Source organism: Tursiops truncatus, chromosome 16 (genome assembly GCF_011762595.2).
Source record: "Tursiops truncatus isolate mTurTru1 chromosome 16, mTurTru1.mat.Y, whole genome shotgun sequence".
In the NCBI taxonomy this organism is placed as follows: domain Eukaryota; kingdom Metazoa; phylum Chordata; class Mammalia; order Artiodactyla; family Delphinidae; genus Tursiops; species Tursiops truncatus.
Window position 1 is genome coordinate 60,104,461 of NC_047049.1, and position 1,005,662 is coordinate 61,110,122.

The window sequence follows — 1,005,662 nt, forward strand, 5'->3', positions numbered from 1 at the left end:
AGGCTCTCCATTGCCTTTAGCCAAAAGAATCCACATGCCAAAGTACAACATCTCAGAGACCTGTTCTGAAACCCTACATATCTAACATTGAAAAACCTGTCTGTGAGTCATGGGGAGAAGGGATTGTGGATATGAAATGCTAAGAGGGAAAGTCAGGACCCAGAATGAAGTTACACGCTGGCCCAGCCACGAAAATACTATGAACGTCATTTAAGAGACAGTGTGGGTCAAGTGGTGAGTTTGAGTTTTGACTGTGAGAGCTTAGAAAAAGTAGATAACCTTTTTGAGTACGGATTCTCAACTGAAAAATGGTACTAATAATAGAAAATGGTACTTCATAGAAAAAAGGTGCGGTTGACTTCTTCATTTAGGTATTCTTTGATGACCTCTCCATTCCCTTCCGTCTCCTTTTCCTCCTCCCATGCTCCTTCAATCCTTTCGTCCTCCACACTCCTCCCACCTCCCAGCCTTCCTTTTGCGCAGGCGCCCTGTGCGGCGCTGAGTCAGGCTGCGGGGAGAATTCGGGCCGCCCGGCCGGGCCAGAGCTTGCGCCTGCGCGGTGGGCGGCTTTGGGGCGGGGCACGTTTATATTCGCTGAGGATCAGCTGACGCTCTGCATTGCAGACTGCGGAGTCAGGAGGCGTCATGTACTCCTTCTTGGTTCTGGCCAGCCTCCTGGGCGCGGGTAAGCCCTGGGACCCCCAACCTGGGGAAGGGGACCCCGCAGGACGCAGCCCGCTAGTCCCGGAGCGGGTTGTACCGGGCCTCGCCCCTTTGCTCCCCATAAAGATTAGTGAGGGGCGCGCACTGCGCAGGCGCCTGCGCAGAGCCGGGTACCTGCTGGGCGGCGGAGGGGCTGCTGGAGGCGGGAGGCGGTTGGGAGCCTGGCTGCCTAGGGGCTGGGGTCGGGCTTGTGTGCGAGGCGGGCGGGGCCGGGGAAGTAGCGTCTCCTTCACGGCCTGAGTTGGCGGACTGGGGCTCCCTTAAGCTGCCGGTCCAGCTCTCGGGGTGGGCCTGTAGGGTGACCCCTCCTGCAGCTGTGTCGTGCTTGTGCTGGACGCACGTCATGGAGATGGACTGGAGCCCCAACTTCTGGATAGACTTTGGCCCTTGGCCTCACTTGCCCCAGTTTTTAAGAGTATTGAAGTTGCAGAAAGCACCTAAGTATATCTTCCGTATTAATGTTTATCTTTGCATATATATTTACTCTTGATGCTACATCTTGAAGATGATACGGGGTTTTTGTGGTCCTGGTGAGTTTGCAATGGAGCCCTCATTTCATCTTGCATGGCCATTGGCAGGTTTTGGCAGTGGCCTTTATTTTGGGGAAAATCTAAGTACCTGAGAAGTTGTGGTCCTGAAATAATACTGACGGTTGTTAAAATCATCGCAGGTTATGTAGCCAATGCTTGGGAACCAGCTGTACTGCCTTCCTGGAATTAGGAGGGGTCCCGTGCCCTTCCCATGTTATCGAGACCAGCCCTCCTTCATTAACCTTCATTAACCTCATCTAAATCATCATGGTAAAGGGAAAGGAGTGAGGTTGATTGACTTGGAGCCAGATTTTAATTTAAATACACAGAGGATCCCAAATCTGGATGTTTTCAGATAATAGCCCACTGAGGGCAATAAACCTGATCTTCAGGCCCGTCCTCAGTTTCTGTTTCTAGTTAACTGTAATCTAAGGGCTAGCTTCCATTCTAACTCATGCAGCAATCCAAATTTTAATAGACAGTAATGTAATGGATGACAGAGTTGATGGGAATCAAATAAGATATTTATAGGTGAGATAGATTTAAGGTGTTTTTCTCATGTTAGCTTTCAGCAACTTCCACGAATGTGTCTTAACCTTAAACCAAGCTCCTAAACTTGCTTTACTTGTGGATTATGAAAGGCAGTCAGCTTGTAAAGAAAGATTTTTGGTTTTATAGTCACCAAAGAAACTTTCTTGCTGGGGTTGATACTGCTTTTATTCCATAGTCAGTATGATAAACTAATGCTAGTCTCTAAATTTTCTATACTGATTGAAAACGAGTTTTTTGTTTTTTAGTATCAAACTGTTCTTACTGGTAGTGAATCACTCCTCACGAGACCCTTAAGGGTTCTGAATCACTCAACCCACACAAAAAGGACTAAATTGTTTGTTTGGAAATGTAAAATCTTCCTCTGGTATATATGGGAGTATGGCTAACCAGACTGTTAAGTTAAACTAGATACCCTTTTCCCTGAACACTTGGGTAAATAGGAGTGTGTAATAATGGCCTTGTTCTAATCTTGCTGCCCAGCCTTTAGGATTATGCCAAGGTCATGCTCTGAACACAATGTATGAATGCCTGCTTGCCTTGACAGCTCTGGCCCCAGTGTAGCTTTTTGGAAATGTATTCCTAAAATTTTTAATATTGATAGTGAGCTTGTTAATGAAGGTGTCTGGTGACAGCAGCCGTCATCTGCTCCCTGAGAGCTTAGAACTTGCTGTTCCAGTGGAGGCAGAGAGTGTCATCCTGAATCTGGAGAGGCTCTATGCTTTGTGTTTTAATGATGTCCTGGTGGTAGAGACTTTTGCTCTTGAGTTATTTTCCTACTCATCCAGTTGCCCCTCCTTTTTCTCCACCTGGAAAAGAAATGGCAGTGATGGTGTACTGAGCGAATTGGAGAGTATCTCCTCTAACCTTTTAGGAGTGAAGACACTGAGGCCCCCCCAGAAATGGCTCCCCCAAATCGTAGGCCATTTACGGGGGAAGTCAGAATCAGAACCCAGGACTTCTGACAGTGCTTGCTCTTTATCCTTCCATCAACACCAAGTGCTTAACTTTACAAACTTATGGGGCTGTAATTTACATACAGAAAACATGCACCTGTTAAGTGTACAGATTGAGGTATTCCTGCAGAGTGAACGAGCCCACTGTAAGCAGCCCCCAAGGTAAAGGAGGAGCATCCAGAAGCCCCTGTGCCTCCCCATCCACTCACCCTCTCTCACTTGCCCCAAAGGAAACCGCTTTGTTAGCTTCTAGCTCTGTAAATGTAAGAACCTAATTACTGTTTTTGAGCTTTTTATAAATGGGATCGTATAGTAAGGACATACTGTTGGGTGATTCCTCTAGTGGAAAAAGGCAGGCCCAGTGTTAATGAGGTGGTCAGTATAAAACAAGTGGCTTGGTGCCTGGGATATGGTACCTCTTCCCTGAAACTTAGCTGCCCCTGTTACTGCCACCTGTGTAGAGGCTAACCAGCTGAATAGTGTTTACCCGCCACTGAGGCAGGTAGCTCTCTAGGGATGCTAGAATGTGTTATGTACAAATATATATACTCATTTGATAGCTTATTTTTATTAAGATGCAAGACATGAACGTATAGCACAGCCTGCTGAATGTCAACAACTCCAGTTCTCACCTGCCAGGAATTTGGATAATTCCCCTGTTTATCAATTTTTAGTCAATAATCAACTTTACTCTGAAAATAACAAGGATTTGGTAAGTGGTTTAATTGCATTTAACAAGGTGTATCCAATACCTCCTACGACAGTTGAAGCGTATTAGATCAGGTGGTCAGGATTTTTCTAGATGGGGAAGGAGAACTTGCTCCTCCATTTTCTTGGGCTCTGAAGCTGGAATGGCTGGGCTGTGGCTTAACTGAATGGGGATGAGGAAGGGCGACAGGGTGTTGCTGGCTGGAGAAAGTACCTAATAAGGCACGGGAAGCTCTCAGGGCCAAGACCATGCCACTTGGGCAAGTGTGCACTGCAGCTTCTGGAAGCAGTCTTCTAGCATGGGCCTTCTAGGTCCTCTAAGCCTTGCTTCCGCCACCAGTTATTTGCTTCTGCCTCCTGGAAGGAGGGTCTGGATTTTCCTGCCCTGCCTGTTTTGTTTTTTTTTTTTTTAAATCATTTTAAAACTGATGGTAAATACAGTGATTGGGATGAACAGTTTGACTGTTGGCGAAAGCACTCATTGCTTTACTTTTGTTCCGTGAAGTTCCAGAAAATAACCTGAATTATGGCCTTGGGTAATGGTCTATGCACTGAAAAATAACCTGTCAAAATTCCATGTTTTCTTGCGGAATTTGTAATTCTTTATGATGGGAGTGAGATGATACTGTAGAATAGAAGTTTAACTTTATCACATCATTGACTGACCTTGGGCAATTTTCTTCAACTGTGCTTCCTCATCTGTACAATGGGATTAATAATGTGATGCTTTAATAACTTACTGTACGACAAGGCATAGGTAAATAAGTACTATAGGGTTTGTTGTTAAACCACAAAAAAACAATACTATGTTTGTTAATGTCCTTGTCCCACCAGCACAAGGACAAAATCAGTCTCTGCTCTTGATTTTGTGATGTCTCCTGCCTTCTTTCATTTCATGGGATGTTGTAAATTTAACAACAAACAAAATTAAATTGACTTGTAAATATGTTATGTTGGACGTAATTACCAGATCAGAAAACAAACTAGGGTAGGTAGTCAGCCATTAGGAGGGAGGTGGGAAAGAATTTGGCTAGGCAGCCAAACTCTTGGTTTATACATCAGTTTTTAACAGAACAGCCCAGCACATCAGGGCTGGTTCCTGGTAACCTGACTACTCAGATTCTAGGCTGGTTGTCCCTAACCATGGTACCTGGGGTAAGTCTGTTCTCCACTCCCCGCCCCAGTCTGGTTTCCCCATCCCTCAATGGCGGTGAACTGTTCAGATAATAACTGCACACAGTAAACAAGTTCCATCGGTGTAATAGTGCGTAGAGTAAAAAGTATGTTTCCCTCCCACCACTGTCCCCTGGGCCTTTCCCAGAGGCAGCCTGGTACCAGCTCCTTTAGGAGCCTTCCGGAGCTACCTATAGGTGGCTCTGTGTATGATTTCCCCTTCTGTTTTTCTTTTTAACACAAACACATATTACACTGTTTCGCTCCTTGCTCTTTTTTAAAATTGTGGAACATTCTAGACATCCGGAAAAGTGGAAGAGTAATGATAATGAACACCTATGTATATAACACTCTAGTTAAGATGTAGAACAACCCGCTGCCTTCCACAGATAACCACCTTCCTGGCCTTGGTGTTTATCATCCCCCTGCAGGTCTCTCTTTATACTTTCATACATATATGTGTGATCTTCAGCGGTATGTGTAGTATTGTTCTGGATTTTTTTTTTTTAACCTTTTTGGCCGCACTGCGCGGCATGCGGAACTTCCCCGACCAGGGGTTGAACCCCGGCCCCCTGCGGTGGAAGCGACAGTCTTAACCACTAGACCACCAGGGAAGTCCTGTTTTGGATATTTTAAACATTTTATGAATAATATATATTCTTGGGTTAGTAATTTTTTTTTTTATTTTGCTAGTGAGGTTCATTCATTTTGAAAATGTTTAGATCTGTTTCATTCATTTTCTCTGCAGTACAGTATTACATTTATATCATAGTTATTCTCCATTCTGTTGATAGACATTTAGATTATTTCCAGTTGTTTTATTGTTGTTACAAACTGCTTCTATAAATACTCTGGTGCACATGAACAGACATTTCCTTAGAGGATATACCTAGGAACAGAATTGCTGAGTTGTGGAGTATATCTGTTTTCACCTTAATTAGAAATCGCTGAATTACTCTCTAAAATGATTTTAGGAATTTCTGTTCCCACAGAATATGCGGTTTTTAGTTGCAGTGTTAACATGTGATGTCAAACTTGAAATTTTGCCATGATAAAAGGGTGAGGTGGTTTTCATTTGCATTTCTCCTTTTATTTGTATCTTTAGAGGTTATTTCATGCTAATACAGATAGATCTATACTACTGCCTTTCTAAAAAAACATAAATTTTGGAATAATCTTAGATTTACAGGCAAGTTGCAAAGCTAGTACAGCGAGTTTCTATATACCCTGCACCCAAACTTCCCTTACCGTTAACATCTTATATAACCGCTGTACATTTGTCAAAAGTAAGAAATTAACCTTACTGTTCACTAGACTGCACACTATATTTGGATTTTACCAATTTTCCTAGTAATCTCTTGTTTCTGTTCCAGGAGTGGATCCAGAGTACCACATTGCACTTAAGTTGTCCTATCTTCTTAATCACCTTCTACCTCCCAGCTGTTAAAAAAAAATAGCTGCAGAGTATTTTATTGTATGGATGTGTCAATTTAGTTAAACCTGTTGATGGACATCTGTGTCACAGAAAAAGTGAGATGGATTCTAATGACACTTCCAAATTTTAAAATTAAATTCTGGCCACATTTGGATAGATACTGCTTTTGAAAAGAAATTCCTTACATGACAGGAAACTACGTAAATAAGATTGAAGGAGATGTTATAGAAAGTTCTTTTGGCCAGTCTTAGTGGCGTCACTTATTATAGTAAAAAAAAAAAAAACAGAACTCCTTTAACAGCTGTGCTGGAATGCTGTCTCCATGTGCAGGCACTGATGCCAGAGGGTCATGTGGCTCTTCCTGTCTCACTAGGAGTAAAACCTAAAGTTTATTCTGCAAGGTCATGTCATCTGGCCCTCGGCTGCTGTTCAGAGTTCTTCCTCTCCCATCAGGTCAGGGCTGCTTACTTACTGTTGCCCATTTGGTGTTCTACCTATTTGGGTCATCTACCTTTCCAGGTAATCATGTAGTTTACTCTCTGCCCAGGTGTTGCCTTACCAGAGTTGCGCCCTGCTCTGTCTGAAATGTCCATGTCTTGCTCTTCCTTGGCTTCATTTTTCTTCGTAGCACTTGGCACTGCCGGGCATCATATGATTTTTTTTTTTTGCGGTACGCGGGCGTCTCACTGTTGCGGCCTCTCCCTCTCCCGTTGCGGAACACAGGCTCCAGACGCGCAGGCTCAGCGGTCATGGCTCACGGGCCCAGCCGCTCCGTGACATGTGGGATCTTCCCGGACCGGGGCACGAACCCGCGTCCCCTGCGTCGGCAGGTGGACTCTCAACCACCGTGCCACCAGGGAAGCCCCATATGATGTGTTTTTATTTGTTGTCGTGGTCACTGACTGGATCTGCAGCACGTACAACAGTGTTTGGCCTGTAATAGGTGCTCAGTCCTGCTGAACCGTGGTGTGAGCTGTAGCAAGAGGACTTAAGCTCAGTAACTGCTGGTGGGTCGGTGTGCATGAAACTTAAATGCTGGTAGTGCCAGATCTTTATCACGATTAAACAAAGCATTTTCTTTTATTAACTGAAACGAATTTTACGAAATTGTGTTTAGGAGTTTGCAAATCAAGAGTGACTTTGGACTCAAGCGAAGTGTTGGCTTTTAATAATAGTTCGTGTCCAGGTTAGAGCCAATCCCCCCACCCCGAGCCTTTTGGAGAGGATTTTATGTAGGGGTTAGGGACACAGGACCCTAACATAACTAAGATACCCCTGGTGGCCCTGATTTGAGGTAAATCTGAAAAGGGAACCAGCTATAATCTGAGGAGTTGTTTCCCCTCTTTTTAGTTCCAGAACTTAGTTGTTCTTAAATGTTTAACCCAGTGGTTCTCAAACTTTTTGGTCTCAGGATCCCTGTATACTCCTGAGTCATTGAGAGACCCCGAAGAGCTTTTGTTAATCTGGGTTATATCTGTGATATTTACCATCTTATAAATGAAGCTGACAAAATTTTAAAAATAATCCTTAAAAAAAATAAATCCGTTACATGTTAACGTATTGTGATTATAATGAAAAATAGCTGTTTTCCTAAACATAAACCTATTTAGTGAGAAGAACAACTTATTTTACATTTTTGCAATCTTTTTAACACCTGGCTGGATTTTCAGCTGCCTCTGCATTCAGTCTTTTGCACTGTCACGTGTCATATGCTTCCAGAAAAATTCCACTGCTCACTTTTGAGTGAATGAGTGAAAAGGGCAGCTAACATCTTCATATTACTATTATGAGACTTTTGACTTCATGGATCCCCTAAAAGAATCTCTGAGACCCTCAGTGTTCTGTGGGCCACGCTTTGAGTGTGAACTACCAGTGTAGCTGATTTGCAGGAACTGCAGACATCATAGTAGGTGACACTTCCTGAGAGTTCATTGTGTGCCCAGCACTGTTCTAAGTGCTTTTTGCTTAACATTTTATCCTCATAGCAGCCCTCTCAGGTGAGAGCAACTAAATCAGAATGCTGGGGACATTCTAATATCCTGCCCTAATCCATGCTGTGGTCTGAATTTTAGATTTCAGCATTTCCAATGAAGGTGGTATTCCTTTTAAGTATTAAGTACTCAAAAGTGACATTTATAGTAGACACACTTGCATGTATCTGAAACTTTTTACTTAATAAACAGTCATGTGCGATGAGCCCAGAACACTGAATTTCCTTATTAGTGGGTTTGCATGAAATCTTTTTTTTTTTTTTTATGCATATTATTGTCTTCTTCAAGGGTGCAGAGACCACCCAGCCGGTTAGCAGGGATGGGATAGAGCCTGGGCCGGCTTCTGGCTGGCTGAATTGATTTCTGGGCTGTACCCTGGGCCGAGTGTAGAACCATACAGATGTGCCTTTGCCCTCTGCCTGTACCCAGTCACCTGGCTGGACCTTGGGCATTTCTGTCAGGGGCTTCTTCATGGTCCAGTTGTCAAGTAATATTATCTAAGGTGATTTAAGTTTATGTCTGATCATCACCTGATAGGTTGACACTTTGGAAGAAGAGCTTTGCTGACAGGAGTTTATATTGGACTGGAGTGCTCCTTTTTGCTTTTTTTAATTAATATTTTTTATTGGAGTATAGTTGATTTACAGTGTTGTGTTAGGACTAGAATGCTCTTTCTTTAAATATATATTTATTTTATTTTTGGGTCTTCGTGGCTGCGTGCAGACTTTCTCTAGTTGCGGCAAGTGGGGGCTACTCTTCGTTGCAGTGCGCGGGCTTCTCATTGCAGTGGCTTCTCTTGTTGCAGAGCACGGTCTCTAGGCACACGGGCTTGCGTAGTTGTGGCATGCGGGCTCAGTAGCTGTGGCACGCGGGCTCTAGAGCACAGGCTCAGTAGTTGTGGCACACGGGCTTAGTTGCTCCACGGCATGTGGGATCTTCCCGGACCACGGATCAGACCTGTGTCCCCTGCATTGGCAGGCGGATTCTTTTTTTTTTTTTTTTGCAGTACGCGGGCCTCTCCCTGTTGTGGCCTCTACCGTTGCGGAGCACAGGCTCCCGGACGTGTAGGCTCAGCAGCCATGGCTCACAGGCCCAGCCGCTCCGCGGCATGTGGGATCTTCCCGGACTGGGGTACGAACCGGTGTCCCCTGTATCGGCAGGTGGACTCTCAACCACTGCGCCACCACGGAAGCCCTGAAAATTCTATCTTAACTGGTGTTGGTACCTGAGGGTCAGGGTCTCAGCCCTGTACTGCAGGGCTCCACTGTGGCCTTTGCTCATGGCCTGAGGCCAGGAACCAAGGAGGAAGGGAGTTTTGATTGTCACTCATTTTCTGAAAGTGATGACATTTGGTTTGGAGACTTTGGTCCCATATCTGTGGCTAAGCATATGACCCCAGGCCGCCTCAGCCACCCAGGTGGTTCTATGGAGGGATGAGCCTGTGGTTGGGCTTCCTACCAGAGCATGTGACCAGGCAGCTGAGGGCTCTGGCTGGCAGTGAACTTCCTCAAGGCTGTGACTCCAGGTAGGGGTGGAAGAGGGCCCATGAGGGTGGGTGCTGGTCACAGCTCCTTCTGGGCCCCTCTGAGTATGACTTTTCCTTCCGTCTTCGTGCTTTCCTGAATTTTCTTAATTGTAGGCAGTGAACATACGTGGTTTGGTAATCAGGAAAAAAAAGCCTGTTATTATTTTTAAATTTTTTAAAATTATTTTTTAAAATTAATTTTTTTTTTTTTTTTGCGATACACGGGCCTCTCACTGTTGTGGCCTCTCCCGTTGCGGAGCACAGGCTCCGGACGCGCAGGCTCAGCGGCCATGGCCCACGGGCCCAGCTGCTCCGCGGCATGTGGGATCTTCCCGGACCGGGGCATGAACCCGCGTCCCCTGCATCGGCAGGCGGACTCTCAACCACTGCGCCACCAGGGAAGCCCTAAAATTAATTTTTATTGGATTACAGTTGCCTTACAAGCCTGTTATTATTATAATATGTGTATATATATATATATATATATATATATATATATATATATATATATAATTTTGCTGTACGCGGGCCTCTCACTGTTGTGGCCTCTCCCGTTGCAGAGCACAGGCTCCGGACGCGCAGGCTCAGTGTCCATGGCACACGGGCCCAGCCGCTCCGCGGCATGTGGGATCTTCCCGGACTGGGGCATGAACCCGTGTCCCCTGCATCGGCAGGTGCACTCTCAACCCCTACGCCACCAGGGAAGCCCAGGAGTGCTCTTGAATGAACTAGATAGGAATTTCTCTTCCCAAAATCAATTATGCCAAATTGAATCGTTCTTTTACAATCTAAGAAGATCACACAGCCTTGCCCCTCAGTGTGTGTTATCACACAAGGCAGTGTACCTGAGGATTCTGTTGCTTTCTTCATGTGGATTGATTTCTTGTCCTAGAATGATCTGGCTTGTGAGGAAAATTAAAAAGCAAGGGGGCAGTGCGAGAGGAGAAGCAGGGAAGAAAGAACCTTTGTCTTAAGTAACAGAAATAATAGCTTATCTGAGCCAGAGGTGATGGGATGTCAGCCTAGCAGCTTGAAAGCTTTATTGCCACAGATTCCTTCTGTGATAAGAGGACTATTTGGACCTTACTTCCTCCAGATCAAGGCAGGCTGCCTCTAAGCGAATGCCATGCAGAATGATTAAATGGGCAGTATTTTTATTCTGCTCTGCAGAATGTTTTCCAAAAGCAAGATCCTCTAAAGAAGGGACAAGTGCTCTTTGTCATCGAAGGTATTTGTGACACCAGCTGTTTCATCGAGTAGTCAGTGTTGAGTGCATTGTGTTATCTCCTGCTCTTAGGGAATCTAAGTGCACAAATTCTCCTGAGAAATGTCTGAATGCGGGGGACCTGAGGTAGATACTGCCTCTCCTGGGGTTCCTCTCTCTTGGTTTCCTAGCAACCGGCTTGTTGCCATGGCAATGCATTACCCAGGCAGCAGATCCACTGCCCTGTGGAATGTGTACTCTGATTGTTGAGATTGGGAGGCTGCTTGCATTTTCTGTTACCCCCTTTTTTTTTTGATAATTAGACTCGAACGGTATTTAGCATATGTTAACTGAAATATTTAAAATGAATAAAAAAGATTTTATATGGCTAAAATAATAAGACTGATTGTTTTAACAAATAGGGCATAAAACACACATTCTAGGAATGATTATCCCTTTCATTCTGAGGTGGTTTTTGAAAATCTTTGTTAATTATATGGTGTACATGGACTTTTAAATATCGCAGTGGAGGTAGGCCTTAGTAAAGACTTGTCATTTGGAGACGATTTTGGTGAGTGAGGTAGATGATTAAGCTGGTATTATAGTTAGGCTTAGGTTTGACTGCAGACAACAGAGACCTAGAATAATGGTGCCTTAATTATGATTGAACTGTTCCCATCTATCATAGCGAGTTCAGGAGCCAGGCAGTCTAGGGCTAGCATAGTGGTTCTACTTCCAAAAGAATTTGGAGACCCAGGCTCTTCTAGCTCAGTGCTCTGCATCATTGAGGTCTAGGCCCTTTCTTCATGGCCCATGATGGCTGCCAAAGTTCCAGCCATCACTTGTCTTTAAAAGTGCAATAATGTCTACTAACATCCCATCAGCCAGAATGTGGTTTCATGGCCAGACCCTGCTACAAGGGGGACTGGGAAATGTGGTTTTAAATTTTGGCAGCCATGTGTGTAGCTAAGAATTTGTGGTTCTGTTCCTTTGAAAGGAGTGGAGAATAGATATAGGGAGCAACTTGTGGTCTGTGCCACACTGGGTGATAATTGTTCACTAAAGCAGGTTGTAAGGTTTAACTATTTTTTCTGATTTTAAAAGTAACATGAGAAAAAATTAATTTATGCTAGTATACAAAAATTAGAATGTGAACACCTCCCTTTGTCATCCTTTCCCTCGAGTCCACCATTAACAAGCCAGTGTACAATTAACTGAGTTTCATAAGTACCAGGCACTCTCAGTGCTTTCTGTGCCTTCTTATTAATCTTCACAGAATTCCTGAGAAGAGGGCACTCTTTTTTTTAAAGGAAGTTAATTAATTAATTAATTAATTTATGGCTGGGTTGGGTCTTCGTTGCTGCGTGGGCTTTCTCTAGTGTTGAGCGGGAGCTACTCTTCGTTGCGGCGCGCGGGCTTCTCATTGCAGCGGCTTCTCTTGTTGCGGACCGTGGGCTCTAGGTGCGTGGGCTTCAGTAGCTGTGGCTCACGAGCTCTAGAGTGCAGGCTCAGTAGCCATGGCCCATGGGCTTAGTTGCTCCGCGGCATGTGGGATCTTCCCAGACCAGGGCTCGAACCCGTGTCCCCTGCGTTGGCAGGCGGATTCTTAACCACTGAGCCACCAGGGAAGCCCCAAGGGCACTCTTATTTTCCATATTTTGCAGATAATTGTGGCGTTAGTGAGTTGTCTGAGGCTTGGCTTTAGTAGACAGCAGAGCAGGAATTTCGTCAGGTCTGTCTACCCCCAACACTCAGGGCAGTGATCATGTTGCCATACTGCCTCTGTGCCCTTCCAGAGAAGGAGAGGTTTTTGAGGGGGCTTTTCTAAAAAGTGGGTTCCAAAAATATTTTCAACAGTGGCAACTTTCTTGGGATTGGAGGGCCAGTCAGCCTGTAGCTCCAATGACGTGAATTACTGAAAGCTTTTCACTGGTGGTGGTACTGGTGCTTCGCTGGGCACCTCTCATTTTTGCCCACGCAGGGCTTCTTGTTTAGCTCCTAGCTGTACAGGATCGACTCCTGGGCTCATTACAGTGGGGCCTGTGCTTCACTCTCCTGGTGATTTCTGGGTCTTGAATTTAGCAACCAACAACTTCTGAGGTTGCTGGGAAACAGCTCTCTAGGTCTTTGAGCTGCCAGTTAATGACCTGATTAAATGTAGAGAAAGCAAATAGAACATCCTTGATTCAGCTATTTGTGGAACACCTGTTCTGGGCAAGATAGTAGATGTGAAAAAGGTCTTCCAATTGCTACTGTGGATAATAATAGTAATAGTGCTCACTGGACTTCTGTAGCATGCCAGCACTGCACTGTGTTTTAGTCGGTTAATTTTTACAAATCCCTTGGAGTAGGTACTAGTAATAGGCCCATTTTGCAGATTGGAAGACCAAAGTCTGAAGGTCACATGACTAGAAGTGGTAGAGCCATGATCTGAACCTTCACTGTCTGATTTCAGAGGCAGTCTGGTAGGGGAGTCATGATAATGTGGGTAAATTAAGATACCAGAGAGATAGATGATGGTTGAGAGACTAATACTCTGGCCGTTGAAAGTGCATAGTTACGTCGTCTCTTTTCTCAAAACAATCCAGTGATCAATGGCTTCATCCTCATTTTACAGATGGAAAACAAGCTGAGATGGATGGTGATTTGTTTAGGGTCATTTGGACAGGACTTGCAGGCAGATCTTATTTTCTTTTCAGTATACCGTGTTTGAAAAACATTTAACTTGTTAGATGGTAGGTAAGTTGCCTTGGAAGCCTCACTCTAAACTTGGGGTTTAGCTCCTTGTCACTTAAGAAGTCATCGTAAGAGCAGCTAAAACGCACACGGCTGTGGTGAGCTCTCCCTCCTTCCCTCCCTCCCAGGCTCACTGAGGATTTTGGGTCAGAGTCTAGAGCGGCCACCAAGCCCATGACGGATCCAGCTCATGGCAGCTGTTCTCAAGACAGTAAAATTCCACTACAGCCTGTCTTTGATAAGTGACCTACATGTGGAGTGGTTTAGAGCACATCTGCTTATTTTCTTCTAAGCCTAGGAGTAAGAAGGGAACAGAGCCCCCACCCCTTTCCTAAGGAAATAACCACTGAAGTCTTAAAAAAACAAAAAACAAACCTGAAACCCTGTCCTCATAAAATGAAACTTGGTTGTGGGGTTTTAGTGTCTCTGAAGTGATCATTTCTCTGACTCCAGCCCGCCAGCATTTGTCACTGAGGGCTCAAATGCCAGGCCCTTGAACTAAGAAGTGTAGTGCTCGCCTTACCCTGAGCAGTGATCCTTCTTAATAGGACAAATTTAATCAGAAATCTCCAGGGTGTCAGGCAGACATTCTAAGAACTGTCTTAGAGTTCAGCCTGTTGCCTCAGGGAAGGAAGTTGGTTTTTGGGGGCAGTGTGGGAAGATGAAAATAGAGATGAAAGCTTTGCTGGGAAGATGTTTTGAGAAATAACTCATAAGAACGTAGGTTAGGGTAATTTTAATATTGGTTATGTGTGAATACTGAAAATGTCATTTGCCTCATTATTCTAACAGTGAAGACTTTTGTAGCCCCTAGAGGTCTTCTAGCCCCGCTCACCACTCAGGATCCCTCTGACACAGAATCCGTCTAGGTTGGGCATTGCGTTTCTGCTTGGTTGCTCCCACTCTTGTAGAGGTCATCACATAACAAGCCAACTCATTCCCTTTTTTTTTTGTTTTTTTGTTTTTAAGCATCAGTTTAATAGTTAGAGGACAGTTCAGGCTTCAGAGTGAGAACTCTGACTTCAAGTTGAGACTCTGCACTTATTAGTTAGAACCTGCTTAATCTCTCACAGGTTTCCTTAATTTTTTTCTTTCTTCTGGCTGTGCCGTGTGGCATGTGGGACCCTAATTCCCTATCAGGGATCAAACCCCGCGTCCCCTGCAGTGGGAACGTGGGGTCTTAACCCCTGGACCACCAGGGAAGTCTGCGATTCCCCTTTTATAGCCTGTGGGTGTTAAGTGTGTTCCTTACCTTGAGCTGTGGTCTGCTTCCCTTCACCTCTACCCAACTGCTCTGAGGTCTGGGATCGGAAGCCACCACCCAGAGCAGATCCACCCCCATGTCAGAGGTGGAAGGTGTCCTTCACCTGTGAAGATAACTGTGCTTATCCCGGAAGCCTTCTGTCTCCCAGCTAAACACCTGCAGTCTCCTAAGGGCCTCGCCTTCCGACCTGCGCTTGTCACTGTCCCACGGGAAGCAGGGTGCGCAGGTGTGCTCTGCCTGCCTGTGTCCACTCACGCCGCAGCGTCTGAGCCCCACCTCTGTCCTTGTGCTGTTGGCTTTTGCTGCCCTGCTTTTTCTTTCAGCCCAACAGACTTCACATTTAAATTTAACCCGGAGAGTTTCATTTTCCCAGCTGTCGTCTTCAGCCCTTGCTGTCCCTGCTCCCTGCTCAGCCTTTTTGGGATGAGCCTTCCACTCCATTTAGGTGCCCGTCATCTGGATCTCCCCACCTCCCTCCCCCTCGTTTCTGCCACATCACAACTGGGTGACACTAACACGAGCTGTCGCCCACAGCATGGACCATGGGCGACACTCATCACAAGGGATGAGTGCCTGGTGGGGCCTTTCCCAGTGGGCCTGAGGTCTGCTGGAGCCCCGCTCCTGAAAAGACAAGTGTTCTTTCCCTTCAGCAAAGATCACTGCTCTCCCTCAGAATGTTCAGGAATCCCCCTCCCCCCCGCCCCGCCCCACCAGTCTTTCAGCTGCCTTCTTTCAGGTGCCAGTTCAATTTTCATTTTGAAGAAGCCACCTCCGGCTCCCCGGAACAGTTGGGCATTCTCCTTGCAGCTCCGTGTTTCTGCTAACGCAGCACCATTATTCCTGTGTCTGTCCTTCCCACCTGAAAGCACTGCTTGTCGCGGTCAATGGAGTTGATAATTGCGTCTTCATCTTAGTTGTTTTCCCACTTCTGTGGAGAAAAACCATGCTTACCCCGAGAGCTTTCAGTCCCCAGCTGGAGTCCCTGGACAGGTGTTGAGAACCCCCTGAAGTGGTGTGAGGGTGTTGTGTATTAGTAAATTTTCTGAGGAAGGGATCTATGTTCCAAACGTGTTCTGACCCACTGTTTGATTCCCTCTCAGGAGACCGGCTCCCGAAATAAGCCCCTGAACCTCTCAGCAGGTCACGCACTTGGCATCACCAGGCTTGTTTCAGCCTCATTACCAACCCTGAGGACACGCAGTTGTTTCGGGTCATCTTAGGAAATCGCACCACAGACCATTTTAATAACGTGCACCTTTATAAATTTGGCTTTAGTTTGGAGGTAAATGGGGAGGTCTTGGTGAGAACTGAGTTTCTGGGAGCTGGGACTTCAGTTTTCATTTCTTAGTGTCCCTGAAGTCCGTTTTAGGCTTGGATTGGGTGACCTCTCAGGTCTGCCAGATTGGCCACCAGGCATACATTTTACCTCTAGTTCTGAGGTGGGGGCTTGTTACCATTCAGTGACTGTTAGGACTGGGAAATGACCTTGGGTTCTGCAGTAGCTGGACCAATCTCAGATAGAAGGGGCTACTTTTTTAGTCCAGAATAGCCTGGCCAAAACAAGTAACAAGTCTTTATAGCAGGTGATTACTATTTCAAGTTCCTAGGGGGAGTAAACAAGTTACAAAGTATTCTTGCAGCTTGGGCCTGTGATAGTGCATTGTGTTCGGGGAAACCTGATAGATTTTGGTCAGTTAAAGCCGGTTCCTGGCTGGAAGTTTGGAGAAAATCCCTAGACTGAGTATTTGTAAGGATGGAGAGTGGTGGTCAGGCCTTGTGCAGGGAGCCCTGCTTTTATCTGCCGCGGTCCATCCTTCCAGCGTCACTGTGTATCTCTGTATGTTCCTTTGCCTAGAGACTCATTTTGTAGCCTCCTGTTCATAATTCGAGCTCCTAATTCAGATGTAGAAGCAGGCGATGTACTTAGTGGGTACTGTTCAGGGGAACTGGGAGGCCAGTGCCTGAGAGGAGCGTGGGAAGCGCTGGTGGGAGCTGCCAGGTCTGGGGCTGGCTCTGTGACCCCCTCACTCCTCAGAGCCCTTACCCTCGTGACGGGACTCCTGCTCCCCTCTGACCTCCCGGGACCTACGGCTGAAGGCCGCAGCCTAGCTTGGCTGTGTTATGGTTAACCATCTGGGGAGTGTGGTACTGTTTTGAATCGGGCACATGTTTACCCACAGAGACCAGATCAAACCAACAGCTTTTGGAATGTGGCCAGTTCTGTTGAGTTCATGAACTGGTTGTGGGTTGTGATTTTTTTTGCTCCCCAAAGGGCAGAGAAGGCTGTAATCTGGGCAGATTAAGAATTCGTTTGGTGGTGTCTGAAGGGGCGCAGATCATCTGGCTTGAGCTTTCTGGGGACCTGTGACTCCGTGTCTGCATGAACAGTTTGTCGAACTATAGCTAGTCTTGAATAGCTAGTAAAGTAATAACAGTATTTCCTTTCCTTCCTTCTAGTTTTTTTTTTTTTTTTTTTTTTTTGCGGTACGCGGGCCTCTCACTGTTGTGGCCTCTCCCGTTGCGGAGCACAGGCTCCGGACGCGCAGGCCCAGCAGCCATGGCTCACGGGCCCAGCCGCTCCGTGGCATGTGGGATCTTCCCAGACCAGGGTACGAACCCGTGTCCCCTGCATCGGCAGGCGGACTCTCAACCACTGCGCCGCCCTCCATGTGTTGTAGCCTATGATATGTGTGTGTGTGTGTGTGAGTGAGAGTGAGAGAGCGAGAGAGGGAGAGGGAGAGGGAGAGGGAGAGGGGGAGAGAGAGAGAGAGAGAGAGAGAGAGAGATGTCTATAGAATTACTGTGTCCTCTCTTGGTTTACAAGGTGAAGCAACATGCAGCATGACTCCTGCGGTTCTAAATCTGTTTCTACGTGGCTGTGGGGTTTTCTTCTCAGACCCAAGCCAAATGTTTTCTGTTTACAGTAGAAGTTACTTCAACCCTCCTGTGATAGCTGCTGTGCAGTCATACGTCTGCATGTGGCCCGGTGTAATCTGTTGCTTCCTAGTGAGATGTGAATGTGAGAGTTTTCTTCCCAGTTTTTAGTTCCAGAATCAAGGAATACCATAGTTCTCTCAGGGCAGTTTATAAAATATTCTTTAAAATTACACACAAGCAACATGACATGGGGAATTTAAAAAAGTAATTTAGCCAACCATCTTGTTTTATTTTCTGATTTTTGTACAACCCCAATTTCATATTCTTGAATATTTTTCTGTTTGATGTACATCATTTTTATAAGTATATTTAGCAACTGCATAATATTTTTTTTTATAAATTTATTTATTTTTGGCTGTGTTGGGTCTTCGTTGCTGCGCATGGGCTTTCCTCTAGTTGCGGTGAGCGGGGGCTACCCTTCATTGCAGTGCACGCGCTTCTCACTGCGGTGGCTTCTCTTGCTGCAGAGCATGGGCTCTAGGGGCATGGGTTTCAGTAGTTGCAGCACACAGGCTCAGTAGTTGTGGCTTGTGGGCTCTAGAGTACGGGCTCAGTAGTTGTGGCGCACGGGCTTAAATGCTCCGTGGCATGTGGGATCTTCCCAGACTAGGGATCGAACCCGTGTCCCCTGCATTGACAGGCGGATTCTTAATCACTGAGCCACCAGGGAAGCCCCTGCATAATATTTTGGTAAGAATATCACTAGTTTTTTCCCTCTAGTTTTGACCATTCAGGTTACATCTGCCTTTTTTTTAATGTCGTGAATTTGACTTTATATATATGTGTGTATATATATATATATATACACACATATATATATACACTTAGGCATATTGTATTTTACCTCTTGAATTACTGGATTTCCCTAAAATGTTTTATTAGAAGTGGATTTTTGAAGAAGGATTTTTTCCCCTCAGTTCTTGAAATATATTAATATATTTTGAGAAGTACTTACTAGTCACACTGCTGTCAGCCTTATAAGAATGCATCTTTTTCCACAAATTTATCACTATTTGGTGGTAAGGTTTTTTGTTTTTGTTTTCTGTTGGCTACTATTTTAACTTTAAAAATATGGTACCTTCTTGCTTTAACCTGCATTTCTTTGGTTCCAGGTGACTTGAACCTTTCTTCTGTTTTTTTTTTTTCCCTAATCCCATTTCTGTGGTTGTGACTTCCGTCTGAGTCCTTTCCTTGTTACACCATAGATGAAACTGTGTGTGCAATTGGTTTCGAATGGACATACCTACACTTTGTGATATCCAGGCTATGTAGTTTTGTTTTTTTGCTAGCAAACTTGTTTATGTGCAGAAACTCACCCAGTTGATTATAAAAGGTCTCTTCTACTAGAACAACATTAAAAGCCATTGTTTTATGTAATGAGGATATGACTCTTTGTGTTCTCATTACAATTTTTTTTTTTTCTGTACGCGGGCTTCTCACTGTTGCGGCCCCGCCCACTGTGGAGCACAGGCTCCGGACGCTCAGGCTTAGCGGCCATGGCTCATGGGCCCAGTCGCTCCGCTGCATGTGGGATCTTCCCGGACCGGGGCACGAACCCGTGTCCCCTGCATCGGCAGGCGGACTCTCTACCACTGCGCCACCAGGGAAGCCCTCATTACAATTTTTTTAACTTTGGCCATTTTTCATTTCTACAGAAGTTAAAATCTCTATTTTTAAACCTGCCAGTCTTTCCTCTTGTGATTTCTTTCATTACTTCATGGAAATTTAAGATGGTAAAGATTAAAAGGACTGATCTGATACTGTTTAAAAATAGTGTGAGAGGAAAACGGTGAATCAGGTAGATTAGTCCCTCTCAGCCCTGTGACATATGATGTGACAACGCAGCTCCTTGGCTCTGTGGCTCGTGTCTCATACAGCTGGTGAGGGGCCAGCCTAGTGTCCCGCAAAATGCCAAGGCCCTTGATGCTGGGGAAGCAAGTGAGGTGGGCCTGGTAAGTGGGAATGGGCCGCATCCTCACACTGATTCTGCTTGCAGCTCTCGCCAGCCCCGTCCTGGGCCTGAGAGAATGTACCCGAGGCTCGGCCGTGTGGTGCCAGAACGTGAAGACGGCGTCTGACTGCGGGGCCGTGCAGCACTGCCTGCAGACCGTCTGGAACAAGCCGGCCGTGGTGAGTGCCTCCGACGGCTGGGCCTCTGTGTCCTCTGTAACTGCTGCCCTTTACGGAGCGCTCTCTCCTGCTTCCTTTTGTTTGTTCTTCCTGGTGAACCTGAGACCTGTTCGTGGGTGGGGGTACCCATGCGGAGGAGTGGCGGGCTGGAGCGGGGAGGCTCCATTCCCCCAAGGCCGCCCAGTGTCCTGGTGGCACAGATAGGGGGAGGTCCTGCCTGTCCTCCACCGCGTGCCCCATGCTGCCCTCCAGATGCAGCTCCCACCTCTCTACCCCACATAAAGGACCGGCAGGTGCAGCTCCCATTCCCAGGACAGGGCACACGGGTACAGCTCTGTCCTTGGTCACTCACTCGAAGTAGATGCTAAGCTTTTGAAATGCTTTCTCCCCTTTTTTGGTATTTTTTGTCTTTTAAACAGGCAGATCACTGATTCAGACCCTAGAGCTTGGTAGCTATCTAAAATTTTATTTCCAACTATAGCCAGACTGGAAAAGATGCCACTGATTTTTCATCTAAACAGTGATAAATATAGCACATTAATATGGGGAATACTCTTAAGATGACAGACCTCAAGTGCACACTCCACGCAACCTGAGTCCTCAGGAGACGCCCGAGCTCTGCTGGCTGGGCCAGGGGACTACAGGAAGTGCTGTTTGTTTGCTCTGGGATGTGCTTCAGCCTGTGGTACAAGGCAGGTTTGATTGTGTGGAGCTTGAGGTCTAAAACTTGTCGCTGGCCACTAGTACTCCTTCAGTAAGAGAAGAAGAATTAATTCAGTAACACTGCTCTTTTAGTTTTCTGAATTCACTGTCTTAAACCACTCTCTGTGGCCAAAATTACTTTCAGATTTGGTTTCTAATTTGCTTCTGATCTTGTTTTTAATACTGCTTCCTCTTTTGAAATTTAATATATCACGGGGGCAGTTTAGATCTTTCTCTCTTGACAGGACACTCTCGTGGATACCGGAACCTCTCGGGCATCATGCACAAATTCACGATATCATAAGTTCACGATACTGAAAAAAAGGCACATGTAACCTGAGTGGCCGCATGCACCGTATTAGCCTGATTAGGTCCGAAGGTTCAAGGCGGTTTCTCTAAATGCAGCTAAATTCACAGGTGTTCCTTAATCTCACCCAGATGTGTTAGTTCCTTCTTCATGGGTTGAAAATTGGTTGACATAAAGAAGGGAGCGCCCCAAGAGCTTTGAGGACTGGCTAGAATTTCCGTGGTCCTGGGCCATGTAGGGATGCCAGTCTTGTCTAGAAGACTCGCGTCATGTCTCTGAGCTCTGCAATGGTGACGTGCGGCCTTCACTGGCACACAGCACTGCCCAGGAGGTGGAAGGCAGACAGAGCGCCGGCAGCAGTGCTGGTGGGAGTGCGCAGAGGTCTGACTGGGCCTTGTTTCACTGCCCGCACCCTCTTACTCTGTGATGTTCCGTCACGTTACCGATTTTCTCTGATTTCTGCTGCCCTGAGTTCCAGCTGACTTTTGAGCCTCAGTTTCTTCCCAGAGCTGTTGTGAGCATGAATGCGAAATGTAGCCTGTGCCGTGTGCACTGAGCAAGGCGCTGAGGGGTGTAGAGGGTACAGGAGAAGGGTTTCTATCCTGCAGAAGCACAGCGTAGCGTGATCAGCCACATCTAAGCCTCCCTGGCGGTGTCCAGTGCTTCTCACCTAGGTTGGGGGACCAGGATGTGCCCGTGTGTCAGAGATGGCCATGGTTAGATGAAACAGGAAAACGGCCGTGGCAGTTTTCAGCTGTGTGCGGTGTGAGTTATGTCCTACGAATACAGATCTCTCTCCCTCGTGTTCCTTCCTCTTAGAAATCCCTTCCCTGCGACATATGCAAAGACGTCATCACTGCAGCCGGTGACATGTTGAAAGACAACGCCACTGAGGTGAGCCGCCACCAGGGTGTGTGACCGCGTGTGAGCGGTGGCCGTGTGGCCACATGCATCGGTTCCGTACAGAGCCGTGACTGAGGGCGTCCAGCGAGGAATGGTCTAGGCTCAGGTCGGAAATAACTGTCCTGTGGGCCACAGACTGCTTCTGTCATGTAACGTCCCCCACCCCCATCCTTTAAAAATGTAAGAACCATTCTTACCCACAGGCTGTACAAAAATGGGCCGCGGGCCCTAGTTTGCTGACTCCTGGGCTAGGCGTCAAATGCCCGAGGTTGATCGGGACTTTGTATCATATGCCGTTAACCTTTAGGTCCATTTTTGGTGACTTCTGCTCAGAATTCCCTGTGCCAGTGAGACCGCAGGTCAGAGGATCTTCGTTCTGAATACTGCTCGCACCTGCTTTTTGCCTCCCTGACCTGGCAGGGCCACGGCTCCACACTAGCCCTCTCCCAGGTCCTCTTCCCCGAGGGCCACTGTTTCTAGCCTTCACGTTTCTGGAGTTGTGGAGGGCCTCTTGCTTTCAGCCCGTTTGTGGAGAAGGAGTCCATCCTGGTCCGACCCTTGCCTCTGTCCTCTCTAGCAAGAGATCCTCGTGTACTTGGAGAGGACCTGCGACTGGCTGCCCAAGCCGAACATGTCTGCCTCCTGCAAGGAGATCGTCGACTCCTACCTCCCGGTCATCCTGGACATGATTAAAGGACAAATGGTACGTGATGGAGAGTAGATAGACTCTTCCTTCAAGGCACCTCTGGGGCCCGGGGGAGGTTCCAGACCAGATTACAGTGACTAAAACGGAAAGTCCGTTCATAGACTGAGATTTCGTCACCAGATCTTTTGTACAGTTTTCGTCCAGAATGGCTTTGGCAATGCAGACCACTCTGCTTGTAACGTTCAAGGGTTGGGGAGGGTATGGGAAATGGGAACTCATAGAATTAATGAAGGAATGTAAACTGGTATAACAGTTATAGGTGCTGACTTGATAACTCATGTCAGCTACAAGGATGCTGGACTTTCATTCAGTAAGTATCTGTTATGCATAAACCATGTGCCAGAGGTTGGGTTTTCAGCAAGGAACAAGGAGCCAGGTTTGTGGAATTTGGAAGGACCCTAAAAACCTCCAGTGGGGCAGGAGTGTCCTGAGATGGGACCAAGGTTTTGGTGAGGAAAGCAGGGGTCACATCACGCAAGACCTTTCAGGCTGTTTCAGGATTGTCGGTGCAGTGGGGAGGTCTTGGAGGGTTTCACGGGGAGAGGTGAGATGACCCCTTTTCAAAGGGGTTGGTCTGGTCTGGGTCCCACCAATTGGGAGTTGCAAGAGCTGGCAGGACGGTCAGGTGTGAGATCTGATGGGGACAGTGGAGGCGGACAGCTGCACGTGGTCTTAGTGGATAAACGGACTGGACTTGCTGGTGGAGGGGAGGAGTTAGGCATGTCTTCCATGTTGGTGGCTGGCACCCCCGGGAGTGGAACCATTTGTCATAATGGAGCCGTGGGGCTGGCCAAGCAGGTCGGGCGGTTTGGTTTGAGATGCGCCTGTTAGCTGGGCGTGCGCACGTGAGTCATGCCAGGAGATGAGGAAAGGGAGAATTCGAAGGCGCCAGGTGGCCTGTTTCCTTCTGGGGAGAGGATTTCCACTTGTGCCTCTTTCCCCCCAGAGCCATCCCGGGGAGGTGTGCTCCGCTCTCAACCTCTGTGAGTCTCTTCAGAAGCACCTGGCAGAGCTGAATCACCAGAACCAGCTCAAGTCCAATCAGATCCCGGACCTGGATATGGCTGAGGTGGTGGCTCCCTTCATGGCCAACGTGCCCCTCCTCCTCTACCCTCAGGACGGGCCCCACAGCAAGCCCCAGCACAAGGTGAGGCAGTGGACCTGGCTGCCCAGGGCCCCGTGCCCTGTCTTTGGTTGGGTTTGAGCTGTGACACGAAAGGGGGCGGCGTGTGCGTACAGCTCTCAGACTGGGGCCTTATTCCTTTACTTGATTCTGCAGTTCCACAACCCACCGTTCAGATGGTTGTGCATGGAGGTTCTGAAGAACCGGGATATCTAACAGACGCAGAGATGGTTCCCCCTTCCTGTTAAGCTTTACTATAATCAATGCCCACTTGATTTTAAACCTGTCAGTCCCTTTAGAGCCTGTAAAAACACATTAGGAACAGTTCAGGGACTCACCCCTGGTGCTGCAGTTACGAGCATGTCGGAATCTGAACACGCTTAGCTGTTTTTAGGAATATGCAGTGTTTACAGACCAACTGCCCCTGTGTCTCTAGGCTGATGGGGACGTTTGCCAGGACTGCATTCAGATGGTGACTGACGTGCAGACTGCTGTGAGGACCAACTCCAGCTTTGTCGAGGCCTTGGTGGACCACGCCAAGGAGGAGTGCGACCGCCTGGGGCCTGGCATGGCCGACATGGTGAGCCTTACCTCAGGCATCGGAGGACGTTCTGGGCCAGGGAGCTGGGCTGTGGAGACAGCAGTGGGGGAGGCAAGAAAAGTTCACTTCCTGGGGCGCCATTTCAAGTTCCAGCCTGAGGGCTTTGAAGAAGAGATGTTCAGACAATTCCCAGTTCCCAGAAAGCAGCCAGATATGTGGTGGGTACTTAAATACCTGGTTGGTTAATTGAGTTTGGATATGCAACAGAACTCGTGGGACAAAATAGTGGAAGGAGAAGGAGACCACTTTTGTGAAGATTTTTTTTTTTTTTCTCGCAGTCACCACAACTTTAAGAAACAACAGTAGAACCACTTAGAACCCTGTCCTGGTTCTAAGGCCTGACTGTTGTCTATTCGTAATTCTAGGTGTGCTGTCCCCGCCGCCAGCAGGGTGGTTGCCCAGGGGAAGCCACGCGCCTGGCTTGTAAGAGGCTCACCCGGGATGCCTTCCTTACTTTGGTGAATGTTGGTCCTCCAGGCTCAGAAACTCTTCGTTAGCCCCGTGGGGGGTTTATGTCTTGGACCGTGTTCCCATTACCCACACTCATGAGATTGATGTCTAAAACCAAAATGCCATTTAGTACCCGACCACTAATGAACCTCTGCAAGGCTGGACGTGGGGAGGCCAGCTGTAAGAAGTCCGCTCTGGGAGCTAAGGGTTCCTTTCTGTTAACTTTCTTTAAAACCTGTGAATCTTTTAGCCTCGTTGAAGTATCTTGGTATATTCGCTGTGTCAGTTGGCTTCCCCAGGTTAACCTCTCTGAGAGCTGTCATATCACCCTGTTTTCTCACGTATAGAGGCTCCCCAGTCATGACCAGATAGGGTCTGCAGGAAATACCTAGATTTTTATGAAAATCATTATAACTTAACTGGATTATACTGGATTTAAACTTTATAATCCTGTCCAAGAATGTGTGAACGGATTTGAAAAGTAATCTCGGATCCATCATAGTGTATCTTGTAGCCACACTCACTCTAAATTGCCCCTGAGTAGTTGCCGTGTGACCTCGGGGAAAGTATGGGCCATAAAAGGAGATTGGAGGACCTCATCTCTAAGGGCCTTTGGAAAACATTTTCAAAACACTTTTGCACACGTGTTTTCCTGTAAGGTATGGAGTAACCAGATTGCCATTTTTTATCTTATTGAGACTTGCCCAGAGCAGGCATTGATGATTCCACTCTTGGAAACTTGCCTGATACTCACCTGTTGACACTGTTGGAAAGGGTGGGGTTTTGGTGTGTTGTTGTAGCAGTGAGTTTCGCTAACAGTCTGTTTCTCTCTCCCCAGTGCAAGAACTATATCAGCCAGTATTCGGAAATTGCTATCCAAATGGTGATGCATATGGTAGGTGGCAGGGGAAGCTCCTTGTTAGCATTTTTCCTTGTCTCAAACTGTGATTTCTAGGATTTTGAAAATTATATGGTTTAGTTTCCCTTTTACCTTTAAGTACTGAATTGGGCCAGAATGAGCCCTCTTTGACCAGCAGACTGTCCACCTGCAACTCAGTACCTCCCCCTTGCCTTCCCCAGGTAGGGGAAAGGCTGAAGTAGCCTGACCCCCGGGACTGCCCTGCTGGCTTCCTGGTGGTTGGTTTGCCGGTGCGTATGTGAGCTGGCCATCAGATTTCTAGCATCTGCCTTTCATTCTGGGACCCTTGGGAATAGTCTGCTCTGTAGCTAGGCCAGGCCTGAGGATTGCTGTCTTCCAGCCTGAGTTCTGAGGCGGGAGCATCCGCCTCCCAGAGCTGGTCCTGCACTCTGCAGCAGTGTTAGCTGTAGCTGCTGCTGGAGCCCGTAACTCCTGCACTTGCTTCTCATGCATCCAGGGGGTAGGGGCATTCCTTCATTATTAGAGGTAGAAAATATCCAGAAAGCACAGTGAAGCCAGCTCGATCCACGCAGCAAACTGTACAGGGCAGGGAGGTCTGAAGGCGTCCTTACATGGGGAAGATGCACTGGCCTCCTGAGATCTGATCTGCAGTGGGTGAGGGGCGAGTTGTCCTTTTTTTCTCTGTCATGCTGACTTCCCAACTATGTTGAGACTGGCCTACAGTCCTTGAGTTTGTTCTCCTCAGGGACAAGTAGATACACATGCGCATTCCTGGTTTTTCCCTTAAGATAGGTAACTAAGACTGGAATTGCTGAGTCAAAGGGCAGGGCTTTTAATAACACAGGCTTACCTCAAAGATACTGCAGGTTTGGTTTCAGACCACTGCAGTACAGTGAATATCACAATAAAGTGAGTCAAACGAATTTTTTGGCTTCCCAGTCATATAAAGGTTACGTGTATACCACACTGTGGTCTGTTACGTGTGCAGTAGCATTAGGTCTAAAGAAACAACGTACATACCTTAATTAAAAAATACTCCATTGCTAAAAACCATTAACCATCATCTAAGCCTTCAGTGAGTCATAGCAGTAAAAAGTTGAACTATTGTGAGAATTACCAAAATGTGACGCAGAAACATGCAGTGAGGAAATGCTATTTATTGGAACAATGGGGGCCAGTAGACTTGCTTGAAGCAGGGTTGCGACAGACCTTCAATTTGTAAAATCTGTGAAGCTCAGTAAAGTGAGGTATGCCTGCATTGTCAAACCAGCCTTCCAGGCTGGCATTCGGCCACCTGGGGGCAGATTGCCCTGAGACCTGGGCTGGGGATTCCTGACCCCTCCGGGTGTATTAGATATTCGGACACACGCCCCTGTTTTGAGCAGCCCTGTGTCTTGTTCCCGGCCGCTCATCCCCAGTCTGAGGTGAGGGCCTTGCAGGCGTGGTGGGCTTGGCTTCTGAGCAAGGAAAGCCCCTCCTAACGTGTTTTCTGGGGACCTGCTGCTCAGTGTTTTGCCGTGGCGTGTTAGGGGCATGGGGATGGTGCACCAACAGGCTTCTGGGGGCAGTGTGGTCTGACCCTTGAAGGAGAGACTAGCTTTCAGGGTCCCCATGTGCATGCAATAGTAGGAACAAGGTAGGTTGCTGACAGGTGACCGGAAGGGCATTTCACCTAAACTTCTGGTGACAGACATCCTTATACCTGGTTAACTGCTTGATTATTGTTGTTTTAATTTTTTCTTAACTGTTGTGTCCTTTCCTTTCTCTTATTTTTTTCATCTCCGATTTCCTGTTTTTTTGTTCAGCAGCAGGATCAGGTATGTGCTGGGAATTTGCTTGTAGTAGTGGGTCTGCTGCTGCTTGTTGTTAATTTTGCTCATCTTTTTCTGTACGGCATCGTCAGCTCTGACAGATAACAAGGAAAGATTGGGAAAGGCAGGCTCCCTCTCCGTGTTAATAACTTGGCTGGCAAGGGAGCTTCCGCATCTCTCCCGTGTGGTTCAGCCCTGGGAGGGGCCAGGGGCCTCACTTCCCCTTAGGGGGGCCCAGCAGATGAGGCCCGCAGAGCCTTGCACTCTGGTTGCAGTCAGCGCCCAGCCAGCCACGTGCAGGCCACCAGTGTGGCGGGGAACCATCGGTGGCCTCAGCTTCCTTCAGTGCAGGCCCAGCTTCAGTGGGACACCTTGTTTCTGTCATGATTCAGGAGAGCGTTGCATGTCATTGGTCGTGTTTTTCCTCGCCCCAGAAATGCTTCTGCTGCATGAGCAAGTCCTTTGCAGATAGCCAGCAGACTGTCCCCCTGTCTGTTGGCTCCAGAGAACTGGAAACAGTCTCTCGATGGCTTCTGCCCCTCTGGGTGACGGGGTCCTTTGGGTTCTGGAGCCACACGAGACAACTCAGGAGCCAGGCCACTGGGGGCAACACGTGGGGACCGAGCCCCCAGACTAGACTTACCGAGCCAGTGCCCTTTCGGGGTTGTACTGAGCACTGCCCTCCTTTGAGTACTGGCATCCGTTTTTAGAATTAAAGATTTTCAAAGGTATTATGAAGTCTAAGAGGAGAGGACTTTGGTTGAAATATCTGAATTTTCACCTAGGCCTCCTCAGGGAGTTAGTGCGGCAAAGCTGATCTGAGACAAAGCAGCCACACCTCCTCATCTTTGTCCTTTTTCTAAAAAGCTTTTGCTATATCTTCAACCACTTTCTGATTTTTGCCCGTTCTTAAAGCCTGCCAGAGATAGGATACTTCTAGGATATACTTTTCAGAATTCTCCAGCCTTGTTTAATTTTAGAGCCTTCCGCATGTTAAAACAAGATGAACCATAGCCATGAGCTACTCTTTCCCCCTAACAGAGCCCGTTTGAGCAATCCTGTTCCCGCTGCTTTATGATTTGCCAGTGGGAGCAAATGCCATCAGGCCAGAGCTAGTTGCATTTGTTTACAAAGTATACCAAGTGTGTATACTTCACTTGCTCTTGGCCATTGTCGTAGTGAAATGGTCAAGATGTTGTCCAAACTATCTAGTTCTTCTGTGGTTTGGTATCTGGAGGGGAAAGGGGATCTGGAGACCTTGTGACTTGAAAAGATTCATGACATGGGGAGACTGGGTTTTCGTTTGTAGTGTGTGTGTGTGTGTGTGTGTGTGTGCGCGCGTGCAATTGTGAACGTAGAATGTGGCTTTTTAACAAGCCAGTATTTCCCCTTAATGTATGATTTTAAGGGTCCTGCTACTGAAAGATCCGGTACGGTTTTATTTCTAACACATTTGGCTTTCTGTTAGTTTATGGGCATCGTAGTTCTTCCTCTAGAAAGAACATGTAGCTTATTACTTCCTCCTCCTGAGGGCGAGCCAGCTGAGCTGAAAAACAGACCAGGTGTCCTTGGAGTTGATTCGATTGCCCTTGAAAGGTGCCAGGAGTTTTGCTTCCCTGGGTGCTCCGCGGCTGGAGCGGATAGTAGTTCTGTCTGATCACTCTTCAGAGCTTTGCATGACCTCCTTCCCCACGTGGAACTGGTGCATCTGCGTTTGCACAAGCCCCTTTAGATTTAATGTGGGCTCTTTGGGGGGCAGTCAGCTTTGACACTGGGTCTAGGATGTTCCTCCAGCACCCCGACTTTGTGTGTAGAGCGTGGGACAGGGGGTGGTGGTTTGGGCCTGCCTCTCACTGCTGCTTCTGTGCTCTTTTTAGCAGCCCAAGGAGATTTGTGGGCTGGTTGGGTTCTGTGACGAGGTGAAGGAGATGCCCATGAAGACTCTGGTGCCCGCCAAGGTGGTCTCGGAGAACGTCATCCCTGCCCTGGAGCTGGTGGAGCCCATAAAGGTACCTGGTGCCGTTGGTTTTGTGATGCCCCGCCACTCCACATTGTCACACCCTACAAGGCACACACTCTTTTGGCTCCCTGCTTGGCTTTTTTTTTTTGGCCGTATGCTGGCCTCTCACTGTTGTGGCCTCTCCCGTTGTGGAGCACAGGCTCCGGACGCGCAGGCTCGGCGGCCATGGCTCACGGGCCCAGCCGCTCCGCGGCATGTGGGACCTTCCCGGACCGGGGCACGAACCCGTGTCCCCTGCATCGGCAGGCGGACTCTCAACCACTGTGCCACCAGGGAAGCCCTCCCTGCTTGGCTTTTAAAGGTATTTGAGTTTGAGACCATTAGTTTACCATTAGTTTACAGTATCCCCTAAATTGATGCAGCGCCCCCTACCCTCGTACATTTATCTCCTTGGTTATAAACCCTGGTGCTCATGGGATCAAGTCTACGTTTTTAGCACACCATTCGAAATCATTTTTCAGTGCCCGGCTCCGACCGAACCTTTCCGATGTGCTTTCTGTGGCCTCGCCCACCTCCTTCCCCATGCTGTGGCTGTGGTACAAACTTGATGTTTCCAGAACAGGCGCCCAGCCACGTGATGTCTTATCACATGGCACGTGTGTGCACTTCTTGTTCCAGAACTTTCCATGTCAGTGTCACTTGACCTTTAGCTGTCTCGTCTCCTCCTGTTGTCTTCTCTCGGCACGTGTACTGTGTGGACCACACAAGGGTTGTGTCTGGCAGAGTCGGAAGCGCTGCTGCCGCCCCTCCTGTCCAGTCGAGACGCTCAGAGGCTCTGGCCCACCTTGCTGACTGAGTTAGTGGCTGGAGAAGATGGAGAGTTATAGCTTGTACTCTAGCCGCATGTGATACTTACATTTAAAAAAAAAAAAGAAAAATTCAGTTCCTTGGTTACACTAGCCACATTTCAGGTGCTTAGTAGTAGACTCATGTGGCTAGCGGCTGCTGTATTGCGTGGTACGGCCAGAGAATGTGGCCACTGTCACAGAAAATTGTGTTCAACAGTATTGTTTTATCAACGGTAGGCTCTGGAAAAGCAATCTCAGGCGCTGAGACTTGAAACGCAAGAGCAGACCTGAAACATGTTTAAAACGCTGTCTTCTAAACAGTAGACTCATAGTGAATCCTCTCTCTGTTCCTGCTCCCCCATTCGCCTCCCCAGAATGAATGCCGAATGATGAGGTGATTGCAAGCAAACGGACATTGAATGGACAGCTCTTTGGGGTTGGGGGACAGTTTCACTGCTTCTGTTCCTGGTTTTGGGGGGGTGGTAGAGGACTGGGGAAAGGGACAGGTTTCCCACCATCTAGGAGCAGCAGGGACTGGGGCTTGGACACTGGGAGGAAGCCACACCCCATTCTGAATGCAGCAGGAAGTGGCCTTTGTGTGACGCTAGCCCGTCCTGGCCTCTGCCCCACTCCTTTAGAGGAGCAGGACTGAGGAGTGAGGCGAGGCCCTCAGTGTTAGTATTCTTCTGCCCTTTCAACAGAAGGATCCGGTCCCGGCGAAGGCTGATATTTACTGTGAGGTGTGCGAGTACGTGGTGAAGGAGGTGGTCAAGCTGATTGACAACAACAGGACCGAGGTACGGGGATTTCGGGAAATGCTGCCATCGCAAGCGCTCCCGGCCCTGGAGCCAGAATGGCGTGGTGGGAGGACCCAGCCCGAGAGCTGGGTTTGGCCCTTGTGGGTATGGGACACCAGCCCGGGAGTCGGAACCACCACTTCCCAGCAGCGGATCCCTCTGGGCTGGGGCCGGAGGCAGCCTCTTTGCCCTGCTCTGTAGGTCTAGCCTTTGAGGGAGAAAACAGCACCTTGCTGTTGGCTCCCTGGTCACATCAGCATTTTCAGAGTCTCTCCCACCCCACGCAGCCTCCCATCTTCTCACATGAGCCTCTCTTCTTGTGTTTCAGGAAGAAATAATTCATGCTTTGGACAGCGTGTGCTCGAAGCTGCCCTCGTCCTTATCCGAGGAGTGCCAGGAGGTGGTGGACACTTACGGCAGCTCCATCCTGTCGATCCTCCTGCAGGAGGCGAGCCCTGAGCTGGTGTGCAGTATGCTTCATCTCTGCTCCAGCCGGGGGCTGCCTGCGCTGACCGGTGAGCCCAGTGCGCGCGAGGCCGGCCGGCCCCTCTCGGGTTGGGGAGGGCCTTGCCAGCACTGAGCCTGTGCTCTCTTGCATAGCACACGTGATGCCGCGGAAGGACGGTGGCTTCTGTGAGGTGTGCAAGAAGCTGGTGACCTATTTGGAGCGCAGCCTGGAGAAGAACAGCACGAAGGAGCAGATCCTTGCTGCCCTCGAGAAAGGCTGCAGCCTCTTGCCTGACCCGTACCAGAAGCAGGTACGCTGTGGGCTGCTTTCGGCCAGAATGTCAGACCCTGCTTGGGACATGCAGGAGCTGGGTAGCTCGCTGAGTGTGCTGCTGGTTGAAGTTTTGAGGGAGAAGCAGCCATTTCTGCCTCTGGCGTGGAGTCCGCTGAGATTTTCTTAAAGGTGCTCTGTTGGCTTAAGTGGAGCCACTAGGGGGAAAAGAACATGAGCAGGTGGGGGTAGGTGTGTCACCCGGGCAGGCAGGGAGGCCCTGGGCCCACTGGGCTGGCAAGGCCAGGAATTCTGGTAGAAGAGCACGGCCAGCGCCCCACACTCTGCCTGGGCCCACCTAGACCCACATTGCTGTTTCCCTAACAGTGTGATCAGTTTGTGACGGAGTACGAGCCCGTGCTCATAGAGATCCTGGTGGACGTGCTGGACCCTTCCTTTGTGTGCCTGGTAAGCGGCGTTGGGCCGGTATGGGTTCCTGGGCAGCGTGACCTGGGAGGTGCTGCGTGGACCCTGGAAGGGTTCCTCTGAGGTTTGGGGCCGGGGCCAGAGTCTGGGGATGGTGTGTGGGAGAACCAGGCATCCAGGCCCCACCACTTGCCTCGGCAACCCCGCCTTTTCTGGAAAGTGCTTATTAGAGCTCTGATTCTAGCTGCTTCTAGAAGCTGATAATCATCTCAGTTTTGAAAAAGGATTAGCTGGGCAGACCTAATTCTTCCCCCTTCCTTTGACCTTACAGAAAATTGGAGTCTGTCCCCCAGCCCGTAAGCCTCTTTTGGGAACTGAGAAGTGTGTCTGGGGCCCGAGCTACTGGTGCCAGAACATGGAGTCGGCAGCCCTGTGCAACGTGAGTAGCTCAGCAACTGCACCCCAGGACCCCCGCCAGGCAGGCAGCTCGAGGGAGAACCTGCTCTAACAGACTCCTTTGGTGGGGAGCTGGGTAGGGGAGGGGGACTGAGGCCCAGGGGGGCAGTTAGGCTTACTTATGGGCACCAGCAAAAGCCGGGCTCACTGCATTGTCGTCTTTGAGGAGGGAGCGGTGGCAGTGGATGTTCTGCAGTGTTCTTTGCTTCCACCTTCAGCCCCCTGGTGACAGTGTCAGATATGCACGAGGTCACCCGAGGGATTGCACAAAGCCCATCGGATTCTTGCAGGAGGCCTCGCCTCTTAGGTCACTCTTGCCCTGGCTGGCGTCCGGCCTGAATCTTCACCCAGGGCCCAGCGGAGCTCTTCTTGAGCAGCCTGGGAGTTGGCTCCTGGCTGGGCAGCCACTACGGGGTGACCCATGCTGCTTTCCTGGGTGGGGACGTTTCGGCTCAGCCTCTGTTACTTAATGTTCCTTTTTGCGTAACTTCCTCGTGGGGGGGGGTCTTCATGACCGGTAAGCCGGCGTCAGGGCCGCTGCAGGGAGGAGGGTGAGGCCCACCGGTGGAGTGCATTTCTGTCGCTCTCCTGGGTGCCCGGGCCCGTTTCTGAGCTGGCCTGAGCTGATGTATACCTCTGACTCTTGGGTGAGGAGTTCTGCCTTGGGGGCCTCGAGGCAGGGGCTCAGGTGTGTAACCAGAGGAAGGGGGTCCTACCTGCAGGGGTGCTGTTCATCCACTGCTCTGGACTCTTGCCTTACGAGTCCCCAAAACTCATAGCCACCTACTATCCCGAGTTTAAATGAGATGCTGTCCCGGGCCTTTATTAGCATCTTGTGCCATCCCGGCTGATCTGGGACAGGATAGCGGGTCCCAGTTTTGGGTGCCGGCTGATGCACTAATGGGCCAGGGATAGCGTTTGTCACCTGCAGACTAAACTGTTTCCTCTCTCCTGTCAGGCTGTCGAGCATTGCAAGCGTCACGTGTGGAACTAGAAGGCGCGGTCTGTCTTAGAGAAACTGCAGCATCTTTTCCTGCTTGTGTCTGGGGGAACGAACACACAGATCTGTTGGCTTTGTTGTTATAAAAATGATTGATAGGATCCCTCTCCCTCAGTCCCTTTCTTCTCGCCCTCATCTTAGCGTTGCTGTCAGCAGGCCGCTGGCGTAGCTGCTTCAGTGTCCCTTTCCTCCCTGCTACATGGATGCCGACATACCGTACACTGGAGGTCTCTTGAGTCTGTCCCTGCATGGTGGTTACCCGGAGGAGACGGGGCTCTCGCTGTGGGCATGAGCCAGAGCCTCTTGACTGAGGTTGTCCGTCCTCCTGGATGGGCCTTGGGTGCTGAGGGCTCCGGAGGCCTGCTCTAAGGAGGGACCTTCCCTCCTCGTGGGCCTGCTGACTGCCAGACAGAGGCAGTTTTATATGAAAGATGAGAGGCTCAGAATAATTATTAGGCTTTTTAAACAAACAAACAATGTGGTCCTCACTGTAATAGAGCTGCTGGAAGCAGCCGCTCAGGAGACCTGGTGGGGCCGGGCTTGCTACCGTTGGGTCAGCCTTTGATTCGTCTTTCCCGGTTGATGCTGTGTTTGGAGTTCTGTGGTTTGGGGTGGGAGGGGAAAAAACCTGCATGAATGTAACCTGCTAGCTCTTTGTGGAGGTCCTGGGGGCCTGCTTTTGTGCGTGTGGACAGTGGTGACTGCGTCATGCCTGCTCTTGTGTCCACCCTGCTGCTCAGCACCGCCGTTGCTCTGGGCGGTACAGCCCCCTCCCCTCTGACCGCCCCCCCTCCCCGTAGATGGTCTTTCCCTCTGACCTCCCCCTCCCCCGTAGATGGTCTTTCTGACCTGCGAATAAATGTGGATGACAAGCTCCTAAGCGTCTGGCTTCCAGGTAGGGGGGCTGCTGGCCTGGGGCCTCAGCCGTCGCCCTGCCTTCTCTCCAGTTGGCTGCATCCTCTCCTCCACTTGCAGTTGCCAGGAGACGGCAAGATGCGCAGTTGCTACTAAATGAACTTACCGATTTTGTTTGTTTGTTTTGCACTAAAATTTCTGTGATTTAACAATAAAGTCTGTCAACCAGAGGCCGAGTGTTTCTGTGACACCTCAGCCAGAAGAGTGGCTGCTGATACGCTCCGAGGCCGTGAACCTGTAAGTGCCCAGCAGTCCTGTGGCCCCGTTTGGCCAGAGAAAGAAAATGCCATCTGGTCCTCCCTGACACACCTGGGGCCAGCAGTGGGCAGGGGAGTGCCCCCAAAGGTGGGTCCAGAGCTGCCCTGTCCTTTACCCCTGCAACCCGCCGGCCCACCCCCACGGGTGGTTTACCAGAGCCAGAGTGAATTGCCGGTTCCTTGTGACTTTTTTTTTTTTAAATTCAGACCATTCCAGAAACGTTCAGTGCGTATCAGTTGAACAAAACCAAGGGGAGAATATGGAGGGAATAACTTAATTTAAAAAAGGAATACACACGAACACTATATTCAAAACCCAAGGGAACATCAGTCGTTTTATGAGCCCGGCACGTTTGGAAAGCCAGTGAAATGGGAGAATGCCGTTGGCTGACAATGACCATGTCTGTGTGGGGAAGCAGGGATTACTCACTGCCCCCACCTGGATGTCCGGCCAGGGATGTGGCAGAAATGCACTGGGACTTGAACTGGGGTCAGAGAGTCAAGGCCAGGCAGGGTATGCCTGCTCTGGGCTCCCTCCCCGGTGCTGGACGCCTGTGCCGTGAGGCGGGGTGGGAGGGGAAGAGGGCCAGCTTGGCCTCTTGGTGACCCTCCTTACCTCGTTCTCAGATACTCACCATTTCTGTTTGGTTTTCTTAAAAAAATAACATTTTATGAAGGTAGAGATCAGATGCCGAATGAGCGTCTGGCAAAAGTGGAATCTGAGCGGCTGACGTGGGCCCTGCTTCTGGGCCGACCCAAGGCTGCGCGCCCAGAGCTGCCTAGGGAGGGCCCTCCCCCGCCCGGAGGTCCTGCCCCTGCTCTCGCCCCGGGAGGGGTGGGGTTGGGCTGCTCATACCCGTGGGGCTCCCCCCATCTAGTCATAGCTCTGTGATCTCCAGGGGGCTCTCCACGATCACGTCGCGAAGCTTGTGCCGGGGCGTGGATTTGGCGGACTCGGTGCGGGCGTTGCGCTCGAAGGCGCTGGCTTCGGCGGCGGTCAGCGTCTCCAGCGAGCGGCCCAGGCCCTTCTGGTCGTCCTCGGGCAGGCTGTTGAGGTCGGTAGCCAGCAGCGTGCCCGTGCTGCCGTGCGTCACGTGGATCCCGCCTGGCCCTCTGAGCTCCGTAGGTGGCTTGTGGCAGAAGCGCAGGCTGCCCTGGCCGGGGCTGCGCTCCCCTGGCTCCTCTTCCAGCTCAGTCTGGATCAGCTGCAAGAGGCCGGGACCCGCACATGTTCAGGGCAGGCCCAGGCCCTGAGCAGGTGGATGGCCCCGAGTCCCACCTGCTATGGGCCTGTTGCCTCCCTGCTGCACACGAGGACCCCTGGGCTCGTGCCGCAGCAGGCCTGTGCGGCCTGTGGCAGTGTTTCTCAAACTGGGTACAGAGGGGAGCCGTGGATACTTCTGGTGCTACAGATGTGTTGTCCGGAGCGTGGGCTTCCTATGAGAATCTTTCAGATCTCCTGTATTCACTTTGATCTATAAAGACCCTGTGACTGCGGTTGTGGCATCTGGATTGGTTACCACGTTGGCCTTAAGCAGGATCAGCTCCTAACTGTGGCCAGCTGGAAAGTGTCCACAGTTGAAGCTGGAGGGGATTAATAAGGTAGAGCAGAGGCTCACAAATGGCACTTTTGTCCTGTGTGGAGCTGTTCAGTTTTAGCTACTCCAGTTGAGAATATTGGCCCAGCTGGAAATCTGGGTTTTTAGATAAAGTCTGACTTTCTAAAGTGTTGACATATCACTGCAGGCAAATAAATATGTATATCTATTTGACCCTACAGCCAATTTCTTAAAATGATATCACCTCTCAAAGGTATCTTCTTGGGGCTCCTGAAGTCTAAGAAACACTGCCTCAACACCCACCCACCCACCCCTGGGGAAGCCCACTGTGGAGCCCAGATAGCAGAAGCAGAGCCCGCCGTCTGACTCTCTGAGCCCCCACCCAGTGCAGTCTTGGGCCCTAGCTGCTGATCTCCAGAGACTCCGAGGAGGATGAACGAGAGAGAGAGAGAGAGAGAGAGAGAGAGAGCGAGCGCACCCCCAGGGCTGGGGCACAGCACACAGCTCCCGGCCCACCCGCTACCTCGGAGATGGAGGAGTGGCAGGAGGAGGCTTTTTGCACCATCCGCTGTGCAAAGAGCTTTTTGAGCCGCAGGTAATCCTCCAGGACCACCTTCAGCAGCGAGCCCTGGGGGAGGGAAAGTGTTAACCCCCAACCAAGGCCCTCCCCTGCCTGCGCCGCCCATCACTCACTCCCATAACTAACTCGGGTGGGGGTGACGGAAGGCACTCTGGGAGTGTAGGATGTACAGGCGTCTGATCCTAGGGTAGAGGACTGAGAGCAGAGCCTGGTGACGGCGGCCAGACAGAGCCCACGTGGGCTTGTATCTCAGAGTCCCGGCCTCCAGGACACTGCAGGCTGAAGCAGCTCCTTATCAGCCCGCGGCCCTGGCCCCTCTCTGCCTCGGTGTTCTTGCCCCCGTGGAGGGCAGGTCTAGCTGAGTCCCTAGAGGTGGAGAAAGCTGTTTCCCAGGATCCTCCCCACTCCCTGCATCCTCTGGAGCAAGTCCGAGCTCAGCCAGGGGTCTGGGTGCAGGAGCTGCGAGGAGGGCTCACCTTGATGGGCCCCTCCCGAATGATCTGGCCCAGCTTGGCAATGTTGTCATACTCCTGGATGGCCGCCCGCAGGTACCGGTCATCATCAGGCTTGACTGCTGCTGGTTCACGCCCAAAAGTTCCCTGGGGAGAGAGGGGGCGCGTTAGCTGGAGCTGAGGTAGACCGCGCACGCACACGTGCAGGGCAGTGGACCGGTTCCCCCGCAGCCAGCCAGCTCCTTGGCCAGCGATGGCAAAGAGTGTACGCTACCTCCACCTGTCCCTCCTGACTGTCCACCCCATCCCTGCCTGGCCCGGGCCTGGGCTCACGTGGGTGCGGGTGGGGCTGCTCCACAGGTCGGCGATCTCACTCAGGTTCTCCGGCAGGTCATCCTCGTGCTCTGCCTGGGCAGCCAGCTCCAGGTTCCGGCAGAAAGGATCCAGCCACACGGGGTTGGCCCTGCAGGTGGGGAGTGGGGTTGACTCCAGGCTCGAGTGGACAGATGCCCTTGAAGCCTCGCCCCTAACCCCCCCACCGTTTCCCAGGCCGTAGTTGTGCTTTTCACAGGACTGGGCCTTCAGGGCCGTGAGAGGCAGGGCCCTTGCCTGTGGTACCCGTGGGTGCGTCCTCCCGCCTCAGGATCCTGCTAGAACCAGGACAACGTGTCCATCTGGATCAGCTTTGGTGCAGAGTCCTCACCCTGTATCCGATGCCCAAAGCCTACGCCCCCTGGCACTTGGGACCCAGTCAGGGTGGGGAGCCCAACTCGGTGGAGAGAGAGGGGTACCCGGCCCAGCAGGGGGCGCCCACACCCCAGGTTTCAGCCAGTCCATGATGCCCTCAGTGCTTGAGAGGCAGCGGGGGCTTCACCGCAGCTGGGTCCTGGGTGGGTCTCCCCAAAGTGCACCCGGCCGGGTTCAGGGACACCACTTCTCACTCACCCGTCAAAGGAAAACTTGTTGGTGTTGGGCATGTCCATGATGTCAACGAAGCCGCGATTCCCTGCAGGAGAAGGGTTGGGGTGTGGGGGGAGGGGTAGACCCGGCTGGGGAGCTGGGCCTGAGCCAGCCCTATGGGGCCCGGGCTGTCACCCTAGGCCCTCAGGGGCCCCTCCTGCCCTCCCACCTCCCCACCCATCACAGCCCTCTGACCTGCCGAGCCAGCCACGATGGCTTTGAGCTTCCTCTTGTGTCTGGAAAGAAGCAGAGGGGCCGGTGAAGGAGGCTGCGGCTGGGCTGGCGTCTCAGGGCCTCATGGCCCTGCCTGCCTCCCTGACTGTCCCAGCAGCGGGGCTGGTCAGCCTGTCTCAAAAGGCAGGGCACGTAGGGGTCACTCACACGGTCCTGTAGTACCAGTTCATGAGGATGAAGAGCATGGCAGCCAGGAAGAGGAGAAGGGCCAGGACGATGGTCGCCATCTAGGGCAGCAGGGCCAAGCATGAGTGGCTGAGAGCACCCGGGGCAACAAGGGGATGGTGGGGGCGGTGTCACCAGGGGTACCTGCAGGGCGGACATGTCTTCGGGCAGCTGGATAGAGATGGCGGGCTGCACGTCTAGGACGTTGTAGTTCCGGAATAGATTCCTCAGCTGCTCCTTGTTTTCATCGATCATCTGGATCACCCTGGGCGAGGGGCAGGGGCCTCAGCTCCCATCCTCGGCCGTTCCCCGAGAGCCCGTCCCACTCAGGCCGGCCTGCCCCCACATTCACCCCCGACCAAGCCTTGCAAGATTAAGGCGCACCCAGCTCGGATAGCTCTGTATCTTACAGGGTTCACCATCCCTTCACACAAGCTCCTGCCTGCTGCTCACAGTTGCTGTAATACTCCCATTTCACACATGGGGAGGGTAAGGCTCCGGCGGGTGGAGCTCTGCTCATACACCCAGACCGTGTTCTCTCCACCCGCCCTGCCCACGTCTGGGGTAGAGCCCCCATACAGCAGGCCTGATGGCGTCATCCGTGCCTCCTTAGTGGGTCCCCTCTCCGACTTCTAGGGCAGGGAGGCAGACCGAAAGACAGGCTGTGCACAGACGCCCACCCACCGGTCCACGTCCAGGATACGGTTGGTTTCGCGGTTCACCACGTGGATAAGCAGCTCTGTCTGTGCGAAGTTCACCCGACCCTTCGTGTCCACGTGGAACTAGGCGAGAAGGGGCATCATGGGGTGTGTGGCAGGAGCGAGGGATGGGATGGGCGCCTCTTCTAACAGCCTCTCCTGCCCTACCCTGCCAGTAAACCCATCCCTACTGGATGCTCACCAGGGGCCAAGCTTGATGCCAGTCACTGAACCAGGCACTACTATTAGCTCCCATTTTACAGATGAGGAAACTGAGACCCAGAGACCCGGAAGGACTTTCCCAAGGCCATGCATCTAGGAAATGACTGATCCCCTTCATACCCCTGACCTCTCTGCAATGCCCTGTCCCTGCGGCCTGGTCCCCCTTCTCCCTCCACTGCCCCACACCCCAACCCTTCTCCTGCAGGGTACCTGCACGTCATCGGTGTTGACAATGGCACCAGTGATGTTGGAGAGCAGGCGGATGAACTCCTCCTCGAAGCCACGCACACGGTCGGGGATCTCATTAATGACGATCTTGACCCGCTGGTCATCCCTCAGGATGTAGATGCCAATGATGGCTGTGTCATTGTGACCTGCCAGGTCTCGGGCCACAATGTCCACTACAAAGTAGCCAGGGCTGTAGGCCATGAAGAGATCGAAGGTGCGCAGGATGCCATCCACACTCCCTGTAGGGAAAGCCCGGGGGTGGTGCACTTTTTCTGGAGAATTCTAAGTTTTTATCTAAACGTGCTGCATATTAAAACACAACTTGGACAAGTTTGGGACTCTGCTGTCCCATGCTGGGATGCTACAGAACGCTTCTGAGTTCCCTCAGTATCACCTCTCTGTCTCTTACACATACACGTGTGCTTCGTAATTCCACAGCCACAGCTGAGAGATGACCAGCAGTGGTACAGCATAGTCTGCTCTTAAAAGGCAGTAGACCTGGGTTCAAAATCTGCCACTTTCTAGCTTTGTGACCTTTAGCAAGCCTCTCTATGCTTATTAAGGTTAAGAGCAGTGCGAACTCAGAGGACAAAGGGATGGTGTCTAGTTGTGTGACCGGGGGTGGCAGCTCATGAACTAGACTACAAAGGGTGGCTAGCGGGAGCATATCTGAAGGCAGAGTTGGAGGTCAGAGTGGTATTCCAGGAGGTGAAGGCCACGGGAGGACGGCGTGGAGCAGGCTGAAGCCATGGTGAGCAGGTCAGCCTGGGTGGGCGCAGTGCACTCAAGGGTAGTGAGGGGCTGTGAAACCAGAAAGAGGGATTAGGAGGAAGACCTGGGGAGCTTTGAAAGCCAGGCCAAGGAGGCTGGATTGATTGCTGTGGGCAGAGAAGAGCAGGGAAGGGGCTGGAGCTGGAGGTATGGTAATGTGACACCCACTGGGACACCTTCTAGAACACCTTCTAGAACCTAACAAAGAGACGCTCAGCTGTCCACACAGGCAGATTCACAAGCAAACATGCATACTTCTACGTACAAGTGTGCTTTGTACACCTGGGGAGAATTCTGGCTCCCCAGTGCCTACCTAGCGCAATGCCTGATGCAGGCGAGGGTGAGGTGCACAAATGGAAAGATGGGTGGATCTATGGAAAGGAGAATGGGAGGATGGATGGACGGACGGACGGACAAATGGGTAGATGGGTGGGCAGATGGATGAATGAGAGGATGGATGGATGGGTGGACTGATGGATTGTTCAGTGGGATGGGTGGGTGGATGGATGAGGAGATGGGAAGAAGAAGAGAAGAAAGTGGGTGGGTAGATGTAGAGATGGATAGGTGGATTAGAGAATAGATCGAAAGATAGGTGGACGAATAAAAGGATTAACAGATAATGGCTGGCTGGCTGTCTGGCTGAAGGATGGATGAATGGATGGATGGGTGGGCGAATGGAAGGACTGACATAGCTGGTTGGCTGGCCGGCCACCTATACCCTGGGGTAACCCTACAGACCATATCTCCTCCAGACGATAGTCCATGAAGTGGCTGGAGCCCCTACCCATCGTGAAGACCTGGCCCACATCCTCAGAGTCATTGGCAAAGGCCCGGAAGTAGTGGATGGCCAGGATGCTGTAGAAGACGAGGCTGTTGTTGCCAATATCTGCATCCAGGGCCAGCACTTGGATCAACTCTGAGCCCATTTTAGCGTCGGTGGCCACTCCTGCAGGAACGGGCAAGCGGGTGTAAGCGGCAGAGCAGAGGCCATCCCACACCCCAGGCCCAGGCTCTGGTCCCTGCACCTGCAGTGTACTCAGCCTTGGTGAAGCGTGGTGGCTGGTCGTTGATGTCCTCCAGCACGACACGCACTTCCTGCAGGGTGAGGTCAGTGACCAGGTCCAGGGCTAGGGAGTGCCCCCGGGGAGGTGTCCAGCTGCGATTGCTTGAGGCCTTGACGATGAAGGAGAAGACAGCTTCGCGCTCCCTGTCCAGGTCCCGCAGCACCAGCAGACGCCCGTCGGGCTGCAGCTGGAAGTTCTTCTCTTCGTCGCCGGCTGAGGGGGGGACCATGGCACAGCGTGAGGGGCAGGGCGGGGGCATATTTGGGTCATCTCCAGCCCCAGGGTAGGTAGGCACTAGCCCCGTCAGGCCTCACCTGCGATGAAGTAGTACACGATGGCGTTGGGGCCCTCGTCTGCGTCCACAGCGCCTGTCACGTTGCCCACGAGGGTGCCACGTGGTGAGTGCTCGGGAACTGTCATCAACTGGTACTGGGGGCTGCCTTTCTGCAGGGGGAGAGGGAGGTCGTGGGAGGCCAAGGGAAGGCCTGAGCTCCTGGCTCCTGCCAGAGGGCCCTAGGCAGTGTTTTTGTGGGTGCTGAGGGAATTTTTTGCCCAGGCCTTGTGGGGCGAGAGAAATTGCTGTAACCTCAAGGGAGCAAGGGCTGGGCTGGAGACACTCCAGCTCTGCCCTCAGGGAGTGTCACCCGTGACATCCGCCATGAGGGCAGGGCTGAGCTTGGCACGTTCTCTGAAGTCTCCCAGCACTTAGATGGATGTTTGAATGAGGAGGGCATGAACTTGAGCGTGCTCTCTCTCTGTCTCTCTCACACACACGCACGCACGCACGCACACGGTCTCCAGGGAACATTACATCCTAGGTGCACGCAAGAAGAAAAAACCACCAAGTTAGAGAGTCTGAGTCCACATGAAGAGGTTCAGCCCCAGCTCGCTAAAGCAGAACTGATTTTCAGGCTTCTTGTGTGAGCGCGTATACAAACATGGGAACACCAGCTCCACGAGTCAGGCATTTTTGTCAGCTTTTTTGGCTTTTTTTTTTTTTTTTTTGGTCTGCTTTTTTGACTGCTGGATAATGCCTTGACCTAGTAGCTGCTCAATAAATATTCTGTGAAGTGCTGTGCAGTTTCCACGTGTAACCACGTGTGTCTACGGCACAGTGTGCACAGGAAAGTGTGTGCTTGCAGGCAGGTGAGTCCCTGTGTGGGTGACCAGTGCAGGGGATGGGTGAGCTCACCGGAGGCCTCACGAAGAGGGGTTCGTTGTCATCGATGTCCTCCAGGGCCACCAGCAGTGGCTGCATAGTCTCATAAGGCACCGGCTGGCCCAAGTCGCTGGCCACCAGGATGAGCTGGGGGGCGGAGAAGTGCAGTCAGAGGAAGAGACGAAGGGCCCCAGGCAGGCATCCCCAGAGGACAGGTCACTACCCTCGCAGACATTCTAGGTGGGGACATTGTGGTCCTGTGCCCAGAGCAGTCTCTTCTTTGGCCCCGCCCCTCATGCCATGCCCCACCCCCTTACACTGTACACTGCCTGCTTCTCTCTGTCCAGGCGCTGCGCGGTCTGGATGAGCCCACTGACTGGGTCGATGGTGAAGTACTCCCAGTCCCGGTTGCCTGTTGTCTTCAGGAAGCTGTAGCGCACGGCCCCATTGAGGCCCTCGTCCTCGTCTGTGGCATAGACCTCGTACACGTTGGAGCGCAGTGGGATCTCCTGCAGGGGGCACAGGAGGGAGGCTCCTGGGGCATCTTGAGAGAATCCCAGCTCCCAGACCCGATGGAGCTCTTGTTCTTTCTCCTCCCCTAGCAGAATGTCCTCGCCACCTTTCAGCATCCTTAGGAAACGCCTGTCTGCTTGGCTGGACTCTCCTGGAGTCTGAGCATCTGCTAGAACATCCCTTCACCCCACCCCCAGCTAAGGCCACTGCCCACTGAAAGTCCAGCCTGGGATCCACCATGCTGCAGACTCTCTCAGGGCGACGCCCTTCCGGGGGCTATCCCATCCCTCCGATCCCACTGCATGCTGAGGTTTAGAAGACAGAAGGGGAATCCCAAAGCTGAGGCCACAGCCACCCTCTGTTCCCAGGTCTGTCTTGCTCTCTTCTACCCCAATCACAGAAGTTCTAGGTATCCCCAAACAACACCATCCACCCAACGGGGTACCTGAAAATGGGGGGCATGCAGGTAGGGTGACATGGTATGACATGGTGGCTAGAGACTGGACACGTGCATGCTAATCTGTTACTAAATCACCACGTGACCTAGACATGTCGCTTCACCTCTCTCTGCCTCAGCCTCCCGAGTTCGAGTTAAGTCTGAGATATCAAAAAACCCAATTTACGTCAGACATTGACCCATGAAAAGGCTGCCAAGGGCACAAGAAAAAAACAAGTTTCTTTGCTTTTAGTTCAAAAATGATCAGCTCAGCATGGTTTCACTGTTTACCTCATTGATCACGACAATCAGAAACTCCAAATGGCAGTCACATCTAATTGACAGAAAGTGGGATGACAGACATAATTCCTTAACAAATGCTGGTTGTTTGGAAGACATGAACCTTTCAAAATAGGGACCCCTTGAAGGGAAAAAACTTAGTAAAAGGGGGGGCTTTGGTGTGCAAAAGAACTAGATTATTATTAATTGATACCCTGCCTCACGCTACAAAAAAAGATTTGAGGCAGCTTACGAGAATGCATACACAACAATAAGAGTAAATAAGTTAAAAAAAAATCAGGGTAAAGAAAAACCATGGTTGGCAGGAAGATGGAAACTGAGGGATGGGAGATAAGGCGTGTGTGCTAAGTCCCTGCAACATCATTCACGGTGGGCTGACCACTATGAGCTCCCTAGTGGGCAAAGCAAAGAGGGCCACTGCATCATTGCAGTAGACACAGGAAAGGGCAAATCACAAGGTAAAAGCATAGAGTTTCCTAGAGCTCAGCCCTGGGAGAAATTTCTCTTGTGGGACCTCAAAGAGGAGATAGAGTGACAGCAAGGACTTAACACTGACATTCTGAGATGTGGAGACATGCTGAAGTTTGGGGAGCAAAGAACAAGTGGGAGACACCCCAAGTATTCTACCAAGGAGCATTTTGGGCTTGGGTGCTGAGAGGAAGGAGGGGAAGGGCAGGAGTCAAAGGAGTACTTCCCCATCTTTACAAGACAACTGAGAGCAAGGCATGAAAGAAGAATTGGAGGTAGTCAGAAGCTCAGCCACTTCCCCTTGTTTCTTATTTTGATGCACATCCTCAAGTCCCAGGCTGTCTCCACACTGGTATCAGCAGGAACAACAGACGGACGGAAGGGGCTATGTGTTTATTTTGAGACAAGTGTAGGGGAAGTGACTTGCGGGGAGACTGTCCTTCTTGCAGACGTTTAGGAGCAAGAGATGGGGCATCTACTATTATAAGTCCCACTTTGCAGATGAAAAAACAGACTCAGAGAAGTCACTTGCTCAAGGTCATTTGGCTGGTAAGCGATAGAGTCTGATGTGAATCCAAGAGCCTTTGCTGGCCCAGCCCTTCTTACTAACGACTGTTCAATACTGCCCTGTGTGGCACTGAGCTGGCCCGTTCCCTACTCTGGCCTCAGTTTCCCTGCTTTTGCAGTGGGGGCCCCTTTACCCTCTCAGGCTGCAGGATGACTGCAGGATGGAGAAGCGGGCTGAATACTGGAAGGGGGTGTAGGTAGCAGGAGGCCCCGGGGGTCAGCAGTACCTCTTTGATGTGGAGGATGGTGCCATTGGGTGGGCGCACGAAGACGGGGCGGTTGTCGTTGACGTCGATGACCTCCACCAGGAGCATGGCGGTGCCCCAGAGTGGGGGCTGTCCGCCATCCGTGGCCACCACGGTCAGGTTGAACCTCTCGTAGGACTTCAGTGGCCGCTTTGTGGTCACCAGGCCTGAGTCCATGTCCACGTGGAAGGCCTCTGGCAGGTGGGGGCAGGAGAGCAGGGCATGGCTCCAACTGAGACCTCCTTCCCATCCTTCCTCCTATTACGCCTGGCCTGGGGCTGCAGGAAGGCAGCCTGCCCCTCCCACCCCCTAAGGCATCCTTGGTGGGGAGCAGGCTACGTACCCACGCCCGGGCCCTCGAGGGAGTACGCCAGCTCCGCATTGGAGCCCTCATCCTGGTCGGTGGCCATCATGGTGATGACGGAGGTGCCCGCTGGCTCATTCTCATACACGCTCGTGCTGAACTGGGGCTTGGAGAACTGTGGCCGGCAGTCATTGATGTCCAACACCTGGATTACCACCTGGAGGGGAGGGTGAGCTCAAAGGTCAGGAGCACATTGGGGGCTGCTTCCGGTGACCCGGTCACACAGGATTAAGCCGAGGTGGACAGTGCCCACTGTTTAGTCTGACCCCAAACTATTGATTTAACCCCCTGACCCTCAGTTTCCTTAGGTGTACGTTGGGGACAATAGGATTTTCTCTCTCAGGGGCTTGTGAGGCTTGTCCGTGATGGTCTATGCGCAGTCCCTGGCCTGAGTAAATGCTCAGCAACTCGTACCGTGGTTAACAGGTCATCTGTGTCTGGGTCCTGAAGCGGGGACTCCTCCCCACATAGCTCCTACTCTGTCCTCTGTTCCTTCCCACAGTGGCCCCATATATCTGACTCTACTTTCTGGACGCCCCTCTTGACTGGGATTTGTGTCTGGCCTGGGACTGGGCTCTGTCTGCTGACCCCAGAGCCCAGGGCAGGTCCTGTGGATACACCAGGAGGCCCTTTCTCCCTGGCTGCTGTGGCCCTGCCTGGCTGCATCCGTAACAGAGCCCTTCACAGCCATGAACCCCTTTCAGGGCACAAAGCGCTTTCCCACCTTGCATCTCCTGGACTCACCGCCAGGCTGGGAGGGAGGCATCATCGTCACTGCCCCTGCCCTCCACTCCCTGCAGCTTTCACAACCGAGGCTCGGAGAGGTTACATGACAAATGCAGTGTACTCAGCTAGTGGAACCTTAGGCTTCTGACTACAAATACTGTGCTCTTCCCAATACAGCACGTGCCTCTGTGACAGGACAGAATGCAGGTATGTGCGAGCGCTCCCAGCTCGGTTGCCTACCTGCCAAAGAGAATTCTTCTTTGCCCACCCAGCTTCTCACCTCCCCACCCTTCAGGAGACTTGTCTTTGGATGGTTAGGTTATTGCTGAGAATTGGAAGAACTGAATACAGAAAGACAGGACTGGAAAGGGCAGAAAGAAGGGGGAGAAAGAAAGAGAAAGCAAAGTCTTGAGGTGTGGGACTCTGGATGGAAATGGGGACAGAGCCTAAAGGTGGGATGCTGGCCTCCCCAGAGCAACTGTGTGGACAGTAGACCTGGAATGGAAATGGGGTTGTGAATTTGATCCCTCATTAATGTTCTTTTTTTTTTTTTGGCCTAAAATAAGGAATTTATTCTCTCACTGTTCTGAAGACCAAAGTTCCTCATTAATGTTAAGAGACATAAAGATAAATGCTTTATAATTATGTTTGGTTGCTGGACCGTGTTTCTTTCAATGGGACAGCATGGAGACACTGGGCCATGTGGAGCCCCAGCCTTTATTTGGGTTACACCCAGGTATGTTTAGCTGCCTTAGCAGGGGTTTGACACAAGAAGTTTCTCCTACAGAGTCCCCGTCTCCCTGAGCCACAGCCATCGTGAACCCCCAGCTAAGCTCTTGCCTCTCCTTCCTGCCACTGCACCTCTTGAGGGGCCAGGGTGGTTCTGTTCCTGCCCTGCAGCAGCCATGCTCTAAAGGCTTTGCCTACTGCCTCCACAATGGCAGTCCTTAGTGTCTCTGCTCCACGCAAGGGTCCCTCACCTGCACCGAATTTTCTCGACGGTTGCTGGCTACATCTCCAGGGTTATCTTTGGCCAAGGCAGTCAGGATGTAGTGAGCCTTCTCCTCCCGGTCCAGAGAGGACAGAACATAGATGTCACCCTAGTAGGGGGAGGGTGGAGTCAGGTCCTTCATCAATTCAACAGGTATTTATTGAGCATCTGCTATGTGCAGTCACCGTTCTGGGCTCTGGAGATATAGCACTGAAGAGACCACAGCCCCTGTGCCCCGTGCAGCTCTCATTCTAGTGGTTCTTCTTGTCCTTACTACCCCAGTTCACCTGGAGATGCGATGAATGGCCCAGGCTGGAGCTCACTACCTGGCCAGGTACAAAGTAGTACTCCATGAGTATTCACTGTTCATGGTGCCAGGCCAGGAGTGTGTTTTATTGTTCACACCAAGAGGAAGGAGAGAAACCCTGCTGAAGGGGCAGAGTGCAGGGGGATGTGGGCAGGCGGTGGGAGGGAGAGTCCAGCTCCAGCCCCACAGCTGGGGAAGGCCCTGCCTGGCCAGCCACCCCCGGGCCACAGGGCTCTCTCGCTGTACTGCAAGAGCAACTTTGAACCAATTTGCCGACATTTAAAATCATCACCCATTTTTCTCTTGAACTTCTGCATTCCTACAAGTCTGAGACCCATGGGAGCATGGGGGCTATGTCCATGGGTGCTTCTTCCCTCTCCCAGCACTGAGGATGGGGCCATGTATACAGTAGGTGCTCAAATACTGCTCCCACTTTCCGCAGAGCTTCCTATTTTTGACAGTTTCAAAAAGCAGTCGCATGGACTTGAATCAAGTCTTCCGGTCTGGTGGAGACACATCTCAGTTTTTGTCCCACAAGGGGCTAGTTCCAAAAGACTCTGGCCACTTCCTCCCATGTCTCCTGGGACAGAAAGGCCGCAGTCTACAGGATGTCTGGGACTCTGAGACCAGGGCTTGCCAACTTGGCTGAAAGACCTCTGAGGCTATAGATGTCCAGGTGGCAGGACCCAGAAACAGGGGGATGACTGTAATACTTTTGGTGGCTTCTCAGCCTGTGACCCTGGGCCCTTCCCACTTCCCACTCCCCAAACCCAGGCCCTCCGTTGCCCACTCACTGTGTCGGGGTTGATAGCAAACTTGCCCTCGCCGTCCACAAGGCTGTACTCAATGAGGGCGAAGTTGCCTGAGTCGGCATCAGTAGCAGTGACTCTCAGGATGACTGTGCCCACAGGAGCATCCTCAAAGATGGCTCCCTGGAGCCCAGTGGGCAGGGAGAAAGCATGGGCCATGGTCAGTCCTAGAGTCTCAGCCCTTGCCCGAGAAACTCACTGATGCAGACAACCCAGGGCATCAAGCTACTCATGGGTGGTCATTCCCACGGGACTTAAAGGCTGGCAGGGTGGGAGTGGGAGATGCCCAAAGGTGCCAAGGAACGGATGCAGGTCCCAGACCCAATTTGTTGGCCTGGCCACCCACCTGGTAGGAGAGTTGGTCAAAGATGGGGTTGTTGTCATTGATGTCTACAATCTCCAGGTAGACAGGAATCTCAGCTGCCCGGGGTGGGGACCCATTGTCTGAGGCCCTCACGGTAAAGTTGAGCCAGTGCACTTCCTCATAGTCCACCGTCCGATTGGCAATGACCTTGCCTAAGACACAGAGACACCCTCTGCCCTTTTGGCCACCCCTCACTCGTGGAAGCTCTCTGAAGTATGAAGAGAGGGATCTGGGGCTCTGAGGGACGAGTGTGGTCCCTTGAAGGAGGAGGGTAGCCAGGCAGCACTGCCCAGGCCAGGGGGCCGAGAATCACTGGCATCCAGCTGTTCTCCTATTCACAAGTCAAAGGCATGTACGCTAACACGCTGAGGACCTCCTCTGGGACAATTCCCTCTTGGGCTTCTTGCCCCCTGAGTGATACTAACTGTGGAGCTTGGATGGTAGGGAGGGTGATGGAGTATTCCAGGTTTCCAGCAGACACCGAAAGGGGCTTCCATCCCGACCCAGAGCTAGGCACTCTGTTCTTGCCTGTAGTTCGGGCGTCTGGGAGTGACTAGAATGTTAGCCATACTGGCTCTGGCCTAGCCCGCTGAGGGGCCCCAACTGGAGGGTGAGAAGCGAGCCACGGTCCCTCTCGGAGGCTAAGCAGGCACAGACACATGTTCCCCAACCCTCCTCTGGCGGATTTCCCACCTACCTGCTGAGGAGTCTTCCAGCTGGACATAGCCCGGGGGTATCAGGTCCAGCAGGCTGTAGGTGATCAGCCCATTGAGGCCCTTGTCGGGGTCCACGGCTGCCACGGCGATGAGCGTGGTGCCTGGGGTGGCCCCCTCCAGGACCCTCTCCGTGTAGTAGGTGATCCCGAAGGGCTTGAATTGGGGCGTGTTATCGTTGACGTCCAGGATGTTGACCGTCAGCTTGGCTGGGGTGGAGGCAGGGGGTGAGGGTGGCATGAATGGGCCCCAGTGTGGCTGGGCCAGGCCTTCCTAAGTCTGAGCCAAACCCAGAGGGGGTGGCAGCATCTCACAGTCCCCCTGGGGCTCCCTAGAGCTTGCCCCAAGCCTCAGGTGGTGGCATGGCACGTGACCCTCGCCTCCGGTGTGGTCACTCACTCTTCCATTGGGAAAGGGGCTCGGGTTCTGCCAACTGGCTGGGTAACCCTGGTGGAACCCCTGGCCTTCGCTGTGCCTCAGTTTCCTAACCTGTCCCATGAGACGGGACTAAGATGATCTTTAAGACCCTTTTCATGATTCAGCCTTTTGTTTCCTCTCTGAGTTGTTCCCTCTATATAACCAGCCTGGGCCCTTTGCCTCTCTGAGCCTGGGACAAGGATTGGGTTGGCCAAAAAGTTCGTTCGGGTTTTTCTGTAAGCTGCCACGGACAAGCCTGAATGAACTTTTTGGCCAACCCACAGGAGAAGACCAGGTCTGCCCTTCCTTCCTGAAAACTTGGGCCTCTGGGCTGTAAAGATAAGCCAGTATCTGCCAGGCCTATCTCCCCACCCCAGCAGCTGTCCTTGTCTCATGGCAGAGTCCACGTGAGGCCACCCCATCCCTATACCCTCCTCCCCACTCCCTGCTTGGCCCACACAAAATCCAGTGCCTCTGAGCAGCCCGTCCGGGCTCAGGCTGCAGGCGGGGTGGCCTGTGCCCAGCTGCAGAAGGCAGCATGCGTGCCCCTCTCTTCTCTGCCGTGGTGCCAGGGTGGTGTCTGTGGCCTCAATTCACCTTTCCTTGCTCTTTGCTTCCTCTGGCCTGACCAGGTGGCTTCTTTTCAGACCTGAAGTTCCTATCTCACATCCAACCACAACCTGCTTCCCAGTTCTGACAATGGGATTCCAACCTAAGTCTCTGTCAACCCATCCTTTTCTCAGTCCCCTTCCAGCCTCTACCAAGCCTTCTCCCTACTCTGAGCCTTTGGAGTTCAAGATCACACACAATTCTGGGCTTCTGGATCCCCCACTGCTGAGCTCTGCCTGACAGCTGGGACCCAGGGCCCCCCTCAGCCTCACTGTAGCTGCCACCTCCCCTCCACCCCTGCGGCCTGACGACTGGCAGCCCCGTAGCTGGGTCCCGCTGCTCCCCCCCGGGGCCAGGCCTGTGCCGGTTCTGGGCCTGTCTCTCTACGGGCTCATGTGGGAGATGCCTGTGGGGAGCCTTACCATTTGGCACACTGACGGAGAGCTCTGGTAGGTCGCTGGCATTGTCAATCACTGAGAGAGTGACCTCATAGGTGGCAACCAGTTCCCGGTTCAGGGGGGATTTCACCATTACAGACCCTGTAGACCAGACCAGGTCAGGTTCAGCCCAAGGGGAACCCCCTAAAATCTGGGCCTCCCAGGGGTGCTCCTGGCCAACCCTCCCAATCCCCACCAAGGGCAATGATCCCCAAAGGACCCAGGACTTGCCGGTCTCATCTTTGGCTGGGATGACACCACAGCCGTCTGCAAGCTGGGGGCACGTCACTCTGCCCCTCACTCACCGCTTACTAGCCGGGCAATTATTTAACCTCTCTACACCTCTGTTTCCTCATTTGTAAGATGAGGATAATTACAGTACCTACCACAGAGGGCTATTTGGAGGATTATAACAATTAACTGAATTTACATTTGTAAAGGGCTTAGAACAGTGCTTGGCACTTAGAAAAAGTGCTATGTAATTGCTTGTTTAAAAAATGCCTGTTGGGGGCTTCCCTGGTGGCGCAGTGGTTGAGAGTCCGCCTGCCGATGCAGGGGACACGGGTTCGGGCCCCGGCCCGGGAAGATCCCACATGCCGCGGAGCGGCTGGGCCCATGAGCCATGGCCACTGAGCCTGCGCGGGTCTGGAGTCTGTGCTCCGAAATGGGAGAGGCCACGACAGTGAGAGGCCCGCATACCACAAACAAACAAACAAACAAACAAACAAACAAACCCCCGCTTGTTGGAATTCCCTGGCTGTCCAGTGGTTAGGACTCCACGCTTCGTGGCCAAAAAAAAAAAGATGCTTGTATTCCACAACCATTGAACTTATGGTTAAAAATGGTTATGATGGTAAATTTTATATGTATTTTATCAAGATTAAAAAATGCTTGTATTCTAGGGAGATCAAGCATAAAGGAAGGTCAAGGCAGCTAAGAAGCCCTGAGGGGGTTCCCTGGAGGGGACAGTGGTGGCACAGCCTAGACAGTAAGGCCCACCCCTTTGTCTTGATTACGTGGGACATGATGCGGCTGGGCTGCCTGGGGCACCGTGAAAGGAGCACCGCCCTACAGCAGTACTAGCAAGGAGCTGTTTCCTTCTCTCCTACCCAACGCCTCCCCAAGCCCCTGCCTTCTCTCCAGAGGCTTGGGCTTGAACTGGACAGAACGAGTTTTGCCCATCTCAGCCTGGCTCTGTTGGGACCTCTCTTCTTCCTGCCAGTTTGAGGGCCTGGTGGCTCTTCTTCCCATTGGCCTCATCCTAGGGTGAAACCTCCTCTCTCTTTTCCTAGCTCCCTCTCAGGCGTTGGGGTGTCTGGGATTCCTGTCCCCCTGGCAGATCCCTCTGCTGAGCTCCTGTCCTCCTCGGGGCCCCAGCCAGGGGGCAGTCACTTACCCTGGGCCGCCGCCTCCTCCTCCTCCTCCTCCTCTTCCTACTCTCGCTCCCCGTCCCCCGAGGCTGGGGAGCGAGGATGGGGAGAGGGTGGCTGCATTCAGTCTGCAAAGGCTGAGCCACGGCCTTGGCCCAGGCCCCACGGGGTGGGAAGGGTGGTAGGGGTGCGGTGAGTATGGAGGAAGGCGATGGGGTGAAGCAGAGAAGAGATGAGGTGGGAGGTGACAGAGAATCAGAGCTCAAACCTGTGGGCCTGCCAGCCGTGAGGAAGAGAGAAGAGGGTCAACGTCAGTTAGTTCAGGGTGCAGAGGGGAGGGAGCAGAGTAGGGCGTGGGGGATGGAAGGGCTCAGAGCTGACCAGGGCTGGAGGTTTGGGAGGGATGGGGTGGACGGGAAGAGGCAGAGGGGCAGGAAGCCAGCGGAGCAAGTGGGAACCCAGTTGGAGAGGCACACTCAGAGGGCTGAGGCTCTGGCAGGAAGAAAGGAGAGAGAGGTGAGCAAGGGAGGGGGAGAGCATGAGGAAGAGGGGCAGAGAAGACACTGGAAAGGAAAACAGAAGAGAACAGAGTCAGTCGGAGGGAGGGAGGACAGAAAAAAATGGGCAACAGTACAGCATAAAGTTGGGCTGGGTCGTGGAGTAGCTCTCCATGGTCCTGAGAAACCACTGCAGCAGGAATTTTGCTAACCTGACACATGACTAAGCTACCTAATTCCTCCTAGTGGCTCATGGTTTTCCTGTCTTCCTTTTTCCTTTTTCCTCAGAGGCCTACTGAGTTAATCATACTCTCTGGTTCACTGCACACTATGGTCACGGGCACTGTTCTTGTTTTATGTATGTATCTATTCCCTTTTATTCTCCTACTCCTCTCCCCTTGGGCAACGTATTAAAGTGTATTTTTTATTTGAAGGTGTTCCCGAAAATCATGTATTGTTTTTGTGTATGTATTTTACATTTATGCGATGGGATTCTGGTATATATAACCCATTCTATTTCTTATTCTTTTCCGTAAGCACTTGTTTTTAAGGTCTACCCATGTTTCTCTGTGTGCGTCTCATCTGTTGCTCCTAACAGCTTCCTGGTATCCCATGATGTGCACCCACCACATTTTACTGTCCAACATCCCAGTGATGGATGCCTTGGTTGCCTCCAAGTTCCTGTCACCAGTAACACTGCAGTGAACATCCTCAGATAGTCCCATTATCGACCTGAGTGTTTCCTTGTCACGTATACCCAGGAACAGGATTGCTGGGTCACGGGGTATGAGTGTACTTTGTGTTGGATTGCCGTCTAGATGTGAAATTAGTCAAAATTCCTACAGCAGCATAGGATGTCCCCACATTGTCACCAATACTCAATACTGTCCCGCATCCTAATGTCTGCTAATCACATACGGAAAACCAATATCTCACTGATGTTTCACTATGCATTTCTCTGAATAACAATGATTTTTAGCCTTTTTTCATAACCATGTTAGTTTTTCTGTCACTCCTCTGGGCCTTCCAAGAAGACACCTGTAAGTTTGTCCCATGTCCCCTCCTTAACTCCCCAAAGGAGCAAAAACACTGAGCTTTTGGAAAAATGGTAAAACCATCAAAATTATAATAAGCTGCGTAAGTCATGAAAGATAAGCCACAGTTCGCTTTGTTTTGTGATAGTGTAAGAAAATCATTAAGGGTATACACACACATATGTAATATAGAAACATGTATGTGTGTATATATATCATATATATTTTTCTGTATTATATACATATATAGGAAACTTAGAGACAACTTAAATGGCCCGGATATATATGAAGAAAGTGTTCAACCACCCGGTTATTAAAGAAATGCATATTAAAACAAGATGCCGTGGCTTCCCTGGTGGCGCAGCGGTTGAGAGTCCGCCTGCCGATGCAGGGGACATGGGTTCGTGCCCCGGTCCGGGAATATCCCACATGCCACGGAGCGGCTGGGCCCGTGAGCCATGGCCACTGAGCCTGCGCGTCCGGAGCCTGTGTTCCGCAACGGGAGAGGCCACAGCAGTGAGAGGCCCGCGTACCGCAAAAAAAAAAAAAACAAGATGCCATTTACCTATGAAATTACAAACACGAAAACTGTGTAATATGTAATGCCGTCAGGAGTGCGGTGACATGGGCACTCTCATATAATACTAGTAGAGGAAGAGAAGCAGACAGAGAGGGAGCTGGTCAAGGGAGAAGGAAGAAGAGAAGGCAGAGAGGGAAGGAGCCAGGGGAGAGACGGCAGAGAGAGGGAAGGATGTGCTGTCAATAGTGGGGAAACGAGAGGAGGAAGGAGCAGCTGAGGGAAAGGGAGGAACAGAGCAAGAGAACCGATAGAAGGAGGGTAAGGGAGAAAGCAGAGAGCCAGGAGGCTGGGGCAGGGAGTCAGGAGGAAGGCTGGAGGGGAGCAGGCCCTTGTACCTGTGTTGATATTCACGGCAAAGGCGTCCTCCTGGTCGGGCACCAGGCGGTCAGTGTCATCCTTGGCCACGATGCTGATGATGTGGTACGTCAGCTTAGGGTTGAGGTCACGGTCGATGGCGGTGACGTTGGCAATGACCGTGCCTGGCTCAGCTGACTCCAGCACGCTCACCGTCTGGATGGGGTTGAGGAACTCAGGGCGGGAGTCATTGATGTCATCGATAAGGATAGTGATGATGGCTGTGCCCGAGAGAGGGATGGTGCCCCGGTCGGTGGCCACCACTGTCAGCCTATAGGATTCCTGCTCCTCCCTGTCAATGGTGACATTGCCGACACGTATGACACCAGTCGCTGGGTGGATGGTGAAGCGGTCCTGAGCCCCAGCTTCTATTCGGTAGACGAGCTCCGCATTGAGGCCACTGTCCTCATCTGTGGCTGTGACCTGAAGGACTGAGAATCCTGTGGGGGTGGGAATGGGGAGCAGCTGAGCACAGTGCCTTCTTCTAAAAACACCACACCGAGATACTCTTCTTGGTGGTTCACAAGGGCCTCTTCCCACCGTAGCCTTGCCAGCATCTACCTTTGTTTTTATTGTTATATATAAAGCCTACTTTATTTTTAAATTTATTTATTTTTAATTGAAGTATAGTTGATTTACAATGTTGTGTTAGTTTCAGGTGTACAGCAAAGTGACTCAGATATATATTTCGAGATACGTATACGTATATATATTCTTTTTCAGATTCTTTTACATCATAGGTTATTACAGGATATTGAATATAGGTCCTTGTTGTTTGTCTGTTTTACATAGTGGTGTGCATCTGTTAATCCCAAACTCCTAATTTATCCCTCCCCACCCCCGCTTTCCCCTTTGGTAACCACAAATTTGATTTCAAAATCTGTGAGTCTATTTTGATTTTGTAAATAAGTATCTATCTTTTATGCCTTTTGCATGTTTGCAATTTTCTAGGAAAATGGTATCCTATTTTATTTTGCATTCTTTGATTATTTGTGAGACCGAACAGTTTTTAATAATTTAATGATTAGTTGCATCTTCTCTTCTGCAAAGTGTTGGCCTTTGTCCTTTGCCCATTTTTGTCCATTTATATAAATTGTATAATTATGATAACTTGTGACAAATACCTTTTTTTTTTTCAGTTTGTTGTTTGCCTTTCGATACTGGTTATAATTAAATGATGTAAAGAAGTTTAAAATTCATATGCACCAAAATTTAGTATTTTTCCTTTTTGACGTTCTTCTGTTTCTTATATGTTTAGAACCTTCTTATCCCGAAATCAGATAAATATTCACCCAAAGTGTCTTCTTTTATTTTTTAACGTTTTATACTCTTTTACAGCTCCTTTAGGATGTCTTTGGGTTTCTTTTTGGTGTCTGATATGGGGTGAGAATCTAGACTAAATAAGAAGAGATGTTTTTCACACAAAATAGTTTTCACTATTAGTTTCATTGTTTCCTTTATCGCATATTACATTCCTTATAATTTACCGGTATCTGTTGCTGGCCTACTTTGCCCGAGTCTTGTGTTCATACCACGTGGTTTTAAATACTGTAGTTTGGTAATATGTTATAAATATCTGGTAAGACAAATCTGGCTTTATTATACTTATTTTTCAAAATGTCCTTTTTCTTCCAGATGACCATTAGAATCAAATTTATCTCCCCAATCATGTTTGATTTTGATAGGAATCATGTTAATCCTATTTTGATTTTAAAACAGTCAGTTCTTCCATCCAGTAACACGGACGGAACATACCTTAATAATCTCATTTTGCAGACAAGACGCTGTGGGTCCGAGAAGGGAGGTGAGGGGCACTTGGGTCTCCTGACTCCCTCTCCACCCACCCTGCTGCCCATCCTTCTCCCCGCTGGACGTGACTTCTGCCTCCAATCCCCACAGACCACCAGCCAGCTCCTGCCTGGGGGCTGGGGCCTGGGGCCTGCCCCTGCGTACCTGGTGGGCAGTTCTCCAGCAGGTGGACGGTGAGGGCGGCAGGGCTAAAGGTGGGCCAGTTGTCATTGTCATCCAGGATGGTGACGATCAGGTCGGCTGTGCCGTTGAGCAGCCCGATGTCCTCAGCCAGCAGCAGTAGCTCCAGGACGGGAGGTGAGAAGGCCTCCCGGTCAATGGTGACACCTGACCTCACCGTCACCACGCCTGGCACCCAGCGCCACCAGCCGGGGAGATACAAAGGAAAAGAGATGCAGTGGGAGACCGGGTGAGAACCACCAGGGAGGGGACAGAGAAAGATAAGGCTTGATGGGGACCGATGTGAAAGAGGAGCAGAAAAGGCAACCCAATGACTTTCTTCCCCAAAGGCTCAACAACCATTGTTTAGGGAGGTCCCGTAGGTGCCAGTGTTCCGTGCCTGTCCCTTCCGCAGGTGCCCTCTGCAATTCTCCCGAATCCCGCCTGGGATGAAGGACCCAGGCTGGAGGATTGACCCGCTCTGTTGAGAGAGGTGCTAGTATACCCCTCCTTGTCACCTGTCACTCAGTCGGCCAGGACCAGACTGATGTAACACAGTCTCTGTCTGGGGAGCTTTGGGTCTGGTTTGAGGACAGACCGTTGGCTTCCTCTGGCAGACGAGGAGCCCCATTCTCCGGGCTGGGGAAGGGGAGATGGGGGAGTGGGTTTGGGGATGCTCTCTGCCGAGCCTGAGAGCTTATGCACCAGCAGGTCCCTTCTGTTGACCCCAAGTGTCTTCCTGGTTCCTCCTACCCGGCCCCCGGGTGGCCTAACCCAGCTTCAAGATGGGGATTGTGAGGAATGGGGTCTCTATGGAGACCCTAGATCTAGCAGTGGGGTCACCCTAGCAGGAGCACCCAGAGCCAGGACGGGAGAGCTGGGGTGGCGCAGAGGCCTCACCGGTGCTGTTGTCAATATCAAAGAGCCCGCTCTGGGCACCCAGCAGCTGGTAGGTCACCACGGCGTAGACATCCAGGTCTGCGTCCAGGGCCAGGATGGGCCCATTGAGCACCGTCAGCGGGGTCCCTGGGCCGGGGGAGATGGGTCACTGCAGGGCCGACCCGGCCCCCTGCCCGCCTCTCCCCCTCCCCCCCCAGTCCCGGTGAGCCATGGCTGACGATGGATGAGAGGGAGGGAGGGAGGTGAAGTGGACGGGGTGGGAGACCCTGGGCCGGGCTGCGGCAGCCTTGGCAGACTGACGCAGACGCCTGGGGAGCGGCCTCAAAGCCCTGCTGGGGAGAAAACACAACAGTGGTGAACAAGCCCCTCCGGCCCGCCCGGAGCACGCCTGCCTTCCCAGCAGCCTTTGAGGCTGGCCACTCCGAGGGAGGGTCTGGGGGCTCCCTGATGTCCCCTCACTACGTGGGGGCCCTGGCTAGGTATGCACCCTCAGCCCAGCCTGTCCACGCATGTGTGTCCACAATGCTCTAACAGCTGTCCGACTATACATGGCTAGGAACCCATGTGTGTGTGCAGGACTCCGTGTTCACACGGCCACGAGCACTCACGCTGTAGCACTTGCAGGCCTGGGAGTCCCCAGGTTGTGCACTTGTCTGCCTCTGCAGGTGGGCATATTTGCACACGGAGTGCACTGTGCGGGCACCCATGTGCCTGTGTGTGTATGCCTTACGTGGACGTGCACTGCACACATGTGAGCACATGCACAGGCAGTTTCAAATTCCTTCAGCGGAGACACCCAGCCAGAGACAAGGAGTATCTCAGCTCATCCCTTTCCGACTTAGAATCCAAGCTGCGGGGGAGGCTGGAGGAGGAGTGAGGGGCTCCCCCGGGAGACAGCGAAGGGGAGATTCTGTCCCTTGGAAGGGAGGTGAGGCTGGTCAGCGCATGCGTGTGGGGAAAGGGCCACACTGACCTATGAGGGGCCCCGGCCCCCCACCCGTGATTACAGATGCTCCCTGAGCTTTCAGAAGCCTCTAGGGGGCCCTATGCTCCTGGAGTGGAGGGAGCAGGGAGGAGTAGGCTTATTCCCCTCCTGGGTAGTCCTTACACCTTAACTCCCCTCGAGGAGGGGCAGTGGGGCTGTTCTCAGACAGCCTTGGAGACCAATGACCACATCCAACCTGACCTGTGGCCTCTTTGGTGGCCCCTAAGAGGCCTGGCAGCCCTGGCCCACCAGCCCTTCGGAGCTGTGCCTCTTTCTCCCCTCCACACCCTTCTGCACTTGCCAGGTCTGTGTTCAGCCAGGCCTCAGCTGGGCCTCCACCAGGCACAAGGGAGGTCCTCAGGCATCTGGGGCCCAGGGGGTGCCTGGAAGCAGCAGGAGTCCCCAGGTGGGCCCAGCACCTACCAGCAGGAGAATTCTCCATCACCTCCGCCAGGTAGGTGCTCTCAGTAAAGATGGGGTGGTTGTCGTTCTCATCCGCAAGGAAGATCAGCAGAAAGTCAAAATCCTGTGGGAGGCATGACGGCGGGGGGACAGCTTGTGGGCCACGTTCTAGCAAAGCGCTCCAGTGGGAGAAGGACTTGGAAGGAGGGCGGGGGTCAAAGCAGAGAGGTAGATGATAGAAAAGCCCCCGCCACGGGTCCGGAGACCTGTGGTTCAAGCCTCTGCTCTGCTAGCAGCTCACAGGGTGGTCTTGGGCAAATCTTTCCCTCTATCTGAGCCCCAGTTTTCCAATCTGACAAACGGGAATGTTAAGTCCCTCGCAGAGATGTTGTGAAGTTCACAGGGGAAGGGAGGTGGACGGTACTCAATCATGCTCCATCTCGTGGTAAGGAAGGACTGTAGCCAGGAAGATGAGTCTTAGCTTCCAGACCCTCCTGGCTCGCCTGGTGCCCTGGTCAGAGTTCATCCAAACTTCCACTCAGTGCTGCACTTCATCCCTTTCAAAAACCACAGTTATCCTATCTCTTAGAACCTCCCAGTGCCCCGGATGCTTCTCCACTGCAGAGGTGGGGGACCCAAGGCCCAGAGAGGGGCTGGCTATTCACAGCCGCGTGGTAAGTTGGCAGCAGAGTGGCAACCAGCCTCCAAGCTTCCGGGTTCCCACCACCCAATGCTGCTGCTTTCCAGGATGACCCAGGCCCTCCTAAAGGACAGGCAGAGGCGGGGGAGTGACAGAGGGAGAGAAAAGAAGGAGGGAGGACGTGAGAGAAGGAAGGAAGGCGAGGAGCACGGGATGAGAGACGCCAGCGGCCTGCACCTCCAGCCCGAAGTCTCCTCGGCCTGTACAGATGCAGAAACTGAGGCCCGGAAAGGGCTGAGCCATACAACTGGTCAGAAGCAGAGCTGAGATGAGCCAGACCTAGGCTCATCTCATGGGCTGGGAAGAGGGCTGATTCCTACCCCCAAATGGACTGTTTGCTTTGCAATACCCACTTCCTCTTAGTAAAGAGAGCCAACCTTTTGGCTTTTGAGGGAAAAGCCACCTGGAAAACGCAACCCTTTCAGAACCCCAGAGTACGTGCTTGTGTACGTGTGTCCCCCCGACTGCCACCCCTGACACTGCTGTCGTGTGTGCCCAAGTATCTGTGGTTTGGGGAGAAGAGACGATAGCTGGTATTTACTGAGCGTTTGCCATATGCCAGGCACTGTGCCGAGGACTTGACAGACATTGGCTCCTTCAAGTCCTCTCCACGATCCTGGGGTAGGTATGTCTCCATTTGGCAGAAGAGAAAGCGGAGGCTGGGAGACAACAACTTGCGAAAGCCACACACCCACTGACAGGCAGAAGTGGGATTTGAACCCAGCCCTCGCTTACGCCAAAACCTGTGCCTCTCACCCGCGGGCCGTGCCGCCTGGGTACAGCCAGCACCGGCCCTGCTCCCCACGGCGCCCTCCAGCCTTACCCTCCTGGCTATGCGCGGATTCTCTGGGTTGTCCTTCACGGAAATGGTCAGCTTGTATTCTGGGATCCGCTCGCGGTCCAGGGGCCGGTTCACAGTGACGATCCCTGTCTGGGATGCAGAGGCTGGTGAGCTGAGCAATGACCTGTCCCCTACTTTGGGCTCTGGCCCACGGAGGCCCAACTGCTCCGCCTGTAGGAATGGCCATGAACGATCTCCCTCAATCACCAAAGATACGGTCTAGAAGGACCACAATGGACCAGCAGGGCCTTGCCAGAGCAAGAGCGACCCACCAATGCCCAGGTCGTGCTGCCTGAAAGGGACGGTCCCTCTGAGGACCCCACGGCGACAGCAGCCGGTAACACTCCAAGAGGTCGAGCGAGGACTTCTTGTGCATCTTGGTACAAACCAAGTGGTACCGAAGCTCTGGTCCCATCCCTGCACACGACAAGCCTTGGGGTGACAGGGACCCCAGAAGTGGCTCCCCTAGGAATCCTAGATTCCATGCTTCCCACAGAGACCCCACATCCCAGTGGAGGGTAGAGACTTGAGGAGGAAGTGGAACCAACAGAAGCCCAGACAGCAGAGTAGAAAAGCCCCTGGGGCAGGGTCCTGTTTTTTAGGAAAAATCCTGGGGGCTTCCCTGGGGTCAGAGCCAGCCCTACCGTGGCGTTGATGGAGAAGGCCCGCTCTCGGTTGCCCGCGGTGATGTTGAAGGTGAGGAGGGCGTTGCACCCGCTGTCAGCGTCGCTGGCCAGGATACGGGTGACGAAGCTGGAGACGGGGATGTTCTCGCTGATGGTGATGTTCATGGGTAGGTTCAGCAGCACGGGGTCGTTGTCGTTGATGTCCAGCACCCGGATCCCCACCAGCATCTGGGGCACGTCAGGGAAGAGGAGGAAGTGAAGGAGAAGGACCAGGAGAAAAGGGGGCGCGGGGGAGATGGAGGAGAGAGGGGAGGCAGAGAACGGGATGGTGGACATGGCGGCCGAGGAAGAGGCAAGGAGGCAGGTGGAGCGGGACAGCAAAGCGGTGGTAACGGAGGAAGGAAAGGTGCAGCTCGTCGTGGGCAAGAAAGAGGAAGCCCAAGAAAATGATAACAAAAAAGGCAAGAGGATGAAAACGAGGGTAAGAGGGAAGGAGGAAAAATAGAGGCAGAGGCGGGCTGGAAATGGCAGTGACAGGTGCAGAGGCCTGGCTGACAGCACAGCCTCCCCAGGGAGGCTGCCAGGCGCCAGGTCCAGCCTCCACGGGTGAGCCTCACGAGGCACTTGCAGGTCTGGTAGGGGCCCTGAGGCCTGCACTGGCTTTAGAGCAGCCTGAGGTTGCTATGGGCACGAAGGCGGCAGCGTTTATAGGAGTCTCTATGGAGAGTTCAGGGGGCAGGGAGGTGAAGCCGGTGGAATGGGGCCCCCAGACTCACCGTGGAGCTGAGCGGGGGAACCCCCCTGTCTCGAGCACAGATGGTCAGGTTGTAGAAGGCAATGGTCTCCCGGTCCAGCTCCACATCCTTCCGGACCCGCAGCACCCCTTCCACGGGAGAGATCAGAAACTCCCCTGGTGTCACCCAGGAGAAGCCAGGGTCAGCTGAGGATGGCCAAGAGTAGTGGAGAGCCCAGGCCTTCCCCTGCTTCCTCTACTGAGCCTTACTCACCAGGGTCAGGGGCAGCTGGGGCGTGGGCCTTCCAGCACCCCTGGCTTCAGACCCTCGTGGGACCTGCCGAGGGCTGGGAAGTGCAGGAGGCAGGAGAACAGATAACTCCTAGGGGTACAAGCGGGCAGGGGCCCACTCATGCCCTGCTGGGCCTGAGATGCCAGGCCAGGGACCCACCTTGGGTAGGACGGTTATGTCGAAAAAGTGAGGGCTCCCTTTCTACACAAGCACTCTCTTTGTCACCACTATTGATCTGAAATCAATTAACGAAGGTGTCGGAAGCTTTGTCAGGTGCGATCCTTTCCAGATACCACATCTTGTAAAACAGCATATTGGGGAAGGGCAAAACTAACCCCAAAGGGACTCCTTGCTAGTGGTGAGGCACCGGGGCAGGACGGAGCGGGAGGGATTAGGGACAGGGAAGCCCCCAACTGCCCTCCATTCAGCCCTGAATGGAGCCACATGGAGCGCAGCCAGGGCTCTCCCAGGCCTATGGCCATCCCTTGGCACCTAGGTGGACCTGATTTCCTTTCTTTGAGGTTGCTGAGGACCCTCAGCTGGCCCTTTGGCTTCAATCCTTGTCTTGGCCTGGCTGAGGGGCCAGACGTCTGAGGATGTCTAGAGCAAGAACCTCAGATTCTCAGGCTCTGAACTGGAGGAGACCTCAGAGACCATCCCGTGTCCTTTGGAAAACGAAACGGGAGAGAAGGGTGATGACTTGTTAGAACCCCCATAGCAAGTAAACAGTAGAACCCAGACTCGAACCTAGGGCTCTGCATCTCAGCTCACTACATCCATGGGACTTACCACTCAGAGCTGACCAGGGTGGGAGGGGTAAGAACAGGTAGGGGTGGAGGAGAAGAGCAGAGGGGCAGGATGACAGGGGCGCCAGTGGGGTCCCAGTTGGACAGGAGTGCTCAGGGGGCTGAGGAAAGTGAGGGAGGATGAACGAGGGAGGAGGGGAGAGTGTGAGGAAGAGGGGGTCACCTCTCTGCGCTCCCCCAGGAACTGGGAACAGTGAGAAAGTTACTTCCTTCACTTTCCCTTTCGGCATCTGGGGGAAAAGGCTTAGAGTGGGGCAATGACTCGCTCAGAGACACACAGCACGCAAGGGTGCAGCAAGGACAGAGGCCCGAGCTCCCCAACAATTTTCTCTGCCTGCTTCTACCTACCTCACAACTCCCTGCCTCCAGCTCCTACGGCTCTGATTTACCGAAACAGCCCCTCCGCGGCCCACCTGCAGCTGGGATTCCCCACCAGCCCTTCCGCTCCCAGCAGTCCTATGGGCTACACCCTGCTTAGAGGGGCGGAAGCCACTTGAAGCAGGATTTCCTGAAGCTGATCATCCAAGGTCTCCAAAGAACAGGGGATTCCCTTTCTAGGGGTTTCCCAGCCCTGTCTCAGCCCCTGGCCACGTGCGAGCAGATGGCCAGCTGCCTTCTCTCCAAAGCGAACCACCCCATTGATGGAAGGGAAGAGGTTCCGAAGGCAGCCTGCCTGAGCAGGCCTGAGGTGCTGGGGGCTGGGCCCAGGCTAGACCCCCACAAGGTCAGCTCAGTGGGGGAGGTAGGCAGGTCAAAGGCCCCCAGACAGCAAAATGCCCTCCTCAGCAGCTTGCCCCGGGGCCTGAACCCCCCAACACTCCACTCCTTCTGGAGATAGAGGGTCAAAAGCAGAGGCTTCCCATCAGTCATATCCCGGTCTGCAATGCTGACTTCGCTCTATGTGCCCTTGGGCATGTGATTAAATCTCGCCTTGATGTTCTCATTTGAAAAATGGGCTAATAAAGAGGTACCACAGCAGGGTTGTGCTGCTACTGGACAAGCCCCAGTTCACCTCGTGTACGCTGGACCCACGGCAGCTCTTTGTATCATTAGGGGCATCCTGAAAGGGAGCCCAGGCAGCCCTGTGAAGGAGCTGGGGGCTTACATGGAAGATGAGGATGTAAGAAAGGGGTCCAATGAGTGGACCTGACCAGAAAGGGCCGCTGGAGGTTCTGAGAAGGCCAGGATAGAGGGGGGAGAGGCGCAAGTGACATGGCCTGTTTCGCAACCGTTCTTTTTTTTTTTTTTTTTTGGCCGCGTTGGGTCTTCACTGCTGTGCGCGGGCTTTCTCTAGTTGTGTTGAGCGGGAGCTACTCTTCGTTGCGGTGCGCGGGCTTCTCATTGCAGTGGCCTCTCTTGTTGTGCAGCACGGGCTCTAGGCATGCAGGCTTCAGTAGTTGTGGCATGTGAGCTCTAGAGCACAGGCTCAGTAGTTGTGGCTCACGGGCCTAGCCACTCTGCAGCGTGTGGGATCTTCCCGGACCGGGGCTCGAACCCGTGTCCCCTGCATTGGCAGGCGGATTCCTAACCACTGCGCCACCAGGGAAGTCCTCCCAACTGCTCTTCGACCACGTGCCTCCTCGCAGCTTAGTGGGCCTTATAAGAGCCCAGGCAGCCCTGATGTCTTCCCACCAGCAGGAGCCCCCTCCAGGCTCAGGCTGCAGTGGGAAGGTGGGAAGGTGACCTTGAAGCCGGGTGGCTTGGAGTACATCCTTTCACCCGTGGTGTTGCTCAACTGGCTTTCCAGGAAAACAGCCCTGATTTATAGTGTTTGTCAGTTTTTCAAATTACCAACATGGTGTCAGACAACCCGGAGGTGAGGAGAGAGGTGGGGAGTGGATGTCGCGACCTGTGCGAGCCGCCGCAGCACAGCACTAGGTCACCCACCTCACCCCGCCCAGCCTCTGCTTATCTCCTCTGGAGCGGGGGCAGTTCTTGGTGATCCCCAAGTTACCTTTGGGCTGTGAATGTCTACTCTTCCTTTCCAGCGGGAGGGAGCCCCAGGCCGGGTCAGCCTGGGGAAACTCCTGACCCCTCTCACTGCCCCAGGGGCCTGCCTCTCTGCCTGCCCCTGTGAGGCCGCAAGTCCCTAGGCTGGCCCCGATCCTGTGTGCACTTAACCTGGCAGGTTCTGCTCAGGACAGCAAAGGCCCGTGGCAGGGAGCAGTCTGCAGTCTGCTGGGCATGAGTGTGAGCCCCGCACCCTGGAGGCGGGTGCAGAGAGGGTCCCTTCCTGGGAGGGGCTCAGCTGCCCACCCAGCAGCCACCTGTCAAGCAGACTTTGGCATCCTACCGAACAGGAGCAGGGCTCCCGTGACATGAGACAACCGCTGGGCGTGTGTGTGACAAGAGCACAGGAGAAAGGCAGAGCAGGAAGGCACAGTGCTTGGCCAGGGAAAGGACTTTTGGGACATGAGAGGGTGACATGTCAGAACAGAGTGGCCCACCGCAAGCTCTGGACAGCAGGGGCTCCACGTCGGGCCCTACAGAAGTGGGTTTGTGTTTGTAGCCTCTTAATTGAAAATTCATCCCAGGTTCTATAGCCTCTCCTCTGCCTGCTGTGTCAGTGCACTCCTCTCACCTCATGCCTTTAAATATCTCTGGGGTGGCTACTCCCAAATACATCTCTCCACTGCAGACCTCTCTCCTGAACTCCTGGCTTGTATATCCAAGGCCTATCTGACATCTCAAACCTAACCTCACCCTCCTCCCCATCGCCCCACCTTTCCTGCTCCTGCTGCAGTCTTCCCATCTGCTAACAGCATGGCTGCTCAGGCCAAAACCTTGGTGTCATCCTTGACTTTAGGTTACATCTCACATCCAATCAGTCAGCATGTCCTATTGGCCGTCTATGAAATATACCAGAACTCTCACGATCTCCAGCGCCGCTTCCCTGGTCCCAGCTACACCATCTCTAGCCCCAGTGACTGCAACAGGCTCCTACCAGCCATTCCCTAACCTCTATGGTCTGGTCTGAGCTCAGGAAATGGAGTGCTCCTGTTGAAATCTAAGTCAAATCACATCCCTCCTGTGCTCAAAGCTCTCCTATGGTTCCCATGTTACTCGGAGAAAAAGCCAAGTCCTCATAATGGCCTACAAGACCCAACATCTGTCTCTATTACCTCTCTGATCTCATCTCTTCTTACTCTTCCCCTTGCCTGGCTTCATGCCAGCCACTGGGCCGCTTTGCTCCTCTGTGAACAAGCCAGGCACACTCCAACCTCAGGGCCTTTGCACTTGCTGCTCCCTCTATCTGTCATGCTCTTCCGTGGATGTCCACATGACCCATTCCTCACCTCCTTCAGGTCTTTGCTCAAATGTCACCTCCTTGCACAGGTCTTCCTTGAGCAGTCTTTCTAAAACTGCAGGCTTCACCCTGGCATTCCCCATCTCCTGGCTTTATATTTCTCCGTAGCGCTTAGCACCTCCCAATAGACTAAGTCGTCTGCTTAACCAGTTATGTTCATGGCCTGTATCTTCCAACTGGAACATATGTTCTATAAGGGCAGGGATTTGTATCTGTTTTTTACCATTCTGTATCCTCAGCGCCTGGAATGTGGTCAGCAAATGCTCAATACATACTTATTGAGTGCTCAATTAAAATCAGGATGTTTCACAAAGATTTGGATTTCCAGCATTTCTTTTAAAAATGGGAAGGGCTCCCCCGCCCCAACCCCGGGGCCTGCATTTCAACCTGACCACAATCGGCAAGAGCGGAGCTGTGGCTGCTGCAGCCCCCGCCACTCCCTCTTCTCTTGCCCAGACCTTTTCTCCCATGTGTGCTCCCTGCATGGCCCCAGCAGGCCTTGAGTTTGGGATTCCTACTCTACAAAAGTGAGTAAATACTGTCCTGAGAAATTGCTCTGGCCAGGCAAGCCCTGCTCTTCAACTGAGGAGAACAGTCGGGCTAGTTGTGAAGGCTATTAAGGGATGATGAGATGTGCAGAAGAATCTGGGTGCTCCCTGCATGTGTGCATTTGGGGGGTCCTGAAGGTCTGGGGCAAGGATGCTCGTCTTTCCTCTTGCCTGGAGCCTTTTCTCTGGGTATGACACAGGGGTGTTTTCTATCTCAAAGGAGTCTGTGACCTTCCAAGGCTACCAGCCTCTGCTCCCAGATTTCAGAGTGTTCTCACCATATTCCTGGGAGAAGATTACTTTCATCATCTTATGGGTGGGGAAACTGAGGCCCCATCGCACAATGGTGGGGCTAATTGCCTTGAGACCTCCTTTTTCATCCTGCTCCTGAGTGGGGTCGGGGAGAGGCCCGCTGGGTCATGCCACCCCCATCACCCAGCTCAGGCCCCACTCACCCAGAGGGTCTCCGTCCACGATGCTGTACTCCACCTGCCCATTGGGGCCCGAGTCCCGGTCATGGGCCAGGAAGGTCCACACTCTGGGTCCTGGTTGGCCCTCGGTGACATCAAATGGTCCCTCGTAGTCTCTGGGGAAGGTGGGCACATTGTCGTTGATGTCATTCACGTTCACAAGCACCTGAGATGATGAGCGAACTTAGTCAGGACCGCACCCCAGCCAGCCCTGTTCATCTGTAAACTGGATCTGATAATCCTGCCTCATAGGATGATGGAAGAATCATACTGGTTAACGGATGTGGGAGGGCTTTTTAAGCTATTCATGTGGATAAGCTATTGTTATTGTCAAAGTCTCTCTATGGGCATAATAATAATTATTAATAATAATGCTATGAACTTCTGTTTATTGCTGTACTATGGTCATCGTTTTTCTGGTTTCGTTTGCTCCTCCCACACCCTGAAACAGTTTTTTATTATCCCCCCTTTACAGAGGAGGAAAGTGAAGCTCAGGGAGGTTAAGTGACTTGCCCAGAGTCACACAGTTAGGAAGTAGAACATCAGGGACATGAACCCCTGTCGGTCTGACTGGAGTTTGTGCCCTTCCCGTGAAGGGGAGGAAGGCAGGTGTCATCATCTATCTGATAGCTGCAGCCACGCAGAGAGGTTCAGTAACCTCCTCAAAGTCACACTGCAAGTTTGGGTGAGTTGCTGAGACCAGGACAGGGCTCGTGGATTTAGGCGTTTCTCCTGGAAACCCCGCTTCCCCACAGGACCTTTCTGTGACCTGTCCTACCCCACCCCCAAGTTGGGGCTCTGTCCCATCTACCCACCCACCCACCGTGGTGGTAGAGGTGAGGCGATGGGACAAGATGGGACACTGGTCCGTGGCGGTGACGATCAGGGTGTAGCGGCCATGGCTGATCTCGTAGTCCAGCTCCTTGGCAGCATAGATGACTCCCTGCAGGATAAGTAGAGGGGACGAGGGTGGATCAATAGATGGTGGGTCTGGGGCATCCTCTGACCACCCCAGGAGGGAGGTTGGCCCTAACATCCTGGCCATGACAGGGAGTCCCTGTTGTCCTCTAAACCAGGCCCCACCCGACCTTTTCATCCTCCCGTACTGGCTGCCCCCCCAGTTTCCTCCCGGACTCCATCTTTGCTCTGCTCCCACCCCCATGATGTCACTGAGCTCCCCTCCAATCCCTTTGGCCAGCTGACCCTCTTCCTGGACCCCGCCACCAGCCACTGACCGTGTGCCTGTCGATGTGAAAGGTGTCGATGATGTTGCCGGCAACGATGGCATAGGTAACTGTGCCGTTGGGCCCCTCATCCGGGTCTAGTGCCTGGACGGTGACGAGGCTGGCATTGATTGTGTCCGGGCCCTCATCCAGTAAGATCTCGTAGTGGGGCTGCTGGAACGTGGGCGCGTTATCGTTCTCGTCCACGATGGTCACATACACGTGGGTGGTGGCCTATGGAGAAGAGCACGATCGGGTTCCTTGGTCAGCTGGCTAGAGGGTTTGAGGTGGAGCCAGCTGGATGCATTCCTAGGCTGCACTTACTCAGCGTGATCCAACATGGTGAGGGAAAGGGGGACGGATGAGAGCGAGGGAAGTCCCAGGCTGACAGAGGAAGTCCCAGAGGCTCTGTCAAAAGCCAAGCTAGGCAACTGCTTAGGTCCAGGATGGCACTCGCACCACCACTCTTACCGTCCGTGACATCACTAACCGATCACGGCACTGCTGAGGCCGGACGCAACCTCAGGATCCTGGTTAGCACGTTGCTCTAGTGATTACAATTGGCATATGAGATGAACTCCAGTAACTGCCTCCAGCCCATAGCTTTTTAAAAAATTTTATTTATTTTTTATACAGCAGGTTCTTATTAGTCATCCATTTTATACATATTAGTATATATATGTCAATCCCAATCTCCCAATTCATCACACCACCACCCTCCGCGACTTTCCCCCCTTGGTGTCCATACGTTTGTTCTCTACATCTGTGTCTCTATTTCTGTCCTGCATCTGTACCATTTTTCTAGGTTCCACATATATGCGTTAATATACGATATATTTTTTTCTCCTTCTGACTTACTTCATTCTGTACGACAGTCTCTAGATCCATCCACGTCTCTACAAATGGCCCAATTTCGTTCTCCAGCCCATAGCTTTGACTGGACCAGGGCCTTACTGACCCTGGGCCTCCTTCCAGATCACAAAAGGCAAGAATGTGATGTACTCAGCCCACCCGTTTAAACTTCACCCATTGTCCATGTAACTGGAAGCAATGCCTATTTTCAGCATTTTTGAGAGGAAGGACATGGGGTTTGGGGCTACTACACGTGCAGAATTTGTTGAGCTGTGAAAAATAAAGCTCATAGCGCATGACTTCACTGCAAGGACAATTTCACTCCATATTCTCCTGTGATTGGCCATTTTTGGCTGATGCTTGGTCCAATCAGACCACAGGTAATATTCAGCCAATCGAAACTCAGCAAGCAGCACTCAAGAACCATTGAGAAATGGTTGATGTGGCACTTCCCAGGCAGAGGAGATAAGTGGAAGGAAGAAATTAGCCATGTGCTGGTATTCTGTGTCCCTCGGCTGCCCTCCTCTCTTCTCTGCTTCTCCACCTGGGAGGATGTCCTCTGTGGACGGCCTCACCTGGGCTCCCTTGCCATCTGGCTTCCAGATGGTTTGGCCAATGCGAGGTCCCGGCAGAAGACAGGAGGAGAGGTGGGGGGGGGCATTTCTCCCTCACTCCCTCCTTTCCTCACTGCAGTTCTGCCAGAGGCTGTGTTTCTCCTGCTGGGTGGCCCCTCTTTCACGCCTCTGGCCCTCACTGGGCTCCAGTCACGCCCTCTTCTTGTCCTTCTGCACCCGTGGGTGGTAATGGCTTCCTGCAGTTTTTAGTCTACGGGTGCTTCACCAGCCCTCTGTAAACAGTCCCTCCATTAAACTTTCTTCAGTTGAGCCCTTTCTGAGTGTGCCTCTGTTTCCTGCCAGGACCCTGACTGATACAAACTGTAATTAGTGACTAATATAAAATAATCAGGTTATAACAACTTCAAAAACATCTGGGTAGAAAGAATGTGACCAGGCCATTGCCAAGGGCAGGGAACAGAAAGCAGGTGGTGCAAAAAGCTGGATGTAGACAACTTGTGTGCACCTTTTCTGGGGTCTGGCTGGCTCTGGAACCACCTGTGGAAGGATGGACAGATGGACAGAAGACTGTCACTGCCCCTGCGGAGGGTATGAGTGCCCTGAGCTGCAGCTCTAGATCTTGGCAGGGGGAGGGTGGGGGGCGGGGCATGCTAGGTGGTTGCTGGAACTGCTTCCAAAGCAGGTAGGCCTGACAGCCTTGAGATGGGGCTCTGTAACCTTGGACATGTCACAGAGGTCCTTTCTGGACCTTTTCTGTCTGTTAGTAAGGGACTTGACTTTTCTTTAACATCCCTTCTGGCTCAGACATTCCGAGGATCTGGTCTGCCATCATCAGTCTGAATCCCTCCTCCATCAGGGAGGTATTCCTCTGGGTCTTAGAGTCTCAATGAATCTTCATAAAAATAACAATCACACAGAGAGGGAAAATGCATTCGCTTTACGTTGCCCAAACTTCCCCACCGGGGTGGAGAGGGAACCTGCACTGAGTTGGGGAAGAACCTGAAGCTTTTGTCTCAAGAATGAAATACCTGTGAAATCCCTCCTGTTATCTCTGAAAGCTCATATAGATTTTGCAATCTTTTCCATAACGTGTTTGCATTAGTTTCCATTAAAAATGGTGGTAGAGGGCTTCCCTGGTGGCACAGTTGTTGAGAGTCCGCCTGCCGATGCAGGGGACGCGGGTTCGTGCCCCGGTCCGGGAAGATCCCACATGCCGCGGAGCGGCTGGGCCCGTAAACCATGGCCACTGAGCCTGCGTGTCCGGAGCCTGTGTTCCGCAACGGGAGAGGCCACAGCAGTAAGAGGCCCGCGTACAGTAAAAAAAAAAAAAAAAAAAAAAAAATGGTGGTAGAGGCCCCAAATATTTGAGTAAAGATGACTGTCAAGGAAGGCCACCGCGTTCATCTTGTGGCTCTGCACACAGCTCTGATCTCCAGTAGGTCTGTGTCTTTATTCCTGTCTTACCCCTAGGTTCTTCATGACATTTTCTTTTCTTAAATTCCATATGTATGTGTTAGCATCCAGTATTTGTCTTTCTCTTTCTGACTTACTTCACTCTGTATGACAGACTAGATCTACTGGAGAACGGACTTGAGGATATGGGGAGGGGGAAGGGTGAGCTGTGACAAAGCGAGAGAGAGGCATGGACGTATATACACTACCAAACGTAAGGTAGATAGCTAGTGGGAAGCAGCCGCATGGCACAGGGACATCGGCTCGGTGCTTTGTGACCGCCTGGAGGGGTGGGAGGGAGATGCAAGAGGGAAGAGCTATGGGAACATATGTATATGTATAACTGATTCACTTTGTTATAAAGCAGAAACTAACACACCATTGTAAAGCAATTATACCCCAATAAAGATGTTAAAAATATATATATACAGCTCTGAGCACTTACCACTGGCGAGGAGCCCAGCATTGCATCCTGCTGAGCCCCTTCGGCCAGCAAGAGCACACGAGTGCCGCCCTACAGGAGAGGGCTGGATCCCAGCCTCACCAATGGGGGTGGTGGTACTGACATTTCCTACTTTCCCAGACTCCTGGAAGTGGGTTTAACCATCGTCCAGGCTGCAGGGGCTGAGAGTGGGGGGCTCTAATAGTGCTGCCCCACGGAGCCCCTTCTCTCTGAGACCAGGACTTGAAAGAGGAGAGAGATATTGCCAGCAGTGTCAGTGCTGGGTGGGGTGCAAGAGCAGAGGACTAGAGGGTGTGTGTGTGTGTGAGAGCATCCTGCAGACATCTAGGGTGCAGGGAGTAAGAGAGGCTGGGGCCTGGGTGAGAGGAGTACCGATGATTTCCTGTGGGACACACTACCTGGTGTTACACACACACACACGTGTGTGTGTCCTAGTGTAGGGGTGTGCCAAGCCTGCTGGGTACTCCTGCACCTGCCACACATGTGTGTGCATGTGCACAAGGGTGTTGCAGGCTCTGGAATCTACAGTCAAGCCTGCCCCAACTCACTCACCTAGCTCTTTACAAAAGTTACATGTCATCCATCCGTCCATCTATTCATTCATTCAGTCAGTCAGTCATTCCACTACTGGGAGTGCCAGGACCTGGGCCGGGCTGGAGGACGTCAGGTACAAGCCTCTGCTGGTGGGTGAGGGCTGATACAATCTATGATGATGATGATATATCGCGCTAAGTTAGACGCAGATGTACTTCTCAGGCTTTACAACAATACTAATCCTCTGCAAAGAGTAATGGGGGAGAGAAGAAAAGGCTTCAAACGGGCGATCAAGTGGCGCTGACTCTTGGCATACTGACTGGCTCCCCCACCTACAAGGCCAGCCGGGTGCGAGTCAGCGGGAAGCCCCTCCCGCGGGGGCCCTTGGAGAGGCAGCGCTTCAGCCTTGGCCGCCCGGGGGCGCTGTGGGCCCCTGGGAGCGGGCGGCTCTCGGGCTGCCGGCCGCGCTCACTTGCTCTGCGCTCACTCGCGCGGAGGTTTCCCCGCCGGCCGCGTCCCGTCCGCTCCCTGCGAACCAGGAGTGCCCCCTGCACGCCCCCGGGCTCCGCTCCGGCCCGGCTGCGCCAGACGCAGCTCTGCCCGACGGCGACATGGGCGTCCCCCCAGTCCCGGAGGCTGGCAGCTGGCGCCGGGGGCCTGTGCTCCTCGCCTTCTTCCTGGCTGCCTCCCGAGGTAAGGTCGGCGGAGCCCGGGTGCTAGGGAGGAGCAACGGGAGAGCACAGCGGGGCAGGGTGGGGGGTCCCAGGTCAGATGGGGACGCCCTGGGAGCCCCCTTCAGCCTGCCGTGACCCCAGCCCGCGGCAGGGAGGCCGCTAGGACGGCTTGGCAGGGGCGGCGGCTCTCTGCCAAGTGCCCTGGCTGGGTGGTGGGCACGCGTGTATGCTGACAGCTGCCCAAGCAGCTGCCTGTCCAGCCCTTCCCGACCCAGAGAGCCCAGGCACGAGTACCTTCTGCAGCACAGGAGATAAACACGGTGGAGACAGCCCAGTGTGTTCTAGTGGATGCCACTGGCTTTTGACACCTGTGGCATCTCCCTGCACCACCCCAGGACCCCAGGGTCTCACGGGGCGCCGAAGTTGTATACTCTCAGCCAGTGTCCCGTACCCTGGTGACACTCTTGGTTGAGCCTTGGTGGGCACTCGTCAGTGCAGGCACTGGTCCACAGCTGGACATGGGCGCCCTCTGGTCCTTATCCTGAGGGTCTGATGGCTGAGAGCTGAGTGGTCAGCTGATTCCCAGCATCGTAGCAAATCTGCAGCCCAGGGACTGGTGTAGGGCCTGCACTGGGGAGAATGTGGGACATTGCCCAGCTTGGCTGTGAGCCCCTTCTAGGTCCCTGGGTAACTTATAGCATCTTTCGGGCCTCAGTTTCCTCAGCTCAAACACAGAAGCCATACACAGGGAGGTGTCACTTTCCCCTTCCAAAGTCTAGGTGGTATCCTGGTCAGGACACAGGGGCTCCTTGAGTGGGGGGCAAAGGGCCCGGGACCCACAGCCTGGCCCCTGCTTCTTGCCTGTCCAGGACTGAAGCAGCTGGATCTTGAGGGAAGAGGGGGCCGGCAGGCAGCCTATGGAACTAAACTTTAAACTTTTTCCCTGGGAAGGCTCAGGGAAAGTGTGAGTCAGCAGGGAGTCAGAGGGAGGCAGGAGGGAGGTGGGGAGCTTGGCAAGGGACCCAGTGGGTGAGTCAGAAGAGGAGGAAGGGGAAGACAGGGTAAGAGCAAGAGGAGGGTTCTGAGAGAACCTGGAAAACGCCTCAGAAACTGGGGAGCCTGCAGGCAGCATGGTATCTCAGCGCTGGGAGGCTGGCCTGGGCCTCCTATAAAGCGGAGGGAGCCCACACCCCACGGACAGAGATGCCTAAGCCCTGAACTGGATGCTCCCCAGGAAGAGCCAAAGCAGGTGGGGGAGCAGTCTCGGCACCAAGGCCATGGCTCATGGCAGACAGGGCTTCCCAAAGGAGCAGTGGATGGTGGCAGGCAGGACCGGCCAGCACCCCACCCACTACAGACCGCCTGCCCTGCCCCCTCCTTTCCAAGTGACCCCAAGAGGCCCTTCCGTTTTCTTACCCCTACCCTGTCCTCCTCTGGCTGAGCTGATCTCTGTTCAGCAGCCCCAGTTTGGGAAACTGAGTTCCAGAGAACTAGGGCATAGAGAGCCAGCTTTCACAGAGCCAGTAGCAGAGAGGCTCAGAGCCCCTCACTCCATATTGTCTCTTCAGCCAGGAGGCTCCACCCCCAGAGGCCTTGGCTACTTCAGCAGCTTGGTGCTCCATCTCTCCCTGGGCCCAGCTCAAGGAGATGGTTAGGGTTTGAGTCAGGAGAATTCTCTTAGTTTTGAACTACTCTGGGACTCAGTATTCCTAACTGTAATATGGGCGTGCTAATGAATATTCATGCTGCTACCCAGTACAGTGTGCAAGAAGGGGGATAAGAGACGGGGAGGCCTGGTTGCAGGCATGGTCCGGAGGGTGTCTGAGTTGGAAAGACCTGCTCACCGGCCTGCTGAGGTGCCGGGTGGCCCTGGGCAGGATTGCTCACTGTCAAAGCCTTGATGCTGTGGGAAGGTGAGATGGAGGCGGCTAGTGCAGACCTGTTTGTTCTCTAGCTCTTGGGGCTGGGCCAGCACCATGGAGAAAGATGGTGGTGATAATGGCGCACAGGAGCCTAGGAAAAGTTGCAGACACCCCTTTCCTGGGCCTGACCCAGGTTGAAATGGGTGGAGGGAGGCACCTAGGGAGCCAGGACCCAGCAGACCCCAAGGGTGGCAGAGCCTCTTCTTCCCCTATTGGCCTTCCCAGGACCTGTGGAAGTTATTGTCCCTGCCATGTCCTCACAGGCTAACCCAAGAGTCCCAAACTCTGGGACTAGCCCATGGAGTGCACTGGGGCTGGGGAGGTGAGAGCCCTTCTTCCCCTGTATGGTAAGCAGGGTTGCAGGGCCTTGTTGAGTAACCCAATGGTGCAAGCCTCTGACACAGCAATGATCGGCTCTTAGGAAATCCACAGTCTGCTGCCCAGAGGCCCTGAGGTGGAGAGAAGCAGGCTTGAGGCCAGCCCACGGGCATAAGGTAGCCTCTACCCAATGTCAGGGGTACGCAGCGATACTGGGGAGCCCCTTGCTGAGCTGGGCTGGTTGCTCTCTCTTTCCCCCAAGTAGGGCAAAGGTTCCCTCTGGGGCCTGACCTCCGTAGGAGAGGGTGGCCCAGGTGGGTGGTACACCGCTGGAAGGCCACCTCCCTATATGCACACACATATGGGTCTTAGGCCCAAGCAGACAGAGGGAAAGAAGAGAGGAAGAAAGGGGTCCTTCGTGCCCATCGGGTATACTGGCCGTGACCCCTCACCAGCACTGACCAAGCCCCAAAGACTGAGTTTGAGGTGCCAGGTTTTAAGCCAACCGTTCATCCAGGAGCAGTCTGGCCTCACCAGGGAGCTGCTGTGAAGCTTCTGATGGACCCTTGGATCCCCTTAGCAGCAGCGCAGGCATGACCAAGGCCTTCCTGATGCCACCCTGTGTGAGAATGGAAGGGACCTGGAGTTGTGTGCCCTGCATGCCAGGGCTTCCCGTTCCACCCTGTCACTTAACAGTCTGGCTTGGGGAGTCAATCAGAGCTCCGTTCAAATCCCAAGATGGTCCTTTACTGCTCTGTCACTTTGCACAAGTTACTCAGCATCCGTGAGCGAGTTCTATCATCTCTCCCATAGGGATGACGACAGCACCTCCCCCAGAGGGCTGCTGTGAATATTCGGTGCACACGTGACACAGAGCCTGGCATAACATAGCGCCTGGGGAGCTCTGGCTGTGTGGTATTATTCTGCCTCTTGGCTTTTGGAGGCCACACGCCATTGGTTTACCATCGTAGCTCCTTGCTTCCTGCAGGGTCCGGTAGAGCGCCCAGAGCATGGGAAGGCATTGACCGGTCTCACTGGGACAGGACTCTCTAGCACCCTGGAGGTCTGAAGTGCTGGGCCCAGCCCTCCGTAGCACCTCTATGCACTTACAGTCTGTAATGCCCATGGAGGTGCCCGTACATTCTCCTCTTAAAGTGCTCCAGAGGTGGGGACTTTGCCACTTCAAGGCAAGCCGGGCTCAGGGTTTCCTTGTCTTATTGGGGTCTTTCTTGCCACTGAGCTTAACATTCATCCTGTTGACTTTGGCTGACCATCCCCAGAGAGAAAGACAACGGCCACCACTGTGTCCATCAGTAACTCAGTAATGAAGTTGCTCTGCTCCTGACCGAGCCAGCCTAGTCCCTCAGCCTTTCTACATAGGATCTTACTTCCCATGGGGACCGGGGGTCAAGCCCTGTCTCTGCTGTTCACTTGCTGTGGGACCACAAACACACACGCCGCCTTTATCTGAGCCCTGGGAAGGCTAGGTAACTGGGTCTCGGCAACGCTGACCACTCACTTCGGAAGGGTAATCCCATGATGGTGCTTCCTGACCTTCAGTCCGTTTGTTCACCGCTTTGGGGATTTCTCCAGTGTCTGCCCATCATCATATGTGCCCTCTTTAAATCTACTCATTCTTTGACTTAAGTAAATAGATTTTAAAAGGAAACTTTGTATCACTGCCATAAATGGAAAGCCAGTGTCACTTGCCATAAATAGAACAAAATCATAAAAGTACATAATAGGAAAACCAAATAAGGTAAATTCTAGTTGGAAACTATAGCCTGGGGAAGGCTCCAAGCCTGCTGTACCTTTCAGGAAAAAGAAAAAAAAAAAAGAAGAGCTTAGCACATAATAGAGATGTTTTGAAGACACACTGGCATCAAACTGGGACTTTCTCTTTGATGTAATCAGGACTGAAAGAGAATCGAAAAGGGAATAACCTTCTCTCTGTGTGATTCAGTGTTATTTAACGCCATAAAACTGAAAGTAAAACTACCTGTGCTGTAGATGCCGTCAGCTCCTCTCCATTGAAAAAGAAAACTCACCGCTGTGAGGAGTGGCGGCTGGGGGCAGGGGACAGTTCAGCTCTCCTGGAAGAAGGGAGAGATGACAGTGCTCATCCTAAGAGGTCAGGACAGGGTCAGAAGGCCTTTCTGGGCTTCTTCCAGGCCCAAATTCTCCCAGCCCCCGTTGCCTTCCCCAAATAAATACGGTGGCTCTAGCTGGGTCCTCTCCTCATGCTGGGGCCAACAGGCTGTCCCAACAACTACAGAGACAGTGGGAGAGGGAGCCTGCAGCCTCATTGGCCAGGGCAGCCTGTCCATCTGCAAGAAGGAGGTGGGGCCTCTGGTCAATCCCTGGCTACTTCTATACCCCAGACCTCTGGAGCGAGACGACCTGGGTTCAAATCCTGGCACCACCACTTGCTATTCATGAGACTCTGTACAAGTTACTTAACCTCTCTGTGCTTCAGTTTCCTGATCTGTAAAGTGGAGACGATAACAGTACCTACCTTATAGGGAGGGAGGATTCAATAAGCAACTCCATATAAAAGTGATTAGAATGAGGCCTGGCACAGAGTTAAGAGCCTGCTACTATACCATTACCACCGCGCCTCCTGCACTGAGGGTGGGGCACAAAGAGATTTGAATCTGAACCTTAGGAAGTCTTCACAGCACAGGATCTTGAGGGGAGCTGGCTGGAGCTGGTAGTCTGGGCTACATACAATGTCCTCAGGGAGGGCCTGGGAGAGCTGAGGAACGAGCCATCCAGAGACACATCCACTGGTGCGGCTCTGGCCAACCGCCCAGGCCCTCCCTGGGGAGGTGTGCTGGCCAACAGCCTCCAGCCCCAGATGCACTGATGCTTTCCCAATGTGCTGGAAGTGCCGCTTCCTCCGATAGAGCCTGGCTTCCCCTTCCCAGACTCCTTGGTCCAATGTGAATGGACACTTCCTGCAGGAGCAGGTATCAATAAACACATCTGAGATGCCCTTTGTCCTCACTGGCCACGGAGCCCCATGGACGGACCTGCCGGCTCCGGGCCCTCAGCCCTTTGTCCCGGAGGTACTTCCTGGAGCTTAGCACTGGAATCAGGACCAGTCCTGATTGGTCCTTGCCTCTTGCCCTCTGTGCTCTCCATCTTGATAAAGACAGAGCCTAGCCTTTCCTTATACCCTCCATGGACTGTCCTGGAGGACAGGGTCTGGCAGGGAGCTGGAGACGAGGTCCATGTGAGTCTGGGGCCCCCTCTGAGGGCGAGGGCCTGGCCTTCTGCATCTAGCACAGGGCCAGCAATAGCAGGCCATCAGTAACTGTTTGCTTACAGCCCCTAGCAGCTGGACAGAGTCCAGCTCTTTGGGTGGGGCCTCCTAGGCCTGACCAATCAAGCCAGGGACCCACCTCCAAAGGCTGGGGCGTTGCCTTGGCGACTGTGGAGTAAGCTCATGCCGGGTCAGGGTAAATACACAGGCCTGTCTACACCCACACACACCCATCCCATGCACACCCACAGGGTTTCACGAGGTGAGAGCTTATGGGCGGAAAGAGGTCACAAAAAACTAGCATCCTGAGATGAAGCTGAACAAGGACTCCTTTCCCCTACACGGGAGCTTTCACAAGAGGCTGAGCCCCTCTGCGGCTGAGGGTCCCACTGCTAGAAAGTGGCAGCAGCAGGGCTAAATTCTGAGCGGAAGCCCCTTAGGGAACTCTGCACCCCCACGGCCTCTCTGCCTTGGGCCTGGCTCATGTTGGGACCTTAGTAAATATTTGTGGAATGAAAGAATGATGTTTTCGGTTTGGGTCTGAGGCAGAGCAAGGCTGGCTGCGTGGAGAGCACAGACGTCAACTGGAGGTCAGTTTACTCGCTAAGTAGCTGGAGGATGAGGTTTCAGCCCCGCCCGCTGGAGGGGTGGAGGGCTCTTGCTGCCTGTAGTGCTGGCTTGTCCAAGGTGTGGGTCTCAGTGCAGCCACGTAGGGCTGTGTGGCCTTGGGCAAATCGCTTGACTTCTGATTTGATTTCCTCATCTTTAAAATGGGGACAATGAGACCTACATCAGGGGCGTCATGAGACTTAAACGAGTATAAAGTGCTCAGCAAGTCCTAACATGTAAGAGGGGCTCATAAATGCCCGTGATCACCTTTGTAGCCCATTCTTGCCTCCTTCCTCTGCCCTAAGACAGACTTTCTCACCTGCCACAGGGTTTCAGAGCTGGAAGGGGCTTAGGAATGTGGGGAGTCTCTCCAGATAGGAGGAAGAAAGGGAGGCCCAGAGAAGGATGGAACCTGCCCAAAGGCACACAGTAAGGGCAGGGCTAAGTGGGGTTTGGGGCCCAGGGATCTGCCTGCCCAGGCCAGAGTTTGAATCCTGAGACCTCACATTTCCCAGGATCACAGCATTCTTCCTCCAGGTGTTTCTGCCATCTTACCCAGCAGCAGGTGGGGGCTGGGTGGGGGGGATGCAGGGCCCCAAGAGCAGCACAATGATGGATGGTTCCCACATGGGCACAGGCTCAGCCCAGGGCTGGGGGCCTTTTCCTGTCCCACATGCTCTCGGCCACCCTGGAGCCAGGGGCCTTCCTCCCCAGTCTCCGACAATGCCCCAGGTGTCCAGAAGGATCTGCCCCTGACAATAAGCAACATCCTCCCGCCAAATAATTATACTTCCAGCTGGGCTATTTCTAGCCCCCGATAACACGTGCGCATGCGCAGTCACGGCAGGCATGGGGCATGTGCGCTGTTTTCCCTAACGCCGTGCCTCCTAAGGACAGGCTGCCCGTGGGCCTTGTCCTGGCTGCAGTCTCAGACACCACAAACAAGATGTTTTCTCTCCCCCCAGGACAAAACCTGTAGATGCCCGGCCCACTCCCGTCTGGCCCTTTTGCTCAAACTGAATCCTCTCACCCACGCCCAAACCTGAAGCCCAGGGTAGCCTCTCCTTTTTCTAAAAGGGGAAGAGGTCCCTCTGGGGCGTGCGGGGTGTAAGGGATTGAGCAATGCCCCCTCCCCAACTCTGTCTCTGAACCCCAGTTCTGTGTGTCCCCCCTGTGGGTCTTCAACGAAATCGCTCCTCGGGCTGAAAATCCCCTCTCCACTGCTTCCTGGGCAATTCTGCAGTCATTAACACCACTGCTTGGACTCAGGGGGCTCTGGGCCTGACGTCCTGCTGGAGGCCCTGGGCTGGTGCCCCACTGGAGGCCCTGCTGCTTGCTCCCGTCCTGCCCACACCTACCCTGCCCACAAGCTAACCTCAGTCTTGCCACATCTTGGCCCCAACGCATCCACACCTCTGTCCACTCAGCATTCCCCGCCCTGCTCAGCTCTGTGCTCCACTTCTTGCGTCTGCCTCTGCCCACCCCAGACCTGCGGCCCTGGCCTCTACTGAGCCAGCTTCCCCGTGGCCCCCAAGGTGTGTGTGCTCCTGCAAATGCTGCTGGATGTGGATTCGGCTCTCACCCTTGGCGATAGTTCTGGGGCTGAAGATAATGTTGGGAAAAGGGGAAACCAGTTACCAGCTGGGAGAGATGCTGCTGGGAGCTGCCCTGTGGCCTGCTGGGGAAAGGGGGAGTAGAGGGCAGAAATAATCCAGGGTCCACTCTCTGGGTGGGTTTTTATTCTCCCTTAGAGGATCCTTTCTGTAGCTACTCCCCACTTCCATTTACTGGCACAACCAAAATCTGGCAGTCAGGCTTCCACCGGGGACCTTGGGCGGATCATTTCCTCTCTGAGCCTGAGGGTTTCAACTGTAGAACAGTGGGCTTGGGGAGCAGAATCCCTCCCTGGTTACACCAAGAAGCCACACTCATGCATCAGAAACTCAGATGCCCACGGGACATTTATAGTGAGGGAATGAGGCAGGCCAGGTGGGAAGTTAGGGAGTAAGTAGGAGGGACCGCAGCAGCTAGAACACCAGTGTCCCATCTAAACGGAGGCTGCTGCTCAGATCCAGCGGGTGGCTGCCTCGTAGGAGAGCTGCTTTAGTGTTAATTTACTGACTCTCAAAGAGAAGCTACAAGTCGGAATTTTCATATCAAATTCCCGGTCTTTAAATTTTGGCGATCTCAAAAAAAAAAAAAAAAGAGTAAAATACTTTAAGGTTCAAATAGCATATGTTTGAAGGCTGAGTATGGCCGGTGGGCTGCCAGTTTCTGCAATTTTTTCTTTCAGTACAGAGTCTAAGTGCCTAAGTTTAATTTTGACTCTAGTACTTATTTGCTACGTGAACTTCGGTGAGTTACTTAACATCTCTGTGCCTCTGTCTCCTTATTGGTGAAACAGGAAGGAAAAGAACACCTGCCTTACTGGGTTGTTAGACATGTCCATGCTATTCCTTCTTCTAGTTCTAACTAGATCCTGCTTTACCTGAAGCCTCCATGCTCTAGGTTCTGAGTTTATACCCTCTGGAACGTCAGGCAAACCACTTTCCCTTTCTGGGCTTCTGTATTTCTGCTGGAAAGGAGATCAGCATCTCGCTAAAGAAGTTCTGAAATCCCTGCTTACCTTGGCAATGACTTTCCAAAAATCTGGGGCTCCCAGACACGGCTCCCTCTCACATGTGGGTGCTGTAAGTGGGAGGCTCTGGTGTGTGTCTGTCCTGTTTACCTTCTGGGGCTTAAAACTCCACCCTTGCAGACATATTCTTTGGGGCCGTGGCTTTGCTGCCTCCTCACACTGTGCTTTAAATATGCAGGCAGGCCAAGGTTGGACCACAGCTGTTACCAGTCAGTCACACCTTAGTGGGAGAGAATCTCAATCTGGCTTCTCCATTCTATCGTGCAGAATGTTTTTCACTCTTAATGTCCTAACATCTCTTGAATTGCAGAAATGAGTTAGAGACCTATCTTTCCCAGGTATCAAGCACCAACCTTCAGAGCATCTCATGTAAATTATCTGTAATTCTGCCTCAACTCCGGCAGTAGCTGTTTCACTTCTATGTTCTACAGTGAGGGGTCTGAGGCTCAGGGTCTATGTAACTCTCAGCTGTTGGACTCCAATGCAGGGTGGGCTAATTCCAAAGCTACACCAGGCTGCCTTTCTCCCGACTGGGCCAGGCTTTCAGCTCTGCCAGGTGAGGGGAGAGGGGGATGGGCTGTAAAATAGGGAAGGGGCATCTGGAGGAAGAAGTCGTGTTGTTATCCTGGGTTCAGGCAACGGCCATGGAAAAGACATAGCCATTTTGATCCTGTACACATTTACAGGGTCCTCCTTCCCTGTCTGCCCACAACAGCCCCTGATTTTAGCCAATTAAAATCAAAATATCACTAATGTCTAATAACTATAGCTATCCCTCCTATGTCTGCAGGGGGCATGAGAGCTCACCTCTCGCGTTCTCCTCTTTTCGTCATCCTGTCCTCTCACAAGCCTCTTGTAGCTAATATTTTCCTCACTGCACACATGAGGGAACTCATAGCTCATAGCTAGACAGAATTTTCTGTTTTGAAGGGCCAGCGCTTTGGGGGGTGAACCTGGTTAAATGCTGGGAGGCTGGGGTAGGGTAAACAGGACCGGGGCATGGCTTCATTTGCTTATTGAAAACAAAATGAACTAGAAAATATTTCTAAGAAGACTGGGTGGCAGGCGGGTGCCTGGATGAGACGAGCTTTTCTGTGTTGCCTGTCCTTGACCCTTGGACACCTTGGGTTTTCCTGCTTCCCTACCACCTTCCACTTGCTGGAATCCTCTCTGTCCGTCTACCCCAAAGACCCTCCTTCCTTTAAGAAGTCTCCTGACCACCCCCAGGAAGGTCGTGTCCTCTTTTCTCCAAGTTCCCTGAAGGCTGGTACGGGTTTGCCCTTTAGCCTATGGGGTTATTTTGTCAAGAGGCAGGACTTGTCTACCCAGCTAGGCCATAAGCCCCTCCAGGTGAGCTGTAGCACCTGGCACAGGCCTCACGCAGGTAGACGCTCTGTTAGGGCTCACGGAGGAGGAAACGCGAAGGCAAGGCCAGCCCCGGGAGCCGCTGGCCCCCAGAGGGGCAGTCAAGGGCCAAGCGCTGCTTTTCCCAGACAGCCTTCCTCTCCTCACCCTGCTTCCCACCCGACGGCACTGGGCACGGAAGCTGGAAGTGCCAGGGGCCAGGTGTGGGCAGAGCCGTGGTGCCTGCAGTAGGGGGATGGGAGCCGGGGCTGGAGCACATGTGCCCCCCGGGAGAGGGACACGCGCTGGCCGGGTCCAGTCTGCTGCCTGCCTGGAGTCTCTCCTGTGCCTCACCCAGCTACACCTGGAGAAGCTCCTGTGGCTCCTGCCGCACAGCCTGGGGCGGAGCCGGGTTCGTGAACTAAAGAAGAAGCTGAGGCTTGGGGAGGTCAGCTGACTTGCCTGGAGCTTGTGGCTGGGGAACGCGCATCTTTGAAGCCCCAGACCAAGGTTCTTCCCTACTCTGGGGGCGCTGGGAGTGGCGCCGGCTCAGGCGGGTGACAGGCTCTCGTCTCTCTGAGCAGGTCTGGTGGCAGCATTCAAGGTCGCCACGCCGTATTCCCTGTATGTGTGTCCCGAGGGACAGAACGTCACTCTCACCTGCAGACTCTTGGGCCCCCTGGCCAAAGGGCACGACGTGACCTTCTACAAGACCTGGTACCGCAGCTCACGAGGTGAGGTGCAGGCCTGCTCGGAGCGCCGGCCCATCCGCAACCTCACGTTCCAGGACCTTCACCTGCACCACGGCGGCCACCAGGCCAACTCCAGCCAGGATCTGGCCCAGCGCCATGGGCTGGAGTCAGCCTCTGACCACCACGGCAACTTCACCATCACCATGCGCAACCTGACCCTGCTGGACGGCGGCCTCTACTGCTGCCTGGTGGTGGAGATCAGGCACCGCCACTCGGAGCAGCGGCTCTACGGAGCCATGGAGCTGCAGGTGCAGAGAGGTGAGGGCTGCCTCTGCGGGACAGCTGGGGACGGTGCCTGTGCTTGTCTGGGAGGGGGAGCAGAGAGGAGGACGGCGTGGCTGCGGGGTGGCGCTGTGCATCTGATGGTGCGACACTGTGCCGGAGGCTGTGTGATTCTGTATGGGCGGTGCTGGCACTCCAGGGGTGGCACGGTGTGTGGAGCTGTGTGCGTGTCTCTCTGGGTAGCTGGGTGTGATGGACGGAAGGGCGTACGTGGCTCTGTTTATGACAGTGGGACTTTTTAACGGGAGGGGGTGTATGAACTTGGGCTGGGAGTGTGACTGCTCACCACGGTTCCACGGCTCACACCTGGGGTGTCAGGAGAGAGTGTACGTGTACGTGTACGTGTACGTGTGTGTGTGTGTGTGTGTGTGTGTGTGTGTGTGTGTGTGTGTGTGTGTCTAGGTGAGAAGGCAAGGGGTGGTAGAGTAGATAGACGTGTGGGTATGGGCAGGTATCGACATGCCCCTGAGGGTGTCATGTGTCATGACAATGGGCAGGGCATGCCTGGCTGTGCAGTGAAAATATGCTTCCGTGTGCGTGTGTGTGTGTGTGTGCGTGTGTGTGTGCATGCGCGCGCGCGTGTGTGTGTGCGTGCGTGTGTGTGTATGCGTGTGTGTGCGCACAGCTGGGCCAATGTTGCCAAGGGGACACTAGCCTGAGTACCTGTGACGGGGGGTGGGGCATGCCAGCCTGGACAAGTCTTCCTGGTCTCCTGGGTCTGATACCCACGTAATGACCTTTTCTCTGCTCCCACAGGAGAAGAAGCACCATCCAAGTGCACTGTGTACCCGCCCTCCTCCAAGGAGAGTGAAAGTAAGGAACCAGCTTCTTGGCTCTTCTGGGTTCTCTGTTCTCCTCTGTCCTCATCCTGGACCCAGACCTCATTCTGAACTCTGACCTCATCACCCCAAGCCCACGGAACCCCCATTCCTCCTCCTTTGCTGCTGCCTCTCCCTTTTGTTTCCTCCTTCACCTGAGCCACTGGGCTGCAGCCCCCAGAAGCCCATGTCCCTTCCAAGGCCCAAAGCCTGAGGAAGGTGGCTCCTGGAGTCCCAGCTCCTGACTCTCTGAGTGGGGCTGTGCCCTGGCAGTGACCTTTGGCCAAGTGACCTCGCGACAGGTACTGGGTGCCACAGGCTGCCGAGCTTGCTTTCAGTGGGCACGGCTCCTGCACAGTAGCCCTCTGCCACAGGCGAAGGTTGGAGCGCTGTGGTGGGGGTCCTCCTGGCTTGGACTCAACTATTTAAAATCTCCTTGTTCTCTGTGGGGAGGTAGGAAGGAGAGGCTCAGGAAGGGGAACAGAACTACCTTTTCTAGAGCTCCTACTATGTGCCAGGACTGTGCTAAGTCCTTCCAAGTACTGGTATCTCAGTGGCTTCTTATAAGAACCCTGTGAAATAGGTGTCACCAACTTCACTTTACCTGCATGGAAATGGAGGCCCGGAGAGGTGACATAACTGCTCAGTTCACACAGATGACAAGGGAAGTGCAGCTAGGACTGTGCTCACGTCACCTTTTTCCCACGTCGGGGTAGGAGACTGGACACACAGTGTGGTGGGTGTCAGTCAGCCCCCTGGTATTTGCCCAGAGGTGCCCTACAGGGGACGGGGGCACGGCTTCAAGAGGTGCCCGGGTCTTCCCTGGTGGCGCGGTGGTTGAGAATCCGCCTGCCGATGCAGGGGACACGGGTTCAAGCCCTGGTCCAGGAAGATCCCACGTGCCGCGGAGCAACTAAACCCGTGCACCACAACTACTGAGCCTGAGCTCTAGAGCCCGCGAGCCACAACTACTGAGCCCGTGAGCCACAACTACTGAAGCCTGCATGCCTAGGGCCCATGCTCTCCAACAAGAGAAACCACCGCAATAAGCCCACGCACCGCAACGAAGAGTAGCCCCCGCTCACCACAAGTAGAGAAAGCCCGCACGCAGCAACGAAGACCCAATGCAGCCAAAAATAAATAAATTAAATTAAAAAAAAAAAAAAAAAGAGGTGCCTGGGCACTAGGAGGCCAGGCGAGAATGCCCAGCAGCTTGGAGACAGCAGGAGGCAAAGGGAGGACATCTTAGGGACACCCCCCTCTTCTGAGAGGAGGGGTCTTGGCTTCCTCAGCCTTCTCTCTGTTAGTATTTATCAGGCAACCAGTGTGGACCAGCCCCGGCCTAGGCCCTGGAGACACAAAAGTGCAGGCCTCCTCCCTGCCCTCCAGGAGGACATACACCAAAACTGAAGCCAGGAATGGGAACAGCTCAGCTACGGCCCTGGCCAAGGCCCCACTCAAAGGCTGTGGTGACTTTCTATTCGAACTACTCATTTTTTTTGAAGCAACAAATGGACCAGCCAGGAACAAAATTAGAACGCACAGTTGGGTCTGAGTTAGACCCACACGGAACCAAGAACAAGCCCCTCTTCCTGCACACCGCAGAGCTCGTGTGTGGCCTCGGTACCAAGCCGCTGCCCCTCCTCACTTCCTCCACTGGCAGCTCCCTGGGGAGGGTGGAAAGGCGGCCCCCCACCCCGAGCAGCCCCTCCCTTCCCATGCAGCAGCCTCATGACTGTGTGCGCACACGTGTGCTGTGCACAGGACAGGGTGAGCCTCACGTGGTGGGGTTCCTGAGTGTTTACTTCCCCATCGCCCCTTCCACTCTGAGCAACCCCCTAGTCCCACTTCTGCTCCCGCAGAAACACCTCCGCCACAGCCGCCATTTCACAGATGGAGAAACGAGGGTTCACACGGGTGAAGGGACTTGTTCCCAGTCTCCCAGAGCCAAGAGGAGAAGCCAGAGTGCCTGATTCTCAGTGTGCAAACCCTGCCTGAGCACTGGGGCCTTCCCCTCTGTCAACACTCGTTTCCTGAAAATTAGCTGTATGAGTTAAGTCTTGGAGACAGAGACAAGAGATGCCAGAGGGGACGGTGCTAGAGAAGGCAGGCATGAAATGGAGAGGGAGTGCAGATCTGGGTCGTTTATCTTGATCTAGACTCGAGAAGCAGCTGCTGGAATTAAGGGAACAGGAGTCACCCGGGAAATCCCAGGAGTCTGGCTGAGGAGCGCCCAAGAGTGAGGCAGAACCTTGAACTTGACTGTTAAGGGTCAGGCTTCCTTTGCCGGGCACCTCTGCTCTCAGGGTTTGACATTTTCCTCCTCTCCAGTTTGCGGGATGTGCAGCTCACTCTGCTCCCTGCTTCCCTGAACTACTGTCTACAGGGAATTGGCTAAAGGCCAAAGGGACATGTTTGCTTCTGTCTCGGCATCAAGGGCAGGGGGATAGCGTCAATGATCTCTGGAGTCCCCTTTCGATCCCCTTCCAGGCCCTTGGTTCTGGAGGTCTGCAGACTACAGCTGTGGTGGAGTTTTGGCGCTAAGGCGGAAGTGGTCTCAGATGAAGAGAAACCCGGCTATGCTTTTGGGTGGGGTGTGCGGGCTTCGGACAGTACTTCAGTTCTCCGGGTATCGTGTGTCCACTGAACAACATGAGCAACTGTGTCCCTTTCCAACTAACAGGGAGGCCCCCTGTGTTATCTAAGGTGCTGAGTCAGGGCTCAAAAACTAAATGCCCGCAGGGCCCGGGAGCTGGTGGGTAGGGCAGTAGGGAGGGGTAGAGACTGTGGTGAGCACCCAGCTGCCAGTCTGTACTTGCAGTTCCAACCACCACATGCCAGGAAGGGGGCCCAGGGTTGCCAGAGCCACTGAATTTTCAAGCAAAGTCAGAAGTCCAGAATTTACATGAACTCCCTGAATTTTAAAATGTTGGCAACTAATTAAATAAAAATTAAGTACTGTGTCGGCCATAGTTGCAACCTGAGTCCATTCTAGTGAAAGGCAGTGTGGTAAAGTGGGTAAGAGCACAGATCCTGAAATCAGCCCAGTTGCTTAACCTCCCTGTGCCTTAGTTTTCTCATCTGTAAAATGGAGATGACGGTTACAATCATACTTTCCAGGTTGTTATGAGGCTAAAATGAGGTCCTCTGTGTAAAGAAAGCGCTAAGAACCGTGCCTGGCACAGAGTAAGTGCTGTGTATGTGTTGGCTACTATTACTTCTAGGCCTGGCTTCCCGTCATCTCATCCATTCCCCTGTGCCAAGGCAGGATGGCGAGTAGATGGCAGCAGCAGTGGACACATATCCTGTTTTCCAACAGTTCGAAACATTTGCCTGGTGACCCATGTGCCTAGTAGGCCGCAGGGCTGACTGCTGGGCACTGCCCTCCACTGCCACTTGCCTTTGGAAAGATCCCAGTCCCTGCTGTAAGACAGGTGCCCCCCAGCCGGTCTTGGTACCTGATCAGTTAATGATGCTTCAGCCAAGCAGCTCTCTGAGTTTCCCTGCTCTGACTGCAGCCCCAGCCTCCTAGCGTTATCTCTGGGGAGGAGGAGGGTAGTTGGTCTATGAAATCTTCTGAATGCTCACAGCAGCTTCAGGTGGCAGGGGAGGTGATGAGAGGAGTGGGGCTGAGGAAGGTGGTACCCAAGGAGCCCAGGAGCCCCGAGTTGCTGGGGGCTGTGGTTTTTCACTGAACCTTCGGAAGGGGGCTGGGCAGCCCATCTCCCTAAGAAGCAACCTCCCCCCCTCAACACAGCAGGAGGTATGGTTTGCTTTCATCCAGCCCGGTCCCTGGAACCGGGCAGCTCTACTGAACTCCCCCTTCCTCCATAAACACCCTCGGGGTACTACTGGCAGGCCCTGGACAAAGACTCGCTGGGCCCCTCCCATCCCACCCCGCTGTGTAAGGGCCTGGCACACTGCTTGCTGCTCGCCAGGCAGGTGCCTCTGCCGGTGCCTGATCACCTTCTAAGCATGAGTCTGGCTCTGGATGGCTACAGAGCAGGAGCCCCCAACCTCACCCCCAGGTACTGACCACACGTAGCGGGAGGGCTGGGGAGCTGTGGAGAGGCTGTGCTCTGCAGAGGAGCCCACGGTGTCGGAGGGCAACTGGCCCACAGAACTCTCCCCAAACCCTGCCCCCTGGCCCTAGCCTCAACTCCCAGGCCAGGCTGTAAGTAAACCAAGCCCTGATCCCCTAGAGGGGCCGAAGAGAGGGAGTCTTTGCTTGGGGACAGGAGTCAGGTAGAGGCTGGGCCAAGCCACCCACAGCCAACAGGGAGCTGGACTCAGTGATCACTGACTGACTACACCAAATGCTGCCTAGTACCAGTCTGGAGGAGACCTGCTTTGACGACCAGAAAAGAGCGCTGTGTAGCCGGTTTCTCAGTGCCCACAATAAGGTCCTGTGATGGGGTTTAGAGATACTCAAATGTCTGAATTATAGAACATTTAACTTTCAATACTCTCAAAGTGCAGCCTCGCTAAGATCTGTGGGGAACCTGCTTTAATGTGGAGTCGAACTTGCTTTGTAACAGCACAGCGACTGTTCTTGTACCAGCGGGTACTTCTAAAGCGCCTGAAAACAGCTTGTTCTCTTCTGAGGTCTGAACAAACTCCCTGAAAGCTTGTTTACACCGTCAGGTTGTTCAGCAATACAATGAGATGAAAACAGCCTTTATTCCCAAATAAGTAGTGCAAAGGCAACATTGAGCCCGTTCACCTCCCCAAAGCTCCCTGAAGCCAAGCTGACGCTGTGACGAGGTATCCCAGCCCGTGGCTTTTCTGTCAGAGGGAAGGGCTGAAATTGGGAAGGAAATGCATTTACACTGGTTGTGGTTCTGAGGGCATGTCTTTTCCCAGCCAAACTCCTGGAGTCAGCAGAGGGACTGAAATAAACCAAACCTCCCATGCTGTTGATGGGGTCGTGAAGCAGTACGAGTTTGTTTTAGAGGGCAATTTAGCAATAGCCTCAAAGAAAATACACTTACTCTTTGGCTCAGCACTTTCACTACTAGGGTTTTATGTACGGATGTACTTGCCCAAGTGAGCAAAGATGTCTACACAAGAAGTTCATTGCTACTTTATTAGTTATGTTGAAAATGGAAGAAACTTACCTACGCACCAGTAGGGGACTGTTTCGATAAATTTTGGGTGAGCCACGTGGTAAAGCCCTAGGCAGAATGAGGTAGATCTCTGCGCCAATACAGAGAGGTGTCTAAGCTGTGCTAAGTGGGCAAAGCAACTGTCCTGTGATCCCATGTATGCTCTGCATGTGGGGGATGTATCTAGACTAAACACAAAAAAACTGCTGACAGGGATTATGTCTTTGGAGGGGACCTGGGTAGAGGGGGAGGAAGAAACTTTTGAATTTTTTTTAACTTGTAAATTTTTTTCTGTGTAATTTCAAAAGTTTAAAAAAAATTTAAATGTTGGACAAGGATTCCCATTTCCCTAGTTCCTGCCCCAAGAGTTTTCCCCGTGAATTGTACATGTGAGATCAGTTCAGAATCCCCATCCTGGAGCCAAGGAGTCTCTCTGGGGATAAATAGGGCTTTTTATTCATTTATTTTTCATTGAGATAAAACATATATAAAATTTGCCATTTTAACCTTTTTTTTTTTTTTTTTTTTTTTGCGGTACGCGGGCCTCTCACTGTTGTGGCCTCTCCCGTTGCGGAGCACAGGCTCCAGACGCGCAGGCTCAGCGGCCATGGCTCACGGGCCCAGCCGCTCCGCGGCATGTGGGATCTTCCCGGACCGGGGCACGAACCCGCGTCCCCTGCATCGGCAGGCGGACTCTCAACCACTGAGCCACCAGGGAAGCCCCATTTTAACCACTTTTAAGTGTTTGATTCAGTGACATTAATTATGCTCTCAGTGTTGTGCAATTATCACCACTAACTATTTCCAAAAGTTTTTCATGTCTCGGGCTCCTTCTGACCTTGAACTCTGTGGCGTGAGGTCTGTGAAGGGCCTGCTCTCCCTTTTCAGGGAACAGCCTGTCACCCGTGGTCGAGCTGTTCCCCGTGGGCTGGGATGAGGACCCTTCTCTTTCCCCGCTTGAGCTGCCTCAGCTGTAAGCGCCTGGCCTGCTTTCTGGTGCTCTGGCCCCCCCGGGGTCCCCAGACCTTCCGTGCCTCTGCAAGTCAGTGAGGGTCTGGCTGTGGGGCGTGGGTAAAGGTGGGTCCCCCTGTTGCCAGGCCTTCCCTCTCTGGGCCTCAGTTTCCCCTCAGGAGGTGCAGTGGGAACGGGGCCTCACCTTGGCCCCCTCTGTCCTTTCAGGCATCACGGCTGCTGCCCTGGCTACGAGCGCCTGCATCGTGGGCATCCTCTGCCTCCCCCTCATCCTGCTCCTGGTCTACAAGCAAAGGCAGGTGGCCTCCAACCGCCGTGAGTATCCCTGCCCGCCTGGGCTAGGTGGGTGTGTGAGTGACCTGCCCCAGCCCCCCCCCCCCCCCCCCCCAGCCACGGGGATTAGCAAAGGCTAAAGGCAGGCACAATTCTGCTCTTCAAGAGACAGGAGCTGCTACAGGTCTTGCAAGGAGTTGGGCTCAATGGTGGAGAGAGGAGGGGATCCACTAGCCCCTTGGCGCTCAATGAATAACTGTTGAATGAATGAATAATCATACGGAGTAGCTGAAATTGGCTTATAAAAGTGCTACCGCCTGGAGACTGTTTGGGGCCCTGCTTTAATGTATGGGTAGGCTTGTCTTGGTAGCAACTGTTGGGACAAAATGACCTTTGGATTATCAGAACTGCGAGGGAGCTTAGAGATAACTTGATTCAGCTCTTTCGTTTTACAGGTGAGAAACCTAAGATCAGCAGGGTTAAATAACTAACCCAATGTTATATAACTTAGTAAGCAGAAGAGCTAAGACTCAGACTCAGAGCTTTTCACCTCACGCTTTTCAGGGAATATAGTCCCACCACATAATAAAAACACTCGTCAGCATGCGTGTCATAGCAGACGACCCCTAACCAATAGGACTGCTGTGCCAGGTACCACGCCAAGCTTGCTATATACGTTCTCTCACATATTCCTCATAACCCCTCTAAGAGTTTGCTCCTACCATTGGCCCCATGTTACAGCTGAGCAAACTGAGACACAGAGCCGTTCAGTAACTCCCTTAAGGAACCACACAGCGAGTACGTGGTGGAGCCAGGTTTCAAGTTGTGACCACAAATACCTTTTCACCCGTCTCTTTGGGTGACAGTGCACCTTGCCCTTCCTCTGACTCCACCCATGAGCCTCGTCCTGTCTCAGTCTTCCAAGAGCAGGAGGGTGTGGGCCCTCGCTTCGCCTCCCCCACCTCTTCCCCTCTTGTCCTCTGCAGGAAGGCTCTGGCTTACACCTGATTGCCTTCGGCTGGACTGTAACGACTTGACACCCCTCTGTCCCTCTGTCACTGGGTCACTCAGAGGCTGTGGCCACCTCTCCCTTCCTCTCAGGACGCCCTTATTCCTCTCATGAAATCCACCACAGTCTATCTACACAGATACCCTGGGGTTGGCGCCGGGGTGGGGGAGGGTAAAGGGGTTGGAGTAGAAAGAGGAACCCCGGGGGTCAACCAGGGAGAGAAATCATTGCAGAGCTGCCCTCAGCTCCTGCTCGTCTGTGGAGCACTTCCACGGAGGTGGGAAGGGGACGAGGAGGGGGCCACGCTCAGCTAGGCTTGGCTCCCAGCAAAAGAGGTGCTTTCTGTCCCCCTTACTCCAGACCACAGGGCTGTCTCCGTCAGGGAACGGGAACTGGGAAACAAATTCCTGGCAGAGGACGGCGTTGGGTGGAGGAGGTGCACTGCTGACCCTGTTCTGGCGCCTCACAGCCTTCCTTACAGGGCCCCAGGGGGTTGGCCAAGGCTCTGCCCCTGTCCCGGGCTGGAGGAAGGAAAAACAGAGAGGGGACATCCCCAGGCCAGAACACTGTGGGGTGTCCTGAGGACACGGGGAGCCGGGGTCAGCCCCCAGTATCTCCTATTCCACGCACTGGGACACTTGCAGACTGAGGGCTTCGCAGAGGAAGGGACAGATGAGCTGGGTGCTGAAGAATTGCACTGAAAGAAGGCTCAAGGGGGTGCGGTGGGCCGGCTAGGGCTGTTGAGCACATCTTCTGAAACTCTAAACGAGCCCCACTTCTGTGATGGGAAGCCACTTCATAGCACCATTCCCCAGGTTTAATATATGCAGTAACAGGAAGGTATCAATCATCTATCTCCTAATAAAAGTATTTTTGAGGGCTTCCCTGGTGACGCAGTTGTTGAGAGTCTGCCTGCTGATGCAGGGCACACGGGTTCGTGCCCCGGTCCGGGAAGATCCCACATGCCACGGAGCGGCTGTGCCCGTGAGCCACGGCCGCTGAGCCTGTGCGTCCGGAGCCTGTGCTCCGCAACGAGAGAGGCCACAACAGTGAGAGGCCCGCGTACCGCAAAAAAAAAAAAAAAAAAGTATTTTTGAGGCCAGTCCTCTGTCCTCTCCACAAAGAAAAAAAAATGACTTGCATGGTCGAAGGCTTAGAGACAGACACAAGAGATGCCAGAGGGGACGATGCTAGAGAAACCAGGTGCGAAATGGAGAGGGAGTGCAGATTCAGGTCATTCTTCTTGATCTAGACTCTAGAGAAGCAGCTGTCGGAATTATGGCAACAGAAGTCACCTGGGACATGCCAGGAGTGTGGCCACAGGGCAGAGGCCGAGTGGCCCAGAGCGGGGCAGCGGGGAGGCAGGTCGGAGACAGAGTGGACGGGAGCGTGTGTGGTGCACTTTGGGCAGGATGATGGCACGGAGCCTGGCACAGAGCCTGGAACAGAAAGTATGCTTGGGAATGAGCCAAACTCAGGAAAAAAGAAAGAGAAAGGGTTGGGAGCACTGAGGAAGGCAGCGTGCTGCGGAGGCCAATGGGTGTTGCAACCTCTCTAGTATCAGGGCCTCGGTGTCCCCAGGGCAGAAGAGAGGATGAGCTGAGGGAACGCAGAAACCCGCACGAAGCCCCACGCAGTCACTCGGTAAACAAGGAGCCATGATTCTGATACCTCAGAGATTTCAGGAACTTGTGTGCAACTTCCCGTGGGTGGTGTTGTTGTGCCCCTCCCCTACCGCTTGTTTCCCCATCGTAATCAGCAGCAAAGCCCGTAAAAGACGAGAAAGATCTGTGGGAGTACGTGGGGAGCTGCAAGAAAGAGGGAAGTTGGGGTCACTGCATCTGGTTGGTGGCCAGTTTGGGGGGTGGGGAACCCGCACAGCGGGGCAGGGTGGCAGCAGCTTGGCTGCAGAGCAGAAAGTAGTAGCATGGCTGAGAAGTGAGAGGGTCTCAGGCCCCCTGAGTTTCCTCTAAGAGATGTTGCCTTGAAAGCCACCCTATGAGGCAATGCAGAGGGCGGGACAGAGAGGACCAGGAACTCTAATTAGGAGCTGACCTTCCGACACTCCTGCCCAGTAAATCATGGCTGACGACCAGAACGTGACAAATGGCCAAACAGGAAACGGCAAGTTCAGGAGCCAGGCCTTGGGTTGCTCATGAATGTCTAACATCACCAAGTGAAGACATGGGAGAAATCACTGGCTGCCTTTCGTTTCCTGGCAACAAATGTTGTCCTAGACACTTGTAAAATGCAGCCCAAATTTCATTTATCACTGGTCAAACGGGGCCGCTCACTGGGGCCTCACCTGCTGGGTAGACACGCAGAGCACTGCCTGCCATATGGGCTTCCTGAGTGAACAGAAGTGGGATCCAGGGCTGAGCACGGCCCTGTCCAGGATTGCTCCTGTTCCCCGAGGGACATCTGCCAGTGAGGGCAGGGATGCTGTCTAGGGAAGCCTTCCCTTTGTGACTAGCTTCTCTGTCTGTTTGTCCCTAGGTGCCCAGGAGCTGGTGCGGATGGACAGGTAAGGCCCGCGGAGACCTTCCTGAGAACACTGCTAGCAGCTGTGCCACCCCGATTCAGAGTTTGGCAGGCCGTGTCTCTTCCCTGGGCTGTCATCTCTGAAGGGCAGCATCTACACCCAAACTCCTTCTGCAGCAGTTAAGGGGGAGGGGGATCTTTTAGCCAGGACAGACTGATTCTGCCACCCTCACCAGGATCTCTTCCCCTCTCCTCTCTGGTCACTGCTTATACCACGACAGGGCTGAGAACACAGGTGTGGCCTCCCTGGTCCTCTCTGTGCTCTGGGCCAGCTGTCAGGAAGGAGATATTTCTGGGCAGCAGGGCCCCTGTTTAGCTGCCTGGCACAGCTGGTTAGAAGAGCATTTGCCACCTGCCACCGAGGCCTACACATCTGTGCTGATTGGCTGTTTTCCCTGCCACCCCTCACCCAGCAGTCTGAGCTCCAGGATGCTTGGATGAACTACGCACCCACCTTCGGGCCTCAGTGGTCAGCCAGGCCAGGGTGGGGGAGGGGAGGAAGCAGCTGAGCCCAGGCAGACACTGAAACATGCAAAGGAGGCCAGCACATATGGAGTTGCGGCCCCTCCCTGCAGGGCACTCCAAGGAGAAGGCTGTCAGGCTACAAGGGCAGAGGCTGACCGGGCTCAGATGGAGGCGGCAGGTTGGGGATAGAGTAGAAAGGGAATGTGTGTTGGTGCACTCTGGGCAGGAAGCTGGCATGGAGCCTGGCACGGAGGGCGTGCTTGGGAATGAGCCACATTTAGAAATTTGGCCCCAGTACATGCAACACTAAATTCAGAGCTCCTCCCTGATGTTTGAAAGGGATGATATTCAAGACGGGTCACAGGAAGTCCTGCTAGAATCTCAGAGTTGGAGGGGTCCTCAGAGGTTGTCCCACTCCCAAGCAGGAAGAACGCCTCCCTTCAGCTCAAGACAAGCTGTGGGGACATTCAGCGCTAATGCCATTAACTCTACTGACCAAAGAGAGGCTTGTCCCCAGATTCCGGAGGCGCCTCTGACCCTGGGCTTCCCTCCTGGGCCTGGGGCAGATGGTCAGACCACAGGGTGGAGCTGGGGTCAGATGCCCTCAGCTCAGGGCAGGTGGTGAGGGCAGCCCATGGCCTTTTCTCTCTGGCCCTGGATCCTCCCTTCCTGCTAGGAGAGGCTGCTGACGCCTGGGGTGGGAAGGCAGGTGAGGGGAAGGGAGCAGAGAAGGCAGGCAGGTGGGAGGGCAGAGGCCTAGCCCCAGGCAGCACGGATGACCTTCAATTCTGATTCTCTAGCAACAACACTCAAGGAATCGAAAACCCCGGCTTTGAGACCTCTCCACCTTCCCATGGGATGCCAGAGACCAAGCCCAGGCAACCCCTGACGTACATGGCCCGGAGGCAGCCTTCTGAGTCTGGGCGGCATCTGCTCTCTGAGCCCAACACTCCTCTGTCTCCACCAGGCCCCGGGGATGTCTTCTTCCCCTCCCTAGGTAAGTGCTTCTCTTCCCTCACGGCTCTAGCCCGCAAGGTCATGACCTCTCCATGGCGTGCAGGCCATCAGCCTCACTCCCCGCCCTCCCTGGGGAGTCCTCACAGCCTCAGGGTGTGCGGTTGGGGGGATGAAGGACAGAGGAACCCCCACTTCACTCTGCTTCTCCTTTCCTTTGCAGACCCTGTCCCTGACTCTCCAAACTCTGAGGCCATCTAGACCAGCTGGGGGCCGTGGGCAGTTGTGTCTGGGCCTGGGGCAGGTGCATCTGAGCTAGGGCTGGCCCTCTAAGTGGTCCCTCGGCCTTGGCCCTGGTTTCTTTCCTCCTGCTCTAAGCTCAGACTCTTTGAAATACCCCTGATGGCCAGACCCTCAGCCTCCCTGGATGCTACGTGGCAGAAGGGAGAAGATGTTGGATCGCTCAGCCCCTGTCTCAAGGATGGTGGGGTGCTGGGATCCCGCCGCAGAGACCTGAAATTCACCAGCTACTGATGCCACCTGACCTCCATCTTAGAAGCCCCAGAACTGCCAGCTGTGTGGCAGCCTCTCTCCCGGGACCTGACAGCAGAGATGGGCACTGGGCAGACTCCCCAGTGCCACCCTCCAGGCATGAGGGACAAGATAGGACAAGATGTGGAGAGACTCCTCCGCACTGTGGTAGACCCAGCTCCCCCATCTCTCCTGAGACTGCTCGTCTGTCAAACCTCTTTGTAACCATGAGGCTCTGGGGCTGGGCCTGCATGACCCTGGGCCATGGGAGCCTTCCCCAGCTGCCTTCTAGCAGCCAACTCTGAGGAGCCGTCAGCAGGTTACACAAATCTGGGGCTCCCACTGCCTGCACTCTGGTCCCCAGGATTCATTGGCCAGAAGCCCCAAAACAGGAAGTATATGCTGCGGCACGGTGGCCACTGTGAGCCAGCTGGCATCTTGGGCAATGGGAACCAGGCCAGAGGTTGCACCACCCACCACAGATGGGAGTGGAGGGGAGAGCCAGGGGCCTGCTGGGAAGGTGAGAGGAGAGGGCTCCACCGCCTGCCCCCTGCGGTCGAGAGAGATGGTGACCACATAATGTACTGCTCAACCTCTGACACTCTTGGGGTGCTATTCAAAACTACTTGGGCAACAGTGCAAAACCTGTGGGTGGATCGTAAGAGCTGGGTTGAAATCCCTACCCTGCTTCCGAGGTGCCTGAGGCCCAGGGAGCCCTCTTCCCCCACCGCCCAGTCTTTGGTCCTCTGTTCCAGTCAATCTGTGCTGAGCCTTCACTGCAGTGTGATCCTGCCGGGTGGCAGGAGCAGGCGTGTCCCTAGAAAGTCTTATGCCCGCTCTGCTCTGGACCCTCTGCTCCATCTCCTGCTTCAGGGCATAACCCAAGTTTGTTTTTACACACGTATATGAGGGGAATCCTTTGTGGAATTTCGATTAAAGAGTTTTAGAGCATGGAGAGGCGTGGGGAGGGGTCTCTGTACACTGTGGGGTGAAAACGGGTGGGGGGGCCTGAGAAGGGGAGGAGGAAGTTTGAGCTGGACAGGAGCCCCGGGCACTGCACTGTGGAGGGCGTCATTTCAACTGGGCATTCATCTGCCAGCAGCCTACGCTGGCTCTGCTGAGCCAGGCCTGGGTGCTGAGAGCCAGGGCTTCAGGCCAGGGTTAAGGGCCCAGCAGGCAGGGAGAAGCCCGCCTGGCCTGGTTGGGGATGGGAGTTGGGGTGGGAGAAGGGAACAGCTCGAGGCTCTCCAGCAGCAGTGAGCCCCGGGCCTGCAGTTGAAGCCAGGGAGCCCCTTGGTTGCCTCCTAAATCTCCCTTCTCAGGCCCAAGACCGTAGGTCAACGTGGGCCTCTAGCTGTGCCCAGGGGCCTTGAGGAGAAGGTGGGCGCGGGCCTCGGGCCTCGAGACTCTGCACTGACTCCTCCAGTGGCCGGAATGCCAAACCCTGGCTCCTGCTTTGTCCCTGGGGATCTACCCCTCGGTTTCATCTGCTGCTGTGGACTCTTAGTGCCAGCTGCCGCAGAAAGAGGGCGCTATTCTCACAGCTTGTGGGGGCCCAGGGAGCAGGGATGGGTAGGCTGATACCTGCTAGAGGCAGGGCCAGGCTACCCCTAGGGTTGAAGGACAAGCCCATGGACCAGATTCCTCACGCCCCAGCGCAGAAAGAATGCTCCTGCCCAGCGGGGAGGCTGGCCTGGCCCAAACCTCAGCTTCTAACCTCAAGGCAGAGACAACTTCTAAGAAACTGGCTGCCAGACCCTAGGGCCAGCTGCTCTGTGTGGAGGAGGGCGGAGGCCCCGCAGCAGAAAGACACCACACTTCCTCCCCAGCTTCCTCCTGCATGGCCTCGAGTTCTCCTTCTCTGGACCCTTTACTAGTGAACGTATCGCTTCGTGGTTTCCTGTTTTCAGTGAAATTTACTCTGAGCTCCAGGCTCCATCTTCATCCATGACAACACGCCCTGCCCCTAGCAACCCTAAAGGCACCCTCCCTGATGCTGTGGGGAGGGGCAGGGCACTAGGGTATCCCTCTGTGCTCGCCCTAGGGTGGTGGCGCCTCTGGAGATGCCAGCTCTGGTGGCCGGTTCCTACAGGCTCAGTGCCTGTGGGCTGGGGTGCATGGCACGTAATAGGGGAGCGAGAACACGGTGCCCGCCTCCAAGGGGGCTGGGAGGAGCCCTGGGCCTTCTGGGCAGGGTGCAACTGAGGCAGGAAGCTCACGGATCACGGCACTGCCTGAGGCCGTGGGAGGGAAATTTGTGCTTTTAGGCACTAAGTCACTGTTAGGCACTAAGTCATTGTTAAGAGATGTATCAGGAATTCTGGGACCTGTAACCTATCTCCTGATCACATTTAATAAAGATCTCCAGCCTTTATTTCCGTCAAGTGATAAGCTAAGGGGATGGAATTGACCCTCTCTGAAAACATACTGCAGAGGCCACTGGATATGCTGCTGTTGGATCAGGCTGGCCCTGCCTGGGGGTCTGTGGTGATGGACTGGGGTAGGTGTGCAGGAACCCCCGGGCCACTTGTCGTAAAGACCAGCCCTGGGGATACCCTGGCTCCTGCCTGGCCAGAGCTCCCTCCTACACGCGGCAGCCTGGGATAGAGGGGCTAATGCGTCGCCTTCTTCACGGAGTGCTCTGTGGTGAGGGAACTGGGAAGACGAGGTGGGGCTGGGGGTTGCAGAGGTCTTATCACTCTCCACCCCAGCTGGGGCTCTGCGGCCCTGCCTCCTTGAAGAGGCCTTCCTGGGTGACAGCTAGAGCTCTCCAGGGCTGGCCTAACTGTGCTGGGGGCCGGGCTAAGATTTGCTCAGGGAACTCAGAGGGAATAACAATGGCAGAAAGAGGAACTGGGCCTGGCAGTCAGGAGGCTAGGTGCAAAGTCCCCTCGAGAACCTGACACTCACAGCCCTGATCACCACCTGTCCAGCCCACTGAGAGCACTGACCATCTAGCCCCTTCACTGGGCATTCACTGTACCCGCTTTGCATGCTCACCTCTCCTGCACGGACGCTGTGGCTCCCTAACTATTCTGTGAGTTCTATGGTAGGGATCCAATAACAGCCTGCTCTTTGGACCTGGTTGTAGAGCTGAGGACTGAAACACAGCCACTGGGTGAGGGGCTGAACCAGGATGCCAGGGTTCTGTCCTCTGGACCACGCATGATCGGCAGGGTCACCTCTGCCTTTCGGCTAGCTCGAGTTCCCAGCAGCTTCGTCTGGGCTCTCTCCTCAACAGCAATGATGCCCTGAGCTTTTGCAGGCCAACGGGCATGGGTTTCATTTTGTTTTGCAATTCTGATCTCTTGGTATGGCTTCCTGGAATATATGTTAAGAGGGATTCTGAAGTATCAATATAGTTTAATGGGAAAGTGCTGACATCCGCTAGCAATGCATGCCTTGGGCACAGGATAGGCAAGGGCAGTACATGTTCCATATCTTTGCCTCTTCTGTGATAATACTGTGCTTTCCAAAATGCTTTACCAGGTGTTATTACTTCTTTGGTTCCTACTCCTCCCCACCCCTCCCCTGGAAAACCCTGGAAGGTTTTATTGTCCCATTTAATGCATAGGGAAACTGAGGTTCCAAAAGGTTTGCGTCTTGTCACAGTTGAATGCGGAACTGGGACTGAAGCCTGGGTCTCCTGCTTCCCAGGTCTGTGCTCCTTCCTCTGCACTGAAGCGAGTGGCATCACAGGCCAGGACTTGGACTTGCTCACAGTACATACCGGGCCCTGGGGGATGAACCTGTGCCCACAAGCCCGTGGTTCTACTCCTTCCACATCAGTCTTTTCACTCCCCTTCCTGCCTGGCAGCCCTGAAACCACAGGACTCCTGGTGGGCATGGCGGCCCGTGCACCCCACTTGCTTGCGGGAGGGGAATGGGGAAGGGAGAAACTCATCTATCTGCAGAGCCCCAGGGTCTCTTGGAGGAACTGAACCAGTTGCATGTGTAGCATTTGAGCAGCTGCAGAACACTCTCAAGAAGCAGGGCTACAGGAAGGGTCTGAATTTAGTCATTGCTGGGCCAGAGAAGGCCGGCTTACTTGGTGTGCAGCGCAGGGAAGGGGCCGGGCTGGGGTTTCCTGAGCTTGAGCCAGGGGAAGCGGGCTTCACAAACAGCAGCAGGGTCCAAGTTTAATCAACAGAGGAGCCTCGGCTCTAAAAATATGACGTGAGCTGCCAAGAGCAGCACCCCCTGCGCACAGACTTTCGTGGGGCTGTTGCTGGCGGCTCTTGTACCAGAAGCGGCTGGTGGGAGATTTTCTGTCTTTCTGCCTGGACAGGTGTCTTCTGCAGGTCCCCACCAGCCTGAGAAACCAGGGCTGGTTATCTGGGATTGCTAACCTCTGGCTGTGATTCGCACGGCAGGGAGGCCCCCCTCGAGAACCTCCGTCTCCCCATCCCCCTGCCAAGGTACCTCTGTGCCTGGGGCTCAGCTCCTGACCTCCCAGTTGCCTTCCGTCCTTCCTCCCTGGGCCCAGCCCTTCCTCTTGCAGGGGTCTCCTGACGGCCACTTGGACCCCTCCCCCAAGCCTGCCCTCCCTGTCTGTGGCCTGGAGCGAGGCAGAGGGCCGAGGCTGTACTACGACTTCCCCTGCTGGGCGCACACCATTGTGTGACAGGCCTAGGCGGGCCCGGATGCCCCTTGCAGCACAGCTGTTCTGAGCTCTGGGTGATACGGGGCTGAGAGCTGGGTGGGGTGGCCTGGGCTACTTGCAGGAATGTTCTGCTCTCAGGAAACTGTGGGGGAGGGGACCCTAGGGAGAAAAGAAGAGATGGGAGGCCTCGGATATAGGATTTCTCTTGGTTTTAGGGAGACTTTGTAGCCGAATCCCACCCCCCTGCTTAGAAAGCCTCAGCCTTTAAGACATGGATGCAAATGCCTTGTCCAGAACCCTCCCTAGCTCCTGGCTCTGACCTCCTAGCATTCTATCACATCCTAGAGTGTCAACTCTCTGTTATGTGTCCACTTCCCCCACTAACTGTAGGCTCCTTGAGGGCAGATCTGTGTCCAACTCATTTCTGACTTCCTGGCCTCTAGCACAGGCCTGGCACTTACTTGGTGTTGAATGAATGAATGAATAACTCCTACTTGCCCTTGTCCAACAGGAAGGCTGGTCCTGTGCCAGCGAGGGCTTGCTTGAACCAGGCAGGTACTTGTAGGTGGGAACAAGAGGACGGCGTGTGGGTCTGCCGGGCGTCTCTGGACAGACGTATGCACCCCTATTAAACCACGGTGAACTTTCTTGGAACCTCGAGATGGCTGGTCTGAGGCTTCTCAGGGCTCTGGCTGGTCTAGAAGACGCTGGAGCGATCCTACTTCCTCAACACTCAGCCACTGAAATCTGCCCAGTAGCAGACAAGGTCCCTCCTCTGGTCCCCTCTGGCTTGGGGGCACTCATGACCCCAGAGTGTTCACTGCCCAGAAGTAACAGCCTGGCCAGTGGCAGCAAACCTTCAAGGGTCCAGCACTCCTCGGAGACAAACGCCAATCATGGAGGGGCACTGGCTGTAGGGCCCTGGCCTAGCGGGGCCAGGAGGGAGTGGAGGGGGCACTTGGGAAAGTATTGGGACCGGCCCCTGGGGCCTGCCCCAGACAGAATGTGGGGAGGATATGTAGATACAGAGCCCTGCTCTGGGCGCTGGATGCTGCCACGGGTCTAGACCACCTGCAGCTCCCTGGACCCACCCCGGATTACCACTTGCTCTTAGGCCTTTGCTCAGGTCGATGCCCAGTTCCAGGATATGATTTCCCCCTTTGCTGTGCTAACTGTGACTGACTGACAAGACAGCCCAGGTATCACCTGCCCCGGGAAGTCTTCCCCGAGGCCTTCTCAGTGCCCCATCTGCACCTTGGCCCTGCACAGGGATGTCCTCATGGCCTCCCTTACTCAGCTGCACTTCATCATGGCAGGACCCGCACTGCCTTCACCTCTGTATCTCTGGGGCCTGGCACATAGAGGGTATTCAGGGAACACTGGCTGAATGAATAAATGAATACATGAACAAATATGGTCCAGTGCTAAGTTCTCAACAATGCCCCTGTGGTCCCTGTAATTCTTCACTGTGGTGTCACCAACAAAAATCAAATAAAAGTGATCTTTTCCAAGAAGCAGGAAAAAAATGGAAAGGATGGATACTTTTTTTTTTTTTTTTTGCGGTACGCGGGCCTCTCACTGTTGTGGCCTCTCCCGTTGCAGAGCACAGGCTCCGGACGCGCAGGCTCGGCGGCCATGGCTCACGGGCCCAGCCGCTCCGCGGCACGTGGGATCCTCCCGGACCGGGGCACGAACCCGCATCCCCTGCATCGGCAGGCGGACTCTCAACCACTGCGCCACCAGGGAAGCCCAAGGATGGATACTTTTTGACTTAAAAGTTTTCTCCTTTAAATGTTTTTCCAGCTGGTACCTGATGCTGTTTGTCTGTGTTATTATAGTACAGCCCAGGAACCATATCCACACATATACATATACCCAATTCCTGATCTTGGTCATCCTGAAGTTGTTTTCTTGGAGCAGAGCTGGTGATGACCAAGATGAGGAAGGTAGACAAAGGGAGACTGCATTTCTCACCACCCAACTTCCCACACTCTTACCAGGGAGCTGGAACAGGCCAAGACCTGCTTCAAGGAGGGCCAGAATGTCAGCGGCCCGCGTGTGAGAAGGCAGTGTTCACAGGTCTCCACCAGGCTAGGGTGGATCTCTAAGGAGAGTTTGGTCAACAGATGAAACTTCTGGCCATGGGGACTAGTCCCAAGTTCTGCAGGGACTGCTTGGGGAGTGGCCCACCATTCGGGGTGGCTAAATGTGGCTAGGGTGATTTCACATTTCTCTAATTCTCATTTCTTCTGGGGACCAAAAGGAAACCAGATGTTGCCTCCTGAACTCAGGGTCTTAGAATATTGTGGGTCTCACCATCTGCCTCCCTGGAAAACTCTAGGACTATGTGTTATAGAGGAGGGTGGGGAGTGGGGGTAAGAGTGGTGTGTTCACTGGCCTAGGTCAGGATGAAAAAGAGCAGCATGGCGGATGCCATGAGTTGCCCACCTCTTCTTCACTAACAGAGCCCTGCTTTTATTTGAGGCAGTGTTATATGTGGCCCCCAAGTAATTAGCCAAAGGGCAGAGGTGGCTTGCATAGCTCTTTATTATTTTTTGTCATTTCCTGCCTTGAACTCTGACATGATGGCTGGAGCTATAGCAGCCATCTTGCAACCATGAAGGAAAGGCCAAGATACATTAGCTCTGACATCACTGAGCATGAAATCAACGTTTGTAATTCTCTCTGGGATTGTTGTTATGTGAGAAAAATGCATTCTCATTTATTTACAAATCCATAGTTAAGTTTCTGTTACTTGTAGTCAAACACATCTGTAAATGCTATTGGAGAGATGACCAAGAAGATGATTCACTCTGAAGCTAGGTGCAGGCAGGGAGGGGTTATGTCAAAACTGAGTCCCTCCATGTCGCCACAATAAACGATACCCCTACCTGTCCTCCTCTCAGTTAGTTACATGTGCCCTGTAATTGTGTCTCCGTTTGGCCCACTGGGTGTGACTGGCTGAAGTGATTAGTATTATCCTGGGCTTTTCAGAATGTGGTTTTCTGGGATTGACCTAATTCCACCATCCTCCCCAGAGTCACTCCAGATAAAAAGCCCCGCCCAGGCCTGCTCTGATCCCACAGTCCACAGTGCCACTGCCAAAGGAGAGGACCGGATCCAAGAGAGTCACCTTTTGGGGGCAGAAGGATAGAGCTGAGGCCTCATTTACAATCAGGGTCCCTAGGGTAGACAGATTATACAAATGTCCCCAATCCTTACACCTCCCTGTATCTATACTCTTTGCAACATGACTTTGCAGTTCATTCCTTCAAAAGAGAGAGTTTATCTCCCCATATTTTGAACCTGGACTGGCCTTGTGACTTGCTTTGGCAAACAGAATGTGGCAGAAATAACCCTGTTCCAGTTCCAAGCCTGGGCCTTGAGAGGCCTTGCATGCTCTGCTCTTTCCCCCGGACCTTTTCTGGCTCCATGAGAACCAGCACTGACCAGCCTTCTGAAAGGGGACAGACAGGTGCCCTGTTATCCCAGGGCACCTGTTGCCCTGTTATCCCAACTGTTATACCAGTTGCCCTGTTATCCCAACTGATGGGCAGCCAACCCCCAAAAGAACAGCCATCCAACCGACACACAGCTGCCCATGCACACATGTGGGAGCCCAGCTGACAGCAGAAGAACCACCCCGCTAGGTCTCAATTGCCAGCCTGCAGAATTGGAGCTAAGTCAATGGTTGTTTTATGCCTCTCTGTTTGGTTTATAATGCAGGGTCATTGTGGCGATAGGTAGCTGATACACTCCTCTTCCTCGAGGTTTACCAAGCGCTTCCACAGACAAGAGCTAACTCAATTCCCCAACCACCACCTATGCAGGAGATATTATCTCTCTTTCACAGATGACAAAACCAGTATTCAGAGAGGTTCTGACTTGCTCACAATCACGAAGCCAGCTTACAGTAGACATCGTCATCCCCCAGCCCATCACCCCACACAGCGGCGTCACCATCCAGCCCTGCAGGCCCCGCCTCCTTCTGCAACTCTGTGGACCCTGCACATTGCCTTGGGCAGTGGCCCTACCCATTCACGCATCAGACTGGACCACGGACGCCAGCGCTTTCCGACCCTGATGTGTTGCCACAGCGTGTCACACCAACGTGATGCAGGGGAAGAGGCCAGAGGGCACCTTTTCCCATTTGGCACAGAGGCCCCACAGGTACACGGCACAGCTTGGCAGGCGGAGTGGGGGCTGGCCAGGCCCTGAGGTTCAGGCTCAATCTGTACCATCCCATAGAGCTGCACTGGGCAAGCAAACACGGCTAAATAGAGGCTGAGTGGCTGCAGAGGTGGGTGAACCGACACCCTAGCTTGGCACACACTGGCCCTCCATAAATACTTGTAGACTGATGGACTCAAGACGCGATAAAGGAGTTGTGGAGGACTCATCGGCGCGTGGCATTCCACTCCCACCCATCTCGTCCCTGTCACACAGAAGGCGGAGCTGCCCCTCCCCCACCCTTCTCTCCCCGAGGCCACGCCCCATCACTCACCGACAGGGTAGGGGTGCCCTCGTCCTCCACGGTGACCACCAGGTGGTAGAAGCTCTGGCGCTCACGGTCGGGTGGTGCAGGCCGCGTGGCAATCTCGCCACTGATGCGGTCCATGCGGAAGGTCATGTCCTCATTGCCCCCAGTGATGTAGTAGGACAGGACGCTGTTGATCCCGATGTCACGGTCAGTGGCTCTCACCTGGACCACAGCGGTACCCCCACCCACATTCTGTGGGGAGAGCAGGAAAGCGGTCATTCCAGATTCAAGGCCTTTGGGGCAAAGTCTAGCTCCTGTTCCTGAGAGCCCAAGGGCTGCACCTGGACCTCTAGAAAGTTCTGCCCTGACTACCCTGGGGCAACGAGGAGGAAGATAAAGATGACGGTGCCGAACACTCGGTGGGTATCTGCTGCATGCCGGGGGCCTGAGTGAACGCATCAAATCCTCTCCATAATGCGACAGATTAGGCCAACTCCATTCACAGATGAGAAAACTGAGGCGCCAGGACGGAATGCGTGCAAATCACACAGCCAGTCAGTGGGACAGCCAGGGTCTGAATTGAGGGAGGCCTTCATGAATGTCCAACCGGGCATGACACCCAGCAGTGCCTGGGCAAAAATTCTCCTGACATGACTCAATCCTACTATGAGTAAAAAATGAGCTGTTTTTACAGATACTGGAAACAAACTTATGGCTGCCAAAGGGGAAATGTGGGGTAACGGATAAATCAGGAACTTGGGATTAACATGTACACACTACTCTATATAAGCTAGATAATCAACGAGGACCTACTGTAGAGCACAGGGTCTCAATATTCTGTGATAACCTATATAAGAAACTGAAAAAGAATGAATACATGTATAACTGAATCACTTTGCTGTACACCTGAAACTAACACAACATTGCAAATCAACTATATTCCAATACCATTTTTAAAAAATGAGCTGTTTTATTTAAAAGCAGCTCTCCCAGGGTAAACCTCAGTTTCCTGTTGATGGTGAAGGGCCACCTTCTTCCCCTCTCCTTTCCATCCAAACCACAAAAAGTTACCACATTCCAGGACCTGGCCTAGGTGTTAGGGATAGAATCATGAATGAGTAAGCCACGACCCCATCTCTGTGATCTGACAAACTGTGGATCAGGCAGATAAGTATGCGTTTTTTTCTTTTTTTTCTTTTGGCCACACCACGTGGGATCTTAGTTGCCCAACCAGGGATTGAACCTGCGCCCCCTGCAGTGGAAGCATGGCGTCTTAACCACTGGACCGCCAGGGAAGTCCCCAGGCAGATATTTAAACAGGTGCTTCACGGTCGGCTCACACCCACTGTCCACTCCAGACGTCCAGCTATATGGGCACCAGAGTCACCCTCACCTCGTTGACGCTGACATTGTATCCAAAGGGGCTCTCGATCACCGGGGGGTTGTCATTGACATCCAGGATGGTCACCTGCAGGATGTGGTCCTTCTTCCGTGGAGGGGTGCCACGGTCGGATGCCACAACCTGCGAGGAGGGGGATGACTGGAGTCAGGGCTAAAAGGATCAGCAATATGGAGTCCAAATGGGCTGCCTGTTCAGTGGGCGTGGGGGGGACTGAGAGGCCAGAGAGACTTGCTGGCTCATCCCTGCCCCCTGCCCCCTGGGGTCTCCCCAAGGCTTTCACCTTCTGCTCCATGCTGCAAACAACCGTTGCCCAATACTTGTCTGTTTGGTAACCGTCCTTTGCAATCTGACTCTGATGTGCACGGTCTTTACCTCCCCATCCTGCTGCTGACTGTGACCCTGGGCCTGCAACCAGACCCAGGGCTCCTGCCTTTGGCTTCAAGGCCTCTGTTCCATGCACTCAGACCTGGTCTCTGGCCAATAGAGGAACAGTCTCAAATAATCTTTTGGGCAATGAGCTGGAGTCCTAACCATAGACTGAGCCTGTCCCTAGGAGCCCTGATGTTTCCTGGAGGCCTGTAGAAAGTGTTCTAGAGCTCAGACGCCTGCAGAAGCATGGCCCTGGGGTCCCCAGAGACCCCTCAGGAAACACGGTAGCCTCAGCAATTCAGCAACAGTGGTGGTCTTCGTTATTCCTCACCTCAGCAGAGGAAGCCAGGTTTTTCTGCCCATTACACAAGAGGGGAAACTGAGGCCCAGACAGAGTAAACAACCTGCCCAAGGTCACACTGTGTCTGTGGAGGAGTCGCTCTATCAGCTGCCAGGCTTTCTCTCCCGGCTCTGGCAGCAGGCACAGACACCTCTGCTGTTTCCTGCTCTGGGTCCAGAAACCCCTTCCAGGATGCCCTTTCCAGGTCAGCCTCACTCACGCTCTTGGTCCTAAGGGGTTCTGCCTGCCCACGGCACTTGGTGACAGCAGGAAGCTGAAAGCCAGGGCGTGCTGATGGGCTGAGCTCTCTTGGGATGGAAGGCAGTTGGCGCTCACCTTGAGGATGTAGTGGTCCAGCTCTTCTCTGTCCAGGGGTCTGGCCACAAACACTTCGCCAATGGAGTCGTTGGTGGTGATGATCTCAAAGGCCCCGGCAATGTTGCCAGAGGCCAGGGAGAAGACCACCTGTAAGGGAAGAGAGAGGATGAGGGGCGAGGGGTGACGAAGCGGGGAGGACCAGCAGCTGGCCAGGCCAGGGAGCACCCTCCCGCCCACCTGAGCCCTCTGCTCAGCCTGGGAGAGTGAGAAGAATGTGTTTTATTCAGAAGTGCTTACATCCTTCAAAATGAGGGTGGCAGGTCCACAGAGCGGGCGCAGGGCCTATGACAGGCTAGGGGTGGGGGGGATGCAAGCATACTGGCCTGGGGCCAGGTGCGAGTCCCACATGAGATTTCCCAGGGCGGGGAAGCACTGAGCCCCCCTGCGGGGAGCAGGCGCGGCCCTGGTGTCACACGGGCTCTCTTCGGCTCTCACAGCGACCCTGTCAAAGGGAGCTGTTCTCTTCAGCTCAGAGAGGAGGCTCAGGAACAAGAAGTCACTGGCAAGGTCACACAGCTTGCAAGGGCCCAAGAGAACAAGGATTTGAACCCATAGGCTTCCATCTCCAGAGCCAGCATCTCTTGGTCCCCTAGAGGTGTGCAAGCATTTAAAAACCAGTGGAGGGCTTCCCTGGTGGTGCAGTGGTTGAGAGGCCGCCTGCCGAGGCGGGGGATGGGGGTTCGTGCCCCAGTCTGGGAGAGTCCCACGTGCCGCGGAGCGGCTGGGCCCGTGAGCCATGGCCGCTGAGCCTGCGCGTCCGGAGCCTGTGCTCCGCAACGGGAGAGGCCACAGCAGTGAGAGGCCCGCGTACCGCAAATAAATAAATAAAAACCAGTGGAAACCTCCTGAAATACACCTCAATTTGTAGGACAGATCAAAGTGGTGTGAAGACTGGTGTGCTCTGTCACCCCTCTTCCTTGTGCTCAGGGGGTGCCCAAACCTGCCGTGGTGGGGAGCACTTCTTGCCAGGGGACAGGGAGGGGGCCCTGAGAAGCAGGGGGAGGAGTGTGATCTCTTGGGGCCCTGGGTCCTCGTGGGGAGGGCCGGCCCAGGGCTGGCACACAGGGGTGAGATGCTGTGTGGTTCATGGATGAGGTGACCAAGGAGTCACTGGGGAAATTAAACCCCCTCTGTGCTCAGCTTGCCACGGGGACTGAGCCGAGGCCAGCCTTGGGCCTCGTGTTCCCTGGACACAGGCAGGGCTGACAGCTTGCACAGCTCTGTCTCCTTCCCTGGACCATGGACTGCGGTGAGGGCAGGGCGGACCTGCTCAGGGCCCGGCAGAGCCTGGATGACTCTGCTTCCTGCTCAGGGAGGGGATGGCTTTGGAGGTCCCCTCCGGCTGCGGGGCTGTGGGAGCCCCTACTGACAGGGCAGATCTGGACTATCTCACTTGGTGCCCACCTGCCCGTTGCTGCCGGCGTCGGGGTCCCGGGCCTTGACAATGGCCACGCGCTGGCCCACGGGGCAGTCCTCGGGCACACTGACGGCCGAGTCGGACGTGACGTCGAACCGGGGGCTGTTGTCATTCTCGTCCAGCACAGTGATGTAGACCTGCGTGTGAACATGGCCAGAGACCTCCCACCTTCTTCCCCTCCCTGACCCCAAACACAGGGTCCCGCTGTGGGCCCAGTGGGGACCGGACCTCCAATCAGTTCCAGAAGGTCAGCAAGCTTTCAGAGCCTGCCTAGGCCAACCCTGACTTTACACGGAGGCCCTGAGCGCATTTCTTCTGGAAGTCTGGTGGGGGAGGGCTGCACACACTCAAGTGCTGGGGCCTGGCGGGGGGACTCAGAGGTGGTGGGGCCTTGGAGAACCGGAAGGCACGGGCCCTGGCTAAAGGAAACGGAGGCTACTCGGCTCCAGATCCGTGAGGGTGTGTCAGCCTGGCACGGGCAGAGCTTCCTGTTTTTCAAAAGGAACTAGGAATCCAGATTTTTATGTGGAATTAGGTGGTGATAGTAAAAACAAATTTTTTTTGTGGGCCAGCTAAAACACATCTGGCAACCAGATATTGCCCAAAGGCCTCTTCACTTTCACCTTTAGATTAGAGGAAAGGAAACAGGGCTCAGGAGCAGGAGAGGGGTCACAAGGTGGCTTGGTGGTCCCAGTGGGGAGAGGGCAGATGGGGAAGAGAGGGGAATTTCCAACTACCAGATAAAAACAGGGAACATGCAAGTTGCACGCAAAGAACACATTGTTTTGTGTCTGCAGCCCAGGCTTCTCCTGCAGGGTTTGAATAGCAAGCCTGGAGAGAAGGCCTGGCTGGGGGTGCAGCTTCCAGCCCATGGATGGCCATGGGCCACACAGCCAGAGTCGTAGGTACCCCTCGGGTTCACTGATGAGGGGATTGCAGTGTGGCGGGAGGGGAGGAGGCTCAGGTTCTAGCAATCCCAAGCCAGGCCTTCTCCCACCACCCTGCTCCAGGCCAGATCCCATCCTCTCCTTCCCCAGGCCTGGGGCTCCGGGGCTCCCAGGCCTACCTGCCTCCTGGTGTGCACAGGACTCCATGGGGAGCCTGTGGAACCTCACCACGACTCAGAGAAGATTCCACTTCATCCCCCCTCCTTCCTAATCAGGACTATCCCCTTCTCAGTTCTAGCCACGCTTCCATATTTCAGGCAGCTGTCAGAACTGTAGGCAACAAACCCAGGCTTCACAGCAGGACCAGCTTTACCACTTACTAGCTGTGTGATTTGGCAAAAGTTATTCAACCTCTCTGATTTTCCATTTCCTCAGATGAAAGTAGGAACGAGAACACCTACAGAATCAGGAGGCTGGAAGGAATAAATGAGCCAACAAATGTGGTCCTTGTCCTGCTTCTGGCCTGGCAGACAGGCAGGATCTCACCTGCCAAGACGCTGCCCACCCATCATAAATTTTGGTCAGGGAGTTCTGTGGAGTCCCGGAGCCCCAGTCTGCTCACCCGTGAAATGGGCATAATAATGTCTACCACCCTGTTCTCAGGAAGAAAACAAACAAGCCCCCTGCAATCTGATCCCTCCCAAACTCTCTCACTCTGGTCAAGGCCTTGTTGGGACTCCGCATGCTTCCTCCCACCACAGGGCCTCTGCACCTGCTGTTCCCTCTGCCTGAAATGCTCTTCCTTCTCTACTGTGTAAACTCCTATGCTTTCTGAGGAGCTCAGCTTGAGTCACTTCCTCCGGGAAGCCCTCCTTGATTTCCCCGACGCCTTGTTATCTGCTCTCTCGTGGCATATATTTATTGGTGTGGTAGTTTGATTAGTGTCTTTCCCCTACTCTATCTTATGCCTGTGAAAGCAGAAGCCACGTCTGATTTTGGTTTCCCATTGTATGTACCCTGAGCCCAACCCAGAGCCTGGCACGCAGTAGGTGCTCCCTCCACATTTGCTGCTCTGATGAGGTATTCCCAACAGTGGGGAGTCTGCATCAGTGAGTGCGTTAGGAAGGCAGGTACCAAGATCTACGGGAATGAGCTATGGGCCTTTGTCCCCACCCAGGGTCTCAGGGCCCAAATCTCCCTCCCTGATCCCTCAAAAGCCCGGGGGTGGTACTCAGAGCTCCTATGGCTCTGAGTAACCCCCCAGCCACCCCCGCCCAGCCTGCCCCTTCTGCTGCCTCCCCACCCCTCTCAGGGCCATGGGGGCTGCTGGCGCTGAGGAGGAATCAGGTGTAGGTGAGCTGTGGTTTGGGGGTTCCGGCCTCGCAGAGGAAATGGTGGTGCCTTTAAAAGGCCCCTCAGCTTGCCTCCACCCTGGCACCTCCAACAAGTTTGGGACTGACAGGGCTGGTGTATCTGGGGCAGTGGCCCCTGGGAGCCTCTGAGAGGAAGCCAGGGCAGAACAAAGGGGGGTGGGTCCTGCTTCCTGGAAGAGGGTGAAGGGACTGGGGCAATACAGGGGCCCACGGAGGAGTGTGTGTTCTGAAACGCCCTCGCCAGCCCCAGCACAGGAAGTGGCTGCCTGGTCCACGGGGGGCTTCGGCAGCCTGGGGAGGGACGGCCCTACTGCTCACCAGGCTCTACCTGGCCTCAAGCCCCCGACTCCGCACGACAGGGGCGAGGGGAGACTGGGCCCATTTTATGGACGAGGCTGTCGAGGCTTGCGAGAGGGCTCCACTTAACCCCCTGAGCCTTAGACCCTCTGGTGGGGAAGACCAGGAGCCTCGCCACGAGCTGTGGGACACAGGGCACGTGCCCACCATCTACCACCGGAGGGCCCTGCTCACTGGCTGCCCTCAGGGACCCGGGGGGGTCGAGGGGAGCTGTGGGGGCTCACTGCTGCTCGCTCACCCCCGGCTCGCCCCGTGGATGGAGGGGCCTTTTGGGTACGGCCAAGCCACAACCAGGGCCACTGGAGCCGGCACCTTGAGGGAGCCATGGGGCACAGGATGCCAAGCAGCTGCATTTGGCTCTTAGCCTGGACACCGGGTTGGTCTATCCCTTCCGGCTAAGGTGAAAAGGACTCAGCAGGGGTGAAAACGTGGCTGTAACCAAGGCTGATGATGAGCTGGACACCCATGTGGTCTACAGATGGCCTCAGACCTGCCTGGCTGGGGCCCAAGCCGAAACGATGGTTAAATGTTCTCATTATCGCTGCAGGATTCCACCCCATGACCCGCCCCTGGGGCCCACCTTCATATCCACCCCCAGCCTGAGGTCACCACTTCTCTACCCTTCTAGGAGTCTTGTCTGCACCTCTGACCTCAGCAGTCAACCTCCCCGAAGTTCACAAGGTCTCTGTGCCTTTACTTAGAGCCCTCAAGGGCAGTGACTCACACCATATGCCCACTGCTGCCCTTGCCCACACTCCCCTGGCCCTGGCGCCCCACTTCACACGACTACTGTAACATACTCCTAACGCTGACCCCGAGAGAGGGAAGGGGGCCCCCTTACAGACCCCGCTCCCATCACCCCTCCTAGTTTACAAAGGCTTCCTATCGGCCAGCTCTGTCACATCCTCTGAGGAAAGCGGGGCAGTTGGTATGATACCCACTTTAGACCCGAGGAAAGGAAGCACAGAGAGGTTGAGCAATTAGCCTTGTCACACAGCCGTTGAGGAGTAGAGCTGGGATGAGGCCTCAGTGTTCCCTCCATTGTGTGTTCCGCACACTCCTTGTTAGTGCAGTGCCCACCCCAGGACCCACTGGGGGGGGTGCTAGACAGGACAAGGAGGGCAGAGGGGACAGAGCTGGACGTGGAGTTCGTGCTCGGGAGGGGCCTGGGCTCAGGTATGAGAGTGGATGGGTGGGGGAGTTTGGGAGGGGTCTGAGCAGGGACCAGCTGCAGTCCTGTCCATGTGCCCTCTCCCCCAGGAGAGGCAGGAAGGCCCAGTGCCACACAGTGCCCAAGCCAGCACTGGCCACAGACAACCCACAGGGGAGGGCACCAAGCCATGGGCTACTCACCTTCTGTAGGCAGAGGCGGCAGGAGGTGGCCAAGGGAGAGAAAAGGCAAAGATGCAGACGGTTAGCAGTCCCAGCTCTTCCAGCCCCACTCCAAGCAGTGGCCTGTGGAGGATGCCACCCCTCCCCCCACCTGAGGTCTCAGCCCTGCCCAGGCTGCCCGGGAAGGTGTGGCATGGCCGGCTGCAGTGCCGTTCCTGGGCTACCTAAACCCTCACCCACTGCCTGCCTGCATGCTGGGTGAAGATGTCAGTTTGGGGGAACTTGGAGCGGTGACAGGCTGTACCCGTGGGGCTCTCGGCCGGGGATCCACTCACCACGGTGGAGTCCACCTTGGGGCCGCCGTCGTCTGCCACCACCGTCAAGGTGTAGAAGTCGCTTTTCTCCCGGTCCACCAGGCCCTTGACGGTGATCACACCCTGCAGGGAGGGGGTCAGATGGGCAGTGACATCGTATCCCAAGCAGTCCTGTGCCCTGGCCAAACTAGACTCCTTGCCAACCTGGGACATCCTGTCCACTTTCCCACCTTCACATTACTCCCTCTGCTGGCATAACTTCTCCGTGAAGCTCTGTCCGCTGAAATCCTACTTCTCTCTCAATCCCACTCGGATATTACCTCTTCCATGCAGGCTTCCCGCTTCCCCAGCCAGGTACGATCACTCTCTTTATTTGGGCCCCGAAGGCGCTCCATTACACCTCTATTGTAGATCTTTTCATCTCTTCCCTTGTGATGCTCTGACCTGCATCCTTGATTATTCCCACTTCTACTCCTAGCCTGAGAGCTCTCTGAGGGCTGCAAAGGGTCTTGTTCATCTCTGTGTCCCCAGCATGCCCCAGAACAAGGTGTGGCACATTGTAGCAATTATTACTGTGCTTATTTTCAAAGAAGAGATTCTGAGAGAAAACACACTAACGCAAAGATGGAGGAGTAAGATCCAGGCAGTAGATAAGACATCGCTGCACCAGACACCTAACGAAGACTACTAGCTACTGCAGTGAGGCATGAAATTTATATCTGAGCCACGGTACAAAGGGAAACACCATGACTCGCACAGCTTTCGTTATCTAGTAACAAGAAGACAGCAGGTTGCCTGCGTATAAACTTTACCTTATCCCTGCATATTAAAGGGATGTATTACGGGGATGTTTATGACAAAGAAGAGTGCTGGGCATAGAGAAGCAGCTCAATGAATGCTGGTTAGCTTTACAGGAATTGAGCTTCCTGCCCTCAGAGAGAACCCTTGCTGTGCCATCCCTCACCGTGATGGAATCTATCTTGAAGAGGGCTTTGGCCTGGGCGCTGGTGTAGGCATCAAAGCGGTAGGTGATCTGGTTGATGTTGTCAATGGAGTAGGCCTGGACCCGCACGATCTCGGTGCCCAGTGCCAGGTTCTCCAAGATGGCAACCTCGTAGGAGGCGTTGGCGAATTGCACGGCTTCGTCCAGCTCGTTGAGCAGAGTGATGTAGACAGTGCAGAAGCCCTGGTTGAAGGGCGGTGCCTGGTCGGTGGCGGACACGTTCATCAGGTAGCTGGTCTTGGTCTCGTAGTCCAGGTAATCCACGGTGATGATAAGCCCCGTGCTCTCATCAATCTCGAACTTGCCCTCCGCGCCGGACAGGATGCGGTACTTCACCAGGCCACCATCCCCTACAGGAGGGCACAAGAGGCTATGCAGTCCCGGGTGGGGGTGGGCTGCCTTGTGGCTTTACAAGCTACCCCAGCACACCCACTGCTGTCCCAGAGGGACAGGGCGAGAGGCCTTGGCTCCCCTACCCAGCGTGCACCACCCCCCGCCTCTGGGTCCGACTGTCCCAAGAGAAACTGTCAAGGACGGGGTCAAGGTTAAGGACGGCAAGGCCCAGCACACACTGGTGACGCCCTCTGGGGCCTGGCCTTGAGATGAGAGATATGCCAGAGCGGGTTGGTTCTGCTCCTGGAGCCGTAAAATTCAAGCTCAAGTACCTCCCTTGGGTATCTGCACAAGGAGAGGGTGGGGAAATTAGGGATCCCTTGTAGTGGAGGCTTTGATTTAGAAAGCGTTCAACCGGGGCAGCATCCTCAGAAGTGGCTAAGCCTTCATCTGGTCCCTCCAGCCAAAGGGTTCCAGTGCCAGGGTCACCTTTCTCTGTTCTCCCCACTCCCTGCACCCCCAATTCCTGTGCCTTGGAATACACGCTTCAACCAGGAGCTACAGTTGGGATTCCTTAGCTGAAGTCCACATACTTCAAAGAGAATGATTATAAAATCACTCAGGAAATCCCAGACTTCCTTGAAATTATTTGCAGAACTCTGGGCATGCATTCTTGCTGGGAAGGGACCCATAGCTTTCACTAGTTTCTCAGACAGATTCCTGACCCAGAAAATGTCTTGAACCATTAGCCTCCAGCCATGTACGTGATCTGAACTGTATAAAGGTGCCATTTATTAAGGGAGCACAGTCGCTCGGGAGTTTTCAGGCCTATTTCTCCCTCTACTCCATCCCGTGCTCCAGGTGAGCTGGGGGTGCTGACAGGGGCTGGGGTGGGAGCCACCAGAGCAGCTGACATGAAAGAAGGGCAGGAGCTGGGAAATGAGAAGCACAGGAAGGAGGTTTTCTCTGGCTGTATCCCTGGCCTGCGGCACAGGCCCAGATAGCCAGGCCCTGTGAAGAGGCCCACAGTGACCTGGTCATCTTTCTCCTTCATTTTGTGCTGCTAACGGTAGCCACCTCTAGGGCTCGGGGCCTTCGGCGAGGTCCGGGCTGCCTTCAGGGATGGCCACAGCCCTGTAGAACAGGACGCTGCCTCTTGTGAAATGTGTGTGTGCCAGGCCCTGGGCTGCGCTGGCTGGAGGAGCAGGCCTCAGCCAGCTTTTGGACAAGTCCTTTATCCCCCCCAGCCCTGCCTAGCCCTTAGCCAAAGGTTAGCCAGGAGCTGCCAGATTCTGGGACGACAAATCCGGACTTCCCAAGCTTGTGACCTCCCCTCTCTCTGCCCAGAAATCAGAGCAACTCCCCATGACTCCCATCCTCCTGGGACTGGGAATCTGGTGGGGATGCCACCAAGACTGTCCCATGAGCCCCTCCCCACCTGGGAGCCACTCAGTGGGGGAGCCGAGGCATCCTGAGGATGACAGGCCCCGCGGGAGAGGGAGGCATGAGCTGGGGCGGGTCACTCTGGGGAATGCACTCCCCGGCTTCCTCCTGCCAGCCTCACCAGTGTCTCGGTCCGTGGCTCGGACGACGATGACCGACGTGCCGATGCCCGCCGTCTCGCGAAGCTCCAGGCGGCTGTACTGCTGCTGCGTGAACACTGGGGCCTCGTCGTTGACATCCTCCACGTACACTATCACCTGCACGAGCGGGGCCAGGGATGAAAGGTCGGGGGGGTGGGGGTGGGGTTGGGCAAGACCAGGGCTGCACCCACCCGAGCCTGCGTGTCTGGTCACTGCTCTCCTGGGCCAGCTGTGAGCTCCCTACGGAGGGCCTAGGGCTGTCCGGTTGGTCACCATGTTCCCCCACCCTGCACAGTACCTGGCGCATGGCAGGTGCTTAAATGTCATGTTAGAGAACAAACTTTGTCTTGCTCTTGGCTCTGCTGCAAATCCTGTGGGAACCTGTGGCTAACTAGTGAAACTTGGGCCGTCCAATTTCTCAGCTATGAAACGGGTAACATCAATTTAACAGTTCACGCCCTGTCCTACTCCTAGGATGGTTATGAAGACAAAATGAGCCAGGGTCTTGCAAAAGCGCCTGAAAAGTTTAAAGGGACCCCATTCAACTATCAAGATACATCTGGGAGAACAGAAATGAAAACGTTAAGTACGGCGGTAGCAGAGGACGTTGGTGCTCAGACTACTCTAGATTCTCCTGTGCTTTCTCTGGTGCTCTCACTGCCAGCGGCCAGAACTGTGGTTCTTTGTTGGGGACTAACCCCAGCCCCCGCTGCTGCCGGAGCCAGAGACACCCAGAGAGCCGGAGGTGCCTGGGAATTACGTCCCACACTGGCTAAGGCAGCCCTTAGCCACTGACTGACGGGGCAGCTGAGATGACTCTCTCCAGGGCTCCCTGTGGGACTGAGTCACAGTTTCCTGTGTTCCACTTTGCCGGCTGCCTCTCCTTCCTGGGTCCCAAGCCCCTTCCGGCTTTTCCTGGGAACACTTCCTATACTTCCCAATCATCACTTTCACACCAATCCTTGTCTCAGGATTTGCTTCTGCAGACCCTGCCCAAGACAGTGGCTATGTCTGAATTGTGGAATTATGCATAATTTTCATCACTGCTTATTTACATTTTCTAATTTCTCTTTAATGAACATGTATGTCTTACACAACAACAAAAAACAGTTCAAAAGATGTTTATGGAGAGAGATGTTATAGCTAGAGATCAGCACCCCACCCTTCTTTCTGTGCACCTCCATCCGCCCCCCCCCCCAACACAGGAGCATGGGAGGGTCTGGTCCAGGTATGAGCAGGACCAGGGCTATGTCTAGAAGGATCAGTGTGGTGGGGAGGGGAGTTATAGGCAGAGACCAGAGAGTGGTGGCACTCAAGGAGGCCCAGGGCTCCTGCCTCTTTTCCCAGATGAGGGAACAGAGGCCCAAAGATGGGGGGACTTGCCCGAGGCCTCATGGTCACCGAGAGCTGGAAAGAGAGTGGGGCTTCTCCTGCTTCCGGGTCTAGCAACCTTACCACTCTTCACTATATCCTGGGGATGAGCTGGCCCCGAAACAGGAGAGATACCCTACTTCCAGTCTAGAAGAGCCAGGGCCAGCAGGAACTGGTCAGCAGAGCGGGTGGGGAGTCAGTGGGGTAGGGGCAATGGCATGTGGTGTGAATTTCACAGGTGTGGTCACCAGCACTGATGGTGGCGCGAGGCCTCGTCTGAGAGCACACATATTTGGTTTCTGATCTGATCACTCCTCTCAGATCAGCCCCAGCTTCTCTTCCAGGGTTAGCTGGGAATTAGCTGGACAGAAGGGAAGGGGCTTCTGTTGGTATAAGTAGAAATGGTGCCCTGACCAGTGGAGAACTGTGAGGTGAGTGGGGTGGCAGAGCCAGTGGGGAGGAGAAGTTTATGGGGGTTAAGGTTTCTCTACTTCCCTGCTCTTGGGGCCCGTGTAGCCCTGCTATGTCATCGAATTTTCATGTCCAGACACCCAGAACCCACTATGCAAACTAGCGTGCCTACTTCAGAGCACAGCTGCTCACAAGCCAGAACCTTCTAAGTCTGGCTTCACCAAGAACTTGGCTGGGGAGATCCTGGGTGGGGCGGGTGGGTGTTGGGGGGATTTGCATGGATGAACTTCAGGAACTCTCCTGCCGTAAACAGAAGCTGCCCATCCATCTTTTGAAACTGTGAACCTTCCCCTTCCCAAGTCTGCTTGTCCAAATGGCCTTGACTCCAAGGGTGGCGGGGAAAACACAGAGCTAGTCTGACAGCGCAATAAACAGAGGGAGGTGGCATGGAGCCTGGGCGTGGCCCTCCATGAGACTGGCTGCATGCCACCGTCCTCTAACCGGTCTCAGCCTTGTTTTTAGCAGCAGAGACAGGAGGTAAAATGCTGTGTGGTTTGCAAACCTGAGAGACACAGATGTACAGGAAACAGCCAGGTCTGCCAAGTTCTTGCTGAGCAGCAAGGCTCAGCGACTGAGCTGCCGGGCTCCCTGGGTTCCCAGCCCCACTCTCCGTCCAACGCTGTGCCACGCAAAGGGGACGAGGCAGGAGATGTGTGTGCGTGTGCCCCTGCGCGGTGTGCGCGTGAGGCCCCGGTCTCTACGAGGACCGTTTCACTTCACACTCCCTGGCCCCTCATCTGTGCTGTCCTGGTCTCTGAAGCAGGAACAGGAGAATATGGATTGTCCCTACAAGCCAGGTCTGCTGCTGCTGGGAAAATGAGTCCAGGGAGTCCCTATACTGTCTTCAGGAAGGTCCCCAGCTTTCCCAGGGCTCAGGGGTGTGGGAGCTGGCTACCGTAAGGGCCATCAAGTCCTGGCCCTAGGGCCAGCGACCAAATTCCCACCTTAAAAATGACTCTTTGGGGATAAGGCAGCAGTGGCCTCTGTGCTCTGGGACCTTCCGTGAGGCAGCATAGTACTGTGGTTAAGAGAACAGCCCTGAGCTGACTGCCTGGGTGTGAAGGCTGGCTCTGTCTACCCTTACTGCCATGGGACTCTAAACACATTGGCGAAGCCCTCCTTGCCTCAGTCTCCTCATCTATAAAATGGGTATAATAACAGTGCCTACCTCATGGGGTTTTTATGAGGCTTAAATGAGTTCAATAAGTAATTCACGTGCTGATTTAATATCTCGCAGTCATGCAGGTGAACGTGGCTGTGTGGAGCTGCCCTGGTGCACATTCGGGTAACTGTCTCACCCTCAGTCACCAGGGCCCTGGAATCAAGCAGTCCCAAGGTATAAATACCCGAGGGATCTGACCCCCTCAGCCATCTCCATCTGGGAAGACCTCACTTAGAGGGGCAGCCTAAAAGGACCCAGGTTTCCCTTCCCGTCTCCTGGGGCAGAGCTGCGGGGGCAACATCAGAAGACGGGCCAACGCTGAGTCACCCGCTCCCCAGCACCTCCTTCGTGATGGTGACCCAAGGCAGGCTTCTGTTCACTGTTTCCAGCCTGAGGGAAACAGTGGGGCAGAGATGGGGCGATAAGAGGAGCTGATTCAGCCCCACTCAGCTCTGGGTGAAAGTCCCTGCTCGCTCCCCACCCCGTCTTTTCCCATCTTCCTCCTACTCTTCACCTCTAGGGTCTGACTCACTTTCCATCTGGTTAAGGGGAAGGGGCTGTGAGCTGCTGAGTGTGCAGTGGGGGCAGGATGGGGGTGACTTGAAGGCATCTCATTCATCTCAGTCATCCCCTTGTTACAGGGCAGGAGAGTACATCAACCAGCCCAGCCGGCGGAATATCTGGGTGCGTACTTTTGACCATTCGGGAAGATTAAGGTCGATTTGATTTTAGCTCCATAGTGGAGAGGCCCGAGGTGAGTGAGGGTGGGCAGAAACGAATATATCTGATGGGGCAGTTGGGAGCGCTGACTGGAATATCTGGGGGACACTTCCAATGGAAAGAACACCGAACTTGGACCCAAAGACCTGGGCTCAAGTCCTGGTTCTATCACGAGTGACTTTTCTGTGCCTCAGTCTCCTCATTTGGAAAATGAAGTTGGCAACAGCTACAGCTCCAAGATCACGTACGTGAGATTTCCTTGGCCCACCCTAAGGAGCCGTGTGGATGCAGAGGGTTAGCAGAGTAAGGACACCTCATCCCTTAGGATGGACACCAGTATCACTGATCCCTTTCTACATCTGAAGAAACTGAGGCTTAGAGCAAAAGGACACGTCCAGGATCCCAGGCTCCCCCACCGTACCTGAGCTCCAGGTGCCATTTGGCACCTAAACTAGGGGTGGCCCTGCCCCCACCGGGTTCCACCTGGTGGCCAACTCTGGCTCACCTGAGTCCTTGGCCCAGCCCTGAGGTCGGCGCTGAACAGGGTGCAGGGCTTCACCGAGAGCTGTCCCCGTGTGCATCCCCACCACCCACCCGCCCAGCCCGAGCACCCCCGCCTCACCCTGACGGAGCTCCGCATGGGGCCCAGGTCATGGTTGTAGGCCTCCACTATAAGAACGTGGGACGAGTTCCGCTCCCGGTCTAGGGGCCGGGGCCCTCGCATGAGAAGCCCACTGCTGACGTGGATCCAGAAGTTGTTGCCATGGTTACCTGCGTGGAGGGATAGATGATAAGCATGGGCTCTGCCCCGGAGTAGGATGCTTGTGGGATCGTGGTGGTGGTGGGAGGGAAGCTGGGGAGCCCAGACCCACAGAATGCAGACCCTGCCCCGAGGTCTTAGGAGCTTGGCTGAAGCCTGAAGTGGCAAAGAAGCCTCTGCCTGATGCTGCCCTGGCCTAGCAGGATTTGAGGGACGGGGCAGAAGCTCACTCTGTGACCCCCATGGAAGGCGTGCATGTCCCCTGAGACTCCCATACCCAGCGGTGTCAGTACATTCAATATTTCAGAGGACTCTGAGGCATTACAAAGAAAGGAACCCAAATCCAATTCTCTGTTGGGGGTTTAGTGGGGAAGCTCCCATTTCCTCATCTTGTGGACGCTGCTATTCCTTTGGGATCCACCCACCTCCACTCTCAGTCCGTGTGCTTTGCATAGGGGTGATTTCACCCGACGGCAGAAGTGAGCAGATCAGCACATTTTAGTCTCTGGCCATAGGGATTGGTTCAGGCATGGTCCCATGATTCCAGCTGGTCTAGTGAGACTCATTCTGGGGAGCTCACTGGGGGGCTGTCCTAGTGTCCCAGGCCATAGTGATTGGTTCAGGGATGGGCATAGGATACATGTTGGGCCAATGAGGCTTAGTCTCTTGGGAGCTCACTGCCAGGGGCTGCCTTGTTCCCCAAGGCCCCCTCTGTCAGGGTGATATCCCACCATGGGACATGAGGAACTTGGGAAGCATAGCAATCGAATGCATCCTCACTTAGAATACAACAAACTTGGCGCAGATGACTGGAGAACATCCCTGGTTCCTCCCTCTGACCTGCCCGCCCTGTGTGTATAGCGCTTGGGGCCTCTCTGGCTGCACCTCCCAAACCCTTGGCAGCCTAGAGAAGCTCTGCTACCCGCCAGGCAGGAGGGCCTGCCCCCCTCCCCGCCATCCTAGGTCAGCCCACTCACCGTGAAGGATGCGGTACCATACACGCCCAAACTCGCCCTCGTCCGCATCCGTGGCTGTTAGCTGAGGGAGAATGAGACACGTGGTTACTCCTTGAATTCCACTCACAGGCAGAGAAGGTGTTTCTGGAGTCCCTCCCCTTCCCTCACACCACTCCCAGCCCATCCTGCCTAAACCCATGGTTTCCCACGAGGCTGGGGGTGTGGGAGAGGAGAGAGACACATCTTTCTCATCCCCCACTAGGAAACCTGTCTGTTGATGGCCCCATGCTGCCCTGTCCATGGCGAGGCACCTGCCAGCTCTGTTCCCTGACCCTCCTCTAGGTTCTCAGGGAGCACGGAGGAGAAGGTGGGTGACAGCACTGCAGCTCTCTGGATCCAGGCTTGACTAGCTCAGCCCTCCACAGTTCCCTCCTTCAGCCTTTTGAGATTCCAGGAGCCTCACCTGGGGTAGGTGGATTGCATGACTGCTCCTTGCCCACACTTCCTTGGTCTGAAGCTATCCTAGTCACACTGGCTCCCAGTGTGACTAGGCCACACTGGGGAGACCCAGAAATCCCACCTCCCAAAGGTTCCATGTCCGTTCACACCAGGATCATTCCAGTGTATTCCAGTCCACCCAGCTTGCTCGGCTGTACCTCAGGCTTATGGACTATCTCCAGGGGGACTTGGGGTATGCTGTTCTCACTCTGAGAATGCCCGGCGCTTAGCCCTTTTGACAAGGAGTCTGGCCTTGAGGCTGTTGGCAGTCACAGCTGGCCCTGAGGTGTGTCCTGTCAAACTGCGAGCTGAACACCTCCTCTACCTGCCACATACCGGAAAGGAGCAGAGAACTCCCCTGCAAAGTGATACAGAGAGAGGCCCGAGCCTGCCTGGCTGGGCAGGCTCCCATGGGGCCACAGTACGTGTGACTTGCTTTGTAATGCCTGGGACCCTCCCACTTCTTCTGGATCTGCCCTCTTGTCTCTGCCAATCACTTCAACCCTGTGCTGTGCGTCTAAGGATTTTGAAAAGTGTGTTGATGGTGGGCAGAAGGGGAAGTCTGTTGGTGTGAAAGGAACAGAGGGTCTGGGTCAGGGAGACCCAAGCGTGAATCCTGACTTTGTCACTTACTGGCTATGTGGCCATAGACACGTAACCCCACTGAGCCTCAGTAGGTACAATGATAACCAACCTTGCGGGGTTGGTTAGAAATAATCTCTGCAAAGCATCTGGTCTGATGCCTGGTGCAGAGATAGATGTTGAAGGCTGGACATTGTGAGATAGGCCACCTTTTCCTGGGAGGCCCTCTTGATTTATACTGGAGGTGGTATGGCTGGGTTGCCCCTTGCTGTGGAGTTCTTCTTCTCTCCCATGAGAAGTCTTAAGAGCTAATAGGTGGAGGGATGTAGTGGGGCACTTCAACAGTCCGGATCTGGAAGGGCTCAGGACAGGGGAGAGGGCCAAGCTGTCCAGTGGATGTCCTTGGGTGTCTTCCATCCGTGCTGGGACTTCCCCTGGCAGCCTGCACCACCCTGGGAGTGTTGCCTCCTACCATCTAAGAAGAATGAAGGCCATAGATGAGGTGTGCAGTCAGCTTGGGAAGAGAAGGTGAAGGAAAATGAGATTCACTGAAGGGCGAGGTGTAAGATGCAGCAATCCCAGTGGGAGCTCTGGGCAGTGGGAACATCCTTAGGCTGATGCAGCTCACAGCACCAGATGCCTGGTGCCCACGCCTGCCCACGCTTTTCAGGGAAAGCACCAAATCCTACCACTAACTTGCTGGGTGACCCTGGCCAGGCCACACCTCTTTATATCTCAGTTTCATTATCCGAGAGACAGGGGGATGGATGAGATGACCCCTCAGTCGTCTAATGGACTTGGCAATACTATCCATTTGGGGCTATGCAGAGGATACTTCTTCTGTTGTCAAGGGCTAAGGGCAGGAGGGAAGAGCTAAATGCCAAAAACTGAGGCTCCAAACAAGCAGGTGGAGCCCAGGCTCAGGCCTTGGGCAGAGCCACAACTCCCCACCTCCGTGTTATATCTCTGGGAGCTTGGGGGTCCTTGATGGGAAAGCTGCTTAAGACTTAGGCTCCTAAGCAGGCAGCTGGTTGCCAGGGAAGTGCTGGCCTCCAGGAAGAAAGGAGGCTGGGGGAGGGGGAGGGGGAGGGGAGGGGGAGGTGTGTGTGTGTGTGTGTGTGTGTGTGTGTGTGTGCGCGCGTGCGTGCGGCCACCACCTGGAGGGTCTCCAAGGGCCCACCCAAGCTACAAGCAGCACAGCCCTGGCTGTGTCTCAGTCCTGTGCTTTCTGCCCTGTTATCTCTCTGACCTTTGAAAATGCCTCTCTCCCTCACTTCTGCAGCCAGACGCCCTCAAAGGGAGGTGCTTTGCTGGGAAGCTGAGGGGAGGGGGGCCTGGGGATTATCAGGGCCCATCTCTCTGCCTGTTCCCCTCCCGCTGTGTGGCTTGTAGCCCCTCTCCCTGGTAACCTGAAGGCTGGCAGGCACTGAATAGCAAGCCGCTGGCTGCCCCTGACCATACTATTCAAACATCCAACGGGAAGGTGAGAGCTGTGGGTGCAGAGGCAGGGAAACCCTCCCCCTGCATCTCCCCAGTGCCTCCGCCCCTCCAGAGGGCTCCAAGGAGACAGGCTGGAGTGAGGCCGTGGGAAGGCTCGGGAGCTCCCAACTCCTCTGCAACGCTCCCCTCTCCCAGCCCAGTTGCCATCCCTACCCTCCTGGCTGTCCCCTCCCTCAAGGCAGGGCCCAGGCTCTCCCAGACAAAGCCAGGTCTAACTGGAGAGTGAGGGGCGAAGGCCACTCTGCCTGGCTGGCTGAGGGGCACAGGGCAAGGCAGAGCCTAGGGCAGGTTGGGTCACAGTGGTGCCCGGTGCTCCTGGGGCCTCCCTTGGACAGCTGAGAAGAACTCTTCGCCCGGCTGGGGACTGCTGAGGGCTGGCTCAGAGGTCAGTGCTGGGGGACTGCAGGAAAGTGGGGCTGCACCCTTCCTGGGGTACTTTAGGGAGAATGTGAGGGCGTGCTCAGACCTGGGGAATCCCTCCACTCTTCTGGAGAGCGGAAAGGCCCAGTAGGAGCAGTGGTTAGTCCGAGGCTATATAGAAAGTCGTGCTGACATCAGTCCCCTCTGCTCACAGCGTGCCCTGCTCTATGGAGCTCTGAATGAAGAAAGAAGGTTCTAGACTAAGCTTGCAGAGATATGTCCAGAGCAAGGCCTGCCGGCATGCCTTGGACTCCAACAGGCAGGGGGAGGCTTCAGCTGCTCTCAAAATCATTCCAAGCCTTGGTCTGATGGAGGTCTCCTTTCCCCAGAACGACGGGTCCCTGCTGGCTGCTCAGAGAGGGTATCAAGGGGGCCTGCAGCTGGCTTTGCTGTGCGTCCCGGGGGGATGGCTTGATGTTTTCAAGCACTTTGGAACCTCTTGCTTTGAAGGAAAATACTCGAATGCTAATTATAGCCTCACTTATCTTTTTTTAAAGCGCTGCCCCAAGGACTGAAGCCTGGACCTGCTTTGCTGGCCTGATAGGGTCTCCAGATCCATGGGAAGGCCTTGAAATAACATTAGGACTAGTAGCATTGAGACTTTTCCCACTTCCGAATGCCCTTTTCTTACTCCCAGCCAAGCACTGCCCTGGGTAGGACAGACGGACGGGCAGTTTTCTCCTCATGGGACACGGTGGTGGGCATACCCCATCCTCCTTCCCTGCTCAGATTCAAGGAAGGGCCAACCCACGTATGGCCCGGCCAGAGCACTCTCTAGGCCTGATGCCCGAGAGGCAGAGGCCCTGGGCAGCTAGCTGGGCATGAGAGTTTCCATCTGGGAGCTGGGAGGGGTCATGTCCTGTCTGGAAATGCTGGAAGGAGTGTGGTGGGAACTGGGTGGGGGGTGGGGGTGCACTGGATGCCCTCAGTCGCTGCCAGGCACAGGGGAGGCTGCAGGCGGGAGGAGGCTGTGTACAGGCAGCCGGGAGTTAGGTCCTGTGGCTGCTGGTGAGTGCCTGGGCAGCGTGGGGCTGGGCCGCCCCTCTCCACTCCCCTCTGCCTGCTGATTTGGACTCTGCAGCGCACATGCAGAGCCTCGGCAGGGCACGACCTAAAGCCCTTCCTTCTGTCTAGTGTTGGCGCTAGACCTTGACTGAGTTAGCATAAGCTGCAAGTTGGGAAAAGGAGGGAAATCTGTTACCCATCAGGCTCATGAAAGTCTCCAAGGTCAAAGAGAAATAGATGATTATTTCTTATTAGACCCCCCTTTTGGATTTCCTGTCCTGTGTTTGTAGAAATCACAGATCACAAACGCTGGCCTGGAAGCTAGATGTAGCCTCCTTATGCATTTTGTTTGGCCTGTTGTAGTATTTTAAATATTTGAAAATTCATTTCGATTTTTTAAAAAATCAAGTTTGTTTGTCCTTTGCAGTGTCTTTTTCCCGCCCCCCCCCCTCAACCAGATTTGAATTAGTTGCCAATATTTAAACATCAGGAACGTTTGCCTAAAAAGTCCAGATTTCTGGTTTCTCTCGGGAACCTGGAAGGGGACCACAGGGGCTTGCCTTCCGGCATTCCATCAGCCTGGCCGAGGCCCCTCGGCCTCTGCTCTCCGGGTAGGCCTGCCCACCTGTCCCGCTGGTCACACGTTATCTACCATCTGCGCTCTGTAAGCATTTTAATTTGCAGCCAGAAGCTCAGCTTGACTTTCCAGCTATAAGGACCACCTGCCGTCCTCCCTCTAGTGGGATGATCCTAAGTGATAACAGGTGACTATGTCAGGGTTTCGAGCCCCATCTTGTCAACTCAGTTGCTCTCTGTGGGTTCTTCCCCACCTGTTCTCAGAGCTGCTCAGGGAGTCCTGGGAGAGAGTTGGGAGCCAACGGGGTGGCAAGGCCACTGGGCCAGGAGTCAGGAAACCTGGTCCTGGTCTTGCTTGCCCACTGGCTCACAGTGTGACCTTGGCAGTCCCTTATTTGGGCCTCAGTTTCCTCACTTGTCAAGGGAGCAGGTTGGTCTTCCTCAGGAAGCACCAATAGAAATTCCCCCAGGGCCAGGCAGGTGACACAGGTGTGCAGGGGGCCTGAGGGCAGGGAGTGCGATGGGCTGGGGGCCAGCACCCTGTCTAAACGGGGCAGCTACGGCTCAGCCGCGGCCACTGGGTGCCTGGCCCCATGTTGCCAGTGTTGAAATTCTGAAATTTCAAGAGAAGCCAGACGTTCAGATATTTATGTGAAATATCTTGGTTTCCTTTTGTTTTTTAAAAATATTCACAATTCATTTAAATTTATAAAAACACTGCAAGAACCCAACAAAACACACTGGTGCGTCCCCAGTTTGCAGTCTTGGCATTAGATAACTGCTAGGGTCCTTGCCTGCTGCAACCTCCTATGATTGATGAATCGTTCCTGGTCACAGAGCACCTTAGTGATGGAGTTGGTCTTAGATCCCAAGTTTTCAGTCTAAGACTATTGTAATTCATGAAAATTGACTTTAAAATGCCGGAAGGCACTACCCTCGTGCCTCCTCCATGAGTTCACGTCCAGCTCCATCACTTTCCCAGTGTGTGACCTTAGACCTGTTACCTCTCCCAGCCTCATTGCTCTAACTTGTAAAATGACCGTAATGCTATCTGCAGCTAGGTTAGCTGTGTCTAGAGTCCATCGAAGTTCCCCTCCCTCTCCAGTCCCAAGTCCACCTGATTTGTTCCTGTCCCATTCTTGTTGCAGGAGCCATGAGCACAGAGGGCCCCAGCCCCCTCGCCTTCCTCACAGCTCCTGCCACTCCGGGGAGGCTCTCAGTGGCAGTTGACCCCATCCCCGTGCTCATTGCCCTGGCCTGCATCTTCCTCCTGCTGGCCACCTGTCTGCTGTTCATGACCCTCTGCAAGCCCGCTGCGCTGGAGCCGAGGCGCCGCTGGGCCTGCAAGTGCATGCCGCACCACCCGGGGAGCCCCAGTGAGCCCCAGCTCCGGCTCTGGAAGCGCCTGGGCTCGCTGCGCCGCTCCCTGCACAGCTTCCGCCGTGGCTGGCCTGCCCCAAGGCGCCCCCTGCCGGGCAGAGAGGACCACGACGACTGTGACTGCACAGAATCTACAAAGATGTGACGAGAGTGTCCCCCTACTCCAGGGTCCATCTGCGGGCCCTCCTGCCTCAGACGGAAACCGGCACCACAGGCTGCAAGAGGACAGTGGCCCAAACAACATGGGCCACGCGCTCACCCCCACGGGTTCCCTGTGTGCCCAGGCCCGTGGCCTTTCCCAGAGACGGCCCCTGCAAGAACACCTTCCTTCCTGCAGACACTCTAGCTGCTGCCTGCTGGAAGACTCCTGGACCAAGCTGAGCGCCTGCAGCCATGGGGACCCTTGGCCCAAGGCTCTGAACGGTACAAACCTGGGGCCCCCAGGGCCCCTCTCTGACCACCAGGCACCAACCGTCTCCAGGAAGCGGCGCCCCTGCTTCCCAGCAGAAGCCCTGCCCGCCCTCCAGGTGCCAAAACCCAGCTCAGATTCCAGTGCGAGTTGCTGAATGGCCAAAGGTTCCCTCCAGCCAAGTGAAATACTCAGCCCCTGCTGGGGATAAGGGAGTGTCCTGCCCTCTGTGCCAACTCAGTGCCCAAGGCAAAGGGGAACCCAGGGAGTCTTCTCCTCGGACTTCCTGGGCCTGCCAGCATTTGCCTGTGATACACGGGAGCAGCCAGCACCCTTGGGTGGATCAGATGCTGTGTCCCTGCTGGGAGGAGGGGCAAGCAGGAGGAGCTCAACACCACCCAGCCAATCACAATCTCGGCTGTCATCTTGGCGTGCCCCCCCGCACCCGGCCCCCATGCGCCTCTGCTAAGATGGATGAGGAACGCGCTGAGAATGAGTTAAGAAGCTCCCTGCACAGGCCAGGACTGGTCCTGTGTCAGAGTGGGAGGAGGCACTGCCAGCAGCTGGAGGTGTTGCTATCTGGGCTCTGAGGACACAACATAGCGGCTCCATGCGTCACCCAGGGAAGGAGGCGGCCTTCCTTCGAGGGGAAGGGCCCAGCTCTCTCCAGGACGGCTGTGGGCCCTCCGGCTCGGACCACATAACGTGTGCTATCTGTATTTTTGGCCACTGCTTCACTGACTGGCTACTGTCAAAGTAATCCCACACCAAGGTGGGCTTCTCAGAATCCCAAACCTTCAGCCTCTCGTCACGATGCTGGGGTTAAACACTTTGGTTGGGTGCCAAATTTGGAGGGTGGGCAGAGGGGTCTGAACTGCCCAGCTTCTGCCCCAGAGAGCCATCTGGCCAGGGCCACCTGGCCCACCACGGACTGCTCCACCGCGCCGTGCTACGCCTCATAGCACAGCCAGCCGAGTCTCCTCACAGGGTGAGCTCCGATTTTGTCATCCCCGGCTCCAAAACCTTCACTGGCTCCCTACTGCCAGATCAAGCCAGAGCTCCTTCGTCTGGTGTTTGGTGCCCACTGGGAGCTGGCTGTGAACGATCCTTCTAGCCTCTGCTTGACCCAAGACTCCAGGTAAACTGAAATACCTGTCCTCCCCTGGCTGCGGCTCACCTGGCGCGCCCTCTGGGAAGCCCTCTTTGCTCTACACCTGAAACCACCTCCTACCTGAAACCAAGGGAGGGCAGGGACACTTGCTCTCGGCAGTGTGGGTCATCCCTGTGTCTCCGCCTTCCCACAAGCCTGGGAGCTCCCAGAGAGCGAGACCGCATCCAACCCCTCACTCTGCCTCACCAGCTCTGGGCTCAGAAGTATGGGGCCTCTGTTGACTGAGTGAAGGGTGGCCCCGTCTAGTCCCGGGGGGCATCCCCTTCTCCCTTCTGATGCTTCTACGGAGAAGCTCTCTGTCCAAGCAGGCCCTCTTGGACAGGCCCAGTGTACCTTCCTTTTGGGTCAGCCTGACATCACATCAAAGAGCGAGCCCGCCTTGGCCAGAAACTTACTTCCAGGGGGGCCTTGGAGAAATCACCAGTGCCTGAATTTCTCCCTGAGAAACGGGAAGAATCAGGCCTGCCTTATATTACTCACAGAGCTCTAGGATTTCAGTCTGAGTAGTTTGTATAAATAGAAACCAATTCTTGGGGTTTAGAAAGTGCGCAGGCCCCCTCCTGCAGTGCTGTGTCCCCCTCCCTTCCAGATTAGTGACGCCTCCCTGCTTTGCCTCCCGCCAGCTCTCCCTGAGGCATCCCAGGCTGAACTCTGCCTGCAGCCGGTCCCCCGACCCCCGCTCGCCAGCGTGCTCTGCCTAGCACGTGGTGTCACCGGGGTGGGCAGTAAGGCTACCCCCGGCCTGAAGGACGAAAAGCTGGGGAGGAGGAGGGGCTCTCAAAGGCTGCCAGACCCCCAGCTGTGTCCCCAGGTTGGTCCTGGGAGACGGGTGTTAGGTTTTGGGCTAGGGGAGAGGCGGGGCCCCACAGCTTGGTGCATGTGGGGTGTCTCTAAACCCCTAGGAGCTGAGGCTCAGAGGGACAGACCCCTTTTCTAGAACCAGCCCCCAGAGTCCAGCAACCCCCCGTGGCTTCCTGGACTCTCTCTCGGCACCTCTGGAAGTCAGCGCCCTGCCCCCGGCTCCCCTCCTGCCCCACGCCCGGCCCTGATGCAGGGAGGGGGCACACTCCCAGCTTCCTGCTCTCCTGCCCCTCCCAAGCCCCGGAGCCCGGCCCAGCGGGCAGGCCCAGATTCGCTCTTGGGCTCAGCCTCCAATGGGAAACCCTGCGCTCAGCTGGTGAAGAGGGTGATTCATGCCCGGCCTCCCTCCCCACGCAGCAACTGAGGCCTCCAGCGAGGGCTGGGGAGGGCACCCAGCCTCCTTTCCAGGTCCCCCCCTTCCTCCCTCGAGGCCCAAGGCTGTCGCTCCTGCTCCCCGGGCAAAGGAGCCCTTTCTTTCTGTGCCGGTTTATTTCCCAAGAGGGGAGCTTCAGCCAAAAGCCCTGTGAAAGCAGCTCTGTTCCGGGCCTCACTGGGCCCTGGCTTTCGCTCCTCACTCCTTTCTGGGAAAACGTGACACCTCTAGCTCCCCCTGCTCTGAAAGGCCTTTCTGGGTGCAGTGGGGGATGGGAGAGGACTGTGGGGGAGGGAGGGAGGAGAGGAGGGCCGAGGCCCTCCTTCTGTGTTGCGGGGAGCAAGGGCCCATCTTGGGCTACATAACCTCGGGGCCTACTCTCCCGAGGAGGGAGAAGGGAGCCTGGGCCCCCCCTTGGCCACAGCGTCGGCTACTTTTGGAGCAGCAGCTGGACCCTCTCCTATTTCCAGCCCGCTCTGCTGCGAGGCCACTGAGCGCGTGCGCTCTGAGCTGAGCGTGGCCCTGCCTGTGCCCCGGCCGCCACCTGCCTGCACGATGCTGTGGCCCTCAGGGATGTCCTCGGGGACGCTGGCTTCATAGCTGCTCTGCAGAAAGATGGGCCGGTTGTCATTCACATCCAGGACGGTGACAAACACGGTCGCCGTGCCTGTGCGCCGCTTGCCCACAGGGCCATTGTCTGTAGGAGGTGAAAGAGGATGGGTGTTAGCAGCTGCCTGAGGGGCACGTTCCCGGGCACCAGCCGCAGGTATGCCCTGTTCCCCCACCTGCTCTGGCCTTTGCAAGGGGGGGCTCTTTTTCTCTTTAGATTAGGAACAACACTGACCGTATCTAATACGTTCCAGACGCCATTCTAACTCATTCAATCCTCACAGCAAGCCTGCCAAGCGGGCGCTCTTATCATCACCCCCATTTTACAAAGGAGGTAACTGAGGCATAAGGTGGGTTGAATGGTGGCCCCCAAAAGATACAGCCATGGCAAATCCCTGGGAACCTGTACGTGTAACCTTATTGGGAAGGAGGGTCTTTGAAGATGTAATTAAGTTAAGGATCTTGAGATGAGGTATCCGGTATCCTGGATTTTCTGGGTGGGCCATAAACCCCATGCCAAGGGTCCTTATGAGGGAAAGGCGGGTGGGATTTGACACAGAGAGGAGAAGGCCACGTGACGTTGGAGGCAGAGACTGGAGTTCTGCAGCCACGCGCAAGGAACCCTTAGAGCCACCAGAAACGGGAGGAGGCAAGGAAGGATTCTCTCCTGGAGCCCTGGAGGGAATGCAACCCTGTGGACAACTACTTTTGAACTTCTGGCCTCCAGAGCCATGAGGGAATAAATTTGTTCTTTAAGCCACCGAGGCTGTGGTACTTTGTTACAGCAGCCCTAAGAACCAGATACAGGTCCTGAGATGCCAAACTTGACTGCTGTCAGGGCCAGGAAGGTAAGACCCCCACACCTGGGCATGCCTGCCTCAAGGGGCAGCTGTCCTCTGCTCCGGTCCACACTGGACAGGCAGGAGGGGGCCCAGTGACACTAGATCTTCTGATTTCTCAGGAGAAATCAAACGTCTGAGCTTTTAAATAAAATCTCCTGATTTTTAAACATTCACGATGAATTGTCATTTCTTATGAAACATGAGTTGAGTCAAACCCACCTACAGGATGGATTGGATCCCTGCATTCAGGGATGGCGGCTCTGCTTGATTTCTAAGCCTAAGGTATCCAGGGGTTCTGCCCCTTCGGTTCCTTGCAGGACCCTCCCAGGGCTCAGCCCCAGGGGCAGCTGTTGGATCATCTTCCCTGGGAGAGGGAGCTTGTGCCCAGTTGCTGCATGACCAGGCAAGGACGGTCACCCTAGGGAGGAATGCTGCTGCTGCACTTGAACCCAGATTAAGGCTGGGGCTGCAGCAAGGATTTGTCACCACGTGAGCCAGAGGATGGAGCCAACACGCAGGGGGCAGAGCCAGCCAGTGCAGAGAGACTGAGGCCTGGTGGCATCACCTGAGCCCCAAAGCCAGTCATAGTTGAAGCTCCATCTCCCCGTGGACTGGTTTTGTGAGCCTACACGGTTGAAGTCAGTTTATTTTAAAATTTGCCGCCAAGAGTCCTAATTAATTGAAAGGCACTTGTAGAGGCCACTTCCTCCGAGAAGCCTGCTTTGATCACCCCCCTCCCCATGTTTCCACCACCCTCTGTGCTTGCTACCCTTGGGCCACACCTTCTTCCCTTTCTGCTTTGTCCTCCTGGTTGTGCAGTGATTTGTCTACGTGCTGCTCTCCCGTATGGCTCCCACACAGCCCCTGCCACACCACCTTGGCAGGTAGCGCCATGTGCCGAGCCTCACGGCCCGCGAGTGCACAGTAGTATACTGAGGGTCTGGTTGCCCTTTCTCCAGTGGCATCAGGGCAGAGCCTTTGGCTCAAGGCCTGGCTCCTGGAAGGCCACCCCACGTGAACCCACTGGTGCCTACCGATGGCCTCCAGGACGAGCGTGTATGAGGCTGTGGTCTCCCGGTCCAGGTTCACCACCGTTCTCACGACGGCGTCGCGGTAGCCAACGCTGAACTTCCCATCCACGTTTCCACCTGTGGGCAAGAGAGAATGAAGCTCTGGTCAGGAAACAGAGCTCCCGGCCAGGGAAAGGGCAGTGGCATCCAGCTCTGCTTCTGAGCCAGGACACTCCAGGGGTGGTCCGGGGGTGAAAGGCTGTGCTTTCCACTCGGCTTTGCCAGGGAAGGGGGTCCTGGGGGACTCTGATGAGGGCGTGGCCTGTGTGGGCTTAGGTGAACTGTCAAATGCCTGAAAATCATAAGGGTCTAACATTCATTGAGCACCTACTGTGTACCAGCCACTTCGTGGAGCATTTCCTCTCATTTGCACGATCACTACTTTGCAGAGAAGGAAAACAGTCCTTTAGTGAGGTTACAGGGTACAGTCACCTATTCGGGGTGTAGGACTCCCAACTCAGCAGTCTGATTCCCGAGTCTGAGTCCTTCTCCACTCTGCCACCTGCCTGTCGGGTAGAAGTGTCTGAGCAGTTAACCTGGGCTGGGGCTTTTATATGTGGCCAAGGACTTTGGAGTCAGCCGAGCGTTCTTGGGCCCTCTGAGTGGGGACTCCTGGAGGCTCCACAGAGTAAAGAGTAGAAGCAGGTGGACAGGAGACATGCCTCAGACAGTCCTCCTGAGTTCTGGGACAGGTGGGAAGGGTGAGGGCCTCCTCCCTGAGGCAGACACAAGCCAGGAAAGGACTCCATCAGAACAGTGTGGAGACCCTTCCCCTGCCAGCTGGGAGGCAGTGTGGCATTCTGGGCAGCAGAGGGCGCCACTGCATCGGGCTTGGGCTAGCTTGGCTCAGGACACAGCACAGCGTTGGGCGGAATGTGCAGAATTAAAATCCGAGAAACCTAGGGCTGCGAGGGCTCTCAGGTCAGCAGAAACTGGCCACTTTGAGGCACTGGGAAGTCATCCTAGGGGCTGCCGCCAGGTGTTCCCTTGTCCTCACATGGTTTGCTCCCGTTCCCCGAGCCTCCAGTATCTGCTCCCCAGTGCCTGAAGCATCATCTACAAGGGACACAACCTGACTCCAAGGGGCAGGGAAGGAACTAGGACACAAGTAGCGCTGGTGGCCAAACCGTGGCTCGTGCCATGTGGGGGTCCTGATAACAGCCTTTTCCAGAGCAGTCTTGAGGACCGGCCTGTAAGGAGCTGGCCTGAGGGTGTAGGGCTCCTTTAGCGGGGGGAAGGAGGGAAAGGATCTGGAAAGGGAGGCAGAGGCCTGGCAGTTCACCTGGGCTGCAACGGTGGACGGGCCGTAGTCTGGGATTCCTTGCTCCGGGGGAGAGGCATCAGGGAGGCTGGTGTGTGCACGGCATGTGTGTATATGAGTGTGCATGTAATGTGGCTGCAGGTAGGCCATGGACAGAGGGAAGATTGAGCCAGTAAAATGGCCGAGGGAGGGCTGAGGAATGTGAAAGAACTGCCCTGCTCCCTGCCATGCATTCCAGCACCTCTCATGTGTGTCCTGGACTGAAGAATGCTGGTAGACTGTTCTAATCCAGGAATGACTAATACGTGGCATGTTTGCCACCACCTACCAAGCCTGCTGTCGTGGCAGACATCACTAATCGATCATGGCTCCCCTTCTACTGTTGAGCCAGACATGGCCTCATAGTATTTCTCCACAGGTCTCTAAGTGGTAGCCACTTGACACTTTTAAGCGAAAACCATTTCACTCAGGGATGTCTAAGCCATCTGCCTCTAAACAGATGCAAATTCTCCTCATGGGTGAAAGGTCCCCAAGGAAGGAAAAGGCCACATTCCTCTAGTCACTGCTTTGTCACCCTGATATGGGGTGGAGTGGGGGGCAGGGCTCCTCCCCAGGAGTCACTGGCTCCACCACCCTCTAGAATAAACTTCAGGAAGTCCACCCCCCCACCCCCGTCCCCCTGCAGGTTCAGGAGGCCCCCAGAGAGCCAGACCACAGGGACCCAGGAGCAAAACCCTGAGGAGAAGTCAAGGGCAAATCCTCAGGGAGACCCCAGCAGCAGCAAAACCCTGATGGCTGACTCAGGCCCCTTCCCCTCTCCCGGCTGGCTGCTCATCCGGGAGGGGGTGGAGGCAGGGCCGGACCTGTGATGAAGTAGCTGAGCTCAGCGTTGAGGCCCACGTCGTTGTCGGTGCAGTTGAGCCAGACCACCCGGAAGTCCCGCGGCACGTCCTCGGACACGGAGACGTTGTATGTGGCAGGGTGGAAGGTGGGTGTCTCGTCATTCACATCCAGCACTGTGGGCAGAGTCGGTGGTCAGGGCTAGGCCTGGCTTCTGCTCTAAACAACCAGCTCCAAAGGCAGTGGCTCGTGCCACAGACCAATGGAAGCACATTTCCTAGGAGTCGACACCTGCGGGTCATGAGCTGAGGGCCCCCATGGCCGCTGGGGCCGGGACAGAGCTGACCAGAGATCCACACCCTCCCACAGCTCCCCACAGCCTCTTTCCAATACATGCCTAACAACGACGACGATAAGTTATGATGACGATGATCACCATTTCTCAGCTCTCCTCAGGTGCCAAGCGATGCTAAGCGCTGCCTCTACAGGACCACACGGGCCCCTCACATCATCCTCACAAGGCAGCCGTCATTAGACACACTATATAGGCGAGGAGGCTCAGAGCAACTGAATGACTTGTCCAAAGTCACACGGTGAGGGAGCGGTGGGGTGGGGGTCTGGGGAAGCCCGTCCCCAGTTTGTCCCAGGGAAAGTAGCTGGCTTTGAAAGCTACCCTTCCTTCCGCACCCCACACAGCCCAGCCAAGAAAGTCTCATTTCCCTTATAGATCTGTGTTTTCAGCTCTGCATGCCAGGCCCCCATTCCTCTGGTAGATGGGGCTTGGGATGACCTTCAGTGAAATGAGCCCCGCGCCACTCCGGCTCCTCTCTGTGATAACGTCAGGAGAAACGATAGGCTCATTTGATGACACGGCTTCTGCTGAGCCTTGGAAAGAAAAGCTGGGGTCCCCTCTGAGAGGACTGGACACCTGCCCTGCCAATCACGGGCACAGATGTGGGTCCTCACACTGGCACCAGGAGCCCACAAGCCTTGGACCAGCAGGAGAGAGAACACTCGGCTCTCTAGTCTTCATCATCTTGGGTCGCGCTTAAGGAGGGTGAATGTTTGTGCCGAGCCGACCACCACCCAACCCCCATCCCACAGAGGCTGGCAGGACCCAGGATGGGACCAGGCCTGTCCTAGAGAACAGGCCACATCCTGCCCATTACACTCTGAACTTACTTCCCTGGGGTTACTCCTGGCCCTCTGTCAACAGCTCATGTCCACGTCCCAGTTTTGTCTTAAGAATTAAAGATACAGCCAGAGTAGATGAGCAACAGTCACCCTCCCTGGCCTGGCCCCGCCCTGATAGAGGGTGGAGACGGTGGGAATTACCGAGAGGGCCCCAGGAAGATGAGGAATCCTAGGGAGCCTGGGAATCCCAGCTGCCCTCTTCCGGGGGTGATGCCCTTCCACCGCGATTCCAGCCATTCCCCACACACGGGAGGGGAGGCTTCCCTTTACATCTCCAAATAGAAAGTCTGTCCCTCCAAAGACGAGGACAAAGGGTTTTGAACCTCCCCTGCCTGCTCGTGAATCCGAGGACGCCACCCCCTGAGCAAGCCCTCTCTGCTGCTGCCAGGATCAAAAAGGGAGACCTTAGCAGTGGGTCCAGGCCACTGCCCCTGGGCTCTGGGACCCTGAAGGCAGTGACCAGGTGGGAAGTGACCTGCTGGCATTTTTGACTTAGTGGAGACAGAGAGGGCTCTGCTGTGTCGAATGGCTCCAGCTGAAGAGGGCGCCCATCGGCAAGGTAGCCTGTGCCGCCTGGACAGGGGACAGCAGTGGTGAGCGTGGGCTCCCAGCCGCCTGCCACTGCCCCAGGGCCCGTGCCATGTGCTCAGTGCAGCAGGAGGCACCCCTGCCCCCTCACCTCGGATGGTTAGCGTGCTGGTGGAGGTCTTGGGGGGTGCGCCCGCGTCGCTGGCCACCACGCGCAGCTGGTACTCGGCGATGCGCTCGCGGTCCAGCTCGGCGGTGGTGACCACCACGCCGCTGCTGCTGTTGATGAGGAAGTCCATGCGGGGCATGCCCACAGGCATGCGGTAGGACACCAGCCCGTTCAGGCCCTCGTCCAGGTCGATGGCCACCACCTGAGGGAGAGGAGGGGCCGCGTGAGGGGTGAGGACACCAGCACTGACGCTCATCCCCTGAGAAGTACTCCCTCCTTCCCGCTGACCCACGTCTGGCTCCAGCAGACACACCTGCCCCCACCACAACCCAGAGCCTCAGGCCAGGCCACTGTCCCCAGCGCAGCCTCCCAGATGCTCTTTAAGGGGGCAGCACGTCAGAGCTGAAAGGTATCCAGATGTAACAAGTGCGGCCGGGAGTGGGGTGGCGCGGGAAAGGGGCTTTTCAGAACAAGAGTCCAGGTCCACAGCCAACCCCCCTTCAAAACCCTGCTCTCTTCGTTAGGAAGCCCTCCCAGCTGGCTCGGGACCCTCCAAACTCGGCCGTCTCCCTCACCCCCGGCCCTCGTGCTGCTGGCTAGGAGCAGCTGTTAACAGCTCAGACCCCTTCAACTACATGGAGCTCAACTACACAGAACGTTTGACCAAAAGGACTCCCTTCCCTGCTTTGTTTTCATTTGTAAGACAACAAAAATAAGATGATATCAAGAACTTGTTTTTAAAAGTCACTTGAGGATTTGATTATTATTTTAAACAGGCCATTCGAGGCCATGTGTAGGCAAACCTCCTTCCAATCCCTACACTGTTCCCATTTGCACCTCTAGTCCTGATGAGCGCTCCTGACTCAAGACCCTGATATGTTGAAAGTTTTACAGAAGACGATTCAAGACATTTGAGAAAAAATGTACAATAATAGTTAAAATAAGAGCTTTGGATCAAGCCAAGACTCTCAGGATTGAAAGACAATGTCAAAGTCATCTGGTCTAATTTACATCCAACAAGTTGGATAAGAGGGTATCCAGACTCAGCATGAATGCTTTCCATGACGGGGGGCTCACTACTTCCAATTTGTCTGCACACAGCTCTAATCCCTGGGGAAAGTTCTTCTGCACATTCAGCAGAGATCATTATTGGTTGAGGTTGTAGAGGGCACCTGGGGAACCGCTGAGCTTGGGTCAGAGCCCTCTTTCTGTATCTGAAGACAGTTTCCCAGTTAAATGCTCCCAGCTCCTCCCACCATCTTCTCATGACTCTGAGACAGTTCCTCTGTGAACTCAGAAGCTGCGCTGGTGGGCATTTCCTTCCTCTGCTGTCTCTGAGCCCTGGAGAACCAGGTCTCGGGGCTCATCGGCTCTCTCGCCAACCTCCCTCCTATTTGGGGGACTTCTCAGGGACTGGCTGCTGTTCCCTGGATCACAGCTCCCCCTGCTGGGCGTTTGGGGAGAATGTTCTGTTGGAGAGAGTGAATGCTCCCTGGATCCTTAATCTCCTTTTACAGACGAAGAAACTGAAGCACAGTGGGCCTGCAGGGCATGGCCAAGGTTAACCATCCCGGCATCCTTAGCAAATGGGATCAGGCTACCCCTGTGCCACGGGCTCCCGCTGTCTCTAGGGTATAAACCCTCACGATAGACACATAAATCACGAGCACATCGGCTACTGTGTATCTCCTGCAATCCAAGCGCCAGGTGGCTTACACAGGTGTCTGATCGAATCCCCACAGCACAGCCAGCCAGGTACTCTTCTGATCCCCATTTCACAGGTGAGAAAATTGAGGCCCAGAGAGGTTAAATAGTGTGCTCCAAGTCACCCAGCACACAGGTGGTGGAGTTGGGACCCACACCCATCTCGATCGTACTCCAAAGCCCATCTCAACTTTGAGGGCTTTCCAGTGTTTCTAAATAGCCCCTGTGAGGGCATCACCTCCCCTCAACCTGGACCTTCAGGGCCTCCCTGACCAGAAGGGTGATGAAGCAGGAGGCAGAGGACCCAGGTTCAAGTTCAGGCCCTACCCCTTCTCGGCTACAGGGACTTGGGAAAGTCTCTGTAAGTCTCCTGAAAAGTGGGGGAATCCACCCGCTGTGTGGCACTGCCTTGGGGTTTACAGGAGAGCACAGGAGAGAGGGGGTTGCCCATGGAGCCGGGATGCCTGGCCTACACTCGTCTGACCTTCTTCGTGTTCTAGAACCACCTATAGGCATGAAGTGCTGAGGGTCTTGGGCCAGCCCTCCACAATCGGGCCCTGAGAAACTGATTTGGCTTCCTAGAATTCTAGTCTTTGTCCCCCTCCCTCCCTCTGCCTTTAACCATCTCCCGTGGTGCTCTCCTTTCCAGACCCAGCTCAAGCCCCTCCTCCTCCAGGAAGCCTTCCACTTCCATCCCTCAGAGCACTGGCTCTCCAAGTCTGGTGTGGAGTGTGTCCCGTCTGATGGTCTCGGGCTGGCCTCCCCTGTCCCGCCCCTGCCAAGTGTCCGTCACAAGGCTGGGCACACAGCACCCACTGCTCCCTTGCTGGCTGGCTGGTGAGGGAGATGACAGACAGCAGGCTCCCGGGCCAGGAAAGGGAAACTCACCTGGTAGACGGAGACCCCCGCAGGGGTGCCTTCAATCACCTCGGCCACAAAAGGCAGGTTCTGAAAGGTGGGGTCATTGTCATTGAGGTCCAAGAGGTTCACAAACACCGTGGCACTGCTGGTGGCGCTCAGAGGGGGTGTGCCACCTAGGGGGGGCCGGGGACAGGAGAGGGAAAGAGGGGTGTGGGAGAAGAAGGGGGGTGGAGAAAGGCGATTCAGTGGCCCTCGATCCCAGGGGCCCCTTCACGAAGCAGCCTGGGCCTTGCACCCCCAGCTCCCTCTGCCCTCTGCGAGGGCTGGGTCACAACTGGGAAGTGGGTGTCACTCCACTCTTAGTCATCAAGACACAGCCCTCCTGGGTAGGTCCCAGGACGCCCAGAGGACATGCCACGGGGGGAGGTCCCCAGCCCAGGCGTGAGGGGCACGTACAGTCTGTGACAGAGACGATGATCTTGCGCATCAGCTCCGCCTCGTGGGGGTCGGGGTTCTCCCGGTCCAGCATGATGTGCGTGGTGCGGATCTTGCCTGTGCTGCTGCTGATGTGGTAGAACTTGTTGGGTGGCTGGATGCTGTACACCAGAGTGCCGTTCTCCCCCAGGTCTGGGTCAATGGCCACCACCTGCCCGGGAGGAACCGACCCCTCCACTGAGCCCAGGCCAGGGAGGGGGTCTCTGTGGCCCGGGCTGCCCGCCCGGGTTGTCTGAGCTCACGCACCGGGCCTGGGCACCCCACTGTCTGGGAGCAGGAGGTATCCTCGCTCAAACTTGGGAGGTGGGTCTCCCTCCTGGCTTCAGCAGGGGGATCTCTGGGGGTGGGGAGGAAGGAGGTTCAGAAGATGAACAAGCACTGGAAGTCCTGGGCTTCCTGGCTTCTCCATCCGCCGTTCTGACTTTAGGTAAGTCCCTTTCCCCACTCAAGCCTCGGCTTCTGATCTGTAAAAGCCACACTTAGCACCCGACAGCATATAGGAGGCTCCCCGAACCTCATAGACACCAGGCCTTCTCCACCTGCTGTGTCAACAGCCTTACGAGGAGGACACCTATAATTAAGCCCATTTCACAGATGAGGCACGGTGAGTCTCCCAAAGTCTCCCAGCCAGGAAGCGGCTCTAGGTCCCTCCGGCAGGAAACACCGCCAGCATCCTTCCTTTTCAGACACGTGGGGTAACGTGTTCATGGAGCTTTTGGGGGAGGAGTCCGTGTAGCTCACGACCACGGACCTCTTCAGGGTGGGGGCTGGGAAGGGCTGGGGAGCCCAAAGCCTTGGCTGATCTTTTGAAAGGATTTGAAACCACAGATTTTGGGAACTGGGTTCCTCCTTATCAAACCCTCTCTTCTTTCCTCTGGAGCTGTAGATTGTGAGGCAATTTGAAAAGAACTGGGCCTCTTGGGACACCAGGGATGACAGGGCATGGGAAGGGAGCCATGGGTAAGTCCCCTGGTCTGGAGGGTGGGCCAGTCATGGGGCTGGGGATAGGGGAGGCTGGAGGAGGGAGAGGCCTGAGTTTCCCTGAAGGGGCACGCCATCCTCGAGAAGGGGGAGGGTCTCAGGACAGGGGGCCCAGACACTCTGGCCCCTGTAACTTTCCAGCCCCTCCCCATGAAGGGATCAGCCTCACTGCTGACCTAACCCAGAGCAACCCACCCTGCAGCGCATTCTCTCCCACGTCCTCACGCCCACCAACCCCTGCTCTGTAGGACCTTCTCTGCCATCCACCTCCCACAAGGGGAAAGCAGAGCTCAGAGAGGCCTGGGCCAGCCTCAGTGTCAGACAACACCAGCCTCGGAGCTGACTCAGTTCCCACCCCGGACAGCAGTGGCACCCACCCCTCCGCTCACCCCCAACCCTGGCTGCAGGGGCCACTGCGGCACCACAGGTGGACAAGATCAATGGCGGGTGGTGACCGCAGTCCCAGGGGCCGCATCAGGACGGTGTCATTCTTAACTCCAGAACACGTGGCGATGACAGCCTGGCCGTGTCAGCTCCTTCATCTTACTTGATGTGGGGTCTTTTGTGCTTTGGCGGCAGAATCTGTCCCTCCTCTGGCTTAATCCTCAGCCCGTGGTGTCTCAGGGGCCATTAGACCAGAACAGACAGATGGTTCGCCTGCTCAGGGTGCCCATCTGCCCCTGGGCCCCAGGGAGGTCAGGGAGAGAGGCCAATGTTGGCGCTGAACTCCGAGCCACTCTGGGCCCCTCTTCTGCTTCAGAGTGGGACATGGCTCTAGTCCCACCCCAGCTGCTCAGCCCATCTCCTCCCTTCCCAGCCTTGCTGTGCCAATGGGGATGGGGGAGGCCCCAGCCTTCCAGGCCTGAGCAGCCCTCACTGTGCTGCGGGCATGGTGCTCAGTTTCCCTGCCTCTATAATGGGGACCCAATCACCCCTGTATCGACAGCAGGGGACAAGGCTCTCCTGGTATCATTTCAGCCAGGCAAAGTCATCCCACTGATGGACAGAGGAGACCAGCAAGCCCTGTGTTTCTACAATGCTCCTCTCAAGTTAGAGGAGGGAGATAGTTTTTATTCCCATTTTTCTGGATAGGGAAACTGAGGTACAGAGCAGTTAAACCACCCGTTCCAGGGCAGCAGCCTGTTGCTGAATGTGCTGAGATACCTTCCACTACCCCTGAGTGCTGGGGTGGGGGTACCTTGGGCAGCTGCTTCAAGTGACCATGGTTGGGGGTGGGCACTGACTCTTGGCCCCTTGGCCCACTCGCTGGTCATGGCATGGAGGCACAGGAGAAGGCAGTGGGCTGGGACCCCTCCTGCAAGCTCCCTGCTGGGCGATCGTATAGAATCTCACCACTTTCCCCTCATTATTTCCCATTTCATGCTCGTCATTTTTCTCCTGGCCTGACGGGGAATAATTCTCTCCCTCTCCCCTCTCCTCTATTTTGCTGGAGGGCTCTGAAAGGCTCTAAATCAATGCCTATCAGCCAGGTCCTGGAAGGAGGCTGCAGGAGCGGGGAGGGAGAGTTGGGCCAAAATCTCACTTGCAAACAGAGAACGGCCACTCTGCAAGCTCGCGCCCGTGCGGGTTGGACGCCCGCGGTGCACACGTGCACACAGACACCTCCCTGGTCAGCTCCCGGTGCACACGATCGTCTGCACACAGCTCTGAAAAAAATCACTGGACTCACCCTGCACTTCAGACACCAGGGGCAGTGGCCAGGGCTCCCTCTAGAGGGGCCCTCGGTCACACACCCTAGTCTCCCTCTGACAGGGAAGACTCGACCCCACCTGGTGGAGTGGAGAGCCAGGTAGGGTGGGGATGAAAGGCGAACAAGTTCATCAACAGCTCTCATTCACAAATACTGAGCGCTTACAATGTGCCTGGCACTGTACTAGGCACTGTGGCTCAACAGTGAACAAGTCAGATGTGATTCCAGCAGCGGGGGCAGCTGATGGCGACAACAGCTGTCATTTGCTGACCACTCGCCGTGTGTCGGGGTACTTTGTGTATTTTGGCTCATTAAGTATGACTACAACTCTACCAAGTGAAGACTTTATCCCCGTTTTCTACTTGAGAAGGTGGGAGCACAGAGAGGTTAAGTAGCTTGCCCAAGGTCACACAGCTGGTAAGTAGTATGGCTGGAATTAGAGCCCAGACATTTTAGTACCAGAGGCGCCCACTTAATCACTGAGCTATACTGCCTCTTAATAAGCAAGCAACCTAACTAACAGATAAACACGGATTGTGTGGCCATCTCTGAAAGAAACGGAGTGTAGAGAGGTGGCATTTTGAGCTGGGGCAGATGGAGGAGAATGAGCCAGCCATGGGAAGAGCAGGGGTGGGGAGTAGAGGAAGAAGGGCACCCTGCGGGGGCAGGAAGAGCTTGCGCAGAGGCTCCAAGGTGGGAAAGAGTTCAGCAGGTTTAGGAAACTGAAAGGTGTGTGTGTGTGTGTGCGCGCGTGCACGCGCGGTGGCTCTGAGAAGGGGGGTGGGAGATGAGTCAGCAGGTAGGCCAGTTTCTGTTCAAATATCACCTCCCCCTTGATGTCACCTCTGGGTTAGCTGTTCCCTGCCTGAAGCCCACTTTTCTCACACCTCAGCCACAACGCCTACGTCACCCAGGGCCGTCGTGAGGCCTTAGAAGGCCCCAGGGGGCCCCCTCAGAGGTATTACAATGGACCCATGTATATATGCGTACATACATTTCACGGCTCTAAAATCTGAAAGAATTTTTATGACTATTCCTTTTGAAATTATTTTGCTATGACAAGCTCAGTTAATGTGGGCTTCATTTCTGCCATCCTAGCAATCATCACACATAACTGGGAATTCCAGAAAATCAAACCCACAATTTGTCCTCACATGCAATGAAATTTTTACGCACATTAAATCGCGTCATTTCTAAGGTTGTCACAACATGTTTGGCAGATGTTTAATATAACAAGCTTTAATTGTGATTCTGCGCTTTTCTTTTTGAAATTCTGAGTCATTAACATTTTTTTTTTTTTTCAGGGCTCAAACACCACCGTGAGTCACTGAAAAGCTGAAGTCCCCCATCCCTGTGGCTGCCCCAAGCTGGGGGAGGAACGGCCATGTCCACTCTACCCTGAGGGGTGGACACACATGTCCATCTCCCCAGAGTTAAGGTGGGGCAGATCCCGTGGGCCGGGTGGGTCCAGTAAGGACTCTGGCTTTTACACAGGGTTAAGGTGGGAACCAGTGGTGGGTTTGAGCCTAGGAGTGACACCAAGCTCCCTGAAGGCAGAGAGGAAACTTGCTGCTTCCCGTGCCCCTGCCAAGCACAGGGTCTGGCCCATAGTAGGTGCTCACTGAAGGTTTGTGGAGGTTTCCTGGAGAGTGAGGGGGCACTGGGCAGCAGGCCCCTGGCCCACTGTCTTTACCTGCTCATGGCTCGGAGGATGTGAGGAAAGGCTGGCGATCCGGAGAAGGCTACCGGGGACCTGATCTGGGAACTGCCCAAGGCCAAGTGCAGTCCCAGCCGGGCCGAACTACTTTTTGCCTGGCAGGTGGACTCTCTAATAATGGCACCCCTGGTTGCTGTTCCACGCAGCCACATTCTCTCCTCAGTTCCCTCTGGGAGGAATTTCTCAGTCACGTAAAGCAAAGGTAAGAGTTGACCAGACAGATGTTCACAGGTGAATATTCTGCCCCAGTTCTTGGGGTCTCTGGCTGGGGTTGTCCTAGTCTAGACCCCTAGTGTACATGAGGTGGCAGCAGAGAGCGCCCATCGGATCTGTAGCCTAGAGAGCACAGAGGAAAGGGCCTAGGGGAGCTGTTGCCAAATCTGGCTCTGAGCTGGAAGGACGCTCCCAGTCTGGGGCTTTGAGAAAACACAGATTCCAGATCCCTACCCCGGCCCCCCCCGCCCCCGACAGGAATCCTTGCAAGGGGGACCCGCCCACGAGTCGAGAGTCATTCGGATTTTGAACTTGTACAAAGGAAGACAGGACAGATGTGATGGCCATCTCTCTCTCTCTCTCTCTCTCTCTGTCCTTCCTTCCAGGCTGACATCCTCTCCCATCTAGACCAGGTGGACCTTGTCACTACCGGCTGTGGTTGATGTGGTGTGGGGCAGGGAGGCTAGGCATCACCACGCCAAGGTTGCTTGCACTCAGTGTGGGGCAGCCTTCCTGGAGAGCTGGATATGAAAGTTACTATCTCTTCTCTCATCCCACCTGAGTTCTCCAGTTTTCCGGGACCTGGGCCACCTGTCAGAGCACCACTGAGCCAACAGAGGGATAAAGGCCAGGTGGGACCTGGGTTTCAGTCCTGACACTATCTCTTACTATCTTACTAGCTCTGCGACCTTGGGCAAACCCCTCAAACGCTAACTCTCCATTTTCTCCATCATACAGCGGAAGCAAGGAATCCATCTGCCACGTGGGACCACACATGCACAGCATCTGGCATGTCCCAGCAGGGCTGCCGTAATCTGTCAGGTTCATGTCTATCACAGGGCTGGCTGGCGTCCGTGGGGCCGGACATCTGGGGAGAAGCCTCCCTGAATGAGGCCAAACGGGGCACAATATGAGGGCGAAAAGAAAGCCTCACAAATGTGAATCCCAGAGCAGAGCGGATCGAGTGGGGTCTTTGCTCAGCTTCCTCAGGACTCTGCTCTCCCTTCTGGACGCCCTGAGGTTTTTGGCTGTGTCTCCCCTCCCCTACCCTGAGTCAATTCCCTGCACGCAGCACACACAGGAGCCTGTGAAAACCTGGAACATCCCGTGCCAGAAAGTCCCTGAACTCTGAACCCCTTGCTGGGGCAGCCCTGGGCCAGCTGACCCAGGCCGATGGCTGCAGTGATGGAAGTGGTGAAGGAAGGCTCTGAGGGCAGAGCTGAAGCTTGCGCGATCTGAGAGGGGGACGGGAGGTTGGGGGCTCTCCTGAGGGGGTGGCCGGAGTCCTAGGGTCTCAGTCCTAAGGGTGGCTATGAGCTGAACCAGCCCTAGCTCCTCTGGCACTGTCCTTGGGCTGCCTGTGCTCCTTTTGACAAAGCCTGGAGTCCGCTGTCACTGAGGACTGTGTGAGGGCTTTCCCCCAACCTCTGACTGCCTTTCACCATGCAAGAGAGTTTCTGGAACTCTGCTCCTAGAGCTGGCTCCGAGGGAAACATTAAGTCCATCAGCACCACACCGGCAGGTCCTTAGGGCTCACGTGGGAATGGCAGACACCCCGCGAAGGGCCGCCTAGCCGCTCTGCCTCCCACCGCCACTTACTGTGGTCACGTCAGAGTCTGGAGGGGTCATCTCCACCAGGTTGATGTAGTAGGGAGCGTCCTTCCATCTGGGGGGGTTGTCGTTGATGTCCAGGAGGGTGATGTTCACCTGCAAAGCCACAAGGGGCGCTGTGGGACGCGCCTAGCTGAGTTGTGCGAGGACAGTGCCCACGCTGGGGGACACACTCAGATGCCTATGGGGCACCTTGGCATTAACTCCACCAGGTCCACCCGCTTTGGGGGCCTCGGAGCAGGGCCTGGGCTTTCAAGGACAGGAGGGAGCCACGACCCTTCAGAGGGTTTAGGTGCTGTCCCATTAGGAGGCAGAGGAATGGATGAGATGACCCCTGAAATCGTTCCTGTGACTTGGGGCTTGTTCTGTCCACCCCTAGTCTTGGCTGAAGGTGACCGACAGCATGCGGGAGGTTTGGGGTGGGGAACCTGATAGAATCCCTAGAGCTTCTCCCGTCAGTCTCAGCTACAAGCCAAGCAATTTCCCTGCTCACCTGCCACCCAGGTAAATTATTTATAGAGCTCGGAGTCTTATTAGCAGGGGCCTCCCATGACGGAATAGGGCCCTGGGGATTTTTCAGCCAAGTGCCTGGCCGAGTGATAGCAACCCCAGCTCCTCTGGCTGGGTCAGGATGCGGGTAGCTGCTGTGGGGGGGATGAGGACTAAAGGAGAGGTCAGGAGAGGGCTCCAGGTGGAGAGCAAATGAGGATAAGGAAGGGACCTGTCAGCTACTCTTCCTGTTTGCTCTCCCACAGAGGGAGTGTCTCACTCCCCCACCCTCTTCTGCAGCTAAGAGCTCAGTCAGGATCCTCAAATGGCTTTCCTCTAGCTTCCTACTCTCAGAGGCACCAAGGCCTTGGATGGGGCTCTGGGCCTTCCTGGGTCCTACTTGCTCATGGCAGGGAAACCTAGGCATCATTTCTCATCATCTCTTGCAAACCTAGGCTGCAAATGTAGGGATGGGGTGGTAACAGGCTCCCGGAAACCCTCCAGGGCCCTGCTTCCTGCTCTGAGCCACTCTTCTGAGAGGAACACCTGTTCCAGCTTCTTGGCAGGTGCCAAGGCAGGGAGGGAACTATGGGGCTCATGCCTTCTTCCCGGCTGGTCTTTGGAGGCAGGAGAGGGAGTATTTGCTCCTCCGGAATGCCCCCATGTCCCAGGTGGGAATGCCTCTTTTTTTTGGCCGCACTGTGTGGCTTGCAGGATCTTTCCTCACCAGGGATCAAACCCGTGCCCCCTGCAGTGGAAGCATGGCATCCTAACTACTGGACTGCCAGGGAATTCCTGGGAATGTCTTTCTTTCCATAGCTGTGGAGGCCCCAGGGCTGACCTTGGCTGACAATGAATTGGTACCTGCTACCCTCCCTCCACTTCCACAAGGCCTCACACTGCCTTAGGACACAAGCAACCAGGGGCCTAAGTGGTGCAAGCTGAAGATGAGCTGGGGGCAGCAGCCTGGCTGGCGAGTGGGGAGCTGGGGGCAGGGGAGGGCCAGGCACTCACAGTGGCGATGCCGGTTTTCTGGTTGTGGCCCACGCCCCCGTCCACTGCCCGTACGATAAGGATGTACTCAGACTTGGTTTCACGGTCCAGCAGGGTGGTGGTGGTAATTTCACCTGCAGGAGAGAGGGGTGCGTGAGAGAGGGTTTGGGTGGGCCAGGGAGGGATTGGGGAAGGAGAGAAAGAGCAAGTGTGCAAAAGAGAGACGCTTGCAAGATCCAGTGACCTTGCTGCACATGTGTGAATGTACAGGTGTGCATGGGGGGTGGTGAGATGGTGCTCACAGGAGAGAGGGCATAGCACCCACGCCTTGGGAACCCGAATCCCAGAGCTGGGCAGTATAACCCCGTGGGGAGGAGGTATTTTCAGATGTGGGAAAACCTAGGTTGATTATGGAGTTAGGGGCTGGAGAACAGGGCAGGAGGGACATTTGGCCTCAAGCTCACTCACAAAGGACCTCTCACTTAGACTGCTGACATTACCTCACTGGCTTTATCAACTGGAACTAATTACTTAAATTCCCTGTGCTTCAGTTTCCTCATCTGGTTAAAAAGGAACAATAATAGGGCCTACCTCATAGGGCTGTTATGGGATTAATTCACCTAATTTAGTTCTAAAGCTTAGAGCGGCACCTGGCACTATTTATTCAAATGGTCACAGAAATACAGCAACAGGACTGAAACACACCAAGTGCTTCACGCATGTTCCAACTTGTGGCTCATTCTAGATAGCTCAACCTACAGCGCACTGAGATTTAAGTTATAAAATAATTGCCTTAATTACCTTGTACGTGACATAATTATAATGCCTTGAATTTTCTTTAGCGTATAAACAAGTTATTCTATTAAATATAAACATTTAAAATAGACCTTAATCTCTGTCAGCCTGTTTTGGGCTTTTCTTTGTATTTTGGTGTAATTAAAGTGTGGAAGTCATCTGGCAGTGGTGTGACAGTAAATGTTTGACAACTGGCTCCCTAAAGGAAAAAAAATGGTATTTGCTGATTTCCATAGTTATAAATATTCCCACCAGGGCCTTTTTTTTTTTTTTTTTTTTTGCTTGCGGTACGCGGGCCTTTCACTGTTGTGGTCTCTCCCGTTGCGGAGCACAGGCTCCGGACGCGCAGGCTCAGCGGCCGCGGCTCACGGGCCCAGCCGCTCCGCGGCATGTGGGATCTTCCCGGACCGGGGCACGAACCCGTGTCCCCTGCATCGGCAGGCGGACTCTCAACCACTGCGCCACCAAGGAAGCCCCCAGGGCCCATTTTAAGCTGCCCACTTGATGGCATTGAACCTGGAGTTGGGAAGAGATGTATACAGTTGGCTCTCGTGAGCAGGTGTGAGCCAGCACAAGCCAGCTTCAGTACAGTACAGTAGCCAGGTCATCTACCATCGCACGTGGGCCACGGGAAAGAGCTGATGCTTTGAGGACAGCGAAGCCCAGATCTGAATTCTGATTATGGCCCTTTCCAGATGCTTGGCCTTGGAAAAGTCACTTAATTTCTTTGAGCCTCAGTTTTCTCATGTGTAAAAGAGAGATTAGTATGCTTTCAAGTAAGAGCTTTGGAAGGATTAAATAACTCTAGGTGAAGTTCCCAACACTCAGAAAATGCTCATTTCCTTCCAAAGGACAGTGAGGGCTCTCCAAGGGCAGGGACTGTGTGCTATCCCCCTTGCCTGAGCTGTGTGACCTGGGGCAGGTTACTTAAATTCTTCGTGCTTGATTTATTCTACCATAAAATAAGGGAGTGGGGCCAGTGGTCCCTAGGACTCTTTCACTCTCAAATTTCCCTTCCTGCCATGCTGGCCCGTCTCTGGCCTGTGCAGGGTTGAGAAGGGAGCTGGGGGTGGTGCTAAAGCCAGGAACAAAAGCCTGACAAAGGTCTGCCCGCAGAGCCACGCTCCTTGCTGGGGTGGTGCCAGTTAATTGGCAGCATGAGGAAGAAATTAAGCTCTAAGGGCTTCCCTGGTGGCGCAGTAGTTGAGAGTCCGCCTGCCGATGCAGGGGACACGGGTTCGTGCCCCGGTCCGGGAGGATCCCACATGCTGCGGAGCGGCTGGGCCCGTGAGCCATGGCCGCTGAGCCTGCGCGTCCGGAGTCTGTGCCCCGCAACGGGAGAGGCCACAACAGTGAGAGGCCCGCGTACCGCAAAAAAAAAAAAAAAAAAAAAGAAATTAAGCTCTAAAAAGTTTTAAACATGAACTTGTTGGCATGATAGATGGCTCCTCCTGTCTGGGAAATTAGATCCAATTAAGGCCACCTTTGTGGAGCAGGCCTGGCTAATTTGACCAAGGTGCTCAGAGGAAAACGCTTACACCTTTGGAGCTGAAGGAGCCGTGTTAAGGCAGCAAGAAAATGTCCATGTCATTATTAAAGGCCCCGGGTGGAGATGGCGTCCCTGACTGGGAAGGCTGGGTAGGTGCTGAAAGGTCAGTGTGCCCGCCACTGTATCTGGGGGTGGCACGCGGCTCTCCACGGCTTTATAGAATGGAGCGTTGAAAGTGTGGGCTCTGGAGTTGGAAGTTCAGGCTCTGCGAGTCCTCAGTCAAGTGACTTTAACCTCTCCTATGCTTCAGTTTCCTTGTATGGAAAATGGGGATGCTGTGAGGCTAGTACCTGCCTCAGAGTGGCGGTGATGCTGGTCAGAGCACTTAGAACAGTGCTGAGCACGCAGTTAATATTCGTTAACGATATTCCTCTGAGCTCCCTAGAAACGTTGGTTCGCTGAGGGTGGAGGCTCCTGAGAGCAGGGAGGGAGGCACCTGTTTTGTCAGAGGTGGAAAGGGAGGCTCAGGATAGCCCTGGGTGTGTTCAGTCTTTGTACACGTCAGCCACCTGCTCCCCAAGCTTCCAGGAAAGGGGGATGAGAGAGAGATTGCAGGCAGACTTTGAGCAGGGAGGCATGAATAACAGGAAGACTCGATGCCCTGCTGGGCCACCGATCACCTGTGGCAGGGATGGCCAGTGTTCGTCAAAGATTCCTGCTCCCCTCCCAGGCCAGAATGATTGCTGGGGAGGGACTGCCAGGCCAGGGACTATGATGTTCCCCAAGCCTTCCTTGCATCTAGGTGGGGCCATTGCTTGGTTCTGGCCAACAGGATGTGGGCACAAGTGATGTATGTTACCTCCGGGCCTGACCCATAAACATCTCCTTGCACAAGACCCCATATTCCCTTTTCCTTTCTGCAGTGACCTTGGAGCCACACATGGAAGGGGCCTGGGTCCCAGAATCATCATGTGGAAGACTGTCCCCTGAACACAGCACTGGACTGCTGTGTAAGTTAGAATTTCTATTGTGCTAAGCCACTGAGGTTTCAGGGTTTGCCTATTGGGCATCTACAAGTTCCCTTACCCAATACACAAGTGGGTACTTGGAAGTGGGGAGCCTTGCATGCCCACTAAGCTGACTTGGAACCCCGTGAGGGTGACACCATGTCTTATTCCATCCTGTTCCCCAGCGTAGCACCTGGAGGGGAACAGGCCCCCACTGATATCTGAATGAAGGTATGAATGAATATCGGGGGCCTCCCATTCCTTCCCAGCTTCTTTTAGAAGGCTGGGTTCTCTTATTGCTTTCTTCTGCGCCTCTTCCCTCCCTGCCTCAAGGAGGAGAGAAAGCTAGAGGGAGGCATATGGAGAAATGAGAAAGAAAGGAGAGTTACATGAGCTGAGCAGGGAGCTGGGGATGGGGTGCCCAGGGTGAAAAGACCAAAGAAAATAATGATAATAACCTAACTTTGTTAGCACTTACTACGTGCCAGAGTCTACCCTGAGTTCTCTCTAATGACTCACTGAATTCACACAACAGCCCCGATCTGCGCATCCTCTGTAGGTGGGGAACTGAGGCACACGCCATGTTAGGAAGAGGAGCCAGGATTCAAGAATGAGGTCTGCAGGTGAGGAGGGAGACACTTAGGCTTGCAGAAGGGTGTCCCTGAAGAGCAGTGGGTTAGCCAGATACGGGTAAAAGGGAACACATTTTAAACATGACAGGGCTCTTCGTCACTGAAAGACATTCTCTGGTGAATGGATGAATGTTGCTGTGTAGGGGCTAAGCTCAGTAATCTCACACAAATGCATATCTCAGGGATAAAACCAGGTGCTCAAAGCCGACTTGCTCAGAAACACGGGCCTCCTGTGAAAGGGAGGAGACGCTGGCCCAGAGGCCGGTCCCCAGGCTGAGGACGGAGCGTCAGCCTGAGGTGCAGAGGACGAGGGCCACAGGGCGCTCACCTGAGCGGGCGCTGATCCGAAACTGGAAGGAGCCCTCCAAGGAGTAGATGATGGACTCCTGCCCGTACTCCCGGGAGCGGTCCAGGTCCGTGGCGTTCAGGAACAGCACCGTGGCTCCTTCCGGGAGACAAAAGCAGTGGGGTGCTGCTCACCGTGGGCTCACAGCCCCGGGCTCCGGGGGCAGGACGGGAGCACAGGCCCCAGGGGAAGGAGCCCTCAGGAGGTAGGAAGCCTGCCGCTGGGGAGACCCAGGGATGACAGTGGGCTCAACCGCCTGTTCCCATGGCCCAGGTTCCTGGGCTGTGCGGGGACGAGGCTCCATGGGAGTGGGTGGAGCCTGGGATGGATCCAGTCCTCCGCCTCCGTCCCCGACTCAGTCCTGGCCCGGCCTCAGAGAGTGCGCCACTGCCCCACCCCATCCCTCCCTGCCTGGTCACCATATTAAACATGCTCAGAGGGACCAGCTTTGACTCTGACTCAAAAAGAAATGGAGCTCCATATTAAATTACTCTACATTTATTGTATTCAGTTTTGGTCTTATTTTATCTTGATCACAAGGAGAATTTATCAGGGTTTTTATTTTCTCCTTCATGTCCGGTTAAGGCCCTCACCTTCATTTCCATCTCTGTGAAATCCTGGGTCGGGGGCCAGCCTTGCCAGCTGCCTGGCCAGACTCTGAGGGCAGCGTGTCTTGTAGCTGTGCCTGCCAGGGCACTCAGCCCCCGCCTGCCGCCCAGCTGCCAGCTCTGGCAGGGTGGCGAGGAGGCTCAGTGTGTGGCCTTCTAGAGTCACCACAGCCAGGCTGGAATCTGGTAGCACCTCTGGCAACTGCCTTGTCTGAGCCTTAGCTTCTTCCTCTGTTAAATGGGTCTAACTATAAAGCCCAACTTGTGGGGTTGGCAAGGATCCCAAAGGATGAAACACGCGGGGCACAGGCCTGGCCCGCGGTAGCTCCCACTGAACTGCAGACCGTGGTTACTATTATGCTGATGAATCGATAGTCCCAGGGGGCGTGAGGGGCCAGGCAGGGGGCTGTGGACAGTCAGGTCATTCTGGGCCTCTCCAGGTAGCCCTGGGGCCTCTGATCTGACTCTCAGTCCTGTCCTGAGCAGGACAGGCACCTTTGCCCTGACACACTCCTGTATCCCAGCATACTCAGCTTGGAAGAGGATTAAATGCCATGATGAAGGTCTCTCCTTGTCAGAGGCTCTGGGGGTGATGGGGAGTGCAGGGGGCTGCTTCAGAGTGATATTCTCCAGGGGATGCCTGAGACTGGGATGGGTAAAGGTGGGCTGGGCACAGTCTGGCACCTGCCCAGCAAATCATCAGATACCAGGAAGGTACCTGAAGGTTCTCTTTAGAAGGTCCTGTGATGCCAAGGAAGGTTACCTCTGATTTCACTGTCCCTAATTCCTCCAGCTGCTGCAGCAATTCCTGATATGAGAGTTTACCCCACGGAACGTCCACTCTGGGTGTAAGGGTGAAGCTTCCGGCCTGCCCTGAGGACACAGCAGGTCCCCTGGAACCTGAGTGTGGAGCTGGTGGCCCTGGGTCTGCAAGCTGGGCCCTGGCACTTGAGACAGCCCAGGGAGGAGCCTCCCATTCTCATCCTCACCTAGGAACACATGCCATCCTCCAAGGTGACCCCTTCGGCCACTATGGGCCCTGGGACCGGCCTTATAACCCCGTAAACTCAGAACTCTCTGCATACAAGGTTGCTGAATTAATCATTGGTCATTATTCTCTTCCCTGCAGGAAAACTAGCTGCAGGGGAGCAGGGACCAAGTGCCTAGCCGAGCAACTGCACACAGTAGGTGCTCTGTAAAGAACTGTGGGCTGGCAGACAACTGGACATCTCCAGAGGTTCCACCTGTCATTGCGAAACACAGGGAGGGCACGGGCCTCTGGCGATCGTGTGCAAGGTCAGGTTTTCATGCCGTCGGCGCCATGCCCGCTGGCCTCCCGCCTTCGTGCCTCCCCAGCCCAGGCCGTACCTGCCATGATGTTCTCCACCACGGACACAAAGTAGGCAGGCTTGCTGAAGGTGGGAGGGTTGTCGTTCTCATCCTGGAACAGAAGAGAGACACGTTGCAGGAGCCAGGGAGGCATTCGGGCCTGGTCGGCACCGCAGGCTGGCACGGAGGAGCTCTGGCCTCAATGTATAACCAGAGCCAGGTGGGGTGTCACAGGGTGGCCAGGTGGACCCCCAGCTGGGCTACAGTTCAGGGTGGAAGGATAGGCTTTGGGGAAACATGTGGGGTCAGAAGGGACAGTGATGGCCGGAGAGATGGAGAATGAAGACAGCAGCTGGGACTCCCAGCTCCCCCGGTTCTCCCTGCCGGTCTCTCGGCTGAACTCCGAGCTCCCTCCATTTCTTGCACCCACACTCGGACCTTCCCATCCAGCTCCGCCAAGGTGACAGTGGAAGGTTCTAGGAACCCTCCTGTCTTCTGCCTTCTAGAAACGAAGGGAGAAAGAAGTACCTCAGTCCTGAAGTATGCAGTGGCAGGCAGGGGCAGGTGGCTCCCAGAGCCTGAATTCTAGACCCTGCTGCACACACACAAGAACAACAGCTCCTCCACCCGCCTGGGCAAACCCAGCCCACCACAACCAGCTGCGGTTCTAGAGCAATCCCTCCTCCGGCCCAGCCCTCACAAGTGGCCAGGGGATGCCGCTGGGTCTATGGGCTGAGCCAGCAGGGTGGGCCCGGGACACGGCCTCCGCCTGCACCTGCAGCTGCTCCACAGTCAGGAGACTTTCCTACCCTTTAAGACTCTCGTCCTCACCAACTGTTTTTGCCGTCACTCCACAAGAGTTCCTCCCTGCTCCCCTCTTGGAGGAAGCCTCGCTGGCCCACCTGACTCAGCACCTCCTCCCCTTTCCCCAAAAGCCCAGCACGGAGCTCAGAGGTCAGACTGGGTCGCAGGTCCCGGGGGAGCCTGTAGGCTTCAGTTCTCAGCCATGCAGGCTCCCAGGGCCTCCCTCCCCCAAGCACTGGGAGCCCCCTGAGAGGAAGGTTCCTGTAGCGAGTCACTCACTTCTGTCTGAGCACATATGAAGAAGGAGGCGGCCTGACCGCAACCTTGTAAATCAACTATACTTCAGTAAAACGAATTTAAACAAAATTTAAAGAAGAAGGAGGTGGCCTGGTGTCTGGTTGCCCACCCCGTGGGACTTTAGAGAATCCCATCGTGCCGGGACTGTGGGTGGAGGAACGCTCTTCTTCTCTCATCTGGCCCCTGGCTCTGGACCAAACACTGGTCCCCGCTGACCTGTCCCTCTCTCCAGCCTCAGAGAACTGGCAGTGTGAGGCCCCAGCCCATGTCTGATGCCCCAGCAGCACGCCTGGGCATCCCTGGTGTGGGCACAAGTGCCTTAAATATATACACGTATGTACCTATTTAAGCCTTCTGCTCGGCTGCACGGAACGGCACGGAGAATGTCAGTGACAGAGCATGAGGCAGAAACTTATCAGCGGTGATATTTCCCTGGACCCTGGCGCTGCATTCACTATTAGTTCTAATTCAGTGGCTCCCTCTACAGAAGCTTATTGTCCCCTAATGGGAAATCTACAAACCGAGTTTGACTTCTTTATTAAAAACCAACAAGCAGTGGATGAAAAGGAATCACCTGGCTCCGCTGGCCTTTTCAAGTGTGGTCCTTAGACACAAGCGACTACACCATCCCAAAGCGCTGCTCGAGAGACGATGCTCACTCACAGTCAAGGGGGCACTTTGTTGCCAGATCCACCCTGCTGCCACGGGCAAGGGCAGACCTGCAAGGGCAGCGCGGGGCTCCTGCTGACCCGCATGACAGCCTTGAGGAAATCTGAAAACGGCGCCCCTTCCGTGGGGCTGAGGTGGCTCCAGGCCAGGGCACCTGCTGGCTTTTGCTGAGAGGGGAGCGAGGTGGACTCCTGCCCCCACCTGCCTCTGCACGTGGAGCCCCCGCCCCCTGGTATCAGCGGGGGAGGCGGAGGCTGCTCATCACTCTTTTATTCCCAGCGGATAAAAGGTTAGTTCTGTCCCTGGGCCATCCACCTCCTGCTCTGGCTACATGTGACGGGTTGAGGCAAAAAGAGAAAGAGGCCCTCCCCAGGCCCCTTCCTTAAGTGACCACAGGTTGGGACGTGGGCTGGGGTTCGGGGCAGTCCCTGGGTTTCACGATACCATGAGGCCGGATCTTTGAAGGCCTTGCTACTCTAAGTGTGGTCCCCTGACCAGAAGTATCAGCGTCTCCTGGGAGCGCGTTAGAAACGCAGAGCTTCAGCTCTTTCCCCAGACGCACCAAATAAGAATTTGCATTTTAAGAAGATGCCCAGGGAATCCATGTGAACTTTGACGCACACTGGCCTCAGTCACATGAAGACTGGGATATCCAAGCCTCCAAGCCTTCGGCTGTGGTGGAAAGAACGTGAACCTAGGAGTCACACAGGTCAGGATTCAAATCCTAGCTTACTAGGATTGGAAGTAAATTCAAATGCCACTTACTAGCCAGAAAGTGAGGAAGGCACTGGTGACCTTGTACCACCTTATGTTCCCTCCCTGAGCCTCATCTGCTGAGTGGGATTGAGAGAGACTGTGTAACATGAAAGCAGTTGGCACAGTATGGAGCTAGAGACGTTTCAACTTCCGTTTGGTCCATTCTGCCTGCCCATCTCTGGGTGGCGTGGAACACCTCAACTCATTTCCCCAAACCTCCCCTACTCTCATCCTCTTTCACTTCCATTTCCCTAAAGCCTAGAGAGGGTCCTTCTCTGCCCAGCTGAGTTGTCTGGAATTCCCCTTGCACCAGAGAGCCTGGCGCACGCGTGCTGCCGCTTGTACGCACATCTGTCCTATCAGCTGTGACGACGGCCCACCTTACCGGAGCCAGGTACCACCTGCAGGATCTCAGTTAATCTTCCCAATATCATGAGGCAGTACCATGAGTGTCCCCATTCTGTAGATCAGGACACTGAGGCGCAGAGAGGACAAGAACCACAGGTCACATGGCTACAGGGTGGCAGAGCTGGGTTTCAAAGCCATACGCCTCCCAAGCTGTGCTCCTCCCTCTATTCACAGTGTCCCTTTGTGGGGGGAGCAGGATTCACAGTCGCCTTCATATCCCCCCAGGACCTTCTACTGCACCGCGCACACAGGAGGAATTCACTGCTTGCTTGAGTAGAGCAAGATTCTGGTTGAAAGTGATGGGGGATGGGGGTGGGCGTCGGTCAGGGTTGTAAGTGTGGCCAGGGTTAGGGGGGGTCTGGGGGCTGTGGTCAGGGTTGGGGCCATGTGGGGACGAATACCAGGACCTGTCCAGGATTAGCAGGGAGCGTACTCTGCTTCTCTGCTATCACCCTTGGCATTTCAAGGTGGGACGTTGAGGTTAAAGGCAGGCATGCGTTTGGGCTTCTGTGGATCTTCTCCTGGCCACTCCCTGGAGCCTGAAGTGCCAGATCTAGGGTCCCAGACTCTGACTTTCCATTACTGGACCTGGTTCTGCAGAGACTCTCCGTCCTCTCCTACCCCGAAATGCTGCTCCCACATGCCCAAGCTACAGGGCTCCCCGCAGGAATCACCCTCGACTTTTCCATCACTGCCCTGTCCTATTCCATAAGCAAGTGGGGTCCCCGTCCAGAGCTGGCCCTGGAGCCTTGGACTTGGGTTGCAAGGATGAGACTCATTAAAGCCAGAAGTAAGGCAGCACCAGAGGCTGTTACCACAGCCAGCTGGGACAGGAAGGTCATCCATCAACCTGCTCTGGGCAAGATTTCGCTGAGTGTTTGTCAAACCGCAGAGTATCTCCTACCCTGGCAATCTGATCGAATCCTTCTGGAGCCAGTAATGCACTAACTCTTCCGGCAACACGTGTTCACCCTCTCCGCAGGCAGCAGCCTTTATGAGATGGGGGCGGGTGTCTTGCGGGGCGGCAGGGCTACCGTCAGACCGTGATCTGCATCCCCGGGATTGCTGGGGGAGCTGCATGGGGTCAGTGAACCAGTGTGGAGCTGGATTCAGCGACATAATTTCAGACACGGAAAGCACTAAGGTGTGCTTGCTATTCATGTCAGACAAGCTGTGGTTTGGTTTCAGGCTCTTTTAGATCTTCACAGGAATGGAAAAAGGAAGTGAAGAAGAAAGAGGGGACCAGAGAGAGAGACAGAGAAGATGACCTTCCAGCAATTCCCTTGAACTTCACCGAATATGGCTATAAATGAAGGAATCAATGACATTTCCTCCCTGCTTGAGCCCCAGCTCCTGTTCCCCCTCAGAGGGTGTCCTGAGGTCCCTGAATGAAGTTAGAGCAGGACCACTGGGCTCTTCTTGGGTCCCAGGGCCCTGTGCCTTCCATGGCTGAGCTGCGAGGCGGTTTGCTAGCAGACAGCCTTGGGGACAGTCTGCTGAGTAACTCTCTGAGCTGTGGGGACAGCGGGTTCTGACAGGGCCCCAATACTCTGGGAAGCACTCACCACCCCATATCCTGGAAGGGCAAGGCCAGTGCACCCCTGGGTACTTACAAACACCTCGATGGTGACAGGGACAGTGCTGTTCAGAGGCGGGTTGCCAGCATCCTTGGCCATGACCGTCAGATAAATCAGCCCGTTGGGTATCTGTTCATAATCCAGGGGGCGGTTCACGCTGATCACTGAAATGACAGGGTAGGGCCCCAGGCCCTCTGTGAGCAGACTTTAGATGTCCATCCAGCCACGGCTCCCCTTTGGGCAGAGAGGGTGTGGCTGGCTCAGCCCGAGCCAGCTCTGCCTTGTTTTCCCCTCCTGCCTCTGAACTCCCGGAGCCCCGTGGTCCTGACTTAGGTTTACTGACTGCCTGATCTGTGCCAGGCATAGTGTGTAGTCCAGCAGGTGGTAACTATTTGGGTGGTAACGTAAGCCCCACTTTACAGATGAGGAAACCAGGCTCAGAGAGGTTCAGTGTCTTCCCCAAAGGCACACTGCACATGCCTGGACTCTCACCATGAGTATCTTTCATGCTCGGCCATTGATTCTCAATTTGGGAGGGAAGATGTATTGGCTTGGGAGTGGGGGGCACGGGTCGTCTGCAAAGGCATTACCACAATATTAAATCACCACTTTCTATTTGGAAAACAGAAACAAAATTGTTGCTTTAGTAATAGAAAACCCAAGGAGGGTTCCTCTAGCTGAGAAGGTGGTGAGGTGTGAGGGTGGGCAGAGGCATGGGACTGTTACGTTTTTAAAAGGGGGGACACAGATTTTACAGAGACCATCGGGCTGTAGCACCCAGACCCAGGACCGCAGCTTCTCCAAGAGCATTTCTCTGACACAGATGTGGGGTGGGAGGAGGCGTGAGCACTGCACTCAGAGTCACCCAGTGCACATCTGCTCTGCCTTGGGGACACCTAGACCATCTCCAAGCATTAGGGAAGCTTCGCAGAGGAGAGGATGTCCAAATGAGCCCTAAAGCAAGCCAGAGGTTAAAGGGAAGCAGGGCAAAGGGACAGGGAGGAAGGGCTTTCCAAGCAGAAGGAAAAGACTCTTCAAAGACATGGAAGTGACCCCTGTAAGGGGTGAGAGTGTCAAGAAGTTCAAGGAGGTTGGATTCTGGTGGGGAGGCAGGTGCTGAAAAGCCAGCAAGAGCCAGATCCCAGGGCCTCCCTGGACAGCTTTGCTGTGTGACTTTGGGCAAGCCACCCCGTCTCTGGGCCCTAGTTGCTTCAACAAAAAGACCAGGTGGTCTCTTGGGATCTTGAAGCTTGAGGTTGTTGCTGCTACGCCCTTCCTGGACTCACAGTGCTGCAGGCAGGGCAAGGTCCAGAGTACGGAACTGTGCCTGGCCAAGCAGGGAAAGGCCATAGCCTGAAAGATCTGGGAAGTGGCCACAGCATGCCCAAAGGATGGGGAAACTTGGCTAAGAAGCCTCTACCCGGCTCCCCTCCCCCTCATCCCCCGCCACAGATCTGGCCAGGCAGCCCTTCTGAATAGGAACCCCACACACTGTGGTAACTTCAGATGCCTGACTGGCCACAGGCCTAAGACTCAAAGAAAGATCTGGCTGAACTGAGACACAGATCTTGAGCCTATGAAATGGTGACCCCATACCACGTGCTGCTCCAGACGACGGGAGCTGTGGGGCAGCTTCCCAAGTGGTCCAGGGTGTCTGGGAGACAGAAGGGCTCCCTCCTGAGACAGGTGTGATGTGCAACCCCGCCCCCACCTGCCAACCCTCCTCCCAGGCTGGGCCCTCAGCGCTGCCCCACGCGTACCGGCATAGCCCTCATACACGCGGATGTCGAAGTAGCTGCCGAAGGCGGAGGCATTGACTATGCTGTAGGTGATCTGGTTGTTGGGAGGAGAGTCTTCATCCGTTGCCTGGAAGGAAGAGGGCGGACAGGGCCCTTGAGCTTTCAGTGACCCTGGGGCCAGAAGAGGGCAGGTGGGAGGGGAGGGCTGGCCCCTCTCTGAGCCCCCTTTTCTGGGTGATCCAGGCCCCCCTTGTCCCTCAGCTGGAGGCTACTCTCTGGCTCCCAGCAGGCACGCCTCATGTTGGGGTGTGGAGGTATCCTGGGGAATCTAGAGGGCAGGCTGAAGGCCTGGGGGAACAGAGGAAGGCCAAGCCTTACCCAGAGGATGAAAAGGGTCGCCACCATACCTGGCACGGCCATCTCCTACACCCTCAGTACCAGCTGGAACACTCATGCACAGAGGCCTTCCCTGACCTCTGGACTGGGTTAGGGCCCTGTGCTGGGCACCCCATTCGTCCCCCCTCCCGATTGGAACTTTGTGTTTAATTTCTGTCTTCCTCGTTCTGCCTGCCTGTCAGCTCCATGGAAGCGGGAACTTTGCTTCCTGACTGAAGCTGATACCTGGAATCCAGCAGTGTTTGGAACACAGTAGGTCATCTAAGAAATGCACGTTGTATGAATGCAAGAAGGGAAGGTGGCACTTGGAATTGGGTCAGGGATCCTCCTTTCTCTTGACTGTCTCTGGGGTGGCTGCATTAGTTAGCTCTTTCCAGATGTCTTTGACCCTAGAGAGCCGCCAGGGGCCTCCCTCCACTCTGCATGTAAAAGGACACGGGCGGTGAGGGAGGGCAGGGTCCACCAGGGAGCCAGGGCTACGTTCGGAGGGCACGTGGTCCTGTCTTCTGTGTATCCCCTGTGCCCACCTCCACCTCGCCTTCATCCCTGCCTCCTTCAGAAATAAGTTCTAAATGGAGGCTCTGGGTCCTGTCATTCTGTGTCGGCAGAGTGGGGAAGGGGCACGAGGACATTAAGAAGTTTCTGGTCAGAGGTCACCAACACGCGGTGGGGACTCATTGCAGGAGGATGCTTGGAGCGTAGAGTCCCAAGTTCTAGTCCTGGCTCTCTCCTCTACTAATTCATGGCGCCTGCCGCTCCCCTCCTGTTTCCCCTTCCATGAACTGGGTTGTGCCCATGGTTTTTGATATCTTCCAGCTGCAGCAGTACCTGATTCTAAGCAGTCATTAAAGGGCTTGGATGCGGGGCCTTACACAAGGACCTGCTCAGAACTCACCAAGGGAGATGGGGGGTGAATGGAGACACACACTAGCCTCACTCAGTAACCAGGGACCTGAAGTACTACTCAGAGGTGGCCTGACACAGACCGTGACCCCCGATCTGAGCAGAATTCTTTGTGGACGGGCACTTAGTACTTCTTGCAGTGGCTTCCTGAGCAGGCGGTCAAGGGGAAACCAGAGAGAGGAGGACAAGGTAAACAGACAGATCAAAGGGCAGCCCGGCATCTTACCCGGAGCCGCACCAGCTGTGTGACGGAAGGCTCATTCTCTCTCAGGGCACCCACATAGCTGTCCTTCTGGAAGGTGGGCACATTGTCGTTGACGTCCAACACGTTGATCCTGACCCGGCCTGTGGTTTCCTCGCCACCCCCGTCCCGGGCGATGACTGTCAAGGTGAAGCGCTGGATGAGTTCATAGTCCAGCCTGGCAATCAGCATGATGAGTCCCGTGTCCTTGTCCAGAGAGAACCTATGCCAGGCAGGAAGGAGGAAGGGAAAGGACACCTTGGTTTCAAGCAGCTTGCAGAAAAGGGCCTGCATTTACCAGCCTGTCCTTGTCCAAGGTGCTAAACAGAGAGAAATTAATGAAGTCTGAAATCTGCCTTCTCTTTCATTTTCCCTAAAGAAGAACAGCTAAGTTTAACAGGAGGTGGGGCAGGATGTGGTGGGCAGGGATCAGTGCCACATGAGGGGTGGCGTGGTGGTCAGGTACTAAAAAGGCAGGAGTATGTTGATTTAATCAAAGAGGAGACAGGCAGAATGACCCTCTTCTTGCTGTGAACAAGAGTTTCTGCCTACTGGAGACATTTAGATGTTGAAGAACTGTGATGGCCAGAAATTCTTAAAACTGATACCACAGACATACAAAGGATCATTAGTGACTATTAAGAAAAATTATATGCCAACAAACTGAACAATCTAGATAAAACGAATAAATTCCTGGAAACATACAACCTGCCAAGACTGAATCATGAAGAAATATAAAATCTGAACACACTGATTACTAGTAAGGGGATTGAACCAGTAATCAAAAATCTCCCCCAGGAGGAGCTTCAAGATGGCAGAAGAGTAAGACGCGGAGATCACCTTCCTCCCCACAGATACACCAGAAATACATCTACAACTCCTACAGAGCACCTGCTGAACGCTGGCAGAAGACCTCAGACCTCCCAAAAGGCAAGAAACTCCCCACGTACCTGGGTAGGGCAAAAGAAAAAAGAATAAACAGAGACAAAAGGATAGGGACGGGATCTGCACCAGTGGGAGGGAGCTGTGAAGGAGGAAACGTTTCCACACACTAAGAAGCCCCTATGCGGGCGCAGACTGCGGGTAGCGGAGGGGGAAGCATCGGAGCCACGGAGGAGAGTGCAGCCACAGGGGTGCGGAGGGCAAAGCGGAGAGATTCCCGCACAGAGGATCAGGGCCGGCACTCACCAGCCCGAGAGGCTTGTCTGCTCACCCGCCGGGGCGGGCGGGGCTGCGAGCTGAGGCTCGGGCTTCGGAGGTCGGACCCCAGGGCGAGGTCTGGCGTTGGCAGCGTGAACACAGCCTGAAGGGGGTTAGTGCACCACAGCTAGCCGGGAGGGAGTCCGGGAAAAGGTCTGGAGCTGCCGAAGAGGCAAGAGACTTTTTCTTGCCTCTTTGTTTCCTGGTGCGCGAGGAGAGTGCTGCTTAAAGGAGCTCCAGAGACGGGCGCGAGCCGCGGCTAAAAGCGCGGACTCCAGAGACGGGCATGAGACACTAGGCTGCTGCTGCCGCCACCAAGAAGCCTGTGTGCGAGCACAGGTCACGATCCACACCTCCCCTCCCAGGAGCCTGTGCAGCCCACCACTGTCAGGGTCCCGCGATCCAGGGACAACTTCCCCGGGAGAACGCACGGCGCGCCTCAGGCTGGTGCAACGTCACGCCGGCGTCTGCCGCCGCAGGCCCGCCCCGCACTCCGTGCCCCTCCCTCCCCCCGGCCTGAGTGAGCCAGAGCCCCCCCCCCCCCGTCAGCGGCTCCTTTAACCCCGTCCTGTCTGGGCGGGAACAGACGCCCTCAGGCGGCCTACACGCAGAGGCGGGTCCAAATCCAAAGCTGAACCCCAGGAGCTGTGCGAACAAAGAAGAGAAAGGGAAATCCCTCCCAGCAGCCTCGGGAGCAGCGGATTAAATCCCCACAATCAACTTTATGTACACTGCATCTGTGGAATACCTGAATAGACAACGAATCATCCCAAATTGAGGAGGTGGACTTTGGGAGCAACGATGTATATATATATTTTTTCCCCTTTTTCTCAGTTTGTGAGTGTGTATTTTGTCTGTATAGCTTTGCTTTTACCATTTGTCCTAGGGTTCAGTCTGTCCGTTTTTTTTTTTTGTTTGTTTGTTTGTTTTAGTATAGTTTTTAGCACTTGTTATTTATCATTGGTGGATTTGTTTTCTGGTTTGGTTGCTCTCTTTTTTATTACTTAAAATTTTTTTTAATAATTACTTTTTAATTTTAATAACTTTTTAATTTTATTTTATCTTCTTTCTTTCTTTTCTCCTTTTTATTCTGAGCCGTGTGGATGACAGGCTCTTGGTGCTCCAGCCAGGCATCAGGGCTGCACCTCTAAGGTGGGAGAGCCAAGTTCAGGACATTGGTCCACAAGAGACCTCCCAGCTCCACGTAATATCAAATGGCGAAAACCCCCCAGAGACCTCCATCTTAACGCCAAGACCCAGCTCCACTCAATGACCAGCAAGCTCCAGTGTTGGACACCCCATGCCAAACAACTAGCAAGACAGGAACACAACCCCACCCATTAGCAGAGAGGCTGCCTAAAACCATAATAAGGCCACAGACACCCTAAAACACACCACCAGACGTGGACCTGCCCACCAGAAAGACAAGATCCAACCTCATCCACCAGAACACAGGCACTAGTCCCCTCCACCAGGAAGCCTACACCACCCACTGAACCAACCTTAGCCACTGGGCGCAGATATCAAAAACAATGGGAACTACAAACTTGCAGTCTGTGAAAAGGAGACCCCTAACACAATAAGTTAAGCAAAATGAGAAGACAGAGAAACACACAGCAGATGAAGGAGCAAGGTAAAAACCCACCAGACCAAACAAATGAAGAGGAAATAGGCAGTCTACCTGAAAAATAATTCAGAATAATGATAGTAAAGATGATCCCAAATCTTGGAAATAGAATGGAGAAAATACAAGAAACGTTTAACAAGGACCTAGAAGAACTAAAAAGCAAACAAACAATGATGAACAACACAAAAAATGAAATTAAATATTCGCCAAAAGGGATCAATAGCAGAATAACTGAAGCAGAAGAACAGATAAGTGACCTGGAAGATAAAATAGTGGAAATAACTACTGCAGAGCAGAATAAAGAAAAAAGAATGAAAAGAATTGAGGACAGTCTCAGAGAACTCTGGGACACCATTAAATGCATCAACATTTGAATTATAGCTGTCCCAGAAGAAGAAAAGAAAAAAAAGGGACTGAGAAAATATTGGAAGAGATTATAGTGGAAAACTTCCCTAATATGGGAAAGGAAATACTTAATCAAGTCCAGGAAGCACAGAGAGTTCCATACAGGATAAATCCAAGGAGAAATGCACCAAGACACATATTAATCAAATTATCAAAAATTAAATACAGAGAAAAAGTATTAAAAGCAGCAAGGGAAAAACAACAAATAACATACAAGGGAATCCCCATAAGGTTAACAGCTGATCTTTCAGCAGAAACTCTGCAAACCAGAAGAGAGTGGCAGGACATATTTAAAGTGATGAAGGGGAAAAACCTACAACCAAGATTATTCTACCCAGCAAGGATCTCATTCACATTTGATGGAGCAAAAGCTAAGAGAATTCAGCACCACCAAACCAGTTTTACAACAAATGCTAAAGGAACTTCTCTAGGCAGGAAACACAAGAGAAGGAAAAGACCTACAATAACAAACGCAAAACAATTAAGAAAATGGTAATAGGAACATACATATCAATAATTACCTTAAACGTAAATGGATTAAATGCTCCAACCAAAAGACATAGACTGGCTGAATGGATACAAAAACAAGACCCGTATATATGCTGGCTACAAGAGACCCACTTCAGACCTAGGGACACATACAGACTGAAAGTGAGGTGATGGAAAAAGATATTCCATGCAAATGGAAATCAAAAGAAAGCTGGAGTAGTAATTCTCATATCAGACAAAATAGACTTTAAAACAAAGACTATTACAAGAGACAAAAAAGGACACTACATAATGATCAAGGGATCAATCAAACAAGAAGATATAATAACTGTAAATATTTATGCACCCAACATAGGAGGCACCTCAATACATAAGGCAAATACTAAGAGCCACAAAAGGGGAAATCGACAGTAACACAGTCATAGTAGGGGACTTTAACACCCCACTTTCACCAATGGACAGATCATCCAAAATGAAAATAAATAAGGAAACACAAGCTTTAAATGATACATTAAACAAGATGGACTTAATTGATATTTATAGGACATTCCATTCAAAAACAACAGAATACACTTTCTTCTCAAGTGCTCATGGAACATTCTCCAGGATAGATCATATCTTGGGTCACAAATCGAGCCTTGGTAAATTTAAGAAAACTGAAATCATATCAAGTATCTTTTCTGACAACAATGCTGTGAGACTCGATATCAATTACAGGAAAAATTCTGTAAAAAATACAAACACAGGGACGCTAAACAATACACTACTTAATAACCAAGAGGTTACTGAAGAAATCAAACAGGAAATCAAAAAAACCAGAGAAACAAATGACAATGAAAACACAATGACCCAAAACCTACAGGATGAAGCAAAAGCAGTTCTAAGAGGGAAGTTTATAGCAATACAATCCTACCTTAAGAAACAAGAAAAATCTCAAATAAACAACCTAACCTTACACCTAAAGCAATTAGAGAAAGAAGAACAACAAAACTGCAAAGTTAGCAAAAGGAAAGAAATCATAAATATCAGATCAGAAATAAATGAAAAAGAAATGAAGTAAATGATAGCAAAGATCAATAAAACTAAAAGCTGGTTCTTTGAGAAGATAAACAAACTTGATAAACCACTTAGCCAGACTCATTAAGAAAAAAAGGGAGAAGACTCAAATCAATAGAATTAGAAATGAAAAAGGAGAGGTAACAACTGACACTGCAGAAATACAAAAGATCATGAGAGATTACTACAAACAACTCTATGACAATAAAATGGACAACATGGAAGAAATGGACAAATGCTTAGAAATGCACAACCTTATGAGACTGAACCAGGAAGAAATAGAAAATAAGAACAGACCAATCACAAGCACTGAAATTGAAACTGTGATTTAAAATCTTCCAACAAACAAAAGCCCAGGACCAGAGGGCTTCACAGGCGAATTCCATCAAACATTTAGAGAAGAGCTAACACCTATCCTTCTCAAACTCTTCCAAAATATAGCAGAGGGAGGAACACCCCCAAACTCATTCTATGAGGCCACCATCACCCTGATACCAAAACCAGAGAAAGATGCCACAAAGAAAGAACACTGTAGGCCAATATCACCGATGAACAATGATGCAAAAATCCTCAACAAAATACTAGCAAACAGAACCCAACAGCACATTAAAGGATCATACACCATGATCAAGTGGAGTTTATCCCAGGAATGCAAGGATTCTTCAATAAACACAAATCAATCAATGTGATACACCATATTAACAAACTGAAGAAGAAAAACCATATGATCATCTCTATAGATGCAGAGAAAGCTTTTGACAAAATTCAACACCCATTTATGATAAAAACCCTCCAGAAAGTAGGCATAGAGGGGACTTACATCAACATAATAAAGGCCATATATGACAAACCCACAGCCAACATCATTCTCAATGGTGAAAAACTGAAACCATTTCCACTAAAATCAGGAACAAGACAAGGTTGCACACTCTCACCACTATTATTCAACATAGTTTTGGAAGTTTTAGCCACAGCAGTCAGAGAAGAAAAAGAAATAAAAGGAATCCAAATTGGAAAAGAAGAAGTAAAGCTGTCACTGTTTGCAGATGACATTATACTATACATAGAGAATCCTAAAGATGCTACCAGAAAACTACTAGAACTAATCAATGAATTTGGTAAAGTAGCAGGATACAAAATTAATGCACAGAAATCTCTTGCATTCCTATACACTAATGATGAAAAATATGAAAGTGAAAGTAAGTAACCACTCCCATTTACCACTGCAACAAAAAGAATAAAATACCTAAGAATAAACCTACCTAAGGAGACAAAAGACTTGTATGCAGAAAACTATAAGACACTGATGAAAGAAATTAAAGATGATACAAATAGATGGAGAGATATACCATGTTCTTGGACTGGAACAATCAACATTGTGAAAATGACTATGCTACCCAAAGCAATCTACAGATACAATGCAATACCTACCAAATTACCAATGGCATTTTTCACAGAACTAGAACTAAAAATTTCACAATTTGTATGGAAATACAAAAGACCCAAATAGCCAAAGCAATCTTGACAAAGAGAAACGGAGCTGGAGGAATCAGGCTCCCAGACTTCAGACTATACTACAAAGCTACAGTAATCAAGACAGTATGGTACTGGCACAAAACCAGAAAGATAGATCAATGGAAAAGGTTAGAAAGCCCAGAGATAAACCCACGCACATACGGTCACCTTATCTTTGATAAAGGAGGCAAGAATATACAGTGGAGAAAAGACAGCCTCTTCAAAAAGTGGTGCTGGGAAAACTGGACAGCTACATGTAAAAGAATGAAATTAGAACACTCCCTAACACCATACACAAAAGTAAAGTCAAAATGGATTAAAGACCTAAATATAAGACTGGACACTACAAAACTCTTAGAGAAAAACATAGGAAGAACACTCCATGACATAAATCACAGCAAGACCCTTTTTGACACACCTCCTAGAGAAATGGAAATAAAAACAAAAATAAACAAATGGGACCTAATGAAACTTAAAAGCTTTTGCACAGCAAAGGAAACCATAAACAAGACCAAAAGACAGCCCTCAGAATGGGAGAAAATATTTGCAAATGAAGCAACTGACAAAAGATTAATCTCCAAAATTTTTACATGCAGCTCAATATCAAAAAAACAAACAATCCAATCCACAAATGGGCAGAAGACCTAAACAGACATTTCTCCAAAGAAGATATACAGATTGCCAACAAACACATGAAAGGATGCTCAACATCATTAATCATTAGAGAAATGCAAATCAAAACTACAATGAGATATCATCTCACACCGGTCAGAATGGCCATCATCAAAAAATCTACAAGCAATAAATGCTGGAGAGGGTGTGGAGAAAAGGGAACCCTCCTGCAGTGTTAGTGGGAATGTAAATTGATAGAGCCACTATGGAGAACAGTATGAAGGTTCCCTAAAAAACTAAAGATAGAAATATCATATGACCCAGCAATCCCACTACTGGGCATATACCCTGAGAAAACCATAATTCAAAAAGAGTCATGTGCCACAATATTCACTGCAGCTCTGTTTACAATAGCCAGGACATGTAAGCAACCTAGTGTCAATCGACAGATGAATGGATAAAGAAGATGTGGCACATATATACAATGAAATATTACTCAGCCATAAAAAGAAATGAAATTGAGTTATTTGTAGTGAGGTGGATGGACCTAGAGTCTGTCATACACAGTGAAGTAAGTCAGAAAGAGAAAAACAAATACCATATTCTAACACATATATATGGAATCTAAAAATCAAAAAATAAATGGTCATGAAGAACCTAGGTGCAAGACGGGAATAAAGACACAGACCTACTAGAGAATGGACTTGAGGATATGGGGAGGGGGAAGGGTAAGCTGGGACAAAGTGAGAGAGTGGCATGGACATATATACACTACCAAATGTAAAATAGATAGCTAGTGGGAAGCAGCCGCATAGCACAGGGATATCAGCTTGGTGCTTTGTGACCACCGAGAGGGGTGGGATAGGGAGGGTGGGAGGGAGGGAGACGCAAGGGGGAAGAGATACAGGGATATATGTATATGTCTAACTGATTCACTTTGTTATAAAGCAGAAACTAACACACCATTGTAAAGCAATTATACTCCAATAAATATGTTAAAAAAAAATCTCCCCCAAACAAAAGTCCAAGACCAGGTGGCTTCACTGGTGAATTCTATCAAAAATTTAAAGAACAATCAATTCCAATCCTTCTCAAACTCTTCCCAAAAACCGAAGAGTAAGGAGTACTTCCAAACTCATTTTATGATTCCAGCATTACCCTGATACCAAAACCAGACAAGGACAACACAAGAAAAGAAAATTACAGGCCAATATCCCTGATGGACAAAGATGTAAAAACTTCACAAAATATTAGCAAACCAAACTCAACAGAACATTAAGAGGATCATACATCATGATGAAGTGGGATTTATTCCAGGGATGCAAAGATGGTTCAACATCTGCAAATCAGTGTGACACACTACATTAACACAGTGATAGATAATATCATATGATCATTTCAATAAATACAGAATAAGCATGTGACAAATTTCAATATCCATTTATGATAACAATTCTCAACAAACTGGGTATATGGGAAAGTACCTCAGGATAATAAAAGCCATATGTGACAAGCCCAAAGCTAGCATTATACTCAATGCTGAAAATTTGAAAGCTTTATCTCTAAGATCAGAACAAGATAATGATGCCCACTCTCACCACTTTTATTCAACGTAGTACTGGAAGTCCTAGCTAGAACAATTAAGCAAGAAAAAAAAAGCCATTCAAATCTGAAAAGAAGTAAAATTGTCACTACTTGCAGATGACATGATATTATATGAAGAAACCCCAAGACTCCACCAAAAAAACTGTTAGAATAAAAGGAATTTGGTAAAGTTGCAGTATACAAAATCAATATACAAAAATCTGTTTCATTTCTACACACTAAGAATGAACTATCAGAAAGAAAAATTAGAAAAAAATCCCATTTACAGTTGCATCAAAAAACAATAAAATACTACCTAGGAATAAATTTAACCAAGGAGGTGAAAGACCTGCACACTGAAGAATATGACATTGATAAAAGAAATTGAAAAAGACCAATAAATGGAAAGATATTCCATGTTCATGGATTGGAAGAATTAATATTCCTAAAATTTCCATACTACCTAAAGCAATCTGCAGACTCAGTGCAGTCTCTATCAAAATTCCAACGGCATTTTTCACAGAAATAGAACAAACAATCCTAAAATTTGTCTGGAGCCATAATAGACCCCCAGTAGCCAAACTAATCTTGAGAAAGAAGAATAAAGCATCATGCTCCCTGATTTCAAACTATATCACAAAGTTATAGGAATCAAAACAGTATGGTAGTGGCATAAAAGCAAACACATAGATCAGAGGAATTCTGGCCTGAAGTGCTGGGTGGAGGCCTCTGTCTGTGGTACCCTATGAGCAAGTGAAACTAGATGAAGCACAAAGGAAAGGAAAAAAAATGTTCTTGTTGGGAGACAAGATGGCAGAGTAGAAGGATGTGACCTGACCTCTTCTTATGAAAAGACCAAAATCACAACTAACTACTGAATACCCATCAACAAAAAAAATGCTGGAACCTACCAAAAAAGATATCCTACATCCAGAAACAAAGAAGAAACCAAAACGAGATGATATGAGGGGTGCAATCATGAAAAAATCAAATCCCATACCCACTGGGTGGGCAGCCCATAAACTGGAAAATAATTATATCACAGAAATTCTCCCACAGGAGTGAAAGTTCTGAGCCCCACATCAGGGTTCCCAGCCTGGGGGTCTGGCAATGGGAGGGGGAGCCCCCAGAGAATCTGGCTTTGAAGACCAGCAGGGTTTGATCACAGAAATTCCAAAGGACTGGGGGAAACAGAAACTCCACTCGTGGAGTGCGCACACAAGGTCTTGTGCACACCAGGACCCAGGAAAAAAGCAGTGACCTCATAAGAGCCTGGACCACACCTACCTGCTGGTATTGGCACATCTACTGCAAATGTGGGGCAGTTGTGGCTTACTGCATGGACAAAGACATGGGAAGCCACAGTTCTGGTGAGTATTTATTGGCATAAGCCCTCCTGGAGGTGGCCATTTTCTCACAAAGACCTGGCCCCAACCAACAGCCTGTAGGCTCCAGTGCTGGGATGACTCAGACCAAAAAACAAACAAGGAGGGAAAACAGCCTTACCCATCAACAGACAGGCTCCTGAAAGTCTTCCTGACCACAAAACTGCCTGCTAAACACAACCGCTGACAAAGCTCTGCCCATCAGAGGGACAAGATCCAGCTCCACCTGCCAGTGGGCAGGAACCAGTAGCTCCCCAGGAAACCTGCACAAGCCTCTCAGAATGCCTCATCCACCAGGGTGCAGAAAGCAGAAGCAAGAAGAACTACAGCACCGCAGCCTGCGGAACGGAAACCGTAATCATAGCAAGTTAGACAAAATAAGACAGCAGAGGAATATGTTTCCAGAAGGAAAAACACAAAACCCCAGAAGAACAACTAAGTGAAGAGGAGATAGGCAATCTACTCAAAAAAGAATTCACAGAAATGATAGTAAAGATGTTCCAAGATCTCAGAAAAAGAATGGCGGCACAGATCAAAAAGACACAAGAAATATTTAACAAAGACCTAGAAGAACTACAAAACAAACAAACAGAGATGAATACAATAAATGAAGTGAAAAATACACTAGAAGGAATCAATAGCAGAGTAACGGAGGCAGAAAACTGATAAGTGACCTGGAAGACAGAATGGTGGAAATCACTGCCACAGAACAGAATAAAGAAAAAAGAATGAAAAGAAATGAAGACAGTCTAAGAGACCTCTGGGACAACATTAAATGCACCAACGTTTGCATTATAGGGGTCCCAGAGAAGAAGAAGAGAGAGAAAGGACCTGAGAAAATATGTGAATAGATAATAGCTGCAAACTTCTCTAACATGGGGAAGGAAATAGGCACCTGAGTCCAGGAAGCATGGAGAGTCCCTGGCAGGATAAACCCAAGGAGGAACATGCCAAGACACAGAGTAATCAAAATGACAAAAACTAAAGACAAAGAAAAAATATTAAAAGTAACAAGAGAAAAGCAACAAATAACACACAAGGGAACTCCCATAAGTTTATCAGCTGATTGCTCAGCAGCAACTCTGCAGGCCAGAAAGGAGTGGCATGATATATTTAAAGTGATGAAAGGGAAGAACCTACAACCAAGAATACCCTACACAGCAAGGCTCTCATTAAGATTAGATGGGGAGGGACTTCCCTGGTGGTCCAGTGGTTAAGACTTTGCCTTCCAGTGCAGGGGTTGCAGGTTCAATCTCTGGTTGGGGAGCTAAGATCCCACATGCCTCAGGGCCAAAGAACCAAAACAAACAGCAGAAGCAATTTTGTAACAAATCCAATAAAGACTTTAAAAATGGTCCATATAGAAAAAAATCTTAAAAAAAATAGATTTGATGGATAAATCAAAACCTTTACAGATAAGTAAAAACTAAAAGGGCTTCCCTGGTGGCGCAGTGGTTGAGAGTCCGCCTGCCGATGCAGGGGACACGGGTTCATGCCCTGGTCCGGGAAGATCCCACATGCCGTGGAGCGGCTGGGCCCGTGAGCCATGGCCGCTGAGCCTGCGCACCGCAACGGGAGAGGCCACAACAGTGAGAGGCCCGTGTACCACAAAAAAAATAAAACTAAGAGAATTCAGCACCACCAGACCAGCTTTACAACAAATACTAGGGGAACTTCTTTAGGCAGAAAAGAAAAGGCCACAACTAGAAACAAGAAAATTATGAATGTGAAAGCTCACTGGTAAAGGCAAGCATACAGTAAAGGTAAGAAATCATCCACACACAAATATGTATCAAAACCAGCATTCGTGAGAAGAGGAGACTACAGATGCAGGATGCTGGAAATGTATTTGAAATTAAGAGACCAGCAACTCGTTTATATATAGACTGCTATATCAAAACCTCATGGGAATTGCAAACCAAAAGTCTACAATAGATACACACACACACACACACACACACACACACACACACACACACACACACACAAGAAAGCAAACGAAACATGAAACTAAAGATAATCATCAAATCACAAGAGAAGAGAACAAATGAGGAAAGGAACAAAAAGAAATCCACAGAAACAAATCCAAAAGAGTTAACAAAATGGCAATAAGAATATACGTATTGATAATTACCTTAAATGTAAATAGATTAAATGCTCCAACCAAAAGACACAGACTGGCTGAATGGATACAAAAACAAGACCCAGATATATGCTGTGTATAAGAGATCCACTTCAGATCTAGGGACACATACAGACTGACAGTGAGGGGATGGTAAAAGGTATTCCATGCAAATAGAAATCAAAAGAAAGCTGGAGTAGCAATACTCATATCAGACAAAATAGACTTTAAAATAAAGACTTAAAAGAGACAAAAAAGGACACTACATAATGATCAAGGGATAAGACTGAGAAGAAGACATAACAATTGTAAATATATATGCACCCAACATAGGAGGACCTCAATATATAAGGTAAATGCTAACAGCCACAAGTGGAGAAAGTGACAGTAACATAACAATAGTAGGGGACTTTAACACCCCACTTACATCAATGGACAGATAATCCAGACAGAACATCAATAAGGAACCACAGGCCTTAAATGACACATTAGACCAGATAGACTTATTTGATATTTATAGAACATTCCATCCAAAAGCAGTAGAATACAGTCTTCTCAAGTGCACATGGAACATTCTCAGGATACGTCACATGCTGGTCCATGAAACAAGGCTTGGTAAATTTAAGGAAATTGAAATCATATCAAGCCTCTTTTCAGACCACAATGTTATGACATTAGAAATCAATTACAAGAAAAAAAAACTGTAAAAAACATAAACACGTGGAGGCCAAACAATATATTACCAAACAACCAATGGATCACTGAAGAAATCGAAGAGGAAATAAAGAAATACCTACAGACAAATGACAAAAGAACACAATGATCCAAAACCTATGGGACACAGCAAAAGCAGTTCTAAGTGGGAAGTTTGTAGCAATAAAATCTTACCTCAGGAAACAAGAAAAATCTCAAATAAACAACCTAACCCTACAGCTAAAGCAACTAGAGAAAGAAGAACAAATAAAAGCCAAAGTTAGTAGAAGAAAAGAAATCATAAAGATGAGAGCAGAAATAAGTGAAATAGAGACAAAGAAAACAATAGAAAAGATCAATGAAACTAAAAGCCGGTTCTTTGAAAAGATAAACAAAATTGATAAACCTTTAGCCAGACTCGTCAAGATAAAAAGAGAGAGGCTCAAATCAATAAAATTAGTAATAAAAAAGAAGTTACAACAGACTTCAGAAATACAAAGGATAATAAGAGACTACTATAAGCAACTATATGTCAATAAAATGGACAACCTAGAAGAAGTGGACAAATGCTTAGAAAGGTACAATCTCCCAAGGCTGAACCAGGAAGAAATAGAAAATATGAACAGACCAGTCACAAGTACTGAATTGAACCTGTGATTTAAAAACTTCTAACAAACAAAAGTCCAGGGCCACATGGCTTCACAGGCAAATTCTATCAAACATTTAGAGAAGAGCTAACACCTATCCTTCTCAAACTCTTCCAAAATATAGCAGAGGGAGGAACATTCCCAAACTCTTTCTACAAGGCCACCATCACCCTGATACCAAGACCAGACAAAGATACCACAAAAAAAAAAAAAAAGAAAATTACAGGCCAATATCACCAATGAACATAAACGCAAAAATTCTCAGCAAAATACTAGCAAAACAAAGCTGACAATACATTAAAAGGATCATTCACCATAATCAAGTGGGATTTATCTCATGGATGAAAGGACTTTTCAATAACTGCAAATCATTTAGTGTGATACACCACATCAACAAACTGAAGAATAAAAACCTTATGATCATCTCAATAGATGCAGAAAAAGCTTTTGACCAAATTCAATACCCATTTATTATAGAAATTCTCCAGATAGTGGGAATAGAGGGAACATAATAAAGGCCATATATGACAAGCCACAGTTAACATCATTCTCAACGGTGAAAAGCTGAAAGCATTTCCTCTAAGATCAGGAACAAGACAAGATGTCCACTCTCACCAGTTTTATTCAACATAGTTTTGGAACTCCTGGCCACAGCAGAGAACAAAAAGAAATAAAGGAATCCAAATTGGGAAAGGAGAAGTAAAACCATCACTGTTTGCAGATGACATTATACATAGAAAATCCTAAAAATGCTACCAGAAAACTACTAGAGCTCATCAATGAATTTGGTAAAGTTGCAGGATACAAAATTAATACACAGAAATCTCTTACATTCCTATACACTAACAATGAAAGATCAGAAGAGAAATTAAAGAAACAATCCCATTTACCATCACATCAAAATGAATAAAATACTTAGGAAAAAACCCACCTAAGGAGGCAAAGACCTGTACTCTGAAAACTATAAGACACTGATGAAAGAAATCAAAGATGACACAAACAGATGGAAAGGTATACCATATTCTTGGTTTGGAAGAATCAATATTTTCAAAATGACTATGATATCCAAGGCAATCTACAGATTCAGTGCAATCCCTAACAAATTACCAATGGCATTTTTTCACAGGTCTAGAACAAAAAAATTTTTAATTTGCATGGAAACACAGAAGACCCTTAATAGCCAAAACAATGCTGAGAAAGAAAAATGGAGCTGGAAGAATCAGGCTCCCTGACTTTGGACTATACTACAAAGCTGAAGTCATCTAAACAGTATGTTACTGGCACAAAAACAGAAATATAGATCAATGAAACAAGATATAAAGCCCAGAAATAAACCCACACACCTAAGGTCAATTAATCTATGACAAAGGACGCAAGAATATACAATGGAGAAAAGACAGTCTCTTCAACAAATGGTGCTGGGAAAACTGGAAAACTATGTGCAAAAGAATGAAATTAAAACATCCTTTAACACCATACACAAAAATAAATTCAAAATGGATTAAAGACCCAAGTGTAAGGACAGATACTATAAACCTCTTGAAAACACAGGCAGAACATTCTTTGACATAAATCGCAGCAATTTCTTTTTCAATCCATCTCCTAGAGTAATGGAAATAAACAAATGCGACATAATTAAACTCAAAACTTTGGCACAGCAAAAGAAACCATAAACAAAATGAAAAGACAACCCACTGAATGGGAGAAACTATTTGCAAATGATGCAACTGACAAGGGATTAATCTCCAAAATCTACAAACAGCTCATGCAGCTCAATATCCAAAAACAAACAAGCAAACAACCAGACAACTCAATCAAAAAATGAGCAGATTAAACAGACATTTCTCCAAAGAAGACATACAGATGGCCAAAAGGCACATGAAAAGATGCTCAACACTGCTAATTATTAGAGAAATGGAAATCAAAACTACAATGAGGTAAAACCTCACCCCCATCAGAATGGCCATCATCAAAAAGTCTAAAAACAATAAATGCTGGAGAGGGCATGGAGAAAAGGGAATGCTCCTACACTGCTGGTGGGAATGCAAATTTGTACAACCACTATGGAGAACTACATGGAGGTTCTTTGAAAAAATAAAAATAGAGCTACCATATGATCCAGCAATCCTACTCCTGGGTATATATGTGGAGAAACCCATAATTCGAAAAGATACATGCACCCCAATGTTCACTGCAGCACTATTTATGATAGCCAAGAAAGGGAAGAAACCTAAATGTCCTCTGACAGCTGAATGGGTAAAGAAGATGTGGTACATATATACAGTGGAATATTACTCAGCCATAAGAAAGAACGAAATTATGCCATTTGCAGAAACATGAATGGACCTAGAGATTATCATCCTAAATGCAGTAAGTCAAACAGAGGAAGACAGATACCATATAATATCACTTATATGCAGAATCTAAAAAAGAATGACACAAATGAACTTATTTCCAAAACAGAAAGAGGCTCAGAGACATAGAAAACAAACTTTCCTCTTTCCAAAGGGGAAAGGCTGTGGGACAGGAGGGATAATTTGGGAGTGTGGGACTGACATATACACACTACTACATATAAAACAGATAATCAACAAGGACCTACTCTATAGCACAGGGAACTCTACTAAATATTCTGTAATAACCTATATGGGAAAAGAATCTGACAAAGAATGGATATATGTATTTGTATAACTAAATCACTGTGCTGTACACCTGAAACTAATAGAACATTGTAAATCAACTACACTCCAGTATAAAATAAAAATTAAATTAAAAAAAGAAAAAAAACACCAAAAGAATTAAACTGGGCCACTATTTTATATCATATACAAAAATCAATTGCAAATGGATTAAAAACTTTAATGTAAGACCTGAAACCACAAAACTAGAAGGAGAGCTAGGCAGTAATCTTCTTGCCATCACTCTTAATGATGACTTCTTGGACTTGACACCAAAAGCAAAGGCAACAAAATAAAAAACAAAGAAGTGGGACTACATTAAACTAAAAAGCTTGTGAACAGCAAAGGAAGCCATCAACAAAATCAAAAGGCAGCCTACGGAATAGGAAAATATTTTTGCAAATCATGTATCAGATAAGGGGTTCATATCCAAAATATGCATGTAAAGATCTCATATAACTCAATAGCCAAAAAAAAAAAAGAAACAAAAAAACCCAAAAAACAAAAGACAAAATAAAACAAAAAACAATTTTAAAAATAGGCTGAGGCTCTGAATAGTCATTTTTCTAAAGGGGACATACAAATGGCCAACAGGCATACAAAAAGATGCTGAACATCACTAATCACCAGGGAACTGCAAATCAAAACAAAGTGAGATGTCACCTCACACCTGTCAGAATGGTTATCATCAAAAACCAAGAAGTAACAAGTGTTGGCAAGAATGTGAAAAAAGGAAATGCTTGCGCACTGTTGGTGGGAATGTATCAATAAATTGGAGCAGCCACTGTGGTAAAGAAAATGGAGGTTCCTCAAAAAACTAAAAATAGAGTTACCATATCATCCCGCAACTCCACCTCTGGGCATTTATCTGAAGAAAACAAAAACACTAACTTGAAAAGGTATCTGTACCCCCATGTTCGCTGCAGCATTATATATAATAGTCAAGGTGTGGAAACAATGTAAACGTCCATCAAAGAATAATGGATAAAGAAAATGTGGGGTGTGTCTGTGTACACATCACACACACACAATGGAATATTATTCAGCCATAAAAAGAAGGAAATCCTGCCATTTGTGACAATATGAATGGATCTCCTGAGGGCATTATGCTAAGTGAAATAAATCAGACAGAAAGAAAAATACAATCTGATCTTACTTATATGTGGAATCTAAAACAAACAAACAAACAAAAACAGAGTTCATAAATACAGAGAACATTGGTGGTTGCTAGAGGCAGGGTGTGGAAGGTGGATGGGAAATATGGGTGAAAGGGGTCAAAAAGGACAAACTCTACAAGCAACTATATGCCAATAAAATGGACAACCTGGAAGAAATGGACAATTTCTTAGAAAAGCATAACCTTCCGAGACCAAAATAGGAAGAAATAGAAAATATAACCAGACCGATCACAAGAACTGAAATTGAAACTGTGATTAAAAATCTTCCCACAAACAAAAGCCCAGGACCAGATGGCTTCACAGGCGAATTCTATCAAACATTTAGAGAAGAGCTGACACCTATCCTTCTCAAACTCTTCCAAAATATAACAGAGGGAGGAACACTCCCAAACTTACTCTATGAGGCCACCATCACCCTGATATCAAAACCAGACAAAGATGTCACAAAGAAAGAAAACCATAGGCCAATATCCCCGATGAACATAGGTGCAAAAATCCTCAGCAAAATACTAGCAAACAGAATTCAACAGCACATTAAAAGGATCATACACCATGATCAAATGGGTTTTATCCCAGGAATGCAAGGATTCTTCAATATACACAAATCAATCAATGTGATAAACTATATTAAAAAACTGAAGGAGAAAAACCATATGATCATCTCTATAGATGCAGAAAAAGCTTTTGACGAAATTCAACACCCGTTTATGATAAAAACCCTCCAGAAAGTAGGCATAGAGGGAACTTACCTCAACATAATAAAGGCCATATATGACAAACTCACAGCCAACATCATTCTCAATGGTGAAAAACTGAAACCATTTCCACTAAGATCAGGAACAAGACAAGGTTGCCCACTCTCACCACTATTATTCAATATAGTTTTGGAAGTTTTAGCCACAGCAATCAGAGAAGAAAAAGCAATAAAAGGAATCCAGATCAGAAAAGAAGAAGTAAAACTGTCATTATTCACAGATGACATGATACTATACATAGAGAATCCTAAAGATGCTACCAGAAAACTACTAGAACTAATCAATGAATTTGGTAAAGTAGCAGGATAGAAAATCAGTGCACATAAATCTCTTGCATTCCTAGACACTAACGATGAAAAATCTGAAAGAGAAATTAAGGAAACACTCCCATATACCATTGCAACAAAAAGATTAAAATACCTAGGAATAAACCTACATAAGGAGACAAAAGACTTGTATGCAGAAAACTATAAGACACTGATGAAAGAAATTAATGATGATACAAACAGAGGAGAGATAGATCATGTTCTTGGGTTGGAAGAATCAACATTGTGAAAATGACTATTCTACCCAAAGCAATCTACAGATTCAATGTAATCGCTATCAAACTACCAATGGCATTTTTCACAGAACTAGAACAAAAAATTTCACAATTTGTATGGAAACACAAAGGACCCCGAATAGCCAAAGCCATCTTGAGAAAGGAAAACGGAGCTGGAGGAATCAGGCTCCCTGACTTCAGACTATACTACAAAGCTACAGTAATCAAGACAGTATGGTACTGGCACAAAAACAGAAATATAGATCAATGGAACAGGATAGAAAGCCCAGAGATAAACCCACGCACATATGGTCACCTTATTTTTGATAAAGGAGGCAAGAATATACAACGGAAAAAGACAGCCTCTTCAAAAAGTGGTGCTGGGAAAACTGGACAGCTACATGTAAAAGAATGAAATGAGAACACTCTCTAACACCATACACAAAAGTAAACTAAAAATGGATTAAAGACCTTAATGTAAGGGCAGACACTATAAAACTCTTAGAGGAAAACATAGGCAGAACACTCTGACATAAATCACAGCAAGATCCTTTTTGACACACCTCCTAGAGAAATGGAAATAAAAACAAAAACAAATGGGACCTAATGAAACTTAAAACCTTTTGCACAGTAAAGGAAACCATAAACAAGATGAAAAGACAGCCCTAAGAATGGGAGAAAATATTTGCCAATGAAGCAACTGACAAAAGATTAATCTCCAAAATTTACAAGCAGCTCATGCAGCTCAGTATCAAAAAAACAACCCAATCCAAAAATGGGCAGAAGACCTAAATAGACATTTCTCCAAAGAAGATATGCAGATTGCCAACAAACACATGAAAGGATGCTGAACATCACTAATCATTAGAGAAATGCAAATCAAAACTACAATGGGGTATCACCTCACACCAGTCAGAATGGCCATCAACAAAAAATCTACAAACAATAAATGCTGGAGAGGGTGTGGAGAAAAGGGAACTCTCTTGCACTGTTGGTGGGAATGTACATTTATACAGCCACAATGGAGAACAGTATGGAGGTTCCTTAAAAAACTAAAAATAGAAATATCATATGACCCAGCAATCCCACTACTGGGCATATACCCTGAGAAAACCATAATTCAAAACGAGTCATGTACCACAATGTTCATTGCAGCTCTATTTACAATAGCCAGGACGTGGAAGCAACCTAAATGTCCATCGACAGATGAATGGATAAAGAAGATATGGCACATATATACAATGAAATATTACTCAGCCATAAAAAGAAACGAAATTGAGTTATTTGTAGTGAGGTGGATGGACCTAGAGTCTGTCATACACAGTGAAGTAAGTCAGAAAGAGAAAAATAAATACCATATGCTAACACACATATATGGAATCTAAAAAAAAAAAGGTTCTGAAGAACCTAGGGGCAGGACAGGAATAAAGATGCAGATGTAGAGAATGGACTTGAGGACATGGGGAGGGGGAAGAGTAAGCTGGGACGAAGTGAGAGAGTGGCATGGACATATATACACTACCAAATGTAAAATAGATAGCTAGTAGGAAGCAGCCGCATAGCACAGGGATATCAGCTTGGTGCTTTGTGGTCACCTTGAGGGGTGGGATAGGGAGGGTGGGAGGGATATGCAAGAGGGAGGAGATATGGGAGATATATATATATATATATATATATATATATATGTATAGTTATAGCTGATTCACTTTGTTATAAAGCAGAAACATGCTACTGTAAAGAAATTATACTCCAATAAAGACATTAAAAAAAAAAAGGACAAACTTACAGCTCTAAAATAAGTGTCATGTGGGTGTAAAATACAGCATGGTGACTATCTTTAATAGTACATTACTGCATATTTGAAAGTTCCTAAAGGAGTAGATTTTAAAAGTTCTTATCACAGGAAAAAAATTTTTGTAACTATGAATGGTGATGGATGTTAACTAGACTTATTGTGGTGATCGTTTTGCCACATATATTGATACAAATATTGAATCACTATGTTGTACACCTGAAACTAATATAATGTTACATGTAATTATATCTCAATAAAAAGTAAAGCGTATTGGGGCAATTTAAAAAAAAGAAATTCTTCCATCCAGATGGTTTTGCATCAAAAGCTTTAAATGGGCAGCCAGCAATGGGAGGGGTGACTCGTCCTTTCTTGGGAGCGTGTTTTCCACTCAAGGGGCTGAGCCTTGAGTAAGAGGCTGGCAAATGTCTCTGGGGGAGGAGTAAGGTCCAGTGAGACCATCCCTCCATGAACATCTTTCTTGGGAACCTCCTCTGAGCTGTCAGTTGACGTTTGTGTGCTCTGAGCTGTTCCACAGCTGCCAGCCACTGAGCCTGGAAGGTTCTGGCTCTGAGACCAGGAAAGTCCCCACCCCAGTAGATGGGAAGGGATGAGAAAAATCCAAGATGATCAGTACAAGGCCACACGAACACGGGTGTCCCGAGGGACAGGGGTGTTCTGTGAATTGGTCCTGTTGTTGTCCTGTTCCTCCCAACTGGACAGTGGCTGAGAATTGCTAGGTACACCTAACAGTCTCTGTCTCTTCCTGGTCATTTACACAGATTTGGGACCGGTAATCCAAGCTGACAGACACCGTCTTACTCATCCTGTTGGGCTTCCAGATGCATCAGATACTTTGTTTTCAGGAACAGACATGAATTCAACCTGGCTTTGATCACGTTGAAAATGAGAGGGCTTCCACTTGGCTCAGTTTAACTGAAGACAAGGGAAAGAGATGGCCTAGAACCTTGGTGGGTGACATGGCAAAGCTGGCACAGGTCAGGCAGTGAGCACACCAACCCACCTAATGGCTATGGCAGGTTGAGAGCCCCTTCCTGCTGGAGGCTGTGTATCCAGGTGGTGAAGACCACATGCTGAGGCCTGGCCTTGGCGTTTACCAGTTGTGTGACTTTGGGCAAGTAACAGAGACTCTAAGTGGGGATGATAAGTGTACTTAGCACTGAGTTCTGCAGCATTTAGTTGTGAGGATTACATCAGATAACATGGGTAAAGCAGTTGACAAAGAGCTTGATACAAAGTGAGGGCTTCATAAATACAGCCACTGCTGCTGCTGCTGGTGTGCTGTCCTTAGCGTTTCAAAGTTTCCTCATTCCTGAAGATAGCAGAGTGGAAGGACTCAAGCTCACCCTGTCTCATGAAAGTACCAAACTGCTGAACAACCATCAACAAAAGACCCAAACCTACCAAAAAAGGCATTCTACATCCAAAGTAGAACTCACAACAAAATGGTAGGAGGGGTGCTTTCATGATATAATCAAATCCCATACCCGTCGGTGGGTGACCCACAAATGGGAAAATAATTATATCACACAGATTCTCCCACAGGAGTGAGAGTTCTGAGCCCTGCTTTCAGGCTCCTCAGCCTGGAGGTCTGGCATCCAGAGGAGGAGCCCCCGGAGCATTTGGCTTTGAAGGCCAGTGGGGCTTGAGTGCAGGATTTCCACAGGACTGGGGGAAACAGAGACTCCATTCTTGGAGGGCACACACAAGGTTTCACATGTACTGGGAACCACGGCAAAGCAGTGACTCCACAGGAGCCTGAGGCAGACGTACTTGAGGGTCTTGTAGGGCCTCTTGGGGAGGTGGAGGTTGTCTGTGGCTCACTGTGTGGGAAAGGACACTGCGGGTAGAAACCTCAGTGAATATTCACTGGTGTGAGCTCTGCCGGAAATCACCATTTTGGCATCAAGACCTGGGCCCACCCAACACCCTGTAGGCTCCAGTGCTGGGACACCTCAGGCCAAACAACCAACAGGGTGGGAACACAGCCACACCCATCAGCAGACAGGCTGCCTAAAGTCATCCTGATCCTACAGCTGCCTGCTAAACACACCCCTTGACATGGCCCTGCCCACCAGAGGGACAAGATCCAGCTCCACCAGCTAGTGGGCAGGCACCAGCCACTTCCACTAGGAAGCCTGCACAAGCCCCTGGACCAACCTTACCTATCAGAGGGCAGACACCAGCAGCTAGAGGAGCTACGATCTTACAACCTGAGGAATGGAGGCCACAAACACAGAAAGTTAAACAAAATGAGATGGCAGAGGAACATATTCCAGATGGAGGAACAAGATAAAACTTTGGAAGACCAACTAAGTGAAGTGGAGATAGGCAATCTTCTTGAAAAAAAATTCAGAGTAATGATAGTAAAGATATCAAAGATCTTGGAAGAAGAATGGAGGCACAGACTCAGAAGATACAAGAAATGTTTAACAAAGAGCTAGAACATTTAAAGAACAAGCAGAGGGCTTCCCTGGTGGCGCAGTGGTTGAGAATCTGCCTGCCAATGCAGGGGACATGGGTTCGAGCCCTGGTCTGGGAAGATCTCACATGCTGCGGAGCAACTGGGCCCGTGAGCCACAACTACTGAGCCTGCGCATCTGGAGCCTGTGCTCCGCAACAAGAGAGGCCACGATAGTGAGAGGCCCGAGCACCGCAATGAAGAGTGGCCCCTGCTTGCCGCAACTAGAGAAAGCCCTCGCACAGAAACGAAGACCCAATACAGTTAAAAATAAATTTAAAAAAAGAACAAGCAGATATGTACAATAGAATAACTGAAGTGAAAAATACACTAGGAAGAATCAATAGCAGAACAAATGAGGCAGAAGAGCAATAAATGAGCTGGAAGACAGAGGGGTGGAAATCACCACTATGCAACAGAATAAAAGAAAAAGAATGAAAAGAAATAAGCAGTCTCAGAGACCTCTGGTACAACATTAAATGCACCAACATTCACATTATAGGGATCCCAGAAGGAGACGAGAGAGAAAAGGGCCTGAGAAAATATTTGAAGAGACAATACCTGAAAACTTCCCTAACATGGGAAAGGAAATATTCACTCAGGTCCAGGATATGCAGAGTCCCATACAGGATAAATCCAAGGAGGAACACACCGAGACACATAGTAATCAAACTGACAAAAATTAAAGACAAAGAAAACATATTAAAAGCAACAAGAGAAAAGCAACAAATAACATGCAAGGAAACTCCCATAAGGTTATTGTGATTTTTCAGCATAAACTCTGCAGGCCAGAAGCGAGCGGCATGATATATTTAATGTGATGAAAGGGAAAAACTACAACCAAGAATACTCTACTCAGCAAGGTTCTCATTCAGATTCAGTGGAGAGATCAAAACCTTTACAAACAAGCAAAGGCTAAGAGAATTCAGCATCACCAAACCAGCTTTACAAGAAATACTAAAGGAACTTCTCTAGACAGAAAAGAAAAGGCCACAACTAGAAAAAAGAAAATTAGGAATGGGGAAGCTCTCCGGTAAAAGCAAACATACAGGAAAGGTAGGAAATCAACCACACACAAATATGATATCAAAACCAGCATTCATGAGAAGAGGAGAGTACAGAGGCAGCATATTGGAAATGCACTGAAAATTAAGTGAGCAGTAACTTGAAATAATCTTGTATATATGTAGACTGCTATATCAAAACCTCATGGGAACTGCAAACCAAAAATCTACAATAGATACACACACACAAAAGAAAACAATCTAAACACAACAATAAAGACTGTCATGAAATCACAAGAGAACAAAAGAGGAAGGGAAGAAAAAAGACCTACAGAAGCAAATCTAGAACAGTTAACAAAATGGCAATAAGAACATACTTATAAATAATTACCTTAAATATAAATGGATTAAATGCTCCAACCAAAAGACACAGACTGGCTGAATGGATACAAAAACAAGACCCGGATATATGCTGTGTACAAGAGATCCACTTCAGACCTAGGGACACATACAGACTGACAGTGAGGGGATGGAAAAAGGTATTCCATGCAAATGGAAATCAGAAGAAAGCTGGAGGAACAATATTCACATCAGACAAAATAGACTTTAAAATAAAGACTGTTACAACAAGAGACAAAGAAGGATACTACATAATGTTCAAGGGATCAATCCAAGAAGAATATATAACAATTGTAAGTATATATGCACCCAACATAGGAGCACCAAATATATATGGCAAACACTAACAGCCATAAAAGGAGAAATCTATGGTAACACAGTAATAGTGGGAGACTATAACACCCCACTTTCATCAATGGACAGATCATCCAGACAGAAGATCAATAAGGAAACAGGCCTTAAATGACACATTAGACCAGATAGACTTATTTGATATTTATAGAACATTCCATCCCAAAGCACCAGAATACACATTCTTCTCAAGTGCATATGGAACATTCTCCAGGATAGATCACATCTTGGGCCACAAATCAAGCCTTGGTAAATTTAAGAAAACTGAAATCACATCAAGCATCTTTTCTGACCACAATGGTATGAGATTAGAAATCAGCTACAAGAAAAAAATCTGTAAAAAGAACACAAACACATGGAGGCTAAACAATATGTTACCAATCAACCAGTGGATCACTGAAGAAATCAAAGAGGGAATAAAAAAATACCTACAGACTAATGACAACAAAAACACAATGATCCAAAACCTATGGGATGCAGCAAAAGCAGTTCTAAGAGGGAAGTTTGGAGCAATACAATCTCACCTCAGGAAAAAAGAAAAATCTCAAATGAATAACCTAGCCTTATAACTAAAGCAACTAGAGAAAGAAGAACAAACAAAACCCAAAGTTAATAGAAATCATAAAGATCAGAGCAGAAATAAATGAAATAGCCATGAAGAAAACAATAGAAAAGATCGATGAAACTAAAAGCTGGTTCTTTGAAAAGATAAACAAAATTGATAAACCTTTAGCCAGACTCATCAAGAAAAAAAAGAGAGGGCCGAAAAAAATAAAATTTGAAATGAAGAAGGGCAGTTACAAGGGACACCACAGAAATACAAAGGATCATAAGAGACTACTACAGGCAACTATATGGCAATAAGATGGACAAGCTAGAAGAAATGGACAAATTCTTAGAAAGGTATAATCTCTCAAGACTGAACTAGGAAGAAACAGAAAATATGAACAAACCAATCACAAGTATTGGAATTGAAACTGTGATTTAAAACATCCAACAAGGGACTTCCCTGGTGGTCCAGTGGTAAAGAATCCGCCTTCCAATGCAGGGGACATAGGTTTGATCCCTGGTCGGGGAACTAAGGTCCCACATGCCACGGGGCAACTAAACCCACATGCCACAAACACTGAGCTTGTGCAACTCAGTGAGAGAGCCTGCGTGCTGCAAACTACAGAGCCCATGCGCTCTGGAGCCTGCATGCCACAGCTACAGAGCCCACATACCCTGGAGCCCACATGCCACAACTAGAGAGAGAAAACCTGCACATCACAACTAGAGAGAAGCCTGCGTGCCACAACTAGAGAGAAGCCCATGCACCACAACTAGAGAGAAGCCTGCATACTGCAATGAAAACCCCGTGCCTCAATGAAAGATCCCACGTGCCACAATTAAGGCCTAACACAGCCAAAAACATTAAGAAAATAAATAAATTAAAAAGAAATCCAACAAAGAAAAGTCCAGGATCAGGCTTCACAGGAGAATTCTATCAAACATTTAGAGAAGAGTTAACACCTATCCTTCTGAAACTCTTCCAAAAACTGCAGAGGAAGGAGCACTCCTAAGCTCATTGTATAAGCCTACCATCAGCCTGATACCGAAACCAGACAAAGATACCACAGAAAAAGAAAATTATAGGCCATCATCACTGATGAACATAGACACAGAAATCCTCAACAGAATACTAGTGAACCAAATCCAACAATACATTAAAAGGATCATATACCATGATCAAGTGGGAGTTATCCCAGGGATGCAAGGATTTTTCAATATCCACAAATCAATCAGTGTGATACACCACATTAAGAAATTGAAGAATAAAAACCATCTGATCATCTCAATAGATGCAGAAAAAGCTTTTGATAAAAGTCAACACCCATTTATGATAAAAACTCTCCAGGGACTTCCCTGGTGGTCCAGTGGGTAAGACACTGTGCTCCCAATGTAGGGGACTGGTGTTCAATCCCTGGTCAGGGAACTAGATCTCACACTCATGCCTCAATTAAGAGTTTGCATGCTGCAGCTAAGAGTCTGCATGCTGCAACTATGAAGTCTGCATTCCACAACTAAGAAGGTCCCACTGCTGCAACTAAAAAGATCCCACATGCTGCAACAAAGATCCCACATGCTGCAATGAAGATCCCATGTGCCACAACTAAGACCCAGTGCAGCCAAAATAAATAAATAAATAATAAAATAAATACGAAAAAAACCTCTCCAGAGGGCTTCCCTGGTGGCACAGTGGTTGAGAGTCCGCCTGTCGATGCAGGGGACATGGGTGTGTGCCCTGGTCCGAGAAGCTCCCACGTGCCGTGGAGTGGCTGGGCCTGTGAGCCATGGCCGCTGAGCCTGTGCACCCGGAGCCTGTACTCCACAACGGAAGAGGCCACAGCAGTGAGAGGCCCGCGTACCGCAAAAAAACCTCTCCAGAAAGTGGGCATAGAGGGAACTTACCTCAACATAATGAAGACCATATATGACAAACCCACAGCTAACAACATTCTCTCAGTGAAAAGCTGAAAGCGTTTCCTCTAAGATCAGGAACAAGACAAGGACGCCCACTCTCACCACTTTTACTCAACATAGTTTTGGAAGTCTTAGCCATGGTAATCAGAGAAGAAAAAGAAATAAATGGAATCCAAATTGGAAAAGGAGAAGTAAAACTGTCACTGTTTGCAGATGACATGATACTCTACATAGAAAATCCTAAAGATGCTACCAGAAAACTACTAGAGCTCATCAGTGAATTTGGTAAAGTTGCAGGATACAAAATTAATGCACAGAAATCTGTTGTATTCCTATACACTAAAGTTCCTATACAACAGAAGTTCAGATAGAGAAATTAAAGAAAAAATACCACTTACCATTGCATCAAAAAGAAGAAAATACCTAGGAATAAACCTTCCTAAGGAGAAAAAAGACCTGTACTCTGAAAACTATACAGACACTGATGAAAGAAATCGAAGATGACAGAAACTGATGGAAAGATCCACCATGTTCTTGGATTAGAAGAATCAATATTATCAAAATGCCTATACTACCCACGGCAATCTATAGATTCAATGCAATCCCTATCAAACTACCAAAGACATTTGTCACAGAACAATAACAAAAATTTAAAAATTTGTATGGAAACACAAAAGACCCCGAATAGCCAAGGCAATCCTGAGAAAGAAAACTGAAGCTGGAGGAATCAGGCTCCCTGACTTCAGACTATACTACAAAGTTACAGTCATCAAAATAGTATGGTTCTGGCACAAGAACAGAAATATAGATCGATGGAACAGGATATAAAACCCAGAAATAAACCCACACACCTAAGGTCAATTAATCTATGACAAAGGATGCAAGAATATACAATGGAGAAAAGACAGTCTCTTCAACAAATGGTGCTGGGAAAACTGGACAGCTACATGTAAAAGAATGAAATTAGAACACTCCCTAACACCATACACAAAGATAAATTCAACATGGGTCATGTTGAATGACCCATGTAATGTAAGGTCAGACACTATAAAACTCTTAGAGGAAAACATAGGGAGAACACTCTTTGACATAAATTACAGCAATATCCTTTTTGATCCACCTCCTAGAGCAATGAAAATAAAAACAAAAATAAGCAAATGCGACCTAATTAAACTAAAGAACTTTTACACAGCAAAGGAAACCATAAACAAAATAAAAACGCAACCCACAGAATGGGAGAAAATATTTGTAAATGAAGCCACTGGGAAGGGATTAACCTTCCAAATATACAGACAGCTTATGCAGCTCTATATTAAAAAAACAAAACAAAAAAAACCTCCCCAAACAACCCAATCAAAAATGGGCAGAATATCAGACAGACATTTCTCCAAAGAAGAAATACAGATGGCCAAAAAGCACTTGAAAAGGTGCTCAACATCTCAAATTATTAGAGAAATGCAAATCAAAACTACAATCAGGGAGCTTCCCTGGTGGTGCAGAGGTTAAGAATTTGCCTGCCAATGCAGGGGACACATGTTCGAGCCCTGGTCTGGGAAGATCCCACATGCTGCGGAGCAGCTAGGCCTGTGAGCCACAACTACTGAGCCTGCAAGCCACAACTACTGGGCCCATATGTCACAACTACTGAAGCCCACGTGCCTAGAGCCTATGCTCCCCAACAAGAGAGGCCACCGCAATGAGAAGCCCACATACTGCAGCGAAGAGTAACCCCCACTCGCCGCAACTAGAAAAAGCCCACATGCAGCAACGAAGACCCAATGCAGCCAAAAATAAAATAAATAAATAAATTTAAAAAACGAAGAAACAAAACTACAATCAGGTATCACCTCACACCAGTTAGAATGGCCATCAAAACGCCTACAAACAATAAATGCTGGGGAGGGTGTGGAGAAAAGGGAACCCTACTACAGTGCTGGTGGGAATGTAAATTGATGCAGCCACTATGGAGAACAGAATGGGGGATCCTTAAAAAACTAAAAATAGAGCTACCATATGATCCAGCAATCCTACTCCTGGCCATCTATCCGAAGAAAACTGTAATTCAAAAAGATACACGCACCCCTGTGTTCATTGCAGAATTATTTGCAATGGCCAAGACATGGAAGCAACCTAAATAGCCATCAACAGAAGAATGGATAAAGACGATATGGTACATATATACAGTGGAATACTCCTCAGCCATAAACAAGAATGCAGTAATGCCATTTGTGGCAACATGGATGGACCTAGAGATTATCATACCAAGTGAAGTAAGTCAGACAGAAAGACAAATATCATATGATATCACTTATATGTGGAATCTAAAAAATGATACAAATGAACTTATTTACAAAATAGAAACAGACTCACAGACTTCATAAACATACTCATGGTTACCAAAGGGGAAAGGTGATGGGGGAGGGATAAATTAGGAGTTTGGGATTAACAGATATATACCAGTATATATAAAATAGATAATCAACAAGGACCTACTGCATAGCACAGGGAACTCTACTCAATATTCTGTAATAACCTATATGGGAAAAGAATCTGACAAAGAATGATACATATATTTGTATAACTAAATCACTTTGCTATATATCTGAAACTAACACAACATTGTAAGTCAACTATACTCCAATATAAAATAAAAATTAAATTAAAACAAAGTATTGAAGAGCTAAAAAAAAAAGAACTATGTGTGGACAATTTCACTCTGATATTTTTAGAAACTAAAGCAAAAGGGAAAATCTACTGTCCTTTGATTTTCATTTTTCAACAACAGAACAAAAGGACACGGAAAAGTTTGTAAAAATGGTTATTTTCCTCCCTTGGCTTAAATGTCCCCTCTGTAAAATAAAGACATTAGGCAAGGTTAAAAAAAAAAAAAAAAAAAAAGCTTCTTCATTCCCCAAACTAAAAGCTATCTTTTGAGGGTCAGAGACACTATGCCCCAGAGTTTAGGGGACTTGAGCAATACTGTACCACAATCAGGGCCAAACGAGCAGCAGTGCCCGTGAGTTCTGACTCACAGTCCAGTTCCCTAGCCACAGGGGCACAGCACTTTTCCTGGGCACCAAGAAGCGTCCTGGGCCTGCTGAGTGGCAGAGGGCCACCTCGGAAGGCCAGGGGCAGGGGCTCACCGATCAGCGTTATCGCTGAAGAAGTAGTTGACTTCCCCGAAGGTGCCCACGTCATCGTCTGTTGCCTGCAAAGGTAAGAAAAAGAAGTCATGACTGCCAGAACCAGCCGAGGCTCCCGATCTCAGCAGGAAATGTCCACAGCGAACCCATGCTTCCCCCCACAGCTCCTCAGGCCCAGGCCGAATTATCTAGAGCCACGCTGTGCAATAAGGTTTTCACCAGTCACAAACGGCGATTTAAATTAATCCTGGAGCACACAGTTCCGGAGGATCAGTCTTCTACCTAAATCTCCAACTTTGCGAAATCACCCTTCCTGGACTCATGTCAGACATTCTCTGTAGATGCTCAGAGGGCTTGGGGAAGAGACCCTAGACCTGTGGCTTGGGGTCACAACTTGTAGGTTTACAAAATATCTCAAACAAAAGTGGGGGTGGGTTCAACCACCTGGTGGCCTCCTCTGGCGACTCTCCTCCAGTCCCCAAAGCCTCCAAGTCAGATGTGGTACCCGGTAGGGGAGGCCTCTTGGGTGGATTTCTAGTGTTCCCCCTTCTTTAACCCGGGGAATAATCCACTGCATGTATCAAGCGGACTATCATCTGGTTGGCAACCTCTTCTGCTGGAAACAGTCTGCTGCCCACCCCCACCCATCCTTTGGCATCCCTCTCTGCTTGAACAAGAGGTCCAAGTGGGACCTAGTCCCGTGACCTCAGGGACTAGGCTGGGAGTGGTCCCTGACCTCAGCAGGGGCCTATTAGAATCCTTTCCTGGGATTCTTCTTATTGTTGCTGGGGATAAAAGCTTTCCTCTGGGGCAGTGAAGCTGGGACGATGTGAAGTGGGAGTTGCTGGATGTGTAGGGACGATGAAGACAGGGGCTGATCTTGGTAGTTCTAGTCCTGAATCTGACATCCCTTCCCACCTCAGTTTGGTTTGTGAGTTCAACAAGATCTCTATTATCCAGGCTGGTCCAAGTTGGCTTTCTATCACCTACAGTAAGAAGAGACTGGAGCGAGAGTGGCCTGCCTCATGCCTGATGATGATGGCAACAATGGTGACCACTGCCAGCCTGCACTCGATCATATATTTTACACTGTCAAAGGGCATCCAGGTTTATTAAGACCTCATTTTATCCTCACAACTGTCACAACATGATGAGGAAGGCACACATTTCTACCCATCACACAGATCACAAAACTGAGGCCCAGACCACAGTGAGGTCTGGTGTAACCCTGTCGCCACTCTAGGTCACGAGCAGGTTCAAGCAGAGTGGGGCAGAACCTGCGATCCCTACTGCCATCCCAGGGTTCCTTCCTTTAGGCCACCTACATGGGGCCCCTCTCCAACCCCTCCCTTGTCCAGGACATTAGTAGTTATAGTAGAGGCTTGGCTTTTGCCGCTGGAACCTCTGGGCTTCTGCATTGTCGCTGGCATGGTTACAGTCCACAGTGCAGACTAAGTGACACCATTCATGCATTCATTCAATAGTTACTCAGTAAGCATGTACTCTGTGCCAGGCACTGTGACCTCTGCTCCCTCCCAGGCCATGCCCTAGAGCTGGGCAAACTGCTACCTGCCACCAGAGCCTGGAGGGAAAGGCCTTGGGCTGACCTTGGGGTGTTTGACACTCAGGGCTTCTCTAAGATCACAACTGGATAAAGGTTCTGCTGCTAAAAATATGTTTCAATACCTACTTTTGTTTATTTTTTAGCTTTGAGGTATAATTGACAAATTATAACTTTATTATACAATAAAATTATTATGATAATATATCATATTGAGGTATACTTGACAATGGAAAGGATTCCCACTATTGAGTTAATTAACCACCCATCACCTCACAGATTTACTCTTTTGTTACTTGTCTGGTGAGAACACTTAAGTTCTGCTCTCTCAGCAAATTTCAATGGTACGGTACAGTGTTATCAACTATAGTCACCATGTTATACATTAGATCCTCAGACCTTATTCATCTTATAACAAAGTTTGTACCCGTTTATCAGCCTCTCCCTATTTCCCCCTGCTCAATACCTTGGTACTAGGTATTTTTTGAGGTTCCTTTTAAAGTTCTTGGATTCTGTGAAATCTATTCCATTCTGTGTTCTTTACGATAAACCCGAATTTCAAGAAAACGCCAATTTAAGTCCAGTATTTTGAATTCAGGAAGGCAGAGAAGTAAATGATATATTCCAAATGATTTAAATGAAAAAAAGTGTTTATACCCAAAGGGTTAAGATCTGTTATCCAGAAAACTTGGTTATCCAGAAGGAAGCCAATTCCAGGGGCTGTGGCAGCCTGCTTTTAAGGACGGGCTCTTGTACACACTGTTCCATTCAGTCCCCACTGTGTTCAGCAGACTGTGTGTGGACCTCTGTCTTCTCACTGCCCTGGCCAGGCTCCAAGAGCATCACAGGTTGTCGGGGGACGCGTGTATAATAAATGGAAAGGTAAACGCCGAGCTACGTAACCCACCCTCTAACCCAGGACCGATTCCAGGGCAGACCGTCCCCCGTGCCCTGAGCCACTCCTCCCGACACCTGCATTTATCGACTCCTCACACTTATCACGTATTGTATCTTCATAATGACCCTATGACGTAGGTGCTATTATTACTACCACCCCCAATTTACAGATGGGGAAACTGAGGCACAGAGAGTGAACAGCTCACCCAAGGCTTCACAGCTGAAAGAGCGGCAAAGTTAGGATTTGAACCCAGTGCCGGCTAGTCACATCCTTCGCCTCAACGTGTTCTTGCTTCTAAACCAAGAAGAGAACTTGTTCTCAGAAGGAATGGTTATTCCAGGGCAGAGGAGACCAAAACTTCTCATAATAAGCCCACCTCTCTCCTCCCCTTTCAGGGACCAGAGAAGGCGGGGAGGCACCCATAAGTCCCCTTTCATTCCACCAAGAAATGATCACCACCACACATGGTATTACTAGACTATAATAACTGCAGCTCAGTCTGGGGAGCAGCTGACCAGATGTCATCAAGCCCCTTGGTGAGGGGTGAGTGTAATGTAAAGACCCTAGCTCCAGGTCAGAGTCAGCAGCCCAGGTCACCGTGTGACCAGACAGCAACCTCCTGGGGCCTCGGCATCCTCATTTGTCAAAGGAAAGGGTTTGGGGAAGCAAAGAGGGTAGGGCCGCATCTGCCAGGCTCACCTCCCAGCCTGGACAGTGCCTGACACGTGGCAGGTGCTTCACAAATGCTTGGAAAATGAAGGAACCAATTCTAGTAAGAAGGGGGTGGTGGAGAGATGGGGGCAAAAGCGAGGAGAGCGGATTCTAAGGGAAAGGGAGGGGCGAAAAGAAGGAGTGAGGGAAAAGGAGGGGAGAGGCTAGGAGGGGCAGAGGGGTCAGCAGAGTGGGCTGCGCCAAGCCACAAGGGGGGTTCCCTGCCCCTGAAGGTCGCATCGGGACCCTGGGGACAAGCCCTCCACGTCTATGTGCCCTATGGAATTGCACTCGGACTGTTAGGGTGGGAAGGACCCCCGAGGTCCCCCTGTCCAGTCCTCTTCACCCTGAGGCTCAGGGGAAGTTAGGTGACGAGCCCCTGGGAACAAGACAGAACTGTCTTCTCTCTCCAGGCAGATGCTGGCCTCTACCACCCCCGCTGAGTCCCCACTCCCTCCCCGAGTGGACTTAGCACAGCCATGGTTCCCACGGTGACCCCTCTCCCCGGGAGCCTCTTGCTGCCCGCCCAGGCCGCCGATGCTAACCGGGGAAGATTTGTGAGTCCTTTAGTGCCACCGTCTAATGACCGTATGAAATATGTATGCCTGGTGAAGAGGAGAGGGAGAACTTTCATTTTTCACGTGCTCGAAGCAGAATAATATGGCAGGCTGTGCGCCTGCCAGGGTGGGAGCGGCACCAACACAAAGGGCCTGCTCAGGGTGCTCCGGCCAGCGCCAGGCTGCTGCGGGGCCTCATAGGGCCCTGCGCCCAGAGAAGGCAGCAAATCTGCCCACTAGGCGGCCCTGCTGAAGTCCCTCCTCCTTTACATGCATTCTCAGCCCTGTACTTGGGCCTCTGCTGCCAGCGCCGGCCTCATCTCCGACCACGTGCAGGCTGGACCATGTGCGGCTCCCGGGCCTGACCGGCTCTGCTCACGCTGCGCCCTCTGCTGGATCGCCTCCTTCCTCTCCCACCTGGCTCACCCACTCCTGTCCTCCTGGCTCCCCAAGGTTGGGTTAGGGCTCCACCCTGCTGGAGGTATTCCCAGCTGTGACCGCTCTGTGGAGCTGGAGCTGTGGGCTGATGTGTTTCTCACCCCAGGAGGCTGCGGATCCCCGAGGCCAGGGTGGGACACGGGGCCTGGACATCAGGGTGGCTCAGGAAAGCTCCTATATCCGTCATCTACAGGTACACCTGCGTCCACATCCACACCACACAGGTACGTATACTGTTTCATTTTGACCACACGCATACGTGGCAAGTACTGTTAGAACCCTCTCCTCCCTGTCTGTAACAAACAAGGAATCAGAGGCAGGATGATAAGGAACTCTCCCAAGATTTCACAGCTGGTAAGAGCCAGAGCTGGCCTCCAGATCCCTGTGTTGAAAACCGTTTAGCAGCTGTGACACACGCCCTCGGAGCAGCGTCCTGTGGAGGCCTAGGAGCCGCTTGGCCGTGCTGGCCAGCCCAGTAGGGGGCGCTGCCGGGGCCTGCTCCACTACCCACCCTGCAACCTGTCCCACCCAGGCAGGTCTCTGTTCCAGCCCCACTCTGCTTGTTACAGCACTTTTCACAACAACCTCCTTCCCAGGACCTGCTTTGCTCCTAAGCAACTGAAAAATCAACAGATGAATCACGTGCCAAACAGACAGTGACCCTCGGGCCCACTTTAGGAAGGAGGGTTTGAGAAGTGACCTGTGCAGAGAGAACAAATGTCCTCCTCAGGCCATGAACACCCTTCCTCCTGCCACGTTCTGGGACGTTCTGTCTCCGTGCAGGGTCACTTCCGGGATCTCGCTGCTGCTGGCCCCCTCTCTGATGCCTCTGTGTCCCCGTTACTACTCCACCTGGGCTAGAATTTCACCCACAGGTACACACTAGCACATTTTGCCACTTGCCATGACTCTCATAAGATGCCCAGGTGTAAGAAGTCAAAACCAATGGCTACAACGATCTTCCTCTGCTCAAAGACCTTCAATGGCTCCCCACTGCTGCTGAATTAACTTCAGACCGGCGCCTGTCGTCAAGGCTCTGCAGAGCCTGGCTGGGCTTGGCGATTTTGTACCCATCTCTCCCTGATGCACCCAAACTGTCCCCTCATTGCCTGGTTGCATCATCCCTTCATTCCGTAACTGCTGCCCACCCCTCCAAATGCCCCCTCCCTTAGGGAGCTCCCTGGCTGCTTCCTGTTCTTGACCTGAGAGCCCCTGGCTGGACCTGTTTTAGAATACTCAGCAGTCTGCTGTCCCTGAAACCTGCTTGCGTATGCCCCGTTGCCTCCCCTTGACGGACAAGTCTGTACCTAACTTATTTTTGTATACTGTGTTGTGCTTGGCACAGGGCTCAAAATCTTCGCCAAATTTAGTAAAATCTGGGATTTCCATTGCCAGACACTGAGGGCCAGCATGACCTTCCTTCTGGGGGGCTAGTGCTCCCATCAGCAAACACCTTGGTGGGCCGTGAGCAGCCAGAGTGGGGCTCCTTAGGTTGCCCAGGAGGCAGGGCTGGGGTTTATAAAGGATCTCCAGTAAGTCTCCCAAGCTCAGGTAGAGGCAGGTGGGATGGGGGGCGGGGGGAACACTCACTGAACAGCCCTCACGGTCAGCCTGCAGGCAGGTGCAGAGCAGGTGAGAAGGGCAGCGTGGGCGTGGAGGGGCAGATGGGGGGCGCCTGGCACACCACAGAAAGAACCTTCACCAAGATGATGATCAGACTCGCACTCAGTCACGTGCTCAGTAAATACTTTCTGAGCTTTTCCAATGTGCCAGCTACTGTGCCTGGCTCTGAAGCCACAGCCATCAGCATGACAATGCCCTTGCTGGAATGTGATTTATAATCAGAAGGGGAGACAGACAATAATGGAGGAGAGAAATAGCTAAATAACAATTTCAGACAGTGGTAAGAACTGTGGGGAAACACAGCAGAAAAATGGGCTAGCAGGTGACTGGGTTGCTATCTTAGGTTGACTAGCCCTGGAGAAGATCTTTGGCACAGTGTATCTGGGTCTACAGGACAGTCACTGGCTGGACACCGAGAAGCCTGGGAGGTCCTGGTGAGAACCGCTCTCCCTGAGGCCCGGAGGCGGCTCAGAACGTCTCTGTCTCCCCCAGTGGAAGCGTCTGCAGCCCAGGAAGACCAGCCGGCGGGTCAGCATCTGTCCCCGCGGTCAGCTCATGGGAGAGGGTGCCGCCGGGACTGGCTGCTGCCCAGCGCCTGATTTATAAGGCGTCTCCTCCAATTCTCAACACTGGCATTACCAGCAAAACTAATTCCCTCATTTGGGCCTTTATAATTGCATCCGCGAGTGCTTATTTCTGTGATGGACAATGCCGGCAAAAGTGTAATTTTCTTCTGCTGACAAAAAAGAAAAAAATAAATACACATGGCGGGGGGGAAAATTCCAAAGGTTAAGACAAGGTGAGCCTGCAGTGGAGGAATAGCCACATCCCCAGACCAGCCAGGCTCATGTCAGAAACGTCCGACTTTCCCCTGGTTATACAGGGTGGGAGGGGCTCAAATGACCCCCTGCCATTTCCCTTTGAGCACTTACTCACAGTGTCAGGCACTGTGCCCAGCATTTCTCATGCTTTAGTTCACTCTATCTTCCCAAAAGTCCTATGGGAAGGACTTTCGGGAAGTCCTTCCCTTTGGGAAGCACCAGTATTATTTCTATTTTACAGATGGAGGGAACGGAGGCTCAGAAAGGTCAATCAACTTGCCCAAGGTCAAACAGCCACGGTACCAGGACATGAACCCAATACAGCCAACTGCAAGGCAGGTGCTCTCAAACACTCCCCTCCCCCATTGGTGGGGCTGGAGGAGGGGCGTCCTCCTGCAGTTTGAGAGCTCAGCCATGGGATCCAGGGTGCTCCTACCGGGTCACTGTACTCACCCCGTAGATGAGGCCCCAACAGGCAGTCTTTTCCTTCTTGTCACAGGCTCTGCCCCCAGCCTCTGCCTTGAGCGGGTGGGCTCCAGCAGTTCTGCTTGTGCCCGTAAGCAGAGGATGCAGGGGTCGCTGGATGTCATTTCCCAGGACGCAGGCCCTTAGCCAAGATCCTTCATCCTCAAAGGTTCCCCTCAATCCCATCCCACCCAAGCTTGGTCATGGTGTGTGCAGGTGGCTCAGGGCCTAGACTGGGGGAGGCTGTCACCTGCTAAAGGCCGGCCGGCTGGCTGGCTGTGGGCACCCTTCTGACCCTTGCAGGGCTCTTCACCCAGCACCCTGTGGATATAGCTCTTCCTTCAACTTGGATGTCGGTGCTCTATGCTCAGCCCAGCTCCCTGCCCTCTGATGCTCATCACAACATCTCATGCCCACTCCCAGGAACCCACCATTTCAACAGCGATCAGGTCCTCTTGTCTCTTTGCTCCTCCCAAGAGCCCCCTTCTGACCCAGCCTGTTCTGACAATGAACAGTGGCCATCTCTCACTGTCTTCCATTCATTTGCCCTGAACCAGGGGCCTCCCTTACAGGCTATCTGCCTTGCCGACACACCATCCCCATGGATCCCTGCACCTCCCTGTTGTCCCTCGTCATGGCCTTGCAGACGCCCATCTGCTGACGTTGGGCCTTATGCCCTGACCTGACCCCCACCTGCTCTGGCCTCCTGCTGGGTCTGCCTCCAACTGCTGCTCGTCGGATGCCGCTGCTGCACTCTGGCTCCCTGATCCCCTCCCTGGGCCAGATGCCCTCCTCTCTCAGGTTTCTAAACACCCTGTACCCTTCTTTATAGCTAGAAAGTCCTGCCCTGTGTCTTCTTTTGTCTACCTGTGCCCTCTCGCTTCCCTACCTACTTCTCTCTCTCTTCTCTCTCTCACACACACACACACACACACACACACACACACACACACACACACCCTCTCTCTCACTCTCTCTCTCTTCCTCTCTGTGTCTCAGGCAGCCCCCAATACCTCCCTGTCCCACCCCCACCCTCACATACTCTCACAAAAACCTTCTCTCTTTTCCTCTGTCTCAGGTGGACCCCAACCTGCTACGTACTCACACGCAGAAACTCATGCACATCTGCACCCACCCTCAGTCTCAAGCAGCCCCCACGCCCACCCGAGCCTCAGCCCTGGGGGCCCCTCCACGCCCCTTCCCCAGCCACCTGTGCACCTCTCCCTGCAGGCCGGCAGCTGGCAGGCACGCACTCAGTCACTCCCCACCGGCGTCCACACCCCCGTCACGCACGCTCGCCCGGATGCCCCACACGGGGCTTCTGCTCTGAAGCAAGGCGGACCCAGCTGCCTTCCCAGCAGCCCTGGGTCCCAAGCAAACGTGGCAGACAGCGGGCACTGGTGAGCAGTTCTGCTCCCGTGCACAAATCTGCAGAGAAGGGCACACGGTACAATTTGTTCAGGAAACAATAGCAATGTTTGACATGTCATAAGGATTGATGGAGCAGAAATTTACATGGGAGAATGCATTTTTAAACAGCTCCACGGAGCCCCAGTGCTTCACTGGTAGTGATTTCCACATTCATCATTCGCTGAGCTCCTCTGAATAACTCCTTAAACTACGTGAGATTAACTGCCCTCTTGCAAGCTCTGGGGAGGCTGGTGGGAGGCAGGAGGTACTCCTCTGGAGGAACCTGGTAGCCCAGAGACTGGGGTGACCTCCACTTGGCCTGATTAGGCCCATGGGGCCCGGTCTTCTCCCCTGTTCCCGCACTCCCTCCCATGCTGTGGACGAGTATTTCAGCTTCTCTCTAGGATGTGAGGTAGAAGCCAATGGCCAGGAAGTATCATCTGGACTGCCCCACACTTCCTGGCAAATGCTCGGTGTGTCAGTTTCCCTCGTCGTCTCAGAAGGAAGCTATCTAATCTGAGTAGGAAGCCAGGGCTGATGGGTGAGGGCATGGCGAGTGCTGGGTGGGTAAAACAAGGTTTGGTTGGAAGCTGCTGCTCTGAGCACCTTCCTGGGAATCCCTGGTCAGGGGGGTTGTCACACTCCTGGGAGAAGAAATGATAGCATCTGTAAGGAAATGTCTCCCATTGGACTTCGTGTAGGGATAAGAAGAGGAGTGCTCCAGGTGGGCAGTGGGACCAGGGAGTGAAGCAGAGCGTACAGGAGAGGTCCCGGGGAGGCTGTGGGTCATAGGAAGAAAGATGCATTCTGGAAAGCCCTTGGTCCTGCTCTCGGCCTTCTGAGTGTGCAGAAGGCCTTAGGACAAAAGGGTGCTACTGGGGAGGCTGGGGACAGAGACTCAGAGCACACGGTCAGGTGAGTCGCTGAGTGGGAGGGCAGTTAGGAAAGGGTGGGGACTCGGTGGGTGGTGGGGCTCCCTCACGTTCCATCGTGGACCCGGGGTAGATGGCCACCACGCCATCACACATGCCCATGCCGCATCACTCATCTGTCATAGTACTGAGTGCAGAGAAGGCCTCAGGATCTCTCTCAGCCCCACCTTCCCTACGGGAGTCAGCAAACAGTGGGATGTGAGTAAAGTCTCTCTGCTATGTCTGTTGGGCTCTCTGCCCCTGGAGGGTCAGAAACCTGCTTCTCCCTGGGAGGCACAGTACAAGACCAGGCACCAAGGGCCTCAGAAGGATGTGTGGCTCTGTGTAGGGTCATGAAAATCCCTTCAAAATGGGAGCGTGACATCTGGGTGCTGGTCCAGCTTCTGCCCAACCATCCAGCTGTGGGACTTTGAGGAAGACACTGGGCTTCACGGCCTATGTGCTCAGCCTCCTGACCCATCTGCCCGCTCCTCCTCTGGTGCTAGCAGCCCACCCTCCACCAGGGCCAGAGGGGATGTCTGACCACACGGGACACCATTCTCCAGCTTAGAAGCCTCCCGGGCATTGAAGACAAAGCCCAAACTGCTTGCCATGCCCCTGAGGCCTGATGTGGGCCAGCCTCTTTGGCCCCTGACCTCCTCTCCTGGCCCATCTGCCAACAACTACAGTAACATCCACTCCAACCCTCAGTTTCCTCATCTGTAAAATGGGGCTAATAATAGTACCTGTCTCATGGAGTTGGAGTGGGGATTTTAGAAGGTACTGAAGCAACGTGCCTTAGACCAGTGCCTGGCACATAGGAGCCGCTGTCTAAGTGGAGCCAGTACTTGTCTTTCCACCCCTGATTCTAGCCACTCACTGTTTCCAGTCCTCTGCAGACATGCTCCTGCTGAGCCCTCTCTCAGCCTGGCCCTCCCGCCTGGGCTGTGCCAGCAGCTGGCCGGGTGGAGGGGGAGGAGAAGTGGCCCTGAGCCCTACCGGAGAGGGTGCTCCAATGGGGGCCAGACCTGAGCCCCGCCTATTAACGTGTCCTTCTGTGGCTGGGGAGGGATGAGAATTGGGCTGACAGGTGCACTCAAGGTGTGGGGTCCCCGGCTTGCTTGTTATTGCAGATACAGTGTTGTTCTTGGGCTCCCCTACCACCTTCTTTATTTCTATCTTATTTTAAAACCTGGAAATAAAAATTGATGGGGAGCAAATTGCTCTGGCCAGCGGCTCTGTGCTTAAAGGAGTTGTCACGGGAAAGCAATTACGGGATGTCAAGGGCTGTCGAGGTGGCCGCAGCTGCCTGCGTCCCATAGCTGGCACTGCCTGGTGGTCCCCAGGCCGGCTTGCAGGACGAGCATGGGGTCCCCCGGAGGCAGGGGGATAAGTGCAACCACTGCCTTGCTGAGTGTCAAGCTATGGGCCTGGCCTGGCACTGTGTGAGAAACGTGACACGATTTGTCCCTAATCCTGCAAGCAACCAGCAAGATGGGGTCACAGCCCCATTTTACAGATAAGCAACTCCAGCTGATATGACTGCAAAACGAGTAACACAGCTCACTCTTGTTTAGTCCTTACTGGGTCCCAGGATTATTCCAAGAAATCTACATGTATTAGCACGTTTCATTTCCACTCCCACTCCATGAGGTAAGTACTAATATGTCTTATGAGCCTGCAAAGTTCCCAGCTGGGGCAGAAGCTACTGGTGCCACACACGCCCCCGTGCCCACCTCCACACACCAGGGGCTGCTTTAGTGGAAGCGTCCATGCCTCCCTTGGCCTGTGAGCTTTCTTCTCAAAGGAGCAGTTGGAATGATGGGGTGTCCACAACCCCAGAAGCTGTCCCCACTCAATGGGGGCTAGGAGTCGATGGACCAATACCCCAGCCTCCTCGCCCTGAGCTTGGATAGCTCAGACACAGCCCTCCCGTTGATTTCCCAGCGGACGGAGCTCCAGAAGCCCCCGTGGTAACCGGCTTCGCGGCGCCCCCTTGAGTGACCTCGTCTCAGCTCCCGCCCCCACCTGAGTTTCCTGGGGTCACCTCCCAAGTAAACTGCCGGTCCTTGAGTCCTTGTCTCAGGGTCTGCTTCTGGAGAGCCAGGCCTTAGACACAAGCCTCAGGCTGGACACTGGACACGCAACGGTGAGCCTGGCAGTATGTTCCCAGCCCTCAAGGCACTCAGAGTGGCCAGTGGCTCAGGGATGGCTGTTAGCGGGCTCAGGGTCCTGCAGTTGGTCACCGGCAGAGCTGGGACTCGAACCCTCGTCTGTCTGGCACTCGCACACACAAATCAAAGAGGAAAAAAATCCCGCTCCTAGCCCTTCTACAACGCTGCCCCTTCTTTTATGCCATTGGATTTGAGGAAGACTCAACTGAGTGCCTTTAAAAAAAGAAAAATCACATCTGACCATCAAACAAAGAAGAGCGGGATGCAGAAAGTCATTTTCCCGGGGATGCAGGAGGGTGGCCGGGGGTGAACGAGATGTTCACAGTCAGAAGGGTCTTGAGGCCTCTCTGGGGCCAGTTATCAGGCTGGGATTATGTGGTAGAGGATGAGAAGGGGAGGGTGCCAGAGAGATGTGGGGACAGACACTGCGGCCGAGCCTCAGTTAAGTGGGGCCTTGTGTGCAGAGGAGATGGAAGGAGGAAGAAAAGACAGTCCAATCAGCCCCCTGGGGATGTAGCCAAACCACGGCTGGGAACACCTCCCCCCACTGCTGGACCTCACCACTGTATCCTTGCCTGGAGTCTGACCCCCTCCCTCTTCTTCCCTGCCCCCATGGGGTGCAACAGGCAGCTCCAGGCCTAGTGGAAAGGTGAGGAGAGGTACCTGGGTGGGGACTGGTCCCCACCCATGTGCCAGGACACATCCTCACTCAAGGTGACTTGGAGCCGGGTGACACGGCCCCCGTGCCTGCTGCCATTGGAGGACTCCGATTGGGCCATCACGCGCAGCTCACTAATGAACCATATTGATTCCACATCCTCCTGTTGTCTCCCTAAATGGCAAGCCACACATCTGATAGATTAAACACCCACACAGTTGCCCACCTGACATCTCCATCACTCCGCCTGCAGGTCCCTAAAGAATTTTACAGCCCCACAACGACAGAAGAAATTAAGGTCAAAGTCAGACAAAGGAACTATAAATCACCCGTGATCCTGAGACCAGCAGAGGGCTACAGCCCCAGGCCCTCACTCACATGGGCCAGTCCAGCCCAGGGCTTGACGGTGAGACAATCAGATTTTGTGTATCAGCGCAGGCTGGCGAGGGCGTGCTGGGAGCATTCACGCCCGAGAAGCAGCCTCTGTCCACAGACATTTGGATTCACTCACTCCTCTGCCCATCCCGCCTCTGGTATTTAGAATGTTCTAACTCAGACTGAGAAATGCCCTGACAGGAGAGCAGCATATCTCATTTATAAAGACTTGCTTCCCAAGGAGTTCAAAACATTCTAGCCACGTTGTTCTAAAAATGTCCCAGAATGGGGAGAGGGTCCAGCAGCCTTCTCTCCATAGAGAAACTGAGGTTCATGGAGGAAAGGGGTTTGCCCAGGGTCCTTCAGCAACTTGAAGTCCCTGACCTTCTGACCTGAAGGTTGCAGGTCTTGTTACAATGGGAGCCTAAAGGGCTTTTTGTGTGTGTGTGTGTGTGTGTGTGTGTGTGTGTGTGTCCTGGTCCTGTTTCTCCTTTGGGCAGGGGGTACCCCCTACAGGTGGCTGGGCAGACAGAGGGGGGTCTGGGCCTTGGGTTCAGCTTGGACGTCAGTCAGTCAAGTTCAGTTTCCAACCTGTCATACCTCTTGGTCCCATAGTTTCACCAGGGGAGTCTCAGGGAGGGTTTCAGTCTTCATGAGGAGGCTGTGTTGCCTCATGGTGAAGGGGAAGGACGTTGGTATCCTAGAGACAAGGGTTCACGCCTCCGCTCTGCCCCCTCCACAGGTGTGACCTTTGGCAAGCAGCTAAGTACTCTGAATCTCAGGGCTCTCACCTATAAGATAAGGACACTAATTTCTACCTCACCGGGCTGTCATGGGGATTCGATGAGATAACACACAGAAGGGGGTCAGTTTGGCACCAGGCACTCAATACTAGTGCCTGTTATTTGTTTAGCACCTACTCCACATTAGGTGCTTTGCCAAGTCCTTTACATTATCCCCTTGAATCCCCACAACAAATCCATATGGAGCTATCATGATCACCGTTTTCCAAGAGAGGAAACTGAGGCACACACAGGTTATTTGGCAGAGACTTAAACATCTATACTCCCTTTCTCAGCTGAACAGAAACCATGCTTTTTAGGGGGTAGAACACTACCTGGCTAAAATACTACATTTCCCACCTTCCTTTGCAGCTAAGCACAGCCACACAACTAAGTTCTGGCCAACGAGATGAATGCAGAAGTTTGCAAGGCATTTCCTTTGGAAGTCTCCTTAAAAGGAAATGAGAGTGCTTGGCCTCATTTTCTCCATGCTGCAGCTTGGAATCTGGATGTGAAGGCTGGAGCTCTAGCAACCATTTTGGATCATGGAGATGAGGGCCATACTCTAGGAATGGTGAAGGAGAGAACCTGAAAGAAGCAACCAAGGCTGCTTACCTCTAAACAGCTTTTAAATGTGAGAGAAATGCACTTTGATTTTGTTTAAGAAAAGATTTGGGGGGTTTGTGTTAGTGGTAGCTGTATTGAGTCATTGCCAATACAAGTAACCTACTCAAAGTCATAGGGTTCAGAAATGGGTGAATCAGAATAAACCTGGATCATGTAAGTCTGGAGGCTGGGGTCTTTACCACTCTGCCCCCTGTAGTGAGCACTTGAGAAACATGAGATATCATTATCATCATCATTACATTAGGGGAGAAGTTTCCTTCTTAGGTTACCATACGTTAATTGGTCATAAAATCAATTTAGTGGGTCATGACTATCATTAAAAAAATAAAAAAGAAATCTAGTAGAATGAAACAGAAAATACTAGGGTGAAAACTGTAAGACATTGATGAAAGAAACTGAAAATGACACAAATAAATGGAAAGATATTCCATGGTCATGCACTGAAAAATTAATATTGTTAAAATTTCCATACTGCCCAAAGCAATCTACAGATTCAATGCAATCCCTATCAAAATTCCAAAGGAGGGTTTCCCTGGTGGCGCAGTGGTTGAGAGACCGCCTGCCGATGCAGGGGACACGGGTTCGTGCCCCGGTCTGGGAAGATCCCATATGCCGCGGAGTGGCTGGGCCTGTGAGCCATGGCCGCTGAGCCCGCGCATCCGGAGCCTGTGCTCCGCAAAGGGAGAGGCCACAATAGTGAGAGGCCCGCGTACCACACACACACAAAAAATTCCAATGGAATTTTTCACAGAAACACAGCAGACAATCCTAATATTTGTGTGGAACCACAACAAACCCCCAATAGCCAAAGCAACCTTGAGAAAGAAGAACAAAGCTGGAGGCATCATGTTCCCCGATTTCAAACTACAAAACTATAGGAATCAAAACAGTACGGTACTGGCATAAAAACAGACACAGATCGATGGAACAAAATAAAGAGCCCAGAAATAAACCCACGTATATATGGTCAATTAATTCACGACAAGGAGCTAAGACTATACAAATGGGAAAGCACAATCTCTTCAGTAAATTGTGCTGGGAAAACTGGACAGCCATGTGAAAAAGAATGAAACTGGACCACTATCTTATACCATACACAAAATTAACTCAAAATGGGGATAGGGATCAAGATGGTGGAGGAGTAGGATGGGGAGCTCACCTTCTCCCGCAGAAACATTAAAAACACATCTACATGACATTTTTTTTTCTTAAATCCCATATATATGTGTTAGCATACGGTATTTGTCTTTCTCTTTCTGACTTACTTCACTCTGTATGACAGACTCTAGGTCTATCCACCTCATTACAAATAGCTCAATTTCATTTCTTTTTATGGCTGAGTAATATTCCATTGTATATATGTGCCACATCTTCTTTATCCATTCATCCGATGATGGACACTTAGGTTGTTTCCATCTCCGGGCTATTGTAAATAGAGCTGCAATGAACATTTTGGTACATGACTCTTTTTGAATTATGGTTTTCTCAGGGTGACAAAGCAAGAGAGAGGCATAGACATATATACACTACCAAACATAGCTTCCCACTAGCTATCTACCTTACGTTTGGTGCATAGCACAGGGAGATCAGCTCGGTGCTTTGTGACCGCCTGGAGGGGTGGGATAGGGAGGGTGGGAGAGAGGGAGACGCAAGAGGGAAGAGATATGGGAACATATGTATAACTGATTCACTTTGTTATAAAGCAGAAACTAACACACCATTGTAAAGCAATTATACTCCAATAAAGATGTAAAAAAAAAAAAAAACAAACACATCTACAAGTGGAACGATTCACACAGAACATCTACTGAATGACAGCAGAAGACCTCAGACTTCTGAAAGGGTAAGAAAACCTCCATGTAACCAAGTAGGACAAGAGGAAAAAGAAAAAGAAAGGAATCGGTGACAGGGCTTGTGCCCCAGGCAGAGAGCTGTGAAGGAGGAAAGGTTCCTGCACCCTAGAGAGTCCCTGCATCAGCAGGTAGATCAGCCTGGATAGAGGGGAACTTTGGAGCCTAGGAGGAGAGCACAGCGACCAGTTTGCAGAAGGCAAAACAGAGAGTAACCTGCACTGTAACTTGCCACCCTGCACTCCCCAGCCTCAGACGCTCATCTGTTGGTGTAGGTGGGGGCTGGGTGCTGAAGTGCAGGCTTCAGAGGTCAGACCCAGGGAGAGGACTGGGGTTGGCTTCACCAAGACAGCCTTAAGAGGCTGGACTGTGGCAACTAAGGGGGTACTTGGAAGAAGCCAGGGCCCACCAGAGAGGTGCCATTATTGGGAGGGTGCATGAGGAGAGGGGCAGGATGACTGTAAGAGTTTCTTTCCCTGTGAGTATTCGCAGGCAACAGGACACCACCTACAGGAGCTCTGGGGGGTGTGCGTGAGTTGTTGCTTCTATTCTGGGCTCTAGAAGTGGGCACGGGCCACCGGTATGAGACCTGCAAGCAGGCACCAAGCGCTGCACTGCTATCCTGGGAGTGCGCAGAGAGCAGCCACTCCTAGGAGACCCATGAGCAGGTGCCAAGGGCTGCCCCACTGTCCCAGGAGTGTTCAGGGACCACTGCACCTGCACACCCCATATCAAAGGGATAACGGCCAACACACGCTGAGGAAAGAGAGAGCGAGCATCAAAACTAAAAGCAGCCCCTCAATTCTGAAAAAGATGGCAGAGTAGAAGGACTTGAGCTCACCTCCTGTCATGAAAACATCAAAATCACAACTAACTGCTGAACAACCATCAACAAAAAAGACTCGAACCTAACAAAAAAGATATTTTACATTCAAAAACAAAGTCACAATGAGATGGCAGGAGGGGCACATTTGTGACAATCAAATCCCATACTGCCCAGGTGGGCAACCCACAAACTGGAGAATAATTATATCACAGAAGTTCTCCCACAAGAGTTAAAGTCCTGCCTGAGGGTCTGGCATCAGGAGGAGGAATCCCCAGAGCATTTGGCTTTTTTTTTGGTGGGGCGGGGGGGGGGGGGGGGCTGTGCTGTATGGTTTGCAGGATCTTAATTCCATGACCAGGGATCAAACCCAGGGCCCTGGCAGTGAGAGTGCCGAGTCCTAACGACTGGACTGCCAGGGAATTCCTCAGAGCATTTGGCTTTGAAGGCCAGCTGGGCTTGAGTGCAGGAGCTCCACAGGACTGGGGTAAAAAGACACTCCACTCTTGGAGGGCTCACACAAGTTTTCACATACACTGGGACCCAGCACAAAGCAGTGACTCTGTAGGAGCCTGGGCTAGTTCTACCTATGAACCTTGGAGAGTCTCTTGGGGAAGTGAGGGTCAGCTCTGATTCACTGAGGGGACAAGGACACTGTCCCCTCAGTGTTAAAGGAACTTTTCTAGGTGCAAAAGAAAAGGCCACAACTAGAATCAAGAAAATTATGAATGGGAAATCTCACTGGTAAAGGCAAGTATAACGCAAAGGTAAGAAATCACACACACACAAATATGATATCAAAACCAGCAACTGTGAGAAAAGGAGAGTACAAATACAGGATATTGGAAATGCACTGTAAATTAAGAGACCAGCACCTTGAAACAATCTTGTACATATATAGACTGTTATATCAAAACCTCATGGGAACCACAAACCAAAAATCTACAATCCCCCCCAAAAATCTACACACACACAAAAGAAAAACCAATCCAAACAACACTAAAGATACACATCAAATCACAAAAGAACAAAAGAGGAAGGGAAAAAAAAGACCTTCAAAAACAAATCCAGGGGGCTTCCCTGGTGGCGCGGTGGTTGAGAGTCCGCCTGCCAATGCAGGGGACGTGGGTTTGTGCCCTGGTCTGGGAGGATCCCACATGCCACGGAATGGCTGGGCCCGTGAGCCCTGGCCGCTGAGCCTGCGCACCCAGAGCCTGTGCTCTGCAACGGGAGAGACCACAACAGTGAGAGGCCCGCGTACCGCACCAAAGAAAAAAAAAATCCCAAACAGTTAACAAAATGGCAATAAGAACATATATATCAATAATTACCTTAAATAAAATGTTCCAACCAGAAGACATAGACTGGCTGAATGGATACAAAAACAAGACCCGGATATATGCTGTCTACCAGAGACCCACTTTAGATCTAGGGACACATACAGACTGAAAGTGAGGGAATGGAAAAAGGTATACCATGCAAATGGAAATCAAAAGAAAGCTGGAGGAGCAATATTCACATCAGACAAAATAGACTTTAAAATAAAGACTATTACAAGAGACAAAGAAGGGCACTACATAATGATTGAGGGATCAATCCAAGAAGAAGACATAACAATTGGAAATATATATGTACCCAACATAGGAGCACCTCAATATATAAGGCAAATGCTAACAGCCATAAAAGGAGAAATCAGTAGTAACACAATAAAAATGGGGGACTTTAACACCCCACTTTCATCAATGGACAGATCATCCAGACAGAAAATCAATAAGGAAACACAGGCCTTAAATGACACATTAGACCAGATGGCCTTAACTGATATTTATAGAAGATTCTATCCCAAAGCAGCAGAATACACTTTCTTCTCAAGTGCACATGGAACATTCTCCAGGATAGATCACATCTTGGGCCACAAATCAAGCCTTGGTAAATTTAAGAAAACTGAAATCATATCAAGCATCCTTTCAGACCACAATGCTATGAGATTAGAAATAAACTACAAAAAAAAAAACTATAAAAAACACCAACACATGGAGGCTAAACAATAATTTACTAAACAACCAATGGATCACTGAAGGACTCAAAGAGGAAATCAAAAAATACCTAGAGACAACTGACAACGAAAACACGATGATCCAAAACCTTGGGACACAGCAAAAGCAGTTCTAAGAGGGAAGTTTGTAGCAAGACAATCTTACCTCAGGAAACAAGACAGATCTCAAATAAACAACCTAACCTTACAGCTAAAGCAACTGGAGAAAGAAGAACAATGAAAACCCAAAGTTAGTAGAAGGAAAGAAATCATAAAGATCAGAGCAGAAATAAATGAAATAGAGATAAAGAAAACAGTAGAAAAGATCAATGAAACTAAAAGCTATTCAAAAGTTTCTTTGAATAGATAAACAAAATTGATAAACATTTAGCCAGACTCATCAAGAAAAAAAAGAGAGGGCTCAAATCAATAAAATTTGAAATGAAAAAGGAGAAGTTACAATGGACACCACAGAAGTACAAAGGATCATAAAAGACTACTGCAGGCCACTATATGCCAATGAAATGGAAAACCTAGAAGAAATGGGCAAATTCTTAGAAAGCTACAACCTTCCAAGACTGAACCAGGAAGAAATAGAAAATATGAACAGACCAATCACAAGGAATGAAATTGAAACTGTGATTTAAAAACTTCCAACAAACAAAAATCCAGGACCAGATGACTTCACAGGCGAATTCTATCAAACATAGAGTTAACACCTGGCCTTCTTAAACTCTTCCAAAAAACTGCAGAGGAAGGAACACTCCCAAGCTCATTCTATGAGGCCACCATCACCCTGATACCAAAACCAGACAAAGATATCATGAAAAAAGAAAATTACAGGCCAATATCACTGATGAACATAGACACAGAAAAAACTCAACGAAATACTAGCAAACCTAATCCAACAGTACACTAAAAGGATCATACACCATGATCAACTGGGATTTATCCCAGGCATACAAGGATTCTTCAGTATACTCAAATCAATCAGTATGATACACCACATTAACAAACTGAAGAATAAAAACCACACGATCATCTCAGTAGATGCAGAAAAAGCTTTTGATAAAATTTAACACCCATTTATGATAAAAAAAAAAAAACTCTCCAGAAAGTGGGCATAGAGGGAACTTACCTTAATACAATAAAGGCCATACTTATATCCAGACAAAACTGTACTTCAAAAAGATACATGCACCCCTATGTTCATAGCAGCACTGTTCACAATAGCCAAGACATGGAAACAACCTAAATGCCCACCGACAGATGAATGGATAAAGAAGATGTGGTACATATATACAATGGAATATTACTCAGCCATAAAAAATGAAATAATGCCATTTGCAGCAACACGGATGCAACTAGAGAGTATCATACTAAGCGAAGCAAGTCAGAAAGAGAAAGACAAATACATAAGATATCATTTTTATGTGGAATCTGAAAGATGAAACAAATGAACCTATCTATGAAACAGAAACAGAATAGAGAATAGACTGGTGGTTGCCGAGGGGGAGGGGGATGGGAGACGGTTGGATTGGGAGCTTGGGATTAGCAGATGCATACTGGTATATACAGAATGGATAAACAACAAGGTCCTATTGTATAACACAGGGAACTGTATTCAATATCCTGTGATAAACCATAATAGAAAAGAATATGAAAAATGAATATATCTATATGTATAACTGAGTCACTTTGTACAGCAGTAATTAACACAATATTGTAATTCAACTATACTTCAATAAAGAATAAAATGAAAAAATTTTAAACTAAATGACAAAGAATGTACTGAATATCAATTTTTCTTGATACAACTTATGAATGCTTAGATGAAAATCCAGCACTTTAAATACTTATATTAGAAGAAAAATCTAAAATCAATGACCTAAGATTCCATCTTAAGAAACTAAAAAAAACAAAGTAAAAAAGAAATAAATTATAATAAGAGGAAAGTCAATAAAATAGAAAATAAATAATAGAGAAAATTAACAAAGACAAAAGTTGATTCTTTGAACTTATAAACAAAAATGACAAACTTCTATCTAATCAAGGAAAAAGAGAAAACCCCAAAAGGAGGAATGAAAAAGAGATTATCAACACAGACCCCACAGACATTAGAGGATAATAAAAAGAATGCTATGAACAACTTTATGCTAAAAATTTCAACAACTGAGATGAAAGGACAAATCCCCCCCCGAAAGTTACCAAAATTCACATGAAAAATAACAAAAAAATCTGAATACACCTATATCTATTAAGGAAAATGAATCTAAAGCTTCCCCCAAAGAAAATTCCAGGCCCAGATGGTAACCCCAGTGAATCCCATCAAAATATCCAAGAAGAAATAAGACCCATCTCATGCAAACTTTTTAAAACATACCGAAGGGATTACTAATAAACTCGTTTTATGAGACAAGGATAAATGTAATACCAAAACCTGAGAAAGACATTACCATAAAAAAGATTATAGACCAATATCCTTCATGAATATAAACTCCAAAATTCTTTTTTTTTTTTTTTTTTTTTTTTTTGTGGTACGCAGGCCTCTCACTGCTGTGGCCTCTCCCGTTGCGGAGCACAGGCTCCGGACGCGCAGGCTCAGCGGCCATGGCTCACGGGCCCAGCCGCTCCGCGGCATGTGGGATCTTCCCGGACCGGGGCACGAACCCGTGTCCCCTGCATCGGCAGGCGGACTCTCAACCACTGCGCCACCAGGGAAGCCCCAAAATTCTTAATAAAATAATAGCAAATCAAATTCAACAATACATCACATACTAGGTTTTATCCCAGGTATGCAGGTTTGACTTAACATTAAAAAATTAACTAAGTTAATTTTTCCTTTTATTCTCTTAATACATGATCATATCAATAAACGCAGAAAAAGCAAAAAAAAAAAAAAAAAAAAACCCAAAACCCCCAACATAATAAAGGCCATATATGACAAACCCACAGCTAACATTCTCAACAGTGAAAAGCTGAAAGCATTCCCTCTAAGATCAGGAAGAAGACAAGGTTGTCCACTGTTGCCACTTTTATTCAACATAGTTTTGGAAGTCCATGGCAATCAGAGAAGAAACAAAAAGAATCTAAATTGGAAAAGAAGGGCCACTGTTTGCAGATGACATGATACTATACATAGAAAATCCTAAAGATGTTACCAGAAAACCACTAGAACTCATCAATGAATTCAGTAAATTTCCAGGATACAAAATTAATACACGGAAATCTCCTGCATTCCTATACACTACCAATGAAAGATCAGAAAGAGAAATTAAGGAAACAATCCCTTTTCCCATGGCATCAAAAAGAATAAAATACCTAGGAATAAACCTACCTAAGAAGACAAAAGACCTATACTCTGAAAAACTATAGAATGCTGATGAAAGAAACTGAAGATGACACAAACGGATAGAAAGATATACCACATTCTTGGATTGGAAGAATCAATATTTTCAAAATGATTATACTACCCAAGGCAATCTACAGACTCAGTGCAATCCGTATCAAATTACCAATGGCATTTTTTTTTCACAGAACTATATCAAACATTTTAAAATTCTGTATGGAGACACAAAAGACCCCGAATAACCAAAGCAATCCTGAGAAAGAAAAAACGGAGCTAGAGGAATCAGGCTCCCTGACTTCAGACTATACTACAAAGCTACAGTCATCAAAACAGTATGGTACTGGCGCAACGACAGAAATATAGATAAACAGAAAAGGATACAAAGCCCAGAAATAAACCCACGCACCTATGGTCAATTAATCTATGACAAAGGAGGCTAGACAACACAATGGAGAAAAGACAGTATCTTCAGTAAGCAGTGCTGGGAAAACTGGAAAGCTACATGTAAAAGAATGAAATTAAAACATTCCCTAATACCATATACAAAAATAAACTCAAAATGGATCAAAGACCTAAATGTAAGGCTGGACACTATAAAACCCTTAGAGGAAAACATAGGCAGAACATTCTTTGACATAAATTGCAGCGATATCTTCTTTGATCCACCTCTTAGAGTAATAAAAATAAAAACAAAAATAAACAAATGGGACCTAGTTAAACTTAAAAGCTTCTGCACAGCACATGAAACCATAAACAAAATGAAAAGACAATCCAGAGTGGGAGAAAATAATTGCAAATGAAGCGACTGACAAAGGATTAATCTCCAAAATATACAAACAGCTCACACAGCTCTATATCAAAAAAACAAACAACCCAATCAAAAAACGGGCAGAAGATCTATATAGACATTTCTCCAAAGAAGACATACAGATGGCCAAAAAGCACATGAAAAGGTGCTCAACATCACTAATTATCAGAGAACTGTAAATCAAAACTACAGGGACATATCACCTCACAACAGTGAGAATGGCCATCATCAAAAAGTCTACAAACAAATGCTGGAGTGGGTGTGGAGAAAAGGGCACCCTCCTACACTATTGGTGGGAATGTAAATTGGTACAACCACTATGGAGAACAGTATGGGGATTCCTTTAAAAACTAAAAATAGAACTATCATATGATCCATCAATCCCATTCTTGGGCATACATCTGGAGAAAACCATAGTTCAAAAGCATACATGTACACCAATGTTCATTGCAGCACTATTTACAATAGCCAAGACATGGAAGCAACCTAAATATCCATCAACAGAGGAATGGTTAAAGAAGATGTGGTACATATATACAATGGAATATTACTCAGCCATAAAAAAGAACAAAATAATGCCATATGTGGAAACATGGATGGACCTAGAGATTATCATACTAAGTGAAGTAAGTCAGACACAGAAAGGAAATATCACATGATAACGCTTATATGTGGAATCTCATTTTAAAAATGATGCAAATGAACTTATTCACAAAACTGAAACAGACTTTCAGATATCGAAAACAAACTTATGGTTACCAAAGGGGAAATGTGGCAGGGAGGGATAAATCAGGAGTTTAGGATTAACATATACACACTACTATATATAAGGTAGATAACCAACAAGGACCTACTGTATAGCACAGGGAACTCTACTCAATATTCTGTGATAACCTATATGAGAATGGAATCTGAAAAAGAATGAATATATGTATAACAATCACTTTGCTGTACACCTGAAACTAACACAACATTGTAAATCAACTATAATAAAATTTAAAAAAATGAACTCAAAATGGATGAGAGACTTATAAGACCTCAAGCCATAAGAAAACATAGGTGGGAAGCTCTTTTTTAATTAATTAATTATTTATTTTTTGCAGTACGCAGGCCTCTCACTGTTGTGGCCTCTCCCATTGAGGAGCACAGGCTCCGGACGCGAAGGCTCAGGGCCATGGCTCACAGGCCCAGCCGCTCTGCGGCATGTGGGATCTTCCCAGACCGGGGCACGAACCCGCCATCAGCGGTGGACTCTCAACCACTGCGCCACCAGGGAAGCCCTCAGGCGGGAAGCTCTTTGACATCAGTCTTGGTGATGATTTTTTTGGATTTGACATTTAAAGGGAAAGCAACAAATTAAAAAATAAACAGATGGAGTACATCAAACTAAAAAGCTTCCAAACTTCAAAGAAACAAACAAGACGAAAAGATAACCTACTGAAGGGGGGGAACATATTTGCAAATCACATATCTGATAAGTGGTTCATATCCATGTCTATAGAACACATACAACTCACTAGCAAAAACCCAATCTGATTAAAAAATGGGCAGAGGGGGACTTCCCTGGTGGCACAGTGGTTAAGATTCCACGCTCCCAATGCAGGGGGCCTGGGTTCGATCCCTGGTCAGGGAACTAGATCCCACACGCATGCCACAACTAAGGAGCTCACCTGCCCGCAACTAAGGAGCAGGTGAGCCACAACTAAGATCTGGTACAACCAAATAAATAAATATTTTAAAAAAGAGCAGAGGATCTGAATAGGAATTTTTCCAATGATGATGTACAGATGGCCAACCGGTACTTGAAAAGGTGTTCAACGTTACTAATCATGAGGGAAATGAAAATCAAAACCACAATGAGATATCACCTCATACCTATTAGAATGGCTATTATCAGAAAGATAACAAATAACAAGTGTTGATGAGAATGTGGATAGAGAACCCTCGTGCACTGTTGGTGGGTATGTAAATTGGTGCAGCCACTGTGGAAGACAGTATAGAGATTCCTCAAAAATTAAAAATAGAGCTACCATATGATCCAGCAATTCCATTTCTGGATATTTATCTGAAGAAAATGAAAACACTAACTTGAAAAGACATCTGAACTCCCATGTTGATGGCAACACTTTTTTTTTTTTTTATATACAATAGCCCAGATATGGAAACAATCTAAGTGTTCATTGATGGAGAATGCATAAAGAAGATGCAGTACACATACATACAATGGAATATTACTCAGCCATAAAAAAGGAAACCTTGCCATTTGTGACAACATGGATGGACATCCTTGAGGACATTATGCTGAGTGGAATAAGTCAGACAGAGAAAGACAAATATCATATGCTCTTACTTATATATAGAATTTAAACAAATACCACCACCAAAACTGAGCTCATAGCTACAGAGAACAAATTGTTGGTTGCCAAAGGCAGGGGTGGTGGTGGGCGAAATAAGTGAAGGAGATCAAATGGTACAAACTTATTATAAAATAAGTCCTGGGAATGTAACGTACAGCATGGTGACTGTAGTTAATGATAATTTATTGTATATTTGAAAGTTGCTAAGATAGTAGATCTTCAAGGTTCTCATAAAAAAAATGCAACCTAGCAGAATAAAATACAACTAGGGTGTATTATCACACTTAGTAGGGAAGTACTGTTTTGTTCTACACGTGGATGTGTGTGTTTGAGTGTGTATTCTGGGTCATGAAGTTAAATGTGGTTTTTATTATGGACCATGGTAAGAAAAAGTTTGAAAAATACTAACCAAACCAATGGGCATACGGGACTTTGAGCCAGTAGGGAAACAAGGTGACAGGAACCACAGGTGTCATCCCCTCTGACAAGAATTATGCAGCAAGATTAAGCCACCCCAAACCCACAGGCCCTGCTCAACTTCTCCCTAAACCTCTGCGGGTCCCTCTCCCTGCTCCCTCAGCCTTTCTCCCACCTGCTCCCAGGACAAGCTCTCAGGCCTGGGCCCCACCCCTGTCGGCTGATCCCAGGGCTCCTGACCCTCCTGGCACAAGGCACAGGTGGACTTTGTACAGCCATTGGCTTTACTGCACTGATGAACTCATTCTGGCCCTGGCCACGCTTACAGCTACCCACTGTCCCCTCACCCGGGGGTATATTTTCTTCCCTCTCATGTCCTCTGAGCGACTGCCTGAGAGGAGCAATCAGCAGCAGCCCTACTGAAGGGGGACTCCGACAGGCGCAGAGGGCAGGGAGTCACAGCTCTCAGGGCAGGAGGGGCTGTCGGGGGCTGGTGGTCACACGTTGTTGGCACAGGGGGCCTTAGAGGGCAGCCAGCACAATCCCTTCATTTTACAGATGAGGACACCAGGGCCTGGGAGCCGGGCACCTGCTCAAGGTCACCCAGTGACGGGGTGACTCCGGCCTCTGAGGCCAGCGCTGGGCCCATCTCCCTGGACCCTGGAAACAGCTGATTCCAACAATAGGCTGGAGCCCAGCGTGGGAATGGGCGCCTGGTGGTGAACGGCAAACGGGAGGGGGACCCAGGGGCTTTGGAATCAGGCAGACCCAGGTTGGAATCCTGGCTTGGTCACTCGCTGTTGGCTGGCCCCAGACAGGTTACTTACCACTCTGGGCCTCTGTTTCTTTCTTCTGCACAATGGGTACAGAAGAGGTAAGTAACATTCTGTAAAGTACCTGCCATTTACTAAGCTCACATCACCCGCTCACCAGGCCTATGATGATAAACAACAGCATCCTTCCGGTCTTTTTTTGCAAAGGGGCAAAGGTCAGTAGCAGACAGATCCGCTCCTGTCAAGGATGGGGGATTCTGGAGGCGCCAATGAGGGAGGCATCAAAGGCTTGACAGGAAACGAGGGTTTAGATCAATTTGCCAAAAATCCAGTAGTCGAGCGCCTAAATGGCGGGAAACTGTTGGACCGTGAACAAAGTCTGGGACAATCCACTTCAGGGGCAGAGCTGGGGGAGCCCCGCTCTCCATTCTGACCCAGGCTGTAGCCAGTCTCAGGCGGCCCCCTGCGGCCTCCGACCCACAGGCCCCGCCGAGGTCCTTCCAGAAGCCCAGGGTGGCAGTGGGCAGCTCTGTTCTCCCTCTCTCTCCTTAGCACCTGTCCTGCCTCTAATTCCATCTCATTTTGGTTTTACGGATTGATATTTAGATTAAAGAGATAAACACATCCGAGGAGCACTGAGGCCTGACAGACAGAGGAACTTGACCGGTCAATCACCATCAACCAGCTCAGCTTCCTCCCGGTGCCTGGCCCCTCTGACGAGATGAACCAGAGAGCAGATTCAAGGGGCCCCAAATGGGGGACGGTGTGTCCACAAAGGCCTTCCAGGCCAGCTTGGGAGCAGGGCTAGGGTGACTACTATTTACGTGTGCTGTGTGTGCGCGCGCACGTGCGCGCGGGTGTGTGTCTCTAGCCTCTCTCTTCCCTTCCCCAGGCTGCAGATAAAGAATTCAATTTTCTTTTAAAAGGTGGGGAAATTGGAAGAGATTTTGTTCTGTTTAAGCACAGCTGGAGTCTCAGGTCTCTAGGGATTGGAGAACAATGAGATCAATTAAGATGCCTGTGGTGAGGGGTGTCAGGAGGGGGTGGGGAAAGACAGCAGAGGTAGGGAGGCAGGAGGAAGGGGAAGAACAGCTGAGGGGACCCAGTTGCCAGGAGCCCTGCTTCCACTCTTTCCTGTGTTGACCTGCCCACCTCTGTTGGGTTTTGCTAAAGTGTCTGGATGGGGCCTGCCCATTGGGTGCTATTATCTCCTAAACTTGCTAATAATTCACGTTGGCAATTTCTGTCACCAGCTTTACACAGTGACAGAATCGAGCTGAAGCAATACTATCAGAAACAGGGAGAGGACACTGTTGCAGAGCAGCACGGATAACACTGGACACTTGGCCTGCAGCAGGGGCTGGGACCGCAACCAGAGCATCTGCTGTGCGCAGGCTCCAGACGACTATCTTTCCACACGTCACCCTACAACGTTGCTGAGATGGAATCACTCTGCCCATTTTATACAGGAGGAAACCGAAACTCAGGGACAGTGAATAACCTGCCCAAAGCCAACCTGCTGGTGAGAAGCTGAGGCAGAACTCCAACCCGGGGCTGTCCACCCACCTCAGTGTTTGTGAAGGTACAGGGCACACCTGGCAGTCAGGTGGGGAGGAAGATGGGTGTGCCTTGCTGGGTCTGGGGAGGAGAATGGTGGAGCCGCTGTTCAGACCTGAGCACAGGCTAGGAGAGCTCTCCCCACCTCCACTGTCACCTGGGTGGTTGGGGCCATCGTCTCTCACCTAGTCGCCCCGCTTCCACCTGGGCGTCCTCGGCCCCTCCCGCTGGCCTACTCTCCACACAGCATCCTCCGTGATCCATCTGGTTCTCCTTCAGCACAGTCACGTCCTGACCTCCTCTGGTCCTCCCCCTTCCTCTCTGCATATCCACCCACCACCAGGCTCTTGTCTGAAGCCTCTCACCTGCAGCTCCCTCAGCCTGGGGCAGCTCTTTGCAGAATCCCCAACTCAGACTCCCCTGCCTTCCTTCAGGGCTCTGTCTAAGGTCACCTTCTGTGAGAGGCCCGCCTTCCTTGACCACCTAGTAGAAGACAGTAACAATGCCACCCCCAGCACTCCTCCCTTACTGCCCCCAGCTATACTTTCCCCCAAGGCATGCATCCCCCTCTGACATGCTCTGTATTTCCTTATTCCTTATATCTGTCTCCACCCCTGGTACATACACGGATGTTTGTCTGTCTTGTTCACTGCCATCATTCCAAGCCCTCGATAAACAGTCACGGAATGAAGGAGTATGGTGGTTGCATCTGGGAGACCCCTTTCCCCCAGAGAGTGCAGAGTCCTGTTCTGGGAGGGGCAGAGGGGAGGCTTCTGTAGGGGAGACACAGGGGCTCACGGGGCACCCGGCCCTGCCAGCAGCAGCCAAGGAAGCAAGGTCAGCTCCTGCACACCTGTCTGCAGAGGCAGGCTGAAGCCTGGGCACATCTCAGCCTTGGCCTTGTAATCACATGCCCTGACCAGGGCTAGGAGGCCGCAGGGATCCTGGAATCTGGTGGCCACTGCACCTTCCGGACGCTTGCCTTTGTTCCTGGCCTGGGGTCTGCATCCCCAGACCTCCCCTGACCTAGGAAGGATAATCAGAGGGCATCCAGCTTACCCTCTCCTTGGACTGAGCAGGAAGCCAAGGTCCAGAGATGGAATGAGACTGGCACAGGGTCACAGAGCGAGTCAGTGATCTAGAGCCCAGGCCTCGGGGCTCCCTGCCCAGCAGCCTTCCCCCTGTGCCCATGGCCAGAGCGGGTGCTGGGGAGCCTGGCTCACACAGTGAAACATGGGGGTACGAGGCTTTGGATCCAGACAAACATCTCTGCCCTTGACTCTCTGGGTGAACTTGGGTGTATAATTCACCCTTTCCATGCCTCAGTTTCCCCATGAGACCTCTGCCTCTATCCCTCCTTCAAGGAAGATGCCCTAGACACTTCAGACCACAGGAGTGAAACCTCCTCTGTGCCACACAGCCCAGGGATGGGGGCACCCAGACAGAGAGAACCTGCCTTCAGGAGGTTCTCTGTGGAGTGGGGAGAAGAGGACATGAGCCCTGCTGCCCCAACAGGAGTGGTGAGAGCAGCCAGGGAAAGCGAAGTGCAGGCACGCAGGGGCGCTGGAGAGGAGGGGGAGGGCCTCGGGGGAGGTGGGCACGTGCCCGTTACCAGAGGGAGATGGCTTCTTATGGGGAGGCTGCCAACTGGGCTGGCTCTGAGGGTCAGCAGGCTTTTGATGGTCTCAGACGGGAGGGAGGGAGAGCTAGGTGGGGGAGGAGTGTGAGGAAGTGCAGAGGGTGTGCAGGGAAGCCGGGGACTCTGGTCAGGCAGGAGAGAAGGGGTGTGAGAGGCGTAGCGGGCAGACGGCTGGAAGGCGGCTCAGGGCCAGGGTGTGGGGACCTTGACTGCCAACCCAGGCCCAGGGCGCTGGAGCTTACCGGCCAGGGAGCGCCTGGGATTACTCTTTTCTCTCCCCTCTTCCCACTACTGGCAGAGAACACTTCCAGGCTGATAACGGGGTCTGAAGGGTTCCCCCCTTCTGTTCTTCTGCTTATGTTTGCACAACACCCAGGAGGAGCGGGAATCCGCTGTCTCCCGGCGCCACGCTCATGTGCGGCATCTCAGGAAAGGAGCATTGAGAGCTGGGGAGGGTCTACAGCCCCTCTTCTTAAACGTGAACCTGCCTCGGTGACTCACTGTAACCGACAGCACTCAGTGGAAATGCAGCGTGACCTCTAGGCTAGATCACAAAAGGCCACGCAGCTTCTGCCTGGTTCTCTTGGGACACCCGTTTCCCAGAGGCTTCCTCTGAGGAGCTCTCTCTACAAGCCATGCCTGAGATGCCTGTACCACGTGGAGAGGCCACAAGCAGGGGCTCAGAACAGTGTCGGGCTGAGCCAGTCCTTCAGCCAGAGCAGCCCAGGCGCCAGAGGGAGGAGCCACCAGTGGCTAGAGTCACCCCCAGACTTGGAGCAGAGAAGGGCTCCCCCGCTGGGCCCTTTTCCATACTCCTGACCCACCCGATCCACGAATATAACAAAATGGTTGTTGCTTTATGCCGCTAAGTGTGGGATGGTTTCTCACGCAGCGTTTGGAACCGAAACAAGCTCGGTGGGCCCTTGCTTGGAGCGTGGCACAAGGCAAGCGATTACTGAGCCAGTGCCGATGGAATGTGGGAATAGACGAAAACAACGGACAACCACAGAGCTCCTTTGGGCACAGAATTACGGAGCTCCTATAGGCAGGATAGGCTACATAATGTGCATAATTTTCCAGTGCAAAATGAACATGCAGCGCCCCTTGTTCAAAAATTAAGAATCTCAAGACGGCGACAGTAGAGCATCAAACCCAGGGTGAGGCCCTCCTACTTCCAGCGTCCCACGCAAATGCCCAGGCCGCACATGCATGAAGCCAGTCCTCCTGTCGCACCTGCTGCCTGCCTCCTCTGAGTCTTAGCCCTCCGGCCGCATCCTCATTTAACCTCTCTCTTCTGCTTCTTGACGCTGGGGCCTGAGTACCCAGAGACCTAGGTTTAAGAGCCAGTGTTCTCTGCAGCTCCACTGACCCCCAGATATGATGGTGGAGAAGAAAAACAACAACAGCACTAGCGAGCACAGCTGTCGGTCACCCAGCGCTTTCTGGGTGTGAGCGGTCTAAAATACATCACTTTTAATCATGGGATAGATATAATTACTATCATCCCCACAGCAAACTTTGGGGACTTAGGATCAGACACAGCCAGGCATCTGTCCAGGGTCACAGAGACAGCAAGGGTAGGGGCAGAATTTCAACCTGAGTCTCCCTGGTTTCAAAGCTTTGCTCCTAAAGTTTCCTCCTGCAGGTGCTGAAGCAGCTGGGAGGTGTCCACCCACTTGTAGAGCAGCAAGTCCTTCTGCAAGGGGCCAGAGGGACCAGGGAGCACCACCTGAGGCCGAGGCAGGGGACTGGCCTTCCCAGACCACCTGGCTGGGCCATCGAGTTCCCAGCACCGGGGTGAGGCCCATGTTAAATTCCTTGGATTCAGCAACACGGCAGGCGGGGGGGACGGGGGGCGGGGGGGGGGAAGGGGGGCCGTGCCCTGAGCCTGCAGGCTCGGCCCCGCAGCCTGACAGCTGATGGAAGAGGCACGCTGCATTTCGGTTCTTCCAGGACTGAGGCTGGCCTTCACCAGGGTCAGCCTGGGGCAGTGACATCACACACACCTTTGCCTTTGGTGTCAGCGGGCAGGGGAGGAGGGGGTGAAGGGGGCCAGCAGGAGCACGGCTGCCTCTGTTGATGCCCCTGGGGAGGGAGGCCAGGCTGGACGACCAGGAACAGCTAGTGAGCTCCAGGAGCAGGGAAGTGACCACCTTGGAACCTTCACCAAACTTCCAGACAGGGGCTGGGAGAGGGCGGGCAGGGCAGGCAAGGGAACTCTAGACCCTCAAAGGACAGGAAGCATGTTTGTGTTGCCAGGAGTGAAACTAAACAGCAAAAATCAACTTTTCCTCTTGGGCAGAGTGCACTGGAATTAAGCCGCATGGAGCCAGAAGGCGCTGAAGCAGCATCGGCCCAACCATCTAGCTTTATAATGAGGACGATGGGGCCCCAGAGGCTCAGGGATATGCTCAGCTTACACGACTCCGAGCGAGTCCTGGCTACGTCAAAGCTCAGGCTGGAGGCTGGCATGACTTGCTGACATTTTCTGAGTGTTCCCGGCCAGGCTCGGCACCGAGTATCTTCAACCAACCATTCCACTGAACTCTCACGTCAACCCTCTCAGGTAGGATCCCGTCAGGGTACCTCCCCAGGTAACAGAGGAGGAAAGAGGCCCACCTCGCAGAGCTGGGCTTACACACAGGCTGAAGGGCGGCCAGATGGGGCCCTTTAAGGCCGAAGATAATAAGGACCACAGCTTAAATCTGTAATCCCCGTAACCTATTTACACCCACATCACCGCACTGGAGGCTCCCAATAGCCCAGCCAATGCAGGCTGGGCAGGCACTATTTTCCTCACGTGATGGGAAGAAAACCAAGTCCCGGAGAAGGAGTGACCAGTCCACAACAGAACAGGATTCAGGGCCCTGCCCAAGATGGTACCAGCCTCTCAAGGACTGGCTGGGAAGAGGGGCACAGAGGGGAGGGAGGAGCCATGCCTTTCAGCCTCCACAGGCCACTCTGTCTGCCTGGAGTTGAGGCAGCCCATCCCTGGGCTGAGCAAACTGAGCTGGTCCTGGACCCTGCACCTGCCCCATCAGGGCTCTTGTGTACCTCTCCTGCTTCCTTTGATTCCTGCCTGGGGAAGAATCCTGTCTTGGCCGGCACTCCATCTTCTGCCCATCCTTGCTGTGCCCCACGCCCCTGGAGCAGGGAGGGAAGGCCTCTTGGAGTGCGGGAAGACCTGCCCTCCTGGCTGCTACTCCTGTGTCCCTCTCTCACTGCCCAGGGGACATGGAGCTAATAAATCTGGGGACACGAGCTCCATACTGCAGGAGGCCAGGCTGCCTCCTTGCACATCCCAGGAACAGCTTCTGCCCGCTGTTGCCCAAATGCTGGCCATGGGCCACCAGGATGGAATAGGTAAGAGAATGTGGACAGGCTGATACAAGACTTCTCCACTATAAGAACAGCAGCCCAGTGGTTATGTTTGGGGTGGGCGCAATTCAGGAGAGACAGTTGAACCCACCCCCAACCCCCGTCGCCTCAGAGCAGCACTCCACTTCCTTGCACATCACACCCCCACCACTGCATTCCAGTCACAGGGCCTTTGCACATGCTATTCCCTCTTTCTCCAAGGTGCTTCTCTCCATTCGCTTACCTGTTAATGCCTACTCAATCGCCACTTCCTCAGGGAAGGCTTCCCTGACCCCAGTCAAGGTCAGATGCCCTGTTACCGGTTTTCATAGCTCCCTGACCTCTCCATCACAGCACGTAATGCTTAATGTCAAGATTCACTTCTTAGTACTAACATCAGGCTTTCCCAAGAGACTATAAACTTCATGAGGGCAAGACTCACATCACCATTGTATCCTCAGGGCCATGTGCCTGCCACAGTGGTGGGTATTCAAAAAAACATTTGTTGAACGTTCAGATTGCTCTCCTACTGTCCAGCAGCACCCACAAACCCCACCAGGCCCCAGGTAGCCATCGGCCAGGCTACAGGGCTGCCCGAAGCCCAGCAGAATCCTAGGAAGTTACCCCACAGCCTTCCCACCAAAACCCTATTCTCAGGTCAGGAGGCAGGATTGGAAGGAGAATCAGAGCAGCCTGGGGATATGAGAGGGAAAGAAACCATACAACCTAGAGGATGGAGAGCCACCAGCATCATACAGGAAGCTGCACACGCACACACACGCGCACGTGTTATATACGCGTATCTGAGTGAATGTAGTTGCACATACACATAAAGGCACAGACACAAGGACATGCCTGTGTGCGTGCACGCACACAAACACACACACACACACACCACAAGCAAACATACGCGGGTACATGTGCCCCTACGCACCCCTCCCCTATGCGGTCACCCTTCAGAGTGGGGGCTCAAGGTCAAGTCTTTGACCGCTACATCCCCGCTCTTTCCCCTCCACCAGTGGAAACTCATTTGTCTATAACTGGGGGCTGTAAGGGCCGCAAAACCCGGGCTGAGGAAGGTCTGGGGAGCAGGGAGGTGAGAAGGGATGCCATCCCAGCTGGGATGCCCAGGTTGCAGGCGACGGCCCCCTCCTGTTCCGGCTTTCCCAGCTCCCTGGTGAACTGCTGCCTTCCCCCAGGACAGGTGATGAGGCAGAGAAATGGGGCCCTGCCATGGCATGGGGTGGGGAGGCCCCTTGCAGCAGCCTCTGCCCTGGCCTTCGGTGCAAACTGAAACATTTTCCTTTTCTTCATAATTATTTTTTCTGACACAACTGCCCATGAAACGTTTTAATAACATCCCACAAAAGGTCAGGGAGAAGGAATTTCACAGTCCCTGAGCAGATAGCTATAATTTCAGCCCCTCCTGGAGCAAAGGAGGTAGAGAGACTAGGCTAACCCTGGGTCTGAGTGGAGAAGGGCAGCGTGGGAGAGGCCAGGGCAGTGGGTGTGGCAGGTGTGGCTGTGAAACTTGCCCCCTGCTAGGAGCTCTGGAAGTACCCTGGGGAGACTGGGAGATGACGGTGAGTGGGGGTCACCAGGGGATGCTTTCACATCTGTCATTCACACCTAGCAGCCTTGGTGGCGGCGGGAGTGGTGGGGGGAACTCATGCCCATTCCGCGGATGGGAAATGAAGATTCTTAGAGGTAATACAGTTAGACCAGCACACAGAGAAGGCAGAGATGCAGGGCCCACTGTTTCACTTCAGGACCTGAGCTCCTTCAGACACACAGCCCTGCTGCTAGAGCTTATCATTGGGTCAAACAGCCCCTTCAGAGCTGCACAATTCCACAACTGTGCAGACACAATTGAGGAACTAGACACACTGAGTGGACAGACACACTGAGGAACTAGAGGCTGCCCAGATGAGCCAGCCCTGGACAGAGACCCTCAGGTAGCCACAGAGGAGGCTGAACACATCTGCTAAACATTGGGAGAGGGACTGGAAAAGGGGTCATAGGCAGCGGGCCGGGGTCCATGCAGGCCCAGGAACTGCTCCAGTGCTTGAGGAAACCCAGCTCGAGAAGCTACTCTTCAGCGCCAACCCCAGATGGGACTGGGCTTCACACATCATCCTTGGCACCTGCAGCCGGCCATCAACCAAGAGGTGTGACATTCCACACTTCACCCCCACACACACCCTACACCCTAGGCTCCCCTCAACCCTTGCCAGGGCCACAGGAACTGGGGACTGCAAAGTGAGACCCTCCATCCCCAGCAAGAACGACACGAAGGAATCGCCAGCCACCCGCCAAGCCTGGGCTTAACATCCGAATTCTTTGCCACGTGGCTCCGGGCCCTGTGGGGGACAGGCTGCTTGGGTGTCCTCCATCCTGACAGTGGAAGGTGGCTGGGGGGCCGAAGAGGTTCTCTTTGGGTCCAGAGGCCAGAACCTCCGGCACTTGCTCTCTGGCTGGGCCCCTAGAGGCTGCAGGAGGGCCCAAGGGGCCTCAGGCACCAGGTGACTGATTGCAATGAGCAACTTGGTGAAAGCTGGCAGAGCCACGGGCTGGGGAAGCAGGTGGGAGGAAAACAGCCGCAGCAGACTTACTGTTTACATCTGACGGCTTGCCTACCCAAACATCTGTTTGAAATATTAATAACTGTCAGATGCGAAGGGCCTGGGGGCTCAAAACAGTTTCATACCATCTTTCTGTAGAGTAAACGCACTGCGGAGTAGGGGCCTGAGATCGGCGGGCAATCTCTGTGCTTCGAGTGAGAATGGAGCAAGAAGTGGAAGGACTCTGGGGGCCTCAGTGGGCAGGGAGGGGCAGCAGTGAGGTAAACTCCATAACGTTTATTGAGCACCTACTATGGGCAAGCCCCTGAGCTTGTGTAGCACACATCTACCACTTTGGTCTGCTCAGCAACCCTCTTTGTTCTGATACTAGAAGCTGCTATAGAATATCCTGTCCCATTTTCAGCCCATATAATTTGAATGGAGTTGACCCAGCGCCCCGTTCCACTAGGGGAGTATGACCCATCTCTGGCATATCAGAATTATGATGATTGGTTCCAGGGTGACCCAAAAAGCTGGGTCAATGAGAATCAGCTCTGGGACTTTTGCTGGAACTATTGAAAAAATAGTTTTCCCCCACTGGGGCTGATAAATTGGTGAGAAGTGAGCCTAAGGGTGCTGGTGTCCCTCTCTGCCAATACAAAAAAGCAGAGCCCAGTGCTGAAGTCAGACTCCTGCTCAGCTGAGTGCCTGGATACAGCCATGCCTGAAATCACTTACACTTTTGAGTTACATGAGCCAATCCTTTTTTGCTTGAGCCACTTAAGGGTTTCTGTCTCTTGTGACCACGAGTACTAACGGATACAAATGGACACTGGCAGGAGTCCCCTGTCAAAGTCCCAGCCAAAGACAGCTGGGGATGTCCATGTATCTTCAAGGAGCCCCTTCTTCCCCGGCGTCTGTGCTCAGAGAGAGAGGATCACCTTCCTGAGAGATGGCTGGCACTTGTCCCCATTAGAGGGCAGGTCCAGGGCTCCTGGCCCATCCAGGCTCAGTATCTCTCAGGGACAAGGCAGAAAACCAAAGTATCCTGGGCCCAACCTCATTCTTCCCCAGGTTGGTCCCTTCTCCACAGTGCTGCCCTGGCCAAGGAAGCCCATCATGAAGAGTCCAGATGCCCCAGTATACTAACATCGCATCCTCTGAGGGCTTGGGGCACCCCGTTCCCTGACTGCTCAGACTCCCTGGATCCCTCTGGAAGCCTCCTGATGGTCCACCCCAGAGCTCAGCTGCCCTGCAGGAGAGCGGGGACTCACCAGGACTGTCAGCACAGAGGTCCCCACGGTGACATTCTCGTATAGGCTGACGTTGTACAGTGGCTGGCTGAAGATGGGCCGGTTGTCATTCTCGTTGATGAGGGTGATCTTCACCTTGGCATAGCCCACGTGGTCAGGCACACTCTCATTGGCAAAGAGCTGGACGCGTAGAGCAGGGACCAGGTGAGCTCTCACACGCTGCTGGAGCCCTCGTTCCCGTAAGCCCCCCCGGGGCCTCTGCCCATTCCAACCCAGAGCACCAGTCTGAGTCATTGCCCATCCCAGATGTACGCTACTGTGAATCCCTCCATCAGTACTCATAGGGTTAGGCTGGCCACAGAATCTGCTGGGGAGGAAGGGGCTAACGGGGGCCGTGCTGGCTGATGCTGGGCAGTAGAGGCTCCTGATGGGCTTCTGAGGCTCTGATGGTACCTAATGAAATTCCACTCAATTCTTGGACATTTCCTCGTCCTCCTGGAAAAGAGGAGGCCCAGCCTAGCCCCTGCCATAGCTCAGTGGGCTTCTCTGGGTCAGATCCACGAGGGAAGAATGGGAAGAGGTGGAAGGGGGGATTTAAGGGGACGGTGCCACCCCCCTCCCTCCCCTGAAATCTTGCACCTGGCCAAGGAGAGGGTGAGCGGGCCTTACGTCGAAGTCGTAACGGTCCACAGTCTCATAGTCCAGGGGGATGGCCACCCGGATGCGAACGTCCGCCTTCCCTTGGACGGAGGTCGGGGAGATGATGAAGTGGTGAGAGTTGTTCCCCACCAGGTACACCTCGAACATGCTGTTCAGGCCCTGGATCAAAATGGAGAAGAAACCAGTCAGAGCGGGCGCCGGGGCTGAAGCAGGGCTCGTCTACCCCCCACTCCAAAGTGGCCTGGCCTCCCCTGGGGGATCCTGGCCTGGCTCCCTGACCCTTCTGCCCATGTCTAGGCCTTCTGGAAGTCTCCTCCAGTTCTTTCTGCCTGCATCACCCCTTCAGATGCCCACAATGTCCCTTGCAGAGGGTTTGGTTCATTTTCCATCTCCTGCTCCCTTCCTCTGCCCCAGTGGCCCCAACTGGAGAGGCGTTTGCCAGCTGCAAGCCCCGGCAGGGAGACGCAGGAAAGAGGAGGAAAGAGGGTCAGCAGGGAGGGGAGACAAGCAAATAAGATCCACGGTTGGCTTGGACAGGGTAGGGCATGAGGGCCAGAGCAGGACGCTGCTTCTCCTCCGTCACCCCTCTGGACCACGTCAGTCAGGGGGACACTGCCTTGCCTACGTGGGGCGTGGGAACTATGCAGACGGCTGAGTAGCAAAGTGAGCCCCCATGTGCCCCTCGCTGTGGCCAGCCGTGGTGGCTGGGAGGACACGGAATCCCAGATACTGCAGAGACACCAGGACCTTCACTGGTTCTCCTACAGCCCAGCAGCCCGAGGCCATGGTTTCAGGTGGGGAGGCCTCACTCTAGGTCAGGTGTTTCTGATCATTCCAATCAGGGCCACAGCTCACGGGGCCCTCAGATGCCACCTGGCTTGTCCTCACACAAAACGTGTGATCTCTCTCTGCATGCTACCCAAGTCTCCAGACGAGGAGGAGCTGCTGCTGAAGGTGGGAGCTACCTGGAGACTGGTCTGCCCTGAAAGTGATTCGACCTCCTGCATGGGGGGAAATTACCCCCAGACTAGCCCCCCTCCAACCTAGGTGGGCGGCCTGTGATTTGGAACTAACCAGTCGAGAGCCTCTCCCGAGCCTTGCTGAGATGCTCAGTGGGTTACAGACCTGGGCTCTCAGCGCCAGGAGGACACGTCCTCCTGCTTGGCCCGCATGACCCTCCCTCAGCCCAGACCCTGGTACAGCCCCTCTGGGCACGTGTTCCTGTGGAACCAGGGGCTGGCAGGGAGGCACGCCTCTCTTCGTGGTTGCCCAGGGATGTTGAGGGGCTTCCTCCCAGAGCCCATTCCTGCTGAGAGAGGGGCAGCCAGGCAACCTGGAAGCCTTTACACCATCAGAGAGGGGTGGTCCCGGCAAGGCTCAAAGGACACCCTCAGCGAAGCCTGAGATTCACAAGATTCTGATGCCCTTGCAGCTGCCCCTTAGGTGCTCAGATACATTTGTGAAATAAATGCATCTCACCCTCGGTCTCTGGAGGTTTTTCTACTTACAACTACAAATTGGCAAAATAAGGGCACTGCCAATTTTGGGATACAGGCAAGCAGCGGGTCCTCCAGGGCCCCCAGCCCAGAGGGGACCCCGCAAATGGTGCAGGCAAGGCTCTTCCGGCCCTGTTGGGCTGTGGAGTTTCCAAGTCTCCCTGGCGTGGGATCCATCCATCAGACCGAGAGGACCAATTAAATGCCCGAAGGGGCAGTAATAGCCAAAGCCGGCAGCCTGTGACGGCCCTGAGCCGCTGACACCGACACCTCTCCCTCCCCTGGACCTTGGCCCCTCCACCGTCTGAGGTTGGCCGTCTGAGCTGTGCCCACAGCAGGTGGAGCATGCCCCCCCACCGAAGCTCCCTCCCCACAGTGCCCCCCTGCCTCCCAGCCCCAGCCCTTCCCAGGCTCACTTACCAGGTTCTATCAGGGGAAGTCGGTCAGTCAAAGGGTATGGAGACAGAGAAGGAGCCGGGAAGGAGGAAGAAGGAACCAGAGAGAAAATGGTGAGAACCAAGGTCAGAGTAACAGAAAGGGGCCGAGCTGGACCCCAGGAGCACACCCAGCTCCAGAGGAACAGTCCCCTCTACATCTGCTGGGCCATATCCTCTGGGGTGCCGAGGAGGGGTGGGTGTGTGTGGGGTGTGCACACACACGTGCTGGGATGTGGGGAGGTCTGTGCAGCCCCACATCCCGAGGAGGGTGAGGGACACAGAAGAGGTACAGGGGCACAAAGTGAGGCGGGCAGGGGTTCCTGTATCCCTGAGCTCCCTCTGTCCTCACCCAGAGGGAGGTGGGGACGGTCAAAGGCTGGGAGAGGAGGGGCCACGTCCCTCTGTCCTACTCCCAGGAGCCTGGACAGAACCCCTGCAGGAAACGACCCCAAGCATTGCTATGTTTTAATTTTCTTAACATAGAAAATGTTAACGACGTGATAAACAGACTCGGAAAGTCTTCACATAGTTCATTCAAAAGTGTAAAGGGCACACAACCGACTCCCTTTCCCTGTTGCCCCTCCCTACCCTTTGAGAGCCTTCCCCGGAGACAACCATACCCCAGTCCCCGGATCTCTTTCCCCAGAAAATCCATGCACGTGAGAGCATTGCGTATCTACGCCTCCCCGCTTCGACACAAACAGTAGCACGCGCTACACACTGCTGTGTTGGATTTTTTCCACTTAGAACTATGTCCCGAAACTTGTTTCACAATTGTTCAGATAGCTGACGATACGAACAACAATCACAGCGAACATTCACTGGATGCCAACTCTTTGCCAGACACAGGTCAGAATAACCAGAGAATAACCTTCTGTAGCTGCTGTTGGGAGCCCCTGAGGTAGTGCAAAGCCACATCAGAGCAGGCACACAGGAGGTGCTCAGATGCGAAGGGGCTTCAGCCGCTTTTCCTCACCCGTTACTCCGTTCCATCCTCTTCCCATGGGCCACACGGTGCAGATGAAGGAATACTGGAGCTTGGAAACCCCTCCAGAGGAAATGGAATTCACAGAGGTTGGCGGCAGAGTGAGGATAAGAGCCCAGGCCCAGCTCCCAGGCCGGGGTGCCCTCCACACTGAGGGAAACAGAGTCAGGGCCTGATGTGGGCGTCCCCCAACTGCAGCTCCAGGGCACGGGGGGAATGTACTGAAGTTCCACCCAGCAATATGAGTGAGCTGAGCAAACCAAGACGGCATCACTGAGCACTCCAAGGCCGAATCTAAGAGGACGCCAGCAGAGGAGGCTGCCCCAACAGGAGTTGCTTTAGAAATGAAGGGAAAATGCACTCCAGGTGGAGGAAGTGGCTTTAAACACGAAGTTCTCGGGCCTTAGCGTGTATCAGAATCACCTGGAGGCTTGGTCAACTACCAATGGCCGTCCTCCCCCAGGAGTATCTGATTCAGTAGATCGGGGCAGACCTGTGAATTTGCATTTCTAACAAGTTCCAGGTGATGCGGATACCGCTGCTGGTCTGAGACCACCATTTGAGAACCACTGGCCTAAGCAAGGCACGCAGTGGAGAAGAAGAATTGACGATGAGGCAGACAAGTGAGCTGATTACAAAGGGTCCATGTACAGAAGCCGGGGAGGTTGTTGGGGTATTGGGAGGCTTTGCAGCTCTCCTGGAGTTCCTCTGCAGGCGCCATCTGGAGGGCTCCAGCATGACATTGCTTCCGTGAGCAGTAGGGAGCCACTCTAGGCTCTGGAGCACGGGAACACTGGGGTTAAAAAAGTAAGGTGGGGCTTCCCTGGTGGCGCAGTGGTTGAGAGTCCGCCTGCCAATGCAGGGGACATGGGTTCGAGCCCTAGGGGCCACATGTCGCAGAGCAACCAAGCCCACGCGCCTAGAGCCTGTGCTCCCCAACAAAATAAGCCACAGCAATGAGAAGCCTGTGCATCACAACGAAAAATAGCCCCTGCTCGCCACAACTAGAGAAAGCCCGCGTGCAGCAACGAAGACCCAATGCATCCAAGAATAAATAAACTAATTAATTAAAAAAACAACCCACCTGGGGCGCTTTAAAATCCCCCCATGCCTAGGCTGCACCCCAGACCAAGGAAATTAGACTTGGGGTGGAGGAGACGAGACATCAGGATTTTGTAACGCTCTTCAGGTTACTCGTTCTAACGTGCACCCGAGGATGAGAACTACTCGGGGACAGCAGTGGCTCTCTGAGTGTTCTACAGGAACGGGTGGCATCACAATCACCCAGGAACTTGTTAGAAATGCAGAGTTGGCGGTCACACTCAGGTTTACCATATCAGAAACCCTGGGGGTGGGGCTCAGCACTGCTTTAACAAGCCCTCCAGGTGTTCTGATGCACGCTGAGGTTGGAGAATCACCGGGACCGAGCAAGGCTGGGGGTGAGGGAGTCCGCAGGCAGAGGGACTGAGGGGACGCCTGGGAAGGTGGTGCTAGCTCAGCGCAGATGCAGGATGAGCGCCTGGCCAAGCCCGAGCACTGGGCTTCCGACCTCCTCTCCACCCCAGGGCCTCCTGGCCCCTGCATATGAGATCTCTGGGTCTCAACGAGTGAGGTCAGCTCCCTTCTCGCTGATCTGCCGCCAGGGACTGGAAGTTCACTAGGCTCGACACTGCAGCTGTCAGGACCCCGCCTATGGCTGTCCTGAGACCCCAGAGCCACCTCCGGCTAAATTCCCTCAAATGCTCAGCCTGCCCCTTTCAGAACCTGCCCAGAGGGCTAATTCCCGCTGGGACTTGGTTTGTGACTGTTAATCCCTCGGGATGTGTGTGTGGGATTATTACCCAGTTCATTAAGTTGGTGCAAAACCCCTATTAACTGCAGCCCTCAGCGCAGAGCCTTCTAAAACAGCAGCTTCCATTTACCAAGCCTCTACCGTGTGCTTCATACCTTAACCAAAATGTTCGCATCCCAGTGACGTCAGCATCAGTCCACCCTTTTTACAGAGAAGGAAACTGAGGCCAGAGAGGGTAACTTGTTCACGATGCATAGCTGCCAGTGAAGGATTCAAACTCAGGTCAGTACTGACTCCTACAGAGTCCAAGCTCTTCATCACCTCTCTCTCCCGGCCTCCTGCGTGTCGCCCCCTCTACAGAACGCTGCTCCTCATGTGTGCAAAGAACTGCAAAGAACTGGCAACAGATGACACTGGAAGACCCTTCCTACCTTCGCTAAATGCCAGGAGCGAGGCCCAAGGGGCAAAGCGCGCCTCTGCCAAGATCAGGGAGCCAGGTGGAGGGGAGGGGAGCCCGGGCTGTAGGAGGGTGCGGCCCTGCTCCTCTGGGTCCTGTGTCCTCCACGACTTTGCCCCTTGCAGCCCGTTCGGGGGTGGGGAGCGGAGTGCGCGCTGCTTAGTGGGGCGGGGAGGGAGGGGGGAGGGGGGAGAGGCAAGAGGCCCTCTTGGAGCTGTCGAGGGGCAATTTTGTTGGGAAAGGAGATAAAGAGGAACATCAAAAGGATCCCAGTGTGTGTGGAGAGGAGCCCAGTGGATTAAATTCTCTTCCAGCCAGGAGAGGCGATGAGAATGTTGATAGCCGGCAGCCGCGGGTCCCAGAGCAGAGCTGCAGCGCCGGCCCCTCCCCGCACCGGGCTGGGTGCCGGCTGGCTGCCCTTGGGGCTGCGACAGTTTGGCTTTCTTTATTTATTGGAGGGGAGGGACGCATGAAATCACTCCTCACTCTTCCCGCCCCATGCAGCGAGCTACGCTTTGCTCCTGGTGACTGAAGTCTTGGCACCACCGTCCCCTACCCCGTGGAGGGCAGCACACCAGCCCCCAGCCCAAGGTATAGGCCGCTGCCAGCAGGGGCTGCCTCCCCAGCCTCGACTCCCCAAAGCTCCCCTCCCACTCCTGGAAGTGGAGGGGTGGCCTTGAGGGCGGTCAGAGCAGAGCTTGCCCGGCAAGGACGTTCCTGCCTAGCATCTTTGCAGCTCCCACAGCCAATATTGGCTCCGTGATTGACCCAGTGTTGTTTTTCAACTATGTATTGAGAGGTTATTATGTGCTGGGTCCTCTACAACTGTTAGCTCACTGAGCGCTCACGACAACCCTGGCGGGGTCCCGGGTGGCGTTCACACTGGTTAACAGCTGCCATGTGCAGGGCCCTTCCCTCCTCTTGGGGAGCAGATTCCACCCAGTCAGGCCATTAGGCTTGGAGGTGTCCTGGGTGCTCTCAGAGCCTGCACCTGACTTCTCGCTGGATGTGGCTTCCCCCAGTCATCCCCTGTGGCCTTGGGCCACTGTCACTTCCCTCTGCAGGTGACCTGGTCCCCAAAGGGAGGAAGGCCTGACGCAGCCCCCAGACTCCTTCCCTGGATGTGAGACCTGCAAGTGCGTTCCTCATCCTGCTGACTCCTGCCTGGTTCTCCCCACCCTGAGGCACCTCCCTGCTGAGGTGGCACCAGTTTGCCCCTTAGAGACGCTCATCTCCCTCCACTGTAGGTCAGGGTAGCGGGCGGGTTGGTGACCCAGTGCTGTAATGCAGCGGAGAGGATGGGGTTCAGGGCTGGGAAGCAGGCTCTGCTGCTTCCTAGCTGTGTGACCTTGGGCAACGCACCTCCACTGCTGGAGCCTCAATGTCTTCCTCTGTGAAGTGGGGAGAATAAAGCACACCCCACAGGACTAAGCAGCAGTGTTGTCTCTGCTTCACCAGGTTTTGGTGCATGACTTGTGGGTTATGTTTTCTTGCCTAAGACAGGAGGCTCCCTGATGGCAGGAGCCTTGTGCGTGTTTTTCCTTTGTACCCAAATGCTAGGGGACCCTCACCCCACCCTATGAACCATGATGTGCCCTGGAGGGAACCTTAATTCCTTTCAATAGAAGAGGAAGGACCAGGGTCACGTGCATGTAGAGGGGACTAGGGACTCTGCAGTGTTGTGAACCAAGACGAAGAAGGCCCAGGGACCCCCAGAGGTACCCAGAGAGCTCTGTGGGCTGGTGCGACACCCTTAGCTCAAGGTGGGAATGGGGCTGGGGACCTGGAATGCGGAGATGGGCCCACAGAGTCAGTGCCACCCTCGCAGAAGCCCTGTCCAAAATTCAGGCCAGCCAGGGAACAGCCCTCTGACCAGTGATTCCAAGGTGTGAGGCCCTAAGCTTCAGTGGCGGCTAAAAGCACAGGCTTTGGAGTTAGCCCTGAGTCCAGATGCGGGTACTACCCTTTCCAGCTGTGTGATTTTTGCACAATCTTATCTCCTTGAACCTCAACTTCCTCACCTGCAAAATGGGAAGAATGAAGCCTACCTGATAGGGCTATTGTGGGAGAGCAGCGAAATATTAGTAAAGTGCTTGGGATGGAGTAGATGCTCAATAAAGGAGAGTGGTTACTGTTCTGCAAGGGAAGGGAGGGAGAGAGGCACCCCTGGGGAGGGGCTGATTTCTAGACCTTGGCTTGGCCAGGAATGAGAGGGGCAGGCAGAGAAGGACAAAGGCTTGGATGTGTGCAGGGGTGAGGGGGCCCCCATCCTGGGCAGGGGGCCCTAGGCCTCCCTCCCTCTTCCACTGTGCCCTGTTGGTCTAATCCACGCTACTGAATGGCAGAAAATCAAAAGTCCACGGACGACGTATTCTTCATCACTCCTTTGTCCATCCTTTCACTTAACTAACTCCAGTCAGACGTGCCCAAGTGAACCTGGCAGGGGGCCGGCCTCTCCTCACCCCTTCACTTCAAAACTTGCTGCTTCTTTCCCCAGCCCCACACTTAAGGGGGGCACCAAGTTGCTCTGGCCCCGCCTGCCTGCCCAGGGCAGCTGTCCCACATCCACTGCGCAGGCTGCCCACTGTGAAGTCGGAGTCCAGGGGACAATGGGGAGAAGCCCTGCACTGTCATTGCCTCCATCCCCTGACTCCACCTCAGTCCCCAGGGACCCGCCAAGCTTCAGAGTCTGGGAGAGCTGATGCCGGCACGTCCCCAATAATTTCTGGGTGAACGGCCACCTTCTGTCTCCTTGTGTTCCTCCCACCCCCTCCAGTTACTGGGCATGGCGTCCCAACTCCAGAGACCCAGCAAAGCCCATGTCACATGGTGGTAGCTCAGCTCTGCTGTGTCTTCTTCTGCATCCCAGGCTTGCCTGGCTCAGAGCCTCAGCTTCTCCACCCTGGGAGTGGGCCAACTCTCAGGCCTGAATCAGAGATGGTGGGCACTGCCCCTGGTTGACCGACTGTCCCAGTTGGCCTGGGCCTGGGAGGGTTCCCAGGATGCAGCAGGTGAAGGACAGCCCTCATTTCAGGCTCTCCGTCCACCTACACCCCCTTCCCAAGCTCCTCTGTGGTTTAGACCCTTGAACAGTGTGAGCCTGAGGTCAGGAACCAGGGATCTGAGGTTTTCTCTGGATCTGCCATTCCTCTCTGGGGCAGGACCTTTTATCTCTCTGGGCCTCAGTTCCCTGATCTGCAAAATGGGAAGCTCGGACTGGGTGATTCTCTAAGGGCCCGTTAACACCTGCTGTGCTCTTTCAAACTGCTTTTCGCACTTGCTCTGTCCACTCCTCTCTCCAAGCCTTCTCGGATCCTTCTCTCTCTCCCCTTCCCTCCCTCTCCATCTTTTCTCTCTTCTCCTTTTGCTTTTATCCCTCTTCTCCCTGTTTTCTTCCCCCTCCCCTCTCCCCTTTCCCTTTTCATTTTCTCCCTCCTTTACCTTCGACCTCCAACTCTTCCTCTCTCCCTCCTCCTCCTCCCCCCATCGCCCTTCCTCTGCTTCCCCCTCCTCCAACCCTCTCTCCGGCAGACCTGGCCCTCCTCTCCCCAGGTTATCTGTTGAATTCCACACACTTCCACACACGCCTGCACAGACAGGATCAATCCGAGGCTGCCTTGCCTTCAGCTTATCTCTGCTCCAAATAATTGATTTTCCCTCTTTAAGAGTAATTTGTTGGTGAATTCCATGTATTGCAAAAACCCCTGTGAAATCTAATTCAATCCTATTGGCACCTGGCACTTTAGAGAAAGAATACTAGAGAGCTGTCAGTTCCATCACTAGCAGACGTGTGTATTATTCATCTACAGAAGAGATCCAGAGGTGGGCAGGTGCTCCTCACCTGCACGTGCACACCTCCCTCCCTCCCTCTCTCCCTCTCTCCCTCTCTCCCTCCCTTCCTCTCTCCCTCCAGAGGGATCCGGTCTGTCAGCCCTGCAGCCAACCCCAGCTCTTCTGGGAAATGAATTACAATGTGCATTGGGTACATGCATTAAGGTAAATGAGGGACAGGTGCTTTCAAATTGTTTTCCTAATTTGCAGCCCATTACCCTAGTGCACTATGGGGATCTCACCCAGCTACACCTGTCAGCTTGTTTCTTTCCTTGCCCCTCTCCCCACCCCTTCTGTCCCTGGGTGCTGAGTCCCAACTCCAGGGACCCAGCAAAGCCCATGTCAAGCGGGGGTAGCTCAGCTCTGCTGTCTCTTTCTCTTCTGTGTTCCAGGCCTGTCTGGTTCAGAGCCTTGGAGTGGGCCCCCTCTCAAGCCGGCATCGTTGATGATGGGCACTGCCCCTGGTTGACCAGCTGTCCCAGTTTGCCTGAGACTGAGAGGGTTCCTGAGATGTGGGCTTAAAGTGCTACAACCTTGGCAATCTCAGGCATATTAGGATAATAGGTCCCCAACTCTACGATGAGAGTCGGAGAGCCCAGCAGGGGCCGGCTGGCACCACTGTCCAGGTGTGGAGGTCATGCGCTGGGGGTGGAAAACAAGGAGTCTAAGCATCTAGTTCCAACCACACCAGCCCCTGTGTCCCATAGGTGCTCCCCAAAGTCTGAGCTGACTTCGGAGGCTCCAACCCCCAAGCAGCTCACACACAGGAGCTGGTCCTTACCAATGAGGAGGGTGCACAGCGGACTAGCAGCTTTTGCTCAGCCTTGGTGACCGTGGCTCTGGGTGGGTTCCGTCTGGGGGTCACAGGTGCCACCTATGTCCACTAGATACAGCAAAGCTAATGGTACCCACCCCTAGAGATGGAGCCAGTCGCTCTGGCCTCATTTCTATGTCCCAAGCGAATAGCCATTTCCTCCAAATCTTTAGGCTACCCTGGACTCCTAGGGACCTGAGCAATCAGCCCAGTGGGTACTTACTGAAACAAAGTGGCTTCAGGGGGTACCTGTCAGGAGGGCTAGGCTCCCCTTAATAGTGCCCGTGGGTGTGGCTGAAGGGCAAGCTTTATGTGGAAAGCCCAGGGCTCAAAGGGACCTTTCCAGGCCCACACATGCAGAGACTGCTGCCCAGGCCAGAGGTACTGGACTGGTACCTCCGCGAGCAAAGGGCAGAGGGACCATGTGAGATTCATGAGGCCCGAGCTCTTAATTCCGGAACAATATGCTCCACCCCACAAGATCCCACGGGAGCCAGGCCACGGCCGCCTCATCCTTTCCTCCCTCTCTCCTGCATGGGGCCCTGTTAGAAGGCACCTGTCGTAAGTGGAAAGCTTAAGGATTTCTTCCTTGTGGCCCGGCCTCCAGCACGGGCGGCCACTTTTCTAACATTAAAGTCTGCCATTCTGGTCAGAATCCGCCAACTTGGACGTCACCCTCACACCTGGCTTCAATCCCCTTTCTCACTCCACTGGCAAACTCTGCACCCGAGTTTTGGCTGGGGTTGGGGCAGCGGGCAAAGTGTAAGTGTACTCAGAGCTGCAGGGAGGAGAGGCCAAAATGCAGGAAGAAAGGGTGTGCATCCCAGTCTGCCCCAAGGCCAGAATCTTCCTGCCCCTCCCTCCGGGGGTCCCTTCTGCAGAGGATCACAAGCCCTGAGGGGCAGGGCCACAGCAGGAGGACAGGGAGGTCCTCCTGGCTGGGCTGGTGGAAGGGGTGTCCAGCCTCTGCTTCCTGGCTGGGCCCTCTAGGGGCCTCGGCCTCGGGGCAGGGGGGGCAGGGTGCAGAGCTGGGAGTGGGCCTTGCACTGAGCAGCCGCCTGGCTCTGTCCGTTTACCATGCTAAAACTATCTCCCTGTTCCCACAGAGAGAGAAATGTGGCAAGGCAAAGAAATCTACACGCCTTATGGAAATCAGGAGGGGGACTCTGCCTGCCTGCGCTAATCACACCACTTTATATTCCTCTGCCTCTCCAAGAGCGAGTCCACCTTCCCCATGCCTCTGGGTGGCAGGGACGGGTGGAGAGGGATCCCATTGCCTCAAGAGGCTTGGCGGAGGGGGGCCAGGTAGAACTCAAGATAATTTAGAGGCCATGACCCTGGGTGTCCTGGGAGCCAGAGGGCAGTGGGTGATTTCATCTCCTTCCTGCTCCTAGCCCTCTGCTGGGTGCAGCTGCCCAGACTTGGGGCCCCTTCCCTGAGAACAAAGGCACCACAAATGCCCTAAGGAAAGGGTCCTAGGCTGGGACAGGGCACTGGGCTCCAGGCAGATGGGTGACCATGCCTGATGACAGTGTCACTCAGCTGCCCTTGGGCATCCTGAAGTCAAACCCGGGCACAGCTGCCCAGGTTTGCAAAGAGCCCTGCCTACATGACCCATGCCATGCCTTCCCAGGCACACGGGTACTGGCCACATAGTAACTGTGGTTAAACAGACAAAGCAATACAGGCATGAGTGAATGAGCTGCAGGTATGTATCTGTGAATGTGTGGGTGTGAGAAAAAATCAGAAGACAGAGACAGTGGGAAGGGGGGCAAGAGACGGATGATCTGATTCAAAGAAAAGCTGACAAAGATAAACAGAGAGAGACTCGGAGACAGAACAGGCAAGGGTGGTGGAGGGCATTCAGATGAAGAACTAAGTTGAGAGAATGATGAAACCAGGAGCCTGGCCACGCCCAGCAGAGTGGTGCCAGCTGCCGTCTTTTCCTCCATCTAGCTGCTTCCCACGCCTGCCCTTTTTTTTTTTTTGCGGTACGCGGGCCTCTCACTGTCGTGGTCTCTCCCATTGCGGAGCACAGGCTCCGGACGCGCAGGCTCAGCGGCCGTGGCTCACGGGCCCAGCCGCTCCGCGGCATGTGGGATCTTCCCGGACCGGGGCACGAACCCGTGTCCCCTGCAACGGCAGGCGGATCTCAACCACTGCGCCACCAGGGAAGCCCTCGCCTGCCCTTTTGAGCTTCTGCCACTTCCACCTCTGGGATTCCAAACCCTAGCCTCACTCCAACCCTCATCTTTTTCACGGAGCCCACATCCAGCCCTTGCCCATTTGCGCTCTCTGCCATCACCCTGTCCTCTTTCTCCTTCTGTCCGGATTAATGAACCTAAAGCACTTCTCTGAGGGTATCACTCATACTCAAGAACTGTCGATGATGGCTCCTGACCGCCTGCTGAATTAGGTTCAAACTCATGGTGGCATTCATGGCCCTGGAGCCTACCCTTCTCCCTTACAGGGGGGTGGTATTACATATTTGTTGAATTAAATGACAGTGGAGAGAAGGATGCTGCTATCTGAGCATAAAAGTCCATCAGTGGTGCTATTTATGCTGGTACCTTTCACGTCATCTTTTTTGGGGGGGATGTGGGTGGAAAGGTCTTCAATAATATAAATTTTTAGAAATTTTATAATTAACATGCAGTGAAATTGACATTTTGGGGTATACAGTTCTACGCATCTTAGAATATATAGCTTTGCATTCCCCCATCACAAACAGGATGCAGAACAGGTCCACCCCCACCCCAAACTCCCTTGTGCTATCCCTTTCCGGTCACCCCTCTCTTACCCCTAACCCCTAGTAACCACTGATGGGTTCTTTGTCACTAGACTTTTGTCTTTTGAGAATGTCATAGAATCACACAGGCCGTCTGTCGCCTTTGAGACTGGCTGCTCTCACTCAGCAGAATGCCTTTCAGATCCATTCGATTCTCACTTCACCTGTGGCCTGCTTATTTAAGCACAGTCCAGTTCCTATAGGATGAGTTAGCATATCTGCGTGGACTGCAGAGCTAGGGAAGGAAAGTCCTGTATCCCTCTAAGGGCAGGGCCAAGCCGGTGTACTAGGGAGGGCTTTGAAGGTGGGCGGGAGAAGAGGGTTAAGTGGATTTAAAAAAACAAACAGAAAAAAGCCTGGTGGACCTGCTCAGTAAATGTCAGTGGATTTGGACCTTCCCTAATGAGGGTAATTAAGAGTCCTTATGCGGAGAACAGAAAAGTAAATACAGATATGTATGCTAATTGGGGACTACTGATAGATGTTCAGGCGGCTGCCTCCTGTCTCCCCACCACTGTCTCAATCGTTCTCCTGGCCTTCAGTGCTGCCTCTTGGCCTTCCTCCTCCCTCAGGGGTCGCTCCTTCTCAGTGTCTTCGCTGGTTCGTCCTCATCTTCCCTAACATGAACGCTGAGGTGCCCTCAGCCCCCAGCCCTGCTCTCTGCTCTTACCCACACCCCTTTCCTTGGGTGAGCCTGGTTAGACCCACGGCTTTAACTACAACCCAGACGCTGGCAACGCTCCCATTTTCCCCTCCAGCCTGGACCCACACAGTGTGGCTCGAGAGGCTCCTGTCGGATTTCTAGGATCTCGGAGAGCCAGCTGACGTCATGCTGGTAGCTCGAGATAGGCCATGGTAGGAGTATGTACACCAGAGAGATCACCAAGTGCTACACGTTAGGGTCCTCCAACCCCAGAGCCGCTTGCTGGGCGTTTACCAGCACACCCCCTCTGTCTTCCCGGCATTTCCACTTGAATGTCTAACGAGCACGTCAAACCTAACATGTTGAAAGCTAAGCCACGGATTCCACCTTCCCCTCACCAAAGCTACTGCTTCACTATCTCAGGAAGTACGAACTCCAGTTTCCTAACTGCTCAAGTCAAACAGCTCGTGCAGTCATTCTCAAGGACCCCCATCACCCCAGCAAATCCTCTCCCTTCAAAACACGCCCAGGAGGTGACCACTCCCCACCCCTGCACACACCCCTCTGCCCACTTACTGCCCTCGCCTCCTAGGAATGGTCCTGCCCTGCATTGTCTATGGACCCAGGCAGCCAGTGCATCCTTAAAGTTTTCTAATTGAGATAAAATTCATCATTTTAGCCATCTTTTTTTTTTTTTTTTTGCAGTACGCGGGCCTCTCCCGTTGTGGAGCACAGGCTCCAGACGCGCAGGCTCAGCGGCCATGGCTCACGGGCCCAGCCACTCCGCGGCATGTGGGATCTTCCCGGACCGGGGCACGAACCCGTGTCCCCTGCAACGGCAGGCGGACTCTCAACCACTGGGCCACCAGGGAAGCCCATGTTAGCCATCTTAATGCGTACGATTCAGTGGTTTTGAGCGTATTCCCCACATTGTACAACCGCCACCTGTATCTAGTTCTAAAACAGTTTTATCATCCCCAAAGGAAATCCTGTACCACGAGCAGCCCCTCCTCATTGCCGTCCCCTCCAGCCCCTGCGACCACCAGTGCGCCTTCTGTCTCTGTGCATCGCCTGCTCGGGACACTTCATGTGAATGGAATCCCCCACTGTGTGGCTGTTTGTGTCTGGCTTCTTTCGCCTGCGTCCTGCTTTCTAGGTTCACCTGTGTCGCGCATGGATCAGAACTTCATTACCGCAACAGCTGAATAAGATTCCACTGTACGGAGACAGCACGTCTGTTTATCTACTCATCAGGTGCTGGGCGTTTGGGTTGTTTGCAGAGACGGTCCTTTTGAAACTTTGGTCCGATCAAGTGCCTTGTTCCCTGCTCACGATCATCTTCCTGCCTCCGAAAGCAGAGCCTCAGAAACAGCCAGGCCTGTCTGCCCTCCCCCAGCCCACGGGCCTCCTCGTGGCTTCCTCGACGTGCAGGCACACTCCTGCCTCAGAGCCACCAGGCCGGCTGCTCCCCCTGCCTGGAATGCTCTTCCTCCAAGTAGCCACACAGCTCACCCGCCACTTCACTGAGGTCTCTCCTCATACGTCATCTTATTGGAGAGACTTCCTCTAACCCCTTCCCCTCCCAAGCACTCCCTTAGGCCCCTCACTCTGCTTTATATTTTCTCCATGGCTCTCATCACCACTGGACATAATATACATCGATTTGTTTCTTTAGCCTTCCACTGCTGGCACATACACTGCCCGAGGGCTGGACTTCGCCTGTGTGTTCACTTACGAACAGTGCCTAGAAGAGCATGTGGCACACAGTAGGTGCTCAACAAATACCTGCTGAATAAATGAACGAACGACTGATTCCCGCCTCCCACTCAATGCAAGAGTCCCTCTAGGGCATCTCTTTCCTCTGGCCCCCGGCCTGCTCCCCTGCGTGCTTCACTAGCTGCTCGCTGTGTATCGCTGGCCCTGCTCTGTGACCTCACGTGGAAGGTTCCTGTCTAAATTCGTTGTGCTCAAGTGAGAAGAGCAGAGGTACCTTCTGCCTGTTGACACTAGGCTCAGGGCCCTTGTCAGGACAAAGGAGAGGGAAATACACTCTTCTCTGCACCGAAACATCCTTCCAACTTGGGATGTAAACATATGACAACACTGATCTCGAAAACTTCTCTCACTCCCAATTCCTTTTTCAAATTCAATGGAGAAGGTCTGGAGAGGAAGGAGGAAACATCTGCCCTAGGCCTTCATGGACAGAATGACAACACAGCCATGAAACCTTGCCTTGCATCGAAAGCCTCCTACCCGCCTCCCGGCCCATCCCTGCACCATTCTCCCCGCTCAGGGGACAGAGGCAGCAGGAGCCCAGGAAAGCAGGGGAGGATGCTCCCCGGCCTCCTCGGTGGCCGGCCCTCCCCAAGGCTGCTCCACAGGGCTCTGCACTCCCTGTGCCTTGCTGATGAGGATGTCTCACAGCCCATGGTCACGGTGACGGGGTGGGATACACAGGCACAGCTCCTAGCTGAGCTCTGCTTATCCCTACCCTTCAAGACGGGGATGAACAAGGCACACCACCAGTTGCTGTTGGGGCCGTGACAGCGGGTGGCAAATGGGGCAGGTGGGGGAGTGTGGGAGTTAGAAACCACGTTCTAGGGTGAGGCTGGGCTCACCAGGGCCCGTGGTGAAGGGGCACCAGAGTGGGCATGACCCAACCAAGAGGCGACGGAGAGAGCATGAAGTTTGTTAGTTCTGTTTATGATCCGGGTGGGGGTCTCCAGGAAGACCAGACGCTTTTAGGGGGATAAAATGATTGTCAGTACTTCCCATCCATGCCAATGGGAGGTGGTGGGTGTGGGGAAGGGAGCTGGGTAAAAGGGGAGCAATCCCCCAGATCCAACATGGAAGATGACCTCCAGCCGCCGGAGGGGACTCTAGAGCCGTGGGTACTTGGGTGGGGAGGGGTGAGGTATGGGTGCTGGCACTACAGCTGCCAAACAGGCCCTGCCTGCTTCACACCCCCGCCAGGGCTGCGGGGCCTGGCGTAAGAAGCATGCTAAGTAGATTTACGGTGAGACTGAATTGGGAGGGGTCTGAATCATGTCGAGGACACCCTCTGCTCCTCAGGGAGGCTGGAGCTTAGCATGCTGGGAGGAATCACACCGCGGGATGCAGCCACGCACGGAAAACTCCTTAGCCAAGGCAACTGGGGAGAAATTAATGGGAAAAAGCACCGATGGGGCTGCCCTGCTCCCCCTGGCTTTCCTTCCAGAGCGGCTTTGCTTTGAAGTCAAAAGATATTTTCCTGGTGAGCCTAAATCTTGAGGGAGGAACCCTAAAATATGTATTGAAGCCGTGACACGGCAGAGGTCTCGCAGACAGACCCCTGCCCGCAGCCAGGGCAGAGGCGGGGAGCAGATGCCCAGAGCGGTGCTCACCCAGGCACCACGGATCGCAGGTCCCGGCTATGCTGACTGTGCTCTGGGTGGACGCTTAACCCCTGCTTTGCAACAGAACCACCAGAAAACCTTTCAGAAATAGGAGTAGCCAGGATGGGCACCTGGCCGGGGGGAGAGGGCTTAGGCAATGTGCCGTGCCTTGGTAGTTCCCTGGGCCAGACCCCTCGTCCTCTACCTCCTCTCTGCTTTACTTCAGTGATGAAATCACAAGCTGGGCGAGAGGTACAGGATGCTGGAGGCATTCCATCTACTTCCCTCATAGCCCGCGGGGGATTCAGTGGGAGGTGGGTCATTTCCAGCCAGATCCCAGTTATCTCCCTAATGGAGGGGAAAGAAGGGCCTGGATGATTGGATAATCTTACATCCACAGGGAGCAGAAACCTACATCTGCCTCCACCGATGCTGGCAGCCTGCCCTCCCCTCTCTCCCTCATCTCTCGTCACTGCTTCTAGACTTTGGTTTCTAGTTCAAATTGCTTTGGAAAATAGGAAAGCAGAGGTCCATGTGTTGGGTCACATCAGCAGGTAGGGAGAGTTTAGGGCAGCTGGGATCACTCCCTAGGGTGCCAGGGATGTATATTTCCTGTGCCTCTACTGCAAAGTAGATGTTGGTAGGTGGATTTGTGGGGCCCAGTTGAACAGTGGCCTGGAGGGTCCAGGGCCGGAAAATGGACCCTCAGCTGAATGTCTGACATGGAGAAAGTGGCCTCTCTGTTCTCACCCCACCTCACCCCAAATGGATGTGCAGCTCAGGATGGCAACTCTGAGAACCACTGGAAGGTCAGCCTTACAGCAAAAGCCCAAGGAGGGAGTCCGGCTGAAGGGGGGCAGTTAGTGAGGACAGGGATTAAGGAGGCGTCTTCCCTCTTTTTCGTGCCATGGACCCTAGTTACAGTCTAGTAACCCCCCCAGACCCCCTTAAGAGAATAACATTTTAATTGCATAAAATAAAACACACGGGACCACAATGTCAATTAATTATCTTGAAATACAGTTATCAAAGCATTTAAAAAGGGTGTTAGAGTAGAATTACGTGCTTCTTAATGCATAAAACAATGAGATTCGGCAGCAGGTCTAATATACACCGTAATTTCAAAGTAGTGAAGAGTGTAAATGATATTTTGAGATCCCTGTGACACCTGTAATGCGATATGAAAATATCTGAGATTTCTCTTGGGCTCAGAGTCACAGGTACTACTAAGGCCGCTGTGGTTTCTATTTCATAATTAAAGGGAGTATGAAGTTTCAGGTAGAGGTTAGCAAAAATAAAGACGCAGAGTTTTCTCCATTCAGGGTCAAGGATGCCTTGGCGAGTCAGTGGGCTCCCGTCCTGGATTAAGAACCCCTGGACTAAAGGGGCGCCTGGGAGGGGCCCATGGGGCCCGCCCCACAACCTTGCAGGGCTGTGTGGGGAGGAGGGCCAGAGGAACCGCAGGCTGGACAGACTGACTAACAGGAACAAATGCGAAAATGCATTTAAATAAATACAAGGTTGCGGGCTGGGCTCCCTGACAGGCCTGGAACACATGTGGAATGGAAAATGAGGGTGATGGATAAAAATAAAGCCAAGATTAACAGGAGAACGAGAGCAACCTCCCCTTCTCACTGCCCCCTCATGCCTACAAATAAAACCAATATTCTGGAATATGGCCTTTTCTCCCTGTCATTTGCTTTCTTTCACTTATCTGTTTGGTGATGTTTTCTCCTTGGGGAGGTGGGTAACTCCGTTTGTTTGGTTTTTTTCCCAATGCCCCTCAAACAAATGAATAGTGTCATCTCCTGCCTGAAATAGGAATTAGCTCCTGCCAGATGTGTTCCCACTCACCTCTGTGCTGCAGCCGCCCCCAATGCCTCACCTCCCCCTCGCCTTCCCACCAGCCATGCTGGAGGTGGGAGACCCACCTGCTTGGTGGGACCAGACCTCTGAGAATGGGGAGTCATGGCTGTAAGTAGGGAGATGAGCAAGAGGCACAGGAGTGTTTAAAGCCAAGCTTTGAGACCCACCGGCTGTGTGACCTTGGGGAAGTCCCTTAACCTCTCTGAACCTCAACTTCGTTTTCCCTAGAAAGGACACAATAATACACATATCTTCCAGGGCTGGGAATAAGAATTGTTAGGATTTAAAGAGTGCTTCTTATGGGCCAGGCACTGTTCTAAACACACATATTGACCCATTTAATCCTCATAATAGCTCTATGAGCTAAACATTATTACTGCCTCCATTTTGCAGATAATAAAACTGGATCAGAGAGGATAAATGAGTCCCCTAAGGTTACACAGAACAAAAGTGGCAGCGCCAGGATTTGAACCCAGGCAGTCTGGCTTCAAAGCCCTTATCTGTAACCACTCTAGCTGGCTCTTTCTTCCTAACCCATGAAGGGCCAGGCTGCCCCAGGTGGTATCCAATAAAAAAGCAGGGAGAGGCTGGGGGCAGGGCATGAGGCCCACAGCAGTGCCAGGCCCCTCTGCCCAAAGAGGGGAGCAGAAGTGGCTGAAGCAAGTTCGGGGTGGGGGGAGGATGGGCCAATGTCGGGGGTTGGTTAGCGTTAGGGTTAGGGAAGCTTCAGGCGGTGCCCTCCCCCTTCCCACCCAGGTCCTTTTGGACAAAAAGAGTGTTAGGATTTATAGGCTTCAGGCTGACTGCTCCAACCCATGGTTTCCCAGCGGTGGCCACTGAGGCACAGAGTGGGGACATGACTTGCCTGGAATCCCTCTGTGAGTGAGGGGTGGGACTGGGCTTCCCTGCTCACTCCAGCACCATCTTCTCCGGGAGCTCCGGACAGGTCTGGTAGCAGAGTGCTATAGTCAGAGTTCAAAACCCTGGGTCGATTTGAACACGGGAGAGCCTCAGTCACAAAGGCTGAAGACAGCCACTCAGGGTCCTGAGAAGCGTTCTGAAGGCGGTTTCTAGCGGACTTTTTGGTCTCATTGTAAGGGGCCTGGCGTTCTCTGGCTTCTTGCAAACACCTTAAGAGGAAATTGGCTATAGGGCAGGAGAGCCTCAAGTCAGATGCTAGGAAGCACCTGCCGGCTGGAACAGGTGGTCAAGGGAGGTGGGAGGGTTTTCTGTACAGGAGACGTTGCTGCGTTTCCCTGCTTCCACCCATGGCCCCCGACAGCCCATTTTTAACACAGCCATCAGGGGGCTCCTAAAGAAAGATGACTCAGAACACATCAGCTGGCTCCCGCTGGGGCTCACAGTCACAGAAGAACACCTCCCCGTGACTGGCAGGCCTGGCACCATAACGTTTGTTGAGTGAATGAATGCATCACCCCCCACCTGTGTACATTTCAATATCGTCCCTCACAAAGGCCAGGGGGCAGCGGGCAGCCCGCAAATTAATGACATCTGAAGGCCATTCTGTAATGACTGCAATTCCCAGAATAGGGCAGAACCGGGCAGCAGAGGCCTCTCTGGGGGGATACTGGCACCCCACTCTCCACTCCGACCCTTCTCCTCTGCAAACATATTCTCAAGGACAGCAGCCAATCTGTTCTGAGAAGCTGTGGGTCAGAAGTAAAGTGGATCAAATGCTCCCAACTCCTGAGAATAAAGGTAGGATATAACACGGATGGCATTTCCCCTGATGAGCATGTGAGAGGAACTGTCCGTTTTTAGCCCAGTCAGCTGGGCGGGGTCGCGCATTGTACAGAAACAGCATTTAACAACAATCCCCTTTGCTGGAATTTGGAAAGCAGCCAGAGGCGCGGATGGGCTTCCACACTCCCCGCCTCTGGCCCCCAGCCCTTCGGAGGCAGGAGGCAGGACTCGCAACTAAGTAGAAGAGTGGCTTTTTAGGACAACTGAACAGAGACTGCCAACCCTCCCGATCAGTGCAGACGGGAAAACACGGCAGTCTGTGGCTGGCGCAGCCGTAGGTAGGACGGAGGAGGGCTGCAGGCAAGATCAGGAGAGGAAAAGTTGACCAAACTGGGGAAAATGCAAAGATCATGTTGAGGGCAAGGGAGTGGGTAAGGATATGGTAGGGATCCAAGTGGGTGAGTGCGTAGCTACTCCCTGTGGCTTCCGAGAACAGCAGCGAGGAGGAGACAAGAGAACGCCCAGCAGGCGAGCTGGGGGAATGATGCTGCCGAGGCCTTTCATTTGAAACTCAGAGATGAGCTCCCATACCAAGGCTGACTCCTGGGGCCTTTGCCTTGAGATTCTTTTGGTGTGGTTTGCATTACAACCATCTATTTGCATCTCAACTGTCACACGGTACAAATGGGTGGTTGCTGGTTTCAGCCCACCCTGTCCCTTTCTCCTCTGGCTTCTGTAAGTTTTCTGTAGCCCGGCAAAGGGGAAGAGATTACTTAGCGAGACTTGACAATAGGGATGCCGTCCTTGGGATGGAGAAAGAGCCTCTTTCAAGCACCTTTGTTGTCTTGAAGGATCTGGCAGACCCTGAGGTTCAGTGAGAGGCTGAGTAGAATCTTGGATGTGGAAGGGATGGCAGGCATTACCTAGGCTTTGTGAATTAGATTAGCATCTTATTAGGAAAGGCTGCCACAAAGGGCTGACTGAGAGGTTAAACTGCTTCCTCCTTCCCTTCCTGTTTTCCATCAGCACCCTCTACTGCCCCACAGTGGACCTTTGAGGTCACCTTCCTACACAAACTCAGACGGATTTAGGCTTCAACATAAGGGTACTGACTGATGATCCAGTTTGGCTAAAGCCCTGGGCCACCTCATTGCTTCTTTTATCATTTAATCATGTTTTTAACTCAACCAAAATAAACTTCTGCGTGCCCCCCAAGTGCCAGGCAGAGTATGAGGCACTGGGTTACACGGGTGAGCAAAAGCTGATCTGCTCCTACTGGGTCATTCAGCCTAATGGGAAGACGGATACTCTTGAGACCTCCACACTAATAACCGCAAAATCACACTCAGGATGAGTGCAAGGGAGAATCACATGTTCTAGAGAATCTACAGCAAAGGGATCTGACCTCTCCTCACGCGCCCTTCCCCCCCTCCAAATCCGCTCCATAAACATTTTCCTGCCACGCCTAGCAAATCCAGAGACACAAATCCCGACAGATGGAGTCTCCCCTCAGAAAGAGAAGTCGGAAAAATGACAATTAAAAAAAGTCTTTTCCAACAGCTCTTGATTCCCCTTTGAGGTTCTCTGATTCTTCCCAGACATTGGACACTTGGGCAGCGCTGCAAGTGCCTGTGGCTGCTGTCTTTTGTTCCTGTCGGTGATGTGGCTGAACACTCCACCTTGGGAACCTGGGGCCTGGCCATTAGCACCCAAGGCTAGGCTTTGGGAGCATTTCCCTGGCCAGATCTGAAGCCCTCCAGAGTTTTGGAGAGTGGAGAAGAGATGGGAGATGCAAAAGAACAGGGCAACTGAGAAAGCAATTTCTCTCTCTCTCTCTCTTATTTAGGAACCAGCCCAGGACCACATCTGGGGTGGTTTGGGTGCTGCCCTATGAGACAGGAAGATGGTCCAGGTGACCTTAGGGTGGGATAGTCTGGGCTGCCTCTCCTCCTCTCTCTGCACCTCACTGTGCCCTGGAGAAGTGGGACCCTGTGGGAAGGAGGCCAGTCCTCTACCGTCAGAGACACTGGCCAAATCCCAGGGGAAAGCAACAGAGTGGTCCCTGGTGGTGTTGGGCCTCCTGTTCACAGTGGGCGCGCTGATGGCTGTGTCTGAGGGGGGAGGGGTCACTAGGGCGGGCTGGATCCAGACGCCCCTCAGCATTCCTGCAGATGCTTCCGACAGGCTTCCCGCAAAAGGGAGCCTGAGGTAAGACCCAAGAGGTCAGAGTCACCTTGAGATCCCTCAACAAGAGGCAGGGCCCCGGGAGCTCTGGCCCTGCCGGCGGCGACGTCCCTGGACCCACCTGGTTAGCCTCTGTGTGTGGCAGGCACCGTGCTAAGTCCTCTACGCGTATCATCGGCTCTCCTCCTCTCCACACACCTTGTCGATACCCTTTGGGGCAGAGACAACTATTTAACTGCTTCCCCACATTCCCCAGCCTTCAGGCAGTGAGGTGGGCGCACCTAACTAGTTCTGGCTGATGGGCCCTGAGTAGACGTCACACTTCTGGGATGAAGCGTAGAAGAGCTGGTGCTTAAGCCTTTAGCTGCCCCCTGCTTCCTGCAGCAACCACGATCCTGCAGAGTGTGCACCTGCGTGACCACACAGAGGAGGGTCTCCCTGCCCACCCTTGCCGGACAAGTAGTCCCAGTGAGAGATAAACTGCTCTTTCAGGGTTAACTTGCTCCTGCGATAGAAACTGACTTATACATTGTCTTTTTATTTCTGTTTTACACAGATGAGCAAAGTGAGGCTTAGAAAGGGCCGGTGACTCACCCAAGGTCACAGAGCTAATAAATGGCAAGGCTGGCCTTGAACACAGGCCTCAGCTGATCCCTTGGCTCGGCATTCAAGGCCCCCCGAGGCCTATGTCCCAGCCCACCTTGCCAGCAGCCCACTGCACAATCCCTGATCAGTTGCACGGGTTACTGCCTGTTCCCTCCATGTACTTACAGGTTTCTCCCTCCGGTCCTCCCTGTGGGCCACAGCCTGGCCCCCACCACCCCTCCTGAGGACCCTTTCACCATCTGATTTATACCCCAAGGCTCAGCCCTAGTCCCCCTCTCACCATAGAGTCTTTCCCGATCCTCCCAGCCCCTACTTCCCCCTTCCTCAGCTGAGCTCTGGAGCCCCACTGCCTATAGTCACCGGACCCCGGACCCACGCTGCTTCTAGTGTCTCTCTTCCCTTGGGCATTATTATCAGCCTGAAACCTAGAATGGGATTTTCTTCTGAGGTTCTCATTCACACAGCGGTCTCCAAAGGGGGACCTGCACTCCCAGGGGATACAAGATGATCCACTGGAGTGTGAGAAAATGTTAGAATCTGTTTTTATATTTGTTTGTCTCCACCTTTTAAACTTTCTACCTTATTGTATATGTTTTAAAATTACATATTACATTTGCATAAACACATTTGGCCCCATGGGGCAGGGACCATGGATTCCACTTCCTGGACTCCCTGAAGTGGCCAGATATAGCTGCTTGTAAACAGCAGATGCGGACTTCCCTGGTGGCACAGTGGTTAAGAATCCACCTGCCAATGCAGGGGACACGGGTTCGATCCCTGGTCCGGGAAGATCCCACATGCCGCGGAGCAACTAAGCCCGTGCGCCACAACTACTGAGGCTGCGCTCTAGAGTCCGCAAGCCACAACTACCGAGCCCACGTGCCATGACTACTGAAGCCCGCGCGCCTAGAGCCCGTGCTCCGCAACAAGAGAAGCCACCGCAATGAGAAGCCCACGCACCACAACGAAGAGTAGCCCCCGCTCGCCACAACTAGAGAAAGCCCTCACGCAGCAACAAAGACCCAACGCAGCCAAAAAAATAAATAAATAAAAAATAAATTAAAAAAAACCAGTAGATGCTCAGTACATACTTCAATTATCTCAGACAGGTAGGTATGGAAAGACTTAGCAGGAGATGGAGGCATGTGTGCACACACATATGTGTACACACATGAACAGAAATGTGACTGTGCACGCACGCACACACACACGCACACGCACACGCACGCACACACACACACGCACGCACACACGCACGCACGCACACACGCACACACGCGCACACACACACGCACGCACACACACACACGCACACGCACGCACACACACACACGCGCGCGCGCACACACACACACACGCACGCACGCACACACACACACACACACACACACGCCAACTTGCCCTTGTGGACCTGAGTCCTTGGGGGGACTGTGACCAGTTGAGAGAAGCTGACAGGAGACAGGAGAGGGGCCAGGAAGTGAAGAGGAACCGGGCCTGGAGCAAGGCCAGTACAGCCACGTGTGAGGAGTAATTGCAGAGAACACCCCGGGCGGGAAAACCTAATGGAATTCCTGAGCAGAGTGGGCCAGGGAAGCAGCGGTAATAAATAGAAATCCTATTAAGGCTGTGACTGCTGACGGGCAAGGGAGGTAGGGCGAGGGGAGGGGCGGGTTGGAGGCAGGCTGAGAGGGTCCTGAAGGGATGGAAGCTGCCCCATCCAGGCCCGGTCCTTGGCCTAGTGACACAGGGCATAGCTAGGCTCACGGGAGCTGCAGCCCTGCCGGAGCCTCCTCCCTCCTGTCCCTCTTGAGCTCTCTCCCACTCGTGGCCCATGTCCATCCCTCTTAAGATTGGCTGGCCCTTGGGCAAGGGGATGCAGGTGTCCTGGACCCTCTGGAGTCTCTTTATGGCCTGGGATCCTCTGGAAGGCACTTACACTCCTTGCAAGGAAAAGGCAGGGTCAGTATTACCTTAAAAGCAGCAATAAGACTTTTCCAAAGTCACCATTGATACAAGAGCCTCTACCTTTTAAATTTTCTATTTTTTGTGTGTATGTTTTAAAATGTACACACTAGGCTAGTATGATGATCATGTATATACATTTCTAAACATAGAACTATACATTGGAGGTGTGTGCGCAAACATTTTTTACAGGCTGTAGGGGGGTTGGTCCACAAGTTTAGAGACTACTAATTTTTGCAGCCTTATTTATCCTCAGAACGTAGCAGGGGGGGCTGCAGCAATGTTTGTTTCTAATTTATAGATGGGGACCTGGGAGCCCAGTGACCCCTGGCATCCCTTCCAGGGTTGCACAGCCCAGGCCGGGTGCTGGGCTGGATGGCCATGCGTTCTGGGACTCACCTCGTCCTTGTCCACCACCTGGATAAAGAGGGGGAGGGCAAAGCCGACCTGTGCCAGCTCAGTGATGGCCACGCTGTACTCGGAGCTGTTGAACTCTGGGGCATTGTCATTGATGTCAATCACCAGGATGTTGAAGGTTGTGGTCACTGTGGCATCAGATGGGGTGCGGTCATCATTCAGCTCTGTGCCCTGCAGATAGAGGAATAAACACCCCAGGGATGAAGGTGGCCATAGTCACAATAAAAGTCATCATTTACCAGGGCTTTCTCAATGCTGGGCACTGCGCTTTATATGAACTATCCCATCTGATCCTCACCATAATCCCAGGTGGAAGATTCTATCATTAGCATCCCCGTTTTACTGATCTCCATTGCCAATGGGGAAACTGAAGCTCAGAGAGGTTAAGTAACTTGTACAAGGACACACAGACAAAGTACCAAACTCAGGCAGTGGGATTCTAGAACCAAGGGGATGAGGTGGGGTGGGGAAGACGAGATAGATTTAGGGGTTCATCTAGGGGCAAAGGGAGAGTCTTCATTCATTTGGCAAATGATGAAACTGAGGCCAAGAACATCTGTGCTAGCAGATAATCAAGAATTAATTCAGCATCTGCTATGGACTGAACACTGTGCTAGGCACCGTGACGGTCTGGGCTGGACTCAGAAATAGATGGACTCAGACACCTGGGCACCCAGTCTCTGGGCCAGAGTCCTTGGGCCGCAAAATACCCATTCGCAGTCCCACCCCAACCTTTTGAACCAGGATCTCTGGGCAAGAGGCCCAGGACTAGGTATCTTTTACCAGTTCCCCAGGGGATTTGCATTCACAGCCAGGTGTGGGAACTCATCCTTATATTTTATATAAAGATGGAAAAGCTGAACTCAGGGTTGCACAGTGAGTTGGTGCTGGGACTAGGGAGCAGCTCTCTCCATTGGAGCTGCCTGCCTCCGTAGGAAGGGAGCAGAGACAGAAGGGGAGGCTGGGAGGGGGCCTCGGGCTTGGCTCCGGATGGGGGAAAGGCCGTGTTAGCTTGCCCTCCCCCGCTGGCCCACATGTGCACATCTGGGTAGAGAGGACAGAGGCAGTGGGCGAGTCAGGACTAATCAATCCATCGCTGTCACAGGCCTTCTCAAGGTCAAGGAGAGCAACGAAGGGCCAGGCTGCACCATCCTTCCCATACCAAGGGAAGGGCCTCCTTCCCAGAGGCCCTCTCCTCAGTCTTTGCACCACCCCCTCCTCTCAATCGAAGGCTGGGGCTGGGGAGGACCCCTGTGGCCCAGGCAGCATCTGTACCCTAAACGGGTTTCCCAGGGAATGCCTCAGCAAGTTATTGATTTTAATTAAAACCAATCATGAGTGGTAAGGGGCTGCAGGGGGCAGGGGTCCATGGCTCCATCACACTTTCCGGGGTGGGGACCACCACAGCTCTGCCCCCTGCCCGCCACATTGCTGTTTCTTAACCAGGTAATAGCCCCAGGGAAGCCACAAGAATTAGAAATGGGAGAAAAACCCCAGAAATGAGGTAAACCTAAGAATCTGAGTTGGCTATATTAGAACTTGAAGTCATGGGATAACAGAGAGGACCGCTTGTGCCTCCTCACCCCTGAAATGGGGATGAAAGTTGCAATCCTCTGCAGTTGTTGATAAGGGCTGAGAAATGCCCAGCAGAGGGGCCCTGACAAGGCCCACATGTGAAAAGCGTTGGCCCTTCCTGACGGGGGCCCTGGGCACAAGCCCCGGGAATCAGTGCAGGGTAAGGGAACAGAAGTGACCCGCCTCCTGGACCCTCCTCCTGGGCACCGCTGGAGGCTGGCCCCACAGCGTGGGCATCCCCTCCACCCATGATGGAGGTGCCCAGCGCCCACTCTCACCTTCACAGTCAGGATGAAGCCATGGCTGTACAGGGGGTTCTCCCGGTCCAGCACGCCGTTCAAGGTCAGCGCCCCGCTGATGTAATCCAGGGCAAAGATGCTGTTGGTATTTCCTGCAAGAGGGAGAACTCAGGGTGTGACTGGGGCCCCGGGCAGGTGGACAGGGGGCTGGGGCCAGGGCTCCTCTCTGGACATTAGGACTAATCAGTAACTTAAAATGAGTGCTGGTTCCAGGAGTAGTGCAGAGAACTCTGGGGTACAAAGGAGCACATAGCCCAGGCAGCAGATGGCCCCGAATCACAGGATGAGAACATTATGCCCGTTCAGTCTTCCTCAAGGCTCTCTGACTGAGGCAAGGAGAAAGTCTTGGTTTGGTGCTTATATGTCGTTAACAGCCTGTCTAACACTTGCTTCTTTTCCTTCTTAACAGAGAGAGAGCAGGCTTCGGGCTCAGAGCCTTTCAAAGGGAGCAGTGCCCCGTGAGGACTCAGTGACTGCTGTGTCTGAATATTTGTGCCGCCCCAGAATTCGTATGGTGAAATCCTAACCTCCAAAGGTGATGGCATTAGCAGGTGGGGCTTTTGGGCTTAGGTCATGAGGGCGAACCCGTCCTGAACGGGATTCTTCTCTTATAAAAGAGACCCCGCAGAGCTCCCTTGCCCCTTCCACCATATGAGGATTCAGCAAAAAGGCACCACCTGAACCAGGAGGAGGGCCGTCACCCGACCGTGCTGACACCCCGATCTCGGACTTCCAGCCTCCAGAACTGCGAGAAATAGATTTCTACTGTGTATAACCCACCTGGCCTGTGGTATTTTGTTATGGCAGCCTCAGTGGACTACGGCAGTAGCCTTGTTTTGTTCCCCTTGTGCTTATTTTTACGGTCATTTCCTATTCTATTCTGTTCTTTCTAGTCTATTCTACTTTACTCTACTTTTCTGTATGGTGGTGATATAAAGTTTCCTTTTATGATAAATATAAGTTAAAAACAAAATTCAGTTTTAGAAGCATTTAAGTATTTATTAAAATTTAAAATATGTATTTAAAGTACTGGCAAAAATCACACACACACGGCACTGGCTCAAAGGCACCCCACCCCTCTCTCACCCACCAGCTTATGCTGCCCCACAGGTACCTGGCCCTCACAGTGGCTTCCGCAGGTTCCCCAGATCCATTCCTGCCTCCTGTCTTCCTCCCACCCAGGGCCAGCCCCTCCTCCTCCTGCTCCGGGAAGATGGTCCTATGCTCTCTCACTTACCCCTCCGGCCCTACAGGCAGTAGTTCCTGCTCTGTTTGCTCCCCAGTTGCTTCCTCTGTGTTAATGTGCTCATTTCACCCAGCCTAAAAGATGGGGGGCTTTCACGACCGTTCCTCAAGGTACCTGGACAATGCTGGGGACACAGTGGCAAGCATGTTCCTGAAGGATGGCTGGTTCCGGCCCACCTGGGCCCCCATACTCGCCCTTGTGCCCTTCTCATCAGGCTGTGAGTTCACTGGGAAACCCTCAATTCCACTCCCCTCTCCTCCCCATTAACCAGTGTGTTGGTCCATTCAAACACTCGCTCGCTCACTGCCATTCATTCACATATTCAGCGGTCCCCTGGACGGGTTGTCCTATGGTCAGGCCCTGTGCTTGGCGTTGTGGGGGACGCAGAGGTCACCCTGCCAGGATTTCTGATGCTGAAGCACTTACAGCCTTGTAAGGGAGCTCTGACACCCACAAGAATCAGCATCTCAGTGCACAGCAGGGAGAGGCTGTTCACACACAGGAAGGCTCAAAGAAGTAAAGCTTCATGGAGGAGGTGACACTAATTCCTTACACCACTGTCTAGCTGTGTGACCTTGGGCAACTTATCTAACCACTTTGCATCCTGGTCTCTTCATTTGTGAAATGAGGATAATAATGGATCTATCTCATAGGGTTATGAGAATTAAATGAATGAGAAAAAATATATACACATGTACAGGCTTCGAACAGTTCCCGGCACAAAATAAGTACTTGATAAATGTTGTTTGAGCTGGACCCTGGAAGACAGGCGGGATTGGGGAAGGGGGTGATGGGCACGGATTCCATAGGCGGTAACTAATATCCAAGCCTCCAACACACAAGGTGGACACCAGGATCGCCCATGGAAGCTGCTGTATCTCCCTGCTCCGCCCCTTCCCCGGCTCTAAAGGGATCCGCACACAGGCTCATGTCCTCTCTTGGATTAACTAGGGCAAAAGTAGAGGGGAGACAACGTCCTTCTCTAACTTTAGACTCTGAGGCAGGGGCTGCTCTCAGCCCCTCTGTGCTGGCCGAGAAGGTGGCCCACTCCCAGCCCACTGCAGAGGTTGTCTGAGGCAGGGGAGACACGGCTGCTGACAGCAGAGCCCGGCCGGGTCTCACGTCACTCTCAGAGTGTGGGCTTTGGAGACTCTGACCTGGGCCAGGCCAGGGAGGGGACGTCACTCCAGCCTCCACCTTGCCTAAGCCTGTGTCCTGCGGCCTGGGTACCCTCCTGCGGGCTTTTGTACAGCTGCCCTTGTGAATGGGGAGGAAAGAGTCGCAAGGAGGCATATACATGCATGAATATAAAGGAGTTTTTTTAGCTAGGAATTCTGCTGCTGGGGAAACAAGAGGACATGTGCTTTCATCCGCTCATCATTAGCTAATCCACGCAGCAAACAATTATTGAGCTCCTACAGTGTACCTGGGACACCTTCCGGTGGAGGATGTCGCCCTCAACCAGGTATTCCCGTGACAGGGTGATCAGTGCTGAGATGGCTGAAGCATGGACAGCGCAGGGTGTTTTAGGGGCTGGGCCCTCGGGGCCCCTAAACGCTGAGCTGCAGGGCTGCCCTGAGGCAAGACCTCCAGCCGCTTGCCTCTCACACCCTCTTCCCCACCACACACACAGGCATGGGCCCCGCCTCCTCAGCGCCCCTGTCCGGCATCCCATCATTCCAGAGTTTCAGATAAATTTATTCTTCCCAATAAAGGAAGCTATCAGTGTTTACATGTGATTCAACTTTTATCTTTGCCAGTTTTTTCCTATAAATCATTCGCAAACGAGAAGCCTCTTGTCGAACGATGTGCTGTGGTTTTCAGTTGGGAAAATAAGGTTATCACCCCTGGCAAACTCAGTTGGGTCCCGCACTCAGCACCTTTGCCCTATTCATGGCCACACTGCCCATCCCCAACTCCGAGTCTGTCCCCAATACATAAAATACCCCTCTCCCAGCCTAGGTACCTTCTCCAACCAACCTGCAGGCAAATACCCCTCAACTGGTACAAATTCAAACTCAAGGATCCTCCCCCCAACACACACACACACACACACACACAAACACATTCTTTTTCACACATCTGTGTGGAGAGTTCACCTCTCAGCCTCCTGCAAAGTACGAGTGACTAACTGCCAAGACCAACAGTCAGAAAGGGTTACACCCAGGGAGCTGACAAGGCCAACTAAGTGAGTCACTGCCTCTGATATTCCTGCTGTCACCATGGCAACACGAGCACTCACTGGGATGCTGGCTTGGGCAGGGACAGGAGGTGAGCCCTGTGCCCCAAGCAGGGCAGGTCTCATTCAAAGACCGATTGACTGATCAGATCACTCATTCATTCCAGTTCATATCAAGCACCTACTTTGTGCAAAATGCTAGAGAATCAGCAGAGAAAAGCAGGCAAGGTTCATGTCTTCAGCCTCACAAGAAAGATCTTCATTCAGAATAAAATCACACTATTGAGTGTATAAGAACTTGCTAAGCTAAGGCCCCTGAAGGAAAGCAACGTGGAACAGAGAAGCAGTTATGCCCTGAGTTCCAATCATGGCTCGGCTACTAGCTAGCTGGGTCACCTTGGTCAAGTTACATATCTGGGCCTCAGTTTCCTTGTCGATAATATGGGAGTGATAATAGTACCCACCCCAGAGTGTTGCTGTGAGGATTAAATGAGTTAATACAGTGTCTGGCACATAGGAACCTCTCAATAAATGTTGGCCGCCTGTCCTGCACCAAGACAGCACCATGGACCGTCTCCTCCACCCACCCCCACCCCAGGAGCCTGTGCCTAGAGCTTTCGCCCAGCGGGAGCACTAAGCCAGCCCATCCTCTTGCCAGGAGAGCCTCACAACCAAGGGCCCAGATGTACAAGGTGGCAGCCCTGAGGCCAAGGCTGAGAACAAAACCCTCAGGTCCACAGGGCATCGCACCCAGGGTTCCGGCCTCGGGGTGGGTCACCACTTCCTTGCTTCCCTCCTTTATCACCCCTCTCCCACCATCCGCCCTCCCCCGGGGGGCCGTGGGCTTGGAAACCATACACATAAGTTTCTCTGCTATCCTGGAAACTGATACCACCCTGTCAGCCCTCTGGTCTCCCAGACACTCTTTATCCAAGTCCCATGGGGACCAGGGGACTGGGGGTGCCTCACTGGGGGATGCCTTTCACCTGTTCAGCCCCCGCTGCTGAGCAGAAGGGCAGCTGCTTTCCCTGAGTCGACAGGTGCTGTCCTAGGGGATGTACCTGGCAGGGGAGGGGTCCTTGCAGGGAGTGAGGCTGCACCTTGAGCACCCTAAGACTTCTGGGAACTGGTGACTTAAAGCGTTCACACAAGGGAAGAAGCAGGTCATTCTTAGCTCTGCTGGTTCTCTTATGGGACAGCCACATCCGCCAGGAGCTTCAGGCATCAAGACCTCTTCATATTTGCAAGAGGGAGGTTGAGAAGATGTGAATGAAGTCTGCAATAGCACAAAAGGCTGCTGAACGGAAGTCACAGCCCTCTTCCCCTGTTTATTAAAAAAATAGTAGCTACAGTTTGTTGAACACTTTTCCCTGTGCCAGGCACTGAGCTAAGATGTTTGCACAATTATATTACTCAGTCTTCACAATAACTTTAGAAGAAGACACCCTGTGTTACATGTGAGGAAGCAGGCTCAGAGAAGTTAAATAACTTGTTCAAGGTCACAGGGCTGGTGAGTGGCTGGCCTGGAGTGAGATGTACGCCTCTCTTTTTCTCCCTGCAGGTGTTTGCCCTACACACAGGTTTGCACCCACTCTGTACCTGGCCTGGTGCTAAGGGACAAGGAATAGGGCGAGACAGATAAGAGACTGTCATCCTTCATAGAATGAGGTGGCAAATAATTTGCTTTTTTCTCAAGAGGGAGTCCCAGTTAAAAACTCTCTACGTTCTGAAAAGTTCTAGGTAAATTCCTCATAAAATGATAGAGTTTTATGTAGCAGCAGAATGTCCACATGGCGATGTCCTCCAAGAGCTGGAGGGGAGGGGTGGATGGGGACTCGAGTGGGAAGACAGGGGCTGTCAGCACAAAGGTGGTGACATAGATAAGGCACTGGCAAGCCGGCCTTTAGGGCAGACCTATGGCTCCAGTGAGGATGCACAGGAAAATGTAGATAGAAAAGCAGTGGCTGGGCTTCCCTGGTGGCGCAGTGGTTGAGAGTCCGCCTGCCGATGCAGGCGACACGGGTTCGTGCCCCGGTCCGGGAAGATCCCACATGCTACGGAGCGGCTGGGCCCGTGAGCCGTGGCCGCTAAGCCTGCGCGTCCGGAGCCTGTGCTCCGCAACAGGAGAGGCCACAACAGTGAGAGGCCCGCGTGCCGCAAAAAAAAAAGAAAAGAAAGAAAGGCAGTGGTCAGAGAGGCAGATGGGAAACCAGTATAGAGCCAGGTGCCCAGAGGCGGGCGAAGGGGAAGTTCTGAGAAAGAGATGGTTGACAGGGTCAAACCGTGCCGAGAGAGGCTCAGGATAAGGAAGATGTGGCTAAGGTCCCCCATTTGGATCTTCAGATGCCCCTGGAGGTCAGACTGTGAGATACAGTGGCTGAGGGGGGCCCTGGGGACTGTTAGTACAGGCGCTGCTGCCGGGAGTTTGGTGTAATAAACAGGGAGAGAGGCCGAGTGGCGGCTAGAGGGCGCAGCAGAGTCAAGCAAAGGGCTTCTGTTTCATAGATGGTCAAAGGCAGAGGGAGAGGGAAACTAGATTGGAGGGTGTGAAGGTGAGGGTAGAGGGTCAGACTCGGAGACAAGGCGGTGGCTCTCTTTGGGCCTTGAGGGCTCACCCTCCCACCTCCTCCTTCCTTCAAGGCTAGCAGGCTCTCTCCTTCCCCAGGCGCCCCTCCTCCTGGCCCCTGCCAAATCTCATCACTCCCACACCTTGTCCCCTTGTTATCTCGCCCGGCAGCATCTTGACCCATGGCAGAGCTGCGTCTGGGCGAAAAGCAGTTTAGTGAGTGGCTGATGGTGCGTGTGGGAACACAGCCTGATGACTTTCAATTGCTTTGTCTGCTCTGCTGGGCTGACAGCAACCCACTCTTGCTGCCCCCAAGTTAAAGGAAAACCAATGGCTCCCACCTTGGTCCTGTCTGTTCTTAAGGTCCATTACCAATGTCACCAGCCTCAGGAAGCCAGTCCTGGAGGTTGCGGCCTCTCTCACTCCACTGAGCCCCAGAGCTGGGCTGGCACCCTCAGAATAGCCCTGTGCTGTGGGACCTCCCTGGTTCTCATATCCAGAGACCCAGCGTCGCCTCGAGGGTAAGGGCTAGGGTGTCATGCTTCCGTCCCCATGCTACCCAGAACAATGCTCATTCCCTATCTGTTGGATGGCCTGAAGGTTCTTGGCCCCCCGTAGGGGTTAGGAAGGGTCAATGAGCACACACTAGGTGCGGGCATACTCTGGGTCTGGCCATGCTGGGCCATGGGGTTGAGAAAAGAAGAAAAAAAAGCCATGCTTATGAGGAGCTCATGATCTAGTTGGTCTTCTGGGCCCAAGTAACATTCCACTCAAATGCTAGTTGCTGAATGGATGAGAGGACTAGTGGGACCCTGATCCCTCACCTGGCCTCTGACTCGCTTGCCCGGCCCTCCCCAGGGCCAGGGCCAGGGATCCTTCCCAGGGAAGTGAGCAGAACTGGGATATGTATCCCCTTCCCCCTGGTGCTCCCTCTTTCAGCCGTAGTCTCTGCCTGGAGTCTGTTACATCAGCACCCTAGTGAAGACTGCCTACTGTGCGTGAACTCGAAGGATGCAAAAAAGACCTAAGAACCAACAACAGATCTGCCAGTTACCAGCTGTGAGACCTCCTGCAAACTGTGAATTCCTTTGAGCCAAACCCCTCATCTGTAAAGTGTGGATAACAGCTCCCACCTCACGGGACTGTGTGAGGATCAGGCGTGATCATGTATGTGAAGCACCTGCAGTGGTGCCTGTCTTGGTTCCCACCCCTTCTTTCCCTGCTATGCCTGTTTTCTGAATACAAGAATTGGACCAGGTTAGCCCCAACTATGGCCCATCTTATCCAGAATGAGTCAGGAGGGGCCCTCCCCACAATATCCAACATGCATTGTGCCTGGCGCTGTGCAAAGGTGTTTTTTTTGTATATTTATATAGGATGTTACAAAAAACGTGAGTGAACTTTTTGGCCAGCCCAATACATTTCAATTTTCACAAAGCTCCCATGAGATAGGTACAATTATCCCCATTTTCCAGATGAAAAAACTAAGGCACAGAGAATAACTGGTCCTAGGGCAGAGCAAGGGGTGTAACAAGGAGTTAAACTCAGCTCTCACTAAGCTAAAGAGCTCCTGTCCTACCCAGAGGCCCCTGGATTCCCCCTGCCCCCTCCCAGGGGTAGTTGTTAAACAGCAACGTGTGTGCCGTGTATGCCGCCCGGGCCAGTGGGACAAGCTGGGCTGCAGTCCCATCACTGTCCAGTGGAGCCACATAATTCTGACTGGTACAGACTGTATCACTGCATAATGAAAATTGGGAGTCAGCCTGAGATATGGGCTTTGGGCAAGATATCTTATGAATTAAAAATTGTTACTTAGCTGCCTGCTGACAAAGGGGGCCAAGTCCCGGGTGGCACCTGGGCTGGGCTGCATTGAACAGCTCTGAGACCAACATATGGCAACCAGCGGTGTGGGTTACTTTGGCTTTCTATCAGAGAAGGAGATGCAGGCTGAGAGCTTGCCGCCCCTCCTAAGGACCATCAGGGAGGGGGCAGATTAGGCCTAGCCCCTCTCCAAAGCTTTCCCTGAAGCTGCCTGGAATGCTCACCCTGCAGATGTCTGTGGTTGCCTTGTCTGCATTCAGGTCTCAGCTCAAAGGTGGTGGCGACCTTTGAGGGGGCCTCAAAGGAGCCCTCTCTAGTCACCCCACCATCCTACTCTCACCCTCATCACTCTCTTCTCCCTTATCCTGTTTTATTTCCTTCAAACCACTTCTACTTTCTGAACATCTCTTTTCATCTGTTAATGTGTTTGCTTATTGTCTGTCCCCCCACACTGGAATATAAGCCCTGGGAGTGCAGGGACCGGTTTCCCCAAGTGCCCCTGGCGATACACAGTAGGTGCTCCACGAAGGCTTTGGACCGATGCACGGGCTGCAGCACGGGTGTCAGGGCACCATTCTGAGGCTAGCGTACAAGGTTACAGGACAGAATGGCACCAGGGTGACTTATAATGTCACACATCACAGAGACCATAACTGCACCAGGGCTATGAGGAGGACTCAGCCAATTAGCAATTCCAACTGGGACTATCACACCCACCCTACCACAGTGACACGTTTGTTTGAGCTGAGTGCATCTTGTTAATTACAGTTATTACCGACCAGTCTTGGAAAGACGATCTTTGAGCCCCCGGCAAGCAGGTGGGAATTGCAGTCTGCTTGTCTTATAGGCGTTTCACCAGAACGACAGTTTTCATTAAGCTCAAGTACACCAATAAATGATCACCTCTCGTAATAAGACCAAAGACTGGACGCTGACTAATCTGGGTCCAAGTTATGAAACATTAACCTGAGTAGCCAAGGATAGTAAAGCGTATTATGCTAGGGTTGCTAAGGGTCAAGCCAGGCCCCCTCACCTACAGCAGCATCCAGCGCCCCACCTATAGGGAGAGGCGGCCCCTGGTCCTCTGACGACACTTCAATGGGGATCAGCAAGACATTGCTGGGGGCCAGGGCTGCTATCAGAATCTCCTGATTTCCCGAAAAACCTTTACTCTGTAACCAGGCAAATTTCTCCAAAGGGAATAATCATGGATGTGCCCACAGGTGCAGCTCCCAGGATTTTCACCGTGGTGCTGTTTACTGAGGAAAACTGGGAACAACCTCAATGTCCAACAATAGGGATTAATTACGTTATGATATGAAATTCGGTCATCCACTAAAAATAATGCTGCAAAGAGAAGTTTGTGACTTGAAAGATACATGTTTGACATTTTCCCCCCAAAGGAGTCATAAAATAGCATAGTTCCATAAGACACATTTTTTGTTGTTGCTTAAAAAATATATATATATAGAAAAAGGAATGAAATGTTGACAAAATGTTAACAAAAATGACCTCTGGGGCTTCCCTGGTGGCGCAGTGGTTGAGAGTCCGCCTGCCAATGCAGGGGACACGGGTTCGGGCCCCGGTCCGGGAAGACCCCACATGCCGCGGAGCGGCTGGGCCCGTGAGCCATGACTACTGAGCCTGCGCGTCCAGAGCCTGTGCTCTGCAACGGGAGAGGCCACAACAGTGAGAGGACCGCGTACCGCAAAAAAAAAAAAAAAAGATCTCTGAGTAGTGATGTGAGAGCAGTGTTTCTCAACCTCAGCTTCCCATGACATTTGGGCTGGATAATTCTTTCCCGTGGGAGACTGCTCCATGCATTGTGCGGTGGTTAGCAGCATCCTTACCCTCTAGCCACTAGAAACCAGTAGCACCCCTTCTCCCAGATGTGACAACCAATAAGTCTTCAGACCATTGCCAAATGTTCCCTGCAGTGAGGGTTGAGGGGGCCAAAATCATTCCTGGTTGAGAACCATTGTTCTAGAGCCATTTCAATGTTTCCTTTTTTTTTTTTTTTGCGGTACGTGGGCCTCTCACTGTTGTGGCCTCTCCCATTGCGGAGCACAGGCTCTGGACGTGCAGGCTCAGCGGCCATGGCTCACGGGCCCAGCCGCTCCGCGGCATGTGGGATCTTCCCGGACTGGGGCACGAACCCGCGTCCCCTGCATCGGCAGGCGGACTCTCAACCACTGCACCACCAGGGAAGCCCCAATGTTTCCTTTTTGATTTATGTGAATTATACTTGTAAAAAGAATTAATATAAGTACCTTAAAGAGTAATCCCCAAAGTTCTAGAACTCGATAGTGGAGATGGGTGCACGACATTGTGAGTATATGTGATGCCACTTTAAAGTGGTAAATTTTATGTTATGTATGTTTACCACCAAAAACCCCCCAACATTTGATGACGTGTGCCTATGTGTTCCCCCAACATTTGATGATGTGTGCCTATGTGTTCCCCCAACATTTGATGATGTTGCCTATGTGTTCCCCCAACATTTGATGACGTGTGCCTATGTGTTCTAAGTTGGTGCTAGATGTGGGCTGAGTCGGAAACGGATTCACTTTAATGAGTAATTCTTTCTCTACCTGGGTTACCACCATGACTGACAATAATTTGCTGAATTTAATCTCCCTGAGGACGGGGACCTTTCCCACCATGGTCACTGCTACCTCAGCCGGATGAAGGAAGGGATTTACTCAAAGAGGAGTTTGCAAGGTACTGGAGAGTCTGAATAGCAAAAGATAAGGTCTCTGCACCCGGGTGGCATCGATCTAGGTGAGGAAGCTCACGGCGCCTGGGGCAGGGGATCCTCCGCCAGGCCTTAGAGGGCTGGATTTGGGTCAGTATGGAGAGGGGGAGGGCATTCTGAGCAAAGGGCTGGAGGGGACAATCAATTCCAAAGTGGGGAGCCATGGGACAAGCGGAGTTCACATGAAGTGGTGTCAGGAGTGGCTGATGCCAGGAGGTAGGACCCTTGAGTGCTGGGGAAGTAGTTTGGATTTTTGTCCACAGCCGTGGGGAGGCCCTGGAGGCAGGAAGCCCTGTTGGTGATGAGAGCGTGGACTGGGTGATGGCAGTGAGTAAAGGAGCAATAACCAGGGCCACTTACTGTGGGTTCTGAGCACTTCCCGTGTATTGGTCAATTACTCGTCATGGCAACTCCACATGCCAGGTGGCATCAACATCATCATCACTGTTATTCCCATTTTACAGGTGAGAAAATCAAGGCACAGAGAAATTAAGTGATTTGCCTAAAGTCACACTACCAGTAAGTGGCAGAACCAGGATTCAAGTCTGCCTAACTCCAGAGCCTGGAAGCTTAGTTCACACACCAGGCTGCCCCCAAGAGACAGGGAAGATGCATGCTTCTGCCCGTTGGCAGAGCAATTCTGAGCTCACTGAATTCTCAAGACACCCTGCAAGGCCAGCACTGCCATCAGATGAGTTAACTGAGGCTCCGTCAGGGAAGTGACATGTCCAAGAACACCTGGGTACTTAGTGACCAGGCTGGCATTAGAACCTGGGTCTTTTGGGTCTCAAATGGTCCTCCTAGCCGACTTGCTCACTTGACTGGAGGCTGGTTACCTCCAGGACCCCGGGCAGGTGGGCCCAGAACACCCACGCCCAGCCTCAGCAGGAGCCCCTCCTTGGGCCAAGAGTGGGCGCTGAGGTGCACTGGGTCCCCGGACTGGCCCACATGATTCACCTGAGGCTTGGCGTTCACGAGAGCGTCAGGGCTCCGGGAGATTTACAGGCTCTGATAAAGCCATCTCAGCCTGCGCATAAGAAGCGTTTGATATTTGATGATCTGAAAGGCCTTGTCCCAAAGCGGGAGTGCGAGGGGGGAAGGAGGAGGGTTTTCTTAAGAAAACAAAGAGGACAGTGATCAGATGCCCAAGGAGAAGGAAGCACGAAGGCGGGTACGTGCTGTCATCCTGCTGAGGCCATCACCCCCACCTCCAGCACCCCCGCACGGATCCAGCACTGAGACATGGGAAAGGCAGGCCCAGGGGACGGGACTTCTTGGGGAGTGGGGCACCAGAGACCACCTACCACACTATAAGGCCTCTCTAATGAGGCACGGGGTGGGGGCGGCTGATGGGTAATGCCCCCAGGGAACCCACCATCTAAGGGGGAAGACTGGCCACCCCTGGGGGAAGGACAAAGCATATATATAAAGAAGCTGACAGAAGAACTCATAAAGGACCTGACTAGATGCACGCTTGCGGGCTTGTGGTCCTCTCTGAGCCTCAGTTTCCTCCTTGGGGGGTGAGAATACCTGTCTTATTCACTTGGCTGTTTGGAGGTTCAGTGGGATAAGGGACCAGAAAATGCTTTACAAACTGGAAAGTGCTGAGCCTATGCTGGGTATGTGTCAAGGATAGTGAACCTGGTGGCTGGGGCAGGTGGAACTAAGCAGTGCCTGGAATTGAGTGATGTTAGACAAGAAAGACTGGCGAAGAGGGGCAGGGTGGGGTGCAACGCCAGCTGTCGCTGCACACTGAACTTGGTGGAAGAGGAGGTTCGGCACTCCTGAACCTTCCCTTCCAATCCTATTTCCCAGGGTCTAACCTCTTCCTCTAAATGCTGCTTGTTCAGTTCCTTGTCTTGCCATCATTGTGACTGGGAAAAATGTCGGCATCGGAGAGCGCTGAGTTCGAATCCTAGCTCTGCTACCTCCAGCCATGTGACTTTGGGCAAGTGACCTCACCTCTATGAGCCTCAGTTTCCTCACCTGCCAAATAGGGATGATAATAATAGGAGGTGCCTCCTGTGGTGGCTGGGAGGATTCAATGAGACGACAAGCACGGAGCTGGCACAGAGCAATGCTCCCTGAATCCCCACGTCCCCTCAGCTCCCCTGCCACTTTCCTTCCCTGAATGCTGATCCCACAGCTGCCCCTCCTTCAGCCCCAAGTGCCGCAAGTTCCGGAGTGAATGACTTTCAAATCTGGGAAGGAGAGCCCATCACACACACCTTGAGCTGGGTAATTTATGAATCAAATTGTGCTCCGTCAGGGCTCCGCGGCCCAGAAATAGATGTGGTCGGACGAGGTTCAGGGAGCCAGCCTCAGACACAGTTATCTTCATAGAAACTGGCTACCAACTGGCAGAAGCGGCCCAGACAACTGACCTTGAGGGGCTCCCTGAGGGCCGAGAAGCCCCCCTCAATCTGGTCCCTGAGTCCTGAAGAGAGGAGGGAGGTCTGCCTGGGTTCAGGAGGATAGCTGGTGATCTCGGGCAAGTTACTTTACCTCTCTGGGCCTCAGGGTCCTCTCCTGTTTAAAAAACAGGGGGCTTTTCTATGGCAGCGGTTTTCAAATTTCTTTGTTTTAGTAGCAATCCTTTAATCAGACAAAATCTTCCCCAGAATCCCAGTATATAAAACAACCCAAACCAGAGCTAGCTGCCCTGGCTGAAGCAGATGGGGGCGCTATGCTGGAGGCCAGCACACTCGGCACCTCCATGACCCCCAAAAGGGGCCCTGAGGGATGGGGTTGGGGGCTTGGGGATTCAGGGAACCTGGAAGTCCCCACGGACTCTTTCAGTTTTAGGAGTCCATGGTTGTCTATGAGCGCTTAACCAAGGATGCACGGCCTGACATACCATCTGGGTTACCCGAAGACCAATAAGCGCTGACCAGGCAGGTGAGGTAAGGTGTTCAGAGGATCAATATTTTTTCATCTGGGTCAGATCTTTTTGAAAAGGGCAGATGTTGTAGTGCCTAGGACCAGGGCTAAAATCTCAGCATCATTCCTCATAAGCTGTGTGACTGTGGGCAAGTTACCTACCCTCTCTGGGTTTTAGTTTCCTTGGCTGTTAAAGGGGAGGGGTAGTAGTTGTCTCATGGAGCTGATGGGAAGACGAAAGCAGGTAATGCATCTATTTAGTTCAGCACACGGTAAGTGCTCAGTAAATGTTAGTTGTTACAAATTCTTTTGGAGAAAGAAGGAAACTCAGCCCTCGACACATCCTTTGCAGCCTAATCCTCATCGATTACTAAACTGAGGTGAGAGGTAAAAAAAATTTGTCCCAAGTCACATGGCTGGTAAGTGGTTGAGCTGAAATTTGAACCTACAGCATTTGATGGCAAAGCCTGTGTTTTCTCTCCTACTCCTCCCTAGAATCACTGCTTCTAGAAGGCCCCACCAGGGAAGCTCCAGATGGTGCCAGGCCCAGTTTCCTGATGTCGGAGGGTTTTCCAGCATCTGGTCAGTGACTCAGAATGTGACATCAAAGCAGATGTTTCTGATCAGGGAATGACGAGGGGGGCGGGGGGAAAACTACAGATTTACTTAAGTACAAAACCCACTTGACAATGTGGAAAACAAATATTGTGTTCTGCTGAATATAAGTCAAAATCATCATGAAAAAATGGCAAATTCATCCTTCAGGGCAGGAGCCCCCATTGTGAAAACTGGAAGGTTGGGGTTTCCCAGAGGGTGTCCCCGGGAACTCTGATGCCTGGGGTATAGGAAAGGCCAACTTTTTAAAAGTTCTGTGGTCAAATACATTTGGGAAATGCTGAACAGGCATCTTCGCTGCAGGACTTGTTAGAGCCTTTAACGGGCTAACGTGGCTTGTAACGTGCCAGGACAAGGATGTTGTGATGCGGCGTCTTTCCAACTTATTTGGCTACGGAATCCTTTTCGCAAAGGCTCTCTTGAGGAGTGGTATGGGAAACCCACTGCCCTCCAGTGGGCTCTCTGAGCATGAAAGGTAGATGTGTCCAGTGTCAGAGATGGAAGATGCTTAGAGCCCACCAGGTTCAAACTTCTTCTCCCCCTGTGGAACTGAGGGTCAGAGATGGTGAGTAACTCGGCTAACATCACACAGCAAGTTAGAGGCAGAGCTGGCACCAGATGGGTCAACCTCAAGTCTGGCTCAAGTCTGGGCACCCGTCCAGGACACAGATGTGGATCCCAGACCAGGGGTGGGTTCCTTAGCAGTTTTGGGACCATACTTAAAAAAATTTAAAAAGCTTTCTACTATGGAAAATTTCAAAGACAAACAATGCAGAGAGAAGAGCACAACGAAGCCCTGTGTACCCATCACCCAGAGTCAACAATTATCAACATTTTGCCAATTTTCCTTCTTTTAAACTCACCCCTCCCCCCGGCACTGGAGTTATTCGAGCCAATTCCAGTTCATTCTTAAATACTGTGTATGTCTCTGATGAGGACTTCAATGTGGACAGACATGCCACTATCACATGAAACAAAGCTGATGATTCCTTAATGTCACCCAAGACAGGCCATATGCAAGTTGGGGGCCATTTCTGAGGTTGATGTTAGGGTTAGAGGTGTTAACCCTTGCTCCCCAGAGACCCAGCCTCCGAGATCACTGAAAATGAAAGAAAAGGTCCTTTTAACAATACCTGTCATGTTCCATTTCTTAAGAACGAAAAGAAGAAAAAAAGATCAGAAGTAAATACAGTAAAATGTCAACAAATGTCATCTGGGTGGTGAATGTATGGAGGCATGTTATGTCCGTTTCCGTACTTTTCCAAATATTTAATATTTCGCATTTGCCAGTGATCCTGGCCCTGCTTCTCTGATGAAGGCCAGGGGTCCTGGACTGGGGCGTGTGTGTGCGTGTGTGGTGCGTGGGGGGAGTGGGGTGGGTGACCATTTCATCCTCCTGGCAGCCTGGATTCCAGAGTGCCCTCATCCTCCCAGCGTGAGCATCGGCCCCAGATGTCTCGTTATGTCTCCAGGCCCTGGTCCCTTGCGCCACACCGAGTGGATGTTCAGAATGCTTGATGAGTGAGCCCAGCCAGACAGGGAGGGGCGTCCCGAGACATTTCCGTTCCCTTGGCTCAGACAGGCAGGAACTTCTGCTGAGCAAGCAAGAAACAGGAAGAAGAGCGATTTCCTTGCCTTTCTGGCCAGGGAGGACGATCAGCCCCCAAAATCTGTGTGAGGCCTTTGATCACTTTTTTGAAACAGAAAGGCCACAGGTCAGAGTTCAGGGTACTTCCCACTGGGCCACCCTCAGGATGCATGGCCTGGGGTCCTTCTTGATTAGAGGGGCTAGCCTGGGCTACAGACTCCTGCTTCCTTGGCAGGAGGGCAGTTTCTCTGGGATGCTCCCAGCGCAGCTGAAGGGATGGGTACCCTATGGTACCCCCACTCCAAGCTCTGTGAATGGATACTTCTGCGGGGTGGGGAGGGGAAGCAAAGGATCCAGCTGAAGACAGATGGCATCTTTGGGGATGTTTTGCAAGCTTGAGACTCTCAGGGCCCATGGAAAAGAGGAAGTAAACACTTGTTTGTGAAGGAAGCTCCTGGCACTGCCCCTGGCACCAAGCAGAGCCTCAGAGCCCAAACACCCTTCATCCCAGGCCAGACGGAGGGCAGTCTTTGACCTTCGGCCCCCTCCAACCTCTGCCCAGATGCGCCCACTCTCCCTCCCGGCAATGCCAGCTGTGGCAGCCCCAGCCTGCAGCTCCCCTATCCGAAGATAACTTATGGCTTTAATTACCGAGAGCTGGGTGTGAGTGTCTGGAAGGAGCCAGCCCCACCAGGCTTGGTTCCTGTCGACAAGGGGCTGCCAAGTTGGCGAGGCCAGTCCTGCATGCTGCCACACTGTCCCCCCCTCTCTGGGCGGTGACAAGGTCCTCCCTTCCCTTCTGGGGTGCCTGCAGCCTGCCCACCTGCTCTGAGGGTGGGGTGGGGGAGCATGGATGCAGTGGGGGGTGTGGGCAGAGCGGCTCTGAGGCCGGCCCCTGAGAGAGCTTTGTCTAGAGAGTTGTGGGAAGATGCAGGAGGGATGAGCTGGCGTAGGGAAGAGCAGGCGAGGCCCGGGGGGCTCAGAACAATGACCAGGCCCTCCCGAGGGAGAAGGGCTCCCAAAGAAGCTGGGGTGGTATGGAAGAGTTGCGAGCGGCTGGACAGACAGACGGACGCAGCCAAGATGGTTCGCATGACGAACCCTCCAGATTATCTTTCACCTGGCCACCCCAGTGGGCTTCCAGCTGGTCTCCCTGCTTCTCCTCTTGCCCCTTCTCCAGCCCATTCTCCAGCCAGCACATCTTTCAAAAGCCTGATGCAGATCAACTTACTCCACTGCAGTGTCTTCCCAGTGCAAATGGAATAACCCCAACTCCTCGGCCTGGTCTGCAAGGCCCTGAATGATCAGTCCCTGTCCAGCTCTCTGACCGCACTTGCTTCTCCTAATCCTCTGCTCTCCACTACACTGACACCTCATCCAACCTCTTTTTCCAGTTTCCTGTTTCTTAAATATATACACAGCTTATGGCTGTCTCGGGGCCTTTGCACATGCTGTTTCCTCTGCCTGGAGCTCACTTCCGGCATAGCTCCACGTGGCTGTCTCCTCCACTGTTGCTCAGGCCCCTCTCAACTGTCACCGTAGCAAAAAGGGCACCACCCCAGCTAAGTGGCCGCAGCTCATTCTCCATCATACCTCCATCCCCTGTTTTATTTTCTTGTAAGCCCTTGTCACTCTCTAAACTGATCTTGTGCATTCATCTGTTTATTTTCTGTCTTTCTCACTAAACTATAAGATTTGTGAGGGCAACAGCTTCATCTCTCTTGCTCATGGCTGTGTTCCCAGAGCTGACACATGAGAGGGGTTGGATAAATATTTCTGAATAATCAAATGAGCCCCAACTCTTTGTGTTACAAAAAGGGACACGGACCTTCAAAATGTCCAGCAAGCTAGAGGCAGAGCCGATAGACCAGAAGCGACTACCCTGACCTCCAGGACCAGGTCCCTTGCTCTACTGATCCTTCTTTGTGTGGGGGGTGAGCTGCCAGGACTGCCAACCTCTGCTCCCTTCCTCAATAAAAGCGCCCTAGGGAGGCAGGCTCCAAGGTCCATCGTGGGGGTTTTGAGGAGCTCCCCCCGGTGATGGAGTGACATTTTCCTGCACCTGGGGCAGCTTAGGGCAGGGCATGTGGGGAGAGCTAGGGCAGAGTAGCTGAAAGAGCGAGCCTGGGAATCAGGTCCCTCCCTCACTGCTCTGGGCCTTGGTTTTCTCATCTGTGACTTGGGAGGGTTGGACTGGATGGTATCTGGGTCCCTGTGACAGGTGAGCCCCATGAAACTGGGCCCCTGATGTTGGGAGAAAGATAGAGACTGGCAAGGGGACAGGTGAAGGCACAATAGTGCCTGTTCTGCTCCCCTCCCTCCCTGACCCCAGCACCGCCACAGGCTCTTGCCCCCGGCCCGCGTTATCAATCTCCCTCCACCTGGAGAGCACCCCTAAATGAAATTCCTATTGGCATGAATCCTGTGATATAACAAGTCACTCGCTTTGCCTGGGAAATGAAAGATGATAAGGCAGAGTTCCTGGGACAGAGGCGATCTCCATAAATCTGCCAGGGTGTTCTGGGATTACTTTGTGGGATTAATTACCTGTCCTTCAAACAAAGACCTGATCTCAGAGGCCGAATGTCCCCAACCTGTGAGGGAGGGAGCTTTGGGCAGTGGCAGGTGGGGCGGGGGTGGGGGGCCCTGGGCTGAGGGGCAGGCCACGGCGGGGGGCTGCACAAGTGGGGCACTTTAAGATACCAGGTCAGCACTTCACTCCTTCTGGAAGACCCTACACCGCTCCCTCCTGCCCAACACACCAAGTCAACCTGCTTCCAAGACTTTCTGCAGCTTGGGCCTTCTTGACCTCCAACAACCCAGCTTCCCCTCCCACCTGTTTCTCATGTCAGCCCAGGGCAACACTATCTCCTCTCCTCTCCTAGTTACACTCCTACTGCCCAGAATTGGGGGGCTTCCCAGCATGGATGGGAAAGTTCTATGTACAGTAGACAGAATAAGGACTGGACCAGGAGCCAGTTCAGTGTCTACCACTTCTCCAACCATATGACCTTGAGTTTCTTGAACTCTCTTGGTCTCAGTTTACCCACCCATAAAATGGGAACAGCATAGGCAAGGTCTGTACATGACAGGGTTCTCATGAAGACCCAGTGGGGCACGGTGGCCCGTGGAAAGCACGTGGACTTCAGACTCACACAGACCTGCCATTTCTTGGTCTAGCATGACCTTAAATGTTACATAACCTTTCTGAGTCTGTTTCCTCCTCTGTGAAATGGGGACACTGATAGAGCTTGTTGTCAGCATAAGATACAACCTCTGTAGAGGGCCTGGCATGACATCCTTGGGAGGGATTCCACTGACATCCTCATTACGCTGCAAGAGGAGTGCGGTCACAACGGCTTTCTGTCTTCTGCTGTCCCCCCAGGCCGGTCCCTTCTCCCTGCTGAGCCCACACTGTGTGCGAACCTCCCTCCTCTCCCAAGTGGACCCAAGCGGAAGGCATCACTCCTGGGGCCAAGGAACACCAGTGCTAATCACAGGGTGGCTGCCCAGGGCCAGGCTGGACACCAGCCAAGCCCCAATTAGCTGTCTGAGTCACAAGGGCCACGGAGGAAAGGCGGTTGGTATAGCCTTTGGCTCCCTGGAAAAATAAGGAAGGGGATGGATTTCATGGTAGAAACATGGATGTTAGATGGTCACCTCTGGGTGGAGGTGGCTGGGGTGGGACAGAAAGGTCCTGGATGTGAGATAAGGGTGGCCATGCCACATGTGACTTGGGCAATCCCAGGCAGGCCACACCCGGTCGGCTTCCATGGTCTCATGGGGTGAAGTGGGAAGGCCATCCCTCCCTTGCAGTGTCATCCTGAGGATGGATTGCTTAGGTGAAGGCCCCTGGCAGCTGCTCAGGCACACATGAGCCCCTTAGGAAAGGATGGCTGCTTCCTAGGTTCCCAGGGAAATGTGGATGGGGCCCAAGCAGGCCTCCAGGGTTCAGAGGCTCATGTCCTAGGGGCCTGGTGGACATGTGGATTCCAGGGGATTCCATGATCACCACGATGGGGAGGAAGAGAATGGAGATAAGAAGGCAGATGCTTGTGGACCCCGAGCCAACCAGGCAGCCACAGGCCAGAGGGGACACGGTCCTGGGCACAGGGTGGGGGACAGCGGATCAGAGAGCAAATGGAAGCTGAGCTGGTTGGTGAGCATGAACCTCCCATGAGAAAAGGAAAGGGAGTGACCAACCTGCTCCCATCAGCTCAGCAGACGGGGCAAGTTGGGTGGTCAGGGAAGGATTCCAGAGGCGGTGAGTGGGAAGATAAGGTTTGAGGGAGGGGCGGAGTACAGAAAGATGGATAACAGTGGAACAGGCAGACTAATCAGGTAAATGGGATGACACAGGCACCTCTCTGCTCTTCCCAAGCACCCTTCTTTCAAGAAGGTGCAGTGAAAAGCAGTCACTTCTCCTAGGTGATGTGAATGAACTTGTGAACAGTAGTAATTTACTGAGCATTTACTATGTGCCAGTCATTGTGCTAAGTAAGCACTGCCTTCTCTTTTAGGCAGGGGTTTGAACGTCAATCTACAGAAGTGATTTGTTGTGGTCCCACAGGCAGTTGAACTTGGAGTTAGAATTTGAACTCAGATCTATCAGATCCAAAGCTCTTAGCTGCTACCTCAGCATACAAATGCCGAAGCCACTTCTCAGGGAGCAGCCAGTCGGTCATTTTGTCCTGTGGGTGGCCCATCCCATCACTGCAGGTTGAGTCAGTTTAGGGACAGGGTCCGTACCTCCTAACTCCTTGGCCACTGTGCCTTTAGGATGGCCAGTGTGTGAGGTAGGTGCTTTGAGTCCCAGAGAAGCAAGATGAGAAAGAAACAGCAGAGATTTCCTGGGCATGGAATGGGTGTAGGGTTTAGGTAAAAGGGGCGTTTGCTTCTTCAGATCTGTTGGGTCCATCCACATCCCTCTGAACTATATCCATCTTATTGGACTCCAGATTTGATCTCCAAAACTGGAGTCCAAACTGCTTGGGTCCAAATCCTGGCTCTGATGTTTACAAGCTCAGTGGCCTTGGGCAAGTTACTTAACCTCTCTGAGCTTAGTTTCCCCATCAGTAAAGTGGCAACAATGATAGTACCTTTATCATCGGGGTGCTGTGAGGAGTAAATGAGTTCATATACGAGCTGCTTAAAGCAGTGCCAGGCACGTGGTGATTACCAAATAAATGTTAGTAAATGTTATTATTAGTTGGGTGGGTTTTCCCCTTTACCTCCCATCCTACTCCTTCTCTTCTCCCAAAGAAGTACCAATCCAGTGCTTTGCCAAATGTCTCTGTATGTGCTTGTATTATTGTTAAATATCTACTGTGGCTATCGTTTTTTTTTTTTAACTTACAGACATGGTATTATGCTATTCCATTCTATTTCTTTTATCACTCAATACTAGGTTTTAAAGATTTATCTACAATAGTTTGCTGTCTGTACATCTATTAAGTTGAACCCTATGAAACTGATGACATTCGACCATTTTTGACCTACAAAAATGGTGATTTAGTCTAATAGTATCTGGCTTCTAACTGATACAGAGTTTTTGTTTTTTTTTAACATCTTCATTGGAGTATAATTGCTTTACAATGGTGTGTTAGTTTCTTCTGTATAACAAAGTGAATCAGCTATATGTATATATATAACCCCATATCCCCTCCCTCTTGTGTCTCCCTCCCACCCTCCCTATCCCACCCCTCTAGGTGGTCACAAAGTACCGAGCTGATCCCCCTGTGCTATGCGGCTGCTTCCCACTAGCTATCTATTTTACGTTTGGTAGTGTATATATGTCCATGCCACTCTCTCACTTTGTCCCAGCTTTCCCTTCCCCTTCCCCATGTCCTCAAGTCCATTCTCTAGTAGGTCTCTGTCTTTATTCCCGTCTTGCTCCTAGGCTCTTCATGACCTTTTTTTTTTTTCTTAGATTCCATATATATGTGTTAGCATATGGTATTTGTCTTTCTCTTTCTGACTTACTTCACTCTGTATGACAGACTCTAGGTCCATCCACCTCACTACAAATAATTCAATTTCACTTCTTTTTATGGCTGAGTGATATTCCATTGTATATATGTGCCACATCTTCTTTATCTATTCACCCGATGATGGACACTTAGGTTGCTTCCATGTCCTGGCTATTGTAAATAGAGCTGCAATGAACATTTTGGTACATGACTCTTTTTGAATTATGGTTTTCTCAGGGTATATGCCCAGTAGTGGGATTGCTGGGTCATATGGTAGTTTTATTTTTAGTTTTTTAAGGACCCTCCATACTGATACAGAGTATTCTTTAGTGTAGGGGTTGGCAAACCTTTTCTGTGAAAGGCCATAGTAAATATTTTAGACCTTGCAGGTCAAGAGGAAAAATTGAGGACATTATGTTGGTACTTATCAAGAGAGAAAACAAATTTCCACAAAATTTTTGATGAAATTTGAAGTATAACAATAATTGAGCACAATTTTTTGTAACACTGGTCTACTAGTAAGAAGAGTGGAATTTTGGGGCAAAGGATAATACTTTACTTAAATGGAGTTCAAAGATAGTGCAACTACCATCAAATCAACTGCAAAAATACTCATCTTTAAAATCCATTCTTAGCTTGTAGATCATACAAAAACAGGCAGAGGGAGGACCTGGCCCGTGTGCCCATGTGAGTATGAAGAAGTTGGTCATTGTAACTGCCATCTGCATTTCTCTGATTTCTAGACAGTTTTGGTACCTATCCGTATATCCACTAATCTTCGGGGTGTCCCATTCTGTGAATATACTTTGCTTATTTTTCTATTGACTTTACCAACTTTTTCCTATTGACTTGCAGGAATTCCTTATATATTCTAAATATGAGTCCCTTGTTGGTTTTAATTGTTGCAAGAATCTGTTCCACACATGTCATCTGTTGTTAACTTTGTCTATATATTTCAGTGGAACTGGAAATCCTTTGATGATCAATTTTTCATTTATGGCATGTGCTCCTGGGTGTTAAGAAGTCCTTTCCAACTACAAGGTCACAAAGACATACCCCCACGTTTCCTTTTATGAGCTTTATATTTCACCTGTCACATTGAAGCCTTTAATCCATCTGGAGTCTACCTTGGTATACAGTGCATGGTAGGGATCTCGCTTTATTTTTCTCCATAGGGTGAGCGAGTTTTCCCAACACCAGCGACTATACAAGTCATCTTTTCTTCATTGATTTGTGATGCCACCTTCATCATATATAAAGTTCCCATGTGTATATGTGGGTCTGGTTCTAAGAGCTCTATTCTGTCCCACTGGGCTATCGTCTATCTTTTAAAATGTACTAGATGGATTTGGGGCTCATCCCACTCATTGCCCTGCTGCCCGCTTCTGTACCAGCTTCCCGGATGACACCATCTCAGGCTGCCAGGTCTCTATGGCTTGTGGACGCTGCTTGCGATGATGAGCTGGCCAATCTGACCCCCTCTAGGAAATTTGGAACTGGAAAACTAGAATATGGAGATGGTTGACAGCTGAGGCAGAAGCCAAAAGGACACTTCAAGAGTAGCCATGATGCAGAGAGGTCAATAGAGCCATCATGGACTAGGTAGATGCATGGACCCATCCTGGAAGGTCACGAGGGAGCCATTGGAGAAGAAGGACATGAGTGGGGCAAATTTTCAGAGAGGGGAAAGATGCTGTGGTAGGCTAAATAATGGCCATCAGACAGCCAGGTCCTAATCCCTGGAACCTCTGAATGTTACCTGGTGTAACGAAAGGGAAGTTAACAAACGTGATTCAGTTAAGCATCTTGATACGGGGAGATGATCGGCTGGACCCTACAAATAATCACACATGTCCTTAAAGAGGGAAGCAGAGGGAGATCTGACTGCAGAAGAGGAGAAGGCAATGTGGCCAGGGAAAAAGAGGTTGGAGTGTTCCAGCCACGAGCCAATGAATGCTGGCAGCCACCAGCCGCTGGAGGAGGCAAGGGGTGGATTCTCCCCTGGAACCTCCAGAAGGAACCAGCCTGGCTGACACCTTGACTTTAGCCGTGTGGAACTAAATCACTTTGGACTCTGGCCTCCAGAACCATAAGAGAAAACATCTCTGTTGTTTTAAGCCCTCAAGTTTGTGCTAGTTTGTTACTGAAGCCATAGGAAACAAACATAAATGCTGTAAGAAAGGAGAGAGGGCTCAAGCTCTGTCCCAGATCCTCATCCTGGAAGGCCTGACTCCAAGGAGGGTCTGCCCCGGATTCCTATAGGAACCCCACAGCCTCACAGAAGGCCCCTTTCTCTGAGCTTCCTAAGCATACTTGAATTCTTGGAACCACAGGTGCCCTGAAAGGAACAGCCAATACTCCATAGCTTGACCCGTAAGACCATTTAAATCACCTTCTGCCTTCCTCCTCTACAGCCCAGTGGGCTGGTCTGCTGCCCTTCAGACATCTCATGAATAGCCAGTCCTTCCTCAAAGGCTTTGCTCCAGTTGGTCCCACCTGCTTGGGATGCCCTCCTCCCCACCTAACCCACCCATCCTTCAGTCTCAATAATACTGCCTTGTGGGCTCTAGTCCTCCCCCATTTCCAAGGTGCTATCATTTACACGATTCTATCCAATAGAGGGCTGGTGTTTCCTGAGTTCTTGCCTGGCGTTGGGTGCTGTTCTGAGCACTTTACATGTACTGATACAACTCTCAGAACCCCCAGGAGCTCCATCGTCCTTCCCATTGTACAGATAAGGAAAGGTTCACGTCAAGTTACTCCGATGTCAGGACTGCCCAATCTTCAGTCATTTGGATGCCACCCTCCCAACTTTTTCCATATGTGTATGCAACTCCTATTATTATTATTTTCTATTTTTCTTTCATTTGATTCCTTTTCTCCCTTAAAGAATCATTCTAAAAGAATCTATCTAAGCATCTCACAAATGGAGAACCAGTTCATTGGCCATAAATAGTCATTGTAAATTAGAGAAAATGAGCGTATGTGGTGAGATTTCAGCTGCATCGGCTTGGCATCTGAAGGCTCCAGCCTGCTCTCCTTTTGTTAAATAGGGAGACAAGCCAAGGGGTAGAGAGGTGTTAAAGATGTGAGTACCCAACTGGACTTCCTGCTGGACAACGCTGACAGCAATAGAAATTCTAGAAGAGGATTGAGAAGGGAATAGCCCTCTCACTGTGTGATGCGATGCTATTTCACGCCCCACCCGTGTGTCACTTAAAATCATCTCTCTGGGGAATCAGCGGTCAGTTGGGGTGAAGCTGCTGCCCTCGCCCCAGCCCCAGCCCCCGCCCCCAACGCTCTCAGCCTTCTCTGATCTCCCAGAGGACTTGCTGACAAGCATGAGGTCCTCAGCAAATGCTGTTAGGATGGACAAGCAACTTTTCATACGTTTACCTCCCCAGCAAATCCTTAAGCTTCTCACAGAATGGTTTTCCATTTCCAATTTCCATTCTAGATCCTGTCTCCTCAAGACCACCAAGAAGGGAGGCTGGCTCGCCAAGACCTCCTCACTAAGCATCTGCTGAGTCATGAAGGGGTAACTCTTCTGTCCCTACAAACTTCTAAAGGATCGACAGCATCCCAGGACCTCTAGTCGTCCTTTCCAAACTGCTCCCTAAGTCCCAACTAAATGGCTCTCCGGACATTTAAGACTCCGACCATGATTAAGAAGAAAAATCAGTCACTGGCTCCTTTAAAATAACCCTTGCTATGCTGGACATTGTTGTGAAGTGCCCTTCAGCTTCTGCTTTCACTGATGTGGTCCTTCAGAGTGGGGCATCTTCATGCACTGGCAGCAGGAGGGGGCGGGAGGGGCAGTGAGCTAGTAAACAGAGGCAGCCTGACTCCACCCCACTGCCCCCCACAAGAGAGATGTCTTCTGAAGGCGCTGGAATGGAGCACAGCCCAGCAGAAGGAAAATGTGAGCAATAAATTCCTTCTGTGTCAGAATGTTTGTTCACTTCAATCAATGTCTGAAAATATCTGCCCTGAAATCTCTGTTTCCAGGATATTGGTCAAATATTTGAATGGGGCAGCCAGTTAATTGACTCAGGAGGAGCACCTGACAGAGAGGCAGAGGGAGGGCTGCAGGGGCCCAGGAAGACAGCCAAACCCACAGGTAGATCCAGTGACTCCCAGAGCCCGGCAGTCCCATCAGGTGCTCAGGGCAGGGGGAAGGGGAGGGGAGGCCAGGGGCACTGGAGGAGTGTGGGCTCTGGAGCCAACCTGCTCTTCCTCCCACCAGCCATGTGACTTTGGGCAGCTGGGCCTCAGTTTCTTCATCTGCAAAATGGGCTGACAATAGTACCTACCTCATGGGGTTAGTAGGAGAATTTAAACAGTTGATGCAGGAGAAGCATTTAGATCTAGTCCTAGGCATCCACAAAGTGTTTGCTACTATTATTGTTATTGTGACCCCTTACTCTGGCATTCAAAGCTCTCCCAATGTGAGTCTCATGTTGGAAGAGGGTGTTAGAGCTGGATAGGAGGTCCCCTGAATGTGTGTTCACACCCTGCCCTGTGACTGGTGATGCCCCCTTCCTTATGGTCTCTCTAAATCATCCCTCAAGGATGGCCTTTCCCAAAGACAAACCCTTTCCTGACCTCCTGGAGCATTTGTTATACATGCCATGCTTCAGGCCTGTACGATGAATTACTTGTGCAGCTGGGTTCTCCCTGGGGCCAATACTGGACCTGTCTGGTGAACTCGTGGGTGGGCCTGCACAGTGTCTGATATGTGGGCTAAAAGAAAGGTCCCTTCCCTTTCCTTTCATATTTTAATTGCTTTAAAACATGGGTTCTGTAGGAGAGATGGGGGTGCGGAAGCTGTCACGGTATCCTCATGGCTCTGTCTGGGTCCCACCAAGACAAGAACTGAAGGCTGGAGTGGGAGGAGCTGTTTATATGGTGGGGAGTCATGGAGTACAGAGGGGCCCAGCAGGGATGCTGTGGGGCCCGACTGCAGCTGCAGGTAGGGGAGAGGAGCAGCCCCTGTCTCTGCCCACGATCCACTTTGGCTCCAGGGTCATGGAGTGTCCGGGGCATGCGGGGCCATTCCAGCGGCTACGGAGGGTGTTCACAGCAGCGGCCCAGGTGAGTTACCCTCTTGGCTTTGTGTAAGGGACACCCACAAGGGATCAGGGGCAAAAGACCAGGTCAGTTAGACAGCACGTGGGAACCGCCTCCCTCCCTGCCCATAGGGGCCCCTGCAATGCTTGGGGATCTTACCAAGAGCTGTAGTCTTAGGTTTTCGCAGGCAGAGAGGAGAGGCAAGAGCCAGTGACATTTGCCTTTCTAGGGACTCCATTACCACCTGCGTGCTGAGGAACCCTAGTATCTTTTGCATGCGCTTGTCATCAACCAGCCGATAATGTTTTGGATAAACCCTATTAACATTCCCATTGTACAGATGAGGAGACTGAGGTGCAGACAGTAGAAGTAACCTGCTCCAGGTCAGCTGAGACCTGAGTCAGGCTGGCTGTGAGAAGGGCCTGTTACTAAGAGTTCTCCCACTCTCTCTGCAGGGTGCCTGGCCCACAGCAGGCACACAATAAATGCTGATGACATGGAGATGCCGAGGGGAATGTAGGTGCAGATGTCAACATTTTTGTTCCGCCAGGAAGTCATGAATCAGAGCCGCGTAGGGGCGGGAGGTGGCTGATGGGCTGAGCCACTAGAACTCCATCTGCTTCACTCACCCTCTCTGCAGGGCACCCCAGGGTGTCTCCCTCCTGTGGCCCCCGCCCCATTCTCTTCTCCTCCTTCCTGTTTTGGCTGCGCAGAGCCCAGAGAGGCGAGGGAACAGCAGTGTGAGGCTGTGTCTGACTTCAGGCTTAATATCTTTGTAACCATATTGCAAAAGGGCATGCCTAAGACGGCGCCTTACACTTAATCTTTCTCTTTTATTGCTTTTTCTCTTGTATGATTTAACCTTGCACCAGGTATCAAGCTAGATAAATAAAAACTTTTATTTCAGATTAGCCCCGGCTGGGGGCTGCCTTGAAAGCTGAGCAGTCATCCGGGGAGTCAGATGAAAAAGGGAGCTGGGAATCTGAGCTGCTTAGAGGGGCTCACTGCAGGTTCAAAGCTCCTCAGAGATATTTGAGAGCTTTTCTGAGGTGGGAGGACGAGATCCCCTCCCAAGCCCACAGCCTGGGGAGGCTGAGGTAGGCGGCTGACGTCCCCCTTGTCCAGCCTTCCTGACCCGTGCTTCCTAAGTGGCCCCTCGCCCCAGTTACCTGCTCCTCATGCTGGTATTTCCTTCCCAATACTTAACATGGCCAGGAGACACTGCCTTTGATGATATTTAGTTATCTCTTCCTCACTAGAATGTGAGCTCTGTGGGCACAGTGACAGCGACTTTCCCTTCACAGTTGGTCCCCGGGGTCTGGCATGGAGCCTGGCACACAGTAGGCACTCAATTAATATCCACTGGTTAACTGAATGAATGAATGAATCCTAGGATTCCGGTCCGGCACGCAGACCAGCGGGTTGACGTGAATCACTTGGTTTCCCAGGCAGAATAGTAAAAGATAGCAAAAAGAATGTGGGTTTTGGAAGCATGAAGGTCTGGGTTTGAATCCTGTGTCCCCCACTTATGTGCTGTGGGACCCTAAGCACGTCTCGTGAGCTCTGTGGGTCTAGTTTCCTTATCTGTAAAATGGCTCTGGCCAGCCGCCTTCTGGGGTTAGGGTGAGGGTGAGAGAGGATGTATGTAGCCCAAGGCAAACTCTCCCACAAGTTCAGAGAGAGAGAGATACAAGATGTTAGAGCAGCATGGCTTGTAACAGCAAAAATCAGTGTATACACCATTCGACAAGAAAATGGATGACCTGTGATAGTTTCCCATGATGAAGTAATACAGAGTAATGAAAATGAACAAATAATATCTACATCAAAAAAAAATACGGATGGATCTTGGATATATCATATTGAAAAGAAAACACAAGTCCCAGGAGACTGTGTGTGATACTTTTTAAATAAAGTTCAAAGACAACTAAAGGCAAGCAATATGCAATGTGACAAAATAATTTTTAAAAGCAGAGGAATGAAAAAATGCAAGATTGAAAGAGACAGCTATGGGACGGGGAGGCAGGGGATGGACTAGAGGAGGAACACAGGTATGTGTGGTATGCACGATGGTTTAGCTCTTGGGTTGGTTGGTGGGTTCAGGGGTGTCCACAATATTATTAAAAATTAATAATGAAACCAAAGTGGACCAGTGCTGACCGTAGGCCAAGGACGATGTCTAAAGCAGTTGTGTGTGCCTGAAGTGGGCCAAGATAAAGAAAGAGAATGCAAGACAAACGCCGGCTAATTTCACAACCCTCCAAGGATCTCAGGCCCCTAGCAGTTCAATAAAAAGCAGTTATTTAGAGATGAGGAAAAACTAGAAATGAGCCAAATTTTTAAAAAGACAAATACCTGTTGACCTGGGGAAACCAGACTAGAACCTCCCACCAAAGCAACCACTAGGCGTGAAGTAGAATGAGCCCCAGCCCCCGAAAGCAGCCTCCAGCCACGACTGGTCTGCCAGACTCCAGGTCTGGAGAGAAGTGGGTTCTGAGCTGAGTTGAGGGCCATCCCCTGCCCAGCTGTGGAGGCGGAATCGAGGTGCTGCTTGGGCCTAAGTGGGAGGTCCTGGGCGTGCTCGCACAGTACATGGGGCCCACAGGAGGCTCTACAGTGTCCCGAGCAAGGGTCAGAGACTCCTGCCCATGAGGAGGGTGTGGGAAAGAGGAGAAGCAGAAAGGGAGGGTCTCAGACCATGGCGGTGAAACCTCTTCAAAGTCCACTGACCAATTTGATTCATGGGAAAGAAGCAAGGGGCAAGGCACAGCTACTGACAAAGAGCGTGCAGGGCCTCAGTAAAGGAGAGAAGAACAAAGACTCAGGTTTATCACAAAGGTGGGGCACAGAAGAGTGTGGGTAGCAGGAGCGAAGAAGAAGTGTACCCCTGAAGAGAGGAGGGAGAAGGATCAGGGAGAATGAAGTGCGGGCTCTCCTGTGGTTCATCAGGAGGAGTTTAGTGTTAGTGTGACCTATTGTTGTTGTTTTGGTATGTGGTGGGAGAGAACTGGAAATAATATATGTTTAACCAAATTTTTAAAAAGTCAGAGGCACTGTCCCTAAATATTGTTGAAAGAAGAGAGCCATGGGATGAAAACTGGATAAACCTTGGATGGCAAATTCATTCCAGCTCTCAAGAGAACGCCTGTCAACTACCAGTGGCTGATGGAGGCTTGGAGGCCCATTCAGGCTCAGTGAGAAAGTGTGCCGTGATCAATTAGTGATGTCTGCCTTGGTATGGGATGGGGGAGATCTGGTACACGTGCTGACATGGGTCTAGTGTGGCAGTCATAGGTGTAAGCAGATCAGCTTTCCTTATGAATGTGTTCCTTTCTGCCTAGGCTACCACCAGGAACCCCTTAGAGGTTAGAAGATTCTTTGTCTCCCCCTTTTCCTGCACCATATTTTCACTATATCACCTTGCTGACTTCCCTCCTGTACATCTTCACAACAACCCCCAGTCCTCCCCTAGACTGATGCAGTAACCTGTTAGCAGATCACCCTCATTCCAGTGCTTCCTGTTCCGATCATCCAGAACTCCTATGAGGTAAGTCTTCTGATGACCCTCCCAGCCCCAGCCATGCTCAAGCACCCATATCTTTTGCCTTGTATGCCCTCCACCAACTGGCCCCACCACTTGTCTTATCTGCCCTGACTCCTCCCTGGCTCCCTCTTGGCTCCATCCGTTCCCCACTGTGCCTGGCCAGATGCCCTGAGGTTTCTGGGGCTTCCAGGCACCCACTGTGTACTCTAAGCCAGGGGCTTTGGTGTGCAATTCAGACTTCCAAAGCAGATCTGCTTTTCCTGAGTTTTTACTTCTTGGGGGGAGAAACACGCCAAGCAGCTTAATCACAAGGGCTTTGAAGTGATTCAAATGATGGTCTCCTGTGATAGCTGTCCCCCACTAGGCCCTGGCCAGGGGCCCGATTTAGTTATTGGCATATGTGGGGGTGTGGGCTTGGGCAAGTCTGACTGCTTATTCTTCCTCTCTCTCTCTCTCTCTACACACACACACACACACACAGCTTTCATTTCAAAGCGCTCAATGTGTTTTCAAGGAACTGCCTCACTTGGTAGCATTGAAAGGGAAATCCAGCGAGGGGCAAGTGAGAGCTTTGTCCTTCACTAACCAACCTGGGCAAGTCCGCCAGTGTGACCCAGTGGTGAGGCCACTGCCTTTCAAGCTGGGACTGAGGGCTTTCAGCCCTGATACTGCGCACCTATTCTTCATTCTAGGCCAGCATTTCTCAACCTGTGTTTCATTATCGCATGTCCCTCCAACCTCCCTAGCCATTTGAAACATTTTTCCGAACTGCTCCCCCAAGCTGTGGTATTTTAATACCACAGATATAACATATGTATATCTGTGCCTTATACATAAAAGAAGTAAGATTTTTTTTACCTCTCAGAATACATTTTTGCCCCCTTGGGGGTGATATTATCTTGTTGATGACACGTGCTCTTCTAGACCAGAGCTTCTCAAAGGGTGGTCCCCAGACCAACCACATCAGCATCACCTGGGCCCCACCTCTGGAGTTTCTAATTCACGTTTAGGGTGGGGTCAAAACTTTCATTACTAATATAGTTCCCCGGCGAAGCTGATCTGGAGCCAACACTTGGAGAACCAGTGTCGTCATGCAAACTGGCTATATTCTGGAACCCAAGAGACTTGGGTTCAAATCCCTGCTCTTCTGCTTTGTAGCTGTGACCCTTGGTCAGTCTATAAAAGTCCCTGAGCCTTGCTCTACGTGCCTATAAAGTGGAGTAATGATGTCTCCCTCATACACTACTGTGAGGGATAAACGGGTCCAGCCAGTGCCTGGCTCACAGCAGGTACCCAACAAAATGAGGTTCCCCTCGCCTCACCCTGGGGGATATTGCAGAACTGCGGGAGGCCTGGGGAAGCAGGGCTCAGATAGGGAAAGGGATGATGAGAGAGGTTAAGCCTCTTCAGCCTGGAAAGTGGTGTCTGGGCTGAGATGGCGCTGTAATGCAGAAAGTGGTGGAAAGTGCTAGCTTGGGCTCCTTCACCAAATCCTTACACCCCAGGGTGGTGAGGGCCTTCGGGTACCGGAGAAGGGTTTGTTTAGTGTCAATTACAGGAAGGAGAGAGTGAAATGACAGAATTCATCAGTCCGGTGTTTATGGAAAATGAAAATGCCTCCCCATTGACCTGCTTGCTTCCACCTGCCCTCCTCCAACCCACTGTGAGCTTCTCACAAGGCAACCCCGACCACGTCCCTCCCCTGCTGACCTGGCTCCCCACTGCCCTCAGGACCAGGGCCTGGCTTTCTCCCGGGCTGGGCATTCCACACCCTGCGTGGCTGGCCCTGCCTCCCCCTGTGGCCTCCTCCCCCACGGCCTCCCTCACGTGCTGAGCTCAGCCACGTTCAATTACTGCAGCGCCAAGATCGGGCTGCACGCTCTCCTGCTCTGGGATCTTGGTACTCGCTGTTCCTCTGCCTGCAACAGACCCTCCCTCCACACTTCCCGGCTGGTTCCTGCTCATCAGTCGGGGCTGGCTTAGATGATCTCTCCTCATTGAGCCTCCCCTCCCAGTGACGGCTGGGGAGGCTCCCCCCTCCCACGGATTCTTTCTCACTTTTCCTGACGGATATTTTTGAATATACACAAAAGGAGAAAGAAGGGACTAGTGGACCCCCCAAGGAGCCACTGTTCCATGTTAACAATTATCAGCACAGCCCCTGCTGGTCTCCACAGTGTTCCACCAAGGCATTGCAGCCTGTCCCCCTGACTGCCTGCAGGTTCCTGAGGCTGAGACAGTGATTTGGGCCCCACCAGCTCTCAGGACATTCGCACAGAGAAGGCCCTCAAGCCACTGTGGGTGGATATTAAGAGTCCCCATTTGTTGAGCACTTGCTACAGATTCAGGTGCTCTGCTAAGTGCTTCCGCGTCTGAGCTCACTGAGTCCTCATAGCGTCCCTGTGAGACGTGGGTTATTATTACCTCCACTTTACAGACTGGAAAACTGACGCTCGGAAGGTTACATAGCTGGTCGGTGGTAGAAGGCAACCCAAGGCGGTCTACTCTGCAATAGAGCTGCTCATTGAAAGAGAATGTGAGCCACATGTGCTATTTGACATTTTCTAGTAGCCACATTAAATGAAAAAATAAATAGGTAAAGTTAATTTTAACAGTATGGTATCTTTAACCCAGTACATTGAATATACCATTTCAACATGTCATCAATGTAAGACATTACTGAGATATTTTACAATCTGGTTTTCATTCTAAGTCTTCAAAATCCTGTGTGTTATCTTTACAGCACAGCTGAAATCAGACTGGCCACATTTCAAGTGCTCCAGGGCCACACGGGCAATCGTATTGGCCAGCACAGCTAGCAATCACCACCCTGGACACGGCCCTAAAGCCTGCACTCTCAACCACGTACTTCTCTATACTTAAATGAATTAAGGAGAAAGTGAGTGACTAGGAGTCCCAAGGACCCCTGGTCCTGATCTTTCTTTGACAATAATGCTTAATATTTTATGGCCCTTTAGAGTCTCTCTGGCATCATCTCATCTGCCACGGGAGTTATTATCTCCATTCCATGAATGAGGATTATGGGGTTAAGAGGGCCAAACGCCTTGCTGGACACCCTGCGGCAGGTGGGGGTGCTGGGCCTCACACTGACAATTCTGGACTCCAAGTCCAGCGCTCTGCGGGGCAGCTGCCCCTTGAAGCAGGACTACCTCCCTCTGGTAGAGGAGGGTGTCTGCTCAGACCACAGGCTGGGCTGGCCACTGGGGACAGGAGCCCGCAGAGCTCCAGAGGTCAGGCCCTGGAGGAAGTGATGCCCTTGGTGAGCGGCAGGGCAGGCACGGGCTGAGGGAGCGACGGGGCCCGTGCCAGGTCCTCTCTGGGCAAAATCCTTGTCCTTCTTTGGTCACAGTTTGGCCACAAGAGGCTGAGAAAAAATTGATGGCAGTGGAGCCATAACTTACGTCTGAAGGCCTCTTTGTTCTTGGCAAAACAGAGGGGTCATTAGTAATGGGGAAAGCACTGGTGTGCGGACATAAACCCCCCCGGCTGCAGGGACGGTAAACAGCCCGGAGGGGACAGGGCCTCAGGGAGCTGGGCAGGTTAACCTTGTGCCATGGATCCCTGCGGGCTCAGGCCTGTGTGCGAGGCAGACCACCTGCCCAGGCTCTGGAGGTGCCTGGACACTCGGTCACCCACGGTGCCCTCAGGACTCGCACCCAGCTCCAGGAGACCCTGAGGCCCTCAGTTCTTTCTTTCTAATGAAAATGGTTCCAGAGCACCTGGGCTGGAGCAGGCTCCCACACTGGGCACTCAGGGCCAGCGTGGGGCAGTCAGCATGAAGGGGCCCGGGAGGGCATCCCTTCTTCTTGCTTCAAGCCAAACAGGCACCGGCCAAGCCACCTGGGAGAGGGCTGCGACTTAACACCCTTGGAGAGGCAGGTGTGTGAGGCCAGGCCCTCGGCAGACAATGTTCTTTGCAGCAGTGCCTATGCTGGCCGGCTGGGGTAAGTAGAGAAGAGCCCAAATCCTAGCCTCTGTCCACCTGTCCCCCTGGGGACTGTGCCCTCCTGCCTGCCTGCCTGCCTGCTTGGGTTTGGGCTGAGGCTGGCTCACAGGGAGTCCACACCGGCCCAGGCCTGGGGAGAAGGGCAGGCAGGGGAGCCAGGTGCCCAGGATGGCAAGGGAAGAAAGAGGACTGCCCTTTCCTCATGCTGTCTGAAAAGGATTTGGGTGCGCTCGGGTGGCGACAAATACCCATGACAATGAAGACCATCGTGGCCACCCTGCCAAGTGCTACCTCACCGAGGATGGCAGACATTTGCCGCAGTGCTGCCCCCTCCATTTCCACACCCATGGCAGACTCTACCAACTGATTACGGCACTGAGCCTGCTTGGCTTCCTGGTCCTCTTCGGGCAGCCATTACCAATCAATCAAAGTTGGCAGGTAAGAGAAAACCCATCTGTCATCCTTTCTAAAAGCCCTGAAGGCACATCTGTGCTGGCAACGGGAATCCTATAAAACTATGCTAAGTGTTCCAGGTCTTCCAGAACTTTCTGCCTCCTGCCCCCACCTTCACACACATCCCCTACCTGTCGTTTCACATCCTGGGTCTCCCTCCTCGTTCTGTTGTTTGCACTTGGGAACCTGGTCCAGGAGAGCGTGCCTCTGGAAATCTCACAGGATGCTGCCTCAGGCAATTGCCCCCAGACTCTAAGCTTCAGAGCCCAGCCCAGATACCAAAGCAGCTCTGCCCTGCAGCCTCCTGCTCCAGAAGAAAGGGGTGACCGGGGCCATCTCTGAAGGTTAGAGAGGACCTGAGGGTCTGGGGCTGGTGGCCTGGCACCCAGCACGGACCTGAAATGGACCAATGCCCTGGAGGATGGCCTCCCAGTGTCACTGCAGGCATTATTTCCAGTCTGTCCATGACCTCAGGCCAGGCCCTGGCTCCCTGCTCCCCACCCGCACCTAGGAGTATGTCTGGAAGCAGCCCAGAGCCAATGAGATGAGGAGACAATCCCTTACCCAGCCAGGTATCCTGCCCATGCTGCCACCTCATACTAGGCCCCCAACTCCATCACCCTTGGGGCTCACCGGTGTTCCCTCAGAGCTCCAGCACAAGCCTCCTGTCACTGGGAGGCACTTGCTTTGCTTCCCAATTTGACAAACTCATGAAGGATACCAGTATCAGCGTGGGCCTCCCATCTCCTCTGCTCACCAGGAGAGGGCCCCTAATTCCCAGGAGGACTCTGCCTTCCTACAGAATGGCTTCCTTCCTAGGACCTCCTTTTCCATATCCTGGCCTAAGGACCACCTACCTCTGGAGCACTGGGAGAAAGGACCTTTCCTGGGTTGCACCGCAGTGCTACAGAACAAGAATCTTCACGCATGCCAAGGACTCTGCATTTTTGGTAGGAGCCCCAGCTGATTCTTGGGCATACTGGAATTTGAATACCCGTTACCCTAGAGTGATGCTCATTCATTCATTCTACAAGTACATATTGGGCTTTATTCTTGTTGAGTCCTGTCCTGGGCATCAGAATGGGGAGGAAATGGGGTGCGGGGAGCAGAGGCCCAAACCCCCACTGCTGTTACTGACCACATGAGCTGGTCTGACATTCGCTCTGGGTCCTGGGGTCCCCTGGGCTTAGAAGCACAATAACAGTTATGCTAGAAGCTGCAGGTCACAGGAAGCCCATAATGCCCTGATTTCGTGCATTCCAAGGATGTGAGGGGTCTCCCTCACACCAGCTAACCCTCAACATCCGGAAGGTATTATTAGTTGCTGGCAGAAATAATAATAACAGCTAACACTTATAAAGTACTTTACATACATTAATTAAGCTCTTGACATACAGTGAGTCTTCTGACTTTTGAACCACCTAAGGTAGATACTCTAATTGCTCCCACTTTATGGATGAGAAACTGAGGTATGGAGAGCCACCCTAGGCGGGATGCTCAGGAGACTCCATCCACGTTCTTGATCACTACACACATCGGTGCCTTTTGAGCTTCAGGGAGAAAATGCTCCCAAAATGCCACTCTCTATTCTTGGCAGTGTGGTAGGGAGGGGCAATGGGGTGGACACTGGCCTGGTGGCCTGCCATCCTCCTGGCCATCAGTCTGGCCTGCCCAGATGCACCAGGCTGACCGTTCACTCACCAGCGGGTTGGGCAGGGAGGCCACGTGTGGGGTGTGGGTGTGGGTGGGAGAACAGGGACAGGTCTGGAGTGTGTGAGTGAGTGAGCAGTTTCTCCTGGACCTCACCAGCCGCCTTGCTCCAAAGCCACTCAGTCCCAAGACAGCCGAGGAGCTGCTGCTTTGTTAGTCTTTGGGTGGGGACGTGGGGTGAGGGGTCCCATCAACCAGAACCCTCTTTGCATTCAGTCACTGTTCTGCTCAACCAAGAGATTGGGTGGGGAAGGAGGGCTTACGTGCCTCCCTGCAACATTCCAGACGAGACATGACTTTCTAACGGTCAGAAATGTAAAAGGAGCGTGAAATCAGCCGAAGTTGCAGCTGTATTAGTTCTAAAGTGATGTAACAGCTGCCATCTTTTCATCAAGTGAGTAAAGAAAAACAAAGAAAATCCCAGAGCACTGGTAAGAGTCACCAACGACCTGGGCTCAGAGCCCCAAAGTGCCCAGAAGCCTGAGACCTCGGACAGCGGCGCACACTCCTGCCTTCCACCACCACCCAGCAGCCCCAGGCACCTAAGCCTCTGTTCCAAGCTCCTTTTCCCCTCCCCTGCGCCTCCCTCCTTTAGCCGGTCAGTTCCCTGCCTGGGTCCATTGGCCAAGGTTGTCCCTGGGGGCAGGTCCCTTCATGCCACTGTCCCACATGGCCATAGATCTCTCCACTGTCCTGCAGAGCCTGACACTCCTAATGCAGTTCTTCTTGAGTCGGGGTGGGGGACCAGGGCAGCCCAGGCCTTACCTGAGATGATGGTGTAGCCAATCCCCCGGGGACGTCCTTTATCCTGGTCGATGGCGGTGATAACACGCACCGTCGTGCCCTGGGTGGGAAAGAGAAAGGACTTGAGTTTGGCCGCCCAGCCCCCAGGCTGCTGTTCTTCTTTGTAGCTGTCCCGGCACCCACAGCTTCCCTCCCCATGGGGACTTCCTGGCCAGCCTAGGAAGTAGGTACCGAGTACACAGGCCATCATCCCTGGGACATACGCTGAGGCCCCCGGGCAAACACCTCCATGTCCACTGGAGAGGCCCAATCTTGCTGATTCTCTTGCTTCCCCTTCCCCTCCCCAACTCGCCTCATTCGGATAAACCACCCAGGGAAGAAGAGCTGATGGAGGAGCATCCAGCAGGAGGACAAGAGGTCTGGTCTCTATCTCGAACACACATCAATGCTGTGTGACCTCAGGAAGTTTGCTGCACCCCTCTGGTCTGTTTTTCCCCACCTTAATATGAATAACAACAACTCAGTTTTCAGTAAGGACTGAGTAAAGGAGAAGATAATGAATCAACTACTCTGTGAATGAAAGCATCATAAACCCTGAAAATGAGTATCTCCAGGGATGACCGTGACAACCATGGAGGCCACCATGGTCCTCTGAACCATGCCCCATCCAGCACTACAACCAGCAGCTCCTGCCTCACATGGCTCTGCCCCACACCCCATTCATTCTCCCTGCAGTGCTGGGGGAGAAGGGGCTAGGGGCTGGGACTCCCACATGGGGATTCGGGGACCCCTGCTTTTGGGGAGCACACAATATGCACAGACACTGCTATACAGATATGAGGTTGCTTAGATGCATAAATGTACCCCAGAGTGTACAAGTCCACCTGGAGGAAAGGGTTGTACAGATGGTGACATTTAGGATGGGTCATGAAGAGTGAGTAGGAGTTTGCCAGAGAGAGAAAACAAAAAGGAAGGTGCTCCAGGCAAAAGACACAACACCAGGGGGCTTCCCTAGTGGCGCAGTGGTTAATAATCCGCCTGCCAATGCAGGGGACACGGGTTTGAGCCCTGGTCCGGGAAGATCCCACATGCTGCAGGGCAACTAAGCTTGTGCGCCACAACTACTGAAGCCCGCGCGCCTAGAGCCCATGCTCTGCAACAAGAAAAGCCACTGCAATGAGAAGCCCATGCACCACAAAGAAGAGTAGCCTCCGCTCGCCACAACTAGAGAAAGACCGTGCACAGCAACGAAGACCCAACGCAGCCAAAAATTAATTAATTAATTAATTTAAAAAAAGACACAACACCAGCAGGGGTTTGGAGGCCTACGACTCACTAGGAAGAGATGCTGGCATATAATGGGCACACTCAAGTATCAATTGATTGGCCAAGTGATTGAATAAATGAACGTACAAACGATTGGATCCTAACTTCGCCACCACCACCACTTGCTGAGTCGCCCCTCACCCAGGGCAATGTTCACTTTGCTCTCCAGGCCCTATCACACCAGCCATGCCTGCCTGAGATTCCGGCCCAGGCTGCAGTTCCCCTGACTGACGGAGAGCAGGACAGCCTTGTCCCCAGCCCCTAGGGAGATATCAACCCTGGCATTTGCATGTCTAATGAACGTCTCTTGTGGCATTGGTGCCTCTCACATATTCACTGGTCATCAGCTGGAGACTGAAGCCTGCAGGCTGCACCCTCCACCCCCACCTGAGCACCTTCTCCTGTGGAAAGAGGCTAGTTCCTGACATGCAGGCCTCTGACCTGGAGGGAGTGCCCTGGGGACAAGGTGCCTCCGACTCCTCCTGGTCTCCCTGCCAGGACACAGGAGGGGCATCTGCCACCTCACCCTCCTGGGCAGTGCTTCCCCTGCACAGCTGTCACTCCAGCCTCTCCTGAGCCCAGGTGTGCGGCAATCCTGAACGCCCCCAGGTTTGGCTGAGGGAAGGTGAGAATGTTGCAGGGGAAACGTCTCCAGCAGAGAAATGGACACAGCGCAGAGGCGGAGGCCACACAGCAAGCAGGTCTGGCTCCTTCCTTTGCACTCCCCGCTCTTCCCCCCCGCCCAGGAGCTCTAGCTAGATCCCATGGAGGAAACAGACTGTTACAAAGTCAGAGAAAGATGCTATTAAAGACGCATCTCTCGAAGTGGGTTCTGAGGACCTGAGCTGTCGAGAGAGTGTGAAGCACCTGCGGCGGCAGGGGCCCTGCTCCAGCGCTCACTATGTGCCTGGCGCTGCTGCGAACGCCTTTTGTGTATTAACTCATTTCACCCTCTCAACTACCCCGGGAGACGGCCCCATTTTACAGATGAGGAAACTGAGCACCACGAGTTAAGCGGCCTTTCCAAGGTCCCACCGCGAAGAGGGAATGGTGAAGCCAGGATTCAAGGTCAGGTACTTTGGCTCCAAAATGCTCTTGCCTGCCAGGAGATGCTGCTTCTGTAACAGGTCGTTATAGTAATGATAACTGTCACTTATGAAAGTTGTGGCTATGTACCACGCACTAGTGTAAGCACTTTACATGTATTAATTCATGCCAAATATGGGAAAACATACATTCCCTGTCCCTCCCTTGGAGATGCACGATGGGCTTTAATGTGGTAAAGGCTCCCAGAAGTAGTAAAGCGGTAAAGAAATCTGTTACCCTTTGTTCTCCCCCGTTTTCTGAGCTGAAGACAGATTCTTTTTGTGTAACATCTTAACAGCCTCAGACCCAGGGGTACGTGGGAGGTCATCTGGGAAGCACTGCATTAGATCTGAAGGGTCTACACAGACGGCTCCCCCCATCACTCCAGGGGGCGTCTTTTGGGGGTATGCCTTTCCTGGTGTCACTCCTTACACAAGAGAGGCCTGGATTTGTCCCCAGGCCTGAGAGTCCAGGACTCTGGTCTGAGGCTCCAGCTGCCAGGAAGGGCTTTCTCAACACAGGGTCAGCTCCCTCTTTTACAGCCCCATCCAATCTGTGCCTCACGTGTGTTCCAGCATGAGGGTCCCCTGGCTGCCCCTGGCCTGCTGAGGGCAGGGGCTGGCCTGCCAGGTCAGCTGGGCCCAGCGCCTACCAAAGCACCATTCCAGACAGTCGCTAAACAATAAACCTCAAGGGGCAGCTGCATGCTTGCAGACGTACAACCAGGGCCTGGAGTGGTCAGTGAGCCTCGGGAGGACGGGAAGGGGGCCAGCGCTGGCCTGTGCAAAGAGGGGAGGTGGTGGTCAAGGAACCCTCAGCCCTCAGAGCCCTGTGAGAATCTCCCCACGGGTAGCCCTGCCCTTGGCAGCCTGGAGTCCTCCTGGGGGGCCAGGGCTCAGATGGCCCAGTGGGAGAGCCAGGACCAGACGGCAAGGAGGCTGGCTCTCCCCCGGAAGAGCCACACCTGAGCTTCCACGAAGAGAGCTCTAAGAGGCTCCTGACAAAGTTTGGGTTCTCATCTTTTTGGATAAATAAATCCATTTTTAATAAAACCCTGAGCTTTTAATACAAGTGCAGCCACAAAGACTGGAAATGTTATGAGAAGGAATTAACAGGGAGGACTAGGGGCTCCTGGGAACCCACCGCTCTTGTTTCAGTCTCAGTGATTATATTTTCAATATACTGAAACTATTTCCAAAGATGAGAGGATGGAGAAGTGCCTGTCGCGGGCCTGGGCCCCTCTACAGGGGTGCACTCTGCTTGGCTGGCTCTCCAGAGAGGTACCCCAGCTTGGGGTGCATCAGGGTATGGCCAGGAGAGCAGGTAGGTGGGCGCAGAAGGGCTAGAGTTGGGGCCCACCTGGCCACAGGGCTTCTTCCCTTCATAGGAACCCACACTGCAAGCAGGAGGCTTCCTGGGAAATGAGGCCCCCACCTCCGCCCCCAACCCCTCCCCCGAGAGGCTAAAGGTGCACAGGCATGCAGGGTCCCAACTCCTTATTGGGGGAAGATCAGTACAGCAAGGGGGTTAAGGGTGTGACTCCGGTCAGCCTGTCTGGATCTGAATCCTTTGCGTGAGTTACTTAACTTCTCACCGTTTGGGTTTTCCCCATCTATAAAGTGGGTATTACAACAGTCCCACACCTCAGCAAGGGATACATGGAAAGCACTTGAAACAGCACTGGGTGCACAGAAAATGCTACAAAAGTGACTGTCACTATTCACTGGAGCCTGGAACCGCCGTGCGCATCTGATGAAAGCTAAGAGGCCTCTTCCCAGACTATGCATGCATGTGACGTTCCAAACAATTCCAGCAAAATGCAGGCCCCGCAGGACCCCAGGTTAATGATCCCCACCCTGGAGGGAAGACATTTTCTGGGAATTCTATAGAGAGAAGAGCTAGGAGCTCACAGGGAGAGCTAGCATTAGTTGAGCACCTACTGTGTGCCAAGCACTGTGCTGGGCTCCCGCATAGGTTCCTTCACTTTTTTCTCACAACCTCTCACAGTAAGGGTACATGTGGGGAGATTGCAGCTCAAGGTGTGGTGAGGGGGTGAGTTAGGGTGCCAGGCAGCCCCAGCCTCTGAGGCTTGGGTACCAGTAGGGAAGTCGGGGCAGAGCTGAGACGAGCTGGGACCGCTCTAGAAGGAACATGACTCTCCCTTCTGTGGCTGCCTCCTTCCAAAGAAGCTGGCCAGGAGAGTGGCTGAAGCTGGAGCCTCAGGGGGCCTGTCTACCTCTTTCTCTGCCGGCCCAGCACCATGCCCCTCCCCCATTTCCATGACAGGATTAAGGACTTGAAAGGATGACATGCAGTTTGCTTCGGGAGTGGGAGGCGCCCTTGGGGGGAGGCAGCCCATGGGTCCGGAAGAGACTTCCGACAGGAGCTGCCACAGCAGATTCTGAGGCAGAAAATCCTATTTCTCAGTCCTTAATTCCAGTCAATTCCAGTCAAAGGGCTGATAGGCATCAGCTGGCAGTAATTTGTGCAGTTTATCCGCTCTTTTCACCTTCTATCGGTCCTTCACTGACGGGCAGGCCGACATGCTGTTGCTCGAGTGAGGAAATTAAAATTTGATGCAATAATCCCAAATAAGAAGGATTTTATTAGGTAATATATACACTTTAGATGAGGCATGCTGACCTGATACACTGATAGAGGGAGGCGTAACATGCTGGGAGCTGCAGATAAAAAGGGGGAGTGAGGGAGAGTGGGCGAGGGTCCGGATGGAGGCGCTGGGCCAGCAGAGGCAGGGCCGGGGATGGGGGACTCCTGGGTCCTCCGGCCTGGGGGACTGATCAGGCCATGGAGCTCCTCTACCCTGGCCTGGCCGGGAAAGTGCTGCGTTAAATCAGGGCTCCACACTGTAAAGGGACATGGAGGGCCCAGATCAAGGCACGGAAACGGATTAGAAGCCTGGAAAAATCAGGCTTAGGGTGTATGGGAAGCTGTGCAAGGGACGCGGTGAACTTTCAAGACTGGAGGCAGGGAGGCCAGAGGTGTGTGGACACGGAGGCGATTCTGTGGGCGCTGGGAGAGTCCGAATCTCCCAACTTACTTCCTTGTCTGGCTTGCCCACGCCTGGTCATGACCCAAGAGGCAGGACTCAGACCTGCTCCCTGGGAGCCCCCCAGACATTGGCTTTAGTGGCCTTGCGGAGCCAAAGGGACAACCCTGGCAAGGCAAAGAGATATCAAGGTCCCTCATCCTGAGGAAGAACCATGTCAGATGTCAAGAAACCGAGCATAAGGAGCGCGGGAGACAAGGGGAGAAAGGGCCCCGTTTGCCTGTTCTGAGGAGTCATCCTAGCAGGGGCCCGTGGAATCATCGGGAAAGCGTGGCTTAGCACAGGGCCCTGCACACAGCAGGGGCTTAATGAACATCTAGAGGATGAGTAAAAGAATGAAAAATGGAACGGATGGCTGGACGAACTCAGAAATCTGCAGATCCGAAAGGAACACCTGTAGTAATAGCTACATTTAGTATTACTCTGCTACGATACAGGGATGCCAGGAGAGACAAGACAAACTGAAGGTCTCGGACGCTACTCACACCAACACCCCTCTTGCTGAGCACCGAGACACTGAAATGAGGTTGAAGCTGGGACCCCCAGCCCAATCCCAACACATAACCGCGGCGTTCTAACGTCTGTTAATGCCGGCACTGCTGGGTGCTTCGATCTCTAAAACCCCCAGGCTAGGGAGGCACAATTGAGACAGCTGTAGCCCCGGTTCCCCGAAGAGGAAGAGGTCTGGAAGTCGTGTGATTTGGCCAAGCAAGTACCTGGCAGTACAGCGACCTGCTCCGAGACCCCTGGCTGCCCAGCCACCATCACGTCCTCACTTCAATCGACAAGCTGGCTTTGCCCATATTGCCTGCATTCAGCCCTGAGCACGATGCCCTGGGAGGCCTGTGGGAGGTTCCCACAGGTCCCAAAGACTCAGCCACCTTGGTGACCAGGAGCCCCAAAGTAACCCACTTACACGTCGGTGAACGTTACAGGTGTGGCTACAATTCAGTGGGAAGTCATGCAGCGTAAGGAGGGTGAACTCCAGCAGAGCTGAGGGGAGAGGGATGTCTATGCCTGGGCCAGTGAGGAGGAAGCCAGGAAAAAATTCCAAGAAAGGTCGTCAGTGAGCTGGGAACCAACAGATGGGTGGACTTGGGGTTGGTGACCAGAGCAGGCACAAAGGGTGATGAGGATGACAGGATAGCGAGAGGGCTGGTCTGACCAGGGCATTTGTTTGTTTGTTTGTTCGTTCGTTCGTTCATTCATTCACTCATTCCAAAAACACTTCCTGAGCACCCACGGTGCGCTATGCTCACAGCAGACCCCATTCTTGCCGCGCTACTCTCGCGGTCCAGCAAAGCAGCCGAGGGTGAGTGAGCCGTGCAGGAGCATTGAGCACTAAGAAGGGACGGCCAGGGGCTGGGGGCAGATGCAAGCGCCCACCTCGTCTGAAAGGTCAGGGAGGAGAATATGAGTGCTTATTAGCAAAGAGGTTTTGGGGGAGGCAGCCTACAGTCTTGAAAGCCCAAGCTCCTGCTGTCCATGGACCACCAAGAAAGAGACGGCTGGGGTGGGGACATTCAGATGTCTCTCTCTGCCCTCGAAGCAGCTTCAGACACCTGCAACAGGAGGCCAACTTGTTCGTCAGACCCTCCAGCCCACAAGCGGCCCCAAGAAGTGGATACCCCCTCATACCTGGAGCCTGCAGTATGGTGCTTGGAGGAGGCCGACGGTCGGGACAGACCATGGTCCCAAACTTGGGGGGCAGGCTTCCTGGTCTGTGGTGGTCCAGGAGCATGGCCTGCACTCCGGTCGGGGGAGCCTGCCTCCCACTTGTACCCAACTCTGAGAGCCTGTGCAGACACGCACGTGGGGCGCTGAACAGCCACACGTTCAGGTGTGTGCCCCCCTTGGCTCTCAAAGCTGCGTCTTTCCTCTAAGCACGTTTAGTTCCCTCAGAAGGAGGGGCACAGTTTTCTTTCCACAGAGCTGTTCCCCGAGCTGCATGTCCAGGGGTTGTGTTTGCCCGAGGAGCCACCTTTTTCCAATTCATCAGCCCACAGCGGGTGTTCTGTTCTAGTCTGTACGAAAGCAGGGATGGCTACCGGACAAGGGATGCCTAGTACTGCCTGCCTGGCCCACAGTTGACCCCGGGGGCAGCGGCATGCTTTGTCTCTAAGACCCCCAGTCACAGCTGACAACCATGGTGGAAACATGGCCCACGGGCAGCCAATCTACAGGCTGGCTGGCGACCTCTGACCTTGTGACATGGCACAAAATCACACCATGGCCAGGCTTCCCTGGTGGCGCAGTGGTTAAGAATCCCCCTGCCAATGCAGGGGACACGGGTTCGAGCCCTGGTCCGGGAAGATCCCACATGCCACGGAGCAACTAAGCCCGTGCACCACAACTACTGAGTCTGCGCGTCACAACTACTGAAGCCCGCGCGCTTAGAGCCCGTGCTCCACAACAAGAGAAACCACTGCAATGAGAAGCCCACACACCACAACGAAGAGTAGCCCCTGCTTGCTGCAACTAGAGAAAGCTCGCGTGCAGCAACGAAGATCCAACGCAGACAAAAAAAAAAAAAATCAGACCACGGCCAATCAGGTGCCTCTCCTGCACACGTGGCCCTGGGAGACCCAAAGTCTGGGCAGTCAGAAGGGGCAGCCGGAGCTGTGAGTTCTCAGGGAAGAGCCAAGCCTAGGAAGACCTGTGGGGCGGATGGCAGGTAGCCGCCACCTTGGGCAGTGATGGCTGGCCGAGAGAGGCAGATTGACTGACTGACACGTGGGGGGCATGGCTGAGCCCCACTGATGTTTTGGGGAGCCTGGCTGAGTCCGCATTTGCTCTCCAGCCCAGGCTGGATTTTCCACGGGCATCCCCATCATCTCATGTAAATCCTTCTGAACTGCTGCCCTTCGCTTGCACTAGCCAGTCTTTGCTCTTTGCCACTCAGAGCCCTCCAGGGATGAAGTGAGAGAACGAGGAGGTGGGGTGTGGTATAAGAGGGGATTGGGTTTTCACTGTGCTGGGCCACCCATCACTGCCATGCATAGGGGTTTGGGGGAGTAGGAAACGCCAAGGAGCCCATCCCACCAAATAGGGCCCCCATCCCTACCAGAGGTGCAGAGGGAAGTCTCACAAGGGCCGGGGAGGGTCTTACCAGAGGAGAATGCTCATAGACGTTGGTGCTGTAAGGCAGGTTGATGAAGATGGGGTCCATGTCCTGGACGTCTGTGATGATGATGGCCAAGTTGGCCAGGGTGGACAGAGGCCTGGTCTTGTCTTGATCCTTAGAGAACAAAGAATACACAGCCTTAGGTTAAGTGATGTTGTGGGCATGCACACACATGGACACACACACATGACACCCACGTGCACAAACACGTGTGCACATGCGTACACATGTATTCCCACACTCCCCCAGGGAAGGGCATTAGCACACGGAGCTCAGGAACTCTAAGAACCTTCAGTGATCTCAGACCTGTGCAGGAAAACACAAACAGGGTCCCCAAGGCCTAGTGGAAGGCGGCTTATCCACTGTCACAAAGCAGCCCTGGGGTAGAGCCGCATCTCTGGCCCCGCCCAGCCTAGGCCTGACTGCCCTTGGGGTAAAGCGATGGTGCTGCCCTTAGCTCCTTCTCTGGATTCAGTCAGGGGCCACTGCCCCCTCCATGCCCACTTCCTGCCCCCTCTCATCCAAGGGCAGCAAGGGAATTGACTAGGGTGGGGGTTCCTCAGAAGAAAGGCCCTTTGACCACAGAGGGGGCTACTCCGGAACCTGTATCCCTGCTCCACACGCTGGGTTTACCGGTCAAGCAACTTTTCCTTTAGAACCAGTAGGGGGCGCTCCAGGGCCTGTGACATTTGTGGGACTCTGGGAAGGAATCCTGAGAGGTCATGCAGGCCATGTGGCCAGGCAGGCAATGTTTAAACCCTCCTAGCTGGAAATGTGGTCCTGTGAAAGCTCACCAAGAAAGGAAACCCCAAACCCATCTTCTATTCCCCTAAACGTGATAAACTGCTTAAATAGCTGCTGCTACTGAATCACGATAGCCAGCAAGAACAGAAACTACATGCTGAAGAGATTATATACCAGGCTCTGTACTATACACTTCACTTGCTTTTGTAGGTATTATGTGCCCATTACGCAGATTTAACAGAGACTCAGAGAGGTTAAGTAACTTGCCCCGAGTCACACATCTGGTAAGTGTATAGCCAGGACTCAAACTCAGGTCCTTTTGACATAAAAACTTGCTCTGTCTGGATCTGGGGCCCTAATATCAGCCCAGGTGCTAACTTGCTGGGTCACCTCGAATAAGTTCTCTCCCCTTTTGGAGTCTCAACGTCCTCTTCTGTGAGATGAAGGGACACCCGGAACGACCTCTCTGGACTCTAGGCCTTGTAAATTCTCTGGTTTGGGGTTTGAGGAGGGACTGTCCTTGGGTTAGATCTCCCTTGGTCTGTCTGGGGTGAAGTGAATGATGCAAGGCGTTCCCCATGTTACAGCAAGCCTAGTGCCTGCTCCGGCCCTCCAGAGACACAGCTGCTGAGCCTTCGAGGAGAAGGAAGGGCTGGCTGGCCTACGAGTCCTCAGGGGCAGCCGGGGAGAGGATGGAGGGGCTTTGGGGATGGGTCGTGGGTGCAGCAAGGGAGGGGAGAGTCTGGAGGCAGGGGGAGCTGGGCCCCTCGGACCACAGGGGAGACAGCCTCCCAGCCTCCAAGATGATGGGGCTCACAGTCCAGGCTTGGGGACCACCATGGTGAGAGCTCTCAGCTAGGCCCTGGAATGACCACTAGGCAGATAGGACCAGAGGGTGAAGCCTGGCAGGAAGTCGTTTGAACTCTGGGGCCGGGACGCCAGTGGTTCTGATTTGCCATTACCAGGCTTCTGTGGGCTGCTGGCTTTGTCCAGCGTGGCACCTGCCCTTCCTGTCCCACACCTGTGGCTGCAGCCCTGCTCCTGCCACGGATGCGCCCGTCCAGCCCACCCTGGACTCCACGGCTGGGGAAAGGGGATGGCAGTGGGCACAGGTGGCCGAGCAGGCACCTGGCCAGGCTTCCAGCTGTCACTCTGGCACCTACAGCTCTCAGCAGCGTGTTCCCAGGGGAGTCCCACATTTCCCCACCCGCTACCCACCCAGTAGTGGCTGGGGACCCGCACTGCTCCCTGCAGTGCCACACAGGAGAATCTCCTTGAGGAAATGCCCAGAGGCCAAGGGCACAGCGTCAGCCCTGAGAGGGGCTTGTGCATCAGGTGGGGGAGCCATCAAGACCCAAGGGAGCTCTAGGGCCCCCCCTCTCCCGCTGCTTCAAGGCCTGATCTCTGGAAGATTAATGGCAATTTAACTGCTTCACCATCCCAGCTTGAGGCTAGGCCTCTTCACAGGCCTGGCCACCCAGATTCGTGCCTGTGGCCAGCTCTGCTCTCTTCCCCACTGGCCCAAAGCCATTTTTATGGTAGATGGAAAATATCCCACAAGGACGAGTTCATAGTGAGAAAGATAGCAAGCATCTGTGCATTTCTGGGCCCAGGTGTGTGCAAATGGAGAGTGGCGGGAGGATCACCACCCCAAGCGGGTGTGCAAGGCACTGCGGGAGGGCACAGGCGTGTCCAAAAAGTGGATTCTGGTCTTGCAAGCGCCCTTGGTCCCAGAAGTCAGTTTTCCGAATAGCAGCACACACGTCCTCCCGGGCAACTACCACTTAAGCAGGGGAGAAGGAAGGAATGTGGGTGCCATCAGCAGTGGCCTCCCCAGGGGCCGCTGGACCAGGTACAAAGGAAAAGTTTGCATTTCCTGGTTTGGGGGGCCTCTCTGGATCTTGTCCAATCCTGGGGGAACGCCATCTTTCAAACTGGACCCTGGACCCAATCCAGTGTGTCTTCCCCTGGGCTCTGGCCCCATGTCATTGCAAGTGGAGCCCCAGCGCTACTGGAAGCCCCCTCGCAGTGACATGGGGCCAGGTGGTGGACGCTGTGTGCCAGGCTGATGGGTCCTGGAGGGTCAAGAGGGACTCCTGTGATTTGTTTCACTGTTGACCTGAGCTTTGTAAGCAGAAATCTAAGGGACAGCAGGCCGGCTCGCCCTGCTGCCGGCTGAAGGCTCCAGGAGCAGGGAAGAGGGGCGTGCAGGGGAGGAACCCTACTGAGGGTGTGGCCTGCCTGGCCCCCAGGCCCTTGAGAACAGCTGGCAACAGTGTCCAAGCAGCAGTGATGTTCTGGAAACTCAGAGACTCCTGACCATGGGGGTAGTGGACTAGAGGGTCAGACCACCCGGGTTTGGGTTCCTGCTGCCCACTACTTATCAGCTTGTGAGTCTCAACAGTGTCAGCTATAAAATGGGACAGTTATTGCTCTCCCACCGCCCTCTCTTGACTAACTCATCCTGGAATTCCCAGGACTCAGCACGGTGCTTGGTGCAGACGGGTGCTCTCTTCTGTGTAAGAATCGCCACTCTAGAGCAGTGGCTAGTTTGCTTGGACCCTCTGGCCCCTGCATGTTGGGTGGTGTCAGGACACAGCTGGGTTGACACCTCTGTCCTGTGTCCCACAGAGTGAGAGGACACCCTGCACTAGGAATGCCCCACGGGGTTACCAGTGCAGGCACTGGAGTCCAGCTGCTGGGTGACTGTGGGCAAGTCACGGAATTGCTCCTGTGCCTCGATTTCCTCATCTGTAAAATGGGTCCTTTAACTTTTATGACATAGGGCTGTTGTGAGGTTTAATGGAGACAATCCATTTGAGTGCTCTGCACAGCACCAGGGACATAGCACGGACCCTCAGCAACATCAGCTGTTGTTGATCACCAGCATCACCATTATGAGCCTTGACTAGCAGGGAACGAGGTTGACGTTCTGTGCTCCCTTTGAGGGTGGGAAGAGGCTGACATCTGGTTGTCTGGGCCCCCGGTGCCGGGACTCACCGTGGCGTTGACGGTGAGCTGGTAGGCCTGCGTGGTCTCGTAGTCCAGCTCCTGGATCACTGTGACAATGCCACGTGCACTGTCGATGGCAAAGAACGGGGAGGGGGGCTGAAAGGAGAAGAGGACGCTGCCGCCTGCACCCAGGTCGGGGTCTGTGGCATTCACGATGAAGATGGGCGTCCCCACTGGCGTGTCCTGGGGGTGAAAAAAAGCAAATAAAAGGGTGAGCTGGAGCTTGGAGCAGCTGCCTCCGTCAGTGACTATTCCCCCAAAGCCCATTAACCATGGCCCTCCAGCCAGCCAGACCTGCGGCTTTATCATTTTTATTCTAAGAGGGTTCAGAGGAATTTAAAATGCACCATCTATTTCTTTTTCCTTTTTTTGATGGCCTCCTGGTGGCTGTAACAGCACCAGTTCCAAAGATGATCTGCTCGTCCTGGAGTTCCGCATGAGGGTCTTTTGGTCCCCAACCCCCTGTTTCTTGGCGGTTTTGCTTTCACTGTCAGGTGCCCCTTGGCTGCCCAAGCCTCAGGCACGGGCTGCTCTGGAGGGCAGCCAGGAGTCTGCGTATTGGAGGTTTCAAGGGCAGGGAGCTGGGAGATAAGTGATATGGGGATGTGGCAGAGAGTCTGGGGACTTTGCCTGGCTCACAGAGATTACCTGGTTTGCCCATGGTTGGGGCATCCACCTGCCATGCCTGGGCCATGGCAGCCTGTAACCAGAGAGGCCCACAAAGCCTGCTCAAACATCACCACCTCCTGGGAGCCTTCCATGATTCCCTCTGCTATACACTGTGTATAGACAGACCCCTGCCCCTTTCTGACTTGGGGTTTCTGGTTAAATGTAACTTCTTCATGGAGGCCTTCCAGACCCTTAAGCCAGGTCAGCCCCTACCACGCCCCCAACCCCTGCCACTGTGTATACTCAGAGTCCCACAGCACCCTGGAATGGTTCATCACCCAGAATTCTTCTGTAATTCCCCGGCCAGTGCCTGTCTCCATCATAGCACATGTGCTCCATGGAAGCCTTAGGGTTCTATCTGCCTTGCCCAGCACGGTGCCTGGCGCATGGCAGGTGTCCAGTAAATACCCTTTATGAAGACATGAACGAGTCCCTATGACAGCATTTAGCACATTGTATTCTAAGTATCTGCGTATTCGCACCTCTGCCCAACTGTCAGCTCTCATCACCGCCGCGCCCACCACAATGCCTGGCATGTAAGTCATGACTGCAAAATTCTGCGTGAGTAAATTTATTCCTAACTTAGTAAGCTCTGGACACATCTGAAGACAGGCAACTTAACGAGGCTCTGCCCAGAGACAGAAAGGAAGAAACAATCCTTGCTCCCGGTGACTGACTGACTGACTGTTATGTGCCATGTCTGTGCAGTAGGCTGTACCTGTCAGCTCTGTAACAAGCAGATTTCTAGGTGGTTGCTATTATCCCACTTTTGAAAAGGAAGTTGAGGCTCAGAGAGGTTAGGTAACTCACCCAAGTCACACAGCTAGGCAGTGGCAGAGAAGGCCTTGAATTCAGGTGCAGTTAATGCTAAGCCTATGCTCTTAAGCTCTATTCTAAACACGTCTCTAAACCTCGATGGCGGTTCTTTCCCTAACTCTTCTGCACGGTGCTGAGGTCACCTGCCAGTATGGGTGGTACCCCCCAGCCAGGAGTGAGGGATCGGACTGAAAGTTCCCTGAGGGCAGAGACAACATTCCTAGTCCTCTGGGATCTTTTTACACTGGGACAAACGACTGGGTCCCTTCTGACACCTGCAGGGCTCCTTCCAAGGAGGGCATTCATATTACTGCCCCCTCTCCCTGCTGCTGGCCATGACCTGGGCCCTGGGTCACTACCTTGAGAAGCTTCTCTCTTTGGGGACCACTCTCGGGTACACTGTCAGCCCTTCCCCAGGACTGGCTGCTGGAAGCAAGGGTGTTCTCTGTAAGGCCCCTAGTCAGTCTGGAAAGGGCCTCCAGAGGACAATGTCATGAAGTTGCCATTGTTTCTCTCTGAGTGTGCTGCCCCTCCCCCGTCAGGCAAGTGTCAGCCTGAACGGACAGGCTCAGATCCTGTCCTTCTCCAACCAGCAGTAAGGACCGGGGCAGATGGGCAAGGACCCTCTCCTCCATACCATCCACGATGCCCCAGTGCCCTTCTGCACGGGACACGGGCCCCCGCGGTCCTGCGCTTTCTCCCCCTCCACACTTCAGTTCCTGGCAGGCGCCGCATCCTGGCCTTTTGGCTAAGATCACGTGTAGTTTCTTTTCTCATCAGCTTACTATTTCCTGGCAGGTAGAGCTATTTGTACTTCTCCAACCCAGCAGGCTCCCTTACACTTCTGAGTTCCTGAACCTGCTCTGCCTTTGCTAGGTCTGCCCTACCCATCTCAGTGGCTTGGAAAACAGATGCTCTCTCTCCCTCCAAAAGAGCATCAAGTATACAAGGAGGTAGACTGGACAAGTGCTAGGATTTCAGGGATAGAAAGACCTCTGTTGAAACCCGAGCCTCACTGTGTGTCTTTGGGCTAGTTACTTAATCTCTCTGATCCTTAGTCCCCTCTCTGTAAACCGAAGTTAATAATATCTCATAGGGTTAATGTGAAGAGCACTCGAGCTCATGAGTGTAAACTTCCCGGCACATAATAAGTGCTTAGAAGACGGCAGTTGTGATTTCATTGCCTGAATGCCTTCTAGAGGATGGCAGACAAGAACACCTTCAAGGGTAGGGCAGGGAGGCATAAAGAAACACGATGACTATTAATGCTACTGCACTGGGCATTCCCTGTCTGCAATCCCCAGATCTACCGAGTACCCTGCTCTGCCATGACACCACCCCGCCCCGCCTCCCCCACCTGGGGCGGCCTCAGTGGACTGCATTCCTAGACTCCCTTGCAGGCTGGCTTCTGCCAACGGGAGGGGCTGGTAGGAGCTCAGAGTTTGGGGAGGAGACAGGAGGAGAAAGAGTTTGGGGCATCACTTCCCCAATCCCTCTAGCTCCAACCCAGCAGCCTCTCCTCCCTGGCCCCAGTTTTCAGTGCGCTCCAGCCCCTCCCCTTGCCCCTCCAGCCCTAGGAGTAGAAAGAGCTTCCCATCGCTGCTAGTCTCTGGTGCCTTAACGTCCCTTCATGTCCCCCTAGGTCTGCGCCCCCTCTGGAAGTTGTCTCTTCACCGAAATGCCTTTATCAAAACTATCCGAGATGAACTGTTTCCTGGGGGACCCTGATGGACCCAGGTACTCTGCAAGGACCTACCCCGAGCCACCACATGCAAAAACTGTACTCCTCGGGTGCTGGGCTCAGCGAAGCCAGCCTCCACCCCAACATGCCACCACGGCGGCACTGGTCTCGAGGAGGTCTTTATGAGGTTCTCAGCTAACCTACAGCTCTCTCTCTTCCCCCCGCCCCCATCTCTAGGTCCAACATGCACATCGCAGGAGTGCCGACATCAGCCCCCAGCTCCAGAACAAAGCACGCCGTCGAAGCCTGTAGTTCCTGCCACGAGAGGGATGGACATGTTCCGATTTCAGAGTGACCAGCCCCCTGTGAGGCAGCGAGACAGCACTTCACGTGGAGCTAGTGCCCAGAGGAGAGGGACGGCTCCTGCGAGAACATCAGCTCTCCAGCCCCCTGCCTCAGGGAGGAGAGGGTATTTCACCCATCCATACCGACTGGTCCAGGGTGAAGGCTGTGATCAGAGGATTTAAGAGCAAGGTCCAAGAAGACAGGAAAACGGGGAAAATAAGGGATGGTCCTGTGTCCGACCTTCTTGGATTATGTTTCATGCCCTGCAGTGAAAACCTATTCAATTTCTGCCTAACTTAGAAATGGTTTTAAATAGGCCTGGCAAAGAGCTGGGAGGGGTGGGATCTGAGGCAGGGGTGGGAGGGGTGCTTGGAGGCCAAGGAAGTTCCTGAGCACGAAGGCCAGGCCTGACCACACACCCCTCAGGGACGGCTTGAATGCAGAAGCTGGAAGGAACCTTGGAGATTAGCCAGCCTAGTCTCCCATTTCATAGATGGGAAAAGTGAGGGGATGCGCTTCCATGCTCTCCATCTCACAGGTGGTTAACGGCAGAGCTGTGACTGGAAACTGGGTGCTCTGACTCATATATAAGTGCTTTTCTCACCTCACCCGGAGACACCAACCACTGCCTCCCTGCCCACCCGCCTTCCGAGTAGAGATGCTCTTTATACCCGCAGCTCTGCTCAAAGGGATGGACCTAGGTGTTCATGTTTGTACCAAGTGGCTTCAGGCCCAGGCCACATGCGATTGGTCCAGGGGTAACCACCTGACTCAAGCGGGCCAATCAGATGGGGCCTTGGAAACTCAATCAGTTTTCTGTGGGGAACTGAAAAAAAGATTCTTGCTACCTGGTTGGGGTAGAGTGGGCACCATGACAGGCCGGAAGTCACACAGAAGCCACAGTTACAGGGTGTCAGAGGAAGCCCATCTGCAGTGAGAACGGAGCACGGTGAAGAAGAAAAGCAGAGACAAGGGTCTCTGAGGGCCTCCCTGGCCCCAGCCTTCACAGCCCCTGTCTGGCCCTCCCTTCCTGTCCCTGGCTGTGGTGCTGAGACACAGTCCACGCTGTCCTTCCTGTTGGTACCACTTGCTCACTCTGCCCTGCGTGGGTCTTGGCTCCTTGCCCCACTGGCACCCCCAGAACACATCCAGCCACGGGCAATTCCTCCTCACCCCACAGCTCTGCCGCAGGCTAACCCTGCCCCTCGCCTGCTGGGATTTGGTCCCTTTAAGGCCCACAGCTGGGCCACAGAGAGCAAAGCTCATGGCCAGTACTGCTGACTGTTGAGGGCACAGGAAGTAATATGGGGAGAAAAAAGTGGCCTGGGTGAAGGAATGCCGGCTCCCTCTTCTTTCTAAGTGTCCCCAGACACTCCTTTTAACATGCAAATCCATCCAGGCCATTGAAATGATCAGCATGCATATGGGGTGGCAGGAGTGTGGGCTTGACACAATTAGCCAGGACAGGCCTGGAGGAGGATGCCCCAGAGAGCCAGTTTCTGCCTGCCTGGAGACAGGAGACCAGGGGGAAGGCGCCCCCTACCCCCTACGGTGTCTGGCCTTGGAGTTCAGGGTCTACAGAACCATAGCCAGGTGGGCCTGGGCTGTGCAGGCAGGGCCAAAAGGCCCATTTTGGCTGGGGGGGGGGCGCGTGCAGCCCCATTCTAGGGCAACTCTGGTTCCACCTTTTTGCTGGAAAGGAGCAGCTGGTCTTGGGAGGAAAGGCCCCACGGGGCGTGATTACTCCTGTTCCTAAAACAGGCCTCTTAGCGCACTTCTCTGTCCCAACTCTGCTTCCAGAGCCCCTTCTTCCACTGCATCCCCTGTCCAACCCCATCCTCTCCCTCACAGCTTCTGAGTCATTTCAAGGGAAATCTCCCCAGATGCACCGCCCACGCTGCCTGGGGTCCGGGGAGTGTGTTTAGGCATCATCCCCTGCAAATCCCTTGCCCCTGCTGGGCTGTCCCTCTCAGCGAGGGGCCCACTCCACGCAGGTCGCATATAGGGCAGGCCCCTGCCTCTTCCAGCTCACATTTAAGCTCCACATCACTTCTGATGGACCTGCTGTAAATGGGCCACCCTGCGCAATTCAGAGACAAATAAATCTTTTTGCTGCTCTTGGGGTGACAAGGGAATAGACTCTGGCAAAGTTCTACCGTGCAAGAGATCTTGTTCGTTAATAACAATGAAAAATAGCTCACTTCTCAAACGCAGTGTGAGTCACGTTACACTCCGGGCTTCTACAGAGGTGGCTCAGGGTGCTCACTGGAACAGGTGGGGGGCGCACGGGCAGCGAGGCAGGAAGAGGGCCAGACAGAGAGGCAGAGCGCAGGACAGGGGAAACAGAGATGGAGAGAGTGTAAAGCAAGGGGAAAGGAGACCAGGCGAAAGGCGGCAGGAAGACCACAGGGGGTCAAAGAAAAATAGGATGGGGTGATGAAAGGGGCTGAACTGGGGGCCAAAGGGAAATGGGCATGGGAGGGAGAGAGTTTGTCAGAGAAGAAAGAGGGAAGAAATTTGGGGAGAAAGGAGAGGAAAACTTAAGGGAGCAAAAGACACATTGTGGAGGAAAAGTTGTGAACAAAGGAAAAGAAGTGTTATAAAAATTCAAAGCAGCAAGAGAAAGGAAGATGGGAAAAAGAAAACAGCACGCCATACTCTCTCATCTTCGCAGTGCACCCTCCTTCCCCGCCCGTTAGATTTATTCTCAACCCTGGAACAAACCTCGGAACAAGCCCAACCGTTTCCACCATAGGTGCCACTTCTAAAGGTGTTATTAATATTTATGGAATGCTTGCTAGATGCTGCCACAGTCTTTAATATCTTATTATAAAGCCTGTTATAAAATGCATTAGTAATAAATTCCTGACAGATGGAGTTCCGACAAGGTGAGGGCGCCTCGGTGGCTCCGAACTGGGAACAGACCCTCCAGGGCCAAGCTTGTGGCTCAGAGGCTGGGCTGCTGGTCTCTGAGGCAGGGCAGGGCAGGGATTCAACCCTTTATCCGTCAGCATGTTTACAAATTGTATCTCATTACCTCCTTTTCCCTGATGGGGGAAATGGAAGCTCAGAGAAATGAAGCAACTTGTCCAAAGTCACACAGCTTGTAAGTGGTGGGAGAAGGATTCAAAATCAGGTCACCTCTGTGTCTCCAGACCTTGGGGACCCTGCAGATGAGGGTGGAAAGTGAGCTCAGGGCCCCTGCTCAAGCGGAACTGGTTCATTTCCTCTGTGGAAGGGCTGGGGATGACAAGGGACCCAAAGATGGGAGATTCAGGTTGGCGGGATTAGAGAAGAGAGGGTTGGTGGGGAGCTTTAGCCCAAAGAGAATTTCAGAAGGAAGAAGGTATCTCAAAATTTGCACGCTTTCACTGGGGATAAGGAAATGGGCTCCCACTGTGACAAGAAGAATTAAAGTCATAAGTAGAGACCTTTCTGACGGGGGGTGGGGTGGGGGGGTGGGGGGGTGGGTGGGAGGGGTGGGGTGGTACCAGGGCAAAGTGGAGGCGCCTGTGCCTTGGTTTCCCCTGAATGCCAAAGAGGTGCTTTTTCACTTGTGACTTTGGAGTCAGGGGCCTCCTGGGGTGCTTGGGGAGGGTATGAAGTTTGGGAGGCTTTGTGGCATTCCAGCTTATGGGGGAGGGGAAGTGGGGTCTATGAGAGACGTGGGCTGTATTTCTTTCTCAAACGGGCAAGAAGGCACGTGTGGGCACCAGCTGAGAGCAGGGTCCAAGGAGAGAAGTGGTGTAGGGAAGAGAACCACAAGAGGCCTCCGTGGATGCCTCAGGTGACCCCATTCTGGTCGGGAGAGGGCACACGGTGTGTGCACACACCCACACATGTACACAGTGCTCCAGCACCTCTCCCTGCAGAGGAGTCTAGAAGACATCATTTTACAACATCTCTTCTGTGGACCAGTGTCCGTTCTCTCTTGGGTGATGTGCACTGGACTCTAAAAGGTGTTGGGTCTGCTCTGAGTTCCAGGCAGACTGGCAGGTGGAGGTGCCAGCTCTGTGGGCAGGAGGGTCCCTAAAGGGCTGGGCCCCAAGTCCCACACACCCTCACATGGCTCAAGCACTTTCCCTAGGCTGGGCTGGCCTTCTCAGCTGTTCTGCATCTCCATGGAAGCAGTTCAGTGCTCTCCTGTCTCTGAGGCCCTGCTCCTTCTCAGCCTCTGGCTGTGGACCGCCTGTTCTGAATCCCAGGAAGACCTCCATCAAAGTGCTTACCTAACACCCATCCTGACTTCCCAAGTTCCGCCAGTCTCTTCGCCTGCTGGAGTGATCCTGGACGTGCCCTTCTCTCCTGACTTTGACTCCTCATCAATCACCAGGGCCTGGCAGTTCTTCCTTCAACATTCCTCAAATCCTTCCCCTTCTCTTTGTGATTTACCTTGGCCACCTCCGAAGTCCTAGCACTGTCACTTGCACATAGAAGGCATTCAATAAATGTTTTAACAGAATCGGGACTTCCTGTTAAACATGGCAGATTAAACACCTCCATTGAGTTCTGGTTTTGTCCCAATCCTCTCACCAAAATGACAATATGGAAATTAAAAATGCATAAATCCATAAGGGCAAAAAGAATAGGAGAGGAAGTGAAAACAGATGAGAGGTGCCAACAGAATCCTGGAAACAGATGGAACTGGAACCTGCCTTAGGAGAGATGGGAAAGCCGAAACTTAGGCCAGCACCTCAGAATCTTGGAAAAGCTCAGGAACTGGACACTTAAGGTGATGCTCAAAACAGGAAGACTGGCTACAAATCTTTAAGAAGAGTGGCAAGACTCCCAGATGCCTTCCCCAACTCTTGCAGAAGATAGGAGGTTTGCTTTCTGGAGGGGCTGAGTTAGTTGGGCTCTGGACTCAGACTGGGAGCTGGACGAGGCAGCTGAAAACAGGAAGGTTAAGTGAAAAGCTGCATCTCCCCTCCACTCCCATCTCCAATCAGGCCTCTTTAGCCATTTAGCCTCCTGGAGACTGACAGCCAGGCAGGAGATAGGGAAAGTTGACCCAAGAGAAAACACAAGTATTAACATGTTGGAATTCCTACAAAAAAAATCCAGGTCCTCACCTAATCATCCCATAGTGAAGCCCACTGGTTAATAAGCAGTGCCCCTCCCTACCCTGTCCTAATACACACAGCAAGCTTCCAGGCAGGTAAATGTGAACTCACTCTTAAATATAAACAGACAACTAAAGGTCAAGTATACATTTGAGAAGAGCCTCTAATGTGAAAAACAGAGAGGAAAACAGTAAAAAGGAGTAACAACAATAAGTATCTTTAGCAAGCTTAGACAGACAACACAAGACAGCATCTTTGAAATAATCTTTCAAGAGGAAGAAAGAGCTAGTTGAAAGTAAAAAGTCAACAGAAGAGTTGGAAGATAAAGAAATTTCTCTAAAAGTAGGACAAAACTCAAAGAGATGGAAAATGGGGGAGAAGAAAATTAGTGTAGTTCAGAAGATTCAACACCTAATTAATAGGGGTTCCAGAGAGAGGAAACAGAGCAAAAGAAGGGGAGGAAATTATCCAAGAAGTAACATAAGAAAACTCCCAGATCTGAAGGACATGCTTCCAAATGGAAGGAGACCACACTATGTGTTCAGAAGACAGCTCCACACTGAAGCATAAAATGATGAAGTTTCAAAACACTGAGTATTAAAAAAAATCCTAGAAACTTTCAGAGACAAAACAAAAGGCCACACTCAAAGTATCAAGAATCAAAATGGCATCAAAGTTCTTAACAGCCAGAACACAAAGGAAAAATGACTTCACATTATGAAGAAGACTATTTTCATTCTAGTGTTCTATACCCAGCCAAACTATCAACAAATATGACTGTAGAATAAACACATTTTTCAAAGTAAAAAAAAAAATCCCATGAATTCTTTTTCAGGAAATTACTGAAGGGTGTACTCCACCAAAATGAGGGCATAAACCAAGATAGAGGATAATTGGGAACCCATGTACCTGGACCTAATATATTAGATATTCTTAGGGTGAATGCCCTCTCCTCCCCCAGGCCTAACCTACATCAGGCCTCTTTAGCCATTCAGCTTCCAGAATAGCAAGCAAGCCAGAGCACAGTCAGTCCAGATTGAAGCAGGAGGATGAATGCTCCAGGGAGAGTGTTGCCAAGAAAAATACAAACTGAATTTAAAAATCAATATTCTTTTAATACATTGAGAAGAGGTATTCAATTATGTCAGAATATTTAGGGATGAAAAAAATGATAGGTTCATAGAACACTAAGCAAGCAAACGAAAAAGAGGTAGTTATTAATTCTAGAGAAAACAAAAGAGGAAATATAATTACAGAGGAAATATAATGACAGTACTGTACACTATGTGGCTCTGCTGTGAATAATATTTACGTAATTATAATGCTGTATACACTAAATGCTGTTTGAGCTAAGGGGAAGGATACAATTATGTTGGGAGGATGGGTGGAGCATATTAAGAGTGGTGTGTGTGTATGTGTGCGTGCAGCAAAGGTGAGGTAGAGGGTGGTGCAAAAGTGCAATTCTCATTCTTCACAGCTGAAAGGCGATAGATAGTATCTAAAACTGAAAAATTTATAAGCATGCAATTTGGAAATAAGAAGGTAACTAACAGAAATTGAACGAGGTTATCTCAGGATGGGAATCAGGAATGGGAAAGGATGAGGCAGGGCACTGCTATTTTTATTATAAGACTAGCTTCACTATTTGACTTTTAAGCTCATGCATATATGGCTGATAAAATTAATATAAAAATTGAAAAAAATCTCCCTATGGCTGAACCACTGCAGTGGCCTCCCCTCTTTCGTCCCTGCTCCCATAACTAATCCTGGAAAGTCACTGCCCTAAAGCACTGATCCACACCCCTGATCTCATTTTCCTCCTCAAACACTATCACCAGCTCCTCTTTTCTGTCCAAGGCAAAAGCTCCTCCTGGGCATTGAACGTCACCACAGTCTGATCAAAGCTTCCCTTTCCAAACTCATCTTTCATTTTTGCCCCATTGAGAACCTCTGCTTTAGTCAGACTGGTCTACACAGCAGCCCCCCAGAGCGCTGGTCTACCTTTGCTCGAGGAACCTGTGCCCTCTCCACAGGCATTCCTGCTGATAGCTCCCCTAGACAGCAGATGTCACCACCCAGCACAGGGAACTGATGCTCCCTCCCTTCCGGAAGAGGCCTGGCTGCCTGGGCTTTCTAGGCACACGTGCCCAGACTCAGGTTGAGACACCCTCTCCTGCCCACACTCCCAGGCTCTGCTTTGCAAAGGCGCTGGGTGTGCAAGACTAGGAGAAGCCTCAGCAGAGGGACATCTGGGACCTCCTTCCTTCTTCTCAGAAGTTTGGTTTTCAAAGCCAGGTAGGATATCCAAGTGTGAAATGGCCCCAGCTACCTTCTAATTCAGAGATTCAGGAGATCCAGGTAATTTTTCTCAACCCCCCGACACACACAGCAGCACCCCTACCCCAGCCCAGCGACCTTCCTGCAGAATGAGTAACAGAAGGGTTTCGAGATCCACCCCCGCCCCACGTGCCACTTCCCTTGAGCTCCCACACTCCAGGGCTGTCCCTGCACCTGCCCCCCTGCAGCCAACCTCTACCCCTCTCGCCTGTGACCTGCAGGAGCTGAGGGAGGGACGTGCTGCAGCACCAGGCATGGTGCCTCCTGGACGGTGCACAGCTGGCAGAGCAGCCCAGCAGCTGGCTGAAGCAGGGGACAGGAAGGGCCGCGCTGGCGAGGCGGCCCCCGGGCCCACGCCAGCTCCAGTCCCCATGGCATGCTGCTTTCAACGGCGGCGGTACCACCCCCTTCCTCAGGGCTGGGCTCCCACCTCCCTCTCTATGGCATGGGAGGAGTAACGGCAGTGGAGGCCAGAATCCAGACCTCAGCTGTTCACTTTTACCCTCCCACCCTTCCCCAAACTGAGAAGGTAGTTGGACAGACTCCTGGGAGCCTCCCCTGCTCCCTCTCCCACAAGGGACTTGGAAACCAGCTTCTGGAGGCAGGAAAGGATCCATTCAGCGACGATTACCCCCCATGCACATTGGCCTGATTGGGGAAAAAAAAAACAGAAACAACTGTCCTCAAACTCTGGGTCACGTTCTGGCTTTCCAACAACGATCCGTGTGACTTCCTTCTCTGTTGCTACAGGACATCAATGCAAACATTTGACGCCTCAGTCTTCCCATCCAGGAAATGGGTACAGCAGTCCCTGCACTACCTTCCACACAGAGCTGCGAGGGAGATAAAATAAGTCATTCTGAAAAATCAAAGCCCAAAACAAAATCTTTACAACCTTCTGCAGAAGCAGAAAATTCTAAGATAAAAAACTAGGGAAAGCTATGATGTAACCTATAGAAGAGTCCTCTCTAAAAAGCTACCCTGGAGTCCAGAACCAGGGTCATCTGGGTTCCAGGACTCTGTCCCTGAGCCTCGGGGGCTGAGTCCAAGACAGAAACAGGGTTTGGCGGAGGCATGACGTGGCTGGTCTTGAGACTTAGTAGATTCTGGAAAGTGGCAACTGAGAGATGCATGGAGTTCCTTAGGATATTTTTTTTAAAAAGAAAAGGCGCTCCAGGGGTCTAGGGGACTGAGGACTTCCTGTGTGTCAGGCCCTGTTTCCAGCACTTTCCATGCATTATCTATCTTGTATAATCCTCCTGGCAGCTTGTGAAGCAGACAGAATTACTATCCCCATTCTCTGGATGTCCAAGGCCATGTGTACTAAGCAGGAACCCTGGGATTTGCACTCAGGCAGGCTGCACCAGGGCCCAAGCTCTTAACCACCGCACTATGCTGTGCTCAGTGCTCAGTGAGCAAAGGATACCAGGTCCAGAAAGCAGGGGGATGGCCAAGATGACCTTGAGAAATTGGGATCCTCTCATTCTGGCTAAGTGCCAGGGCCTACTAATGATGTTTAAAGGGGTTGCTACAGAATGACTTAGGCCATCTAGAGGTTCCAGGCTCAGGACTTTACAGGAGCCAGGCGTCACCAGGAGGGTGCTGGAAGGGGAGGCGTCAGTTATCAGGAGCTGCCACGTTCTTTCATTCATCGATCCCAGACACGTTTATGGAGCAACACAGTACAAGACTGCGTTGCCCACACTCACACTCTTTATCTTTCCAACAAAAAAAAACGGTTATGAGCAAGTGGTTATTTGTGGGGAAGAAAAGAGACGCAATAAAGGGAGGCTTTGAGGAAGCAAGAGCGAAAGGGAACGTTCTATATGAGTCCCAGCTCCACCCTTTATTTGCTGTGTGACTTTAGGGAAGTTAGGCAACCTCTCTGAGCCTCAGTTTCCTTATAGTTATAGATGGGCATAATAAGAAAACCTGTCCCATGGGACTCTTATAAGGCTTATGGGAGATAACACACAATAAGTGCTTAGTGCATAACACATGCTCAACAAACCTTAGGCTCTATCATAATGTTATTATCTCGTGGGGCAGGTGTAAGCGTCTATAAACTGTAAAGTGCTTTGTAAACGTTACTTCTGGTGGGAAGGCCTGGAAGGGGAGGGGATGCCTCTGAAGGCTGAGGTCCTTGCTCTGCTCTCAGCAGAGATAAAAGCCTCAGATGAGAGGCAGGGTTGGGGGGCTCTCTCTGTGGCACGCACCCCCATCTCTGTCCTAATGGAGTCCACTCAGTGTGCGGGGCCTCCAGTGCTGCCCTGAGCTCTCTGTGCACAGCTCCATGGCTCACAAATGAGGGTCCATCTCCATCTCCCAGCCCCAAATTCGTTCCCCCGCATAATGATGAATCATGGTAAACAAAATGAATATGCAAATCTCCTTAGGGTGGCCTTACATCTACGGAAGCTGAGGCTAACAAATGGATTCTGAATAAGAAGACAGCTCAAGTAATGCAACTTCTCCTGCTCATCTCTCCCCGTCCCCTGCCCCTTGGGCTCCACCCATCGGTGTGCCCCTTCGTCCCCAGATGGGTGTGCATTCTGAAGGGCCAGGTGAAGAGGGCAGCAAAGGCCGGGGCAGGCAGGAGTAGTGGTCAAGTCCTGGTGTGGGTTTTGCCTCTCTGATACCCATGGCTACTGCTGCCGGCCCTTCAGCAGTAGGTGGTGTGATGTGATAAGTGGAACCTGTCACTTGGTGCCTGGGGGCTTAAAGGCAGACAGGCTGGGGGAGGCTGCAAACCAGGCTGCAGGGGAGCTGAGGGATGGTGAAGGCTGGAGAGAGGGGGCTTGGTGGGACCAGGACCCAGGCAGGGAGAGCACAGCTGCAGGAACTCACTGGGGCCGTGGGGTCTTGGGAAATGGTTTAATCTTCAATAAGTGGAGAGAGACTGGGAATATCATGGCGACGAAGGACTTTAGAAATCACCTCGTCCAGTGGTTCGCTCCTTGGCTGTGTATTAGAAAACCTGGGGAGCTTTTAAACAATATCAACGGCAGGGCTCACCCCAGCCTCTGTGCTTTTAAGTTCCCAGAGGAATTCTCACGTACAGCCTGGGGGGAGAAGCCCCGCCTTACCCAGTCGCCCTATTCTAGAGATGAGAAAGCTGAGACCCAAAGAGTGGAGGGGACCTGACTGAGGTCACATAGGTAGTCAGTGGTGGCAGACACCCACCTCAGTGCTTACTCCCTGACCTCCCCCTCCCTTGTCCTGGCAAGGATGGGAGGTGATTCCCTGAATATCCATCTTTCTTATCCTTCAGGTACAAGGAGCTCTGGGCCGGGGGACAGAAGACCTGGAATCAATGTGGTCTCCGTGGGACCCTGGACAAGTTACAAGTCTCTTTGGCCTTCAAGTCCTCATCTGTCAAATGAGGGAGTTGAAGCACATTATCTCCACATTCCCTTCCTGCTCTACAAGGGTATGACTGTTAAGTCCTTCCTGAAATCTAATCCAAGGCTCCCTTGCTACAAAGCCAGCCCCTTTGCTTCAGACTGTCTTCAGAAGATATAAAGGCAGCATGTACTGAATCAAAGATTGATAAAGGCATTTCTCTCTCCCTTTCCTTCTTTTCAGGGCGTTGCCCTCTATTGAGACACATAACACTCTCATGTGGACAGAACACAGGTTAAAATGCCCCACCGCTGGTGGTAAGTGTTTGCCCTGTGCTAGGACTGCAGAGCACAGCCCCTGAGAGTGGGTGACAAGCTGAGGAAGGACATTCTGGGAAGAACAAAGGGCACCAGGGGTCAGGAAGCCAGGGGCCTTGCACCCCTGCGGCTCTGTCTCATTAGCTCTCAAATGGTCCCGAAAGGGCGGGAAGATACTAAGACATCAGTGCAACCATCCCAGATGCCTGTCCTGCCCCCTCTTTCACTTCCATGTGACCTTGGGCAAGTAGTGAAACTCCTGGAGCCTCAGCTTCCTCATCTAGAAAATGGGTATGAAGTAATGATTATGAAACACTTAGCCCAGTGCCTGGCGCACAGTAATGGTGGCAGCAGCTCCCAGCAGTGTGACAAACCTCGTTATTACCAGGTAATGGCAGCCTCCCATTCTCTGCTTTGGTGGGGGTGACCCAGGGAGATCCACTCATCCAAGGAACATGCCTGGGGAGGGGGACAGTTCCCTGCTATGTTGTCCTTGAGAACGTTCCCATGACAGGGGTCCTGAGGTTTCTAAAGGCTGGGGTGGGGTGGAGCATCTGTTGCTACTGCTCTGGGGAGAGGGCTCCTCCGAGGGTATTGTCGGAGCAACAGGGGGGAAAGTCCAACTCTTTGGTCTACTGTGCATGGTAGACCAAGGGCCATGGACTCTGTCACTGGCCTTGGGGACAGCCAAAATCTTGGCACACAAAGACCACCAGACTGACCCCGAGACAAGATGGAGACCCAGAATCCCAGATGCATCCTGCTCGAAGGCAGTCCTAGGACAGCATGGCCTCATCTGTTAAGACCAGACTTGATCAAAAAGCAAACCAGCCTCCCTTTCCCTAACAGAACCCAGAGACGGCGCCTCCACACATGTCCTGGCTGGTTCAAGTCAATGACCAACCCGGTCAGGAAGTTCCAAGGGTCTCCCCAAGCCCCACCTGGAATTAAGAACGTGGAGTCCAATTTCTACCAAGAAACAGACTCCTCCCCAGCCGTCCTCCTCCTGGCCCCAGGGTGCCCAGTGCAGGTGGCTCTGAGGGTGCATTGGCCTTCCCCTAGGAAGTAGGAGAGACCATGGGTAGGAATTGCAGATGACTTTCATTAAGCGGGGTGCTAATACCATGAATTACAAATGAAACCCAGATGATGAGGACCCTGGCAGCCTTACCTCCGTTTGATATTAATTGGGCGACACTTTGTTTTAATGGTACATTAATTAATGCAGAATTTCGACGGAAGTCCGCGTGACACTCACATTAATACAAATGAATTCATTACCATCGGTGTTATTACAAGAAATGACAAATAAATCTGTAACAGTGGGACCCTTCAAATAATGATCACGAATCATTAGGTTTGCCGCTCGTTTGTACTGCAAATACGTGTGTATGTTTGCTGCCGCGAATGTGCCTTTGCCTTTTGGTGGGGGAGGCAGCCGGGGGGGTGGCTGGCTCTGTGGTAGTGGAAGGGGAAACCTCTTCTAGGCTTTGCTGCATCTGCTTTTCCTCCCTTTCCGCCCCACCTCAACCCCCAGAGAATTCCACTTTCTCTCCCCAGAGCCCTCCCCCAGGCTCAGGACCCCCATGTCAGGAGTGTGATTGCAGTGGGCCCCCAAATCCAGCGCACCCCGTGTGCGCTCCCTGGCCCTGAGGATGGGTTGGTGGGGGAAGGAGCAACAGCAAGAGGGGGATCTTGGCTTAACGAGGTTGAAGGGGTGCAGCTATGGCCACTATTTGCTCTCCAGAGGTTTGCCTGGTCCGACTGGTATTAATGTTTCAGGCAGAGAGTTCAGGTGTTCATGGACCAGCACTGTGCTGGGGATTTCATCCACTTTCTCCTCTTCAGTGCTCACCATGGTCTTGGAGGCTTTAGCCCATTGTAAAGGGCAGGAAATAGGTTTAGAGAGTTTGAGCGAGGAGGGGCCAAGCTCGGGACTCAGCTCTGCCTTACTGCAAAGCTCCCAGCACACCAGCTCTTTCCAGGGAAAGAGGGCAGCTGCCACCTGCCTAGGATGGGTTAGCATCCAGATGGAGGCAAGGTATAGCCTGGATGAACCCAGCAGGTTGGTCCCAACTCTCCACCCCTCTGCTCAGTGCTTCATGTTGTTATCTCCCAGATCTTCCAGGAGTGAGAAAGAGGCCCCCAACAAGCTGGGTCTACATCTGTCACCCTGGTTGTCTCTCACAGCCTCTCAGCTCCCTGAAGTTGAGAGGAAGACCACTTTTGCTTCTAAAAGGCAATAAGTGAGGCCCCAGGAAACCACACTGGAAGAACGTGTCAGACCAGCCTGGGTGAATCTGGCAGGTTTTGCTCTGCCAATCGCTGGCACTCAGGCTGCCTCTCCTCCCCTCTGCACTCAGGGCAGACAGTGCCAAACGATCACAGAGCTCTTCCCCAGACTTGGCCGCAGGATTCCCAACCCAGTGCTCTAAGCAGAGTCTATCAATGGATTGGAGTTGGCACATGATTTGAAGGTTGTGTGCCATCCGTCTTTTAGAACAGCTTTCCCTGGAGAATTTTAAAATACGATCCAGTCTCCTCTGACAGGGATGCCCAAGAGCAGTTCAGCTCAGTGGCCAAGAGACTGGTTACATGGCCTCCCGGGATCCCTCTAAGCCAGGGAGTCTGGAGCTCCGTGAAGCAGCTGCTTCCTCCCCACCTATACGAACCAATAGGCCAGCCTTATCTCCACGTACAACAGCTTTCTGACCTTCGGCTAACGTGAAACAACATGGAAGTCAAATCCAATTCTTTCCTCCCTTGAGTCTTTGCTAATGTGGCCAAACTCTGCGGGCCCCTGCTCTATGACCTGCCCTCTGCCCTGGCCCCTGGAGTCCTAGTCCTCAGAGGTTAATGTCACTTGACTATCGGATGCTGTTTCAGAGGCCAGATCCTGGCTGACGAGCAGTGGGCTGTAGCCCATGGCTGGGTGTTTGGGGGGCTCCAGCCCCCTCTCCCGCCCATATTCTCCCCCATTCACACTGGTACTGAAAGAACCAATTAATCACATAAGATTGTTAACTGTACTAATTATGCCAGCTCTTGAAACTTGTGGAACAATTATTTACTGTCTCTGCCTCACAAGCTATCAATTATGGTGATTGCAGGCAGGCTGTCACTTCCCTCCAGCCAGCGAAGAGGCGGCCTAGCCAGGCTCAGAGCTGGTTTCTCAAGGAGAACTCTCACAGGACTTTGTCTGAGCTGAGGCTACATCCAACAGATGTGGCAAAGGCAGCGGCCTCTTCAGGCCTTGCAATCTAATAAGGGGCAGTTCAACACTGATCTTAAATGAAGTCTTGGGCTTCCCTGGTGGTGCAGTAGTTGAGAATCCGCCTGCCAATGAAGGGGACACGGGTTCGAGACCTGGTCTGGGAAGATCCCACGTGCCACGGGGCAACTGGGCCTGTGAGCCACAACTACTGAGCCTGAGCGTCTGGAGCCTGTGGTCAAGAGAGGCCGTGACAGTGAGAGGCCCGCGCACCGCAATGAAGAGTGGCCCCCGCTTGCCGCAACTAGAGAAAGCCCTCGCACAGAAACGAAGACCCAACACAGCCAAAAATAAATAAATAAAAAAATTTATTTAAAAAATTTCTTTAGATTAAAAGCTATATTAAAAAAAATGAAGTCTTCATTTTATAAAAGTAGTTCCCTTGTTCCCCCTAAAAGATGAAATGACAACCACTAAGTACTATCCTGGGGTTCGCACTACTTCCTTCTTCCTTGTGTCTCTGTGAGCAAATACATAGTGTATGCTCCTTGGCCAGACTTGACACACCCCCAGAAATCTGCAAGGAGGTTGCACATACTTATTATATTTTCCTCTGGTTCCCTAAGTCAGGGGCTCTATATTGCCTCTTCCCAGCCCACCTCAATGCCTGTCCCAGATTCTGCTTCCCCTGTTTTCCAGTACTCCCATTTGGAGAAGAGTTGGTACTTCTGACCAAGATCTTTGCTAAATGAAGGAAGAAATAGAAGGGAGATGTCTTCAGGCTTTGTCCATCCCACCTGGACTTTGAAATATTCCTGTCCTCCGAGGCCTCTGGACTTGAGCGCACAAACCCACAGGCCGTCACCACCCCACACACAGACACACTCTCCTCTTCCTGCCCCGTAACACCCCCACCCGCGCCAGGATGACAGTGTGTGATGTGAGGCACGTGTGTAGTTGTTGGGTAAACATGTATTTATTCAGGCAAGCAGCAGGCCCCAGCGGGCTGTGCCTCCCGTCTCCTGGGCTCCCTCTGCCACCCCAGCCCTCCTGCTGCCCACACTGCTCGTCCCCAAGCGTCAGGGCAAAAAGCACTTAGAGCCAATGGCTGAGCCCAGATCTACTGTGGTGCCAAGAAGAACACTCCGTCACCATGCAGTTGACAGGCTGCAGGCAGGCTGGAGCGCGTGGCCAGCCTCCGACCGCCCCCGCCCCACTGGGCCTCTCTTCTGCCTCCTGTTACTGGCAGGGTTCAAACAGGCCGAGCTGCTCCTTAACCCTGGCTTCAGCAGCCAAGGGACCCCCAGCTTCCATGGAAGCCCCTCTGCGTTCTCAACAAGCCACTGCTCACTTGACACCTCCACACGATGTCACCAAGACACTTTCAGATGCCACGCGTTCAAGAGCAAACTCTCAGTCTCCCCTGGAAACTGCATCCCTGGCTCTGTGACGGCTATACGTTCCCACTGCAACCAGGTGCTAAGCCAGAAACCAGAGTCCTCCTCGCAATTTCTTCTCTCAAACATCAGCCTGCTGCTCTCCCTCCCTGACTACCGCCAGCTCTCACCTGGACCACCGCCGTGGCCTCCTAACTGGGCCCCTGCAATGCGGACTCGCCTAGAAACACACATCTGATTGCGTGCCACAACCCTGTGCTCCAATAACTCCCCAATGGCCTCCTGCTGACCTTAAGATAAATATCAGAGAATCCCTTCCATGGCCCTGGAAGGCCTGGCCCTGCCCAGCTCTCCAGCTCTGCTTCCCTCTGCTGACCTCCTTCTGTCCACGCTCCAGCCACTCTAGCCCTTTTTCACCTCCTCAAATAAACTAGGTGCCTCGTGCCTCTGAGCCTTAGCCCGTGGTGTCCATCCACCATCTATTCTCATCTTCACCCCCAGGGAATGCCTACTCAGTCTTCATATCTCAACCAAGTCCCATTCCCTCCAGAACATTCTCTGACCCCCTCACCCCCCAGTCTGGGTCAGTTCTTTGGCTCTATTTGCTCAGAGCCCCCTGGGCTTTTCCTGGGGACTCCAGTCTCACTTGGTAATTATGTGACCCGTCGATTACCATCTGTCCCCCGACTAGATGGTAAGCCCTTTGAGGGCAGGGGCCACATCTGGTTCCGCTCACTGTTGTGCCCCCAGGGCCCAGTGTGTAGCTGGTACTGAATAAATATTTGTGGAATGAATGCCATCTTGGGCACGCCTCTCTGGGCACTCTCCCCATTCTCCTATCTAGTGAGATGGCTGGGAAACACCAGCTCCAAACTTTCTCCCTTCCACGCATTCAACGAATAAGGACCAAGGGGCTCCTATGTTCAGACTCTGCTGGGTGGTGAAGTGACACTGCAAGTACCCTCGTGCGGCACGCTGTCTAGGAAGTCTGAGGGCATCAGCCGCAGATGGGCAGATGCTGAGCTTGAGTTCTGGCTCCCAGCTCCACCGCCACCGCCTGGATCTGGTACCTGCTGGACTTTGCTCATGCTGCTCTCCTGCCTGGAACATTCTTCTTCCTCATTCACTCATTCATTCAACAAATAATTACTGAGCACCTAACATGTATCAAGCAGTGTTCGAGGTGCAGGGGACACACTGGCAAACTCCTATGCATTTTCAGTCTCAACTTGGTTATCACCTCCTCCAGGAAGCCCTCCCTAACTCCTGAACTTGGGTTGGGTGCCCATCCTACGGGCTCCTAGAGCCCCGTCCCTGTACTGCTACCATCACAGCATTTATTGCACTGCATTAAAAGTGCTTGAATAACATTGAAACCCCATGACTGCCTTGCTTACCACAGTACCCCCAGTACCTCTGTACCCCTTTGCCTGGTACGTGGCAGCCATTCAAAATGTATTTTCCGCATGAACAAATCCTTCCATTTCTTCCATTTGTGTCTCCCCAAGCTCTAAAGATAGAGGGGGAGACACTTTGGACTGAGACAGGTGGCTGACATAAACATGGAGAAGAGGCATTTGTGAGAAGGCCGTGGGCAGTGATGAAAAAGAGGTGGGGATGCATTTGAGACAAGACACCGAGACGGGATATAAGTTGAAGTACTGGGACTTCCCTGCCTGGAGCCTGAGGCCAGCAGGTCAGAGGGGAAACGTAAGACAGGCCAGCTCGGACACTCTTGTTATACATGACTCCAAACCCCTCCACTTTTGACCTCACCCAGCGTTGGCCCTGTTGCTTTCTTCGGTGTCCGTACCTCCCGGATGCCCTCCTGGCATTGCCCTCACTGTGGGGTGGGAGGTGGCCTCTGCAATCACTTTGCCCTCTGTCTGGAGAGTTACCATCCCCAAGAGAGCATGTGCTTCACTCCCTCAAGGTCTCTGCCCCAATGTCCTTGGAGACGCCTTCCCTGGCCATGAATCCTGCTCTAGCCCCTTGCCTGCTTTGTTTTTCTTCAGGGACTTTATCACCAACAGACATAGACTTATGTGCTGTTCGTTTGTCTCCCCCACTAGATGAAACCGACAACAGCAGGGACTTTGTCAATTTTGTTCAGCTGAGTCCCCAGCTCTGCGAACAGGGCCTGACACACAATAGGCCCTCACGAACTATTTCTTGAACAAATGAATGAACGAATAGGAAGATGGTACGTGGTATCTAACTCTTACTGGGCTAAAAGTGTAACGATTCTTAGAGAATAAGAGCCAGGGCCCCCTGCGGCGCGAACAGAAATCGCCCGCCTGCAGCCCGCAGCCTGGAGATGCGGCCTGCGCACTGAGAGCGGAAGATGGGAACCGCCTCGAGGTGCGTCTATTGAAACACCAGGTAGATGAGAGCAGCCTAGTGGGCTCCTCTCCAGCCCTGACCTCTCAGTCAGGGACAGCCGCCCCATCCTCCCCGCCCAGTCACTCCTCCTTCCCCCTCCGGCAGCTGTTTCCTCTCGGGATATGAGAATACAGCCCGGGAGCACCCAGGCCTCTTCCATGCCACCTCGCTGTGCAGCCCTCATCCCTCCTTCTGGCAGGAACTAGAGAGATTAAATGATCAGTTGCCAGGAAAGGCTGGGCTACAAGTGCTGTCTCTCAAACTACTGCATCTGGTGCTTTGGGGCTAAAGCACCATTGTTCAGTGGCCGCGAGCGTCCTCCGTGACAGTAACTTACAGGGCAGATGTGGCTCGTTCTCTTCCACTGCTATGGCGAGAGGAAGTAGCCTTGACCCAGGCCCCAGGCTGACCTCAGGCCCCACAGTGTACCAGTCACAAATGGGTACCGGACCCCAGCCGCGGGCCCCCCACTAAGCTCTCAATCTAGCCTTAAAATGACTCCCAAACTATGAAGAAATTGGAACATCATTGACAGGCTGGCTGAGAAGTCAGCTTAAAATGTTATGACTCCCTGTGTAGGTGGAGACAGTAAGAAAAAGAAGCACCACCTTCTTCCCCCAGGCAGCTGTGCCCAACGTCCTCTGCCTTGTGGGCTTGTCTGAGGCACTGGTGACCCCGACTTCAGGCCAGAAGGTGGGAGGGGGGTTCGGGGTTGGGGCAGTGCTCCCCAGGGCGGTGTGCCCACGCCCCTGGGCCTGGAGTGGGTGTGCCGCTCCTCTCCCTCATCTGGTCACTAACCGGTTAACCCCCCTGCCAGGGACATGGGGCGGGCTCTGCTCCCAGGGCCCTGATTGCCCACTGGCCAGCCCCCAGCCTGCCCCATCCCCCAGCCTCTCCACTCTGCCCTCGCCTTGGTGGAGCGGGGTGGGGGTGGGGGGGGATTGGAACTCCTTCTGTTTGGGCTGATTGGGCCTGATTTCACCAGCCTGCTCCCACCTCTGGAACCTTCCCCTGATATTAAAGTGGTTTTCCTTCTACTGGCTTGGTCTGCTGGATGAAGTGAGTTTATTCGATTTGACTTATCCCCCCACCTCCCTTTTTTCCTCTGTGCTCATCCATCCTGCCGGGGCCTCTGGCAGCCATGCAGACCAGAGTTCAGTAAAAACAAGGAAAATTAACTTCTAACCTTAGAGTAAAAATAGCTATAATAAAGCCAGGTGAATAATAAAGGCTTAATCTAATGCAACTTTGATTAAAAGCTGAGACCTGCCTCCTCACCCCACCCCCACCCCATAAGGATAAACCTTGCCCTTTAAAGCAGGACAGGGTTATAGGAACAGAAGAGGCAGCCTGCTCTTGCCTCCAATTTGCTTCTTCTCGCCGTTTTCGCCTTCTCAGCCCTCTAAGAAGCCCGAGGATCGCATCCACCAGTCTTCTCTCTGCCCTCGGTACTCAGCAACTTTGGAAGGACTGAGTCACCTGGAAGCAGCAGCTCCCAGCAGCCCTGGACCGTCCTTCCCCACAGCACGGGTGGGCGGGGGGTGGTGGCTGGGAATAGGATGCTGGGAGGTCCAGTTCCACCTCGGCCCCTAAACTGCTGTAGGGTCTGAGGGTAATCAGAGTATCCCTCTGGGCCCCCAATTTTCCATCTGTCAAATGAGATGAGAGAAGCTTTTCCCCTGCTAGAGTGGTCCAGAAAAGCGCAAGGATTTGGTAAGATTCAGGTTACTATCGGAAAAAAGATGGTGGTTTTCCCCGCTGTTTGCTCGCACCGTTATAACCTGAATCATCCGAGAGGAACTGGGTGTTTCTACAGGAAATCACCTGGCATGTAATCACCTGGCAGGGACGGCATGCAGAAGCCCAGTCCCCCTGGGGCTGGACCCGGGAGAGATCAGTGCCAACATCTGTGCTACCCTGTCGGCACTCTGACAGCAAGAAGAAGGAATAAGGAGCTGGCCCCTGGCCCCGACCTCAAGTCTGCCATAGCTACATTTCTTCCAGGGCTCTTTGGATGAGAGTTCTGCTAGGGAGGAGGCCCCGAGGGTGACAAGTTCTGGCCTGAAGAGGTGAGAGCCCTGTCCCAGGAGTCAGGGCCTGGGCCTCCGCCTGACTCCCTGGGCACCCAGTGCCAGGTGCTTAGCTCTCTGGGCCTCAGTGCCCTGACCTGTTGAATGGGACTGCGGGAGGAACATTCTAGGAGTCTGTGCATTAGGCTGTCCTGAGAGGTTCTGGATGGGCGTAATTCCACAGGGCAAAGTCTACACGCTCCCCCAAACCCCCTTCCCAAGACTCCCCCTTTCCCTCCAAAACCAAGAGTTCACAAGGCCCACTAAAACCCCTCCAAGGCCCCTACCCCGAAAAGGGGCTCTCTGCTCAGAGCCACCAGCATCCTCAAAGAAGCCGGAAGTACAAGAACCTGCTCTTCCTGCACTTTTGCTTGGAGGAGGGGTGAGGAACTTAAGTGTGGCAGCTTGAAGCCCAGCCCAGCGGGCAGGCCGGGGAGGTTCAGTTTCATTCACCATCCCAGCCCTCTCTCAATCAGGCACTGAGCTGTGGAGGCAGGAGTCTGGCGCTTTTCAATTTCACGCCAGGTGTCCGTGGCCAGGCCTTGGCGGGCCTTATCTCCTTGGCCTCCTGCCCAGGGGGGCGCCTGCTGAGCTCAGCCTCCCTGCAAAGCCCAGAGCAAAGCTGCTCGAGGGACAAGACTTGGTGGGCAGAGGGGGCCCCAGAGAGCTGACACCCACTGGGCAGGTAGGGAGGCCCGGCTGAGTCCTGCTGTAGGAAGTGGGGCCTCCTGATCCCAAAGACAGAGCAAAATCACAGCCACAAATGGATCATTATCAGAGCTGGAAGATCCCTGAGACTATTTCATCCCCTCTCCCACGCTTCCTCATTTTCCATATGGGGAAACTGAGGCTCTGCAGAAATGAAATAACTTGCCCAAGGTCGCATGGAGTTGATGGAGCTGAGGCCCAACCCCAGGCCGTGGTGCCCAGATTACCCCCTGTGAATCACTGAGCCCACCTCTCTATCCCCAAGAAAACTACACGGAAGCTCCCAAGAGGGTCTTCGTACACTGAGAGATCCCTCAAGGGGGCCCTCCTCCTTCACGTGGCCAACATCCTTCTCAGAGCCTTGGTTTCCTCATCGGAAAATGGGGAGAGGAGGAGTAGTGAGTGAAAAATCGTTACAGCCCTTTTTAGATCTAAATCAGGGGTCAGTAAACGGTGACCTATGGACCAAATCTGGCTTGCTGCCTGTTTTTGTACAGCTCACCAACTAAGAATGGTTTTTACGTTTTTAAGTATTTGGTATATACGATGGAATATTACTCCACCACAAAAAAGAATGAAATAATGCCATTTGCAGCAACATGGATGGATGGACCTAGAGCTTATCATACTAAGTGAAGTAAGTCAGACAGAGAAAGCGAAGTATCATATGATATCGCTTCTATGTGGAATCTAAAAAAAAAAGTAAAAATGAACTTATTTACAAAACAGAAATAGATTCACAGATGTAGAAAACAAACTTATGGATACCAGGGGGGAAAGTGGGGAGAGGGATAAATTGGGAGGTTGGGATTTACATATACATACTACTATATACAGAATAGATAACTAATAAGGACCTACTGTAGAGCACAGGGAACTCTTCTCAATACTCTGTAATGGCCTGTACGGAAAAAGAATCTAAAAAAGAGTGGCTATATGTACACGTAAAACTGATTCACTTTGCTGTACAGCAGAAAGTAACACAACATTGTAAATCGCCTATACGCCAATAAAATTTTTTTAAAAATTAAAAAAAATAAGTACTTGGGAAAAAATCAAAAAAGAACAGTAGTTCATGACGTGTGAAAACGACCTGAAACTCACATTTCGGCATCCACAGCCGCGCTCATTCATTTATATGTTGTCTGTGGCTGCTTTTGTGCTACACCAAAGTTGAGACCGTGTGGTCTACAAAGCCTGAGATATTTACCAACAGGTCCTTTACAAGAACATGTGTCCTGAGTCCTGATGTATTCGGGTTTTCGCTAAGATGTTATGGAAAAACCCGAATGAACTTTTTGGCCAACCCAATAAAAGGCTGAGCTGGGTCTGGGCTCCAAAGCCCCCAAGTAACCAGGGCTGGAAAAGCTCAGGAAGGAAGCTGGGCGAAGCAACTCTTGCTGGGGGCAATGTGTTCACAGGTACATGAGAGTCTCCTGAAATGCTGGGCCACACCACGTGCACATTCCCAGAGGTGCACATTCCCAGGGGTACACCCTCCTCCGTGTCTGGGGTGCAGAGGTTTGCTCCCAGGAGCTGCAGCTCTGGGGACCTGCCTCCCACCTGTCCTCCAGCCCAGAGCCGGGCCCCAGGCCTGCCTTCCTAAAGTTTCCTCTCCTGCTGACTCTCTGTGGCTCACAGGTCCACGGACTCCCTGCTTGGCTGGCCTGGCCTTGAGTGTATTGTCAATAAGCGGGTGGCCATGTGGCTGGTGCGGGGGGCCCGGGAGGAGAGGAATCAGAGCAGGTAATTGCTGCGTGAAAATGACAGCACAGCGATTTATCCACCCCAAACCGGGCCTCGGCATACCAAGAGGCTGCCGGCAGCTAGCAATCAATACCGCCCCAGAGAAGGGTTTATTAGGGAGAAAAGGGGGTTTGAAAGATCCATGAGAGCCTGATGACTGTCTGTTTCCAAGGGGACCATCAGCTGCATGAGAATTGTATGCAGGAGCAACAGAGCTCTGGCTGGACTTGGCCGAGGAGGGGCCCTGTCCTTCTCCTCCTGCGGACCACCAGGGGGACGGCGTTGGGCTGGGCAGCCCTGGGAGGAATCTGAGGCCCCAAGCGCCAGGTGTTGAGGTGGAAACAGCGGGGTACATGAGGGAGACCACCCATCCCAGGTGTGCACTGGCCTGATCTGCTGTGTCGTCCTGGGCAGGCCCTCCCTGTCGGGCCCTGTGACCCCCACCCCCAGTGAGGCCCAAGCAGTTAGAAGGCACCTGGGAACTTGAGGTGAGCACCGAGCCGGGCTGCTGGGAATCCCTGAGCTGGAACCCCAGTAGGCACAGCTTGCAGAAGGTAGGAGGCGGCATGCCTTCCTGAAAGGGTCTTCTCTGGCCCATCTCAGGTCCTTCCTCTCCTTTCTCTGTTCAAAGTGGGCAGGGAAGGGTGAACTGAAGTCATCCCTGCTGCCTGATCTCTTGGGAGAATACTCGGGGGCTCCTCTTAGGGTAGGGAGACCCTATCAAGTCATCCCAACAGCATGTGTGTGGTTGTGCAGGGGAATCAGAGCAGTGCCCAGTCCTCTGTCAGTCCCCGGGGGTCTGTAGCCCTGGGCCTGGGAGGCCGGGGTGGGCAGGACATTCTGGACCGCCGTCAAGTCACTGGCCCACACAGGCACTGCCCGCAGCGTCCCCGGCTGCTCAGCACATGCACGGACCAGGCACGCTGAACTTGCCAAGTGAGGTGTAGGGAAGGAGCTGCTTCCTGTTCCAGGGTCTGGGCTGATTCAGGGCTGGTTAAGGGGTCCCCAGTGCAGACCCAGGAGAGCCGTGAACTGCTGGGTGGTGAGGGAGCCTCAGCCCCCTGCACCCACGACTTTGGAGGTGAGAAGCCAGGGGGAAGCTCAACCCATCTGATCACTTAACATCCAAGAGGGTGGGATGGGTGCTCCACAGCGCTAAGGACCAGAAAGTCCTGGTCTGCTTTGGGGGAGGGATGGGCCCCCTTTCCAGAACCCCAGGGGTTCCACTTAAAAGAGAGGCCCTGACTCCCCAGCCAGGACCAGGCAGCAGACAAAGGGTTGAAGCCAACCTGCTCCCTGCCAGCCGCGCCCCCAGCAAGCACAGCCCTGCTTTTCTGCTGCTTAACAGGATGAAGGGAAACACAGGCAGCCTGTCCCCGACGAGACAGAAAAGGGAAGAGGGGTGGGGGGCGAGCTGCAGAGGGAGAAAGAGAGAAAGAAACAGAGACAGGGAGACAGAGGGACAGAGACCAAAGAGTCAGAGCAAGGGACAAAAGGGGGAAAGAGACAGAAAGAGAGAGAGAGAGAGACCAAGAGAGACACGGGGACGGGGAGAGTGAGGAGAAAGGAGAGGGGAAAGAAGGGAAGGAGAGAGCTGGCTTAGCAGAGGGGCCTTGAATATGCAAGTTCTTGAGGGAGAGAGGCTGGGTTTATAGTGCAGCCCTCAGGAGACAGCAGGAACAAATTGGGTTTTGAAATGACAGATAAAAGGAGCTGTTATATCTCCAGCCTTGCATCATTTAGTTCATCAGGCTTGACATAGGTCTAACAAACAAAGCCACCAGCAGGGAACGAAAGACATCGGAGAAAGAGAAAGGCAAAGGAAGGGAGAGAGCTGGGGAGAGCGGCCCTCCCCCGGCTCTGAGCTCTGAGCCGGGGTTTCTGAAATTTATTCTGAGGAGTTGATGCCCTGCCCGAAGGAGCCGGGAGCCGTGAAGCGCCTGGCTGCAGGTGGGAGAGGCACGAGGGGAGTCGGTCCCAGCCTGGGGAGCACCACCCGTCAAGGTGCTCACTCTGGGTTCCTGGCTGGGGTGCCCATGGGAGGGGACCAGGGGGTGTGGGGAGGATGGGTCCAGGCTGCTGCCCTCCGGAGGGAGCGGTCACCAGCTGGGAAGACAGAAACAGGGGGACACGGGGTGAGGAGAGCCTCCCCACCGCTCTTCTGGGGCTCATGTCTGGACTTGGTGGTGGGGGGTACCGGAAACTGTCTAGGTGCCCAGGAGACAGGCAGAAACAGTCTCCTAGGGTGGAAATCAAGTGAGGACAGCGGTGACAGAGCCCGGGGCTCTCGCTCTCTGACTCCTACATTGTCTCCCAATTTCGGATCCTTTTCCTTTACCATGTGAACTCAGCAAATCACCGCCTCCAGCCTCAGTTTCCTCGTCTGTACTACAGAGATAAGAACTCCTGCCCGGGCAACCTCACAAGGTTTTGGTGAGGACTTACTAGAATGAGGCACCTGGTACACTTTCACAACCCAAGTGTGCTCGTTTGAAGAAGAGAAAATACAAACAGTCCTGATGAATTGCTAACCCCTGGGAGTGTATCACGTGCCACATGCCCCGAGAAGGCAGTTCTCATAGCCGCCTGTCATTTGCCCGGATATATTCACCTCAGCATCAGACGGTCCTGATGCACTTGCCTCTCTTCTGTTTTGCTAAATCAGATTAATCTGAGGAACAGGAAAGAACTATGCTGGACATGACGGCAGATCAGGAAGAGAAATGGTTTTGGTGCGGGGGAGGCAATGGCTCTGCCAGTCATGTGCCCAAGAACAAGCGTCTTCTCTTTTCTGGAGCTCAGTTTCCCCAAATGTCAAGTGAGGGGTAGGCCAGATAGGCCCCAGAATTCTGGGAGGCGCCAGGACAACTAGGCATCAGACCGACATGTTCCCTCATTGCCACGCTCCGTGGGGGACCTGGTGGCAGGTTACTGATATATGCTGAGGCTGTGGGAAGCTCCTGGCTTCGGGGTAACCCTTAGTGTGTTTGAAAATTCACTCACTACTTTCTCAGCTGCTCCTCCCTGAGCAGTGGGACCACTGGAGACCTTGTGGGACGGTGCTGGCAGGGGGAAGACAGGCTTGTCTCTCTCTTCCCCTGCCTGCTTTCGAATAAGTCAGCCCTGCCTGTCAGTCTCAGTTACTCCTATCTGTAAGAAGCACACAGCAATATGGACAAGGCTGGGGGCTGCTGGATTACACCCAAGAGAGCGGCAGGAGAAATGAACCAACCCACTTATTGGGCACAGCTGACCCTTGAACAACATGGGTTTGGCCTGCTTGGGTCCACTTGAATGGGGATTTTTTTCACTAGTAAATACTACAAAACTATACGATCGGAGGTTGGATGAACCCACGAGCATGCGTGGATATGGAGGGCTGACTCTAAGTTATATTCAGAATTTTGACCGCGGGGAGGGCCGGCGCCCCTAATCCCTGCGTTGTTTTAGGGTCAACGGTACTTTTCCAAGATGGAGGTGGGAAAATTCCAGTTCTGCTTTACACCAGCCGAGTGAATCTTAGTAGCTGATTTGTTCTCCTTGGTTTCAGTCTCTTCGTTTGTGAAATAAGGTAATAACACCGTCATCTCAAAAGAGTCAAGAGGAGGAAATGATGTTTGAAACCAATCAACACGACGCTGGCCCACGATAAGGACTCCTTATGTGGCCATGGACACCGTCAGTTTGGGGCCCTGGGATGAAACTGGATCAATGGCTGAGACCCTGGATCTTTTGGGGGGGGTGGGCTGGGGGAGACTGAAAGCCAGACTGATGGGATGGGCAAGAAGCAGAGACAAGCCAGGAGAGACACACACACACAGAGGTCATCCATTATCAGGCTCCTCGGGGTATGCAAAGGAAGAAGGGATGGGATGTGAAAATTACCTTGATAACACTCAGTTCTTAAGGAAATATAAAGAGACACTTGGAAGAGGCAAAGTTATTACTGGCTGCATTGTCCTTGGCATCACGACACTGGAGAAAAATCCTTCAGATTAATGTGCTTTTGTGAATCTCGACTTCTTTTGGGGGGAGGAAAGGGGGGTGTTGGTGACATTCTGCTAGCTAACAAAAATGCAAATGGGATGACTCCCCCTCTCCCTGCGTCCTCTATCAGGCCCCTGACAGATCCTCTGGGTTGTGTTTATTATTACTAACGGCTTTCTCATTATGATTTTGCTCTGAAACATAACCGATGGTTCTGGGGAAATTCCATTATTTCCCCACCTTATTCAATTAGAGATCTGAGCTGCTTTTCTGCTTGGGGAGTCCGGGTTGACCGCTCCAAAGGGTGGCCACTTGCTTCTTGCTCCCATGCCCAGGCCCTCAGCTGTGGACCCATGGAAGCTGGGAGGCTGGGGCTGGAGGGCGGGAGCTATTGGGTGGTCCATACTGGCTCCTGCAGTGGTTCTGTCAAATACAGCTGTCAGAGGAACATGCAACCTTCAAGAGCAGCCTTGCAAATAAATATCCAAATTGTCCTGACTCTTGTCTCACTGTATAGGCCAGACTGTCCTCCTTCGAGGACACCAGGGGCCTCCTGTGCTATGAGGAGTGTGGCTGAGATGCTCACCCTTTGAGTTTGATGGTCTCCCCACTCCCCAATCACACCACTGATCTCTGATGTGATGGGTCCCTTCCACCACCTCAGACACAGGGGCTCCCAGCCTCTTTGCCTCATGGTGACATTCTCTCCTGGAGACCTTTCCTCCTGTCACATCACTTGCCCCAGCTGACCCCACTGACCCCTTTCGGGTCTGGATGGAACAGAAGGGGTACAGATTGATTATGGGTGATGGATTTCCATGACCCACTGTCTGCAACTCTGCCCCGTCCACAAGTGAGTCTCCAGTCCCACCGCAGACTCAAGCTCCAAATCCACAGCCCTGCCCGCTCATCTCCTGTTTCACGACAGTCTTCCTCCCGCTCTCATAGAGTCATGCCATCACTCCAAAACCTTTAGAGGCTCACTATTTCCACTGCATGGAAAGCAAACGCTCTCCACGCCTTTCAAAGCCCTTGGGGTCTGTTCCTTCCCATCTGTTCCAGCCCATCCCTTCCTCTTCCCTTAATGTCTTCTGTGATTCAAGCCCGCCAGCCCCATCCTCACCAGCCCCAATTACACCACGCTCTCCCCACCTCTGCTCCCCCGCCCTCTTCCTGGAATGTGCCCCCTTCGTCACTCCATGTCCAAGGGGCCTTAAGTCCTCCTTCCACAGAAGCCCTTCTGTCCCCACGGGCCCTCAAAGGTCTCCCCACTCTGTCTCCCCATCGGCACCCACAGCCTGCACCCCAGAGAGTAACCCTTCCGCCCAGTCTCCCTGTCCCCATGAACTCCTTTCGTTTTAGGTTCTCCATCCTGTGATGGGAATGTGGGCTGCCTGAGGGCAGGGGTCACACCAAGGCCGAAGGGACCTGCCCTCCTGCTTGCCCTCTGACACCCAGCCAGGGTGCAGCCCAGGGCAGCTAATCCCTCGACGCTCAGACTCAGAACTTCAGCCGAGAGAACGCGGCCTTTCCTCGGCAGTTTCCCTGAGCGTCTTGGGTTGACAATGTCCGTGTCAATTTCAGGCACTTTCCTTGGTGTCCAAACTCATGCCACATGCAGAGACCTGCCTGGTCGGCACTTCTGGATGATAACAAAGTGGAGATGTGACGTCACTTGCCTGGCATAAATCATTACATTTCCAGCGCACAAGGGTGGAAGTGGGCCCCAGCTATGCGCCGGCCTGATTAACCAAGTCCCTGCCTCTGTGGAGGTGGTGGGTGGGTGTCACCTCAGGGCTCAGTCTCCTCCAGCTAGCCAGCCCCAGGGCAAATGCCACTGGGCATGGGGAACACTCGAAACCCTGCTACTGGGCAGACGCAGGTCAAATCCTTCCCCACACAGCTCCGCTCAGTAAAGGCCCATTATGATGGGCATCTTCCCATCAGTGAAGCTTTCTTCCTGCTCCTTAAGACCCACTGAATGGCCTCAACTCGTTGCAGTTTTCTAGGGCTAACGGAACGTGGAGCAGAGCCTTCTCTGATGCCATGAAGTCCAACACGTTTGTGAGTCAGGATCAACTTGAAAAATGAGCAGACTCTTGGCGCCTGTGGCTGTGAAGACTCCTTGCTCCCTGGAACAAGACCCAGGAGGCCGGAGGGGCCTGGGTCCCGTGGGGGGGTGGGGGTGGGGGCGGATCAGCCCTCAGCCCTTTCCCAGCAGAAAGCGATGATCTGATCAAGAATGCAAAATGGGGATGAAGGAAAACACGGGCCATAATTTACACAATGTCTTTGGGCTTAACCAGAGGTTATGAGCCCCATCCACCCCGCCCCCAGCCAGCCTGCCCTTCCTTCGGTTCCACTGCTGTCTTTCTCCTGCTCCATAAACCACCATCTCCAAGCCATAAATAGTGCAACGAGCAGCCTGGATGGAAAGATTGGGCATGGAGCGGGCGGGCAGCCATGCTTCCCTGAAGAGCCTCAGAGGACGCAGGCCGGCAGCAGAGTGAGTCTAGCCCTGAGGGGCCGTCTCCTGGCCGCCCGCGCAGGGAGCGGACGATGGGGGCTCTTCAGGCACCAGGCCAGGAATTACTGGCTTTCTCGGCTGAAAGGACCTCTTCCCTCTGCCAGTCCAAGCTGGCGGGGAGCCTCCAGGATCCTGGAGTTTAGAGCAAAAGGAATCCTATAGATCCCCAAGCCTCACTCCTTGGTCCCAAGCCAAGTAGCCCATGACAGTGTCTAGACCTGCCCTACCCTTGGCGTCCAGTATAGGTAGTGATCACCACCCTCAGAACAGAGCCAATGGACCTGGAAGCAGGGCAGGGGAAAGACCCTTAAAAGACCACCGAGTCTAACGTTTCAGGTAACCTGGTCTGACCATCCTATGAGTTTAACTGTTGGCTCTGATGTGCATGGCGGTGGTGGCAACATTTGGGGGGCAATGGAGATGGGCATGCTTGTCAGGCTGGCGAGATTCTTCTGAACGCTAGGAATAGGAGACAATTCAAGAAAGCCCCCAGCTCAGACAGGTTTAAATAAACTTATTTCTATATCAGCAACACAAGACTGAATTGGGGTAGAGCAGCTGGTGAGCGGGACTGGGGGATCCCAGGACAATGGGGAGTTGTGCTAGGCAGACTGATGGTAATTTAGTGGTTGGTAGGGGCAGTCAGCCCTTCCAGATGCGGAAAAAAGGTAAAAAATCGGGACAGATGTCCTTAGGTTGAGTTGAGAGGGCCTGTTCCATGGGCTAGTTTATGAGCCAGCGTGACCCAGATTCAGCCTGAGATGATGGACACTCGCCCCCATATCTTACAGATCTGGGTGGGGGGGGCTGGAGATGTGCCGGCCACTTGGAAGGAACCAGTGGGATGCGGGGACAATCACATATCCAGGTGGGGATGAGATTGGGCACCTCGGAGTGAAGGGACGCATCAGTGCCTCGAGGGACGGCCTGACACACTTAGGAAAGGCATCGGAAAACATTGGGCTGTTTATCATAAAATCGGTAAAGAAAATAGAATGGTTAAAATCCAGAGCCTGGCCAGGAATAGGGGTGGGGGACGGTGGGAGCCTCAAAGGAGATGCTTTCTGAAACCTCAGGAAAAAATAATGCAGGGAAATGAGAAGTGGGACAAGATGCCTTTTCTAGAACGGGGAGTTACAGATTTAGACAGTCTGTGGTGGGAATTAGGGGGCAGAGAATATTTGCACACCTCACTCTGCCACCACCATCCATCCTTTCTGCAGTCGCCAGAGACCCTTTCCAAAAGCTCAGCCATGACTGCATCCTTCCCTGGCCCCAAAGCCCTCTACCCCTCTCCACTGCCTAAGAGGAAAAAATCCAAACTACTGACTGGGGTATCTGGGGTCCTTTATATCCAAGCTCTAATCAACCTAAGTTTTTACCTTATGTCCACGGGCCTGTTCCAGGACTTCTTCTTACTGCTTCCCAAGCATAACTGGCCCTTGGACGACTCCACACCTTTCCTCGTGCTGACACCCGCCTGGGCTGCCCTTCCCTCCTTCTCAGCCCATTCAGCAGGGGCAAAGGCTGCCTCCCCCACCAAGTGCCATTCAACCTCCACCTCCAGCAGCTGTTTGCATGTGTCCTGTCCAGCCAACCTCAGCTCACAGTTATGTGGGTTTCTGTGTGTCTCCCTCGCTAGAAGTTCCCAGAGTCCAGGGCTGTGGGGCGTTTGTGTGTCTTCCATCTCCTAGGAGCCAATAAGTATCTGTTGAATTTATTACACATAAAATGGAAGGCTCAGTACAGCATGGCAGGGCTAACCCTGTGAGGTGGGCAGGGAGGTAGTCACATCCTTATTGTGCCAGTGAGGAAGCCGAAGTTCAATAGGAAACGACACTCCAGGTCTCCTGACCAGTGGCAGAGACAGGGCTAGAATGAGGGGGGCTTGCGTTTCTGGAGCCTGTCATGCTGCGTCTCGGCCCACTCATTCATTTGCACGCTCCCCGAGTGCCGTCTGAGTCAGGCAGTACCAGAGACCATGCTCCACTGGGAGGTGGAGCCCAGCCAGGAGATGCCGGAACAGCAGGGGGCTGCCATGCCCCACGGCGCTAGCTCTAGTGCTGGGCGCACACTGACAACTAAAAACAGTTGCCAGGGGTCAAGCTGAATACTGTTCATCTGAAAGCTCCAGGGCTTAGCGTCAGGCAAGCTCAAGGGTGGGGATCCGAAAGGCCAGGCTGTCTGAGCCTCAGTCTAGCTCAGAGTCATCCAGGTGGACTTCAGGGAGGGCCCCCTGGGGGGTGCAAGGAGGTGCTGGCTGTGGCCCCAGCCTCCGGATTCAGAAGGCTAAGGGTTAACCTGCCTCCTAGAGTTCCACTTCCTCCACCAGCCCTGTCCCAACACTCAGTTGCCCTGAAGAAGGACCTGCCATTACCCTGATTGGCCTCTCCAAGCCCCAGCTGCTCTTGTGTGTGCTTTCTCCCCCAGCTACAGCCGGGAGGCTGGCAGAGCAGCCTCAGTGAGAGGCAGATGGGGTCGTAATGAACTGAAGACGGGTGACAGCTACAGAGGGACTAGTTCATCAATCAGAGCCTTCCTGCCTGAGGACTTCTGGGGAGGGCTGGGGTGGGGGAGGGAGGGGGCCAACTGGCTTCCCGCCAGAAGGTCCTGATGCCTCAAGCTACCCAGGCTCCCGGAGAGGTCTCAACTCCAGCTCCCAAGCAGCTGTTTCTGCCTTTTGCTGTGGATATCAGGGGCCTCGGAGGGACTCCCCCTTTTCGGGAGGGCTGACGAGCAGTTTCCCTGAGGACTAAATGTCTTCTGAACAAGAGGGAAAAATATTCAGTCCAGTCCCAAACTCTTCAACTTCTTATAAAACTCAGCTTGGGAGCAGAATGTAAAAATTAATACTGCTATTCCCATCTTTGGTTCTGACCTGAACACTCAGAGGAACATCTTGGTCCAAAGGGGCCAGTGCTGAGGGACCACACTAACGCTGAAGTGGACCAAGTATAGGAGCTTACAAATGTCGGCACTTCCGGCCTGCACAGGAACTGCCAAGTGTGGGTGTTGTCTATGGCTAGAAGGGTCAGGGCACTGATGGCCTTTGGAGGCTCCCTGGTCCTCAGGTCCCTAACCCAGCTCAAAGTGGCTTGCCCCTAGGGACGGGAGGGGTGATCCATGCCCACATTCCCAAGGACAGGGCCCTGAGCTATTTCCTATGGAGCAGGGCTGAGGAGCTGCGAGCAGTCACCTCTGGCGAGGTGAGTGTGGTCACCATTTGTGCAGGCGAAGACTGTAGATGACTAACTCAGATGAATTTCAACTTCATATATTTCAAAACACGGGGCCAATGGGCATCTTCGAATGGAAGAAACAGAGTAATTCTGGAAGTATGTGAGTGCCAATGGAGTCTGGGAACCCCCAACCAAGGGGGTTCAGAATCCTGAATGGGTTCACTGGACTTATTACCTCCAGGGGTTTGGGAGTACTATTTGCCCCAGCCCAAAGCTAGAGGAGATGAAGCCCTGGGGTCCACAGCTGGGGGAGTCCTGGGAAGAAGAGATTACTCTGAGCCCCCCCTTGTTCCTTACAAGTCCTTACATGCTGGTGCTAATGGGGCCGAGGTGGTGGGTTCAACCCCATGGCAGCCTCCCATGGCTACACCATCACAGACTCACCCTAATCCCAGCCAGCCAACCTGGATAGATGCAGCGCAAGTGGCAGGCCAGCACATTCCAGCTCAACATAGGAAGAATCTTCTAACAATTTAGACATGCCTGAACTTGTCCTGGATGACCCCAAGGAGCTGGGAGCTCCATGTCACAGGACAGTGTCCAAATAGACGTACTCTATTTGTGCCTGTTGTGGTGTCTGCTAGCAAGCTGTGTGACCTTGGGTAGTCACTTAACACCTCTGGGCCTCTGCTTCCTCATCTGCATAATGGGGAGAGTGAACACACCTTTCTCCAAAGTGGTCTAAGAATGCAACGATGCCTAGAAAGTGCTGAACACAGTTTCTGGCACACAGGACGTGTTTGATAAGCATTAGCTGTCCGGTAAGCATTAACTGTGTATTTTACTCTATTTATTGGCGGGACAGAGAGGTGGAAAAAATAAGCATTCAGACTCTTTCCTCTTGTGATGGTCACAGGGGCTGTGGATGCAAAGTCGGGGGCGGGGGGTGTGAGATGACAGGCTGTCAGGATGGTAGGTGCTTGGGAAAGAGGGAGAAAGAGAAGAGGTGACCCAACTGCAAGAACACCAGGGACCCTGCGTTGCACACCTGCCCACTGATAAGACGCCAAGCAGGCAAGAAGAATGACGAGGCCATCCAATGCAGTCCTTGGCACCGCAGTGCTGAGGCGTGAGGGGAGTGAGGTCTGAAGCAGAAAGGGGAGGGGCTTCAGGCCCAGGGGGCACGGCAGTCTGCCGCAGAGGCCTGTGCTGTGGCTGTGGCTCCCCTCCACCCCGGCTGCGGGCATCAGCAGGGTAAGAGGAAAGCCTGAACTCAGCTGGGAGCTAGCAGGGCGGAGCCAGGAAGGGCTGGGCCTGTCTGCCCTCACCGGGCCTGGCACACAGGAGGGCTCGTTAGATGCCAGTGGCGTCCTGTGCAGGGAAAGCCTGGCTGAGAGAGATAAGCTGCAGGGCCCCAGCACAAGCCCCGGCTCCTTGGCGCTGCCAGAGCTCATATTTATGGGACCCGTTCTGCTCAGCCTTCATGGCAATTAATAACGGGCCAGGCAGAGACCACGCTTGGGGTGTGTGTGTGTGTGTGTGTGTGTGTGTGCTGGGGTGGGGTGTGTAGGCCGGGTTTGGTGGGGGGTACTGAGTATCTTTCCTCAGGGATAAGCCCTCTCTGCAGCAGATCTGGTCCCTCTCCCCACTTGGGAGAGAGGGGCTGTCCTAGCCTAACCCTTCCAGCTGAACTCTGTGGGCAGGGAAGGGGGCAAGAGGCAGGAAAGGGCCTGTTTCCTAGGCTTCTGGGGCTCAGCAAGCCCCAAGCCCACTCTCTGCACCCAGGTGGGGCTGGAGTGACTGAAGGGAGAATCTGGGCCTTGACGTATAAGCATGATACACTCTAGTTCCCTTCTCCCCGGACTACCATACTCTGCAGGAGAAGCTGTGAGATTGGGCAGTGTGAGGGAGGAGGAACAAGGGGATGCAGAAGCAGGCACAGAGTGACAGCCTGGAGTTTGGGGGCAAGCCTGTTTGATGCCTGTGTGCAAAATTAGAAAAAGATGGCCCTTCAGAGTGGACCTGCCCTGCGAGAACACAGCCTGTACTGGCCTCCTGTACCAAGGAAAACGGGCTTCCTTCCCCAGGCAACGCCAGCAGCTCCAGGTACGCGGCTTCATGAGCAGCCCTGGGCTGCCTTTACCAGCACTCTCCGGCTTGCTCAGTGCACCGCCTGCACAACCACAGAGGGCAGCCCTGCAGCCCCCCGGGAGTCTCCTTACATCTGAACCCTACATCGAGAAGCTGGGTCACTCTTGCTTGGCCCTGGCTGCTTCCTAGAACTTTTCTCCTCAAAGTGAGGTCGGGGACCAGCAGCATTGGCATCCCATGGGAGCTCGGTGGAAACACAACCTCAGGCCCCATCCCAGACCTCCTGAATCAGGATCTGCATTTCAACAAGATCCTCAGGTGATTCAACTGTGCAGTAAAATGGCTTAGAAAACAGTGGGGTTGTCCAAACACTGGCAGAGATAGGAGGCACAGAGAGAGAGAGAGAGAGAGAGAGAGAGAGCGAGAGAGAGGGGGAGAGGGAGGGAGAGGGAGAGGGAGAGTGGGAGAGAGAGGGGGGAGGGGGAGGAGGAGGGAGAGGGAGAGGGAGAGGGAGAGGGAGAGGGAGAGGGAGAGGGAGAGAGAGATGCAGAAAGCAGAGAAAGAGACCCTCTGCAGAGTAGGGGCAGGAGAAGACAAAGCAGGGAGGAGGGGGCAGAGGACGCAGGCACCAACCTGTTCTGCTTGTTTCAGTCCAGTGCCCAGCCCCCTCCTCAAGACCTGTCACCAGGGCCCCTCCACATAGTACCAGCACACCGGGGACCTCGGATATCTGTTCCAGGTAGGTGGAGGCCCAGCCTGGCAGCTCAGAGTCCCAGGGGGGCACATTTCAGGGCAGGCCTGGACCCCTGGGGTTGGGAACCAGGGTTCTGGGGGGCCTGGCTCCACTCCATGCATCTCCCCCCCGATCTCTGCACAGGCCTTTCACCAGGATCTCAAGGCTGGTGTGCAGGCCCGCGTGCCTCAATCACTCCTGACGCGCCGGTTGCAGGAGCAGAATAGCTTTCAGCTCAATTACCCTTCACATTCCAATATCATAACGCTCCGACGAGGTTTTTTAACCAAAAACAAAAAAGCCGTGTCTGCCACAGGCCGGATGCAAGGCCAGCCATGCAGAAGGGACGGGCCTGCCAACCTAACAGCCCCCCAGGGGAGACTATGGGAAGGGACCCATCCCAAGGCACCGGCCGCACAGAGAGGTCCGGGGCCTCAGTTTACTGACAACACAGGCCCTGCCACTCCTCATCAACTACTAGGCCTGAACAACGCTCGGCCCTGGGGAGAGAACACCGAGACCCACGTCCAGGGAGGCAGCAGGGAGTGACGTGCCCCAGACCAGTGCCCCAGGTCTCCGCTGTCACAACACTCATTCTACTTTCTCCTTCTAGGGGCAGGAATGTCACCCAGACCCCTCTGAGTGCCACAGCACGATGGCATAATTCAGCTGGGCCACAACCTGGGGAGCTGGGGTCTAGTCTTCATGTCATTTCATACCCATTGGCTCATCTGTGTCTTAACAACAACGCTGACTAGTTAGGAAGTTAGCTAGAGCTAAGGGTATTAACCCCACTGCAATAGATGGGTAAACTGAGGCCCGAGGAGATGGAAGGAGAGGCCCAAAGACATGAGGAAGAATCTCAGTCTGGTGTCCCTTTAAGATACACTGCTGCCATGGGAGGCGAGGGCTGTGGAGTGGGGTGAGGTCTGCTCCAGTCCAATGAATCTAGGCAGGAAGGAACTTATCTCCACTCCCTTAGTATGATGTGACTGCCCCCATCTGAAGACCGTTTTCACAGGGGAGGCATAACCAAGGGTCTATACCGTGAATCCTGCACACTCATGAACTCCTGAGCACACATGTTCCATGCTCGTGCCCCACCCCATGTCACACGTTGGAGGGCTCCAGAGCAGTGCCCAGAGGAAGAGGCCTGGCCCACCCTCTCCCACCCAGCTGTGCTTTCGTCTGCCTGGCCAGCTCGGTGCTAATGGCTTTGATGGCAGCATCCCCTCCCTGTGTCCTCCTGGCCTCCCGCTGGCTGTGGCCAATTGGCTCCTGATTTACCGCTCCGGGGCGCTGACCCGTGAGGGAGACACACGGGACAGAAGGAGGCGGGGCGGACGTCATGCCTGAGGTGTGTGCACGCATGCGTGTCCTGGTGCAGGGGTGGGAAGGTATCTCTCCAGGAACACGCTGCCCAGCTGGGCTCTCTAGGACTGGGAGCGGCATCCCACCCTCTTGCTAGCCCATGCTGGCCACGGCACTGGGCACCGTCTGGACAGAGGAGGACGGGGGGAGACCTCGAGAGGGCTGCCAGGAGCCTCAGCCCGGAGGGCATGCCCAGGAGACTAGCACCCCTCTCACAGTGGTCCGCCGCCTGCTGGGTCCTCTGAGAATCTGGGCACGCATGCCACGAACACCTCCACGGCCCCACCTCCCGACCCACTGTCAACAGAGGCAGCACAGCATGGGGTGGGGGACCTGGAGGTGAACCAGCTGTGTTCACATCCCAGATCAGCAACTGACTTAACCTCTCTGAGCCTCAGATTCCCCACCTTAAAAGTAGGGATAGGGTTTCCCTGGTGGCACAGTGGTTGAGAGTCCGCCTGCCGATGCAGGGGACACGGGTTCGTGCCCCGGTCCGGGAAGATCCCACATGCTGCGGAGTGGCTGGGCCCGTGAGCCATGGCCACTGAGCCTGCGCGTCCAGAGCCTGTGCTCCGCAACAGGAGAGGCCACAACAGTGAGAGGCCCGCGTACCGCAAAAAAAAAAAAAAGTGGGGATAATCCCAATACCTACAGCACAGATGGGTGACACAAAGTACCAAGTGAATGCATGTACAGTCCCCATTATTGTTATTACTGTTGTTATTCAGTGCCTTCCTCATGCCCAGTACCCCTGGCCCTTATGGGTTCAAGGAATTATAAGATACAGACCCCATCTTTAATCAGTTCATGAATCCTGGGACTTGGGACCAGGAGAACCCACACATCAGACAAGTGTTATAAACAGAAGCTGGAACAGGAGGTGGGAGGAAGGCAAGGTCACTGAGCCCATGCCAGGCCTGTCCAGTGCCCCATCTCTTCCTCAGTAATGCCCCTGAAGCCAGAAAGGCCTTTTCTATCTTGTGGGGTTTACACTCACCTCAGATATAAGGAAGAAGATGGGGTGCCCAGATGCAGGGGAAGCCTCTCCTGGCCTCAGACCCAAGCCAGTCCCTGCTCCCTCCCTCCCCAGCCCAGACTGAGAACTCCCACAGGTGACCCAGGCTTCTGCAGGGCTGGGCGGTGGAGGGGAAGGACAGAGCTGAGAGAACCAATTTGCCAAGCTCATTTAGAGTTCGTGTGTCCAATTCTGCTGCCTGGAGGGAGACATGCTTGATCTCCATTCATGCCACATGCCACAAGGGACTTGGGAGTTAGGAGGGGGGCAGCGGGGGCAGGGGGTGGGCAGTGGGGCCCAGCTTTCCCGTAGCACTAAAGCTGGGACAGGTGACTGCCCTATTCCACCCATCAGCCATCCAGAGGGGGCCAAGCTTTGGGTGGTGGCTGCCTGGGTCCTCAAGCACTGGCCTCCAACCCTGCTTTAAAGGTGCCACTGTGGGTGAGCAGGACCCAGCCGGGATCTCCTGGAGGCCAGGGACAATATCTCACTCCTCTTGTGTCCCCAGGGCCCAGCATGGACTTGGCATCCAGCAAGTTTGATGAATGAGTGAATAAATGAATGAGGGTGGGGTCAGGGGCATGGGACCAACACTTCCGCATCCCAATACTCCTCTGGTAGTGAGCCAAGAAGAAACTCCTCTCTCTCTGTCTCTGGGCTCATTGATGCCAAGAGGTCAAGCTTTCCAGGAGGGTCTCCAGCACGCAAGCACCTGCTAAGCCCTCCTCTGGGCAATGGGGAGGTCTTCCTGGGGTCCCAGGAGCATGACAGCCAGTTCTTGGACGCAGCACTTCTCAACACAGCGCTCCACACCCGCATCTGCGAGCTCTCCCTTTCTCTATCCCCACAGAATGGGCTCTTAGGCTCTCCCACCTCACCTCACCTGGTTTCTACAAGGCTTCTTCCCAGCCAGGGGCCCTCCCCAGCTCTGGGTGCCCCTGCCCCATGGCTGGCCCTCATGGATCATCCCTAATGACCACCAGCCTCACACCTACGTCCAGACAACCCACCTCTGGGTACACATGTCCTCCTGCCTGAAGGGCCCCAAAGGAGCAAGTGAAGTAGAGTTTGGGGGTTTGGAGGGGTGTGCTGCAGAATGCGTGCCCTGCTACTCTGCCTTCAGAGCACCCGTATCTGTCTCCTACCTCTGCTGAAACAAAGTCCCACTTAGTGGCTTAAAACAATACAAGTTTATCATCTTACAGTTCTGGGGGCCCGAAGTCCAAAATGGGTCTTACTGGACTAAAATCAAGTGGTTAACAGGCCTGTGTTTCTTCTGGAGGCTCCAGGGGAGAATCTGTTTCCATGCCCTTTCCCGCTTCTAGAGGCCACACTCATTCCTTGGCTAATGGCCTCTTCTTCCTTGGTCAGACCAGCAGCATAACAACTTCAGACCTCTCTCTCTGACCTCTGATTCCATGGTCACATCTCCTCTGATTCTTCTACCTCCGTCTTATAAGGACCCTCGTGATTACAGTGGGACCACACAGATCAGCCAGCTATCTCCCCATGGAGGCCCATAACTTCATCACACCTGCAAAATCCCTTTTGCCACGTGAGGTAACATAGTCCCAGGTTCCTGTGATTAGGATGTGGACATCTTTGGGGCTACTCTTCTACCTACCATACCCCAGTCCCATTAAATGACGCCCTTTCCTCCAACATCCCTGACTGAGGTGCCCTCATTTCCCATTGCTGCCTGCAACCCTGGTGAGACCAGGCTCAACCCTTCTCCGAAGGCCTTGGTGGGGGACTCGCCAGCACTTCTGAGCTGCCTTCAGCATCAGGCCTTGGGAACAGAGCGCACCAGGAATGGTTCATGAAAAGCGGGGAGGGAACAGCCGTGCAAAGGCCCTGTGGCACAATGCCCTCGGGCACCAGAAAGAAGGTAAAGGCACAAGAAGGCACAGAGCCAAGGGGAGGTGAAGAAAGGGCTGGGGTCAGACCCTGCCAGCCTGGTGGGATTCTGGTCACCATCCTCAGAACACCACGGAAAGGTTTTAGTGACATTCCTTGCACATCACAGGGACTCAGTACAATTGAATGAATGGACGGATGGGAGAATGAATGCATGAGCCTGTCTACCTTCCTTCCTTTCTCACCAGTGACCTGCCCCAAACCTCCCTCCTGCACAGCAACAGTTAATGGGATCTCCCAGGCTTGCTCACTTATTTATTTATTTCCCCACGGCTGCTGTCACCGACCCGTGCAGCTCGAGCGTGGCTCCGTGGAAATGTCTGTAATCGCCAGCACACTTTAGGCATTACTTCCACACCATTTACGGCTTTCCGCCCCAATAGCTGCTGTTGCATTTCCCTCCATGTCCATCTTTTGGGCTGTGTTGGGTGGGCTTTTTGTTGTTTTTTTAAAAGGTCTCGTGGCCCCTGCGTTTGGGGAATCTGATGGTTTGGGGAGGTGGCAAGAAAGACAATGCTTTGGGAGATTTATTATTCCTCTCCCGTTGCCCTGGCCCTGCCCCAGCCCTGAATAGAGAAGGGAAAAATACAACAGCAATCACTGCAAGCTGCTAAGAAGCCTTTAAAGATTTTTGCGTTTTCTCAATCAGGCCTGAGACGGGGTTGCTGGTAGGAGCTGCAGCTTTGTGGAAGCCTGAAGGTGCCGGAACTCAATAAAGGTCACTTCAACCAAACACCTCCCCCCGTCCACCTTCTCCAGACCCAAGGCTGCCCTCTCAGAAGCCGGCAGGCTTACAATAAACCCCAAACCCCAAGTGGATACGTTGGGGGTAAAATGCATTTGGACTCACTCTGGGGGGCAGTTACAGAGAAGACAGCATCTGGGACTAGCTGTGTAGCCTTGGGCAAGTCACTTAACCTCTCCGGGCCCATTTCTCCAGCTATAATATGAGGACAAGCACACCCTTCTTACCAGGTGAAAGACTTCTAAGAGGATCGAAGGAGACTGTATGAGGGAAGGGGCCCACATCCTTTTTTCCCTTCCCCTTCCTCTCAACCCAAGTTTCAACCACTCCATTTAGTTTCCCGTGCAGCCTCCTGTCCCAGCACTCAGGCAGCTCCATATCCACCTGCAGAGATGACCCCTGACTAGGGAGGGGCTGCCCAAAGGTGATGGCCACAGGTGATAGTCCTTCCAGCCTTGCCGTGTGCGGGCTGTAGGCTGAGCCCTGCACATGCATCATCTCATGTCACCTGCACAGTGGCAACCCTGCATCAGCACCACACCCATTCAATCAGAGACAGGAAGTTTCCTAGGGACTCACAGATATAAGTTGTGAGACCAAGATTCAAACTATTAACCTAACAACTGTGGGAAGTGACCTCCGAGATGAAGCTGGCTGCCTCTACCCCGGGTCTTAGGTGATGATAAAAACCTAATAGAATGTATACTATAAAATGAAAATGCACGAAGGTAATCCATGGGGTTAGAAGTCAGGACAGTGCTTACTTTCTGGAGGGAGGAGGAAGGACTGGAAAAGTCGCAAGGGGGCTTCTAGGAGCTGGAGAGGTTCTGTTTCTTGATCCAGATGTGGTAACACAAATATGTTCACTTCGCAATTAACTCAAACTTATGAACACTTACGATTGTTCGTGTCTCTATATGTATGCTTAGGTAATACGTAGACTCAAAAAAAAGGAAGAAAAGAAAGGAAGGGAGGAAGGGAGGGAAGAAAAGAGAAGAGAAGAGAAGAAGAGAAAAGAAAAGAAAAGAAAAGAAAACTCATGAAGCCTGCAGGGCCATTGGAGAAAATACCCCAGGGGTTAATCTGTCCTACTTGCATGAGGCTTTAAGTTCAGGGCCTTCCTGCCCGTCCTGACCTTGACCCCCACTATGGAGTGGACAGGCTCAGGACTAACAGTCCCATTTAACAGAGGGGAAAATTGAGCCCTGGAAGGGGGAAGTGACTCACCCAGCCACAGGTGGTGGGGTTCCTGTCCCCTCCAGGCTACAGCTCTCCCCACTTTAACTTGCTGTGCTGCACGGACAGGTGACAAGACAGGAGGGGCTGCCTACTGGCTGAGCCCGCCCGAGGAAGACTCAGCACCCAGACCTGGGACTGGTTGGCCTCTCTTGCCCATGAGGGGGCCTGGGGCCACCCCAGGAAGGAAAGGCCGGGCCAAGGTTAGGAGGCAGAAGGTTGGCCCAAGAGTGGGGTTTAGAAGCCAGGATGGACGGAATGGATGTAGGAGCAATTCCAAGGGCAGGGACTAAGAGAGGCCTGTGCCTTCAAGTCCAGTGGAGAAGACCAAGTGAAGGGCCTAAGTATGATCCCCATGGCCACCTCCAAACGGAATAACCCGGGCAAGTCTTCCAACTCCTCTAACACTTGGCTTGCTTATCTGTAGATGGTGACAGAGAGGACCAACCTCCCCCGCCCTCCCCCACCGGCTTGCTCTGAGGAAGGAAGATTAGGGTCTGGCTAAATGGTAGGAAGGAAGACGGTGCAGTGGGTTTGGGTGAGAGCGTCTCGGGGGAGGGCACAACATGAACGAAGGCAGGGCGGCAGGAAAGCGACTACCCTGTAGTGAGGACCCAGGACGGAGAGGACAAGAAAGCTGGGAGAGTAAAGCCTCATGCAAATGGAATGGATTTCAACGCAGGGCTTGTGCTAGGAATGGTGGGAGGCACAGCTGGGCTCACACTGGGAGATACCGAGAGGGGAAGGGTCAGTGGAAAAGGCCTCCAAGCCCCTTCCCTCTCTCCGGGGCAGGACTGCAAGAGGGGAGAGCCTGAGCCTGTGACCCTCCTGGACAAGGACGTGGCCAGGCATTCGGCTCTTTGTGGCTGGCAGTACCCCACGCTGGGGAGGTGGGCTGGCCCGTGGATGGTGAAGACAGCGAGCGGGGACGATTGCATTGCACCTAGCGATCACGCCCGGGTGAAATCGCTCAGGCGCATTGTCACATCTGGAGAGAAGAGCGGGCTTTTTAATAGACAGACAGGAGGCTTCTACTTAAGGTTATTATAAAGAGGGAGAACTCAGCCCCTTCCAGCTTCCAACCAGCACCACAAAGTTGCAAAGTAATTAAAGGCTGCTAAGGAATCAGAGAAATTATAATAATTCCATCACCCAAGACCTCTCTCCCTCTTTCTCTCATTTTCTGGTAGAAAACAAGGTGGGTCGGGCAGCCTGAGAACACATCGCAACAAGCTTACTGTGTGGGCCCTCCGTGTTATGGGGGGCTGCCAGGCCTGTCCGCAAGCCATTTTGACAATATCCGAACTTGTTACGGTAAGTAGAGGGGCTGAGACAAAAATCACAGAGCAATTTCCAAGAAGAGGAAAGGCAGGACCACGTGTGGTTGGTCCACACCCTCAAGAGAAGGCAGACTGCCAGGCCACGGCTCCTGGGGTGTGGGGTGCTATGGGAGTCTGGGAGGCAGCACCCGCTGGGCCCCCAGCCCAGCTCTGGACATCCACCTCTGAGAACAGCGCTACGCCTCCAGCCAGGGGTGCACTCAGTCTCACCACGGGTCTGGAAACCGTCTCCCTGAGCATCTTCGCTGGTTACGTTAGGTCTTCGGTGGTTTGCCACTGATTTACCAGGTGACCTTGGGCAAATCTTTGACCCTCTCTGGCTTTGTTGATCTCTACAGAATGTGCGGTGGGATGGGGTCACCTCGACGGTCCTTCTGGTGCTGGTTTCAAGGAGTCTATGTGAAATGCTCTCTGCCTATTACTAGTTATTTCTAGGTGACTCTGTTTCCAGTTTTTCCTTGTCACATCTTAGTTTCATGTTTTCCTCATGTTTCCTGTCTCTCACTGGACTGTAAGTTCCTTGTCCACTAACACCCCCAATATCAACCAATCAGTACACAGCAATGGAGCCCACCTGCCGAGCTCCTTGGCCTTCCAAGCAACTTTCCTGCAGTTCTCTGGGAACTCTTCAGAACAACAGGAATGCCGGTCGGCTACCCTGTGGATGTGCTGCCTCGTATACATGCTCTCACTGAACTCTCACAACAACCTCAACGTATCCCTATTTTATAGATGAAGAAACAGAGGCTCCGGGAGGCTAAACCCCTTGTTCACGGCCTCCCAGTGTGGAGCGAGAGCCCATGTGTGCCTGCCTCCATCACAGCGTTGCAGTAGGGACCAGGGTCCCTGTGCCACAGATGGGGCTCAGGTTCTCACGATGCAGTGAAGCCACGGCTGCTCCTGGATGCACAAGGGACCTTCTTCAACCCTCTGTTTCCTAAACCTGTTCTCCCACCCAAGGTCTAAGGAAACCTCACTGCCTAGAGGAAAAGGGGTGCAGGCAGGAGTTTTACACCCTTCCTCCAACAGGGCCCCACCACGCGGGAGAGGAGAACAGTAAAGAGAAAGGGAGATGAAAGACGCCAGATGGACTCCGGCACACGAGGCTGACAGCCCAGCAATGCTGCAGGAACATCTCCAGCAGGCAGCTATCATCTCCTTCCATTTAGGGGTTCTTTATTGAAAGGGCGAGGGGCACAATAAAAGGTATCCCGGCACGTGCCAGAGAATCCCTAACGCACACGAGCTGGGCTCCACACACGGTCCCCTGCTTCGTATTCATGGCAGAGGGTCCTGCAGTCATTGCAATGGAATTATATGGGCCCCCAAAGACTCCCAGTGAGAATCGGTGAGGAAACCGATGTAATTAAAAACATTATTACCATTCAGACAAAATAATTTCAATCACATCTGGGCTCCTTCCATCTCCTGTTGCCACACTGTCCTCTTTCCTCGTGCTGGCGGGGGTGGTGCCCACAGCCCTGGCCACGCCCCATGGGCATGGAAGGAGCTGCCACAGGGATCTCGGGGGATGGGGGGCCCTGGGTTTCACTCCACAGGGTGGAGGAGGGAGCAAGGAGCTTCGGACTGTGTGGCTAGGCTGAGCTCTCTGGGCCTGGGTTTTGTGGGACTCCATTTACTCCCTCCCGGGCACCCAAGACCAAGGAGGAGGTGGCAGAAAGATGTTGACTCTTCCCTGCAGGCAGGCTGAGCAGCCTGGCATTTACCCATGTGTGGGTCTCTGACTTCTCACGGAAATGTGTTGCACGCGTATTTGAGGACTGAAGTCTTGGAGGCTACCTCTGGGCACACGCTAACCCTGCAGGTCACACGGAAGGGGCATCGCTATGACCATGGCTGGGTCCTGACCACTGAGGATGGTCCTCACTGCAGACAGTGGGCAGTGGGCTCTGAGTGAAGCTTCTCCACTGAACCCCCATAGCCTGTGCACGGGGCTGTGTGACAGCATCCAGCCTTGGATGGGAGGAAGCCTGTGCTCGGAGCCCAGAGTCCCCAGCTCGTCTCCCTGGGCAACATTTGGCAAACCACAGCAGGTCATGGCAAAGTTGCAAAAAGACCCACGCAAAGATGCTGAAAAATGAGACAGGGAAAGACTTGGCTCTAGTTGCAAGCATATCTGATGCCAGGGGACTTAGGGAAAGCAGTCACCTTGTATTGGCCTCAATTTCTCTCGTCTTGAAAATGGGAAGAATAACTTTCCCTTGACTTACAGAGTTGTCATGAGGACAAATGAAAGACAGTGAAAACACTAGGACATAGAGAAGACATTACTTAAATAAGTGCGCGCGCACACACACACACACACACACACACACACACACACACCCCACAACCTCAAGAATGTAGAAATAGGCAGCCCTATTGCTTTGCGCATATGCATATCTTCATTGCTACAAGCCCAACGCTCGCTGTCCTTGCTGCTGCAGGCTGAGACACCCGCCTGCTGGGAGAAAGGAGGGGTTCCAGGTATCCGTCACTGTGCTGCTAGCAGGGGGAGACCACAAAAGGCACAGGCACCGGCTGCTCACCGAGGGACACAGAGGCATGGCCCAGTGTTGCCACCTGGCTAGAACAAACTACTCTGACTCTAGCCAGCAGGATCCAGAGCCCCTGAAATGATTTATTGGCCTCCCTCTCCCAGATCAATAGGCGGGTGGATAGATGCAGAGGGGGCCCCCAGGCACCGTGGCCCCGAGGTAAAAATTAATATGGCCCGTCAAGGGTCTGCCTCTCCTGGCGTGGGAGATGACACTCTCATGAGCAGAGCTGACACCTCAGGGGGGATGGCAGGCACAAGCCAGTGGAAGTCCCCCTCACCCCCCATCTCTCTCTGCAAACCGGAGATGCAGTTTATAAATCATTCAGCATCTGATGCGCACTCCTTGAGGAGGGCAGCTGGGGGCACCGCTGTAGGGCCCAGTGGGTGCTAATAAGTTTGGCAAGTCCACCTCCTCAGACTCTGGGCCACTCCGGGCTCCCCACATGCCCACGGCACATGGGATGGCATGGCTGAGATTCAGGAATTGGCAGGCAACAGAGGGCGTCAGTGAGCACCAGCAACGGGCTCCGCATAAATGCTCCTGCTGTCCTCCCAGCCACCCAAGAGGCACAGGAAGCAGCAGGGCTCTGCCCACTCGTGAAGTTCACGTCCAGGGGACAGGTTCCTAGACTGGGTGCTGGGGACGCACAGGTGACCAAGCTCTGTTCCTGTTCTGTCTGACGGGAGACACGGACATACAAACAACAGCTACAACCGTGAGCATTTACTGGGCATTTACACTGGGCACCATGCTAAGTACTTCTCTTACATGGTCCCACACACTTTAATCCTCACGACAATTTTGCAAGACAATATAATTATTTCCATTTTGCAGGTAGAATTGAAGCTATCTGCCAAAGAACCCGTCACCAGACTTGTCTCTGAATCCTGGCTCCATCCTTGCCTAGCTTTGGGCAACTTACATATCCTCTCTACTTCCCCATCCACATCTGTAGAATGCGAACATGAGTGGCTACCCCGTGAGGCGAGGACTCAGTGAGCTCCCACACTGGAAGTATGGCATTGGGCACATAGGAAGCTCTGAATTACAACAAAACATCAAATTATTATTATCATTATAGAAATGAATTATTTACTTTGTTTCATTGACAAAAGATTGACAGGAATACTCTTCTCCCTGTTTTCCCATCTCTAGTAAGGAGTAACTTTCATTTGTCTTTATTAAGTGACATGGAGAGATGGTGTGGCCTAGTGGGACCCAGCGCCAGGAGCCCTGGGTTCTGGCTCCGACCCTGTCCCCAGCCAGCTTTGAGGCTCAGGCAAGGACTCTCAGTCTCTCAGGCCCCTGTCAACTCGTCCCAGCACCACCCGTCCCCACTTCTAGCCTCATCCCACCTTACAGCTGGTCACCCAAAGCCAGGGGTGACAAAGATCTATGCAGGACCTGTCCATCACAGAAACTGGGGAGGGACCCCGAGGGCCCAGGCCCACTTCCAGCCTGGCTTTGTTTCTACAAGGTAACAGTGGGCACCTGCAAGGGACGCACACACCTATACAGTCACTGTCCCGCCTCAGCAGGATCTCTGGTCAGGAGTTAAAGTTCATATTCCTCTTCGGGAAATTCCAATATATGAAAAGAAGCTAAAGGATCACAGAAAGTACTGATATTCAGAGACAACATCATCTGCTTCTCTGACTAACAAACTCCTACTTATCCTCTAAGGTCCCAAACAAATAGCCCCCATATATAGACCAGGTCACGCCTTCCACAGTCCCCTCCATAGGTCTACGCCTTCCACCCTACTTTGCACATTCTAAGCTACCATAGCATTTAATACATTTAGACATAGTTAGACATCTACTTACTTGTTTTTCTCTCTGTAAAATTACCTTCCCTGAGCACAAAGACCCTGGCCTCAATCACCAGTAGTTTATGGTGACTGAGTGTGGCTCAATTCTGTAGTTTATGGTGTGGCTAAAATGTATTATGAGCCACAAACTGGGCTAAGGGCTTTTCCTACCTGCCTTATTAGAGCTCTCACAATAACCCCACATGGCAAATATTGTCGCCCATCTTATAGATAAGAAAACTGAGCTCCATAAAGGTTAGATTCCTTCCAAAGTTGTACAGCTGGCAAACAGCAGAGTCTGTGTTTTCTACCCTGCATATCCAAGCCAGCTGAAAATCCCTGGGCCCTGCTCCATAGCTGTTCAACAAATGTTTGTGTTCATTTCAAACGACTTGAGTGGATCAAAGCACAGCGGATCAGATTTGGGCTTTGAAGGACAGGCAGAATAGAGTTAGGCCGAGAGAAGAAAGGAAACACTCCAGTACTAGTTAGAACAGTACAAAGTGTGTTTTACAAAGAAAAGAGAGAGACACAGACACACGCTCAGAGGCGCTGGATCAGCCCCTCGGCTGACAGGAGGATTCGTGAGGAATACCAGGAGATAAGCTGAGAAACGTAGGTTGAGGCCAGATGGATAAAAGCCTCCACTGCCCAGCTAAGGAGGCTGAACTTCTCAGAACTTCAATGACGTGGCCATCCCTGACACTTCAGAGGCCCTCCTTGACCCGAGGAGCCACCTGGCACCATCTGACTTCTAACCTCACGCCATCCTCCTGCCCAAACACCCAGGCCCGAGGGTCACCTCCCCAGGGCACAGCTGGAGGGACGCTGAAGGTCAGCGAGGTGGGCACGCACCCCTAACAGAGGTGCTGGAGCAGCGTCGCTGGGCACAGACACAGGCAAACACGTCTGAGCAAATTGGAACGCCGTAAAAGTCTATTACAGCAAATCAAACAGCAGTCAGCATGACAGCCATTAGCCTGAAATGAATACACAGGGGCTTAATGAGGTCTGTCAAGGCTGGCTCGGTGAATTAAGTTGCCAGTTCTAGCAGGATTTCCCTTTTCTTTACGGACTTGAAAGCATCCACGCTGCCTCTGCCTCGTTAGGGCTTCGACAAGTGAATTGCAGGGCCTTTCACCCTGATAAAATGGATAATTACATGTAGAACAGCTTAGTGAGGGGAGAGGGGTGGGCAGGAGGGGCACCAAGAACAAACAAACCCAAACACACCTGTCCGGCTTAGGCAGGGGCTTTCAGAGGGAGAGGGGGCAGGGCTGGGTGGGCAGGGTGCGGGTGAGCTTCTCCCAGGAAAGGGGCAGTGCCTGGTCTTGACCCGCCTCCCATCTGCTCCTATTCCAGGCCTGAGGACGTGGGTCCCCATGGGTGATGTCTCTAGGCAGGTGTTGACAGGCTGAAAGTTCCCCTCAGAGATGGGCTACCCCAGCACCTCTCAGAAACCCTCTGATGGGGAGGGCCACAGATATTATCCTCCAGGGCTTGCTGTCGTCATGGAGTTAAAAATGCAGCTTCCTGGGCCACCTGTTCCCCAACTACTGATTCAGAATTGCAGGGGCGGACTTCCCTGGTGGCGCAGTGGTTAAGAATCCGCCTGCCAATGCAGGGGACACGGGTTTGAGTCCTGCTCCAGGAAGATCCTACATGCCGCGGAGCAACTAAGCCGTGAACCACAACTACTGAGCCTGCGCTCTAGAGCCCGTGAGCCACAACTACTGAGCCCGTGTGCCTAGAGCCCGTGCTCCGCAACAAGAGAAGCCACCACAATGAGAAGCCCGGGCACCGCAACTAAGAGTAGCCCCCACTCGCCGCATCTAGAGAAAGCCTGCACGCAGCAACGAAGACCCAACGCAGCCAAATAAATAAATTAATTAATTAAAAGAATTGCAGGGGCCCGGGAATATGCCTCCCAACAGTCCCCCAGGAAATTCTGATGGGGTATGTTTGGGATCCTCTGATTCATCACCTCCCCGGCACTCAGTACTAGATGGCTTCTGAGACACGGGGTTCTCCTGCTTCTGCTTGTATACCTTCAGGGATGGCGAGCTCAGTACATCCTCAGCAGGACAGGGGAGTAGATTGTGGGGTGGGTCTCATTAGAAAGTTCTTCCATATGAGGACCTAGATTTACCTCCCTGTAACTTGTTCCCCACGCCTATCCCTGGGTTTTGGACACAACAGACCCAAACATTATCAGGGCCCCTAGGGCTGGGGGGAGTGGAAGTTGGGAAGGTTAGGGATGGTGTGCAGGTGGCTAGGATGACCAAAAGAGGAGCTGAGTGCATGGAGGCAGCCACTGGAGGTCTTTGTCAGCCCTCAAGGAATAATGAAGCACTGGAGGATAAGAAAGGAGCCACTCCTGCTGGGATGCCTCCTCAGATCACGGCATGTCAGTCCTGGAAGGGGCCTGGCCCAACTCCCCAGTTTAACAGCTGTTGGAGTTGAAGGCAGCAGAGGGGCAGTGACAGGTCTGAAGTCTCACCCAGCCAGTTGCTGGCACAATCAGGACTAGAACCCAGATGTCGTGACCTCCAGTCTCCCTCTTCCCACCATACAACACAGGAGCTCTGCTGCTCACCTTGGCAAGCTTCTCCTGGAAACCCACCTCCTCCTGGAAGCCTGTTGAGATTTCTCTGATCACTCTGGCACCCCCTCAAGACTGATGCCTCACAGGGTCTGCAGTGACCCCTGTCTCTCTGGTTTGCATTCTCATCCTATTCACATCCATAGGGCCTCTTTCACTGAATCGGGCTTCTCAAGGGCAAGGGCCTGGGGTTTCCAGGGTGACTTCAATGTAAGCAGGAGACCCCTGCCTGAATTCTGGGCCAGGACCAGCAGACTCTTCCCTGGTACTCCAGCTGGGGCTTGAGCCAGGCAGCTAAGCTCTAGCTCAGGTGTCCACCCCAGGCCAGGGCTGGTCAGTGCCAAGCCACCTCGGGTCAGGAGGGGCCAGGCCTCCATCCAGCTGACACCACATCCCCGCTGGCCACACGGAGCAGCCCTGAGCAGGGCATCGAGTATCAGGCCACCTAAGTGACCTGATAGGGAGGTTTACATGCAAGCGAGTAAACCACACAGGCCTTCTTCCAAGGACTGTGTGTCCTTCCAGCCGGCCCCTCTTGGCCTACCCTCTCCGCATCAGATGGGCAGGAGGCAGGCCATTTTATCCCACCTGTCCTCTGCTTTTATTAGATAAGGAGGACCATGGCCCAGAGAGGTTAAGTGACATGCCCAAATGGACCCAGCAATCTGGGAGCAGAGCAGGGGCTAGGCCTGGGGTCTCTGGCCTCTGGTTCTGGCTCCCCTCATTATATATTCCTCTGGCCTCCCAGGTCTCTGTGCAGTGAGAGCCTGGCACAGCACCAAGCCCACAGCAGACGCTCAATAAATATTTGTTAAATGAATGAATGACTGAAGAGGCTCTCTCCTTGGAGGCAGAGGCCTTTGGAGAATCCTGCGGGATTCCAACAGGGTGGTATTGGAGGTCACATCTTCTCCTGGCAAGGGAGAGAGGAAAAGGCTGGCCCTGGCCCAAGGGCTGGGAAGCAGGGATGTGACCCCTCATCCCCTTGCTATTGCTGCTGTCTGCTGCCCCCCGTGAGGGAAGGCAGAGGGCAGCCATGCCTGCCAGGATGGCAGCTGAGCAATGGGTGCAAGGCTCATTAACTCCGAGCTGTGCCCTTGGTTTCTGAGCCCGGGACTAGAGTGCAGGCTGGCACGTAGAGACCATTAAATTAGAGAGACTTCCAAATGAGCGGGGGCCCGGAGCCAAGCTGCAGTCCTGGGCACACCGGCCACAGCTCAGGGCACCGTGTCCCCATGCTTGGGACTGCAGGCTCTCTCTCCCTATGTCCCACCCCATCAGGGGAAGGGCATGAGTACCTCTGGTGTGTCCCACCTGCACATCTGTCCTACTTCACTCTGTCTGGCACAAGCACAGGACCCTTGGCTCACAGCTGAGTAAGGAGGGCCAGCAACCGGAACTTAGAGGCATGAGATCAGGTTTCTTCATCCCTGAGGAATCTGAAGCTGCCCTGGGAGTCAGGAGGCTCAAAGTCAAAGCTGTGTGACCTTGGGCAAGTCACTCTCCCACACTGAGTCTCACTTTTCTCATCTATAAACTGAACAGATATTTTCTAAACCTCTTTCAGTTTCCTGATCCAATGACCTATAACATAAAGGGGCTAGCACTCCAATGCCATGGTGCCAGGCTGCCTCTCCCCAGTGGATTCCATCTCCCATCATTCCCATCCCAAACCTTTACTGCTGCCACCCAACCCAGAGCCCCGAGGGCAGGCCTGAGGGACACCCAGTTAGAAGCTCTTTACCCTCCACCTTCAAGGTCTTTGAATTGCTGTCAGGCCAGAAGACTGCCATCGGCCACCGGGGAGAGGGACAGTAAGCAATGAGAACGCTGGGGCCATCGGGAGCCAGCAGCCAGCTTATTAACGAACTGTTTGTAATGCAATGATGTGCACTTCTCAGCTACGAGCAATGGCATGGTTTCACCCACACGCACTCGTGCAAATACACTGAGTTACACAGACAACCCAAAGCAGCCGAAGGCCAGCAAGACAGCGCAGGGTTCAAGAAAGAAAGCCCCTTCCAGGCACTGCATGCACTTTGCATCCTGGGGGACCTGCTCTAGCCAAAGCTGGGGGGCCTGGGGTTAGCCTGCCAACGTACCTGCCCAAGGCAAGCACTGGCTGTAAACGGAAAAAACGTGCAACCTGCCCCTCCCAACCTCTGTCCTGTCCCTGATTCCGGCTGGAGTTGGGAGCGCTCATCCAAGGCAGGCCCTCTCTCAGGCACAAGGCTCCCGCAGCCAGCAGACAGGCCCCCTCAGAGGCGCTGGCTCAGTCTCCAACCCGACCAGAGCTCGTGCTGGGCTGAGGTGTGGGCAGGAGAGGAGCTGGAAATGCCCTTTTTCCAGCATCAGCCTCCTCGCCGGTGGCCCCAGAGCAGCAGGCCCCCAACGTCCCTCAAGTGTGACCCTGGGGGCCCCTACCTCAGGGATGCGGACACTGTAGGGCTGATTATGAAATGTGGGTGCGTTGTCATTCACGTCCCCGACCTGGATGTTCACCTTCCGCGTGATCACCTGGCAAGACAAGAGTGGGGAGCTAGCATCAGCCTCCAGCCGCCTTCTACACAAGGGCTCAGGAACCCCGCCTCCCGGGGAAGCAGGGGCCTTAGGGGACACTCACCCCCTGGTGGTCGCTGACAGAGAACTCCACCGTGAACTCCGACTTGGTCTGAAAGAAAACGGAGGGAGGGAGGAGGTCAGAGTTAGAGAGGGGAGCTGAGGCCCTGCGTCCGGAGCCCTACTTGGTGCTGGAGACCCGCCAGCATTGCCCCAGGAGCTGGTCTGGGACTGGATAACTGAAGGCTTCCCTAAAGAATAAGCAGTGCCTTCTGGGCTGGGGAAGTAGGTTCAGAACATGGACCCTTCCCATAAAAGAGCAGTAGATTAGGAGTCAGGAATCTCGCTCTAATCTGGGCTCTGTCTCTAAATGGCTGTGTGATCTTGAGCAAGTCACCTCTGGGGCCACTTCAAAGTGAGGAGAAAGCAGGGGTTGGGGTTTTGTTCAAACTCTTCCCTTAACGTGCTAAGGGCTACCTGTGTCTCGGGAAAACGTCCTTTGGGGGAACATCTGTTGGGGGGTGTAGATGTGCACACTCCGTGGAGCCGCTGTTCTACAGGGGATGAACCCGAGGTCACTGTCCCTTTTGCCTATCCAGTGTCGCCCCTTACTTGGAGACACCCCAAACCACCCTATTCTAACCCCAAGTCCAGACATCAGCACTGGCCTTGGAAGAGGGACACCATTCAGGCAGGAAGATGCTGCTTCAGGGTCAGAAGACGACGAGCCATCCCCCCCCAATGTGTGCTTCTGCCTCCCTAGGGAAGGCCAGGGGCAGAGGTCACGGCAGGTCATACCTCTCTGTCCAGCGGCTGCCGGAGCCACACCACGCCCGTGTCAGGCTCCACGGCAAAGATGCGGGAGGCCTCCTCCCCAACCACGCCGAACACCAGGGGGTCGTTGTCCATGTCTCGGGCCAGCAACTGGGTCACAGAGGAACCTGAAGTACCCGCAGGAGAGAGCAGAGGGCAAAGACGGGAGGTTAATCCATTCTTCAGCACCTGACTCAGGTGGCTGAGTCCCTGTGGGCAGCAGCCGCCCAACAGACCACCAGCAGGTCACTGACTACCGCAGACCCCTGTGCATCTCTGGCTCTGTTCCGGGCTCCCTGCCTCCATCCTGGTCACTTGTCACAGTGTGTAATAGGGAACTGTCATTCACCACGTTCTGTGACTTCTGACTGTCCTCTTTTCTTAATTTAGAGGAGTCCTCCAAGTGGCTCAGATGAGTGCAAGCTCCCAACCCTTCAGTTCTTACATTCCAAGATGGGCACAGTACTTAGCCCTAGCCACTCAGAGCACTCCATCTCCCTGGTCACAGTGATTGGTTCAGGGATGAGCATGTGACCCAAACTAGCCAATCAAAGCCAACCCCGGGACTTCTGCTGGAAGTCTGCTGGAACTGGGAAAGAGTTGCTCTCCTTCTACTGGGGCTGCTAAATTGGTCCTTCTGGCAGCCATCTTTGGCACCAGAGGAAGAGCCTGCCTGAGGTTGAGGCCAACAAGGAGGAAAACAGAGCCAGATGGTACATGGAGAGAGATTCCTGATGGTTTGAGGGTCTGCAGCCAACGATACCTGAAATTAGCAATTAGCTCCATCCTCTGGACTGCTCAGCTGTATGAGCTAATAAATCACCCCCCCCCCCTTTTTTTTCTTTTTTTTTTTTTGGTTTTGCCTAAGTAAGTTGAGTTGGATTTCTGTCTTTTGCAAATGGAATCAATATTTTCTTTTTTTTTTTTCCTGGTACAATAATGTTCATGGAAGCTTTATTCATAATAGCCTAAAACTGGAAACCAAAAAAAAAAAAAAAAAAGTGTCCATGAACAGTCAGATAGATTTTTTTTTTTTAGGCAGATAGATTTAAAAACAAACAAACCTGTGGTACATTCAATGTATTTAAATCTCACAATAGAAAAGGAAAAGTACGAAGCAATATTTTCTAATTCAGAAAATTTTACAAAACCTGGCATTCATTCAACAGTGATTAGGTGCTGGCCTTATGGTAACCACTAGGGTACACAGAGGTTAGGAAGATTTGGAGCACCTTCAGGGAACTCCAGGCTAGAGCTGGGTGACAAAGTCTAGCTCCTGTCCTCCATCAGAGGACTATGGTATTGCCTTCACCAAGAAACAAAGCCCTGGCCAGAGACCACCCTGGGCATCAGGATGCCTGGCCTACAGCCCTGCCTACGAAGTCCTAGAGTAGGTCATCTTCTCCTGGGCTTCACAGCATCCCTCACAAGGTAGGCTTCAGGTCGGGCGATCAACCATCCTGGCTTGTCTAGGACTGAGGCATTTCCCAGGATATGTGCCAAAAGCAGGACATCACAGACAACCGGCTCAGCCGGTCACCTTAGCTTCAAGAGTCCTTAAACTGCCAGGAACTGTGCAAAATGTTCCGAGTGTACAGTGTGTCATTTTCTGCAGAGAGGGTCTACGGTCTCCATCTGATTCTCAAGGAGTAGTTACGTTAGAACCATGGCCTTTGGCAAATCACTTCTTTTAAAGCCTCCATTTACCCTATAAAATGAGACAGACACTCTTTCTTTCCCACATACTGACTCTCATATTTACTGAATAGCTCTGATGGTCTATTAATAGCTAAGGAAGGAAGGATTCTAAACTCTGGGAATTTTATCTAGAAGAGAATGTCGATGAGCTTTTCTTTTATTTATTTATTTATTTTTTTGCAGTACGCGGGCCTCTCACTGTTGTGGCCTCTCCCGTTGCAGAGCACAGGCTCCGGACGCGCAGGCCTAGCGGCCATGGCTCAGGAGCCCAGCCGCTCCGCAGCATGTGGGATCTTCCTGGACTGGGGCACGAACCCGTGTCCCCTGTATCAGCAGGCGGACTCTCAACCACTGCGCCACCAGGGAAGCCCTCAATTCATTTTTAAAGACACAACCTAAAACTGTGAAAGAATTTCCAGCCTCCCCCTGACTGTCGGGGACACACAGTTCCTTTCTGATACCCTCAGGGGTCCTTTAGTGGCAAAGTCTGAGGAACACTGAGCTACTTCCCAAGGCTTGGGAGATTGCACATGAGGAAACTGAGGCCCGTGGGGGCCCTGCTTGTCCCCAGTAGAGCAATGAGTCCACGGCGGCCCCTTGGACTGGAAACCTCACCTGCCAACCTCCTTCAGGGCCCAGCCCAGGTGGAGAATACGGGGCCAAGCTCCCAGCTGGCCGATGGGATTCCGGAAGGGCCACACCGACCCTCCAGCCAAGGTCATACAACTTGGTCCAGTATCCCAAACGGCTCTCTCAGGCTCGATGTTCAGGCTCTCCCAAGAAGGGGAGCGCTGGGCAGGACAGGGATGGGGCCATCAGCTGCTGTCACCCACCCTGTAATTTCCTGGACTTTTATCCATTTTCCCCTCAATTATGTGCTGCTCAAAATGGTCCTTTTCAGCTTCCTCACGGGCTCTTGCCTGCTCATGCCTTCTTTGTGTCCCAGGTAATTGCTAGTGACCTTTTCTAAGTGTACTAATTAAAGGTGCCAATTTGATCTTATATTTAAGACAAGACGCCCTGCAATTTTCCCACTGGGCACATACCCCCTCCCCCCCCGCCCCGCCCAACTGTCCGCTGTAGAAGCCGGGCCTGGCTTTGGCTTCTCCAGGACAAGCAGCTCATTTCCCCATCAGGGAGGCTTCAAGCAACCTCTGTGTGCACCATTCAGACAGGAATGAAGCCAAGCTGTGGGGCCCAACCTCTGCCCAGTGTCCCCAGAAGCAGCCCCTCAGGAGAACCAACCGGCTGTGGGATCCTGGGGTACACACACCACACTCTGGGTTTGTTTCCCACCTGGGAAACAGTATACCCTGCAACTCAGGCTGTGCAATACCTAGAGCTCTTTTTAATTTTTTTTAATTGTGGGAAAATATATATAACGTAAAAGGTATCATTTTCATCAATTCAGTGGCATGTGGTACATTCACAGTGTGTTGTAAGCGTCACCACTATCTGTTTCCAGAACACTTTCATCACCCCAGAAGGAAACCCACACCCATGAGCATTCCTCCCCATTCCCTCTTTCCTCAGCCCCTGGCAGCTGCTAATCCACTGTCTATCTCTACAAATTTGCCTGTTCTGGACATTTCATATAAATAGAATCATACGATAAGTGCTAGCTTTTTGTTTTTACTCAGCATAATGTTTTCAAGGATCATCCACTTGTAACATGTATTAGTATTTAATTCCTTTTTATGACTGAGTAGTATTCCATTGGACGGGTGTGCTATATTTTATTTACCCACATCATCAGCTGATGGACATTTGGGTTGTTTCCCCCTTTTGGCTATTGTGAATAATGATGCTATGAATACCTGTGGACAAGTTTTTGTTTGAACACCTGTTTTCAATTTGGGGGAGGGGGCGTATATACCTAGGAGTGGAATTGCTGGGTCATACAGAAACTCTATGTTTGTTAAACTTTATGAGGAACCACCGAATTGTTTTTCATAGTAATCACACCATTTAAATTTCTGCCAACAATGAATGAGGCCTGGAGTTCTTTTCAGTGGTAAGAAGGATAATCAATGTTTCACAGGGCTGAGCGCTCCCTGTATGGTAGAGAGATGGGAGCTCGGCAGCCCTCCGTAGCCGATGCTATTGGTACCCTGCCCGCTACGCCTTAGCACATACCATTGTCACACACACCAGCCCGACCTCCAGCTGCCAGGCCTGAAGGGTTCTGGCCATCAGAGACTGCTCTACCCATACACAGGACACGCCAATAGTGCCAGGGAACTAATGCCCCTGGTAGCAGCACTCAATGAATGAGAGATGGAAGATGGCAGATAAAGAGTTGGTAGATAAACGCCCCAGCTCCCTCACCTCTCAGGGGGGTAACTCACAGGCTGTGTTCCACACTGGCTCTTGGAGGTCCCCTATGGGACTCATCTCCACTTGCCCACTGAGGTGACTTGGTTAATGAAGCATCTTTATGGCTTCCTTTCTTTCCCAGTCTCATGTCCTCAGTCTCCGACCTGTGTTTCCTGGAATCTCCTCCCCATAAACAATTTGCACTTGAATCTTCATCACAAGGCCTGCTTCTGCTTCGTAAGACCTCCTAAGACTATGGTATCAGAATCACCCAGTGTGCTTGTGATAATACAGATTCCCAAGCCCTGCTGCCTCGATCGGCTGGGGGGCACCCCAGAGTTTAAACGTTTAAACAGCAGCTCCCATTCTCCCCGCAAGAGACTCTGACACACAGCCTGAGACTGGTTTATAGCAGGGTGATATTCAAATAGTTAACAGTGGCCACAGTACAGGCACCAACCAATCAGAAAGGATGCTGGCCATAAACAAACTGGACCAGTGGGTACTGCCTGTAAGTCAGTCTGGCTTACGGCTCACATTTTAGATGCAGAGAAAAGCTCCTCTGGACCCAGGATGATTTAAAGGCTCGGTCGTAGGGCTCTCAGCTCAGTTAGTGCTGCCGGAGGACTCTCTGCTCTTGGCCTCCCCTACCCACAGCGGACGGGTAACCCAGAGAGGCTGGCCCCTCCACCCTGTGCCAACCCAACCCAGCTCAGGGCCCAGCCTGACCTCATGGGTGGAAAGTGGAACTTTAAAGAACTTAAATCACTGTACACCTATGTTCATAGCAGCATTAGTCACAATGGCCAAAAGGTGGAAGCAACTCAAGTGTCCATCGATGGAAAAATGAATAAACAAGAATGTGGCATCTACAGCCAATGGAAATTATTTAGCCTTAAAAAGGAAGGAAATTCTGACACATGCTACAACATGGATGAAACCTGAGGACACTGTGCTAAGCGTATGCTGATAAGCCAGTTACAGAAAGACAAACACTGGTATTATTTCACTTACGTGATGTCCCTAGAGGGGTCAAATTCATAGAGACAGAATGTAGAAGGGAGGCTGCCAGGGGCTGTGGAGAGGGAGGGTTGGGAGTTGTTGTTTAATGGGTTCAGTATTAGTTCTACAGGATGAAAAGAATTCCGGGTATTGGCTGCACAAGAGTGTGAATGTACTTAACACTCTCTGTACTTAAAAATGGTTAAGATGGTAAATTTTAGGTTATGTGTACTTTACCACAATTTAAAGATTTAAAAAACAAAACTTAAACCAGATCACATCTAAGGCCCCAGTGACCTGACCTGAGATAATCCTCCCGCTGCGTCTCACAGAGGGGTCCCCGGGCTTACCCCCCTCTGCCATGGTCTTCTTTCTGATCCTGAACACTCTGTGGCTGCCTCAGGGCCTTTGCCCTGGTTGTGTCTTCTGCCAGGAATATTCCAACCCTAGGTCACTACATGCTACTCATTATTCACCTCTCAGGCCATGAGCTACCTTCTCGGAGAGAGTTTCCTCAAATGCTCCATCATACAGGTAGAGTCTGTCTAAAGAGATGTCTCGTCACTGTGTCCTCACACCCCAAGTCACTGCCTTCCCAGCCCCTCCCTCCTCTGAAATGATCTCGTTTACTCACTTGAATTGCTGACTGCCTGCCCCAACCCCCCATCTGCCACACAAACACACTCGTGTTAGCTCCACGGGGGCAGCGGCCTGGCCTGTCGTGTTCCCTGACGTATCCCTAAGCCTAACATGGGCTGGCATCCTGGAGGCACTCAGTAAATAGTCGTTGGGTAAATAAATGAATGCTGCCAACCGCCTAGGGGTGTCGGGAGAAGATAGCCCCCCCCGAAGTCATGAAGATCTCTGAGCCACGACAAGAGGAGAGAGTACAGCAAGTTAACTCTTAATTATGCACACTATGGACAGGAAAAAGCACAGATAATCAAAACCTACCAATGTTCAGACCAGAAGCACCTGGGTTTGGATGCAGGTGGAATCATACTGGGGCACTGGCTCGTGGTCCTTTCTCTCAGGAACAGCCCTGTACCCCATCCCAAGGCCATGACCTCTACCCTGGGGGTCATCGGGGCAATGCACATTATTCTTGGGGCCAAGTACTCTTTCCTGGCAGCTAGGTACCCCATCCTGGGGCCATGTACTCCACCATGGGGTCGAGTACCCCATTCTGGGCAGTGTACCCTATCCTAGGGCCCAAGTACCCCATCCTCGGGCAGTGAACCCTGTCCTGGAGGCCAGGGGCCCCGGTGGGAGTGGGGATCTGCTCAGCAGGTTTCGAATGCCCCTCCCTGGGAGGCACAGGGCTGGTGACACATCCACCACAATGGCCTCAGCTTCTCAGCAGCAGGCCGCATCGTCTGCCAGGCAAGGGGCGGACAATCCTAGCTTCCTGTGCAGCCTTGCTGGGCCCATGCTGATTGCTGAGATGGCTGTTACCGTTATTATTGTTATTTGCCCTGATGGGTGAGGCCTGGGATTGGCATGTCATGCACTCCTGGGGAGCTGAGAGTCTTTACCTCCTAGAGCAGCGGTGGCCGGAAGCTCAGGAAAGGCAGCGGCAGGCTGCGCGGCCTTTTATCCCATTTTTATGTTTTGGATCGGGGAAGGATGGAAGCTATGTTCCCCAAACCCAGGGAGGGTGCTACAGAATGAATCAAGGGTAAGGAGCGTAGACCGTGCTTCCTCCTTACAGTATCATCTTCTTAAGGCAAACCTTTGATCGTGCCACACCCTACTTAGACACCTCCCACAGCTCACACAGAATTAAAACAAAATCCCTCACTGAATGGCCAATGCTCCTCCCAACCTGTCCTTAACCCCCTGGCCCGTCGCGGTCACGTTTCCACCACACCCTCTGGGCTCAGCCCAAAGCCCTGCTGTCATCCCTCAATCGTACTGGGGCCTCGCCTGTTCCTATACCTGTGCTGCTGCTGCTCCTGCAGCCTGCAAGTCCCTTCCTCCTCTCACTGCCTCTCAAATCCTGGTCACCCTTACATGCATGCCTCAAATGCTACCTCTGTCATAAATATCTCCCTGATTTGTTGTCTGTACCTCTGCACAGCAGGGAGCGGGCATCACCCCTTGAAGGTAGAGGCTGACGTTCTGGACACGCTTGGCAAATCTTCCCACCCCTCCGTGATTAACTATCACTCATCTCTTGGGACCGAGGAGCTGGTCCATTCGTTCCCTTACTCAAGCAAACATTACTAATCAATCACAGCTCCCTTTCCTGTTGAGTCTATATTCAACTTCAGAATCCTTCACAACACTGGGTTCCATACAGCCACTACTAATCAATCCTCAAAGGCATGTGAGAGCAAACCTTTTGCAATCTGTGACCTAAAAGGACTTCACATCAGCCGTGATCTACTGTCCCTTCCCAACCAGGGGCCAAGGATCTAGCAGTCTGCTCTTATCAGGCTCAGGGCAGTTAGGAGGGAGAGAATCAGACTTAGAGTCTACAGGTGAGCTCAGAAACAAGGACTAATTACAGCGGAATGAGAACCAAAAAACAGCCGAGGAGCAGGGGTCCTGGCTGGGAGACAGCTGCTTGAGACAGAGCTGTGTATGGCTGAGTGGCTGAGCAAGGAGTAGCAGACGGTAGGCCCCCAACCCCAGATTACAGGCCGTGGGTTGTTCCCAGATCTTTCTGAGAATAACCACTCGCCCCGCCCCATGGCCCTGGGCCTCCTGCACAAGCCCCACCCCCTTCAGGGAGGAAACCCCCTCACCCCCAACCCGTGGTCCGGAGGGACCTAGCTGCTCCGGCCTTGGTCTCTGCTGGAGCCAGGGGCTGCTGCCTTCCCCCTCTCCCCTGAGATGAGCCCCGTAGAGCCTGGGCTGGCCGTGGAGCCTGCAATCTCATTTGTTTCCCCTCTGGGATCAGACAGGCCAGTTAAGTGCCTTGATTCCTGGGGATAATCTCATTTGTCTTAGGTTTCCCCTCCCCGCTCTCCTGCCTTCAGTCAGGCTCCTTTCCTCTCGTGCCCTGGGGTCCTGAGCTTGGTCTGACCTCAGGGCAGCCAACTTTGTTTGGGGGTTATTTTGTGGTCCTGGGCCCCACGTACACCACAGTGAGATGTGCGGCGGCCCCCTCTCTCCAAGCCTGCCCTGCACTGGCCGACGCCCTCACGTTCATCAGAACACCCTTGTCCGGATAAAGGAACTGTCTCTGTCTCCAGAGCCCGCAGGCCCTCTTCATATCCTCTCTCTCCTACAGCTCCGTCCACTCAGCGTAGATGGCATGAAGTGCTTGGGGGAAAGAAACTAGCATTCAATTAGAACTCAATGGTTTTCATTCATTCTCTGTCATCGATTTCTCACTATGGCCCCAGAGAGGTTAGCATGCCCACTATACAGATGAGAAAACTGAGGCTCAAAGGGGTAAAATAACCTACCCAAGATCACATAGCTGGGAGGCAGCAGAACAAGGATTTGAACCCAAGTCTGTCTGACTCAGAATTCACGTTCCCTCCACCGCCATCACAGTTTTATCAAAAAGCCTTTTACTAAGCCCCAATCTGAGGCTTCCGTCTCCTTGCTCCAGGGAGACCCCCAGGGAGACTGACCGCCAGGGAGACCCCCAGGCCCCCTCCATGTTTTAGGCTGCTCTGGACTCCTGGGTTACTTGGCTGGCCTGAAAGTGAGCACCCTTGAGGCACAGACTATGGGCCCGCCCCTCCATTACCCTGGCTTTCCACAGCCCACTTATCACCAGCCAGGAAGATGGCGAGGTCTTCCTGAGAGTCGGAGAAGGGGCAGCTGGCTCATCTGGGCACACAGGTGTCTGATGGCTAAGGGGACAGGCTAATTCAGCAGAACAGAGAGAGACATTAAACAGTGCAGAGTGATATAAGCTCAGAGGCTTTGGTGGCGGGGAAGGACAGGAGCTACGCGTTGCTGTTATTTTAAAGTAATAAAGCACAAGAGCAAAGACCAGACATTAAATATTTGAGGGAACCTGGGCCTGCGTCTCAGAATCCCAGAGCTGTTCTGCTTCTGGCGCAACGGCGATAGAGCCATCGACGCCAAGGGCTGCCTCGCCCGGCAGCAGACACCAACGTGCTCTAAGCCCCTATAAGCTTATGAGTCACAGAGAGGTTGCTACTTGCCTAAAGTCACACAGCTCACACAAGGCAGAGCTAGGATTGTTCGGTGACCCTTCTAATCCCCATGCAGCAATTATAGTCCTTCATTCATTCACTCGGCAAGCATTGCCTGAGCACCTGCTCTGTCCTGGGCACTGCTCTAGGCAGGTGATACAGCAGTGAACAAAACAGACCTACGTACATATCTCTTATGCCACGTGCTTTTCCTGGCCTTTCACAGGCACATTTGGGAAGCGTGAGCATGGGTTTGGAGTCTAGTCACAGCCTGCATGGAGGAAGAACTGTGTTCCTACCCTTCCCCCTGGTTCATGGGCTGTGACCCCGAGGATGAGCACTTGGCAAGTGGGGGCACTTGGGGCATAGGATCAAAGGACACAGAAGAAGTGTCAAGAGGAAGGCAGCTTCAGTGTGAAGTCCCTTTATTAAGACAGAAGCAGTGGGGCTTAGAACAAGGCTGGCACCGGATGGCGTTCAGCCACGACTTCGTGTGTGACTGTGGGGAAGTCATTCACCTCTCTGAGCCTCCCCTTCCCCACTGACACTATGAGGGGGCTGACATCAATGGCCAAAGCACAGAGGTCCTTGGGGAAAATCGAATCCAACTTGGCAAGTGGGTCTCAGCTCAGGTGCCAGGCTGGTCCCCAGGGCATGGTTTCGTGGGCAGTGTGGTGAAGGATTTCGAGGCTGAACCTCCGTTCAGGAGCAAAGGATGCTGTGACCCATTAGAGACACGTGACGTGAGTAGGGGAAGGGGTAGCCGTACACGTGCCACAAGTTCACATTCTTGATGAGGCCAACAAGCCAAAGAGAGCGGGGCTGCGCAGCTCAGTGACGCATCCGTGGTCACCCAGCTGATAGCTACAGGTGGCAGAGCTGAGACTCAGGTGGGTCCTGGGCTCCCCAGTATTCTTTCCACTGCACCACATTAAGGTCCTGTCCAGCTAAAATATCTACAATTTTGTGATTCTGTTTGCCACACTGTGTCCTAGGCACTGTGGAGGACAGAAGGGCATAGATGACCCAGCCCCAGCTAGCAAGGCTTTCCAATCTGGTTGAAACACGCTGCGAAGAGCCTGACTCGTCAGGGCTGACAGCCGGGTCCAGGGTAGACCGGATATTCTTTTCTGCTCAAGAACAGCAGCCTGAGCATGAAACAGCCATGAATAAAGGGGCTCCAGAATATTCCGTTTGACCTTCCTGAGTCCTTGCTGCAGCTCCCTGGCCTACGGGGCCGGGAAGCCCAAGTGGTAGTTACCAGATTTAATCACAGTGATAATAGTGGGGTGGGTATTTTTTGCCCTTCTCCTGAAACTTTTCAATTCATTGAACTGTTCAATTAACTTTACAAAAGGAAATGTGGAAAAATAATGGCAAATTGAACTTGACATTATCATTAAAATAAACAGAGCACTGCCAGCCCTTGAAGGCTTAGAAGAGATTATCCAAACACTCGCAGGCACGTGCTGGTTCCTTCCTGCTCAGGGGGACCCGGTGCTTCCCTCCTGCCTCTCACGCACCCTGTCAACACTCACATTTCCCTAGCTCGGAGTGAGCCATGCCACTGTCACCCATCAGCACAGCCCCCCGGTGAGAGCCGCCACAGCGAGGCCAGGCTCTGCTAACAGGCTGCATCTCCAGGGTGTCCCTTCCCTCTCCTGCAAACGATGGGGTATCTCAGTCCAGCGGGTCTCAGGCCAGGCTGCACGTCACAATCACCTGTGGCATCTTTGCAACTCCAGATGCTAAGCTGTACCCCCTAGACTAAGTGCATCCGAGTTTTGGGGGAAGGGACTCAAGCATCAGAATTCTCAACAAACAAAAAACCCCAGATGATTCCAAAGGGCAGCCAAGGTTGATAACGAAGGTCTAGACGATCCCTGAGATTCCTTCAATCTCCAGGACTAATTCAAGAAACTACGATGTAGGAAAACCTCTAGGTCAGTGGTTGTCAGCACCCCGGAGTCACCTGGAGCTTTCAAACAATCCCTGTGCCTCTGTCCCACATCCCAAGGCTCTGATTAATCGGGCTGGGGTACAGCCAGGCTTTGGAAAGTTCTAAATCCCCAGGCGGTTCTAACGTGCCAGCAAGATTGGGAATGACTGATCTGGGTGGTGTTTCCACTTGGCGAAGTTGGAGCCACTCCTGATGACTTTCCTCCACGGGACTCTACAGCCTCAGACGTGTGGGTCCCCAGCTACAGCAGTGCCCCCAGACACGTTCCGCTCAGGCCAATTGCACAGGTGGGGCAGGAAAAGAAAAAAATTATTTGCTCGGTTGCCCCTTCCCATGTTCAAATTTTTCCAAGTCCCAATATTAAAAAAAAAAGAAGTAAATACATGGTTTTAAAGCAGGGAACCCCAACCTTATTTCATATTAGCATCACCTAGGGAGCTTCTCAAAATAAGGATGCCCCAGCCCTACTCCCTAAGGGTTCTGTTTTAATTAATTGGTCTAGTCCAGGGCCCAGACATCAGTATTCTGCTCTAATTCCCCCAAGTGATTCCAGTGTGCAGCCAACAGATAATCACCGCGTTAGAGTACAGGTTCCCTCCCACCTCATCAGCACCGTCAGGAGGACTTGTTTAAAATGCAGATTCACAGGCCCCTGCCAGAGTTCCTGGTTCAGAATCTTCATTTCTAACAAGTTCCTAGGAGATGCTAAGGCTGCTGGTCTGGAACCACAACTTTGAGAACCACAGGGTTAGAACTTCCATGGGCTTGGGTCCTAGTCAATTAAAATTCTTTTCAAAGGGAATTTGGACCTTAGGGCCTGGCTTCAGAATCTCATACCTTCCTGGGCCCCCAAACCCAAGGGGCTGCTTCTTTTCACCGCCAAATAGCAGGAAAGGAGACTAAGGAACTAAGGTGCAAGTAGAAGAGCAGGTGAGAAAGACACCTTTCCCCTCCCCCCTGCTCCCCCTCCCACCTCCCACTGAGAAGGAGGCCAGACAAGTCCCTCCAGAAATCACTTCCTCTTTGAGGAGACTCATAATTACCCACAATGATCACAGCACCATTCATTTTGCCCTAAAATTAATACATCACTTTGAGAATGATAACGCACTAATTTATCACAAGATTTATGAAACTTGCACTTTTTCTAATGAGATTTATGCAAATGCTGCTCTTGCCACTGTTTGTGTTTTTCAAAGTTTTGCCAGGGAGGTGGGGTCCAGCCCAGCTGGCAGAGGCCCTGCCCCTACTCAGGGGCTGCTGGGGGGCGCACCGTGGTGGTTCCCGACCTTGGAGGGTCCAGGTGAGCAAGCTTGCCCACTCGTCTTATCCCCCGTCCCATCTCTCCACAGGTATGCCTTTATTCATCTGGGGCCAGTCCTTTTAGCAGGCTCACCTGCCGCCTAAGGTGGGGGAAGCCATTACAGGTGGTGGGCTCGTTCTCTAGGTGAGCATGGGTCGATTCATCTAACTGGAGGCCTCCCAGGTCCTCGGTCTCTGAGAACAACTGTGGGGTGACAGCATCCCACTTAGCAAGGGCATGAGACAAGAGAGGCACGCGGGATGCAAAATTTAAGGTGGCACTCCCTCTCAGTGCTGACCCTGTACTTGCACAAGTCTCAGAGCAACCCCCCAGTTTTTGTGCCCTGGGCACCTGGCTTGTCTCACCCTAGTCCCGGCCTTGCCACTAGATACCATTCATTGAGCACCTACTGTCTGATGGGCACTCTGTTAAGCACTTCACAGGCTCAATCTCTTTTAATACCTACCAGAAACCTGTGAGAAAGGTATTCCCACACTCAAATGAGGAGACTGGGTCTCAGAGAGGTTTAGCAACTTGCCCAAGATCACACAGCTAAAAAGAGGTGGAGTCAGAATTCAAATCCGGGACCAGCTGACCTTGAAAACAGTGCTCTTATTCAGTACTGGCCCCAAATGATTCACAGGGGCCTGTCCTCTACTGGGGATTTAGTAACACTCCATACATCCAAGAGTCACATCCACGTATTCACTTATCCAGAACATAGACGAAAAGCAGGAAATTAGCCCCAAAGGTCTTTGAGCAGCTAAAAGTCATGGTACGAAATCCATGCACCAAATTTCAAGCGCATTATGAAAAAGAGAGTTATGGTCAGGTCCTCACTCAGAGCCTGTTTACCCTTACTTTCCATACAATTATAATCAGCCTGGTTCTTTGCTTTTTCAATTTATAGACATCTCAAGCAGGTACGTGAACAATAATAAGAAGCAATTATCAACAGCTTCTGCTGCTCACAAAAGGGAAAGATCAAAACTCTCTGAAAAGTGAAAACTTAAAATACTCTAAGTCCCTTCTCTAGCTCGGGTCAGTGACGATGCATCATCACAGAGCGCTGTTCGCGGCGATGCGCGCGATGATGTGCCGAGGAAGTGCTGAATGATGAGTCATCCCTATGTAAGGAGGCAGGTGCATATAAAATAGGTCTTATGCATATTCCATGCAAGCCATTCTAATTAAAAAAAGATTTTGTGCTTAAAGGGATGCTTCCCAAAGTGTATTTCACGAATCATTAATTCCCGAGGAGGGACACTAATGGATACTCCATGAAAAAGCATTCCTTGGACGCGAAGGTCTAGGGAACACTGCATTAAAAAAATTTAAATAGGTTTCTTTCCTGCAGGACCTCTCAGAGCCTTTATTACATTAACGTGCACTGTGAAACTCCACAAGGTGGTAGAGAAGATACAGCTTTCCCCAAATTTATTTGGCCAAGAAAACCTTTCTTCCAAGAGCATCTCAGAGGACATCAGTGGTTCAGGAAATAATGATTGGAGAGATACATTGGGCCAGGAAGTTTTCTGGCTGACTTTACTTCAGGCATATCTTTTCTCGGGTGGGTGGGTGGGTGGACGGATGGATAAGCAAATGAACAAATGAGTAAAGGAACAAATAAACAAGTAAGCTGTTCTCATCCAAAGAGCCTATCAGAATCTCCGTCACGGAGGGGAACACATGAGTGCAGAACCTGAGACAGCTCCTCCAGACTGCCCATCTCCCTGCCTGGTTATAAATCACTGCTTCATGAATAGGCAACCTGGGCCTCCTTAGCTGGGTGGCAGGTGAGATGCTTTTCACTCAGGCCAATTTCTGATCGCCTGACACCTGAGATAATAATCATAATAAGTCTAGATATGTGCACAATACCCAACACTTAGAAAGCGCTTTCCTGGCCGTTCATTCCAGGCCCTCACCACCACACCCCCAGGCACGGGGCTGTCCAGGGGCCACACGTTCTCTTAACAGAGGTGTACAGTGCGGGCTCCTGGAACTAGAGTCAGAGGCCCACTCCCAGCCCCATCTGTGTAATCTAAGCAAACCTTGCCACCTCGCTGGCCTTGCTCCTGCCTTAGAAAGCTGTGGCAAGGCCCAAGCCAGACAACAGAAGAGGAAGCACTTCATAAATGCCAGACATCCCATAGAGGCTTTGAGTCTCCCACAGCAGGCCCCAACCAAAGCACTTTGCACTCTGCATCCTAACGAGTGGCTAATCTTCCAGCCTGACTCTCCCACCTGACAGTGAGCAGGCCTGAGGGCGGGGACTGTGACCCTGTTCCCTGCCGGATCCCCAGATCCTTGTCCAGTGCCTGGCGCAGGACAGGGCCTTGGTTAGTGTCTACTGAGCAACTGAATGAGTGAATGAATCAATCAATGAATGAAGGGGTGCATCGCTGTATAAACATTAGGCAATCTGGTTCTAGAGTTTGTAGGAGCGTGGTTCTTGTAATGCTAAAAGCCGTGCCAAGGACTCCATCCCCAATTTCTACTAGGCACATCCCAAGGAGTGTCTTGCTGCGTTTGTTTGAGGAGCAGAGAAAAGAGAGAATGAGCCAGACAGCTTTCCCAGGGGCCACCTGCCTGGTGACTGCCTGGGTGGGAGGATATTATTAATTGGGTATGTTTATCCTTTAGTTGGGCCAAGGGCAAACTCCTGGAGTCCTCGGAGGTCCTCTTCCCATTGGAATCAAGATTCTTCCTCCCCGCCCCCTGTGGACAGAGCTGGAAGCTCTCAGGTCCCACGTGGTGGAAATGGTGATCACTGGTGGACAAGAGGTGGGAACAAGTAAGTGAAGAGATGAGGGTGGGTTGCAGAGGGGTCCCCTTGCCACTTAGCCAAGGTACTGCACGGAGACTGGCCCCCACACTTCTTCCCCCATGGCTTTCAGTGCCCCCATTCTCTGAACATCGGGGTGTAATTCACTTCTGGAAACTTGTGGGCAAGACCCTGGCCTCTTTCACTCTCTCTGGCAGAGTCTCCCCTCTCAAACTGATTTCTGAAAACTGCCGGTGCTTCAAGAAGCCTAGAAAGGGAGGCAGAGGACATGCATTTCAGCTCCTCTAGGTACCTCTGTCCTTCACTGCGACAGGGCCTGGGGCTGCGCAGCCAGGGGGCAGAGGACCACTTCCCCACCAGAGCAGGTCAGAGGGCGTGGCAGGATGCCAGCGACAGTCTCCCACCACCCACCAGGCAGATGCAGGAGGCACTGGCTGTCTTCCCACCCCTCTCCCCGAGGCCGACGTGGCATTGTGGGGAGCTGTGCACAGTGCGGCCAAGAGCCCCTGAGTGTGACCCCCCTGGACCTGCCGTGCTCCCGTGGAGAAAGGGGTCCTTTGACTCTAGTGGGAATCACAGAATACCAGAGCTGCCCAGAGTCTCAGACACCATGCAGTGCCCTCAGGCTGCTTACAGGGACCCTGAGACCTACAGCCGGGAGGGGGCTAGTCGAGGTCCCCTATACAGTGACAGAGTTAGGACTAACACCCTGCTCTCTTCTGTCACGATTAAGCGCTCTTTTGCCTCAACTTTGCCGTACCCCCTTCCTCCCACAAATTGTACAGAATATAGCAAGACAACCTCAGAGAACAAAGTGTGATGTTTCTAGCTGCATCACAAATGAAGGACATAGATTGTGACCCTAGTTTAGGTTGTTAAAAAAAAAAAACCTGATTCCTTCAAAGGTAACTCAGTCAAATTAACCACCATCACTATGGTTCAAAGCCCTTACGTGGTAAACAGGTGCCGAGGCTCAGGTCAAGTTTAGGGGGTGGTATTTTGTTGGACTTCAACTATGTGCCCCAAACCATGCAAGCCTGTTTACTGGACTGGGGACCTCAAGGTGACTGTGTTTCCTGGGGGGTGCATGGGCAGGCAGCTGGTGAGCGAGGGGTGTCGGATGGAAGACAGCACTGGGGGTGAAGTCTAAAGGTGCCCGAGTGAGCCGCAGCCAGGCCACATCGCACGCAGCAGTGCCCTCTCAGAGGCTCAGCCTGGACCAGAAATACCAAGTGAAGGAAGAAACCCAGAGGGGCTACCTGATGCCTCGGGGCCGTTTATTGAACCAGGTAAATCTGAGTTTTCATTGTCAGAGCCCCCAGGGCTCAAAGAAGAGGAGAAAAAAGCCCAGGGTCTGCCATACCCTATTCAGGGTAGGAAGTCTAATAGAAAACCATCCCCACCAAAGCAGGGACCCCAAGAATCACACCCTTAGTGCAAGGGTGGACTAGAAATAAATCTGTACCCCACACAAACTAGGAGTCTTTAAAAGAAACCAAAATGCCTCTCTGAAATCATGGTGATGAATAGAAAGGGGTGTACAGCCCTCAAGGATTCATAACCACGAGATCGCCCTCAGATGCATTTGCAGTCCAATTTCACCTTGTCTGGGTGTCCAAAAATCCCTAAGCAAAAAATTTTAATTTAGAGTGGCCCCAGACAAGTAGTGAGCCTCAGTGCTTACTAAAAACGAATATAAATCGTCTCTGGAGTGACCCACCTGAAGGTCTCAGGTCTCAAACAATCCCTCCCCTCACCTTGCCAACCAAATGAGGGTCTTGCAGTCAAAATGAACACACACACACTAAACACCATGACCGCAAACCTGAAGAAAAAACAGCATAATCAGACCTCAAACACTTCAGATACTGGAATTATCAGGCAGAGAATATAAAATGTTTACTATGCTTCAAGAACCAAAAGAGAGGATGCCAATAGGAACAGAGCAAGCAAATTTAAAGAAGGGATCAAATAGAGCTCCCAGAAATCAAAATATGATCATTAGAATTTCAAAAGCATTAGTTTTACTGAAGATTAGACATGGCTGAAATGAAGTGGTGGATTGAAAGATAAAATTGATGAAATTATCCGGAAGGTAGCACAGAGAGTCAGAGATGGAAAATATAGCCAAGAGGGTAAGAAGCAAGAGGCTAAAATTAAAAGGTCTAACCTATATTTAACTGGGATTCCGGAAGCAAAGAATGGGCAGAAGCAATATCTGAAGAGATTATGTTCCAGAATTGACCAAAGACTCCAATGTATAGATGCAAGATGCCCAGCGAAACCCAAGCAGGATAAATATTTACATAGCAATTCACACCAGGCAGGTCATAGCAAAACTGCAAAACACCAAAGAAAAACGGAATATCTTAAATGCAGCCAGAGAAGAAATACAGACTACCAACAAGGGACCAACATTTTAAACTGGAACTAATTCCTCAAATATGACAATGGACGCCTAAGTCAATAGATTGATATCTTCAGTGCGCTGAGAGGAAGAAAATGCCAACCTGGAATTCGCTATGAAGCAAAAATACCTTTCAGTAACAAGTGTGAAACAAAAACACGTTCGGGCTATTTAATTAGTCTCTTTAGGAATCAATGAAGTCATAGCTCAATGTCACCCGGGGTCAGGTTGGAAACAGAGATGAACGAAGAGGTTCAGGTGGGGATTGTGCTGAACTGCAGGGCGTATGTGTCCCATCTAAAGGGGGCAGCCATCTGATTGTGGCCAGATCCAATCAACGAAAACTGGAAATCCATGTTTTGATAAAAAATTTCCCAGCGTTTAGGTGTTGGCAACCAAACAGAGGTTTAAAGGATCCCTGAGTGGGCCAGGTAAAGCCAGTGTGGAAACAAAATGCAGACAGGAGATCACTGGTGTACACTGTTAGCTGGTGGAAACAAGTGATTAACCAAGAACAGGGTAAGGGATGTCAGAGGAGCCTGGGCAGCATGAGAAAAAAAGACTCTGTGGACAAATGCAGCAGCCCTGGAGGCCCAGGACTGGCAGGTAGCCCTCATTCCTGGGTGGTAGGGTTCCCATCTTTTTCTCTGAGCACTGTACCCAAACTCACAGCATCCTGTACTCAGGAGAAGGTGCAAGGCCAAAGTTCCTCTGTCTGGAAGGCCCTTCACTTCCTTTCTCCCAGTATGCGCCTTCTCCTCCATATTTCGGTCCAGATACCTCCTTGCGGGGGGGGGGGGGGGCGGGGGAGGGAGGAGCCGTCCCTGACCCACCCCTGAAGATGCTTGTGCTGGCTGCTATCAGAGCATGCATTTAGCCACATGAAGTAACATGTCCATGGCCCATCTCCCCACTCCCTCAAGAGCTTGACCCTGGCTCCCTTGCAGGGAATGGGGTAAGCACCCAGAGGACAGTAGCTGAGATTCTCAGAAAGGTACAGGCAAGGGCAGGGACCATGGCCCAGGGAATGCAGATGCCTGCACGTTATGTATGCAATGACTCTCCGCCCCGTGCACAGGATGGATGTATTATGTAAAGGGCCTCTAGGCTGGCCTCTGGCATGAGTGATCATAAAGAGCATTAATAAGCAAAAAATGGAAAGAAAGTGGGCTGCTTTTATGCGTGGGGTGGGGGAAGGAGACAGGTGAAGGAGAAGCAGCAGCCGGCCTGGGGACGTAAGACTGGATCTCCTCAATTGCTCGTTAGGTGTGCTGCACACAGGGTGACTGTGGTGGACGAGATGGCCTTCACCAAGCTTATGATCTGGGGGTGGAGACGGACTCGAAATAAATGATTATACCATCAATTATTTAATTACAGTGGTGATAGGCCATATTAGAGAAAAGTAAGCAGCTAGGCCCTACCCCCCCAAATGATTTAACCATTCTTTCTTTGTGTTTTTAATAATTATTTGATTTATTTTACTTTTATTAAATAATTGATCTAATTTATATCACTCAGAATTCATAAGGCACAAAAAGCCCCCACCCACTCACTCGGTCCTTAACCTTGCAAGCAACTACTGTTTGCAGTTTCTTATGTATCTTTCCAGAGATCTGTTTATATTATAAATTCACAAGCAAATATGTGTGTATACATATATACAGATATATACATATATATACTTTATTTCTCTTTTTTTTACAAGTGGGAGTCTACTGTTCTTTACTTTGCTATATACCTCGACCAGATATTAGAGCTAAAGGAAATGGCATGTGAACTTGGACCTGGAGGATGAGCTGGAGTTCTGTAGGTGAGAGGGAGGAGAGGACCATTCCAGGCAGAGGGAACAATGTGTTATAGCTATATCCTGGAGAGGTGAGGGAGGGCGGCAGCTTCTACCAACAGGGGGAGGGCAGGAAGCATGTGGCTTGCCCAAGGTTACAGTCTGTGCCCTGTGAGTGACTGATGGAGGCTACAAAGGCCTGGCCCCCTGCCTCAGTCTGGATCATCCCAGCTCCAGAGCTCCCCTGAGGACCACTGAGGCCGCCGTTGCAACTGCAGCACAGCCCAGCTTCTCCCTCTGCCCAATCCTGCTCCCTTCACTCCCGCACACCCGGGTTAGCCTCCAGCATACAGATCTCCACCTCAGAGTCTGTCTCTAGGGAACGTGGCCTAAGGCAATGAGAAATGGTCGAAGAGCAAGAAAGCTGGAGTTTGCCATGCCAAGTTCAAGTCCAGCCTCCCCTGTACTGACTTTGTAACTGTGGCTATGTCCTGAGCCTCCGTTTCTTATCTATAAAATGAGGACTGTGATACTTGGCCTCCTCTGTTGGAGGCCTGGTGTGAGACGATACGTGGGGAAACCTTGGTAGACAGTGTTACCACCTTAAGCCATGTTACTGCAGTTAGGCCCTGCCCATTTATCCCATCTCAGCCCTCCCCTCCTACCCTCTGCTCTAGGCTGGTCCCTGGCTACAAAAGCACACTGCTCCTCCCCTCCTCCCATCCCATCTTTTCCAGCTCAAGGCCCACCTCCTCCAGGAAGCCTTCTGTGATATTCCTGCACTCTCTGCCTCCCTCTCCCCTGTGTCCCACAGTGCCTGGAGTCTCCAACAAATAATATGTTAATTCAGTGCTTCACACCAAAATATCCCTAGATGCAGAGAAGAAGGGAACTTGTACCTCAGGAGATCCTGAAGATGTACAGCCTAAAGAAGCAGACCCCAAAGATGAAACTTATTCAAAATCTGTTTGATATTTTATTTGTTTACATCTTAGTTCACTCATTTATTCCCTCAATAAAGCTGTACTGAGAGCCTACATAACACTGAACAGGACAGACATGGCTCCTGTCTTCAAGGAGCTTAGAGTCCAGCGGGTCCGTCTTAAAAATCTATAAATTCTGCATTCTACTCTGTAATATATTCATGTTTATTTTAATACAAAATTTTTCTTTCTCCATTCCACTGTCAAATAAAATCAGTACTCCAGGAAGATAAGTCCGATTTATCTGTGGCTTTTTGTGTGTCAGTTGGGTCCACGTATCCCAGCATGAAAAGTCCAGACCATGCCTCCTGCTTACTCCTGGCTTTGTCATAGAATCCAAGCATGCTGGGCAAGCAGGACGCAGGGTCACCTGGAGATCAGCCTAGAGCAATGGGTTCCAAACCAGTCCTCACCACCCAAGGGAAAACAGGCCGGTGTGCCTGCCCAGAAACCGTGGCCACTCCATACACACAACCTTCTCTGTCCACACAGGCTTCTCTGCCCACACAACTTCAATTTTTTCACGCAGCCAGTGGAGTACCCTTGACTCCAGAGAGGTAGAGCCATTCCTGGCCTCAGAATCAGGACTGAGCTAAAGCCATCAAACAGCCTCACTGTCCCTGGCTGATTCTGGCCAGTGAGATCTAAGGGGAGGTCTGCCTGGGAGCAGGTGGGAAGGTCTTGGCAAAGACATGTCAAAGGAAAAGGCTCTGGCTCCTTCCCTGCTCCTTCCTGGAATGTAGAGGCAGAGGTGATGCCTGTAGATGTGGCAGCCTGAGGACAAAAGGTCACCACAGGAAGGGTGGTGAAAGACAGAAAGAGCCTGCGTTTCTGATGGTGTCATTCATCCACTAGCCGACCAACTGCAGCAGCTGCCGACGTTTAGGTCTCCTTATAAGGAAAACACAAGCCCTATTAGTTTATACCCCTGTCAGCCAATTTTCTGTAACTTGCAGCCAGATACACTCCTAAGTAATATAGCTCTTTAGAGTGCACAAGAATTTTTGTGTAAATTATTCATTCAATCCCCACGATGGCTACAAGGTATCCATTTTACAGAGGGAGAGTCTATCAATGCATATGATTAAAATCAACACCTATTTGTAATAAAACCCCAGCAAACTAGGAATAGAAGGGAACTTCCTCAACTCTATAGACTCTGCATACCAAAACCTACAGCAGGCATTGTACTTAATGGAAAAACCTTTAGCCATAGGCCCTTTAAGACCAGAAACAAGACAAGGATGCCTATCATCACTGCTAAGGTTTACAGATGACACCCTGGGCAGTCAAACGGCACCCCCAAGGTCACTGCCTGGAGGTGGCACAGCAGGGCCCAGCTGTGACCCCCTGACTCGCAGTCCTTCTCTCAGCTGATGGGGCTGTCAGACAGATAGACATGTGCCTCTAGGACAGAGGATCCCCTGTGAGCGCCATTCAAGCTCTGGGGCCCAGAGAGGACAGGGTGTGGCCAGTAGCCACGCCTGCCCCGCGCTGGCCAAGTTCTCTGTGTTTGGAAAAAGAGGTGAGCCTGAGAACCTCTCTCCAGGCCGGAATAGTCCTTTCACTGAGTTTCCTGCCCACTGCCGTGGAGATGGAGGAGGAGAGAGGAAGATACTTGGCAGGTGTCTTGCCAGCACCCCGGCCCCGTCTGCTTATCTGCGTCCCTGCCACCTCGCCACAGCAAATTGCTTGCTGATAAATGAGGCTATTTAAGAGCGAGTGATGCTGGCATTACAGTTATTAATGAGGACGATGTGGAGAGACGTTTAAGAGCGGCCCGACTGTCTCACATCCTCCCACCTGTGAGTAATGGGACCGCTATGCCACCGGCCCTCGGCCCCCACTTGCAGGCACAGGCCCCAGGGAAACCACAGCCGCACCCCGCGGTTGTGGGAGGCGTGGGGAACCAGAGGGTCCCAGAACCGGGACTTCGACAGGAGCAAGACAGTTGGAGGACAAGAGCCAGCACCTCCTCTGGGAGCTCAGGCAGCGAAGATGTAAAAATGTGCGTTTGAGAGGGCGTGTGCATGCATGTGTGCGTGGGTGTGTGCAAGAGCATGAACGTGGAGATACAGGCGATATGTGTAAGTGAGCAGATACACCAACAGGGGCCTTTTTGCTTCACTCAGTCCCACGACTGCAACTTAAACTCTCTAAGCCTCAGTGTCCTCACCTGTCGAATGGGCGTGACAACCACTGCACCACACAGCCTGCTGGGAGGATTAAATCAGCTAATTCCTATAAAGCGCTAAGCCCTGAGGACAGAGAAGGCCAGGAAAGGATGGGGTGTTCTCCTTCCCATGACTGCAATTATTGCAGCAGGCTTGCACATGAGTGGGGGCCAGGAGAAAGGTGACAGAATGAAGGAGAGAGTTGATGGGTACCCGAGTCTGTGAAGGATGGTTGGGGATAGAGCACAGAAAGGAACAAAAGGAGAGGCAGGGCTGAGCCCCAGCTGGGATGCTCCCGGACAGCCACACTGGTTGTTAAAACATTGAAACCCCACATGCCAATTAAGAAAGTGAGGCTGCCCCAGACCCTCGCCACCCCGTTGCCTTGGCCTCTCCCCCAAAAGCTCAATCGCCCCCACTGGAGGGTCTGTGGGACCTGTTCCAGCCCCACGGCAGGTCAGTGTCTGCTCTGCTTGGCGTGTCCCATGCTGAAAAAGTTAGGAAGCATCTTGAAGGTCACCCGTGGCAGGTGTGATTTCAGAGCCTGAGCAGTGCACGGTTATACCAGATGGGTGGCCGAGTCGCAAGGACTAGCCCTTATCAAGGGAGCTTCACAGAGAGCAAGGCCCGGCCCAGCCCCACGTGGAATCTGAGCCTCCGCTGTGCTGTGATTTATCGTTAGGCCCCCGCCTTCCTCCACAGTCAACGCCGGGACAGGTGAGCAGCGCTTCAGATCTTCTGCAAAACCTCTGCGGAAGACACCATGGACTGACTGTACCCATCAACGTCATTTGTACTAAGACCCACACGATCAATTCCTGTTTGAGATTTGCTTCCAGGGAGAAGAACTGCCTCTATAGATTAATGGGCGCATACTCTGTTGCCTGGAAACACTTCAGCACGGCTCCCTTTTGGATTTAACTGTCAGGACACTTAGGGCCAAATGCCAACGCCCCAGATGTTGTAATCTGCTCAACTCGGGCACCTGAAACCACCTAATCCCTTGGCTTCCCCCAGATCCACTGTGATATTTTATCCCCGCGAGTCTCCAGTCACACTGGGCTTTTCCTGTTAAGCTCCCAGTTCCTTCTGGAAGAAATCTGAAATAAACAACCAGCTTACACAGGCGATATGTGTAAGTGAGCAGATACACCAACAGAGGGCTTTTTGCTTCACTCAGTCCCACGACTGCAACTTAAACTCTCTAAGCCTCAGTGTCCTCACCTGTTGAATGGGCGTGATAACCACTGCACCACACAGCCTGCTGGGAGAATTAAATCAGCTAATTCCTATAAAGGGCTAAGCCCTCACTCACGCGCAGGTATTGATGATACCTGGACCTTCCGCCTGCCCAGCAGTGTGGCCCGGCCGGTGTGGTCCTAAGCAATGGAGCCCCCTCCCACAGGTGTCCTCCTGTAGTGGAGGGGGCAGCCTCTCCCTTCCCTGTGGGGTCTGTTCACCTCCCCAGCCTCAGTTGTCTGCCCTGGCATAGGGGAGAGAAGCTTTCCAAGGGGCCAGAAACTTCAGGCATCAATTTGAAAGCAGTCCTGTGATTGAGAGAAGAGAGAGAGGTTTCTCTCCTGGGGTAGGGGTAGGGGTGGGTGGGGAGGAAGTAGACCTACAAGGGATTCTCGATCTGAGGTTCTTGAAGTCAGGGAACTGTACTTTGGAGGTTCAATACTAGAGGAGATAAAGAAATGCACGGGGAGGGGGGAGGGGAGGGAGAGAGCGAGGGAAGGGCCCCTCCCACCTGGAAGCTGCTGGAGATGAGGGCTTGTGGGTGGGGAATGCACAGAACTGGGACAGTCAAGACTTGGCTGCCCCCATCGCAAAAGGCTTCCATCAAGCTCCCAATCCTCTGGGGAGGGTGGGTAGTGGGGTGGGGACTCAAGCCAGCCCCTGACTCCCCTGTCCCTTGCAGGGAAGGGCAGTCCAGGCTCTCCTGGCACCACTTAGGAACTAAGCTGTCCTGAAATGGTTGAGATGCAGGCCAGGCCCGCAGCATCCAACTCCTCCCCATCTGGGAGAGCATCCTTACCCTGCTGTGGACTGATGGGAACTCGTTCACCCCATGCAGGCAAGAGGACCCCCACGCAGAGCCAGACCCAGGGCTGCCCCAGAAGTCCCTGCCACAGCCACCTCCCAAGACTCGGCTCGGAGAAGGCGAGGAAAGCCTTGGTCTCTGGAGCTCGGCTCAGGATGGCATCGCAAACCCAGGAAGTCCTTCCCTCCTACTGGCCCTCTCCAGGGATTCCCCAGGTTCCAGTTTCATACAGCTTTCCTCCCGAGCCCTAACTGTCCATTTTTAGACAGAGGCCGGTACTGACTGAACTCTTTGCTAACTTACACCCAAGCAGATGGACGTGGCAGGTCAGAGCCTGGCCTAGGGCCCTCAGGCACCCAGCGATCCTGGTTTATCTATTGTGGTTCTGAGAAGCGGCACCATTCAGATACTCTCACAATCCCTGCTCCCTTCCTGGGGCTGTGGGGCCTTCTGACCACCAAACACACACCCCTTCCTTCCCTGTTTCCTGACTCCCAAGGGTGGCCGTCAGTGGGCAGCTGCCTGCCACAGTCCTGTTTCACGTAAGCCCCCAGTTTTTCACGAAGCCATCTTGACGTGCCCACTTGAATACCCAAAGGCTGAAACTGAACCTCGATCTTCCTTTGGAGGGAGGGTCCCTGGAAAGCATCATTAACTCTCTAGCTCCAAAAGCCAGAACTGGAAGGCCAGCCCTGATAGCACGACCTCCCTCACAGCTCATCCCACAACCAGCCCATCAGCAAGTGCTGCTGAGCCTAACGCCCAAATGTCCCCCCATCCACGTGCTTCTCCCTGTGCGAGCAGGGACCACGACTGCCTTCTACCTGCTCTTCCTGCACTCATCCCGGTTCCTCCAACCTCGTCTCCACTCAGCACCCCAACCCCAACCTTTCCCTCATCAAACGCAACAGTGGCTTCCTGCTAGCATGCCTGGGCTTCCTGCTAGCATGCCTGGGCTTCCTGCTAGCATGCCTGGTGCGGGCGAAAGCTCCCTCCGGCCCCCGTACCTTTGCTCCTGCTGCTCTCCCCACTGGGACCACCCTCCTCCCTCCTGCTCTTGGTCTGGTTACATCCAGGCTGATCCTCAAGCCTCAGCTGAGACTCCCCTCGCCGGGGCGCTGTCCCTAACTGCCCGCCCAGATAGGCCTGCAGAGACTGTCACAGTCTCACCTCATCTGTGAGGGGGTCTGGCTAACATGTCAGACCCAGGAGGGCAGCATCATGTCTTACTCATCACTGTCAACCCGGCACACAGTCTGGCACACGGTAGGATTTTGTAAATGCCAGTTAAACACACTACCGCAGAAATGACATGGCAGGACTAGAGAACAATGACAATACACAGACGCGGGCAAACACACTGCCAAATGAACCCCCGTGTCCTCCTGGCCACCTGCGGCAGGCACGTATTTACTACTCCCCGTCATTCTCGTGCATCCCCTCGTTTCCCAGCCCCCTGGGTGGGGCCACATGTCAGGTCTGTCCAACGGGATAAAGAGGCAGTGTTTTGTGTCACCTCCTGGCCGAGGCATGGAGGAGCAGGGCGAGTCCTCACCCTTCCTTCCTTGCCGTAGAGAACCATAGAGGCCACATGCAGAGACAGCAGCATGGCCACAAGATCGAAGCGGGCTGCATCACTGAATCACCGTGTAGGGGCCAGGTACCCCATCATCCACTTTGCATATTGTGTGAATGAGAAGGAAACTTGTTGTGTTAATAAGCCCCTAAGATGATACCGATAAGCACGTGATCTCAGCTGTGTGCGTCCAGTGTCTCTCCAGCCCTCACGGATACACACTCACACACTCATGCACAAGTATACTCTGGCTGTATACTCTCCACAAAGTGGGTGTAGAGAGAACATACCTCAACATAATAAAGGCCATATATGGTAACCCCACAGCTAACATCATATTCAATGGTGAAAAGCTCAAAGCATCTCCTCTAAGATCAGGAACAAGATAAGGATGCCCACTTTCACCACTTTCATTCAACATAGTATTGGCAGTCCTAGCCACAGCAATTAGACAAGAAAAAGAAATAAAAAAGAATCCAAATTGGAAAGGAAGAAGTAAAATTGTCACTGTTTGCAGATGACATGATACAATACGTAGAAAATTCTAACAATGCCACCCAAAAACTACTAGAGATTATCAATGAATTTGGTAAAGTTGCAGCATACAAAATTAATATACAGAAAGCTGTTGCATTACTATATACTAACAATGAACTATCAGAAAGAAAAATTAAGAAAATAATCTCATTTACCATTGCATCAGAAAGAATAAAATACCTAGGAATAAATCTAACTATGGAGTTAAAAGACCTGTACTTGAAAAACTGTAAGACACTGAAGAAAGAAATTGAAGACAACACACACAGATAGAAAGATATGCTGTGTTCATGGATTGGAAGAATTAATATTATTAAAATGAACATATTACCCAAGGCAATCTACAGAGTTGATTCAATCCCTATCAAAATTCCAATGGCATTTTCCACAGAACTAGAACAAATAACTCGAGAATGTGTATGGAAACACAAAAGACCCTGAATAGCCAAAGCAACCTTGAAAAAGAAGAACAGAGCTGGAGGTATCACACTCTCTGATTTCAACTATGCTACAATAATCAAAACAGTATGGTACTGGCACCAAAAGAGACACATAGATCAATGGTACAGAATAGAGAACCCAGAAATAAACTCACACACTTATGGTCAATTAATCTACAGCAAAGGAGGCAAGAATATACAATGCGGGAAAGACAGTCTCTTCAATAAGTGGTGCTGAACAGCTACATGTAAAAGAATGAAATTAGAACATTTTCTCACACCATATACAAAAATAAACTCAAAATGGATTAAAGACCTAAATGTAAGACACAACACAATAAAGCTCCTAGAAGAAAATATAGGCAGAACACTCTATGACATAAATCATAGCAATAGTTTTTTGGATCTGTCTCCTAAGGCAAAAGAAACTAAAGCAAAAATAAACAAATGGGACCTATTTAAACTTAAAAGCTTTTGCACAGCAAGGGAAACCATCACCGAAATGAAAAGACAACTACTGAATGAGAGAAAATATTTTCAAACGATATGACTGATAAGGGGTTAATATCCAAAATATATAAATGGCTCATACAACTCAATATCAAAAAAAACAAACAAATTAAAAATGGGCAGGGCTTCCCTGGTGGCACAGTAGTCGAGAGTCCGCCTGCCGATGCAGGGGACACAGGGTCGTGCCCCGGTCTGGGAAGATCCCACATGCCGCGGAGTGGCTGGGCCCGTAAGCCATGGCCGCTGAGCCTGCGCGTCCGGAGCCTGTGCTCTGCAATGGGAGAGGCCACAACAGTGAGAGGCCCGCGTACCGCAAAAAAAAAAAAAAGACCTGAATAGGCACTTTAAGAATACATACAGATGGCAACAGGAACATGAAATCATGCTCAACATCACTAATCATCAGAGAAATGCAAATCAAAACCACAATGAGCTCAGATCACCTCACACCTGTCAGATGGCTATTATCCAAAATACCATACATAACAAATGTTGGCGAGGATGTGGAGAAAAGGGGACTTTTGTACACTGTTGGTGGAGATGTAAATTGGTGCAGCCACTATAGAAAACAGTATGGTGGTTCCTCAAAAAACTAAAAATAGAACAACCATATGATCCAGCAATTCCACTTCTGGGTATATATCTGAAGAAAATGAAAACACTAATTCAAAAAGACACGTGCACCCCAATGTTCACAGCAGCCTGATTTACAATAGCCAAGATATGGAAGCAACCTAAATGCCCATCAACAGATGAACGGATAAAGAAGATGTGGTATATATATACAATGGACTACTAGTCAGTCACAAAAAAAGAAGGAAATTTTGCCATTTGCAAAAACATGGATGGACCTGGAGGGTATATTATGCTTAGTGAAGTAAGTCAGACAGAGAAAGACGAATACTATATCTTAATACTTACAAGTGGATTCTAAAAAACAAAACAAATGAATGAATATAACAAAACAGAAAAAGACTCACAGATACTGAGGACAAACTAGTGGTTACCAGTGGGGAGAGGGAAGGGGTAAGGGGCAACATAAGGGTAGGGGATTAAGAGGTAAAAACTACTATGTACAAAATAAATAAACTACAAGTGTATGTTGTACAGCACAGGGAATATAACCAATATTTTATAATAACTTTAAAAACTTTGAATTGCTATGTTGTATATTTGAAACTAATATAATATTGTAAGTGAACTATACCTCAATAAAAATAATAAAAAGGTTTTGTGGCAGTAGTTTAGAAGATAGATTTGTGTGGGGAGACACTGAAAGCAAGGAGACCAGTTGGGAAATTATTATGAAACCCAGGCCATGGATAGCAAATCAATTTCATCTCATGCACCAATTCTTACAGATTGCTAGTGGCTGCTGGGGTACTGTGTTGAGAAGGGGAAAAGTCCAACGATTGACTAATGATGTCTGGCATGGGCACAGGGTAAGAGAAATGTGGTCGGAGTGCTAGGAATTTACCAATCCTGCACTAAGCAGATATGACAAGAGCCCAGCATAGAAAGAAAAGGACAGGCAGTGTGAGAGAGATTTCAGAAGTAAAAACAGCAAGACCTAGTGACTTACTTAGTAAATCAGCTTAGGGACAGGAAGGTTGACTTATAGATTTCTGGCTCGGGCAACTGGTCCCACTAACTGAATTTTGGAAGATAGGCAGGAGACAAATTCTGGTTTAGACCTGCCTTCCAGGTGCCTGAGGAATACCTCAGGTAAGGTCCAGGAGACAGGTGGACATACCTGTTTAGCACTCTGGAGGTGGTTTGTAAAGCTGGACCCTACACGTGGCAGCTGAAGCCATGGGAGAGGTGAGGACCAGGGAAAGGGCTATAGTGGGTGTGAGGAAACGGGCTGAAGGCAGAGGCCTGAGGAATGCCAACATTCAAAGAGGAACAGGGAGGAAGGGAAGAAGGGATGGTCAGAGAGGTAGGAGGGGGGCCTTGGGAGAGTGGAGGGAAAAGTGGGAGAGGCTGGCCAAATGGGATGCTGCATGGAGGCTGTCACTCAAGGTCAAGAGTAAAGCAGCCCCGACATTCCCAGGGCCCCTCTCTGTCAAAGCTCTTCCCCGGCTCTTTTAGAGAGTGTTCTCACTCTGAAGCATCCCTGAAGAAGGGGTGTCCCCACTCCTGAGGAAGAGGGAACAGGCCAAGCAGGCGCAGGAAGGGGGTGCTATAAAGGCCCAGGCTCGGGGTGACATCACACAGGTATTTGCTTTATAATATTTCTTTAACGTGTATGTTCAGGTTCTGTTCACTCTTCTGTCTATGTGTTATATTTTCATGAAAGTGAAAATATGTATTTTAAAACAGGCACAAAGGGGACGAAGCCTAGCAGACAAACCTTCTCTAAGCTGCCCCGTGTTCCCTCCCAACACCACCTCTGTCCCCTCAGCCAGGTCAGTAGTTTTCCATCTGGCCATGAAGTGTCTGTTCCCGCCCCGAATCTCTGCAGAGAACCCAGAAGAGCAAATTGGAGCTGGGGACACATCTTGCCCCCTTCCTAGCCTCTCACACAGTTACCTGCCACGTGCGCTGCTGTCTGTATACAGCTATACTCAGCTCCCATCAAACGAACCACCATAGGTCTGTAAGCCCGGAAATCAACTCAACCACCTGAGATGCTAAACCAGGCTCCAAACACATTCCTCCCGCTCTCCTCCAGGCTTCTGGAACCCAGACATGGAATCACCCTGAGCTTCCAGCCTCTACCCCTCAGGTCCTGCACTCCAGGCTGCTGGCTCATCCCCCACCGCCAGGCACTGGCCAGATGGTCCCCACCTTCCCCCTCCCCTTCGTACCCCTACCCCCAGCCACCACCCTCCCCAGGCAAAGCCAGAAGGAGCTGGGGACCCCTCAGGTGACAGATGGGCCACGCACTGTTTTCGCTTGTCTTGCGGGCATAGAGAATGACAGACCTTGGGAACCAGGCATTAATACCAAGATTTATAGTCAAATTGGTCACAGCTGAAGGCACTTCCCCCAAAGTTGGCTCAGCCTGAAGGTCGCTTTTCCGAGGTGATAAGTGCAAAAAAGATGTCCTCACCCGCCATCCTGGGCCCTCCCCCTCCCAAGCAAGGGTTCAGGCTGCACAGAAGGAATCTGAGGGAAGGAAGCAGGAAGGGAATTTCTCCAAACGAGGGTCTGAGCCCATTGCCCCCACACTCCCTTCCTTCCCACCCTCCCTCCCCCGCCATGATCCTCAAATGTGTTCACACATAGTGGCTGTGACGCGCCACGGAGGCCAGGGGAGGACGGAGGGGCAGAGGATGCTCCCGGGCAGCTCCTGGGGCCTGCACTGCGTATGCACGACAGCCAAGCCAGGTAAAGTCCCTCTCTGGCTCCCTGGAAGTGACGGCTTGGGGGTGGTGAGGGGAAGATAGAGTTATGCCTGGCCCAGGCACAGTGGCCCTGCTCCAAGGCTGCACAGCTCAGACCAGCCCCTGATCTCGAGCCCCATCTGAGAAATGGGAGCTGGCCTGAGGGGCCTGGAAGGGAAATAAATCACCGCTCCAGTCTTCCTCGTGAGGGCCAGAGGTCAACATCTATCCATTCACCAAATATTCACCCAGAGCCTCCAAGGATCACAGAACAGAAGAGCTGAGAGGGCCCTTAGAGACTGACCAGGCTGATGGCCCCATTTTATAGATGGGGAAACTAAGGCTCAGACAGGAGATGTACGTATCCAAGTCCATTCATTCATTCAACAACTACTGGCACTGCACTGGGGGCTTAGCCTGTCAGCCAGGGCTCTTGCCCCACTGCTTGCTCCGAGGAAAGCCCGGTACTGGGCACAGAGAGCGGCAAAAGGATGCATAAAGAAGAGGCAAGATTTAAGCATGTGGATCCTTGAACTACACTGGGAAAGTTAAGAGCAATGATCGCAGCTAATGCAACGGTTCATCTCACCCCCACAGTGACCCTAGGAGTAATGTTATTCTTCCCATAATAATATAATATTGTAGAGGAAATATAATATTGAATAATATAATATTATAATAATATAATATATAATATAATATTGAAGAGGAAACTGAGGCACAGGTCTCATGGCTGCTAGTTGTCAGAATCTGGGGCCCACGCTCTGACCACCAGGCTCTACTGTCTCCCAGGAAAAGGCAATCTGGCAAACACTGTCATTGACAAGCCTTAATTCACTGCCAGTGTTTCTCCAGTGAGGGCAAGGCTCTCCAAGAGGAGAAAGGACTCAACGGGTTGAGGTAGTCTCTGAAGGCTTTCTGGAGGAGGTGGCAGAAGCATTAGAATGGAGGCAGAGCCTTCCTAATAGGAAGCCTCCCAGACTGGGGGGTGGTGGGCACACACTCTGATCTACCCCTGAGGGCCTTGTCTATTGGCCCCACCGGGGGATTCCCTGGAGATGGGGACCACTGGGCCCTTATCAGCAGAATGAACTGGCTGGGTCGGCTTGGCAGTGCAGGCTGTACTGGCAGCTGGCGCCCCAGCACTGTGGCGAGGGGCTGGAGGAGGCAGCGGGTGCCAGCATCCTGAACTCCGGAGCCTGGCACATGAGTGGCGCCGTTCCCGGGTTATGGATGAGCTAAATTAGCTGTGACGCTCATTAGCGGCAGTTCCTAATTAGTGAAAATTAATATTGGCTTTGATAAAGACATTGGTGCCAGCTCTTCAAGGCGGAAGCATTATCGACCTTGTCAGCAGGGCTAACGAGTGGGTAAGTGGAGGCGACAGGGTGTCTGGGAGTGGGCAACGGGTCACTGGGGAGGCAGCACAAGGCTCTCTGGGGCACTGTCCCTCAGCAGCTCTCAGCCCTGGGGGCAGGGCCATGAGCCTTCCCTCCTAGGGTTCATGTGACCCTCCAGCAGTCCTTCTGCAGGGACCTAACCCCACACCACAGATACTGTGGGATCCCTGGGCAGACCAGTCCCAGTGGCGGCTAGCACCTATAATACCCATAACTACCTTTAATATTGTTTGGCTATTACGTGCTCCAGGCTGTGTATTAAATGTTTTCACACGTATTTAATGCTCCCCAAATCCCAGGAAGTAAATACTTTCATTAGCTCCATTTTACAGAAGAGGAAGACTGAGGCTCAGGGAAGTTGAGTAACTTGCCCTGGGATAAATGGGTAGCAGGATTTGGACCCAGGCAGTCTGACTCCAGAGCCATGCTCATGGCCTCTGTTATATCCTACCCCTCCCCTCGACCCCATCCCCCAAAGAGGGAACCTGGAGGCCACTACAGCATAGCTCACCCAGCATTTAACACTATATCTGGCACATAGCAGGTGATCAACACTTACTTACAAATGAACAAATGAATAAGCAGAGGGAGCTCTTAGTTCTTCCGGAGTGTTTACATTAATTTACCTTTTACTTCTTTCTCGATCTATTTGGTACTACAGAGAACCTGAATTTCAATTTGGGTCTATTTCTCTTGAAACTGCCCAGGACAGAATCCACACGCTATATCCCAGAATGCTGCCCGTCTGGCAAGGGGGGGCACCCAGAAGCACCCCTTCTTCTCAGGCAGTGACTGGAACTCTGGAGGCCTCGGCTCACACAGGCCCTGGCTACGTTGTTGCCAAGTGACCAGCTCTGGGCCTCGTCCCTCACGCCCCTTGGGAGGTGACTAGGCAGATGTGGCTTCCCTTCACCCCAGTACCTGCTCCCCAGCTGGGGACCCTGAGTCCCGCCTGGGGTAATGAGGGGAAGTAACAGGTACATCTAGTTTTAATCCAAATAAAGGGAAAGTGTTTGCCACCATGGAGTTTATAAAAATAACAATGCATTATTCGGGCATTAATTACAATAAAGATGTCAAACTGTCAGATAAGAAGTTAATCTCATTTGAACACAATTAAAGGTTCTATTACCCCACCACCTGGGGCCACTTCCGCTTTTACCACTCAGCAGGCTTAATCGATGAAGGGGCCAGGCCAAGAGCACGGGAGGGGTTGGAGCTGCCCGCCTGCTCAACCCACCGCTCAGCCGCTCCCTCGGTGACGCCAGTGCAAGGACGCAGGCCCCATTAGTTGTGGAGTACCTGGCAGGACTTTCAGGGCCAAAGGCTGAGGGCAGAGTAAGCTGGGGCCTGGGCCTGCATGCCTGCCATTTACCGTAATTTCCTGGGACCAATGATCCCAGGCTGGTCCTCGGTACCAGTAGAGGGGCCCCTGCCCTCACATTCCTGACAGTCTGAGAGGGTCCAACCAAGAAGAGAGAAGCGCTGTCAGTGTGGAGCAGAGAGGGGATCCAGTGCAGGGAATCAGTCACACAGGTGATGGACGGAGGAGTTGAGAGGCCAAGCGGGGATGGCCCAGTGACCAGCAGCACCAGGAAGCCACCACTGCCAGCTCTGCACGGCAGGGACAAGGGGGGAAGAGCTGTTTCCAAAGCCAAGGGGCCATGGTCACCTGGTGGGAGCTGGAGCCAGCACCCAAGCAGTGGACACCCTTCCTCCCGCTGTCCAGTCTACTGCCGGGGCTAAGCCCAGATGGAAGCCCGCGGACCCAGGAAATGCAGCCTACAGTGTCAGCTCCCTCTGATTGAGGGCAGAGCTGAAGAGGCCAAGAATGGATCTGAGGATAAATAAGCTCAGGACTGACCCAGGGTCTAGTCCTGAAATTTAATTACCCACCATTTCCTGAGCACCAAATCCATTCCAGGCACACCTGCAGGTGTAGGGCATATGAACACGGATTGGAAGTCATATTGGCCCTCAAAGCAATTACCACCCAGTGAAGGAAATAAACACATAAACAGATCATTTCCACGTAATGTGATAGGTGCAAGGCCGTATCACAGGCCATGAGAGGCCAGAGGACAGACCCCTGAGGAAGGAATTCCAGGAAGGCTTTCTGGAATAGAGATGGTGTGAGATGGCTGAAGGAAAGGAAAGAGGAAAGGAAACTGAAGAAGGGCATCTGAGGCAGCAGGAAGTGTACAAACCAGGCACTAAGGCAGGAAACAGCAAGGCATGGGGCGCATGACAGCACAGGTGCCTCTGGCCCTCCTGGTGCACCTGCCAGGGCACAGCTGGGGCCGTGTGTCCTGAGCTAGGGAGGGGGCTGGGCGGGGGACAGTGACCTGGGCATAACTGGCTTGGAGTGGTCAGGGGACGAATGGAGGGGGAGAGCCCATCATGGGGAGCATGTAAAGCGGGCAGAGGGCATTTCCTGGGAAGCACTGCTCAGTGGGAGAAGGAGACCAAGGAGCAGTCACAGAGGCAGGAAAGGAGTAGGAGGGCACCTAGGGGACAGTGAGTCAGGTCACAGGAGCTGCAAGGTCAAATACAGCAGGGAGTCTGGGAGGTGAGGTCCGAAAACTGCCCCACCAGCCGGCCTTAGTGTGACGTGTGTCAGTGCAATGTCGGGGCCGGAGCCAGGCAAGAGGGTCAGGAGTAAACAGGAGACCGAGGTCAAGAGAGAGCCAGTGAGTGAGTGTAGACCACCCGTCAAGAAGCCTGGTTGCATATATTTAAAACTTTTGTTCTTCAAAAGACACTGCTTAAAAAGAGTGAACAGACAAGCCACAGACTGAGAGAAAGTACTGGCAAATCATCCAACTAATAAAGGACTCCTATCCAGAATATATAAAGAGCTCTCAAAATTCAATAACAAGAAAACAACTTGCTTTTCAAAAATGGTCAAATGATTTGACTAGCCACTTCACCAGAGTAGATATAAGGATGGCAAATGGGCACATGAAAAGATGCTCAACATCATTAGTCATTAGGGAAATGCAAATTAAAACCACAATGAGACACCACACACACCTACCAGAATGACTAAAATTAAAAATACCTCTCATTATCGAGTTACCGGAGTTCGGAGGAGGGAAGAATGGAGTTATTGTTTAATGGGTACAGAATTTCTGTGTGGGACAATGAAAATGTTCTGGAAAGAATGGTGATGGTTGCACAACATTGGGAATATAATTAATGCCACCGAACTGTACACTTAAAAATAGCTGAAATGGTAAATTTTATGCCATATATATATATAATTTCCATAATTAAAAAAAAATAGACCCCCCCGTGCCAAGCGCTGGCGAGTGTGGCGAGTGGAGCGGCTGAGTAGGAATGTGAAATGGTACAACCACTTTGTAAAACAGTCCAGCAGTTTGTTAGGAGGTTAAACATACACATAGGACTCAGCAATCCCACTCCTAGATATTTTCCCAAGACAAATAAAAGTGTGTGTCCATACAAAGTACGTGAGTTTCATGGCAGTCTTATTTGGAATGGCCGAACACTGGAAACAAGCCAAACATCCATCAATAGGTGAATGAATAAAGAATTGTGGCCTGTCTTTGGAATACAACCCAACAACAAAGAGGGATGGACTGTTACACAGCAACAATATGAAGTGGATCTCAAAATAATTATGCTGAGTGAAGGCAGACAAAAGGAATTCGTACAGTATTATTCCATTTACATAAAGTTCTGGAAAAAACAGAGATAGAAAGTAGATCAGTGGTTATCTGGGGAGGGAAGGTGGGAAGGGTAGGAGGAAGGATTACAAAGGGGCACAAGAAAACTTTCGGGGGGTGATGGATAAGTTCAGTATCCTGACTGTGGTAATGGTTTCAAGGGTACAGTATACACATATCTCAAAATGAATCCATTACACACTTTTTTTTTCAATTATACACTTTAAATGTTGCCGTTTTTCATATGTCAATTATACCTCAATACTGCTGTAGACAAGTTTGTTTTTTAAAAGAAACTTGAATGGAAAAGAAAGGCAAGTTGGTGGAGGGAGCTTCAGGGTCCAAAAGGACTGTGGTTTAGGATGGAAGGGACGTGAGCCCTGCTTTGGGGCTGCTGGGGGGGCCAGGGGTCTGCTGAGCCGTCCGCGGGCCCACAGAGAAGGAGCCTAGGAGAAAGACAAGTCCTGAGCACCTGAGTGAGGGGCGACAGCGTCCTAAAGGCAGAGGGGGACGCCGGTGAAGGCTGTGTGTGGGAGGAGTTCTGGGAGAGGTGGGGAGTGGAGGGTGTGAGCATGTTATCTGCCCCACCCCACCCTCCCTCCAGCTCCTACAGAAGTGTGGGGTGACTGTATGGGAGGCTTGTGTGCTACAGAACCAGTGTTCCAGGTAAGAGGGGCCCAAATCATCTTAAACAGGGACGGGGTGGGAATCATACAAATGGAGAGTTCCCGGAAGCCAGAGGTGACAGAAACTATGGCCAGCTGTGGAGCAGAGAGGATTTCGCAGAGGGGGACATGGCAGGGATGACAGAGCTGGGCAGAAGGCAGAGCTGAAAAGTTCAGGGCAATGCCATCCAGCCAAGTGCACAAACGACGTCCCTGGAGTTGTGCAACACAGCAGTCCAGAGAACGTGTGGGGAATGCAGCACAGATCTTTCCAGGGAAGCCAAGTATCCACACTGGCTGGAAGGGTAGTGAAGCTAACCACAGATGGCCTGGTCTGGTAGACCAAGGAGCCTGGGATGGATGTGTGGGCAGTGGGAGCCACTGAAGGTTTTTGAACTGAGGAGTGACCCCATGAGAGCAATGCTTCAAAGACCCTGCTTCTACCATGCTCGAGACTGGCTACGGCTCACCATCACCTAGGCTCAAGGCCAGGTCATGAGGATTCGGCCTCAGGGCCCCCACCCTGGGATCCTGTCTTTTCTTTCTTTTTTTTTTAATTAATTAATTTTATTTTATTTATTTTTGGCTGCATTGGGTCTTCGTTGCTGCATGCGGGCGTTCTCTAGTTGCAGCAAGTGGGGGCTACCCTTGGTTGTGGTTCACGTGCTTCTCACTGTGGTGGCTTCTCTTGTTGCCGAGCACGGGCTCCAGGCGTGCAGGCTTCAGTAGCTGTGGCTCACAGGCTTCAGTAGTTGTGGCTCGCGGGCTTCAGTAGTTGAGGCTCGTGGGCTCTAGAGCACAGGCTCAGTAGTCATGGTGCATGGGCTTAGTTGCTCCGCGGCATGTGGGATATTACCCGACCAGGGCTTGAACCCATGTCCCCTGCCTTGGCAGGCGGATTCTTAACCACTGCGCCACCAGGGAAGCCTGGGATCCTGTCTTTTCATACCATGTTTTCTGCCATGACTCCCTTCCTCAAGCCCTCCCCTAAAGCCAGACCACCTGACCCACTCTCCCCTGGGCACACAAAACCACTCTCTGACTCTGCTTATAGTATCCGTCCACTCAAATGCTGTCCTTTCTTCTCCAACCTAAAGATGTATCTACTCTGACATTCATTTATTCATTCACTCATTCATTCATTCCATACCTACTGAAGGTTCATTGTGTGCCAAGCCCTCAGCTAGGCACCAGACACAGCACTGAAAGACAAAGTCGCCACTCTCAGGGAACCAGATGTGTAGGTGGGGAGGGTAGGAGATAGACAATAAACACAGAAGCAATGGAGACTTTCAGATGTGAAGTGTTAAGAAGTAAACAAAGCCGGGTGATGGGAGAATGAGGGGCTGGAGAAAGGGCTGGGCTACCTTAGAGAGGGTGGTCAGGAAAGGCTTCCCAGAGAAATGAGTGATGAGGAGGTCCCAGTTTTGCAAACTATCTGCAAAGACTCAGGGAAGAGTGTCTCAGGCAGAGGGAACAGTAAGTGCAAAGGCCCTGAGTTGGGAACATGCTTGGCTTATTCAAAGACCAAAGGCAAGTCATGTGGCTGCAACAGAGTGAGCCAGGAGGAGGGTGATAGGAAAGGAAGTCGGAAGAAGGCAGGGGCCAGGCCATAGAGCTCTGCAGGCCAAGGAAGCAGTCTCGGTTTAGTCCAACTAGAGGGAAAACCCAGGGAGGGTGGTAAACGGAGAAGGGTCATGCTGATCTATGCTTTAAAATGATAGCTCTAGCTGCAGGGTGGACTGGGTGGCCCTGGAGGGAGAGGGGCAGCAAGGCTGACCTTCCACCTCCCCCTGGAGAAACCTGTCCTAAATACCTCCCTGTTCGTTCATTAGGACAACACTCAGTGAATGCTAACCATGTGCCAGCCCGACCTCCCGCCTAGGCAACCGTGGACAGGGGCGTATGTCACTGCGCTTCAGTCTCCTGGCTTGTACACTGGGAGTTGTGAGAATGAACAGGTTAACAGACATAATGTCTCAGAAGAGTGCCATCCTTAGGGACGGTGGGAGGGAGGGAGACGCAAGAGGGAAGAGATATGGGGATATACGTATATGTATAGCTGATTCACTTTGTTATAAAGCAGAAACTAACACACCATTGTAAAGCAATTATATTCCAATAAAAAAAAAAAAGAAGAGTGCCATCCCATAGTAGGTACTCAAGAACTGTTTTCTTATCATGATCGTTATTTTTACTGTGTGTCAGTGATGAGCCCTCTCTCTGGATGTCTTCATTGTAGCTGCCATTTATTTTGGACCTCATCGTAGACTCTCCTGACAGACCCTCTTGGTCACTGAGCTCTGGGGCTATTTAAATCTTTGCATGGAGGCGGTTGGCAGTGGCTCCCACCAGATTGAAAACTCCTTTTACTATTAACTATAAACTTAAAACTCCCTTAGTGCCAAGGACAGAGCTCTGCTCATGACATTTGTTGGATAAAGGAGGGAGGAGGGAGGAGGGAGGAGGGAGGAGGGAGGAGGGAGGAGGGAGGAGGGAGGAGGGAGGAGGGAGGAGGAAGTGAGACCTCTGCCTTGGGCCTGGCCTGTCTGCGGGGCAGGATGAATGCCTCTGGATGTGGAGGACATTGTTCTTACAGCACAGCACCTGTCTGGACCACAACAGACCCCCTTTCCCCTGGTGCCACTGAAAGGTCCTGGGGGCCAGGGAGACAAGGTCCAGGGGAAGGCAAGGACATCTGGAGAAGAAAGGGGAGCAGTGGCAGAGGAGAAGGAGGAGACAAAAAAAAGGTAAAGAATAAGTGACACATGTGAGGATACAGCAGAGAGCTTAATAATTGGGTCCAACTCTGAGCTGGGAGCAGGGGGACAAGGATGATGGACTCACGGTCCATCCGTCCAGGGCAGCCCTTCTGGGGAGGTGGAAGGATGAATACAGAACTAATGGCTGAACCCAAGGTGCTTCATGAGAAACAGGTGACGTGGAAACAAGTCCAGAGGCCCCAAGGAGGAGTGGCCACTGCTGCCTGACGGTCGACTGACAGCCCGGGTGGAGCTTGTCTGCAACGGGGCAGTGAGAGGTCACTGGGCCCTGCAACAGGCCCCAAGCAGCCCCTGCCTCTGAGTCTTTGCCTTTCCTCTGCATTTCTGCCTGGTGAGGCTCTGCCCAGCATCCACCAAGACCCCTGTCATCCCCCCTCCTGCCGGAGACCTGACACAACAGTGCTCATCCAAGTGCCTGTGCTGCGCACTGAGCCCCTGACACGCATTCGCTCCTTGAATCCTTAGGAAAGGCCAGCGAGGACCCTGGTTCCAGTGCACCAGGGGCATTCACAGACATGTCCCGCAGAGATCTGGGGGTCTGTCTGACTGCAATGTCAGGACATTTCCCTAGGGAGTGACTCTCTCCCGTGCTCACCCCATCCCTCTCAGCTTGCCCCTCATTACTACCCATGTCCAGCCTGGGTGGTCATAGTCAGCTGAGAAGTGTCTGACCCTCCCACCCCAATGGAAGCCATAGGAGGCCAGGGCCACCGGACCTGCTGAGCCGCTCCAGCACCCGGTGGGTGCTCGGGAGACATTGTGGGGCAGGGTACCGGGGATTCATGAAAGGACTCTGTTGAAGGCGTGCATCAATGGTCCTCCAAGTGTGCTCCCCAGACCAGCAGCGTCAACGTCACCTGGAAGCAGGTGAGAAATACAAATGCTCGGCCCTACCCCAGACCTGCTGAATCAGAAACCCTGGGACCAGGGCCCAGGAGTTTGTTTTATCAAGGCTTCCAGAGGATTCTGAGGCACGCTGAAGTCTAAGAGCCACTGGGGTACGTTATCCGCCCACAAAGTGTTCTCAGTCGACTTCACACTTAGGCTTGTGAGCTTAACTCTCTGGAATTAGATGGCTGCTCCCAGCAACCCCGACCCCGGGGATCCGCTCTCGGGTCTCCCAAGGGGCTCGCTCAGCCATTCTGCCTTGTGCCAGCCCCTCCTCACCCCTCCTCCTACCATCCCCCCACAAAGGAAAAAGAGTCAACGTCCTTTAAGTAATAACAACGTCAGAGTGCGTGCAGCCCCACAAGGGGCCCCCCGGCTGCCCTTCTGCTCTTCCCCAGATTCGGACTTCATAATAGAGAGCAGCCTCCAAGGTGGAGTGTGAGCCCATGGGGGTGTGTGTGTGTGTGTGCGTGCGCGTGCACACACACACACACACAGCCCCCGTACTCTGTCTCGTCAGTGGGCAAAGGCCGGGAGGCCGAGCAGGCTCTTCTGAGACGTTACAAGCTGAACATCCTATTCCCCCCCCGCCCTCGGGAGGAAAATCATGACGTTCTCAGTGAGGAGTTTTTTGTTTTTTTTTTTCTGTGTTTTTCCCTCTCCCCTCGTTCAGCACGGAGCACTAATTTATGACTATTTCCCCGAGTCCACTGAAGTAAGAGGGTAATGGCTTTCACCATTTGCTTTCTCTCACCCTGTCATTCACTGCCGGCTACCTGACAGGACTGCAGACAGTGTTCCAATCACAGGGGCTGCTTTTTTTCCCAGGGAAGCCAAGAATTCATAGCGGCCGTGGGGAGAGTTATTTCATTCCTGGATGGAACAATGTCAGGTAAACAGCTGTAAAAATTCATAACCAGCAGGGCTGCCTCTGGCCCCCAGGGCCCCAGCTCTGAGCTGGCCCGGCTGGGGTCCGGGGAGCTGGGTGGCACTCGATGATTTAGAGCCCCCGGTTTCTATTAGTCCATCGACTCCAGCCTCTTGACCTCGAGTAGGTCACGCTGCCTCTTTGTCCCTGAAGCGTTCTAGCTGCCACCTGGAGAGCAGGTTCTTTGTCCTCAGGGCCAGGCACGGAGAACACTGGTGAAGAGCCCAGGTGTTTTCTCGGGGAGCCACCTGTCCCCAGCTGAGCGGCTATGGGCAGGGTGCTGAGGTTCAGGTGCGCATTTGAAGAACAAAGATACTCTGTACCAGCGTCGTCCAACCCAATGTGCAGGGAAAATGGAAACATTATCTGTGCTGTCCCAGACAGCAGCCACTCCACAGGGCAACTACTGAACACTTGAAACATGGCCAGGGTGAAAGAGAAACTGAGTTCTATATTTTTATTTCATTGTAATTAATGTACCTTTAAATAGCCACATGTGGCAAGTGGCTGCTACGTTTCGGACAATGCAGCGTTATACTTTTCCATGGGCTTCAAGTATTTCATACTGACAGGAATGGAGATATGAGTATACCATCCTCATCCTAGGTTGTTGTGAGGATTGAATGAGATATTGCATATAAAGTCTCGGCCCCTAGTTGGCCCTCCATAAATGACAGCTTTTATTAACTCTATGGGACTTGGTCAGAAGGACAGGAGAGAAGGAGGTCTGAACTCGGGAGTGTTCAACTTTACTTTCCTATCGTTAGTTTTCAGTTTAACCAGTCAGGACATCTAGCTGCTGCCAGGGAGGGGCACATGCGACACATGACCAGGGTCAGCAATCAGTGGTCCACGAGAGGTCCTGCTGTCCTGCACTATCATCCCCCTCTGCTCCCTCCATCCCTGACCCCTAGTTCTCATTTAACATCACCCAGAAGGGTGAAGGTGAACCGTTTGCCCAGGCTCTGGCACAGTGGGGCCGGGTGGAATTGCTTCTAGGTGAGACAAGTCCTCATCACAGATCACTGGTGGGTCTTGGAAGATTCTCTTCTCTGGAGCCAGAGCATACAGGAGATGCGGCAGGACGGACTGGGAGAATGACCATTTGACAATCTTCTAAAACCCTGCAGTCAGAGATTCACAAAGAGGCTGCCCCGGATTTCAGTCCTGACTCCACTGTTTACTAATTCTGGGAGCACGGCGCTTTAACTGCTTTCTCCAAGCTTCAGTTTCCTTATCTGCCACAGAGAGACATAAATACCCACCTGACAGGTCTTCATAAAGATTTGATGCGATAATGTGTACAAAGTGTCTCGTAGGTACTCAATAAATAACAGCTGTTACTACTACTGTCATTACTATTCTTCGGAGGTAGCAGAACACACTGGTTAAGAGGTCAGTTGCTAGGGCGGGACCACCCAAGTTCAAATCCCAGCTCCACCCCTGACCTACCAGCTATATGATCTTGGGCAAGTCACTGCAACTGTCTGCCTCAGTTTCCCCATCTATAAAATAGAAATGATAGTAACTCTCCCTCACAGGGTTGCTATAGGATTTAAAGGACCTTACAGCAGTTACTGACACAGAATAAGTACTACATGTGTTGGTGAAATTAAATATTCTAACAAGTCCTCCAAAGATAGGGTAGTGGGTGGACGACATCTACACTTTCCTCATAAGAAAGCGGTCAATGTAAGAAACCCCAGCAGGCTTGGGGTTTGACCTGTTGACGGCAGGACACTGCCCTGGCCGAAACGAAGGGGCAGAAAATGAGGAACTCCAGCAGAAAAACTTCAACAAAACGGAACAGTTCTAGCACGAAGATGCCTTGACCTCAAGGAGCCTGGCTCTCAGACACCCTGGGAACTTTACAACCACTGAAGCTTTGTCACGAGAGAGTCAACATCCTGATTTATGGACGAGAAAACTCTGGCAAAAGAGCCCGCCAGTAAGAGAACACTAACCTCCTCCACTGTCCATCCTGCCTTCCCCACTACTCACCCATCTCTCCCAGAGCCCAGAAGAGAGGCTGAGGAGTGGGGAAGGGAGGGAAGGAGGGAGGGTGACCCTGTCCTCAGCCCTCATTATTCTTTTAATGGCATCAAGAGCACAGAAAATAACTGGGAAGGAAAAGACAACACTTCTTGCCTGCGGGTGCGCGCAGGCTGGGATTAAGCAGCTTGATGGCGTGCCAAGCTTGGTGCTGGGCATAGGTCATATGTCCTATGTCACAGCCCATATGTCATCTCACCAAATGAGGGCAACAGGCTGGAGCAGGGACAATCAGCCGGCCTCCCAGGAAGCCTGTCTTCTCAGTGCAGCCCGCGGTCTAAGTTCAGAATGCAGCCTCATTATTGCCACTTCTCAAATAGACTCAGATATATTTATATTTTGGGAGCCAAAAAGCAGTACCACTTTTCACATTGACATGTTTCTAGTCAATAAAGTAGCTATTCTAAGTTGTAAAAATATTCATTCTCCTCCCCCACCTTCACCCATGGCCCTCGATGAAGCTATTTTTATTTTAGATGGAGTGAAATGCAGCCGGTAAACATTTGAATTTTCCTAAGTTGGTCTTTAGGCAAAAGAAGAAGTGTCCCCCCTTGGATCCGAGGCTTTCTAAGTTCAGGGGTCTCCCCCAGAAGGGCAGGTGCCACAGGTCCACGCCCCACCTGTGTCTTCTGGTTTCCTGTGTCCAGAGAGTGACGACAGGAACTGAGCCAGGCTCAGGGCCACCTCAGACTGTCAACATCTGAACAGCCTTTTGCTTTTTGAAAGCACCTGTGCAAGCAGGGGCAGGTCCCCCAGTGGGACAGGAATGACCATCCCTGCCACTGTGCTCCTGGTGGGGGCCAGGCCCTGTGCTCACCACGTTATTTCATTCAACAATCACAATAGCTCTGCAAAGTGCATGGGACCAGCCCCATTTTATAGATGAGAAAACTGAGGTTCCCAGGGCTGAAGGATCTGCCTGAGGCCTCAGCATGTGTGGAGGCAGAGCCAAGCCTCGGAGTTCCCTCCTCCACAGCTCATGGCCTCTCACACTATGCTGGGAGCGCTCAGCCAGGAGCTGGTGATGGATGGCTAGACTGTAGGACAGCAGGTTCACTGGCTTCAGAAGCCACCCCCCTCCTCCTCCCTGCACAGACCCTGAAACACACCCTGCCCCTGAACCAGATCCACGTCTCCTTGGGCAGGACTCCTACCCAAGCAGGTGGTAGTGGGGGGCACCTAAGGAGGAAGCAGTTCCTTTCTCCTTAATTGACTGTAAATTGCTCCAGAGCTTTTAATGAAGGCCTTCAGGAGTAATTATGTCACTGCTGTGCGGCCACTCTGTGTAAACACAAAAGGCGGGGGCTGAGGGCATCTCAGCATTGTGGGCATCTCGGCTCTGCTGTGCCTCCCCTCCCCTGCAGACCCCCTCCTAATTCACACATCTGTTATCCGTTGATGAGCCACAGCTGAGGCGTAGAGAACACTGGCGGTGTCTCAGGCAGGGGACCTGCAAGACGGTCAGGCAGGCAAGAGGCGGGTCCAGAGAGCCCCACATGAGGCTCACAGGGCAGCCGCCACCAGGGCTGCGGGCCTGAGCTGGCCTGGATGACGGAGGACTCACAATAGACTCCAGAGCCAATTCCAGAGGCTGGGAAGCAACACAGCGAGGGGAGCGGTCGCAAAGTGTGGTCCCCAGACCTGCTGCAGCATCACCTAAGAACCTGTTGGAAATGCAAATTGTTGGGCCCCAAGCCAGACCTACTGAATCAGAAACTCAGAGTGTGTGGCTAGCAACTTGTGTTGTAACAAGTCCCTCAGGGGGGTTTGAACTACTAGTGGGAGGGAAAGAATGCAAATGGGAGGAGCCTGATAGCCTCAGCTTACAAAATGGGGAAGCTGAGGTCTGAAGAGCTGCGATTTACTCAAGGGCAAAGAGTGGGGATGGAGCCAGGCACTGCAGCCATAAGCCCCAGCTGGGGGCCAGACCATCCAGTTCAAAGCTTGGTGCTAACGTTTAATGGGCCCTTCCACTTTGGACAAGTCACAGACTCTTCCTCATCTATAAAGCAGGGGCAGAAGTGGCCCTATGGGCTGTCTTGAGGGTCAGATGCATGGGACCCCGACACAGGGACTGTAAATCGTTTCTGTCCCAAGACGCTGCCATCACACTGCGAGTCCCATCTTGTGACTGGGCACAGAGAAGAGGGAGGACTGAGGAAGAGATAGGGACTGCGTTAAAAGAGACAGAATGCTGTTGCCAGAATAGCCCCATCCCCAGAGCAAGAACTGTTAATTATCCCTCTGGACCCCTGCCGCGGGGAAGCGCCCACCACCTGTCCCCCAGCTGCTCCTCGTGTGTTCAGCGAGTCCTCCTGTCACTTCCTCTCCTGGACGCCTCTTCCTCAGAAAAGGCTTTCCCAACCTAAGGGTGTCACAGCCCAGGGATGAATGTGCTCTTGGGCTGGGATAGACACTTAAGTCATTACACACAGAACGAGTGCCACCCACGTGCCATCATTCCCTGTGTCAGGCTCCACAGGGGACACTGAGGAAGGAGACCATCGGTGCTCATTGCCAGCCTCCTGCACATTCCAGTGACCCCACTAACAAGCTTTAAGACACGGTCCCTGCCCTCAAAGAGCTCACAGCCCAGTCCATACCCTGGCTTCACCCTAGCCGGTCCCCTAGAACACCGAGGGGCTGCCAGGGTGGCTGATCCGGACAAACTCCCTGGGGCCCCACAGGGAGCTTTGCTCCCCAAACCTCATGCCCTTGTGTGTTAACCCCAAGCACGTCCCCAGTAGTTCACTGAGTCCCCAACTACGGATCCGTGTTGATCTGCCAGGGCATCTGCCAGCCTGCAGAGACAGTGTCCCTGGCAATGGGACTGGGCTGCCCCCAGGGGTAACAGTCTGCCAGAAATCAATGAGATTTGTCCACAGGCTCTGGTCCACTCACCTCCACTCTACCTGCACTGTCCCAGGCAGCCTGGAGCCAGAGGCTGCAGCGGAACCAGCAGGCGGGTGCCACTGTCCTCACCCCACATCCTGGGGCAGCACAGGATGAACAAAGGGGGAGGGACAATGACCTGCATTGCAGTGAAGCTGGAAGCCGCTTCTTGGCACCCAGGTGGGGCCAGTGAGGTGCCCGGGCCCCACCGGCACTGCTCACCAAAACGCTGCCTCCCTGCCCGTCAGGGCTGAGTTATCCCTGGCACAGGGCTCTCTGGAGAGCTCATAAAGCAGCTGATGCAGCGAAGCAGCTTCAACACTCAATAATCCCTCCGTCTCACTCCGCTTGGACGCCAGCATATTCATCTTGAATTATCCTTTCGAAGGCCAAATCAATCCTAGGAAGCGCTAGGGCTGCCGCCGCACACACTCCTGCTGCCACGAGAGCCCAGGAGAGGAGGGTCCATGGGCAGCGCCGTGATATCAGGATGTGGGGACAGAGAGGTGGCCAAGGAAGACCCCCTCCCTCACTCAAGGGAAGGGGCCAGAGGGGACCAGAGTTTGAGGCTCTCATCCCCTCCATCCACTGTAGTATGAGGGCAGAGTGAGGAAGCTGAAGAGAGACCACAGATGGTGGGAGAGGCCTCTGTTCTAGCCCAGGGCTAGAAGGTTCTCCTCTTCGCTTACCCTGATCCACTCACCTGCAAAGAGGGTAGAGTTCTGGTTGTGGAGGGGGAAAGACCTGGGCTTGGATCCGGCTCGCTTAATGACCTGGGCAGGTGGCAATCCCCCTAAGCCTCAGTCTCCTCATCTGTAAAATGCGCTGAATATCCACCCCCTTCACAGGGAGCAAGGCGTGCAAAACCCTTGGACACAGCACGTGGCACACAGGAGGGTGAGTGGGAGGGAGCAGGTGGGAAAGTCTGTCCTGAGTCTGAGGGCTGACTACAGGAGCCGGGACCTCCAGAGTAAAACAGAGCACATTCAGGGGCAGGCTTCTGTCTTCAGACCCTGGACAGCATCATGTGAAGAGGGACAGGCTGACTGCAGGGAACTCTGGGCACAGGGGGACCGATGGAGCATCGGGAGGAGGCAGACAGCCCATGAGCAGGAAGGTGCGCTCACTAGCCGATGAGACGGGGAGCGCCCACCGCCGCAAGGGCCCACCCCATGCCTGCACTACCTGTTGGCAGACAGCTGTGCCGAGTGCATGTCCGGTCAGGCTGGGAGGTGGGACCCGGGACCTCTGGGCCTCTCCCACCTGCAACGCGAAAATGCCCTTGGAGGAGTAACACGTAAACCACACCAAATATTTATGTGTTGGGCATAGTGGGCTTTGGCCACTTAAGGGTATCGTCCTTGTCCCTAAGCTACTTCTCTCCTAGTTGGGAAAAGCACTAGTCCATGGCAACAAAAATGGTTAGCATATATTAGTGCCAACCACATTTCTTAATGTCCAAAGTTAATTAACTTATTTAAGCCCATGAGTATACACTGTGTGACCATCACCCCCATTTTCCAACCAAGGAAACTGAGGCATAGAGAGATTTAAATAGCCGGTGATAACAGTCCACACTTGTTCAAGATGCAATGCAGGGCTTCTTGGAAGAGGAGGCCCTTCAAGACAAATACCTCAATAGACACAAAGTCTGCCACTTACATGGCAATTTAGTTTTCAGAGCTCTTTCGTAAAGCTCCCTGTGAAGTCAGCTGGGCAAGTGTGATCAGCCCCATTTTCAGAGGAGGAAAAAAGAGGCTCAGAGAGGCTAAGGGACTTGCCTGTGGTTACAGAGTTAACAAGAGGTACGGCTGGGATTAGAACCCAGGCCTCGTGCCTCCCCTGCCAGTGCTTGGTGCCCTGTGCCCAGATGGGGGAGAGGAGGAAGGGAATGGCACCCTTCCTTACACCAAAGGACAACTTTCCTGTGTCCAAACCCAAGTCCAGGGCTGACACAGAGACTAGATCTCCTATTCCGGACTAAGCTGTAGTTGGACAGTCAGGCGTCAGGTCCCCTGAGCCGTGTAAACAGTCAGGGTGAGGGGAGTGATGACAAGTTCAAAGTCGGCTCTGCCTGCCACCGTCTCCCCAGCCAGCTGGAGGATTTTCAGCTCTTGTAAATCACACCTTCGGCTGGTTCCCAGAGAGCCCAAGTGTTCCTGGCTGGCTGCAAGCTCAGCACATCCTCGCCCAATGACACAGCTGAGCCAGGCTCATCTGCCAGCCCCCCAGCCCCACGAAAGGGGGTGCCTGCCGCCTGGCCACAGCACAGCTGGCTGAAGCCCCCAGCTCCTTAACTGCTGATCACTGGAAAAGGCCGTGGGCCCAGGAGCAAGCAACCTGGTTAATCTCACACTCTCATCTATTTCCCCAGTCATTTCTCAGCAATATTTCCAACTCTGCACAGTACGTCCAGCAAGCACCAGCATATTCGGAATAACTGGGGAAGCAAGGCCCAAACAGGGAAATCGGCTTGCCCGAGCTCACACAGCTGCATGGGAGCAGAGTCAGTCCTGGGACCTAGGCTCCTGCCTGAGTCCAGGGCCTGTGCTCCCAGACCAAGCTGTGCTGGCCACTCTCCCCTCCATCCAGCTCCTCGCTGGTGTGCACCCTTGGCCACTGAGACCCTTTCCTGGGTGACAGATTGAGGAAAGGCCCTCAAAAATCCCGAGGGGTGGTGGAGTGGGGTAGTAAGGGTGTGGATGTTGAAGACTGAATTCCTGGGATTCAAATCCCGTGGGAGCTTGGGCAGCTTGACTGATCTCTCTGAGCCTGTAACGTGGGGACCGTGATGGAGCAGACTTCCCATCATCGCTGTAAGGATTCAATGAGATCACTCAGGTAACCTAACTAGTAAACCACAACTACTAAATGATTACTACTATTATTTTTACTTTTAACTCCAACAACCTATTTCTGCCATCCAAGACACAACACAAGCTGCTTACCCCACTGCTGGTGGGCCTGGTCCACGGCCTTCTGAAATGCTGTTCCCGTGGCTTCTGCGTGTAAACCCAGTCACTCAACGACGCCTCTGCTAGGAACCTGCCCCTCGCCAGGCCCAGAACGAAGTCCTTCCTTGCCTGAACATTAGCAGCGCCCTGGAGCTCACCCCTCCCACTTGCCTGGGGGTGGTCTGGGCATTTACCATACATCCTCTTCTCCACTCCAAGCCGGGGCTCCTTAAAAGCAATGACCCACACAAAGAATCCCAAAGTCGTGGTTAAGTTGCACAGGCTTTGGGGTCAGGCAGCACTGGGCTCGGGCCCATTTCTATCCTATAGAAGCTGTGTGACCCTGTGCAAATTACTCACGCTCTCTGAGCCTCTGCCTTCTCATCTGTAAAGTGAGGATTATAAAGCCCCCTTTCTCGGTCTGCTACAAGGATTCAGTGAAGCCAGGTGTATGAAGAGCTTACCTAGACACAGAGTAAGTGTGTAAATATAGCTGCCATTTTCCAGTTGTCTTTAATGTGTGTGTCCCTGCACTGCCTCCAGGCGCAGCCTGGCACAGGTGTGCAGTGCAGCCCATTAATGCCGGCCTGCACGACATGTGGCACGTCATCGTTATCATTAGTGATATTACGGCTGCATCCAAAACGCCCGTCCCACCCCCACCCATGTATCGAGTGGTCCACGGCTGGGGCTGCCACAGGCCCCAAGTGTGCCAGGCAGGGGCCTCTTGGAGAGGCTACAGCCCAGCATCCCCCCAAAGGGTACTAATCTGTCCTATAACCCCCTTTGAGGGCCGATGCTGACCTGGAGAAAGGCAGAAAGGAAGGAGGGCACAGAGGCATCCAGGCCCTTCCAGAAGTCCTGTGTTATCCCCCACCTCCCAGAAGGAAGAGTAAAATCCCTGCTCTGTGAGGTCACCAGGAAGCCGGGGTCCCAGACCGGCTGCTCCCAGCATCTGATCACCTGGACAGATACTAGATCACCTCCTACCTCCAAAACCTCACCCAGTACTGACAGCTTTAGGAAGCCTCTGGGCTACCCTCACTTCCCCTCCCTCAGCACTCCAACCCCAGATTGTGGCAGCTCTGAGGCACCTGGAGCCCTTTCCGTAAACATCAAGTCCCAAGCTCACAGCCAACCAATCCAGGAGGACGCCCCTCCTTCCCTAGGCCCAGAGGAACCCCACACCTGCATGGGCAGAGCCCTCTTGAATATCTTTTGCAGATGGTGTGAGAAGTTAGGGCAGGAATCCAACAGTAACTCTCTGAGGCCCTTGTGCAAGCTCCCCACTTGGGCCTCAGTTTCCCCATCTGTAAAGTGGGAGTGTTTGACTAGCGATCATCAAATTGTCCTATAGGAGGCCCTAGCTGTTCATTGCAGGCCCACTGAGGATCCTTGGGTGGGGGGTAAAAGTGAAGGTGAGGAATACAGGCTGTTACCACTGTGTACCTCTGACTTTAACTTCAACCACAGACGGTTATTTCTCCTTAGCACTTGTTATTGTCTCAGGCACTCTAATTTTGTCTGTGTTGTTATCAGTTACTGAGCTACACTGCCTCTGTACAGGCGGCAGGCGGAAAAGCCCAAACCATGCTCAGAGCACACACCCAGATGATGTATGGGAACCACCCCCACTGGACTCCTCATATCCACGTCCCTCTAACCCTTCAATTCCTGTAGTTTTGCCACCGGCCCTTGCCAGGGAGCTGCTTTGTGGGACAATGACCCCCTCTTCCCTGTGGCGGTCCTAAGGAACACTCCGGTTAAGGAAAAACTCATTCTCATCCTGTGGTTCTCCATCCTCTCCCGAGAGATGATTTCTTCCCCTTATTCAGACAAGGGAAGAGGGATACACGGTAGGATAAATAGCCCCTCCCGGGGGACACCAGGTACAGAGAATGGTCCAGGAAAGACCCAACTCCCTTCCAGATTCCCCTCTAACCTGCCCCTCTTCATATCTGCTCCACAGCCTCATGCCTGGACGTCATGCCATCCCTGAGCGTGTGCTGCCCACGCCCCCGCCATTCACGTCAGCATCCCCGCATCGCCCACGCTGCGCCCAGTGGGGCCTGCCCCTGCGGCGAGTTGTCTGCATGCTTGCGGGCACACAGCTCCTCCGTCTACCGAGACCGCCGATGCGGGTCAGCCCACCTGAAAATTGCTCTCGCTGGGTCCAGACGAAACAGCTGGGCATTGATGGAGTTTGCAGAGAAATTAATCAGCGCCGTCTGGCAGTGGTGCCAGGCGCTGCCTGGGCCTGATGCATCCTAATGAGTCCCGAGCTCCTGCCTTAATGGCTCCTGACAAGGCTAATTTAGCCATGTAGGTGATTAGTGCGGGCATTATCACCTGAACTGAGGCTCAAGACGCTTTGGAGGTCTGGGAGGGTCTGCCTGGGGAAGTCGGCTCCATGAGCAACCACCCTGGTGACACACAGAGGGACCAGGACCAAGGGGAGGGGAATCGGCAAGACATTGAACATCCACTCAGCCTTTCATTCTTCCTTCATCCCTCTACTCATCCGACCAGCGATTGTTGAGGCCCACTTTGTACCACGCACTGTGCTTGGCGCAGAGGACATGTGCCAGGAGGCTCAGCTTGCTGGGCTGCACAGTGGACATGACGCCACTTCTCTGGGATTCACTGTGAGGCTCTGGTCGGAGGCTGGCCGTCAATAAACGCTAGCTAATAGTATCGTTCTACAATCTTATATTACACATAAATACCAAAATGATAATTAATTGTAACATTGTTATTAATTAAGATAGTAAGTAAAAATGAACAGCCGATGGGGAGTTACACACAAATAACCATGATAGGACTTGCTAAGAGCTTTCATAGAGGTGAATTCAAAGCAAACAGAGGGTGCGGGATGGCGGAGGCTACGGCACCTCCCAGGACAGGTGACATCTGAGCTACACCTCGAAAGATGAGCAGGGATTCACCAGGTAGGGAAGGGGAAAGGGCACTCCCTGCCGAAGGGACAGCGCGGGTGAGGGTGTGGCGGCGAGACAGAGCTGAGGTGTCGGGGTGCTGAGCGGTCCCCGTGATGGTGAGCAGGTGAGGAGCGGTAGGTGACAGGCCACGACAAAGAGCTCTCACTCCTTTCTCTAGGCGCTTGGGAGGATTTGGACTGGCGGTATTCAGAATTGGGATAGGAGGAGTGACCTTGGGGCCCAGCCCCAAGGGACACTGTCCCCCTCCAGGACCTGATGAGTGAGGACTGGGGTGGCAGCCAAGGTAGACGGACTAGATGCCCTCCACCCCCTCAGAACTCCTAGGTCAGCTCGGTGCCTCCAAGCCAGGTCTCATGCTGCTGCTTGTGTCCCTCCCTGGAGGCCAGCCAGGGCTCGGTGCCCCGAGGGTCCGCAGCAAATATGCCACATACAGCCTGGGGTGGGCAGGCAGCTGGGGTGACGGGAGACATGCTCTCCTGGGCGCTCTCCCTGGGCAGCCATCCCTGTCATCACCAACACCTCGCTCCTGATACCCTGGGGAGGGGGGCGCCTGGCCTGAGACTCCAGAAGGATGGCGAGCAGGCATGGAGCCAGCCCCAGCCCCTGCCCTGGAAGGTTCCCCCCGCACTCACGAACTCCAGACTTCACTCCTCCCCCAAGGCACCTCAAGCCCCAGGCATGAGCCAGGCACGGGGTGGGGGGGTGGGCAGGGGACATAGAGATGGCCCAGGCACCTGGAAGCATTCACAGGGCAACAGGGGAGACAGATGAGCAGCTGAGTAATAACAGCACTGCGACTGGGACTAATAGAGAAGGACAAAGCAAAGGAAGCAGCCCTTGAACTCCGCCTGGAGAAAGCCAGGAAGGCCACACAGAGGCGGCAGCATGTGAACTGACTTGACTGACCAACGGAGGTTCATCACGTTCCAGGAAAAAGGAGCAAGAGGTAGGAACTCGCCTTTCCTGCTCGAGGAACTGCAGGGTGACCGGTGTGGCTGGAGTGGAGCGAGCTGGGGGTGTGGGGAAGGAGGTGAAGTCTGAGTGGTAGCAGGGCCTGGACTGCAAACAGCCTCGATGCCATTTAAGAGCACGGTTTTCATTCCAGGTGGGTGAAGGGACTTGAGCTGACCTTGTGACAGGCTCTGTCTCAGGTTGAAAAGGACCACTTGGCTGGGAGGGTGAGAGAGGCTGCAGCAGGGCAGAGGGAGCAGGGGGACCGCAGAGACCATCGGGAAGCTGTTGGGATAATGCAGACTTGGCCTGTGGTGGTAGGAGGTGAAGCGGTGAGAAGTGAGAAGATTCTGGAAATAGATTCTGCCTTTTAGACATCCACGTGGAAACAGATGCAGAGGTGGTGTATGAGCCTAGAATCTCTGGTGCGAGGAGGCCCAGGCAGAAGGTAGAAGCCTCAGGGCTGTCAGCACACAGGTAGTACCCAGAGCTGCCAGACTAGGCATGGCACGGGAGTGAGAGCATAGAGGAGAGACAGAGGAGCCGGGCCCCGGGGCCCTCTGTGCCAAGAGGCCCTGGAGAAGTAGAGGAACAGGCAAAGGAGACTGAGAAAGCACAGCCAGAGGTGATGTCCCGGAGGAAATAAAGATAACTGCTGAAAGGCCACAAGGCCTGAGGATTAACGGTCAGCTTTAGCCACAGGGAGGTGGTCGGTGGTCCCGACACGAGCAATATTGGTGGAGTGTTTGGAGTGGATTGGGGAGGGCGATCGGAGACAGCATCCTTGCCCCCTGTCCCTCATCCTAAAGGTGCCATGAGGCCATTCACTGCCGACAGCCAGGGCCGAGGTGTGGGCTATGCCAACCAGTCTGACCAGGCATCACGTCTCCACTGTGCTCCTGCTCTGCCCCGCCCAGGCCGGGCTCTGCTGCCAGTCCACGTCTGCAGAAGACAAACAGGGACAAGGGGGGCCTGGAAGGGGAAGGCAGAGCTACTTAATGACTTCATTTGGCTGCTGTCTTTTCCAGCTGGGAGGTGGTCTACAAAAAGAACATCAGGCAGAGGGAACTGGAAGCCGAGATAGGAGGAGACAGAGATGGAACATGCAGCCTCCGCACGGGATTTCAGATGGCTGGGCCGTACCCTCCCATTGCGCTCCCCAGCACGTGGCCGCTGGCCCGCGGTCGGAAACTGAGGCAAGAGCATGAAAAATGGGAAGGCTCAGAAGGTTTGGGGTGAATGAAAGTCCCAATCTCTAACCCAGGAGAGCACACTCACAGAAACTACATTCTGATAGAGCCTGTAATCAAACTCTACCTTCCATTCTTAAAAGGAACTTAAAAACGAATTAAAATGCTTAGGACACTGCCTCAAGCACTCAGTAAATATTGTTAGTATAATAATATATATTATATATATATAGTATATCATATGTTATGTTATCATTATTATTCTGTAAGGCTCCAGTGGTCAAAATTAGGTGCAGTGGGTAGTAGTTGCAGGGACAGATTTCATAGTAACATTAGGAAGACGTTTTCATTCCCAGAACTGTCCCCACAGCACAGAAGTGAGCAGCCTGGTAAGATCATGAGTTCCCCTTCATTGGGGGTCCAAGCAGAAGCCGGATAATCTGTCCCAGAGCTGGAAGTTTGGTCTGCCTGCAGCTCTGACCTACTCCTCTGGTAAGCTGACATTTTCAGACTAGTTTGGTCTCTGGCTCTAGCCACTGGTACCAACCACCCCACTGGACCCAGCTCACCTATGTGTTTGTCTGTCCCCCTTGCAAGCCCGTGGCTAGCAGGACAGTCCAACCAGCCATCCCTGGGACACACATAAGTCCTCTTTTGTGTAACAACAAAGCATTCTAGGTGTGGAAGCTTTGGAGTTAACTATAGTGTATGTATACAGCCCAAGAATCCAGAAAGGAGACTATTCCATCCCATTTCACAGTTTGGAGCACTGAGATTCAGAGAGCAAAGGGTTAGTGAGAGGCAAGCCTCAAAGTCAAGTCTCTAGGCCACCCCATTCCACATGGCAGGCAAAGGGCCAGTCTCCTTGCCAAGCTGTTTCCACCCTTACCCTCACCCTGGCCACTGCTGGTCAGAGGTCTGCACCCTGCTTTGTCCACGTCAGTCCATATGCATCCTCTGAATGGCCCAGGGCAAGTAGGTGACAGCACTCAGTGGAGGTTTCCAGGGCTGTGTTATCTGAGGGCCCAGAGATGTGACACCCTGGGCTAGCAGGACTGCCCCAGCTCAAGGCCACTGGGCCCATCTTTCCAATGCCCTCTCATTGGTGAGATGGGGAGATAGAGGCCCAGAGAGGGGAGGCACTGTGCCCAACGCCACACAGCAAGGAACAGAAACTGGGCTCATGATTTTCAGGGCAGAGCTGTGCTGCCCCACCCTGATGCAAAAGGAAGGGAGGAGGGCAGGAGGGTGTGGTCCAGCTCAGCACTGGCCCCTGCCCAGACAGATGAGCAGAGCTGTCTTCCAGCTCACTGAACCCTCTCTCATTCCTGCGGCCTCCCAGAGCCAGGGATCAATCCCCACCGCATCAGATGCACCTCCCCGTCCTCCCCGCTCTGTGACTGCCAAACACAGCCATAATGGGGCTGAGTCCTGGGAGTTACTCCTGGAGGCCAGTTGATGCCTGCGTGTGCAAAAGACAATCAAGAACCAGAGCCAAAGGTACCTGGAGCAAGGCCTGCTGGAGGGCTCGCTGGGGGCGTCCAGCCCAGGGTGTATCACCGCCAGCACTGGCCGAGCAATAGCCGCCCCTCCCAACCCCGTCACCCTCCCTGCAGCACAGGCACTCAGGGCGGAGCAGGGCAACACAGGGCCACAGATGGGGTGACGGGGCTGGCGCCGCTCACCTGAGGGGGCCTTCGCCTCTCCCCACCAGCAGCCCCGCTCAGTGAGTGGCTGGCCACACCTCTGCCTCAGGGGCCTGCCTGTCCCAGATATACTGCCTCCACCACAAAGGAATCTCCAGGAGGATGAGGTTCACACAGACGCTTATAAAAATCAGCCACAGGAAATAGTGTGTGAAGCAATGGGAAGGACCCGTTCAGGACTCCGCTCAAGAGCCACCACCACCTCCCCCTAAGCTCTCCTGCTTCCTCCTGCTCTGCCCTGCCCCCAGAGGCACGACTCGGCCCCCTTCAGTCCCCACTGGGGCTTAACCAGACAGCCAACCTAGCCTCTATCGCCCGCGACGCTGACTTCTTTATTCCTCGGTCGCATTCCTCTCTGAATCCACGGCACCCAGGCCTGGCACAGGGGGCACCCCATCTGTAGCTGATAAACTGCTGAATGAACTGGAAAGAGCAGAACCCCTAGTGGTGATAAACGCTGCTAACATTCATCTTTTATGGATCCACAGGCACTGGGCACCTCTCTGCTGCCTCCGCGCCAGCCGCACACCAGGTCTGGGCCTGCGGAGGAGCCAGCCACAAACACCACCCCCTGACCCAACTCAGAAGGGAGGAACCAGCTCAGCAGGGTCCCCAAGGGACTGCCGGCCATCCTCTCCACCCCTCAGAAGGTGAGCTAAGCCTCTGGAAGGACATTCCAGAGAGGCAATCTGCCTCCTTCCTGGACACTTCAAACACCCAGATGCCCAAACACCAATCCCCAAATCCAGCCTCACGATGCTGATGCATGGGGCTGCTAATCATCAAAAGAGTGGCCACTTTCTACACAGTGGGTCCCCACAGCCCTAGACAGTGTCACTGGGCCATGGGGCCAATCCCCACAATAGTCAGAATACCTGCTGTGCCCAGCACCTACCCACACAAGAAGGAAGAGTGGAAGGAAAGACCTCTGCAGGGAGCTTCTCATGCGCCCCTGCAAACAGTAGGGGAGAGTCTGGGGCCCACTAAGGCTCCCCTCTTCAAGCAGAGATTTTCTTTGAAGAATTTTGCATCTATGTTTGGTCTTACACTATGAAAGAGTACTTGAAATGACCTACTAGTTAAGTATCTTCACAGCCCTCCCCTCTCCAAGCCATCCTGCTTCATTTTCAGGTGTAAGTGATGCTCCAGAAAGATGCACCGTGCCGGCTGCCGGTGCTCGCTGCTTCTGGCCCACAGCCCCACCCTGATACCCATGAAGCAGGCAGACCTGAGTGTAAGAAGCCCCAGATTACAAGCACTTTCTCTAAAATGACACGGACGAGAATGAGAGGACACAAGAGGGAGTGCTGGTGGAGGTGAGAGGCACCTCCTGGCGCTGTTTTCCTCCATGCTCACAAGAACTAGTGCCTTCCCGTCAGCACAGCTGCAAGATGGGTTTGTTCAATTCAACCCCATTTCCTGAGAAGCTTCAGGGTCCCTAGAGCTGAGCTAAGGCCATGGGGCTATGCGTGCCGACCTCCAGCTGCAGATGTAGGAGCCAGGCCCTCGGGAGGGGCTCGTGAGGATAGACCTGGGTGATGAGGTGACTCAAGCTGGGGGCGGGTGGTGAGAAGCGGGTACCAGGATGCTCGTGATCACTTCCTAGATAATTTTTTTTTCTAATGACAAAAAAACAGGCATACTCAGTGCAGAAAACTCAGTAATCACAGAAAAGTACAAAAGGCTACAAAACAAACTCTACAAGAGCTTTCATCTTCAAATTTTCACAAGGAAGAAGAACAAGGCATTTTGTAGGACAAAATTAGTGCGGAAGTGAAAGTCAAGCAACTTGGGCTCAATGTGATAAACTCTTTGACACTGAGAACTCCTCTCTTTTGGAATAGGCCAGCACAGGAAGTAATGAGTGTCCCATCCCTGGAGGCAACCAAGCAGAGGCCACACGAACACCCATCTGGGACCCCATGGAAGAGTTTCCAATAACAGGGGGAAGATCAGCTCAATCGCTAAGATCCCTTTCACTTGTGGGAAAGGAGCCCACCTCACGCCACCCAGCCTGCCCACCAGCCCTTGCGCCAACTCACCCACAGGCGTATCCTCGCTGATCAGCAGGTATGTTTCAAAGAAGTGGTTGATGAAGAAGGGCAGTCGGTTCACCTGGCCTGGAAGTTAGAGGACAAGAGCATCAGTCAAGTACCCTCGTGCCAGCTCCATGCGTTCTGCAAGGGGCACAGAGTAGGGGCTCCAGTGGGCACTGAACCTGCATCCAGTGCTGAAGACACCTTTCCAGGACCTTGGCAGCTCGCCGTTCTGCCTCGAGGCCTATGGGGAGTAACGCCAGTAGGCAGGCAGAAGGCTGTCAGGTCGTTCGCTCAGCGAGGCCACGAGCCACGTGTGGCTATTGAGACCTGGTCCACGCTAGGATGTGCTGACGTGTAAAATACACACAGGATTTTGAAGATGTTGTACGAAAAAGTGGGTGTGAAATATCTCATTCGTCTTTTATACTGATGACGTGGAAATGATAAGATTGTAGCTATAGTGGATTAAGTCAAATACATTATTAAAATGAGTTTCACCTGTTTCTGTTCTAATGCGCCTCTTAGAAAATTTAAGACCACACATGTGGCTCACATTGTATGTCTACTGGGCCTCCCAGCTGTAGATAGACTGGGAGCTTGGCAAGGACAAGGGCTGTCTGCTGTGTTAAGTGCTGCAACCCTGGTGCCCAGAACAGCACTTGGCACTTAGAAGGCCCTCAGCAGCTATTTGTTGTGTGAAGGAGTGGCCAGCTGATGCCACGTGATTAATAACAACAATAATAACAACAACAATGATAATAGCTGCCATCTATGGAAGCCTCCTCCGTACCAGCCGTTTACACCATCTCCACCAATCCTCATGGTCCAACATGTGCTGTCACGTCTGCATGTTACTACTGAGAAAAATGAGGCTTTGAGGGGGTAACTAGGATCTTGCCCAGGGTCACACGGCTGGTAAGTGTGGCATGGGCCGCACTGGAACCCAGACCTGGAAGCCTGTGCAGGTAACCCTGTACCACTCTGTGACAGCCTCAGGTTGGGGGCTGGCTCTGGAAGGGGACAGCGTGATACCGTCATGGGCTGAGGAATTTCATATCTATGAAGAGTCCCCCATATCACAAGTCCCTCCCACAAAGCCTCCCCAAGGCTGGCTTCCTCTGTCCCCTGAGCAACCCCCCAGAGGCCTTCAGTAGTATGGTATAATATGAAATACATTTGGTCTGTGCCCCCAGTTCCTGGCACAGAGCTTCAAAACTCCGTGCAATTTCCAGAGTGATAGGAGTGTCTTTTGTTATCTCCGTAAGGAGCCCCCTGACCACACCCACGTTTATGCCAATGAGGTGATTTATTTTTATCTTTCAATTTTTAAAAAAATTGTTATTGAAGTATAGTTAATTTATAATGTTGTGTTAATTTCTGGTGTACAGCAAAGTGACTCAGTTATACATACATATAAATATATTATTTTTCATATTCTTTTCTACTATATATAGTTTATTAAAAGAGAGTAAACATAGCTCCCTGTGCTCTACAGTAGGACCTTGTTTATTTTATATAGAGTAGTTTGTATCTGCTAATCCCAAACTCCTAATTCCCCAGCCCCTCCTTTCCCCTTTGGTAACCATAAGTTTGTTTTCTATGTCCATGAGTCTGTTTCCGTTTTGTAAATAAGTTCATTTGTGTCATATTTTAGATTCCACATATAAGCAACACCATTGGTATCTGTCTTTCTCTGTTTGACTGACTTCACTTAGTATGATAGTCTCTAGGTCCATCCATGTAGCTGCAAATGGCATTATTTCATTCTTTTTTATGGCTGAGTAGTATCCCATTGCGTATACATGCCACATCTTCTTTACGCCTTCATATGTTGATAGACATTTACGTTGCTTCCATGTCTTGGTTATTGTAAATAGTGCTGCTATGAACACTGGGGTGCATGTATCTTTTCAAATTAGAGTTTTCTCTGGATATATGGCCAGGAGTGGGATTGCTGGATCATATGGTAACTCTATATTTAGTTTTCTAAGGAACCTCCATACTGTTCTTTGTAGTAGCTGCACCAATTCACATTCCCACCGACAGGGTAGGAGGGTTCCCTTTTCCCAGTGAGGAGACTTAGAGTGGGGCCTCTACAGAGAGCCTCAGGAAGGGGCTGATCCCCGGAAAGACCAAGTGATAAGACGGGGAACTTTCAGCCCACCTCCAACCTCTAGGGAGGGGAGGGGAGCGGGAGATTTCCAATATTGGATGAGCTCCCAAGTTGGTGAACACATCCGTGTGCTGGGAGGAGGGCACACCTGGAGAGGCATGGAAGCTCCACCCGACCCCACCCCCCCATAGCTTGCCCTGTGCATCTCTTCCATCTGGCTGTTCCTGAGTTGTATCCTTTATATTCAACCAGTAAATGTAAGTAAAGTATTTCCCTGAGTTCTGTGAGTCATTCTAGCTAACTGAACCTAAGAAAGGGTAGAAGGAAGCCCTGATTTATAGCCAGTTGGTCAGAAGTACAGGTGGTCTGGGACTCACCACTGGCGTCTAGAGCAGAGCTGAACCCTTAAATCTGTGGAATCTGGCACTAACTCTGGGTAGACAGCATCAGAATTGAACTGAATTGTTGGACACACAGTCGGTGTCTGGAGAGTTGGGGAACTGGTTGTTGGTATTGGAAAACACCCCAGAAGGAGGCAAACGAGGGCACTTCCCCCTCTGCCCCTACCAACCAGGGATGGGGGGGTTGGTCAGTCTCACATGGGGCCGACATCGTGCAGCACACACGTAAGCAGCTCCCGCTGGGTCTTCCAGGGGCCCTGAACATGGGTGGGCTGCAGCCCTCCCCTCCCTCATTTCTGCTGACCTGGCTCCCTCAGAGCTTGGGCCAGGCTCAAGAACACAGAGGCTAGTACTTCCCTCATTGCTGGAGACCTCCTCGTGGGGAGCAGGCAGAACTAATGGAATCTCCACCCCCACCCCCTCTGCTCAGGCACCCAAGCTGATGCCATTTCTGGTTCTGCAAGCACTGTAGCCTCTCCCCTCCTGGCCAGGACTGCTGGCCCTTTTGCCTTCACTTGCCAATTCCTATTTATCCTTCAAGTTTTGCCTTAGATGTCCCTTCTTCCAGGAAGCCCTCCCTGACCACCACAACTACACATATGCACTCGCCCACACACTTCCACCCTCTCATATGAGGAACCTGGGGCTCCTCACACACTCAAGAGCCTCAGAAAGGCTCAGAGGCCAGTGGTCAAGGGCTTCGCCTTTGTTTGTAGTCTCCCTGTGCCTCTTTCTAGTCATATCACCTCCCCATGCCTCAGTTTACTCAGGTGTAAAATAACGATAACAACAGGACTTACTTCTTGGCTGTGTTGAGTATTAAATGAGATTACATACATAAAGCACTTAGCGCCATGCTCCCGCACACAGCAAGCACTCGATAAATGGTAGCTATTATTAATATTGGTATTAATGACAGTGCTGCCTGCTCAGCCAGAGGGGGAGGCTTTGGATCCCTGCTGGGGGCTTTGGGCTCCCTTACAGAAAGCAGCTGAGCCAGGGTAGAAGGCTCAGGGGCGACCAGGGAATTCGGCATGGGCTCAGGCTGGGGCAATGGGAGGGAAACCAGCCAGAAAAAACGTCACCTGCAGCAGCATCGTCCGTTTTCATCGTCCGTTTTGTTTTACAGGACCTGCCGATAACCAGCCACTGAGAGCTCCGCACGGGTGGCTGGGCAGAGCCTCGGGGACGTATGTCGCCTGCCACATACCAAGCAGGACCGTGATCTGGGAACAGGCTCCCACCCTAGGAAGCCCAGTGGCCTTGGGCTGCCAGTGGGGACTGTGAGGGTGGTGGGAGGGTGGGAAAGGGGGGTGCCCACAGGTCGCCTGTTCCCTTAAAAGACACTTTTAAGGCATGAAGGCTGTGGCCTCCAGAGGCAAACTGCTGCCTCAGGAGCTTTGAGGCCTCTGGCCAAGTGGGAACGTGAGTGCCCGTGCGAGGGGAGGGGACAACGAGCGACTTCTGTGAAGGAACGGGAGTCCAGCTGCCCGCGCCCACGATGCGCCCCTCTGTCCCCGCCCCACGCATGCTCATTCCCTGCTTTGGCACCTACTGTATGTTCTGCCCTGGATGCCTTCTCCCTGCATCCCTGGCCCACTCACACTTATCCTTCCCTACAAAGTAGATGCGGGTCCACCAGCTTTAAGTATTTATTTCAACACTGCTGTGGCCTCTCCCGTTGCGGAGCACAGGCTGCGGACGCGCAGGCTCAGCGGCCACGGCTCACGGGCCCAGCCGCTCCGCGGCATGTAGGATCTTCCCGGACTGGGGCACTAACCCACGTCCCCTGCATCGGCAGGCGGACTCTCAACCACTGCGCCACCAGGGAAGCCCAAGAATCAAGCTTTTAACCACCACAGGCCTGAGGGGAGAAGGGAGAGGGGGAGGCTCACACAGAAGGCAGATTCGAGCTGCGGTGCTGGATGACAGGCCTTCCACACGCGGCGGGGAAGGGAAAGATCCCGGAAGGAAGCAAAGCTGGGCAGATGTGGAGGAGCGGAGCCGTCCAGGCACGTGATGTGGGAAGGACAAGGCATCCACCAGACCAGGAAGCACAGCCTTCACTCAGAACCGTGGGATGGGGCAGGGGATTCCTCTTAGGGCTTGAAGGACACTGGCAAGTGGCAGAGCCTGGACTGGAACCAGGAGAGCCCAACCCCAGCCCAGGCCCACCTGCCCAGGCCTCTGAAGGCACAATGGTTCTCACTGAGGTCCATGTTGGGCACAGCCCTAGACCCCGCCCTCAACTCATGACAGGGAAGGTGCACAGGACAGGGAGCACAGCGCGGCGACCAGGTGAGGCCTTGTACGCCCTGCCACTCGCTGCTGTGCGGCCTGGGCAAATCGCTCTACCTCTCTGGCCACCGTTTCCCAGCCTCAAGATGAAGACAAAGAGCCCTCGCTGCCCTCTCACCCTGCCTCCCTGCCAGAGGTGTCCTGTGCACGGCGTCACTGCTATGATAGCTGCTGCAATTTGGATGCGTGAGCCGCCTGGATCTAGAGAGCTCAAGGGGAGACTGCGCCTCTTCTACGAAGGCAGCCAAGCTGTTAGCACCTGTTATATTTCTTTTTAATGGGGAGGGCGGGGGAGGGCATGAGTGTCCAAGGTCACAGAGTCCCTGAGGAGTCTGAGGACACCAACAAGCAAACCCAGAGGGTCAGAGCTGAGGGTCTCGGGTGCCCCTCACTGAGCCCTCCCCGAATGGGGCTTTACAAAGGAGAAACTTGACACCTGGAGCAGCAGCTGGCCCAGGGGTGGAAAGAGGGTCTGAGACCCCTTGTGACTCTGCCCCTGAGAGTCTTTGAGGCTGCGCCGCTTGGATGGGAGTGAGCTTCCCGTCACAGGGGCATCCCAGCAGAGATCCCTCCCAGCAGGGAAGCCAGGGGACTCTCGGGCAGCAGGATGCCAGCAGCAGTCCACCAAGCATGAAGCTCTGGTTTCCTCCAGAGGCTCCCGGCTCCCTGGAGTGAGAGAAGGAGCTGACGCCCCTCAGGAATACGTTTGCCTGTGTCGCCAGGCATGCCCTGCCCATAGCTCTTCCCTGAGGGCACCCTGGTCCCGCGGGACACCGATCCAGCTGTGCCTGTTGTCCTGGCCTTCCTTCGTGCACACCAGAGCTGCTTTGCTCCCGGTGTCCAGGAGAGGCAAATGCCCAGGCCTTTCCTGGCCTCCTCCGTGGGCACTAAAGCTGGCACTGACCTGGCTGCTGCAAGGCCGGGGGAAGGAGGGCTGCCCGCTCTGCAGAGAAGGAAGACTCCTGGCAGCCGCACCCTCGATCAAACTATTCCCTCCTCCGGGATTCCCTTCTTCCCTCTCCCCCCTTTAAAACGACTTCTCAGTCTTCAGAGCCCAGATGAAACATCTCCCTTCTGGCTGGGTCTCTCCTGTGCCTGCAAGTTCAATTAGTCTTTTCTTCTGATGGGCTTCTCTGGAGCTCTGTACATCCTTTATTACCACTTTATCCACCCTGCTTAGAGCAATCCTATCTGTGTCTTTCTCCCTGGTGAGCCCCTGAGCGCCCGAGAATGTCATTTCTTCCATACCCCCAGAATTGGACACAGTAGGGCACACAGTGTCACACAGTAGGTGCTCAAAAGACAACTGTGAAACGGACTAGAACTGGGGCCAGTCCCCACATCCCAGAAGAAGGACAGTTCACGGCCATAGATGCCTCCCCTTAGAGCTCAAGTATTTCTCAAGTCTCCTCCCCTTCCCTCATGTGTCCCAGGCCCTGGAGATGGCTGGTATTTTCAGCCCTGTGAGGGCTGCAGAAGCAACTGAGGCCCAGAAAGGGAAGTGAGTGCCCAGTCACACACACGGCAAGGCAGGGTCTTGAGAGTCCCAGAGCACAAACGCCAACCACACCCCGTCCAGCCCGGCCTCCCATGCTCGCTGTGGGGAGAGAAGGCAGAGGACTGAACTTACCACAGCATCCAGAGATCAGCACAGACAGCCAGACCACGAGGCAGCTGGAAGCGACGTGGCACCTCATGGCTCCTGGGGACAAAAGGAGGGGAGGGTGAGAAACGTCCCATTGGAGCGTCTGCTCTTGCAGGCTGTGCAGCGCTGCCTCAGCCCTGCAGCTCGGGGAGAATTGGGCCTGAGAAGGGAGGAGAGAGAATCGGTGCAGACGCGGGGGGGGGGGGGGGGGGGGGGGGGCGGGGCGGGGCACATGGGGAAGAAGAGAGGGTCTGTACCCTGGGGTTCTGTCATCGTCCAGTGCTGAGAGTGGTGTGGCACGACTGGGCTGAGGGCATGGGCAACGGTCCCCTCTGTGCCCTCGTGGAGGCCGACTGCAAGGCTTGTAGGCAGGGCTCAGGGGGCACAGGGACAGGTTTGTGACACATGCGGGGCTCAGTGGGCAGAGGGAGGGGCTGCTGCCTCTGTCCTCCAGGACAGCATACCCCGAGGGCGGTGGAACCTGGTTTAGTGGGGACAGAGTTAGGAGGTGGGTGCTGACACCCCCCCAGCCAAAGTGCCCAATGAACATGTCTTTTCCTGTTTTTATATCTGCAGTATCATCTCATAACCTGGGATATGAAAGCAGCCCCCAGGCCATGGCGTCCAAAGAGGCACAGAGAAGGGAGGTAACCTGACCAGGGCCCCCCAGCAAGTCTGTGGAAAGCTGGAGCCGGACTTTTGTCTCTAGCTAAGCTCTAGAGAGAGCTGGGGTCCAGCTGCCAGAGGCTTAGCAAAGCAAGCTCTCATCTCTAAGTGTAGTGGGGCGGGGGTAGCGGGTGGGCGGCGGGAGGGCTGCTCCCTCCCATCGCGGCCGTGGCCTGCCTGGTCCCATTACAGCAGGGTCATGGCCCTCTGGTTCCTTCTTACGCCCGCAGCGGCTCCGGAGCAGGCCTCCCTGGAGACCAGCAGTGACACCAGGAAGGGCCCACGCTCCTCAGCTGGGGATCCCTGCCTTCCGCTAACGCTGTCTCACCTCCGTGTCTCAGCTCATGGCCCCCTCACCTCTGCATCCCCACGGCCTAGCCAAGGGCCCACACATCCCCCTTCAGGGAGCACCTACTGTGCACCTCGCCTGGGAGGCGTTATCCTCCCCGGTTCACAAGGTGAGGTCTGAAGGCCAAGAGCCGTTAAACAATTTGCTCAGAGACCCCCAACTAGTGAGTGGTGGGGTCAGCATCTGGACCCAAGTTGACATGCCACCTCCCTCATCGTTAAATGATCAGGAAAGCCTTGGGGAGGAGAAGGGAGTTGAAGAAAAGGGTTTTGTGGAGAGACTTCATATCTCTGCAAGACCTCGGGGCAAGGGCTTCAGAAAGGGCCCAGGGCTCAGATCTCTCGGTTCCGGACCTGGAGCCAACTCCCCCTCCCAGCTGGGTGCCAAGTGGAGGATGGATCCTGTCCCACACCGCACACAATGGTCCGCGGTGCCCTCGTGTTTTCCTTGAATACTGTACTTAAAATGTTCTAATTACCAAGTATGAAACAGTGACGTGGGAAATAAAAGATTCTAAGATAAAAGACAAATGCCCATCATATCCCTGTATTTCCACCCCTTTGCGTTTCCAGAGGTCAGCAGCCTATCACAGGGGCAGGCAGGGCATACAAATGAGGAGACCCCAGTGGTGGGAATGATGGCCATTTGGAGGCCAACACTCTGTCCAAAGGCAGCAGCTGCTGATGTATTTCAGCCAAGAGGGAATGTGGGTGCAGTGTGCCCAGAGCTTCTGATTTTTCTCAATGAAAAGCTGGAAGTTTGGTTTTTACTATGAATTCAATTTTTAAATGTTGGCAAATAATTCCATTTTCATGAGCCAAACATGACCTCTCTGATGGCCAGAGTGGGCAGCTTGGGCCTGGCGTGCACCCTACGAGGCCCTTCTCCACACCCAAGCAGATATGTTCACGTTACAAAGGCATACGAGTGGTGTGGTTGCTGTTTCTCCTTAGGATGATGAAGTTACCCTCTACACAAAGGAAACTCACTTTTCTCGTCATAATAATTCACAGACAGCCCTCCAGGTCAACACTGCCACATCCACCTCCTCCATTTTCAGAGCTAGATAACAGTTCATGGTATGGACGTTTCATCATGGAGACAAACATCCCCTATTGTTGGGTATGTGAGTGTTTACAGGTTCTTGCCACACAGGCAATGTCACCGTGGACATCTCTCTGCATGTAACTGTGTTGGGACTTTGCTCTCAATCTTGGTTCTCCAACAGCGGCATTAATGGGCCAATTAAATACAACACAGAGCGCGTATGTAAACTTTTCTTCGCCACTGTCATATTACCTTCTGTAAAGACTGTGGCAATTCCCACTCCATCCAGAAGTGTATGAGAGGGCCTCTGTGCCCACCTGGAAGTGATCCCTCTTTTAAATGGCTTCCAATTGGAAGCATGAAAAATGGAATGGCCTTGTTTTAATTTGCATTTCCCTAACTACCAGTGAGGTTGAGCATGACGCCTTTTTCTAACTGTTCAAACCACTTTCCATCTGTTATCTTGCATTAGCCTACCGTATGCTGCAGTGAAGCTAGCCAGCATCACAAGCATTACCCCTGATTTACAAGAGGAGAAACCGAGGCACAGAGCAATTAAGTGACACTCTGACATCTCATAGTGAGTGAGTGTCTTTTATAAAAAATCTCCAGCCCTCTGCCTTTGGAAACCAGCTGTTACGAGAATTAAACAACATCTGCTAAGAAGATCGTCCACAAATAGCTGGGAGTGCACACCATTCTGCTGGGTGTTGCAGGAAGTCTGCAGCGGAAGAAAGGAAGGAAGAAAATGAACACTTACTAGGCAACTCCCACAAGCCTGGGATTTTCACAGGTATGACTTTATTCAAGCTTCCCAAATATCTCTAAAATGTAGTTATTATTGTCCCCATTTTACAGATGAGGAAATTAAGGCTCAGAGAGGTCACCTAGGATTGGACCTGAGTCCCATGCTATTTCCATCACACCATGCTGCTGTCCACCCCCACCCTGCCCACCCCCTTTCCTAATCTATGAAAGGGGAAGGCATGGCCCCTCCCTCAAGGACGACAGTACACAACACAATAGACACAGGATGAATGTGACACAAAGAAGTGAGCATGTGTGCACAACACACACGAGTGCACGATGCATCTCACTCTCCACGAGCGGGCTCAGGCTCGACGCTGCTGGGCACACTGTCCCCATCCTCTCTCCTTAAATGTCTGTTTCCCCTTCAGAGGCACTCACACTGCCTCAGTGCCCGTCTTCTGTCAGTCAAGGGCAGCCAAACACAGCCCTCACTTGGCGGGATTGGCAGAGGCCACCTCTGGAGCATCCAACAGCAGGGACGATCTTTGTTCCATCCTGACTCTCCATCCTTGCCCTGGGGCAAGGTGGCACAGACGCTAGGTCGAGGGGACACAGGCTCCAAAGGGTGAAGCAGAGTGGGCAGGACCAAGTGGGTCCATCCTACTACTGGGTTTTCCCGGAGATCCCAGATCTTATTCTTCCTCTGGTCCCTCTGGCCAAGAGGAGGAAAGCAAGGTCCAGAGAGAACAGAGGCTAGTGGCAATGGGAAGAGGCCCGTGGGCCCCAACCTCCACGCCAGGTCTTGCGATACATGCTGCCTTTGCCTGCCGGCATTTCCTAGGTGCCGGGGCTGCAGCGAGTGGCACGGGTCCCCCGGCATTGCCTGACCTCGCTCCGCCCTGTGAAACAGCTGTTCCCCCAGCCTCCAGGCCTTCCCATCTCCTGGCCAGCAGAGCTCCATGGCCTTCTCTACCATGCAAGGCTGTGCCACCCTCAGGATTCAGCCTGAGCTCCCACTGACCCTCACCTGTCCCCACTGGACCAGGAAACATAGACACACATCCTTCTGTGCTGGGCTTCCTGTCCGGCCTGGGATAAGTCCCAGAGGTACAAGCAGGGTTAGAGCCGGCTGTCCCCAAACCCATTCTCACAGGAAGCTTTCCAGAAATCTCTCAAACATACCCAAAGCCAGGACCCAAAGCCCTCAGGCTGCCAATTTCCACATCCGTTTTCATGCCAAGCCCTGAACCAGGCACCGTGGGTGGGATACAGGGTCATGAGAAAGGCTGGCAATGCACGTGAGATATCAAAAAGCAACTGTGCCTGTCACTGCCCAGGGCCATGCAAAGAGAGAACTCCTGAGCCTTCTAGGGGAGCTGAGATGTGAGCTGCACAGAGTTCAGGGATGCATACTGCTAACACTTACTGAGCACACAGTACACGCCAGACACCGTGGCGTGTAGTGTGTCCTACATGCTGGGGCTTGGAGAGGTTAAACAACTTGCCCAGGGTCACACAGCCAGTAAGTGCTCAAGCCCAAGGTCTCCCAGCCTCAGCCCCAACACTTGCTGAGCTCAGACATGTGCCCCAGGGCAGGCCCACACTGAGGGCCTGGTGGGAAGGCCCTGGGCAGGACCCTGCATCTACTCAGAGGCTGTTAAGCCAGACCTGGGTGAGAATACGACATGCTCCACAGCCACGGTATACAGGAGCCAGCAGCAGGGCCAAGTGCGTGCGCCAGGAGAAGAGGCACAACCAGGGCTGCCGAGCTGCCTCCTGTTCAGTCTGCCTTTCCACGCTGACGTCTGACAGGCACTGCCCCTGGAACCAGTACCAATAAGACAGTGCACGCACCGTCAGGGCTGACCAAGTCCTCCCTCCGCACCCCCCACACCTCCTCCAGCACCATCCCCTAGAGGTTCACACCTTTGTCCCTGGAGGGAGCAGACTACAGAATTTCCCAGATTCAAGGCAGCAACCCTGCCCACACTGGCCTTCACCTTGTCCTGTCATCAGCCCAGAACGACCTGCTGCTCATGGAGGCCTGGGCTGAGGGCCAGCAGGGGAGGCTCTGGCCGGTGGTGCACTTACAGCATCCCGGGACTCACCCCCACGTAGGAATCACCTCCTCCCCAAATAAAATCAAAGCCGCCACCTACACCTGAGAGAGCTTATGAGCTACACGGAGAGGTGTGGCCCCATTGCCCATGTCTGCCCCGACATCACCGGCTGTGGGCCAGGCAGTGCGCTAGACAGCGGCCTAGAGAAGAGAACAGGCTGATGACCTGGCGGGGGTGGGGAGCTGGCACGCCTAGGTGAGCCCAACACAGAGAGTCGGTGAACAAGTTCTACAGTGTGTTCGGGGTGGTAAGTGCTAAGGAAGGAAGGAAGGAGCGCGGCAAGAGGTCTGAGTACCACTGAAGGTGATGTATGAACCAACACGTGAGGAGGCAAGAGAATGAGCTGTGTGGTTATCTGGGAGAAAGGCCTTCTGGACAGAGGCAACAGCCTTTGCAAAGGCCCTGGGGCAAGACGTGCTAGCATGCCTGAGGAACGGCGAGGATGCCAGTGTGGCTGAAGCGGCGTGCACAGTGGGGAGAGTTGTAAGAGATGAGGGCAGAGAACAATGGGACCACCATGGGCACCTTGTAAACCACGGACATGAGTAAACTGGGAGTCGTGGTCTTCAGACAGCCAAGAGGGATGAGAGTGACTCAAGGTTTAAAGGAGAACTCTGGCTGTGGAGTTGAGGACTCACAGTAGGAGGCAAGGGCAGATACAGGCAGACAGTTGTGGAGGCTACCACAGTGATGCGAGCCACAGACGCCGGGGGCTCCAGCAGGGTAGGGGTAGCGGGTGTGAGATCTGGCAGACTCCGGGCATTTTCAGAGCACAGCTGAGAGGGTTTCTTGCTGGAGAGGATATAGCTGTGCTAGAAAGAACTGAGCACAGGGTTTTGGCCCAAGCACCTGGAAGGATGGAGATGCGATTAACCAGGACAGGGGAAGGCTGCGGGTGGGACCAGCTGAGGGGCAAGATCTGAAGCTCAGGTTGGGGCACGGTGAGTTTGGAATGGCTGCTGACAGCCAAGTAGCAATGCTGGATGGGGCAGGAGGATACCCTCAGCTAGAGTTCAGGCCTGAGGTGGGGCTAGAGATGTGAATGCGGGCGTCATCGGCACCTGAAGCCACCAGAGGGACATGATCACCAGGGCTCCCGCACCCTCAAGCTGAGGCAACTTGGCTGAGAATCAGTCAATATTTGAAATCTGTATGAAGAGCCTGAAGGTGTGTACACCCTCGTGGCCCAGCGATTCCACTCCCAGAACTTCAGCTGAGGAAATCATCACGGCCGAGCATGGACACAGCCACAGAACATTCGCTGCTGTGTTATTTATGACAACAGAACAGCCCAGACAGCCAAGGGGGACTGGTTCAGTTGTGGGATGTCCACAGGAAGCGCTCAGAGGACTGTGTACGGCTGTGTACATGTGTGTGTGGGGGGGCACACGTACAGGACTGTTACGTGAAACAGTGGTTTCATCTGGTGAGTTTATGGCTGACTTTATATTCTTCTACATACGATTTTCATTTTCCTCATTTTCTATAATAAACACTCAATGTTTTAACAGTCAGAGACCTAGCTTGTGTCCACCCTACCAAAACGTTGCCAGCAGCCTGTGAACAGACAGACAACTCTGATTAGAAAGTTCCTTCCTATGCTCTGCTGAACTTCCCTGAGGCCCGCGGTCCTAGGTCTGAAGGCCACAGGAGACCCTCGGAGCTGGGCAGATCCTCAGGCTAACCGTACCCCTCTGAAGCTGTTCAGACCCTTCTAGGGACAGGAGTTCACTCCCTCTCGGGAAGTGGGTCCCAGTTCTGAGGCCCTGCCTCTCCGCCCTGCCAGCCCAGCCAGGCTACCTTCCCACACCGCGGGGAGGAGGTCTGATGAGGCCCATCACGGGACGGGACGACATCCCCCTGCTCCGCCCACGGAGACGCATTAGCAACTGAGTGGCTAAAGCCCAGGCCTTGGAGACCAGGCCCAGGTCTGAAGCTTGGCCCTCTCCTGAGGGCGCTTGTCTCCCCAGGTGGGGGGTCAGGGGGAGGTCCTGAAATTTAAAAGTAAAACGAGTGCCCTAATGTACTCATCCGCTCTCTCACATCTGCAAACTGGGCTCTGTGAACTGCTGCAGGGGGGCCCCTGGCCCAACCTTGGAGGGCCCCTCCTTCCTGTCCCCCCTTTCCCCAGGCTGGAGGGAGCCAGGTTCCTCTCAAACCCCTGCCGATCCGCAGGGGTTTCATCAAATGCCTTTGCACCAAACTCGAGATGCAGCCCATCACAGCCTGGCTTCCTGGACAGGCTAGAAAGCATGCTCGTGGGAGCAAAGCACTCTCTCCTCTTCCAGGAAACCAGCCCACTCTGGGCTCAGATCCTGCGCAGGCCCTCCTGTCACCGTCGCCCACCTCTCCCCGCAGCCCAGTCAGGAGACGCAGGGGCAGAGGGTGCACTCAGCATGCCATCAGGCAGTGCTTTCCATCCCAGCAGGCAAAGGGACAGGAAGGGGGACAGAGCAGAGGGGGAGGGAAAGGGCAGGAGGGGACACCTGAGCATTTCAGCTTCTCAGGATTGAGAGATTTTCACAGCAGGGTGCCACGATTTCGTTTGAACTGTTATGAATTCCCATAAAATCAGACGCACTCAACTTTGAATAGAAATACAGAAATACACTGCAGAAATCAAAGACAATTTGGGGATTATTCACCACCACTACACACAGAGATGTTTGTGCGTGCAAGGAGACGTCTGCAGGCACACCGTTAGGGCCACGGATGGCCACACTTCAAAGCCCACACCATCCAGGCCACTGTCTGGGGAGGCTGCTAGGATGGAAGGTCACTGCTAGGATGGAAGGGACCCTACTTGGAAGGAGGGAGAAGACCACCCTGTGGCCATTATATTCTTGTGCCCTTCCCTGGGTCCCTCCCCAAAGCTCCCACTGAGTGAACCAGGGGTGGGGGTGGGGGGAGGTGAGCCAAGCAGGGCTGCGAGGGGCACAGCCTGAGACCCCCATGGTGGCGTGTCAGGTGGTTCAGCACCCTCCACAGGAGGCTAGGTATCTTGAGTCCCCTCAACCTATACTTTTTAAAAAATCATTCCGTAGGAACTATATTTTATTCTGTCCTTTTTGGAGGTCATACACAGACAGGGTAAATAATTGTACAGGAGGATGGAGCGCAGGAAGTGAGTCTCCTTTCTACCCCAGCCCACGCGTGCCCAGAGGCAATCAGGAATTCCTGAAGTACCGTAGGTACACGTAAGGATATAGCATATAGGTGTCTCCTCGTTTTAAAAAAAAAATCAAGTGGTATTCATGCTATGCTACTCCTAGGTGTTTCTCAGGGCAGTGTATCCTGAAGATGGCTCTATCTCAGTACACACAGAGCTGCCTTGCTCTTTTCAGTAGCTGTGGAGTGTTCTATACAGGCAGACCATAATTAACCTCTGCTGATGGACATTTAGTTTGTTTTAAACGTTTCGCATTAACGAATGAAGCCACAATGAATATCCTTGTTCCCATGTCTATACACTGTGTGAAGTGGGAGATTTTCATATTTTTATAGCTGTTGACAAACTGCTCTCCAAAGAGGGTGCCCGAAGTTGCACTTCCTCCAACAATTAGGAAAGGGCCAGTTTCCCGATACCGTCACCAGCACTGGGCACTCCCTCTACTTCTGAGTTCCAGAAAAGGCAGCTGAGGCTCCTGATCCTCAGATCCCCAGTCCCATCAGGGTGGGGAGGAAGAAGAGAGTTGATCAAGCTCACCTTTCTCCTATCTCCCGACTCACCAGCATGGTAACAGCCAACAGACCCTGGCCCAGCTCTGGTACGTTGCTGAAATTTGCACCCTCTCCCTCAAGGGGTCACTGCCAGTCACCACACTCTGTGTTCTCCCTCTGTGCCTCGGCCAGGCTATTCTCTCCATCTGGAAGACCACCTGGCCCCACCTTGCATGTCCAGCCCCCGCTTCAGGGCACAGCTCTAATGCCACTTCTTCCATGAGGCCTTCCTGGATCTCTGCCGGCAGTGGGATCCTCAGCTCCCCTTGTCCTTCATACATTTTTGGAGACAGCTATCCCAGCTGCAAGGGTTAGTTAGACTTTCACACATCCTCCTTCTGCAAGAAGACCCTCAGCTCCTTGCAAGCAGAGTCTACTTTACCCCATACAGCCAACTGCCAACTTAACATCTCCTCTTGGTGTGTCTCTAACATTTAACTTATCCAACAGCGATCCAATTTCTTCTCTGAATAGGTTCCCATCCTTGCTTTTCCCATCTCAGGAAATTCACTTCCATTGACACATTCTTTTGATTAATTCAGTTAACAAAGATCTTTCATGCATCCGTAAGTGGTACTTTCCTCCTTACCCCTTCCGTCACCGTATTTCAGGCACACTAGCCATTTCTCAGCCTCAAACCTGCCAAGTTCATTCCCACCCCCGGTCATCACTGTGGGTGATCGAATTATTAGTCCCAACCCTTCACTCTGCATAGGATTGAGCATCTACACCCATGCTGGGGTCTCATGGTAGGCAGAGGGTGCTGTCCCACCCTTGATGCTGGGCTTGACCATGGGACTTGCTCTGACCAACGGATGCTCTGGCCAAGCTCCACACCAGCAGAAGCATGATCCTTGTGCAGAGGGGCTTTTGCCCCTTGAGCTCCTGCCTTTCAGCTGAGAGGAACATGCCCCAGATAGAGTGAGAAGACTGAACCCACACAGGGCCCAGAATCAAGCTCAGTCACGCCTCGCCTAGATTTGCGGACCCTCCCCCGTCGGCCCACAGACACATGAGTGAGAGCAAATGATTGTTGTAGTGGTTTGTTATGCAGCTTTACTGAGGCAATGAGTGACTGATACCAGCACTATGAAATATATATAACCAGAGACAAAAACAGAGAGGGAAATCTTCATGCCATTGGATTTAGCTATAACACCAAAAGCACAGGCAAGAGAAGAGAGATATATTGAACTTCATCAAAATGAAAAACTTTTGTACATCAAAGGACACTATCTACAGAGTAAAAGGCAAACCTGCAGAAGATACTTGCAAATCACATATCTGAGAAAGGATTAATATTTAAAGTACATAAACAACTCCTAAACAGCTTTTGAGTCAGACTGTATTCCACGTGGCAGTTTTTGTGAAAATCTCCTCTAGTGGGAATGGTACAGAGTTCTGGGAGGCCATTTGGCACAATAAAACTCCAGGTTTTTTTCCAGTTCCACCCACCAGAATTTCCCTAAGGACATCGTCAGAATCATGGCACAGAGGGTTTTTTTTGAGGATGTTTTCAGTAGCACTGTTTCTACTGGTAAAAACAGGCCAGACAATAATCAATGACAGAAGTTTACATGAGTAAATTAGGGCACTTTCATGTAGCCGACTACGAGGCAGCCACGGAAAATCATGTTTTCAGAGAACGTTTATTGACAAGGAAAAATGTTCATGGCAAACTGTTAAACTGAAAACGTAAGCTACAAGACTATTCATAGTGTGTTACTATGTTGGAAAAAAATAAATTATATATTATATATATATATCTGTATGGAAAACATCTAGCAATACATTTGCATCTTTATTTTATCTTCCTCAGTGAGATAACAGGTGATTTTTTTTTATCCTTAATGTTTTTCTGTATTTTCTAAGCTATCTGCATTGGGGTACTAACAGTATCTAAACAAAGTAGCAAATATCCCATTTAAAAACTAGTAGTCAGGACAGCATGGTTCTGGCATACAGAGAGATGTACAGATCGATGGAATAGAATTAACAGTCCAGAAATAAAACCATGTGTCTACGGTCAGCTGATTTTCAACAAGGATGCCAAGTCCATTTAACTGGGAAAAAGCAGTCTTTCCAACAAACGGTACTGGGACAACTAGATAGTCCCATGCAAAAGAATGACATTGGACCCTACCTCACTCCATCTACCAAAATTAACTCAAAATCAAAAACCTATATGAAAGAGCTAAAACTCTTAGAAGAAAAATAGGTATAAATCTTCATGACCTTGGATTAGGCAATGATTTCTTAGATATGAGACCAAAAGCATAAGCAACAAAAGAAAAAACAGACAAGTTGGCTTTCATCAAAATTAAAAATATGTATACTTCAAAGGACACTACCAAGAGAACGAAAAGACAACCCACAGAATGGGAGAAAATATTTGCAAATCATACATCTAACAAGGGACTTATCTAGAATATATAAAGAACTCTTACGACTCAACAGTAGAAAGATGAATAACTCAATTTAAAAATGGGCAAAGGATCTGAATAGACATTTCTCCAGAGAAGATGTAGACATGGCCAATAAGGCAACGAAAAGATGCTCGATGTCACTGGTCATCAGGGAAATGCAAATCAAAACCATAATGAGATATCCCTTCGTACTCACTAGTTTAGCTATAATCAAAAAGATAATAGCAGCGTTCGAGAGGATGTGGAGAAACTGAACCCTCCTTCATTGCTGATGGGAAGGTAAAATGGTACAGCCACTTTAAAATAGTCTGGCTGCTCCTCAAACTGTTAAACAGTTAGCATAAGACCCAGCAATACCATTCTAGGTACACAGCTAAGAGACATGAAGACCTATGTCCACACAGAAACTTGCATATGAACGTTCGAGCGTTATTATTTTTAATAGTCAAAAGGTCAAACCAAAAAAAAAAAAAAAGGTCAAACCAAATGTCCATCAATGGACAAATGGATAAACAAAACGTGGTGTATCCATGCAACGGGATATTATTCAGGCATAAAAATTAATGAAGTACTGATACAACATGGATGAACCTTAAAAACATGCTAAGACAAGGAAGCCAGTCACAAAAGAAGACCACGTGTTATATGAGTCTATCTATATGAAATGTCCAGCCAGAAAAGGCAAATCTATAGAGACAGCAAATAGATTAGTGGTTGCTCAGGGTTGACGTGATGGAAAGATACGGGGGTGATAGGTAAAAGGTATGGTTTCTTTCGAAGAGGATGAAAATGTTCCAAAATAGACTGTGGCAAAGGTTGCACTTTTCCGTGAATGTACTAATAACCACTGAACTGTACACTCTAAGTGGGTAAATAGTATCATATGTGAATTATATCTCAATAAAGCTGTTTAAAGAATAAAAAAATAAATTTAAAAAGGCAGAAAGCAAGCTAGTGTAGAAGCTGAGGTGTATCAGATTTAAGCCAGTTAACCTGCCAGTTCAACCAGGGTGCTGACCCTTCTGCTTGCCTCTCTGGGTGCTGCCTCCCACCCCCAACCAGGGAGGCCACTTGGCCTCACCTAGTCCCATCTTGCCACACCTGAAGTCCATGCCCAGTGGTGAGCCAGCGTGGGCCAGGAGCAGCCCATGTTACAAATACGGAAACTGACTGCCACAGAGGCTGCCTCCCTTGTCTTCAGCCCTTCAGCCTGAGAGCCAGCGATGGAAATGGAGACCCCAGGTCCTGAGCCTGTCCCTGCAACCACTTGCTGGGTAGCCTTTGGAAAGTCCCCGCTCGCCTCTGTAACGCGCAAGGTGGACGCCGTTTTCCTGACTCTGCTCTTCTCTGCCTCTCAGATGCTGACCACAGCCCCGCCCTGCCCCGCCCCACCCACAGACAAGTCAAGGTCGTTTGCTCATTGGCCAGGCAGGCACTCAAGGGAACTGTGAGTGGGACCAAGTTCAATCTCTACCGGCTGGTTCACTAGCGTCCCCAAGACCTGGGGGTGAGAGGGAAGCCAGGTCACCCTTTTGTATGTCCCTTTCTTACCAGACAGATGGAGGGGTCCACATATATTCCAAGTCTCCACCTCCTCCTCTCCTTCTGCCCTTTCGACTCTCGGCCCCTGCACCCCAAAACCTGCCCCAAAGAGTCTGGAATGCCGGGCAGCCGTCACCCAGCAAGTTCCGTGCTGCATCCTGAGGCACAGCCCCCGGCTCTAAGCAGCTGCCAGGAGGACATCTCTGCTGATTTTAGCTCTGCAAAGTCTCTCCGCGAATGTGACTGCAAATCCAGACAGGCAGATGCTAGGCCATTTCACAGACGAGGAAGCAGCACCGAGAGGATCAGCTGGACGCTGAGAACAAGCCAAGGGGTCAGCGGCAGAGTCTAGGCCGCCTCCTGGCACAGGTCCCCGGGGGACCGCAGGGCATGAAGGCGACAGGGAGAGCACGAAGGTGCCCACTTCCTGCTGCGGTCTCACCCACACAGGAGCTCGAGAGCCCAGGCCAGGGCAGGCGTTGTCCCGGCAGATGGGCAGGGCAGGCTCCCGGCCAGCCACACTCCTAGGAAAGGCCTCTGCCTCATCCCCAAGCCCGGGGCTTAACGACTGGGAGCCCATTCATATTCCTTCTTTCTCTCTCTCCTCTCTCCCACTGTGATGTTAGCCAAACTGGTTCCCTCGCCCGCCTCCCGCCCCACCCCCTCCAGGACCCCCTCTGCGGCCTCTCCAGTCTCTCAGGGACGCCCGTTCAGCACTGAGCCTCTCCTCCTGCTTCTCCTTAGGTGCAAACAGGAATTTTCAATCACGGGGTAGCCGTGAATTGTGTGGTAACCCCCAGGCAAGGCATCGGGTCTCTCCAAGCTTCAGTATCCTGGCCTGCAAGATGCCACTTAGGACGTCACAGCTCAGGCCTTTGCCTGGGCAGGTCCCCATGCCCGACGGCCCTCCCTCCCACCTGGCCATGTGGGGACTCACCTGTCAGAAAGAGGCTGAAATGTCACCTTCCCTGAGGAGTCTCCCTTGACGCCCTTCCAGCCTCCCAGGCAGAAGCCGCCCTCCATCCTCTGTCTGGGATCCCTGCTCACGCTGCTTTAAAGCACTTGACACAGGCATGCGAGTTCTCGTTTCTGTTCTAACCATGCTGAGGGCTCCTCCCCAGCCAGCCCAAGCCTGCGCAGAGTAGGTGCACAGTCAACATTCCAGGACAGGGATACGGATGCGCCCCCTTCCAGCTTGAACAGCCTGTGGCAGTGGTGCAGGAAAGCCGCTCTCAGCCAGGTCCACGTGGGGGCAATGGGATCCCCGTGGTAGTGGTGGTGGTAGGTGGGGGGGGGGGGTGCTGCATGTCCCCACCCCAGGGAACGGGGAGGAGGGGGATAAGGCCTGGGCTCGCTCTCTACAGGAAGCTGATAGTTTTCTCTGGAAGTTAAGTGATAAATCTTTCCCAGATTGTCTGTGACAGCTGCTTCCTCCCCACATAATTGTGCAAGGTGCTGTTCGATACTTTTTATGCTTACTATTATCGCAGCTCCCGAAGGAAGAAAGAAGAGCCCAGAGGGGCCTTGGTGGGGAAGAAGTTTTAGATGCTTGACCAAGAGCTCAGTGAGGAACCGGGGTCCTGCCGGGCTATCTCACTATGTCGTGGGGAGAAAGGGACAATTCCAAGCTCCGGGGAGCTTCCGGAGATTGGAGGGAGACATCTGTGTTCAAGTCCCTGCTCAGCCTCAGTTTCCCCTCTGTTCAAACCGAGAGAATAGCACCTCCTCGGCGGATGTTATGAGGATTCAATGAGGGCCCTCGAGCGCGCCTTTCCCATGGTGAGCGTTCAATCGATTCAAATGCCCTCATGCTCTGCTCCATCCGCAGTCCCTGTCTCTTCTGCCTAATTCACAAAACACTAACAACACTAGTAGTAATGCCCATTAAGTGTAGGGCATGTCACTGTCGTCACGCTCATCACAGCCCCGCCTCGCCCCTCACGGGGATCGCAAGCCACCAGGGAGCCAGCGCCATGTGGTCTCAGACAAGACAGAGAGCACCACCCGTGATGCCTGCCCAGCTTACTGCTGCCTTGTAGGTCACCTGGCTCTCACAGCGCCTTGCAGGTGGCAATGGCACCCGCTTTCCCAGATGGTGAGACTGAATCTCAGGGGGGTTAAGAGGCATGACCCCAAAACCCTGAAGTCTTTGGACCTCGGTTCAACTGACTCAACTAGGAATCTGTTTAGGTGAGCCCCAGAGCTGTCACCTCCCGCCACCGCCCTCCCTGCCTTCCCATCCCACTCCCAGCAAACAGACCCACCTGCAGAGGCCAGACCGGCCCGCCAGAGCTGCTGGCTAGCTATCCCTCTGCCTGTCCATTGCTAACCTCTGACCAGATGTGCTTCTCACCAGCACCCAGCCAAGGAGGGCCTTCCTGCTTTGCCCTCCTTCTCTGGAGGCAAAGGACTTGCTCCGAGCCTGGGGCAGGGAGTGATTTCAAGCCCAGCCCCAGCTGCAGGCATGGTTAGCCATTTGGTTGTCACTGAGCCCCAGCTCTGTAGGGGCACAAAATCCACAGCAAGTTCTCTCTCATGCGTTTACAGGTAGCTTGGCCATCACCTCCTCCGGGAAGTGTTCTCTGATTTCACCAGCTAGGCTTCGGCATGACTTCCTCCACTCTACTGTGCCCCTGACAGACTACTCCATTCTAGCATGCCGTAGTGTGTGTGTGTGTGTGTGTGTGTGTGTGTGTGTGTGTGTGTGTGTGTACATCTGTCTCCTTCACCGGCCTCTGAAGTCCCCTAGAATCAGGACCCTTACTTATTCACCTTGGGTATTCTGTTGTCACAGCATAGGAAGTGTTCAATATTAGGTATTGAAAATATACAAGAATAAAGGGAAGGGAGGGAGGGAGTGAAGGAGAGAAAGTAGAGGACCAGAGCACAACTGCTTCTCCCAAAGAGAGACTATAGTGGGCGTGCCTCATGCCAAACACACCCTAAAATTCTGAAGGCTTTCCCCTTTGCTTCCCCCAACCCATGGAGCTGCCCAGGAAAGGCAGTCTTAAGACTAGGGGACCCAGGGCTGTGGGGGAAGCAGACGAGCATACTACCCCTCTCCTCTCTGGGCCTCCACTTTCCCATCTATGAAATGGGGATCCAGTTTCCCAAGGTAGAACAAGCACATGGGGACTGACAGCAGGTCCTTTGACCAGGAAAACCACCCACATCAGTGCAGGAGGCCATGAAGGAGGTCTGAGGTGCCAGGAGCTGCTGGGGCTTGCCCCTCACCCCAACCACCTTCCTTCCTCACACAAGGAACACTGAACACCTGGGGCAGAAAACTAGAACCAGAAGAAACCCAGAGATTCCCAGCAGACAGTCCACTTTGCAGATAAGGAAATGAGGCCCAGGAGGGAGGCGGGATGGGTATTAACACATGGTGAGCATGCGTACCAAGTGCTAGACTTCTTATAAAGTGTCACAGATCCTTACCACTACCTATGAGGGGGCCTTACTGACCCATCCTGCAGATGAAGAAACTGGGGCTGAAGGAGAATCCACAACTTGACTGGGATCTCACAGCAGAAAGTAACGACAGCAGGATTCGAACCCAGGCTCCGGGAACAGAGACCTTTCCAGAGCACCACAGAGCAAGGGCTAGCCTGGAGCCAGGAGCACGGGAGCCAGTGAATTCAAGATGGAGGTTTTTGACTCTCCCGCCCCAATCCAGTGCTCTCTCTTCTACATGGTGCAAGACTGCCCCACACTGTCCTACCCTCCAGACCTCGTGTGTGAGATTCAGAGAATCACTGAACACCAGGATTGGAGAGAACTACAGTTGGCTCTTCGTCCAATAGCTATATTCTACAGCATCCTCCCTTCTAGACTTTGAACCTGAGCTTGTATGCCTCCAGTGACAGAAAGCTCACTATCTACATAGGATACATTCCATCTTTTGGACAGCTTGGTAAATTAGGATGTCCTTCCTCTTAATGAATAAAAATAAAACCCTCTTTTAAAGACCCAAAGGCTTCAGGTGGCTTCAGGTTCACTCTGTCCACATCTGCTTCCATTCAGCTCCTCACACACCCACTTCCTCACCATCTTCCACCCCAGCCTCTTTTAATTTATCTCCTGACCCTCCCCCATTCCTCATCCTCAGTAACCGCTTTCTAACCTCTACTAAGGACATCTTTTTTAAAACACTCAATTTAAGAAAAAATATTTCACATCTCTATGAGCAATACACAAATCATAATTCTTAAAAATAACAAATTGCAGGCCAGAGTAATCATAAGTAAATTGATATTGATAAATAAGCTTTTCTCTAGAGCAGTAGGTGGTTTATTTTAATCTAATGAGTTTTGTATTTTCCCAGCTTTCAGATTCCATGATGAAGCGCTGTCTGCAATAGAATTACGACGCTCTTCAAAATATTGTAATTTAATGCCTCATTTTGTCAAGACTTTCTTGAAAATGAGATTTGTTCCTAGCGAAGAATTTTACTCAGCTCTTTCCCACATGCCCCCACCCACCTCTCCAGGCAAACAGGTTCTCCTCAGGCCTGGGGTGGGGGGTGGGAAGGGGGACAGAAGCCAGGTTAAACACAGGGAGACAGGCATGGACCTGAAAAGGAGTGTGGAGGGCGATGCCTGGCAGACTCAGCCTTGCTTTGTGGCTGAATAGCACCCGCTGCCCACTCTGTGCCTCGGCACTGCCTCCTGCAAACAGGGAGCGGCCACACCTGCCCAGACCTCATCCTTCCTTATGAGATGCTCAGAGGGCTCCCCTTTTGGGTTCTAGGGAACAGGATACAGACCTGAGAGCCCTACAGACAGGAGAGAAGACTGACCCTGCAGGCAGCAGAGCAGCAGAAACTAAAGCTGGGGCGGGGGGGGGAACTAACAAGGCTATTTGTGGAGAAGCCTTTGGGGTCATCTGGTTGAATGTCCTCCAGGGACAGGGAGCTCACCACCATCTCACCCAGGCTGGTGCACTGTTAAATGCACCACTGCCAGGCCACTGGAGGGAGCTTTGATGCAGTTGGTTACGAGAAACACTGAAAGGAATAGAACAAGAGGTCAAGAGAGCAGCCAGACCGGCTGGATTCACATCCTGGGTGGATGAACTTTCCTGAGCTGCTCAACTTCTCTGGGCCTCAGTTTCCCGCATCTCTGAAATGGAGGTAATAATAGTACCTACTTCATAGGGTTGCTACGAAGATCAAATGAAGTAATGTATGTAAAAAACTTGGAATACGAGCTCACATATAATAAGCTCTCAGTAAGCGTTATTAGTAGTGTCACCAACATCATCATCATTACGTGTGTGCAGAGACTACTTGAGAGGACACTAAGAAACCAGAAAACCTACAGCCTCTGGGAGGGAAACCTGGGTGGCTGGCGGAGAGAGGGAGGAGAGACTTCACTGTATTCCATTTGGAGCCTTTTGAATTTTCTATGTACACTATATGACCTACCTGAAAATAAAGTTGTAGAAACAAAAGATAATTTGGTATTTCAAAAAAGAAAAAGAGGACTTCCCTGGTGGCGCAGTGGTCAAGAATCCGCCTGCCAATGCAGGGGACACAGGTCTGAGCCCTGGTGCGGGAAGATCCCACATGCCATGGAGCAACTAAGCCCACGCACCACAACTACTGAGCCTGTGCTCTAGAGCCCACGAGCCACAGCTACTGAGCCCACGTACCACAACTACTGAGCCCGCGCACCTAGAGCCTATGTTCCACAACAAGAGAAGCCACCACAATGAGAAGCCCACACAGCTCAACGAAGAGTAGCCCCCGCTGGCCACAACTAGAGAAAGCCCGCGTGCAGCAAGAAAGACCCAATGCAGCCAAAAATAAATAAAGACAAGACAAGACAAGAAAAGAAACAAAAGAAAAAGAAAGAAAGACAAATTTTCTCTTGTAATGGACCCCAAGCTGCCTTCTAGGAACTTCCACTCTTTATTTGGGCTTATAGCCTCCAGAATCACACAGTCAACTTCTGCCCTTTGAAGCACCCCACTCATTCGCTCAACAGACCTATCCTGAACACAAGCCCTGAACTGCTAGATGCGAAGCGTTCAACAGAGGCCAAGCCAGACCCCATCCCTGCAGCCTGGCAGGTGAGAGGGACCCTCGGCCTCACCATCACCATCCTAAGTCTTCCAGGTGAAAACCCTTCTGGTGACATCTTCTCCCCTACTTGGCCCACTTTCTCTTAAAGAGCTGTCCTTGTGCCTGAACTAAGTTTCAGGTCCCCACTTTTGATTTTAAAATTAGGCAAGTTGACCATTTAATAATACACATGATGAAGGGTTTAGGGGTGAAGTGAGCCAATGTTACACCACTAACTTTGAAATGCAGCCCCAAAGAAAGGGTTTGATGGATGCATATATGATAAATGAAATGCAACAAAATGTAAACTGTAGGATCCCAGTGGGGGGTACATGGTGTTCACTGTATAGGTCTTTCAACCTTTGTATGTGCTTGAAAATCTGTATGATAAAACTGGGGGGAAAAGAGGGGCATTAAAAACCACACAAAACTTCAAATGGCTTTTTACATCTAGGTGGCCCTCCAGTGCCCTTGTCCTATGGGGACTTTTGGGGAAAACTAGAAAGAGAAATAGACAAATCTACAGTCATAATGGAAGACTTCAACATACCTTTCTCAAAAACAAATAGAAAAAGCAGAAAAATCAGTAAGGATACCAACATCTAATCAACCTGACTTACATATCTGACCTCACTGACAAAATGAACACTGTGTACATCTACAGAATAAACATTCTTCCTGTGAGGCAATGGATAATTTACCAAAATCCACCATTCTGGGCCATAAAGTAACTTTCAAAACATTTCAAGGAATTGGAGTCACTCAGAGTATGTTCTTTGATCATAGCAGATTAAGCTCAAAAACAACCATTAAAAAAATGAGGAAATCTCCAAATGTTTGGAAATGAAGCAAATGTCCTTCTAAAAAAATGTAAATCAAAGAAGAAAATGCAACAGAAATTAGAAAATAGTTTGAGCCTTAAAATAATGAAAATACAACATCAAAATTTTTGACATACAACTTTTGTGCTTAGAGGGAATTTTATAGCCTTAAATTCAGATTTTAAAAAAGAAGAAACTCTATAAAACAATCATCTATATCTTTCTTGAAAAAGTGTTTCAAGAAGTAAATTAAACGTAAAAGTAGAAGGAAATTTTTAAATTTACTAACAAAAACAGAACTTAATGAAATAGAAAACAAAATTAAATAAGCAAAAATCAGTAAATTAAAAGTTGGTTCTCTGAAAAGACTAACAAAAGTGACAAATCCAGTGATCAGCAAGACAATGAAAAAAATGAGAGAGAAGGCATATATTACCAGTATCATGAATGAATAGAAAATACCACTGCAGATGCTACAAAGTATAGAGACTATAAGACAATAATGAAGGAGATATTATGAATATCTTTATATCAATTCATATAAAAATTTATATAAAATAAAGTCCTCAAAAAATACCACTTACCGAAATGGACACACAAAAACACAGAAATATAAATAGTCCTATTTCTCTAGGGATATTGAAATTGTTATCAAAAACCTTCCTACTGGGCTTCCCTGGTGGCGCAGTGGCTGAGAGTCGGCCTGCCGATGCGGGGGACGCGGGTTCGTGCCCCGGTCCGGGAAGATCCCACATGCCGCGGAGCGGCTGGGCCCGTGAGCCATGGCCGCTGAGCCTGCGCATCCGGAGCCTGTGCTCCGGAACGGGAGAGGCCGCAACAGTGAGAGGCCCGTGTACCGAAGAAAAAAAAAAAAAAAAAAAAAAAAAACCTTCCTACTAAGAAATATAGGCTCATGTGGCTTCTCTATTTAATTTTCCTAAACATTTAAGGAAAAACATAATACAAATCTTATCCAAACTCCTAGAGAAACAGAAAAAGAAGGAACAGTTCCTAATTTATATAATGAGGCCAGCATAACTTGATACTATAATCTGACAAGGATATCAGAAGAAAGGCAAATCATAGGTCAATCTCTTTGATGAACACAGATGAAAAAAGTATTTTAAAGAATATTAACAATTCACATGCAAAATATAGTCAAGGGAGAGCTGTTATAGCTAGTCCAATAGCATCCAAGGGATTATGAAAAGAATAATGCATGAAGACAAAGCTGGATTTATCCCAGGAATGCAAAGTTGGTTAACTTTTGAAAATCAATTCATGTAATTCAGCACATTAACAGGAGAAAGAAGAAAAAGTACATGATCATTTCAAATAGATGCAAAAATACATTTGATAAAGTTCCATACACATTTATGATAAAAAAAAAAAAACTCTTAGCAAAACAGAAGAAAAGAGGCCATGTATGAAAAACCCACAGCTAACATCATACTCACTGGCTAAAGACATTCTTAAGATCTGTAACAAAACAAGGATACCTGCTATTACCACTACCATTCAACACAGCATTGAAAGTGCTAGCCAGAGTCATTGGGCAATAAATTCCCAATTCCAATTTTGAAAGGAAGAAGTAAAATTATCTCATTCACAGATGACAGGATCATATATAGAAAACTCTAAAGATTCCATCTAAAAATTGTTGGAAAAAATAAAATCATAAAAATAAAAATTGTTGGAGCCAATAAATAAATTCAGCAAGGTAACAGGATACAAAATCAACTCATGCAAATAAGTTGCATTTCTATACACTAGCAATGAATAACCTGAAGACAAAATTAAGAAAACAGTTCCATTTACAACAGCATCTAAGAGAATAAAATACTCAAGAATAAACTTAACCAAGGAAGCAAATGACTTGTGCACTGAAAACTATAAAACGTTGCTGAAAGAAATTAAAGAAGACATAAATAAGTGGGAAGACATCCCATGTTCATGGATCGGAAGACTTAATATTGTTAAAATACTATACTTAATATTGTTAAGATAAAATACTACCCAAAGCAATCTACAGATTTAATGTAACCTCATCAAAATGCTAATGGTGTTTTCTGCAGAAATAGAAAAACCCATCCTAAGATTTACATCAAGGGACCCCAAATAACCAAAACAATCTTGAAAAATAACAAAGTTGGAGAATTCATACTTCCTGATTTCAAAATTTGCTACCAAGTTACGTTAATCACAGTAAGTGCAATACTGATGTAAGGGCATGAATATAGACCAATGAAGTAGAACAGAGAGCACAGAAATAAACCACTACATATATGGTTAAAATATTTTCAACAAGGGTGCCAAGATCATTCAATGCAGAAAGGACACTCTTTTTCAACAAATGGTCCTGGGAAAACTGAATATCCACATGCAAAAGTTGGACTCTTACCTTACATTACATACAAAAATTAACTAAAAATGGATCAAAGACCTAAATGTAAGAACTAAAACTATAAACTTCTTAGGGGAAAATCTTCATGAGATGGAATTGGCAATGATTTCTTGGCCATGACACCAAAAGCATAGGCAACAACAATAATAAAAAAGGTAAATTGGATTTCATCAAAATTAAACACTTGTATACATCAAAGGACACTATCAACAGAATGAAATGGCAACCTATAGAATGAGAGAAAATATTTCTATTCTGATAAGGGATTAGTGTCCAGACATATAAAGAACGCTTACAACTCAACAACAAAAAACATAAGCAACCCAATTCAAAAATAGCTTTGCAAAGGACTTGAACAGACATTTCTCCATAGAAGATGTTTGAATGGCCAATTAAGCACATGAAAAGATACTCATCAATAGCCATTAGGGAAATGCAAATCAAAACACAATGGGGGGCTTCCCTGGTGGTGCAGTGGTTGAGAGTCCGCCTGCCGATGCAGGGGACACGGTTCGTGCCCCAGTCCGGGAAGATCCCACATGCCGCGGAGTGGCTGGGCCCGTGAGCCATGGCCACTGAGCCTGTGCATCCAGAGCCTGTGCTCCGCAAACGGGAGAGGCCACAACAGTGAGAGGCCCACATACCGCAAGAAAAAAAAAAAAAAACCCAAAAAACACAATGGGACACCACTTTATACCCATTAGAATGGCTATTATAAAAATATTAATAATAACAAAAATAAAAAGCGTTGGTGAAGATGTGGAGAAAATTGTAACTCGTGCATTGCTTGTGGGCATGTACAATCAAGCAACTTCTGTGGAAAACAGTATGACGGTTCCTCAAAAAACTAAATGTAGAATTACCGTATGATAATTTCACTCCTAAATATATACTCAAAAGAGCTGAGAGCAGGGACTCAAACAGATATTTGTATAGTGATGTTCTTAGCAGCATTATTCACAATAGCCAGAAAGTGGAAACAATCCAAATGACATCAATGGATGCACAGATAAATGAGGTATGGTATACGCATATAATTTAATTATTATTCAACCTTAAAAAGGAATGAAGTTCCGAGACATGCTAAACATGAATGAACCCTGAAAACATGCTAAGTGAAATAAGCCAGACACAAAATGATAAATATTATATGATTCCACTTGTACAAGATACCTAGAAACAGGCACATTCATAAGAGACAGAAAATAGAAGTTACCAGGGGCTGGAGGGAGAGAAAATGGGGAGTTATTGTTCAATGGGTATAGAGTTTACAGAGTTTCTGTTTGAGATGATTAAAAGTTTGGAAAGGGATAGTGGTAGTGGTTGCACAACATTCTGAATGTTATTAATGCCAATGAAATGTACACTTAAAGTGGCTAAAATGGTAAATTTTATGTTATATATATTTTCCCATAGTTTTGAAAAACATAATGGAAGAAAATTTCCCTAATATGATAAATGACATCTACAAAAAACCTACAGCAAACGCTGTACGTAATGATGAAATATTGAAAGCTTTCTCGATACCAGAATCAAAATAAGGATGCCCACTATCACCACTTCAATGCAATATTATGCTGGAAGGCCTAGCCATTCCAATAAGACAAGAAAAAAGATATCAATATTGGAAAAGAAGATATAAAATCGTTATTATTTATTGAATACATGATTGTGCATGTTAAAAAATCAAGGATTCTATAGATAAACTATCAGATTCAATAAGTAGATTTAACAAAGATTGTTGGATACAGGTCAATATTTTAAAAATCAATGGTACTTCTATATGCCAGAAACAATTAATTAGAAATGAAAATAAAAACCTTCAAATATCACTTACAATTGTATCAAAAAACATAAAACACATAGAAATCAATCTAATGAAAGAAGTGTAAGACCTCTACACAGACAACTAAAAAGCATCCTTGAAAGAAATTCATTAAGATCTAGGAAAATGGAGGAGTATATTTCGTTCGTGGATCAGAAACTCAGTATTATAAAGATGTCAATTTTTCTCAAATTGATCTACATATTGGTGATGCAGTCCCGATCAAATCTCAGCAGAGCTTTTGTGGAATTTCAAAAGTTGATTCTAAATTCATATGGAAATGCAAAGAGCCAAAAGTAAACAAAAGTGTCGAAGAAGAATAAAGCTAGAGAATTTATACTACTAGATATCAAGACTATATATATAAACTAGTAATTACACTATAAAGCTTGTATTGGTAAAAAGAACAAATATACCCAACCGAATTGCATACACATATATGTACACCACAAAACACACGACAAATGTTACGAACAGCCTTTTCCACAATAGCCAAAAACTAGAAGCAATCCAATTGTCCATCAACAATAGTATGGGTAAACTGTGGTATATTCACACAATGGAAACCTATACAGTAATGAGAACAAACAAATGTGATGAATCTCACAAATAAGTTGAGTAGAAGAAAACATTGCCAAGAGAAAATACGGTATGACTGAATTTCTATGAAGTTCAAAATAGGCAAAATGAATGCATGCTATTAGGAGTCAGGATAGAAGTTACCTTTGACTAAGGACAGAGAGATGGCTTCTGGTAATTTATTTTTTCTTGGTTTGGGTGGCAGTTATAGGGCAGTGGTCACTTTGTGATAATTCAAGCTGTACATGGATTACTTGTACACTTTTCCATATGTGTTATACTGCAATTACAAAGCTGACTAAAAAAGTTCCAGTTGACTTGGGACCAGCATCAATGCTACTAACCACTGCACCACCCTGCCTCTCTTCTTGCCCTTCTACCATGGGAGCACAGTGCCAGTGGGCACAGAGAGAAGCCACAGCCTCTGAACAAGGGCGCCTCTTCCTCCATGAAGCCTTCCAAGACTGCTCCCCACCAACCCAGACCCCACCCCCACCTCCTTTGAACCTCTAGATACATAGCCTTTATCACAGGCATAATAGTTACTCCTGGCACCCTCAGGCAGCCTGCAAGACTGTGAGCCTCCAGAACGCAGGAGCTGAGAATAACAGTAGCATAATAACTAACAGCTGAGGAGAACAGCAGCATAATAACTAACAGCTGAGGAGAACAGCAGCATAGCAGCATTTCTTGAGCATTGACTATATGGCAGGCACTTCTTCTAAGCATTTTACAGGCAATAACTCATTTAATCCTCCCAATAACACTTTGAGGTAGGTACTATTATTACCCTGATTTTCTAGATGAGAAAACTAAAGAACAGCATGACTAATTGAAGTGCCAAAGGTAACACAGCTAATCATTGGAAGAGCTAGGATTTGAACCTGGGTAGTTTGGCTCAGAGATAGAAATACTCTCCTTGTTGAGGAATAGGCCCACAGATGAAACCTGGTGCCTGTAGCCCTGGCCACATACACCCAGACCAGGCCCAAGGAGGAGGTGTTCCCCATCTCGTCCAGACAGGCAAATGTGTCTACGAGTCTGTGCAGAGAGGTGTGTGTGTATGGAGGTGTACAACCTCTTGAAAGCCCAGTTCTAAGAGGGTAGCAGGCACTGGGCCTGGGCTCCCTAAGCCTGAGGAAGCAGGCTAAAGCCAGAGTGTGGCTTTGGGGAAAAGTCCCTTCCCAGACCTGGGGAGGAGGGTCTGGGACCTCCTCAGGGGTCAGGCCCCTGCTGACAACACTCAGGATAAAGGAGGAGGTGGAGGCCAGGGCTCCTGGTCCTGTCCCAGGCACTGGCCAGGGGTCCTCTGCCTCCCAGTCCCAGGCCAGGGGTCTGGAAACAGCTCCTTGGAAGGTAAAGCCAGGTAAAGTCAGCCTCCTCTGGGAATGGAGTGCAGCATCTCACCTTTCTCCGCTGCTCACCTGACACACTGCTCAACCAGTTTCTCCGTGGGTCTGCCTTTCTGCTCTCCTGCTGCAATTTAAGCTCATCTCCCTCCGCTCTGTCCTAAAATGGCCCCCATCTCTGCCCAGAGGCTTTCTTTGCTTCACTGGGAGGTATGGGAGCTAGGGCGGCTCCTTTGTGCCAAGTCTGGGTGGCTGTAAACAGGCCCCAGTGACAAACACTAAAAATGACAGACCCCCAGAGCATTAGAAGAGAAAGTCAGGGTTACCTACCCCTAACTTACATCAAACGGTGCTCCCCTCGTCAGAGGCCCAAATCTTGGGACACCACACAGTCCTGGCCCAGAAGCCTGCATTGTCCGTGGCGGCCAGAAGTGGCCCAGAGAGGGGGCCACCTTGGCAAAGATGACACAGCACATCAGCGCCGGGGGGCCAGAGACAGGCCTGACGCCCAGTTTAGCAAACAGACCCGGAAATCAGGCCTGGTGGGCAGGGCACGGGAGAAGGCCCAGCCTCACGCTCAGCTTTTGCTCAGGAACATCCCAGTTACCGGCTCCAGCGCACCTGTGTGTGAATGCGCACACGCACACACTCGCGCACGCACACACTCACGCATGCGCACACGGTCAAGGCCGTCTGGGTCAAAGCCAGAAGGAGGTAGAGCTGTTAGTACAAAGAACGAGATAGAGCTGTTAGTACAAAGAACTTCTGAGCCGGACAGTTGAAAGGAGAGCGGGAAGGAAAACGAAGGAGCTGTGTCACCACCCGGCCTTTCACTCTCCCCTCTGCCCTCGCCAACACCTGCCCCACCCCCCACCCCCCGCCCCCCACCCCGCAGCAGCTCCCCAGGAAGCTGTGAAACACGCAGGTGCAACGAGGTCACCTAGTTAACAGCCTCCCTCCCGCTGTATTATTCATGGGCTCCCTTATTCCGGCCTGAGCTCCAGTTTCCAACAGCCCTCAGGCTCGGCTTGGCAGGTCAGCCAGCCCGGTAGGTCTACCCCCACTCTGTACACCCCATGGCCTTCCTGTCTCCTTCCCAGGATGCAGCCGTCCCAGTGCTAACTCAGCCCCCAGCACTTCACTTCACACTCTACACGGCACCTCAGGTGAAGGGAGAGCTTTGGGTTCAGTGAGGAAGAGCATAGAAGGAAAACCTTAGCTGTGTCAGGGACGCACGAGATGCTGAAATCCCCAAAGGGGACCGGCTACAGGGCTCGTGTGCTCCCTCTCTCTCTCTCTCTCTCCCACTGCCCTCTCTCTCATACACACACACACACCCCCAAATTGACTGGCCCAAATATGGTACTCTGAATAGCCGTGAAAGTTCTTGGACTTGTCTCTTTCTATACCTTAGTGTGCCTTGCACAGTGTCCCGAAAACAGTAGTCCCTTGATTTGTTGACTTGTACACTTTCCCCCAAAGATGGGTGTCAAGTTGCTAGAGTGGACAGAAGCCATCAAGCCATTCAAAGACACTGCTGTTGGGGGCTTCCCTGGTGGCGCAGTGGTTAGGGATCCGCCTGCCAATGCAGGGGACACGGGTTCGAGCCCTGGCCCGGGAGGATCCCGCGTGCCGTGGAGCAACTGAGCCCGTGAGCTACAGCTGCTGAGTCTGCGCTCTAGAGCCCACGTGCCACGGCTGCTGAGGCCCGCGCGCCTAGAGCCCGTGCTCCTCAGCAAGAGAAGCCACCACAATGAGAAGCCCGCGCACCACAACGAAGAGTAGCCCCCGCTCGCCGCAACTAGAGAAAGCCCGCAGGCAGCAACAAAGACCCAACGCAGCCCAAAATAAATAAATAAATAAATAAAAATTAAAAAAAAAAAAAAAAAAAAAAAAAAAAGACACTGCTGTTGGATTTAGAGATGTTCATGTTATTTAAATATCTATCTGCATATCTCTTGTAAATCCTGCATAGTTCAAGTCATTAATACATAGTGATGACTCATAAATATTGATTTATTTACTGCAATGTCTATTTATCACAATTCATTTAGCCAAGCACTTTCCTATATCTCATGAGAGCCCCTTCCTCCTGAATCAATGGATTGGCCAGAACGGTTTTTCCTTCTACTTCACAGATGAGGAAACTGTGGCTCAGAGGATGAAAGCACTTGAGTCAATGCAGGACTGTCACTGCAGTCTTCACATGCCGGCCAGGGGCATCTTTCTTCAGCATTCACACATATTCCCCTGCCTCACGGTGAGGTTACCACACTGGTACACCAACACGAGGAAACCACAAGATGAGTCCAGGGTCCTCCAGTCACTCAGGAAAGGACCCAGAGTCCAGACCAAGGTCAGTTTAGGATTAATGCTTGGCCAGAAATACTGAGGGCAGCTAGCCAGCCAGCCTGGTCAATAGTAGGGGGAAAGGTGTGAGGCAGAGATTAAATGACAGGAGTCATTGCATTCGACCCCCTGGTTTTACAGGTGGAAGAGCTGGGGTCTCCAGTCCGGGCAAGTGCAGAGAGCAATGAAGTACATGGCCTTCCCAGATGGGGCAACCTGATCCGGGTAGATGACCTGTAGCCTCTAAGCTCGTGAGCTGCCCCCCCTCATTTACTCCCATGGATGTTAAATCATTGCCCAGCCCTGCTCTTAAGCGTGTGGGAGCTGTAGGCACCTGAATGTCCAACCCCAACCCAGGATCAATCACACGTGAAGTCCACACAGCAATAAACATACCTGACAGGCCTGGATTGAAAGCCCGGCCCTGTCACTGTCTCCGCACAGACCCAATGGGGGTCAGTTGTCCTTTCTGGACTCAGTTTCTATCTGTCTAGTCAGGGATCTGGCTCTGGCCTTCTCTAAGTGCAGTACTGAGAGAAGAACAGAGTGAGGATTAAGGACTCAGACTGCCTGGGCTCAAATCCCACCGCGCCACCTGCTAGCTCTGTGACTCTGAGTAAACTGCTTAACCTCTCTGTGCCTGATTTCTCAGCTTTAAAATACAAGTAACAGAAGTCCTTATCTCATAGAGTTGTTGTCAGGACTAAATGAGGGATTTTATATGAAGTGCTAAGCCCAAGGCCTGGCACACAGTAAGTGCTTAATAAATGCTTCCTGTTATCATTGTCAGCCCTGATACTCTATGGCAAAGGTCACACGTAAACTGGTCATCCATGGGCCACATGCAGCTTGCTGAGCGGCTTTCCTGACATACATTACACAAGCACAGGAGCCACTGACTGACCCCAGAGGCCTAGAACAGTGCTTGGCACACAGTAGGGGCTCAGTAAATATTTGATCGATGAATGCATGGCTTCACAGTGTTTTCACTTCAATTGGTTGCTAACATTTAAAATAAAATTTTGTACTTTAAAATCTGGATTTCCGGGGCTTCCCTGGTGGCGCAGTGGTTGAGAGTCCACCTGCCGATGCCGGGGACATGGGTTCGTGCCCTGGTCCGGGAGGATCCCACATGCCGCGGAGCGGCTGGGCCCGTGAGCCATGGCCGCTGAGCCTGCGCGTCTGGAACCTGTGCTCCGCAACGGGAGAGGCCACAACAGTGAGAGTCCCACGTACCGCAAAAAAAAAAAAAAAAAAAAAAAAAGCAACAGGAAGATGAACTTAATCCTTATCCTTCTCACAGACAGTGTGCAGAAAAGATGGGGGAAACACACACACAAACACGCACGCACGCACACCCCACAGATAAGGTGCTTTTCTAAAATACTGTTATCCATTCCGGGCCCCCTCCACTGGGGTCTTCTATGGAGAAGGGGATATTTCATCCCATGCTCAGCAACTGGGGGGGGCTGCCTGTGGACACATGGGCCCTTCCCCACTTTCCACTCCTCTCCCTAGCCCTGCCAGGGCTCAGGTCCATGGAGATGGACCACATCTTCCCATCCTCCAAGAGGCCTTCCCAGGCCACCCTATCGTCCACCTTTAGCATGTCAATTACCCTCTCTGTTTCCTCTGTAGCATTCCTGACCATCTGCGATTGTCTTGGGTGTGTATTTATTATCTGTCTCCCCCAGTTCAATACAGTAGCCACCAGCCACACGTGGCCATCGAACACTTGAAATGTGTCAAGTCCAAATTGAGATGTGCTGTAAATGCCAAACACACACCAAATTCCAAAGACTTAATTTTTTTAAGTATGTAAATGTCTCATTAATAGTTTGTTACACTGATTATATGTTAAATGATAATATTTTGGATATAATGGGTTAAATAAAACAGATTATCAAAAATCATTTCACCTATTTCTTCATCGACAGACAAATGGATAAAGAAGATGTGGTACATATATACAATGGAATATTACTCAGCCATAAAAAGGAATGAAATTGGGTCAGTTGCTGAGACGTGGATGGACCTAGAGACTGTCATACAGAGTGAAGCAAGTCAGAAAAACGAATATCGTATATTAACACATATATGTGGAATCTAGAAAAGTGGTACAGACGAACCAGCTTGCAAGGCAGAAATAGAGACACAGCTGTAGAGAACAAACGTATGGACACCAAGGGGGGAAAGCAGTGGGGGGGCTGGTGGGATGAACTGGGAGATTGGGACTGACATACATACACTAATATGTATAAAATAGATAACTAATAAGAACCTGCTGTATTAAAAAAAATAATAAAAATTTTTTTAATCATTTCACCTATTTCTTTTAAGTTTTTTAAAGTGGCTACCAGAAAATTTAAATCTACATATGTGACTTGCATCTGTGGCCTGCATTATATTTCTACTGGACAGCACTGCTCTAGACACTCATCATGAATCCCCACCTACTAGGCAGAGCCTGGTACACAGGTGATGCTCTGTATTGGTTGACTGAATGCCTGAATGAAAGGTCTCACCAGCAGTGGATGTGGGACCCTAAAACACAAGGAGGATGGGTTTGGAAGGACCTCCTGCCCCACTATCCAGTATGTGCTGGTTTTCCTGTGGCAGTCCACCCATGCCTCTCCTAAGACAAAGCTTCAGGCGTCTGTAGAAGGGGCAGAGAGAGGCCTGGCTTAGAGTTCTGTCACCACTGCTCCCGGGAGATAATATCAGCTCTCTTGGCCCCAGGAGAAAAGGGCAAAATCAGCCTCCTCCTAGGGCAAAGGCAGGTCAGAGCCAGGGAAGGGATGCAGAGGGCTGGAGAGTGAAGCCCTGGGTAAGCCTGGGACAGGATGATGAGGCTTTTAGCTCTGTTGGCAAAGAGCAGAAGAAAAGAGGGGCAGAGCTAAAGGGTGGTCCTTGGAGGGACCCAGCCCACCCTGACCTGAGTCCCAGGGAAGCCAGCATTTCTTGGGGACGGGACCAGTGCTACAAATGAAGACCCAGACATGGTCCCAGCCACCCCTTTTGTTTTCTCTCTCTTCCCTCCCTCTCTCTCTCTTGCTCTCTCTTCTACTTCCCTCCCTTGATTTCACTGGCTCCCAAATTACAGTCTTCTTTCAGAAACAGACACAATCAAGGTGGTACACAGGGCCCTTGTCACAAATGGCATTGCAGGTCCTCTCCAAATGGAGCATGGCCTTTAAAGAGGAAGGCCGTGCTGCTAACAGCCTGCCTTGGGGAAGATGCATCTCCAGGACAGACTCCCTCCCTCTTAGGCTGATCAGCCTGTGGGAGGCTCTGGGTGACTGTGATTGCAGGGTCAGGCCCTGGGCTGCTGGGCTCCAAGAGATGGGGGTCTGCCTGGCCTCTTGCTGGGGTGGGAGAAGCCAGGCTCTGCCCTTGATTGGCCACCACCCAGGCCCACCTCACCCAGGGAGAGGGTCTGGAATAAGCCCACTCCCCAACTGTGAGTCTCAGTTTCCGCAGCTGTAACATGGTACGTCCAGCTAGTCTCTAAGGACCCTTCAGCCCTTGGCGGGTCACAAACTCAAATGGCTAAAGGGGCCAAGATTCAGTGCAAATGAGTAAAGCAGGGTCAAATGTGAGACGACAGGCAACGGTGGAGACTGTGGAGAACTGAAGGTTGTAAGCTCACCTGCAAAACTCACATGTGTGACACAAGTCAGAGCGAAGTCAGAATAGTGGTTACTTCTGGAGCAGGAGGGGGCCTGAGGGAGCCCTGCCAAGGCACGAGGGATGCATCCGATCCAGCTGGGGTTACACACGTGCACACATATGCAAAAATCCGCCACTTTCATTTAAGAGCTGTTTACCTTATTGTATGTATGTAATCCTCAATCAAAAAAATTTTAAATAAAACACAAATAAATAAAAGGGGCGGCTGCAACTCAGCCCCAACAGATCACTGCCAGTTGGGAACACAGACCCAATGTTGCCGGTTCCAGCCAGAAATGTCAATATCTAGATTTTTATTATGAAAATGCTGTTTTTTTCTTTAAATGTGTAATGCAAAATGAAAGACCATGACCACACACACACACACACACACACACACACACACACACACACATCTTTAGGCAGAATTCAATTTATGAACCTATAGATTGTCCAGCTCTCAAAATAAGGGGAGGTTTCACTTCTTTGCTTGAATACAATATGCCTAACGTGTGACTGAATCTAAAGGGATAATAATAAAAGCTATTACATTCTGCACGTGTACCGTGTGCCAGGCCCTGCACAAAAGGCTTCTGTAGAGTTTTCTTCTGATTACTGCTGACAACAAGCCTACGATATAATTGGAAATTATTCCCATTTAACCACTGAGAAAACTAAGGCCTGGGCAAGGCTTCAGCGCTCAGGAGTACAAGAGCTAGCATTCAACTCCAGCTCTGTCTGCCTCCAAGCCGCCTCACAAAAATCATGAAGGGAACAGGCTTACGATCATAATAATAACCGACTCTTGCGTGAGGTTTTAGACCATGCAAAGGAAAGATCAAAAATACGAACGCTAAGCCCGAGCCTGCTGTGTCACTCTCCGTGTCACCGCCTGAGGCCCGAGGGGCTGAGGACAGATGTCTAAGAGTCCTGATCTCCCGGCCATACACTGAGCCACACGGACTTTCACTGACGAGGTAACACAGAGCCCCAAGAGCACGAACGCCGAGACCCAAATCCACACCCAGCAAGGAGCAGCAGCCGCAGCCCGTCCCGCTGCCCGAGACAGAACCAGATTAGATTTCACAGTGAAAGGCTAGAAAGCCATCTCCATGTGGCTACTTCTTAAATATGCCAAGTTTCTCACTGACACCCTTCTAGTCAATAAAGTTGGTAAGAATATGCATTTTCTGCCTTATGCAATTCAATAAGGCTATTTTCCTATTGAACCAAAATAAATATGGTTTTATTTATCTCCATAAATGCTCTAATTCTTCTGAATTGACTCTTCTGCATAAATGATCACTCACCACTATTGTAGATATGCAGATCGAGGTATGGAAATTTCCAGCACTGCAGAAGCACCCCTTGAGCCCTAGTCATCACGCCGTGGAGTAACCATCATTTTGACTTCTGCCGTATAGGTGGGTTTTGACTACAGCTGTGCCTTTTACTTGGGGCCTGTGCTCTTCCGTTCTCCGCGGTCCCCACCGCGCCCTATTGTCTTATATTTGGTGCTGCTTTAGTCTTTGGTCAGCTTCCTAGCCCCTCTGGGCATGTGAGTTTGAGATCTCTACTCCAAGGGCATTTGCCTAGACACCAGAATACAGGAAGATGGGCTTTAGCTACCCAGTCTTGAAAGGAACCAACGTGAATAGTTGAAACTGGTTATAGGCACACCAAATGCCAATGTAATAGCCATTTAGTCAATGGACGGTGACTGAGCACCAGTCCCTGGGGATACAAGGAGCAAGAAGATACAGCTTGTGCTGAAGAAGCTCACTGTCTAGTGAGGGGCCAGACCACTGCAGAGTAGTGAAAAGTGCGACGGAAGGGCAGTGAGGGAGGGAGGCCCAGCTGGAGAGGCACCCCACCCCCATGCCAGGGTCCGTGAAGGCCTGACTGATGGTATCACCCACACAGGTGCAGGAGGCTAGAGCACAGAAGGGCCCGATCCCGTCCCCACTTCTTTTCCACTGGAGGCAAGATAATCCCATCCTGAAATAACCCATGCGGCAGGGTCCAACTCAATGAATGACCTTGCTCACCTATTAAATGGACAAACAAGACTGCCCAGGGCCAAGGAAAACTCAAAGCAAGGCTCAAAATCAAAAGAAATGAACAAAGGCAATTAAATTAACTTAAAAAGAAACCACATTTACATTGTAAAACTGCATTCTTTTTTAAACCTGAGGGTCCTAGGAAACAGTAGGACTTTTATTGACCTAGTTGCTTTTGAACTCACCAATGAAGGAATCTTTCACATGAGCATCACTGTCTGTTAGGCCCATGGCCATGCTGATCCGTGCCCTCCCACGGCTCCACCTTGCCGCTCTGCCCCTGGCCAAGAGGCCAGCAGAGAGGAAGGGCAGTCCTCTTTTGGCAGGGCTGGGGTGCATGAGTCATGCCATGACTTTTCACCTGTGATACCACTGGCCTCACCAAGGCTCTGATCCAAATTCCTCTGCAGTCCTTCAGATCTCCACTATGAGGCCAGCCCTGATGGCTTCAGGGTCACCATTGTTCCTCCATAGGACCAGGACTGGTGCCTTGCCACGGTGCCTTGGCATCATCCTTCCTCCTCGGAGCTAGGGACCTCCCATGGCACCAGGGCATCAGAAATGGGATGTCCAGCCTGGGCTGGTGGAGGGGGGCTACGAGTGGAGCTTGGTTGTTATCATCTCCTCTGCGGGCTACCCCAAATTAGCATTTGCGCAGCTCCCTCTGCGTAAGTCCTGAGGGCCGCGAAGAGGTGTGATCAGTGGGTCATTCCACCCATTTGGGAGGGACAGATGAAGTGGAGGACAGTTACTTAATTCTTTCCCCTTAAGGGACAACATCTACCCAGCCCCAGGCCTCCTAGAGGCAGAGCAGCTTATCCGGCTTCCACAACCCTACCCCCTCTGCCCACTTCCTACTGCCCATATGCCTCACACGTGGTAATGTTTCAACTGCACGGAAAGCTGAGCTGCTACTTGAATCTGTCTAAAGATCCCTAAAACACAGATACCCTCCTGGCATTAGCAGGGAATACCCACAAGGAGCCAGCAGTGGATTGTGGACCCAACCCTACCATAAATCTCCAGGAAAAGAACTTCCAGTCTCATTCTCAAACCTACATTCTTATCCACTGCCCTTTTCGACACTCTTTCTGCACCAAGGGGCTGTGAAATGCTCATTCCCGAGAAGGTACTATGGACCAGGGCTTCTTAAACTTTACTGAGAAAACAAATCACTCAAGGATCTTGTCAAACATAGATTCTGATTCAAGAGGTCAGGGGTAGAGTGCAACTGTCTTTCTAACAAGCTCCCAGGTGATGCTGCTGCCGCACGTCCACAGGCCACACTCAGGGTAGCAAGGCTCTACTAGACCTTCACCTCCCAGAAGTATGTGCATTTTAAATTAGGACTTCAGAAAGGCACCCTTTAAAATACTAAGCTCGAGAAAATGAACTTCAAATGGTGAATTTGCAGGTAAGGTCCCTTGCTGGGTGGAGGAGCTATGTTGGAGGCAACCAGGACCATTCACCATCATAACCTTCAAATCAAGCCTTTTGGTAAGCAGATGTGAGAAGCCCAGCTGTTTGGGGGGTCAGGAAGGCGGAGAGAGACGTGTATGGGGCCCCAGCCCAGATGAGGCCAGGATGTCATCTCTGGGCCTCCCACACCCTCTTAGCTCTCTACCACCCAGAGCAGAGCCTCCCTGTCACACCAGTCACCTCTGTAGTGCCACCTTTCCAGCCCACGGGGTACTCTCCCTCTCTGCCTTTCAGGCACTCTGCCTTCCCACCTTCCCCAGACACCACCAAGCATCCCAGTTCCCCCAGCTAAGGGGCCTCTCCCAGCCCCCTCTGCAGCAGAGTGACATCTGGTTCCCCAGGCTCATAGGTGCTGACCACACTCATAGGTGCTGACTGCAGTGCACCTACCCTTGCACCATGAACCAAACATGAACTCCAAGTCCACTCTCCCCCACCACGGGCTGACTCATCAGCACCTCTCACCTGGCACCAGCCAGCTCTTCAAGCCCACCCCACCCCATGCAGCCTAATTCTCCCCTATGCAACAGTCAGACTCCACCCAACACGCCACACACGCACACACACACACACACACACACACACACACAACAGTTCTCCTGGGCGTCTCCAGCTTATTTCAAAATCCACATTGGGGTGGGGGTACTTGCTAAGTGGCTGAAAGGTAAGGGTCAACGCCTGCTCTTGTCTGAGAGGGCAAAGTATGGAAAAGAAGCAGGCGCTGCTTTCCGAATTACTGGGGAGGGTGAGGCGTGCTATACCCAGGAAAGGCTAATTTGCCCCCAGTGGGCCGCTGACGGCGCAAGGGCTCTGGGCTGGAGTCGCAGTAGGGCGGTGGCCGGCGGCTAGGGCACAGGATCTCCGCCCGAGGCACGGAGGCAGCCGCTCTGGGTGTCCGGTCCGGGAAAGCAAGGCACTGAGTGCCCGCCGGCTGGTGCCGCCACCACCTTGGAACGCACGGGCTCTGCACGCGTCCCGGGCTGACCTGCAGGGAAGGCACGGGCTGCGCCCCTGAGCGCAAGTCCCTGGGGACAACCAGCACGGCCCGTGGCGGGCCTGCACGGGGATTGGGGAGGTAAAGGGCGAGCCGCACAAGACTCCCTGCTCCGCGAAGGGCGCCTCTTCCCATAGCCGGACCGGACTGGGGAGGTTGCAGGAGTCCTCTGAGGTCTCTCGCGGGCACTGAGAGGCGACGAGGGGAGGGGAGAGCTACGTGACTTTAGGTCCCTCCAGTGCCGATGCCTAGCCCGCGGTGGGGGTATGCCCCACCCCGTCTCCACTGTCCAAAAGGGGACCCAGGGCGCAGAAGGAGAGGGGATCGGATCCCAACGCCCTCTTTGCCCCCGAAATTCTCCCCACCCTAGACCCAGACCCTCTCTGAGGGGCGGAAAGCAAAGCGCTCGAATGTTCGCGGGTCCAGGACCCGGGGTGGGGAGTGGAGTGCCTTTCCTCCCAAGGCCAACGCGGAGGAAATACGAGTTCCCAGGAATCAAAGTTGCCGCGCGTCCGACCGCGGGCTCGGAGCGGGACGCAGAATGCTGGCTAGGGGCCCGGGATGGAAGGAGGTCCCGGGCGCCCGCCACGGGCGATGGCCGCGCCAAGAACAAGTGGTTCAGCGCCTGCGGTCGCAACCCCACGGCTCCAACTTTCCCACCGCGTGGCGGGTGAACGGCGTGGAGGAGAGGGAAGCGGGGAGGGAAGGGGCGATGCGCGACTCTTGGTACCGTGTGCGTGTGCGGAGCGGCGCCGCGCCGCGCCTTGGGCTCTGCTCTCCGCTGGATCGGCCCCCGCAGGCCGCCCGCTCGGATGCTGACCACCGCCGCGTCTCGCTGCCGGCGCGAAGGCTCATCCGCGGCGTGCTGGCCGCTCCGGGGTCCCCTTGGGCCGTCTGCTCGCTGTTGGCCGCTTGCGGGCCACAACTTCAGGCGCGCAGCGGGCTCAGGCGACGCGCACCCCAATCGTCCCGAGGCTCGGCACCCCTGCGATCCATGCCCAGGGCCGGGCTGCCCCGCCCCGCCCCGCCCGGCTCAGCGCCCGGTAGCCGTCGGACGCGTCTTCTCACCAAGCATCGCTCCCGCAGCCCGCGTCCCTCTCTCCCGAGCCGTCTCCGCAGCTCAAGTCCGCGATCAACTTTCCCTCGCTTCCTCCGCCCTGCTCGGCCCCCGCCACCCAGACCCCGCCTCCTGACGCTCCCTCCCTCACCTCCCGCCTAGCCCAGCCCCCGCCCGCCCGGCCGCGCCCCGTCGCCACCCTCCTTCACCATGGGCGCCAGGATCCCTGAACCCGCCCCCCTTGGCCCCGCTCGGACCCCCGGAAGCGTTGCGAAGCCCGGCCAGGCGCTCAGGGCGTGTATATTTCAGTACTGGCGAAGCTGCCCTCTGCCGATGTCATGGCACCGGCTGCTGTGGCAACTCGACGAATCCCCCAATCGGGCAAGGAGGAAGCAGGAGGAAGCGGCCCCAGGTGCGTGCCGGAGCCGTGCTCCGCAGAGCCTCCCTGTCCCGAAGAGGGGTAGGGGCCTGGCCCGCCTCCCGCCGGCCCCGCGTCTCCGGCGGAACGGGGAAACGCTCCCGGGAAGCTAGAACGAGCGAGCGGGCGCCTGGCCTAGGTGAGCCTGCGCCATCTGTTGGCTTTAAGCGCCCCCTCTCTGCTCCCAGAGCCGCACTGAGCGGCCTGTCCGTCTAGCCCTTGGGGCCACTTACCTGCGCTTGGCTCAACTAGCTGCCTTCGCCCACCCCACTCATGCTCTCCAATCTGCGCCCTCTCCCATCAGTCGAGCTCAGAATGCCCCCAGTTGCTTACAAATGAGAACCCCGGATTGGAAGAGACCCTTGATGTCACCTGAGCACCCCCGTCCAGGCAGGAGAGCCTTCTGCTGCATACCTGCATAATGGTCTCGCAGCTTCTTTCTGCACCTATGTAGGGATGGAGATTTCTTGACTTTTCCAGACAGCTGGCGTCAGGAAGAGTCCATATTCGCATAGTTGAAGGGGTCATCCCCTGGCCGTAGTCTTTACTTCCCAGGGCTAAACATTCTGACATGCTTTTCACTATTTCTCATGTGATGGGATGTCTGGAGCTGTCACTGTTGCCGTACTGTCAGCATATTGACAACAGCCGCCTAGATCCAGGCTCTGGGCTGAGACTTCCCGCCTCAGTTCATTCTGTCCTCAACATAGCCTTTCTGGTAGGTCCTGTCATTAGCCTGGCTTTACAACAATAAAATGGGCTTTAGGGAGGTGAGTGAGTTTACCCATGTGGTAGAGTCAGGTACCAAACCTAGAATCTGCCTGATTCCAAAGCTCCTGTTCTTTACCATTCATTCATTACTGCTACTATGTGCTAGCTAATGGAAATAGGTTCTGGGGATGTGATGGAGAAAAAAAAATAGGCTTGGTCGTTGTACCTTGCAGAGCTCCTCTAATGGGGAAAACAGACAGTCAGTGAAACACATAAACAGGGAAAATTAGAGTCAGAATCAATGCTAGGAAAAGGAGTGTTTTAATGGTACCTGGCCTAGGGGATCAGGGAAGATTTCCTGGAGGAGGTAACACTGAGCTGAGATCTGAAGGATAAGCGATGGAGAGAGAGTTGATTTTAGGCGGAAGAAACAGCATGTGCAAAGGCCCTGTGGTAGGAAGGAACTGGCATACATAAGGAAGTGAAGGAAGGCCAGAGAGGCCGTAGCACTGGAAGGGTGAGGAGGACGGTGAGTGCAAAGCCACAGTGGGAGAAAGGGCCAGACTGTGCAGGGCGTGTTGGCCTTAATCAGGATTTGATCTCTATCCTAAGAGTGGAGGCTTTGAAGCAGATGGTTGGGATGGAGGTGGAGGAGTGGAAGTGTCATGATCTGATTTGTAGTTGGGAAAATGGGGAATTGATTGGCAGGTAATAGATGATAAGAGCATAGTTCTTCAATTAGAAATATTTACTTATCTACTGTGTGGCAGGAACTTCTCAACCAGGAACAGCAAACTGCAGCTTTCAGGCCAAATCCATCTTGCCCCCCACTTTGGACAGAAAGCTTTAGTGGAACACAGACATGCCCACCAGGCTATGGCTCCTGTCACAGTACAACTGCAGAGTTAGGGAGTTGCAGCAGAGAGACTCCACAGCCCGCAAAGCCTAAAATATTTACTATCTGGCCCTTTACAAAAAAGTTGCTAACCCCTGTGAATCTTGACACGTGGGACACATCAGTGAACAAAACACACACACAAGTGTGTGTGCACATATCCCCGCCCTCTTGGAGCTCACACCTCTGTGGGCTACTGCAGCTGTCCAGGTGTCGGAGTCCTGGCCTGGGGTGGTGGTGCTGAAGTGGAAAGAAGGGATATTCAGGAGGTAAATATCTACAGGACTAGGAGAGGAAGTGATTATAGGGTGAGACAGAGGGTGGTGTCAAGGAGACCCCAGGTTTCTGGCTTGTGGAAGTAGATGGACAGGGTGCTGTTTCCTGAGATGCGGAGCAAAAGGGAAGAGGACCACCACGGGGAAAGGAGCAAAAGCCCCCCTTCCCCGGGATGTGTCGAGTGTGAGATGACTGAATGCAGATGTCAGGTAGGCCATTAGACACATGAGTCTGGGGCTTGAGGACACAGGGCAGAGCCGGAGATGCGGTCTGACAGGTCTCAGGGGGTCACAGTTTAAGACAGGGTGATGGAGCCAGGAGTTGGGAGATGTGGGTTCTGAATATCAGACTGTTCTCTATCTGGTTTTGGGTAGACACGACCTCCCTTTGCTTCCTGCTCCTCATTCACAAAATGAAAGTACTAGAGGAGGTGCTTTTCAAAGTTTCTCCAATCCCCAAACCTTCTTTCTTTCTGGTTTGCCACCTTCTGTCTTAAACGGTGACTCCTCAGCCTGTCTGTAGTCATTTTACACATGAACAAAACAGCACTGAATTCAGGGAGACCATCACCTCCTCCAATGTGGGCATCATACTTCTGTTCACAGAACCTCATTGGCCGCCACTTTTATTCCACAAGCATTTGTCAAGTGCCCACTCTGTGCCAAACACCGTGCTAGGAACCTGGATGTCTATCCGAGTGCAGCCAGCCCACAGAACTGCTCTGAGTGTGACGGGATTCAAAGCAAATTTGGTTGCACAGTGATGGAAGAGCTGAGAATTCAAATGGGGGATGGTGAGGTAACCCAGAGTTCAGCAACAGCAGAAACTTGCTAGCCCCCCAGGCTGGAGGGATGAAGGGAGGAAGCAGAGTCACCAGGATCAGGGTCACGCAGCGGAAGATGGGACCACAGTGGACCTGGCTGGTGGGAGCTGGAGACACAGCTACTGCCAGAGACACTGCTTAAGGTCAAGTGTGAAGAAGAGATACCCTGATTTCTCCCTTCCCCCAGCCCTCTGGCCTCCCCCCAGTGCCTCCCTTTGGCCAGCCCCAGCCAGAAGCTGCAGACTCAGGTGGGATGTGGGGTCAGCCCTGCTATGATTCGAAGCACAGCAGAGGAGAGCAGGGAATGGATCTGAGGGGAACAAGCCAGTACCGCACACTAGGGACACAACTGTGAATACCAGGCAGCCCTGTCTTTGAGGCAGTCCCAGTCCAAGAGGGAGACAGACAGGTAAATCAAGTTCTTCCTGGCTAGGGTTTCCATCTCTCAAACTATGTCAGGGTTGTCCACCAACAGCTCAGAGTTCTCCCCACCTGCCTTTCCTTAGGAAACCTTTGCCTCTCCCCCCAAACCTTTGGGGCACCTCTTACCACTTCATGTGGCTTTGGACAAGTCTCTCAGCCTCTCTGAGCTCTGGTTTCCATTTCTGTAACTGAGGTCATGGCATCTGCCCAGGCTTCCTCCTGGGGCAGTGTGAGAGCACTTTGACAACCGTAAAGAACCATAGACATGCAACCTGCCCAGGGCCCAGCATCATGCAAACCCCTGTCCTACTGAGGGGAGCTCCCCCCTGAGGAAGGACCAGGCCCTGCTTTAACTGTAACAACTAAAAGGGAAGGTCCTCCATCATCTCACCTCCTGGCCACAGGGCAGAGCACAAGGCCCCGGCCAGCCAATCAGAAGCTCCCCTCTCAACTTTGAACCTTGAAGAGAATCACAAAGTTTAGAAATAGTTTAGAAGTTATGGAAGGTACCACACCGTGACCGACAGCACCTGGGCTTCATTCTCAGCTGCATTCTTGGCCACCTGCCTCCTTTGGTTCCTGTCTGTTTTCTGGGCCTGTCCTGCAGCCTCTGTTTGATTCTGCAAGCACTCCGTCTTATCTAACTAGTAAAGTCATTTTCTGAATCAATTAGCCAGAGCTTATTTCTGGTGCTGGCAACCATGAGAACCCTGCCTGGTATGGACCATATTGAGGATTCTCCTGTCAGTTGTAGGGGATTACAGTACAACATGGGGTCAGCATTGCCAGAGTACCTCCATCCCCCCTTTCCCAAGATTTAAGAAAGAAGGGAAGGAAGGAAGGAAGGAAGGAAGGAAAGAAGGGAGGGAGGAAGGGAGGGAGGGAGGGAGGGAGGGAGGGAGGGAGGGAGGAAGGAAGGAAGGGTAAGAGAGAGGGAAGGAAAGAAGGGAGGGGAGGAAGGAAAGAAGGAAAAGAAAGAATTGATATACTGGCTCCTTCCATATCGGAATGACCTTGTCCAGGTATTTCCAGGAGTGGCCACATCTCTGTAGTGGGTTCAAGTTCATCTTTAGCTCAGAGACACATTTGATTTTAGGATCCTCAAAGACGGGGACCATGTCTTTGTTCATTCATCTAGCGAGGTTTCCTGGAGGGTCCATAGTGTTCCAGGCTCTGGACTGGGTGCTAAGAACACAGAGAAGCATATGACATTATTCTGGTCCTCAGAGAAGCTACAGTCCAGTTGGAATGACAGATATAGGCATAAGACGCTGCCATTCTTGAGGCCAGGACCAGGTTCAGCAGTGACAGAGGGACCCCCAAGAAGGGTACAGTCCACCCTAACCAAGGAGACTGGGGAAGACTTCCAAGGGGAGGGACCACGAAAGCAGAGCCTTGGAAGATGAGTGATCCTGGCCAGATAAGGCCAGCAAGGGCATCTGTGGTAGAGGGGGCTGTGTGTGTACAAAGTCACAGGGGCATCACACACTTTAGAGGCTTCAGGTAGTGGGGCAGTAGGGCTGGACCAAGGTGTGCTGGGAGAGGTGAGAGAGGAGTCTCAGGAGAGGGGTAAGGGCCGGACCATGAAGGGCCTGGTATGCCACACCTGGGCCTGGGGATCACTGAGCAAATGAAGCTGGTGGTGGGGGCGGATGGGCTTGGAGGCGAAGATGTCCAGTATGATGCATGATAATACTGAAAAGCACGATGAACTAAAGGATGGAGAGGAAGAGACTGCACCGTCCCACAGTGGCCCTGGGCTGGCATCTTGGAGGAATGGGCATCTCCCCTTCGCTGTCTCTGTATCCCTAAAATACCAAATAATCTGCTGACCCACTGGCACTCTCAATGAGAAAGGACAGGAGGAAAGGAGGGAGAGGGAATCCAGATCTGCTCTTTTCAATCTGTCCATCCTATTAAACCACCTGGGACTGAATCGGCTTCCCCCTCGGCCCCTTGGCACCCCGGCCCCACTGGGGAGCTTTCCACCCCTCCTTTCTTCTCCAGGAATGGAGGCGAGGCAGGGGGGTGTAATGCAAGGCTCAGGAGATAGAATGCAGTGGACCTGGGTCTTAGCCAACTTGTCTGGGCCTCAGTTTCCTCAGCAGTCAATGGGCGCATAGCCCCCAGCCTCCCTGAATCCCTCCCAAGGTTGCCGTTCAGGTCGAAAGAGAAAAACACACACTCAAGTGCTTTATAAACTGTGAAAATAAAACAACACTCAAAAACAAGTCTCTCCTCCCCGTGAGCGCCGATTATTATTTTTAGCGCACATAAATGCCTCTCCTCTGGGCACCCTCCATAACAGCGTCCCTTTCCCACTTCGGCCGTTTCCTACTCCCCCTCTATTCCCAGCCCTGAGCTGGTGCGGAGCCCTGTGTTACTTCCTGTCTGCATCTGCCCGCTCCCCTCTCCTGGGGCAGCGCCTGCCACCATAAACCAAGCATGTGTGCTCCTGAGTTTAGTTTGTGGGCCCTCAGAGCTTCGCACAGCTGTGGCGGCTGGATGCAGCTTGTGAATGAGCGAGGCCGGAAGGCGAACAGGGTGGGCTGGGGCCACACATCTGCAGAGTCGGGGGCCCCCAGGGAACCCCCGCGGGCATGGCTTCGCTAGCCCCCTCTACAGAAAGTTTCTCTCTCCTCCATGAGGCCTAAGGAGCCAGGCTCCTCCCCTCACGCTCCTGCCCCACTCCCTGCTCCCCTCTCCCATCATTTATTTATAAGGTATTCACAGCAAAATGAATGACAAAAAGTTAGGAGCTAATTAAAGCTGGCACAGATTGGCACATGGGCGCATGAATTATGCATTGGTGCGAATGGCACTTGGTGGCATGGACTGGCACCATGTGCTCTGGGCACTGGTAGGAAGTGGGCACGGGGCCCCCTGCTCTGCCAGGGTCCCCCGCCCTGCCTCTCGGAGGGGCCCTCCACCCAGGGCCCTCTGTCTTTCTCTGGGGGCAGCTGGAGCCCTGTCCGCCACTCCCCGCCATGGGCGATTGCTCTCCGCACAGCCCAGCATAGCATGTCCTGCCTATGAGTAGCATCAGCACCATAATCAGAGCCTGGACTCAGCGCACAGAAGCAGGTCCCTGGTTCTCCAGGCATGTGCTTGCTGCAGCCCCTGCACACAATGGGCAGGGCTGGGCTTCTCAAAGAGTGCCAAAGCCTCGACATCCAGCCAGCTAACACTGACACGGGCACCCTGCAGCTAGAGGACGCCTTTCAAGACCAGGCAGTTCACACCTCAAGGTGCCTTCACAGCCGGAGAGCCTGAGGGGAGACGGGCAGGCTCCCTACAGAGCTACACAGACAGTAATAATAATAATAGTAATAGTAATGCCATCAGTTTAAAATGATTTTTTTCCAGACTCTGTTCCAAGTGCTTTGCATGGATTTTCTCACTCGGTCCTCCATGAAGAAGACACTCTAATGATCCAATCTGACAGATGAGGAAACAGAGCCAGAACAGAAATGTAAAAGCAGGTTGCCCAAGGTCACTGGGGGCAAAGTCTGAATGAAACTAAACCCAAGCAGTGAGGTCCCAAGCCCTGCCTACCTGTGGGCCCGGGGAAGCGGTTCTCAACCCTGGCTACACTTTAGAAGCTCCTGGGAGGAGGGCCGGGGATGTAAACATAGGATCAGAGATTCGGATTTGACTGGTCTGGGCTAACATCTACACATAGATGTTTTTGAAAGCTCCCTGGGTGATTCTAATGTGCAGAGGAAAACCGCTGGTCTTGGGGGGTGGGGTATGGGTATCGACCCCCAGACCACAGATATGAGTTCTTGCTCTGCAGCTACTGACTGTGTGAATTAGAGCATATGGCTCAACCTTTTGGGGCCTCCATTTCCTCATCAGTAAAATGGAGTTAGTAATAGCTTGGGCTCTGGAGTTGGGCTGTTTGGGTTTAGTCTGAATCCTGGCTCTGTGGCAGAGAAGTTCTTGAACCTCTCTTTGCCTCAGTTTGCTCATCTGTAAAATGGTGACAATGCTAGTATAGTTGTTGTGAGAACTGAATGAGTTGATGAATATAAAATGGTACCCAGGAGCCATGGGCATTAGCTGTCCTGGAAATGGGGAACCTTGCCCCTCCTGGCCCAAAGGGCTGGGGCAAGGATCAAAAGAGGACCCAGATAATGCAGAGAGGCTGTGCGCACTGACAGACACAGTGAGACGCTGTCAGTCAGAAAAGACTGGGTCTCCTGGCTGCCTGTCCCGGGTCCTGACTTTCCTTTGCACACAGGAGACAGGAATACATTATCCTCGCAGACGTTTCAGACCACACAGACAAGCCAACCCTCTCAATTTGGTGTGTATCCTTCCAAGTAATGTTCTATATACACATGCAAATATATAGTTTGGGGCTGGGGGCAGGGGTGGGAGAGAGAGACATCTATCATAGAACACTTCTCTTCTTTTGAACCATATGAATGGTTCAAATATAAAAATAAATATAAAGGGGAGGCTCCAGGCAGAAGGAAAGTGGTCCCAGATGGAAGCTTGGATATTCGGGAAGGAAAGAAGGGCAACAGAAAGGGAAATATGGATAAATACAAATGAATCTTGGTTGTATGAAACAATACAACTAATGTTTAAAATACGAGAGAAAATTAAAATACACAATAGCACATGAGTCAGGAAGGGGGTAAATGGAGTTAGAATGTTCTAAGGCCCTTGCATTGTCTGGGACATGGGTGAAAACGTGATGTGTGGTAAACGTTAGTAAGTCAAGGATGCCTGCTCTATCTCTAGGCTAACCCTAGAAGAATCGTAAATGGATGGATATAACCAGTCAGTAGGGGGGAAAACTGAATAATAAGGTTGCATGTGTGTGTGTGTGATTTTAAGAAATATTTGTTGTTTATAAATAGAGTCACACTTCACATATTGTTCTATAACTTGATTTTTTGCTTTTAAAAATATATCCTGGAGCTCTTTCCACATGGGTACACAGAGGGGCTGCCTCTCTTGTTAATCTGCCAGCATGCATTCCATAGAAGGGTGGTGACAGAGCTTCAAACGGGGTTGGGCCCTTCCAAAGTGGGACCTGTGTGCCACCCACAGAACCCGCCCTGGCTGCAGACTGCGGGGCAGAGAGAAGGCAACGCCCCTGGGCACGTCCACAGCCTGGACTGGGGGGACAATAAGCAAGAGCTGCCGTCCCCAAGGTCTGAGCCCCAACCCTGGCCCCATTAGTCACACACCAGAAGACCCAATGTCCTGTAAAGAGGGAGGCAGCTGGCCCCGCCTCCCACCTCTGGGCCCTATTGCAGTCAAACTACCCCAGAAAAGAGCTTGTTCCCATTTTCATGTCGCCTGACATGAAGAATTAAGGGGAAGCATCAGGGTGGCATTCAAAGCCCCCAAGCCTCTCACCCTAAGAAATCAGGCCCAGCATACCTTTGGGCGTCATCCCAACCTCTCTTCCCGACATAGCCTCTATCTCAGCTGGCAAAATACACAGAGGTGGGTACAAGGCTGATTAGTGCGGCACCCTTTATAACGGGGGGAAGGGGAGCATTGGGGGGAGTTACGTCTCCTCAACAGGAGACTGGTTAAACAGACCACGCTTTGACTCATCTGTTCTATGGGCCACTCACTCTGCTCTTCAGACCTCCCCATCCCCTGGCCTAGGCTCACCCTGTCCTCTCTCCTGCCATTGCCCACTGCCCTCCCTGCTCTCTGCTGAAGCCCATTTTCCAAGCCCCGCCATCTCCCAGAAGCCTTCCCTGCCCACCTCCTGGACGGCCAGGAAGTCTCTGATCCTCAGGACCCTCACTCTCTGGACGACTCCCGTATGGAACCTTCAGTGATCGTTTTGTCTTACGTCTGTCTGTCTTGTTTCCAATAAAATCATAGCGCCCAGAGAGCAGAGACCAAGGTGTATCTGGAGGAGTTCCAAACAGAGATCCAAAGACCCAGGATTCAGCCCTGACTCTGCCGTGTTCTGCCTGAATGGCCTTGAACAAGGTATTTCTCCCCCGAGCCTCTGTCTCCTCATCTAACCATGAGGAGTGAGTTCAAGGTCCTCCCAGGGTTCCTCCTGCTCTGAGAATCTAAAGTCATTTCGTGCTTTTCTGTACCTTCCTAAGAAGTAATAAAAACGAAAATTTTACATCTTAAGGCGGTTACACCCACAATCTCACTTAATCCTCACAACGACTCTATGAGAATGGCACTATTATCGTCTCCATTTCACTGATGAGAAAACTGAGGCAAAGGAAGGCTGTATCAGTGAAGTTAAACTGGGCCATGGTGTAGTACAAACAAATTCTGAAATCTCAATGGCAATAAAAAGTTACTTCTTGCTCACATACCGCGTAAGGCTGGTGGGATGGCTTTCCTCTGAGGGTGACTTGGGGACTCAGGGCGCTTCCATCTTAGAGCTATACTCTAACACAATAGCCCTGTGGGGTATTGCAACACAAACACATACCCCTGTGGCCAAACACAGGCCACCGTGACAGGGCAAGACAGGGATGGAGGAGGTCCACAGGCTCTTAACCACCTTTCCTAGAGTGACACGCACATCACTCCTGATTGCATTTCTCCAGCGGGAACTAGTTAGGCACATGGCTCCAACCTAACTGCAGGGACCCTGGAACGTGTAGTGGATGAGCACCAAGAACCTGCAGCACTGAAGCTAAGGAACTTGACCGAAGCCACACAGGAGGTGCTGGAGTCAAGGATGTGAACCCAGCTAGCAAGACTTCAGAGCTTTCTGCTTAATTGCCACTCTACATCGTCTCCGAGGAGGTACCAGGTCCACAAGGGCCGGGTTAAGAGGCTGATGGTGACAGGTAAGGTGCGGTACGATGGACTGGCATTGCGAGCTGAGAAAGACAAAGAAGAAATAGCAGCCAGGCAGAAGTAACAGCAGGCAGCCACCGTCCATGGAACAATCCTTAAGTTCGCGTCTGCTGAGCACCTGCAAGGGGCCAGGCATTTTATAAAACGTTCCACCTGATCCTCTCAATATCTTGGCAATAAAACCCACTTCCACTCTACAGATGAGGAAAGTGAGGCTCAAGGAGGTTGAGCAAACTGCCCAAGGTCCAGCAGAAGGGAAGCATCTGGATGACCGCAAGTCCCTCTGAAGGTTCTCACCCAGGGCCCTGCAGAGGGCTTGTAAGTGAGGACTGAGTTGAGGCATGAGCTCCCAGTCTGGGCCCTGCCAATCCTTCGCTGCCAAAGCCAGGACAGAAGTAGCCTGGAGGAGGGTAAAGGGAGCTGTTGCCCAGGGCGTAGTGAAAACTCTGGGGACAGACCAGCCCCCAGGGACAGAGCAGTTCCCTAGGGCCCGGCGCTCCAAGGGAATCCAGATCTGCGGTACGGGCGCCACCTAGAGGCCCAGTTTGGTGCAGCACCTCTCACTCTACGGGACCCCGCTCGCAGTCCTGAAATGGAGGGAACACAGGCTCTCTTTTTAGAGAGACCGGAGCCAAAAGCGCGGGAGCTTGGTGCTTGTCCTTCACCATCTGCTCCACACACGCCCCATCCCCCAGCATTCCTGTCCCCGGCATCCTAGGTCTCTCCCTAGACTTGTTTTTATCAAAAATATTAATTGAGGGCTTCCCTGGTGGTGCAGTGGTTAGGAATCCGCCTGCCAATGCAGGGGTCACGGGTTCGAGCCCTGGTCTGGGAAGATCCCGCATGCTGTGGGGCAACTAAACCTGTGCGCCACAACTACTGAGCCTGTGCTCTAGAGCCCACGAGTCACAACTACTGAAGCCTGCGCGCCTAGAGCCCGTGCTCTGCAACAAGAGAAGCCACCGTAATGAGAAGCCCACGCAAGGCAACAAAGAGTAGCCCCCCGCTCCCCGCAACTAGAGAAAGCCCACCCCACGTGCAACAACGAAGACCCAACGCAGCCAAAATTAAATAAATAAATTCATTTAAAATATATATATATATTAATTGATGGGCCAGGTACCCTTATGGGCTCGTTTTGGGACTGAGAGTCCAGATTCTTGGGTTCAGTATCTACTCAGTCACTAGCTGGCTGTGTGACCCTGGGTAACTCACTGCCGCTCTTTGGGCCTCAGCTACCTCACTTGTAAAATGCAGATTACAACCAGAGGTAACATAGCGGGGCCTGGAGTTTGAATCCCAGCTCTGCACTTCCTTGCTGTGTGACCCTTTGGGCAAGTTAATTAACTTCCATGTGTCCAGTTAAGTCATCTGTAAAATGGGTGGATGATGCCTATTCAAAGAGTTTTATTATCAAGATTAAGTTATTACTTATATATGTCATATAGTATATCCAGTACTGGGTTGAGTCTTTCTCCCTTTCCTAAACTACCTCAAGTTTTAAAGCTAGGGTTCGGGGTCCAGGGCTTTCCTACTTTATCTCTAAGAAGGGTGGCGATCAGCCCCTGGATGTCCACACTGCAAACGTTGACCCTGCCTACAAGCACAGACCAGGGAGTTCCCAGAAGCCCCGGTTCCTGGAGCTGAGTTCCTGACCAAAGTCCAGCCAGTACATGGGGAGGGTCCCCCATCTCCTCCTAAGGCCACCTCTGGCTTCACAATGGGATTCACCTCTTGGTGATTCATTGCTGTCCTGGTGAACGGCATCCATCCCCTGCAGTTGCACAGTGTGTAGCCTTCAGGGCTTCGTGGCAGCCCTGAAGCTGAAACTGTCAGTAATTAAAAACAAGTGCACTTGGATGTCAATTCTGTCTCAATTCAAAAAAGAAAAAGAGGGAAAAAACTTATCTAATGAAGACAACCAGAAAATTAAAAAAAAAACAAGTGCACTGGGATACAGGCCGTACCAGGCGCAGTGGGAGGAAGAAGCCATAGCAGGCAGAATCCCTGCAGCTTTAGAAAATCTTGGAAAGACCTGTAACTCCACCTAAGACAGAGGCCCAACTCTTCCTGAGGCCAATGCTTGGCACACTCTTCCTGAAAGAGCCAAACTGGCGTGGAATTAACCCCAGCTGTTAACACTTACAGACCCAGTGTTGATCTCCCTGAGCCTCAGTTTCTTCATCTGTAACATGTGGGTATAATCCTTGGCCTGCTTACCTTCTCTGGTTGTGTGATAAAGATCTTGAGTCCTCTAGAAACTATCCAGTCCTGTTCAGATGTGTTATTCACATCCCTACCTCACCAAATTCATTCACTTATTCATTACTAAGCACACAGCTAGGCAAAGGGCTGGGGATACAATGGTGAGTGCAACAGGCATCCTCCTTTGACTATACACCTTAGGGAACAGAGGAGAAAAGATGTGATCCGTACCTGCCCAGGGGCACCGCAGCCTCCCTCTCCTTCCCCTGCCTCCACCTCCTTCTGGGAAGAGAAGTAACCACCAGCACTTATTTAGCATTTACTAGGTGCCCAGCACTCTGCCCAGTGCCTCAGAGACACATACCATGTCTTTTCATCCTTTTTAGCAAACTCTGAAAGGTTGGCACCATCATCCCCATTGTAAGGATGGGAAAATTGAGGCTCAGAAAATTTTCCCTTTAAGCGGCAAAAGCTGGATTCAAATCCAGATCTGTTTGGCTCTCCAGTGAGAGTTATTCCTTGAATTATGCTGGGAAATGATCATCATTCCTGAGTGCCTCTGATGTGTCAGGGAACAGGCACCTTATTTACTTCATTTTCCTTACTCCCCACACCAATGCCAGTTAGGTCCACTCACCCAGTTTTACAGATGAGGAAACTGAGACTCCAAGAGAATAAAGGAAGCCCTGTGCTTCCCGTGCCATCCTGGCTGATGCCTTGGGAGTCAGACAGATTACAGTAATCAGCTAATGCCTGAGTGGGGCTCTGAAGATGCAAAGCCCCTTAGTGAAAACACTAAGGATGATAATTAAGTCGGAAGGTGGAATTAGCTGCACAGGGGGAGCGGGCTGCAGCCATGAGGAGAGGATTAGTGCCTTGCTGCCCGATTAAGCCGAAGGCAGGTTGAGAGGGAAAGAAACTGAGAGAGTTTTACGGTGTTGCTCACGTCAGAGGGAGTATGTGACTGTGGGCCTCCCAGGCAGCGATCACACCGCAGTGTTGAAGGGATGAAGCCGCATCCACAGAAAACAAGGTGGGTCCCCAGCGTCCTTTGCCTTTCTCCCGTCCGTCCATCCATCCATCCATCTGACAAATACTAAGAGTCTGCTAGCTCTCAGGCACTATGGATACAGCCAAGAACAAGAGAGAAAGCTCTCATGAAGCCCCCAGCCTGGTGGAGGGACACAAACATTTAACAATAATCACATAGCAAGAAATTGTTGCTCATCTTTTTAAGTGTAATAATGGCATTGTGGTTATATTTCATAAAAGAGCCCTAATCATTCAGAGATACCTACCAAAATATTTATAGATGAAATGATATGATGCCTCAGATTAATACAGGGAGGGGGAGTGAGTGCGGGTAGAGGTAAAAAAAAGACCGGCACCGAGTTGGCAAATTGTTGAAGCTGGGTGATGGGTTCATGAGGTCTATGTACTATTCCGCTTTCGTTCGTAATTGTTCACAATTTTCCATTTTAAAAAAAGTCTAGGGCTTCCCTGGTGGCACAGTGGTTAAGAATTCACCTGCCAACACAAGGGACACAGCTTTGAACCCTGGTCCAAGAAGATCCCACATGCCGCAGAGCAACTAAGCCTGTGTGCCACAACTACTGAGCCCGTGTGCCACAACTACTGAAGCCTGTGTGCCACAACTACTGAAGCCTGTGCACCTAGAGCCTGTGCTCTGCAACAAGAGAAGCCACAACAATGAGAAGCCCGTGCACCGCAACCAAGAGTATCTCTTGCTCACCGCAACTAGAGAAAGCCTGCACGCAGCAACGAAGACCCAATGCAGCCAAAAATAAAATAAAATAAATTTTTTTTAAAGTCTAAAAATAGGCAGATAAATAATTATAATTCATGATAACTGCCACAAAGGAAAAACAAATATGTGGTGAGAAATTATTATAGAGGGACCTGATTTCAACTGGAGAGCCAGGTGTCTGTTTTTGGCAGGGTGAGGCATTGAGACATCCTCAAGCTAGTGATTGCCCAAGTAAGACTTTCTGTCTCTTCCACCCTGAAGGGAGGGCTGGCAGTGTCCTGGGGAGAGCTCTACCTTTTGGGCATCACCGGCAGCCTTCTGGCAGACCAGGGTCCTGGAGAACACAAGACCAGCCCCCAGGTCCCTCCTCGTTGTGATGGAAGGAACAGGAGGCCCCAGGTGCAGACTGCACCCACCACTGCTCATGCCTGTGTCATATGTGTGCATTGCTATCTCCTGTGAGCGTCATTAGAACCACCTCGAGGGAGGGGAGGTGGGCTCCCCACTTTACAGATGAGAAAAACAAGGCTAAAAAAGGGAGTTAAAAAAAGACTCGCCCAAAGTCAGCAGCAGAGCCAAAGACTCTGTGCTCTCATCGGCATCTCCCCATCTACCCCATCTACCCCACACCTGTTAACACAGCCATCATTCCTGGATCACAGGTAGAGGGAGTGGAGAGAAACTGTTAACAAGAAAGACAGCTGGGACCTCAGGTGCTGTGGGCCTAGAGAAGGCAAGGCCATTCCTCTTGAGGGTACAAGCCTAGAGGGCTAGGGCAGGTGACATGGGAGTGAGAGCTGTAGTTTCCTGGAAATGTGCAGAACCAAGCGGCCTAGGGTCTCTAACATCAGAGGATGCAGAGTTCAAGGGTCCGCACACACCCTTCCCCACCACCCCCACAAGTAGGACCCTCAGGTGCAGAGCTGGCCAGATGTCAGTATCTGTGACAGAAAAGTCTCCAGCTCTGAGTTAAGGGCACATGCTTGGGCACAGCAGCGGGCTGGAGGGCGTAGGGACCAGCCTTGGACCCAAGGGACCTCAGCACTGGAGTGAGGGAGCCTCTCCAGCTGTGCCCTCCGTGAGGCCAGTGCACGCATCATCTCAGCGTCCCACGGTGGGCACTCTGGCTGTGCCCAAAGGTCGGAGACTGTAGCAGGTCTCGTGACAAAATTGAACTCCTGACTGCCCTGAGAAGAGCAGCAGTGACAGGTGAACATAACGTGGGCTGGCCCTCTACCCTTGTGGGTAAGGAGCTCACCGTTGGGACTCAAGCAGAACTGGGTTCAAATCCTTGGGTTCAAAGCCACTTAAATCCTCCGACCCCAATTTCCTCATGGAGGGGTGGGGTGGGGAATGAGACAATGAAAGCAAAGCATTTAGCAGAACATTCAGCCTCCATCCAGTGGGTGCCAGCCACCATCCTCCGCCTCACTGGGCAGTGACACCTCCTCCTGTTCTCACCTGTGCTGGTGTTCCTCTAGAAGCAGAGCCGAGACAAGGGTTCAAGTGCAGGTAGTTTATTGGAGATGATCCTAGGAAGCCCCAGTTGAAGAGTGAGGAAATGAGACAAGCAAAGGAAGGAGACAAAAAAAAAGGTGTATTATTGAGCAGGTTACCATTGTAGACACGGGAGCTCCAGGCCACAGGGAACTCTGGGAAACAGTGGTAGAACAGTGGCTCTCAAACTTGAGCGTGCATCAGGCTCTCTGGGAGGGCTTGTTAAAACACCAACTGCTGGGCCCCACCACCCAGAGTTTCTGATTCAGTAGGTGTAGGGTGGGATCTGAGAGTGTGCATTTCTAACAGGTTAAGCGCTGCAGGGCCACACCCTAAGAACCACTGGTATAAAAGATTTCTTAGCGTGATCCTACTTGACTGCCAATGGTTACCAGTTCTGGGTCCATCAGTGTTTGAGGGCTGCTTCCAACCAAGGGCGTTAACTCTCTAGCACTTCAGCTTGCTCACTGGGCACGCCAAGCTTGCTGCCACAGCCAGAAAAGCCCTACTAAACCCCATCGCCAGGGCCCAGCCAACGGAGGGCCTGTGGCTGGGATGCAGGGTAGGCAGGGAAAGGGCAGAGAAGCCTGCAAGGTAGTTTGACGTCTGAATAAAGGACTTCAGTGGGAGCTAAGGGCCAAGGATGCCTTTGTGTAGGGCCCTAGCAACACACTCACATGGTCAGGTGTTTTTGTAAAATTAGCCAGCGTTCTGTTGTGTTTTGTTTACATTCTAAACAAGTTTCTTTTCTACCTGATTTTATATTTGCAATTTGTTATTCTTTTTCCTAAAGAGGGCCCCCCAATTGTCTAAGCTTCAGGACCCAGAAAGCCTGGATTGACCCCTGCAGGTAGGCCTATAGCAGCTTCTGTTGCTGAATTGAAATGGGTGTCCACTGCTTGACTCAATAAGAACACAGACCACCTGGGTTCAGGACCACCCGTTCAAATTCCAGCTTTGCTACTCTCTAGCTGAGGTACTTTGGGCAAGGTGCCTAATCTGTCTAAACCTCCGGTTAACCATTTACAAAATGAGGCCAGAAATCGTACTTTCCCTGCAAGATCAAATGAGGATCAAATGAAATAATCCCGGTAAAGAGCCAGGCCCACAGTACGTGATCAATCAATATGAATATCTTTTTATTAGTTCCCACGGTTTATTCTTGCTTCTTATCATTTGTCTTGATAATCTCTTTCCTTCAAGTCCAGGTAGGAGGGAAGGAACTGGGGACTGGAAAAGCAGACTCCTCTGGGACCTGCAGGTCACCTACCTCTCCGGCTTCCACACTTGCCCGCCCAGCCTTACAGGCCTCGCGCCTTCGCCTGGGCGCCCCCACCGTTGCCGGGCAACTGCCGCCTGCCCCCCCCCCCCCCGCGCGCGCGGGGATTGGCTGCGCGGACCGGCTCCCGGCGTGCCCCGCGGCTCCCGGAAGGCGCGCTTGGGCCTGTGCTTCAAGGGTTGGCATGGGATTGGTTCCCAGCCGAGGTGAGAGCAGCTGGCCGGTCATCGCTACTTGTCGCTAGGCGAGACGGCCTCGCGGGGCTGAGGATCCGCCGCATCCCGCCTGGCAGATAACAGCAGTGTGAGTCTCCGGCCAGTCCGAGCCTCAGAAAATGGGTCTGGGTCCTGGAGGCCGCTTGGAGCACCCACCGGGCGGCTTGGGCCCCTGTCCAGTAGCCCCTGCCATGCCACCCCAGCTCTGGGCCCTGAAGCCCGGAGGCCCAAACACTCCTGGATTTATCCCACCAATTTAGCCAACATGGTTCAGCTCTGTGACCTTGGGTAGAATGACTATCAGAAGCTTTGTCTTCCTGGTGCTAGTATCAATAGTGATTAATAATGTGACATTGTTAATAACTGCTTACTTTCTACCCTTGATAAGCATACTATTATAGAACCATTCTGATCCTGAGAGGTATATTACTATGCCTATTTTAGAGAGATGAGGAAATTGAGGCTCAGAGAGAGATTTAATTTGCCTTAAGTCACACAGCTCCAAGAGGCCAGTTTTCCAACCCAGAGTGCAGCTCCAGAGGCCAAGGTTTTAACTTAAAGGCTTCTTGTGAGGATGGATGTCACATCTTAGCCAAGTGCCAGACACCTACTAAGTGCTCAAGCAAGGTTAGTGGTCAAATCATCACAGTCATGGTAACAAGTAATAACAGTCATATTGGCATGAAAGGGTGACTTTGGCCAGAGCTTTGTCAGAGACATATTGCTTTGTCCACTTAGGACAGGGACAGTCTGGGAGATGTAGCTGCCCCACTCCAGAGTTTCAGGTCCTTAAAAATGCTGAAGCTGCTGTGTCTTTTACTTTCTACTTAACACTTCTCTCCACTTCTATTTTTATCTCATTCCTCTCCTCCCTACCAGTCACTGCTAGCTACAGGGATGAAGCCCTTTGTCTCTGAAAATGGCCAGGTTTGTGCCCTGAGTTTCAAAGGGACAATCAGTAACTTCAGAAGTTCTCACTTTTATTGGCTAAAATGGAAGTAGTGAAAACACCACCCATGAAAGGAGTTAACGCGAGCCTGAACTTAGAAGGGGGCCTTACCTAGGCTGTGACCTTCAAGCAGAACACAGTCTATGGTTTTCAGGGAAGATAGATGTCCGTGTTCTTCCTAAATGTTAGAGACACTTACCCATCCTGGGTTCTGGGGACTCCTGCCTGGGTCTCAATTTCCCTGCCTTTAAAATAATAAAATTGAATGATGTTTGCCATATCCAAATACTACCTGTATCTTTTAAATCTGATACTCGTTAACTCAGCTGCTTTACTTAAATTTACTTTAAAAAGCAAACTGTGTATCTTTACTTCACTGGAAAACCAATAATCACCTGTCATAAATAGAAGGTACGAAGCTCTAAGTAGAAATACAAATAAAAACAAACCATTGTTCTCAATTCTAGTGGGCAAGACCTTGAACTGAGGCCTGATCTCATTTTGTTAAAAAGGAAGAAGAGGGCTTCCCTGGTGGCGCAGTGGTTGAGAGTCCGCCTGCCAATGCAGGGGACACGGGTTCGTGCCCCGGTCCGGGAGGATCCCACATGCCGTGGAGCGGCTGGGCCCGTGAGCCATAGCCGCTGAGCCTGTGCGTCCGGAGCCTGTGCTCCGCAACGGGAGAGGTCACAACAGTGAGAGGCCCGCATACCGCAAAAAAAAAAAGGAAGAAGAGCAAGTTTTAGCGAGGTGTTGAAGATACTCACAAATTAAACTGAAAGTTCCTCCTATGGATAATTAGGATTGAAAGAACTGAAAAGGGAAGAACTTCCCCGTGCTGAGATTCTGTGTTGTTGAATGCTCTGCTGGATGGCACCTAAATTCACCCAGCACAGTACCAATAGTTCACTCTCAACACTTGGAAAAACAGTGGAGTCCTGGAGTTGTCTAATAGCCAGCATTTGGGCTGATTCTCTCAGGGTCTGTGGGGCAGGTGGGGAGCGGGAGATAGCCCCTAGCGGGTCCACTGCAAGCCTTGTCTCCCCTTGCCCTTCCTTCTCTACATATGCCATCTCAGGCACAGGTGAGATAAACAGCCGTTCAGCAGAAGTTGATGTGCACCAAAGGCTGTCTGACTACTGTCTGCATCTTCCCAGGACCACAGAGGGCAAGGGGGAAAGAGCAACTCTTCCTGTCAGAGCAACCAACTACTTCCGCATCAGAGTCTCTGCATTGCCAAAGGGTATCTGAATAGGAAAAGGGGACATTGGGAAAGGGTCTTATATGGAGCAAAATGTGGATAATGACACCAGCAACAGCAAGCCAAGGAAGAGGTAGGGGAACCTGATGGGGCCTCAACTCATGGCGTGCAGTTGTCGGCTGCTACCTCTCAGCAGCCAACTTTCGCCCCTTCTGTCACCTGAGGACCTGCACCCTTCCAGGATGGAGATGGAGGAGGACCAGGCAGGACCCCTCTTCCTATAGTTGCTCCTTGTACAAAATTCTAGGCTTCTTGGGCCTCCCCCACCCCCAGGATGGAGCCCATGGCTTTTTTTAGAATCGTCTAGTCCCCATGGTTTAGGGGTTACCATAGTGGCAGCGGCATGGAGCTCTATCTTCATACCCTGAAGTGGTACAGACACCCACTGTCTAGATACTGCTTAGGAGACAAAAAGGAGGCCAGCCATCGACGAGGGGACTCATGTTCCTGCCCACGGTCTGTCCTGTGTGTCTCTAGGGGGTGAGAAATGGCTTAAGGAAGAGAAGAAAGGGAGCCCCTGGAATCTCGATGAATTTCTACTAGTCCTGGCTACATTTCTAATAAGGCACGGCTTTGAATATTTAGAAAGACAGAGAAGAGGAAATAGGAGGATAGACTCAATGAGGAAAATAAGAGGTTGACCTGGCTCAAAGGAAGTGGAATTCAAACTTCTAGTAATAAAAAGGAACATCTGTGGGCCCGGGGCAAGACTACCAATGGAGGCCCATATACCATGTGTCTCAATACGTTAGTTATAAATCAGGTAGCAAACTTAAATACAATATATTCTCCCTCCTACCTTGACACATACATCGTTATAACAACCCAGAAGGTTTGAATCTGGAATTCTCTGACTGGAATGTGATGGCTCTGTCCCACACCTGGAGAAGTCTCCTATGCACAATGTGGCTACCCCAACCCGTATGTCCCAACTCAGTACCACTTGCACACAGCCATCCCTTGAATCTAGAAGTTCCTCGAGCAGTCTGCCCATGGGGGGATGGACCTAGGAAAGAGCCTGCCCAGGTCCTGGTTGCAGTTTGAGCCCATTTAGGCAAGGGATCCTGGGTACCCAGAGGATGGTCCAGAAGGGGGAAGAGGTGTGACCTCCAGGCTGTCATGTCCCCTTAGATCTGCAGATTCCTTGCCCCATGGAATGGGGTTACAAATGGACCTACAGGTAGTTTAATAATAACAAGAGCTAATATCTTGTATACCCTTTGCAGTTTACAGGGCACTCTGCCCTGATCAGGATTTTGAGATATGCAAGATTAATATCCCCATTTTGCAGGTAAGCACACCAAGGCTCAGGGAGGTGAGTGACTTGCCCAAAGTCCCCTGATTGTGAGCTCTGCACACTGGCTCTCTATTTCAAGAACTGAGCTGGTTAGTCCTTACCCGTCAGGGCAGAGCCCAAAGGTCTGGAGCAGCAAAAACAAGGAGAGGGGAATTTCCTGACATCCTCACAATAGGCTATGGATCAGCCATTAAATACCAGCTGGTGTGGCACTAACAGGCTGGCACATTTTGGCATATGACCCTTCCCACCCCTTCTCACAGAACTGTGTGAGCAGAAGGCGAGCCAGAGACAACTACTTCTGAAAGACGACTTTGATAAAGCAAGGCCAGACTTCTGCGTTCTTAGCTCACAAAATGTTATTAGAAAATGCAGTCAATTCAGTTTCTGTTTCAAAAAGGGCTGCTGTCTGGTAATGGCTCATTTCCCTTTTTGAGTCTCAGCAAAGACTCAGCAAAATGAAAAACAGTTAATACCACCTCAGCAGCTAATGGGTGCCCGAGAACAGGTAGGAGGCGTGACCGCACCCCTAGCAGGAGGCGGCCCTGCACCCCCCGACTTGCAACTCCAAGCAGTGGGCTGGGGCTGACTCAGCCCTCAGGCCCTACCCTTTCTCACTCCCTCCTCCCTCCTGAATACTGATGGTGAAGGGAGCAGGTGGGAAAGATGCAACTGAGGAGTAAAGCCATGGGGCGCCAACCTTGGGGGCTGGTGGAGAAGATGAGCTTGGCACTTAAACAGTCTCTGCCCCGATCCGTGATCAGCTTAAGGAACGATGTGCGAGCATCCACAGTGCGTTTGCTACTTTAAAGACCTTCCAGTTCTGAGCCCCCGACTGGAACGGGAGCAGACAGAGCCCTTGCTCTCTCTTTGCTCAGGCCAGGTCATCAGCTCCTGACAGCCCCTCATCCGTCTCTGGTGGCCCAGCACCTTTGGTTCTCCAAGTGGGGTTCCTAGACCGGCAGCATCAGCACCGCCTGGGAACTTGTTAAAAAATGCGCCTTCTCGTGCCCCACCCCAGACCTGTGAAATGGGAATCCCTGCAGGCGGGTGCAGCAGTCTGCAGTCTCCCAAGTGCTCTGGCGATTCTGATGCGAATTGCTGCTGTCAAAATCTTTAGGAGCTGGAGTCCTGGAGTCAGACCGACCTGGCTTTGAATCGCAGTTCTGCCACTTAGCAGCTACGTCTGAATCTTAGTTTTGGCACCAATAAATTGGGGATAATGCTACTTCCTCATAGTGGGATTGAATGGATTAAGATCACGTGTTAACATGCTCGGCTCATAGTGCTGGATAAACCGTGGCTCTTGTTTCTCTGGAAATCAGATTAGATAGGGTGGCCTCAAGGAGGCCATCATGGAACTGCTCACAGGCCAGGGTGTCAGGCCCATTCGGCTGTGTGGCTTCTGACTCATACCTAAAGCCCCCTCCAGCCTCCTGTGTCCTGTGACTGAAACTGTTGGCAGATCCAGTTTATTTCCCAGCTTCCCTAAATGGAGCCCTCCCACCCCTGAGAGCGTCACAGGCCAACTTCCTCTCTGCAGTGACCTCACTGGCTAGCCGGCGGGACCTGAGGCATTTGCAGGCAGAGGCTCTGTTCCTCAGTTACAGTCTCCACTGTTCTTCATCAGAAGAGGGGTGAGGATCACCCTTGACTTGACTTCACAGGGTGATGGGGAGAAGGAATACTTTAGCACAGATGAAGAACTTTATGTGGATTAACTCATTTAATCTTCACAACAACCCCATGAGGGCAGGTACCCTGTTTTATAGATAAGGACACTGAGAGAGGTTACGAAACCTGCCCAAAATCACCAATAAGAGATAGAGTCATGATTCAAAGTCAGGCAGCCTGGCTCCAGAGTCCTGCCCTTCAGCACTGTGCCCAGTACAGGGACACCATCGGATGGGACAGGTCATTGTAGCCAGGCACCCAGGGGCTCTGAAGCCTTGGAACATGGCCCCTTTGACAACTGATGGAAGCTATGGCTCCTTGGTCCACGGCAAGCACGCCAACTTCCGAATATGATCTCAGGGTTCCGTGAGCCTCGCATTCCATCCAGAGGTCTCCAGTCGAGACCTGGGTAAGAGTCTTAGAAGGAAGTAGGAAGGACTTAGAAGTCTAGGCGCATTAGACATTCCGCCCTCATTAAACTCCAGAGAGCAGGACTGGGACCAGAGCAGCAGGGATGGATGCTGTCGGGTGAGACTGCTGGGGAAAAGATCCCATGTCCTTCTTCTGTCCAGAGTGAAGTGTGTGAGAGGTGTGCTGGGAACATGAGGCTGTTTCCAGAATAAGAGCGGGACTGAGGATGCTCAGTCTCCTTGGGGCTCCGGGACTCCATCTGGAAGAATCTGCAGGACAGCACAGGCCTGGTGCCAGCCCGTCTAGAGCAACCCAAGTATCGCCCTGCCAAGAGGCAGGGTGACCGCAGGGCCCCTCCCAGCTCTGGGTGTGTGTTTAAGTCAGGGATAGGAGGTGTGGTGATCCCAGGACGCCACACGTTGCTCTGTGTCTGGGAAGATGGGCCCCCTGGTTCCTTGGTACCCTGGAGCGGATACACGCAAGGCGTCTGACATGTCAGGTCCACACAGTGAGGCTCCTGCCTCTATCACACCTCTGTAAACCTTGCCTTCAGCTTGGTGAGCTCGTGGTTCAAGCGCCCATGAAGACTGTAGCCTTGGTTACTGAAGACCAGTGACTCCGCACCAAATCCCACAGAGGCACGGAGGGCAGGCTGGGTGCCTGTTGTCACTCACACTGGACAGCTTAATCCAGCCTCCTGGAACCCCATTCCGCCCACCCAGCATGTGGCCCGGGGCTCCTCAGATCTGCAAACCATTTAAATTGGCAGTGCCCTCTCACTCTTCTAAGGCAGCGGAGTGGAGAGGAGAGGAGACAGGCTTCAGAGTCTCACCGCCCTGGTCTGAATTCCAATTCAGCCTCTCGCCGACTTAACCCCTCTGAGTCCCAGTTTCCCTCTCTGTGAAATGGGATGCCAGCCCCACCTGGCAGGGTTGTTATACATGGCACAGCCTAGCCATTGTAGGTGCTCAGTAATCAGCACCTCCTTTACTGTGATGCAGGCCGCGCCCTGCCCTGCTACAGAAGCCAGGCCTGCTCAGAGGCTCTCAGCCAGGCCAGTGCCTCACAGAGTCTCCCTTAGAGCGGTGGTCTGTGACATCACCCAGCAGAGAAACACCTTATCCGACCAGTGCTCTTCCAAGGTTAAAGGCACCACACCCCGCCTGCGGATAACAAAGCAGAGTGTCATCCCATGGGCCAGAAATGCCTTTCCAGCTGCCTCCACCAAAATGGTGGGCAGGTGAAACAAGCAGGCGATGAGAAAAGGAAAAGAGCATCTGTACTGTCCAGACAGAGCCAGTGGACACAGCTGGAATCTTCCCAGAACTCTGCACTTAAGAGACTTAAATGATGCCCTCTTACTCTCATTCACAAACCTGCCTGCATCCGAGAGCAGACCCCAGACTCCCAGCCCATCCTCATCTCCTCCTTTCTCTTCCTTCCTCCTCCCTTCCTCCCTTCCCTTTCTCTTCTTTTTCCCTTTTTAAAAACATCACTGGGTGAGCAGCACCATAAAGCCACATTCCTGGGGAAGCTCCTCCAAGCAGACTATTGGCCCCAACTACGGGCAGCACTTGGTGCAGGGGAGGGGCCAGGAGCTGGGATGCGGAGGCCAGCCCAGCATCCAGTGAGGAAGAGAAACGAGGGCAGTGGGTTAGTACTGACAGTGTAGCGTCAGGTAAACAGGAAAGGTCTGAAGACACAGCCTTCTAGGAGGAGGTGATTAGCACTGATTATGCACCAGGCTCAACTCTAAATGTTTTATACGCATTCCTGGTTACCATCCAGTGTATACAACCACCAGACGCGAGGCCGGGACTACAATCACCGCCGTTGTCTTTGCGAGAACAGAGTCAGGTTGAACTTTCCCGTGGTCGTGCAGCTAGGAAGTGGTGCGGGCTCAAACCTAGACAGTCCTGGCTCCAGGGCGCAGACTCTCGGAACCATTTTGGACACAACCAGATGGCCCTTTCTAAAGGGCATCTGGGTACCTGGCCACATGTCCACGAGGAAGGCAGGGTAAGTGTTGGGGTGTCTATTTTTTCCAGCTGAGGCTTAGAAAAAAGTGAAGTGGCTTTTGCCCAGAGATCAGAGCGAGGGGCAGAGCTTGGTCTGGGGTCTTGGATTTCCAGCTTTCTGCCTCGTGCACACTGCCTGCCCCAGGTCAGGCAGGACCCAGGCAGGGGCCTGGGCATCAAACAGCAGGCACCAGAATTGGAGGTGCTGGCCCAGACAAATGCTGGGCCTGGGGACCAGACAAAGGGTGGGCACTGAGCACTGGGTACAGGGTGCCCGCCATGGGGGAGGCATTGGGCATCGCAACAGACTGTCCAGGCAGCAGCAAAGAGTGTGAAGAAAACACATTTGTTGAGGATCTGCTATATGCTAGGTACTCTGACCTACAATACTGGGGCATATTTAATCCTTCCAACAGCCTTGAGAGACTTTTCATTTTAGATGTGAGAAGGTGTCAGCGAGACTGGGCCAATGTGACCCAGCTAGGAGGCGGCAGAACCAGAATCCCAGCCTCTGCCGGGCATCAGAAGCTATGACTGACTCCCCCATCCCAAGCTGCAGACCCCGATCTCCCTTTAACTTGCAGTCAAGGGCAGGAACTGTTCTCAGTGGGGTGCACAGGGTCAGCTGACTGGACTCTTGTGGGGCACAGAGCACAGCCGTCATCATTGCTCTCCTTTGGAGTCAAGCCCACAGCAGCCTGACGTTGAGGTTGTCCTCTCAGGCTGATGCTGCCTTTCTAACTCCCGCATGGCCAGCTCCTGGGCGGGAGCAGAGGGTTTGCACTGTGCCCTCAAGTCACCTTGTTACAAACGCTGTGAGCTGATGCAGCTCTGCCTGGCCATGAGGTTTGCCCGGGGTAGTTCATTGGCACCGCGGGTAGTCACAACTCCTGGACTTACCACCCACTTTGCAGATGAGGAAACTGGCTCAGGGTGGCTTCGTAACTCACACAGCCAGTGCCTGGTGGGTCCATCAGCAGCAGTCACGCTGGGGTGACCTCAGCACCAGGGGCTGGCGTGGGGGAGATGGGGACATGGGACCAGGAGGGCAGGGGCTGGGGACTGAAATGGACTGGACAGAGCAGGCCTGGAAGCAGCCCAAGATGCCGTGCCTGACAAGGAGTGGTCAGAGTGGTGAGCCTGACGTGGCCCAGGGTCTGCATCCATGGGGGCCCAGTCCAGTATGGGGTCTGGCCAGCTGCAGTAGTCAGATCAACTAGGCCAGGGTTCTGGGCACTGTATCTACTCAGAAGAACACTCCAGCAATCCATGAGTGAGAAACAGGGGTGACAGAACCAAGGAGAAGATGAAGGTTCAATATGGGAATATGAGGGCAGGGTGGGTGAGGACCTCTGAGTTCAGGAAGACCTAGGTTTCTTGTCTAGGGCACTTAGTAGCTGAGTGATCTTGGGTAAGTTACTCAACCTCTCTGAGCCTCACTGTGTTCAGCTACAGATGGGGGAATAATGCAGATAAAGCATCTGGCACAGGGAGCACTGGGCCAGGAGTCTGAGCAGCTGATGGAAAGGCTGCCCAGTACTCTGGGTCTGTGGCCAGGTGGCTAGTCCCTGCCTCCGCCGGCTAGTGGGGCTGAAATTCCTTGTGGGATCCTGCCTGGGTCAAAGCCGGATTGGAAATTGGGCTGACCCCAGCCAACGGGTGGAGAGTAGCAGTGACTCAGACCGCAGGCATAACCGGCACCGACAAAGCTGCCACCAAGGAAGTGATGTTGGTAAAGTAGAAACTAGATACTTTCATTCAGAAAGCACACAGGGTTAAGATGAGCTTGGGCTTAATAGGCACTTGAAAAGATGCTCAACATCGCTAATTATCAGAGAAATGCAAATCACAACTACGATGAGGTACCACCCACACCAGTCAGAATGGCCATCATTAAAAAGTCTACAAGTCACAAATGCTGGAGAGGGTGTGGAGAAAAAGAAACCCTCCTACACTGTTGGTGGGAATGTAAGTTGGTGCAGCCACTGTGGGAAACAATATGGAGGTTCCGCAGAAAACTAAATATAGAACTACCATATGATCCAGCAATCCCACTCCTGGGCATATATCCAGACAAAACTATAATCCAAAAAGATACGTGCACCACTATGTTCATAGCAGCACTATTCACAATAGCTAAGACACGGAAACAACCTAAATGTCCGTTGACAGATGAATGGATAAAGAAGATGTGGTACTGGACTTCCCTGGTGGCGCAGTGGTTAAGAATCTGCCTGCCAGTGCAGGGGACACGGGTTTGAGCCCTGGTCCGGGAAGATCCCACATGCCGCGGAGCAACTAAGCCCGTGTGCCACAACTACTGAGCCTGCGCTCTAGAGCCCATGCGCCACAACAACTGAAGCCCACACGCCTAGAGCCCGTACTGCACAACAAGAGAGGCCACTGCAATGAGAAGCCCATGCACCGCAACGAAGAGTAGCCCCCGCTCACCGCCAACTAGAGAAAGACTGCATGCAGCAACGAAGACCCAACTCAGCCAAAAATAAATAAATTTATAAAAAAGAAAAAAGAGGATGTTGTACATATATACAATGGACTACTACTCAGCCATAAAAAAGCACAAAATAATGCCATTTGTAGCAACATGGGTACAACTAGAGATTATCATACTAAGTGAAGTAAGTCAGAAAGAGAAAGACAAATACCATATGATATCACTTATATGTGGAATCTAAAGTATGACACAAATGAACCTATCTATGGGCTTCCCTGGTGGCGCAGTGGTTGAGGGTCCGCCTTCCGATGCAGGGGACACGGGTTCGTGTCCCGGTCTGGGAGGATCCCACGTGCCGTGGAGTGGCTGAGCCCGTGAGCCATGGCCACTGGGCCTGCGCATCCGGAGCCTGTGCTCCGCAACGGGAGAGGCCGCAATGGTGAGAGGCCCACGTACCGCAAAAAACAAAAACAAACAAACAAAAAAATGAACCTATCTATGAAACAGAAACAGAACCATGGACCTTGAGAATAGACTGGTGGTTGCCAAGGGGAAGCGGTTGGGGGAGGGATGGAGTGGGAGGCTGGGGTGAGCAGATGTAAGCTTTTATATCTAGAATGGATAAACAACAAGGTCCTACTGTCTAGCACAGAGAACTATATTCAATATTCTATGATAAACCATAATAGAAAAGAATATAAAAAATGAATATATATATATGTATAACGGAATCACTTTGCTATACAGCAGTAATTAACACATTGTAAATCAACTATAATTCAATTAAAAAAAAAAGATGAGCATGGGCTTTAAATTTAACCTCCAGTAGAATAAAATCTTTCAACTGACTTCTGGCTTTCTCTCTTCTATCTGAAGTTCTGTAGTAAAGCATGCCATGGTCTCAGAAGCCAGGACCCTGCAGTAACCCCCCCCTCACATAACGTCAAAGCTGATTAGAGGGTCCCGGGTGTTCTCAGGAGCACTGGGCTGAAGACAGCAAAATGAATGGGCTTTGCTAATAATACCCACACCTGGCTCAAGCCTCCTCGTGTCCCCATGCATGTAGGAACCCACTAGTTAAAGAGTCAATTGGCTGCCTCTAGCTGTCTTTGTTGAATGAAAGGAGGAAAATGTAGACGTGTATGGCATGGAAATACACAAGGGCATGCACAAAAAGCTGCCACTTGGGATTAAATCAGAGTACTACCAGACAAAGGCAACCTCTCAGGGATTCTCCTCCACCTCTTTCACTGAAAAATCCCCTTCTCTTTAGCAAGTTTTGTTCACGCCCCAAAACACGTGAGCTAGTTCCACAAGCTTCCTGGGGTCACATGAGACTTGAGACCCAGAGCAGACAAGCCCCATGAGCTGCTATTACAATAAATGGGCGACAAGGGTGACTGAACTCCACTGTCTGCCCCTCTACTTGGAGATGTATTTTTATTTACCTTCCTCTCTGAGAAGGAATGATCCTTTGCAAAATGCCCACTAAAGTGAGCAACAAAGAAAAGTGGGCAAAAGCCCGGATAACCCTCCCACCAGCCAAGCAGCCGGCCCCTCTTCCGGCAGCGGCCGCGGCAGCACAGCTGGCACTGCGAGCCCGTCATCTCCTCAGCTCCCCTCAACGCTGCATCATCACGCTGGCCACCCTCTTCCCCATTCACTCCACGCTGATTCCAAATCAACTCACTAACGGGAAAGCTACCCCCCTTCAACAGAGCATGCGAGGCCCCCAGCCCTCCTCCTCTGTTAGCTCCAGGGCGGTCCCTACCCCTGAGCTCAGACCGCTGTTGTACCTTAAAACAGACATGCTCCCCATTGATAAGATACCTGAGGTTGAGATGCGTCACCTCACCTCCCAGACAGACGCCCCAAGTGATCAACAGCATTGAAGTCAGTGGAAAAAAACCAAGGGGGAGATTTCAACTTCCTGCAAGGGGAGGGGAGAATTTATTTTTAAAATAAAATTTTTTTCCCAAGTATCAAGTTTCAGAAAACCTTTCAAGGGTGTCCTTTTCAATTCTCTGGCCAAAGAGAGGGAGCGTGTACCAGCCGAGTCGGTGGGGAGCATCAACTGCTGACACTGGGTGGATTACCGGCTGCTTCCAGCTCTATCAGCTGTCCACGGGACATCTCGGATCCGGCGCGCTTCAGAGCAGGAGCGGTTGATTCACGGCTCTCAGCGTTTTGCCACTTCTCGGGGCAAGCTCTGTGCTTCCTGCACAGCTCTTGAGAAAACTCCTGGTCTGATCTAGTTCCTTCCTCTCTCGGATTCCCATGTCAGCCTGCTCCCCCAAGGAACAGCCTTGCGGGAGCCTTCAAGGAACCTGAAAAAATATAAATTACTACTCATGTCAGGCAATCACAAGTGTGTGCAGGCCTCAGAACCTGAGGGGTTGCCTTTTGAAACAACAGCTACAAAATATACGACTGTGTCCAGAAAAAACCAGGACAAAGCAACACCTAATTCTGTTGACTAAAGCTTCAGAGCTCAGCTGATGTTCATAATAAACCAACCTAGGAAGGTGAAGGGGCTACTGGCCCCCTCTGGACACCCTCTGCCCCTCCAGTCCAGTCTCCATCTTCCGCCTGCTCCTTGGCTGTGACTCAGTCCACAGGGGCGCAGAGGGGATGGACGGGAGGAGGGAACACGCCTCCTGTGGGTCACAGCAGGCTGGACATGTCCCTCCCTTCAGGCCTGGGGTAGAGCAGCCTTACTATTGGGTTGGCCAACGTCTTACGGAGAAACCCGAAAGCACTTTTTGGCCAGCCCAGTACTTCTGGGATATAATGCATAACCCCTTAGGGTTCCTACACCCACTCTTCAAATATCCTTAAATTACTCAATTTGAGTATGCTGTTTCCTGCCAAGACCCTAAAACAGCCACCAATAAGGCTTTCGTTAAATACCCAGGTATTTATTAGGCCCTTGAACCAATGGCCTTGACATACTGTAAACATGGACACTAAACCCTGCCCTGACCCAGGCCATAGACCACTTTAAGCATCCCTGTTTGAAATCCAGGCCTGACATGCTTGGTCCTGGGTACAGCAGGGAGGCCCTCTGGAGCCCATGTCCAGGGAAGGAAGGGCTCCTGGAAGGCCTGTCTTCCCGGGGTTCCCAGTCTGGTTGGTGGAAAGTGGAGGTCTGCACAGGCTTGGGTCTTAGGCCTGAGGGCTGGCCACACCAGGGGGACCTCCTCCGGGTAGGGAGGGCTAAGGAGTCTCGCATCTTGCCATCAGCTGGAAGGAGCAAGGCTGGGAGAAGGCAAAGGGCCTGTAGACGGTCTTGGCACTCACCCTGTAACAACTCAAGAGCCGAACACTGGCAACACCTTCCCCAAGAGGGAATAACAACAGGCAGAAAGCACCCATCGGCCAGGAGCTTTCTGTGTAACTTGTAACTGTGTCTTATTCAGGTGTCTTTGGTCCTCAAAACGTCTCAGGACATCTGTCAAAGTATCTGGAATGTCTACCTGGTCCCGGCGACAGCACTGGTCCCAGCTCCCTGGCAGCAACGAGGCCCGGGTGTGATCTGTGCTCTGCAGAGCCCAACCCCAGCCCTTCCTGCTCGCCGCCTGGGCCCTCCTGGCACTTCCTGCCCATCTTGCTGAGGCTCCCAGGCATCGCACAGCACCGAGGTCTAGCCATCGCCCCTCCTAGATGAGGTGCACGAGCAGGGCAGAGCACGCCGAGCCAAGCACCAGGCCCAGGCACACGTAAAAGGACATCACCACCCCAGTGGCCTCGGCCAGCTCCCGGGGCACGATCTTGGGCCCATAGATGAGAGCCAGGGTGCTGAGGTAGCCGTTGCTGAGCCCCAGCAGAGAGGTGAAGAGCACCGGGTACACGTCAGACTGGAAGACCACCGTGTGCAGGTGGAGGCGGGGCTGGTAGTTGCAGAACACAAAGAGGGGGACGAGACAGGTCCGGAGGAGCACAAGCCCGGGGAGCACCTTGCTCCTGGGCCCTGGCACCTGGATCCAGGCTGTGATCTGCCGGCCGCACAGGTCAGCAAAGTTGTACAGGAGGAAGGCGGTGAGGGGGACAAAGAACTTGGTGCTCCACGGCGAGCCCGAGCCCTTGCTGAGGGACTCGATGTTGCTGAGGATGGCGGGGAAGACGAGGCTGGTGATGAAGAGGAGGTAGATGATGCAGAAGCCCAGGCCGGCAGTCTTCTTCAAGATGGGGCGGAGGGGTGGTGTCTGGGAGTCGCTGGATCCAGGGGCCACCAAAGGGGGATTGGGGGAGTCCTGGGGCAGCTGCTCTTCACCAGAAAACACAGCCGGCCAGACTGGCCTCATATAGTACCTGCAGGAGAGAGGCTGGTGGTAAGAGGGGCTGGAAAGCAGGGTCACTCGGGATTTTCAGAGACAAGGCCGGGGACGGTCTTTAGGTCCAGCATGTAAAGCCTAAGCCCCAGGATGCCCTCAGATGACACGTGTGCTGCGGGGTGGCCAGAGGGAGACCTGCACAATCCCCAGCCTTCCTGTCCTGGAGCTGCCTGTAAGGCTGGACTCCAGCCCACTGTTCTGTGGTGCTGGCCGTGCCACGAGCAGGGAGAGAGGAGACCAGCACTGACCACTGCATGGTGAGCCTGGGATCCAGTCTTCACTCACTTATTTTTGTTTGGTTTTGGGGGTGGGGAGAGGTGGAGCTAAAGTAGCATTTATTCTTCAAATGTAAAAGTAATTTAAAATCTTAAATTATAAAAGTAACACATGCTTGATGCAATAAACCCAAATAATACATAAGAGGAATGATACAGTAGAACAAGAACTCTCACCTCCCACCGCTGGTCTCACTCCTTAGAGATACAGATCATTAAAAGTCTGGTGTATATTGTTCCATGCACATGCAAACACCACACACACACAGCTATGTTTCTTAAGCAAAAGTGGGATCAAACTATACATATTGTAAAACTTTTTGCAACAGTATAACTAACACAATATAAATACATTATATAACTGTCTACATGCATAACTATTATATATAAATGTATACACACAATTGCCTAAAGAAGAGTATCTTTTGGCCATCCCTTCACACAGGGACAGACGGCTCTGTCTCTGTTGCTGCAGAGTATTTCACTGTATGGATAGACAATTTAACTGCTCCCCTAATGCTGGACATTTAGGTTAGCTCTAGTTTTTCTCTACTACAAATAATGGTGCAATGAATGTCCCTATACATAAATCCTTGCACATATATACTAGTATTTCGGTAGAGCAAATTTCTAGAAGAAGAACTGCTGGATCACAAGGTTTGTGTCTTTAAAATTTTGATAGATATTGATAAACTGCTCTCCAGATAGGGAGAACCAATTTATCTCTGCTTTGTACCACCTACCTACCCTAACTAAAGTAACCTAACCCTTCAATCTCCATGAGAGCACCTGTTTCTCTAAAAAGAACTGACCACAATTTATAATGATTGTGTTGGTTTACTGGTTTATCATCTGTCTCCTTCAGTAGAAGACAGCTCTCTGGGGCAAAGACACATTTGGCTGTTCCCAGCTAAATCTCTGGGCACACAATAACCCTTCAAAACATAATTGTTGAAAGAACTGATAAGCCTAGAAAAGTATCTTTTCCCGCATATACTCAACACTGAATATGATCAATTTTTTCAATTTCTGCTACTCTGACCAGAGTAGAAAAGGCTTGGGTCTCTTTGCATTGCTGTGTGACCTTTCCTGAGTCACTCAACCTCTCTGGGCCTTGGGTGCCTAAAAACCAGGAGACATGGGCTGATTGTATTAATATATCTCAAACAGAAGAACTGGTGTGGTGCCGGGGAGAACAGCAGGTTGGTGATAGCTGGGTTCTGGTTTCAGCACTACTTCTGCCTCCCCACTGTGACCTCAGGCCAGGTACTCCCCTCTCGGGGCCTCAGTTTCCTCCTCTGTAAAATGGAGGGGCTCTGTAGCTGTAGTTTGAGATCCCTGCCAGCCTTCCCATCCTAAGAGCCTACATACTGTCCATAAGCGAGTCAGTGGGAGGACTCCTCCCCAGAATCACTTTTCCATGTAATGCTGAGCTGAGCACTTCGGTCTTAAACCTTGTCTTGTTTCCCAATCACTATTTAGAGAAAGGACTATTCTTACTTCTGCTTCTACTCAGCATCAAGTCCTTGCCTTAGTCTGCTCTGAGGAAGCTGCCCACCAAGTTCTCCTGGTCAAAGCTCTTCTTCATAAGTTCGTCCAAATCTAACTGCCCCATCTCACCCTACCGCAGTCAGCAGCTTCCGCCACTGCGTGAGGCTCAGTTCCTCCTGAGTGGGATGGGGCAGCCTAGCCCAGCCCTCCTGGGTGCAGCACCTACGGGCTCCCTTTTAAGTAAGATTTAGTTTGAGCAGCCCTGGGAGCACAGCGCTAAAGCTCCTTCCTCAGATGGGTTTCTGTAAACCCAGAAGCCTTGACCCAAGTGTTAATATGCAAAGAAATAGAAACTTCCATGGGCTGGCATAGCCCTGGGTTGTTCTCTTGTCTCACGTGCTCAGCTGGAAAGGGTTTTGGCTTGCTTAAGTGAGACTGAAAACTAGGGTGACCACCTGTCCTGGTTTGCCCGAGACTATCCTGGTTTTAGCACTGAAAGCTCCCGGTTCTGGGAACCCCTGGGACTTCAGTCCCAGGCAAACAAGGAAGGTTGGCCACCCCGGTGTAAACAGCCCACGCGAGGCTCCCTGAAACAGGACACAGGGAAACAGCAGGAGTAGTGGGAACCTCCTGCCTTCTGTTCATCGACTCAAAATAATTTAGTCAGCAGCAACAAGGTGTCAGGCAGCATATGAGGGGCTGGGGGGACAGCGAGCCAGACAGACCCCAGGAATCACAGGGGCATCATCGTGGAGCACAGCTGGATAGCTTTTGATGACAGCCCTGAAGGGGCAGGGAGGGGGTGGGCAGACTCAGGTCTGTAGCCACCTGGGGTATATGGTGTCATCACTCAGTCCCCTTTTATCCTCCTGAGGCCACGGAGGCCAGCTGAAGTTACAACAATCCTCTAACTGGGGAGAGCAACTTGCCCTGGCAGATTCAGGATTCTGGTGAAGGCAAGGGGCTCTGGGGATTAACGAGGCGACTCTCACAGGGACAGGAGGAGTCAGTGGTGAGGAAGGACCTCGCCGTCACAAGCCAGGGGTGCAGCAGGATGCACTGGTAATGGTGCAGCCGGGAAACGGCTCCAGGTTCCAACGCCCACCTACGACTCACCAGGTAAGAAACCTGGGCATGTCTGTTAACTCTCCAAAGCCTCAGTTTCCTCATTGGTAAAATGGGAAAATACAGTAAAAACTGCACAAGGCTGTCATATATCCTAAGGGGAAAAAATGGACTGCTCAGCTCAGTGCCCCCCACACCAAATCGGTTCCCGTGGATCCGGCAGAGCCAGGACCCGCGCTCTCGCCCAGCTCTGTGGCTCGCACGCTGTGGGACCACAGGCCAAGCACCTGGCCTTCTCTGTCTCCGTCTAGTCACCTGTATAATGGGGAATATAATTCCTGCCATTCCTATATCAAATACGACAATGGTTATGAAAATGCATTGAAAAGAATAAAAAGCAAGAAAAAGTCACGGGTCATTTTTTAAAGAGCAGCAGGAAGCAAAAAAGGAAGAGGAAGGAGAGAGACAGCGAGAGAGACTAAGGCGAGGAAAGCGGTCTTGCAGGGTCGAGAGGCCCCGAGAGATGGGGGTTAGAATCAGAGGTTTGGAGTTGGGCTCCAGTGCTGGTTTTGCTGCCGGCGGGCTGTGGGACTCAGGCAAGTAATTCAGCCTCTCTGAGCCTGGTTTTCTCATGTGTGAACGGGCACAATTACGATAAGTCACAGTGCTGCCCGCCATGAGAAGTGGGTGTGTGAGCTTTAAGAAGCCCCGTGAGGCCGGGCTGAGCACAGAGCAGGAGCAGGGGAGGTGCGCAGCCCAAGGAGCTACTCTTCATCATTATCCTTCCTCAGGTCCCACTTCCGCCACCTGCCCTCTCCGACGGAAAACACGCAGACTCCGGGGGCTCAGCTGCTTGGGGTTGCTACGCAAAGCCAACTTCTCATGTCCAACGGCCCAGCCAATTTACTGAGCAACGACTACGAGCCAGGCACAGCTCGAGGCATGGGATACAGCAGAGAGCAAAACCCACTCTATTTCTGCGCTCAGGGGAGGTCACACTCCAGCGGGGAGACAGGCAGTAAACCAGGAAACGAACATGGGCTCTAGCTAGAGGATAGAAGAACTCAAGCAGACAGGATAAAGGTATAAGCATACATGAGAGAAGGATGCCGCAGAGAGCTAGCGTGGGCCTCACCTGGCGTAGTCCAGCCGCGGCAGCAGCAGGTAGAGCCCGATGCAGAGCGCCAGGAAGACGTCCGCCGTCAGGAAGAAGGCCAGGGTGCTGTCCGTCACGTCACTGGCCCCCGCCAGGTCCACCAGCGAGGCCACGGCACTGAGGGTGCCCCCCATGGCTCCTCCTGCAGAGAGCGTGGGACCCCCCACAGATGGTCAGGGCGGGCCCGTCCTCCCTGCCTCTCCGCCCGCGCTCCACTCCAGCTCCACGCTGTCCCTGCTGAGAAGAACGCTGCTGTTCTCACAGTACGGCGAGGCCTTGGCAGACCCGGAGGGTCCTGCAGCCGTGAGCTTTCTGACTCTGCGAGGGTATCCCCAGCCCAGCTCTTCTCCAAGGGGCATGGAAGAGGCTCCGGCCTGTCCGAGCACAGGCTCCCCGCTGCGTCGAGCGAGGCCAGCCGATCTGGGGAGCCCTTACCGGTTAGAAAGTCACCCAGGAGCTCATGGAGCTTACCTTGTACCCCCCGGCCGCTGTGCACCATACACGTGTGAACACGCATGCACGCTCACTAACACACACACAATCACATAAACACACATAGACTACAAGCTCTCACACACACACCCACCGACACACAGTCACAAACCACACTGTCACACACACACACACTCAGTAACACACTCCTATATACTCACACACCATGCTACCCCAAACTCATACACACACTCGCATGCACGCAACTGCCCCACCACATGGAATGTGCTCTCCTGCCGAGGGCTTTGGCACGTGGCCCAGGTGACCGCGTGCCACCACATCTTTCTCTGCTGCCTAACAGAAGAGGCGGCACAACCCAGCCGAGGGGACTCATGGGTCCAGGAGCCAAGCAGATGTACATCTGACCCTTGACTCTGCCACTTGCTCGCTGTGACCTGGGGGCAACATGACTTCTTGGGACCAGAGTTTGTTCATCTGTAAAATGGGGACAATGACACCTGCCTTGCAGAGCAAGGACTGAATCAGATGATGTTTAGAAAGAGCCCAGCACACAGCAGGCTTTCTACAAATGTCAGCCCCCTTCTTCACCACAATCACACAGTCACTTCTGGGAGGCAGGCCATGTGTCTTACTTCTCTGTTGAACCCTCACAACCGTGGGTGGTCAACTGGTGCTGGCCACGAGTCAGAGCTTATACATGGTCACATGTGAGCAGAACATTACTCCTCTCAGCCTGTTTATTTGCCTGGAAGATGGGACTCACACTTGTCCTGTCCCTCCCATGAGACTACAGTGGGATGGAAATGGAAACAGTGAATGGAAAAAACAATGGACGCATCCAATAGGATCAACACAGTAAGTGCCTGTGAATACAGGACTGTCTGGCTGCACGGATGGATTTGCCTGCGTTAGAGGATCAGGATACTGAGTCTCAAGGAGGCAAGAGGGCCACTGACTGCAAACAGCCAACTGGTCCGTGTGGGCACGAGCTGCTTCGTCATTACTTGGCAGGTCTGACCAGGTACCACCTCACTGCCCATTGCTGCACAGAGCAGAGGTGGGAGAGGGACAGCTGGGCCCTCGTCCACCACGATGCCCATCCTCGCTGCCTCACCCACACTCTGACTGACACCTCTGTGGCTCTTTTTCTCCCCAACCTTCTCAATATGAGTTCTATTAGCCTGGGTGGGGCCAGAGGCTGGGATCTGAGAGGAGGGCAAGGAAATGCAAGTTAGCATAGCGATGTTTCAATTCTAGCACAGACTCTAGAATCAAAACATCCGAGTCCAACCCTGGCTCTACCACTTCTACGTGTGTGACCTTCAGCAAGTCACTTAACTTCTCTGTGCCTCCGTTTCCTTATCTGTAAAATGGGGATGTTAAAACCCACCTCTTAGGGCTGTTACGAAGATTAAGAGGATCATTACATGTAAAGCGGGACAGGGTCTGGTACTGAGACGTGCCATAGAAATCCTCTCAGATTCCCAATTAGGTGTTTGGTTATTTCTGTCCTTCCTACATCAAAACAGCAACAACAGGGTAAACTCTTTGCCAAGAGGGTGCCAACTTCTGAGAAGCGGTAATCCCCACCTGGGTGATTTGTAAGAACTGGAGTTAAACTCCGTAAGACATTCCCTAGCTGCCCTGAGGAAGAGATCTTAACATCACTGCCTGTTGATTTTCCTCTCTCTCTTCCCAACTTGTAGAGATTTATAATATTATCATCAACAACAAACCAGGCCTCCGGGAGCTCATCCTTCATGACTCCCTACTTTTATCTCATCAGTTATGGAAATACATGCAAACGAGGGACTTAAAAAAAAACACCAGTACAAAACAAATGAATCGTTCCTCAGATGCCAACACACACAGAATTCACAGATGGGCTCCTCTGGACGAAAAACAATGGGGGCTGGTGAGTGGCACTGAGGCCTCTGGAAGATCGGGACACCTCACATCTTCCAGGGTGATGGGTGCCCACTGGGAACTGCACACAGTGGTGACAACGGCTTAGGGCCCAGCGTAATTAATACTGAAGTGTGAGTACTAGATTTCTCTACTTTTTCAAAAATGGACTTTCTTAAAAATGCATGGGAGAGTCTCCTTCTCTGGAAGGTTCGCTGGTGGCCAGATGAACCTGAAGGGCGCCTTGCCAACATATCGGTGTGTTTGGTCACTGGCTCCTGGAGAGAGAGCCAGCAAGGTTGTTATATTGAAAAATCCTCTAGCAGGACGGAGGGAGATGAGGGGACAAGAGACCAGGATGACAGAAGGGATTAAATCCAGTGTTCAGTGGCCACTTCCCTCAGCTTAGGCATGCCCTTCTTGAAGCACTGCTAGGGGCATGTTGATTGTACTCAGGAAACTTAGCGATGAGTCCACTTTTATTTTACTTTACGCCCAAGGGTTTCTGTGAGGATACAGCCAGAAGCCTAATCTTGCATCAAAAATGGCAAACAGATTTGAGCTCAAATCTGAACTCTGATCTGTTGACAGTAAGTGTCTCCAGTGCTATGTTGAGAAGGACTTAGACGCTTAGGAGGAAAGATACAGATCGATTAGTGATGTCTGGCACTGGTGTGGGAACGGGCAGGAGATATACACTTGTCCAGGTATTTGTCATCCCTGTCACATACTACTTGGCATTATCAATTAATGGGCACAGAGTAGATTCTTCGCAAAATGCTTCTCAAGTGGGCAAATGCTTACTGCACCCCTTCACACAACATGGACATGCAGAGACACTGAACAGAGCAGCTGAGCTCCCAATCTTGCTTTAAGGGATGGTGGTCTCCTGGGAAAGCACAGATTCTTCCTGACCCAGCTCCTTTTTATCTTGTTGAGACACTTGGATGAGAGAACAGAACTGCTAAGGTCTAGGCAACAGGCTTAGGTTAGGATCAAAATTTTAGTTAAAGGGGTCAGCCCAAGTCATGTCAGCAGCCCCGTAAAATGCCAAAGTTCAGGGTAACAGAGAAGTTTATTACTAGGCTATCAGCTCCTGGGAGGCTGAATCTTGTTCAGCTTTGAATCCCTGGCACATAATAGGTCTTCTACAAAATTACAGAGGAAGGAAATACAGATAGAGGGGAGAAAAGATGGAGAAAAGAAGGAGGAAAAGGTAAGGGAAAGGAAAAATAACGAGAAGGAAAGGGGACAGGAGGAGGGAAAGGAGGAGAGGAGACAGGGAAAGAAAGGAACGCTGGTTCAGGAAACGCACTTGGTAGGCAGACTGTATTTTCCAAAAGGAGCTGCAACTATGTCTCCCCTCCCATTACAGTATGATTTTCATACTCACCCACTGAGATATGTGGGTCTGTGTTTTCTTCCCGTGAATCCAGGTAGGCTTATGGCTATAGTGGAAGTGCCCCAAATGTCTTTCAAGGCTAAGTCATAAAAAGAAATAATGCTTCTGCCTGGGCCTCTTGGGATGCTTGTTCTTGCAACCCAGAGGCCATGCTATGGGGAAGCCCAGGCAGCCGTGGTGAGGACCACATGGAGAGAAACCCTGGCCCCAGCCCCAGCCCCAGCTGAGCTTCCAGCTAACAGCCAGCACCACCACACCAGCTGGGTGTGCACACCATCTTGAAAGTGGATCCTCCAGCTCCAGGCGAGCTATCCTGGCTGATGCCACGTGGAGCAGAGGAGGAAAGCTGTCCCTGCGAACTTCTACCCAAACTGCAGATACACGGGCCAAAGAAATGATTCTTATTGTTCTAAGGCACTAAGAAGTTTTCGGGTGCTTTGTTACACAATAATAGATCATGGAAGCACAACTAACACTCATTTCTTTTTCTGGAAGGGCTACCACATGCTCACCTCTGGCTCCTTCCAATAACCCCCAAGTAGACTGACCTGCTCAGCTGTCTGGACCCCAGCTCTCACCTGATATCAGTGCCTGGGAATTCCTCATGGGGAAGGAACCAGTCATGCCGAAGACGCTGCTATTGAAGATGGTGGAGGTGCCGCTGAGGATCGCCATGCAGACGATAGTGACGGCGAAGAAGCTGTGAGTCCAGGAGGAGGTGTCCACCTTCACCAGCACGGTCATCACCACGAAGATGGCCAGCATGACAGTCAGCGAGGCCAGCACGCGGACATGAATCGGAACCCTAAGGCGAGGATACCAGAAGCGGTTAGAGACCCCCCTCAGGCCTCCCATGCCAGGCTGGGGTTGGTGAACATTCTTAAGGGAAGCAGGTGTGCTCAGTGGCTGGGACCGTGCACTCTGCAGTCAGGAGGCCTGGGTCTAAATCCTGCCTTCCTGGCTCACAGTCCTGTGTGGACTTGGATTAGTGACTCTATCATTCCGGTTTCAGCTTCTGCATCTGTACAAAAGAAAGGAGAATCAATCTACCTGAAGGTGTGGTTGTGAGGATCTCTGGTGGGGAGTGTATAGAGTCAGGCAGCAGTACCCGGCTCAGGGCAAATGTTCTCAAATGCTGCTTCTTTTCATCTTGCTGTGAGGTTCAAGGACAGGAGATGAGGGCTCTTGAGGCAAGACCCCCGTTCCTCCTGCCACGGGGATGAGCTCCCACTGGTTTTGTCTAGTGCTTAAACAGAACAACCACCCACTGGGATTCCTTCCCCCAAAACTTAGCAGTGGCAGGGAGAGAAGGGAGAAGAGAAGAAAATCATCACCATCACTGTCGTCATCAAAGCCAACACTGAGATCGTACTTCATTTGTGCTAGGTACTCTTCTAAGTGGTTTCTAAATGCTAACTTGTTGAATTCTCACACCAGCTCCACAAAACAGGTATTCTTACCTACCCCACATATACAGATAAGGAAACCGAGGTCACAGAGGCTAAGCAACTTGCCCAAGGTCAGTCAGCTGCTCCCACCTGTGCTCTCAGAACGACACTCTACTGCCTCCCTGGGAATGAAGGGAATATGGGTGGCCCAGAACAGGTGGCCAGGGCAGAAGGAGGCCCCTGTGATGGTCTCAGTTGTCATGGGCAGCAGCTGACGCCAAGCTAGAGCCAGCTACCCCCATCCAACCCCACTCCTGCATGTAAGCCTTACGCCTCTCCCAGCCTCCAACCTGCCCAGACACCGTCCTGCAGGGAGAAGCAGGGAAGCCTAGCTCTCTGTGAAACTGCATTTTTATTGCAGGGAGGGAGAACATCATCTAAAGAGGCTGTTTAAATCATCAGATTAGACTAAGCTTTAAACCAGATTGGATGTTTAGTTAATTTTCCTGCTAACCAGTGGGTGGCGGCTGGGAGAAAATCCAGATCAGTTATATACAAATTTCTTTTGGATAAAAAAAGAAAGACATGAAAGGTAGAAAAAAATATATACATACATAAAGAGGTGTGAAATGATGAGCATGAAAAGCAAGAACGGAGTTTTTCAAGATGCTTTTGTGGCCCCAGGCTAATTTGAGTTTCCTTCCTATCCTTGGCTGAAGGGAGAGCAGGTGCTGCCTGGGCTGTGTCAGGGGCAGAAGGAAGCCCGAGGTAGTGAAGGGACAGTTCAAGGTTGTGGTGTGAGGAGCTGGGATGAGGACCCAGGTCTGTTGAGCCCCAGCCCATGGCTGTCTTGCTGAGGCGCGTCCTCTCTGGTGTGTTCATTCCACAGATAACACTGGCCAACTACTGTGTGTCCAGCGCTGGGCTGGATGCCCGGGACACAGGACAGACGAGGGACAGGCATTTTGCTCCAGTGTGCAAAGTGCTCCATCAGCAGGGCCATAGGGCATCCTGGGCACGTCTGAGAGGCACGACACCCACTCTGAGCATCTCATAGGTTTTTTGGAGGTGATACCTAAGCTGGAGCGTAAGGGACGTCTGGATGTGCGTGCACATATCTTGTGAGGGAGAGCTTAGCACACTCAGGGAAGTAAAATGGACTCTGGCTGCAGGTGACACTGAGAGCAGAGGATACCAGACAGACATGAAGCCCCACCCTGGAGGGCCTGGTCCAACTGATAAGTGCCAAGACTTGCTCCTCAGAGTGGGGAGTGGAGTGGGCATGCAGGCTTTGTCTGCCAGCATCCGTCCCACCAAGAGCACTCCTTCCATGCCAAGTTGTCCTGCGGAGGTGGACGGTCAAACTGTCCACACCAACCCATCCACAAATGAGGGCACATGACCTGGTCTGGGGTGATCAGGGCATCCCACCCATACCTCTGGCCACTGGATTGGGTTAGGGGTTAGCATGTGACCCAGGCAGGGCCAGTCAGTCATCGCTGGGACTCAAAGGTAGAGAGAAGCTGGGTCTCTGCCAGGACTGTGTCGGGGGCTGCTGGTCCCTATCTGGCCAGCTGCATGGGGAGAGGCCACATCCGAGATGAAGCCAAGTAGGCACACACAGAGCTCAGGGCCGGCGGATGAGAAGGACGTTTATACTCCCCTAGATCCAGCAATGGAGGCAGCCCTGACTTTCATTTTCTGAGGAAAGAATGAGAAAATCCTTTTTGTGTCTCTTTCCTTTGTTACTAAGAGTGCCAACCAACACGTAGAGGCACATCAGGGTTTCCAGTTGGGGAGCGACATAGAGACTCCACCTCTGAGCAATGGGTGCCCTGCCCTCCTGCCCTCCCCTCTTACCAGGAAGCAGGTTGCAAGTGACAGGTGATTGATTAACACCTCCCAAGAACAGCCTTCAGCCAATGATGGGGAAGCAGGTGGATAAATACCCCAGCTCCCAGGTGTGTTCCACACTGGCTGCCGGAGTTCTGAGCAGCCGAAGCTCGGTCACCTTCTATGGGAGCTGGCTTGATAAGGCTTCCTTTATTGGCTGCCATCCCTTCCCAGTCTCCCCCCTTCTCCTACTGTGGCCCCCCAAATAAACTACCTGCACTTGAATCCTTGGTCCAGGGTCTGTTTCTGAGAAACTCCACATCAAGACACATCTTCCCAGGGTCTGCAGGGGACTTGGCCTGGGCAGGAGCTGGTGGGCAGTCAGGTGAGCACCTGGACCCCAGGGGCCCCTGAGTATCTATTTTAAATGCACACCAGGTGCCCTGAAGGCTGGTGGTCAGGCCTTACTCTGATGCTCAGGGTGATGCTACACACTCAACCCTGTCACACAGAGCCACCCCCCGCCCCCGCCCAACTCTCTCCCAGGAGCTGCAGCTTCCCCACCCACCCCAAAGATAAGAGCCACAGGGGCACAGAGCCTGAGTCCAGAGACAGAAACCCTGCCAACTCTGCCACCAATTCACTGTGTGACCCCAGGCAAATATTCAACCTTTCTGGGCCTCAGTTTCCTTGAAAAAGAAGAGGTGGGACAAGAAAAAGTTCAGGTTTCTTCCAGTTTATGCTTCTAAATCTGACAAAATTCAAGTGGAGAGAAAGGCTGGGGACTAATGCCCCAAAGTTTTAGCAGTTCCTTGGGGCAAGAAGAAGGCGAAGGACAGACTAGGAGACGTGAGAAGCAGCACAGGGACAGGGCCCCGTCTCGTTCTCACCCCCAGGGCTGGCACAGGGCCTGGCAGGCACCTGGTAAACACCTGCTGGATGCACAGATTGATAACTAAGGGGTCCCAGCAGTGCACGCTGGGCCTCAAGCTCCCCTTCACGCTCTGCTTTTTGACCCCCTCAGCATGGCAGGGAGACAGCTGGAAACAGCAGCAGCGATCCCAGCCAGCCTTGGGAATGGCCTCTGTCTCCAACCACCTCCTCCCAGATGCAACGCAGGAAACGTCCCCCCCAGGAATGCTGCTGGCACCCCAGAAGCTCTCTGTGCCTGTCAAAACAAGGTTAAGTAGTTGCCTGAACAGGAAAGTTGCTTTGGAGAGAGCTGGGGGACTTCTTACCCAGGCACCCCCAGGGCAGGGAGAGGAGGGCAGAGTGAGAGAGGAGGAGGTAAACACCAAGTGCATCACAAAAGCAACGCAGCTCCCAGCTCTGCCTCTGCCCCCCCCCCCCCATCACATCCCTCACCTGCACAGGTCTCCTCCTCGCCAGCTAGTTGCCAGCTGCAGAACCCATTCTCAGCGGGAGCTTCCCTGCAGGGGCTCCAAGCCCTCAGGGATCTTGCCTGGGGCTACTGTCAATGCTCGTAAAGCTTTATAAAACGTGCCTGTGCAAGTCCACCCCGCATCCACTCACGGGGCACACTGCCTTACTCTCTGCTTCTTCCACCTGGACAGCGGCCCGGGGGGTGGTAACACTGGGGATTTTAGGGAAAGTCTAGACAAGTGCTGCCCTAGGCGTGGTGGCTCTGCTCTGGCACAGGGGACGTCTGAAGTGACAGCTCCAGCCCTGGGACCCTGGGGCAGGTCATACTGATATGAGATTCTTGGAGAGGGCTGCCAGATGCACCCAGGCCGCCAGCTTCCCTCCCTTGCTCACGAGGGCTCGGGACCCCAGGGGACTGATTTCTTCCTAAGTCTCCAAACTGTAAATCCTCCTCATAAGTATTTATGACGCTACAGACTTAACATAATAAAGCACCTGGCGATTGTGGATGAGCCGCTTAGATAAGCCAGGGTTCTCCAGGGGGAGAAAAGGGGACATTTCAATCTCGCACATTAAACAGAAAACAGCTTAGCTCCAAGCCATCTTCCCACAGTCCAGAAACAGACAGAGGCTGGGAGCATTTTCCACATGGCCCTCACCCCTCTCCTGGAGCCGGGAAAGGGCACAGGCAGGCCCTGGCGTGGGCAGGACCCTTCTGGAGGACGCCCTGTAACACTGAGCCCTCAGAGCCAGCTCCCAGCCATCCTCGGGAGGGCAGTGCCTACTGCAGACAGACCCAGACCTTCTTCACCACCTGTTTCCCTCCAGTAGCCTGAAGCCAGGGCAGAAATGGGCTCCCGCTTATAAGGCCTGAGATGCGGCTCTGGCTGCAGGGAGGGGTCCCGCGAAGCTGGAGAACTAGGCGGCAGGGGGCCCAGAGGTTCCACGCACAGATGTGGGGGGAGAAGGGTCCCGGTTCCAATCCTGCCTCCAACCTCTTAATGGCCACATGACCTTGGGCAGGTCACCTGTCAGCCTGTTGGCCCATCTGTATAACAGGGGAATAAGTGTGCTGCTCTTGGCCACTGCAGAGTAAAGGAGATAATGCCTCCGAGGGCTAAGAGTGCTGGGAATGTTAACTGCGATGATCAGAGATTATTCGCCCAGGGCCCTGAGGCTGGGCCTTCCCCGCTGCCGCTGATCCCCAGTCCCGGCTGGCTTCCGGCCTGCTGGACCTCACGACCACAGAGGGGGCAGTGCCAAGTAAGACGCCAGCTCAGGCCAGCCCTTCCTGGCACTGTGGTCCTGCGCACATCTCCTGACCTCCACTTTGGACAGAGGATCATGATAGGGGCCTGGAAAGGAGCCAGGGCGGTGAGAGGCCGAGGGACTGCCCACCGCCATGGCTCCGTCACTTCTTCCTTGTCGTCCTCTTCTTGCATGCCCTTCCTTTCCTCATGCCTTCTTTTCTGAGTCACTGCCAGGGACCCAGCTCTACCCTGCTCATAACTCCATCCCCTGCCTCCTTCTGGGCATGATCTCTGGAGGCTGCGTTCCTCCTGCCAGGACGCTGACCGTAGCCCCGTGTGCCAGGGACAGGCAAGAGCAGGCAGGTTAGGGGCCAGCTGGCTTTCGGCCCCCCAGGCCGTCTCAGACCATCCTCCCTCTTGCTCGTCCAGCCTTCACTTTGGTTTTAAGAGGCGTGCAAAATTCTTTGACATTCCTTCCATTGAAAGGTGCGGTCCCTGGTCCCTTAAAACTGAGTGGGCAGAAGGGACAGTATGTGACTGCAGAGACTAGGTTACCAAAACCATGCAGCTTCTGCCTTGCTCTCTCGGAGCGCCTGCTCTTCAGCCACAACATGAAAAGTCCTGCTACCTGCGAGAGACCGAGGGGAGGGACAGAGACAGACAGAGAGAGAGGTGCCCCGCGGAGGCCCCAGCATCTACAGCGGCATGAGAGAGGGCCAACCAGAGCTGCCGGCTGAGCCTGCTGCCTCCCAGGACCGTGAGAGACGGTGGTAGTGTTCTCAGCCACCATGCTCTGGGATCATTGTTCTGCAACAACAGAACATTGGAATAACCCCACAACATAATATGCTTGGAAAGACTGGTCTATTCAGGCTTAGCACACCTGAGGCACACGCGCTGCCCGCTCTCCTCCTGGACTCAGAACAGACATCAGTAATCACAGCACACGCCCTGAGGTCAGACCTGCCGTAGAATCCCGTTCAAGCAGAGATCCAGGCAGTCACTACAAACTGAGCAGAGTTGGGTAAAACAAACTTGCCACCAGCGACCTAAGGCTTCAGTAGGCCGTGCCCAAGAGATGCCCAAGTTTCTGAATCACAACGTAGCTACCTTTACCAGCTAATGATAGCTTAGGGGAAATGCAGGCAAAGTAGCTCAGGCTGTTACCCCTGTAAACCTAAATGGAGAACGGATGGTACCAGTCACCCAGTGGGGTGAAAGGGCCACAGGCTATCTCCTAAATCATTCCTTCTTCCACAGTGCACCCCACCCTTCACAAATGCTGTGCCAGAAGTCGCCCACTGACCACCCCCATAGGCGGCCGACTCATGAGCTGCTGTTACCAGCTTGGCACTGAGCACTGAGTGACCCGTTCCCATATAGTGAGAGCCAGGGTGGTGGGGTGCCAGCCTCTTAACTTCTAGCTCTGATTTTTTTTTTTTTTTTTTTTACCACTCCACGTGGCATGTGGGATCTTAGTTCCCTGACAGACCGGGGATCGAATCCGTGGCCCCTGCGTTGGAAGCACAGAGTCCTAACCATTGGACCACCAGGGAAGTCCCCAGGCTCTTACCTTTCGACGGCTCTCAGAAAGGCTTGGAAGACCAGCCTCCACAAACCTTGCTCCCCGGGCCCCACCCACCATCTGTGGTGTCCCTGCGGCCCAGGCAGCTGTTGACAGTCAGCTCTGACCCCATGTGGCAGTGTGTGGCTCCCTGACCGGGCATTCCATAGGCAGGGCCCCAGGTAACCGATCTGACTCTCAGTCTTCATGGAGGAGTCTGAACTGCCTGCTTCCTACTTTAGTGGACACATATAAGCCAGCAGAAGAGAAGCAACTGTGGACCAAAGGGGAGCGGATGAGGCTGGAGGTGAAGGTCAGGGGCCTGGGAGAGGGAGGAAAGTGGCCTACCTGTTGACAAGCAGGAAATTCACCAGGAGGCACAGCACGGAGGGTACAGTGGAGGCAACGGCCAGGTAGCTCTCAAAGTAGTTCTGCAATCACAGAAGTGAGGAGTCCGCTGAGGTCACTCAGGATGGAGGGGAGGGGCCCCACCTGAGAGCATGGACAGGGCCCCTCTTGGTGGGTCTTCTCCCCACTGTCTTTAGACACCTACGAGTGATGGGTGAGTCCACCCCGAGATGGCATGGTCTTGCCCCATCTCTAACCTAAGACCACTCACTCGGTCACACAACAGACACCATCAATGAGCTGTGCTAAGTGCTGGGGACGTAAGGAAGGGTAGGACTTTGTCCCTGCACTAATGCTCTGCAGCCCATGCTCCCACCCATCCTATCTGTTCCACCCACGTCTGAGGCAATGGAGACAGGACTTGTATGTACGTATGTTTAAAGAAAAATTTTATCCTATCAGTCGTCTTAGCCCATTGTCAGATTTCAGAGATATCCAGATGGGTTTTGTTATGACTCATCCCCATTCTCACATTCTCACAACCAAGTGAGGCCTGTTAGAAATACATGGAGGCCTGATCCTTGCAGAGAAACTCTGTTCCGACTCTGGATTTGCTCCTTCAATAGAGCTGCTACCCAAGGTCAAAGCCACTTTGGGAAGTGGCTCTTAGTCTGGCCAAGATGAGGAAAAAGGGCATTTTCCTGGAAGTAGCTCGACAGCATTATAGACAAAGAGTGCATGAGACCACAGAAAAGACGAAGATTCCTGATTATAATGTGCTGCAACTTTCAGCTGAAGAAGCTGAGTGGCAACTTTATGCATTTTTCAAAGCTCAGGGAATTGTCCACTCACTAGGGTAGATTTTACTGAGTGTACCTCATCCCTCAATATACGTATCGAACAAAAGGCCAAAACACTGGAAAGGCTGACACATCTTGGCTTTGGTCCTTTTATGTCAAACCGTGAACCCCAGGTCAGTCATGACAATGGTTTCTAAGCCGTGAAAACAGCTTCCATGTATTAAGCATACCGTGTGCAAGTACAAGGGCTTTATACGAATGATATTCTTTACCCTAAAAAATAAAAGAGCTGTGAGTACTCTGGAAAGTTTACAAAATTGAACTTACCTGGGGAATTATTTTGAGTACAAATGTGCCAAGTACCAAGAACAATGTGTGCAAAAATCTTGCCAATGTGCAAACAGCTCGGGCAATTGTAGGATCTCTGCAGAGTTTAAGACATGCTTCTTCCCTGTTAAGAACGGGGTGTCCCATTGGGAGTGTAAGATAGAGTGTGAGGTTTTTTAATGTCTCAAAACACCGCAGGAAGAGCTGTCAGAATTCTGTGGGGGGGTTGTTGTCAAATCAGTGGTAGGAACAGTGAGTTCTAAGGGAGTTCTGGGTAGGGAAGTAGGACGAGGGGGCTGAGTCCTGGAGAGAACGGCAATGAATATGGTTTTGGGAAAAGATCCCAGAGGAGGTGGGATTTGCGTCAGACCTTAAAAGGGAGGGTAAGATCTTTCCTTTCCGGGAGAGTCTGACTGCAATGTGGAGGCCAAGAAAGAAGGATGTCATAATGGGCCACTTCTAGTCTGAAGCACAGACCGTTTCCACAGTCTGTTTTTAAGGCTGCAGAGTGCTTTGTGGTCTCTGATATCCACACCCTGAATATAAGATTGTGATGGCCTTGTAATTAAAATGATAATCACAGCTACTGTGGTCCATCAACCATGAGCCTTAGAAATAGCCTTCCTCCTTTGAGGGGCCACCGCATTGTCCTAGCCTGATGGGTTCAGTGGAGCCTGGACTGGTCCGAGGCACTCAGTCAATTACTCCTTGACATAGTGGCTGGGCGTAGGTGAGGCCAGGCAGGCGATGGGCGGCTGGAAGCAAAGGAAAAGGGCCCCAAGGAAGAGACAGCTGCAGGTGGGGGCCAGGACTGCCGCAAATCTGAGTTCCTCATGACAGCCTTCCTTCAGTGGCTGTTCATTTTGTGGCAACTCTGTAAACGGTCATCACGTGGGATGCAGAAGCTCTGTCTTTGTTTTTTCAAGCAGGCTCAGGTTGCTTGAACATTTTAGGAATGGGGATTTTCTAGGTAATTGAATGTTCTGGTTTGTTGATACTTAAGCAGAAGACGTTCCTTTTAATGTTGGAAAAGCTTTTTAAATATTGACAACTGGGTAAGGCTAGGACCCCCCTTCTGTTGATTGAGCCCATTTCTCTGCTTTACAAAGGGCACGTGGTCGGGGGGCAGGGTGGGGCGCGGAGGCAGGGGAAGCATGGACTTGACCCTGGGTCATCTTTCTACTGGTTCAGATCCGGGAGCTGTGGTTAGTGACACAGGTGGACTCAGCACAACCCACAGAGCTTTTTTTTTTTTTTTTAACTTAATTCCTGACACAAACATGTGGTGGTTTTTACTTATTTGCTGCTTTTGCTTATAAGCAGAGTTCTAGGAAAATGAGGTGTGGTGGGCAGGCTCTTAGGGTGGCCCCCATGATCCCAGCCTCCTGTGTTCATGCCCTTGTATCATCCCCTCTGCTGAGTGTGGCTGGGACCTGCCTGGACTTGCTTCTAACTGACAGATCATGGCAAAGGTGACAGGTATACACAATTATGTGGATGGGATTATGTTACATGAAATGGTGGTACCCATCTTGCTGGACTCTTTTTTTCCTCCCTTGATGGCTTGGAGAAGGCAGGGGGCCAGGCTAAGGAAACCCACGTGGCAACGACTGCAGGTGGCCCCTAGTCACTGAGAGTGGTTTCTGGCCAATACCCAGCAAGAAACTGAAGCTCTCAGTCCTACAACCACAAGGAACTGAGTTCTGCCAACAACCCAAGTAAGCCTGGAAGTGATCCTTCTCCAGTTGAGCCTCCAGTGAGACGGCAGCCTTGGCTAACCCCTTACTGCAGCCATGTGAGACCCTAAGCAGAAGACTGGGTTAGGCTGTACCCAGACTCCTGGCCTACAGATACTGTGAGATAACAAACGTGTGTTGCTGTAAGCTGCTAAGTTGGTAGTATTCTGTTCTGCAGCAGTAGATTCCTATTTAGTGAGGGTTTGGGATAGCTGAGTTCCTAGTAATGGGTTTTTTCTGAATATCGCAGCCTTCCTGTTGCAATTTAAATTCAGTTCCTTGATGAAGGCAGAGAGAGCTGACCATGATTTTATTCCAACTTCTTGCCAGACATGAGGACCGACGTGCCTGCCCACGAGGGGAACGAAGGTTATGCTTGCCGACCACATCAGTCCCCCTAGCCTTTCCTCTCCAAATCCTTGGCTAAAATGAGGATCATTTTTGCAAGCAGCATGCACTGATTTCAAGAAACTGGACTTAGTTTACGTGCCACCCCAGATCTGCTCGCCTCACCCGCCCCTTAGGCCATTTGCCTTGCTACTTGGTCCCACGTGGTCATAAAGCCACTGCCGCCACCAGCAGGGGGGCCAGCTGCCAAGGAGAGACCCCTGAGCCTGCATACTGCTTGGGCTGTGCTGGCAGAGGCTCTTGCTCCCTGGGTGGCTCTGGGAGGGGCCGGGTGACCCTCTCTGAAGGGTGGGGGAGGCAAAGCCCCACCCACAAGGTAGGCTTCAACCATTGAAAGGAGATGGGAAGGAGACTAGAGACACGTTGCTCGTCTTTCCTTCCTCACCCCCTCCACCACACGTGTTCTAAACTGCGGCGGCTCCACGCGGCTCCTCGGGAGGCATCCCGTGTGCCTGAGCAAGCAGCTGTGTTTAGCTGCAAAGCTGTGGCCAGCGCAGTGATACCACAGCAACCATCTGCTCTCTTCCATCCCTGCCTCACTCCCCTTTCCCTCACTCTTACTTCCCTAGGACTGCACTCCCCACGGAGTATCACAGGCAAGGTGCTGCCTCAGGCTCCTTTCTGAAAACATCCAACAGCAAAGGCCCTATGTTCAATTCTCGATCCCACACATTGCAGACTTGCAGCTGGTACTCACTTCCTGGGTTCGTCTCATTTGCTTCCAAGGCCTGTTGAGGTTACCTTCTCCCAGTTTACTCAAGGAAGTGTGAAGACGTCGGAATACTGGTTCAAACGCATTGCGGTCAGAATGGTAACAGTGCTGCCCCCTCCGAAGAAATCTGCAATCACCATCCCACAGGGTGATTTTACGTAATGCAATGTTTGGGGATAATTCACACCATGGTTCCCCTCCACTTGGGACCGATTCCTGAGAGTTCCCTCAGAAGGCTCTGCTGTTATTTATCCCACCAGGCACCTTGCAACAAGTCTGCAGCCTCTACCTCCAGAGGTAAACCCAAGGACACCAAGGACTCCGGTCTCGGAGGAGTGGAGGAGGGCAATGGCACTGGGCCCCCTCCTGTGACAGTGGAGGCTGTGCTGTGCACAACCCCAGGGGGACCAGTCACGTGGACGGCGACATGAATGGAGCTCCACAGAGCCGTGCAGCACGGCAGCCCTGCTTACACAGCTCATGGGGGTCAGTTTGGGCCTGACATAATTGCAGGTGGGAGACCGTATCTGATTCAGGAAGAAGGCAGGGCTGGAAGGTGGGTGGGTGTAGCAGGGCAGGACTTTATGAGATGATGAAAGGTCCCCAAGCAGGTCTGCCTGCCCCAGGAGGCGGGAGACCCAGAGGCTGGTAATCCCACAGCCCTCAGTCTGGCTGAGTGGCCACTGTCCATCCAGATCAGCATCCCTTCCTGTTCTACCCACTCCTCTGTTCACTGTGTGCCCAATGTCGTGCTGGTGGTTTGGTGTATAAAATAGACAGGAAAGGGTGCCTGATGCCCTTAGGCAGCACATAGTCTGGTGCAATCCTACAGCTGTAGAACAATGGATACGAGGGAGGGGAGGGAAGGAGGGAGTTTTGGGGGGGGCGGGGGCTTCCCATAGGAGGCCATCTTGGACTGTAGCCTGAAAGATGGGGGGAAGTTTGCCAGACAGTTATGGGGAGGTGTTGCTGGTGGAGAGAGAAATGGCATTCCAAGAGGCGGGACGAGCACATGCAAAGGCAGGGGTGGATGCTGCTTTGCCACTCAGGACTCTAACCCCAGCTCACTTGTCGGAACAGACCACCCTGAGGCTTTCCTCAGCACCCACAGGAATCTACTGCACTGAGACAGAAAGGCACCCTGTGATCCATTCAATCCAAACACAGGGCAGGGAGGCAGGAATGCAGCCCCAGCACCTGCCCCTGCCCCTCGGGGTGCTGAGGAGAGAGCGTGGCCCCACCATTCGGAATTCTCCAACTCAATGTGAGGCGAGCCCAGCTCTGAGGAACAAAGAGGGAAACTTCTGCTCCTTGAATGTCTAGTCTAATCCCGCTGCCCTCCAGTATCTCCCCTGCACTCTGCAATTACCTAGGGCTCGGCGTCTGGCAAAGGTAACATCAAAGGTCCTCTTTGGCACTTGCCAGGTAATCCAATGGACACGGAAGCCCTGCACAGTACCAGATTATTGACATTTGAACAAAACTGCTCACATGTGGCCTGCACAGACCCCAGTCCATTTGCTCTTAACTCAGCGTGTAAGAGCAAGTCAGAACTGGGATTGCTCCCATTTCACAGACAAGAAGCTTGAGGTTAACAGAGGTGGATGAATTGCACAGAGTTGCACACTTGGAGAGTGCTGGTGGCAGGATTTTCTGATGCAGGGCAGGGGTGGGATGGGGAGATCGTTATCATCACTCCACAAACGTAAGAGCCGCTGTAGCTGAGGCCGCCTGCCTCACAGTCACACAAACCCAAACACCGTCACTGGGATTACAGCATGTTACTGGCTGCCCCAGAGGCCGGGACTGGCAGCCCACATGCCTTCCCAGCAATGAGCTGGGACCAGCCCGCGGGATCAAAGGGTCCATCAGGGTGGCGTCTTCCCTCTGCCCCAGCCAGAAATGATGGGGCTTGAGTTCTCCCCTCTGCCTGTTAACTCTCTCTTTTCCTTAAACCCCACCGTCCATTCCTTTGTGCATTTCCTCAGGCCTGTAGATCGGAGTAGCAGTAAAAATCACACACAAAAAATAAAGATTGAGAGAAAAGCCCTCACTACTGTCAGCCACCGAAATGGATGGACACGGTCTGCTGATAAGCACAGGCCATGTGAAGGAGGACATTGTAGTTGGGAAGCACTGGGCAGGCTTCCAGCTTCTCTCCTGACCATGCAAACCCCAGCAGAACGCCCCAGGATGGGTGGGGGCGGGGATCAAAACCCAGAGTGTGGACAGAGCCCGCCGGGGGGCGCTAGGTGCCAGTGGCCCCCAGGCGGCAGGTCGGTGTGGAGCAGCCCTGTAGCTGCGACACAGGGCACTGATCCACTTGCAGTGGAGAGGAAGAAACCATTTCCATCCGTGACCCTCTAGCCTAGCTTGTGAACACCAGGAAGCGGGAGAGATGCTCTTCAAACACAATCTAAAAACCCAGCAGAGCCAGCTGGCCAGATGTGAGGCGCATTTTACGTCGGGGAGCATTTCCTCTCCTCCACGCTGAGCGCCTCCGTGCTAAGCATCTCTTCTGGAAGAATTTAATTCTGAGCTCAGAGTCCAGGGAAGGAGGTTTCTTCAGGCAGGGAGGCCCAGAAATGAGCCCGTTTATCTCTGGCAGGCCCTGGGTAAGCTTCCTCTGCCCCGAATGCCATTTGCGCACTTTGAAATAAGTGCAGCAAATTAGTCACGAGCCGCGGCCACCTAGCTTGGGGCCGGCTGCCCAGCGGCTTCTGAGAGGCAGCTTTGCGTGGCCCCCACCTCAAGAGCACAGCAGAGGCAGCTGGGCTCCTGCGGGGCGAGAAAAAGCGGCTCAAGCCTGGGGAGTGGCAGCTCGAGGCAGCAAAGCGTTACCTGGATCACAGGAGCATGAAATTAGCAGCAGTGAGCAGGCTGGAGCCAAGAATAGCTTTTGCCATTGCAAACTTGCTGCCTTCGGACAGCCCAGAGCTGAGTTCTGTGCCTGGGATGCTGCAGGGGAAGCGCCTCCACCCTGGCACTGGTCACAGTCACTCCTGGGCAGGCCAAGAAGTGAGCAGAGGGCCGGTGTCCCCGCGAGGGGCGCAGGTGGCGTCCTGTCTGTGGCTTCTAAGGCCCCCTGTTTGGGGCACCGGCCTCAGAAAACTAAGGGGTTTGTGGCTGGGGGCCTGGATGAGCAGGGAGGGGCAATGCCTATTCCAGGGCTCAGAGAGGTGAGGGAAACAGGAGCCCAGATCCACCGAGGTGTGACGGGGTAGCCAGGGGCCCAAGGGCACAGCAAAGCTGGGGTCAGAGCCAGACAGGTAAGGCCTGGAAAGATGACCCAGCCACTCCAAGGAGAGAAGGCCCCATGAGACCTTTGTATGCTGTTCTAACATCAGCCCCGATGCTTGGCCTGAGCATGGACTCTCAGGCCTTCTCCAGGCCCAGACTCCCCGGGGCCACTATAAATCTTGCTCTTCAGTAGCTTGGAAGCCCTCCTCAGCCTGTGATCTTCTTTCACACCTCCTTTGGAACTCCTGCCAGAGGATAAGCAAAGTTCCCGAGGTTTTCTGGAATGAGCTCCCCTGACCTCCCTCCCCTCTGTGTAAAGCTTTCCAGGGCAAGAAGGTGCTCTTCCTCCACCACGAATCCTCAGCTTCCCCACCCGCATTTCCTCTCTCTCTCCCTCACTGCTGCTCCCTCCTACTCTTCTGCCTAAGAGGCTCACTCAGGTCTCCCTTGGGCTAAGAAAAAAACCTCTTTGACTTCACAGTCTTTGGCCACCAGGCCCCTCCATCCTTTCACTCCAAACTCCTTAAAAATGCAGCCTCTGCCCTCACTGTGAACGCCTTACCCGCTCCTGGGTGGCTCCGGGGAAAGACTCCTTCAAGGGGTCCTCTTTGCAGCCCACCCGTAACCACCGCCTGGTCTGAGCCCTCAGGCTCCTGTCACCACATGCCACCCACTATAATGGGCTGAACTGTGTCCCCCCCAAATTCACGTCAACACAGAATCTCAAATGCGACCTGATTTGGAAATAGGGTCTTTGCGGATATAATTAGTTAAGACGAGGTCACACTGGATCAGAGTGAGCCCTAAGTCCAAGGACCAGTGTCCTTACAAGGAGGAGAGGGCACAGAGACAGACACACAGGGAGGGCGCCCAGTGAACGCAGAGGCCGAGACTGGAGTTGTGCTGCCGCAGGCCAAGGGGAGCCAAGGCTCGCTGGGAGCCCCTGGGACCTGGAGGAGGCAAGATTCTTCCCAGAGTCTTTGCAGGGGGTAGAGGGGGAGCACGGTCCTGCTGGAGCCTTGCTTTTGGACTTCTAGCCTCCAGAACTGTGAGAATAAAATTGCTGCTGCTCTACACCACGTGGGTTGTGGTAGCTTGTTAATGGAGCAGCCACGGGAAACCGCTGCACCTTCCCTCCAGCGCCCCCTCCTGGACTCACGGGCCACCTCCAGGCCCCCTCCTCGGCGGCTCAGTCCCCTGCGCTCTCTGCCATCGGAGGGGCCTCATTAGCTCCCTCCTTCCTGTGCTACAGCCCTGCCCTGGGAGTTCATCCCCCGGCTCTGACGGCGCCCCACGCCTGCCTGCGTCACTCCCAGACTCCAGAACACTTTCCGCTGCCGGCCAGCCGTCCCGCCTGGGTGGCCTGCTGAGCCCAGGCTCCAAGCCCCCAAATCAGAAGCCTTCAAGAGAACCCCCAAGACCCGAGGCCGCATGGTTCCTCCCTCCTTTTCTCAGTGTCCTCCCTTCAAAGTTTCCTCAGTTTCCCTTTCACCCTCACCCCAGCTCCATGATTTGCCGCCACCCCCCCCACCGCGTCCCCATCACCTGACTGCAGCTCACATCCACTCCCCCGGTCCCAGCTCTCCCCTCGCCTTTGCTCAGCTCCCTCCTCCGCCCACCTCCTCTGCCCACAGCCCCTCACCCACAGGCCAAGCCCATTTGTCCTGTGCTTGTCTGCCTCGAAGGGCCCAGCAGCGACACCCCCTCCGCCAGTAGCCTGGCCTCCTGGCCCCCTGGCCCCTCCTTGGAGCTCCTCATGCACTGTCCCCTCTCTTTTGGCCCTTTCTCAGGCTCCAGTTTGGTTAAATGATGGGGCACGTGGGGGTGAGGGAGGCTAACGGGTGCTCCCATGTAGCAGGCTGAAGAGGGGTGTTTATTCCAGACGGTACTAGGGAGCTATGGAAGGCCTCTGAGCAGCAAAACCATATGACCAGCGCCAGGTCTAGCGGGTCGCCTGGCAGGAGGGGATGGGATGAACGGAAGGGGAGGAGCGGGTGGCAGGGGCTATGCATTTATCCACTCATTCATTCATTTAAGAAATGTTAAAGGTAGTCGATCCCCAAAGCTCACTCACTTGCTCAACAAGTAATAGCCGAGCCCCTGCTATCTGCCCAACGTGTGCTGGAGCTGGGGTGCTCTAGCGAGGGAGGCAAAAAACGAGGCAGCGACAAGTTTTTCAAAAAGACTGCAAGTTATAACAAATGGGATAAAAAGGAAAACCAAATAAGGGGTAAAGTAGCGCCCCGTGGGGGATCGATGTTGGAGACGGTAGTGAGATGGTAATGTGTGAACAGAGACCAAGGACGAGCTGTGTGACGGGTGAGGAGAAAAGCTTTCTGGACAGAGGGAGCAGCAGACAGCTGGCTCTGCAGCATGAAGGAGCTTAGTGTGTTCAAGCAACTGAAAAGCCAGAGTGATTCTGGAATCCTGGGAGTGAGGGAGAGAGGAGGGGACCAGGCTGGGGGCATGCGCAGGGCCTGGGCGTCCAGGCTGGGGTTGGAGTTTGGATGTGGGATTCTGAACAGCTGAGAAACGTGGTACCAGCACCCATTCACCAAGCCCCCACCACACGGTGCCGTTCTGCGTGTTCATCACGTCTTTGCTCCCTCTATGGTGCAGAGGAGGACGCTGAGGCTCAGAGAGGTCGGGTACTTGCCCAAAGTCACATAGCTCAGACCCAGTCCTCTGTCCCCTTACTTGGCGCAGTGGACAGCTTCTCTGTTTTGTCCTCAAGAGACCGCTTCTGCAGCCTCCATGGAGAATCGACTGGAGGGGGCGCCCTGGGGGCCAGCGAGATCCGGGAGGGGAGAACTGGAGGGATTGAGACGTTTCAGAGGTAGAATTGACAAGACTTGCTGATGGGCTGAAGGTGGGGGTGGAAAGACAGAGGGAAATAAAGGTAACGCCTCAGTTTCAGGCTTGAGCAACTCGACTGGGCAGGGGCAGGGAAGGAAGTCTGCTCCGGTGTAGTCTGGGCGTGCGGGTAAAATAATGACCCCAGAGTGAGATTCCACCCCCTGAATATGGGACCACGGCGTCTAATCCTGGGACGAGGGTCTTCCTCCCGTGCCCCTCCCAGCCAGCAGTCCAGCCCTGACACGTGACTGGCCCTCTGCGAATGCTTATTGATTAACTCATCACTCTGCTCATACTTATTGAGCCCCATAGCTATTCACAGGGGATTCAGTCCAAGTTCCTGCTTTCGTGGAACTGATGCTCTGGTCAAGCAGACAGCTGGCTAACGCATAAACAAACAGACAATACGTCAGGCAGTGATAAGTGTTATGAAGAGAAATTAAGCCTGGTAGGCACCTCTATAACGGATCTCACAACGCTCGTAGGGGGAGAACCACAAGGGAGCGGCTAGTCCTGGCAAAAGGCTGGCCTGGGGACAAATCTGCCCACCCTCTGTTTTTGTACATACTGGACAATAGTTGCACCCCTTTGTTTACGGATTATCCACAGTGGCTTTCACTCTACAAGGGCAGAGCTGAGCACCTGTTTAACAGGGATCCTGTGGCCCGCAAAACCTAAAGCATTTACCCTCTGGCCCTTTAGAAAAAGTTTGCCAGCCTCGATCTAGTTTCTTAAACAAGGTAATGGAGCCCTAAGTTGCCCCGCAAATTTGACAAAGAGTCAGAAACAATCTAGCTCTCCTGAGCCCCAGGTTTTTCCACCACGCAGGGTGAGCATGGAAAATGACAACATCACTTCCGTCAACCTTCCACCCCACCTTCGCCAGGTCCCTGAGGGGCAAGCAGGCCTTGGATCTGCATCTTATGTGCCCCCTACGCACCCTCAGGCTGGAACCTTAGTAGGCAGGGAGATGGCTCGGAAACAGGTAGAGGGAAAGGTCAGAGAAACAGGGAGCCTGTAAGTCCACACACAACCTCTGCGGGGTGAGAGCTGATTCACGGCTCGGTCCCTGCTGACGCTCGGCCAGCCTGTCCTTCCTCTTCTGCAGCCTGATCATGTGGCCAGGGCAAGGAGGAAGAAGCCTTCCAAGGAAATTCCCCACCTCCCCTCAGCTTCTGCAGCCCCCTGAGGGCTGACACACATCAGCAACCCAGGGCTGATGGCTAGGGACAGGGACCAGGCCCTGTGGCATGTGCCTAAAGAGGAAGCGGTAGACAAAAAACCAAAACAAAAACAAAAAAAATGAGGTGGCCTGGCGGTGCTCCAGCTGCTCTCTGCAGAAGGAAACCCAGGAGAACAACCAGGAAGAGGCAGTCCTGAGCAGACCCAGCTGCACTTCCTCACCCAACATGCCCTCTCCTCTACAGGGAGGCTGTTTTTCTTTGGGGGTTCATGTGGGCAGAAACCACAGGCTGCTACAGGCCTCAGACGCATGCGTGCGTGCGTGTGTGTGCACACACATGGGACTCCCAAGAGGGCCTCCCAGGTCGCTGCTGCCACCACGGATCCCTTCCGGAAGATGGCCCTGTAATGAAGGCGCTCGGCCAAGACTACAGTTTGGTTCTGCTCTCCGGGTACTCGAGACGATCGAGCACGTAAGGCCCAGGCCGCGTTCTAATTTGTCAAGGAAATCACCTCTAGATTCTAAGGATGTGTGCAGGAAGAAGTAAAACCGAAGGCAGAGGGGGAGCGATCGAGAGCCTGGGAGGGCCAGGGAGCAGGGCGCAGCTGTGGACAGGGGCCCTGAGCACACAGGGAGAAAATAAAAAGAGAAGTCGAGGCCACTGAAGGCATGACTGACAGCGTTTCAGGTCGGGCTTTTTCTCTCCCTCTGCAGGACACAGCAAGAGCTAAAAACAGAAGAAAAAGCCATCACAGGTGTATTTACTGGGAATAGCATGCTGGCTGGGTCTGCAGTTAGAATCAGAGGGTGGACAAGGGAATTAAAAAAAAATGACTCACTTTGGTTCTAATTTTTAAAAATGGTTTAGAGCAGCCATCCATGCTAGCCCAGGCCACTGGGCAGCTGGGAGGAGGGACCTGCCCTCTCTGCCTGGTGGCCACTCACCCATGCCCTGCTCAGGAAGCCTATAGCCCCATCCTAACCTGCCTGACCCCCAGACTGCCCCCAACTTCTCCTTTCCTGGGATGACAGGGCTCAGGCAAAATCCTGCCTTAAAATGCTTTCATGGTGTAAGGAAGGGTGTTTCCCTCACTTAGCACTATTCTTCAGAATTCTGCTCTTAAGAAGTAGATTGCCAAATGGAATCTAGGCACCTTTTCCATTCGGAGAGGTCTGAGTTGCACTAGGAGTGGACTGCAGGAGCGTCACGATCCATCTACACCAGAATGGTGCTTCTCAAGGAACAGCATGTGGACAGAGGAGACCTGGATACCTGCTACCCTGCCAGCTGGCCATGTCAGGAGCACCTGGCAACAGTGCGCAGGCCCACCCCAGGGAGGAGGAGCCAGCAGAGCGGAGCCTGGGAATCTGGGTGTCTGCCAAGTGCCCCAGGAAACCTGATACAGACTCATAGATACCCCTGGGTTACGGCCCCCACTCTTGTCTTCATAGCCCTGTGGCATCAGCAAGTCATTTATTGCTTCACTTTCCTCCTCTGTGGGCAAAATGCATCCTTATGGCTGGATGTGAGGTGACAGGCAAATGGGTGGAGCAGGGCTTTTCAAATGACAGGTTGCAACCCTGTTCATAAAGGATATGAAATCCACTTAATGGGTCACAACCAGAATTTTATTTCATTTTCACTTTTACTGCCTTCTTTCCTGTTCCTCAGGATGAATCATCTGCGTGCTTTTCCAGGACCCCCTCCACTGTGCCCCGAGCCCAGGCCCTGTCTGCTCGCAGACTGCACTCAGCTATGTTTCTTCCTCGTCCTCAGCACCCACGGTCCCCTCTCCACTGGACCATTCACATGAGCACACAAACTACCTGCTATTTCTCCTGTGTTAAAAATACAACAAACCGGACTTCCCTGGTGGCACAGTGGTTGAGAGTCCGCCTGCCGATGCAGGGGACACGGGTTCGTGCCCCGGTCCGGGAAGATCCCACATGCCGCGGAGCGGCTAGGCCCGTGAGCCGTGGCCGCTGAGCCTGCGCGTCCGGAGCCTGTGCTCCGCAACGGGAGAGGCCACAGCAGTGAGAGGCCCGCGTACCGCCAAGAAAAAAAAAAAAAAAAAAAAACAAACCCAGAAAATCCGTACCCTCTTGACCACACATCCCCTGTAACTCCCGCTCCAATCCTCCAGAAGGAAAGAGTTGCAAAGCAAAACTCCTAGAGGTATTTCCCAGGTTTGCGGTCTCCCCAGTCCCTCCCCCATCCTCTCCCTCACGGCCTCGGGTCCAGCTTCTGCCCCTACCCCCATGTCGCTGCTCCCCAAGGCCACCAAGGGCCCACACGAGGTTAAATCCAAAGGCAAGCTCTCCATCCTCCTCAGCCTGGGTGGCTTATAAGCCATTTATAAGATCAGCACGGATGATCACTTGCTCCTCCTTGAAAACTACAATCAGAGATTGTTTTAAGTGTAGATGCTGCTTCGTGAAACTGCTGCTTCCATTACAGACATGTGCGTCCTGCCAGATGAAAGGTGTCGCCTGAAAACATCTGGAGAGGCTGATATGGAGCCCAGGGTTAAGGGCATGGACGATGTGGGTTCAGATGGCCCGGCCTGAGTCACTGACTCTGTGCCTGGGAACAAATAACCTGTATTTTCTGAGCTTTGGTTCCCTTCTCTGTAAAATGGGTATAATAATACCTATCCCTGAGGGCTGTAGTAAGGAGCAAAAGAGATAAGGAAAAGAAAGCTTCTGGCACACAGTAGGTTGCTTAATAAATATCGTGGAATTAATAAGCAAATCAGAGCCCTCAGTACAGTGCTGGCACAGGGCGAGGGCTTGGTCAAGGAGGTGAACGTTAGGAGGATTCGGCCCATCCCTCACACGACAGCTACCGTGCAGGAGATGCGCAGTAAATACCAGGCTTCCCTCCCGGCGACATCTGGGGCGCTCTGTACATGCTGCGGACTCCCCATGGTGGGTCTGTGCTCAGAGCACCCAGGGGCCACGGAGCCTGGCCCCAAGCCACACAGCAGGGGAGGGCACCGCTAGGGCTGGGGCTGAAGGAAGTCCTTCTGTCACCCTCTGGGCTGCTCCCAGCTACCCTGCAGTCCCACGAGACAGACAGACCCAGCTTCCTCCCAGGTACAGAGCTTTTACAAAATCAACTACGCAGGGCTCTTAAAACTCCAGGAGCAGGTCACAGTCCACTCCCTGATCCAGCACAGAGAGGGTACTGGCTGGTCCTGGCAGTGACAGCAGCCCAGGAGAGCAGAGGCCGGGACTGTCTCCATTTCCCTGCCCTCCGTTCTCACGGCTTCACTCGCTCTGGCCTGTGCTACCCTAGGTGCTAGGACACCCACTTCGGTGCCCAGTCGGGCACCTACTGCTGCTCCTTTTTCAGGAGGCTGGCAAACAAGGAGGAAGAGGAAGGTGGCTATGCAACCCCTCAGCTCACACTGAGCGTGTGCCCAGAGGAAGGGCTGAAGTCTCTTTCCAGGCTGTCAGGCATCAGGGGACAGCAGAGTCACATTGAGGAATTAAGCCCAAAGCATTTAGGTCAAGCGAGCACCAGACCCTCCATCCAGTCAAACAGAGCAGGACCCTATGGGGCTCCTGGGCACAGAAGCCCTTCTGTACCCCCTTTTTTGTAGGGAACAGACTCCAGCCTCCACACCTTCCCTGAGTTCCAAAGGGCAGATTGGAAAAGTTGCTAATCAGGGAAGGGAGGGGATGCAAAGACAAGGGAGGAGCAGCCAAGAAACAATAGTGCAGCCTCGGGGCAGGGCCCTCAAGGGATACACATAACAGTGTCTTTAAGCTCTTTATAGAATTAAAACCCAACAAATGGAATATGTCAGCATTCTTCATACCAGAGAAGCTCATCAAGAAGATTACCGGAGGGCTTCCCTGGTGGCGCAGTGGTTGAGAGTCCGCCTGCCGATGCAGGGGACACGGGTTCGTGCCCCGGTCTGGGAGGATCCCACATGCCACGGAGCGGCTGGGCCCGTGGGCCATGGCCGCTGAGCCTGCGCGTCCAGAGCCTGTGCTCTGCAACGGGAGAGGCCACAACAGTGAGAGGCCTGCGTACCTGAGACCGGATTAGGGGACTGCAGGCCCTGCACACACCCTGATCTTATCAGCAACCCCACCCTTGAATCATTGCTATAAAACTCCTCACCAAATCCTCCAGGTTGGGACACATAGCTTTTCAGGGCAGGAGCCCGCTGTGTCCCCCTTTGCCTGGCAAAACAATAAAGCTCTTCTTTTCTACATTACCCAAAACTCTGTCTCTGAGATTTGATTCGGCACCGGTGCAAAAAAGGCTGAGCTTTTGGCATCACCATCTCCGTTTGTAAGGGTCCCAGAGTGCACCCCACACTCTCTGAAGACCAGGTTAAGGAAAACCATTCCTCAGACTTGCAGTAGAGAGCCTGCTCTCATTCTCCCCTCCACTGCCAGCTTTGACCACTTGCACTGCAGGAAGTCCTTCTAGAGGGCTCACCTAAGTCTCTCATGATGTAGCCTAAGCCCATTCAATGGATGCTCTGGTAGAGGCAGAGGACAGCTATTCATCACCCCCACCTGCTAACCTTTCTCTTGGATCATGGGGCTGCATGTTAGCCTCACCTTAAGGCTTAAGAATGCTTCTTCCCAGAGCTTAAGAATGCTTCTGCCCAGGCCCCTCCTTCAATGTCACCAGAATCAGGTGGGTGGGGCAGGCGGGTAGGTTTTCACAACTCTCCGGGTGATTCTACCGTACAGCCAGAGCGGAGGACGCTAGGGGAGATGGAGAGGCCAGAGTACGCCAGTTACCAGCACAGGCTCCGCTGACCTCCAGACTGGTCCACAGCCCAGTTCTGTCACTTGCTAGTCAGTGACCTTGGGTCAGTGTCTCCAGATCTGTGAGGCTCAGTTTCTCCATCTGAAAACTGGGGCTACAGCACCTAACTCACCAGGTCATCCTGCAGATGAAGTAAGATGGTGGGTCCAATGGCGGCAGGTACAGGCTGTGTGGCGGGGACTTTGTAAAATCAACAGGTCGTTACCAAGACCTCTGATAATCTGTCCTTCTCAAAACTAGTTCATCCTGGTTGCTTTTAGCCCTTCTCCTTGAATTGGGATGTCTGCCCTTAGTCGTAAGAATAGCTCCCAAGTCATGCTATCCTGCTTCTTTGCGGGGCTGAGGGGTTGGGCCAGGACAAAGGTGCCATAAATGAGAAGATGCTCAGAGACCTTCTGAACCAGATCAACCTGGATCCCTTCCCTATGCAGGAAGCCCACTTCGTGTCTCTGCTAGCCCACCTGAAACCTCAGAACTCCTTTGGTGGTGGCCACTGTGACCCCCAGATCTTCTGCTCCCTTGTAAAGCCACGCCCTCCCTATCCTGGATTGGGGTGATGGGGCTTCCTTCCCCAGCCATATAATAACTAAAGCAACAAATACTTATCATGTGCAACTCTATGCTGGGGGCACAGGGATGCAGAGTAAGAGAACTGTATTCACTATTCCAAAAGAGCAAACGGTTTGGCGGGGGAGGCATTCTCACCTTTGAAAAGGGTACTGTCACCACGGATAACAGCAGTTCCTACCTCACAGGGTGCTGGGGGTTAAATTAGTTAATGCAGGCAAAGTGCTGAGAGTGTTGCTACCCCACAACAAGTCCTCAATACCATGAGTTGTGGGGTGAGGACCTGATGGGGAAGTACGCCAGGCTCTGGGGACCCAGATGAGGAGCCCGTAGTTCAGAAGGGTGGAGGCAGGGGAGGTTCCCAGGAGTAACAGACACACCTACCTCCTGCCCCACTCCCTGGTCTGAGCCCCTGGAGCGCCTCTGGTCAGGGGATGGACGGGATGGCAACAGATGGCCAGGCGTGGGTCCTGGCCCCGCTGACACCAAGTCGGACTGTGGGTCCCACCCACGACCTGGCCATGTCCCGCAGCCCCCTCAGAGAGGAGCCCTGGGCAGGCCAAGGCGAATGGGAAGAATGCGTGGGCAGGGGCCGTGGAGGCCTCGTGGCAGGGGATGACCGGGAGAAGGTGTCATCACCACCTTCTCTGGGGCAGAAAGGGGGTGTGTGTCCGCCTTATAGTCCCTGGCCCAGCGGCAGCGCTACAGGCTGGCAGGAGAGGCCAAGGAGGCCCCCCACAGGATCAGGGATGGTTTACGAACCCCAGAGCCAGGGGAGGACTGGGGTGGGGGGCAGGGGGATGTGGTAGAGGTGGTGTGGGGAAGGGATCAGGGATGCTGACAGCTTGGAAGCTGGGTCCAGAATCCAGGGGTACAGCTAAGGCACCTGGGCTTCCAGGGGGGAAAAGGAGGCCAGACCAGGGTCAGGCTCTCCACAGGAAGAAAGATAATACGGTTTGGCCACATCAGGGTGTGGGGTGGCCTCTGTCTCCAGGACAGGCCCCTCTGCACTACCCTCTGAGCAGGACAAATTCTGCAGTCATCTATCCACCTAAATTCTCCGTAAAACTGTTTACAGCCCTTCCTAGCTATGTGATTAGGGGCAGGCTATCGAACCTCTCTGAGCCTCTGGCTTTTTGCCTGAAAAAACCCCCCAGAAACAGGGTTAATGAGAGACAATGTGTTTGGCACCCTTGCCAGCATGGTGGCCCAGAGTCAGGCTCGGAAGGCGGCTCCCCAAAGCACCATCTTTTCCTATCAGTTCTTCCTCTTTTATGCTCTCATTTTTTTGGCTCTGGGCCCACAGTCTTGTGGTGAGTTTATTCAAAGTTCTTATTCCAGAGAACGGAGACAAGGGGGCAGGCGAGCCTGAGAATGCTTTCTAAACCACCCCAAGGGTGTTCCAGGCAGAAGAAAATGATCCTGAGAAGGGGGGTGACCTTGAAAGTGACATAACCGGGGAGGGGGTCTGTGCAAACACCCCTACGGAGTCAAATTCCCCACCCAATGGTATCCGTCCCTGGGAAATATAAAAAGGAAGTACGGAGAACAACCAACATCCAGGCCCACAGCTAACTGAGCTGCAGGTGGTGGCTGGAGACAGACCCATTTGACTCTCCCCCGCTCGCTCCCCCCAGAGTAGCCCTCAGGTGACAGCACAGACCAGCCGCCTCTCGCAGGGAAATCAGGAAGAGAGGGGGAAAGAACTGGGGAGGCGGGTGGCAGGAATGAGGAATTAGGCAAAGAAAAATGGCGCACAAAATGCAGAAACACCCCAGCATGCTTGCTTCCCAAACCTGGCCCATGAATCGAGGGGTGACAGGTCTCTCATCTCCGATGCCAAGAGCGAGGAGCTCCGGGCAGCCGCAGGTACTACATCTGCACCTGCCAGCACTTGGAAAGAGGCAATAAAGCATAGCAGCAGGGCCTGGAATGCTAAGTGCCTGCAGCTGGGAAGGGACTGCCTCGCAGCAAGAGCCGCTCACGGCACACCTCCGCCGGGCGAGGGCCACTCCCAGGGACTGGACCGCACATCCTCGCCTGCCCTGGGCAGCCCGCTGCTGGGGCCAGGGCAGCGGGCAGAAGAGGAGGCAGGACAGGTGCACATGGAATGTAGCCCTGGGGGCCACCCAGGGCCGGGTGCTGGCCCAGACAGACAGGGATCTTCTGGATGAAGCCCAAGTGAGCTGGCTGATTTACGGAGGCTGGCAGAAAGCTGGGACGCTTGAGTCACTGGTAAATGAGAGTGGATCATAAAGCACCCCGGCTAAGCCAGACGTCTGGAAATACAGCAGGGCCACCTGCAGCTCACAGTGTGGCCCCATTCCTCGAAGGATAATAATGATCATAATGTTTATACAGAACTCGCAGTAGTGGTGCCAGGCCCTGCGCTAAGTGCTTTGCATGCCTGTGAATTTACTTAACCCTCACCACAACGCTAAGAAGTTGGTGGGTGTATCATCCTCCTGTTATACGCCTGCAAGGCGAGGCAGCACCGAGAGGCCAGGGAGCTAAGAGCAGAGGCAGGGTTTGAACCCATGCAGTCTGTTCCCAAAAGCCCTGCCCTAGCCAGTGCTTCCCAAACTCTACCATGCCTGCCAGTCACCGGGGCGGCGTGTTGGCAGCTCCTGACTCAGTCAGTCTGGGGGCCTGAGACTCTGCATCACTAACACACTCGCAGTGATGCCTGGTCCCAAGACCACGCCTTGAGTAGGACGCTCTAAATTACTGTACTAGGTTCCGTGACAGCCCTTCACTGCAGGAACGAGTTTATACGCACTGCTCTGGCCTCTGGAGGCATGTGTGAATTCCTCAGTTAACAGGGAGAGGCCCTCACAGGGTGTCAGAACCAAGGGGCTGGAGCTGGAGGAGGGAGTGTGAAGTCTTGAAATGCCCATGTCCACACCTCACCTCGGCCTTATTCAATCAGCATCTCTGGGGTAGGGCCCAGACTGGAAGTTTTAAAAAGCTCCCTGGGTGATTCCACTGCATAGCCATGGTAGAGCCCTTCCAGACAGACGATAGGGATGCCTCAGTCAATGCGTCAGACTCATTGAAAGTTCCGTGGGGTTAGGTCAGGGACTTCAAAGGTGCTCTCAGAAAAGGGGTGGCGAGCCAACTCCTAGGCCAGTTGATGGGTATGGCTAGGGTCTGCTAGGGTATCCTCTTCTTGTCCCCTGGGGCACCCCTGGAGGAGAGGGGCAGCTGGCAACCCCCAGCCTGGGATGCCTTTAGAGCACCCTGCTTCCCCCATCCATGAGCTTTCAAGAGAGAGCAGACCTTGCCCTGGATCAGCTGCAAAAACTGAGGCTCCTGACAGAGTAACCACGCTGAACCCTCTTCTCCACTAAACCTGGACCTTAGCCCCTGGCCTATCTCCACCTGCCAGCTCAGTCTTAGCGAGAATCCTTCGAAGTCAGTTTATGGAGAACCCCCCCACCCTTGATATCTTATCACCCTCGAGATCTGATCAAGTTCTTCATCCCCCACCCGTGGTGTCTATGTCATTGGCCTGCCTTTAGCAAGAATCCCCCTACCCTTCATTGTAAATTAACTATACTTCAACATTAAAAAAAGAAATAATTCTCAAATGCTATGGCTACTTTCCAAGTAAGGTTAGTGACAATTTTTATACTAAACCAAATTATAATGAAACCTTAATTTATGAGAAAAAAAAATCCCTCTACCCTGATGATTCCTCTTAGTAATGTTCCAACCACTGACCCCCTCACTTTGCTCCTTAGCTATAAATCCCCACTTGTCCTTGCAGTATTTGGAGCTGAGCCCAATCTCTCTCCCTTACTGCAACAGTCTTGAGTAAAGGTTTCCTTACCACTTTAACAAGTGGCAGAATAATTTTTTCTTTAACACTCTCCCTGCCCATGGGAAAAGTCACCCCACAAAATGAGCAGCCCCAAGTGGAGAGAGAGGGCTTGATGCCACCTGCCAACCAAACTGAGACTCCTCACCCTGACATTCAAGGCCCAAGCAAAGCCTTCAAGGCCCAGGAAATTATCTCAAGCCTTATTTCTCTCTTACATGCACCCCACATATAGCAAAACCAGATGCTTCACTGTTCCTAATAGACATCTGAACTTTCCTCCCAACCTGCCATAGCTCAGAGTTTTCCTTCCACCTGGAATGTCTCCTCCCCATTCTTCTAAGTTGCAGAGATCTCTCCCCTAATAACAAGACTACTTACGCCCAGTCTTCAATTCCCCATCTTCCATAACTACACAGACTCCTCTCTGGGCTGGGTACATGGTTCTCGGGATAAAGACAACACTTAAAGACTACACTTCCCAGCCTCCTTTGCAGTGCTTGTGGTCACACGACTGACCAATGCGATATGAGCAAAAGCAATGTGTTTTACTTCCCAGAGTGTTTATGTTCTTATAACTGTCCTTTTCCTCTTCCTACTTGATGTAATGGCTAGAATTCCAACAGCCATTTTAGACTATGAAGTGATCTTGAACATGGAAGCGACACATGGTGGAGTAACTAGGTTCCTGCAAACATGGAACATCACACTAGCATTGGGCTGGCCCCCTCCAGACTTGCACATGAGAGAAAAATGACCTTCTATCTTGTGGTAGCCACTGCTCTTATGGAATTTTCTGCAACTCACAGCTGAACTTAGCACTATTATATCCACTCTTTCAGACTCCTGGAGGCATGGACTCTGAATTCTTGGTTACCATACCACACGGCACAGAATCATCGTTTGCATCTCCTCCCCAAGTTAAATACTAAGCAATGTGAAGGCTGGGGCTGTGTCTTATCCATTTCTATCTTCCCCTGCCACCTGAAGCATCAGGCCTCATATACAACACAGAGCATGTTTTAGGGCTGAAGTGAATTCCATCTACGTACTATACTCCACACAGCTTCCCAATTCGCATCCTTACTCTTAGGACGCTGCAAGCCTCCCTGGAAGGGTGCACCCAAATGAAGTCGCCCTTCACCGCCTCCCAGGAGGAACACGCCTTACCAGGATGTCCGAGCCCTTAGACTCCTCCACTGTGGCTGGGCTGGAACAGTTGCTGAGTTTGAATATCCAGTACTCCTGGGCCGTGACAAAGAAGTTCCATGGCAGCAGGCCACCGATGCCCAAGCTGAAGAAGATGATGTAGGTACCACTGAAGCGGTCCTTGGGCCTCTGCAGGCCAGGTGGCGGGTGGTCCAGCAGCTTCTCAAGCAGTGCTTCTTGGTCAGCTCGGAGAGAGCTGCTTGCAGTTCTGTAGGTGGAGTTGGAGCTTTGATGAAAGTCATCCTCTGAGACGATGGCCACTGTTGGAGCAGAGAGAGAAGCAGAGATGCGGCAGGTGATCAGAAGCTGAGGCCGGGACTCACCCATCCTACAGAGCTGACTATGTCCCCACTCTGAGGTCTACAGGGTCACCAAGACGTGGTTCAAGAGCTTCAGGTTTAAAGATTAGGGAGAAGGATAAGATGTCACACTGTAAGTGACCTCAGGTTCCCCCCACCCAGTCCATACAAGGGCAACAGAGTAGCAAATAATTGTGGGGCAGCTGGGAGTAAGGCAATGCGGCATGGTGGGGCCTGTGGCAATCAATCTGCAAGGGCAAATCTGGTCTCAAGGCATCGAACTTTCTAAGCAGCCATAACAAAAGGAATTAGGACCCCTGATGAGCACACAGTGCTCTCTAAACTCTTCAACTTTGTGTGAGAAAAGTAAGGAGCAGGAAAAGTGTGCAGAATATGGTAGTATTTGTGCAAAAAAGCAGGGATGGGGTAGATGGGAAGAAAATACACACATATGTACATATATCCTCTGGAAGGACACAAAAAATTTCAAACAGTGGTTGCCTCTGAGGTGGGAGGCTAGGGATGGGGAGGGTGGGGACTTCACTGCATACTCTTCTGCGCCTCTCGAATTCTGAACTTTGTGAATGTATTATCTGTTCAAAAATAAAATTATAAATAAAAATAAAGGCATTCAAATTAAATAATATTAACAACAACAAACAACCTCATGGTGTCTAGCGCTGCCCCCAGAAGCTGGTTTGAAACATCTAATAGTCCACTCTCTCATTTCACTTGTGGGGAAACCGAGGTCCAAAGAACGGGTCACAAACCAGGCCAATGGCCAAGTCTGAGGCTGCAGCTCCGGCCTGGATCCCCACCTCTGTTCATCACATCCCACCACGAGACAGCAACTCCCCATTTGTGGTAGCAGCTAAGACAAATCGAAGATTCCAGGTTGCCAGTAACAATTGTGTAGATGGCCTTGGGCAAGTCACCATGCTCTGAGCCTCACCTTCCCCATCCCCATCCGCAAACCCAGGGAAGCCTTTTTCCAATGGCTTTTGTAAACTGCGACTGGCTGGCAATGCTGACAAACGTCAGCATCTTCCCTGCCATCCTCGGCTTGTCACCTGGCCGGCTGGCTGCGGAGTTTGGCTGCAAGGTAGCACGCCTGCTTCCATGCCCTATATAGCACACAGGCCATGACAGCAGCTTGATAAATGGGAAATATTTCCATAAAGCTGAGGATGGGATACTCTGTCGTCCCTTCTGCAATAAACAAATCAATGCACCTCGGCTCACGTAGGAGTCTGAGCCTTAACTCAGAGCATCAAGCCAGGCCAGGTGAGATGGGAACACTGTGTCACAGAGGTACAGAGCCTTATCAGGCTCTGCTACTATTTCGGGAGAGCCTCACAACATTTCCCGGAATTAGGCAGGACAGAAATTATTGTCTCCTTTTTATCAGAAGCAAAGGATGAGGACTTACGTCACTTGATTTGTCCCACATTCAAACAGTAAGAATTCCCGATAGTTAAAATTAAATCCAGTACTCATGCATGTCAAGGTCTGTACCTAGCACTTGAGGCTGACCACAGCCCAGTATAGTAGGTAGTACTCTAAGACCCATTTCACAGGTGAAGAGTGAGCCTCAAAGAGGTTGAGCAATTTGCCCAAAGTCACACAGTAAGAGTAAGGTTACATAGCCAAGCAGTCTGAGCCCATGTGGACTCCATGGCGTCCCTGGGAGGCAGGTGGCTGGCAACGTGCACCCTTGTCTGCTGGCTCCTGGCCAGTGAGGTGTGAGCAGCGGTGAAGGCAGCACTGCAGGGCACCCTCATCAATGTTTGCTGAATGAATGGACTCTGGAATGAATGGAATGAATGGGGGCAGCCAGGATGTTTTCCCCTGCTGGGGCAGCATATACCCTGCAGCAGGCAGGCAGGAGGATGCCGGATACCCAGAGCATCCGAGTCAGCAAGTCTATTTTAAACTCCCCTGGTTGAGCAGAGCCCTTTCCCAGCTTTGCTCACAGGGAGCTCAGCACTAACCAGACAGTGTGGCCACACGTGCACATGCGTGCGCGCGCGCGCGCACACACACACACACACACACACACCATTTCTAAATTAGTGTTTAAAATGTAAAAATTATGACCCACGTAGGACAACAGACAAAGGCCAAGTGGTTCCTTCCAGATGCTCCAGCTCCAAGTATGGGTGCAGGGGCCACCAGCTCGGTCACCCAGGCCACTCTGCCGGAGTCCATTCTCAGCTCCAGGTAGCTATTTGTCCAGGACCATTCAGCCTTGACAAAGCTTCGAAGGAGCCTGGAATTTCCTCTCACCCAGGTCACAGGCCAAGGCACTGGAGTGAGCAAAGTCTTATTACTCTTGATGAAAACGAGCTGCTGGCTTTTGGATTAAAGAGAAAGGTAAGGAAGAGCCTCGGCTGGTGGGCTGGCTGTGGCCTGGAGTGTGTTCCTCAGGCACCTGCAGGAGCTCGTTGGGCTCAGCCCTGCTCCCGTCCTGGGTGACCCGGGGCAAGGGGCAGCCACTGCACGAAGCAGCAGAAACTCGCGGGGCCTGGAGTCATTGCAGGCCATCCTCCAGGTCTGGGTGCCGGTTTCCAGGAAGTTTCTTACTGACTCTGGCAATCTCGCCTCTGTGTCTCTATTTCCTCACCTATGAAATGGGGGCAGGGGGGCTGGTGAAGCTAACCTACGGGAAAGCACTGCTGGGAAACTCACGGTGCCACCCAGAGGCCATGGCAGAATCTGCCTTGGGGTTGTGGACACCCCCAGCCTCAGGCTTCCCAGTTTGGACAGTCAGCCACCTTCTGGATACTCTGGGCTGACCTGTCCATACCCAGGCCCCCCATATCCAGGCGGTGAGGTCCAGTCTCAGGAAATCCATGGGGAGGAGGGCAGAGAATCTGGGGGAGAAAGAAGATAGAGACCCAGAAAGAGGGAAAGTGAGAGGAAAGGAGGGGGAGGAGGAGAGAGCGGAGAGGAAGCGGAGGGACGCTGGGGAGGGGGCCACAGCGAGAGGCGCCAAGACAGAGGCCGGGGTCCTGAGGCTCCCGCGGAGCCCCCCAGGAGGGCCGCGGCGGGAGGCCGCCGACTGCGCGAGCCCAGTGGGCGACCGAGGGCCTGAAGAGCTGGGCGGGGGCCAGACCCGCGCCCGACAGCCGGCCCGCACTTACTGTCGCCGCCGCCGCCTCTGCTTACCTCGGCCACTACGACGACTCGCGGCTCTGCTGGGCCGCAGGCCGGGCTCCGCCTCCAGGCGCCGCCCCGCCCACCACCGCCGGCGCTTCCCGGTTTGCGAACCTTTCTCCTTCCGGCGCTCCCTGCGCTGCTGCCGCACTTCACAGGTGGAGAGAGTGAGGCGCCGGGCCGCCAGGTGCCCTGCGCAGGCGGGCGTGCGAGCGCTCCGTGAGCCGGCTCTCGGTGCTGCCGCAGCTGCTTCTCCACCGTGGAGCCCGACCCCATCATTTCCCAGAGCCCTGCTCCCCAGAACCCGGAAAAGCTCTCCACCTGCCCCAGACTCCTGCAGCCTCACCCGCTCCTCCCTGATCCCCTGCTGTTCCCCGCACCCCACCCCCGCGCCGCCTGAGGGACCCTCCTGTGTGCCAACACCTTCCAGAGGCTCGTTGTCTGGCTGAGGCAGGGGCGTAGTTGGGCCGGCAGCACGCAGTCCTCAGGACCATCCCGGCCCCACGAGGCCCTCCCACCAGCCGCCAGACCTTCCTGTCTAAATTACAGGCCAAGGCAGCCACCTTTATCCTACCCTCTCTCTGCTGTGCCCCTGACATCCACATGCCCTGAGGGGCCGGCGTCGCCTTGTGCCCCTATTACGGAGGGACCTGAGAAATCTGGGCTTGTGGGAACCCCAGATGGAGCTGGGATGTAACACCAGCTCTGTCTGGGTCTAAAACCCCTGCGGAGATGCCCCTGACCCCACAGGGGTGAGCTCAGTGCTGGCTGCTCTCGGGACCGGGGGAGGTGGCAGCCTTGTTTCATGGTGAGGCTCACAGAACACTGTACTTCCTTCATTAAGCAGACCTACTCTGTGCCCTGCCCTGCAATGGGGTCCCATGATATTGTGTTAGAATCAGGAATATATATTTGGTCTGTTCCCTTGTTCTGGACTCGACTGTCTAAAACCCATAGAATTTGCTGAGTGATGGGGGTGATGGGAGAGTCTTTTGTTGTTCATAACGAGCCCCTTTCAACCTTACCTGAATTTATGCTAATGAGGTGGGCTTGGTGGGCTCCAGATAGCTTCTGGATGAGGGCTGGTGGCACCAGAGGAGCCCACCCAGGGATTAGAGGCTTGGAACTTTCAGCTCCACGCCCCCCCTCCAGGGAGGGGAGTGGGGCTGGAGATGACATAATCACCCATGACCAATGAGTTAATTAATCATTCCTACATGATGAACCTCCAGAAAAACCCCTAAATGATGGGGGTTCAGAGAGCTGCTGTGTTGGCAAACACATCCGCCTGCAGGGAGGGTGGCACACCCCAACTGCATGGGGACAGAAGCTCTGGACCTGGTACCCTGTTCATTTGTATCCTTTATAATAAACCAGTGATAGTAAGTTAACTGTTTTCCTGAGTGCTATAGGCCGTTCTAGCAAATTATTGAAAGTGAAGGGGATGTGTGGGAACCCTCGATTTTGTCACCAAGTTGGACAGCAGATTGGGCACCCTGGGTACCCCATACTTGTGACTGGAGTCTGAAGTGGGGGCAACCTTGTGGGACTGAGCCCTCAACCTGTGGGGTCTGAGGCTCCATGGAGTTGGTGTCAGAATTGAATTGAACTGTAAGACACCTAGCTGGTTTCCAGAGAGTTGGACAATTTGTTGTTGGTATGCATATCAGAAAAAAGAAACCCACCACATTTGTTGTCAGAAGTGTTGAGAGTAAAAACAGTGCAAAGACCCAAAGGTGCCAAGGGCTGGGGTCTTGCTTTGGAGGAACTTGTGCTCTCCCTGGGGGGACAGGCTGCCAAGGGCAGAGGATACAGGAAACCCTGCGGCTGCAGCCAACTCTGAGAGCAGACCGATTCCAGGACCAGGGAGGGGATGGGAACGGCTGGGCAAGTGGGCAGGCCCCAGTGATTGGGGGGATCCGCTCCCTTGGCCCGATGTTGTTGTGGGCTGGCTGTGGAGGCCTCTTCTGATAAGGCCTAGGAATGGAGTAGCAACACTTTTCTGCCTGGAGGGCCCTCTCCTCTGTGTCTGGGGTGGGGATGAGGCATAGAGGCATTGCAAGGGGGCGGAGTTGATGCCTGCTTGCAGGCACTGCCAGAGCATGTCAGGGAAATATTTGTAAACAGTACACTGCTGCACAGCCACTGGGCATCCTCATTGTTCTGAAATGCACGTGAAGAAGAAAAAGAAGGGGGGAGAGAAAGGAGGAGGTGAGGGAGAAGAAGGAGAAGGAGAAGAAGGAGGGCCGGGGAAGAGAAGGGAGGGAGGAAGAAAGGAGAAGGAAGGAAGGAAAACTCAAAACATCCAAGGTGCTCTCCACTGGGTTGATACTTTACAACTCGGCGCTATGAGAAAGCATCCTGTCACTCCCAGGCTTGGAAATACCCTGCAAGTTCTGAGTGCTGTACAGAAGCCATCTCACTATTACAAAGGGACTTGCTCCTGGCCCCAGGGAGCTGGGATGCGATGCTATGGACTGGCTGGGGAGGCCACCTGGTGCGGTGGACAGAACTGGAGCCAGATGGCCCTGGGCTTGGATGCCGTTTAGGCATCCCTAGGAAGACAAGTCTGGGTTCCCTCCTCTGATCATCCCAACCTAACAGCCTTCTATGAGGCCCAGAGGGGGGCCCTGCAATTAGTAACAACTGCTCTCAAAAAGCTCTGGCTGCCCTCCCCCTCCCCCCCCAGCGACCATCTCCTTGAGCCTAACACACAACCCCATGAGGTCGGTACTCTGGGTAGCCTCTTTTTACGTATGAAGAACCCGGGCTACTGAGAGGTTAGTACCTTGTTTGGAGTCACGCAGCTGATAAGCGACAGAGCCAAGATTCAAATCAACGCCTTTCTGCCTCCAGAACTCAGTCAGGGGTTCCATGAAAGGAGGTTGGGAGTGGACACGGGGGAAGGCTCACATAAATTCCTCATTTCACCCAAAGCCTTAAAACCTGTAGGCGATTAAGCAATAAGAAGAGCCTGCGCAGCAGGAAGGCCACCGGGGGAGGCTGAGGCTTCATCAGGCTGGTGCTGCCATCTCGTGGCCTTTCCCCGTCACTGCCATGCTCCCAGGCTGGGCTGGCTCCGTGCATTTCCTGCTTTCTAGGATTTCCTGGGCCCCCAAGCAGGGCACGTGGCTCCTGAGAGATAAGGAATCGTCCATAACTGCTGACCCATAACTCTCTGCTCCCACATCACTGGTTCAAGTCCTTACCACCTCTCTGGCTCAAACCACCTCTCCTCTGCTTTGCTCAACTGCTCCCTCTGGGGAATGTTCTGGACCTCCTGGAGGCTCCAGCCCCCAACCCCATCTGTCTCCCCTCCCTGCATTGGGCATTTTCCTTCCAGCCAGAGCCAGCTTAGATCCCATGGTCCATCATTTCAGTAACATCTTGGCAATACCCTCAACTCCCATGCCCCTCGTCTCCCAGTGGCACTGCTGGTCAAACCGCAGGTGAACCCACCTACACCTGAGCGGAAGAGCCTTGCTGGACAAAGTCCCCAGCAGGCCAGTGGCTCCACTCTAAATTCATGTCACCAACCTGGGATGGGCTTCCAGGATACCGGCAGTCCCATGACACGTCTTCGTTCCTGCTCTCCGCAGGAAGGGCTGCCACCTTCCTTCTCCACTCACCTCAAACACCTGGACACACCCCATCCTGAGATGGCCTTGCCTCCTGCCTCCTACTTGGCAGAGAAAACAGAAGCCACCAGGGAGGACCTTCCTCATTTCTCAGCACCGAATATGCTCCCATCTCCTCCTGCTTTTCTGTCTATCTTTCCACTTACAACAGGAAAGTTGCCCTCTCTGTCCTGGGTCTGCTCCCCCTCCGGCTCCAGATCCCAACCCCCGCCCTCCCACCAGCTCGGGAGCCTTTCAGGATCCATCGATCCTTCTCTTTCTTACACCTTCAACCTCACACTCCCTAATGCATTCTTTCCACTGTTTCTTTTGTTTTCTTGTTTGACGTTTTCTGATGCAAGTATAACCTACATATAGCCTAGTGTACAAATCATAAGTGTAGAGTTTATGAATGATTACACAATGGATGCATCCATGCCACCAGCCCCCGGATTAAGAAATGGGACATTACTAGTGACACGAGCTGGAACCTGTGACCTTTGCAGTAGTGGATGGGGGAGAAATGGCTCCAGGGTGGACCATGAGAGCTGTTTTCAAATATTTGATAAGCTTTCAGGGACTAGAAGCCTTAGACTTATTCCTGTTGGTTCCTAAAATCAGCCCCTATAGTGAAAACAAGTAAGCACTCAAATGTCAGCTGTTATTATTACTGTTAATACGTGATGAGTTCCCTAACTCTGCAAGTATTCAAGCAGAGATTGGTCAAGCCCATGTGTGGGCCATTGTGAAGGGAATTCTGGCATCAGGTGAGGGTGGATTAGATAATGGCCAAGGACCCCCACCTCTGCCATCCTAGAAGTCTGTGAAATGGATCCCAACGAGCCCCTGCAGTTCTCAGGGGCTGCCCTGCCCAGTGTAACCCCCTTGGGTTATCACAGCATTTACCAGTGTGAGTGCAGGGCATCTGTCCCTGAGCTCCTGGTCATAGGGGAATCGCTGGGACCTGAGGGCTGGCAGCTTAGCCCTGCCCTGGGTTTCATCAGGCAGAGGAGAGGCTTCTGGGAAAAGGACGAGCCGAGGCTGCCATCCCATGGAGGGATGCAGGAGGGGGGCTGGGGCAGGTGCCACTGTCCTTCTGATGCAGCTCGGGGAAAGCAACGCCCAGACAGGGGCCTCTTGGCAGTCTGCAGAGAGGGCCAGGGGCTCGGGACCCTGTCCCAGGCAGCAGAGCCCTGAACCAGAGCAGTTCTGAGCCTGACCCTCCTCTGCTTCAAAACCCCTCCGCAGCTCCCACTACCTAGCAGGTCACAGACTGGGTGGGCCTTGTTTGGCCTACCCAGTATTTAAAGAAATTTGAGCCCAAAATTACAAATGGAGTGATTTCCCATACAAATCCTAATCCTGGTTTCTGGTTTCTAAGAGCAGGAGCTTGGAGCAGCCCTGGGTACTCGCTCCTGCCTGGCAGCCACCGTTTGAGCCAGTAGTGAGGGCCTCCCTTTTGGGTGGGCTGTGGGGTCTCGGGTGAGCCACAGTCGCCACTTTCCCCTATCACCTCCCTGTTGCGCTGAGGCCAAATGAGAGAGGCCATTTAACAGAACACTTACCCTCCTGTTTCCTTGAGACCCGTCTGCTAACAACAGTGGAAAGTGGGCAGTATATGCTGAGACAGCCTGTGTTTCAAGAAACAGCCGAGAGGGCACACCTCTTCGTGACGTGTTAATAAGCCTGCTTCTCTTGTTCACGTGACCGAGCAGCATGGATCCTGCAGATGTTTCTTTTTGACCCCTGGCCTCAGGGAGCAGATCCGTGGGTGAACCTCGAGTGGGTGGCCTTATGGGGAGCCATGCCCCTGTGGCAGGTGGGTCAGCACGGCCCCTCTGTCCTTCCCAGACTGACCCTGCCCCTTCTCTGACTCCAGGAGCCCTTTGCTCCACTATGGGCTTTCTCACCTCCGTACTTGTCATCACGCCATCCCTGCCACCTGGCGGTCCCTTGCATCCAGCACTCCACCCCATCTCCACCTGCCTAGATTCCACACCTTTCAAGGCGGGCCGGCGGGGGGACCCCTCCCTTCCTCGAGCTCCCTCGCGCTCCGCTGGTGTCCCTCTCAGGCTGGCTGCTGCTCGGTCCTGGTGTACCCACTGTGAGAATTCACTTTTTATTCTGCCGAGCGGCTTGAGGGCTGAGTCCAGGTCTGATTCACTTCCCGCTGCACTCCCCGTGCTGTGCAGGTCTATGGATTAGATCAATAAATATTGACTGAATTTCCAGTTATCCAGACCCTCTCCTTGAGGAAGCTTCTTAGGCCAAAGCTTAATGGGCTTATCTGGAATGGGCAGATTCAAATCCCCCACAGGGAGGCCTGGGCTGGGCCAGCCCCTCGGGGGCTGCTGGCATAGCGCAGACTTGCTGGTGCCACCCCTGTCCCTGCACCCACCCCCCCATCTCCCAGGTTAGGGTCATTAAGAGGACACCAGCACACACCCCTCACACTCATACACGCACCCAAATAGGGCCCTGAGGCCACTTCGGCACCTCCGGCAGACAGCAGCCTTCATATCTGGCCCACCAGCTGCTGAAAGGACAACAGCATCTTCTCTTTGTAAGAAGTTTCATGAAAGAAAATTGCTGCTGACTTTTGCCTAAAAGCATCTTCCACAAAACGCATAATTGCAAAACTGTCTGAGGGAAACCAGCCCCAGCATTCTAAAACATCTTAGTTCCAGAAAGTCTTTGTGGACCCCAGGCTTAGTTGGAGCCTCTCTGAGCTTCTGTGGTCCCCTTGCCCATTGGTTTCCCTGTCTCCCCCTAGGCCATGGCTCCAAGAGCAGTGTGTGCTGCCTGGACCTGGCACCCAGCAGTGACGGGCACTGTGCCGAGTGAGATGGGCAGCGGCATGGGGGCCGCTCCCTGCCCCACCAGTTTGTGTTTTGAAATATCAGGGCCTGGCGGTTCCTAATCTCAAGCGCCTCCTGGCCCTGCAATGTTGATCCAGGGCAGGGATTATGGTTAGAAACGGCAACCTGTTGAGAACAGTCCTTAAACTCTCCAAGAGCCCAGTTCAGAGAAGGCCAGGGCCTTGGTGCGAGATGCTTGTACCTGGTGCAGGCGACAGCTTGCTTGAGGGCAGCTTTTCTGACGAAGTGACGAGGGAGGAGGTCGGGAGGGCGAAAGACATCCCGCTGTTGGGAGCAGGGAATTGTTGGCTGAGGCAGTGAATGGGGGTGCAAGGGGAGGTCAAGGGGAAGGCGTGGAGAACAGGCAGCGCAGCCCCCAGTGGCCTGTAGAGGGCGCTAGCAGGGCCTTCGTTAAAGATGAGGTTGGAGTTCCAAGATGGATGGGTGGAGCCTTAGCAACAAAAATGAATCTGTCTTAACAACAGCAAGGGAGAGAAAAGTTAGGGACCTCCATGGAGACATCATTAAGGGAGGCTGCTATCCAGCGGGGAAAGATGGTGTCAACAAAATGAGTATCTGAGCAGTTATTGGAAAAATAAAACTATTTCATGTTTATACCTTAAGGGCTTGAGACTCCTGAATCAAACCCATTCTATTTAAATATTTACATGAACAAATGTATGTTTGTATATGCATAGATCTTCCTGAGGCGATATATAAGCAAAGTAGCAATTGCGTCCATGGGGGAGGACTGGGGACTGGGGAGGGCGGGAGGGAAGGGGGTGAGACAGGAGGAAGAGGATCTACTTTTCCCCTATTCTTTTGTACTTTAATTTTTAAACCATAAGCATTATCACATTTTGAATTAAAATGGGCAAAATTTCGAAAATTTGCTAAACGGCAGTGGATGAGGTCTTCCTGAGTCTGATCTCAAGGCGTTGGCTGGGGTTGGAATGGAGTTTTTCTCCTTCTGGCCCCTAGTGGAGGAAGGGGCAGCCCGTGGCCCATCCACACCCAGCAACCCTTCAGGGGCAACAGCGGGTGGCCTGAAGATTGCAGGCTGTGCCAGGCTGGCTGGCATGTGTGGCAGCCTTGTCACCTCACTGCTCTGCTCTAGGGCATCTCACTGGGCAGCTACCCGGTCACAGGGGTGGAACTAGCCCATCTTCTGCCTGCTCCTGGTTTTCCATCATCCACCCTGGGACAGTGACAGAGGAGGGTCCAACGCGTGGGGCTGTCACACCCCTGCCTAGAACGAGGACCCCCAGCCTCAAATTACAGCACTACAGCAGCCAGAGAAAACTTACAGAGCAGCAGGTCAAAGGCCTCCATTTTATGGATGGGGAAACTGAGGCTTGGCGAGGGATAGTGACCCCCACAGCATCAGGACTAGAGCCCAGGTCTCCTGCTTCCCAGGCTGGAACTCTTTGCACCCCACCAAGGAGCAGGTGGCAAACAAGGCCCTCCTGCTTAGGTGGTGGGCAGAGGGTGAGGAGTTTTAAATGGGTACCCTTGACTCCTGGGGGTACCCTAGATAATCTACCTGCCTATGGGGGCTACCTGTACGGAATAACTTCCCTCTACCTGACCTTGCCCACCCCCTCCCTGGGCTGCTGCCCCACCTCAGGCTATTACCCCTTTCCTTTCCTACATACAGACACACACACACACACACACACACACACACACACACACACACACACACTCATGAAATGTGATGGCTTCAGGTACTCTGGGTCCCCAGAAAATGATGACAATCTTAGTGGTGGGTCTGTGTGCATGTATGTGTATGTGCCTTGCCTCCCCCGCCTCCCCCACTAGGCCATAAACTTGCAGAGGACCCAGCCCACACGTGCTCCCTACCCACAGTGGGACAGCCAGGCCATCCTTGGCATACACCCTAGAGCCACAGGTCCCTGGAAGTCAGAGCTGGCAGGGCCCTTCAGGGCATGAAAAGTTTAGAAAAGGATCCCATAATAGGTAACTAATAAGGACCTACTGTATAGCTCAGGGAATTCTACTCAATAATCTGTAATGGCCTATATGGTAAAGAATCTAAAAAAGAGTGGATATATGCATATGTATAACTGATTCACTTTGCTGGACACCTGAAACTAACACAACATTGTAAATCAACTATACTCCAATAAAAATTTTAAAAATAAAAAAGGGTCCCATGGCCAAATACATGTGGGACGCCCTGGATTATGAGACCAGCTTCTTCACGCAGGCCTTCTCAGAGCCTTTAATGTGCTGTGACTCTCTACTAAGAAGCCAGAGGGTGCTCTTACCCCAAACTTTAGAGATCACAAAATTTACCCACAGAGCAGGCAATGAATGCTGGACAAGGCTGGGACCAGACTCAACTCACACAGGGAGACCTGAGGTCTACAGGGTAGAGGGGACCAGGGCCACTGCCAGCCGTATGACACCTTTGTGCAAATTAGAAAAAAAAAAATCCCCTCAAAACATTTCCAGGACTTGCCTGGTGGCTCAGTGGTTAAGAATCCACCTGCCAATGCAAGGGACATGGGTTTGAGCCCTGGTCCAGGAAGATCCCACATGCTGTAGAACAACTAAGCCCGAGTGCCACAACTACTGAGCCTGTGCTCTAGAGTTCATGAACCACAACTACTGAACCTGTGTGCTACAACTACTGAAGCCTGCATGCCTAGAGCCCGTGTTCTGCAACAAGAGAATCCACCACAAGGAGAAGCCCGCACACCGCAACAAACAGTAGCCCCCGCTCACTGCAACTAGAGAAAGCCCATGGGCAGCAATGAAGACCCAATGCAGCCAAAAATAAATAATAAATAAATAAATAAAGACATTTCCATCTATAGGAAAATTAAAACCAATGTGTTGATGTTATTAGAACAAGACCTTTTACTGCCATCTGCTGGAAATATCTCATAGTAAATACATAAACGTACAATCTGTGTAGGAATAGCACCACCCTCCCCCTTAGATATGGCATTCTTGTCCAGTGATTAAGCCCAACCATGCAAGACAGCCTTGGGTCTAAAGTCACACAATCCCAGCCCTCCCATCATTCCCTTTCTGCTGGCATGATTTTCTTATGTCTCAGGTGAGTGCTCTCAACTGACCTCAGCCTCAGCCCCAGCTGGGAAACACCCTTCTGAACTTCTCAGAGGCAGACAGGGACGCTGAGGGCTTCACATCTGTTGTTCCTCCCACCCATCACCTAGCCCATGACAGGCTCAAATGACTGACTCCTGAACACGTCCCATGAATGCTTACACACTGAGAGCACTGGCTGAGGAGCAGGGACTGGGATCCAGAGGTAGCATGGGCTCTGACTTGCTGTGTGACCATGGGGAAGTTCTTATCCCTCTCTGGGCCAGTTTTCCCTTCTGTAAAATTAGGCAGTTGAACTTGATCATTTCCAGGAGCTCAGAGAGCTCTGGCAATGACCTCCTGGCCCCTAACTTGTGGAATTTTGAGAAAAGCAGGAAGGTCATTCCCAATTGCTGACAGAAAAACATTCAAGAAGACAGCTGATGGGAGTTCCCTGGCAGTCCAGTGGGTAAGACTTCGCCTACCAATGCAGTGGGTGCGGGTTCAATTCCTGGTCAGGGAGCTAAGAGCCCACATGCCTCAAGGCCAAAAAGCCAAAACATAAAACAGAAGCAATATTGCAACAAATTCAATAAAGACTTTAAAAATTTTCCAAACCACTAAATGGACATTTCTCCAAAGATATACAGATTGCCAACAAACACATGAGAGGATGCTCAACATCACTAATCATTAGAGAAATGCAAATCAAAACCACAATGGGAAAGGAAATAGTCAATCAAGTCCAGGAAGCGCAGAGAGTCCCATACAGGATAAACCCAAAGAGAAACACTCCAAAACACATATTAATCAAACTATCAAAAATTAAATACAGGGCTTCCCTGGTGGTGCAGTGGTTGAGAGTCCGCCTGCCGATGCAGGGGACACGGGTTCATGCCCTGGTCTGGGAAGATCCCACATGCCGCGGAGCGGCTGGGCCCATGAGCCATGGCCGCTGAGCCTGCGCGTCCGAAGCCTGTGCTCCGCAATGGGAGAGGCCACAACAGTGAGAGGCCTGCGTACTGCAAAAAAAAAAAAAAAAAAAAAAATTAAATACAAAGAAAAAATATTAAAAGCAGCAAGGGAATAGTAACAAATAACATACAAAGAAATTCCCATAAGGTTAACAGCTGATTTTTCAGCAGAAACTCTGCAAGCCAGAAGGGAGTGGCAGGACATATTTAAAGTGATGAAAGGGAAAAACCTACAACGAAGATTACTCTACCCAGCAAGGATCTCATTCAGATTCGACAGAGAAATTAAAACATTTACAGACAAGCAAACGTTAAGAGAATTCAGCAACACCAAACAAACTTTACAACAAATGCTAAAGGAACTTCTCTAGGCAGGAAACACAAGAGAAGGAAAAGACCTACAAAAACAAACCCAATACAATTAAGAAAATGGTAATAGGAACATACACATCAATAATTACCTTAAATGTAAATGGATTAAATGCTCCCACCAAAAGACATAGACTGGCTGAATGGATACAAAAACAAGACTCATATATATGTTGTCTACAAGAGACCCACTTCAGACCTAGGGACACATATAGACTGAAAGTAAGGGGATGGAAAAAGATATTCCATGCAAATGGAAATCAAAAGAAAGCTGGAGTTGCAATTCTCATATCAGACAAAATAGACTTTAAAGTAAAGACTATTACAGGAGACAAAGAAGGACACTACATAATGATCAAGGGATCAATCCAAGAAGAAGATATAACAATTGTAAATATTTATGCACCCAACATAGGAGCACCTCAATACATAAGGCAAAGGCTAACAGCCATAAAAGGGGAAATCGACAGTAACACAATCATAGTAGGGGACTTTAACACCCCACTTACACCAATGGACAGACCATCCAAAATGAAAATAAATAAGGAAACACAAGCTTTAAATGATACATTAAATAAGATGGACTTAATTGATATTTATAGGACATTCCATCCAAAAACAACAGAATACACTTTCTTCTCAAGTGCTCATGGAACATTCTCTATGATAGACCACATCTTGGGTCACAAGCCAAGTCTTGGTAAATTTAAGAAAATTGAAATCGTATCAAATATCTTTTCTGATCACATGCTATGAGACTAGATATCAATTACAGGAAAAAATCTGTAAAAAATACAAACACAGGGAGGCTAAACAATACACTACTAAATAACCCAAGAGATCACTGAAGAAATCAAAGAGGAAATCAAAAAACACCTAGAAACAAATGACAATGAAAACACGACAACCCAAAACCTATGGGATGCAGCAAAAGCAGTTCTAAGAGGGAAGTTTATAGCAATACAATCCTACTTCAAGAAACAAGAAGTATCTCAAATAAACAACCTAACCTTACACCTAAAGCAATTAGAGAAAGAAGAACAAGAAAAACCCAAAGTTAGCAGAAGGAAAGAAATCATAAAGATCAGATCAGAAATAAATGAAAAAGAAATGATGGAAACAACAGCAAAGATCAATGAAACTAACAGCTGGTTCTTTGAGAAGATAAACAAAATTGATAAACCATTAGCCAGACTCATCAAGAAAAAGAGGGAGAAGACTCAAAATCAACAGAATTAGAAATGAAAAAGAAGAAGTAACAACTGACACTGCAGAAATACAAAGGATCATGAGAGATTACTACAAACAACTATATGCCAATAAAATGGATAACCTGGAAGAAATGGACAAATTCTTAAAAAAGCACACCCTTCCAAGACTGAACCAGGAAGAAATAGAAAATATAAACAGACAAATCACAAGCACTGAAATTGAAAATGTGATTAAAAATCTTCCAACAAACAAAAGGCCAGGACCAGATGGCTTCACAGGTGAATTCTATCAAACATTTAGAGAAGAGCTAATACCTATCCTCCTCAAACTCTTCCAAATATAGCAGAGGGAGGAACACTCCCAAATTCATTCTATGAGGCCACCATCACCCTGATACCAAAGCCAGACAAAGATGTCACAAAAAAAATAAAACTACAGGCCAATGTCACTGATGAACATAGATGCAAAAATCCTCAACAAAATACTAGCAAACAGAATCCAACAGCACATTAAAAGGATCATACACCATGGTCAAGTGGGGTTTATCCCCAGAATGCAAGATTCTTCAATTACGCAAATCAATCAATGTGATACACCATATTAACAAATTGAAGGATAAAAACCGTATGATGCAGAAAAAGCTTTCAACAAAATTCAACACTGATTTATGACAAAAACCCTCCAGAAAGTAGGCATAGAGGGAACTTGCCTCAACATAATAAAGGCCGTATATGACAAACCCACAGCCAACATCATTCTCACTGGTGAAAAACTGTAACCATTTTCTCTAAGATCAGGAACAAGACAAGGTTGCCCACTCTCACCACTATTATTCAACATAGTTTTGGAAGTTTTAGCCACAGCAATCAGAGAGAAAAAGAAATAAAAGGAATCCAAAACACAAAAGAAGTAAAACTGTCACTGTTTGCAGATGACATGATACTATACGTAGAGAATCCTAAAGATGCTACCAGGAAACTACTAGAACTAATCAATGAAGTTGGTAAGGTTGCAGGATACAAAATTAAAGCACAGAAATCTCTTGCATTCCTGTACACTAATGATGAAAAATCTGAAAGAGAAATTAAGGAAACACTCCCGTTTACCACAGCAACAAAAAGAATAAAATACCTAGGAATAAACCTACCTAAGGAGAAAAAGACCTGTATGCAGAAAACTATGAGACACTGCTGAAAGAAATTAAAGATGATACAAACAGATGGAGAGATATACCACGTTCTTGGATTGGAAGAATCAACACTGTAAAAATGACTATACTACCCAAAGCAATCTACAGATTCAATGCAATCCCTATCAAACTACCAATGGCATTTTTCACAGAACTAGAACAAAAAATTTCACAATTTGTATGGAAACACAAAAGACCCTGAATAGCTAAAGCAATCTTGAGAAAGAAAAATGGAGCTGGAGGAATCAGGCTCCCTGAATTCAGACCATACTACAAAGCTACAGTAATCAAGACAGTATGGTACTGGCACAAAAACAGAAATATAGATTAATGGAACAGGACAGAAAGCCCAGAGATAAACCCATGCACGTATGGTCACCTTATCTTTGATAAAGGAGGCAAGAATATACCATAGAGAAAAGACAGCCTCTTCAATAAGTGGTGCTGGGAAAACTGGACAGCTACATGTAAAAGAATGAAATTAGAACACTCCCTAACACCACAAAAATAAACTCAAAATGGATTAAAGACCTAAATGTAAGGCCAGACACTATAAGACTCCTACAGGAAAACACAGGCAGAACACTTTATGACATACATCACAGCAAGATCCTTTTTGACCCACCTCCTACAGAAATGGAAATAAAAACAAAAATAAACAAATGGGACCTAATGAAACTTAAAAGCTTTTGCACAGCAAAGGAAACCATAAATAAGATGAAAAGACAACCCTCAGAATGGGAGAAAATATTTGCAAATGAAGCAACTGACAAAGGATTAATCTCCAAAATGTACAAGCAGCTCATGCAGCTTAATATCAAGAAAACAAACAACCCAATCCAGAAATGGGCAGAAGACCTAAATAGACATTTCTCCAAAGAAGATATACAGATTGCCAACAAACACATGAAAGGATGTTCAACATCACTAATCATTAGAGAAATGCAAATCAAAACTACAATGAGGTATCACCTCACGTGGGACAGAATGGCCATCATCAAAAAATCTACAAACAATAAATGCTGGAGAGTGTGTAGAGTAAAGGGAACCCTCTTGCCCTGTTGGTGGGAAGTTAAATTGATACAGCCACTAGGGAGAACAGTATGGAGTTTCCTTAAAAAACTAAAAATAGAACTACCATAGACCCAGCAATCCCACTACTGGGCTTATACCCTTAGAAAACCATAATTCAAAAAGATTCATGTGGGACTTCCCTGGTGGTGCAGTGGTTAAGAATCCGCCTCCCAATGCAGAGGACACGGGTCTGAGTCCTGGTCCGGGAGGATCCTACATGCTGCAGAGCAACTAGGCCCGTGCGCCACAGCTCCTGATCCTGTGTTCTGGAGCCCATGAGCTGCAACTACTGAGCCCACGTGCTGCAACTGCTGAGGCCCGTGTGCCTAGAGCCTGCGCTCTGCAACAGGAGAGGCCACCGCAGTGAAAAGCCTGCTCACCGCAGCAAAGAGTGGCCCCCGCTCGCCGCAACCAGAGAGGGCCCGTGCACAGCAATGAAGACCCAATGCAGCCAAAAATAAATAAATAAATAAATAAATAAATAAATAAATTTATTTTAAAAAAAGAGTAATGTACCACAATGTTCATTGCAGCTCTATTTAAAATAGCCAGAAAAATAAATAAATAAATAAAATAAAATAGCCAGGACATGGAAGCAACCTAAGTGTCCATCAACAGATGAATGGATAAAGAAGATGTGGCACATATATACAATGGAATATTACTCAGCCATAAAAAGAAACGAAATTGAGTTATTTGTAGTGAGGTGGATGGACCTAGAGACTGTCATACAGAGTGAAGTAAGTCAGAAAGAGAAAGACAAATACCATATGCTAACACATATATATGGAATGTAAAAAAAAAAAGGTTATGAAGAACCTAGGGGCAGGACAGGAATAAAGACGTAGATGTAGAGAATGGACTTGAGGACACAGGGAGGGGGAAAGGTAAGCTGGGACAAAGTGAGAGAGTGGCATGGACATATATACACTACCAAACGTAAAATAGATAGCTAGTGGGAAGCAGCCACATAGCACAGGGAGATCAGCTTGGTGCTTTGTGTCCACCTGGGAGGTGGGATAGGGAGGGTGGGAGGGAGGAAGACACAAGAGGGAGGAGAAATGGGGATGTATATATACATATAGCTGATTCTCTTTGTTATACAGCATCAACTAACACAACATTGTAAAGCAATTATACTTCAATAAAGACATTTAAAAAAAAAAGTCCATCCATACCAAAAAAATCTAAAAAAAAAGAAAAAAGACAGAATACAACCTGAATTTTTTATTAGACTAGGAAATATAATTTATTTCATAAAAATTAATTTTGTTACAATAGGAATGCTAAATGTTATTTACAGGTTGTAGTTTACAGAATAAACAGAGGTGGGATTGGGGCCATCCCTGCAGCCCTGCAGCCCCGAGCATAGAACCATGTCCATGGCCCAGGCGAGTGGTCCAGCCCCTGGCCCACAGGACAGCTGCTCCCTGCACCCAGGCTCTTGGTCACCTCTCCTCAGAGGGCCTGCTAAGGGACCTGGCTCAGCTGCCTGGTTGCTGGCGAAAAGGGACCAGAGGGTCCTGGATCTTCCAGGAGTGGGGAGGATCCCTCTGGAGCCCAGGGCACTGCGAGGGAAGGCCGAGGGAGAGGCACATAGAAGATACACCGACTGACCCTGTGGACTCAGAGAGGGCAAAACCAGGCACACCAACCTCCAGATGGCCCAGCCTGGACGCGAGGAGGGCACACATGTACACACAGGTGGGGTCACGTTCCCAGAGAGGCACGCTAATGTGCCCGCGGATAAAAGCCCCCCCCCCCCCACGCACACACGCGCAAACACACCACAGAGATGAGAGAGACGTCAACGGCGCGCGAGGGCCCTGCATTCCTGCAGTGGCACTTAATCTGCGGTTCTCAAGGTACTCGGCTGTGTGGGGCTGCCTCTCAGGCTTGAATTAGCGGAGGAACGTCCATCGCACCCTGAGGCGGGCAGTCTGCAGACGTAGTCACAGCAGCCGTGGCAGATTGATGGAGCCAGCAAATCCTTTCCAGGCTTTTCTTATAAAGCTGGACAGCTTGAACCCTCCCAGGAGGCTTCAGCCAATTGGTTCCGTGCTCCAGGCCCTGGTACACAATTTCTGGGAATCCGATTAGAAATGGCACCTGGGGGGCTGGCCTGGCCTCACCCACCAAGAGCTCCCATCCTGGGCACTGAGGAAGCAGCTCGCTTCTGAGGGTGGGGCACGGAGGCGGGACATGGCAGACCACCGTCAACTTCTACCACTAGCGTTCCCATCAGGAGGCTAGAGTGACGTATCAGAGCCCCAAAGTCCTCAGACAGCAGCCGTGGGGCCTTGGTAGAAAAAGGAACAGAGGCCCCAAGAAGGCAGTCATATGCCTGAAGTCACACAGAGGTTGAATGGCAAAGTTGGAGCTGGAACGCTGACTCCAGGCTGCCCTCAAGCTACCACACAGGCCCACACAGCTCAGACTAGGAGCGAGCTGGAATGCTGAACCTGTAGTGGACAGGCACCTTCGGCAGGGAAGGCTCACTGCCTTTGTCTGAGGCAACGTCCACACAGGCACTGGGGTAATGAAGAGCCATGGTCTCAGCCTCAGGGGCCCAAGCCCGATGCAGGCCTGGCCCCTTCAGCAGCCCTGATAAAAAGGAACCCTCTCTCTCAAACCCAGCAGGCCCTTGACTGCCCACAGCCAACCCATTGCCCGGGGGGCTGGTGGGTAGTGAGAATCCCACTATCCCCATAAGCTCCCTGGTGCATGGCAGGAAAGCCAGGCTGGGGACATTGGTTGGGACTACAGCCCCCAAACCTGCCTTCCTCCCAGGAGACCAGACCTTTAAAGGCCAGGATGCTCATGGACCTGCTGGGGCAAGCCCTGGGGTCATAAAGGCCAGGATGCTCATGGACCTGCTGGGGCAAAGCCCTGGGGTCAACGCCCAGAGGTGGCACTTGCTTTGGCTCGGGTGCCAAGGAGGAGAAGCCTTTGATGTGGCCTCTGTGCCAGCTCAAGATTCTGGTTCCAGCCATCACCAGATGGCCAAAAAGGGACCCTGATGGCCCCTTGGAACATCCTGGAACAGGCTGGAGAGGGGGTGCCAGGCCCTCCACCCTGGCAATGCTGCCTGTCAAATCTTCCTTCAGCTCTGTCAGACTGTGGAGGGAGGGTGACAGGGGGTGCCTGTGGAGATCAGAGCTGGGAAAATAGCCCTCCACCCTGCCTCCTCCACCCCGGGCCAGTGCGTAAAGCACAGCCGAGCAGCCACCTCCCAGCCTCCCATGCCACCCGCAGGGACGGCTGCTAACATGTTCCTCAAAGCCACACTGACCCCAGAAGCTCAGGCTTCTGCAGCTAGAGAGGCCCTCTTATCCACCCCTTCTGTTTTACAGAAGTGACCAAGCCTGGGAAAGGGCAGATCCCGGGCATTAAGAGAACACCCACCTGCTCCAGCCCACCTGGTCTAGAGGCTGCTGGGTGGGCGTGTCCTGGCTGGCCCCACCCTGGGCTGCGGGAGAGAGATGTGTCCTGTCCATGGGGGATTCTCATCCCTGACTTCTCTCTCTCTGTTAAGGTCCCGCTTCTGGGCCATGGCCCCTCTCCAGAAGCCACCAGACCACAGTACTGGAAATTCTCCCTGGCTCACAGCTGGGCTGGCCCGCCCACACTTTCCATCCCAGGGCCTCTTCATCTGGATTCCTGGGAGCCCAGATGAGACTTGGAGCACCTGCCTGGGGCTGTGAGAGGGAGGCAGGACCCCACCCCAAGCCAGATCTCAGGGGTCCTTGGCTTTACTGATTCAGCATCTGCTTAAGATTTTAGGAAGAAACATGGGACCACAGCTCAAACCTCATCTGACCCTGTAGAACTGTGGAAGCTGAGGCCTTGTAAGAATTTCGTCTAAGATAAAATCATTAGCAGCAAAGTGTTCCCTATTCAGTCTCTCTCCCTGATTCACTCACACACACACACACACACACACACGCGCGCGCGCGCTCCTGGCCAGAACCACGAGCATGCCCACACTCACCCATACTCAAGAAAAGTGTTTTCTATTTTTTTTGTGTTGTTTTTTCATTTTCTTTTTCTTTTTTTTCTTAAAAAGGACTTATCCAAATATCTGGATAATAAATCATTTGCGTTTCCTAAGAAACTGGGTTTTCTTTTCCCTTGTGGTTTTGGTGTTTTTCTTCTTTGTTTGAGCCTTACTAGCAGTCTGAAGCTTTCTTTCTTTCCTTCTTTCTTTCCTCTTCCTTTTTGCTTGTGGACAGGAGAAAGCAGTTTGTCTGAACTGTACTTGACTCTTCGAAGAGGAAAACAGTGTGAAAGGAGAAAGGGGCTTAGGGAGGAGGGAGAAATCAATAGCTGAGGAAGAAAATGAAGAGCACAACTAAAATAGATGCACCCCAGAGACCCTGGGGCACAGGGTGGGAGGGCCACCTCCTTGCTCCCCTAGCTGCCTCCAGAGGCCCCACCCCCACCCCGGTTCTTGCACAGCGGTCTGAGGTCAGGAGAGACAGCAGGAGGTGGAGAAGGACCGCTGGGTCCTCCCAACAACAACGTCCATGGATTTCCTAAGGCTGGTCGTGGTCTGGGTGGGGGGGGGCAAGGGGAGGAGGAGAAGGAAGGGCGATTCTGGCTGTGAGCTCGAGAGCAGAGGAGGCCCAACTGCCCCACAGGAGGTTGCCCTGGGTCTGCCTGTGCCAGCCGCCTGCTGGTCCCTAACAGCCTGCGGGTTTGGGGCAGCTCAGCAGTCCCCGTCGGTGGCCATGGCCACCAGCATCTCGCTCTTGCCCATCTCCTCCAAGGCACTCGCCAGGCTGTTGAGGTCCCCGTCGTCCTGCTGCAGAGCTTCCCAGAGGTCGAGGATCACACCCGTGGGGCTCGCTTTTGTGGCAAAGTAGTTCAGATACCTGATGGAGGGAAGGAGAAGGACACTGGGCTCCCAAAATGCTCAGCCCCTCCCAGGAGCCTGGGGTGGAGGGAGCACTGAGGGTACATCCCAGGAGCACCGGGACGGTGGGCTCCAGGCTGCCACAATCCTGGGTCTGAATTCCCAGCCCCTCTGCTTGCAGGCTGTGTGGCCCTGGGCAAGTCACTGCTCCTCTCTGAGCCCCAGTCTCACCTCTAAAACGGAAACTGTCCTGCTCATCATCAGTCATCAGCATCGTTATTACTAGCACTGAAAGACACTGGCCCCAGAAGAGGCTGTCCAAACCCAGCACTCCATTCTCTCTCTCCATCCCACATTCGTTGTCTGCCTGCTCTCACCCGCCCCATGCACTGCCCTGAAATCAGGAACAAAGGCTTTGACATCCTTACAGATCCCACCCATTCTGAGTAAGATGTCTTCTACATGGCATCTGCTCGACGCAGGTGTATTAAATGGTTTCTCAGTAAGTGTACCATAACAATAATGATGACTAAATGCCATTATATTTATCCAGCACTTTAAGTTCTCCAGAAGAGTTCTGACACCAGGATGCATTCTGTCACCCAGCAAGCATTTCCAAAACACCTGCTCTGTCCTGGACACAGGACTGCTGATGGTGATCACGCTTGGCTGGTATCCTGGCTTTACCTGATTCTCAAGGGCCAACACTCTGAGCACGACGCTCCTGAAGGAACCAGCTTCTCAGACTTAGCACACCCAAGCCTGAGCTCCTGGTCTACCGCAAATGGCGGATCCGCTCCTGGACCGTCAGGCTGCCTGCCCCACCTGCCCCATGGGGACAGAGGGAGGGGGGCGGCTCTGGTCCAGGCCGGGCGGGCTGTTCCGACACTCACCGGTCCATGGAGAGCTTCTGCGCCAACAACCGCCAGTCATTGCCGCGCGAGTTGGGGGCGTCCAGGCTGTTGCATATCTTCTGGCGGATGGAAACGGGGATCTTGAAGGCGTAGGGTCCCAGCTGGGTGGTGACTGCACTGCTGGGGGCGGAGCAGAGGGCGTCCAGGGAGCCAGCAGGCGTCTGGAAGAGCAGGGGGCACGGGTGAGAGGGGCAGAGGGCCCCCTGTGCACGGCTCACTGGGCATCTGCCCCTCCAGCCTTCCTGCCTGGGGACTGTGAGCTCTTGGAGGCTCCGGCCGCTCCCCCGCCTCTGGGCAGGCTCCAGCTGCTCAAAGGGCTCCTCCCCTGGAAGGTCAGCTCTCCAGGGCCAGGGCTGTACACCCCGTCTCCGCCCTCGGGGTGCACACGCTAAGGAACTGCCTGGGCCAGTGCTGGTGCCACCTCGTCACTACAAAGCCACGAGGGCCTCAGCCCCAGCCTAATCCACGGGGACCTCCTTTTACACAAACGCAAATGAAGTCTGGAAAGGAGAAGTGACTAATCCGTGGTCACATGCCCTGTTAGTGGTAGAGCTACGTCTAGACCAGGGGTCCCCAGCCGGTCCGCAGTCTGTTAGGAACTGGGCCGCACAGCAGGAGGTGAGTGGCGGGGTCGGGCGAGCGAAGCTTCATCGGCCACTCCCTATCGCTCGCGTTACCGCCTTAACCATCCCCTGCACCAACCCCCGTCCGTCCGTGGAAAACCTGTCTTCCATGAAACCGGTCCCTGGTGCCAAAACGGTTGGGGACCGCTGGTCTAGACTATATCCAGTGCCCTTTACACTGCACTGCAAGGAGGGCCTCGCACGGTTCCTGGGTGGCCTAGGTTTTTTTTTTTTTTTTTTTTTGCGTTACGCGGGCCTCTCACTGTCGTGGCCTCTCCCGTTGCGGAGCACAGGCTCCGGACGCGCAGGCTCAGTGGCCATGGCTCACAGGCCCAGCCGCTCCGCGGCACGTGGGATCTTCCTGGACCGGGGCACGAACCCGTGTCCCCTGCATCGGCAGGTGGACTCTCAACCACTGCGCCACCAGGGAAGCCCTGGCCTAGGTTTTATAAACCTCAATCCGGATTATAGCGGTGGAGAGACACAGGCCCGAGCCAAGCGCTGGCTTGGTACAAGGTCCTGATACCGGCTCTCCCTAAAACCTTCTTTCTCATCTCCAGGTGGGGATCCTCGTATCTGTCTCCCTGGTGATTGTACAGATTTGATGAGTTTTGGTACAGGCCAAGCCCAGGCTCGGCACTCAGTAAGTCACAGCTGTTAGCAAAGAGTGACCAAGTCCCAGCTCAGACTTGGGAGGTGAGGGGCACAGCTCTGTGGGAGGTGGCCTTTCCCCCAGATGAGGAGGAGCCTGGGGTCTGCACGCTGCAGCGCCCAGCCCCATGGGGCGACCGCGCTCCGGCCCTCACCTCTGCCAGCGTGGTGTGCAGCTGGAATATCTGGCCCTCCCCCTCCACCTGCCGCACGCAGATCTTGCAGGTGAGCTCCGTGGAGGCCAGGCTATGCCTCTCCAGGGTGAAGGTGCAGTGCAGGGCCTTCTGGCTGCCACTCCAAATGTGATAGAAGGGGATCTCCTGGGGGAGGAGGGGCAGGGTCAGGGAGGCGAGGCCAGCCTGCCCTGCCCTCGGGGAATGGAGGCGGAGGCAGGTAAGGGGGCCAGCCTCAGGGAGGGCTGGGACCTCTCCATCCAGGTGGGCAGAGGAAGAAGAGCTGGGCAAGGGCCCTTCAGTTGAGAAAGGGAGTATATGGGTGAGAAGGCACGAGTCTGAATATGTGACTGTGTGGGTGCATGTGTCTGGGTCTGGGAAGCCTTGTGGACTCAATGGTGTCACACAGATGGGCACGGGCAGAGGGATGTGACCATCAGAGATTAATTTGGACAATCTGCCAGCCATGAACGCTCTTAGAGATGGTAAGGTCTCTTTAAAGATGACGGGTACAGACATTTGTGTGTGGGAGTATGTGACAGGGGTGGCAGGGGGAGGGAGACAGAGAGAGACACAGGGGTGGGAGTGGGGACCAAGGCTGCAGGACCGAGGGAGGAGGCAGGGAGGGGAGTTGGTCTTCTCTGGGAAGCCCCCCAGGTGCGCCCCTCCCCAGCTCCATCCCTCCCCCTCCTGCGGCCCAGCCCTCACCTGGTACTTGGCCAGCAGCTTGCTCCTCCAGTGGGCGTGGGGCAGGTCGTGGAGGGAGAGGCGCAGGTTATGGTAACTGTCCTTAAACAGCAGGGGTTTTGGCTCCTCCACTAGGTAGCCACCCAGGGTCCGCTCCAGCTCCAGCACCTCCTGTGGGCCAGGGAGCAATGGGAAGGGGGAGCCCATCACATTTGGCCAAAGGGCCCTTTCCTTCTGCAAGTTTGGGGCTTGGGGACACACATGGGCAGAGGGAACTAGGCTGTAACATTGAAGGCAGGGAACCATCTGAGCCACAGGGCTGGGACTTGGTAAGTGCTCATAGAAGACTTACTATGTGGAGAGATGCATGAATGAATGGATGGAGGGAAAAATAGATGGATGAATGGGCAGATGGTGGGACAGGTGGATGGATGAATGGATTTACAGATGACTGAATAGATGGACTGATGGACGGATGGTTAAGTAGATGGATAAAGAGATGGGTTGACAAATGGATGGATAGACAGATCAACAGAGACAGACAGACAAAATGTTGTGCAGATGAATATACAAATGGATGGGTATAGAAACAGAACAGATGGAAGAAAAGATAGATGCATGGATGAGTGATGGCTGGGTGGACAGACAGATTATGGACTAAATGAATATACAGACAGATGGGCAGAAAGCTGGGTGGATGGATGGATGCATGGATAGATGGGTGAATGGATGAATGGATGGACAGACGGATGGATGGGGATTGAATAAATAAAGAACGCCATCAAGCCAATATGTGGCAACTTCCCTCTTGATCTCCAATCCATTCTCTGACTATAACTAGATGTTAGCCAATGCCCTAATACCAAGGGATCCACGCTTCAAGAGCATTTCCCAGGAGCCTCTAGCTATGATGGGCCTCCTGCAAGTTCAGGTCAGCCTGGTCCCAGCAGAAGACACTCACTCTCCCATAAGGCCTTTTAACCTGTGTTGCATCAGTCGGCAACTTGGAGTCTGAGACAAGTCACATGAGACTGAGAGGCAGAGGAGATAGAAAGGCCCACAGATCGTGGGCTAGAGGAGGCCTGGAGCTACAGGAAAGGAGAAGGCTTCATAGCAGCAGGGGATGGAAGGATGGAGAAGGAAAAGGGGTTTAAATAGGGCCAAGGCTCTGTGCTCTTCCTCTGTTTGTCAGGATGAGACTGAGATCCTGGGAACTGGTGGGAGGGCTGGGCAGAGAATGGACAGGGTCTTAGAGGCTGGAGGGACAGGGTGGTACTAACAGCTGCCGTTATCAGGTTCTAGGTGCTAAAATCCGGTCCCTTCACCTTCTCTCTCTTCCTGCCCCGAACCCCTTCTCATCTGCCATGCACCCCCCTCGCTTAAGGGCACTGTCCGTTCTTTTGCACACGCTAGGAGCTTGGCTGTCAGCCGCCACCCCCTCCCCCTCCCCCTCCCCCTGTTCCTCCCATCAGTCACTGTTTCTGTCCATTCTACTGACTAAACAGACTCCAGGCCCCTCTCCAGCTGTTGTCACTGTCTGTTGTCCAGGGTCCAGCTGCAGCCTCCCAATTGGTCTCCCTGCTTCTTGTCTACCCATCCCCACTGCGTAGCTTTCAAAAGAGCACCCACGAACAGGTGTCCACCGGGTCTCTGCCCCCGCCCACTGGATAGGCTCCAAATTCCTTGCCATGACCCTAAGGCTGTTGGGAGGCTGAGCCCTGCCTGTCTCTCCAGCCCCACCTCTCACACCCCTGCACGCTTTGGCACACAGAACAACACACCTGCCTCTGCATAAGCTGCTCTGTCTCCTGGAATGTGCTTCTTCCTTCTCTGCCTGGAACACCCACCTGTCCCTTGGAGCTTAGGTCTAAGGTCAGCCCTGCTGTGAAGCCTTCTCAGACCCCTCCCCAACAACCAGGACCTGCCAGCCGCTCCTAGGCTGATGTTCCCTTAGCCCCGCATCAGTGATCCCCTGGTCTGTCTCCCACCTCTAGCCCGCAGCTTGGTGAGGGCAGAACTGTGCCCAACTCATCTCTGTATCTCGAGGATCTGATGCGATTTCAATGTTTGAGGAACAACTGAATGACTGAATGAGGCTGGTGGTGGCAGAGGGTGCCTGGCAGGTACCATGATCCTGGGGAGGGGGATACTGGAAGGTACCATGCAGCTGGCCGGCTGTGGGCGAGGTACCCGCAGTGTGCAGGCCCGTGTGGGTACCCAGGGCCTGGCCTTACCTTCAGTGCTACGGGCGTGTCCTCCAGGCAGTAGACCCTGAGGCTGTACTCCAGAGAGGTGCAGAGGGCGGGGGCGAAGATGGCCAGCTGGAGTCGCTTGACTGCCAAGCGGGAGTAGGACTCACCCGTGAAGACGTAGGTGCCCAGCTGGTCCAACAGGATGTGGCAGGACCTGGCCTCCAGCTGGCAGTAGCAGGGGGTGTTAAGGGTTTCCTCATCCAGGGTGACCACCTCCTGCAGGGTGACAGTGGAGGTGAGGTGGCTGTACCAGCCAAGGCCCTGGAGAGGGTCCAGGCAGGTTGGGTTAGGGGACCCGGCCCCCTGGCCCCCCGGCCTTGGCTCCTCACCTCCCAGTGGCCCTGGTGGGCCTGGGTCTTGAGCTGGAAGATCCAGTCACCGGCACTGACTTCAGCGCAGTGTGGCACCGTGAGGATGACGGGGCGGCACAGCAGGAGGCCCGTGGGCCCGCAGGTCACCGAAGGGCTCAATACTGTCTGGGTCCCTTCCGAAAGCGGGCTGGGGTGGGATGGAGGGCAGGAGAGAGGCAGTGAGGGAGCGGTGCTGGCCTCCGGGCTCTGCCCCAGCTCCTGGGATGGGAGAAGGCAGGACTGCGCCCTGGGGGCTCCCAGAGGCCACGGGTTAAGGAAGAATGGCACTGGCCTTGAGATCGTTTCTAAATTTTCGCTATTACTCTGCAATATTCTCATAGCCAGATCTTTGCTCCCATTTTCAAAGGTTCTGCACTCCAGGGATGTTGCGGATAGGTGCTGCTAAAGTGCCCTCTGGAAAGCTGGTACCCATCCACGCTCCCACCGACGCACCTTGGGAGGGCTGTGTTCCCATTCTCTCACCAGTATGAAGGTATTATGACATCTGAAAATAGCTTTGCAAGCTGATGAAGCAAAAAAACTTCCAGTATCTTACGGCTGTCTGAATAACTGTTTCTTTGACTACAAATTAGGTCAAACATTTTCTCATAACCTATTGGCCGCTGTGTGTGTGTGTGTGTGTGTGTGTGTGTGTGTGTGTGTGTGTATAAGAGAGAGTGTGAATCACTTGTTCATATCCTTTGTCCATTTTTGTACTGAGATATTCAGTTTTTCTTATTGATCTCCCAAACCTCTTTACATAGTGAGGATAGTAACCCTTTGTCATATTGTAGCCAGTTGGTCAACTGGCTTTCAGTTTTATGATTTGTTGTGCTGGTTTTGCATGGTTTAAATGTGAACATAATAAGATCTAGCAATGTCTTCCTTGGAGAACTACCTCTGGCCTTAGGATCGGACTTAGAAGGGGAGATGGTGACATTTGAGCCCAAGGTGGGCAAGCAGCAGGGAGAGAGAGGCTGAGGAGGGGGCAGCTGGGCTGGGGCTGGGGTCTCTATACTCACAGGGTGTTTTCTGCCTTGTTGATGAGGAGGTACATCTCGTAGAATTTGCCCTGGGGAATGGCTCCATTGGGCACCAGCAGGCTGACCCCTAGGGGGAGAGGGAGGTCAGTAGGGAGGGGCTGGAGGGAGTCCAGGAGCTTAGAACAGGGGACGGGGGGTTGGCCCCCATCTTGGAGCAGGGAGAGAAAGACATCTGAGCTCCTGGTGGTCACCAGCAAGGAGTGGGGAGAGGGGACTGGGTGCAGGGAAAGGCCAGGTCACTGACTGCAGAGGGGCTGTCCAGTAGCGCAGGGGCCACTGGCATTGCGATCGGGTGTAGCGATGGGGCAAAGACCTGGAGTCTGAAGGTGCAGTGCCAGCCCCAGCCTAGCTCAGTGTATGATGCTGGGAAACTGTCAGCTGCTGGCTCTGCAACCTGAGCTGGGCAGCCCTGCCTTTTCAACAGCACTCTGTAGGTTTGTTGACTATATCGGGGTATACTTTCCCACTCACCAGATGGTGAAACTGAGGTTTAGAGAGTTCCCCTGCCCTTGTGAGGCAGAGGCAGGCCTGGACTCCAGGTCTTCTATTTTATAATCACTTCTTCCCCTTGGGCCTCACTTTCCCAATCTGTGAAATGGGACCAGGGAAGCCCTATCTTCTGCTGGGTGAGTGTTGAGACTGTCTAGAGGGGACATGCTGAGGCCAGACTGATGGGTGAGCAGAGCAGGGACCCACCTGTGTCAGGGATGCTGAGCCTCCCGCCCAGGCAGCCAAAGGTGCCACTGACACTGCTCCCCGGGTCACGGGGCATGCCCAGGAGCTGCTGGGAGCCGAGGCTGGCACTGCGCAGGTGCAGGAAGTGGGCATCCCGGGCAAAATCACCAGGGTACGTGCCGGGTGGCAGGACTCCCAGCAGCTCAGCCCCGTCTGCCAGGCCTGGCCCAGAGCTGGTGGTGCTAGAGTTGTAGACCTTGATCTTGAGGTTGGGCAGGGAGTCCAGCAGGGGCGAGTTGGTCATTGGGATCTTGTCGACCGAGTCCTGCAGGGCGTACATGGGTCCGCGGTAGATGCCCGCACTGGCAGTGAGGTCCGGAGGCACAGATGGGTGCAGGAGCTGCGGGTTGTCTGCAGGGCCGGGGGCTGCAGTCAGACCAGCCGTGCCTCGCTGGCCCTGTCCCACTGTCTGCACCTGCCGGGACACCTTCCTTTACAAAATCCTACCCAAACGTCTAGCTCTGAAAGGTTCCATTGCCACCTGCGGTAGGAAGCTTAGGGACTCACCACCTAGGTTACTTCTTCTTTCCTGCATCTCTGTAACCAAACTCATCCAGCGATCTTTAGAGAAAACTCTAGGAAAACCTCTTGAGGGAGTCAGGAGCCTCTGCTCTGGTCTGGCTGGTCTGGCTGGTCTGGCTGGCTGTCACACCCCCTGGGAACCCTGCCTGCACCCGCCACCCCAGGCGTTCCCAGGTCCTTACTGGGCCTCGCAGTCTTAAAGTTGACTGGGTGGAAGCCGCCAGTGAGGGCGGCGGACGAGTCGGTGATGTCGGTGTCGAAGTCCCGGCAGTTGCGGCGGTACACGACCACCCCTACCACCACAAGGACGGTCACCACCACCAAGATGGACACCACAAGGCCTGCGTACAGCGCCACATCCCCCGAGGACTCCAGAACTGCGGGGACAGGAGGGCTGAGTGAGGGCCAGGGGGCAGAGGCGCTGGCCCTGAGGGAGCCAGAGATTCCCTTGGTCCCCGGGGAGAGGCAGGGCCTGGGACAGAGTGGTGTTGTGCTAGGTTCTTATCTGAGCCCTGCCAGACAGGCTGGTGACCTCAAGCAAGGCTTGAACCTATCTGAGCATCAGTCTCTATAAGTAAAATGGTCTAAATGTCCCTGCCTCCCTGCCCTGCTTCCCTCCCCGTGTGGCATGGAGAGGCAAAGGGACTCCTGGAGTTAACGCTCCCGAGAGTTAACTCATTGCTCTCTGCCCAGGAGGTGACAAGGCGCCTGCGGCTCAGAGTCACAGGACCACTAAGTGTCCTCTCAGAGCTGGGATTAAGACCTAGCGCCTCACTAGCAGCCTGCAGCAATCTCTATAGGACCCGAGGCCCTGATTCCCAGAAATCTCTGCAAGTAGCCGCTCTGAGCTCACCTTCCATTTTGTGCTGAGGGCAGGAGGTGGGCGGGGGTGGGGAGGGAGGGATGGAGGGGGAACAGGACGAGGGGAATGAGATGCGTGGCAATGGGATGGAGAGGAGGGGAGAAGGTGGAAGGGAAGGAAGGGGCTCAGGGAGGCAACCCATGTCGACACTCCCTGCCCCCAGACAGGCTGCTGGGCTGGAGGAGGTCCAGCTCTGGGTGAGGGGCAGGGCAGGCTGCTGCTCAGCTAGAAGTAACTCCACATAGCTAGGCGAGGAAGTGTCGGGGTCAAGAGGCAGGGTCCAAAGCAGGGCTGCCCAACAGAACTTTCCATGGTGATGGCCCATCCCGTGTCTGCACTGTCCCCCATGACAGCCACTAGCCACGGGTGGTCATTAAACTACTAAAAAGCGGCTGGCTTGACTGAGGAAATGAGTTTTTAAATATATTTATTTTCAGCTAAGATAAATACAATTTTCAAGCCACACGTGGCTAGTGGCTACTACACTGGACAGCACAGCCTAGCCAAGACGGCTGCCCTTCCCCCTTGTTTCCTTTGGGAGCTCCGGGAAGCCCCTGTCCACTCCCTCCCCTCCCCAGGGACCCTCGGAGAAGAAGGCCCGCTTTCCTTCGTGGTGGAGGCCTGAGCTTCAGCAAGGTAGGGCAGGGCTCTCAGCCCTCATTTTTGCCTGCTTCTACCACCTTCTGGACCCCCATCTCTCCTCATCCTTGGGCTCCCCAGGAGAGCTGCCCGAGAAGGTCCCCAGGGCTGGGCTCCCACCTCTCTGGGGGCTTCGCCTCATGACATCATCACTAATCATGGGGGTCACTTGCCTGGTGATTTACAATATCTAATCAGTCACCAGTCTGGCCCCCCTGTGAGTTGCACTGAAGGCCTCATTACTGACTTGATAATTCCAGAATTATTTGGAAATTGTGGTTTAATTACCACACACCAATCTGCCCAAGCAGCTTTACCACAGCGGAGCATAGCCCCTGGGGGATGAATGATGAGCCCCCAGGGTCTGACGCAGAGCAGCGGGCATCCCAAGGACCTAGGAGGCTTCAGTCGGCTGCTGGGGGCACAGTGAGGGGCAGGTGTGGGCCTGCTTGCTGGCGGCCTCCCACAGAGGACAACCAAGGGGTGGGGCTCGGAGCACCAGCTCTGGCCAAATACTTAGGTTCGAATCCTGGCTGGATCCTTGGGAATGTCCCTTCTCTCTGAGAATCAGTTTCTCCTCCTATAACGGGAGGGGTCAGGATGGCATCCTAGGGCCTTTCTGTCAGCTGAGGGTCTGCCTGTCTGTGATGAAGACCATGCCACATGCAGCGTCAGGTGCTGGGAACCCCGTGGAGGGCTGGTAGTGGGCACCTTCAGCTCTCCCTGCCCCTCACCTTGCCCTGCACCCCACCCCCTGGAAAAGCCAACTGAGGAAAACCAGGGATCCCCCCAGAGGAAAGAGAACAGCCATGAAATGGGACTTACGGTGGCTTTTGGGGTCACTTAGAGTTTTCTTATCTGTTGAGGGAAATAAAGGGAAAGACAATGACACAGACGGCAGGGAAAGGGTGGTAGAGGAGGTGACGGGGAGATGCATGGATGAGATGACAGAGTAGCAGGTGGGCAGGGGCCCCGAGGGGCTGCTCCACTGCAGGCTGGGAGGTGGGGGCCAGGGGGCCCGTATCTGGCTCCAGAGCCCCCACCCTGGGCCCTGCCTTCCAAGGACTCACTCTGCACGCACAGCCCGTCGGTGCAATTCTTGGAGTCAAGCAGGGTCCCGCTGCAGTCCCGGCCTCCATTCTGGGGAGGGGGCGCCATGCACTCGCGGCTGCGCCAGTGCGCACACTCGGTGCTACAGGCCGACCACTTGCTCCACTCTGTCCACGCGCCATCGACTGTGGGGACACAGCACGTGGTGCAATGGGGACACACGCATGCATAGAATGCACACACGGTTATGTGTGCACAACACAGCAGTGCATGCGCGCACACACACACACACACACACACACACACACACAGTGCAGCAGGGAAAGAGAAACCCAAGACACACGCATGCCATCCAGAGAAATCCACGCCTCATGCCAGCGCAGAGACGGGAGCACCAGGTGGGCGAAGACAGCCCAAATAGACACATAAGGTCACTGACGCAGATACAGCCCAGGGCACAAGTGTACACACAGAGGCACAAACCCAGGGTGAAAAACACCACATCAGTCACACAAACATGTCACCAAAGAGAGAACACAGACCAACCAACGGGGCCACAGAGTAACACAGAAGAAAGAGAGGACTGCAGGGTCAGCGGCCAGGTGTGTCTAGCAGTCAAGGGCAGGAGCACAGGCTCTCTGACCCCAGGAGCCTCTGGGGTCCCGGCCTGGGGGCTGGCGCTGACAACCCTCGGCCTGGAGAGCAGACCGCCCACCCCTCAGACTGCAGCTCAGAGCCTCTGCCTCTGTGTCTCCCGCAGCCCAGGGCAGAACAGGTCAGCGGGCGTAGCATCCAATCCAGCCTGGTGAGCCAGCTGGGGGGCCCGGGACAAGCACCTTCTGTCCTCACCCACCCTAACGGGGAGAGATGGGCTGTTCTGACTGGCAGACACCAAAGCACAGAAGGCAGGGCTGGGGCTGGCATGGGGCTGGGCATGGGTGGACTGCCACCTGGCCGGTGGCCTCACCTGGGCACACGGTGGTGCAGGCAGTCTTCTGGAAGGCCTGGCCCTCACAGAAGGCACCTCCATTGAGTGGGGCGGGGTTGGTGCAGGTCCGTGTGCGCTTCTGCCAGCCGCGGCCACAGCGGTTGGAGCAGGGTGACCACTCGGCCCAGCTGGACCAGCCGCCGTTCACTGCAGGGGTAGCAGTTGTCAGCAGGTTGGCATGGCTCTTCGCCCCGTGGGGCCTCCAAGCCCCATCCTCCAGCCATGATGAGGCGCCTCTGCTGAGGCCTGGCCCTTCCTAGTTGGACCCCTCCTGCCTCCAGGGCTGTGGACTCAGATACCAGCGGGCAGACCTGGGCTGCATCTGTCAGCACCAGAGGCAACCCAGGAGGTCACTGTCTATTCCCCGCCCCATTGTACAATGGCAAACAAAGGTCCAGAGAGGGCTGACACTTACACAAGGTCTCCCCGTGAGTAATGGGGAGCTTGGAACTGGAACCCAGTACAGGGCTCTTTCTACGACACTCATTGTAGCCATGGCTCTGGCCCTCCCACCCAAGGGGACAGCAAGGAACAGATGACCGGCCTGAACAGTAGTCCCTAACTGCTAGAACAACAGGCTCGGGGATGGGGATACCGACTGGGCCCTGCCTTAGCCCTGACTCTCAGAGAACTGGGTTTTCACCTTCAGGGATAAGCAAAGGGCCTGAGAAGGGGCAAGTGCTCCTGACTTCACCACTAGCTTTGCTGTGTGACCTTGCGACGGCACCTCCCCTCTCTGGGCCTCCTCTTCCTCCCCACCCGTTCACCAAGGTCCTGCTGGCTTCTGGGTAGGGAAGGGTCAGCCGTATAGCCCCAGGCTCTCCCCCTCCCTCGGCCGTGTCCTCCCCCGCACCCCCACCCAGCCCACTCTGGGCCGCACCGTAGACAATGATGGTGGCGGTGGTGCTGCGGCGCTTGGCCACGATATTCTTGGCCACGCAGGTGTAGTTGGCCGTATCTGACAGGCGAGCCTGGCGGATGATGAGGTTGTGGTCGATGGTGAGTAGGAAGTTGGTGTCCTGGGTGGGGTCGATGACGTCCTCGTTCTTGAGCCATTCCACCTGCAGGGGCACGGTTGCAGCTGTGAGGGCCCAGGGCCCGATCCCCTGCACCCCCGGGAGTGGGCCCTCTCTTGGGGGGAAGGGAGGCCTGACCATAAACAGGACTGCAGTTCTAGCCATGTCCACCCATGGTGGTGACACAGGGGGCAGGGCCTCCACGGGCCAGGCACTGTGCTGGACACTACGGAACACAGTGGTTAAGATGACCACCCACCAGCTGAGTGGCCTTGGGAAGGGACTTCCACTTGGCCTCAATTTCATCAACTGTAAGATGATATTTAATAGCACTACCCATAAGACTACTGTGAGGATGAAATGAATCAGTATATGGAAAGTGTGGAGGCCATGCCTGGCTCACGGTAAGTACTGGTACTAAATAAGAACATGTCTTCATCATTAACTCCGCAAACCGACTCCCTGAGCCAGGGTGAGAGGCCTGGCAGGTGATTAAAAACATGGTCCCTGGTCTGGCAGACCTGGGTGTGCAAATGCCAGCTCTGCCACTCACTAGCTGGGTCACCCTGGATGACTGCTTCACCTGTCCCAGTGCTGTGTTCCCAGCCATAAGGTGGGATGACAATATCCACCTTGAAGGGTTGCTGTGAGGACCAGCGGGCCGAGTGCCTGGCACATGTGGCAGCCACGAGGGGTAGCTATTACAGAAGTTGTCTGTCTGAGCTCATTTCCAGATGGGGGCCGGGGCTGGGGGGAAGCTAAGTGATTAGAGCAAAGGTTCTGAGCTGGAAGCCCAGGGTTCCATCTTCCCCAGTCCTGTTCTACTGAGGTCCCTGGCAACAAAGCTGAGATGTTTCCCCATGCCCTGCTCTGACTAGAGGACCACGAGTGCGGGCAGCGGGAGAGAGGAAGCAGGCCTGGAACACAAGCAGGGCAGTAAGAGGACAGGTGGGCACCACCCAGGGATGCCCAGGCCATGTGGTGTAGGAAGGGGTGATCAGCTTGTGGGCTGAGTCTGTGCTCAGATGCACGTATTACGATCCACTAACGCTGGGGCCTTGGGTTCTGGGTGGGGTGGGGAAAATGGTGTATATGGCCACTTCTCTTGCAGGAGACTGAGCCTGGGGTCAACCCAAGGAGCCCTGGGGGTTCCTGCCCCAGCTCTGCCCCATCCTGTGGGGTTATGCCTATGGAGGGCCCAGCTGGGGTCTGGCATGCGCTGAGTTCTACAGAGGTTGCAGTTCCCTTCTCTGTCTCTAGCCTTGATATCCCCATCTGTGAAATGCGAGGGCTCTGGAAGTCTGAGGCATTGTGGCTGGTGGCAAATACCATGCCTGGCTGGCCTCTGCCATGCCCAAAGTTCCCCATATCCCCACTCACCTCAGCCACAGGCACCCCCTCTGGTGGGCGGCATTGCAGGAGAACTTCATGGTCCAGGGGCACTTCCTTGCCCAGGGGCTCCTGATCGAAGTTCTTGCGCAGGTCTGGGAGAAGGAAGGAAAAGTGTTCCAAGGCACAGTCAGGCGGTGCAGGGAGGAGGCCAGTCAGGCAGAGCTGGATCCTGAAGGGCCCCATTCTAGCCACTAGGTGGCAGTGCACACCAAGGGAATGTTCACGGGGACACCCGGCCTTTACCTGGAGAACTTCTTCTCCAAGATGGGGGCCTCAGCAGGTGGACTCGGGGGAACAAGCTTCCCTCCCTGACTCTGGGATCCTATGCACATGGTGGCCGGGGATGGTGAGGAAGCTGGCAGCTTCCTTATACAAAAGTAGGCAAAAAAGGGCCGTTAGAAATCCTGGGGCCAAAGGTGTCACAGGTTCTGGGTCATGGAGTCTTCTGAGCTGGCATCCCTGTGCCCTGATGTCTGTGTGTGAAATTCTCTCTCCAGGATCCACAGGGAAGGGGAAGGGCTCAGGAGAATGGGGTGAGGGTGTCAGGGTGGCATACATGCAATGCGGACATAGGCCCGGCGACTCTTGGTGGTGCCCGCAGAGCTCCAGGCCACGCACTGGCACCAGTAATCTTCCAGCCCAAACAGCTCCTCCACCTGCTGCCGCAACACCTCGATCTGCACCTCTCGCACCTGCAGGCCTGGGAGGAGGAGAGAGACGCCATCAGGGGGCAGGTCTGAGGACAGAAGACACCAGACATGGGACCATAGTATCTCTCTCCTTTCCAACCCGCTGAGTCCTGTGGGCTCCTCTCCCAAGTGCCTCACATTTCCATTTTTCTCATCTCATCTGCCTCGAGCCTGGCCCAAGCCACCACTGCAGCTCACCTGGAAACTCAGTGGCTAACCCAAGCCCGCTGCCCCCATCCAATCGACTTTCCACCCTGCAGATAGCTCTTCAAAAGGCACAAATGGCATGTCATTCCCCTCCTATGTCTCCAGTCATCCCAGTGTAAAGACCCAGACCTTCCACGTGGCCTCCAGGCCCTGCACAATCTACCCACTGCAGCCTCACTGGGTGTCTTCCAGGCCCTCATGTTTTCCTGGCCTCTCTAGCCACAGGGCCTTTGCACATCCAGCCCCCTGCCTGGAACTCTCTTCTGTCCTTTCTGTGTCCAGTGAACTCCCAGTCACTGTCAGCTTTGGGCTGGGCCTCACTTCAAAGGGAAGCCCCCTGATGCTGGCCCACCCCCACCAGCTGTCAAAGTACCGCTCAGCACTCCCACCACTGCACTGGACATTGGTCTATGCAGTTATCATTCCCCACCAGGCCTGATTCCCTCGTGGCACTGACCATTACCTGGAACTGTATTATTTATTGACGTGTTCATGTGTTAACTGTATCTCCTGCAGGAGAATGAGGTGGTGCTTTGCCCTGTTCACTGCTGTGGCCCAGGGCCTGGCACAGACAATGGGCTCAACAAATATGAGGCAAGCATGTGGCCTCTCTCTGGTCATGGCTCAGGAGCCTGTGGGGTTGGAGTTGAGGGAAGGCCCCTTTTCCTGGGAACCCCTAACCTCTCAATGATTCCCTGCTAGGGCCCAAGGGCCTCCCTGAATGACTGGATCCACCAGCCCACAGAGAAGGAATCACTCAGTCTTTGCCAATCCTCCCTTGACAAAACCCTCTACATTCAGGAAAGGGATGAACCCTCCTGGATGAGGGCACCCATCCGAAGCTCCTCCCCAAAGCTTGTGGGAGAACTGTAAGGCCTCCTCCACCAGGAAGCCCTCCCTGACTACCCCCTTGGTCTCGGAATTCCTAAAGCTATTCCTCCTCGCCATCATGTATCTGAGCTCATCTTCTCATGGTTGCTTGTGGGTTCTGATAAGCCCCTCAAAGGCGGGACTGTTGAGTGTACACATTGTAGTCCTGTGGCATGGTGGTTAGGTGGAGGGCTGGACTGCTTCTTGACAGGTTTGAATTCTGGCCCTACCTTCACTCCCCAACTGTGTGACCTTCGCTAAGTTACGTAGCCTCTTTGAGCCTCGGTTCCCTCATCAGAGTGAAACACTCAGGGTAAATTCTAAATGAATCACGGCGATTACAGCACCCAGCCCAGGCTGGACACAAATCTAAGCTGGCAGCTCATCTGGATCTCATCCAGCCCCTTCCTTTTTCATCTGGAGAAACTGAGGCTTGGAGAGGGTAGGTGGCAGGCCCAAAGTCCCAGAGCAAGTTGCCAGCAGAGCTGAGATCAGCTGTCTGGCGTCCTGCCCCAGTTAGAGCTCTGCCCAGTAATGAATGACAGCTCTCTGGACCTCTCTCAGTGAAATCACTGCCTTAACTCTCCTGCATCCTGAGGGAGGGGGGCCCTTGCACTGGGAGCCCAGACAGTGAGGAACCCCTCCTGATGGCCAGGGATCTAAATTGGAGGGGGCTGGTGTTTGCTGTGGGTGGAACACCAGGAGGGAAGAGGCTTCTTGGGGGACAGGGGCCCTGCCTGCTGCCAGTGGCTGCCTGGACTGCTTGCTCTATAAGCGATGCTGCGTGGCCCGGGGCAGGAGAGTGGGGCCCTGGCCTTTATTCACCAGGCTGGGAGCCTGGAGGAGTGGCCCCTCTCTAGGGGGTCATCCATCCAGAATGTTTCAGGAGCACCCAACAGCTGGACAGATAAACTACCACCCAGCAGGGCTTGACACCGTGGCAATGGTCACCAGCAGGCAAAGAGGACAGGGGCCTTTGGTCCCCCAGACTTGGGTCCCAGACTAGGTGTCCCCCTCAGCATGATGGCCAGTGGCAGGCAGTGCCTGGACCAGGACACCCAGAGTTGGGCTGCCTGCCTTGACCTGGCATGAGCTAGTGGGTAGGCTCATCCCACCTGTTTTGGCCCCCAGCCTGTTTTCAAGGCTTCAGAGAGTGCCAGGGAGGGCTAGGGGTGGAGAGAAGGAGGAACCAGCCACACTGCTGCCAAGGGTGTGGCCTGCTGGACCACTGTCCATTCTTTGTAGCTAATGGGGACAACAGTGTCTTGATTTCTAGGGCTGGCAGGACTTGTGTGTCTGGTAGCAGGGGAGTAAGAGCCACCCTGTTACTAATAATCACAGAGTCTGTGAGGGGCCCTAGCAGGATACACTGTCCCCTTGCTCTGCAGGGCCAGAGGGGCTCAGGGGGACAGAGAAGTAAGAATAGGTTTCAAGAGGAAAGAAGCCAACAAAAACCCAGAAAGAAGATGGAGGAAACAGGTGTTTATTGAGCACCTGCTGGGTCCTGGCACTGTGCTCAACGCTGTACAGGTACCACCTTGTTCCATCCTCACCAAGACCTGTTAATATCCCAGTTTACCACGAGAGAAACTGGGGCTCAGAGAGGTTGAGTGACTTCCTCAGGGTCACACAGCCAGAGCATGGGGGCAGCTGGGATATGGGTTTTTTTTCCTTTTAAAAGTTTCTTTTTTGGAGAATTCCCTGGTGGTCCAGTGGTTAGGACTCCATGCTTTCACTGCCGAGGGTGCAGGTTCAATCCCTGGTTGGGGAACTAAGATCCCACAAGCCGTGCGGTGTGGCCAAAAAAAAAGAAAAAAAAAAATCAGATAAAAAATCCTTTTCTTGGGACTTCCCTGGTGGTCCAGTGGTTAAGAATCTGTCTTGCAATGCAGGGGACGCAGGTTTGATCCCTGGTCAGGGAACTGAGATCCCACATGCTACGGTGCAACTAAGCCCGTGCACCACAACCAGAGAGAAGCCCGCGCACGGCAACGAAGGGCCCGCACACTGCATCCAAGACCCGATGCAGCCAAAAATAAATAAATAAATAATTTTTTTAAAAAATCATTTTTTTATTTTTAGATTTTGAGTGAGAATGAGACTCCAACTCTAACTTTTAAAATTCTTGGAATTCTTTAACATTTTTGGTAAAATATACATAACCTACAACTTACCATTTTAACCAATTTTTAGGGCACAGCGTTGAATGACATTAAGTACATTCTGGGGTATGATTTTAAGCCTGAGTGGTTCTGAAATCTGTCAGCTTTACACAGAAAAATAGAAGTTGAAGGAGGAAGAAAGGAGAGACAGTGAAAGAGAGTATGTCAGGGGAGAGACACAAGTATGAGACTGAGGCAGAGAGAGAGAAACATAAGGGAAAAAAGACACAAAAGGAGACAAAAGGAGACGGGGATGAGAAGGGAGAAGCAGGAGAGACAGAAGGAAAGAAGAGAGGGCTGAAAAAGGAGGAGAAAGAAAAGGTCAGGGAAGAGATGGTAAAAATGAAATCAAAGCCAAGGCAGGCCCTGGGGCAAAGGAGCCACCCCGAGCCTGGGGTTGGTTGGGGCTGCCCAAAGCCGGCCGTCCGCAGGTGACCCGCAGTGGGTGGCCCCCCTTCTTGGCCTGAGTCGGGGAAAGGATTTCCACCCCCGAAGCTCCTGTACTGTAAACAGGGGCTGGGCTCTGGGAGATGTGAGGAGCCCCAGGCTCTGCCTCCTGCCTGGGGTGGGGGGTGCCCAGGGTCCTGCACACATCCCACGCTTCCTCCTAGTTTCCCACGCTTCTGCCACTCTCCTCTCCTGCAGGACTTGGGCTGCATCCTAGCACCACCTCTATGATTATTTACTTAATATTACAGGCCTTTTAAAAAACTGAAGCCAACTGATTTCTATGAAGGAAGCGTTGCATCATTATTGTGAACAAAAACGGTATCATTTCTCACCAACACAGAGGACCTGTGAAACTAGCGATGGTCTAGAATTCTGGTTGGGTGTTGGGGCAGGGCTGCAAGACAGAGCCGGCTCCTCTTCCTTAAACAGGGAGCACAGCAGGTGCTGGGGGAGCGGGGAAGAACCTTGTCCCTGACAGGACCTGCTCTTTGATGTAAACAGAGGATGGAAGGTAACTGGAAAAGGGAGCTCACTCTCAGCAAGGGATCTGGTGCTGTTTCACCTGGTCACCCAGTCAGACAGGGCAAGCGGCCAAGCCTTGGGGAAATACTGGTCCAGGGTGAACCTCAGAGGGAGGCCCGGGGTTGCCGTGGCTGTATGAGGTCTCACACAGAGCCAGGGTGGAGCCAGGCCCAGGACCGTCTGGGCCTGCGGTGACCTGGGGGTGCCCGGCAAGTGGGGTGGGCTCACCGGTGGCCTCGTCCAGGCTCTCCTGCGTGACGTGGTCGTTCTGGCTGACCCACTCGCCGTTGCACTTGAAGTAGATCTGCGTGGCGGGGAAGGCACGGCAGCGCAGCTCCACCGGCTTGTTCTTCACGATGTAGGCGTCCTGCGGCTCCCGCAGGAAGTGGGGCAGCGGCTCTGCCGGCGCCGACGGGAAGGAGTCTGGGAGCACCTCGCTGCCAGAATCAGTGCCTGCAGAGGGTGGAGGGTGGGAGGGCTCCGTGAGGCCACAGGCTGGGAGGCCCGGGTCCCCTCCATCCCCTGGGGGCCGTGGCAGAGAGAGGAGGCCAGGGGAGGAGGAGGGCTAGGCAGCTGGAGGAGACCTGCTGGGCCGCCCTCTGTGGCCTGGGCGAGGTCTGACACTCCTGTGGCCTCGGTTTCCCCACTGTGACCTGCTTTTAAGAGGCTGTGTTTTGGAGCCAGTCCCAGCCCTGTGATGCTGTGTGATTCTAATTTTTTACAGATGGAGGAGTCAGGGTGGCCCAGGGAGGTGAGGTGACCCGTCAGGGCAAGGACACCCCTCTCCAGCTCTCCCCACCGGCCCTCCCCGGCCTCCCTCCAGTTTCCCACAGCGATGCCACAGTATGTGAAGAGCTGGAAATGGGCCTGAGGCTGGAGCTCAAACCAGGCCGGCTCTGCCCCGAAGCCACAGCTGCCCTGTGCAGCCCCAGCCAGCCAGGCTGTTGGAAGCAGGGAGACAAGTCAGGGCCCACAGGGGCGAGGGTGGGCTGAGGTGGGGTGGCAGCAGCAGGCCTGGGCTCCCTGGTGCTTGTTCCCAGAGTGCTGCCTCCTCCAGGAAGCCCACGGCAGGCAGCAGCATGCAGGGGAGACCACCTTCCCTGTAGCCTCCCCCCAGACCCTCCCTTCCTCCGGTCTGTGGCTCTGCTCCACCCCCTTAGCATTTCCCACTTCAGCCAAATCCACACCCTCGGCCCTATGGATGAGGGCACTCGGGAGGCTGGGAAGGCAGTGAGGCTGTGCAGGCGGCCATCTCCTCCCGCAAAGGGGCCAGATGGAAACCGGCCGGCTCCCTGGAAAGAACAGCACCTCGGGAGGTGAGACAAACAGGAAGGGAGAGGGGCCTGGCCACCACCAGTGTGGGGAGGGAGGGAAACCAGGCTGGGCCAGGCTACTGGTTTACAATCCACGTAGGAAAATTGACTTTCCAATGCCAAGCCCCAAACAATCAGGTGGCTGGGGACAAGCGGCAGGGGGCTTGTCCTCCTCTGCTAACTGCTCCCGAGGAAATACCGAATTAAGCTGCAGGGGTGCATGTGTCTGCCCAGCCCCTCGCCAGCCTGCGCAGTCCTGTCACTGTCCCAGAGCTCCAGTCCAGCAAGTGGAGCTGGGGCCCCAGGAGGCCACGGGAATCTCAGGTATGGGGAGTCCCCCTTTGGGCAGAGGGGCCAAAGGGACACATGGTTCTTCAAGAGCAGAATGAACAAAATGTGCCTAACGTGCTTTATCAGTGTCATCTCCTTGTGGATCACAGCTTCTGCTAAGTCGGAGGCGCTGAGAAAATGCATGGGCTGTCACTGGCTCCAAGCTCTGGGCTGTGGGTGGAGTATGTGTGCGTGACCTGGGGGACCGAAGGGGAAGCCAGCAAGAAAAAGGATGAATCCAGCATGTTCCCTGTGACCCATGGAGAGCCCTTAACTCCAACCTCGTTACTTTGTCTCTGAAGAGGGAAGGGAAGTGAGCACTCCTCCTCTCTCTGGGATCTTTTGAGGATCATATGAGATAAACATGCATGAGTGCCTAGGAGGAGCCTAGGTACAAACTGCTGCATCAAAATAGCAACTAATGCTTCCCTGGAATTAACTGCTATGTTTCCATTTACATAGTTAACTTACCTAATTCTTGCAACAACTTTGTAAGGTATATTATATTGGTCCCCAGTTTACTGATGGGGAAGCTGAGGCTCAGAGCAGTTAAGCAACTTGCCCAAGGTCACACAGCTGGCCAGAGGCAGAACCAAGGTTTGAACCCAAGAAACCAGACTTCAGTGTTGCCCGGGGCTCCACACTGCCTATCTTTGGAGCAGCTCCATAACACTGTGGGTGTCCCCATACCTGAGATTCCTAATAGACCCTGACACTGGCTGGGTGTCTGCAATTATGGGGGCTCTCTCATCAAAGGGCCAGCAAGGCCAGGACTGTTTTCTGTGTTTCAAAGCTTGGGAAATTGAAATCCATCAAACTGACGCAAGGTCACCTGGTTAGTGGGCATCTAAACTAAGAAAAGCACCGAGGATTCCCGAGGCCAGGCCAGGGCTCCCAAACACCTGCTTTCCTCTGCCAGACAGGGAGACACCTTCTCTGTAGGTAAACTGGCAGCCCCTAGGGTCTGGGAATGTGGGCAGTTGATGGCGAGATGACACAGTGCCCAGGGAGCTGGACATGGGTCTCCCGGTGGCCTGAGAGCTGCTCACTGTGACCCTCCCGCCAGGCGGGCGGTTCTAGGGAGAGCTGGGTGCAGCCAAGAGGACTCCAGGCCCACCTCCCGCCACCAGCATCCCTGCTTCAGTCTCAGGCCTCAGGAGTGTAGGGCAGGGCTCAGGCTTCAGACTCAGACACCCCAGGGTCTGAACCAGTCCTGACTGGCCTCAGGTACCTCATCTGTGAAACAGGGAGACTGGACCCCCCTCTGGGGATGGTGGCCATGAGAGCAGGTATATGGGAAGCCACGGATGCAGCTGCAGGCTTGCCCTACCTTCTAACCACACAGCCTCCGGGTGACGGCCGCCTTGGCTCTCTGTGGCACTGCGGGCTGCATTTATGACTTTGTTTCATGACCCTAATGTGGCTCATTTACAAAGCAGGCGGAGACTCGACTGAGGAAAGTCAACATTAGACATCCATTAGGGCAGCAGGCCTGAGTCTGGCAGCCCCGTGCCCCACCCTGCCACCCCACCCCTCCTCTCAGCCCTGGCACGAAGACTCAGCCCTGGTCTTGGCAAGAGGATGGCTGGGCATCCTCATCACTGCCTCCCTGTCATTCAGGACAGTGCTGGGTGGCTCTCTACGCAGCCACTGCCCGCTTGCCCACATCCCCATCCCTCAGACGTCCTGCAGGAAACAAGGAAGCAGCAGCAAGAGCCGATCTGAGATTCCTCCCCACAGGGACCACCATGGACTACGTGCTGGCCGGCACACAGTAGGTGCTCAGTGAACACAAATTAAAGGTGTGTGGGAGGTGCTGCCAGGGCCTGGGTAGTGACTGAGTCAGGCCCCTGTCCTGACCAGTGGACATGTCCCCTCCTCCTTGGCCCTGGCTTGGGCCTTAGCGGCTGAGGAAGGTTCTTCAGGTGTCCTGGAGGGGGGACACCTGAGCCTTCCCTCTCCAGCTTGGAGGAGGAAGAATCATGAAGTTGGGGGTTCCCGGGTGCTCCCTCTGCCAGAGGCCTTCAGAGGGTTATTTTATATTAACTCACTGAGCCCTGCGGCAATCCTTGACAGAGGTTCCCAAACTTTTTTGGTCTTTAATGTCTTGGTAATTTTTACCCAGTAATTTTATCCCACGGCCAAAAGAAATTCCTAGTGGTTTTGTTTATTAAGTAGTTAGATCCAACCAGCTTACGTGTTTGTGGGTGGGTGTGTGTATATCCTAACAACTTAGTATCCATTGGAAAAAATAATACACGTAAATTGAAAGAAAGGTAATATTTGTATTCCATTCCTATATAGCCACAATGACTTATAATGGGGATGTCTTGGAATCATAGGGGACATTGCTGCCCTCACAGTTTGTCTCAGAGTACTCCCAAATGCCAAATTCCCAGCTTTGCAAAGGTATGGGGCCATCTAAAGGAAAGAAGTGTGTGTGACGCTGAAATTGTAAGCTATCTTGAGCTAGTAGTTGTTGTGGTATCTGGCAGCTGTCCAGTATTGCTGTGTTTCCATGGAGATTAAAAATATCCCACAGCACCCCCTGTAGCATTCTAGGGTGCCTGGGCACACAGTTTGGGAACCACATCCCTTTGGGAACCACATCTCTATAAGTTAGGTACTATTATTAACCTCATACTACAGATGAGAAAACTGAGACCAGGAGAGTTTAAGTAGCTGATACAGGGCTATAAAGCTAGTACGTAGCAGAGCTGGGGAGCGCATCCAGACAGGTAGACACCTGAATCTGACTTCTGAACTGGGAATTATTTGCCAGATGTTTCAAATAGTTCATCTAATTTACTCCTCACAACCCCCAAGGTGAGCATTATCTTCCCATGTTACAGATGAAGACATGGGGCATCCAGGGACTTGCCTGAGGTCACCTGGTCAGCGGGAGGAAGCCAGGCTCGGAGCCGTATCCCTCGGTCACCTGTCTCCCTGGCTTCACTACTGCTCTCCCCACCGCCCCATCTTCACAGAGGAGAATACAACACCGAGGAAGAGGTCCCCCAGGAGGAGGAGTCTTTGCCACCGCCAGGCCAGATATGAATTTCCCCCTGGTGGGAAAATGGCCCACATAAAGTGTGGTTTTCCAATGGCAGAATTCATTTGAACCTATAGTTGCAAAAATGCAACCTGCCTTTACAGCTGCACACACGAATGGCCTAGCTAATCCAAAATGAAGGTATGAAAGAGAACACATCCCTGCACAGATGTAACCAAAGACGGTCAAACATAGGAAGAGAACCACTGAAGTCAGGAGCCCTGGGTTTTCACCCCAGCTGGGGACTGGCACTGCTGTGTGGCCTTCCTCTCGGGCCTCGGGGCCTCCATCTGTCAAATCGGGAAGTTGGTAGAGTCAATCTCTTGAGCCCCACTATGGTTCTCACACTTTGAGATTTGAAGATGCCTGATGGGGAATCTGTTAATGTAGGACAGGGCGCTGTTGGGTAAAGTTTTTCTGCACGAAGCGAACTTGCTTAAAGTGGGGTCACCTTTCTTGCCAGTGTCATTCCTGGTGCAAAGACCCAGCACCTACTGGGATCCTAATGCACAGCGCTGGGGGGAGGCTGGGAGGGCGGAGGAGGAACTATTTACTGTTGGGCTCTGCCAACCATGCCGCAGCCCACCCACCCCGGCCTCGGGTGAAAATGACCACTAGAGTCTCTCTGGTGGGCACCATTCAAACCCGTGCTTCTCATTTACCTATTCCTGCCTGTATGGGGTGTCTTGTCCACGGGGCTCACTTGGATGCACTGAATCACAGGGATAAAGGTCACTGCAAGGGCCATCTCGTACGACATCCCCCTGCCCATCAACTCCGTATCCAACCTTGACTCACATACCTCCAGGGATAGGGAGCTCACCACTGCCTTTCTCAGCCAGGCTCTCCTTTAGACAGATCTAACAGAAAAGCTTTCCTTACTTTCTGCTGAAATTTGCTGTCGGAGGCTCCAGCCATCGCTGTAATTTCAGCCTCTGAGGTTACACAAAACAGTGTGCTTCCTCTTCCCCACGACAGCGTCCCAGCCTCTGAAGGTTGCGGCGTGCCCCCCCTGGCTGTCTAGCCGTTCTCTCAAATATTCACAAGACACCGTTTGGCATCTCCTCACCACCTGGCTTCCTCGTGGGCAAGTTCCATTTTGCTCACAATCCGCTTAAAATGTGGGGAGGGGAGGTGACCAGGGTGGGGGTCTGCTGGCGCCTCCCTGCTTCTGGCAGCTCGAAGGCTCCTTGGCAGTTGTGGGTGGCTGCTTCTAGAAAGCAGGGAGCACACCACATGGTTCTTGGTGTCCCCCATGGGGTCCAGGACAGGGTACCCGTCCCCCGGGACGGGAGTGGAGCTTGCAAGACAGAGCCAGGAGTCTGAGCCCGGTCGCCACCCGACAGCAGGACCCGTGCCAGGCCACACGCTCCTTCCCAGGGGCTGGGGCTGGGCAGAGCCTAGTGTGGAGACACACCTGGCAGGTGGGAGGTCCTGATGGGGTGGAAGTCAAGGCCACGGGCTTATTTAAGACGTACCAGAATCTAAGCCACTAGAATAAGCAGAAGCCAGGGGCCTTGGAGATGAAGGAAGTGGGTTCAGGACAAAGGTAAAGAAACCATATTTCCCAGAACTACCCCTGAGAGGAGGGGGAGACTAAAACTACAGTGCTCAGACATCCCTGGATGGGAGACTGTCACTGGTTGCTAGGGGAGGCCAGAGGGGTTGTGCTTCCCTTATGGTGACCCTGAGCCTGGGTCCAGACTGGACTGGCGCATGGTGGAATGGGCTGGCCTGAGAGCCAGCAGACCAGTTCAAACTCAAATCCTCACTCTGCCACTGAGACCTTGAGAGGGCCTCAGTTTCCCTATCTATGAAAAAGGGGCTAATAGGTACTGCCCTGTCAGTTTTGAGGTGTTGTGGTGAAGGTCAGCTGAGAAAACAGATGCAAATGTGCTCTGTTAACTGGGTAGAGCCCATGCCCCAGGGAGGGGCAAAGCTTCTCCGGCTGAGCCGTGTGTGGGGAGTCCTGAAAGCCCGCACTGGCAGCCTCCTCGGCCTATAGACACCTGAGCCCCTGTAGGCCAGAAGCACAGCAAGTCGAGTGCAGAGGCCTGTTCTACCGGCTCAGAGAGGGGAAGTGACCAGTGCAACACCACACAGCAAACTAACAGCCGAGCTGGACCAGAGCCCCATTTCTGGTTCACGGCTGAGGCGGGAGACAGCACAGCATGGCGTGGCTATGGGTAAAAGCTTGGGCTCTGTTATTTTCCCGTGCCTGGGACGGAAACTCACTACCACCCATCTCAGCCAGGTCTACCCCTGGCTACTAGGGCAGAGAGACCTCAGAGGCTGCAGTGGTCTAGTAGAGAAGGCCTCGATACCCCTGTCCCTTGGTTTCTGTCCCCAGGTGGGTGACAAGGCCAGGCCTGGGACACCCCCCACCCCGGGCTCAACTGCAGGGGGTGGGCATCTGTAGCTGAGCAGGGCTGGCTGGTGCAAGGCGGTGCCACACTGAGGAGCAGGCCTGGGAGGGGAGGATGGGGGGCAGGCGGGAGGTGAGGGAGAGAGAAACGCCCCACGCTGGGCACATTTATCATCCGTAATCACAGTCTAGCCCCTGGACACCGGCTAATTCTCGCCAGACTTGACCTCCCACTGCATGGAAAATCTCTTCCATTCACCGTGAGGTGGATGTGCTCAGTGGGGAGTGGGGAGAGAGCGGGGAGAGGAGCCCGCTTATTATTATGTTTTAAAAACACACAAACCCCACATGGAAGGACCCCTCCCTGGACACAAAGCCCTTCTTCCATCTGGCCCTGGCTTCTGGCGGCTGTGGAGTTCAGGCTGGGGCCCCCTCAGAGGTGGTTACAATGGCCGTTACTGATGACAAATGGGGGCTGGTGGGCTTGGGGGGCCTCCTTCCTAACAAAGGAGGCCCCTTGCACAGCCCTTTTCCCATACCCTCTGCAGACCTGCCCATGCCCATGACGTCACTTCCTCTGCTGGCCACAGGAAGCAGCCTCACCAAGATGGCCAGCTGGGGCAGGAGCCTGCATCCTGAAGGGGTGTCTGGCTGGCGCTGAGAAATCTTTCCCCCGGAAGGACTTGGGACAAGTGAAGGATCTGACGTGAGGCTGGGGACAAGGCCCCAGGGCAGGTGCAGCCCTGGCATGAAGCCCGGGCTCCATTTTCTAGGGGCCACACTGCTTACAAAACAGAGAGAGGACGCTACGGCTCCCGGGTCATTGGTCTGTCCGCAGACTCTCAGTGGTACTTGGGGAAGCTATATTCCCACGGGCCCAGACCCCCCCTTCAGACCCTTCCTCTGGCCACTGGGTTCCCTCGGCCTGGGCCTCGGTCCCTCTAGGGCCAACTTTTAGTTCCCCTTCCAAGTCCTAGTCACTGTGCCTGGAGGTCTGGGCCCTGAGGAGGGGGCATTCTGCTTCCCCTTCTCCTCTTACACAAGGAACGCAAAACTCTCTCATCCATCACCCCCCAGATAATACCCATTTATCCAGTACACAGTGTGATAATAAACATCACAGACAATATAAGATCCTGTGAAGCAGGCGTTCCACTTCACAGATGAGGAACCTGGGGCTCAAAGAAGTGAAAAGACATGCTCAGGCTCTCAGCTACCAAGAAACAAAGCTCCTCCCGTCAAAGCACAGGGCCTCCTTTGGCCCATGATGCCCCGAGGGACCGGCAGGCGGCCGCTATTGTTTTGCCCATTTTGCAGATGAACAAATGAAGTCTCTCCAGAGTTCGCTAGATTGCTGAAGGGGAAGAGGGTCTCAGCTTCCTGATGCCAGCACTTGGCCCCCCTTCCTCTGTGGGCCGGACAAGTCTTGGACTTGTATGGGATGCCCCAGCCCAACAGAGATTCATCCTAGCCTGGGAAGGGCCCGCTGGTAGCCTGGTGCAGCCCCTAAGACGTCACACTCAGACACACATGCTCACACCAGCAGACCCACCCAAGCGCTGCTCAAGGTCACAATCCACAACCAACCCCCCTGGACACCCAGAGAGCCCCAACCAGGCTGGGACAGTGGCTCCTTTCTTAGGGCTGCTGATGTCAACTTTAAGGCAATGGCAGTGACTCTGGCCTGTGGGGGACCTGCTATTTTATTTGGTCATCTCTCCCCCATCCAGAGTTGGGATGGGGTGAGCTTGAGTTGCAATATCAGACTCCACCAAACACCCAATAGCTTAGGTCCCCACATGGGGAGACCCCCCTTTCCCTCCCCTGCATCCAACCCGTGATGCTGACGAACCCGGATGCTGCCAGGTAAACCTTCAAGATGTGCTTCAAACTACTCCGCGACTGCCCACCACCACCTCCTACCGTCTCCAAGCCCACGGCGCCCGGCCCAGAACCCCCTTACTGTGCTCCCTTCTTCCCCTCTTGCCCCCTCAAATGCACTCTCCTCACAACAGCTGGGGCGATCTTGTAAAATACAAAAAAATCACTCCCCTGCTCACACCCTCCAATGGCTTCCATTTTCACCCGGAATGAAGTCCGAGCCACCACCGAACCCCCAGACTTCGGAGGCTCCAGGCCACCCAGGTGTGTTTCCTCCCCTTGTACATGCCTGGTTTATTCTCACATCAGGGCCTTCGCTGCTCTCTCCTTCTGAAATACACCCCTCCCCGCCCGTCTACTGATATTCCTGGGCTGACTCTCTGTCACTGAGATCTCAGCTCAAATACCAGTGCCACCTCCCCCGTGAGGCCCTCCCTGACCACCCAGTGTAAATTCACCATCCTTGATGCTATCTTCACATTGTCCTGGTTTGTTTGTTTTTCTTGACAGTGTTCATCTCTCTCTGGAATTACCATCTCCATGTACTTGATTGTTTGATGTCTGTCTGGACAGGTCTACTCTCTGGAAGGCAAGCTCCTTGAGAGCCTGGAAATCCTGTTTGCACATTTAGCTGGGCCCACTGAGGACACAAGACTTTCTCCATCTGTGCTGCCCAGCCTCTCTGGAAACACCTGGGGTGGCAGGTGGGGGTGGGAGGGAGCAGCCAGAGGAGGTGGGCATAGGTTGGGCTGACCTGGGCCATGGGAACCAGTCGCTTTGGAAACCCCATCCTGTAGGATGCCACCAACTGATGGAACCTCAGGGACCATCTAATTACTGTCCTCTAGGATGGAGACCAGAGAAGGGGTGGGCTAGCCTTAGATCACAAAGCACCTGAGCAGCAGAGCCAGTAAAAGAAACTGGCCTCTAGACTCCAGGGGGAGTGAGGACTTTATTTTAAAAATCCTCCTTTTCGGGCTTCCCTGGTGGCGCAGTGGTTGAGAGTCCGCCTGCCGATGCAGGGGACGCAGGTTCGTGCCCCGGTCCAGGAGGATCCCACATGCTGCGGAGTGGCTGGGCCCGTGAGCCATGGCCGCTGAGCCTGCGCGTCTGGAGCCTGTGCTCCGCAACGAGAGAGGCCACAACAGTGAGAGGCCCACGTACCGCAAAAAAAAAAAAAAAAAAAAAAAAAAAAAAAAAAAATCCTCCTTTTCTTTCTAGTGAAACTACGTTTTTTCTTGACCTCTTCTGATTACAATTTAGGAAAAAATGAGGATGACGATAAAAATCACCCATTCCCACCCCCAGGTGACCAGAATTAACACTGGACATTTTTTAGATGTGCACATATTTTGTTACTTACTGGGTCTTGCCAGACACAGTCTGTGTATCCTATGCTTTCTTTCAAGGCTGTTAACTGAGGACTTTTAAACCACAGTGAAGTGCACCAGGCATCTCCCTCTCCCTCTCTCACAGTCACACACGCCAGAGGGGCACACGCCAGCTGGGCTGACTGCTCCTGCATGGCATTCCGGGTTGTTGGAGGAGCCGCAGGGTGCAGAGCTGGTGTGGGAGCCGCTAGGCAATGACATCAGGATCTCTTTGCATATCTGGGCGCAGAGCAGAAAGATGCCGGTGTCCTATCCCTGTCTCCCAGAAAAGTCAAAATGCCCATGGGTACAGCCTCTGGCCCAGGGGCTGCCTGACGGGTTACGTCCCCGCTGCCCTTCCAGGTGAGGTGTCCCCAGGCCGCCCTGGAAAGTTCAGGGTCAGGGCTGTTCTTCGAGAGCCCCGAGGCATAAACTTCCCCTGCCTTCCCAGCGTCGTGCTCTAGGGTTGAGCCACCCCTCCTCGCAAAGGGGAGCTGGCTGCCAACACATTGCAAAGTGGAAAACCTGTGCCATCGTCGCGAACTGCCGTCAGCCCCGTCACCACACCTGGCCAGACCCCACCCCAGTGCTGGTGTGGGCCCCCTGGCAGGCACCAGGAGGTGGCTCAGACCCTGGGCGGTGGGGCCCTTAGAACTAAGTCCAAGCCCTTCACTTCCAGAGGGGGATCCTGAAGCCAGAGAGGAGCAATGCCTTGTTCCCGTGCAAACAGCCAGTCAGTGGCTGCAGCACCCCTGGTATCTTGGCATCACATTGGCATAAAGAGAATCACAACAGGGAGAAAGGAAGAGGGGTGCCCGGACTCTGGCCTTTGTCAACCTATGAAATGGGGCATGGGACAAACTGGGAGAGGTGAACAGAGAGGTGGAGAGTCACAGCAAGAAGGACAGAGAAAGAGAAACGTGAGAGCACCTGGCAATGGCGGGGGGTGAGAGGGGCTCTTTGGGGGTCTCTTGTACTTTTCTGAACCTGGAACCCACTTGGGTTCCTGCTTGGGGCCCTGGAGGCAAGGGAAGAAGGTGACATCCGTCTCTGGCCTTCCTCCACACTCAGCGCTGCCTCTTCCACAAGGCCGGCACCAGCCCTAAGGCTCCATGGGCCCCAGGGAAGGCAGACCTTGCAGACTAGGCTCCCAGGAATATCCCGCAGACCAGAGGTAGGGAGTAACTGGTCTCAGGTCACACAGAGGGTTGGAAGCAAAGCTAGGACTGGAATGTGGGCATCCGGGCACTCAGACCAATGCTCTTGCCCTTGCCTCTCTCTGGTTCCAACAGTGGGGAAGACCCTAGCCCTGAGCTTGGGTGAGCAGCTGAGCTATCAGGGTGGAGATGTGGGGAGACAGGTGGCACTGGCCCAGGGGAAGGCCTAGGTGGCCGCACAGGTGCACCTTGAGGGAGACAGGGCAGGGACTCACGCCCATTCCTTCATTCATTCATCAAACATTTTCTGAGTGCTTCCCCTTGATCATGCCTATAGCAGGATCTGGAGAGCAACAACCAAGCTTCAGTTCCACCAACGAGAAGCTCACAACAAAGATTCAAGGTTAAGGACCCAGACAGCCGGACTCCCAGACTCATGCTCAGTCTGCTTCCAGCCTAGCCCCACAGCCATGTGATGGTCCTTCTGCCTGCCGAGCCACCATCGGTGCAGAAATAAATCTACAGCTTTGTCTGCAGCTCCCTCCTTCTCCATCAAGGAGTCAGGCCACCTCCTCCAGGAAGTAGGCTTTGACTACTTCTGCCTTGACGACTGTAGGGATTTCTCATTCTTCAGCCTCCTAAAATCCCTCGTATTTCTTAGGCTGAAGCACACTGGTGCTGCCACTGGCTCATGAGGTGACCTTAGGTAAGCCACTTCCCCCTGGACCTCAATCTTCCCTTCTGGGAAATGGGGCCACTTTGATTTGCTTCATCCTCCAGGGTTGCTGGGAACATCAAGGTCAGAAGTGTGAAACTGTTTTGCCAGCTGGGCTGCCCTGTGCATTTGCTAATTTTTATTATTGCTTTTCGCAGTGAGAAACAGTAGGCGTACTTTCGCTGGGCTGGCAGGGGCGCTGGCTGACATCTTGACCAACAGCTCCAGGGTCTCCCTCCGGGTTTGAGGTGCTGGCCAGGTGCCCCACTCCCCAATTCCCACCCTGCCCCGGCCTTCCAGCTGCTGCCCAGCCCACTCTGTGATGACACGGAGCTGCAAAAGGCTGATGCAAGCTGGAAGAAGGGAATGAAACAGACTTGAGTGGGGCGGATGGAGCTCCACCCCCAGCCCCATGGGACGCTGGGCCCGGCCCCTGGCTGCTTGTTTGCACCTGCTGATGTAATTGCTGGGCCTCCTTGGCTCAGGGCTAGGCCTGCTCACCTCGGCCTTCAGAGCCAGAGGAAGGGTGTGAGGTCACGGCCGCGTGCGCCACGAAAGGGCTCTTCTCTCGGGGGGTGGTGACTGGGCCCCAGTGAGGGCAGAGGGGAGGAAAGAGCCAGAAAAAAAGCATGAATAAGAGCACAGCTCAGAAGTAAGTAGGACCTGGGTCAACCCCAGCTCTGCCACTGTGCCACTTCAGGGGACTGGTCCCATGTCTCTGAGCCTGGACATAACAGGCACTCAACTTGTCACTGTCTTCCAGGGATGTCTCAAGGCGGATAAGGAAGTCTGAGAGAGGAAAAGAGAAAGGATGGAGGCGTGGTTCTGTGGAAAGAAAACACCAGAATAGTCCTGGGCTGGCCACCAGCTCACTTCCTGGGGCCTCAAGCTTGTTGACCCATCAAATGGGCACAACATCTGTAGGCCACCTCACAGAGTTGGGGCCCGAGGTGTGAAAGTGTGACGTGACACTAAAGCATGTGGATATCTCGGGGGACCTGGGGACAGTTGGGGAGAGGTTCTTGCCAGGAACCTGGGGCTCCCAGAGGCTGGGTAAGGGAGGTGGGGCTGTCAGCTCTGCACTCTGCCTTGCCTGGCCTCAGGAGCCCCCCCTCGGGAGAAAGGCATGGAGAGCAGCACACACCTCCCCAGAGGCCTCCAAGGAATCATCAAAAACACACAGGTGACAAGGACCAGAGCCAGGACCCACTCCTGGAAACTGCAAGACCACCTGCCGTAGAGGGCTCCCCGCCCCACGAGCCCAGGGTCTGGGGATTGCCCTGTGTCCAGACTATAATTCTCAAATCTGGTTTCCCTGGCGATGCCTTTGCTCTTTCCCTGAGAAAGGGTGGGGGAGGAACAGCCTCACATAGTTCATGTGTCCTTTTGGTTGACACTCAAGGCAAAAAGACAGGAACCAGACAGGTGGGGGGGAGAGGTCCACCTCAGCCGTGCCCAACTCCTCAGCCTGGGAGAGAGGGGTTACCTTTCCTAACTGGGCCCTCAGTCCTACTCAGTTGCACTGGATGGGGAGCTGCACTCCAGCTGGGATTCGCGAGCTTCCCTGGCCACAAAGACCCATCTTTCCCTTTAGCCAACCACAGCTACTGTTTATAGGCCAACCCACTCCCAGGCACTGTGCAGGTCTCTAGGAGTATATCACCTACCTGAATCCTCCCAACAACCTTCGAGGCAGGTACTCTTATTCTGATCCCCAATTTGCAGGTAAGGAAACTGAGAAAGAGAGAGGTTAAGTAACTTGCCTAAGGTCACAGAACAGGGTCGTCAGCACTTCAATCTGGATCTCCCTGACTCGAAGACCATACTCATTAACCTCTATGCCAGTGGTTCTGAAACTGCAGCATGTCCCGGGATTAGCTGGAGGCTTGATAAAACCTCTGCCTCCACCCAGAAGTTTCCACTTAGCAGGTCTGTGGCGGGGCTTGAGAACGTACACGTCTAACAAGTTCCCAGGTGCTGCCACTCGACACTCCCGTGCCTCCCAACAGAAATATAAAACACTTAGCACACATAATGGTGCTTAATGCAGGTCAGCTCCTTTCCCTGAGCACTTCCATGATTCAGCTGGAGACCTTTCAAGAGGAACTAGAGGAATTACGTGGCAGCATTGGTGCCGCTTGCTTTAGCTTGAATCAGGCCCCTGGTGTGTGGTAATCAAGACCATGATACCCATCACCTGCACCTGTGTTCTTGCAAATTACTTAGCCTCTCTGGGCCTCAGTTTCCTTTATCCGCAAAACGGGAGTAATAATATTTCTAGGAAACACACTATACACACAAGTTGCTTAGAGCAGTGCCTGGCACATCAAAAGGGCTTATTGAGTATAAGTTGCATTTACTTTTTTTTTTATTACTACCATTGTTACTATCTACTTCATCTATATTATCTTTCCAACAATGTCTATCCACCTCCACTGTTTACCTACAGTCGCTCAGGGGATAAGTAACTGGCCCAAGTCACACAGTCGCTGAGCAGCAGAGGGAAGATTCTGAGCCGGGTTTGCGACTCCAGTGGTAGAAACTGTCTACCACGAGCAAAGAGCGAAGCCCGCTCTGGCTGCTTCCTCTGGAAAGGATGAAGAGTTATTTTCTTACTTATGTTTCCTGTGCTTCCTTCTAAACCCCTAAGCTTAGCCCAGGGTTCTGTTCAGTGTCACCCGTGAAGGGAGAATGTCTCCAGTAGGGAACCAGAGGCTGCGTCAGCCACCCACACTCAGTGACCTTGGGCGGCCTGACCCCTGCCCTCTGTGTCTGTCCATCTATCCCCTGCTTGCTCCGCCTTATTGGGCACCCTTGAAGTGCGAGTGTTGGCTTGGCATTGGCTGGTCCAGGTCCTGGGAGAGGGGACGGTCACTTGTTTCTCCTGAGACTCCCTGCCCCCATCCCCCCCACCCCCAGGATCCCCAGTTCAAAACAATGGAGGCTTCAGGGCGCCCTTGATGTAAAGGTTCAGTAGGTGGCTAATTTTAGCTGAGAAATACTCGGCATTTTCCCAGCTGCCGTCACTGCCGCACTGTGTGCAGGACAAATGGCCTAGGTTTTCCTCCCCGATTGTTCTCGGCCGGGGGGCTAGGGGCTGACTCCAGCTCAGGACAATTCCCTTTGTGTCTGCTTCCGGGTGACTCTTAATAACTCGTGGGGACAGCCTGGAGCTCCCAGGCCCCTTCCCCCGCCCTGGCTACAGGGCCCCTAGCTTCATAGTCAGCGCATCTCAAAATGTGGCGCTGAAACAGGACTTGCTGCTCGTCAGGGGTGGGGACAGAGAAGGAGGGCTTGTGGCCTGAAGGGGCCTCCTGTGGACAGATGGCGAAGCCAAGGCACAGAGAGGGTGTGACCGACCTAAGCACAGCCCAGTGCTCTTGGCACCAGGTGCAGGAGAAATCCCACCGCTGTCTAAGCTTCCACCCAGCATGGGGACACCTCAGAGAGTGAGACCCCAGACTGCAGGCCTCCCATTCTCTTGGCATCCAGTGGAGACACCTGCCCTTCCCCCACACCCCTCACCTGGCTGAATCCCTCCGTCCTCAGGTCTCACCTTGAATGTCACCTCCTCAGGGAGCCCGGCCCTGACTGCACCCTCCCAACTATACCGGGGCCCCGGCTCTTCCTCCGGTATTTCTTTTCCTTATTGCCCTCAGCACCTTTTCTTAGTTAGGTACTCATGGTGTATTTCCTTATTTAATGCCAAGTCCCCACCAGATTCTGGAGTCCCAGGGGCAGATACAACATTTAACCACCTGTGTGGGCCCTGGGGCAGGGTCCTGGAGCTCCGCTGTGCCAGGGAGACCGGGGGTCCCGGGGGAGTGGCTGGGGGCACTCAAGGCTCAGAACAGTCTACCTATTCAGCCGTTTTCAGCAGCACGATGGCCTAACCGGCACTTTCTGCCTGGACACCACCCCTGGCTGGATGACACGTGTATGCCCACTGCTGACCCCCAGTGCCAGCTTGGCACACAGCAGATGTTCAATAGACGCTTCTCGCATGAATGAATGAACCTTCTGGGCTCCTCTGATTCCTCCTCTCCCTGAGGGAGGAGCCCCGATTCGACCTATGCCCCACCCTTCCCATGGAAGGCTCTGGAAGCAAGAGAAATGAGGCGCCTTGGGGAAGGCACCCACGGCCCAGGGTGGCCGCACCCCCGAGGGCTGTTTGCTGGCCTTGCAGCCCCCAGCTCTGCCTGGCCCCCCACTGTCCCAGCCAGGACCCAGCATACTATAATTAGAGTCCTCCTTCCAGGCTCCAGTAATGAGGGGTGTTGGGTGCCAGCCGTAATTACAGCCTGGTTAAAGCGAACAGGAGCCGCCCCCAAGCCAAATTACAAAGTCTGCAGCCGGACTCCCTCCTGCCCCGCTCCCTTTTTATGGGGCTGGTTACAGGGAGGGACCGGGGAGTTGACAGAGAAGCCAGCTCAGGCTGGAGCTGTGGTTTCGGAAGAGTGGAAAGCCGAGGAGAGCCCGAAGTCTGGCCTGTGTTGCTTTGAAACTGTCCCTGCACCTCTCCCGGCCCCACCCTCATCAAAAATGCCCTTCCAAAGCCGAGGTTGGGAATGAGCAAAGAAACCAGCTGAGGCTGCTCTTGCAATGTGTTCATCCTCGCCCCCATCTTGGGGCTGAGCTCTCTGCCAGGCCAGGCTAATGGCTCCCCGCACAGTCGTATTTCATGGGCACAGCCAACATCACCCCTGTGTTACTAACCAAGGTTCGGTGCTTAACTAACTTGCCCCAAATCACACAGCCGGTAAGAGGCAGACCCAGGGCTTGAGCCAGGCCCACACAGGGAGAAGGTACATTTCATCTTGAGCCCCCCTCACTGCACTGGGCATGGGGTGGGGCACAAGGAAGGGCTCAGTGAGTCCTGAGAATGATGAGTTTTGCACATCATTTGAGAGGTCTAACTGAGTCCTCTCCCTTTTAGAGATGGAGAAATAGAGACTCTGATTTCCACTGGTGTCTCAGGATCCAGAGGCAGAGCTAGGATGTGGGTGACCTTGTTGGTCTCAGAATCTCAGGATGTTAGTATGTAAGGGCTATAGAGAAAATCTAGTTCAGGGGCAAATACACAGCAGCCTGGCCCATCCCAAGGCTGTGACAGACATCACTAATTGATCATCAGTCATGGCAGGCCTGGACAGGGCCTCAGATTCCTTCTCAGCCCAGGACCACACAGCCATACCAATCAAGCAATGAAGAAGATTCCACCATCCCTGATCTGATTAGTTCCCACTCACCCTCAGTTACTCGAGGGGAAAATGGAGCCCAGAGAGCTGGGGTGACTTGCCCCAGTAATGGGGTGACTCTTATTCCTTAATGACCCATCCTCTGTGGATGCCAACCTGCCACTTCCCACTGCATCCTCAGCCCAGCCTTGTCAACTCCGGGCTTCCTGTGTGGGAAAGACTCCCTTAAGGCTCCCTCCAGGCCCTGCAGTACTCACCCAGCTGGCTGATCTGCTGCTCTGACCAGAAGGCGGCTTTCATAAGGGACTGTGGGGGAACAGGCTTGCTCACTGGTGGAGATGCCCCAGACGCAGAAGCGGAAACCTCTCCACATGGCCCCGAGCTGCCCACATGCCCCTACCTGGGCCCCTTGGCTGGGCTCTCCTCCCGGCCCAAAAAGCTGGCTCCAGCCACCCGCTGCCCACTCACCACAATTGGCCTGTAGTGACTCAAGTCTCCTTGTTACCTCTCCCCCTCCTCTCCCCCACATCTCTGCCCCTGGCGTCCCCCGCTCTGACAAGCCTCTTCAATAAGCGCCTTTGATCCAGGCTCTCCAGCCTCTTAAACAAGGACGGCCTTCTGCCTTCAGCAAGGGGTGTTGGAAAGAGGTGGGTGTGGGAGGACGGTGACCATGACAGGACAGGTACAACCCTGAGGTCCTCACCTTCTCGTGACCCCCCCATCCCCCACCCCTAGCCTCACCAGGATGACCAAAGGTCCTGAGCTCAGAGGCCCTCCAGGGAAGCTGTGAGAGCCGCTGAGCTTTCTGGGAGGTGCCTCTGCCTCACCCAGCAGTGCCAGGCCTGGACCGGAGGGTACTTTCAAAAGGACACTTTAATTAGGGACCAGGGAGGCCAGCCAGCGGGATTACAGGCCACACCCGGAGCCGTCAGAGGCCTCTGAACTACCAGGCCCAGCCTTCCTCTCCAGCCTCCACCTACTACCACCTCCTCCCTGGGACTGTGGGGAGGGGAGGTCCCTGAACAGCCCTGTTCGCTGCCCCCGTGGTGGGGCCCCTAGAAAGGAACACTGGATGTCTCAGGTGTGGTTGCCTGAGCTGAGGTGTGGCTCTCAGGCATGGAAACAAGGGTGCTGAAGACGGTTGGCAAAACTGGAGAAGCCATCCTCAGGCGGGAGGCAGGAGCAGTGGCCACCCTATGCTGGGCCACGAAAGGGACTGGGCACTGGAGACTCCACCCCTGACCCTGTGAGCCCCTACCTCTGTCCACCAGTAGGGACAATGACAAAGGTCTGCTTGTCTCCTAGAGGCTCTGGCTTAAACCCAAACCATGCTGTTGTCCCAGGCGCTCTCCCCAGCAGACAGGGTTCTCCCACGTCTCAGATGGGCAGCCTTGGAGCTGCCCGGGGCTGTCTGCCCCTAAATGTCAGGAGTGGGGCAGAGGACCCAGGCCCACTGACCTGGCTGAGTTTGGAGGTGGCTGAGGCTCTGTGCCCACAGGTTTTCTCTGTGACCTGAGTTCCTTCTCTATAAAATGGGGAGACCCATGTGAATCTCTCAGGCCTGTTGTTCAGGTAAACAGAGTCACAAATGTGAAAGTAATCGGCACAGGGCCTGGCTGGGCTGCTCAGAAAACTCATGCCGGACTTGGTTAGGGTTGAAGACCTGCCCATATACTAAATTCATCTCTCTGGGCCTCAGTTTCTTAATATTCAGGTGGGTGAACAGTGCATTCTTCTTAAAGATGTGAAAGTGTTTTATGACCTATAAAGGGCTGTCCAAGTCTAAGATTAGTCATCGTGATTTTTCTAATGAACAACTACACTTACCCTTCTTCCACCCTGGCCGTGAGGCGAGGCTGGCCCATTTCTAACCCAGCTCACTCGTGTGAATCTGGTGACATCTGGCTCACGTGGCCCCATGCGGCCGCCTGCCCTGAGGTTCAGCCTATTCTTGGTTACCTGCCAGCTGCCTCTTGGACAGGGCGGTGACTGGAGGGTCCCTGGGCAGGGAGGACAAAGGGGGGCTGTGGATGCTTAGTTCTCTGGGGAAGAAGCCTTTACCTATTAGGTGAATCCTCTGCTGGGCATCAACCCCAAGAGAAAAGGCAATGTTGGGGTGGGGACCCAGGGGACCCTGGGGGCAGACGGGCATGGGTGGTAGCCGGCTGGGCAAAGCCCAACCTTGGTTCCTCCTGCCCTTTCTCTGAGGGAACTCCAGCAAGGTTCCCTGGAATGCCCCCAGCCGTGTGACCTTGGACAAGTCCCCTCCTCTCTTTGGAAGTACTTCTTCCTCTGAAATGACACTCTTCAAGTACATGGCTTATCCCGCTGCTCTTGGCTTGGCGGGAGTGGAGGGTTCTGGGAAAGGCACAAGGGAAGCCAGCCCCTCCACACAGCTCAGTGAGAGGCCAGGTATCCTGGAGGGGCCGCAGGGCTGGTTTGGAGGGACGTGGGGTGGCCTCTGGACACTCTAGAAGCAAAAGTGGTTGAGACCACGAGGGCTGCACCCCGGCCCTGCTGGCAGCCAGAGGCCAGCATGAGGCAACGCACAGATTCCTCCAGCCTAGACCCAGAACCGGGGAGCCCTGGCTGGAGCTGAGGCATCAGGAGGGTGAGGCCCTCGCTCTCGGTGGAAAGAGCCCCATGCACCCAGGAGAGACTCAGCATCAACAGCTGTGGGATTTTAGGCGTGAGGCTTTACCTCTTCGGGCCTTGGTTTCTTCACCTGTATCAGCCCCTAGCCTAGAGGATAACTGGGAAGAATGAGTGGGACTATGTGTGGAATACTTAGTACAATGACAATTCCCCAGTAAAGCAGTGCTGTTCTTGGACATGTTGCGTCAAGTCCCTGGGCCTCTGTTTTCTTGTCTGTAAAGTGGGCATCAGGACCTCACTCACCTCCGACGGGTCACATGTATGAGACGCTTCGGCACAGGCCTGGTGTGTAGCAGGCTTGCTAGGTGTCTGTGGAAGCCGCCGCGGCCAGGTGACCTGGCAACAGCCCACCCTGGTTCCAGGGAGGGGACCAAGTCTCATCTCAGCCCTGCAACATGTGCGGGTTGTTTCCTCTGCCCTGGTTGTCAGGTCCCAGGTGGCTGCTGGGCCCCCAGCCAGGGGCAACACCTTCCAAACCCACGTGGCCCCTCTGTGCAGCACCTGGCATGAGGAGGCGGGAGCTCACCGCCCAGCTGGGGATGCCTTCCTGCCAGGGACTGGCAGGGAGCTGGGAGCCCGGGGACGTGGCCTGATTCTGCCCATTTCACAGATGGGACCCATCACGGAGGCACTAGCTACCTATGTGACTGGCCTGGGTGAGCCCGGAGTGGAGAAGGGTCCAAAAGGGGCACCGGGGGTCCTTAGACCCCTGACCTGAGGCCAGCGCCTCCTCTTCACTTAGACTTCCTCTCAGCCCAAATTGCCCGATTCACTTTCTCTTTGGGCAGAATGATCCCATTCAACAGATAAGGAAACAGAGGCTCAAGAGAGGTGAATGGTGGGCCTGGTGAACTGGTGGCTGAGTTGGTGGCAAAGCTGGGGTTCAACCCCAGGGCTTTTCTCTTCCCACCGTGAGGCCTGGCACACCGGCGGGCAGATGCCAGTGGAGAAGAACAAGACGAGATCTTCGGGTGCCTCTCCCCCTGCTCGCCCCTCAGTGCTAGGCAGAGAACCTCAGGGAGCACCTGCTAATTAACAGAGGGCTCCATCACGGTGTGTTCTTCCAGGGTCCCTCCTTAACCTGCCCCTGCCAGGATAGAGGACACTAGACACCCCCTTCCCCTCCCACTCCTGGGGCTGTCTCAATCCTCCTTCATAGTAGACCTCCTTGATCCCCGTGCCCTTCCTTCTCCCTGGACCCTCACTGCCCCCCAACCACCAACTCCACATTCTCTGCTTTGCCTCAACCTCTCTGCCTTCTTCGTGGTCTTCCTTTCCACCCCAATAGGCTCCACACTGGCTGGAGTGTTCTTGTGACATCCCAAGGAGGCAGGGAACCTGGGCTCTTGTCTCAGCTCAGTAATTGACTGCTGTGTGACCTTGGACAAGTCCCTGACTCTCTCTGGGCCCCTGCTTGCCCATCTGTCATTGAGGGGTTAGGTGAGAAGTTCTGAGGTTCTGTGAATATCAAAACCTACCAAATGGGACTTCCCTGGTGGTGCAGTGGTTAAGAACCTGCCTGCCAACGCAGGGGACATGGGTTTGAGCCCTGGTCCGAGAAGATCCCACATGCTGCGGAGCAGCTAAGCCCATGCACCACAACTACTGAGCCTGCACTCTAGAGTCTGCGAGCCACAACTACTGAGCCCACGTGCCACAACTACTGAAGCCCACACAGCTAGAGCCCGTGTTCCACAACAAGAGAAGCCACCACAATGAAAAGCCCGCGCACCACAAAGAAGAGCAGCCCTGCTCACCGCAACTAGAGAAAGCCTGCACGCAGCAACGAAGACCCAACACAGCCAAAAATAAATAAATAGATAGATAGGGAAAAAAAAAAACCCTACCAAATGTTCAGATTGGTGTGCTGGTGGGCACCTGGGACCTTGGGCTCCTGGCTCGCCTCTCGGCTCCCCACTGGGGCCCTGGAGAAGCTGGTTCAGGGACTGGGCTGCCAGGCGGTACCGCCCTCTGCACCCCTGAGTCCCTGACTGGCTCCATCTGTTTTCTCAGAGCCTTCAATGTGCCTCTGTCTCTGGCCTCTGCCTCAGTTCCCTCTGTTCCCTATCCAGTCCTCACCCCATGGCCATGGTGCTTGCCCTGTCACTGGAGCCTGCTCCTGGCAGAATTATTTCCCTCTGTGCTGGGCTTCCATTAGTCAGTACGTACAACGGCCTGGGTAGGGCACTGGGGGATGAGGTGGCCATAAATCACGGAGTGGCTCCGTCTCTCCCAGCCTTGTTGCTGACAGCCTGGAAGCTCTGCTGGCTCAGCTGAGTCTCCCTTCCTAGAGGAGTTGGGGCCAGGCCCGGAGTGGCTCTGTGAGGGGCAGTGGCACAAACGTATGGCAGGCACACAGCCACTTACCCCATAACCTCTGGTGTATTACACTGTGATAGCAGCACCCCAGGTCCCTACAGTGTCACCTGGTGATCACTCAAGGAAGGGGACATGGTAGGGACCTTCCTTGGCAAGTCATCGTGACCCAGAGCCTCAGTTTCCTGGTCTGTAAAATGGGGTGGTCATACACCAACCCGACAGAGTTCATGGGAGGATTACCTGGGACCTGCCGACATATACACAAAATGCCACAGAGTATGACTGGTAAATAATCACTTGCCTTCCCCTTGTGTGGGCTCAGAATTGGGAGCCATGGTGGCCTGTCTGCATACCTTTAAAGCCACATCTCTTACACTATACTCTTCCCTTTTGAAGCTGGACAGGGACAGCTCTTCTGCTTGGAATCCAAACTGCCAGAGGCAAAACAATTCTCAGCAGAGCTGCTGGAGTCAGACCCACCGTTTGGAAAGGGTGAGAACTCAGACCGCGCTAGGAGAGCACAGGAGTCTTTGGCATCCTCAGTAAACAAAGTTTGGTTGAGAAAATTAAATGAGATCACAGGGGTGATATTAAAAGAGCAAATTGCTTTAAAGCGCTTCCACTCGCTGCAGATCTCCCTGCAGATGGATGGCGCTAATTACCAACAAGGAGTGGCCCCCTCCGTGAGATAGGTCCCTGGGGGCCCCTAGGGACTCTGGAAGCAGGAGCCCTGAGCTCCTTTTGTCTCCAATTCACATTCCCTGCCCCCATAATTAGGGGCACCTGGTGAAGTCTGCAAGCCTGCACTGTCTGGGAAACACTTGTTACCACCTCCCATGCCCATGCATATCTGCCCGGACTTAGGATGAATTGAGAATAACTTTGCTCCAAACCCACAATACAGACACATGTGTCAAGGAGGGCATGTCTTCTCACCTAGAATTCTACTTCTGGGATGCTCTCCCGAGGAGCTCAACCAAGCTGTGTGCGTGGAGATGTTCACTGTGGCGTTATTTACCAGGGTAAATAGAGGGGGAGGAATGGGTTGAATAAATTAAAGTATATCCCGAGTGTGGATGATTCTCAAGTATCAATAGTGCTGTGTATGAAGTCTATGTAATCGCAAGAGAAAGGTCCATGTAACCATGTTAAGTAAGGAGACCACAGTGTGAAGGGAAGCATTAACTTGGATTACACCATGGAACAAACCTGGGCCTGAGCCTAAAAGGAAACATACTAATATGTAAGCAGTAGTTGGGTCTGGGTGGTGGGATAAGGGCTGATTATTTTTCAGATCTTTGTCTTCCATTATTTGGGGCGATATGGTAACATTATTTGGCCTTTATAAACAAACAAACAAATGCTTCTCAGACCCAGAGGTATTGGGGAGAGGGCCAGAGCCTGGTGGTCTTTCAAAGAGCCTCAGGGCAAGTGACCTTCAGGCTGCAGTTCTGGAAGTAGATCGAACAGTCTAGGCTCATCAAACGCCTAATAGCCTTGGGGCTGGGAGCTTGTGGAGGCCAGTGGCCATCTACCCTGCTCTGTGCACCTGTCTGCCCAAGAAGGCCTCTCTGGGGATGTCCCGTTGTTCTCTGGCCAGGAAGAAGGTGGGGGGCAGGGAGAATGGCTGGTTCCAAAGCCAGGAAATAAATCTTCTCCCCTAACCCGGCCTCTCCATTCAGGCCAGCTTATTGATGGAGACCCAGGGCGTCTGGGGAGAGCGAGCTGCCTTCCCAGGATGCGTGAGAAAACTTCCCTGTGCTGAGCCCACGGCGTCTTGTAGACTCTGGGGGCCCATCCTGCAGGCTTCCTCTGGCTGTTTCCTGGTGTTGTCAACCTCACAGCCGGTGAATGCCAGGCACCCACAGTTCAGAGCCGACTTACACTCCTCCCCCATCCCCACAGCCCGCTGGGACCCAGGCCTTGGGGCGGGTAAGATGATCTCCATGGGCCTTATCAAATCTGATAGTCTGTGAAGGGAGGAGATCCCCATCAGCCCCCCTAGGAAATGTACCCCCCATGCTAGGTGCAGAGAGCCATGGACATTTGCATATGATTTACATTAATTTGCATAACCACCTGCTATAGTGGAAAGAGCATTGAACCAAGAGTCAGAAACCCTGGAGTCTAGTCCCAACACTACTACTGACTCAATGTGACCTTGAGCAAATCCTGTCCTCTCTAGGCATCAGTCTCCCATATGTTGAACTGGGGATGGCACTGCAGGTCTGTAAGTTGACATGGCATGGTGGGCAGTAAAGACACACATGGAGCAAGCAGGAGGTCCCTGGGACCTCCCCCTCCCAGGTAGGGACCCCTACCTAGGACAGGTCCTCTCTGAACACCTCCTGAAAGACATCCCTGAGCCTGGCCTCCTGGGCCGCCCCCGGACCATCCCCAGGCTGATGGGTCCCCGGGAAGGGAGAGTGCTCATATGGCCCTGCCCAGCTCCCCTGGCCCTCCCCCACTTGGCAGCCTTGGGAACGCAACAGCTCTGACACCCTGGAAATGCATTGAACCAAGTGCCAGGGAGCTTGGCAGGGCCCCAGGAAGAGGGAGGCAAAGCCCCTGGCTATCCAGGGATTGAGAGGACTTGCTGCACACGCGCGCGTGCGCACACACACCACCACCACCACCACCACCACCGCCACTACCGCCACCACTGTAGCCTGGACCAAAACAGCGTCACTCCCGACATCTGCCACCCTGGCCTTCCTTGAGAGCCTGACCACCTGCTGCAGGTATTTCCTGGGCAATGGAAAAGGAGGTGGTGAAAAAACCCTCATTCCTGGGAAGCTCAGCCATTGCTTCTCCTTGCGTCAGGATCTCTGGGGCACAGTGTTGGGGGCAGGGCAGGACGCCAAAGCTCATGAAACTGTCTATTCCGGCACCTGCGCCTTGTGCGGTGGGGTGCCCAGGATGGTCGTACTGGGGTGGGGGTGTGGCCTTTCTGATACTCAGCCTTTGGGGGTCCCCTAGGCTGGGGTCTACAGTGAGCAAGTGCGGGGAGCAGAGGGCACAGGCCCAGAGCCCACAGTTGATGAGGGGATGGCTGGGGGAGGGGGAGGAGTTAGGGCTCTGAGCTTCGAAGAGCCAAAGAGCTAAGAGGGACAGGGTGGGCTGCCCTTGGACCCTGGGGCCCTGGCGCTCAGGCCCTGCCCTCCTCCCACCCTTTGACTTCTCCAGGAAAACCCTCTCTGCTCCCCTGACCCCCACCCCCTTCCCTGCCTGCACTCTACTCCCTTGGCAGAATAGATTGCGAGGGTCTAACTCAGGCCCGGGTTGTCTCCGGAGCTCTCAGCCATCTCCTCCCCGCTCTGGGTGTACTTTAATGCCTCTAGCACCCACAGGTGCTGTCTACTGAGGCAAGTCCCCATGAAGGGGTCCAGCCTTGGGCAGGTCCTTCACCACTCTGAGCCTGTTTCCTCCACTGCAAAATGGGAAAGATGCGCCCACCCCTTGCTTTGTTCTGAGGACTAAATGGAGGCAATTTAATGCAAGCTCAGCACAGTGTCTGGCACATAATAAGAGCTGGAAAACTGCTAGTGGGTTTTATTATTAGCAACCTCTTGCAGCCTTGGTTTCCTCTTTCGTACAACATGATACAAGTCCTACCTTCACAGGGTGATTGTGAGAATAGAAAGGGATGAGAGACGTGAATGCACTCGGTAACCAGAAGTGGGTGAGGCTGCAGGCATGAGGCTGCTGTTATCAGCACTCTGGGACTGATGCTGGGCCCCTTGACCTGCTGGTCAAACCTTGCCCCGCCCTGATACAGAGCCACAAAGGGAGCCGCCTGCTGTAGCCTGGTAGCTACATCTCTGTATCTACACCTCTGTAGCTCTATCACCATGTCTGCTGCCCTGGCCCTAAGTCATCCCATCTGATGGATGAAAAAACTGAGGCCCAGAGAGGGCAACAGACCAGCCTACAGTCACACAGCACAGTGAATGCACAACCCTGAAGGAACTAGACCCAGAGAAATGAAACTCAAGATTCAGACACCACTGAAGACAGCACTGGACAGAGAGTACAGACACTGGGAAAATACTGTAAGTTATACGATAATTATTTTAACCCAGATCTCAAGTTACCTTTTTATTAAGGGAGGAAAAAAAAAAAGCATTACATCTCACTTTGTTTACTTATAAAACTGGCATACCTGGTATACTTAAAGATGCAAAGTGCCAGAAAAGTGAGGTCAATATGCGAGCAAATGAAATGGCTGGCTTGAAATATACATCCCCAGCCTGGGATTTTTTCAGAAAAGAAAAGCAAAACTTAAAGAAAAATAAATAACCCCCATTTCTTCCCTGCCTGTGTACACTATGCAGCTGTGAGACTCTCCCAGGACAGGAGTTATTTCTTGGTTCATTCATTCCTTTATCTGCTCGGGACTGACGGGGATGGAGCTGATGTAGGGACCGTGTACACTCTGCAACTTCCATCACTTTGCAGGCACAAGCGAAACAATCTGGAGACACAGTATTTAAAAGCAAACTTATTAAAGTGCAGGCCACCCTTGCCATGTACCGGCACATGATGGATTCTCATTTCCCGTTGAAGGGCAAATGGAAAATCGCTCTCGCCCATGGGGAAGGGCTCTGTGGCCTGTGAGTCTGAAGTCCAGGGCAGTTGCCAGGAGAAAATCCAATTTGTCTTTAAATGCCATTTACAGAGTGTTTCTACCACACCAACCACCCACAATATTAAAGGGGAAAAGGTAAAAGTTTAAAAGTTTAAAAACTGCATGAAGACTTATGAAGACTGCAGCTGTAGGGCTCGGCCTTAGACAGACACATCATCGGTGTATCTGTCCAGGCTTCCTTGAGCTGTCGCTGTGTCCCGCTCACCAGCTGAGAAAGGATGAGGCTTGCCAGGTGAGAAGGCAGAGAGTGTGTGTGTCTGTATGGGTTTATGTACGTGTGTGTATGTGTATATGTTTGGGAGTGTATGTGTATGTGAGTATATGTGTTTCCAGAGAGTGCAAGGATGTAAGCACAAGTGGAAATTTATGAGCACGTGTTGGAAAAGCTCCTGCCTTCCTTACCTTGTCTCCCTTAGCAGGAGCCAGGATTCTCTAATCATTCAACCAAGCAATGGAATGACCTCTGACAGATTACCTCTCCCTGGGTCCTAGTTTCCACATCAATATATTTGGAAGACTGAAATAAAACAGAGATAACAATACTGCGGTATGATTGCTGTCGTGGCTAAGCCCATGACAGGCATCACTAATCAATTGTGGCACTCTTTCTGATGGAGCCTGATCTTAGTCTCAGAACCAACACAGCTCCTGGAAATCATTATTGCTTGTTCAGAGTTGGTAGGCAAGAGGAAACCTATTTGCCAACCCTGAACTTGATGGTCTCTAGAGTTCCTTCCACCTCTAGAATGATGTAAGTATTCCCCTCTTCAGTTTCTACATGTATCTGGACTTATGTTAGAATCTATGGGAAACAGATTCTGCTCACATGAAAAGTTATAATCTATATTGGGGTGCTGGGAGTCAGAAGGGGGATACCCTTCATGAAAGCACTAGAGGGTAATAACAAAACTTTGGGATTTGCCCTGGATCAGTGATTGCAAATACCTGGCATCAGTGCTACCACATTCCAATCCCGTGCCCACAGCAGATGATGTGGCCCTAGAATTCTTCTCAACATAACACACCACACGGTCACCCTCGGGCTTTAAAAACAGCCACCTAAGATGAACTGTTTTTTTTCTTTTTGTTTGTTTTTTGTGGGTTTCTTTTGCCACTGCTGCCCTAGATTTTGAGAAACAGGCTATACAGGCCTGGGGAAGCTGGGGTTATCAGGGAAGACTTCTTGGGAGAGGAAGGAATTAAACTGGGACTTGAGGAAGCACCCAAACACCCAGCAAGACCAGACAAATAAGGAAGAGAGAGAGGCTGGGGCTGGGGAGGGGCCATGGCAGGGATTCCCAGGAGGACCCAAGAACATGCCAACCAAGGCAGAGGCGTCCTGTTTGGATCCAGCACTAGAGCTGGAGGGTCAGGGTCATCCCTGGAGACCAGGTAAAAGGGGCTCTGAAATCTGCCCCATTGGCACCGCCCCCTGATTAAAGGCATCCTGAGGAGCAGGGCCTGGGGCCGCCACAGGGTAAAAGGCCTTCAGCAACCAGGAAGCCTGGACCCAGTGGGGTGTACCACGGGCTCCCAGTGGCCCTGCCCCGCTCAGGAGTGGTAGGTACTTGTGCCATGGCAGACCCCTGAGGGGGCAGGGAGATGGGCACCTGTGGCTCACACATTTTCCGCCTGGCTCTCCTGGGCCTGGGCATGTGCTTGGCGAAGGAACCACTTTCCTACCCCATCCAAAGCAGCAAGGCCACAGCCTGGGTACCAGAGTGGGAAGCAAGAAATCTGGGCTCCAAAAGGCCCCACAGACACCGGGATATGTGGCCAGCATCCTACAAGGGACCTTTCTAGAGGCCTAAGTATTCTGTCCTGTGGCCTTGGTTTTTGCCTATGATGGGCTATCCCAGCAACCATATGTCTGCAATGCCCACTGGGCTGCTTGCCTCCTTAGCCACCTTGTGCTTTGGGGGCCATGGGGGAGGCATGAGGGGTGATGTGAGGGAGGGGCCAGGAACCATGCCAGGGGGCTCTCCTGGAGTTAGGAATGACAGCTGGGAAGCCACCCTCAAGGACAGCTCTGGATCCTAAGAGCCTTGCTGGAGAGCATGGTCTCAGCACAGAGCTATAAGATGCCTTCCCACAGGCTAAGGGCCCATCTCAGCTGCCACTGAGCTCGGAAACACACGCTCACACATCGGAACATCACTCTCTGTCACTACCGTCCCCACTTCCTGGGAAGCCCCCAGCCCTTGCAAGCTGGCGCTGGGGCAACTGGGCCAGGACTCGAGGGAAGACAGGAGCTGGCAACCCCGAATGGGCTCCCCTTGGCAGCCTGGCTGTGTTGGAGCAAGAGCTCAGGCTGCTGGTGCCCAGGCTGCAAGGCTCTGGTGCCAAGGCCAGGTGGGTAGCACGCCGCAGACACCCAGGAGGCCTTTGGAGCTGGTGCCAGCCCTTGGCATGTGAGCAGGCTGGAGACATGGCCGAGATCGTGTTCTCATGTGTGCGTCCCACCCTGGGGTCACTCAGGCGCCCGTGTGGGGCTACACAAGGAGGGACAGAAAACCAGCACACAGAATGGCCCACCTGAACACCATCTGGGGCCCCCCAGCCTCTTTGCCAGAAGGAGCTGTGTTTGGGACCACCTGGCCGACCGATGCACATACAGGCCTATGTGTACACCGCTGCCTGGAGGAATAAGGAAGAATATACAGGTGGGAGTGGAGAAGGTAGGTCAACGAGGCATGTGTTTTATATCTTTGTGTGTGTGCTTGTGCGTGTGCGTGTGCCCTCTGCCTCAGTGCACGTGCGTGCGTGTAAGAGGGTGCGCGTCCATGTTCACTGTGAGGTCAGCGTGCACACAGGAACATGAGCGCAGGTATGTGTAAATGTGCATGTACAAGAGCTACTTTTAAAACAAAGACCCTGGGCTGCAAAGGAAAATGATGAGATTCTTAAGAAGAGCGAGTACAGCAGATACTAGCCAGTCTACTGGGGGCTGTTACACTCACTGTGTATCCATTCTGCCTAATACATAAATTACTAATGTAAATTAAAGCATAATTGAAGCCCTTTAGGCCCAAATATTTAAATTATTTAACAGGCAGTCAGGAATGGGAGAAAAAGGGAGGAAGAGCTGAGTTTAACACCCAGAGGAAAAAGTGCCAATTCAGGGGAAGAAGGGAAGGGTGGGCCTCCACCGGTTCATCCCCCCTGGCTGGGGGTGAGGATGCGCCAGCCCCAGGTGGAGCCCAGGTTAGGGGGGCCCTCCTGCTCCAGGACTCCTCTCCCTGGGCTCCGTCTGTACAGTCTGCCTCCCCCTCTTCCTTCCTCCCCGCCAGCTGCAGCCTCCCAGGGCATTCCTGCTTGGGTAAGCACTGCTGAGGCAAGAAGTAAGGCTGCCTGCCCAGGGAGGGTGGCCAGGGGAGCCTGTCTTCTGCTTCTCAAAGGCTCTGCCATCAGGAGAATGCGAGCTGGTCCAAGGGCGCAGGGCCCTTGGACAGGTCCCCAGTGTGAAGGGCATCTTTATCCCTGAGACATCACACACATGGCAAGGCAGCCCTGGAAGAGGGGCTCGGGGCGGGGGCCACTGAGTCCATCCCTCATCTCACAGAGGAAGATAAAGGCACATAGAAGGAGGGTGCTCATAGCTAGCCAGTAGCATGTGGGGTGTTCCCTGTCCCCTCTTCCATTCCCTGAGGTCTCGAGAGGGGTCTCCCAGATACAAGTCGGTCCCCAAATCACTAGAGAGCCTTACTTCCCCTGGCATCAGACCCCAGGGCAAACCAAAGGAAGCATGTCTTTCCTCAGGCCCTCTGTCTGATGTCTATGGAACCTGCTGCCTGGTTTGCCATGTCCCTGTGGCACAGAACTCCCAACCTTGCACTGGCTCCAGTTAGGGGAATATAGGTATTGCTCACACTATTCAGGGCCTGGGAGCCAGGGGTGCAGAGGAGAGGCCCAGGCTCAGGTCCCTGAAACAGGTCCGCTGGTCTGGGGAGTGAGCATCAGGTTAGAAGTGCAGAGGTCGGGTCTAGGAGGCGCACAGAGGGCGAGGCCCCCAGCTGACAGTGTCGGCAACACCAGGCAGCTCGTCTAAGAGCGGAGCCCTCAGTGGGCGAAAGAGAAACAAGCCAGACCTGTTAATGCACCGCCCTCTCTTCTTCTCTCCAGCATGGTACCTGGTCGGGGTGGTAGGGAACCACTGGACAGGCTGGCCACATGGGACAGCGCCTTCTCCATGGGCCCGCACCCTGCCTCAGGCCCAGCTCCAATGGCACCTGCCCTGGAAGCCTTTCCAAAGTGCCCGGGATGTTCACGCCACAGCCTGAGCTGCTGCCGCCTCTGTGAGACCTCTCCGTTCCCAGATACCGTGCGCACCTTTGCAGCAGGAACACACCTTTCCTGTCTTTACTGTCTCAAGGAACCACCGCCAAACAGCTGGTGCTCAATAAATGTTCAGTGACAAGCTTCCTGGACAGCCCTGCTGGGCCTGGACATGCCTTTGGTGGACAGTCAGGGCCATCGACGTTTTCACTGGGTTTGCGTTGGCGCCTGGGGAAAGGCTGGCATCGGCATGCTCCAAGCATGATCGGACGGGCCCTGGACAGCCTGTAGGGCGGGTCCCTGATCGCAGAGGGAATAGGCAGGGGAGTGTGGATACGTCGGTGCCAAGCCCGCCCCGCTGCGGGGAGCGTGAGGAAAGAGGCGCTTTTCACGGGAGGCTGCCCGCTGCTGGTCAGCTGCTCCCTGGGTCTGGGTCCTGGTCTTACAGATCCTGTCTATGGAGAAATACTGTGGCTTTTCCTCCCTCAGAGGGCAAGTGGGATCAAAAGCATGGTGGATGTGAAAGGGTTTTGACAAATGCAGTATGCTAGGATGGTTATATTCTTCTTTCCTCCCTTCCTTCCTCCCTCCCTCCCTTCCTTCCTTCCTTCCTCTCTCCCTCCCTTCCCTCTCTCCATCCTGTCACTCACCTAATCACTCATCTACTGTTTCTTTTTTTTTTTTGTGGTACACAGGCCTCTCACTGTTGTGGCCTCTCCTGTTGCGGAGCACACGCTCTGGACGCGCAGGCTCAGCAGCCATGCCTCACGGGCCCAGCCGCTCCGCGGCATGTGGGATCTTCCCAGACCGGGGCACGAACCCGCGTCCCCTGCATCGGCAGGCGGACTCTCAACCACCGTGCCACCAGGGAAGCCCAAATCTACTGTTTCTTATGAAGAAATATTTAATGTGTACCTACTCTGACATGTGACTTGGTCACCTTCTGTAGTGAAGGAGCTCAGAGTGCACACAAGGGCATTCCCCGTCTGGTCCCCGCTTCCCTCAGGGAGGACTCCTCTACCATCCTGACCCCCACCCCATGAGGACCTTGCCTTCCCAGCCTTGGAGATCCACAAAGCCATTTCTCTGGAAGGAGCCCTCTGGGATCCCCTTCCCCTGGGGTCTCCACCTTGCTGGGACCCCTCCACGTTCCCTCACTCTCCTCAGAATCTCTCTCCTCCAAGCCTGTAGCACCCCCCTCCCCACCTTACACACCAAGGAACTCCTGTCAGCTCTATCCTTGCTCCAGAGGCAGCCTCTGCTCGCCGGTGGTCTCCTGCACTGGGGTCTGATTTTTCCCTAACCTTCCAAAGGTGGGAGTCTTATTTCCCTGGTTAAGCTGGTGGTCAAGCCCAAGCCTGGGTCTCAGGCCTCTCCGGGCATCTACTGGGTCCACCCTGAGCCAGGCGTGCCACGCCTTCCGCAAACCCTCAATGAGAGAAGGAGTGGAGGGAAGACAGAAACGCGGGGCAGGTGTCGGGTCTGACAGTTTATGGCGAAGTCACAGCCCCAGCCTACTCAGGTCCCCATGAGGCGAGCAGAGCCGACCTTATTTGCTCTGTTTTCACAGAAGGCAGGACCACAAGCCGGGTCACACAGGGACAGAAGAACACAAACTCTGTGGCACCCCATCTGAGAGCCCAGGTCACCTGGGTACAGAGCAGGGACTAACAGAGCCCAAGAAGCAGAGGGTTGGGCTGGCTGGAAACCACTTTACCATGATGTGTGGCCAGGCCTGAGCAGCCCTTAGCCTGCTGCCCTCCTGGCTGCCAGGGCTGGGATGACATTCGGGGGACGAATCTACCTCCTTGGCTCCCACCACCAGGGGCTCGCTGAGCTGCTTCTTCCTTCGGCCCACCCAGGCTCCAACCTCTGGGAGCTCAGAGCCTCTTAGTCTGTACCACCAGACCCGACCTCAGTTCTGCTAAGGAAGGCCTGACGGCAGGGCCCTCCACCCTCAGACTCAGCCCCCATTCCTCATGAACGAGGCAGACCTGGGCCCAGATCAGCACTTCTAAAACTTGAAGTAGGTATGAATCAGCTGAGACCTTGTGGAAATGCAGACTCTGATGAAGAAGGCCTGGGGTAGGGCTGAGACTTTACTTTTCTAACAAGCTCCCAGGGGATGCTGGTCCGGGAACCACACTTTGAGTAGCAGAGCTCTAATGGGCTCCCTGCTCTGCTCCAGCTTCACCCCACTCTTCAAAAACACACAGCCCCAGCTTCCCAGAGAGCCAGCATCACAGAGAGAGGACACGTCATGCAGAATAAAAAGAAATCTTTTCAAAAGTGGTCCCTGAGGGTGGGGGGGAGTAGAGGTCAGAAAGAAGAGAGCCTGGGGACAATAGTGAATAGAGTTGGGATTATTTCCTGAACTCTGACTCCTCGTGGGAACGGGGTTATGGAAAGCTTTTCTTAAAATGGTTATTATTTAGTGGGCTGTCCAAAATAAATACACACACACACTGCACGGAGCCATGCAGGAAGTGAGAAACATCTGGGAGACATCTGGCTGCCGGAGAAGAGGGAAGCGGGTTGGGGAGGGCCAGAGGGAGCTGGAGACTGTCTGTGCGCCGTGGTCACCCACAGACGCATGCTGACACGGCAGCAGGCCCCGCGCCTGCCGGCCAACGTGGAGCACACACATGCACGCACACACGCACGTGCACACGCGCACACGGGGCAGTCCCAGTGACTGCCAGGACCCTTGCTCACAGCGGGGCTGAGAACACAGGTTCTCGGAAGCGGACATCCTTGCTCTCAGCATCCGCCTCCCCTCCTCCCCTTCTTGGATGCTATTATATTTATGACTTGCCCCTCTGAGTATGCAAGCTGAGTGTTTTCCTTCCACCTGCTCCCTGGTTATCCTAGAAAAGCAGCTGCGGGAGGCAGAGGGAGCCCTGGAGCAGGCATCAGGAGAATGGGGGGCCACCCTGCTCTGCCCTGAGCAGTGGTGTGACCAAGGGTGAGCCTCGAGGCTCCTCCAGGTCTCAGTTTCCTCTGAAAAATGAGAGATGTTATTCTCCTGCCTGGCTCACCGGAGAGAGAACACTAGAGAACATCCATCCAGCTGATATTTATTGCGAGCCAGAAAACTGCCGGGAGCTGGGTGTCATTTTAAGAGATTATGATTCAAACCTCAGCATCCAGGTTTAGGGTGTAGTCATAGTGCCTGAGTGGTCCCAGGGCGGGAAGCCAGGCTGCAGGGACAGACCTACCACACCCTGTGAAGGCTGGGGCTCGGAGACTCCTGCTGATGGGGCACTGGGGCCCCCTTTACCATTTCTGTTCAGGGAGTGACGTATGAAGGAGACTTGGAAGGTGGGGACCCTGCCTATGCAATTTTGTGTCTCCAAAGATGCCTGGCCTAATACTGGCCACAGCAGAATAGGTGGACAGTAAATAACCATGGAGTTGTGAAAAGGGCACGGACTCTGGAGACAGACACACCCAGGTGCAGATCCTGGTCACACTAGCTGTGTGACCCTGGGCAAGTTGCTTCACCTCTCTGGGCCTCAGTGTCCTCAACTACGAACTGAGGAGAGCAACTCTTAGCTGCAAGGGTTAAGGAGCATGAATGTCAGGCTCTTCACACAGTGACAGGTAACTGATTAGCACTCAACAATTGTTATTACAAGGCACATAAGTTGCCACTGTGTGTGATCAACATTGCCATAGTCATTATTTTCCTCTATGTTGCAGAAGGCTTTGAGACAAGTAGAGAGCCTTCCAGCCCACCCTGGACTCTCTGGTCCTCTTGCCTTGGCCATTCAGGTCGGGCAGCCTGGAGGGGTGCTCTGTGAGGAGCCCCTCGGGAGAGCAGGGAAGGGGACTAGCCCTGGCTCAGTGCCTACTGTGGTGCTGGACACATGATGGATGGCATCGTCCCAGGACCTTCAGAGCTGTGCTGTCTAAGACAGTTGCCACATGTGGCTGTTGAATCTTGAATTAATTAAAATGAAAAATCCAGTTCCTTAGTTGCACAGCTGTAATTCCAGCGCTCAACAGCCACATGGAGCAGTGCTACCATCCTGGACAGGATCCCACCTGCTGCTCTGCTGCTGGCAGGGCCAAGCCCAGGACAGAGCGGTGGCACACATGGTTCGCTCCCCCTCCCCCAGGCCTCACCGAGGTGCCTCCTATGCGTGTATGTGTGCGTGTGTGAGATTCTGGGAGCCCCTAAGAGCTCAGATCCAGGGGTCTACACGGCATGAGGGGTCAGTGGGCACCCTTGGCCTGCAGGTTGGAGCTCCCACCCTCCGCCGGGGGGGAAGTCAGGTCTCACAGGAGATAACGGCCTCACCACATCCCAGCTGCAAAGCACTCCTCCTGGAAGGTTGGTGCCCACACACGGTGTCTGTCACTCTCAGAGGGCTGGCCAGGCAGACAGTAGCTCCTCTGCGCTCACCCCCAGCCCCCCAGGCAGAAGAGGGGAGTCCTGACTGGATGCTGCAGGAACCAGATGAAGATGCTGCCGCCCCTCAGGAGCCCAGGGCAGTGTCCCCTCTCCCTCAGCGGGCTTCCTCTTCTGGCTGCACTAGATTGGGGGCCCTCACAGCACCTCGCCATCGATCTCCCTACTCTCTGGCCTTGTCGTGTGGGGCACCCAGAGCCTCTGCTCCCTCAGCAGCACAAAAGGCGATCCTCTCGCCTGCGGCAGGATCAGGTGAGCTCTTGCGTGTGAGCACCAAGCACAGGGCCTGGCACGCAGTCAGGGAGCCTACACAGGAAGGGAGACAGGGAGGGCTGAAAGCAAAGTGGCCCCCTGAACCCCACCCCTCCCCACTCTATTCTATGGAGGCCGGCGGGCGCTGGCTGCGGTTAGCCCGGGAAGAAGTGCTTGAGGCCTCAGCAGAGCAGATCAACAAGGTGGGCTTCTCTGCAGCCGCTAGGAGCACCAGGCCACGTGTGAGCATTTCACTAGTGCCAGGGACTCCGGGGCAACCCTCACCTCCTCGCTCTGGGACTCCAGGTCAACCCCACATCCTCTCTGGGTTGTAACCTCATCGGAGGTGATGTACAGGATAACAGGGCAGTGGCTTGGGCTGTGATTAGCCTCATGGCTAGAAGTTTATTATTAAGATTAACCTGGCCTTAACCCACTGTAACAGGCCCGGGAGCACCATGATGATCTTGTGTCCTTGGGCGGCACTTAGAGGCTCTGGGCCTGGCCTTGGGCAATGGTAATGGGAGGCTCCTTCCAGCTCTGACAGCCTATGATTTAAAGATAGAGATCTCCTGGGGAGGTGCCAGGCCAAGAAGAAGACGGGCCTGTCTTGGGCCCAGTTACTACTGTTATTGTCCAAGTCCAGCCCATGCTCCCAGGGACAAAGCTAGATATGCCCGTTAGCACATTCCCCCTTCCTCCCAGCCCTCTGCCTACCCAGATAATGTGGGGCTACCTGTGCAGTGCTCAGCAGGGGGCGGCAGGGGTGGGGAAGGACAGCAAGGCCATTCCCAAGGGCAGCTCTTGGCTCTAGGGCTCACGTGCTCACTGTGGCCTCTGGCTCATTCCCTGAGCAGACCAGGGCCACTGGGGCCCGCACTAACCTTGGACATGGTCAGCCACCAGGTTCCATGACGCAGGTCCTCTGACTTCAGAGGGCTGAGCTGCAGTACAGACGTGGAGTGTTTGAGGAACCCTTCAAACGTCTTTGCAACGAGCCCAGGCAATGGCGAGGACATGCGTGGGGAGCTCTTGCTGCACCCATGCGGTTATTAGTCTGTCTAGGGGGCCCCTTGGGCATCTGTGAGCCCTTAGGCTTCTCAGGGTTGCCTGGGCAACCTCTCCCCAGAGCCTTAAGATACAGGTTCTAAGAGCTGTAGAAGGCAGCCAGGCATCACAGAGGCAACGGTGGTAGCGCTGCGATTACGGGTGTGGGGTCTGCAGGTGTGCCACCAGAGTGTGAGACCCCAGCTAGGTGCTTGGCTTCTCTGGAAGATGGAGATAGGGTTTCCACCTACGGAGGCTTTCAGGAGTAATGGAATCAAAATAAACAGAGAGCACAGAGCTGTCCCTGCCATACATGGAAGCTACCAAGATGACAGACTCTTAGAAGCAACAAGCCCTGAAGCAAAAACATCATAGAGTCCTGGACTCCCAGGCTGTTAAGTGAAAAGAAGCGAAGCAGGCCATCCTGAGCTCCCCTCCAGGCAGGAATTCCCGCCAGTCTTCTTTAGCCCTTGGGGACTGGTACCGAGGAGCTAGTGGCCTCCTCTTAACTTCTAAGGGCTGGCAAAGGCACCTCCTTCAGTCTCCTCAGCCACAGGTGTCCTCGGGCTAGAAGAGCGGCCAGAAACATCACATATGCCTTCTGCTTTCCCCTGCCCCTGGAGGAGTAGTAGAGGATGGATGGGGGGGGACAGGAGGGGCTGGGTCTCTATCTTGGTCAGAGAGGAGACAGGCGTCCACCAGGCAGGGAGGAAATCATTGCTGCTGGCCTGTGCTTAGCTGTGACCCTAACAGGAAGCGACTGCGTGGGCCCCTTGCAAGGCTGGACCCTGAGGGAAGAGAATGCAGGACAACGGATGGAGACCGGACCTTCCAAACCTCGCCGCCCACGCCAACCCTGCTGGCCCTGTGCCCACGCTGGAGCCTAGCAGAGGCAGGCCACACGCATCACCGTCACCTCCACATCTGGGACACTGGTTCTTGTGGGCACTGCCCAGGCCCTGAGAGCCTTCGTTCCTTTCTGAGGTTACTGGGGTCCTCGGGGAAGGTGAAATTAAGACTCGGGAGGTTACGTCAGTAGAGGAATTGTTGTTTCCTTAGTGGCAAGTGGCTGGCCCGCTTCCAGCCAGTGGAAGCCAGAGGAGGCAGATTTAGGCTTGTTCCGTTCAAGTCATCCCCAAATGGAGCAGGCCGCCGGCAGGAGAGTGACAGTGCCACTCGGGGTGAGGAGCAGAGGCTGACATGTGAGAAGTATGGCTTACAAGCTCTGGGGCTCTTTGGGGGGCAGAGCTTCTGGGGGAAGAGGAGAGACCATGGGGGAGGAGGTGGGGGCAGGGAGGCAGGCTCAGCAGGGGCAGCATCTAACATGCCACCCTCTCGCCCTGTCTGAAGCCCCAAGAGCCCCTCCGTTCCCACCTCCAAGCACCCCACATAGGACACCTATTTATTTCTTCAGGAGCCGGAGGCCAGTCTCCCCCTTGGAGCGAGCAGCTTCCATAGGGCAGGGCTGGTGGTTTCTATGTACAGGGTGTACCTGCAGAAACAGGAGAGAACCCTGTGAAGCTGACCTGAGAAATCTGGGCTTCCGGCTCACCCAGGAGCCCTCCGGCACTCGCTATCACTCACGGCCCAGGAGCCTGCTGCCCACCACCCACCTGGGGAGCCCTGCTCTTGCACTGATGAACAGAGAACGGGGTGGGGTGGGGTGGAGGTGGAGTCCAGCTTAGCACCAAATACTAGTATTAGCATCAGGAGAGGCACAGCATACACTTCCGAGCAGTAACAATTTACCAGCCCTGAGCCAGACACTTCTCTGGGATCCTCAACAGACCCTCCCAGGCTCCTAGGCGGTAGCAACAGGGGTGATGGGAGGAAATGGGGTGCAGGTGAAGTGATCGGGCATCCGGGTGACTCACGGGGGATGGGGGGAGCTCCTAACTGCTCGGCAGGATAGGGACCCACAGCCTGCCTTCCCTTGGGCCACCCACCCCACTGATGAGATGGCTACCGTCAGTCTCATTCATTCCCTGCACCTGCTGCCGCTTCAGCGCCCCTTCCCCTTGACTAGGCTTTCCTGGGGGAGGGAGTCTCTGTTGACCCTAGATTATGGAAGATGGTTCCCCTTCCCAGGCTGCTGCTAAAACCCACCCTACTACCCCCAAAGTCATCGCTGCTGTGTGAACCCCAGACTGCTAGGTGTCTGCGAGGTGAGAGGAGCTGGTAAGTCAGCGTCTCCTGGGTCACAGGCACCCCAGGAGTAGAGAGTGTGGGTTTGGGGTGGCTGGAGGACAGGCCACTCAAACCTGAACCCACCCTCTCCCCCACCATCGACCATCTAGGGTGGCTCAAGGGCAGGGAAATAAGTTACCAGGCTTCAGTTTCCAAGTCTGAGCTGGAGGAGGCCCAGTGGGACTGCAGATGCCATGGGGAGGGGAGGTGCATGGAGCTGGGGCCTCACGTGCTGGCAAGGTCGAGGCAGGTGGGGAGGACTCAGGACAAGAGTGAGTGGAGCTGCAAAGCTTGGGGTCACCGGAAGCCTGGGGAAGACAACAGCAACTCTGCAGAAGTGATCCCCCAACGGTTCTGCCTCCCTGCTCCCTGGGCAGGGACCAAGCCTGTGTGGAGGGTGTCCGCCCCCTTCGGTAGCAGTCAGAACCCTCCAGGACAGTCTACCCCTGGGCTCCCTGAGCAGTCCCTTCCCAGGACTCCAAATGGAGATTGGGGTTTCCAACAGGAAGCAAGCTTTCCCCCTGGGGCGGGGGCCACCAGCCCTGTCTTATATTTAATGATCACACTCCTATTTATTTAGTTTCTGAACGTCCCTGATTTCTGCCTGAGGGAGTTACAGGCAGTTGGGCTATTTGTGGTGAAGTTAATGAGGCGACACAGTGGAAGCCACCTCTCTCCCACCCCCCTGTGGGAAGACAGAGGAGGCCCCTCCATCCCCAATTACCTGCCCGACAGGGGCCTCTCCCCACCTTCCCCAGCCTTCCCAGCTCAGGTTACCACCCCCCCTCTCCCAACTCCCTCTCCATGAACAAGGAAAATGGACTGGCTGGTGTTTTACTGTTTTTACTTGCCTTAGGGTAAGCATTAAATGTTCCTTAAGACATAAAAAAGGACTTAAGGAGCCCTGGTAAAGATCATTCCTGCTCTCAATAAAGCTGTCCCTTCCCAAACCTACAGAGGCAGCAGGCTGAGTGAGGACGGAGGCAGGGGCTCCCAACGCACACTTGACCCTACGTCTACTCTGTACCAGCCACTGTGTACGCGCTGCACATGGTAGCAGCTCACACGGAATCTTCACTACTCTTACCCCCGTTTTACAGACGGGAGAACTGGGGCCTTGAGAGGTGAAATAACTACCCAGGGTCACACGGTTGGTTAAGAGGTAGAACTGAGTTTGGGATCCAGGCTACCAGACTCCAAAGACCCCTGACCACTGAGCAATATTCCCCCTCCACATGCTCTCATTTAAATTTTATGACAATGGACGTTATGGGGTGGATTGCTATTAATTCCATTTCGAGGTTGAAGATGAGTCTCAGATAAGCTAACTCGTCCCAGGACACATAGCTAAGGAGTGGGGAAGGTGGCATTTGAACCTAGTCTGTTGCCAGAGCCTGTCCACATAAGCACGAGTCTAGGTGACCAAGAGACAGAGGGTCCACAAAGCTCCACGGCTCTCACAGCCCCAAAGTTCAGGTCCTGGCTACTTGGCCTCTGCCACTCCATACCCACCCTGGGCTCTGAGCGGTGCTCCACCCCCCGGCAAGCCCATTTGCCCCTACATTCCCTACATTCCTGCTTCCTCCAGGAAGCCTTCCTCTATGCCAGCCACGGAGACCCCTCTTCCTCTGAGCTACAGAAAACGTGAGCTCTCTCCTTAACCGCAATTTTGAGAGCTCCTTGGGCAGGTTCTGGGTCCCCTTAGGCTAGGCACAGAGAAGGGAATTAGAAATAATGGGGGCTTCAATGTTCTCAGGAGGAGAAATCCAGGAGCAGATCCCTCTACAGCCTCTTGAAATCTCCACTGGCCTTCAAAGAGCTCCAGGGGCCCCTGAGCCTAAGCCTCCCATCCATCCCCCCATACTTCCTTTGTACAGAGGAGAAACCAAGGCACAGCTAGTGGTGGGAATGGGGAGGAAGCACGAGTGGCTGGTGGGTTTAAATGGGGGCTCAGGCAGAGGGAGCCCAGCAGACATGGGAGAGGAGGCCGCTGTCCATCCGGGTGGGGTGGGAGAGCCCTGGGCCCAGCTCCGAGGAGCTCCGAGAAACACTTTACGACTTTCTAAGTGGGCGCTCTGCTGACAGCTTAACGGCCAGCTCCTCCCAGCCCCGGCTTCGGCTTCATATTTACGAGCTGAAGGCTCTGAGGGGGAGGCTGAGGAATCCAGCCCGCACCACCCCATCCTCAGCCCTCTGGCTCCGGGGCCAGGAAGCCATAAAAAATGATCTTGCATCGCTTCCCTTCCCCCAAATGGTTTCAGGGGTGTGGGGGAGGGGACGGTGAGCAGAGGTTGGGGGGCAGGGAAGGTGTAGGGCCTTTTCCAAAGCCTGCACAAGCAAATACTCATGGAGAGAGAGGGCTGGCCCCTCAGCCTCCTGACACCCCATGGCCCAGGCTCCTGCAGCAGCTTTGCCAGTCCTGGGGTCCCCAGCCTGTGCTGCTAACGGCTGGCCATATTTGTATTTATGGAGCGCCGACTCCAAGCCAGGGTATCACTTCCTACATCTCATTTAATCTTCACAACAACCCTGGGAGGTCTGACAAGGTTTGGAGAGGTGGTATCTGTGGGCTTGGGTCTCTGCTGTCACCTCCCGCCCCCACTGAGGGAAGGCTGTGTGTTCTCATTCACACAGGCTGCCCTCCCCCCCACCCCCCAATGTACAGCTGAAGAATGTAAGGCCCAGAGAGGGAAAGAAACTTGCCCAAGATCACACAGTATGTTGGTGGTAAGGCGTGGACTCCCAACTCCCAGTAAGTGGAGCCCATGATGCAAACTCCTGACCCCTGGAAGACGGAAGAGCATCTGACCTGCCAGGGGGGTGAGGTGGGCATGATCCCTTCTCACTCTGAACGGGTCTCCTTGTCTGTACGCTGCCTGAATGTGACCAGATGCACTCCAGGGGGAGCCCGGGCCTGTTAAGGCTGGGCTTCTCTGATGGTGCCTAGTCCTAGGCCCAGGGGACGGGGATGCCCCTCCTTTTCAGGCTGAGGCCAGGAGGCCATGCAAGCCCTGGCCGTTCTCTGAGACCAGTCCCCAAGAGCTAGAGGCTGGGAGCCCTCCAGCACCCTCCCTCCCCTGTCCCTAAGTGTCCTCAGTCCCTGTCTGGCCTGGGAAGGGCCAGCATCTCCCACAGGATGTGGCCGTCTGGCTGGCGGCAGCCTCCACCACATCCCCTCTGGGCATTGTCCAGGCCCAGTGCTGAGGAACGCTGACCACGGAATTGACCCCACCCTCTGTCCCCATCCCAGCCCCCAGCCCACATACCTCTTCTTCCCACTGAAGTGGGTCAGTCCACCCAGGGAAACCAGTCCTCAGCTCTTTGCTGAGCTGGGGGCTCAGGCTGCAGTGGGGGCTTAGTAAATGGCCGTCAAGACCCCAGGTGGGTGGCTGCATGCCTCCTGGTCCCCTTCCCCCACGCCCTTCTCTGTGCTCTGAGCCCCCTCCCAGGTGGCCCCCCTACTGAGGGGTTGTCTGCAGATAATCAGGGAACAGATTCGGAAAGTAGGAGGAAAAAAAGCACTCAGGCGCCAGACAGGATCCTTATCTTCTGGGGCGGAATGTCAGAGGCAGCAGCAGCAGGGCAGGAGTCCTGCAGCAGAGGAGGCCCTGCAGCTGCAGCCGGGGAGGGGGAGGGCGGACCTGCCCTGGGCACTGGGGAGGGAGGGGGCCGGCATGGTCTGCTCTGGGCCAGCAGAGGCTGAGAACCAAAGGGAATCTGGCCTTGCCCAGGAGGGGGTCTAGACACCAAATCTTCCCCTCTCCAGCCCAGCTCTCAGGCCCTACTTGTTCAGACTGGCCCTGGAACCTCCCCAAGAGAACCAGGGAGGTGGGTTGAGGTGAGTCCCCGGACCCTGCGGCCCAAAACTGGCTGGGCCACAAGACTCCGGCCAAGTTCCTGACTGGCCATGCCTCAGCGCTCTCACATGTCGAATGGGGAATAAAACCCCCGCTGCCTCTTGCACTGCACTACTGGGATCCTCCACAGAGACGTCTGTGGAAACCAGCAAGGGCCGTGCAAAGGGGGGCTGTGCTCTGCCTGGTGCTCGCCACCCAGGAGGCTTCCCTGCCGGTGCTCACACAGCGTGGGAGCCCGAAAGAAGTCTGCGGGGGGCTCTGCTTCTCGGCATTGGCTCCCCACATGCAGTGGTCCCTCTCACGAAGCAGAAAGCAGGTTTTCTGATGGCGCAATGTTTTCCCAGGGTGGTCCATAAACCAAAAACAGGATCAAGGAGCCATGATCCCCTGGCCTGGACATTCTCCTCTGGGGCTGGGCTAAACCCCAAGGATGAGGCGTCATCTTTGTGAGGCCCTAACGAAGGCCCCTGGAGAAGGGCAATGTCAGTGGGGGTTAAGGGCACAGGCCCTAGATGCGGGTTCAAATCCAGGCTCTGTCACTTGTCTGGCTATGTGACCCTGGGCAGGTGTCCTCACCCCCCAATCCCCACCCCAGGGCCTCGGTTTCCTCCTCTGTAAAATGAGGGAGATGTCTCTTTCACGCTAACATTCTGTGACTTTACACTTGACCCAGCAGCTGGGGCCCAGGAAACACGTACTCATACACGTATCAGAGAAACATCAAACTGAGTGTGAGCCATGTATCTGGGAACACCCTGGGGCCACCTATGTGCACCCTGGTCCTAATTTCCTGGTGGCCTCAGCCAGGAGCAGTGAGTGGGGCAGCTTCCTGTGGATTTCGGCTAGTTCATCTCCCAGGGTAGAAGCCAAAAATGCCAGGGAGTGTCCACAAAGAAAGGCTTCTGGCAGGCACTGGGCATTAAAGGCATGCTCCCCTGTGCCCCACACGTCCCCAGCCCCGTGAGGGCCTGGCTGGCTTGTCCCCCAGCTGTCATCGGCAGGGCCTGGTTCTCATTAGCTGCTGTGGCAGCTGGGGGCGGGGGGATGTGGGTTTGGGGGCAGTCTGTGAATTAAAGCCAGTCTGGGACAGCACCCGCCTTTGGAGCTGGAGTGAATGATGGACAGGGGATGGGGAGGGGGATGGGAGGAGGAAGCACAGAGGCGTGGCCAGTGGCGGGGCGAAGGTAAGAGCTGGCTGGAGCCCCAGCGTTTTCCGGGCTGTTATTCTGGGCAACTTTTTATTTATTCAGAGGCTGGGGATGCGGCTTAGCATCTGTCAGCTCAATATTTATTACAAGCACATTGGCCTTGTACCACGGACCCCATGCCGGGGCCACCGCAGGACCCTCTCCCCACATCTCCTCCCTGCCAGGGCACTTGAACACCTGCAAAGAAGAGCTGCAGGGCAGCACCGTCCCAAAAGACTATCTAATCCAATTCTTTTGGTTCACCTTTCGGGAAACTGAGGCCCAGGGGGAGAAGCAGCCTTGCTCAAGGTCACAGGGCACTCTGGTACCTGATCCCTGATCTCTCGGCTTTCAGGCCCCCAGAACAAACACTGCTGCAGTAAAAATACCACAGACCACATGGCGAGATGGGACAGCGCCTTGCCCTCCAGTCCCCCGCCAGGTGCAGGTAGAGCGGAGAGGAATCCTGGCACAAGGCCAGCTTTGCCACAGGAGTCTTTTACGAGGTACTCAATCCCCCCACCCCCGGCCTCAGTTTCTTCCTCTGTACAAGCAAGGTGATCACACCCACCTCACAGAGTGGCTGGGAGGATTGCATGGAAAAAAAAACTGGAAATGGTAAAGTGCTGTACAACTGGAATTTGTTTATTGATTTAGATGCTGCACAGGCTGGGCTGGGAAGAAGTGAGGCAGGACGGCCATGGGAGAGGAGAGGTGTGTGTCCGTGGCCACCAAATCCCTTCCTAATCCCAGCCTCCAAGGCAAGGCGGGAGGCAGCTGACACGTCAACAGCCACAGCACCCGCTTAACCAACTGAAGATGCATAAATGACCCGGAACAGCACTGCGGGCACCAGTTGGCAGAGCTGGCGTGGACATCACATTCCCTCCCCACCCCCCAGCTCCCAGCCTTCTAGCAGCTGTGAGGTCAGCTTGCAGAGTGGTAGCACCTCCCCCCAGCCACCATGCAGAGCTCAGAGGAGCATGGCACTGCCAGGGCCAGGGCAGGAGCCAGCTCGGATTCCCCAGGTTCCTCCTTCCTCCTGCACCCCCTCTGCCATCGCTTCTCCTCCAGCCCCCTGATCGCATCCCAGAGTATTTCCCCCACCAACACAAGACTGCGGCTTCTCATATAACACATAAGCTGTGGTGTGAACTTCTGGTAAATGAAGATCTTATTTAAAACTGTGTACTATCAGGGGAGAGGAGGAGACAGGTTCCAACACAGCTCGGCCGTCTTGCCGGGAAAAGGAGGTTGGAGAGAGCAGAGAGCCACCAGTCGCTCCTGGGAAGTCACTGGAGAGGGGCTATGGGGCCCTGGGATACGCTCCCAACTCACCTACGAGGGTCAAGCAGGGTGTCACTTTCTTTATCTGTGCAGAAGGGTAGGGCAAGGAGCTGACCCCCGTTGGAGGTTTGGAAGAAACAGTGGTTTAACTTTGCAGGGCTTTGCAAGAATGGCAGACCTTTGGACCAGAGAGGCCTTGGCGATGATTGGACCCTGGGGCCTCTCCATTAGCAGCACGACAGAAGCACTTGAGCCACTCTGAAAGCTCCCAATGGCCAGGCCAGACCCTAAGCCCAGTGAAGTTAGAGTCTCTGGGCGGGAACCGGGCAGAGGTGGTCCCACGGATCAGCCAAGGCTAGGAACCAGCAAGCCCTGTTCTTTTTAACAGGAGGTGTGCCTCTGAGTCACCTGGGGCGCTCCGTCAAGATTCATATGCGCAGACTCCTAAACCAGAGCCGCGAGGGGCGAAGACCAGGCACGTGAATTTAGAAAAAAACCAAAAAACCAAAAACAAACTCTAGGAGGTTCTTAAGTACAAGCCTGGTTATCTGTTCACAGAGCACCTGGACATCGAGGGCCCAGTCTGTGCTGGGCACTGTCCCGGACCTGGGGGTACAGTACTGAGTGACGTGGCCCCGTCCTCGTGGAGTGGACATGCTAGAGGGGTGACCGACGATAAGCCAGCAAGCATGTAAGTCCATACACAAATCATAACTCCCGACGGTAATAAGCTAAACGAGGCAGGGGGATCGGGGAGGGGCTCTCCGAGCAAGGGTCCTCCAAGCTGGGACCCAGATACAGGAAGGAGCAGGCCACGCCAAGGCCCATGGTGAGAGCACCCCGTGCAGAGGCATGTTTACTGACGTGGAAGCTGCAGCCTCCTGTCAGCTGCAGACCCACACTCTCATCAAAACCCCTGTTTACAGGTCCTGGCTACACAGGAAATGCTGAGGAGAGGCCAGTGGTGTCACAATTGCCCTCTTTGGCGCTCAGGAAATTCAACAGGTGGCTGGAATAAAGGGATTTTAGAAAATGTACATCTGTCAGGGACCTCAGAGTTCCCTGGTCCAGCTTCCTCAGTTAACAGATGGGGAAACCGAGGCTCAGCAAGAGGCAGTGATTTACTTTGGTGTGGCATCTCCGTTCTGAAAGGGTTCAACGGGACCACGACTCCACCATGTGTCACCGTCAGGCCCAATGTCCACCCTTCCCCCAAAGTCCCTGCTGCTCTTTCTCTCTGTATCAACAACCTGTGTGTTCCAGGTACAAGGCCACGATACACCCAGGGGGCTTGGGTGGTGGGAAAGTGAGGCCTCCCCCCATTGTCTCTCTGAGGGTGGGGAGGTCCTTCCTCCTACACTGGGAAGCCCATCAAAGGTCAGAGAAAATGGTGCGCGATAAGGCCATGGAATTTGGAACTTAGTGGGAGCTGGAATTTCCCCATGTGGAAGGCTGGTCCCCGCTGCCCACCCCTGGTGAGCATACAAGGGAAGGGTACGGCATATTCCGGGGAGGGGGCGGGTGGCCCAGGCACTCAGGGTCAGAGGACGGACGTCGAGGGGAGGGCAGGGTGGGCAGAGAAGGTGGCTGCCTGTCTCTGGAACATCCCTGCCCAGGAGAGGCAAGCTGGGTCACCAGGCCACTCTGCGGACAGACCACTGAACGAGGCCACTGCTTGTTCCTGCTCAGCCCTTATTTCCACCGTGAATGTGGTGTGGACAGGAGGGCGAGGCCAGGGGCTGCGTCAGCACCTTCCCTAGCAGGGCCACAGAGCGAGGAGAGCTCCTGTTCCCTGTACAGCTGTACCCGCTGCCCTCTCGGACCAACCACAGCTAAAGCCCCGGTAGCTCCTCTCAATCTCCCTCTGAGTTTCCTGGGTAAAACCTGTAGGTAAGACAGGTTGCCCTGGAAGGACGATCTTCTTAATCTTTCTCAGCCACGTTAAGAGTGGAGAGGGGCCGGTAAGTGGGGAAAATCCGGCAGCGACAAAGCAAGTCCAGAGATGATGTGGGTAAGTCAACCCCCTCCCTCTGCCCCTGTCCCCCCAGCTGTAAGCAGGGGCCGGGGTGGTGGTGGTGCAAGCACTCACCCGGACGATGTCCTGTGGTTGCTAAGAAGCTCAGCTTCACGTGTGAAGGTGCTTTTTGCGTGAAGTACTCCACACCTGCGAGCGATGGGCACCAGCTGGACGCGTGGTGGGTGGGGGAGCCAAAGACAGCACGCGGCTGATTCTCACGACCAGCTCTTGCTCAAGCAAAGAGGACGCTGGGCCCTCATGTGCCCCTTTATAAGGTCTGCCAGGCTTCTGAGGCAGAGGGAGGGGGTTGCCCACATCATCTCTGGACTTGCTTTGTCGCTACCTGCCTTCTAAGGACTGCACCCTCCCTGGCAAGCACTACAATTCCCTGGAAGGAGCCTTGGAGAGGAAGTCCAGGGCAGTGTGATGGAGGTGCCCAAGCACCTGGGAACTTCTGTGCAACCAGCTCTTGTCATCAGTGATCAGGGCCCCTGGGGGCTTGGGCGATCGGTCTGGTCCAGTGGGCTGTGATGGGGAGGTGGAGAGGTTGGTCTACTTCAGGCTCCCGGTGGCCTCTCTCCCTCAAGAGTCCAGACCCTCAGCTGGCCCTGCCCTTCCTTCTGCAAGCTGCAAGGACCCAGGGTGGGGCAGAGGAGGATGCCGTCAAGGGTGTAATAAACGACTTACTGACTGGCAAGCAGAGTTCTCAGGGCTCGGAGCTTGACCTTCCGGCAATTATGCCCTCCACCGCCTGCCCAAGGCCCCTCCTGCTCTGTGGAGACTCAGGTCTGGCTCGGCCCCTTCCCCCCAGACCACTGGACCTGCAGGGGCCCCCCTGCAGCTGCTAATGCTCCTCCCCAGGTGCCCACATGAATACACACCCTCTTGGACCAATCCTTAAAATGGCACAGGCCGTGGAGAGAGGGGTCGGCTGGTCATGCTGGCTGGGACCAGCCTGTGGGAAGAGCCCAGTTCTGCCCAACGATCCACAGTGCTTTATTGAGGCCAGAATCACATCAGTGGGGGATTCTGTACTTTACAAAGCAGCCCCGAGTTCTGTTCACTCACCACCCAATCACTCCACCAGTTATCACCAAGCAGCTAGCGCTCACGGGGACACCCAGGGAGGCACACAGGGGATAAGCCCTGATTCCGGCCCTGGAGAGTGGATGCAGAGTGGGCTCCTGGAAAGAGCACTGAATTTGGAGTCCAGAGGCTAGGGTCAGACCTAGACTAGACTCTGACCCAAAAGCTGGGAGGCTGGCGGGGGGCGGGGGTCACTTCACTTTCCCTGAGCCCCATTTTGCTCCTCTGCTAGGACCTTCCTCCCAGAGTCATTACAAAGCCTAAATGACACAATGTGTTCGAACTGGCCAATGTGGGCACGAGAGAAGGCCCAGAGCGGGAGGGAGGCCAGGGGCTCAGAGGGCCTGAAACACACCTGGCAGGCAGACGGAGCGTATGTGGATGGGAACCTCACAGGTAAAGGAAACAGCAAATAAAGCAACCACCTCAGCATCTTCCACAGTTCTGTATAGAATGGAGTGTGTGTGTGTGTGTTTATATGTGTGTGCACGCATGTGTGTGTTCCAAGGGACTGGAAAAGAGGATCCAAGACCCATCTGAGTCCCAAGGAGCAACGTGCAGAGCCTGTAAGTAAATAATAAATAACATATTCCACATCATGCAACGCCCTTTGCACACATGAACTAATTATGATGTTGGTCCCACCTTTTGTCTGTGTGACCAGTGGTGTAGGATTCATTATCCCCCATTTGACAGAAGAGGAAAGCAAGGCCCAGAGGGCTGTAGGACCACACGAAGCCAGGAGTCACAATTTAAGCCAGGGCAGGGATGGCACTTGGGGTCCTGTCCTCTCCTCTCCATCTTCCTCGGGGGCAGCACAGAGAATCTGTCTCCCCACACAGGGCTCACTGCTTGGATCTATAAGCAGAGTGGGAAGGGGCATCTGATGAGGAAGCAGAATGTATTCAAGAGGCCATGAAAAAAGAATAAGAAGAGAGGTCTGGGTCTGGCCTGGTCTTATATCCATTTCTTTCTTACATGAAAGGTTGCATCCTATAGATACTACTTTGTGGTTTGCTTCTTTTACTTGTCAGTATGTCCTAGGAATCTCTCCATATCAGTTCTTGAAGAGTTCTAGCATCATTTTTTTAGAGCTGCATAGTACTCGAGTGTGTGGTTGTACCATAGTTTATTCAGCTCCTCTACTGGGGTGTTGGTTGTTTCAAATATTTTGCCATTATAAATGACGCTGTAATGAGTCACCACGCACATAAGCATTTTTGTACTGATAAAGGTATATCTTAAGGGTAGATTTCTAGAAGTAGGACTGTTGGGCCAGAAAATAAAGTGTACATACAGTTTTGTTAAGTATTGCCGTATCAGTTCTCCAAAGGATTCTACCAATTTGCACCTCCTCCAGCAGTGTCTGGAAGTGCCTGTTTCACATAGCCTCCCCGATGGAATGTGTGGTCACAATTTTTAATTTTTTCCAGTCTTGTACGTAAGAAGTGGTATCTCAGAGTTGTTTTAATTTGCGTCTTTCTAATTATGAGTGAGTTGTAACATTTTTTTCATGTGTTTGAGGGTCACTGTTACATCTTATTTTGTGAATTGTCTGTTCATGTCTTTTTCCCACTTTTTAATCAGATTTTTGGGTCCTCTGTCCCTCAATATTTTAGACTGCATTATGTATTAGGGCTATTAGTCTTTCATCTGTAGCATATGTTACGAACATTTTCTCTTAGTTTGTCAAATATTTTGTCCTTTGACTTTCCTTAGGGTGCTTTACTGTAAATTTTTAAAAAATTTTATGTAAGAAAATTTATCAATTTTTAATTTTATCATCCTGGATTTTGAGCCACAGTTAGAATGCCTTTCCCTGTCCCAAAATTAAAGAGAAATTCACCTGAGTTTCCATCTAGTACTACCTGTATGGTATGACTGTTTACATTTAGATCCCTAATCCATTTAAAGTTTATTTTTCTGTTTGGTGTGAAGTATGGATCAAAGTTTATCATTTTCTAAATGGCTACTCAGTTGTCCCAGCACCTTTTTTTTTTTTTTGAGTTTTCTAGTGTTATTTATTTTAATATCATGCAGAATACAGAGTGGGCAATACCTTGTTCCCAACGCTTTTGTGATTGGCTAATCAACAAGTTATCACTAAGGGTAGCTGTATTCTAAGAAGCAGGTGAGAGGGACGCAATGTCCAGCACCATTTATTTAAAAGTCTATCTTTATCCCAGTGATCTGGGATACCACCCTTGCATATACCACATTTCCACATGCATTTGGGTCTAATTCTGGGCTTTCTCTTTTCTTTGAGGGGCCTATCTGCCAATTCAGGCACCAGCTCCACATTATTTTAATTATAGAGGCGTTATAGTATGTTTTAATATCTGGTAGGGATAGTTTTACTTCTTCTTTACCCATTTTTGTGCCTCTAATTGATCTATCTTGTTAAATTACATTGGATAATACTTCCAGCACAGTGTTGGATGGTAAAAGAGATGGTGAGCGTCCGTGCTTTATTACTGATCTTAATGGAAGTGCCTTTAGCGTTTCCTCATTAAATAAGATACTGGCTTTAGGTCTAGGATGTATATATATATATATATATATATATATATATATATATAAAAATATATGTGTGTGTGTGTGTGTGTATTTTATTATACTTAAAAGTATCCCTTAATCCCTATTTCCTTGAATGTTTATATCATGAATAGGTGTTGAATTTTGTCCAAGGTTTTTTCAGCATTTATAGATATAATATGATTTTGTTTCTTTAGATTCATTAATATGGTATATGATATTAATTTGGCACGCGCTATTAATATTAATAGATTAATTTTGAACCAACCTTTCTTTTCTAGAATAAATAAGGGGACTTCCCTGGTGGTGTAATGGTTAAGAATCTGCCTGCTAATGCAGGGGACAAGGGCTTCAGCCCTGGTCCGGGAAGATCCCACGTGCCGCGGAACAGCTAAGCCTGTGCGCCATAACTACTGAGCCTGTGCTCTAGAGCCCGTGAACTACAACTACTGAGCCCACGTGCCACAACTACTGAAGCCCGCGTGCCTAGAGCCTGTGCTCCGCAGCATGAGAAGCCACTGCAATGAGAAGCCCACACTGCAACGAAGAGTAGCCCCCTTTGCCGCGACTAGAGAAAGCCCACGTGCAGCAACAAAGATCCCAATGCAGCCAAAAATAAATTAATTAATTTAAAAAATAGAATAAATAAGATTTAGTCATTATATATTATTTTCTTCAAAAAAAGGGGGGGATGGAATTGGATACCAATGATGACAGCTACGATTTACTGAGCAATTTCTCTGTCCTCTGTATGCATCATTGTCTGATTCAATCCTCAAGATACCTATGTGAAGCAGGCTTTATCATCCCCATTTCGCAGATGAGGAAACTGAGATTAACAACGGTGAAGTAGCCTGGCCAACATCACACAGCTAGCAAATAAAAGAGACAGGGCTGGGCTTCCCTAGTGGTGCAGTGGTTGGGAGTCCACCTGCCAATGCAGGCGACGCAGGTTCATGCCCCGGTCCGGGAAGATCCCACATGCCGCGGAGCGGCTGGGCCCGTGAGCCATGGCCGCTGAGCCTGCGCGTCCGGAGCCTGTGCTCTGCAACAGGAGAGGCCACAGCAGTGAGAGGCCCGCGTACCACAAAAAAAAAAGAGACAGGGCTGGATCTTGGGTCTCAGTGATTCCAAAGGCCTTAGTACTATATAGGCAGCATTATTTAGCTGTTATTTGGATATATTAAAAATGCTTATTATTTGATAAGGTGTTGGAAGGGGAACACCTCTGTAGGAACTGGGGGGAGGGCCTGCCCCTACTTCCCAGAACCCTGAGCTTCCCTCCTCAGCCCAGCCTGCTCGAGGTAGCAGAGGAAGGTTGTGATGGGCTGTGAGGGCTGCCGACCATGTGGCTGCCCCAAGGCCAGGCAGCAAGCAGCCCTCAAGGCCTGCCACGTCCCCTTCCAATCTCAGCCTTGATTGGTCCCAGCATTTATGTCTCAGGCTCCAGACAGTGTGGGAACAACCAGGAGAACGAAGACGGGTCCAGGGAGGTGCTGGGCTGTGAGGGAACAAAGCAGAGGGAAGAAAACCCTAACCTCCACTCCCTGCTGGTCCTGACTGTCCTGTTTTCTAAGAACAGGCAGCCGGCCGAGGGATTATGTAACTTCTGGTGGGCATGGCAGATGGCGTGCTGGCTGGACACCTCAAACCCAGCACTGACACTAACCTTCCCTGACATGGCACCCCGGCCTCCCCTACTCTGGGGTGCGGAGCAGAGAGGGATGGGAAGCGACCCAAACTCTTGTCATCTACCTCAATAGCTGTGGCCATCTAGGCCACGGGAAGAAGCCAGGGCCCACCCGCCAGCGGGAGGTTCCAGCCAGGGAAGTGGAAACGCAGGCCCTCTCCTGCCTGCCCCACAGCAAACAGCTCTCTGCACAGCCCCTGGGGGAACAGAGCCTGCTGTGCCGGCCTCCTTCCACCTCAGATCAGTGGTCCCTGGGGTTTGGAGAAGTTTCCAAAGCACCTGTCCAGGCATTTTCTCCCTGGGCCCTACCTAGCATTCAGCTTCTTTTATTCCTTTTGCTGATGGGTAAACTGAGGCTCAGAGAGGGTGAGTGATTTGCCTGTCACACAAAGACAGATCTGGCCCTACATTTTCCTGCTGGTGCATCCCACTCTGTACGGACACAGTTGACCTTAGGGCTGAAGATTCCGGACTCCTCATCCAGTGCTCTTTCCAAATGCTATGACAACGCAGGCTTCCCCTCAGGCGGCTCACCAAGTCACCCTGTGGGCCATCCTGAACTTTATGTCTAATACTATCTATGTCAAGTGGGGAATATTGGAAAGAAAGGAGGGGTGTAACCAGCGATTTGCAGATTGATTTCCTCCCAGGTAGAAAGAAAAGGGGGCTGACCTTTACTGACCATGCCTCATCTCGTTTTCATCTCCCCAACAACCAATCAGGACCCCCATTTCACAGTGAGGCGATGCAGGCTAGGGGAATTACAGCTAGTGTCGGAGCCAGGACTTGAACCCAATTTACTGATTCTAGGGCAGACCCTCTTCCACTGGACAGATGAGGACACTGAAGCCCAGAGAGGGAAAGGGACTAGCTCAATGCCACACAGCAGATTAGTTGCTGGCCAGGATTAGAATCCGGGTTTCCCACTCCTCAGCTTAGGACTCTTTCTGTATGTGTGTGTCTGTACAGAGTGGGACGAACCAGCAGGAAAATGTGGGGCCTCACATTTGCAGCAGGGGTTGCTGTGTCCATCAGCTCCGGCTACCTCGGGCTGCCAGGCAGGAGTTCCAGATGAACCTGTGTTAGGGGCTCCTGGCAAGGGCCGGCGGGTGCCCAGCTGTGAGCGTGGCAATGGGCCCAGGACTACTGCTGCCTCGGCTAAGGGCCTGGGGGTGTTTAATCTCCCAGGGATGCTCCCTGAATGTTAACACTGGACGCAGTGCCAAGGGGAGCCTGGCTTAGCCAGACTCTGCAGCCAAAACTGCTCCCCTGTATCAAAACCAGCTCCTGCCAAGACGCTGCTGGCAGTTGCTCTGGAGGGCTGAGGCCTCCAGTCAGACCCTGCCCATGAACCTTCAGATATACTGTCTCAGCCCACACCTGCTCCCAGGCCCCAGGGCCAGTGTCCCTGCCACGGACTTTCTCTTGAGCCACTAGAAGACAAGGTGGAGGGGAATGATCCATGGGCTTGAGACTGCAAATAGGAAACAAATATCTTTTTTTGTTTGTCTGTTTCTGTTTGTTTCTTTGGCCGTGTCGCCTGTGGGATTTTAGTTCCGTAACCAGGGATCGAACCAGAGCCCGCAGCAGTGAGAGCACAGAGTCCTAACCACTGGACCCCCAGGGAATTCCCAGGAAACAAACATCTTTAAAGGGCCTGGACCAGCCAGCTATGGCTTGTGATGGCCACCATGCAGGTGAGTACAAAGTTTACCAGCCCAGCAAATGTCTGCCAGTCTGCTTTCTCCTCACAAAGGGGCAGAGGGCACTTGACGGCAGTCCTCGATTAATTCTTCGTGGTTCCACCGGATTTAGTGAGTAAATTCTTTGCTACCTAGGGGCTCTGACCACTGAAGACTTGGCTCTGACATCCATGGTACCCTGTGCATAGTAAGTGATCAAAGATGGAAAGCAGGAGAGAATGAAGGGAGAGAGGCAGGCAGAGCGGGGAAGGGGTGGGGCTGTAAGCAAAGCAACGAGAATCTTCTAATTCTTTGGTTGCGCATCTACAGTAGCAAGTCCAAAGCGCGGCAGGGAGTGAGTCACAGCAAGCTCCTGGGTGAGGAAGGCTCGCGGGGATCCTCATTCATCTGTTCTACAAGTGTTCATCACGCACTCTTTGTGTTCCAGGAGCTGTGCTGGGTGCCAGGGACATGCAAGTGAGCAAAATCAGACCAAGCAGACCCAGGCTCCCTAGGCACCTAGTGTCACAGTTGCTCTCCTGTCATCCAGTTGTTTCAACCCCATCCTGTCTCCACCCGCTGACCCTGCCTCCTTGTCCCCAGGGCCCTGGCTTGGGTGACAGGAAACAGAAGGCTGGGAACCTGCCCCATAAGACATACCCCACCCCACCCCAGGTCACCCCTCTGTCTCTGAGCCTCTGTCCTGCTTTTTCACAGAATGACCAAAGGTGGGATGGAGGAGGGGAGCCAGGAACAACATTCCTGGAATCCCGGTCAACTTCTTATAAGCTCTGCATCCTCCATGGGTGCCCAGGCCCAGGCTGGGCAGGCGGGCACCTCTGATTGCATTACAGAGCTGCTTGCCTTCGGCTCTGTCTCCTGACGCCAGTAATGCCTCCAGATACCAGTCAGGGCCTCTGGGGGTTACAGCCTCCTGGGTGATCTCAGCAGAAGACGTTCCTCCCAGACCCTAGGGATGCCTCCTGATATCCACCAGGCCCAGGTGGGCATCAGGGACCAGAAAAGGCAGGCTCCTTCTTCTTGCCCCTCTCCCTGGCTCTCTGGTCAACAAGGAAACTGCCACCAGGAACTCTCTGTCCCCCTGCTTTCCTGCCCAGAGATGTACAGGGAGAGAAGCAGGGCCCAGGCCCAGCCAAAGGGGCAGCCAGACTGGGGGCAGGGAAAGGCAGGTAGGAGGGAGGCCAAGGGGAATCAATGCAACCTACTCTGTGCCAGGACTGCATGTTTATCTCACATCACATCACCATCCAGTGAAGTCAGCGGGGTCATCCCCACCCCACAGATGGGGACGCTGGGGTACACAGAGGTTGAGCCACCTGGCCCAGGCACTCAGTAAGAGTCAAATCCTTTTAATTCCAAAGCCTTGGCTCTTCCGACTAAGAAGGGACCCCTGGCTCCAGAAGTCTTGTTTTACCAGATGATCAGGTGGCTGAATTCAGAATCCGTCTCCTGGGGGATGTGTCAGACATTCCCACCCCACACCTTCACATACACACCCCCTACCAAGAAGGCCCTTTCTGTTCACCCAAGCTCTGCTCATCCTTCCAAAGCCAGTCAAGCACCATCCTCCCCTCCTCCAGGAAGCCTTCCCTGACCAACCACCCAGGCCCACAGGAGCTTCTCTCAACAGCTGAAGGATTTCCTGTTGTTATCACCCAATATGTGGCACCAATAACAACGAGGAGGAGGAGGAGGACAGTGAGTTTTACTGAGCGACTTAGAATGTGCAAAGCATTTGCATACATTATCTCATTCATCCCCACAAGGATCTGATGAGATTGGTGCTATTACCACTCCCCCTTTACAAATGAAGAAACTGAAGCTCAGAGAGGGTAGACAACTTGCTCTAGGACACACAGCCAGATGCTGGAATAGTCAGGATTTGAACCCAAGTAGTCTGACTGCACAGCCCACCCTCTAAGCACCATGCCAGACCCCTCCCAGTACACACATCTTGGCTCGTCCTCAGAAGGGCTCCTCTCTGTTGCCCCATCACACACTCCTGTTGCACACCAGCATCACAGGTCTGGCACGTGGCTTATGCCTCAAGAAGAAACACAAATCAATTCAAGGGTCAGGCCGGTACTTTGCCCACCTCTGACCCCAGAGCCCAGCAAATGCTCAGACTGAACGAATGTCCATGTGCACCAAGTTTTAGGGCTCGGTGTGTTCCAACACCCAATGTGGTGACAGGAGTCCTCATTCCCCACCCCCGCTCTCAGCCACCCTCCACTCCTGAGAAATGAAACAGTGGATGGGATGGCCAGGTCTGGACAGTGTGTTCCTGCCACACCCTCCAGAGGGCCCCCTTGAGCCTTGTGGCAGTGGCAGGGTCAGGCAGCAAGTGCCTCTCTGCTCACATGCCCAGGATGCCTTTGGCGATGGGGTCCTTCTCTGCCTCCCGGGCCCTGCTTGGCATCTGGGGCTCTGAGTCTGTGAGGCAGGAGATGCTCATGAAACAAGAAAAAGGGACCGAGGTCCCAGAGGGTGATTTATAGCTTTGGAGAGAGAGACCCAGGGCTGCGTAATGCTCACAAGGGCATTCTAGTCGATATATTGACTTTCTGGAGGGGCCTCTGTAAACACAGTGGTTCTGGGCCATGGTTACCTCTGTCTCTTGTTGGTTGCTGGGGCCTATTCACATGGAACCAGACAAAAACCCCAGAGCCCCTAAGGATCATCCTTCCACCTTTCCCCCATCCCAAATCTACAGATGGGACCCAGAGAGGGAAAGCCACTTGCCTAAGGTCACACAGCAGAGAAAGAGCAAAAACCAGAGTCCCCTAACTCGCAGGCCAGGAGCTGCTGGGCCTCCAGGCCCTGAGCCTCCCTGCTTTCTCCTCCCCCCACTCCCCTGGAGGAGGACATCTCTGGCATTGCACGGCTCTCTCCTGAGGAGGCTTTGCCTGAGTGCTCCCTGAGCTCTGTGTGCCAGGCCCTGTACTTTATAATATATCAGGTCATGTGATCCTCAAATAACCCTGTGAGGACAATATTATTGTTATCATGCCCATTTTACAGATGAGGAAACTGAGGCAGGGCACAGTTACGTGAACTGCCCAAGGCCACAGAGTTAGTAAGTGGCAAATGCTGGGGGGCTATGCTAAACTCCTCAGAATCCCAGTTGGCCACACCATGCACCCACAGCTGAGGCCCTGGGGAGGGGCCTCTGTGAGAAGGGGTAGGCAGAGGGGCTGGGGCTTCCTGGAGGTGATGAGAAGTGAGCTTGCCCCCTCCAACGGGCTCATGGAAGTAGCTGGGCTGAGGACTCTGTGCTTCCCTTCTTACCCACTCTGTGTTCTCTGATGGGGGCCTGGCAGGAGGCAAAGAAGCATACCTCCCCATGCTTCCATCCCCAACATAATCCCTACCATTTCTTAAAAAGCGTTTTCTGGGCGCACTCCATCTTCAAGAACCACAGAGAGCAAATCAAAGAATAAGAAATCTTTTCATCTCCAGTGCAAGAGGTAGCTGAGAGGGGTGGGTCCCCCAAGGCATACCCCTTCAGTTGGGCCTGGGAAGGCCAGGATGGAAATATGGCCGAAGGTTGGCTCACCAAGGATTGGTGTCCACGCAGGATAGAGGCCTTGCAGATGCTGACAGGGCCAACTTCTCAAGAGTGGGAGAAGTCTCGGGCCTTCTTCACCCCACCCCCATCTTGTCTCCTCTTCAGAAATGCTCTTAGAAAGACCCAAAAATGAGAGTCAAGGTCTGGCTCACATCACCTCCTCCAGGAAGCCCCAAGGCTCTCTTCCCTGAATAGACAGTTGACCCTTGAATAATACGGGCTTGAACTGTGTGGGTCCACTTATAGGCAGATTTTTTTCAATAAACATAGTAGCTGTATTTTCATTTTACAGATCTTTAAGTTAATTGTGGGGATGAGTTTATGTTCAATTAGAGATTACAATATGTGGAATCAAAAGAACTAGTGTTTGAGTCCTGATTCTATCCAAACCATTTCCGCTTCCTGCCTTTGGGTGAGTCGCTTATCAATTCCTTTATTTTTGAGGCTGAGATAGCAGACAGAGGATTTTTAACTGTTGGGGAGTCAGCGCCCCTAACTCCGAGTTGTTCAAATGTCAGCTGTAGTGTCGTTGCTCTCATTTGCTACATACAGGGGCTCTCGGAATGTCATTTACCATTTTTTGCAGTGGAAATCAGCATCCCCCCCACACAGTGACCACCTTGAGGGCTGGGGCCAGGGCTGCTCTGGCTCTGACCCAGGTCTGAGGTGGGCTTCCTAAGTGGCACCCACCTCCCCAGTGGGGTTCTTACAAGGACAAACTGAGGTCTTACGTATGAGGGTTTTATAATCTGTAAAGCAATATGTATACCGGTGGAGCTGTGATTTTCCTATAGGTCTCTCTGGTCCACAACAGCACACCTTATCCTAGAGTTAAGGAAGGCAGGGGAACTGGGAAAGCAGGGGAGCCCTTTGTGACCATGGAAATGAGGAACAGAGGAGTCCAGGGCTCATGTATGTGTCTGTGTGTGCATCTGTCCTCTTAATTGCATCCACGAGAGTCCCAGGCCCAGCCGTGCCTGCCCACGTTGCTCTCCATGAGGGATGCCACTCACCCAAGCTCTGCTTGCCTCTTCTCTGGCAAATTCCAGTGGACACCCCACTGCCCCTGGAGGGTGAAGCATGAACCGCACCCAGATCAGAGCAGATCTTCAAACCACAGGCCCTGTCACTGTTCTAGGGAAGCTGGGAGCTGACTGCAGGAGACCCCAGGACTCGGACCCCTGTCCTCCTGGGGGTAGGCACTGAAGCTCCTGGACTGGCTTTAGGGCTTGTCTGTGGCCAGTCTGTCCCACCTGCCCTCAGTGGGGGAAGCCAGCTTCCTCCCTTCCAACTCCACAACCCGGCATTCAGACCAAATGGACCAAATCCTGCTCACCTGGGTCCCACCTCAAACAGGCAGCCCTAAGAATACAAGAGAGGAGCTTCCCAAGCCTGGCGGTGACTCACCGTCCCCACACAACACATTCCTGTTTACACACAAACACACCACAGCTGCACCCATATGTACACTGCATACCTCCCCCACCCAAACACACACACAGCCACCTACACCACACATCCCATATGCAAAAGGCACAACTCAGCACACACACTCATTCCTCCTGCACACTTCACCTCCATGCCCAGCACCCAATGCAGCACCACACCTACCCTCACCTCCCACTGCACACTCCCGCCCCCGCCCACCTCCTCCACACACATTCTCACCCCACTCACTCCTCCATGCACGCTCTCACACCCACATCCTGTCTTCCTCGAGAAAAGAGCCGCCCAGCGGCGGGGAAGTTGTGAGGCACTGGGGGCAGCCTGCTCTGGGAGGTGAGAAGGAGGGAGGCTCTGCTGCGAGCTCACTCCCTAACCAACCATGCCTTGAGAGGTGTGGACTCCTGAAGACTGATTTAGCTCAGCAGGGGACGGGGTGGAGGGGACTGGCCAGGGGGCCGAGGGAGATCAGGGTGGCTCGGGATAGGAAGGGAAGGGGGAGCGGGCGGTGCCAAGGTGTGCGCAACCCCCAGGTACCCGCGCTGAATCAGCCCACCAGGCGGAGATGCTAACCGGGCCGCTGTGTCCGCAAGGGTAAATTCGGAAGCTTCCAGCAACCCAGGGCTTTGGGAGAGAAGGAAGAGGAAACAAAAGGGGTAGGGTGGGGGGAGCGGGGAGGCGGCTGATTTATGCCAGCACTTCAGCAAATGTTTTCGCTGCCATTAGCCTCGCAGCTTAGGAGAGAAAGGGGCGCCACGGGGTACCGGTGGTCGGGCCTCGCCAGGGCTTGCCTGCCCTGCGGGGTCGTGGGGGGCAGCGGCTGGCACAGAGGACGGGGTCTCACCTGGCCCCGGCTCGCCAAAATGCACTAGGTCGGGTGGGGGAGAAACTCCCCGGGCTCCAGGCCAGGTGCGGGCCCAAGGGGGGCAGGAGGTGGCGGCCCAGGCCCCACTTCAGAAGCAAATCAAAAGGATGGAGGGCACACATTCCCTCCACCCTTCTGAAACTGCCCTTCCTCATATTATTCTAATTACGGTATTCTAAATTTTCCTTTAATAAAAGGAAAGAAACAGAAAAGCACAGAACATACTTGTTTGGTTTCATTTTGCCTTCACAGCTTTAATGATTGCGTTTGTGGAAGCTGTTTAGAAAACCGGGGAGGACGAAGAGGAGGAGGAAGAGGCCAGAGTCACCAGCTCTGGCCTCAGCGGCCAGCTTCCTCCTCTCTGCCCCTGGGTGCCAGCCTGCCTAGGCAGCAGTCTCTCTCTACTCCCCAGCCCCACGAAGCCAACCCCTAAACCCCAACCTAGGACCCCTGTCTCTCCTCCCTTTCCTCCAGGCCTCAGGGTGCTCCAAGGTGCCTCCTTGTTACTCCAACCCCAGCGATAAGGTTCAAATGACCATATGTTTGGCCAGCAGGCCCGGGAGGAGGCTCCAGGATGGGCCAATGAGAACCACCAACCAAGCGCTTGGAATGTAAGAGATCCACTTCCCCTCCAGCCTCATCCTCGAAGCCCCAGGCAGCCCAGACCCTCCTTAGAAGCCATTGCTGGTAAAAGGGAAGGGGAAGTGGTAGGCAGACCCGACGACGTGGTCTGACAGCCAGGAACAGGTCATAGTACCTCAGTCCAGGAGAAACTCAACAACAAAGTGAGTGCAGGAGATGAGCCCCCAAAGCTTCAAAATAAAAAAGTAAAAACCTATTTTGCCCCCAACTATACAAATAGGTACAGAGCTCTGAGGCTGGCTTGTGATTTATCTCACCCGGGACAGGTGGGGGCTTTTTCTGAGAGGATCAGTGTTGGAAGGCTACCCCTGGGCACTTGCCTGGTCTCAGGGTCTCACCTTAACCTTTGGTCCAGCCCTGTTCCACCTCTCCCAGGTCCCTGCTCCCAATTTCTTTCCACCATCCCCCAGCAAGTCCCAGTCTAACTCAGCTACCAAACCTACTTCATCATTAGCTGCCTGCCTTAGCTGGGCCTTGATTTCTGAATCTCAATCCCAGACCCATGCAGCCAGTCTGCAGCCCAGATGGAATAAAGGAGCCACAACTAGAATGAGGTTTATGAGGCCTGAGTTCAAATGTCAGCTCTATCCTTGAGTCCCAGTGCAGTCCTGGGCAAGTCAGGGCCCGTCCCAAAGCTTCAGCAGTTAAATAAGCGGATTGGAAGAGACAGGAATTGTCTGGGATCCTATGGAATTCCCAGTCTGTGGGGTGGGGAGGGAAATTACATACAAAACTCCTCCCCTGCAGTGGTACTTTCACTTTAATGAGAAAACCCAGTAAGACGCTCTTGATTTTCCATTTGTTTAAGTGAAATGGGCATTTGGTACAGAGTAGAGGAAGACAAGGACAGGCCACCACCACACATACATACACACACACACACACACACACACACACACACACAGCAGAGACATTAGGAAAACTCCGATTTTAATTGCACCTTAAAAAGAAGTGCTATCATGACACCTTGGTTCCTTCTCAACCATCCCAGCCAGAGGCCAAGGAAAGGCTCATTAAAAGCTCCAGGAAAGGGCTTCCCTGGTGGCGCAGTGGTTGAGAGTCCGCCTGCCGATGCAGGGGACACGGGTTCGTGCCCCGGTCCGGGAAGATCCCACATGCCATGGAGCGGCTGGGCCCGTGAGCCATGGCCACTGAGCCTGCGCGTCCGGAGCCTGCGCGTCCGGAGCCTGTGCTCCGCAACGGGAGAGGCTACAACAGTGAGAGGTCCTCGTACGGGGCGGGGAAGCTCCAGAATAAGGCTGAGGGGTGGGTGGGAGGAGATTCCCAGAGTCAGCCTGGGCTTTTGAAGTGGCCTCTCCTGGCCAGTCACTTGCTGAAATCTTCTAAGAGTCTCGGGTTTATGGTTCCAGGTTTGATTTCTCCACCATCAAACTTTATGGCTTAAAAAAAAATTCTCAGTGCTGGAAAGGGAACTCATTCCCATATTCACTGGGAATGGGAGTAGGGGAAAGGAGAGAGAGGTGCCTGCCCCTTGAGGAGAGCTTGGACACGCCCAAGAAGGAGCTTCCCCCTCCCATGGCTGGGACCAAAAGGAGGAGTCCAAAGTGGCCTGAATCAGCCCGCTATTGGACAGGAGCCCTCGATACAAATCTGCAATCTGCGGTCACGTGAAGGCAAGATTTGAGGAAAGGCAACATCCTGGACTTCATTTTCCCCATCTGTGCAATGGAGCTCATGAGGAATCACTGGGAAGACCTAAAGAACATTCTGAAAAATGTTCTGTGCCTGTGGCATTAGAGTACAAGGGCTGTGTAGGAGGAAGGGGCATGTTCTCTCTCCTGAAGGCAGGTTTCTGAGGGCAAAGGGAAGGCAGCAGGCTGACCCCACCAGTTGGCCCCTCTCCAGGCTGGTGGACAGGCAACCCCTGCTGCGCTAAGTAATGAGCACAATTCCAAGGCCAGTTCTGCTCGCTAGTGAGAAATCAAAGCCCGGTATTAGCCACCCATTTCTGGCTGGGCACCAATCGTGCTCAAATCCATCAAAGCCTTGGGCCTGGCGTTTCTTCTGGGGAAGGTGGGGGCCAGAGGCTTTGTTAAGCAGGCAAGGCAGGCCACCCCCAGCCTCCCCAGCAGAGCCTACTCTGCAGCTCTGGAGAACTCTAGGCCAACCAGTCTTGTCTTTCTCCTGCCTCCTCAGTTCCCCACCCTCAGTAACCCCAGTATTTATTCCTGATACCCTTGCCCTGCCAGTCCAAACACAGCTTCCCAAGACCCAATCCTGCCCATATGCCATTTACAGAGACTTCACCCAACCCTCCAATCACCTCCCCTCAAACACCCCCAAACCAGAAACCAACACCCCAACCCAGCACCTCCCACACCCAACTGCACTCTTTAAAACAAAGTTGGTCACTCAGCAGCCTGCTTCCTCCCCCATCATTACCTTCCAACTTCAAAACACTGCTTTAAATACCAGAGTCTACCCAAATCATGATTAACGTGGATCAAATGATTGTGTCGTAACTTTACAACACAAGGCTGGCCAAAAAAAAAAAAAAGTGGGGTATGTGTTAAAACCAAGCCCTCACTCCTGGGCCATGGGAATCATTAATTCCAGAGTGAGGAATAGCTGACTATAAGTGGGGGAGGCGGGCGTGGGACGTTCGGGTGGGGGGGCGGGGAGGAGGGCGGCGGACGTCAACATCCAAGCGGAAGGTAGAGGGGGGAGGGCTGCGTCATCTGTCCACTTTGTGCACCAGTTTTCGGAGTCAATGCAGGATGCGGCCCACGCCCACCCAACCTCGGAAGCCCGGTGCTTGGTTTCTGGGGGGAGAGAGTGAGAGAGATGGAGGGGGGGAGGGAGGGGGGAGAGAGAGAGAGAAAGAGAGAGAGAGAGGAGAAAGGAGAGAGGGAGGAGAGAGAGAGAGAGAGAGAGAGAGAGAGAGAGAGAGAGAGAGAGATGGGTTGGCTCCCGTGTGTCCACCCGCTCCCCAGGAAGACGCAGCCCAGTCAGCTACGCCCGGCCCAGCTACAGACCAGCGAGACGTGTACACAGCCACGGCGGGAGAGGGGGAATAGGGACTTTATTTTAGGAGCCCAGCGACTCCCTTAAGGCATCTTGCTGGGTCTGGAGTAGGAGCGTGGAGAGCGCACCTTGTCGGCTTCCCAGACGCGGAGACTGTCAGTGACTCATTTAAAAGGAAACTCGTCAGGATCACTACGTACTCCTCCCCACAACACCAAAACCCAGAAAAAAATTCTTCCAGGCCTGCGGATCCCAAGATCTCGAGGAAAGCTGTACGTGCAAGACAGCCCTATTCCCTTCGATAACAAAACCCTACAAGCTGGCCTCATCTGGCTGGCGGAGCGGACCCGCGCTTCCCGTGTTCCCCAGGTTTCTCGCTCCCTCCTTCTCATCTGCGGATTCGGGTCTGTGCCACGCTAGGAGTCTGGGCGAGCCGGGACCTGGACTAGGAAGTTGCCGGCGAGCAGCAAGCGAGCGCACACCTGGCCTGTGCAGCGACTGGTTTTTTGGCGCCGCTGCCAGGCGCGCGCGAAGCCAGGGGTCCCCCGGAGGCCGGTACTCCGGGAGGCGCACACCCCGACTTGGACACCGTTCCAGGGAAAAGAAGCGATCTCTCCCTTCCAGGCGGGAGCTGGAGAGCCTGAGCAACACCCCCGCCCCGCCCCGCCCCGCGAGATAGCTGCGCCATCGCCCACTTTGCTGGGGCAGAGAAATCTACCTTTTAACTTGGGCGCCCTTACCGCTTTCCCTGTGCGCACTGACGGAGCGATAGACCACCTCAACTTCAGAGCAGAGTGAGGCGCCAGGGTCCCCTCGCTCCCCTCGCTCCCCTCCCCCATGCCCGAACGCTCCCTACCTGCTTGGCTCAGCCTCAGGTCCCAGCAGAGCAGGAGTGTCAGCAGTAGCGCGCCCCGCGCTCCGCTCCGGGCCCACATGCTCCCGCGGCCCGGCTCGGGCGCCTCTCCCCCAGGGCTCTCTCCCTGACCCCAGCCTCGCCGCCGCCGTCTCCGCCGCCGCCGCCTCCTCCTCGCCGTCCTCCCCGGCGCCCGGCCGCGCCAGCCCGTGCCCTCCGTGGGGGCAGAGGCAGCCACGCTTCGCAGAGGGCTGCCCGGCGCTCGGAACGCTATGGGTACCCGGCGCCCGCTCTCCGGCCAGGCTCCGGCGTGCCCCTCTCTGCGCTCCTCAGGCTCCGGGGCTCGAGCGCTCCTCAGGCTCCCGCGTCCTGGCTTCGAAGTTGCGCGACTGAGGGTGAGAGCGTTCAGCGGCGCCCGCAGCGGCCAACGCCGCGCCGTCCGACCCCCGTGCGCGCCTCCCTGCGCCCCGCCGCTGCCCGCGGCTCCGGCGCCCTCGTCGGCCTCCGCCGCCTGCCACAAGGCCGACCGCTGCCGCTCGCACGCCCAAGTGAGTCCGCGAGCAGAGCAGGACAGCGCGCGGCCGGGGCGGGGCCTGGGCGGGCAAAGGCGGAGCCGGCGGAGGGCCTTTCTAGGGGGTAACGACGGCCCCTTGGGCGCGGCTTTGGCGGAGCTGGGGGCCCTTCAGGGGGGGTCCGCGCGAAACTCTGAGCCCGGAGCGTTGGAAATCCCGGCCGCTAGATCGTAGCTGGAAGCGGAGTCTGCCCAATTTTTGTTTCCAGAAACTAAAGAAATGTATCTTGGCGCTTTCCTCTGACTTGGCTGTGTCAGCTTTCTCCTCTGATTAAACTCAGGACTCTGTCGTTTTTGGCTCCCTGGTTCGTACTACGTAGAATCTACGCCTTCTACAGGGGGCGGGCGGGGGGGTCTTTACCAAAAAAGCTCCTTCAATGAGGAAATCTCAAACACTCAAGTCCGTGTTAAGCAGGGGCTTACAGCTATGTGGACTTGGATCATCCTGTTTGGCCCTACTTGTGGGTATGACCTTGGGCAGAACTGTTTGACTAGACCCCTCTGAACCTCCTGTAGCACCCAGGGCCTAGGATGTTACTCCCCCACCCCACCCCCACCCTCCGCAAGTGACAATGGGGCATAGGGAAGCCATTTTTGGCTCGGGTGGGCGTAGATTTGGGCTCTGCTCCTTACCTGCTGTGTGACCCTGAACAAGTTACTTAACCATTCTGATGCTTCCTTCATCATCTCCAAAATGGAGAAAAATGATAATAACAATTTTATAAGGGAATGTAGAACTGATTTTTAAATATATATATAGAAACTGTAGCACAAATGTCAGTAATCTCTCTTTCCAAGATCTCCCCTCTCAGCCAATCTGATTCCTGGTGGAAAATCCTGACCACCCAAGGGTGAGCCAAAGGGCATGTGGAGTCAGTTGGGCGATGGGCGATATCTTGATATTGAAACACAGTGACATTAGAAGGGGTGGATCAGCTAACACTGGCAGGGTCCTTGTATGTGCCAGGCATGGGGTTAAGCACTTTTAAACACTTTATAATAATCACTTCAGTTAGTCCTCACAACTCTCTGAAGTAAGTACCATCTGTATCCCCCTTTTATGGATGAAGAAACTGAGGCACAGAGATGTAAAGTCATTTGCCCAAGATCACACAGCTTTGAGTGAATGAGTGGGTGAGTGAAAAGGGCAGGAGAGAGAGGATTGGAAAGAAACCCTCTGAGCTGGGGATCCTCGACACTTACACCTCTTCTGGGGCTGGCAGGTGAGAAATGACTGGCAGCCAGCAGGAATGCCTCCTCCCCACTGATCTGTTCACTACTGATCTGTTCACTACTTGGGATTTTTCCAGAACTGGGATCTGGAATCATTCCTCAAATACAGAGGCAGTGGCTGCTTCAGGAAGGGGTAAAGGAAGGCAGAGAGAGGTCCAGCCTCTCTCTGGTCCAGGCCCAGGAGTCAGTAGGTGGGTAGGCTGCAATAGGGTCAGTGTCCCCAGGGGCGCTTCCTAGACTGGAGGAGAAAGGACTTGGGGGCCAGAACTGCAGGCTGGAAGGGTTGCTGGAGGGGGTAGAGAAGCAACAAGGGCCTGCCCCAGCTGTTTCCCCAGAGAAGAGAGAACGGCAGGACTGCCCAGGAGCCCCTCCACACACACTCCCCCCACAGGCTGGGGTCTGGAACATGTGGGGGAGTGTGCATGTGGTCAGTCCACCTCCTTAGACCTCCCTGGCCAGGCACCCAGGACCAGGAGGGTGGATATGGGTGAGTGGGACTCCCTGGGAAGAACTTAGGCCAATTGAGAAAGGTCCCCGTGGACAAAGATAAGTGGGTTATTTTTAGCTTGGCCCAGGCAAGGGCAGTGGGTGAGGGAGTCAACAGCGCATCACACCCAGCCAGCCCCACCCAGCCACAGAAGTACAAGCACACATATGCACACGCAGCCCTAGACAGTTACAGGCACACCTACAAAGGTACACACAAGCAAACATACAACAAACATATACAGGTGCAAAATGACCCTCCCAGAAACATTACAGGGGCACCCAACTGCAGAGACACCCACATAGTTAAGACACAGGATTTTAAAAAGCACACATATACACCTCATCACAGACATGAACACACACACAGGCACGCACATCCAAAAGCACAAATACACTCTTGGGCAGATGATGCTAAAGACAAACAGATACTTAGATGCTTAACTTTCACCAGGCAACACACATAGGGACACATCCGAGGCCCAGCATCTGACTGTCAACACCTGGCACAGGCACAAGGTCAAGGGCTTTATGCTGGACAACTCAGCAGGGACCTCAGTAGAACCTCGGCAGGCAGGGACCACAGGGCAGGCGCGCTCACTCTCTCTGTCTCATTCTCTCTCTTAACCAGAAGGACGGTGGGTTATTGGAGATTTTTCGAAAAAGTTCCAGTGCTCAGAACTTTGCTGTTCAGACAGTAACTGCACCAGGCAGGCCCTTCTAGTCCTAATGTCAGGTTTCATGACTTTAATTCCTAACTGGAGAGAAGGGGGACGGGGGCGGTGTGCAGGCAAAAGGAGAGTGGCCATTTCCCTGTCTTCTGCTGGCCCTCGTCCCATTTCCCCCAAGCCCCAGGGTAGAAATATGTCCATGGGAGGCCCTAGACCCTGCTTTCCCTCCAGGGCTCCCCTACCGGGGTAGGGGACTTACCACATTAGGGTCCTTCCATAACCCCCCTGCACCCGATCCCCTGCTGTTCCAGTGTTCCAGTGTCCAGAACACCCCTTCCCCAGTCACCTGCAGCTAAGCAACCACTGCGGGTGTGGCTGCTTCCCAGCCTGGGCATCTCCAAGTGCTGGCCCTCAGCTGGGGCCAGGGAAAGGACTTCAGAGGGAGTCAGACTGCCCTGAGCCCACACCTTTCCCCAGTATGGGTGAAGAATGGGCAAGGCCCTGGCCCTGGGATGACACACTGGAGTAGCTGGATTAAAACTTACCAGGGTGTTCCCAAACCCAGTGCCATCAGACTCACAGCAAAGAGGTTCTGCTGTGAGTTAAGAAAGAGAATGAGGGACTTCCCTGGTGGTCCGATGCAGGGGGTGTTGGTTCCATCCCTGGTCAGGGAACTAAGATCTCACATGCCGCGTTGCGCAGCCAAAACATAAATTAATTAAAAATAAATAAGTAAATGAATGAATGAATGAGGATGAGGCAGTGAGCTGCTTGGAGGCCAGGCCTCCCCCTTCTTGCTCACCATGATATATCCAGCACCTCAGACTGTCCCGCGCATAGTAAGCATACATAAATACTGGTTGAGTGGACGCATCAGTGAGGCTGGGGAAAGGGGCTACTGGTGAAAGGGCCTACAGCCCTGCCAAATGAGCCCTGGAAGGAGCCTCCCACCTCCCCTCCATTTCCTAGGGGGTTTATGGGGCCTGAGGCTGGAAGTGGGGCAGCCTTTGTGCAATATAGCAGCTTTGAAATCAGTCTCAGCTAGATCTGACACTTAGCGGCGGCTGTAGTGCTTCCATGGGCTACCCTCATTTATCCCAAATCACAAGTGAGCGTCGGAGACAGAGTTCTGGAATCTGGAGCTGAGCTGATGGAAAACCAGACGTGGGGCTGCTCTTACCTGCTGGGAGAACTTGGGCTGGCTGCTGAGCCTTTCCAAGCATCAGTTCCATCAGTTATAAAATGGGAACAATAACTAGCTCGCGGGATTAAAAAGAATATACAGAATGCCCTAATCTGGCTGAGTACAAGCCACTTATTTTATAATAAGGAGCAGCTGTCAGGGTGCCCTGCGGGCGTGGCTGGAGCCTTTGGCGGGCGCTTCACCCTGCGGCCGGTACTGGTATGCTCGAATGTGCCACTAGGCGGCGCGCTGCAGCGCACATCTCTTCCGCGGCCGCTTCAGCCTGCAACCCAAAGCAACGGGTCTGGAAGGGAGATTCGCTCCGGCTTCCACCTTGGGGCCTCCCAGGAGTGGGTCTCCACTTCAGGTTGACAGGGGAGGGGGCTCTCAGACCACTCGGTTTGCAAGATCTTGGGTGCGAAGGTTTGGGGATGAGTACATAATCCCTCCCCTGACCCATCAAGGCCAGGATGGACCCCAAACGCCTGGACCTTGCTGACAACAACCTTATGAGATGGCTACTGTTACTACCCCATTTACCAGATGAGGGAACTGAGGCAGAGAAGAGGTAGCTTGCCCAAGGTCGCATACTGCTAGTAAAGGGTACCCTGGAGATTCAAATCCAGGCAGAATGGATCTCAAGCTTGTTCTCTTTTTTTTTTTTAAATCGAGATAACATAAAATTTACAACTTTAACTATTTTAAAGTGTACAATGTAGTGTTTTTTAGTATCTTCACATGGTTGTGCAACCATCACTACTATCTAATTCAATAACATTTCATCACCCCCCAAAAAAACCACATACCATTAAGCAGTCACTCCCCATTCTCCCCTCCCCTCCCCCTGCCCCTGGCAACCAGGAAATCTACTTTCTGTCTCTACGGATTTGCCTATTCTGGGAATTTCATATAAATGGAATCACACACTATGTGGCCTGAGTCATCAAGATTGGGCTCTTAACCTCTCTACTAAATAATGTGACAACCCTCCACCTTCTCCCCCATTCCATACACATCTTTTCTCTTACCTCCAGGGGAGGGCCTTCTCCTGGGAATTCAAGCAGTGTAAGCAGTCATTCACCAAAGCTCTGGGGTCAGGCAGATCCGGGTTCAAATCCTGGCTCTGTCTTGGACAATTTATTCTGCTGTTGTGTTCTCAAAATTCTTTGCTGTTGTTAATTTTTAAAAAAAATTTAATTTTAGAGCTGTCTTAGATTTATGAAAAAATTACATAGTACAGAAAGTTCCCATATGTCCCTCACCCCTGTTTCCCTTATTATTAATAACTTACATTAGTATGGTGGATTTGCTACAATTAATGGACCAATATTGAAATATTATTATGAACTAAAATTCATTTAGATTTCCTTAGTTTTTACCTAATGTCCTTTTTCTGTTCCAGGATCCCACATTACACATAGTAGTCAGGACACTAAGGGCTTCTCTTGGCTGTGACAGTTTCTTAGACTTTCTTTGTTTTTGATGATCTCGACAGTTTTGAGTATTATTCATCAGGTATTTTGTAGAATACCCGTCAGTTGGGATTTGTCTATCTTAAAGTTCTTAATAATTTTTGAACAAGGAGCCCTGTTCAAAATAATTTCGCACCGGGTCCCATAAATTATGCAGTAGGTTCTGCTTGTGGGTTACGGGGCACAGAAAAGGCAGGTGAAGCCAGAGCTGGAACAGGCTGCAGACTGTGGCCACCATGGCTTGGTCCTGCCTGCATTGGTGGAGGGGGCTTACTTAGTGCTCTGAAGGGGAAGCGCTGGGGGCTAGACGGAGGGGTGAGAAGGAAACTGTAAACATGAAAGAAGACTGCATTCCAGGCAGAGGGAACATTTGTGAGGAAGGCCTAGGGTCAGGAACGTGGATGGTGTGATTGGGGGTAGCGGCTCCAGGTCCTCACGTGGTGAGTCAGAGGTGCCTATGGACTTCCCAGCACACAGCTGTGACCGCAGCACTGACCAGTGATTACAGCAGTGGTCGCCGTCTTGAAAAATAACAAAGCCAGCTAACGTATACTAAAGCAATTGCAGCAAGCCAGATACTGTGCCAAGGGCTCTGCATGAATTAGCTCCTTCAGTCTGTGGTAACCAGTGAGATTGAGGCTATGATTATTCCCTCTTAGTGAGACAGAGGCCAGGTTCAAACCCAGGCAGCCTTGTTCCAGAGCCTGCACATCCAACAAATCCCCTGGGTGTAGTTTTTTTTTTTTTAAATCATAACAATGTGATTTCCCTTTGTTCATTTCCATTTTTCTTGGAGGTAGGCATTAATCATGGGCCCATTAAAATGGAAACTGGGGCTCGGAGAGGGAAAGGGACATGCCTAAGGTCAGCTGGTAAGTACTGACTCTGAGCTTTAAACCCACATTCTTATGACCATCCACACTACCAGCCTCTTCCAGATCCTCTCTGGAATTCAGTGGGAAATTATTGATGTAGAGGGAAGAGGAAGAGGAGAGGGGACAATCTAATAGGGAGACTATAAAATAGCAAGATGGACCTTTTAAACTTTCTCATACTCTGTTGTTATAAACATTCCAATTTAAATGTATTCAGGTAAACATCAAGTTACTTTGCCTAATAAAAACATCAAGGCACTTCACATTTGTTTTAAAACTATAGAATACAGCCCTTGGCATATAGAAATGCCTTTTGCCATTTCAAATATGTCTAATTTCACATACAGATGGCCAATAGGCACATGAAAAGGTGCTTAACATCGCTAATTATCAGAGAAATGCAAATCAAAACTACAATGAGGTATCACCTCACACTAGTCAGAACGGCCATCATCAAAAAGTCTACAAATAACAAATGCTGGAGAGGGTGTGGAGAAAAGGGAACCCTCCTACACTGTTGGTAGCCATGTAAATTGGTGCAGCCACTATGGAAAACAGTATGGAGGTTCCTTTAAAAAACTAAAAATAGAGTTGCCATATGATCCAGCAATCCCACTCCTGGGCATATATCCAGACAAAACTATAATTCGAAAAGACACATGCACCCTTATGTTCATAGCAGCACTATTCACAATAGCCAAGACATGGAAACAACCTACATGTCCATCAACAGATGAATGGATGAAGAAGATGTGGAATATATATATATACAACGGATAGTATGCAGCCATAAAAAAGAATGAAATAATGCCATTTGCAAGAACATGGATGGACTTAGAGATTATTATATTAAGTGATGTAAGTCAAGAGAAAGATAAATGCCACATGATATCACTTATATGTGGAATCTAAAATACGACACTAATGAACATATCTACAAAACAGAAACAGACTCATAGACATAGAGAACAGACTTGTGGTTGCCAAGGGGGAGGGGGTTAGGGGAGGGGAGGATTGGGAGTTTGGATTAGCAGATGCAAACTATTATATATAGGATGGATAAACAAGATCCTACTATATATAGCATAGGGAACTATATTCAATATCCTGTGATAAACCATAATGGAAAAGAATATGAAAAAGAAGGTATATATGTATAACTGAATTACTTTGCTGTAGAGAAGAAATTAACACAACATTGTAAATAGACTATACCTCAATAAAAAATTTAAAAATAAAAAAAAACCCAAATATGTCTAATTTCAGAATTGCTCATGTGACATTTCCAGTATTGTTCATATAATAAGGATGGTTAATCAAATTAAACACAATATTTAAACTATCCAGAGACTACAAGATAATGTAAATAATTCACTCACTGAGATTAATACTTAAATCAACTTTATTTACAAAACACTATCTTGATAATTATAATTCTGTAAAGCTTTCTTTTGGGCAAAAGTATGACCACTTTAGTTACAGCAGTTCCTTAAACTAAGACAGAGGGAGAATTCAAAATTAATTTGGAAGAGAGGCAAAATTCCTGCGTTTCTTTTGTGGTTGTGGACTTTTAGGAGCAGGTTCTTTTGAAGCCTGAGTCAACACTGAAGATAACTCACTATTGTTTTCAGGATACACACCAAAGAAACCCTACAGTGAAAAGGATTCTTGAGGTTGAGCATACAAGCTTTCCACAGGACCAGGAGGAAGAAGAGGTCCTTGAGTTGTGAACTCTGTCCCCTGGGATGCATCAGCAAGAAAGATCTTAATTGGAGGAAGAAGCAAAGGAAAGAAACCCCATAGGAGAGGGTGTGTATAAGGGGAAGGGTAGTGAAAACCTTTCCTTATCGGGAGCATTCCTTGTCAGGTCCTCTGATCCTCTGCTCTTTCTTGCAGTATCAGCCATCAACTCATCTGGTTCTCTTTGTTCTGCATCTTTGCTGTAAAATCGACTCCACTCTGAACTACGAAGATGGACCTATTTAGCTTTCATTGTTTGCTTCTAGAGCTGCTGTTCCTGATGTCTCTTTATCATTTTTTTTAATTGGGGTATAGTTGCTCTACAATGTTGTGTTAGTTTCTGCTGTACAGTGAAGTAAATCAGCTATGTGTATACATATATCCCCTCTTTTTTGGATTTCCTTCCTATTTTAGTCACCATAGAGCACTGAGTAGAGTTCTCTGTGCTATACAGCAGGTTCTCATTAGTTATCTACTTTATACATATTAGTGTATATATGTGATGATTCTATCATGCTGGCATCTTTTAAGCAGGACTTGAGGCTGTCAGTGTGAATGCCTACATAGATATACATATTCTGTCTTAATATGGCTAAGTTTCTTGAGAGTTTTACCTTTTCTTTCAAGGAGTTTGGTTAAGTTGTATGGTGAGAGATTTTTTTAAATAAATATATTTATTTTATTTATTTTTGTCTGCATTGGGTCTTTGTTGCTGTGCATAGGCTTTTTCTAGGTGCAACGAGTGGGGGCTACTCTTCATTGCGGCGCACGGGCTTCTCATTGCAGTGGCTTCCTTGTTGTGGAGCACAGGCTCTAGGCATGCGAGCTTCAGTAGCTGTGGCATGCAGGCTCAGTAGTTGTGGCTCGTGGGCTCTAGAGCGCAGGCTCAGTAGTTGTGGTGCACGGGCTTAGCTGCTCTGTGGCATGTGGGATCTTCCCGGACCAGGGCTCGAACCCGTGTCCCCTGCATTGGCAGGCGGATTCTTAACCACTGTGCCACCAGGGAAGCCCAGGTGAGAGATTTTTAAACAAGTGAAAACTTCAGTTCCAAATTAAGAGAGCTATTAAAAATTCCAGTGGCTGCTACCCAGAGCATCATCACCCAAAGATGTGCAGAAATCAGGACTTAAGACTGCTGTCACCTGGTTGGCGTCATCTGCTGGAACCAGGAAAGCCCAATGGTGAAGAAGGTCAAGTTTGAGGAAAGGAAGTTAAAGAACTAGCACACCCATGTTCCTGCCCAGTGCGTCCTCTTCTCTCTCTCTTTGAAAAAAATTTGATTGAGGTGTAATTTACATACAGCAAAATGCATAGGTCTTAAGCATAAAATTCCATGACATTTGGTAAGGGAAAACACCTAGTAACCATGATCCCAATCAAGATTCGAATAGTTCCATCATCTTAGAGAATTCCCTCCTGTTCCTTCCCAGTCAGTCCTCACCCTGCAGGGGCAACCACTGGTCTGATTTCTAACACTAGAGACTAGTTTTGCTTATTCTTGAATGCCTCATACATGGAATCAAATAACACGTAGTCTTCTGTGTCTGGCTTCTTTCTCACAGCTTAATGGCTGAGGTTCATTCCAGGGTGCTGTGTTGTTGTGGTAAAGTGGAAATTCATTCCCCGAGACTGTTGGGAGGATTAATTATTTGAACACTGGGTAATTTGTTTATCCCTTCACTTATGTTGGACATTTGGATTGTTTCCCATTTTAGTCTAGTATGTATAAAGCTGCTGAAAATATTTTTAAGCAATTTTTTTTTGTGGACATAACGTTTTCATTTTTCAGCAGGAAATGTATAGGAGTGAAACTGTTGGATCATCAGGTAAGTATATGTTTAATTTTATACAAAACTGCCAAAGTTGTTTTCCAAAGTTATTATAACATTTTATATTCCTACCTTCAAAGGATGAGCATTCCAGTTGTTCCTCACCAACATTTGATACTGTCTGTCTTTTTGGTGTTAGCCAGTGGGTGTGAAGTGGTATTTCAGTTTAGTTGTAATTGGCACTTCCCTGATGACCAGTGGTGCTAATCACTTTTTCATATGCTTATTAACTATTTGTATATCTTCCTTCATGAAGGATCTGTTCAAACCTATTGCCCAATTTTTATGGAGATGTTTGTCTTTTTATTATTGATTTGTAGGAGTTCCGTAAACATTCTCAATACACATCCTTTGTCAGACATATGTTGTGAATACTTTTTCCCAGTCTATAGTTTGCTTTTTCATTTTGTTAAGCGTGTTTCAAAGAGCCAATGTTTTACATTGATCAAGACATTTCTATACTTTTTTTCTTTTATGGTTACTGCATTTTCTGTCATAAAGACAGTCTGTTTCCTTCCAGAAGTTTTATAGTAATTAGCCTTTTTATTTAGTCTCCAATTTTTAAAAATGTATAATGTGAGGTAGAGGTTCATTTCTTTCCCATATGATTATCCAGTTTTCTAGCACCATCTTTTTGAAAAGACTTTCCATTTCTCACTGAATTGTTTTGCCCCCTTTATCAAAATCAATGGACTGTGTTAAGTGTAGATCTATTTCTGGATCCTCTATTCTGTTTCATTAATCTATTTGTCTATCTTTACCCCAATACCACGCCATCTTTATTACTATAGGTTTATAGTTAATTTTTAAGCCCTCTACCCCTGTTCATTTTTTCCAATATGATTTTGGCTCTTCTAGATCATTAGCATTTCCATTTCCTTTAGAATCATCTTGTTAAATTTCCATACAAAGTATATAGATCAATTTAGGGAGAACTGATGTCTTGATATTTTTTCCAACCCACAAAGAGGCATACCTCTCCATTTCCTTAATTTCTTTCAGCACTGTTTTGTAGTTTTCAGTGTAGAGGCTTTGTACATTTTTATTAAATGTCTTTCTATACATCTTATAGGTTTTTGTGCAATTAAAATATTTTTAGCTCATTTTCTAATTGTTTGGATAAAAATATTATTGACTTTGTATACTGACCTTGTGACTTACTAAATTCACTCAGTACTAGTTGGTTTATTCTCAATTCCTTTGGATTCTATACATACACAAACATATTATCTATGAATAAAAAACATTTTACTCATTCCTTTCCAATTGTGATGAAGTGTATTTATTTCTCTTGCCTTATTATACTGGCTAAAATCTACAGTACAAAGTTGAACGGAAGTGGTGAGATGGACCTTCCCATTTTCTGGATCTTAGGGGGAAAGCATTCATATTTCACCCTTAAGTATAATGTTAACAGTCAGATTTTCATAGTTATGTTATCATATTGAGGAAACTCCCTTCTATTCCTACTTTGCTGAGGTGGGTTTTTTTTTTTTTTTTTAATATCATGAGTGGGTATTGGATTTCATCAAATGCTTTTTCTGCATCTATGGAGATGATCATACTTTTTTTCTTCTTTTTCTCTTAATGTGATGAATTATGTTGATTTATTTTCAAGTGTGAAACTAGCCTTTATTCTTTTTTTTTTTGCGGTACGCGGGCCCCTCACTGTTGTGGCCTCTCCCGTTGCGGAGCACAGGCTCCGGACGCGCAGGCTCAGCGGCCATGGCTCACAGGCCCAGCCACTCTGCGGCATGTGGGATCTTCCCGGACCGGGGCACGAACCCGTGTACCCTGCATCGGCAGGCGGACTCTCAACCACTGTGCCACCAGGGAAGCCATAGCCTTTATTCTTGAAAGAAACAATACTTAGTCATGATATCTTTTTTATATATTTCTGGATTTGATTTGCTAATGTTTCGTTAAGGATGCTTGCAATGATGTTCATGAGGGATATTAGTTTATAACTTTAATTTTTGTAATATTTTTGTGAGGTTTAGATGTAGGATTCTGCTGATATCACGAAATGAATAGGGAATGCTATCTCGTTTTCCAGTTTTGAAAAGAGTTTGTGTAAAATTGGTATTATTTCTTTCTTACATATTTGATGGAATTTACAAGTGAAGTCGCTTGGGACTAATGTTTTCTTTGTTGGAAGGTTTTAATTATAAATTCTTTAACACACTTAGGGCTTTTAATATTTTCTATTTTTTCTTGGGCCAGTTTTGGGAAGTTGTACTTTGATGGGATTTATCCATTTTGTCTAAGTTGTCATATTTATTTGTATATGGTTTTAATATGTTTGTGGAACTTATAGTAATAGCCCTTCTTTTGCTTCTGATATTGGTAATTTGAGTTCCCTCTTGCTCTCTCTCTCCTTTTATTTAATCCAGCTAAGGGTTTATCAATTTTATCAATCTTTCAAACAACCAAATTTGTCTTTGATGAATTTTTCTATTATCTCTCCATTTTCTACATTGTTTTCCACTCTTTATTAATTCTTTCCTTCTACTTAGTATGGAGTTAACTTGCTCTTCTTTTTCTTACTTCTTAATGTAGATGCTTGGATCATTGATGTTAAGTCTTTATTCCTATCTAACATAAGCATTTAAAATTGTATTTTCTTATTTGCAAATGAAGCAACTGACAAAGGATTAATCTCCAAAATTTATAAGCAGCTCATGCAGCTTAATAAGAAAAAAACAAACAACCCAATCCAAAAATGGGCAGAAGACCTAAATAGACATTTCTCCAAAGAAGATATACAGACTGCCAACAAACACACGAAAGAATGCTCAACATCACTAATCATTAGAGAAATGCAAATCAAAACTACAATGAGATATCATCTCACACCAGTCAGAATGGCCATCATCAAAAAATCTAGGGCTTCCCTGGTGGCGCAGTGGTTGAGAGTCCGCCTGCCGATGCAGGGGACACAGGTTCGTGCCCCGGTCTGGGAAGATCCCACATGCCGCGGAGCAGCTGGGCCCGTGAACCATGGCCGCTGAGCCTGCGCGTCCGGAGCCCGTGCTCCACAATGGGAGAGGCCACAACAGTGAGAGGCCCAAGTACCGAAAAAAAAAAAAAAAAATCTAGAAACAATAAATGCTGGAGAGGGTGTGGAGAAAAGGGAACCCTCTTGCACTGTTGGTGGGAATGTAAATTGATACAGCCACTGTGGAGAACAGTATGGAAGTTCCTTAAAAAAACTACAAATAGAACTACCATATGACCCAGCAATCCCACTACTGGGCATATACCCTGAGAAAACCATAATTCAAAAAGAGTCACGTACCAAAATGTTCATTGCAGTTCTATTTACAATAGCCCGGAGATGGAAACAACCTAAGTGTCCATCATCGGATGAATGGATAAAGAAGATGTGGCACATATATACAATGGAATATTACTCAGCCATAAAAAGAAACGAAATTGAGCTATTTGTAATGAGGTGGATAGACCTAGAGTCTGTCATACAGAGTGAAGTAAGTCAGAAAGAGAAAGACAATTACCATATGCTAACACATATATATGGAATTTAAGGGAAAAAAATGTCATGAAGAACCTAGCAGTAAGACAGGAATAAAGACACAGACCTACTAGAGAATGGACTTGAGGATATGGGGAGGGGGAAGGGTAAGCTGTGACAAAGCGAGAGAGGGGCATGGACATATAATCACTACCAAACGTAAGGTAGGTAGCTAGTGGGAAGCAGCCGCATAGCACAGGGAGATCAGCTCAGTGCTTTGTGATCGCTGGGAGGGGTGGGATAGGGAGGGTGGGAGGGAGGGAGACGCAAGAGGGAAGAGATATGGGAACATATGTATATATATAACTGATTCATTTTGTTGTAAAGCAGAAACTAACACACCATTGTAAAGCAATTATACTCCAATAAAGATGTTAAAAAATAATAATAAAATAAAATTGTATTTTCTTTTTAGTAGCACTTTAGTTGCATTTCATAAATTTTGATATGTTTTGTTTTTAATTTCATTTAGTTTGTTCAAGTAACCTCCAAGAAGGCAAAAAAAAAAAAAAAGGAAACAAAGGAATGAGAAACAGAATAAACAAATAATAAAATGGCAGACTTAAACCATATCAATAATTACTTTAAATAAAAATAATCTAAATACATCAATTAAAAGACAGACATTAGCATAGTGGATAAAAAATGACTACACAAGAAACTAATTTCACATACAGCAATACAGGTAGAAAAAAGTGGGGTGGAATATGCCATGCAAACACTAATTTTAAGAAAGCAGGAGTGGCTACATTAATACCAGATAAAGTAGACGTCAGAGCAGAGAAAATTACCATGGACAAAGAGGGACATTAAATATTGATAAAAGAGACGAAATGTCAAGAAAACATAGAAATCCTAAATGTGTATGAACCAAACAACAGAACTTCAAAATATATGAAGCAAAAACTGATAAAACTGAAAGGAGAAATAGAAATAGACAAATCTGCAATTATAGTTGGACATTTGAACATCCCTTTTGCAACAACTGGTGGAACTATTAGACAGAAAATCGACAAGGTTATGGAGAAACAGAGCAATGCCATTCAGCCAATAGGATCTGATATTCATAAAATGACCTATCCCAAACAGTAAAATACACATTCTTTCAAGTGTTCATGGAAAAGTCACAAAAATATACCATACCCTAGACTATAAAATTAATCTCAATTAAGAGAATTGAAATCATAAAATGTCTGTACTCTGACCACAATGGAATCAAACTGGAAATCAATAACAAAAAAAACAGGAAAATCTCCTAACACTTGGAAATTAAATAATTACATAATATGTGGGTCAATCAGGAAGTTTCAAAAGAAATTTTAAAAATGCTTAGAATTGGGTGATAATGAAAATACAATATATCAAATTTTCTGAAATGCAGCTTAAACAGTGGTGAGAGGGAAATTTATAACACTGAATTCTTGCACTGGAAAAGAGAAAAGGATCTCAAATCAATTTCATTTAGTTAAAAAAACTGTCTAATTTCCTATGGGATTATTCTTTGACCCATGAATTATTTACAAATGTGCTGTTTAATTTCCAAATATGTTGTGTTTTCCAGATACCTTTTTGTCATTGATAATTAATTTACTCAAGTGTGGGCACAGAGCAAACTTTTCATGATTTCAATCCTTTACAATTTATTAGAATTTGTTTTCTGGATGAACATATATGGTCTATCTTGATGAATATGCTGTGTGCATTTGTAAATAATAAATACACATAAATAATGTGCATTCTGTAATTGTTAACTGTAATATTCTACAAATTGTCAATTAGGTAGTTTGTTAGTTGAAAACGACTTACAAATTGATAGTTTTGTTCTAATCTATCCTTAGAAAATTTTTAATCTACTTATTCTATCAAATGCTGAAAGACTACTGTTGGAATATTCTCTACTTCTTCAATTTTGTGAATATTTGCTTCGTGTGTCTTGAAGCTCCATTATTAAGAACATAAACATTTAGTAGCATCATGTCTTCTTGATGAATTGACCATTTATCATGATGCAATCTCTCTCTTTATTGCTGGTAATAGTTTTTGTTTTGAAGGCTGCTGTCTGATATTAATATAGCAACAACAATTTTTTCTTATATGTTAAGAAAAACTTGTTTTACATATTACAGTACAAAATTGATAATTAAAAAGATGGTTACATTTGAGCAGTAAGATAAAAGGCAAACAAATCTATCAAATAAATCAATATGAACTTAGATTCATTGTACATATGGACCATACCATACACTTGAAAAAATTTAGACAGCTTTATTGAAATAAAATTGACATGTAATAAACTTCATTTTTAAAACTGCACATATTTAACATGTAAAAACACTCATTTTGGAGATATATATGTAAAACCTTCACTACAATCAAGGTTGTGACCATATCCATCACTCCTAAAAGCTTTCTCTTGTGACTCTGTAATCTCTTCCACCCACCCCACCCTGTCCTCTCCATCCCTGCCAAGCAAACATTGATCTACTTTCTGCCACTACACGTTAGTGTGAAGTTTCTACAGTTTTATAAACATGGAATCATACAATATGTACTCTTCTTTTGTCTGTTTTCTTTCATTCCGTGCACTTATTTTGAGATTCATCCATGTTGTTGAGTATATCAATAGCTTATTCCTTTTTATCACTGAGTAGGAATATGTTGTATGGATTTGCCACAATTTATTTATCCAATCATCTGTTGATGGGCACTTGGGTTGTTTCCAGTTTGGGGCTATTACAAATAAAACTGCCAAGAACATTTGTGTCCAAGTCTTCATATGGATATATGCTTTCATTTCTCTTGGGTAAATATCTAGGAGTGGAATACCTGGATTATACCATTGGTGTATATTTAAACCTTTAAGATACCGACAAACTGTTAGTTTTCCGAAGTGGTTGCACCATTTTACATTCCCACCAGTAGTGCATAGTGGTCCTCCACATTCTTGCCAACGATTGGCATGGTCAGTCTTTTGAATTTCAGCCATTCTAATAGGTATGTAGTAATATGTCATTGTGGTTTTAATTTGTATTTCCCTAATGACTAACGATGTTGAGCATCTTTACATGTACTTTTTGTATCATCTTCTTTGATGAAGCATCTGTTTAAGTCTTTTGTCCATTTTTCAGTTGGTTATTTCTTTTATTATTGAGATTTGATATTCTGGGTATTAAGTCCTTTATCAGATAAAAACTTTAAAAAATATTTTCCCCCAGTCTGTGGCTTGACTTTTCAGTCTCTTAATAGTGCCTTTTAAAGATTGGAAGTTTTTCATCTTGATGAAATCCAGTTTATCAATTTGTTCATTTATGGATTGTTTTCGGTCGTGTATCTGAGAAATCTCTCTTTTTTTTTATGAAGAATTTTCTCTGTTTTCTTCTAGAAATTTTATAGTTTTAGGTTTTACATTTAGGTCTATGATTCATTTTGAGTTACTTTTTCGTACATGGTACAAGGTAGGGATCCAACTCCATTTTTTTTGCATATGGACATCCAGTTTTTCTAGCAGCATTTGTTGAATAGACTAACTCATGTCCCTTGATTCGCCTTTGTACTTTAGTAAAATATCAGTTATCCATCTACGTGTGGGTTTATTTCTGGATTCTTTATTCTGTTCCATTAATCTATTTGTCTGGCTTTATATCAATACCACACTGTTTTGATTGCCCTAGCTTTATAGTAAGCCTTGAAATCAGGTAGTGTTAGCTCTTCAACTTTGTTCGTCTTTTTCAAAGTAGTTTTGACTATTCTAACTCCTTTGCATTTCCGTATAAATTTTAGAATCAGCTTGCGAATTTCAACTAAAAACCCTGCTGGGATTTTGATTAGAATTGCATTGAATCTACACACCAATTTTGGGAGGATTTATATCTTAACAATATTAGCCTTTCTTTAATTTCTCTTGGCATTATTTTGCAGTTTTCAATGTTCAGGTGTTCACATATTTTATCAGATTTATCTCTGAGTATTTTATATTTTTATACTATTTTTTAATACTATTATAAGTGATTTTTTTAAAATTTCAATTTACAATTGTTCATTGCCAATATATAGAAGTACAACTGATTTTTAAATATATTATTGACCTTACATCCTGCAACCTTGCTAAACTCATTAAATCTTCTAGCTTTTTTGCAGATTCCATCAGATTTTTTTACATAGACCATCATGTTGTCTGCAAATAAACAGTTTTGTTTATTGCTTGCCGATTTGGTTGCCTTTTATTTCTTCTTGCCTAATTGTACTGGCTAGAACCTGTATAATGTTTTTTTCCCCCAAGCTTTATTGAGATATAATTGACATATGACATTGTATAAGTTTAAGGTGTACAACATATTGATTTGATACGCTTATATATTACAAAATGATTACCACCTCCATTGTGTCACATAATTACCATTTCTTTTCTGTAGTGAGGACATTTAAGAGCTACTTAGCAATTTTCAATTATATAATACTGTATCATTAACTGTAATCACCATGCTGTACATTGGATCCCCAGAACTTATTCATCTTATAATTGGAAGATTGTACCCTTTGACCAACATTTCTCCATTCCCTCCACCCCTGCAGCCCCTAGCAACCACCACTCTACTTTGTTTCTGTGAGTTTGGCTTTTTAAATTTCCACATATAAGTGAGGTCATACAATATTTGTCTTTGTCTGACTTATTTCACTTAGCATAATACCCTTAGACTCATCCACATTGCCACAAATGGCAGGATTTCCTTTTTTTTCTCAAGACTGAATAATATTACATTATACATATGCACAAGCGTTCCCTTTTCTCCACATCATTGCCAGCACTTGTTAACTTGACTTTTTGGTAACAGCCATTCTAACAGGTGTGGGGTGATAGCTCATTGCGATTTTGATTTGCATTTCCTTGATAATTAGTGATGATGAAAACCTTTTTATGTACCTATTGGCCATTTGTGCGTCTTCTTTAGAAAACTGTCTATTCAGTTCCTCTGCCCATTTTAAAATTCGCTTTTTTTTTTTTGCTATTGAGTGGTATGAGTTCTTTTAAAATTTTGGATATTAACGCCTTGTCAGATATATGATTTGCAAATATTTTCTCCCATTTCATAGGTTGCCTTTTCATTTTCTCGATTGTTTCTTTTGCCATGCAGAAGCTTTTTAGTTTGATGTATTTAATGTAGTCTCACTTATTAATTTTTGCTTTTGTTGCTTGTGCTTTTGGTCTCATATCATAAAAATCATTGCCAAGACCAATGTTGAGGAGCTCTTCCCCTGTGTTTCCTTCTAGGAGTTTTACAGTTTGGGTTCTTATGTATAGGTCTTAATTCATTTTGAGTTAATTTTTGTGAGTGGTATAAGTAGGGGTCTAATTCTATTCTTCGGTATGCAGTTATCTAGTTTTCCCAACACCATTTATTGAAGAGACTGTCCTTTCCCCATTGAGTATCCCTGGCTCCCTTTTCAGATATTAGTTTACCATATATGTGAGGATTTATTTCTGGTCTCTGGGATTCTGTTCCATTGGTCTATGTGTCTATTTTTATGTCTGTCCTATACTGTTTTGATTGCTAGAGGTTTGTAGTGTTCTTTGAAATCAGGAAATGTGGTTGCCTCCAGCTTTGTTCTTTCTCAGGATTGCTTTGGCTATTTGGGGTCTTTTGTGATTTCATACAAATTTTAGATTGCTCTTCCTTATTTCTATGAAAAAATGTTATTGGAAATTTTGATAGGGATTGCATTAAATATATAGATGTGCATTTTAACAATATTAATTCTTCCAAACCATGAACATGGGAAAGCTTTCCATTTGTTTGTGTCTTGTTAAATTTCTTTCATCAAAGTCTTGTAGTTTCCAGTGTACAGATTTTAACTCCATGGTTAAGTTTATTCCTAAGTATTTTATTGATTTTGGTGCTATTTTGAATGGGATTGTTTTCTTTAGTTCTTTTTCAGATATTTCATTGTTAGTGTATAGAAATGCAACTGTTTTCTGTATGTTGATTTTATAACCTGCAGTTTTACTGAATTCATTGTTTACTTTTAACAGTTTTTTTGGTGGAGTCTTTAGGATTTTCTGTATATAAGATCATATTTATCTGCAAACAAAGACAATTTTATTTCTTCCTTTCTGATTTGGATGCCCTTTCTTTCTCTCTGTCTCTCTCTCTCTCTCTCTCCCTTTCTTCCTTATTGCTCTGGTTAGGACTTCCAATACTATGTTGAATTAGAGTGGTGACAGTGAGCACACTTGTCTTTTTGCTGATCTCAGCCCTGTGTGAAATTTAGGCACTGTTCCTTCAAATCATGTTGGTTGGTTCCAACCCTGGCCTCAGGTAGTTTCCTCAATGCTGATCAGTACTCTACTGGATACTCAAGGGGCAATCTCTGCAGATCTCTGGAATGCTTTCTCTGTACCATCTTCTCCTTTTTAGTGCTCTGTCTTGTGAATTCTAGATGAGTCAATCTCCCTGGACTCTCAGCTCTGTGTCCTCAACTTAGGGTATCTTCCAGGCTCTGCCTGAAATCCCCTTCCTTGCACTGTAGCCTAGAAATTTTTTCAATGCAGTAAGCTGGGGGAAATCATTGGGTATACCTCATTTGTTTCCCATATTTCAAGAATCACTGTCTTTCATTATTTTCATGTCCAGTGTCGTGAAAGCCATGTTTCATGTATTTTGTCTTTTTTATTGTTATTTCACATGGGAGGGTATATGCAACCCCTGTTACTTCATCCTAAGAGCAGAATTTACAATTTTCTCTTAAGAAAGAATTTATGAATTTATAAATTTATAGAATTTACAGACTTAATTTCTTTAATTAAAAAAAGAAAACCAGCATTTTATATTTATTCACAACTTTCTTTTTATAGATGCATTTCTTATACAAATGCCTTTCCTTCTACCATTATTTCCATTAACCTGAAGAGTATCCTTATTATTTCTTTAATGTGCATATAATGACTATAAATTCTTTAAGATTTTATTTATCTGAAAAATGCTTTATTTTGTTGTAATTTTTGAGGATTATTTTTACTGAATATAGGCTTATAGGTTGACAAACTTTTCTTTTCAACCATGGTAAAAATCTTGTTCCATTATCCTCTAGCTTTCATTGTTTCTTTTTAGAAGTCAATGTTCTTACTGTTCCTCTGAATATACTGTGTCATTTTTCTCTATCTGCTTTAAGATTTTCTTTTTGCATTAGTTATTTATTGCTATGTAACAAATTACCCTAAAACTTAGTGTTTTACAACACTGAACATTAATTATTTCATAATTTCTGTGGGCCAGGAATTTGGGAGCAACTTCATGTTTTTTTGCTTCAGATCTTTCATGAGATTGCAGTCAAGGCTATAGCTACAGTCATTTAAAGGTTTGACTGAGATCATAGGCTATACTTCCAGGATACTTCACTCACATGGCACCATCAGGAGCCAGTTCTTTGCTGCTTGTTGGCAGGAGGCCCCAGTTCCTAAACATGTGGACCTCTCCAAGGGTCATGCTCTGGTCCTCAGAGCATGGCATCTGACTTCCCCCAGGGTGAGTGATCCAAGAGTGAGCACCACCTCTTATGACCTAGTCTTGACAGACACACTATCCTTTCTGCCATATTCTTTGTTAGAAGGGAGGCACTAAGTCCAGCTTACACTCAAGGGGCGAGAAATTAGGTACAACCTCTTGAAGGGAAGGGTATCAAAGAATTTGTAGACATGTTATAAAACTACTGTACTTTTCATTTTTAACTTTCATCAATTTGACTATGATATATCTAGGTTGTGTGAGTTTTTTTGCTTGTTTTTTTGTTTTGTTTGTTTGCTTATTCTGCTTAGGATTCATTGAGCATCTTGGACCTGTGAGTTAATATTTCTCATCATTTAATCATTAGTTTTTAAAAAAATTTTTTTGGCCCATTATCTATCCTTTCCTTCTGGGACTCCAAATACATGTCAGACAGCTTAATATTATCCCACAGGTCACTGATGCTCCATTAATTATTTTTATATCAATTTTATTTCTCTGCTCTTGTTTGGAAAATTGTCTTGACCTAGCTTCAAGTTTCACTTACCCCTCCTTTTGCAATGTCTAAGTCCATAAGTGAATTCTTTATTTCATATAATATTTTTTCTTTTCTATTATTTGTTTAGTTTTAGAGTTACTATTTCTTTCCTGAAATACTCCATCTATTCACCTGTTATGTACATCTTTTCCTGTACATAGCCTCTAATATTTTTTTAATGGGGTATAGTTGTTTTACAATGTTGTGTTAGTTTCTACTGTACAGCAAAGTGAAGTAGAGTTCCCTGTGCTATACAGCAGGTTCTTATTAGTTATCTATTTTATACATATTAGTGTATACATGTCAATCCCAATCTCTCAATTCATCACAACACCCCCCACGCCCCGCTTTCCCCCCTTGGTGTCCATACGTTTGTTCTCTACATCTGTGTCTCTATTTCTGCCTTGCAGACTGGTTCATCTATAACAGTTCTTTTTAACATCCCATTCTGCTTATGCTAATAACTAGGTCATCTATGGATCTGCTTCTAGTGACCGTTTTTTCCTTGATTATGGGTCATATTTGCAGTGATATGTTATAAATGTTTAATGACCAGCTCTCTGAAGAAGGAGGAAGAGGAGGAAGAAGAGGAGAGGGGAAAGGGAAAGAAAAAGCAGCAGCAGCAGCAGCGGCCCTGATTTGTAGTGTTTGCCAATTTCCATTGTGTGAATATTCCCACTCAAGCTGAGTTCAAGTTACCAACATACCAATAACATAACCGAACACAGACTTATAAAAAGATGTGCACATTTGGTTCTCATGAGCAGAGCTAGCTCCAGCACACCGCTGCATATTTTCTTACTTCCTCATATGTATAAAAATTTTTTAATGAATACTATCTAGAAAAAATATGAGGACTGAGATGTAATTTTGCTTTCTTTGCTTATGTCTTTCACAGGGAGTATAAACACTTTCCTCCGTCTGTGGTGAGGAGTAGATCAATAAGATTCTTCCTGGGTTGAGTTGACTGGTGTTGGGCTTCAGCTTTCATTAGATCAGGTCACCTATGAATAGCTCTATCCGCAACCTCAAGTGCAGTGAGCAGCTTTTCAGTCTTGCTACTGAGCTGGGAAAGGGTTTGGCTGCAGTTTCAGATGGTCTTTTGGTTTACCTTTGGATTTCATTCTGACAGGACCTTGGAATTCAACGGCTAGAGGAAGGCATAGCACCATGTGATTCTCTCTCTTAGAGGCAACGTAGCTTCCTGGTGAAACCCAAAGGCAGTGGAGACAGACTGCTTGGACTGGGATTGGAGCTCCTGTCCTTGACAGTTGTGTGCGTTTGAAAACGACCCCTCGCTTGCCTCAACCTCAGTTTCCTACCTGGGAAATGGGCATGATTCCTTCCTAGGAAAGAGCCCTCATGGGGTGACTGGGAGGAGGAAATGAGATGAGCTATGTGGTATTAGTACAGTGCCTGACACCCAGTCCCTCCTTTTCAGCCTTAGTTATTCCAGTCTGAGGTCAGAGCACTCACCTCTCCTGGAGGGGCTACTTTCGCTCTGTCTCTTACCAGCGGCAACAACAAAAAGGGCCTGGTAGGGGTTTTAGTCCCCTCATGATGCTATCTGTCCTTCCTCAAGCCATCACCCAAAATAATATTGCTTGATATGGGTGGGCCCTAATCCAGTATGACTGGTGTCCTTACAAGAAAGGGACATTTGGACAGAGACGCGCACAGAAGGAAGGTGATATGAAGACACTCAGGGAGAAGGCCACGTGAAGACGGAGGATTGGAGCGGTGCAGCTGCAAGCCAAGAAGCTCCAAGGACTGCCGACCAGGAAGCTAAGAAGCGGTAAGGAGGGATTCCACCCAATCTCAGAGGGAGCACGGCCCTGCTGACACCTCATTTCAGACCTCGAGCGTCCAGAACTGTGAGATAATAAATGTCTATTGTTTTAAGCCACCCGGTTTGTGGCACTTTGTTGCTGCAGCCCTAGGAAACTAGACAAGCCCCTTTAGAAAGTGTTACCTTTTTTTTTTTTTTTTTTTTTTTTTTTGCGGTATGCGGGCCTCTCACTGTTGTGGCCTCTCCTACTGCAGAGCACAGGCTCTGGACGCGCAGGCTCAGCAGCCATGGCTCACGGGCCCAGCCGCTCTGCGGCATGTGGGATCTTCCCAGACGGGGGCACAGACCCGTGTCCCCTGCATCGGCAGGCGGACTCTCAACCACTACGCCACCAGGGAAGCCCTAGAAAGTGTTACTTTATTGACCCTAATATACAGCGAATTGTGTCCCCTATGCCCCTCTCTGTGCTCCCTCAGTATCTGAGTTTCTTCCCTGAATCCCTCCTAGTTGGGGCTCTGGAGCTGCCACTGCCCCTGCCCCACCCAGAGAAGGAGCTACTGGTTCCCCCGACCCTCCTCCTTTTGCCCCTGCTCCCCCAGTTCCATCCTGCTCTCGCCTTCCAGAAACCACCTCTGCCCCCACTCTCCAAAGGGGGGGATCTGCACCCACAGGGAGGCAAACAAGTCTTGAGTCCCTCCTGTGCTCCTGGACTCTGCAACATGAGGTCCCTTGGGATTCTTGCAGCCCTGCCCCCACAAGAAAGTTGCTTCCAGCCCTGTGCTTTATGAAGACACTGAAGCTCACAGTCACTGGGAAAAAGCCGGCTCAAGAGGGGAATGTCGGGAATCAGGCTCAGCGGTCACTCCAAGGCCTTCCTCTTTGCACTGCCTGGGGTCCAGTCTTGGCTTGTCTGCTTGCTTCCTGTGTGACCTGGGGCAGGTCACTCTGATGATGATGGCAATAATAATGACTGTTTACTGAGCACCTACTATGCTCTGGGCTCTTTGCACAAGTCATCTTATCCTCACTCATAGGTCCTTACGAGGCAGGATGGGGGCCGCACTACCAGATGTGGGAGGTGAGGCTCAGAGAGGCTGAGGAACTCCACAATAATGTCAAGGCTGGGGTTTACGATGAGACCAGTCAGCCTAGATTGGCTTCACTACACCACACTGCTGCCACTTCCCGCTCTGGGTCCCAGTTTCCCCAGTTGGACAAGATGGTTATGAGGTCCTTTTCCAGCTTCCTGGGCAAATGGCTCCATTCCTGTCTCCTTAAAAATCCCTTCTCCATCCAGCAGCCAGTGATCCTTTAAAGCATAAACCAGATCATACCACTTGCACAATCTGCTGGGGACTGTTTTGTTTACTGTGTGTCTTCCTCTGAGGGCAGGGCCTGGTCTGTCCTCTCACGGCTGAATCCCTGGCACAGAGAACATTGCCTGGCACACACTGGGTGCTCAGACAGTGGCTGCTGATGGAGTTAAATCAGCACAGCATGGTGGCTGGGTTGGGAGGCAAGAATGGGGCTGGGTGGGAGATGAGTCTGCAGGGAAGCTTGGCTGAGCTGGGTTGGTCCTGAGGATGGTTAAAATCTCAAGATTGTCTGCCCGAGTATCTGCTAGTGAAAATGATGGCGTTTGAGAAGTTGATCTTTGGTTCTTGGGCTGACCTCCTTGACTGTCATCCCAAGCCCAACTCTGCCAGAGGCCAGCTCATTTTCCCCAAGGTCTTATCTGATGAGCTGTTTCTGTCTCTCACACATAGCTCCCTGTATTTTCACACCACCTGAGTGGAACATAAAGTACTGGCGATACAAAGGGATGCAGTGCTAATGGTGGAATTTTAGACATTGTGAAAGGCTAGAGGTGACATATTTTGGGGCCATGTCTTTGCAGGATCTCAAAACCTTCCTGGTGTGCAATGACTCACTGCAGAGGGGGACTGCCACCTGAAGAGATGTGGCTGCTTCCAGGTTGCCTGTTTCAGGATGGGTGAGGCACTGCCTCACCTATGCTCATGGTAACCCTCCCCCTTCTCCCCACGTAGGGTTGTGGCCATCTTTTCAGACTCACCCATCCCACCCTTCTCTTTCAGCTAAAATGGACCTGAAGCCCAGAGAGCGTAGTAACTTGCCTGAAGTCACATGGCAAGACAATCACCTGTGCTATATTGCCCAATTCTTCTGACTCCCAGTCTTTTCTCCACCTTGGTGATTTTTAATCTGTGTTCCAGGGAGTCCCAGAGTTCTGCATAGGTATCTAAGAGGCTGCCACAGAGTGGGATTGGGAGGGAGGGGAGGCTGAGTAGGAGTAGTCTACAACCCCACCCCACCTCCTTCAGTGTAGCTGGTTTACACATTGGGGTCTGTTTAAAGAAAGGGTTTAAGTACTAAAAGAAAACAGTTTGGAAACCAGGGTAATGAGTGGGTAGAGATTTTGGAAAGATGGAGGAGGCAGTGGATGACCCCTTCGTGAGATTGTACAGCCATCATCTGCATCATCCCTGGGATGGTTTGGTCCAGGGAGGGAATATTCAGTAGGTGATAGTCCCCCGGGAAGAACACCGTCTACGGGGAAAAGCATGCTCAGCACCTGGCATAGAAGAAGAAGAGGAAGATGATTATAATAATACTACTACATTTTAGTGGGCTCTTGGCATTGTGCCAGGCATTTTTCATAAGAGATATTAGACTGATGTTTGTTGACTGAATAAATGAACAAAATGGGCCTATTCCTGTATAGAGAGGCAGGTGCCCTAAATGTTCAGAGAGAGAGGAGTCTTTAAAGAGAAATGGGAAGCACGATGTTTGCAGCCTTCACTTAACAACCTGACTTGCAAACCCAGCTCTCCATAGGGGCAGCCACTTCTTTTCAGGTATTGGGTCTGTGACTGGATCTCCTATCTCTGCATGCCTGCACACACCGGACTCATCCTAGCTTTCTTTCCCTCCAGAAAGGTTTGGTGGATGTCAGGAGTGGGACATCAGAGGGAATTTCAGGAGAGTCTTCCCACTTGGGCAAACAAGCACAGAGAAGCAAAGTGACCCTCCCCAGGCAGCACAGCAATTCCAGTCTAGCACAGCAGCCCCTAGAAACTGCCTTGGCCAGAATCTTGGCCTCAAATTCTCTCCCTATGACGAATACCAGGTCAAAGGTGATTTCAAGGACTGGGTGAAACCTGCCCTATGAAAAAGTTCCAGAGAAACTAAGGAGAGAGAGAAAAGTAACAGGCCAGGCCAGCTGATCTGGTTCCTCCGTTGGCCTGGGGAGGAGATGGCCCTAGCCTCCTCTCCCTTCCCGCTAGGGAGTTTCTGACAGACCTGGGAGCCGAGGAGGGCCCTGCTTGCTGGTGGCCCAAGCCCAGATAATGCAAGGCAGCAACGGGGGTCACAGAGCTGACAGGTCTGACGTGTGTCACGATGTGCTCCCTCTGGGAGCCCTCTGCCAGCACCCAGACACAGGAAGCCTGCAGAGGCCTGGGCTGACAATGCCTGCCCTGGGCCTGTCTGTTCTGCCATTAGGCCGTGGGCAGGGAGGCAGGAGGGGTTGGTGATGCCTGCTTTTCACGCCTGGCTGAATTCAGGACACTCTGGGTCCGTGCCTGCTGACAGCTCAGGGTTGGTGCATCTTGAATAAAATACACTTATAAAGCCTTAGAATCATGGTGATTTTTTTATGTTAAGATGAACACGGGTGCACTGGAAGCACACAGAGGGGCCCTGCTCACTCTTGGGCAGCAAGGAAGGCTTCCCAGGGCCACCTGAGCCACCTAATGGATAATGCATATTCTAAAGCTAAATTTAGGCCAGGATTCAAGACCTTCAGCTCTGTCTAGTTGAAATATAACTCAAGTCACATATGTAATTAAAAATTTTCTAGTGGCTACATTAAAAAAGTAAAAAAAAAAAAAGTGGAATTAATTTTGATATACTATATTTAACTGAATATGCCCCAAATATTTCAATATGTAACCCTGTAATCAATATAAAATTTATTAATAGTTATTACATTCTTTTTTTAAAAATACTAAGTCTTCAAAATCTGGTGTGTATTTGATGCTTAAAGCTCCTCTAATTTGGGTGCTAGATTTTCATCAGAAACACTCGATCAGGACCTCCCTGGTAGCAGAGGGGTTAAGGATCCACCTGCCAATGCAGGGGACATGGGTTCGATCCCTGGTCTGGGAAGATCCCACATGCCACGGAGCAAATAAGCCAGAGCGCCACAACTACTGAGGCTGTGCTCTAGAGCCTGTGAGCCACAACTACTGAAGCCCGCATGCCTAGAGCCCGTCCTCCGCAACTAGAGAAGCCACTGCAATGAGAAGCCCGCGCACCACAGTGAAGAGTAGCCCCCGCTCGCCACAACTAGAGAAAGCCCGTGCACAGCAACGAAGACCCAACGCAGCCAAAATAAATAAATAAATATATAAAGAAACACTTATCAGTATTTACATTTCATAAAATTTACAGCAGAAAAGTATCCATTTTGTTCTAAACATACTAAAGTTTTCCAGTAGGTGAACCAAGTATCAGTTTTCTGGGGTTTTTTTTTTTTGGCCGCACCATGTGGCATGTGGGATCTTAGTTCCCTGACCAGGGATCAAACCCGTGCACCCTGCAGTGGAAGCTCAGAGTCTTAACCACTGGACAGCCAGGAAAGTCCCTCAAGTACCAGTTTTAAAATTAAAATTTTAAATTTAAATGAATTAAAATTAAAACTTTTTAAATGAATTAAAATTTAAAAAGCAAAACTGAAATTTCACTTTCTTAGTCACTCCAGCCACACTTCAAGTGCTCAGCAGGCACTGGTGGCCAGTGGCTACCACACTGGACAGCAGAGATACAGGCTACCTCTTGAATTTTCCCCCAGCCTCACGCTCATGCTCCCCTTCCCTCCAGCCTCTCCTGAACACACCTGGTTACCCGCCTTTCTGTCCTTCACACAGGGGTCCTCTCCTCCTGTGCACACCTCTAAGCCCCACCCCTTCCCCAGACTCCACCTTGTCCACACCCACCTGCAGGGGGTGTCAGGGATGAGCACCCTCACCCTGACTCTCACTGTGGCCTGTCCTTTCCTATTCCCGTAGCCTGTGAGGGCCGTCTGTCACCCTGTGGAAAGCTGGCAGCAGAGCTGGGATGGAGACTTGCCCTTCCCCTTTCCCAGCTCTCTTCCCACGCCTGTTCTCCCTCATCCTCCTGGAGCTGGCCCAGGCCTGCAGGGAGGTGGCTACAGCCCGGATGCTCTGTGCCCTCACTGACTCCCTTCTCTGAGACTTTCCAGGCCTTGCCTGTGGGAGGGAGAGGGCCCACACCGCCTTGCTCCCTTTCTTCAGAAGGCTGAACTCGGGAACAAGGAGAGGGACAGTTCATGTTGGGGAAGGGGGTCACAGGAAACACTGAGGCTCACCCAGAGAGGGAGAGGTAGTTACCCCAGGGCAGCCCCTGTCTTGATTCTAAGTGGGCCCCCGGGCTCTCTGATCCTCAGTTTTTCCCTCTGCCCAATGGGATCTCCTCCTTCTTTGCAGACAGTGACCTCTGAGGGGACAGCAGGGTGGGCTCACCAAATCCAGCACGAACCTGCGGCTGCCCCCATTAACACCCAAGGCTTTGCTCAGCCATCCCCTGGGCCTATTCCTGTAGATGCCACGTTCAATCCAGAGGGGATCTGAGGCCCCCTTACATCATATGGGCCCCCATATCACCACCAGCTCTTCCCCTGTCAACACCCATCCAAAAAAGGACCAACTCTCTCTGCCCCTTAGTTTCTTCCCCTTGGGAGACCTTTTGCCCCATTCTGGCTGATAAGCTTGGATGGTGTCCTGCAAGCTCCAAACATTCTATGGGTTGGGGTCTCCAACCCTTTCAAGGAAGCACTTATACTCTCCCTCTGTCTCCAATGGCACCTGCCAGCCACGATTTCTTCGAATCTAACTTTCTACAGTTGGTTTACAAAATCAGTCGTTTTGTTACATATGTATTTCCAAACTAGAAGGTCTACCCCATCCCTGGCTGTTCTCTTCTCTGTCCCATCCTTCTTCCCAGACAATAGTTACACAACCATGTCAAGATAGGGAAGTGGAGGCACCTAGCGTAATGCCTGGCACATCTCAGGGCCTTGATGAGTTGAAAGAACACACAGACTTAGTTCCCTATGATTAGGTCAGAGGTCCCTCCTGTCAGCTGGATCCTTTAGGGCACAGGGTGGAAATATGATAGAAGGATCCAGGGAGGGAGCTGGGCACATAGGAAGTGCCTGACGTAATGGTTGAATAAACGATTGGATCTTCCCAGAGCCAAGGCCAGTTCTGCAAAGAAGCCCAGAGTCACTTGGCCATGGTGACTGCTGGCCATCAGTTACCAAGGGTATGCCTGACCCTGGAGAGGGACCCTGCTCTGACGCAGGAACACTGGGGTACTTATCCTACAGCCACGGGATTGCTAGTTTTTGCTAGAATCTGGAGGCTTGAATGGGCCCAACATGCTTAGTTCTTTTTAAAGTTGTATCTATCATGGTAGGAAAAAATAACCCATATATTATCACTTCTATTTTTGGACTATGTAAAACAAGATGTGTTCGTTACCTCCTGGCTGCCCTTATCCAGTCACTGCAGACAACCAGCCTCCTAACCTCTGTTAACAGTCTCTGGGTGCGTGTCTCAATTAAGTCCTAAGATTATACGATGTGTCAGTTTATATCAGCATGATTAAAGTAACTATTTTAAAAACAAAAATGGGTATATGCTTTATACTGGGGTGCAACTTCCTTTCCCCTTAACATGGTCACAGTGATGTTATTGGAGGTCAACGTACAAAGATCTCCATCACTCTTTTCAATGTTTACGTGGTGTTTTGTAGAATGGATGCATCATAATTTGGTCGGCCAGTTGTCCGTCCATCAACAGAGTTGTTTTCAGGTGTGTTTGTGTGTGTGTGTGTGTGTGTGTGTGTGTGTGTGTGTGTACATAAGAAACGCTTCTCCAAAGAAGACATGTAGATGGCCAAAAAGCACATGAAAAGATGCTCAACATCACTAATTATCAGAGAAATGCAAATCAAAACTACAATGAGGTATCACTTCACACAGGTCAGAATGGCCAACATCAAAAAGTCTACAAACAGTAAATGCTGGAGAGGGTGTAGAGAAAAGGGAACCCTACTACAGTGCTGGTGGGAATGTAAATTCGTACAACCATTATGGAGAACAGCATGGAGACTCCTTAAAGAACTAAAAATAAAAGTACCATATGATCCAGCAATCCCACTCCTGGGTATATATTTGGAAAAAACCATAATTTGAAAAGATACATGCACCCCAATCTACATAGCAGCACTATTTACGATAGCCAAGACATGGAAGCAACCTAGATGTCCATCGACAGATGAATGGATAAAGAAGATGTGGTACATATATACAAGGGAGAATTACTCAGCCATAAAAAAGAATGAAATAATGCCATTTACAACAACATGGATGGACCTAGAAATTACCATACTAGGTGAAGTAAGTCAGGCAGAGAAAGACAAATATCATATGATATCACTTATATGTGGAATCTAAAAAAAAATGATAAAATGAACTTATTTACAAAATAGAAACAGACTCACAGACTTTGAAAACAAACTTATGGTTACCCAAGGAAAAATGTGTGTGTGGGGGGGAGGGATAAACTGGGAGTTTGGGATTGACAGATACACACCACTGTATATGAAATAAATGGTCAACAGCAACCTACTGTATAGCACAGGGAACGCTACTCAATATTCTGTAATAACCTATATGGGAAAAATAATCTGAAAAAGAATGGATTTATGTATAGGTATCGATAAATCACTTTGCTGTACACCTGAAACTAACACAACATTGTAAATCAACTATAATATAAAATAAAAATTTTTTAAAAGTCTACAAATAACAAATGCTGGAGAGGGTGTAGAGAAAAGGGAACCCTCCTACACTGTTGGTGGGAATGTAAATTGGTGCAGCCACTGTGGAGAACAGTATGGAGGTTCCTTAAAAAACTAAAAATAGAGTTGCCATATCATCCTGCAATCCCACTCCAGGGCATATATTCAGACAAAACCATAATTTGAAAAGACATGCATCCCAATGTTCATAGCAGTGCTATTCACTATAGCCAAGACATGGAAGCAACCTAAACGTCCATCAACAAAGGAATGGATAAAGAAGATGTGGTACATATATACCATGGAATACTACTCAGCCACAGAAAAGAATGAAATAATGCCATTTGTAGCAACATGGATGGACCTAGAGATTATCATACTAAGTAAGTCAGAAAGAGAAAGACAAATACCATATGATATTACTTATATGTGGAATCTAAAATATGACACAAATGAACTTATTTATGAAACAGAAACAGACTTACAGACAGAGAGAACAGACTTCCGGTTGCCAAGGGGAAGGGGAGGTGGGGGAGGGAAGGACTGGGAGTTTGGGATTAGCAGATGCAAACTATTATACATAGAATGGATAAAAAAACAAGGTCCCACTGTATAGCACAGGGAACCATATTCAATATTCTGTGATAAACCGTAATGGAAAAGAATATGAAAAAGAATATAGGGCTTCCCTGGTGGCGCAGTGGTTGAGAGTCCACCTGCTGATACAGGGGACATGGGTTCGTGCCCCAGTCTGGGAAGATCCCACATGCCGTGGAGCGGCTGGGCCCATGAGCCATGGCCGTTGGGCCTGTGCATCTGGAGTCTGTGCTCCACAATGGGAGAGGCCACAACAGTGAGAGACCCGCGTACCACAAAAAAAAAAAAAAAAAAGAATATATATATGTATAACGGAATCATTTTGCTATACAGTAGAAATTAACACAACATTGTAGGGGCTTCCCTGGTGGCACAGTGGTTAAAAATCTGCCTGCCATTGCAGGGGACATGGGTTCGAGCCCTGGTTTGGGAAGATCCCACATGCCGCGGAGCAACTAAGCCCATGTGCCACAACTACTGAGCCCGTGTGCCACAACTACTGAGCCCATGTGCCACAACTCCTGAGCCTGTGTGCCTAGAGCCCGTGCTCTGCAACAAGAGAAGTCACCACAGTGAGAAGCCCACACACCGCAACGAAGACCCAAAGCAGCCAAATAAATAAATTAAATAAATAAATTTATTTTAAAAACACCATTGTAGGGGCTTCCCTGGTGGCGCAGTGGTTGAGAGTCCGCCTGCCGATGCAGGGGACGCGGGTTCGTGCCCCGATCCGGGAGGATCCCGCATGCCACGGAGCGGCTGGGCCCGTGAACCATGGCCGCTGAGCTTGCGCGTCCGGAGCCAGTGCTCCGCAACGGGAGAGGCCGCAGCAGTGAGAGGCCCGCGTACCGCAAAAAACAAAACAAAACAAAACAAAAAAACACCATCGTAAATCAACTATACTCCAATAACATAAATTAAAAAAACAATCAATGCTTTAAGACCACCTAGGCCAACTGACCTCGCAAAACAGGAATGGGCATCTCTTGGCTGTACTTGGTTTCCCTGCCACCAGCCCTGTGAATGGATATTGTAAGTCCCAGGGGCGCTGGGGACCTGAGTGGGGGTGTGGATGGTGCAGCGCCTTCTGCGCACTGCTGGGGAGGTGGGCAGGCAGGATGTGCAGAATGGCGGCCGTCCCAGCCTTCCTCCTGAGACTCTGCCCATATCATGGGCTCTGACTCCCTCCTGGACCTACCCAGGCTTTGCAGGGGAGAGCCAGCAGTGGTGAGGCATTGGAGAAGCTCTTACCTGAAGCCGTGAGGATGAAAGTAAAGCAGTGTCCCTGCAAGCCCAGCCTAGGAGCCTAATTAGTCCAGGGGAACCTGCTATCAAGAGGTGGAGACAGTGTTCCGGGGGGCACAGGCAGGGCTGGGAATGGCTTACGAAGGGTCCCTTTCACACTGCTGGCCTGGCCCTCGGCCCAGCTGCTATGGGCAGATAGAGCTGCGGTGGGGGTGGTTTGCCGTTGACCCCCAGCCCCTGAGGGGCCAAAGGAGAAGCCTCCAGGCTGAGCATAGAGGCTGGAGGGAGCCCCACACCAGTGCCTGTGGTCACAGCTCTGGACGCAGACGAGATAGATGGCGGGGGCAGCACCTGCAGGAGGATGTATGTGTGGGGTCAGCCGTCTGCTCACTCCTGCTCCCTCCAGCTTGGAGGATGGCTCTGGGGCTGATAAGGGGGGGATAGGTTAGAGGCATCTAGGGACCTGGGAGGAGGAGAAATGCTATTACAAAAGTAATTTATTGTGTGTGTTTTTTTCTGATTACAAAAGCAATGCATATTCATTGTAGAAAATTTGGAAAAGAGAGATAAATGCAAAAAGCAAATAAAACCCCTCCTAATCTCCCCATTCAGGGACAGGCACTCTCATACCCAGTGTGATGGGTAAGAACCCAGGTTTGGGGCCTAACTACCTGGGCTTGAATCCTGGTTCTGCCATGAAACTAGCTGTGTGACCTTGGACAAGTGCCTTAGCTGCCCTCTAGTTCTCCCCTTGCACTGCTGTGAGGACAATGTGAACATGCCTGAAGCTCTTGGCACACAGAGAGTGCCCACCAAGTGTTAGCCATTGTCTGGATAACAAACATCCTCCCCACCTCCACTTGGATGGCTGACAGTTTTCTCAAACTTACCCAGGACTGCTGGGTCCACCCCACCCAAATGTCCGTCCCCAGCACTTGGGTGTTCAGCACTTGAGTTGTCCTTGACGGCTCTTTTGAATGTCAACCAGTCCACCAGAGGTCCTCTTTTGGGTCAGAGGGCAGGAGGAGGAAGGGGCAGGAGGGAAGAAATGATGGCCCTTGGAAGGGGATCTCAAGGAAAGATTGAGGAGCGAGAGAAAGAAACACTGGTATCACTCTCCTGCCTGCGGGTGAGCATAGGTGTACCCTTCTCCCCACTTGCGTCCTCCTGCCCAAATCCGCTGCACCTCTCCCTGGTCCCTGCATCCTGCACACCCAGCCCTCTCCCCTTGGCCCAGGCCACAGCCCCCGCCCCTCTCCATGCTCTCGGTCCTGTCAATAATTTATGGCTTGCAGGCTACGATAACTATCAATAATGCACAGGCAATAATGTTCTACAGCTCTCTGCACATTTGTGTTTCTCCTAGTGTATGCAGGGCTGGGTCCTGGCCCTCAGCCTGCTCACTGTTCCTCCCCAACAGGACCCCCAGGGGCTCATGAGAAGAGCCGGGCTGGCCAAGGAGGAGAGGAAAGGGGGTGTCAGGTTGGGAGGCCAGCTCTGCCCACCTCCCAGAGCCGCCTGTTCTAAGTCCTGTGGTCAGTCCACGCCTCAGCCTCCCACCCCTCCATTCATCCCAGGCAGGACCTACCTCTCAGTTCTAATACTCAAATAGGCAGGAAGCACCCCACAGCCCACCCCTATGGGCAGCTACCAGTTTATTTAGTTCTAATCCCACAATCTCACTTGCTAATCACTTTTCTCACCTGTAAAATAAGGCTGCTAATACCCTTTCTCCCCACTTCTCCCCATCACACTTCACAGTGGTTTGGGAAGCAGGTATGATATCGCCTTGGAAATCTGGGAAAGCTCTTTCCAAGCCAAGACTGAGGGGATGAATGCCTCAAGTGGTCATTATTGCCACGGAAGCAGCACCTGGTTCAGACACTTCAGGGACTGGATAGGAACGGGGTGAGACAGAAATACACAGACCCTGCCCTCAGAGTGTTTCCTGGAGGGGACAGGCAGGTCATGTACAGTGCATGCAGCTGGCTGGGTGTGAGGCTGTAGCGGGTGGCGGGGACTCTGGAGAATTGGAGATGCACGTCCTGTCTAAAATAGGTGTCTACTACTTGGCAACAGCAGACAATGCCGCGTGGGCTCATGGGTTACCATGTTCACTTACCTATCAAGGGAGAGTGGGAATATGGATTTTCATGAAAAATCTCCTGAGTTTTAAATGTGGGTTGAAAATTTGAAAGGAGGGGTACCGGCAAAGCAAATTCATGAGTGGATCAAATCTAGTCCCAGCTACTAGTTTGGTCTACAAACTGGTTGCATTCTCTGTGTTTTTCTACCAAAAGAACAATTCCAGCCAGTTCAGAGCAACTGAAGGAGCTTCGGACTGGGATCAGGGAGCCTGGGTCTGGCCCCACCTCTTGCGTGGATTGCGTGATTTTTCTTCTCTGAGCCTTGTCTCCCCTCTGTATAAAAGAATGCCATGGTTGATGAGGCCCTTCCAGCTCTAAGGCTAGTGTGGAAATGTTCCAAACTTCCAGGTGGGGTGGCCAGAGTCTAGAGGCTTGCCTTTAAGCAGATGTCACAGGACAGGCAGTGTGGGGTGGGGGAGGAAAGGGCTTGGGGGTACCCCCAGGACTAGAGAAGGGGGTGACACCACACACCCCCAGGCTTCACCAGGGTCTGCAGGCCACAGCCCTTGGATCACTCTTTGGAAGTCCCTTACAGGTGAGAGCACTTGGGTATGGGGCCTCTTTGGTCTTTGGTAATTAGGTCCTCCAAGTAGGGTGTAAGCCAACCTCTCTACAGCTGAATTCTGTCTCTGGCAAATTGCTGCTGATAACACTAACAACAGGGGTGGGCCCTCTCCCTGCTGAACTTATTTCACTACCGTGCCAAAGCCTCACAACAACCCTGTGAGGTAGCATGATCCCCATTTAGGAGAGATTAAAAAACAACAAAAAAAGCAAAAAACCGTGTGGCCCAGAGAAGGTAAGCAATTTACCCAAGGTCACACAGTGAAAGATAGTGAATGTGAGAACCCTAACTCAAACCTAAGTGTGTCCAGTTGCAAATCTCAATCTCTCACCACATTTTTCTGCCCCCACGTAGGTCTGAGGTTTCTGTCATGTGGCTCCCCATGTTGCCTGGAGTGGGGCAGAGCAGAGCAGAGCACACCATACCCATTGTCCAGAGGGGGCTGTTGAGGCCAGTGTGCAGCTTAGCCCTAATAGTGGCAGAGCTGTCAGACTGCAGGGGAAGAGCACAGCTCTGGGGGTAGTCAATCTGGACTGGCATCCTGGATCTGCCGGCTCTGCGACTCTCAGAGCCGGGGTTTCCTCCCCCTGCCCGGCTCCTCCCCAACCCTTGGGAGGACTGTTGTGAGAATTCAGGCCAGTGGCATATGTGGAAGTACTTGGCACCTGGCTCACATTAGGGACTCAGTAAGCATTTGTGTATAAAAGAAAATAGGAAGAGGAGGCAAACTTCTTAATTACTCTTCCATTTCTCTGGTATGTTGGTTGGGGAGAGGAACATGGTGGTCTTTAAAATAAGGTGACCTGCACTGCATGCTACTAGGTTGTTCGATGGGACATACTGGTTTAAAAGCACAATTTTTAAAAAGGAAAAGAGAAGAAAAAAGAAATCTGAGGTGAGACTGTGGTTCCCAGACCTTCAGCGGTAGGATTGACAGTGGGGAAACAGTAGGGTTGGGGAGGGTTGGAGGAGACTGAGGCCTTACAGGAGAGGGCACTTCTGGTGGGGCTGCTGGCTTGCTCCCTGGCTGTACAGTCACCGTGAGCCCATCCTGGGGACCAGGCTTTTATCTGGAGACAGCCAGTCCCTGGAGCTAGGGCTCAAATGACTCACCCAGACCAGGAGCTAGAGTCAGGCAGGACAGGCAGCTGGGCTGCCCTGGGGCTGGCTGCCTGCCTGGGGAGGGGCCCTGCTGGCTGAGTCTCAGGGCCTGAGGCTGAGTGGGCCTGGGAGTCAAATGAATCACTCTGAAGGACTCTGGTTATTTAAATTGCTCTTTTTAAAACACTACAATGACATATCACCTCATGCCTGTCAAAATGGCTATCATCGAAAAGGACACAAATAACGAATGCTGGAGAGGGTGTGGAGAAAAAGTTACCCTTGTGCACTGCTGGTGGGAATGTAAATTGGTGCAGCCACTGTGGAAAACAGTATGGAGGTTCCTCAAAAAACTGAAAATAGAACTACCATATGGTCCAGCAATCCCACTCCTGGTTATATATCTGAAGGGGAAAAAAACAACAAAAGCACAAATTCAAAACGATATATGTGCCCCAATGTTTATAGCAGTATTATTTACAATGGCCAAGATATGGAAGCAACACAAGTGTCCATCAACAGATGAATGAATAAAGATGTGAAATTTTATACATATATATATACACACACATACACACACCACGCACCCAACGGAATACTACTCAGCCATAAAAAAGAAGGAAATTTTGCCATTTGCAACAACATGGATGACCTTGGAGTGTATTATGCTAAGTGAAATAAGTCAGACAGAGAAAGACAAATACTGTATGACATCGCTTATATGCAGAATCTAAAAAATAAAACAAACTAGTAAATGTAACAAAAAAGAAACAGGCTCACAGATACAGAGAACAAACTAGTAGTTACCAGTGGGGAGAGGAAAGGGGGAGGCACAAGACAGGGGCAGCGGATTATGAGGTACAAACTACTATGGATAAAATAAATAAGCTACAAGGCTGTATTGTACAACACAGGGAATACAGCCAACATTTTATAATAACTATAAATGGAGTATAACCTTTAAAAATTGTGAATCACTATGTTGTACACCTGAAACATATAATAGTGTACATCAACTATACCTCAATTTTAAAAAAGCAATGAAAAAAATTGTTTTTTTATTTCTCATCACTCATTTTAGACTCATCTTCCCACTTTACACCACATAGACCTACATTGATGCCAACCTGATCAAAGCAATGTGTTAATAACGCAGGCAAAGGTCTCAGTTCTAGCCAAATTAGGGGAACAGGTAAAGTAGCTCTAATGAGGCCCAGAGAGGTGACACCATGTGTCCAGGTCACACAGAAAAACAGGCTTGAATTCTGAAGAGGAAACTCTTCATCATAACCCCCTGCTCCAGCCCCAGCCCCTTAGTTCCTCTTAAAGCCACAAGTGCAATTGTATTTTTCCAGGTAAGCTGAGTCTGAGAGGGGCACCTTAGGGTCCTGTCTCCACACCTGCGGCCTGGCCCCTCCTGCAATATTCATCTGGTTCTTATCAATGTTTCATCTGCTTTCTATCCCGTATCACCCCTGCTACTGTCTTCTCATATTCGAGCTTGGGATCATGAAAAATAGATGTGTTCACTCCACCCGCTTTTTCCCAGGTTTGGGCCTTAACAGGAAGTGATCTGTTCAAATGTTCTCCCAATCATCTGGATTCCCTGCCCTCCCTCCCCCACCAGCACCCCCTGCCCCAGCTGGGCTCAGCAAAGGATACTAAATGTATTGATACCTTGCTTCCGGACCCGGCTTTCAACTTTTCAAAGCACACTTCTGCACGCTGTTTATATTCCGGGCAGGCAGGAGAACCATCTTTGACCACTAAGCTCAGAGACGCTAACCCACTTGCCCAAGGCCACACAGAAAACTTTAATGATGGTGAAGGGGCAGGAGGCAGCTCTGATGGTTGCCATCCTCTGACCTCTTGGTTTGGAGTGTCCCTGCACCCTGTTAGCTGCATCCGCTAACAGGACGGGCTCCTGAGGCCCGAGCCCTTTCCTTTTTATCACATGATAGAAACAGTAACGTCTAGGAGGGAGAGAGGAGGCCGGAGGAAGCTGAGGCCGATTACTCAGCTTTCATTACATCGTGCCCCTCCTCAGAGATTTTCGGTGGCTCCCCGCTGGCCATGAAGTAAACGCTGAACCCTTCAGTTTCTCAGGGAAGGCCCTTTGCAAAACCACCTTTCCACCCTCTCTCCCTCCTCCCCACTCCAGTAGTCATACTGGGAGGTTCACCTTTCCAGGTCCCCTGTCTGCACTGCCTCCCCTTGACCGGAACTGCCCCGTTCCTGCTGGTCTCTCTTTTCTTCCTAATCTAGGCCAGTGATTCTCCAACCAACCAAGGGTTCTGAGCAGAAAACCTCCTGATGCCTGGGTCCTGCCCCTAGAGAGCCTGCTTCAATTGGTCTGGGATGGAGCCTGGGCCTCAGTGTCTTATCCTCCAAGACACTTGGCAAACTAAGTTTGTATAAACGATAAAACACTTCGCCCGCAATCTGCCTCAGAATGAACCTCACCAGGGCAGGGAGGAGAAGTTTTAAAAGCTTGATTTTGCATCTAATTTAAGTATCACCTCTTACCCTGAAAGCTGGTGAGCTTGTTTTCCAGAGCTGGGGAGGCAGCTTGCCTCAGAATGACTGGGCCGGCCTTCCCCTCTGGCTGCCTTTCCTTCTCTTCAGGTCTGTGGGCAACAGGAGGGGTCTCCCCACTGCTCCCAGTGTTTTCCTGTCAATCCCCCACCAGGCTGCAAACTCCTCCTGGCAAAAGGTCGCATCTTTTACTGCACCTCCCAGCACGCAGCAAGTACCCACCACACAACAGGTGCTCAATAAAGCTGAACCAATGACAGATGTGGCCCAAGCCCAGCAAGTGACTTACCGGTGTCCTTGAGGGAGCTGGTGGCAGACCTGGGCCTGAGACCCAGCTGCTCTGATTCCCAGACGTGCTCCCCACACTCCCCATACCCTCTTCTCCCTATCTTCTCCCATCTGCTGTGAATCCACTCCACGAAGCCCAGAATTAGGAAAGATACAGGTTCATTCCCAAGAGACATCAGTACCCTGCCGTTTGCTGACGCGAGCGGCCCCAAAGGCCTTCAAGACCAAGGCAGGCCACTCTCCTCATCCAATCCTGAGGATCAACCCCAAAGCACCAAAACTATTCAGATAAACCCAGCTCCACCTGCACCTTCATTCACGGGGGAGGCACAGGTCCTTTTCATTTCTGACAACTCTAGAACAGTGGTTCTCAATGTGCTGGCCTCACACTAGCAATATTGGTACCACTTGGAAACATCTTTAAAATGCAAACTCTCCAGCCTTACCCCTGGCCTACTGAATCAGAAACTCTGGGGATGGGGCCCGGCAATCATGGTTTAACAAGCCTTCCAGGTGATTCTAATGTATGTTAAAGGCTTGAGAACCACAGTTCTAGAAGCAGCAGCAAGATCAGGGCCGTATAAAAACCTTCACGCCGAGCCTTAGCTGGATTGCCAGACGCGCCTGCTGACTGCCGCCATGCCTCCTCAAGGCCTAGCAGAACGCTTGCGGGACACATCTCCACTCACACAACTCCAGACCAAAGCAGGCCTCCAGTGAGGGGTTAAAGAGATCTATGTGAAGCCAGTAACCCCCTTGGCCCATGGCCATGGGTAAGAAGTACTGCCTGGACTGGGAGGTGGCCATACCTGGCTGGGTCTGGAGGGGACTCCTGACTCTAGGAGAGCCATGACCTAGGGAACACATGCACACTGGTGACCGATGAAGATGAAGGTCTGATTGAAGGCTTGGACCGCCAGACTTGGTATCCTGACTGCAGGGCTGAAGGTTGCCTCTCCAGGTGATGTGCTTGCTTTGGGCTGGGAGAAGATAACTGGCCTGTGACTGGCTATGCCTCTCTGACTTGGGTTTGAGTTAAGGGCTGTGTGGGAACTCTCAGAACCAGCCTGACCTCAGCGTGGTGTTATCTAGTGGCCAGTGCTCAGGGTGGGAGGCCGCTGGCCTGGGTATACATCCTGGATCCTGCCTCTGCCAGCACTCTGCCCCCACCCCCTTCCTGCTTCAGTTGGACAGGGCCTGGCAACCTTCCCCAGGGGAAGAAGTTCTCGGGCAGTCCTGACTAGAGGACAGAGCGTAGATCTGGTGCTCAGCCCAGCAACCTAGTTAGGGGACTCCTGACACTTAGGTGGAAAGAACTGGTGGGGTGAGAAGCCCTCAGGGCACAGGGTTTCCACCTGACGAAGAGTGGAGTCGGGGGGAGAAGGGAAGCTGAAGCTTGGGCCAGCACCTGTGGCCTGGGCTGGACGGGAACCTGATGTTGGCCTTGGAGTGTGGCTGGAACAGACGCCCCATGATAGAGGGAGTGGCTGCTGAGTGCAGTACCTGGTCAGCCCTGGCCTCCAGGTGCTTGGGGAAGACTAATCTCCTATGGAGGCCTGGGCTTGAGTTCCTGGGCTGGGCAGACCCTGGGTGGTTGGCTGGGGAAAGAGGCAGAGTCTTTGCCTTAGTGGGCGAAATGAGACTGATGCTCCCAGATCCTGCATCTCTGCTCTTGGGAGGGCTGCCTTGAGCTGCTGCTTCAGATGTCCAGGTAATGTAACAGGCAGGATCCCAGAGGAGGACACTGTTGCACTTGGATCACATGCTTTGGGCCCGGCTGTTAGACCTGAGGGCCTTCTTTGAGCAGGGCTGGGTTTTGGGAAGGAGACAAGGGGCTCTAAGCAACTGCCTGCCTTGCTAGGGAGCCAATGGCCAGGTGGCCATGAAATCCCCTAGCAGCCTCTGTTTCACCTGAACCCCTGGGGTCTGTCGGGAGAATCTCAACCTAGCATCAGTCTGGCTTGGTCTGTGGCTCAGGAAGGAGCCAACGGGTGAAAGCTCAGTGCCTGTGTGCTTGACACAAAGGGCCCTGCAGAGGCCCAGGTCCTGCGTGCAGCCTTCTGTGCGGGACCCCCAGTCTTGCACAATCTGCTATTCCAAAATCCAGGTAGGCAGAACCTTCTTATTCTGTCTTCAGGTGCCACCTGGGGAAAACGAGCTTGTGGCCAGTGGGGCCCCGAAGCTTGGAAGCCTGTACTAGTGGCCTGAGGCTTTCCTTATGTCTGGGCTGAAGTCAGGAAACATCACCTCAGCTGGATACACTCAAGACCTGCTCAGACAGGTTCTTAAGCTGTGGCTCCCGGTGAAGGAAGTAGAACCAGAGGGCCTGGTAGAGGGGAGGCCAGGCCACAGGATCCCTCATGCGGATACCTTACTGTTGCCTTAGCAATGCTCTGTCACTGCCCTGGGCCATGCTGTTTGTATATGCCTCCTTGGCAGGAGAGCCCTCAAACACCAGGTGGGGTTCTCTGTCCCCTACCCCAACTGTCCCCAGCACAGAGCAGGCCCTCTGACTTTGGGGAAGTTGTAAATGGTTCTAGATTCCCTGGGCATAACATGTGAACCAGCTGTGGCTGGGTGGGAAAGGACTTGGGAAAACTCACAAGCTGGGCTGACGGTCTTAAGCAGAACTTAGGTGACCTGGCCCCCTCCAACCAGTGAGCCGTGTGGTGGGAACACATCCTTCTCACTACCCCACTGGGCCTCCGAGGTTCCCTCATCTATGTAGTGGGATCCTGGCTCTACGACGGGTGCCAGTGCCAAGGATGAATGGGATGGGTCCTACTCTGCCTTGAGGCCTTTAGTCTAGCAGGAGAGGCCCCTATGAGGAGAGACCAGACACTGGCTGATCCCTGGGGGCAGGGAGGGCCAACGTGGCCCTGCCTCACTGAGTGGGGAGGGGGTGGGTAGTAGTAGGAATACAGGCTGCAGGTGGGAAAAGGGTCTTCTCTCCATCACAGCAATGCAGGATGTTACTGTCCCCCTCTTTGAGGAGAGGCCAGGCCATGTTAGATATGAGACTAAGGGCTGAAGTCAAGCTGAGGAGGCTGGAGTCGCTCTCCCTTGAGCAAGAACTAAGGGCTACGAGAGTGGGTGGACCGTACGTGTAAAGGACGAGATACCATGACAGGCTGGAGTGCGGCTTCCACCAAACTAAATGGAAGCAGCTGGTCTGGTCAAACGGTATGGGCTGTTGTGCAGGCACCCCTCCCCAGCTGGCTGTGGAGCAGCCTCAGTTGGGCTGCCCTGTCCCTTCCAGGTCTCCGGCCAGCAGCTAGGGCCCCGAGGGCTGGGAGGGAAGCAATTCTGGCACCACCACCTCCTGTCATCTCTGCAGCTGTGACAAGGAGTTGGGGTGCTCCTATCGTAGCCCAGGACAAGCTCCTCGGACCATTGTGTGGTTGTGATGGGCCCTCGCTCAGGGGTCTGGATGCTGCCCCCGCTGCAGAGGCAGGGTCCCCAGCTTTCCCTCTGTACTTGGAGAGCCACCCTCCTAGCTCCCTTCTCTGGAAGGCCACCTCCTCAGAGCCTGGCCTCACTCCTCTACCCACGCTCACTGTAGAGTGAGTGTGACTCTGGTCTGATGTGACATGGCTTCCTCTAGCTTTTGACTCTAGTCTAAGAAGACTCTGAAGTGTAAGACTACCAGAGCCGCCTCTTGTAGAGCTTGGTTTCCTTACCTCTCCCTTCTCTATGGGCCTCTTCATTCTGTCCTCAGTATCTCTAGACCTTGAGAGTTCGCTTCAGACATTACTGCCTCTAAGACTCCTTCGTCATAGCCATTGGTTTGTCCAACTTCCACATCTTGGCTTTTTTTTTTTTTTTTTTACCTACTTTTGACCTTTCCTTCTGGGAGGTTTTTCATTCCAGACTCCAAATAAGTTTGCTTGTTCCTTAGCTAAGTCCAGTCTCTTAGACATATCCTTCATTTTAACTATCTTCATGCCTAGGTGAACACTTAATAGAACAGACCAAAGACTTTAACGGTATTGTTTCTACCTCTGCAATCTGATGCAGTTAACTGTCTTGAAATAGTCGCATTCCTAACGTCTCACTTGGCTTGAGCTCATTATCCCTGGAGGTATTGGCTATTTCCAGCAATATCTATGCAGGGAGGCCAGACACCAGTCCTCAAAGGGCTCACTGAGCTCAGGGTGGGAGGGAAGATGAGCTGTAGGGTGAAGTACTTGGATGCTGAGAAAGCAGCTAATCACTCTTGACTCCACAAAAGGCTTTCTTAGGGCAGAGCCTGCCCTTGCCCGCCAGCCATAAGGGGCAATAGAACAGTCAAACTGTAAACCCCCAGCCATGGGGGAGCGAGTAGCAGAGGGGGGATGGTCCCTTGCCAAGCAGTTCCCCACCGATTCTTCCTTGGCCCATGGATTCTGCCAGGTCCTGATTTTATTCCTGGAGACACCTGGCCTAGAAAATTGAGTCGCTGCAGGTATGACGCAAGCTCCCTCCCAGAGTAATAGTGGAGAAGCAGAAAAAGGATTCCAACTACCTTGATTCCGAACTCCTCCACAGACACCAGGCTGCCTCCTATTCTGGAAGAGCCACACCCTCTCCAGGTCACATCAGCCCCCACCCTGTGGCTGCCCGGGTCTTCGGTTAGCTTATTCTTCCTGGGCCTGATCCTGATGGAGGGAGCTAGCCACTGGGAACACTGCTGTAAGAGCAGGAACTTGACCCAATCCCTGTATTTCCCAAAGAGCTCAATAAAGGGTATCAGTTGATTACAAATTTAACTGCGCTGGTTCTGGCAGTCCTAGCAAATAGCAGCTAAACAAATAATAATATACTAAGTCCATTGTAGAGTTCCTAGGTCTTTGTTTTCCTGTACTGTCCTTTTTTTTTTTTTTTTTTTGGTTTGTTTGGGTTTTTTTTGCGGTACGCGGGCCTCTCACTGTTGTGGCCCCTCCCATTGCGGAGCACAGGCTCCGGACGCGCAGGCTCAGCGGCCATGGCTCACGGGCCCAGTCCTTTTAACGGTGTTTTTGGAAAGTACTGCTTGCTTTCCCTGCCTCACTGGGAAGGCTCTCTGCCCTTGATCATAATGCCAGTCTTTTCCTGGCTCTCTTCTTTACTTTTTCTGATGTCTTAGGTCACTGGAGTGTTTGAGAAGCTGTGAGGACAACCAGCCCCACTCCTGGTGTCATTTCCTGGTCAAAGACAGGTGGTGGGCCAATGGCAAAACCCAGGGCACAGTATAAGGACTTGCCTGTACAACTCTTCTTTGGAAGATCCAAAGTCCTTTTTGCAGGATCCAAAGGACTAAACTGCCTTTACTGCTGTGGCAGGCTTTCAGTCCTCTGTGTTAAAAGACGTGAGGTTTGTTATAGTGTTTAATCCTGGGGTGGAAAGTAGTTCTAGTAACTGACTACTTGAATATGCAGCTCAACCTCACCCACGGTTTGCTGTGCTCCAACTAGGTTCTTCTAGCTTTGCTTACACGTTCCTACTGCTTCCTCTGAATCTTGGCTTTTCTGACTATACCTTTCCTGGGTACTTCACTCCTTCTACGTATTTGGGATTCCATCTGGCATCACTTGCCTTCTGGCCAAATTCAGTATTTACTGTGAGTCTGCTGGTGACATTTCCAGCTTTTGTCTTAATATCTTTATTTCATCTTTAAGTTTAGAAGGATGTCTTTGCCAGTAGAGCTCTGGGTTTACTCCTGCCCTGTACACTGTCAAATGTTCCAACTATCTCTTGGCTTCTCTCACTCTGGGGAAGTCAGCTATGATCCTTAATACGGTTCTTGGCTGATTTTGGGGGGGATTTATACCACTTGCCAAAATTGACATGCCTACATTCTTAATCTACTTAGCTTGAAGTTTGTACTTCTTAGACATCTGGGCTTGTCTTATTTGGGAAATTCCTGGCCACCTTAACTTCTGTCCCTTTCTCTCTTCCTCATGAGTTTGACTATGCTTGACACGATCTCACAAGTCCTTGCCGTATGGATGAAAGGAAGTGACTTGAGTCATGAAGGCGGTTAATGACCCCTGGATCTTGCTAATAAACCTGTTACCCTGAGAAAGGAGGATGGTCAATGTCCTCCAGGGCTGGAGGCTACAATACTGGGGAGGACAGACAGGAAGCATGGCTGTGAGCTGGGGGAGCTGCTTTGGGAATTGGAGGAGACTGTTACCCAGCAGGTGTCTCCCAGTGTAGGACAGCATGGAGGAAGAGGGGTAGGGTCTAGGCCAGGTGCCAGTGTCTCTGGAGACTATGGAAGGATTGATCCCCTATCTGCCTGTTTCTCCACCTAACAACTCCAAGGGAACAGGTAGGACTCAGTCTTGCCATGGAGAAGGAAGGCCAAGGCTAGTTTAACTAGACCTTGTGGGCTTTTTCCTGATGCTGCTGGGGAAGGGGGCAGAGAGGATCAGTGAATAAGATCAGAAAGACACCCTAGATCAAGTCAGGGTAGACTAATAGAAAAAGTTTGCAAGCAGTATGAACATCCCTGGTCCCTATTGGTGGGTACCTGTGTCTGTCACAGAAGATGTTCCTATTCCCCAGTCCCTTCTAGGCTCGGGTTACATTAGGCACTCGCCCTCACGCTTACATGTATACTAGGCACTGCCTGGACCTCCTGGTCCTGTTCCTGAACCCCACATCACAGCATCTTGATGCCTACTCAAAAGACCCGGGTCCCTTAGCTTCTCTCAGTTCTGTCTCTTCTCAATCCCTGGGGGAGAAAAATCATTTGTTTTTTGTAAAAAGACTGAGCTCTAACTTCCAGTGGTACTGAAACTTTCATTCTGAATTCTCACCTGGTTTCTCCTGACTCTCCAGGATGACTAGCTTTTAAAGTCAGATCAGGGACTTCCCTGGCGGTGCAGTGGTTAAGGCTTTGAGCTCCCAATGCAGGGGGCCCGGGTTCGAACTTGATCAGGGAACTAGATCCCACATGCATGCTGCAACTAAGGAGCCCACCTGCCACAACTAAGACCTGGCATAACCCAAAAAACCCCCAAAAGAGTCAGATCACAGATGAGTCTAAGATGCTGCCCTACTGACAAGGGCAAACTCCTGTTGCGGAGCATGGGTGTTGACTTGGGTAGGGAATCCAGGTTAACCTCTGCCAACTAAGACTTCTGGCACCACTCCTGGTGACTCTTGACTGTCTAGCCTGCTCTTGCTTCCACAAGAGGCTATGGGAAGTAGTAGCATAAGGTCTATCCGGGGCCATCTTGGACAGGCAGGGCTTGGAGCAGAAGAGTTACCTGGCTTATGTGGGGATAACTGCAATGGCTTTCTAAAATGCAGCAGGGCCTTCCATACTTCAGCTTGCAGGGGATGAAGCTTCAAAAAGGGACTGACAAGGCTAGGGCGGCTGGCCACCTAGAATATGCTCCCGTGTAAGAGTTCTCACGACGGAGAGGAGCAGATCTCTGTTTCTAACAGCTCATCGCCTTCAAGAGCTCTTAGGGCATCAGAACATGCTGGAAACTGGGCAGCAGCATAGGATACTAGGAAATCAAGAACATGCTGCAACTATGGGGAAAGTGACAAGGACATGGATCCAGGGCCTGCGTACCTCCTGTGCCAAGAAAGAAGGCTGGCAGAGAGGCTAGCACTGACCTGAGCCAGAACCCAGGCTTGGCAGTGTAGACCCAGCCTGGTTCCCAGGTGCAGCCAGCGAGGTAGTGATCTCTGGAGGACAGGGGAAGGCTCTGCTGTTCTGCCCATTGTCCGCAGGCAGGACTTGGATGCCTCGGGGACAGAGAATCTGATGCACAGTTGGTCCAGGAAGCTTCTTACTCAGAATACTTGCTTCTGGATCTATGGGGGAAAAGACTAACTGAAGACCTGCTGGTCAGGGATCTCAGTAAATTTTTCTTTTTCCTCATTGCATTTGAGAAGCTTATGTTGACATATCTTCAAGTTCTCATTCCTATCCTCAGCAGTATCTGATCTACTGATGAGCCCATCAAAGGCATTCTTAACTTCTATCAGTGTGTTTGATCTCTATCATTTCCTCTTAGACCTTTCTAGAATTTCCATCTTATGTTACCCCTCTGTTCCTGCATATTGCCTTTTTCTATCTGAGCCCTTGACATATTAATTAGTTATTTTAAGTTTCCTATCTGATAATTCCAAACTCTGAATCTGATTCTAGTGCTTTCTCTCCCTCCAGACTGTTGAGCCATGACTTAAGCTCCTCACATGATAGAGCTGGTTTTCACCTGAATAACTCTCTTCAGCTGGGCATGGAACATCCCTGCATGCTGCGGTTCTCACCCTGGGTTGCATGGACCTCTAAGTAGCATAAAGGACCCTAAGTGCTCCAGGCTGTCTTTGGGCCTCTTGGGGGTGGAGCCTCCCTTTCAAGCCTGAGACAGAGCTGTAACTATGTGTGATAGTCGGGAAAGGCGGGGCTCGCTCCTTCCCCAGCCCCAGTGTAGACTGCAGGCTCTGACTTGGGCACACCAGAGTAAGACTATTGAAGCCCCAATAGTGCTTGGCTTATTCCTACGGTGGAGGCTCCCCACTGGGGCAGCCGAGCTGTCCACCCCCCAAAGCCTCCCCCACCCTGACTCTGTAGAGTGCCTGGCTCCTTTGTTCCCCTTACTTTTAAGAGAACTTTTGGATATGCTTTTGCCCATGACCTTTTGTTTGGGATTTAAACCTCTCAGGTCAGTGTAGGGAAGATCGTCTCTCTCTTGGATAGAGCTGGCCTCAGGTCGGTTTATTCAGAGGACGTGGTGTTCCCTGCTGACCCTGTTTACCTGAGTTCTGGGTGAGACGTGAAGCAAGGTACCAAATTAGTAACTCCAGGGACTCTGACTCGAGTTGAATTTAAAGGCAGGTGAGTTCATGAACATGTAGAAGGCCAGTTCTTGCCCATGGTACACATGAATTTGGTTTGGGGTCTTGTTACTACAAACTAAGTGGCCTGATCTGGATTATTCCTGCTATGTCAAAACTTGATGTCTAGCACTTCCTAGACTCCTATAGAAGCTTCAGGAATGTGTGGCCATCATAAGGACATCAAATGCCAAACTGATCTGAGACAACACATGGCTTTGGAAAGCTGGGTCAGAGTTTGCAGTGTGTGCTGTGAATCTAGAAGAACTCTTACCCAGAGCTGATGAGGGGGGCTGGTGTGGGCCCCAGGCAGGGCTGTCTGGCTTGCGTTTAGCTCATGGGCTACCCCAGCAGCAGCACTTGAGATTTGCAGGCATTCCCACCCCATTCTGGTGCAGGGTGGGGACAGAACTAGAAGCTCACATCTGGGGGAAACTCCTATGCTAGGGAGAGGGAGCTTATCTGGGAAACGGTGGTTAGTGTGCTGACCTACATGAATGACATTACGCTCCTGTCCCAGTCAGACTTCTGAGACTTAGCCACACTTCTGCTGAGAGTCGAGGCAGTCCTAGTGGCAGGGCAGGCATCCATTGCTGATCACATCTTTGCCTATGCTATGAAGAACCAATGGCCTCTCAATGCCTCGTGTCTGGGGTCTAAGTGGTCTCCCTGGACACAGGTGCATTGCACGTTACTAAGTACAACCGCTCCTCACAGCTGGCAGTGTTCCTACCTCATCTCCATCAGAATGCAGACTTGATAGTGAACGATGATCACCCTAACATTGTATTTCTGATTAGTAAAACTGTATAAATCATTCTCTTCCTTTCCTGAACTACCAATTGATGCATTTAATCTCCCATTGGCATTCTCCTCCCATTGGTAGGAGTTCCCTTGTCACTTTCTAGTGCTGATCTCCTTTCCAGTCACTAGTCTAGTTCTGATATGAAAAAACAAGCCTAAATATTTCTGCTCAGTCCTTCTCTAGTCTCATCCCATTATGACTTGTGATTTGGGTATTAATGATACCTCAAGGTTGAACATTATCCCTTTTTCTACTCTAACACTTAGTTTAGACTTTTTTTTTTTTTGCACTACGCGGGCCTCTCACCACTGTGGCCTCTCCCATTGCGGGGCTCCGGACGCGCAGGCTCAGCGGCCATGGCTCACAGGCCCAGCTGCTCGGCGGCATGTGGGATCTTCCCAGACCGGGGCACGAACACGTGTCCCCTGCATCGGCAGGCAGACTCCCAACCACTGCGCCACCAGGGAAGCCCAGTTTAGACATTTTGAACAGACATAAAAGTGGGAAATTCTAACTTCTGCAGTTGTATTTGCAGAACCACTGCTGGTGGTATTACTCCTTCTATCCTGACCATAATCACTGCTGTGGTCAAATGCTGGGCTTCCAATCTCCTGGCCTCAGATTGGACATCAGTGACCTTGTAGACTCCTGAATTCTCTACAGTCTCGAGAATATTAAATCTATGCTTCCCTGACCTCTCTAAAACATCATCTTTGGGCTACATATTTGCTTTTGTTTCTGAACTTTAAGAACTTCCTGGGTATTCTAGGGGCTACAACAATCTTAACTAGACATGTAATCCATCTGTAGCGAGGGATATATAAATCTGACTTCTCAAAGCCAACTTCTGGGGATACTTTGCTGTGTCCAAACATCTAAAAATGATGGCTCCTTCTGTCATATCTATGCCTTCTCACTGATGTTCCAAGAACATAGGAGGCTATAACATCTGTAACTTGCAGAGTGGAGTAAAAGGTGACATGGAATTGAATCCGCCTTTTTAAATCAATGCCATAGTATCAAGACCAAACACCCAGTCTCGTGGAGAAAGTCTGATCCGTTGGTTTCTTTGAGATGTACTTGTTACGTTCACTGTCAGTCACTAAGTCTTTTATAAGCAAGTCTTAATTCCTACCACCTGACCTGTCAATTCAAGTAAGCTAGTCTTGTAAGTAACTAGCGTAGCTAACTTTTGGAATTAACACTTAAGCTGAAAATACAGTTGTGCTAGTGAATAAGGCTGCAGGGGCTGTGATGTGACAGTAGCTGCCCTGCCTGTCTGCTCATTCACATGTGGTGTCTCCACACCTGCTTAATGACTGAATCTTCACTTTGTAAATGGTTAGTGAGGAGAGGCTTAGGGGAAACCGCAAGAGACCACTTAGTGGCAAATGAAGGCCGCCGGATTAGCTAAGCATGTTGAGCTTTGGGCTTACAACTCCTTCCAGCCTGAATTGCCTCTTGCCAGGTTTTTGTTCCTTAAGTTTAAATGGCCTTACTTTGGATTTGGCTTATGGTCACATTTTCAAATGCAATATTCTGCCTGCCTGGGTTTGGATGAGATCTTATCCTATCTTCTAGAGGTGAAAATTAGATACTATATCTAATGCAATACATTGCTAACATCGGAGCAGGCTTAGAATTGTTCCATGGTTTTTTCCTCTTAGAAAAGAGGTCAGCAACCCTTTCTACAAAGGTCCAGGTAGTAAATACTTTAGGTTTTGTGGGCTAAGAGGCCAAATGGAGGATATTATAGAGGTACTAATGACAAAACTTCGTAAGACTTAGTTATAGAAGTAAAAATTGAATAGGTCATACGAGTTTACTAATAAAGGAAATAGCTTGTTCTCTGAGAAATCTGTGGTTCAAAGTTAGTGTTCACCATCAGATCACAAAAGGTGACTTTTCAGTGCTGATCTACAATGAAACAAGGCATCTAATTTTGGAAAATCTTTAGAAAGGTGCTGCCAAATACTAAATTTCCTCAGTAGACCTGTATTATAAGACAGCACCTGATTAGCTTTAACTGCTACCAATAAAAGCATCAGGCAAACTCCTAGGAGTAGCGTTCAGGGCACGGTTGATAGGCAGTAAAGACAGGGATAGAGAGAAAGGGCCACACATACCATTGAAGGACCCAAATGAACTGACATAGGCAGTGTGCAAATATCACTTATTAGGTTGACTATAATGAAGACAACAAGCGTTGAGGTAGAGAAACTGGAACTTGCATACACTGTTGGTGAGAATATAAAATAGTACAACTGCTGTTAGCTTGGCAGTTTGTCAATGTTAAAACAGTTGCTACATGACTAGAAAGCATCCATATGTCTGACCATGAGGTGCAATGTTCTCACACTTGCCTTCCCATCTATTGGCCACAAATGAGAAGGTGGGTGGTAGGGATGGGAGAAAATGATCAAGATGCACTATACTGCTCCATCCAGGAGGCTCTTTGCTCCGTCTTTCCTAGAGGCTTGGGCATATGCCTTACACCCTTACATGTTTTGTTAGGAGGTACTTTACTCTTACGTTGGGGGAAGGGGGATAGGATCTTACTGCTGGAGGTAGACAGGGCAATAGGTACTTAGATGAAAGAGCCTGACTTGAGCTCAGCCACTTTGACCTTAACTCAGCCAAGGCTGTGTTAATCTTCTGCTGGAGATCAGGGATGGGCTGTGACATTCTAGATCTGTTGCAGGAAAGCTTCCTCCCCCACCAATAAGGGACAACAAAAGGACCTGGGAAGATGTATAATTGGCTATCGTGTCCTAGTGGCCTAGAAACAGATGGCTGAATAGTCCTACTTCCAAAAATATCTGTCCCTTAAACTTTATATAAATACCTTAGTATTTCTCAGACAGGGAGTTGGAGCGGGAACCCTAACAATACTACTCACACCTAAACAAAACTAGGGTATCAATTATACTGAGTTCACATTTTACCAGTCTAGTTCATTCTAGTTTTAATGGGACCTAGAATCTAATGGTTGGAATCTTATGTCTCAACATATTTCTTTCCCTAATTCTTTTTTGTTTTAATTTTATTTTTTTATACAGCAGGTTCTTATTAGTCATCAGTTTTATACACATCAGTGTTTACATGTCAATCCCAATCGCCCAGTTCATCACACCACCACCCCCATCCCCCGGCTGCTTGCCCCCCTTGGTGTCCATACGTTTGTTCTCTACATCTGTGTCTCAATTTCTGCCCTGCAAACCGGTTCATCTGTACCATTTTTCTAGGTTCCACATATATGTGTTAATATACGATATTTGTTTTTCTCTTCTGACTTACTTCACTCTGTATGACAGTCTCTACATCCATTCACGTCTCAACAAATGACCCAAATTTGTTCCTTTTTATGGCTGAGTAATATCCCATTGTATATATGTACCACATCTTCTTTATCCATTCATCTGTCAATGGGCATTTAGGTTGCTTCCATGACCTGGCTGTTGTAAATAGTGCGGCAATGAACATTGGGGTGCATGTGTCTGTGAATTATGGTTTTCTCTAGATATATGCCCAGTAGTGGGATTGCTGGATCATATGATAATTTTATTTTTGGTTTTTTAAGGAACCTCCATGCTGTTCTCCATAGTGGCTGTATCAATTTACATTCCTACCAACAGTGCAAGAGGGTTCCCTTTCCTCCACACCCTCTCCAGCATTTGTTGTTTGTAGATTTTCTGATGATGCCCATTCTAACTGGTGTGAGGTGGTACCTCATTGTAGTTTTGATTTGCATTTCTCTAATAATTAGTGATGTTGAGCAGCTCTTCATGTGCTTCTTGGCCATTTGTATGTCTTCTTTGGAGAAATGTCTATTTAGGTCTTCTGCCCATTTTTCAATTGGGTTGTTTGTTTTTTTAATAGTGAGCTGCATGAGCTGTTTATATATATTGGAGATTAATCCTTTGTCAGTTGATTCATTTGAAAATATTTTCTCCCATTCTGAGGGTTGTCTTTTCGTCTTGTTTATGGTTTCCTTTGCTGTGCAAAAGCTTTGAAGTTTCATTAGGTCCCATTTGTTTATTTTTGTTTTTATTTCCATTACGAGGTGGATCAAAAAGGATCTTGCTGTGATTTATGTCAAAGAGTGTTCTTCCTATGTTTTCCTCAAGAGTTTTATAGTGTCCGGTATTATGTTTAGGTCTCTAATCCACTTTGAGTTTAATTTTGTGTATGGTGTTAGGGAGTGTTCTAATTTCATTCTTTTACATGTAGCTGTCCAGTTTTCCCAGCACCACTTATTGAAGAGACTGTCTTTTCTCCATTGTATATCCTTGCCTCCTTTGTCATAGATTACTTGACCATAGGTGCGTGGGTTTATCTCTGGGCTTTCTATCTTGTTCCACTGATCTATGTTTCTGTTTTTGTGCCAGTACCATATTGTCTTGATTACTGTAGCTTTGTAGTATAGTCTGAAATCAGGGAGTCTGATTCCTCCAGCTCCGTTTTTTTTCCCACAAGACTGCTTTGGCTATTCGGGGTCTTTTGTGTCTCCATATAAATTTTAAGATATTTTGTTCTAGTTCTGTAAAAAATGCCATTGGTAATTTGATAGGGATTGCATTGAATCTGTAGATTGCTTTGGGTAGTATAGTCATTTTCACAATATTGATTCTTCCAATCCAAGAACATGGTATATCTCTCCAACTGTTGGTATCATCTTTAATTTCTTTCATCAGTGTCTTATAGTTTTCCACATACAGGTCTTTTGTCTCCCTAGGTGAGTTTATTCCTAGGTATTTTATTCCTTTTGTTGAAATGGTAAATGGAAGTGTTTCCTTAATTTCTCTTTCAGATTTTTCATCAGTAGTGTATAGGAATGCACAAGATTTCTGTGCGTTAATTTTGTATCCTGCAACTTTACCAAATTCATTGATTAGCTCTAGTAGTTTTCTGGTGGCATCTTTAGGATTCTCTATGTATAGTATCATGTCATCTGCAAACAGTGACAATTTTACTTCTTCTTTTCCAATTTGTATTCCTTTTCTTTTTCTTCTCTGATTGCCGTGGCTAGGACTTCCAAAACTACGTTGAAAAATAGTGGTGAGAGTGGACATCCGTGTCTTGTTCCTGATCTTAGAGGAAATGCTTTCAGTTTTTCACCATTGAGAATGATGTTTGCTGTGGGTTTGTCGTATATGGCCTTTATTATGTTGAGGTAGGTTCCCTCTATGCCCAGTTTCTGGAGTTTTTTATCATAAATCGGTGTTGAATTTGCCAAAAGCTTTTTCTGCATCAATTGAGATGATCATATGGTTTTTCTCCTTCGATTTGTTCATATGGTGTATCACACTGTTTGATTTGTGTATATTGAAGCATCCTTGCATCCCTGGGATAAATCCCACTTGATCATGGTGTATGATCCTTTTAATGTGTTGTTGGATTCTGTTTGCTAGTATTTTGTTGAGGATTTTTGCATCTATATTCATCAGTGATATTGGTCTGTAATTTTCTTTTTCTGTAGTATCTTTGTCTGGTTTTGGTATCAGGGTGATGGTGGCCTCACAGCATGAGTTTGAGAGTGTTCTTTCCTCTGCAATTTTTGGAAGAGTTTGAGAAGGACGGGTGTTAGCTCTTCTCTAAATGTTTGACAGAATTCACCTGTGAAGCCATCTGGTCCTGGACTTTTGTTTGTTGAAAGATTTTTAATCAGTTTCAATTTCATTACTTGTGATTGGCCTGTTCCTATTTTCTATTTCTTCCTGGTTCAGTCTCAGAAGGTTATACCTCTGTAAGAATTTGTCCATTTCTTCCAGATTGTCCATTTTATTGGCATAGAGTTGCTTGTAGTAGTCTCTTAGGATGCTTTGTATTTCTGAGGTGTCTGTTGTAACTTCTCCTTTTTCATTGCTAACTTTATTGATTTGAGTACTCTCCCTCTTTTTCTTGATGAGTCTGGCTAATGGTTTATAAATTTTGTTTATCTTCTCAAAGAACCAGCTTTTAGTTTTATTGATCTTTGCTATCGTTTTCTTTGTTTCTATTTCATTTATTTCTGCTCTGATCTTTATGATTTCTTTCCTTTTGCTAACTTTGGGTTTTGTTTGTTCTTCTTTATCTAGTCCCTTTAGGTGCAAGGTTAGATTGTTTATTTGAGATTTTTCTTGTTTCTTGAGGTAGGCTTGTATAGCTATAAACTTCCCTCTTAGAACTGCTTTTGCTGCATCCCATAGGTTTTGGATCATCGTGTTTTCATTGTCATTTGTCTCTAGGTATTCTTTGATTTCCTCTTTGATTTCTTCTTCAGTGATCTCTTGGTTATTTAGTAACATATTGTTTAGCCTCCACATGTTTGTGTTTTTTATGTTTTCTTCCCTGTACTTCATTTCTAATCTCATAGCGTTGTGGTCAGAAAAGATGCTTGATATGATTTCAATTTTCTTAAATTTACTGAGGCTTGATTTGTGACCCAAGATGTGATCTATCCTGGAGAATGTTCCGTGTGCACTTGAGAAGAAAGTGTAATCTGCTGTTTTTGGATGGAATGTCCTATAAATATCAATTAAATCTATCTGGTAAAGCTTCTGTTTCCTTATTTTCATTTTGGATGATCTGTCCATTGGTGTAAGTGAGGTGTTAAAGTCCCCCACTATTATTATGTTACTGTTGATTTCCTCTTTTAGAGCTGTTAACAGTTGCCTTATGCATTGAGGTGCTCCTATGTTGGGTGTATATATATTTATAATTGCTATATCATCTTCTTGGATTGATCCCTTGATCATTATGTAGTGTCCTTCCTTGTCTCTTGTAACATTCTTTTTTTTTTTTGCGGTACACGGGCCTCTCACTGTTGTGGCCTCTCCCGTTGCGGAGCGCAGGCTCCAGACGCGCAGGCTCAGTGGCCATGGCTCACTGGCCCAGCTGCTCCGTGGCCCGTGGGATCCTCCCGGACCGGGGCATGAACCCGTGTCCCCTGCATCGGCAGGCAGACTCTCAACCACTGCACCACCAGGGAAGCCCCCATTTTAAAGTCTATTTTATCTGATATGAGTATTGCTACTCCAGCTTTCTTTTGATTTCCATTTGCATAGAATATCTTTTTCCATCCCCTCACTTTCAGTCTGTATGTGTCCCTAGGTCTGAACTGGGTCTCTTGTAGACAGCATATATATGGGTCTTGTTTTTGTATCCATTCAGCAAGCATGTGTCTTTTGGTTGGAGCATTTAATCCATTCACATTTGAGGTAATTATTGAGATGTATGTTCCTATGACCATTTTCTTAATTGTTTTGGGTTTGTTTTTGTAGGTCCTTTTCTTCTCTTGTGTTTCCCACTTAGAGAAGTTCCTTTAGCATTTGTTGTAGAGCTGGTTTGGTGGTGCTGAATTCTCTTAGCTTTTGCTTGTCTGTAAAGCTTTTGATTTCTCCATCGAATCTGAATGAGATCCTTGCCGGGTAGAGTCATCTTGGTGGTAGGTTCTTCCTTTTCATCACTTTAAGTATATCATGCCACTCACTTCTGGCTTGTAGAGTTTCTGCTGAGAAATCAGCTGTTAACCTTATGGGAGTTCCCTTGTATGTTATTTGTCGTTTCTCCCTTGCTGCTTTCAATAATTTTTCTGTCTTTAATTTTTGCCAGTTTGATTCCTATGTGTCTTGGTGTGTTTCTCCTTGTTTCCCTAATTCTTAAGAGTCTCTTGTCCTACAGAATCACCCACATCTGGGAATCTAACTGCATCTCTGGTTTACCTTAAGTTCTCCTCTTTCCTGTTTCCTGTCAAGTCTGTGGTTGGCTCTAAAAGATGTTTCAAGTTTACTTCCTGGCAAGACTACCTCTTATGTAGCTGTGTAGTAGCATCAAGAGGTATATACCCTCTACCGTTTTCTTGTTGAGATTAACAGCCACGTGACTATCACCTCGTTCCACTTACTAGCATGCTGCCAAGTTGCAATCCCTATCATTTACCTCTAAAGGACCATCCTTTTAGAAAAGGCATCAGAAACACATGATTCTTTCTCTCTATCTCTTCCCATAACTTAACCATGAATGATTTTATTAAATTGTTAGCTAATGATAGAAACAGAATGGAACATCTTCATGGAGGTCAGATTAAGAATATAGCATCGTCTATTGGAGACGATTGTTCTGTAGCAACTAGAATGCATAGCATTACAGGTGCTTAAAAGTGAGTTCAAAAAACAGGTTCTATACAAATCTGTAAAGCAGTGTTAGTATGTATAGGTCAAAGCTGTCTGGGAGCATAACTGTTGGCGTTTGATAAAATAGGCAAGAGGTTGAAACCTGACCAAAAGAATACTGTCAGGAAACAGAACAGAACCTTAACACTGGCTTTCTAGAAGTTCTTATGATCCATGCCAAGAAAACAGAGCCAGTTCTAAGGCACCAGGGACATTTTGGTACTGACTCCTAAAGGCACTTAACTTCACACTTGTACTGATCAGATCAAACAAGCAGTCTCTCTTAAAAAGATCCTACGGATGCATATCCATAAAACACAAGTCTCTTAATAGCATAGATTCCATGATGGTTAAAACCTCTTCAAAGAAGATTTAGTGTGGTATATTAAAGATCCTTGGCTTTGGGAAGATGTCAGACTTCTTAAACACACACCTTCAGAGTATACACTTGTGGTAGAGATTGCTAGTGTTTCCAGCATGCGTGTTCCCACCTGGCTACCAAGCTTGACCAGCTCTTAGCCTCCCTTACATCTAGCTATGGTCGTGGGGCAAGTTCTAGCCAGTAGAACATGACAAGAAATGCACGTCACTTGTAAGTCTGGCCCATAATTTTCCCACGATCTTTTTCTTCCCCGTATCCACCGGTTTAATGGAGACGACTCCAGCGAGGGTCAAGCCACAATATGCAAGAAGCCCCAGTCCCTGAACAGGAACAAGAGAGGTCAACCAGGAGCACCCACATTGAGTAGTGATGTGATATGAGAAACCTCTCAGCCACTGAAGCTGAGCTCTGTGAAAACGCCAGGTGTTACTAATACAACCTGCCATGCCGTTGAACATGAAATGCTGCTTACTTTGTTTTCCTAACTTTCTAAGCTGACCATCTCAGTCTTAAACATTAGTGGTTAAAAGCAAATTGGATATCTTAAAGGGGGAATTCTAGTCACTAGGTAGTTTCAGGCTGAGACACAATCCATGTAGAAGTGTCCAACTGGGTCAAGTACACTTGTGGGAGAAGGCTAGGTAGGGAAGTGATGTAGCAATTGTTAGCTGCCTTGCTCCATCTAAAGCAGGAAAGCAAGCTGAACTGTGATGGTCCAACTCGTACCCATCAGCCATTTCAAAGTTGTAGTACCCCTGCGTGCAAAGTGGTCATGGAACTGTGGGTAAGAGAGCCCTATGGCTTCCCAAAGTTAGCTCTCTAATAAGTAGAAGTCACACATTATAACTTAAACTGCTTGTGAAGACTGAGTAAACAATCTCACAAAGCTGACTACACGGAATATCAGTACCCTGGACTTCGAGACTCTGACTCCCTCTTAGTGGTCACACAGCCTGACTCTTATGGAAACTCTTTGCTTTTTGTAAGAGTATGCCTTGAACTATAGTTTCATTTTACTTTGGATATGGCGTCTGTGAGCATCCTTGGAATGCTGGAATATGGAAAACACACATGAAGAAATGTGCACAAATCAAGTATACAGCTGGATGAACTTCCAAAGTAAACACTCATATAACTAGCATTGAGAGCGAAAATTACTGCTAGCATCCCCAGAAGCTCCCTAAGATCCTCTCTTAAGGGACAGGTAAAAAATATCCCTGGTAAATAACCAAGGTAAACTATCCAAGATAAAGTCTTGCCCATTTCTTTTCATGGTATCATGCCCAGGTGTTTTAGGGGAATACTCACTTCATAGAACTAATGCTGCTGGAGCTCCTGTGCCAGGTGTTAACTAGCATCTGAATGCAATTTACATGCTAGAGTGAATAGTAAGCAATTCAAATGTCTAACAGCTTATTCTCTACTCCTTTAAGGTAGAAAGTAATAACTAATTCACACATGAAAACTGAGGTGGTGTGTCAGATGTTTTAAAGACTAAACTAACATCCCAGGGATCGTAAACACATGTATATCTACCACTTTTACAGTTAGAGAAACTGAAGTACAAAGGTTACTTACCAAGAGTTGCTCCTCTCTCCCCCATCAAGGGCCAAATCCTGCAATTTCCACGGAACTGCACTATTCTTAAATTCTGTAGAGGGACGCTCTTAGTCATGAAATGACTGAGAACCTGCAATGAAAAAGACAAGTCAACCAGGTGTGTCTTCCTGGTTACTCAGGACTAAGTATAAAACTAAGGAATCCTGCTAGCTGGCATAGTCTCTCTAAACTGAGAGTAACCAAAATGATGCCCTAACCGTAAGTACTTTTTAAGAAAAAAACAGTATCTTTTTTTTTTTACATCTTTATTGCAGTATAATTGCTTTACAATGGTGTGTTAGTTTCTGCTTTATAACAAAGTGAATCAGTTAGACATATACATATGTTCCCATATCTCTTCCCTCTTGCGTCTCCCTCCCTCCCACCCTCCCTATCCCACCCCTCTAGGTGGTCACAAAGCACCGAGCTGATCTCCCTGTGCTATGCGGCTTCTTCCCACTAGCTATTTTACGTTTGGTAGTGTATATATGTCCATGCCACTCTCTCGCTTTGTCACAGCTTACCCTTCCCCCTCCCCGTATCCTCAAGTCCATTCTCTAGTAGGTCTGTCTTTATTCCTGTCTTACCCCTAGGTTCTTCATGACATTTTTTTCCTTAAATTCCATATATATGTGTTAGCATACGGTATTTGTCTTTCTCTTTCTGACTTACTTCACTCTGTATGACAGACTCTAGGTCCATCCACCTCACTACAAATAGCTCAATTTTGTTTCTTTTTATGGCTGAGTAATATTCCATTGTATATACGTGCCACATCTTCTTTATCCATTCATCCGATGATGGACACTTAGGTTGTTTCCATCTCCGGGAATACCTATAGCTTTTACTTGGTATGACTGAAAGTACCGAAAACAAAACTGCTGTGCTCTACTTCGTTTTGGAATGGTCTTTTATCTTGACCCTTGAGCCAATTTTGTATAACTCTCTAGTTTGGGAAACTAGAAAAATGCTTGTTTGGATATTAACAGTGACTAATGCTGATTTGGATATTAATAATTACTATCATGTGCAGACATATTTGTCCCCTTCCTAATGTTTTTCTTAACCCAGCAGTTCAGTGATTTAAACCGTGTGCCAGTTTAGAAGGAACAGCCCCTGAGACTGCCTTCTGAATAGGAAATCTAAGCAAAGAAGGAAGCGCCTACTCTTTGATTCAATGATGCTCAGCTGGAGATCTTCCTGTCTGAGCTGCTGAATTTGCCCCTACTTCAGAGGCATAGTTAAGATACAGGCTGTGCAACCAGCCTGAACAGGAATGAATGGCTAACTGCAGTCTGAAAAAACAGTCCATTTAGTGTCTCCTCTATACCAGCTCACAAAGCGGTTGTCACCACAGGGGAACTCCAAGTGTAGGGCCCAGAGAAAGTGCCATCTGCCACCCTCCTGTGGCCAGCAGGGTGGAAGGCAGCGGTTCTGGGTGTGAGCCCGGAGGCCCTGGAGCTCCTTGGGGTCCTTCACTTTTCTTGAGCCAAGAAAGTGCCCTGGTTGTCCTCTTGTGGTGGCTTGTGTCAGCTGGAAGCTTCTCAAGTTTGTATATCCCGAACATCTTGCCTTCCATGTAAGGGTGTTTGCAGGCAGGCCATGGATGTTTTTCTTCCCATGACTCTAGGGTCTGTCCAGCAAGAAAGTGCAGGTGACTACTGAGTGTCTTCAGGGTACATGGTTGACAGATCAAATGCAGGATCTGGGGCATGATCAGACTAAAACACTAGCTGCTGTCTGTCTGAAACTCAAACTTCTTTCCCTCGTAAGTCTGGTAACTCTAGCAGGGGGACATCCCCCCTGTTACCACTAGCCACCTGACACTTAGGCTTCTGTGTGGCCCTTGGAAGTTAGAAGGCAGCTGCCTCAGCCTCCTACACTCCCTACAACTCCTCCCCATGTGGGTCAGGTGACACTTAAGGCTGCAGTAGGTACTACAACTGCACTAGCCCTTTACTGGGAGTAACACCCTCAGCTTTCTGCTTCTACTTTGTAGAAATGTACTTTGCTGTAACCATCTTGATCTTGGTAGGAACACTTTGACTAGGGAAATCACACTGGTAGAGCGGCTTAGACTTCTAACTTTATGCCATGGATGTCCAGTTCACTCTAAGCTGCTAGCACAATCCCGTGGAATTCCGGATACACAAAATTGGCTGGGGTCGAAGGATGTACAGGAGTTCCCTCCCTTTTCTCCAGTTTTGCTTTCTGTGGTTTCAGTTAACTGTTTTCAACTATGGTCTGAAACTTAAATGGGAAATTCTGGAACAAAGCAATGTATAAGTTAAGCTGCATGTTTTGTGTAGCATGATCACGTCCCAAGCGTGACTCGTCTTTGTCCAGCATTTCCCACCAGTCACTCGGTAACCTCTTTGTTATCAGGTGAACTATTGGGTTATCACAGTGCCTATGTTCAAGTAACACTTATTTTAATAACGGCACCAAAGAGCATGAGTAGCGATGCTGGCATTCAGATATGCCAAAGAAGCCATAAAATGTCTAAGTGAAAAGGTGAATGTTCTTTACTTAAATCCTATGCTGAGGTTAATAAGATCTATAATAAGATCTATTAAGATTTGATTATCTCATGAGTGTGCCCCTCCTAATGTCTCACTGTGGTTTCTTTACATCTTTGGATGTAGAAGACCTTTTTTGGTAGGTTCCAGTCTTCTATCGATGTTTGTTTAGCAGTTGTGATTTTTTGGTGTGCTTGTGAGAGGAGGTGAGCTAAAGGTCCTTCTACTCCACCATCCTGTCCCTTCGAGAATATCCAGTGTACTCGGAATTGAAGGGGGTACAGGGGCCCATCAGGTAAAGAATGCCCTGCCTCAGCCAGGCAAGATACAAACCACATTTGGATGTGGCCCAATGTGTGCTGGTGATGTCTTGGAGCATGAACACCTAAGGACTCCTGCAGGTCCAGGATACCTGTTCTGGGGCCCACTTATACCTCTCAGGTGACCTTCAGCTCTACCATTTTTCAGAGGAGTAGGAAGGAAGAAGTTCCTGATTTGGAGGCTGTATAGGAAGTATGACGGGGTAGAAAATGATGCTTCCATATGATGTCAGAGGTACTTGCATTTGAGGCTAGCCTTTCCTGGGCCTGGGTGGAGTTGAAGGCCCTGTATCCTCTAGCATGGAATCCCACAATAATTCCATGCTGCTTTGTGTCCCAAAGTGTGTAGAGAAGGAAACTCCTCTTTCATAAGAGAACATAGTAGGTCTTCTCATAGTACATAGTAGGTCTTTCCATAGTACAGAGTTTTCTTGTGGCACTTTACTAAAGATTGAATACTTTTCACAAGTTTGTATATAATCCTAAGAACCAAAATCTTTCCTACCTATTAAATGTCACCCTTCACATGAAAGCATAAGAGACGCTTGCTTCTGTTTAATTTCAGAAACTTTAGACAAGGTTACAGAAGAAACTAACACAACTGTTGCTGTACATACTTTCAGGCTCAGTCCTAAGCCTACTCAAGTACATGACTCCCCTTAAATGGGATCTCAAGCATCCAGCTGCTACTTCTCTCAGTTATAATGATTTTAGCCGTGTTGGTGGAATTGGTAGTATTACCCATGGTGTATCTCACTACTTATGACTGGATGGATGGCCTGGGAACTAGCTGGCTGTGAGCCTCCCCTGGGCTGAACAATCCTGGAAATTCTCTCTTAGAGTCTGTCTGAGGATGGCTATTCAGGGGTCCCAGTGCTGTAAGTCTCTGAGCATGTAGCTTGAACCTGTGGTCTATGTTGGGGGCCCTTCATCCTGGGTACCTATCGCCCTTAGGATGCAGGCACATGTCAAGCTGGGCTCTTCCGTTGCTTGTGGCTAGATTTTATGCCATGCAGTACTTGTTCTCAAAGCATTCTAGGATCTCTCACTTAACAAGTAGTACCATTCTACCCAATGGCTGCAGAAGATGGATTCTGGTACTCTTACCACATTCTGATTCTGATTCTGCTTTAAGTCTAACCTCAGAGTCCTTTCCTACTCTAACACCTCTTATCCATCCCTCCCTACCTGGGATGGCTTTTCCTATCAACTAGAGGACAGCATTATGGTGTAGCAACCACCCATCGTCAAAAAGCAGCTTGTAGCATCCTTGCTGTGCCCAGAGTCTAGTCTTCCAATGAGGGCTTGTTTCTGATCTGACCTTTCGACACCTGATAGGGTCAGCTGTATCTAACCATACATAAAAAATGGCCAAGAACACATGGGTTTGGCCAGCACTGGTCATGAGACCTAAAGCTTGACTTTCTTTCCATATCTAGGCATATGGGAAGGATCTTGGTTTAGAAAGAGGTCTGGGCTACTTCAGACACTGAAATATCAGTGTGAAGGTTCTTGATAGCCTGTGGTCCCGTATTAGAGCCTGGTGGGGCCCCTGTAAATAAGACAGTCTCTCCTAGATGTACTGTTTCTCTTTATGGTTTCTCTTCTGATGGCTGTCTGTGGCTAAACGGGCAGGCTTACACGATTCTGAGGGCCTCCTTCACCCTAGAAGATTGGAAAATTACTAGAACCCAGCAGCTGGAGAGTCTCCCTGAAGCTGGCTGCCGTCTTGCAGGTGCCAGGCAGAGAAGCTAAGGTCTGAGGTCATTGCTGTGGCTTTGCGTTCTCTGGCACCAGTAGTCCTTGGTGTGAAGGTATGAGCCATGTTAGGACCTTCTAGCCCATCCCTAGATCTAAGGCTGTGTATATGGAACTTGGTTACATCTAAGATCTGCCATGACTGCTTTTTCTTTTTCTTTTTTTTTTTTTTTTTACTAGGGACACTACCTCTAAGTCCCTGGCAGCTATAAGTGGGACATCCTGGGTGTCTCTGCTTCTGCCCCAGCTCCTGCCCTGCCCTGCCCTATACTGAGGTTAGAGAGAGGCGCTTTACCTGGTCTAAGTCCTATTCTTCCTCCCTGGGACGTCCATCTCTGATCTTTAGAGAACCAGGACAGTGGCACTTGTAGCCAATGGCATCAGGAGAATTAGAACCTCAATCTTCCCCTTACTTGGCTGACAACAGGACCTGTCTACTCCTCCAAGGAAACCTCTCCCAGGTTCTGATAAGACGGTTTCTTGATCTTCCAAATATGGAGTTCTTCTTGGGACCTAGACCCCATTTAAACATGCCGTGATATTTATAGAATGGGCTCTTGGCATCTGTGGTCTCTCAGAAAAAAAGTCAGGTTCAAGGCCTGGCTTCTCCACTACCACTACTCCATACCCAGGAGGCTGGCCAGTGCCCTGGCTGAGGGATAGGTATAAGCAGAGCTTCTACTTGCTGTCCCGGACTTTTTCCTGGCTGACCGTGACAGGCACTCTCCCTTGCTTCTTGGGTCATTTCCCACCAATCTGAGCTTGAATTTGGAAGATAACATGACTGCTAAGCTATGGTGACAGGTTTCTGCCAGGACACCTCGAGGAATTTGGTTCTAGCTAGCCCTTTGAAACGTTCCTTAACTACTTTGCTGTAGGTCTTGCCTCAAAACTGAGGCAGGGCTGCAGGACACACTAGGAGTTGGAGGCAGAACTGGGATTCTGGGGGAGCGAGTCCCTTAAACTGGGAAAGGGGCATTCAAGGATCATGCTTTAATGTCCTTCTCAGGGGCCAGATATAGAAGGCTGGCAAGAGAGGAGCTGAAACTAGCCCTTGGTGGGGAGCCAGTTATATAGAGAGATGGGGGTAAGACTGAGGTCTTTTGCCAAGCCTGCTTCATAGCCAAGAACAGAACTTTTGTGCTGTTCCAAGACAAGACACTCTGCCCTACTTGGGAGCCCTATAGCAACCAGATAATGAAAAAGGAGCTTAATTCTAGATACTTTCCCTAAACTTGGACTGGATCCATTAGTCAGCTTGATCATAGACAGCTCTTAGGTGAGGTGGTGTCTGGAAAGATGTCTGTCTGGTTTAGGTGTTAGGATAATACTGGCCTCGGCCTTAGTATTCCCTCTGCTTCTATCGTAAAGATTATAGAGAACTGACCTCACTTCCTTAAATGTTTAGTATCTGTAGTGATGCCTCCTCTTTCACTTTCAGATACTAACTTGTCTTCTCTCAGCCTGGCTAGGAGTTTACTTTCTTGATCTTAAAAAACGAGCTTTTGGTTTCACTAGATATTTTTTCCCGCTTCGTTGATTTCCTGTTACCAATTTAAGATTTTTGCTAATTCTTCACTAACTTTGGACTTAACTTGCTCTTTCATTTAAGTTCTTACCTTAGGAAGCAAGATTTTTAGATCTTTATGCATTCAATGCTGCAATTTTCCCTCTAAGTACTGCTTTTCACTACAACACATTTTAATAAATTGTCTTTTCATCTAGTTAAATAGTTCTTTGACCTCTGTTACTTAGATGTATGTGCATGACCTCTGTTACTTAAAAGTATGCGCAATCTCCTAGCATTTCAGGGTCTTGCAGCTATGTGTTACCGACTTCCAGCTTAATTCCATTGTAGTCTGAGAGCAGAGATTATGATTTCTATTTTTAAATTTGTTAAGGTGTCTTACGGTCAGTTATGGCCAAAACGTGGTCTATCTTGGTGAATGTTCCATGTGAGCCTGAGAAACATATCTGCTGTTATTTAATGAGGTAGCCTAGACATGTCCTTTTATAGCCAGTTGATACGGATTGAGTTCAACTATGCCTTAACTAACTTTCTGCTTCCTGCATCTATTTTCTGAGAAAGGTGTTGGTCTCCAACTATAATAGTGGATTCATCAGCCTTCTGCCTCATGTAGTTTGACAATGTTAGGCTTATGCACGTTAAGAATTGTTATGCCTTCTTGAAGAGCTGACCCTTTCATGTAAAGCCCTTCTTTATCCCTCATAACTTTCCTTACTTTGAAGTTCTGACTGAATAGCTACTCTTGCTCGCTTCTGACTAGTTTTAGCGTGGTATATCTTTGTCTACTCCTATGTCTTAAAGTTTCTTGTAGATAACCTATGGCTGGGTCATGTGTTTTGATCCACTGTGATCTCTTATTTGGTACATTTAGACCACTGACAGTCAGTCAATGTAACTGATTAGATTAATATCTACCACATTATTACTGTTTACTATTAGTTGCCCTTGTTCTTTTCCAATTCTTGTCTTCCACTCTTGTGCCTTCTGTGGTTTTAATTGAGTGTCTCATGATGCTAGTTGCTCTCCATAAAATACCAGTTATACTTCAGCTTTTTAGTGGTTGCCCTTGTCAGCCTGATCATAGGCAGCTCTTAGGTAAGCTAGTCTAAGTCCACTTGCAAATAACACTATATGGGTAATGAGTACTTTATAAACCCAAATTCCTTTGCATCCCTTGTATCTCTGTCAGACTTATATATTATTCACAAGTAAATTATGTATACATAAGCATACATAATCAAATTGTTACAAATAAACTCATATGACAATAAGAAACCGACCTTCACTTCCCATTCTTCTCTGTCAATATAACGACAGATCTGAGTCTCTGACCTATATCTTTTGAAAGAACGTCCAACATTTCTTGCAAGACAGGTCTATTGGCAACAAGTTCGATTTGAGTCTTCACTTCTGAGGGGTATTTCTGTGGAATACAGCATTCTACAGTTCTCAACATCTCAAATACTATACTCTCCTTCTTTGTATAGTTTGAGAAGTAGGATGCGGTTCTTTGTTTCTATATAAGGTGTCTTTTCTTGCTGCTTTCAGGAATTTTACTCTTCTGTAACTCAAAGTATAGCTTGTCATTTCCCCTGCTCAGTGCTCTGAACTTCCTAGATCTGTGGTTTGGTGTCTAACATCAATGTGGGGATATTTTCAGTCACTATTGCCTCAAATACCTCTTTCCTCTGGTAGTCGCATCATGTGTATGTTACACCTTGCCCCCAGTCCTTACATATCCTAAAAAAGTTTTTATTCTACTTGTCCTTTTGGTTTTTGAGGATTCTATTGATATATCCTGTAACTTGCTTCTTCCCCAGCCATGTCCAGTTTAAGCACATCAAAGGCCTTATTCATTCCTGTTTTGTAGTTTTTTCTTTAGTGTTTTCTTAGGATTTCCATCTGATTACATAACCACCTGTTCTTTTTTAAAATTTATTTATTTATTTATTTTTGGCTGCACTGGGTCTTCATTGCTGTGCGCAGGCTTCCTCTAGTTGCGGCGCGCGGAGACTACTCTTTGCTGCAGTGCATGGGCTTCTCAGTGTGGTGGCTCCTTTTGTTGCGGAGCACAGGCTCTAGGGGCGTGGGCTTCAGTAGTTGTGGCACGCGGGCTCAGTAGTTGTGGCTTGTGGGCTCTAGAGTGCAGGCTCAGTAGTTGTGGTGCATGGGCTTAGTTGCTCCGAGGCATGTGGGATCTTCCCAGACCAGGGCTCAAACCTGTGTCCCCTGCCTGGCAGGTGGATTCTTAACCACTGCGCCACCACGGAAGTCCATGACCATCTGTTCTTACAGGCGCTCTACTTTATCCATTAGAGCCCTTGGCATATTAATCACAGTTAAATTTCCGGTCTAATTCCAACACTCCTGCAATGTCTGGTTCTGTTCTGATGTCTGCTTTCTCCTGAATGTTTTCTGCCTTCCAGTATGCCTTGTAACTTTTTCTCGATAGCCAAACAAGGTATACTAGGTACAAGGAACTGCTGTAGATAGGTCTTCAGTAACTTGGTAGTAAAGTGCAGAGGGAAGGGTTCTGTAGTCCTGTGAAACTTTTTCTCTTAGTGAAGTTGTCCAGAGGCATAGGCTCACAATTATCTTTCCTTTTTTCCTCCCCCCTTAGGTGGGAAAGGCTGGCTAGAGTGGGCTGGAGTTGAGTATTTCCCCTTCCCCAGGTCAGCTAGGCTCTCATACCCTAGCAGGTGAGGGCCTAGTTAACTAGTTTCCCCTGAGGGTAGGCCTTGTTAAGAAGAGTGCACTGGCATATTTCACAAAGGTTTCTTCTCCCTTTCTGCCAGAGCCAGCTGTCTTTCCTCTATTCAGTGGGGGAGCCTGGTAGAGTTCTTGGAGGGAAATGCCACAGTACCGTGGGCCCCCCATGACTGTGTCCCCCTGGAGCATTTAACTCACAGGGCTGTCTGCACTAAGCCTCCAGCAACTTAACAGTTACACTTGAGGTTGTCCTACTCCAGCACTGGTTCTCATGGCAGGCTCAGCTCCTGAGTCTCTGCTGGGGTAAGCCGTGGCTCCTTGTATTAATCTGTCTCCCCAGTCCTGGGACACAGCGCTTTGTCCTATGTCCTCCCTTCTTATGGGTCCAAGAACATTTTACAGTCTTCTCAGCTTAACCTGTCAGGACAGTGGCAACTTCCAAGCTTTTTACATGTAAAACCAGAAACTAGAAGTTGACTATACTTTACTTGGCTGTGAGTGACCATATACCTTGGGGTGGTCTGTCCCTGTTCCCCCATCACCTACATAAGGAAGGAATGTTTCAGGAGATAAGTCTAAAGCTTTCAGAGCTTCTGTTGTTTAGGTACTGTCCTTAAAAACAGACCTGGAATTAAGGCAGTGACAGGCTAAGCATGTGGCTCATGGAGGCCAGTTGTACAAAGAACTCGAAAGCATGACATGGCCTAAAATCTCCTCCTCTAGGGTCACTATTTCCTCTCCCTCTGTCATGAGGGTTTCCTATGGATTTGTTTTTTCATGACACAATGACATCTACCTCTTCCCTAGAAGCTTTGTCTTGAGGTAGAATTGACCAAATGATAAAACATACACCATGACTTCTACTGTAATCATCACAGCTTACCACATCCATCACCTCACATAGTTGCCATCTTTGAGAACACACTGTACTGTATACTGGAAATTCACTGGGAGAGCTAATCTTAAGCTGATTTCTTACCAGCACTTCTCCCTGCCGTTCCCCTGCTGATTGTGGGGTCCATCCCACCAGACTCTTCTCCTTGGCTGGCAACATACGCTTCTGTTCTCTACTTTCTGTGTTTCAGTGGTCCCAGAGATGCAACTTCTCGGTATTTTCTTCACTTGGACTGGCCTCTAGGCTGCCCCATCCCAGGTCCTGTAATCTGTTGCCTCCAAAGCATCTGACCCTCTGTCCTTAGCTCTGCCTAGGTCAGTCCAGCTGTAGCTCTTCTTGGTTAGGTTGGCATGTTTCCCAAGCTGTCTTTCCTTGTGCTGGCCATGGGATCTACTGCACTGGGATCTAGGATTTTGTGAGGTCCTTGATGTGTTCTAGAACCATTTTATGCACAGTTGCTCACTCTTCACTTTCTCTTGGTATAACTGCAGCCTTCTGCAGAACTAGATGTATCAGTATCTCAACCAGATTCACGACCACTGAGGACTACTGGCATTCCCCAGTGTGATCTCAGGTTCCCATCACTTTAGGCCTTCCAACAGACAAGTAAGCCCAAGAACATATCTTCTTGCCATATTTTCTCCTTACCCTGGACTCGGAGGCCTATGGGAACAAGACCAGCTCTAAAGTAGAGCTGGGGGGTTAGAGCAGAAGCTTCAGCAGGTCAGTGACTGCTCAGCAGTACAGCATGCTATTAGGTGAGTGAAGGACACTTCTGCTATTGAGGCCCTGAAGGTACTGACTGAGTGGAGAGGGCTCCAGGAGCCCTGTCAGTCCTCCAGGGCATCTCACGTAAAATGGGAAAGTCACTTGGCTGTGCTAGTGTCAACTCAGGTAGGGTATCCTTGGGACTCTCATAGGCTTCTGAGATGCCAATATCTCTGGGACACCTAACTTTTAGGTAAGTCTTTTAGCATCTTCAGAAAGGCAGAAACATGGAAACTCCTAGATATGGGGCTTGACAAGAAAGGGTCATATGTATCCAGTTACAGGCATCTTCTGCCTCTAGGAGAAAAAGTTTCAGGTTTGCCTTCTTGTTGAGAGATGAGTTGGTATCCTGGGCCCCAGATAGACTGGACCGACCTGGAGATACGTCACATAGATCCCTATGTGTTCCTAAAGAAGACAGCCATCACTGGCTTTGCCTCAGGCTAGGGACTTGCCCATGTCTGCCAGACTGTTTTATGTGCCCTGATGTCTTCGTCTTCCATGTATGCTCCCTAGAGTATATGTTCAGAGGTAAAATACAACTGGATATTGGAACCTGGGACTTGAGGCATGAGGATGAGGCTTAGCTTGCAGTATCTCTAGTCTGCTAAGTACAGGATGATTCTTTCCTGTGGTCAGTTTCTTTTAGACCCAAACCTGTTTTTTCTTGTAGAAACCTGGCACCCCTGTCCCTGGGACTTGAGGCATCAAGATGGAGTGTAGCGTGCATTGCTTCTCTGGTCTGCTGAGCCCAGGATGATCCTTTCCTATGGTCCAACTTCTCTGTTGGATCTAACGCCTGGTTTCTTAAACTGTAGAAACCTGGGAACCCCTATCCCTGTCACTGGGACTTGTGGCATCAGGATGGAGTATAGCTTAGATTGCTTACCTCTAGTCTGCTGAGCACAGGTCTGATCCTTTCCTGTGGTCCCACACTTCTGCTGGATCTAATAAAACCTGGTTTCTTTTGTGGAAACCTGTAGAAACTTGGGACCCCTATTCCTGGGACTTGAGGCTTGACGATGGAGTGTAGCTTGGACTGCTCCTCTGGTCTGCTAAGCACAGGTCTGATCCTTTCCTGTGGTCCAATCTATCTGCTGGATCTAAAACCTTGTTTCTCTTGTAGAAACCTAGCACCTCTGTTCCTGAGACTTGAGGCATGAGGATGAGGTATAGATTGGATTGCTTCTCTGGTCTGCTGAGCCAGGATTATGCTTTCCTGTGGTCCAGTTTCTTTTACACTAAAACCCGTTTTTTCACGTAGAAACCTGGCACCCCTGTCCCTTGTGGCCTTAGGATGAGATGTAGCTTGTACTGCTCCTCTGGTCTTCTGAGCACAGGTCTGATCCTTCAGTGTGATCTCTAGTCCTGTGGATGGTTATCTGTGATTCTGAATGTAGAATTTTGCTTTCCATAGAGCATTTCACAATATGTATAGAAAAGGCCCTTGGCACAGTCTGTCAGGATAGACTGTTGGTAAACGTGCTTAGTTTCTTTGCTTCACACCTACATATGCGGCCAGTTGCCAGGCAGGCAGGTGTGGATGTGAATACAACTCTAACAACTTTCACTGACTTCCAGGATATATGTGAGAATCGTCTTAATCATGAGATCTTCAGGCTTTCATCTGTGCTCTAACCTGAGAATGAGATTTAAATTCAGAGCATAGGTATGCCCCTGGACCACCACTTCTCCCTGAAGTTGAGCTGACAGGTACAGGAGGCATACTAGATCATAAATTGTTTAGAAACTGCTGATACTACAAGGCCAGTGGCCAGAGATCTAGATGTGATGGCATGTACTTTTCTAGGCATCTCTGGTCTCTGGACAATGGACTTGGCCTAATAGTCCTAGGGCTAAGTGGCAAGGGATCTTAGGAAGCAGTGTAAAGTGTTCTTCCTGATATATCTCCCTCTCTGGCAGAACCTGGGTGGGCCAAGCAGTACAACCCCTGGAGGACCTAAGCATGACTCGAATGGTCTCATGGGAAGAGGTTAGGTTTTCTTGGACTATGCTGGCAGGTCAGGGGTCTAGACTTGAGGATGCAGAAGGACTGACTAAGCTGGGGTGGCTAGCTTCCTTGGGAACACCTTGGAAGGTTTATACTTACCATCCATTAAAGGCAGCCTTCATCTTCATGGATGTTGCCTGAAAGCTAAGGCAGGAGAGCAGGACCTCCTAGGAGACAGGTAGCAGCACTAGGATTCTGATGGGAGTGCTGTCTGTGTCAGCTGGCAACTAGGACAAATCCAGACTCTTGCTGTAGCCCTGCAGAATGCCATTGCAGGAGGATTAACAAAGGCTGGTGAGTCACTAGAGGAGACTTATGCTAAATGAGGTAAGAGTCCCATGGTATCAACGGAGATAGCTGTGTAGAGCCATGGCCAGGAATGGGACCTGGGGTTGTCCGACTGATAGGGACTTACATAGGTACATACAAGACACTTCCTGGGTCTATAGAGAAGAAAACTCTATTTCTAAAAATCCTTTCAAGCTTGGCTGTTGGGTCCATTGGTCATCCTGGTTGAGGTGAAATATCATGGGAGTTTCCTCTAATACCTGAAGGACTCTTCTAGAATCAGAATCTAGGGATGATACAGATGTGTTATTTGGGATCCTTAAAGTCCAATCCAATCTCTTCTCTTTGAAAGACTCTTACCTATCTTAGGTAAAACACACAATACACTTGGATATGCAGCTATGTGGGGCTAAGTGACTGGCTTATGAGGGCCAGTTGTATGTCATCTCTAGCTGGTCTGCAATGATACTTCCTCCTGGGTGGTTTCTTTCCTGTCACAGATGCTGTCACTGAGCTGTTGAGTCTCCTAGCAGGTGAGTTCTCCTTGCTGGGAGCCCTTGAAGAAAGCTCTGTTCTCTGCCTGTGACTCAGGGTGTCCTTCACTCTGGGGCCCTCCTACCCACAGTCTGCTGCCCTGTGAAATGGGTCCTTTTGGACTATTGTCCTAGTTCTCACCCTTCTGACTGACTCTAGAATTTCTGGGGCCATCAGCTGGTTTGGGATAGCTCTGTATTGGTATTTCCCCTTATTAATGCTTGGTTGTTGTTTCAACTAGGCAGCCTCATCACTGCTTCCCATAAGCTAGATGCAGGCTCTTGGTCAGGTAGGTTAGTGCGACTGTCCTTGGTCCTGCCTGACCCCCACGTAGTGCCGTGGCAGGTGCTCCCCAGCACTGTCAAAATTAGTCTTTTCTCTTGTTCTGACCTGGCTCAGGTTCAGGTTGGGTTCTTACCTAGTCTCTTAAGACCCTGTTGTCCTTAGCTTCTACCATTGTTCCCCGGGACCTTATTCCTGCTGAATATGCATATGTAGTAAGGAGCTCCATCTCAAGAGAAACATCTTGTACTTTGAGTTGTGTAGCACTTCCTGTGATTGCTTTTCCCACTATCTTGACCACTATCTCAAGAACGTAGTAAATGGCTCTTCCCATACTAGAAACATCTTTACCATGACAAGCACATATAAATGGTCAATTTCAAGAAGTGTACTGGTTACTACAGGCGTTCAATAATCACGTACTAGTACAATGAAAGAAAACAGGATGCAACCCTTTCCACGTAGAACATATAACTCCAGATCTAGTCCTAAATCTAATTCATAAATTCAATATCTTTTTTTCAGTAATCACAATATTTACTGTTACTCTCTCCACCTTTCAGAATCAGGACACAACTTGGAGCTTGCCTCAGTCTTGGATAATATGTGCTTCACATCAGCAGTGGCTGAGCCGCTGTGAATAATGACATTTCCACATAAACTCAATATCTTAAATTAGGACCTTATTTTGTGGTAGTATAGTACAATATGTACATGTTAGCAATATGAAGTCCTTGAATTGACAGTTGACATTGTCTGTTGGCACTGTTCCCAGTGATGGGATAAACATACTTAAACAATGGGTTTAACAGCTACACTTGAGGTTGTCCTACTCCAGCAATGTCTTTAATGGGTTTCATCTACTTTGATCATTGTCATTGACTAAAGAGATGGCCTGGAAGCTGGTCATAGGCATCACTGATCCTGGAAGAGTCCTAGGATCAGGTGTTGAGGTACCTAAAGGGCTTTTATCTAGTTCTCTTGTCATAAGACCTGACAGAACTTCCTTTCACTTCCACTGGGAGTTTTACCTCTTTTCTTCCTGGGGGTAACTATTCTCTGCAATGTATCAATGCAGGAGACAATCTAGGCATCCTTGCTACTTCTGTTCTGGAGCCTTGCTCTTTAGTCTGTCTTTCTGTAGGGTAGTGTTTTCCTGTTCTTTTCTATCTGAGGCCTTGATTTTCAACAACTGAGAACAGAAATGGTAGTGGCAGCCATTCACATGAAAACTGGCAGGTATATGCTATGCTCAGCTGAGCATGGGACATGGCCTTTCTCCAGGAGAGTCTTTCCTTGGTCCTGATTGGTCTCCTAGACTTTTTGAACATGGCATTGTACATACTCTTTTTCTTAGGGTCTGAGACTCTACCTAAACACTTGTCCATCTATAAAGAACAGACCCTTCGTCAAAAAGGCTGTTGGATATGGCAACTAGACATGACATTTCTGGCTAACAGAGATATATAAACCTTTATTACCTGTTGCCATGGTCAACATTACCTGTCCTTGCTTAACTGGATCTTGTCTGCTCTTTTCATTCCTAAGTACAAGTATGTCCCCAGGCCCTCCCTTCCACTGAATTGACCTCACAGGACTAGTAGGGACCACTAGACCTGACCAGGGCCTTGGAGGTCAGAGATGACCTGCCCTGATGTCTTCCAGTTGACTCTGATTTCTACTGGGCCTCCTAAGCGGACAGTTGGCTTTAGTTTCCTGGGCTCATGGAGCAAGGAAATCATACAAATAGTATCTGTCTCTGAAAGAGTTTGAGGTCTGCCTAGCAGCAAAGTCCAGGTGGCTCATGGCTTGACTTGGATTTTCTGTACCAGATGGTGAGGGCCTCAGGCTATATGGGCATGTAAAGGATTTGTGCTTAAAGCTGCTGACCAGGTCATGGCACCTGGTCACTTGACATGGAGGCACTGAACTTACCAATGGGTGAGTTCCGATTTAGGTTTCTCTACCACAGACTGCACTACGTGGAAACAGAGGTAGAGGCACCACTGGGATTCTAAGCATAGTCTGGATCAATCTGTGTCTGTGAGAAAGTGACTAACCAAAGATCTTGCATTGGCTCTTCCTAGGAACCAGGGCATAAAGGTTGCTAGGGAAAAAGCTGGCATTGGCCCTCAGAGTGTACTCGTGCAAACAGAAGAAACTAGCAGGCTCAGTGAGCCCTAGGGTGGGAACTTAGCTCTGGCAAAGCCTAGTTCATGGCCAAGAGCAGGTGTTCCTGAACCTCACCCTGATGAAAGCCTAGTGTTTATATGTATATATGACCCCTTCCTCATCCAGGACTGTCTTAGTTCTGAATCTAATGGGATTTAATTCTGGATACCTTAAGCATGGTTACTGTCTGCTGGTCTGAGCATGGCCTATGGGAGTAAGCATGCTTTATCATACCCAATAAAAACTCTGCTTCAGGATACCCCTAAAATAGATGCTAAGATGACAGACCAAAGGGGCATCATGGTCTTGGAAGTAGTGCTTAATGTCAGGGAAATACATGGAGTTCAACTCTACATGGCAGTATGAGTGGGTACATGGTCATAGTGATTACATGGTCAATGAATCCAGACATAGAAGAGCATGGAAGCCATGTAGGGTACTTTGTAGACATTCATAATGGTGCTGATGGCTTACTTCCATTACTATAAAATGTCTCATGTGCATATATTAATGGGTCATCCTGTCTCTTACCTACAAGGTCTTACCTGATTCACATTATACATACACCTAGTGTTTTTGTTATATGATACTGAGCTGTGGCCACCATATCTTTCCTCGCTGTTCTCCCAGGAATGAACACTAATTGCCCCTGTCACCACAAACACCCAGAACATCCTTATACGTGTGGCCTTAGCTACCTGTAGGGAAAACTTTTTGGGTTTTACCCCAGGAACAAAATTGCTTAATTCGACTAAATGATACCAGATGGTTCTCCAGAACGACCATCCCAGTAAACACTGCCATGCCAACGCATGAGTATTTCTGTATTCCTACATCCCTGTCAATATTTCATGTAATCCAGCTCTCCGGCACTTGCTAGTTTAATGGGCATGAAGGGATCTCATAGTATCATTTGCATTTCTGAGTTTGGACATTCTTATGATAGGGTCTTGGGTATCCTTGACTTTGCCTTTTTTGGAGTTTCCATAGGTCTCATATTTAAGAGATTCTTATTCAAAGAGAATAGTCCCTCATTGGTTTTATATTACATTCTAACTTGTTTTGATAACTTTGTTCTCAGTATCTTCTATTGAAGAGAAATTTGATCAACCTCAAGTCTTGCCTTATGGTTTATGCTATTAGGATCTAACAAAATTGTTTCCTATCCCAAAGTCACATAACCTGTTTTCTTCTATTATATTAGGTCTCTAATCAGTCTAGGCACCATTATAAAAATATGGCTAAAGAGCTTTCTAAAAGACTTGAAACATACAGTGGTATTGTATTCAGCTATCTTTCTCACTAGAGTAAACTGGTTTTCCCCCATACCATTTAAACAAGTTTATCCTTTACCATTAACCTGTGGTAGCGACTTTGTCATAGTTCCTTTGCACACTTGGGCCTTGCTCCTCTGTCCTTGTGCAAATACCATGCTGCCTCTCACTACAGCAATCTATTGCTAGGGCAAGTCCCCTTTATACTTTAAAGTTGACTTAGCTATTTGTAGACACTCTTCTCCATATAGGTTTTAGAGTAAACGTATTCTTCAAATTAAGGATTTGGGATTACTTTGAATTTATAAAATGAATTTAGAGAGAACCAAAATCCTTAATTCTTTTATAGAACATGGACTATTCATTCACTCAGAACCTTATTAGAACCTTAAGTTAATTCCTAGAAACCTTATAGTTAAGTACATTCCCTCTTCCTGGCTTGCTAAATTAAATCCTAAACAGGTGTAAACTACCTTTCTTGCTAGAAGAAAAAGCACTTGACTTTTTTTTCTTCCTTGTATTAACATGGTAAAACACCTTTAGACTTCTGAATCTGAACTCTCCTTTTTTTCCTGGGATAAAACCTACTTGATCGCATAATCTTACGTACACCATTGGATTCAGTTAACTAACTTTTCAGTCTTTTGCATCCATAGTTATAAGTGGAATGGGCCTGTGACTTTTCTGGCTGGGAACTAAATCTGATACTCCATAGCAATAAAATCATTCTTCCACAGAGTGCTCCAAAATAAGTTATACCTTTGAATGCCCAGAACATATTCAAGCTAGGAAAGAAGGCTGTCTGACTCCTCACACTGGCCCAGAGGCATTTGCCCACCGTGGTGGGCTACTGGTCAGCAGAGCTGGTGTTTCCACGCTGGCCTGCCTGAAGCCACTTTGGGGGTTGTCTAGCCAGTGAACATCTGCAGTATTATCTCCAGAGAGCTAAGTCAGTTCTTCATGTTCATGCAGAGGTAGCAAGCTTGAACTTGTGGGATCATTTGAGAATTTAATGTCAAGTCTTCAGCTTTAGTCAAAAAAGATGTACCACATTTTTCCAGACTCTCCTGTATTTACAATAACTCAGTTGTTATGAGAAGGAGCACATTACTCCAGAAAGACAAGCAAAAATGTCTTTCAGAGATCACTACTGCAGTGGTCTAGTACTTACGCAGATATTTCTCTATGTATGAAATGGGACCAAACCTGAATACAATCTTATAATTCTTTCAGTCATTGATCTATCTTCACATCAGTAAGAGCTCATTGAACTCATATTTCAGATTTTTCCATTGACCCCAATGTTCCCTAGAACCTGTCCAAACAGTTCTCAATCCTACCATGCCTTGTCTGGTTATATATCTAGTTTCAATCTAGTATAGTCCCTTCTGATCTTTAAGAGACCAGGTAAGTTCTAGGACATCCCACATTCTAGATTGGTTTGGTAGCTGCCTTTTACTGTTGTCTAGCTTGTACTTCTATCTTCTGTATATCCTGGAACTTAGAACTTGCATCTAAATGTTTGAGGTTTAGTGTAATGTTGAACTCAAATTTATTTTGGGTAATACTCCATGTTGTATCGTCAGAAGATGCGATTAGTGAATTTCTACTGGTTTAAGGTGGCAGTCTGATGCCTCATGTCTCTCTCCTTGTGACTAGGAAGAAATTCAATGTGTCATCACTTCAGCATTAGACAGACATTCAATGTCCTGCCGCCACATATTAGCTATCCTGACACACACTGACAGTCCTTGCCTGGATCTGGGATGCTGTACTTAGAGGCAATGCTGCCCTCAGTCTCCTCTGCAGAGGGTTTGATACACTGGCAGACGGAGCTCCAACCTGGTCCTCCTGGGTGTCCACCACTCGTTTGCTCCCACCTCCTGGGATTGATGCAGCTGTTTCACATGACGGTATCTCTGTTCCAACAGCGAGTTTTCTCAGATTTGCTCTTTACTAGCAGAGACCTTGTGAGGACCTAGTTAACTTTCAGTAGCTTCTCTTTAAAGAGCTTTTGTGTTCTCACTGAAAGGTTCCCAGGGGTGTTATCCTGGGGAAAGCAGGCACTTTGAAATAGATGGGAGCTTACAGTCGGTTGTGCTAGTGAACACCCTCTAAGCGTGCCTGAGCCCTTCACACTGCAGCATCACCTTGGGCAGTGGATATGGTAATGAATGGGAGGAAGGCCTCTGCCCTCCAGGTGAATGAGGCTGTATGGACTTCACAGGCTGCTACGACGAGCATGCCACTGAGACTACGGTCAGGCCAACTGCTGGAGGCAGACCTTAGAATCTTACTCAGACCTGCTGTGGCTTATGCGGGTCTGACGCTGACAGCACCCATGGGGCATCCAAGGCTGGCCCTTCTGACCCCACCTTCACGTTCTGATGTTGTGGTAAGAGCCGCAGTCATGGAGATTGCTGAGAGCAGATGCTCCTAGAAGACGAGGTAGCATCTTAGACTATGCCAAAGCCTCTGGTAGGCCTTGCCCTGATGGTGACTTTGTGCCATCAGGGACGGATTGACTTTTTAAGCCATCCATATTCATGGCTGTTCCTGAATGTTGCTGGCCCCCAAAGGTCCTTCTGTGCTAATATGTTTAGTAATAAAGGTAACAGTAAAATTCAACATGTGAGGCCACTGCTGGCATCTGTCCTCCACTGGCCAGGGAGGGGGATGGGGCAAGGGCTGTTCTCATTCAAAGAATTTTTCAGCCAGTGTGGTAGTGATGCTGTTTGTTAGTGTAACATGCAGTGACTGTGACAGGCACTGGGCATCTTGCTGTCAGTTATGTTCAGTGACTCTCTGCCCTCTTTCCCTGTCGCCGTGCACCAAAAGTCACGAGTACCTCACTGACGTGATGGAAGAGGAAAAGAAATGATGTCACTTCTGTTCCAGGGCATTAGAGGGGTAGGTGTGCTTTCCCCATGTTCTTGTGTGGAGGTGACCCTGAACCTGCCATTCCTGGGCCTGTACTAAGAAGAGAGCCTTGCACAAACCACCTTACTCTCATGAGACTTGAGCCAGACGTAAACCTTTGTGTCAAGCCATCTAGAACTGAGTTACGAGACCATAACTTAGCATTACCTGGACTGATGCATGTACCCCATGGACTGGGAAATACTCTCCCAACCAACTCCATCACTGCCCATCTCTGCCTCAGCTGTGACAGCCATTGCTGCTCCTGGGACAAATCCAGATCTCCAGAGCTGTCACCCTAGGGCCCAGGCTGTGTTCAGAGCTTAAACGCCTTGCTGTTCCCTCTACTTCTGGTAAGATACCATGTGATCTTGTTCTCCCAAGGTCTCACTTCTTACTTCTTTAGGCCACCCCCTGGAAGACAGTTCAGACTGTCTCTACTCTGGTACAAACTGAAGCTAGAACACCACTGATTTTTTTCCATAGAATTCTCAAGCTAGTAAGAGAACTCTTTTCCTACACTTAGCAGATGAAGATGACATCTTATTAGAAAGTACAAAACTAGATCTTGGACTAGAACTTTAAAGGGAAGCATTTGAACATTCTACCGCAAGAATACATAAAACAAAAACAGTGGGAAACCAAAACTCAGCATCCACTTCATGTTTTGGTGTTGCTGCTTCTGCTCTTCTGCAGCATATGGGGCTTTAGCCAGGTGTTGATCTGGTTCTCTGGCACTTACATAGACTTGTGGACTCTTCCAATCATAGAAGCTCAAACCGATCTGTTGCCCGTTTGTATTGGTGGCTTGACCTTATCAGGGGTGAAGACTCTAAATCTCTCCTAACTTGCCACTGGGTCTCTTTCTATCCCCCTGGCCCACCTGTAAGCTGGCAGAGGTGCTTTCCTGGGGAGAATTCCTGAGACTCAGAGTGGCTGAGGTTTGATAAGCCTACCAAGGGGTAGGCTTCTGCTGCCCCAGAGGCCACCCTAGGCCAGTACAAAGCAGCGCCTAGGAGGCAAGGAATTGCAGTGAGGCTCCTGGGGTTATCACTTGGGGACCTTGCTGGCCTAGAAGATATGGCAGCCTGCAGGGTCAGGGATACGTGCTGGGCTCTTGCCTCCTTCTTCCTACCCTGTGTGCGGAGCCCTGCTCCCTCAGCATGTCTTCTGTGGCCTGTGGGGACAGCTTTTCACTCTTCTCCTTTGACTCTGTTATTTACCCCAGGTGCGGGGGGGTGGGGGGCAGGAGAGGATACAGCAGGCGAGCATCTGGACACCTGGTTCTCTGCCCTGCTCTGTATGTATGGGAGCCAACTGTCCTGGTCCTTCTGGCCTTTTCCAGGTAGCATTTCCTGACACCCCCTGAATCAGAGTTACCTGACTGGTGACCTGCTCAGTAGTACAGAGAAGGGTGTCTGAATACTTTTCTCTACTGTATGTTCTTCTGGGCTCCTCTCTTCTAGTAACTCCCAGGCTAAGGGAGCTGGGCAGCCTGGGTGGGCTCCCAGGGCTCAAGCCTGCTCAACTATTGTCAGTTTATCATCCCTTGCTTCCATTAAAGCCAGGTTTGACAGTTATCATCCAGGGGGGCTCCAACTCCTGAGTGGATCTTGAGGCTGTCGAGGGTGTCGAGGGCATAGGTAAGGTCTGAGGCTACCCAGCAGGTGCCTGGCCACAGGCATAGTTCTGGAAGTCTTCACAAGGAGTCTGTTTACTAAGTTGTCAGCTCTCCTATAGTTCTGGGTGTAGAGTCAAGGCAGCAAGAATTGGACAGGTCCATCTAGAAACTTCCATCTGGAAGTCAGCTGGCAGCCCTGGATTCTGGAAGATGCCTTCCATTACAGGTGCTTCTGACTAAAATACAAGGAGCCTGTCCCGGGGTTGGAGATGAACAGGAGAGAAGCTGGAGCTGATATTAGCTAAAAACCGCATTAAGTCAATGGCACACAGGGATCTGAGGGGAGAAGGAGCTACAGCCCCACAGCAAAAAAAGAAAAAAAAAAGAAAGAAAAAGGCAGCATTGGGGGCTATGAAGAAGAGACTCAAGGCTGGCCTGGGATAAGGACTGAATGTACAAACAAGTCCAGAGGCATCGCCACCTGCTTCCCACCACGTTTATATACACCTGACACCTCAGGTGCCATGTCTGAGAATAAGACTTGGCCTGATTGGGAGGCCTGACATGCTACTTTCTCTGGGGACTAAACATGGTATATAGTAGAATAATTATATTTATCTTGAATGACTACATTTGCAGTTGGCTTATTGGGGGTGGGGTGGTATAGTGGTGACTGGGGAAGATGAACTGAGTTCAAGGGATTCCCTAGTGTCCCTGTTAGCCCTCGAGGATGGCCCCAAACCAACTAGGTAGGATTCATAAACACGTTCTAATTGTTGACCTGTGGCCACACCATGGTACCTCTAAGCCAGCTGCCACTGGACTCCTATAGCTCTGAGGCCCCAGCTCACTTAAGAAATAGAAAATTTCCCGAAGTCCAGGTAGAACACTATGGGATGCAGAGAAACTAAAGGTGGTATTGGGGAAGGAGCTGTCTTAGTCTCCTTAGACCCCAGGACTCCCTGGAAGATAGGGCTGGATGCTCAAGTGCCTAGTCTTGTAAGTTTATTTGAAGAAATGAGGACAGAGTATCTTGTAGCAATTCCATAATTTCCAAGTGTTTCTCAGTCAGTGCCTTGTCAGAATTGGGTTGCTAACTGTTTTTGACTTAAGGTTAAAGGTATCTAGGCATATGGATTCCAGATAAAAAGCTGGTATGACCCCAACTTGGAAAAGATGGCCAGGGTTGACAATAGAGACTTCAGCCAGCGCCAGACCTTGCTGGGACTCTTAGGCTGAGTCGAAGACTCCATTGTGTGCCCTTGGAAAGTCAGGATCCCATAAAAGGGATTTAAGCAAGGGCAGGAGGCTGGAGACTAGATCAGACCATCTTTAAAAATAACTCAGGCCTACAGACAAAAGCCTGGCTGGGACTTCGGCATCAAGTGCTAGTGACCTCTTAGAAAGTTGTAGCTCCTCAGGTGAGAGAGTGGGGGTGAGGGAAACGGGTCTGGGGAGTCAGAGTGAAACAGATGGGTTCAAGAAATTCTTAGGAGATAGAACCAGGTTAAAGGAGAGAAGCAGAAAAAAAGCTTTTGGTCATCTGGTGGTTGTCTTTAGGTCCACAGTGTGACATCAACTGAGACATCCTTCTAGTTCCTTAGAGGCAAAAACAAATTAGACTACAAGTCGAGAAGCAGGACTAAGAAGGAATCCTGTAAACTCTGTCACCTCTGCTGTCCAGGGTTTATAGCTGGAGACAGAGCAATAGAGATGACGACAGAAGTGTCCGTAGGGGATAAGCTACTTGTAGGCTACTGGAGGCCTTACGAAGAATATCAAATAGGGGTGGACTATCAGATTGGGGCAGACAAAGTGAGATGGAGAATGGGCTGTTCAGTTGTGGGTTTTTCTTTTTTTTTAAAAATCTAATTAGAGAAGGTCAGAGGGTAGAGATGGATTCTAAATTCTAGAGAAACTAGACTCTAACTATGGAAAGTGTCCAGCAGCACATAAGCTGAAGATAGTGAATGATGTCTGATAAAAATAAGTCTCCCGAGAAAAAAGTGTTTGCATTCACCTTTCCCTTCTGTCTCTCTTGTTCAGTCCCTGTCACTGTGTTAATTGTACACAGGGTCTAGTTAGAAGCTGGCTGCTGACCTTACTCCATGGAAGCCTTCTAGGATCTGCCTCAGTGGATACCTGAGGCCAGGGAAGGATGCCGTAGGCTGAGGCAGGTATCCCCAGGATGCCCAGGAACCACCTTGGATATCCCCTTCAGTTCAACTCCCAGGTGTGTGGCTCCCTGAGAGCCAAGGTATGGGGAGAACTTGCTTGTTCTAGAATCTAGATGGAAAACAGGGCCTTATTTCAGTTGTGGTTCAGGACTTGACCCAATGGCTTTTCTTGCTCATTTCCCATCTCTCCAGAATTAACTGCAGCAGGTAGTGGCATCTGGGGACCCCAGCTATGAGCATCCTGGCTCCTGACCCACTCAATGCTGTACGTGGAAACTTGTCTTCAGAGCCTGCTTCCTGGTTCTATCAAACTTGTTCGCCTTCTCTTCTACCTGAGGCCTCTGTTCCTGCCAACCATGGAAACGAGGGTAATGGCGGCCACAGCTCTTGGCATCCGGGCACTCTGCCTGCTTGTGTGTTGTCTCCCAGCTATGCCAGGCACTGGAACTTGCCTGGTGAGGTCCATTAGGGTCCCAGCTGGGCTGCTGGTTTCTCTTCAAAGCTGTTTTGCTTCTCCTGCCTCTGAGCCCTGATTTTCACCTATTGCAGTTTGCTCATAATCCAGTGGATGGGGCAGTCTGAGGTCTAAATCTGCCTAATATAATCCCAGTTTTCCCTTCACCCTAGTCATGTGGGTCAGGTTCTGGCTGATAGTAATAAATGTGGCTGGAACTTGTCCGGGCCCACCCCTCCGCTAGATTCACTTATATAAGCCTCTCTCCTTCCTGCCTCTTTTCCCAGGTCATTTCTCCTAAGAACTCTTGGCCCCAGGAGTTACTTTAGAATTCTTACGTGGGGAGAGCTTGTCATATTTGTCACGCAGCTGTGTATGTGGACTATTGACCTAAGCAGAAGACCGTGCACACGGCATGCCTGGTGTTAGCAGAAATCACGAGGAGGCCAAAGCCCCTTTAATACTGTTGCTTCTTGGTCCCATTAGAGAAGATGGGACCTCAAGGATACCCCTTGAACAGGGGTCTTCTAGATCACAGCAGACAAGCACTTCGTCCTCCCTTGGACAGAGACCAGAATTGGCCCATGGCCTGGTCACCACTGTCCTGCCATAGTTATCCCAGGAGCTGTTCTGTCCTGCCTTACTCTGCTTAGGATCTGTCCTTAGAACAGCCAAGGTCACTTATGAAGCCTCCTTAAACATCTGTCCCACAGACCTTCCAAGTCTGTCACCCTAGAACACATCACCTAGGGTCCTGCCTGTCTCTTTGACCTGAGAAACTTCCTGGGGGGTCTCTCTTCTATTAAAAGCTCCACACACACTACTGGACATCAGCTTTGTCATGGCCTGGGATGTAAGAGAGCCCAGTCTCTGACTTTACGGAGCTCAGTGTAATGAATGACAGGGCACAGTAGTACGTGACATCCCTGGGCTGTGCCAGGTAAAGCCTACGCTTGGCATGGGAAGCTTACCAGGAAGCTCTGACTCTGATTCAGAGCTCAGAATTGCATTTCTCCCCAGGGAAGAGCATCTCTTAGTAGAGGTCCTGTGCAGAAGTTAGGGCTGCAGACACCTTGCAAAGCTTCTTTGGGGCTGGGTGCCCCCCCCCCCCCCCCCGCTGAGCTGATTAGAAGCAGGTGTACTGAGGTACCCACTGGCTCACAGGGCTGTGTCTGCTCGACAAATGCACATTGTATATGGCAGGATCTCTCTCAGAGGGGGAACATGGCTTAGGTTTCCATCTTCTACACAGCCTTGCTGGTTCCCCTCCATTCTCTCCCATACATACTTCCCCTTTGAACTTGCCCTTGGGTTGCTAGAGGTCCATCCAGTGTAGGTTTCTGGCTCCCGCCTGCTTTGGGTAGGAGCCCTGACCCTTGGATCAAGCCTTGGGCTGCCTTCCTGTACCTCAGTGTTCTCTCTATACCAGGGCCCATCCCGATTCCCTGTTGCCCATGAGGTATGTTCTCCAGGGCCTCTCATCTTTCTCTTCCACCCTCCTCTCTTGGTCCTCAGACTTGCCTAACGTTCTCTTTGTGGCCCAGTACCTGGGCTGTTGACTATGTCCTACCTGTTGCCTCTGACCTTTTGGTGTGGCTGCTGCCCCTCAGGCTGCTCTGGCCCCCTTGTTGGCGGTCTACACCTCTGGCTTTGCTGCCAGCACCTGTCCTGTGATGGTATAGACCTCAGGACTCCTGCCTGAACGAGGGTCTCTGTTCATGGGTGAGTCCAATGTACTAGTTTCACATCTAGACAGCTTTCCTTTCTATCCAAGACTGAGACTGAACTTCCCTAAATCTGCAGGAAGAGAAAGCTGTAGCCTTGCTGGGGGCACTGGCTCTCCAGGAGTGGCATGTGACTCTTTCTTGTGCCCCTGGATTAGGCAGTGCCTGGGGCCCTAGCAGCTGGGTCTCTTGGCCTGAGCTGGCAAGGGAGGCTAAGGCCAGATGCAGAGGGTGCTGGGCTAGTATGGCGGCTGGTCTTGGCTCAGACTCTAAGGGTGTCCTAAGCACATCACGCATAGTCGGGGCAGCGGGTACAGACTGGTATCCCTTCGAGTCTTATACCCTCCCCACCCTTTCCATATCTCCAAAGGAATGGTCTTGGAAGTATAAGAGAACAGACGCTGGGAATACTGAGCATGGATCTACTTCCAGGTACAAGCTGGCTTGCCTCTGGCCTTCTAGACTCGCATCCCCAGGAAGCAAGCGTCACAGGCCTGGAGAGGCCTGGAGAGATAAGACCTCCACACACTTCTTGCAATTCTAGCCCTAGGATGTGCTGAGCTGAGGTAGAAACAACGACCCAAGCAGGAAGGCATCAGCGGAGTGTAGGTGATAAGCAGAAGGAAGGGATGATATCTCTGGGATCTGTCTGGACCCAGGCAGCATTTCTGGGGGTGGGAGAATTTGCTCACAACTGGCAGAAACTGGAGAAGGGAGGGCAAGAGGCTGAGAGGGTACCAATATACTAGAAGTTCTAAGTTTTCTATATAGGTCTGAGGCCTGGCTGAGCATGGAACAGAACACAGGATAATAGAATCATAGCATAATCCATGGTTGCTAGAGTGAAACTCACCTTGGAGGGCTTGAGCCAGGGGGCTCTCACGGACAAGACTGGGCCAGTCAGGTCTATCTAAGCATCTCATGTTCCCCAGCAGAGATCTGCTGAAGTACTTGGTGTCCTAGTCATACTTCCGAGCACTAAAATGTAATAGTCTAGGAGGTGGCAATAGGCTACCAGCATTAGACCTTTGTAGAGAGAAGTCTTGAGGCATTTCTCCTGGGTGCTATGGCCTCCTGACCTCTCTACCTCCGCACAGGGAGATCACTGCTGCTTAGGAACTCTGCTCTGATACAGTGAAATCCTAACAGTGGGGGTCTAGAGCAGGGACTTTTTCTAGCAAAGGGCAGCTCTAAGTGTAAGCCTGTCCAGGCCGTCACTCACTCCTGGCTTCAGTACCACCTGAAATCAGGCTGAGGCCACAAGTACAATAACCCTCAAACACAGGGGTGCCTTTCTCCAACCTGAGGCTTTCAGAGGGGAGAAGTGGGTATGTGGGGAGGGTAAGCAGGAGGCAGGAGATTGGGGCTGGGAGAACCAACCCTCTACGGCGGCCAGACCCAAGGATGGTGACCAAGATGGTGGAAGGAGGCGCTGCCATCTTCAGCTTGTATACCCCCAACTTGTGGACTTTCTTTGGAACCCAGTAAAGATCACTGGGTGGACTAATCTGGCCTGAAACACTGGCAGCGATGAGAAGGCACCAGAAGCAGAATTTCCTAGAAGTTTTGTAGAAGGTGTTTTAAGTCAACACTCTATGTTTGAACTAGAACTTGTATCAGTAGCTGAGCTCGAATCGAAGCTGGAGACCACTGGCTTGGATGCGGGCCCCTGGTCCACGTGCTGGCAAAGCTCAATACATCAGTTTGACTAGTGGTGGTCCTGCAGCTGGTTGTAGCATCAGGATGCCGAACGATCGTTAGATTCCACAGTCACTACTATGGAGCAGCCAAAAGATCTTCCCAGCAGGCGTGAAACTGCCACATGAGATCCAGGGATCTCTTCCTTTATTTCTTCCTGGGAGCATCAACCTTCCCTGTGAGTGGCTCCTGACTTTGTTCTTCCGGTAGAATCTAGGACAAGCAGGCGACTGAACAAGTAGAGTCCAAGCAAACTCTGTACCCATCCGACCAGGCTGGTGTACACAATGGCTGAGGCCATCAGGCCCTACACAGATGTGCTGAGAAGGCCAAGCCACGTCCGCCCACGGGACTAGCAGCCCTAGTGTGGGTTCGCACCTGACTACACACACGGCTCCTGACCCCTCTGAGAACCTGCAGTAGTTTCACATAGACTGTGAACCTGGTGCTAAAGCAAGACTCTGACACTCAACAGAAGTGGCTTCTCACCTGTGGCCCAAAGCTTTCCCTGTGTCCTTATTACAGCTCACGGACGTCTATTCAAGTAAAAAATTCCATCTGTACACTGGAATTTGGGTCTCTGTATATATCTAACTGGTCTGCCCTGACCTCCATCATACATTGTCTTCCATTCACCATATGTAAGGTCCCAAGGGCACCCAGTAGCATCACTAGGGGCTGGAGTCTTGTGCTAAAAGATAGAAGACCACCTCAGCACAAATATCACCATGGTGGGAGGCTTGGACTCAATATCCAAGACCACTGCTCTGACCTCTGCTTTACCTGTATAGGTTCCAGAATTCTTGGGAATATGGAAGGAAGACTTGGGCCAAAGCCAATGTGAAGGACAGAAAAATCTAGCAATTGTGTTTGGCTAGAGGCCAAGAATGAGTAGCTCAGGGCCCAGACTACATGAGCCACCTGTTCCCCATCCACGAACGCATGCCTGGAGGGCATGAGCCAGCATACCATAGCCTCCAGCAGTAGGAGGCCATGTGAACCCACGGCCTGGGGTGGGGAGAGATGGGACCCGGGAGTAGCAGATAACATATCACATAGCCCTGCTTCTGCACTAGCACGGGGTCGTGGCAAAAGGGTTGCAGATGGAATGGGAAGCGCTATGGTCACGAAGGGCAGGGGTGAAGCGGGGCTGAACATTGTAGTCTGGATCACTGGGTATCATCCTAACCAGGCTGTTAATAGCACTTTCTTTTCTCGCTTACCCTGTTTTCTGCCCAGAGCCAGGCACTGCCCTGGCACCCTGGTGATGGTGGCCTTGCAGCCCAGGCCCTAGGCATGGAAGCTGCCTTCTGATGGTGGCTGTGATTTGGTTTCAGGGATGTTCCCTCGGTGGCTCTATGGACAAAGGCATTCTCAAGGGCAAAAAAACCAGTAGGACAGCATCTGTCTGAAGCCTGGACTGTGGCCCTCCCCGAGGAGTGGCAGAGATGGCAAGGGACTTCCATCCTGTGCGAACAGGTGAGAGCCAAACCTGGGGAAGTCAGGGTTGTGTGGATGAACCTAGCCATTGCTGGCTGACTCTGACCACCACTTGTCTGAGTACTTCTGCCTGTACCTGGATTTTTACCATTTTGGTCCTAGAGGGAAGCAGCACCCACTTGTCATTACGGAAGCAAACTCGATACCCCCTCTTGCAGGTAGAATGTAGACATGGGACCAAGGCTCCATTGATGTGCCCTCCCTGGATTTGGAATAGAAGCCAATGAGGCGAAGCTTCAAGGACTCTGGATGATAACCTTCTCTCTGCTAACTGTGACAAATGCAACAAGATCAGGTTCCAGGCAGCACTGGAGACGGCCACATCTGTCACATCAGCAGTGTTGGCTAGAGCATCTAGTACTCAGTGGTGGGGCTGGGGTATCCTCACCAGACAGGTCTGCTGTGTGCCAGACTCCAGCTCTCCTGAGGATCCTGCAGGCGACTCCCAGTCTTCATGAGTTCCTTTTTCTGCTTGTCTGAGTCCCTCTGCCTGTACCTGCATTTTTACCGTTTTGGTCCCAGTGGGAAGCAGCACCCACTTGCCATTATGGAAGCAAACTCGGATACCCGCTCTTGACTTATAACCAAGAACCTTGCCTGAGAGAACTGCAAGCTGGGCTGGCTGGCAAAGTTTTTGTTTTTGTTGCCTGAGGAAGGAGGCTGACCAGTCAGAGGGCAGACCACCTAGCTCATCTAATTGAGAGCCTTCTCCAGAGTGGGACCTTTGTGAGCGTTCGCAAGGGATAGCGCCACAGAATTTTACCTGTGTACCAAGAACCTTGCCTGAGAGAATTGCAAGCTGGGCTGGCTGGCAAAGTTTTTGTTTTTGTTGCCTTATAACCAAGAACCTTGCCTGAGAGAACTGCTAGCTGGGCTGGCTGGCAAAGAACTAGACCTTAAAGGAAATGGACTGCATTCTGGCCCAGTTGGGGCTGAAGGCGGTGATAATGCAGCTGGTATGAAGCTGTGAGATTCTCACAGCCTGTGGCATGTGGAAACAGAACAGTGGCTGAGAACAATGGGCTTTAAGCTGACAAGCGACCACTCAGCTTGGTCTTGTCACATCTTTCATGCTGCTCAAAGGGAGTGGTCTGTCACCCAGAGCCGTGCTTCAGTGGACACACTGCTGCTGGGCCTTCCTTACATCCTTTCGGTAAGAAGCATTACACTCGGTGGGCTGCTTTTGGTTTCTGAAGACAGCATATGCCATATTTGTTCCGGTTTCAGTGGTGACCTAAAAAGGCTGGCTTTGAGTGGCGCCCAGAGCAGGATGTAGCTCTGCCCCTTGGCTCCCAGGATCCAGAAGAATGTTGGTGCACAAGTGTCTGTAGCAAATCAGGATGCATTATGGAACTCCTGGCAAGCCCTGACAGGGGCGTCCACTGAGATTCTCCTGAGGTTTTAGGGCAAAGTGAGGCTGCCTTCTGCAAGTTACTGTTCTTGAAGTGGCACTTGACTTGCTATTTGGTCCCTGGTAGAAAGTGGATACTGTCTACACAAACCAGCTGTGATGTACCCAGCCATCACTGGGCATGCCCAGTGGTTCATCAAATGGAAGTTCTACATAAGAGCAGGTCCAGGTAGGTCTTAAGAACACATGTAAATTACACGAGTAGTTGGTTAACATAACGAGTATACATGCCACCTGTCCCTCAATCCATCCTTATCTCATGGAGCGAAACCTAAATACAAGTCTAGATAGTATACCAGTATCAGCTGGATAGACTGCTATAGTGTTCTAGCCCCACTCAAGGTGACCCTGAAGGACCACAGAAAAGGAAGCCTTTCTGACAGGCAGGACTTTGGGCAGGCCATTTTACCTCTTGCCTGGAAGGGCACATGGTCTAAAAAATCTACACAGACCTGTAAAGGTTAAGGCGATGACTGCCAGTCATGGACTTGGGAGCAAGATTATATGATTAGCGACAAGGAGGCTTAGGGAAGAAGTACACAGGTAAAATTCTGTGGCGCTATCCCTTGCGAATGCTCACAAAGGCCCCATTCTGGAGACGGCTCTCAATTAGATGAGCTAGGTGGTCTGCCCTCTGACTGGTCAGCCTCCTTCCTCAGGCACCCCAGTGTTTGCTGGACTCATGAATGAAGTGGTATGGGGGCAAGATCGAGGCCATGCATGGATCAACTTCTCATATGGACTGAACTATGAGAAGTTCAGATACTGAGACCAACTTGCCAGCAACAATGACCCTGAGCCCCCCGATAAAGTACATAAACCTGGGAAAGCAGTCAGCTACCTGATGGAGGGTTCCCTTCACTGGACTCATATAGAGCTATTTGCCATTACCAGAACAGATAAATCCAAGGAATTATACCTTTCCCTGCCCACCCAGTATATTAAAAGCATCCACGAACTTGAATATCCTCCATCCACTGCATCTGATGAAGGAACTAGTTTCTTGGCGTAAATCAATAGGCCGAAGCCCATGGAATCCTCTTGTGTTCGCATGCATCCCACCTCCCAGCAGCAGCTAGCCTTACAGGACTGTGGAATAGTCCATGGAAACTTCCATCATTGTGCTACCTCGGATTCACTGCCTGGGAGGTTGCAATACTATCAGAAGCTGTGGTATGTGTTCTAAACCAGAGACTAATGGGGTGGTGGTTCCTTCACAGCCAGACTGCTGGGATCCAGTTACTGAATGGTGGAAAAGAAGGTGGCGCCTCCCACTGTAACAAAGGCTCTATTCATTAAATTTCCCCTTCCCAGGTTTCTGGCCTCTGCTAGAGCGTTAGTAGTTAAAAAAGAAAGGATCTTAACAGAGAATACAAGTATCGTTGAACTAGAGGTAGAGACGAGCTCTAGTCATTTCTCTGCTACTTTGAACAGCAAAGGTGGGTTGGGGGCAGGCTTACAATGTTGGCTGGGGTGATCTTCTCTAAGAAAACAAGATCACTCGATGCAATAGAGGCAGGGGGTGTAGAGGCACAATCCAGGCAATCCCCTGCCAAAGCGCCTTGTGCTCGGGTGGGTTAGCAGGACCACAGCAGCTCCTACTAGCAGGGCCACCAATAATATGGTTCTCAGTAATGAAGGTCTGGATCATTCCTCCATCTAAATAACCCAATCAGCTGAAGTTTCCTGAAGGCAAAGGGAACAAGGAAGTCTGTCTTGGAAGATGGGTCACAAGTAACCATGGCCTTGTTCTAGTAAAATGTCCTTACGATGATCGTAGTGACTTATGTTTCCCCCCTTCTGTAAGGGGGACAGTTGACACTTTAGTCCATAGGTCACAATATGACAGGATTGGGATAAAACTGAGTATCACCTTATATTGGATTACAGTAGAATATAGCTGACTTGGATATTCCCCTTGCTAGGGGGACCAGAGAATGGGTATCTAATAATTGTATCACACTTCCTTGAAGTATAGGAAGAGTGGATGTTGACGTTAGGTACCAAAAAGGGGTGGACTGAAGTGAACATTTAAGGATGACTTGCTGTGAACTTGGCCCTCTGTCTAGATGTTTGCCCTTTGGATGTGTCAGTGTCTTATATGAAACTATAATTTCCCTCAGCTAATCTTATAGCTCACGCCTGAAGGTGAAAGCAGTGGGATCTTGAAGCAGTTCTAGGCTGTGATTTTTTTGGGGGGTGGGGTGGGGAGGAAGGAGTGTTCTGGCTGATCCCTGTTATCTGCCTGAGTCATTACACGGGCTATATATTCTAATTTTCAGCTTAAATTAGTGTTTCTGATCAATATAGCCGTTGTGTGACAACACTGAAGATACTCTAATGCGTGTTCTTTGGCCTTGGTTAAGGCACTACCCCAGGCTGAAGGCCCAGCCTGTCCCTTTAAGCCTGTATGACCTGTCACAGCTCTTTTCAAAGCCAGCTCCTCTTCATTTGCTGTCTAATCTTGATACCTACACACAGGCAGCATCTGTCAGAGCATGGTTAGATCTGCTCATGAGCCTTCCTTTATGGGAAAGTGGTCTTAACTGGTCTTGGAGTGTCTAAGAAAGCTATCTTCAGCAACCCTGTCCTGCTGACCTCACACCCTGGTTATGCTTGGAACCCCTCTTGACCACCAGGCTCAGTGCCCTGACTGCCCTTCACTTCTATCCTAGAGAAACTCCACCAGGAGTTAAACCAAGCCAATGCCCCTCTTGCCCCTGACTGTTCTGTGTCTCTCACTCCTCTGACCCAGAGGCCTTATTCTCACCTGTGCTTTGCCTGCATGGCTCAGAGCTTGGGTGCAAGAGGCTCAACCCTTCAACCCTTTTCCAAACCCAGAGGAGAGGAATGGTCTGATCCTGTCCTTTGCCTTGACACCTTCCTTCTAGGGCTCCTGGGGGCTGTAAGCAGCTTGAGCTGTAAGAATCAGTACCTTTCCTTCCCTCCATCCCTCTCATGAGCACCAGGACCCCACCAGGCTTGTCCCCCTCTCACTCTAGCAAGGGTTTGCTTACTCTCTAAGTACCTATTTAGGTTTGCGGGATGCGGATGGATTTGACATCACCCCTCTTTGTAAGGACTTCAGTACGAGGTGGGGGTAAAAGGCCCCTGACTGAATTTAATAGCAGGTGTGAACCGGATGTGCCAGACGTGGAGTAAAGGCTAAGAATAAGAATCCTTTTTGTAGACCAGGAAGCGGAGAGTCATACATAAGTCCCCCATCTACCACTGCCTCTGTCTACCCTGGATTGCTGCAGAAGCATCCTAGTTGGTCTCTGGGTTTCCATTCCACGCCCCCACTCACTCTCAATATTTCAAGTAAAACTGTTCCAAGCACACACCAACATAGTTTTTCCCAAAAGAGCCCATGGCTCCTAGTAGAAATTCACATGCTCTGTTCAATAGGGCCGTGGTTAACTCCACTGACTGCTGTTACTTCCAGAAGCCGCTCCGACGCATTTATACGTTGCTGGGCTGTTCCCTTTGCCCAGAGCTCCAAGGCAGCCCTGATGCCCAGGAGGCAGCAGCAGTGTCCAGCATGTGCTGGGCATGAAGGTGGGAAGGACTCAGTCTCCTCATTCAGATTGAAAATACACTGACTGGCGGATATTTTTCTCACCCCTCTGTCCCCAGTCCCAACAGAAACTCTTCCTGGGCCACCAAGGTGCTGCGAAGTGCCTGCCATGCCACTCGGTGACCTTTCTAGGGTGGCAAGGAAGGAAATGTAGGGCTTATCAAGAGATGACCACACTAACTAAGGTTTACTGGGCACTCAGGGTGCTTCTGAGTGCTTCACAGGCATTAACTCATTGAGTCGTCACGCTAACACCATAGAAGGTGCTATTGTCTCATTTTATAAATGAGGAAAAAGGCCTGGAAGAGTTAAGTAATTTGCTTAAGTTTATATGATTGGGAAGTGGCAGAAGCAAGATATGATCTTAGACTGTCTAGTTCTAGGGTACTGGGGTTCTCTGGAGAAACAGAACCAATAGGATATATATAGATCCTTATTATAAAGAATTGGCTTACATGATTATGGAGGTTGAAGAGTCCCATGATCTGCCACCTGGAGACTCGGGAATGCTGTTGGTAGAGTCGCAGCCCAAACTTCAATCCCTGAGAAGCAGCAGCAGGTGCTGCTGATGTCAGTCCTGGTCTGAGTCGAGAGCCTAAGCACAAGAAGATGGATGTCTCAGGTCAGGTGGAGAGCAGAGTAGCCCTTTTTGTTCTATCTAGGCCCTCAGGGGGTGGAATGATGCCCACTATAATTGATGAGGGAGATCTTTACTCAGTTTACCTATTCAAGTGTTAATCTCTTGCAGAGACACCCTCACGAATACACCCAGAAACAATGTTTTAACAGCTCTCTGGGCATCCCTTAGCCTGGTCAAGTTGATACAGAATTAATCATCATAGGTGTATACGTTTTTCCCCAATGAAAACAATTCAAACATAGCCCAGCTGACAGACTTTTACAGGGAACGTCGATACACTATTAACATTTCACTAAGCTTGTCTTTATCACTTATCTGTGCATTCCCATCTTATATATACTTTTTATTTTGGCTGTGTCGGGTCTTATTTGTGGCACACGGGATCTTTAGTTGTGGCAGGCAAACTCTTAATTGCGGCATGTGGGATCTAGTTCCTGACCAGGCTTCGAACCCAGGCCCCCGGCACTGGGAGCGTGGAGTCTTAGCCACTGGATCACCAGGGAAGTCCCCCATCTTATTTTTGATGTGTATAAAAATAAGTTGTATATATTTGTATACTTCCCCTAAATACCTCAGCATGAATATTTAAGGTTTAACATTTGATTTTTTCACTTGATATAAAATTGGCATGAACTCATTTCAACCAGCTTGCTCTACTGCTTCTGTATACAGCACAAAACCGACCAGGCCATCCTACAGTTGTCATCCTACAGTTGTCATCCTACAGTTGTCATTTGGTGACGGTTTACTGAACTGCCATGTGTGAGAGGATCAGGTCTTATGAAGGTGGATAAAACTCCCTGCTAAAGGAGTTCACACTGAATGCAAAACTGAGCAGCACGCAGTGAGAGGAATGTGCAAGTACAGTGGAGGCACGGGATGTATGAAGCTGTCCACACAGAGGGAAAATCAGGGAAGGCTTCACAGAGGAGGTGCTGGGTAGAAATTTGAAGTAAGACTTAGGCAACTAGCCAGGGACGGCTACTCAGGTGGAAGGCACGGCATGTGTGAAGGCAGGGAGATGTGAACTGGGGTGGCTTACACAGCTGTAGGCAGAGCATAGGATAGGCATAACGGGTGTTATTCTCCTACTTCTGAAGTGACAAATGACCACAAACTTGGTTTAAAACAAAAATTAATTTTCTTACGGCCCTAGATGTCAGAAGTCTATAATTGTTCTGTCTGGGCTAAAACAAAGGTGTTGGTGGGACCACTCCCCCAGAGGAGAATCCGTTTCCTTGCCTTTTCCAGTGTCTAGTCTTCCTGCATTCCTTGGCTTGTGGCCTCCTATCTTCAAGGCCAGCAATGGCTGGTGCAGCCTTTCTCACGTTGCACATGTCTGACACCGCCTCTGCTGTCACATCTTCTGTCTCGCTAGTCTCTTTGTAAGGACCCTTGTGATTATACTGGGCCCTCTGGGATAATCTAGGATTATCTCTCCATCTCAGATCCTTAAATTAATCTCATTTGCCACGTGCCTTTTGCCGTGTGAGATAACAGTCATAGGTCCTGGGGATTGGGATGTGGACATCTTTGGAGGAGTATTATTCTGTGAGCCAGTGGGGGACTGGGTGGCCCGGACCATCAGGGCTGTAGGAGCTGAGCTTGGCCTGGGGCTTCTAAGGGGGAACAGCCTTGGATGGACTTGACTTGCTAGAGGAAGGGCTGGGTTGAGTGTGCAGTGCGAAGGGGCAGTCCAAGCCTGGCCATGGTCTTCTCTACCTGTCAGCTCGGTGCAGAGGAGAAGCCCAGGAGGAATTTGCAAAATGAACAAAAAGTGAGGTGCGTCTGTCTGGCTGCCAGATGGTGGAGGAACAGCCTCTCTGGTGAGCCAAGGTCAACCTGGGAGGGAGCCGTGGACCACGGCAGGAGGGTGACTCTCCTGGGAGACCCTAGCGTAATGCCCCCTCTCCACACAGCGTGAGGATTAAGACAAGCCTATTACTGTTTCCTTGTCACTCTATCACCCATCTAATGGCCGTCAATAGTAGTTGAATGAGAATTGATGGGGAGATAGATTTAATTAACCCGGTGTCAGCAGCTGCAGGCCACCCTTTGTGTGTTAATAGAGCGGCTGCTGGTCCTCTCCCACGCTTTGCCGGGAGCCCAAGGCCAGCGGAGCAACTGGGCATGTCAGCCGAGGTGGCCAGGCAGAGGGGAAGCGGGGGCTCAGCCTGGACCAGCTGCTCCCCTCCTCCGAGAGCAGGCGGTCACCTTGTCAGCCTGACTGTGCCACCTGGCTCTGCTCTCTTGTCTGGAGATCTGAGCAGGGCGAGGTTGAGGGCCCAGAGCCCACTACAACTCGCCCCCGCCCCCAGCCTGAAGACAGGCATGCCGCCGGCCCAGCCTCGCATCCAGGTTCCCCCGACTCCCGCCCGTTCTTGCTGGCCTCCCAGAAGGACGTGCCTTCCTCACACCTCTCTGCCCACTCTTTCGTTTCCTGGGCTCCACAGGCCACCCAGGCTGACAGCCTGCCCCTGGGGTACAGCCTCCCATCCTACTGCCCACCCACCCCCTCCTTAGCTGCCTCCATGTGCCAGTCTAACCCTCGGCCATGTACGAGCAGAGAGCAGGCCCACTGCTACCTCATGGGCCAGGGGACCCGGTGGGGAGTGGTGCCAGGAGGCCTCAGGACGCGGCCCCGCTCAGTTGCCCACCTTTGTGTGCAGCGGACCCCACCTTCTCCTTCTGTAAAATGGGATCTTGGACGAGTGGTAATCCAGGTGGGCAGCTAGTAGCTGGGGCCGACCATCTGGGCTTCTCTGATGCTGTGTCCTGAGACACTGTCCTGAGACACTATGTCCTGAGACACTGTGTCCTGAGACAGGGTCCCACCATGGGAGACTGGTAATGAGGAGACACGAAGGGGAGGACTCAGTGCTTTATACTCTTCTAAGTGGTAATGTCCATTGGGACAGGACTCTGTTGCCTCCACTACGGCCATGTGCCCAGCACACAGTAGGAGCTCTGTCAGTATTTGTTGAGGAGAAACTGTGCTTGGGCCTGCTCCAGGCACTGAACATGGAGGGCCTGGCCCCTCAGGAAGACCTGGACCGTGGTCGTGGCCCAGATAACACCGGCTGCCTGGCAGGGAGTCTATTCCAGCGACCCCCAGCTTCCCACTCATTGTTCTGCCCCTCCACGGTCTGTGACCTTGGGCAATCACTTTAGCACTGGGAGTTCCAGTCTGTGGGCACAAAAATTCTCTCTCACAGGTGTGACACTGGACTCAATGAAAGTGGACCGGGCCCAGGACACGTGCTTGGTCGGTGTTCACCACCTGTTCCCTGGACCCGGTACCCACACAATACCCACCCCTAGCTTTGATGGGGAGGGAGTTTTGGAGCCTGGAATCCAGAGGCACCCCCAGACTCTGTCTCCGAGAACCCCAGATCACTCCTGATGAGCGAGGATTGTCTCAGCCTGGGTATCACAACAGGGAATATCTGGGTACTGACTTTGAGAGGTGCCTGAGGGTTGACAGACTAATAAATACAGACATTTTCTCCCACCTTCCCTTGTCACTCCAGTCCTGGGCCGGAGACCTGCTCTTTAGGTTGAGACAGGCAGGTCCACGGTTCCCACTGGCCACCTCTTCTTAGAAAGGCAGGTCACCGAGGATGGCCCACACCTGCTGGGGGCAGGCGTGCGGGCAGCGGCTACCCGACTGAACAGGCCACAAGCCACCCAAGCGTCCCATCTGGCAGTCTCCATTCTCGCTTCACACCTCCACTGCCTTTCATTTTCAGCTCTGATTGGTTTTCTTGTTATAACACATACCCCAGGCCCCGTCTTTGACCCGGGTGATGGATTCAGCCGCTCCCTGGGACTCCAGCTGTCCGGTGCTGCTGGGGGTGCTGGGAGAGACGGTGGAGGAAATTACTCTTCAGGTTCCAGGCTCAGCCAGGGTGGGGGGCGCCCTCCCCAGAGCCAGGAGGCAGCTTGAGGCTGAGCACAATGGCGGGCGGGGTGGTGGTGGCGGTGGGGAGGAATGTCAGGCTCTGTCATGGGAAATGGATTGTCCCTCTCTGGGCCTCCAGTTTCCCTTCTAAACAAGGCAGTCTGGTGGTTGTGGAGTGCGCATCTCTAAGACGTGGGAAGTCTGAGTCCTCGGACAAATGGGACATTGATTTTCCTTCATGCTTCTGGATGTACCTGCTCCAAGCGTCTGCCTGTGCTGGCTAGGCCTCCAGAGAGAACCAACCCAAAACTAGCAGTAAATGGTCCTTGCCCTGCTGGACCTGGAGTGGGAGCAGGGCAGAGGAGGGGCCACAGGATGACCAGAGCCTTCTTCCTCTGAAGGGTTGAAGGGAGGCAAGGGTGTGCCACGTGTGTGAAATCCTTCCTAGACCTGCAGCCCTCAGGACCCAAATGGAGCCCCCCACCCAGGATCTTGTCACAGAAAATCATAGATGACAGGTTGAGGGTGGCTGTACCCCAGCCACGTGGATGGGGTAGTTCCAGCCATCAGATGTTTGGGGTGCCCAGTGCTCAATAGCTATTTGGAAACATCTGGACATTTGGCTGAAATTTCACTTTTCAGACAGGTGTCTGTCGGCCAAGGTGACGGAGAAGGGAGACCCCGAGCTCACGTCCTCCCACGAGCACACCAAAATCACAACTCTCTGCAGAACAACCATCAATGAAAAAGACTGGAACCGACCAGAAGAGATCTTCTACAACTAAAGACGTGAAGAAGGAACCACAACGAGAGGGGTAGGAGGGGCGGACTCGCGATATAATCAAGTCCCATAACCCCACGGGGTGAGCGACCCACAGACTGGAGAATAATTAGGTTGCAGAGGTTCTCCTACAGGAGTTAGAGTTCTGAGCCCTACATCAGGCTCCCCAGCCTGGGGCGGGGGGGGGGGGGGGGGGCGTGTCTGGAACCAGGAAGACAAGCCCCCAGTGCATCTGGCTTTGAAGACCAGTGGGGCCTAATTGCGGGAGACCCACAGGACTGGGGGAAACAGAGACTCCACTCTTGGAGGACGCACACAAACTCTCACGTGCAGCGGCACCCAGGGCAAAAGCAGTTATTTGATAGGAGCCTGGGCCGGACCTACCTGCTGGTCTCGGAGAGCCTCCTGGCGAAGGGGTGCAGTGCAGTACACTGCCGACACTGGCGGCAGCCATTTTGGGGAGCTTGTTCTGGTCACGAAGCTGGTGGGCGGGGCCGTTGCGCGGGGCGGGTTGCTCCCTCGCTCGTTAGCGTTGGTTCCGGCCCCGCCCAACAGCCTCAGGCGCCAGTGCTCAGACGCCTCAGGCCGAAGCAGCTGCTTGGCCACGCCTGTCAGCATACAGGCTGCCTAAAGACGAGAGAGCCCACACCCGCCTCAGGACGTGGCCCTAGACACGGCCCAGCCCACCAGACGGCCAGATATTTACGGTGTTTCCCTGAGAGGTGGGTACTTGCGAGAGTGTTTCTCACAGGTGAGCTGGGCCCGACCTGGATCTCAGGGTTGAGGGCCTGGCCATGAGAGCTATGTGACCATGCACGGGGGCTCCTGACAACTCCACGCGAACGAGGAGGGAGCAGCCAGCCCCTTGTCTCACGTCAGTCTGAAGGACAGGTGGCACCCTCTTCTGCACGACTCGGCAGCTGCTCCGAGCAGCCTCTGTTCAAAACCCACTTCTTTGTGGGGGGCTGGGGCTGGACGGGGCCCTGGGACAGAGGAATGAGTTCGAGGACCTGGCCTTCGAGGCCCGTTCTGCGCCTTCCAGCTGTGGGACTTCTGAGCCTCATTTAATTCATCCTTCAGGTTGGAATGATGTCGATGCATCATGCGCAGGGTGGTTGTAAAAGCGCTGTGTAAACTCTAAGAGGCAATTTGGACGTTTGATTCTTTTCAGAACCTCAGGCAGCAGAGCAGGGGTCTCACCTCGGGTCTAGCTGACTCCCTGCTGCAGGGCCTCTAGGGGAACCTGTGATAATCATCACAGCCAAGTGTCCTGAGCCCTCACATGTGCCAGGGGCTAAGCTCAGGAGCGGGGCGGTCGCCTGCCCCTTTATCATACAAAATACAGGCCATCCCTAGGCCCGGCCCCTCAACCCTTCTCTTCTAGGAAAAGGCATTCTTCCCTGCCTCCCACCGTGATCCTGGGGCACTTGTGTACATCCTGCCAGAAATCTTTGGTTTCTGACCAAGTCAATAGAAAATGGCTAAAATCAGAAAGAAATAGCTGCGAAAGCATTTCATCTGGAAAGATGAAAGAACTACCTGAAGGGACAACTCGAAGCATTATACGTGGCAGCCTCTGGGCAGCTGGGCTGAGGGGTGAGGCTCAAGGACAAGGCTGTCCTCAGCACAGCCGATCGGTACTGATGGTTTAACTTCAACAAAAATGAAAAATCATTTTTTTAAACAAAACTTCTTGCCTAACCTGAATCCCTCCCACTGCACAGGAAGACCATCTCCTGTTAGCCTGTCCTTGGAATAAATTGGGGTGGGCAGTGGCTTTGGGGGGCTCCTCAGAGACTTGGCTGACAGTGTGGGGTGTCGTCACTCCTCTGAGCTTGGAGCTATCAGGGCAGAAGAGTTTTCTTTATCCTGTAGGCCCCAAATCCTGATCAGCACAAATAAGGTGGAAGCCCAGAGCTCTGGGATCTGAAGATCCCACACCACCACCTGGCTTCAGTCCTGGCTCGCCATGGACCAGCTCGCTCACCTCGGGTGAGTTACATAACCTCTCAGCGCTGCCTCGGTCTCCTCCCCTTGGGCTAACACTACCAGGTCCCAGGGTTTCCAGAGGTTTGAACGACACACAGAGCCGGGCATGTGGTAGGCTCGTAATACCTGCAGACCATTTTTTATTTGGATTTTGGAATTGCGGAAGTGTATAAAATGCGAGGTTGTTAGATGCTGGATGCAGAGGAAATCTGAAAGATCATCATTTTGTATAGAGAAAACTGAGGTTCTGAAAGCTTGAGGCAAAGGAGTCAAGGAAGAACCTGGAAAGATCCTCAGCACCCTTCCCCCCAGCTCACAGGTGGGGCGGGGGCACTGGGAAGTCACTTCAGAGCTGGGAGCAGACCTGGGTCTGAAGGGACAGGAGCAGCGAGGGAGGGTGGGAGTGAGGGAAGGAAGCAGGAAGCAGAGGCCAGCGGAGGATGCAAATGATGGTGGGAGATAAGGCAGCTGGGCTGCCCTTCCACTGAAAGGGCACTCTGGGCTGCTGAGTGTGGCAGGAAGTGGCTGTGTGGCCGGAAGTGACTGGAGGTGGTGTGTGTCGGGCATGTGAAATGCAGGGCCAGAAGCTGCTGGGCAAATGGGACCTTCCTCGCTGGCCATGTCCTCAGACATATCCGTGAAGGTGATGGGGGTCAGGAGCCCCAAGGCCGGCATGGTGGACTGAGCATGTGCCCAGGTAGCTGTGCCTAGGGGTGACTTGGGGAATCTGTGGTGTTTGGTTCCTGTGACCAGGTAATTCTGAAGGTCGTGATGTACCCTGGACACTAACCTTTTCTGTAGCCCTGACAGTGTCATATGATGTGAGTAGCCCACAGCCACAGAAAGGGGTGCCTGAAGGGACAGAAGATCAAGTTTTTTCAGAAGTCAGCTCCCCTCCCAGCCAACCCCACCCCAAGGCCTCCCCAGTCCAGGCTCTGCTCAGGGAGGGTCTGGGCCCTGCTTCTCCTGAGGAATTCAGAATTCCTAAAAATGGGACCTCGTGCCAGCTGCTGGGGACCTCTTCTCTGTGACTGAGCTAGCACCAGGCCCTGAAATGTTTTGGGGACTCCCAAGACTGGGGTAAGGAGGAGAGGGTATGTCTAAGAAGCACAGTGGGGGGGCGGGTGCAGGATTTCTACCCCGTAGGGGTTTAGGGATGGCAACCTAGCAGGGATGGGTACTGGGGCTTATCTAGAAGCTGCTTTTGCATTTGAAAGTGACCTTGAACTTTGGTAGAATCCAAAGCTACAGCAAAGCGATCTGTTCCAGCCTTGCACCTGAGCCAGAAGGTGGCCAGGGAGCTCCCAGCTCAGGCATGGATCTCTGACTTCTGAGCTGTCTGCTGTTTAGAGAATTCTTCTCTTTGAGCCTCAGTTTTCCTCCTTGTCAATGTACCAGCTGGATCTCATTCAGCCAGCTGGAGCCAAAAGGCATCCATCTGCTCTCTCTTCTCAGGACAGCCCTGCCATGGTTAGTGTCGGTAGCTTGTCCTTTTGGGTTTTCTTCAGATGAATGTCCTGATCTTGGAACCACCCCACCCCCCACCCCACCCCCCGCCCATGAGGGCAGCATGGAGCCCAGCGGAACCAGTCCCTGCAGGGTCCCAAGGCTTTTCTTCCAAACCAGGCACATCTGGAATTTGTCTGTCTTTTTCCACATAAATTACTGCTTTTAACCCATATCTCTCCCAGGCTCTACTTATTCACAACACTGCCCCACCCCTTCAACCAAAAAAGCACAGCATTTTACATTTACCCCTCTTAACGCTGTTTCAAGCTGGCAATATCTTTTTGTATCTTGATTCCAACGTCCCACTGTATTTTCTCTCCCAGCCTGAGTTCTCTGTAAATCTGATAAGTGGCCTTCTGTGCCTTTATCCAAGCCACTGATAAAAGCATTAAACAAGACATGGTCAAGTTCAGAGACAGCTCTGTAGCCTCTAGAGTGCCCTCCAATTTGATATTGATTAATTAATTCATCCCTTTGGATATAGTTCAACCAGCTATGGATCTCGCTCACATCCTGTCCACAGGGAAATCCTGAGAGACTTTATCAAATGCCCTACCCAGAAGTCTTAGGTCTACAGTAATCTTCTGATTCATCTGTCTAGGACCTGACAAACATGGGAACTGAGTAGGTTTAGCATGACGTCCTGGGGAACCCATGCCAGCTCCTGATGCCCACACACCCTTTGATAATTGACCCCAAATTACCTGCTTAATGGTCAGTTCTACAATTTTACTTGGAGCTAGCATAAAATTAATTTGTCTAACATTTCTGGAATCTTTCTCTTCTTTGGAAAACTGGGACATTTATTGACCTCCTTTTGCCCCTCCTTAGTTTTCCATGATTTTTCAAGGATTGCTGTTTCAGCTTCTGTAAACATATCTGCTGGTTCTTCCAGAAACTTCAAAGGTAACTGGTACATACTAGAAGGCAAACTTGTTTAAAGCAGCTAACTGCCTGGAAACCATAGAGAAAAAGTCCTCGCATTTGGCTATATAAACGTTTAAAAACATATCTATGGAAAAAAAGACCTCTCCAAAGTAAAAGCCAATTACAAAAATGTTTGCCACAAATATGACAAGACTAATTTTTCTGCCATACAAAAAGGTCTTAAAAATCAATAAGAAAAAGAGAAAAATGAGTAGAGGATTTAAACAGGCAGTTTATAGAAGCGAGAAATACAAAAAGCTAATAAACATGAAAATGTGCTCAATCTCTCACCATTAATGCAAAACAAGGTTAAATCTGTATATTATTAGATTAGCAAAAATTAAAATTTGATAAAACCCAGTGCTAGCGAGGACATGGAGAAATGGGCACTCACATATATGGTTGGTGAAAGTATAAGTTGCTGCAATATGTTTGAAGGATAGTTTAATAATATCTATCAAAATATTAAATGCATATATCTTTGCCTTTAGGGATTTGATCACATAACTATGCAGGTGTTCACCAACAGCCTGTGTCAGGCTCCTGATCATTCTTCTTGTTGGAGAAGGACACCAGAAAAGACTCAAGGGTCCTCCTTTCTCCTGGTTTAACTGTACTGCCTGGACTTTCCAGTGGTTATAAGTCCTGCTGTTGCCTTTATTTTTTTTTTCTATTATTTGCATGAAGTTCTTTTCCCCCAGTTTATCTTCATTCAGAAACTATCCTATGAACTACAGGTTCATTTCAAACCTATTGTTTTCTTGTTTGGGCTATGTTTCTCCTTCCATCCTCTGCCTGGGTCCCTGGTAAACCCTAATTGACACTTTAGAAGCCATTCCTTTTCTTCCTTGATGTCAACAGTTTTCATGGATCAGAATCAGGGCATGGGATGTGGGACCACATCCATCTTGGCTCAAAGTTTTCATCTCCGCCTTCCTGAAACCCAGGATAGCTTTATTCAGCACACACCCAGTGAGAACCAATGTGATCGGGAGCTAGGGTGGAGATTAAACAGGAAGCCAGCCCTCAAAGGACTCCACCAGGAGCAGAGTATATGTGATGAATTGTAATGCAGATTTTTTAAAACTTCATTGTGTCCAAAGTCCCAACATAGCCTGGACTTTCCTGGCAGACATTGGAGTCTTGTAGGAGGTAGAGGGGCAAGGAAAATGGATCGTCTGGCCTGCTTCCCCTATCCTACCCTTGATCTGATTATACTGCTGTGGAGATAGCATTTGAAAGGAAAGGGTGTTCCAATTCTACTTCTAGGCCAACCTCAGGGCACAAAGGGAGGGTAATTTGTAGGAACACGATTGTTCCTTTTCAGTTGGGGGTTAGAAAACAAGAGTCATTAAAAGCTCTCTGAGCTTGGGAGAAAGCGTGTGTGCATGCATGTGTGCATGCATGTATCCCACATGTGAGGAAGTTGCATGTGAGAATGAGGACGGAAAGCACGTGCACCCTCATGAAGCAGCAGTGTGGAGGGTGATGTAGGAATGTGGAGAGAGTTTGGGTCCCTTCCCCCACTGGCATCAAAATTGTAGTAACCGTAGATTAAGTGCTGCTGACCCCAGGGGACAAGCAGCTCTGTTTCCAAGGGAACCACACGGCTCAATCAAGGCCCCTGAAAGGGAGGGTGAGCCAAGATGCAGCAGCCCTTCAACCTTCCAGAGCAGCAGTCTGTAGAGCGGAGCCCTCAGCCCTGCTTCAGCCTGCTGAGGGACCCTGGGCAAGTCACTTAACATGGCCTGGTTCCTTTGCAGGCCCTTGATCTTAGGAGAGGTAGGCAGGTGGCTAAGGTACTTGGCTATCCACCTGCCCCCTCCCTGCCCCTCATGGACTCTGAATGACCTTGGGATAGTCCCTTTGCTTCTCTGGGCTTGGCTTCCCCATCAGCACAATGAAAACATTGGACAAAGAGTCTCTAATGATACACTCCCCCCCCGAATTCTATGACTTTCTCCTGAGACCACTCCCCTCTCCTGACACATCCAGACACCCTGGCCCAAAGTGTGAGGGGAATGGAGGACCCAGGGAAGCCATCCTCCCTGTCCCTCTGCCCCTACCAAATAGCTCCAGCTGTGCCATCTCCATAGCAACTGATGCCTCCCCATCTTTAGGGAGTGAGTGGGGAATTCAGGAGGCTGATTGTGTTTTTATCAGCAGCTTCAAGCAGGAGCAGAGATGGGAGTTAAATGTCAGGAGGGGCTCTGAGCTGAGGAGAAGGTGCGAAGGGCCACCTCAGCCCACAGCCCTTCAGTGGGGCCACTGGAAAGTCAGGAGCTGAGCCCCACTGCTGTTCAGGACATCCTGGCACATGGGTTGGTCCAACCTCCACAGAACCCAGCATAAGGCAGCCCAGACTCTGATGATCAGATGAGAAAGACATGGACGTGCCATGGGGTGGAAAACCTTGCAGTCAGGCTGGCTGGTTTCACTCTCCAGCTCTTCCAGGTCAGTGGCTCTCAACCCTGGCTACACATTAGAACCACTAGGAGCGCTTTTAAAAATGCCCAGGTCTGCCCCCCAGGACATCCTGGGATGGGATCCATGCTTCAGTATTTAACATGTTCCCCCAGAGACTTCTGTTTCTAGCCATAAAGGTGTAATGGGAACTGAATTTACCTTTTTATTTTAAACAACCAGAAATCTGGACAACACACAGGATACGATGGTTTTCTGACATTGAACAACTGGCAGGACAGGACTGTAATTGCTTAGAGAAAGGAAACAAACAAGGTGAGTCCCACAATTTCACCAACTTACCACTCTGGATGGAGGAAACAGAGATGGAAGTTAGGAGAGACCAAGGTAGCTAGAATTTGTGGGAAAGGGTACTGGAGAGGTGAGAACTGCAAAGAGAGAAAGAGTTCCAGAGCACAGCAGACAGGTCCTTTTGGGTCTTTGGCTAAGAACTCACCTGAGCACATGTGAAAAAAACCACCAGGAAAAGAACTACTAGAGAGCAACAGACTGAACAATTTCCAGAGCTCCAACAGGCCTGGGAATTGTTCTTGTTCACCCCAGTCAGAGTGGGAAAACCTTGTAGTACAGGAGACGTCAGCTAGAGTCCCCAGAAGTATGTCCTGAATAGTAGGGCTAAATTATCTCTAGAACAAAAGGTGCTCTGGAATCACCCTAAAAAAAGATAAAATAACAAGCCTTGAAAGGATCCAACTATTTTTTTTAAAGATTTATTTATTATTTTTAAAATTTTATTTTTGGCTGAATCGGGTCTTAGTTGCAGCACATGGGATCTTCGTTGAGGCATGCAGGATCTTTTGTTGTGGCGCGTGGGCTTCTCTCTAGTTGCGGCGTGCAGGTTTTTTCTCTTCTCTAGTTGTGGTGTGCAGGCTCCAGGGTGTGTGGGCTCTGTAGTTGTGCCACGTGGGTTCCAGAGTGTGTGGGCTCTGTAGTTTGCAGCACACAGGCTCTAGTTGAGGCACATAAACTCAGTAGTTGTGGCACATGGGCTTAGTTGTCCCATGGCATATGGGATCTCGGTTCCCCAACCAGGGATCGAACCAGCATCCCCTGCATTGCAAGGTGGATTCTTCACCACTGGACCACCAGGGAAGTCCTGCGACACAACTATTTTCAAATAACTTGTGTTCCAGAACAAAGCCTAAAAATATTTATGGGAACATATAAATATCTAGCCCCCAACAAGGTACAATTCGCAATGTCTGGCATCCAACCAAAAGTTACCAGATGTATTAGTTTTCTATTGCTGCCATAACAAATAACCATAAACTTAGTGGCTTCAAACAACACCCAATTATTATCTTACAGTTTCTGGGGTCAGAAGTCCAGGCACAGCACAGCTCATCAGGGCACTCTGGTTATGGTCTCACAAGGCTGAGATCAAGGAGCCAGTTTGCTTAGTTCTCCTCTGGATCATCTTCCCAGCTTAACCTCAGCTCTTGTGGTTGTAGGCCTGAGGTCCCATTTCTAGGCTGGTTGTCAGTTAGGGGCTGCCCTGAGCTCCTTGAGGCTTTCCCACATTCCTTGTCACGATACCCACTCTACCTACACATCAGCAATGGTACATCAAGTTACACTCATGCTCTGAATCTCCCTGATTTCCTATTCTGCCTCTGCTTTAAGGACCCATGTGATTATGTCAGGCTCACCCTAGATAATACAGTATAATCTTCCTATCTTAAGGTCAAATGATTAATAAAGTTAATTACATCTGCGAAGTACTTTTTTTTCCTATGTAAGGTAGTATATCCACAGCTTTCTAGATTAGAGCATAGGGTGTTCTTAGGGCCATAATTTTGCCAGGTATGCAAAGAAGCAGGAAAATATCCATTCTGGGTGAAAAAACCAAACATTAGAAATAGACCAGAAATGAGAGAGATGCTCGAATTAGTGGACAAGGATGTTAAAACAACTATCATGGATATGCTTCCTATGTTCAAGAAAATAGAAGAAATTATGACTCTGATGCAGAGAGAAATAGAAGATATATTGATAACAAGAACTCAAGTGGAATTTTTAGAAATGAAAAATTCAGTATCTAAATTACACTGTATTTTCAATATCTGGAAATACATTGGATGGGATTCACCACGGATTAGAGCAGAAGAAAGGACAGTAAACTTGAAGACACAGGAATAAAAATGATCCAAATTGAAGTACACAGAGAGGAAAAAAAAAAATAGAAAAAAAATACATAAAACTGTGGGACATTTTCAACCAATCCAATGAGTCACACACACACACACAAAAAGGAGACAAATATTTTTTTGAACAAATAATGACCAAAACCTTTCCAAATTTGCTGAAAACTATAAAACCACAGATCCAAGAAGCTCAATGAACCCACAGCAGGAGAAACATAAAGAAAACCACAGCAGGACACAATGCAATAAAATTGCTGAAACCAGTGATAAAATAAAAAATTTAAAAGCAGCCATAAGAAAAAGACACATATAGAGGAACATAGAAATGGTAATAGACTTCTTGTGAGACATTATTCAGTCCAGAAGATAATGAAATAATGTCTTTAAATACTAAAAGAGACATTATCAACCTAGAATTTAATACCCAGAAAAAAATTTGTTTTTGAAAATGAAAATAAAATTAAACCTTTTGGTCCAATGACAGCTAAGAAAATTCGTCATCAGCAAACATCCACTACAAGAAACATTAAAGGAAATTGTGCAAGGAGGAAATAATACCTGGTTGAAATTTGGATAGAAATAGAGAAATCAAGAGTGGTGGAAATGCAGAAATGTGAATAAATATAAAAGACATTTTAAAAATACTTTTTGATCTCTTTAAAATATAATTGACTTAAAATATTTTACAGCTTGCCATTTGTGACAATATAGATAGACGTAGAGGGTATTATGCTAAGTGAAATAAGTCAGACAGAGAAAGACAAACACTGTACGATTTCACTTATATGTGGAATCTAAAAAACAAAACAGAGGAACAAACCTAACAAAACAAAAACAGTCATAGATACAGAGAACAAATAGGTGGTTGCCAAGGGGAGGGGGTGGGAGAGAAGAGAAATAGGTGAGGGAGATTGAGGTACAAATTTTTAGTTACAAAATCAATGTCATGGAGATGAATTGTACAGTGTGGGGAATATAGTCAATAATTGTTATATCTTTGTATGGTGACAGGTGGAAACTAGACTTATCATAGTGATCACTTGAAATGTATAGAAATATTGAATCACTATGTTGTGTATCACAAACTAACATAGTGTTGTAGGTCAATTATACTTCAGAAACCAATCAACCAACCAAACTCATAGAAAAAGAGATCAGATTTGTGGTTACCAGAGGTGGGGAAGTTGGGGGAAGGGGAATTGGAGGAAGGCAGTCAAAAGGTACAAACCTCCAGTCACATGATAATTAAGTACTAGAGATGTAATGTAAAACATGATAAAAATAACACTGCTGTACATTATATAGGAAAGTTGTTAAGAGAGTAAACCCTAAGAGTTCTCATCACAAGGAAAAAGAAACTTTTTTTATTTCTTTAATGTTGTATCTACATGAGGTGATGAATGTTCACTAAACTAATTGTAGTCATTTCATGATGTATGTAAGTCAAATTATTATACTGTATACCTTAAACTTATATAGTGCTGTACATCAATTATATCTCAATAAAACTGGAAGAAAAAATATTTTACAGCTTTATTGAAATACAATTCACACACAGTACTACACATATTTAAAGTATTTGATAAGTTTTGACACATGTACACACCAGTGAAACCATCACCACAAATAAGAAATTCAACATATCCCTCATCTCAAAAAGTTTCCTTATGCTTCTTTGTAATCCCTTCTTTCCACATCTCCCCACATCACTACCTAAGCAGGTTAGTAAACACTAATCTGCTTTATGTCAATATAGATTAGTTTGCAGTTTCTACAGTTTTATAAATATGGAATCATGCAGTATGTATTCTTTTGTGACTGGCTTTTACTACTTTTTATTGTTAAGCAGTATCCCATTGTTTGGATACACCAAGATGTGTTGATCCATTCACCTGTTGAGGAATGTTTGGATGTTTGAATTGTTTCTATTTTGGGACTATTACAAGTCTGCTATAAATATGTATGTACATGTTTTTGTATGGACATATGTAATGTGTTGGGTAAATACCTAAAAGAGGAATAGCCGGATTAAATTACCAGTGTACATTTAACAACCAGATAAACTACCAAATTCTTTTCCAAAATGCTTGTACATTTTATATAACCACCAACAATGTATGTGGGTTCTAGTTCTTCCAAATCCTCATCGACATTTTGTATAATCAGTCTTTTTAATGTTGGACATTCTGATAGGTATGAAGTGGCACTTAATTTGTATTTCCCTAATGACTATTAATGTTGAACATCATTTCATGTGCTCATTTGCTATTTGGATATCTTCCTTAGTAAGGTATCTGTTTCACAAATATCTTCTGCAAATTTTATATTGGATTGTTTGTTTTCATATTATTGAGTTTCAAGATCTCTTTATACATTCTGGATACAAATTCTTTATTAGTTATATACTTTACAAAGATTTCTCCAAGTGTGTCTGTCCCTTGTCTATTTATTCTCTTAAGAGTCAGAACAGACATTTTTAATTTTGATGAAGTCCAGTTTATCAATTTGTTCTCTTGTGGCTCATGCTTTTTGTACCACATCTACCAAATCTTTGCTCAACTGAAGGTAACAAAGATTTTCTTCTCAGTTTTCTTCTAGAAGTGCTATAATTTTAGGCTTTACATTTTGTTACATGATTCATTTTGAGTTAACTTTTGTATGTGATATTTATATATGATATTATATGAATCAAAGTTCTTTTTATTTTTGCATATGAATATCCAATTGTTCCAGTACCACTTCTTCAAAAGAACATCCTTTCTCCACTAAATTGCCTTAGTAAAAAATCAGTTATCCATATATGAGTGTTCTATTTCTGATCTCTCTATTCTGTTCTACTGAACTACTGTCTGTCTTTACTCCAATTCCATGATATTTTAGTATAGCTGTATAATAAGTCTTGAAAACAGATAATGTCGTCCCTCAACTTTGTTGTTGTTGTTTTTCTCAAAGTTTTTGGCTTTTTGAGGTTCTTTACATATATATATATAGATTTTAGAATCAAATTGTGCTTTTTCTTCAAATAAACGAGATTGGATCTTGATTGGGATTTCATGCAACCAATGGAACAATTTGGGGAGAATTGAGGTCTTAATGATATTGAATCTTCTGATTCATGAAAATGGTACGTCCCTCCATTATTTGGTTCTTCTTTAATTTATCTGAGAAAGGTTCTTTTGTACAGGAATTGTAAATATTTTATTAAATCTATTCCAGAATATTCAGTATTTAATATTTTCCTTTCTATTGTAAATAGTATTTAAAATTTTGAATTTCAAATGATTTATTCCTAGTGTACAGAAACACAATACATTTTTATATCCTGTGACCATGTCAGTTATCAATTCTAGTAGCTTTTTTTTCATCCCTTAGGATTTCCTTCTTAGACATGATCATGTCATCTGTGAAGAAGATAGTTTTAACTTCTCCAATCTGTATACCTTCTTTTATTCTTGCCTGCTCACACTGGCTAGGACCTCCATTACAATGTTCAGTAGAAGTGGTGAGAGTGGACATCCTTACTTTGTTTCCAGTATTAAGAGGAAGGATTCAGTCTTTCACCATTAAATGTGATGTTAGCTGTTGGTTTTTCATAAATACCCTTTATCAGATTGAGGAAGTTTCCTTCTATTCCTAGTTTGCTGAGAATTTTCTTTTTAAAATTATGAATGAGTATTTAATTTCCTCAAATGCCTTTTCTATATATGTTAAGATGATCATATGGTTTTTCTTTTTCAGTCTATTAAGCTGGTGAAATACATTGATTTTTGAAAGTTAAAACGACTTTGAATTTTTGGAATAAGCTACACTAGTCATGTTGTACTACCTTTTTCATATGTTGCTGGATTTACTTCACTAGTGTTTTATTAAGGCATTTTGCTTTTTGTTGTTGTAGAATATTGGACTGTAGGTTTTCTTTTTTTTTTTTTGCGGTACTTGGGCCTCTCACCATTGTGGCCTCTCCCGTTGCAGAGCACAGGCTCCGGACGTGCAGGCTCAGCGGCCATGGCTCACGGGCCCAGCCACTCCGCAGCAGGTGGGATCTTCCTGGACCGGGGCACGAACCCGCGTCCCCTGCATCGGCCGGTGGACTCTCAACCACTGCGCCACCAGGGAAGCCCCCGGTTTTCTTTCTTATAATGCCTTTGATTTTGATATCAGGGTAATGCTTGCCCCACAAAAGTAATTGAGATGTATTCCCTCCTCTTCTATTTTCTGGAAGAGTTTCTGTAGAATTGTTATTATTTTCTTCATAAATGTTTAGTAGAATTCACCAGTGAAGCCATCTGGGCCTGGAGTTTTCTTTATGGAAAGGAATTCAACTGCTTTCATAGATATAGGGTAATTCAGGGTGTCTATTTCTTCTCACGTGAGCTTTGGTAGATCATTCATTGTAGGACTTGAATCATTTCTACTTAATTGTGACTAGTCTTATGACCCAGAGTATGGTCTATCTTTATAAATGTTTTATGTTCCCTTGAAAAGAATCGATATTCTGCTATTGTTTGTTGGAGTGTTCTGCAAGTGTCATTCAGGTCAATTTGGTTGGTAGGGTTGTTAAAAATCTACTATGTCCTTAATGATTTTCTGCCTACTTTTCCGTCTATTATTGAGAAAGGAGTATTGACTGTTTCAACTATAATTGTGGATTTCTCTATTTCTCCTTCCAGTTCTAACAGTTTTTGCTTCTCGTATCTTGAAGTTCTGTTATTAAGGGCATAATGTTTAGCATTGTTAGTTACTTCTCCTTAATTGACTCATTTATCATTTTAAATGAAGTTCTTTATCTTAGGTAATATTCTTTGCTCTGAGATATTTGTTTGATATTAAAATAGCCACTACAGCTTTCTTTTGTTTACTGTTAGCATGTTATATTTTTTTAACCTTTTACACTTAATTGTCTTTACAGTTAAAGTGCATTTCTTGTAGGCAGCATATAATTGAGCTTTGCTTTTCTATCCACTCTGATGAACTCTGCCTTTTAATTGGGGTGTTTTGACCATGTACATTTAATGTAGTTATTGATATGGTTATATTCAAATCTATCATTTTGCTATTTATTTACTAAACCTTTTATCTATTCTTTCTTTTTTCTTCCTTTTTTTTGATTTATTGAGTATTTTTTATGAGTCCATTTTATCCTTGGCTTGTTTGTTATATATCACTCTTTGTTTTATTATTGTAGTGTTTGCTTTAGGGTTTATAGTTACCTCTTTAACTTATCACAGTCTACCTTCAAGTAATATACCACTACATACATATTACAAGAATCTTACAATTATACATGTCTATTTCTCTCTTCCTGGCCCTTGTACTATTGTAGTCATGCATTTTACACAATATATTATCATTTTGTTCAAACAATAAATTATCTTTTAAAGATATTCACATAATTAAAAGCTTTAAAATAGTTGTATTAATGTAGTTACCAGTTCCAGTGCTCTTTTTTTCCTTTGTGTAGTTCCATATTTCCATCTGGTGTCATGCTCCTTCTGTCTGAAGAATGTCCTTTGACATTTCTTGGAGTGCAAATCTGCTGGCAGTGAGTTCTTTCAGCTTTTGAGTATCTGTAAATGTATTCATCTTGTTTTCATTTTTAAACGGTATTTTCACTGAGCATAGAATTTTAGGTTGAGAATTTTTTTCCCAGTAATTAAAAAGTTGTATTTTTGCTTTAATTATTCTGACAAGAAATCTGCCATATTATTCTTACCTTTTTTCTTCTCTAAAGTGTCTTTTTTCCTCTGATAAGATTTTCATCTTATTGCTGATTTTGAGCAATTTGATTATGATATGCCTTGCGGTCATTCTCTTCATGTTTCTTGTGCTTGGAATTCATTGCATTTCTTGGATTCATGGGTTAATAGTTTTCATCAAATTCAAAAAAAGTTTTGGCTACTATTTCTTCAAGTACTTTTTCTCTTCTCTTCACCCCTCAACTCTCCTCTCTTTTGGAGATTCCAATTACTTATACTGTATCAGTCTCCTTGAAGTCTCACAGTTCAATGATGCTCTGGTATAAAAAAAATTTTTTTCTATGTGTTTCATTTTGGATAGTTTCTAGTGCTATGCCTTCAAATTCACTAATATTTTCTTCTGCCATGTCTAGTCTGTCATTAATTCCATCTCAGACACTTGAGATTTTTCATCTCAGACATTGTAGCTTTCAATTCTAGATGTTCATTTTTTAAAAAACTATTATCTATGTATCTACTTAACTTTTTGGACATATGGAATATAGTTATAATGACAGTTTTAATGTCCTTTTCTGCCAATTTTAACATCCGTTGTCAGTTCTGGGTTTGGTTCAGTTCATTGATTATTTTCCTCAATATGTATCATGTTTTTCTTCTTTTTTGTATGGCTAGTAATCTTTAATTGGATCTCAGACACTGTGAATTTTACCTTGTTCAGTCCTGGCTATTTTTACATTCCTGTAAATATTCTTGGTTCCCCCCACCCCTCTTTGGAATGATGAAGCTGAATTACTTGGAAAGAATTGATCCTTTTGAATCTTTTTTTTATGACTTGTTAGGCAGATCTGGAGAAGTACTCTCTAGGGCTCATTATTTCCCATTATTGAGGCAAGAGCTTCCTGTGTATTCTACCCAATAACCCATGAATTATTAGCTTTTCCATTCTGACAGTGGGAAGAGGCACTATCTCTGGCTCTGTGTGAGCTTTGGGCACTGTTTCCTAATCTTTTTATGGAGTTTTTATTCCCCCAGCCATGGGTAATTTCTTCACATACATGCACTTATTCATACTCTGCTGAATTTTTACAAGGGCGCCTCTGTAGATTTCCAGGGTTCTCTCTCTATGCAACATTTTCCTTTTTGCTATTCTAACTTGAGAATCTGAGCTGCCCGTATCTCTCCAGATGCTTAGCTTTACCCCCTCAACCTGAGGAATCCACTAGGCTCCACCTGGATTCCTCCTCCCTGCATTGAGGCCTAAAAACTCTTTCAAGGCAGTAAGCTGCAGCAATTGCAGGGCTCACTTGGTTTATTCCCTGTTTCCCATTCTCCTTAATTGCCCGGTGTCTAGTGTCTTTGAAAGTTTTGCTTCTTACATTGTGTCTGTTTTAAAAAATTATTGTGTTGGATGGGAGGGTAAATCTGATCCCTGTTACTCCTTCTTGGGCCTATAATTGACTATTTCAAGATAAAATAATAATAATGTATTTGAGGTTTAAAATGTATGTATAAGTAACATGTATGGTGACAATACACAAAGGATGTGAGAGGAGAACTGGAAGTATACAGTTATAAGGTTTTTACTGTATATGTGAGGTGGCATAGTGTTACTTGAAGGTAGACTTCGATAAGTTAAATGTGTAATGTAAACCCTAGAGCAACTAAGAAAAAAAATTAACAAAAAAGCAAAGCTAACAAAAGAAATTACAAATAAAAACCCACATAGGACAGATTTTAAAAAATAGCAGGATGGTAAGTTTAAACCAGTGATATAAATAATTACACTAAATGTAAAATCATCTAAATACTCTAGTTAAAAGACAGAAATTTGAAGACAGGGTAAAAAGGCAAGATCCAACTATATGTCATCTATAAGAAGCCTATTTTATATGTGATAGGTTAAAAGTAAAAAAATGGACAAATATATACAGTGCAAAGCTTAATTCAAAGAAATTTCAAGTGATTATATCATACAAAGTAGACTTCAGAACAAGGAATATTACCAGGGACAAAGAGACATTTCATGACGATAAATGCGTCAATTAATCAAAAAGACATTACAGTCCTAAATGTGTATGCACTGAACATCAGAGCTTCAAAATATATGAAACAAAAACTGATAGAACTAAAAAAAGAAATAGGCAAATTTACAGTTATAGCTGGAGATTTCAACATTCCTCTCAGTTCAGAGGAATGTTGGCAGAACAAGTACACAAAAAATCGGTAAGAATAGAGAAGAATTCAACAACACTACCAATCAACTTGACCTAATTGACATTTATGGAACACTCCATCCAACAGCAGCAGGATGTACATTCTTTTCAAGTGCTCATGGAACATTTACCAAGATAGAGCATATTCTGGGCCACAGAATAATTCATATTCTCTGAATACAACAGAAATAAATTTGAAATCAGTAACAAAAAGATATCTGGAAAATACCCAAATATTTGTTAATTAAATGGCATATTCTTAAATAAACAATGGACCAAAGAAGAAATCACAAGGGAAATCAGAAGATGTTTGCATTGGATGAAAATGAAAACAAAACATATCTAAGAGTGTGGGGTGCATCTCAAGCAGTGCTTAGAAATTTATAGCATTAAATGATTGTATTAGAAGATGAAGAAAGTTCTTAAATCAATTATTTAAGTTATACCTCAAGAAAGTAGAAGAAGAGCAAATTAAAATCAAAAGTAACCAGTAAAAGAGAAATAATAAAGAGGAGAAATTTTTAAAAATAGAAAAAGGGTGGGGTGGAAGGGAGATTGAGAGAGAATGAGAGAGAGAGACCGTGAGAGAGGCTGACTTCAAAAGCTGGTTCTTTGAAAATATCAATAAAGTTGGCAAACCTCCAGCCATATTTTAAAAAATTTATTTATTTATTTAATTTATTTGGCTGCGTTTTGTCTTCGTTGTTGCGCACTGGCTTTCTGTAGTTGCGGCGAGTGGGGGCTACTCTTTGTTGAGGTGCGTAGGCTGCTCATTGTGGTGGCCTCTCCCATTGCGGAGCATGGGCTCTAGGTATGCGGGCTTCAGTAGTTGTGGTACACGGGCTCAGCAGTTCTGGCTCATGGGCTCTAGAGAGCAGGCTCAGCAATTGTGGTACACAGGCCCAGTTGCTCCTTGGCATGTGGGATCTTCCCGGACCAGGGCTTGAACCCGTGTCCCCTGTGTTGGCAGGCAGATTCTCAACCACTGTGCCACCAGGGAAGTCCAACCTCCAGCCATATTAATGAGGGAAAAAAAAGGAGAGAGAGAGAAGACACAGATAACTGAAATCAGGAATAAAAGAAGGACTATTAAAATAGATTCTGTAGATATTAAAAGGAAAATATAAGAATATTATAAACAAAGTTCAACCAGTAAATTTGACAACTAGATGAAATGAGCGGAATAGTTGAAATGCACAAACTACCAAAGCTCACTCCAGAAGAAATAAAAATTCTGAATAGCCTTTAACCTATTTTTTATTGCTCTATAATTCATATGACAAAATTTCACATAACACAAAATTCACCATCTTAAAGTGTACAGTTCAGAGATTTTTAGCATATTCACAAGGTTGTGTAACCATCACCTCTATCTAATTCCAGACTATTTGCATCACCCCAGAAAGAAACCCCATACCCATTCATAGTCACTCTCCATTCCCTTCTCCCTCAACCCCTGACAATATTAATCTATTTTCTGTCTGTGGAGTTGCCAGTTCTGGACATTTCATATAAATGAAATCATACAATATATGACTTTTTGTGACTGACTTCTTTCACTAGGCATAATTGTTCAGGATTCATCCATGTTTTACCATGTATCAGTACTTCATTCTTGATTATAGCTGAATAACATTCCATTTTATGGACATACCACATTTTGTTGACGGACATTTAGGGTGTTTCCACTTTTTACTATTATGAATAGTGCTTCAGTGAACATTCTTTTACAAGTTTTTGTGTGAACATATATTTTCACTTTTGGTTACATACCTAGGAGTGGAATTGCTGGGTCTTATGGTAACCCATTTTTAACTTTACCAGGAACTGTCAAACTGTTTTCCACAGCAGCTGCAGTATTCTACATTTCTACTAGCAGTGTCTGAGGGTTCCAGTTTCTCCACATTCTTGCCAAGATTTGCTGTTTCCTTTGTTCTTTCTTTTTTTAAAAAAAAGAGCCATCTGGGACTTCCCTGGTAGTGCAGTGGTTAAGAATCCACCTGCCAATGCAGGGGACACGGGTTTGAGCCCTGGTCCGGGAAGATCCCACATGCTGCAGAGCAACTAAGCCCTTGTACCACAACTACTGAGCCTGCGCTCTAGAGCCCGTGAACCATAACTGCTGAAGCCCGTGGGCCTAGAGCCCATGCTCCACGACAAGAAAAGCCACCGCAATGAGAAGCCCATGCACCGCAACGAAGAGTAGCCCCTGCTCACCGCAACTAGAGAAAGCCCGTGCACAGCAACAAAGACCCAACGCAGCCATAAACAAACAAACAAATAAATAAATAAGCGAGCCATCCTAGTGGGTGTGAAGTTATATCTCGTTGTAGTTTTGATTTGCATTTCCCTAATGACTAGTAATGTTGAATATCTTTTTATATGCTTATTGGCCATTTGTATATCTTTGGAGATGTGTCTGTTCAAATCCTTTGCCCATTTAACAAAATAGATTGTCTTTTGTTTTTGTTTTTGTGGTACGCAGGCCTCTCACTGTTGTGGCCTCTCCCGCTGCGGAGCACAGGCTCCGGACGCGCAGGCTCAGCGGCCGTGGCTCACGGGCCCAGCCGCTCCGCGGCATGTGGGATCTTCCCGGACCGGGGCATGAACCCGTGTCCCCTGCATCTGCAGGCGGACTCTCAACCACTGTGCCACCAGGGAAGCCCTAGATTGTCTTTTTATTGTTGAGCTGTACGTATTCTGGATGCCACACCCTTATGAGGTGTATGATTTGCAAATACTTCCTCCCATTTTATGGCCTGTCTTTTCACTTTCTTGATAGTGTCTTTTGATGCACAAAAGTTTCTCATTCTGATAAATTCCAATTTATTTTCTTTGTTTGTGCTTTTGGTGTCATAACTAAGAAACCGTTGCCTAATCCAAGGTCAATCACACCTATGTTTCATTCTAAAATTCCTATAATTTTAGCTCTTACATTTAAGTTTTTGATGCATTTTGAGTTAACTTTTGTGTATGGCATAAGATGGGGTTCATTCATTATTTTCCATGTGGATATCCAGTTGTCCCAGCACCATTTGAAAAGACTGTTGTTTTCCAGTTGAGTGATGTTCATACCCTTGTTGAAAATCAGTTGACCACGGATGTGTGAGTTTATTTCTGGACCCTCAATTATATTCTATTGATCTATATGTATATCCTATGCCAGTACCACATGGTCTTGATTATTGTAGCTTTGTAGTAAGATTTGAAATTAGAAAGTGTGAGCCCTCCAATTTTGTTTTTCTTTATCAACTGTGTGTTGACTTTTCTGAGTCCCTTACATTTCCATGTGAATTTTAGGATCAGCTTGTTCATTTCTGGAAAAAAAAAAAAAATAGGCAGTTTGAATCTTGATAGAAATTGCATTGAATCTGTAGATCAGTTTGGAGAACGTTGACATCTTAACAATATTGTCTTCCAATTCATGAACGTGGGATATCTTTTCATTTATTTAGGTTTTCTTTAATTTGTTTCAGCATTTTTTTGTCATTTTCAGTGTACAAGTCTTGTACTTCTTTGACTAAATTTATTCCCAAGTACTTTATTCTTTTTGATGCTATTGTAAATGGAGTTGTTTTCTTAATTTTCTGATTAGTCTTTGCTAGTATACAGAAATACAGTTGATTTGTGTATATGGATCTTGTATCCTACATCTTTGCTAATGTCACTTATTAGCTCTAACAGTGTGAGGGGAGGATTCTTTAGGGTGTTTTGTATATAAAACCATATAATCTGCAAATGGAGATAGTTGTATGTTTCCCTTTTTAATCTGGATGAATTTTATTTTTTTTATGGTCTAATTTCCCTGGGTAGACTCTCCAGTAAAATGTTGAAAAGAAGCAATGAAAGTGGACGTCCTTGTTTTGTTCCTTGGGATCCACATCTATATATCTATATCTATATCTATCTGTCTATATATATATATATATATTTTTTTTTTTTTTTTTTTGGTGGTATGCGGGCCTCTCCCATTGCGGAGCACAGGCTCCGGACACGCAGACTCAGCGGCCATGGCTTATGGGCCCAGCCACTCCACGGCACGCGGGATCTTCCCGGACCGGGACACGAACCCATGTCCCCTGCATCGGCAGGCGGACTCTCAACCACTGCACCACCAGGGAAGCCCCACATCTATATTTTAAAAATTAATTATGTAGTTAAAAACATTCCCATAAAAAATTCCAGGTCTCTGATGGCTTAACTGATTAATTATATCAAACTTTTAAGAACAAAATAATAACAACTCTACAGAAGTTCTTCCAGAAAATAGAAGAGACGGGAACACTTCTCAATTCCTTTTACGAGGCAAGCATTACTCCAAAACCAAAAACCAAAGATATTATAAGAGAGAAAAGCTACAGTCCAATATCCCATGTCAACAAAAAGCAAACAAAAATATTAGTGAACTGAATCTAGTAATAATTGAAAAGTTAATACACCAGGACTAGGTGGAGTTTATATCAAGAATACAAAGTTGAGATCATGTCTGCATTTTCTCCAGAGGCAGAAAGCTCTAAAGAGAAGAGTGCTCGGCCAGGGAAGAGAGATCAAGATCCGGTTACCTTGGACAGATCACTTCCCTTTCCTGTGCATTAGTGTTCTCATCTACAAAATGAGGATAAGGAGGATTCCTGCACAGCATACCTAACATACAGAGAAAAGGAAAAGGTGAGTGTGAAATCATTTGGGAAGCTGTTGGCTGCTGACACACACCGCCACTATCTTGCCTGCCCCTGTCTCTCCACCACATGGTCTGCTGATTTCTATTCCTGGCACACGCTGTCCTCCTGAGCTCTCAGCTCAGGCCCAGATCCACAGTCAGTGCTCAGCAGATCCTTGTGGCCTGATGGTGGTTTTACAGTCATCTGGCCTCCCTTTCACATTTCTCTCCTTACTGGTTCCTGAAGGTGGATAAGAACAAGGAACCCCATCCAAGGTGTGCTAAGTGGAGGGGAAGAGTTGCAAACAAGGATAGTTTGTGGGAAGCTGCTCTGGAATGCACATTCCTGGGCCTCACACCCTTGGGCATCAGGCACCCCTGAATCTCCTGGGATCCCCCATAGTTTGTTCCCGGGACAGTTGACCCCCTCTGAGCTGGGACCTGTCCTTCTTAGGTACATGGCGATGGTCCCAGAGACAAGAGGGGTCTTTTCAATTCCAGCTTCCTCTGAAGGGGGAGGACTCAGGTGTGAGGCAGGATTACAATAGCCCTGGACTCTTGGAGCCTGAGTGCTGTCTCACCCTGACCTAGCACTGGCAGCGAGACCTCATTCCTGCTGCATGAATGGTTAATCTAACAACATACGGCCTGTTACATGTTTATTCCTTGGCTCCTTCAGTTCCACCACGTGACATGTGACTCCCCTGGCATATGCAGTCACTCTCTGAATTCATTTTCCTCCCTCAGTGTATCAGTGTTGCCCCTTTGAAACATGCTGTTAATCCCCCCAGCCTATGTTATCTCTCTTCTGGCATGCATTTCTACATGTGCATCATCAAATTAACTTGCCTTGCATTCATCGCAATCCCCTGGCACTAACTGCTATTTCTGGAATGCCTGGGGACACCCCTGGCATGAGCTGGCATTCACTGGGGCACAGGGAAACATTCTCTGGGCACGTACATGCTCACTCAGTATAAACTGGATAAGGGGTGAAGTATCTTTTCTAGCTCTCATTCCACATGGAAACTGAGAGGCATTGTCCCCATGGCTTTTTCAACGTCCTGAGGAGCAGTTGGCATTGGAGTTCATCTGGCTATCATATTCTTGGCTGCAGTGATGTTTACATCCTTCTCAAGCCTCATATGGCTAAAACAGAACTTTTGATCCTGGTCTCCAAAACCTGTACCCCATCTCAGTAAGTGTCACCATCATCTATTCACTTACTTAAGCCCAAAACACAGGTATCATCCTTGATTCCTCCTTTTCCTTCATTCCCCACATTCAATCCCCAATGACTTCCATGTTTCCAAATCCAATGATCACTTTTCTATCCAAATCTGTATTAGCTTCCTGTAGCTGCTATGACAAATGACCACCAACTTGGTGACTTAAAATGACAGAAATTTATCCTCTTACAGTTCTGGAGGTCAGAAATCTAAAATCAATTCCACTGGGCCAAAATCAGGATGTTAGCAGGGCCATACTCCCTCTGGAGGCCTTAGGCGAGAACCCCTTCCTTGACTCTTCCAGCTTCTGATGGTGGCTGCTGGCATTCCCTGGCTTGTGACATGTCCCTCCAAGCTCGGCCTCTCTGGTCATGTTGCCTTCTCTTCTGTCTATGTCAGATTTCCCTCCGTTTCCCTTTTATGAGGACACATACATTTGGGGCCCACCCAGATAATCCAGGGTGATCATTCCATCTCAAGATCCTTGATTTAATCACACCTGGAAAGGCTCCCATCCTTTACCATGTAAGGTCACATTCACAGGTTCTAGAGATTAAAGTGTGGACATCTTGGGACAGGGAGCATAATTCAGCCTGCCACACCATCTTCCTCCACAGTTAGTCCCTGTCTTTGAAGCTTTTTCTTCTCTTGGTTTCCATGCAACTCCTCCCTCATTGGCCATTCCTTCCCATTTCCCTTTATTTGAAGACTTTACAAGCAGAATTTCTACCATCTGCTCAGTTGCTCAGGCTGAAAACCCATGAGTCATTCTTGATTCCACTTTCCCCTTATGCCCTTCCACAGCCAACCCATCAGCCAGTCCTGTTGGCTCAGCCTCTAAAATGTAGCCCAATTCTTCCATCTTCACTTCTCCCCAACTCACTTCTGTCTGCACTGCCGCCATCTGTCCCTGTGGCCCAAACCACCCTCCTCCCTCACCTGAAACAGACTATGTGGCTAAAGGAATGTACCAGAAGCTCCAAGTACCCACTGAACAGTCCTCTCAGCCTCTCTCTGTTGCCAGGCATGATTGCAGTGAACATTTCTAGCATGGTTTCCACTAAGAGTGTCTTAGCTCAATTACACACTGTGTGATTTTTGCTTCTGCACTTCTCTGATGCCACACAGGGTTTCTCTGATGCCTCAATGTGGGACACCAGCAGAGGTCTGCATAGCTGGTGGAACATGTGCAGCCTGGAAGCATGGCAGGGGGGAGTCAACACCCCCAGGCCAATAGGGGGATAGGAGTCAATGTAGAAATGCTTCTCCCTGTGGACCATCATGTGGAAAATTCCGAGAGGCATTCGGTGTCCTCCTCAGAAGGTCCCAGTGGGATAAGCTCTGGTTTTATATGGGTGGGAATAACTCAGTAATGCACCCTTGTATTGGCTTTTTCTCCTTCCCTTTTTTACTCTCCCTCGTCCTTCATCCTTGATACCTAGGATCACCTTCCAAATAAACTGCCCGCACGTGAGTCCTTACTTCAGATCCTGCATTTGAGTGGAACCCAGGCAAAAACAGTAAACTTTACAGAAAGCAAATTTGATCATCCATGATGCCAGGCCCTTCTCCCACTCCCCTCAAAACCTTTCAATAGCTCCTCAGTGTTCTTGTGCTAATGATGAAACTCTATGACTGACAAGAATCTGAAAGTTTTGTCCCTACCTGACTCTTCAGTCCCATTTTTCCACTCCCACCCCAGCCTCACTTGCCTCCTTTAAGTGTCCTTCCCTCTCTGGAATTCCTCCCTCCTCAGGCCTGTTGCATAAGCAGGTGCTTCTTGGGGCTCTCTTCCCTCCCTGCTCCTCTTCTGGATGACTCCAGCTTATTCCTCACCTCTCAGCTCAAATATCACCTTCTCAGGGACCTCCCGTACCTACAGACTAGCCAACACCCCCCATTGTGCATTTTTTTTGTGTGTGTGTGGCATGTGGGATCCTCCCGGACCGGGGCACGATGCCATGTCCCCTGCATCAGCAGGCGGACTCTCAACCACTGCGCCACCAGGGAAGCCCAATTGTGCATTCTTTTAGCATACCTTTGGGTAACTTTCCTTCTTGGAAATGTTTGTTATGCTTGCAGTTTTCCTTTTATTTGTGTTATTATCTGACTAATGTCTGTCTCCCTCATTTAGATGATATCCAAGAGGATAGAGACTGTGAATTTTTGTTCCCTAGTTCTCCTCAAGGCCACACCCAGTGCACGGCACACACCATAGTCGTTCAATATTTGTTGAGTAAATGAATGAATGAATAAATTAAAACATAGTTATTCCACAATGCTCAAAGTATACATAGTGCACATTTCTTTATTCTTTCTGAACAAAGTAAACTCAGCTTCAGCACCCACTAAGCAGTATCAGTAACTCTCCAGGCTTCTCCTAGGCCTTAGTCTGAACAAATGCCCCAGGCTTAGAGTCCTGGACAGGTCCTGATGCTTGCTAGGTGTAGGGAGTCACACCTCCCCTCTGTTCCTCCATGTTCAGCCTTGACTGAGTGTACAATCCATTCCTCTAATCGAGGCACCACCCCTTCCCTGCCAGCTCACAAGGACCTTCACCTTGCCATTCAGTGACAGTCTTCACAGCCACCCAGACAGCCAGCCCATTGGGTGTCTTACTTCCTGGGAACGGGCTTGGGTCTACACACCCTCCCTTCCCAAGAAGCCTGAAATGCTGTTCTTTTCACAAGCTACAGAGGCTCAATAACACTCAGGTGCCAGGTTGTTTTGCTCTTCTCAATTCCAACATACCTTTTTCCTTCCCGCTCCCCTTTTCCTTATCAAAAGATCTGGTAGTCCCAAGGTCACATTCAAAACCTAGACCCTCAAAGGAGCTTGTTTTCCTTTACTCAGGGTTGGTGCGTGGTATAAAAATACAGTGGTCTGTGGTAGGGGTGGGGTGGGCAAGCTTTCTGCTTTCAAGGTTATCCTTTCCTAAGGATGGATAGAATAATATTAAGGCACCTACAATATTGAATTCCTAATGACTCAGCCTGTTACATCTGTGCACAATTGTAGGTGGTTCACAGATCTCTTCAAGTCCCACTGTGCTTCATGACTACATTTTTTGGCACCTTCCTTGATATGTTGCTGTCCGTGGTGCTGAAGCCTCCTTAGGATGAAAGGTGAGGTAATTTCTCCTATTCTTTCATTCCTATCCAACCTTTTCCAAGACTCATACTTTTTATCACTTGATAATTTTAATGAAAGGTTTTTTTAAATGTTGCAGCAGAAAAAGAATCATGCCTCTTACTTCCCAATGTATGTAGCTGATTCTTGTACTTTTGGCAATTCTATCATGTTTCCAAAGATTAATTTTTTTTTAAATTGAAGTGCAATTGATTTACAATGTTGTGTTAGTTTCAGGTGTACAGCAAAGTGATTCAGTTATACATATATATGTATCTATTCTTTGTCAGATTCTTTTCCCTTATAGGTTATTACAAAATATTGAGTAGAGTTCCCTGTGCTATACAGTGGGTCCTTGTTGGTTCCCTATTTTATGTATAGTAGTGTGTATATGTTAACCCCAAACTCCTAATTTATCCCTTCCCCCATGCTTTCCCTTTGGTAGCCATAGGTGTGTTTTCTTTCTGGAATGCTAGGCGAGGGTTGAGGCTCTGCCCCATCTGTGCCCTGTTTACCAGTATCAGTGTGTTTGGGAGAGATGCTGAGACTTGGGTGTGGGAGGCACTGCACACTTGGCCAGTATGAAGCATGACCGATTTCATTCATTTTCTTGAGCAAAATGCTGAGTATATCCTATCTATTGGTTGCCTGAGCTAGAGACCTCTGAGTCATCTTCAGCCCCTCTATCATTCTCACCCCCACAGCCTACAAGGCACCAAGTCTAGTTCAGAACTGTGTTCATACCCTTCTTTCTACCACTGTGGCCTTTGATCAGACCCTCATTTCTGAATCACAGCTTCTCCTGGGTCTCCTGCCTCCGCATTATGCCTGCTAATCAACCCTCCACACCAGTTGGAGGGCTCCCAATTGTACTCAAGCGACAAGTCCAAACAGTTTAGCATGGTCTCTCAAAAATCACCACACTCTGTCCCTCCTCCGTGCCTTTGTGAATGTGGTACCTCCCACCTTCACTCTCTTCACTTCACTGGCTGGCAAGCCCCTCCACAGTCTTCCATGCCCAGTTCAAACGGCTCTTCTTCCCTGGAGCCTTTACTGACCTCTGTGCATCTCTGCGGTCCCACAGGTCCACAGCCCCACACCACCCAGCTTCTCTATCCTCCTCTCTCAGGGCCAGGATTTTGGCAGCTTCACCTTTCTATCCCAGACTCTTCACACCAACAAATGATAGGCGCTCAATGAGAATTTTCTGGATGCATAGTTGGTTGGTGGCTTTTGTCTGTCTTATCGGCTGAACCTCCCTCAGAGATCAACATCTCCCATTTCTACCCACCAACCATTTTGGAACCTTCTCCTGCCCTCTCTCCCTTTCACTTTAATTCATTTAATTCATGTGCTCAAGATCACATAGCAGGTGTCATTCACCTCTCATCTCCTGGCTTTCAGAAGCCTGAAGCCTATGTTTGCATTACCTCCCAACCCCCTTTAGTTTCTCTCTCTGAATAAGAGGGTTTCAGTCCCTTTTGCTTTCTCGTAGGTTACTTTATTCAAGAGTGATGCTTTGTTTTAATATAGGAGTCTGTGCCCAGAGAGGGTAAGATACCCATAGAGTTCACAAGGCCTAGAGACTAAAAATACTCTTTCCCAGGCCAATGCTCTGGTCCCCCCACCTCTCCTTCTCCTGGCAGCCAGGAGCTAAGATCTCTGAGCATCTGCCCAAACCTCAGCCTGCCTAAAATATTCCATGAACCAAGCTCAGGATTAGGAAACTAAGAAAATATTTACCTCATACACAAAGGAGAAGAAAATCCCCCCCCCCGCCACACCCCCAGTTGGAAGTGATTCCTGATATCTCCCTGCAGGTGTGTCTCATTCACTCAGACTATAAAACTATAAAACTAGGAGCCTGAAAGCACTTTTCCCCTAGGGCAGGGGAAGGACAAGACACTGCTAAGGGTGGAAGGCAGGAAGATAGTGGGACCTCAGAATTCTCCAGACTCCTATCATATGTCTGTGTGGGAGGGTAGTATTCCTCTCATGTTATGGGTTTGGGATTTGAGATGGGAACTCTGTGTGGATGTAGGGGCCAGATATGCGTATAATGAAGGGAGAAGGAGATGTTACAGATGTAGGGTGCAGCACTACAAGAGTGAGGAAAGGGGACGCTTTCCAAAGCAATGGAGAGTTAGTGAGGTGGGGCAAAGGTTCCTGTTGCATAAGGAAGAATGGAATGTCCTAGACATGGGATCAGAATTTTAGGTATGGGTAGAGGGGAGCTTTCTGGGTACAAGTATTGGGAACAGAATTCTAAATGTGGGGTATTTGTGGAGAGGGCAGAATTCTAGGTGTGATGGATAGGGGTACAATGGTCTGTATACCTGTGTTTGGGCATCTCTGTATATGTGAATGTATGTATATGAGTGTGTTTGTGTGTGTGTGTGTGTGTGTGTGTGTGTGTGTGTGTGTGGCTTGAGGGTCACATCGACCAGGAAGTGGGCTGAAACAGGTGAGTGCTAAGATAGGAAATGTTTAAGAAACATAGGAAATGTTTCTATGCTAAGAAATGTTTCTATGCTAATGCTAAGATAGGAAATGTTTAAGAGGGGGCAGAGGGTAGTGCTCATGGCAGAAGTTGCTGCCCCGAGAACATGAGATCATCCTGGGGCAGCTCCCTTCCCACATTGCTCTCTGTGCCCTGTCCGTGGCTCTGCACACCTCTAACAGCGGGATACCAGGCAATCTCTCAGCTTGTACTATGTTCCCATTCTGGCAACTTGCTTTTTTGAGATAAAGAGTAAGTCCTTCCCAGGATGTGTTTTAGAAACCCAAGTAAATAAGATGACCCCAGGAAGGGAGTGACTCCAGGGGAGCCCAGGGGGAGTGCCCCAGGAACATTGTGGGTGGGGCTTGAGAGGAACAAAGACACTGAGGTCCCAAGGCCAGAGATGATGGCCTCCTAGAAATGGACCTTAAAGGACCAGTGGGATTTGAGGGAGTGTGTTTTGGGGGAGGTGTAGTATAGCAAAGGTGTGAGGAGTGAGGAGGCTGAGATGGGGTCTAGGGCCAGTGGAGAGGCCAAATCAGCTACAACATATGGTTTGGATGAGCCTGCGGGGATTGCAGACTCATGACTGACAGAGCCAGGTAGGTGATGTAAGTGAGTAAAGCGGGCCAGGTTCAAGATGAAATTAGGAAAAGTAGGGATGGATAAATGGAAAGAGTACCCAAAACAGCCAAGGGCGTTCAAGACAGAAACAAAACAAATCAAAACATGGGCAAGCCAAAAGAAATGAGGTCCATGGGCTACCAGTTTGCGACCCTAGGAGAGCAGCAAGTGTTTTGACTGACCAATGGTGTATGGCAAAAGCCTTGAGTGCCCAGCCAAGCTGAAGAAGGGAATTCTGCAACAATGCAGAAACAGGAGGTTGCCAAAGGATCACAGGGTAACAGTGGTTTCTGAATGGGGCATGCCTCAACTTTCCCCTACAAGAAGCTAACAATTTACTGTAGGCTCAGCAGAGTTGGCCTTGGACCCATATTTTGCTTGCTAGATGACCTAATTTTCCTCCCCATCAAGGCCGTCCAGCTTGAGGAACCCTCAGCAAAGCCCCCCTCCCCAGCTGCCTCCCAAGCTGGTCTTGCTTTGTGTACAGATCTGTCATCTCCCAGCCCACTACAACACTCCAGCATGCATTTCAGAGCTGGCCCGGCTTCCACCTGCTTCCTTCAGGCTTGGTCCTTTGGGGTGTGATCCCCCTCCCACCGCTTCCCAGAGTCACCTAATCCCTTTTCATTACCCTCTGGCGAGGTAGGCAGAAGAGGGCTACAGGCACCCCAGCTCCCATTGTCTGTGCTCCTTGAAACGTTTAAAGGGATTAGGGGCTGGGGGCTGGGCGCAGGTTGCCTTCAGAGATGTGTGTTCAGTGGCGGAGAAGATGAGATTCCGCTTTCTTCCATCCCGCCCGTCCAGAAGGGCTGGTGAGTGTAAGATAGATGGCGTGGATAAGGGAGCATCCAATTAATTCCAATTTAAACCCAATTTGGTCTCCTTTATAATTAGAATAGCAGGCATGTTTTAATAGTGGATTATCTCTCTCCGGCAGTCGTTTGTCATCCCTTTCTCTGCACTGGGTCTTCTGGACCACCCCATCCGAGTGGGGGAGATGAAGCTGGGGGAGCAGGGCACGGAACTGGATGGGAGATCAGTGGGCATAGGTGCACAGAAGAGGGGTGACTGCAGAGAATCATGCCCCACTTCAGCCCAGGTCTCGCCTAACAGAGTCCTGCTCTGTGCCTCAGTCTCCCTGTCCATAAAATGGGAGAGGGGCGCGTTAGTTAGCCTTCTTTGACAAACACAGGAGAGAACGCAGAAGGCACTGATGGTAGATCTAGAAGGTGAGGCCATAGGGTTCAGAAGGAGAGTCAGAGACATGGGTACTGCTGTGTGACCTTGGGTGAATCAGCGACCTCTCTGTGCTTCAGTCTTCTCACCTGGCAAATGGGGACAATGAAAATGATCATCATAATAGAAAATGTCGTTTGATAATAATGTCTTAAAATGGCCTCACAGCTAAGTGTTTTCAAGTGAACTCTCACACAGAAGGCTTTCCAGTATCTCTCCCTGCCCCATTCCCTACAGAGGCCCTTTGGGGACACACTAGTCAAAAACCACAGTCAGAAAACAGGACATTGGTGGCCCCAGCATGGCTCTGCAGAGGCTCAGGAGGTTCAGTGGGAACTTCAGTTATGATCCTGAGGATTCCAAAGCCCTCCTGGGAAAAACGAAGTCCCCCTGGCAATTGCAGAGTTAATATATTGAGTTTGAGTTGAGTCACTCAGGTGGGCTGCCTGGGCCAGCTGCCACTCACCTGTCCCAGGGGTGTGAGCCCTTTGTTGTCTGGTGAGTACATCTCTAGTCCATGTCTCTTTGGGCCCTGGACCCCACCCCTCAAATTGGCCAGGTAGTCATCATCATTATGGCCACTGACAGGTAGGGAAACTAGTGTCAGAAAAGAAAAGGTGATGTTTAGGGCCAGCTTGTTCATAGAGGCCTTTCCCCATTTTTCAGAGGGTGCACCTCAGGCAGCCAGCTGCAGCCCTGGACCACTGGCTTGTGGCTCTTTCCCTGGGGCTGGCCTCTGTCTGCAGGGGTCAGAGCCTGCTCCATGCAACAGGGGGCCCCTGGCCCACAAACCCAGCCTGCCACACTCTCCCTGCCTTCCCCTCAGCCCCAGGACCTCAGCTTCTGCCTGTGGCCTCACAAATCCTCCCAGGGACGTCTGGGTAATTAGGAACTTCTTCATTTACTGCTGACACTTTTCATTACCTAGAATGAACGCACATTTATTCCCTCCCCACTGCCCAGGCAAGGCTGTTCCTCCTGTTGGCAGGATTAATGGGCCAGGTTGGGACTGGTGCCTCCCCCCACAGGCAGCCGCCCTTGCCTCTAGATGCTAGAGCCTGTGGCACTGGCTCTCTCCCTCTCTCAGGGTGGGTCAGTGTGCTTGGCACCTCTGCACTAAACCCACATAGCCACCCTCCGGCCCTCTTATTGCCCTCTCTTTACACACGAAGGAGGCTCAAAGAAGTTAAAACACTTTCCTAAAGTCAAAAAGCTGGTGGGTGAAAAAAAATCTAGGTTCCTCACCACTCACCTCCCCAAAGCCCTACGCACATATATACACACAGTTCACTGCATCAAAGAATTTGAGAACCCCTGGTTTTATAACTAAATGCAAAGGGAAAGCCAAAATACCTGATTCGGGAACAGCTGACCTGCCCTCAGCATCTGCACGAGGGCCCACTCACAAGGGGCCAAGTCACACCAGTACAGGACTGAGTCTCAGATTTCCCCAAGACAGGGGCTAGCAGGGCCCCTGAGCTATAGGGCTCTTCATTGTCACTTCCCAGGCCACCTGGCTCGGTGAGGTCTTCGTTTCTGTTTCTGACCTGTCAACTACATTTTGGTGCCTGGAAACAAAGGGTGGGGCTGGATGACCCATGAAATCTCCCTCCCCACGAGGACTCTTAGACTAAACTACAGGAAGTTCCTAAATTTGGGGAGAGGGCTGTTGGGGAGTGAAGAAAGGGGTCTTAACCTGCCAAAGCCTCAGTAAGGCTGGAGAAACAAGGCTCTTGCCAGAAAAGGTTTTTCTGTCCTGAGGGAATTGCCTAACAGCAGGGTAGTTTATTTATATATACAAATATATGTATGAATGTATGTGTGTATATAAACACACGTATATATATACACTTCGTGATATTTGTGCGAGCTTCACACACAGCATGAAAGCTTAAAGCTGACAAGTGAAATTTAGTTAGCACGGCGTCTCTTATTCCCAGTTTATTACTTCACCAGGGACTCATGCAGGCTGCGGGGCTGGAGAGCTGGTGGCAGGGAGAGAGCCGGCGACCCAGGCACCAGTTGAATTATGAGTCACAATTTATAAACCATTCTGTGCTGTGGATTTCAACAATATTTATGCCATCTGACCCCTCTCGTTTCAAAATTTGGTTTCGTATATGAGGAGGAGGAAGGGACATTATAAATGTGTTTTAGAGCTGGGCCTTGGCTGCAGCAGGAGGTTGGCCTGCAGACCTGGGAGTAGATTGACACCCTCTCCCTGGCCTCTCCCTTCACACACCCTAGTGGCCCTGACAGTGGCCCTAAGAAGCTCAGTCCATTTTGTTGGAGAAGACAGGGGTAAAGACTTCATCGTATTTTTAAGGGCAAGATGCAAAAGAAGGATAAAAGAAATCTACCATTTGTTGGCCTCCTACTATGTACCAGGCACTGTGTGGGAGGACTTTCTTCCTAACAGGGCTAAGAAAGAAGCATCTGTATTCCCCCACTGAAAGCTGGGGAAGTCGAGGCCCAGAGAGATGTATTATTTGTTTCTAGAGGCAGCACAGCATAATGGTTAACAGCGTGGAGTTTGGAGCCAGGCCACTGAGGTTCCAACAATGTGTGTGACATTGGGCAAGTGACTAAGTCTTGCTGAGTCTCAGTTTTCTCCAAGTGGGGGAAAAAGACCCCAAAAAACAGGATAATGCATGACAATGTGTGGGAGGGACATTTAGAAAGATTCAATGCATGCTAACTGCAGGTATCCCCTGCTCTTCAAGAGTTTGCTTTACACCGCTTTGCTTTTACAAAGGACTTACATTAATACCTGTTTTTGTTAACCAAAAGAAGTCCAAAGAGGATTTTTGTTTTATGGGAAAAGGTGGAAAGTGAAAATAGTGTTTGCTTTTGCCAATGCCGTTATGGAGGCAGTGCACCCCGAGCAGAGAGAGCGGCCCTGCCAGGCTCCTTCCTGGGGACCACACTCAGCATCTCAGCATCAAGCCCCAGAGCTCTGAACTGTGAGTGTGAGCATCTGTGCTTTCTCTTCATTTATTTTGTGCATCTGTTAGCAAGAGGTGTCCTAAGGTAGTTGCTTCTTCGCTTTTTGCTGGTCCACCTTATGAAAGTTTTCATAGGAACGCTCTACTTTCTGATAGCGGGGGAAACCTGTATTTCTTGAGATTATTATAGTTGGTAAAGCAAATGGATTTGCAACCAGGTTTGTGAGGTCCAGAAACCCCAGAATTCTTTCACCCCATGACCCTGCCTGTTGAGCTGAGTGACTAACTCAAGCCAGGGAAGGTATCGCCAGGGAGTCCAGCCCCAAGCTTCCAGCTTCTCTCCCCTTGGGGTCATTACCCAGGCATCCCTTTCACCTTGCCTCTTACCAGATGCACACGTGTGTGTGTGTGTGTGTGTGTGTGTGTGTGTGTGTGTGTGTGTATGGGGGGAGGTGGGGATCTCAACTTGCCCCTGCACAGGTTCCCCAAAACCCAGTGAGGCCTAGGGTCTGCAGGACACAGTGAGTCTAGACCAGTCTGCCATCAAATAATTTGGGGCACCCTAGGTCAGTCACAGCTGCACAGGTTTCTCCCCTGCAGACCTTCTCTGTGAAGGCTCCAGCCTTTATACACCCTGAGGCATGTGTGGCTCTGTGAAAAGGGTTATATGGTTTGAAGTGTTTCCTAACCTATTGACCAGGGGTGTTTGGGGGGAAGGAGCTGCTAAAACATGTTTATATTAACAGGAACAGAACTGGGAAACACTGGTCTGGTGGATGAGCTGTTTCTTGGGCAATCCCTGCTTTGTGCATCACTTGCTTATGACTTTGGAAACCCCACTTGACCTCTTGTGACTCGTAGGGCATCCCCTGGGTGTATATGGGTCAGATAGAGCAGAGAACAGAGGACACCAAACAGAGAAGACAGTGTCAGAGCCACATAGCAGACTTATGATCAAGTATCCTGGGATCAGCTGAGCACAGACCACCCTGTGTCCTTGGCAAGTACATTCCCCTCCCTGGACCTCAATTTCCCCTCCTGTTAGATCTGATGATCTTGAAGGGTCCTCTAAGTCAGGCTTTGTGCACTTGAGATGTCTGCAGGGCAGAAGGAGTCCCGACTCCTCTGGGACTGTCTAATCTAGCTTCCTCTAGCCCCACCCGCTGCTTCCCCCAACCTACCTCCACCCCAGGGAGAATGACAAAAGAGCCAACAGACCGACCCAGGCTTAATGTAGCTGGAGCAAATTAATAATTGATGCATAAAGAGACAAGATCTGCCTCAGAGGGATGTAAGGAAGTGGGGGTGGAGAGCAAGAGGAGGGGCCAGGGCACATGAAGGAGGCCACTGCTGCTCAGGCCAGAGCTGGGAGCAGAGTGGGCTCTTGTGGCCACATGACACAGACCAGACACCTGGATGGTGGCTTCCCTGGGGCCCTTGTCAGGCTCTATCCAGTAAGACCTGAAGATGTGGCTCTGGGGCAGAGCCCCGCCTTGGCTGTCAATGAGGAGAGGGTGTTAGGGAGGTCTGACTTGGGATGGTGGGGGGGTGGGGGGATGGCGGGAGGCGAGTGTTAGGAGCTGTGTCTGCTTTGTTAGGACCTGGGCTGGTTGAAACCTGGTCCTGCCCCATGGATTCTTAGAGTTGGGTGAACCTGGCCTGATGTCACCAGCACATGGAGCAATGGAAAGCAGATGGGCTCAGGGGATCCTTGGGGTAAGGCTGGCCTGGGGTGCCCAGGCTGCCCCTGGATGGCTGCCCGTCTCCCTGGCCTGGGGTGTCTGAAGTCCTGGGCTAGCCTTGACCTTGCCAGATGACCGAGGCTAATCTCTTGTCCCTCTGGGCCTGCAGCATGTGGGGGGTGGAGCAGATGATCACAAGGTTCTTCAGGCTTGTTCACAGCAGCCATCCCAGGTAAATGCAGGTGGAGGGTGCAGGGGAGCAGCAGAGCCTGGCCCATCCCAGAAGGTCCCCTCTCAGCCAACACTCAAGCCACCTTCCTCCTTGGTGAGGGCTGGGGGAGCCTTTGGGAGCTGGTGAGCTCTCACATGCTCAACACCCTTGCTCCCAGGATCCCAGGAGTGAAAGTGTTGTCAGGACGCATCGGACCCAGCCCCAGGCTGTCACTATCAGACAAATCAGCACAACACAGGAAGAGGCCCTGCATTCATTCGCTGCGTTGCATCACCTGCCCTTGTGAATGTGTGCAACCTGCCTGTGGCGGCAAGCAGAGCCTCTCCTTGCTCCGCCTGCCCTCTCCAGGGCCCCTGCTGACCCTCTGTGTGAGGCACCCAGGACAGTTCTACCATCCTCATGGTTAGGCCATATGACAGTCAGATCCACCCGGCGGGGATGGAAGGAGTCTGCCAGGCTGAGAGGAGATAGGAGGCCAACAGCCAGCAGTAGTGTTTCCCTGGCTGGCCAGGCAGGTGGCCTGGGCCAGGAAGGTGATGCTCATCATGGCTGCCATTAACTAGGCCCTACTGTGTGCTGACAGGATGCCAGAGGATATGGATCACCTCGTTTAATCACAAGCACCCCAAAAGGTGAACATTATCTTTCCCATCTTATGTGATGCAATGGAGACTCTGAGAGGCCAACTTGTCCAGGTTGGTAAGGTAGAGGCCAGGATCTGTCCGGTGGGAAGCCCTGTCTGTCTGATTCTAGAGCTTGTGTTCTTAACTACTAGATAGGCTACCTCTTTCACACTCTCATTCAACATACGATCATGCATTATATAACCATTTCTCAATGTCTGTTCCACATATATTTGTGTACTCAAGTCTATAGATTAGAATCTGGGGTTGTTAGGAAGCCCTGATGCCCAGGCATTCGAAGGAAAGGAAACAGCATGTGCAAAGGTCCATAGGTGAGAGGATGCACAGCCCTTTCAGAGAAAAGAAAGGTGCCCTCTATGGTTGGAGCCTTGAATTAGAAGCAGGAGGTGATGAGAAGGAAGTTACAGTGACTCATAGGCCATAGCAAAGAGCTTGAACTTCATCTTCAGTGGTTAGGATGTCATTGAAGGGTTTTAAATAAGAAGGGGACATAACTGGGATGATGTTTTGGAAAGATCTCTTTAGCTCTCATGTGCTGCATGGGTTGAAAGAGAGAGGGAACAGCGGAAAAGCTGGAGCTGGATGGCATTCATTGAGTGAAGATGACAAGGACCTGCACTAGGGGTGTGGTCGTGGAGGTGACAAGTGAGGACAGACATTTAGTAAGTGATATATGCACTTCATGCTTGTTTGGCTGGGGAGCAGGAGGGAAAGTCATGGGTGACCCCTAGGACTCTGCTTTGGGTACCAGACTGGTGGTACATGCAGTTAGTGGACTTCAGAAAAGGAGAAGCTGTGGTCACTTTGGGACTGGTGGCATTGCAGTCCCTGAGGGACCTCCAGACAGAGATGTCTGCCTGCCACCCAGTATATGGGGTCTGAAGCTGAAGAGAGAGAGGCCGGAGCTGCAGATGGAGACTCAGAAGGCATCAGCCTAACGATGGATAGCGAAGCTGCTAGTAGATGGCTTCGCCAAAGAGGAGGGCAAGCGAGAGAGAGAGGAGGAGAAAGTTTGGCCTGGAATCTTGAGAAGAATCTTGGGGTGAGCAGATAGAAGGAGGCTGAGAAATCTTGGGCATCCATGCAGTCAGGCAAAAACCCTGCTGAACCCCCAGCCAGGGCTCGAGTGAGGACCAGGACTTTTCTTTTCCTTTTTTGGCCAAGCCACGTGGCATGCGAGACCTTAGTTCCCCGACCAGGGATGGAACCCATGCACCCTGCAGTGGAAGCACAGAGTCTTAACCACTGGACCATGAAGGAAGTCCCAGGGATGTTGTTCTTAATGCAGGTGGGATTGTCCTAACCAGGGTGGGAGGCAGTTCATGTGCCTCTGCCTCCCCCACCAGATGGAACCTCAGCCCCTCTGACTCCAGAGGGTCCACTGACTCTCCTCACCGGCCCCATGAGGACGCAGGGTGCAACTGAGCCCAGGGCCACCATGAATTCCCCAGGGGAGAGGCAGGGGGAGGACGTGTCCAGCAGAGGGGTCAGCCTGAGGGAAGAACAGGGACAAGAGGAGCCTGGCGCTGGGCGGTGCCAACATCTCCCTGGATTTGGGAGCTAGGATTCTTTTGCTGCAGCTGGAGAGCAGGGCCAGTGGCCTTAGTTCACTGTTGTTTTCTGCAAGCCCAGAGACCACCCCAGAAGGTGGTGCTGAGTCAGCTTATGGACAGTTGCTTGGGGAGCCCGTAGCAGAACTGCCCAGGCCTGCCCACCAGGCTTCCTTGGAGGCCCCGGCATTCGGGGCCACACATGCTGTTGACAGGGCTCTGCCTCCCCTGTGCCCAGAGCAGCCAGGAGTGCGGGAGTCTCCACACCTCAAGGGTGGCCCTGGGATAAACATGCAGGCTCCCTCGCTCCCCTGTGGGAAAATTCCAGGTCCATTCCACACCATCTCTCAGAGGGACCCTGCGAGGCGGCTGCAGTTGTGAGAGCAGTGACCTGCCTCTCCACGCGCTCTTTCACGGGGCTCTCCCACCCCTTCTTGCCTCCCCTCTGTCCTTTCAGATGGTGTTTCCTGGGGCTGTAACCTAAACAAACCACTTGCACTCAGATCTTTGTCCCAGAGTCCACACTGGGGAGACCTTGCAGTAGGACAGAGCCTGAGCTTCGCGCCTCTGCAGGGTCTCTGAGGCTCCTGCCCGCACCCCTGCCTGCCCAGGTGCCTTGTGCCTATTGCCTCGGTTCCCCCTTTTGCTTTCCTTCCTGCTCCTTGAGCTTGCTCCCTGTAGGGCGCCTCAGGGGCCCCTGGAAATAATAGGCAGAACGTGGGAGCCGGGGGCTTGGAGAAGCTTGTCACTGGCTGAGTGCCTGGGAGCTGGGCTGGGTGGAATGGCAGAGTCGCTGTGGTAGTTAATGCTGGCTGATTGCAGAGGCCCGAGTGGGGCTGGAGGAGGAGTAGCAATTAACTGCTGCGGTGACAGCCAGACAGGGCTGCTAAATGGGCCCGTTAGAGGGCATTAGTGAAACGCCAGGATGGTGGCCTGAGCAGAGACGCACAATAGCTCCCTTGATGGCTCACTGGGGCTGGGCCTGGGGCTGGGGGAGGTTTACCTGAGACACATCAGGGAGGTGTGCCCCTAGGTGAGAGCCACTTTAAAAGAGGAGTGCCCCTTTCCACACAGCCTCTGGAGGTGGGGTGCCTGTCTAAGGTCATTGACACCCAGCCAGCAGATAATGGCTTTAATGGGGCCATAGACATAGAGCACTTAAGGTGCTTCCCAGAGTGGTCCCAGCCCTTAGCTCATTAGCTGAAGGCTCTGAGGCCCATTTCACAGATGGGGGAGGGGAAGGAAAGACAAAGTGTTGTGTTAATGGTTAACCACATGGTTCTTTATCCAAAACCCTGCCTCTCTGGCCTCACCCCTGGGACTCTTATGCCCCTTGAGACTTGGGACTGGGTTTTATTCATCATTGTATCTCCAGGATTTGGTGTTAGGCCTGGCACAGAGCAGGAGCTTTTAAGTGGTTATTGAGGAAGAAGATGAGGACCCAGCGGCAGCTGTGACCCCCAGCCCAGGCTCCCCAGTGCTTTGGTCACATGGGGTGGTGGTCATGGAGTCCAGCAGACGTGGGCTGGAATGCTGGTTGCATCACTAACTGTGTGGTGTCTGCCAAGTTATGTAACCTCCCAGAGCCTTGATTTCCGCATCTATAGAACGGGGATAATAATAGGACCTGTTCATGGAGCATCATGAGGGATAAATGAGACATCCTGTGCAAAGAATGTAGAGGGTACTTAGCTCAAAGGTGTGCTGGAAATGGTGTGGTGGTCCCCTTTGCTTTCATCATTACCCATTTATTCGGTGAGTGACGTCAGGAATACTGGTCTAAACAACAGCAGCTGTGGTTGCCGGAAGGTGACCCAGGGCTGGACTTGCAGAGGCCGCAGGAAAAGAGCAGGGGAAAACCCCAATGGAAAACCCAGACCAGCCTTATAGCAACTTTCTGAGCCTGGCGTTCTCCTCTAGACATGCCGGGGGTGGGGCTCAATAACCTCTGAGGGCACTTGGGGCTCTCAGAGCCTCATGGCTGTCCAGGGAAGGACTATTGTGTGACACAGGCAGGGCTGGCACTGCTGGGGAGCAGGCCCAGGAAGGGGACAGCCCAGAGGAGCATATCTGCACAAGAGTGGGCCTGAGCCTGGGCTGATAGATGTCAGTGGTTCTAAGAACATCCCCTGCTGACACCGTGTGCCCAGCCCATCCATCCCCAGGCAGAGCAGTGGGGGTTTGGGGACAGGGGCACCAGTTCAGAGAGAGGGCCCTGCCTTGTCCTCAGCTGTACCCACTGGAAGGGGGCTGCCTGGCTAGGGAGGTGGGGAGGGTGTGGAGGGTGTGCTATCTTGCCGCAGTTGGGTTGGGGTTACAGCAAGAGCACCTCTCCCTCTGGGAGCCCAGCCCCCAGCCCCACCGCCTTGCCCAACTCCAGAAGGAACAACTCATGCTCTGAACATAGAGGGGACCCACCAACCCCTTACTAATCTCCTCTTCTTCCTCTGCACCCATCATTGAGTGCTGCCTGCATCTGGGGAAATAGAGATAGGCACTCTCTCCAGTACACAGAAGGGGAAACCAAGGCAGAGGAAAGCTGAGTGACTTGCATTCTCCTGATAGACTGTGGTTCTGTGGAGCTGAGGAGGGAAAAGCATATAGATGAATAAGGCATGTCCTTGAGAACAGAGTCAAGTGCACCCGTGCCCCACAGTTTCACACACACTCTACCTTCCTGCATCTCTTCTCATCTGACCCTTTTAGCAGCCCTAGGGAGAAGGCAGGACAGAATTAATAGGCCCGTTTTATAGATGAGGAAATTGAGGCCCAGAGAGAGGCCACACTGCACTGAATGCTTTCATTGAACACTTTATTTTTAATGAAAATCAAGAATATAAAACCACAAAGATAATATCTCAAATGCCCTGGGGCTCAAAGAGGGAGTTGTTGTTTTTATTGGTATTTGACTGCCTTCCAAGGTTGTGGAGTTTCCAGAATTTGTCAGCGCAGGGTCAGGCCCTGGGCAGGCCTCGGTGGCTCCTCTGCAGTGGCTCTGGCATGGGCCTGTTTAGGAGCCAGCAGTGGGATGAGGGGTTGGGGCACCCTGCTGGGCTGGCCCCCTGTGACTCGACATGCCTTCCTGCTGTCTGACCCCTAAGACCAAGGGGCAGGTGCTGGAGCTCCCCAGTCACCGTGTGGCTCTGCCACCTTCCCCTGCTGGAGCTGGTTCATCTTGCCTGCTGTGGGGTGGTCCCATCTTATCCCCCACAGCCCCCTCCCCACCTCCCTCTGGGCAGGTTGTAATAGCACCCTGTGGTTGTCCAGGGCAGGCCACACCTGGCACCCTGCAGGCCACGATCCCCACCTTGCTTTGATGCCGTTTGAGCAAAGGAGTCTACTGTGCTTGAGGCAACATGCCCACCCACCCTCAGATTTCTCACCTGCCTCCTGGTCCCACGGTCTGGCAGTCTCCCATCCCTGAGCACCTAATTCCCCCATCCCCTCTAACGAAGGGTGCGATGCAATAGCACTTAATCCTAGAGTTGCAGTGAGATTTGGAAGGAGTGCACGTAAAGCTCTTCACCTGTGCTGGTCCAGGGGGAGTTCTGGGGGAAGGGTGGCCGTGTGTGTTGTTCCTTGTCATTAGCATTATCATGCTGGGCCAAGGCACCGGAAAGTCCCCTCCACCCACCTTAGCCACCCTTCCCAGCCTGCAGACTGAGGTAGTTCCGCATATGCCTGCTCCTCCAGGCGCTGAGGCCTGTAAGCCAGGGGAAAGGCATGGGTTTTGGGGTGTCCCCACCGCATAGCCCAGAGCGGGAGCTGAAGAAGTGAGTATGGAATAAATGAACATCGAGCTTCCTCCAGCTCTCAGTTGCGCTGCTCTGCATATGTCAGGCCCAGTGCTGCATGTTTGTAGTCGTTACCTCATTTATTCCTCATGGTAGCTCTGCACTTTACAGGTGAAGAAACAAGCTTGGAGAAGCCAAGCCACTTGCCGTAGCAGTCAGGCTCCAGCGAGGAAAAGAAAAGGGCCCTCAAGTGTTTACAACAGATTAAGTGCAGGGAATCTGTTTCACAGGTGATGCAGGAGCTGAGAGGCCAAACAGGATGTGCAGCAATGCAGGGATAAGAGGTGGCACGAGGCTGCTGCCATCCTAGGCTGCGGGGACACAGGGAGAGGCTGGGGGCTCAGGAGATCAGGATGATCATCACAGGTGATGCAGGAGCTGGAGTCACAGAGAGGGCGGGAGCAATACCCTGGGCTTTCCTGCCTCCTGCCCTCAGCCTCCACCAGTGCCTCCCATTGGCCCCTCGGGTCCGAAGGCCGCTGAGCCAGGGCCTGGGAGACACAGCCCGCAGGAGCCAGTCCCCCTGAGACACAGAGCAAAGCCTGAGGGACGGTTCTCAGGACGAATAAGGCCAGTGCACTTCCAACCAGTCGCAGGGTAAGAAGTGGGGCTCTCTCTGCTCCAGGCCGGTCTCACTCCCATGGGGCTCTGGACTACCTGCTCTCTCCCACCTAGACTCTGCCCTTCCTGATTGCCCCCACCATCCCCCATGCCCCTATCTCCAGAGGACCAGCCCTGTGCGCACCACTAGCCCTGCGACCTCAGGATCCAGGGTCCCAGCAGGCCCTCTTCTCTTCACTATCCACACTCTCTTCCTAGATCACCTCACCCAGGTTGGTTTTAAAGACCAACCACTTGCTGATGGCTTCCACATTTCTACCTGCAGCCTAGCCATGCCAGTTGGCTCCACACTTGTTCCATAATGCCTGCCCAGTGTATTCACGCGGATAGATAACCACGCAGGCATCTCAGTCCATCATGCTCGAAACAGAACTCTCTTTGTATCCCTAACCACCCAAAATCTTATCAGCAGTTCCTCCCCTCTCCCTCCCCGCTGCATCCAATCTGTGGCTCATCTCTTGAATTTATCCCCAAACCATCCTCTTACCTCCATTGTCACTGCCTTCATCCCAGGCCAGACCATTGCCATCTCCCTTCTTGACCGTTGGAATAACCTACTCATGGTGTCTCCACTTCTATCTATTCAGACGGTGGACAGAATTATCTTTGTAAAACTTGAGTCAGGGTATGTCACCCCATCCTTAACATCCTCCCCTAGCTTCTCACTGCATCTAGAACAAAATCCAAACTCTTCTCAGGGACCTGTTAGGCTCTCCTGGATCTGGGCACTGCCTGCCTCTGCTAACTGGCCCCCTTGCCCCCTTGCTTATGGGCTCCAGACACAGAGGCCTTCTTGTGTCCCCTGAACATGTCCCGTTCATTCCTGTTCAGGGCTTTCCTCTGCCAGGAGTGCTCTGCCCAGGTCCTCAGGCCTGTCCTGGCCCCAGTCTAAAGGAGCTTCCCGTCCCCAAGGACATAACTCTACTCCCCACGTGACAGATGTACATTTCATGAGGATGGGTTTGCCCATCTTGTTTCCAGTTATATCTCCAGCACACAGTAGGCACTCAGTCCGTATTTGTTAAGTGAATGAAAGATACCATTGTGAGAAAACTGAGTCCCCAACGAGGGCTGCTGTTTGGTGATGGTTACAGAGCTGGGGGCAGCTGACCCATCCAGGACCCATCCCCAGGGCCTGCCCTGTCTCCACCTTGTCTGAAGGGACTGGGGATGGTGGCTGGCTCTGTGAGCTGAGAGGAAGGGCTGGGGGACAGGAGGCCTGACAGGCCCACTGAGGTACCCATAGACCCTCCCTCCTCCTGCCTGTCTGCCCGTGATGGATGCTCAGCTCTGAGATTTTTTTTTCCTTTATGCCTCCTCTCTCTCTCTTTCCCCCCACTGGGTCTTTTTAGGTGGTAATTACAGCCGAAGTGGACAATCTGTCTTTTTATTTTTAGGCTTTCATGCTCAGACACCAGGCCCTGGACAGCAAGTGCTGCCTGGAAATAGGTATCTGAGACCCAAGCGGGGCTCTGCTGGGGCCGCTGGTGAGCAGGGGTGATGGGGGTGGTGTGAGGTGTTGATGTGCACACCCCTGCAACAGGCTGGGGCGTGGGAAGAGAGCCAGGAGACCTGGGTCTGGCTACTTCTGCTCTGTAACCCTGGGCAAGTCCCTGGCCCTCTCTGGGCCTCACCTTCCGGCCCAGCACAATGGTGAGCTCCACCGGCCCTGAGGTTTCCAGGGCGGAGGGCCTCAGGCTGGCCGGGAGGGGCTTTCCTGGCATCACTGTGCTGAGAGATAACGGGAAGGATGAGCCAGCCCCAGAGAGACACCTGGACGGGGGCTATCCTGCCAATGAGTGATGGTCCTGCGTATTGTCAGAGTTTTCCTCTCCCTCTCTGTTTCTTCCTGTGGCCCTCCTTTCTCATTGTCCTCAGTTATATCTGGCTCATCCTTCCTCCTCAGGCTGCCCTCTCTCTGCTCCTGTGTTCGTTTAGGGCTCAGGGGACCAAACCATTGCCTGCACAGGCTGACAAACAGGAGGCTCCAGTCGCAGGGCCTCTGGCTCCAACAGGCTCAGCTGTTTCCTCTAGGTGCCCCCGCCACAGCGCAGCTGGGCTGACCTTCTCCTCCCCTGCCGGCTGCATCGGTGACCATATCCTCAGGGGTTCATCCAGATCTCCACTCACTCAGTCACTTACTTATCTAAAAAATGTTCAGTGGGTGCCAGGCACTAAAGATGTGCCCTGAGAAGATGAGGAACTTTCTTTCTAGTTGGAAGAAGCAGACCACAAACTTGTAACCAAATAGAGAAGCTGTAGATAAAGTTGAGTGCCATGAAGACAAAATAAAAAGCGAATGGCAGGGCTTCCCTGGTGGCGCAGTGGTTGAGAGTCCGCCTGCCGATGCAGGGGACACGGGTTCGTGCCCCGGTCCGGGAAGATCCCACATGCCGCGGAGTGGCTGGGCCCGTGAGCCATGGCCACTGGGCCTGCGTGTCCGGAGCCTGTGCTCCGCAACAGGAGAGGCCACAACAGTGAGAGGCCCGTGTACCGCAAAAAAAAAAACAAAAAAACAAAAAAAAAACGCATGGCATAAGAGACGGGCAGGGGTTGGCTGCTTCTAACCGTGTGGTCAGAGAATGCGGACATTTGAGCTGAGGCCTGCTGGACAGAAGGAGGGTGCCTTAGGAAGATTGGGCCCCTGCTAACTGCTGGAGAACGGGAGTGGGCCCCCCAGGGGCTGGGCTCTGGTGGAAGGGGCCAGCTGCCAGCTCAGGCCATCAGGAACTTGGCTTCCATCAGTCTTCCCTCTGAGCCTGAGGAGGCCCTGGGTGCCTTAGGAGGAATCTGAGTTCAAGTCCAAGACCTCACACAGCCGAGTCCTCCCAGAACCAGCTGACTCCTGGACAGTCAGATCCCAGCCTGTGATGGTGGCTCTTCCCTCTTTGCTCTTTGGGGACCATGTTTGGAATCCTGGAGGGCTGAGCTAGAAAGCTGCATGCAGACAAGTCCAGCCTGTGTGGACAGGGCTGGACATGGCCCAGGTCACACAACCTGTTGGTAACAGAGCGGGGACCATGCAGGTCTCCAGCCCCACAGGCTCCCTGCCTTCTGCGAACATAGGCTTAGGAACATGGAAAGGGAAGGGTTGTGAGGGATACAATTCCAGGCTGCCTTCACCTCCATGAGGAGTTGGTGGCCTATTCTCCCAGCTCGGCCCAAGGGCAACGAGGACATTAGAGGTCTTTGAGGCCAGAGTGGTGGAAAAGAGGCTGGGAGATTGGGGGTGGGGCATAGTCCAACAGCCCCAGGCCGGAGCCGCAGCCATCCCCAAGCCCCAGCTGCAGGGCTGAGTCAGAACTTCTCTCTCAGGCAAGTCCTCAGACCTCAGGCAGGGATTGGGGCAGCTGCCTCTTAGCAAGAGAAAACAGCCCATCCTGGGGGCTCAGCTAGGGGAATCCTAGGCGAGGTGGCTCCTGAATCTCCTGCCTGGAGTGTGTTGGGGGTGGAGGCCCAACTGGGCCGCCTATAGGCTGGTACTGCCCAGGTATCTGGGAAGCTTAGGGAAGGAGGCCTCTTTGCTCGTGGCAAGCACTCCTCTCTGCACACCACAATGACAGGGACCATATATCCAGTGCCCTCGTTCTGCTAGGCAAGCAATAATAGAGCAAAGAGTTATGGGGCCCGCACCATGTGCCAAGTACTACTCTAAGCAATTTACAGGTGATAACCCTGTTAATTCACAAAACCTATGATGCTCCTGTTTTAGAGATGAGTAAACTGAGGCACAGAGCTGTAAAATCACTCGTCCAAGGTTGCAGAGCTGTAAGTGGTAGAGCCAGGATTTGAGCCCAGAGAGCCAGTCACTAGTCCCTCCCGTTTCCCCACTGCCTCAAGACTCAGTGCTGCAGCCACACACCCTGAGGGTAAGAGAAGGCACCTTTGTAGCATCATAGCATGAAACATACAGTGAAGCAGCTTCTGCCAGCACCCTCATTCCTGGGGTCCCAGAGCAACCCCTGGAGGAGGGTGGGGTTAGGCTCCCATGGCCCTGCCTGCTGGACGGGCAGAGCGATTGGCTGGACCCTCCGTCCTCCTTTGCTGCTGCGGATTCTGGTTCTGGCTCACAGCGCCCAGCTTTTGGTTGGCTCCCTTCCAAGTTCTTTTATTAATTCCCTCACTCTCCAGCAAGAGAACTTTAATTAGCCAGGCCCCTTTATCTATATAAATACAAACGGATGGCGCTCACGGTGGGGCAGGGAAGTAAAAGGGGAGCTGGGCCAGCGGGTTGCCTAGGGCAGAGGAAGTGGCAACTACGCCTTCCCAGCAACCAAAAATATGACTTTAATATCGTGTGCATGTGCGTGCGTGTGTGTGTATTCCGGGAGGATGGGTGGTCCACAGAGCCACGGCTTTGGGCGCTCTGTGTGCTGACACTTCATGATGGGAGGACAGGTTTCCAGAGCTGGGCTGCTTCTGCTTTCCTGGAACGTCTACATCTCTCTTACGTAGGTGCCCACTCATCGGCACTCCCCTCCCTCCCATCCTGCCCCAGGAAGACAGGGAATGCACGACAAATCACCTTGTTCAAGAAGCTCGCTTTCAATTTCAAGGACTTCTACCAGGGCTAGGGGCAAGGGGATGAGCCGATGGCAGCTGACATCCTGATCCAGCCCTGAGAGGCTCAGTATCAGAGAACAGGTCCCAAGGATGCACCTCTGTCTTGCTTACACGTGGACCCCCGAAGGTCCAACCTTTCTCACTGAGTCTTGAGGTGGTGGGGACACAGGCAGTTAGGAGCGCTGACTCTAGTGACAGCCTGTTGAGGCTTAAATCCCAGCTCTGCTCCTTATAGCTGTGCCACCTTGGGTAAACTGTTTTACAGCGTGGTGCCTCAGTTTACTCATCTGCAAAAAGAAAGCATTATGGGTTGCAAGGATTAATGGGGTTATCACACTTAAAATGCTTAGGAAAGTACCTGGCACACGGTGAGGGCCCCATAACGCTTTGCTCTGTTACTGCCTGCTGGCAGGATGAGGGAACAGGATGTAAGGTCCCTGTGTGGTTGACTCATTTATGTCGTAGTTGAGATCATGGTAGATGGTGATGGTGAGGGAGAGCATGACAATGGTAATAATAAGAATGACAGCATTTCTTGTTATGATGGCTGACATTTACTTATCACGGGCTGGGCGCTGTTCTAAGCACTTTCTCTTTGTCATCTCATTCAGAACCAAGGCGTGTCTAGCTGGGGAGACAGGACCCGTATGATGAGAGGTCTGATGATAAACAGAAATGTTGTGAGTGGAGGAGACAGACAGAGGAGGGGACAGCTCAGTGGGCCGGGGCGATCCAGGACGGGTTCCCTGGAGAGGGAGGGGGGCCGCGGCCAGCCCGCTCCATTCTTTCCAGAGAGCTGTATTAACTTGGGGCTTCCTAGGTGAAGGGAGGAGGGGAAAGCATAGGGAAGTTCCTTCTAACAGCCAGAACTTCTTACAAGGTGACAGACTGCCTTTGGTGGAACACATTTCTTGTCATGGGAAGCAGGCGGGCAAAGCCTAAGATAACACAGGTGAGAGATGTTCTGGAGGAGGTTTCTGAACTGGGTGTGGCGGAGGAAGTTGATAGGATGTGAGTTGTGTGCCCCTTCTCACTCTAGGAGTCTACCTGTCCAACCGTGCTTACAGGCACACGCACACATACATGCACTGCAGGCTAGTACTGCCCAGGTATCCAGGAAGCCCAGGGAAGGAGGCTTATTTTGCTCATGCCAAGGCCCTCTCTCTGCACATCACAACCACACAAGGACCTTATACCCAGTGCTTTCATCCTACCAGGCATGCAATAATAAAGAGTTATGGGGCCCTCATTTTAAGGATAACAATCTTAATCCTTGTAAACTATGATGCTCCCATTTTACAGATGAGTATACTGAGTGGTTAAAATAACTTGCCCAAGGTCACACAGCTATAAGTAGTGGAGCCAGGATACAAACCCAGGTGGCCTGTCACTAGAATCCGTGCTCCTAACTGCCTTTAACACACACCACCACCACCATCGTCATTATCACCATCTCACACGATATTTCTCTGCTCTTGGCATCAGTCAAACCTATCCTTCATCGTAGAAGGCAACGGCTGGGGCTAGGATGAGAAAGGCAGTAAGAAGACAGCAACTGGGTAGGGGAAGTGGGGAGAGGAGACCTGTGTCATCCTGGGGATGTTGTGTCCAGGACAGGAACAGGCTGTGAGATCAAATCCTGGCACTTAGCAGCCGTGGGACCTCAGGCAAGCCTCTTTCCCTGTCTGTCTTAGTCGTCTGGCTGTGAAATGGTGAAGATCTGATGCACAAGGTATCAGACGGGCCTGGCACATGCAGAGGGGGACCCCTCAACAGTGTCTGTGAAGTAGAGTCTGAGTCACAGGATTTTCTGGGGAAGTGAGTTCCCCTTGGCTCCTCCTCTTGCACCCCATCTGGGCCACAGAGAGGGGCTAGCAGGGTGCTGGCCCTCAGCCACCCAGCCTAGTGGAGCCCAGGAAGAGGCACCAGGGTCCCAGGCCTGGAGTGCGGTGGCCCAGCAGATGCAGAAAACTCTCGTGTCATGGCAGCTTTTCCAAGCAGAGCCCAAGAGCGGCAAACTCTATTCTTAGCCATCAACCCATCATGTGGAGAGAAGCGTGTCATTAGTGGGGAGGGAGGGAGGAGCTGCCAGATTTAACCCTGCAAGGGCCAGAGAGCCACAAAGAACTGGAGGAGAGGACTTCCCTGGTGGCGCAGTGGTTGAGAGTCCGCCTGCCGATGCAGGGGACACGGGTTCGTGCCACGGTCTGGGAGGATCCCACATGCCGCGGAGCGGCTGGGCCCGTGAGCCATGGCCCCTGAGCCTGCATGTCCGGAGCCTGTGCTCCGCAACGGGAGAGGCCACAACAGTGAGAGGCCCGCGTACTACAAAAAAAAAAAAAAAAAAAAGAACTGGAGGAGAAACCCCTTGTAGCTGGGGAGGGGAGCAGGTTGGAAATTTAAGTTGGAGTCAAAGGAGCATCCCATAAGGGGCACCCTGGATGGACACTCACTGGACAGATGCAATAACCAAGGCCCCAAGGAGAACTTGCAGGTGAGGTAGGTGGCCCTAAGCAGAGAGGGGCTGAGAATTCCATCCGCTGTTACGGTTTTCTGAAGCAGACAGTCTAAGAGATTATGTGAAGAGCCCTGCAGGAATCAGGAGACCAAACCTATTCCCATCTCTACCACAAATATGTGTGGCTCAGGATAAGTCAGCCCTTCTCTGGCCCTTGGACTACATCTGAGGCGTTCAACTCAATGATCCCTATACTCTGGCATTTTGTGACATGAACCCAAGTGGGGTCAGAGCTGAGAACATCACCCAAGACTCTGGTCAAACCTCTCACAGGGCCTGAGGGGAGCCAAGTCATTTTCTTGCCCACTAGAACCCTATGGTTGTAACAGGACATTTATCCTAGGTTCTTAGTTCATCCCGATGTGCCCTATGTACACTATTCTCTTAATGTAATTTGTCAGCAGATCTAGCCACAAGGGACTGGGACACAGGTTAGACTAGTTTGACGGCATTGAATGGGGCAAAGCTAGATGTGAAGGGGAGGGAAAGTCCCAGAGGAGCTGTGGGTAGCCTGAGTGCTTCCCACCTGGGTGGGAAGCAAGGGGACATCCTGGAAGGCGGACTCCTGCACTGACTCGTGCCTTGGGGGAGCCAGACATCCAAACACGCTTGCTCCCTGTGTGGCCTTCTGCCTCCTCTTTTCAACCTCCCTCCTCTGTGCCCCTAGCTTGGTCTTGCCTCCTCAGCCGAGCTGTAAGCTCCAGGAGGGCAGGCAGCCTGCCCTCTCCTCCTCCCCCCAGGGACCATGCCGGGCACAGCCAGTGCTTGCTCAGGGCTGGGCTCCTTGTCCTGCCAAGCCCGCCCTGAGGCCACCCTCCGCCTGCTCGTTCCCGCCTGCCTGGCCCCTTGCCCCTCAGCCCCGCTGTGCTCTCTGCAGACCACTCATTTCCTTTCTAATTAATCACTGCTGGTCTCCAGCCATGTCCTTCCCTCTCCAGCTCATTTGCCTAAAGAAATGAGTTGCTTTGTTGAGGAGAGGCGAATGCTTCCCAGGCTGCAGAGGCATGGGGGCCAGGGGCTTTTCTGAGGCTCCCCGGGACCAAGAGGAGGGAGCACTCCTGCAGGGAGAGCAGCCTCAGTTTCCCCATGTAGATCAGAACAAGCAGTTCCCTGTGCGCCCTGCAAGAAGAAAGTGCTTGGAGGCCCTAGTGGGGGTGGGAAGGAAAAGGTGGTAAGTGCCAGGCCTTCTTGCAAACCCCTGCCCCACCAGACTGCAGCAGCTAGGACGTGGCCGTGCTGTTTCATGAAGCTAATGAGCTTTGGATCCCCAAACTGGAGGACAGAACTTGTCAGCTGGCCTCTCACGAACAGCAGATATGGAAACCCCATGGTTCAGGACATGACTCGTCATGTCATGAGGGGAGAAACAGGAAGGAGACAGTATTGGAGGGTTCTCAGTGGGTGAGGCTGCAGGGAGGAGAGGGGCTCCGCCATGGAGGGGCTCCTGGCCTTCTGATGCTGCCCATAGAATTGTGGGGTGAGCTAAGCCTTTGGCTGTCGCCCTCCCTTCTATCCAGACCCACTGGACCCCTCCAAGTACAGCACTTGCCCGTGGGGACCAGGTCAGGCATGGTTCCCAGGGTGGGCTTGACTCCATCCAGCAACTGACAGGGCTTGAGGTCAGACAGGCGTGGGTTCAAACCCATACCAGCTGCACAGTACAGGACAGGGCAATGTCTCTGAGCCTCAGTTTTGCCATCTAAAGAATGGAGTTAACAGTAGCCCCAGTCTCTCAGTGTTGTTAGAGAAATAGCAAAGGTCCTGCAGATACAGCACTCAGCATAGTGCCTGGCACACAGTAAGTACCCTGTAAATAAAATATTAGCTATGATTTATTATCATTATTATCAGAATCTCCTCCTTCAGTATTGGGATGCAAGCAATTGAGAGAAGCAGCATTACAGGGGAGCCTTGAGTTGACTCACTTATTTTTCAAAGTAAATTATGTACAAACTGCTAGTCTGTTATTGCTGGTGAGTGTGGCACTAAGACCCCCCCTGACTGATGGAGACCCGGTGTGGGGTCCAGAACCGGGGCTGAGGGACCCACCAGCTGTCCCAGGCCACCAGACACCCAGGGGTCATGAGCTGCAGAGAGGAAACTCCATCTGTCAGTCCTGGAATTCAGTCTTGTGAAAGCCGTGCCCTCGCCAGGGGCCTGTGTGGTATTGGCCATCCCAGCTGGGCCTGTGACAGAGCAAGCTGTGCTGGAAGACCCCAGTCCCCAGCTGGGAGGCCACCAGCCACACTCCCTGTTCTGAGCTGAGGCGCCCCCTCTGCCCCCCACTTACTGCCTAAGTTTGAGTCTCAGGGAACAGCCTGGGCCCCCAGTGGCTCGGGGCTGAGTTAAGGTAAGCAGAGAACCTCAGAGGCTCTGGACTTAGAACAGGAGACGTTCAAGCGGACAGATTCCTGCTGAGGAAAGTTGCATCTCCCAGGCCACTGCCCATGAGGAGCTTCTGAAGCTGCAGAAAGAGCAGTGCTCGGGGTCGGGGCTCTGCGGCGGGACTGGCACTCTCCCTCCTTGCTCTGCTTATTGTTACCTCCACCCTGGAAGGAAGAACTGGACTAGAGTTCCCCGTGATTTAAGATCCCGTCCAGATGAAACAACCGAAAAGCCGTAGCAGCAAAGGCTGAGAGAGGAGGGGCGGCAGATTTGAGGTGGAGACAGCTGGCCTGACAGGCCCTGGCTTTCCTGCCTGTGAAATGGAACTGTTCTCTTCCTTCCTCTGGTGTGCTCCAAGGTAGGGGATGACATGGGGACTTCAGGAACCCTGCCAGGCCTGGCTTCTATGTACTAGGTGACCCTGGGGTGCTGACAGGTGAGACCCCGGCTGGGCTGGGATTCTCTCTGGGGAGAAACCTGGAAGACACAGCCTGGGATGCAGCAGGTTCGGGCTTGAGAAGGAGAGTGTGGGTTACCGGCTCCAAAAAGCAACCTTACGAAAAAACAAAATTAAGATTTACGCAGCACTTAAAACACAGTTACAAAACACAGGAACATCTAGTATTTCATTAAATCAATCCAACTTCTTCACAGGCTCTTATCACTCCTTGCTTACAGGTGAGAAAACTGATGCTTGAAGAGGTTAGGTGCATTCCCCAGAATAGGGAGGACCTTCCTGGCTTTACCATTTTGCCAGAGGTCTAGCTGAAAGAGACCTCAGGACCATCCTAGGCAGTTAGATATGATAGCAGGGCTGCCACATACAGCTGGGCAGGTTGTTTACTGCACAAAAGTGCCCAGTTGAAGGGGTGATAATGGGGCAGGAATCCAGCCTCACTCTGCTCACCAAGCCACACTCTCCAACATGGGGCTGTATCTGCCCAGAGCACAAAGCGACCACATGGGCCAGTGGCACCATGAGTGGACTGCACTGTGGGCTGCTCCCAGCCTCAGTTTCCTGAATTGAAACACAAGGCTAATCCTCCATCTTCCAAGCTCCCCATCTCTCAGGGGAAATGAGGTCAGTGAGTGGTTGAGAAAATCAATACACTACAAGTGCTTTGAGCTCCTTGGAGATAAGCTTCTTGACAAAGAGGGAGGTGATTAAAGGCAAGAGCGCTTTCTCCGTGGCACTGATATGGATCCTCGCAGAGTGGGTCAGGATGTCTGGGATGGGTGTGGGTGTGACAGATGCTGGCCTGTGGACACTGGCTTCTGCAGCCATCCCTCCCTTGTGCCTCCCTGGTTTCTGAGCTCACTGTGTCTCTCCCAGTGACTTACACGCTGTGGGAGATCAATATACATTTGTTCTCACTGAATTGAATTGTCTGTATATCCCTATCATCACTTCTCCACTCTGCTTCCTCTACAAAAATGCAGTAACCCACTAAACATGCCCAACACTGGACTGGGAATCTGAAAACTGGGTTCAAAACATTCTCTGCCACCAATATACTGCTACCTCTGAACTCTGCCCCTCCCGGGACCTCAGTTTCCCACGTGCAAAGCAAGGCATTGGATAAGATGGCCAGTGGGGCTCCCTCCCTCACAATGCAGTCTGCAGCTGTGGATGTACATGCATCTACACAGAGCCCCCTCTTTAGTCTCTGAAGGCAGCCAAGATAAAACGGAGCCTAATCCGCACCAGGGAGATGGGTCCTCTGCCCGAGGGGCAGCGGGCACAAATTGGGCCGTCATGTTGCATTACTTCCGCCAAGTTGGGCCCCACCATCTCACCTCCATCCCCCGGCGAACAGGGACAGTAACGGGCAGACAACGTGGGGGGGTCAGGAGGCCCATGCTGCCACCAGGCCCCCTGACTCCACCATCAAAGGTGACAGGCAAGGGAGGGGGCCCAGCCAGAGAGGATTTTTAATGACCCCAAATCCTGGCAACTCATTATGTCTCTGATAAGGCAGTGGGAGCTGTCACTCCGAGATGTAGCCAAGGAGGCTCCCTAGAGAAATTTTGCCGCCTTCTCGCTAATCTTCTTATAAACATTGTTATTTATTTTTTCTTATTTTATCCGACATGTGTCAAGCAGCCCCTGCTAAGCCTGTGACATCTCCAGGGAGGTTGGAGGACGTTTGAGGATGGCCTGTCGCTCCCCCTCCTCCCCCCGCCCCCCCCCACCCCCCCGTAGGCCTGTTCTCTGGCCGGCCAAGGTTCTGCCCCAGGCAGGCAGCTTTGCAATACCCGCAGGAGCTGGTTCTGGGCTAGGAGACCCTGGACATCTGGGAGCTGGTCATCAGTTAGGAGATTGCAGGCTGTGCCAACTGGGGCTGCTTCCAAGGAGGAGAGGAAGGGCTGCATGCCACTGCTGGCATCTGGGGTACCACACAGTTGTGCTGGGAAGCCCGCAGGCTCACTCTGAATGTGTCTGGTTAACACCCAGGTAGCAATCACTGCATCTGCCACTGATTACGACTCTGTACCAGGCACTGTGCTCGGTGTCCTTCACACATTAATGCTAACACTCTCCTTCACTCCTCACAGTAAAGGCGCTGTGAGGTTGGTACTAGCAACAGTCCTATTTTTAGGGGAGGAAACTGAGGCCCAGGGAGGTTAAACCACTTGCTCAAGGTCGTTCAGGCAGGAAGGGCAGTCTAGGAATTTGAACTCTGGTGCCCAGATGCAGAGCTAGTACAGTGCTCACCCACACTTTCCATGGGTGGCTTCCTTTGAATGCTCCTATGATCCTGGGAGAGAGGCAAAGCCAGGAATTTCCTCCACATTGCACAGATAAACAAACAGGCTCAGAGAGGGCACGTGACTTGCCTAGAGCCCCAGCACCAGGACAGGAACCCAGGTCTCTGGCTTCTGGTTCAGAGTTCTTTCTGGAAGACCTCAGGACAGCTTCTCCTGGATTTTGTCCTATGTTCTGGGGTGCTGAGATCCGGGGGGGCTGGAGCAATGCTGGGGTATGGAGAGAAGACCATAGAACTTCCACAGGGCACAAGGAAGAGCCCAGAAGTTCTGGGAGACCCCTCTCAACTGTAGTTCCTGGCACACATTTGTGATAAGCCTTTTGGATCACTCACAATGGATTACTATAAAGCAGGCTATAAAAAATGGATACAGCACTATTTTTAGTAACTATATAGTTATATGTGTGCATATGTATGCAATATATCTATATATTGCAGAGGGAACAAGAGGTTGAATTTGCTGCTTTCAGAATAGCCTAACTTAAGGCCAATGTTTTAACATTCCATGTCTGGGGGATCCTGAATCCGGAACAAGGCATATGGTTTTTAAAAAATTTTTAAATAACTTTGGTAGCACAGAGAGTTCCTACGACACTTCACCCACCTCTCTCTTATGCTAACAATGTCAACATCTTGCTTAACTTCAAATTTCACCAGTTTTTCTATTGGTAAAAGCTGGAGTTTCATCACATTACATCAGGGTACATGACACACGACATCAACAGGACTTCTCACTGGTGAGGTTAACCTTGATCATAGGTTCAGGTGGTGTCTGCCAGGTTTCTCCACTGCTGTGTTATTTTTTCCCTCTCCATATTCTATCCTTAGAAGCAAGTCTCTAAGTGCAACCCTCACTCAAGAAGAGAGGAATTGAGATCCACCCCCTGAACATCAATGCATTTGTGGACATATGTTAAAACCACCATAGTAATTAATAAATTTTGGGGGGGTGGGGAGCTACTTTGAGGCTATGCACATGTCCTATTTCTCCTTAAAGTTTTGCCAACTAATGTTAGCATCCATGGCTGGGTCCAGCCTGCAGCAATTCCTACCTTGATGTCCTAATGGTGATTTTCTGCTTTACTCACTCCTTCTACTCTAATAGCTGGAATTCAATATTTTTGTTGTTATTTACCGTGTTGCTCAAATTGTTCCAGCTTTGGCTGTTGGAAGCTCTTGCAGTTTGACCCTTCTCTTCTCTTGACATGGCCCTATCAGGTTTTTGTGTTTCGTTTTTTGGCAGATTTATTTTTTTTTTAAAAGATATAAGTCTGTTGTGACTTTTTGGATTTTTTGGGGGGGTGGTGTTTGTTGTTTTTAACACTATCTTACTTTCTGGCACCACAAAATGCTCCAGGATCGTTTTAACTTTTCTTGGCCCAGCCCTAGAATCAGCCATTTCTTCAAGGATCCCAGTCCCTTTTACTGGAAAATGTTATTAGTAAACAAGAGTTGGGTTCTAGGAAACACACATTTTTGATGTCAACTTTTTCATGAATAAAGCATCCGGAACTTGATATCTGGAAATGAATTGGCATCCTGCATAACTCAGGGGTCGTTAACACACTGCAATTGTATATGCTTATGTAACGTGCCTGGACTGCCATGTCTCCCTTGAGTCTCACCTGTAGGATAACCTTGAAAGGTCCTTGTGAGGGTGAAGGATGTTACTCTGGGTTCAAATCCATACCACTGTTTTGATGGTATATAACCTGATCTCCAGCTAGCCTCTCTATAAACACTCACTTTTCATCCACATGGTCAGGATGTACAAGACAAAGAGTTTGACACGTCTCCCAAAATGTCGATGAACCATCTGGGAAATATTAAATTGCGATTTAATGATTCTTCTCAGGTTTTACTCAATTATAAATTTAATATTCTTGACATTTTCCTTCATTCCTATGGAACCTCTGAGACTCCAGAGACAGGGGAGAGAGCCCCAGAAACAACGGTGTGATTGCAAAGGAGCTAAGGCGGGCAAAGTGCCTCACCTCTGTTGCTAGCTTCCCACGCATCAAACGGGAACAATGAAAACAAATGAGAGAGTGATGAGACAATGTAATAGAAATCGTTCTGAATCATTACTGTACTGTTTGCACGACATGAAGAGCTCAGCCTCAGGATCCAGACAGACCTGGGTTCAAAACCTGGCTCCATCACCACCACCTGTATAATGGGCAAGTGGGCTCACTTCTCTGGGCCTCAGTCATTTTGTCTGTAAAATGGGGTACCAGTTCCTACCTGAGGGGGTTGTCATGGGATCAAATGAGATCATCACAGTCAAGTGATTAGCACAGATCCTGACCGATACTCAATGACCATTAGTAACAATAGTAACAGCCACACTTAACAGTAAGAACAGAGTCCCAGTGACCAGTCAGTGGGAATGTGACCCGGGTCATGTTGCATGAATTTACGATCAAAACAGGCATGAAATTTAAGTATTTGTCATTCATATTTTTTAAATGCACTTTATCTTTTAGAGCAGTTTTCAGTTAACAGCAAAATTGAGCAGAGGTTAGAGTGACTTCCCACGTACCCACTGCCTACTCCCCAGCCTCCCCCACTATCAAAATCCCTCACCAGAGTGGCACATCTTTTAGAACTGATGAACCTACATTGACACATCACCTCCGAAAGTTCATCATTTACATTAGGACTCACTCTTGGCGTTGTGCATTCTACAAGTTTTGACAAATGTATAATGACATGTATCCACCATTATAGTGTCATACAGAATATTTTCACTGCCCTAAAAATCCTCTGTGCTTTGCCTATTCATCTCTCCTTCCCCAGCCCCAAATCCCTGGCAACCATTGATCCTTTCATTGTCTCCATAGTTTTGCTTTTTCTAGAATGTCATGTAGTTGGAATCATACAGTCCGTAGCCTTGTCAGATTGGCTTCCTTCACTTAGAAATATGCATTTAAGTTTCCTCCATGTCTTGTTATGACTTGGTAGATTTCTTTTTAGCACTGAATAATATTCCATTCCAAACTGAATGTACCACAGTTTATTTATCCATATACTTACTGAAGACATCTTGGTTGCTTCCAAGTTTTGGTAATTATGAATAAGGCTGCTATAAACATCTGTGTGCAAATTTTTGTGCAGACCTAGTTTTCAACCCCTTTGGGTAAATACCAAAGAGTGCAGTTGCTGGGTGGTATATGGTAAGAGTATATTCAGTTTCGTAAGAAACTACCAAACAGTCTTCCAAAATAGCTGTACCATTTTGCAATCCTACCCGCAGTGAATGAGAGTTCCTGTTGCTCTACATCCTCACCAGCATCTGGTGTTGTCAATGTTCTGGATTTTGGTCATTGTAATAGATGTATACTGATATCTTACTGTTGTTCTGCTTTGCAATTCCCTGATGACATATGATGTGGAGAATCTTTTCATGTGTTTATTTGCCATCTGTATATCTTCTTTTTTCTTTTTTAATTAATTAATTAAATTTTGACTGTGTTGGGTCTTCATTGCTGTGCACGGGCTTTCTCTAGTTGCGGCAAGCGGGGGTTACTCTTCATTGCGGTGCACAGGCTTCTCATTGCGGTGGCTTCTCTCGTTGCGGAGCACAGACTCTAGGCACGTGGGCTTCATTAGTTGTGGCATGCGGGCTCAGTAGTTGTGGCTCACGGGCTCTAGAGAGCAGGCTCAGTAGTTGTGGCACACAGGCTTTTGTTGCTCCGTGGCATGTGGGATCTTCCCGGACCAGGGCTCGAACCCATGTCCCCTGCATTAGCACGTGGATTCTTAACCACTGTGCCGCCAGGGAAGCCCTGTATATGTTCTTGGTGAAGGTCTTTTCAGGTCTTTTCCCCTCTTTTTAAATCAGGTTGTTTGTTTTCTTATTGTTGAGTTGTAAGAGTTATTTGTATATTTTGGAAAATCAGATATGTCTTTTGCAAATATTTTCTCCCAGTCTGTGGTTTTCCTTCTCAGTCTCTTGACAGTGTCTTTCATAGAGCTGAAGTTTTTAATTTTAATGAAGTCCAGCTTATCAATTATTTCTTTCATAGGTTATGCCTTTAGTGTAGTATCTAAAAAGTCATCACCATACCTAAGGTCATTCAGATTTTCTGAATGTTTTTATGTTATTTTTTAGGAGTTTTAGAGTTTTGCATTTTACATTTAGGTCTGTGATCCATGTTGTGTTAATTTTTGTGAACTGTGTAAGGTTAGACTCATTTTTTGCATGGGAATGTCCTGTTGTTCCAGCTCCGTTTGTTGAAAAGCCTATCTTTGCTCCATTCACATGTATTTTTACCTTGAGTTTTTCAAAGGACACCCCTGCATGGAGTCCCCCACGTCCCCCAAACACTCCCCTCATCCACGGCACTATTCCAGTAGGGAGAGGCCCTTTGGAGAGAGACCTTGGGCCTGACCGCCAGAGCCCTGATTGGGGAGGACCCTTCAACCAGGCATCCGCTCAAGGTCAGGGACGGGGGCAACCTGCTGGGCCAGGAGACCGGTTTGAGGGAAGGTGGTTCTCAGTGCAGGGCTCCTGAGGGGTGACTAGTCTCCAGGTTGGAAGGAGGAGGTCTGACCAAGGGGGCCTCATGGTAGGGGAGATGGCAGCCTCAGGCCTCCATGGAGATTAGGAGCAGAGCCCAGGGCTGGCCGACTCCACAACCAGGCCCGCACAGACATTCGCACACGCTCACCTTCCCAGGAACCTGGATAGCTGCTTATCATACCACACCAGGCCCAATCAGTTAAACTCTCCCATTGCCACCTCCCCTCCTGGATTTAATTTGGGGCATCCAGCACATCAGCAGGTTGGAGGCGAGGATTTCTGCTCTGTGCAGGTCTCAAGAGTTTGGTGAGGAGGCAGGTTCTGTGGACACGGGGCTGCATCCTCCTGCCCCCGGCCAGCACCGTGGGCTGGCAGCACCTCAGGGCTTTGTTCCTGAGGCCCGGGTGCATGTTTCTCCATCAGAGGGCTCAGTGTCTTGGTCCTCTGAGCATGAGGTGGGGACCCCAGCCTGCCCCCCAACCCTGTGGCTTGGGGCTGGGAAGAATGGCTCCTGGAGACCCAGGCCTCCCTCCTCCCTTTCAGTGCCTGTCTCCTGTATAGAGGAGCTAGGCTCACTCACGGCATGTTCACCACCACGAGCTGGGCACAGTGCCGGCCCCTTCCCAGCCATGGGGCCTCATTTCATCCCAAAACAAGCCCACAGAGCTGGCGTCACCGCTCATTCTACAGATGTGAAGCCCAGGAAGGTGATTCAGCAGGGTGGACAGGGCCACTTGTCAGCTCAGAACATGTCATTGAGGCGTCTCGAGCCTCAGTTTCCTTACCTGTAAAATGGGACTAATCATACCTCCCTCACTGGGCTGCTGCGAGACATACATTAGTTAATGGAGATGAACACGGTTGCAGCTTGCGTTAAATAGTGACTTGAATTACTGTCACTGCAGTGGCTGCCCTGGGGTCTGAACCAGGAACATCTGGCTCTGAAACTCAGGCTCTTTCCTCTACCCACACTCCTGGCCCCCAGTAGACAGCTAGAGCAGGTCCTAAAAATGGGCTTCCAGGCTTCCTTGGGAGATGAGCAACCTGTGGGAGTGTGTGTACCTTTCAGGAGAGAGCAGAAAGCTGGGAGAGGAGCAGGATGGGAAGCCTACTGCTGCGGTCCTGTCCTCCTGCCAGTCATGTTTCTCTGCATCGTTCTCTCACGTGGGCAAGGGCCAAGCCCAGAGAGAGCTGGGGACCCGGCCAAGGTGACACAGTGGGCTCCTAGGGCCCAGGCGGGCCCTTCCAGAGGAGCCATCCTCTGCATGAGCAAAGGCCTCATGTCTGCTGCTCTGTAACCACTGAGCACACCGTGTGCTTGTCCATTGGGTTGGACAGAGTGTCCCCAGGGCATGAAATTCATTTTCTTTATGTCATGGAGGATTGACTGCTTGGCTGAAATCCAACAAATCGTAGCAATTAGAGAAACAAGCATAGCCATGGCTCTGTTGTCTGTGTGGCACACACTAACACACACTCAGTCACACACTCACAGCCTTGCACACTCACATACATACACGAATTCACACACACACCCTCCCAGTCTTGCCTGCACAAGCATACTCACACTAGCTCATACTCACCCACATAATCTCATTCATTCACATTCACTTGTAGTTTCTCACACTCACATGCATTCACACTCATCATCTTGCACACACACTTGTACTTGCTCTTGTTCACACATTCACAGTTTCACACTTGTGCGCACATCCTCATACATTAACGTAAATCACACACTTCCACACTCTCACACTTCAGACGGCTCTTGGACTCCCAGTTCTGCAACATCAGTGATGTTCTCCCAAACATGGGAAGGTCCAAGCAGAAGCGACTGCCCATTCCCCTCCCCAGATCTCATCATTTGCCTGAATCCTTCCAAGCCCAGCTGCAGCCTTGCCTTCCCCAGGAAGGCTCCTGACTTCACCCCTTCCCACTAGCCTGCTGGGCCCTCTCCTTCCTCTCTGGGCTCCTCTAAAGTTAACAGCAGCATATTTCTCTGTTCTTGTCCGGCAACCAGTGTTTCCTGAGCACCTATCATGTGCCTGCCATGGTGGGTCCCATGGTCTGTTCCACTGGATGGAGAGAGCCCCTTGAGGGCAGGGAGGATGTCACACCATCTGTGCCCGAGCACTTAGGAGGGGCCTGGGCACTCTACCTGTGCAGAGTAGATGAAGGCGTGCCTCCCAGGGTCCTGTTGGCCAGTGTGCTTCCAGCGACAAAGCATTTCCCAAAGCTAGCTCTTCCTCCTGCCATTCCCTCCTCCCAGCGCACCCTTCCCATACACGCCCATCTCCCCCTGCACATTTATGCAGATCTGGCCCACGTGCCATCTCCCCTGGGAGGGCTTTGCTCAGTCGACTCCCAGAGACAGTCTGCTCTGCCTGTCTCCCCACGGGACCCCCCGGCACCTCGAGGACAGGACTAGGTGTCCACAGAGCCCTATACAGAGCAGCTTCCATCAGGTTTTGAGTTGAGCGCTCCAAGTTGTGCTTTCTCAGTGGAAAAGGCTTTCTCTCCAGAGTGATGAGAGCCAGCCACAGCCTCAGTCCTCCCTCTTCGCTAAAGCCCAGGTCCCCACGGATGTTGCAGTTTTCAGAGATGGGACAGTCTCTTGCCCGGGGCTTGAGACTCCACCCACTTCTTCCTTCCTATCTCTTTGAATGTCACTTTCTTCAGGAGGCCTTCTCTGCTCCCCAGAATCTATTTAGGTGCCCTGCTCTGGGGTCCCCAGCCCCCATCATGGCTCTGTCCTGCTCTAGTATAACTTCCTGTTTTGCATCTGTTGTCTCAGCCTGTGTGCACCACAGAGAAAGATGTTTTGTCTGTCCTCATCCCTGTCACAACTCCAGGGGCCAGCATGTACTCAGTACACAGCAGGCATTCAATAAATGCTGTGGAAAGGGAGGGAGGAGCAAAATATCCACTGGCTTGTCTTCCCCTCCATGGTCTTACAGACAGTAAAGGTGAAGGGAATCCTGGTTTTCCCTTTCTACAATGCAACCCCTCCTGGGTGAGGGTCCACCTTGGGCCTATGAGTCTCATCCCTTCTTTGGAACCTTCATTCCCTCACCAGATATCCCCTGCCCCCAGCACTTTCTCTGGTGCCTGAGTGTCCCCAGCTTGGTCATCTGTGCTGTAGGCCACATTACCCAGAGGCTATGCCCGGAGGTAAGGAGGACAAACCAACCCCACACCTGGGAGACCCCTGACCTGGGGAGAGCTGGCTCCAGCTAATTCCCGGATTCCCAGCCCGTTGCCACCCAGTGACAGTGCTGCATCTGCTTCCTTTGATAACCTGGGCTCTTGGTGGAGACAGTTGGAGCCTCTTTAAGCACTGTCCAGGGAAAGGAAGACAGAGCTAGCCTCTTTGCCTCTGGGCACAGGGAGGCTAGAGAAGACAGCTCTCACCCCTTCCTGGGTCTGTGAAGCTGCCAAAGGGGATGATGGGAACTGGGGGGGTAAGAGGCCACTGTGTCCTGATGGCATAGTCTGGGGCACATGGTCTGGCCCAGATCAGAGTCCTGGCTCTGAGTCTCCCTCAGTGTGTCGCCCTGACTGAGTCAGGTAACTGTGCATCTCCTTGGCATGGTGCCCATTGCAATTGCCTCTGCCGGAGCGTCTCCCTCCCTCGCAATTCAAAAGGTGGAAACTTTCTCCATTCTTTGAGCCTGACGACGAACGCCACTTCCTCCAGGGAGACTTCTCTGATTATCCCAATTGCCATAATTTCTTCCTCCACTGAGCTCTCAGAAGCTCTTCTCTGTGGGGCTTACATATGGCTCTGCCCATACTTTGATCTTGCAAAGAGGTACTCATGGCTGGGAAGATTGTAACCTGAACAACTCTAGGGGGCGCCTTTCACATTGCAGCTTATATAAGCGGCACCCTTGGGAGCTGTGCAGTGCCAAACCTGTGCGACTCTACATGGCAGGCCTCCTGGGTCCTGCCTCTAAGGACTGTGCCGAGGATCCCATGGGATTCTGAGCCTGGGCTCAGTAGGACAGACGAGGGTGCTCCTTTTCTTCTGCTCAACTTGTTTTCCTTCTCCAGCTACTCCCTTTCCTCAGGTGATCTCACTCAGGCCCATGGCTTAAAATACCATTTCTAAGGTGATGACTCACTCTCAAATTGACGTCTGTAGCCCTAACCTCTGCCCCGAGCTCCAAATTCATATCTCCAAGTGTCTGCTGGGAATCTACACCTAGAGGCATCACAGGCATTGCAAATTTAATTCGGCCAAGCCAACCCTTGATCCCTGCCACACACCTGTCCTCTCATTCTTCTCCGTTTCAGTACACCGTCAACCCTCTGGCTGAAATCCTCAGAGCTATCCTTGATTCCCCCTTTCCTTCACCCTCTACAGCTAGCCCATCAGCTTGTCCTGTCACCCAGCTTACAGAATACGTCCTGGATCCATCTCCAGATCTCTGCTGCCTCTGCCATCACCTACTTACTCCAAGCCACCATCATCTCTCCCCTGTCTTATGGGGTTCCCTCAAGAGCAGAGCACAAGAGAAGGATTTGGGTGCACACAGGTCATTCATGTGGGAGATGAGGCAGGAAAGAGGAGAAGCCAATCCAGGGTGTCCTGCTGCTGCTGCCACTGCGGAGCGCCGTGGCCAGCCCTACCTTCAGGAGAGTCTCTCCAAAGGACAGCAGCCTGGGACATTTGATTATTGACTTGCATCCCCATTGATAGACATTCATGGCAGGAACAGACTGCCCTCCTGCCGCTCACAGACCCCAGGGCTGAAGGGGCCGCTCCTCTTACGCTAGGGTCTGACAGCAAGGGGATGGACCAGATGACCTCTGTAAGCCCCCTTTAACACAAGAATGCTACGCGTCCCACAGTGCCAGGAGAATGGTGCCCATTGGCCTAAATGGAGGCACTCAGCCAGGATATCTCAGGGAGCAGAAATTCCTCGTGAGTACTGAGTCAGGCTCCTGATGGCCCATTCCTGTCTCCAGACGCCTCCTTATAACTGACCTGCATCCTGCTTGCTGCCTCCTGAGTCCACTTTCTCTTTGTGTTTTGTCACTGGCTGTGAGAACGGTGGGTGGGCATTTTCCTCAAAACAACCCCCAAAGTCCCCCGCCCCATCTGTAGATCTCTGAAGCTGTTTGGTCATAGCAGTGGATGGCCATCCCATCTACCCATCACCGACTACAGTAGTTTCTTACTGCAGCACCAGTTCAATCCTGCTATTTCCTGAAAAATTAAGGCCCAGGAGACAGTGTTCCCACAGCCAAAAAGTCTGAGGACGCCTTGGGAAGATGCAGTGCCTCCTGGTCCCTCTCCTGGGTGCATCTAGGTGATGCAGAGAGCAGGCCAGGCGGGCAGAACTTGGCATTGACAAATGGCCCAGCCTCCCCACAACCCGCACTTTCCCTCGCCCCAATAGCTATTGACAGCTGGGGCACTTGAGTTTTTCTCTTCTCTCTGTCGGCTCTTTTAATTGAAAAATATAAAGAAAACGCCTATCGATTCTGTGTAACTGATAAGCTATTCACTCCCCAGCCTTTTTAATCAGGAGCTGAGCCTGGCTTAAAGCCCTAGGGGAGAGAAGGGCTGGGAAAGGAGGAGCACAATTTCTACTCCGGGGGGCTCCCCACCCATGCCAACAAACTTGTGCAGAGCCTCCAGGACTAGGGATAAACGAACAATTTAGGAGCCTTCTCCTTCCTAAGGATGTTTGCTGCTCCTGATTTTTGAAGCATATAATTATCCCCAACATTTACACAACACTTCGCATTTACAAAGCAATTTCCATTTGTAAAGCATTTCCACATTTATTGTCTTCTTTGATCAGGCTGTTTACTTCAGGGGGCAACTGGTCCAGGAGTCCTCCCTCCACTTACCAAGGTGTGCATCCAGGCCATGGAAACCCTGCTCCCCACAGTCCTGGGAAGCAACCTGAGCAGAGATTGCGGTCCCATTTTACAGATGAGGACATTGAGGTTCAGAGACATTGTAATCGCCCAAGGTTACACAGCAAGTAAGCAGTCAGAAATTGGTCAGGGTGAGAACTCTGATCCCCTCCAAGTGTTCTGCTCCTTAGAAATGAGCAGTTACCTGGTTGTCAAGGTATATGGGGCTTACCTGTCAGCCTCCTGCTCACTGTGAATCCCAGTAAGACTTAAAGAAGAACTTCCTAAGTAAAAGGCAGTAATATGCTAACCAGAAGATTTTCCCTTCCTCAGAGAGCGCTCATCTCAGGCTACAGCCTGACAGCATGGGGAGGGACCAGACGACCTCTGTAAGCCCCTTTAAGCACAAAAAGGCTATGACTCCCAGAGTGCCAGGAGAGTGGATGCCCGTCAGCCTAAACGGAGGCACCTCAGCCTCCCTGTCTTCTGCTTGGCACACCAAGACATGAGCCATAGCGGGTGCAGGGAAATTTATTGCATCATCAATATTTAATATCTCTTGGGAGGTGGCATCAGCAAAATTGCCTGGCCTGGCAAAGCCATCTAGGTGGACAGTGGGATAGGCTCTTCATCTCCTGGACACCCCAACCTTCCCACACAGGGAACAGGTGAAATGCATGGGCTCCTGGATGAGGCATCTACGTGGCGGAGGGTGACACGTTCCTCCAGCGCCTGTGTGCTGGCCTGGGGGGGCTTCCTCCCTGTGACTCTTCACCTGGTCCAGAGTCTAGCAGGGCTAGAGGCTGGTGATTATTCGCTGGGCCTGGGACTTGGGGTCTCCAACTGTTCTGAAATGCCAGATTGAGTGTGGTCTGGTTGACAGTGCTGTGTGACAGACTGGGGTCCCAGACCACATGGCAGTTAGTCACTTCTCAGACAGATCATCTCAGGACTCAGGTGTCACCAACGTTAGTCTGAGCCCAAGAGAAACTTGGCAGGTGGCGGGAAGACATAAACTAAGGCAGAGAGTAGATGCCTCGTGGCCACCCTGCCTGGCCACACGGCTCCTCTTCATTAGCCACGTGAGTGAGCTTCTCTGGGCCTCAGTTTCCTTCTCTGTAAAATGGGGGTTATAGTCTCTGCCTCAGATTTGTTGTAAAAATTGAAAAGGGTTCCACTTGATGTGTGCATGGCCCAGGAGGGGCCCAATCCACCTTCAGTTCCAGCCTCTCGCCTCTGCCCCAAGGGAAGGGGAGGACCCAAGGCACACCAGGAGCATGTGGCAGGGCGGGGCTGCTGTACAAGAAAGGGAAGAAAATGGATGTGAATGAACCTGTAGGTTTCTGGCTCTCTGGGTGCCTCATTTAATCGCCATCATTGATAGCTGGGGAAACTAAGTTCAGAGAGACTGTGATGTGTCCAAGCTGAAATCCGAACTTATGACCGTTTGGCTCTTTTTTGTGTGTCCTTAAACTGCTCCCGGTCTGGGTGAGCCTGGGGCAACTGAGGCAGTGGCAGAGGCAGTCCCTGCAGCCATACAGGCTGACCCCAGGGAGCATCCCAGAGTCTGTCTGTCCCAGAGAGGACTCCTCTCCCCATGAGCCTCTGGTCCTGCCTGGGGCATGGTACCCACCCCCAGTTTGACCAGCACAGCATGGATCTCCATCAGGAACAAAGACCTGAAGTGCAGGAAGTCCTCTGGTACCCAGGAAGTGGCTCCCACGTCCCTCAGGGGGACCAGAAGGACTATTCCTGGATGCTGTTTCAATAACAAGAAGAACCCTAGCCTTGGTCCTGGGTGGCTGTGTGACTCTGGGCTAGTTGCCTCTGCTCTCTGGGCCTCCGTTTCCTCATCTCTAAAGAAAAGGGCTGGGCTGGATTATTAGCACATTCTCTTATGTGACAAGCTTCCTGGAGAGCATAGCATGGTCTCTGCCCACAGGGAGTTCCATCCGGTAGCAGAGATCCCAAATGAACTGACTGTGATTATGCTGCGATGCCGCATGTGACGAGCTGGGAACAAGTGTGACCCAGGGTCGTCCAGACAAGTGGTTCCCAGCCCAGCCTGCAGGGCCAGGCAAGGCCAATGAAGCAGGGCAGCTGCTGGAGAAGATGCAGCATTTTGGAGCCTTGGTGTGACTCAACCAGACAAGAAGGGGGCAGCCAGGACATACAGGTAGCTGTCAGGGTGGGGTCCTCTATCAGTTCTGGATCCCAAGGTGAGAGGGTCAAGCAGCGAGTCTGGGAGGGGTCAGAAGTGGTGTTTAAGGCAAAGGGAATAGCAGACAAGGGACTTGAGATCAAGTCTGGGGTGAGGGCCAGTGTGGCTTAAACTCATCTTGTTGGAGGGTGGGAATGACCGTGGTGTGCAGGGTAGAAAGAGGGTGGAGCTGTGCAGAGAGGAGTTGGTCATAACAAATTACTGCAGACTGGTGGTTTAGAACAACAGAAATGTACTCTCTCACAGTTCTAGAAGTCAGAAGTCCGAAATCCAGGTGTTAGCAGGGCAGTGCTCCTTTTGAAGGCTTCTGTGGAGGATCCTTCTTTGCTTCCTCCAGCTGCATCCCTTGGCATCCCTTGGCTTATAGCCGCATCACTCCAATCTCTGCCTCCACTGTCACATGATGTCTCCCTGTGCGTCCATGCTTCACCCAAATTTCCCTCTTCTTTAAGACATCAGTCATTGGATTAGGACACACTCTAATCCAGGATAACCTCATTTTAATGGATTTTATCTGCAAACACTCTGTTTCCAAATATGGACACATTCCCAGGTGTCGGGTGTACATGAATTTTGAGGAGACACCAGTACAGGAGGGCTGGCAGGAGCTGACCTGAGCCTATTTGAAAAGTGCAGGGCTTGGCAGGAATGGCTGGGATGGTGGATTGGAGCTTTATTGGGCCTTTGGGGCCCACTATTAGCAGGTAGTTTGCCTGTCTGTGTAACTTCCAGTAAGTGTAGGAAAAACTGAGCGATGGGCCAACTGGGCCAGAAAAGTGTGAAATTCCGCCTGCAGAGCTGGGTGGTGAGAGGCAAATACAACATCCAGGAGCCCTCGTTCTAATCCTGCCCTCAGCTGCTTCTTTGTGTGACCCTGGGGAAGTGACTTTCCCCCTCTGAGCCTCACCTTCCTCACATGAGACACGAGGGCTGGGCCTGGCTGACCTCTGCAGGCCCTTACAAAGTGTGGAAATTTGTATTTTAAATCTGATGCTCCCCAGGATAAAGGAGTCAACCCCAGGGATGCTGGGGACCCCCCTGAGGCTGGCACTAGGAGATGACCACTTACTCTGGAAAAAGCTGGCCTCTTGTCAGCCCCTGACTTGGGTAGAAAGTCCTCCTCCCCCACCCCCGCCATGACACACAGCCAAGGTCATTGTTTCATCTTTAGAGAGAAATCAGGGTGTCTGCTGTGGCTGAGTGATGCAGACGAGGGGTGGATGGTGGGGGCGTGAAAGGCAGCCACAGAGATGGATATTGTGCTTCTCCTGGCAACCCTGGCTCTGCAGCTCCTGGGCTGGGGCGCTTGAGAGACGCCGTCCCCAGTCAACGCAATGATAAATATACCCTGGCTTGGCCTGCCGGCACTGAGGGCAGAGTAGGGAGCCACATGACAACACGGGCACTCTGCAACACCCCATATTCATGTCCTCCCAGGAGGCTGGTCCAGTCTCCACCTTGAGGTGTCATGCCCTACCCTGCTGCTGGCCACCACTGGGGTCTGTGGGTAGCCAGTGGGGCGGGGCCGGTTGCCAAGACTCCCAAAGCCAGAAGCCCCTTGATTCTGAGTGTATATGGACACATGTGTGCATGTGTACACACACACACGTGCCTGAGTACAGGGTCATGTGCAACATCGCACATTTACAATATACAGACACACCCCCATCTACCCCCATTCACAGGTGTCTACACTAATATGTGGATATACACCAAGTCCCCCAACCATGGGTTCCCACCACCCCCAGGCCCAGTCACTGGTCAAGGCAGGCACGGCTCCATGTGGCCCCGAGTATATGCCCAGGAAACGAGGCTGTCATCCCCCCCCCACCGCTGGGAGATGGAGCCTGGCGTAGGCTCTGACCCCTCTGTGCTCAGGAAAAGTGTGCAGCTTGCTTCTTGGCTCTACGCGGCCCCTCACCCATGCAGGGCACACCACCAGGACCTAACGTGCCTCGTTGCCATTTTGATACTCATGCAAGCAACCCTGAGTTAAGAATTTGGGCACAAGTGGTTTATTTGGGAGGTGATCCCAGGAGACTTGGTGAGGGAGCGAGGGGTGAGGCAGGGAGGGAGGAAAGGGGATGAAGTGTGTGTTCATGATGGGTTTGTGCTGGGAGCCTGATTCCACCCAGATTCTTCTGGAAGACTGGGAAGCACACACCTCAGAACTGCTGTCCTTCTCAAGGGGTAAGGGTGCCAAGGTATCTATCCGTTGGTTCCCATCCCTCATTGCTTGAGGATGATCAGCTCCACGAATATCTGTCCTGCTCCCCTCAAGGGCCAAGCACACTCCTCAACCAAAGAGCTCCTTCCAGAAGAGACACTGTGCATGGGCAACCCCGCCAGGGCTGTAGTGACTGCTGGGGAGGAGTGAGGGGGCATCCAACAGCCACCTGTCCCGTCCCACCCTGGCTGTGTGAATATCCATGTATAAGCTGTGCGCACACACGCAAACTCACACACAAACTCACACGCTCACACACACATAGGCACCCATCCTAGTGGTTCTCCCCACCTTGGTCCTCTCTGCTCCTGCGCACCTGGTCACTATGTGGCCCAGAGAAGTAGGGCACCTGGGCCTTCCATCACCCAGGCTGCCCCCCTTCTCCTGGCTCTAGGAACCCCCATCCCCAAAGCCCCTCTGCACTGCTGTCCTCTACCAGGCTCTCGGGTTTCAGCACCTGGCTTCAGCCCAATCTATCAGCCGCAATCTGGGCTTTGAAGCGGGAGACTCCCCAGACAGACAAAGGGGCGACTGTAAGGGGGGGCCCTGGGGTGCCAGCCCAGGTGTGCGACGATTATCTTGGGGGCCTAATCAAGGTGCCTTGTCCCCAGCTTGGCTGGTGAATGACAGCTGCCCGAGCCCCTCCCACCACTCCCCTTGCTGGCTGCCAGGACAGCGACAGACACCTGTTAGACCCCAGACCCCTTCCCTCCCCTGCCTGGCTTCCTTTTGTACCAGCACAAAGGGGGACAAAGCCAGGCCCCACCTGGAGAGGGGGAGGCCCCAGGGCTCCCACTTCTCAGCTGTGGCCGTCTCTGCCTGTGAATGCCAGAATTTTGTAATGAGCTGGGAGGGGGGGCCCAAAGAGAGACTGACAGGCAGACGGCAGTCCAGGATAAGCAACAGGACCAGGAGAGGACCCATCCCGGACAGCTGCCCAGACGAGGTGCCCCTGGGGGTGAGGGTGCACAAGACAAAGACGCAGAGATGGGTACTGCTCCACCTTCCCCAGGGACCCTGTTAAGATCTCCTTTGTCCCCAGAGCCCATTAGGGGAGCAGGACCAGAACCAGCCCCATCTTTTACAGAAGTTGGGGAGAAAGAAAGAGTAGTTGAGGGAGCCAGCCATATTCACACCAGCCCTGGTCCCCAAAGCCAGACCCTCGGTGCCTGGCTGGGCCGCCTCCCACAGACACCCGTCTTAGAGTGTACGGCAGGCTGCCCTCTGCAGGGCGGGCACATGGATGTGGGGAGCGGGTGGGTTTAGCAGCAGCTGGAGCACACTGGCCCAAGCTGACCTCGAGCTGCCTCCTGTCTCCTGGCCAGTCACCTTCCCTCGAGGTTCAGGGGCAGCCAGGCCATCACCTCCCCTTCCTCTTCTTCTTTCCTCTTCCAAACTGTTTCTGAACGCGCTACATGGCAGGGCTGTGACTCCCACATACAGTGTGTGCGGTGGGGTTGTGCAACATGGTGGCCCTCAGCTTTTCCTCGGAGGCTGGGGGAGAGGGAAGGAACAAGTGCGGAGCAGGTGGGGAGAGAGACAGAGAGACAGAGATCATCTTGGCCCCAGATCCCTCCTGGAAAAGAGTTAGAGGAACATGAGTGGGACAGAAACAGAAGCCCAAGTAGAAAGTGACAATCCTGGAGAGAGACCAGTCCACTGGACTCCTCAGTTTCCAGGCTATTAAGATGAGCAATAAGCCTCCCTAGGACGATCCTTCAGAGATGGGGGGAGAGGGGCTGCGACAGGAGAGAACACATTATTCACAGCTAAAGAAAGACTCATTACTTTGCACCACCCTTTGGCTGGTATTGAATATACCATCGCTCCCCTCTTAACAAATGGCTTCTTGGGGGTTTAATTAACTTCTTGGTACCCTCAGGCAGGCAGCCTGGCCTCCACCATTGGGCAAAGCCTGAGTCAGCCATGTTGAGGGCCAGAGACGGCCTTCAGGAGAGGCAGCTCCTGCCAAAGTGGAGGGGACAAGACGAGGGCCAGTGCCCTGCTTGACCCGACTCCCTGCCCATGTTACAGATGGGAGGACCGAGGCCTTGAGGGGAGAAAGCAACTTGGGCAGCTTGCTCACGGTTACACAGTAAGATGGGGGCATAGCCAGGCCTAGCATTCAAGCCCTGAGCAAGCAGGAGGAGGCTTAACCTTCCGGAGCCTTACCCATGCCTTCTCATCATAAGGTGATTAAACCGCAATGTGTACACAGCACAGAGTGATTCTGTAATTACTGGTTTAACTTGATCAAGACTCAAGGCAAGTTGGCCTGAGACTAACAAGTTGGCCTGAGACTAAGTCCTTTCAGATCATCATTCTCATCTTTGTAAATAACGATCAAGCCCTTGTGATGTGTCAGATGCTGTGCTAAGCCCTTTCATGTATTATCTCATTTAATCCTTACAACACTCCCAGGAGGCTATCCCCACTTTTCAGATGAGGAAACTGAGGCTCAGAGAGATAAGTAACACCCAAAGGTCACCTTGCCTGAACTCCTAGGCTATACTGCCTCTCTAGAGAAGAACCCATGTCATTGGACCGAATCTTTGCACTGAAGGGGAAGCTGAGAACCTGCCCAAGGTCACTCAGGTCAGAAGTGGACTCATCGCTTCTGATTCCCTGCCCAGTGAAAGCCCTTGCAAGCATACCACATAGCCCATCCTCTGCTTCATTCCACACTTCCCCTGCCCTTAGCCTCCTTTCCCTCTGGAGGGGCTGGGCCCGTGGCTTCATGAGCCACACTGAGAAGCCCCAGTGAGCAAAGGGCGAATCCGGGCTCAGGAGCCAGACCCAGGTTGAAATCCTGCTCTGCAGTTTTGCGCTGTGGTCCTCAAGCAAGTCTCTCCCTCTTAGCGGAGCCTTGGTTTCTTCATCTGGCAAATTAAAGCATACCTCACAAGACATTTGTTAGAATTAACTATGAGTTTAAAGCACTTAGGCCAGTGTCTGACACATCGTGGAATGCACTCATAACAGAATCACTGGGTAAGGGAATCCCTATCTCCCTCCGGCACCCAGCAACTGCAGTAGCTCATCCCCCACCCACAGGGCTGTCACCAGCCCCCACCCCCCATTCGAATTGGGGCAGAGAAGCCCTGGAGGATACTAGATGCCAGAACAGAGCCCTCCCTGCCTAGGGGGAGCAGGAAGACCGCCACTTGGGCTGTGGGCTAATTAATTGTAGTGGGCTGACAGCAGAGATGGGCTGAGCTTTTTGCCGACGAGTTCAGAGCAATGATGGAATAATGGGCTCTAATGCACTGGTCTTCTCCGGGGACCTGTCTTTCATCCCCAACAAAACTAATTAATGACAGCAATAAATAAAGCAGGCCAGCCTGCACTGCCCGGAGCAGCCAGGACTCTTGGAGAAAAGCCTGTTGCTCCCAGCCCAGGGAGTGCTGAAGCCCAGGGTCCTCTGTGCAGGTGGGGTGAGGGCCATATGATGTCATGTGCGTTGGGGCAGGAGGGATCAGGCCCAAGAGGTCCACTCCATCCCAGGCTGAAAATTGGGCAGCTGTGAGTTCTAATCCCAGGTTAGCCAACACGTTGCTGTGTGACTTTGCCAGGTTGTTCCACGTCTCTGAGCTTGGGACATTAACCCCATGTGGATAAAGTGTGTGTAGCCTATAAGCCAGGGAGAGTCACATTTCCTTTTATGGCTTAGAAAGTGGGATAAGGCCAGGCACATCACAGGAAGGATGTCCCACTCATGGGTCTCAAGTCAGTGAATGCTGTAACACAGAAAGCAGTTATGCCGGTGATTTTAAGCTTTTAGCATGGATCAGAATCCCCTGCAAGCCTCGATGAAACCCAGACTATGGCCTTCCCCCAGAGTTTCGGAGCCAGTGGGTCCTGAGAATTTGCCTTTTCAATAAGTTTCCAGGGGATGTTGAGGCTGCTGGTCGGGGACCCCACTCTGAGAAGCTGTACTCTAGACCGAATGCCGAAGGCTTCAGTTCTCACCCTGTCTCTACTTCTGGCTAATTTGGGGTCCCTCACTTCCCCTCTCGGGGTCTCAGTTTCTCCATCTGTACATGTGAGTGTGTGTGTGTAGGGAGACTGACCTCTTATGACTCTGGGGTCTCTGCTCTGCCTTTGGAGGCAGCTCGAGACCTCCCACATAGCCTGTGACATCAGAGCCAACCTCTGTGCATGTCTCAGTCCTCTTGGGCTGAACTGGCTCAAAGCAGAGGGAGAGCACAAAAGAACCAGCATCTTTTCAGGAGCCCCCACCCCAATTTATAGTGAACCACATGCCCCCAGGAGATGGCAGCCCCCCTTGTCAGTGTGGGAATCCTTGTTTCTCAGCACATCCCCACCTAGTGGTCCCTACCTCTTCTTGCACACCTCCACTAACGGGGAGCTCATTTAGTCCCATGGCGCACATTTCATTCTGAGGTCATAAGAAAGGGTTTTTTTTTTGTTTGTTTTTTCATTTGTTTTTAGTGCAAGTTCAAAATCTGCCTCCCCATGATGGATTCCCTCGACCACTCCCTCCTGGGTCTCAGTTTCCTCAAAGGTCCCTTTCATCTTTGATATTAGAACGCCTGCATTGGAGACTAGTCTCTACGACTCATTGCTTGGGGACTTTGGGAAAGCCAGTGTGAGCTCTGAGCCCCCGTTTCTCCCTCTGTAGGATGGGCAAAAATGAGATAAAGAGGTGAGAATACAGAGCTCGTGTAAATGCAAGAGGTTCCAATCACTATAGTGTGGTGACGTGGCCCTGCTCGGAGTTTGGCTGGGAATCCCATTTCCAGGTCAGCTGACTTTTCCTGAGGCCTTTCTGTCTGCAGGTGAGAATGAGCTACAGCCTCCTCCCTGTATATGGGACATTTTTAATCATAAGTTACCCCCTCTCTGCGGGACTTGCACCTGACTCCCTTGGGCCTGTAGCCAGTGCTCTGGAGCGACCCTCCATGGAGTCTTCCACCAGCAGTGCTGGAGGCAAAGGCCAGCGGCCTGGGATGTTGCACACAGTGACGTGAGTCCTGGCTGCACTTCCCTGCGCAGCAGCTTAGCACCTCGGGCCTGGCCCGGGATCTCACCTGTGTCTGAGCCGCGTAGCAGGTCCAACAGAAACTCCACCCTCCTCTCTATACGGTCGGGGTTCTACCTTCAGGCAGAAGAAGTACACACCTACTGAGCAGAGATGGGATCTACTGAATGGACACTGGGCATCACAGAATCTCTGGGAAGGACTGGAAGACACAGTGCCAGACTGTAGGCTGAACCACCATGCCACCAAGCCAGTTTGAGGAGGGCACTGCCACAGAGCACAGGAGGTCACCCAGTGCTCTGCTTCCAGGCCCACAGGACTGTGTCTTGCTGCCTACTGCCTGAGCCACCCCAGACGCTCACGTAGCTGCCCTGCGGCCCCACCTAACACCAGAATGGTGTTCCTAGAGTCTTGCTTAATTGCATCGTGGCCCACCTCATTGGCAGACCTCAGCTAATGGGTCTGTGCCTGAGCTGCAAGAGAGGCTGGGAAAGTGACAAGCTGGGATTTTCACCTTCTATAACAGCAGATAAGCTCTGCCTTCCACCAGGAGTGGGAAATCTTCCAAACAGAAAGAAGGTTCAGATCTGGGCCAGGAAAAGCATGCTAGTGGCCACTCCCATTCAGTGCAACCCACCTTTGGCAAGCATAGATGTGCAGCAAGGTCACGGGCAGGATGCAGATAAAAATAACAGCTCACCCTGAGCACGTGCTATGGGCCAGCCTCTCTTCTAAGGGCTTGTCATGGATCATCTCACTGAGGCCTCTCAGTATCCTTAAAAGGAAAGTACTTTTATTATTATAACCATCCCCTCTGTTTCACCAACAAGAGAACAAAACCAGAGAGGTTGCCCGTGGTTGGGCAACTAGCGAGAAGCAGACCCCAGGCTTGAGCTCCACTGTTTGGCTCCTGGGCTTGTGTTCCTGGCGCTCTCTGCTCTTCCCCTCTGTCTCACACAAGGGAGACCCAGCCACCATCCTCAGGAAGCAGGAGAAGCACACACCGCTGAATACAAGGCAGATGGAATACAAGGCAATGGACTGGAACCACTGAGCAGCCAGGGACTTGGGTGTAGAGAGTGTAGGGTTGCTGTGCAAATTTAATAACATGGAGGATGTAAAATGCCTAGTGTGGGTCATGGCACACAGAAAGTCTTTTTAAAAGTGCCAGCTACCATCATCACCATCACCACCGTCATGGTTATCATCTTCATCATCACTGCCACCATCCTCACCGTCATCATCACTACCACCACTGATGCCTTTGTTTATTCTGGCCCTTCCTCCTGGACCACCCTTCCCTGCCTTCTCATTTACGAAGGGGTGTAACTGAGCATGAGGCCTACTCATCCTCCGTGGCCCAGCTCAAATGCAGCCTCCTGCATATAGCTTCCCTGATACCCACAGTCAAGGACTGCAGGAAGCCTCCCAGTGCCCCCCAGGTGCCGTGCGCGCATGTGTGTGTGTATGTGTGTGTGTGTGTGTGTCCTCTTCTCGCTTACACCGAACTACAAAACTCTCCAGTTCACCAGCCCCTGCTTCCCTCTCACACTGTCTTTCCCTTCATCTACCCCCAACTTCTCTGAGCCACTTTCTGGGTAACTTGGCCTCCAGCACAGATGATCAAATGGGGTACACTCAGGCTTCTGAGAAAGTGCTGGGGTTACCCACTCCTACCTCTCTGGACCCCATTAGCTGCCTCATAACCTAGGCCCTTCCCAAAGTCACCATCTACCAAGTTTAATCCACACAGCTATTCATCCTGTCCTAGATAAAGGCACAGGCCGGAGGCCTCGCCTCTGGTTTTGAGTCAGGATTCTGTCACTTTCTGGGCATGTGTCCCTGAATGAGTCACTCTCTCTTTGGGAGTTTGAGTTGTCCCTCCATCCACAGGCTGTGTAGGTGCAGGGATGGAAGATTTCTCTGTCCCTTTCTGAGTCTCAGCGTAGGTAGGAGAGGGATTTGGTCCTTGCTCACATGGCCCTCCTCCCTTCTAAACTATAGGTGTTGTGTGGTGCGTAGAGGGTCCTTTAAGGTGGCTTTGCACAGGTCAGGCCTCCTTCTTGCCCACAGTGCCAGCAGCAGCCTCTCATCTGTTCGCAGTGGCTGGCTGGGCTGGGGGCTGAGGCAGGCCCCATGCGAGGGGCACTTGGCCCTGTCTCAGCTGAAAGGCTCAGAGCAAGGGGCTCCCAGCCCTGTTGCCTTCAGCTGAGAGTCTCAGAGCTCTTGGCCCAACACCCCAAGGGGAGGGATATTTACAGTTTAATAACTGGCCTATTGATTCTCATTTATTTGCCGCCAGCGGGGCTTACCCAAGAAGTGAAGGCGAAAGGGCTGTGTTTGTAAATAAGTCTCCAGTTGGCCCCATCACTCAGCCTGCCAGGCTTGCTTCTGACCAGGGAGATGAGCTGGGTTAATATAGCACAGTGCCCTCTGCTTCGCCGAGCTCTGACAGGCAGCCGCAGGGACACCAGCCCATCCAGGCCAGCCCCTGGGGCCCACCTGAGCCCAAGTCCCTTCCCTGTGCCCTTCATAGTTAGCAATGCACTTCCATATCTTTGATCTCTTTGGCTGTCTCCTTTGAAGGAGGAAGAGCAGGCTTAGTAGCCCACTTAACAGATGAGAACACTGAGACTGACAGAGGTGATATACTTTATTTGAGGACACGCTGCCAGGAAAGGGTGGGTGAGGCAGGATTGCAACTTGAGCAGTGTTGGCTGGCTGACTCTCTTAGTTAGCTATTGCTATGTAACAAATCAGCCCAACATTTAGTAGCTTAAAATAAGAACTTATTTCTCATGAGTCTCCAGGTGTCCTGAGTCTCTGAGTTTAGCTGATCTGAACTAAGCTTGACCAACATGGCTGGGCTCAGTCTGTGGTGAGGATCCACTTGGGCTTCTGCTGTAGGGCAGCCTCAGCCCAGACACCTGGGCTCTGCTCTGTGTGTCTCTTGTATCCGTCTTGCTGGCTGGCCTGGGTTTGTTCTCATGGAGGTGGCAGGAGTCCAAGAGAAGAAGCAGGGCCGAATGAGCATTTTAACTGGCCTCGGCTTGTGTCAAGTTGGTTACTACCCCACTGGCCAGAGCAGGTCACTGTTGGAGAGCGCTACTTAAAGCCATAGTTACAGCAAGGCATGACAAATTCAGGCCACTGACACCATCAGTCTGCTGCACTGCCCCAAGAGCATTGTACTTTCCACAGTTTTCCAGCATTCTGCCCCTTTCCCTTGCAAAGAATTGAAGCCTTGAACAAGGAGGGAATCCCGTGGTCTCTCTCCAAGTCTGGGTAGCAGGGCCAGCCCTCTTGAGAAGCATGACGGTTGGTCTGGGCAGCACCAGAATGAAGAACTGAGACCTAAAGGTTTGGGCTTAAGACATGGAGGGACTTTCCAAGGACCAAGGCTGTCCCACAATAGAAAAGCCTCCTTAGGTAGTGAGCTCCCAGTCACCGGGAATGTGTAAGCACAGATCAGATGCTGACTGCGTGGCTGCAGGAGGGATCCTGCCTCCAGTGAGACTAGATGCAGCCCAGGCAAGCTCCAGGCTCCCTTCTAGCTCCACAAATTTAGAAGTATATAAAAGAGTGGGCCAAGCACTGCCGACCCACAGCTGAGGAATGCTGCTATCCAACCTCTACAGTCTCTCCCAGTCTGGCCCCAAACGTAGCGGGTCCCAAGTACCAATCCAGAGCAGAGTTGTTTTCTAGTAGCAAAAAATCACGAGAGACAGAGAAATCTCCCCTCCAGCCCCATGGGAAAAAGGGGAGAGGGAAACCTGGAGCAGAGAGACCCCAGCCAGCCCCAGAGAGGCGGCCTGGCAAAGGGAAGAGTGTGGACTCTGGAGTCAGACACACCTGGTCAGAACTGCCCTCAGGTCAGTGCTCATTTCTCCCAGCCTCTTGCCCGCATCTATAAAGGGATAACGCTGCCGTGCTGGATGGTTGTGGGGGTTACCTGAGACAGTGTAAATGGAACTTCCATGGAAGTGAAACATAGATTCAGCAACGATATTTCTTCTTTTCTTTTTGGGTCATAGCAGATAAGAGCATGAGCTGACATGAAATCTGTGTTTCCTAAGGGCTAGTGTAGCTACTTGCCCCTGCCCACCCCCCCCCCGCTTGTCCAGAGGGGACAGCTGACTCCTGGGTCTGGGTGGGAGGATGTGGAGTCCCCAGGGGAAGGAGCTCCTGGTCAGGACACCCCCTCTCACACCTCCCACCCCCCATCCAGCAGTCAAAGCAGGGATGCCTGAGCAGCAGGCCCAGGGCTGACTGGAACACCTCACCAACCGCCTGCCCCCTCCTCCAATTCCGGCCTCCGGGTAAGCGCCCCTTCTCTGTGGCCGGAACCTCATTAATGGAGAGAGAGGAGGGGAGAGGGAAGGGGAGAGCAGTCAACTGACGGCCTTTTCCACTTTCTGGAGCCTTGGGAGTTTTCTCAGATAATAATAGTAACAGAACGTCACCTTTGGGCAGAGCCTCGGCGTTCTCCCCAAGCCTGTGTGGCCTTTAGTGGAGCGGGCTCAGGGCGGAGAGGTGCAGCTGTCCCGCAGCGGCGTGGCTGGCTGACCGCCTGACCACAGTCACCCGGCCCACTGACCCACTGACACAGGCAGTGACGGACAGACACAGTGAGCGTCCGACGGACAGACTCGAGGGTTGGCTGCTAGTGAATGGATGACACACATATGGATTGACTGACGGAAGGCTGTCTCGTGGACTCACCGACTGATACAGCATCTGGCAGGCTCACGGGCTGCCTAACTGCCCATCTCACTGGCTCTGCACTAACAAACCCACCACCTGACTATTCTGCCTGACAGACTCAGGGATTCCCCGACTAAGCATTGTCTCCCCAACTAACTGGCTGACAGAGAATGTCCATCTGACACACTGATTGCCGGGCTGACCGTCTTATCACTGACTGTCCTATGACTGACTCACACTCTCACTCATTGACATTATGATTGACCAGCTACCTGACTGACTACCAGTCGACATGCTGATGCCTGGCCACTCCACGTCCCAGCGGGCCTTTCACACTAACCCTCACAGCAATAGGCAGCAGACGCACTGATTGACGGTAGGGTTGACCTAGTCATAATTAATGGACTGCCTGACAGCAATGACTAAAATATTGCCAGACTGACCACCATACTAACAGCCCAATTTGCTGGCTGACTTTAAAGCAGACAGGCGGCCCACTCAGTAATAGTCGGCCCGACTTGCTAGCTTGACGGACTGACGCACTGCTTGACAATTGTGCTGCTGCTTGGCTGACCCTGGAACTGACAGCTGGCTAACCATCAACACGGCCACAGCCTGCTGTGCTGACTGACAGGCCCAGTGGGCTGACAGGCTTCATGGTTGATGGGGGAGAGCATTTTTAGGAATCCTTTTGGGTTCTTTGCTCTTTCTCCTCCCTTATCTCCCAGCTCAGCTTTTTCACCTCACACTCTTTTTAAATTTTATTTTTTATTTTCTGTATGCTTCATACATACAAAGGAATACAGATAACATACACAAAAACCGAAAGAATGAAAATGAAATGAACATCGGTGTGCCACCCCTTAGCTCCAGGGTTGGAACAGTGGCCCTCCACCTGCTGCACAACAAAACTACCAGGGGAGCTTTTGACAAATGTCCATGCCTTAGCTGCACCCCCAGAGATGCTCAGTTAACTGGCCTGGCATCACTGTTTTTTTCCCAGCTTTATTTTGATATAATTGACAAATAAGAATTGTGTATATTTAAGGTGTACAACACGATGATTCATATACATTGGGAAATATTGCCATAATCAATCCAATTAACATCTCTCTCACCTAACAGTTACCATTTGTGTGTGTGTGGAAAGAACACTTAAGATCCACTCTCTAAGCAAATTTCAAGTATACAATACAGTATTACTAACTATAGTCACCATGTAGTACGTTAGATCTTCAGAACTTATCCATCCTGCATGACTGAACTTTGTACCCTTTGATAAATATCTCCCCATTCCCCCCTCCCTGCCCCTGTGCCTCTGGAAACCACCAACTAGAAACCACTCTCTGTTTCTATGAGTTGGACCCTTTTAGATTCCACATATAAATGAGATCATGCATTATTTGTCTTTCTGTGTCTGGTTTATTTTACTTAGTGTAATGTCCTTCAGGTTCATCCCTGTTGTCTCAAATGGCAGGATTTTCTTCTTTTTAAGGCTGAATAATATTCCACCATATAGATACAGATAGAGATCACATCTTCGTTATGCATTTACCTGCCAATAGACACTTTGGTTATTTCCATACTGCGTATGGAATATTTCCATATTCACAGTATTACTGTGCTGATACTGCAGTGAACATGGGAGTGCAGGTGTCTCTTGGAGGTCTTGATATTATTTCCTCTGGATATATAAACAGAAGTGGGATTGCTGAACCCTACGGTAGCTCTATTTTTAGTGTTTTGAGAAACCTCCATGCTGTTCTCAATAATGGCTGCACCAACGTACATCAGTGCTTTGGAGAAGCTCCTGAGGGAGTCTGATGTTTTGACAGGGTCGAGTGACCCTGGGCTAGACCATCATGGTTACCAGGCTTGGCTTCACTACCTGAAGTGTGGTCCGGCCCTGCAGCATCCGCCTCACCTGGGGACTTGTAGGAAATGCAGCCCCTCAGCCCCCACCAGAAACCCTCTGAATGAGTATCTTCTTGTTAACAAGACTCCAGGGGGATCCCGTGTGCACATCAATGTATGAGAATCCCTGCCTTACATGGTCCCTACATCCTCCTCCCCAACTGCTCTCCCCTCCCCCCACCAGAGGTCTCCAGCCTGCTCCTGCCCTTCTTTGTGGTTTCACCTGAACCATCATGTTTAATTTGTCTGCTTTGGTTCTTTATATCAGTGAGATCACTCTGCACATATTCTCCTGCAATATTTTCTTTTTTTTGCCCTTCATTTTATTTTAAATTTTTTTATTTTTTTTAATTTTTGGCCGCGCCACGTGGCATGCGATTTATCCTCTCCCTGTGCCCACAGCCTTCTCCTCCTCTCTTTGCCCCCCGCTCTGTCTTCCCCAGGGAGCAGAATAGCAGAGCCTCTTCAGTAGCTGCTGCTTCCCACACTGGGGCCACCATGCTTCCCTGAGGACAGGTATCTGGGATGTGTCATTTACCCTCTCTGCCTCTTCTCTTCCCTTCTCCTCTGTCTTGGCAGCCCAGGCAGCTGCCGATGGAGGAGGAGTGTCTGGATTTTCCTGGCTCCAGCCTGGCCTCAGGCAGAGGGGCTGATGGGAGTTTGAGGGACTTGGGGGCTGATAAGGGGAAAAGACTGTATTAGTCGGGGTTCTCCAGAGAAACAGAACCAGTAGGATATAGATATAGATATAAAAAGAGAGTTATTATAGGAATTGGCTCATGTGGTTATGGAGGCCGAGAAGTCCTACAATCTACTGCCTGAAAATTAGAAAACCAGGAGAGTTGGTGGCACAATTCAGTCAGAGCTCGGAGGCCTGCAAAGGGGGACTGCTGGTGAAAGTCCGAAGGCCTGAGAGCCAGGAACTCTGATGTCCAAGGGCAGGAAAGATGGATGTCCCAGCTCAAGAAGAAAGAGACAAAATGCACACTTTCTCCACCTTTTGTTCTATTTGGGCCCTCAAAAGATAGGATGATGTCTGCCCACATTGGTGAGGGTGATCTTCTTTACGCAGTCTCCTGATTCAAATGTTAAGCTCCTCTGTAAACACCCTCAAGGATGCCCCAGAAACACTGTTTTACTGGCTATCTGAACGTCTCTTAGCCCAGTCAAGTTGACACATAAAATTAAGCCTCACAACTGCATAACCATGAAGAGCAGTAACACAGGCTCTATTGAATGGTACTCGAACGGGGTTGCAAGAGAAGGGAAACCCTTCACAGCATGAGACCGTCCAAAGTTTGTGGCAAGGGGACCGCCATCTAGAGGCGAAGAGGACGAGGGAACTCCTGGGGAGAAAGGGGGGCAGGAGGGAGGGCTTCTGGTGTCTGGGTGCTGTCACTCTGTAGCAAGACGGGGACTCTCTGGGTCGGAGAACTCTGTTCTATCAGTGGCCAGCCGCTGTGGGGTAGTCAAAGCTAGTTAGGCAGGGCCTAAATAGTTAAAAATCTGCTCATCTGGGCTACTTTTTAAACTGCTGGATGTGTAGCAATTTGAGATGAGCACTGGCAGTCTTTTGAGCTAGCAGGTCTCGGCCTGCAGGGAAGAGATAAATAACCTAGGGGCCAGTCCACGGAGGTCATCTTTGGCTCATTTATATATATATATAGCAAGGACTCCAGGAGACAGAGCCAGATGAAGGCCTCTTTAGTCTAGAACCCACAGCCCCTACCAGGTTCAGGGTGGGTCTGAGATGAGTCACACAGCCTGACAAGCCTCCATTTGCATTGGTGTAAAAATAGTTAGTAAGAAGCAGCATGCACAGTATTCCCTCCTTTCGCTGCAAACACCTCCTCTGCACCAGGTCCTGTGCTGGTTCCCGTGTCTGCCTCCTGAGGCCCTGGGACCACTGGGCACCATCCAGGGCTGCAAGCGGAGCCCTGAGGGGCTCTACCAGCCTACGCCCTCCTACAGCCCCCCTGAAACCTCTACTGGTCTCCGCTCACTTACAACCCACGACCTTCTCAAGGGTTGTCCGTGAAAATGCCCTTTCCAGAAAGGCATCAAGGCGGAATGGGAAGGAACTTGGGAGTCAGTTGTCCAGTGTCAGCAACAGCAAACACGAATGGAGCATTTACCACGTAACAGATACCACATCAAGCATTTCCTCCAAACATGGTCTCCATAACAAACTTCAACTGAATTAAGTCCTATTCTATGTATGTATAGGGACGTGTGTGTATTTGAACACAGAAGGTAGCATGCTATGCATGCATTCTGCACCTTGATTTTTTTTCTCTCAACAATGTACCTTGTAGATTATTCCTTATTTGTTACACATAGAGCGTTCCAGTGTATGGCTGTACTGTAATTTAGCAAACAAGCCTCTCTTGATGGAGATTTAGATTTCTTCCAATATGGCTTTTACTCGGTTCATTTTTTGGAAAAATTCCTAGAAGTTGAACCTCAGCGTCACTTTAAGTAACTCAAGGAATTGGAGCCACTGGGGTGGGATCCAGGTGGGAAGGAAACTCAGACTGTGGTTCTTGGAGGAGGAAGAGATGAGAAAGAAGTGGGGGGGGGGGCGGTGCTGAGAGGGGAGGGAGGAGGGAGAGAGGAAGAGCGGATGGAGGGGGCCCATTTCCGGAGGCAGCAGGATGGAGCCGGGGCTGGGCAGAGCTGTGGGCTCCATCCCCAGGGATGCTCTTGGGCTGTGCCGGTGGATGGCATCAAGGAAGCAGTGGTGGAAGGCATCTGTCCTGTGTACTTTTCCATCTTCCCAAAGTCTGTTCCAAATTGCCCTGCTTTACCTCTCCCTGTACCTCCTCCCCCTGCAACCCTCCCCCTGCCCCCCGCTACCCTCAGCCTGGGAAAATCCAGTCAGTTAATAAAAGCAGCAGATTGCTTAGAGATGAAGGGCGAGGGATGGAGACAGTTTGGGGGCCTGATATTTCCCTCATGTGCAATAATCTGGTGATGAGATCTTTTCCCTTTCCTGGAGCCTTTATTAATATTAGCTCCTAATGCATAATTAGCAGGCAAGCCCAGGGGGCTGATGCTTGGGTCCCCACCCTCTCTCCTCTCCCCTGGGACGGACCACCTGCTCCCCGGGGCCCCAGGAGGGCAGAGGCGCTGGTGGAGGAGGTAGGGCTGGCTCTTCTCACACGGGTGGAGCCGTTCTGGTGGTCTGGGCTTCTGAGCTTCTAGCCTCCTGCTGACCTTGAGCGTTTCACTGCCCTCCATAACCCCAGAGGGCCAGAGTCTGCTGGGACCCATGGAGTCCAGGGCCAGGCTGGGGTTCTGCTGGAGGAGCTAGCATCAGACTCAGCTGGGTTGCCCTTCCCTTTCAGCTCTCTTGACTATTGAAGTGGTCATCGTGTGGTTGTGGGGCTGTGACCAGCACAGCTGGGTGGCTGTGAACTCTGGCTGGCCCACATCTCTGCAGGGTCACTGCCACCATATCCTCCTGACTCTGACCACTAGAAGCTTCTCAGGCCTGGGAAAGGGCTGGGGAACAGCCAGGTCCTGTCCTCTTCCCTGGTGGCAGGAGGCTTGTCCCTCTAGGCCAGAGCTTCAGCTCTGCGGAGGAGTTGTTCTGCGGTGGTGGGCTGGGTTGCCTTTGGCAACTGACTTGCCTTCTCTGGTCTCGGCTTCCTGAGCAGGACAGTAAGGATGCCCCTGGGACTCCTCCCCTGCTGCTTTATGTTCTGAGTCTGATGCAGGTGTCAGGAGTGCCAGAGTTGGCAAAAACAAAGTCTGAGTACATGAAAGACCATGAACAGGAGGGTTTTGAGAGTCCCACTCCCCTGGATCCCAACATTAACTGCCAGGAGCTGCACTGGCTGAGTCCTGGCTTGTGGTAGGATAAATAGGAAGTTTGCATCTCATTATTCCCTCCCTCCCACCAAGCTCCCACCTGCCACAGGGCCTTTGCACATGCTGTTCCCCCCCGCCTGGAATGATCTTCTCTCCACCCCTTTTTCCTACTCTTCCTTCAGAACTCAGCCCAAGAATCATTTCCTCCAGGAAGCCTTGCCTGACTTCCCCATTGAGGTCAAATTTATGGCGGCCCATATGTCTCTTTCACAGTGCTTCTGAGTCAGTAAAATCGGGGCACAAAAATGTGACTGTATTTTTCTGTAACTAAGCCTAATTTCTGCTCTAAGCCCCCATTCTGCCAGGAATCTGAAACGTAATATGCGGCAGTTCAGGGTCCTTCTGCTTGCCCTGGCATTCTGTCACAATCCAGGGAGGGCCTGGGTGTGGGGGAATGGAGGGTGGGTCCCCCAGTGCTTCAGTGTCAGGGAAGGACTGTCGTCTGTCCACTTCTCACATCCTCATTCCAGTGCCATCTCAGCCTCTGCCACCCCTACCATGGTCATTGCATCACAACAGCCTGAGCCCACGGCCCTTCCAGGCCCCCTGCCACTTCCCATGCTGCCCTGGAGACTCCACACAGACATTTCTTTTGCTCCATGTGATGCCAGGCAGAGGGAAATTTGGGGGTCCCACCAGGTGGCTAGGGGGAAGGGCAGGCACAGATCCTCTCTGCCCTGGGAGTTCTCACACGAAGTGGGGGTAGGAGAGGCAGGGAAGCAGCAGCAGGACCTGTCCTCGGGGACCCAGCGATTCCTGTCTTGCCCTTTCACTCTCCTCCCCTCCTCCTTGCCAGGCGTGGAGACTCTTGGAGTCTGGGGAGAAGGTGGGGCGCCATCTAGCAAAGGTCTCCAGCTACACCTGTAACGTGCTGCTTCTGCCCCAAGTCGTTCAGGAATTGACTTTGTTCTGTTGCATCATCCTGGTGGTCAAAGAGGGGGAGGGAAGGGGGAAACCAGAAACACAAGGGAGAGATCAGCCATGTTAAGCACGTGAGAGGCAGAAGAGCTTAGTGATTACATTAAGTGGGGGTTCTGGAGTCAGACGGCCTGGGTTCCAATCCTGCTCTGCTGCCTGCCAGCTGTGCTGCCTCAGGCACGTTACTTCACCTCTCTGGTCTTCGGTTTCCTCTTCCATAGACACCGACTGTGTTTGCCATAGTCAAGACTAAACAAGGTAATACGTACAGAGTGCTTGGCACAGTGCCTGGCATGTAGGAAACTCTCAGAGATCATTGTTACTCCCCGCTGCCCCCTCAGATAAAACTGCAGTGTTTGATGAGCATTTCATTCATGTCTGTCTCCCCTGTCACAATGCAGGCTCCAGGAGGGTAGGGACAGCGTTGCTTTGTTGGGTTGCTTGCTGGTTTGGGGGTCACAGTTGTGTATCCCCAGTGCTGATACTCTGTGGATCCTGCTGTTCCTATTTGCCTCCCTGCCAGCTCTGCACATGCCTGACCATGACCTTGCCCACCATCCTGTTCATGTCTCTTCCAGGAAGCTTTCCCTGATACTCTCATTTAGATAAATCTTCCCCCACCAACATCCCCCCCCTGGTCCCCACAGCCCCCATTGAAAGTGTGGCTCCACCATCCATACCCAGAGCAAACCCCATGAGACCAGGAGCCCCATCCAGCTCACCCCTGTCTCCCGGCCTGGATCCAGCTGAGGAGCTCCAAGTAAAGCTGACCTTTTCCCTTTATTTGAGCCCCACAATAGCTCAGAGAAGAAGACAAAGCAGATCCTATCCCCATGTTGTGGGTAGAACTAATTCTCAGGGAGATTAAGTGACTTGCTCAATATCACACAGCTGCCGGGGGCAGGCGTGCAGGTTGGGCTGAGTTCCTGGGGGTCTACCCTTTGCACATCTCCATCACCCCTCACCTTCCTCAGCCTTCACCATGATGGCAATCGGATGCTGAAGGCCCCGGGAGGAGAAGGGACTCATCAAGTCCACACAGCAAGCCTGGGTCAGAGCCCTGGGATTGGGGCCACCAGGAATCAGGAGCCCCAAAGGCTCTGTCCTTAGCTTTGAGACCATGATCTCAGGGTCCCGGCTGGACCTCCCCTCTCTGGGCAACCAGGAGCCAGGATGCAGTTTCAAGCCAGGACCTCAGTCCCACGATGGGCCAGCCTACCTGCTCTTTGCCGCTGGACTGAAAGGCAGCTCATGCTGCCCCCTGGCTAGGCTGACCTAGATCAGCAGAAAATAACTTGCTGCAGGAAAAATCATCCAGATGCACCACCGGCTCCCTGCCCTGTCCCCTAAGCACAGCCACTGAGCCCAGCCTGGGCCCAGGCCCTCAACTCGGTAGGAGCTGGGAGCACAAAGAGGACGAAAACCCCTGTGTGGGGACCATGGCCTGAAATGGGAGGCACACCTTTCCTGTCTCTCCTGGAGCCATGAAACTGTCATTTAGTCTCATTTCGCCCTCACAGTAACCAGGAGGTGGGCATTATTGGCCCCGTTTTTCTGAGGACAAACCTAAGGCCCAGAGAGGTGAAGTGATTCAACTGAGCTCACACAGCAAGTAAAGGGCAAGAACAATGCTGGTCTGGCTGTCTCCAGAGTGGGTGCTGGTTTCATGGTCTGCACTGTGCCTCCGAAGGTTCTGGAAGTCCTGCTTAGGCCCCCTTCCTCTAGGAGAGCCTGAGCCCTGGCCTCACGGAGACTTGGCCTCCTTGGGCACCTGCAACCTTGGTTTTATCTCCTGCCTGCCCCCATACTCACTCTGCCTGCTAGGCTAGGGGCTCAGGCTCTGCACTCCAACAGCCTGCTGATGGATCCTAGCTCCACTCCTTAGGAACTGATTTGGGCCAGTGACAGCCTCAGTTTTCTCATCTGTAAAATGGGACTAATAAAAGCCCCCCCCCCCACTTCCTGTGTTGTTGCAATGTGGCTGTGCGGTGACTTGCAGAGCCACCGAGGGGTACAGTGAGTGCTGGTTGCTACTGTTGGCACTCTTCTCATGGTGGTGAGCTGGCTTTAAAGCAAGGCGACTGGTATCCAGGGACTCCCCAGTCATTTCCCCTTTCCCGCCCCTTCCCAGCTGGACTGCAACTTCCTTGCATCAGGGCTGTGCCCCCCACATCCCAGCCCCATGTTGAATCTTCTCAGCTGGCATTCATCGAGTTGGCGGGTGGTGCTGGCCGCCTTTGGGGGAAGGGAGGGATGCCAATGGCTGGAGTGGGAGGGGAGCCGTGTCCACAGCAATCTCCTCCCCCAGGTCTGATAAGGGAGTTCTGGTTGTTGAGTAAGGAATGCACAAATGAACGAGCAGATGGTGGGAACTCTGGGCCCAGTGGTGGGTGGGGTGATTCTAGAAACCAGACTGGTCAGCTGGACTGCTTCCCAGTGAATATCACCCAATAAACTCTCTGGCTGGCTTTGGACAAGCCATCTACTGATGTTAGGGCAGAGGCTTTGCATGACACTTCGGCAGATGGCTGGCAATTACGCACTTGCATACCTCCTGTGATGGGGAGCTCCTTTTCACCTCCCTGGCAAGCAGCCCTTTTTATCCTGGACACTCAGACAGTATGGGAGGTCTTATTTAGCTTAAGCTAAATCAGCTCCTTGTCACTTCCATCCTGTGCTCTTAGCTTTGCCCTAGGAGCCACCCCGGACGTAGCTGTCCTTTCTCCCACACATCTTCCTTCAGCTGGGTAAAGAGCTTGGGGTCTGGGCCCGAGTGCATGAGTGTGATTCCTGTATCAGACACTTCCTAGCAGCATGGCCTTAAGTCAGTTATCTTTCCTTTCTAAGCCTCAGTTTCATCTCCCACAAAATGCATATTTAAAAAAAAAGACTCTTCAAAGAATGTTCTAGGCTCAGGAGCTCCTCAATACCAGATTTCCTTCACTATATGTGAGAGGGAGTGACAGAAGCTGGCCTCAACCTACCAGGACCCTGCCACCCCTTTTTCAGAGGGCAATGGGGAGCCATGGAATGCTTTAGAGCAGGGACGTGGGCTGCCATGAGGCGATCTCCATCTGTCACTTCACCAGACTCTCAGTCAGGGATAGAGGGGCTCAGATGGGGCAAGAGTCCTGTGATCAGGGGCTCAGAGGAGACTTCCTTGAAAGTCTGAGGGGACCCAGAGCTCGCTGATGTTGGCATGGCTCCTGGATGCTGCACGCCCCAAGGCAGCTCTGTCTCTAGTGTCGAATGCCGTCTGTATCTGCTTCCTGGTGAAAGGCAGAGTCATCTCCAATTCCAGCCACACCAGTGTGTCCAGCAGGTGTCCAGCCAGTGGCCCATGAGCCACCTCCTCCCGAGAGCTTGGAGATGACAGGCCAAGAGCCCAGCAGTGGGCAGGGCAAGGCTGGGCAGAAACCCCTTTGTAGCCTCCCGGGGTGAGGCAAGACCCAGCTCCCGAGGGGATTCTATTCCAGACAATCAAAGACTTCTTTTGTTCACAGAGGATCAGAAGGAAAGAGAAGGACCAAGGTACACATCCTGCATTTCCTGGCTGAAGCCAGATCCTGGATACCTGGGTCTCAGTCCTAGCTTTCAGTGACATTCAGCAGGTCACTTAATTTCTGTGAGCTTCCGTTTCTATATCTATGTCATCTCTACATCTATCATCTCTATCTATCTATCGATCTATCTATCTGATTAAAAGCCCTTATTGATCTCGAGGGATTATTATTAGCATCCAATAGGAGAATAGATTGAAACTGTAAAGCCCTTTACCTGTAAATGGAGTTATAATAACTGTGCATTTGTATGTGGAGAGAGTTGCAGTTAGCATTTCAGTGAGACGTAGGGTCTTGGGGAATGCCCTCCTGTCTCTGAGCCTCAGTTTCCCTGCCTCCACAGATGCTCTCTGGGGCTCATCCAGCTCCAAAACGCCAGGCGGTAGATTCCTCCATGGGAAAATGGACGTGCTGACAGACCCCTCTGTGTCTGCAACATGATCTCCTGTCTCCGGGGAAGCAGGCTCCCTGCCGGCGCTGCTGGTGATTAATACGCCCTTAGTGGGGCTCCTGACCCGCTGTCAGGCACATCAAGGTAAGTGCCCATCCGCAGGCTGAGGGCTCCGTTGATGAATAAATAATAACAGCAGTGAAGTAATGGGATCGGGGAGGCCGCTTAGGATAATGGAGCGACAGACGACGTGGCATCGAGCCCCAGGGACCAGAGCTGCCGGATGAGCTGGCAGGAGGGGTGGCAGGAACACGGGTGTGTGCACATGCCAGCAACGGTCTGTCTGCTGACCGTGACGGCGATAACCCCCTGGCTGGTCCCGGGTGACTCTGCGGCACAGTGGTTCATGTTACAGCCACGAGTGCGGGCTTTGGGGGCACACAGACCTGGTGCCCCTCTGCCTGGCTGAGCCATGGTTGGTTTCTGCATTTGCACAATGGACACGATAAGGGGGTGGGGTGGGCGTGAGGAGGGCTGTGAGGTGTTCACACGCACTAGTGCATCGTGAGCTCCTGCTAGTGCTGGCATCACTGTCCCCAGAGTGATTGTACTCCATTCAGCTCGCTGAATCCTTAGCTCAAAACTGTCCTGTGAACCAGCCAGGGCAGGGATGGTGTGCATCCTGCTTTGGGCCCAGCTGCCTGCTGGTGTCTTAGGTGAGACTAGGGTGTCAGTCTATGTCCCAGAGGATCTCACAGTCAGGAGGGAGGGGTGGGTGAGACAAAGGGTGGGTCCTCAAAATAGACCCCTAAACGAGAACCACGAGATATCAACTATATACTTGCACAGCCCATAAAGCCAACCCTACCTTTTGTGTTGGCAAGGATGTGGGTCACCTGGAACTCACACATTGCTGGTGAAAATGTGAAATGGTATAACCACTTCACAAAAGGTGTGACAATTTCTCCTAAGTCCAAACATATAACTGTCCTTGACCCAGCAATTCCAACCCTAAACATTCGCCAAGAGAAACAAAAACACTTGTCTACACAAAGACTTGTACATAGCTTTGCTTATAATGGCCAAAGCCTAAAAACAACCCAAATGTCTACTGATAGGTAAAGGGATCAATACATGGAAGTATATCCATGCATTGGAATACTACAAAGCTACCAATACATGAAACAACACTGACCGATCTCCGAGATAATATGCCAAGTGAAAGAATCCAGGCACAAAAGAGTACATGCTGCATGATGTCATTGACGTGAAATCCTAGAAAAGGGAAGTCTAGCCACTAGTGACAGAAAGGAGATCAGAGTTTGCTTTCTGGGGCCAGGTTAGGGTGGGGAGACTGACTGCAAAGAGCAAAGGGGACTTTCTGGGGTAATAGAAATATTCTCTATCTGGACTGTAGTAGTGGTTACGTGAGTGTGCACATTTGTCAAAACTCACAGAACTCTACCTTATTGTGGGTGCGTTTTATTGTCTATAAATTTTACTTCCAAAAAGTTGACCGAAAACCGAATCAAAACACAAGCACCAAAAAAAAAAAAAAATGACCAACCAGAGCAATCCAAACAGCTGGCACTCCCCAAAGAGCATGTGACCTCAAAGAATGGCCAGCTAGAAGCTGCCATTTAGCATGAGGTTAGTGGCTGGCTTAGAGGGAGGGAGAGACTGTTCCCTCTCTGAGTGGGCTAAGCCATGGCACCATGGGGCACGGCCCCTTCCTGAGCTCTGGTAGAAGGGAAGGTCCGCCTCATGGGCCAGTCTGCTGCTCCCTCCCCTCCAGCTAAGGACCCGTCAGCTCAGGGCTGCCAGTAGCCCACACAACTTCTTCATGAAAATTCGAAAAGGCTCCTCAGCTGAGGTCTGAGTTTGGCAAGATGATGGTGCCGTTGTGCAAAGAAAAAGACTCCCCTTCCTCCAAGCAGACACAGCTCCTTCCCGCTTGGTGAGCAGAGCGTGGACTGGATTTCAGCCCCCACCTGCCCCATGGTTCAGGTCTTTGTACCTGACTCTGCCTGGAGACTTCGGGCTGAGCCACCATCCTGGAAACTACTCTGTACTGTCTCCCCTTGAGCAAACCCCTGCCCATCTCTGGGCCTCAGTTTCTGCATTTGTCAAATGTGACCAAACAGTTGTGGAGATAGATCTAATGAGATGAGAGAAGGGAAGTTGCTTTGCAAAGTATGATATGCTTGACAAATGCCAGTGTCTCTCTAGCCCGTTGGATGGATGGGTGGGTGGGTGGATGGATGGATGGATGGATGGATGGATGGATGGATAGATGAACAGACAGATGGATGGATGCGGAATGGGTGGGTGGATGGATAAATGGACAGATAGATGACAAGATAATCTCTAAATTCTAGTTCTAGGTTCTCTATACTCTCTGGGGCAGTGAAAGACAGAGAGTAAGATTTGGGGCCCATATATCAGTGTCTTCTGACCTCCCTTTTGGTGCCCCCCACCACTGCCTCCATTCCCAAATATGTCAATCCCTGTCTCATGACCATTTGGACTCCAAATGCCTTGGGCAGTCCCCCTACTGAGGCTGGTGGAAAGAGTTTGGCATGTGAATTGCAGGGGTTGAAGAAATAAGCCTGCTCCTCTCCTGACCAGGGCGCCTCTTTGATGGGGTGGAGGGCCCTGGCTAAGGAGCTTCCTTTTCTAGGCTCTGCTCTATAATGAGATACTGATTATTCTTGCCCCTTAGTCTCTTTCTTGGATGGACAGAGATGAGACAATTAAAAGGCGTGTTCCCAGCCACCCTGGAGAGATTCAATGAATAATAACAGACTTCCAGCTGCAGTCTGGCTCAGATCTTGGGAACAGCCAGCTCCAAAAAGGCTTACAGGGCCCAGTGGAATGACTTAATTTTCTGGAGGACAATGGCCAGGAGAGAGCAGAGGGCTGGCCCTCCCCTTAATAGGCGGGGTGCTGAGTGTCTCCTACCGGAGGGGCCACTGTTCTCCGGCTCACACGGCCTGCTGCCCGGTGTCAGGCTGGAAGAGTCGGGGCAGGGGATACAGAGAGTAGGGACTCTGTAGTCAGGAAGAGCATGGCCACATCCTAGCTCTAGCGCTGCCCAAGCTGTGCGGCCTCAGGATGAGTCTGAGCCTCTCTGACCTCCTGTTTCTGCACGTGTGAGATGGGGTGAAGACGAAGTGAACTTCGCAGGCCCACCCCACCTGAGCACTGGTGAGATGCTGTTGTCTGTCTGGAAGAAGCCCATTTCATGCTTCTCAGTGTCACAGGAGTGAAACCAGAGGGGAGAAGTAGCTCACCCACGGTCACTGGGCCCTGAAACTCAGGTCTCAGGACTCCCCAGCTGGAATCTTTGTCTGATAGAGTTCCCTCATCCTTGTACGCTCTGCCCATGTGCCTGTCCTTGGGAGAGTTCCTGAGCCCCTAGACTAGGTGAAGTCCCTCTGCCCCATCCTGCATGGATGCTGGAGCACATCTCATATGAACTTAAGTTTCTCTTGAACATCCGTGTTCCAGGAAACGGGGCGTTCCCCCAAGGGTATTTTGGAGGTATCCCCAGTGCTTAGCGCAGTGCCTGTGCCTAATAAATACTACCTGAACTAGATTGAACTGTGCTTTGCAATGCGCCCACTCCCAGCCTTTCAGCTCCCAAGGGTGGGGCAGGAGTTCCTGCCCTGGAGGGTGGGGCAGAGGAGTGGTCGGAAGTGCCTGCAGGCAGGCCGGGGACTTCCAGGCGGAGGTGATCAAGCCCCAGCCCTAACTCTAGCTCTGCCCAGGCTGCACTGGTCCCCAATGACCAGCCAGCCGGTGTGCTTACTGGGAAGTACAAAAATAACTGCACGCCAGAGTCCATGGCAGCAAGGTGAAGACAGATGGAGAGCAGGGAGAGCGATGAGCTAATTAGAGGAGGTGAGTGATGAGCTGATGCCAGGTGTTTACTTAGTGAGCAGGAGTCTGGGGGCTGAGGACAGGCCTGTGCATCAGTCTCACTCTGGCACATGGCTGGGGCTCCAGCCTCCCCGGCCTCTGTCTCTGCCCTGGGCTAGGGGGACGACTTCCTGAGGCCCCTGTGGCTCGGGGAACTGGCCGGGGAACTAAGCCCCTTTCCACGGAGGCCAAGCATCCCGGGGCTCATCTCCCATCAGCTCCTATCTCCTCCTTCCTCACCCTGTTCCTCATCTCCTGGGCCCAGGCCTCCAGGGTAGAGGAAAGAACACTGTGCTGAGCGTCCAGAGTTCTTGATTTCAGCCCTCTGTCAGGCTTCAGCCAACACAGCATTTGACAGCTTGCCAAGGTCATGCAAACAAAACTACATCAGGCCCCAGACCCTGCTCACGTTAGGCAGATCAGAGACAACGATCTCCATTTCAGATTCCGGGAAAGTTTAGGCCCAGACAGCACGTGAAGGGGCTGGGATACAAACCTGGGTCTTCTGACTCCTAGGTCAGTGATTTTTCCTCATCTGAGCACTGCTGCCACATTGCCTGCCCCCTCGGGGCCTCAGTTTCCCCATTTGCACAAAAGAGGGTTTCCTGAAGGAACATCAGCTCCCCTCGCCGTGCCTGTCACCAACTCCTCAACGATGTGGCCCAGAAGAGCCATGGCTGTCAAGAAGGGCAGGGCCACAGCTCATTCCATAGGTCCATCCGTAACTTTTTCCCAGACTTCCTGGTACCCAGTCATCCAATCTTGCACCTTCTGTGACCTTGATCAACCAGCTAAGCTATTTGCCACTGCCCAAGAGTCCATGTATATGTGTATGACAGGCTGTCTCCCTCCTACAGAGTGGATGGCCACGTGCATCGCATGCAGATCTGCCCATGGGAGAATTTGCCCTCAACACTGTCCTTCAGGCCCGCTGAGTGGGGCTGTAGTGCAGGGCTAGCACTGACTTACTGCACTGATCCGAGTTTTTCCTAGCTCTATCAGTTGCTCTTAGAGATTGCTATATGCAAACGTAAGTCTGAGTTGAGAGAAATGCATTTTTGGTGCCATGGAAGTTTGGGTCACCTTGTCATGTAATTTCTTGGGCATCTTAGGACGTGTGATGCTCCTGCAAGCCAGAGGATTCACCACCTCACTTGGCAGCCATGAGCTCCTGTGGCTGACTGACGAGTGACCCAGTTCCAGGTGCCTTCCTCGGGCTTGGCTGGCTTTCTAAGGCCAGTCTGCCACTTAGTCTGGGTTCTCCTGGAAACAAAACCTGGGGCAAGTCTTGCTTGGAGGTGGTTTGGGGGAAGGTGGTCCCAGGGAGCAGGTGGAAGGAACAGAATGAGCAAACCAGGGAAGGAGGGAGATGATAAATGCTGTGTTATCAGATTGGCAACTGCTACAGATGATTGGGGCTCCATCTGAGAAGCCTTATGAGATGGTTCACAACTGTCTCAGAGTGCAATAAACGCAGGGAATATTTATCCATCAGCTCCCAACTCCCAGCAGTCACAGGTTGCCCTACATGTGTTAACTGCCCCTTAAACACACACATGCACACACGCACACACACACGCGGTTGCATATGCAGGAGTGCCACATGGGTTTTTGCGGGTATCCCATGCATGGCGAGTGGCCTTGCTCATACCTGGAGTAAGGGGGTCATTGCAGGTTGCACCTGGGGGAAGCTGGCCAAACTTGTGCGGAACAGGTCACCCCAGCAGTGGCTGGAGCAAGAGGTATGCTGAGTGAATCAAGGTGTGTACACAGGAGCCTGCTTCAAGGTGTGAAGGCAGAACTCAAACTAGACATTTTCAGTGCGAACAAAGGCTGGGGAGCTGCCAGTCGACCTCAGCCTGCAACCCCAGGCCCTCCTGGGGCTATCCACCCCCTGTGACGATGACACCTCCGTGCAAAGATGCTCCAGGAGTTACTCATGAGTAGGGGGAGGATAGCCAGAGGCTGACCGGAGGGTCTGCGCTCACCCTGGCGTAGGGGTGGGGGACCATAGTGAAGCCCATGGGGAGGGACCTGTGTCTGTCTTGGAAAATGGTCTTCTTGTACCTGTCTCGCCATAATGAATGGAGCCTGGTCAGGAGCTTCTAGTGAGGCCTGCACACATCAGCCATGAAGCCAGGAGACCCCTAGAAAGGCTTTCCCGTCTGCCGAAGCAGACCTGTCCTACTGGCATAATTAAGCTGCACTAAAGGAGTGAGCCCACGGCTCACTGTGAGGCAGGCTCTCGGGACTGCTGGGGCCCAGGGAGGATGCCTGGGCTACTCCCTGCTGTCCCCACACCAGCATCCCCTGATTCATTGCCCCTCCCCGGCCTGGGCCACACTGGGAGTTCCTGGTGGGGAGGGGAAGCAGTGAGGACCCCAGGGCGTCTTGGGCGTGGCCCAGAAAGCCCCCAGCAACCCCTGCCTCAGCTCTGATAAACCACTGGGTGGGAAAGTCTTTTTCTTTCTAGCCTAAATGTGCCCATGGCATCTCTGGCACAGAACCCAGAGAGTCCGATTTTTGTTCTGTTGTTTTTAGGATAGAATGAGTCTCAGGCCCACAACCTTCGCTCCTGACCCTCCTGGGAAATGAGGGCATTGGGGGCAGATCATGGCTCCCGGAGGACCCGATAAAATCCAGCCCTCTCAGACGTGCAGAAGCAGCCACGTGCTCAGCCATTCAGGCTTCTAGGAGCAAAGGGCCTTGGGGGCGACAGACTGGTGTACAAATCTGGGTTCTGAGTGGCCCTGATCCAGTGCTGCACTTCCCTGAGTTTCCATCTTCTCAGCTGTGATGGGGATGAACACAGGTGTCTCACAGGGTTGTCACCAGAAGGAGAGCTCAGGTATGAACAGTGCCAGGCACTCAGTGAATGATGGTCATTACTATGATAACGGATGGAGATAGCAGGACGGGGCTATCCTGCTGGCCAGAGAACGATGTCCAAGGCCCACAGTTGAGAAGAGAGGTCAGAAAGGGCCCACATTCTGACACCAGAGAAACTGCAGCGGGGAACCAGCTCCCGAAGGGCCCTCCATGACATGCCGGGGCAGCAGACACACCACCACTACCACCACCGACGGCAGAGGAGATGGCGATCTAGAAAGAAAGGGGGTGTTTTCCCTCCCAGATACCAAAAATGCAGAGGACTAGACTAATATTGAATTAAATGGGAGCTGCAGGTTTTAAATGAACAGAACTGGCTTTCAAACAGCAGGAGTGAGGCTATTTAACAATCAAGTCAGAAGGATGTGGTTAATGGAGCTCGCTACTCCGGGCTGGGGTGTAACAGAGCACAGTTATTGGGGAAAAAATTAAACCATTCCATGTTCCTATCCTTATGAGCTGAGACTCTTCACCAAACATCATTATCATCATTTATTTATTAATGAATCAGTATATTCATCAAGCCCCTGCTAGGAACCATCCCTTTATCTGGTGCGCTGAGGATGTATAGTCAGGGAACTTGGCCCAGGCATCTCCCAACTCCCCGTCTACCTGGGGAGGGGACCTAGCCCTGTGCCCTCAGATAGAGGCCAGGCAGGCTGGGTGCATGAGTGTCCTTAAAGAGTGACGGGCCAAGGACCCCCACCAGAGTGGCTTCCTCTGGTGCTAAAGGCCAGAGGCCCAACAGAAGAATGATGCGGGCAGTAAAGGGCCAGATCTGCAGCCACTTCCAGCTTGGCGATGGGAGGTGTGGCTGAGCTGGGCGGGTCCCCATATCTCCATGGTCCCTGGTTCAAGCACCTTAGGTGGAGCTGGTCATGGCAGTGAATTCAGCCCCCGGCTTAGTCCTGCCTCTCTCTCTCTCTCTGTCTCTCAGCCTCCAGAAGTAGGATGGTAGGTGGGCATCTCTCCAAATTCATGGAAGCCAGGGTCTGTCTCTGTCCTACCTCCCATTCCTGCCTCATAGCCCCTCCAGAACAGGGCCATTGCCTCACCTCCAGCCACTGCCAGCTGACCATCCATCACTCCCTGCCACAGTCAGTGGGTGTCAGGTGGTTTAATTCATAACAATGCACTTACCTTCCTGTAGGAAAATGGTGCCTGGGAGCTACTCTTGGCCTAAATTGACCTCAACTCTAGTTCTATCTGTACTACTGACTGGCTCTGTGACCTTGGCAAGTCACTTTGTCACTGGGCCTCAGTTTCCCCATCTGGCCCATGAGATTGAACTAAGTAACCTCTAAATTCCTTTCCAGAGTTGAGCTGTCCCCACCCAGGAACCCTCAAAAACAAACAGCAGGAACAATTCTCTCCCTTCTCTACAATGTCAGCTCCACCAGGGGACAGGGACCTGTGTCTGTCTTGGACAAGACATTCCAGGGTCCTAAGGGCCTAGAACAATGCCTGGCACATAACTGTCACTTAAGAAATATTTGTCCAGTGAATGGACAGCTAAACGACTACTGTTTACTAAGTGCATGTTACGAGCCAGAGGCTGGGCTAAATGCTTACATGTACAATCTGAAGACAGGCTATTGGAGGGGGTGAGAACTGGGGGGGGGGTCCGCTGGGAGCCTCGACCTTACTTCCTCCTGCTTCTCACCACCCCTAGCCTAATGAACCCAGACAGAGACTGTGAATGGCCCACAGTAACTCCCTTTAGAGTTTGGAGAGTCCTGCAGCTGAAGTGTCCGTCCTAAGTCAGCATTAAATCTTCTTTGTTTCCCTTCAATTTCATTTTTCTTGTTTAATGCTCAGCGAAAGGAAAAAGTTCCACTTTATATCAGATATTATATAACCAGAAATCCTATTATATTCTCCCAAGAACACTGTAACAAAGTCATAAGGCAGAAGACAAACTGGGAAAAATATTTGCAACAAATATGAAAAACAAAGAGTTAATAGTCTTACTAGAAAGAGCTCTTCAAATCACTGGGAAAAAAACAAGAATTCAGGGCTTCCCTGGTGGCGCAGTGGTTGAGAGTCCGCCTGCCGATGCAGGGGACACGGGTTCGTGCCCCGGTCCGGGAGGATCCCACATGCCGCGGAGCGGCTGGGCCCGTGGGCCCGTGGGCCATGGCCGCTGAGGCTGTGCGTCCGGAGCCTGTGCTCCGCAACGGGAGAGGCCACAACAGTGAGAGGCCCGCGTACCGCAAAAAAAAAAATAAAACCAAGAATTCAAAGACTGATGGCCAATAGACTAGAAGGAAATTTAAAGAAATCATCAGCTCCACTAATAATCCAAGAAACACAAATTCAAAAAATAATAAGATGCAATTTATCACCTAGCAAACTGGCAAAGAGTCTCTAAACCCAATGTTGGCTGGATGTCAGGAAAATATCATCGTGATGGAACATTGTGGGTATGAGTGAAAACCGGCACATACTTCCAGAGAGTAACTGAACAGGCAGATCTGAAGATCTTTAAAATGTGCACACTTTTTAACCCAGTGATCCTATTCCTAAGTATTTATCCAAAGAAATGCCTTAAGGATGCTTATGTAAATGCTGATGAAGAGTTATTAATAAATGCCTGGTTTTTCGACAATGAAGGATTAGTCAAATGAATCATGGGACCTCCCTACACTGGAATACGATGACCCATGAGGAATGATGTATAGATGTTCACATCTTTAGGCCATCTTTAAAAAGACTCAAGAAATTGGTAACAATGGGGGGCCCCTTTGAAGGAGAATAAGGACTGAAGGGACAGGGATGGGAAGGAAATTTATTTTTCATTCAATCCTCTTTTGTGTTGTTTGAATTATTTATGTGCATATATTAACCATTAAAAATAAAATCAATTAAGGTTTAAAAGACAAAATGATGTATAAATATATTTTTGTCAGGAAAATAATTAAAATAGACTTTGGACAGCTATCCACAATAATAACCATGGCAATTGCTGGGAAGGGAACTCCCACACTTTCCCATGCTTTGGCCCTTCCTCCCACTGCCTTTCCTCTGTTACATCCCATAATGGAAGAGGAGTTTCTACCAGGAATGGTCCAAGCCCAGGATTTGAGGGGCCACCCTCACTAGAGGGCAAGTTCATGGCACTGAAAAGCGCTAGTGTGTGAATCCACTGTTCTGCTTCCTCCATTCCTGTCCCAGCTTCGGAAGATAGGCTGGTCCTGCCCTGAAGAGACAGCTATCTCAGATTTCAGAGGGAAGGAGCAGAAAGCCCCTCTAAGTCTTCCAGGCCTGGTTCTTCATCCCAACCCTTATCAGAGTCCCAGATCTATTAATAAATTTATGAGTAAAGTAGCAGTTGGAGTCCCATCCAGCTGTTGTTTCTCAGACATGACTTTCTTGGTCAGGAACTCTGCGTGGAGCGTGGGTGAGGGGATCACAACCTGGGAATTTCTGCATGCCTGGCTCTATCTGGTATCATAATACACCAGAAACTTCACTTGGAACTCAGAATAATTCTCTCTGGGTAGTGGGACTATAGGATATTTTAATTTTCATGTTTCAGCTAATCTGCATTTCCTAATCTTTCCATTATTTAGTAATTTAAAAATACTTTCCCCACCCCCCGAAAAGGAATAGCAACCCCCTCTTGGACAGCCTTACTGAAGACAGGGCCTTGGCAATGTTTTTTACGAGATAGACACCTGCCCCCAAAACTTCCTTTTTAATCAGGTCATCGAATTCTCCTAAGAAGTCTTTTGTGGACATCAAATTGCCTCCATGCTTTCAGGGGATTAAGAAATGCCAGTTCTGATCCCAAGGGATTGGTTTTTGGAAGAACCATGATTCTGAAGTGCAGAGGGACTGTGAGAGAGGGCATTCGAGTCAACACATATTAATGCCTGATATTTGTACAGCATTCTGGGCTTTACAGAGAGCGTCCACATCCATTATCCCCTTTGATCCTCCCAGAAACCCTGGGAGAGGCAGGGAAAGGAATTATTAGTGGTCCCATTTGACTCATGGGGAAACTGAGGCACAGAGAGGTTAATTGCCCATGGCAGTAGAGCCAGACCATAAATGCAAGTCATCTGGCTCTGCATCCCACACCCTTACACTAGATCTTTCCCCAAGTTTGAACCACAGTTTCCCCATCTAACAAATGGGGGAAAAAATAACCTACTGCCCTAGGTAGCTAGGATTAATTGAGTTAATACATGGCGTGTCTGAAGTCCGTGTCTGGCATACAGCAAGTGTTGACTAAATTAACTGTTATGAAAAGTGGCACATAACAGGTCTGTGTCACACCAAGTCCTAGGCTCACTCTACCAGTCTGACTCCTGCACATTTGCTGAGAGCCACCTCTGCAAAGGGCTCTTGGAAGGGAGAGCACTAAATGAGATAGAGGGACTGCCTGCATAGGGGTTTGCCCTCTAGAAGGACAGAGAGACAGGGACACACTCCAGCCCAATAACAAGGCATAACCATGGCTTTGAGATCTCAGGGAAGGGGGCTTTATTCTTCCTCCAGTGGAAGCATTCTGGGAAGACTTCCTAGGGGAGGTGCTGGGGCTCCTGGCTGATGTGGCCCTGCAGGACGAGGACTGGGTTCCAAACTGGGATGTGCAGAGTGGCCTGACAGAGACTGTTTATTCCTGGCCATTGTGAGGACACCCCATCCTCCCCACCCAGCACAAAGCAGGAGGCAAACATGTTGGGAGAGGCTGCTCCCTGGGGCAGCTTCTCCCACTGCAAACCAGGCGGCAGGCTGGTGTAGTGACAGAGAGTCTATGTGGCCAGATAGAGAGGACAGGAAAGGCACAAGCAGCCTCTCCCTGCCCCCTCCCGCCCCAACCTCTGCCTGCACAGCAAGCTTTCCAAAGTCAGGGCTCCCGTTTGAAACCACTCAGTGCAGAGAAAGGACAACGAGCTGGTGGAGTCTGCCTTCCCCTTCCTATGTCCTCGCACCCCGTTGCTGCCGCCTCACCACAGGCACTCCGTGCCACCACCCTTCAGGACTGGCTCTCAGGAAAGGCTCCAAAGAGCAGAGTGCCCACACCCCTTGTAAGTGACTGCTGAGGAGTCTTTAGATCTGGGGAGACACACAAGCCACCCTTAATCACCCCAAGGTCGCTGCTCCTCTGTGAAGCCCAGAGTGGCACCCATCCGGCTTGCTGTGTGTGACCTTGAGGAAGTCAGCCAACCTCACCCGCAGGGTGTATGGGAAGGACCCATTTTACTCCTGTTGTCCTGGCTTGACGAGTACCCCCTGCCTGTTACAGAACTCTCCTGGTTTGGATGATAAAGTATAGGGTCTTCCTGTGCTACCCGGGAAGCGGGACTAGTCAGGCTATAGTGCTTCTTGGGGATCCAACAAGATAACTCATGTGAGGGTACTTTGTGCTTTGTCAGCTGTGATACGTTCTGTCATGTAAGGGATGAAAGATCAGTATTTTTAAAAAATCACTGTTTTAATACCTTGAAAAGGGGTGCTTTTAATAGGATGAGTACTAAGTTTCCTTTGGCTTTTTAATTCTGCTGGCACATTTTCCTTCACAAGAATATTCTGTGCTCTGTGTTCAGTCCTACTGGCAACTCCTTCATACTTCAGGCAAAGCTAGACAAAATGCCCTAGAAGCAAAGGGTCCACCACGTGCCCTAGGACCTAAGAGGCTGTCATCTAGCCACAGCTGCATATTTTTCAATGGCCTTGCAGACAAATTCCCAAACCTACTAGCATGTGGCATGTGAAAGTCCCAGTTCCCCTCACCAGGGCTTCCTGCTGGAGCCAGCTCCCCCAACTGTTAAATTTTCAGAAATTTTGAGAGCCAACTGACCTTAGGCTGATAGCGGGAAATGGGCCATGGTGAGACATTTACACCATGTAAATCAGTAAATACTGCAAAGCAGGGCTTTTTTTCTTCTTTTTTCTTTCCTTTTCTCTCTTTTATTTTTTTCCTAGAGAGACAGTTGTTAAATATTTAGCAGCACACCACTGCTGAAGGCTTACAAAACTTAGCAATCAGTGAGGAGAGGCTAAGAAGAAGGTCCCCTTTTAATCCCAAGGCTAACATGTGTGCTGCCTCATTTCATTTCCTCTCCTGATTTCTTTCCAGCCCTGGACCAGTGAGGCCCAGGAGATCCCCTTTTGCTGTAGGGTCAGGAGGAAGGAAACTGCAGTTTGATGTAAACATGATGCCTACCTGCAGTTTGGGAACTTTCCAGGGCTCGGAGTCCTGAATTAATGGGCCAGGCGTCTGGAGTGCCCCGTGTCTGGCTCGCTGACCTTTCCTCAGCTCTCCTGCCTGCCCATGTGTCCGCACTATCCAAGATTTGCAGTGCGTGTCTGCAGATGCAACCCCTCAAACGAATGAGCCTGGGTGTGGGCGCTGGGGCATTTCCTCCCCGTATGCAAAGCTTGGGCAGCCACAGCTGCAGCCCACACCCCACTGCCGCCCCACGCATGGCCCCGGCCCTGGAGAGAAGGCGCACTGGGCGGAAGGCGAGGAGACCCTGGTTCTGGTCCCATCTCTGCCGAGGCCTCACCTTCTTGGGGACTGCGTCTGCCCTTCTGTAAAACAAGAGGAATGAGGAGACACTTTTACTCTCTCGGCAGTTCCTCTTGGAGACAGCACTGTATTTAGCTGGAAAAAATATGTTGGTCTGCCCCTTGGGGTGAGGAATGAGACCCCGAGGAACAGGTTAATGGTACAAACTGTGGCCACAGAACTGCCTTCCCATGGAGCCTGGGTCCTGTCCGTGAGTCCCCCGTCTGTGAGTCTCCCGTGCTGTGGTGTGTTGTGCCTATTGGTGGAGCGGAATTGGGCGGGGCAGGGCTTGGGTGAGGCTAAAAGCTCTCCATAATTAGGGGTGGAAATGCCAGGTCTTGGGGGAAATGCAGGGGGCGAGGCAGGCTTTTGGGGAGGAAGCTCAGGGGCAGACCCTGCATGGGGAAAAGAGGAGATAAAGACAAACCGTGGGACCCAGTAGTGCCAAGACAGAGGAGGGCCTTTGGGGAGAGAAGACTTAGGTAATGCGACTTTTCTTTTAAATTTCTATTGAAATGTAACACGTGAAGAGAAAACCCACAAATCACACGGTTATAGCTCGATGGATCTTCACATGGTGAAGACACTGTAGAGCTAATTCCAGATCAAGATACAGAACATGGCAAGCACCCAGAAGGCCCTCCGGCCCCTCCCAATTAACTCCTGCCCTCTGAGACACCACTGTCCTGGTGTCTAGCACCAGATTGGTTCTGCCTGTTTTCACCATTGCATAAGCGAACATACAATGTGCTCTTATCTCTGGCTTCTTTCACCCCACATTCTGTCTGAGAGATTCAGCCTTGTTGTTGCGCGTAGCTGCAGTTTTATCATCGTCATTGCTATAGAGCATCGGTCCCCAACCTTTTTGGCGCCAGGAACTGGTTTCATGGAAGACAGTTTTTCGCGGTAATGCGAGCGATGGGGGGGACGCGGAGCTGCAGGTGAAGCTTCGCTTGCTTTCCCGCCGCTCACCTCCTGCTGTGTGGCCCGGTTCCTAACAGGACTGGTAGCGGTCCCCGGCCCAGGGGTTGGAGACCCCTGCTGTAGAGTGTTCCATGGGATGGACAGTCCACAGTTCACTTAACTATTCCACATGGAAGGACATTTGGGTAGTTTCCATTTTTGACAGCTTAGTGCTACTCTGAACAGTCTTTGTTTGAGCACATGTACACATTTCTGTGGGGTATACACCCAGGGGTGGAATTGCTGGACCCGTGCGTGCCCGTGTTGAGCTTCAGCAGATACTGCAGAACAGTTTCCTAATGTAGCCGTTCAAGTTCACAGCCCACCAGCCGGGAGGGAGAGAGCCAGCTGCTCCACATTCCAACCCACACTGCTATTGCCTATCTCTTTGGTTAGAGTCATGCTGGTAGGTCCCAGGGAGTGACTTCTGTCACCTCTGTAACATCTCCAGGGAAGTCCATGTTGCTCACTAGTGCAACACTTGGACAAGGGGTTTTTTGGGGGAAAGTCAAAGGGATGCCGTGCTCAGCCTAAATGGGCCATCGAGGGAAGACAGAGGGTGTTCTCGTGGAGGCAGAAGAGGGAGCTGACCTCTGCAGTCCAGAAGGGAGCTGGTTCCATGACCCCCTACCACTCTCAAAGGGCCCAGAACTTCCTGCCCAGCTCACAGTTCGGCTCTCAGAAAACTGTCCCCTGTCTGCCTTAACTCCCACCCAGTCTGAGTTACCGCCTCTCTGTATCTCTTGCCCCCTCCTCGTTACCCCCAATCCCCTCCAGGACTCCCAGCCCACTTCCCACCCACTAGACTGCGCCAACCCTCTCCCCACTATCAATCTCCCACATAATTTATGGGAGCCATCAAAGTTAATTAATGCTGTAGTTACAGAGCCATCCCAATGTAATTATTGTGTAATTGGATTATAACTTAGGTAATTTCCCACAAAGCACCTATTGGTTACGCAAGAAAGCCAGGGATTTTTACCCAGTGATGGATGGGGGTGTCAGAGCCAGATGGGGAAACTGGGAGACTATGGGAGGCAGGGGGATGCCACCATGAGGAGGGCACAGCCTGTGGGCCTAGGTGCCCTGTCCGAGCCTGGGAGTGAGAAAGGCAGGTCTCCGAGGACGGTTCCTGCCCTCTGAGCCTCAGGCCTTCCATGTGCATAACTGGCTTGGGCCAAGCCACAGCCTCCTCCCCACTCCTGGATGCTTCTGCCTCCACCTAACAGATAATTTCCAGCTAGTCCCACTCAGCACCACTCTGAGCTCTCGGTTCATTCAGTCTGAACTGCCCAAGTCGCCTGCCCCACCCCAGCCCCAGGAGCAGGGGGGTATATTTTCGTACCGCAGAACTCTCTCCCCAGCCACCGGGCCACAATGGATTGGACAGCCAGTTAGCAACAGGTGCCCCCAGGTGGCCCCTCTACCCATGTGGTAACTCCCAGGCCTGCTGCGCCCACAGCTTCTCTCTGTAGGTGTATAACCTCTCCTCCTTCTGCCCCTCAGGCCGCCATAGAAATACTCCCACTGTGGATAGCCAGGTATTACATCACCCTTGTCGCCTTTCCTTAGTCCACACTGTTCCCACTAAACTCCCCTCAAATAACCCCTAGGCATGTGCCGTCTGTTTCCTGCAAGAACCCCAACTTACGGGGGCTCCCCACCACTGCCCTGAGGACATCATCCCTCCCCACTCCTGCGGCCCAGCCTCACCCACTGAGGATCTGAAGTGGAGAGAGTGTCTCCCTGGTGGCTTGGATCTTGGCACCCCTCCTGACCGTCCCTACCTAGAGTGGGAAGAGGAAAGATTTACCCCCTCCAGTGTCTGACAGTGAGTGTCTGGAATTGTCCTTCCTCCAAGACTTGACACAAAAGGGGCTACTGGGAAGGGGGTTGGATGTGAGCACTAACCATGCTTCCTCTTATTCTCTGCAAATGTAAAATAGCGCGTATAAAACGCTCGGCCCAGTTCCTGGTGCACGATAAGCAATAGCTAGTGTTATTGGGCCTATTCAAGTGGAATCCTGGCTTCTGTCATGGCCACAGATATCCTCATGCAGACCTCATTCCTTGGGGCAGCCCAAGTGAGCCTCTGTCCCTTTTCCCTGGGATCCTGGCTCTGCTAGGGGCAGGCTCACTTTGCAGGGCTCTTCTCACTACATGCTGTTAGCCCTGCGCATGTGCAAGGAAGATACGGGACCTGCCTGCATGGAGCGTCTATCCTTGAACTCAGTGTGGCCACTTCTCCAGAGACTCTTTCTTTCCACAGGCATTTACTGAGCAACCTCTATGTGCCAGGCTGTGTACCGGGTACTCAGATAGAGCAGAGAACAAGACCGACAGAGTTCCAGCCCTCAAAGCAACAGATGCTACACGTGTGGTGGTCACAGGATGGTGACTGATATGTGGTAACATCTACACTGTGACCTGGAGGGTGAATAGGAGTTTGGGGAGCCATCCAAGTCTGCCCACCCTGAAAGGTATATATTTCTCCAGTAACTACTTCCTACTGTGTGCCCATCCTGTACACACAGATGAGTTCAAATAGTGTCCTGTCCTCCAGGCACTCCTGTTGCCAGCTGCTCATAACTGAGCCAGCTGAAGGCTGCTGAGAGTTGGGGCTGGACATGCTTAAAGAATGGAGCATTCCCCGTGGACTTTCCGGAGGATGCTGAGATTTGAAAGGTAATGGGTAGTGACCAGGCCAAAAGGATTCCATTTGGCACTCCCTGATCCACCAGGGGGATTCCCTGTGGGTTCTATGAGCACAATCTGGAAGGAGCCCCTGGGGTGCTGGCTGGGCGAGTGACCACCAGAGGCTGGATGCAGTCTAGCCTAGCACTTCCTGTTTCATGGGCTAGAGTCCAGTAAGGGCCACGTGGACCTGCCACGCCAGAGTTCAGTTGGTGTTCCCTGCGCGTGCAGCACACACACCGTCAGACCTGGTCCTCCTCGTGTGGGCACCTGCCGTAAATGTGTTAGCTCCCACCAGGTGTGTTCAACCAGTGAATTTCTAGGCTCTGCTTCCAATCCAGTCTTTACTAGGCTTTCTGGTACATTTGAGTTATTTTGTGTTTCCAAAAACAACATGCCTTGATATTGTTCTATTGAAGTGCAGAGCCTCCATGGGTAGTGTTTACGCGGTTATATTTAGATATATTTAGATACGGCATGTCTCTGTCCCCATCTTTCTCATGTCAGCTTCCCGCCAAGCACAGCCTGAGGCAGGGATTCAGGAGCACAAGATTACAGAGGGGATGCTTCTTCAGGAAAACCCGCGTGAGGGGCTGGAGCAGGATAGGAGGGGGAGGGAAGGGTCTCAGGGAAGGACTGGTCTGGCCTGACTGGGAGGCTCTGGAGAGTAAATCATCTCTCAACAAAGTTATCCTGCCTGAGGCAGAGGCCAGGCTCCTGTCCTCCCGTGGGAAGGCACTGGAAAGAGGCACTGGAAGGAGGAGGGGCTGTTGCCTTCCCAGCTCTATCATCAGCAGCCCTGGCTGGCCCTCGGAAGTCTCTGGAGTTGTAGGCGCTGGTCACCGAACAGCAGCTGGGAAAGAGGTGGGCCTTTGGACAAAGGGGCCCTGGGTGGGCCCAACAGCACTTTCTATAGCATCTTGTCACCACACCGGGCCCCTTTAATCATTTTCTTCCCATGTGCCTGAAAGATTTTAACTGTCCATCCCTCTACAAAAAAACAACAAAAACAAAACAATTCCAGCCTCTAGTCTGGAGCCAGCACAGAGTGGAAACATGTAAACTCTGTGTAGAAAGAGAACGAATGCAAAAAGAAAATGTGAATGCACCAGCTGTGCCCTCTGAGCGCCCACAAGGAACCCCTGGTTTCTGGCTGAGTTGCCCAAAAGTCCCTCCTCTGCTGAGGGTCTGGGAGGGAGTGCCAGTGGGAAGAGCTAGGCCTAGGGTCTGGTGTTCAGTCAGCAACTGCATGATTCAGGGCAGGTCACATCCTGTATCTGGGGCTCACAAAACTCAGAGGGGAGGTGTGGCTGACCCGTCCTGCACTGTAGGAGGCAGGACGAGGCAGGCCCAGACTGGGTCTGGCCCAAGGCCCCCAGAGGTGGCAGGCAGGTACCCCTGTAGCCCAGCAACACCCACACTGCTCACAGCCCAAGGAGTCGGAGAAGGGGGCTGAAGCACTCAGGGGTGCTGAGGACCATGGTCTCCTGGCTGGGCCCTAGCCTCCAAGCCACTCCTGATACACCCTCTGTACCAGACAGTGACCACTCCCTGGTCCTGCAAGGGCTGGGGAATGGGGGTGCTGGGAACACCCCCAGATACCCCCAGCACTCAACGCACCCACAGCTGCAACCTCACTCCCCGTGGGTGATGCTGAGCCCAGCCCCAGGGCGTACAGAGATGTGCAGAAGGTGTGGAGGGGCGAGCCTGGGGTTTCAGTAGGTGGGTCCACCCACATTTCTGTGCACATCAGTGTGTAAGGCACTGTGCTGGCTGCAGGGAGGAATGGTACCTCGTGCGGCCTTCATGGAGTCCTCAGTTTAATTAGGGAATAATATACCCATTATTCTCAATATCTATACAGCTCCATATGGTTTACCAAGGCCCTTCACACATACACACACTATCTTTGAAATCCTTTCCACAACATTCAAATGGAGGACTCTTATCCCCATTTTATAGATGAGGAAAACTGAGGCCCGTAGCTTCAAGGTCACCCAGTGAATAAGTAGCACAGACTAGACTCAGAATCAGACCTCCAGACATTAAATGCTCATGCTTTCCGCTGAGCCACACTGAAATAGGAATTAATGAGGCTGGTGTCTTGGAGGCAGTGAAACAGTATCATAAATAACCTCAGGGGCCCTAAGCTTTCTTTTTTAATAATGGTTTTAGGAAAGTCAGAGGCATATGGAGCATGCTGTTTTGCAACTTGCTTTTTTTATTCCTTAACAGTATCTTGTGAACATTTCCCCATGTCGTTAAATATTCTTTTACTGGGCCATCATTTTTAATGGCTGTATGGTATTCCATCACATGAATGTGCCATAATTTATTTAACCAATCTCTCTGTAAGCTATTTCTAGTTTTTTGCCATCATAAACAAGGCTGTGATGAGCATCCTTGTACATAAATCTTTGCACCCATTTCAAATTGCATCCTTAGGCCAGAAAGGATACATTCTTTTAAAAAAGGTTTTGATGTCTATTACCACATTTCCTGAGGTTGTTCATTTTCCCTCATCCTCAAAGATGGTTTTTTAAAAAAAAGACACTAACAAAATGAAATTTTAAAAACCACAAAATTTGCATCGTTGACCCAAATCAGCAGGTAATCCGTTGTATGACTTTGGCAGGTCACCTCCCCTCCCTGGTCCTCTGCAAATCCATGTATGAAATGAGGGGTTAGATAAGCTGGTCCCTACATTTCCTTCTGATTCCCTCCTTCACATAGGACACAGGGAGAGCCCCAGACTGCTCAGCTCACAGGAGAGAGCAGGCCCTGAGGGCTTCCTAGAGGAGGCAGGGCCTGAACCAGCCCTGAGAGATGCATAGATATTAGGAAGAGGGCATGGAAGGAAGAGTGAATCCAGGTGGGGTCCCAGAATCCTCTGCTCTGCTGAGCTTGGAGATGGACTCGTGGAATCTTGTGTCCATCTCAGGGGCCAGCCAGAACGTCTGCTGCACAGTCTTCCCGGACAGCAGGTCCCAGTTATCCAGCACAAAGGACAGGAGAGATTTTAGGGACATCCGGACCTCACGGACTGATGCATGAATAACATAGGACCTCCACCAGCTTCCTCTGTTGCCCTTCAAGGGAGTAAAACTCCTGTCTTTGGAAGCAGGTAAGCAGAGATTAGTACCTGTGAGCAGGGATCCTGCCCTCAGGGAGGGGGTGGAACCAGGTGGCACCAAGCACTGTAACTTTCTGGTTCTAATAAGTGAGACCTTGGCCAACTGATATCACCTCATTATGCCCCAATTTCCAAGCTGAAGAGCTGGAGTAACACACACCACATTCATTCACTGAAGCATTCACCAGCTGGCCAGATGAGTCCCTGCTTGGTGCTGGGCACTGCGCTAGATGCCAGGCATTCAACAGTGAGTGGACACTCTAGCGGGAGACAGGGACTAGAGAAATGATCACTAAATGAATAAACAGATACGTACAAATTCGGACAGGGATTCTAAAGAAGTACAAGAGCTATAAGAATATGAAATGGGGAGTATGAAATGATTCAGCCTCTGGAGGGAATTGGAAAAAGTTTTCCAGAAGAAGTGACATATATGATGAGATATAAAGAATAAGGGGTGAGTGGATGAAATCTGGGGAGAAGGGAAAGGCATTCCAGGCAGAGGGAACAGCATGTAAAAGGCCCTGTGGCAGGAGGGAGCGTGGAACCATTGAGGTCTTCCCAAGCCAGTGGCTGGCACACAGAGCACAAAGGGAGAGAGGAACCGGTTTGTGGAGAGGCTGCCAGGGGCATACAGGCAGATAGCCACGGAAGGGCCGTGAGCAGGGACAGGTACCCTAGCCAGCCAAGCTCACGGTGGAGAAAGAACAGGAGGAGGGGAGACCAGGGGAGTAGAAGCTGGGAACATATTCCGTGATTCTCACTTGCTCGGGTGTGCAGCCAGGGGGTTGAGTCTGCGCAGGTGACACTATAGGGGCACAGCTCCTCCTCCTTCCTGGAGCCCCAAGGAGCTGGAAGCAGCTGCTTCACCACGTGGGCTGGGGACCAGGGGTCTGAAGGGAAAAGGGTCAGCCTTCGCTTTACTCATCACTCAGCTTGTGGCAGGGAGTCGGGGACAGACCAGGGTCCCAACATGGACCAGCTGTCATACTGCTGTCACCTGGGGACCTTTCATGTAGGATAAGACTACCACTGGCCTTGGCCAGACAGTACACACACACACACACACACACACACACACACACACACACACACGCTTGCTTGCTTCCCTTGCTTGCACATGCAAAGGGAGCTTTTGCAAAATTGTCACTGAAGGCCATGGGTGACTTTTCAGCCCAGCTCAAGTGAAGAAACAGTCCTCCACCCCTATGTGCTGAGTTCTGACCTGAGGGAGAGACACATGGGTGCAGCTCAGGGGCCTGGACAGCATCCAGTTCCCGAGCTTGAACTTCCAACAACGTCCTTAACCCTCACCACGACACCAGCAGGATTAGGTGCCCCAGTGTGGCAGATGGGGAAACTGAGGCCTGGGGTGGCGGGGACACAACTTGCTCAAGGCCACACAGCCAGCAAGTAGAGAAGGTTGCTTCAACCCAGGCCTGTCAGCCACCCAGTCCAGGGCTCATCAGATTAAGCCCAGCTGCTGATGGGGACACACAGGAAAGGACTACAGGACTCGAATCAAACGAGAGAGGGTGAGAGCTGACAGCTGGTTTGGGGGTGAAAACCCTGGGCTGGGAATGGATAGAGCTGGGCTCCCTCCCTGACTTACTCACTGACCTTGTCTAATCAGTCACACAGCAGCTCTCTGCCTCAGTTTACTCATTGGTACATTAGGCTGTAAAACCTTGCACCCACAAGGAGGGGTGAGGATCATGGAGGGAGTATGTTTCGAATGAAAACAAAAACCTGGTACAAGCAGTGGATGGTGTTGTCATCGTCATTATTAATGTCATTAATAATAATGCCTGTAATAAATCGTGAGGCTGCCAGATCACGTGCTAAGTAAAAGGGTGACTACTAATTTCCCCTTACACTTGTCTGGCGCTCTGGGCTCCTCCAGGCTTCTCCCATCCATCATCCTTTTAATTATCCCACAGCCCGCCTTCCACCCTCTGAGGGAGGCCCGGGGTAGGGGCTGCAGGAGGCCAGGCCTCAGGGATCAGTCAGTGCCACCCCCTGTAATAGATGCAAAGCTGAGGCCAGGGAGGGAGGGACTCACCCAGGATCACCCAGAAAGGGGGAGGAGGAGCTGGGACTGGGGCCCAGCTTCCTGATTCTGAATGCAAGCTGCCCATCCCCACTCCCACCCCGCCCCACCCCCGTTCATCCAGAAGAATCGGTACCTTCAGCCTGGGCTCTGGTGGAGACAGAGGCCGTGCTGTCCAGCTCTGCAGGCCTCGCTCCGATCACTCTTGTTTCTCCCCCCATCCTCCCCACTCCGTCCATTCCCGGGTTCAGACTTTGTTAGTACCCCTCCCTGCATCCAGCATCCCCCCACAGACATAACCCCCCCCCCGACAGTCTTCCCCAGTAGACTCCCCTGTCAGAGGCTCGCAGTGGTCTCCCAGATCCCAAACTCCTAGGCCTTCGTGATCAGCGGTCAGACCCTAACTAGCACGCTCTGCCCTACCCAGACCCAGTTCTCCAGCCAGAAGGCGACACTCACTTTTCTCCAAGTTCGCTCGGTTTACCTGCCTCCACACCTTTCCCTTGCAGTCCCCTGCCTGGAAGCCAGCCCCTCATCTCTGTGGTCTGAAATCTTTCCCAAGTCCTCCCAATGCCCCTTCCTCCAGACTTGCCCATTTCCCCACACAGATCTCCACATAGACAGGTGGCCCCTGCACTGTGAACCCCCAGGGCTCTTGTTCTTTCTTCTCTGCTGGCACCTCCATTTCAGATCTGGTTTTTGCTGAATGTGTCTAGTCCCCACTCCACCCTCCTTACACACCACCCGCCTCTTCCAGGCTGGGAGCTTTTTGAGAGAGGAGTTTTATCCAGTCCAGGGAGTCTCATTCAGGAACTCATACACCAAAGGGACTCAACAACTATCTGTTGCATCAAAACTGCGTTCAACAATCCCCACACCCAGCAATGTTACTCTCAGGCACACACCCAGCAGAAATGTGTGCATATGGTCTCCAAAATCTCTGTTCTTGTATATTCCAAGCAACAGTATGCAGTACCTTAAAACTGGAAACAAGTCACATGTCCATGAATGAAGAGTAGATACACTGTGAAATAGTATACAGCAGGAAAAATGAATGAAATACTGCCATACACAGCAGGCTCACGTGAGTGTCAGAATGCTGGGAAAGAGGCAAGACATAGATGAGAACACATTGTATGATTCCAGTTCTATAAAGTCCTAAATCAGCCTAAACTAAGATGACAGAAGCCGGAATAGTGGCACACTTTGTGGGGAAGGAAATGTCAGGGAGGAAGCAGAAGGGGAAATTTGGGGGTGGTGGAACCATACACTTTCTTCAACTGGGTGCTGGTTTTTAAAAATTGAATTGAATGATGTCAAGCAAATTACCTGACCTCTGAGACTTTTGTTTTTCCAAATGTTAAAGGGACATGATGCCCACCCCAGCTCCCTCCAGCTATCCCAAGGCTGTATGAGAATGCTCTGGGGGGTGCCCCAAAACCTGAGAAGGGTCCCGGGAAACCTCCACCTTTCTCTGGACCTGAGATCCTCAGAGGGCTCCCAACACAAACCAGTCGACCTTGATATTGTTTGTTCTGGGCAGGCAGCTGGTGCAGCTCCATCTGGCCTCAGACGGGCAGATGTTTGCTGGCAAATGACCTGGTGGCAGAGATACTTCACAGCTGCCTCCGCTCTCTGGTTCAGAGGAACACTGATGTTTCACAACCTGCAGTCGAAGGGAGGGGATGGAAATGCCCTGATTTGTAGCGTCTGCCAGCTTCCCTGGTGTAAATACTCCCACCATGGCTGATTTCAAGCTGCCAACATAACATCACAGAACAGGTGTGAGGAAGACATAGGCACAGTTGGTTCTGTGCTGGGCACCATGTGAGACATCGTATATGTGTGATTCCATCTAATACTCGCCACAGTCCTATGACATAGTTACCACTAGCCCCACATTACAGGTGCAGAAACTGCGGTCAGAGAGGTTGAGTACTTGCCCGAGGTCCACAGCTAAGAAGTGCAGCTGTACTTTCTAAGAAGTACAGGGATTCTGACCCCCGGAGCCTAGGCTCTCCCCCACCACCAGGCTGGCTCACCAAGTTGCCTCCTTGCCAAGGCTGCTCTGCCAGGGGTCCAGGGGCCTGGTTCCTCTAGGGCCGTTCTCCCCACAGCTCACTCTCAGCCTCCCAGTTCTAGGACTTTGCTCTCCCAGAAGGGGGGCTTGGGGAGAAGGAGGAACCATCAGTGAGATTCTCTGACCGGGACCCCTCTGAACCAGCCCTGCCCCCAGCAGCCTAGCCTCTAGCGCCAGTGCCCCTGAGGAGCCCGCGCCCATCCATAATCCCCTTGTGACCAACCTGGTTAATTCCCCTGCACTCACACCTCGGGTGGACCACAGGTCACAGGCCTTTTCTGCCCCCTTCCCCTCTCACCCTAGACCCCCAGGGAGGGGACTTGTGAGAGCCTGAGAACTATCAGGGCTCACAGCTGAGAGCTGAACGCGTCCCCTGGGGAAGTTCCCAGGCTCTCAAGAATCCCTAGAGAGCCACTGCCCCCAGAAACTGAAACTTGGTTCCAGCTGCAAGTGACAAAGAAAATAATCACTCACCGGGGTAGTGAACTCACTCAGTCTACCTGCCTACTCCTGGATCTGGGGCCAGTCGCCTGAGAAAACTATTCTTTTTTTTTAGCATTTTTTTAAACGTCTTTATTGGAGTATAATTGCTTTACAATGGTGTGTTAGTTTCTGCTTTATAACACAGTGAATCAGCTATACATATACATATATCCCCATATCTCCTCCCTCTTGCGTCTCCCTCCCACCCTCCCTATCCCACCCCTCTAGGTGGTCACAAAGCACTGAGCTGATCTCCCTGTGCTATGCGGCTGCTTCCCACTCGCTGTTTTACATTTGGTGGTGTATATATGTCCATGCCACTCTCTCACTTGAGAAAACTATTCTTGGGTTGGGGAAGGAAACATGTAGCCAAGGGCTGACCACGAGCTCCCCCTCCCACCCTGTCTCCATGGCCTCATCCCCTTGAACCCCAGCCCCTTCCCCCTCAGCCAGGGCCAGGGAGGCAGGATGTGATGAGGGTACTTAAGGGCCAAAGCCAGGTTTAGGACCAGGAGTTCTGTGCTTCCAATCCAGGGCACCAAACAATCAGCCTGGAGGCACACAGCTGACTGTAAAATAAAAGTGATGTCCCTCATTTGGGCAGCTAACCTTGCCAGTGTGAAAAACAGTAACGGTGCAGTAGTCACACTTTCCAAGCCCTGCTGCGAGCCAGGCCCCTCACACCCTTCTAATCATCCCTGCTAATCCTCACAGACTACAGGATGGGTATTCAGTGCCATTTGGCCAAAGAGGAGCCTGAGGCAAAGAGGGTGAGGTCCCCAGCCTCGGGGAAAGTGCACCGCCTCTGTTCCTTTCTGGTCTCCGCTGTGCCCTCAGGCAACCTCGGCCTTTGTCTAGCTACTCACAAGAACCATGAGAGGGGCAGAGCTGGCATCGGGGAGACTGAGGCACCGGCCCCAGCTCTCCTAGCAGGTCAGGAGCAGAGCCAAAACGGCTACCTCGGCTTCCTGGCCCCGAGAGTGACCTCTCTGCCCACACGTAGGAGTGGATGGGGTTTTGTTGTTCCTGGAGAGGCTGGACCTTCATTACAGAAGCCAACGGTTTCAAAGGGAACCAGCATTGTGCTGGCTTCACAGACAAGTGCTTTGGGAGTCACTCAGCGCAACCACCTTTCTCAGGGACATGGGGATGTCAAGCACAGAGCCCTTGCTCATGCGTTGTAAAGTTTGATCCAAGCCAGGCAGGGATTTTTTTACCCATTTTACAGATAAGGAGCCTGAGGCTCTGAATGGTGGTATGTGGTCCTCTGAACAACAAATATCCCATATGCAGCCCTAAGAAGAGGCGTGTTTGCAGGCAGCCTGATGACAACTGTCACAGGGCCACGTGCATCTGAATGCCCTTGGTCCAAAAGGCACTAATGAGCTGGGGGACAGGGCAGGTACTTGGGCACGGCCAAGTTCTCTGGGTCAGGGCTGACGCCAGGATGTGAATGAGCTGAGATGTGCAGGGAACCCCAGGAAGCTGCGGCCGGGAGGCCACCGCCAGGCCTCTCTCCCAGCACACTAATTGGAGCTGAGCTGGGTCAGAGGGGCCACGGGGCCCCACCAGAGCTGATGTGTGGAGCCAGGCATGGGGTGAGCAGCCTTTGTCTCGCCTTTAGGCCTGTTGTCTCTGACCTCAGAGCAGAGACTTGCATGAGGTTGCCCCTGGGGGCCTGGAATCTGAGCTAATGAGGCAACTTCTGGGCCAGGCCAGTCCACTGTTAATAGTATGCCAGGGTGACAGGTGCAAACCAGGACTGTTCCAACGAAACAAGAGGCACAGTCACCCGCCTGTACAATCGGCTTTGTCCCCATTTAAAAGACAAACCAAGGGTCAGAGAGATTGCAACTTGCCCAGAGGCCGAGGGGGCCAGAGGCGGGACACAGACCCAAGTCAGATCCGACTCCAGTTTTGTTCCTGCCCCTGGTAGACCCTCAGCCCTCGCTTGCATAGTAATATCTCTCATTGATCACCACTCACCCCAGGCCAGACACTGTGTGAGCACTTTACAGTCATTAACTCATTAAATTCTCATAATCAGCTTAAGAAATGGGACAACTAGCACCCCCTTTAAAGATGAGGAAATGGGGCACAGGAGGGCTAAGTAATTTGCCTACAGTCACACAGCTCAGAATGTTAGAGCAGGGAGGACAAACCCAGACAGTCCAGGAAGTGCATGAAGGAGGCTGATGTGGGAGACCCAGAGCCAGGCCACCTGGGAAACATGCCACTGTGAGGTGTGGTGGAGGTAGAGGAAGAGTGGGTGACACAAGGAAAAGTGTTAATCTTGGAGGACTTCCTAAAAGAGGCAGCCACCTTCTAAAGGAGGAGCCGGTGTGGAAGACCACAGCACAACCTCCAAGCTCAGCCGCCTCTCTCCTTCCAGTACTCCCAGGCCCCCAGCAGCTTGCAGAAAAATGCATGTTCCAGGTTTGGCATCCAAACCTGGAGGGTCGAGATCTTGTGTTTCCACAGCAACCGTATCCTTAACAGCATCCAATAAGGACATTATTTGGCTGCAGTGAGCACACATGATCTTTTGATTACCGCTGAAGGTATCAAGAGGCAGCGCTTTCCAAGGGGCCCCACCCCTCCTTGGGAAAATGGATGCTGCCCCCCAAAAAGTGGGCGGGATGATAAAGGAGGAAGAGTCCTCACACAAGAGAGGGAGAAGTGGGGGAAAAAAATCAATGTTTGCATTAATGGAGTTGCCTGTTCAGCGTTTCTCCCCTTTTATAGATTGAGATAACATGCTCGTCAGGGATATCTTCATTTCCCAGGGCAAAGAAATTAATTACACACTAATGGCGTGATTCAAAAATTAATTTGTACTACCATCTCAAATATGTCGTTATTAATCAGTTGACAGTGTGGGACTGCCTGGGAGAGGTGTCCATTACGGTCTGGGATGCTCAGGCTGACCTGGGGCTAGACTCACAGGCTGGGGTTGGAGGTCACAGGCCTGAAAGGAGGGCCTGGGTATGGTGTGGAAAGAGCACTTGACCAGGACTGGGGTGGCTCTGGGCAAGTCCTCGGAGTCTCAAGTCTCCCGTCTGCACACCAGGAAGTTTGGACTTGAGCGGTATTTCTCAAACCTCTCGTAACTGCAGAGTTTCTTCAATATAACAGTAAGCAGAATCCAGCATCCGAGACACATGGACTGGGGCCCAGAGCCCCTTGGCTCTGCCCCCGACTCTCCCTGGTTATAGTTCCCAAGCTCTGCAGAGCACAGTTTGAAACCCTTGGGGTTTCCCCATCACTTTACAGAGGGGGAAACTGAGTCCCAGAGAGGGGGAGAATTGACCAAGACTGCCCAGCAAAGGAAGACGGGGATTCCCTAGGGATTTCATACCCCTGAGGATGGCACGTCCCTAACCTTTCTGGTGGCACAGTGCCACCAGGAATTTTCTTTTAATTAATTAATTTATTTATTTTTGGCTGCGTTGGGTCTTCGTTGCTGCATGCGGGCTTTCTCTAGTTGTGGCGAGAGGGGACTACTCTTTGTTGCGGTGCACGGGCTTCTCATTGCAGTGGCTTCTCTTGTTGCGGAGCACGGGCTCTAGGCATGCGGGCTCAGTAGTTGTGACTCATGCGCTCTAGAGCACAGGCTCAGTAGTTGTGGCGCACGGGCTTAGTTGCTCCACGGAATGTGGGATCTTCCTGGACCAGGGCTCGAACCCGTGTCCCCTGCATTGGTCGGCAGATTCTTAACCACTGCACCACCAGGGAAGTACCAGGATGGCACCTTGCTAAATCAGGAGTGGGTCTCACTAGAATCTGGAGGCTGGACAGGATGACTCTCAGGTGCTGTAAAGTCAGAGGATGCTACGAGTCAGAAGTGGAAGCAGCAAGTGAACTGGCTAGGAAATAGCAGAGTTGAAGATGGTTTTCCAGATGATTTGTGGTCCTCAGGAGAAGCAGTGAAAAGAGCTGCATGGTGGAGGAGCTACTTCCCCCATCCTGGCCTCGCCCCTGCTGGCAGGGAAGGAGCCTTGTGCTCTTTTAACAAACCAACATTTATTGAGCACCCACTGTGTGCCAGCCATCTCCCACCTGTCATTCCTCTTAGGCTTCAGCACCACCCCATTAACAGGTGAGGAAACTGAGGCCCAGAGAGGGAAAGGACTCCTCAGAGTCAGCAAGCCTGGCACAGGGCCCAGGGTGCCTGGAAGCCAGGGAGCTGCAGAGCAGGTATGAAAAGGGATGGGGAGAAGAAAGAGAATGTTCAGCTTGGTTTCCCTGGTGACGCTGACTGCCCACAGCCACTGTCACCCAAGGCAAATAATAATTATAATCCACAACATCGATAGACGCTCACAGCAGCTCTCCATGCCCAGGGCAGGGGGAGGGGACGAGGCAGTCTGCTTAGGCTTTGAAGGCAGCAGGGCTGTGCCCTAGCCCCAGCTCTGCCCACTGTGGAACTTTGGGCAAGTGAGCCCCTATCCCTTCATCAGGAAAGTGAGTTAAGCCCCTCAGGTTTGGTGTTGGGTTGGTTCGGGTAGAGCTGGGTGGGTTTGAGCGTAAAAGATGGATTTAAGCTACAATGAATGCCAATGGAGGGTGGTGAGCTTGTTGAGTTGGGTTGAGTTTGGACTGAATTGGACAGGAGAGTTGCCCCTGAGTGAGAAGTCTTGGGAGCTCAATTTATGTTTATGGAGCCATAGCAGCCCTGGGGACCTCATGTGTCTTGTTCCCTCTTCCTTACTCAGTGCCTATTACAACAGAACTAGGCTCAACCCCAGGGAAAGTAAGACGTGATTAAATGTGTGTTGCTTCAACTGCCTTGGGAAACCTCTTGGTAATCCTCCCCGTGAAGCCCCCTCAAACTGCACAGGGCTTGGCTCCTCTGTCTATCCAGTCATGTCCCCTCTGCTTCCTGAGGGTCCCCCTTAAACGATCACACCTGGCAGCGAGGGAACGATGGGAAACGGTTTGCCAAGGATGGAGGGTACTAGGTATCACGGGGACTAGTGGCAGGACTTTGGGGCCAGGTCAGAACAACGGTAAGATAGATAAGTGAAGACCACTGTGGGCTGGGGTATTCTCTCTTCTGCACGTTTCAACACATACCTGTCCTGGGGGCCCAGTATTTAGAAACTTGGGGAAGTCTATCTAATCCAATCCTTAGTTCCTGCTACATGTAGTCCCCCTCATGACGATGTTGCCTTTCCAGAGGAGCCTTCTGGATGTGATGCTCTAATGCCAAGATATGAGCTCTTTGGGGGTCTCTGTCTCCTTGGTAGTCTAGGAAGGGGTGAGACATTTTGAAAACTCAAGGACTTTTAGTCCCCATCAAGTCACAAAGTGAAGGGAACTGCTCACGCCCTCTAAGTCAAAGCCAGCCTCAAGTTTGGGGATGTGCCCCCAACATCATGCCATGGTTATGAGAAGTTACCTCAGGGAAGGGTTATCTCTAGAACCCATTTACCTCTATGTACAATGTGGCCTCTCCACATGGTTAGCTTGGGCTTCCTCACGACGTGGCAGTCTCGGCATACTCACATTTCTTACATGGCAGCTCATGGCTCCAAGAAATCAAGGTAGGAGCTGTCCATGCTTTTTTTTTTTAGTTGGAGTAAAATTGCTTTACAGTGTTGTGTCAGTTTCTGCTGTACAATGAAGTGAATCAGCTATATATATACCTATATCCCCTCCCTCAGGGACCTCCCTCCCTCCTCCTGCTCCTGCCCATATAGGTCGTCACAGAGCACCAAGCAGTACTATACAGCAGGTTCCCACTAGCTATCTATTTTACACGTGGTAGTGTATTTATGTCAAACCTAATCTCCCAATTTGTCCCACCCTCCTCTTCCCCCACTGTGTCCACATGTCTGTTCTCTACATCTACGTCTTTATTCCTGCCCTGCAAATAGGTTCATCTGTACCATTTTTCTAGATTCCACACATATGTGTTAATATACGATATTTGTTTTTCTCTTTCTGGCTTACTTCACTCTGTATGACAGACTCTAGGTCCATCCACATCTCTACAAATGACCCAATTTTGTTTGTTCCTTTTTATGACTGAGTAATACTCCATTGTATGTATGTACCACATCTTCTTTATCCTTTCATCTATCATTGGATATTTAGGGTGTTTCCACATACTGACTATTGGAAATAATGCTGCAATGAACATTGGGATACATGTGTCCTTTTGAATTATGGTTTTCTCAGGGTATATGTGCAATAGTGGGAGTGCTGGGTCATATGGTAGTTCTACTTTTTGTTTTTTAAGGAACCTCCACACTGTTCTCCATAGTGGCTGTATCAATTTACATTCCCACCAACAGTACAAAAGGGCTCCCTTTTCTCCACACCCTCTCCAGCATTTATTGTTTGTAGATTTTTAAATATTTGTTTATTTATTTATTTTGACTGTGTTGGGTCTTTGTTGCTGCACTTAGACTTTCTCTAGTTGCAGCGAGCAAGGGCTACTCTTCGTTGCGGTGCATGGGCTTCTCATTGTGGTGGCTTCCCTTGTTGTGGAGCATGGGCTCTAGGCACGCAGGCTTCAGTAGTTGTGGCACACTGGCTCAGTAGTTGTGGTGCACAGGCTTAGTTGCTCTGTGGCATGTGGGATCTTCCCTTACCAGGGCTCAAACCCATGTCTCCTGCATTGGCAGGCAGATTCTTAACCACTGCGCCACCAGGGAAGCCCTTCTCCTGGGCATTCTTGAGCCCTTCTTCCCACTACTATGGATCCAGATAGGTCCTGGCTATGCATACTTTCATTTAGTCCATCCTCACCTCTAAGCCAGGCAGGTTAAGAAAGGTGGCACATTTCACTTGTGTTGTGTGACCTTGGGTAAGTCAGTAACCCCCTCTGGGCCGCAGCTGAATAAGGCAGTCAGAAAGTTCTTGAAGGCCCTGGAGCTCAGTCTATGACCTTGTACACCCTGTTTTGGGAATGCCCTTGCCTTATTCTAATCTCACCCAACAGCAGAGCAAAGCAAGCCGGACCTGCAGGGGAAGAGGGGAGACCAGGCTGTGACCTGGTGGGCTGCGGGAGGTGAGAGTGGCAGCCTGCTCCCCACCTTCCAGCACAAACCCGCCACTAATGAGGCCTGTCTTTGGAGTAATTAGCCACAATCACAGCGCAGTGCATTAGGCAGACAAGGCCTTGGTGCAGTTGTGACTCCCAGGTCACAGGAGCCCAGGGCTTTGAGCACTGCATTACAGCGGGGGATGAGTCCTAATGTCACTTAATTACCCCAGACAGCCTCAGAAGTAATCGAGCCTGGATGGGCTGGCAGGAACGGGTGCAGACATCCAGAGGAGGCTGATGTGTTTATAATGATGCCACTTTGCAAGACAAATCTGGTCTTAGCGGGCTGAAGATGAGGAGGACGGGGTGAGGGTGGGAGGGAAGAGGCTGCAGTGGCATCGAAACGAGGGCCCCTTCATTCCCCAAACCCTAGGAAATGTTGACCCTAGATTGGCTGGATGTCTCCATTCATCTGCCTGAGGCAGCAGGAATTTGGGGGGATGGGAGGCGTCTTTACTTCCTATCCTTCACATTCAAGAGCTGTAAGGGTCACTGGCAGGAGGAGAGCTGAAGACAGAGTACTGGCAGGGGGTCAATGGACGCTTCAGAGGGAGTGGAAGTGGTACCCTCAAGGATGCTGTAGATGAGTTTGAAAGAAAGCCCCAGGGGCAGGAAGACAAGCTCTAAAATACAAATCTGGACCCTGAGCTTCAAGGGCACACTCTCAGGACAGAGCTCCTGTCAATGTGTGTCCTTCCAGAGGCCAGAGACCCAGTGAGGCAGGAACCTGGGGTCTCTGAAAGGTCCTTGAAAGCAGGGACCATGTCTGCTTTGCTCACCTTCATATTCCCAGCACCTAGCACAGGGCCTGGCCATAGTAAGTGCTTAAGAAATATATGTCATCATGAATAAGTGAACGAATGCCACTCACCCACTTGTCTCCTTGGGCTAGTCATTTCCCTGGCTGGACCCCAGTGTCCTCATCAAGGAAATAGAGCTAATGATTCCCAGATCACCTCCTGGGGCTCCAGTGGCACCGGCCAGGTGAGCTAATGACCACCAGAGCACTTTGAATGAGAGGGAGCCCCTAACAGAGGTGAAGGAAGCCACCACAGCTGGGGACTGCTCTCTCTCCCGTCTCTTCAGCCAAACCCCACAGGCCCACCTCAGGCCAGACTGACCACCTGGACCAGTGGAAAGTGAAGTTCCCAGTGACTAAGACTGTGGTAAAACTGCTCTGAGCTCAGAGAGGCCAAGGACTCACTTGCCCTTTTCTCCTTCAATCTCTCTCTCCTTCTTGGGCCTGTCTTGTCCCCCACACATCAGGAAAGCGGGCCTCTGGCATCTCGAGTAGTCACGCTTCCAATAATTTCAGGAATGGCTGCCATGGAAGAGACAGTTCTCTGAGGAGGTTCTCCCTGAATAATAATGGAGGGGGTGATGCTGTTCCAGTGGGGGCTTGTGCAGGGTTTCGTTCCACATGCCAAGTAGAAAGCGCTACTATAAAAGGCATTTGGGCTAATGCTTCCCATAGGGTATTAGACAGACAGGAGCGGGCTTGGAAGACAACCTGCCCTCGTGGGGTGTAGGCCGATGGCTGGGGCTGCAGCGTGAGGAGGAAGAGAAGGGGCAGACAGATCATCAGGGCCTCCAGTTCTGGGCAAGAAGTTGGGACCATACCCTCCCACCCACCCTCAGCAGGTGAGGACAGAATCATCTTTTTCTCTTCTCCCTCTCCCGGACCACCTGGGACACCTGGCTTGCTGTGTGAATTTGGTCAATTCACTACTCTTCCCTGGGTCTGTACATCTCCACTTAGACAATAAGCAGTCTGGACTATATTGTTGCTCTGTCCCTTCTAACTTTGACATTCATCTACCTGTCACACAAAGGGGGCTATGGGAGGCACTGGCTCTCCCGGGGATCCCTGTCACTGCACCCCAGAGCCCACACATCTCCTCCCTGGGGACCCAGCAGTCACTGTGACCCACAATGACACTGAGGGACATGCTGCTCTCTACCCTGCCCAATGGGCCATGTGCCAACACCTGCCTTCTCCCCATGAGCCATCCGTCGCTGTCTCTGCGCGTCGGTGGGAAGACAGCTTCATTAGCTTCTCCAGAGCCGCCCATCCCCTGGTGCAGAGACAGTGAAGCCCTCCCACCCACATCAGGCTGGGAGGGCTCGGAGCCCTAAGAGCAGTTTCTAAAGGGCCATCCTGCTGTCCCTGCTCCCTGTATAGTTCTCCTGCCTGAGGTCATGGGCATTTTCCACAAGGCAGGAGGCACCAGCCCCTCAGGATGTATCCCCAGCAGCTGTCTCACCACCGGTCACCATGCCTGGAGTCCCACCATTTAGAGGGGTCACAGAGGCACTTCCGCCTCCACAAGTCTATTACGATGCAAACACCTCCCGCACGAGGAGGAAGAGTGCAGGACCGGAGCCAAGCATTGAAGGGGCTCCTTTCTCTGCTAGGTGACCTGGGCAACTGGTTTCCATCTCCTGGGCATCAGTTTTCCCATCTTTAAGTGAAGGAGTTGATCTAGAATCTAGATCATCTCCAAGCCTCTTCACATCCGATATTATGAGGTGACATGGGGGAACCCTGGGGTCCTGAAAAGATGCCAGTATTTCTGGGGGAAAGGCAGTGCTCTAGCCCACTCCCTCTGTAGGAACTGAGGCCACAAAACATATGGCTCAGGTCAGTGAGACAAAATCATATCAGTTAACGAGCATGGCTCTCCCCTCTAAGCCACTTCTTGCCAGGTGGTCCCCAAATAGCACTTCCAGTTACCAATCATGGCCTCAGGGACTCTACCAAGCAGTGGGCAGAGTGTCACACACCAGTGCCTTGGTGTCTGGGCTGATAATAGACGCAGGAAGGAGAGTGATTTCTTCCAAAGGGTCTCCTAGACCCACGGGAAATGATTCTGCCTTCCCTACTGAAATGGAGAAGGGATGCAAAATGCTCACTTTTGGGCCATCTTGAGTTCCTCATGGGTTTCATGGAGCAAAGAGAGTCACCTCTCTTTTCTTCCCACCTTTCCACCTGCTTGTTCACCTCAACAGATGGAAGCCCTTTGGTTTTCAGAGGGCAGGGGGAGAGGCAACTCATCTGTATTGCAACAGTGTACAAGCACATTCCTATCTCCACAAACAAAATCACGGTGGACCCTCCAAGGTTGAGTTCCAAAGAAAGAGCCTCTCTCCATGGAACAGTCTGGGCTGTCCCAGTGGGGTGGGTGAATAGGAAGCTCCCTGAAAGGTTCCTAAGATTAAAACTGATGCAGCCATGATAACTGTGAGGATGTTGGGTCAACTCCCAAAGGCTCTGAGCAAACAGGGAGATGAAGACTTGTGTACATGATCTGGCATGTCTCCGCCACCTCAGGGGGAAAGGAGGCAGGGTCCTGTGTCTACATGAACGCAACCTTGCCCACTGAGGCCGACATGGAGTGAGAGCCCCAGAAGGATTCTCTCTCAGAGAAGGGGACACAAGCCTCAGCTAACTCTTCCTTCATTGATAATCTTGAAAGACCAATAGTGGTTTTATTAAAAGTGCTTGGTGGGTCAAAGTACCACAAGTAGTCACCCATGACCCATTCACACAGTCATGAGAAACTCCAGTGAGCCGCTGATCGCTGACTCAGAGCGTAAGTCTGAGTCAGCATATGGCCCTGTAGAGCCATATGAGACATAGGCCTGCTCTCAAGTCTCTGACACAAAAAGCTGGAATCACACTAAGTGTAAGGCTATGGTTGCTTAATGAGGGGCCCAGAGAGTCAGCTCTTTCAGAGATTAAGAAAAGAGAGAGCCAGAGGAGAGGGTCGAGCTGTGGAGATGGCCAAGTCTCAGGGGAGAAAAAGAAGATTGTGTCTGGGCATAGAAAGAAGCCTCTTCTGGCTGGAATGAGGATAGTGTGAGGAAGTAGAAAGGGATCAGAGAGGGCCTTCAGGGCCTGGTCAAGGAATTTACAACTTGATCCTATAAGCAGAGGGAATCTGTTAAAGGCTTTTAGTAGCAGAAAGGGCTAGAGCTTGGAGGGCCCTAAGGGGACACTTAATCCAGCTCTTCATGTTACAGTTGGGAAGCCTGAGACCCAGAGAAGGGAAGGACGTGCTTCAAATCATCCAAGGTGTTTAGAACCAGGGCCAGGCATGGTAAATTTAAGCCACTGTTCACTCTGTGCTGGAAGTAATTGTGTTCTATGCCAAGAAGGAGCACTCCTGCCACTCCAGCCCTGAGATCTCTGACCCCTCTGGCACTAGTGGATGCTTTCAGCAGTATACAGGTCAGGTACAGCTCCCAGCCACCCAGCCTCCCCCTGGAGCCACAGGGTGCAGTGGGCTTTCAGCACCACTCTGATCGTGGACAGTTCCCACCCGCGAGCTTCCCACCAGGTTGTTTGTAGGTGCTTTCAGCTTCAGACAGCTCCTGGCCATTCAGTTTCCCTGCCAAGAAGCCCTAGAGAAGAGGTGAGGAAGCAGCGGGGAGAGAGGCTGTTGTGTTGACTTCTATTATCAGGGGGCCCAGATGTAAAGTGAATGCCTGTGATATTTATCCCTGTCATCACTAATAATAAATGGCCTGATTTGTCAAGTGAGGACAGATTCAAATAAGTCAATTAAGAAGAGAAAAAAGCCCAGCTGTATGGTATTTATCTGCTGTGCAGATGCTTGGTAGAGAAAAGGACTCCAGATCTGGGGCCTCCATGTCCCTGCCCCTACCCTGCTTTCACTTCCCTTCCACCTCCCCTCCCCTGCCTCACCTTCTTCATCCCCCTCTCTTCTGCCTCTCTCTTTCCCCCATGTTTTTTCCCCACATTTTACTGCACCTTTTTTCTCCCTTTTCCTCTTTTCTTCTCTCCTCTCTCTTTTTCCCTTCTCCTCTCAATTCTCACCCCTCCCTCTCCCAGCCCACTGGATGATTCACCTTTCACTGTTACTCTTTTGCTTACCGATACCTTCTCTTTGCCTCCTCCACTACATTCCTGAATCTCCTCTCCCAGGTCCCCCTCCCCTGAGCCTCTGGCTGCTACGGCCCTCGTCCTTCCAAACTGGCCTCCTTCGTAATCTCAGTTCACAAAGCATATTCTGGATTCAGAGTGTTAAGTGGATGTAAGCCATAGGAGAAAAAGGGGAAAAGCCACAGATCTGAAGGTTTTTACCTAAACTACAAAGTGAGCCAACCTTATAGAGGTTTATGCATTGAAAAATAATAAAATAAAATATCAGGGAATCAGTTTGACTGAGTCCCTGAATACAGATTAAAACTGAAAACTAGCACCCACACCTAAGCAAAATCTTCTCAATACTGTATTCCCTGGCCCTGAACCAGTCATGTCTGAGACCTGGGATTCCATGATACAGGACTTTCTCAGGAGGCTGAGGGGCTCTAAATAGCACTAAGAATCCTCCTTGTATATCTTGGATCTCTTCAATTAAGAAGTCACAGAGAAATACCCCCAGGGTGCAAACCAGCCCTGCAAGGGCTATGGTATTCTAAGTGGGGTCCAGGAAGGATGGCAAATTTGTCCACTTTGGTACTTTTTATGGGACCAAGGGAGCTCAGAGAGAGTGATGATGCATCAGCCTGGTATTCTCCACCCCCTGGCATTGTGGAAAACTGTTGGCCTCTTCTAGAGAATACGTCCCACCCAGACATCCCAAGCTGGGGCATGAGCTCTTTCCTGTCTCTGCCCCCACTAGGGCTGTAACCTTCCTTCTCTGAGCAAAAGTGAAAATGGTTCCCTGAATGGTTCTCTGGAAATGGGTCTGGAGCTACTTGTGTAAGCAGAGAACCCTCTTTCTAGGCCGCCATCCCCAGCCCTATATCCTCTCCAGCCCACTGTGATCTCCCATTGCAGAACACCAAGACTGACCTGGGGCTAGAGCTGGGTTCACTCTGGCTGGGATCAAAGGCTAGATCCCAGCCAATCCCAGGGTGGGTCAATCTATGGTCAGGGAGATGGGGGAGCCACATGGCTTCCAGCACACCACTAGTGTTGCCTACCTGGCCAGAGCCAGCTTCCCTGGGCCTCACTGACGGGGTGTGGACAGAAGGCCCTTTAGCCACATCCTGAGAGGTCCCTGCATCCATAGGGAAATGAGGAAACTTACCCCCGGTTGGCTATAACTCTTCCCAGATAACCACACCACCTCTTGGTTTAATAACTGCCAATCCCATCTTCCTCCTTCCCATCCTCTGAGAGCCAGCTGAGAGGATCCCCCACTGATGTCCCTGAGCAAGAAATTCAAGCCTCTCTTCCAAGGCCCAGGGTTTCCTAGGTACCCTTCTTCTTCCCTAGCTGCCTGCCCCAGAGGTCCGGCTGAACCCTCCTCGGTGTGGCATTGACGACATCTGTGGCTTCTCCAGTGGCTGTGATTACTAAGACCCTTAGAAAAAGCCTAGGGTCAGGAGTCAAGTCACCTGGCTGTAGTCCCAGTTCTCTGCCACTGGTAAAGACTTTGGATGGTGATTTGTAGTTTTCAAAGCAGTTCCAAATTCATGACCTTTTTTCCCCTCATAATCTTATTTAATTCTTAAAAAACCCTAGTTGGAGACAGAGACAATTTGGTTTTAGTCCCGCATTCCAGGTGAGGAATCTGACATTCATTCTGGAGCCTGTATTAGAATCCAGGCTCCTTGCCCAGTGTTCCTTCCTCTGCTCCACATCTTCCAAGTCAGCTTCAGGGACAGTCTAAAGATAATAAAATGATGACAAGATAATATCTGAAGCTGATCTTTGAGTTTTTGAGGAGACAACAGGTGTCATGGACAAAGAAGTGATTGTCACAGCCAGTATCCACATTAACAGATATATAAGGTCACTTGCCAATGGCTCAATTTGAGCTCACAGAGTCCAGAAGTGCTATGGGAATCTGCTCTTTCACTCCCAAGAAGAACATGGGCCACTAAAACTTGCTCTGGCCTGGTAAGATGGCAGTGTTTTCTGCAAGGCTTTATCTTGTCCCTCCCTTATTTATGTATCACTGGAATAATAATAATATAATAATGATAATAAACATTTATCTGGCACGTAATGTACTCAAGGCACTGGGCTAAATATATCCCATTCATTGTTTACTGATAACAACAATCCCATGTATAGGTACTATTATCTCCCCTTTTTCACAGAAGACTGAAGTTCAAGGGGGTTAAGTAATTTGCCCAAGGACACAACTTATAAATGGCAATCAGCTCTTGAACTCAGATCAATTTCTCCAAAGCTGGAGCTTAGGACCAAATTTTCCCCTCCCTCCTGTCCTGAGAGCAAGCCCCCAGGCTGATGTCTTGGTGAAGGTGAACATGGAGGCAGTTCTTCCATCAGCGGCTGACCCTGGGATCTGTTCAACCAGGCAGTTGATGACTGAGGTTTAGTGGAAACTAACCTCTGCCCTCCTTTCTAGGAAGTTCTTCCTGCTCAGCCCCGGCAGCAGATGCTGTTGGTGCCCCATCCATATGCTGTCATCCTTACCATTTCAGAGCACATTGGCCCAACTGCCAACTGCCAGCATCTTCATTTCTTTGCCTGAGGATTTCTCTCACAGCTGGGGTCCTCTTTGTTGACTGTGTAGGGAAGACCAGATATGCCAGGGAATTGATGTCTCCTGGGAGCAGCCCTCAGCCAATGACTGATGGGAGCTGGTGGATAAACACCCCAGCTCCCTCCTTCCTTGGGTGGTCCAACACTGGAGCGTGATCTGTTCCAGCTCTCAGAGCTCCCCAGCTCCACTCACCTACATGGTAACTGGCTCAAAAGTGGTCTCACTGCCTTTCTTTTCCTACTAGCGTTCCTGCATTTAAATACTTGCTTCAGGCTCGGCTTCTGGAGGAACCCAAACTAACCCCCCTCATCCCCACTCTCAGCAGCGTCCTTGGTACCCAGAACAGGAAAGTGGCAGGGTGATCTGATCAGGGTGCAGATGCCATTTTCCTACTCAAATCCCCCAGTGGCTCCCCAGTGCCCTCCAGATGAGGTCCAGAGTCCATAAGCTGGCACGCGATGCCCTGTGTGCTCTGAGCCCAGTCACCTAACTGTTGGGCCCCCTTCTTCCTACTAGGCTTCAGCCTCGTAGTTTCACACTTGCAGAATTCTACCCACACAGCTCCCTCCACATGTCTGGCCCATCTCACAGTCCTACCCCTCTACCTGGTGAACATCAATTCATTTTTCAAGACTTCACTCAAGGGTAACTTCCTCTAAGGAAGTCATCCCTGACCACCTCCCTCAGGAAAGTGACCCATCCTGTCAGGGAGCCTCCAACAGACCTGAGCCTGCCTCTATCCCAACCCCCGTGATCCATCGTGGAATTATCTGTCTATGGGGCCTTCTCCCCACTAAGTGTTGAGCTCCTTGAGGGCAGCAACCAGTCCGAACTCATCTTTAGTTGTCAGGCCAGCCCCCAAATAAATGTATGTTGAATGAATGACAGTCTGTCTGTGAGATGAGAGGAGGAAGGACAGAGAGAAGGCAGCTCAGGTGGTTGGCTGCTGGACCTTACAGTGCAGGCTGTGTCTGGTTCCACGATGGTCTCAGACCTGTCTCTGCCAGGCTCCAGTAGCCTGACAACTGGGCCTAGTGAGTCACATAGAGTGCTCTGTCTTCCTTTCCCTCAACCCTACCTGCCCTGGCCAGTCAGCCAACATCTAAACTGTGGTCTCCTCTGTACCTATCCCACCCCAGGTGATCAATGGAGATGGTCTGATATTCTGGAAAGAGCACTGACCTAAACTGAAGACCACTTGGGAGCTTGAGCAAGTCACTTAGCCTCTGTTTTCTCATCTTAAACTCAATTTTCCCAACTGTGATGGGGGACAATACAAGTAGCTCCCTCCCAGGGCGCTGTAAGCATTCGAGATGATAACCACAGAAGGGCCTGGCACACCTCTTAGAAGGCGGCTGGTGCCCTCCAGAAGTGACTGTGTGGGATACGGGAGCTGTGGGATGCATCGGGCATCAGAAGGGACTTCTGCCAATTTTAGCCCAGTCACTCTGTTTCACAGACAAGCAAACTCAGGCCCAGAGAGCGGTCACAGAGCCTGTCAGGGACACACCTGGGGGTCTGAGCTCCTGGGCTGTGTTCTTCCCATTGCACCAAATGGCTTCCTTACAGCCATCGCTGTTTACCTAAAATAGTTTAAAATCGGGAATTCCCTGGTGGTCCAGTGGTTAGAACTCAGTGCTTTCATGGCCGAGGGCCCAGGTTCGATCCCTGATCAGGGAACTAAGATCCCACAAACTGCATGGCGTGGCCAAAAAAAAAATTTTTTTAAACCTCTTTTTGGGACTTCCCTGGCAGTCCAGTGGTTAAAACTCCACGCTTCCACTGCAGGGGGCATGGGTTCGCTCCCTGGTCAGGGAACTGAGATCACACATGCTGCACGGCATGGCCAAACAATTAAAAACAATTTTAAAAATTAAAAATCTCTTCTTTTCCCACCTGTTCCCATGGGTGGGGAGGGAGGTCCTTGCACAGAGTTTACTGACGTTTCCCCAACCACCTAACTACCCTAACCCTGGCAAGCCTTCCCCACACCTGGCTGCCCACATCTGCAATGCATCCCACCTTCATCAGCAAAGATCTATCCACTCCCCAGGTGTTGAACTCCGGGGCTGCAAGGCTGAGGGCTCTGAGAGGGGATGGAGGGCTGGGGGAGTCTCTCTGCCACAGTTCCCTCCCCAGACCTCAGGGTCTCTCAGCAAGAAGTAAACGTCTGCCGACCTCCCATGATGCCCTGAGCTCAGTGCTAAGCTTTGGGGATCCAGAGCCAACCCAGTCACTATCTGCACCCCAAGATGCTTAGGGACGGGATAAGGGGGGCAAGCAAGCAAAGAAAGACCTCTTTGTGTGAGAGCAAACACTCCTCAAGGCAAACACCAGGAATGAGGTAGCGTGGGCAGCAATGGGCCGGGGCTGAGCTCTTGCAGGCGTGCCTCCCTTTAGGACCGCAGTCCACTTACCATCCCAGAATAGTCTTATCTCCACCAACACATCTGAACACCACAGGGCCCAGCAGGGAACCCCAGATCTTCCAGGGAATGTCTTCAATGGGATGGACTTGCAGAGGGAAGCCCACTTATGGAGAAGGAAGTAGGGGACCATGCTCTCCCCTCCCCCAACCTTCTCCCTCCCTCCCATCCTCCACCGCCCCAGCTCCTGCCCCCTCCCCCTCTTTAATTGTTCTATTAATAACTTGTGATACCATTAGCTTTTGCTGTCACCAGCACTGACAACTCAGAAGCCCCCGAGAGCTGTCTGCAAAGACACAATAAAGGAGAACTCTTAATTAACACCTTCCTTAACTAAATAAATTAATTTTATGCGGTCATGATGTCAGCGATATGACTTGCTGATGACTGAGGCAACTTGGACAGACGTGGCAAGGGCTGCAGGGCAGGCACGCCTTGTTAAACTCTGCAGGGCATCAGTGAGCAGCAGGGCCATGGATGTGAGTGCCTGGGGATGGTATCCTGTGCAGGGAACGCAGGACCAGGCAGCAGTCAGGCAATCGTGCGGTAGCGCGCCAGATGGGAAGTCAGAGACTTTTGCTGTTTTGCCTCTTTGCCTCTACCTCCTGAGTGGCCTTGGGCAAGCTTCTTAGCTTCTCTGGGCCTCTATTTTCCTTATCTGTAAAATGAGCATCATCTCTTGGCATGCCTGTTTCTTCACGTCTCTGTGAAGATGATTAAAGGGTGCTGGAAAGGAAGGAGTTTTATAAACTGTAAGGTGCTGTGCACATGTGGAAATCATGATGCCATCCCCTTCAGCTGCTGGAGAGTCAGTGCTAGCGGGGCAGTTCTCCTGCACTTCCCGTCACAAATGCATACACAGGAAGAAATGGTCCTGGGTCCCTGGGCAGCCTTGAGGTTCCCTGAGAACACCTTTGGGACAGGGAAGACACCTCGAAGGCCAATGCCCTCAGAAAACCTCCTGTACCCACCCACTCAGCTGACTGCTGCTTAGAGCAAATGAGGCCAGGGCAGCAGAGCTGCTCCTAGCAACTCCCATCAAAGAGAAAGTATGCTGTGGCCCCAGGCTGACCCTGTCCCTACTTGAGGAAGCCTCTGATCCAGCCTTGGGCTGAAGTCCTAAAATCAGCCCCAGGCCCGACCTCTACTCTGACTCTGTCTGAGAACTCAGCCCAGCTCTGCCCAGGCCCTGACCAAGTTCTTCACTGAGGATCCAGTGTGAGCCCCCAGCCATTGCTAGAGCCAGCCCCTGACTCCAAGCCCTGGCCAAGCCCCCAATCCAGCCTGCTCTGGACCCCCTAGTCCCAGTGCCTGCCCATGTGCTGGCACTGTGCCAGGCCCAGGATTTCCTCCTCCCCAACCCCTCAGGATCTTGCTATGTTCTAACCTGTGTCAGCCTTGCCCTGGGGGAGGGGGAGAGGCCCCCAATTCCCCTGTGGTTCCCACTGCAGGCACCTTCTACAAAAGGCAGAACCCTCTTGTCCACTCTATCCCCCCAAAACTTGTATGTCATTAGCCATTCTCCCCAGTGAGCACCATTCCCAGGGATCTGAGCACAGAGATATCAAGCTGTTCACCTAGGGCCATACAGCACAGCCGTGACCGAGCAAGCACTGAGGTCGTCACCCAGAGATTTCCCTCTGAGAGGGAGGAAGAGTTCTCTGTCCTCGCCTTCCTGAGCTGGGGGATCAGAGTTCTAATTCATTCACTCAGCCCTTTATTCACTCAGCAAATATTTACTGAGTACCTACCACATGTCAGGCACACTGTGGGAGAGAGGGGTCCAAACAGACATGGCCCTGCTCTCATGAGGCTAACAGGCTGAGCAAAGACCTTTGGGAACTGCACCAAACTTTTCACAGTTGCTGCTTCACTTACACGTACACACACGTACACACACACACACACAGCAGGCTGGCAAAGTAAGGACACACCTTGAAAGGAACATGCTGACCTCAGGGAGCTCCTCCAGCGACTTACTGGGCACAGGGGCTGGGGGAGGATGTCTCTGTCCATCTGTGATGCTACCAGGAAGAGGCCCTTGTTGATGGCTGTGGGAACACAGCGTGCTGTATTAGGAATCAGGTCCACGCAAAGAGGGGATGAGCAATGATGTCATTTCCCCAAGTACGAGAGCTGACCTAGAGTGGCCCTGCCCAGAGCCCGCATCTCTAAGGCCATGAAAGAATAGCTGTGAGCCGAAGCTGGGCTGAGGCTGCAGAACTGCCTCCAGCCCCTCCCACCCGTGGGGCTCTGAGGCCCCGCAGGATGTCACAGAGGCTGAGGCCAGAAGCCCAAGGCTGGGTGTGCCTGGCTTGTAACATCAACCGATTGAAGAACCTCACTGCCTTGGCTTCTTGGCATTACGGAGTGCTTGAGCTCAGGTCCGCCTTTCAGCACGTCCACCTCAGTCCAGCTCTCCTGACTTCCTAGAAGCCTCCTCAGACTTGAAGTAGTTCCTGGAATGCAGCAGACCCAAGCTTGAGTCCCAGTTGTGTGTGAGAGCCACGTGACCTTGGATGAGTCACCTGACCTTGGGCACGACAGTGTCCCAAACTAGGAGATGGGGCTAATGGTGCCCTCTCACAAGGCTGTGCTGACATTAGAGAATGTCACTGTGCTTGGCTCAGGACTGGGACACAGTGGCTGCCCAGCCATTCGATGTACCTACTAAGTTGGTATGTACCTCCTTGGGGAACAATAACATGCCCTGCATAGACTGACCCTACCCGGCTCCTGGTGGCCCCTTCGCCTGCAACCATCACCAGGGTCTGGGCCTGAGTTCAGCCTTCTCTGTTCCTTCTCCTGTGCCTCACATTTTGGACTCCTGGACTGTTGGCCTAATTCATCCAAAGGAATGACTTCCTAATGGTGGAATTATGGACATCAGGGCATCTCTGTAAGATGGGGATTTGGGTAAAAGGGACTTCTCTTTTTTTTTTTTTTAATACAGCATGTTCTTATTAGTTATCTATTTTATACATATTAGTGTATACATGTCAATCCCAATCTCCCAATTCATACCACCACCACCCCCACTTTCCCCCCTTGGTGTCCATACTTTTGTTCTCTACATCTGTGTCTCTATTTCTTCCCTGAAGACCAGTTCATCTGTACCATTTTTCTAGATTCCACACATATGTGTTAATATACGATATTTGTTTTCCTCTTTCTGACTTACTTCACTCTGTATGACAGTCTCTAGGTCCATCCACGTCTCAACAAATGACCCAGTTTCTTTCAAAAGGGCCTTCTTAACGCCCTTCCAATCACACCCTATGGGCTACCATGCTTCCCTTCAGGGTAAAACTTTTCCTACACAGAACCCTGGACCTGCTTTGGAACCCGAAGCCTGCTCTTCAACAGGGGGCTTAACCAAAGCAGCTGGGACAGCTGTGGTTTTAAGGATAACTCCTGAGCCCAGAGAAGGGAGGAGTGGAGGGATGGATTTGGGGGTCCTCCTGGAGACTGGGATCTGAAATCAATCTGGCAGTTAACAGGCAAGGTGTGAAGTGGCTGCTGGATTCCAGGCTCCCCCATACCTCCCAGGATCGTCTCCTTTCCTGGAGGAGGGCCTCTGCTGCCTCTGTGCTACCTCCGCCCCCTGCCTCGTGGGGTCCTGGCGACAGCTTCTGAGGAGTCGAGCTGGCTGTACCTCTTTCAGGGCCTTGTCACCTCTGCAGGGCCACAGGAGGGAGCCCGGCCAGCAGGGCTGGGCCAGGGAGCAGAAGGACCCTCCCCAGGCCCACAGCACAGCGTGGGGGCAGCCTGGGCTCCTGGGCATCACCCTGGCCAGATAAAGGGCAGCCTCTAGGGGCCCTTTCCAACCCCACCACCTCTATCTCCACATCTAGGTAGGGAGGAGGATGTAGCAGGGGCGTCCAGGGACCCTGAATTTCCTGAGGGCCAGTACAGTGGGAACAGAGAGCTGTCCTACATACTCCGCCCGCTCTGCTGACCAAGCCTGAGGGACTCTGGCAGTCGGGATGATTTAGCTCAGCATACGCCTAACCAACCTCCGCTCCAGCCCTCCCACACCTGGAGAAGAGAGTGGTTCATGGGAATTGCCTAAAAGAAGAAGGTATGGGATTTCAGAGAAGTGGCGCTGTCCCAGGAGAGCCATGGCAGTGCCTTAAGAAAGCTCAGGACAATGGGGGCTTTGTTTCCCCTCTGCCCCTCTCCTGTGCTGTGTGATTCTCCTCCCCTCCCTGGGCCTCCCAGCCTGCCAATTCTTAATTAGTTTCCCCTCCTGGCCCCTGCTCCTAGAGTTTAGCCCCCTTCTGGCAGAGGCCAGTGGCAGCAGCCGTGGCGCCTTGACCTGGGGAGAGACAGGAAGGGAGCCTTCCTCTTCTTCGGGGCCCGTAGTTCAGATTTGAGCTCGATTATCCAATTCCTCCTTCCTTACCTCCTCCCTGCTTCCCCCTCCTCCTCTCCCTCCACGCGCCCCACCCAGTGAAGGATAGAATCCTTCTAACACAGCTAACTGTGCCCTCTGCCAGATGGCATACAGGTGGTCCGATTGAATTGCTCCATCCATCTATCCAGCCAGCCAGCCACCCTCCCCCCAATCCTCCACACCCATCCATCCATCTATCCATTCAGCACACCCTCTGCCCTTGGGGCCAGACCAGGGTCCAGGCATACCAGAAAGAATCCAACAGAGCCTCTGTCTCCAGGGAGCCACAGGCCAACTGCCCTGGGACAGAGCAGGGTAGGCAAGGCCCCAAAGCACCAGCATCTACTCTTCCCAAAGAGACAAGGGTGAAGACAACTTAGTCACCCAGGGAGTGACTCGGGCAGCCCCTCTACCCACCATTCAGGAGGCCAAGCAGAAGGATCCTTGGAGGTCATTCAGGACAAGCCCCCCCACTGGACAGAAGGAAAGCGGCCAAGTGAAGAGATAGCTAGAGCAGAGGTCGGGGATAGGAGAAGTATGTCAGTGCATGGTGCCTGAGGGCAGGCAGGGGACACAATGGCCCGGCTATAGAGCCTTGCAAGTGCGGGCAGGAGGTGGTCGCCCACGTTGCTGTCACCCGCATTCCATCACCAGCTCCTCTCTGCCCTGCATGGCAGGTAGGAGTCACCCCAGACCCACTGGTCTGCACCTCTTCCTTGCTCTCCAGGAGGACCCTCTCTCTGGCCAATTGGCTGGCAGCCGATAGATGCATTCACAACCTCCATTACATCTCCATTGCCCAAATTTCTCTCCCTCATTTTTCTTGCTAAAAGGCAGTTTTTAAAAATGAGTCCCTGAGCTCAGCCCTTTCCAGCCTCGTTAATTTCATGCCCCACCTCATTTGTTCAGGGGACCTACTTTCCCCTCGCCCGCCGCCGCCTTCCTCCCGCCAGCTATATTGGGATCTCTGCTCTGTCCTCGGTAACCTTGCGCGCCTCTCAGAGTTCTGTGGGTGTTTTTTTCTGCCAAGGAGCTCTGGACTCAAGGAGCCACAGAGGTCATCCAACTCCCTCCTCATGCCCCAAACTGGAATCCCTTTCCTGCACCCCCTGCCCAAGGTTACCCCATCCCAGTTGCATTCCTCCAGGGACAGGCTGCTTACTGTCTACGAGACAGCCTGTGCCAGTGCAGGACAGCTCTAACTGGGCCCAAGTTCTTCCTGAAACATGGAATGGACCTGACACTCCTTGACGTTCCCCTAATTCCTTTCGGGTGTTTTGTCCCAGTCAAGTTTCCCAGATGATACCATCAGCCCCCAAGAGCAGAGATCATGTCATGAATTTCTTGGGTGTCCCTTGGACCACATATTCTTTGGGTACCTCGGATGTGCAAGAAGTATGACAAAGCAGCATCCTTTGCTTGCATTACTGCCAGTGACAGGACTCTCACAGCTGTCCCTGTGCCCCCAGCAGCCAATGGGGGACACTGCTGACCTAGAGACTTCCACATTTGAGCTGAAAATTACCTCTCGACTCTCCCCAGCTCTGGAGCTAGCTCTGCCTTCAGGAGTTGCCCTGGGCAGGTAGAATTCCTCTTGCTTGAAGGGACAGACTTTCAGACATTTGAGAGCAATCATCATGTTCCCCTCCAACTCCAGAATTCCTTCAGTCATCCTGCCCCCAGCTCGGTGTTTGTGGCCCGGGCACCACCACTGCCCTCCAGGGGACATATAGCAGTTTGTTCATGCCCGTCCAAGGAAGAAGGCCCCGGGCCGTGGTCTGAGCAGAGCGGACAGATGTCACCTGTTAATGCAGCATGAGCCCTAGAGCTTTGGCGGCTGCTGTTGGCACTGTTGTCTCCTGTGCCCCCCCTTCCTCCCCCAGAAGAGCCAGGCACTGAGCAGCAAGCCCACTGTTCATCTCAGGGGTGCATAGCAGGCAGGACTCAGGGCCCTCTCTCACCCATGAACCTCCAAAGGCATCTATGCCTGCTGTCTCCACCCCTCACCTTCCCCTCACTCCTCACCCCTGCAGTCAGGCCGTGCCCACACACACACGGAGCTGCTCTGACCAGGGTCACCAGCAGCTTCCCAATTGTCACCCTGGGTCCCTTTACAGCAACTGCCGTTGCTACCCCTCCTCATTGCTTTGGGGAGGCACAGCCCTCTTCTAATCCTCCACCACCTCCCAAGCAACCCTTGTCCCTGTCAGCCACTCTGGCTCCCTCTCCCCTCCTTCAGTGCAGATCCTCCATGATCTGCACCCTCAACCCGCCTTTCTCACCCTGCACTCACTCTGACTCATTCCATGGCTGCGGAGGCCCTCTAGGCGGGCCATTCCCCAGCCGACATTTCTAGCATCCCCTGAACTACGAACAGAACTTCCACCACTCTCTGAAATCCTGCTTCTCCTTTGAGATAGGGCCCTGACTCCCTGTTCCAGGAAGCCTTACCCAATGTCCCCGTCAAGCTGTAATGGTCCTGCCCACACCCACCAGATGGCACTGATTGGACCGGGAGTGAACACGTGGCAGCCTGGGGCAGATCACCTGGTCTATCATCAAGGGCGGCCCAGTGGGGCGGTAGCCCCAGACAAGGCTCTTTGGGATTTGGATTGAGGCTGTGGCCAGAGCTAGAGCAAGAGTCTAGAGCAAGACAGATGAACAGGTAAGCGGGACCGGGAGATGGGAGAGGGGAGGAAGATGGAGAGACCACCGAGGGAGAAGCAGCCGGAGCTGCGGGCCCCCAGCTCTGCCTGACCTTCCTCCCAGTGGGCCCCTGGATCTATGGCCCCTTGGAGGAGCCTCTGGCCTTTGTGAGTAAAATGTTCTGGTGCCCCCAGCAGGTGAAAGCCCGCCCTCCTGCAGGCTCCTACACAACCTTTGCGTGTCACATTTCTAGTGCATCTCGTAGCCTCTGAGGGGAGATCTGGTTTCCTTCCTGGTTTCTGCGCAACCTTGGACCAGTCACCTCCACTCTCCCACCTTGTTTCCTCCTGCATTTTAAAGAGGCTTAAAGTTTGGGGTCAGGGATGTGGAGCTGAGAGCGCCCAGCCGCTGCCGGGAACCAGGCTGTGAGGTGGCGAGCAGGGCCCCCTGGCACCACTGCAGGGCTCGGTCGGAGGGGACAGGGCGTGGGTGCCCTGCTGACCCACCTCCCCACCCTGCTGCTCCCCAAAATCTCTGAGTCTCACCCGTGCTGCAGAGCAAAGCGTCTCCAGCAGTTCTTCGTCCTGACCTGTCATCTCTCTCTGTTGCTTCCCCACCTTCCCTGGGAAGGTAGCTCTGGGGACGGGGGTGGGGTGGATGTGTGTGTGCATGAGGGTGTGAAGGCATGGAGGGCTATAAAGGTGCACGGGAGTGTCTGAAGGGGTGGATGTGTGGCTGAAGGGGTTGTGGGCGCCTGGAGGTGGGTGTGGGTGGGTGCAGAGCCGGATGTGGAAGCCATGAGGGAATTTGCATATCGCTCAGTGTGTGTGTGATGAACAAGACTGTGGGCCCACCCCCCGCTAAGCTGCGCAAGAACCAGGCCTGTGATAGGGTGTTCGTGTTAAGAATCAGCCCCTGCATCCCCTGAGGTGTCAGAGCTACAGATCCTGCCAGCCGGGCCACACAGCAAATGGCAGGAAGGGAGGACTTGCTCCCACCCCCATGAGGACACCAAGGCTCAGGGAGAGGCAGTGGTTTATGCAAGTTCAGTGGTGAGGTCCACAGGGTCTGAGCTTCCTGGCTCCTTCCCGGGGCCATCTGCTGCCACCCCGCCTCTGCTGAGCGCCAGGCCACACGGAGGGCTGAAGCCCAGCTATGGTGGGCTTCGGGGCCCCAGCCCAGCCCCACTGAGGACTGACACCTGAATGGCAGCTCCGTTTCTCCAAAGGGGCCTGGGGGCCTCCACACTCTAGGTCTGCCCTCCAGCTGTAAAGAGCAGACTTGAACAGCGGGAGTCTCCCACCTCAGCCCACCCCAGTCTGCACCCTCTCCACCTCCGCCTTGCAGGGAGCAGGCAAGCCGGGGCAGGAGGAAGCCGGCAGGGTGACAGACAGCGGCCAGGGGCCTGGCTGGGGACAGCCTGACAGACAGCTGGGGCAGACAACACTCAGGAAACTGGTGGAGGGCAGGTCCCTCGTCTCTCTGCCCACCTGCCGGAGAAAGAGGAACAGAGAGAGTCTTTCCTGATTTTAGCCCTGAGAGTCCCACATCCTTGGAAATCCCTTAGTCTTGGGCAAACTAAGTTGATAACCCCCCATCTAGCTTCCTGGCAGACTCTTTCAGTGGCTTCCGTGTATGCCGGCACCAGGCTGGAACCAAAGGGGATGAGGAAGAGTCTTAGAGGCCATCCAGCTTAATCGCCTTGCCCCTCAGCTCATTCTTGCAGCCTCTGCTTGAATGCCCCCAGCTCTGGGGAGCTCACCACATCAGGCAGCTTGTTTGTTATGGAGCACCCCTGATGTGCTGGATAAAACAGAGGGGCCTAGAAGGCATTGGCTGGAGAAAACATGACCCAGATGCCCCCCGGGGTGGGGGTGAGCTCAGCCTCAAGGGTCTGAAGGGTGGTGACCTAGGCAAAAGGGGCAGGCACTGCAGGGGCAGGCACAGGGGCAGCCTGTGCAAAGGCAAGCTCAGTGCTTTGGGGATGGGGTTGAGGCAGGGGAAGGGGAGGGGGAGAAACAGCCACAGAAAGGCACCTGTTGGCCTCCTATCCAGAGAACTTTCTAGCACCCCACCAGACTTCACCTGCCAGCCTGTCACACTCCTGCCTGAGCCCTAGACCGAGACAGCCCTCTCCCTCCTGCGTTGCATTCCTGGTCTCCAGGCTGCCGTAAACCTGTCTTGTAGAAATCGATGGAAGGCCCGGCCACAAAAGACTTCTTGGGCCTCCTCTCCGGTCACATGTGGGTCCTGGAGAAAGCGGGAGGGGGCAAGATGCTGGCACTCAGCGGCTCCGTAAATCTATCGAAGATATTTTTTTATCACTTCCCGACATTCGTCTGTAAAAGCCACTCAGCTGCATTTACAAATTATAGAATTCATTTGATGTCAGGGACCTGGCTAATGGCCTGAGCAAATCCAGCAGGAGCAGACGGGGGCCCTCCCAGTACTGCTCCTGTCTGGCTGTGCAACTCTTGGCGACCGAGTCACCGTGTTTTAGCCTCTGCCTCTCTGTAAAATGGGGATGCAGAGGGCTGTGAGGATTAGTGAGATCACGACCCACATGCCCAGCTCAAGGCGTGGCAAGAGTAAGCCCTCAGTAAAGAATGGTGGTGATGACCTGCATTGGAGCCTGTTTGGAGCCCAGGGTTGGGAAAGGGGAATGGGTGCAGAGCCCAAGGCCTGGGGTTCCCTGCCCCCAACCTGTACCTGCCCGCCAGGCAGGCCCTCTTATATCTCAGGGCACCCTCTGGAAGCAACAGGTCTTATGCTTACAGAGGGATTATCATCTTCCTCCCCCACTTCCCCTCCACCTCTTCTTTCTCCTCTTGTCACACTGCAAGCTCTAGGTCCTCTCCCCTGTAGAATCGTTGAGCCTTCCCGTATCAAGACTGTTCTAGCCCTCAGAAGTTCAAACCCTGCATGAACTGATTGGTTGAGGTTTCCTGGATCCTAGGTTAAGAAGGCTTCTGTGGCTGCTTCCAGTTGATTAGTGATGTCTGCCTTGCCCCTTGGAGAGTGTGGGGTAGCCCCGAGAATGGCCTCATGCCTTGCCATCCTTTCAAGTTCCAACCACCTTATCCTGTAGATGAAGAAGCTGATATTCCAGAAGGGGAAGACTTAGGACTGGGGAGTTGAGAAAGGGGGGCATACTATTTCTTAAGCACCCGCTGTGTGCTACATGCCAGCCTCTATGTCCATACACCACCACACTGGACCCTCCCAGCAACCCCAGCCGTTTGACAAAAGCCCTGAGGTTACAGCAGTCGCCCAGCAAGCTGGTGGTGTCATGGCTTCCAGGAGCCATCGTACCAGATCCCAGGGTTCCAAAGATACAACCAGGATCGGATCCTCGGAGCAGAGAGGGCTGGAGGTGCGGGGTGCAGGTGGAATGGTGCCGCAGCAGGCTGCGGGAGCTCACAGTGTGGGGATGAATCATCTCGGGGTGGAAGCTTCCTCTGGCAGGGGTCTCTATCATTTGAGAGGTGAAACAGAGTAAATTATTGGTAGTACTGGAAACACCAATCGTCCTCTGATTTGAGCAATGCCGGGAACTTTTCTGAGAGCTTTCACGTCTGTGACATAGTTCAAGCTGCTGGCAGGCCCTGGAAAGGCGGACGATGGTGGCTCAGCCTGTCCCATTTCGTAAAGGCAGAAAGGCGCCTCAGGGAGGGAAACTGACCCCACATCCCTAGCTCCAGGCCTAGCACATGGTGCCATTGGCCTCCTCCCTCTGGCTGGGAAAGCTGGGACCAGGAATTTCCGGGGACATTTTCCCACGCTTCTTAGCTTAGCTTCTGCAGCAAGGGAGTCACTGTCTCGCCCCCTTTCCTCTCTCCTCATCCTCTTTTATCCTGACCTACTCTGTGCGGGCACTGTACCAGCGGCGGCGTTACACACACCGCATCTCACTTCATCCCCCAAGAGCCACGTGGCGGGGGGGGGGGGGTACGCTCTCATTAGCCCCAGAGCACTTGAGGCTTCAATGCCAAGACTGTGACTGCAAAAGTTTGCTCTTCCAGCTACAAGCCTCTGCCGCCTTCAGCTTTCCTGCCCTCCACCCCGTATCAAGTGAATTCTGGCCAAATTTTGGCACAGAAACACCCACGGGGAAAAGAAAGTCCTTGCTCAGTTTCCTCAGCTGACAATGGGCGTGATGATAAAAGGACCTCCCTCCTTGGGTCATTGAACAAAATGGGATCAGGGATATGAAACCGAACCTGACACAAATAAGCAGCTTTGTTATTGTATCGGCCTTGCTGCCGCTGCTTCTGCTGTGTTGATATAACACAAGACGACAAAAAGGTCTTGAGAACCTCAACCGTGCTGTATCCAAGGCAGGAACCAAGGGGGCTGGGCTGCTACCGAGAGGACTGGGGAGAATCAGGGCTCAGGAGAGGCAGAAAGATAAAGGACTGTTGAGTTTTTCCATTTTTAGGCAGGATTTTGTGGGAGTGAAGCATGCGAGGGTGGCTTGGGGCTGGGACCAGACCAGGGCTGGATTCCAAGCATCTCCGGGCAGTCCCAAGTGGCCCTGTCTCTGAGCTGTGACCAGACCAGCACCCCCAGGACCCCATCTCCCTGCACTGTCATCTCCTTGGTTTGTGAACCCAGCCAATCCTCAGGCTTCTATCAAGCACCTTTGCAGCACCTCCTTCTGAGCAGGAGTGACGCAGGGAAAGGCCTGCAATAGAGCAAACGACCAGGTCTAGTCCCAGCTGGGCTGGGTTCCAGGCCAGTTCCCTCACTTCCCGGCAAGGACCCAGCACACAGTGCGCCTGCCATAAGGATTCTGATGAATGCGTGCGTGCATGAATGGGTGAATGAGCGAATGAAGCACCCTGGCCTCTCTGTTCCTTCATGTATAAAATGGGGCAGCAACACCTATGCCACAAGGTTGTTATACAGTCCAGAAACGATACACATATAGCACTCCCCACAGAGGGCTCGCTGAGTGCCCGATAAGCAGAAGCTATCGTTACAAGGAGAGACCTTTGCCCTCCCAGAGGTTACGAGCTAATTGCCTCTCCATGGTCAGCCTTCACCCCCAACTTCTGAATGAACCACAGGTCAGCCCAGAGCCCCTGAAACTCAATCACTGTCTAATAAAATCCAGGGGCTCTGTGCACATACACAACACACACACACACACACACACACACACACCACACACACACACACACACACAAAATGAAGGCCTCATGTGGGACACTAATCAACATAAGTATAAATGTCCACCAGCCCGGCAGCGCACCGTGAAGCAGGTCACAGTGGAGGCAGCCCCCGGAGCGTGCCAGCTGCAGCCCCACCCCACCCCAGGAAGAGCTGGGGAGGCTGGGGAGGGAAGGGGGCTCTCCCGTGTGCTCATGCCCCAGCCACACCTGTGGCCCCACGAGAAAGGAGCTGGGGTGTCAGATCTGATCCCTTCTTGGGGCCAGCCTGGCTGGTTCTCAGCATCACAGAGACCTCTGTGTTCTGGGCAGACGTGGACTAGGGGTGCTTCTGGCCCCAGGTCTGGGCCATGCTGCATCACCAGGGACCCAAAGCAGCCCCTCTTGGGAACTCTGTGTCTCCAGATCCCTTCAGGGAGCCCGCGCCCTTCCCTCGACGCGTCTTCTCCTTTGGCAAACTTTCATCACGGGTCTGCGCTGTGCCAGGCAGAGGGGCCCAGGAGCGAACCGATCGCTTCGGTCCTGCCCTGTGAGGCCAACAGCCCCACCAGGTCCCTGCCCAAATCAAGTCCAGTGCCGCTCAGGCCTCTGGGGGTGCGCACAGTGCACGGGGGGGTAAACGCGGCCTCATCTGGGTGATCTGTGGCATGAGGTGGGTGGATGACCCCAGTAGACATGGGGGTGGAGATGTGCAGAAACAGCCTGTGCCAAGGCCTGGAGGTGGAAGAGTACGGAAGGAAAGTCGTGTGCTAGGGGCAGGGGCGGCAACCCACCCCAGGTTCCCAGCTCCCCGGGTCTCCTCACCCCATATCCCTGTCCACCACATCCACACATGGAATTTCTTCTTCACACGTGCACCCCCTTGCAGATCAACTCCTGCCACCGGTGCCTGGGGCTGCTCCCAGGCCAGCATGCAGCAGGTGTGGTGTGATTTCGAGTCCCGGTTTAGACCTACCCGGAAGCTCCACGTGAGACTTCCTGGGCTTCCACCTGCCCCCACGCACACAAAAGCCACAGGCCAAGGAAGCCTGCCATCCGTGCCAGCACCTGTGACTCCAAGCAACTTTGCACAAACCGTGGCATCTCCAAAGCCATGGCACTTGTGGTGTGACCAGCAACTCACTGAACTTGGCAGTGGACAAGGGCTATGATGGGAAGAGTCTGTCGAGAGCTGAGTCTCAGCACCTCATAGTTCACCCCCAAAAGAGATGAGACAGGCACTTGAGGCCTAGGAGTTAGAGCCTGGGGGCCAGGGCAAGACAGGTTATGCTCCAGGCCCAAGCTCTTTGCAGCCTGACCCGAGGCCCCATCGCCCCATCCTCCAGGCAGGCCGCCCTCTTCTCTCCATGCCCCTGGTTGCCCTTATCCCCATTAGACGCTGAACCAAGGACCTCATTCATCCTCAAGGGCCTGGGAACCTGGGCTTAGACCACTCTGCCCCAGGGAAGCTGGCCCAGGGAGAGTCACGGTGAGCAATTCGAGATGAGTCCAGGGCCACTACCTCCGGTAACAATCCTGCCTCTCACTAGAAAAGAAAGCCTTGCTTCTCTGGCTTGAGAGACAGAGACAGAGAAAGACAGGGAAGGGGGGACCTGGAGGCAAAGAGACGAAGAGAGAAATAAATGTAGTGTCATCACTCACTACTTGTCTGTATCCCTAAAAGGTCTCTCATCCATCTTGCCCTGCACGGCACCCAGAAGAGACAGCGACCCACTGCAGGGCCAGTGAATGTTTGTTAAATGAAGGAAGGAGAAAATCACCAAGCAAAGGATGAAGAGTAAGAGGAAAAGGTAAGCCACAGGTCGAGAGAGCAGCTCAATCAGTCTCTCTGTCCCTTGCTTTCCTTTGTATTTTGTTGGTGAGGGTAGCGGGTGATGTGTGACAGGCCTGGCCTTTCTAACCCAGGACGTCAGGCGTCCCTGGTGAAAGGGGAAGCCCGATGCTGAGTTCCTTTCTCTCCTACTTCCCACCCACCCAGGCTACCCCAGCACTCACACCCCCAGCCCAAACTCCACCCAGCCAGGGGGCCACACCCACTTGCTCCTCTCCCCGGCCTGGGCAGCAGAGGGTCCCCAGGCACCGAGGAAGCCAGGGCAGCACGTGGCCCAGTCCTCTGGGGGGCTCTACGCCACCGTGTGCCGACGAAAAGAAAGCATCCACGTGTGCGTGTATGACGTAGGGCTTTAATCTCCCTGATAGAAGGCCTTTAAAGATTATTTCAGGGATGAAAAAAAATAATCCTGGGTAATGAATCACGGCCTTAAGAAGCTGATAAGCAGCAAGGAAGCTGGCGGGGCCTGAGTTCCTGATTTAATTAAAGTCTTACAGATACTCCCTGCAACAAAATCCATTGTAGCCATCAAGGTGATAAAAAGACTGCAGGTTCCTTTAAACCAACTCACCTGCCTCATGAATCCTCTTCCCGGTGAGGAAGGCTGATGAGGACAGCTCGTCAGGCACCAGGCTGCATCACTGCAGATGGCCTAGTCTAGGGCCTGCTGGGGACTCCTGGGGACACAAGGTGCCTCATGGGGCCCGAGAGCTAGAGCAGATCAGAGACTGGAGGACACGCTCAGTCGGGAGCAGGACACTGTGTGGCCTTGGGTCACTCACTGCCCCTCTCTGGGACTCAGTTTCCACATCTTCCATCGTGGGAGCAGGAGATGAGGCTGGTCTCCAGGAGGCATCCCTGAGCTGGCCTTCTGAGTCCTGAGCCCCCTGTTCCCCAGGGAGGTGAGGAGAGACAGATGGTGTCTCTACATGGACGGCCCCTCCTCTGGACCTGCCCACAGAACGGGCCTCCCTCAGCCCTTGTTTCCCCCTCCCCTTCCCTGATCGTTCTGGCGCCACTCGTGCGCACGACTACCCGGTAAAGGTGCAGTTGCCAACACTCCGAGCCACCCCAGCCCTCTGAACACCCCAGTCCAGCGAGGGGGCAAGTGGAGTGTATGTGTCCAGCCAGAATGGTGGGCACAGCCCTCAGCGCAGGCAGGAATGGTGGATGCCATCTGGCTCCACCACCAGGCTCTGCAAAGGCTCCAGAAAGAAGCTAGGTGGGCTGGAACTAGAAAGACGGAATTAGAGCCCATGAGAATGTGAGGATGGTGGCTGGTAGCCTCTATGTCCTCAGAGCCTAGCCAGTCCTCAAGGAGTGACTCAGAGATGTGGGCGGATAGATGGATGGGTGGATGGATGGGTGGACAGATAGATGGAGAAGCATCCGGGGGAAGGTGACTGTGACCTAAGCTGGGTTTGGCCCACCTTGTGTCAGCTCCCTCTCTGACAGCCCTCAGCCCTGTGCTCAGTGCGGATGTGTGAAATGACTGGGCTTGTCCCCCAGGATGGCCGGTGCCACAGGGCCAGGGTTGCCAGACAAATTTGAATTTCAGATTAATGATGAATATTTTTTAGCATAATTATGTCCCAAATAGTGTATTTATTTGCTACATCTGGCAACCCTACACAAGTTGTCCCCTGCTCTCTGTGCCTGGCACAGAGCCGTCCCAGAGAGAGGCTCCCACATGGGCAGTGTGGACAGCAAGTTTCTCATTCATGGCCTCCCCTCTGGGCCCCAAGGCCCCCGAGGCCTCCGTCTGGACTGGAGATGGTGGGTGGGTAAGGAGAGACGATTCCACCAAAAAACAGTGGGCTGGGATGAGGCAGCTCTGAGCCCAGTCCCCTCAGGGGGAAAGCCCCCCAGCCCAGGCTTGGGGCTGCAGGTGGGGCTCCTGGAAGCTGGCTGCCACCTAGCGGCCAGTGTCAGAATTGCAGGCCATGGTGTCCAGAGAAGATAAGGCCGGTCAAGGCCCACATAAAACGGTCTCTTTCCACAAGGTTAGGATGATTACTCACCGGACAGAAAAGGAAACTGAAGCCCAAGGTCACCCCCAAACCCAAATCCATGTTCAGACCCCAGCGTGGACATAACCTAGTCTGCACCTCCGGGTCCGCCCCTCTCCTACTCGTAGCCACTAAGTGACCCCCAAGGCCTGCCCTGTCATGTCCGTCTCCTGCTCATCAACCTTAAATGGCTCCCAGTGGAATGAAGCAACCCCTGTCCGTGCTGACATCCAGAGCCCTCTACCACACAGCCCAAACTTCATTTCCCGGACCTTCTCTCTGCCTTTCCAAAGCCTCCCCTGCTCTGCCTCCCCGCAGCCCTCCTCTCCCTCCTTCCCCCCGGGGGGCCTACGACCTCGAGCTCAGAAGTCATTGTGCTGCCTCCCCTTCAACGCTGAGGCTGTGTTTTCTGGAGGAAGAGAAGATAGGGAGAGGTGAAGGGAAAGACTTGGTGGGGGGAGCTTGGGGAGGCAGCCTGAGGACGGGGGAGCGGGCCCAGAGGTGGGGTGCGTGCTATGAGCCGAGACTGAAGGGTCAGGCAGGGGTAAGACCCTGTTGACCTCACAGGCCTCTGGAGGCGGTCAGGATTTTATCCTGAGGGCTACCAGGAGCCCCTCTTCTGTGGGAGCTGGGGGTGAGGGTGGGCAGGCCCGCCCTCCAGGACCCTGGACTCCTCCATCGAGGATTGCCCACCCATCCCTAACTCTGGCCAAACAGGGGGAATGAGGGGTGAATGAGACACCAGAAACAGAAACACTAGGTCAGGCTGGTGATTTGGGTGCAAAAAGTCCCACCCATAAAGACAAGGCTCAGATGGCCTGTCTCTCCACGGTCCCCAGGTGCTGCTCTGTCCTGCACAACTGGTGGGTGTAGAGACCCCTGTGCCAGCCCTGGCCGACCCAGACAACATGGGAGAAGGGCCTTTGTTGTGGCCTCGATAGCAGTGCTGGCCTTCCCAGAGGCAGGGGATGGATTGAAGGATCTCAGCCTGGAGTGGACCCAACTCTCACATGGACCAGAGTGTTTCCAGACCCATCCATCCTAGGAAGTGATCTGGGGTTGCCAGGAGGGCACCCAGTGAGTGAGGGAGCTGTTTTCAAGGGGGCCATGTGAGGCAAGGCTTCCTGGAAGAGGGGATGAGGAGAGAGTCTTGCACGTAGAGGGAGTGGCAGAAGCAAGGCTGGAGTGGGTCCAGGAATTGCAAGTTGCAGGCGGGCAGGGGCGGCATCTGCCTGGCGTACACAGCCCCCACCCTCAGGAGGGGCTCAGGAACTAGGCACTAAAGGACGGATGGAATGAGTGGATTAGATTGGAGGAAGGTGGGAAGGACAGATGTGCCCAATGGGGAAGATGGCTGAGGGGTGTCCCTAACTCAAGGTATGGGTAGCACTTTGAGGTCAGCACTGGCCTTCTCAGTGGCATCGGGGGCAATGATGCTGCTGTCGCTGTATCTGGCCAGCACGATGTGGCGGCACCCACAGGGCACACCTGCTGGAGGGAATCCTCTCCCAGCAGGCCCAGCAGAGCCCCAAGAAAGCAGGCCCTCAGTCTGGGGCAGAAGGGAAGTTACCAAGAGAGGGGACACAGTAGCTCTGGCCTTGGTGCCCCGGGGGAGGCAGAGGAAGTTGGACCAAGGGCAGAGGGAGGTCACGTGGACAGGCATTCTGAGAGGTGCCACAGAGTCTAGGAAGAACTGGCATCAAAGCTAGGGGCACCTGGGACTCTGTCCTGACTCTTCTCCTCTCAGAGCCTCAGTTGCCTCATCTGTCAACTGGAGAGATGATCCTCCGTGCCCCAAAACCATGGGTGGCCCGGGGTGCTGTTGGCTGGCACAGAGCTGTGCATGAATGCCAGGCCTCCTTGAGGGTATGGTTCCTGGTGAGGCTGGGGATGGAGTCAAGTCTTAAATGAGGTCCCCGCCTTCCTTCTGCAGGAAGAGTCGGGAAGGGCAGGGAGCCCTCCTCTTGCCTGTCCTCCTCCGCAGAGCCCACCATGGCCCCGCTGTCCCTCAGCCGCCCAGCCCAGTCCTGCCTGCCCCCCACAGGAGGTGGCCGGGCCTCCCCCTCACCCACGAGCCCAGGAGGAGGCTGGCTCTTGTCCTCCTGAGGCCCTTTGAGGTGACTGCTCCCCACCGAGCTCTAAGTTCATTGTTGACCTCTGGTTGTTCTCATTTATCAGAAGGAAAACTGAGGGCCTCTTTCCCACCACTGAAAACTGGGACCAGAGCTCTTATCCTTGTGCTGGTCTCCAGGAGAGGAATGAGGACCCCTTCAGGCCCTGCAGGTGAGTCTGGAACAAGTCCCCGGGGTAGCCCAGAACCCACAGGTTATGCCAGAGTACATGTGTCAGCCCAGGCTAGCCTGGAGCTCGCTCACAGCTTAGCCCAGGCTCACCTATTAACCCAGAGCACACACACTAGCCAGGGTTAGCCCAGAGACACATGTGACGTGGATCAAGTCCTGTCTGCCCTCTGGGTCTCGGTCTCCCCATCTGTGCAATGAGGCTGGGACCTCTAAGGGACCCCACCCTGACTCTGACCCTGGAAGTCAGCCGAGCTTGCCTCTGCCACTTCCCACCTCCGCCCCCTCCCCAGGCCTTGGCAGCAGCGCCCGGGCATTGAGTCGCTGTCCCTCAACCCCAAGCACACCTGTCGTCAGCCAGGCGGCATCAGAGGGAGCGTGCGGACTAATCCCACGGGGCGCAAGTCCTCCTTTGTCAGAGCCGAGTCCTACACGTGGTGCAGGTGGCAGCCCCTCACAGTGCGCGGCCCCATCGATAGGCGTTGCTCCAAGGAGCGACAGAAGGGGGCTCCTCACAAGCACCCGCAGGACTGGAGGGGCCCGACCTACGCCTTTATATTTTAATTAAAATGTTTTATGATTATGAAATGTTTTGAACAATCAAAAAAGGACATTTAGCCACCACCTGGATCTAACTGATGTTAATATCCCGCCAGGTTGCCCCCACTGCGACATGCCTCTGCTGCCTCTGAGCGTGCTCAGTGCCCGTCTCCCAGGGCCCCTCCCTTCTCACATGACTGCAGCGGGGCTGGGGTGCCTGACATCTCCCCTCCCAGGTAGAGGCTCCCCGAGGGCAGGAGTGGCTTCTCGGCGCATCTGCATTGTGCCCCTGTCACACGCTCATCTGGCATCTCATCTATCCTTATAACCACCCGGTGAGACACAGGGGATGAAAGACTCATTCTCCCCATTTCACAGAAGAGGAAGCTGAGGCATAGAGGTTAAGAGATTTACCTGAGAGCACATAACATAGTGGCAGCAGGTCAGCACTAGACCTAGGTCTGTCCCTGAAACAAATGTTCTCTTCCCCATCATTCCCTTGGCACCCCCTCCTGTTCCCCTCCCCTCAGGGCTTCCAGGAGGGGCTATCATAACCATGCTGTGTCAATAGGTATAAACTGGACCGTTGCAGGCAAACTGGGCTATGCCTCCATCCTACCTTTGAAATCCTACTACAAGAGTTGATTGAGAACCAGCATCGTGTGAGGTATAGGGCAGCTGTGACAAAGAAGACACCATCCTTCCCCAGAGATGCACACAGAAGCCAGGTGCCCCTCAGCATACATTTATTGCCTCCAATGGGCTACGGGCTCTGATGTATACAAAACACAGGGGATATTAACTATGGAGCAGGGAGCAAGAAGGGCCAACGTCCTAGAGGAGGTGGAGTTTGACTTAGGTCTTGAAAAGCAAGCCCCAGTGAGGCGGAGAAGAGGGGGAGATTCCACCTGTCAGAGGGCACCCCACATTCAAAGGCTCAGTGGTGGCAAGGCGAGGGGTTCTGAGAGGACGGGAAGTGGGTGATGAAGATAGAAAAGCACATTTCCTGTGCATATAACCAATAGATTAATCAAATCCAGAATTTTAAAAGGAAGAAAGAAAAAAATCTCCACATCAAGAAAAACACAGACAGCCCGATTAAAAAAAACACTGGCAAAAGACTCAGTGTACAAAAGACGATCTCTGGCTACCCAATAAGCATGTGAAAAGTTTTCAACCTCATCAATCATTAGAGAAATGCAAATTAAAGCTGCATTTAGATGCCATCATTCTCCCACCAAAATGGCTAAAATGAAAAAGGAATGATAACTCCCAGGGTTGACAAGAACGTGGAACTACCAGAAGGCTTATACATTGCTGGTGGGAGTGTTAATTGGTTCAACCCCTTGGGAAACTGTTTGGCAGTATTTACTGAAACTAAACACATGCCTGTGTGATGATCTAACTTCCACTCACAGGTATTTATTTACCCAAGAGAAATGAAAGCCAATGACCGCCATGGATGTGTACAAAAATGGACATCACAGCCCAAAACTGAAAACAACTCTAATGTCCATCTACTGGAGAGCGGAGAAATAATTGATGACACGCCCATTCAGTGAAATACTACACAGCAATGACAAAGAACTAATTCCTGATACGGGCAACTGTGTGCCTGGACCTCACGGATGACGCTGAATGAAAGGCAGACAGAAGGACTGTATGCTATGTGCTCCCATTTAAACGAAGCTCGAGGATAGATGAAATTAACTTTGGGAATTAAAGTCTGAATACTGGTTACCTCCAGGGAGATTATTGACTGGAAAAGGGACACAGGGAACCTGCTGGGCTGTTGGAATTGTTCTGTATGTCAGTCGATGGGACATTTACATGGTGTATACACATGCAGAAAGCCACCGAACTACACATATAAGATTTGAGCAATTTATACTAAGAAACGCTCCAGGGCTTCCCTGGTGGCGCAGTGGTTGAGAATCTGCCTGCTAATGCAGGGCACACGGGTTCGAGCCCTGGTCTGGGAAGATCCCACATGCCGCGGAGCAACTGGGCCCGTGAGCCACAGTTGCTGAGCCTGCGCATCTGGAGCCTGTGCTCCGCAGAGAACAAGAGAGGCAGCTATAGTGAGAGGCCCGTGCACCGCGATGAAGAGTGGCCCCCGCTTGCCACAACTAGGGAAAGCCCTCACACAGAAACGTAAGACCCAACACAGCCATAAATAAATGAATAAAAAAAATGAAAAAAAAATGCTCCAATAAAATGCTCTTTTTTAATCTTTCCAGATGAAGATGGAGAATGGAGTGGAGAGGGCAGGGGAGAGCCAGGACAGCCACTTGGGAGGCTTTTGCGACATCCCAGGTGAGAGAGCATATGAGCAAACCAGCAGGAAACAGATGCCAGGTGTGGGCTTAGGCAGTCACGCTGCAAGAGGCCAGAGGAAGAAGTCAGCGGCGTGGGCAGGTGGGGGAGGCTTCTGGAAGGAGAGAAAGGACAAGTAGGCAGAGGCAAGGATTCCTTGGGGCCCTGAAGCATTTCAACACGCCAAGGCGTCATCTAGAATGGGCACCCCCTCCTATCCCATCCCAGCTCTCTGAGCAGTCTCGGGCGGGGTGGGGTGATTTGAACTCCCTGCCCCTGGCCGAGTTCAGCAAGAATAACCAGCCCCATTTGTTGAGCCTTCTGATGTCCGCAGAAGGCCCTATGCCGAGGGCTTTACAGGAGCTCTCTCATCAAGCCTGTGAAGGGTGCTTTGTTCTTCCTATTTTACAGACGTGCACGGAAGCTGGGAGAATTGAGTGGTGGCCCCAGGGCCCCAGTCTGTTAGCTAACCCCGTTCACCATCATGACACACCAGAGGTAGATGACAGCTTTTCAGGGACAACTTGGCAGGGTTACAGCATGGTGGAACCAATTGGGCACAAGTGAGCTGGGAGAATGGGGCTTGGGAATTTGTACCTTCTCAGGGCTGCCCAGGAGTCCTGGGCACGTCCAAGTTGGGGAATGGGCAGGTTGGATGACTGTGGCAGTAACTCTGAACCCAGCTGGGGAGAAGAGGGAGCCTTGGAAGGTGCCGGGCACTGTCCTCAGCCCTCAGTCCCACAATGGCCCTCTGAGGTGAGAACTATTATTCCCATTTTACAGATGAGGAGATGGAAGCTCAGGGTGGTCAGCCAGGGAATGGCAAAGCCGCCAGCCCTGCAGTCCCCAAGCCTGGCCTGTCATGCTCGACTCTACACCTCCCCCGGGGTCCTGGGCACTGGAGAGTTTGGCATTGCCCAGTGGATGGGGCAGAGATGACCAATTCTGAGGGACTCAGAGAATGAGCAAGGGAGGAGAGAGAAAGAATCAGAGAAACTGAGAAAGCTATAGAGAGAGGCAGAGCAGGTGGGGCGGCAGAAGGTGTCAGGGTGGGAGACGGAACAGATGTTCGCCAGCGGCTGTGAACTCATGAGACAGACGCTGCTGACACAGGCTTGTGGGGCAGGTGCCTGTGCCCGCCTGCCCTCCTGCACCCGCTCGGTGCCCACCTTGTTCTTGGTGGCTAGGGCTATACATGGGGGGAGGGTCAGCAGAGTCCAGGCTGGACTCTTCCTGGGAGCCTGCCACCCAGACTGTGTGACCTCGGGCCTCAGTGTTCTTATCTGGGCAATGGGCCTCAAGGACCCTGCCAGGTCCATCAGGCTCTGAGCTACCAAGGCTTGTCCCCTGCACACAGTCCCACTCCTGCAAAGATGCCATTCTGCAGAGCCCCACCCCTTGCCCAGCCTCCTGGCTCCCTGTGGGAAATGTGGCCAACTTGGGCCACAAGGGTCTCCATCTTCCTCTCCAAAGGACAGGACCAAAGGCTGCCTGCCTGCAGCATCTCTGTCCCCCAGGGTCCCTCCTGTTGCCCTGACGCAGACCTTTTCTTCCAGCTGTGGGGAGGAGGGAGGTGTCTTGTGACTGACTGGAGGGGGTGATGTGGCAATGGGGTGGGGGAGGATGCCACGGGAACAACATCATTGTTGTTCATCATCAACATCATTGTCACCCCTCCTAAAACTGGCTGGGCTCAAGCCAAGAAGTCTGCCACTTAGGAGCTGTGTGGCCTGAGGCAGGTAACTCAACCTTTCCTGAGTTGCTCATCTCTCAGGTAGGGATGAGGCTGCCCACTTTCCAAAGCTGGAATGAGGACTGGCTGACCCTGGAAGTGTGAGAATCCCCCAGCCCAGTGCCTAGCACTCGTGGCATAAGAACAGCTCCCTGGGCACAAGAGGAAGGACGACCAAGGAGTTAGAAGTGACCTCAGATAATGCTGACTCCAAACTTTACTTACATCCCGAAAGATGGAGGCCAGGAGAAGGCAGCTGGGAGGAAGGCCACGCGGTCCCCCTGGCCAGAGCTCCCTGGTCAGGGAGGGGTGGGGAGCGTGGAGGTCATTTAAAGTCACTCCTGCCTCTTCTGCAGACACAGCAAATGCCTGCTCCACGATGGCATCTGGAGATGCCAGGCAAGACTGGGCACGGGGAGCACGCCACAGGCCTCCGGAACCGCGGCTCCATTTAGAGGACAAAAGAACAGCCTTCCCGGGGCGCTGGGCGGGGCATCTGCAGGAGGAGGTGCTGCTGAGCTGGGGCCGGGGCTCACTCTGCCCGCTGTCCAGTGAGGCCCCATCTCTCTGGCAGAGGCTCTGGGCTTGATTAAGCTGTCACTGCCACTTGCGTTGTCACTTCTGATAGAGTCCAAAAGGGACAAAGGTTACAAGAAGCACAGGTCCCTGAATCAGGCTGCCCTGATATCAGCAGCCTCCCTGGGTCTCCAGTGCCCGTCAGCTGCCCCGCAGGTGCCCGGCCCAGCCCCTGCCCGGCTCACACCACGGAGGGGGGCGCTGCTTACAGCCCCTGTTTAATTAAATCAATAAACTACCAATGCAAATCTGGCTGAAGGCCAGCTCTTCATGGTGCTCCACGCTGAGGGGAGGACTGAATTAACAGCTGCAGCAGGAGAACAGAGGAGGCGAGGAGAGACGGAGGGAGAGGAGGGAGAAGAGGAAGGCCAGCCTGGGAGGAGCTCAGAAGCAGGGAAGTGTCTGGCCCCCAGACCTGTTCTCTGGACCACATCATGACCCATATCTCAGAACCCCAGCACCCTGTTCCCGCCTTCAGCCCTTCCCTCCCCCTTCCTGCCAGCATGGCTTCAGGAAAGGTTCTACTATCAGTCATTTGTACCATAGTGAGAACTTGAAGCTGGATTAGCCAGCAGAGGTGCCCTGATCCCGCTTCATTTTGGGGATGAGGTAGCACGGCTCAGAGGCCGGGTGCCCCAGGCATCCCTTCTGAGCCCCAGGCCTGTAGCCTGGTCTGCATGCTGCTTGGCCTCCCCAGGCCTAGGGCTTGCTCTCCTTACTCTCACAGGATGGGAAGGATGTCAAAGTATCTGACTTGCTAGAAAAGCAAGGCGTGTACTAGTGCCAAGTAGGCCAGGGCAGGCTGCCAGAGCAGGAGTTCTGCGGGTCCCTCTCTTCAGTGTCTTAGGGTCTGGGCAGAGTGAGACCCCAGCAAGGGCCCAGACACACAGCTCGGCTCACCCTCTATTCTGCATTCCTTGTGAGACCTGGTTGTCAGGAATGGACAGGCTGTGTGGCCTGGGGTCAACCCCTGACCTTCTCTGGGCCTCATTTTCTCCATCTGGATCACAAGGGGCTCAGAACTAATGGCCTGTAAGTGGCTTTCTAACTCACCCTCTGCATTAGCGTCCATAAGAGGAGACCTGCCTCTTTGACCAGCCTGGGGACAGGCCTGAGCTGAGACCACCTATGTTTGGAACCAGAGCCACTCCAGCCACCACCAACCTGCCGGGTGGGCTGGGCCCTGGGGTCCAGCCATGAACCCCACGCTCCTTCCATTTTCCCATCAGTAAAATGGTGATAATGACAGGTGTGGCTCCCACATGTGGGAGGATGTTGCACTAATGAATGTTCTCAGAGTCTCAGATGAGAAAAAGAGGAGCATCTACAGGGGCCAGGGAGGCAGCCTAGGGGTCCCGAAGCCTGGCTGGATGCTGGGCCCTGCCCCACCGGTCTAAGAAACACCCCTCAGCAATACAGCAATCTCTAGAGCCCAGCAAAGACCTTTCCAGAACTCACTCCCTCTGGGATCTTGAGAAAATGCTTTCCCACTTTGGGCCCCCCAGGTCTCTCCTCTGTAAATGGCTCTGATGCCCTATGACTTATTTCCCAGCTCTAGGGAAAGTGACAGCATTTTACTCACTGCCCCTCCATCTGTCTAGGGTTTGTTGAGTCTTCACGTGTGCCTAGCACTATGAGGGACACAGAGAAAGCGTGGGCAGGGTGCCTGCCATCAAGAACTCGTGTCTCCCCTGGGTAGACAGAGGGTAAAGAAATGAGAGAAGTTCAGCGTCAACACGTGCGCAATTGTTAAGATAAATGGCCACATGGCCCAGGTGCATCTGCAGGGAAGCAAACGTGAGGGATTAGTCTTCTCTTCCCTGACCCTGGCAGACATCACTAATCAATCACACACCTCTTTCCAGCTGCGCCTGGATGTAGCCTCCCCAGTCCTTGTGTCCTCATGCTCCAGACGGCCCCCAGCCTGGCCACTGGCGTTAGCGAGCAAATGGGGATCACCTCCCCAGAGGTCTAAGGCTTATGGCTGGGCTGGCCACAGGAGGTTTCCTGAAGGCAGAGGTCTTCACCTAGGCCTTGAAAGAGGAATCTGGGTAGTTGAAAGGAAAGGAGAGGTGCTCCCGGTGGCAGGAGCAGTGTGAGTGGAGATCTGGAGAGGAAAATCCACACAGCATATTCAAGGACGGTGGGGTCAGCTGCCAAAGGGGAGAGCTGCCTGGAGAGCAGAGTGAGGCACAGTGGGAAGTGGGGGGCGTGCCCAAAGTCAAGCCAGTTCCACCTCTCTCCCAGGTCTGGTTAGTTGGGCCCGTGGCCCCGTTGCCTTTTGCACCCACTCCCTGGAGGGGCCTGGGATAAGCCAGGTGGTGATGGCCACGTCTGTCAACCTCGCGGGTGACAAGGAAATTTGCAACCTCGTTAAAATGACGTGTTACTGCCCGTTCTGAGTTGCAGGGTAGATGCCTGAGATGCATAAACCATCTCCACCAGCCCGGCTCCATGGGTGATTTACAGCCGCGTCCAGCCCAGTCCAGCCGCGGGCCCAGGGGCAGCCCACAGCACAGGGAGAGGTGTCTTCCGTCACTGCACACCAGGGACCAGGTGCAGAATGGCCAACTCAGACACCAGCCATTTCCCGGGCTTCTAGAACCCCAGGATGCAGGAGGCGCACAGGCCAAGGACAGGTAAACAATCCAACCCCTTTCCCTTCCCTGGAGCCTCTCCCTAGAAGATAACTCTCCACTCACACTTTCCTTTGGAGCCTACCTTAGCTTTCACCTCTATCAGGGAGCCCACTAGGATTTACCCCTAAGACCCAACCGACTGCACAGAGCTGCAGGAGGCCTATTTTTAGTTCCTACCCAAGGCTAATATGGGGAGGGACTTGGGCAAGCCACCCCTGTACCCAGGCCTCGGTTTCTCTGTCTGTCACCAAGGGAGGCAGACAAGAGAATCTATAGGCCTCCAGCTCTAAGATCTGGCCCATTATTTCTGAATGGAGGAGTCTGGTTGCCTGGCTGGCCTAGGGCCACTGGGTCATCTGGAGTCCATCCACCTTGTCCTGCCGCACTCAGAGCCTAGCCCAGGTGCTGACTGGCAACCCAAGGAGGGTCAGAGACCCAGAACCTTTGATCACCACAGCTGGAGGGGCTTTCAAAGACCGTTGGTCCAAACACTGCCTTACCCAGGTGGGCAGTAGAGGCCCAGAGAGGGCAATGACTTGCCCAAGATCACACAGCAAGCCACCCACAGCCAGGACTCATACCTTGGTTGGGGTCTTGCTTGGTGATGTGGTTCATGGGTACAAAGGCTGTGCTTACTGTTCCATCGCTGCCCCTCACAGGGAGGCCCCTGGGTGAGGGCGGAGGGGCTCACTGACCCTGATGGGGGACAACGAAGAAACAGAAGAAATGGCCCCCACCTGCCAAGAACCTCCAGTTAAGATAAAGGGGAAGAGATTCCAGTGGGAAATGGGAGCCAGAGAGAGCACCTCCCATCTAAATCTCTCCCCACCAGCTTCCCACTGCCTGTCATTCCACCATAAGTGAAGTGTCCCTTTGGGTTAAAAACTGCCCTCTTTAGAGGAAGTTACAACGTAATTTCCTAGCATCTCAGTATAAACAAATCTGTCAGAAGTCTCTCTGGGGCGATAGAGGGCTGAGATCAAATAAGGGATCCAAAGAGACACACTCCTGCTTCCCTTTGGGGCGTGGAGAAAAGTTCCTAGAATTCTCTCCCCACAGGCAACCCTGTGACCTCATGTGCTAGCTTACAGCTTACCCCAGCACACGTGTGCACACACACACACACACACACACCACGGCCAAGACCAGAGGGAAAGCGTCAGCCTAGCAAAGCCCTTCTCAGCATCAGAGCAGGCTTTCTTGTTTGGGGGGGGGGGGGGGGCTGCCTGACCCTGGAGGCACCCAAGCCGAGGCGGTAGAATGATGAGAGGGGACTTTCCCATCCCAGAGAGACTCAGACATTTGGTCACTCACCCCCTCCTTCTCCCTTCACCGCGGGGCTGGCTGGCTGTGTACGTTCACAAATGTCCCTTCTGTGCGCCACCTCAGCCCTCCCACCAGGGCTCCAGCACTCAGCGGTGCTCTCTGAATGGCCAGAGGACACGGGATGTGGCAGGGGTGGCCCCTTTCAGGGGCTGGTAGCCCCGCTTGCCACGAAGCTCCAGGGCCCACAGAGCCCCCATCCATCAGATCACAGCCCACTGCTCGGCTGCTAGCCCTGGGTTGCAGGCTCCCTCGCCAGCCCTTGTTAGGATCATGAATGGGTATGGCCTTTGACCGGGAAAACGACAGCCTCAAAAGGCCTTCACTCAAAAGGAAGTCTCCCACTGGCCCTCTGGAGGTTTGCTCTGTCAGGGGACAGGGGACCGGGCCGGCACCTCTCTCTCTCTCTCTCTGTCTCTCTCTCTCTCTGTCTCTCTCTCTGTGTCTCTCTCTGTCTCTCTCTCTCTGTGTCTCTCTCTGTCTCTGTCTCTGTCTCTCTCTGTCTCTGTCTCTCTCTCTTTCTCTCTTTCCCTCTCTCTCTCTCTCTCTCTCTCTCTCTCTCCATTTCCTGAGCGTGCAGCCCTCTCTCCTGGCTCTCTGCTTCTCTAAACTCTGAATTTCTCTCCATCGCTCTGTCTTTGTTTCATTCTCTGCCAGTCTCTCCCTCCGAGTCTCTTTCTGTATCTCTCATCTCCTCTCTCTCTCATCCTCTATCCCTCTGCGTCTGTGTGTCTTCTTTCCCTCTTTCCCCCACCGCCTCCCTGCTCCCCTCTCCCTGGCTGCACCCCAGCCGCCCAGCCCCGCAGAGCTTTGCACTCAGAAGTGTGTGCTGAGTGCCGTTGAGAGCTGACATAACTACTATCACTGGCTCCGAGGCAGAGCCCACCTGGGCAGCCCCCTCCTGCTACTTCCCCACATTTCAACACCTGGATTTTAAACATCTCCTGGGTGCTCAGCCCTGAGCCAGACCCTCAGTCGGGGAGGGGAGGGGAGAGGCAGCTCAGATGGCCGGGGAAAGCCACGCTGAGCCGGACGCTGTCCCAGGCACTTTCCATATGTTTTCCTGGGTCATCCTCAAATATCCAAGGTGGGTTTTAATTTTCTCATTTTATGTACAAGGAAACTGAGCCCCAGACTCAGCATAGCCCAGGGACCATCTTGGCCGGGATGAGGGGATCTCCAAGCAAAGACCACCCAATGGAGGGGTCCTGCACTGGGAAAACGAGGTCCAGGTCTAGTACCCTCGACGTGCTCAGCCATTAGCCAGGTAGGCAGCCTGGGAGAGGAAGGCTGGGTGAGATGCCGCAGCAGGTCCTGAAGATGCAGTGCCGGGAGTGGTGCGCCAACCGTGTCCCTCACAGGGACATGTGACCGGTGCACCTCTGTGGCCACTACGCTGGCCTCTTGGGGCAGAGCCCTTCCGGGTGTTGGCAGATCCCCCACACACAGAGGAAGGGGTCTCCTCCTCTGCCTCAGCCCCTCCTGGGCAGCCCCAGTACGTACTCAGCATCCTTATCTCCTCCCCATAATGGGACAGTGGTGTTGGCCCAAAGGCAGTGTTGCCGGCCGGGGCGGGATGGCCTGACTCAGAGCAGGACCCCGGCTCCCAGGCCTGCCCTGTGCCTCAGGCCCGTGCTCGCCCAGGTCCCACAGGAGCCCGGAGTCACCAGATGCCCAGACACTCATCACTGTGGACCACAAGGTGGGCTCCGGGTCCCTGGTCCCCCTCAAGTTATCCCCAGCCATGGTTTCCCGTGGTGCATGCGCAGATGGGTCTCTACGTGGGGGCAACCACCTGGCGTGAGGGCTGGCAGCAGGCACCGGGAGCCCCCCAGCTCCCCCAGGGCCAGGCTCTTTGCCCTGAATCGTCGGGGAGGGAGCAGTGTGGGGGCCTTCAGACTGTCGAGGGTAAGTGGGCAGAGGTGTTGAGCTAAACAAAGGCTCTCACGCGGCCGAATGTGTGTGACACGCCCCCCACCCATCATCCAGAATGGCAGGAGCCGTCCCAGAATGGAGTGGACTTAAGGGAGTGAGCGCCTTGTGGGCAGAGGCATTCAGCACCCCCGGGGACACCCCATCCTGAAAACCAGCGGCCACTCCCAGAGTGCCCAGGACATGCAAGACAGCTCCCAGGACGGTCCTGAGCAACAGGGAAACCTGGCTCTCCACTTCCTCACTGTCAATCACTTAACCCCTCTGCCTCAGTTTCCTCATCTCTAGACGGTGATAAGAATACTAACGTGTCATAAGCTTGTTTTAAGGATTAAATGAGTACCTGTACCTTGATGAGAACAGTACCTGGCACCAAGTAAGCCCTCCCTAAACATGGGCTGTTGTCATCATCATTGTTGTAGCTATGAGGAGGAGGTGGATGGATGGATGGATGGATGAAAGAATGAAGGGAGGGAGAGAGGGAAGAAGGAAGGAAGGATGGATGGGTGGATGGATGGAATGAAGGCAGCATGAATCCCCAAGTCAGAAAGTCCTAGAAGATGGACAGAGCATGAGTCCAGTTTGGGACAGGCTGCATTTCAAGTGCCTCTGCAAGGCTTCGCATCCAAAGCGTCAGGGCAGCTGAAGATACATGCTGAAGCCCAGCAGTGTGGTGTGGGCCGAGGGTGTGGGGATTCTCAGCCATAGGGCGGGAGGGAGCCTAGGAAAGGGTCAGGGAGTGGGACGGGGTGAACTGGGACAAGAAGCCAGGGTAGCGGGCCAGTCAGGACCCTTGCAGTTACAAGTGCCAAAAAACAAACTCCGGGGCTTCCCTGGTGGCGCAGTGGTTGAGAGTCCGCCTGCCGACGCAGGGGACGCGGGTTCGTGCCCCGGTCCGGGAGGATCCCACATGACACGGAGCGGCTGGGCCCGTGAGCCATGGCTGCTGAGCCTGCGCGTCCAGAGCCTGTGCTCCGCACAGGAGAGGCCATGGTGGTGAGAGGCCCGCGTACCTCAAAAAAAAACAAAAAAACAAAAAAACAAAACTCCGAATGGCTTTAGGAAAAAAATATACATTGGCTCATGTGATGGAAACATCAGAAACAGTTGGGTCCAGGTGCTCAGTTGAGGGCTTGGGACTCTCTTCTCCTTCCATCATGTGCTTCTGTTTTCCTCCCCCTTGATGTCTTCCTCCCCCTTGACGTCTTCCTCAGGCAGCCTCTTCCTGTGGCGGCCAAGGCACCCTGGCAGCTCCCACTCGACATCCCACATTCCTGCCACGAGGAAAGACCCTCCTTCCCGGTCCAGGTAAAACCCAGGATGGGCTCCCACTGGCCAGGCCTGGTCACACATGTGTCTCTGAAGCCCAGAGCTGGATCAGACCTACTCAAACGACAGCGACTGAGACGAGGTAAGGGGTGGGAGGGGTCCAAGGAAAATCCGCGTGTTGGTGGCCAAAGAAGGTGGGTGGGCACTGGGCAGAGACCTCCACAGCTGCCTGCTTCACCGCCACCACCAGCAGCTAACGGCAGGGATGGAGTGGCACCCACAAAGCTTGTCTAGAAGAGGGGGAGGAGACCTAGAAGCATTCAAAGTCTTAAACACCAAGAAAAGACCAGGTTTCCAGAAGGAAGGAGCGATCACTGTGTCAGCTGCTGCCACAAAGGGGCCTCTAGATTAGCCACCAGCAGTCAAGTGTGACGGTGACAAGACGGGGCACTACCCGAGAACTGCTCCCACCCAGGAGAAGCCTTGGGGGGAGGGGGGCCCTAGGAGGGGGGAGCAGTTGGTTGGGGGGAGAAGGACAGAGCGCTGGGAGTCAGAGGCCGAGAGGATAGGACAGGAGGGCTGCGGGGAGGGCAGAACAGGCGGGGACCCCGGGAGGAGGGCCGGAGAAGAAATGAGACAAAGAAAAAGGAGAGGAAAAAAACACCCTGCCTGCGCCCTTCCTCCCCTCCCACAATGCTGAAAGTTAAAAATAGGCTGTGTGGTGAAAGGCAGACAGAATGAGAGCAGTCGTCTAAAGAGAGAGGAGGTAAAGGAGCTGGGGACCCCAGGAAAGTCCCCGCAGGCCTCAGCGAGGATGAGAGGAAGACAGCGGCAGGGAAGACGGAGGCGGCTACATCTCCCCACAGGCAGAGACCCGAGCCTCACGTTCACACATTCGGTCCAGGTTGGAGGGGCTGAGCCCTGCGGGAGGGCTGCCCGGTCATAATGCCCGCCCTGCTCACTGAGCCCAGGGTCTGGACATCCACAGCTGGCAGGATGGGAATTACAACCCCACGTGGCAGATGAGGCAACTGAGGCTCAGAGAGTCTCCTGGCAGGCCTACTGGCTCCTGGGCTCCACCAAGAGAACTTGGCCATAGAGAGGATGTTCGGTGGGACCCCGGGTTCAGAATTACAGCTGCAGGGGCCCTGGGTGCCCTCCCGGTGCTGGCACCTGGCATCAAGGTGGGCAGAGAGGAAAGGGCGGTGGGCAAGCCAGCAGGCGATCTGGCCACGTACCCCATGATACCTCACCCCTTCCTGCCCTGGCAGCTCTGGTGAGGAAACTGAGGCCCAGAGAGGGCAAGCTCTCTGCCCAGCTGCTCACTTCACCAGCGGCAGAAGTAGGTGCTGAGAACCGGAAGATCCTTCTGTTCCCAACCCAGCCTTTCCCTAACCAGCTGGGTGACCAGGCTATACCCCCCTTCCCAGAGCTTCAGCTCTCATCACCCCATGCCCCTCCTGCCTGCCTCCTGGGCACGCCCATGGAGGGACTAATTAGTCGTTGGTTTGAGGAGGCAAAGCACCACATAAACACAGAGGGTTATTAGCCCTCAGAGCCCGAGAGGAAGACCAGCTAGGAGCTGCCTCCATGCTGACTGGGCTGGTTTCCCTGCCTGACTTTAGGGCGGCATTCCTTTTGTTAGCAGACAGCGTGATTATTGGATGCTGTTAATAATCTCTTACGTTTATAGATGGACTTTCTTCCAAGGATCTTAAAGCTCTTCTGTATTTAGCTTCCCCTTGCTGCCAGGAAGTCAATACCACAGCATGGAGAAACATTGATCTCCATGTTTTTATGAGGCACAGAGAGGTTAGGCCCCTTTCCCAGGGCCACACAGCAAATCAGCAACAGAGCTGGAGTCAGTATTCACAGTCTTCAGAGGCCCAGGAAGGAACCATATTCTGGACACTCACTGATACTCTCAGCCTCTCTCTGGCCAGCTCAGAACAGGCCCACCCCTTACATTTGTCTAGTGTTTTCTTTCAGATTTGACCCCCTTGATCAAGGCAGGGCTGGTAGAATTATTACCATCGTTCAGGTGAAAACACGAAGGCTTAGAGAAGTGAAGTGACTTACTCAGGATCACACAGCAATGGGCAGAGAGAGAACTTGAATCCAGGTCTCTGGACTCCCCATCCAGTGCTCTAACCAGGGCAGCAGCTGCCCACATCCACCCCAAAGCTGAGCTGGGAGGGTCCAGGGGGAGCACTGAAGTGGGTCCGATACCTAGAGGGGGAGAAAGATGCTATCCTGTTAGTCCTTCCTGCAGGAGGAGGGGGAGGGGGCTGAGCCAGAGGCAGCGGGGGCGGCTGTCTCCCTCCCTCGACCTACAGGTGCTTCTGAAGGAGGACAGAGAGGGGGAGATCCTCAGTGGCCTGGTGACCAGGCAGATGGCTCCCCTCTCTGTGCCCTATTCCACAATTGCTATATGAGGATGGGGCTGGGCTAGGTGAGCCCTAAGGATCCCCAGGTTCTGAAGTTGCAGGGGCTTCTAAGAGCCCCAGGTCTGCCAGCAGGGTCCAGCCCCGCAGAGCCCCACCAGGATCTTTGGGTGGGGGGCAAGCCTGCCCAGCTCCTCCCATGTCTGGGTGGCCCACTGTAAAGGGAAGAACCCAAGCAGTAAAGCAGAAGACCTGGACCCTGGCCCACTGTACCACCAGCAGGCAGTGACCTTGGGCAAGTCCCTCACCTGTGGTTATCTATGTCATCTATCTCTTCATCTACTGAACAAATAAGGCAGCACCCTAATGTCCCTGTGGCCCTGGGGCAGCCATGACTGAGGCTTCTGGGGGAGCAGCCCTGACGATTCGGGCTGGTTTGGGTGTACAGGAGTCTGATTTGGACATCGATAAACATGGATTGCCTGGTCTCCCTGGGCCACCGGGCTACAGAGAGACACCAGTTAGGCTGTGTTCATCTTCCTTCAAGCCACTGGCCCCAGAGGTCCAGCCCAGGGTGCACGGGCCTTGGGCGGCTTATAGGTCAGGAGGGCTCGCTCCTCGCAGGCCCCAGCTCTGGACCACACTGGCAGCCAAAATCTCTGGTTAATGAAGACAGGTGGGCTTCCCTGGGATGCAGGGCAGGTAGGAGGTAGGAGGGCTGGGACTAGTGGAACTGTTAAATGGGCAGGAGCTGCACGGAAGGGTGATTATCATGAGGAAAGGGAACTAACGTGGGGAAGACGATCCTCAGGCCTCCCCCTGAGAAACCTGTCCATGGAGTAGGTGGGGCTGCAGCCCCAGAGGGCGGCCGTGCAGGGTCTCTGGGTGGACGCACCCAGCCCCCTCTACCCACCTGACCTCGGGGTGGGAAGGAACAGCAGATCTCGGCCCCCGAATCCAGAGGCAACGGAGGAATAAAGCTAGCCACGCCCTCTTCATCACCAGGCAGATTACTTCAGAGTTTGCCTGTGAGTTTCCAGAGGTGACCTCCCTGGAGCCTCACAGCCACTCCATGAGGCAGGCACCACGCCTCATTTCATAGCTGGAGAAACCGGGGCCCAGAAAGGGCCCGAGACTCACACCGTGTCAGCCAGAGTGGGCCTGACCATGGGCTCACTAACCTCCAGCCCCGGAGGCTCCCCACACACCTGGCTTTCCGATCTGCAATCTGAGGTAGGCAAGAGCTCTGTGTGCCCGTTGCTCCCAACGGCAAGCCCTCCTGATGGCTGCCGCCCAGAAAGAGGGATGCTCCACGGACGCCCCAGTGCCCTCTGTCACCCACCCTGATAACAGACAGGGGCTCTGTGGGGTGGCGGGTGGGGAGGGAAGTATGGGGGAAGAGTGACCTTTACCTAAGGATGTGTTACAAGGTCAACCAGAAGTGACTGTGGCAGCATCAGTGACCTGGGTATGGGATGAAATCAAAGAATGACTATTAACTTTGTTCAGATGTGAACGTGGTAGTGCAATTACATATTCTTAAAGCGTCCCTAACTTTTAGACATGTATCCCAGAATAGTTATATATGAAATGATATGTGATTTGCTTCAAAGTAATCTGAGTGGGGGGGGGGGGTCGGGCCAGAGCGGACATGAGCTCGGCAAATTGTTCACTGTTGAGCTGGGTGGTGAGTCTGTGAGGGTCATTATCCTAGCTCCCTGCTTTTGTGTGTGTTTGAAATTTTCTCTCATAAAAAGGTTTTTATTTAATCTGGAGGGAGAAAAGATGAAAAAATGGAAGAATGTGATCATTGTTGGAAGGCACATGGGGGTTCATTATATGACGTTACTTTGGTATATATTTGAAAATTTTCATAATGAAAACTTTTTTTTTTTTAAGAAAATTCTGTCTCATCCTCCCTGTTGCACCAGGATGGAGCTTCTTAGTACAGCTCCAGGGCCCTGCAAGAGTGCTTCCCACAGCTGCACCATGCCTTGCTGGTCCCAGCACCCCTGCCCCTTGTACCGGACGCTCCAGGACCTGGGACTGCCGTCAGCAACCAGACACTGCCATCTCTGCCACACCTCATGCGTCGTGCTCTGTCCCCTTGGGATGGCATGTCTCCCAACCCTGGCAGCCAAGAGGGCAACTTCTCATCTTGGTTCAGCTCAAGAGACGCCTCCTTCAGGAAGCTGGGCTACTTCTCCGGCCTCCACCCTGGCGGAACTGACCACGGCTGTCTTGCAGTCCCCACAGTCCATGTGGCCTGGGACACTGCAACGGGTGGGGTTTGTCTTAGTGCCCTCAGAGCCCAGCACGAAGCCTGAGGCTCAGTAAATGTCCACTGACATTTGAAAGGTCTCACCTAATATAGGACTTCACCTGGCTGCCTAAAACCCCAAGAATGGGTATCGTTTCCTGAGGTCGTCCTGCCCCCTGTTGTTAGAAAGAAACATTGCAGGGATGGCTGGAAGCAAAACTGATCCCCTCCCCACCACCCCAGTCCAAGTTCAGCATCCCACTTGCCCTCCCCCGCATTATTGAGCAGAGCTCTGAACTAGGCTGTAAGAGGGAAGCCCACCACAGAAACATGCAGAGCCTGTCGCCATCAGCCTCTCCCAACCCCTCCAAGCCCAGCTCTTACAGGGCTCCCATGGCAGCCTCTTTGAGGACTCTTAGGAACAGGCCACACCTGGACTCAGGCCACCTGACCTTTGCTCAGGCTGCCTTCTCTGCCTGAAGGGCCCATACCCCCCCACCCCCGCCACCCACCCACCCACACACACACACACGCACACCCTGTCTCTGCCTGGCCAATTCCTAGTGAATCTTCAAGGCATCCACTTCACCATCACCCACATGTGGAGTTACTCTGAGTCACTCTATTGCAGCCTGGCCACATCCCTCTAAGGTAGCACTTGTCACCTGCATTGGTGGTGTGACCATATCCTTCTCTAGACCAAGGGGTCTTTGAAAGAAGACACTGGGTCTCAGTATGGCAGAGACTCGTTAAGAACTGAACTGTTTGGTTTCTACTGCTGTAGCCAAAAACTCCCTTCTGTCCTTGGGAAGGACTCATCCTATCTAGATAACAGGTTTTGTCCCCATAAAGAAGAAACTAGGACTTTCTATATCTAATGTCTAAACCTGTGCTATCCAATATGGTAGCCATTGGTCACAAGTGGCCCTTAGACAATTGAACGTGTCTAAGCCCTCGCCCATCATTGAGAACTTCTCAGATGGCTGGAGCCATCCCAGAATGGAGTGGACTTAAGGGAGTGAGCGCCCTGTGGCTCACTGGCCAGCACACCCTGGGGGACACCTCATCCTGAAAACCAGCGGCCACTTCCGAGAGTGCCCAGGACCCCTGGGTTGCTCCTAACCTGTCTTTCATGCCTCATTTTATTTGATAACATTTACTAAGTGCCCGTCTGAGCCAGGTGCTCAGCTGAGCCTGGGATGTGATGGTAAAAGACCAACTATCCCCTGGGGGACAAAACTGCTGTTGTCACCACCATCCCAACTGAGAACCCCTAAGGGGACAGACTGGGGGAGGAGCTCCCAGTGTATATACTGCCCTTCCAGTCATTTGGGCGTGAAGAGCCTCTACCACATTCTAAATTCATTTGAGAATATTTTAAGTGACACTGCTTGCTTCCCAAGGATGTGAAGCATTTGATACCTGCAACCATCCCCTCAACATCTCCTTCCCTGCCTTCCTGGCACTTGGCACAGTGCTTGGTATGTGGAAATCAAACAAATACAGGGAGGAAGGAAAGGAGGGAGGGAGGGAGGGGAATTTGCCCTCAATTAGCATGCAACTGGAGAGACAGTGCATGAAAACAGACACAGGGACCAGAATTATGGATTCGTAAAAGCTTAGATTTGGAAGGGAGCTAAGGGCCATCTGCTCAAAAGCTCTGCTCACGCAGCAGTCCCCACAGCAGCCCTACAGGGTCAGTGCATTCAACTACTGCCATCCAGGTACACAGAGCCTTCGGCTCTTAAGGAAGGCCCATCCTGTCCCATATGGGACAGGCGTGACTGCTTCAAAGTTCTTCTAAGCCACAGAAAAATATTAGAACTAAATAGAGAGTTCACTAGCATGGCTGGAGGCAAGATAGCATCGAAATTCACACCTCTCCTATACACCCAGCAATAGCCAATTAGAAATGTAATGGGGGTGGGAGGAGTCAAGACAGCGGTGTGGGAAGACGCAGAGTTCGTGTCTCCCCGCAACTAGGGCGCCTGGGGACGCAGGTGGGGGACTCCGACGTCCAAGGAAATGGAAAGAACCCCCAGGCGAACCGGTAGGACGTGGAGGGACTGAGCGGGGGAGGAGAAGTGGAGGCCAGAGAGGACCTGCGCCGCTGAGGGGTGGCTGAGATGGGGGAAGTGTTCCCATGCCTGGAGGGACCCTCAGGGGCTCGGATCAAGGGGGAGCAGGCCCAGCGTTTCCCCTGCCCAGTCGGCAGGGGAAGTCGGCCTGGTCCTAGCCCTCAGAGGTCCCCTCTGGGCCGGGTTGGTCCTGGGGATGTAGGAGGGAGGCCAGGAGGAAACAGAGAGGCAGGTGGGAGGGGCTCTCCGGAACCGGAGGAGCCAGAGAGGAGCAGAGGGCTTTGCCCCGCCCACTCGAACTCAGGAAGCCTGCTGGGCTCCCAGGTGGGGTCCTCCACCCTCTGAGACCAGAGGTGGGAGGCACACCTGGGCCCCTTCTGTTCTGTTGAGCCTAAGCCCCACTCCCTCCACCCCCCAGGGCCTTTTCCAGCCCTGTGGGTCCTCAGCATAGGCCCCGCCCACCACCCAAACTTTGTCCCTGCTTAGGTCCCGCCCTCCACAGCCAAGGCCTTTTCCACCTTTTTTTTTCTCCTCCTCTTTTTTACTATTGTGGTTCTGTTTTACCTTCCAGTTGTTATTTCATCTATATTTTTATTTTTATGTTTTTTCTAACATATTTGTTAGTTTCCTAGTCTATTTTTATTTTTTACTTTGTTATTGTTCTCCTTTTTTATTTTTTGCCACCCCACACGGCTTGCGGCATCGTGGTTCACAAGCTGGGGGTCCAGCCGAAGTTCCTTTGGTGGGACCTCCAAGTCCAAACCACTGCACTAACAGAGAACCTCAGACCCCAGAGAATATTCATTAGAGTGAGGTCTCCCAGAGGTCCTCATCTCAGCACCAAGACCTAGCTCTATGCAACAGCCTACAAACTCCAGTGTTGGAGGCCTCAGGCCAAACAACCAGCAAGACAGGAACAAAATCCCACTCATAAAAAAAAGGAAAAAAAAAGAGACGGCAAAAAAATACGTCACAGATGAAAGAGAAATGTAAAAACCTACAAGACCAAATAAATGAAGAGGAAATAGGCAGTCTACCTGAAAAAGATTTCAGAGTAATGATAGTAAAGATGATCCAGAATCTCAGAAATAGAATGGAGGCACGGATTGAGAAAATACAAGAAATGTTTAACAAAGATCTAGAAGAACTAAAGACCAAAGAAACAGATGAACAACACAATAACTGAAATGAAAAATACTCTAGAAGGAATCAATAACAGAATAACTGAGGCAGAAGAATGAATAAGTTAGCTGGAAGACAGAATGATGGAAATAACTGCCAAGGAGGAAAATAAAGATCAAAAGAGTGAAAGGAATTGAAGACAATCTCAGAGACCTCTGGGACAACACTAAAGGCACCAACATTCGAATTACAGGGGTTCCAGAGGAAGAAGAGAAAAAGAAAGGGTCCGAGAAAATATTTGAAGAGATTATAGTGGAAAACTTCCCTAACATGGGAAAGGAAATAGTCACCCAAGTCCAAAAAACACAGAGAGTCCCATACAGGATAAACCCTAGGAGAAACCCACCAAGACACATATTAATCAGACTAACAAAAATTAAATTCAAAGAAAAAATATTAAAAGCAGCAAGGGAAGAACAAAAAATAACATACAAAGGAATCCCCATAAGGTTATCAGCTGATTTTTCAATAGAAACTCTGCAGGCCAGAAGGGAGTGACAAGATATACTTAAAGTGATGAAAGAGAAAAACCTACAACCAAGATTACCCAGCAAGGATCTCATTCAGATTCCACAGAGAAATCAAAACATTTTCAGACAAGCAAAAGCTAAGAGTATTCAGCACCACCAAACCAGCTTTACAACAAATGCTAAAGAAACTTCTCTAGGTGGGAAACACAAGAGAAGAAAAAGACCCACAAAAACAAACTCAAAACACTTAAGAAAATGGAAATAGGAATATACATATTGATAATAACCTTGAATGTAAACGGATTAAATGTCCCAACCAAAAGACACAGACTGGCTGGATACAAAAACAAGACCCAAATATATGCTGTCTACAAGAGACCCACTTCAGACCTAGGGACACATACAGACTGAAAGTGAGGGGATGGAAAAAGATATTCCATGCAAATGGAAATCAAAAGAAAGCTGGAGTAGCAATACTCGTATCAGATAAAATAGACTTTAAAATAAAGACTGTTGCAAGAGATAAGGAAGGACACTACATAATGATCAAGGGATCAATCCAAGAAGATGATATAACAATTATAAATGTTTATGCACCTGACATAGGAGCACCTCAATACATAAGGCAAATGCTAATAACCATGAAAGGGGAAATTGACAGTAATGCAATAATAGTAGGGGACTTTGACACCCCACTTACACCAATGGACAGATCATCCAAACAGAAAATAAATAAGGAAACACAAGCTTTAAATGACACAATAGACCAGATAGATTTAATTATTTATAGAACATTCCACCCAAAAGTGGCAGAATGCACTTTCTTCTCAAAAGCACACAGAACATTCTCCAGGATAGACCACATCTTGGGTCACAAATCAAGCCTCAGAAAATTTAAGAAAATTGAAGTCATATCAAACATCTTTTCTGTCCACAATGCTATGAGATTGGAAATCAATTACAGGAAAAAAATTGTAAAAACCACAAATACATGGAGGCTAAACAGTGCGCTACTAAATAACCAAGAGATCACTGAAGAAATCAAAGAACAAATTTTAAAAATACATAGAAACAAATGACAATGAAAACACAATGACCCAAAATCTATAGGACACAGCAAAAACAGTTCTAAGAGGGAAGTTTATAGCATTTCAATCTCACCTCAAAAAACAAGAAAAATCTCAAATAAACAATCTAACCCTACACTTAAAGCAACTAGAGAAAGAAGAACAAAGAAAACCCGAAGTCAGTAGAAGGAAAGAAATCATAAAGGTCAGAGCAGAAATAAATGAGATAGAAACAAAGGAAACAATAGCAAAGATCAATAAAACTAAAAGCTGGTTCTTTGAGAAGATAAACAAAATTGATAAACCCTTGGCCAGACTCATCAGGAAAAAATGGGAGAGGACGCAAACCAATAAAATTAGAAATGAAAAAGGAGAAATCACAACTGACACCACAGAAATACAAAGGATTTTAAGACACTACTACAAAACAACTATATGCCAATAAAATGGACAACCACGAAGAAATGGACAAATTCTCGGAAAGGTACAATTTTCCAAGACTGAACCAGGAAGGATTAGAAAATATAAACAGACCTATCACAACTAATGAAATTGAAACTGCAATTAAAAATCTTCCAACAAACAAAAGTCCAGGACCAGATGGCTTCACAGGTGAATTCTATCAAACATTTAGAGAAGAGCTAACACCAATCCTTCTCAAACTTCCAAAAAATCTCAGAGAGAGGAACACTCCCAAATTCATGCTACGAAGCAACCATCAACCTGATACCAAAAGCAGAAAAAGATATTACAAAAAAGAAAATTATAGACCAGTATCACTGATGAACATAGATGCAAAAATCCAGAACAAAATACTAGCAAACAGAATCCAACAACATATTAAAAGGATCATACACCATGCTCAAGTGGGATTTATCCCAGAGATGCAAGGATTCTTCAATATACTCCAATCAATGTGATACACCATATTAACAAATTAAGGAATAAAAATCATATGATCATCTCAATAGATGCAGGAAAAGCTTTTGACAAAATTCAACACCCATTTATGATACAAACTCCCCAGAAAATTGGCAAAGAGGGAACCTACCTCAACATAATAAAGGCCATATATGACAAACCCACAGCAAACATCATACTCAATGGTGAAAAACTGAAAGCATTTCCACTAAGATCAGGAACAAGACAAGGATTTCCACTCTTGCCATTCTTATTCAACATAGTTTTGGAAGTCCTAGCCACGGCAATCAGAGAAGAAAAAGAAATAAAAGGAATACAAATAGGAAAAGAGAAGTAAAACTATCACTGTTTGCAGCTGACATGATACTATACATAGAAAATCCTAAAGATGCCATCAGAAAACTACTAGAACAAATCAGTGAATTTGGTAACATTGTCGGATACAAAAGTAATACACAGAAGTCTCTGACATTCCTATACACTAACAGCAAAAAATCAGAAAGAGAAATTAAGGAAACAATCCCACTTACCATTGCAATAAAAATAATAAAATACCTAGGAATAAACCTACTTAAGGAGGCGAAAGACTTGTACTCAGAAAACTATAAAACACTGATGAAAGAAATCAAAGATGACATAAACAGATGGAGAAATATACCATGTTCTTGGATTGGAAGAATCAACATTGTGAAAATGACTATACTACCCAAAGCTATCTACAGATTCAATTCAATCCCTATCAAACTACCAATGGCATTCTTCACAGAATTAGAACAAAAAATTTTACAATTCATATGGAAACACAAAAGACCCTGAATAGTCAAAGCAATCTTGAGAAAGAAAAACGGAGCTAGAGGAATCAGGCTCCCTGACTTAGAACTATACTAGAAAGCTACGGTAATCAAGACAGTATGATACTGGCACAAAAACAGAAATATAGAGCAATGGTACAGTATAGAAAGCCCAGAGGCAAACCCACACACATATGGTCACCTAATTTACAACAAAGGAAGCAAGAACATACAATGGAGAATAGACAGCCTCTTCAATAAGTGGTGCTGGGAAAACTGGACAGCTACATGTAAAAGAATGAAATTAGAACACTACCTAACACTGTACACAAAAATAAACTCCAAATGGATTAAAGACCTAAATGGAAGACCAGACACTATAAAGCTTTTAGAGGAAAACATAGGAAAAACACCCTTTGACATAAACCACAGCAAGATCTTTTTTGACCCACCTCCTAGAGTAATGGAACTAAAAACAAAAATAAACAAATGGGACCTAATGAAACTTAAAAGCTTTTGCACAGCAAAGGAAACCATAAACAAGATGAAAAGACAACCCTCAGAATAGGAGATAATATTTGCAAATGAAACAACGGGCAAAGGATTAATCTCCAAAATATACAAACAGCTCATGGAGCTCACTATCAAAACAACAAACAATTGAATTAAAAAATGGGCGGAAGACCTAAATAGACATTTCGCCAAAGAAGACATACAGATGGCCAAGAGGCACATGAAAAGATGCTCAACATCATTAATTATTAGAGAAAAGCAAATCAAAACTACAATGAGGTATCACCTCACACTGGTCAGAATGGCCATTATCAAAAAATCAAGAAACAATAAATGCTGGAAAGGGTGTGGTGGAAAAAAAGAATCCTCCTGTGCTGTTGGTAGGAATGTAGATTGGTTCAGCCACTATGGAGAACAGTATGAAGGTTCCTTAAAAACCCAAAAATAGAACTACCATATGACCCAGCAATACCACTACTGGACATATACCCTGAGAAAACCATAATTCAAAAAGAGACATTTACCACAATGTTCATTGCAGCTCTGTTTACAATAGCCAGGACATGGAAGCACCCTAAGTGTCCATCGACAGATGAATGGATAAAGAAGATGTGGCACATATACACAATGGAATATTACTCAGCCATCAAAAGAAACGAAATTGAGTTATTTGTAGTGAGGTGGATGGACCTAGAGTCTGTCATACAGAGTGAAGTAAATCAGAAAGAGAAAAACAAATGCCATATGCTAACACATATACATGGAATCTAAAAAAAAAATTTTTTTAATGGTACTGATGAACCTAGTGGCCAGGCAGGAATAGAGGTAGACGTAGAGAGTGGACTTGAGGACTTGGGGTGGGAGGGGGAAGCTGGGGCGAAGTGAGAGTAGCATCGACATATATACACTACCGAATGTAAATAGTTAGCCAGTGGGAATCAGCAACATAGCACAGGGAGATCGGCTCGGTGCTTTGCAATGACCTAGAGCGGTGGGATAGGGAGGTTGGGAGGGAAGCTCAAGAGGAAGGGGATATGGGGATATATGTATGCATATGGCTGATTCACCTTGTACAACAGAAACTAACAGTATTGTGAAGCAAGTATACTCCAATAAAGATCTATTAAAAAAAAAAAAGAAGAAGAAATGTAATGGGAAAACTATCCCATGCACAATGGCTAACCCAGACTATAAAATTCCTAAGAATAAACTTAATGAGAAATGTCTAGGTCCTATATGAGAAACACAATAAAACTTTACTGAAGGACATAAAGAAGGCCTGAATAAATGGAGTGATATATCATGCTCCAGGATGGGAAGACTCAGTAATACAAAGATGTCAATTCTTCCCAGATTAAATCTATAAGTTCAGTGCATTCCCAATCAGAATCCTAAAGGGATTTTTATAGAACCTGACCAGCTGATTTTAAAGCTCATCTGAAAGAGTAAACATGCAAGAATAGCCAAGAACATTTTGAAAAAGAAGAAAAATGAGATGAGACTTGACCTACGAGATATCAAAACATGCTATAAAGCTAGAGTAATTAAAACAGGGTGGAGGGCTTCCCTGGTGGTGCAGTGGTTGACAGTCCGCCTGCCGATGCAGGGGACATGGGTTCGTGCCCCGGTCCGGGAAGATCCCACATGCCGCGGAGTGGCTGGGCCCGTGAGCCATGGCCGCTGGGCCTGCGCGTCCGGAGCCTGTGCTCCGCAACGGGAGAGGCCACAACGGTGAGAGGCCCGCGTACGGCAAAAAAAAAACAACAAAAAAAAAACCAGGGTGGAGTGATGGATCAAAGGAACAGAACAAACAATCCAAGAACCAAGCCACAGGGATTATGGGAATTTAGCATAATACAAAAGTAGCAGTCAGATTAGTGGGGAAAAGATGGACTAGTTAATGTATTTTTAAAATAGTATGGGATGGTCGTTTATCTGCCTGAGAAATAAAGTAATAAGTTGTTGTTATTTCACATGATGCCCAAAAGTGAATTCCAGAGAGATTAATAATCTAAAAACTTTTTACTGACTGTCAAAGCATTAGAAGGCAGTAGAGACAAATATTTGTTCATCTTGGGTTGAAAAATGTCCTTTCTAAGCAAGGCCCGAAACTCGGAAACCATAAAGGAAAAATCAGGAGGATTCACCTAAAAATTAAACATTTTTCTACATCACTGAGAAGAAAAGCAAGTGGGATTCAGAGAAAATAATTACATATGTGATAAGTGATGGGTTATCATCTTACGACTCAACAAGAAAAGGACAACCTTGAATGAAGAAAAATCAAAGGAGGCAGCAGGCAGGTTAATGGAGAGGAAGGAAAGCCAAGAACATGTGCAGTAGTGAACAGGATATCACTTAGGGCTTTGGGCCTGATCCCGCTGGGGACCCCTGAGAGACTGGCATGCACAGAATGGTTCCACCAAGGGGTGAGTGAGTACGTGTATATTTACTCACTGAGCCCGGCTCCCACTGGTTGAGAGGAGAGTATCAACACCTCTCACTTGCAGAACAGAGTGCCATCTTGGGCAGAGAATGTCCTCAGGTAGAGGGAGGCAGAAAGGCATCGGTGGGAAGAGAAACTGTATGCAGGTGACCTCCAGCATGCAGTTGGGAGGACACAGGTAGCAATGCCAGGCACTTGTCATCGAGTATCTCATTTAACCGTTACAAAAGCCCTACAAGGTGGCTATCACCCTCATCCCCATTTTACCGTTGGGGAAACTGAGGTTCCAAATGGTTAGGCATATTGCTCAAGATCCCATAATCAGTCAAATGGAGGAGGCTGACCTCAGCACAGACACTGCCCTAGTTCCCATGGTTGCCTCTGTGTGGTGCCCTGAGCGGGTGCAGAAGGGGATGAGAAAGGTGGCTTTTTTTTTTTTTTTTTTTTTTTTGCGTTACGCGGGCCTCTCACTGTTGTGGCCTCTCCCGTTGCAGAGCACAGGCTCCGGACATGCAGGCTCAGCAGCCATGGCTCACGGGCCCAGCTGCTCCACGGCATGTGGGATCTTCCCGGACCGGGGCACGAACCCATGTCCCCTGCATCGGCAGGCAGACTCTCAACCACTGCGCCACCAGGGAAGCCCGAGAAGGGTGGCTTTTATCTTCCTCTTTATGCCCAACCATATTATTCTCGTTCTTATTGTTGTTGTTTTTTACTATTAGCATGTTTTCTTTCTAAAAAAGTTTTTTTGTTTGTTTTTGTTTTTTACTTTTGAGATCCTTAGCCTAGGAACTGGCAACAAAATGAGTTCTACATTAATGTTAGCGCCTCCAAATTGTCATTTTAGATAGTTGAATATGGTGTATGTGTTGTTCGGTAGCCATCTCAGCTACCAAAAACCAATACACAACATGGATTTGGGAACCATCTGTTGTGAGGGTATTATGTACAGAGCAGAGTGCCAGACACTGTAGGAGATTCAGAGATGCCAATTTTCATCTTTCAGGAGCAAAGGAAAGGAAGAACAGGAAGTATTGAGGAAAGAGGCCAAATAAATGATGGTCAGGAGCTGGGTGGGTTCCTCAGGGAAGGCCCCCTGGCAGGGGTGGGTTTATGGGGAAGCAGATAAAACCTGAGCCTCATGGCCCTTCTTTTGAAGGGGACCTACCCAGGGACCAACATGGTCACATGGTTTTGCAAAATTTGCAAAATTTAGATATTTTAAGCGCAATAGATTAAGCCCCTTGTCTTTTGTCACTCCAACTTTCCCTATGTCACACCCCTCATGTTGGGTTGTGTTAAACATTGGGCATGTTTGGGGATCATACTAAGGGCAAGTTGTATTGGGGATAGAGTTATTTTGGGTTTAGATGGATACATGAATGAATGATTCTAGGTTACATCCATGTCTAGATTAGTTATTGCTAGCTGTTCTGGTCATAAGAATTCCTTCCAGAAATATCCCCAACTCCTGCTGTGCCGAGTCATCCAGCGTTGTGTGGTGACACAGAGGTGCAGGGCCAGAAGTTGTGATGGGAATGCATCCCACAGCCCCTGGCAGAGAAGCATGTGGTTAACGGAGGAGCTGGGTGGGTTCTGCACACAAGGCTCGATGTGTACAGAAACAGCATCTAATGTGTGGGAATTTCTTCCTATCATCAGATGTGCAATATTTGTAAGCAGATGATTTCTTTTTTTTTTTTTTAACTTTCAGTGTGGCTTCTGTCACCTAGCATGCTTTTCAGATTCATGCATATTGTTGCAGGGGTCAGCAGTCATTCATTTGTATTGCTGAGTAGTATTCCAGTTCATGAATGGACCACATTTGTTCATTCATTTCTCTGTTGATGGACATTTGGATTATTTCCAAATACAGCTGTTATACACATTTGCATATGGGATTTTTTTCCCCGTGGACCTGTTTTCATTTCTCTTGGGGTGGGATTGCTGATTCATAAGGTAAGTGTATGTTTAACTTCACAAGGAATTGCCAAGTTGTTTTCCAAAGGGCTGAACCGTTTTGCATGTCCACCAGCAACGCATGAGAGTTCCAGTGACCTCACATCTTCATCCACACACATGGTATTATCAGGTGGCATTTTTTCCTAGTCCTTCTAAGAGGTGTGTAGTGGGATCTCATTGTAGTACCAGTTGGCATTTCCCTAACGATCCCACAGGAAGAAGGCGTCTCTCCACATACTTTCCACATTCTTGCCCTTATCCCAGTGGTACGCTACTGGTGCTAGGTTCATGGTAGGGGGCTGGAAGTGGGCTCTCTGTGGCCCTGGGTCCTGGAGCTTTCTCAGTGTTCCTGCCCATCCCCGCCCTCCCTCGGCCCCATGGCAGCCAGACTGCCTTATATCTGTGGCTGGACTTGTGTGCAAGTTTCCTGCTTCTCCCCAGAGGTAGCCGACCTCCAGTTGTATTGGTGTAGGATCCCAGGCCCAGAACTGTTTCCTGCCCCTACCCCAGGGCAGAGGGATTTTCTTTTTTCCTCCGAGTGTTTGTATGGATATATGCTTTCATATATATCCATATATATATGGAAATGAAGCCACAATGCATATTTATCTGGGTTCTGGGAGAGACAGGATTTGTTGGCCCTCTCCTAGCGATTTACAGCTTTTGCTCCTTTAAGACAAGGGTCTGGAGAGGACCTCAAGTTTGGTCCTTTTCTCACAGCAGCAGCCAATCCCCTGCTTGGCTGGGGGGGAGGGAGGGGGAAGGGGGGTTTGCTCCCATCTTTTGCCCTTCCCCCACTCTTTCTCCTGAGCTCTCAGTGGAGGTCCATAAATAAAGGCTGTTCGTGTGTGCAAACTCTCCCCGTGGTGTCTCGGGGCCCCAGCTATTCCAGACTGTATGCCAGCACACACCTGGCTTCCAACAATGTGTTAACATTGCAGCTGATTTCTTCTCACCCACTTTTATGGAGGCTGTGTGTCTTCCCCCTCCCCTCCCCGCCCCACGCCTGGCAGGCACGCCTGGCACAGGTGCATCCTGCCTCCCATGGAATTCAGACTACTTGGTTGCCCTGTGACCTCAGCTCCCCGGCCAGCTGAAGAAAAGTGATGATTGTATATTATCTCCAGGCTTTTCTCATTGCTACTGTGGAACACTCTTTCCAGCTGTCTACACCGTAGCAGAGCCCAAATCCTCCTTTCTGTCTTTGAAAACTCTCATCTGCCCTCTACCCACCAGCGTTGCCAAGCTAATGCATAAGTCTTATTATACCAAAATATAAGATTTCTGCCAACAAAGGACATCATACAAGAAGTTAGTGTACAGATGGCTGAACGGGAGGAGATATTTGCAATATCTAAAACTGACAAGCAGTTAAAGTTGAGATATATAGAGTTCCGAAAACCAACTTTAAAAAAGCACTGTAAATTCTAAAAAGTAAAACTAAAAACTATAAAATATAGAAGAAAACATAGGAGAAAAATCTTTGTGACCTTGGGTTAGGCAAAGATTTCTTAGTTACAACATCAAAATACCAATTCATAAAAGAAACTTTTGATAAGTTGGATTTCATCAAAATTAAGAACATTCGCTCTTTGAAAGACATTGTGAGAAAGCAAACAAAATATTTGCAAATCATATATCTGATAAAGTGCTTGTATCCAAAATGAAGAACTCTGAAAACCCAGTAAGAAAACAAAAAACTCAATTTTTTTTTTTTAAACGGGCAGGAAATTTGAACAGGCAATTCACCAAAGACTGACCATTGGCAAATAAGCACATGAAAAGGTATTTAATATCATTAGTCATTTAGGAAACTCAAAACCACAGTGAGATACCACTGCGCACCAATTAGATTGGCTAAAATTAAAAAGACTGACATAGCAAGTATTCGTGCAGCTGGGGGGGTGCGGTGCAAGGGAACTGGAAGTCTCCTACACTGCTGGTGGGGATGTAAGATGGTCTGACCGCTTTCAGAAGCAGTTTGGCAGATTTCTAACAAGTTATAAGTATATACTTGCCATATGGCCTCGCCATTCCACTCCTAGGTATTCACGCAAGACAAGTGAAAACATATATCCATACAAACACTTGTATGCCAAAGTTCACAGCAGCTTTATTTGAAATAGTCAAAAACTGGAAACAACCCAAACGTCCAACAAATTGTAGCATATCCATTACAATATAATACTATAAAATAACGTCTACTTAGCCATAAAAAGGAAGAAACTATTGATATGTGTAACGACATGGGCAATCCTGCTGAGTGAAAGAAGGCAGATATAAAAAGAGTATAATTTGTATGATTTGCATTTACATAGCATTCTAGAAAATGCAACCTAATCTATAGTGAGGAAGCAGGTCAACAGTTGTCTTGAGTTGGGAGGACGCAACTTAAGGGTTATGGCTATGTTCTTGATCTTTATCGTAGCGATGGTTGCACAGATGCATACATGTCAAAAAGCATCAAACTGTACACTTTAAACATGTGCAGTTTACTGTGTGGGTCAATTTCTCAATAAGGTGTTTTTAAAAAAGAAAAAGTAATCTCGCGCCCAGGGTCACACAGCTGGTAAGTAGCAGAGCGCGATGCAATTGGAGTCCGCGTTTGGAGCCTGGGTCCTTAATCCCCGAGCTCCCTGCAACGTCGGCACGGAGGAAAGTGCTGGAAAGCAGCCCCAGCTGTTGTTAATGATTACCAGTGGGCGGCCCCTTCCCGGCTGAGCTCCAGCCCCGGGGCGGCCCGAGCGCCGCCCCGCGCGACGGCTTCCCAGTGCGCCGGGCGTCTCGCTCGTCTGCTCCGCCGCCACCAGCTGCTGCCCGCGTCCGCGCCCGGCATGGTGAGCGAGTCGGGGGGGATCACCCGTAGGGGCGACCGGGTTAGGAGGGGGCGCGCGGGAGGGGCGGAGGAGAGCCAGGGGCCGCGCTGGGTCCCCGCCCAGGCCAGAGGACGGCGCCGGGAGGTACGGGGCGGGGGGTTCCTCCAAGGCCTTCGCAGAGCAGCCGCGCGCCCGGCTGGGGGAGTCGGGGTCTCTGTCCCACCCCCGCCCCCGAGTGGTGCCCCCTGGGAAGCTGAAGCCGGGAGAGGGGCGGTGGCAGGTCCGGGTTACAGCTAGGCGGGAGCCCCCCGCCAGAGCCCGCGCGGGGCCTCAGTGCCGCGGGTGGGGTTTAGAGACCTTTCTGGGCGGGGGTGGGGAGGGGCGGCATAGTGAGCCCAGGGCATAGTTCCCCTCGGTGGCGAGGTTCTGTCCTGTATTGGGGCGACTGAATTTGCGCGTCCCTCTGTCTGCCTGTTTACTGCCCTTCTCGCTTGCTCTTCTGCTAAGCCCTCTGTGCTGCCCCCCGACCTCAGAGCCGGCCCCTGGCTCCTAGTTTGAGGCCTCTGCCCAGCTATGGGGACATGGTTGCTCAGGGTCACCTGCCCTCCAGGCTGAGCCTTCCTGGGAGTCTCAGGCCCTGTGCTCAGCTGGGGAGGTGAAGGTGAGCCTGCGGAGAAGCTTCTAGACCCAGGAAGCTTTACTAAACAGCAGAAGTGTTGGGCCTCAAAGCGTTAGGAGCGGTCGGAACTGCGGTGCCACCTGGGAGGGCACTTTGAAGGCTACGGTTCAGATGGAGAGGAGGTGGTGGGTGAGCTGATTGTGAGGTACACTGAGGCCCAAAGCCGCAGGGCGTGGGTAATCAGTAACCCCTCTGCACACTCCCAGAGGTCCAGGCTGAGTCCAGGCCTGACCTGTGATTTACTAAGCAAACACCACCCCTGCCCCCTCTCTGATCCCAGATTTCAGCGGGACTTGTCAGTTCAGCCCCAGGCTGTGAAATGTAGGGGATTCCAGAAGACTCTAAAAAGGAGCCTCCTAGGAGCCCGCTAGTACCTGCGCACTCCTTTCAGAGCCAGAGAACTAAATGGTGGGTTCTGATGCCTTGGCTGCCATGTGGTCACCCGGTTGCCTGGATACACGGACCAGGCTTACCAGCCACTGAGACAGGGTCAGCTGTCTGGGGGTTGGGCGGTGATGCAGATCTCGACTGCCCTCACTGGCCTTCCAGAGCCCAGTAGAGGAGACAGAGCCAGCCAGATTGGTCCAGAGAGAAACCGCACTTTCAGGAGGGAGAAAACGGTTATCAGAGCCCTGAAATGTTTTTCCAGTTCTGCCCCAAACCTGAAGGCCTGTCATAAGCTTACTTGCCCCAGCAAGTCTCTTTTTAAAAATGCAGATGATATTCCCTTAATAACAATGGAGTTTATTAAAGTGTCCCCTGGCTCCTCTGGCTGATTCCTTAAGTGGAAGTTCTTGGGCCTTTATACCCATCAGGCCAGGGGAGATGAGTGCCCCAAGGCCACCTGGCTTCCAGTTTGCAGGCTGCCTCATAAAAGCTAGATTAACCTCCCTTGCATTCTCTTCCCAGACCTAACTGATTTAATTTAGCACTCTTACCTTCCTACCTTGGGTAGTTCTACTTCAGGGGCCTAAATTCTGGGATCCCTTAAGCTCCTCCACCTGGATCTTCTTAGAGGCTGGAACTGACCTTTGCTTTCTTCTGTTCTCCCAGAGAGGGTTCCACTCGCGGCCTGAATTAACGCCAGTTTGGGCTGCCTCGAGGGCATTTTGCACAATAGGAAAATAGGCCGAGGCAGTGGCTTTGCCGTTTGCCCTTGGCCAAGTTACTTCTGCTTTGGGGACTGAGCTCTGCGGCTCCAGCTTCCCAAGCTGACAGAATAGAAAAGAAGGTGGAAAACTGAGAAACGTAGGCCTGGCAGCTGGGAACCAGAGGCTGCCTGGGAGCGTGTGGGATACCCACTAGGAGGTAGTGCCAGTGGTTGTTGACCGCGGTGTGGCTAGGGATCGCCTGGACCATGTTTTAAGTGCTGGTTCCTTTGCCCAGCCCCAGGGATGCAGACGCATGGACCCACCTTGAGAAGGATTCCTGTGCTTTTGCTGACTGAGGGTGGGGGGTGAAGGAAGAGAGGTCATTTCCCCTCTCTAGGCCGCAGTTTCCTCTTCAATACACAGCAACAGTGGGCTTGATTTACCTTTGCTCCCCCGTGAACAGAAGAGACACAGGGTTTTACGGAGGGGTGCCCTCTGTAAGGCTTTGGGGGCAGGGGTGGGGAAGGAGTGTTTCTCTGCCCCAGCGATTTGCGTTACACCTCAGGACTCTCTGTTCTCTAAGAACCTATCAGTGCACCAGACAGAGCCCCTCCTCCCAGTCTGTTGATTTAGACCAGCTGCCCTTTGACTGCGCCACCAGAACTGCCAGTGGAGGCTGGCTAAATTTCCCCAAAGGTCCAGAGCCCTCTGTTGTCCTGTGAAAAAAAACGAATGTCCTTGGTCTTCTGTGTTTTCCCTCTCCTAGGCTGGCAAAGCGCACAGGCTAAGTGCTGAGGAGAGGGACCAGCTGCTGCCAAACCTGCGGGCCGTGGGGTGGAACGAGCTGGAAGGCCGGGATGCCATCTTCAAGCAATTCCATTTCAAAGACTTCAATCGGGTATGGCATCAGGGTGGGACAGAGCGTCCTGAGACTGGGGCTGATGGGGTCACGCTCCAGAACGTGTTCCTTCCCTTAAAGTTCTGTTAGCCAAGACTGTCAGATGCTCCGCTAATCCCTTTTACTTGGAATGTGTCCTCCTTGGGGATTGGAGAGGGCGGAGATGGGTCTTGGGCTCTCCACACCTGGAACTTTTCGAAACGATCCTTAGAGAAGACAGTTCAAGTGGGAAGCAGATGCACATTTGAAGACATTTTAGTAGATAACTGAAAGATTGGCGAAGACTCAGAAGCTCTCTGGGGTTTCCACCTTGTTGGTGGTCCTGGTAACAAGACTTCCTACTGCAGAAGGACCACCTCAAACTGCAGCCTCAGAACCAGTGGCAGGGTGCTAGGCGGAATGCTGAAAGCTGGAAGGATCACCTTGTAGGGAGCGAGGCAATCCTCCTGTGTCTGGGCCTTACGCTGGCCATAAAAGGGGACCCAGCAGTCCTCTCCTTCAGGACACTAACCTGGGTCTCACTTCATTAAACAGGCTTTTGGCTTCATGACAAGAGTGGCTCTTCAGGCTGAGAAATTGGACCACCATCCTGAATGGTTTAACGTGTACAACAAGGTGAGTGATACATGCCTAGAACTCCAACTCATTCTGAAGGCCACTTCCTTGGACTTGCCTGTGGGCTCTCCTCACCCATAGGTCGACTGTCCGCTCCTGTTCCTTTCATCTCCTTCCTAGGATCGACATAAACACCCCTAGAAAATATTCAGTCTCACTACAGATTAAAGAAAAGCAACTTGAAACACTAGTGAGACAACGTGTGGGTTAAGGAGACATTAAGAAGGCAAATCCTAGAGAAGGAAAGGCTGTGGGGACCAGGCATATTCACTGTTAATAACTCTAAAGGGCTGACATTTTCTGGAGATATGGAAGAATGAAAAGGCAATAAACTTGAACTAAGAATACCCATGCACACCAAGGAGATCAGCCTGTCCGCTGAATGAATGGAAACAGTCATTAAATGCCTGTCGTGAACCAAGAGCTATGCTGGACTCTTTCTAAAGGCATTAAGGCTGGAAGTGATGTTCTGTAAATGGACCGTGTTGAGGAGTTGGTTTGGGGTCTTGTCTCTGGCCTTGAGGTTGCTCTTGATATCTGGATCTTTCTTTTTTTATCCTATGCTGTGGTTACCAGTGTTTATGGAGGTGTAATAGAAGACAGTTTTGCACTGATGTTAGAGACTCGTCAGGAAGGCAGCCCCCGGGAGAGGGGTTAGTGTCTGGTTACACTTCTTGGTGTGGCTGAGCCCGGGAGCTGGTGACTCTCTCCTGCTCTTAGGTGCGGTCGGTGGAATCAGCTGGCCCCGAATCTCTGGTTTTGTTTCAGGTCCACATCACCCTGAGCACTCATGAGTGTGCGGGCCTTTCAGAACGGGACATAAACCTGGCCAGCTTCATCGAGCAAGTAGCAGTGTCCATGACGTAGACCCTGCCCTTCCTCTCTGAGTTCTTCAGGGGAAAGGGGGGGACTGAACTGGGGATCCAGAGAGGGAACTGGGGAGCCCTGAGACGTTGGTGCAGTCAGAAGGGCCAAGTTGACCCCGCTGCTTCCATTGAGGGGCAAGTCCTTGCCTTGGAAGGAGAGGCCCACATCACGGCCAAGACGAGGGACTTAGACCGTTTTTCCCCACACCACTCTCGTCCTCCTTGGGGCCCTGTGACATGTACATTGATTTGAATAAGTTCTTCTCTTTCTTTACAACTTCCCAGCAACCGTAATGACTTTCTTTCCTGGCTGCGTCTTGTTCTCTGATTCATTTCCCAAGAAGCTGTGAGAGAAGCTGTGTTTAACATAAAAAAGTCTTATCTTAGAAACCAGTAACTAAAGCCGTCCTCATCCTGTGTGACAGAAACCCATGTGCTTTTATGCCTCAAATAAAAACACTATTTCACTTGGCCTCAGGCTCTAGAATCTTCTTTTCCACAAGTCAATCCAAATCGGAGTCAGTAGGCATCTCAGTCACCTACTCTGTGCAAGACAGAGTTCAGGCCACTCGGGGGAAAGGGGACCAGAGCACCCTGCCTTTTAAGCTCCTTATTGCCTCAGGGAAATAACTAGAAAAATAGTTAACTATTACTAGGCAGCATGAATGAAGTTAACGCCAGATGCAAAGGTAAGAAATGAGTTAACGAACACAAAGGGATTCACAAGAATCAGAAGGCTTCGTTTCAGCTCTGCCTCCAAGACCTGATTAGGATTCTGGAGGCAGAGGTGACTGAGGGAGCATCTTGAAAAGATAAAGGTTAGCTGGACATTTATATGCATGGTGGGACCTACGACTAGATCTTCTTCCCAGCCTGCAGGATCCAACACATGGAGATCTCTCTTTTATTTATTTATTTTTTACTTGAAGCATAGTTCATTTGCCAATTTGCCATACCGTGTAAATTTCAGGTGTAGATCAAAGTGATTTGGTTACATATATGTGTATGAGTACATATGTATACACACACACATCTATACAGTATATATATCTTTTCTATACTTCTCCATTAAAGGTTATTACAAAATGTTGAAGATAGTTCACTGTGCTGTACATACGTCCCTGTTGTTTATGTATTTTATATATGGTAGTGTGTATCTGTTAATCACATACTCCTAATTTATCCCTACCCCACTGTACCCTTTGGTAACGATAAGTATGTTTTCTATTACTGTAAGTGTTTCTGTTTTCTAATAAGTTCATTTGTACTATTTTTTATATTCCATATGTGATATCATGATATTTGTATCTGTCTGATTTCAAGTAGTAAAATAATCCCTAGGTCCATCCATGATGCTGCAAATGGCATTATTTAATTCTTTTTTATGGCTGAGTAATATTCCATTGTGTGTGTGTGTGTGTGTGTGTGTGTGTGTGTGTGTGTATCACATCTTCCTTATGCATACCGCTATCAATGGACATAAAGGTTCCTTACAAGTTTTGGCTATTGTAAATAGTACTGCTTAAATATTGGGGTGCATGTATATTTTCAAATTAGAGTTTTCTCCAGCTATATGGCCAGGAGTGGGATTGCTGGATCATATGGTAATTCTGTTTAGTTTTTTACGGAACCTCCATACTCTTCTCCATAGTGCCTGCACCAATTTATGTGCCCACCAAGAGGGTAGGAGGGTTCCTTTTTCTCCACATCCCCTCCTGCATTTATTATTTGTAGCCTTTTTGATGATGGCCGCCCTGCCTGACTGTGAGGTGACAGCTCACTGGAGTTTTGACTTGCATTTCTCGAGTAATTAGTGATGTTGGCCATCTGTTCATGTGCCTATTGCCCATGCGTATGTCTTCTTTGGAGAAGTGTCTGTTGAGGTCTTCTGCCCATTTTTAAAATTGGGTTGTTTGTGGTTTTGGTATTGAGTGGTATGAGCTGTTGGTATATTTTGGAAATGAAGCCCTTGTCGGTCACCCCGTTGCAGATATTTTCTCCCAGTTCGTAGGTTGTCTTTTGGTTTTGTTTATGGTTCCCTTTGCTGTGCAAAAGATGAGAAGTTTGATGAGGTCCTATTTGTGTAGTTTTGCTTTTGTTTCCATTGCCTTGGGAGGCCGACCTTAGAAAACATTTCTAGGATTTATGCTAGAGTATGTTTTACCTAAGGTTCTCTTCTAGGAGTTTGGTGGTGTCATGTCTTGCATTTAAGTTGTTAAGCCATTTTGAGTGTATGTTTGTGTGTGGAATGAGGGAGTGTTCCAACTTCACTGGTTTACATGAGGCTGTCCAGCTTTCCCAATACCACTTGCTGAAGGGACTGTCTTTTCTCCACTGTATATTTTCGCCTCCTTTGTCAAAGACTAATCGACTGTAGGTGTGTGAGTGTATCTCTGGCTCTCTGTATTTTGTTCGCTTTATCCCTATGGCTGTGTTTGTGGAGTACTATGCTGTTTTGGTTACTGTAACTTTGTAGTGTTGTCTGAAGTCTGGGCGGGTTATGGCCGCAGCTTTGTTCTTTTTCCTCAGGAGCGCTTTGGTAATTCTCGGGCTTTTATGGTTCCATGTACATTTAGGATTATTTGTTCGAGTTCTGTGAGAAATGTCATGGGTAGTGTGGTAGGGATCGCATGAAATCTGCAGTTTGCTTTGGGTAGTGTGGCCATTTAAATGATACTAGTTCTTCTGCTCCAGGAGTATGGGATAGCTGTGCACTTCTTTGAATCATGTTCAGTGGCCTTTGTCAGTGTGTTGCAGTTGTCAGCATATAAGTCTCTCACCTCCTTGGTCAGGTTTATTCCTCTGTATTTTATTTTTCGATACCATTTTAAATGGGATTGTTTTGTTTACTTTCCCTTTCTGATATTTCATTGTTAGTGTGAAGAAATGCAACAGATTTCCATATGTCAGTCTTGCATCGTGCTACCTTGCTGAATTTGTTTATCATTGCTCGTAGTTTTTGTGTGGGGTCTTTACGGTTTTCTATGTATAGTATCAGGTCATCTGCATACCAAGAGAATTGTACCTCTTTCCTTCCAATTTGGATACCTTTTATATCTTTTTCTTGTCTGAGTGTTGTGGTGAGGACTTGCAATACCATGTTGAATAAAAGCAGTGAGAGTGGGCATCCTTGACTTGTTCCAGATTTTAGTGGGAAGACTGTCAGCTTGTCCTCATTGAGTATTATGTTGGCTGTGGGTTGGTCATGAATAGCTTTTATTATGTTGAGTTGTGTTCCCTCCATACCCGCTCCGGTAAGAGTTTTTATGATGAATGTATGTGGAATTTTATGAAATGCTTTTCCTGCATCGATGGCGACGATTGTGTGGTTTTTGTCTTTTCTTTGGTTGATGTGCTGTGTTGCACTGGTTGATTTGTGTATGTTGAACCCTCCTTGTGAGCCTGGAATGAATCCAACTTGATCGTGGTGTATGAGCTATTTTTGTTTGTTTGTTTGTTTGTTTGATTGAAGTATGGTTAATTTACAATTTTGTGTTTCTGGTGTACAGCCAAGTGATTCAGTTAAACATTTATGTATCTCCATTCCTTGTCGAACTTTTTCCATTATCGTTCCTTATAAGATATTGAATAGAGTTCCCTGTGCTATACAGTAGGACCTTGTTGTTTATCTGTTTTATATATAGTAGTCTGTATCTGCTAATCCCAAACTCCTAATTTATCCCTCCTCCGCCCTTTCCCCTGCGGGAGCCATGAGTTTGTGTTCTATGTGTGTGAGTCTGTTTCTGGTTTGCAAATAAGTTCATCTGTGTCATATTTCACATTCCACGTATAAGTGGTACCATATGATATTTGTCTTTGTGTGATATCGTATGATCATCTCTTCTGCAAATGGCATAATTTCTTTCTTTTTTATGGCTGAGTAGTATTTCATTATGCATATATAGATATACATACACACATCTCTTTATACATATGTCTCTATATATAGCACATCTTTATGAATTCATCTGTTGATGGACATGTAGATAGCTTCCATGTCTTGGCTATTGTAAATAGTGCTTCCGTGAACATTGGGGTGGATGTATCTTTTTGATTTAGAGTTTTCTCCAGCTATATGCCCAGGAGTGGTTTTGTTGGATCATATGGTAACTCTATTTTTAGTTTTTTTAAATTACTTTTTATTGGCGTATAGTTGGTTTACAATGTTGTGTTAGTTTCTACTGGACAGCAAAATGCATCACTATACATATACATATATGTGTACACACACACACACACTCACTCACATCTATTTTGGATTTTGTTCCCCTTTAGGTCACCACAGTGCAATGAGTAGATTTTGCTGTGCTATACAGTAGGTTCTCATTAGTTATCTTTTATACGTAGTAGCAGTAGTGTATATATGTCAATCTCAATCTCCCGGTTCATCCCACTCCCCCTTTCCCCCTTGGTATCCTTACATTTGAACTCTACCTCTTTGTCTCTGTTTCTGGTTTGCAAATACGATCATCTGTACCATTTTCCTAGATTCCACATATATTCGTCAATGTACGATATGTGTTTTTCTCTTTCTGCATTTCTTCAGTCTGTATGACAGTCTCTAGGTCCATCCACATCTCTACAAATGACCCAGTTTCATTCCTTTTATGGCTGAGTAATATTCCATTGTATATATGTACCACATCTTCTTTATCCATTCTTCTGCTGATGGACATTTAGGTTGCCACCATGTCCTGACTATTGTAAATAGTGCTGCAGTGAACATTGGGGTCCATGTGTCTTTTTGAATTATACTTTTCTCTGGGTGTGTGCCCAGTAGTGGGATTGCTGGGTCATATGGTAGTTCTATCTAGTTTTTTAAGGAACCCACATACTGTTCTCCACAGTGGCTGTATCAATTTACATTCCCACCAATAGTGCAAGAGGGTTCCCTTTTCTCCACACCCTTTCCTCATTTCTTGTTTGTAGATTTTTTTCGATGACGGCCATTCTGACCAATGTGAGGTGATAACTCATTGTAGTTTTGATTTGCATTTTTCTCATAATTAGTGATGAGCATGTTTTCATGTGTTTGTTGCCCATCTGTATGTCGTCTTTGGAGAAATGTCTATTTAGGTCTTCTGCCCATTTTTGCATTGGGTTGTTTGTTTTTTTGATATTGAGCTGCATGAGCTGTTTTTATATTTTGGAGATTAATCCTTTGTCAGTTGCTTCATTTGCAAATATTTTCTCCCATTCTGAGAGTTGTCTTTTCATCTTGTTTATGGTTTCCTTTGCTGTGCAAATGCTTTTAAATTTAATTAGATCCCATTTGTTTACTTTTGTTTTTATCTTCATTACTCTAGGAGGTGGGTCAAAAAAGATCTTGCTGCAATTTATATCAAGGAGTGTTCCGCTGGTTTTTTTTTTTTTTTTTTGCGGTACGTAGGCCTCTCACTGTTGTGGCCTCTCCCGTTGCCTGTGCTCTGGACGCGCAGGCTCAGTGGCCATGGCTCACGGGCCTAGCTGCTCCACGGCATGTGGGATCTTCCCAGACCAGGGCTCGAACCCATGTCCCCTGCATTGGCAGGCAGATGCTCAACCACTGTACCACCAGGGAAGCCCCCGCCTGTTTTTTCCTCTAAGAGTTTTATAGTGTCTGGCCTTACAGTTAGGTCTTTAATCCATTTTGAGTTTATATTTGTGTATGGTGTTAGGGAGTGTTCTAATTTCATTCTTTTACATGTAGCTGTCCAGTTTTCCCAGAACCACTTATTGAAGAGGTTGTCCTTTCTCCATTGTATATTCTTGCCTCCTTTGTTGTAGATTAATTGACCATAAGTGTGTAATTAATTGACATTAATTGATTGTTTCTGGGCTTTCTATCCTGTTCCATTGATTTGTATTACTGTTTTTGTACCAGTCCCATACTGTCTTGATTACTGTAGCTTTGTAGTATAGTCTGAAGTCAGTCTGAAATCAGTCAGTGTAGCCTGATTCCTCCAGCTCCTTTATTCTTTCTCAAGATTACTTTGGCTATTCGGGGTCTTTTGTATTTCCATACAAATTGTAAAATTTTTTGTTCTAGTGAAAAATGCCATTGGTAATTTGATAGGGATTGCATTGAATCTGTAGATTGCTTTGGGTAGTACTGTCATTTTCACAATGTTGATTCTTCCAATCCAAAAACATGGTATATCTCTCCATCTGTTTGTGTCATCTTTGGTTTCTTTCATCAGTATTTTATAGTTTTCTGCATACAGGTCTTTCACCTCCTTAGGTAGATTTATTCCTAGGTATTTTATTCTTTCTGATGCAGTGGTTAATGGGATTGTTTCTTGAATTTCTGATTTTTCATTGTTAGTGTATAGGAACCTAACAGATTCCTGTGTATTAATTTTGTATCCTGCAACTTTACTAATTTCATTGATTAGCTCTAATAGTTTTCTGGTAGCATCTTTAGGATTTTCTATGTTTACTATCATGCCATCTGATTGATTTGCATATGTTGTACCATCCTTCTGAGCCTGGGATGAATCCACCTTTAACTTGGTCTATGGTCTTTCTAATGTGTTGTTGGATTTGTTTTGCTAATATTCTGTTGAGAATTTTTACATGTATATTCATTAGACATATTGGCCTATAATTTTCTTTTTGCTAGTGTCTTTGTCTTTTTTTAATATCATGGTGATGGTCACTTCACCAAATGATTTTGGGAGTGTTATGTCCTCTTCAGTCTTTTGTAAGAGTTTCAGAAGGATTCGTGTAAGTTCTTTGTATGTTTGGTGTACTTTCCCAGTGAAGACATCTTGTATTGCTCTTTTGTTCACAGTAAGCTTTTTTTTATTAGATATTAATTTCACTTCTGGTGGTCAGTGTGTTTAAATTATATATTTCTTACTGATTGAATTGTGGTGGACAGTAATTTTCTACAAACTTTTCCATTTCTTCTAGGTTGTGCAGTTTGTTGGGATATAATTGTTCACAGTATTGTGTTACGGTTGTTTGTATTTCTGCAGTTACCGGTTATTATATCTCCTCTTTCTTTTTTTTTTTTTTAACATCTTTATTGGAGTAAAATTGCTTTACAATGGTATGTTTCTGCATTATAAAAAAGTGAATCAGGGCTTCCCTGGTGGCGCAGTGGTTGGGGGTCCGCCTGCCGATGCAGGGGACGCGGGTTCGTGCCCCGGTCTGGGAGGGTCCCGCATTACGCGGAGCGGCTGCACCCGTGGGCCGTGGCCGCTGAGCCTGCGTGTCCTGGAGCCTGTGCTCCGCGGCGGGAGAGGCCACAGCAGTGGGAGGCCCGCGTACCCAAAAAAAAAAAAAAAAAAAAAAGTGAATCAGCTATACATATATATATATGTATATATCTCCCCATATCTCCTCCCTCTTGGGTCTCCCTCCCACCCTCCCTATCCCACCCCTCTAGGTGGACACAAAGCACCAAACTGATCTCCCTGTGCTATGCGGCTACTTGCCCACTAGCTCTCTTTTTACATTTGGTAGTGTATGTAAGTCCATGCCACTCTCTCACTTCGTCCCAGTTTACCCTTCCCCCTCCCCGTGTCCTCAAGTCCATTCTCTATGTCTGCATCTTTATTCCTGTCCTGCCCCTAGGTTCTTCAGATCGTTTTTTTTTTTTTGGATTCCATATATATGTGTTAGCATACAGTATTTGTTTTTCTCTTTCTAACTTCACTCTGTATGACAGACTCTAGGTCCATCCGCCTCACTACAAATAACTCAATTTTGTTTCTTTTTATGGCTGAGTAATATTCCATTGTATATATGTGCCACATCTTCTTTATCCATTCATCTGTCAGTGGACACCTAGGTTGCTTCCATGTCCTGGCTATTGTAAATAGAGCTGCAGTGAACATTGTGGTACATGACTCTCTTTGAATTATGGTTTTCTCAGGGTATATGCCCAGTAGTGGGATTGCTGGGTCGTATGGTAGTTCTATTTGTAGTTTTTTAAGGAACCTCCATACTGTTCTCCATAGTGGCTGTATCAGTTTACATTCACACCAACAGTGCAAGAGGGTTCCCTTTTCTCCATGCCCTCTCCAGCATTTATTGTTTGTAGATTTTTTGATGCTGGCCATTCTGACTGGTGTGAGGTGATACCTCACTGTAGTTTTGATTTGCATTTCTCTAATGATTAGTGATGTCGAGCATCCTTTCATGCGTTTGTTGGCAATCTGTATATCTTCTTTGGAGAAATATCTGTTTACGTCTTCTGCCCATTTTTGGAGTGGGTTGTTTGTTTTTTTGATATTGAGCTGCATGAGCTGCTTGTAAATTTTGGAGATTTATCCTTTGTCAGTTGCTTCATTTGCAAATATTTTCTCCCATTCTGAGGGTTGTCTTTTGGTCTTGTTTATGGTTTCCTTTGCTGTGCAAAAGCTTTGAAGTTTCATTAGGTCCCATTTGTTTATTTTTGGTTTTATTTCCATTACTCTAGGAGGTGGGTCAGAAAGGATCTTGCTGTGATTTATGTCATAGAGTGTTCTGCCTATGTTTTCCTCTAAGAGTTTGATAGTGTCTGGCCTTATATTTAGGTCTTTAATCCATTTTGAGCTTATTTTTGTGTATGGTGTTAGGGAGTGATTCTAATCTCATTACTTTTACATGTACCTGTCCCAGTTTTCCCAGCACCACTTATTGAAGAGGCTGTCCTTTCTCCACTGTACATTCCCGCCACCTTTATCAAAGATAAGATGTCCATATGTGCATGGGTTTATCTCTGGGCTTTCTATCCTGTTCCATTGATCTATCTTTCTGTTTTTGTGCCAGTACCATACTGTCTTGATTACTGTAGCTTTGTAGTATAGTCTGAAGTCAGGGAGCCTGATTCCTCCAGTTCCTTTTTTCGTTCTCAAGATTGCTTTGGCTATTCGGGGTCTTTTGTGTTTCCATACAAATTGCGAAATTTTTTGTTCTAGTTCTGTGAAAAATGCCAGTGGTAGTTTGATAGGGATTGCATTGAATCTATAGATTGCTTTGGGTAGTAGAGTCATTTTCACAATGTTGATTCTTCCAATCCAAGAACATGGTATATCTCTCCATCTATTTGTATCATTTTTAATTTCTTTCATCAGTGTCTTATAATTTTCTGCATACAGGTCTTTTGTCTCCTTAGGTAGGTTTATTCCTAGATATTTTATTCTTTTTGTTGCAATGGTAAATGGGAGTGTTTTCTTGATTTCACTTTCAGATTTTTCATCATTAGTATATAGGAATGCCAGAGATTTCTGTGCATTAATTTTGTATCCTGCCACTTTACCAAATTCATTGATTAGCTCTAGTAGTTTTCTGGTAGCATCTTTAGGATTCTCTATGTATAGGATCATGTCATCTGCAAACAGTGACAGCTTTACTTCTTCTTTTCCGATTTGGATTCCTTTTATTTCCTTTTCTTCTATGATTGCTGTGGCTAAAACTTCCAAAACTATGTTGAATAAGAGTGGTGAGAGTGGGCAACCTTGTCTTGTTCCTGATCTTAGTGGAAATGTTTTCAGTTTTTCACCATTGAGGATGATGTTCGCTGTGGGCTTGTCATATATGGCCTTTATTATGTTGAGGAAAGTTCCCTCTATGCCTACTTTCTGCAGGGTTTTTTATCATAAATGGGTGTTGAATTTTGTCAAAAGCTTTCTCTGCGTCTATTGAGATGATCATATGGTTTTTCTCCTTCAATTTGTTAATATGGTGTATCACATTGATAGATTTGCATATATTGAAGAATCCTTGCATTCCTGGAATAAACCCCACTTGATCATGGTGTATGATCCTTTTAATGTGCTGTTGGATTCTGTTTGCTAGTATTTTGTTGAGGATTTTTGCATCTATGTTCATCAGTGATATTGGCCTGTAGTTTTCTTTCTTTGTGACATCCTTGTCTGGTTTTGGTATCAAGGTGATGGTGGCCTCGTAGAAGGAGTTTGGGAGTGTTCATCCCTCTGCTATATTTTGGAAGAGTTTGAGAAGGATAGGTGTTGGCTCTTCTCTAAATGTTTGATAGAATTCGCCTGTGAAGCCATCTGGTCCTGGGCTTTTCTTTGTTGGAAGATTTTTAATCACAGTTTCAATTTCAGTGCTTGTGATTGGTCTGTTCATATTTTCTATTTCTTCCTGATTCAGTCTTGGCAGGTTGTGCATTTCTAAGAATTTGTCCATTTCTTCCAGATTGTCCGTTTTATTGGCATAGAGTTGCTTGTAGTAATCTCTCATGATCTCTTTTATTTCTGCAGTGTCAGTTGTTACCTCTCCTTTTTCATTTCTAATTCTATTGATTTGAGTCTTCTCCCTTTTTTTCTGGATGAGTCTGGTAGTGGTTTATCTATTTTGTTTATCTTCTCAAAGAACCAGCTTTTAGTTTTATTGATCTTTGCTATTGTTTCCTTCATTTCTTTTTCATTTATTTCTGATCTGATTTTTATGATTTCTTTCCTTCTGCCAGCTTTGGGGTTTTTTTTGTTCTTCTTTCTCTAATTGCTTGAGGTGCAAGGTTAGGTTGCTTATTCGAGATGTTTCCTGCTTCTTAAGGTGGGCTTGTATTGCTATAAACTTCCCCCTTAGAACTGCTTTTGCTGCATCCCACAAGTTTTGGGTCGTTGTGTCTCCATTGTCATTTGTTTCTAGGTATTTTTTGATTTCCTCTTTGATTTCTTCAGTGATCACTTCATTATTAAGTAGTGTATTGTTTAGCCTCCATGTGTTTGTATTTTTTACAGATCTTTTCCTGTAATTGATATCTAGTCTCATGGCATTGTGGTCAGAAAAGATACTTGATACAATTTCAATTTTCTTAAATTTACCAAGGCTTGATTTGTGACCCAAGATATGATCTATCCTGGAGAATGTTCCATGAGCACTTGAGAAAAATGTGTATTCTGTTGTTTTTGGATGGAGTGTCCTATAAATATCAATTAAGTCCATCTTGTTTAATGTATCATTTAAAGCTTGTGTTTCCTTATTTATTTTCATTTTGGATGATCTGTCCATGGATGAAAGTGGAGTGTTTAAGTCCCCTACTATGAATGTGTTACTGTCGATTCCCCCTTTTATGGCTGTTAGCATTTGCCTTATGTATTGAGGTGCTCCTATGTTGGGTGCATAAATATTTACAATTGTTATATTTTCTTCTTGGATCGATCCCTTGATCATTATGTAGTGTCCTTCTTTATCTCTTTTAATAGTCCTTATTTTAAAGTCTATTTTGTCTGATATGAGAATTGCTACTCCAGCTTTCTTTTGGTTTCCATTTGCATGGAATATCTTTTTCCATCCCCTTACTTTCAGTCTGTATGTGTCTCTAGGTCTGAAGTGGGTCTCTTGTAGACAGCATATATAAGGGTCTTGTTTTTGTATCCATTCAGCTAATCTGTGTCTTTTGGTGGGAGCATTTAGTCCATTTACATTTAAGGTAATTATCGATATGTATGTTCCTATTCCCATTTTCTAAATTGTTTTGGGTTCGTTATTATAGGTCTTTTCCTTCTCTTGTGTTTCTTGCCTAGAGAAGATCCTTTAGCATTTGTTGTAAAGCTGGTTTGGTGGTGCTGAACTCTCTCAGCTTTTGCTTGTCTGTAAAGGTTTTAATTTCTCCATCAAATCTGAATGAGATCCTTGCTGGGTAGAGTAGTCTTGGCTGCAGGTTTTTCTCCTTCATCACTTTCGGTATGTCCTGCCACTCCCTTCTGGCTTGTAGGGTTTCTGCTGAGAGATCAGCTGTTAACCTTATGGGGCTTCCCTTATGTGTTATTTGTTGTTTTTCCCTTGCTGCTTTTAATATGCTTTCTTTGTATTTAATTTTTGACAGTTTGATTAATATGTGTCTTGGCGTGTTTCTCCTTGGATTTATCCTGGATGGGACTCTCTGTGCTTCCTGGACTTGAGTAACTATTTCCTTTCCCATATTAGGGAAGTTTTCAACTATAATCTCTTCAAATATTTTCTCAGTCCCTTTCTTTTTCTCTTCTTCTTCTGGGACCCCTATAATTCGAATGTTGGTGCGTTTAATGTTGTCCCAGAGGTCTCTGAGACTGTCCTCAGTTCTTTTCATTCTTTTTTCTTTATTCTGCTCTGCAGTAGTTATTTCCACTATTTTATCTTCCAGGTCACTTATCCGTTCTTCTGCCTCAGTTATTCTGCTATTGATCCCATCTAGAGTACTTTTAATTTCATTTATTGTGTTGTTCATCGTTGCTTGTTTCATCTTTAGTTCTTCTAGGTCCTTGTTAACTGATTCTTGCATTTTGTCCATTCTATCTCCAAGATTTCGGATCATCCTTACTATCATTATTCTGAATTCTTTTTCAGGTAGACTGCCTATTTCCTCTTCATTTGTTAGGTCTGGTGCATTTTTATCTTGCTCCTTTGTCTGCTGTGTGTTTTTCTGTCTTCTCATTTTGCTTATCTTACTGTGTTTGGGGTCTCCTTTTTGCAGGCTGCAGGTTCCTAGTTCCTGCTGTTTTTGATGTCTGTCTCCAGTGGCTAAGGTTGGTTCAGTGGGTTGTGTAGGCTTCCTGGTGGAGGGGACTAGTGCCTGTGTTGTGGTGGATGAGGCTGGATCTTGTCTCTCTAGTGGGCAGGTTCACGTCTGGTGGTGTGTTTTGGGGTGTCTGTGGCCTTATTATGATTTTAGGCAGCCTCTCTGCTAATGGGTGGGGTTGTGTTCCTGTATTGCTAGTTGTTTGGCATAGGTTGTCCAGCACTGTGGCTTGCTGGTCGTTGAGTGAAGCTGGGTGCTGGTGTTAAGATGGAGGTCTCTGGGAGATTTTTGCCGTTTGATATTATGTGGAGCTGGGAGGTCTCTTGTTGACCAGTGTCCTGAAGTTGGCTCTCCTACCTCAGAGGCAGAGCCCTGACTCCTGGCTGGAGCACCAAGAGCTTTTCATCCACACGGCTCAGAATAAAAGGGAGAAAAAGTAGAGGGAATTAGTAGAAGTATGAGGAAAGAAAGAAGGAAGGGAGGGGAGGAAGGAAGGAAGAAAGAAAGAAGCAAAGAAGGAAAGAAGGCAAGAAGGAAAGAAAGGGAGGGAGGGAGGGAGGAAGGAAGGAAGGAGGAAAAGAAGGAAAAAAGACAGAAAGAAAGAAGATACAGTAAAAATAAAATAAATATAATAAAGTTATTGAATTAAAAAATTCTTATTTAGAAAAAAAAAGAAGGGACGGATAGAACCTTAGGACAAATGTTGGAAGCAAAGCTATACAGACAAAATCTTACACAGAAGCATACACATACACCCTCACTAAAAGAGGTAAATGGGGAAAAATCATAAATCTTGCTGTCAGAGACCACCTCCTCAATTTGGGATGATTCGTTGTCTAAAGGAGGGAAGGAAGGAAGGAAAGAAAGAAAGAAAGAACGAAAGTAAAGTATAATAACGTTATTAAAATTAAAATTGATTATTAAGAAAAAAATTTTTTAAAAAAACCATGGACGGATAGAACCCTAGGACAAATGGTGGAAGCAAGACTATACAGACAAGATCTCACACAGAAGCATACACATACACATTCACAAAAAGAGGAATAGGGAAAAAAATCATAGATCTTGCTCCTAAAGTCCACTTCCTTAATTTGGGATGATTGGTTGTCTATTCAGGTATTCCACAGATGCAGGGTATATCAAGTTGATTGTGGAGCTTTAATCCGCTGCTTCTGAGGCTGCTGGGAGAGATTTCCCTTTCTCTTCTTTGTTCTCACAGCTCCCAGGGGCTCAGCTTTGGATTTGGCCCTGCCACTGCGTGTAGGTCGCTGGAGGGCGTCTGTTTTTTGCTCAGACAGGGCGGGGTTAAAAGAACCGCTGATTCGGGGGCTCTGGCGCTGATTCGGGGGCTCTGGCGCACTCAGGCCGGCGGGGAGGGAGGGGCACGGAGTGCGGGGCGGGCCTGCGGCGGCAAAGGCCGGCGTGACTTTGCACCAGCCTGAGGCGCGCTGTGCGTTCTCCCGGGGAAGTTGTCCCTGGATCCCGGGAACCTGGCAGTGGCGGGCTGCACAGGCTCCGCGGAAGAGGGGTGTGGAGAGTGACCTGTGCTCGCACACAGGCCCCTCGGTGGCGGCAGCAGCAGCCTTTTCGTCTCCCGCCCGTCTCTGGGGTCCGCGCTTTTAGCCGCGGCTTGCGCCCGTCTCTGGGGTCCACGCTTTTAGCCGCGGCTCGCGCCCGTCTCTGGGGTTCGCGCTTTTAGCTGCGGCTCGCGCCCGTCTCCGGAGTTCCCTCAAGCAGCGTTCTTTAAACCCCTCTCCTCACGCACCAGGAAACAAAGAGGGAAGAAAAAGCCTCTTGCCTCTTCGGCAGGTGCAGACTTTTCCCCGGACTCCCTCCCGGCTAGCCGTGGTGCACTAACCCCTTCAGGCTATGTTCAAGCCGCCAACCCCAGTCCTCTCCCTGCGCTCCGTCCGAAACCAAAACCCGAGCCTCAGAGCCTCAGCTCGCAGCCCCGCCCGCCCCGGCGGGTGAGCAGACAAGCCTCTCGGGCTGGTGAGTGCCGGTCGGCACCGATCCTCTGTGCGGGAATCTCCCCGCTTTGCCCTCCGCACCCGTTGCTGTGCTCTCCTCCGCGGCTCCGAAGCTCCCCCCTCCGCCCCCCCGCAGTCTCCGCCCGCGAAGGGGCTTCCTAGTGTGTGGAAACTTTTCCTCCTTCACAGCTCCCTCCCACTGGTGCAGGTGCCGTCCCTATTCTTTTGTCTCTGTTTTTCCTTTTTTTCTTTTGCCCTACCCAGGTACGTGGGGAGTTTCTTGCCTTTTGGGAGGTCTGAGGTCTTCTGCCAGCGTTCAGTAGGTGTTCTGTAGGAGTTGTTCCACGTGTAGATGTATTTCTGGTGTATCTGTGGGGAGGAAGGTGACCTCCACGTCTTACTCTTCCGCCATCTTCAAGGTCCCCCCTTGAGTTTATTTTTTTGTATGGTGTTAGGGAGTGTTCTAATTTCATTCTTTTATATGTAGCAGTCCAGTTTTCCCAGCATCACTTAATGATGAGGCTCTCTTTTCTCCATTGTATATTCTTGCCTCCTTTATCAAAGATAAGGTTGACCATATATGTGTGGGTTTATCTCTGGGCTTTCTATCCTGTTCCATTAATTGGTATTTCTGTTTCTGTGCCAGTACCATACTGTCTTGCTTACTGTAGCTTTGTAGTAGAGTCTGAAGTTGGTGAGCCTGATTCCTCCAGCTCTGTTATTTCATTCTCAGGATTGCTTTGGCTATTCGGGGTCTTTATGTTTCCATACAACTTGTGAAAGTTTTTGTTCTAGTTCTGTGAAAAATGCTGCTGGTAGTTTGATAGGGATTGCATTGAATCTGTAGATTGCTTTGGGTAGTATAGTCATTTTCACAATGGTGATACTTCCAGTCCAAGAACATGGTATGTCTCTCCATCTGTTTCTATCATCTTTAATTTCTTTCATCAGTGTGTTATAGTTTTCTGCATACAGGTCTTTTGTCTCCTTAGGTTTATTCCTAGGTATTTTATCCTTTTTGTTGCAATGGTAAATGGGAGTGTTTCCTTAATTTCTCTTTCAGATTTTTCATCATTAGTGTATAGGAATACAAGAGATTTCTGTGCATTATTTTGTATCCTGCTACTTTACCAACTTCATTGATTAGCTCTAGTAGTTTTCTGGTAGCATCTTTAGGATTCTCTATGTATAGTATCATGTCATCTGTGAATAATGACAGTTTTACTTCTTCTTTTCTGATCTGGATTCCTTTTATTGCTTTTTCTTCTCTGATTGCTGTGGCTAAAACTTCCAAAACTATGTTGAATAAGAGTGGTGAGAGTGGACATCCTTGTCTCGTTCCTGATCTTAGAGGAAATGCTTTCAGTTTTACACCATTGAGGATGATGTTGGCTGTGGGTTTGTCATATATGGCCTTTATTATGTTGAGGAAAGTTCCCTCTATGCCTACTTTCTGCAGGGTTTTTATCATAAATGGGTGTTGAATTTTGTCAAAAGCTTTCTCTGCGTCTATTGAGATGATCATATGGTTTTTCTCCTTCAGTTTGTTAATATGGTGTATCACATTGATTGATTTGTGTATGTTGAACAATCCTTGCATTCCTGGGATAAACCCCACTTGATTATGGTGTATGATCCTTCTAATGTGCTGTTGGATTCTGTTTGCTAGTATTTTGTTGAGGATTTTTGCATCTATATTCATCAGTGATATTGGCCTGTAGTTTTCTTTCTTTGTGACATCTTTGTCTGGTTTTGGTATCAGGGTGATGATGGCCTCGTAGAATGAGTTTGGGAGTGTTCCGCCCTCTGCTATGTTTTGGAAGAGTTTGAGAAGGATAGGTGTTAGCTATTCTCTAAATGTTTGATAGAATTTGCCTGTGAAGCCATCTGGTCCTGGGCTTCTGTTTGTTGGAAGATATTTTTTTTTGAATTTTTGAATTTTATTTTATTTTCTTATACAGGTTCTTATTAGTCATCCATTTTATACACATCATTGTGTACATGTCAGTCCCAATTCATCACACCACCACTCCCACCCGCCGCTGCTTTCCCCCCTTGGTGTCCATACGTTTGTTCTCTACATCTGTGTCTCAATTTATGCCCTGCAAGCCAGTTCATCTGCACCATTTTTCTGGGTTCCACATATATGCGTTAACATGCGATACTTGTTTTTCTCTTTCTGACTTACTTCACTCTGTATGACGGTCTCTGGATTCATCCACGTCTCTACAAATGACCCAATTTCGTTCCTTTTTATGGCTGAGTAATATTCTATTGTATATATGTACCACATCTTCTTTATCCATTTGTCTGTAGATGGGCATTTAGGTTGCTTCCACGACCTGGCTATTGTAAATAGTGCTGCAGTGAACATTGGGGTGCATGTTTCTTTTTGAATTATGGTTCTCTCTGGGTATATGCCCAGTAGTGGGACTGCTGGTTCATATGGTAATTCTATTTTTAGTTTATTAAGGACCCTCCATACTGTTCTCCATAGTGGCTGTATCAATTTACATTCCCACCAACAGTGCAAGAGGGTCCCCTTTCCTCCACACCCTCTCTAGCATTTGTTGTTTGTAGGTTTTCTGATGATGCCCATTCTCACTGGTGTGAGGTGATACCTCATTGTAGGTTTTTTTTTAAATAAATTTATTTTATTTGAAAAATTTTTTTGGCTGCATTGGGTCTTCATTGCTGCATGCAGGTTTTCTCTAGTTGTGGTGAGCGGGGGCCACTCTTCATTGTGGTGCGTAGGCTTCTCATTGTGGTGGCTTCTCTTGTTGCAGAGCACGGGCTCTAGGCGCATGGGCTTCAGTAGTTGTTGCACACGGGCTTAGTTGCTCCACGGCATGTGGGATCTTCCCAGGCCAGGGCTTGAACCCGTGTCCCCTGCACTGGCAGGCAGATTCTTAACCACTAAGCCACCAGGGAAGCCCATCATTGTAGTAGTTTTGATTTGCATTTCTCTAATAAGGTGATGTTGAGCAGCTTTTCATGTGCTTCTTGGCCATCTGTATGTCCTCTTTGGAGAAATGTCTGTTTAGGTCTTCTGCCCATTTTTTTTTTTTTTTTTTTTTGGTACACAGGCCTCTCACTCTTGTGGCCTCTCCCATTGTGGAGCACAGGCTCCGAACGCGGAGGCCCAGCGACCATGGCTCACGGGCCTAGCTGCTCCATGGCATGTGGGGTCTTCCCAGACCGGGGCACGAACCTGTGTCCCCTGCATCAGCAGGCGGACTCTCAACCACTGCACCACCAGGGAAGCCCCTGCCCATTTTTTGATTGGGTTGTTTGTTTTTTGTAATATTGAGCTGCATGAGCTGTTTATATATTTTGGAGATTAATCCTTTGTCCATTGATTCGTTTGCAAATATTTTTTCCCATTCTGAGGGTTGTCTTTTCATCTTGTTTGTAGTTTGCTTTGCAAAAGTTTTTAAGTTTCATTAGGTCCCATTTGTTTATTTTTGTTTTTATTTGCATTACTCTAGGAGGTGGATCAAAAAAGATCTTGCTGTGATTTATGTCAAAGAGTGTTCCTCCTTTGTTTTCTCTAAGAGTTTTATAGTGTCCGGTATTATGTTTAGGTCTCTAATCCATTTTGAGTTTATACTTGTGTATGGTTTTAGGGAGTGTTCTAATTTCATTCTTTTACATGTAGCTTGTCCAGTTTTCCCAGCATCATTTATTGAAGAGACTGTCTTTTCTCCATTGTATATCCTTGCCTCCTTCGTCATAGATTAGTTGACCATAGGTGCGTGGGTTTATCTCTGGGCTTTCTATCCTGTTCCATTGATCTATATTTCTGTTTTTGTGCCAGTACCATATTGTCTTGATTACTGTAGCTTTGCAGTATAGCCTGAAGTCAGGGAGTCTCACTCCTCCAGCTCCATTTTTCTCCCTCAATACTGCTTTGCCTATTCGGGGTCTTTTGTGTCTCCATACAAATTTTAAGATTTTTTGTTCTAGTTCTGTAAAAAAAAATGCCATTGGTAATTTGATAGGGATTGCATTGAATCTGCAGATTGCTTTGGGTAGTATAGTCATTTTCACAATATTGATTCTTCCAATCCAAGAACATAGTATATCTCTCCAACTGTTGGTATCATCTTTAATTTCTTTCATCAGTGTCTTATAGTTTTCTGCATACAGGTCTTTTGTCTCCCTAGGTAGGTGTATTCCTAAGTTTTTAATTCTTTTTGTTGCAGTGGTAAATGGGAGTGTTTCCTTAATTTCTCTTTCAGATTTTTCATCATTAGTGTATAGGAATGCAAGAGATTTCTGTGCATTAATTTTATATCCTGCAACTTTACAACTTCATTGATTAGTTCTAGTAGTTTTCTGGTGGCATCTTTAGGATTCTCTGTGTATAGTATCATGTCATCTGCAAACAGTGACAGCTTTACTTCTTCTTTTCCGATTTGGATTCTTTTTATTTCTTTTTCTTCTCTGCTTGTTGTGGCTAAAACTTCCAAAACTATGTTGAATAGCAGCAGTGGGAGTGGACAGCCTTGTCTTGTTCCTGATCTTAGTGGAAATGAATTCAGTTTTTCACCATTGAGAATGATGTTGGCCGTGGGTTTGTTATATATGGCCTTTATTATGTTGAGGCAAGTTACCTCTTTGCCTACTTTCTGGAGGGTTTTTTTCATAAATGGGTGTTGAATTTTGTTGAAAGCTTTTTCTGCATCTCTTGAGATGATCATATTGTTTTTATTCTTCAATTTGTTAATATGGTGTATCACATTAATTGATTTGCGCATATTGAAAAATCCTTGCATCTCTGGGATAAATCCCACTTGATCATGGTGTATGGTCCTTTTAATGTGTTGTTGGATTCTGTGTGCTAGTATTTTGTTGCCAATTTTTGCATCTCTGTTCATCAGTGATATTGGTCTGTAATTTTCTTTTTTTGTAGTATTTTTGTCTGGTTTGGTATCAGGGTGATGGTGGCCTCATAGAATGAGTTTGGGAATGTTCCTTCCTCTACAGTTTTTTGGAAGTTTGAGAAGGATGGGTGTTAGCTCTTCCCTAAATGTTTGATAGAATTCATCTGTGAAGCCATCTGGTCCTGGACTTTTCTTTGTTGGAAGATTTTTTTTTAATTAATTTATTTATGGCTGCATTGGGTCTTCGTTGCTGTGCGCAGGCTTCTCATTGAGGTGGCTTCTGTTGCGGAGCACGGGCTCTAGGCACGCGGGCTTCAGTAGCTGTGGCTCGAAGGCTCTAGGGCACAGGCTCAGTAGTTGTGGCACACGGAGTTAGTTGCTCCGTGTCATGTGGGATCTTCCCGGTCCAGGGCTCAAACCCATGTCTCCCGCATTGGCAGGCAGATTCTTAACCACTGCGCCACCAGGGAAGCCCTGTTAGAAGATTTTTAATCACAGTCTCAATTTCAGTGCTTGTGATTGGTCTGTTTATATTTTCTATTTCTTCCTGGTTCAGTTCGGAAGGTTGCACTTTTCTAAGAATTTGTCCATTTCTTCCAGGTTGTCCATTTTATCGGCATATAGTTGCTTGTAGTAATCTCTCCTGATCCTTTGTATTTTTTCAGTGTCAGTTGTTACTTCTCCTTTTTCATTTCTAATTCTGTTGATTTGAGTCTTCTCCCTTTTTTTCTTGATGAGTCTGGCTAATGGTTTATCAATTGTATCTTCTCAAAGAACCAGCTTTTAGTTTTAATGATCTTTACTATTGTTTCCCTCATTTCTTTTTCATTTATTTCTGATCTGATCTTTATGATTTCTTTCCTTCTGCTGACTTTGGGTTTGTTTGTTCTTCTTTCTCTAGTTCCTTTATGTGTAAGTTTAGATTATTTGAGATTTTTCTTGTTTCTTGAGGTAGGCTTGTATAGGTATAAACTTTCCTCTTAGAACTGCTTTGCTGCATCCCATAGGTTTTGGATCATCGTGTTTTCATTGTCATTTGTCTCTAGGTATTTTTTGATTTCCTCTTTGATTTCTTCAGTGATCTCTTGGTTATTTAGTAACGTATTGTTTAGCCTCCATGTGTTTGTGTTTTTTACGTTTTTTCCCTGTAATTGATTTCTAATCTCATAGCGTTGTGGTCAGAAAAGATGCTTGATACGATTTCAGTTTTCTTAAATTTACTGAGGCTTGATTTGTGACCCAAGATGTGATCTATCCTGGAGAATGTTCTGTGCATGCTTGAGAAGAAAGTGTAATCTGTTGTTTTTGGATGGAATGTCCTATAAATATCAATTAAGTCCATCTTGTTTAATGTATCGTTTAAAGCTTGTGTTTCCTTATTTATTTTCATTTTGGATGATCTGTCCATTGGTGAAAGTGGGGAGTTAAAGTCCCCTACTATGATTGTTTTACTGTTGATTTCCCCTTTTATGGCTGTTAGCATTTGCCTTATGTATTGAGGTGCTCCTATGTTGGGTGCATAAATATTTACAAGTGTTATATCTTCTTGGATAGATCCCTTGATCATTATGTAGTGTCCTTCTTTGTCTCTTGTAATAGTCTTTATTTTAAAGTCTATTTTGTCTGATATGAGAATTGCTACTCCAGCTTTCTTTTGATTTCCATTTGCATGGAATATCTTTTCCATCTCCTCACTTTCAGTCTGTATGTGTCCCTAGGTCTGAAGTTGGGTCTCTTCTAGACAGCATATATATGGGTCTTGTTTTTGTATCCATTCAGTCAGTCTGTGTCTTTTGGTTGGAGCATTTAATCCATTTACATCTAAGGCAGTTATTGATATGTTCCTATTACCATTTTCTTAATTGTTTTGGGTTTGTTATTGTAGGTCTTTTCCTTCTCTTGTGTTTCCTGCCTAGAGGAGTTCCTTTAGCATTTGTTGTAAAGCTGGTTTGGTGGTGCTGAATTCTCTTAGCTTTTGCTTGTCTGTAAAGCTTTTAATTTCTCTGTCGAATCTGAATGAGATCCTTGCTGGGTAGCATAATCTTGGTTTTAGGTTTTTCCCTTTCATCACTTTAAATATGTCCTGCCTCTCCCTTCTGGCTTGCAGAGTTTCTGCTGAAAGATCAGCTGTTAACCTTATGGGGATGCCCTTGTATGTTATTTGTTGTTTTTCCCTTGCTGTTTTTAATATTTTTTTCTTTGTATTTAATTTTTGTTAGTTTGATTAATATGTATCTTGGCGTGTTTCTCCTTGGATTTATCCTGTATGGGACTCTCTGTGCTTCCTGGACTTGATTGACTATTCCCTTTCCCATATTAGGGACGTTTTCAACTATAATTGCTTCAAATATTTTCTCAGTCCCTTTCTTTTTCTCTTATTCTTCTGAGATCCCTGTAATTCGAATGTTGGTGTGTTCAGTTTTGTCCTAGAGGTCTCTAAGACTGGCCTCAATTCTTTTCATTCTTTTTTCTTTATTCTGCTCTGCAGCAGTTATTTCCACCATTTTATCTTCCAGGTCACTTATCCGTTCTTCTGCCTCAGTTATTCTGCTATTGATTCCTTCTAGAGAATTTTTAATTTCATTTATTGTGTTGTTCATCAGTGTTTGTTTGCTCTTTAGTTCTTCTAGGTCCTTGTTAAACATTTCTTGTATTGTCTTCATTCTATTTCCAAGATTTTGGATCATCTTTACTATCATTACTCAGAGTTCTTATTCAGGTACACTATTTCCTCTTCGTTTGTTTGGTCCGGTGGGTTTTTAGTTTGCTTCTTCATCTGCTGTGTGTTTCTCTGTCTTCTCATTTTGCTTAACTTACTGTGTTTGGGGTTTCCTTTTCACAGGCTGCAGGTTCATAGTTCTCGTTGTTTTTGGTGTCTGCCCCCAGTGCCTAAGGTTGGTTCAGTGGGTTGTGTAGGCTTCCTGGTGGAGGGGACTAGTTCCTGTGTTCTGGTGGATGAGGCTGGATCTTGTCTTTCTGGTGGGCAGGACCATGTCCAGTGGTGTGTTTTGGGGTGTCTGTGACCTTATTATGATTTTAGGCAGCCTCTCTTGTAATGGGTGGGGTTGTGTTCCTGTCTCGCTAGTTGTTTGGCATAGGCTGTCCAACACTGTAGCTTGCTGGTTGTTGAGTGGAGCTGGGTCTTAGCGTTGAGATGGAGATCTCTGGGAGAGCTTTTGCTGTTTGATGTTATGTGGAGCCGGGAGGGCTCTGGTGGACCAATATCCTGAACTCGGCTCTCCCACCTCAGAGGCACAGGCCTGACACCCGGCTGGAGCACCAAGACCCTGTCAGCCACACGGCTGGTTTCAGTTCTGGTTAGAATTTGACAATCATGATGATGTTCAGTGATTTTTTTTTTGGCTGTGTTGGGTCTTGGTTGCTGTGCATGGGCTTTCTCCGGTTGCGGCAAGCAGGGGCTACTCTTCGTTGTGATGCAGTGGCTTCTCTTGTTGCGGAGCACAGGCTCTAGGTGCATAGGCTTCAGTAGTTGTGGCACGTGAGCTCTAGAGCGCAGGCTCAGTGGTTGTGGCACACGGGCTTAGTTGCTCTGCGGCATGTGGGATCTTGCCGGGCCAGGGCTTGAACCCGTGTCCCCTGCATTGGCAGGTGGATTCTTAACCACTGCGCCACCAGGGAAGCCCCTCGGTGATTTTTTTTTGTTTAGTTTCCAAAACTCCTGAATCAATTTCCAGGTTCTCTGCATTCAGTCAACACTGATGCCCAGAGAGAGACCATCTCCTTTCAGTGGATGAGCATTCTTTTATTCGTAACCTATTTCCTGTTTCCTAAAAGAGAAATTTCCATTTCACCCTAGCCCTTGTGCATCACAGTGCACTGACTGGTGATAACAGCACGTGCAGCAAAGGAGACAAAACAATTCAGAAGTTTGTTTCTCCTTCTCTTCCATTTCTTATTTTTTTAACTCAGGTCCTCTTTCTTTTCTTCTTGGTGTTCCTGGCCAGAGGTTTGTCCATTATGTTTACTCTTTCAAAAAACTAACTCTTGCTCTTGGTTTTTTTGAATTTTTACATTTTTCTTCATCTCTATTTTATTTTCTCTCTGATCTTTATTATTACATTTCTTATGTTACCTTTAGGTTTTGTGTATTCTTTTTCTGATTTTCTTAGGTGGTAGGTTAGGTTGTTTATTTGAGATTTTTCTTATTTTTTAGGAAGACTTGTATGGCTCTATACTTCCCTCTTAGGACTGCTTTTGCTTCGTCCCAGAGATTTGGTATGGTTAGATTTTCATTGTTGTTCGTCTCATGGTTTTTAAAAATTTCCTCTTTTATGTCATTGTTCACCCATTGGTTTTTTAGTAGCATGTTGTATGGTCTCCATATAAGTCTTTTCTTTTCCTTTCTCTCTCTGGTTGATTTCTAGTTTCATGCCATTGTGGTTAGAAAAGATACTTCAAATTTCTATCTTAAATTTGTTTAGGCTTGTTTTGTGAGACAGTATGTGGCCTGTTCTAGAAAATGTTCTATGTGCACTTGAATAGAATGTGTATTCTAGTTTTTTGGATGTAATATGCTGAAAATATCTATTAAGTTTAACTGTTCTACTGTGTCATTTAGGATCTCTTTTCCCTTATCAATTTTCTATCTAGAAGATCTCTTTATTAATGTCAGTGGGCTGTTAAAATCTCCCACTATTATTATATTCCCATCAGTTTCTCCCTTTATGTCTCAACATTTGTTTTATGTATTTAAGTGCTCCTATAATAGGTGCATATATGTTAATGAGCGTAATATCCTCTTCTTGTATTGATACCTTTATTATATAGTGTTTTTCTTTGTTTCTTTATGGCCTTGGCTTTAAAGTCTATTTTGTCTGATATGAATATTGCTACCCCCTGCTTTATTGTCATTTCCATTTGCAAGAAATATTGTTTTTGATTACCTCACTTTCAATCTATGTGTGTCCTTCACCCTAAAGTGGGTCTGTTATAGCCAGCATATTGTAGACTCTTGTTTTATTATCCAGTCTGCCAGTCTGTGTGTTTTGATTGGAGCATTTAGTCCATTGACATTTAAGGTAATTATGGAAAGATATTTTTTATTGCCATTTTAAATCTTGTTTTCTTATTGATTTTGTATTTCTTTCTTTTTTTTCCTTTTGTGATTTGATGGTTTTCTTTTGTATTATGCTTTTTGTTCTCTTCGTTTTTTGTGAATATGTTTTTGTTTTGTGATTACCCTGTTTTCAAGTACGTTTACCCATTACTGTATCTACTTGCTTCAGACTGGTAGCCATATAGGCTCAAGCATAGTCTAAGAAGAAAAATCTACATTGTCTTACTTTCTTCCCCCACATTTTATGACTCTGATGTCCTCTTTTACATCTCATTTATACTTTTGCTGTTCAATGTGGCTATCATCACTTTCAGAAAAATTTTTTTGATTATTTTTCCTCAATCTCTGTACTGGTTTATTTAAGTGACTTTTTTTTCCAATTGTGTGATTTTCTCTTTCCTATAGATTCTTCTTTTCTATTTAGAGAATACCTTTCAATATTTCTTTTAGGATAGATTTTAGTATTACTGTATTCTTTGTTTTTTCTTCTCTGAGAAATTCTCCTTCTATTCTAAATGATAATCTTGCTGGTTAGAGTATCCTAGGTGGCAGGTTTTTCCATTTCAGGACTTTGAATATATCTTGCCACTCCCTTCTGGCCTGCAGTGTTTCTGTATTGCGGTCAGCTCATAGTCTTATGGTGGTTCACTTGTAATTAATTCCTTGTTTTTTCCTTGCTGTCCTTAGAATCCTCCGTTTATTTTTCACTTTTGCCATTCTAATTATAATGTGTCTTGGTGTAGTTCTCTTCAGGTTCATCTTGTTTTGGACCCTCTGTGCTTCCTATACCTGGATATGTTTCCTTCTTTAGGTTTGGGAAATTTTCAGCTATAATTTCTTCGAATACATTTTTGATCCCCTTTTTCTTCTTCTACTGGGATTCCTATTGTGCGTAGATTGACATGCTTTATATTATCCCATAGATCTCATATATTGCTTTTTCTTGTCTTTCTGTCTGCTGTTCTGATTGGGTGATTTCCATTACTCTATCTTCCAGATCACTTATTCATTCTTCTGCATTATTTAGTTTGCTATTTATTGCCTTTAGGTTGGCTTTCATCTTGGCAAGTGAGTTTTATAATTTTAATTGTCTCCCCTTTATAGTTTCTAGGTCCTTTTTACAGTGATTTGTATTTGTTGATAGCCTTTCTTAATTCTTTCTGTATCTTTACCACCTCCTTCTTGAACTGGGGGTCTGGTAGTCTGTAGAGGTCTGTTTCATTATTTGCTCTTTCAGGGGATTTTCTTATTTTAATTGGGAGTAGTTCCTCTGCCTTTTCATTTCACTTAAATTTCTCTGACTCTATGGATTTAAGACAAAGTTATATACTGTGGTCTTGAAGGGCTGTTTTTCTGTGGGAGCATCCCTGTGTGGCCTAATATTTTTGGTGCGAGGACTTTTTAGTGTGGACGCCTGCCATGTCTGTCTTCAGGTTGTGCTGGATGTTATAGGAGGTACGATAGGTGTTGTGGTGACCAGAGCCTGCACTGGATGTTCAGCAGGGCCTCCTCTTTGCTCTGTGGTTGTCACAGCCCTCTTTGGGGCAGGTCTGCTCCCCAGTTGTTGGAGAAGAAGCCCCAGATCCATTTCTGAGCTGTGGTGTGAGGTAGGCAGGACTGGAGCACTCCCGCTGAGAGAGGAGCCACTGAGTATTCTTCCACCGGAGCTGTCCGCTAGGAAATGCACTCTGTGGTGTTGCCTGTCACCTGTTGTGCGGGCTCACAAAGTACCCTGTTGTTGGCACTGCCCTCGGCCCCGAGTCAGCCATGGGAATGCAGGCAGTCTCCCAGGTGTACCTCAGGTGCTGTGCTCACAAAGCCACTAGCACAGATCCGCCAAAGTCAGGCATGGGGACCGCTGTAGTTGCACACCTGGACCCGCCGTGGGAGCTAAGGAGTCAGCTCAGGCCCTGACCATGCATCTGCATGCACGGGGCCCACAAAGCCTGCAGCTACTAATGCCGGACCCGCCATAGCTACAGAAGCACCAGTAATCTGCTCAGGTGTCCCACAGGCAATGAAGGTACAAAGCTGCCTGCAGCACATAAATCCACTGAAGTCACACGCCTCAGATTTCAGCCCTGCCTCTGCACATGGGCAACCCGCCAGCACTCGCAGGCCCCCAGAACTGTAGGGGGGGAGCCGTGCCCACTGTAAGCCCCGAGAACGAGGCTGCTGTGGCGAGTCGCCCCACTCCCTTGGTGTGCACGTTACTAACGGGGCTTCTGGGACCAACCCATACTCTGTCCTGCACACACGCCTGGTTGCAGCCTGGACCACATTCCAGCCCCTTTGGGCTATCTCTGTGCAGCCAACCCGTCCTCTCCCTGGGTCTATCTGCTGAAGCCCAAGTTTCAGCACCCAGCCCCACGTGCTCCAGCAGATGCGCATCTGGGCTGCGGAGTGCAACGAGGTGGCCGGGACTGTCTGTGCTGGTCTCTCTCTGTTCTGCCTGCTGCAAGCCGGCTGGCTGCACTCTCCTCTGAGCTGCTGAAGCTCCCTGTCCCGGCTGATCTCCCAGCTGGTGAAGGGGGTTCCTGGGGTGAAGAGACCTTTCCTCTTTCACAGCTCCCTCCAAGGGGTGCAGGTCCCATCCTGATTTGTTTTTTTTTTTTCTTTCATCCTACCCAGTTATATGGTGATCTTTCTTGAAGCTTTGGTTGTATGAGATCTTCTGCCAGCCTCCTGTAGGTATTCTCTGAGAATTGTTCCACATGTACATGTATTTTTGATGTATTTATGGGAGGAGGTGAGCTCCATGTCCTTTTATATTCTGCCATCTTGATCTCTCTCTGTCCGATAATTTTAGTAACAAGTTCTCAGTAAAGCTTAATGTCGAACCAACAAGGTTCAGACAGTGGTTCCCCCATCTGCTTCACTTCTGACATAAATTCTTCTAAATGTGCTTTGACCTAATGACTGGATCAGGGGACAAGCCACTAGACATGGCAGTATGGACTGTTATGTCACCTTTCTGCCTCTGCTTACTCATGGATCAAAGACTGAAAAGTGCCAACCTGGAGGGCACTACAGTTATATGAAGCACCTTGATGTGGTACAAAGACACAAGGAACACTTTTTGGAAAGAAACATGTTTATTCTAAAATTAATGCAAATAATTGAAATTATAGCAGAGGATGTTAAGGAGCTATTATGGACCAAAAAAAAAACACAAGAAAAAGTAAGGCAATTACAACTCCAGCTCAAGAAAAGGCTCTCAAACACATGCCTTCTGCTTACAGGCTATAGCTGGTGGCTACCAAGTTAGGCCTCTGTCATTATTTCTGTCACTCCTGGGTCTAGCTAAAAGCAGCTCGTTGCTGTCAAGACCCACAGAGAAGGCAAAGGGGCTCACAGCTGTGAGCATCAGGCACCACTTCTTGGGTGGACCACGCCTCCTCACCAAACATATCCTGGCCCCTTTTTCTCTAGGCTTTACCCCAAAGCAAGTGAGGGCTCAGGGAACCGAGTCCTTTGGCAGAAACCATATGGCAAAGGCGTATTCCTTGGCTTGATTCTGGCAGTGTGAATGGGCTGAGAGCCAGAATGAAAAGCTGGGTTCCCTGAAGGACAGAACTTCAGAGCCTGAATAACCCTTCAGAAAGACTTCTCACTTCCTATTCATAATGGGACAAGAGGCCCAGTGGTTACGTGTGCAGATATCTGAGGAGTCCCATCAGCTCCCAAACCAAATGCAGGGCTTGAAATCAGTGTCCTTTGGTGAAATGGATCCACACTGCCCAGCTGGGTGGAGACCACCCCTGATGGCTCAATCCATCAGTAAGATGTAAGCAGGTGTGGATGAGGGAGGTGACTGAAAACTTAAGAGAAGGCCCTGGCCCTGAGGAACTGAAGATGTGAGTTCCAGACCTTTAAACAGGTGTGGCCACCACTCCTGGTGGAGCTACCAGGAAGGTGCTTGGAACTGAGCAGAACTGCCGCTCGTCCGTGTCTGAACGGTTCTGGTGTCAGTGGTCACACGCAACCATTTCGACACAAAGGGGCACTTCTCACCAGCAGCCGGTTTGGAGCCGCCGCCACCCCAGTAGGTGTCTTCCCTGTGTGTCTAAATAGACAAACGAATATAGTCATCCACAGCGATTAAAACTGGGGACGTTTTATTAACTGCTTCTTAAGAGATTATTGCTGCAATTAGGAAGGGAGCCTTGAGATGGAAAAGGGGGAGGTTAAAGACTGAAAAGATCTAAAAGAGGCCAGTACCGTTTTCCAGGTATAAAACTGGTCATGTTAAAAGTGACATGGCAGTATATTCATGCGACTACTTAATTCTAACCCAGAAAAGAGGGTACAGTTTTTGCAGAGGCCGATGTGACACCTGCTAGCAACAAGACATCATCAAGACATTCCACCCACCACTGCCAGACTGTTACTCGTGCACAGGTGTACAGAATAGAAAGCCCACAAGTGTTGGGTCAGACTAATGCTCGTGACCATAACCTAAAGTGGCAACAAGCAATGTCACAGCACAGAGGAAGGTCCTGGGAGACACCGGAAGCAACAGCATACTCTGCAGGACACGTGCTTCTCCATTTTAGCAGCTGACAAACCACAGTGGTGCCTGCCGGGTGGTTCTGGGCCCCTGGACTTCCTCTATCCAACCTGCACACACTGGAGATCCAGGGACGGTTCATGCACAGTCTCTCTCTCAGGAGGTGCCCAGCAGTTCAGCCACCAGGGGGAACGTGACTCTCACGTTGGAAGGATCTGAGCCTCTAAGAGAAACATAACCCAACCATCCTTGGAACCCACAGAAAACAGGATGAAAGACACCACACCAGCCTTGCAACGACATGGCCAGCTGGTCACAGTTAGTGTGGAGGAAGTACAGAGCTAAAGAACACTTCAGACAACCGTGCCAAGGAGCCGGCGGGAAGTCCGGGCATCGTGGCTCTCCCGGCCGGCGTTCCCAGTGAAGAAGGCTAGAGGAGTCCAGCCTGAAGAGGCTGAATATTCAGGAGTCCCTGAGAGGGGTAGGGGACAAAGGAAAGTTCCTCCTGACTTACCCCTACCCAGGTGAAAGCCTCAAGGACCGATCCAGTTGCCCTCGGCCCGGGTCAGGAGTAGCCCGGCCCCGCTGAGGAAGAAGGCACGTGGGGTGTCAACATGAGAGCAGGACTGCGGCTCAGCCTAGATCAGGGCCCCGCGCGGGAGGCGGAGCGTGGGGAGCGGGCGCAGGGTTGGGTCCTGTCCCTGCGCCACCCTGAGCAACTAGTCTGACGAAGGAATCCCAGGCCCTGGGCCACAACTGACACTTGCCATCATGTCTTCCTATTCCAGAAGGTTTACCTCATCCTAGCCAGGGCCGAGGAGCTTGCAGTACCTGAGGCTTAACTGCCGTCGTACCTTTGGGAGCTGAATAAAGGGGGAAGAGGCAGGAAGAACACAGAATGGAGAGAGATTTTCCCTGCCTTGGGGGCTCTCTCACGCCCACCTCGGGTAAGTCGAGGCAATTTGTGAAGGTGCTTTGAGCTGTTCCTTCAGGCAAGCAAACATGCTTGACGGCTTAGAGCGGCAGGGAGGGGAGGACTGCTGCCCACTCTGGTGACACATTTGAATTTGGGTGCCCATCCCACCCCGATCCTCAGGAAAGTACAGAAAAGGGCCCAGCAGAGAGTTCAGGTGTGCCCCAACGCTGCCAGTTCAGGGAGGCAGCCCCAGAAGGCCCTAGATTCTCTGAAACCGCATTCTTTTCCTCGTCCATGGAAACAGGAACAAACCAGTGGGAGCATAATTTCCAACAACAGTCTTCAAAGATGACGACAACCAAGTATCACGTGGGAACTGCAGGCACCGCTGAGGACCAGCGACTGCTCCAGACCCTGCCGTGGTGGACTGAGCAGACCTGCCGGACCGCGCCGGCCCCGCATAGCAAGAACGATGGCTGGTCAACCTGTGTCCTCAGGAGACAACACAAGCTGCAATAGAAGGGACCCTGAGACAGCTAACCACTCACAGACGAGGACTGGAAAAGCCTCCTGCTTAGACCAGACCTCACCCCCACTGAAGGAAACATCGGTTATGGAACACTTCCCGTCTGACTAGCCCACCTGCCTGAGGTAACAAAGCAAACCTTTTCCTATCTCGTAAACTGTAGCCCACCTTCCCTAAGGAGTCAGGACAGGTCAGAGCTGCCACACCGTGATTAAGTGAAGCTGAAAGCAAGAGAGGTTAGAGAAAGAAATGGTTAAAACAATTCCCAGGGTAACATTTAGAACAAGGGCAAAACAATTACGTCACGGAATCCTTTAGAGTCTTCACGTTAAAAACCACAAAGGGACAGGAACAAGAATCCTGAGGATCAGTCTGTCTCATGGTCTGCCGCGTTGTGCTCTATGGAGCAAAGACCAGATGCTGAAACCACGTGGCCCGTCCCACACCCCGACAACCTTCTGAAGGCCAGATGCACCTCGGGGCCACGGAGGATCCCAGCTCAGCGGGGTTTTGGAGAACCATTCATCTGGCTGCCCTGAGTTACAGTGTCTGTGCTGAAAAGGCTGTCCAAGAAGACGGAGGACAATTCTGCCACCAGGTTCCTGTCGACTGTAGCCTGGGCCATGCCGTAGATCGCACCCTACAAACCCAGTCAAAGAGTGTCATTAGAGACGAGGGGTCCGGAGCAGCCCGCGCTGCGGTCGTGCACTCCTCCACCCACCATGCCCGCCTCCCCAGCCCAGGCACGATGCGAGCAGAAAGGCATAGGATGTTTTTCACAGGCATTTGCCAGCCTGCTGTTCTGCCTAAAGAACTGTCCTACGGGATTTGGTGTAGAAAATTCCGGAGGAAACAGGCTTATTGCCTTTCCTGTGTCAAAATTTTCTTTTTAAATGGACACTACCACCACCTGTCTTTGTACAGCACTTTCAAATTTACAAGGTGCTTACTATATCTAGCATACCTCGATTGAGACTAAAACAAACCCTGGGAATGGGTGAGCAGAGATCATCAGTTCTGACTAATAAGGAAAGAGGTTTGTGGATAAGGGACAGAGGCAGGAACAGACTGGAGATCATCTGATTCTTTCAAGCCCACCAACACCACCTGAACTTCCACAGGAAGAAAAAACCCCAAGTGTCCCTACCATTCCTGTGGTCTTTGCTTTCGGATTCTTCATGATTTGAGTGACGGATTCCCGGATGTCCTTTAGGAACTGTGTCGCTACTTGCTTACGGGTGTGTACCAGTGTGATGCAGAAATGAATGCTATGGGAGAAGAAAGACAAAGTGAGATGAATCCTGGAATAAGACGGGGGGAAAGTTCTGAAATCGGGCAGCCCCCAGTACAGGAATTTATTGATTGCTTCTTCATGTTGCTCGTGACAAGTGTAGTCAAAGTGCTCCCAGCTGTGGGCATCAGGGCTCTCAAATACACGGGCTGTGGAGAGGGCTTCATGCCCTCAGCGTGACCAAGAACCACCCTGACAAGATGAATACAGCTGGCTGTCCTGTCCTCCCCCTCCACTGCTGTTCCTTCAACCATGTGACAACCCACAGGACGCTTTTATCTTAGGTGGTGAACCCTCATGGGCTAGGGCCATATGGCTGGGGTCTCGAAGGTCTTCAGGGCAGAGAAGAAACTGCCCCTGGAGGGAGACTGGGGTACAGCGGGATTGTGAAGAGGAAAACACGCAATCCAGATGGGACTGACAGTGGCACGACACATGACAGGATCGGGGGTGTGGAGGACACTAGGAGACCTACTCTGTTGAAGCAGAGTGTTTGTTTAAAGGCATCCTGGAAGATGAGGTTAGAAATGCCTATGGAAGGCGACAGCAGCAGGCCTGAATGACTACAGGCCCTGGATTAGAGGCCCTCCGTTACTCAGGTCATGAGAGCACCTGCGGATGGGACAGAACAGAGCCCAGAAAGAGAGCAAGTGTGTGTGGGGCGGTGGGAGACGATCTCATGACCGACCGCTCGTCTCAAGGCTGCCACCTAATTTGCCAGACGTTAAAGCTAACAGTCTTGTTCTTGATATCGAATAACTCCAAATGGCAAGAGACATCCTGAGATACTACAGTTGCCACTAAAGTGCTGGGCTCTAGCAGTCACTCTCTATACTCCAGGTCATCTTGCTGCCCAAGTCCTTCAGCAGTCATGGAGCAAAGGAAAGTCTTCAAGCTCACCTGGGTGGGAACTGCAACTGGTTCAAGCTCCAGCCCTTGGCATTCATCAGGTTGAATAGTCGGTAGATGTCAAAATCATGGGAGCCCAGAGCAATGACTGACAATTGAGGATTCCCAAAAACAAAGATGCCTTTGATATTTTCCAGCCTTAAAAGGAACAGAAAGGAAATTCAGGCACGTACATTCTTCTGGTCATCTCATGTCTCCATTATAACAAATCTAACCTTTGGGGGCTTAAGTTTTCTCATAAGGTGGCTAGACTGAGATCAGTGGTTCCTAAATATTAAAAATATTTTAAGGCTCAAACCCCACTAGAGCCAATGAATCAAGACTGTTGGCTCTTAACCTGTCTGCCCAACCCCCGAATTATGATATGCCCCCCAGGGGTATCTGAGGGATAAACAATGTACTTTTTTGTAAATCCTGGAAAAATAATCCATCTCTCTTTAAAAAAGTCATCCATGTAGGGCTTCCCTGGTGGTTCAGTGGTTAAGAATCCGCCTGCCAATGCAGGGGACACGGGTTCGAGCCCTGGTCCGGGAAGATCCCACATGCTGTGGAGCAGCTAAGCCCACGTGCCACAACTACTGAGCCTGCACTCTAGAGCCCACGAGCCACAACTCCTGAAGCCTGCACACCTAGAGCCCGTGCTCCACAACAAGACAAGCCACTGCAATGAGAAGCCCATGCACCACAACCAAGAGTAGCCCCCACTCACTGCAACTAAAGAAAGCCCGCATGCAGCAACAAAATAAAAAAATAAAAAGTCATCCATGTAATCCCTAAAGCAAGAAATGGTACAGCACTTCTCAGCAGATGGGTGTATCAGGACCATATGCAGGCCTTTTTCAAGTGAGCTGTGCCTACTGGCTGCTTTCATTCACCCTCAAGAGCGTGAAGAGGCCTCCCCAATCCTGGTGACACACGGAGAGCCAGGCAGGTGACACACGAAGAGGTGTGTTAGACAAAGCACACAAGCTGGTTCTGGCCTTAACCCCGGATTTCACCACCCCTTCCGCCCTCCCCCTCTCCAGTTCTTCTCTTACGCCAGCGATCCTCCAAGTGTGACTCAGACCAGCAGCATTAGTGTCCACTGGGAACTTTCAGAAATGCCAATCTTCAGACTCCCGTTCCAGACCTACTGCGTCAGAATTCTAGGAGTGGGCCCCGGCAATCTGCGTCTTAACAAGCCCTCCATGTGACTGATGAAGATTCAACCTCACGTTCTGAGAAGCACTGTCTTAACCATTAAGATGTACACCAGCACCTGGTAAGAGCTGCCAGTTGTCAGGGAGACAACACGGCCCACGGATGAAGCCCGGGTGTGGCCTCCAAGTCCCAGCACGCAAGGGAGCTTATCTCCCCAGGCCAACACCACACTCCGGGCCTGCAGACGGGCTGCAGCCACGGCACTGGGCCTAGCAGCTGCCTTGAGCCTACAGCAGACAAAGCAAGCAACACGGCGGAGCCCCCCAACCTTCCAGACATACTCTGACTTGAGGAAGCGAGTGGTTTTGATGATCTGCTTGGTAGCTTCAACGTAGCCGCTCTCACCGAAGTACATCAGGGCGGCCCAACAGGCTGCACTGATGCCACCAGGCCGTGAGCCCGCAATGGTTGGGGAAGCGTAGATGCCGCCCTGCCAATCTGTGTCAACGAAGAACTGATAGTGCCTGTACTTCTTGTCAGAGTATAACACCACCGAAGAGCCCTTGGGAGCGTAGCCGTACTGAGGGGGAGAAGCAGACAGGTGAGTGTACAGTTCCATGCGGCAGACCTGCCCCAGAACTCTCTTCATGCAGATTCCCCCTGTCAGTTTCCCTCTGTTCCCACTCACATTAAGATTTCCAACTTATTTATTAAAAAGTATAAGAAACTTCAGGGGGGTTCATGGGGTTTAAATTCTCTATTTTAGGAATGAGGAATCTGAGGCCCAGGAAAAGCAACGTCTTGTCTAGTTAATCGGTTTGCTTCCTATCTCTCACGTAGCATAGAGTTTTCCTTATTTAAGACAGTACCCCAGGAAGGTATGTCAGGATGGAAGCAAAGATAAATTTATTTTATTAGTAGTAGTCAAAATAATCAACTGTCTACTTTGATTAACATGTGGTCTCGTCCCTCACTCACCTTATGAGTATCAGCTGAAATGCTGGTCACACCTTTCACCCGGAAATCAAATGGGTGCTCCAGTGGGTATCCGGCTTTCTCCATAAAGACGATGAGGAAGCCCCCCAGACAAGCGTCCACGTGAAGAGGTATTTTGTATTTGACAGCCAGCTAGTTCCATAAACCAAAGACCATAGACAATATCAGTTATAGCTCTACAACGAAAACTTTGCAAGACACGGGTGGAATGGTGGGGTACAGGCCCAAGGCATTATGTACTGTCTTCCGTGTATTAAAAACCTGGCTATTTTTGACATTTTTAATAAAGCTTGTCTTTCAAATATAGTTAGCCTTCAAAATAATTCATCTGAATGTGGTTTCTATTTTATATTGAAATACGTGGGGCCTCAAACTCACCTGCAAAATCCAGCAAGAAATGAGACGCACTCTGCCTTAGGCTGGGGGCGGGGAAGGAGGGAGGGGTGCTCTGGGGCAGCACGGTGTCTGCTTTAGGCTGGGGGCGGGGAAGGAGGGAGGGGTGCTCTGGGGCAGCACGATGTCTGCTTTAGGCTGGGGGCGGGGAAGGAGGGGGGGTGCTCTGGGGCAGCACGGTGAGCTCTGACAGGCAAGCCCTAAATGCAGATTATTTCCTGATCTGAATCAAAACGTCAGGACTGCTTCAGAATGTCCAGTTTAAACAAAGCCTTCCTCCCCGTGTTATCCCTCCCCCATAGCAGAAGCTAGTCATTTCAGAGGCTTCGGCAGAGCTGTGCAGCTTATCACAGGGCGGACGAGAGCTGTTCATCACCACTGGGCTAGAATCTAAACTCGAAATCGTTCTTTCCGCCAAGTACTGCACCATTAGATGCTGCTTTAAAATCTCAGCCTGCCTGCCTAGTCGTCCATTCTCACACATACCTTGGCCACCTCAGGGACAGGATCTATCACACCGTGAGGAAACTGGGGGGCAGAACACACGAGCATGGCAGTGTTCCTGGAGATGGCTCTTCGCATGGCCTGGGGGTTGCAAGTTGAAAGGAAAGTGAGAAGCCACATCACAATTCCTCCTCTCTTCTGCCGCCAGGAGCAATCTAGGCTACCAGCCTCGAGTTCCAGTTCCACTAGCACCCCTGCTTCACCTCTCCAACCTGGAAGAACGCCACCGCCCTGCTGTGCTGGCTGGATACAAACATTTGGGGGGAACAGTCTGAGAGCACAGTACAAAAACAGCAGAATCACTGTGAGGGTAAAAAAGAATATTCGGCTAAGAGGCAAAAGAGCCAAATGTGAGTCCTCGCCCCGCCTATTAGCAGTGAAGCCTTGAGGAAACTACGTAACCAGCCAGTGTGTTTCCTCGGCTGCAATAACACTAACAGCTTCTACGACCTCCCCAGGTTGTCATGAGGCTCAAATGCGATTCTGATAACACTGAAAACTACAGTTCTTCTGTGTAAATGCAAGGCATAAAAGTAATTACTAAAAATAAGCCAGACACAGAAGGACAAATACTGCATGATCTCACTTATATGAGGAATCTAAAACAAACTCATAGACGCAAAGAGCAGAACTGTGGTTGCCAGGAGCTGGAGGATGAGGGCAACAGGGAGATGTTAGTCAAGGAGTACCAAGTTCCAGTTCCGCAAGATGAGTAAGTTCTGGAGCTCTAATGTAGAGCCAGGTGAGTGTGCTGAACGATACTGCACTGTACAGCTGACATCTGCTGAGATCTGCAGGGTGGTCTTAAGTATTCTAACCATGAAAAAAGAAAATGGTAACTACGGGAGGCGATGGAGATGTTCAATAGCTTGACTGTGGGGATTATTTCACAATGTATACATGTATCAAAACACCAAGTTGTATACCTTATACACAATTTTTACTTATCAATTAGTTAATACCTCAATTAAGGTGGGGGGAATAATGCTACTGCTAATAAATTGTACAGTTTACTTCTGAAAAAAAATTACTATTATAATGGCAATGGTACTAATTCAGGCCAATCGAAAATGACAGTGAGAGTCTTAGGGCAAGTTAGTCCTGGCTCATTTTACAGACAGAAGAGAAAGTGATGGTGCTGAAGCAAACCCAGGTCCTTAAAGTCTCAAGTTAGTCTCATCTTCCTATTCGAGTTCATGAAGAGACTGGAGCTGCAGTGACTCACCACTGCCAGTGGCAGTTTTTGCAACTCTGGCTACTACAATCAAAGGCATTTTGAGCCTATCTGTGTGTGACACTGGAAAAAGCACTTCCTGCTTCTTGCAGCCCAAGACAGACAACAGCCCTTCAGAGGAACTCACCTGAACATCCACCTCCATCATTTTGTTCAGTGGAACCCGTTTAATCTTCATCCCAAAATAGTTGGCTGCTTTGTCAAATGCAGCATGGGCACTCTGGGGGGCTACACTAAAGGACAGGGAAGAAGAAAACAGTGAAATTCAAATCAAAACAGGGTTCAAGAGATAACATGGGTAGCAGCTAATCTAAATCACCAGGAAGAAACTTCTGATTATCTTTAGTCCAGTTTTCAAAACTGTTTATATTGTTTTATTTTTCTTTTTAAGCACAGACAAAAAGAGGTCACCTGATTTTCTAGAGAAACCTTCTCCCTCCTTCTTCCTGCTACCAAACCATTTTGGTAGCAGGAAGAACTTGGAAATAATGCCACATGGAGGGACCCCAAGCATCAATCAGGCTGACGGGGAATCTGGATCAGATCAATATGCGGTCGAATCCTCAGGTGGCTGCCTGCCCAGAGACGGGTACCTCAGTAAGGGGCAAGCTTCCTGACACAACACATGTTCAAGCACGAAACATAAGACTTCTCAGCAGGGATACTAAAGCAGCAGTCAGGCGTCAGATCAGTGCTCTTCTCCATCTCTGGAAGACCATGATCCTATGAAAAACTACAATCCCCATTTTTCCTACATATTTGGGAGGAGCATTTCAAACAGTATTGAAAAAGGAAACCAAGTCATTTGCTTTCAGACTTCCCGCAATCACTTCTCTCTTACAATTAATCTGTTCCCTTTAAGGCAGAAAAATCGCTATCACTGAACAAGTACCAAGCATCAAAGATTCATGCATGGAGAGAGATGGCAGCCTGACCTACTCTCTTAGGCTAGGTATGAATCACAGCATGAGATCATGTACAACAAAACCCTTAGTCACTGACACTTGTGGAAAAAAATTAACCCAAAAGATGTGGTATAAACACACTGTACAAGGAGGGAAACTAGAGAAAAAAAATGCAACCAAATATCAAAATTATGTCCATGGGGTGGCAATATGGGTACATCTCAAGAAGATTTTTAAAAATTTTCCTCCCAGAACACAGCTGTCAGGCTGAAATTTTCTTAGGGAGCACCCCGAGGCAGCCTATTATATTTAAGTAACTTTTACTGAACTAAGTAGAGAGCTTTCCTTAGGCACGAGATAAACTTATAGCATCACAGAATTCAAAGATGTAGTCCTATAACTCTGTCAACTTTTAGAAAAAGGATCTCTTGCAGTATACACCATGTATAAATCTGGGTGGTTGGGAAAGGGAATGACCTTCAATATTAACTAGCAGATCCACTTAGGATTTTGCTGAATGTGAAGGATAATGGTCAAGGGCACAGGATGGGAGAGAAGAGGACTGGAATTACCAGAGGAAGACAAGAATCAGAAAACAGATTATCAGGCTGTTTCACACAGCAGTATTCCACACAGACAAACCTAACAGGGGAAAAAACCCAGCCACACATACAGTCAAACCCTCCGTATCCGTGAGTTCAGCCACCCAAGGAAGGAAAATATTCAGGGGGAAAAGAGTTCCAAAAAGCAAAACTTGTATTTGCTGCATACCAGCAACCATTTATATAGCATTTACACATTAAGTATTCTAAGTAATCTAGAGATGATTTAAAACCATATGGAGGGGCTTCCCTGGTGGCGCAGTGGTTAAGAATCCGCCTGCCAATGCAGGGGACACAGGTTTGAGCCCTGGTCCAGGAAGATCCCACATGCCGCAGAGCAACTAAGCCTGTGCGCCACAACTACTGAGCCTGCGCGCTAGAGCCCGTGCTCCGCAACAAGAGAAGCCACCACAATGAGAAGCCCGTGCACCGCAATGAAGAGTAGACCCCGGCTCACCGCAGCTAGAGAAAGCCTGCGTGCAGCAACAAAGACCCAATGCAGCCAAAAATAAATAAATTAAAAAAAAAAACACAAACCACTATATGGAGGATATGCATAGGCCATATGCAAATACTATACCACTCTATATAAGGGACCTGAGTATCGAGGATTTGGTATCCATGGGGGTCCTAGAACCAATCCTCCATGGATACCAAGGGAAATGTACATACATTTCTGGAGTTTTGATCCCATTCTCGAAGGCCAGTTCCCGATAAGCTTTACAGGCCATCAGAATACTTTCTGTCCCCCCGGAGGTCACCTGTAATAAAAAAGAGAGGCCATCTGTGGAAGGGAGCTGGGATAGCTATCAGCATGCACTTCCTGCCTTGGACTTGAGGGTATCTGATGCAGAAACAGGTGAGCTCTGCATGCTGCAGAGCAAATGCTTCTGTCCACCAGAAGGAAAATTTGACTTTATTGGCTAAGCCCAGTCTTGGTTCAGGAGAAGAATAAAAACTACTAAATGATGAGAAGCTCCACACTGTGCAAACAAATGTACATCTGCCCAGATCCCATCTGCGCACCATCCGCCTACATTTCTGTTGTTCGTCCAGTTGCAGATAGCATAGGGCATTTTACCCCATCCAAAAGCATCAGGATTGCTGACTTTGATTTAAATTTTAATGCCCATTGAAGAGTGTGAAACTGTGAAGTTACAGCTCTAGTCAGCTATGCAATACATTAGAAGACCAAAAAGAGACACTCAGATATTCCAAAGTAAACTTGTGGTTTTGACAAGTTTGAAACACAGAAAAAAGCAGAAGCCTCTACTTAGAAGTTTGTTAACTTATCTGAAATTTTAAAAAAACATCCTAATGTTTTTAGAGTGAAGAAAAATGTTCTCCTGAAGCTACTAGGCCTAGCACCTCTGATACAGGTGAATTTCTTTACCAGAGTTGATACAAAAATACTCAGAGGTCATTTCATTCATCTTGTCTTCCTCACTGGACTACAAAACTCATGAAGGTGGGGACTGTTCTGTTCATGACAATATTCCTGACACATAGCTAGTAGCTGACACCTACCAGACCCTCCGTTAACATTTCTTCACGCCTGATTTGACTCTCAGTAAACCATGACCAATACAGGTATGTCATACCCATCTGGCTATCCTTTGATAACATCTAAGAATGAAATAATTTCAAAACAAACAGGGAAAAAAAAAAAGCCATAGCACTGAGCTAGGTGGATATTTCCTTAGATTTATCATCTCCAAAGATTCATATAATCTTAGAAAGCTTTTCCATTTTACAGGTAAGAAAACTGAGCCCCCAAACTGAGAGACTAAGTGATTCATCCAGTGTCATCCATCTTTTGATAAAAAGTAAAACTTTCTATATTTTCATATTTAGTGTAACTTACTTAACATGAGATGAAATGAGAGCAGGCGATGACTGAAATTTCCTAAAGTAATATCCACATATAAGACAAAAATACCACAGGATACAAAATCCCAGTGGAGGGACTTCCCTGGTGGCAGTGGTTAAGAGCCCACCTGCCAGTGCAGGGGACATGGGTTCGAGCCCTGCTCCGGGAAGATCCCACGTGCTGCAGAGCAGCTAAGCCTGTGCGCCACAACTACTGAGCCTGCACTCTAGAGCCCGTGAGCCACGACTACTGAAGCCTGTGCTCTAGAGCCCGTGAGCCACGACTACTGAAGCCTGCGCTCTAGAGCCCGTGAGCCACAACTACTGAGCCTGCGCTCTAAAGCCCGTGAGCCACAACTACTGAAGCCCACGCGTCTAGAGCCCGTGCTCCGCAACGAGAAGCCACCGCAACGAGAAGCCCGCGTGCTGCAACAAAGAGTAGCCCCCGCTTGCCACAGCTAGAGAAAGCCCGCGCACAGCAACAAAGACCCAACGAAGACAAAAATAAAAATAAAAAATCCCAGTAGTCAGGAATTATATGGAAGATTAGCTGAGCAGAGTCAGTCATTTTGTAACTGAGGAAGCCTTCAGGAAACGTGACCGTCATCCACACAGTAAGTCACTGCACTCAGGCACAGGACACTTGTTTGTAGGCCTCTGCATTTCTCTGCTTACAGTTGAGGTCAGCGCTGCAAATCGCGGCATGTCCTGTGGTCCAGCATAAAACCTCAGAACATCATATGAGGAGCCAAGCCAGTTGTGAAGGAAGTCGAGAAAGGATCAAGTCCTCGGCGCACTCATCTCTCACTAAGGTCCAGTAATGACCTAAGCAGAAATATTTCCAAACCCCTAGTCACTCACTCACTTCACATGTCCTATTTTCAGTCCAATAACGAATCCAATCAACATCATTATCTGTTAGGCAAACACCAGTGTACTTTGGACTGTAAAAGCAGGAACACCTAAATTTTACTTCCAATTTTTATTTCTGATCCCTAAATTCTGTGTTCAAATATGCTGCTACTCTCCCATTTCCCTCTACCCCTGGCACCACCCCTCCAAAAATGGAAATCTAATTCTGAAGTAAGAAGACAGAGGCCTCAATAACTACTTATTACGTTAGTCAACATCTTTCAACATTTTTAAAACCTCTCACTCTAATATATGACATCTAACTCAGCAACAAGAGAACAGAAAAATTTGGAAATTTTTCTTTCAGATACTCTTTGGACCTGATGGCATTTGCGCAAGCCAAGGCTGTTTCCCATGGCAACACTTTCTTTCAGTAAATAAAGTCACCTCTCACCCGTTCTAACTGGGGCAAATGAAGCTAATAAAAGGACAGTTTAAGGTTGAAGAAGAAAGAATGAGAAGAGCTTAATACCTTAGTTGGGAACAGGCTAAAGACTGCCCAGCCAGTTGGCCGTGTCTTCTTGTTTCCCACCTCTGAACTCTGAACTGTCTTCACCAGAGGTGGCTCATCAAGAGAGAGACAGAGAGAAAGACAGAGACGAAAGAGAGAAACAGAGAAACTCACATAATCCCAGAGGTAATTAGTTCTCTTATAAAAGTCTAAGTATCAGAAGAGACTGCGGATCTTAGACTCTGTCTTTCCTTCTCCTGACCCCTGACACAGCACTAAAAAGGGTCCTAATGGGAGAGGCATGGTTAAACTGTAGCAATGCAACCCCCCCACCCAGAGTTGGATTTCTGGATTAAGATGGAAGACTGAAACTACTTCACAGATTTTCTCTCCCCCAGTATGTGCAAGAATAAAGGAAAAAAGCATTAAAACCCTGCAGTAACAACAACCAAACAAAGAAAGAGGGAATCTAACACAATAAACTTCAAATACTGATGATGAGAAAAAGAAACAAGTTTCTAAAGCACAGCAAAGAGTAAAACCCAGTTCTTCATCCCTCCTCCAAGACATGGAAATTGTCCGGGTAAGTCAGCAAAACCCTGAGAATTCTCATTAACACCCCCAAACCTTCAGAGAAGCAAATGGAGGCGGATTCTTTATTGTCAGATGAGTGGGTGGTAGACATAGCGGCTGGGGAGAAACAAGCAGCCTGGGGAGAGAGGACACCAGGACTGACACTTTAAAAGTGAAGACTCCAGGGATACAGGATGAGCTAAAGAAATAAAGCCCAAAGAGTATTATTCTCTTCCAGCTAGGCAGAGTGAACTCTGGTAGGTAACTTTTAACAAAATCTCAGAAGAGGCCTAGATATTCTAATACAGGTGGAACAAAGCTTCACCCAAGCCTTGCCTCTCAGACAAGAAATGACCCATCATGCATCAGAACAAACAGAATGTCTAGAGACAATCACTGAAGCACGAGCCAAGATGAAAGAAATGGCATGGTAACTATGCAAACATATAAAAAGAAAAAAAGGTAGCCTGCAAAGTAAAGGCCAACTCAGAAGGAAATTCCTCCTGTTTCTCACTGTAGGACAATATCATAAGAACATGAATTCAAGAAAAAAGCTGAAAGACTGGCCACTGAAACAACAGAATGAGACCACAGACCTGAAAAAACCCCCAAAGTACCAAGTAGCATGATTCCAGAATTACTGAATACATTAGGAACAGCAAGAAACAGACTAAACACGGCTGAGAGTAAAAATATTGACTTAGAGGAAAGGTTTAAGGTAAATTTAGTGAACCCAGATAAGAAAGAGATTGAAAGCTCAGTGCTGCTCTACCTTTGCAGAACTGCATCCACCTGGCTGGTCATAGATAACCAAAAGGCGTGCAGAGAGGAAGGACGGGCACGGGTGGAAATCTGTGAAATCATATTCTCTAAGAAAAGCGGAGAATCCTAGGAAAACTGTGGTGAAGAGAAGATTCAGGGGGAAAGAGGCTTTCAAGTATACAAAGGTCTCCCACATGGAAAAAAACAATCATGGAACTTCGATTTCCAGCAATCTACATTATATACCTTGGGCAACCGTCCTAACTAGAACAACTAAAAAAGCTTGATAAAACATTAAAAAATATTTTTACATCCACCACTGAGTTAACATAAAGGAACACACTGAACCCCCAAACAAAGCAAAATCAAGAATCCTACAAGATAAGTGAATGTCAAAGCTGGTTTTAACTTTGAAGGTTACTGCCAACTCCTAGATCTAGACCTCAAACTCCCACTTTGACAAATAAACAGGAAATAAATGTAGGGCCTGCTCAAGATAAGGAATCTAAGAGGTGATGGCTGAAAACAGAGACTTCACCCACACTCTTAGCAGTACAAGAAATAAACCCCGCTGGTACAGAAGAGAACAGCAAGAAAAATTACTTTTCTCAACCCAGATGCTCAGGGTAAAGAAAAATAAGGATCTCTCAAGAATGTATGCCAAGACAGCTTTTATTCGAGTTTGTGGTCTGAGTTCAGACTACTTCCATAGTACAAAACTGTGAGCTGAAAATCAGACTTAAATTGGTTCCAGTGTGGCAGCACTTCACAGCAAATCCCCAGTAACTGGCAGGAGTAAATACAAAAATACAAATCTTCTCTGGAAGAACTTAACTTCAATCTAGGCCTCAAAGTTAAGTTTCCAAGAAAATGAGTGACTCACAGAAAAAAAAAAAAAAAAAACACAAATATAAGGATACAAGACAGCATAAGTGAAACCAGCAGAAAAAGACAGGTAAGACTCATGAATAATGGAATTATCAGACACAGACTATAAAATAATTATGTGTAATATATTTAAATAAACAAAGCATAAGACAAGGAAAGGGACTACAAAGAACAACCAAGCAAATTAAAAAAAGAACCAAACAGAATTCTCAAGAATGAAAAACACAGTAAATGAAATTTAAAAACCCAATGGAAGAACTAAAGAGTGGATTATACACAGCTAAAGGGGGAATTAATAAAACCCCTGCATGTATCACCCAGCTCCAACAATTCTCAACTCATAGCCCATCTTTCTTCTAACCGCAACTGCCCCAGCCATTGTTGCTATTGAGAATATCAGTCGTTCTAAAAGTTAAACCTTTACAGGTTATCTATGTCTTCTGGCTGCTTTTAAATACCAACTAGAGGTGTGTTAGCCTTTCTCACTCTATCATTCATGTCTCTTAACTTTCTATTTGTCTCTCCAGGTTTTATTCTGGTTAGTTTTTAGAACTGTCTTATCCCATAAATTTGACTTAGGAACCATGTAAATATTTTACATGGCTATAAATGAACTAGGGCTCCTTGAATAAATGGCTGATTCTGGGTCTGGAGCAGGAAATGTAAAAGGTAAACCTGGAATATCTCATCAAATAAAAATATTTTGTCCAGGGCTTCCCTGGTGGCGCAGTGGTTGAGAGTCCGCCTGCCGATGCAGGGGACACGGGTTTGTGCCCCGGTCTGGGAGGATCCCACATGCCGCGGAGCGGCTGGGCCCGTGAGCCATGGCCACTGGGCCTGCACGTCCGGAGCCTGTGCTCCGCAGCAGGAGAGGCCACAGCAAGGAGAGGCCCGTGTACCGCAAAAAAAAAAAAAAAATTGTCCCAAAAAAAAGAAGGAAAGAAAGGAAGTTTGCAAAGACTACTTGAATCATGCAAAAAGACCCAGGAGCCAAAATTAAGAAGTTCCCACTGGCCAAAAATGGAGTAATTTGAGTATCATTCTGAGTGACAGCTACAACAGACTGACACACACACACTATTCTATGATTCATCCACCCCACTGTTGATAAGCATTTGAATTATTTCCAGATTTTAGCTATCATGAACAATGTTGCTATGAATATACATCTATCCTGATACACACATGTACGTTTTTCTAGAATATATCCCAAGTAGTGGCATATCAGGGTCATAAGATACAGGTACCTTCAACTTCACTGGATAAGGCCAAAGTGTTTTTGTGCTTGTTTAAACTGTGGTCTCTTAAAAGTTCACAGAGCCTGTCATACAGAGTGAAGTCAGAAAGAGAAAAACAAATATCATATATTAACGCATATATGTGGAATCTAGAAAAATGGTACAGATGAACCTATTTTCAGGGCAGGAATAGAGATGCATATGTAGAGAACGGACATGTAGACACAGAGGGGGATGGGGAGGGTGGGACGAATTGGGAGGTTAGGATTGATATATATACACTACCACGCGTAAAACAGACGGCTGGTGGGAACCTGCTGCATAGCACAGGGAGCTGAGCTCGGTGCTCTGTGATGACCTAGATGGGTGGGATTCGGCGGGGTGGGGGGTGGAAGGGAGGTCCAAGAGGGAGGGGATATAGGTATACATATAGCTGATCCACTTCGTTGTACAGCAGAAACTAACACAACACTGTAAAGCAACTATACTCCATTAAAAAAAAAAGTAAACTGAGCAACTGATCTTCAGAAGAAATTATTTAAAAAAATATTTAGTGAGGCTTAAAAAAAAAAAGTTCATAAAGAGTCTAATGGCACAGAAGAATACCCACGTACTGTACGTATACTGGCATCTCCCCTCTACATCATCCCATTCAGCTAAATGCCATAAGGGAACCCACTGCTAGATTATGGCTGGTTTGTAACAGTTTTGGAACTTTTGGGGGGAAAATGAATGCCAGGAATACCAGTTTTGTTAGCTACTGAGTATTTGAACATGTTGATTTTTCATGGTGCCAACTTAAAAGTAAATGGAGAGATATACCATGTTCTTGGATTGGAAGAATCAACATTGTGAAAATGACTATACTACCCAAAGCAATCTACAGATTCAATGCAATCCCTATCAAACTACCACTGGCATTTTTCACAGAACTAGAATAAAAAATTTCACAATTTGTATGGAAACACAAAAGACCCCAAATAGCCAAAGCAATCTTGAGAAAGAAAAACGGAGCTGGAGGAATCAGGCTCCCTGACTTCAGACTATACTACAAAGCTACAGTAATCAAGGCAGTATGGTACTGGCACAAAAACAGAAAGATAGATCAGTGGAACAGGATAGAAAGCCCAGAGATAAACCCACGCACATATGGTCACCTTATCTTTGATAAAGGAGGCAGGAATGTACAGTGGAGAAAGGACAGCCTCTTCAATAAGTGGTGCTGGGAAAACTGGACAGCTACATGTAAAAGTATGAGATTAGATCACTCCCTAACACCATACACAAAAATAAGCTCAAAATGGATTAAAGACCTAAATGTAAGGCCAGAAACTATCAAACTCTTAGAGGAAAACATAGGCAGAACACTCTATGACATAAATCACAGCAAGATCCTTTTTGACCCACCTCCTAGAGAAATGGAAATAAAAACAAAAATAAACAAATGGGCCCTAATGAAACTTCAAAGCTTTTGCACAGCAAAGGAAACCATAAACAAGACCAAAAGACAACCCTCAGAATGGGAGAAAATATTTGCAAATGAAGCAACTACCAAAGGATTAATTTCCAAAATTTACAAGCAGCTCATGCAGCTCAATAACAAAAAACAAACAACCCAATCCAAAAATGGGCAGAAGACCCAAATAGACATTTCTCCAAAGAAGATATACAGACTGCCAAAAAACACATGAAAGAATGCTCAACATCATTAATCATTAGAGAAATGCAAATCAAAACTACAATGAGATATCATCTCACACCGGTCAGAATGGCCATCATCAAAAAATCTAGAAACAATAAATGCTGGAGAGGGTGTGGAGAAAAGGGAACACTCTTGCACTGCTGGTGGGAATGTGAATTGGTACAGCCACTATGGAGAACAGTATGGAGGTTCCTTAAAAAACTACAAATAAAAATAAAAAAATAAAAATAAATAAAAAAAAATAAACTACAAATAGAACTACCATATGACCCAGCAATCCCACTACTGGGCATATACCCTGAGAAAACCATAATTCAAAAAGAGTCATGTACCAAAATGTTCATTGCAGCTCTATTTACAATAGCCCGGAGATGGAAACAACCTAAGTGCGCATCATCGGATGAACGGATAAAGAAGATGTGTCACATATATACAATGGAATATTACTCAGCCATAAAAAGAAAGGAAATTGAGCTATTTGTAATGAGGTGGATAGACCTAGAGTCTGTCATACAGAGTGAAGTAAGTCAGAAAGAGAAAGACAAATACAGTATGCTAACACATATATATGGAATTTAAGAAAAAAAATGTCATGAAGAACCTAGGGGTAAGACAGGAATAAAGACACAAATCTACTAGAGAACGGACTTGAGGATATGGGGAGGGGGAAGGGTGAGCTGTGACAAAGCTAAACATAAGGTAGATAGCTAGTGAGAAGCAGCCGCATAGCACAGGGAGATCAGCTTGGTGCTTTGTGACCGCCTGGAGGGGTGGGATAGGGAGGGAGGGAGGGAGGGAGAAGCAAGAGGGAAGAGATATGGGAACATGTGTATATGTATAACTGATTCACTTTGTTATAAAGCAGAAACTAACACACCATTGTAAAGCAATTAATACCCCAATAAAGATGTTAAAAAAAAAAAGTAAAACCTAATGCTGCTTATTGGGAAAAAACAAAAAAGTATAAAATGTTCTCGTCTTGGGATGGGCCCTTCAAAATTAAATTTGCAGACTTTCTCATGATTACAAAAGTATTTGGTATGATAGGATTAGCACCCCTAGGTTACCATTACAGCACTCTGGGTTAAATCTACCTATCCTGATAAGATGAAATTTACTTTTTTCTAGAGAAGGCAAGATCAGTTTGTGGTACCAAACCTCAACAGAAGTTTATCAATCACAGTTTAGGAAAACTAACAAACATCTACTGGAAAGAACAGTTGAAAGAAGGAATCCTCATGTGCATCTTTAAATACAATGACACCCTCTTCCTTTATTCCTAAACCAACTGAGATTCAATTTATAGCAAAATAATAAACATCCAGCTCAAGCAAAACAAGTATATCAAAAAACTATGGGATGGTTTGAAAAAATTATATAGATAAGTGGGCAGGTAGGTAGGTGGGTGGAAGAAAGGGAGGGAGAGAAAGAGGAGAGAGCAGATATGACAAAATATTTATATTTAGTGAATCTAGGATGTTCTTTAAACTATTCTGACAACTTAATGTAAGTTTAAAGTTTTTCAAAATAAAAGACTGAAGAGAAAAAATATCTAGAAGATATTTACCAAAATGTTGATACTCCATGAATTACAAAATCATAACGTTTAAAAATCGCTGTTAACCTCGATCTTCCTACAATAATCATGTATTACTTGTGTAATAAAATGTTTTGAATAAACTCTTCCATTTTAAGCTAAAAAAATCAGATTATAGGATGCCACCTGCATATACTTACACATCCACAGGAATCTGGTCCCCCACTGAATAGGGAACAAGCCATCCTCACAATCTCTGCTTCTATCTTACGTAGTCCTGGGAAGATATCTGGATGCAGTGGATTACTCCATGCAAAATCTCCATAAGCCTGCAGAGAAAGGCAAGCAGATGTGAAGACGATTACATTGTATAAAAAAAAAGAATCATGCAACAAACAAAAGTTTCTAGGTATCAGACACAACACTAGAAACTGGAAAAATGGTAAGATATGTTCCCCAATCTAAAGAAGATCAAAATATACTGGGGGAGACAGGCAGGCATAAAAATTATTTTACAGTGTGGTAAGAGAGGAAATATAAATGCGGTTAAAAGCACAGACTAAAACACCAAACAGCCCCAGTTTGAAATCTTAGCTTTACCTGTCACTTCTAGCTGTGTATTCTTAGGTCAGACAACCTCTCTGAGGCTCAATTTCCTCATATGCTAAAGGGGATAATCATAGTACCTACCTGATGGGGTTCTAGCCATAAGTAAATAAGGTAACGCATGCGAAGCACTTTAACTATTTTAAGTGCGATACCAGATGTACATACGTACATGAGGGTTAGGGGCCTTAAAGAGGGAATAACGAACATCCTGAGTGGTCTGGAGGTTATCTGTTCAGTGGAACCTTGAGACATGAATAGGAACTCATCACTCAGAACAGGAGGGAAAGGAAAACAACATAGGAGCAAGGTGTACTCAGTAAAGAGAAAAGGCAGTGGTTAGTATTCATGAGGGAAAATAACAGGAATGGCTGAAAAAAATAGGTGGGAGCTGGCTCACGAAGGGACTTGTATTTTCTGCTGCATGGGCAGCCTGACTTTTGTCCTGTAGATAATGGGAAGCCACTGAAAGATTCTTAAGCGTAGAAGTAAGGTCAGGGTATTCTGTCAAGATACAGCTGAGCAAAACCTATAATATTTAGTAAGGTATGCACAGTTTCATAGTTACAATAATCAAACACAAAGACCTTAGAGACCAGCAGTCCAATGCCAATTTTATACGACAAAGTGGGGCTTAAAAAATAAATCTGATTAGAAGTGGAAGAAGCTAAAGGCAATTTTAAAGGCAACGAAAAGTGAGAATTATTTGAATTATAATTGAGACCACTGCTCATTCTCAGATCATGTGATTTGAGACTCATGCAGTACAGGAAATTATGACCCAGTGTCCATCCCTTGTCTCTTCTGATCCAACAAAATATACCTTGTCATTAATAATGTCAAATGATGGACTACCTTCCCTAGTATCTGCCTCCTACACAGGGCGTCTGTGAAGCCTGGAAACACAAGTCACATTTTACTTTTTTACAGATTGAAGATGTCTTTGATCAATATTATGCATATTCGCCTATGTCTGGGTAAAGAGACACTTTCTAAACCTCTTTAGTTTTATTTTAACAATAAACTTTCATAAAGTAATTTTTTTTTAATTACAAAAATAAGGAGGAAAAAATGCGGTAATCTAAAGTGGCAGGGCCACACACTCCCTGCAAGTACGGGGCACTCGCTCACCTTCACAAGGAGTTCAGTGAGCTCCTTCTCCCCACTGTACACCGCTCCGGAGGCCTTCCCTTCTTGCCACAAGACATCTACAGAGAAAGGGAAGACCACTGGATCAGTAAGCACGAGCCTTTGGGAAGACAGGTTCTAATAAAGAAGAAATAGGAAGAAACTCCTCTGCGTACAAAAGAAAAAACAAGTTGGAGTGGAAACCCAAAGGTGTTCTTACATAAAATCAAGAAAAAGAACTCCAATAAAGAGCTATCACAGCAAAATAAAGATGAAAGGTCAACAATTACCATCAACAACAGTGTGGAAAAGGTATTAACAGCATCTAGGTGCAGTGAAGACAGTCCAATAATAATGTCACCATCCCCAGCTGCCTTCCAGCAGCAGAACAATTTCCCTTTATCTGTACTCCTTTTCTGTTCTCTGTATGGCTCAGCTTGACCTGTTTTGGCAGTGGCTTCCTTCTTCTCCCCCTTCCTAGCCAGTCAAAGGAAGTGTGGGAACTGCTATGAGCAGAGTTAGCAGAAAAGAGTAAGGCGAAGGTGCAGAATTTCCGTAAACTATCTATCACCAGAGCTGGAGCCAGGGAACTGAATCCCTGACTAGACAAATCGTGGTGAGATATGAACCACTGGCATCCTGTCCTCAGGGACCCCTCCTTCAGACAAGCCTGGAAACCCATACAGAATTAGCCACCTGCTTCCAGCAACCTCTGCTGCAGCACTCAGCATCAGGAACACAGCCATCACTGGGAGAAGGCTCAGAGGACAGGTTCCTGACCAGAATGTAAGGTCCGACTTTCCACTTCCTGTCTGAGGTGCCCCCCCCCACCAGAGACACTCTACAATACCAACAAATCTGTTCATGTGGGTGTCTCAGGTCCTTTTAGGACAACATGGCTGTGCCCTATTGAAAATGGGTAGTGAGAATTACAGAAGCACCCTAACTGAAAACTGTTGCCATGGGCTCTACAAAGCCAAGATCTGCAGTTCCAATGAGAGCAGAAGACTGAGTAGTGAATATCCCGAAAAACCCCTCATTCCCATGTGATCTGCCAGGTTGTGGCCAGTTTGACCTTCCCTCTTTCTTTAGAGGACACTGGTCTGTGCCATGTATGTCTTCAGACCAGAGGTCACCAGCATTTCAAAAGCAGGATATATGGTTTTATTTCCTGTTATTTTACTGGGGCTACAGAGTATGGCAATGGACAGTGACTTAAAAATGGAAGGGAAGGAAATATGGGGCAGCTAACCAGCCCTCATAATCATAGAAATCTTTAATACACAGGCCTCAGAGAATGCTAATCCTTGCTTTATATCATATATAAATCCTGCACTGTATCGAGTTTTGTACCATCTGATGTCAAAAATTCAACAGATTTCAATTAGAAATTTAAAAATGTAATATGGTATCCTGGACTAGATCCTAGAACAGGAAAAAGGACATTATAGAAAAACTGGTGAAACAGGAAGAGAATCTGTAGTTTAGTTAATAGCACTGTACCGATGTTAATTTTTTAGTTTTGACAAATGTACCATGGTTATCTTAGATGTTAACATCAGGAGAAGCTGGGTAAGGGGTATGTGGGAAATCTCTCTATTATCTTTGCAAGTTTTCTATAAATCTAAAATTATGCCAAACTAAAAAGCCTATTTTTAAAAGGTATTTGTAATATGATCTTAATTTGTAACAAACATGTTTGTGTTAATAATAGTTAACACTTATCGAGCACTTATTATAAGCCAGGTATTATATATTTACATGCATAATCTCATTTAATCTCTACAATTATCCTTTCAGATAAGTATCATTGTTATTATCCTCATTGTAGAGAGACAGAAACAGAGGCAGAGAGAAGTTAAGTAACCAACCCAAGGCCATATTTTAAGTGGCTGAACCAGATGTGAATCCAGGCTGAGTGAATCCGGGCTGTACTCTTAAACATTAAGCTACTTATTAGTTCATTTATCCTTCCCACACGTGCTCATGCATATACGTACGTGTGTGTGCTTATTACACAAGACACTATTAACATTCTGAGATGATACATATATATCATCTGTGTTTCTTTTGAGGATGAAGTTATACTGACTTGTTATTTTCTTCTGTGCCTCTTTACAGATTTCACAATTTCTATAATGAATCTGTATTTCATTTTATTAGATACTTTCTCTTTCCAAAAAACAAATCGGTCTATTTTATTCCGGCTTAGAAAAGAAAATGGAACCAAGTTCCACCATCTCCGAGATTTGTCTGCTTTATGGGTGAAGGATGAATCTATATAAATACAGTTTTTAAAATACGAAATTCAGCCTTTGAGACAGGGAGTGGGCCCTCCTGAATATAGAAGCACCCGGGATGAACTCTTCTTAACCTCTGCCAACATCAAATGATGACCAAATAAGCAGCCACATTAAGGAAGCAGGGAGCGTATATTTGCTGAGAATCGTACCCATAGAGCTGTATTCTTTGAGCTTCTCCAGAACTGCAGCCGGGCTCATTCCTTGAGAGGGCAGGGCTTTCACGTAATCTTTGTCCACTTTCAGGAATGACATATTCTTGCTAATATCTTCCTTGGTCTTGTTCAACTTATCTTGGATCTCCAAAGATAAGAAAGATAAAGTTAACAGGGAGCTAGAAGAATACAGCGTGGAGAGTAGAAGAACAAGTTACAACACCAAACCAACTGCTCAACGCTGGGCACTGCACAAGTGCTTCAGAACAAGGATGGTATTTTTTCTTAAAAAGGTGTGGTGACATTTTGACCATTCAGCTATTTTCTGGCCTGGGCAATAGTCTCTAAGAAGTCTGAAAAGTCAGCTTTCTCTCTGAAGGTCAAAGAGACACTCAATTCCCTACTCCACCCCCACCCTTTTCCTCTGCCACGACGACCTCACCAAGTCAGCACTTCTCTGAGGGCGGTATGTGGACCTTGCTCGACCCTTGGCAGCAGCTACAGTGTGTGCACCAAAGAAACTAAGGTAGAACCATGAACAGTAGCCAGAAAACAGGCCAAGCAGCAGTAAAACAGATTCTGGTGCTTGAGCAAGGGATGAGCTCCTTCACCAAGGCACGCCCAGAGCACACCAGGCATCTGGAGGCCCTACACAAATCCCCACACAGAAGCCCGAGACATGCTGGGAAGAGCCAGGGAGGCTGCCACCTGTCTCCTCGGGTTGACAGCTTTGCACTGCTTGACTCTTAAGTGCTAGGAGGAGCTGAAGTCCTTTCTGCTACATCACTTATCAGCTATGGTTATTTTGTTTCCATCCTCATCAGACATTTTCTTTCATTCATGCACTTATTTACTTAATAAATATTTGTTGAACTACTACTGTGGGCCAGAGATACACAGTGAACAAAACAAACTTAGGCCGGGAATGGGGGGTGTGTGTGTGTCCTGTTCTCCTGAGCTTATTTTTAGCATCACAGTCAGAAACTAAAAGTCAGGTAATGAAAAGTGCCGTAGATGGTTAGAACCCAAGAGGGTCTTCTCAGACGTGGCCCTCAACGGAACCACAGGGAAAGCCTCTCCTTTAAAACACGCCTGCAAAGCCTAACACGCAGACGTTGGCAGGAAGCAGGGTCCACACTCCTGGGCAATGCCAGGGCATGTGATGGACATGAAGATATTTTTTAAGTTGTAAATAAAGAATTATGCTGCATAAATGTAACCAGAACTATGAAAGCTGAGCTTCCATGCATAGATGCTGCTGCTGTAATAAAGCAGACAGAAATGAGAGAGAGGCAGGTTAGAAGCACAGCAAACACATCCTCACCCCAATTCTTGCCTCAGAACGTCCACTGCATTTTAATTTCTTCACAGCATTTATTTCCAAGTGAAATTCTTATGTATTTGTTTACTCACTCATTTTCTGTCTTTCCTTAGTACTGAAATATAGATTCTGTGGAGGAAGGACTTGGCCTTGTTCACCACTGTGTCCCCAGCACCCAGAATAGTACCTGACCCTGAGCAGGTGCTCAATGAATGACAGAGGGACACACACACTCACTCAAAACAAGTAACTTTTGTCTCGGTGCCTCAAAATCTGTATCTAAAAATTGAAAGGTGATTATACAGTTTCTAAGTACCTTCCAATTCTGTTATCATATACATTTAATGGGTTCTGGAACCCCAGCATTTATTTGTCTCAAAATCTGAAACTGAAGGAGAAAACTGTGATGAATAAAGGCAGAAAAAATACAGGGAATAATATGGGGGAAAGCTATTATCCTTTGTGATCAGTCCATCCTTTCTATCTTCCCTCTCCCCTACCCTTCATTTTCTAAGGACTAAAGTAGATTTAATTTTAGGACTTAATATGATTAGAGGTCAAATAAAAGCCCTCATGCTCCTTCTCCACCCCAGTTATTCCTTCCACTTCTCCACAGGAAATGAACCTGAAAATACAAAGTCCTGGGAGACTTAGCACAGGGGTCTGAATGGACTTCAGTCAAAGGCTAAAAGGTAACTGCCATCTTTCCTGGTTTGGTCAGGAAAGGGGAAAAGGAACTGAAAGCCAAAAGTGAAAGAAAGCTTGCAGCAAAGCTGAGGGGCAGGGCAGGGAAGCAAGGAAGATGAAGCCATCAAGGATCATATGCGTTCCTTACAGCCTGCAGTGGGGCCTGCCCTGTTTATGTTCACCTGTGATAAAGAAGCTGTGGGAAGGGCACAGACGTGACTGTTTTATCCTGAGCGTGGATGAGGATAGAGAGGATCCAGTGAAGGGAATGTACTAGACTACAGACATGAACAAAGAGCAAGAGAATGGCTCTGCTCTAAGTTTCTAAACCTGGGATCAGCAAACTACAGGCCAAATCAAACTATAGCCTGAATGTGGCCTGTGCCTGTTTTTGTAAAGAGAATCTCACTGGAACACAGCCAGGCTCATTCCTCTACCCATCGTACTATCACTGCTTTCCCTCTGCAAGGGGCAGGGGTGAGGAGCTGTGGCAGACATGGCAGGGCCTGCAACGTCTAAAATGCTTCATACCTAGCCCTTCACAGGAAATGTTTGTCAACCCTGATCTAAACCATGTAAGCACTCAATCCCTGATAAGTATCTAAATTCAGCCAAATATTGCTCCAAAGCTTCATGTCACTTCTGTCAGGTTGTCGAATTTCAAATTTCTCCTGAATAGCATCTTTCTCCTTCTGTCAGATACGTTGGAGAAAGGGCTGGGTCAGCCTTCCCATTCTTGGCACTTCTGCTATTTTGAGTCAGCCAGTCCTCTGCTGTGGAGGCTGACCTGTGCACTGGAGGGTGTTCAGCAGCGTCCCTGGCCCCTATCCACTAGATGCCGACAGCACCCACCTCCTCTTGTGATATCCAAAAATGTCTCCAGACATTGTCGAATGTTTCTTGGAGGTGGGGGACAAAACTCACCCAGCCCCCTTGAACTTCTAGTTTCAGTGACTATACAGAAAGAGGTCTGATGACCATGGGGGTAGGAGGCGGTAGGGAAAATCTACAGGATTCTGCTTACCTTACGACCAATAATAGGCATCTTCCGGATAAGCTTAAAACATCTCTTTTTAAACCTTGACCATAAACCTAAAAGAAACAAATGGTTCTATTATCCAAATAAATTTCCACATATTATATGACCTGATAGTCATAATGTATGAACTATTCAACATGTCCTCCACAATGTCACCTGCCCTCAGATGGCAAAGGTAGTTTCTTTCCTTTTTTAAAAAACCTTTTAATTTTTGAATAAGTAATACATTTACATGGTTCAAAAATAAAAAAATAAACACACACACTCTCTCATCTATCCCCCAGACCCTCATCCTACCCCCAGGTTAATATTACTACTAGTTTCTAGATACCCTTCTAGAATTTCTTTATGCATATACAAGTAAGAATAGAGGTATGTTCTTATTTGTCTCTTTTACACAAAAGGTAGCATTCTCCAGCACTGTACTAGACCTTGTTCTTCTACTTAGCAATATTCTCTTAAAGATCTGTGCTTCCCCATTCATTTTTATACCTGTAGAGTATTCCATTAGATGGATGTTTATTTAACCTGCCCTTTCCTGATGGAAACTTAGGTTGTTTCTAATATTTGCTATCACAAACCATGCTGAAATAGCTAACCTTGTAACACACACCGTATGTGTACGTGACAGTATACCTACAGGATAAATTCCCAGAAAGAGAATTGCTGGGTCAAGTATATTGCAGAGCTCCTTACCTTCCCAAGGTTTCCGGATGCCCAACATTTCTCTCCCCTCCCTCAAAACAAATGCCCAACCGGTGCTTTTCTTCAGGATCTATGCTCCAGTCTCTCATCCAACACACATCCCAACATTTTCTGGACCTAAAAAGGCCTTCAAATATCACGGACACCAATCAGACTCCATTCTGTTGGGCAGTACACAGGACAAATATGGAATTCTGATCCTATCAATTACAATAGTTATAAATACATGGCATCTAAATAGACAGTCGTGCCTTTTAATGAATTCACTTCAGTATATCTCAACTGACTGACAACAAGATTCTGAGGTTGGCAAAGAAGGCACTACCTACTATCCAAGGGCAGCTAAGGATCAAAGCATTAACTTGCTCAAGGCCACAGATCAGATCGGTGATGGCGCGGGGATTTAACTGAAGTCTTTGTTTTTCTAGTCCTAGATTCCCAGGCCCCTACACTGCTTCAGATGCACAACAGGAATTTTCAGTTAACCCAAGTGAGTTTCTAAGGAATCTACACGTAGGCTTTCTGCAAAGATACAAGGCATGAACTGAATGCACTTCACTGCTTTCCTAGGAGATCTGGGAAATCCAATTTCCTTGGCCAGAAGGTGCTTTCAACAGCCAAAGAATGTGTCTGTACCTTTTTTGGGTATTTATTATATGATGCCTTGCATCTTTACTAGTTGTTTTTGCTTAGGTTGCATCCCTAAGTGCCTAGCACTGAGGTCAACACTCTGTAAATGTCTGGGACAAAACCCACTATCTAAGACACAGACTGACTAAGACAAAGGGACTGAAACCACTGTTACTTTTTGTTTAAATTTTGGAGTATCTCCTTTCAGTCCTGAGATCTTACTGTATGTACAATGTCATACCCCCTTCTCATTTACAGCATTTTCTACATTATTAAAAATTCTTCCTAAACGTATTTTTCAGTGTTACCACAGTAGTCCATCAAATGAGCATAACTTAGTGTTGGATAGTTAAGCTGCTTGTTATTTGATTATTTCTAACAATGTTAAAGCTGTAAAGATTCAGAACAACTTCCTTATTTAACAGATGAAGTAATTAATTAATGAGGTAGAAAGAGGTCTAGAAATCAGCAAGCTGAGTCAGGTGTCCAAAAGTACATTGATGTGACCACAGGTGGAGGAGAAAAGAGTAAACGAATTTTGTGGAAGCTGTGAGATAATATGGTACAGGGTAAAAAGAACAGAATACAGACCAGAGATGGAGAAATTGAGAATGAAAAGATTATGTGGTCAAGACCTCAAAAGAGAATCTCAAAAGCAAAATTTCCCAGAGGTACAGGAAAAAAAGGTAACGAGAATGTTTTAAGGTAATACAATAAGAAATGCCAGTGTAAGAACGACAATGCTTGGCTCTTTACAGTTTACAAATTCCTTTCACACCACTTATGCCACTCGATCCTCCCATCACTCTTTGAGACTGGGTAAAGCAGTATTATTATGCTCATTTTACTGTGAGGAAACAGGCCACCAGGCTTAAGGGTGTTGCCCAAGGTGCCATGGCTAGAAACCTCCTCCTACCACAGAACTCAGATTTCTGTTGATGAACTGCAGACAGTCCCACAGTTTAAGTCAACATGAGTTAGTAAGGATGGAGCAGGATTAAAGGAGAGATCACACCTTAGAGGGCTCCAGCCCTGCCCCGTCCCACCCTCCTGCCGCCTCCATTTCTTATCTACCCGTGTCTGTCCTGTGTTCCGCAATTACCCTCCCCCCTCAGAAGGGTACCCGGAATTTGAAGATCAGCAAAATTTATCACTAAACGGACCTTAGACTCCTCTAAGGCAATATACTAAAAGTGACTGGATGTTCAGTAATACGTGGAATACTTCTACATGAGCAAGGTGCTGAAGAAATCGGCAGTTCTATCAAAATTACCTCCAATCTCTGGCGGGAAGACATTTCTATCTGTGTCTAAAATTCAAGTTGGAAGTTACAAAATAAAAAATGTGTTGTTTGTGTATGTGTATTAAAGCAATATGAAATTGCCAATATTCAACAATTTTCGACCGACAAAAACTACATTTTATATGATTCAAGCAGATTCAGATACAGAAAGAGATACAGATACATAAATGGTGGTTGTCTCTAGGTAATAAGATTTGAATTTTTTTCTTATGGTTTAGCTACATTGCCTAATTTTATACAATGAACATGTACTGCTTTTATAATAAGAAAAAATGTTATTAAAAATAAAACAACCACAATGGCTTGGAGTTCACAGAGATTCAGATGCCACATACCATTAACACACTGCTCCTATTAATTTTCTCATGGTGTACTCAGAAGCCAGCACATTCTTTTTTGAACGCTAAAGGCAAGTAAGTACCTGAGACCTAAGACGGCTTTGCTTCAACTACCGGTTAAGCAAAATGCACACGGGCACCGAGGGCTGCACAATGGAAAACAGAAGTGAAAACCTAAAGCTAATACTAATCACAGTAAAGAAACATAAACCTCAAGATCTCTGGCCTTAGTTTGGATTTACAAATGCACCATCTTAAAAGGAAAGGTGCACAGAATGGTGGCTGCCAGAAGCCGGGGAGAGGGAGTCGTGGGAAGTTTGTGTTTAATGGGTACGGAACTTACAATGGTGAGAGAGTTCTAGAGAAGGATGGTGGCGATGGCTGCCCAACAATGTGAATGTACTTAACGTCACTGAACTGTCCACTTAAAAATGGGTAAAATGATCAATTTTATGTTATGTATATTCTATCACAATAAAAAAAAGAGAAGTCCATTTACTGCTACTCCTTAGAGGCCTCTGGAATCGGACAGGATGGTGGGCAGCACTGAATCACATGCTTCCCAGGAAAGGAATAAGCCTGAGCAGAAGAGACAGGGGTTGCGTCCGTTTCCAAACCATGGAGCAAACGAAGCACAAGGGTTAGTCTGTCTAATTTGTCAGAGTTTATGAGAAAATCTTGCACGGACTAGGAGCAGAAATTGAGGACAGGGTTTTTAAAGCTGGAGTGAGCTAAACTTCAGACAGGGCAGTCACGTCTCATTTCCATGTTAACTAAGTGCAATGTTGACTCCGCCATAACCCGGCAATGTTACTAGAACAGCTGGATGGCTGTCTGCATGGTAAAGAGAGGAAACAGAATCTGGCCTCTCAGTTGACTTTTCTGGGGGAAGAGGCAGAAAAGCAGAAACAGTATTCTGTTAAAGAGCCCCTTCAAACGGATGTTATCGGGGAAGCAAATAGTTATGGAAATTTTAAACAAATGAGAAATGGCAAGCAACTCTCATCAATATTATTAACTCAGATACCGTACTAAGGGTGAGGAAGGGGTGCAGGGGAGTGTACAGAGCACCCACCACCTCTCCTACCATTTACTTACAAAACACAGCCTGCAGGGGAAAAGAATTTGTAAGGAGGTACCACACAACCAGGCGGTTGGGAGGTTGGGAGGGGTGCAGGGAGTGTGGGCAGGATCTGAGGAAGGATGGAGGATGTTCAAACTGATCACTAATAGCCATCTCATCTTCCACACTCCCTGAGAAGCAGCCTCCTCTTCCCATGTCAGTCTGGCTCCCAGAGTCACTACCCAGGAAGCTCAAAGTGTACTGTCCCCTGACAGCAGAGGTTCAACTCCAACAGGACACGGACCCTGTATTACATGTATAGATCCCTAGAGCCTGGCAGTGCCTGACACACAGCAGACATTCCAATGGTCACTGCATGAGTGCTGTTCCAATGTCACATAATCTTTATTGAAACAATGGCCTAAAATGAAAGCAATAAACTCATGCTTGGGGAACTCCAGGTGACACAATTATGTTCTAGGCAAGAAGCTGAAAGTGAAGAGAGTTTAAGCCACACTCTGTGGATCCTTACCAGGACTAATCTCTCAGGGGTTTTAATGTAAACTGCAAATCCAGAAAAAATCAATGTAACAGTTACAGTTACACAAGTCCTATTAAACTTTTACCAGTCAGAAGGCAATGTCCTTTCTATTTAAACAGATTTTAAAAATCACAACCAAACCAACCAGACAAGAAATTAGTACAGTCCCTTAGCCATCAGTTCCAAAGCTAGTGTAACTCCACTGTATCTTTACAGGGGGGGACAGTATACTTACTCTCTGGCTGGAAGATAAACTCGTATACCCAGACTATCAGCAGAGTCCACACGACACTCCATGCAATTAGCTGCCAGGGCTCATACTTGCTGCAATGCCCGTTTACATAATTCTTGGCCTTTGTGGAATACACTTGCAAAATCTCGAAGTAGGGCTCAAAGGCCTTCTAGAAATACAAAAGAAAAAAGAAATATTACATTCAAAGAGAGAAAGGAAGTCTATTCTTAGTTTGCTCTTCAACTCATTTTTCAAGGGCAAGGCCACTCATGATCTGGCCCTACCCCAGCAATAATCTTATCATCCTGCTTCTGCGCTAGGAACTCCAGTGCACACTGCCCCTTAACAGACAAGTGGACTTTGACAGCGTTTTTGATCTTCTATCTGTAAAATAAAAGGTTAATTGGACTTCCCTGGTGGTGCAGTGGTTAAGAATCCACCTGCCAATGCAGGGGACACAGGTTCGAGCCCTGGTCCGGGAAGATCCCACATGCCATGGAGCAACTAAGCCCATGCACCACAACTACTGAGCCTGTGTTCTAGAGCCCGCGAGCCACAACTACTGAGCCCATGCACCACAACTACTTAGCCAGCACTCTAGAGCCCAGGAGCCACAACTACTGAGCCCGCATGCCACAACTACTGAAGCCTGCGCACCTAGAGCCCATGCTCGACAAGAGAAGCCACCGCAATGAGAAGCCCGCGCACCGCAATGAAGAGTAGCCCCAGCTCACCACAATGAAGAGTAGCCCCAGCTCACCACAACTAGAGAAAGCCCGCACACAGCAACGAAGACCCAACGCAGCCAAAAATAAATAAAATAAATAAATAAAAGGTTAAGCTAGATCATCATTTCAGCTCTAAAGTTTCTAGATGACTGCAGTATTCACTGTCCCACTCAACTAATCTTCTCAATATGAATGTCTTTCTCTTCTTCTCTACTTGAATCTTTCCCTACCTCTAACACAAAAGGCAGCAGACTGTTTCCGTAAAAGGCCAGATAGTAAGTATTTTAGGCGCTGCAGGCCAAAAGTCTCTGTCACAACTACTCAACTCTGCTGCTGTAGCGCAAACACAGTCACAAAATAGTGGGTAAAGAAATGAACGTGGCTGTGTTCCAACAAAATTTAATTACAGATGCTAAAATTTGAATTTCATGTAATTTCACATATCACAAAATATTCTTTTTATAAAAACAATTTCAAGTTAAAATATCATTTTAGCTCATGGGCTATACAAAAACAAGCAGCAGGCCAGATTTGGCCCGTAGGCCATAGCCTGCCAATCTCTGCTCTAAGGCCCTATTTGACGAAAACTCTTATAGCCAGGAACCATATCTTATCACTATGTGTATCCCTCACAATACATAGCACAAGCAAGAAAAAATCCTCTCCCCTGAAGTTACCAGAATACCCAACTCATGAGAATTAATCTCCCCCATTAAATTCTCATCAAACATTCATTTGTGCCTCTACACAGAGCTGATCACAATGTGCCTTGCAGTCTACTCATCTGTTTCTCATCTCCTTTACAACATGATTAGGTCCCTGAAGACTGACCGGATCCCAGTCATATTCACAAGCCACCGAGTGCCCTGTACAAAATAAGTTCATCTTCAGTTTGCCATTCACTCACTTATTCAACATTTATGAAGCTTCTCCAGTGTTTAAGGCATTCAGCTGGGGGAACATTAAGGTATATATGCTAAGTTCTTGCCCTTACTGAGCTTACAATCTAATGAGAGAGGTTCATACATACACATGCAGACACACATGGGCACACACATATATAAACAAGTAACTGGAACTCTTCAGGATAAACACTATAAAAAGGTTGTAAATGAAGTGCTAAGAGAGACCACTAAGGAAGGCCTATCTAACTCTACCTGAGGGGAGATTAGGAAGATATGACAGAGGATAAAATCTAACAATGATCAAAAAAATTCTCTAGGCAGAAAAATTAAAAGAAAAAAAAGTCATACCAGGAAGACAGAATAATAGCTGCAAATGCATAAAAAGAGTCTGAGAATGGCAAAAAGGTCTGTGTAGTAAGAGCACAGGCTAGATGAGGGCAGAGACCATATCTGTCTTCTCCAGCACTAAATCCTCAACATATAGCATGGTGCCTGGCAAACAATCTGTACTGAATAAAAGCTTGGAGAGTGGCTTGACAGTGACCAAGTAAATGAGTGAACACATCAAGTTACAAGAGAACTGAGGCTGGGAGAAATACACTAGGTCCAGATTTTAAATGGTCTTGGGAAAAAAAACGCATAGAGATTGGAAGTATAAATTGATAGGTACTTTTTGTAAAGTGCTTTGTCAGTATCTATTAACATTTTAAATGTATATTCATTTTTACCCAGAAATTCTTTTTGATATCTATATAATTGCACCTATGTACATGTTCAAGGACTTTCACTTCAGTATTCTTTGTAACAGCAAAAGAAAAAATATAAATGACTGTCCATTGATAAATGGTTAAATAAACTATAATATATACATTTTATGTACCCATACTATGCAGCATTAAAAAGAAGACAGATTTATGGACTTCCCTGGTGACGCAGTGGTTAAGAATCCGCCTGCCAGTGCAGGGGACACGGGTTCGAGCCCTGGTCTGGGAAGATCCCACATGCCGCAGAGCAACTAAGCCCGTGCGCCACAACTACTGAGCCTGCGCTCTAGAGCCCGTGAGCCACGACTACTGAAGCCCGCACACCTAGAGCCCATGCTCCACAACAAGAGAAGCCACCGCAGTGAGAAGCCTGTGCACCACAACAAAGAGTAGCCCCCGTTCGCCCCAACTAGAGAAAGCCCGTGCGCAGCAACGAAGACCCAATGCAGCCAAAAATAAAAAATATATACATAAATAAATAAATTTATATATTTTAAAAAAGACAGATTTAAATGAACCACATGGAAAAATTACCAGAACACGATGTTGAGTTAAAAAAAAAAGAAGAAGAAAGCAAATAGCAGAACAACAAAAACAAAATGAAAGGTATGGGTATTAATCAGGAGAGCAATTTTTTTTTTTTTTAAGATAACTTCATGGGAAAGGAATAGAAGGAGGACAGAAATCAGAGACAAAAATTTTAGTTAAGAGGACTGTTGAAATAGTCCAGGGGAGGGGCTTCCCTGGTGGTGCCGCAGTTAAGAATCCGCCTGCCAATGCAGGGGACCTGGGTTCTAGCCCTGGTCCGGGGAGATCCCACATGCCGCGGAGCAGCTAAGCCCGTGCGCCTGTGCCACAACTACTGAAGCCCGCGCACCTCGAGCTTGTGCTCCGCAACAAGAGAAGCCACTACAATAAGAAGCCCATGCACCACAACAAAGAGTAGCCCCCGCTCACCGCAACTAGACAAAGCCCGCGCACAGCAACAGACCCAATACAGCCAAAAATAATAAATAAATTTAATTAATTAATTAATTTTAAAAAATGTCCTGGGGAGAAATAAACTGGGTTTCACCTTAAGCAGTATGGTATCTGGGCCAAAACATGGTATGGATTTGAACAACATTTTTAGAACAGTGTTTGATAACTTATTAGATATAGAAAGTATGGAGTGGGAAAAATACAGATAATTCCAGATTTTCAAGTTTGAGAGACTGGCTTAGTGGTGACAGCATTAACCATGGCAGACTAGAAGAGGAAGGGAAGCTGAAGATGGTAGAGGAGATTCTGAGAACAAGATATTGCCGTAGGTTTATGTTCCTGTTGGATATCTACATGCAATGTTCGAGGAGCAGCATGAAAGCTCAGAAGGAGGACGGGTGCTCAACTAATGTTTGTTGAAAGCATTTATACACTTAGCAATTAGGATGCAGTATAAGGTAATTAGCATTAGACAAGTACTGGGTTCCCAGAGGGCTATCCATGGAAACACAGTTTATCTGCAACCCCCTCATAGTTCTTGGTGGCCATTCCCTAGAGCCCACTGTTGCTATCAACAATCTCAATCCTGCACAGCAGTGGCAGTGCTGGTCGAGACCAGAGAAAGACCAGAGGAGTCTACCATCATTGAAGGTATGTCATAATTTCAACTATTATAGAGAATCTTCTAGTGTTAAAGCTGTGATCAAACCAAACGGTTGAATGGTGTGTATGAATGGGATGACGGAAGAACAATCATACAGATCAGCTTTTCCTCTGGTGATTCTAGTTCCTGGTTCACCCAGAAAATAGAGGTTACCAATTGCAAAAGATGACTGTAGATATTATCACAGCACTGACTAAACAAACGAGTAACACAACTAGTATTAGGGAAAGAGCAAAGAATCAGCACATGCAAACTACTTCCATTTTTAAAAAGCCTATTACGATATGAAGGCATTCCTTGCTAACATTTACAAAATTATATTCAGCAAAAGTATATTTTCTTTGTAATTGCTATGAGAAGATAATGGGAGTCCTTGAATATATCTCCTTAAGAGGAGATATAGAGAAACACCTCTCAAGGAGATTTCTATATTCTCTTACTCCAGTGACAGAATGATACTGTACTTGGAGGGGTCCTAGCAAGCTTTTTGAATGGGCAACCAGTGGGTCACAGAAATTATATCTCCTGGCCTCATTCCAAGGTTCTTCTAGGTTACTACAAACAACCTAGGCTCAGTCCCAACAAAGAAGCACCTCACAACACTGACAACTCGCTGCACTATAGGGCTCTGTGGGGTAACGTGTGCTATCTCCTTGGAAAAAAAGGATGAGGCAGTTCCTTGGGGCCTTGCAACCAGCAGCAACCCCAGGCTGGGTTCTGATGCAATAGTCCAGCCCTGGGGAAGTATACAATCTAAATGTTGAAGAGAACTTTAGAGATCAAGCCCACATTTTCATTTTACAGAGGCCCCGAAGCAGCACGGCGTACCTCACTCAGCTCATGCAGACGGGCTTGTGTCAGAGTGGAGAGTAGGAACCCACGCCTCCTGCCAGTATTTAGTACTCTTTCAATTCTTCATTCTCAGTGTCACAGGCAGAGGATCACTAAACACATTACAATCCAGTGCTATCCCAAGAATTTTCTTTCCACAATTTATGCTCCTGGCAGAATATACCTTGGATATATGGTAACATACAACAAACCAAAATTGTACTGCTAGGTCATGACTACAGAAAAAACATCTAGACAGAGATGGCACGAGAACTTAATATAATTACAATTACTATTTCCCACCGCATCTTTCTTCTTATAGAAATATATTTTGTCTATATACACTTGCATATTTATTTATAATTACAATACTTAGGCTTCTGTCTATTTCAACTTAATCTCTACATTGTGTCTCTGGAAATACAAGAACCATAAGTGGTCATCTATGAAGGCCACTAGCTTATTGTGCAACTCCAGGCAAATTATTTCACCCACCTGTGCCTTCATTTCTTTATCTAGAAGGGACACAGAATATTCACAAAATAAAGTGTCTGTGTACATGTGTGTCTGTGGGTATGTGTGGGTGTTTGTGGCTGTTTATCTCCAATATTTGCTTAATAGAAAAGTAGTTTTGGTAAAACTTCCACAAAAAAAAGCATTCTTTCCTTCACACTTCTATAAAATTGGAAATGTATTCCCCTAGAGGAAAAAAACAAAATACTTTGCCCAATGAATGTATATAAAATGATAGTAAGAATACCATAAATCTTTTAAAAGTATAATATTAAAGGAAAAAATATCAACTTTAGTGTGAAGATTTAAAATATTAACTACTTTGAAGAAGCTACTGTCAAATAAGGATGAATAAAGTAACCAGACTTTCTCTTTTTATTCATCCCACTTCAATCTAAAGATTTAGGTTTTAGCAGATACCTAAAAGACATCAAAATAGTACTCAATAATCCTAATCATTACTAGACAAAAGGCAGCTGCTGGAATGTATGGGAGCTTGGTAGCCTACTATTCTCACACTGAACCCTCTCACCCCCCAAATCACTTCAAGGGAGCAAGACACTTTCGTGAACATGATAGTAGCAGTCTACAAATTTGGTAAATTTGGGGCCTGCCACTTTTTTTTTTTTTTTTTTTTTTTTTAAGCATATGGTTTGGGCTTTTTTGGCTGTGTTGGGTCTTCATTGCTGCACGTGGGCTTTCTCTAGTTGTGGAGAACGGGGGGCTACTCTTTGTTGTGGTGCACGGGCTCCTCACTGTGGTGGCTTCTCTTGGTGCGGAGCACGGGCTCTAGGCACACGGGCTTCAGTAGTTGTGGCTCACGGGCTCTAGAGTGCAGACTCCATATTGTGGCACATGGGCTTAGTTGCTCCGCGGCATGTGGGATCTTCCTGGACCAGGGCTCCAACCCGTGTCCCCTGCATTGGCAGGTGGATTCTCAACCACTGCGCCACCGGGGAAGTCCCAGGGCATGTCACTTTTTAGACCAAAGAGTTTCAAACTTTTCCAATACAGTCCCACAAAAATGTATTTTACAACACAAACTAGCACGCACAGCAACAGAAAGATATAAAACCAAAACAAAAATTTCCAAAATAATACTTAACACCTTATTACTTGTAATACACTTACATTTCTTTTCTATTTCTTCCTTCTTTTTTCAAAGGCTTGGCCCACTAAATTGATTCTGCATCCCTCTAAATGGATCATGACCTTCAGTTTTAAAACCAGTGTGTTACAGTGGTTTCACTCCTGGCTTCCTTAAATTTAGAATGCGGTTCTGTAATGCAGTGAAGGGAGTTAACACTAAGGTTATTTTCCACTCAACACAATCTCAGTGCTTTTTATACTTAGGATTTATTCTCTTAACATTTTTGTGAGGCCAGGATTATGACGTGATGGAGTGACTCAGTCCAGGAAACTCAGAATGCTCCAATCACAAGATACTTTCCTATCAGTACTAGCCACGGCTCTCCCCAATGATAATAAACTCTTTCAGTCCTTAAATCACTTCAAGAGAACAAGATTCTGTAAGCAGACTTCCCATAATGGCACTATCCACACCCCCATTCCCCCGAAAAAAACTTCTTTGAGAACTATTACTGTACTTAACCAACTGTCAATTAGGCAGTGATAATTTTCCCCCATTAAATGTCCTTAATTACCAACTTATACCAGAAGAAACATTCTAAAAATGATTATCACTGAAAGAAGACATTTCCAGACCCACACTGGATGGTGCTTCTTTCCTTAATAATAACAATCCCTTCACCATGATTTAATGGGGGCGAACCAGTAGAACGCATCAAAATCAGCCAAGGAGCTTTCTCCAGAACACTCCACCCCAGAGGTTTAGTAAGTACAGAGTGGAGCCCAGAAATATATATTTTGGAAAACTTCCCCCAGGTGATTGTGACAGACATCCTTGCTTGGTTAAGAACCCTTTCTCTACACCACAACATGGCCCCTACTCTCCCCATCACCTTCTTTGATAAAAGAATTACCCAATAATTGAGTTAACATATTACTAGACGGGGGTAAAAAGACATCCACCAAGTTTTACCAGAAGTGTTAAAGTTGGGGCCCAGCCACATCAATCCACAGATCAATGCATTACTCATGGCTAATATTTATTCTTTGGCCAGATACTAAAGAAAATCAAAATCTTCCACTCTGCAATGCTACAGAGAAAAAACGGATTTTGTTTTCCTCTTCCTTCCACTTTCTTCACGTCTAATACAAGTGCACAATTCAACACTCAAAAGAGTTTTTCCAGAAGAGTCAGAAATCTGAGCTTTAAAGCAGGAATGGGCTGTTGAGGAAAAGAAAAACCTGTTTTACCCAGTTCATCCACGCCTGAATGTCTTCAAATCAAATGGTACTCTAGTGACTAAGACTCAGGTAAGGGAGTGAAGTTAAAATACAGAAGAAAGCCTAAAAGTTAAGTATTTATTCTTACTCTACTTCTGCTCTAAAAATGGGAAAAAAATGAACTGAATCTGATTCTCTTTCATAGTACATTCTGCAGAACTTCAAAGTGCAAAGCAAACAGGTAAGAAAACACTATTGTCTTTAGAGCCTCAAAAGGCATTAAAGTCAGCAAAAACAGATCACAAGCTCAAAGGGAAAACTCCCTTGGGTCATTAAAGAAGTAAGAATTGTGCAATAAACCAAACAGTCATTCCAACCAACCAACGGCGACTGTGTGATATAGAAATGTTTAAAGGGACCGAGTCATCATTTCTTAGGAGGCAAAGAGCAAACCATATACTTCCGCCAAAATTCTACTATGTAAGTCAAAAGATCCAGTACCTGAGAAGCTCATCTCAAAAAGCGTAACTGTCCAGATTTCCCTTCCAGCCATGCCTCGAGTCAAGTATACATGCTCAGTACTAGTTCACAAGCACTTACAAAGTCTAATTGCTCTACACTTAACACTGGAGTGTTTGGGCAAAGCACCCGGTCACTGAGACACAATCTTGGCCTCAGAAAGGAGAGACAGCCATGCAATGTTCTCCAGTCATTAGGAGTGCACTCACAGAAAATCCAAGCTCCTGGGTTCATAAAAGTGGGCAGCCCCGAAGACTGCCAAATGGTTGCTGAGAACTTTTTATTCATTTACTTATGGTCAGGACCATAAGTCTGTCTTCAAGTGAAGACAGATGCTGATTCTGTCAACTAACAACTCTGAGCACCTCTCTTCTGATGTCTATCAAGAAAGGCACTACAGGGAGCTTAACCTAGCAGAGAAGACTGAAATGCATAAAACTAAGCTGAACAAGCAGAGGAACAGGCTGAGGGATGTAGAGGTAAGGGCAATCATGGGTTTTCTTGGTAAATACATTCTCAGCCTGAGGGAAGTAGGGAAGATGTGGGGAAAAAGTACTCTGCAAACGTGAACGTGTCATGTTGCCAAATTTGCTATGAACTCCCAGAGTCTCTTAAAGTCAGTAGCTAAATGACTTACTGTACACGTGCACAGAAGTTACCTTTCAAAGTAAAAGAGGTTCATTATCCTCTGAAGACTGGAAATGAGAACCCCCTGGAGAATAAGCAAGGTCTGGTGGAAATAATCCTACGTTCTTCACACACAAAGGAGAAGTCTTGACTTCCCTGAGCATACCACAACTGGGGAAGAAGTTGTCTAGGCTTCTCCCTTCCTGTACTTCTTTTACTAATAGGATTATCTAGCTACCTTTGTCAGAGTTAAGATAGCTAGACTTTTTTTTCTAGAAAAGCTAGACTTTTCTAAACTAGTTATAGAAATCCCCTCCCTTCAATAGTCATGCTGATATTAGAGATGAGAAATACTGAATATATGCCCAAAAGTGTAACCTAAGTTAAGATGCAAAGCCTACTTCTCTGGAGATTTCTAACAAATAATCCTGTTCAAAAGAATAAACCAGAGACCTATCCCTGGGTCTCCGACTGATACTCAATGGATACAAACATTTTTCTAAATCTAGTCACAAAGGAGATGCTTTTTAAAACTGAAGTAAAACTCTAAATTTAAAATCAACACTTGGAAGACTTTCAGACTTTTTGGATAATCTGTTGAAAGTGCAGGAAAAAATGTGTGTTTCCAGTGGAAAATCATACATTGTCTAGGACATCCCTCTGATTCTGATTATATAGCAGTTATTTTACAAGTCTGGAAGTTGTAGATAACTGATAGCAATGCAAACTGATCTTAATCTATAAACATATAAAGTCTGCCATGTCCAGTAAAGGTTCAAATGACCTCCCTCTCCACTATGGAAGAAACTAGTTTTGCCTCCATTTGCATACTTATTTTAATATTCCTGATCTATAAATGTATCTGTTCTTTGGACTTCTCCTTTGAACACTGTAAGTAAAATAAAGTGTGTATTCATTTCCTAACTGTATGAGTGTCATGATTTTACCTTTTTTGGGAAATTATCTTTTAACAAAAGCTAAATGTTCTCAGTCTCCTAACCTCCCCCACCAAAAAATGCCTGGGAATATAAAATCTTGCAAATAATTACAAAGGGTTCAGGACATCCTGAAGGCCAGTCATATATGGGATCCATATTCCTCAGATTAATAATGCCTTCCCTAAAATGAATCATAGAAGTAGCCTTAATATGACAAACTATCCTATTATATATAAAGCTATTATATCCTATTATATATATTATCCTATTATATATATAGCAATTATATCCTATTATATATATCCTATTATATATAAAGCAAACAACATTTTTGAGAACAAAATAGAAACACTGGATATATCCATCACTTACAATTCTTCAGGAAAAGCCTCATGAGTATAATAAAAAGGAATGAAGTTCTGATCCATGCTACAACATGGATGAACCTTGAAAACATCATGCTAAGAGAAAAAAGTCAATTATAAAACACCACGTAGTATTTATATGATTCATTTATAGGAAATGTTCTGAATAAGGAAATCTATAGACGAAAAGTAGTTTGCTGGTTGCCTAGGAGTAGGAGACGGGGAGGAAGTGACTACTAATGAGTAAGGGGTTTCTTCTGAAAATGTTCTAAATTGTAGCGACAGCTGTACAACTCTGTGAATACACTAAAAACCACTGGATTGTATACTTTGAAGAAAAAAAAGCATTATGACTCAGCAATTCCATTTATGCTCACCAAATGTTCTCTTAGCTAAGACCAACCACCTAAGACTGTTTGGATTCAAAGACTTCCTTTAAAAAAGTCTTTCTGGAAAAAAAGTTTCCATATGGCCAAAGATAGCAGAAACTTTGCAATTCCAGAAACAGAGATTAAAGCTTTGGACTCCAAATGAAAGCAACCCTAAGTATCTTAAAAATAATGTAGAAGTTTGTAGGGTAATTATGGGTAAACTAGACAAAAAGGGTCATTATTGTCCAGAGGTATAGTTTTTAAGAATCTATAAACAAAATTACTAACTGCTAAAATGACGAAACTTTTTCAAAACACTTTTTGTGTTTTTTTCATGAACACATACTCCAGCCACTACCCAGGATATCTGAAAAGGACCGACACCTCTGAGTATTGTCCTGAACTGACACCTCATCACGACTCCTGTGAATTCTTTGAGAGTCGTGTTAATAGTGTTTTACAGGCCACTGTGGTGTCCTAGAAAGTCTGGATAGTGTCAAAGGCTTCTACTCTAGTTTTAGCTCTCACTTAGAAACTGTGTGACCTTTGGCACTTATTGAACCTCTGTGCAACTGGATTTCGCTCATCTGCAAACAAAACTAGATGCCATTGTTATAGTTCAACAAAAAAAATCACAAGAAAAAAACAATTCACAGGGTTGTTGTGAATATTAAATGCAGCAAGGTAATGAGCAAATGACTGCAGATAATAAACACTTCACAAATTATTTGATGAATCTGAATTCTCTGATAAACATTTTCCTTTCCTTTTCAATTAGCAGCAAGGAAAAGTGACCTTTGCAATGTTCCAGGCAAAGCCACAAAGGTAGAGCTGCGAGAGGCTTTAAGTAGTTTGATTTCCATGCCTATGCTGTATTTTACTACAGATGATGGTAATAAATGCAGGTAAATAGTGAGCTGCTCCTCAATTTTGTAAGACAGATGTTAAACCAACTCAGCTTTCCACAATCTAATTCAATCAGAAGGTTGCAAGTGTCCCCTTACCTACTAGCAGAACAGGATTAAACCGGTTACCTACTTATGTTTACAGATCATAAACCTGATTTCAGTCATCCAGATAGACTATTGTTGATTGCTGCAGGCATGACTCATGCGAAAGCATCTGAAACCTTAAGCTTATCAAAAAGGGCTGGGTAATATAGTCTAATCCTAGGCTTTCTTCCACCCTGGCTGCAATACAGCTCAACAAGGAGCAAGTCCACCATGGCATTCTCATATTTGTCCTCAATTCCTCCCCATCAGAATTTGAAACAATTATCAATTTCCCTCAACTGTCTCAAAGACTCAGCACCATTAAGACTGGAACTCAAGGCAGGATTAATGTATTCCTTTTTAGCCTCATCTACCAAAATGCAGTTCAAAGGAGTGAACTCAAATGCCTCTCAGGAAAAGTCTCCAAAAAGAAGGTCTTCCCACTACTGAGCACAAGGCGTAAATATACCACAACTACTTAGGTTCCAAAGAGTTCCAAAGGATTATGTTTTCAGCCTTGGAATTAACTGCTACAAACGGTGTTTTACAAATCTAAACTCTGCTCTTAACAGAGCCCTTTTAATACTCAAAAAGAACCAAGGTTTTTTTTTCCATCAAATGGTTATTAATAGTTATAGACTAGGTAAACGAGAATGCAAAGAAAAGGGCATTTCACATTTTAGAAGTACCTACACTACTTCAGGAAAGAGTTCTTAAAGCTCCCTCCACTGTGCAGGTAACAAAATGTTAAAACTTGTTGCCCAAAGCTAAATCCAAAAGTTATATACTAAGGAAACCCTATAGGAGTATAAACTGGTACAACCACTTTAGAAACCTGTTTGGCAGTATACCTCATGACCCAACAATTGTATTTACGTTTACTAAAAGACATGTTCAAGAATGTAGCAATGTCATTCATAACAGCCAAAAACTAGAAACATAAATGTTCATCAACTACAGAATGAATAAATTTTGATATTTTATACACCATAAAACTACACAGCAATAATTCTTAAAAATATTGCTACATCAGACCATGTCTGAAACTCACAGATACAATCAACATTCAGAACAAAAGACATTCACAAAAGAAAATATATTGTATGCTTCCATTTATATAAAACTGAAAAATAAGCAAAACTACAGTGAGAAGAATGACAGCCTTTGGTGGGTATCAACTGGGAGGGATATGAGGAGCTTTCTGGGATGCTGGACATTTTTCAGATCTTGATCTGGGCAGTGAGTACGTGTATCCATATACAAATATTCATTGGCCTGTACCATTAAGATTTGTGCCCTTTACTGTACACAAATTATCCCTCCAAAAAGAAAATTCCACACTTTTTTTTTTAAATTTAAAAGTGCTTTGTTCACTTCGTAGGATAACAGGACATGTAAATAACAATGTGCCAGGAGAACAGGCTAGGACGAGTGCTCTGCGGTTTCTGCCTATACAACAGGCAAGTCATTCATTCATCAAACACTTATAGTTTGCCTATCTCATGACAAAAAGCTCATATAGCTATGTTATATTAAGTCAAAAAGCATTATTAGATAAAAATCACAACTCACTAGATAAGATGTAACAATTTTAGATCTGGATGCACCTAGTAATAAAATATCAAGTTATGTACAATAAAATCTAATAGAACTACAAGAAGAAATAATGGAAACAGTCCAAATATCCATCATCAGTGGAATGGCTAAATAAATTGTAGTAATCATGTAATGAAATGCTATATAACAATGAAAATGAATGAACTAAACTATAAACTACATGCAACAACATGGATGAATCTCGCAAATACTGGGCAATATAGGAAAATCACCAAAAATACATATAAATCGTTCACTGCAATCCCTATCAAATTACCAATGGTATATTTTTCACAGAACTAGGACAAAAAATTTTAAATTTGTATGGAAACACAAAAGACCCCAAATATCCAAAACAACCTTGAGAAAGAAGAATGGAGCTGGAGGAATCACACTCCCTGACTTCAGACTATACTACAAAGCTACAGTAATCAAAACAGTATGGTGCCGGCACAAAAACAGACATACAGATCAATGGAACAGGATAGAAAGCCCAGAAATAAACCCACACACTTATGGTCAATCTACAACAAAGTAGGGAAGAATATACAACGGAGAAAAAATAGTCTCTTCAACACATGATGCTGGGAAAACTGGACAGCCACATGTAAAAAATTGAGATTAGAACATTCTTTAACACCATATATAAAAACAAACTCTAAAAGGATTAAAGACCTAAATGTAAGACCGGATACTATAAAACTCCTAGAGGAAAACATAGGCAGAACACTTTCTGACATAAATCGCAGCATTATTTTTTTTGGACCTCTCTCCTAGAGAAATGGAAATAAAAACAAAAATAAACAAATGGGACCTAATTAAACTTAAAAGCTTTTGCACAGCAAAGGAAACATAAAATGAAAAGACAGCCTATGGACTGGGAGAAAATATCTGCAAACAATGCTACCGACAAGGGATTAATTTCCAAAATACACAAACAGCTCATGCAGCTTAATATCAGAGAAAGAACCAACCCAATTAAAAAATGGCAGAAGACCTAAACAGACATTTCTCCAAAAAAGACACACAGATGGCCAACAGACACATGAAAAGATGCTCAATATCACTAATTATTAAAGAGATGAAAATCAAAACTACAATGAGGTATCAGCTCTCACCAGTCAGAATGGCCATCATTAAAAAGTCTACAAATAGGGGCTTCCCTGGTGGCACAGTGGTTGAAAGTCCGCCTGCCAATGCAGGGGACACGGGTTCGTGCCCCGGTCCGGGAAGATCCCACATGCCGCTGAGTGGCTGGGCCCGTGAGCCACGGCCGCTGAGCCTGTGCGTCCGGAGCCTGTGCTCCGCAGCGGGAGAGGCCACAACAGTGAGAGGCCCATGTACAGCAAAAGAAAAAAAAAAGTCTACAAATAATAAACGCTGGAGAGAGTGTAGAGAAAAGGGCACCCTCCTACACTACTGGTGGGAATGTAAACTGGTGCAGCCACTATGGAGAAGAGTATAGAAGTTCCTTAAAAAACTAAAAATAGAGTTACCATATGATCCTGCCATCCCACTTCCGGGCATACATCCCTAGAAAATTCTAATTCAAAAAGATACATGCACCCCAATGTTCACAGCAGCACTATTTACAACAGCCAAGACATGGAAGCAACCTAGCTATCCAGCAACAGATGAATGGATAAAGAAGATGTGGTACATATATACAATGGAATACTACTCAACCATAAAAAAGAACGCAATAATGCCATTTGCAGCAACATGGAGGCACCCAGAGATGATCACATTAAGTGAAGTAAGGAAAAGACAAATATCATATGAAATCACTTATAAGTGGAATCTAAAAAAATCATACAAATGAACTTATCTACAAAACAGAAATAGACTCACAGACATAGAGAACAAACTAACAGTTACCAAAGGGGATAGTGGAGGGGCAGGAGGGGGGATAAATTTGGAGTTTGGGATTAACATATACACACTACTATATATAAAATAAACAACAAGGCCCTACTATATAGCACTATATTTATTATCTTGTAATAACCGATAATGGACAAGAATCTGAAAAAGAATATAGATAGACACATATATATCTATATATATAACCAAATCACTTTGCTCTACACCAGAAACAAACACAACATTGTAAATTAACTATACTTCAACTTTTTTTAAAGGTTAAAAAAATACATATAAATCCATTTGTATCAAGTTGAAAACAAACAAAATTAAAATTCAGGATGTAGAACTAGGTGGTAACACAATTTTTTTTCTTAAACAGCAAGGGAATAACTATCCCCAAAATCAGGATAGTAGAGTGATATCAGTAGAGAAAAGGGAAGGAGATGTAACCAGGGTGGGGCACATGGGGTTGGTGGTGAACGCTCTATTTCTTAACCTGGGTGGTAGATATATTATTGTTTTCTTCATTGTTATTCTTTAAAATGAGGATATGTGCTTTATACACTCTTCTGTATGTACAATAAATTAAGAATGCAGGCAAGCTCTTTTCCTTCCCATTTCCTCTTCCCGCTGAATGAAACGTGAACCTGACAGCTCAAGCTCAAAGCAGTTATCCTGACCTGGAGAGGATGCACTGAGCAGTGGAACCTCCTCAAAGACCTAGGAACGGCAGTATCAGCACCAACTGTTGACTCTGGATTTCTCTTACTTTAGAAAAATTTATTTCTACTTTTTAGAAATCTCTATTTCTGTAGATTTTTCTCTTATATTCAGCCAAACCTAATCCTGATACATTCAGTGATTTGGACAAATAAAAACTTTCTAACATTTAAAGCTGTCCAACAATGGAAAGGACTCCCTGAGAAACTATACCGCGCCCACTCCTGGCCAGGCATTGTGGAAGGAATTCCCACATGGGAAGGGAAGTGGCACTGCAAGATTTCTAAAGGCCCTTCTGGCAATTAAGATTCTAAGGCTACTACGGGAACAAACTAGCTCTGAAGCTGTGGCAACTCTGCCTCTGAACCTATCCTTCTGTTATCAGCAAGAATATTCCTTTTCTATAACGTTCTATGACCTACATTCTTCAAGACTGCTCCAACACTATCTTCTCACTTGTACATTTCAAAACTAACTTGACCTTGACTTCAGTATACTCCTCTACCGAACCTTCCTCAACTCTGTTATGTGCTTCATGGGGCTGTCCTATAAATTAAATCACCCAGGTTCCTGTAACCTCTGGTTTCCAGTTGGGTTTGACCAATGAAAAGCTCCAGTAGACCAGAGGGTGGGAAAAGAAAACATGTGAGGTGTTTATTCCCCTTGATTCCCTTGCTGCTAGGCCACTGGTTGGAAGTGGTTGCATTCCCAGAGGTTACCTTCTCTTTCCGCTAAGCTCTCTCAAGCTCCAGAAATTACTCCCTCTCTTGCTCCGTCAGGCCTAAGGGCGCTAATTGCTCTTAGCCCTGAAGTGTTTCACCAACCCCTGTTGGTGTTCCTTAACTCTGGGCAATCACACTGCTGGAGTGCACCAGGAGATAACTGACAGACCCAACAAACTACTTTCAGCCTGCACTGTTCCGTCATCCCTGATGGCTCCCATCTCCCCTTACCCCATAGCATTGTTTTTCTCTCAGTAATTGCATTCTGTATGCTTCCACATATGGACTGATTCACTACAAATCAGTTCCCTATGGAAAAGTCTTAATCCCAGGCTGATTCCCATTTCTGCCACCAATGCGTACAAACTACATGTAATACTAGATTGGGCAATGCCTAATTAAGAGGTAAATGTTACTAAAAATTCCTCACACACAGACTGCAAAGCCAAGCCAAAGACTGGGATTTGGGGTTTATCTATTTATAACTTTCCTTTCCTTTAGACCAAAAGCTGGAGAAATTATCATACTTGTTATTATATTTTGCTTTATTTACAAGAATGGAACAAGGCCAAAAACAGTGCTCATCCTACAATGGCCACTCAAATTGTCAACAAAAATTGAAATGTCCTACCAGTTCCAATGAATCCTCCCTTTCTTACAGACAAGCCTACAAGTAAGACACCAGATTCAAATAATAGAAATGAGCTTTTAGTGTCAATCTTTCAGTTTATTGGTTAAATCCCATTTGAGAGTCATAAAGAAAGCATCCCTGAAAAAGATTCAAGGGTCAAAGATAAAGCTCTAATATCTGGAAAGATGTGATTTTTGCACCTGAAAAACAAAACTGAGACAGGCTTACCGTTTCCAAATCAACAGTGCTGCAGAAATGTTGCAAAAGACAGCACTTCTTAGGACTTCTACTGTGCTTCAGAATATCATGCTGCACACTCTCCAATATATATTCCAAAGTAGCAGAGCTTGATCCATGGGCAAAACAACCCAAGTATCACTGTAACAGACCCATTAAACTCTAAGAAAAGACCTACTGCCCCATCCACATGAATGCCAGGGCTGCACAGATACTGTTACTTATGTTAAGGAACCTAGAGCAGGGTTTCTCAACCTGGGCGCTTCTGACATTTCGGGCCAGGTAATTCTAGGTTGTGAGGGACTACACTGCAGAGTAGGGCAATCAGTTGCATCTCTGACCTCTAGCACTCCTCCAGTATGACAATCAAAAGTATCTCTACACATTGCCAAACGTCCGGGGAATGGGGGTTGGGGCAAAAACTGCCCCTGGCTGAGAACCTCGACCCTAGATCAACTTTTATCACTCACACCCCACCCAGCACTACCACAGTGCATACGGTAACTCTGAGTCATCCATCTGGATAGTCTACGGGAGTAGACTTAGCTTCATAAAGTACCTTTTTTTTTGTTAAAGCTAGGAGTATTTGGCAACTCGCAAAGCGATACAGACCCCTAGCACTAGGAAGGAGGAGAAGATGATGAAAAGAATGGTTGCTAAAGTGGAGAAAGACTGCTAAAAAATTTCCAGACTTGAATTCCCTCTGAAAGCATCACAATTCTCAGATGAATGAATACACTCACTCACTTTATTCTCTCTGTTACGTGGAAATATCACAGTCCGTGGCATAAATGAACAAATGGAAATAGGCAGGCAAAACCCTTTAATCAAATGAGGACAAAGCACTGAGGGCTGACAGCCCAAGAACCTTTGTCTGGAATCCAAAGTTTGTCATATATGGACTCCAGTCCATCTTCAAGTTTTATTGCCATAGCATACTGTCCACAAAAGCGGCTTTCTACCCTATCAGACCCAACGTCCCCTTCTGTAACAAATATTTTGTAATGCTCTTTATTCTGAAATGAAATTCAAAGATTATAACATTATACCCATAGACATAACTTTTAAAATTTCAATATAGCGCCCCAACTGCAATGTAAGGGAAGAAAAACAAGAAGATTTGTATAATAAAACGTATGTTCCGACAAGACGAGACTGCAAGACAAAAGCATCCCCACCACTCTTCCGAAGTGTCCCCTAGAGGGCAGAGCTATCCCACTCCTGCTCCACACAAACCTGCTCTCAGCAGTCACACAGTTCAGCAACCTCCATCCCTTTCGATGAATATGACACAGAGGCAGCATCACAAATAGGTAAGAAAGAGGGCTTTGGGGCTTCCCTGGTGACGCAGTGGTTAAGAATCTGCCTGCTAATGCAGGGGACACGGGTTCGAGCCCTGGTCCGGGAAGATCCCACATGCCACGGAGCAACTAAGCCCGTGTGCCACAACTACTGAGCCTGCGCTCTACAGCCCATGAGCCACAACTACTGAGCCCACGAGCCACAACTACTCAGCCCGTGTGCCACAACTACTGAGGCCCACGCGCCTAGAGCCCGTGCTCTGCAACAAGAGAAGCCACTACAATGAGAAGCCCGCGCACTGCAACGAAGAGTAGCCCCCGCTCGCTGCAACTAGAGAAAGCCCACGCGCAGCAACGAAGACCCAACGCAGCCAAAAAAAAAAAAAAAGAGGGCTTTGAAGTCAAACCAGCTGTGGCTAAAACACAGCTCCGCCACTTCACTGCTATGGTACCCTCTAAGCCTAGTTTCTCACCTATAAAAAGAGAATGCCAGCATATTTTTCAGAGTTTTTGGGAAAATTAAATGAGCATGTAGAATATCTATTTCTGCACCCAACACATAATATGTGCTCAATAAATGTTAGCTATCAGACCTAAAGTATTATTCCTGAATCCACCTCATATTATGTCTTAGCTTATGCCATCTTACTCTCCCAGGAGAAAGTATGGATGACTGGATATTCATTTAGCAGAGATAGTCTAAAAAGGATTCAGGTACAATATAAGAAAGAAGTTGCATCATATGACTTGTAAGGTTGTTTCTAATTCTGAGATTCTACCATATGCTGCCCTACACTGAAGTTATCTTCTATTAACTGGGGTCCTTTTTTCCCAGTTAGAGGACCAAGAACATGTCTAATGCATCATACTGTACAAAGCAGCTACGGAGAAACACCTTGAACTCAGATCATGACAGTTTAGGGTCCCCCTTGAAAGCCCAGCCCTGGTCATTGGTTCTTTACCATTTAGCACAGGACAGTCAAAGAAAGAAGGACAACTTTTCCAGAGAGAGCACCTCAGGCAACATGTACAGTGTCTTCAGAGAGTGATGATTCAAGGGCCAGCTGTTATCTATATGAATTTATTCCTTACACCAAGGAGCAAAGCAACACCCCTAAACATCTAGATTTTCAAACAAGGAAGTGAAAGCTAGTGGTGACAGCTAGAGAAATACTTCAAACTGATTCCAGAGTTAATATTCTGAATAAAAGCACTCACTGCTCAGGCTGTTAAAGGGAGCCCACAGGCCCAAGAAGTAATAAGCACATGGCTGGGCATGCAGTTATATCCTACTGACATACAGGAATCTTAATTTACATACACATACTGCTTCATAAAACAGAAAACAGAAGATGCCAATTATTGCAAATCATTCTGCAAGGTGCTAACAGTGGTTATTTCTGAGTAGTGGAATTATCAGGGGTTGCTTCCTTTTGCTTATTAATAGTTTCCAATTCTTCTAACACATTGCTCTCGTAATGAGAATTCAAAATTACACAACACAATTTATTATCTACTGACAATCCATGAAATCTGGGGCAAAAAAACTATTTTAGGTGAACTCTTCATCTGAACCTGTGGATAAACCAAGTATTGATCTATGTCTCTAAAAATCATCTTTGTTCCCCACCTCAAACCAGAACCAATCACAACTTTGTTGCCCTCTTAATCTCTCCTGCAGACCTTACAGGTTTTGACACTACAGGACATCAGCACTGGATATTAAAAAAAACCTCACTATTAGTTTTCACCAATTTCCCAGTGACAGCTACCAACTACCAATTGTAAAGAGAGGGAAAGGAAATGTTTTAAATCAATGTGTTTTTTGCACAAAAAGATATCAGATTCAAAGAAGTAACTTATTCAAAACTAAACGCAGACACTTCTACATCGCTATTTGAAAACCACGGGCTCCTCACAGTAACAAGCCTCTATGAAAAAAATAAAAATCAATAAAGAGCCTCCATGGAATCATGAATGTCCCAAGAATAAAACGTCATTTTGGTAAACACTCATTTGGCAATTGTATTTTCCCTGCTCAGGGAAAAAACAGCACAGAAAGATCTCAAGAGGAGAGGGGAAAAAAACAGCCTTTACCAAAACAGGCATACTCCTCAGCACAGCTGAAGAAAGTAAATTCAAACCAGCTCAATTCAGCAATTAAGCAATTCACCATATACGAAGCACCATGACAGGTGTTTATCATCTCTAAACAAATAAGACAAGATATCTGCCTTCCAGGGAATCAAAACTCTAGTCTGGGAAACAAACACTTATAAACTAATATACGGCAGATCCAGACAAAATTTAATAGAAGTTTGAAAACTGTTCTGGTAGTATAAGAAAGGAGAGATTAAAATCAACTGCAAGAATTTTGAAAATGATTCTTCATATTCATTATATATATATATATACACACACATACACTTAAATCAGTCACTTATCCATCTTAATCATTGAACCCAAAATAAAAGGTGGCAGAAACTCTCAGC

General features: G+C 50.7%; 9 protein-coding genes and 2 long non-coding RNA genes across 27 annotated transcripts in view; 6 read left to right on the forward strand and 5 right to left on the reverse strand.

Moving 5' to 3' along the window:
* Window positions 1–541: 541 nt before the first annotated feature.
* PSAP (prosaposin) lies at window positions 542–34,634 on the forward strand. Of its 2 annotated transcripts, none has more exons than XM_033841630.2 (14): window positions 542–685; window positions 19,728–19,861; window positions 21,690–21,764; window positions 22,351–22,476; window positions 23,426–23,626; window positions 24,039–24,182; window positions 25,492–25,548; window positions 29,222–29,353; window positions 30,854–30,949; window positions 31,278–31,464; window positions 31,550–31,707; window positions 32,055–32,135; window positions 32,425–32,532; window positions 33,508–34,634. In XM_033841630.2, exons 1-14 carry the CDS (start codon window positions 646–648, stop codon window positions 33,541–33,543), a joined length of 1,575 nt encoding a protein of 524 aa, XP_033697521.1. In that variant the 5' UTR covers window positions 542–645; the 3' UTR covers window positions 33,544–34,634. The 2 variants fall into 2 exon arrangements, with proteins under 2 accessions (XP_033697521.1, XP_033697522.1); XM_033841631.2 differs by having other exon boundaries at window positions 29,225–29,353.
* Window positions 27,394–114,138, reverse strand: CDH23 (cadherin related 23). 6 transcript variants are annotated; one of them, XM_033841625.2, is made up of 37 exons: window positions 114,023–114,135; window positions 110,040–110,189; window positions 108,594–108,722; window positions 107,540–107,668; window positions 106,171–106,398; window positions 68,728–68,949; window positions 68,316–68,435; window positions 67,478–67,658; window positions 62,113–62,246; window positions 61,355–61,564; window positions 60,693–60,800; window positions 59,191–59,293; window positions 57,783–57,908; window positions 56,868–57,071; window positions 54,896–55,354; window positions 51,065–51,181; window positions 49,601–49,825; window positions 48,886–49,055; window positions 48,525–48,662; window positions 47,413–47,532; window positions 45,686–45,863; window positions 45,325–45,536; window positions 43,131–43,322; window positions 42,847–42,960; window positions 41,969–42,098; window positions 41,616–41,867; window positions 41,375–41,536; window positions 39,802–40,058; window positions 39,356–39,453; window positions 38,816–38,936; window positions 38,654–38,733; window positions 38,468–38,508; window positions 38,258–38,318; window positions 37,646–37,775; window positions 37,337–37,459; window positions 36,804–36,908; window positions 27,394–35,926 (listed from the first exon to the last, which is right to left on the reverse strand). In XM_033841625.2, exons 5-37 carry the CDS (start codon window positions 106,294–106,296, stop codon window positions 35,600–35,602), a joined length of 5,346 nt encoding a protein of 1,781 aa, XP_033697516.2. In that variant the 5' UTR covers window positions 106,297–106,398; window positions 107,540–107,668; window positions 108,594–108,722; window positions 110,040–110,189; window positions 114,023–114,135; the 3' UTR covers window positions 27,394–35,599. The 6 variants fall into 6 exon arrangements, 5 of the variants coding, with proteins under 5 accessions (XP_033697516.2, XP_073649609.1, XP_073649610.1 ...); XM_073793508.1 differs by lacking the exon at window positions 36,804–36,908 and having other exon boundaries at window positions 114,023–114,134; XM_073793509.1 differs by lacking the exons at window positions 54,896–55,354; window positions 56,868–57,071; window positions 57,783–57,908.
* VSIR (V-set immunoregulatory receptor) lies at window positions 72,911–98,016 on the forward strand. Its single transcript, XM_033841632.2, has 7 exons — window positions 72,911–73,284; window positions 83,946–84,371; window positions 85,152–85,208; window positions 91,498–91,605; window positions 95,069–95,096; window positions 96,379–96,575; window positions 96,756–98,016. Exons 1-7 carry the CDS (start codon window positions 73,203–73,205, stop codon window positions 96,791–96,793), a joined length of 936 nt encoding a protein of 311 aa, XP_033697523.1. The 5' UTR covers window positions 72,911–73,202; the 3' UTR covers window positions 96,794–98,016.
* LOC141276680 (uncharacterized) lies at window positions 73,291–81,592 on the forward strand. The gene is made up of 2 exons (XR_012326602.1): window positions 73,291–78,236; window positions 78,319–81,592. It is a non-coding gene; the product is annotated as an uncharacterized lncRNA (long non-coding RNA).
* Window positions 107,513–494,564, reverse strand: LOC101316782 (cadherin-23). The gene is made up of 37 exons (XM_073793692.1): window positions 481,155–494,564; window positions 478,872–479,046; window positions 428,080–428,151; window positions 421,641–421,718; window positions 363,555–363,697; window positions 362,821–362,868; window positions 362,622–362,714; window positions 306,989–307,183; window positions 303,230–303,358; window positions 294,663–294,741; window positions 257,514–257,626; window positions 255,643–255,831; window positions 230,314–230,463; window positions 229,666–229,824; window positions 192,855–192,919; window positions 162,719–162,956; window positions 161,215–161,320; window positions 159,491–159,618; window positions 154,983–155,055; window positions 152,989–153,105; window positions 148,759–148,871; window positions 147,244–147,351; window positions 140,984–141,173; window positions 140,555–140,700; window positions 137,945–138,164; window positions 136,095–136,247; window positions 133,935–134,048; window positions 131,998–132,146; window positions 122,696–122,756; window positions 121,581–121,729; window positions 117,216–117,351; window positions 115,280–115,668; window positions 114,238–114,438; window positions 114,023–114,025; window positions 110,040–110,189; window positions 108,594–108,722; window positions 107,513–107,668 (listed from the first exon to the last, which is right to left on the reverse strand). Exons 3-37 carry the CDS (start codon window positions 428,144–428,146, stop codon window positions 107,513–107,515), a joined length of 4,737 nt encoding a protein of 1,578 aa, XP_073649793.1. The 5' UTR covers window positions 428,147–428,151; window positions 478,872–479,046; window positions 481,155–494,564.
* C16H10orf105 (chromosome 16 C10orf105 homolog) lies at window positions 125,160–132,820 on the forward strand. The gene is made up of 2 exons (XM_033841633.2): window positions 125,160–125,639; window positions 128,404–132,820. The coding sequence occupies exon 2, from the start codon at window positions 128,409–128,411 to the stop codon at window positions 128,778–128,780; it is 372 nt and encodes a 123-aa protein (XP_033697524.1). The 5' UTR covers window positions 125,160–125,639; window positions 128,404–128,408; the 3' UTR covers window positions 128,781–132,820.
* LOC117308457 (uncharacterized) lies at window positions 343,397–351,540 on the forward strand. Its single transcript, XR_004522450.2, has 4 exons — window positions 343,397–343,597; window positions 344,864–345,185; window positions 345,519–345,606; window positions 350,553–351,540. It is a non-coding gene; the product is annotated as an uncharacterized lncRNA (long non-coding RNA).
* Window positions 494,565–494,673: 109 nt separating the features above from the next.
* On the reverse strand, window positions 494,674–537,749 carry SLC29A3 (solute carrier family 29 member 3). Of its 2 annotated transcripts, XM_019936133.3 has the most exons (6): window positions 537,689–537,743; window positions 534,208–534,506; window positions 512,594–512,676; window positions 505,406–505,632; window positions 501,047–501,209; window positions 494,674–497,057 (listed from the first exon to the last, which is right to left on the reverse strand). In XM_019936133.3, coding segments are annotated over exons 1-6 (1,425 nt in total). In that variant the 5' UTR covers window positions 537,690–537,743; the 3' UTR covers window positions 494,674–496,405. The 2 variants fall into 2 exon arrangements, with proteins under 2 accessions (XP_019791692.3, XP_033697667.1); XM_033841776.2 differs by lacking the exon at window positions 512,594–512,676 and having other exon boundaries at window positions 537,689–537,749.
* Window positions 537,750–552,530: 14,781 nt separating this feature from the next.
* On the reverse strand, window positions 552,531–641,186 carry UNC5B (unc-5 netrin receptor B). Of its 4 annotated transcripts, none has more exons than XM_073793513.1 (17): window positions 640,624–641,186; window positions 575,953–576,177; window positions 571,381–571,524; window positions 570,813–570,916; window positions 569,297–569,477; window positions 568,396–568,563; window positions 567,449–567,613; window positions 567,204–567,236; window positions 565,060–565,254; window positions 564,476–564,706; window positions 563,600–563,687; window positions 562,557–562,725; window positions 562,210–562,443; window positions 559,997–560,146; window positions 559,271–559,435; window positions 557,821–558,002; window positions 552,531–556,946 (listed from the first exon to the last, which is right to left on the reverse strand). In XM_073793513.1, the coding sequence occupies exons 1-17, from the start codon at window positions 640,700–640,702 to the stop codon at window positions 556,781–556,783; spliced, it is 2,679 nt and encodes an 892-aa protein (XP_073649614.1). In that variant the 5' UTR covers window positions 640,703–641,186; the 3' UTR covers window positions 552,531–556,780. The 4 variants fall into 4 exon arrangements, with proteins under 4 accessions (XP_073649614.1, XP_033697660.1, XP_033697659.1 ...); XM_033841769.2 differs by having other exon boundaries at window positions 564,464–564,706; XM_033841768.2 differs by having other exon boundaries at window positions 564,317–564,706.
* A 278,890-nt stretch (window positions 641,187–920,076) lies between these two features.
* PCBD1 (pterin-4 alpha-carbinolamine dehydratase 1) lies at window positions 920,077–987,459 on the forward strand. Of its 5 annotated transcripts, none has more exons than XM_073793722.1 (5): window positions 920,077–920,183; window positions 922,699–922,830; window positions 923,365–923,445; window positions 978,668–978,743; window positions 987,116–987,459. In XM_073793722.1, exons 1-4 carry the CDS (start codon window positions 920,181–920,183, stop codon window positions 978,716–978,718), a joined length of 267 nt encoding a protein of 88 aa, XP_073649823.1. In that variant the 5' UTR covers window positions 920,077–920,180; the 3' UTR covers window positions 978,719–978,743; window positions 987,116–987,459. The 5 variants fall into 5 exon arrangements, with proteins under 5 accessions (XP_073649823.1, XP_033698364.1, XP_033698361.1 ...); XM_033842473.1 differs by lacking the exon at window positions 987,116–987,459 and adding an exon at window positions 980,911–984,597; XM_033842470.2 differs by lacking the exons at window positions 978,668–978,743; window positions 987,116–987,459 and adding an exon at window positions 960,017–968,085.
* SGPL1 (sphingosine-1-phosphate lyase 1) overlaps window positions 954,827–1,005,662 on the reverse strand; it is a 58,268-nt gene continuing 7,432 nt past the window's right edge. For 2 of the 3 annotated variants that reach the window (XM_073793711.1, XM_033842468.2), the window contains exons 3-15: window positions 984,593–984,758; window positions 979,763–979,830; window positions 976,728–976,875; window positions 974,279–974,355; window positions 972,742–972,870; window positions 963,282–963,370; window positions 961,230–961,335; window positions 959,851–959,949; window positions 958,954–959,103; window positions 958,317–958,555; window positions 956,827–956,973; window positions 955,783–955,903; window positions 954,827–955,275 (exon numbers count right to left, since the gene is read on the reverse strand). In XM_073793711.1, coding sequence (XP_073649812.1) covers window positions 955,135–955,275; window positions 955,783–955,903; window positions 956,827–956,973; window positions 958,317–958,555; window positions 958,954–959,103; window positions 959,851–959,949; window positions 961,230–961,335; window positions 963,282–963,370; window positions 972,742–972,870; window positions 974,279–974,355; window positions 976,728–976,875; window positions 979,763–979,830; window positions 984,593–984,758 — 1,680 coding nt within the window. In that variant the 3' untranslated portion in view covers window positions 954,827–955,134. Of the gene's footprint in view, window positions 955,276–955,782; window positions 955,904–956,826; window positions 956,974–958,316; window positions 958,556–958,953; window positions 959,104–959,850; window positions 959,950–961,229; window positions 961,336–963,281; window positions 963,371–972,741; window positions 972,871–974,278; window positions 974,356–976,727; window positions 976,876–979,762; window positions 979,831–980,473; window positions 980,594–984,592; window positions 984,759–1,005,662 lie in introns of those variants that run through there. The other variant, XM_033842469.2, reaches the window with a different exon arrangement.

What these genes read in the sequence shown, in the direction of transcription:
- PSAP (XM_033841630.2), top strand. Translation starts at nt 646, where the DNA reads ATGTACTCCTTCTTGGTTCTGGCCAGCCTCCTGGGCGCGG. An exon ending in GGGGCTGCCTGCGCTGACCG is followed by an intron (nt 31,465 to 31,549) that starts GTGAGCCCAGTG and finishes TCTCTTGCATAG; the next exon opens with CACACGTGATGCCGCGGAAG. An exon ending in AGTCGGCAGCCCTGTGCAAC is followed by an intron (nt 32,533 to 33,507) that starts GTGAGTAGCTCA and finishes CTCTCCTGTCAG; the next exon opens with GCTGTCGAGCATTGCAAGCG.
- VSIR (XM_033841632.2), top strand. Translation starts at nt 73,203, where the DNA reads ATGGGCGTCCCCCCAGTCCCGGAGGCTGGCAGCTGGCGCCGGGGGCCT. An exon ending in CTCCTCCAAGGAGAGTGAAA is followed by an intron (nt 85,209 to 91,497) that starts GTAAGGAACCAG and finishes CTGTCCTTTCAG; the next exon opens with GCATCACGGCTGCTGCCCTG. An exon ending in GCAGGTGGCCTCCAACCGCC is followed by an intron (nt 91,606 to 95,068) that starts GTGAGTATCCCT and finishes GTTTGTCCCTAG; the next exon opens with GTGCCCAGGAGCTGGTGCGG.
- CDH23 (XM_033841625.2), bottom strand. Translation starts at nt 106,296, where the DNA reads ATGACCTTCCGCATGGACCGCATCAGTGGCGAGATTGCCACGCGGCCT. An exon ending in AGAAGCAGGCAGTGTACAGT is followed by an intron (nt 42,961 to 43,130) that starts GTAAGGGGGTGG and finishes TCCGCCCCCCAG; the next exon opens with CTCATCCTGGTGGCCAGCGA. An exon ending in AACTGGTACTACAGGACCGT is followed by an intron (nt 38,509 to 38,653) that starts GTGAGTGACCCC and finishes GCTTCTTTCCAG; the next exon opens with ACACAAGAGGAAGCTCAAAG.
- C16H10orf105 (XM_033841633.2), top strand. Translation starts at nt 128,409, where the DNA reads ATGAGCACAGAGGGCCCCAGCCCCCTCGCCTTCCTCACAGCTCCTGCC.
- LOC101316782 (XM_073793692.1), bottom strand. Translation starts at nt 428,146, where the DNA reads ATGAGGTGCCACGTCGCTTCCAGCTGCCTCGTGGTCTGGCTGTCTGTG. An exon ending in GGCAGCCGCTGGACAGAGAG is followed by an intron (nt 362,869 to 363,554) that starts GTATGACCTGCC and finishes GTTTTCTTTCAG; the next exon opens with ACCAAGTCGGAGTTCACGGT. An exon ending in TCAAGATAGATTCCATCACG is followed by an intron (nt 114,439 to 115,279) that starts GTGAGGGATGGC and finishes CCCTCCCTGCAG; the next exon opens with GGTGTGATCACCGTCAAGGG.
- SLC29A3 (XM_019936133.3), bottom strand. An exon ending in AATTTCCTGCTTGTCAACAG is followed by an intron (nt 505,633 to 512,593) that starts GTAGGCCACTTT and finishes TCCTCGCCTTAG; the next exon opens with GGTTCCGATTCATGTCCGCG. An exon ending in TTCCCAGGCACTGATATCAG is followed by an intron (nt 501,210 to 505,405) that starts GTGAGAGCTGGG and finishes CGCTCTCTGCAG; the next exon opens with GAGGAGCCATGGGGGGCACC.
- UNC5B (XM_033841768.2), bottom strand. Translation starts at nt 640,702, where the DNA reads ATGTGGGCCCGGAGCGGAGCGCGGGGCGCGCTACTGCTGACACTCCTG. An exon ending in AACAAGGCAGAAAACACCCT is followed by an intron (nt 562,726 to 563,599) that starts GTGAGTATAGAG and finishes ATCCCACCCCAG; the next exon opens with CCCGCTTTCGGAAGGGACCC. An exon ending in CCCACCAGGGCCACTGGGAG is followed by an intron (nt 562,444 to 562,556) that starts GTGAGGAGCCAA and finishes GTCACCCTGCAG; the next exon opens with GAGGTGGTCACCCTGGATGA.
- PCBD1 (XM_033842470.2), top strand. An exon ending in ATTTCAAAGACTTCAATCGG is followed by an intron (nt 922,831 to 923,364) that starts GTATGGCATCAG and finishes TTCATTAAACAG; the next exon opens with GCTTTTGGCTTCATGACAAG. An exon ending in GGTTTAACGTGTACAACAAG is followed by an intron (nt 923,446 to 960,016) that starts GTGAGTGATACA and finishes TTCTGCCGCCAG; the next exon opens with GAGCAATCTAGGCTACCAGC.